The sequence below is a fragment of the Sus scrofa genome, chromosome X, assembly GCF_000003025.6.
Source record: "Sus scrofa isolate TJ Tabasco breed Duroc chromosome X, Sscrofa11.1, whole genome shotgun sequence".
Classification (NCBI taxonomy): domain Eukaryota; kingdom Metazoa; phylum Chordata; class Mammalia; order Artiodactyla; family Suidae; genus Sus; species Sus scrofa.
Window position 1 is genome coordinate 114,252,505 of NC_010461.5, and position 1,153,433 is coordinate 115,405,937.

At 41.8% G+C, this 1,153,433-nt stretch overlaps 8 protein-coding genes, 1 non-coding gene and 2 pseudogenes across 33 annotated transcripts; 3 read left to right on the forward strand and 8 right to left on the reverse strand.

Annotated features, from left to right (window-relative positions):
* MCF2 (MCF.2 cell line derived transforming sequence) lies at positions 5,578-103,602 on the reverse strand. Of its 13 annotated transcripts, none has more exons than XM_013986462.2 (31): positions 103,366-103,600; positions 90,012-90,080; positions 83,905-84,019; positions 82,744-82,834; positions 66,176-66,295; positions 65,259-65,375; positions 63,122-63,271; positions 59,529-59,662; positions 59,122-59,236; positions 55,663-55,782; positions 53,253-53,444; positions 52,008-52,199; positions 50,351-50,522; positions 48,635-48,682; positions 45,667-45,704; positions 42,617-42,705; positions 40,754-40,820; positions 39,707-39,822; positions 39,520-39,589; positions 37,647-37,739; positions 32,984-33,076; positions 31,735-31,860; positions 30,656-30,877; positions 23,420-23,512; positions 21,722-21,800; positions 21,108-21,174; positions 17,696-17,820; positions 15,654-15,766; positions 12,370-12,482; positions 11,349-11,449; positions 5,578-7,286 (listed from the first exon to the last, which is right to left on the reverse strand). In XM_013986462.2, exons 1-31 carry the CDS (start codon positions 103,448-103,450, stop codon positions 7,246-7,248), a joined length of 3,366 nt encoding a protein of 1,121 aa, XP_013841916.2. In that variant the 5' UTR covers positions 103,451-103,600; the 3' UTR covers positions 5,578-7,245. The 13 variants fall into 13 exon arrangements, with proteins under 13 accessions (XP_013841916.2, XP_020935760.1, XP_020935764.1 ...); XM_021080101.1 differs by having other exon boundaries at positions 17,711-17,820; positions 103,366-103,599; XM_021080105.1 differs by lacking the exon at positions 12,370-12,482 and having other exon boundaries at positions 103,366-103,601.
* ATP11C (ATPase phospholipid transporting 11C) lies at positions 141,932-323,154 on the reverse strand. Of its 12 annotated transcripts, none has more exons than XR_002340696.1 (31): positions 322,979-323,154; positions 239,400-239,519; positions 231,501-231,590; positions 228,890-228,970; positions 226,608-226,715; positions 213,338-213,466; positions 211,203-211,306; positions 208,878-208,928; positions 207,594-207,658; positions 207,159-207,240; positions 205,756-205,906; positions 204,976-205,173; positions 198,946-199,107; positions 198,472-198,623; positions 197,022-197,093; positions 195,151-195,224; positions 193,347-193,450; positions 192,479-192,660; positions 191,105-191,368; positions 187,262-187,436; positions 182,166-182,268; positions 180,536-180,681; positions 175,196-175,255; positions 169,027-169,154; positions 162,512-162,647; positions 160,275-160,340; positions 157,925-158,028; positions 153,845-153,998; positions 148,335-148,425; positions 147,585-147,689; positions 141,932-144,450 (listed from the first exon to the last, which is right to left on the reverse strand). XR_002340696.1 is itself a non-coding variant. In XM_021080194.1 (30 exons), exons 1-29 carry the CDS (start codon positions 323,144-323,146, stop codon positions 147,588-147,590), a joined length of 3,531 nt encoding a protein of 1,176 aa, XP_020935853.1. In that variant the 5' UTR covers positions 323,147-323,154; the 3' UTR covers positions 141,932-144,450; positions 147,585-147,587. The 12 variants fall into 12 exon arrangements, 9 of the variants coding, with proteins under 9 accessions (XP_020935853.1, XP_020935855.1, XP_020935859.1 ...); XR_002340697.1 differs by lacking the exon at positions 148,335-148,425 and adding an exon at positions 153,660-153,725 and having other exon boundaries at positions 142,465-144,450; XR_002340698.1 differs by lacking the exons at positions 148,335-148,425; positions 322,979-323,154 and adding exons at positions 153,660-153,725; positions 321,358-321,569 and having other exon boundaries at positions 142,465-144,450.
* Positions 311,438-311,517, reverse strand: MIR505 (microRNA 505). Its single transcript, NR_038578.1, has one exon. It is a non-coding gene; the product is annotated as a microRNA 505 (primary transcript).
* LOC110257749 (protein transport protein SEC31-like) lies at positions 323,476-773,501 on the forward strand. Of its 2 annotated transcripts, XM_021080205.1 has the most exons (5): positions 323,476-323,597; positions 616,354-616,433; positions 764,082-764,361; positions 769,285-769,549; positions 772,546-773,501. In XM_021080205.1, the coding sequence occupies exons 4-5, from the start codon at positions 769,485-769,487 to the stop codon at positions 773,381-773,383; spliced, it is 903 nt and encodes a 300-aa protein (XP_020935864.1). In that variant the 5' UTR covers positions 323,476-323,597; positions 616,354-616,433; positions 764,082-764,361; positions 769,285-769,484; the 3' UTR covers positions 773,384-773,501. The 2 variants fall into 2 exon arrangements, with proteins under 2 accessions (XP_020935864.1, XP_020935865.1); XM_021080206.1 differs by lacking the exons at positions 323,476-323,597; positions 616,354-616,433; positions 764,082-764,361; positions 769,285-769,549 and adding an exon at positions 770,492-770,881.
* Positions 344,305-350,017, reverse strand: CXHXorf66 (chromosome X CXorf66 homolog). The gene is made up of 3 exons (XM_003135428.3): positions 347,950-350,017; positions 346,838-346,994; positions 344,305-345,130 (listed from the first exon to the last, which is right to left on the reverse strand). The coding sequence occupies exons 1-3, from the start codon at positions 348,035-348,037 to the stop codon at positions 344,305-344,307; spliced, it is 1,071 nt and encodes a 356-aa protein (XP_003135476.1). The 5' UTR covers positions 348,038-350,017.
* Positions 433,906-435,286, forward strand: LOC100524359 (UPF0472 protein C16orf72). The gene has a single exon (XM_003135429.4). The coding sequence runs from the start codon at positions 433,957-433,959 to the stop codon at positions 434,785-434,787; it is 831 nt and encodes a 276-aa protein (XP_003135477.1). The 5' UTR covers positions 433,906-433,956; the 3' UTR covers positions 434,788-435,286.
* LOC100524542 lies at positions 579,460-614,236 on the reverse strand (annotated as a pseudogene).
* SOX3 (SRY-box 3) lies at positions 765,200-768,097 on the reverse strand. The gene has a single exon (XM_003360464.4). The coding sequence runs from the start codon at positions 768,072-768,074 to the stop codon at positions 766,728-766,730; it is 1,347 nt and encodes a 448-aa protein (XP_003360512.1). The 5' UTR covers positions 768,075-768,097; the 3' UTR covers positions 765,200-766,727.
* On the forward strand, positions 915,943-1,052,447 carry LOC100524727 (melanoma-associated antigen 10-like). The gene is made up of 9 exons (XM_021080569.1): positions 915,943-916,147; positions 918,047-918,082; positions 918,428-918,531; positions 918,809-918,871; positions 932,073-932,156; positions 960,409-970,803; positions 1,028,771-1,028,910; positions 1,040,050-1,041,374; positions 1,050,241-1,052,447. Exons 7-8 carry the CDS (start codon positions 1,028,906-1,028,908, stop codon positions 1,041,278-1,041,280), a joined length of 1,236 nt encoding a protein of 411 aa, XP_020936228.1. The 5' UTR covers positions 915,943-916,147; positions 918,047-918,082; positions 918,428-918,531; positions 918,809-918,871; positions 932,073-932,156; positions 960,409-970,803; positions 1,028,771-1,028,905; the 3' UTR covers positions 1,041,281-1,041,374; positions 1,050,241-1,052,447.
* Positions 969,471-970,690, reverse strand: CDR1 (cerebellar degeneration related protein 1). The gene is given in 5 exon segments (XM_021079876.1): positions 969,471-969,504; positions 969,506-969,600; positions 969,602-970,057; positions 970,128-970,439; positions 970,577-970,690. Coding segments are annotated over 5 exon segments (1,011 nt in total).
* Positions 1,133,761-1,134,831, reverse strand: LOC100525627 (annotated as a pseudogene).

Here is a 1,153,433-nt window from a genome sequence, read left to right on the forward strand (position 1 = left end):
GCGGCTGACAGGCCTGTCTGAGCAAAGCCCTCAGGAATCAGGACTCTTTGAATCAGAAGCTGATGCCATTTAGATAGAAATCTCATGGTTAAAGGGGGGGGGGGGCTAGGATGGGTGGATTCATACAAAATAAAAAACCTGGGGGGAAAAAAATCTCCTGGGTTAAACCACAAAAGTCAACATGTTCTGCCAACTACAGAGATGCTGAAGGGGTTACAGCAGTAAAAGACTCTGGGTCCCCTGCCCTTTCCAACCAATCCAGATACACAGACTATTACCCATTTTCAACACTTTCAAGGCCAACCTTTTCCACCCTTTCCGTGCAGTTATGACTTGACCTGAGGTCGCCAGAGTTAATCTCCACCTCTCGTATGGATAAAGGCATCAGAAGGGAACAATAGCGGGCAGGCAGTTTCTCACAGAGAAGCCAGAGGCAACTGGCTTCTAGAACAGACCAAACACCCTTTCCCCACTCCCTCACACAATGAGAGTGAGTATTTAGCACTCCTGGTCGGATCATTTGCCCCTGGTAGGAGAGTTAGCTTCCCCCCCTCCCCCATCCCACCCTACTCCCGAGAATCCCCTCTTGATTGGAGAAGCATGAAAATAGGAATAGGGATATTCCTGATTCCAGAAACTTCTTTTCAAAAGGAAGCTTCTTGGCAACGTGAAATGTAAGATCCCAATCTATAAAACTCTGCTGATGTACACGTCCTGGATGCTGTCGCCCTTAGCCTTTTAGACACGCTGCAGTGTATGGCTTCTTCCAGATCAATAACCATGTAGCGGCCTAGGTGCTGACCTCGTAAAGTTAAAGAGGTCCCGTGATTTACACATGACATGCTTTAGGGAATGATCTATATAGAAAAATCTATTCTCCTCTTGGAATATATTATAAAATAAGCAAGCCTTTTCATAATATTTAAACTCAGCTCTAAAAGTAGGCAAACGAAGAATGCAACAGGTCTGCGAGGAACTCAGAGCATGCTTGTTGAATGAATGAACTAAGGGATGAATGCAATGCAAGGGGGAAAAGCTACACCTAACCACAGCAGAGCAAAACTCACACAGTCATCTAGGGTAGGAAAGAGATATTCATCCTGAACACATAAGGAATACGCCACAGAAAGGGAGACAGACAAATGCAGAGGTGCCTCCTACAGGCATGTCCTTCCAAGGATAATAAGAGGGAGCTATCACTCATTTCCAGGAAATATAAAAAAAAAAGATTAGCCTAGAAGACTATGGGTGTCACCCTGGCCTTTTCCTCTCCTGTTAACATTGACTGCTTTTGTGTCTGTGTTCCCCAGATGCTGGTACTTCCCTCTCTTCTCTGTGCTTTGTATCCTTATTTCTTAGGTGAGTATTCTGTTGCTGTACCTTGGTTTTATAGTCAGCTCTTGGCTTTCATTTGGATTTCAAAGTTTTATATCTGAATCAAACTGTTGTTCTTTGCCACAGGGATTTAATTGCTCCCAATACGCCTCCCATATTTTCATTGTCCACGCTCTCTTCCATATGTTCTGTTTCCGGTTTTAGATGATCATGCTTGAGATCCCAATCTCCGCTTCCTTAAGTTTAGAAAATGCAAACTTGGCTGACAGATACGGCTAAAAGCATAGCTACACGTTACCTAAGGGTGGGTTAGAATTCAGAAATCTTAGCACACGCTAATAGGGAATTTTACTGAACACTTACTCTATGGGCCTAGCACTGTATCTGTTTCATAAGATAAAATCAGCCACGTGCTGGAACTGGCTTATACCAGCTCACAAATGCGAATTTTGCACCTCTCTTTCTAACACCCCGTTCAGTGACTTCATGTCAGGAGCTTGAAATCCACCATGATGGGGGTATATATACAACAGATATCAACAAATTCTACAAAACACATTTTTTAAAAGAGACCCAGTTGTTTAACATCTATCAACACTGACACAACCTAATTGTTTAACTTAAAATTCATCATTTTTACAGTCCTGCTACTCAATTGTTGCTGTGAGTGAGCACTAAATACATGGTAACTTAAGATATAAAAGTTATTGAAGTAAGCAGAATATCCACGAGCCAGAAATATTTTAAAAAGACCTTTAAAGTCGTTTTCAGGCGGCACCAGGTAGTTATTTTATGCTGTAAAATAAAAGATAACATTTCTTAAATGCAAATATTTCTCCTACACAGCATACTTACAATCACATTGTGAAGTCAATAAAGGTTTATTGGCGTTCCCGTCGTGGCACGGTGATTAACGAATCCGACTAGGAACCATGAGGTTTCGGGTTCGATCCCTGGCCTTGCACAGTGGGTTAAGGATCCAGCATTGCCGTCAGCTGTGGTGGTAGGTCACAATCACAGCTCGGATCCTGCGTGGCTGTGGCTGTGGCTGAGGTGTAGGCCGGCAGCTGTAGCTCCGATTAGACCCCTAGCCTGGAAACCTCCATATGCCACGAGTGCGGCCCTAGAAAAGCCAAAAAAAAAAAAAAAAAAAAAAAAAAAAAGGTTTATTCTGTGGTGGTTTTCTGTGAGTATGTTAGTTTACAATAATATGTTGTTTATAAGGACTGTGGAAAAGAGTTCTTGACTTTTCAGACAGCATGTAAGACTGAAAAAAAAAAATTCCCAAAGGGATGTATGAAAGGTAAGTTTGGTGCAGATTTTCACTATATTCAATTATCAGGGGACAAAATGTTACAACCCACTTTTCCAGCACTGAATGACAGACATGTAAAAATGCATAGAGAACTATATCATGAACTCTCTCTGTCTCTGCCTCTACCCACCTTCCCATCTCCAGAGGTATCTACCCTCCTTAATTTGCCTTTCATCATTATCCGACGTATCCAGATTTAACTGTAAATTATCCATTAAAAGTATGCATTTGGTTTTGCACATTTTACAACGTTATACAAATGCTCTCATCTTGCATCTATCCTGCAAGATGAGAGCATTTTTATCGATGTTCACAGGTGAACCTCTAGGTCATTCATTTTAACTTCTAGATAGTATTTTATTGTATGTTACTCCATAATGGGTCTTCTGTTGACAGTCATTCATGTTGTCTCCAAACCTTCTACTCTTCCAAACAATCCTGTTAAAAACATTCTGGCACATAGATCTCTTTGTGCACATGTGTGAGTGTTTCTCTGGGGCAGACACTTAGGAGCGGAATTGCTAAGCCATAGAGTATTCACTTCAACTTTACTTGGTTGTACCAATTTATGCTCCCAGAAGCACCGTGTAAGAGTTCTTGCTTCACATCCTTTCTAACACTTGGTATTTTTAGAAATACAGGCAGATTTTAAAGCCACCAATACTCATATATAAAATGGCTGTTTAGCTTTGAATTCAGGTATTTTGAGACTAGCTCTAAATACATAGGTAGACCCTGTGTCCTCTCCAGGGTCAGTAAAGAGACCACTTTAGCTTCTAATATTAGATTCCAAAACGTTCACAAGGACTTTTCTCTTTTAAGTCATTTTTGCTATGGTTGAAAAGTTACAGTTCACTTAGTTACATTTTATTTGTTCTCATGGCTTGTCATGTAAAAGAGCACACTCACTATCAAACTGAGATAAAAACTATTGCCTAAGATAATCCTCCTCGGCACATCAAGTTCCTTTCAGCCTTCAAATCTTTCTTTCTCTCCCGCCTTCCTCCTCGGCTCCATAATGATGTTTTCATTTATTCTCCAGCCTGGTTTTATATGTTTGGTCATTTGGGGAATAATTGATTGAGTCTATCTCACAATTACTTAGATGAAATGTACCTTTGAAACAGTCCACATTTTATTTTGGTTTGGGCTTAAGGAAAGTTTCATTTAGGTAAAGGAATACATTGTCACCAAGTCCAGCTTCCCTGGCTGTTCTCAACACACATTACTAGTCCTATTTGGTGTATACTTGCTGAAACTATTGCCTCAGAATTTAATGTGCAAATTCATATATGTGAAAATGAGATGATCGACAAATATTAGGTAGTCCCTCACCAAGAGCAAGGGTAAACTTTAGACTCGAAAACGTCGTGAGCTACATTTTGTTCAATACATTATGAAAATCAATATATTTTGCTAAATATTTTAGTTCAAAATGTATTCTGAACTAAAAAGGAATTACCTTCTTTAAAAAAAAAAAAGCCTGTTGTTACTTCTATTAATTTCTCTTTGAACAATATAAAGAGTTTAGCTTTCATCCGCAACACTGGTTTGTCTGTTTGCTGTCCCATAAGATCAACTGAGAACGGACCATTCCAAATCAATGCAGGGAAGTGTACTGAAATGTAATAAAAATGACTTGTTTTGACAAATAATTTCTTGAGACTTGATTCACTGAGTACTCTGGAGTCTTCTGCTCCTATGGGAAGCCCGCTTCTGTGTGCTAATACCTGCTAATAATAAGCCTTTTTCTCACAGAGCCTCTGTTGAGTGAAACTGGATTGATTTCTGACTAAACCCCAAACAAAATCACTGACCTGATTTCTCTTCCAAGTGAAGCATTTCTTCTACTTCCTTACACTTTCAAAAATATACTCTGAAATTTTCTCTCTTCTTAAGAGAATTCTGTACCCTAGATGCTAGGGAGGCTTTTGTGACAACTACATACTCTATATTGTGAGATTCATACATAATTTTGGGTATGTCAACAGCAATACTCCTCAGTCAACACAGGAATAAAAACTTGATTAGACATTTTAATTTTCAAAGAGTTCTTGGAGATAGATGAAATTTTTGATTAAGTCATTCACTGATGGTGCTTCCTCAAAAGGGCACAAAATAAATATCTAAAGGCAAAAGAAATAGTTGATCCTGTGGTGGGATGCTCACTAAGACATCTGGAGCAATCTGAGCTTTTTAAAAATGGAAGATTCAGCCAAACCAAGTTAATAGGTTTTGATTCCTCCTTTATATTAAGGCACAAGTTCTAGCTCCTTAATGCACTATGGAAGAAATCAAGTAAAGTTCTGGCAAACCCAACTAAGAGCCCTTTGCAAAAGCAAGCAATGGTTCAGAAGACAACTGCAGGTATCTAGATGCTTTCCAGCTTTCCTTGAGCTCTAGCACATGGACGCAGATTTTGTCAGTGTGTGGAAATGTCCACTTATAAGCACAGATATCTCATCTATTGCTATCCTACAGATTTGGTTAAAGAAAACGCTTTGAGCAAAAATATTTTACCCTAGTTCTGGTCAGATCTCTCTGTCATCTCAGAGAACCATGAAACAAGGCTGAAAGTAAACATTGTTTCAGTTTTTGGGGGGTTTTTTGTTTTTACAATTTTCCTAGCATCATTTATTAAACACTCCCTCGTTTCTCCACATGCAATGCCACATCCATCAATACAGCAAATTCCATATCTATGTAGACTGTTCTGGGTCCTCTTTGTTCTATTGTATCTTGTCTATCATTGGCATAATTCTCTTGGTGTTACTTATTACAACTTCATGACACATCTGAAGGTAAACATTTAACTCAAAATACTTATGGGTATCTTATGGGTCTTTAGGGTATCACTTTTAAAAATCAGAGGAAAGGAGTTTTCAATATATAATGGATACTAACTCAAAAGAATATATGAATGAGTATAAGGTTGGATTTTTTAATGTGGAATTAATGCAAGTACATTTACATTTGAAGTACATTTATAATGTAATTAAAATTTGAAGACTTAAAGGGAAATTGCTGCTGTTTCATAGTAACACACATTTATAAGCGCAATAAAATCAACAGTGCGATTACATATACAAATACATGTACACATATGGCATTCATTGTACAGTGATTAAAACACTAAAAGACTACACTGTATGTGTGACTCTATAGAACTCAGTATTGTCTTCAATGATTAAAATCCCTACTTTAATACTATGAAATCAAAATGTTTTGCGCAGAGGGGCCTCGTTATTCAAAAATTTTATCTTCTAATTCTGTCTTCTAGCCACAGGATCGGCACACAAAACAAATGTATTTTAATATCATTTTGTTGTTATTATTGCAGAAGCACTAATTAAGTGAAATATCAAACATATGGAGATTTTCATGAGTTAGTTATAAATCAACCGTCACAAATTCCAGCAATTGGACATTAGAAGATTTATAATTTACAGGTACCTTTGAATAAAATACAGTTGGTTTGTCATACAAATTGTTACATCAAATGATACCACTGAAATAAACTATGATCTTTACATGATACACAAACCTACTGAAAAACAAATAATTTATGTATTATATAGTTCTTGTGTTGTTTATTTAAAACCAATCATCAAAAACCATACGCCTAAGAGGGCAACTTGATAGTAAAACTCACGATCCACGATTCAGAAGGCAGCAATTTCAAACCATTGTCTTCGGTGGCCCATAACATAAAACACTCCAAGCCTAAGTTCAACACTGCATGCAACAACTGGGCCTGTGCTTTAAAACAAGTGATCACACTGTTTACATATTTAAAAGAGGGACATCTACACATGTTTTATCAAAGAAAAACTGTAGGAAGAAACACAATATAACTTAAGAAAACCTGCACTAGTATAGATTTTTCTAGAAAAGTCGAAAGCAAGTAAAGACACTGGAAAGCAGAGCTGTGTTACAGGACCACCTCTTGTGCAAATATGACTATTTAACTTAAAGCTGTGATTATGTAAATTTCAATGCATAAAATGTAAACTTCAACACATCCTAACTGCAGGATTTTTAGTTTTGGATCTTTTTAGAACCATCAAGACAGCTCTGACACCCCTAAATACCAGTCAAAGTGCAAAAGAGGTCCTTCAGAACATATCCCTTTGGTAGATCATAGTCACGTAGAGAAAAGAATTAAATAATAAAATAAACTATCAATTACCAAAGAGGTTTAAAATCTCTGACGATCTTTCTACTCTCTTTGGAGTTTTGTTTTGTTTACCCTCCCCCCAATTACAGGTAAAGCTTTTTGCCTGTAAATGTTCAGAATAATAGATTTCTGGTTTTTAGATGAAATCTGAAGGCATGCCATGAAAAACCCTACTTGGAAACAAAATAACATTGCATTTTTCACCTGGGGGGATGCAAGGTGTGAAGATGGCTTCTTGCAAGAAGGAGACAAACTGAATGACAAAGTCCACCTTGGGCCTGAGGAAATTCTGCGAATGTCAAGGGCAGCACAGGATCCTCCTGACTCTTGTGCTGTTTATCTGCAACACTTTTAAGAACTATAATCGAGTGCACGTCTCCAAAGGAAATCTAATTTTTTAAAGTCTACCCATTCTCCTTTAATTCCAGGGGAATTTCCTTGTGTGACTCAGAGCAGCATCTACAAAAAATACGGAAAAATGATGTTAATACTCAAGTGACTTTTAAGGCCAAAAATGTCTGTGCTATGACCTCTAACACGAAATGTGAGGCAGTAAAGAGCTTACTATACATTTGGTAACATACATACAATTTGGAAAAAAATCACATTACTCTTTTTATTTCCTACCATCAGTACGCTTTCTCAATATTCTTTTCTTTTTTGCAATGCCATTGGCAGAGTTAAATGTCATGTGTTGATACATCATCAGCATCTAAAGCATTTATTACCCTCTTAGTGTGCCATGCTACTAGATAAGGTGACAAAGTCCCATAGAGCCCTGTGCCTAGAAAGTTCTGACTTCAGATGTTTTTAAAATATACATTACTTTCAAATAACATGTATTTATGACGTGTTGAATTGACAATACTCATTGAGTTTGGTTGAAAGCTCTAACATCAGGTAGTCTTGATTGAGATTTAGCCTCATATTACCTTGCATTGAGCAAAATAGGACATTGTGGCCTACAAAAATATACTGTCCTGTGTGTCAATTAATGGATTAATTAGGAAATGAATATTGACCCCATATACAACTGTCAACAGCATTTAGGTTTCAAAATATATGTTAGAGTCTCTTTACTGCCTGAAAAATAAGCACAGGCCCAAAGCAGATTTAAATTGTTTTTGCCATGTACTTTTTCAAAGGGTGGTAATATGCCTTAAATCTACTGTGATTAGTTACAGTAATGGAATCATTTCAAATTAAAACTAATCAAATATGTAATTTTACATGTCCTGCATTACAGTTAGCTAAAATTGAATGTAATTAACTTTGTCCTGAATTAAGTATGAGGACATCTGGCTCTATATTTAAAATGATGATGGTAAAAATTATGGAAAATCTACTGAGTGTTCGTAACATTGAATACAAATGCTAATATTGTATGGAAATTAGACGAATGCACTTGGTGTTCTCGATTTTGAATTTTGGAGACCTAAGCATAAGAAAGGCCATTATTTTCTACTATATACAGTGCACTGTTATTTCATGGACTTACTGGTTTTTTTTTTTTAAATGCCTCATTAAAAAAAGATGTATACGTGTTAAACAGCTCTTTGAGCATGTATTTTAAGTGACTTGTGTTTCTTTTCCCTGTTTCTTTCTCATTAACCATTTAAGTGAGCATAAACATTTGGCAGAAAGCTGGCCATATTTATTTTCAAATGGAACTCTTTAATGTGTTAAGATGAAACAGTTAATCGGGGGGGGGTAATGATTCATTACAATTATTTGGCTTTTCAAAGTGTTCAAAATGTTACTGCTTTAGATTTTACCTTACCCTAACATGTATACATATTTTTTTTCTTTTTTGCCCGCCCTGTGGCATATGGAATTCCCAGGCCAGGGATCAGATCCACACCACCGTTGTGACCTTTGCCGCAGCAACAGCAACACCAGATGCCTTAACCCACTGTGCCGGGCGGGAGATTGAACTTGAGTCCTGGCACTACAGAGACACTGCAGATCCTGTTGGGCCACAGTGGGAACTCCTGGGTCTATTTCTGAAATCTCTGTTTTCCTATACTTATGACCAGTACCACCCTGCATCCATCACTGTAGCCTGTTAGTAGGTCTTGAAATCAGGAATGTAAATCCCCAAGATTTTTGAGATTCTTTTGGTCTTTTTTTTTGCCTTCCATATACATTTTAGAATAGGCTTGTTTTTATTTTTTTTCCCCCAAAAGGAGCTGCTGAGATTTTGATTGCATTAACTCTATAGGTCAGTCTGGGGACAATGGATTTCTTTCCAATGAGATTTCCAATGCCTCAACATGGTACATCTCTCCTTTTTGTAGGTCATCATAAATACATCTCAGCGATTATCTGTGGTTGTCAGTAATAGAAGCCTTAGGCATCTGTTGTTAGGTTTATTCCTATTTATTTTATGTTTTATATTACTAATGTAAATGGTATTTTTCTTTCATTTTTTCTAGTTCTTTGTTGCTAGGATATAGAATTACAATTTACTTTTGTATAATGTCTTTGTACACCATGGCCTTATTAAATTCACTTATTACTTCTTGTAGAGTCTTTCTGTGTATAGATTCCCAAAGGTTTTACATGTACACACGATCTGCCAAGCATGACGGTGTTGTCCCTTTGCTTATCTTTTTGTTTCTTGTCTATCTTGCGCTATGGCATTGGCTGGGACTTCCAATATAACGTTAAAGACAAGTGTTGAGAATGCGTACTCTTGGGGGGAAAAGCTTCCAATATCTCACCATCAAGTGTGGTTAACTGTGGTTTTTCGCAAGCACACCTTACCAGACTGAGGAACTTCCCTCTATTCCTAGTTTGGTGAGAGTTGTTATCATGCATGAGTATGGAGTTTTGTCAAGTGCTTTTATGCATCTACTGAAATGATTACATAATTTCCCCCTTCATTATGTTAATATGGCATATTACACTGATCTTGAAGTGTGTGAGACAAGTATTTAATTTAAAGGTATACATTTCATTACATTTCTCTCCCTCTTGAGCTGCATCCCCAGTTTTTGAGAGTTGGCATTTCATTTTCATCCAATTCGAAATAATTATAATTTCTCTTGTGCTTTCTTCTTTGTCCCGTGTGTTGTTTATATGTGTATCATTTAATCCCCAAATACTTAGGGATTATCAATATCTAACAGAATTTCTTTTGAGGCTTTATATGATGCCTATTTCCTGAATTTTACTGAGACTTACTTTGTGACCCAGCATATTACCTATCTTGGCAAATGTTCCATGTATACATAAAAAAATAATGGCATATTCTGCAGTTGTTGGGTGTAGATTTTGAATAAATGCCAATTAGTTCAGGTTGTTGGTCTATCAGACACTTCTGATTACTAATTACATAATTTGGTAATTCAATAATTACCCAAAAAAAACTTTTACTTCCTTTTTCTTTAAATTCTTTTTTATTTTTGGCTGAGGAAGTTCCCTGGCCAGGGATCAAACCTGCACCACAGCAGTGACCCTAGCCTCAGCACTAACAACGCCAGATCCCTAATTCGCTGAACTACCAGGGAACTCCTCAAAAAACTGTGCCATAGGTCACAGCTGCAGCTCGGATTCAATCTCTGGCCCAGGAACTTCCATATCCCATGGGTGCAGGGGAAAAAAGGTGACACAGGTGTAAAGAGCCCCCAAAAAACAAACAAGTGGTCTATTTGGAGGATTCCCATGTGACCCAATATCTGTATTGACTCCTATCACCCTTAGATTTTGTTTAATGTCATAGATGAAATTTGGAACCAAGTAAGTTACTCCTGGCATCTTAGAATCACTTAAACACAGGGTAACATCACCGAGAATTCAAATACAAGTGCAAAACTAGGAATTCAAAGGCTATATGTACATATAATAGTAATAATAATAATCTTATTTACAAACAAATCTGATGGGTTTTTTGCTGCCTTTTTATAGATAGCTCAGTATCACAGGTGAAAAAATTATGAGGACTGATTTGCATACAGAAATTTCATGTACTAATGGTTGGTTAATAGAAAGAAACATTTCCATTGCTTCATAATAACTTCACACATTAAGTCCTGGGCACAGACACAGGGTGTGGGTGTGTATAGGTGTGTGTGTGTGTGTGTGTGTGTGTGCACGTGCGCGCGCACGCGTGTCCATGTGCACACGTGTAGCAGAAATCTACCATAAGGAAATAACCTGCTCTTAGAACCGAGTAAAAAACACACTGGTGAAGCATTCTTGGCACAGTAAGGCTGATTCCTTAAATGCATATCATCAATATTTAGTTCTGAAGGATCTCTTACAAGACACCGGTGTAGTATATGAAACTTTCTCTCAAACCTATCGTCCTTGTAGGGAAAAGTTTATCATGTTTAAGTCATCTTTATTCATTAATTTAAAACTATTAAAGGAAAAAATTAAATTTCAGCTAACAGAACATGCTTGCAGCTCTATTTCTAAGTGCAGAGAGGCTCTTACCCTATGCCAATTACATATTCGGGGGAGCTTTAAAATTTTTAGTCTTGAAACAAATAGCATAGAGTCAAGTTCATATTATACCTGTAACTCTGGCATTCCGAAACCTATAGTCACCGATTAAAATCTGCAAACTGTTCCCTGGAATCAGACCTTCTTTTCTTCTGTTTAGATTTTTCACCAACCTAAACAATAAATGAATTAGTAGCCAATAAGAGTAATATAAGGTAATAAAATTAACACATACATTGCACTGAAGCTCAACTTTCCACAAAACTACTGCACATATTCAAAGACCTTCATGACAACTGTGCTTGAGTCCTTTGAGTAACCTACAAAGGACTTAGATCACTAGCAAAAACGGTTATTAACTTAATGATCCATCACGAATTTCACCCTCATGTGTACACTCTTGCACCATTAGGGTCCGAGTACACAAGTCAATATAGCACTTCAGTTAAAGTTACTGACACAATGAAGGCAAAATTATTTCATAGAAAATGTCCAAAAGATTTATGCACGTTTCATTCCGTCCTCTTTCAAACAATACCTCCTTCCTGCTTCGGGTTCTCTATCATTAAAAAAGTCTATCTGGCAGAAGCATCTTTGCAATTGGTGCGGTATGAAGTCAAATCCATAGGGAGAGAACGGTAAGACTAAAAAATCGGGATTTGAACAGCTAGAGGAAAGTGTGGCTATGCCGTAAAGTACCAAACGCGACCCATATGAATGCATAGTGGGCATTCATTAAACATGTGATGAGCTAATGAATGATTTAAATGGCCAAATGTATTGTGATCTGTAGCCATTACTGAGCCAGATGTATCTATCAGCTGAGACATCTGAGCCAAAAGGAAACCACACGAGAGCATGCAGACTGAGAGCATTTCATTCTTTCAAAGCATTTTTCACTCACCAAAGGTTAACATTCCTTTCAGTGAGCTATATAGGCATGGCTGAAGCAATGAAAATGAAACACTGATAAGAAATGTGATATTTCTGCTTCTTGAGACTGTATAACAAAGATACAAGTAAAGCAGAACATTTGATTAGATATCCATGGGCCCCAGGCGGAGGTCAACCCAGTCATGGAGAATGCACCTACCATTGACCTTCAGCATCCTCATGGAGAAGCTGAATGACATCTCCATGTCTAATCAGGAGGTCTTCCGAGCCTCTCTTCCTGCAATCTGCTAGGGCTTTATATGTGCCTGGAGACTGTAAGGTTGTTTTGAAAAATTCCATTACAAATTTGAATGCAAAACTACTGGCGTAACTGCATGCTCTGTGACAGAGAGAATCCACTCTACTTCAACGGTAAATGGGGTTAGCTGCAGCAGCTTTGCAGGAACAAACAAACACAGAGCAGTTTGGGATGGGGAGAAAAAGCAGAACATGTGTTTATTTAACCCGAAGAAGTCATTTTTATTTGCAAAAAGAAAATGACAGCAGGAACTATAGCGAAAATAACAGAGCACACGTCATTTAAGTTACATGAATAATAAGCAGAAATCCAGAAGAAAACCAAGCATGAAAATAAACTTTCAACACTGTTATTTTGTAAACTACTCTCATAAAAAAATCATCTCGGCACATAAAAAAGGCAATGGCCCTGAACAAAGATTTACTAATGCCTCCCCCCACCCACCCAAAGGATTTCTGGACTTTGCAACATTTTGCACAGGTAAAAATAATGGGCAGAAAAGCTCTTAGTCCAAAAAAAAAGCATATTAAACCATTACGTTGTGCTTTACTTGGCCTTAATCTTTTTGCAGCTATAATTTTAACTTGATTCATTAATAAGCCAAATAAACCAAAGTGCACTGATTGCATTTGGTTACAACGCAGACAGAGAAGAAATAACAACCTTCAAGTCCAAATGTATTCTGTGGTGAGGATTTTTCCAGCACGGTGTCTTACACATTGAATGGAGGATTTTGAAAAAGAGGGGTACCGCACTTAAAACGTCTTTTAAAATAAAAGGAAAGAAAGAATTATGCGGTGCCGATTCTTTGCACGTCCAAAGGAATTAACCCGTAAACATTATCGACATCACTGGGCTTGGACATCCTCTGAGCAGTATCTTTATCAAATGGGCCCTGGAGCAGGCATTTAACACAGCAGCTTCATTAAAATAGGACAGCCCCCTGTGACGCGGGCCTCCGCGAGGGAAGCAGCACCCATCATTTCTTGGCTTTGACTTGATGAAGTGAGGCCCAAAGAGCAGGTCACTCCAACCTGTTTTGCTTTGGGGTTGGGGGGCCCTTTTATTGGGGATATGTGTGGAATGCCTTGGGCTGCCTTTTGGATGTTTTCCTTAGGAGCACAACTCGGGGAATTCTGGGGAGAAGAGAGGAGACGGAAATAGGTTTGTCTACATTCTCACCCCCAAGATTAAAACATCAATCGAGGTGGCGTTGTTTGCTTTATTTTGTGACACCATAGCTGGAAAAACACCTACAGAAGACTTAGTTCTCAACAACCCCGTCTCAGAGCATCCCTTACGACCCCTCCCATCCTCAGATAACGTTACTTAAGGAAATGGAAGGTCTTGTTTTATTAGTAGTCTAAATCAGTGATGCTCCAAGTTTGGGACACGGAGCTTTGGGAGTGCCAGGATCTGCAGGCGTCACACCTACATTATTTGCCCTTTTCAGTCTCATCTTCACACAAGGCCACAGAGGAGTTTCCAAGAGACCGCTTAAGGTGTGCCAGCACAACAGATTGAATGCAAACGCAGAGATGGGAATCCGGCGGTCTTTTCTAAAGCCGGATGTCAAAGAGATTTGCAAAGATATTTCAAATGCCACTCTTCTCACTAAATTTTTTGTTTGCTTGTTTTGTTTTCAAAATGTATCTTCATTAAAAAGTTTGAGCACTGCTGGTCTAGACAACTAACTCTGGACAAATCTCTTACCAGCTCTGAGCCTCAGTCTCCTCGTCTGTTAACTGGAGGTAACAAAGCGTGCTCTCTCTCTCGCTAGGATTATGAATATTAAATGCAAAATCATTGTGTCAACTGTAAATTACCAGACGAATATGAGTTACAGCCTCTATTAGTGGAAAGAACACTGTTACTTTTTTTAATAGACAGCATTAGAGCCTTGGAGTTCCCATCGTGGCACAGTGGTTAACGAATCCGACTAGGAACCAGGAGGTTGCGGTTCGGTCCCTGCCCTTGCTCAGTGGGTTAACGATCCGGCGTTGCCGTGAGCTGTGGTGTAGGTTGCAGACGCGGCTCGGATCCCACGTTGCTGTGGCTCTGGCGTAGGCCGGTGGCTACAGCTCCGATTCAACCCCTAGCCTGGGAATCTCCATATGCCATGGGAGCGGCCCTCAAAAAGGCAAAAAGACAAAAAAAAAAGAGCATTAGAGCCTTGATGGTCCATCGCTCTGGGATCATCCATGCCATTACTCCCTGACCATGCCATTAGAACAGCCAAACTGAATTTTTTCCTCTGAAGGACACCAAGGAGCAGTGCATTACACAGCATCATTCCCACCCTCCATGCCGGTGGCTTTAGAAAACTGGAGATTTCTCCGAAACAGTCCTAACTCCCCTGTAATAATCCACTAGGACCCTAACAAGACTGCAAACTAGTTCTTCTATAAAACACTTTCACCCTAAAACCACCTTTACTTTTAAGGGGTGCCCCCTTGCTCTAGTATGCTGAGATCTATAGCATTAGCATGTTTTTTTGTTTTTGTTTTTGTTTTTGCCAGCCCGCTAAAATATAACCCCCAGAGGTTATTAAATATTTTCATTCATGTACTTATTTTTATGGCCACACCTGCAGCATATGGAAGTTCCCGGGCCAGGGATTGAATGCAAGCCACAGCTTTGACGAAGGCAGTGCACCGGGCCAGGGATTGAACCTGCACCTTGGCAGCGACCCAAGCCACTGCAGTCAGATTCAGATGCTTAACCCAGTGTGCCACGACGGGAAGCCCCAAATCGTTTTCCATGTGTAATGTCTACTTTGTATATTTTCTAATCTGGAATCTAAACTGATTTCCAAGTCTATCTGGCCCTCCTTTGTGCTCGGATTTTATGTCACATGCCTAGATCAAAAAAAAAAAAAAAAAAAAAAAAAAAAGAATGGTTAAGCTCGATGAAGGAGAAAACTGGCCTCTAGAGAGAGATGTGGCATACCTGACCATCTCAGCCAATTCAGTGGGAACTCCACACACAGCTCAAACAATTTCTACTTACAGAGGGCAGTGCTTTCTGAATGTTCATAGTAAGACTCGTTTTAGATCTGCTGGCCACCGAACACATCTGATGACCTCAAGGATACTGACAAGAGATTGCCCCGCCGTGCCTCATCTATTTTGTCAAGAAAACTGCTTGAAGACATTTTATTTGTTTATCTTAATGTCATTACTAACCATTAGAGGCCTCTCCTCTTCCTCATTGTCATCGTAAGAAGGGTAGAAATAGTGACTTGACCATTCCTCAGGCTCCTCAGAGATCTCTGCAGGTGAAGACATCTCGGTCCAAACTGCAAGGAAAACATGGAGGGGAGGCAGCTCCTTAATAGCACCGGTCCCCCGCAAGGAGCCAAGTAAAACGAACCGCAATCATCAAGGCTACAGCTTTCCCTGGTCCAGGAAGAGCATCTTTACGACAAAATTTCCAACTAGGTTGTGCTAGTTTCAAATTTCGGATACTTCAGAAAGGGCTTAGAGTAGCCGACACTTCCTTTACTTTTAAGGATGGCTTCATGTTGGGGTTGGTGGGAGCTATTCCAGACAGCAACAAGCTAAATAATATTCCAGACAATATCTACTCCCTCTCGGAGAAAAGCATCTCCTCCCAACATCCCTTCTATGGCAGGTTTACGGGTCCGACTCCAAACAGCACTTACAACATTCTCTCTGGTGATATTAGCCGCCTGGATTTGTCTTATCTCTATTATTAGACAGAGACCACGGGTTATACATTGTCTCATAGGAGCCCACCTGTAAGAGGAGCTTAATTAATAAAATACATGGCACTCATCTGGAGCACCCAAACTAATGTTGGCAGGAAGCAGCGGAATTTCTTCTTGGCCACACTAACTATTCATGTAACCTTGGAACACTCGGGTCAGCTTCCTCTGACTTGGTTTCCTCATCTGTCAAATGAAGACAGAGGTACGAAGCTCTCTCCTGACTGCTCAGGGGGCCACGGTATAGATGACCTGAGGGAAGCGACCTGGAAATGGATAAACGAGGTGAGCAAGGTTGCTCCCTGCTTCTCCTCAGCTAGCGGAGGAGTCTTCCAGATTAAGGAGCATCATATTTAAGCAGCGAGAATCAGGCACTCCATTAGGCACTTCTTCAGGGAAGTCGATGATGCTGATCTCAGAGCTGTGGAGGTGACTCTCCCGAGTGCTTCTCAAACACCTCTACTCCCCTGTTATCACACTACTGCATTTAATTTTCACTGTTTATTGAATCAGCTTCAGGGAGATGACAGCTGAGCGTATCTCAACCAGCCTCTATGCCCAGAGTATGGCACAGTTCTTGGCACACAGGCTGTTATGTTCATTGAATGAAACAAACTGTCTGAAATCACTTTACATTTAAAAAAAAAAGTATTCTAGTTGATTTACAATGTCATGCCAATTTCTGCTGTACAGCAAAGTGACCCAGTCACATGTATCTATTGACTTTCTTGTATTTTCTTCCATGGTGGTCTATCCCAAGAGACTGGATAGAGTTCCCTGTGCTGTACAGTAGCACCTCACTGCTTATCCATTCTAAATGTCATAGTTTGCAACTACTAATCCAAAACTTCCCGTCCATCCCACTCCCTCGCTTTACATTTTTTTTGGCCACACCCACAGCATGTGAAAGTTCCATGGCCAGGTATCAAACCCTCACCACAGCAGAGATGTGAGCCACAGAAGTGTCAACACCAGATCCCCAACCCACTGAGCCACCAGGAAACTCCTGGAATCACGTTAAATGACCCACTTTGCAAAAGAAAATGCAGTATTCCAGCTGTAAACGATTCTTCTCTATTCATTAAACTTATGGTGAGTAAAGTGTGCACTGCCTGAAGCAGTACATATGTTTTATTCACCTCTGTAGCCTGTGTAGGAGGGACTCCCACACTTGAGCAGGTGCCAGAACGAATCACCTGGAGAACTCGTTACATCACAGCTGGCTGAGTCTCACTCCTAGAGTTTCTGGCTGAGAAGGTCCGGGCGGGAGCCAGAGTGTTTGCCTTCCTGACAAGCTCCCAGGTGATGCCAGTGCTACTGGTCCACGGACCACACTTTGGCGACCTCTGCTCTGCAGTGCCCACCAGAGTATCTGGCATATACCAAGACAGGGAGAGCCTTCTAAAAATGAGTTGACTTTGTTTTCTTCATATGCAGTGAACGGATGGGTGAATTTCCTAAATCAACAGTGGGAGAAAATCTGCAAGCCATGAGTCTTACCTTCAGCACACATACCTGTATTTGCTTCTGCCCGAACGGAGGCAATGGCCTCACCAACCTCCACCATGGCACTGGTATGTTCCAAGTCAGCTTCCTCAGCGCCCATAAAAGCTCCCTGGTGCCTTCTGAAAGAGTAAATATGTAAAAACCAGTCAGCTCTTGTACAGTCTGAGGGTAATAAGAAATTACAAATGGTATTTCTTCCACTGGTACCATGTGTTAAGAACCCAGTCTGAGAATCCATTCAAACAGAGCCAATTTCTCCCCTTATTTAAGTCTGTGTAATAATAGTTCATAACATACAGAAACTTAAGTCTTAGGATCTAAGCCAGCATGGAAAAAAAGATTCCCTTCTGGACCCAGAGCAGGCTGATTGTTTAAAATCCCTGTTACGGGAGTTCCCTGGTGGTCTAGTGGTTAGGATTCAGCACTTTCACCACTGAGGCCTACATTGAATCCCTGGTCTGGGAACTGAGATCTCACATCAAGCTGCTGCACACTGTGGCCACAAAATAAAACCAAATAAAATCCCTGTTGCATATTGTATTATATACTCAAAATGTGCTAGGATGTAAATCCTAAATGTTCTCCCCGCAGACACAAAAAAGGACAAGCATGTGAGATGAGGGATATGTTAATTAGCTTGATTATGGTGATTATTTCACAGTATATATGTATATCAAATCATCATATTGTACTCTTTAAATGTACACAATTTGAATTGTCAATTATAACTCAATACATTGGAAAAAACATAAACAACCAAAAAAATCCCTATTGTTCTATGAATGTTATTGTTTTGTGGCTGTGCTGACAGCATGCAGAAGTTCCGAAGCCAGGGATCAAACCCGTGCCACAGCAGTAATCAGAGCCACAGCAGTTACAACACCAGATCCTTAACCAGCTGAGCCTCCAGGGAACTTTTATTCTATGAACTTTAAACTTTAATAAATGATGATAAAATCTTAATTTGATTAATCCTGTTGAGTTGTATCAGCTACTGTAAAGTCAGTTACTGCATGAAATCTAAAGACTGTGCTTCTAGAATATATGATAAAATACTGAGTATTGTGAACCCTGGAAAATAGACTTCCACTATGGTTTTTAAAATGGTTCTCCTAAAGCCTCAGATGAATCAACATACTTTGCACATGATCTTAGCTGTGACTAAAAGATGATGAGCAACAAAGCGAAAAAGTATTTTTAATAAGTCCTTCCACGATCCTTGCATCACGAAGATGCTACATGGTGAATTTCTGTGCCCAGGCTTTGACTCGGTGTGGGGATTCTCTCTGCAAAGATGCAAATGTTCTATGCTGGAGTTCCCATTGTGGCTCAGTGGGTTAAGAACCCAACTAGGATCCATGAGGATGTGGGTTGGATCCCTGGCCTTGCTCAGTGCGTTAAGGATCAAGCATTACCATGAGCTGTGGTGTAGATCACAGATGTGGCTTAGATCTGGTGTTGCTTGGCTGTGGTGTAGGCCGGCAGCTGCAGATCTGATTCGACCCCTAGCCTGGGAACTTACATACACCACAGGAGCGGCCCTAAAAAGGAAAAACAACAACAGAAACAACCAAACAAAATGCTCTACACAAACTCCACATTTTAGGATTCCTAGAGGCAGAATACAGATCTCTAAACCAGCAGCACTGCTGTCATTCAGCCTTTGTGGTTGTGGCCAGGAACAGTCCCCTCCTTCCCCCAGGAGCCACATCTCCTCTCTAACTACACAGAGAGGCCACGTCACCGGTGCGTAGTCTCCGTCAAGATACCACAAAGCTGTGGGCCAGTATCGGCTGCCAGTCTTCATCAACTCTCTCCAATCAGATTGAAGGTGACCAAAAATACTTTGACGAGAAAGCCATGAGTGTAGCCACTCTGGCTATTAGCCTACATGCAGCTCCCCCTGCACAAGGATATACTGAGAACAAAGCATTTATAATTGTGTTTAAAAATTAGCACAAATGGGAGTTCCCATCGTGGCGCAGTGGTTAACGAATCCGACTAGGAACCATGAGGTTGCGGGTTCGGTCCCTGCCCTTGCTCAGTGGGTTGACGATCTGGCGTTGCCATGGGCTGTGGTGTAGGTTACAGACGCGGCTTGGATCCTGCATTGCTGTGGCTCTGGCGTGGGCCGGTGGCTGCAGCTCTGATTAGATCCCTAGCCTGGGAACCTCCATATGCCGCGGGAGCGGCCCAAGAAATGGCAAAAAGACAAAAAAAAAAAAATTAGCACAAAAGTACAGTAGAAAATTGACAGAACACTGTAAACTGGCTATAATGGAATATAGCTCCCGTCGGAGTTCCAAACGGAAATCATGGTCCAGTGGAAACAAATCGGACTGAGAACCAAGAGATCACGTGTTCGATCCCCGGCCTCGCTCAGTGGGTTAAGGATCCAGCGTTGCCGTGAGCTGTGGTGCAGGCGGCAGATGCGGCTCAGATCTGATGTTGCTGTGGCTGTGGCTGTGGTTTAGGTCAGCAGCTACAGCTCTGATTCAAACCCTCACCTGGGAACCTCCATATGCCGCGGGTGTGGCCCTAAAAAAAAAATTAGCAGAAGCGGAGTTCCCCATTGTGGCTCAGCAAGTTAAGAACCTGACTAGTATCCACAAGGATGCAGCTTCGATCCCTGACCTTGTTCAGCAGGTTAAGGAGCTGGCATTGCCGTGAGCTGTGGTGTAGTTCGCAGGTGTGGCTTGGATCCCACCTTGCTGTGGCTGTGGTGTAGGCCAGCGGCTGCAACTCTGATTTGACCCCTAGCCTGGGAACTTCCATATACCATGGGCCTGACCCTTAAAAAGCACAAACTATGGTATTATTTATTTATTTATTTGCCTTTATTATGTTCAGGTTCCTTTCATACTTAAATTATTGAGAGGTTTTTTTTTTGTTGTTGTTGTTTTTGTTTTTGTTTTTTTTTTTTTTTGGCTGCATCCAAGGCATATGGAGATTCCCAGGCTAGGGGTCAAATCAGACCTACAGCTGCCAGCCTAGGCCACAGCCATAGCAACACCAGATCCAAGCCACGTCTGTGACCTATACCACAGCTCACAGCCAGGCCAGATCCTTAACCCACTGAGCGAGAACAGGAATCGAACCCACAACCTCATGGTTCTTAGCGGGATTCGTTTCCACTGCACCAAGATGGGAACTCCACTATTGCATTATTTTTAACATCAGAGGAACAATGGGATAACTATTAAGAATGATTAGTCTCCAAATACAAGCACGGAACTTCGAAAATGATGTGTTTATAGAATTTGATGAGTTTTTTTCTAAAAGGGTGGGTAATTTTTGTCGGATGGTTTAATTACATTGTTTCTTGTTACATACTGAAAACAGAAGATTGTAGGAGTGATATTTCTTCAAGAATAATCACTTACTAAAAAAAAGAATAATCACTTACTCATCACTGCGCTGAGAAGAAAGATGATTCTGTTCTGTTAACTGATTATATTGTTCTCGCTTCTGAACTGTGAAATCAAACAGAGCTTATATAAGCATCATTTGAAAGCCACCCTTCCTCCTTCCTGGAGCACCAGTGATGCTCACATGGGCACCCCCCCCCCCGACCCCTTTCCATTTGAGTTCACCTTCTCAGACTTGGAACAGCCAGAGGGAAGGCCAGTCTGAATTTGGAAGGTTGGAAAAAGCTTAAACCATGTAATGTTTTATGCCAGAAACTCCGGTTTGTAACTAGAACCACCCCCCATGCCAACATCACCAAGCACTGCACACTGAGGTGCTAAGCAGAGCGGCCTCATGGGAAGGACTGAGAATGAACACATGCCGACTGCTTCTCAGGCACGAGACCTCACCTTCCACTGCAAAGTTCATTCTCCGAAATCGTTTAAACAGCCCCCTGGCCGCTAGATCGCCTACTCATTAGTTTAACAGACCTTTTCATTATGCATAGAATAAAAGAAATATCAGCCCCGTTCCCTGTAAAAATGATCACAAAACCAGAGGCACTGAGCTGTTACTGCCCTTCTTGTTCTCAAGAACACATGCTTGATTTACCGGTCATAAGTTCCTGTTGCTTCAACAAAATACTTCTGATTTCTTTTAACCATGTCATCTTCACGTCTATGTTTGAAGCCTGAAGATTTAAAGAGCAGGGGAGGAAAGGACATGTTTTCTTTTTGAAAGGATGCTTTATAATACAACAAATGTCATGAAGTATATATATCAAGCGCGCTACATCCTGAGCCACCATACTCCAACTCTTAACATTTTGATACTTAAAACCTCTAAGGAGCAAATGAGTAGCTATCAGACTGGATGAAATAACAGCCCAAACCATTTTGAAATGGCCCTTCAATAATGGCACTCAGAGAAATGTGAAATGTAAATCTCACTTATTTTTTTCTCCGTGGGGGGGGTCTTTTAAATATATAAATGTTTTTTATGTTTACTTTTAGTAAAATAAAACAAGTTCTACTGTTTCTGAAAAGATACTCTATTGCAGACTTATCTTTGAAACAGGATGAAAGCTTCTTTAAATATCCTCCCATTACTTACAGGGTAAGTTTGTTAACAGAGAGCAGGAAGTCTTATCAAGCCAAGAAGACATATTTTTATGAATTGTAATCACTCGATACAGAATTAGAACAAAGAAGAAACACCAAGCACTTTCACCAGGTAACAGCACATTCCCGTCACGAGTGATGATATTAATTTAAGACTTTCAGAAATGACAACATCCTCTTGAAATGTTCTAACTCTTCTCCTCTTCCCTGAAACTGGCTGAACCTTACAGCGGCACATCTGGCCACAGCTTTAACCACATTCTTTAGAAAAATGATCCGGCCTGAATCATCACATCGCCCTTGTCTTACAATCAGGTCCTCTCTGAATGCTGAGCACAAGAGGAACTCAGAACTGTTATAAATCTGTAACTCTAGAAACATGATAGAGACAGAGAAGCACCCGCCAAGCTCTTGGCTATCAGCTCGTGTTGATAAGTCTCCGGGCGTAGTGGCGAGGATGTAAAGCCATAGAAAGCACCACAGACACATCTCAAGTTAGAGAAAACTTTTGCCACGACATGGAAGCAACCGTAGTGTCCATCAACAGATGAATGGATAAAGAAGGTGTGGTGTATGTATATATATAATGGAATACTACTCAGCCATAAAAAAGAATGAAATAATGCCATTTGCAGCAACATGAAAGCAATGAGAGATTCTCACACTAAGTAAGTCAGAGAGAAAAAGACAAATACTGTATGATATCACTTGTATTTGTGTATGCGGAATCTAAAAAATACAACCAATTAAGGAATATAACAAAAAAGAAGAAGACTCGCACATACAGCAAACAAAGCAGTGGTTACCAGTGGGGAGAGAGAAGGGGGGGCAATATGGGGATAGGGGATTAAGAGGTACAAACTACTGTGTATAAATTTAGCTACAAGGAGGTATTGTACAGCAAAGGGAATATAGGCAATATTTCCTAATTATAAATGGAGCAGAACCTTTAAAAGTTATGAATCACTGTACTGTATATCTATAACTTATATAATATCATACAACAACTATACTTTAAGAAAAAGAAGACTTGCTAATTGAAAAATTGGTCAACTGCTTCCCAAAGAATAATAATCCAGAGAGCTCTAAGAACTTTGGTAATGTAACCAAAATTACTTTTGTTTGCAAATTCCGACTTGTGTATCCTAAGGCAGGTTATGGCTTCTAGAATAATTCTTAATTGACCAACCTGGACAATATAAACTTCTTCCTTGCCGGCATACCAGATTTCAAACTTGCGGTTATCGCCTTTCACATACTCGGTGATTCCAACTTCGTCCATCTACAACACAGAAGTCGGCAGCTGCATGAGCACGGCATTCTGGACATGAACTTACATTAAATCTACCCCCCTCATAACCTAAATGAAACAGAATTTCTCACTTGTGCAAAATATACATTTTGCAGTCAAAGAATATGAAATGAAACATACTATCAAAGACCTGCGGATTTACCCGTGTCCCTGAACTATGCGCTTATAGACAGACTACAGGCTCCACTCCAGTGATTGAAACAAATGCTATAAATCTGAACATCCAAGGAGTTCACCCAAGACTGAATTCTGTGATCAATTAGCCGTACACAATCAAAACAAAGTATTCTGTCACACACAAAAGCAAAATTAAACATCAGTGATAAAGGTCACCCACAATTACATGAAATGACGATTTTTAACAAACATATGCCTCGTAAATTAATCTCACAAATTATTACCTATGTCTACAGAAGCCCTCTAAGCCATAGACATCCAATTTACAGGTCAGGGGAGAACCAAGAGGTACAGAAAAAAATCCCCTCTATTTCCACCAACCTCCCGGCCTCTCTATAAAACAAATCATCTGTCACGGGAGAGTGCTGTCTCCTTGCAGCCAGTGAAACTTTTATATGCACTATCCCTTTCTTACCGTAGTGTTTCTTCTCCTCCTTATGATTGTGCAAAGCACAAACTCTTCCATTTTCTTTCCTCCTATGCGGTTAAGAGCTTGGTTAATTCCATTTTGAGCAATTTTACTCCCTTGCACACACAACTTCTTTTCATCTCCTTCTGCCTTGTCTTTTCTTTCAATCCTTGCCTAATTATCTAAAGGAATATCTCACTCTCTGTTCCATTTACATGCCTCCCAAATGACCCTAATTAGAGCTGAGAAGCATTAAAAGTAGTGCTAGTGAGATCCCCATATCAAGGAAAAGGGATTATACTTAGCAATGCAACGTGACATTAATCAAAGAGCCTGCGACATCTACCTGGAATGTACTCAGAAGTTACTTTCAGAATGTCCAAAAATATCTTTATATTCCTACCCAACCACTCTAACTAACCCACTTTTGCTCAAACATCAGGATTTAAAGGAGATAATAATAATCTCATATTTGGAGTTCCCGTCGTGGCGCAGTGGTTAACGAACGAGGAACCATGAGGTTGCGGGTTCGGTCCCTGCCCTTGCTCAGTGGGTTAAGGATCCGGCGTTGCCGTGAGCTGTGGTATAGGTTGCAGACGCGGCTCGGATCCCGAGTTGCTGTGGCTCTGGCGTAGGCTGGTGGCTACAGCTCCGATTCGACCCCTAGCCTGGGAACCTCCATATGCCGCGGGAGCAGCCCAAAGAAATAGCAAAAAGACAAAAAGACAAAATAATAATCTCATATTCAATCTCTACTGAAATTGATTTTGTTTCAATACATGGTTTTATCTTAACAGCAGGATAAGCTGGAAAGTCCACATGCTAGCTATGTGTCTCGGGGCAAGTTGCTTCACCTTTTTGAATTTCAGTTTCCTCAACTATAAAATGGAAAGAGAACCTGCCTATTTCATAGAGTTGATATAAGGATTAAATAGCATGCAATGAAGGCTTAGATGTTAAAAATGAGGTGTTTGTTTTGTTTTGCTTTTTAGGGCTGCACATGTGGCACATGGAGGTTCCCAGGCTAGGGGTCGAATAGAAGCTACAGCTGCATCTGCGACCTACACATAGCTCACAGCAACGCTGAATCGCCAACCCATTGAGCGAGGCCAGGAATCGAACCTGCATCCTCATAGATACTGGTCAGATTCCTTTCTGCTATGCCACAATGGGAACTTCCTAAAAAATGAGTTTTTGAAAGTATGAGTTTGCCTTCTCATCGTTCACTTACTTGAATAGCAACAGCTTTGCCATTTTTTCATTGTATGCATATAGTACAGCGTTATAGACTAAATGAGCTTTTTTTGGTTACTCTAGAAATCTAACCATTATATCTACCAGACAATGTTGTTCTCGGTTCTAAACAATCCACTACAAATGATCCACTGTAATACGATCCATTCATAATTCATGGATTGTAGATGTTTTCTCAAATAACAAAACATAAAGGTTTTATTGCAAAGTTTTTACCCCACTTATTAAATGAAACTATACTGTGAAAACTTACTCAGTTTTCGAATCTAGAGGCAGAATGAAAGGTCTAACTATATGAGGAGTTCTCCTACAGCTCAGCGGATTAAGGATCTGATGTTGTCACGGCAGCGGCTTGGGTTGCTGCTGTGGTGCGGGTTTGATCCCTGGCCCAGGAACTTCCACATGCCTCAGGTGTGGCCAAAAAAAAAAAAAAGAAAGGTCTAACTACATGAGTATAATTATATGGCATATTATATAATAGACAATATATATAATAAAAGAAAAGGTTGATTCTACAGTTAGACCCTGTGTTCTCTTTCTTATCCTTCACATTTTCAATGACGATTTCTGGGAGCTATGAATATATTTTAGTATAAAGCATTTTATCTGAAGATATATTGCCGTGTCAAGTGCTCAGGGCCCAACTTTTAACCTAATTTACCATCATCAGGGCAGTGTGACCACGTGACCCATCTTGTTAAAAGTCGCCCCAGTGGGACAAGAACTCTGGGATTATGGCCGATAACAGTCTAGCTTAAGATTTTTATTCATGTACCTGGGATTCATAATAGTTACTTCTTGGGTCAGTATTATTTAAAAAATTGATCTTGATTCACTAACAACAACAACAACAACAAACCATAGATAGCTAAGCTGAAGTGCTATGAAGAAGTTAGAAGCCAAACAGGTTGGGCATAAAACAGTAACATAGGTGTATCCTGAAAATAGTTTCTGGGATCAAAAAGAGGATGAAAGAAAATAAGAATTATAGCAATATAATTCATATAAATTAAAACGAAATGTGCATACAACAGTAGTATATATTGAAAAAGAAGACACAAACTGAAGGATGTACATCAAATAAACTAGAATGGTTGCTATGGGGGCAGACAGGAGATTAAGTGCGGAGAATGGCGATAAAAAGGAATGAAGGAAGGAGTGGAAGAATAAACGAGAAAGAACAAGACCTGCCGGCAACGTGCCGTGATTCCCATCAGAGCCTCTGAAGCCTGCTGCCTGGGGTGGAATCTGAGCTGTTCCACTTACTAGCCGTGCTCCTGAGTGAATGACTCGGCTCTCTGGGGCTTGGCTTGCCCATCCTCAAAATGGGATTAATAATTGTTCCTGCTTCACATACAGTTGCCACGTGGATTAAATGAGTTAACACTGATATCTGTAAGCACTTAGAACAGCTCCTAGCAAACAGCGAGCACTGTGTGTATGTTACACTTCAAGACATAGATGCCAATAATAAAATGCATGGGCTGAGGAATCTGAAGAACTCAAATGTCTCGAACTGACTGTGACTTTAGGGCCTTTCCATTGCACAGAAGCAGCTGACTTAAAATACAGCACACAATCAGCATACAGCGGTTGGGCCATAAAATTCCAACTGGATATGATGAAGTCAAAGCGACAGTTCCTTGAAAAGTACCAGAGAAGGAGAGGGAGGAGATTTTGAAACCAGTAACACAAACTGCTATGTAATTCACTGACTAGTCCTACTAGCAATTATTTAATCTGGAATCTTTTTTTTTTTTTCGTGCCCACGACATGTGGCAGTTCCTGGGCAGAGATCAAACCCACGCCACAGCAGTGACCTCAGCTGCTGCAGTGAAAACGCCAGATCCTCAACCAACTCCTCCACAAGGGAACTCCCTAATCCAGGAATGTCATAATAGGCAAGCACGAGCAAGGAAGAATAGTGAGGCTTATAAGAAATAGCCTAATTTCGATCTCTGTCAGCAGCATCACCATTTTCCTAGTAATCCTGGTCTAAATCCTTGCAGGCATCACTGACTAATCTCTTTTATTAAGGATACTAGGTATTGCTGGTGAATCAAAGAAAAAAAATCAGGCTGTTTATTTATTTGCTCTATCTAGTAAGTCAACAGGTCTGCCTGTTTACCTTCCATGGAAATCTTTCTTGCATCTATCCAACCCTCTGTTTCCATGGTAACCATCGTAGTTTGAACTCCCATGAACTGATTACCTCATAGCAGTCCATCCTTACCCTGATGTACTTTAGAAAATAATCTGTTGGTGTGCCCATCACTGCGACAAATTAAAGGTAAAAACAAAATCAAACCAGAAATCAATACATTTCAAACCAGACATCAAACCAGAAATGATGCATTAGGTAGTAACGAGGTCACTCCACAAATAAAAGGTGAACCACTTGGATTCGAGTCTGACAGGTCTATGAAGATAAAGTACCTTCCCTGGGAATAGATATATAGACAGCAAGAGATCTGAACCCTGTATGAGGTGAATCACAAATGACTGGTTCTCCAAATTTGTGGTTGCCAAGGGGAGGGAGAGAGAGTGGGACGGACTCGGAATCTGTTAATAGATGCAAACTATGGCGTTTGGAGTGGATAAGCACTGAGATCCTGCTGTTTAGCACAGGGAACTATATCTAGTCGCTTGTGATGGAGCATGATGGAGGATCATGTGAGAAAAAGGAACAGTTGGGCATTTGTTATGGAAACAGTGAGGGTTTTAAACAGCCGCTGCTGTGGGTTCAGAAGCGGAGCAGGGAGAGGCGACAGGGGGAGGAGGTCGGAGACCCAGCGCTGGACAGACACCCCGTTAGCAACAGCCTGACATCACTGACCCCCGGGACGAATCAAAAGCCCGGAGGGCCGGCTGCCCGGGGGGCCTCCCGACACGAAGCCCTCACGCCCGGCTCAGGACCGGCCCTTCCCAGCTTGCTAACAACTGAGAAACAAGAGGCTCGCGAGAAATGACGAGAATGATCGTCGTGCTTGGGGAATCGAGGCTAATAATTTTCCCTATGTTCCAAATTTCCTTTAACAAATGCTATATGGCTTTGACAGTGTAGAACTTGAAAGGTAAAACCAATTAGGTGTGAAAAAACATCAGATTTGCCAAGGACAGACTCGTATGAATTGGAAGCGCCTACTTGCCAAATGCCAACGCCATCCGAGAGTATCGCCAGCGACTTCCTCCAACAACACCGCTCTCATTTAATAGCAGACTCATGTTCGGACAGGATGGCAGTTGGGGTTATAGGTGAGGAGGAAGAAATTTCTAAGGATCAGACAGGACAGGTGTGGGTAGGATTCAGCTGCAGGTGGCTCTGGACACCCGGTAAGGGGGATGCTGGGCGGGGGCGGAGGGATACAAAGGGAACGTGCTAAGCATAGAAGTTAGCATTTTTTGGAGCTCCCGACTGCAGGTTAAAGGACCGGGAGTTGCCACAGCTGTGGTGTAGGTTGCAGCTACAGCTCAGCCGATTCAATCCCTGGCCAGGGAACTTCCATGTGCCACAGGTGTGGCCATAAAATAAAAAAATTTTTAGTTATCCATTTTCAAATTACATTGAGGAAAAGGAAGAAACGCTTTCCTCCTCGTCTCTCCTGTATGATAAAAGCTCCTTGCTACCAGGACCAAGCCCTCCACCCAGGACCACTGGTAAGAGTGCTGAGGTGAGGAGCCTGGGTCATGGGCCCCAATTTAAAACGGGCCTGTGCAGGCGCCCCCTTGGGGAAGACCCGGGATTGCAGCGGAGAGAACAGAAGGGAGGCCATGTTTCGCCCTGCTTCGCTCTCAGGGAGACAAGTTTGGCTTCACCTGCCTTCTGTCTAAGGCTTCTACTCAACAGAAAGAGACGCACACACATAGAAACCAAACTTACGGTTACCAAAGGGGCCAGGAGTGAGGAAGGGATAATTTAGGAGGTTGGGATTAACATACACACATTACCACACATAAAATAGATAACCAACAAGGATCTACTGTATAGCACGGGGAATCCTACTCAATATTTTGTCATAACCTATATGGGAAAAGAATCTGAGAAAGAATGCATATAGGTATAACTGAATCACTGTGCTGTACACCCAAAACTAATACAACATTGTCAATCAACTAGACTCCAATAATATTTATTTTTTTACTTTTTTTTATTTTGTCTTTTTGCCATTTCTTGGGCCGCTCCTAGGGCATATGGAGGTTCCCAGGCTAGGGGTCGAATCAGAGCTGTAGCCACCAGCCTACACACCAGAGCAACAGCAACGCGGGATCCGAGCCTCGTCTGTGACCTACACCACAGCTCAAGGCAATGCCAGATCCTTAACCCACTGAGTGTGGTCAGGGATCGAACCCACAACCTCATGGCTCCTAGTAGGATTTGTTAATCACTAAGCCACGACAGGAACTCCCTAAGTTATCGTAATTTTTAAAAAGCCGATGCTACATAAAAATCTGTGCTGTGGTTTCAAATGCCCCCCTCTGAGAAGCATGATAATAAATGAAATCTCATTTAAAAAAAAAAAGACTTCTACTTAAAATGTCATGGGTAGGAGGGTATGAAATGGGTGGTGAAGAGGGTCCAAGGGTATAAACTTGCAGTTATAAATTAAATTATAAAATAAGTAAGCGCCAGGGAGGCACTATCCAGCATAGTGACTCTAGTTAATAACACTCTACCGCATATGTGAAACTTACTAAATAAGAGAGTAGATCTTAAAAGTTCTTGTCGCAAGAAAAAAACATTTTTGTAACTATGTGTGGTGATGGATGTTACCTGGTGATCATTTCACAACACATATGAATACTGAATCATTACACTGCAAATCTGAAACTAACATTATGGTCCCTGTCAATTATGCCTCCATTTTAAAAAAGACTTAGCTTAAAAAAAAAAAAAAAAAAAGATGGGGAGTTCCCATCGTGGCGCAGCAGAAACAAATCCAACTAGGAACCGTGAAGTTGTGGGTTCAGTCCCTGGCCTCGCTCAGTGGGTTAAGTATCCCGCATTGCCGTGAGCTGTGGTGTAGGTCGCAGACACAGCTCAGATCTGGCGTGGCTGTGGCTGTGGTGTAGGCCAGTGGCTACAGTTCCAATTAGACCCCTAGCCCGGGAACTTCCATATGCTGCAGGTGCAGCCCTAAAAAGAAAAAAAAAAAAAAAAAGGTGTGCAACTGAGGTATAAAAGCCAGTCTTTTGACATGAAAGAGTGTACAAGCTTGAATACCATACATGTATATATGAGAGAATATGACATAATACCATTCAAATTATCTTACTTTCAAACAGTGCTTAAAACTGTATGATGGGTATCTATCGGAGCCCTCTCCACTTTCGACACGCCTTTTGCAAAAAACAATGGCTTTTTCATACAAGAAAAGGTGCCGCTGCATTGGCTTGAATCTAGCAAAATCCTTCATTTTTGTAGCACCTTTCTTGTGCCCGATCCAGACGCTGAATGCACCCTGCGTTATCATCTTGCCCAACTCATTTAAATTTCCCTGGAATAGAAAAGCCAAAACTCATCAGCACAAGGCACAGCTACACATCCCCATCGCTCCCCTCAACAGCACAGTATTTAGCTCGAGCTACTAAAATCCTAAGCTGTAACTGAGAGGTTTCTGGGGTTGTTTACTTCCTTTTTTGGCCGCCCCGGGGCACATGGAGTTCCTGGGCCAGGGATCAGATCCGAGCTGCAGCTGCGACCTACACCACAGCTGCAACACCACCAGATCCTTAACCCACTGTGCGGGCTGGGGATAGAACCTGCATCCCAGGTTGCACCATAGCAGGAACTCCTGATTTATAGTTTTTAAGCTTTTATTCATGATAACTTTAAACACATTAAAACATGCCATGTGTCGCACGGCTGCAAAATAACTATGGGAGTAGGAGACAGAAGAGACCTCCTCTTCCCCGGCTTCATGGCTCTCAATTGTTTCCCCCATCCTGCTGGGCAAATGACATCTCCCAGGCCAGGTCTTCCCACTGTGTGGCGCTAACTCTAAAGATTCGATCGAAAAGAAAACCTTCCATCTCTGTCCTGGACTGGGGCAAAGGGCAACCCTGGGACCCTATGTCTCCTTAAAATAGATCCAAACATTCTGTCGAGTGGGACTTTCCGAGGTCTGCACTGGAGGGCAGGCCTTGTTAGGGGCAGGGGAAAGTCATAAATCCATGTGGCTGCTGATCCGAAGCCAATTTTCCACTTAGCATCATAAATAATAATGCTGACATTCGGATCCTTCATTTGTCTGCCTCTTACTTCGTATTTCTCAGTTGGTTCCAGGAGAGGAAAAAAGGGACGCTCACATGCTTAGCCCATAAAACTGCAACAAAATCATTAAAATTTACTTACAATATAACCATTTATTGCAATCTGATGCATAGAGTCATTAACCGACTTCAGTAAATCCAGCATCGTGTCAAGTGCCTCCTTTAATTGGACAGATCCTTCGCAGTCTTTGCTATATTTTAATAGCTCCTGTGATCAGAAGTCAAGAATTAGACTTAATATTAGACAGATATTAATAGCTGGAGAAAATGAAAACATTTTTGGCTAACATGCTTTCAAGGAGGAATCCAATGATAATGTCACTTTTTTTGAGTGATCTCTTTCATATGCTACTTGTCACTTTAATACTATTTTTTTTTTTTTTTTTTGGCTGCGCCCACAGCATGTGGAAGTTCCCGGACCAGGGACTTAACCTGTGACACAGCAGCGACTCAAGCCACTGCAGTGGCAACACCGCATACTTAACCCACTGCACCACCAGGGAACTCCCTCTACTATATTCAATAACAATGTCAGAACTGGGGAAGAAATGGAATAGTGACTAAACAGTATAAAGCAAAGGGCATTCAGTGCTTCTGGAGCTGGAGAACAGTAACTATTAGGACACATTAGAGATTAGTTTTTAAAGCAATTACACATTTTTTTGGTCCTCCATGCATAGCTACTTGTTTTATTCATTCTGCATATGCCATACAGCGCTGTGAAAATACATTTTAAAACAAGCTATGTTGTATTTTTACTTAACACGATTTTAGTAATGCTTTCACATGACTGAAGGGTGTGCCATTTTCACTTTTCATGGAGAAGGCCCACAGGAAATAGTCTCGAAACTCTAAGAAATAATCATTTAGCTCCTCTTAACAAGAGAGCTCCTTCAATTCACTCTAGCTATGCAAGTACTAGAGGCATGGGTGTAAAGCTAAGAATAGGGAGTCCTTTTAGCTACTTTTTTTGGCCACACCCACAGCATGCAGAAGTGCCTGGGCCACGGATCAAACCCGTACCACAGCAGCAACCTGAGCTGCTGCAGTGACAATGTCAGATCCTTAACCTGCTGAACCACACAGGAACTCCCCTTTTAGCTAATTGTCCATACAAGTCCCACTGATGTGTGTATAGTAGTTGCTGGAACTTTCACTGCTATTAAGAAGAACTAATTAGATTCTATTGCTAAATCCAGCCCCCCTCCACCCCAGTCAGTGAGCTTAGCTATTTCTAGTGCTTACTAGTCAGCGGCTTCCTTCTTAAGGGCTTTGTCATACCTGAGCCAAAAAAGTAAGTAAAGAAAGTAACAAATGCTTCATGTAATTACCTTCAACAGTAGCTGATATTTTGTGATCCGTTGCACTGGTTTCAGTAAATAGGAATCTAGACCAAGTCTGTGTTTTAATTTTCTTTGACATTCCTGTCATTAAAATAGAATTATCGATAAATTTATATTAAGACACATACCTATATAAATGCCAAGTGTTCACTGATTAGATCCAATTCTTATATCTCAAGGAAAATTTACCCAAAAAAATCACTGTTATATACAGTACGAAAATTTTATGAGGAAGTATATCGGAAAAACTACTGTGAACATTATTTCAAGATCTGAGAGGTAGAAAATCCCCAAATTTCAAAATCTAAAAAGTTTATATATATATATGGATAAATGTTTATATATATATATATATATATATATATTCACAATGATGTGGAATGTTTAAAAGGTAAGAAAGCAATAAATGACCATAGGTTAACATGACAAAGAAGTACTTCGATGTATCCAAGAAAATTAACAAAAGGCTTAGCTTCACAGGCCAAGACCCAGAAAAGAAATAGGTTGTACTGAATATAAATCAGGCTGAGTATGAGAAGAGTTTTTTTTTAATGTCACAAGAAAAATACAGCCCTTATCAAGTGGTGCTACATTTCATCTGATTATTGGCTCCCTGCCACTATAAATATAAGAGTCATGACTTTGGGGCCTGGGAACATTGCAGGGCCCATAATTAAGGCAAGATGGAGCTGGTTAGGACACAATGCGCGTATAGAAAGTGCAGAACAAAAAGAGAGGATACACCCATGTAAGATCCAGGACCCTCCTTTGGAAATGCATAAGATCCAATACATGGTCTAATTTAATTATCCAGGGTAAAAACAGTAGATCGGTACGTGTATTTAGCTCTCGTCACTCATGAAACCCAACTAAAATGATGGTTTTTACAAAGCAAAACCTAAAGTTACCCAGAAGAGACAGGAAAACACATCAACAAAATCTGGAAACGGGCAGAGGGAAAAGCCGGGGAACAATCGGTGTTAAAGAACGCGTCCCCCCACCCCTCCGCAAAGACGTCGCGGTCAGACACCAAAGTACCTTGGAAAGGTGGAGATAAAGATCGGGTTTGAAAAAAGACGGTTGTTGAAAATCTGTTAACGGAGTATTTAGGAGTTCCCGTTGTGGTGCAATGGGATGGGTGGTGTCTCTGCAGCACCAGGACGCAGGTTCAATTCCCAGCCCAGCACAGTGGGTTAGAGGATCCAGCCTTGCCGCAGCTGTGGCATAGGTTGCAACTGCGGCTCAGATCTGATCCCTGGCCCAGGAGCTCCATATGCCGTAGGACGGCCAAAAAAGGAAGAAAAAAAAAAAGGAATTAGATACTAACTAGTGTTGCCATGGAGCCATCAGGCCCCTCATACACCACTGGTAGGAAAATGAAATGGTGCAGTCACTTTGGAAACCAATCCAAACGTTCTTCAAAGAGTTGAAGAGAATTACCATTGACCTAGCAGGCTCACACTCAGCTATGTGGCCAAGAGAAACGAAAATAACGGCCACGCAAAAACTCGGTACACAAAAGGTGGAGACAACCCAAATGTCTATCAACTGATGAGCGGGTAGCTAAAATGCAGACGTTCCATACAATGGACTGTTATTAGCCCATAAAATGGAATGACGTTCTGACACAGGCTACGGCATAGATGAACTATGAAAACATGACGCTGAGTGAAAGGAGCCAGACACAAAGATCACGTCCTTTAGGATTCCATTTAGACGAATTGTTCAGAACAAGCAAATCTACAGTGACAGAAAGTAGCTTAGTGATCGCAGAGGGCAGCAGGGCTGGAGGGAAGATAGGAGGTGACCGTTTTTTTGGTGGAATGATGAAAACATTCTTAAATTCATAGTGGTGACGGCTGCACAACATTGGGACTACAGTAAAGTTACCGAATTGTACGTGTTAAGAGGGTGATGTTTGCATTATTTTAATTACCTGTCAATAAAGCTGTTAGCCAAAAAAAGTAAATGAGCTTAAAAATCTAACAAGGACTTCCCGTCGTGGCGCAGTGGTTAACGAATCCGACTAGCAACCATGAGGTTGCAGGTTCAGTCCCTGCCCTTGCTCAGTGGGTTAACGATCCGGCGTTGCCATGAGCTGTGGTGTAGGTTGCAGACCCGGCTCGGATCCCGTGTTGCTGTGGCTCTGGCGAAGGCCAGTGGCTGCAGCTCTGATTCGACCTCTGGCCTGGGAACCTCCATGTGCCACAGGAGCAGCCCAAAGAAATAGAAAAAAGACAAAAAAAAAAAAATTAACAAAAGCAGCAGCAGCAACAATAAGCATCTCAGACAGCCATGCCACTATGCACAGCGAGGTGGCTGCCTTCCTGTCCCCCTAGCAGAAGAATGGATGTTTCTCTGAAAAGAGGAGAGGGCCTTTGCACTAGGGAATACGATGTGCCATTGAGGGCAGAGAACCATATAGGAAGCAAAGAGATTACTTGTATATTTATGTACCAACCTGGAGACTCTCGGCTTTTTCCCCCACTTGGCTACCAGAACACTGGCAACCAGACCCTTATTCCCCAGCCAGCCGACTGGGGAGTCTGATCAGCCGGAGTGAAAGGACCTAAAGATACAGATACTGGGGATCGCCCCAAGGACAAATCATCTGACAGTGAGGCATGGTCATAAACCCACATATGCACAGGAAACTTCCCATAAGCTTTGTACTGCTTATTCCTAATGCAAGCAGACAACCAGATATCATCAGACATTTCAGGAAAGTGATAGAAACAAAATTTAAAAAAAAAGGAAAAACAACGTAAAGACAACAGAAACTATGCAGGGAGGAGAAAACTACTTTTGGGAGGAACAAAACTACTTTTAAAAGGAAAATCTATTTTTATTATCCTCATAGAGATAAGTGAAGATACTGAATTCATGAAACAAAAACAGGGTTCTATGAAGGAAACATTCAGAGAACAAAATGGGTAGAGGCTCTTCAAAATTAAAAACATGATGGCAGAAACAAAACTCTCAATAGAAGGACTGGAATATAAATCCCAGAAAACAGGGCAAGAAGACAAAATTCAAAGAGATCACCACAAGACTGGGAAAATAGCACAGCACTGTCAAATTTCAGAACCCTGAGCATAAAAGAAACTCTCATAAGCTTTCAGAGAAAGGACAAAAACTAGGTCATGGGCAAAGGAGCAAAAATCTCAATGGCATCAGATTTTTCAACAGCAACCCTGGAAGCTAGAAGACAATGGAGCATATACCTTCAAAATTCTGAGAAAAATGAGCTCTCACAAGGAATTCTATACCCAGCCAGGCTAGCAATCAAGTGTTAGGGTAGAACAAAGACATTTACAGACATGCAGGATCTCAAAAATGTTTACCTATCATGCACATTCTCAGTAAAGCTACTGGAGGATGTATTCCACCGAATAAGTGAATAAAACAAGTAAGAGAAAGATCTGGCACTTAGGAAACAGGAGAGCCCATGCAAGAGACCAGTGAACAGGCTCCCTCAAATGACAGTCACCAACATCCAAGATGGCAGCTGCACAACAGACCCAGTGAGTTGAGATGTGCAGGTCAGAACACTCTGGGAGAGATTGACTCGAGAAGAAATCCAGAGAAAATATAACATTTAAATGTACTAAGAAGAGGGAGTTCCTGCTGTGGATCTGTAGTAACAAACCCGGCTAGTATCCATGAGGCTGTGGGTTTGATCCCTGGCCTCACTCTTTAGGATCCAGCATTTCTGTGAGCTGTGGTATAGGTCACAGACATGGCTCAGATCCCACATTGCTGTGGCAATGGTATAGACCGGCAGCTGCAGCTCCAATTCAACCCCTAGCCTGGGAACTTCCATATGCTGCAGGTGTAGCCCTTAAAAGCAAAAAAAAAAAAAAAAAAGAAAGAAAGAAAAAAATGTACTAAGAAGAGAATAATGTAACTCTCACAACTGGGAGAGTATAGAAGAGGGAAAAGGACACAGAAAATTAAGTGAAAAGACACTTGTTAGAAAAACAAAAGGGAAGGAAAGGCAGCCATCTTATCCCACATGATTCATCTGAGCACAGAAATTATGTAGTCTTTTAACGATGTATATCAATGTAACCACAGTTACACAATGTAACTATATTGGACTTCTGTTAAGAAAGCTAAATTGGGGGTGGGGGTGGGGGAGGGATGGAGTGTGGGTTTGGGATTAGCAGATGTAAACTAGTATATATAGAAGGGATAAACAACAAGGCCCTACTGTATAGCATGGAGAACTATATTAAACACCCTGGGATAAACCATGATGGAAAAGTATATGGAAAAGAATGTGTATAAATGTGTAATTGAGTCACTTTGCTGTACAGCAGAAATTAACGCAACATTGTAAATCAACTATACTTCCATACAATCAATGTTTTTAAAAAAGAAAGCTAAATCTTCTTCCATTGTGAGAAGTAGCAATATAAGCATGGTATTTGGAGATACGGAGGTAAATGCTAAAAAGAACAGAAAGTAGTTGCCTCTAGGGAGCAGCATACATGTTCGTGCACGTGTGTGTATATTTTGGGAAGAGCTGAACTGCCCTTTGATGTATACATATATATAAGTTACTTAAGGCAGAAAATGAATTTATAAATAAGAACTATCCTAGTGTCTTGCAGAAAGAGTACATCTGATACTTGAACAATTACTATACCTGGAAAAAGGCGCAATCTGAATACTTCTTCCAGATTCCCTCTGATCTGGGCTTGTTCTGACAATATTTCGCATACATTTGAAAATCATCTTTCTGTGATAAAAAGAAAATTCAAACCGATTACCAATTTGTAAGTATGTACTTTTCTTATCAAGAAAGGCTGAGCCAGAGTGAGGATGGCCAAGCATTACAGAGAAGGTGGCCTAAAGGGCCCGTCACGCTGGCAGCTGTTATATTTCAATGTCCATCATCAGACTGGATAGAGGGACACACAGAGCAATTATCCAAGGAACTTCAGAACTTCCACCTAGCAAGTTGAAGAGTTAGAGGAAGAAAAGCCTTCCCTGAATGAACTAGAAAACAGGCGACTTTTTTCATTACCGTGAGCTAATAGGGTACCAAGACCATGCTCTTCCTATGTTCTCAGTCTCTCCATTCCCTAGTGAATGAACTTATGGCTAAGTCCCGAGGTCCTTGGTCCCTCACAGAACATCTCCATTGTACCACAAACCTGCTAAGCACCTGCCCATGCTATTCTCTCTCGCTGGAATCATCTTTATTTGACCCTCAGTAGGCTACTGCCTACTCAACTCATTAGCATTCATCTCGTAAGTCATCTCTTCTAAATGCCATCATTTATAGCTCCAGTCCACGTCAGATGCACCTCTTCTTAGCTCCTATAGGACCCTTTGTATATCTCTAACATAGTACAACTCACACCGTACACAATGGATTCCCTGTGCACAAAGAGTCTTGATATTCCACATCGCCTACTGCAGTGCTCGGCACATAGCAGGTATTCAGTAGACTGCTGTTGAATGAATGAACACATCAACAGGCATTTCGTTAAGCACTACTGGGTGCCAAGAACTCCGCTGACCTTGTCAGAGATACAAAAATATATAGGATGTGGACCGTGCCTCAAACAGTTTTCCATCTAGTTGGAGAAAGAATTCATGAATACATGTAAAGATGTGCAGGAAACGTAAACTTCCCAACGAGTAACACAGACATTAAGCACAACAGGAGTTCAAAGGAAAAGGGGGCTGCTGTTGCTTAGGGACGTCAAAGAAGAACGCGGCCATAGTTTAAATGCATTTAACGTTAGGATATGCTGAGAAAGCTTCAGCCGTATCCTTATTATCTTCTCACTCCACAACCACCTTCTGAGATAAGCTATCTCCTCGGAAGCTTTCAGTGATCACCTCTATCAAACCGACTCTCAAATCAAGACAGAACTGCTCTTTCAGGAAAAAGGAGGACCTAGATACACAGAGCCTACTCTGAGAGAAAACTCTAATGGAGGAAGGTATGATTGCAAAGCTTGGAAGTCAGTTGTCCTAACTACACTCTTGGGACCCAAAGAAATGAGTCCTCCTGAATGAGCCCGTAGAATAAAAAGAACAGATGGCCCCCTGTTTTGCAAAGTTCCTATGATAGATGCCTTGCTGTCTGAAAGCCAGACTATACTTGATTCGAAGACTTGACAGGTATTAGGGGGTATATCAAGGCATCGCTTAGGCTAAAAATTAACCAAGCCAAGAATGGTTGTGCTAAGATAACCCCAACTCTCACATCTTCACAGCCAGGATGGTCCTTGGACTCCTGGGATCACCCACGGGTCAGTAGTCACTAGCTGAGCCATTCAAGCATTTGATGCCACCGAATGAAGTGCCTATTTGCATGTTCGAATACCCCATTGCTATAACAAGACTTAGTTTAGGACTAAATACTTGCTAGAGTGATGTGTCTTCTCCAAAGACACAAAGACAGAAAAAATATTGCCTACCTTGCCCCTAAATCTGTTCTGATAAAACAAGCTGTTGTGTTGGTGGCCCATATTCACACAGTTTTAAATAAACATCGAACTAACCCTTTCCAGGAAGCAAAGTCCCACTCTTTCCGGAGCATCAACGCAATTTTCCAGACTGCTCATGAAAATGCTGTAAAAATTTCAAAGGAAAAAAAGTGATAGAATTTTATGTGAAATACACTAAACTGGTCAATAACCCTTTAAATAATAATCATGAAAGAGAAACTTCAACTCAGTAATTACATACTTGTTATGGAATTCATATATTTCTGCCATATTTCCAAAGAGAACATCCTTTTTATTTCTCAGGAGAGGTGGCATAAGATCAAACATCTCTGGATTATCCATCTCCGCTCTATAGCCCTACCCAAAATAAATACATTTATTCACTTAAAAAAATATTCTCATTAACACTTGATTGGGCCACCAAAGGCATGGGTACAGCAGAATATATAGAGGATTATTGGGTAAAGCGGGTTGTAATTTTAACATTTAAATCTTCTAGTTCCCCAGATGATCCTATCTAAAAATAACAAACAAACAAACAAAAAGCAAAAACAGAATCATGGCCAAGAGGAACAGACTTGGGATGGATGGGCACTTGCAGGGGGGGTTGGGGATGCAAACTATTCTATTTGGAATGGATGGGCACAGGGAAATGTGTGTGACTGGGTCACTCTGTTGTACAACAGAACTTGGTGAAACATTGTAAATCAACTATACCCTGATAATAACAATAATAAATGGGAAAAATAAATAAATCTCCTAGTTCCCAAAGTTATCCACTATTATCATTATTATTCCCATTGTTATTATTATTACTTCGATAGGATAAGGAAGTCAAGGTTTTTCACTCAGTTGGTTAAATCAAGTGCTGGCTCTTTGGCCTTCAGGGTAGCTTATAGTATAGGAAACAAAATAGAAACCAGGTATGAAACATTATATGATGAGTTATTAACGTCTCCTTAAACAAGCGATAAGTGGGTTTTCTCAGACTGAGTTAATATTATGACATTTCTATCAAATGAGTATTTTTTTCTCCCATTTTTAGCGCTTTACATCACAATCTGTAAATAGCACCCTGGGAATACTTATAACAATCTGTTATATTCCTAAGAGGGCAACTTATCTCTTCTGTAATAAATTCTGAACCCACAAGTCTCCCTGCTGAGGGAGAACCTGAAATATGGACCTTTAGCCAACAATCAAGGAAGGAGAAAGAAAGAGAAGTCTGACCAAAGCACCTCCTAATGAATGTGGGAAAAGACGAGAAAACACAATCTGAGTCACTTACCAACAAAACAGTAAACAGTTCCCGAACATACACCCTCTCTGTCTGTACCAGCTCATTTAGGACATGGCTAAAATGAAAGGACCATATCTGTCAGTTATTTTATGGTATAAGAATTGTTTTATGACATGTCACTTATTATAAGTGGTCTAAGATGAAAAGTGGTAATGCCGGGCACCTACCAATGGTTAGGGTTTTATCATCAAAATATAAAACTAATTCTGTGGTTTCTGGAATAAATACCACCCACAAGACTCTTTAAAATACATTGAAAAGAAACAGGAGTGGGGCTCAGGAGCTATTTTTAAATGAAAAAAACATTTTACTTCTAACTCACTAAGCTTAAGAATCAATTTACGGGGTGTTCCCATCATGGCCCAGTGGTTAGTGAACCCGACTAGCATCCATGAGGATTCAGGTTCGATCCCTGGCCTCGTTCATTGGGTTGAGGATCCGGCGTTGCCGTGAGCTGTGGAGCAGGTCGCAGACACAGCTCGGATCCCGCGTTGCTGTGGCTCTAGCATAGGCTGGCAGCTATAGTTCCAATTGGACACCCAGCCTGGGAACCTCCATATGCCACAGGAGTGGCCCTAAAAAGACAAAAGACAAATAATAATAATAATAATAATCAATTTACTAAAAACTCATAGTATCTATTCCTAAAAATCTGGGGAATATTTTTTTGGACAGCACAGTTTCTATGCTATAGTTCCCCTTGCCTCAGGGAAAAAATAATAATAATAGCATTTCAGGCACAATTTTTCCTTTTTTCCCAGTAATGTTCTGGAATTTTCCAAGATACATTGTGGATTTATCATACTGGTTTTCCCAAATATAGATCATACTTAAGTTTCTGTAGTGGTTTTGTTTACTGTCTTTTAAAAATAAAATTCATTTTCCTTCCAATGCAATTTCCAATTGACATCATATTTACAATTTACAACTTATATCACTCCCTGATATAAGTAACTTGTTTAACTTAACTTCTATCCTTGGCTGCTTTTTAACTTTTATACTTTTAAGCATTAACATTTAACAATCTTTGAATGTGTGTGTATATATATAGTATATATTATAATGTGCGTGTATACATATATGATATGTAACATTTTATATATATATATTTCACTTGTTCCAAAACACTGGTTACTCAAGATTGCGATCTAAAACTTAAAAGGTGAATATATTTTTTTGGTCTTTTTTGTCTTTTTAGGGCTGCACCCACAGCATATGGAAGTTCCCAGGCTAGAAGTCGAATCAGAGCTGCAGTTGCCAGCCTACACCACAGCCATAGCAATGCGGGATCCAAGCCGCGTCTGCAACCTACACCACAGCTCACAGTAACGCCGGATCCCCAACCCACTGAGCAGGGCCAGGGATCGAACCCACGTCCTCATGGACACCAGTTGGGTTTGCCAACCCCTGAGCCAAGACGGGAACTCCAAAAGGTGAATACTCTTATGTGTGGACTATTAACCTAATAATATAAAAATTAACAAATATAAAAATATTAACATAATAATTATAAAAGTGAACAATGATTCCCGTTAGCATCTATAAAATCACACTGTGTATCTATATAACCCCTGCAGTTTCTGAAACACTGACCCATTCATTCTCATCTCTTTCATAAAAGAGGAGACTAAGATTCCAAAAAGGTCAAGTGAATTTTCAAACCCCCAAAACAGAGGGGAGGTGGGCCAGGCCCAAATCCAGGACTTGTGACACATTTAGTGCACGTTTCATGACTCGCAGTAGAACCCCATTCTGTGAATTCAAAATTCTAAGCACATTTGCCTTGAACACTGAATCAGAGCCTCCTACTGGTAGATGTGTATAGGGTTTATGTTAATAAATAAAAGATACTTCTTTAAAACATCCAAGCTATTGTCATTGTCCAAACTGGAGGACTGAGCAGAAGCTCGCTTCTCCCGACAATCATGCACCACTTCAATCTGAAATGAAAATAAAAGTAACATTAGCATCTATGTACGTCCAGTTCTTCCTCAGGGAAATCTAGCTCAAATTTAAGTTCTACGTGCTAACTATGTACATAAATGGGAGAATAACACTATAATCATGATCTTTTCAGAAACCACTTTGACATGTACGAGTTTGAAAACAATGTCAGTTGCCAAAGGGGACAGAATTAAGATACTCATTAAAATTTACTTTATGTTACTTAACATGTTTCATTTCTTTGCTGCTTTGGGGAAATGAGGTTAATTCATAAAAACAAACAAAATAAAGGTGATGGTCCAGGTAACTAAAAAGTTTATTCACTGAAGAACCCAAATGGCTTTTTCACCCTGATTTTATCATGGAAACCTGAATCCTTGAATTCTTTCACCAAGGGCACACAGATATCACTGACCCTTTTCCTAATGACTCAGTGGCATTGTCATGAACATGAAGGATATGATAAAATCGAATGATACATTCCAGGACTAATAAGACGTGCAGAACTGTCCATTGCGTCTCAAAAGGGCTGTGACCTCTTCATCTTTCTCCGCTCTCCGCCACATGTCACCTGATGCTGCAAGTGACCTTCCGGATCCTAAAGCACTGCCTTATTGTGCAGACTCAACGGGACTCGGACTGCCCTACTGAGTCCATTGCATGAAATCTGTGATGATTATTTGCTCTTCAGAAGCATGTTCCAGGACTCTTGGCTGTACTGAACAGCTGAGCTTGCAAAAGGCTTCACCTCCAAATAAACGGAGCGTTACTTCATAACAACTACAACTGCAAATGAAGTACAGGATCTACCAGCTAAAAAGCATCTCCGCGAAATGCGAGGCACTTCTCACTGATACATGGAGAAGGGAACATTCTTTGATGGCTTTCTATATACTGTGCAGGCACAGTCCTAGGTGCTTACCACACATCATTATAGCTAATCCTCACGGCAATTCAGCGAGTGATGACACACTGATCCCCATCCCCATCTTACAGATGGGAAAACTAAGGCTCAGAGAGGTTTAGCAACAGGGCCAAGTTTCCCTAGTAAGTGACGAAACAGAGTCGAACCCATGGTCAGCCACCATTATCATGCTCCTTCTTTAAAGGTGTGTTTGGTTTCTGTCTGCTCGAGGTACCAAGGGTTATCATTATTTTAATACTATAATTAAGACTGAAAATACTGCATACTCTGCTTATCAGATAGGTATGTGCCGTTTACTCCGAACAGATTTTTGAAATCCCAGTTTAGAAAGTTTTGAAATATATACTTTTTTGGGGTTTTTGTTTGGGGGTGTTTTTTTGGCCACAGGCCACAGCATGTGGAAGCTCCCTGGCCAGGGATTGAACCTGAGCAGCAGGAATGACAACTGCTGGATCCTTAACCCATTGAGCTACACGCAAAGTCTGAAATATATACTTTCAAAAGCCTAAGGATGTGTAAATTGACTTGAATTGGAAGAATATGTACACTTTGGAAGTGAGTTTACCAGCTAGAAACCTCACCAGGAAAATGTATAAAGTCACAGCATCCTATTTTTCCACCCGGGGGATATGAAATGAATAAATACACATAGTGGGATAATAAGGCAGCCACGACTTGAAACTAGAACCAAAAGACATGTAAGACTATAGGATGTGGCATTCGGCCTGTTTTCCCCCTTGAAACCAGAAGCTATGGCTATACAGCCTCATAACCAGACATAATGTGTCCATACAGGCCCTTTACTAGCCTGCTCATAATTGTATAAAACTCTTAGAATGTTATTATACCACACACTATTCAAAGTACTTCATAAATATTAGATTATTTTATCTTTATGCTAACTCCACAATGAGGATATTCTATTATTACCTCCATTTTATAGATAAGGAAACTGAGTTCTAGAGAATTTACCCAAGGTTATAAAGCCAGTAAGTGCTGGAGCTGGGATTAGAAATCAGGCAGTCTAGGAGTTTCCTTGTGGCACAGCAGGTTAAGGATCAGCATGGTCACTGCTGTGGCTCGGGTCATGGCTGTGGTACGGGTTTGATCCCTGGCCCAGGAACTTCCACATGCCGTGGGTGTAGCCAAAAAAAAAAAAAAAAAAAAAGCCAGGCAGCCTAGCTGTACAGTCTGTATCACTGTGTCACTATGCCATACTGCCTCATGGAGACACGTTCTTGTCCCTATTTACTGTCACAAACGCACACACACAATGTAGGGTGCTCTAGTTAGGAGGAGGCTGCTCTCTGCAGATACCAGAATACCATGGATAACGGAGAAGGAATCGTGAATCCATCCAGAAATGAACAGATGTCTTTTTTGAGCCCAGAGAATGGTCCATTAGACCCTGTCCTTTGTCTGCGTTGCACACTTGCAGGATTGGAATCACTTTCTTTTTTCCTTTTACAGCCCCACTTGCGGCATATGGAAGTTCCTGGGCCAGGGATCGAATTGGAGCTGCAGCTGTGGCCTATGCCACAGCCATGGTAACACCAGATCTGAGCCCCATCTGCAACCTGTGCCACAGCGCATGGCAATGCTGGATCCTGAACCCACCGAGTGAGGCCAGGGATTGAACCCACATTCTCACAGAGACTACACTGGGTCCCTAACCAGCTGAGCCATGACAGGAACTCCCTGGAATCACTCACGAAAGAAATCTTCTTTTGTAGAAAGGCGTAACACTTGTTTAAGTTAATTGAGGTGAGGGCGAAAAGAGAAGCTAGAACGTGTATGAGATGTTCGACAGAAATTATTCTGAACTTGAGCCAAGATTTGAGAAACTACTCATATATCTGGGGCTATGCCAGTACAGCAATTAGACACAATGCAGCAGCAGCTTTTTCTCTTAGATTAAATAAGCTTTCAAGTGCACAATATTGCGTTAGTGAATTAAAATAGGGTTTTAGCCCCACCCTGATTCTGCGACTGCAGCAATAAAGCCACTTTTGAATTAATTAATGATATTTACTTTTAAGTTGCTCTGATTTTGTCTCCAAGTCTTCTTCCCTGGGAGAGAAAATATGAAAGAAGAATTTCAAACTAGAATGAAAATCAACGCTTTTCACAAAAACACGTGCATGTTTGTTAACTAGAGAGATATTAATATTTAACCTGTTTATATCAGCACTTTTAAATCACATTATACATAACAGATGATAGGTTAGCCTTCTCTGTATGACTTTAACTTCTGACAGAGCATGATTTTGCTATGTATTCACCCATTCATCGAACATTTGCTGGCTTGCCAAGCAGACATGAAGCTAAGCGGTAGTACTCAGAATTATTCGGAGATTTAGTGTTCATTCTTGTACATAAGCATTTCATCAGATTGTAGCTCAGTGACTGAGTCAAAAAGAGCTCTGGAAAAGACAATCTCGATTCAACTAATACTTCGAGCATCTAACATTTCTTGGGCAATTACTACGTGCTGAGCACTATCATAAGCCCCGCATGTGCATTTTCTTTTCTAATCTTCAAATCAAGCCTAAGAGATAAGTACTACTTCTACCCCCATTTTCTAAGTAAGTAACTAAGATCTAAGAAGCAGAAGCGGCACCTAAGTCTGTAGAGTCTGCTGTCCGAATTCGTCTTTCTAACCACTATATAAAACAAACGTTGCTGAAGGACATTAAAATGCTAAAACAAAATAAAACAAAACAAAACCGCTTCATCGAAATCCCAGGCTTTCATCCTTCTGTTCGTCCTGTGGAATGATGACTCTTTCTGTTCTCTTGACCAAGGGTGAGCCCCTGCGTTAGGAGCAAGGAGTCCAGATGTTCCTCCAAAGCCCGGAGCGTGGTCCAGGCGAAGACTAGGCCGCTGAAGTTCCTAATTCTCAGCGCTGCTCCAAAGGGTGCTACCCGCCCAGGCTGCACACACCTCTTCTCTCCATGGAAGGGACGCATTTTTGTCCTTTGCCCCCCTTGGTGGGAGCCACCACAGGGCCCCTCAAAGAGAGACGCTGCCAAGTTCTCTACATCTTATCCTTCACTTCCATTTATTCAAAACTCTATTTTATATAGGCATCTTCACCTTTTTATAATGTATAGGTAAATGTATAACTATAAATTAGACTTAGTGGCAACTACCAGAAAATCAGTTTCTCAGTAGATACTGCTGTCTGTCACTTTAAAGAACCTTGATAAACAGAGATCCAAGGTTATTTACAAAGGGAATTTAGGGAGCTTTACTAATTAGCTTTACTAAACAATTCTTTGCAAATACATTAAGAGGTGAAAAAGAAGTATATATATAACTTAGGAGGGATGTATCTTTTTCTGAAAAGCAAGGTAGATGCCTTCATTCTTTTAACAATGTGTGTATATATATATATAATTGTTATATATAATTATTGTCATTTATATATATTATGTATGTTGCACGTGTTATATAAATATATATACAGCATATACCTTATATCTATGTTATGATGTGTCTGTATGTTATATATACATGCGATCATTGAGCACCTATACTCCTTGCTAAGCTCTATGTTTGATGCTGGGGATACAGACATGAACTGTATGTACACAGTCCCTGCTTTTCCAAAGCTTACAGTCTAGCAAGAGAGACAGAAAACAGGCAATTACACTCAAGCTGGGGAGAAATAAAGGGAGGCTCGTTACCACCCGGCATGAATGCCTGACCAAACTGGGGTGCAGCGGAGGAGGAGAGGCAGGAAGGAAAAGTTACCTGAAGGAAGTGAGTCAGGAAATGTGCTGGGGGCGCAGGAGTGCGCAAAGGCAGAAAGGAGAGGGGAGGGAACCGTGTTCCAGAGAGAACAGTATGTGTCAAGTCCAAACACGACCGGGGCCATCTGAGAAGGGAGGGTGGGAAACGGGGAGGCTGCTGTCGAGGCCAACAGCTGGCTGTTGGCTTGGATTAGGGAAGCGGCAATGAGGGCTGGCTGAGGGCCGGAAAGAAGCGGGTTTTCGGGCCTGGCTGGAGCGGGGGGCATGAGTGAGAAAGACGAGCCAAGGGCCCAGGCGTGGGCAATGGCAGGACTCTCGGTGCTGGAAGAGGAGAAGGTCTGCAGAGGAAATGGCATCAGTTTGGGGCATGCTGAGTGTGAGGGGCCCATAGGAAATTCAGGAGGCAACCTGTACACGCAGAGACGCGGACGTTCAAGAGAACTACAGCAGAGCTAGAGACTGAGGAGCTCAAACCGCATTCTACCCTCACACGGGAGGTTCCACCCCAACCTCCCTCTGTATTAGATGTGAATTCAACAAGTATCGATAACATCCCGCTAGGTGCCAGGCACTGTGCTAGAGACAAGATTCTACTTGATGCAAACTAATCAAAATAAACGAACAAAAACAACAACAAAAAAACCAGTTTGACTTCTTTTATGAAAAAATAACACGTCTATTGATTTGACCAAATCTCAGCTATGTGGCTTAGCAATTAAAAGTCTTGAAGACAGATTTGGGGCCGACTGTGATACTCTCCATTACTCACAGACCAGTTAGGTAAAAGGAACACTGTTTATCTCGTAAACAATGCTCTGATTTAATTTAGCAACCAGGACGGATAGCAGATTAAAATCATTTATCCGTCCGTGTCATGTATTCAGTAAGCTGCCTTCTTCCTCATGAACACATCAGGCAGCTCTAAATGGAGGTAAATCCAAGCTACTCCCAACAAACAGAGTCGCTAAAATGAAAGCAAGCCATGTTTTACCGTTGCCAATTATTGTTCTTGTTTCTTAAGAGCGGTCATTTGATGCAAGAGAATAATCTACTTCTCACATAGTTATTTTCCAAGGTAATTTTAATACGGAGAGGATAACGGTTGGTTATTATGGGGAAAAGGGGGAAAGCGCATCGTAGGCAGGACGCAAGAATGAATCGCTGCTGGGTTTAGATGCCAAACTGGTTTTTCACACATACACAAACTCAGGAAATGTACTGACGAAAAGTAATAAAGATGGGTACCTTTTGAAAAAAGTTTACATGCTTGAAAGAAAGAGTATCCAACTCCCACTGCAGAAAAAAAGTGTAATGCCATTAAATAAGAATATCAGAAAGAAAAAAAAATGAAACAACACAAAACAAAATGTACTTTTAGTGACTAAGGCCTTGAGTGGGTCTTGGGGCAGTTTCTCCAGAACCCTGAGCCTCAAGCCAAGGCGCCCCACTTCCAGAACTTCATCAGAGGAGTTGAGCTTTCGGCGGACCCCAGAGCAAGAAGCCGGAGTCAGAGGGAAGGAAGACTCTAGTTTATATGCTACAATTTTTTTTTTCACTTTGTCTTCACAACAACACTCTGGAAGTCAGGAGGTCTTATTGTTCCTATTTTACAGACAAGGAAACCAAGGTAAAAGCATCAGAAGAGGTTAGGTGAACTGCCCAAGGTCACATACCCTGTAAATGGAGCCAGAAATCTAACAGGGGTCTGTCTTCCGCTGAGGAATTATCACCTGCTAGTTTCAGTCTCATAGCTGTTGGTTTTTTATCCAACACGTGGTTTTTTGTTCCTTTTATTCTTTTCCCCAGTAGTTTCTTAGTACTGCGTTATTCATAGATTTATTTGTGGGTATGTTTTTATATTTAATAACTATTCACTATATAGCTTTTACCATCTTAGCCTTGTTACCTGCTCTCATCACCTCATTTTAATCTGATCCATGCTGGCGCTGCGCTGGATTTTTTTTTTTTCTTTTTGTCTTTTTGCCATTTCTTGGGCTGCTCCCGCGGCATATGGAGGTTCCCAGGCTAGGGGTCCAGAGCCACAGCAACGCGGGATCCGAGCCGCGTCTGCAACCTACACCACAGCTCACGGCAACGCCGGATCGTTAACCCACTGAGCAAGGGCAGGGACCGAACCCGCAACCTCATGGTTCCTAGTCGGATTCGTTAACCACTGTGCCACGACAGGAACTCCCTGCGCTGGATTTTTATATTCATTACACCTGGCTCAAGCTTTCTCTTATTTTCAAAGCAGTTCCCATGCATTAGTCAAGTCTCTGATTCTCTCAGATCAAAGAGACGGAACTTGGTCCCACGTTCACCCGTTCCACTCACTCAGGGCCCCAAAGACCAAATTACTTTCCCCTAAGTAGCCTCCGAGGCAGCCCAAGAAAAACCTTGGGGCCACAGGCGTCTTATTTCTAGAGTAACTCGACACCACAGAACATAGAAAAGAGGGATGGATGCTAAATGTTTAAAATGAGTCAACAGAGATTAAAGCCAGTAAATGAATTCTGTTAACAGCTAATTACCAGTGAAATTATTCGATTTACCTGTACCTACTTAGAAAAGGCAATCCATTCAATTATCTAAGCTGTTCACTTACTAGACGCCTATAAGAACCAAATGATCGTTTATCCAGATAAGTGGCAAATGCACACATGTGTGTACCAACTTTATATGCTTTCCTCCACCTGCTGCAGAAAAGGGTGAGTCTGATGCTGGCATAATGTTCATACTCCGTGCAGGTCTGGACAATGCAGCCCAGATTTTCATCATCCTGTACTGGCCCGTATCACTACTGTGTTTAATTACTGTACAGTCATCTCTATCATGACTCCTGCCTTCCATAAAATGTCAATGTCTCAGATTGAAAAACGAGTTCATATTTACAGCAAAAGTCACAGAGTAAACAATGGCAGGAAGAGAAGAGGTTGAAAGGGGGGCTGTAAGATACTTTACCTTGTTTAGATGAAAAAAATGGTGCTCTAGATCTGATCAAACTGTCCGAAGCAGGGACTACGAATGGAACTGGCTTCCCACGCTTATCTGCCAGGTTTCTGAAACCAGCTTGTTGGGTCTCAAATATACTTCGGATGTTCTCAAGCTTCAGTTGTATGGTCTGCATTTGAGCCTGCAAGTTGCAGAAGGGGGTTGATGAAATAACTTCTGAAATGGGGTCATTACAAATCGTATTACATTTCTCTGCCTCCGACAGTCAAAAAATTAATACAGAGGTGAAAATACAGTTATAAATTACTAGCAGAAATTTAGGAAAGCAACGGGCAACAGAATAATGCATCATTTCACCTGGTTCAGAAACCAGACGGTCTCAACCAAACCAACCTGAAGAAGAACTTTTTACCAAGCAATCACGAAATACGTCACTGCATAAAGTGACTGACCCTTCATTGGCTGGAAGGGAAGGCATGCTAAGCATGAGAAGGCCACCAAGTTAAGCACTGTCACAGGAGTTTGCCATATTTTAGCCTGCAGGACAGTCTATAGTTCACCATGCTGTCCATGGCTCCTCAGAACTCCTGAAGGATCCTATACCCTTCCAGCCATCCTAGATGATCTGAAGCAGTTAAGAGTTAAGCTTTGTGGCTTCCTGAGTCACATGGCTATTGCCATGGCCACATCTCTCACAATGTAGAGAGAGGGCTTCATGGCAGCCACGGTGGGGTAACCTAGCTCTTGACCTTGCTAACACCAGCTTCTGTGGCTCACCCTGCCCCAAGAAGACCCAGATCCTTCCTTTATCCCTTCGTCCTCAAACTGAGGAGGAAAGCCAGGCCTGTGTCCACAGAGCAGCTGCTGGTTGTCGCTGCAGCGCAGAGGAAAGGCATTTGGGATAGAGTGCTCTTGACCTGGGCCCCATATTCCAGGACAACTTGGGGCCTTTCTCCAAGGATGCACAAGAATCTATATGTGAGAGCTCCTAGTTGGTGAAAAGAGTTTAAAAACAATGCAGTCAGGAGTTCCCTTGTGGCCCAGCAGGTTTAGGATCCCACGTTGAACTGGGTGCTCATCTGGCTTAGTCGCAGCTGTGGCCTGGGTTCCATCCCTGCCCCGGGAACTTCTGCATCCCACAGGTACAGCCAAAAGGAAAAAAAAAATAATGCAGTCAGAGCTCAAAAAGGAAATTACTCTTCGTTATAAAGCAAACGTAAGCCTTTGGATTCTTTTGTTTGTTTGTTTGTTGCTTTTTAGGGCCACACCTGCGGCATATGGAGGTTCCCAGGCTACAGGTTGAATCAGAGCTACAGCTGCCAGCCTACACCACAGCCACAGCCACGCCAGATCCGAGCCACGCCTGCAACCTATACCACAGCTCACAGCAACGCTGCATCCTTAACCCACTGAGGGAGGCCAGGGATCAAACCTGCCTCCTCATGGATCCTGGTCAGGTTCATTACCGCTGAGCCACGATGGGAACTCCAAGTCTTTGGATTCTTTGATGCCTAATCATGGCTCTGATATAACCCCTAATCCTTAAGAGAACCATGTAACCACAACATTCTAGAAAGTTACCCATGAAGTAGTAAAAGACTCTTATCAACATGACTGCAATTACAGTTTTAAAAAATGTGTTTACTTAACCCCAAATGCCTCTTACCTTGAGTTCAGGAGATAGAATTACATCAAATTCATACTGTAGGGTTTCAGGATCATAATTTATAAAGGGTAGAGCCATTTCGAGGAAATTTTCGATGTCCTGCAGGGCTTTCTGAGCATCTTCTTTAGACTGAAACTTATCTATTTCCTGATTAGCTAGAAGGCACTCTCCTTCATCACAGCACTGGCGAGCCTGGTGAGCAAATCACACACACACACACACACACACACACACACACACACACACACACACACACACACACACACACATCATGAATGATCAAAGAAGAAATATGTTTGTCCCTTAGGAGAGTGTTTTCCAAGCCCGGCTTCTGTGAGTCAGAGCTGCTTTCAGAGCTATTCAAAAATAAAGATAGCTGAAAAAATCAAATAAACAAAGATCATCTGGGTTCTACCCCAGACATTCTGCCGGAGCAGCTCTGGGCGCCAAGCCAGGGTTTGTATTTTCACAGAGCTCCGCAGGTACTCCTGACGCACAGCCGAGCTTGGGAAGCGCTGCGCTTCTTTCAGAACAAGGAATTCATTCGGCAGCAGGAGCCTGACCGTTCTGGCAACGCTGGCGCTTCGGCGGCATGCTATTTCCCCCAAATCAATAACTGAAATATGAAGCTCCCAGCAAAATATCAAACGCAATATAAAGGCGTAATGATTGCCCGAGGGCAAGGGTGAACGTTCCCTTGCCAGAGAAGGAGACAGACAGATGAAGCTGTTCGTGTTGAGATCGGATGCCTCGAAGCCATACCCCTATTTTACATTCCACTGCCAAGACTGGCACCGCTCTTCATCGCCCAAGTATCAAAGAGGTCAGACCCACAAGCCATGAAGGAGGAGCTTCCCATCCCTGTTTACGTTTGTCGTTGCTGGGCCTATGAAATGGGGGATGAGTGTCAGACTTTAGCAAAATGCCCCCGGGGCTGTTAAAAGCATTCCGACTGCAAACGAGCACCAGAGCAGAGGCTTCGGACATGTACCAACATACAGAGGAAGCCACCACCACCGCCATCTCGACGTTCGGAACAGAGGCCAAGGCTCTTAGAACACTGGACTTGCTCTGAACACTGCAAAGCAGGTGGATTAAATAAGCACAACCACAGGCAATCCTTCAAACTTCTTACAAACGCAATTCCAAAGCTCTACCAGACCCTCCTTCTAGAACCTCTGAGAATGAACCGGGGCGGGGGTGGGAGGGTGGCACCATGAAACGCACCATGTCCCGGGACGCTACCTGCTGTAGGAGTTTATGCATTTTGAAGGTCCGGCTGAGCTGTACTCGTTTGGCTTTGATCTCGTTCACCAAGATATCGGAAAGGTAACGGAGCTCGTTGCACCTCTGGCAGATCAAATCCAGGGCGTAATGGTGACTTGCCGCGAGCCTGTGTCCATGTATTATCACAAATCGGGCCTTGGCTAACAGGTCCTGAGTTTAAGAAAGAAGGCGAACAAGAACTGTATGATCTCTGTCCGAGCAGAGGGGGGGAAAGAAAATAATTAAGAAGCAAATTGGTGGAGCCAGGGAGAAGGACTGCCCAAAATACGGCTTGACATCATACTGCTGCAGGCTGCGAAAGAGCCCACAGTTAGAGGAACTGGCTACAGCAGTGATGGAGCCAGACGCTCACGTACTTCGAGACACGGAAACAGAAAATGAGCCAGCCTTCTCAGACTGTGGATGAGATTTGCTTCTCCTGGTGTGTACACATTTAGAACAAAACCGCACCTATCAAATGAGGGTACACACGGGCCAAGTGAAAGCCTCAGGATTTCACGTCATCTCAGCCTTGGCAACCCCGTTAGATCTAGGCAGCAGCTACACACTTTACACACCGGAAGGGACCGTCACAGGCCTTCTCTGTCAAAAGGGACCTCAGTCTCCACCCTATCAACCAGCACCCTGCCCCCTGGAACAGTGACTGAAACATAGCATTTACCATCCTAACCCTTTTGAAGCATGCAGTTCAGTGGTACTGCTGTGCAAGATGAAAAAATTCTGGAGATCCGTTACATGGCAACGTGAACACACTCAACCACTACTGAACTGCATGCTTCAAAAGGGTTAAGATGGTAAATTTTACGCTGTGTGTCTTTTACCACAAGTAAAGCCAAAAACCATTCAAAACACACGAAATATTCCAAGCTCCCTAGTTTCCGAGCCAGTCTGCCTTCTCTTTCTTCTATATGGTTCTCAGAGGCTTGCAGTACACCCATAAATCTACTCGTGTGCTGAGAACACACCTTAAAAACCATGGCTTTGCTCTCTCATACAGGAGAGCCCAGCTAGGATGTGTCAAGTATTAAAGCTGTGAGTCCAAGCTTTAAGACCAGCAGAAAAATGATGGCTGGCTCCTGTGAGTACTCACTAAATATCCACACAGCCCAGGTACTGTGCTGAGTGTTCTTCCTATAGCATCTAAATAATCCTCACAGTCACTCTGCGAAATTGGTCATTACAGCTTCCATTTATAGACAAGGATTCTGAGCCATCATTTTACCCAAGGTCACCCGGCTAGTAAGACTAAGTAGATCTGTCTGTATGAACCTGTCTTCAGTTCAGCTGCATATATCAAATACTGGCTATTTAAGCACCGGACAATCTACTCAATAGTTTGTTAATACCCTATGTGGGGAAAAAAGAATGGATATGTTTATATGTATGACTGATTCGCTATGCTGTACACCTGAAACTAATACAACATCGTAAGTCAACTACACGCCAATAAAATTACATTTTAAAAAATGACGGGGGGGTTCCCATTGCAGCTCAGTGGTAATGAACCCGACTAGTATCCATGAGCACATGGGCTCGATCCCTGGCCTCGCTCAGTGGACTAAGGATCCAGCATTGCCATGAGCTGCAGTGTAGGTTGCCGACAAGGCTCGGATCCCGCGTTGCTGTGGCTGTGGTGTAGGCTGGCGGCTATAGCTCTGATTCGACCCCTAGCCTGGGAACCTCCATATGCTGCGGGTGCAGCCCTGAAAAGACAAAAGACAAAAAAAAAAAAAAAAGGTGGGTATTTAAGGAATTATGTTCTTAGACATTCCCATCATTTTCAAATGGCATTCCTGATAGATATTTTTCTAGCTTATTGAAAATGATTTATGCTCTTGTTCCTACTGGCGGGCCTGAAACAGGTACAACTCCATGACATATCTGGAGGGTCATCTCAGGCCCACATTGAATCGAACAGAAAATAGACCAGTTATATCCAGCACAAATGAACATCTCCTCAGAAGAGAAAATCATGGACTTGGAGAAGAGACTTGTGGCTGCCTGATGGGAGGGGGAGGGAGTGGGAGGGATCGGGAGCTTGGGCTTATCAGACACAACCTAGAATAGATTTACAAGGAGATCCTGCTGAATAGCATTGAGAACTTTGTCTAGATACTCATGTTGCAACAGAAGAAAGGGTGGGGGAAAAACTGTAATTGCAAATGTATACATGTAAGGATAACCTGACCCCCTTGCTGTACAGTGGGAAAATAAAATAAAATAAAAAAATAGACCAACATTATTGAACTAATTATACAGATTGTCGCTATGAAAGACTAATGCTAATAAGGGTTTATACTACTAAAAAACATCAAAATGTAACTATTAAACTCCATAAATACAGTGAACATCCAAAATGTAATCTTACCTGAGAATTTTCGTCTAAGTTTTCCAGCTTTTTAATTTTTTGTTTTACTTGAGCTATATTCCCTGTTACATCAGCCAACTCTGCTTGTTGGTTTAATAGAAGTTCAACTTCACTCACAAGCTAAAAATAGAGGGGGAAAAAGTATTCAAAGCATAGAAATCATCAAGCATTTCCCCTCATAAGTTTTGTAGCAAATGCTATTCGGAACATCGATACGGAGAAATTATGCATATGGACAACGCTTTCAGTTATTTTACTCACAGAAATCAATATAATCTGTTAAAAATGTATCCTACCAGACATTAGAAATTTAGCAAATGTCACTAGGTGCATGTAAAGGCATGTTGACATGGACATGTATGGAAACATATGGGCATGTATACATACATGCATATATACTCCCTAGCTCTGTGGCAAATGGCTTTAGAAACAAAGACCCTTCAGTAGCAACGAGCATACCTAGCGCCCAGATCTTGCTTTCGAGTATCATTTCCCAAAAAGAAACCAAGGCTTCTCAGGACTGAGGCAGATTGGGAATAAGACGAGCTTGGAACATCTTTATGCCAGAAAGTCAAGAAGTGATAAAAATGTTTGGACATGGCACAAGGACAAAGCAGCCAGTTTGAAACAGCAAAATAGTCAAGAACAGTAATGAATTTAGAAACTAGGACGCCATGGACCCAATAAATAGGTAAATACCAAGCAGGATTCTTGATGGACAGTTTTCTAACTTCTTCAAAATGATTTGTGGAAGTTCCCTTGTGGCACCAGCAGGTTAAAGATCTGGCGTTGCCACAGCTGTGGTGCAGGTCACAACTGCAGCGCAGGTTCAATCCCTGACTCAGGAACGTCCACATGGAGCAAGTGTGGCCAAAAAAAAAAAAAAAAGATCTGTGCTCTTGTTCCTATTGGTGGGCCTGAAACAGTTACAACTACATATATATAGAAAAATTATATATATATATATATAGAAAAATCAGCATTTCACAACCACCATAGTAAAGATTAGTTGAAGCAAGAATCATTAGTTGATGCTAAACCTTTGAGGAATTTTTGATGAGGAGCAAGATAGTCGCATGGTGTTAAATGTTCTCCACACAAATTTCCTACCAGTTATAAGGGGGGGGAAAGTAACTCTATAGTGGAGAAATTCAACATTAAGAGGCAGGTGGACTTCATCTACCTCCATATGTGATACCCTCAGAAGGACATGTCACTTATACAGTATTATTTTTCCTCTCTTTTTTAAAAATTAATTTGATGTATACCATGACTTTATTTTTTAATTTTTAGCTGTGCCTGCAGCACATGGACGTTTCCTGGCCAGGGATCGAACCCGGGCCACAGCAGCAACCAGAGCTGCTGCCATGACAACACAGGATCCTTAATCCGCTGAGCCGCAAGAGCATTCCACTTACGCAGTATTCTTGCTGGTCAAACACAGATTAATCTAATCATGAAATAATGTCAGACAAACTCAAAATGGTGAACATTTTACCCTAAAAATGACTGTATTCTTCCAAAATGTCAGCATCATATAAAAGACAAAGAAAGGCTATGGAAATGCTACAGCTTACGGGAGACGAAAGAGACTTGACAATTTAATGCAAGAGGCGACCCTCTAGACTGGCTCCTGAACTGAGGGAGGAAAATGATATAAAGGACATGAGGGAGTCAACTGACAAAACTGCAACACTGATCGCAAATATGAGAGCATCGCGTTATTGTGAAACGTACAAACTGTGATCACTGTACTGTGATTATGCAAGAGAATATTCCTGTATGTTTAAGAATATCTCAAGTCTGAATTTCCAAATAAGCTTTTTTTGTTGTTGTTAAATGCCTGAACAGAAAGAACCCATCTGCATGTCACTTTGAGGTACAGATCGTGTCCGTGAGATTACAGTGCAAGACAAACAACAATAATACTGATCAGAGGCAACAATGACTTCAAGAAACAGAGTACAGGAGCTCCCTGGTGGCTCAGCAGGTTGAGAATCTGGCATTGTCACCGCAGCAGCTTGGTCTACTGTTGTGGTGGGTGTTCAGTCCCTGGCCCAGGAACTTCCACATGCTGTGGGTGTGGCCCAAAAAAAAAAAAAAAAGAAAAAAAGAAACAAAGTGTAACCACAGGAAAAGAATTTACCATGAAACGCAAATTAACATATAAGTAGAGGCCCAATTGGTACGTTTAGGAAAAGTGCTTTTTTTTGTTTTTCTGGGTTTTTTTTTTTTTGGAGTACCTCTGGCATGTGGAAGTTCCCAGGCCAGGGATCAAACCCAAGCCACAGCAACACCGGATCCTCAACCCACTGAGCCACCAGGGAACTCAAAGCATGATTTTTGCATGTGTTCGGTTGGGGAAGAAGGAGAGATACAAATATCTGGAAAGACCAAGAGCAATTCGACCTATTCTTAAGACAGGTTTCTAGGAGCACCCAGCACTTCAAAACCATTTTGAATCACGGGAGGAAAAGGCTGGTGGTCACTGCACTCTGTATGGGGATGCAGCGCCCCTCCCCAGCTGATTCTGCTGCAACAAATGAAATTCCACGCCAGTAAGCCACTCTGGGTAGAAACAAACTGACCACATGCAACAGAGACAAGTCGATTTTCCTTGGACCCCTGGGAAAATAACATGACAGAGACTGTGAGAAGCTTGGGCACTGACTGGAAAAGTAGAAACTACAACACTTTAAATTAACTCTATGCTACTATAAAATACAAATTAAATTTCAAAAAAAAAAAAAAAGAAATGTATGGCTCTTGACCATACAGGATGGATTTTCCAGAAGAATGGAAGTAGAATATACTTATAACCTTATTTTTTATATTTAAAAAATTATTTTGGCCACACCCTTGGCATGTGAAAGTTTCCGGGCCACAGATCAAACCTGCACCAAAGCAGTGACTCGAGCCACTGCAATGGCACTGCCAGCTCCTTAACGTGCTGAGCCACTAGGGAACTCTTAGCCTTTCTTCTTTCTAACCTTTTAAGTAACGAATAATTAAACAGGGTTTAACTTCGTCCATCAGGCTTTTCATTGGAATAAATTGCTGGATCAGGAACAATGTTTTGTTAGATCACACTAAATATGATCAGCATAGGTATATGGGATCTAAAAACTCATGAAGGAAGTTGGAAAGTTAATCCCACAGTCCTAAAGCATTTGCTATCTAAAATAAAATTCAACAGAAGCATCAGTGTAGACAGTTAACCTTGTCCCTGCCATATATGTTAGCACTTAAGTGGTTTCTCATAGGAAATGAGCAAGAGAAATAGAAGTCTCAGCATTTCAGCAGTTTTTTCCTTCATTCTATGTCAACGCTCACTCACACGTGCCTCCTTTTCACTTCTTTGCGAGTATAAATGGCATCTTGCAAGACTGTGTTTCCGATGACCAAGGAGTAAGAACCTCCAGCATGATGAAAAAAACTGTCAGAATGTTTTTAACTGACCTCTTGAAAATCCTGCTCAAACTTCCAGAGTTGCAGGTACTGCTCCATTTTTAGTTGGTGTTTCTCCCAAAATCCATCAAAAGCTATTTCCATATCATGTACTTGAGTCAGCAATCTTAACGAAGAAAAGTCATGATTAAAACAACGATTTGTGTTGCAGGTACGTAGATAAACCTGGTCTGGACATTAAGAATTAGAGCAAAGCCATGACATCTGGTCCAGGGAGACCATCAGTGGCCACAGAACCTCTTCTACGAACCCATCTCTGTTAGAGAACTCAGGAGGGCGTCCTCAGATTGCCAGCGGTCCAGCAATACCTTCACGCTTAACAGGTTGCTGCAAAAATATCTAATTCCCTTTCAAAAGTATAAAATATATAACTCTAAACCAAAAAGACTACTACTCACTTATTAATAGTCTGCCAGTCGCCACTAATGTGTTGATGATGTTCAGGTCTTGAACTCACAGCATCCTCGGCATCAGGCACTTCCAGATTTGTTAGCAGAATTTTCCCTTCTTTGGTCACAGCTGTAATATCATTCTGTACAAAGGCAAAATAAGATGCGTCAGCCCGCTGGGAACCTCATCTGGGCGACCCGGGGAGAAGGAAGCGTATACCAAGAGCACGTTGAATAGGAAGAGCAGCTCTAGAATGGCCTTCGCTTTCATAACTGAAAAATCAAGGAATAGCTCACAGAATCTCAAAGCTGTAAGATCTCGCAAGAGGCCTCTGTCTCTTGAACTGGATGTTGCTGTCATGATTTTTTTTAAGATCTTCACAGGAAGAAGTATCCCATACTCTAATTGCAGCCTCCTCCTCTTACTGGTAGTAAGGTCGAATTTAATAAGGAAGCAACTTAAGTGTCCATCGACAGATGAACAGATAAAGATGATGTGGTAGGAGTTCCATGATGGCCCAGTGGGTTAGGAACCTGACATAGTATCATTGAGGATGCGGGATCAATCCCTGGCCTCACGCAGTGGGTTAAGGAACCGGCACTGCCACAAGCTGCAGCAGAGTAGATCGCAGATGCAGCTCAGATCCCGCATTGCTCTGGCTGTGGCGTAGGCCGGCAACTACAGCTCTGATTCACCCCTGAGGCCTGGAAACTTCCATATGCTGCAGGTATGGCCTTTACTTTAAAAAAAGATGTGCTGTATATGTGTGTGTGTGTATGTATACATGTGTGTCTATGTGTAGGTATATATGTGTATACACACACACAGGAATACTACTCAGCCATAAAAAATGAAATAATAACATTTGCAACAACATGAATGGACTTAGGGTATTATGCTTAGTGAAATAACTCAGAGGAAGACAAATACTATATGGTATCACTTTATACGTGGAATCCAAAAAATACAACAAACTAGTGAATATAATAAAAAAAAGAAACAGACTCATATATAGATAACAAACTGGTGGTGACCAGTGTGGAGAGGGAAGGAAGGAAGGAAGGGCCGGATATGGGTAGGGGATTAAGAGGTACAAACCACCTCGTATAAAATGAGTTACAAGGATATACCGTACAGCACAGGGAATATAGCCAACATTTTATGATAACTATAAATGGAGCATAACCTTGAAAAACTGTGAATCAGTATGCTATACACCTAAACGCTAACATAATACTGCAAATAAAACTACGCCTCAATAAAAAAGTTCTCATTTATTCTATTCTAATTTTTCCTAATTTTTTTTTATGGCTGCACCCGCGACATATCCAAGTTCCCAAAGCCAGGGATTGAATGCAAGCTGCAGATGCTGCAGCAACACCGGATTCTTTAACCCACTGGGCCAGGTCGGGGATCAAACCCGCATCTCTGCAGCAACCCAAGACACAGCAGTCGGATTCTTAACCCACTGGGCCACAGCAGGAACTCCCTCTAATCTAATACTTTCAATGTGCAGGAGCATAATAAAAGCAGCAGGAGCATAATAAAAGACTACCACACTAGGAAGCATACAGTTACAAATAATATTTAATGCATATTCAGATATAGTGAGATGTCTTTCCTGCTAATCCTTACATGAGCCCCATGGCTGCCTGCCATAAGTACTGTGTTACTTCATATTTGGATTAATGAATTCATCATGAAGCATGTGCTTCTATTCAGAACGTCTTAAGAGAGGTGATCCTTCAGGCCTCGAAGAGGGATCTAAGACTTCCTTCAGGAGACCCAAGAGCCCTCTGAAATTTTAAGCAGAAATGTGGGTGTTTCTGGGAATAGGTTCTATGATACCACCACCAATAGGACATAAGAACAGAAAGAGCTAATATTTATAAAGTACCAACTACGTGTCAAACACTGTGTTGCATACATCACATACTTACTTCATTTCTTCCTCATGACAGCTCTACAAGGTACACGTGTATCATCATCCCATCGTCATTGTCATCAACCCCATCGTACACATAAGGAAACTGAGACTCAGAGAGGGAAACTCAATGACCCGGTCACACAGCTTGTAAGGGACACAGCTTGTCTTCCTTGAACAGGGTTTTGCTTTCACGTTATGATTCAAAATTTCCATTTCATTCCTCTTCTTAATTTAAAAGTGTCCCCTCCACATAACACCTGTATCTGTCAGTGCCCCAGCGTGCCTGTTATCATGTGAAGGACCTAAGTTGTACAGGGATGACTGGTGCCTTGTTCAGATCATTCTTAAACATTTTCGGGAAAGTGAATCTAAAAGAACACAACAAACTTCTGTGCAGAACAGATACTGACTCACAGACTTTAAAAAATGTATGGTTTCCAAAGGAGACAGGTTAGGGGGCGGGGGGATGCGCTGGGGGGTTGGGAGGGAAATGCTATAAAACTGGGGTGTGGTGATCATTGTACAACTATAAGTGTAATAAATTCATTGAGTAATATAAAATAAATAAATAAATAAATAAATAAAGATGATTGATCACCCCCCCAAAAAAAAAGAGTATTGCATGGACATAATGAAGTTTTGGGAAAAAACAGTATACTCGAGAAATGTAATAGAATGTATTCAACAAATATTATTCGTAAATATTCATTTTTTTTGGAAAAAAATACTAAAATTAAGTGATATATTAAAAAAAATAAAAGTATTTGCTGATCGTCTGAAGGGCGACTCAGAGTCCTTCACAACCCAACACTCTAGACAGTTGGGAAGGACAGCAAAAGCAACTTGTCCACTCTGGTCTACTGCAGAAGACATCAAGAACTAGAACCCTGTGGAAAAGAAAGCTTGTCACCAACTGAGCGCAGTGTGGCTTGGTCACAACGCCAGGATACGGCAGAGTTGGGACAAGAAACCAGGACTCCAAACTCCTCATCAAGTTCTCCTCCTTTTCACACTGTAGCTGTCTGCCTCGTGATCCTTACTCTAGCTTTCCAAACGAGAGGGCCTTTCTAGAAGATAAAGAAGGCATGGGAACAAAAATGATGGTGGATCTCTTACTCTGGAGCATTTATACATGATTCCATTTACAAATAAACAGCTGCTCAAAAGAATGCACCCTCTAAAAAAGGACACTTCTGGGAGTTCCCTGGTGGCCTAGCAGTTAAGGATTCCGCTTTGTCACTGCTGTGGCACAGGTTCGATCCCTGGCTCAGGGACTTCCGCCTGCCCCAGACGTGACCTAAATAGATAAATAGATAAATTAAGGACACTTCAATTCAACATATCCACAACATCCTCTTCTTGTAAAGTACTCTTCCTCTTTAATAGTGTGATTGACAGAGTCAGAGTTCTCCCGTGGCACAAGAGGTTAAGGATCTGGCATGGTCATAGCAGCGGCTTGGATCGCTACTGTGGCGCGGGTGTGATCCCTGACCCTGGAACTTCATATGCCCCAGGTGCAGCCAAAAAAAAAAAAAAAAAAAAAGAGTGTGCCCTACAGTATCCAAACATACCTTTCATCTCCCCACCCGGACACCTCTGTGAAATGAACACAGTGAACACCTCTCTAGAAGATGACCGTGGAAAATCTTGGTTTATCCCCTCTACCAGACATACCTTTAACAGGTGGTACCTTTCAGCGCGAACTGCGAGAATTTCTTCTATTGAAGGAATATCATCTGGTAGTTCTGTCTCAGCCAGTTCAGTTCCAAAGGACTGTAACATCTGAGCCATGTCTTTCACTGTGAGGGCAAAATTTTCTATAGCCTGCAAAGAGCCCATGGTTCTTTTAATTCTATGGAAACTCTGCCAGCACATCAAAACCTAGATCAGCAACTGTGGTGACTTTTACTGAGGTATGACAGCAAACACACATACTGCGAACTCTCTACTGAGGAAAGTTGCCATTGCCCTTGACGAACAACTCCAACTCTGCATCTAAGCCTCTAAGAAACCAAAGTGAGATGAAGAGTCTTCTTGAATGTCTTTTACCTAGACTTCCAGAGTTCCCATCGTGGCTCAGCAGTAATGGACCCAACTAGCATCCATGAGGACGTGGGTTCGATCCCTGGCCTTGCTCCGTGGGTTAAGGATCTGGCGTTACCATGAGCTGTGGTGTGGTGTAGGTGGCAGACGGGGCTCGGATCCCGTGTTGCTGTGGCTGTGGCAGAGGCCGGCAGGTGCAGCTCTGATTCGATCCCTAGCCTGGCCACCTCCACATGCCATGGGTGCGGCCCTAAAAAGCAAAATAAATAAATAAATAAACAAACTTCCATACCTATTTCTTGAACACCAATGAAAATGATTTCTTAAAGATTCCATGTACTGAGGAATTTGTTTTCAGTAACTGTAAAATTCCTTTATGCTAACTTTACTTTTGAAGAGACATGAGAACATCAAAGCCACTTTCTTATCATGTATGAGCAAGTATTTAGCATTCCCAACAACGTGAAGGACTAAGGTGATGACGGAGGAACAATGAGTCATGACAATTAATTTCAGGTATGGCAGAGGATGAAATTGTGACCACAAAGGCTCTGTCACCCACAGATGCCAAGTAAGGCTGGGTTTATTTTTGTCTCCAAAACCAATGACTCAGAGAAAGGAGGACAACATGTAGAGACGATATAAGCCCTTTGTTTACCATGCATGTCTGCTCTTTTATTTATAGCTCGATAGGTTATTGCCAGCAAGACGTGGCTTACTCTGACAACTCGCTCTCATACGAATGAACAGGACGGCTGAATGAAGATGAGGAAAACAGAATCCCGACCTAATTAAATATCATGGTTTCCTTCAGAGGCGTTCCCATACCCCTGGGATTTAGAGTACAGATACGTGCAGACGGCAAAGTCACACCTGTGGGGCACAGGGCTCTGGCCTATTCCTACATTTCTCAAACAGAAGGCATCTCTGCTACAAATCTAACTGCCTCAAGAAAATCACCAGGATGATGAGATTAATGAGCCTGCTTCCAGGAGATCCCGTCGTGGCGCAGTGGTTAACAAACCCAACTAGGAACCATGAGGTTTCGGGTTCGGTCCCTGCCCTTGCTCAGTGGGTTAACGATCCGGCGTTGCCGTGAGCTGTGGTGTAGGTTGCAGACGCGGCTCGGATCCCGCGTTGCTGTGGCTCTGGCGTAGGCCGGTGGCTACAGCTCCGATTCAACCCCTAGCCTGGGAACCTCCATATGTCGCAGGTGTGGCCCTAGAAAAAGACAAAAGACAAAAAAAAAAAAAAAAGAATAAGACTGCTTCCATTTTTTTGAGGCGGGCCACAGGCCAGGCACAGTGCCCAACACTTCACACTGTTATCTCACTGAATCTCCCCAATATTCCTTTCAGGTAAAGTCTTATTATTCCCTTTTCCTAACTGCAAACACTGCAGCTGAGGGAGGTTTTATAACTTGCACCACGTTATACAGCTATGCGTTAGCAGTGCTAGGGTTGGGACCCCAACCCTCCGTCTCTTCAAGTTACCACACGGCCCTGGGAGGGGGTGGGCAAAGGAGGGTCGCCTTATTCCCTAAGCCTCTCATGCAAATGCCATCCTCGGGGACTCTTCATCCTTTCTAGATATTTCCGATGGAAGAAAGTCGAGATGTTGAATTCTGTATGTTTTTGAAAAATAGGAACCCCAGAAATTTGGTTTTCCCAAAGAGGAAAAAAACGAAAAAAACAAAAAACCCCTCTAGATCTAGGTTTCAAAGCTACCGCGAACTATAGGCTCTACAGTAAGGGCGAAAGACACATACATTTCTGAAGATGATCCATTCACTGTGGCAGTACTGCAAGGTGCCTCCTAACTCAGGGGTTAACTGCTTGTCGTCAATGTAAGTCAGCAAATCACTAACTGAGCTCAGCATAACCACCTATATAAATAAGCAAGAAAGACACTGTTAACTGCCCTTTCTGGCAACTGCACAATGAGCTTCAGCACCCAGTTAGCAGAAAGTTGTCTTTTATAAATGGTTCTAACAATTCTCTCCTGCGCGTCCCCGCATCCTCCCACACATGGATACACATCCTTCCTTCGGGGAATAACAGTTTTCACTTACAAAACATGTCTCCGTAAAGCAAAATGAATCTCCACGGAAACCCACGCACCTGACCCTCCATGATCTAAAATTTTGCCCCGGTAAGGGTCAACCTTCCGCAAGAATGTTAAGCCCTTAACAGAGTAAAAGGGCTTCCTGCAGTAAGTTAGGATTTATCGGGAGGCACTGATCTTTGCAAAACTGTTGAAATTTAGGAGCGCTCTATTCCTAGCCCTAACAATGTATAAAAATATCTTTTGAAAAAAAAAATCAAAACAAAACAAAGCAGGGCACACTGAAGTAGCTCAGGATGTAAGTTCATGGGAGTTCAAATACATAAAACGCACACTCGTTTGTTTTCTAAAAATAAAATGTCCTGATTTTATACACACATGCACACATACATATATAAACATACATAACATATGTGACATACATCTCGTTTGAGAGGAAGTGCTTGGTTACAAATCAATGACCATATTCCTTTATTTTACCAGTAGGAGCAGAAGACTTTGGGGGCATTTCAAGCTGACATTTTGGAAGGCAAATTCTATTTGTTTGTTCTTTTAAATGCTCTGTGGCCACACGTAAAACATCAATCTCATGGTACTAACATTTACCTGATATACTCTTACCGGTAATTTAAGCATGAAATCTTCCTGACTAAATCGAAATCCAATGTCTGTGAAAGTTCGCTGGAGAAAACTGGTAGGACGGAGCACTAAAACCAAGTGCAAGTTCCCAGGGAAGGAAGCCTATAGAAAGAAAGGGCACAGGAAAGAAAGAAAAAATTGTCAAAACATGTGCTCGACTGAGCACAGAGCAGAAAATATATAAAGAAAACAAGTTGTAAAGTCATAAATTTCACCAACAGGAGAAAACTTGAAAAATGGATATTGATAAAATCTAAAAACATGAAACTAGAAATAATACTCATGTAAGGTCATCAGGTCAGATCTTTGCAATGCTCTTGGCATGGAATTTTCTCACACTCAAATCAATCCCAAGTTACAGAGAATTATACTCTCAAGCGCCATGTTAAACTTAGCTGTCTGTATTCGAATTGCATTTAATCCCTGTAAAACAGAATTAGGAGGCAGGTTTCTAGGATAGCCCTAAAAGCCACAGGGAGCTAAAGTACTTGTAATAAACAAATGGAAGAAAACTATTTGGTGGACTCGTTTTTATTTCATCCAAGCGACATTCACAGAGTATCTTCTACGTGTCCAGTCTATGTATTTACAGCATCGTTAGTATTCAGAGTGAAGAGAAATCAATACAATATATTCCATACCCAGCTTGCAAGAAAATGACAGTCTAATAGTTGAGTCTATTGGTATTATTCACTCTATAGCACCATAAGCTGATAATTGAAACAAGGGGATTAGAATAATATACAACTGGAAGTGGTGGCACAGAGCATCCTAGACCTAGAAATGTCAAAAAGGCCTCGCGTGAGAAGGAATAAATTGGATCAGGGAGTTCCGTTGTGTCTCGGTGGAAACGAATCTGACGAGCATCCATGAGGACGCAGGTTCGATCCCTGGCCTCCCTCAGTGGGCTAAGGATCCAGAGTTGCCATGAGCTGTGGTGTAGGTTGCAGATGCAGCTCGAATCCTGCGTTGCTGTGGCTGTGGTGCAGACCGGCAGCTGCAGCTCCAATTTGACCCCTAGCCGGGAACCTCCACAGATTTGACCCCTGGCCTGGGAACCTCCATATGCCATGGGTGCGGCCCTAAGAAGATTAAAAAGAAAAAATTGGATCAGGATGTTGTCCTGGGGTGCCCATGTTTCCCAGCTTCTTAGAATACTGGCACATAGTAGGTGGTGAAGAAATAATTACTAAACAAAAGAAAGCAAAAGACAAGAAGGGCACTATGCAAAACTCGAGAGGGGTGGAACAGCACTGCCTGATATAAATAATAAAGCACCACATGTCAAATGCTTGCTGTATGCCAAGTATTTTGCCAACATTATCATAGTTCCTCTTCATAATAATCCTGTGAATTAGTCAGGCTACCCTCTTCCACAAATAAAGAAAGTGACGCCCAGAGAGTTTAAGTATAACTTGGCCCAGCTGGTGAAGTCCGAATTTGCACTGAGCCTGCTCCATATCAAGTGGTCCCAGTTGGAAAAGCTAGAGGAAAGTGCTGTTACGGGTGGAGGGGAGCAACGGGAGATGGTGCTAGAAAGATGAGCAGTAGGCAGATCAGGAAAGACCTGGGGTTTTTCCCGGAGGCAAGGAGAGGCTTGGAAGAGTTTTTCAGCAGCAGGGCAACACGATCAGATTTGCAAATTTTTTTGCAGTTTTTTTTTCGACCGTGCCCATGGCATGCAGAAGTTCTCGGACCAGGGATCAAACTCATGCCACAGCAGTAACCAGAGCCACAGCAATGACAATGCCAGACCCTTAAGCCCACTGAGCAACCAGGGAACTCCATATTTGCATTTCAGAAGAATCACTTTGACTTTGGGAAAGAACTGGATTTGGATAAGAGTGGAAGCGAACACTTGAGCTAGAAGACTGGACGACTCATCCAAAGCAGGGAGGCTGAGTGTCTGAATCGAGCAACAGCAGGGATGAAGGTAGAATTTAGGTGGTACCTTCTGCAAGACATGATGACTGGATGTGTCTGATGGAAAAGGAAAGAGGAGGACAATCAATTTCCAGATTTCTGACTTGAGTAACTGGGTGAATGGTCCCACCCTCAGACATGGGAACACAAGAGAAGCAGGTTTTTAAGGACAAGGATAAGATCCTGATTCCCATTCCTGGACCTGTTGGGTTGGAAGGGTCAGCAGGAAAAGCAGAGATGTCCATCAGAAAAATGGATGTACAAGTAAGGAGAGAAGGAAGCCTAGACTGGGAATGTAGAGCTGGTGGGCATCAGCCTCAAAACAGCACATGAAAGCAAAAATAACGCAAAATATGCCCCAAATGCTTAAAATGCAGTCATCTTTCAGGAATGCTGAAGTATTAATACCTGAATAAAACTATAAAACAAAAATTTATAAGATATTGTAGGGACAGGGTATACGGAAGCTCTGTACTTTATGCTCAATTTGCTGCGAAAGTAAACCTGTCCTAAAAAATTGATTTTTTTTTTTTTTAAAAAGAGGCATTCCTGTTGGCCTAGTGTGTTAAGGATCCGGCAATGTCACTGCTGTGGTTCGGGTCACTACTGTCGTGTGGATTCGATCCCTGGCCCAAGGATTTCCCCATGCCAGGGACAAAGCTTAAAAAAAAATAAACAAAAAAAAAAAGAGTAACTTTCATAGAGGGGTAAGACCTAGACTCTGAAATGATACTCATAACTGCTGGAGGTTTTTTTCTTTTCTTTTCTTTTTTGGCCGTCCCATAGCATATGGAGTTCCCAAGCCAGGGATCAGATTCGAGTTGCAGTTGGGACCTAAGCTGCAGCTTCGGCAATGCCGGATCCTTTAACTCACTGTGCCAGGCCAGGGATCAAACTTTTGTCCTGGCACTACAGAGAAATCACCAATCCTGTTGTCATAGTGGGAACTTCCAAAACTGGAGACTTTTAAAATTCAAATTGATCACCATGCTGTGCAGTAGAAAAATATATATATATATAAATAAATAAAACAAAATTCAATTTGAGATGGTGATAAGACATTAACAAGTGGCAGTGAGAGCTAGAGGGAGGGAAAGAGAACTGAGTGTGATACAAACAGATAAGAGAGGGAGCTCCCACTGTGGCTCAGCAGTAATGAACCCAACTAGTATCCATGAGGATGTGGGTTCGATCCCTGGCATTGCCGTGAGTAGTGGTGTAGGTCGCAGACACAGCTCAGATCTGGCATTGCTGTGGGTGTGGCACAGGTTGGCAGCTACAGGTCCAATTCAACCCCTAGCCTTGGAACTTCCATATGCCATGGGTGTAGACTTAAAAAACAAACAAACAAATAGATAAGAGAAAGGAGCATAAAATTAAATCAAAAAATTTAACAATTGGAGTTCCCATTGTGGCTCAGTGGTAACAAACCAGACTAGTATCCACGAAGACGTGAGTTCCATCCCTGGCCCTGCTCAGTGGGTCAAGGATCCGGAGTTGCCTTGAGTGGTGGTGTAGGTCACAGACGAGGCTTGGATCTGGTGTGGCTTTAGCTGTGGTGCAGACCGGCAGCTGCAGCTCCAATTCGACCCCTAGCCTGGGAACTTCCATATGCCACAAGTGCGGCCCTAAAAAGACCAAAAATTAATTAATTAGTTAAACAATGCTTGCAGACACAAATTGGAATGGCTATCCAACTCCTAACTCCCCCAGGCAGCCATGTCTGTGCCACCCCCTCCCTTCATGAGAAACTTCTTTCCCTCTCCCCATCGAATTCGTATGTTGAAACTTAACCCACAATGTGATAGTATTTGCAAGGCCTTTGGGAGGTGATTAGGTCATGAGGGTGGAGCCCTCATGAAGTGGATTAGTGCCCTTACAAAAGAGACCCCAGATGGAGTTTCCATTGTGGCTCAGTGGTTAACAAATCCCACCAGGAACCATGAGGTTGCGGGTTCCATCCCTGGCCTTGCTCACTGGGTTAGAGCTGAGCCATGTCTGCGACCTACACCACAGCTCACGGCAACACCGTAGAAGACTTTCTCGGGATGTGGATAAAGGCTTGCTTAAGTGGAAACTTAAGCAAGTGACAGGGACTTGTGAGAACCCTGGGCCTATTTGTAGCTAGAGAGCACGAGTTTTATTTCCAGCCCATTCACTTTAGGAGTTAGGCCTTTCCTTCTCCTTCACATGGGCAAATTACCAGTATTTTCATTATACTTACCTGCCCTGATCCAGCTTATTCTTTCACTTGCAAATGAAGTTGAAAACACCCTACTTTTGCCAACACCTAAAGCAAAATTCCTTCTGTTCTTCCATGGATTCTAGGTTGATCTGGTCTTACTGGCTTTTGCTTTCTGACTTTCCTTAATGACATATTCTCTGGTATTGGGTTGGAAATTTCTAGATCCGAGACCCTAGAGAGGAGCCACTTAAAGCCTGGACTACTCACCCACCTCCAAAATTGGGGGCAGGGGTAGGGGAGGATACCGTGGGAGCAGAGAAGGCCATGGGGCGACTCTTGGCCTGAGGTCAGGCCCTGGTCTCTATGCTGCCACTCCTAGGAGAACAAGGCTGTCCCCACAGCCAGGCCTAGGGACAGCTGACCACACAGCAGGGAACAAAGCAGAGAAGGAGAGAAAAGCAGAATCGCTGTTCACAGCCTCCATAGGGAAGAGAATTCAGGCAGGGTTTGGGGATATTTTCAGCAGCTCCTAAATCAGGGATTAGGAGCCAGAGATTAGTTACCTGTTTTATTAAATCAGTTACTGCATCTATTTGATAAAGTGCTTTTTCCCAAACGTTGACAGCTAAATAAAAAGCTTCTAAAATCACTGTACATTCTAATCAGATCATTCTTAGGTAACACTTTCTGATTATTTTATCATACCTTCTCTTGCCTTAATTCCTTCAAAATGTTTAGTGAGTCACTTATCACAAAAGGCCTACAAAAATTTGCATTTCTAAAGAAAATGCACTATCCAGGATGAACGGTTTGTTTATTGCCCGTATAATTACGTCTGCAATGTTTTTCATTATAGGATAATTTTAGGATCTTTACTGAGCTCCCGTGCAAATCTTCCTAGAATACATGGATTTGATTAACCCAAGAGCCACGCTCAAATCTAACAGCCATTTGAAGGAATAAATAACTTGCAGGCAAGAGCCATTATTTAATAGGCAAAACTATTAAACAATTGGGTGGCACATGAGCAATTCATCTGATTTGTCAGAGTCGTTTTTATAGAAAACCAAACCATACAGTTCAAACCAAGGATATTGTTTCCAGCCCTCATGCCCATTAAATCCCATGTATGAATCAGATATCGTTGATTTTTTAATCCCAGTCCCCCTCACTTATTCCTAATAGGTGCTTATCATACTCATTATAGTAAATCCACAACCTCACCTGAAGCAATGACTTTTCATATAGCTTCTCTCCAGCAAACACACACACACACACATATTTGTGTGTGTTCAGAACCTCTCAAAGCACAGGAGATGGCCTAGCTGGCCATGGGTGGTAGTATTGCTTTTTATTGAATGTCTATTATGAGAATTATGCTCATCGGGCGCACTATTATGACACTGTGCTAAATATTTTACACGCCGTAGGTTCTGCTTTTATCCTCATTTCACGACTGGAGGAATTGAGTGTGGGAGGCAGAATAATGATTCCCCAAAGATGCCCACATTCTAACCCCTGGAACCTGTGACTATGTTACATTATAAGGTAAAAAGGGACTCTGGGGATGTGATTAAGTTAAGGCTCTAGAGATGGGGAGACGATCCTGGATTATGGGGGTGGGAACAATGACATTACAAGGATGACTATTAGACAGGGGAAGGCAGGAGAATCAGAGAAGATGTGACCACGGAAGCAAAGATCAGAGTGGTGCAGGGCCAGGAGCCAGGGAATGTGGGCAGCCTCTAGAAGCTGGAAAGTCAAGGAAACAGATTCTCCTCCAGAGACTCAGAGGTCCTGCTGAGAGCTTGGTTTCAAGCCCAGTTATACTCATTTGGACTTATGACCTCCAGAACTGTTAACAATACAATGTTGTTTTGATTTGTGCTGATTTGTTAGAGCAGCAATAGGGAACTAATACCCTGAGGTTCTGTGAGGTTAAGCAATTTTTCAAGAAATTCTAGCTTATAAGTGGCAGAAATACAACCCAGATTTACCTGGCTGCAGAGCCAGACTTAAAGCAAGCTCTAATTGAAACATAAAAAGAATATATATATATATATTTTTTTTTCATTCCAGCTTTCCTTCCTCTGGAAAAACTCCTAATGGATAGAAAAAAGATCAACAGGTATAAGGATCAGGTTCAAGGTCAGCAGTCTAACCCTGAAACCTAAAGCAAAGGTGACAATCTTGAATGCCTACCATGTGTTAGCGGGATTTGTGTGTGTGTGTGTGTGTGTGTGTGTATCTTTTTACAGCCACACCCACAGAATATGGAGGTTCCCAGGCTAGGGGTCAAATCAGAGGTACAACCGCCAGCCTACACCACAGCTCACAGCAATGCCAGCTCCTTAACCCACTGAGCAAGAACCGGATGGAACCCGCATCCTCATGGATCCTAGTCAAGTTCATTACCCCTGAGCCATGACCAGAATTCCTAGTGGCATTTTTTAATGAGGTAGGCAGAGTTTAATGAAAAGATGGCCATGAGGTGGAAGATGGCCACTCGCACTCCGACGTGGGGAAAAATAATCGGAAATGTAGAGAGCTGGGAAGCAGGGCGTGGGGCACCGCCTAGTCAGTTGCAGCTCAGTGTTGTCATGTGGGAAGGGGGGCCCTGCTCTGCCAAATCTGTGATTTCTCAAAAGAAATCAGAAATCCAGATTTCTGCGTCCAGCAAGATTTTTAAAGAAAAAAGTTGAAAATTTGTTAACACACTACATGGTCTCAATAAAACACACCTATGGACTACCAGTTTGCAACCTTGGAACTAAAGCTTCACACTCTGAATCTGGGCCAATATCATCAATACCCAATATACTTTTCTTCTTTTTTTTCTTTTTTTTTTTTTTTTCTGTTTCTATAGAGCCACAGGTGCAGCATATGGAGGTTCCCAGCTAGGGGTTGAATCAGAGCTACAGCTGCCAGCCTACGCCAGAGCCACAGCAACACGGGATCTGAGCCCTGTCTGCGACCTACACCACAGCTCACAGCAACGCCGGATCCTTGACCCACTGTGAGGCCAGGGATCGAACTCGCTTCCTCATGGATACTATTCTGAGTGGTTTCTGCTGCGCCACAGTGGGAACTCCCCGTGTGCTTTCCTGTCCGTGATCGCTGGCTGTGGGAATCTGGAGGGGGCAGTGCACTCCTGAGAAACTGTGCCCTGAAAGGCCATATGAATTTAAGATCAGTTTGCATGTGACCACACATATGGATGTATAGAGTGCTTTCTCTACATATACAGGCATTTGTCTCTGTCAAACATTCAAGATAATCTTTTTTAAAGCAAGAGTTGCAATGAACAAATAGCATATCTCGTAAACCACATCAGCTGCAAATATCTCACAGCAAATATAGCTCAAGGCCCTGGAGCTTACCCACTCTGTTTGGGGAGAAGTCATTTCTGCATTCTCGGGCGCACTGCTTTAGGGATCTCTAATCTGTATAGTTATATAAACACAGTTTCTATTTTCTCCAAAATCAAAGCCTAGATTTTAAAACTATAAATTGGTTTTGAGAGCTTGTCAGAAAAGCAGAAGGATGTGGGCAAAAGGTCAGCCTTGTTTTCTTTGATTGCTTTTTTTTTCTTTACCAAAAAAACAAAAAAACAAAAAAAAGAAAGAAAGAAAGAAAGAAAGAAAAAGCATGCAGCATGAAAAAGGAAACAGCACTGGTTTTAGGCATTGGTTGCAGGCGTTTTTCTGGAGTTCCAACATGTGACTGCTTACAGGCACCTCGGTAAAGAAAGAAAAAAAAAAAAAAAAAAACCAGCCTGCTGCTGTCTGTCTCCGTGGGGCTCAGGCTCATGGCTCTAGGCCCTGAGTGCAGCCCCGCCGAGGCCTCGGCAACAGCTCCCACTGGGTCTCCAAGTTGACGGGCACAGAATCGGCTTTCTCTCCCCCTCCCGCCAGAGAAGACACTGCCTCCCTTCTCCCCACGCTGCCTTCAGGTCACCCAGTCAGAGGGCCTCCCAGCAGTTAGGACAGCAGTAACAATGACAAAAGGCACAAACTCACTCTACCATTGCACTCTGCAAGTCTGGAAATGAACCTTGTTTACTAGGCTTTTGTGCCATCTCGAAGGCAATTCCTCCACCCTCTGAATGCTTTTCAGTTATGCTGGCTACTTCTCTAAAAATGTTCCAAGCGGCTAATGCCGCAGAAAAGTTTGATTATTTTACTATAAGACAATTTCTATTCCTATAGCTTTTTTTGGGTAATCTTTAGGGCAAAGAAATGCAGTCACAATAAGAGGGAGCCCTTTCCTGGAGGCCTAGGACAAATGTGCCAGGCTGGGTACATAGCTTATCCTACGCGGCTTCTGCAATATTGCAGCCAAGGAGATAGCCTGGCCTTTTCACAGACCAGCAACCTGAAGCACAGAGCGAGCAGTAGAGTAACTGCTCACTATAGCCAGTGAGCAGGGGCATCCAGGCCCATCTGAATCCTGAGGGTAAACTCTTTCCAGGATGCTTAACCCTTTCCGGGACGTGTACTTAACGATGCAGAGTCTGAGTGCACGCTCAGACTTGCTGCTGAGCATTTGGGAATAACTGGACCTTGACATCTGCAAAACGGGACAAATACTAACAGTCAAAACAAATGTTGGAAACCATTCAGCACCATGGAGCCTACTGAACAAAACGATTCTAATCCTGAATTGTTGGCACGCGACTGACTTCAACAAGGTCCAACCTACCACGTTAGAGTACACACTGGGGGGAAAAAAAAATCTCATGACCTCAAGCTACAGCAGAGTTTCCAATGCCATGACCTGCTTCTGCACTCTGCCCACCTTCGCCACCCTTAGAGAGCACCTGAAGGAAGAGTCACTCCACAGACGGCCACACAACTTGCCCAGTGACCTCAGGAGGAGGACAGTTCCAGACAACATGCTCTTTGCCTGTGGCTCGCCTTTTTTTTTTTTTTTTTTTTTTGTCTTTTTTTGTCTTTTTGCCATTTTTTGGGCCACTCCCGTGGCATATGGAAGTTCCCAGGCTAGGGGTCCAATCGGAGCTGCAGCAGCCGGCCTACGCCAGAGCCACAGCAACTCAGGATCCGAGCCGCATCTGTGACCTCCACCACAGCTCACGGCAATGCCGGATCCTTAACCCACTGAGCAAGGGCAGGGATCGAACCCGCAACCTCATGGTTCCTAGTCGGATTCGTTAACCACTGCGCCACGACGGGAACTCCAGGCTCGCCCTTCTTGTACCATATCCTTTCTCAATCCTCCCTCTCCCTCCTTCAGTCACTGCAATTTCCACCAAGCAACCCTCCGAATCCTCTCCTTGGACTTTAAATCCACTGTTAGCACGGCTGTAGGTGCTACCTATCATAGGCGCCAGCAGCAGCCCAGCTCCACTGATCCAAGGCAAACCACTGTGTCTCCAGCTGAGTTTCAAGTTGTTCCCGCTGCTCAAGCCCTGTCCCTGCGAGCAGAACACATGTGTCTTCCGCTATCGTTCTGGGCTTCACACTCGATCCAGTCAAGTTCATTTCAAGCCACCTGTTTCTAGGGACCACTTAAAGGAATTCACTTGAGAGAAAAAGAGAGGACAGAAACCAAGCAAGGTAACAGACCCAAGATGCTCTAGCTTAAGGTCCAAACCAATGTCATCTTGATGAGGCCTTGCCCATCAGCCAGAAGTTCCTTCATAATATTTATGGACATGTCCTACCTGCTCTATTAAATGGAGAGCTGCTTCAGCTCCGTAGCCATTGCATACCTACCTTTGTAACCCAGCCTGTGTGTAGCACAGTCCTAGATATAGCCAGTCACCAAGTACTTGGGTGCTGTATTTATTTGTGTGTATATTAATGTATGTGTACACATGCGAAATGAAGTTCAGAACTGAGAAAACATCTGTGCATATAAAGGAACCGGTAATTTTCTGAAAGCTTAAGTCAACCACTTTGGACCACAAAAGTACTCATGTCAGTTGCACCTGAAACTGCCAAACAGATACACAGGCATTTCTTGCGCACCATAAATTGTTACAAGTCCGAGGCAATTAATTATTCCCATGATACAAAATCATGTGTAGAGCTGGAGATGCAATTTTGTCCAAAAGATCCATATCCTCAACTGTACTTTTTTAAATACCACTTTGTGCTAAGAGCTTTATTAGAACGTAAGTCATTTACTTACCCACTGATGTTCACTGTCATTCAACAATAAAATTCTTACTGGTGTGTTTCCCTTGTCTTACTTTCGATTCCAAGTGTCCTTTTTTTTTTTTCTATGACTGATTTTTACTTTCTTAATTTTTGTGTGTTGTCTTGATTAAGTAAGTAAGACATAACATCAAAAGTGTCTTCTTAAGTTTTGAAAGAAAAAGGGTAGCACTGAAAACCTTGATGACGACCAGTTAGGTATCCTATTAGCTAATGTTATCTCACATTTCTCCAAAATACATCTAAATATTCCTTCGGAAATTTGCTGGGAACTTAGTATACAACCAAAAAAGAGAAAATCTGAGATAGAAAAGAGTTTGAAATGTACAAAAAGGAGAGATTTCTAAATTCTAGCCTATCATGAAAAGTCTTTTTTTTTTTTTTTCTTAAAAAAAAAAAGTTGTCAATAGGCTAGAATTCTGCATCTTCAAAGTCTGAGTTTGGGGAAGAGTTGAACTCAGAAAGATTTCAAATCCTCAGACTTCCATTGGTTCACCTGTACAGCAACACCCAGGGAGGGCTGCCTTTGTAAATGCGGATGAAGTGGCCTCCAGATCTGTCCATGACACTACACTGTACTTGACCATGGTGAAAGGAAGGATGAGTCCTTTTGTTAGGTATTATTTTAACTAGTGACTTCAAGCCATTCTGCCAAACGATTCAAAATTGTTCATACTATCGTAAACACAGAACATGAGTAATGGTGCTTCCTCATAAACTTGACCACATTTGAGCTTCTGCAATGCCATTCTACCGCCTTGACTCCTTCACACAGCTCTATGCCCACATCACAGTCATCCCATCACTGCAACCCATGCAAATACAAGTCTCCATTCTCGCCACCTGTCCTTAAAAGCCCCATTCAGCAGTTTGTGCTATAGCACCATGCTGCAGCATCACTGCACTTGAACTTGGGGATAGGTTTTCCAGGACTGCAGGCAGAGCCCTTACCGCATTCCTTCTGAACCTCATCTTGCCTCTCGGGGGAGTTGCTTCTGCCATCTCGCCTATACACAATAACACTCTTCTTTTCCAATCGTCAATGCAACATTGATGAAATATGAGCTGCTTCTTAGGTAGTATTTAAAAACGGCAGCCAAAAAGCTCTATCAAACAAAGCTACCGTAGCTGCTTCCATTACCACCGTGGCAGCACTGCAAAAAAACCACTATCCCTGATTAGTCAGCTGACAGCTCCTTCCCCGCTGCTCATTGTAATTCACGGTCGACACATTCCCCCAATTACTTAGCTTGATTGAACCTCGTGGATTAGCTGGTGCTGGACTGCACCAGACGATCAGGCTTGACCGAAGAGTGGAGGAAGGAAAAAAAAACCCGACTCTCCTCCTAGGGGCTAGATGGGACTGGCTTTCTCTTCTGCGCAGTTTGATTTTTAAGGTGGAATGCTAAGAATCTTTGTGAAGGTAGTATTAACAGATATCTTTATTCTTCTCCTACCTGGTCTGTAACTTGAAATTCAATTGTTTTTTTTAATTAAATTCTATTCCGGGTTGAGCCTTGTGAGAGGTTAACAGTTTGGGAAATTTTGTTATCTAATGATAATCTAGAAAGAATAGAACATGCAAAAAAAAAAAAAAAAGAATAGAACATGCAAACTTTCTAAGATGGATAGGATTCTCTCCCAAATGAACATTTCCCCAAAATGTATAATGAAAAAAAAAAAAAATCTTGTCTCCCATCATTGTGAATAGAGTGCATAGGGTGTTTTGTTTCTTTTTTTTTTTTTTGGAATCTAGAAATTAAGGTCTTCAAATTAAACTATCTAATTACTTCATAGACACTAGTTTAAAATAATATACCAGAGGAGTTCCTGCTGTGGCACAGTGGGTTAAGGATCTGGCATTGCTGCAGCTGTGGTGTAGGTCACAACTGTGGCTCGGATTCCATCCCTGGCCCAGGAACATCCATGTGCCTCGGGTGTGGTCAAAAAAGAAAAAAAAAATACCAAAGACGGTTAACACCCATCTATATACAATGGCAATTTTCACCAGAAATCTTTTCCTTTTTAAAATTTTTTTATGGCCATAACTGAGGCATATGCAAGCTCCTGGGCCAGGGACGGAATCCACGCCACAGCTGCGGCAACGTCAGATCCTTTAACCCACTGCACCAGGCTGGGGATTGAACCCATGCCTCCATAGCGACTCAAACTGATTCAGTCAGGTTCTTAATTCACTGCACCACAGCAGGAACTCCAGGGTTTTTTTTCTGAATGTCATCTTTTGCTCTTGAAATTAGTTTGTATTCAATATCTACCTCTAGTGCAAACAGTACCCAAGGGCTCTTCATGGTGAAGATATAATTAATGTGCTTCTGAGTATGGGTATGGAAACACATACCATAAGCAGGAACGTTTAAAATGTCCAAAAGAAACACTTTAACCTACAGCCAGTTAGGTTTTATCATCACTCGCACCCCCACTCCTGCCCGGCACCATGATTTGGACAGTTACGCAAATAAAGGGACCTTGAACGCAGAGCTCTTTGCTGGGCACCTGGCACATTTCCCCACTGAGAGGGCACCCCTGGGAAAGCATCACCCCCCAGGAAACAAGTCGTTATTCTTCTGATGACCCCAAAACACTAGTATCAAGACTGACTTATGTATTTGTATTTTAGGAAAAAAGAGACCCCTGTTCCAACCATTTGATTAATCAAAAATAAAATTTACCGGAGTTCGTGGCACAGTGGTTAACGAACCCGACTAGGAACCATGAGGTTGTGGGTTTGATCCCTGGCCTTGCTCAGTGGGTTAAGGATCCTGCGTTGCTGTGGCTGTGGTGTAGGCCGGCGGCTACAGCTCCGGTTCGACCCCTAGCCTGGGAACCTCCATATGCCGCAGGTGCAGCCCTAAAAAAGGCAGAAATAAATAAATAAATGAAATGAAATTTACAAAAAAAAAAAAGTGGAGGCCATGTGCCAACCAGTCACTTAATGGAAATTAATTTCATCAAGTGGGTAGTTTTGGCCAAAAGAAAAAAGCTGGGCTAGATGATTTAAAAACGTTTTATTGTAACTAGTGCTATATTTAATACAAAACAAATTGATTACTGTCATAAACTGAAGTCTGCTCAACAAGCCCAAGGACCAGTCCTAAATGCCAGAGCACAGGAAACAGCTTCTACATCATTCAGCCCCAATGATAGGACTCAACAGTACACGGAGGGCAGAGGTACCCTCTGCAAAGGAATTTTACCTTTTTCTTAAAAAATAAACCAAATTTCTTTTTCTATCCACAAGTCACTTGGAAATGAGAAGCAGCAGCAGATGGAAAGGTTACTAACTGGAATCCATGAAAATTCAAACCTTGCTCCAGCTCTTTCTAACTTAGCTCTTTGACCCTGGATGCGTCATATAACCTTTCCAAAGTGTGTATATCAATGTAATTTCCTCACCTATAAGACAATTATAAGGATAGCTGCCTGCAGGACTTAATCAGGAAACAAAGAGAATCCACGGTACTTGATAAATGTGAATACTTCTGAAAAAACACAAATGGGAGTTTCCATCGTGGCTCAGCAGTTAACGAATCTGAGTAGCATCCATGAGGACTCAGGTTCGATCCCTGGCCTTGCTCAGTGGGTTAAGGATTGGGCGTTGCTGTGAGCTGTGGTGTAGGTTGCAGACACGGCTTGGAGCCAGGAGCTATAGCTCTGATTTGACCCCTAGCCTGGGAACCTCCATGTGTCACAGGTGCAGTCCAAAAACAACACAAATGTATGATATGAAGTCAAGGTTTGATTGTTTTTTTTTTCTTTTTACAGCTGCACCTGTAGCATATGGAAGTTCTTGGGCCAGGGGTCAAATCAGAGGTGCAGCTGCAGGCCTATGCCAACAGCCACAGCTACACTGGATCAGAGCCGCATCTGCGACCTACACTGCAGCTTGCTGTAACCCCCAAGTGAGCAAGGCCAGGGATCGAACCCACATCCTCATGGATACTATGTTGGGTCCTTAACCCACTGAGCCACAATGGGAACTCCTGACTATTTTATTTTGATAACTGGGGTGAATGAATTTGGTATTAACTCTTCTCTCCACTGCTTATGATTAAACACCTCTGTTATCAGAAATAAACAAACCACCTTGCTGACTTGCCCAAGATGAGGAATAATTCATACCAGGTATGGGAAGAATAGGGATCTCATTCGTTTTACCGCGCGAGTGCCCATGTATTTCTTGCACTCACCAGAAAGTTGGTAGAGCAAAAAGAACACTGGCTCAGAAGTCCAACAACCTAGACTTCTGTCCTGCCTTCACAACTAAATCGACTGTGTCTGGTCCGATGTCAGGACACAAAGGACCACTTTCAGATGGCTGATGATAGCGCATATTCTCCAAGCAAAACATACGGATTCCCAGCTCTGCTGGTCTGACAGAAGGAGCTGACCGCACGCCCCTTCGGCAGGTAATCCCACTCTTAGCAGCTCAGGAGGCGTCTCTGTGTTCCTCGCCTCCCTCTTCTTCTATGAAAGACAAGTGTCAGACAAGATCCAGATGAGCCTAACAACGTAAAAGATCATCTTGGCTGCGGGCAGGGCTGCGTCTCTCATACTGTCTCCTTTAGGGCAACTGTTCTCTCTGGGTCTTGGGGATCTAGGGACTAGACTGCAGTTGGGGAGACATGTCATTTGGCAGGTGTCTCACTTTCCTCTCTACCCCAGGGGTGAAAAATGTCTAGGAAGACAGACATCAAAAATGCTCAAGCGCTTATTTCCGGATGGTTGGATTACTGACGATTGTCTTAAACCTTCTTTCTGCTTGTCCGCATACAGTGAGTATACAACACAGCGACTTCCACTGTTTAAAAAGTTCCAATAAAAACTTGCCTTGCTTTCAAAAGCACAGCGGAATCTAACATACAGCACAAATAACTCTTTCTGCAGAAAAGAAACTCATGGACTTGGAGAACAGACTTGTGGGTGCCGAGGGGGAGGAGGAGGGAGTGGGATGGACTGGGAATCTGGGGTGAACAGATGCAAACTATTGCCTTTGGAGAGGATAAGCAATGCGATCCTGCTGTATGGCACTGGGAACAATATCTAGCCACTTGTGATGGAACAGGATGGAGGGTAATGTGAGGAAAAGAATGTCTACATGTATGTGTGGCTGGGTCACCTTGCTGTACAGTAGAAAATTGACAGAACACTGTAAACCAGCTATAATGCAAAAAATAAAAGTCATCTAAAAAAAAAAAGAAAGAAAGAAAAGCGTAGTGGACCAAGAATCTCTTCTCACTCAACTTGAACCATAACCACTCATTCTTTCCTATTAGGTTTTTTTCCCAATTTATTTTATATTGGAGTATAGTTGATTTACAATGTTGTTAGTTTCATGTGTACAGCAAAGTGATTCAGATATATATATATATATATATGTATATGAACACACAGATATACATACATCCATTCTTTTTCAGATTCTTTTCCTATACACGTTACTACAGAATACTGAGTTCCCTGTGCTATACAAGCTCCTTGCTGTTTATCTATTTTATATATTACAGTGTATATCTATTAATCTCAAACTCCTAATTTCTTCTTCCCCCTCCACACTTCCCCTTTGATAACCATAAGTTTGTTTTCTACGTCTGTGAGTCTATTTCTGTTTTGTCATGAAGTTCATCTGTATCATATTTTTTTGTTGTTGTTGTTGTTGTTGCTATTTCTTGGGCCACTCCCGCGGCATATGGAGGTTCCCAGGCTAGGGGTCGAATCGGAGCTGTAGCCACCCGCCTACGCCAGAGCCACAGCAACTCGGGATCCGAGCCGCGTCTGCAACCTACACCACAGCTCACGGCAACGCCGGATCGTTAACCCACTGAGCAAGGGCAGGGACTGAACCCGCAACCTCATGGTTCCTAGTCGGATTCGTTAACCACTGCGCCACGACGGGAACTCCTGTATCATATTTTAGAATCCACATATAAGCGATCTCATATAATATTTGTCTTTCTCTAAACTTCACTTAGTATCATAATCTCTAGGTCCACTGATGCTGCTGCAACAGGCATTATTTCATTCTTTGATGGCTGACTAATATTCCATTGCATATACGTACGGACTAGGTTTCATTTGGGGTAGAGCTGTTTAGCTCAATCTCCTCTACCAACTCTTCTCTCTACTTTCCAGCCTGCCCACCCCATCTATCTTTATTGTCTTCATCAGTATCAAAATAAAATTTACCCCCCTCCAAAAAAAGTAGGTATAATGCAAAAGAAAAATAAGAATAAATTGGTACTTACTGAGATTTTTTGGAGAGAGATTTTGAGAGAAGACCAGGTATCCAACCTTCGATCAAGAATAACAGTAAATCGGGAGTCAGATCCATTTTGCCTACAAGATAAGAGGAAATAATATGTTCTTCTTAGTACTAACCCAAATTTCCTAGATACGTCCTCACTCCTGATTTGGATTTGGAAGGCTCTCACAAAGTCCTCACTACAATGGAAAACCAATTTGATTCCATATTCCACTGCTCACTATGTCAAGTTTCTTTTCTGTCACCAATGTCAATCTTTTAAATATGCAAGTAACAGTGTAATGCAGGTAGGCTCTTAGAGTTTGGCAGGTGGAATACTGCGATTTGGTCATGGGAAAGCCTTAGAGACAGCTGTCCTTCGTGTCATCAGACTTCACCTGTCGTGGCAATCCATCGTGAGCCAATGATCCACTCACTCATTCAGGAAAACAGTATTAAATACACGTTCCTATTCTTGCCTGCTCCTTGAGCGAAGGCAGTGTCATGGATAATAGAACTTTTATTTTCCCTAAAAAGACCATTTTCAAGATTTAAGGGGTGCCGTATAAATTTCATTTTCCGAGATGTGATTTTAGTTCATGAGACTCTTCACAATATTACCATCTTAGATTTGTGCCTTCTTAGGCTTCAGGATGAATAACTGGAAAAATGTTTCCTTGAAAGAATTTGTTTTCAGCCTAAACAAGATCCTTAAGGAAGCTTTTGAAACTTTCCCCTTAGAGCATTCTCATCTCAAATGATTTCTAATATCAAGAAGTTACTCCTAATCTATTCCCATATCACTGGTGAGTCTGTTCAACTTTCAGTCTTATTTTATCCTTGGAAGACATGAAGAATAGCTGTCTTTTAGGCAAATTAAAAGCTTTATGTATGACTATAATTTTCAATCTATGTTCTTTCGCATGAGGACAAAAACTTCTCAGCCCTTAATTTTGTTTTCACAGAGCCTCAGTATAATTTTTATAGCAATTTAGGTACCTAACAGCTTCCTCTTCTAAGTCATTTCTTATCTACTCTGAAGGTGAGTCTTACGATCATTTACAATAATAATAAAAGCCACACTAAAAAACCATTTTCCTGTTATTACAGTCAAATGGGTATCTAACATAAAACAAATTGAAAAAAATGCAGCGAAACACTGCACCTCGCAATAGACGTCAGGTAAGTCAGCACTTTTGCTATCACTTCTTCTGGTATGCATCTGAAATTACAATTTTCTGGAAACGTAATGATCCAAGCATTGTCCTTTCCCCGGCCACCTAAAACAGTATAAAAAGCAAAATTAACCTTTATGTGACAACAATGCAAGAAAGAGGATTTTAGATTTGAGAGGGGTGGGAAGAAGATAGTTTGGGGCCAATGCAACTTTTGTAAGGATGAGGTTCTCCACAGAAACCAAAACAGTGCGTGTTCCTGCTTAAGTCTAAAGGGTGGCAGAGTGGTTTCAAAATGAAAAAAAGGAAGGAAGGAAAGAAGACAGGAAGGAAGAAAGGGAGGGAGGACGGGAACTGTATCTAGTCACTTTCGATGGAACACGATGGAGGATAACGTGGGAAAAAGAACATATATACGACTGGGTCACTTTGCTGTACAGCAGAAAATTGACAAAGGGAGGAAGAAAGGGAAGGGATGAGGAGGAAGGGAGGAAGGAAGGCGAAAGAGAACAGAGGGCACAATGAGTAAATATAGTCAGAACAAATATGGAACACGTACAATAAAAATAGTTGAAAATACAGCAGATCGCTCATGTTGAACAACCATGGGTATTGGGCAATAACTGTTTCTAGACCAATGCTATGAGCCTAAATTCAAAATGAGTAATTGACAGCTTGATAGCAAGTGGAAACCTTGATAAAACTGACCACTTAGATCACAGTGGGCATGAAGGAACACAGAATACAAACTACAGGAACTAAGCGACAGTCTAAAAGACTGATGGAAGAAACAACTCACACAATAATAGCAACGATGGTATAGGAATCTTACTAATGCAAAGAAAGACAGACCACGAATTTTCCATGGGTTAAAATTAAGCATGCGCCCCACTCCACAGTCCTCTTTGCTGCCTGGAGGATAGAGAACAATGAGAATGAAGGGCACCTAAATGCAGGGATGAGCCTTAGACGTGTCTAAGGGACCAGTCTGTAGCCAGCCTAACACCTGGGCACAGAGTAGGTGCTCAATAAATGTTTAGGGCTAAGTGTGAAGGATTGTTTTAGAAGGAAAGCTGCAGGGTGGCCTGTGAATTTAGCTTGCTAAAGACATTTTTTGAGAGGTTTAGTTGTAATTCTTATTTGGCTGAATTTAAGGGAATAAAGATATAGGATATAAAAAATTCAACATACAATAAAGCTATGACAAAGGCAAAAGAGATAAAGTAGAGGGATAACACAATTAATTCCAAAAGAAAGCAAAAATGGAGGGAAAAAGGAGTTCCCATCATGGCTCAGTGGTTAGCGAATCCGACTAAGAACCATGAGGTTGCGGGTTCGATCCCTGGCCTTGCTCAGTGGGTTAAGGATCCGGCATTGCTGTGAGCTGTGGTGTAGGTTGCAGATGCAGCTCGGATCCCGCGTTGCTGTGGCTCTGGCGTAGGCTGGCTTCTACAGCTCCGATTCGACCCCTAGTCTGGGAACCTCCATATGCCACAGGAGCAGCCCAAGAAATGGCAAAAAGACCAAAAAATTTTTTAAAAATGGAGGGGAAAAAAAACAAAGAACTAATGGAATAAATAGGAAACAAAGAGTAAGATGAGAGATTTAAACCCAGCCATGTGAATAATCACATTCAATATAAATGATTTTGACACTCAAAGAGATTATCAAAGTTCCCGTTGTGGTTCAGTGGGTTAAGAATCTGCCTAGTATCCATTAAGATGTGGGTTTGATCCGTGGCCTTGCTCAGTGGGTTAAGGATCCAACGTGCAGGGAGTTGTGGTGTAGGTTGCATATGCGGCTCAAATCTGGAGTTGCTGTGGCTGTGGCCAGCAGCTGCAGCTCCAATTCAACTCCTAGCCTGGGAACTTCCATATGCTGCAAGTGTGGCCCCCCCAAAAAAAGAACAAAAAAAATTAGAGATTATCAAATTTGATAAAAAAAAATCAAGACCCAACTATATACTTACTACCTGCAAGAAACACATTTTAAATATAAAGGCACAATGCATTAAAAGCAGAAAGATAGAAAAGGATGTATCATAATACCAAGTAATCAAAATTAAGGCATCTAATTTTTAGACAAGTAGATTTCAGAGTCAAGATTTTACTAGATACTAAGAAGATCATTTGATAATCAAACAGCAGTAAATTAATCAAGAGGACATAATCCTAAGTGCTTACGTATCTCATAACAGAGCTTTAAAAGACATGAAATAAAAATGGATAGAGCTGGAGTTCCTGCTGTGGTGCAGTAGGTTAAGAGTCCAACTGCATCAGCTCCAGTAACTGTAGAGATGTGGGTTCAATGCCTGGCCTGGTGCAGTGGGTTAAAGGATCTGTTGTTGCCAGAGCTGCAGGTGTAGGCATGGCTGCAGGTCAGGTTCAATCCCTAGCCCAGGAAATTCCATTATGCCACAGATGCAGCCATAAAAAAGCAAAGAACAAAAAAAATGAATGGAGTTCCCGTTGTGGCGCAGTGGTTAACGAATCTGACTAAGAACCAGGAGGTTGCAGGTTCGACCCCTGGCCTTGCTCAGTGGGTTAAGGATCCGGCATTGCCGTGAGCGGTGGTGTGGGTCGCAGACACAGCTCGGATCCCGCGTTGCTGTGGCTGTGGTGTACACTGTCGGCTACAGCTCTGATTCGACCCCTAGCCTGGGAACCTCCATATGCCGCGGGAGCGGCTCAAGAAAAGGCAAAAAGACAAAAAAAAAAAAAAAAATGGATAGAGCTACAAGGAATAATAGACAAATCCACAATTTTAGTCAGAAATTTCATGACCCCTCTCAATAACTGATAGGACAAGTTGAAGAACAATCTCACCAGTGTGACTTCATTGATGCTTCTAGAACACTCCATTCAACAAAAGCAGAACATGCAGTCTCCTCTAGTGAACTTGGGAAAAGATCAAATTAATCCCTTGCCTTAACCTTTTTTTTTGGTCTTTTGCCATTTTCTTGGGCCGCTCCCGCGGCATATGGAGGTTCCCAGGCTAGGAGTCGAATCGGAACTGTAGCTGCCGGCCTACACCAGAGCCACAGCAACACGGGATCCGAGCCGCGTCTGCAACCTACACTACAGCTCACGGCCACACCGGATCCTTAACCCACTGAGCAAGGCCAGGGATGGAACCCGCAACCTCATGGTTCCTAGTCGGATTCGTCAGCCACGATGGGAACTCCGCTTGCTTTAATCTTCATCAGTGGAAAGTTGAGGGAGGGCCCCCATTCTCATAGTATCTTCTGAATCAAACTAGACTTCAGTGTTAAATCAAATGATGACAAATCTTTATAACATTCTAGACTTAAAGAGCAAGATGAAGAAAAATATTCATGAAAGGGCTGGCATCCACCCAAGAATTTTAAAGGACATCAAAGGAGAGACTTGTACGACTCTGAACCAAGAGATTTAGCCAACCATGAAACAAAGGGCCCCCACGGGCAGAGTAAGATGCAGAACTAGCAATATTAATATATAACACATAATGCAACATATATATCACATAACTGTGACTTGCCAAGAAGCACTCAGGCCACCTTTACCTATCAAAGGACGCAAAGTTGGTTCCTATAAGGGCAAACCGTCATCTACTAATCTATAAACTGTTATTACCACGGAGCACCTACAAGAGCTATACTAGGTAGTAAATATGTGAGAAAAGAGCAAAGAAGATATTTATATTCTAAATTGGGAGGTTTTCAAAGTTCCTGATTTGGCACAAGGGAAACGAATCCGACTAGGAACCATGAGATTGCGGGTTCAATCCCTGCCCTTGCTCCATGGGTCAAGGATCCGGCGTTGCGGTGAGCTGTGGTGTAGGGTGCAGATGCGGCTTGGATCTGGCGTTGCTGTGGCTGATTGGACCCCTAGCCTGGGAACCTCCATATGCCACGGGTGCGGCCCTAAAAAGCAAAAATAAAATAAAACAAAATAAAATGGAAGGTTTTCATCATTTTTCCCATTGGGAACCCCTTCTTCATAAGGAACCATAGGCAGAAGTATTTTGAAAACGACTACAACAATCAGATAAGGAAGAAAATTATGGAGCGGGGTCTGGGCGTTCCCGGGGGGGTTCTACTTGGAACACAGTTTGAAAACCACTGATGGGCTTCAGTAAAATACAGATCACACACTTATAACACTTAGAGAATAAAACATAAAACTATATTAATTAAGTCACCACTAATTCACAATTACCGCTAATTATAATCATTAAAGCAGAGAGGCCAGACTGAAGTGTCCAATTAGGATCATCTATAAAGTAAACGCTTGTTTAGTAAATCGAGCATGTAGGTATCATTTCAGGAGAAATAATTACACTGCTTAAAAGAAACACGATGGTCTCTCGTACTCCGAAAACACCTAAGACGTATTTTCATGCAAACAACACATATAACTCATAAATTGTTCTTATCTGTTTAATATAAGAAACATAAGGGTAGTTTAACTGTATAGTTCAAGTTATTCGAACACCTCAAAGGCATTTTCTTGTCTTTAAGCAAAACTTTCCCTAGATATCTGATCAAATTAAAAAGAGAGGGGTGGTTTACCACTGCTCTAGCTCAAAATAAATAAATAAATAAATAACAGTACTAAGCAGCATTATTCACTAGAGCCAAGAGGTGGAAGGAATGGATGAATGGACAAACATATGTGTTCCATCCACACAGTGGAATATGATTCAGCCCTCAAAAGGAAGGAAATTCTGACACATGCTACAACACAGAAAGGCCTTGAGGACATTACACGAAGGGAAATAAACCAGTCACAAAAAGACAAACAGCACGATTCCACTCATATGAGGTACCCGGAATAGTCAAATAGCTAGAGACAGAAAGTAGAATGGTAGCGGCCAGGGTCTAGAGGGAGGAGGGAATGAAGGGTCATTATTTTTTTAAGGGGCACATCCGCAGCATATGGAAGTTCCCAGGCCAGGGGGTTGAATCCGAGCCACAGCTGTGACCTACGCAGCAGCTACGGCAATGCCGGATACCTTAACCCACTTCACCTGGCCGGGGACTGAACCTGCACCTCCCGCAGCAACCAGAGCCACTGCAGTCAGGTTCTTAACCCACTGTGCCACAGGGAGAACTCTGGGTTATTTTTTTAACAGGTACAGAGTCTCAGTTTTACAAGACAAAACGAGTTCTGGAGGCGGATGGTGGTGATGGTTGTACAACAATGTGAAGAGATTCCACGACACTGAACTATGTATGCACTTACTAGTTAAGAGGGTAAATTGTATGTTGTGTGTATTTCATCACAATATTTAGAAGTTATATACAAATGCATACACACATACAAATACATAGATGCATTTTAGAAAAGTAAACTTTTTCAGCATATTTAAATGAAATCCAGGAGTTTCCGTCGTGGCGCGCAGTGGTTAACGAATCCGACTAGGAACCATGAGGTTGCAGGTTCGATCCCTGGCCTTGCTCAGTGGGTTAAGGATCCGGCGTTGCTGTGAGCTGTGGTGTAGGTCGCAGGCAAGGCTTGGATTCTGCGTTTCTGTGGCTGTGGTGTAGGCCGGCGGCTACAGCTCCGATTCGACTCCTAGCCTGGGAATCTCCATATGCCGCGGGAGCAGCCCAAAGAAAAGAAAAAATAAATAAAAAGACAAAAATAAATAAATAAGTGAAATCCTTCAACAACATGATACATGCAGCTTAACTGGGGTAACTTGACAGCCTCTGTCATGAACATTTACGTGCCCAGAGCTATGCTGAAGGGAAAGCCTCTAAGAAGCCACCCGAGAGGCCACCCTCCTCTCACTCAGCCTGCACCCTGCACCCTGCACCCTGCACCCACGCAGGAGATGTATTTTGCTCTCACCCACCCTGGAGCACCAAAGACTTGCCCTAACGTCCAGTGCACAAGGCTGGTAAAGACTGGCTTTAATCGCACACCTAAACATACTTACATTCTCTAATTGCTCCCTGCACGGGCGTTTCTCCAGCAACTACATGCACAGCGTAGAAACGCTCACTCGAATATGTGCATTACACAGCCCCTTATGGAAGAAGGACCAAACTCCCTACGCTAAGAGATTCATACAGTTCATCTGGTCTCAACATATGACAAAGTCTGCTTACCAGACAGGAAGGCGATGTCTTGCATTAAGAAATGGCTGATGTCCTTTACACGGAGGAGCACCTCGGTTTCTGACAAACGAGAAGGGGAGAGAAACAGCGGACACGTTAGAGGCCAGCTGGGAACGCGCTCGGGACCTCGCATCGTGCCGGAAAGAACTCTGGGGGGGCCCGCAGACCTGTGTCTCCAGACGCACTGCTGACCTTCTCTTTATTCCTCAGCCTCATAACACGGAAAGCGCCCTGTTGAAAATAGCGCTGGGTAAGTCAGACCAGCGTCCTAGTTCTCAGGATCTATGCCCGGGACATCAACCACTCTCACTCGCCAGAAAGCCCGGGCCAAAGGGCCACACTCCAGGACATCCAGATTTCTCTAAAGGGTACAGAGGCACCGAGAGACACTGCCGCATATTTCTGATAATGCTTTTCACTCGGCAAAGCTTTAGTAGCGATTACAAAGCACTTTGGGGATCTTTTATCTTATGGGATCCTTAAAATAGCCAGGAGAAAGGTATTATTGCCCCATCTTGTAGGGCAGGAAACGAGTCAGAGAGACCTGGATTCCCATCCCAGCTTGTTGTGTCTATTGGGGGCTGGACAAACATGGACAGGTGACTTAGCCTCTCAGAGCCTCAAGTTTCCTTACCTGCAAACTGAGCATATGCTAAGATCTACTTCACGGGGTGCTGTGCCCACCGGATGCAAAGTAACTGGCAGCAAAGTAACTCATCTTTGATTGTTAAACACATCCCTGCACTCTCCAACCTGTTTGAGATGTCCCAGATCGTAAGTGCTAATTTGGAAGGTTCAATTCCAGTGAACTCTCCAGGGGCCCCACATCAAAGTCCGCCACCTGCCTCTGGTCCATGAGCAGGGATAACTTGTTCAACAAAAACAGGTCATCAAACTCAGCTATTTTGGATCGTTGGGTTTAAGACCTGTGGTTCCACACCTCTCAGAGAAGCCATATTTTCCACTTGCTCTCTGAGACAAAGGGCCTTCAGGAGTTCCTGTTGTGGCTCAGCAGTAATGAACCTGACTGGTATGCATGAGGACACGGGTTCGATCCCTGGCCTTGCTCAGTGGGTTAAGGATCCAGCATGGCTGTGGCTGTGGCATAGGCTGGCAGCTGCAGCTCTGATCTGACCCCTAGCCTGGGAACTTTCATATGCCGCAGGTGCAGCACTAAAAACAGAAACAAAAACAAAACAAAACCAAAAAAAGGCCTTCAAAGCCTGGGTCCAAGGTGGTGTCAGGCTGATGACACGTCGCCCTTCTTGGTAGATGTGGTTCATCAGGGCCAATCCTGCTCAAGGGGCACAGTTGAGTTCTCAATTGATCCACACAAGACAGGGGACTAGGGGCTCTGTTACAGAGCCTCCTGCTGCGTGCACGCGTGCATGCATTCACGCGCACGCGCACACACACACACACACACACACACACACATACACACACCCCTGATTTGAAACATAAATTCAAGAACAAATTTACCTTCATAAGATACATACCATTCTATACTTCTACAATACTTCAATAAAACTCTTTAAAAATCGAAAAAAACAAAAAACAAAACCATGAAGGGAGCCTTAAATGACATGATTCACACGATTCAAGTAAATGTTAAAACTTTTTTTAAAAGATACATGCCATTAAAAATACGGCCATTTGTCAGGACATAAAAATCAATTCCTAAAAATGTCTTGTAATTAAAAAAAATATATTGGCTCCTGTATGTCCCGGGCTTCACAACCAGACTGCCCCAGATTTTTACACTGCTACATGTTTCTTCAGATAAAAGCAAGTGTTTGTGACCGTCTCAAACACGGGTGACATGCTGACATTTTTAGGCCTGGAGACCTGCAGGATGGATGAGATGCGGGTAATACAAAGAGGACTAGAACTTTCTCTGCTCTCTGAGGCCTGCACAAGCAGCAATGCCCCAAACGTGTTCTACCGTTGAGATGAGTGCATTAGGCGTTAAAATATTCCTGCAGAATAAGGCCCAAATTTCTCCCCTGCTCCGATCAGTAGAAAATAGCTATCAAGATAAATTGAGGAATTTTATGTCAGATGGCAGATCTGAAAGCACTAATGTCTGCATCCTGATTCCTCCCGTACCATTCAAGTGCTTGTGCAGATGCAGAAACTATGTCCACTTACTCTACAATCGTTTTAATCCATTCACGTAACGAGAGAGGCATCAGGGCATAAAAGAAAAGGCCGAGGGCTGACAGTGGAGCAGCTCCGGGATCTGGGGCAAGTCTCTCCCTACCCCTCACCTCATCACCCTGCCCGCATCCCCCTTTTAGAAGTGAGGGCACTCCAGCAAATGCTTTCTAAAGCCCCTTACATTCTCTGAGCTCCAGCAAGAGGTCAAATCCACAGCTGTAAGGGAAATACACTGATGTCTCTATCGTCAAATGTCTCCCACAATTATGCCAACAAAAGAATATTTCCATACCAATGAAAAAGGATAAAATAATGGCTAAAAAAAACAGACTCACAGGTATAGGGAACCAGGTAGTTGTTACCAATGGGGAGTGGGGAGGCGGGAAGGGATTAAGAGGTAAACACTACCATGTGTAACATAAATAAGCAGCAAGGCTACATCATACAGCACAGGGAATACTGCCAAGATTTTACAAAAATATAAAGGGAGCATAAGCTCTAAAAATTATGAATCATTATGTTGTACACTTGAAACTTACATAATATTGTAAATCAACTATACCTCAATTTTTTTTAAAAAAAGAAAAAGAATGGTTAAAAGAGAAGATGTTAATACTTTAAGAAATGATCAAAGTATGGGTTGGAAACAGACTGAAGGGAGCGGAGATAACAGGAAGGGGAAGACAACACGGGGTTATCACTGAGTAGCCACAAAAGATAAGGTGGGCTTGTTGCTGGGAACAAAGAAATTGAGACAGTAGGGACTTTGGAGCAAGCTGACACTGAGTTAAACGAATAGATGAAATAATAACGATATAAATGAAATAGAAATGAAGAAAACCATAGAAAAGATCAAGGAAACAAAAAGCTGGTCCTTTGAAAAGATCAACAAAATTGATAAACCCTTAGCCAGACTTCTCAAGAAAGAGAGAGGACTCAAATCAATAAAATTAGAAACGAACAAGGAGAAGTAACAACGGACATCACAGAAATGCAAAGAGACGACTATAAGCACCTATGCAACTCTATGCCAATAAAGGAAAAAACCCAGAAGAAAAGGACAAATTCTTAGAAAAGTACAATCTTCCAAGACTAAACCAAGATGAAATAGAAAAGATGAATGGACCCATCACAAGAACTGAAACGGAAACTGTGATTTAAAAACTTCCAACAAACAAAAGTCCAGGACCAGACGGCTTCACAGGTGAATTCTATCAAACATTTAGAGAAGAGCTAACACCTCTGCTTCTGAAACTATTTCAAAAAATTGCAGAGGAAGGGATACTCCCAAACTCATTCTATGAGGCCACCATCACCCTGGTACCAAAACCAGACAAAGACACCACAAAAAAGAAAACAACAGGCCAATTTCACTGATGAACATCGATGCAAAAATCCTCAACAAAACACTAGCAAGCCACATCCAACAAAACATTAAAAGGATTGTACATCATGATCAAGTGGGATTTATCCCAAGGATGCAAGGGGTCTTCAATATCCACGAATCCATCAGTGGGATACACCACATTAACAAACTGAAGAATCAAAACCATATGAGCCTCTCAATAGATACAGAAAAAGCTTTTGACAAAATCTAACACCCATTTCTGATCAAAACCCTTCAGAAAGTGGGCAGAGAGGGAACCTACCTCAACATCATCAAGGCCACATGACAAACCCACAGCGAACATCATTCTCAATGGGGAAAAGCTGAAAGAATTACCGCTGAGATCAGGAACAAGACAAGGATGTCCGCTCTTGCCATTACTCTTCAACATAGTTCTGGAAGTCCTCGCCACAGCAATCAGAGAAGTAAAAGAAATAAAAGGAATCCAAATTGGAAAGGAAGAAGTAAAACTATCACTATTTGCAGATGACATGATACTATACCTAGAGAATACTAAAGAAAACTGAGAGCTCATCCATGAATTTGGCAAAGTCGCAGGATACAAAATTAATACACAGAAATCGATGGCATTTTTATACACTAACAATGAAAAAGCAGAAAAATAAATTAGGGAAGCAATCCCATTTACCATTGCATCCAAAAGAATTAAATACTTAAGAATAAACCTACCTAAAGAGACAAAAAACCTGTACTCTGAAAACTGTAAGATGCTGATGAAAGAAATCAAAGATGACACAAAGAGATGGAGACACATACCATGCTCTTGGACTGGAAGAGTCAATATTATCAAAATGACTATACTACCTAAGGCAATCTACAGATTCAATGCAATCCCTATCAAATTACCAAGGACAGTTTTCACAGAACTCGAACAAAATATTTTAAAATTTGTTTGGAAGCGCAAAAGACCCAGAATAGCAAGGACATCCTGAAAAAGAAAAATGGAGCTGGAGGAATCAGGCTCTCAGACTTCAGACTATACTACAAAGCAACAATCATCAAAACTGTATAGTACTGGCACAAAGACCGAAATATAGATCAGTGGAACAGGATAGAAAGCCCAGAATTAAACCCACGCACCTACAGCCAACTAATCTATGACAAAGGAGGCAAGAATATACAATGGAGAAAAGACAGCCCCTTCATTAAGTGGTGCTGGGAAAATTGGACAGCCACATGGAAAAGAATGAAATTAGAACACTTCCTAACACCATATGCAAAAGGAAACTCAAAATGGATTAAAGGCCTAAATATAAGACCAGATACTATAAAACTCTTAGAGGAAAACATAGGCTGAACACTCTCCGACATAAGCCACAGCAACATCTTCTCAGATCCACCTTTCAGAGTATTGACAATAAAAACAAAAATAAACCAATGGGACTTAATTAAACTTAAAAGTTTCTGCACAGCAAAGGAAACCCTAAACAAAACGAAAGACAACCCACAGAATAGGAGAAAATATTTGCAAATGAAGCAGCTGACAAGGGATTAATCTTATAAACACCTTCTGCAGCTCCATACCAAAAAACAAACAACCCCATCAAAACATGGGCAGAAGATCTCAACAGACAATTCTCCAAAGAGGACATACAGATGGCCAAAACCACATGAAAAGATGTTCAACATCACTCATTATTAGAGCGATGCAAATCAAAACCACCATGAGGTACCACCTTACACCAGCCAGAATGGCCATCATCCAAAAGTCTACAAACAATAAGTGCTGGAGAGGGTGTGGGGAAAAAGGAACCCTAGTACACTGTTGGTGGGATTGTAAATGGGTGCAACCACTGTGGAAAGCAGTATGGAGATTCCTCAGAAAACTAAACATAGAACTACCTTTTGATCCAGCAATCCCACTCCTGGGCATCTATCCAGAGAAAACCACGACTCGCAGAGACACATGTACTCCAATGTTCATTGGGGCACTATTTTCAAAAGCCAAGACATGGAAACAACCCAAATGTCCATCGACAGAGGAGTGGATCAAGAAGATGTGGTACATATACACAATGGAATATTACTCGGCCATTCAAAGGAATGAAATAACAGCATTTGCAGCAACATAGATGGACCTAGAAATTACCGTGCAAAGTGAAGACAGTCGGACAGTGAGACACCAACATCAAATGCTATCACTTACATGTGGAATCTAAAAAAAGGACACAATGAACTTCTTTGCAGAACAGATACTGACTCGCAGACTTTGAAAAACTTATGGTTTCCAAAGGAGACAGGGTGGGGGGTGGGGGGAGGCGCCGGAGGTTTGGGATGGAAATGCTATAAAACTGGGGTGTGATGATCATTGCACAATCACAAATGTACTAAAATTGAGTCATTTAAAAAAATAAATAAAAAATAAAAGTGGGCAAAGAATCTGCACAGACATTTCTCCAAAAAGATACACAAACAGCCAATAAGCACATGAAAAGGTGCTCAACAACACCAGTCATTCAGGAAATGCAGAAAGCACAATGTGAAACCAATTCACACCCACTAGGATGGCTGGAATCAAACAGGTGGAGAATACCAAGTCCCCAGAAGGATGTGGAGAAGATGGAGCCCTCGTACAATGATGGTGGGAATGTCCAATGGTAGAGCTGCTTCGGAAGTCTGGGAGTTCCTCAAAAGGTTAGACAGTTACTCTGTGACAGCAGATCCACTCCTAGATATGTACTCAGGAGAAGGGGAAACACGTCCCCACAAAAACGTGTATGTAAGAATAGTCATAGCAACATTATTCAAAATAGACAAAGGGTGTCAATAATTCAAATAGCTACCAACTGAAGAACAGATCATTACAATGTGCAGCCAGATAAAAGAATGAAGTACTGATCCATGCTACAACATGGATGAAACTTGAAGACATTATGCTTCATGAAAGGAGCCAGGCACAAGAAATCACATATTATGATTCTATTTATCTGAAACGTCTGGAATAGACACAACTATAAAGACAGAAAGTCTCTTAGTGGCTGCCAGGGGCTGCTGGAAGGAAAGGGGGAGTGATGGCTAATGGCTATGAGGGTGTCTTCGGGGGACGATGGGCAGGTTCTCCCCTTGCCCTGACGAATGCACATCCCTGTGGTTACACCTAAACCCATCGAAGTGTATACTTGAAACGGGTGAAGGGTACGGTATGTGCGTTACATCTCAATAAAGCTGTTAAAAACCTAGAACGGGATCCTGTTTTCCCCTTTGCCCTCTCGTTAACAAAACGCCTTTCTGTTCCTTCTGCCTGGGAATGGCTCTCCTTCCCTTTACAGATGAATGCAAAAGATTCTCTGACAACAGAGGAGACAGATCTCCAGCAAGTTGCCGGCTCATAACTTTCCAGAGACGAACACATAAATGTAAATTATAACTGCTGCTAAGAAGTCTGCTTTCCCAGCATCTGCAGGTTTAACCAGCTGACTTCTTCTTGGCAGAGGTGACACCGTCATTGATAAATACTTGAAAGACAGAAAGGACATAATCTCTCTCAAAGAGCCCATTTCAATATATTAAAGTGCCATTACATTTGCTAATCCACCTATTTTATAAAGCCCCAAACTTTATTGTGAGGATTAACTGGTCCTTCTTTCCAATTTGCCATCGGCCTTTGATTTTTTTCCATTACAACATGATTTTATTTACTTTCTATTTTTTGATAATGATCTTCATTTTTTCCATTATAATATGATTTTTTTAAACAGAAAATTATCCCAGTTTGAACTGATCAAGGTCTTCTCAAATGGAAAGCCATCATGGCTGCTTCATATTTCTACGGAAGAAAGAATAAGATGGGAAGGAGCTCAGCTACAGCATGCATTTCAGCCATATGTGATGAAAAGGGCTCATTTCTGATACCCATAAGAAAAGGCTCGTTTAGCACTGAAGTTGCAGCTTCCCTCTCCAGAGAGGAGAGCTTTAATCAGTGGCCTCTTTACCCCCAGGCACAGATTAGGTTGGTTCCAGACTGTGAGCAAAGGAACCTGAGTCAAAGTGACCTGTGAGCCAATCTGACAGTGCAAACATTTGAACAACAAACTGCAGGAATGAGCTGTCTTTCCGGAGCACTGCTTCCGCGTGTGCCCTCTCAAATGCTGTTGAGGTCGTCCGCAAGTCTTCCCTGGTGGGAAACAAACCAGTCTCTTCTCTACCCAGGTTCACTCACCCAGGCAGTAAAAAACCCCTGGTCCCTTCCTTTCTTTTCTTTCCTTTTCTTTTTTTTTTTTTTTTTTTTTTTTTTTTTTTTTTTTTTGATGTGGAATCAAATCCTTGTTCCCAGAGCCAGGATTGAACCCAGGCCACAGCAAGGAAAGCGCCAAATCCCAACAATCCTAATCACTAGCCCACCAGGGAACTCCCCCAGGGTCCCTTCCTTGAAGGCCAGATTCCTACATCCGTTTGCCAGCCCAACATCTCTGCGTGGACATCAAACGGGCACCCCAAAGTTAGCCGGTCCCAGAGCCCATACCTGGTGCTCCTGGTTTCCCCTCCCCCGGCTCCCCCTGCAGGTGTCCCCATCTCCATCGGTGCCAATTCCTGCCATTTAATTCTTAGAGTCATCCTAGATGCCGCTCCGAACCATGAGCAAACCGTGTTGGCTCTCCCTGCAAATTATACCCAGGCTCTCACCACCCCCATCACTACCTCTCTGGTTCAAGCCACCGTCATCAATCCTTGGAGTCTCCTGACAGGTCTCCTCACTTTCACCTGCGTCTTCCCTTTATCTTATTCCCTACGCAGCACCCAGAGCGATCTAAGTCACCCCTTTGCTCAAAACCTTCCTATGGCTCCTCACGTGACTCCGGACAAAAGCCAACATCCTTATCACACCCTCTAGGATCCAGACCCACTACCTCTCTGGGCTACACACACACACACACACACACACACGTCCTCCGTTCTCTTCCCATTCCTTTAATGTGTCCATACTTTCTCATCTCAAGGTCTCAAGGTCTTTACTCTGACTGTCCCCTCGGCCTGGAACATTCCCTCGGAGCCCCCCCCGCCCCGATGTCCTCCCCCCCCCCCCCCGCGCCCAGGTCGTGGCTCAGTGTCACCTTCCCAGTGCTGAAAGGAATAGGAGGCCAGTCAGACCCTTACGTTCATCAGGCATAAGCAAGGGAGGGCTTGGGTGAAAAATGAATGAGAGGAAGGGCTCTGTGACCCTGGCCTCTTGCCAGAAGCCAACGACCTCCTGGCCTAGACCTTGGCAGTGATCCGATAGGAGGCATCTCCCTTAGGGGGCTGACCTCGGCTTCGGCGCGGGGCCGGTGAGGAGCAGCGTTTTTATGGAGCCCCCCGGGGTGCTTGCTTGAGAAGATGCTGGAGAGGGACATTTGCCTTCACTCCTTGGGGTCAGCTCTGAAGACTGAAGTGCCTCCCAGTGCCAAGCACTTGCGGGCATGCTCGAGAAATGCAATGGATACAATGCATCTCCATTTTCTGATGGATTCTGAACACGTTTGTTTTACACGAAATAGAACATTACAATTTCACGTATCAGGATAACTCAATTTATGAGAACACGGGTTTCACTGATAACTCATTTCAATTTAGAAGTAGGAAAATAAAAATAAAAAGGCTTTAGGAACTGAAACAGGCTGATAAATACAGACAACAAATTAGTGGTTACCAGAGTGGAGAGAGAAGAAGGGAGGGGCAAGACAGGGAAAGGAATGAAGAGGTACAAACGACTAGGTATGAAATAAGATACACGGATGTAACACACAGCACAGCAAACATAGCCACTGCTGCGTAATAACTTTGCATAGGGTATAATTTTTTTTATGGCTGGACCCGAGGCATGCGGAAGTTCCTGGGTCAGGGGTCGAACCTGCCCCACAGCAGCAACCGGAGCCGCTGCAATGACAAGGCCAGATCCTTAACCTACTGAGTCGCAAGGGAACTCTACTTTGTATGGAGTATAATTTATAAAAAATATTGAATCACTGTGTTGTACATCTGAAACTAACATAATACCATGAGTCAACGATACTTCATTTTTTTGGCTGTGCCTGCAGCATAGGGAAGTTCCGGGCCGGGACTGAACCCACACTGCAGCAGTGACAGCACTAGATCCTTAACTCACTGAGCCACCAGGGAACTCCTACTTCAATGTTTTAAAAAAGCTTTTATGTAACCAGAAGAGAGGTCACAGAGTCCGAGTACTAATGGTCATACACATTAAGAGAAGCAGACTCCCCACAACCCTAGTCATAGTCTATGTACTCGTATTCTGCAAATAACGCTAACAAGTTTAGTTGTTTCCTAGCACATAACAACAAAAGGGGCAACGAAGGAGGTAGCTTAGAGGATTAGGCAGTAACTGCTGGGTTGGTAGAAAGAGTTAAAATAACAGCAGCAAGAAATGAGGGGATATACGGAAAGATTAGAAAACCAGGCATTGCAAATTAGAGGCAGAACGATCTGTGCCCAATTTAATGCAGGGACAAACAGACCTGCCGCAGCTTAGGAGCCCTTGAGGCAACACTATATACAGCAAATTAAAATAACTAATGCCATTATAAGGATAATCTTGAGTCATCAAGACAGGATGCAATCATCTCCAGGTTCAGTAATCAGGAAGGTAAACTTTCTGAAAAGCTTTCCATCCAAAACGGTTAGAGATCTGGGCGAGGGAAAAAGCCAGGCACTAAGGCGCTGAACCTCAGTTACCCAGAAAATCAGTTCTATGGAACGACTCAGAAATCAGTGTTGCCCAGTAAATGACCCATCATCACTGAAATACGTTTTCAATGATGTATTTGCATGAACACTAAGTTGCAGTGTATACTGAATATTAACTTTTGCTGTGATGTACACATCTTCTTGAGCTAAACTCTGACAAAAGCCAAATTTGCAGTGACCAGGTTTTCACAACTACTAATCTGAGTTATCTGAGGTTATCTTAGATCAGTATAGTTTGGGTTCTTTTGTCCTGCAAGGAATGCAAAACCTTTCTTTCCCCCACTTCCGCCCCCAACATCAGGTAAGGAAAGTGAGAGGGGTAAAAAAATCCTCTACCTAAGGGCACGTTCGAAAGGTAATTTTATAATAAATGTGGGCTGCATCTATGCTAGACTTTCTGAGCTATGAAGATAACCCACTGAAGTAATTTAAGGAAAGAACTTCACGGGTGAGATTGTAAGAAACAAGATTCACTTCTTCCCAGCTCCAGACCTATTGGTCGGCTCTGAGTGTTCCGCCTAAATCACGCATCCAAAACTAAACCCCAAATTTCCTCTTCCTCCTCCCTTCCCTGCTATATCCCAACCTCTCTTCCCATCCCGCCATCCCATCCAGAAACCCGGAATTAACCTAGTCTCCTGCGCTGTCCTTCAAACCTCGAAATCAAGTCAAATCAATTCTACCCTCTCATTTCCTCAAGCTTCTCCCCTTCTCCCCATTCCCAGAACTGACTTAGTTCGTGTCTTGGCCCACGCCTGCCCAGCTTGCTACAACTGCTCTCTAACTGGCCCCCTTATTCCCGGTCTTCTTCCTCTCTGCGGCACACTCCACACACTGTGTCCTTCACACAGCCACCAGATGGCATTTCCCAAAGCAAGACGCTCCACTGTGCAATGCTGCTGTCAACCACGGTGCACAATGTGCCTGATACAACCCTAGCAAGGGCGTCGTTCACAGTTCACAGTTTTGCAGTGCACAACCTAGACAACGGTACATAGCGGCCTTGGTTACAACACTCTGGTGGCTCCTCCTGGCCCTACAAAGTAAAGCCCTCTAATATGCCTTACAAAGGGCCTGACCCAGCCTCTGTCTACCTCCCCAAAGTGATCTCTCTCCTGTATTTTCCACACTTTACATTCTAATCATTAAAGAAAGAAAGAAAAAGTTTCCCAAACATGTGATGCCATCCCCTTTCTCCTTGTTTTTGCGCATCTTATTTCCTTTGCCTGATTACCCCTCCCCACCACCCTCCATCCCTAGCCCCAGTCCACCTGGAAATGCATGCGCATCCTTGAAGATTCAAGTCACACATCACCTTCTCCCTGAAGTCTGCCCTTAGCTAGGGCCCTAAGTAGAGTTGCTCATCCTCGCTGCCCACGGCAGATGCTGCACAAGCAGGTGCAGTTAGCTTATTACAATGTAGCATGTCCTATAGGGAGCAGTGTCTAAACGGTCATTACCGAAACGATCTCAGAAAGTTCTGCACCACAGTGAAAAGCCTTGTACACATATTTCTTAAACAGATGAACCTTTTTTAGATACATGAAATCCTTTTTACACATAAAACTATCCCACTAGGGTGCGTGCCCTAACATCCTAAGCACAGACCACTTTCAGGCCACTCCGGCGGTCCTCCAGACCGTGCAGCTAAAAATGCTAAAAGGCAGAACAGTCCTGCAAGCTTGCTTAAAAATGGAACGCTGCACCCGGTGTCATTTGGCTGCTGTGCTGGGTCATAATGCTGAGGCGACAGGGGCCTGCCAACATGCAGGAGCCTTCAAAGGTATGGAAGCTGACACACCCGCACAACTTAGAGAAAGACAAGAAATCACTGGCGGTAGAAATGTGAACGCAGAGTGCGTAGCCTACCTAACAAGTTCCGTGCTAAAGCAGACATTTCTTGTCTGGAGCTTTACGTTTGTTTTGTTTTTGTTTTGAACTCTCAGGAAGATGCAGGAGCAAACACAAGACGCAGAGCCCTTGCCACACCCCCCTGAGCTGCACACGTTCCGACGAGCGAGGCGGCCGCAGCATCCCAGGGCCTTTCAAATGCTCAACACCTGAAGGAGCGTGCGCTGCGCCAGCCCACGCCCCTTCACGACGGATTACACCTGGAAACCAATCGCGCCCACCTTCAACCCCAAACGGGCAAGACCCGAACATCCAGACAGGCCGCAGCGGTGACACGCTGCGTTCTAAGCACAGGCACGGCAATGCCGGTACCTCGAAAACGCGTCTGAAAACCCCAGAGCTGCACCCTGTTCTCGGGTGGCTCCTGAGCCCCGGTCTGCATGGTCCCCTAGGGAGCTGTCTCCTCGGAGCCCAGAGCCTGCTGCACCAACCCCAAAGCTCTGCACCTCCCGCGAGGCAAACGTGTGCGCATCACCGCGGGCAAGTGACCGAGTCCACAGTACCCCGCGCACACCCCTCAACCAAACCACGGCAGTAGCAGTAAAGGACGTGTGGGTTTGTCGGCTCTTTTTGTTTGTCCCGAGAGACAACCCCAAACTTCTGCCTTTGGGGTTAGGACCCCAGGAGGCAGGAAACTCCTGGGCCCAGCTGGCAAGACACACCCGTCCTGGTGAAAAGTCCAAGCCGGCGGAGGCGCGGTTTCTCTACAACTTCTCCGACTGCAGTGCGGAGAGTCTCCGAACCCCAGCGCCTTTGGGGACTCGGTTTCCCCAAACGTCTCAACCCCACCCCACCCCCGCTTTTCCAGCCTGCGGGGAAGATTACGAGGGACGTGCACCCTCGGGAGGCCGGCTTCTGGTGGGCGGGATGCGGGCTTGGAAGACACCGTCTAGTGCCACCTCTGGCGACGCACCGAGGCGGGTGAGGAGGACAGCGGGGACCCGAAGCAGCCACGGCGGAGACGTCCTCACACCCCCTCCCGGACTTTCCCACAGTCCCCCCGCAGCGCGGCCCGCGGCCGGAGGGACAACTGGCGGGCGGGCTGGCCGTCGCGCTCGCGGCCCGAGGGCAGGCGAAGCGTGCTGGGCGGCCGGGCGCCTGGGGATGGAGCGCGGGAGGCGAGGGGCGCGCGAGCCTGGCGGGAGGCAGAGGCCAGCGGGCGGCGAGCGCCAGGAGGGAACTTACCTGCGACGAAGACCGCCTGCAGCAGGCAGAGGTAGCTCTTGCCGTACTTTTCGGAAATCCGCACGCGCTGCAGGGCCATGGCCATGTCCACCTGCAGAGGGATGGCCTGGGTGGTCGGCACCAACGCGCAGCCGTCCGGGTCCTGGGGAAGGCCCGGCGTCCTGCCGTCCGCCTCAGGGGTCCGCGGCTGCGGGGCCCCGGGCGCGTGCCGGGCGGCCGAGCCCAGGTGGGGCCGGGAGCCCGCCGCCGCCATCGTCTAGCGGGAGGCCGGGCCGGGCCCGCCCCCCCGGCCCGCCGCCGCCGCCGCCGCCGCCGAACTCCTCCCCGCGTCCGGCCCGGCGCCGCCGGGGGGTTCTGCCGCCCGCCCGCCCGCTCAGCCCGGCCGCGCCCGGAGGCCGGAGGGCGCGGGGCGCCCGGAGCCCGGGAACTTGCTCGGAGTCCGGGGCTCCGGCGGGGCGTTTCTGGCCCCGGCAGCCGCGAGGGCAACTCCCCCAGGGTGTGCACACACGCCCCCGCTTAGCTTCCCGGAGGCCCGGAGGCGGGGAGGTGGAGGAGGGACTCGGGCAGCCTAAAGGGAGAACCCCTGCAGAGACGCCCATTGTCAGCGGAGGGAAGGCCGGCCCCGGAGCGCACACGTGGTGGGAGGGGACGGCCCGGCCTCGCACTCCCATGGCAACTCGTGCTGGGCTCGGCGCTTCCCTGGCATCCAGCGAGCGCTGGCCGAGGCCGAGATTGGCCGCGCGCGGGAGCCAGGACGCTAGCCAGTGGCCCTGCGGGACTGCCGTTCTAGAAAGGGCTCAGGAACGCAGAGAGCGCGGGAAAATGGAAAGGCAAGGGGAGGCGACCCCTTCGAGAAGCCAAGTGGGAAAGGAGAGGAGCCAGAGCTCTTGCCTTGCCCCAGAGCCCCCAGGGATGGGGCCCGATGAAAGATGGGGCTCCGAAGTGTCTGGAAGGAAAGGAGTGAGCAGGCCCGGCAGGAGTGCTGCCCAGGAAGCGGCCACCTGAGGACAGGCCTGGGGACGTCCGCATAAAAAGTGCAAGTCTGGGAGTTCCCTTGTGGCGCCGCAGGTTACGGATCCCACGTTCTCACTGCAGCGTCTTGGGCCACTGCAGTGGTGCAGCTTTGATGGCTGGCCTGGAAACTTCCACAGGCCCCAGGGCGTGGCAAAAACAAAAACAAACCCTGCACGTCTGAAACCAAGTCAGTGCTATCGGGAGAGATTCGCCAGGATTTTGCTGCAATGCTTGCAGCCTTTAGCAGAGCTGCGAGTGCCACTTCTTTCTTTAATCCTCAGCCTTTTCAAAGTTTTCTAGTAAGACAGTGTTCAGATGTTACATAGGCCAGTCGTTCCACGTTGATCTTTCGACCGCTCTATGGAGAATCACTCATCTATACCTCCCGAGAGCCGGTGCAGGCAAGTGTAAAAGGCAAAAGTAAGCAGAGGAAGAAAACACATACATACACACTCACACACACCCCCCCTCCTCCTCCTCTAGCCAGTTCAAGCTCTGTCTGAATGGGTCCACAGACAGAATGTTTTCCAGCCCCCCTCTTGAATATGTGAAGAGGAGAAACAGCTTGCAACTGTTCCCGCATATGACATTAAGAATTCCACCGATGTTCTTTTCCAACTTAATAAATAACTGTACGTTGAAAAAGTAGCAGTCTATAAAAGTAGTAGACGACTGTCTAGGAGGCCATCTTTTAAACACAGGGTCGCGAAAGCTTTACTTAGCGTAACAAAAAAAGCACGTGATTGATCCACATCTGGAAGGAGGGATGCCCTGCTCTACTGTCAAGTGAAAAAAGTAAGATGCAAACCAATAGTTGTCGTCTGATCCCACTTTGTAAACACTATCCATATGTATGTGCATAGGAAATGATTGGGAAGTGATCTCTGGAGAGTGAAATTGGGAATCACTTGGTCCTGGGGCACCTTTCACCTTTTGTTTCATACGTAAGTATGTTCAGTCTTTTCACAATGGACACGTGGTTTTTTGTAACTCGCTTTCTAAATAAATAAGGAAATAAATAGAAAAATACATTTAGGTAGAGAAAGGTATTGGAAAATTAATAATGAAAAAGTATTTTCTAAATATAAAATCATAAACTGGGTCACTTTGCTGTATATCATAAATCAACTATAATAAAAAAGAGCAGATAAAAAAATAAATATAAAATCAATAGACTCTCTGGTTTCAAACTAGACTACTATGGTAATCAAAACAGCATGGCAATGGTACAAGAACAGTTACATAGATCAAGGGAACAGAATAGAGAGCCCAGCAGTTTCTGTTGTAGCTCAGCAGAAACGAATCTGACTAGGATCCATGAGGATACAGGTTCAATCCCTGGCCTCGCTCAGTGGGTTAAGGATCCAGCATTGCCATGAACTGTGATGTAGGTCGCACACGCGGCTCAGATCACAGCCACAGCAATGTGGCTGTGGTGTAGGCTGGTGGCTACAGCTCCGATGGGACCCCTAGCCTGGGAACCTCCATGTGCTGTAGCGTGGCCCTAAAAAGAAAAAAAAAATAGCCTAGAAATGAATTCACATGGGCAATTAATCTACAACAAAGGAGGCAAGAAGATACCATGGGGAAAAGACAGCCTCTTCGGTAAACGATGCTGGGAAAACCGGAGTACCTTCTCAAAACATGTACAAAAATAAAATGGATTAAATATTCAAATCTAAGACCTGACATCCTAGAAGAAAATATAGGCAGTATGCTCTTTGATATCAGTCTTAACAATATCTTTTTTTGGGGGATGCATCGCCTCAGGCCATGGAAACAAAAGCAAAAATAAACAAATGGGACCTCGTGGGTACTAAAAATCTTTTGCACAGTGATGGAAACTATCAACAAACAAAAAAGGTTCCCTACTTGAAGGGGCAAAGAAGATATTTTCATACGGTATATCTGATAAAGGGTCAGGATCCAAAATACACAAATAATTCATCCAACTCGACATCAAAAAATACATTTAAAAATGGGCAAAGGAATTGAATAGATATTTTTTCCAAGAAGACATATAGGTGACCAACAGACACGTACATGAAGAGTGTTTAACATCATCAGTCATCAAGTAAAAACGCAAATCCAAACCATAATGTAGGAGTTCCCTTGTGATGCAGCAGGTTAAGGATCCAGCGTTGTCACTGCAGCAGCTCAGGTCGCCACTGTGGCGTGGGTTCAGTCCCTGGCCTGGCAACTTCTACACGCCCAACATGCAGCCAACCCCTACCCCCCCCAAAAAAAAAAACAAAACAGAAACAGAATCACAGATACAGAGAACAAACAGGTGGTTGCTAGAGGGAAGGGGGTGGGGGAAGAGTGGAATGGGTGGGGGAAGTTGTGAGGTGCAAACTTCCAATTACAAAATAAAGGAGGCACGGGGATGAAATGTACTATGTGGAGAATATTGTCAATATCTTCGCATGGTGACAGACGGTAACCAGACTTACCGTGGTGATTATTTTGTAATGTATAGAAATAGTAGAGAATCACTATGTTGTGTACCAGAAACTAACATAGTGTCATAGGTCAAATATATATATACATATATACCAAACCAAAAAACTCATAGAAAAAGAGATCAGATTTGTGCTTATCAGAGGCAGAGTGGGGGCAGACTAGGAGGCGGGCAATTGGAGGAAGGAAGTCAAAAGGTACAAACTTCCATTTGTAAGCTAAATAATTATAGGGATGTCACGTACAACATGATAACACTGCTATAAATGATACATGAAAGTTAAGAGTAAATCCTAAGAGTTCTCATCACAAGGGAAAATATTTTTTCTATTTCTTCAATTTGGTATCTATATGAGTTGATGAATATTCACTAAACTTCTGCAGTCATCATTTCACTATGTAGGTAAGTCAAATCAATTACTTTGTACACCTTCGACTTATACAGTGCTGAGTTTCGATTCTATCTCAATAAAAATGAAATCATCTTTTCATTTCGTCAAAATCAAAAAAATGGAATCATCATCCTCATCATCAAAAAATAAGAGTGACGTTCCCGCTGTGGCACAGTGGGTTAAGAATCTGGCACTCGGAGGTCCCGTGGTAGCGCAGTGGAAACGAATCTGACTAGGAACCATGAGGTTGCGGGTTCGATCCCTGGCCTTGCTCAGTGGGTTAAGGATCCCGCGTTGCCATGAGCTGTGGTGTAGGTCGCAGACGCCGCCAGGATTCTGTGTTGCTGTGGCTGTGGTGTAGACCGACAGCAACAGCTCCGATTAGACCCCTAGTCTGGGAACCTCCATATGCCGCGGGTGTGGCCCTAAAAAGACAAAAGACAAAAAAAAAAAAAAAAAAAAAAAGAGAATCTGGCACTGTCTCTGCAGTGGCAAGGGTTCAATCCCTGGGCTGGGAATTTCCATATGCCGTGGGTGTGCCCCCCGAAAAAAAATAATAAAAGCATCAAAAAAGATCAATAAACTGACATGAAAATTTTAAACTTCTGTATAATTAAAACTCATAAAGTCAAACCACACATGGAAAATTATCTGCAAAGAAATATAGTGACCAAAAGAATAACATCCTTCAAGGGACCTGGAATAGCCAAAACAATCTCGAAAAAAACACATCTGGAAGACTCATGCTTCCTGATTTCAAAACTTGCTATAATCAAAACAGGGTGATACCAATATAAGAATAGACTACAAATCAGTGGAATATAAATGACAGCCCAGGGGAAAAAAACTCTTATATCTAGAGTCAATTATTTTATGTCCTTGGTGTCAAGACAATTCAATGGAGAGAGAATAATTTTTTTCAACAAATGGTACTGGGACAACTGGATATCCATGTGCAAAAGAATGAATCTGGACCTGTACCTTACCACGTATACTGAAAGTATTCGAGGAGTTCCCTGGTGGCCTAGTGGTTAAGGATTTGGTGGTGTCACTGCTGTGGCGCAAGTTTGATTCCTGGCCCAGGAATTTCCACATGCCTTGGGCAGCAAAAACAAAAAACCCAAAACACAAAATATTCAAAGTAGATCAATGACCTAAATGTAAGAGTTAAAACTACCCAACTGCTTGAAAAAAAACAGAGGCATAGTCTTCACGACCTTGAATTAGGCAATTGTTTCTCAGATGTCATCCCAAAAGCATAACAGCAAAAGAAAAACTAGATAAACTGGATCATAAAAAATTTGTTTTGGTCTTTTGTCGTTTTTTAGGACCGCACCCTCAGCATATGGAGGTTACCAGGCTAGGGGTCCAATCGGAGCTACAGCTGCCAGCCTACACCCCAGCCACAGCAACGCCAGATCCCAGCTGCGTCTGCGACCTACACCACAGCTCACGGCAACACTGGATCCTTAACCCACAGAGCGAGGCCAGGGATGGAACCCACAACCTCATGGTTCCTAGTCGGATTCGTTTCCACTGTGCCACGACGGGAACTCCATGGATATCACAAAAAAATTTAAATTGTCCTTTAAAGACACTGTCAGGGAAATGAAAAAACAACTCACAGAATGGGAGAAAAATTTTGGAGGTCATAAATCTGACAGAAGTCTAGTGTCCAGAATATATAAACGCCTCTTACAACTTTCGGATAAAAAGATAACCAACTGCAAAGTGGACAAAGGATTCGAATAGACATTTCTCCAAAGAAGATGTACAAATGGTCCAGAAGCACAGAGGAAGATGCAGAACGTCATTAATCACGAAGTCAATGCAAGTCAAAACCACCATGCGATAGATACCACCTCACATTCACTAGAATGGTCATAGTTAAAAAAGACAGACAGTAAACAACCAGCATGGGCGGAGGTGCAGAGAAAATGGAACCCTCACTCATCGTTGATGGGAGTATAAAATATTGCAGCCACTGTGCAAAACAGTCTGGCCGTCCCTCCGAAAATTAAACACAGAGTTACCACATCACCCCAGCAATTTCTCTGCCAGGAATCTATCCAAGAAGAATGAAAATGTGTTTACACAGAGAGTTGTACATGAATGTTGATACATCATAGCCAAAAGACTGAAAAAACTTAAATGTTCATCAACAAGTGAATGGGTAAACAAAATGTGATAGAGCCACCAAATCGATTATCACTTGGCTTTAAAAAGAAATGAAATTCTTCTACATGCTACAGTGAGGATGAACCTTGCAAACAAGACGCTCAGGGGAAAGACGCCAGGCACAAAGACCACGTGTTTTACAATTCCATGTATATGAAATGTCCCGAATAGGGAAACATATAGAGACAGAAAGTAGAAGAGTGATTGCCAGGGCATGGGGAGGATGGAGGGAGTGAGAGCTCCTTTTTAGGGTAATAATGAAATGTTCTAAAATTCATTGTGCCGATGGATATTCAAGTCTGTGAATATACTGAAAGCTATTGATTTTTTATTGAGGCAGAGTTGACTTTCAATATTCTATTAGTTTCAGATGTACAACATGGCGATTCAAACTTTTTATATGTTATACTTTATTGTATACATGTTTACATATTATGTTATAAATTTTAATATATATAATATTTATACATTATATATTTATACATATGCATTTATGTGTAAATATATACTATGTAATATATAAATATTTAAAAATAATAAAATATAATATATTGAGAGGTCCCACTTGACTAGTATTCATGAGGATGTGTGTTTGATCGCTGGCCCCACTCAGTGGGTTAGAGGATCCTGCGTTGCTGGGGCTGTGATGTAGGCCAGCAGCGGCAGCTCCGATTGGACTCCTAGCCTGAGAACTTCCAGATGCTGCAGGTGCGGCCTTGAAAAACAAAACAAAATAAATATATATATAATTAATATATAACAATTTTATATATTATCTATAAAGTATATGTATATATAAAACATGTCTTATTAAATATGCTTTATTATAGCTATTTTATAATAACTTTAGAAGTTTATAAAAGTTATTATAAAATATTGGCTGTATTCCCTGTGCTATACAAGATATGCTTGGAGCTTATTTATTTTATACATGGTAGTTTGTACCTCTTAATCACCTCCCCCTAGTTTCCACCTCCCCACTTCCCTGTCCCCACTGGTAACCACTAGTTTGCTCTCTATATCTGTGAGTCTGTTTCAGTTTTGTTATATTCATTTGTTTTAATTTTTAGATTCCACATGTAAGTGATACCATATAGTATTTGTCTTTCTCTGTATGAGTTATCTCACTAAGCATAATACCCTCCAGGTCCATCTCTTTGTTGCAAATGGCAAAATGTCATTCCTTTTTATAGCTAATATTCCATCGTGTATATAGACCACATCTTCTTTATCCATTCATCTGTTGATGGACACTTAGGTTGCTTCCATATCTTGTGAAAGCCTTTGAAATGTATAATTTAAATGGGCAGAGTGTATGGTATTTTAATTTTATCTCAATAAAGCTGTTAAAAATGATATCCTTAACATGTAAAGAGTATTTATAAAAAATATTTTGGCTGCACCTGCGGCATATGGAAGTTCCCAGGCCAGGGATTGAGCCTGTGCCATAGAAACAATCCACGCCACTGTAGTGACAATGCTGAATCCTTAACCCGCTGAGCCACAAGAGAACTCCAAGAGTATTTATAAATTAATAATAAATGCAATAGCTATATATGGAAAGGATAAACAACGAGGTCCTACTCCATAGCACAAGGAACTGTATTCAACATCCTGAGATAAATCATAATGGAAAAGAATATAAACAAAGGTGTATGTATATGTATAACTGAATCACTCTGCTGTACAGCAGAAATTAACACAACATTGTAAATCAATTATACTTTAATTAAAAAAATAAAAATTCCTTGGTGTTCCTGTCATGGCTCAGCGGTTAACGAACCTGCCTGGCATCCATGAGGACGCAGGTTCAATCCCTGGCCTCGCTCAATGGGTTAAGGATCTGGCATGGCCGTGAGCTGTGGTGTAGGTCGCAGACATGGCTCAGATCCCGAGTTGCTGTGGCTCTGGCATAGGCCGGCGGCTACAGCTCCGATTGGACCCCTAGCCTGGGAACCTCCATAGGCCGCGGGTGCGGCCCTAAAAAGAGAAAGAAAAAAAAAAAAAAAAAAAAAGTCCTTCTCACTTTGACATGGTTAAAAAGAAAAAAAAAAAGAAAAGAAAATGCAATGGAAATGATTAAAAGATACAAGAGATAACTTAGGAGAAAAAATTTTTAACCTTATATATATACATGTATACACATATATGTACATATATGTTTTCCTTCAGTAATTATAAAAATAAGCCAAAAGAATCTCAAAATATCATTTTTCACTCAAAATTGGCAGACCTTTAAAATACTCAAATCAGTTAACGTGGTCAGCCAAGGACTTGCATGAACTACAGGAGTATAAATTGATGCAGTCTTTCTGGAAAGCAATTTGGCAATCAGTATTGAGAACCTAAAAATGTAGCTATCCTTTGACTCAGCAAATCTCCCAGGAGTTTCTCCTACAGAAATAATCGGAGATTTTGGCAAAGATTTACATAGAAGGATGTTCCCTATAGCATTATGTATTATAGTTCCAAATCAGAAACAACCTACATTTCAAACAGTAGCAGGATTAATAAATCATAATACATTCGAAAATATACTATTTAGCAGTTACTAAAAATGACATTCCCTGGTGATAGAACTGTTCGGTATCTTGATTGTATCAATATCAATATACTGGTTGTGATATTGTGCAATAGTTTTTGTTTTGGTTTTTTGTCTTTTGGGGGCCAAACCAGTGGTATATGGAGGTTCCCAGGCTAGGCGTTAAATCGAAGCTGCAGCTACCTATACCACAGCCACGGCAAAGGGATCCAAGCTGCATCTGTGAGCTACACCACAGCACACGGCAACACCAGATTCTTAACCCATTGAGCGAGGCCAGGGATTGAACCCATGTCCTCATGGATACTAGTTGGATTTGTTACTGCTGAGCCATAACGAAAACCCCTGTACAATAGTTTTACCAGATGTTGTCATTGGGGGAAAGGGGGAAAGAGTATATGAGATCTCTCGGTATTATTTCTTAACAACTGCTTATAGACCTATATCATCTTCAAATAAAAAGTCTAATTTTTGGAGTTCCCTGGTGGCTCAGTGGGTTAAGACTCCAGCATTGTCACTGCTGAGGCTTGGGTCACCGCTGTGGTGCAGGTTTGACCCCTGGCCTGGGAACTTCCAAATGCCACAGGCAGGCCCTCCCCCGAAAAGTCTAATTTTTTCTTTTTCTTTTTTGTCTTTTTGCCTTTTCTAGGGCCGCTCCCATGGCATATGGAGGTTCCCAGGCTAGGGGTCAAATCGCATGTTGCCTACACCAGAGCCACGGCAACATGGGATCCGAGCCATATCTGCAACCTACACCCCAGCCACAGCAACGCCCAATCCTCGACCCACTGAGCAAGGGCAGGGACCGAACCCGCAACCTCATGGTTCCTAGTCGGATTCGTTAACCACCGAGCCACGATGGGAACTCTAAAAGTCTAATTTTTTCGACTGACATTCTTGAAAAATTTTTAAGAACATGAGAAAACGTTCATAATCTTTTGCTAATTGAGTGATCTGTACGCAAGATGAATATGCGATATAATCTCAACTACATGCCATCTATAAGCATTGAAAAAAGGTTGGAAGAAATATTGAGTAGATAGAGAAATAGGTAGGTAGGTAGGCAGGTAGGTAGATGATAGATAGATAGATAGATAGATAGATAAGTGCTGGGTAGGTAGATAGATGACAGGTAATAGAGGATAGGGAGATAGACAGCCAGATAGGCAAAGTGATACGAGAGAGTAAAGACCGGGTTCACACCAGCTCTTTGCATGTCATCCATGCAGGGTGGTGAATTCCACAGTCATTAGAAATGATCACCTCCTCTGTGAAGCTTGGCCACAGTCCCTGAGCCAGACCCCTTCTCTCAGGTCCCTTTGTCCTATCGCCCTCATACTGATTAGCATCATGTGCTGTAATCGCTTGCCGCTCTGTCGTCCAGATAGGTTCTGAGGTCCTTGAGGACAAGAGAAACATCTTATTACCACTGTTTTCCAGGGCCTGGCAATACGGGTTCATTGAACAGGTGAGTAAAGGCATAATGGATGAACAATAGTCTTAAGTTAGGTCCTAATAGGTGGACCCTTATTAGGGTCCTAATAGGTGGACCCCTATTTGAAAGAACACTAACCTCAGGGTTTCTCAAGGCTAAAGAAGAAAATGCAGCAAACTACGATGTAAAATAGATAAGCAACAAGGATGTTCTGTACAACAGGGAATTATGCCCATTATCTTGTAATACCTTATAATGGAGTATAATCTGCAAAAACGCTGAATCACTATGCTATATACCTGAAACGAACACAATCTTACAAATCAACTGTACTTCAATAAAGGGAAAGAAGAAAATGCATAGCTATGACTCAATCTTTCCCAATTTGCATAGCGCACTCAGATCCACCTACACAGAACTGCTCTATAGTGCAATTGTTGGTGCCCTTGACGCAGGCTTTACAATATAACATCTTTGGAAATAAGGTCCTTTGGTATTTCAGTAATATCCCTGGATGAAGTCTGAGGATGAACTAGCCTGGTAACAAACTCCTCTCTCTAGTAGCAGTGATGTGCTGAGATTTCATCCCATTTGCCTAAATCCATAAATCTCATCTATCCTAGGTAGAACAGAGGGAATTTGAGTAACGGGAATATTTTATTACATAAATTAGGCAGAGGTTTTGAGGAGCCACATTCTCTGAAATGCTGAAAGGGGAAGAGGATGATAAAATTAAAAGGTATTTTTATTTGCTCCTTGTTACCTTTGATTTTGAGAGCTTCTGCAGAACTCAGGAAGTCTATTGACACATGAGAAGATTACCAAATGAAAACTAATTTGTAGAATAGGAATAATAGCAACCGCACAATTTGTGTAGATTAAATATGGTTATGTTACCTAAAGGACTGTATCGAGTTTCATACTGTGCCAAGTTCTTTGCCATGTATGCAGCGGGTATCTGCCGGCTTAGCACTATGTACTCCAGTGTTTGTATGCAGAATCGCCCCTGGCCCACTCTAAATCCACATGGTACGTGCAAGACTGCTGGTAAGTGCCCCTTGCCACCCTGATCCAGGGTGGTAAGGTGACCCAGGTCTAGCAAATCAGTGGATTAAACCAGTGAGACACCATCCCAGGGCTTTCTAGAACCTGTGAAAAAGAGAGTAACTCTTTGCTGGGCTTGTTAGTTAAAAGGATGAGGTAGGCCTGGGACTGCAAAGAGAACCTGCAGTTACACAGAGGAATACATTTTCTTTTGTGATTATTATTATTATTATTTTTTGGCTGCACCCACAGCATGTGGAAGTTCCCAGGTCAGGGATCAAACCTGAACCACCGTTGCAACCTGCGCCAGAGCTGTGGCAGCACCGTTTCCTTAACCCATTGTGCCACAGAGAAACTTCCTTTTATGCTTAAACCTGTCTGCAATCGGCTTGCTTTCTCCACCCCCGCCCCCACCTCCCGGTTTTTACGACCACACCGGTGACGTATGGAAATTCCCAGGCTAGGGGTGGAATCAGAGCTGTAGCTGCCCGTCTAAGCCACAGCCACAGCCACGCTGGATCTGAGCCTCATCTGTGATCTACACTGCAGCTCATGGCAACGCCGAATCCTTAACCCACTGAGTGAGGCCAGGGATCAAACCTGCATCCTCAGGTATACTAGTCGGGTTCATTACCACTGAGCTACAACAGGAACTCCCTGCAATTGGTTTTCTCTCATTCATTTGCAACCCAAGAACCCCAATTAACACATTATGATTAATGTAACATATAATCTCATTTAATTCTGGTTCGGCATCGTGGAACTTTCCATATGTATGTATAAACCCAGAAAAGCATGTTAAATAAATACAGATGCGTTCCCTTTGACACCCTGACCTCAAGGATATTAATGAACTAATTAATCTAAGCCCAGGCCTGACAGGCATTGACTTAAAGTTAATCCCTTCTCAGGAAATTCCACAGAAATCTTTGCATTTGTTATCATTTAAAAACGTTTTCGCTTGTTGCCATCTTAAAAGTCAGTTTGGAGTTCCAAGGAAAACATTGTTTCAGAGGCAAATATTTTAATTGTTAAAGGAAGTGACTGTTTCCAACTTTGTTCAGATGGCCAAATGCTATTTCTTTCTTTTTTCCAGATTTGAGGAATAATTGATAAATACACCAAATACTTTTTAAATATTTTAAGGACATTTCCATTCAGAGTTCCCATTGTGGCTCAGTGGGTTTAGAGCCCGACACAGTGTCCATGAGGATGTGGGTTCGATCCCTGGCCTCGAACAGTGGATTAAGGACCGGGCGTTGCTGTGAGCTGCAGTGTAGGTCTCAGATGCAGCTTGGATCCAGCGTTGCTGTGGCTGTTTCGTAGGCCGGCAGCTGCAGCTCCGATTGAACCCCTAGCCTGGGAGCTTCCATATACTGCACTTGGGATCTTAAAAAGAAAAAAATATTTCTGGGAATCCCTCCTGTCTTGCAGTGGGTTAATGATCTCGCTTGTCTCTGTGGCAGTGCCAATTGGATGCCCAGCCTGGCACAGCGGGTTAAAGGATCCAGCATAGCTGCAGCTGAGGCATACATAGGTCACAGCTGTGGCTTGGATTTAATCTCTGGCCTAGGAACATCCATATGTTTTGGGTGTGGCCCTAAAATTAAAAAAAAAAGAATATTTCCAATGCAAATTATAATTGTAGTGGAGCAAACAACTGCTCCTATAAATATTGACAGTCCTTTTGTTTATTTTTTATTAAGTGTATTTGATTTATAATGTGCCAATTTCTGCTGTACAGCAAAGTGACTCTGATCTATGTATACATACATTCTTTTTTTTTTTTTTTTTTTTTTTGTCTTTTTGCTATTTCTTGGGCCGCTCCCGCGGCATATGGAGGTTCCCAGGCTAGGGGTTGAATCGGAGCTGGAGCCACCGGCCTACACCAGAGCCACAGCAACGTGGGATCCGAGCCGCGTCTGCAACCTACACCACAGCTCACGGCAACGCCGGATCGTTAACCCACTGAGCAAGGGCAGGGACCGAACCCGCAACCTCATGGTTCCTAGTCGGATTCATTAACCACTGCGCCACGACGGTAACTCCTGTACATACATTCTTTTCCATCAAGGTCTATCCTGGCAGTGCTTTTTTGGAATGCTTTGGGTACTTAGAGTATGAGAATACATTGGAAATGTAAATGTTAACTATTTAAGACAAAATTTGAGTCAGAGTTGAAATTTGGAATCATTACTTCCCAACTCTTGAATTTTTTTTTTTTTTTTTTTTTTTTTTTTTTTTTTTTTTTTTTTTTTTTTGGCTGCACCTGCAGCATGCAGAAGTTCCTGGGCCAGGGATCAAATCTACACAACAGCTGTAACCAAAGCCACAGCAGTGACACCACTCGATCCTTAACCCACTGAGCCACCAGGGAACTCCCCAACTCTTTAATTTTTGACTAGCACTGCCCCTTTTCACATTAGCCATGATGAGTTCAGGCCTAAACAATGAAAGGAAAGGGGTTATACTGCCGAATTGCGACCCTACCCCAAAAAATATTTATTAAGGTGAACTGAACTCGAGATTGGCATCTAAATTGATTGTCAAGTTAAACAGCTTCATTTAAGAAAACCGCTTTCATCAGAGTGGTTATAGAGGTCACGTGAGGCTAAAGGAAGCGGAAGTGTCAAATCTAGAAAACAAAACAAAGCAACATAGAACATAGAAACAGACTCATAGATACAAAGAATAAACTGGTAGTTGCCTGAGGGGAGAGGGTGAGGGCATTGGGTGAAAAAGGTGAAGGGGATTAAGAGGTACAAACTTCCAGGCATGAAATAGATACGCCGGGGGATGTAATGTACAAATATTGAATACAGTCAATAATATTGTAATAACTTTTTAGTGACAGATGGTAAAGAGGCATTGTGGTGACCATTTCAAAATGTGTATAAATAATCAAATCGCTCTGATGTATGCTTGAACATAATATGATATTGTATTTTAATTGTACTTCACTAAAAAAAGGAGCGTAAGTATTAAACCCGTGCTAGGTCCATAATTATATATATTACCTCCTTATGTCTCGGATATATATATTCTTTGGTAACAATGACCAGTGAAAAATATAAGATATGCTGTTTACTTCATATAAGGCCAAATTTAAAGATGCAAGTTTTGGGAGTTCCCTGGTGGCCTAGTGGTTAGGACTCGGTGCTTTCACCTCTGTGGCCCAGGTTCAAACCCTGGTCTGGGAACCAAGATCCTACATCAAGCTGCAGCATGCTGAAGCCAAAAAGTATAATAAAGTCTTCATAAAAATTTTTTAAGATTTTTTTTTCTTTTTAGGGCCGCACCCACGGCATACGGAGGTTCCCAGGCTAGGGGTCGAATCAGAGCTACAGCTGCCGGCCTATGCCTCAACCCCAGCAACGCCGGATCCAAGCCGCATCTGCGACCTACACCACAGCTCTCGGCAATGCCAGATCCTTAACCCACTGAGCGAGGCCAGGGATGGACCCCGCAACCTCATGGTTCCTAGTCGGATTCGTTTCTGCTGTGCTATGATGGGAACTCCTATAAAATAATTTTATAATAACTATTAATGGAATATAAACTTAAAAATGGTGAATCACTATATTGTATACCGGTAATATATAATATTGTACAGCAAATACCTTTCAACAAAAAAATAAAATTTTTAGAAGATTAGGAGGTCATATCTTAATTTGGTATAAGCTAGAGTTGCTGTTACTAAGAGTAAATTAACATTGACTATTTTTCACGCTTCATCTTCATTCATCCTTTAAGTACTTCTTCGTCTGTTATCTCATTTGACCCACCTCACAAAGCTGTAGTGAAGGACAAGTTTATATATTCACACTTCCCAGGTAAGGAAACTGAGGTTTTGAGAGACTCAGCTGCCCACGTTCATGCTCTTGGGTTGTAGCATAACTAGAACTAGTCGGTTAACTATTCTTAGCAATTTTTTGGCCGCACCTGAAGCAGGAGGAAGTTCCCAGGCCAGGGATCGAAGCTGCACCACGGCAGTGACCACAGCTGCTGCGGTGACAATGCTGGGACCACTAGGCCACCAGGGGACTCCTAATCTTAGCATTTTTGAAGTGAAAACAATCAGACAAACTGTGATTTTCAACTCTGAAGCCTGAATATATCACCCAGACCAAATTCTTCGTTTCTCAGGCTTCCTCTCTCCTAAAGGAATCTTAGTGCTTACAAAGTCCAGTCTCCCAATCCACGAAGAAATTCACTCATCAGCGACGGTAATATCAGCATGAAGGATTCTGGTTTTCTAGTACCCCATGCTTTTTTGGGGTAGCAGCTTTATTGAAAGAGAGTTCACATACCATACAGGGCTTCCACTTAAAGTGTATAATTCAATGGTTTTTAATATACTCCCAGAGTTACGTGAGAATAAGGATTTAATTGTATAACATTTCATCACTCCAAAAAGAAACCCAAACCCTTTAGCCATCACCTCCCAACCCCCCCCAGCACCACCAGGCCTAGACAGCTAGTAATCTACTTTCTATCTCTATGCATTTTCCTATTCTGGACATTTTCATATATAAGTGGAATCATATAGGAGGCCGTCTGTGCTGGACGTCCTTCACACAGCATAACAGTTTCAAGGTTAATGCATGTGGTAGCATTACTTTGTTTCTTTTCACTGCTTAATAATATTCCATTGTATGGCTAGATCACATTTTGTTTATTTATCATCAGTTGATAGGGGGATAGTATGATTTTTAATACGTAAGTATTGAATCCTTGAAATTTTTCAACTAACAAAGTACTTTTTTCTCATTAGGACAGTGTCATTAAAAAAAAAAAAATTTGGGAGTTCCCGTAGTGGCACAGTGGTTAACGAATCCGACTAGGAACCATGAGGTTGCGGGTTCGGTCCCTGCCCTTGCTCAGTGGGTTAACGATCCGGCGTTGCCCTGAGCTGTGGTGTAGGTTGCAGAGGCGGCTCGGATCCTGCGTTGCTGTGGCTCTGGCGTTGGCCGGTGGCTACAGCTCCGATTCGATCCCTAGCCTGGGAACCTCCATATGCCACGGGAGCGGCGGCCCAAGAAATGGCAAAAAGACAAAAAGACAAAAAAAAAAAAAAAAAAAAATTTGGCGGAGCCTCCTTGCCTGCCTGAGTGCATCCCTTACAAGAGTCCTATCTTAAAAAAATCGATTTCTTGCTGAAAAACAAAATCTAATCTTGACATTCCCATGTGTTACAACGGGTTAAGGATCTGGCATTGTCACTGCAGGGGCTCAGGTCACTGCTGTGGCACAGGTTCAGTCCCTGGCCTGGGAACATCCACAAAAAAAAAGACTCAAAAAAAAAGACTCTAATCTTGAAATTGGCACAAAAAATATACCCTGTGTTAAAATCGTAAAGCACAGATACAGTCATTTTCAAAGTGCGCTTAGGACTGCCCTCCTCCGTGGAAAACCCATCCAGGATGGCTTTCCGTGGTTGGGATGACTGATGCCGGGTACTTGTGAGGTTGAGCATCCTTTTCTGTTTCCTAGTCATTTATCGGTTCTCTTGGCATCTGTACCTGTCGTCTGCTTCCAGAGAGGTTTCTGATGGAGTGGACTTAGAATGGGGTATATGAGTGTTAAAAAAAACTGGTGGGGGGTGTGGGTGGGGAGAGGGAAGAATGGGAGCCTGGAAGGGTCCTAGGCGCCATTCCCAGCGCTTCCCCGTGCACTTGACCAGCTTTCCCCCGCTTTAGGTTCCCTGTCTCCCCCGCCCTGTTTCCTCTGGCCAGATTTCTTTTCTTAGGAACCTAGTCCTCCTCCTCCTCTTTGATCATTTATTCTAGCCAAGACCTTCTCCGTCGTCCTATCTGGAGACACTCAGGCCCATGCAGAACAGCCTCGCCGGAGCCGCCCCCAGGAGGAACTGCATGTTCCTGGGAAGAAGATAACCCTATCTCGATTTTGAATAAAATGCTGATATTTCGATGGGCCTTGTAATAACTACCCTTGCAGTCGGAGGAGCGTTCCACCACGGCTACCAAGCCACGAAGCCAGAGGCCTGGGCTGTCCGTGAAGACCTGGAGAGTCTGTAGCACTGGCCCTTAGCCACCGGGTCTGCGTCTGTTTCTAGCTGTTTCTACCGCAGACCCCTCCTGGGCCACTGCAGTTCTTAGGATGCGAAGGACACTCTTTTCCCACCTTCTGCTCTTTAACCAAGGCCATTCCACGGCAAAATTAGCCTGAGTTGTTGGAAATTGCAGATGACATGCACTACTTATTTTCTGTTCTAAGGGACCTCAGTATTTGTGTTTTTTAATTTATAAATCCACAAAGATGAAGAGACTGGGAAAAGGCCTCTGGAAAGGGAGATTGCAACACAATATTGGAAAGTCGTGCGATGTCAAACTCTCAGGTACTGTGAATGGCGTGAGTGAGATTTAAGCCAAAAAACAGGGAGATTCATTAAAAGACTGTGGGGGGGGGGGCGGGTATTTCCCATCGTGGCTCAGCGGAAACAAATCTGAGTAGTATCATGAGGACACGGGTTCAATCCCTGGCCTTGCTCAGTAGGTTAAGGATCCAGCATTGCCGTGAGCTGTGGTGTAGGTCACAGATGCGACTCGGATCCTGCGTTGTGGCTGTGGTGTAGACCGGCAGCTGTAGCTCTGATTCGACCCCTAGCCTGGGAACCTCCAAATGCCACAGGTGCAGCCCTAAAAAGACACACACACACACACACACACACAAAAGACCGCGTGGGAAAAGTCCCTATTATCCCCATCCCCACCCTCCACCCTGGCTGCACTCTTACCCCTTAGACCCCATGCCCGCACAGCCCTCTCACGCTTGCAAAAGAACAGAGATTTCTCTGGGGAAATTGAAGGACCTCCCCCCCAAAATCCACATTCTGCTACTTAGGTGTCTCCCATCGCGTGACCCTACTCCTGTTTCTCATCCTACAGCAAAGGCCCCCAGGTTGCCAGCCCCTCGGGTACCTCCCCAGCCAGCTTTTCTGGGCCTCAGGTTTAAGTGTTGGAGGTAAATTACTCTGATGGTCACTTTTTATACCAATTTAGTGAGGCTGTCGTTATTCAATCAAATGCTAATCTGGCTGTTGCTGCGGGGTGTGTGGGAGATGCGCTTACATCTACCAGCAGTGGACTTTAAGCAAAGCCAATTGTCCTTGAAAACCCAGGACGGCCTTAGCCAATCCATTGAGAGGCTTTAACAGCAAAATGAGGTTTCCTGGAGGAGTCGAAGAAAAATCTGTCTCAAATCAGTAGCGTGAGGTCCCAGCCTGCCGGCCTGCCCCTCTGATTTCAAGTCTGCCCAAGAGCGCGCCCCCACCGCTGTGCCAGCGAGCTCCTCGGAACAAATCTGTCTCTCTTCATCTATAGAAAGAGAGATACATAGGTATGTACACACACACACACACACACACACACCCCTACTGGTTGCACTTCTCTGGCTGAACCTTGATTGATACAAGTTCCCAAAGGCCAAGAAAGACCAAGAAAAACTGCAAAAATGGTGTGACCTCGCCTTGGCTTCCTGGTGCACTTCGCTCCGGCCACTTAGCCTTCTTGCTGTTCCTGGAACATGTGCTGTAGTCAGGTCTCTGCTTAGATGTTTTCTCGGCAGAGATATCTTCCCAGGCCACTATTTAAAATGACACATTCCCCCACTCCCACCTGCTCCATCTATTACATGAAGAGGTTTTCATTCAGAGCTAAGATGATTTCCTTAAATTATATGTTACATTTTCACATGCATTAGTGCGTCGTCCCCCCGGCATCCACTCTCACGGAAGCGCCAGGAGAGGGACCTTTGTGTCTTGTGTGTTATATCACAATCATCCAAAATAGTGTGCGGGCCTTTATTTGAAGAGCTGATGCATGAATGGAAGGGTAAGTCAAAAAAAATCTGTGGCGATAATAGGTATAATTGAGGGAACAGAGAGCCTTAAAAACAATGTTAATTTTTTTAGATTGTATATATATATATATATATATATATATGAGACCACTCCTGTGGCATGCAGAAATTCCTGGGGCAGGGATCAAACCTGTGCCAGAGCAGTGACGCGAGCCACAGCAGTGACAATGTTGAATCCTTAACCTGATGAGCCACCAGGGAACACCAATGTTAATTGTTCATACACTGGAAGACTCAAGTCATTACTATAATCTTTAAAGAATAAACGTATATCATGAAAAAGAAATACTCAGAGCAAAAGAAAGAGAGATCTTAGAGCAGAAAAGGGCAACATTTAAACAGTTCCATACACCGGCCAATTTCAAGCTACCAACTTGCCACTGAATGTTTGGTTGGGAAGAGAGGCGCCGAGTCAGCTGTCACAGGCTGGTCTGAGCTGCTCCTGGGCCCCCAGACAGGTGCAGGGGGGCTCGTGCACTACCAGCTGTGATGTGGTGTTCAGATCACCCTTCAGGAGTGAAGGGTTTATTTTCCCATCTGTTGAAAAGGCTGTCAGGGTTCCCGTGTGGCCCAGCGGTAACGAACCCAACCAGTGCCCGTGAGGATGTGGGTTCAATTCTTGGCCTCACTCAGTGGGTTAAGGATCCGGTGTTGCCATGTGCTGTAGTGTAGGTGGCAGATGTGGCTTGGATCTGGCGTTGCTGTGGCTGTGGCGCAGGCTGGCAGATGTAGCTCCGATTTGACCCCTAGCCTGGGAACTGCCATATGCCGCAGGCTCGGCCATAAAAAGAAAAAGAAAAAAAGAAAAAGAAAAAGTAAGTGCTGCCCAATAAATGTCTTCCGCTGTCAGCACCCCACAGGAATTGCCTCAGCTGAAAAAAAGCCACTTAAGCCAAGGTCACAGCCCCGGCCAAGGGCACCCCCCCATCCAATGACTGGATAGCACGTGGTATCAAGATTCAGCTCCCTTGCTCCAAACATGGACCAGCCTGAAATTATTCCATCTTCACAACTTCCCAGAGGGTTGAACGAAGCTCCTTTCAAGATGCTTCACCAACCGACTGCTGCTCAGTCCATCGTCCTTCTCTTCCCTGCTCTTCCAGGGGAGTCAATCGCAGGAACACATCTTAATAAGTCTCCTGCTTCTATTTTTTTTCTGAAGTCATGAACTGAAGCCATCAGATGAGAGTAAGGAGGAGAAATAGGGGCAGGCAATTCTCCTCACTTTTTAGAGTGGAAAACAGGGTTTCTAGGAATGTACATTATGGGGTTGAGTGAGAGAAGAGAGACATAGAGAAGCCCAAGAAGAGAGAAAACTGGGGAGGGTGGCGTTTGAAAGAAATCATAGAAGAAATAGAAGAACATTCTTCTAGAACTGAAAAACACCAGTATTTGTATTAAAAGGGCCCTTATGATGGAGCATGATAACGTGAGAAAATAGAATATGTGCATGTATGGGTAACTGGGTCACCATGCTGTACAGTAGAAAAAAAATAATAATTAAAAAAATAATTTAAAAAATTAGTACATAAATAAAAAGATGAAAAAAAAAGGGCCCTCCAGGAGTTCCCTCGCGGCGCAGTGGGTTAAGGACCTGGCCTTGTCACTGCAGTGGCCCGAGTCACTGCTGTGGTGCAGGTTCGATCCCTGCCCGGGAACTTCCACGTGCCACAGGCATGGCCAAAAAAACCAAAAAAGGCCCATCAAATGCAAAACGAGATGATTTTTTGGAAAAGCACACTGGAACACACTCTAATGAATTTTTAAGGACACAGGAACACGAAAAAGAACCTAAATATTTCCAGAGGAGAAAAAAATAAATCCCTTACAAGGGAATAAGATTCAAAATGGCATTGAACTTCTCAATACAAATACTGAATTCTAGAAACTACCGGAAACATACATTCAAAAGTATGAGGGAAAAGAGTTTTCAACTTAAGAATTCTTTATGGAGCCAAAATCTCAAACAAATATGGCGGTAGACTAAAGACACTTTTCATAACACAAACGATAGTATTTTAAAAACTTATCACCCATAACCCCTTCTTAGGAGATCACTAGAGAATATATTCCCCTAAATGAAGAAGTAAATCAATGAAGAGAAAGACAGGAAATCTAGCAGCTAGTGATCCAATCCAGGAACACAAAGGAAATTCCAGAAGGCGAGGTGTACTGTAAGCCTGGGGCCTTTTGGTCCACTCAAAGGGGCCTTAAGAACCTGCATCTCTTAGAAAAAGCATTCGAGTCTCCAACCCTTCCTTTTTAGAAGACCCCCAGGCTCTGTACACAAATGTGTCCACTCCTTCTCCAAAAACGTTCTCCCTCCACAAATCAAGACTAGAGAGCAAGAATAAAATGCCAAGTTTTGTCTCAATAGCTACTGCACCCCGCAAATCTAAGAAAGGTCATTGCATCCTTTTAGAAAATCACTCTTTTTTTTTTTTTTTTTTTTTGTCTTTTGTTGTTGTTGTTGCTATTTCTTGGGCCGCTCCCGCGGCATATGGAGGTTCACAGGCTAGGAGTTGATCGGAGCTGTAGCCACCGGCCTACGCCAGAGCCACAGCAACGTGGGATCCGAGCTGTGTCTGCAACCTACACCACAGCTCACGGCAACGCCGGATCCTTAACCCACTGAGCAAGGGCGGGGACCGAACCCGCAACCTCATGGTTCCTAGTCGGATTCGTTAACCACTGCGCCACGACGGGAACTCCCTAGAAAATCACTCTTAAGACCTTCCATTTCCCTTTGCTCTCCAAGCTAACGCTTCCCAGACACTTTCCAGGGACCAACGTGGTGTCCAGGCATTTCTAGTGCTTGGAAAATGTATTTAAAATGATCTGGATACAAACGTTTCGTGGAAAGGTCTCTTTCCCACCGAAAATGAAGAATTTAGGGTTCAAATTTACAAGCACATCTTGAAGAAGTTCAGGCAGCAGCCAGAGGCACTTATTCATGTCCCAATCACTATAGGGCTCAGGGTCTGAGATCCTGGGGTTCCACGGGGCACCCTCCCACCAGGTTACAGCTACCCCATGAAGCCCAACAGCAAAGAGCTAGCGGACCAGATCTTGTGCCCCAGTAATCCCAGCTTCACTACTGCCGAAGTCGGAATCCAGAATCGGGAAATGCCTGCCTGCCCTTTTTCCTTGAGTTCCCTCATTATTTCTGGAGACACGAGAAGAGCAGACCAAGAACTGACTCTAGAGCAAGCTGAAGCAGGTTCTCTCCGTCTGGATGTACGAATACACCCTAACAAGGGCTGCGCTCTGTCCTGCAAATCACTGGGTCTAGAACGGTGGGATTCTGGGGAAAGGAGTGGAAGCGACGGGTTATGGCGGATGCTATTTTAATAGGAATATTCCGGATGGACCCACTCCTGCCTAAATCCATTTCTTATCTAAGGCAAAGGAAATCCTTACCAGAGATGTGTGTCCTTAAGACTGTCACTGCTCATTCTGTTTCCCCAGCCAAAAGGAACCTCAGGACATCACAGCCTGTCTCTCTGCCTGCTCGGACAGCAAACTCAGTCTTGCTGGTAACTTCAAATTAGACAGAAATATTTGGAAAAATGTTTCGAAACCAACCTGCTGTCGGCAACTGCAAATGCGGAGAGGCCTTGACTTGAAGTAGAACTCGAAACGATTTTATACATCATATACTGCATCACAGAAAAGGAAGGCGACCTGCCATCGCTTTATCTACAAGGACAGTGCTGGGGAATTGGAGCTTCCACTAGAAAGAAGTCGCCTGCCAGGTTCAAAGCAAAATATTTCTGCGTGTATGTGGGGGTGGGGTTGTTGATTGGATTTTTTTTCTTTTTTTTTTAATTGAAGTATAGTTGATTAACAATGTATTAGTTTCTGGTGTATAGCAAAGTGATTCAGTTAGATACATATACACATATAGACATATGTGTATATATTCTTATATATATTCTTTTTCATGTTCTTTTCCAGTGTAGGTTATCACAAGATAGGGAATACAGTTCCCTGTGCTATGCAGTACAGCCTTGCCGTTCATCTATTTTATATACATTAGGGTGTATCTGCTAATCCTAAATTCTTGATTTATCCTTCACCTACCCTTTCCTCTGTGGTAACTATAGGTTTGTTTTCTATGTCTGTGAGTCTGTTTCTGTTCTGTAAATAAGTCCATTTGTATCATATTTTATTTATTTATTTATTTGACCTTGCCCGCAACATGTAAACATTCCTGGGCCAGAGACTGACCCTGTGCCACAGCAGTGACCCAAGCCACTACAGTGCCAATGCTGGATCTTTAACCCACCATGCCATAAGAGAACTCCTGTATCATATTTTAGATTCCACATATAGGTGATATCATATGGTATTTGTCCTTCTCTGTCTGACTTGACCTAGTATGAGAATCCCTAGTTCCATCCATGTTGCTGCAATTGGCATTATTTCATTCTATTTTGTAGCGGAGTAATATTCCACATCTTTATCCATTCTTCTGTTGATGGACATTTAGGCTGCTTCCATAATTGGCTATTTTAAGTAGTGCTGCCATGAATATTTGGATGTTTGTATCTCTTCAAATTAGAGTTTTCTGAGAGTTCTCTTGTGGCGCAGTGGGTTAAGGATCTAGCACTGTCATTGCAGTGGCTTGGGTCACTGCTGTGGCACAGGTTTGGTCTCTGGCCAAGTAATTTCCACATGCCATGGGCGTGGCCAAAAAAAAAAAAAAAAAAAGAGTTTTCTCTGGATATATGCCCAGGAGTAGAACTGCTGGATCATACGGGAAGTCTAATTTTAGTTTTTTGAAGCTCCTCCCTACTGTTCTCCACAGCGGCCGCAGGCCGCACCAATTTACCCTCCCGCCAACCGTGCAGGAGGCTTTCCTGCTCCCCACACCCTCTCCAGCATTTATTGTTTGTAGCCTTGTTAAGGATGGCCATTCTGATCGGTGTGGGGTGGTACCTCATTGTAGTTTTCATTTGCATTTCTCTAATAATTAGCAATGTTGAGTACCTTCGCATGCACCTATTGGTCATCTGTATGTCTTTTTTGGAGAAATGTCTATTTAGGTCTCTGGGCATTTTTTGATTGACTTGGGCATTTTTTGGTTATTGAGTTGTATGAGCTGTTCACATATTTTAGAGACTAATCCCTTGTCAGTCACATCATTTGCAAATATCTTCTCCTAGTCTGTAGGTTTCCTTTGCTGCGCAAAACCTTATACATTTGATTAGATCCTATTTACTTTTGCTTTTGTTTCTATTGCCTTGGGAGACTGACCTAAGAAAACAGTGGTACAATTTATGTTGGAGAATGTGTTGCCTGTGTTCTTTTCTAGGAGTTTTATGGTGTCATGTCTTACATTGAAATCTTTAAGCCATTTTGAGTTTATTTCTGTGTATGGTTTGAGAGAGTGTTCTAACTTATTGATTTACATGCAGCTGTCCAATTTTCCCAGCACCACTTGCTGAAGGTCTCTCTTTTCTCCAGTGTAGATTCTTGCCTCCTTTGCTGAACATTAATTAACTATAGGTGTGTGGGTTTATTTCTGGGCTCTCTGTTCTGTTCCTTTGATCCATCTGTTTTTGTGTCAGTACCACTCTGTTTGGATGACTGTAGCTTTATAGTATTGTCTCAAGTCTGGAAGGGTAATGTCTTCAGCTTTGTTCTTTTTCCTCAGCATTGCTTTAGCAGTTCTGGGTCTATTATGGTTCCATATAAACTTTAGGATTATTTGTTCTAGTTTCGAGGAAAATGTCATAGGAAATTTGACAGGGATTGCATTAAATCTGTAGATTGTTGAGTTCCCACTGTAGTGCACAGGTTTAGGATCTGGCATTGCTGCAGCTGCAGCATAGGTCACAGCTGTGACTCAGATTTGATCCTTGTCCCAGGAACTTCCATATGCCACAGGTGTGGCCAAAAAAGAAATAAAAGAAAAGAAAAATATAAATAAAATACCACTTAGTGATTCCAAAGGATGCTATATATCTGAGTTAATTGATGTGGAAAGATTTCCATAGCTTTTTTTGGTATACAGTGTATATATCATAGTTCAATTTATACAAATTTATACATATGTCTCCATATATGTAGGTGTATAGCCATGTGATGTGTGTATGTTTGCAGAGAGAGAGTCTGAAGAGAATGGTCAACAGAAGTGGGGGGCATCAAGTGACCTACTTTCTTATGTTATTAGGTAGTATTAATTTTGAGAAGGTATCATTATACACACACAAAATTAAAACTCTAATTAAATGATGAAAGCCATAGGTCAACCAAAATGGATTTTTGCTTGAAATGGGATAATTCTCTAAAATTACCCTTCTGCAATTATTTTTACAATATGGTCATGGCAGATCTTTTTCACCATTCGAACAAGTAGTTTTATGGGTTTTATTTGGCTTCTTGGTCTGTTTCTTTTACTGAAAGTACAGAGTTACTCATTAACTTGTCATCTTATGAATATTCTTTTAGGAAATCTAGGATCATGCATTTTAATTTTTGCCACCTCTTTTTTCGAACCCTGTGAACATTCACTGGCATTGCAGTATCATATTCTCAACCCAGGGCACAGAGGATGGAACTAGGACATCAAGCGTCCTGGGAGCTAGTGTCAGCACATCGCCCACATCACTCTGTAATTTGCAGCCAAGCCATCCTCAGTTAGTCCACCATGCAAGCTTGCCGAGTTTGAAAATGCAAGTGTAATGAACAGAAATATCCCAGCCCTGGGGTTCTGCATAGCACTTCAGTTGCACCATGTTTTGCACAAATGAGCAGCTTTTATGGATCAACACTGTATATTTCAGGACTCAGATATAAAGGGTTCACTGACAAAGTTAAAAACAGGCCTTCAGATTCAAGCTCTTATCTAGGAAATGGGAGTACTGAACTGGTCAGCCTTACTACACTTGTATTCTTGGAGAATAATTGTTGTTGTTGTTTGTTTGTTTTTGTTTTTCGTCTTTTTAGGGCCGCATCTGAGGCATATGGAAGTTCCCAGGCTAGGGGTCGAATCAGAGCTACAGCCGCCGGCCTATGCCACAGCCACAGCCACAGCAACGCCAGATCCGAGCTGCACCTGCACCTAACACTGCAGCTCAGGGCAACGCCAGATCCTTAACCCACTGAGCGAGGCCAGGGATTGAACCTGCGTCCTCTTGGATACTAGTCAGGTTCATTACTGCTGAGCCACTACAGGAACGCCTGCATATATTTATTTATTTATTTATTTTGATTGTGAGAGTAATACATAGCCATTATGGAAGATGTGCGCACTATTAAAAAAAATAGAAAAGCAGGAGTTCCCGTCGTGGCGCAGTGGTTAACGAATCCGACTAGGAACCATGAGGTTGCGGGTTCGGTCCCCGCCCTTGCTCAGTGGGTTAATGATCCGGCGTTGCTGTGAGCTGTGGTGTAGGTTGCAGATGTGGCTCGGATCCCGCATTGCTGTGGCTCTGGCGTAGGCCGGTGGCTACAGCTCCGATTCGACCCCTAGCCTGGGAACCTCCATGTACCGCGGGAGCGGCCCAAGAAATAGCAACAACAACAAAAAAGACAAAAGACAAAAAAAAAAAAAAAAAAATAGAAAAGCCAAATCCAGCTTTAAGTGCTTTATCCTGTGGCCACCATGGTTAATACTGTGGCATTTCTCCCGAGTCATTTTGAGATCATACTGTTTATAATTTTGAATATATATATATATATATATATATATATATATTACTAAGCAGTACAGGGTACTCATTTTCCATTGGCAATCGTTTTTTTAACAAGCGTGGAAAAAAACATGTCTCGGCTTTCAGTATTAAACTAGTGATGAAATAAGGTTCACAGATTTTACATTTGCACAGTGTGTTCTTTCATACCTCTATCATTAAAAATTCCAAATAGACAAAAATTGCATTTTAAATACCACAAGGATAATCAAATAAAAACCCCCACTAAAATCTAAACATTGGATTAGACAGTGTTTTCCAGCAAATGGTCAGAAGATTTCTCATAATCAAAAGGAGGGTCAGTGTTACACTGACTGAGAAGAAAGTTAACATTGCTATTTAAATCTTCTACACAGGCCAACTTTAAGTCATGAAACGAAAACAAGATAAAAATCTGTCATCTCTCTCTAGTTCCAAAATTATTCAATAGAACAGATAATTTAAATGTCAGGAAAAGGTTTCTCAAAAGCTTCCAGAAATATTGACAAATTACATCTTCGACTGACTAATATTTTTGTCATTGAAGATGTATTTTTTTACTTTATTAAAAAGAACACTTTCTGAAGTCTTCACAGCAATTTTACCTGTATAACAATAGTACTGTTCAATTAAAATTCAAAGCAAATTTATATTTAGATTTCAATAGTACATGTTCATCCTTAAAGGTTATAATTTGTTTTAAATAGCACAACCATCTGTCCTGTGATGGCTCACATGAGTTGAATTATTGGTGAAGTCTAAGTGGAATTTCTCCCACAAAGACGCATCCAGCTGATCCATACTGACAACATGACATTTTTATCTTACGAGGAAATTACACTGTTGCGTTCACGATTTTTCAGTAGTGTGGATCACTACTGTCTGCCACCTTTTACATGACATTCAGCTCCCATGTACCATGTATTCATAAAGCAGTTGTTACTTCTAGAACTTTCTCCTTCATGACTGTTGACCTGCTACTGTAATGAGTTACGTATTTAAATTTGCTCTGTACTCAACATGTAGAGTTTGTGTAATGGATTGCAAAGCCTTTTATTTTTATTTTTAAATTTTATTTATTTATTTATTTAGGTCGCAGCATATGGGGTTCCTGGGCCAGGGATCAGATCCCAGCTGCAGGTGTGACCTGCCCCACAGCTGCAGCAATGCCAGATCCTTAACCCACTCTGCTGGACGGGGATCAAACCTGCACCCCACTGAGGATCCTGCTGCACCATAGCGGGAACTCCTTATTTATTTATTAAAACATTTTTTCTTGGCCATGCCTAATGGCATGTGGAAGTTCCTGGGCCAGGGATCAAACTTGCTCCACAGCAGCAACCCAAGCCACTGCAGTGACACTGCTAGATCCTTAACCTGCTGAACCAGGGAACTCCTGCAATGCAATTTTTAAATGAGCTGGTGTGGCCTAAGAAGGAAGAAGAACAATAAATAAAACATGGGTAAGGAGTTCCCATCATGGTGCAGTGGAAACAAATCCAACTAGGAACCATGAGGCTGCGGGTTTGATCCCCGGCCTCCCTCAGTGGGTTAAGGATCTGGTGTTGCTGTGAGCTGTGGTGTGGGCCACAGACGTGGCTCGGTTCTGGCGTTGCTGTGGTTCTGGCGTAGGCTGGCAGCAACAGCTCCAATTAGACCCCTAGCCTGGGAACCTCCATAGGCCGTGGGAGCGGCCCGAAAAAGACAAAAAGACAACACCACCAAAAGTAAAATAAAAAATAAAACATGGGTGAATAGAAAAGTCCTTCACTCATGCTGCCAAAAAATTTGTATAATTATAAGATGAGGGGCTGTCATGAGTTGAATGGTGGCCCCCCAAATATATATCCCAATCCCTGGAGCCTGTGAATGTGACTGTATTTGGTAAAAGGGTCTTTACAGATGTAATTAAATTAAGGATCTCAAGATAAAATCATTCTGGGGAGTTCCCACTGTGGTGCAGTGGGTTAAGGGTCTGGAGTTGCCACAGCTGTGGCGCAGGTCACAGCTGTGACTTGGTTTCGATCCCTGGCTCAGGAACTTCCTTATGCCACAGGTGTGGCCAAAAAAAGGAAAAAGACCATTCTGGATTATCCATGTGGGCTCTAAATCCAATGACAAGCTCTCTTACAGGCGAGACACAAAGGAGAGACACAGGGGCCGAGGGGGCCGTGTGAGGATGGAGCCGAGATGGGAAAGATGTGGCTACGAGCCAAGGAACAACTCGAACCACTGGAAGCTGAAGCTAGAAGAGGCCAGAAAGAATTGTCTTTCTCCCTTCCTCTCTTCTTTTTTCCTTCTTTCTTTATTCTTGTTTCTTTCTTTTGTTCAGGTTTGCTTAGGTTGTCATGCTCACTTTTTCTGTTTGTTTATTTTATTTTTACTGCGGTAACATTGGTTATATGTTTCATGTGTACATTATATTTCTACTTCTATATACACTACAGTGCTCACCACCAAAAAGTTAGTTTCCATCTGTCACCATGTAGTTGTTTACCCATTTCACCCTACCTGCAACCTTTTCCCGTCTGGTAACCATGACTCTGCTCTGTGTATCTATGTGTTGTTTTTGTTTAGTTTGTTTTATTCATTTGTTTTGTTTTTTGTTGTTTGTTTTTTATATTCCACATTATGAGTGAAATCATACAGTACTTGTCTTTCTCCAACTTATTTCACTAAGCATAAAAACCTACAGGTTCATCTATGTTATTACAAATGGCAACATTTCATTCTTTTTTATGGCTGAGTAGTATTCCACTGTATATATGTACCACCCCTTCTTTATCCATTCTTCTGATGGACACTTAGGTTGCTTACACGTCTTGGCTATTGTGAATAGTGCTGCAATGAACATGGGGTGCACATACCTTTTTGAATTAGAGCTTTGGTTTTTCCTGGATATATGCCCAGGAGTGGGATTGCTGGATCCTATGATAGTTCTATTCGTTTGGGTTTTTTGAGGATTCTCCATATTGCCTTCCACAGTGGCTGTATCAGTTTACATGCCCTCCAAAAGTGTACCAGGGTTCCCTTTTCTCCACATCCTCGCCAACGCTTATTTCTGGCTGTTTTGATAATAGTCATTTTAACAAGCACGAAATGATAGCTCATTGTGGTTTTGATTTAAATTTTCTTGATAATTAGTGATGTTGAACGCCTTTTCATGTTTCATGTGCCTGTTGGCCATCTGTATGTCTAGGGAAGAATTCTTACAGAGCTTTCAGAGTGAATACATTTCTGCTGTCTCGAGCCATGAAGTTTGAAGTAATTTGTTATGCCAGTCCTAGGAAAGTAATTCAGGGGCCAGGATGGTGATGGTTCTGGAAAGCTCATCATACCAAGAATGAGTTGACAGCATTGAAGATGGCTAGCCTGGAAAGGGGGTGGATGAACCTTAGAGCAATCCTGGAACACGTGAAAGTCCTGTCTTGTCAAAGAGGGAGTTATCTTGCTTTGTGTCACTCACTTCAGAAGGCAAAATGGAGTCCAGCAGGTGGAATGGAAAAATGGCAGAAAAGTTATCCAATGCCTGTCGCATATAGAAACTCAAAACATTGGAAGTATTTTAAAAAAGGAAATGTATTGGCTTCCTAATTCCAGAGATATGACATCTGGTTCAGCCTCTGCAGTTGATTGGTTATGTGACTCTGGACATATCATTCCTTCTTTGAACCTCAGTTTTCTTCTGTGTGAAAATAAGAGGTTGGCTTTCCCTGGTGGGACAGTGGGTTAAGGATTCGGCATTGTCACTGCAGCAGCTTGGGTCACTGCTGTGGCAGGGGTGTGGTCCCTGCCCTGGGAACTTCCATATGCTTCGGGCTCGGCCAAGAAGAAAAAAAAAAAGAAGGGGTTGCATTAGATCCTTTCCCTAAGTTTCTCTGCTTTTGGGTACTTCCCATTCTATGGTTTAATAAAAATGTTAAGATGATTTATAATTTCTTAGCATCTAGCACGTGCTAAGACTAGTGTCTGTGCTAGGAGTTCTAACATGCATGAGCTCATGCAACCCTCTTCACACTGCAGGGTGGGTATGTGACTCCATTTTACAGATTAGCTCACTGGGAGATTGTAACTTGCACAAGGTCCTACGACCTGTATGTGGCTGAGCAAAGACTTGAACTCAGATCCCCCTGCTTCTATGCTCTTTCACTGTATCACACTGGACCTTCTATACCGCAGTGACCCTTTGCCACACCTGAATTTAGCAAATCCTAAAATTCAGGGTCAAATTACTCCTCGGAAATCATTTACCAGGTAATAGGAGCCATCTCAAACACACTGAAGATCAGAATGTTTCTGAGCCATCCAAAGGCTTATGCTAAAGTCTACTCACTAAAAAGTCTATCAACATTATTCAGGAAAATCCTCAGGGCCCCTCGCACCTCATTTCCTGCGCAGTGTCTGTCTTCCTCTCTGAAGAGGAAGGCAAGCTAGAGGCTGCTCAGCAGCGCCATGGGAGCCTGGGACAGCCTGGGACAGCCTGGGACAGCCTGGGTTGCCGGGCTGTGAACGGAAAGCGAAAAAAGAGTAGCAGTGACTTGTGGCAATTCCACAAAAAGAGGAAGGCAAAGCCTAGTTCCTTAGAATTCCATACAAGAGAGGCTCAACAGAGGAAAGCAGCAGGAGAGGCCTGGAGAAACGTCTAGAACCAGGAGTCCTCAGCCAGCTGCAGGGGTTTTTATGTGGTTCCTGAGGCGCTGGGGCGGGAAGGAGTGGGCCCCGTCCTGAGAGCTTAGTGTAGCTTGAGCTCCAGGCACACCCAGTTCTGATGCACTTATTCATCTTGATTTTTAGTTAGGCACATGTTATAATTTAAAAAGAAATCGATGGGGGAGTTAAGAGGAAGAGAGTAGATATGGAACTAAGCAAAGATAACAGCTGACAGAGCAAGGGAGTGTCAGGACTCTAGCAAGAAAACTGATAACCTCTTTCTTTTTTTGAAGAGGTAATTTCTTTCTTTCTTTCTTTTTTTGGTTGTCTTTTTAGGGCCACACCCACAGCACGTAGAGGTTCCCAGGCTAGGGGTCCAATCGGAGCTGCAGCTGCCGGCCTACACCACAGCCACAGCAACGCCAGATCCTTAACCGGTGCACTGAGCGAGGCCAGGGATTGAACCCACATCCGCATGGATGCGAGTCGGGTTCATGAACCACTGAGCCATGACAGGAATGCCAAGAGATAATTTATTTAAAAATTTTTTAAATTAAAATATAGTTGCTTTAGAATGTTTCCGATATCCTCTCAAAGCCATGCAACGTGCAGGCGCACCAATGTGGGCCCCACTGTCCCTCTTGCCCAGTACCATGGGGGATACTCATAGTGACGGCTCACTGTCGTCAAGGGAAGGGACGGTGAGGTGCCATCCTGCGCCCTCTGCCTATGGAGGCACAGAAGAGTGTAGCGCATTATAAAAAGTTTTCCACTAAAGAAAAAGTTTTGATGCTTGAAGAGTACATCTACGTGATCGAGAAAATCCAATTATGTAAAAATTGACAGTGCAGGATGAAAGAAATAATGCTTTAAAATAATGTGAGGTGGGATGGACGGGGAGTTTGGGGTTGGTAGATGCAAACCACTGCATTTGGAATGGACAAGCAATGAGGTCCTACTGTACAGCACAGGGAACTCTATCCAATCCCTTGTGATAGAACATGATGGGAGATAGTATGAAAAAAAGAAGGTATATCTATGTATGACTGGGTCCCTGTGCTGTATAGCAGAAACTGACACAACACTGTTAAGTCAACTATATTTTAATTAAAATAAAATTTTAAAAAATAAAAAAAAAATGAAATAATGTGAAAGGCAGCTGTTAAGGAAATGCAGCAAATGCAGGGGCAGACACAAATATATTTTAAAAATAAATTCAGGAGTTTCCTGGTGGCCTAGCCGTTAAGGACTTGGTGTTGTCACTACTGAGGCTTGGGTTTGATCCTTGCCCTGGGAACGGCCACATGCCATGGGCATGGCCAAAAGTTCCATTTCTAACCCTCTCTAGCCCGTCATCCTGCCAGGTTGCCTGGACAAATGAGTGAGTGAATTAAAGAATGGAAATTGTCCTTCTGTGGGTCCCTCTCCTCAGGGCTGTTCTCTGGTGCTTGGAGCTAATGCAGCATCAAGGCGTCAGAGACGGACAAGGGCACCTATCAGGTCCTCAGTGGTCATCTGAGCTTGTACCCGAGAGGTCCACCAACCCCATCTACGTGGCGTCTCCTACTGCCGGAAGCTCTCCAGGCTCTTGCCATGTGGAGGCTTGGAAGTCGCTGCCAAGGCTGCCTGGAGAGGATCCTGTCTGCCCAGAGGCACCCAGCTCTTGCCCTCTGTGTTCCTGCAGTTTTCCTGAAGACGCTGCTCAGCAGGAGGGCATAGGTCCTGCCTGCCCTTTGCGCTCAACGACTCCTGCATTTCTCCTCCCCGCAACCTGGGGAAAGGCTGCTGTAGTCAGGTAATCAAAGGCACTCGAGGGGTCCTCTGCAAACCTTCCACGTTCTTCTTAATGATCTCCCTTTGGGACATAAAAGCCGAACGCGATGCAGGCAATTTTATGTTTTCCTGCTACTGTGTACTTCTTAAGGTAATGAGCTGTGGCTGGCTGTTTGAATATGGAGAAGATAAAGAGGAAAATGCAAAGGATCCTCCTTCCAGGTATTGTCATCTCTCTTCTGAGTTCAAGCCAGTTCAGAAATAGGCTCAGGCTTCAATCAGGCAGAGATAAAATACACTCATATAGGTAATACCTATTTGTTAAAAAGCATCTATGGCCCCAGAATTGTTCTAGGCATTAAGAATACAGACGTGCTTATGGACAAAATAGCCCTCTCTTATTTGCAAAGTTGCATTTTAAAACCTGGCCTAGCCTGTGGCCAAAATGACATCCCTGAATTGAATTTATTCAAGTATTCAAAAACCTCAGTGGCTGGAACATTGAAGCCACCTCCACCCTTCCAATATGTTTCCCTGTCCCCAGTGAGCTCACTGCATGTTAGATCCAGGAATGGAGAAAAGAACACCAGCAGACTGTAAGCTGGCAGCTCTGGAAGAGAAAAAGCCAGAACAGGCTGAAGCACGTGCGCGGGCATGCACTCATGCACACACACACACACACACACACACACACGTGCTCAAACGCACACATAGAATACCTGTTTCTCCAGGCTCACCAGCTAGCTACAGGTGGAGGCAGGATCATGGCGAGAGGGACAGTTATTCCCTTTGCAATTAATATTGCAGTTTTATATCCAGACCCTTGTGACTTGTTCTTGAATTTTTTTTTTTTAAAGGGCTGCACCTGCGGCACATGGAGGTTCCTAGTCTAGGGGTCAAATCGGAGCTGTAGCCACTGGCCTACACCACAGCCACAGCAATGCCAGATCTGACCCTCGTCTGTGACCTACACCACAGCTCACAGCAACGCTGGATCCTAAGCGGGGCCAGGGATTGAACTCGTGTCCTCATGGATACTAGTTGGGTTCGTTAACCACTGAGACATGATGGGAACTCCTGTTCTTGAATTCTGATTACGGTGTAGGTGAATTTATCTAGATATGCTTACTCGTTTAGGTCTAGTGTGTGTGTGTGTGTGTGTGTGTGTGTGTGTGTGTGTGTATTTAAAATTGTTTTGGCCATGCCTGTGGCATGTGGAAACTCCCAGACCAGGGATCGAACCCTCACCACCAGCAGCCACCTGAGCTGCTGCAGTGACAATGCCGGATCCTTAACTGGATGAGCCGCCAAAGAACACTAGGTCTAGAATTTTTTATGCTCAAGTGTCCTTATTATTACTAATTGAGAAGGCTGTAACATACAAGAGGCTTCTACTTCCATAAACCTATGCATCCATAAAAACTGTCATCTGTATCACACTAAATATATTACAGAAGTGACTTCAGATTAGAGGCATTCCTCGCACTTCCCTGCTCTGATCTATTCTGTGACGATGGGGAGTGACCCCTTCAAGAAGTTTCTCAGGCTCTGAAGTTAGCGGGCTTCCAGCTGGGTCCAGCCAATGGAAGGCACAGGCTGGAGAAGCCAGGGGGTCTGCACCTCAGGGCGCATCTCTAAAAGTGACCGAGATTGCTGTGGTTCCAGCTGCTCCAGGTAGGTCCACCATGATTCCTGTTTCTGCCAAGTGACCAGGCCATAGGATCCAAGATCTTCCCCTTCTCTTTGTCCTCCTCAGCCTGAGTGGTGCTGGCCTCCTACTCATTCTAAGCTCTGGGCTGCTTTACAAAACGCCCCAGCTGGCCTTGTCCCTCTGCCATCACGTGTGTCATCAATTCTAAGTTCCCTGACTTTTATTTAATTTTTTTTGGCCCATAACACGCACAATTTCCTAGGTCAGGGATCAGACCTGCACTACAGCAATGATAACACCAGATCCTTAATGCACTAGGCCACCAGGGAACTTGAAAACTTCATTTTAAATACATGGAATGGCCTCCCCGCCCCCAACCCCCCAGCTTGACTGAGACGTTTGGCTTGAAAACTATCTTCATTGTACAACTTTCTCAGATTATGAAAATTAACACCAGCAAAAGAGTGAAAAGAGTGCTCCTTGGAAAACTGGTGTCCCATGATTGGTTGTTACATGGTTTATGCAAAGTCCTCCTTTGGAACATAGTGGGTTAAAAGAAGTCAAATGGGTTTAATGTCAGACCTCTCATAGTTTAATGTTCTAGTATGCACTGTAACTTAGGACAATCATACTCAGAACTTCCCGAAGTTATTTAACCAGGGAACACCCTTTCCCAAGGCCCATCTAATAATACTTCCCAGGACTCGAAAGCTTCATACAACCCAGTTTGGGAAATAATAAACAATCACCTCAGCCAGCCTTTGAATGGAGGAGAGTCATCTGAGATGGAAAGCACTGGCAACAGCCCCAGGTCCGTTCCTTAAGTGATGGGCCGACTTTAGATAGCAGGTGTAGGTGGCTAGCCTGATGCCTCATTGTTAAATTGAAGGTGCTTGCTTGTACTCTCATCCAGATGGGAGGAAGCTGGGTTAGGAGGGTAAAGCTTGCCTCAGGAACTGCCTGAAAATAGTACTGGAGGGAAACCCAGTTCAAAACCATCAAATGAGACGAAAGAGAAAATCTGGGCTTCGGGCATTCTGAGGCCACCCACCTCGACCATAAGGGCACTGGTGTGACTCTTGTTCCTGGTTTGACTTGGGATAGACTGACACATCCAGATGGGCCCACCGGAAAACGACCGCAGGAAGATTTCCTTTCTACCTACTATAGACTCTAGCAGGACATGCTTTAGGAGTCCTGGACAAACCACAGCGTAGTGTAGTGAGAAATATGTGAGTCAGACCCCAAGTTCAGTCCTGAAGGACCAGGGACAAGATAATTAACCTCTATGAGCCTCAGTTTATCCGTAAGAATCTAGAGTTTAATGATCTCTACATAGAGCTGTTGTGAAAATTAAATGAGGTATGTAAAAGCACTCTGTAAACTGCTATGCAGACATTAGCCAATAAATACTTGTCTTCTAGCGAATAAATTATACTTGTCTTCTAGAGTCAGTTCAGTTTAATGCTCTCCCATTAATATCTGTATGCTTCATTGTTTTAGCTTTATTTTCCAAATTATAACTTTGAAATAATTTCAGACCTAAGTTGCAAAAATAGTACAAAGAATTGCCATATACTCTTCACTCAGATCTCCCTAAATATCATTATATAATCACCACACAACTTCAAATATCAGGAAATTAACATGGATATAACCTTTATATGATAGTCAAACTTCACTAATTACCTGACTACTGTCCAGTTGCTGGTCCAGGATCCAGCTGCTCCAATTGCACTTGTTCTGGCCATCCGGACATTCCTGAGCCTTTTTTTTTTTTTTGTTTTTAATTTATGGCTGGGCTGGCGGCATATGGAAATTCCTGGGCCAGGGATTGAATCTGACACAGCTGCAGCAATGTCAGATCCTTTAATGCTCTGTGCTGGGGCGGGGGTGGAAACCGCGCCTCCACAGCAACCAGAGTCGCTGCTGTTGGATCCTTACCCCACTGCGCCACAGCGGGTTTGCCTCCTGGGTCTTGTCTTTAATCACGTTAATAATTTTGAAGATTACAAGGCAGTTAAAGTGTAAGATATTTCTCAGTTTGGGTCTGTCTGATGCCTTCTCATAGTTGATATTGCTATTTTGCATTCATGTGGTTTATTCAGGTCATCAAGCGTGGAATGACGATGGAAACAGTGTTCTTGTTAAGTGCAGAGACTCTACTCAGAATACCTGGGTTCAAAATTTGGCACCACCATAGTGTGACCTTGGTTTGTGACTCAGTTTCCTTATCTGTCAAATGGACCAATTTTTTTGGGGGGTCTTTTTAGGGCTGCACTCATGGCATACGGAGGTTCCCAGGCTAGGGGTTGAACTGGAGCTGAAGCCGCCAGCCTACACCACAGCCACAGCAATGCCAGATCCGAGCCACGTCTACAACCTACACCATAGCTCACGGCAACAGCAAATCCTTAACCCACTGAGCAAGGGCCAGGGATTGAACCTGCGTCCTCATGGATCCTAGTCAGATTCGTTTCTGCAGAGTCATGATGGGAACTCAAATAGGGAAATGTTAATACCGATTTCATAGGGTTGTGGGGTTATTGAAGGAGTGAATATATGTAAAGTTACTTGAATAGTGCCTGGCATATAGTAAATGCTAAGTGTTAGTTTATATGAGGAGATGGGATTTTAGGGGCTCACTGGTAGGAAGTATCCTTATACATCACTGAAGAGATCAAAGAAGCAGCAGACATTTTAGCTGTGAAGATCCTTTGCCCTTCGCCACCCAAACGGCCTGGGCCAAAGACCAGCCACCAGCAGAATTCTGGTCCACCAAGAAGTGCACTCTTCTTTTAGCCAGAGGCCTTGGTCCACACCCTAGAAGCTAAGGCCATATTTATTACCCATCGGTTTTTGGGAGAAATGTGTCAAACTAAAATTGTTGTGAAATTAAGCCCCCATTTTCCTGACAACTAGTCCCTGAACTCAGGCTTTCAAGCTTCATTAGTATGCCTCCAACGCTTCAGCCATGGGCACACTCGCTGAATAACCATAGCGATAAGACCAGCCCTAAACCCTGCCTGGGCTCCCTGTTGAAGGGACCAAACCACTCAGATCCTCACAGTACTTTCTTTCACCTCATTTGATCACCCCTCATCCCCAAGAAACCATTTTACATTTGAAAAGAAAGAGGACTGAGAGGGAAATGACTCTAAGTGGCAAAGTTAGAAACTTTAACTCCGGTCTCACCTCCAAATACAGCACATTTCCCACTTGACAACAGAGGAGGAGGAAATGCTCTAAATGTAGGTCTAAGACTAACAGGATTAAGAGACGAGAAACTTACAGAAGTGTAAAATGTAGTGCCATCAGCCACAGTGCAGACTTTACAGTTTCTCAGGAGTCAAGGAGGGCAGGGTTTTTCAAGCAAAGGGACTTTCACAAGGCCTTAGATGTCATGCAGGCTGAGCAACCACAGAAGGCAGGCAGAGAGGACTGGGAGGGGGAGGGAGCAAAGTGTACACACACACCTTTGGACCAAGCTTCAAGCTACTGAGAAATCCCTCCCTACTTAAGAATCAAATGATTTCAATGGGATGCAGACATGGGCCATACCTTGTACTAGCTTCCCACGAGTGGGCAGCAACAAGCACACTGCCAAGTACACAGCAGACTTTCAATACGTGTTTGTTGATCTCGCTGGAGTTTTATCTATGTATCAAGATACAGCCTTATTCAAAACTCCCACAAATATCGTAATCTCCCCAAATTGGGCGTTGCCCTTAGACACCAGCTGAAATATGTAGAAATGGTGAATCTTTTGTATTACAGGTAGAGGAAGTTAGAAACTTATTTTCCATTACCAAATTGCTTCCATATTTCTTTTATGTCAAACAGACCTTTCCAACAAAGAAGCTAAAATATCGTATCATACCAAAGTTTATTGATTACATCAAACAAAAATTTCTGTAATGAAAAAGGCATTCATAAAAGACAGCATTCACATTCATTATAGAAAGCAACAACATAGATGTAAAAAATTGCTGAAGTGAAAAATGTAATATTGTAGTCCCATTTTGCAAGCTGAAAAATGACTTTGTCAACACTTGCATAAAATCTGCATTTATATATACTGCATGTTATTAAAAAATTTCATCACTAAATTATTATGAATTTTGCAAATTTAGGCTTACATTTTATACTGTTGCTGGTGTAAATGTGGTAGATATGGAATTTATGTTTTCAGTTAACATCCTCAAACATCAGACAGTAGTTGTGAAAATTACAAGGACATTTTGTAGTTCAACATTATTCAGATGGTGGGTATATGATTATTACATTTTACCCCTTTCTCTGACACAAAATAAAGTGGTTAAATTGTAGTGCTAGGAATACTGGATGGCTTACTTCAAGTCGTTCCATCTGCTAACCCCATGCTAACCATTATTTTTAGCTCATGAAAAAATACCTTTCAAACAATAAAGTCATGTCCTTCTCAAGGATCCAGACCATGATATTATACATCACGGCCGTCGTGAATTTGAGCTGCCGTGTAATATGCAGCTAAGACGCGACTCTAAATCCTCCTTGTCTTTCTTCCAGGCTAAAGGGAATTTTATATGCCACCAGTTATATATCCACTACCCCAGATATTCTGATTATGTCCAATCTCCAATGGTCTGCATCAAACAAGCTCCTCTAGTTAAGGTGGGCTCTCTGTATTCACAGTCCCTATAATTCTTATGTAAAACAAGAACAATACGAGAGACAACAACTACTAAAAACAAGAACAACAACAAAACATTGAAAGCTTTCCTGGGTCTGATTTTTTCAGCTCTTTGGAATAAGAATATATTGACTTGGTTTTCAGCAGACTACTTCAAACCTCAAATACAGGCTACCAGAACACAGCACACTTAGGAAGGTATGAGGACGCTTAACAAAATACTCAACAATAATACTGACGGATGAAATGATGAAAAAGGGTCAATAATGATGGAATGGTTTCTGATAACTAAATATGTCCTTTCTAGAATTTAAGAAAAATTACAGCTAAACATTAACACAAAATACACATGGAAGAATCAAATGTGCCATATGGACCATATAAATACACTGGTATAGACTAAATCTAATACTTTTCCAAATTAAGGTACAATATAAACACTAATAATAGTACAGGCATGCCCGAAAAAAAAATAAAAGTGGAAACTGGTATGAAAACACTTTTTAAAAGGTCATTTCAATCTAGTCGTCAAATGATGTCATTTATATAAAAAAAAATGTGTTTAATTTTAACATTTGGTAAAGACAGATCACATTTACTTTTATGTTTTAAGCAAACTCCTTAGGAAGCTAAACCCTCCCTCAAGTCCGGTAAATCGAGGACTTGACACCTGGGTGAATCTCATGGTTTAGAGTCGGACCATTACCCTCGTCCAGTCTGCTAAGAGAAACAACACTCGTGTTCACAGAGTTGTGCTCTGCAGGTGGAACCACTCTCTTGGATGAACCCCTCCTCCTCCCCCAATTGGCAAGTTAAAAAAAATAAAGTGCTACATATATGCACAGACGCAACCTCTTTCAAATAAAAACCATTAGTTTGAAATCAGCTATTCTTCCTACCTCTCCACGATGTTCAGAATGGCCTTTATTTTTATGTAACTACATTTTCCCCCAGCTTGCCTTAGATCTGAATAAAACTAATACCGGAAAAATCTATTAAATCTTAACTGTTTTGAGGGGCTACTAAGTGATTGGAAATGCTTTATTTTCAAATCTTACACCCATTAGGTGTAATTCAGAAGAAAAAATAGTAAGTATTCAAGATATTTTTTTGGCAAGGATATTCTATCAGGACAAAATTAGCATGGGGGTGAACAGAAAGGATTATCTGATGTATTGATTTAGTCCTCATATTTTCAAGTATTCCTTTCATATATTGAAAAAAATAATTTAAGATTATCATTCAGCAGGAACAAGAAATGTGATCCAAACAGCCTATTTCTTCTGCCAGGCAAAAAAAGTAGTATTAGCAAAATCTATTCATTCCCATTGCATGACTTCTACTTTATACTATTGTATTTAAATCCATTCACAGAGTTCATGGGTTAAAAGAGCACTCATTTGGTAGTTATTTTATTCTATCTAAAGCCAGAAATTCTAAATAATCTTGCTTTCAACTTTCATATAATTCATAACTTAGAGCTTTGGCCATAACGGCTGCTTACAATAACTGTAAATACTTAAAGAGAGTCATTTGGTATTTTAATGGACATTTATTCTGAACCTTAGACTTAAGATAGTGGTTTAGTTTGTTGCATATCGAGTATCCTGAGATGAAAACTTTTTGTAGTTGTTTCTTCATGCTTTCTCTTTTAGCTGTAACCACTGTCAATATGCTTGTAGGACAGTAACATAGGCAGTTCAAGATTCGGATTCTGAAAGATTTAAAATATACAGAGTTAAAAGGTTTACTGTAATAATAATGTGAAACCATCTGTTTAGCATTTTCAAAAATAAATCAAGTAGTAAATTTTGTTATGAGAGTAAAGCAACTGTCTTAACAAAGCTGCCAAGTTTTATTCACATGCAGGGGGAAAAAAAGTCACACAATAACCAGTTTTTACTCCTTTTTTCAATTGTCGACTGAATAGACTCAGACCTGCTTTTGCTTTTGGACTGCTCCAGGGTTCTCCTAATAATTGTTACCACTAGGACAGCAGAGGCTTAGCTCAGTAAGATCTCATCGTCTAGTCGGAGCCCCATGAAAACAGGGAATTTTTTTTCTGTGTGTCTTTTTGCCTTTTCTAGGGCCGCTCCCGTGGCATATGGAGGTTCCCAGGCTAGGGGTCCAATTGGAGCTGTAGCCACCGGCCTACACCACAGGCATAGCAACACGTGGGGATCCAGGCCTCGTCTGCAACTTACACCTCATCTTACGACAATGCTGGATCCCTAACCCACTGAGCAAGGCCAGGGATCGAACCTACAACCTCATGGTTCCTAGTTGGATTAGTTAACCACTGAGCCATGATGGAAACTCCAACAGGGACATTTTATTTAACTTTCTATCTCTAGCACTGAGATGCACTCGTGCACAGCAGATGCTCAGGACATGCTGAATGAATGAATTTGATTACTGATTTTTGGATGTGTTAATTATGACAAAGTCTGAAGATATATTCAGTTTTGAAAGTATTTTCCCTTTAATTAAAGAAACGTGTTTCTTCTCTATAATATTGAGGTTTCTTTTTGGTAGATCATGTATCTATGAGTTAGCTAACTCTTCTGCTTCTTTTATTCATCATCTTTTTAGAAAAGAGACCACAGAAGTCTCCCCAAGCCATCCTCTTTGTCCTCTAAATTTTATCGAATGCTATATGATCAGGATGGGGCATGATAGGCCAACTGATCACTGTGTGTAAATCAGGTTATGTTGAGAAGTGGGTGAGTCTCATGTCAAGGGAGTAAGCCTAACTTTGATTCTCCACTCAAAAATCCAACTAATTAAAACCTCAGTAGTGGAGGGCCTTAAGGACCTATTTTCTTCCCACTTTGGTACACCTTCCTTGCTATGCTTGGACTATATGTCCCTTAGAATACCTTCCATTCCTTTTGCTGTTCCATATTCTCGTATTAGTTCAGGTAGCAGGATCAAGGTGACTCTAACCAAAATAAGGTTGCCACTCATGTCAAGAACTTATAAAAGGAGCCAGGCAGTTCCCTTATCAACCAAGGGACAAACTTCAGTGGCTAAACTAATTGCTAAATATTTTCCTTGGAGGAGAAATAATGTCACATGAACATTATTCCTGGAAGAAATTACATTAAAAATAAAACAATTGTCCCCGCCCCCTACAAACCTTCCTCAGTTCTGTTAGGCATTGTAGGAGTTAAGGCCCTGGAGAGCCCAAAAGCAGTAGCAGTGTCTGCTACCCAGCCTAGTCTCCAAACCACAGACCAAGCTAAGGAAAGCAATCCAGGGGGATACAAATTAGCTGGAAACAGTATAGCTAAAATGCACCACACAGCTTAGGACAAGGCTATCTGGGACAAAACAGTCAAAGACTTTGAAGGCTACTGGGAAGCAGATTCATTACTGAGGGAAAATATAAGCAGGTGAGTCACTCCAGATGGGTAAAAGGATGCAGACCAAGGCAAAAGAGTTGGCTTCCAAAATAGCACTGTAGATGCGGACTGATGAACTGTAGGGGACAGAAGGACCAACGGATTCAATCTATTAGCACAACTGTTAGTTGTTTGCTGGAGGGTGGGGGCACTGACAGCTGATGAAAAAACTGGGCCTTTGAGGTGGACTCACAATTGTTAGCATCACAAATGAACTGACCTGCAATTTCATCCATGATGATCATTAATTTTTATGTGTGAATGAAAGATTGCCCTGCCCTAAGCTGTATGAGTTGTTTCCAAGCTGACAAGCTTATAAACCTCATTCATGAATTACTCTAAATTCCTGTGAATGGATTAGAAGACCTGTAAAGGTCTGGGGTGACAGAGGCCCCTGCAATGGGAAGCAATACACAGGGAGGAGTCATTCTGAATTCAAAGATTCCTCCCATGGCATCAAGTCCTTCCAAATATATTTACTGGGGTAAATGAAACAGTATGGTATAAAATGAATTTACTCACTTTTGGAAAAAATAATTATGAAGCATTTTTTTTTTTTTGGTCTTTTCAGGGCTGCACCCACGGCATATGGAGGTTCCCAGGCTAGGGATCTAATCAGAGCTACAGCTGCCAGCCTACGCCACAGCCACAGCCACGCGGGATCCAAGCTGTGTCTGCGACCTACACCACAGCTCACGGCAATGCCGGATCCTTAACCCACTGAGCGAGGCCAGGGATTGAACCCGCAACCTCATGCTTCCTAGTCAGCTTTGATTCCCCTTTGCCACAAGAGAACTCCAGCATTCTATATTATTAGGCTAACATCCCCCTGAATGGCTTGGAAAGATTTTACCTCTGAAAGATGAAACATTTAACTTGAATAAAACTTGACACTAAAAAAAAGTAATTAGAGTAGATTGGTTCACTAACATATACTTGGGGGTCAGACATTTACAAGGACATTAAGTAAATACCTGCAAACACAGACACATCACATGGAGGTACAAACACACTGAATCATTTTCACATAATTCCCAAAAGAACATGCAATGCTAAACTGACTCGATATTATACAGATGCAATTTTGGAATATTTATTTTCAATTTTCCAAATGATCTTTTAAAATCAAAATAATTTCCTGATCAGTATTAATGAGCATTTATTTTCTCATGATGCCATAACAACACGCCCCCTACAGATTAAATATATTCTATTACCCTTTAGCTCTGGAAAATGCCTAAAATTTTATTTGGGGGCTTAGCAAATTTAAAATATGTATTTCCCCATATTCCAAGTAATGCATCTTTATATTTTTGCAAAGAATAGTATAAAGTTCACCACACCAACAGCAGAGAAAATTTAGAGAGTGATATTTTCATTTTTTTCTTTATAATGCTGTTAATCTGTTTCTTTAAAGCCAGCCCGCTTGTTTAACACTAGGTACCTGTTACAATATATTAGATTCGTCTGAGAATGTTCGTAAAAGAAGAGGTCTGACTGAAGGTCTGGTGGATAATGAGTCAGATGCCTTTTTACAGCTCAGATTTCTCTGTAATAGTGAGGTAAAGATACTTAAAGCATTTGAAGATTGGTTAACCTACCTGGTGATAAAAATGTAGGAAGAAAAAAAAATCATTTCCTATAGACTACTATTCTGGCCAAAAGTACAAATGAATACACTATAGCAAATGCATAACATTTAAATGAATACATTTAAAGACCTAAGAAAGTCTCCAACTTGAGTTGAAGTGTTTTCATGGTAGAAGAATACAGACATTAGTAGTATGCGGCAAACTTGGGTTTTTGAAATGACACTGGTAAGTTATGTGGTAGATGAGTCAATATGGTTTGATTAGTCAAGCTTACCATCCTTTTGGTGAACACCTCTGAGAGTTGTGCCGGTACTGTAAGTGTACTGTCTTAGGGAAAAGACTAGCTCTAGCACGTTGTGGCTTCTGCTGCATACCAGGAATCAATGGGACTACAGACCTATGGTACAAGTTTTGAAAACCACTTCCTCTCCAGTGTGACAATTTGAGAAGGTGAACAAATGATTAAAGGAAAATGACAAAATACTCTTAAGTATCAATAGAAGATATAAAGAGGAGCCATGGGAATTTTTCATAAAGAATCAGAAAATGGTGTCAAGCAAATGAGAATGCAAGCAAGTTGGTACATTAAGAAAGGAAATCACCTTATTCACTCCAAGAGAAACTGTGATTGCTGGAAGTTTGAGAAAGCATGAAGATAGTAGATGTTCCTGAGGAAGGGAGGCGTTTCGTTACCTTGTTCACAATTGCACAAAAGGTGGAAAATTGCAGTAGAAAAAAGAGAAATGCAAAAACCAAAAAGAAAAAAAAAGTAAATATTCTCTGAAATGTAAGACATTTAAGAAGAAACCTTGAGAATTTGAAGTTGAAATGACATGTTAGTTTAGAAGACGTTACTTTCTGAAGTAGAGTTAGTAGTTAGGAATAGACTATTATTTGAGCAAACTACTACTTCTCTGTATATCAATAAAAATTCTTTTGTTAATGGGAAATATGGCTACTGCGAATAAAATAAATAAAAAATATGCTTCTCAGTGAAATAAAACTCATCTCTAATCATTAATTCACTAACTTACATTGTTCAAAATCCACTGGTCAGAGCTATATTCAGGGTCCATTATTGCTCTATCCTGAAGTAACTATCCCCCCTGCGCTACTGCACAGATGTAATATGAAGGGACTGATGGCCCTGGGGCAGTTTCAGGTTAAAAACCTCATCAAAACTAACATAATGGAAAAACAGTTGGTGAAACCACACTTCAGGACCATTTACCTCTGGACCAATGCTTTAACTTCCCTTCTTCTAGCATAATTTGACTGGTTTTCCCCTTTCCCCTATAGAGACTCTTTAAAAAGCGTTGCCTAAAGAGCTATGAAATTTTCTTTTAAAACACTTAGAAAAAGTAAAAATTGATAACTGAAAGTTTAATTAAAAAAGCCTAAGAGGTTACTTTTTTTTCCCCTTCTTCTGTGCCTAAAGTTACAAGCCAATTTACAGACTTGGTTTTGGTATTGCTCGAGCAAAACAGAAGATGACTGGTCAACTATGGGCATGAGCTTAATGATCTGCTATTGAACATTACCCATATTACCTACTTATTGACTAATGGAAATAGGTTTAACAAAAGAAACCAGCTAGAGTAACACATATATCTAGCAGAGTCTAAAAACAATTATTATACTTCTAAAGGCAAATACTTTGATTTATTCACATGTTTTAATATAACTATATTTTTTTCCCTGTTCATGGTTTACCTTAAATAAAGCTGGTGACATGTTGGTAACATGCAAATTACCAATTGATAAAGCTAGAGAAATAAATATCTAGTTCCTGAGGAGAAAAATTTTAAATTGCTTTGTCTTCTATTTCATGGGCAAAAACCTTCCAATAAAATTAATATACCAAATCCCCCACTCTGTGTTTAAAATACAAGCCCGTCCATCTATTTAAGACTGTAATTGAAGCACATTTCGGTGCACTCCAAACCCTGTATCCAACCGTCAGAGATAAAAATATTTCAATGAAGGAGAAATTTTAGGGATTAATAGGTTACTTTATAAAGGATAACAAAAGAAACATGGAGGTATAGAAAGCAGTAGAGAGCATAGAAAGAGTAAAGCAATAAAAAATTGATATAGCTATAGCAACTGGTTGGGAGAGGGTGGGAAGGATGGCAGATAATGAACTAAAGCAGTCTGAAATTTCCATATCCCTTTGCGTTTCTCTAGAGAGCTTTGACGCTGGCTCAATTAGCAGTTGGTCAAAGAGGCCAATGCATAAAGGTCCATCTCAACAGCCACGATGTTAGGATTCAACTTTATTTCTGTCTAATCCAGATCACAGCTATTACCTTTAGAGAACCCAGAGTTGTATGTGACACTGTCAGGATTACAACAGTCATCGTCACTGTCACCATTGTTATTATAAGGATAAATTGTATTCTCCAAAATTTTCAAAGTGTTTTCTTTAGGAATTTTGCTCAGACAGCTGACTATTCTTCCTTTTCCTGTCTTCCACTTGGAAAGAGCTCCCTACATAATGGAATGTTTCCTCTTGTTTGTGCAAACATCACATGAGAGGTATGGGCATGTTGCTGGGTCTGTTCCCATTAGATTACAGTGCCCCTATCTGCTTAGTAGGCAAAGTCAAGCCTCCTCTTGATGGTGTTGGATTACATCAGAAAACTTTACATAAAGGTATGTGGAAAATTACTCCACTGGAAACAGGAACTGGTATTTACTAGCTGGCCAGAAGGGCGAGGTGTATTTCATTGATTAAGAGAGAGACCGACTGTTTAGAAGGGACACAGCTTTTTGAAATTCTTAACTTTAAACTTCCTTTGAAGTGTCATCTGCTGTTCCGCTGTTCAGTGCTCAATGATGGTTTCATCATACACTTGTCAGCAGCATGGAGATGTGGCTTTGTCAATTTATTAGCTAAAGAAAAGTCCTATGATGCTTGATGATGGGATTTTAGCTCAAAAATGAACATCGCTGAAAATAAGGTGTGAAAATATTTTCTCCCCAGCGTCAAACAACTGAGGGAGCCTTTTTTCTGAACCTCGCAGCATTCTTTATAATGCTAATATCATGACAGAACTCAGTTGTGGTGGAGGCTGCCATACCAGACTTTTTACTAGAGGCTTCGGGAGGCAGTGACTTGACCTTGAAATGGCTCAGCTGTGTTACAACAAGCGACAGTATTGAGTCTACAATTCTGTTTATACCTGCTCATAGAAATGTTCCAAATAAATCCCCTTTATAACTCAACTAGAGTGAGAGCTCCTTGTGGGTGGGAGCTGCTTCTAATTCATCCCCATAAGTTAGAGCAGCTAACTTACAATGGACCCTTGGGCAGTGTGTGCTGAATTGAGTAAAATTCAAAAGAAGGCTGCTTCCATAATTGTTAAATGTAAATGGCTTGGCTTCTTTCTGAAAAGCCATAGAGACATTTTTTCTCTACCCACTGCTGAGTTCCCTTCTTAAAGCAGCTGAGGACAGAGCTGGCAGTCTACTTGCCACAGACATTTCCGGCCCTAGGTACAAGGGATTCCGATGCTTACTGGTTTAAGTCAGGGGGATCTTCCATCTCTACATAGGGACACATGCTTTACCCCATTAGGGAGTCTTTCAGGTATGAGGCTGACCCAGTGTAAAAGAACCTTTTGCTTCCCTTTAAAATGAGGCCAATATCTTAGCAAGGGATAACTTAACAAAGCAGGAAGTCACCCAGTCTGTTGGTCATTAAAATATTCTTTCTTCTTTATCTTAGAAGTGGCCTCTGCCTCTTTGATATGGCCGAATAGAGCTTTATATGTAAATAGATGTGACTTAGCAGAGTAGTCATGGCTGCCATGTTTCAGCTGGCCTTTATGCATTCTTATGCACTACTTTGCTCTTGCATTTTTTCACAAGGGGGAAAAAAAAAGGCAGTGCTGCTGAGTGCCCACCATGTTTTGTCTCATCTGCAAATCTGCAAGTCTCAAAATCCCACAGAGTCTGAAAAACCATTCAGCCTTTCAGACTTTGGATGTAAAGAGAGATGTTCATCAGTAGGTGGTTCAACATATATTCATTGGTTCAATGAGGATAGGAATAAATGAATGAATGACTGAATGAATGAATGTGATTATGGAAATTCTCCCGGTTGTTCTAGCATATCAGCATGCCAAGCTACAGCACACAGACACTGGAATTCCTACTATCATGGCCATAATCCACGGTAAACAAATTTCATGATGAACCCTGGAAACATTCTACACTGCTAAGTAAAAAGGGCTGCAGTCTCAGAAATCCATGTTAAGTTCAGAATCTGCTGTTTGCACGGAAAGAAAATGTTCTAAATCTTTATCTGCGACTCCCTTTAGCATCCCTCCATTTAATGGCCATCTGTATATAAAAACACTTAATACATTTAAAATATTTAGTGGCCATTTAACATAAGTCACCTCCAGCCAGTCTCCATTTTTTTTTTAAAGGGCCTAAACAAGACAATAAGATGATGTTTGAAGGTTTTGATCTCTGAGATTTTTGTGTCTTCAGAGCATGAAGCTGGGTAGGTGTGAGCCATTATTTTGCATGAGCTCCATTACCCCGAATAAGAAAAGCATTGAGGAGCTCCTCAAAGAGTATTCTCAAATTAGGATAATAAAAGGGCACCTCAAAGATCCTTCCTAGACAAACCCTGACTATGACAAGGCACCAAAATATTTCTTACTCTGACTTGTTTTTTGGCTTCATGCAAATTGCCACTTAAGTCATTCTGGGAGTAACCAGGTTTACCCCAGTTCAACTAGTATTAAAGTAGAATCAAAAAAGTAAATGCCACTTTCCCATTCTAAGACTAAACACCAGGCTGGAGGGAGTTAATGGAGGTCTACTGGAAGGATTAGAGAGAGATTAAGGTGATCTTAGCTAGGTTAATGTTATTGTGTCTAGTTCCACCCATAAGACATGCAGAAGCAGAGTTAAGGTCAGTTCTGACCACCCAACTATACACTGATTGGCCTTTATACGAAGAATCAATATTGTTTATGCCACTGAAAATCTACTGCTTTTGACTGGGACTGATACTGACTTTTATCATGAAGCTCCTGTTTTATACATCTAATCATGGAAGCTTTTCCAACTAAAGTTATTTTAGCTTCCTATGTCTGCATGATGCCAACCACTAGACTCTATCAATGTGGGAAAAAAAATTGAGACAAATCAGTTTTGTGGCTAAACTGGTTGGCAGATTTGATCAATTAGACTTAATTGGACTACTTGAAAATATTGCCTTGGAGGAGCTACACGATCTAGTTGGTATCAACATGATAGAAACAGAGTTGTGTTTGGCAAAATGAGCTAGTGTTGGCAGGAATATGACGTATTTAATTAACCTGTTGGTCAAAATCTGCCAGAAGTTTTATTTTCCAGGCTAATCTACCCCTTTCAGTTTAAAAGCTCTTTAAGAAAGGTTCAAAAGATATCAGATAATGCAGGGCCAAGCGATTAGGCTGACAGAGGGTAATAACTTCTCATTCCCGCAAAACAAATTTACAATGTAAGCAGCAAAGATAAAAACACACTCATAAGACAATCTTGATTTTTTTACAAGTGTGCTCAAGAGGGGAAGGATGTAGAAACCACATCCAGGGAATTCTCTTTGGTTCAAAATTACTGCTGGACAGACAGGGCTAGAAGCAACACAGAGATTAAGCAGCACTATAATTAAAGGAAGGGGAAAGGTTTGAAAGAGGCAAATTGGGATTATCAACTGAAAAAAAAAATCTGCAAACAATCCACAGGAGAATGTCTAAGGTTAAAGCTGGAATGTTGGTGTGGAAATTCCCAGTGTGAAAATTCTAGGCTAAAAAATAAAAAAGAAAAAAATCATTTTTTCCATTTAAAATTCCATATGGAGCATATGAGATACTCCATATGGATTGCTAAAGGTCACATAGAACACTATTAAGGAATCTACTTACCACCTGCATTGGATAACGAAGTTTTTATTTTACTTTTTATGCAGAAGAGGAAATTAAGTGATGAACCTGTAAGGAGGGGTTTAACATGCTGTAACTAATGCAATTCTCTAAATAAAATTTTTAGTTCATGGCAGATATTGAAGCCCCTTCCAAAAATCAGGTTATAGCATAAGCTTAGTTCTTACCCTGGCACTTCTTCTTCTTACATTCTTTAATACTATCAGAAGAATCTCAGGGAAAAGGCTGATAAATATTAGAAGAACTATGGCCAGCCATGTGGATACAGAGGACAGCATTTGAGCAAATACGAAATACATTCTCTGTTGTTTGAGAAAAGGCCTAGAGTGGAAAGAAAATAGGTAATAGAAAATCAGTTTCTGTTATATGAAAAAGTGTAACTGAAACTCTCTTTTGTATTTAAAAGGAATCATCATTATGCACATTAATAAAAATAATTTTCTTTAGAATAATCCAAAAGTAATAAACAGATTTCATTTACAGAATGTCTGGAAAGAAAGGGAACGATAATTAAAGGGGAAAAAGACAATAAAATGCATTTGACTTGAAAACAAAACTAAGCGATCAACTTTAAAAGCTGCCAACTGGAGAATATTTACTGCATTAGAAAATGCTGAAGCTTCAGACATTCAAGAGAAATAATAATTAATTTTCATGCTAACAAACATTTTACTTCTATTAATATAAGGATGGATTTGTGCTCTACATTCAGAAATTTAAGACATTTTTATAGTAACTCTCCCCCAAAAACCCTTATGTAAATATAACAAGGACTGTAGAGCTTTTCTCTCTCAAAGGGGAGGAAGCTAGCACGCTCATCCACATATATATATATATATGTATTGAGTACTCAATATATATATATTGAGTACTACTAGTGTGTGCCAAGTAGGCACAGAGAGAGAAAACTGCTAATGGCACATGAAGCCTTGGAGTCCAGAAACCCCAGAGGACACCTCATTCTGCAGGGTTTAGACATCCACTGAACTTAGGTGGCCAACGAGATGTGTAGCCAGTGTCCCTTCCCTGCCTGGGCTGAACCAGAGAGCCTCACTAGACTATGGTTAAATGTTGTCTGAAGCTGACAGGGAGAAAGTGCAAAACGGCTGCTCAAGGTCAGGGCACATGTCAGACTGGCCTTGGGTTAGGAGCCTTAGGTAGCTAAGTGGTTGGTCCCATTTAGTAGATCAAAAATAAAACTCACTAAAGATAAACTGGTTTCTCATTTAAAAACTGATGTTTGTGTACTCTCATGTAACATGGTAAAATCAAGCTTGTGGCTCTACATATGTGAGGAGTGGACTGTGGAATACTTGTGGGCTAGAGTGTGAGCAGAAGAATAAGGTAGAGGAACTTACGAGGTCTGGGCTAAACAAGTTTTCCAGGGTTCCTGCCATACAGAAAAGTTTTCTACAAAGCTCTATCCTCATTATAACTAGGAAAATCACACGATTTTCTAGGCAGTTAACTGGGCCACAACAAGGGTCCAGTAGACAACTGACAGCTAGTCACTCAGTATTCCTTTGAACAGCGCACAAAATACTCTTTGATTAAAAGGTCCAATTTTTTTCTTTTAGACCTGAATGGCATTTATGGACTTTTGCAGGGGAGCAGTAAAAAACAAAAGATATTATTCCTGGATTGGGCTTAGGACTCAGAAATCATCATTCTCACTGCCCATCTCAAAAAAGGGATGTCACAATGGCTCAGGGTTGAACACATCCAGAGATACTAGCTGTAATCAGCATTCAGCTGAAGTTTTAGTTTCTAGTCAGATTTTGCTGGCTGCTTTATAATACAAATTTTATTTTGTTTTATTATTATTATTATTACTATTATTTTGCTTTTTAGGGCCACACCTGCAGTACACGTAAGTTCCCAGGCTAGGGGATGAATCGGAGCTACAGCTGCCAGCCTATGCACAGCCACAGCAACTCAGGATCCAAGCTGCATCTATGACACACACCACAGCTCACAGAAACGCTGGATCCCTGACCCACTGAGCGAGGCCAGGGATCAAACCTGCATCCTCATGGATACTAGATGGATTCGTTTCTGCTGCACCACAATGGGAACTTCCTATAATATAAATTTTATATTCATGTAGTAGTTCAACTCAGACAGGTCTGCTTAAGGACAGCACTATAGGCAATGAAATAAAACAGATTTAGTAACATTTTGTTTTTAGTAGACATCTCTAATGAACAGAAACAGGTGTGACAATATCTTAAATCATTTAAAGGATTCATTTTAATTAATAAGAGATAATACGGAAATAATGAGAAACTTGTTTAGTTCACTAGAAACATTTCATTCTTGTAGAAATTCTGCATAATTAGTTCAGATGCTGATTATACAGATTCCTAGACAGAATGATGGTACTGTAGGCAGGCCTACAATTGTGTATTACATTTGGTTAATAAACTTTGATTCATTTGTATATTATTAAAGAAAACAGAGACTTCCTTCAGCTTCATTGCGTCAATAATTACTCATGTAGGTGTCAAATAAATGTTGTAATTAAACTTTTTAGAACTGCTACTTCTCTAAGTGATTAGGCTTTTCATATATTTCTTTCTTTCTTTCTTTTTTGGCCATGCCTGTGGCATGTAGAAGTTCCTGGGCCAGAGATAGAATCCTTAGCACAGCAATGGCAATGCCAAGTTCTTAAAAGCTAGGCCACCTGGGAAGTCCCATATTTTTATTTCTTGAGGCTTTTATTTAAAAAAGCTTTCTAAAACAGTAAAAGTTTCTTCTAATTAAGCTGCAATGGACATAAACATGGTCCTCACATCTCTGTGATAACGTGGAATGTTTTGTATATATGATTTTGGTCAAATCAGTGAAAACACATATTCCTGGAATCTCACCCCATGGCTTACTCTAGCCCTGCACTCTGCTGCTGGCATCCTTGTCAGGGGAAGGCACTGATTAATAATAATAAAAAAAAAAGTGTAATATTTAAAAACAAAATACAGGCCTCTAAGAGCAAGGAAAGGAGATGAAAATCTAACTTATTTTCATTCCTTTTAACTCTCCCAATCATAGCTTATGTGTTCCTCACTGGACTCTAATCTCCTTGAGGCAGGGGTACAGTCTATTCATTTTTGTATCCCCCAGAGTGGCTCATACAAAATGGATTCTGAATAAACATCTACTGAACCAAGATGAACTGAATGAACTTTTTTTTTTTTGGTCTTTGTGTCTTTTTAGGGCCACATTCACGGCATATGGAGGTTCCCAGGCTAGGGGTCTAATCGGAGCTGTAGCCACCGGCCTACACCAGAGCCACAGCAATGTGGGATCCAAGCCATGTCTGCGACCTACACCACAGCTCACAGCAATGCCGGATCCTTAATCCACTGAGTGAGGCCAGGGATCGAACCTACGTCCTCATGGATGCTAGTCAGGTTCGTTAACCACTGAGCCATGACGGGAACTCCTGGATGAACTGAATGAACTTTTAAGTCCAAGCTGTAGTCTACCTTTACCTCGTCCAAAACAATGGGATGGTGATTTCAAGATATAACTCTGGAATTCCTATTGTGGCTCAGCAGTATGACTAGTATCTGTGAGGAGGCAGGTTCAATCCTTGGCCTTGCTCAGTGGGTTAAGGATCCAACACTTCTGTAAGCTGTGGCATAGGCCGCAGACACAGCTTGGATCTGGTGTGGCTGTGGTGTAGGCTGGCAGCTATAGCTTGACCCCCTAGCCTGGGAACTTCCACGTGCCGCAGGTGCGGCCCAAAAAAAGACATTAAAAAAAGATATAACCCTCTGAATATTAACTGATATATATTCTATGTCTTGAGCACATCTGTAGCAACAAGAATGAGAGTAATATACCATAAAAAGAAGAGGGTCTACATGGATAATAATATATCTACTGGCCACTATACATGTACTGACTTCACAGGATGAGTATTTCCACTGGAAATCATCTGGAAGGTCATGCTAAAAATTAGTTTCACTTCACAGAGAGATGTTTACACACCTTAAAGTTGAAAGGTTTGGACAGAGGCTACCAGAAGGGAGGTCTTTTAAGCAACTTGTTCACTCTATATACTTGCATTTGAAATACCACCTGAAATTAGTAGCATTATTAGCTAGAAGTACCTTCCAGACCATTAATATTGAAGACTTGCCATCTCCTATAATCCAAACTTTAACAGTATAATTAATGTTTGCACATACAATGCACATACATATAGCTTGTTACTTACATATTATACATGTACAATTGCTTACCATATAATTCCTCCCCAGAAGAATGAGAAAAACACATAAAAGGCTAAAGAACCCCAAATCACAAAGTGGTTTATCCATGTCCAGAAACGAGTATCCAAGGCGAGCTGGAAAGGTAACACAAGAGGTTTCATAATAGGTCCAAACTGTAACAGGTATCCTATGGTATTTGATAACTTACATACAATATGATACCTGTAGGAGGATTCGGCCAGGGCCGGGCAACCGGAACAGAGTGGAACTAGAAGAACTGAACCCAGACTTTTCAGAGTTGTCCCTAAGGCATTCAGACTCTAGATACAGGCATGGAGGTGAGGTCAAGGAAGTATGTGGTTGCAGATGCCTCGCTACTAAAGGAAGGGTGAGGAATGAGGAAACAGTAATATCAAGGAGGCTGGAGCCCCAAGTCCTCAAGTGCTTGCAGTCAAGGAGCAAAAGGAGAAGGCCTAGCTGGTAGAAGCAGTTATACTGAAAAGCAGGAGAGGGAGAGAGTAGCTAGGAAGAGGAGACAAACTATACAAAGGAGTTGTGAGACCTCAAACACAACACACATGGAGGTTACTAGATGCAAAGACTACTAGCTCTCCAAATCAGGCATCATGGAGCCATAGATCATCAGTCCTATGTAGTGTGCCTTTCAACTGTAAAACCCTTATCTATTCCATTAAATTAATAACATTTTCCAGTTGCTATAGATTTTAATCCCTTCATGTTTCTTCCAGGGCTGGCTGATTCTTCAGATTATGGCACCTGGGATTTTCAAATGCAATCCAAAAACAAAAAGCATGGTCTGATCTGTTTGCTTAAAATTTCTGGGCCACACGGCCTACCATCTGGGACATTTACTTCTTCGAGAGGAGGTGGTGTCTCAGTTTTGTTACTTGCTGTGACACCCTTCTCCTCAACGCTCTGCTAATAGTTGCTCATTCATAAACAGGATATTGATAACATTGTTAAGGTAGCCCACTCTTGCACTCTTACTAGTCCTCTGCTAGGGAAAATGCCAAAACACTACCTACGCAAAGAAGACGGAGTGGATGGCTTTTGAGGGACAGGTGAAAGATGCTGCAGTAAGGCCAACTTTAACTACAAAGGGCACTTGGAGGCCCTGGGGCCAAATGCAAGGGCAGGGGTAAAAAGAGGGGGAGGATTCCATTTCAAATCGTGATCCTGTGAAACGTAATAGTAAGCATCTATTGTACTGAGCATGATCTATGTGCCAGACACCATTCTGACTGCTTTATATGTATTCATTAATTGGCTTCTCACACACAAAAAAACCCTAAGAGAGGTTGGTAGTACTTTTACCTCCATTTACAGAAGAGGAAATGGAGGTACAGAGAAACGAGGTCACTTGCCCAAGGACACCCAGAGAGTAAGTGGCTAAACTGAGATGAACTGTAACATTTTCTTTTGCAATCCTAAAATATAACTGAAATACTAGATGAATAATGCAAACATGTTAGTTCTATTCAGTATGAGAAGTGAACCAGGGATAAAAATTCAGAGGGGAAATGATTAGAGGTCTTTTGTCAATTATACTTTGAATTCTCGTTCTCATTACTGGGCATACTGGAATTCATTTAAACATACTCATTCTTGGACCCCATGTGAGGTGTTTATTACTTGTATAATCAAAATAATTTGATTATACCTTCAAGGGAGTCTCAACTCATGAGCCTCAAGGGTAGTATTCAATACAGAGCATTATTATATGGCTTCACATTAATGCCGATGATTTTGCCAAAACTGCCCTTATGTTACTGCTGTAGAGTCTTATGAATCTAATCACTATATGGGTAAATTTCAGTGATGAATATATTATAGAAAACATCATCACTACCAAGCTCTTTGGCACACATATCTTACTCACAAACACCTATATTCCTTAAGTCTTAAGTACCCAAACTGTTGTAAGGACTGGCATTCTTAAAGAGATATATAAACAGATATATATATATATATAATATATATATGTTATATATAGACGGATACATGACTTTAAAAAATATTCATGTACTTAACATGGAAACACACACATACTCACAGCCTGTTTATACACCACTTATCATCAATGTCTCAAAACAGCAGGAAAGAGGAACAGTTTTCCAACATAAGTATGGTGTATAAGTTAAAAAAAAGAGAGAATACACAATATATTGGAAAAAATGGATCACAAATAGTATACAAATGTCCAAATCTCTAATATCACACATAATTTTAGTAAGCATTCAGACTTGAATAACAATTCACAATAAAAATCAAGATTAGAAGAAAAAAGACATATTAGTATAAGACCAGAAAGTATTACAAAAATTAAAATTAAACATATTTGAATAAATAAAAATCTAACCTTCAGAGTTACAGTGAATACTAAGACTGTAAAAACAATGGTTCCAAAAGTCCAGTTCCCATATACCTGAAAAATATCCAACAATTACATGTACCATGAATACACAGCCTGTTAAAAATAATAGAAATACAAGTTTAACCTTGTGTGTAACTGACAGAGATTTTTGTATAAATTGTTTAGGGAAATATCTGCTCAAAAGATCAGGCCAAAATGCTGGGTCTTACTGTGACCCTAAATTCTCTTGGATAGGTACACCACATATGTGGTTGGTAGAGTTTATTTTCATGATTCCATGCAGCATAAAACAGGGAACATACTGGTGTGATATAGGCAGAAAAAAACCCTATTCCATTAACAGTAATATTCATCAAAATAACTCATTTGGATGACTCATGTCTCTAAAGAGTTTGATATGGGCTTACCCTACAATACAGATCTAAAGATGTCAAATAAGGATGAACTTGCAGACAAATGGACTCACATTTTAAAAATAGAGTACATGATGACAGAGGGTAACTAGACTTATTGTGATTATTCAATAATACAAACATCGCATCATTATGTTATATACCTGAAACTAATGCGTTATGTCAATTATACCTCAATAAAAAAAAATAAAATAGAGCCTGACTTTTTGGCTGTAAATATACAGAGCCTAACTTTTTGGCTGTTGTCAGCATGTGCACATCAAAGAAAAGCAGATACCATGTATAAATCCAAACGATGGCAATGAATGGCACATATGCTTACCAAACGCTGTCAAGATCTGAATGCATAACATTAAAACAGAAAATGAAATGTAAAAGGTTTTTTAAAAATAAAAACAAAAAATTAAGGTTAATAGCAAAAAAAAAGGACTTGATCAAATCATACATGGTGTTATGTTTAATTGCTAATAGTAGTTCTTATACTTATAGCCAACATATACAATAAAATCTAATTAACTTGGACTTCAAGAACTCAAAATGAGTGATGAATTGGACACAGGCTGAGTTGAGGCTCCCCATGCACCACCAGTAGAGTTTGCTGAGCAAATGAACCATGTCAACAGGACTGCAGGAGAGTACAGTAAGCTGTCTACAATTTATGTGCCAAATAAATATAAAATAAAAAGTAGGAAGTTACAGCATCAGTCATAAAGCTGAAAGGACCTGAGAAATCATAAAATCTAATCTCTTCTTACTGTTGGGCAAAGTTGACTTGGAAAACTGAAGTGACTGGCCCAAGGACATGCAGAGATTTAGCAGGCATTCTCCCTGGCAAATGCTACATGTGCTTAACTACTAGACGTGGCTTTCCTTAACAGTTACTCAGTGAGTAATAATTTTAATGGATTCATACTAAACCAGTTTCTGTTAGTCCAAATTAAAGAAGTTTTAGGTATAGTACCTAATTTTAAAGTATTATTCAGATTCACTGAGCCTATCACTTCCCTAACGGATGTTGATTGTCTAGGTTTTAGACACAGTCATTGTACTCAGTAAAGTCTTTTTTAACTTTAGCTTTGTTTTACATTATGATTATAAAGAAGGAGTGACCATTAAAAGGGAAGCCCAGAAAAAGCAAAGAACCTAGTGAAAGCAGCATGCAGGGTGGTGGCTTTGACTTTCCACTGGGTGGCTGCGGGACGACCTCACCCTATCAGCAATCCTCTCCTAGAGCACAGCTAGGGCAAAACCACCCCAATGCAGGTGCTGACCTGTGGAGTCACTTGCTGGGAGCGCAATGGCAGGATCAGTGAAGTCTTTCTGGAAAACACTATGCTCCCATGTGTAAAGGAAGGAGGAAGAGAAGGGAATTACCTCTCTACATATTGAGCAAATACTGCAAACATATGGCAGCTCTGCCCTTCAACTCTAAGCATGGAAGGCCACTACGAATAAGAACTGAGTGGAGTCAGACTTTGCTTTTAAAACAGGAAAAGCCTTGCTCACATCAAAGTATGGGGGTCCAAAGGCTGAAGTCCCAAGAACTCTGTTTATTTAGCAAAAATTACAGCCAAGTTAAACTTCCAGACGTTTGCATATAAGGTCTCTAGTTAGCTAGGCATGCAGGAAGTGATTTCTTACTTCAACACCTCTGTTCTAACGAATGTGTCAGAACTAAATACTATACCTTTAGAAAAATAGTTTGTAACATGATTACAGCTAGAGTACGTGTATGATAGATCCAGTACCTACAGGAAAAAAGTTAAGTCATGCTTATAATACCAAAAGATGTAATGATACTTCTTTTACCTTTGCATTTTCTTCTAAAGATGAAGTCTGAAAAAGAAAATAAGTCCCAAAGAAGAACACTGTTCCTTCGAATGCAGCCAGAAATGTCCAATATAAGAAGGGGCCCAACTGTAGCATGGCATTGCCAGAAATTTTCCTATTGAGAAATGGGAAAACAAATAGGTTAATGGATCTCTGTAGGCTGTTTATTAAAAGATAAAGTGAAATGCCAAAGGTGCACACATGGTTTGACCCTGTTAAAATGAACGGAGTTACCCCTGAGGGACTGGTAGGCTCTTGGTAAAAGTCTGCAGCTTTGTCTTTGTGCAGTCACCTCCTGTCTGAGGTGTTGGAGCAAACTGTCAAAGTGCTTCTAAGATTCTGGCCACTGACAATAGTAACGCCATCAATGATAATTAGCTCTCATTTATTGAGTACTTATGATATGGTAATAAAAGCGGGTTAGAGTTTTATATTGTCCATTTTTATTCACACGAGACAGGTATTCGTGCCACTCCCATTTATAAATAATGAGCCTCAAAAAGGTATACCACAATGATTCCCAAACTTTGATGTACAGTGGAACCATCGATTTTTTACAACATTGATACCTGGCTCCCACCCTCACTTTGATTTAACTGGCATGAAGTGTAACCTGGGCACCAGAACAATTTAAAAACTGCCCAGGTAATTCTAATGCACAGTAAAATTTGGGAACCACTATTACAGCAGTACACCAGAGCTCACTCAGTAAGGGACAGAGGTAGGATATGATCCTAGATTGAGGTGACTTTCAATCATATGCTCTCAACTAAGCTACCATGGCTTTCCAACTATACTTGTTAAAATATTTATTTTTTTATTTTTAGGGCTGCACCTGTGGCATATGGAAGTTCCCAGGCTAGGGGCAGGAGCCGCTGACCTATGCCACAGCCACAGCAAGGGATCTGAGCTGCATCTGTGATCTACACTACAGCTCACAGCAACGCCGGATCCTTAACCCATTGAGTGAGGGCAGGGATTGAACCCACATCCTCATGGATACTAGCGGGTTTGTTACCTCTGAACCACAATGGGAACGCCTTAAAATACTTCTTTTAATCAAGATTTCTTCCTGTGAGATTAACCTTTCTTAGGCCTTGGGGGCCCTTCATAAATACATATATTTGTCTTTTTAAAGCTGTACCCGCAACATTTGGAGGTTCCTAGGATAGAAGGTGAATTGGAGCTGCAGCCGCTGGCCTAAACCACAGCCACAGCAAAGCCAGATATGAGTCGCATCTGTAACCTACACCACAGACCATGGCAACACTGGATCCTTAACCCACTGAGCAGGGCCAGGGATGGAACCTGAATCTTCATGGATACTAGTCAGATTCATTTCTGATGAGCCACGACGGGAACTCCTGTATTTTTCAAATTAAGTCAAATAACATGTCTGAAGTTGTATAGCCATGCTTTGATAAAGGGCAGGTGGACAGACCAAAAGTTTAAAACCTGTCAAAAATAGTAGTCTTCTGGGTACAAGTCGGAATGTTGAAGAAGGTTATCAATTCTAATGAAGCAGAGCTGCAGAAAGAAGATGGGTTTGTGCATGGAATTCTTCTAGGTACTCTTTCAAATTCTTCTTAACATTTCTCAAAAAGTATCTAGGAGTTCCCTGGTGGCCTAGTGGTTAAGGATTTGGCATTGTCACTGCTGTGGTTCAGATTGGAATCCTGACCTAAGACTTCCACATGCCCTGGGGTAAGAAAAAAAGAGAATTTAAATAGCACACCTTCCACTTATACTATCAAGAATGACACTGGGCTGTAGTGAATAAGAAAGAATTTTTTTTGGGGGGGGGGGGTCTTTTTGCTATTTCTTTGGGCCGCTCCCGCGGCATATGGAGGTTCCCAGGCTAGGGGTCTAATCGGAGCTGTAGCCACTAGCCTACGCCAGAGCCACAACACAGGATCCGAGCCGCGTCTGCAACCTACACCACAGCTCACGGCAACGCCGGATCGTTAACCCACTGAGCAAGGGCAGGGACCGAACCCGCAACCTCATGGTTCCTAGTCGGATTCGTTAAGCACTGTGCCACGACGGGAACTCCCAGAAAGAATTTTAATGTAAATACAGCTGATCCTCCTTCAGTAGGTATGGACTGCTGTGGGACTTCCTAAAAAATAGCATTTAAGCAACTTTTGCCTATTAGGACTTCAAGGTGTATGCCAAACTCAGAAATGTAGGGGTATATGTAGAGCGATACGCTGCTGTTTACCCTAGAATAAATGCAGGGGGGAAAAAGTAGCTGTTTCCCAGAAACAAGCCCTCCCCATAGCCAATAAATTCTGTTCCCAGGGCAACTGGGAGCCATAGGGAAGGCACCTCCCTTAAAGATACTTGCAAGGAGGGCCCAGCAACTGCCAGCCAATGAGGCTTTTGAGAGTCATTGACTTGGGCAGAGGTGGAAGCTGTTCCTGTCTTTCTGGCTTAGTCGCTGGATTTACACTACATACTGTGGGAAGAAAGGGGCGCCATGGTATGTTGAACTATAGCTGAGGCTTTCTAGCTGCATTCAGATGAATGACGAGCCTGTTGTAAACTCAGCCAATGTGAGGGAACACGCAAAAGAGAATGAAGATGGGGGAGTGGATGAGCAGCAGCACAGGCCTGAGCACTGCCATATGATGGGAGACAGCAGGTGTACTAGGACTGTTTTCCTTTTAAAGTTTCAGAAGACACAAACGATGCCTCTACCCTATAGAAACGAACTACAGTTCACTTTTCAAATTTCTCTTTAAAAAATAGGCAAAGATCCATTTATGTCATGTTTCAGTCAAAACTTTTGGTAAATGCCTGAGCCACTATGTCCCTGAAGGTGATATCTACAATATGCTACACAATGCCACAGGTAGTGTTAGGTGGTACAAATGTAGAGAGAGCTACACATGAAGACTGGGGCTTGATGTTTAAAAAGGAATGCTCAGAGTAACAGAGTAATCTACAACAGAGACAGGCTGAGAGCAGTGTCTCATCAGCCTGGATGAGCAGGCAGGCAGGAAGCTGCATCTGGGGACTGGGTGACAGGTACGCCATGGCTTTCATTTCTCCATCAGATGTGGCTCTATGCAAAATCATGTGGTAAACTAAAACTCCGTGTATACCCTTATAATCATTTGTATTCAACAGCTTGCTGCAAGTGTCAATCTTTTTTTTTTTCTTTTTTTTACAGCTGCACCTATGGCATATGGAAGTTCCTGGGCTAGGGGTCGAATCAGAGCTGTAGCTGCCTGCCTACACCACAGCCATAACACTGGATTCCAGCTGCATCTGCGACCTACACTGCAGCTTGAGGTAATGCTGGATCCTTAACCCACCGATCGAGGCCAGGGATCAAACCCACATCTTCACAGAGACAATGTTGGGTTCTTAACCCGCTGAGCCACAACAGGAACTCCAGTTTCAACATTCTTAATGTATCAAAGTGTTCAGCCCAGCCCTGAAGTTATGTTAAGGGTGTTAGAATAATAAGATTAAAAGCTACCATCTACTGAAAATTTACCATGTGCCAGGCACCATTTTAAGTTCTCTTGCATATAGTCACTCATTTAATCCTCACAGAAACAGTGTAATTAGATATATTATTACTAAAGACAAAACTGAGGCACGTCTCAGTCAAGTAATCTGAGCAAGGCCATGTCATAAGTGGCAGAGCTGGGATCAGAGCGCAGGTGATTAAGCTTGAACTCTCGGTGGGACTGAATAGGAGGGATTCTGCTCAGTGCCTCCAAACCCCACTTCACCCAGAGGAGCTGTTACCAGGATTCACTTGAGTTGCTGTCTGAATATAGAATATTGCTGCTCAGTATTGGAAAACCACCAGCCCGTGGAAAAGAGCAGAGGCTGGTCATCAGGAGGACTGAAATCTGATCTTGCTCTGGCCTTGCATCATACCATGAGTTCTTAGGCAAGTCATTTCTGGGCCCTGGGTCCTCCTTTTACAAAAAGACTGGGTAGGGCAGGAATTCCCGTTGTGGCTCAGTGGGTTAAGGACCTGATGCTGTCTCTGTGAGGTCAAAAATGCGGCTTGGATCTGGCATTGCTGTGGCTGTGGTGTAGGCTGGCAGCTGAAGCTCCTATTCAACCCCTAGTCTGAGAACTTCATACCACAGGTGCAGCCCTAAAAAGAGAAGAAAAAAAAAAGAGCCTGTGGAAACTGAAGCTCTGAAAGATTTCTATCAAGGTTATTATGATTCCCCTCTTGATCTAACTCCCTTTGAAAGAAATTTAGGGAAAAGTACAAGTTAATGAGATGAGGAGGCAATCAGCAAACTCTAGAATCGGGGAAACTCTTGTCAGATAAATGGTCCAATTTCATTAACAAATAAATTGCCAAGTTAACCGACAGATTAAGAGAGACTCAAGAAGCATATTGACCAACTACAATGTATGGGCCTTATATACTGTTTCTTTCTTTCTTTCTTTTTTTGTCTTTTTACCATTTCTTGGGCTGCTCTCGAGGCATATGGAGGTTCCCAGGCTAGGGGTCTAATTGGAGCTGCAGCCGCCGGCCTATGCCACAGCAACACGGGATCCAAGCCGAGTCTGCGAGCTACACCACAGCTCGTGGCAACGCTGGATCGTTAACCCACTGAGCAAGGGCAGGGATCGAACCCACAACCTCATGGTTCCTAGTCGGATTCGTTAACCGCTGCACTATGATGGGAACTCCCTTATATACTGTTTCAAACAAGCATTCTTTAAAAAGAAATGAGTTAAGGAGTTCCCTGGAGGGCTATCGCGTTAATGATCCTGCATTGTCAGTGCTGTGGCCTGGGTTGGATCTCTGGCCTGGGAACTTTGGTGTACCACAGGAATGGCCACACACACACACAGTAAAGAAAATGAAGAAATGAGTCAACTGGAAAAATTTCTGCATTGACTGCATATTTGATGATATTGTAGATTTGTTAAATTTTTCAGTATGATAGGGTACTTTTATTTTTAAAAGTTCTTATCTCTAAGAGATATGTGCTAAAATAACTATTTTTTTTTTGTCTTTGTTGTTGTTGTTGCTGTTGTTGCTATTTCTTGGGCCGCTCCCGCGGCATATGGAGGTTCCCAGGCTAGGGGTTGAATCAGAGCTGTAGCCACCGGCCTACGCCAGAGCCACAGCAACGCAGGATCCGAGCCGCGTCTGCAACCTACACCACAGCTCATGGCAACGCCGGATCGTTAACCCACTGAGCAAGGGCAGGGACCGAACCCGCAACCTCATGGTTCTGAGTCGGATTCGTTAACCACTGTGCCACGACGGAAACTCCTAAAATAACTATTTTACATGTTTGATATTTGCTTCAAAATAAGTCCTTGATAAAGAAGATAGGGTTATTAATGAAGCAAGACTGGCCCTGAATTGATAACTGCTGAAGCTGAGTGGTGAGGACAGGGAAAAAGTTCACTATATTAATAGTATTTTTGCTATTTCTGTGCATATTTTAAATTTTTCATAATACCTTTAAAATGATAACAGATTTTATAAATCTGGTCAGGTCCAACAACTCCTAAATTTGAGTTTTATAAGTCATAGTGGTTAAAGACATTCCTTTTTTTTTTTTTTTTTTTTTTTTTTTTTAATAATGGCTGCACCAGCAGCATGTGGAGGGACTGACTCTGAGCTGCAGCTGCAGCAGCGCTGAAGCTTTTAACCCACCCTGCCAGGCTGGGGAACAAACCTGCACCTCTGCAGTGACCCAAGACACTGCAGTAGGATCCTTGAGCTGCTGCATCACAGTGGGAACTCCAAGACATCTTTTTATTTCTGTACCTACATTTCACACAAATGAACTGCATCCAAGTCTCTCTATTGCATTTGTTTTCCACTATTTAGCAATGCTTACAATCTACTGTAAATTAACATCTTTATCCTTTTAGCTGTAGGCTTAACTTATAAAAATCCAATTTAATCATGGGTTAAACAACTGGGGCTAGTGCCAAGTCACCCATCCGTGGAGAAAAGCATCTATTTCCAACTAACACAAAATGAATATAATGGCTTGATGAGTTGATTGTTTTCTTCAACAATGCCATTTTAAGAATGGGGCTAACAAAGCAGGGAGGCTATGTTTCAGGCACAGTTTACGAGAGAAAGCCTAACAGAATATCATCAGTTTAATCTATTATAGGTAGGAATCAATATTCTCAACTACCGAAGATCTTTATGTGGCCTTTTTTTGGGGGGTGGGAGGGTCGGGTAGGTAAAATATTGTGTCTTCATGTAAGATTCCAGGACTCTATGACAATGTAGGCCAAGTTTTAGGAATTGTTGATTCTGAACTAAATAATTCACATGTACTCAAGTACAGGACATGCACTTAGGAAATATGTCATTTTCTAGTTGGATGATCTGGTTTAAATAGCTAAAAATTCAGAACAGAACCTGGTGATCAAATCAGGAGGGAAGTTCTCTGTGTCTTTCCTACCTGCAGATCAAATGAAATCCACAACTTTGAAAGTCTGAGCAGGTTTTACCTTACATATGTTCAACTTACATATACAATCGGGGATCTGAGGTCAGAGTGTCAATGTTGATGTGCTGTTCCAACAGACTGTAGGCCAGGATGGGCAAGGATGTGAAGCAGATATTGTACATTGTAAGGTAAGCGGCATCATACAGTGGCTGTAATGACAAACAGAAGAGAAATACATGTACTCGAATAATCAGCTGCAAGAGGTTATTTCAATGTTTAGAAAAATCACAAACTAAAATAAGACAGTTTCCTTTCACACTTCTTGTGATAGCAAAGGAAGTTTTCTAAGTAAGGTCATTCAAATGGATGACTATAGAAAAGAAACTAACACTGTAATGCATCATAGTAATATACTCTTCCTTTTAAAATAGGATCTTATTTAGAATATTTACATGCTATCAGCTCTATTTATCCCCCCCCCCACTTTTTAAAAAAATTTCAGGGCCATACCCACAGCATGTGGAAGTTCCCAGGTCAGGCATCAAGCCCGTGTCACAGCTGTAGCCCCAGCCACAGCAGTGGCAATACTAGATCCTTAACCAGCTGAGCCATGACGGGAACTCCCTCAGGAAAACTTCCAAAATGAGTGATTCTCTTCCTACCTCACTAGCCTTTCTTTCTCATTCTCCTCCTCTCTGCAATCCTTCTGTTGGAATATTCCAGACTTGGTGTTTTGAACTTTATTTATACTCACTCTCTAGGTGATCTCATTCAGTTCTGTGGTTTTAATACAATCCATGCACTGAAAATTCCCAAATATACCCACCTAGTTCAAACCTGTCCCCATATACGCAACTGCCCACTTGCTATCTCCCCTTGGGTGTCAAACATATTTCAAACTTATGTCCAGGACTGATTTTGTGACCTGCTCCCATCTCAAACCTGCCACTCCCGAAGCCTTCCTCATCTCAGGAAAGGGTAATATTTTTTTTTTTTTTTTTTTTTTTTTTGTCTTTTTGCTATTTCTTTGGGCCGCTCCCGCAGCATATGGAGGTTCCAAGGCTAGGGGTCGAATTGGAGCTGTAGCCACTGGCCTACACCAGAGCCACAGCAACGCAGGATCCGAGCCGTGTCTGCAACCTACACCACAGCTCACGGCAACCCCGGATCGTTAACCCACTGAGCAAGGGCAGGGACCGAACCCGCAACCTCATGGTTCCTAGTCGGATTCGTTAACCACTGCACCACGACGGGAACTCCCAGGAAAGGGTAATATTTTTAAAGCCGATCAATTGGAGCCGAAATTGTGGATTCATCCATGATTCCTCTCTTTTTCACAACCCACATCCAATCTATTAAGAAGTGTTTTGGCTCTGCTTTCAAATATATTCAGAACATCACCTCTCAGCACCTCCACTGTGACTACCCTACAAGCGTTTAATTGGTCTCCCTGTTTCTTCCTTTAACCTGCAGTCTATTCTCAACACAATGGTCCAAGTAGCTCTAATAGAAACTAAGTCAAATCAAATCACTGTTTTGTTCAAACTCTCCAGGGGATTCACCTCTGAAAGTTAAAAAGTCTGTACAGTGGTGGGGCTATAAAGTCCCACTTGATCTGGCTTCTCTGACCTGTGTCACCTTTTCAGTGAGACCAACCTTGGTTTAACTTGTCACTTCCTCTCTCTTGAACACGTTCTCCCAATCCTGTTTTTCCCAAAACCCTCTCATCAGCTTTTAACTAACATTATAAATTTATTATGTTTACTGTCACTCTCTTCACACTAGAATTCAAGCTCTATGTGGTCAGGGATTTTTATTTACTTATTCTACTGCTGTAGCTTGAGAAAAAAACAAAGCAGTCCCTGACATTCAGAAGCTGGCCTGGCACTCACAGCAAGGCGCTCATGTTCTGTTGAACACGAACAATTTCACAGAAGAGCAATGTCCAACAAGGCCACTCTGTGCTGACGATGATGGAAGGAGACAAAAACACACCACTCCATAATCACATCTGAACACAGACAGAATATACATATCGTCCAAATAACAATAATGACATCTATATTCTGGCCAGGATGGGTGAACCATTGCTTCTTGACCACTGACATGTTGGCTTCCCAGGTAAGAATGACTAAAATGCCCAGTCATAAAATGACCCCTACTGGTTAACAGCACCCAGTAAAGCACTGTTCCTTTAAATCCCTTCTCCAAATGACCCGACCCAAGCCCAAATTTTTCAATACTCTCTTCCTAAGAGGCCCCACTGTTCCTCATGGTGTACATTTTTTCTTGTTGCATCGAGTAATAAACCTAATTTGATCAACTACAAGTGTTTTCCTGGCTTTGGCAATCAAGAATACCTAGAACAGAGCCATGCAGAAAACATTCAATAAATACTGGATGAATGAATGAGTAGAGACTGGAAACTAGAAAATATTTGTAAAGGACTGATCTGATATTAGAAACATTCCTTTATTTAAAAAAATTGAATTTTTAAAAAAATAAACCTTGTTTTGATGAAAATACTGAGTTCAGTATTTTTCTACAAAGTTTCCACAAACATCTATTTTCTACATGTTGTCATACAATCAGTATATGTAACCTAAATAATATCCCATATTCACATGTATTCTTCACATATATAAAATACTTTTTGATTAGTAAAATGCATTTAAATGTGACATAAATTAACACAGTTATGCATTTTTCAGTCAATGGCTCGAATGATGCAATTACTATCACAATGGGGGTGGACTCAAAAAGGCTGAGAACAACTTAAATAGAGCATTAGTTCATTCATTAGTTGACTTCAAAAATATTTGCTGAGTGTTTACTAAGTGACAAATACTGGGGACAGAAAAGGTTCATGCCCTGTCTGCCAAGGAATTCAAGTTCTAGAAGGGGAGGCAGAGTGATGAGCTCCTTGTAAGGAGCTGGGGAAACCCAGAGGAAGGGACCACAGCTCTGGCCTGTAGGAGGGACAAAAGCAAGACATAATGCATGCAACTTTCTCAGAAGTTCAGAATTGTGCTCCATGCAGGACATGGAGGTACTTGGCACATACAGAGCTTTAAGGTCAGCAAAATATTTTACTGAATTAAAAAGGACTCCCTACAAAAGGTGTTATAGTCGTTTTAATTCTCAAGGGAGAAGACTAGTCTGTTGGCACACAACACTACATTTTCAATGGAAACTATCCATTTACGTTAATGAGAAAATTGAAAAAAATAACTCAGATTGACTGGTGTGTAATTTAGTCTTAAATTTCATTCAAACAAAAGAAGCATCAATCTACTTTTGTTCCACTATGGTACTTTGAGGGTACATGAGAGATAATTGTAATTCTCAAGATGCATAATTAGAGGAGACAGAGAAGTCCTCAAAACAAACAACAGGTTTAGCTGACAACACTGTTTTTTGTTAAACCTGTTATAAATGCTATCTTTTCATGAAGAAAAAAAGACCACTAGTATCCTAGCTTTGCTAAAGAAAAGAACTGCTTTTTTGCTTAAAGAATCTGAATCCTGGTCCATTTCTATATCCGGATCATGGCTCACTCTCCAAGTTTCAGGATTGTAGAGAACACCTAAAGTAGATCTGAACTGAAAAAGGCTTGTTACCTATATGTATTCCACAGATATTTGCAATAAAGGTCTCTACATTCAGCACCAGCCTAAGGCCAAAGTAAAAAATAAAGATATGGGAAGTTCCCGTTGTGTCACGGTGGAAACGAATCTAACTAGTATTCGGGTTCGATCCCTGGCCTCGCTCATTGAGTTAAGGATTCAGCATTGCAGTGAGCTGTGGTGTAGGTCGCAGACTTGGCTTGGATCTGGCATGGCTGTAGCTGTGACTGGCAGCTGTAGCTCTGATTCGACCCCTAGCCTGGGAACTTCCATTGGGCCCTAAAAATAAAATAAAAAAAAAGGGGGGGAGGAGATGTATATTTCATCAGTACCCCCAGAGACCTTCCTTTTACCTTTCTAACATGTCTGCATAGCTCCTTCCCTCTTCTCCTCCAGATCTCTGCCCAAACGTCACCTCATTAGACAGAATTTTCCAGATCAGCTTGTCTAAACAGCAGCTCTCCTCCACAGTCACATTCCATCCACTTATTATACATTTTTCCCTCTTCAGAGCACAGATTAGTACACAACATAATATATCTGTATGATTGTTGTCTGTCTCTCCCCCATCACTACTGTACCACAAGCTCCATGGGGTAAGAGTTTGGATCACTGTTACATCCTCAGCACTTAGCCTCACACGCTGTAGGCACTCGAGATGTGTTTGTTAAATGAACATACCAGTTGAGCAACTGAAAAGGCAAACATCAACTCCTAAGGGAACCTAAGGAGAGATCTGACAGCTTAGGGTTTTATAAGGAATAAGGCTTTTTTTTTTTTAAAAGAGCTGTACCTGCGGCATATGGAAGTTCCCAGTCTAGGGGTTAAATTGGAGCTGCAGCTGCCAGCCTATGCCACAGCCACAACCATGAGCGAGGCCAGGGATCGAACCCACATCCTCATGGATACTAGGTTGGGTTCTTAACCCGCTGAGCCACAATGGGAACTCCAGGAATAAGTCTTTTCTTTCTTCATACAAGTTGTGCTTGGTAAACATGGTTTAAAAAGCCAACTTCCCTTTATCATTTTGCTAGAGATTTTGAAAATGTCTTTCAAAACTTGCATTCATCATCCAAGGAAATGAGAAATTATAAACATTTTGATCAATAGTTATCTGAATGTTCAAGAAAAGTAGATTCATCAGAATTTATAAAACTGTTATTAATACTGTTTTGAATGCAAGAAGGCTGATGGCACTTCCTATAGCTGGTAAATGATTAATTCATAAAGTGATCTGCTTAATTGGAATCATGGGGCTGATGACATGGCACTGATGTAAGAAACAGCATTCCAAATGTCAAAGAGGCAAGTTCAAGAGAAAGACTGCAGTTACTTCCTAATGAGAACACATTCTCTTAAAAATACTGCAAAGAAATTAGGAAAAATCACTTCCCCTCATGAGGAATGGCGCATGCCTTGAAATTTAGAAACTCAGTCTCTAATACCTGTGATGATGTAACCAGCAGCTCAGCTTGGCAAAAATCATTGAATTGCTCATACATTAACTACAAAATTTCTGAGTCACTGAGCATTAAAGCTCCTTTATTTAGCTATACTTCCACTGGAAGCAATGCAAAATCCACTTCAGCTGTTAAAAGAAACCTACAAAAATGCTTGCTCATCCCAACACTTACGTATCAAGTTAACCTATAGCATATTCTTTATGTGATAAATATTCAACAGAGGGCAAAAAGTGTAGAATCGCTTAACGAATCTAAGGCCATATCCAGGAATCTTCTTGGCCAGCTGAAACATCAATGTTTTTCTAGAAAATCAACCTGAGAAACTGCAAAAGCATGAGACTTTAATGAAATAATCAACAACATTCTAGGATTATTAGAAAACATTGTAGAGACTGTTAAAAAGAAAAAAATAATAATTTTTTAAAGGATCTCAATTCCAACAGGATGTACCAAGTAACTTTCAAAAAGAAGGTAACAGTAAGACCATTACTAAAGATATAAAAATTTGCTATTGTCAAAAACCAGGCCAATAACTTACAGATGAGCTCTGATATGAAAGTATATATGTTAGGAAATAACACAATACCTCACTAAATAGTTTTGATTGGTAATTAGATCCTGATTTGATTATAAAATTATTTAATACATGTAAGTGAACAAAACTTTGTACAAGGAAAAGAATGCCAAGTGTTTTTGGATAAAATTTAAAATAATGAAAAAAAACAACAAAAAAAAAAACAGGTCAAGAAGATCAACTGTCGAACCAAGAAAAAAACGGTTCCTTTATTTTGGGCGTATCTCTCTAACGTCTACAATCCAACACTTAAAAGGTAATTTATTTATTTTTATTTTTTATTTTTTGCTTTTTAGGACCACACTGGTGGCATATAGAAGTTCCCAGGGTAGGGGTCGAATCAGACCTGTAGCTGCCAGCCTACACCACAGCCACAGCAACACGGGATAGGAGCCGTGTCTGCGACCTACACCACAGCTCATGGCAACGCCAGATCCTTAACCCACTGAGCAAGGCCAGGGATGGAACCTGTGTCCTCATGGATGCTAGTCGGGTTTGTTAACCACTGAAGCACGAAGGGAGCTCAAAAGGTAATTTATCAATAGCAAATATAAACTACATTATGACAAATACCTAGGGAAACAAACCTGTTGTGAAAATCCACAGAAGAACTGGTACAAAAACTGTGGCAAAATGAAACAAAGGTTCTGGGGAAAAAAAAAGAAAAGGGTTAATATTTTCACTTGATCAACTTTCTAATATCACAATGTAATAAACTGCTACTCCAGAGTGCTAAGAAAACCATTCAAACTAAATGATTACATTCATATTAATACCAACTTTTGTCCTACCAAGGCAGAAAAGGATCTCAAATTACTTTATGAGAACCTCTTGCTATTCTTCTAGGGAGGAAATAAGCAAATACAAGATGAACACTTAATGATACTACATTTTAAATGCCAAGTAGAGTTGCAAAATCATCACAAAGTAAACTGACATAAAGTGTATATCAGAAAGTCAATTAATGCTGGGAGTTCCCATTGTGGCACAGTGGTTAACGAATCCAATTAGGAACCATGAGATTGCGGGTTCGATCCCTGGCCTCGCTCAGTGGGTTAACGATCCGGCGTTGCTGTGAGCTGTGGTGTAGGTCACAGACGCGGCTCGGATCCCAGGCTGCTGTGGCTGTGGCGTAGGCCAGTGGCTACGGCTCTGATTAGACCCCTAGCCTGGGAACCTCCATGTGCCACAGGAGCAGCCCTAGAAAAGGCAAAAAGACCAAAAAAAAAAAAAAAAAAAAAGTAAATTAATGCCAACAAACAGGAAAAAAATTTTTTTTTGTCTTCTGTCCTTTTAGGGCCGCACCCTCGGCATATGGAGATTCCCAGGCTAGGGGTCTAATCAGAGCTGTAGCCAATGGCCTACACCAGAGCCACAGCAAGGCCAGATACGAGGTGCATCTGCAACCTACACCACAGCTCGTGGCAATGCCAGATCCTTAACCCACTGAGCAAGGCCAGGGATCGAACCCGCAACCTCATGGTTCCTAGACAGATTCGTTTCTGCTGCACCACGACGGGAACTCCAGGAAATTTTTATAGCATATGCTGACATGAGCAAATATCAACTAACGCTTTACCGTCTGTTACTATCTCATCAAGCAGATTAAAAAACTATAAGCTGACTCTCCTTCTGGAGTTCCCATTGTGGTGCAGCACTCAGTGGGTTAAGGTCCGGTGTTGTCGTGAGCTGTGGTGTAGGTTGCAGATGTGGCTTGGATCCTGGGTTGCTGTGACTGTGGCATAGGCCGGCAGCTGTAGCTCTGATTCAACCCCTGGAAACCTCCATATGCCGCGGGTGAGGCCCTAAAAAAGCAAAACTAAGAAAGACAAAAAACACTACAAGCTGAGAATTCATAAGGCAGTAAAAGCCAGTAGGTGAGAAGATAAATATTGAAATTAATGTCTTCAGGCAAAACTACTAGAAGTAATATTTTCAAATGAGAGCTATCCTTCAATACAGACTGTGACTGTACTTGAGTGCTGCTATCACCTCTTCATGGTGTCTCTGCATTTCTTTTTGGGTAGCAATTTCAATAGCCCATTTTAAAGCCATGTCAAAAAACCAGTCTTCTTCCTTTTGTCACACATTCTTACTCAGCTAATGTACCAGGCTGGGAAACTTAGGGCTGTTTTAAAAAATCCAATGGATCCTGAAAATATGAACATCTGTCATAGCCGAGGATATTTAGATGAATATACTACAGGCTCTGGAAGACATTTCTAAAGAAAACGGCTACTTCTGTTTTGAGTAAGTTCTATGGCATCAAAGCGTTGGAGCCCCCAAGGTCATCACCTGGAACAACATTTGTAAGTATCACTTCTGGTAGAATGCAAAGTACTGTCAGTAGCCTTTCTAGAGTTTTGTTTGTTTGGTTGGGTGTTTTTTTGGTGCCACCCCATGGTATAGGGAGTTCCTGGACCAGGGATCAGATTCCAGCCACAGAGGCGACCTACACCGCAGCTGGAGCAATGCCAGATCCTTGAACCCACTGTGCTGGGCCAGGGAATCAAACCTGCATCCTGGCACTGCAGAGACACTGTAGATTACATTGTGCCACAGCAGGAACTCTAGAGTCATTTTTTATGTATATAAAGTGTTCTGAGGTTGGAGGAGGCAATGCTTTGTGTGGATTATGGGGGTCCTCTGTGGGAAGGAGAGGTCTGACTCTCCCATTAGAATGTAAGTTTGATGAAAAGAGGGACTTTGCCCGTGTTATTCCATTTTGAATTCTCAAGGCCTGAAACAATGCTTGGCACATGGTAACACATTCAAACATATTTGCTGATTGAATAAATAAAGACGTTAGATTTTAAACTAGGTGTTAAAGATGAACAGGATATGTTGATGGAAGGAACCAAGGCAAGGCCACATGCATTTTAATCATGTAGGGTAAGCCAGGAAGTGCCTTAAAAGACGAACTAATTCTTAGTTTTATTTCTTAGACAATGGAGAGTGAAGGTTTTGGAGGACAAGTTGAAAAGCGGCATTTTTCTAAACATTAACTTGGATAAATTATGCAAAAAGGAGTGAACGGAGAAATGGAAAGCAGGAAGACCTGTCGCTGAAGTACTCCAGGTGCAGGCGATAATGACTTGAAGGCGCAATGGCAAGATAAGAGGAAGGAAGGCATCTTAGCTCAGCCAAAGAGGGTCAAAAGTATTAGAAATCATCTCGGGACCAAAAGCAGCACTAAAAATGGAATACTGCTAAATGAGTCACTTAGGATGACAATGGCCAAAGAGATCCTAATGAAGACAGAGGCCATCTACATAAATAACCCCCTAAATTGGAAACAGGGATATGCAGATTACTGACCACTTGTAAGCATTAGCCATTTTAATGGTTTTTTTTTTTTTTTTTTGTCTTTTTGCCTTTTCTAGGGCCACACCCTCGGCATCTAGAGGTTCCTGGGATAGGGATAGAATCGGAGCTGTAGCCGCCAGCCTACGCCAGAGCCACAGCAGCCTGGGATCCGAGCCGCGTCTGTGACCTACACCACAGCTCACAGCAACGCCGGATCCTTAACCCACTGAGCGAGGCCAGGGATCGAACCTGCAACCTCATGGTTCCTAGTCGGATTCGTTAACCACGGCGCCACGATGGGAACGCCTGTTCTGTTTTTCTTAACAGAGTATTCCTTCCATCTGGTGGCAGTTGCTTGAATTGCAGGCCAAAATCTCAAAGAGGCAAAACCAAGCTTCTGCAATAGGATTAGAGTGCTAGGCAGAGCTGTAGGGTCTATCTTCATGGGCTCTACTACCAAGGGAAGGTAAGAGAGAATAACCATCCATCACCACGTGGGGCTGTTAAGTTACTGAGCTCAATGCCCGAGAGACCCTAACTGTATTGTAAATAAATAACATAACCACACTGAAATGTGTAAGAAGAAAAAAAGTAACTTTGGAAGCAGTATTTTGACTACATACTCTAAGGCTAAAGACAAAAAGTGCACACAAATATATTACTCAAGTAAGTTTGTTTCTCACAGGAATATGAGTTAACTATTCTGAAACTACTTTAAGTGTACTTGCGGATTTAGCAAATAAATAAACATAATGAGGATGAGGACTGAGTTTCTCACCACTGAAAAAGGAGCAACTAGTAAGCAAAAGGGCAAGATTAGGGAATTCCCATTGTGGCTCAGTGGTTGACGAACCCGACAAGCGTCCATGAGGTTGAAGGTTCAATCCCTGGCCTCGCTCAGTGGGTTAACGATCCGGCGTTGCCATGAGCTGTGGTGTAGGTCACAGATGCGGCTCAGATCCTGAGTTGCTGTGTCTCTGGTGTAGACTGGTGGCTACAGTTCTGATTTGACCCCTACCCTGGGAACCTCCATATGCCATGGGTGTGGCCCTAAAAGACAACAACAAAAAAAGGCAAGGGTGGGATGAACCTTGCGGTGTTGGCTGTAATTATGCATCAGTATAAAGAGACTTCAAGTATTGAGTTCATACTGAAACCTTTAATTCTGGCCCAACAACTTCAGTTCAGCACAAATGAGCACAACTAGCATCCACATCTTGATTTCTAAATACCATTTGCAAATAAAAAGAACCAGTGATCCTTGGAGAAAAGTCTGAATCCAGGACTGGGGCAGAAAAATACAAGAGGAACCCAGAACATCATGTAGTACCAGAAAATAAAGGGGTGGGTGGGACCAGGGGAAGAGAGGAATGGGAGGTTGCTACTCAAGGGGTATAAAGTCCTAGTTATGAAAGATGAGTAGGTTCTAGAGGTCAGCTGTACAACATTGTGCCTACAGTTAATCATACTGTATCATACACAATCTGTTAGAGCGGTAGAGCTCACATTAAATGTTATCACAAGAAAATACAAATTAAAAAATAATGGGGCCATGGTGAAAGGACACAAGAGGCCAATCTATGACCATCTGAGTAAAAGAATGAATAATGATAGTAATGAATTTCACCTCAGAATAAAACATCTGGTTTAAGCAGCAGAATACTCTTTTTCCAAATGAAATTACACAGAGCAAAACTGAGGAGCCCTGAGACCCTCAAAACACCATCTGAATCAAGTTATGAAAGTTAACATTATCATGAATGAGACAGTGACAACCTGTGCCAATTGATACCGTAACAGGTTACAATATTGCTTCTGTGGTAACCATGCCCAAATGCATAAGTGAATCTAATAATAGTCAAACATTAGACCAACTCAAATCCAGGGGCATTCTACAAACTAACAGCCCTGGCCAAATCACCACGAAGTCAATGCAATCCTGTTTCTATCTGTTCATTTGTGTAATTTCATTTGAAAAGAGGATTCAGCTACCAAACAGTAGTTTAGAATTATTGCTCAGGATAAATAGTGAACCAACTATTCACAGATGATACAACACGGACGCTCAAAACCATGCTAAGTGAAACAGGCCAGACACAAGAGTGCATATGATTATATTTATATGAAGTTCTAAAACAGGCAAACCTATTGTGTACACTGCATACATTATATCCAAATGTATATATTATATACCATATATATGACTATGTATCATATAGTAATGTAAATCAGATTAGTTGTTTGGTACAAGGGTGGAGGAGACTGGGAAGGAGCAAAAGGGAACTTTCCGGGGTGAGAGAAATGGTTTATATTTGATTTGAGTGGTAGTTACATGGATGTATACATTTGTCAAAATCAAACTGTAAACATTTAATGGGTACATTGTATTGTATTTAAACTACACTTTAAGAAAGTCGACTTAAAATTTTTATCTCAAATCTCTTGCATTAAAAGGAATTTCTGGTTTCTGATTCGTTACATAGACTGCCTCTGGTTTGCTGACCAAATTTCAGTACTAAGACAGTAAAAGCAACATGAAAAAGGGGGGGAAAATGTAACTAAGCTGAGCTAATGCTGGGTTAAACGGTCGTAAGTTATATTATAAATATTTTATCACATACCTTATAGAAGAAATACTGCACAAGGTGTGCTATTCTCACATAATATAGATGTCCATGAGCCAAGAGCAGTTTCTTTAAATGTTTAAACTTTGGAACAGAATAATCACTATTCCTGGCTGCCTGCCGACCTTCTTTGCCTTTAATACCTAAAAAAAGAGAAAATCTCTATAGGTATAGGGTATTTTCATAGAATAAGTAACCCCCTGATTTGCTACTTTCACATTTTTAACTTGCTTGCATGTTACAGTTCAACTGAAAAGTTCAGCTTTGTTTTTTTAAAACACAAAGTGCTTTTAACAGTGGCAGTGAGACTTACCAATAAAAAGTAAAATTAAGTTTAATTGGCAATTACCTATTTATAACACAATATAAAACAATTAATAGAATCATTATTTTAATCATAAGGCAAAAATTATCCTGAGGGAAAAATTAAATCTGAAAATTATTTTAATGGTACTTAGTAAGTGCTTAATTAGGCATGGCACCAGACTAGGTGCTATATTAAAGCAACTCAGAGACCAGGGATTTATGGTCTAAAAGCTCAAATCTGAAGGGTTACAGTGAGATGGTTAAGTCTTTATACTGAATGATATTCTGAGTAGTGGTTAGCAAACCCTTAGCCCTGGCCAAAATGTCCATAAGACAGTTGGTTCTCACACCAAAGATCCTTAAAATTTGGTCCTGTCCAAAATGTCAAGATATCTGGTCCATAAGACAGTTGGTCCATGCCAAAAAGATCTCTGAAATCTGGTCCTATTCAAAATGTCCATGAGCATATTTGGTCTATGCCAAATGGTTCTGGACATGACCAAATCTCAAGGACCTTTTGGTGTGGACTAAATGTGTTACAGACATTTTAGACAAAATGTCCTGCAAGGCTGAGCAGCAGCCCAAGTACTCCTAGAGCTAAAGCAGCTTTAGGCCATTTCCACAGTCAGTAGCTGATGAGTCGGACTAGAGTTCCATACAAAATGGGATTACTTCCAAATGGAAAAAAATTTGGGAATCCAAATTGCAGTACGATAACTTCCAAGATACTAATTCCATTATTTCTCCCCCTCCAAAAATAACACTTGCTGGGATGTTAGGATTGCTGCCTCCTAGCAGCCTGACAGGGGGAAAAATGGTGCAGGTTGTAGAAAAGCTATTGTTGCATGCCAACACATAAATTCTACACTGCAGTCCAAAGCATGCATAAATATTGCCACGTGGAAAATCAGCCATCCAATTATCATTTCTTAGTCCCAGACAGAATCTCAAAAGATATAGTACAGCAACATAAGCAGGTGATCTGGCCAGGGGCCAAAAAAAAAAAAAAATCAATAAAATTTCATGCATGCTGTCAAAGTAAAAGCCAAATGATCAACTGCACTGCCAGTCAGCTTGGGAAATTCACTTTACTTGGCTAATATAAAAATATCCTCCAATTCTGTACTGCTACATTCCCACCAGGAGTAGGACTTTGGTATGGACACATGACATGATCAGACGAGGACCTTCATATGATGAACAATGATCATTCCCCAATTCAAGATGAGCAACCAAAACAATCGCTCTAGAATAATAAGACCACTCTACCTAAAAGCAATACTGATACCTTACAGCTGCCATCTCATTAGATGTTGCTTACCTATTCCCACATGGGATTCCAAGATCATACTAACATCATTGGCACCATCACCTATCGACAGTGTTATGGGGCTGCCTTTTAAATTCTTCACCATTCTCACAATCTAAACATTAAATACAAAAGAGGTATAGAAAAGGTCAAAGCAGAATGTGAGACTGTACTACAATGGGGGTACTTGCCTCATTCACACTAGTAAACGAAGGCCTTGCAAACAGAAAGGTAGTTTGGGCATATATGTACAATCGACTTGAATTACCAGAGGCAGAAAAACACAGCTTTGCAAAATGTTAACACCAGTGCCCACTTGCTTGTGGTTTTGTGCATGTAGGAACTATTAAAATCCACACCTTCTACCTATATTAGAGGTCACCATGCTTTCTTCTTCTTCCGCCACTGCTTCATGTTTCCCTTCCTTTCAGATCAGGTACCGAATGTGAGAGAAGTGGAGACTGGAGCAGTGACCTGGGTAACACACGCAGGGCTGCCAGGACTAAAGCGCGCAGTGAGGGAACAGTGTTTTTGGTTACCTGTACATCTCTCCGCCCTGCTGACGCTCCCACATCACCTGGGTGCACCGCCGACCCTTAGTCCCATTTAGCTGCCAACTAAACTTTACTAAATCTCCTAGTGTCCAATAACAATTCGATCTCTCATATAGGTAGCTGCATTTTAATTTTTTAAATTAAAATTTTTTTTTCTTTTTTCTCTCCTTTTTGGCATGGAGAAGTTCCCAGGCCGGGGATCAAACTGGCGCCACGGCAGTAGCAATGCCAGATCCTCAACCCCCGCACCACCAGGGAACTCCCCAGACAGGTGCATTTTAAAAGGGGGCACCTCAAAGGTGATATTTGGAGAAAGATGCCTGAGATATGTGTATAAAGCCTGTCATTATTCCCTAAGTGTCTCCTGTCAATGGCACAGTGCAGCTCCGTGCTGTGTTCATGGTAGTTACTGAATAAAATAAATTTCGTGGCGGAGTTACTCGTGGGAGATGTATTTTGTAAGCTGCTATCCTCCCACCTTATGTTTTAGACATTGACTGCTTTGTGTCAACCCTCAAAACCCCTTGGAATCGAGCTGCTTTTAAAAAGCTTATATAATCCAATAATTAAATAATGCCCTGCAAAAATTGTGTACTCACAATGGCTTTCACCAGGTAACACAGAGTCCATTTTCACATAAGTGAGTAAAAATAATTTAAACTAGGTGAAACCACACTGCCATCTTTTCTTTAAACAAATTTCAGCCAGATTTTAGTTGTATTAAATAGCACAGCAAAACTCCCCACAATCTAATCCATTTAACACAAAAATGATGTTACTGGGAAATGCCAGCTTTCCCCCAGTCCCTGGCCTTAACTTGGTTCTTTTTAAGTTTACAAGAGTGTCAGAAATAATCTGTGAGTCAAAGACAAAATTAGTGAGCCTAAACTAAATTTGGTTTTTTTTTTTTTTTTTGGTCTTTTTGCCATTTCTTGGGCCGCTCCCGCGGCATATGGAGGTTCCCAGGCTAGGGGTCGAATCAGAGCTGTAGCTACGCCGGAGCCACAGCAACGCGGGATCTGAGCCTCGTCTGCAACCTACGCCACAGCTCACGGCAACGCCAGATCATTAACCCACTTGAACCTGCAACCTCATGGTTCCTAGTCAGATTTGTTAACCACTGCGCCAAGACGGGAACTCCTAAATTTATTTTTGATAGGCTACAATACTGGTTAAACTAATTGCACCTGCTATAGTATACTGTGTGCTGTAATGATTTACACCTCAAGGAAGAAAAGCACAGCCAGAAAAGGTCCAGGGAAGGCAATAAAATTATCAAGGCTGACACCTTCTGCGTGAAAATATAGATTAACAACATAAAAGTTCGTCCCTGTGGAAAGATAAAAGGACATATGGTCATGGACCATAAAATCATCAAGGATTTAGATAGATAAACATGGAGTTTTTTACCAAGCCCCAGGTCACTTGTATTAAGAACTTTTCTTCAATTTAGATAGCTTCACAAGGAAGAAACCAATTTACAGAAAACTATTTATTGATCAACTATAACTACATGCAATATAATGTGCAAAAGCAATGTGCAAATATCTAAAAAAGATATAAGGCTTGGTCACATAACTTAACAAGCATATAATGGGGAATGGATACAATAATATCAGATAATCAGATTAACAACACAAGATAACGTGAGCTATCTGTCCCAGGGAATGTGTAACACCGTTATCTGAGCTGTCCACATAAGAAGGCCTATGATGTCAGCGAAGGGAGAGGACACTACAAGTTAGATTTTACAGAAGGAAGAGTGGTTTGATCTAAACCGTAAAAGGTTGGTAAGATGTGCGTGGATAGGGAAAAAGGGGTTGGAGGAGTGTTCCAGGGCAAGAGAATGGCATGTTCTAAGGCACACAGTCAGTTAAGAACAGTATATGCTCAGACAACAGATCCGGTTTGAGCAGACCAAAGAGTTTTCACACAGGGGACATGGACAGGTACATGTGGGGCCATAGCACTGGGGAACGATATTATGAAAGTAGCAGCAGGGTGCAGGAAAAGTGGAGAGAGAAAACAAGACTTCTGGCAGAGTGAAGGTAGTCTGTGTGTAGCTGAAGGAGCTGTTAAAATCCTGGACCTTGAAGGTAATGGAAAGAAGAAAACAGATGGAAAAGAGAATGTACTAGAAAACAGAATTTGGTGACTGAGACCACAGGGAAGGGTAAAGCATGGGGGCCATGAACAGATTTGAAGGTTTTGAATCTAAAGACCTAGAAGTACAGAGAGCTCTGTAATCGATGTAAAAAAAAAAGGATAGGAATTCCCACTGTGGCACAATGGGTTAAGAATCTGACTGCAGTGGCTCAAGTCCCTGTGGAGGTGCGGGTTCAATCCACGGCCCAATGCAGTGGATTAAATGATCTAGCGCAGCTGCACCTGCAGCTGGGGTTCAATCCCTGGCCCGGGAACTTCCATATGCCACAGGTATGGCCATTAAAAAAGAAAAAAGAAAACAAGAAAAGGAAAATAATGATTGAGCTCTAGAGAAGACTGAGTTGAGGTGATAATGACACACTTAAGAAAATGTGTGCAGTAAGCAACTAGAGAAGTAAAGCAGAACTCCAAAGCCTGGGATTGGAAAAGAGACTTGCAAATCACTTCTACTGACATGACAGTTGAGTAGATGATATCCTGGAAGACGTGACTATAGTGCGAGAAAGACTGAACCACAGGGGGCTCCATATTGTGGGTAGGAGACGCAGCATGGTGTTAAGAAGTCAGATACTGCCCTGGGCAGTGCAGTACTCAGAACCCTGGTGGGCAATCTGAGCAGCAGACAATGAGTATGTGTTGGTTGGGGGCCAGGAGATACTGCCTCTGATTAAAGGGACAGATTTCTATGGATCCTGTTCTGATAGGATCTGCTTCCCCAGCTGGGGCTAACCAAGGCTCTTAACGTTGAAGAAAAAAAGAAGGGTTGCAGTGGAAACCAAACGTGAGAAGAAGGTAGAAAGAGACAATGCCCTAAATTAGGAGGGCTGTGTGTGCGAGCATGCATGACTGAGGCAGGGGGCAGGGTGTTTGGGAAAGAGAAGCCAAGACACGGCACCATCCTCGGGGATCAAAGCAGTACATGTAAAAGAACACAGTGTACACAGAAGTAAAAAGGTGTGTAACTAAGATTCTAAGGTTCCTGAGAGTGAGTACAAGCAAAGTGAAGCAGATTGAAGTGAGCTGGGGGAGCCAGCAAAGGCAGCATATGAGAGGTGGCCCTTGTCCTGGGTTTTGAGTAAAATTTTTGTTACACCAAGAAGAAATCAGAGAGAACTCCAGATGAGGATATGATATGAGGAAAGCTTAGGAACTTGAAATGAGCATGGCACATGGGAGGGAAACAAAGGGTGAACAACCAACAGGAGTGGACACTGAAAGGGTCAACAGGGGTGACCCTGAGTGCCATATTGAGCCATCTGCCCTTCATCCTAAAGGACTATGAAACTACTGAAAACTTGATAGGAGAAGCACTGTCTTAACAAGATGAATTTGGGAGTATAGGGAAAAAGACTGTACGGAGAAGGGTGAAATCAAGGAGACTAGTGAGGAGATTAAATCAAAGAATCTGTGTGTCAAGTCCTAAGGGCTTGCCTGGATTAGGATGGATAAAGATTTAACAAGATGGCACCGAAATGAGAGCTATGACAAAAGGTAGGATCCATGGGATATGGTGACTACACACAGAGTGAGCAAGAAAAACAGAGCAAAGGTAGTCTGGAGATTTAAGAAGCAAAAGAAAAATTTCACTGGTAATAGGAATAAAGAAGAAAGGGGACAAAACAAACTGGCCTGAAGGAGAAAATTATACTATCTGTCTTGAACACTACGATTTTAATGTAAAAGTGGGGACTCCATATAGAGCAGTCTAGCAGGCAGCTAGAAATATGAGACTTAAAAAGGAAAAGTCAGGATGAGATATATGTCATCAATGAAAGTCATTAAAAATGGATGTGCTTATCCAGAGATAGGCTATAAGTGAAAAGCAGAGGGAAGACAGAGCCCCAGAAAAAAACTGATAATTACGAAGAGGATGAAACAAAATAAAAATAAAGTATGTAGGGAAAAAAAAAAAGGACCTTGGACCTTCAGAGAAACCAAGGGAGGCAAGTTTAAAAGAGGACAGAACTGCAGTGGAGAAGCGAAGAGAAGGGAAGGCAGCGTAACAGATTAAGCAAGGAGATCAGTGCTCTCCTCCAGGAGAGAAGAATGTTTGGGGCTGATGTAATTAATAGTGGAGCCAGGAGCAGTGGAATGAAGGCGCCAGGCACTCATTAGAGAAGTTTGGAAGGTGAGGAATTGGACAGCAAGCTTGAGGGCACAACACAGTGAAGCACAGGTTTAATTCAAATTGGTGGGAAGACTCCTGAATTGGACCATACAGAGGGAGAAGCCAGGGAAGATATAGTAAAGTGCTAATGGCTCTTAGAAGAAAATTACACACAACATTGTAACTCAGCCATACTTTAAAAAAAAGAAAATTAAAAGTGAACATTTGCATGTATATGTACAGAAGTACCCAGAATGGATCATTAACTAACACCCAGTTACCTGGGCTTTCTGTAATGGTGCCATCCGACAGCAGAGCACTGCAGTGCACTTCATACAAATTTGTAGGAAAATGCTTTTGTAATTGTTAGAACCAGAGTCTTGACTCGAATTTAATATGAGAGACAGTGTGGAGCCATCGATGATTAATCCATATTCCTGATGTTCTGTCCATGCTCTGAAAAAGAAAAACAATGCATCTGAATGTACAATACCTTACTATTTTGGAACCTGATTTGAAAAACAAAACAAAACAAAACACAAAAAGAAGGGTTATAATCAATCTGGTTCCTTGACCTGCAAATTCTAAAGAAGCATTTGTCTCTAATAATGGCACAACAGAGACATTCTATCATATCTTTAAGACTCAAGCTGCCCATATAGATGGCACTAAGTTCTAAATATAAAAGTAACAGACTTTTAGTAGTCCGTCTTCATATAAGAAATTCAAGCTGAGTTTTGGAAATTATAGTTGAATCAGTCAAACTGTGATATGAGAACAAATCATCAGTCAATCTGAATACTCTTTAACAATGCAGAGAAAAGACAAGGTGGCTTTGGGGTACACAAATCACAGAAGACCTTTTACTAATATTTTTGCCTGAATGACAAAACCTATCAATAGACCTGGCTTCTCAAATATGATGTGCTACCTAAAAGACATGATGTTCATTAAAGAATACCATATAATAATGATATCTGTTCCTTGAATAAGTTATTTTATATTACATTAATGGTTTTCAACATAGCCTTCCCATTAGAGTCATCTGGGCAGTTTTTTTTTTAAAAGCCTATGTATGACATTTATCCAAAGACAAATTAAATCTTAGTATCTTGGGCACAGCTTGGCTATATATAGGCATGTTTTAAAAAACTCTAGGTTAATTCTCATGCATAGCCAGGACTAAGTAGTATGAGTTGCCAGGAAAGACAAACATAATAGGTGCCAAGTATTTAAGAAAAACATATGGTGAAAACTTACAACTGAGAAAATTCTACCAATTAACATTTCATTTTTTTTTGCAATGAAGAAAAAAAAAAACAGTGATTAATCATTTTCTGCTCAGGGAATCTTGGGTGCCATTTGAAAACCACTGTAGTAGAAGTATTAGACATAGGATTTCACTGTTATAGAGTCATTTGTCTAATTTTAAGCTTCTCAAAGTTCAATGTTTAAAGGAATCTTGTTAAAATTCTTACGAATCTTCTTCAAGTACACATTTTGATTCAGGGGGTTTGGGGTTGGACATGGGATTTTGCATTTCTAAAGAGCTTCTGGTGATAATGGAGCTGTTGTTCTATGGACTAAATTTTGAGTAGTGAGAGCTTCACTATATCATTATGCCTCATCATTCTTTCATTCCATATTTCTTTGGTGTATATTGCTAACACCATAAAAATTCTGTATTTATCCACATTTTGCTTCTTAATTTTATGAGCATGTTTTATTCCCTAATTAAAGAGGTATCAGTCATGCATTCTCCTTTGTTCCTATACTCACGGAGCTTCCAATGTGCAGAAAACAGTGGCTCAATAATCAATCAAGCAATATCTGTAGCCATCAACTTTAACTAGGTCATACAGAGGAAAGGAGAGGCTTATTAGCTAATCTTTCCTCGGAGAACAGAAAATCTCCTTGGCGTGACAGAGGCACACATGAGAGAATATACCCAACCAAACAAGATTTTAATGGTTAGCATTTGGTGATTGAGACAATAAATACACACCAGGAAAAAACAGTGGGTTCTCTGTGAGGTGTGCTATCTGAAATGGAACGTGAAAGATGGGACAGAAAGAGGTGAAGAGAGAATGCATGTGTGGTGCACTCAGAAAATAAACTGAAAAGGTCACCCGGGGCCTCTGGCGCGACTGATTCTGTGGGGAATGGAGCTCCACCCACGAAAGGTTTCTGAGCAGGGCTGTGATGCGGGTGGGATTTTACATCTAAGGACTGCTCATCTGGCAGAGGGGCTCTGAGGTGCAGGTTACTAGGAATCTGATGAAGAGCACCAGCGGGGAGAATGGGAACACGGATAAAGCCTGGTGGCTGCCGTGGGAGAGACGAAGGAGCAGAAGCTGGCAAAAGAGCTTCTGTGTCTTGTGTGCCTTGGGGAAAGACTATATCCAACACAACTGCTAAGACAGGAGGAGAAAATGTTCCGAGGTAGTCAGTTTAGCTTTCCATGAACCCTGGCTTTTACCAAACTGTCTGAGAGCTGAGGAATGGTGCTATGGACTGAACCGTGTCCCTCCAGAAGTCCCACAATGAAGCCCCAGCTCCCAAAGTGATGGTATTTGGAAATGGGGCCTTTGGAAGATAATTAGGTTTGTTTATTTACTTACTTGTGTCCATGCCCATGGCATGCAAAAGTTCCTGGGTCGGGGCCACGGGCCACGAGAGAACTCTGATAATTATGTTTACATGAAGTCGTGAGGCTGGAGCCCTTATGATAGGATGATGGGATTAAGAGTCTATAAGAAGGGGAAGAGACACCAGGGCTTCCTCTCTCTCTCTGCCAAATGAGGACACGGCAAGAGCACAGCTTTCTACAAGTCAGGAAGTGGGACCTCACCAGACCTCGGCCATGTTGGCACCCTGATCCCGGATTTCTGGTCTCCAGAAGTGTGAGAAGTAAGTTTCTACTGTTTAAGCCACCTGCTCTACAGTGCTTTGCTACGGTAGACAAGCAGACGAATATAAATGCCTGAGTAAAACACATGTAATCTGGACTGCCTTTATAAGTACCATTTGGCTAAAGAAAGAGACATTTACCACAGGCAATTAATAAAAACCTGTTTACTCTCACTGATGTTCAAGTAACAGAAGAACAACAGCTGTTTTAAAAGTGGCCATCACCTCATGCATGTGGGCAATTCATTTTTAAAGCTTGTTTAAACACCAGAGATGAGGATACAGGTACAGCTAACAGTTAAAAGCATGGGCTCCAAAACTGGATAGACTAGCTCTACACTTTATTGGCTGTGTTATCTTGAATAAGTCAATTCATCTCTCTAAGCTTTAGTTTCCCTATATGTAAAATGAAGAAACAATAAAATTGTGTTACTGGGTTGTTGTGAAGATTAAATGAGAATAATTTTAAAGTGCTTAATGTTGTTCCTGGAACAGGTGTGCTTAAGAAATGTAAAATAACATGATCTAGGGGTCTCTGGATTTAGTGTAAGTACATCCAGTGGCATTCTGGAAGAGGAAACTGATTTGCTTATGGCCAAGGTATATTCCAGTAATTGGTTTAGATAAGGCTAAGTCTTGGCCAATGTCAAGTATAGGAAAATGTATCCCTGGGTATTAAATTATTGTGGATCAGTGGCTTTCCTTGAGAAGCTTAGGTTCTGCGAGTTCTTCCTAAGCAGCTTGTTGAAAGCAGTCGAGTGCCCATGTTATTAAGTATTTGGTCTCCTTTGGGTACTGGGGCACGAAAATCCACACAGAAAATGGCTCCAGGACCTCAATGTGCATGGAAACTGTTTTAGAGACTGATTTTATTACATTCAATTTAAGAGATCATGGAAAGGAATATTTTTTAACACAGACCAAGCCAGAATAGTACTGATAAATACCCGGACCCTAAACATTTAGAAAGTGAACCACTTTTCTAAAGCTTGAGAAGTGCAAGGTTTTCTTTTAAATGAAAGGAGAGTTGGAGAGGGCCAAATAATCTCAAATGGGTCACTAGCCAAGTCCTCAGGGAAGGTTCTAACTTACAGGAAATAAAGCACCTGCAAACAAAGAATAATAAATTACAGAAAATGGAGACTTCTGCATGAACAGCTGTGATTTACATCTGTACCAATGCATAAATATAATGAATCTATGCACTTTCTTACTTTTTAAGGCTTCTAGTACTTTTAGGAAATTCATGCAGCAACTTCTTACGATATTCAATCAACAACTCATGTAATCGATCTTCTTTCCTTTCACTTTCTTCGATGGTTTTGGTGGTCAGTTCCAAGAGCTCGGTGCTGGTTTGGAAAAGGCGGCAGGCATAGCAGGTGGATTTGGCTGTCTCCATCTTGTCCCCAGTAAGCACCCAGACTTTCAGACCTGCTGCGTGCAAAGCTTCAATGGTCTCAGCAGCTTGATCCTGTAGCCTGAGAACACAAAGAAAACCTTGTTATCTTCAAAAATTCCTGACATAGAGATTCTGCAAGAAGGCTTGTGAAAGAATATTTTTATAATTCATAGCAATTCTGGAGTCCAGACGTGTTATCACAGTTGGTTTTCTTATATATCCTCCCACTCTCTCTAAGCACACACTTTCTGGCATTGTGATTAAAGTAACATTTTAAACAATGAGATCTGGAAAGTTCATGACATCTCTTGAGGTAACCAACGACAGAATTAAGAATCATCACTCAGCTAAAATGTTCAGAAACTCAACAAATGTTCTTATTCACTTAACATATTTCATTACATTTTATATCCCATCATACAAATACTTGACATGGCTCAAAACTGAAAGGGGCAAACACATTCTAATGCGATACCAAGGGAAGTTAGCAAATCCCCATCTCTGAGGAGCTTGAAGTATAGGAAAGCCAGCCATTCTGAAAGAGAATTTAAGCATAATTCTGAGAGGCAAGGATAGAAGAACGATATTCTGTGTTCCTTTTGGCCAGAGAACAACAATGAAATTAGAAAAAAATGAATTCTATTAGAATTCCAATACTTTCCAACTCGGCTAAATATAGGTTTACAAATTCTTGTTTGGGTTAAGCGTCACAGTTTACATTCATAACTTCTAGAAGACTCCTAAAACAGAATCTAAGACTTATTTTTTCAAGCGTATCAATTCTGGAGCCCTATAATCATGCCCAGCAGAGCTCAGCCTGTATATTTAGAGCAAATTATTTTAAAGTATGCAAAATCATGCTCTAGTCTGTCAAAATTGTACCGACTCTACCAGGTACCAACTCAAACGATACCCCTAGCACAAAGCTTTCTACACATAGTAAGACTCTTTCATAAATATCTGCATAAATTCATGGCTTAGTAAGTATTCAAAAGACCTCAGAGATGACGAATTCATTCTCCTAAGCCACAAATATTTAACTTGAAAATCATTCCCACAAACAGTTCAAAATCTGGTGTACTCACAAAGCTGAATCAAAGATTTTAAAATTTGAGAATAAGTTATCAATTTGGATAGATACCATCTTAAATGATTGGTCATTAAAATAACAATATCATTTTCTAGTTACTTGTCTTCCACTGCAGTGGCTCCAATTAAATTCATGTTTGTCTCAATATCATCAAAAACCTTTTCCATTTTTTCTTCTCTGTCTTGTAAGGCCATTTTCGCCTCTATGAGTTGTCTGTTAATTTTTTCATAATCATCTGGAGCAATTTCTTTGAAGGCTACACAAAGTGTCCGATACCCATCCTAAAAGTAAAGTAAGAGATCGTGACTTATCCAAATAAATAAAAACAAAACACCCATTAAAGACTCTTGCTTTACCATACAAAAGAGAAACAGACACATTTTTAGTTAAAAAAGAAAGAAAAAAAAGAACACGCTGCATAATATTCAATAGGTTAATATCCAATTAGGTTCAGAATAACAAAATAATGCCTCTTGGGGTAAAAAATTTAAAAAATATTTTTAAAGAGGAGAACATAAAGATTTCAAGAATCTTCAAAAGCTACAAATTCTAAACAGAAACTTGCAATAGGGTGTTTTATATAAAAATAAGGAGGGAGTTCCTGTTGTGGCTCAGTGGGTTATGAACCCGACTAGTATGCATGAGGATGCAGGTTCGATTCCCTGGCCTTGCCCAGTGGGTTAAGGATACAGCATTGCCATGAGCTGTGGTGGTGTAGGTCACAGACGCGGCTCGGATCTGACATTGCTGTGGCTCTGGTGTAGGCCTGGAGGTGCAACTCTGATGCGACCCCTAGCCTGGGAACTTCCATATGCTGCAGGTACAGCCCTAAAAAATCAAGAAAAAATACAAAAAAAGATGACAAAATAAGCTAAAATTCGTTTAAACAGTCCTTGAAAATAGTAATCCATAAACGTAGTCATCTCTAGCATTTCTCTTTCTATTAGGGGGAAAGGTATAGTCTCACCATTGCATTACGTTCCACATGGGCTTTAGTTAACTCAATTTCATGATTTTGCACCCTGGGGAAAACTGCTGAGTCGGCTCCTTTACAAAAGAGAAGAATGTCTCCTAAAATAAAGAACAAGAGTACTTGACTTAGAATTTCAAGACAGGTATTGGGATTTTAAAATTTTTTTGTCTGTTTAGGGCCACACCTGTGGCATATGGAGGTTCCCAGGTTAGGGGTCGAATCGGAGCTACAGCCGCAGGCCTACACCACAGCGATAGCAACTTGGGATCCGAGCCGCGTCTGCAACCTACACCACAGCTCACGGCAACACAGGATTCTTAACCCTCTGAGCAAGGCCAGGGACTGAACCTGCGTCCTCATGGATGCCAGTCAGATGCATTTCCACTGAGTCACGATGGGAACTCTGGTACTAGGATCTTAGTAACACGTAGCTATTAAGGCGGTGTCTCCCACCCAGCTGCTGTGTATCCTGAGCCTGCCTTGGAATGCTCACCTAAATGCAGCGAGACATCTTGACCTTTAATCTGTCAGGACAACATTCACCATGTTTTAGGACCAATACGGACACAACTAATATCGTAGAGTTTACAACATGCACCTCTGTCAAAACATACTTCCTTGCAATGAGTCACAGAGGACTGTGCTTGTGTCAAGGAGCTGCATTTGAATTCTCTTTCAGGATGTTGTCAATCAAGGTCTAAAGTTCACATGTGGCATCTACAGATGTCAAGGACCAAACTCAAGCTCAAACAAGATAAAATCATTTTGAAAGACTATACATGTTAGCTTTTAAAACAGTAGCTTGATGGTTTTTACTGGAAACTTGAGGCTAGCCTTACAGAATGCTAGTACAAGTCCAGCTTTACAGACCAGTCATGTACTTCCAGGAAAGTGGACACAGCTGACCATTAAGAAAGACATTCCATCCTTATAAAAGCAAAATGCTAATTTAAAAAAGTTAAAAAAGGGTAGTTCTGAGGTCAAGGCCCATGGTAGACCACTTCCTCAGACACCTCACCACTGGCAAAAGAATGCATATGTGCATGTGAATGGGTAAGAACAGCAAGTATTCCAAATGTAAGGTGTTTTTTTTTTCATTTTCTCCCACATATCCAGTGTGTTTAAAAGTCATAAAACCAATTCCATACGCACATATAACGAAATATCATGATTTTGCAGCTGCACCACAAAATAAAGTAGGATATATTCACCCAAGGGTCTGTCTATATCTATCTTCTCATTCTCATATTAAGAAATTTTCAATAGACTTAATACTAAAAAGTAAATTACTAGGAAATAAATCAAGGATATTTTGAAAAACCACCCAGAGACTTACAGACACACGCACACGGAGGAATCTGAGAGCCAACAAATGAAGTAGGAATGCTACCTCATGGGTTTTGTTGAATCTGAGCAGAAGGCATCCCAACCACTATATTCCTCCCAAGGACATGGGAGAACCCCGAAATGATGGTACCGGTTGCCCTGCAAAGGGCAAGCTTCTTCACTGTGTGAAACAAAGAGCCCAAAGCGCTGGAGTAAAATCACATGCCCTTTCCCAGCAGTCCGGCCCTTAATCATCTCTAGCTCACCAGCTTCCAGCAGTGGGGTTTTGCCACTGACGATCTGGCAAACTGAGCATGTATCCATATAAATACATAAAGACATACAAAAGCTCTGTATGACTTTAGGTCATCATACACCACTACATGACATGTTTTTCTTTCTGGAAATAGTTGATCAACACACAAATCTACAAACGGGAAATGAGAAAAAGTCAAGTTTTTGAGATGTATACCTGATTGAGTCTTCACAATTACACTCATACGACGGCGGACAGAATCAAAATTTAAGGTGTGAAGAAGTTCATACCTTTAAGATAAAAAAAAATGAAAAGTCAAATAACTCAACCACACAGGGAAAAATAAAACACAAAGGAAACATCTTAAATTTACAGAGCTCTCTTCTTAAGGGTTGCTGGTTGTGTGCACTATGCGTGCTTTCCATTGTGTCTTTGGAATTTCTCTGCACCTAGACCATGCTGTCAGAGGATACCGGCACTGGTTAAGGGGTATCTCTATCTTCTCATTATGTTACCTAAAATACTAAGGAGAGAGTGACTGCATAGGAATGAGGGACAAAGAGCTGTCCCACCAAGCCATATCTGGAGGGCATCTAGAAATACTTTCCCCCTGCCAATTATTTTCATCATCTATTTATTTCCTACTATACCTCAGGCACAGTGATTGATGCTGGAGAACAGACATGAATCTGCCCAAGACCCTTCCCTTAAGGGGCTTATCATGTGTTAAGGAAGGCAAAGCGTAATGAGATGACAATCCCCTAGTCTTCCAAATACAGTAATAAAGGAAGACATCCGAAGGAAGGCTTCCTGGAAGAGGTTGCATCTGAGCTGTGTTTTCCAGGAGTGCTGTGATGAAGAAACGGTATCATGGCATTCTGAGAACAGAGAAGCACCTGTGCAAAAGCACCAACATGAGAGCACATGGCCCATGGGGGCACTTAAAGCAGTTCACGTAAGGCTTGAAATCTAGTTGACAGGGAAGTAGCAGGAGAGGCACGCAGGGACTGGGACCTGAGAACATTTCAGAGTTTTTGGATTTTATTCTAAGGGCAAAAGAAATCCACTGAAAGGTATAAAGGGTAGAATGACATGATCAGATTTATATGTGAATGGCTGAACTATTCATCAGATGATGGGATGAAGAAACATAAGAGTTACTAGAAAAAGTGTGAGGAAATGCTTTCTTGAAAATAAATAACTTGGATACAAGTATTTGACCAAAAAAATTTTATTACAGTGACTATCTTTGATGGAAACGAGCAGGTCACTGGTTTTTAGGATGTGTGTGTATAAGACATTGACATGTAGTATCAGTATTTGTTGCTGACCAGATGGGGGCACTGTTGTGAACCGGCTCTATCTGGACTTTGACAATGACTCTTGGCCTTGGCAATCGGGCCAAAGAGCCTTTCTCTGGCTTTTGACCATGCCTTCCCAGAAGGGCAAATTCCCTAAGCACATTTACAAATGTTATAGGGTTTTGACATGGGTCTCAGGAGATGCTAGGGGTCAGAACGGAAGTCAGAGAAGATAATTACCTTTCAAGTTCAGATGAGGGAATTCAAATTAATCACAGAGCCTAATTAAAATCTGTTACTAGACCAAGGTAGCTTTGTTTGTTGGGGTTTCTGCAGCAAAACTGCTGCATCAGAGTTCTGGCCTGAGGCTCACACCTAAGCATCTAGAACAAGAGAAGGCTTCTGCCACTAAAGCTGACCTGACTGGCCGGGTCTGCAAGCCCAAAATGATTGGCTGGGTTCTGGTCAGCAGGATTCATGCATGTTCACTGATTTTTCTTGCAACATGCGTTGGAGACCTGAAATGGCATCTAAAATTCAAAAAAAAGGTCCAGGCAGACTCTGAGGCTACTGGACCTGTATGTGAACAAAATTGGAATCATTTATACCTCAAATGCTAGTTTCTGCCATTCTACTCTAACTACATTTACATAAAACTCTGAACTGGGAGACCGAGTCCCACAGTTAGAGATGTAAACAGTTTCCTTTGATGTCGTTCCTAAATCCATCCAAGGTTGACTGTGATGTTAAGGAAGTGACAAACATCAAACACACAGTGCTACTTACTCTTCTATTTCTTTTCTTTGGTTTTCTACTCTCATATGGCCATTCCGAATTCCTACAAATGTGAACCCATACCTGTCAACAACAATAAAAAAGACCTTTGTGTATCTCTAAAGAATGATTAATTTTCCCTTGCATTGGGGTTATTTATACTTATCATTTTCTTCTCTTTCATAAAATCTCAATCTATAACTTTCTTTTACTTGCTGAGATGATGGCACAGAGCAAGTCAATGCCCAGGGACAAATTTGTAACCAAGAAAGAGGCAATTTGTAATGTCAATTCTGTGGCTAACACATGGGGTGACCTTTTAGCCACTAAATCATCCTGGGCCTCAAGGATAAAACAGGACTTTCAGTTACCAAATGATATCAAAATTGCTGGGAGCACTTCAGAAATGACGTGTATTACACAAAAAGTGGCCACTGTTACATGATTTCCAAAACTTAATACAAACATCTGGATTTCTGGCTGGAATACGAATATAGTAATGCAAGTTACATCTATGCATTTCTAGTTTCTCTTTGGTATTAATTGGTCAGGTCTGGGAATTTTTTCAAACTTTTGGATAAGGTAGTTTGGCTCCTTATAAAGAATAAGGACACTTACAAGATAAGGTTATTGAAGAAAATAGAGAAAAAAAATAATTCCTATCCTTTTGTGATTTCTCTTTCTCAGGAGAAGTGAAAGAAAGGTTTAACTTCTTTTATTCTTGAAAAATGCTAATGTATTTTTCTGCAACTTATTTCTGGGTTTTATTCTACTTTTTTTTTAGGACTGTACCCATGGCACATGGAAGCTCTCAGGCTAGGCGTATAATTGGAGCTGCAGCTGCCAGCCTATGCCACAGACACGGCAATACCAGAACTGAGGCACATCTGCCATCTACAGCACAGCTCGGTTCCTTAACCTACTGAGGGAGGCCAGGGATCAAACCCGTAACGTCATGGATATACTAGTTGGGTTCGTTACCATTGAGGCACAACAGGAACTCCTATTTCTGGGTTTTAAAAAAGCCTTATTGGAGTTCCTGCTGTAGCACAGTGGGTTAAAGATATGGTGTTGCTGCAGCTGTGGCGTAGGCTGCAAGTGAGGCTTGGATTCAATCCCTGGCCTGGGAACTTATGCTGTGGGTGCACCCATAAAAACAAACAAACAACAACAACCATAAAAACCCCCGGTATTATTGAGGTCTAACTGATAGAGAACTGCAAATTTGTTCACTATGATGAGTTTGGACACATGCATATGTCTGTGATACCATTACCACAGTCAAGGTAAGAGACATATTCTGGTATTTTTTAGTTTCTTTGTGTCCCTTTTTTTTTTTATTGTTTCTGGTAAGAACACAACATGAGATCCACTTTCTTAAATTCTGAAGTGAAAAATACCATATTAACTATAGGCACACCACTGTATCTTTTGAAATTATCCTTCTAACATATGTCCTTACTTTTTAGCTCCCTTGACCAAAGCTATTTCATCTGGTGAAGAGGACATATAGGTTAATTCGGCTGATTCAGTAGCTCCATCAACAGCATCATTTGTTTTAATTTCCACAGTATGACATAAACACAAGGCACGCAGAAAGAGCTCTTCTCGATTCTGTTGAACAGTAACAGAAAAATGACTATATTATTTTCACTTTAATCACTTCATAACTAGTCAATGAACAGAGAAAAGTTATTAATGTGATAGAATGTTATAACCTCCAGCAAACTGCACAGCAGAAATTTACAAATTCTTAATACTCAAATGAGCTATATATCTCTCCTAGTACCTAACCACATGCCTGGTTCTCAGCTAACATATCCTAGGGTTATTCAACAGGCCACGTCACGAGCTCAAGGTCTTCGTTTCTACTACCTTAACATATGCCTATATAAATTGACTTCTCAAGGTAAAATGGTAACACAGAAAATGCCACCTTATCTGCTTTGTCAAAATACGGTAAGGGTCCATCAGTTTGAGAAAGTCCATCAGCCTCCTGAGTTACACCTTTATACTTATGCCCATCTATGCAGCATTCAATGAATTCCATGCTGTTTTCAGTGAGTGTTCCGGTTTTATCTGTAAATACATAATCCACCTGAAAACAAGAACAGAAACATGCATTCTTACTTTCTTCAGTGTGATTAATTTTTAGTTGGTTATAAGGCAGGGATATTTTCATATCCACTGAAATCATCTTTTCTAAAGAACTTGTCAAATGCCAGGTAATCACACAAGTAATAATATCAGGAGTTCCCACTGTGGTGCAGTGGAAACGAATCCAACTAGGAACCATGAGGTTGCCGGTTCGATCCCTGGCCTCGCTCAGTGGGTGAAGGATCCAGCGTTGCCACGAGTTGTGGTGTAGGACGTAGACACGGCTCACATCTGGTGTTGCTGTGGCTGTGGTGTAGGCTGGCGGCTATAGCTCCGATTCGACCCCTAGCCTGGGAACCTCCATATGCTACAGGTGTGGCCCCCAAAAAGACAAAAAACAAACAAACAAACAAGTAATATTATCAAATGAATCAGAAATGAACAAGTATTTTTATTTTTTTATTTTTTTGTCTTTTGTCTTTTTGTTGTTGTTGTTGTTGCTATTTCTTGGGCCGCTCCCGCGGCATATGGAGGTTCCCAGGCTAGGGGTTGAATCGGAGCTGTAGCCACCGGCCTACGCCAGAGGCACAGCAACGCATGATCCGAGCCGCGTCTGCGACCTACACCACAGCTCACGGCAACGCCGGATCGTTAACCCACTGAGCAAGGGCAGGGACCGAACCCGCAACCTCATGGTTCCTAGTCGGATTCGTTAACCACTGCGCCACGACGGGAACTCCAGAAATGAACAAGTATTTTTAAAGATACTGGAACAGTATTACATGTCTAAGGTAGATGACCTCAAAGGTAGAAGACTGACAAGAAGAAAAAATGTGGCTATTTTATCAAACTAAGACCCCTTCATTTAACACTCACCTGTTTTGATATAAAGAAGTTAACGTAAGAAAAGTCAATTTTCTAGGTGAGAAACAATTTGCTAATCACTTATTCCTCGCCCCTGCCCTCCTGACAGACACACACACAAATATATTAGATAGGAACTTAAATTAACTGAGATGTAACAAAAATTTTTCTGGAGAAGTAAAATTTTCTATGAATATACTGGATCAAAGTAAAATGCATTGTGTCATATAATGTACATAAGAGTTACAGAATATCGATGGACATGGGAAGTAGTAATATTAACAGTTAATTATGAGGCACAGTAAGTTAACAATGATCAAAAACATAAATGGAATTTCTTTCTACATACTATGAATATTTTCAGATACTCCTCAAAAAAGTCTCCAAATTAAAAAAAGCAAGTTTATAGTGATAGTTTAATGTATAATTTCATAAATAATGGAAAAAAGTAGGCTATGAAATAAATTTTCCATGTAAAATAAGTCATTTTGAGCATTTCCATTTTATCTCAGTTTTTATCTCTTCTATTTATAACATCAGACTTTCAGAAACCCACAATTTCACCCTCCTTTTTGGCAATTTATGCTTAAATTGTTAAAATTATGGGCTGACAGGAACAAGCATAAGTACAAGATTAAGGTTTTTATTATGTAAGGGAGAAAGAGATGAACTGTAGCAGTAGTTGCTTTCTAATTATTTTTCAAAGCTTTTCACAGTAGCAGTACTGGCACAAATATAGCATTCCAATCTTCTTTTTTTTTTTTTTTCCTGTGAACCAGCCAAGTTTGAATTCTCTCTTTAAATTAATCCAAGTGGTATTATTCCTGTATCATCTAGATTTTTTCCAGTTAAAATGAAATTCTTTGGGCCTTTTTTTCTGATAAAAATTACTAACCTTCACTTTCCCCTGAAGGCTGTCCTGGGTTGTTTCACTTTCTGCACTTGGATAAGCATTAACCCATTTACAGGTGACTGAGGCAATTGTTTTAAAAATATAAAGGGCAATTGGTTGCCTATGTATAACCATTTGTGTAGTATGGATCTGTGTTCTCAGGTATAGACCAACAAACTACAATTATCAAACTGCAGTCTGCATCACACTCATTTGGAGGGTGCCTGCTAAAAGTCAGATTGCTGGGCTCTATCCCCAGAGTTTCTGACTCAGCAGCTCTGGGGTGGAGCTGGATGATGTGCATCTCTAGTAAGTTCCCAGGTAATGCCGATGCTGCTGGTTGTGAGATCACACTCTGAGAACCACTGATCTAATACATGCCGTATACTCAGGAAAAGGGGAGGAGAGGATTGGCTATTATTAAAAAAGTATTCTCATATTTATAGGAGAGAGAGGGCTGATGAGTGAGAGGGTACTGCTTGCCTCTCTCAATAGCCTCTTTCTCTTTAGTGTTAGAGTTGAGCCAGGTTGCTAGAAAGGCTCCTCTCTACCAGGAAGCTCAAAGCCATCACTTCATGTAGACAGAAAGTCTCAAGTGAGACAGCTGGTAGAAAGAAACCTAAGATAGAGGTTGAACACATGAAATCACCTTTACGATAAAAATTGGTCAGTGGTGGAGTTCCCGTCGTGGCGCAGTGGTTAACGAATCCGACGAGGAACCATGAGGTTGCGGGTTCGGTCCCTGCCCTTGCTCAGTGGGTTAACCATCCGGCGTTGCTGTGAGCTGTGGTGTAGGTTGCAGACGCGGCTCGGATCCCGCGTTGCTGTGGCTCTGGCGTAGGCCGGTGGCTACAGCTCCGATTCAACCCCTAGCCTGGGAACCTCCATATGCCGCTGGAGCGGCCCAAAGAAATAGCAACAACAACAACAAAAAAAAAAAAGACAAAAAAAAAAAAAAAAAAAAAATTGGTCAGTGGAGTTCCCGCCATGGTGCAGTAGGTTATGGATCTAATTGCAGCGGCTGGGGTTGCTGCCGAGGTGAGGGTTTGATCCCCAGCCCAGTGCAGTGGGTTAAAAGGATCAGGCGTTGCCGCAGCTGTGGCTTAGATTCAACCCCTGGTCTGGGAACTTCCCTATGCCATGGGTGAGTCCATAAAAAAAAATAATTGGTCGAAAAATTTCAAGTAGTCTAACCTAATGAAGCCTCTGGACTGGAGTCATGGCTCTACCACCTACTAACTTTGTGACCTTGGAAAAATCTCTTCATCTCTCTGAACTTTAAATATTAGACTTAATCAAATCTACTGTACACAGCTATAAAGATTACTGAATATGTTTGTAAACTATAAAGTGTTATATAGGTGTTGATTGCCATTGCTGGGTGTAAGAGTAACCTCAGTACCAAGAACATATCTTAAGATAACACAGAAGATACAATACATAATCACTGGACTGAATTACTGGAATCAGAGTATATACTCAGACACACCATGGGCATAGCTACAAGACTGGGAGGGGACATGAAAGAGGAGGCTATCCCCACAATTTTTTCAGGATGGGTTGAAACCATTTGGTTGTCCAAAGGATAAATGTCTGATCATAAAAGAGCCCATTTTTTCCCAACTGAGTTGAGCAGTCTACTTCTTTTTGTTTTCAAGTCAAACATAAACAGTGTCCTAAACATATCTTCCTATTTTTTATTTAATACCAATGTGGATCACTTTGAAAGAGGTTAAGCAAGTGTTTTTGATGGTAGTGATGGGAACTAATTACACTGACTGATTTTAGGTAAAATAAAAGCCCTACAGATCTTAAATTATGACTCATTAAGGAGAAAACTGGTTATACTTAATTTTGTGTGTACTGGTCCACTGAATGCTAAATGGCCTAAGAAACCACTTCAAGACTTTCTTTGCATTTTCATTCAGGTAGTTTCTACACATATAAATTGATCATGATGGCAAGTTGTTTTTACACCGTATAAATTAAAGTGGTGGTCTATTATCTTAGTGATTTGATGGCAATCACACCCAGAAAAGCAGGTTTTGGTGGGGGAAAAGTGGTGGCTGAAATTAAAACTATAGTTTTTCTTTCTTTTTTTTGGGGGGGGGCTCTTTACCCATGGCATATAAAAGTTCCCAGGCAAGGGATGGAACCTGAGCCACAGATGTAGCAATGCTGGATCCTTAACCCACTTTGCCACAGCGGGAACTCTTGCAATTTCTTCTCACTGATCAAATTTAGCAGATCATTACCCAAAGCTCTACTTTACTTTCTGCAGTGTGAAAAAACAGTCTAGATGATAGGGCCAAGACTATGTTCCCATAGGTAAGTATGGGATCTCCTGAGGTGGAGATCTGGCCTGGATATCCTGGACTGTCTTGGCTAAGAATTAGGTGCCACATGTGGAATGGTGGCTGTTCTATCTACAGTAGCCTGGGGCTAGCCATTTTCATCCTTGGTTAGGTAAATCCATACAGCCAGGCAATTGATCTAGAACAGGCAGACCTGCTCAACTAAATCAGCTATTGGGAAAAAGTTCACCAGAGGTGGCTATAACTCAATTTTTTGTGTGTGAAAAAAAATGGTGCAGGTTAATGCCTTTTACTGGGACTAGAGTAGTTCTACCTAGACAGCTTTGTCCCTGGATGAAAACTTCTGGTTTAAAAAGGCTGAGGTCAGCTGTGGCAGCTGAAGTCACCTACAAAAGAAACTTCTGGGAACACTCTCAAGGGAAAAGCATTCGTTCATCCATTTCTTATTCTGTCCTTTAGTGACTCAGTGTCTCTGTGGGATTCTGGAGTCCTAGAGTCAGATCTTAATAAAATGCTAACTGGAGAGTCCTTCCACCCTTGTGGCCATAGTTGTCCAGAGGAGACTCTGACCCAGGCAAAGCTGTGTAAAGAACAGAAATAGAGAGCAGGAGGTGGGGACTGAAATAAGAAAGAGAATTTTGAAGTATATATAAATCGGCACCATTCAAAATGAGTGTGAAGCCCTGTTCCAGTCACACAGTTCCATTAAATGAAATCTGCATCCCCCAGTCACAGAAATGACATTTCCACAGCCTTGACATTCTAAATATCAAGAGAATTAAATGCAAGCCAAAAAAATCCCCTCAGCTTACAAAGATCATTACATGATAAACAGTAAATTCGGACAAAAGGAAAAACTTTCTCAATACTGGTAATAAAAGCACTTAAGAAATCATCATTTAGGAGTTCCCGTCTTGGCGCAACGGAAACAAATCCGACTAGGAACCATGAGATTGCAGGTTCGATCCCTGGCCTTGCTCAGTGGCTTAAGGCTCTGGCATTGCTGTGAGCTGCGGTGTAGGTCACAGACGCGGCTCAGATCTGGCGTGGCTGTGGTGTAGGCTGGCAGCAACAGCTCCGGTTAGACCCCTAGCCCGGGAACCTCCATATGTCGCAGGTGTGGCCCTAAAAAAATTAAAAAAAAAAAGAAAAGAAAAAAAAAAGGAAAAAAAAAAAAGAAATCATTATTTAAAGAATTACAGCTAGATGGCATTGCACTTGAAAACAAATGCACCTGGGTTAGCAGTTGAGGTCAAAGCCTGAACTACATTGGTATGTGAAGCAAAAAGCATTTAGAGGAGTGCATGCCCTCACAGTTTCCCTTCATTTAAATCCTTGCACTGGAACAAACAACTCTGCTTTCTACGTGTATATTTCATCTGATCAGAAATGTACCAAGAAAATGTCAATAAGACAACTTTGGTCAATTTTGTTTATGGAACAAAATGCATTTATAAAATAGCTTTACTTACACTACCTCATATTCTATCCCTAAATGATTATAAATGGTGATAAAGACTACCTTTTCCAAAGCAATACCACCACCAGGTGAGTTTTAAAATGAATTTCCGTAACATTCAAATTTTAATACAGAAATCGAGGTCCTTCTCAAAAATGTCAGCAAAATAACTGATGCTACAACTCTAACAACTTTGCTTGACTTCATTACATGCCGGCATAAAGGAATTTTTGTTGAATCACATTTCCAAATGTGAAATGGTCACATGTGTTGGTAGTTCAGACTATAAGAAAAGGTATTTTCAATGTCAACTTATTTTAAGTAAAAATAAGTTCTAACCTGACCAAGTTCTTCATTAAGGTCTGATGTGTTAACCAGGGCTCCTTCATTAATTTCTTCATCATAAAAGTCCTTGTCCCATGAAATGAAGAAGGAGCCCAAGAATTTTTGCATTTCTACTGTGACATACATGGACACAGGAATGATAAAGTTGAATAGAACCATAAATGACAGGAAGTCGGTGAACATTTTCAAAACCTAAAACAAAAGAAATAGTTCATGCTAATTAAATGTTAACTTCCATCTAAACATTTTATCTTTTAACTTCAAAGCTTAAAGAACTGCTCTTATCATAAAAAGGAAACTTTCCAATGACATTATATCATTGGTCAAAATGAGTATCACAGTATGTGAAATCAACATTTAAAACACTCTGAATTCTGTCACTATTCTTCAGTATATGCACCTTGACTTAACATTTTTCACTTCCTTAATTTCTTTGCTCCTCCCACCCCCAGATATGAATGTAGGATCAAAGTGTTTATGTAGGTATACATTATGTTCCTTAACATATGAAAAGCCCATAATATAATAAATAACATGCCAGACCTTGGCCAATTGCTTAAAACTCTTAACCAAAGAGTTAAAAAACAAAGATAGATGCTTAGGGTTAGAAACAAAAACAAAAACTCTAACACGTCTTAAACAGTTAATGGCTTAGGGCTACCATACAACCAAGACAAAACCCAAATCGAAAGACAGTATTATCCGAGCAGCATTTCAATAAAAGGTGCTCTGTCACGATGTGCTAGTTAAAATTTTTAACAAAAAATAAATTACCTTTAAAGTTTCCCGCTCTTTCTGAGTCTTTTGATTATACCAAGGTTCATCATTATATGGGGTGCTTTGCCAAACATATTTTAGAGTAGTGCATACTGCAGCTTTGGTCAGTAAGATAAATAAATACACAATCAGGAAGGCATTAATGGATCTGAAAAATAAGATATTATAGATTTAAAAAACATCTAATTACTTAAGATATCAACCAGGTATAATTAAAGCTTCTCCTGTGTGCGATGTGTAACCATAGCACAAACCTGAATGGATGAACCTCAGTTATCATTGCTGAAATGTTACTCTTGAGTTGTAAAACAGAAAAGCCAGCCCTGACCATCTGACCAGTTTGTTGGTCACCAATGCTCCCGAAAGTGCAATGGCTAACTGGTTTATTTTATTTTATTTTTGGCTGACTAGTTTAACACACCTTTAGAAAAGATCCTATAAAATGACAGTGCAGGCGTGCATGCGCGCGTGTGCGTGCGCACCCCCCCCCCCATAAACCCTTATAGAAGGAGCAGACTGTTTCCATTTCCCTGAGTCCTAAAAGTTTAGAATAGAGGGTAAAAGAGCAAATGTGAACTCTTGAAGCTTAATGTCGATTCTTCGACTTTGAAAGCAGAGCTACAGAGAGGTGTCACTGATATACTGCCTACCCCGGCCAACAGTAGGGTGAGTGAGGTCCATGCCAGTGGCACCTTGGCTGAAGGCATGTCAGGTACCCCTTCAATATTTGCCAGGAGACTATTATCTGTGTTGTACCTCTTTACATATAGTAACTAGAGGACCCCAAACTATTATCCAGCAGCAGAAGAGAAAAATTTTCATTTCTTTCTTTTTTTTTTTGTCTTTTTTTTTGCCTTTTCTAGGGCCACTCCCGTGGCATATGGAGGTTCCCAGGCTAGGGGTCTAATTAGAGCTGTAGCCACCAGCCTACACCACAGCCACAGCCACACGGGATTCAAGCCGCATCTGTGACCTACACCACAGCTCATGGCAACGCTGGATCCTTAACCCACTGAGCGAGGCTAGGGATCAAACCCGCAACTTCATGGTTCCTAGTCAGATTTGTTAACCACTGCGCCACGATGGGAACTCCAGAAATTTATATTTCAATTAAACTCTGCCCTTGAGTAGCTAAGTGAGCTTAGGTAGATCACTTATCATCTCTACGACGATTTATCTGTAAAGTGGACAGGCTAACAGGAATCACTCGAGTCTCTCAGAGAATTAAACCAGTAAGACATACGAATCTCTGAGCAGTTTCTGGAACATAAAAAGTGCTCAAAACGGTGGCATTATTACAATTGGTATTGTTTTTTCTTGTGGTTGGTTGTTATTTGGAAATACCGAGAAGTAACAATTTCAGTTCAATAACAACTAAAGAAATTGTGGTGCACACTAACTTTTCAACAGCAGAACGTTTCTGAGATTTCCCTTGGTAGTTCAATGCCATTTTGGTTTCCATTCCAGTGTAAACAGCAACTCCTAAGGAATAACACAGTGAAAACTAGGTTACAAATGAGATGGCCAATCAACTACCCACTCAGTTGGATTTACCAATCTTTTCAGTCTATAAAAGCAGAAGTTCTAAACTCTCTTCTATTCACCACCTGATATATCATTTATGGTGTAATTTTCTTTCTCCCCCCCCCATAGTGTAATTTTAGTTCTGCACAGTTTATTTGTCATACTACGAGTTATTTTACTATCTTACAAATTCCCAACACCTAAAAATAGATTAAATGGCAATTAAATGCCATGTTCAATTTTCAACTGCAGAATTTAAAACAGGCTTTAAAACGCATATTTTTAATAAGTATATCTTAAAAAGTGGTCACCATATATCTTCTTGGTATTTTTTAGCGTAGCTCCTTTCAACAAGAGATTTTCAGGTCCCAAAGACCTAAATAAAAAATGAACACAACTTATCCAAACAGCCCAACAAATAATACCATCAACTTTGGGGACATATTCTGCCCTCACACACATCTATCTCCAAAAGGTTCAGAATGTATCTGTCTACTTATATGCTTACTAACACAGGACGAGCTGAAAGAGCCTTCCCTCTGAAGTTACTTGAGGGTACAGCACAGATGGAAGTACACACAGTACCGGAGCAGCCAGCAACACAGAGAGGTAAAGAGATGCACAGAGATAAAAGGATTATGAGTCATAGACAGCAAGACAAGAACAGGACAGAGCAGCAGACAGCAAGAAAGAGAAAGAAGGGATGACAGTAAAAAACTGGGAAAGTACACATTAAGGGATCTTTGGGTACCCAGTGTTTAAGTTCCTTTTGAGTATTGGCTATAAAGACCAAGAGGAAAAGTTGAGAGAATTAACTGGATGATGGAAGAGGGAAGAAAACATCCCTTTTTATCTGAGTTGTTTCATTTAAACGATTAAGCCTTTCATTTTACTTGAGAGCAGCTAATTCTCCCAGTATTTTATCTATGGCCTAGTCCCTAAATTACTCTCCCTTAAAACACCGATTTTTTTTTTTTTTTTTTTTTTTTTTTTTTTGCCTTTTTGCCATTTCTTGGGCCGCTCCTGCGGCATATGGAGATTCCCAGGCTAGGGGTCTAATCGGAGCTGTAGCTGCCAGCCTACACCAGAACCACAGCAACGCAGGATCCAAGCCGTGTCTTCAACCTACACCGCAGCTCACGGCAACGCCGGATCGTTAACCCACTGAGCAAGGCCAGGGATCGAACCCGAAACCTCATGGTTCCTAGTTGGATTCGTTCACCACTGCGCCACGACGGGAACTCCAAAACATGGTTCTTTAGGTACATTTCTAATATTGTTAGGCACTGCACAGCCAAGGACAATAAACACAGTGCTTAGGACATATTTGAGAATTATCAGCCAAAATGCCTGGAGCTCTACAATATTAGAAAACCTCAGTATCACTTCAAACACCACCACCCCTCCCAGGACACTGTGCTCAGTCACTGCCAGCACAACCCTACCAATGACAAGGTTAGCTACTTAAGTCACTCCAACTCCAGCTTTATTCACCCGTACACCCCTTTCTATAAAGGAAAGTATTTAACTATTTTAATAGGCTTAAAAGAGAAATATTCCTTTCCCCAAAAGGACAGATTAAAGGGAAAACTAACCTGGCAACAGCTTCAAGACTATTACTATAGATATTGATTCGGCCAACAAACCTGCAAAAAGAACATAATAGCACATGTGTCTTCCATATCCTGATAATATCTAGATACCCCAAATATGGGGATGAATCAAAACACAAATAATGCAAAAAGGGATAAGACTGAATGAACTATGAAAGCCTATTATATTTCTTTTTAAAAAGAGTTATGTTGAACCAATATGGTATGTAACATTTTCATCTTATTTAAAAAATACTATGGATTATAAGAATGTAAACTAAGACTCTCAATTGATTTTCAAGATCTATGTGGCACCGTGCATGCACACAACACCCTTCTCATTCATACTTTATATAAAAAACTGGCTTCTATTTTACATTCATGTGAAGAAAGGTTTATGGTGCTAAAATATAACTTTTCAAAACCATTAGTTCAATAGTTCTTTCATGTGAGCATAATTAGAATTTCTGGAGGGTGTATTAAACCACAGATTTCTGGGCCCCATCCTCAAGCTTCGGTTCTGGTAAGAACCTGCATTTCCCACAAGCTCCCAGGTGATGCTGACGCTACTGACCCAGGATCACCCTGTGAGGACCATGGCATTAGTGTGAGGGAACACCTGATTACCATTGTGGAAATTTCCAAACTGTGTTTTGCAGCAGCATATGAAAGTTCCTGGGCCAGTGATAGAACCAATACCTCTGCAGCGACCCAAGCCACTGCAGAGACAATGTGGGATCCTTAACCCACTGTGCCACAGTGGGAACTCCCTTGCAGCTGATCTTAATACTGATTTCAAGTGATGAGATACATGGCTTTGCACATGGTCATCTGCACTTCTGAGAAACAGGGTACAAAGTTCTAAACCACCCTTAACAAGGATGTCATGTGCATTTTACAATTTACATTAGAATTTTTTCACAGAAATTGAACTATTATTACTATATACATAAAATATGAAGGTCTGCTCATTCATTCATCATGTATTAATTGTACCAATGCTATGCTAGGTATTGGGGATACACTAACAAGCAAAAAAAATGTGTTCCTTGTCCCCAAACGGACTAGAAATCAGGCAATTACAACCTAAGTGACCACTAGGGTGGTGGAAGTACAAGATATTCTGAAGTCATACTCACTCTAGTCTAGAGAAATTAGGAATAACCTTCCTTCTCTAAAAAAAATGCCTTCCTATTTAAGGTAACTGAAAAATTTAGGAGTTACCCTAAAAATATGCAAGGATGTACATTATTCTCTAACTCAGGCAAAATCAGTCACTCCCTTTTCTGTGATTCCAAGGGCCTTTTACTCACCTTTATTATCTCACCATACTATAAGCCTATCTTTACTGTCTTATCCCCTTTGCAAACTGAGTTCACTGAAGGCAGGGAACAGCTATTTTCCTTTGTGATCCTAAGTTCCTATTATCAAGGTATATATAGAAGAAAGGAAAGAGGAACAAAGGAATGATAGGAAGGAGGGAGGGTATTATTCTGCTAGTAGGATGAATACTTTGTTTTTCTTCTGCCAGGCATTCTTGTAAGCCACATCCAACCATTTGGTCCCCCCTTATGACCAACAGCGTTCATTAACAAGATGGCTGGCATGGGTAATGGATGCCATCCATAACACTGGTACAGAATATAATTAATTGACCCACTTGGGGATAAAACCTATTATTCTACCCTCATTAACATCATGTTCTAATCAACCAAACTAACTAGTCCTAAAATTAAATAACAAATTTTTGACAGCCCACAATGACTGTGAAAACAGCAAATCCACTCCAGAAAGCCTAAGAATTGCAAAATAGAGGAAATCACACAATCCCAGTGCTCCCTCAAGGTAATTGTTTACTGTAGACAAGAAATAGCCTATATGCAACACTCAGTTCATCATGATCCTCATAAAAAAGGACAGAGGGCCTACAAATAGCATAGCCCTGCATCTCCTCCTCTCTTTAATGCTGGATGATACATAAAGTGGGGTTTTTTTTTTTTTGGTTTTAATTAACTCTGGGCAAATGCATGAGTCTGACAGATCACCCTTACAGGATGACATAGTCTTAATATCTGATGGACGGACATGTCTACAAATAACAATAATAAAAGAAAAACCGCAAGTAAGATGCCTATGCCCACAATGATTTATCTTAGGCTGGTAGCGAACAAAGATGATTTGATTCATTTGCCTGCCAAAAGAAAGAAATAGCTCATAAAAACATAAATGAAAGGAGGCTGGTAAATGGTGGGTGTTTCTTTGCAATACTGGTGGCAAAGAGAAGCAAAGCCATCAGACAGCAGTAAAATGAAACCAGGTAATTCTTACTTGTAGAGGTCAGGCTGAGGCTGTTCACATTCAATGGCTGCTCTGAGGGTATCAATGGATTCGGCTGTACACAGTTCAATGGTGTCACGTACTGCATGATGTGTCTAGGTGGAAGCAGAAGAAAAAAAAAAGTAATCGTACATCCACCTGATTTCAGGAACACTACATATTTTTAGTAAGAGGCTTTGGCAGAAAACCACAAATATTGATGCACATTTTATGGTATTATTCTTAAAATATATTATGAATAATTAGAAAGATAACTCTTGCTATGCTGAGAGGGGATTTCAAAGATAATGAGAAAACTAAAAGCTTTTCTTGATACTGACAGCAGAAAGAATTCCATTTGCAGCATGCACATAATTAACTCCATGAAAAACTTAATGCATTGATTTTTTTTCTCCTATTTACAGAACTCAGACCTATTACTTTGCTCACAATATTATATGGTGATGTCAACATACATGTAAGGATTGAACAAACTCTTTTGGTCATAAGAATGCTAACATTTTGCCAACAGAAAGAATAAAATCACTAATAGTCCCCATTACACGAATAGCATAATTAATGATTTCGAAAATGCTTCAAGTGGCTACAATCCATGTAAGGGGGAGGGAGATGATGTGTCTTGCTTTGGTCAGACAGTTAGAATCGTCTACTAGTGTATGATATGTACTTACCTAATTGACCCAAAACTTACGGAAGGCTCCAACGAACCCATTTATAAGTTATCAAAGAAGGGCTAACACAGACTGAAAGACTGCACCACTTAGGCTGAAGGGAAAGCTGTCGTAAGGTCTTCGGAGAACTGCCTGAGCTGTATTTAAAACTATCTTCTGACGTTGAAAGCCTATGTACTTTCAGCTGATTGACCAGATCAACTTAACTGAGAAAGAGACTACTTGAATGTTTTTTTTCCCTCTAAACAACTTTTTCCCCTATTAGAGAATCTTCAGGTAAATTCTCAACTTTCATCCTGACATTCCCTCAAATATAACTTTGTTTTTGAATAGTTTAAATGGGCCTGGTTCATCAGCATGCTCTTGAAGTACAAAATTAGTTATCTAACAGGCATTCAAGCTCCCTTTGCATATACTGAGTCCTGATACTCAACCGCAGACGAGGAAAGCCTTTAAAGATGATACACAAAGAGGCGAGGACATTATTTCCCGTCCTTAAAGACAGCATATAGAGGATGTATCCTCATGCTCTGTGGAGCTCTGAATGATAGCCAAGAACTGACTGTGCCAGAAAGTACCAGGGAAGTAAGTTATCCTCCAGTTTGAACAAATTTACCCAAACACATTTGTAATTCTTCCTAGTCGCAATAAAGCAAATATTTGCCAAACTACACCCTAAGGTATTTTTAAAAAGTAATCAGACTATTCCAGGTTAGATTTTCTATATGCCAGGAATAAACATATTTAAGAGAAGATATTCATCACTTTAAAAATAAAAATAGGGAGTTCCTGACGTGGCGCAGTGGTGAACAAATCTGACTAGGAACCATGAGGTTGCGGGTTCGATCCCTGCCCTTGCTCAGTGGGTTAACGATCTGGCGTTGCCGTGAGCTGTGGTGTGGGTCGCGGATGCGGCTCAGATCCCGCGTAGCTGTGGCTCTGGCATAGGCTGGCGGCTACAACTCCGATTTGACCCCTAGCCTGGGAATCTCCATATGCCGCGGGAGCGGCTCAAGAAATGGCAAAAAGACAAAAAAATAAAAAAAATAAAAAAATAAAAATAAAAATATATCAAACTATAAGGTTGGAGTACCGTAGGGTGAAATTATTTTTATAGTTACATAGTTTCAGCCTATGACTACTCTCATTTTCAGAAGCCTAAATAAAATACTGAATGGGTTAATGTCAATATTAAATGTACACAGTGCTGTGAAAAATGTGGCGCCAATTATACGGGGTGTGGATTTCCCCACCCAACACCACCCTTTCCCCCTAAAGTTGAGTATTTGCTTAGAAATTCAAAGACAATTCTATGAAAGCTATCTTCCAATATAAAACTTACAGAAATAGGGAAAAATAAGATAAAAGATTAGGGAGCAGTGGGAAGGAGTATTTTACGATTAACTACCCTGAGCTCAAAATGTTCAGGCAAAAGGTTAGTTTAGTCTCCATTACCTTGCAATTGGATTCCCCATCAAGACTTGCTGTAGTCACATAACAGGTCCCATCGATTGTGCAGGATGATAGAAGAATAAGATCACAGGGAAAGGTTTCATCTGCCTGTACTTCTACTACATCACCGACCTAGTACAGAGAGACAAATAAATATAAATATGCTTAATTCCAAACAAAGCATTTAGCATACCTCAAACTAAAGTAAAACAGTAGCAAGAGACCAGACCTCTCCCCTCTCTGGGGGTCAGAACATTTCAGCATCCTATACCATGTGAAAGGGGATGAAAGAATATTACCCAACATTCAGAATCCTCTTTAAGGTCACAAGAAGTTATAATGCTTTCAGGTTACCTCAGTACTGCATTTTAATCTGTAATAAATGATTTCAGCACCCAGGGACTCTTTTCTTTCTGATGTTTTCCTGGCATTGGTGTTTGATAAGAGAATGACCATTATCACTTCATGAATGAATCAAGAAAATCTACACATCTTAACTTCAGCACTTTAACACTGGGCAGCTATATTATCACTTGGCATCATGGATAAATATTTCAAAATGCTTTGCCTTGCATGTGATAACAGCTATTTATTGGGGTGACAGTTCTTTCTTCGGTGCTCAGAAAATCTCACTTATTTAGAGAGACATTTGTTTTAACCACAACATTCGAAAAAAATTTTTTTTCAATTAGGTCATTTTCCAACAGTTTGTCTGCACTCAACAAGTACCCAAAGCTGGAGTTCCCGTCGTGGCTCAGTGGTTAGCGAATCCAACTAGGAACCATGAGGTCGCGGGTTCGATCCCTGGCCTTGCCCAGTGGGTTAACGATCCGGCGTTGCCGTGAGCTGTGGTGTAGGTTGCAGACGCAGCTTGGATCCTGCGTTGCTGTGGCTCTGGCGTAGGCTGGCAGCTACAGCTCTGATTCGACCCCTAGCCTGGGAACCTCCATATGCCATGACAGAGGCCCAAGAAAATGGCAAAAAGACAATAAATAAATGTCATCATGATCAAAACAAAACAAAACAAAAACAAGTACCCAAAGCTCAAGTAGAGGAAAAACATGAGAGATGAAATTGCGAACCATTTCTAGTGTATAATTTAATAATGTAGGAAATAAATCATAATGATTAAAACATAGATCTTTAGAACTTGACTTTATGTCCTAGCTCTATCACTTAACTATATGACCTTGGGTGAAGTGTCTTTGATGATTGCAACTACCTCGTCAAATTGCTTTGAGTATGAAATGAGGATATAGGTAAAGTGTTTTGCAAAGTATCTGGCACATATTCACCATTTGATTAATAGTTGTTGATTATAATTATTACTAATACTCTGCAACAACTTTACTTCCACCTTATGAATAGTCATAAAAATTTTTTTTGAAGGCTGTAAGAAATTATTCAGTCCAGTGCATCCCAAAATTTTTTACGCCAGGGCACATATAGGAAAAGTTAAGTAAAAAAAAAAAGGGGGGTGGGGAGTTCCCATCATGGCGCAGTGGTTAACGAATCCGACTAGGAACCATGAGGTTGCAGGTTCGGTCCCTGCCCTTGCTCAGTGGGTTAACGATCCGGCGTTGCTGTGAGCTGTGGTGTAGGTTGCAGACACGGCTCGGATCCCGCGTTGCTCTGGCTCTGGCATAGGCTGGTGGCTACAGCTCCGACTGGACCCCTAGCCTGGGAACCTCCATATGCCGCGGGAGCGGCCCAAGAAATAGCAATAACAACAACAAAAAAGACAAAAGACAAAAAAAAAAAAAGAAAAGAAAGAAAAGTTAAGTAGCACTTTGGTACAGCACCTCCGGATAAAGGGAGGAAGGAGGCTGCTGCTGATAGAAGACAACCCACTTTAGGAGGGAGTCTGTCTGGCTCACCAACTTGGACACACTGGTTGTGAAACGCTGAATAAATGATATGTCTGCCTTCCATTTGCTACATGATTTGGCAGTTAAAGATCAGGACTTAAAGATTTATTCAGGATCAATTTTATTTTCTTTGCCAATCTTAATCAGTAGCCAAGAGCAACAGCATCAGTAATGGATCTAATTTGTGAGTAATATTTTATTTTCTTGGATCTTTCTTTCCTCACATACATAAACACTCATGTTGCTAACATAAAACCACAATCTATGCTTAGGCACACAGAAGAAAAATAACAAACAAAATACGAATGCATCTTAGAAGAAGGAAACAAAGGACAGAACATGATTTCCAGGCACCGATAAAGAAAACACACAGACAGCATTTCTTCTACATTTACAATTTGCTCGGACGTATAAAGGTCTGCGCCCCTGGGGTGCAAGTTAAGGCTGGTAAGATGGACAGGGACCAGATCACAAAAGGCTTGACGGGTCAGACTCAGGAGTTTAGGCCTCATCCGGAAGAACAACACGACGATGATGGGGAGACAGGACTGCCTTTAAGAAAGGTAACAACACGGTTCCGTTAGGAAATCAACTCCAGAGTTCCGCTTCCACTTAGTATGTACAAAACCACAAGAGAACATCACTATCCCTCGTCATAAATATTAGAAACAGCCACGTAATCAACAGAATCATAATTTTTTCAGTTCATCGGTGAGCTGAGGTTGTAGGGCAAGCAAGTAAACTGAATTTTGAAGGGTGAAAAGTCCCTCTGAGGAGAGACAGAATAAACTGTTTCACAACTGACAGCACCAGAGGAAGAGACTGCTGCCATAAAAATGCCCAAGAAGAAAATAACTAGATTTTTAACCAATTGTAAAAGGCTTTGTGGGGCAAACGTGCCAGTTTGGAATCTCTGCAAGGCTGAGAGAAAAGAGGAGACCATAAGCCCAGTTCTTCTCGCTAGGAATCCATTGGGTGCTCATGAGAAAGCATGAGGACAGGAGGTCTAAAAGCGCCTTCCTCACTGGCACAGGTTGTGGAGGACTGCTGCAGAGGATCCGACACAAAACATGCCAGAACTGTGGACCCCTTCTCTCATACGAGGCAGAAAGCATCTGCGTCTAAGAGAAAGGCAAGAAATCCTCCCTGGCATAGCCTCAGGGAAATGTACCCACCACTAGAGGAGAGGGAGAAGTAGAGCCATCTGCTACTGGGGATGGGAGAGGAAACCCACTCACAGTGAGGACCTAGCACTGAAAAAAGGCAAAGTTCAGCTGCCATGGGAGGCTGGGGGAAGGGATGCTGAGGATTGTTGAGTAAAGTTCCACCCTGAGGCAAAGGTACATACAACCTGCCTAATATTGAGATAGGAGAACCAGGAAACCACTGTTCCCACCAGGAGCCTTGCAAAGAATAACAAGAAAGAGCATCAACCGCTGGGGGAAGAAAAAGGGCATAGAGAAAGGCATGCACCGTGTCGCAGGAATGTAGGACCTGCTGAAAGCAGAGAATGGAATAGGAACACTGAGAAAGACTCTTTGGCACCCCAGTAATTCAGGAATTTAAAAGTCCAGTGGTATACTGCAACTAGCTACAGCAAAACCCAAAGCCAGCCAACTCCTGACTAGACTGACTCATCCCCAACACCAGTGAGCTGACACAAGAGGCCTGCCATTTCAGAACAGATATGGTTTATCTACCTCAGTCTCTAGCATTCTTTTGCATACACTGTTCAAAATTCAATTAAAAAAAATAAGACACACAAAACCAAGACAAAAATGACCTATCAAAAAAAATTTAGATTTTGGATTTAGGAAACAGGTATATAAAAATAGCTATGATTAAGATATTAAAGTATTTACTAGAAAAGGAAAACAACATACATGAGTAGATAAGGAATTTGGGCATAAGATGGAAACCACACACACAAAAAAGGCAAATGGAAAAGGCAGAAATGGGGAGGCAGGGGATTAAGATGGCGGAACAGAAGGACTGGAGCTCAACTTCTCTCCTAAAAATAACAAAATTCACAACAAAAGGCTGAGCACCCTTCACCCAAATGGACTGGAAACCTTAAAAAAGATACCCTACCCCAGAAGAAAAAGAGGAGGCCACATCAAGAGGTAGGAGGGGTGATTTTGCGATATAAACAACCCTACACCTCTGGGGTGGGAAGCTCCACAGACTGAAAACTAACTGGTTCACAGAGACTCACCTACAGGAGGGAGAGTTCTGAGCCACACATCAAACTCCCACGTGCGGGGATCTGGCATGGGGAGAAAGAACCCCGGAGCATCTGGCATTGAAGGCCAGTGGGGCTTATGCACAGGAGCTCCACGGGACTGGGGGAAACGGAGACCCCATTCTTAAAAGGTGCACACAGACTTTCACGTGCACTGGGTCCCAGGACAGAGCAAAGTCTTCCATGGGAATCTGCCAAACCTGACTGCAGTTCTTGGAGGACATCCTGGGAAAACAGGGGTGGACGTGTCTTGTTGTGAGGGAAGGACATTGAAAGCAAAGTTCTTGGGAATATTCAGCAGCTTGCCTTTCTCTGGAGGTGGCCCCACCCTTCAGTCAGATGCTGAGAAGCCCCAGGGCAAACAACAATCCAGGTGGGATCACAGCCCCACCCCTCAGGAAACAGGCTACCTAAAGAGACTCAGGCACACAGTTGCCTCTAATCCCATCCAGAGACTAAGCCCCACCCACCAGAGGGATTAGAATCACCTCCACCTACCAGGGGGCAGGCATCAGCCCCTCCCATCAGGAAGCCTACAGCAAGCCCCCCCCATACCGACTTCAGCCACAGAGGGGCAGACATCAGAAGGAAGAGAGGCTACAACTCTATTATCTGTAAAAAGGTCACCACACCAAAAACCTATAAACATGAAAAGACAGAGAACTATAACTCAGATGAGGGAGAAAGGAAAAACCCCAGAAAAACAGCTAAGTGATCAGGAGATTCTCAGCCTCCAGGAAAAAGACTTTAGACTGTTGATGCTGAAGATGATGCAAGACATTGGAAATAAACTGGAGGCAAAGATGGATAACTTACAGGAAACACTGACCAAAGAGATACAAGATATAAAACTTAAACAAGAAGAGATGCAAAAGACAATAACTGAAATTAAAAAATTCACTAGAAGCAGCTAACAGCAGAATACGGGAGGCAGAAGAACAAATAAGCGAGGTGGAGGACAGATGAGTGGAAATTACGGATGCAGAACAGAAAAGAGAAAAAAGATTGAAAACAAATGAAGAGAGTCTCAGAGAACTCTGGGACCATGTAAAACGCACCAACATCCGTATTATACGGGTGCCAGATGGAGAAGAGAGAGAGGAGACAGAAAAAATATTCCAAGAGATAATAGCCAAAAACTTCCCTAACATGGGGAAAGAACCACTCACTCAAATCGAGGAAGCACAACGAGTACCATATAAAATAAACTCAAGGAGGAGCACCCCAAGACACATACTAATCAAAATGACCAAAATTAAAGACAAAGAGAAAATCCTGAAAGCAGCTAGGGAAAAGAAACAAGTAACATACAAGGGAACCCCAATAATGTTATCGGCAGATTTTTCAACAGAAACTCTGCAGGCCAGAAGGGAGTGGCATGATATACTTAACGTGATGAAAGGAAAAAACCTCCAACCAAGATTGCTTTACCCAGCAAGGCTCTCATTCAGATTTGAAGGAGAAATCAAAACCTTCACAGATAAGCAAAAGCTGAGAGAATTCAGCAACACTAAACCAGCCTTACACCAAATACTAAAGGAACTTCTCTAGGCAGAAAAGAACAAGAGAAGAAGGAAAGAAAAAAGGAGTAGTAAAACCAAATCCAAAGTAATTAATAAAATGGCAATAAGAACATATCTATCAATAATTACCTTAAATGTGAATGGGCTAAACGCCCCAACCAAAAGACACAGACTGGCTGAATGGATACAAAAACAAGACCCATATATATGCTGTCTTCAAGAGATCCACTTCACTTCTAGGAACACATAGAAATTGCAAGTGAGAGGATGGAAGAACATATTTCATGCAAACAGGGATCAAAAGAAAGCTGGAGTAGCCATACTCATAACAGACAAAATACACTTTAAAATGAACAATATTTTCAGGGACAAAGAAGGTCATTACATAATGACCAAAGGATCAATCCAAGAAGAAGATATACCAATTTTAAGTATCTACACACCCAACATAGGTTCAGCACAATATGTAAGGCACCTGCTAACAACCTTAAAAGGACAAATCGACAATAACACAATCATAGTGGGGGACTTTAACACCCCACTCACAGCAATGGACAGATCATCCAGACAGAAAATCAATAAGGAAACACAGGCCCTGAATGAAGCATTAAATCAGATGGACTTACTAGACATTTATAGGACATTCCATCCAAAGGAACAGAGTATACATTTTTGTCAAGTGCACCTGAAACATTCTCTAAGACTGAACACATCCTGGGCTACAAATCCAACCTTGGTAACTTTAAGAAAATTGAAATCATATCAAGCATCTTCTGACCACAATGCTATATGACTGGAAATCAACAACAAGAAAAACACGGCAAAAAACACAAACATGTGGAGACTAAACAACATGCTACTAAACAACCAATGCATCACTGAAGAAATCAAAGAGGAAATTAAAAAATACCTAGAAGCAGATGACAACAAAGATATGACATTCCAAAACCTATGGGATGCAGCAAAAGCCATTCTAAGAGGAAAGTTTATAGCAATAAAAGCCCACCTCAGGAAACAAGAAGAAGCTCAAATAAACAACCTAACTTTACATCTAAAGCAGCTCGAGAGAGAAGAACAGACAAGACCTAAAGTTAGTAGAAGGAAAGAAATCATAAAGATCAGAGCAGAAATCAATGAGATAGAAACAAAGAAAACCATAGAAAAGATCAAGGAAACAAAAAGCTGGTTCTTTGAAAAGATCCACAAAATTGATAAACCCCTAGCCAGACTTATCAAGAAAAAAAGAGAGAGGACTCAAATCAATAAAATTAGAAATGAAAAAGAAGTAACAACAGACATCACAGAAATACAAAGGATCATAAGAGACTACTATATGCAACTATATGCCAATAAAACGGAAAACCTAGAAGCAATGGACAAATTCTTAGAAAAGTACAATCTTCCAAGACTAAATCAAGATGAAATAGAAAAGATGAACGGACCCATCACAAGAACTGAAATGGAAACTGTGATTTTAAAACTTCCAACAAACAAAAGTCCAGGACCAGATGGCTTCACAGGCGAATTCTATCAAACATTTAGAGAAGAGCTAGCACCTCTCCTTCTGAAACTATTTCAAAAAATTGCAGAGGAAGGGATACTCCCAAACCCATTCTATGAGGCCACCATCACCCTGATACCAAAACCAGACAAAGATTCCCACAGAAAAAGAAAACGACAGGCCAATTTCACTGATGAACATCGATGCAAAAATCCTCAACAAAATACTAGCAAACCACATCCAACAATACACTAAAAGGATTGTACACCATGATCAAGTGGGATTTATCCCAAGGATGCAAGGGGTCTTCAATATCCATGAATCCATCAGTGGGATACACCATATTAACAAACTGAAGAATAAAAACCATATGATCCTCTCAATAGATGCGGAAAAAGCCTTTGACAAAATCCAAAACCCTTCAGAAAGTGGGCATAATGGGAACCTACCTCAACATCATCAAGGCCACATGACAAACCCACAGCAAACATCATTCTCAATGGGGAAAAGCTGAAAGAATTCCCACTGAGATCAGGAACAAGACAAGGATGTCCGCTCTTGCCATTACTCTTCAACATAGTTCTGGAAGTCCTCGCCACAGCAATCAGAGAAGTAAAAGAAATAAAAGGAATCCAAATTGGAAAGGAAGAAGTAAAACTATCACTATTTGCAGATGACATGATACTATACCTAGAGAATCCTAAAGACTCTACCAGAAAACTGTTAGAGCTCATCCACGAATTTGGCAAAGTCGCAGGATACAAAATCAATACACAGAAATCGATGGCATTTCTATATACTAAGAATGAAAGAGCAGAAAAAGAAATTAGGGAAGCAATCCCGTTTATCATCGCATCCAAAAGAATAAAATACTTAAGAATAAACCTACCTAAAGAGACAAAAGACCTGTACTCTGAAAACTATAAGACCCTGATGAAAGAAATCAAAGATGACACAAATAGATGGAAAGATGTACCATGCGTGTGGATTGGAAGTTATTTAATATTACCAAAATGACTATACTACCTAAGGCAATCTACAGATTCAATGCAATCCCTATCAAATTACCAAGGACAGTTTTCACAAAACTCGAACAAAATATTTTAAAGTTTGTTTGGAAGCACAAAAGACCCAGAATAGCCAAACACATCCTGAAAAAGAAAAATGGAACTGGAGGAATCAGGCTCCCAGACTTCAGACTATACTACAATGCAACAATCATCAAAACTGTATAGTACTGGCACAAAGACCGAAATATAGATCAGTGGAACAGGATAGAAAGCCCAGAATTAAACCCACGCACCTACAGCCAACTAATCTATAACAAAGGAGGCAAGGATATACAATGGAGAAAGGACAGCTTGTTCAATAAGGGGTGCTGGGAAAACTGGACAGCCTCATGGAAAAGAATGAAATTAGAACACTCCCTAACACCATACACAAAAATAAACTCCAAGTGGATTAAAGACCTAGATATAAGACCAGACACTATAAAACTCTTAGAGGAAAACATAGGCCAAACACTCTCTGACATAAACGACAGCAACATCTTCTCAGATCCACCTTTCAGAGTATTGACAATAAAAACAAAAATAAACAAATGGGACCTAATCAAACTTCAAGTTTCTGCACAGCAAAGGAAACCCTAAACAAAACGAAAGACAACTCACAGAATGGGAGAAAATATATGCAAGGGAATCGACAGACAAGGGATTAATCTCCAAAATTTACAAACACATTCTGCAGCTCCATACCAAAAAAACAAACAACCCCATCAAAACATGGGCAGAAGATCTAAACAGACAGTTCTCCAAAGAAGACATACAGATGGCCAAGAAACACATGAAAGGATGTTCAACATCACTCATGATTAGAGAGATGCAAATCAAAACCACTCTGAGGTACCACCTTCCACCAGCCAGAATGGCCATCATCCAAAAGTCTACAAACAATAAGTGCTGGAGAGGGGGTGGAGAAAAAGGAACCCTAGTACACTGTTGGTGGGATTGTAAATCGGTGCAACCACTGTGGAAAACAGTATGGAGATTCCTCAGAAAACTAAACATAGAACTACCATCTGATCCAGCAATCCCACTCCTGGGCATCTATCCAGAGAAAACCATGACTCGCAAAGACACATGTACTCCAATGTTCATTGGGGCACTATTTACCATAGCCAAGACATGGAAACAACCTAAATGTCCAATGACAGAGGAGTGGCTAAAGAAGATGCGGTACATATACACAATGGAATATTACTCAGCCATTAAAAAGAACGAAATACCAGCATTTTTTGCAACATGGATGGACCTGGAAAGTATCATGCTAAGTGAAGTCAGCCATACAATGAGACACCAACATCCAATGCTTTCACTGACATGTGGAATCTGAAAAAAGGACAGACGGAACTTCTTTGCAGAACAGATGCTGCCTCACAGACATTGAAAAACTTATTGTCTCAGGAGGAGACAGTTTGGGGGGGGGAGGGGATGTGCTTGGGCTGTGGGATGGAAATCCTGTGGAATTGGATTGTGATGATGATTATACAACTACAGATGTGATAAATTCATTTGAGTAATAAAAAAAAGTTAGAAATGAAAAACATGATATCAGGGAACTCCCTGGTGGCCTAACAGTTGAGGATCCAGCGTTTTCACTGCCATAGCCTCCATGTGTCTTAACTTCCACATTTTGAGGGTACAGCCCCAAAAAAAGAAAAAAAAGGACAAGAAGAAAAACATGATATCAGAGATAAAGATTTCCTCAATGGGCTTATCAGTGGACTGGATACACAATGGAAATAATCAGTAAACCTGGAGAAACTCTTCCAATATTTCTAATACCAAAACCCATATTCTTTCCTTTACAAATAACTGTGGTTTTTTTTTTTTTTTTTTTTTTTGTCCTTCTAGGGCCGGCTAGCGGTCAAATCGGAGCTGCAGCTGCCATCCTACGCCACAGCCACAGCAATGTGGGATCAGAGCTGCGTCTGAGACCTACACCACAGCTCATGGCAATGCCGGATCTTTAACTCACTGAATAAGGCCAGGGATCCAACCTACGTCCTCATGGATACCAGTCAGGTTTGTTTCCATTGAGCCACAGTGGGAACTCCAATAACTGTTTTTCCATTGCAATTCCTCAGTTCCTATTTCTCTTCTCTGTGTTTCCTGTGACTCCATCCAAATTTCTATTTCTACCTAAAACATCTCCTCTGAGCTCTGGGTTTGACAATTCCATCTGGCTGTCTAATAGGAATCTCAAAATTAACATGGCCCAAACCGAATTCCTGATTTCCCTTCACTCCTACCCCTGTCCCCAAACCCAGTCTTCTCCATAGTATTTAATAGCACCAGCATTTTGTTTAACAGCACTAGGCAATGCACCTAAGTTGCTCACACCAAAACCAAGGAGGCCATCTTTATCCTTTTAGCCCAACCCAAAAGTCCACCAATGGATGAATAAAGAAAGTGTGGTATATACATGCAATGGATTATTACGTAGCCTTAAAAATGGGGAGATCCTGGAGTTCCTGTCGTGGCGCAGAGGTTAACGAATCTGACTAGGAACCATGAGGTTGCGGGTTCGATCCCTGCCCTTGCTCAGTGGGTTAAGGACCCGGCGTTGCCGTGAGCTGTGGTGTAGGTCGCAGATGCAGCTTGGACCCCTGCATTGCTGGGGCTCTGGTGTAGGCCGGTGGTTACAGCTCTGATTCGACCCCTAGCCTGGGAATCTCCATATGCCGCGAGAGCAGCCCTCAAAAAGGCAAAAAGACGGAAAAAAGAGGGGGGGCGGGAAATCCTGTCATATGATATACAACATAGACGAATTTTGAAGATACTATGCTAAGTGAAATAAGCCAGTCAAAAAGAGCAGATACCTCTCACAGGAAGTATCTGTCTAAAGTAGTCCAAGTAATAGAAACAGAAAGTAGAAAAGTATTCATTCACCAAGGGCTAGAGGCAGGGCAAATTGGTGTTTAGTGGATACAGAATTTTAGTGTTATAAAATGAAAAGGTTCTAGAAAATTGTTGTACTACAATGTTAACATACTTAACACTATTGAACTGTATATTTAAAGATAGCTAAGACAGTAAATTTAGTGTTAACAAGTTTTTTTATTCCATAACCAAATAAAACAAAAATTGAAACTAGGATAAAATATTTATGAAAGATACATCTGATAAAGGACTGTTATCCAAAATACACTAAAACTATTAAAACCTCAACTATATTAAAATGAACAATCTGATTAAAAAATGGGCAAAAGACCTAACAGACACCTCACCAAAGAAGATATTGAACTGGCACGTAACCATAGGAAAATATGTTCAACACCATGTGTCGTTAGGGAATTGCAAATTAAGACAGAAATGAGATACCCCTATCTACTCAAAAGAATGGCCAAAATATAGAATACTAACTACAAATGCTGGCCAGGATGGGGAGCAATAGGAACTCTCACTCACTGCTGATGGGAATGCAAAATGTAACCATGATGGAGAGAGCCTGTAAGTTTCTTAAAAAACTAAACAGGCTCTTACCATATGATGCAGTAATAACATTCCTTGGTGTTTACCAAAATGAAATGAAACCTTATATCCACACGAAAACCTGCACACGGATGTTTTTTAGCAGTTTTATTCATAACAGCCAAAACTCGGAAGCAACCAAGATATCCTTCAGTAAGTGAATGGGTAAATAAACTGCTATATCTAGACAATGGAATATTATTCAGTGCTAAAATGAAATGAGCTATCAAGCCATGAAAACATGGAGGAAACTTAAATGCCTCTTACTAAGTGAAAAAACTACATACTGTGTGATTTTAACTATATAACATTATGAAAAAGGCAAAACTATGGAGACAGTAAAAAGAAGAGTCATTACTGGGGGTTGGAGGGAGGAAGCATCAGGCAGAACACAGAGGATGATTACGGCAGTGCAATGATTCTATGATACTGTAATGGCTGACTTATTTCATTATACATTGGTCTAGACTCGCTAAATGTACAGCACCAAGAGTAAACCCTAACCTAAACTATGGACTTTGGATGAGAGTGATACGTCATTAGAGGTTCAATTGATTATAACAAATATGCCAATCTGGTGGGGGAAATGGAGTGTGAGGAAGGTTGTGCCTGTGTGGGCTAAGGGGGTATGTGTGAACTCCATAATTTCTCCTCAATTGTGCTGTGAACTTAAAACTGCTCTAAAAAGTAAAGTTTATTATATTAAAATAAAATCTACTGGGAACAAAAAAATATTATTTGATGTAGACAAGTGTAAAATCTTATCAACAGGAATCTTATTGGGTAATAATGAATAATGATTAATTTGAATAAAAAATTAAACTGCCCAAGATATTGAAAAATAACAATACTTTGGAGCTATCATACACTGCTGGTGGATATAAAAGGTGGAAACAAGCCACATGTCCATCAATTGATGAATGGATAAACAAAATGTGGTATAGCCATCTGATGCAGTATTATTCAATCATAAAAAAGAATGAGGTACCGATGCATGCCACAACATGAACCTCAAGATCATAACAATAAGTGAGAGAAGTCAGACATAAATAAAGGCCACATAGTGTATGATTCCACTTACATGAAATATCTACAATAAGGAGTTCCAGTTGTGGCTCAGCAGTAATGAACCCAACTAGTATCCATGAGGACTAGGGTTCAATTCCTGGCCTTGCTCAGTGGATTAAGGATCTGGCGTTGCCATGAGTTGTGGTGTAAGTCCTAGACGTAGCTTGGGTCCCACATTGCTGTGGCTCTGGCACGGGCTGACAGCTGCAGATCTGATTCAGCCCCCAGCCAGGGAACTTCCACATGCTGCAGGTATGGACCCCCCAAAAAAAAGAAAAAAAAAAAAGAAAAAAAAGAAATATCTAGACTAGGTAAACCCACAGGGACAAAAGGTGAGTGGTTGCCAGGGCCTGGGTGAAGGAGGAATGCAGCACGACTACTTAACAGCCATGAGGGTTTCCCCTTTTGGGGTGGTGAAATGTTCTGTAACTAGAAAGTGTTGACGGCACAGTACCGTGAATGTACAAAGTGCCACTGAACTGTACCTTTTAAAATGTTTTCTTACTAATTAAAAAAAAATGAACTATAAAACTTAATACCTTGATTTTTTCACTTTCTTTTCTTACTCGTTTTGCATTTTCAATAATGTAAACAGTGCTCTTGTTGACTTCATTGTCTGCTCTGTGTCTCAGCCAGTCCTCATATCCCTAAGGAGGATAAAAATAACGACATAATCAAGCTTACATAATGAAGTAAAGTTGTTAATAAGTTTCTATAATCCCTTCCAAGAGTCACCAGCAGATATTTATACTTAGAGTATTAATTTCAACTCAGAATGCTAAAGAGAAAACACTAAATTTTTGCAGGAAGAACTAATATACGCTTTCTAAATATCCCTTAGGTAAATAGCTTTATTGCATTAAAAGGTTCCCCCCTATTCTATAGATAAGTATTAATAAAAACACAGGCATTACAGCCTTAATATTCTTCAACTGTGAAACACTATGATTTATTTGTCTAATTCTGCTTTTGTTCAAGTTAATCCTTTTTTTTTCTTTTTAGGGCTGCACCTGCAGCATATGGAAGTTCCTGGGCTAGGGGTCAAAGCGGAGCTGCAACTGCAGGCCTACACCACAACCACAGCAACACAGGATCCAAGCTGCATCTGTGACCCACGCTGTAGGTTGCAGCAGCACTGGATCTTTAACCCACTGAGCAAGGCCAGGGACTGAACCCATATCCTCACGGATACTAGTTGGGTTCTTAACCTGCTGAGCCCCAATGGGAACTCCAATTTTCTCTCATTTTTAATTTGAAAAAAAATTTTTTTCTAGGCTTTATTTTCTTACAGCCCAAATCACATCACCATGTTCTTCAATAATAGACTAGTGGAGTGATCCTTTCTTCCCCAGGGACAGAGACTAGAAAAGGCAAGTCGGATTATTTTGGAACAGAATCTATACTAAGTTTTAGAGATCAACAGTTAACTTTCTCCACTGACTTGGTGACAAAAGGAAAATATAAATGGTGTTCATATTTTAGAGCTAAAAGTAATCAGAGTTCATTTTTCTTTGGGTTTTCTTTGGTCTAGAGTAAATCTGACCCAAAAGAAGTAAGGGTAGAGGATATTCATTTGTTTGAGAGTGACATCCTTCTTTTTTTAACATCACTTTGCTGGTTTTTTTCTTTATAATGATTATACCTTTTCAAATACAACTGTTGGAGAAAAATCTCTTCATCACCATTCCCTTTTTTCTCAGGTGCTATATATTCATTCCTAGTCTGTCCTTCTTTGTGGCAATGCTAGGCTATCACTTCATATGGTACTTTCTGTGATGTGAGTGAGGAAAGAAAGGCCCTAACATGAACTAGTACTGAGAATAAAATGAATCAGTAAGAGCTTCTGAAACCCATACAGGCCATTCTTGGAACTAGCAATTCTGTGTTAGGGAAAATAATCCTAACAGCCTAAGGGAAATAACATTCCAATAGTCTTTATTTAGCAACCAAGCACTTGATAAAATATCCTTGCAGTTCCTGGTAGTCAAGATAGAAGACCAGATAACCCCAAGAAGAGAGGTAACCATGTTCCCAATACTGTTAAGCAAACTGTCATTTGGTTCTCTGGGACACTTTTTAAAGTACTCTATGTTTGTAACCTGACAGTACATGATAAACACTGCTAATTTACCCCTTTACCTCCGTTTCTATTTGCAATTTCATTTGGAATTTTTCAAAGGCACTATCATAAATCATGGCAGGTGTCAGCTTTCATAAAAAACAATAAAAAAGTCTCTTCTACCAACCACCCTCTTCAGTAGCACTGGGAAAGACAACAAATTAAAGTAGTTATGCTTGAGTTCTCTATTACAGACCACCACTTAAAAGGTCCACTAGGGGAGCTCTCTTGTGGTTTGGCATTTTAAGGATCTGGTGCTGTTGCTGCAGCGGCTTAGGTCATTGCTGTGGCACAGGTTCGATCCTTGGGCAGTGAACTTCCACATGCCACGCATGTAGCAAAAAAGAAAAAAAGAAAGCCACTAAAATGGTATTTTTTCAGATAGACATAGCATATTGAAAAATATAAAAAGAAAAATATAATAAACCTTAAAAATTCACCTCGATTTTCTTGGCTGAGCTGTACCTTGTACCTACTCTCCTTTAGGGTTATATGCCCCTACACACAAATATTGAGGAAGAAGGGAACAAAGCAATTAAAGATGCACTTTACAATTATTTTAATGATTTTCAATAAGAACCAAATATGAACTAAATTTATCAAGGATACCCATTCTATATAAATGTGAAAAAGAGCCTTTGACAATGAAATTCGAATCAGACAGGACTGAAATGCAAGCATAACTGTAAGTTAGAAATTTACCTGTTTGATGGCTGTAACAGTTATAACAAAGAAAAGTGGAAGTCCACTGGTAACTGGGCTAGTTGGTGTGTCTACTGTGACCTAGGTAAAGCAATTAAATCAAAAGTAAAATAACAAGACATTACCTCATACGAGACATTACATGCTACAAACATTTCAGACAGAAATGCAGAATTTCAGACAGAAATGCAGTCAAAGTATATTCTGGTAGCAGGGTGAATAACTTTCATTAAGATGAAAACAATCCACACAGCAGTTAAAGAAAATAGTTCTAAATTTAGGCTTAGTTTTCATCCTAGCTTGGATTAATCCCTTTACTGAAATATATCCATTCATTTGCCATCTATTTGTTGAGCACCATTCTGTCAGCCTTTGTGCTATTATCGGTCAGGCCCTAGAGATGCTGCTTTATTTTAAACAAGATGGAGAAAAGTCCCTGCCCTCATACAGGTGGCAGCTTACAGTGAGAACCAGACATTAAAACAAGTGAGAAGCTGAGATTTGAAGAGTAAACAGAAGGTCACCAGACGGAAGGGAAGGCTTTCCAGGCACAGTGAAAAGTGTATACAAGGTCTCTATGGTAAGGAGTGTGGCCCTGTAAGGAAATGAAGGAAGCCAGTGGCAAGACAGTCTGGTGTTGAAATGGAGCTGGAGAGGGAGAAGGGGGCCAGACCCAGCAGGGCTCTCTAGGCTAAAGTGCATTCTTTATCTCACAAACAGTGGGAAATAATTGAAGCTTTTAGGCAGGGAGAGGTCACAAGAACAGAACCACATTTTGAAAAGGTCCTCCTCATTGCTTTGTGGAAAATGGAATGGAAGGGAACAAAAGTGGAGGCAGGGAGTCCATTTAGGAGGCTCCTAGAGCAATCGAGGTGGAAAGAATTCGCTTGGACAAGGTTGGTAGCAGCAGATACGGAAAGAAGTTCCAAGAGATATTTGCGAAGCAAAAATGGTAGGACTGGTTAAGGAATTTCTTGCAAGGGGTGATTTAAGATGTCTTCCAAGTATCTGGGTGGATGCTGCTGTCATTTGCTGACAGAGGAAATCCTGAAAGAGAACTGGATTTGAGGGCAGAGGACCATGAGTTCAATTTCCTTTTACATGGCTCCATGCCTTTTTGCATAGGCTGAGATAGCAGTCTGGATTCTTCAGGTAAACTCTCTCTACTCCTTTGAGGCTCAATTCTAAGTCTTCTCAAACTTCTCTTGGGTAGAAAAACCATACAACTTCCACAGTATCTCCTATAGCATTTTGCTCATGCTAGTTTTATGACTTTTGTTACATTCAATGAATATATGACTATCTTTTTGGCTATAGCATAAACTCCTTCTGGATAGAATGACTATATCTTGATCTTTATTGTACTTTGCTAAAATCTTTGTTATCTGGATCACTGCCTGGCACACAGTAGGTGCTTGATGAACTGAACTGAAATGTGCTGCACACCAACTGGAATGACTCTTGTGAGCATAATCTTTTATGCAGTTTGCTATTCTGTTAAGACATCTTACCATCGATCTGGGGGAGCTCCTTTTGAAATGCCCCATCATTCAAGATTGAAATTGGCTCTTCACCACAACACAACCCAGACTGTTTTGTTTTTGTTTTTTTTTTTGTCTTTTTGCCATTTCTTGGGCCACTCCTGCGGCACATGGAGGTTCCCAGGCTAGGGGTTGAATCGGAGCTGCAGCTGCCGGCCTACACCAGAGCCACAGCAACGCAGGATCCGAGCCGCGTCTGCGACCTACACCACAGCTCACGGCAACGCCGGAACCTTGACCCACTGAGCAAGGGCAGGGATCGAACCCTCAACCTCATGGTTCCTAGTCGGATTCGTTAACCACTGTGCCACGACGGGAACTCCCAGACTGGTTTTAAGTTGCAGGGATAAACTGAATTATAGTACCATTTGCTCAAAGCCTCAAAGTGAATAAACAGAAGCATTTAACATCAACAAGGAATTCGAGCAATTTTATTGGGATGTTTCTGCTTCATTTAAAAAAAAGAAATGAGAAAAAAAAGTACCTTCAACGTAGTGAAATTTTCAGGGGGTAATTTTGGTAAAGGAAAGATTTTAATAGCTTATAGACTTAAAGATGGAAGATGCAATTTAATGCAATTTAAAATGTCTAAAATTTAAACACAAAACATTAGCAAGAACACAGAGAAAGAAGCAGATCAATGTACCAGATTTCATCCTTAAAGTAAATAAATGAAAAAGAGCAAAACTAGTGGCCAGAAAGGTAAGTGATAAATTTTCAATTAAACTGAAACTAATGTTTAACAAGTAGAACAATTATTTTGAACTATTTTCAGTTTGGATATATAACATTGTATTTAATAGCACACAATACATGCCCCTCTAGGATGAACAAAAATACACAATTCATGAAAGTTTGAAAAATAGTAACAAAGCCTCAATAAGTTTTCTAGTAAACGAACTACTTTATAAGTATATAAACTCATATATATCTTAAAATATAACATTAGTACTTTAAAAAGTCTTATTATAATAAGCCCTGAAACAACTTTTTAATCACAGGGCATTTTAAGGTTACAAATGGATTGAAAATTTGCTGGAAGTAATTAAGTTTCTAATGGAGCTTTTTACCTGTACAAGGAAAATGATGAGAAAATAAAAATTTGCAATTCTCCTAAACTGTTCAAACAGATTCTTTGGGAGGAAATTCCAAAGTGTATACTGTAAGGAAGGAAGAAAAAAAAAAAGATTATCAGAAAGGAAATTTGAAAAGTCCTAATTAATGATAATGACTCTTGATTGCAAATTATCACAACACTTTGAAAGTATGTTAAAACCCAAACCTCATACATAGGAGTAAGCATATACTTAGAGGTATAGCATATATACCCCCTTTTCAGGAATAAAGTTTTCACTTGGATCATTCCAATTGGGCCATCTAACTCCACAGCTTTGCTTTCCCTGACCTGATCTAAATTAGCTTTCCTATTATGTGCTCTCCTATCATCCTGTACTTACATGATAACACTCATTTCAGTGAATGATTGTATGTGTGTATGTATTTTTTATTATTTTTTAAATTTTTTGTCTTTTGAGGGCCACACGCACGGCATATGGAGGTTCCTAGGCTAGGGGTCTAATCGGAGCTGTAGCTGCCAGGCTACACCAGAGCCACAGCAATGCGGGATCCGAACCGTGTCTGTGACCTACACCACAGCTCGCAGCAACGCCGGATCCTTAACCCACTGAGCGAGGCCAGGGATCAAACCCACAACCTCATGGTTCCTAATCGGATTCGTTTCTGCTAAGCTATGACAGGAACTCTTATGTATTTTTTAAATTAAAATTTCTCTCTCAATAGGCAATGAGTTCTCTAAGGGTAGACTGTTGATCTTTTTATACTTTTCCCTCAATACCTAGCACAGTGCCTGGCAGAGACACTCAATACATTAGTTGGATGAATGAACGAACAATTTAATTCTTTTGTCTCAGCTAACCTCTGCAGTCTTGACCATCATCACAGCTATAATTCCATCCCCACCAATGCCTCCTACCTCCGTGACCACTGAGGCATACACATACATTTGGGTAACAGAGGGCTTTCGTTTTAATCAACAACATACCACCCTCTGCTTTGGTAACCGGTAACAGGTTAAAGTTTCTATGCTAAATTGTACGTGAGCAGGAGGAGAAAACTCTTGAGCCAACTGTCAAATCACATAGACTTTCTCCTGTTCAAGGACAAGGTCATTTTAAAATCACCAGAAGAAGCTGGATTTTCTAGATGTCTTAGCAAAGAAGACTGGGAACTAGAAAGAAAGAACTGTTTCTTAACCTAACGATCTAAATTTATACTTGCACGGTTTCCATATGTGAGAAAATATCCACTAAATTAGGTAAGGTGAGTGAAAAGGCTGAGGTTGCAGAGCACAATACAATAGATGGGGATTTACTACTACGTTCTTTTTTTAAAAGGTATATGGGCCCAAGGTTCAGCGAATACCAAGAACATGAAGATGCATGGAAGCAAACATATTTGGTGAAAGAGCTACATTACAACCAACAGCCAGCCTAGAAAGTTTTTCCCCTAGGGTTCACAGAAGTGCCTTGGGGAAGCCCATTCAAAGTGAAGTGCATAATTATGTGTGGATGTACATCACTTGGGAGAAGAGAGTCCACAGTTTTCAGATTCCAAGGCAGCTTACAACCAAAAATAAAAGGGGTCAAAACCACTGATCCAGTCACTTTGAAGCTGCCGTAGTTCAGATCAGCACATACAGTCTTGAAAACTGAAGGTCAAGTTTCTAAAACTACAAACTAAACTCCACCAGCAGGCTAACAACAGCTGAGCTTCTGTCTTGATGACCTTTTGTTCCTTAGGTAAAGGGCTTTTCATTAAACAAACAAACTGGGGGCTGTCAGAATCCTCTGTGGGGTGTTAACACATGGAAAGGGAACATTTCTGTTGCCATTACTAGGCCCCCACTGTGTGTCTGTCTTAAGTTACTAAATGAACTGCTTCCTTGAGGAGCTCTCTTATTCCCTTTATAGGAAACTACTGCTATATGCCCTCTTCCTTCCTTCATCAGCTCATGAACTACTAAGAGGTCAGGGAGCATATCATAACTATCATAAGTTCGCTTCCTTTAGGCACCTAGAACATTGTTGTATACGTACAAGGCATACAAGAAATTTCGATCGAAATTTGTGTGTTGGCCAATTTCCTCAACTGCTTCAACTACAAAATAAAAAGCAGATTAAGCTTCTCATCTCTTTATTACAATATAAATACAATATAGCATACATTAAATCATTGAAGACTAAGAGAAGTCTAATTCAAACTGAAAATGAAGTAAAGCCATATATATACCATGTTATTCAAATTGACTTTGTTTACCTAAAAAGTGGAGTCTCAGACTTGGTTACTACCAAGCCAAAACAATGCTGACCCTCAGGAAGAAAATGTTTACAGCATTTGTATCATACACAATGATGAAAATGGAGACTTTTTTGGTCATAAGTAAGCTCTTGCTCAGAAGTCAATAAGTGGATCTTGTATACAATCTTAATGTGCAACCATAAACTTAAAAAAAAAAAAAAACCACCTGACATATAGAACATGTTTAAAGACAGTTTCCACAGAAAAATACCAGCTTCCCAAGTGTATGCAATGTATGTTTCATGTACATTAAAGTGAATTAAATAATTAGTACACAAATGTGGCCTCTAATGTGAAAAAAACGTGAGTCACTCCCCGACATATCTACCACTTAATTTAAATTGAAATCAAAATCTTACAACTTTGATAATTAACTTTCCTAATTTAAAGGAGGGAGGCTGAAGTGAATCTAGTTTGAGAGTCTATTCAATTGAAATATTTAAACAAAAGGAGGCTTTAGAACATTACTTGTTTTTACCCAAAGTCCAACAGTTTTCCAATTTAGCCTTAAAAATGCTGATAGGGAAGCAAAAGCTCCAAGTAACTTGTTCTAATATTTCTTTATTTCAGGAGAACAAGGGGAGCAGCTAAAAACAAAGAAGTAACTATTTAAAGTAACAAAGGTAACAACCAATTGTGAACGAGCTAGCAGAAGGGGAGCACTGACTGTTCTAACTACTGGGATTTAGATGTGATGGAACAAAATAACTGCAGTTTAAGATTAGTTGTAAATAAGCACTCAGTTGTAAATAAGCAGAGCTCTAGCTTGAACAACTGTTCACTCTGCTAAATGACGGTATCCACTTTATCATCAATTCTCCTTGATGTAGGTGTTAAATCCAATTTTGAGCATCACAGCAGTCTGCTTTCATTTTCACAACCAATGTCAAGCAACACTTTCTCTCTTTTTTTTAAAGTGTCACTCTTTCTACCATAAATTCAGAACAGCAAAAGGAGTTACCAAAATATTACTGCATTAGGATTTAATAACTTTAGGGAGTTTCTGCCATGGCTCAGTGGAAACAAATCTGACTAGGATCCATGAGGATGCAGGTTCCATCAGTGGCCTCACTCAGTGGGTTAAGGATCCGCTGTTGCCGTGAGCTGTGGTGTAGGTCGCAGTCACGGCTCAGATATGGTGTTGCTGTGGCGTAGGCCAGTGGCTACAGCTCTGATTCAACCCCTACCCTGGGATCCTCCATATGCCATGGCTGAGGCCCTAAAAAAAAAAAAAAATTAAAAAAAAAAGGATTTAATAACTCTAGTTAAAAAGGCACCTGCAGGGAGTTCAATAAGATGCAAAGACATGTCTAATAAATTCTACTGATGGTTCTGACTTTCAAAATGAGGTAAAACGCTAGCGTAATTTCAGCATGGAAATTTTAAGACATTCTTTCACATAGGAGTACTAAGTTTAACCTTGGGCATAGTTTCAAAGAGTTTAGGTGGAGCTCCCTGATTCTCACCCCACTGAAGGGCCTTCAAGATGAGGCTCAGGACCTTTTTATTCTCCCTTTTGCAGCTGCACCTGCGGCATATCCCAGGCTAGGGGTCAAATTGGAGCTGCAGCTGCTGGCCTACACCATAGCCACAGCCAATGAGGGATCTAAGCTGAGTCTGCAAACTACACAATAGCTCACATCAAAGCCAGATCCTTAGCCCTCTGGACCAGGCCAGGGATTGAACCTGAATCCTTATGGATACCAGTTGGATTTATAACCCATTGAGCCACAACAGGAACTCCAAAGCTCAGGATTTCTAAAGGAAAAAAACATGTAGAACAGATTAGAATGATGGCTAAAGGTCCTAAAGATCTAGCAGTATACAATCAATGCTCCTTTTGCTACAGAAGAGGATTCCCAAGTTCTGTACCAGCTACAAAATTCTGGTGATCCCCAAAGGTCCCTGCTGAGTGCATTACAGTAGGCTACAGAGAACTTTTTCTACAGAAAGTATTGTGTTCCCAAAATGAGAAAAGGATGCTAATTTTTTAAGTAAATAAAACGAAGTTTTATCGAAGTGTTTATCTTCAGTGTTCCCTGCATTAATAGGGAACTTATTCCCAGTGATACACTGACATCACTGATGGTATTTGTAAACAAATAAGCAAAAAGCACCTAATTAAGAGATCCTGAATGTTTGAGAAAGGAAATCAACACTTGCTACAAAGTTGGAAGGCAGCTAACATACAAATTGTATGCTTTTTTTTTTTTAATTAGAAGATTCTGGTGCAAATACAATCAGTCAAAAGGCAATGTGAGGAAGAGAAAGTCAAATTATGAAACCCTTTTTCTCCAGACACTATCCAAAGGCCTCTTTTTAAGAGAGATCACTCCACAAATTCAAAACACATGACACTGAGGAAGTTAACAGTACTGCTCGGAACTATAGTAATAATAATAATCACCAAAGAAACGTAACATTAGCTACCATCTACTGAATTTTTATTTCATGCCAAGCACAAGCACAGTGCTTAAATGCTTTCTGTGGATTACTTTACTCTATCCTCATCAGAATTCTGAGTTTTAGTAGTTAATAACCCCATTTTACAGATAAGAAAACTGGGACACAGGAAGGTTAAATGACTTGCTTGACCTTCAAATCTAGGTCTTCTGCCTACAAGAATGAAGCTCTTTATCACTTCATTATGATCTGTTCTCTTAAACTATTCATTATATTAAGATTTCATTCTTTTTGTAAAATTAGTATACAGTCGATTCCTCTTTTTCTGCTCTAGAGCATTTATGAAAACTAGATCAGGTAATAAGCAGTTAACTAGACAAACTGTAAATACAAAATATTTACAGAGAAAGAAGAGATGTGTTTGTCTATCACTGCAGAAACGCTCACTTATTTACTGTGGTTTCTTAAACATATACATATATACTGTATATGCAAATCTGTTCAGAGACAAGTCTTATTTGCTCATGCAATCCTGAGCATTTAAAAAGAATATCCTATTTCATTGTTTTGCCTATTGGTAAAACTAAAACTAGACAAAACATGAAAAATATTCTATTAAATACAAAAAAGGGAGTTTCTGTTGTGGCTTAGCAGGTTAAGAATCCAACTAATATCCATGAAGACACAGGTTTGATCCCTGGCCTCGCTCAGTGGGTTAAAGGATCTGGCGTTGCCGTGAGCTGTGGTGTAGGTCAAAGACGTGGCTCAGATCTGGCATTGCTGTGGCTGTGGTGTAGGCCAGCAGCTGCAGCTTCAATCCTACCCCTAGCCTGAGAACTTCCATATGCTGTGGGTGCAGCCCTAAAAAGATAAAAAAAATAAAAAGAGTTGAGAATTAACTAAGTCTTATATGTTCTTTGAAATGTAAAAATGCAAGGTATATTGCAACAAATCTATTATCACTAGTAGATGAAAAGTCTATTATCACTAGTTCAATGAAAAATCACTTTATTAGCAGTCACTTTACCATCTTCTACATAAAACACTATGGGAAACAGTAATTCCCTAGAAAGTATTTTATATTTCACTTGATGCCAAAGAAGAGAGAAAACTGAAGGAGGCCAAAAAGCAAGATGTGAAAACAGCTCTTTATTCAGAGCCTCTAGACCTTATAAAGCAGTTTTGCTCCTGGCTTTATCACTAACTCAGCTTCGGGACCATGTCACTGAGTTATTCGGGGTTTACTTTCTCCACTTGGAAAGTCAGCAAATTGAGGAGTTCCCATCTTGGCTCAGTGGTTAACGAATCCGACTAGGAGCCATGAGGTCGCGGGTTCAATCCCTGGCCTTGCTCAGTGGGTTAAGGATCCGGCGTTGCCGTGAACTGTGGTGTATAGGTCACAGAAGAGGCTCGGATCCCACATTGCTGTGGCTCTGGCGTAGGCGAGTGGCTACAGCTCTGATTAGACCCTAGCCTGGGAACCTCCATATGCTTGCAGGAGCGGCCCTAGAAAACAGAAAGACAAAAAGACCAAAAAAAAAAAAAAAAAAAAAAAAAGGGAAAGCCAGCAAGTTGAACAAGAGGACTTCTTAGGATGTTTCAGTTCTATAATGCCTATGAGTCTGAGTCAAAAGACTACCATGGGTTGTTTTCTTGAATACTACAGGGTGAGTCACAATTTTCAGTGAAAGGACTAATTTGGGCAACGGTATGGAAAACTTCTAGCCGAGGATAAATTTTCTGCCACAAGGTTAAAGATAAACAGGAAGCAGACATTTTATCCAAATATACACAGTGTTCTATAGGCAAAAAGAACTCCTCACTAGGCAATATAGTTTTCACACATTCTGTCCGTATTTTACTTACGCTTCCAGCTAAGCATAATCTGTACTGCGTCACTACCCAAAAGAGAAATCCCATGTACGTTTAAAAACCAAAATGTTAAATATTAACAAAGAGAAAGGGGGCAGGTCTGATTGAAGTCATATGTGCTATTTTCTTTCCACCTCTATTCCACCTCTATGGTTCCAGATGATTCTAATTATGAGATGTAAGAAAGTTAGCTGGCTGGGTCTAGCTTATGGTCTTCTGTTCTATGAACTTGGGAAGAACAAACCTGTGACATGCTGTTAACTGTTGGTATTTTTAGCTGGGCCATAAACTGGCTAATACATTACAAAACTATTTTTTGACCTATTAAAGTCTTTTGACCTAATAAAGTGTTTTATTATACACACACACAAACACGCCCAAAGTGCTAAGTTTGTAAAGGAAAGGTATGACTTTGTGTTTTGGGTCCTCAGTGTTTGCCAACATGCCGTGAACCAACTGTAACCAACTTTAGATCTGCCCTGCCAGGCTGCAGAGGAAGCGAGGAAAATTATCAAGATCTGTGCCACACTCTACGAGATAGCAGTGGCTCAGTCTTCCAGCACCTAGCACCTAACCTGTTCAGCCAAAAGTAAAGATTAGGAAACTAATACTTGTCGAATGATGACTACTGGATACCAGGAACTACAAAGAACACTTTCACATAAGGGCCACCAGCTCCATTTCACTGACGGGGACATTCAGGCTGAGAGATTAATTTGGTCAAAGTCACACAGCTGGTCACACAGGCCAGGATTTAAACACAGGTCCTCAGACTTTCAGGCCACTCTTTAGTACTACACAATAAATGCTGTAAGATGATTAACACAGCTACCGAGATGGAACCCTTAACTATTCAAGCAGTGTACAGAACAGAATGTAAAGAGGAGTGTACTTGAGAAGCCCTGCAGTGGAATAGAAAGAGATACAAACATTATTCTAAGATAACAGCCTCAGAAAGAATGTAAATTATTTACAACCCAGGCCACCCACTTAGGGGCAATTCCAGAAGCTTTGGGCAAGTAAATAATTCCTACTTTTAGCACACTTTAAGGCTTCAAGTGATATGTACAATCAACAGGCACTGTGGATCACAATGGAAGGCAAGTAAATGATCTTTCAGCTATAACACGACAAGGTGATGCTTTTTTAAAAAAACCTGCCTTTTGGAATAATTACCACCATTAGTCTACAATTGGTATAAGTGCACACCCAGGCACACATATATAAATGCATCAGCTTCCACAGAAGCGTAAATAAAAGTAAGTGCATTATCTGGCTCACTATATGAATATCTATTGAGTTAAAAAACAACTTACCTTAGATGAGACTATTCTATTATCACAAAATTTTTGTGCAATGTATGCTTCTGTTTCTGAAACTGGATGATTGCCAACAAATACTGTGCGTGTACCAACTCGTTTCTCTTCTCCAGCACACTGACCAAGAGAAAGAGGAAAAAAGTCAGTTTTTCATTACATTTCTCCATGCTTCTACTGAGCTCAGAATTCTTGTCTAAGCATGTTTGGCTGTTGTCTACAGAGAGAAAAAGTAGTAGGGAGAGGAGAAAACCTTGTTCAGAAATTCAAACTCCACTAAGCTCTTAGTTGCTGACGTAGTGAAGATTATTAGTAAGTTTTGCTTGAGCCAACTGTTCCGAAGCCAACACTGCAACTCTAAAATGTTTAAAATGAAATAAGTGTCCTAGAGAAACAATATTTTTACTGTTAGTCATTTTCCTTTCATCCCCAGAATCTCAACCATCACCATCACAGCAACAGGCTAATTTAGGAAAGGTCAGATTGGGAATATATAATTTATTATACAACTATTGAGGACAGCCTTGTTGATTTCCTTACCAGAGAGCAGAAAGCAGAAAACAAATTTCTTCTGAATACAACTGTTTAATATACACAGGAATAGAATGGCTGCCTCTATTAATGATTCTACTGTGATCAACTATTTCTACACAGAAAAGTTGGACCCTTTATGTTTTTTAAAAGTAGACTTGCTGAATCTAGAAGTTGTAAGGTTGAGCTCCATTTTTACTTCACCTTTTTATTTCACTTCTTTCTTACCTTAAATCAGGATTATATGCTTTTTTATACAAATTTGGGATAGTCTTCCCCCCCCCCCCAGTTTTTAGGGCCACATCTGTGGCACTTGGAGGTTCCCAGGCCAGGGGTCCAATCAGAACTGCAACTGCTGGCCTTATGCCACAGCCACATCAACTCCGGATCTGAGCCATATCTGCGACCTATACCGCAGCTCACCGCAAGGCTGGATCCTTAACCCACTGAGCGAGGCCACTGATCGAACCAGCATCCTCATGGATCCTAGTTGGCTTGGTTACCAATGAGCCACAAGAGGAGCTCCCCAACCTAAAATGCCCCCCCTTTTTTTTTTTTTTTTTTTTTTTTTGTCTTTTTGCCATTTCTTGGGCTGCTCCCACAGCATATAGAGGTTCCCAGGCTAGGGGTCTAATTGGAGCTGTAGCTGCCAGCCTATGCCAGAGCCACAGCAACGTGGGATCCGAGCTACGTCTGCGACCTACACGACAGCTCACGGCAACGCCGGATCGTTAACCCACTGAGCAAGGGCAGGGATGGAACCTGCACCCTCATGGTTCCTAGTCGGATTCGTTCACCACTGCGCCACGACAGGAACTCCCCTAAAATGTTTTAAAGTCTGTAGCCACAAAGATTTCCCTTCCTTTCAATCATCTATTTAAAGGTGAAAGATGTAAATCTTGACCCCCGCCCCATAACCATTTTAGGCAAGCCTTCTTAGAGGTAGCAAAGTTTTCCAAATGCCTATATCTGGATGTATTCCAGTCTGAATTTCTGAACCTCAAACACAGATGTAGGGAAAATAACTTTTCAAATTAAAAAAAAAAATTACCCTAAGATACAGATAGGATCTCCTGCATCACCATTTTCATTGTAACCTTATCAAACAATTATTTAATGAGGTATTGCCTCCAAAATCTAAAGGGAATCAATAGAAGAATAACTGAAATAAACTGAAGTAGGAGAGATTTAGGCTATATATAAAGGGTAGTTTCTGGAAATCTACCCTTGGCATAGATAGGGTAAGGGAGCTTGTGGGAATTCAATCTATTGCAATTTGGAAAGTCAGTGTCAGTGCTCGACAACTTAGCCATTTACCTGCCTGCCCCAAGACAGGGCATTAGACAACTGATGTACAAGGTCCTTCGCATGCTAAGGGTGAGTGATTAACAGGTAAATTTTCACACAGTTCCTGGAAGCCAGTAAACAATACCTTTACCAGAATGGTAACGATATACATTTTGATTCAGGGACTTTGTTTGCAACTGTAACATACAGGGTCTGACACAGCTTACTGATAAGAGCATTGAATTTTCCATAATATCAATTTTGCGAAAAGTAAACTGAAACCGAATACACAAGCTTAAAATTATAATTTATTTTGCTTTGCCCCATCCTAGCCTTCTGTTGCAAGTTATGATCCCGCTATAGTCTCTAAATAAACCTGAACCTAACAATGTACCAATTTGAAGTACAGAAATTGTCAAGTCCATATACACACTACAATTTAAAGCCTTCATATGGTTGTTTAGTTTTTCACATAAGCAAGAAGTGGCTATGAAGTAAATAAGCATGAGCTACCTTCCATACCAGTTCTCAGATCATTCAACAAATGGAAAGGGGGAAGAAGAAACGAGGTAGCACTGCCAATAAAGATTGTTCCCCTCAGTTAACAATGGCCACTGATTAACTTAAAACAAAACTGAACTAGTACTTCCCCAGTTCTGAATCATCCTCAACTTTCTTTTATGGCAGATAACAAGAGCATTCCAAAAAATACAAGGAAGGGACAAGCATTATGCAATTTTGGGGGGTACATGATATTTTTATGAGTTCTGTGCATCTGCATTAGCATTTAGAGTTTTACTAAGAGCTTTCCCCATACATTTTCTCTCTGATCTCTTTTGAGTAAGGCCTAAGTGACCTCTATCTCCATTAAACTGGAGAAAATGGATTGAAATTGCTGTGCAGGTTTGGGGAGGAATGGGGGTGGGGATGGGAGATCTTGACAGTGATCATTGTTAGATGATGAAATGGGGGCCTAAGAGAAGTAGCAGAATGTCCATTCTGGAGGATTATTTTTAAAAGGGCAAAGTCTCCTCAGCTCAGGCGGGTGTGGATTTGGAGCTGCCTGAGGACTGGGGGTGGGGTGGGGCAAAATAGATGACTTTTCCATGCCTGTTTCACCCTAAAATCTGATGAACCTGCAACTTCTGGTAGAATTTGCTACAACTGTATAACACTATTTGGTTTGTATAAAAATGGCAAAGCTGAACTCATGTAAATTCACTGTAATTTTCCACTTGCTGCCAATGTAGAACATTAAAACAATGGTTTGAGTTCCTGTGATTCTGAATAATGTAGGTGCCTTCGCCAAGGGAGAGAAATTTCAAGTAGGAATTATTTAAAAAATAAAAAAAATTCCCACTTGGATGGCACACAATGTAGTCTGGAGTGAGTGTGTGATTCCTGCCACCTCATAATGAATTTAATTCGATAGGTGTCCAATCCTGTGTTTGAAGTGCTTCCTATGCAAATGTCCTTAGGAACAGCATTTATTAAAACTGAAATGTGCTGGCATCAATTCTGTTTTAATGGCACATCATATACTATAATTTAGAGTGTGTAAAAATATTTACAAATTTATAATATACGAATTAACAGAGAAATGGATTACATTTCCTTCCTCAAGATAAAAATCACTTTTATACTCTTGAGTTACACCTCCATACTACAAACTAAATATTGTTTTTTTTTTAAGTATTTATACCAAAACATGGTCTCTTAATAAAAACCAGAGTAAAATGGTACTGTTATTCAACTAGTACCATCTTAAAAGCCCATGCTCTTGCTAGTCATAAACACAGAAAGCTGCTGGAAGTATTAATTTGTTTCCTGACTGCCTCTAGACCAGTGACTCAGTAAGAACTGAGGGAAAATCGAGACCTCAATACAAGGCTGTTATTAGGAAAGCTGGCACAGGTTCTGAAATAGAGCTCACCTCTCCATCCGTTCCAGGTGTTGGCAAGACTTAAATTAGATCAGTGGTTCTTAATTCTGGTCATACATTGGCTTAATACCAATGCCTGGGTTTTTAATATTTAATTTTTCTAGAAGCTCCCCAGGTGACAATTCTAAATTGGCAGCCATGGCTGAAAATTACTGCTACAGAATCTCTCTCTTTGAATGAATGACTGACCTTAACTAACATCCTACAAGTTTTTAGTAGGTCAACCATAATCCTACACTTTTTAAGTAATTAAAATTATTTAAATAATTTGCTTTTCAAAGGATAAAAAAATAATCACCGAACAGCACCCCCCTAACCATTTTAAGCTGCTCACAAATGAGACTCTCCTTCAATCCTCATTCTGCATGTGGCTAATTCTCATCAGTTATCCAGATTATTGATAATGAAAACTGCAGGCCCTGAAAACATGCAAAACTACTATGGTTATCAGCAAATAAACATTGATGTCATCCCCAACAATCACAGCATTACTTTTATTGATCATTACACCGCACTCTGTGAGTTAGTAAAGCGAATAAGGGGACAGTCAGCCCTCCCTATTGGTGGGTTCCACATCTGTGGATTGAAGCAAGCTAAGACTGAAAATATTCAGGAAGTGGGGAATCCAGAAATTCCAAAAAGCAAAACTTGAATCTGTCATGCACCCAACAACTACTTACACAGCATTTACCTTGTACTAGGTATTGTAAATAATCTAGATGATTTCAAGTACATGGGAGGATGTTTGTGGGTTATATGCAAATACCATGCCATTTTATTTAAGGGACAACCACAGAGGGTCCTGAAGCCAATCCTCTGCAGATACCAAGGGACAACTATTATCTGCCCCCAAATGAACAAAAATCCTTATTAATAATCTGAAAATGGGGCAATGCTTTAAAACTATTCTCCACATCCCAGCCCCAAAGCTATTTTCTCCTCTGAAGCACTAGTATTTTTGAACATATAATCAGTCTTTAAAAGGCCAAACTTAAAACTGAAAGAAAGACCAGTTCGTCCAAGTTTCTGCATTTCTGTACTAGAGTTGGAAAGTGGGGCCCAAGGAGAGCACTACAGCGCCAGGCAACATTTCCGGTGTATTAAGCCTCCTGGTTAAAATTGCTACAATGTATTCAGTGGTCAAATTGCTGAGGTTTCTAAGCTCACTTTAACAAGCCAAGAAGAATAATCTTCATGTGTAATTTACTGTCATAAGTCTAAAACGAGCCTTAAAAATTGCACTTCTCAGATTTTGCTTTTCCTGCATCTTCTTAAGTGATTAAGCTGACTCTCCTTTGCCAGAGGTAGTGAAGCAAGATCGAGAAAGGGCATTTTGTCTTCTTCCCGATAAAGTTTAATTATGGTTATATTCGCTGAAACTCTCAAACACCTGATCAAAAGAAAAATGCATAACCAAAGTACATCCCTGGACATGAACACGGTCCCTAGGTAGGCATTACCCGATGGCAGCACATTTAACTGAATAGAAACTCCTATAGGAAATGGATATCAAGCGCCACAAAAACCACCTAAATCAGCAAGCACAACGCTTAGGAAAAAGCAGTGACTGTGGGGACGTGGATGAGAACGCCATGTTTGGGTTAGACTTTCATTATCTAAATGAGATCCAGGGAGCAGTTTAACTTTACCAGGAACAAGAAATTCTAAGTGTTCCCAGGGTGATCCCCTTCCCCACCATACCCTTATCCCAAGAACCTCAGGGCTGCAGAACTGTGGCTCTAAAAAAGAAGAAATGCAGCTTTCTCACAGAATGGCTAACAGAGAGCCGACAGATCAAAAATGCTGTGAGCATACAGTGATTCAAGAGTCTAACAGGAATTTTTTTTTTCAATGATTCAGAGATTCTTCCATTTATAGAATGTAACCTGAGTCTCTCAATATTTGGGCTGGGGCTCAGGAACTCCACTTTCCTTGGAAACAGAATCTCTCCTAAGGCAAACTTAACTCCAGATGAACTCAACACATAGGTCTACGAGGCCTCAGAAGTTACTTTTCACTTTTATTACCCATATCTGTACACTACCTTGCATTCCCAACTCTTAACAGACTTAAAAAAATCTAAAAAGGGGGGCCCATGACTTCTAAGATTAGGAGCCCTCAGGAAATGGATAAAAATACACACGCAAATAGAAAGCAAGTATAATGAAGGCCACAGGACCTCAAAGCCCAATCTGGCTGAAAAGAAAACAGAATAAAATACAAATCACAAACCTCAGAGGCAGGAGGGGAAGATGGGACCATCTGCATACTGACAGGCGGAGAATTTGCTAACACAATGGCAGCTATATCAGAGAGAGAACGCTGCAGATTATCAAAGCAACTTGGACCAACCCCTGTGATTCTTTTAAGTTTCCCAGAATTTGGGAAGACAGCCAACTGAGGCTGGCAAGCTTGGGTACGTCAAAGGGAAGTCCTAGAAGACTTGGTCTGTTCCTTTAAGGCTTTAAAGCAGCACTGGTGGCCTGGCCTTCCAATGTCACACCATTTGACACCTTTTTTTGTTACTCTTCTCTAAAGACCTGATTTGCCTTTGTAACTTTTTAAAGCATCACTATTTAAAACTATTAGTATCTTATCCTACACAACATTTTCTCATCTTGTAAAGTTCTTTTCTAACCCACTCCTATGATCAATGGACCAATATAAGAAGTGAGGTTGAAAATCAAACTTCTGAGGAAAGCTCAAGTGAACTTTTGGTTCTAGGCAGGTAAATAGTATAAGAGGAAGACATCATCTAGGTATTCACTACTGACACACTGGTTCCCCACCGTGTAAGAGAGGAACGGTAATACTGTACATTAAAGCTTCAAAAATGTGTTGGTGTGTGTGTGTGTGTGTGTGTGTGTGTGTGTGTGTGTGTGTGTGTATGATGGTTTTTGTGGCAAAACCCCTTAGGGGTAGAAGATTTTCCTAAATTTTAGAGAGCTCATGGGTAGGAAAATTTTATCTCAGCAGCAAACAATAATACTGAACAAAGGCAAGGAAAAGAACCACTGGCTATTAGGGTGAAAAATGCCTTTATCAATATAAGAGATAAATTAGCCAAAAATCTTTCTAGGTCACCAGAGAAAAATTTTTATTACAGTGTAAGAAGAGATAACCTCTGGCTAGAACAAACAATATATTGTAAAAGAGGTGTCTGATATCCTGAACAGAGTTTTACCTCCCGTTTTAGTGATAGCATCATTATTATAAAAGTGATAATACATTTCCTAGAAAGACCTAGCATTTCAAATATATGCTGGAGCATGTCCAGTGAAACCAATGAATGCATTTTTTTTCTGGCACCAGAGAAAGCGAACTAGCTAGGAAAAAATGTCCAAGTTGTAATTAAAGTAGCACATCTAGGGTACTCCCGTTAATTTTTTTTGTTTGTTTAACTTTCCCAACAAGAGGTAAAAAAAAACAAGTTTCCGTTGTGGAACATGACTGAGTTGAGGGAAAAAAAAGAGGAGAGGAGCTTCACAAAAGGTAGCCACTTCTTCAGTGAAGCAGCTCTACCCGTCCATTCAACCTCACCATGGCCAACTTCTTGGCTCAAATTAGTGTCCTTAAAAAGCAGCCTGCTCCTGAAAAAGGCATCCTCCCTATAAAAGGCTTTTAGGGCAAGGCTTGGAGGGAACAGGAGAAGCAATAAAGACACGACCCTGGGAGATACCTATGTTTTCTTCAATGTGAGTGAGACCTGTGGAAAACTAAAGCTCAACTTCCTTAACAGTAAAACAAAGTCACACAACTTTAAAGGCTGCTTATAGCAGGATTAAGGAAACACCCAGAGATCACTTTAAAGGACTCGAAAAGCTATTCCGGTGAAAAAAAGTGTGACATGTGCAGATACTAACTATGTGAATATTAAAACTCCAGGAATTTGGAAATGGACTCAAAATAATTCAACTTGTGTGTATTTAAAGAAATAAAGTTCCTGGCTCGACAGAAGAGGCATACACAATTCTGATGCTACCCTTAGCCAAGGGGGCAGGCTGAGCTGTGGTCCATCATCAGAGAGTGCCTGGTATTGAAACACGGCTCCTTAGGGTTCATGAGAGGCCTAGAACTGGCCAGGGAGGTTGACAGGTGGTGTGTTTGAAAGCAAGTGAGGGCCACTCAGAGAATTCCCTGAAGGTTGTTGTCCATAACATATGCCAATTATCCTTTGGGATTGTTGACCTGACACCACTGGAGTAAAACTAGAAATTAATTTAATTTCTCCCTTTGTGGCAGAGCAAACTGTCATTTGGGAACTGTATTGGTATTATTTACATTGTCTCTAAATCTCCCTTCTCTTCCCCCAAAGCTTTGGATTTTAAGCTGATATATACTATAAAAACTGAGTGCTATTATAAATTTAAGTGTAACTGAAGTACAGAAAGAAAAGCATATAAAATAAATATTAAATAATGGCTTGTGTATAATCAAATTGGCTTTGTTTACAAAGTTTTAATACTTAGCCTTTGAGTACCACAAACTAGGAGTGCCACACAAAGATGAACCAGCAAGAATATCAGGAATATACCATTCGATGTTTCACCAACTGCATTACATGAAACAAGTGAAAACGAAGTTCCTCAGAGAGGGGAAAAGCTGCTCCTGTAACCCTTCCTCCTGGCTGTTCATAACAAATATTCATATAATAAAAGCTCTAAAAAGTCTTGTAGAAAAGCAACTTTTTTATCTCGGTCTAAGCCAGCATTTCCCATATGACCTTCCCACATCCTGCCCCCAGGAAGACCCAGCAACATGATACTCTCTCTGGAAAACACGGTTTGGGTAATACTATTCTAATACATTTCTTACCCCATCACAATGTTACACTGGCAAAGCATTCAAGGGTATAAGGTGAGATAATTGTTAAATCTGTGATAAATTCTCTCCCTGTATGCCAAAAACAGATAAGGAAAATTAAGTGTTTGGCCACGAGCCCAGGTGTGTGCTTTTGCTTCTAAGGCTTAATTATGAGAAGCATGAAACCAGGAGATCTTGGTTTTAACTGTCTTTTACTACAGATTGGCCTGTGTGTGTCTTGGGGGAAGTCCCGGAATTGGTTTCTTCATAGGTAACTTGAGAAGAGCTTGGCTAAATAATCTGATCTGAGAGGATGCAGGGGAATTGGGGCCAGATCTTAGTCTCGCAATAAAATTTGAAATGTGGTTTTGGTTGCTGCATCACTCACCACCTGTTTCAGCTTGGATCAAACAAAAAACAAAACAAACAAAAAAACTGTTCAAGGGTGGGGGAGAGATTACCTGTTTGAGGATAAAGAATAATTTATAAACCATACACACAAGAAAATAACTTATTCAGGATGAAGTTTATTTGTAGGCTTCAAAGTAGACAGGGGAGAAATAAAAGAAACATTATGAAAAGTTACAAAGACCAGGGAAAGGCTTCAGGGTGCTAATTCTGGTACACTAAAAGGTACACTGGCCCTTTGGTGCTTTAAGGATGTCCATTTAAAGCACCACAGTGTCAATTTATTTAATGGTAATGTTTAGATGTGAAAAAAAACGAATGCCTTCTCAAATGTGCCTGTTACCCAAAGGAAATAGTTTATGCCTCTGATAAAATAGAATGAAATTTATGTCCAGGCACCCAAGGTACAAACAACTTCAAATTAAAACAGGTTAGGATCAACTGCCATAAATGCAATTTAAAAAAATAATGAACCACTTAGAATTACAAATTTTACTTGTACGAAAGGTTTTCGCTATAAAATGAAATACATGCACAGATATAAAACCAGTTGAAAGAATTTGTATTAAAGTCGACACTCAAAATGTATGACTTCTCAAAAACAAACACTACTCATGCTAAAGGTCATCCCACCCCCCAGACCAAACAATTTGGTGGGGCGGGGTTACCAAATAGGACAAACAACAGTCTGAGGTTCTATTCAAGTATATGATTGAAGATACCAATGGGATATTTCCAAAACACATATAGGGGGTATCCAGAACAACTATAAGAATTTACAGCCAACATTAAAATTACCTGGCAAGCTTTGAAAAGGAAAAATGCTTTCAGCTAAATCATGAAACAGCACAGTGGTTGCAGCATTAAGTGATGGAGTCAGTGGAACACAAGCAGATTAGTCATGACCAACCAGTACTTGATAATTAAATGCTCACAAAGACTCAAAATCTCCAGATCGCAATGCACTTCACTCTACTTCCCATTATTATTAAAGGCATGTGTGTGTGCAAACGTGTTAGTACATTTCTGAGTCCATTCTTACTCTACTTTATGAAATCAGATATGACAGAAAACTTTCTAAATCTTGCCAATCATAAAACAATTACAGTATGTTAAGGGTAGAAAAATGACATAACCCAAAAGAGTGGGAATGGCCCTTTAAGGCTGAAGGTTGAAGTGTATTTGCATTTTGAAGCATTATTAATGAGGGCCAATTACAGTGGACTGTTGACTATGTATGGATGGGCGGGAATAATCAGAGTATCTGAAGATATCCTGCTTATACCCTTGTTTGGTTCCCAGTCATTTGCTACAGTCTCTGCCTAAGCCAAAAGCAAGCAGGTACATCTTCTTCCTGGGAGCGTGAGCTAAACTTAAAAAAAAAAAAAAAAAGCAATAAAGGAAATTGAAAAGGAAAAGGGGAGAAGTACAAACGTGTCAAACCAAAAGAAAATGAGCTGTGATGAGAACATTCTCATATAAGAATGCATGGGGTGTCCTCATCATTCTCAAAAGTGTCTCTCAAAAGACACCTCCAAAGAAGGGCTTTTAAACACATATATTCAGTGGGATTCTCCTAATAGCTGCAAGCCTTTTTTAGAAGGCAATGTACCAGAATGATGTTGGACATAGATTTTATGGAATCCAGTTCAGTCCAGTGTGCCTTTTGAGTTTCACTTCAACTTTTCATCATGTTCAGCAACAATGTGATGGGGTATCAAGGAATGAGGTGTTCACTACAAATAAGGGGTGGCTCATTCATGCATTTTAAAGATAAAATCCTTCTCAGATGGCTAGACTTTAAAAAATAAAAAGTGTTCATGAAGATATAAAGAAAATGGAATGAATCCTCGTACTGGTAGGAATGTAATAAAGGTAAGCCTCAGTGGAAAATAATTTGGTAGTTCATCAGAAAGCTAACCAAAGAATTACTGTATGAGCCAGCAACCTTATTCCTGCTTATATACCCCCAAAGAACTGGAAACAGCTGTTCAAACAAAAACCTGTAATCTTAGCCAAAAGAAAGAAACAACCCAAACGTCCAAAAACTGATAAATGAGTAAACAAATGGAATACTGTAGACTATTATTCAGCCCTAAAAAGGAATATAGTACTGATACATACTATATGAATGAACCTCAACACAGGTTAAATAAGAGGAGCTAGACACAAAAGGTCACATATTGTACAACTTCATTTATATGAAGTATTCAAAATAAGTAAATGTATTAAAACAGAAGAAGAGATTGCTGGTTGCCAGGAGCTGGGAGAAGGGGAGAATGGGGAAAGACTACCTAATGAGTACCAAGCTTCCTTTTGGAGTGAAAATATCATTATGGACCAGAATGATTTCACGACATGTGAAAGTACTAAATGCCACTGAATCATTCACTTTAACATAGTTAGTTTTATGGTATGCAAACTTCATCTCACAAAAAAAAAAAAAAAAAAAAAAAAAAAAGTTAACACGCCTGCCTAGGTCAAAAGGCTTAATATGGTTGATGTACCCAGTCAACCGGTATTTATTAAGTCCCTACCATGTGCAAGATACTGGAGATAAAATGAGGAATAAAAAAATAGACACAGGCCTTGCATTCATGGAGCTTAGAGTACAGTGAGGGAGACAAGACATTAATCAAACACTTAACACGAATCAGCTAAGTGATAAGAGTGATGGCTGCAAAGTATTCTGAGAGCTGACCCAGCAGCCATGACCACACAACAACCACATCCAGCACGAGCCTGATCATATCACTCCTCCTTTAGTTCCTACTCTAATAAGTCTCCCACCGACATTAAAAGTGAAAAAAACTAAAATCCTTCCTGTGACCTGCAAGGTCTTGCAGTCAGGTCTCTTCCTCCCACTTCTCCAACCTCTGCCAAAGCTTCGCCTCCCTGCTTTACTCCATTACAGCCCACTGGCCTTCTTTCCACCCCAGGTGGGACCCAGGCTCCTTCAGGCCCCTGGGCTTCTACTCTGTTGCTTCCCTCCACTAGAATGCTCTTCCCTCCTGTCTTCACCTTCTGGTTCACCCTTCAGGTCTCTTTCTCACTAAAGCCTTCCCTGATGGCCACTCAAATCCAGAGAATCCAATAACTCGTTCTCCAAAAATCTATTTCTGCTATAGGGAATCTACAATGAGCAACATAAAGCAAGAAGAAAATCTCCATTCAACTTTTGGAAAAGCTGTTGACTCCAAGTTTCCCCCCAATCCTCTGCAAACATTCTTGTCAACATTTACCCAGAGAAATCCTTTGTGAATTTGACTTTGCAGAAAGTACATTTTTACCCTTCTGATTAGTTTCAGTAAAAACAAGGCAGTTATTTTAACAATAAGAACTGGTAGTGTCTACTGACACTTTAGCCCATTAAACACAATTTAATGTGACTGGTTATTGTGATGCCTTGTTAATTGATTTACCCATACTTTAGACATTTCTATTTAATAATAATAAAAAAAAAGGTCAGGCATCACTCCAGGAATATAATCCTCCAAGAAACATTGTTTCTGTGAAGAAAATAAGATTAGATTTACAGTACTTTGATTTCCATGAACATAACCTACCATAATGTACAAGGACAAGCTGTAAAAGGTTTTTAAGAAGGCCTATCACCCAGCTACTGTGCACTATGGACAGAGGCTAGGACCAAGGAAAACAGGTGCTGTTCTCTTTTCAAGTCTACCTCATTTAGTAATCATAAACTGGGGCAAGGGATTTTTTGCAGCACTGATTTCTCTGCGAGCAGATATGTATCACTGACTTATAGAAAGTTCCACACAAAAAACTCTGCTTAAAGCTATCAAAGGACATTTAAACAACATTATCCCTGTGCTTTCTAGGAGTGAAAATAAATTGCATTTAAAAAATAACATCTCAATGATTAACAGATATTATTTGTACACACATCTGACATAACAGTAATGATGCCTACACAAACAGTTTACTAACAAATGAGTAAACAACAGCATGTAATCAGCACCACTTTTTCTTGGTTCATAGCTTCTTGTCTTAAAGAACACTACTGGGAAATCAACACAAAATTGAGACACTCCATTCCAAGTGGAGAATGGGACTCATTTTTTTTCTCACCCAGGAGTTTTTACCCATACTCCTAAATGTTTAAAAATTCAAAATGCGGAGTTCCCGTCGTGGCACAGTGGTTAACGAATCCGACTAGGAACCATAAGGTTGCGGGTTCGGTCCCTGCCCTTGCTCAGTGGGTTAAGGATCCGGCGTTGCCATGAGCTGTGGTGTAGGTTTCAGACGTGGCTCGGATCCCGCGTTGCTGTGGCTCTGGCGTAGGCCGGTGGCTACAGCTCCGATTCAACCCCTAGCCTGGGAACCTCCATATGCTGCGGGAGCGGCCCAAGAAATAGCAACAACAACAACAACAAAAAAGACAAAAGACAAAAAAAAAAAAAAAAAAAAAAAATCAAAATGCCAGTTCATGACCTATGCTTAATCCCTACTAAGATCAGCTAGTTGTTTGTCTGGTCACAGCAAACACTTCCTGCCCTGAGACCCTCCTGAGGGGTGGGGTAAGTAAGGAAGGATGGCTGCAAGCTGAAATGGCTGTTGGTACAATGGGTTAGGGAAGAAAGCTATTTGTTCAAATGCAACTCCAAATTAGAAGAATAAAACTCAACATTCAAGAGCAGCACAGCTATAAGGAAACTCTCTCCTTTCATCAATATTCAAAAACCACCCAAGAGAATTTTCCCCTACTGTTTTTGCTAATCCTATGCTGAGAGTACAGTAGAGCTTTTGTAGAAAAACAACTCAAACACATAACAAGTGGTATATTTCAATCACAGAAATTGCCACTTACCAAAATTTTTAGCTTCCTTCACAGTAGAAAATGCAAAAAAAAGCTTAATGAGGTTTAAAAATATTTTATACACAAACCATCTTGAATGGAGCTGGCAAATAATGGAACCTAGTGAGTGATTTTTTTTTTCTTTTTATGGCCGAATCTGCGGCATATGGAAGTTCCCGGGCCAGGGACAGAATGGGACAGAATATGAGCTGCAGCTGCAGCAACACAGATTCTTTTAATCCACTGCACTCAGCCAGGGATCAAACCTGCACCTCCACAGCAACCCGAGCTGTTGCAGTCAGATTCCTAACCCAAGGCACCATGGTGGGAACTCCAAGTTTTTTTTTTTTTTTTTTTTTGTCTTTTTAGGGCTGCACCCAAGGTATATGGAAGTTCCCAGGCTAGGCGTCTAATTAGAACCATAGCTGCTGGCCTACACCACAGTCACAGCAACTTGGGATCCGACTCTCATCTGCAACCTACACCACAGCTCACGGCAATGCTAGATCCTTAACCCACTGAGTGAGGCCAGGGATCAAACCTGTGTCCTCATGGATACTAGTCAGATTCGTTTCCGCTGAGGCACGACAGGAACTCCCAAGATGATTTTTAAAGTGCTGATTTCCCTAGGGAAAATCTTTCTTTCTTCCTAGTTCCCCTAGCTAACTATGTTCCTGGCACTGAGGAATGTCAGGTTATAAATCAAAGAAGAGGTGCCCATAGCTCGCTAGGCCCCCACATAACTTGCCCTGTCCAGGGAGCCTGAGCAGGGTTTAAGTTTTACACCCTTTACCTCCCCTCCAGGTTACCAATCTTGCCCCTGCCTCCCTGGCAGCCAACAACTCTCCCCATCTCCCCCTTCGCTCTGTCACCCTGCGCCACTGCGGGGCGCCATGTGGAAGGCCATCAGTCGGCAAGCCCGGGCAGACTGGAGTAAAGCCTAAGCACGTCCCTCTTTTTTCCTGGACCCCACCTCTCACTGACCTGTCTGAGCTAGGGTGGCACCCTGGTTCCTGAAATAAAATCTTGTGGGGTCGACAGAAAGAATACAAGTAGGACACACGTGAAGGACGCATAGAAAATGCATTTGTAGCACACTGCTAAGTAAACACAGAAGGCAGAGGGAAGAATAAGGACTGCTGAAACTAGAGTCTGACCAGGGCCAGGGAGAGTTAGCCTAGTAAATCTCCAGACTAATGCATGGCCAAGCCTTGGGGTAATGTTGGTCTCTTCTGATCCGGAATATGACCCAAATCCCTTGAAAATAGGCTCTGCTCTCAGCAAACTGGTCTTCCTCCTCATTTTATTTATTAACTGCTGTTCTCCTGGATTGGAATTACCTGCATGAGTCTCCTTGAAAGTAAACTGAAAGTTCAACTCTGCGAAATTCAGCAACCGAATCTAAGAGACTTTATGAAGGGCTGTAGATACATAAAATCGACAAACTTTCACAAATTGGCTTCCCCCTCAAGGTGATTAGCCAGTGATTCTTGGAGCTTTGTGTCTTATTCACTTAGTCTACATTTGGGATTTGCTTCCTCAATAAACATAAGCAACACCTAAGTGTGTTATAAGCAGATGAAAAATTCTGTACATGGGTAGATGAAAGGATGGATGAATGGAGTGACACAAGTATTATGGACAAAAAGACAAGGCTCACTCATTTGATTAAACCAGCCTGGCTCCAAAATCAGAGTATCTTTTAGGGTCATTTGAGATCACCAAGGGTCATTAAGCTATGACCTGAAATGAGAATATAGTCTGATCAAGGCTAGTGCCTCAAAGTTTAACTGTTTTATAAATATATTCTAATGGGTATGTTTTGGATGCTAAAAAATCAGAGGCACGCTGACATCTGCCATTCTAATGACCTTCCTTCAGAGAGCCTAGCAATTATCAGGTTGTTTCAAAGTGGCCATACAAGAGGTGGCTCAGTGTGTGCGTTCTGGAGCCAGATGTCTGGGTTCAAATCCTGGTTCTGCCACTTACTACCTAAGTGACCTTGGGTAAATTCCTTAACCACATTATGTCTCAGTTTCCCTATCTGTAAAAATGAGGATTATATTGGTGATGACTTGCAAGGCAGCTGTGAGATAGTGCCTTCACACAGTAAATAATGAAACTATTAGTTGCTGTTATATAGCACCGTGAAACAGCAAATTCCTTTGCTGCCACTAACTAGTTGCTTCCAACACAGATTTTAAAATATTCATGTAAAAAATACATATCCTAATACAAATAATCGAAACACATCTGTAGGGTTATTACATCTGAAATCCAGTGGCACAAATGAAATCAATGTGAATATTTTCTAAACTAGAATAAAGACAGAGAGATACGATTTCGTAAAAATGGAAGTGCATGCCTGTAAAATCCAAATGATTATGAGTATTTCTTTAAATGAACTATTCCACATTGAGCAGATACTATTTAATTAGCATATGAGCACAATGCAGGATAGTCACCATGACTTTACTCAGGACTTCAAATACAGTTCATACAAAATGTTGCAAAAAAGGATCTATGAGTTCTCATTGCGGCTCAGCAGATTACAAACCTGACTAGCATCCTTGAGGGTGAAGGTTTGATCCCTGGCCTCACTCAGTGGGTTAAGGATCCTGCCTTGCCGTGAGCTGTGGTGTAGGTTGCAGACGTGGCTTGGATCCAGCGTTGCTGTGGCTGTGGCGTAGGCTGGCAGCTACAGCTCCAATTCGACCCCTAGCCTGAGAACTTCCATATGCCACAGGTGTGGCCCTAAAAAAAAAGCAAAGAAAAAAAGATCTAAAGCAAACTTCATTCAGATGGCTCCTCAAAAGTTATAACTCAGTTTAAGGATTAGAATCTGGGGAGTATCAGCAAGTGAAGGGCTCTGGGCTAGGTATTAGGCTGGAGGCAGAAATAACCAGCAATGTGAAATCAAACACAACTATGAGAAGGCACGAGCATGGCAACACCTGCAGTGCCCGTAGGGAGGAGTAAGCGCATTCAGAGGCAGGCAACAGAAAGAAACCTCCCATCCTGGCCTGGTAGCACACTGACTAAAGGGGACAAGAAGGCGGTCAGAGCAGTGAGTGGCTCCGGACAAAGAGAGGATCACAGGTATCTGGCATTCACCTTCTACCATTGTTTCCAAATCAAATTAAATAATATGTGCATAGGGGCTTGGGTATTTGTGAGATCCTCTAAACCATAGAACCATCCTTTTTTTAACTCAAGCAAGTATTTAAAGAGCATTGAATGAGCTAGGCCCAGCGATAAACATCATTCCTATGCTAAACTCAGTGGCTTATTTCACCAGAAAGCCAACTCTGACTGAGGCTCAGTTTCCTCCTCTCCAGGACTCTGCTTTCCCATTCATAAAAAGTGGCTCCCAGGTGGTGCCCCAGCATCAAGCCTTGATGCTTGCTAAACGGCAGGGGCCCCTGTTCGATTTTAGTGACTGGGGGCAACGGGGGACAGAATGAAATCAAGAACCTCTCCCAGAGCCTCTGCTTTGAAGAGATTTAGAAAAACTATCACAAAAGTTTCTGCTCTTTGATTCATGTCTGTCTGTCTTTCCTTCCTTCTTTCTTTCTTGACTACACCCAAGGCACATGGAATTCCCGGCCAGGGATCAAATGGGAGCTGCAGCTGAGCCCTAAGCCACAGCTGCAGCAATGCCACATCCATAACCCATTACACGGGGCCAGGGATTGAACCTGTGCCTCTGCAGGGACAGTGACAGACCCTTAACCCACTGTGCCACAGTGGGAGCTCCTTGTTAATGTGTTTAATAGTGAATGTTTAAAGCAAATTATTTTTAGTATCAGGACAGGGTGGGGATTTCTGAGAGAATGGTATCAGTGTATGAATGTAGGGGGTGCAGCAGTAGGAATCTGAATATAGTTCACATACTCAGATGGGCAGAGAAAATGAGAGACCCTGATGGGCCTAACACTAAGTGCAAGCCATATATATACCAGAGTTTTTAAACAAAGGAATACTCAATCAAGTTCACAGGTAAGGAGTTCCTGCCATGGTGCAGTGGGTTAAGAATCCAACTGCAGCAGCTCCGGTTGCTGCCGTGGACACAGGGGTTCCCTCCCCGGCCCAGCACGGTGGGTTAAAGAATCTGGTGTTGCCACAGCTGTTGCTCGGGAACTTCCATATGCCACAAGTGTGGACATTAAAAAAAAGTTTATAGGTAAAACATAGTAAGACGACATTTCAATACTGTATCCATGTTTTAGGAACTACTGCCTCTACCCATAATTCTTTTATTTAAGTCCCAGGGCAAGCCTTTCCAACTCACTGTCCTTGGCAAGAGAACACTGATTAATTGTTTGCTTTTCTAAGTTTTCATCATTATTACAACTAAAATCTTTTACAACCAATGGAATCATTGTTAAAAGTGTTTTTGATATGTTTGAATGTACTTGCTTTGGGGATAAGAAAGAAACTCCCACAGTAAGAGGAAAGTTATAGACCACTATAGAGACTGCTCAGACTTTTGCATCAAAATCTCCATCATATAAATTTCATTATGAATCCTCTGATTTCAATATGAACCTCCAGAAAAGTTTGCTTATATATTTGTATTTAAAGGTTTATAGAAAAAGGCCATACACTGCTTGACCTTAAGAAATAGTAACGCTTAATGGCTAAGCAATGAGATCCTGCTGTACAGCACTGGGAACTGTATCTAGTCACTTGCGATGTGAGAAGAGTGTGACTGGGTCACTTTGCTGTACAGTAGAAAAAGGACAGAACACTGGAAACCAGCTGTATTGGAAAAAATAAAAATCATTAAAAAAAGAGAAACAGTAACTCTTGGAGGAACACACATAACCTCTAGGTGTTAAGGTGTTAACTGGTATATAACAAACTGGAGTAAGATTTGCTAAGAGGATTCAAATTCACTGATGTCCAGTTGTTTCCAATATGTCCAGTTCCACATAAATAATCCATCCCTCCCCACAGAAAATTCCTCACAGCTAGTAAGATTCTGTGGTGTTGGTGGCTATAAATCTCAGTAATAATCATCTCTGGACTTGGTTTAGTAGATTGGAATCTGCCTGATAATCAGGATTAAAGAGCTAATCAAAAGTGGCTTTGTAAAATGTTTAAGTAAGGCTGGGTTAAGCAACTGTCTGCGGCAAGATGCAATCCAGCATGTAACTCCTAAGGTTTACTTTTGTCGTCTTTTTTCATTTCGTTATAAAGAAATAAGCAGATAAATTTGTTTAAATGAATAAACACCCAACCGCCCAGGTACTATAGTGAAGTCAGGATTTGGGCTCTAATGGTGACCATAAAATACTATGAAGAAATTCCTTCATTTACTCCTGGGAATAAGCATTAAAATTTTTTTAACAAGTAACTATGTGAGGTGATGGATGTGTTAACTAATTTTAATGTGATAATCATTTCTCACTGTATCCATATGTCAAATCATCATGTTGTATGCCTTAAACGTACACAATATCATGTATTAATTATATCTCAATATAGCTGAAAAATAAAACATAGATAAAATTTAAAAGTAATATAAATAATATATCATAACTAAGGATTTTGGCTGTACTTCCAAAAGAGCACATTCGTTGTTATAGTTTCTATTTTGCATTAAGTACACTCACAGCTAAAATAAACTTTGGGGTTTGGAGTAGGAAGCACATTGCCTAGAACTCTAGTCAGGCTCAGACCCAGACAGTATCTGCAGAGGGAAAGAATTGGTGGGAGCAATTTCCAAGTATACCCGTGGCACTCGGAACTATTCACAGGGCATTTCCTGCAGATGGTTTTACAAAAAAAGAAACTGGGGGAACCCCAAATCTAATTACTTCAACCCACACTCTCCCCCAACTTCCATCCTCATCCTTATCCTCAGACTGCTCTGTGCTGCTTTTTTCTACCTCTCTGTTCCCCTTCCCTCCCTCGCTTCCAACTCAGTGATTAAACTGTGCCCTGTAGAATCCGCCATCCTTGTTAATCAAATTCTCTACATCATTAACATGAGGAAACCTTCCCTACAAATCCTTGCCTTCCCTGAGACTTGGCTCTCTTCTGAAGACTCTTCCCCAGAGAGTCAGGGGTCAGTCTCCTCTTCCCAATGCTTGTGCAGTCCATTAATCCAACTTTCTGAAAAGCCTCTCCTCCCTTTGGGTTCATGCCATCTGGACATACAAGCTTTTCCCCCTCCTCATCACAGACATCTTGTCTCCTGGACATTTCCGTTCACTCATTTGGGTCACTGGGGGCCTTTCTAGCCCATCTCCTGCCGTCATCCTATAAAACTTTACTGTTTGTGTGAACAACCAACTCCACTCTCCTGTCTCCTACTTCTTGGACATCATTCTCTCAAGTGACCTTTACTATCCTTCATCATCTGCATCAAATAGATCTCCCATTACTTACCGACACTGACAACAGACTTGGAAATTCGGCTTTGAGACCTGTTCTCTAGGTTACCTCTTGCCATTGCACTTGGAAACATCACTGTCCACATGGATAGCTCATTCAAAAACCTAGACTGTCAAGTCCCAGAACTCTTCTGTTCTAAGGATCTTCACCTTTGCTCTACTTTAGCCAGCTACTCTACAGTGACAGACTAGGATTTATCACCTATTGCTTCATCTCTGACACCTCAAGGAACTGCACGCCGTCTCTTAGTCTTTCAGCTCTTTCATCCCACTACAATAGCTCTTTAAAACCTCTCGTCTCTTGATCCCATCCTTAGTTTCTCAAATTCCTTCCCTTCACTTTTCCTATACAGTGTTCATGCATGGAACCTACTCCCTCACCAGCTCCTTCAATTTCTTCCCAACCAGGCTGCCATAACTGACCTAAAGCCCTACTTCTAGGACCAATGTCAGAAATTGCTGTCTTCATCCAGGCATGAACAAAGCTAAGAACAGATTTGATAAAAATCATACTAATGTGAAGGAAGATTAAGCAATTACAAACTCCTCAGTGCCACTCCACAAACCTCTCATTTGTCCTCATTCACTGCCCTCCCCACTTACCCCAAGTGCCTACTGCAAAACTTCATGATTCGCCTCAGGTCTCCCACCGCACTCCTCTCTCTATGGGGGTGACCTTGCTCCAGCATGCCTTAGAAAATCAGAGTTCTCTACTGGGTATTTCTTCACTCCTCCCTGTTGTGTGTGTGCTTTAGCTCTTGCCCTGCAGTTTCAGAAGAGGGGGTTTCGCCTCCTATTTCAGACTGATAAAGAGCCTCTACCTATGTTCCTGATCTCTGTATTCCTATCTTTTTGCATCAATAATTATTCCATCTCCCCCATAATGTCAACCACTTCACCTCTACTCTCTATCTCCCCTTTGTTGCTTAGCTTTAATGTTTAAATCCTTATTTTCTTACACACACACACACACACACACACTTTCTTGACAATGTATCCCCTTCCAGACTTCTCTCTCTCTTTCCCTAGATAGGCCCAGTACAAAGTTAGGCTCTTTTAGGGCAGGGATTTGGGTGTGTTTCGTTTGGTAACCTACAACAGACACTGGCACATAGGTGCTCAATAATTACTTGCTGAATAAATGAGTACTTAGCCTCCTCAAAAGATTACACTTACTACGTCAACTTCCTCCCCTCCTCTTTACTCTTCCAGCCCTCTCTCTGTAAGCGGTTTCCTGCCCCTACGCCCACAGCTCCAACTACCCAAATCAGATGGACAGTTCCTTACTTAACCTCTCTCAAGGACTAACACCATTAGCCATCCTCTCCCCGCTTGAAGACTGTTTTCTCCTCTGCCTCCATCGCACCACGCCTCCTCTTACCCTCTGGATAATCCTTTTGGGTTTCCTTTGCCAAATTCGCTTGTCCTGCCACCATACTAAGTTACTAGGCGCTGATATCCCCCTAGATTCAGCCCTCAGCTCTCTTATCCTTCACCACTTGGCATGTTCTACATGGGTAAGCTAATCCAGATGCATGGATTTAATTACCATCTATATGCTGATGACACCAAAAAGTCTCTAGCCCCAGACTTCTTAGCGCTACATGCAATAGAAAAACAGGAGTTTCTGTGGTGGCTCAGTGGTAACCAACCTGATTAGTATCCATGAGCACAGGGATTCAATCCCTGGTCTTGCTCAGTGGGTTAAGGATCTGGCGCTGCCGTGAGCTATGGTGTATCACAGATGTGGCTCAAATCCTCCGTTGCTATGGCTGTGGTGTAGGCCGGCAGCTGCAGCTCTGAATCAACCCCTGGGCCTGGGAACTTCCATATGCCGTGGGTGTGCACCCCCCCCCAAATAGGAAAACAATAAAACTGATATTTGAGGGCTTATGTTCCAAAGCACAATTCTAAGCTCTTTACATATATTTACTCATTTTGTGCTCATAACCAGCCCATTAGGATGGTACTCTTATTACCAGCACATATAGATGAAGAAGCCGAGGCATAGAAAGGAGAGTAACTTACTCAAGGTCACACAGCTAGGTAGTAAATGGTAGAGCTTCTTAATAGTGATATGAGCACCCTTTTAAAATAAAATAATGGCTTTATTTCTACACAACCCACATACTATAGATTTTACTCATTTAACAACATGACAGTTTTTATTATATTCATGTTGTTGTGCAAACATCACAATTTAATTTAAAACTTTTTTTAACACCCCATAAAGAAACCTGGTACCTATTAGCAGTCACTTTTAAACTTTGATTTTAGGAACAGAAACTTTAAGATAATTACATTTTAAAAAGAAGTAATTATAATGTGTTAAGCCAATTAAGATGGAATGGTTTCTTTTTTTTTAAAGTGTGCATATATTATTTTTACAATACAACAGATTCTTTTTCATGTATTTAAAAGAGGAGTTTTCTACCAGGATTGGATTTACTTATATGCTACAATAAATTCAAACAAGAAAGAGCTAAATATTCCTACAACCAAATATTGAAGCCTTACTGTGTTACCGAAAGGAAGACACAGTGAACCCTCACAGGAAGAACAGTAAAAAGGAGAGTATCTTTAGAAGACTGAAGAAAGAATGACCTCTTCTTACCTACATAATTTTACATGATACATAGATGTATAATAACATGAAAAATGAAACCAACTGTACAAAGCCAAAAGAATATGTAAATGACAATTATCAACAGCATATATGGCACAAATGAAAAGAAATTGCTTAGAAGAGAAAGTAAAAGGCTTTTTTAAAACAGAAGAGTTCAGTAGACTTTTAATGAACGGCAGGTGGAATGACACAGCAAAAGTAACACTGCACCACGATGCCAGATTTCCTTGTCCAGTAACTGCAAAGCATTAATGAGTTATTTCCAACCTAATACCATTAGAGGACTTGGGATAGACCAAGAAGGAGAAAGAAAGAAATAAGATTTATAAGTTATAAATGATAGCAGAAAATCACCACCACTGAAGAAATGCATCAGTATCCAGTTTTACAAAACAGTAAGTCTTTCAAATGTCTTATTTCAAGCTCTTCCCTCTAATACACACGATACTTAATTTGAGGTTCGAAATGTATTACTTCAAAATATGTCAGATGCAGATCCCACAGCTCCGAATAACCTTGAAACCAAAACTGGTGTGAAAGGACAGCTCTTTATTTCTATCTGAGATAAAGGTATGAAGAGTGAACTCATCTCATGGAGCTGCAAAGACTCTTTGTTCAATTCATACATCATGTATTGAGCACCCACTATGCCCCAGACTCTATCTTGGGTGCTGGGGACCAGAGAGGAAAAAAGATGTAATCTCTTGCCTCAAGTTAAGTAGGGGAGGAGAAATCATAGAATGAGGTAGAGTATGAGACTAAGATAAATAGCACAGCCTGGATTTAACAAGAGTGTTCTGTTTTTAGACCAAGTATGCCAAACTTTTATTCTAGAAAACATGGTGAGTTCCGCTGCAAAAACCATCTAAGTCCTGGGAGAAAGAGATTATTTCTAAATTGAGGTGTGGGGGGTGTCCATCTGAGAGGCATGAAGGTATTCTTTCACTCACTAATCCATTCATTCCAAAAATGTTTTACTTTTAAATATTTATTTATTTATTGGCCACCCTGCGGCATACGGAGTTTCTGGGCCAGGGGTCAGATCCGAGCTGCAGTTGCAACCTAAGCAGCAGCCACAGCAATGCCAGATCCTTAGCCTACTGTGCCAGGCCAGGGAATGAACCTGCATCCCAGTGCTCTGAAGATCCCGTTGCACCATAGTGGGAACTCCTACAAATATTTTACATTTAGTACCCATTATATGTCAGGCTGGAAGATACAAAGAATAAAATTCTGTCCAATCTCCCAAGGAGGTCTCTGTTTAGTGAGCACAGTAAATGAACACTGATACTATACAAGTGGAGATGAGAATAAACATTATAATGGTTAATATCTATTAAAGATTTACCATGTACCAGGTATCTTTGAAAGCATTTCATACGTATTCTCATTTACTCCTGATAACAATCCAATGAAGTAAGTAGCTATTAGTCTTCCCATTTTACAGATGAGGAAACTGAACCAACAAGAGATTATACGACTTATCCCTGGTCAGGTGGCTTGAAAGGAACAGAGCCAAGCTCTGCATGTTATCAGACTGACTTTCAAGCCTGCATCCATAACACCCATACTATCCTATCTTAAACAAATGTATAAATCAAGAGTATGTAATCGTGGATGATAATCCTCACAGCAAAGTTATGAAGTAGGTTTTATCATCCCCACTTTAGAAAGGAAGAAACTGAGGAAGAGAAAGGATCTAAGTTTTCCAGCTAAGCAGCAGAGCCAGAATACAAATACACATTGGCCATAAATCTATATATTAGAAATGTTAGTTCTAACCACACTGGAAAAGAAAAACTACTATGTTTATACAGTTCTTCCAGAGTATCAGAATCACACTGAAGAGTATTCATGTTTTTAAAATGCCTTAGGCACATGGCACCTTGGGGAGTAACTTCTGCACCATCTGTGTCTGCATCAAGTAGTTACCACAGAAACTAATAATTCTTCAGGACCGGCAATACGCTCTGCGCTTTGATTTGTTTTGATAAGAACAGAAACCCCCTGGAGGAGAAGACAAACAGGACAGAGGACTGACATTACAGTTTTGTCGGTAGTACAGTTGGATCTGCTGTAATTACACTGTGTGCTGCATAAAGAATTGTTCAGGGAGAATTCTATGCTACTTGTGGACTTTGATTTCAAAGTCATTTTATCTATTAAGTCTACCACTTAGGAAAACACATTTGTTTGCATCATTCCTGAGAAGCATATAAAATAGCACTCATCAGGGCCACAGAGCAGCCTGAATGATATGCAATTACTAAGATACTTTATTTGAACATAGACAACTGATATCACATATAAATACTGCTTCAGAGTTAGAGGAGAAACTAGAAAAATTTTACTAGCAGAAAATGCAACATTTCCCAAAATGCTGAAGCCATAAGAAAAAACAAATTTCCCAAAGTGTTTTTTCAGAAATATTAGCAGAAGAAGTATTTTAGAATAACTGAAGCATATGTAATCGTGTTACGGGACATTCTTTACATATCCAAGATAATTTTCTAATTTGTATTACATAAAATGAAACAGTATATGTGTTATATTAATATTTAAGTATAGTTTTACACTTATTAATTTTAATTTGTTCTTTGGATATACATTCCAGTATATTTTTAGGGTTTAACCTCATACAAATGAAGTTACAAGTTTCTTAACTTTAAGAAATCCCAAGTTGTTTTAACTTCATGCCAATGTTCCCCCCCCCCCCAATGCCTGCAGTATGAGGAAGTTTAGGGCCAGGGACTGAACCTGCGCCACAGCAGGGACCTGAGCCACTGCAGTGACAATGCTGGATCCTCAACCTGCTGAGCTATGTGGGAACTCCAGTAAGTGTTAATTTCTATCATCACCACCCACACGCCTGTTATCTGAAAAGAGAGTAAGGAACAAATATCAAATACTACTTTGCCAGATGGAGCTTAGTACACATACAGTTTCACTTTCCAAGATACAAAAATGAGTCATTTTGTGCCTTTCTCAATCAGATTTCAGGAAAGTAAAGATTTGCCTATTCTCATTTCCTAAGTCTGTATCAATTTCCTTCCTGGCTACAAAAAATGAAGGGCTCTGAAGCTGATGAAAACTAAGCAAGGAAGTAAAAAGGACCTCAACTGAGACGGATCTACTAGCCCAAACCCAGGCTGGAATTCTATAATAGTATCAATATTCCTCAAAAACTGAAGTCTGGATGGGCTTACTGCTCTAATAAAGGTCAAAGTTCAAGAATTCCCATTTTTGCCTAAAATGTTTATGGTTTTCTCTTAGATATTCACATATTTGAACAAACTGCTATAATAATAATTAAAAATCCAAATCTAATATAAAGAAGACAAAATAATAGCATTGAAAAATATGTCTAAATTCCATCCAAATATTTATTTCACAATGACTTACTTGATACTTTCAAGCAATAACAGACTAGGCTCCGGAAATACAGGGATAAACATGTAGCTATACTAGTTATACCTAAGGCCACCTTCCCAAGAAAGGAATAATAATAACTAACTGTGCTGAAAGTTATTAATTACCAGGCACTCCTGTAAACATGTTTTATAGACCTACTTTTTCAGTCTACACAACTCTGTGCAGAAAATGACTTTTAGCCCCATTTTACAGAAAAGGAGACTCAGGCACGGAGAATTATGTAGTCTGTCCTTGGTCACAGATATAAAAAGTCACAGGTAGGGTCCAAAGTCAGGCACTCCAGCACCAGAGAGTACACTCATAACATACACTCTCTGAGGCAGCTGAGGCAAATGTTTGTTTAATCAGTCAATAAATATCCAATGAGTGCCTACCATGTACCTGGTACTGGTTTATTTAGGCAGTAAGAATTCCACAGTTAATAAAAGGCACGAAGGACAGCATTATCAAGGAAGAAAGATAAGAAGTGTTGGGGAGAGATGGCAATTTCAGATAGAACTGTGAAGGAAGGTGGCTTCACCAATAAAGGAGGGACTCCTCCCACCCTGCTCACACACAGACACAGAGAAACCAGGTAAGGATTTCCCCCATAGCTGCAGTCTCTAAAAACTCACAATCTGGTAAAGAAGACAGGCACTCAAAGAGATTACTATAATCTGGTGTGGTGAAGGTAACATCTTAAGAACTATCGGCAAGAGGGAGCAGGGAGGGAATGTAACTCAAACTCAGTTAGGGTAACAAAGATGATGGATTAAAGCATGAAGCAAGTCTTACAAAAATGAGGAGTTAGACAAGGAAACAAAAGGGAAGATCTAGCAGCGGAGCCTGCAGAGGAGCAGCAAAAACCCAAGGGCAGAAGAAGGCAAGGAGTGACTAGGTACTCTACAGGGAGCTCCCCTACTGCTGAAGGAAAATGTGTAAGGAGAAGGATGGCAAGAAGGATGGCAAGGCTGGACAGGGCCCAAGCACACTAGGCTGCATGTGCCTACATTCATCTACGCAGGAACTAGGGAGGGCCTGGACCATAGAGAGCTTCTGCCACGAGAATGGAAAAAAGAGTAGATGGAACTGTTAGAGCAAAGAACTAACAGGACTTGGAGGTTTATTGCTTGGATGGTAGTAAATGGAGACATTGTCCACTCAGGGAATACAGAAGAATCAGATTTGTGAATGGAATAAGGTGCTGGGGACACACTAGGGCTTCCGAGGTGCCTGTAGGAAAGCCAAGCAACTCTCTTCAGTGGGCAGCCCCAGATGTAGGTCTGTAGCTCAACGGCGAGGACTGGTCTAGGGAAGAAAGAGAGATTTGTTCTTCATCTGCCCAAACTCAATGGAGGGCATGACATGGATGAGACCACCCTGCAAAAAGAAAGCCAAGGACAGACCTTTAAAGAACAATATGTGAAAGGCTTCCTATGATTTTATAATGCTATATATCAATCGGCATATTTAAAGTGTACAAGGAAATAGTTTACATGTTCACAGAGTTGGGCAACCATGACCATGATTCAGTTTCAGAACATTTTCATCAGCTAAAATGAAACTCTGTAACTGTTCATCACTCTCCATCTCCCTGATTCTTCTCCTCCTCACCAGCCCTTGATAATCACTAATTTACTTTACACCTACTCTGAAACTTTTCTCTAAATGGAATAAAACACTGTGTGATCTTTAGTGTTTTCTTTCACTTAGCGTAATGTTTGAAGGTTCATCCATGTTGCAGGATGTTATCAGTGCTTCATTCCTTTTATGGATGTATGATATTCCACTGTAGGAATATACCACATTTGTTTAATTATGCATTCATCAATTGGTGGACATCTGGGTTATTTTCACTTTTTGGCTATTATGAATAACTCTGTTATGAGCATTTGAGTACAAATTTTCCCCTAGACAAAGGCTTTCATTTCTCTTGGGCATACACCTAGGAATGCAATTGCTGGGTCATATGGTAATTCCATGATTAACTTTTCGAGGAAATGGCAAGCTGTTTTTCACAATGGTTGCAGCATTTTACATTCCCACTGACAATGTATGAGGGCTCCAATTTCTCCACAGCCACACCAACACTGGTTATTTTCCTTTTCTTTTTTAAAAACGTCATACTAAAGGGCCTGAAGTGGTATCTCACTGTAGTTTTGATTTGCATTTCCCAAATAACTAATGATATTGAGCACCTCTTCATGTGGTTATTGGCCATTTGTGAATCTTCTTTAGAAAAATGTCTATTAAGATCCTTTGCCCCAATGGTGAAAAGATGCTCAACATCACTAATTATTAGAGAACTGCAAATCAAAACTACAACGGGGTATCACCTCACACCAGTCAGAATGGCCATCATCAAAAGTCTACAAATAACAAATTCTGGAAAGGGTGTGGAGAGAAGGCAACCCTCCTACACTGTTGGTGGGAATGTAAATTGGTGCAGCCACTATGGAGAACAGTATGGAAGTTCCTTAAAAACCTAAAAAGTAGTGTTACCATATGATCCAGCAATTCTTTTTTTTTTTTTTTTTTTTTTTTTTTGTCTTTTGTCTTTTTGGTCTTTTGTTGTTGTTGTTGCTATTTCTTGGGCCGCTCCCGCGGCATATGGAGGTTCCCAGGCTAGGGGTTGAATCGGAGCTGCAGCCACCGGCCTACGCCAGAGGCACAGCAACGCGGGATCCGAGCCGCGTCTGAAACCTACACCACAGCTCACGGCAACGCCGGATCGTTAACCCACCGAGCAAGAGCAGGGACCGAACCCGCAACCTCATGGTTCCTAGTCGGATTCGTTAGCCACTGCGCCACGACGGGAACTCCATGATCCAGCAATTCTACTTCTGGGTATATATCTGGATAAAACTTTCATGCAGAAATATACATGCACCCTTATGTTCACAGCAGCACTATTCACAATAGTCAAGACATGGAAACAACCTTAATGTCCACAGACAAGATGACCGGATTAAGAAGATGTAGTATATACACATGATGGAAGACTACTCAGCCATAAAAAGGAATGAAATAATGCCATTTGCAGGAACATGGATGCTACTAGAGATTCTCATACTAAGTGAAGCAAATCAAAAAGAGAAAGACATACACTATATGACATCACTTATATGTGGAATCTAAAATACAGCACAAATGAACCTATCTACAAAACAGACCCATGGACAGACCCATGGAACAGACTTGAAGTTGTGGGTGGGAGGGGGAGGAATGGAGAACTGGGACTTTGGAGATGCAAACTATTACATTTAGAAAGGATAAAAAATAAGGTCTGACTGTATAGCACAGGGGACTATATCCAATTTCCTGGAATAGACTTATGATGGAAAAGAATATAAAAAAAGAATGTATATATATGTATGACTAAGCCGCTTTGCTGCACAGCAGAAATTGGCATACTATTATATATCAACTATACTTTCATAAAAATAAATAAAAAACAAGACTGCTTGGGGGGGGGGTACCACAATTGGCTTGGTTTGGACCAATTGACAGATGTTGCAGAGCAGGGCCATAAAAAAGAAAGATACGGGGTTCCTGCTGTGGCTCAGCAGTAACAAACCTGACCAGTATCCATGAGGATGTGGGTTCAATCTCTACCCTTGCTCACTGGGTTAAGGATCCAGTGTTGCTGTAAGCTGTGGTATAGGTCGCAGCTGCTGCTCAGATCCTGAGTTGCTGTGGCTGTGGTGTAGGCTGGCAGCTGCAGCTCCGATTCAACCCCTAGCCTTGCAACTTCCAAATGCTGCAGATGGGGCCCCTAAAAAAAAAAAAGATACATGCACCCTAATGTTCCTAGGTGCATTATTTACAATAGCCTAAGACATGGAAGTGACCTAAGTGTCCAACAACAAATGAGTTGATATAACGTGATATATATATATATGCACACACACACACAGGAATATTACTCAGCCATAATAAAAGAGTGAAAATAACATCATTTGCAGTAAAATGAATGGACCTAGAGCTTATCATACTAAATGAAGTAAGTCAGGCAGAGAAAGACAAACAGCATATATTGTTTATACGTGGCATCTAAAAAAAATGATACAAAGGAACTTATTTTCAAAACAGAAACAGACTCACGAAGAAAACAAATTTATGGTTACCAAAAGGAAAAGGGATAAATTAGGATGAACATATACACACACTATACATAAAACAGATAAACAACAAGGTCCTACCATATAGCACAAGGAACTATATTCAGTATTTTATAATAACCTATAATGGAAAAAATCTGAAAAAGAATACATATATATAAAAACTAAATCATTTTGCTGTTTACTAAAATCCAACACAACATTGTAAATCAACTATACTTCAATTTTCAAAAAAGATCTTTGCCCGTTTTTCAATTGGGTTGTCTCTTTATTGTGGAGTACACACTGTTTTGGAGTCCCTACTCTGATGCTTACTACCTGTAGAACCCTGGATAAGTCATTTCAACTTTCTCTATTCAGTTAACTCATCTATACATTGGGCACAGTAGTACCTACTTCACATGCTGTGATAGGTAGTGCTAGTGATCATTAAATGGTAGCTGTTATTGTTCAAAATAATATTTAAATACATTTTTAGATATGTATGTTCAAGTCTGTAGTGATGGTTTTCAATCTCATTGTACCAAAAGGTTTTTTTATACTGGCTTTATTTTTTTATTTTATTTTATTGAGGTACATTTACTTTACAGCGTTGTGTTTACACTGGTTTTACTTTTTAATTTTTTATCACAGTTGATCTACAATGTTCTGTCAATTTCTTTTTTTTTTTTTTTTTTTTTGTCTTTTTGCTATTTCCTGGGTCACTCCTGCGGCATATGGAGGTTCCCAGGCTAGGGGTCCAATCGGAGCTGTAGCCACCAGCCTACGCCAGAGCCACAGCAACGCGGGATCCGAGCCGCGTCTGCAACCTACACCACAGCTCACGGCAACGCCGGATCGTTAACCCACTGAGCAAGGGCAGGGACTGAACCCACAACCTCATGGTTCCTAGTCGGATTCGTTAACCACTGCACCACGACGGGAACTCCTGTCAATTTCTGCTGTACAGCAAAGTGACCCAGTTACACGTATATATATGTTCCTTTTTTTAAATTATGAACTATCAAAAAAGAAATAAAAAAATAAAAAGATAAAAAAAAACCCACATCATTACTTCAGTTGTTATTTTAAAAACAGCTTGTGTGATTCTACAGAGTAAATTAAAATGTAGAAGGATGCTTGTTCTCGGTATTATTTATAATAGTAAAAAAAACGAACTAATCCAAATATCCATCAGGAGGGAACTGTTTCAATTAACTATGGACTATCCAAACAATGGACTATTGTGCAACTGGTAAAATATGTGAGTAGCTCAATATGTACCAATATGAAATCATCTCTAACATACATCAAATGAAAAAGCAAATTAAAGAATACTATGTATTGTATGATTCCAATTGTATATTATGAAAAAGATATATATGCATAAATGTATGAGTGTGTATGTGCACAAGCACACATATGCTTGCACAGATACAAAAGCAACCTGAACACCAAGAAAAGAAACTTAACAGTGGCCACCTTGGCGGAATAGGGCTGTGAATGAAGTGGGGATATAAACTTTTTTATATTTCTGTAGTTTAAAAGAGTTTTAACTGCATATAATAATTTTCAATTTAAAAAATCCTGGTAACTGTCAATTTTTTCTCAAGCATATCTATCCTAGTTACATAAAATATAAATGAGAGAGAGAAAGCCTGATTTAAAATGAATCACTCCTACTAATTTTAAGATGAGATAAAAACTGATCTGAATTTTCAGTTATTATAAAGTACAGTTTGGTCCCCGTTTGGCTGACACAGCCTGAGTATTTCAGATAAGCGAAGGAATTAAAACGCAGCAGTGCTACTTCTATGCAGCTATTTCGACCACAGTAACTTTCAGAACAACAGCGTCTCAAAGAGTCCACATCAACCTTGATTATATGATGAAATATATGATTTCTGTGCCAATTCTGAAGAAAATCTGACACCCTGAAAGTGCTTTAAAAATTGATTACATTGAGTCATACTTTCAACAAACATTTATTGAGCACCTACTGTGCATTCAGCAATCTGTTAGGTACCAGAGACTATGACAAATGCTAAGAGAAGCATGTATAAAATGTGCTAATGGTCACAGAGCACAGGGACAGGAGAGATTCATTCTTTCCCAGGCTGTCTGGGAGGGGAGATCTAAGACAGCTTCACAGAAGAAAGGACATTTGAGCAAGGTCTAGGACTTCATCAGAGAAGGGGGACAGACGCAACACCACAAAGAGGGAACAGCAGGAACAAATGCCTGGAAGTATCTGGCAAACACCTAGAGGCATGTGAGGTATCTGAGAGCCTGTGACTAATCCAGTTTGGCCAGAGACTAGGGTACTGGGGTGAAGAGGAGTATATATATGACTATAGGATGGAAGGCTGTAAAGGTAGGCCTGAGGAAGCCTCTGAGGGAGTTTCAGCACCCCTAGGCTGTAGCACAGAGGTAACTGCATATGGCAAGACTAGTATTTTTTAAAAGCACCCTCTTGATTAAGAAATATAAGAAAATAATTACTTTAAAAGTTAGGATAATAGTTATTTTGGAAGAAGGGAAGGTTTGTGACTGGGACAGGGACTTCCAGGGTGGCTGACAATGTTCTATCTATTTCTTGATCTGGATGGAGGCTTTTTTTTTTTTTTTTTTTTTTTGGTCTTTTTAGGGCAGCACCTGCAGCATTCCCAGGTTGGGGGTCCAATCCGAGCTGTAGCTGCCAACCCACACCACAGCCACAGCCACAGCCACAGCCACGCCAGATCTGAGCCACGTCTGCAATCACAGCTTATGGCAACGCTGGATCCTTAACCCACTGAGCAAGGCCAGGGATCAAACCGGTGTCCTCATGGATGCTAGTCAGTTATGTTACTGCTGAGCCACAATAGGAACTCCTGGATGGAGATGTAAAGTATGTTTGCCTTTGCTCTGTGGTATTAAGCTACACATGTGAATGCTTAGGGTTTTTTTAATCCTTCTCTCATTTTACAATTAAATGTCTTAAAAAAAAAGCAAGCACCCTTTTGTGACACTGTGTAGTCAAACTAGAGATAAGAGGGAACTAGAAGGAAGGTATGTAAAGAAGTTATTTCATCTAGATGTAAGATGAAGAGGGCCAGACCCAGGGCAAGGACAGTGGGAGTGAGGAGGAAATAAACTCACTTGAGAAACATCTTGAGAGTTAACTGCCAGAGGCACCGTGAAGATACAGAGAGTAAGTTCAGCTTTGGACATAGTGAGCATGACCTTTGGGACTTCAAATACTACTTTTCCTTTTCAAATTTATAGCTTTCCTTTACTTTGGTATCCATCTATCAACAGTAACATCCTATTCCCTATCAGTCATAATTCAATTCACGTTTCTGGCTTTCAAATAGGATAAAGAAGTGAGACAGGAGTAATTCTTTTTTTATTTTTTAGGGCTACACATGCAGCCTATGGGAATTCCCAGGCTAGGGGTCGAGTTGGAGCAGTAGCTGCCAGCCACAGCTGCAACCACAGCAACGAGCTGCGTCTGAGACCTATACCACAGCTCACGGCAACGCCAGATCCTTAACCCACCGAGTGAGGCCAGAACCTACATCCTCATAGATACTAGCTGGGTTCGTTACTGCTGAGCCACGAGAACTCCCAGGAGTAACTTTTGATGTAACAAGACTAGAAAAGAAAGGAGGACTATGGTTAAGAGAGGTGTGTATAAACCCATGTAAAGGAGAAGCTCTTTCATGAAATCAGTGACGGTAGTGAAAGACAGAAGTAAACAAACACTATCCCAAGCGAACTATTCCACTAAAATGGAAGAAAGGTTCTGCAAGGCAAAGACTATTGAGTCAAAGAGTTTCCCAACCCGACCAACAAAAATCAGGAGGGGACTGCACCATGTACCCATGTTACATTCACATATCTGGGAAGTGTTAGGTATATGAACCTAAAGAAGAATTATAATAGAAATTCGAAGGTGAGAGTGACGGGCCGATGAGAAAGTGAAGAAAAGGTCACAGCACAATGGAGGAGCAAGCAATATGGGTTATGCACAAGCCAAAATGAACTGTCTTCACGTGAGAAAAAGATGGCTATCAGCAACTGTGTGTGTTAGATTAACTACAGAATGGGCCAGGGCAGCCCATGGCCCTAGTGCCCCATGCTGTTTTATCACGCAACAGGCACTCACCAAATGCGTAAACCAATTTTGATAATATACACCTAGAAATATTATGATTTTACCCTTACACCTTTGTGTCTTCTACTGCATAATAATAAGAAAACCTAGGTACTGGGAGTTCCCTCATGGCTCAGCAGGTTAAGGATCTGGTATCGTCACTAGTGTGGCTCAGGTTCCATCCCTGGCCCCAGAACTGCCTCATGTCGTGGGTGTGGCCACCCCTCCCCCCAGAACCTAGTTACCATTTATTCAACATATACTCTATGCCAGGCACAGCCTAAGACCTCAGCATGCATTACCTGGCCGAATACTCACAGCAAGTCCAATAATGAGGTGCCAATATGATAAAGTTGCATCCCTTACAGTGGCACCTCTGAGAAATAAGACACGAGTTCTGCATAGGACAGAACTGGGCAAGGGCAAGGGCAAAAGAGAATGGCTGCCTCACACACAGTCCAACTCAGGTCATTAAGGTAAAACATTACATAGGGATTAGGAGCTAAATCTCTAGTTAGTGACAAAGAGTGATTTTGTGGGATCTTATCCTGAGTATGTCTATCTTCTCTGGCAACATGTGGCAGTGGTAGGCGGTTGGTAGTGATAAAGATTTGGGATTGTGGCCAGCTCCCTGTTTCTTTCCATCAAAAATATGGCCAACATCTGGCAGCATCAGCAAAGGTCAAGATGAATGAGTCTCTATTAATACATATGTTACAAACTGGATTGCCAAAATTGGTCCAATTCCATTATAGATTTATAGTTCAGCTGCACTGATCACTAACTAAATCTATACATGAGCCATTAGGTGGGCCTTTAAATCTGTCTGTTTCATGGAAATTTCTATTCTGGTAGTAGTTGTAAGAGATTTGATCTTTATCGTACTTTCCTGGCAGCAGTAAAATTCCATTTCCATCAACTCTGTTTCCTCTCAGGAAATACTCAAAACATTGTTCTCAACTATGAATCATTTTTGACTGCCAGGAAAAAACTCCCCTCCCTCTCCCCACTCCCATTTTGCATCAAAATGTACTTTCCCTAAAACAGTTTTGGGGAAAGACATACTTACTTGAAGAAAGGAAAAACAGTAAATTCTTCAATCTTCCCCATCTATGGCTTTGCTGAAGCAGTTCACCCTGCCTCAACTATCTTCTCCCTTAGAGCTGCCTATCCAAGTGCCACCAACTCATTCATTCATTCAACAAATACTCCCTCAGTACCTACTAGTTTTTCAGATGGTAGGGGTTCAAATAACTATATTAGGAATTAACTAGGCAGAGATTAGAGGATGATCTTTGTAGGTAGTGGGACTATCATGTGACATGCTCAGAATTTCCTTCGGGGAAACATTTAAAGCTGGCCCTTTAAAGACAAGCAGGAGGAATTAAATGGAAGAGGAAAGGCATTTGCGGAAGTCAAGAAGGCCTCCAACGACAGGGAGCACAACCGAACTGCTGCCTCAATGATTCATTCTAGTGTTTGTGCTGAAGGCATGCTTCCAAAGGCACCTGCCCAGTGACTGAGTACAGCGAGCACAGGACTGTACTGACCACTGACGCTAACTCCCCAAAGGCTTTTCTGAACCTTCCTTCTACTGCACAGCATCTAGGTAGCTTCTGCCGAAGCTACGCTGTCTCCGATTCACTAGGGGTCAGACTTGCATCATGGACCACTGGCACTCCCACCCGTTCCATTTCCCTCCCCACCGTCTCTCACCCAGGCGGATGGTTACAAAATCCTTGTCTCTTTATTCCTAAATTTCTGCTTTTCAGAGGACCTAGACTAAGACAGCATTCTAGACAGAGGGCGCAGCATGAGTAAACACCCAGAGGCATAAAAAATGACATGCTCTGAGCACCTAGAAATATTAAGATTTTACCCTCACACCCTTGCTTCTTCTACTGCATAATAATAATAATAATAATAATAATAAACCTAGCTACCATTTATTGAACAAATACTCTATGACAGGAATAGTCTAAGCCCCAAGCAGGTATTACTTGGGTAAATACACACAGCAAGTCCATGATGTAGGTGCCAATATTCATCCCCATATTACAAACGAAGAGACTCACATCCCTTAAGGTGGCACCTCTGGAGAAACAAGAGGGAGAATTTACAGGACAGAACTGGGCCTGGGCAAAAAGGAACGCCTGCCTCGTACACAGTCCAACCCAGGTCATGAAATAAGTACTTTGTGTTAAACACTGTTCTAATCATCATAGGGGTATAGAGATTAAAGTGAAACAAACAAAAAATACGATTCCATTCTTCAGGACCTCACACGCTAGCAGACAAGATATACAAATGGCCAACAAGCACTAGGATATTGAGAAATGCAAATCAAAACTACTATGAGGTACCACCTCACACCAGTCAGAATGGCCATCATAAATAAGTCCACAAATAACAAATGCTGGAGAGGGTGTGGAGAAAAGGGAACCCTCCTGCACTGTTGGTGGGAATGTAAATTGGTACAACCACTGTGGAAAACAGTCTGGAGGTTCCTCAGAAAACTAAATAGAGAACTACCATATGATCCAGCAATCCCGCTCTTGGGCATCTATCCAGACAAAAATAGAACTAAAAAAGATGCACTCCTATGTTCATTGCAGCACTATTCACAATAGCCAAGACATGGAAACAACCTAAATGCCCACTAACAGATGAATGGATTAAGATGATATGGTACATATTTACAATGGAATACTATTCAGCCATTAAAAAAAAGAATGTACTTGGCAGCGGCCACTGTGTAGACCGGATTCTGCTTGCTCATGCCTCTCCCTGCTTCCTCTGCAATCATGTCTGCCAAACCCAATATGGCTGAGATTGAGAAATTCGGTTAAGTCAAAAGTGAAGACAGAAATGCAAGAGAAAAATCCACTGCCTTCAAAAGAGAAAATGGAAAAGGAGAAGCAAGCAGGTGAATGATAAGGTGTGTGCTGCCAAAATGCACTGTACACTCCACAAGCACTGCCTTCTGATCTTCCTTCTTTTAGCTGTTTAAGATGCAAAGAGGTCGGATCAAGCCTAAGTGACTGTGCTGCCCCTTTTCACATCAAAGAACGGAGAACTACTGACACGAAGGCCATGCCTGCCTCTCCCATCGGCCTGTTTTGCTGGGAGGGAAGGAAAAAAAAGCGAATGTTGAAGGAGGAAGCTGGGTGGAATCTACTGTATAAAGAGCACTGCTCCAAGGTGTCCTTCGGGCTGTAAAATGCAGGGGTTTTTTTTTTGGGGGGGGGTTGTCTTTTTGCCATTTCTTGGGCTGCTCCCGCAGCATACGGAGGTTCCCAGGCTAGGGTTCAAATCGGAGCTGTAGATGCTAGCCTACACCACAGCCACAGCAACTCGGGATCCGAGCCGCGTGTCTGCGACCTACACCACAGCTCACGGCAACGCCGGATCCTTAACCCACTGAGCAAGGCCAGGGATCAAACCTGCAACCTCATGGTTCCTAGTCAGATTCATTAACCACTGCACCATGACGGGAACTCCCTGTAAAATACAGTTTAGTCAGAGTGTCATCTTTTTTTGTTGTTGTTGTTCAAATGATTTTAATTATTGGATGAAATGCACACCTTTTAAATATGTAAATAAAAAGTTTTAAAACGTGAAAAAAAACTGCAGTAATGCTATTTGCATCAACATGGCTACAACTAGAGATTCCCATACTAAGTGAAGTCAAAACCGCAGTAATGTTATTTGCATCAACATGGCTACAACTAGAGATTCCCATACTAAGTGAAGTCAGAAAGAGAAGGACAAATACCATATGATATCACTTATATGTGGCATCTTAAATATGGCACCAACAAACCTATCTATAAAACAGAAACAGACCCATGGACGTGGAGAACAGTCCTGTGGTTGCCAAGGGAGGCAGGGGAGGGAGTGGTATGGACTGGGGGTTTGGGGTTAGTAGATGCGAACTATGATATTTAGAATGGTTAAGCAATGAGGTCCTACTGTACAGCACAGAGAACTCTATCCAATCTCTTGGGATAGACCATGATGGAAAATGACATAGGAAAAGGAATGTACACACACACACACACACACACACAGAGCTGGGTCACTTTGCTATACAGCAGAAATTGGCACAACACTGTGAATCAACTATAACAAAAAATTTTTTTTAAAACTTGAGTTCTGGATACTGCTGTAATAAAAGAATGGTGATCTTTGGGAAAACATATCCCTTTGGTCTGTTTTTTCATCATAAAGTAAAAATAAGACTACCCTAATTTAATTAAGGTGTAAATTAAGTTAGAAAATATGGTCATTATGCCTTGAAAACAGTAATATGTAAAATATCGTATTTTCACTTAAAAATTTGTTAAGAGGGTAATCTCAAAGAGTTCTTAACACACATAAACACAAAATAAACATAAGAGAAGGAGGAGACTTTAGGAGGTGATGGATATGTGTATTATCCTGAGTGTGATACTGGTTTCAAGAGCGTATGCATTATGTTTAAACCTATCAAATTGTATACATTAAATATGGGCGGTGTTTTGTATAACAATCACACCTAAATAGAGTTGTTCGACAAGTGACCACCAATTTTGATTTGTAACACCACCAAGACATGGTGTGGTATTATCCAAAAATTCTCAAACTACAATTGATTTTCCTTTGTTTCATCTGTCACATAGCATTTTTATGTGGAAAGGTACTGCTAGGAAATCAAATAATAATGAGAATCAATTCCCAGAAGGCTATGGATTGCTAGAGCTGGAGCCAAAAGCCCTCCTTAGGTCCTGGACACTAGAAAGGTCATCTGATGATGGCCTGATGTTGATATCCTTTCTCAGACTCAGGCTTTTTTCTCATTGCTGCCTCCTGACTTGACTGACGAAAAACAGAAGCTCTTGGGCCCTACTTGTGAAAACCAAAATAACCTTACCAAAAAAAGGAATCATTACCTCCAAACAGCCTGAAGTGGTCTGTGTCAGATAAGATAGTTTCAATGACTCAGAAACTGTCAGATGCGCATGAGCTAACTGACTAAAGCTACCTATCAATGGTGGTTGCGCATGTAAAATGAAAGCATCTTCAGTCCTCTGGGCTGAGACAACCACTTCCAGACCACACACTATACGCGTGCGCACGCACGCACACACACACACACACACACAAACACAAGCACTCTCTTTTGATAGCTTAAAGACCAAATAAATATGAAGAAAAACACTCTACCTGTATTGTATCACAGGCTAGGTTAGCACTTCCCTTAAAAAAGAAAGGATGAAAGCAGTTCTAGTGACCTGTAAACATACATGGTTAAGGAATTACCAACAACTTTGCAGCATCTAACTCTAATTTTTATCCATAAAATGTAATAAGAGAATAATATATCATGGCCATTTGTGAGGCTCAACATTCTTAACCCAAACAATGCCAATTATTATATCAAAAGCCTAAGGAAGAAAATCCATATGATTATTTATGCAGATGAAGAAAAAGTATGATACTCATTCAAGAGCCATTCGTGATTTTAAAAAATACTCAGGGAGCTCCTGTTGTGGCTCAGGAGGTCAAGAACCTGACATAGTGTCCGAGAGGATGCAGGTTCCACCTCTGGCCTCGCTCAGTGGGTTAAAGTTCCAGCACTGCCACCAGCTACAGCATAGGTCGCAGATCTGGGGCTTGGATCCGGTGTTGCCGTGGCTGTGGTGTAGGCCAGCAGCTGTAGCTCTGATTTGACCACTAGTCTGGGAACTGGGAAATCCCATGTGCCACAGGTATGCCCATAAAAAGGAAAAAAACAAAAAACAAAAAACTCAGTTAACTAGAAATAGAAGGGAACTTCAATTTCCTCAGCCTGAAAAACAGCATGTGTGAAAAAACCTACAGCTAACTTACAGTTAATTATAGTTAATGGTGAAAGACTGAATTTCTCCCTAAGATCAGGAACAAGGCAAGGAACCCACTCTTATCATTTCCACTCAATATTATACTGGATCAAAGTCCTAGCTAATGCAGGAAGGTACTGCAAATAAAGAGAGATAAAACTGGGGAGGAGAAATAAAACGGTCTTCAATTACAGAAAACTTAATTATCTAAGAAGAAAATTCAAAAGAACCTAGGAAAAAACTACTGGGTCTAAGTGACTTCAACAAGGATGGAAAATATGAGACCACCATACAAAAATAAACTGTATTTTTATATACAGCAGTGAACAACTGGAGACTGAAATTTTTATAAGCACCATTTGTAACAGAACCAATAAATATGCAGTCCTCAGGAATTAATCTAACAAAGTATTAGAAGATTTATATGCTGAAAATTATGAAAAAACAAACACTGATGAGAGAAATCAAAGACATAATAAGTAATTGGAGAGATACACTGTTCATGGATCAGAGGACTCAATATCATCAATATTGCAATTCTCTCCCAATTTATAGATTCACTTCAATCTCAATTCCATATTCAATCCAATGCTCAATAAAACTTAAGCAGGCTTCTTCTTTAGAAATTTATAATTCTAAAAGTTATATGGAAAACCAGATAATCTAGGATAATGAAGACAATTTTGAAAAAGAAAAAGCTGAAGGACTCAAAACCAAATGATTTAAAGACTTACTATAAAGGTACACTATTCAAGACAGTGTGGTGTTGGTAAAAAGATAAACATATAGATCAATGAAACAGAAACCCATCCATACGTATACAGGCATACCCAAGAGAATACGGTAGGTTTGGTTTCAGACCAGCACATTAAAGCAAGTGAGTCACACAAATTTTTTGGTTTTCCAGTGCCTATATAAAAGTTAGGAGTGCCTGTTGCAGTTCAATGGTAACAAACCCAACTAGTATCCATGAGGATGCGAGTTCCATCCCAGGCCTCGCTTGGCGGGTTAAGGATCTGGCATTGCTGTGAGCTGCAGTGTAGGCTGCAGATGTGGCTCAGATCCTGCGTTGCTGTGGCTGTGGTGTAGGTCGGCAGCTGTGGCTCCGATTCGACCCCCTAGCCTGGGAACCTCCATATGCCACACGTGCAGCCCTAAAAAAGACAGAATAAATAAATAAAATAAAAAGACAAGCCACAGACTGGAATTAAAAAATGGTATAGTCACTATGAAAAAGAATTTGACTATTGCTTATAAAGTTAAACACACATCATAAAACCCAGCCATCCCACTCCTTGCTATCTACCCAAGAGAAATAATAATATATATCTACACAAAACCTGAACTACAAATGTTTACAGCAACTTTATTCATAATCACTGCAAACTTTAAACTATCCAAATGTCCATTAACTGATGAATGGATAAACACATAGTAGTACATTCATATAATTCTACTCAGCAATAGAAAGCAGCAAACTATTGATAAATTCAATGATTCTCAAAAACATTGTGCCAAGTAAAATAAGCCAGACTTGAAAGGCTACATATTTTGATCTTTATGTGAGGTTCTGGAAATGACAAAACTATAGAGACAGAAATCAGAGCAGTGGTTGCCAGGGGTTGGCAATATAGAGAGGAGACTGACTACAAAAGAGCATGAGGGAACACTCTGGGTGACAGAAAATTCTATCATCTTGCTTTCAGTGGTGGCCACAAATTATGCAATTTTGTCAAAATTCATAGACTTTTACATACCTAAAAAGGATGAGTTTATTAATGTAAATTATACCTCAATAAAGCTGAAAAAAAAAGCCCGCACTATCTCAGAAATGGCCAACTATTTGAGGCAGACATAATATCTAATCAGAACTAAAAATGCTAAGTTATGATTCTAAGTTTAAGATACATGATTAAAAGAAAAGGAAAACAAGGACAAAATCAGTGACAGTTTTGTGTGTCTTTCACTGCTCCTTGATATAACCATGAAAAAGGGTTCTAGTAAGGTGATACATGTATAATTTAGGAACAAAATACCCCAATCTGCTATTTATTTGAAACTGATCAATTTAAAATAAGTGGCCACTAACCATCCTTACCAACTGCGTGAATTTGTAGATGTCTCATTTAAAGGACTTCTTGTTGACAAGAACTTGTTCAAGTAGTAATTCTCCTTACTGGAGTTCCCTTTGTGGCTCAGAGGAAATGAATCTGACTAGCATCCATGTAGATGAAGGTTCGATCCCTGGCCACGCTCAGTGAGTGGGTTAAGGACCCGGCATTGCCGTGAGCTTCTGTGTAGGTCGCAGACGCGGCTCAGATCCCGAGTTGCTGTGGCTGTGGTGTAGGCCAGTGGCTACAGCTCTGATTTGACCCTAGCCTGGGAACCTCCACATCTTGTAGGTGAGGCCCTAAAAAAAGTAATTCTCCTTACTTTATAACTGTTCTGATTTAGCAGAACAGGAAAGAAGCATTTTTATTCCTGCAATTTCTGTCTTTTTCTTTTTTTTTCTAGAATTCCCTCCCCCCCCCCCCGTTTTTTGTCTTTTTCTAGGGTTGCACCTGTGGCATATGGAGGTTCCCAGGCTAGGGGTCAAATTGGAGCTGTAGCCGCCGGCCTATGCCACAGCCACAGCAATGCAGGATCCAATCCACGTCTGCAACCTACACCACAGCTCACGGGGCAACGCAGGATCCTTAAGCCACTGAGCGAGTCCAGGGATCAAACCAGCAACCTCACAGTTCCTAGTCGGATTTGTTAACCACTGAGCCACAAAAGGAACTCCCAATTTCTGTCTCCTGATTACATTGTGAAGAGACACAGTAGAAGCTGATCTTGGCAGCAGAGGCTTTCTCTTTGTCTGGCAGGCTGTTCAGTGACAGTTGCAGACAGGTGTCTAGTAGTGGACTAGTCAGTGAGCATGGCCCCAGGCTGGCAGGGAGCTAAGGTCAAAACAGTGGTAGAAGTCTTTTAGGTAGCATTCTCAGTGCATCAAGGGAGACCTAACATGCAAAACAGACCAGAGAAGATGTGTCTTCATTTCTTTACTCATCCATTTATCCAACAAGTATTTACTGACTGCCCATTCTGGGCCAGCCAGTCTGGGTTAAGGCTGAGGACCTAGAGATAACTGCCTGGTCTAGAGCAGTTTACAATCTGGTGGCAGGGGTGGGTGGGAGTATATAAGGTACAATAGCAGCCAATAGGCTGGAGTACACCTTAATGGGAAGGGAAGGTTCGTTATGATTCATTCCTCCCTGTGCACCATTTTCCACCAGGTTTTCAGTGCCCCAGAGTTTATCATGAAGATGAGACCGGCAGTCATTCCAGGCAGCAGGAACAACACATACAACAGAAGTGTGAATAGCCAGGAAACTGTACAAAACTTGGGCAGCCCTGAGGCCTGATGAAAAATGGTGTGTATGAGACTGGAGAAATAGGCATGAACCAGAAGGTTGAGGGCTTTAGCATTTGTGCCAGAGTTATGTCAGTTTGTGGGGTAGACGATGGGGAGTCTATTAACAAGGGCGTAACAAACCAAGATTTGCTTTCAGAAAGATGATTCCAAGGGCAGGTCAAGGATAGACAGAGGCGGAAAGGAGATCCCCACACACACATACACCTTTATTGAGTAGTTGACAAACTGGTGGTGGACCAGAAAGTTGGTGTTGATTGGAGCGGCAGAAAGCCCCTCTTTCATGCAGAAGAAATGACCCACTGCCCTATGCACTGCATGCCTCTGGCTAGCAACTATGATGGCTTATTTCTCTACCTTCCACCAGAGTAGAGCTCCCTACGCATAGGAATGGTCATGGTCACACACACACTGCAAGGCTAAAAGTAAATGTTCAGTAATGTGGGTGACTTAATAAGTGAATAAATGAATAAATGGATAGTTTTGGGCCCAATAAACCAGTTGAGAGCTGTTGTCAAATGTAACTGATGGGTTATTTTGGCAAGCAACCCCTCACCTGGAGAGTTGAACCAGATGTCTTTAAAAGTCTCTTCCGATGTGAAGATTTTATGATTTGAGGCCACTCCCCGTGAAAGTAACAAGTGACTAAAAAGAGGATACGTGAGATTTGTTCTAAGGAAAGAAAAAAAAAAAAATCCAATGAAAAACGTCAAAAGGGGGGAGTTCCCGTCGTGGTGCAATGGTTAAGGAATCCCACTAGGAACCATGAGGTTGCGGGTTCGGTCCCTGCCCTTGCTCAGTGGGTTAACGATCCGGCATTGCCGTGAGCTGTGGTGTAGGTTGCAGATGCAGCTCGGATCCCGCGTTGCTGTGGCTCTGGCGTAGGCCGGTGGCTACAGCTCCGATTGGACCCCTAGCCTGGGAACCTCCATGTGCCGAGGGAGCGGCCCAAGAAATAGCAACAACAACAACAACAACAACAAAGACAAAAGACAAAAAAAAAAAAAAAAAAAAGTCAAAAGGTGCATTTATAACATCTGGAAGCAACAAACTAAGGCAGTTAAAAGCTGACAGATTTTTATAAAGAGAATAGAATACTGATTGTCATAATTAAGCTTCAGAAGGCAGGCAGTATGATAGATCAGGCCCTATCTAAGAGACACCTCCATATTGGAGGGAAAGAAGGCCAGGAGATGGACGGGAAGAAAGCTCTAGGAGGAAACCCAAGCGGGCGAGACAGTATAATTGGGAAAGGAGAGTGGGTAGGAAGAGGCAGAGCTCCAGAGAGGTGGTTAGTGCATATCAGGATACTCAGCAAGGGGAAAGCAGACAGAATACAGAGACAGGTAAACCTGGGATAAAGCAGTTAGTCAGTGAGCATCAACAACATCCATGAAGGGCAGCAGAGTACCAACCCCAGGCATGGGCCTAGGCAGAGGTCAAGTTCCTGAGAGGCCTGGTGAAAACAAAGCACACTTTTATCTTTGGAGCAACTGTGGCAACAACCATACCCAGACAAGGACTTCACAGAGGGGCTCAGGTTCTGCCATGGAAGTACAAGGCCAGCCTTAATTAACCACAAGGACCTAAGCAAGAGCAGCCTTACAAAAACATAATAAGCACAGAGTTCCTGTTGTGGCGCAGGGGAAACGAATCCGACTAGGAACAGTGAGGTTGCGGGTTCAATTCCTGGCCTTGCTCAGAGGGTTAAGAGAGCGGTGTTGCCCTGAGCTGTGGTGTAGGTCACAGATGAGGCTCAGGTCTGGCATTGCTGTGCCTGTGGTGTAGGCCGGCAGCTGTAGCTCCGATCACACCCCTAGCCTGGGAACCTCCATATGCCCCAAGTGTGGCCCCCCTAAAAAAGCAAAAAAACCCAAAACCCAAAAACGAACAAACGAAAAAAACCCATAAGCACACAAAGCCAGAAAGAAACTAGCAGACATGCCGATTTGCTGAGCTAGCAGCCAGAGGTTCCCAAATTTTGTCCAACTCTGGAGAAACTTGGGCCCAAGCCTTGTTCAGAGCTGACCTGCCCCAAGTCTGTCAACTGGAGAGCAGTGAAGACATGAAAGCAATAGGCCCTCACAGGCCCCGCAACACCAGACAGCATGAGGCAAGGCCATGAGCAGAGAAGACCGCCCATGAAAGAGGAAGAGGGAGTCTGTCACAGAAGCACCACCAAGGAAGAGGAACATAGAATTCAGCATACAGAGATCTCTTCTCTGTTCACTCACCACTAATTTCTCCACCTACCATCACTTCCGTACCCTAGAGGACTATCTTAAAAAGCTCTATGCCTCATAGTACCCAGAAATCTCTTTTTCCTATTGCACTGATTTCATCATCATACCATGTAACTGGGAAGGCAGCCCATACTGCTACTCTTATTTTCCAATCTGAACCGCGCAAACTTATATGGTCTCGAGGAGTTGAAGCAATGGTCTGGCTTACCCACTCTCAAAGTGCAGACGAAAATCTGAATCTCACTGAGGAATAAGTAAAAAACTACATAAAAAACTACCCCTAAAATTACACAACTAGTGGCAGGGTCAGTGATAAAACCCAGATGTCTTTGCTCCTTCCATGTTTGCAGTGTCATCAAATCTGGTAGAAATGTCTGTTATTAGGAAACAAAACAGAGTTAAATGCATTTGCCCTTAATTTTACTTTATTTTTTTGCTCTTAAGGGTCACATCCACAGCATATGTAAGTTCCCAGGCCAGGGGTTGAATCAGAGCCACAGCTGCTGGCCTACGTCACAGCCACACCAGATCTGAGCTGCATCTTCAGCCTACATCACAGCTCACGGCAATGCCGGATCCTTAACCAACTGAGCAAGGCCAGAGATTGAAACTGTGTCCTCATGGATACTAGTCAGGCTCATTACCAATGAGCCACAACAGGAACTCTATTCACCCTTAATTTTAAACTCTTCCCACTGAGTTCACACACAGCCCCATAGAAAATCTCTTTCCATCTGCACAGATATTCCTTGATACATGACAGAATGGAAATCCACTAGAGGTTACACAATTCAGATTATCCTACTCCAAAGCAAGAGAAAGCTTTAAGCAACACCATCTGATTATGAGATTTTGCTGCTTTGGAGAATTAATCAAATTCATCCTAGAGGCTCATCTGCTGCATGACACACTCATTCCTTGATATCACAACTCCCTAACAAACTTCAACACAAGATGCTCTGGTGACGTCTTTCCCAAGTACTTTCTGATCTTCATCTGTTACTGTGACTAGCATTTGAAGTAATGTAAATAAGCAGGGTGTTGCCTGATCTCTAATATCTATATAATTCTTTGTACTTATACGAAAAGCCGAGAGGATAGAAAGCGTCTCATTTAGGGAGATATTTTCCACTGTTACTTCTGAATGCAAAATAAGTGAAAAGATAAGGTAAGTCTAATATCTGGTAAACCATGAATAATTGAGATGCCCTAACACTGAAGAATGTGATTTAAATTATTTAACAATATTCATCAGTAGTCAAGAAGAATTTTGTTAAAAAAAATTCAGTGTATTTGGAGTTCCCGTCGTGGCTCAGTGGTTAACGAATCCGACTAGGAACCATGAGGTTGCGGGTTCAATCCCTGGCCTCGCTCAGTGGGTTAAGGATCTGGCGCTGCCATGAGCTGTGGTGTAAGTTGCAGACGCAGCTCGGATCCAGTGTTGCTGTGGCTGTGGCGAAGGCCGGGGGCTACAGCTCCAATTCTACCCCTAGCCTGGGAACCTCCATATGCCACAGAAGCGGCCCTAGAAATGGCAAAAAGACAAAAAAAAAAAAAAAATTCAGTGTGTTTGGAAAAGCTAGACCAACATGCACTGTACATCAACAACTTGACCTTGACCAACTTTTGTTATTTACAAAGGATAGGCTATTTCTTAAGTATGGTTTATTTATCCAATTAGTCACTGCTGTGGCAGGGCTTCGATCCCTGGTCCTGGAACTTCCACATGCTGTGGGTACAACCAAAAGAAAAGAGAATAAAAAAAAATCTCTATTTTAAAAAAGAGTAACTTGGAGTTCCCGTTGTGGCACGGTGGAAATGAATCCGACTAGGAACCATGAGGTTTTGGGCTTGATCCCTGGCCCTGCTCAGTGGGTTAAAGATCCAGCGTTACCATAAGCTGTGGTGTAGGTCGCAGACATGGCTTGGATCCTGCACTGCTGTGGCTGTGGCCAGCAGCTGTAGCTCCAATTTGACCCCTAGCCTGGGAACTTCCATATGCCATGGGTAAGGCCCTAAAAAACAACCAAACCAAACCAAACCAAACAAAAAAAGAGTAACTTCACAGCAAAGAAACCAGACAAACGCTACCAAGCCAGGTGATCAAGTTAATGTCATTACAAAAACAAAAATAAAAAAAGAGTTCCCGTCATGGCGCAGTGGTTAACAAATCTGACTGGGAATCATGAGGTTGCGGGTTTGATCCCTGGCCTTGCTCAGTGGGTTAAGGATCCGGTGTTGTCATGAGCTATGGTATAGGTCAAAGATGTGGCTCGGATATGGCGTTGCTGTGGCTCTGGCGTGGGCCAGGGGCTTTAGCTCTGATTACACCCCTAGTCTGGGAATCTCCATATGCCACGGGAAGTGGCCCTAGAAAAGGCAAAAAAGACCAAAAAAAAAAAAAAAGTTAATATCATTAGACATAAGTCATGTTGACACCATGCATCGTGGATGTGATGAGAACAGCCCTTCACTTCTCTAGTCTTCCTCCTACAAAGCCACAATCCACATCTTATCTTGAGAAAAACATCAAATGAATCCTAATTGAGGGATCTGCTACAAAATCCCTAACCAGTACTCTTAAAACTGTCAATGTCATCAAAACCAAGGAAAGTTTGAAAAACTGTCACAGCTAAGAGCAGCCCAAGGAGACATGATGACTAATTATGGTACGGTATCCTAGGTGGGATCCTAGAACAGAAAAAAAAAAAAAAAATCCCTAAAACATTAGGGACAAACTAAAGAAATGTGGACAAAGTATGGACTTTAGATAGTAATAATATAGCAATACTGGTTCATTAATTTTGACAAATGCACCATACCAATATAAGGGAAACTGAGTGTAAGGCATGTGTGAACTCTCTGTATGATTTATGCAAATTTCCTATAAATCTGAAATGATTCTAAAATGAAAAGTTCACTAAAAAAGGTTTAAAACAAATTTGAGGAGTTCTCATCATGGCTCAGTGGGTTAAGAACTTGACATAGGAGTTCCCATCGTGGCGCAGTGGTTAACGAATCCGACTAGGAACCATGAGGTTGCGAGTTTGGTCCCTGCCCTTGCTCAGTGGGTTAAGGATCTGGCGTTGCTGTGAGCTGTGGTGTAGGTTGCAGACGCGGTTCGGATCCCGAGTTGCTGTGGCTCTGGTGCAGACCGGTGGCTACAGCTCCGACTGGACCCCTAGCCTGGGAACCTCCATATGCCAAGGGAGCGGCCCAAGAAATAGCAAAAAAAAAAAAAAAAAAAAAAAAGACAAAAAAGAACTTGACATAGCGGCCATGAGGACACTGGCCTCGTTTAGTGGGTTAATGACCTGGTATTGCTGCAAGCTGAGGCACAGGTCGCAGACGCAGCTTGGATCCGGTGTTGCTGTGGCTATGGGTGAAGGCCAGCAGGTACAGCTCTGATTTGACTCCCAGCCTGGAAACTTCCATATGCTGCAGATATGGCCATTAAAAAAAAAAAAAAAAAAAAAAAGGAAAAACAAATTTGAGGAATTCCCGTCATAGCTCGGTGGAAATGAATCTGACTAGCATCCATGAGGTTGTGGGTTCAATCCCTGGCCTCACTCAGTGGGTTGAGGATCTGGCGTTGCCGTGAGCTGGGGTGTAGGTTACAGACGCAGCTTGGATCTTGTGTTGCTGTGGCTGTGGCGTAGGCTGGCAGCCGTAGCTCCAATTCGACCCCTAGCCTGGGAACCTCCATATGCCATGGGTGTGGCCCTAAAATAAAAGACAAAAAAAAATTGAAAAGTGAGTACTGGATTCTTCCATGTGCCAAACAGATACAAGTACATAAGAGAGAGGTAACAGTGACATTGACAAATTAAGAGTATAAACCTAAATATTCTTTTTTGGGCATCTCTCATATTGAGGGAGTCCCCTTAGATCTTATTATCCAGAACTTAGATTAAATAAATGCATGCAGTTCAGAGTTCCTGCTGTGGTGCTACAGGATCATCTCTGCAATGCCAGGACTCAGGTTTGATCCCCGGCCTGGCAGAGTGGGTTAAAGGATCCATGTTGCCACAAGGCGGCATAGATTGCAAGTGCTGCTCGGATCTGATCCCTGGCCCAGGAACTCCATATGCTGTGGGCTGGCCAAAAAAAGAAAAAAAAAGGTTTTTAAATGCATGTAGCTAAAAATTCCCCAGTTTTTCTGTTTACCTCATGTATTATCTTCAGTGATTTAAAATATATCTAATTATTTATTTTAAATTTATTTTTTATTTTTTTTTAATTTCCCCAATACATTATTTTTTTTTCTACTGTACAGCATGGTGACCCAGTTATAATGAGGCATGTTTCTCACTATTTTCTCTACTGAAGAGTCAACCTAGAACCCAGAACTACTAAAAATATACTAAAGGTTAACTTCAGCAAAAAGTTAATTGTTTACTTTCTGTAGGCCTATCATTCTAGAACAATCTGAGAAGTACTTTAAGTGTATTTTAGGAGCCAAGGACATGAATTAGGGATGAGGTGGGTAAAAGAGTAATAAGTAGGGATGCTGGATATGATATTCCCATGGACTGAACTCTGGTCATCGGTCTTTGAGCAGGTACTGTCGTCACTTGTTTAATTTCTTCTCCCTCATCCTTTGCTCCCTTTAAATCTGCTGATTTCTAGGAATGAGCCTTCTTTATGACATATGTTGTATATTATTTGGTTTGAAGAATCATTGAGTTTATGTAAAGCAAAGCAATGTTCTTTTCAAAGATCTCAGTTCTTAAAATACAACTTGCCAAAAGCACATGCAAAGTTGTTATTATCCCTTCAGATCAATGCTCCATCACTGCTACGGGATATTAAAAAAGGAGTTAGGAGGACAGCAAAGCTTCTAGTCTGCATCTATTCTGGCAAAAGCAGCACAGTAGAGAGACACAAACATACTAAAAATCATTTTAGCAAGTGAGTTCCTGCCAAGCAAAAAAAAGCCTGGGCCGCTCTATCTACCCAAATGTTTTCATAGAGGTTTTAGGTAGCAGGCAATTAAATTCAAGGAGCAGATTCAAGCAAACAGAGACTTGGAGGCTGAGCAATGAGAATGCATGTGGGCAAGAGCTGGACACAGAAGCGTTTGCAAAACCACATTAGTTAGGTTCCCCTAACTTCCCTAGAACAAACAGTCACTAAAATACTTACTTGAATTTCAAATCCCTTCATCAGCTGAATACACTTCACAATTTAAATAAGCATTTGAAACATGTCAACTGTATATACCTGACTCCTGATTAAAGTAAAACTTAAAAGGAAACACCAAAAAAACAGTGGAGAAGGTTCCATTCAGCAAGAAAGATGTTATTTTGGAATCTCACATTTAAAAAACAAACTCTTGGGGAGTTCCCGTCGTGGCGCAGTGGTTAACGAATCCGACTAGGAACCACAAGGTTGCGGGTTCGATCCCTGGCCTTACTCAGTGAGTTAACGATCCGGCGTTGCCGTGAGCTGTGGTGTGGGTCGTGGATGAGGCTTGGATCCCACGTTGCTGTGGCTCTGGTGTAGGCTGGAAGCTACAGCTGTGATTCGACCCCTAGCCTGGGAACCTCCATATGCCATGGGAGTGGCCCTAGAAAAGTCAAAAAGACAAAAAAAAAACAAAAAACAAACAAACAAAAAAACAAACTCTTGGGCTACATTTGTGACTTGTTTCCAAAGAGTACAATGTGGAAAGGAGAGAAAACAGCTTCGCAGGGGAGGAATCTGGTAAACATGACTTCAGACAGATGATTCAGGTCAATACCAACTGATACGTCATGTTGATATGTACTCTTGATATGGTGTGATGACAACGGCATTCCACCTCACCAGTCTTCCTCTCTAACTCAATAGCCCCAGTCTAATAAGAAAAACAGACAGACGGGAGTTCCTGTTGTGGCTCAGTGGTAATGAACCCAACTGGTATCCATGAGGATTCGGGTTTGATGCCTGGCCTCGCTCAGGAGGTTAAGGACCTGGCATTGCCGTGATTTGTGACGTAGGTCAGATCTGACATTGCTTTAGCTGTGGTGTAGGCCAGCAGCTGCAGCTCCAATTTGACCCCTAGCCTGGGAACCTCCATATGCCACAGGTATGGCCCTAAAAAGGAAAAAAAGAAAAGAAAAAGAGAAACAGATAGGGGAGTTCCCTGGTGGTCTAGTGGTTAGGACTTGGCACCTTCACCCCTGGGGCCCAAGTTCAATCCCTGGTCTGAGAGATCCTACATCAAGCTGCTACAAGGCCAAGTCAAAATAAATAAATAAAACTAAAAAATATGTTCTTAAATTTATAAATATTAAAAGAAAAAGACAAATCCTAATTGAGGGAAACGACCAGTACCCCTCAAAAAATGTCAATATCATATAAACCAAAGAAAATCTGAGAAACTGTCACAGCCAAGAGGAATCTAATGAGATAGGATAACTAAATGTGAAGCGGTAGCCTAGATAGGATCCTATGAGAGGAAAATGAAATTAATGAAAAACTGAGGAAATGTGACTATTAAGTAGGGATTTTAGGAGTTCCCTGGTGGCTCAGTGGCTTAATTCAGTGTTGTCATTGCTGTGGCTCAGGTCACTGTTGTGGTGTCAGTTTGATCCCTTGCCCAGAAACTTCCACATGACGCAGGCCCAGCCCCCCCAAAAAGTAAGGACTTTAATGAAAATGTATCAATGTGGTTCATCAACTGTGACAAATGTACATTATTAGTACAAGATGTTAATAATATAGGAAACTTCCTATGGGTAATGAAAACTCTGTACTATCTATACAACTTTTCTGTAAATCTAAAATTATTCTAAAATTTAAAGTTTTAAAAAACACTGAAACAATCTTTTGTTGGTTATCTCTTCTCCATTCAAATCATGTACTTCTGACCAAACAGCAGAAAGAGAAAAGATGAGCCTTGGGCACCCGCTGCGTAATAAAGAAACCTGCAATGAATTTCCTATGGATGACCTAATAGTCACAAGGTGGGAACAGGTGGTCGACGTACTGTCCTGGAGTCAAACAGGGAGCAAATTTAAAGTCTGGGATGAGTGGCCTTTAACAACACAGTCCATCCATCAGCAAAACAGTCTGAGAGTGCAACACAGCCCTGGAATCTAAACACAGCCAAGAAGATGGCCATCTAAAACTTGTTAATGTTTCAGAATGCACCAGATATAAATCTAGAAACTACAACAACAACCTAAGCTTCAGCAAAAGTCATTTTGATCCTGTATAATAAACATTTAAAGAAGTACAAAGTACTGCAAAACTAGAATCATGGGCATTATCAGTTTTACAATCATTTCCTGTAATTGCATGGCACTAGATAAAAGTTAGATTCAGGGGGTAAAGGCTGAAAAATACTATGTAAGGTCCAGGTTTGGGTTGACCAAGCAGACCTTGTTTACAGTTCAACTGATGTCCAAAAAAAAAACAACTGATAAAATTGGGGGGGGGTGGCAGCTGAAAAGTAGTTTATTATCAGCTACTGTTGATTAGAAACAATGTATGCAATTTCAAAAATAGGTTTAAGCTGCACTTCATATTTTGCCTTCTTTTTTTAGGGCCACAACCAGGGCATATCTAAATTCCCAGGCTAGGGGTCGAATGGAAGCTGTAGCTGCTTGCTTACACCAGAGCCACACCAACATGGGATCCAAGCCGTGTCTGTGATCTACACACCACAGCTCACGGCAACGCTGGATCCTTAACCCACTGAGCGAGGCCAGGGATCAAATCCACAACCTCATGGTTCCTAGTTGGATTCGTTTCTGCTGCGCCACAACGGGCACGCCTGCACTCCATATTTTATTTAGCTAGAGTCAACCTTCAGTCAATAATTTTTTATAGAACACTGGTTTTCAAATATTATTCCGCAGCAGCATGACCTGGAGGATGTGTTACAACACTGTCAGTCCCTACCAGCAGTTTCTGATGCAGTATGGGTCTGAATCAGAGGCCTGAGCCCTGCATTTCTAGCAGCTCCCAGGTGATGCTAATACTTGTCTTTTGTAAATGTTTCTTAACTTCAAAAAAAAAAAAAAAAACAGTGCTGGAGGGGCTGTGGAGAAAAGGGAACCCTCCTGCACTGTTGGTGGGAATGTAAACTGGTACAGCCACTATGGAGAACAGTTTGGAGATACCTTAGAAATCTATACATAGAACTTCCATATGACCCCGCAATCCCACTCTTGGGCCTCTATCTAGACAAAACTCTACTTAAGAGAGACACGTGCACCCGCATGTTCATTGCAGCACTATTCACAATAGCCAGGACATGGAAACAACCCAAATGTCCATCAACAGAGGATTGGATTCGGAAGATGTGGTGTATACATACACAATGGAATACTACTCAGCCATAAAAAAGAATGACATAATGCCATTTGCAGCAACATGGATGGAACTAGAGAATCTCATCCTGAGTGAAATAAATGAGCCAGAAAGACAAAGACAAATACCATATGATATCACTTATAACTGGAATCTAATATCCAGCACAAATGAACATCTCAGAAAAGAAAATCATGGACTTGGAGAAGAGACTTGTGGCTGCCTGATAGGAGGGGGAGGGAGTGGGAGGGATCGGGAGCTTGGGCTTATCAGACACAACTTAGAATAGATGTACAAGGAGATCCTGCTGAGTAGCATTGAGAACTATGTCTAGATACTCATGTTGCAACAGAACAAAGGGTGGGGGAAAAATGTAATTGTAATGTATACATGTAAGGATAACCTGACCCCCTTGCTGTACAGTGGGAAAAAAAAATATTAAAAAAAAATCTATGATGAAGTGTAAGCACCTCAATAAAATCTAAAACCAAATTTAAATGGTTTGAGAATTTTCTGCTTTGTCTTTAGCAACAAGTATTTCTGAAGCATTTATTCCAGTGCCCAGCACTATACCAGACACAGAGCAGTGAATAAAAGCATACATACCCTTCTAAATTTTATTCTAGGGGAGACAGCTAGTAATTAGCTCCAAGATGCATTATTCATTTCAACTGCAGAAGGACCCATGTTAGGAGAAGTACAAGGAGCGATGGGACCCTGTGAGACTGGATGGTCTGATCTCAGTGGGGGGTGGGGGAAGGCTTCCTTGAGGAGGCTAGCGTTTAGTACTGAAGGAGGAACAGAAACGCGGCCCTGAGGGAAGATTCCACACCAGTGGGAGCAGTATGTGGGAGAGGGGTAGAGCCCGGAGGGAAGGCCAGTGTGACTGCAGTGCAAGAGGAGGGGGGCAAAGGTCAGAGACGTTGCTGCCCAAGGAGTTGAACTCTAAGTGTGGGAGGAGCCATAAGGAATGCTTAGCTCGAAAGTGATTTAAACTAGTGTTATGTTTTTGTTTGTCTTTTAAAACAGTCTAGCCGCTTTGCAGAAATGGAGTAAGCATGGCGAGAGTGGATCCCAAAAAAATACTTCAGGAGGCATAATCTTTTGAATCTGGTGATGGACTGGGTAAGGTGAAGTGAGGGAGAAGAGGAAAGTTCAAGGTTAACTTTCAAGACTATAAAATGCTACAAAGAGACTAGCGCTGCTTTTTTCACTCTGACTTGAGTTTTTCTCTCTGGTGTACCATGAAATAAAAAAAAAAAAGGTTTTTATCTGTGCCTGGAAAAAGATTGGACGCACAAAAGTTAAAACAGTAGGATAACAGATCAAATGCTTCCGTTTTCCAAGAAGAGAAAATTCCTTTTGAAAGCATTATATATTAAGCTCAAAGTTAACCTATTGTCTCCTTTCACAATTGTGGAAGCAAAGGCTGACAGAGTTGCTCATCTCATTCTGTAGTCTGTGAACTACAAGAGCATTTTATTTTTACCTTTCTCATGGCATTTCTCATTTCCTGCCTTGTATTTTTGTTCTGTATCTATGTATCTTATCTCCTTTCCTAAACTGTAAGTTCTCCGATGAAAGACAGGGATAATCTATGAACCCACATCGAGGGGTATGAGAGATGGGAGGGCATTAGAGAAAAAATACACAGAAAATCTTTTTCTTTTGTCCCATTAAGCAAATGGGTTGTCATTTTATTTTTATTTTTTAGGGCCACACCCAAGGCATATGGAAGTTCCAAGGTTCCCAGCTGAATCCCAGCAAAGGGTTGAATAAGAGCTGCAGCTACAGGCCTACACCACAGCCACAGCAATGTCAGATCCCAGTAGCATCTGCGACCTGCATACACTGCAGCTCACAGAAACGCCAGATCCTTAACCCACTGAGTGGGGCCAGAGATCAAACCCATGTCCTCATGGATATTAGTTGGGTTCATTACTGCTGAGCCACAACAGGAATTCCCAGGTTGTCATTTTAAAGAAGTGAGAGTTGGGTGCAGCAGGTTAAGGATCCAGCGTTGTCACTGCAATGGCTTGGATCACTGCTATGGTGTGGGTTTGATTCCTGGCCCAGGAACTTCCACATGACGTGGGGGCGGGGGGAATAAAAACAAACCATGATGCAGAAGTAGGAAAAGGTGGTTTATTTTACATTGAAATACACTTAAAGAAGCACTCAAATATAATTAATGAAATGTTGGAAACTGTTGCTTTTTGTAATTGGAAGGGTACCTAAGCAAGACTTTGGATGATGAAGTGTGAACATAAAAACACCCCCATTCTATGTCATCATATCCTTAAAACTGCATTGGCAATGGTTGACTACAATTAACCAGAGTTCTACAGCAGGCTCAAATCATGAATTCCTACACTCAGAAAATCACCCTGCCCAAAAAAAAACCCCTATAAAACAACTATGTGCAACACACACTGAACTGAGTGTTGCAGAGGGATCTGAGTTCCTCTTTTCTTAGAGAGCATCTATCAAAGAGCTGTGAAAAAATTTCCAAGGTAGACAGATGCCTCAATGCCTCAGTCCAGGTCCTAGAAAGATAATGCATCAATCTAGCTTTCACTGTTTTTTTTTGGTTGTCTTTTTGCTTATTAGGGCCTTACCCGTGGCATATGGAGGTTCCCAGGCTAGGGGTCGAGTTGGAGCTGGAGCTGCCAGCCTACACTGCAGCAACAGCGGATCCAAACCGTGTCTGCAATCTACACAACTCATGGCAACGCCAGGTCCTTAACCCACTGAGTGAGGCCAGGGATCGAACCTGCAACCTTATGGTTCCTCATCGGATTCATTTCCTCTGCGCCACGACGGGAACTTCCCAGCTTTCATTGTTTAATGCCTTCTTGTACTGCTTGCTTTAAGTGAAACTGTAGTATAATGGTGCCTTTCTACTAACCTAAATACGTTCAGATAAGGTCTAATACTCAGGCATGTAAAAGCCTACCACGCGTCATGGCAACCTCATAACAACTCAGAATGGTGTTTCTTGCTCAGACTTCATTCAGAGATTTATTCAAATGGTACCTACCCAATGAGGCCTTCCTTTGTCACTACTGAAAGACTGCAACCTCTACCACCTGATACCTCCTATCCTCCTTCATTGCTTTATTTTCCCTTTACCACTCATCACTAGCATACAAGATATTACAATTATTTATCTTGTTTATTTTACTGTCTCCCTGTCTACCGGATGTCCTCCCAAATCTGTTCTTCCTTCTTCCTGAGCACCCGGCTTTTCATCTAGAAATGACATTTCCCTATTTCCCTTGAGGCTAGGGAGGACCACATGACTATGATTTCTCCAAAGGTATCTGTTTAACAGTGATGTGTGAAACTACCGGGTCATTTTCCTAAAGAAGCTTACCCTGGACCCCTCTCTTCCCTCTAGCTGGCTGGAACTGCAAAAGCAAATGCTAAGGCAGGCAGAACAGTCCCACTAGCCTGGGAACTAAACGATCTCAGGCAATAGAGGTTGCCTCCTTGCCCTGGGCTATTACATGCCAGAAAACAAAGATCTACCTTTTTCCGGCCACTGTATTTTGGAGCTTAATCATATCAGCTTACCCTTCACCCCTAACAATACCCTCCCCCCCTTAAAATGTACTGTCCATGGGGGCAGAGATTTTTGTCCGTTTTTCTCACTAGTGCATCCCTAGCAAGTAAAATAGTGCCTGACACACGAGAGGGTACTTAATAAGTATCTGTAAATTGATTAAATATACAATTTCATTATCATCACCCACATGTTTAAACCACGTTCATGGCTTCAAGAAGTTCAGATTACAAGATCCAAAGTGCTCCTAAAACAGTCGCCCAGAAGTTCCAACAGCCCATTCATTGCCACTTCCCCCTCCTCCACTGCTTGTGCCCTTGAGCCCCATTAGTCTCCTTTTCAGCTTCCCTATGTGCTTGGCCCTTGCTCAACTCAGTCTTTGAACAAGCCAGTTCCAGTATCTACCCCCAAACGCTCCTGCAGGAGTTCCCTCATTCCTTCAGTTATTTGCTTATGTGTCATTTCCTCAGATGGAACTTGCTGGCTATCTCTATTTTTAATTCGTAACTTATGAAAATGAGTAGCTACAACAATTACTGGCCTATTTTTAAACTATATATCAGATTATAAGTTCTGTATGGACAAGAATCACTTCTGTTTTTATTTACCACTTGATCTCTTCCCTTGGCATAGTTCCTGGCTGGTCAGAAGAAGTCAATGGGGGGAGGGGAGGGGAGTGGGATGGATGGGGAGTGTGGGGTTAGTAGATGCAAACTATTACATTTAGAATGGATAAGCAATGAGGTCCTACTGTATCCAATCTCTTGGGATAGAACATGATGGGAGAAAGTATGAGAAAAAGGATATACATATGCATGACTGGGTCACTATGCTGTACAGCAGAAATTGACACAACACTGTAAATCAACTATACTCTAATAAAGAAAAATTTTTTAAATAAATGGAATGAACTTCACGAAAGATGCTGAGTGTTTATTTTTAAACATTGTGAAGTAGACACAAGTTAAAGCATATGTAGCTCTCTCATAAATGTAGTCTTCAAATGTCCTTGACTACCAGCCTGACAGTAGTCTAAGTTTATAGCTATGGGGATATAAACCGATGCACATTCTGGCATGCTTGTAATTGCTTTCCTAGAAGGATTCTCATTCCTCCTTTCTACTAGCAGTTTTTAGTTGCTAACAAACAGGTGGAATTTGAACGGCTCCTTTCAGTACGATAGGCAAGAGCAGCTTTTACCAGGATTTCTCAAATGCAGGTTCATATGGGCACATGTAATTCAAAATAAATGATGATTATGTTTTGGGGACATGCCAACTGGCCTCCCCAGACCTCAGACCCAAAAATCAAAGATCCTTTTATCTCTCAGGTCAAGGTTTCAGTTCATCAATTTATTCCTGGATTATGTAACCTGAGGTGGCCCTCTAAAACTATATGGGCACCAGCCAACCTGGGCACACCAGAACATTCTAGAGGTATTCAATAATCTAGACTTTTAAATGCTGTTTTTTTGTTTGTTTTTTTTTTTAAAGATGTTAGGAGTCTATGGTGTGGCAGGTTAAAGATTTAGTATTGTCTCTGTGGTGGCTCAGGTTTGATCCCCAGCCTGGCACACTGGATTAAGGATCTGGCATTCCCACAGCTGTGGTGTAGGTAGCAGCAGAGGGCTGGATTCCCTCTCTGGCCTGGGAACATTCATATGCTGCGGGTGTAGCCAAAAACAAAAATGAGTTCCCGTCATGGCACAGTAGAAACGAATCCAACTAGGAACCATGAGGTTGTGGGTTCAATCCCTGGCCTTGCTCAGTGGGTTAAGGATCCGGCATTGCCGTGAGCTGTGGTGTAGGTTGCAGATGCGGCTCGGATCCTGCACTGCTGCAGCTCTGGTGTAGGCCGGCAGCTGCAGCTCCCTAGCCTGGGAACCTCCATATGCCGTGGGTGCGGCCCTAAAAAGAGAAAAAACAAAAGACAAAAAAAAGAAAAAAAAGAAAAAGAAAAAACGCTGTTTCTTTTGGAGCCTTACCTATGGTGGTGGATATACAAACATATACATGGGATAAAACTGCAGAGAACTAACACACACATACACAAATCAATACAAGTATAACTGGAGAAATGTGAGTAAGTAAGATCAGTGGGTGTTGGAGTTGTCTTGTGGCACAGTGGGTTCAGGATCCAGTGTTGTCACTGTAGCGGCTCAGGTCACTGCTGTGGCATGGCTTCAATCCCTGGCCCAGGAACTTCCACATGCTGAGAGCAAGGCCAAGAAAAAAAAAAAAAATCAGTGGATGTGACATTATACTACAGTTTCGCAAGATATTAACCATTAGGAGAAACTGGGTAAAGGGTACACGGGATCTCTCTATTATTTCTTACAACTGCAAGTGACTCTCCAACTACAATTGTATCTCAATAGAAATTTCAATTAAAAAGTGCTGCTTCAACACAGAAACTCTAGGATGCTACAGGATTCAACTGGTTACTTTCTGAATAAAACAAGAAGGAAGAGGCTGGGAAAATGACAGAAAGAGAAGTAAAGTAGAAGTGAATAAAAAACTTCATAATGGGAAAGAATACTGCAATCTCTGAAAATATACCCACACAGCCTGTCTACTTTAGGTCACAAGTGTCAAAGAATAAAAGGTTGTTACAGAACATCTAGTTCAACCCCTGCATTTTAAAGTTCTGAAAAATGAGGCTCAAAAAACAACTTGCCAGACAGAGTTCTCTTGTGGCTCAGCGGGTTAAGGATCCAGTGCTGTAACTGCAGTAGCTTGGGTCACTGATGTGGCACGGGTTTGATCCCTGATGCAGGAACTTCCATATGCCCAGGCATGGCCAAAAAAAAAAGATAATCTCTTTAAAAAGGAAGTGAGGGAGTTCCTGTAGTGGCTCAGTGGTTGACGAATCCGACTAGGAACCATGAGGGTGTGGGTTCGATCCCTGGCCTTGCTCAGTGGGTTAAGGATCCGGCGTTGCCATGAGCTGTGGTGTAGGTTGTAGACGCAGCTCGGATCCTGCGTTGCTGTGGCTCTGGTGTGTAGGCTGGTGGCTACAGCTCTGATTCGACCCCTAGCCTGGGAACCCCCATATGCCACGGGAAGTGGCCCAAGAAACGGCAAAAAGACCAAAAAAAAAAAAAAAAAGGAAGTGATTTTCCTAAGGCTATGCTGCTGGTTAATGGAAGTACCATAAGAGAGAAGTTTCCAGTCCCATACCTCAAAAAACGTCCACAATGCTAGGTACATATTAGGAACTAAAGAGACATTTGTTGATGCAACATGAATTTCATGACTATGTAAATTATTAATTCCAAACATGGGTTCTTCTCCTAAGGCAACAGAAGAGCAAAAATAAACCAATGGGACCTAATCAAACTGACAAGCTTTTGCACAGCAAAGGAAGCCTTAAAAAAAAAAGAAAGAAAGAAAAGCCACAGAATGAGAGAAAATAGTTTCAAACAATGCAACTGACAAGGGCTTAATCTCTAAAATGCAAACAACTTATGCAACTCAACAGCAAAAAAACAAACAAACAAAAATCCAAAAAAACCAACAACCCAATTGAAAAACAGACCTGAATAGACATTTCTCCAAAGAAGATATACGGATGGACAACAGGCACAAGAAAAAATGCTCAACATCACTAATTAGAGAAATGCAAATCAAAACTACTATGAGGTACCACCTCACACCAGTCAGAATGGCCATCATTAGTAAGTCCACAAATAACAAATGCTGGAGAGGGTGTGGAGAAAACGGAACCCTCCTGCACCATTGGTGGGAATATAAATGGGTATAACCACTATGGAAAACAGTACGGAGGTTCCTCAGAAAACTAAATATAGAACTACCATATGATCCAGCAAGCCCACTCCTGGACATGTATCAGGACAAAACTTTTCTTGAAAAAGATACATGCACCCATATGTTCACTGCAGGACTATTCACGATAGCCAAGACATGGAAACAACCTAAATGTCCATTGACAGATGAATGGATTAAGAGGATGTGGTATATATATACACAATGGAGTACTACTCGGCCATAAAAAAGAACAAAATAATGCCACTTGAAGCAACATGGATGGAACTAGAGACTCTCATACTAAGTGATAAAAGTCACAAAGAGAAAGACAAATACCATATGATATCACTTATACCTGGAATCTAATATATGGCACAGATGAACCTTTCCACAGGAAAGAAAATCATGGACTTGGAGAATAGACTTGTGGTTGCCAAGGGGGAGTGGGAGGGAGTAGGATGGACTGGGAGTTTGGGGTTAATAGATGCAAACCTATTGCATTTGGAGTGGATGAGCAATGAAACCCTATTGTTCAGCACAAGGAACTATATGACGAAACATGTCACTTGTGATGAAACATGATGGAGAATAATGTGAGAAAAAGAATATATATGTGTGTGTGTGTGTATCACTGGGTCATTTTGCTGTACAGTAGAAATTGACAGAACACTGTAAAACAACTATAATAGAAAAAATAAAAATTAAAAAAATAGCATGGGTTCTATAAATCCATTAATGTCTTCTGATTTGATTTCATTTGATTTTATGTTGATTACACTGCCTTCATTGTATGTTTGATAAGTAATATGCCTAAATTTGCACAAGAATATTTTAACTGAACTGTCTCACATTCCAGAACAGGGATATATGGAGTTCTTTGGTGGTGCAGTGGGTTAAGGACCTGGAGTTGTCACTGCTATGGCCTGGGTTGCAGCTGTGGTGTGACTTCAATTCCCAGCCCAGGAACTTCTGCATGCCAAGGGCATGGCCAAAAAAAGCCCCAAATAAAGAAACAAAAAACAGGGATATATATTCTACCGATACTTTTCATCAAAGCCCAGGAGCTAATCCATAGTAACAAATGATTATGACTTGTAAATTGATTTTATTTACAGAATTCCATTTTATGAAACTGCTCCCCTGCTATGGCCATTATCCTCTGGCTGACTCATCACTGGCAATAATAAACATAGCAAGCACCCCAATTCTGCTCCACTACACCAACAGTTTTCAAATATGTACCTATGAATTGTCTTCTTGCTGCTCTCTACTGTCTCCTAGCAGCTGTGACTCAGCCAATCCAAGTGCTGCCTTTCTGTCTACCATTGCGCAGCTAACTGTGTTCCTGAGTAGGGATGAGTAAGAGTGTCTTTGGGAATTAACGTCAGGTGGCCACTGGCAAAGAAGGCAGTGGTACTCCCCAGGAAGCCTGCTCATCATATTCTAGCCTCACCAAAAATGCTCTCCTCCATTTGAGCTGTTGGCTAAGAGATTAATATTATCAGAGTTGAGTTCAATTCTAGAGTATAGTACTAACAAAGGCCTCAGCCTACATTTAATCCCCAATCATTCAGGTCAGTGTAAAACCAAAGGTACAACCATTCTTAAAAGCCCATGAACAGCATTTCCTAAAATGTCATTGTTCCCATACAAAGTACAGACAATTTAGTTCACACTCATTACTGTTAAAGAAATAATGAAATTTGAGGCAGAGTACAGTCAAATGAGCAATCAAGAGATGGAGACCTGAGAATAATAAACAACCCAACAGAAAAGAGTCCAAAAATCCACTTGCTAGACTATGAAGCCTAAACATTATATGAAATTATAAAGCTTGGAGAGAAATTAAACATAGAGCTCCTGGGAACCCGGAGTTCACAGGGGAGGAAACTGAGGAGCTGAGGCTCGAATTCCTATTTCCGAACTCACATTCACTAAATAATCTTGAACAAGCCATTTGCCATCTGTCTGTTCATTTCTTCAACTGTAAAATGAACAGGCTAAACAACTAAAAGGTCTCTAAGATCCTTTACCAGTTCCAAGACTTCACTGAGCCTTACAGGCCATGTAGCAGTCCAAGCCCTTCATTTACAGGTGGTAAGGCTAGAATCTGTAGTTACTTATGGTAAAGTCTTCCATTCCTGGTCTACACACACTTTAGATTTGTTCATTCATTTTCACCTGATCCTAATGATATAAGTGTGATGCTTAATTTTGTGTGTCATCTTGACTGTGCCACATACTACCCAGATTATTTGGGTCAAACACTATTCTGATGTGTCTGTGAGGGTATTCTGGGATGAGATTTATATTTGAGTTGGTAAACAGAGTAGAGTAGATTGCCCTCCATTATGTGAGTGGACCTCATTCAATCAGCTGAAGGCATAAATGAAACAAAAAGACTGACCGTCCTCTGTGCAAGGGGACACTCTGGCCTAACAGCCTAACTGGCCCTCGGACACGAACTGAAGCTTGTCTTAGGTATCAAGCCTGCTAGCCTTTGAACTGGAACTTTCCTATCAGCTGTCCAGATTCTTGGGCCTTCCCACTTAGACTGGAACTATACCATTGGCTCTCCAGGGCCTCCAGCTTGCTGACTGCAGGTCCTGGGACTTGTCAGCCTCCATAATCATGTGAGCCAATTCTTTCTAAGTTTCTTTATATCTGTGTGTGTATGTGTGCATAAAACAAAGAAATTTATTTATATATTTACATATAAATATCAAAATAATAAATATATAGGTATTTATACACACACACACACACACACACACACCCACTGGTTGTTTCTCTGGAGAACCCTGACTAAATACCATAACCAAATGTGTAGAATGAACTAATGTTTGTAATGCACTTAAGACACTGTCAGGAATTTACTACTCTGGTTTTAGCTGTTATTATAATTGTAAGAAGGCAAAGACAACTTACAACTAAAACAACTGTATAAACCTGCAGTATATCAATGAAGTCATGGATTGGTAATTCAAGGTACTGAACAGAACAGTTATTTCTGCATGCAGACAGCCTAACACAACACAAATGCCTACACTGAAGGTAAAATTAAAAACTCATTTCAAATTCTGATCCACATAAAATAAATTATTTTCATCCTCATGTATTAAATTCTTAAATGAGACTCTTACCACTAGCACTTCTGAATATCTCGTACCCAGCAAAACTGCAATAACTCACAAAAGTAATACCAGTCTAAGTATTTACATCTCGACATAACCTTTTCCCGATTTAAAAAAAAAAAACACACACAAGTATTTGGGAGTTCTCTTGTGGCACTGCGGGTTATGGATCCTGTGTTGTCACTGCAGTTGCTTGGGTTGTTGCTCTGGCACAGGTTCCATGCCTGGCCTGGGAACTCCCACATGCTGGGGGTGTGGAAAAAACAAAGCAAAACAATTATCTGTAAAATAGCTAGACTAAAAAGTTATCAAAAAGCCTTACAAAATTAAAAAAATACCTTAATTAGCAAATACATCATTTATTTACTTATAGTAAAGTGAGTACTTTTATTTATTTTTGCTTTATTAGAGCCACACCTGAGCACATGTAGTTTCCAGGCTAGGGGTCAAATCAGAGCTGCAACTGATGGTCTATGCCACAGCCATAGCCATGCCAGATCTGAGCTGTATCTGTGACCTACACCACAGCTCACGGCAATGCCGGATCCTTAACCCACTGAGTGAGGCCAGGGATCGAACCTGCAACCTCATAGATACTAGTCATGTTCATAACCCACTGAGGCACAACAGGAACTCCTATGAAGTCAATTTTGATAAGAGTATAGAGGAAAGGTTCACAGTGCTATGAGAACCTAAGGACCTGCTGCTGCCTGAGGGAAGGATAAGGGACAACTTGCTTGGGGAAGTGATGCTTAGGCTGAGCCCTGAGAGATGAGGAAGAGTTCAGGCAGCTGACTAAAGGAAAGGTCACTAGACAAGGCAAACGGTATGTATGGCGGATGAGGCGCAAAAGGGAGGATGACTTTTTGAAGTAACAGAAAAATCCATCCTGAAATCCACAGAGAATCTCAAGGGGACCCTGAATAGTCAAAACAATCTTGAAAAAGAACAAAGTGAGAGGTCTTGTACTTTCTAAGTTCAAAATTTATTACAAAACTAGGGTAATAAAAACAGTGTAGGGAGTTCCCTGGTGGTCTAGTGGTTAGGACTTGGTACTTCGACCGCTGTGGCCCAGGTTCAGTCCCTGGTCTGGGCACTGAAATCCCTTACCAAGTTGCTGCGTGCTGAGGAAAAAAAAGAAAAAGAAAAAGAAAAAAGGAAAAAAAAAGAAAGAAAAGAGAAGGCTAAAACAATGTAGTATTGGCATAAAGACAAATATACAGTCCAATAGAACAGAACAGAGCCCAGGAATTAATTCTCACATATGTGGCCAAATGATCTCCCACAAGAGAGTGCCAAGGCCACTCAACGAGGAAAAGAGAGTCTTAAACAAATGGCATTGGGAAAACTGGATATCCACGTGCATAAGAATGACGCTGGGAGTTCCCACTGTAGCACAGTGGGTTAATGTTCCAGCGTTGTCTCTGTGGTGGGCAGGTTCCATCCTCAGCCCAGCGTGGCCACAACTGTGGCTCACATTTTTTTTTTTTTTTTTGTCTTTTTTGTTGTTGTTGTTATTTCTTGGGCCGCTCCCGCGGCATATGGAGGTTCCCAGGCTAGGAGTTGAATCGGAGCTGTAGCCACCGGCCTATGCCAGAGCCACAGCAACGCAGGATCCGAGCCGCGTCTGCAACCTACACCACAGCTCACGGCAATGCCAGATCGTTAACCCACTGAGCAAGGGCAGGGACCGAACCCGCAACCTCATGGTTCCTAGTCGGATTCGTTAACCACTGCGCCACAACGGGAACTCTCCGTGGCTCACATTTGATCCCTGGCCCCGGGAATTGCCATATGCCTCAGGTACAGCTGAAAAAGGAAAAAAAGAAAGAAAAAAAAAAGAATGAGGTTGGACAGCCTTATCTTACATCCTTACACCATATAGAACAGTCGATTCAAAATGGATTAAAGATCTAAATGTAAGAACTAAAACAATAAAAATCCTAGAAGAAAGCATGGGGAGAAGCTTCATGACACTGGATTTGGCAATGATTTCTTGGATATGACACTAAAAAGCACAGGCAACAAAAGCAAAAATACATAAATGGGACTCCATCAAATTTAAAAACTTCTATGCATCAAAGGAAACAAAAGAATAAAAAGTCAAATTATGGAATGGAAGAAAAGATTTGAAAATCATGTATCTGATAAAGGGTTAATATCTACCATATATAAAGAACTTCTACAATTAAACAAAAAAATTGGATAAAAAAATGGGCAAATCACTTGAATAAACATTTCTCCATGACCAAAAGCATATGAAAAGATGCTCAATTAATCAGACAAATACAAATCTAAACCGTAAGATACCACCACACACGCATTAAAATGGCTCCTAACCAAAAAAAACCAAAAAAACCCCGAAATAAAACAAAAAAGTCTTGGTGAGAACGTAGAGAAACTGGAACCCTTTTGCAATGATGATGGGAATGTAAAATGGTGCAGCTAGTATGGAAAAAAAATACAAAGGTGCCTCAAAAAATTAAACATAAAACTACCATATGATTCAGCAATCTCACTTCTGGGCATATACCCAAAAGAACTAAAATCAGGATCTTGAAGAGATATCTGCACACCTTGGTTAACAGTAGCATTATTCACAATTGTCAAGAAATGGAAGCAACACAAATGCCCATCAATGGATGGCTGAATAAACAAATTCCAATACATACATATAATAGAGCATCAATCTGCCTTAGAAAGGAAGGAGAGTGTGTCCCATGCTACATAGCATGGATGAACCTTGAGGCCATTATGCTAAGTGAAATAAACTAGTCACAATAAGAAAAATATGATAGGAGTTCCCGTCGTGGCGCAGTGGTTAACGAATCCGACTAGGAACCATGAGGTTGCGGGTCGATCCCTGCCCTTGCTCAGTGGGTTAACGATCTGGCGTTGCTGTGAGCTGTGGTGTAGGTTGCAGACGCGGCTCGGATCCCGCGTTGCTGTGGCTCTGGCGTAGGCTGGTGGCTACAGCTCCGATTCAACCCCTAGCCTGGGAACCTCCATATGCCGCGGGAGCGGCCCAAGAAATAGCAACAACAACAACAACAAAAGACAAAAAAAGACAAAAAGGAAAAAAAAAAAAGAAAAATATGATAGAACTCCATTTATATGAAGTATCAAAACAGCAAAATTCATAAAAACAGAAAGGAGAATGGTGGTTGCTAACGGGTTGGGGAGAGTAAGGAATGGGAAATGAGGTGTATTTAATGTATGGGGTTTTAGTTTTGCAAGATGAAAAAAATCCTGGAGATACGTTGTACAACAATGTGAATATATTTAATACTACAAAACTGTACACATTTTTTCTTTCTTTCTTTCTTTTTTTTTTTTTTTTTTTTTTTTTTTTGCATTTTAGGGCTGCACCTGTGGCATTTGGAAGTTCCCTGGCCAGAGGTGAAATCAGAACTGCAGCTGCTTGCCTTATGCCACAGCCATATCAACTCCGGATGTGAGCCGTATCTGCAACCTACACCACAGCTCCCAGCAATACCAGATCCTTAACCCACTGAGTGAGGCCAGGGATCGAACCTGCATCCTTATGGATACTAGTCAGGTTCCTTACCACTGAGCCACAACGGGAACTCCAAAACTGTACACTTTAAAAAGTTTTAAGATAGGAGTTCCGTTGCGGTATAGCAGGTTAAAGATCTGCTGCTGTGGCAGGTTTGATCCCTGACCCAGGAACTTCCACAGGCCGAGGTTTGGGCTGTAAAGAAAAAATTTAAGATGGTAAATTTTATGTTATAGGTCTTTTACCACAATCTTTTTTTTTTTTTTTTTTTTTTTTGCTTTTTAGGGCCACACTAGCAGTATATGGAGGTTCTCAGGCTAGGGGTACAATAGGAGCTATAGCTGCACGCCTACACCACAGCCACAACAACTTGGGATCCCAGCCGCGTCTGCAACCTACACAACTCACGGCAACACTGGATCCTTAACCCACTAAGCAAGGCCAGGGATCAAACCTGCATCTTCATGGATGCTAGTCAGACTTGTTTCCACTGAGCCATGATGGGAACTCCAATCATTTTTTTTTTAAAGTAAGTACAATAGAGATGTGGAAAAGTTTAGCATTTCCTCAAAATGCTAAGCATAGAATTAAACATATAACCTAGGAATTCCACTTCTAGGTATCTATCCAAGAGAAGTGGAAACACATGTCTACACAGTAACATGTACAAAAATGTTCAAAGTGGCAGCATTACTCATAATAACAACAAATAAAATTATACAATCCAAATGTCTATCAGGTGATGAATGGATAAATACAATGTGGTAAATTTCATTCAGTGGAATATTTTAGTATATCCACTAAGTGGAATATTATTGAGTCAAAAAAAGGAATGAAGTTTGGTTTTGGTTTTTTGTAATTTTTTTGGCTGTGCCATGGCATATGGAGTTCCTGGGCCAGGGATCAGATCCAAGCTGTAGTTGCAACCTACACCAGATCCTTAACCCAATGTGCAAGCCAGGAATTGAACCTGTGTCCCAGACAATGCTGATCCTGTTGCGCCACAGGGGGAACTCCAGGAATGAAATACTGATACATGCTATGACATGGATAAACCTTGAAACCATCATGCTAAATGAAACAGTCAATCACATATTGTATAGAGAGTCTATTTACAGGAAAGGTCCAGAATAGGCAAATCCATAGATCTATGGATTGGAGGTTGCCAGGGGCTGGCCAGAAGGATTGGGCCTAATAGCAAATAGGTAGAGGGGTTCTTTTCAGGGTGATAGAAATGTCCTGGAATTATGGTGCTGGTTGCACAACATAATGAATGAACCACTAACATGTAAACTTTAAAAAGGTAAACTTTTTGTCATGTGAATTACATTTTAATTTTTTCAAGTGAAAGAAAAAAAAGTGAAGAAGAGTGTGGCCATCATACTGGTCAGGTCTTTATCCAGAGGACTGGAAAGTCACTGAAGGCGTTCAGACAGGCATTTGTAGAACATCCCTCTGCTGCTGAGTGGAGGATGGATTGGAGAGGGCAGGAACAGATGAGATCATCTACTGCAATGGTCCAGGTAAGTCAGAGTGGTAGCTTGGACTTGGATGGTGGTGGGGATGCAAAAGCAGAGAAGTGGATGGATTGAAGAGGTCTTTCAGAAAAAGAACCTACTGGATTTGCTGACATTAGATGTGGGAGATGAAGGGAAAGGGGTATTAAGGACAACTGCTGTGTTTCTAGCTCAAGCTACTAGGTAGGGGATGGCGCCATTTGTTGAAAAAGGGAACACGGGAGGAGGAATAAATAGGTAAGAGAAGGTATGCTGATGACTTGGACGAGAGTGGCAGTCGTGATGATCAAGAAAAGTGGCATCAACAGCCCGTGATGATGAACTGGTTATGTGGGAATAAGGAACAATGACATTGTTAGGTCTGCATGTCTACTAAGAGCCATAGTGTTTAGTGGCAGTGAAACACAAGTGTTACTATAAGGAATGTGCTCTTGGACAAAGGCCTGATCCCCAGTATTTAAATTTTTATAAGTTCTTTTTGTCCGCATCCATGGCATACAGATCCAGGGCCAGGGATGGAGCCCATGCCACAGTAGTGACCCGAGCAACAGCCGTGATGCTGGATTCTCAACCTGATAGGCCACCAGAGAACTCCCCCCAGATTTTTAAATGATCACCAGTACTCAGATAATAAACTATCATACCATCCCCATGTAGTAAGTTTCTAAGAGTATGCAGATCTTCTAAGGACAACTAAATAACCAGTCATATAAAATTATATGATGCATGGTTGTGAAATATTTCCCCAATGCCTATCCCATCCCAGTTCCTGTACCAAATCCTAAGACTGAGGACCACCATCATTGGAATCAGGGGTTTCAGAGGAGAGCTTCTACAGGGAGATTCCTAGAGCTATTGCTTCGGAAACAAAAACAACCTGATTTCTACTCTCAGTGGCTCCCTTTTTATTTTTATTTTTTTGGCAGCGCCCAGAGCATGTGGAAGTTCCTGGGCCAGGGATGGAACCCAAACTGCAGCAGTGACCATGTGGAAGCCTTATCCACCAGGCCACCAGGAAACTACCATGTGCTCCCTTTCTTAAAGTCTCAATTTCACTATAGCAAACATAAAGCATTGAAGACCATGGTTTCGGTTTCTCAGCTGCATTTAGAGTTGGAACCTAAGCCCTCTAAATTAACTGGTTCTCTTGCTCTAAATGCCCTAAGCAGTAACTCTGCCTGATTGCTCAGGTAATTGTCCCCTGCTCTAATGAGGTTGCCCATCCCTAGAATCCCATGGACTTCAATCCTTTGGGTTCCCTACCACCTAGTTCACAAGCTGTCTCCTCTACAAATCCCTCCTCCTCCAGCCACAGTTGCCAGAGTGAGATCAGGTGCCCTCATCTGCATGCCTGCAGCACTTACTGTGTGTGCCTTCAAGAGGATAGCAGTGACGGCTTACTGCCTTGTGAGGTCAGTCCTCTCTGTGGTCCTCTGTCTCTAATAGATTGCAAGCTACTGGAGAGCAGGACTGTGCATTACGCACCTCCTATGGCACCCAAGTAGGGCATGAGTGTTCAAAGGAAGCTTCTGATTCACATGGATGTTTTCAGAAAAGAAGCGAAAGTAAACTGTGCACTATACTACCGATCCCTTAATCCATATTACTGCAAACTACATTAATTGTGAAGCTTAGAGAACATCCCCACTGCTTACACAACAGGTGTAACTTATATAATCTGCTCTACCCAGCTGTTACTTATTCGTGACAGTTCCCTCCTAGCTTCTGCTCCCCGCTGATCTGCAGGATTACTGCATCTTTCAGTATGATTTCCTGATTTATTCTTTGCCCCAAATCATAAAAGAATTATTAATTTTCCTTTTTGATAACAGTAAAAAAAAAAAAGAAAAAGAAAGAGAGAGAGAGACTGAAACTTAAGAACAACCAGAGAGCTATCCCTGGAGTTTTCTATGACCATAAAGCTCAAACAATAATCCTGAAATAAATTATTTACAAACATTACCCTAAAATTCATTTATTAGCCCAAGAATTTTATCTAATGTTTTCCTTCTGACAGCTCTTCCTACATAATCATCCTTGACTAGATACTCTTCGTGCTTTTTGAAACTGTTACGCAAAAGGATTTTTAAAACTAGCTGCCTATGAGCTGAAAGCTAGCCATGTATAGAATGGGATGAATGAGTGATACAAATGAATGTTGGAACTATGGATAAATTGCTGGAACATGGAGAAGTGGAGGCAGTAACAAAAGTCCCAAAGTCAGAAAAAAATGAAAATCCACGAACTCAGTGATGCTCCAGAGAGGAAACCAGCAAGTGTTGACGCTAACCTGGCAGAAACATCAATACTTCCTGGCTCCCCCACTGAGTGCATCAATTTACCACCGGCAGGCTGCTCTTCTGCTGCAAGTGACAAACAGTGAATGCATTCAACAATATGAAAAGGAATAACCCATAATCCAGAAGCATGGTGTGTGTAGCAATGAAAAGAAGGTGATGAATGCTGGGAGTCTGAGTGCAAGACTCAGTTCTGTTGCTTGGTTGGCTTAATGGTCAAGGGCAAGTCATTTCCCTTCACTGAAAAATACCAGGATTTCCTAACTCGTAGTAAAAAGTTAACACAGCAGGCCTGAGACCGCTATTCTTAAAAAGGTCTGCTTGCAAGGTTAATACTCCTGACACAGACACAGTTGGTATCTGAGGTCCCCACCACCCTGAGGCTCAGTGTGCCTAAACTATTGGAACAAGCAATACGATTTGTGCTAAATAGCTGTTTTCCTTTTCGGAGTCTCAAATTTTGGCATATACCAAGCAGAAGGTGTGTGTCTAGGTGACCACCTCCCAATAAAAACCTGAGCACTGAGTCTCTAAATAAGCTTCCTTGGTAGATAGTTTGTTGCTGGAGGAATTAAACGCAACCTGTGTGACTCCAGTGGGAAAGGACTGTTGAGAGCTGCCTTCCTCCAGACTCGGCCTCTTGAGCCTTTTCCCTTTGCTGACTGTGCTTTGTATCCTTTCGCTGTAATAAACCATAGCTCCGAGTCCAACTGCATGCTGAGTCCTATGTGTTCTGCCAGTAAACCATCAAACTGGGTGTGGCTCTCGTGACCTCCAACACAACTGGTATAGTGTTGAATAGCCTACCAAACATTTCCAACAACCCTGCAAAGTAGGTATTACGTTCAAACTATAGATGAAGTTCAGAGAACAGAGTGTACACAGAAAATAGTCCAGTGTTTATTAAATACAGGTGTTCCCAAATTTGAGTACCCAAGGAACCACCTAGAGTGCCTGCTAAAAGCGCAGTAGGTTTGAGGCCCAAGAATCTCTAATAAGCCTTCCAGATGATTCTTATGCAAGTAGTCTAAGGACCACATTTTGAGGAACACTTTGATGTCTATGGACTACAGTGCCCAATTCCCAAGCTAAGCAGTAAAGGGCAACTAGGATTTGCACTAACCCTTTTAACAAGGTTAAGGCTCTTTGCACAACAAAACTGTTTCCAAATCCCTCAAACTCCACAATTCCTCTGGTTGCTCTGCCTTCTCACCACAGGTATCCACACCCAGCTGATGGCAACTGGGTGCAGAGGACAGAGAGTGCATTACATCTCCAGCACCAAAAACTAAGTGGTACCCTGAATCCAAATAGTACACACTTCCCACAGGAAGTCAAGAGACAGAGAGCTCTTGGGGAGTTCACACTGCACCTCTGGTTTTCACAAAGATTTGATATGCTAGTGACAACAGGAAACATAAGCTTATGCATGGGATTGAACAAAAAGAATAGGAATTTTCTTACAATTTGAGAAGCTGAAGACAGTGTATTTACTAAAGTTTTCTATGAATGGCCAACAAAGAGGAGGGCACTGAAGATATAATCTTTCTGGCTGATGGAGAAAACCACCTCAAGAAATGAAAACTGGAGTTCCTGTCATGGCAGAGCGGAAATGAATCCGACTAGAAACCATGAGGTTGCGGGTTCAATCCTGGCCTCACTCAGTGGCTTAAGGATCTGGCGTTGCCATGAGCTGTGGTGTAGCTCGCAGACAGGGCTCGGATCCCACATTGCTGTGGCTGTGGCGTAGGCTGGCGGCAACAGCTCCAATTAGACGCCTAGCCTGGGAACCTCCACTGCCGTGGGTGTGGCCCTAAATAGACAAAAGACAAAAAAAAAAAAGAAATGTCAACTTTTTGATTACTTTTTTTTTTCTGGTTCTTTGGGCCTGTCTACAGCATGTGGAAGTTCCCAGGCTAGGGATCAAACAACGCTAGATTCTTATCCCACAGCGCCACAAGGGAACTCCAAAACCTTTTGATTATTTTTTAAGTAGGCATGAAAGTATTTTTTTCTCATTTAGAATAAATATAGTGTAATATTTTTGTCTACTGAAAGGGACAAAAGGGTTACTTTCGGTGCCATACACTTATTAGTGGCCCAGTCTGAAACGCTTAAGCTCCTTGGCTGATCATTTCTCAACTGCTATTACTGACTCAGACTGTTATCAGTTCAGAAAGTGTTTACTAAGCATCTACTGTTTACGTGATGCTATGCTAAAGACAATCATTATTAAGAAAATGGCTCTGATTTTTCCAATACCTAAGAGACTAGAAATATATAGCCGCCATAATACTTTAAGACAACATATAAGGGAGGAGCCTAGAAAAATACACGCTAGGAGCTCCCCCTGTGGCTCAACGGGATCGGCAGCATCTTGGGAGCGCTGGGATGCGGGTTTGATGCCCAGCCTGACATAGTAGATTAAAGATCTGGTGTTGCTGCAGCTGCAGCGTAGGTTGCAACTGCAGCTCAGATATGATCCCTGGCCCGGGAGTTCCATATGCCGTGGGGCAGCCAAAAAAGAAAAAAAAAAAAAACCATGCTATTTGCTTGAACAGGGCAGCCTTTATCATCTAGTAAATAAATATGGGGCAAAAAACTGATGACAAACTGTACTCCACAAATGCATATTAAGGGTGTTACTTTCGGTGTTCCACTCAAAAATCTGGATATCCATGGCTCAGCATTATCTATAAACCTCAGATAACCGGGAGTTCCCGTCGTGGCTCAGTGGTTAACAAATCCGACGAGGAACCATGAGGTTGTGGGTTCGATCCCTGGCCTTGCTCAGTGGGTTAAGGCTCTGGCGTTGCCGTGAGCTGTGGTGTAGGTCGCAGGCATGGCTTGGATCCTGCGTTGCTGTGGCTCTGGCATAGGCCAGGGGCTCCAGCTCTGATTTGATCCCTAGCCTGGGAACCTCTGTATGCCACGAGAGCAGCCCAAGAAATGGCAAAAAGACAAAAAAGACAAAAAAAAACAACAACCAAAAAAATCTCAGATAACCAATAAGTCCCCTGAGGAGTTCCCTTGTGGTTAAGGACCCGGCGTTTTCGCTGCAGCAGCCTGGGAACTTTGCACATGCCACAGGTGCAGCCAAATAAATAAATAAATAAATGCTCAAAAAAAAAAAAAAAAAAAAAAGTCAGCCACCCCAGCAATCCCTCCGTGCATCACAGTGATTGTGGGGTTGTCTGCCAATGTGCTGGCACAGGGCATCCCACACCGGTATCTGCAGTGCTGAGTACTCATTCATCATTAAACTGCATTAGCATTAGCATATGCTGCAGTCCTGCTAATGTTTGTTTTACAATCACCACTGATATACATACTCTAATAAAAGGCCAGGAAGGTAAGTGTTCAGTGAACGGAAATAAACTTGAAAACATCGCCTAATTCATTTATAGAAGCCACCAACCTTACTCCGCCCAACCAGAAAATTCCCGAAATCTCAAGAATCCCAGATGTAAATGATTAATCCATATAAAGCACTAGATTTGTACAGAAAACTCCACCACCTTGAAGGAAAAAAATCTGTGTTTTTATTTTGTGTCCCATGCTTTCACCCTCTTTGGGAGAATTGATCAACCATGTTAGACAAGAAAGCAGTCAGCCTTAAGGACCATTTTTCATCACACAATAAACCAGTATTTGAATTCACTCATCGGCTAGTTCTTTGCATATCATCCAGGCACAGTTATGGATCTCTCAAAGGCCACTGGCCATCTTTTACCTCCCAGAACCCCCACTGACCCGCTGCTGGTCAACTGGCAGCCCTGATGAGGAAACAAACTCATCTGGACTACTGCATCAATATGAACATGGCCGGCTTCACCTGCTCTAATCTCACCTCTGCTAAAAGCTCATTAAGAGCACTGGAAACTACCTTATTAACAGGCACTCAGTATTACCCACTAAAGGCAACCCTTTAGTGGCAATTCAACGATTACAAACAATAATCGTAAACAGAATGAGCAAAGGGTAAACCCTCATAGAAGGTATTTAGAAGACATTCAGAATTTTATGTCGCTTAATCAGTAAAAGGCAGAGCAGGGAAAAAAAAGCCAGAACTTGTTTTCAGGTTATTTAAAATTTATTTCAAATAACAGTGATTCATTCCTAAATAGGTTTCCCACTTTACATAGGATCAGGCTAACATCTATTTGCAAAAGAGCTGTTTGCCATGTATAGGCCATAGTGAAGGTGTCAAATGCAACAAATTCCTTTTTATCTGAAATCCAAACAACCAGAAAATAACCAAGTTTGTTCACTCTATTTTTGGTAGAAAGACAAATGACAAGTAAGTAGATAAAAGCAACTTAATCACAAAATGCAAGTTGTGTGGTTTGTCACCAATATGTTACAGAACAGTCACCATGTCCTCTATATCTATAGCCGTGATACGATGACAAAGCTCATGAACACAGCGATTTTTGTCTCTCTTGCTTACCATTGTGTCCCAGGGCCTACCACAGTGCCCAGTACATAACAGGTGTATTTAATATTTGTTGAATGAAATAATGCTCTGCAAGATCATAAAATGGTGTAATCATCTAAGATTATACTATGGTCAGTATAGCTCTGTCATTAGATAGACTCTAATACTTGAAAAATTAGTAATCAGTATCTAATATACCCCAATGTTTAGGTTCTGAGCTCAGTTCCAATGTAGGGTGGGAGCTGTTCCCCACACCAACAAGCAATTCTCAGACAGCTGGGTGTCCTGTAATTCAACTCAATTCCGACACTATCGGCCCAGAGATAGCATCAGATACCCCAGGTTAAGGGCTCAGTCCTACAAGACACCATACACCAACAGCAAGTCCAGGTTATCACCTGTGTTTCTGAAGGAGTCCAAACGGGGGGTGGGAAGGGTGTCCAACAACCCCCACCTTGAGTTTCAGACACCAGCCTCAAGTCCAGGCTGTTACCTGGACTTCTGACCAGCTATAAATGAGGTTTCCACGACATCTTCCTAGGGTTTGATTAATTTTCTAGAGAGGCTCACAAAACTCAGAGAAACATTTTACTCTAACTAGACTACTAATTTATTATAAAAGGATAGATATAACTCAGGAACAGCCAAACGGAGGAGTTGCATAAGGCAAGGCATGGGGAAAGGGCACAGAGCTTCCATGCCCTCTCCAGGTGGCACTCTCCCCCATCTCCATGAGTTCACCAACCTGGAAGTTCTCTGAACTCTGTCCTTTTGGGTTTTTAAGGAGGCATCATTACACAGGGATGATTGACTAACCTGTTGGCCACTGGCGACTGAACTCCCTCGCCAGGCCCTTTACCCTCCCCAGAAATCGGGGGTGGGGGGGGTGGATGCACTGAAAGTTCCAACCCTCTAATCGCAGGGTTGGTTCCTCTAGTGACCAGCCCCCAACCAGAGGTGCCTTTCCCCAACTCACCTCATTAGCATAATAAAAGACACTTTTTATAGCTCTCAACACCGGAAATTTCAAAGGTTTTAGAGTTCTGTGCCAGAAACAGGGACAAAGACTAAATATAAATATATTTGTTATTATAAATCACAATATCACATCCAATTATCTAGAACTCTTCATTCTTTAAGCTTCATAAGAAAGAATTTACTATAAATACCACAGTCTACAAATAGAAACTATTATTTATGTGAAATATATAAAAATTACTCATTCAACAAATATTTATCAAACATCTACTAAGCACCAGGCACTGTGCCAATTGTCCCTGCCCTGGCAGCTTTCACAGTATTGGAATGCCTCATCTTGGGAAGCACAAGTAGGAGATACTGCACACAATGAATGGATTCCCTAGGGCATTAGGGATTGCCTCCCTTGAGGTGGAGAAAGACTAATTAGTGTAGGGTGCCACATGAGTTAATTAAATATGGAATTAAATAATATAATAAAAGGTTGCTTTTAGCAGAGACAAATTCACCTGTTAAACCCAGCCACGTAATAACCACCTGGTGGGAGCCAAGATGCACAACGGACCATTTGAAAGGCTTACGTAAATGCAAAAATACTGTAATACATACATTCAGATATATTTCTTTTTTAATTTTTTTTTTTTTTTTTTTTTTTGTCTTTTGAGGGCTGCACCCGCCACATGTGGAAGTTCCCAGGCTAGGGGTCTAATCAGAGCTGCAGCTGCCAGCCTACACCACAGCCACAGCAACACCAGATCCGAGCCGTGTCTGCAACCTACACCACAGCTCATGGCAACGCGGGATCCTTAACCCACTGAGCAAAGCCAGGGATCAAACCTGCAACCTCATGGTTCCCAGTAGGATTCGTTTCCGCTGCGCCACCATAGGAACTCCCAGATACATTTCTAAACATAATGAACTCAACAATATTTTCCATGCTCAGCAATGTCAGATGAAGGATTTTAACAAAGTGAAACAACAACACAAAAAGTTTAATTAACATGATAATTTAAGGAGGAAACAAAAACCTGCTCCTAAAAGAAAAATTACTTGAATTTTATTAATTACCTTCACATATTGCTTCGCTAGATTGGCTTGGCCTTAGACTCAAACTAATAAATTAGCTACCTATTTCATAAATTCTTATTTTGAGTATTTTTGAATTTTCTTATTTTGAATTTTCATTACACCTTATACAGTCTAATTTCTTTCCAGTCCTGGGCCTCTTTGACAAATATGAAATTTTCCATGTTATACTATTACTACCAAAGCAGTTTGAGAGCTTCTAGAATCTATACATTTTTTCTAATATTTCAACCCAAAACTTAAGCTTTTATCACTGATCTAGAAAATCATACCCATTTAATATCTGACAAGCTAATTAGAATAGTATTCACTTAGCCAACCCCCCCCCATCTACTTTATTGAGGAATGACTTATTTTCAATTGTCATCATGAAAGAATTTAGTAAGTCAAATGGGGGGAATTCTTGCCACTTAGACTCTCATTAAACCTTTAAACCCATGTGAAAATGTTATTGTAATCACTAGGAATTTTACGAAGAGTAAAAGACAGATAACATAAAAACTCCCTGACCTTCAAACTCTAGACTTCCAATTAAACATGCTTTTAAAAGAAATTAATTGTGTAGCCAAAGCTACTATTATTTGTTTATTGTATTTATGGAGAATGGAGATGTTGACTGGGAACAGGCAGTGTTTTTATTATACTCACAGACATCTAACTCTTCAATCTTTTAAGATACCCCCTACATACCTAAATCCTAAAATACTACACCAAATCCACCAATTTTTTTCTACCTCAAAACTGTCAAAAGGAAAGTTATAATTCATCAGAAAGGAAAGACGACAATTACTAACGGCAAAAATATCAAGGCCATGTCTTAATGCAATGAATCACTATTCCTTTTAGCTTGAAACTGGAGAACCTGGGGAAATAAACGGCATTTTTTAAACGATTCAGCAAACACTACTGAACCATAGAAGATGATACCACTTCCCACATCAGGTTTAAAATGCAAAGCCCTGTCCTAACGCGTAGTATGATGTCTGGTTTTCAGTGACCAACAACTACAGTCAATTACAGATACTTATGTACACACACAAAAAAAACCACACTTAATTTTGAAAGGAATTCATAGCCCCTTCTCTGAAATATAAAAAGCACACAACTCAGCCTACCTATAAATTGCTGTGCAAATCTCAAAGTCCAACTTAAATCTTCTGTTGTATCCTTCTAGTGATTTAGATGGGAGGGCCACCCAAATAATCTCTACCAGATGAGGACAGCGTTTGGCTTACTGATTAAGGGGGCTAAAATTTGCCCCTCCCTCCCCATTTTGAAGTCATTCTTTAGCAGTAAGTATTTGATAGCATGTTTTACATTCAGTCCAAGAGTTTGCAGATTAATTCCTTGCCCTAGGCCTAGGGCTCAGATACAACTCCTGAGAAGCTTTCAGCTCATTGCTCTGGTACAAATTCCGGAGACCTACCATAGTCATGGTTGCGCAGGAAAATGTGAGCAGTCGGGTATTTCAGCAGAACAATGAGGTCAAAGCTTTGGTGTGAGCGTTAAGTGATTCTCTGCAGAGACCTTGGATGGGGATGCAAAGTACTAGCCTCAAACCTGCAGGCTGGCACCTCAACAACTGCTGCAAATTCTACTGCATGCCCTAGCTTCTCTGGCCAGCACCACTTCATTACTAGACCCACACAACGCAGATCACTCTTCGCAAAAGCAAAGCAAAGAGGGCTTTTGACTAATGTGTGGGTTGTTTGGTTTCAAAAGCTCGAATACTTTAAAAAAAAATAGGGATGCCATCATCTCAATTTTGAGCTAATGAATTTATTATGAACCAGAATCCAGTTGTTCTCCACTCTAAGAGTGTCATGTGAAAACATAATCCTTTTCCCAAATATTACAACTAGTCCTCTTTGTCACCTTTCCCTTTTTGTCACCTCCCAACAACAGTCCAGGATCACAACAATCTACATGAAACAGCTATGAAGTACAATGCTTTTTAACCTCACGAAAAACCAATTTTAGCCATCTGCTTTAGCAAAGCATCTGGTCAGTATAAACCAGTTCCTACGGATTTCAAGATCCTGATATGCACAAGCTCTATTGCTCTGTGCCACAGGTAAATCTGCCCCAATTTCCTAAGACACGATTCTGGCTGAGGTAGACATTTAGAAAAACATTAACATGGCACTACTATAATAATAGTCTCCTAATCCTAAAAGACGGTGTACAATTATTTCATTTAGTCAGGAGACATCTGTCAAAGTTTCAAATGCAGGAAAAAATGAGAGCAAATTTATCTGGCGCTTGAAAAATGCTTCGATTTGGAATAATCGCAGGAAAAGAGCCAAACCGACAAGTTCTCACACACAGTAAGGGGTGGGCGCGCACAGCACTCAACCATTTTCCCTAAAGCCAGGAAAAAAAAAAAAAAATCAAAATTCACAGATGAACCCTTTCTTTCCCATCATTGGCAGGAATAAAACCCTATTCCCGCCGCCTCATCTGGCAAAGTTGCTCCAAATAGCAGTATAGAAGTAAAAGGTCCCTGTTTTACTCCATTCTTCGTGTACCCTCCTCTAGGAGTAAACAGGTTACTCAAAAGTCAGCAGCCAGAAATCGCTTTTTCCCGATGCCAAACTCCCTCGGAAACCAAAGTCCCTTTTCCGGGGATCTGGAAGGGGGTCACGGTGGACGGAGGAGTCCAGCCGCAGCTCGCCTTCTCCCCCGGGTCAAGGTCTGGGGCGTTCGGGGCTCGGCGAGGCTTCTGAGCCGGCGCTCGGCGGCGGCGGTGCAGCCTCCTCGCGTCTCCACGTCCACCAGCCCACCGTGACAAGCGCCCTCGCTCTGCCGAGACCCTCCAGGTGAGCTGCTCAGGCTGGATCGCCAAAGTTTGCGGGGTCTCGGGTCAGCAGCCGCCCGCCGGGAGAGCCCGGGGCAAGGCTGAGTCCGGCCCCAGCCTCCCAGCCCTCAGGTCCTTTTTTGGGCCACGGTGACAGGTCTGGGTTTACCTCCATGTGCTCGCGGCAGAGGAAACAAAAGAAAGCAACCTCCCCGATAATAAAACGCCATCTTCGACTAACTGGCAAACCGAGGGGCTCCTGGGCCGGCCCCCCCACCCTCCAGCCCGAGGGCCGCCCCCCGCCCGAGGCAGAGTTTCTAGCAGCCCGGGGAAGCTCTAGATAAACGGTGCGGGCTCGGGGTCCGGTGGGAGGGGGTGGCGGTGCTCCGAGAGCCCCACCTGCCTCCCCACCCTGGCCGCCTGGGCAGTGTCCTTCCGTTAAAATGGAAAAGCTGGGGGGCAGCGGTGTCTCCGGGAGCTGCAATCTGCCCCTCGGGAAATTGTTCTGAGGGACCGGGCGCAGGGGCTGGCGAGCGAGCAAAGCGGCGCGCGTGGAGCCGCAGCGAGTGTACTTACAAAACGATTAAAGCTCCGGCGGAACATCGCGTCGAAGGCTGCCGGGCGCCGAGCTGGGCTCTACTGGGCTGTCTGGGAAGGTGCCGTCCACAAAACACACTGCGGCGTGGGCCGGCGGCGCGAAACGGACGGCGAGGCTGGCTGCCCGGCCGCCCGCCCTCCTCGGCTCTCGGCTCTCCGCACTCCCCCCGCCCCCCGGCCGCCCGCGCCCTCGCGGCCCCCGCCGCGCCGCCCCGCCCCGCCCCGCTCACAGTCCGCCCCCGCCCCCCGCGCGGCCCGGGGGCGGCAGCCCCGCGGCTCCCCCGACTCCAGCCCCAGCCCCAGCGCCCCGCCGCTCCCGCAGCGGCCCGCGGAGAAAGCGAGCCGAGCGCGCGGGGGAGGGATGGCGGAGGAGCTCTAGGCTCCTCCTGCGGGGAGGGGGCGCCCCGATCTCTCCACCGGCGCCGGGCCCGGCACCCTGCCGTCCGCACTCTTCCCCGGCGAGGAGCCACCGCCCGCCCTCCCCGCGGCCAGCCCGCGTGCTTCCGCCCCGCTCGCGGCCACAGGGGACCCTCCTGAGGCAGCCCGCGCCTCACCTCGCCTCAGCCCGACACTACTCCCCTGCCCCGGCCCTAACTCGTCCGCGGCGCCGCTTCGCTCACAGCCCCTCCTCGGTCCGCAGCAGGCGCGCCGCCCGCCCCGCGCCTTCGTCCCGCACCCGGGCTGGGGAGCCACGGTCTAGCCCGCCGGGCCGCCCCGAGCCCGCGAGGCAGCCGGGCTCCCCGCTTCCCGGCGGGGCGGAGCCGGGCTCTGCGCGAGGAGCGGGGACCGGCAGGGCGCTGTGGAGACCCCGGCGCGGGTGGGGCGGGGCGCGGGCCGGGGGCTTAGTTAGGAAGGCCGCCCCCTCCTCATCTGTAAGGCGTGGGTCTCCTCACTTCCCTCGCTTCGCTCGGCTCCCACCTACGCGGCTTTCCCTCCTCTGATTCTCTCTCTCTCTCTCGTCCTGCCTCCCCACCTAAACCGTCTTACTTCCACTTTCTCGGTGAGGTTGTAAAGTCAGGCTTTGTGTCGTTGCTGCTGCGCAGCAGGGCGGGATTTCCCTGCCACCCCCCTACTCCAACCCCTCCCGTTCGCCCCCTCCCCCGCGCTTCTCGCAGAGCATCCTGGGAGTTGTAGTCCCGCTGTGCCCGTATTCCGCCTCGTACCGCGGGCTGGGAGCTCCCCCACTCGCCCGCACCGGGTTTGCCCAGAGGGTTGAAGGAGGAAGCGGCTGAGACCTGTGGGCCGAACCGCGGTTCTCAGCTCGGGCTGGATACGGAGGCCAGGAGCGCTCGGTGGATTCCCCGCGGTGGGAAATGTGAAAAGGATACGTGAGGCAAAGCCCCGAATGCCCAGAGCCTTCCCTGGGAGGCGAACTTTGTGCACCGGGAAACCCTCCACACCCTCGGCTCCTAGGTTAGGACTGGCATTCGCGAAACTTTAAAAATTTCGTGTGGAAGCCGAGACTAGAGTTGCCACGAGACTGGCCATCCCAACCCCCACCCCGCCGGGTTTGCACCGCCCTTTACGGCGTGCCCCGAGGCTGTTGGAGCCGAACAGTCAGATTCCTCTGCAGAAGTAAAGAAGAAATAAGTAAAGAGACCTTTCCGGGAGCCTCCGCCGCGCCACCCTCTCCTGCCAGTGGAGACAGGGACCAGCTGCACCATGGGCCTCGCCTTGGGTCGCGAAAGGCCTTGACTGCTGGGCACTGGCGCTTCTCCTTTTCCCCTCTGGGGTTTCGATTCATTTCAGTAGACATTTCCTTGGACATTTTCTTTGTACCAGGCACTGTGTTAGGGACTGGACAGGGCCACGTCTTCAAAGACTTCCCCAACGTGGCGTGGCCAGGGTGCCCACGTGCAAAAACAACAGGTTAGAAAGTAACTGGCTACTAGACTAAGAGGTTCCCAGTGCTCCGAGCACTGGTGCATCTGAAAAGGGGATCTGAGAAAACTTCCGGCCGGAGGTTAAACTGGACCGTGAAATGTGAGAAGGCTCTAGAAGGAGCCCGGAGGGCAAAGTCCAGGGTGCAGGGAGAGGTCGGCGAGAAGTGCAGAACTACCCACCGCCTGGGCAGACGCCCAGCATGTGTGGGCGGGAACGGCGGGGCAGAAGGAACTCTAAAACCCACAAGGACCTTCAGAAACACCCTAGGAAGTTTGCACTTGATTGCGTGAGCCACGAGTAGCCCGTCCTTGCAGTGCAAATGCAGCAGACTTAAGGTATGTTCCCAAACTGTCCTAAATGCCAAAAACCGTGCGTTTCCACTTCTTTACCTATTACAGTTCCTTGTGTTTGCTCACACTTGAGGCTCGATCTAGTGGTTTTTAAGATTTATGTTGGATGTCTATTCATCAGATATTATGAGATCTCAGGTTTTGTTCTCTGCTCTTTCAAGGATTTATTTTCAAATAGAAAAAGCTTCTCTTCTGGCTTTATTTTTATTGAGCAGAGCGACTAATGTCATTCAGTTCAGTCATTATTTGTGAAATGCCTACTATGTGGTAGGCACGAGTCTACCTAGAGGTTATTGTCATTTGTTCTGGGCACAAGTCTAGAATTCTTATCAATAAAATAAGTAAATTTAGACACTTGGGGATGCAAGTGCTTACTAGTAAGTAACAAGTAATGTCTTGCCATATGCAGTTTTGTTAAATAAGCGGCAAAAATGTACTTAGCTTATGGATTCAAATAGATCAACCTAAAAAAATTTGGAGAAGAGGCAATTGTTTTGCTGTATTCTCTCACCCACCATTGTGTATCATCTTACATGCCACTGCTTTGTTGCCCAGCTTAAGAAAGCTCAGCTTTTCGGATCTCCCAAGACACAGCAGTGTTGTTTGACATATTTTCATTTATTATTGTCATTCCACCATCTCTATGTCCTCCTAATTGATTTCGTCACAACACCTATACTCATGGGTCCACACTAATTTGCTTGACTGCAAAAATGCAATTCTACATAAATCAAATATGCTCAGCAAAACATGAAATTTATGCAAGGTAATGTCTTTCCATATCCAAATTCAATCTGAATTAGAGTTACTCTCATATACATCCTTTAGAATTACTTTCCTTTGTGAGTTCTTTTTTTTAAAAAGACAAGAAGAAATTATTTTTGTTCTTTTTAGTGCCTCTTCACAGTTTCCAAAGAAAACCCAGGTGTTGTAGAAAGCTGTTGTCAATGCCTATGAAAAGCAGACCGTCAGCCAGCATTTTCATTCGGCCAATTCCATAAACAGAACTGCAAAAACTAACTTCCTCCTGTCTAAACTGTCAGAGTGCTTGGTATATCACACCAATTCTTGTGGTGTATCAGCTGATTGTAGCAGTGGCCCCCGTCTCCTGCAGATAGGTGTTCAGAGGAAGCAGTCTTCTGTTCTTCTTACCGTCTTGACTGGAAATAAGGTGTACTGTCTCAGAAAGCGAAGGGCAGGTGTGCTGCCTTCACCATTTTGATTCTGCTGTCTCACTTCTGTTCAAGCCCCTCAGCTCTTCTTCTCTATCACCTACCCGCCTCGTTCTTTCCCACCTTCTATCTCAACCCCTCCGAAATCTCGCCATGGCAAATGGGCAGAATACCCACTAGGGTGCTGGATGCAGTCCACGTGTGGGAAGGAGGGGGGCAAATTGTTTCTGGGGTCAGTTGAATGATCAACAATTCAGGGATCCAGTGGGAGGGGGATGGTGAGGAGGAGGAGTCAATGCCTCCATCTAATCCAAGGCAAGAAAGAAAGAGGGAAAGAGAAAGGAAGAAAGAAAGGAACTGAAACTGCTATGTTAGCACCTATATCGCTGCCATCAGCAAGGTGAACAAATTTAATGGTCTCTGCTGAACTTGTCCAACTCACCTCATAAGACTACCTTTTGCCCATTTGAAATGTCTTTCCCTTTTCCAAAGCTGGCCTTAATGTTTATTTTAAAACCAGTTTTACCCATATCTTCCTAATTCTTGGCCCTCTCCAATGCATTCCCCACCTTGCAACCACAGAAGTCTCTGGAAGACACATCAGATCAAATCATTCTGTACTTAGGACTTTTCAGGAGCTTCTCACTGCTTTTAGGATACATCCCAAATCTTGCCTTAACATCAGCTACAAGGCTCTGAATTCTCTGAACCCTGCCTTCCTCTCTAGCCACTGGTGAGCCCTCTCTCCCCCTTACTCACCAAGCTCCACCCCACTGGCCACCTTTTATCCCTTGAGTTCCCAAAGTTCCTTTTCTCCTGACAGCTTTTGTACTTGCAACCATATCTGCAGGAATGCTTTCAGAGCCTTTGCTATTCATCTTTCAGATCTCAGTTTAAATGTCACTCTGTCAGATGGGATCAGGGCTCCCTGTCATAGTGCTCCAAATAGCCCGTATTAATTACATCGAGGGTACCGTTCTGACAATTGAGGTTAGTAGTCCTGGAGAACAGAAGTCCAAGGGGATTGTGGATGATCTCATATTGTTTTGCTTTTGAAAAAGGGGAAGTAGGCGTATTCTAGTAATCACGATATCAGAGGCAAGCAGGGTTCTAGAACTGATGACTATTAAGAGAATGGGGTATTTTATTACAGTGGAAGGGAAGAGGCAATCACTAGGAACTACAGTGAATTCACTGGGATATAATTGGGCCTTCAAGATTCTGAGAAAATGATTTCTCAATCAGAATTCTACATTCTCCTGAACCATACTGGGAGGATAGGCAGAGAAGAGGTTAGAGAGGATGTGGCATAAGAAGACGAAATCTTGATCTTTTCAAATAAGAAGTCACGAAGTCAGAATATCACTATATTTTATTTAGAAGTAAGGAGGTCAATATTAGAAGAAACAGCTAAAATAATGAACAGTGCTTGCCTCTAGGAGTACAAATTGAGAATAGAAAAGAGTGGGGTAATGGACTTCTATTTATTTCTCTTGATAAGTCTTATGATTAATTTTTAGATATGTAAGTGCATTATTTTTATAAAAATAAAAATTGGTTTGAAAATGCAAAAAGCTTTTGGACACTCAGACGGGAAGCAGGAGAGCATTCTAACAAAGGGAATGGCAGGATGTGTTGGAGCTCCCATCGTGGCGCCGTGGAAACGAATCCGACTAGGAACCATGAGGTTGTGGGTTCGGTCCCTGCCCTTGCTCAGTGGGTTAAGGATCCGGTGTTGCCGTGAGCTGTGGTGTAGGTCGCAGATGAGGCTCGGATCTGGCATTGCTGTGGCTGTGCTGTAGGCCAGCAGCAACAGCTCCGATTCGACCCCTAGCCTGGGAACCTCCATAGGCCGCAGGTGCGGCCCTGAAAAGACAACAACAAAAGATAGAATGGTAGGATGTGGAGGTGAAAATATTCAACGGAATGGTAAGTGGCCCTGCCTACAGGAGCAATAGGTCCATGTTGAGGATTAGTATATATTATACAACTTAAACTCCTTTCTCAGGAAGCCGCTGGAATATACATTCCCTCATGTGAGTAAACCGAGAAAGAGGAAGATACCCAGAAACAGGGAATGAATATTAAAAAGAGGTGAAGGGACTTCCTCAGGTGATAATGAAAGTTTTAGGTCGACGGCCGTGAGGCACACCTAGAGACCAGCCAGACCGGAGGGGAATCGGAAGATGGAGGGATATGGGAGGGATGTCTGTAGAAAAAAGATTGTTTTTTAATTAACTGATAGATACCTGATGTGTCTGATCACGTGGAGAGTGGTATGCAGAAAGGTTTTTACAGATGTGAGAAAACTGGTAGAAGAGGTAGTAGTCCATGCATAGCAGACAAAGCAAACAAAACCAAGGCAGTTTTTAACTCCAGGAAAAACTGAAAGTTGCTCAAGAAAGTAAACGGATCAGTGTGTGAAAGACTGATGTTTATTCACTTACGCATTTCAACGAATATTTATTGGATGTTGGTTACCTCTAGCGTGTGTGGGTGAGCGATGTGATCCCTGCTCTCGTAGGGCTAACCGGCGGTCACACATGAGGAAATCATTCAGAAGGAACATTGGTGGAGAAAACGGTGAGGTCAGTTTTAACTGTGTAAGAATAGAAAGCCCTCATCAAAACATCCAGCATGCATGGAAAATGTGGTTTTAGAGCTTGGCGTAAGACGCCCTAAACCTCAAAGGGTTTAATCTCTGGTCAAGGGAAATCAGAACTGAGGAAGGCTGTTTCATTTAGTGCTTCAGAAATCCTGCAGGAGCCTTAAGAGTGCAGTTTCGGGAGTTCCCGTCGTGGCGCAGTGGTTATCGAATCCGACTGGGAACCATGAGGTTGCGGGTTCGGTCCCTGCCCTTGCTCAGTGGGTTAACGATCCGGCATTGCCGTGAGCTGTGGTGTAGGTTGCAGATGTGGCTCGGATCCCGTGTTGCTGTGGCTCTGGCATAGGCCAGTGGCTACAGCTCCGATTCGACCCCTAGCCTGGGAACCTCCATATGCCTCGGGAGCGGCCCAAAGAAATAGCAAAAAGACAAAAAAAAAAAAAAAAAGTGCAGTTTCAAGGGTGGCTGGGCTGGAAGCCAGACAACAGGAGTTGATAGATAAAGCCCGTTCATTTGCAAAGCTTGATGGTGGAAGGAGGAGAAAGATGGTCCCGTTGCTAGGAGGGCCGTCAGTATTACGCATCTTTTTTTTTTCCCCCTCAAACTAAAGGAGACCTATCCATGTGTAAAGGCGAGGATTCTATAGAAAAGAGAAGCTAAAGATTTCAGCAAGAAAAGGTGATTGAGAAAGCCGGGTGTGAAACGAGGTAAGAGGAAATGGACTGGAGAACTTGAGGCTCAGGTTGAGAGGGGAGGTGGGACCTTTCCTCCTCTGAGACCAGGAAGGAGGCGGAGAGGGAGTGAATCAGGCTTAGATGAAGCGGATGCACAGGAGTGAACAGTGGCTGTCCTTTTTAGTTTTTGTGAGAAAGGTCCATTGGGGAAGGGAATGGAGCTTCCTCAGGAATTAAAGAATAGAATTTGAAGCTCAGATCTGAAAACTGACACACCCTTTGGGTACTCACCAGCCCTATTTCAACCACTTTCTTCTGTATAAAATAATAGCAGATTGCACCATCCTCCACTCTTCCTGATCAGCTGATTCAAATTTTAGCTCACCCAGGCCAACATTTAGGTTCTAAGACTCAGGCAGGATGCCATCAAAATCCGTTAAAAATGGCTCTCTTCTCAGCAGTGAGAGGGATGCAAACTCCCCTTAACAATCAAATCCAACCTTGAATTAATTAATATCTCTGTTGGTGCCTGTTTTATTTTAAGTCACATAGTTCTTATTGGCTCACTTTCTAGCATTTGTAATTCCATTTAGCCCTCTTTAGTTAAGTATTTAGTTTGCCCTACTTGAAAAAGTATTTGCCATTTTGGTTTCTCTTACTTCTTGTGCAGAATATAATACGCTAACATGCACAAAACACAGAACAAACACAAGAGCTTCTTGAGGGCAGGGAGTTATCGTTATGCCTATCTCCTGGGCAAAAGCATAACACATTGTTGAAGCTCAAGGAATGGTGACAAAGGAATGAGTGACTAGCTATGTGCTGTTGTGGAGAGAGCCCTAAACTAAGCTCCAGGAGATGTCAGTTCCGACTGTTACCTAGGGTTCCCCTTGGACCCATTATGTACATTGTCTGGACCTTACTGCTACCTGGGAAAATGAGGGGGTTGGATGATTTATTAAATTACTTCTGACTTAGGAGTTTTATATGCTGTTTTGTTTTTGTTTTTTTTTTAGGGCCACACCAGTGGCATATGTAAGTTTCTGGGTAACAGATCAGAGCCACAGTAGATACCTTGCATCCCCATGGTGCTGTGGCTGTGATGTACCCCTAGCCTGGGAACCTCCAGATGCCGCTGGTGCGGCCCTAAAAAGACAAAAAAAAAAAAAAAACCAAAAACAATAGGGAATGAGTGATGCTGAGCCAAAGTAATGAGTCTATGGTGGTGGGATTGAAGTGTCAATAAGTAAACTACTTGGGTGTGTAGGAGGGTTTGCTCACCTCTCGCCGTTCATATCACACCTTGGGACCACCAGTTACACTGCCTGATCCCTCCTGCTCTACAGCTGCGGGAAGGGCCGAGTTTCCTTTCCGCCCCTAGTGGCCCACCTTTCAATATGCCACACCTGCTCCTTACAACATACTCCAGTACCTGTGGGATGTGAGACTCTTCCTAATCAATCCTGGGTAACAGAGAACACCCAACAATGAAAACAAGACTGAACCCATCAAATAAACGAAAGACTTACGCTGCATATCCTTGGCACTCGAGTAAAGCTGCTTCTTTCTCTGCGTATAGCCATACGTATAGATTGTCCAGAATCACCCGGGCAACCAGATAGAATGTGGAGTTGAAAGAGACAATACTTTTGTAGTTTTTCACAAGAAGTTAATTAGCTCCTCTCCCGCAGAACAGTGCTAAAACTATGATTGGTAATGTCTCAACTGCTGCTCAGCTCTAAGTCATAATTAATAACTAGGCTCTTTCTCTGGTAACTGTCATTCTGTGGCTACTGGGTGATCTCCTCTCATTAATGACTGTTTTTAAGTTACCAAAGGGCAGGCAAGTGTCCATTGACCCTCAGGCTTCCACGGGAAGTTCGTGGATACTAGACGGATTTGTTACCACTGAGTCACAACGGGAACTCCTTTTTTTTTTTTTTTTTTTTAGGGCTGCACTCGTGGCATATGGAAGTTCCCAGGCTAGGCATCAAATTGGAGCAGCACCTGCCGGCCTACATCACAGCCACAGCCACGCCGGATCTGAGCCCCGTCTGCGACCTACACCAAAGCTCATGGCAATGCTGGATCCTTAACCCGCTGAGTGAGGCCAGGGATCAAACCCGCATTCTCATGGATACTTCCATGGGAAGTTCAGAGTCTAATCACTCTGGGTCTCCAGCAGACCCACTCCTCTTCCCATCCCAACATTGTTACCCAAATAGGTTCAAGGAATAGAAAAGTTACAAAAGTGTGGTGTCGAGTTTATGGACCAGTTGTGTGTATTTGTCAGGCAACAGTTTTTGCTTTCTAAGTACCCAGAATATCATTACCTTCCTTATCTCCTTTGGGCTGCCTCCCTCAGTTGTTGGTTCATCTACCAGAAATTTGATGTTCCCTGGAGCACAGGGCTCTCAATAATTGCCCTTGGAGTTCCCATTGTGGCTCAGCCATAATGAACCCAACTAGTATGCATGAGGATGTGGGTTCAATCCCTGGCCTCGCTCAGTAGGTTTAGGATCTGCTGTTGCCATGAGCTGTGGTGGAGCTTGCAGATGCAGATCGGGTCCCGTGTGCTGTGGCTGTGTTGTAGGCTGGCAGCTGCAGCTTTGACTCAACCCCTGGCCTGGGAACTTCCATAGGCCTCGAGTGTGGCCCTAAAAAGACCAAAAAAAAAAATTGCCCTGATTCACCCCACTTTAGGGATGGTGATTCCTGGAAGGTGTACGCATTTGTAATATGTGCAGTGTTCCTGATAGCAGTAATTTTGTACTTAATAAAGGAATGTGAGACCGTTTCACTTTTGGAGTTTGTAAAGTGCCATATTAATATTAGTTGTTAATATTATTTAGTGGGAAAAGTCAGTATCTTCTTTGGTTTAAACCACAGCTGGCTCAGCAATATACGGTAATTTTCCTAATTGGCTTTTATTCTTGGCCCAGATCATAAACAATATTCATGATCTCAAATGTATACAGAATTTATTTATAGTCTTGGCATATTTTCCCGTGAACTGTTTAAATATCAACATAGTCTTGATGCAGCCTGCCAGGAAAATAATTGATTCATACTCATTTCTGTTGGTGACCTTCCATAGAAAGAAATTAAGGATCTTGTACGTGTAAAGAAGAGGAAGGGAAAAGGCAAAAGTTCAGCAAGCTGCTGTGATTAGAGGTGATGAAATTTCTGCATATTTTGTGTAACCTCCTATTTCTCTAATGTAGTTACGCAGTGATCTTTGGCACCTTTTAGAAGAAGACCTATGCTTATGTCCGTTTTTCCCTCACCTGCTGGGGTGGCAAATATATGACATAGCCACTACCCTTCCCCACTCCCACTGCCGCAGCAGACAGTGCTAGCCAGTCGTGGCTCTCCTAGTCACTGATTTTGGAAGGAATCCCATAACCTTTTGCAGTCCAGCCCTCTGCACAATTATGTGAATAGGTCAGACTGATCACCTGAGATGAAAGCCATTTGTCATTCTCGTCCCGACCTTAAGAGGTCATACCATTTCGTAGTCAAGGATCAGTGGTGGCAAAGAGTGGAAACTCTTTCAAGCTAGCTAAAGAGGGGGAATTTATTATAAGAATACGACAGACAGTATTACAGCTATCTGGCCTATAAAGTACAGAGTAAGTGAGACTGGACTTGGCAAGCAGAAGCTGAGCTTTCTTGCCCTTTCTCTTAATGACCATGTAGTGTCTCTCTTCTATGCTTCTCTCTACCTCCTCTTTGCTTTTGCCTGTCACCTTCTACTTTCTACCTAACAGGCCTTCCCAGCCTGACTCGAACTCATTTAATTCAAGCATCCACATAGTTCTCTCATCAGAGTCTCTGTGTGTTCTACTGAAAATTTTCAGGAGATCCAGTCTGCTGGCAGGCTAATGTATGTGCTCCCAGGATGCCAACTTGTCTACTTTTGGTTCACACAAGGTTGAGAGACCAGAATCTCATTGTGTAAAGGGCTGTCCCTTCCAGAGCTATAAACATGCCAGGTTAAGCCTGAAGAAGTTAAGTGAGTCTTGGTGGGCAAATTAACTATCTAATCTGTTCACATATATTCTCCTTTTTGTCCTCCTTGAGTGGGGTTGCCTCCTTGAGTAGTACAGGAAGCCCAATTAAATTTGAATTTCAGATAAACTATGAATATTCTTTGAAATGTGCACACCAAAAAATTATTCATTATTTCTGAGAAATTCAAACTTAATGGGCATCCTGCATTTTATTTGCTAAATCTAGCAGCCCTATCCCCAAGGCCTCTCTTGGACTCACCCCTGAGCTGGCACAGTGAAATTTTTTTCTAGTAAGTCAATACCCTTCGAAGGTGGGTAAAAATCCTAAACTAAAATACCTCTGACTAGCAGAGATTTGGTGCGGCCATAGCAATAGTCCAACTTTAGAATATTGCATGTTTTACTATTATTGGCTCTATTTTTGAAGGCTTGATTTTTCATTCCAGACAGATTTTAGTACAAATTTTTTTGGGGCATGGGTCATGGATGGGTTGTCTCTTCCACAGAATAGAAGCTGTTTAGGGCAGAGTCTGATTACTGTTAACTCTCTGCGCATCAATCAGTGGTGTTTGGAGCACCATGCGTAATAACAAATGCCACAATTTCAAAAAAGAACTTTCCTGGAAATTCTTGCAAAGGAACTTTAAGTGGTATCAACTGGACTTTATGACTCTTGGGCAGGGTTTGTTTAGAGTTTTCGAGACCAGTCATTCCTCTTCAATAACCCAGTCAAAAACAAACTACTGGGAGTTCCCGTTGTGGCACAGCAGAAACCAATCTGACTAGGAACCATGAGGTTGCAGGTTCGATCCCTGGCCCTGCTCAGTGGGTTAAGGATCCGACGTTGCCGTGAGCTGTGGTGTAGGTCCCAGATGTGGCTTGGATCTGGCATTGCTGTGGCTGTGGTGTAGGCTGGTGGCTAAAGCTCCAGTTGGACCCCTACCTAGCCTGGGAACCTCCATATTGCCGTGGGTGCTGTCCTGAAAAGACAAAAGATAAAAAACAAAACAAAACAAAAAAAACTGCTGATTACAAAGGACTGATTTATTCACTAATGGTTAGCCAAGACCTAATAACTCAACTCAGAGTGCTGTTAGGAAGTAGATTGGGGGAGTTCCTGTCGTGGCACAGCAGAAATGAATCCAACTAGGAACCATGAGGTTGCAGGTTTGATCCCTGGCCTTGCTCATTGGGTTAAGGATCTGGCATTGCCATGAGCTGTGGTGTAGGTCCCAGATGTGGCTCGGATCCTGCATTGCTGTGGCTCTGGCGTAGGCTGGAAGCTGTAGCTCCGATTCGATCCCTAGCCTGGGAACCTCCATATGCCGTGGGTGTGGCCCTAAAAAGAGAAAAAAAAAAAGAAAAGAAAAGAAAAAGTAGATTGTGGATGCAGCCTAGACCTGTGACTTAAGAAGGGGGCCTCTGACTTTCTCCTCGATTTGTAATCTAGAGACCAACCTGTATATTCATGTGTAGAGAGAGGAAGAAGAGAGAGGAGAGAAGATAGAGATGACTAGAGTTTTAAAATCAGGCTCCTGTCCACTTACCCAGCCAGCGGAACGGACTCCAGAGCTGCCTCACGCACCCAGTCACAGGCTGTCCAGAGAGCACAGCAAACTCGAACCACCTTTGCAGGTGGTCACCTTATCCACCAACGATGTGTGACCTAGTGCAGTTTAACTCTGTACAATCAGATGAGTCACTCCTTTCCCTGTGGGGAGGAGGCAGTGTGAGGCATGAGGTGGGAAAGGACGTTTCCTCCCTGGTACTCCCCTCTTATTTTTCCATCACTTGGCCTTAGCTATTTTTAGGGCCACAGTAAACTTCACTGCGTGTATTCGTTTCCTGGGGCTGCCATAACCAAGTCCCACAAAACTGGGTGGCTGAAACAGCAGAGATTTTTTTTTTTAATTTTTATTTTTTTGTCTTTTTTTGCTATTTCTTGGGCCGCTCCTGTGGCATATGGAGGTTCCCAGGCTAGGGGTTGAATCGGAGCTGTAGCCACCGGCCTACACCAGAGCCGCAGCAACGTGGGATCCGAGCCGCATCTGCAACCTACACCACAGCTCGCGGCAACGCCGGATCGTTAACCCACTGAGCAAGGGCAGGGACCGAACCCGCCACCTCATGATTCCTAGTCGGATTCGTTAACCACTGCGCCACGATGGGAACTCCAGATTTTTTGATCTCAAGGTTCTGGAGGCTAGATGTCTGCGATGGAGGTGTCAGTAGGGCCATGCCCTCCTCTGAAGGCACCAGAGCACGACCTGGTAGTTCCTTGGCTTGTGGCAGCATGACTCATCTTCACGAGGCATTCTCTCTGCTTGTCTGGGTCCAATGTTCCCCTTTTTATAACAACACCAGTAATTTGGGGTTAGGGGCCCACTCTAGTACGATATGACCTCATCTTAACTATTTACATCTGCAATGACCCTGTTTTCAAAAGGTCACCTTCTGAGATACTGGGGTTTAGGACTTCAACATGTGGATTTGGGGGAGGGGCACATTTCAACCCGTAACCCCAGAGTATTCCTTCGCCCTCAAACCACATACCCCTCACATCTCCTAGATTTGCTTCTCCTCTTGTTTGAGTACTTCTCACAAAATTGCTTCAATGTAGGAGTTCTCCCTGTGGCACAATGGTATCTGCAGCGTCTCTGCAGCACCTGGACACAGGTTTGGTCCCTGGCCTGGCACAGTGGGTTAAAGAATCCGGCCTTCCACAGCTATGGCGTAGGTTGAAGCTGTGGCTCAGATCTGGTCCCTGGCCCAGGAACTCCATATGCTAGAGGGTGGCAAAAAAAGGAAAAAAAAAAAAGGTGTTTCAATGCGATGTTTGTGTGGCAGAACTTCCGAGGCCTGGTATGTCTGAATAACACTTGGTCCATATTACCTGTGCTCCAACTGAAGTGTACAACAAAATGCGAGCTTTAGAAAAAGAAACTACACCACAAAATCTGGCATATATGGAGGACCCATGGGATGTTATGGTCACAAGAAAATATTATTTTCCCTCCAGCCCATCAGCCAGTACCTAGTTAATGAATAGGGGAGATGTTCATGGGGAGACTGGCCACAGTGTAAAAGTGGTTCAAGGCTCTAGAGCACCGTAACTCTCTATTTGAGACTTATGTATTTTAGCAAATAGAACAGTAATGAAAAATAAAGTGGTTTGAATTAGCATGTAGAAGTCCAGACTGGTTTCCTGACAATCCACCAGTTTAGTAATTGGCACATGGCCCCTAAATAGCTTACTCCATACTGCTTTAATTTTTTTGCTTTTCAGGGCCACACTCATGACATATGGAAGTTCCCAGGCTAGAGATGAATTGGAGCTACAGCTGCTGGCCTACACTACAGCCACAGCAACACGGGATCCGAGCCACATCTGTGACCTACACCACAGCTTTAAGGTTTTAAGTGACTTCGTAAGGTTCTCACTTTTTCCTCTGGTGACCTCCAGAGATCAGCATAGAGAACGTTGTTTTTGACAGTTTCACTGATTGTCATCACTGTTCTTTCAGTGAAACTAAGGATTATAAAGAGACTTGTTTATACAAGTGATATATTTCTTTTTAGAACAAACATCATGAGTTGACTGCCTCTAATGTTAATAATTCATATATGCCACTATTCCTGTAGTACTTCAGAATTTAACTTTGCTGTGAATACCTTTATATTAATATTTAGATAAGCATGTAGAAATTAAAGGTAAGCAGCTCAGTCACATTCTTTTTTTTAAATTGAAGTATAGTTGATTTATAATATTGTGTTAGTTTTAGGTATAGAGCAAAGTGGCACACACACGCACATACACACACACACACGCTATATATATATATAATTGAATCAGTTATATATATGGTATCCATAAATTCTTTTTACCACAGAAATATATACTTTATTTATCCATGTCCTCTCTCAGTCTTTGTCCATATGCATAAATACCACAGATATAATACCAGTGCAGACTTTTTTAGTATCTGGCTTTTCTTTTTTCTTCTTCTTTTTTTTTTTTTTTTTTTTTTTTTTTGTCTTTTTGCCATTTCTTGGGCCGCTCCCTCGGCATATGGAGGTTCCCAGGCTAGGGGTCCAATCGGAGCTGTAGCCACCGGCCTACACCAGAGCCACAGCAACGCGGGATCCGAGCCGCATCTACGATCTACACCACAGCTCACGGCAAGGCCGGATCGTTAACCCACTGAGCAAGGGCAGGGACCGAACCCACAACCTCATGGTTCCTAGTCGGATTTGTTAACCACTGCACCACGACGAGAACTCCCAGTACCTGGCTTTTAAAACTTACATATAAGCATTTTCAGGTTTCATTAATATCACTTTTAATGACTAAATGAACAAATTAAAACAGCAAATCAACTGAGTGAAAAATTAAAATTGTTTTTCCAACTGATGTATTCATTAGCAGTAACTCCCCACTGGTTTTCTTATATATATATTACATATATATATATATTTCAGATTATTTTCCATTATAGGTTATTATAAGATATTAAATATAGTTTCCTGTGCTTTACTGTAGGTCCTTGTTTTTAATCTTTTATATGTAGTAGTATCTGTTAATCCCAAAGTCCTAATTTATCCCTCCCCCAACTTCCCCTTTAATAACTGTAAGTTTGATTTCTATGTGTGTGAGTCTATTTCTGTAAATAATTCATTTGTATCATTTTTTTAGATTCCACATATAAGTGATATCATATGATATTTATCTTTCTCTGTCTGACTTACTTTACTTAGTATGATAATCTCTAGGTCCCTCCATGTAGCTGCAGATGGCATTGTTTCCTTCTTTTTTATGGCTGAGTAATATTCCTGTGTGTGTGTGTGTCATCATAAGCTACTTGTCTATTAATGGGCACTTAGGTGGTTTCCATGTTTAGTTATTGTAAATAGGGCTGTAGTAAACACCGGAGTGTCACATTTTTTTTTGGTGTGTGTGCTTTTTAGGGCCGCACCTGCAGCATATGGAGGTTCCCAGCCTAGGGGTCCAAATGGAGCTGTAGCCGCCAGCCTACACCACAGCTCACAGCAATGCCGGATCCTTAACCCACTGAGTGAGGCCAGGGATGGAACCTGCAACCTCATGGTTCCTAGTTGGATTTGTTTCCACTGCACCACAGAAGGAACTCAGTCAGTCACATTTTTAGGTTCCAGTTTACAACCACACAATTGGACACTGATTTTCTTATTTTGCAAAATGGCAGAGAAGGTGACATACAGTTCACTCTATATTTCCAGGACTAAGTATTCAAGACATTCATTATCATAGGCCTTTGTTTCTCCTTTTATTCTTTGTAGTTACCTGCCTTTTGACAATTTGAATGGGTCATGAAAAAATAATCCATTTTTCCGGGAAAGAGAAGAGTTTAATGACAGGATATATATGAATTTTTTTTATTATTGGCAAATTTTTACTATTCAAAGAAAAATGTATACTTCCTTTTTTCATTTTTTAAAGTTTTATTGAAGTATAGTTGATTTACAGTGTTATAATTTCTGCTCTGCAACAAAGTGATTCAGTTAGACTATATAGTTCCTATGTTTTATATTTATTTATCTATTTATTTATTTATTTATTGCTTTTTAGGGCTGCATCCATGGCATATGGAGGTTCCCAGGCTAGGGGTCCAATAGGAGCTACAGCTGCTGGCCAACACCACAGCTATAACAATGCAGGATCCAAGCTGCATCTGTGATCTGTACCACAGCTCACGGCAATACCGGATCCTTAACCCACTGAGGGAGGCCAGGGATCGAACCCACAATCTCATCATTCCTAGTCGGATTCGTTTCCGCTGCTCCACGACGAGAACTCCCTATATTTTATCTTTAAAGTAAAATACTTATATATGACATATTTATGGCAATTTATTTCTTCACCTCCTTCAGCAGTCTTTTCAATGTGTTATTCAGGCACATGAGGTAATAATTCTAAGCAGAAATATTCTCCAGTAGCACTACCTGAAAGTTCTTAGATGTAAGCTTGTAATTAGCCCTTGCTTATTTCAAAGATGGCCCTTTCTATGCACTATATAAATAATCACAAAGCTAATCATGATTAACCCTTGTTATCTAAGGTTGCGGCAACACAGGAATAATTGAGGGTTGCATATCAGTTATTATTAAAGAGATATTTGACTGAAGCTCCCACAAAGTTTTTTTTTTTTCCTACTTCTATTTCCCCTCCTTTGCTGCTTCTAATTGTTAGGGATTGCACATTGTGGCAGGGACTGTAGGATTTTGAGAACCCATAAAGCTGAAGACTTATAATAAGTCCTTTTTTTTTTCTGCTTTTTAGAGATGCACCTGCAGCATATGGAAGTTCCCAGGCTAGGGGTCAAATTGGATCTGCAGCTATAGGCCTACACCACAGCCATAGCAATGCCAGATCTGAGTTGCATCTGTGACCTTTGCTGTAGCTCATGACAGCGCTGGATCCTTAACCCACTGAGTGAGGCCAGGGATTGAACTTGCATCCTAATGGATACTAGTCAGATTCTTAACCTGTTGAGCCAAAACAGGAACTCCAGTAAGTCCTTTTTAAAAAAAATTTTTTTTTTGTCTTTTTAGGGCCACACCCATGGCATATGGTGGTTCCCAGGCTAAGGGTCATATCAAAGCTGCACCTGCCAGCCTACACCACAGCCACAGCAATGCTAGATCCGAGCCATGTCTGCAACCTACACGGCATCTCCAAAATGCTCACGGCAACGCCAGATCCTTAACCCACTGAGCGAGGCCAGGGATCAAACCTGTGTCTTCATGGATACTAGTCAGATTCGATACCACTGAGCCATGGTCACACTCCTCCAATAAGTCCTTTTTGACACCACTGTAAACATCCTGCATCCGGTGTATCAGTTCTCTGAGACCACTTAAAGTTCTGCAATCCCGGCACATGTCAGAGTCAGCTAGCCTCCTCAACCCTGGTAAAAAGAGGCCGTCTTGCTGAATGAGCGCCGCTTCAGTTCTTTGCAGCTCCCTCTCCCCCCAGGAGGGTAGAAGAGAGGGTCTCTAAGCGTCCTTTAGCTCCTTGCTTATGTCATTTCATGTAGGAAATATATGTGAGACATGTTTGAAATCTGACCTTTTAGCATTTTAAGTAATTGGCTTTGAGAAAGAGCTGTACTGAACAAAAGGAGCAAAATATAATTTTCCATAGCCAGGAATAAGGTATCGGTGTTGGAGATGAGTGGAAGGAATGTGGATTCAAGGCAAAGAGTGGGGATGGTCTGAGGGGGAAGGGCCACACTTGCAACTGGCTTCACAGCACCCCCTGGAGAAGGGAAATGTGAGGAAGCCCCTGACTGACTGCAGTACGGCCCTGACTCTCACTGAACAGGGGAAGAGAAACAGAGCGAGACGGAGGGAGAAAGATACCGTGAGAGCTGAGATCGTGCTGCAAGAGGCCAGGAAATGGAAATTCAGAGCCCTCTTACTTAAATCAGGACATTTCCAGAAGTGCTAAGGACTATCCTTTGGAGTGATAGGATTTAATTATTTTAATTATTAGCTTGTGCAAACTTTCATCAGTAAATAATATTTTTTTGCTAAAATTCTTCTCTGACTCATGGTTGATATTTTATTACATATTTTATATTGGTTTTTATGTGTGAATACCCTATTAATGCACTTAGAATTTTGCACATTGAATGAGCTTCAAATATTCTGTAGACTCCTACGCTATAATTAAGTGTGGTTTAAAAAGGAACATACATACTCATGCTGATAACTTGTTCTTAAGATGTCATTATCATTGGTTGTCACTGGAAGTTAGTCATTTTTATCAGATATTAATATTCATTGCCTTTAAAGTGTTACAAGTCTCTAGCTTAAAAATGAGTAGGAGAATAGAGCTTAAGATTATCTGGCTTTGCCTACCAAGATATTGCTTGAATTTAAACAGAAAACCATACCATTTCGACTTTTGCTATTTTCTAGGCTACTGACAGCTCGGATTAATTCCGAAATCATCTTACAATATGAAGCCAGATTAGCCAATGAAATTGTAATTTTGATTTTAAAAAAACTTCGTCTTAGGAGTTCTCTGGTGGCTCAGTGGGTTAAGGATCCAGTGTTGTCACTGCTGTGGCTCTGGTTACTGCTATGGTGTGGGTTTGATCCTTGGCTAGGGAACTTCTGCATGCCACAGGTGTGGCTAAAAAACAAAACAAAACAAAAAAACTCCTTAGTCTTAGATGCTGTCATATGCTGATCAGCATCATCTGAACAAAACAACTGTTAAAAAAATTAGGAGACACCCAATCAAAAAATGAGCTGAAGATCTAAATAGACATTTCTCCAAAGAAGACCTGCAGATGGCCAAAAAACACATGGAAAGAGGCTTAACATCACTAATTATTAGAGAAATGCAAATCGAAACTACTGTGAGGTACCACCTTACACCAGCCAGAGTGGCCATCATCCAAAAGTCTACAAACAATAAATGCTAGAGAGAGTGTAGAGAAAAGGGAACCCTCTTACACTGTTGGGAATGTAAATTGGTGCAACCTCTATGGAAAACCGTATGGAGGTTCGTCAGAAAACTAAAAATAGAACTACCAAACAATTCAGTAATCCCACTCCTGGGCATCTATACAGAGAAAATCGTAATCTGAAAAGATAGATGCATTCCAGTATTCCTTGCAGCACTATTTACAATAGCCAAGATATGGAAGCAACCTAAATGTCCATCAGCAGAGGAATGGATAAAGAAGGTGTGGCACATATATACAATGGAATATTAATCAGCCATAAAAAGATTGAAATAATGCTATTTGCAGCAAAATGGTTGGACCTAGAGATTATCATACTAAGTGAAGTTAAATAGTGAAAGACAAACATTGTATGATATCACTTATGTGTGGAATCTAAAAAAAGGATATAGGCGTTCCCGTCGTGGCGCAGTGGTTAATGAATCCGACTAGGAACCATGAGGTTGTGGGTTCAATCCCTGGCCTTGCTCAGTGGGTTAAGGATCCGGTGTTGCCGTGAGCTGTGGTGTAGATCACAGATGTAGCTCGGATCCTGCGTTGCTGTGGCTCTGGCGGAGGCTGGCAGCTACAGCTCCGATTAGATCCCTAGCCTGGGAACCTCCATATGCCGCGAGAGCGGCCCAAGAAATGGCAAAAAACAAACAAAAAATAAAATAAAATAAATAAAGAAAGGATACAAATGCATTTATTTGCAGAACAGAAATAGACTCACAGACTTTGAAAAACTTACGGTTACCAAAGGGGACAGGTGCGGGAGTGGGGTGGGAGGGATGGCCTGGGGGGTTGGGATTGACATATGCACACTGAGGTATATGGAATGATTGACCAACGGGGACCTGCTGTATAGCACAGGGACGTCTACCCAATATTCTGTGATCATCTATGTGCGAAAAGAACCTGAAAAAGAATGGATATGTATATTTTTATGACTGAATCACTTTGTTGTACAGCAGATCTTGTCACAACCTTGTAAACCAACTATACACCTGGCCTGGGAATATCTGCATTGCCATGGGTATGACCAAAAAAAACCAAAAAAGGAGCAGGCTAACCCAGAACAACTCTAACTCTTTACAGTTTATCTTTTCAAAAAGGGCAATACCAGTAGTAGGAAATCAAGTCTGTAGCTCCCACAATGCTTTTAAAATGCAAATACCATCTCTTAAAACTTTTATATGTAAGCAGCTATTTCGTGCCGTCTTTGAATTTTCTGATGACCTTATGGGTACAGACCCCACCAGGGGACTACCAGTAGAGGCAGAAGCTCTTCCGGGAGTTTCCCTCATGGCTCAGTGGTTAACGAACCCGACTAGTAACTATGAGGTTGTGGGTCGATCCTGGCCTCGCTCAGTGGGTTGGGGATCCGGCGTTGCCGTGAGCTGTGGTGTAGGTCGCAGATGTGGCTCGGATCCCATGTTGCTGTGGCTCTGGAGTAGGCTGGTGGCTACAGCTGTGATTGGACCCCTAGCCTGGGAACCTCCATATGCCGTGGGTGCGGCCCTAGAAAAGACAAAAAAAAAAAAAAAAAAAAAAAAAAAAAGGAAGAAGCTCTTCGGAAGTCAGATCTGAATGAACATGAACATGAGACATCTTTATATACTCCTGGTAGACTGGGAGAATGGCCCAGACTGATCAAAAAGCAAGCAGGGATTATGCTCATACCGATGGATTGGGTGATTTGTGAATAAACAGGCATGCTAGAAACAGGCAGTGAGAAGGCAGTCCAGCATAATGAAAGTCTGAGCATAAGCTAATCATAGATTCATATCTCGATTCAACCAACTACTAGATGTGATCTTATTATGTGTTAACAGAGCCTCAGTTAACTCATATAATCTCCCATGTAATGGGGACTGTTGGGGATTAAATAAAATACGTGAAACGTGAAGAAAGTGTTAACATAGCAGGTCTGGCTGTTTGGTCTTGGTATGTCAAGGGAACTGGAACCATGATGGACCATTGGCCAACCCTGTGGGAACTTTCTAAAGTTAATGGTTGATGATCAAGTTTTGTACACGTGATTGCTTTACACAAACATCAACATTGATTATGTGCACCTGGTTTCCTTGTTGGGAACCTGAGTTTCACTTGTGGTGACTGGTCACGTAGCGTGATATACCTATGGGAACAGTTCTCAATAAAAGCCTCAGACTTGGAGGCTTCTCCAGGGAGAGGTGCTTTGCACATGTCCCTCTAGTTTGTTGCTAGAAAGAAAGCATGTCCTAGGTGCCCCTAGATGTTAAGTACTTGAAAGTGTGTGTCCCACCTCTCGGGATTTCTTCTGATACAAGCCTTTTTCCCATTGTGCTTGGTCTGTATATTTTTGCTCTAATAAACCTTAGCCATGAGTATAACCTGCTTTTGAGTCTTATGAGTCCCCTTAGTTAAATCAGCAAACTTGAGGTTGGCCTTCAGACCCACAAGATATAAAGGGACTCAGTACAATGCTTGACAAATAGTACACATTTACTACGTGCTAGTTAGGGCATTTAACTTATCCTGTTAGATGTTATAGGGGACTAGCCTCACGGTACCAGAATATAGGCTGGGACTTGAGGACTTTGTCTGCTTTTCTCAACCATGTCTTTGGAAGGAGGCAAGGACAACTCCCCTCTCATCAATGGGGAGTTAGAGGATATAACTCCAAGGTTCTCCCCTGGCCTTCCACTCCTGGCGAGTCACTGCCTACCCAGGTGGGCAGGTACCACTTGAAGAACATGGGTAGAAATCAGACCTCTGGGAGTTCCTGTCATGGCGCAGCGGAAACCAACCTGACTGGGAACCATGAGGGTGAGCATTTGATTCCTGGCCTCGCTCAGTGGGTTAAGGATCCGGCGTTGCCTCAAGCTGTGGTGTAGATCGCAGACATGGCTCGGATCTGGTGTTGCTGTGGCTCTGGCATAGGCCATTAGACCCTAACCCTAGCCTGGGAACCTCCATATGCCGCACCTGTGGCCCTAAAATGCAAAAAAAAAAAAAAAAAAAGAAAAAAAAATCAAACCTCCAAATGGGACATTTTGAGAATACATGACAGGACAATTTTTTTTTTTATCATTTTGAAGGATAACAAAAGGAATGAAAAGCCTTGTTGAAAATTATGAAGACTAAAGGACTTAGACTACTATCGTGGAGTTCCAGGTGTGGGTGCTGGACCCTCACTTTTGTAGCAGTCAGGGAGGCAGTGGTATTAGAAATGGTTTTAGAAATCAGGACATTTCCCCAATGCAGCCCAACCCAAGCACATGGAGCCATTTCTGCCAAGCACTGGGCATTATGGAGAGACAGTCTTAAACTGGGAGGCCTGTATGTAAACATTAAAAAATAAAGTTAATTGGGTTGGGATTTCAATTGAGGTCCATTCCAAGGGAAGGAGTCCAGGGTACCCATCTTGCAATTCCTCTCTATATTTGCGTGTATGTGTGTGTATGTTTATGGTTCCCATCCAAATGACCAGATCTAAATAAGATCCCTCAAAAGGGTCATATGCTTCTAAAATACAATAATTACAATAAAGTAATTTGTTATATAAAGCATTTAATTTATTATTTTTCAAATAAATTGCCTCCAAGATGGATAGGTCTAATCTCATAGTGATCATAAGTAGACTTTCCCTCTATCAGGATCTTAAAGATGGTGAATGTGAAATAGTTGGTATAAGTTTGCTTTTTCATGGGTGGTTTTTACTTTTATTGAGCTCTTAATTATTTCAGGTGTTTTAATAGATGAATTCCTTGCGTTTCATGTTGCAAATAATGGTTATTTCCCTGTCACTGTCACCATCACTGTCATGTGTCAGCATGTCATGGTCACTTGCGTTGCCACAAGACACATTGTCCCTGGAATCTATCTTATGAAAGGGCTTGGGAAAAGGCTTCAATTTATGTGGAAAAGGTGGGCTTTGAGCATTCTTCTTCTTTGCCTCTGAAATATTATTGACCAAAGGCCCAGAAGCAGCTCTGTAAATAAGGCATTTTTCCTTGCAGCACCGACAAGACTTGACTGATTGAGGCCTAGATAACCTTTCCGCTCTCCCTGTATTAACTGACCTTTTCAGTTTATGATATCTGTGGGATTTGGTCAGTTTTGACAAACTGGATGGGTTGGACAAGGTTTGATTTTGTGGATAGGGTGGACAAGGAGAATTGGTTGGGCTGACTGGATGTTGTGGACTGGGCTGCCAAGGTGGTCTGACTGCTTTACTGGGATAGGATGAACTAACCTGACCGACTTCCTTATGGGCATGAGCTCGCTTACGTGCCTTGTCTGGACTGCATGTTCTATGTGACTTTCCCTGGCAGGATGATCTGAATACTTTTTTGGGACTTTCTGGCGTGCATGACTTTTCTTGACTCGAGGGCTTGGTTAACTTTTCTGCACTGGATGGTATGGATGCCTTTTCTGGGCTTGAGAGGCCAGGTAACTTGTCTATACTGGATGGCATGGATTGTTTTTCTGGATCACACAGACTAGCTGTCTTGGAGTCACTGAATGATATTTTGGATGATCTGGATGACTTGGCTTTTATATCTTCTTTCTTCACCCTAAAAATGTAGAGAATTTGGAGTATGTAAATTTAAATCAGGCAACATGGATGGAACTGGAGACTCTCATACTATGTGAGGTAAGTCAGAAAGAGAAAGACAAATACTATATGATGTCATTTATATCTGGAATCTAATATACTGCACAAATGAACCTTTCTACAGAAAAGAAACTCATGGACATGGAGAACAGACTTGTGGTTGCCAAGAGGGATGGGGAGGGAGTGGGATGGACTGGGGGTTTGGGGTTCGTAGATGCAAACTATTGCATTTGGAGTGGATAAGCAATGAGATCCTGCTGTATAGCACAGGGAACTATATCTAGTCACTTGTGATGGACATGATGGGGGATAATGTGAGAAAAAGATATATATATATATACATATATGAATGACTGGATGACTTTGCTTACAATGGACATTGACAGGATACTGTAAATCAGCTGTAATGGAAAAAATAAAAATCTAAAAAAAAATTTACATCAAAAGGGTACTATTGCTATCACCAGAAAACACAGGCTACTGTGTTAGTTTAGACTTTTGGTCTTCTTCTGGCTCTAGCAGGAAAATTGAACATAGTAAGAATTGGAGTGTGTTGAAGGCCATGACTCAGGTTACAGATATGAACCCATGCTGGATGCTTTTTCTTTTTCTTAAGAGTATCTTACTGTTTCAACCACGATAGATAACCATATAGTCTATGTATGGAATGACATGAAATTGTTTCAAATCTCCTGTTGAGATGGAGAGAAGAATTTTATTTATTATAGAAATTAAACTTTTTATAAAAAGTCACAAGTTGATACGCAACCGAGACACAAATGCCACAACTTGTTACACGCACCAAAAAAAAAAAAAACCCTCTTTAGACCAAATTCATTGTTTTCCTATCATATTTCCACCATCAAATTTCCTATCCATGCAAATTTATATTTACAACATTTCTCTAAAACCTAAAGGAATGGAGCACTGGTATGTTTTAGTCGTCAGCCCTTGGATTGGGAAATTTTAAGGACACCAGTGTTTCAAGGCCAGCCTGATCTTCCTATAGGAGGGGCAGGGACTGAGATCATTGAATAACAGTTAATTTTTCATGCTATTACATCTGGAAATGGTAAATTATCCCAAATATTTTGTTGTCTTTGGAATGCAGAGACCGAACTCCTTCTCTCTCCCATTTTCCATTCTTACTGTCTTATTCAGATAGTCATGCCCTCTTTTCTTTTTTTTCTTCTTCTCCCTTTTTTTTTTTTTTTTGTCTTTTTAGCACCGCTCCCTCAGCGTATGGAAGTTCCCAGGCTAGGGATAGAATCAGAGCTGCAGCTGCCAGCCTACACCACAGCTCACAGCAATGCTGGATCCTTAACCCACTGAGCTGGGCCAGGCATCAAACCCATGTCCTCATGCATACTAGTCAGGTTCGTTACTGCTGAGCTACAAGAGGAACTCCAATGCCTTCTTTTCTTAGACTCAAGTTATAAAGAAATTAGTAGCCGTGGGTTCAGCTGAGCCCTGAATAGGAGACAGCTTTGGCCAAAGCTGATACAAAGTTAAGTGAAAGTACCCACCCACAAGATGTTGGTAGCTCTTTTGAAATCTAAAATTAATGTTAAAGTAACTATAACAACAACAAAACCTCTACTATATGTCTACACACACACATATATACACACACCTTACATTCTTAATTCAAAGGTGTTAAACTTACGTTCCTGCTTTGGGGACATCATCGCTCAGGCAGTTATAATGGAGAAGGCAAAGACAGGTAAAAACAAAAGCTATGGTCATAATACCAATTACGATAATGAGCAGATGTTTCCTAAAAGTGTCCATTTTGGTCTCCATTGATTCACGGTGCTTAGCTCCTGCCAAAGAGATAGATTGTATCACCAGAAAATGTGTTAGTTAACCAAAAATGACCTTTTTTTTTTTTTTTGACTTTTAAGGCCATGCCCACACCATATGGAAGTTCCCAGGCTAGGGGTCAAACTGGAGCAGCAGCTGCCGGCCTACACGACAGCCACAGCAACGCCAGATCTGAGCAACGTCTGCGACCTACACCACAGCTCACAGCAACACCGAATCCCCAACCCACTGAGTGAGGTCAGGGATGGAACCCTTGTCCTCATGGATACTCGTCAGGCTCATTACCACTGAGCCACAACAGAAACTCCACCTTTCATTTTGATAGTGATTTGTTACTATAGCTCAAAGTCAAATCTCTTCTTCAGTTATTTTTTCAGCAGGGTAAGTGTTCCACTGTCATTTTCTTCCCTCTATCACATCCCCAGCCGCAGTCTAGAAACCAAATTTGGGAGGCATCTCTGGATAATCAGTATAATTACCTGGGTTACCTCTCTGCATCATGGCTTGCTCAACCTATTACCTAGGGGTGTGTGTGTGTGTGTGTGTCCTGTATGTGTGAATGCGCTTGGGTGTTAATGTGTGTATGAATGTGTATGGTGGGAAAGGGGTTGGGACAAGAAAAAAAACTTCTTGAAACCTACTATATGTTAAGTACTATGCCAGATCCATTCACAGAGCGTTATCTAGTTTGGCTCTTGGTGGGAGGAATTGGTGGATTGGGTGGGGAAGGGCACTGAAAGAGGATATGTCTGTGCTCTATGCTTCTGTGTTGCTTGGATTTTTTTACACAGAAGTAAAACTCTCAAGTGTTGTCTAGAAATTCTTGAAGACCTACTAATAGTAACATCCAAGAAACTGCAGATTTCTTAAACACAACTAGCTTGCCTAATTAAGTGTTTGAATGCATAATAATGTAATAGGTCATAATTTCTAGGTTTTAAGGTTGGCACATACCTGCAGTAGAAGTTTCATCACTTTGGTTTGTATCTAAACAACTATTTGTCCAAACGGATAAAAGTAGGACATAAATAAAAAGATTCATGTCCAGGGCCTTGTTCAAATGTTTCTCCTCCCAAGAAAACTACTGTATTTGATAGGGTTCAGCCTGTTCTAGGGCTTTATGACATCATCATTTTGTGTCATATTCTGACAGCATAGTCTCACCATGGGGAGGCAGGAGTTTCTATGGACAAATATTATCATTTATTTCTCCTTTACATCAAATACACTATCAAATTCAAATCAAGGAAGTTGGGACATTATTAAGTGCTGAGGGAAGTATTTAGGGAAGATAGGGAAAATGGGATAACTCTAGATATTGAAGAAGGATTTTTCCTTATTAAATGTCAAGGAGGCACCTTGCAACCTCATAGTAGTTCTTCAGTATTATGGGATTTAAATTATCCTGGGGTATAAGTCTGTAGGAGTTTTTCTTAATAAAATTAAGATTTTGAATAGTCCCCCAACCTTTTTATTGAGCTGCTGCTAACCCTCAGGCTGATGCTTAGTCCAATCATTCATTTTTTCAACAGAGTATTCCTTTATACCAGACACCATGCTGCAGGTCCTAAAACAACCAAGATACAAATCCCTACATTCCTGGAGCTTATATTCAAGTAGAGAATTCAGGTAACTACAGGATAGTGTGAAGTGGGTTGTATTAAGAGTAAGCACAGTGTTTGGGGAGAGAAAGATCATTCTAACAATGACTGGAAAAAAATGGATTAGAAGGGAGCTTGGCCTGCTCTTGGAGAGATCACTCAGGGAGAAGAGAGAGATGGTTACTGAAATTGAGGTATTGAGGTTGGACATAAATGGGTGAACTTTTGGAAATAATAAAGCAGGTGTTCCTTTGTGGTGCAGTGGGTTAAGGGTGTGGCATTGTCACTGCTGTGGCAGGGGTTTGACCCCTGGCCTGGCAACTTCCACCTGCCACGGGTGCAGCCAAAAAAAGAAATATTAAAGCAGTTGAATAGAAATGATTTAGTTCGTGATTGATCATTAGAGTGAAGGAAAGGAAAGAGTCAAGGACAGCTCAGAATTCTGGCTTGGACAACAGAGTAGGCATTGGTCTTGTTCTTTGAGACCGAGGACACAGGAAAAGCTGCCACTTTAAGGAGAATGGGAGTAGTGAAAGGTGAGTTCAGAATGGGCCATGTTGAGCTTGAAGTTCTCATGAGATATTCAAGTACCCACACTGAGAAACCGGTTAGAGTTCAGAAGAGGATTTAGGCTGGAAGCTATCAGCATCCAGAACAGAGCTTCTTAATGCTTTTTGTGCCATTGGCAGTCTGGGGAAGCCCGTGGACCCCATCTCAGAATAATATTTTTAAATGTACAAAGTGAAATGGATTATGCTGAAAAGTGATCAAATATAAAAATTGTGCTGTAGTAATATATGTAATTATTGACTCATTAAAGAGATCTAGCAGTGGATCTAATAACTACTATAAACTGAAATGATGATAAGCATAAACAGCATTTTGTGATGTCTGTAACAACTGTAATATATGAAAATAGACATGCTTTCTAATAATGACAGTCACAGACACTGGTTATACTGTGGTTTGTTGCTTACATTCATAATTGGGAGAAATACTAAATTTTCATTAGAGATTGGTGAAAGTAAAAATCTGTTTTTATCCATTCAAATTAATGAATTACCTGAATTCAATTCCTGTACCCAAGCCAGAAACCCAGTCTGGAAGCTAAGTGAAACCTATAGGAATGGATATGATCAACCCAAGGAGAGAAGGTGGAGAGGGGAAAGTGCCGGATCCAGAAGGAGCCCGATCTGGCTTAGAGCATCAGGAAGCATCAGAGGGGTAGGGAGGAAAACCAGGAAAACATGAAGTCCTTGGAAACCTTGGGGAGAGAGTTTTTCAAGGCATAGGGAGTGGTGAAAATGACAAACTTTGCTTATGATAAATACTGAAACAGATGAGGATTGAAAAAGAAGTTAAAATGGATTTTTTTTTTTTTTTTTTTTTGCTTTTTGGAGCCTTACACACGGCAGATGGAGGTTTCCAGGCTAGAGGTCTAATTGGAGCTGTAGGCGCCGGCCTACACCACAACCACAGCAACACAGAATCCGAGCCGTGTCTGCAACCTACACCACAGCTCACAGCAACACCAGACCCTTAACCCATTGAGCAAGGCCAGGGATCGAACCCACAACCTCATGGTTCCCAGTCAGTTTTGTTAACCACTGAGCCACGATGGGAACTCTGGATTTTTTTTTTTTTTTGGCCTCACCTGTGGCATGTGGAATTTCCTGGGCCAGGGATGGAACACATCACAGCAGCAGTCAGAGCCACAGTAGTGACAACACTGGATCCTTAACCCACTGCATCATAAGGGAACTCCTAAAATGGACTTACTAACAGAAATGTCACTAGTGATCTAGGCAGAAGCACTGTTTCAGTGGAAAGGTAGAGACAGAGGCCAGATTTCAGTGGGTTGAAGACTCATTGAGAGCTGAGGAGGTGGAGTCAGCTGGTGTAGACGATTTTTTTCAAGTTGGACTGCAAAGGGGCAAAATAAGGTGGTTGCTAGAGGAGGATGGTGGACCTGAGGAGGACATTTTGTAAGAAGGAAAAGACCTTCTCAATTAAAATCGGATGGGAAAGAACGAATATGGGGCAAGATAGTGAAGCCACGGAAAAGAGTGAGAGTAAATGATAGAGCCAGGCTCCTCGGGCGTAAGTTAGAACCTCACTCTTCCCAGTGGGGAGAAGTGCGCATCAAAAAGTCTGAATTGGATACAGGGCCAAGCAAGATGAGGATGGGGGTGGAAAAGAAAGGGCTTGGGCGGAATTTGAGGAATTTCTCTCTGATGGCTTCTATTTTCCTCGTGAATGAAGAGGGGAAATCATCCTTTGAAGAGGGGAGAGGCAGGGGTTTGAGGACTGTGGGAAGGTTTTGGAATAGATGCTGTGGAGAATGGAAAGGCCGAAGCAACTATCTGCTGTGACACGATCAGGAATTTTGCCCTTTTTCTGGCTTATGAGGAAATATTTCCCTTTAAGGATAGAGCTGTTTCTATGGTAGTTGATGTGTTTATGAATTTAAATTAATTGTCATAATGAATACTACTTGGGAAGTAAATGTTAGGCAGGCCTGCTATGTAACAGCACTCAGCTTTTTGAAGAGATTTTCCTGACAGTCATATTCTGTGGCTATGTAGTTAATGGACGAGCACCTATTTTTCATGATATGACTTATCGCAGAGCTCTGAAACCTCGGCCCCTAAAGCAAGGGAACCACGAAGCCATTGCTTAGTAGATGCTCCAGTCTCCTTTTGCTCAGCCTGTCCTCTGCCTGCCCTTGTTTCAGCATCACATATGAACAAGGCAGCCTACTTACAGGAAATTTCCCCAGAGAGGTGTGCATGGTTACAGGATTCTGTGGCAATGGGGAAAACAGTGAATTTCCCCAAATGGACTGGCTCTATCAGTTTTGTATTGCATCACCAGTAGGTCATTCTCAGATATTTATTGACGGCTTCTTTTGTGCCATTGGGGTTTCGGTGGCAGAGACTACTGGGGTGGGGGGAAGACATTAAATGAAAATAAGCAGCGATAGATATTATAAAGGTGCTAGGAGAGCAAGACTTTTATCAGGAGGGTCAGAGGAAGTTTTCCCGAGGAAGCAACACTGGGGCTGAGTTCTGAAAGATGCATAGCAATGAATTTTGAGAAGGAGAAAGAGAAGAATGTCCTAGGTGGAGGAGACACATGTGCAAAGGCCCTATGGTGGGAGGAAGAGCAGCAACTTGGAGATACCAAAAAAGGTTAGAGAGTGGAGACTAGAGAGGTTTGGGCCTTGCAGGTCAAGGTAAGCGCATAAAGTTGGACTCTATTCTAAGAATAACGGGGTAGCGGTACCGCTGAAGAGTTCTGGCTAGAGCGTAATAGGATCAGATCTGCATTTTAGAAAAACCGCTCTGGAGAATAGCTTGGCAGGGCACAAGCGGGAGGAAGTAGTTAAGACAATTAGAAGGCTGTCCCATAGGTCCAGGTTGTAGAGGATAGGTAGGAGCTTGAAGCAGAGTGGTAGTGGCGAAGATGGGGAAAAATCACCGAATTTGAGGAATATTTTGATGGTGGGTGGGACTAGATGATGGATAGGCTATGGGGCATGAAGGGGAGAGAGGTAGCAAGGATGTTTCATTCATTCTACAGATGGTATTGGGTGTCTATTACGTGACAGGAAGTTTTGCCTTAAGCACTGAGCCTTCAAATAGACATAGCCCCTGCCTTCAAGGAGTTTGAAATCTAATGGGAGAGCCAGACATGTGAATAACCTGTCATTAGGGTGTGTGCTGTCGTGGGGGCTGTGATGTCACAGGGTGCCATAAGAGCATGGAGAAGGAGTCTCCATTCAAAGGGGGGACTCCTGGAAGAGATGACCCTAGAGCTGTCTAATTCCTTTGTTTTTAGCGTGGGTGGGAATTCCTTGCACCTCCAAAGGAAGGAAAGAACATTGCATTGCACCCAGAGAAACCACCAATTGTGAAGCCAGGCTAAAGGAACTTTGTTTCCATGTGGCCGAAATGAAGAATGTGGGGAGGAGACAGCTGGAAACAAAGCTGGAGCCTCAAAGCAGGGCAACCCTTATAAAAGGGTTGTGTGTTAAGGGCCTTTCTTGAAGTCAGTTTCCTCATCTTTAAAATGAATAGAAAAGAGATGAAAGAGTAAGCCTGTAAGGGTAGCAGTCTTTGAAATCATCCTTTTGGGACCATTGGAATAGAACAAAACTAAATATTCTTTGGAAAATAAAACTCACTTTTACCCTGAAGCTCTAAATAATGCTGCTCTTCAAATACCTTTTAACTGTATAAAGATCAGGAAATGCTGCTTTACACAATGTCATATGTCAATTATATCTCAATAAAGCTAGGGAAAAACCTAATAAAAAAGAAAATGTTACTTTATTGCTTTTTGAATCAATCTTAATTTGACTGGTGCTTAGAAAGTAAAAGAATATCCGTCAACTCTTTTTAAAATTAGGTTTTTTTTCCCTAGTGATGGATAGATGGTAAACAATATCTTAGAGCCAATATTTCAGAAATAGCTTCCAAATTAATTTATTATTAATTTCATATTCACAATGGAAACAGAAACTATACTATAATTTTTTTTTACTTTAACATAGATTTATATGATTTTCTTTTATTTGTGTGTTCATATGCCTAGCGTGTTAGAAATTTATTTCTCTCAGAAATTCTTGGGTACTATTTTGATTAAAATAGTGAGTAATAGATATGTTTTAAAACCCCACTTCTTGGAGTTCCTGCTGTGGCACAGTGGGTTAAGAATCTGACTGCAGTGGCTTGGATTGCTGCTGAGGTGTGGGTTCAATCCCCTGCCTGGCACAGTGGGTTAAGGACCTGGTGTTGCAGCAGCGGCAGCTGTGGCATAGGTCACAGCTGTGGCTCAGATTCTATCTCTGGCATGGGAATTTCCGTATGCTGCAGGTGTGGCCAAAAAAAAAAAAATCCCTTTTCTTGCTTCAGATTTGTTGTTATTATTTTTCTTTTTGCCAGAACTAGGCTGAAGCTCAGAGAGACACTTGCCTCTGGACAAAATTTAAGGGGTAGCCTGAATACTCAGCAATCAAGATAAATAATGTTTTCATGCAATATTTTATTTATTATATTTTTATTTTACTTTAGTTTTTGGCTACACCCTTGGCATGCAGAAGTTCCTAGGCCAGGGGTTGAACCTACACAACAGCAACCCCAAGCCACTAGAGTGACAACCCTGGATCCTCAGCCTGCTGTGGCACAAGTGAAGTCCTCAAGCAATATTTTAAAAATTGTAACTAATGCACAAAAATCCATGATATACAAAATATCAAATTTTTTATTTTTTAAAAATTTACTTTTTTTTTTTTTTTTTTTGGCCATGGCTGTGGTATGCAGAAGTCTGGGCCAGGGAGCAAACCCGCGCCACAGAAGTAACCTGAGCCACAGCAGTGGCAATGCTGGGTCCTTAAGTGCTAGGCCATCAGGGAACTCCTCAAATATTTCAAGTCAAGACAGAATCTGACCCTGCACTTGCCTCACCCTAATCCATCTGCATCTTTAGCCTGCAGAGCCATCCTTATCCTTGTCCACTTTAAAAGCAGAAGGGCAGGGTCCAAGGACTCAGGCAGTGCTTCTAAACAGGCTTATTTACCCAAGTCCCCTAGAAATCTCCTTAAGTCTCCTGCGCCAGGGCTCTGCGCCTAAGCTCCTGTTTGGGGATCCTCTGCGAAGAACGCCCCTTCCTGCTTTGTCTCCCCTTAGTGCACTAGAGCTGAATCCTTACCACTGTTCTGATTTCCTCCCTTTTATCTGCTTTTCTTACTCCCAGAGTCTGGCCAGCACTGTCCCCGTTGGAATTGGAGGTACCAGGTTCCTCCTAGCTCCCACACATTTGAATCCTCCTCCCTTTCTCTTCCAGGCGAGGTGGAGGAACAACCTGTCTGGGATTTCCGCCTCGTAGCTTTCTACTGCCCTCCTCTGGGCCTCAGTTACCACTGCAGTTCCACTAAGGGCTTTCAATTTATTTTTCCCATTAGATTTTTGTAAATTAAAAAAATAATATATGTTCTTTCTGAAAATTTCAAACCACACAGAGGTATTTCGTCTTTCCTTTATCCCTTCAGCTATTCTGACTTCTTGAAAATTGCTCTAAATATTCCTTACCCACAGTCTGCCAAGATGCCTTTATCTTTATTTTTAATTGCATTTTAAAGTTGCATAAGGAATATATTAATCTATTCGCATTATGAAAAATCAAAACATACAACAGTATACAGAATAAAAAGTTACAGAGTCTTTTACTTCATGACCTCATTCTTTGCCCGTTCTAGGGAATGCCTCACAAGTTTCATGTGCATCCCTCAGATCGTTCTCTGCGCATTTACATACATATCACGTACATGATGCACACACCCCACATGCTAAACACAAATGGGACCATTCTGTAAGTATTGTTTGTCCGGGTTTTAAAAAGGTACACAACTGTATGTACGCTCATAGTCATAGCAGCGTTATTCGCAAGAGCCAAAGGGTAGAAACAACCCACATGCCCATCAACAGATGGATAGATAAACAAGATGCGGCATATACATACAATGGACTACTCCTCACCCTTAAAAAGGAATGCAGTGCTGAGACTGCTACAACATGAATGAACCTTGAAGACAGTTATGCTAAGAAATAAGCCAGTCACAAAAGGGCAAATACGGTATGATTACACTTACATAAGGTACCTAGAATAGTCAGATTCCTAGAGACAGAAAGTAGAATGATGGATACCAAGGGCTGGGCAGAAGGGAGAATGCAAAGTTATTGTTTAATAGGTACCTAGTTTCAGCTTGGGATGATAGAAAATTTCTGGAGATGATTGATGGTAATTGTTGCACAACAGTGTGAATGCATTTAATGTCACTGAATTATACACTCAGAAAGGGATAACGTGGTAAATTTTATGTTCTGTGTACTTTACCACAATTAAAAAACATAGGAAAAAATGGCACAATACCCAAGTGATTGCCTTGTGAGAGGCTCAAATGTAGACATTTATAGTGCAAGTTAATGTTTCTGTGCTTCAAGTTCTTTGTCTGTAAAAGGAGAATAATAATAGAAGCTTCTGGATTTGGGCTACAGTGAGGATCACATTAAATAATGCTCTTAGCACAATACCTAGCACTTAAGTGGTTGAGATATGTTATCTATTACTATTGGATGTAGTGTCTGTCTTTAGAAAATGAGCAGAGTAGACCAGTGGATAAAACCTTTGGCATTAAAAGCAGAAAGCAGGGCATGGAAGACATTTGAGAATGGGGGCCAGAAAGGGCAGCAGAAGAGCCCATGGAAGGAAAGTGAGTGGCAGCCAATCAAATCTAGCCTCCACCTATGGAACAAAAAGTAGAGAAGATATATAAGGAAACATAAATAGAGGCATAGTAATAAAGGAGACTTTAACACACTACTCAAAGTGCAAGACAGAGCAAATGGACACAAAATTATTAGGGAGATAGAAGACATAAAGAAAAGAATCAAAAGAGTGAGTCCATCTTATGGATATACATAGAACTCTGTACCCCTTCTCTTTTCTCAAGAGCATGATGAGTTGTTTCATCTGCTTGGAATAGGAAATCCATTAATTTGGAAAACCACTTCTCCCCACCTTGGCCTGGTCTTGAAAAGGAATAGAAATCATAGAATTCTGCCCCCCCCCCACCCTTGGCTACAAGGGTGGGCGTTGTGGCTCAGGTTAGACCAATAATCATTTCCTATCTCTGGCCATAGTGATTGATTTATAGTTGGCCATTTAACTCAGGACGGGCCAACAAGAAGTCTTCCCCAAGTTTTTTCAAACAGTTTGGGCTGAGAAGTTCCTTTACCACCCATGGTGGTAAACCTTCAAGGATGTGAATTCAAAGTTGCCTGCACCATGGCCCCTGTTAGCAGGACTAAGTTAATTAGAAAGAATAAAACCGACATAAAGAGAAACATAAAGATGAAAGAGTTTTCCAAGGAGAGTCGCAATTCTAGTTGTTCCTGAGGACACCTGCATCCATATGCTTTTTTGTGGTTTGATTATATGCATCCACATGCACTTGACCCTTGAACAACACAGGCTTGAACTGCATGAGTCTACTTACATGTGGGTTTTTTTCCCGCAGTAAGTCTCAGGATGTGGAGCTGTGGATTTGGAGGGTCAGTGGTGACATTTTTAACGGTGGGAAGGATCACTGCCTCTAACCCCACGTTGTTCAAGCATCAACTGTATTCCCTCTTTTGTTTTGCTGATTGGAATTGGGCTTATGTCTGTCTTTTGCAAGCACAAGGGTCCTAGCTAAGATGAATTAGTGTGCTGTGTTTGTAGGAACAGGGGGTTCCTGAGCCATTAATTAAAATCAGTGGGTCAAAGGCAGACCCAATATGCTTGATCTCAGGTCAGCAGCTTGCAGCCACACCTCTGTAGCACAGGACCTACTGCTAAGTTACAGTGAGGCTGAGGCCAGTGTTCACTGGAATTTCAAAGGTTCCCCTTTCCCCTCCCAGCATATCTGCTCACTGCAGGCTGGAGCATTTCTGGTGAGAAAGCTATTATCAGCTTCCCCTCCTGGTGCCCCTGTGCTTACCCACAAGACTGCTCTGCCAGGGCAGATGCATTTGTCTTCTCACCCGCACATGCTCACAACAGGTGTCCAGCTGTGTGCCCTCAGATACCTTCACAAATACACATGTAAATATGCATCAGACCTCAGGTGAGAACGTGTAGGAGGGAACATCCACAGGTCTAGAAATTATGTCTTGTTGGTTTTTAAATCTCATATGCCTGATCATGTGCTCTGGTTATTACCACATAAAGGGCGAGAGGCCCTTTTGATCTCAACTGCCTGTCCAATCTCACTTTATTCAGTGGCTGACATTAAGGAACTTGCAGTACCTTACTCTCTGGGTCTTGAGCGTCCTCAAAAGGAGCTCTTGACCGATCAGTATCCACTTCACTGTTCTTTGTCTGTTCTGCCATCGTGTGGGCAAGGAACACTAGCGCTTTGAAGATTAACGACCCAAATTTCATTTGAAAAGAGCTCTAATGATCAGAGATATTTTTCCCTCCGGGGTGAGGGAGAAGTGGGAAGGACACCTGGGGAAAATATGAGTCCCAATCCAAGGACGACTGACTGCTTTGACTCAGAATCTGTGCAACCAGGTCAGACTGAAGGGTTTGCTCCTTTGAACCCAGCGTCTCTCAGAGGAGCGAGCACTTTGCACTACCAGGTGCCCTGCAAGGCGTTCCTACAGCGGTCATCCTGGTGGCTGGCTGGGTAAGCATCATCATAGCATTATTATCTTCATCTTACAGATGAGCCTACTGAGGTTCAGAATGACCAAGTAGGGTGCCCAAGATCCTGAAGCCAGTAAGTAGCAGAGCTAGGATGTTTTGAAAAATAAACTGGGGATAAAAATGGGAAATGGAAGATAAAAAGTTTTATTAGAAAATTACATACAAATAAATGCAAACTATTGCATTTGGAGTGGATAAGCAAAGAGATCGTGCTGTATAGCACTGGAACTATATCTAGTCCCTTATGATGGAGCATGATAATGTGAGAAAAAAGAATGTATACATGTATGTGTGACTGGGTCACCTTGCTGTACAGTAGAAAATGGACAGAATTTTAAATATATATATCATGAAGTTAAATAATAGCACGAGGAGTTCCCTGTTGGCTCAATAGGTCAAGGATTCAGTGTTGTCACTGCCATGGCTTGGGTTTGATCCCTGGCTGGGGAACTTCTGCATGGCATGGGTGCAACCAAAAAACAAAAGAACACCATCAATGCCATTGACTTTCCCAGTGTGTCCCTGTACTCCTGCTTGCCCTTAGATTCTGACTTTTTTTTATTCCTTTGATTTTCATTAATGTTTTATCCCAGAAGTTTGTGTCCTTAGTTTTGCTTAATTTTGAAGTATATAAAAATGGAAAGATATTTTACAGTTCTTCTATGACTTGCTTTATTCATTCAGAACTGCTTGGGACTTATATGCATGTTGCTGTATATACTTGCCATTCTTTTTTCCCTCTGTAGAGGATTCTATCATATGAATGTGCCAGAATGTTCTCATCCCTTCTCCTGTTAATGGACTTGTTACTTGTTTCTAGCTTTCCAGTATTATATCTAATGCTGCTATAAGTATCTGTGTACCTGACTCTTGGTGCATGTGTGTAAGAGTTTCTCTAGAGAATATACATGGAAGAGAATGGCTGTATTATAGGGAATGCAAATGTTCAACTTTTCCATGGTAATCTAATATGCTTCCCCAAAGTGGTTGTAATCAATCTATATTCCCACCAGCAGGTGTGAACGTTTCCATGATGGAAATTCTTGCTATTATTTGAATTTGTCATAACTTTAAATTTTGGCCAAATTAGTGAGTGCAAAATAAGTCACTGTGATTTCCAGGAGTTTGTCAGATTTGTTTTCAGATTCAGTGGTGTTAAGCTGAGTCACTGGATGGGGCAAAGGGACAACATTCCAGACTGAGGGAAGCACTTGGGAAAGTGTCTTTGTTCATTTGGACTGCTAGAACAAAATACCACGGAGTGGGTGGCTTATAAACAACAGAGATTGATTTTTTACCATTCTGGATGCTGAAGTCCACAGTTGGAGTGCCAGCATATTGTGTGAGGGTTCTCTTTCAGGTCACAGACTTCTCCTTGTGTCCTCACCTGATGAAAGGGACTAGGGCTCTGTGGGGTCTCTTTTGTAAGGGCACTAACTCCATTCATGAGGGCACCACTCTTATGATTTAATCACCTCCCAAAGGCCCCACCTCCATACTCTCGCGTTAGCGGTTAGGATTTCAATGTATGAATGTTGAGGGGACACAGACATTCATATTGTAGCAGAAAGGGTTGAGTCAGGCCAGAAGTTAGTACTTTTAGAGAACTAAAAAAAGTCACTGCAGGTAGAACATAACGAGTTCACCCCTGCCTAGTTAGCTAACCTCTCAGTACCTCACGTCCTGCCGGTCTTGACCTGTGGAATCTGCCAGACCCCACCTGCTATTCCTGACCAACCTTCAATAATTGCATCATATAATATGGTGCAACTGTGTTTTAATTTTAACCAAGGTTATTCACTGGGTCTTATGCTTATCTTTTATCAGATAGCTTTAACATTTAGCCGAACTTCCAGAAATTTATTTCAAAATATCTTTCTTATCATTCCATCACTGGTTCATTGTCAAATCCTCTTTGATCATCAAACAACTTTTTTTGCTTTGTTTTTTTGTCTTTTTAGGGCCACACCTGCGGCATATGGAGGTTCCCAGGCTAGCGGTCAAATCAGAGCTACAGCTGCTGGCCTACACCAGAGCCACAGCAACGCCAGATCCGAGCCGTGTCTGTGATCTACACACCCCAGCTCATGGCAACGCCGGATCCTTAACCCACTGAGTGAGGCCAGGGATCGATCCCGCAAACTCATGGTTCCTAGTCAGATTTGTTTCTGCTGTGCCAAGATGGGAACTCCTCAAACAACTTTAAAATTGAATTTTGAAGTGTACGTGGACTCTCACATGGGGTCCTAAAAGAAGTGTGAGAATGAATTTTCAGGAACTTATTTTAGAACTTTCTTGGGCCTAGAATGGGAATAGAAGCCATTAACTCAGGAGCTGTGAATTATGGTTATATTTGTTCTTCAGAAAATTTAGCTGCTGGTTGAGTGACGCTCATAGTCTAACTCAAGTTTTGCCCACTGGATTACAATATAAAGACACAAAAAGCAAAACCCAAGATAAGGATTTTAATAATTGTGAAGTAAGCAGTGTTTCCTTAGGTCCTCTGTGGTAGCTGGATTCTGATGAGGGCCCTCAGTGAACCACACTGTCTGGTACTCTTGCCCTTCTTCAGTCCCTGTCCCCTGCCACACTGGCCTGTGGCTGGTGCTAACCAATAGCATGCTGTGGAAGGGATACTGTGTCAGTTCCAGACCCAGTCTTTTTTTTTTTTTTCATTCAATATCCAGCATTTATTTTTTTCCAGCTTTATTAGTATATAATTGACATATAACAATGTATATGTTTAAGGTGTTCAACATGATGATTTAATATATGCATATATTGTAAAATGATTACCACAAAATAAGGGTAGTTAACATAGCCATCACCTCACAGTTACCTTTTTGTATGTGTGTCATGAGAACTTTCAAGATTCACTCTCTTAACAATTTTCAGGTATACAATGCAGTATCATTAACTATGGTCACCATGCATTATATTAGATTCCCCAGAACTTACTCGAACTGGAAGTTTGTACCCTTTGACCACATTTACCCATTTATTTCTCTCCACCCTACCTTTCCCCCCTGAAACCACCAATCTACAATCTGTTTCTATGAGTTTGGGGTTGTTTTTTTTATATTCTATAATATAAGTGAGATCATACAGTATTTGTCTTTCTCTGTCTGACTTATTTCACTTAGCACAATGCCCTCGAGGTCCATCATGTTGTCACTTATGGCAGGATTTCTTTCTTTATGACTGAATAGTAGTCCACTGTGTACACACACACACACACACACACACACACACACACACACACACACACACACACACATACTACAGTTTCTTTATTCATCTGTCAACAGACACTTAAGTTGTTTCCTTGTCTTATCTATTGTAAATAATGCTGCTGTGAATATGGAGGTACAGATACCTCTTTGAAACAGTAATTTAGGGAGTTCCCGTCGTGGTGCAGTGGTTAACAAATCCGACTAGGAACCATGAGGTCGTGGGTTCGGTCCCTGCCCTTGCTCAGTGGGTTAACCATCTGGCGTTGCCGAGAGCTGTGGTGTAGGTTGCAGACGTGGCTCGGATCCCGCGTTGCTGTGGCTCTGGCGTAGGCCGGTGGCTACAGCTCCGATTCAACCCCTAGCCTGGGAACCTCCATATGCCGCGGAAGCGGCCCAAGAGATAGCAACAACAACAAAAGACAAAAGACAAAAAAAAAAAAAAAAAAAAAAAAAAAGAAAGAAACAGTAATTTAATTTCCTTCAGATATATACCCAGAAATGGGATTGCTGGATTATGTGATAGTTCTAGCTTTAATATTTTGAGGAACTTCCACACTGTTTTCCAAAGTGGTTTTACTAATTTACATTTCCACCAACAGTGTACAAGGGTTCCCTTTTCTTCATGTCTTTGCCAGCATTTATTATCACTTGATTTTTTTATAATAGCCATTCTGACAGCTAAGCCTTCCAGATGACTGAAGCTCAGTTATCCCATTACCTAACTGCAACAAAGTCAGGGACCCCAAGTGAGACCAGCAGAAGGACTGCCCAGCTTAGCTAATTTAAGTTCACTCACAGAACAATGCGAGATAATAAGATAGTTTCTGTTTTAAGCCATTACGTTTTGGGGTGTTTGTTTATAACTGAAACATTTCTTCTGGCTCCTGGCTTTCATTGTTCATCTACCCCTTTAAACAAAATGACCTTATGCTGTCCTATATACTATTCAGGACCCACAGCTATAAAGTGTCCTTACATAAAACAAAAAATAGGAGTCCCATGGTGGCTCAGTGGTTAACGCATCCAACTAGGAACCATGAGGTCACAGCTTCGATCCTTGGCCTTGCTCAGTGGGTTAAGGATCCGGCATTGCCATGAGCTGTGGTGTAGGTCACAGACGAGGCTCAGATCCCACGTTGCTGTGGCTCTGGCATAGGCTGGTGGCTACAGCTCTGATTCGACCCCTAGCCTGGGAACCTCCCTATGCCATGGGAGCGGCCCAAGAAATGGCAAAAAAGACAAAAACAAACAAAAAAACCAAACCAAACCAAAAAAAAAACCCCAAAAAACAAAAAAATATATATAAAGTTAAAAGAAAATTAAAGAGGATTCAAAGAAATGGAAAGATATCCCATGGTCCTGAATTAGAAAAAATAGTATTGTTAAAATGGCCATACTACCCAAAGCAATCGACAAATTTAATGCAATTCCTATCAAATTACCCATGGCATTTGACCCATGACTCAGAACTAGAACAGACAATCCAAAATTTTATATGGAACCATGAAAAACTCAGAATTGCCAAAGAAATCCTGAGGGAAAAAAAAAAAAAGCAGCAGGCATAACTGTCCCAGACTTTAGACAGTATTATAAAGCTGCAATAGTCAAGAAAGGGTTGTACTGGTACAAAAACAGACATACAGACCAAAGGAACAGAGTAGAGAACCCAGACATAAACCCAGACACCTTTGGTCAGTTAATCTTCGACAAAGGAGGCAAGAATATAAAATGGGAAAAAGACAGTTTTTCAGCAAGCGATATGGGGAAAACTGGACTGCTGCATGTAAATCAATGAAACTGAAACACACCCTCACGTCATGCACAAAAATAAACTCAAAATGGCTTAAAGACTCAACCATAAGACAAGACAACATAAAACTCCTAGAAGAGAATATAGGCAAAACATTTTCTGACATCCACTATATAAATGTTTTCTTAGGTCAGTCTCCCAAGGCAAAAGAAGTAAAAACAAAAATAAACCAATAGGACCTAATCAAACAAGCTTTTCCACAGCAAAGGAAACCATAAAAAAACCCAAAAGACAATCTGTGGAATGGGAGAAAATCATTGCAAATGATGCAACTGACAAGGGCTTAAACTCCAGAATATACAAGCAACTCATACAACTCAACAGCAAAAAAAAAAAAAAAAAAAAGACTGTTCTCCAAATAAGATATGCAAGTCAGTAGGCACATGAAAAGATGGTCAGAATGGCCATCATTAAGTCTACAAATAACAAATGCTAGAGAGGGCGTGGAGAAAAGGGAACTTCCTACACTGTTGGTGGGAATGTAAATTGGTACAACTACTATGGAAAATGGTATGGAGGTACCTCAGAAAATGAAATATAGAACTACCATATGACCCAGCAATCCCACTCCTGGGTATCTATCCAGACAAAACTTTCATTGAAAAAGACACATGCATGCCTATGTTCATTGAAACACTATTCACAATAGCCAAGACATGGAAACAACCTGAATGTCCATTGACAGATGAATGGATTAAGAAGATGTGGTACATATACACAATGGAATATCACTCAGCCATAAAAAAGAACAAAATAATGCCATGTGCAGCATCATGGGTGGAACTAGAGATTCTCATACTAGGTGAAGTAGGTCAGAAAGAGAAAGACAAATACCATATGATATCACTTATATGTGGAATCTAAACCATGACACAAATGAACTTATCTACAGAACGGAAACAAACTCATGGACATAGAGAACACACTTGTGGTTGCCGAGGGGAAGGAGGAGGGAGTGGGATGGACTGGGAGTTTGGGGTTAGTAGATGCAAACTATTACATTTAGTATGGATAAGCAATGAGGTCATGCTGTAATAGCATAGGGAACTATATTCAATCACTCGTGACAGAACATGATAGAAGATAATATGAGAAAAACTGGGTCATTTTGCTGTACAGCAGAAATTGACGGATTGTTGTAAATCAACTATAATAAAAATTTTTTTAAAGAAATGAAATAAATGAAAAACAAAAATAAAATATAAAAATAATTTAAAATTTTAAATATTAAAAATTAAATTCAAAAAAAAGCTTTGGCAGTGGCACAGATGGTCATTAAAATCTTGCCTATGGAGTCAGATGGTCCTCACATCAAATTCCTGCTTTCTTTGTCATTCTTTTTTTTGGGCTGTGCCAGCAGCATGTGGAAGTTCCAGGGCCAGGGACTGAACCCGAGCCACTGCAGTGACAATACTGGATCCCTGAGCTGCTGCACCACAAGAGAACTCCACATTTCATGACTAATTCGTTAGTCTGTCAAAAGAGGGTGTCAAAGGACAAAAATACAATTTAGTCATGAGTTTGATATCCTTTATTTAAGGGACAACAGTCCATGGATTGGGGTGTACAGTGCCTCGCTAGCAGTGGAGCTCTCTTCCTGAGGGACTTTGGGCAGGAGCGAGTTTTCTAGAGCATTGGGAGAGGCAGTGCGACAGGGCGTGATTGGCTAGGAGGTCAAGGATTTCCGGGTAAGGCTGGCAGGGCTGCTTTCTAGGGGAAGGTGTGCCGATAAAGTTAAGTTGGCGGATTGTGATGGTGTATTTTGGGTTGCCCAGACAGTGAGGTGTTTCCTTTAAGTACGGGCTGACATTGGTTTAGACTCGTGATCTGGGCTGGGCTCCTGGGGCTGCCTCCATTTTGTGAGTCCCAATATACAGATTTCCTTTATAGACGGAAATGGTAGCTCTCCTTTCTCAGATTTGTTATGAAGACAAAAATAACCATACATGTCCTGATTTCTTTAAAGTGATAAGAATAAATGTTATTAACAAAAAAGCTTGGAGTTCCCGTCGTGGTGCAGTGGTTAATGAATCCGACTAGGAACCGTGAGGTTGAGGGTTCGATCCCTGGCCTTGCTCAGTGGGTTAACCATCCGGCGTTGCCATGGGCTGTGGTATAAGTCACAGACACAGCTTGGATCCTGCGTTGCTGTGGCTGTGGTGTAAACCGGTGGCTGCAGCTCTGATTCGACCCCTAGCCTGGGAACTCAATATGCAGCGGGAGTGGCCCTAGAAGAGGTAAAAAGGCAAAACAAAACAAAACAAAAAAAACCAAAAACCAAAAAGCTACAGGAATTTATTTTTGTTAGATAATCAGCAGTTAGCCAAACTAGCCTCTTGAAGGCTGCAAGTTAGTCAGCCTACCCTCTCTCTGAATACTGGTTTCCATCTGCAAGAATGTTGGCTAACCACCGTCCATCCATGACGACTAGGTTATGGTCTGAGGAGTCATCAGTCACTTGCGTTACTGTTACTTATGTATCTCTCTCCCTGTATCCTTGACAGTGACTTTCAGACACTGCTTGTCATTTGAGGACCTGCTTCCTGTTCAGTTCTAAGCCATCACCCTCAAGTTTTTTCATACACCTTGTCACTCATCTGTTCCTGGCTGAGACAGGTTTTTTTTGGATACCTGTCAATCTTTAAGTAATTCCTCCATTGTGCTCTTGTTCTGAGACACAGCAGGTTCCCCAGCTAGACTCACAAAGGTCCTTCTGGACTTTAGCTCCCAATCAAGATGGAGCAATATGGGCTGGATTTACACTCCCACATGAAGTAATGAAGAAAAAAATTTGCAACAGTAGTTTCAAGATGCAAGACATCTGGCAACACAGAAGAGTGATTCTGAGATTGGAAACGAGGTGAACACTGCAGTGTCCTGGCCTTTACCTTGAGAAGGTTTCCAGGCCACAGTGTATAAGGGTGGAACCCAGGTGTGGACTGGCTGACTTTCTGTGGATTTATAACCTATGGAGAAGTATGATATATGGCAGTAATAGCACAAAAGCCAGGAGGGGAGGAATGAAAGTACGCTATTGTATGATTCTTGGACTATATGTGAAGTGGTATAATATCAACAAAGATGTATCCAGTAAATCCTAAGACCATCACTAAAACAATAGAACAAAGAGTTATAGGCAATAAGCTAACGGAAAAGACAAACTATAATTATAAAAGTACTCAGTTAATCCAAAATAAGCCACAAAAACATGAAAAGGGGAAAAGAATACAAATGGGAAAATTAAAAAATCTAAACTTAACCATATCAGTGGTCCCATTAAATGGAAGTGACCTAAATGCTTTAATTAAAGGCAAAGATTGTCATATTGAATTAAAAAAGAGCAAGACCCAGCTACCTTCTGCCTGAAAGAAACCTACTTTAAAGACACAAATCGATTAAAACAATGAGAGTTCCTGCGGTGGTGCAGTAGGTTAAAAATCTGGCCTTGTCTCTGAGCAGTTTGGGTTCTATCCCTGGCCCGGCACAGTGGATTAAGGATCCAGTGTTGCCGCAACTGTGGTATGGGTCACAGCTGCGGCTTGGATTCGATCCTTGGTCCAAGAACTTCCATATGCTGTGGGTGTGGCTAAAAAGGGAAAAAAGTAAAACAATGGACTAAGATGTGCCATGATAACACTAGTCAAATGAAAGCTGGAATGGTCATATTAATATCGAAGTAGATTTCAGAACAAAGAATATTACCACAGGTAAATGAAGCCGTTTCATAATAATAAAAGGGGTCAGTTCATCAAGAGGAAATAATAATCTAAATATTTATGTGCCTAAAAATAGAGCTCCAAAATGTATGGAAAAACCAAAGGAATGGCAAGGAGAAATAAAATTATGGAGGGAAATTTTTAATACTTCTCTCAATTATTGACAGAACCATGGGGTGGAAAATCTGGAAGCAGGTAGAAGAATTAAAGACCACTATGAGCCAACTTGACTTATTGGCATTTGTAGAAGATTCTCTCCAACCACATCAGAAGATACATTTATTTTAAGTGTCCAAGGAACATTTACCTACATAGAACATATTTTGTGCTATAAAATACATCTCAGTAGATTTAAAAGGATTTAAATCATGCTTTTTGACCATAATGGAATTAAAGATCAATACCATGTAAATATCTTGAAAACCCCTGTATATTTGGGAACTAAGTACATGTTTTTCAAGAATCCATGGGTTAAAAAAAGATATCAAAAGGGAAATTGGAAAGTATTTTGAAATGAGTGAAAATGCAGACACAGCATAACAATTTGCGGGATGATGCTAAAGCAGGGCTTAGGGGAGTTTAAAATGGCACTGAATGTCGCTGTTAGAAAAGGAGAGGGAGTTCTCTTGTGGTGCAGTAGGTTAAGGGTCCAGCATTGTCACTGCAGCAGCTTGGACTGCTGCTGTGGTACAGGCTTGATCCCTGGCCCCGGGAGTTACCACGTGCCACGGGGTGCAGACAAAAAAAAAGGAGACTGGTTCCAAGTCAATGACCTCTGCTTCCATCTTAAGAAACTAGAAGAAGAACAAATTAAACTCAATATAGAGGAAATGAAATAATAGAGATCAGAGCAGACATAATGAAATGTGAAACCACAATCACAACCAAAACAATAGAGGAAAAGTCCGTGAAACCAAATGCTGCTGGTTCTTTAAGATCAATAAAATTGAGAACTCCAGTCAGACTTCGCAGGAAAAAATACACAAATGACCCAAATGAATGAGAAAAATTATATCACTACAAATTTCACAGATACTAAAAGGACAGTAAAATAAATATGATAAAGAAATGTATGCCCATGTATTTGACAACTTAGACAAAAATTATCAAAGCTCCACCAATTATTAGAAGTGAAAACTTCACAAAGTTAACTGAAATGTCTAAGCCTTGGTTTCCTTTGTCTATAGAATGGTTAGATTGCTGTAAGGAGTAAATACACATGAAGTTCTTAGCTACTCTTATTATGCTTTTCATCATCATTGGAATTCAGACTTGTGCAGCAAATAAGGATCTGGATGGGACGGGGAAGAAATCATGTGATCCACAGTCAACTACGTAGGAGCTCATTGGTTTGGTAAACCACTCTCTTCGAATTCTGATCTTATTTAATTTTGTCTTTTTTTTCGGGGGTGAGGGGTGTTGCCTCATGTCCTATGGAGTTCCTGGGCCAGGGATCGGATCCCAGCTGTAGTTGCGACTCAAGCTGCAGCTGTGGCAACGTGGGATCCTTTAACCCCCTGTGCCGGGCTGGGGGTTAAACCTGTGCCTCTGCAGCAACCTCAAGCCGCTGCAGTTGGATTCTTAACCCACTGCGCCACAGCAGGAACTCCCATCCTGGTTTTGAAAAATCAAATAAAATTACAACATTTTTAATACAAGTGATGTTCTGGAAGTTTGAAAATAAGGAATAGCTTTCCCTTTAACCTTAGTCATCACACAGTCTTTTGAAGTTTAAAGGGATTTGGAAGAGAAAACTAAGACCCAGAAATTGGAAATGATTTTTGGTAAGGCAGGGCAGAGCCAGGGCTGAGATCGCAGATGCTGCTGTGTAGCCTGGAGAGCTTTGCTCTCCATCCCCCGTGCTGCCCATCACTGGAGCTCTGCTAACTTAGGGATTTAACCAAATATTTTTTTTCCTTAAAACATCTCTCCCTTTTCCTGCCAACTATCCTTAGGACAAATTGGCTCCAAAATAGTGAGGAGAGGGAATTTGGTTAACACTTGATTTAAGCAAGCCCCGATATCATCTATTCATTCACAACAGCTTTTTGGAACCTGGTTAGTTAGATTTTTTTTCTTGCTCGCCCCCCTTTTTTTTTTTTTCTTTAAATTAGAAAAGTGGATCTGCAGGTCAGATGTAGTGCTAGTGAGTGAAATAAGCCCAATTGCTTTATAACATGTTTTTAATTTAATGTTGAACAGAGGCCAGTTACCCTACACGCAAATCAATAAACGAACAACCAAAACTGATTGTCAGCAACGAAAAACACTGCGAGTTGATTGCTGCCTGCCTGGTTTCCTAAGCACAGTCTAATGCAATTTGAGATAACCTTGAAGCTTTACCCAAGCCTTATTGGAATAGCTATTTTGAAATAGTTCAGAAGCGGCCTATAAATGACTTCAGGTAGCCTGTAAATCATGTCAGGCATCTCAAAGTGCCTTTCCACATTCTGACTGTGGTTAGCCAGAGTTGCAGATCAAGCTCAGAAATGCCTTGATGGGTAGTGGCAAAGTAAGTGCTGAGGACCAGACCCATAGGGGTTCACGGGCACCTGCAAGGCTCTCTTGTCTACAAAGCTCTTTCCTATCACGTCAAGTGTCTGAAATTCTTTCATTATAGACTGGAGCCAAATGACTAAACAGCGGTCTTAGTGAGGATTAGTTTTCGGAGCATGGGTGAGGGGGCCAAGAGGGGAGCAACTGCTCGTAAGGGCAGCTGGTTCCCCTAGGTGGTCTCTGGAGGTCCTCACCAGCTCCGTAGAGTCAAAGGTGTAGAGGCTTTTGTCTAAAGTTTATTTTCCTTTTAAATGTAGTTCACCTTTAAAGTCACTTTTTTCCCCCAAGAGAGGTTCACCTGGTTTAACACATAATTCTTACAACCTATGTAAAAATGTTATGCTTGACAACTCAGTCTGTTCAAATGTACTGCTCAATTTTTTATCTTGAGTTTGCTTTGAAGTGAGAATTCGCTTCCTATTTCACAATGAATGCATTTTAGTAAAAGGAAATAATTTCATCCCTATCTGAATGACATACATCTCAAAAGTCTTAAATTGCCCTCCTGAATCCTTTAAGCATTAGAACAAAATCTATCCTCACAGCATTGCTATCAGTGTCATAAGATTTCCTCATAATAGGGAGAAAGTATCACAGTCTGTAGAGTTAGGATGTGACCTGTGTGGTTCTTTATATCAGTGAAACTTCTCCGATAAGGGATTGAACCTGTGCCACAGCCGTGGCAGCGCTGGATCCTTAACCCACTGGGCCACAAGGGGACTTTCTATACCAGTGTTTTAATAGTATATGTTCTTCCTTATCTGTCTTCGCTCTGCTTCGATGTTTTCTTAAAATGCGAAGGCACGGTGCTTAAGTGACCCATTTAACTTTATCGAGAGTTGCCATCTAGATATGTTCAAAGTGTCTGGCAGTGCAGATTTAAATGAGTAGTGAAGACAGGCAGAATGGACCAGTTTAAGAAAAAGAGACTATGAGAAGGGTGAATATGGAAGTTCTCTCGTGGCACAGCGGGTTGAGGATCTGGTGTTGCCACAGCTGTGGAGCAAGCTGCAATTGTGGCCTGGGTTCAGTCCGTGACCCAGAAACGTTCACATGCCGTGGGTATGCCCCCCCCCAAGAAAAGAGTAGTGAATGTGTCAGTGAGGGGCTTGTGGTAGTTGAAATTATGCCACTTACAACCCATTACCAAGATGCCGTATTAGGACAGCAGCTTTGTGGTTTGTTTCCTCCTTGTTTTGTGAGCTTTCTTTTAATGCTCTTATAACATTTTTCTCAGTAGCTATGTTTGTGTGTACATCCTGCCTTGATTCATAAGGATATGATGATACTGTTTTTGCAAATTACAATTTACGATGCAGTTGAGTAAGAGCTAGTTTGATAAATCTGAGGACTGGGAGTTTAACCCCAGTTCTGCCACCATGGTCAAGTGATGTTTCCCACTTTGACCTTGGTTTTCCTGCAGGAACAATGAAGAGGGAAGATAAGATAGTCTCCGGGGTCCCCTTTCAGCCCTCAGTCCTTTGACTTTTTCTGTCAACATGTGTTTAATGATTACTCCATTGAAGCTCAAAATACTTAAGATTTTAAAAGGTCCATTTAAGTTTAAAGACTCTCTGCCAGAATTTTTGTTTGTTTGACTTGGAGCAGGAAAATAACCCCCCCCCACCTTTAAAAAAAAAAATAAGGGCAATCCTAGAGCAGCTTTCTTTTTTCCTTTTTTTAAAGTTTCATTGAGGTATAGTTGTTTTACAAGGTTGTGGTAATTTCTGCTGCACAACAAAGTGGTGCAGTCATACATGTACACACATGCATTCTCTCTCAGATTCTTTTCCCACATAGATGATCACAGAACGTTCACTGGATAGAGTTCTCTGTGCTAGACAGCAGGTCCCCGTTGGCCAGTCATTCCGTATACCTCAGTGCTAGAGCAGCTTTCACCATAGGCAGAAACTATAGTGGAAGGAAACCGCTGATAGGACCTTTTGTGGATTCCACATATCCGTGGAAAATGGTAACACTGCAGAAACAGACCAGCTAAGAGGACAAGGGGAACCAGTGTGTGAACATCAGCAAGCATTTGTGTGTAGAAGTGAGAAGAGAAAGGCGGATCTGGGCATGTGACTAGGTAAAGGCCTTCCACCCCTGTGCCGACATTAAGGAGCTGTGTTATCTGAGTTTAACGGCAGGAAGAAGGTAGAAACCTTTTCATTTAAGGGTAGTAATAATAACGTCGGTGCTCTGAAGTCAAATTCTGGAATTCAGCTGGATAAAATGACAAAATGTGTTTCCATAACCTGAGTAGTACAGTCATGTTTGAATTCTTCTCATCCACGAACAAAGACAGGGTCCATATTTTATTGGCATTTTTTTATAAGTGCCTTTAAAGACAGAAGGTCAGTTTTTATAACTTTTTATTTTTAGATAATTTTGAACTTAAAGTTGTAGTAACAGTAAAAGATTCACCAGCTGTCTCCATTTCCCCCTGTGTTAGTCCAGATCCTCTGGAAAGCAGGTGCCAATGAAGGATTAAATGTGCAAGAATGTTATGAGAGGAAATGCCTGTGTCAGAGGAAATGGGGAGGGAGCTTGGGCGGTTTGAGAACGCTGTCCGACGCTGTAATTCTGACTCTGCGTGGAGGAGACAAGGAGGAAAGCTTGCGTGGAAGCATCCTGGCTTGCTGTCTAGTCTCAAGAGTTCCCCGCCTTCAGGGAGTCCGTTGAGCCAAAATTGGCAGACAAAGGAGTCCCACATCTTCCATTCAGCCATTGATGGGGAGCAGCCACCCCCAGAGGTCTCGGAGTGCAGCAGCTGGGCCCTTGGTCATACCCCCCCGCCCTTCCGCCGCTGCCTGCCGTGGTGGGAGGTCTGCAAGGTGCATTCTTATGGTTGCCACCACCTACGCCTTGGGCCACGCAGATGCACTTTTCCACAGGGTTTGCAGGGAGGCCCTGTGTAGTTGCCAGGGACATCTCCTTCTGAGGCAAAGCCCAGAAGAAAGTGGTGCACGGGAGGGACTCTAGCCCCAGCCACGGCGGTTGGTCTTGGGGCCACTCCCGGCTCGCCTCTGCCGCCCCGACTTGCATTTGGGATTGGCCTCACCCTCCGCTGTCCCCTCAGAAGGCCTCGGTCCTTCCCTGCCGATGTGCCCCGGCCTTCCTTCCTCAGCGCTGGGAGACCTGTCTGGGATGGCCACCTTTCTCCTGGCACGATGACAGTGGAGGAAGGGAGCACCAGGAAGTCCCCACGTGGCTCACCTGCGAGCCACACACCGTCCTACCCCCACCCACCTTTGTGACAAGGCCCCCCCACCCCTCCTCCTCCAGAACACGGATACCCGACCCTTCCCAGGACAGCGACACCTCTCACATTCCGGCCCCTGGGCACAAGGAATCTAAAGTGCCCTGGCATCAACTTGACTGGTAGTTCATTGGGACCCTTGCGGTGTTCCCTGGAAAGAGTGTGCCCTCCTTTGTGAAACAGGACTCCAACCTTGCAGAGCTCTGAGGTGAGGCGACAGAGAGTGTATGTCCCCTGGTAGGTCATTAGAACTCAAAGTATTTGTATGCCACTCCTGCTTCTAGCCCGTGGTCCCCAGGCTCATGTGTCCTTAATGTTGGGGTGTGACACCATGTAGATAGAGGCCTGCGATTTAACAAACACGCTGGAGCGTCAAGGTCTGCTCTCTGTTCAGCGTGTTTCTCCAGAGCTGACTCTTCTGTCGTGTTTCTCCGAGAGCCTTCCCAGTTTTCTTTGGGATCAGCGGCCTGTCTGGTTTGGTCTGTCCTATGACCAGTGGACCCCCTGGGCATTGGCCTACTCTGACCTCCTTTGCTCTGAGGGGTAGTCTGGTCAATGCTGGGCTGTGAGAGATATCAGGCCTGCGGACCAGGAATGCCATAAGCCCACAGAGAGTGGTGCTGGCGGAGGCTTTGCAAGCAGGAAAGACAGACTTTTGCCTGGATAACTGCCTGTCCCTGTGAGGATGAACTGCTGGCCTTTGCCGGATGGGAGGGCCCCATAATAGTCAACTTTCGGCCAAGTGGCCAGTAGGTCTCTTTAAGGAATAGAGCCATACAGTACTGGTTTCTATTGCAGACGGAGCAGTACTGGATGGGCCTCTTAAGTAGAAGTGCATGCTGCTGGGCCACATGTAGCCCCTGTCTTTGCCACCATGACCATTCCACTCATGTGTCCATCTTGGAAGCTCTGGGGTGGGTGGGACAATGGCTGGCTCGTGTTAACTGGCTAAGTTATTGTGTCTACTTGGTTGTTCAGCACCACTTCTGTGGTGCCTATTTGTAGCTCTTCCCACATAGCCATCCATGTGCCTCTATGCAGAACTCCTTGTCTCAGATCTTCCTGTCCTTTTCCTTCCAGGCCCCGACAGATGGCTAGCCATTGACCACTGCCCAATAATCTGACCACCTCTGGACATGTCTCCCACTATGCAGATTGGTTGGCCAGATATACTCCCTACTGTAGGCAGTCTGTGAAACACAGTTACTTTATCATTCTGTCTCTTTCCCATGAACCATTTTTGTTTTTTTTTTTTTTTAGGCTGCACCCGTGGCATGTGGAAGTTCCCAGGCTAGGGGTCAAATTGGAGTTACAGTCACCGGCCCACACCACAGCCACAGCAATGCAGGATCCGAGCCGCATCTGCAATCCACACCACAGCTCAATGACAATGCCAGATCCTCAACCCACTGAGCGAGGCCAGGGATTGAACCTTCAGCCTCATGGTTCCTATTTGGGCTCATTAACCACTGAGCCACAAAGGGAACTCCCCTATGAACCATTTGAAAGTAACAAAAGACATCATGAATACTTCAGGCTCTATTTCCCAGGAATAAGGATATTCTGTACCTAACCACAGTATGATTATCAAAACTAGAAAATGTAGCATTGAAATAATACTGTTATCTAAACCAGGGTTTACATTCAAATTTGAACAATTGACCCAGTTCTTTAGAGCCTCTTCTTTCTGGATCCTGGATCCAATGTAGGGAATGCATTCCGTGTAGTTAGCATGTTTCCCTAATCTCCTTTAATTTGGAGCAGTTCTCCAGTTCTCTCTCTCTCTCTCTTTTTTTTTTTTTTTTTTTTTTTTTTGGCTTCACATAGAACTCCCTGGGGCAGGGATTGAACCCACACCGCAGCAGTGACCCAAGCCGCTGCAGTGACAACACCGGATCCTTAACCTGCTGTGCCACAAGAGAACTCCTCTGTCTTTTTTTTTTTTTTTGATCTTAAAATTTTTGAATAATATACGACAGCCATTTTGTACATTGTCTCTAAATCTGCATTTTTCTGCTATTTCCAAATGGTCAACAAGAATAAGTGTGATTGTATCCTTCTTTGTTAATGTCAGGAGGTACATGATGTCAGTTTTTCTCAGTATCACTGCTGTTAACTTGGATCACTTGGTTTAGGTAGTATTATGGTCTGAATGCTTGTGCTCCCCTCAGATTCACATGTTGAATGTTGAAATCCTGGACCCTCAAGGTGATGGTATTAGGAGGTGGGGCCTTTAGAAAGTGGTGACATCATGAGGGTAAAGCCCTCCCCACTGGGATTAATGCCCTTTTAAAAGAGGCCCTCGAGAGCTCCTTCTGCCTTGTGAATTTACAGCGAGAAAGGCCATCTGTGATGAAGCCACACCAAATCTGCTAGAGCCATGATTTAGGCTCCCCAGCCCTGAAACTGTGAGAAATAAATGTTTATTGTTTATAAGCTATCCAGTCGCTGGTATTTTGTTATAGCAGCCCAAAGAGACTAAGACAGCTAGTAACCAGCAGATTCCTCCCCTGGAAAGTTATTCTTGCCCCTTGGTAATTAATGAGTAATTGCGGGGAACTACTTTGGTATTACATAAATATTCTCTTCCTCACCAAACTTCCCCTCCCTAGTTCTGCCACCCATTGGTGATTTTCTAACTCCGTCATTCCTTCTAGATTTAACAGTTTGCATTTTACCCTAAGGAAGAAAAGCTTTCACCCAATAAATACTTAACTAGATAATTAGTTAATTGATATCAGTATGGACTCATGGGTTCTTGTTTTATTTAAGGCGTTAGTATGCATTACTATCATTATTTATTTTGATGAACAAACTATTCCACATTTCACCATTGGGAGCCAACTGACTTCTGTGTTCTTTTGTGATGCCCCTGTCATTCTTCTACCCTTCTGTGCTCTCTTGCACCACAAGATGCCAAGGGGAAAGGACTGTTGCTTTTCTTAACAAGTCTTGTAGATCTAGTTGTCTCTTTAAAAAAGTGTGTGTATTTATTTAATAAAAATAAAACTAATATTAACAAGATGTTCCTTTTCCAAATCCATCTTTCTCTTGCAGCAGTCTTTTAAACTTCGTGTTGTCATGGAGGCCATGGGCTTGGCCTCTTTGAGAGCTCATTGCCTTTGTGGGTCACGGCTTTTTTTCTCCCACTCAATACTTTCATGGTACTCAGTGTTCCTGAGGAAAAAAAAAAGTGTATAAAAGATTTTCAACCTCGTTAGTAATGGGAGAAATGCAAACTAAAACAAGAGTGAGTTGGATTAGGAACAGAACAGTGTAGTGGTTAAAAGCACGGGCATTGGAACTAGACTGCTTCTATTCAAATACAAGGTCTATATCTTGCTAGCTCTGTGACCTTGGGCAAGTTACTTAACTTCTCTTTGCTTCAATTTCCTCATCTGTAGAAAGGAGTATAACAGTATTTGCTTCCTATGGTTGTTGGAGTGGTACAATGAGTTCATACTTGTAAAATGCTTAGAACAGACTAAGTACTTTGGAGAGCAATTTGGCAAATCCACTAAACTTGAAACTGCATACAATATCCTGTGACTCAGCAATTCTAGATACTGGAATTGTACTAGAGGTACAGTTCCTTAATACCTCTCTAGTGAAGCTCTCAGACATGGGCACAAAGACACATGGATTTTCCTCAGTACTCTTTGTAATAGCAAAATAGAAAATAAAATTAAGAAGTAGAAAAAACCCTAATTGTCCCTTACTCATGAAATGTGTAAATAAGCTATGATTTATTCACATAGTGGAATGCTATATAGTTGTTAAAATGAAGTAGAGCAGCTAACCAGGGCAGTATCAATTAACATCAATACATGACTACATTTTAAAAACAATGTTGCATGGAAAAAGGAGGTGCAAAATGGCAAATATGCACTATGCAATTAAAAAAATGTAAGGATACATGAAACAATATAGCGTTTGTATTTGCATGTATGAAAAGTACAAAAATATGCATAAAATGATGCATGGCAACTACAGAACAGTGGTTACTCAAGGAGATACATGAGTAGAGAAATGATGGGTGTAGGAGGTTTTGCTGTATTTCTAATACATCATTTCTTAGAGAAAGAGACAGCCAAAGAAAATAAGGCAAAATGGTAACATCCAGTTAACTGGGTGGTGTGATCATAGGTGAACTATTTTATCATTTTCTGCATTTTTCTATATGTCTGAAATATAATTAGTGTGTAAATGTCTATAAAATGTGGTTTCTAAACTGGAATGCATTATATAAATGCTAGCCTATTATTATTAATTGGAATGCTACCATTATTCGGCAATATATGGACATGCAGTGAAAAGATAATGGTTAAGGTGTAATGCAGGTATAGATAGTTCTAATGTTCTTATTCTAGTTAGGTGTTTCTTTGATCACATGTGGATAATGAAGGGTGATTAGAAATAAAATGGTCCCAACATGGAAAATTCTACCTGATGCTGGGAGTAGCAATGGGAGAAACCCTGAGAAGACCAAACATACACCAACACAATTTCCCATCCTTAAAGTCTGGCTCAGCTGTCTCTCCTCTGTGAACCTTTCTGCGAGGCCTCTCTGCCTTACTCAGAACCTGCTTTTCTGTGCTCCTGCAACATTTCATCACACTGGACTGTGAGGCTGAATCCAAAGGACATTTCTGTTTCACCTCTTTCGTCCCCTGCCGAGAATATCTTTTCTTACCCATACTTCAGGCCTCAGGTCAGATATCACCCTGTCACTGCAGTGACAATGCCAGATCCTTAACCCGCTGAGCCACATGGGAACTCTGGCTTTGGAATGCTATTAACTAATATTTATTAAGCACTCACTGAGTTCAAAGAAAGAAAGATATATAGATATTCACATTTCGTCCTTCCCAAAGTGTCTCCCAAGTACTGTTATTACTTCATGTTAGAGATGAAGAAACAGACCCACGGGGGTTCAGTAACCTGCCTAAGGTCAGTCGGCACTTAAATCTGGGGGAACTGATCACAGAATCAATGTTCTGAAACATCTCTGCTATATTGCATTTTCTTTTTAAGACATTGTGGTAGACAGACTCTAAGATAGCGTCCAGTGATCCCTGTGTCCAGGTAGTATCGGCTGTGTGACTTACTTCTAATAGAATATGATCCAGATGATGAGATATCACTTCTGTGATTAGCTTACAAGAGATTGTAACCTGACTTTCTAGCTGACTGTCTATCTTGTCGACTTTGGTGAAGCAAGTTGCCATGTTGAGGAGGCCCATGTAGCAAGGAAATTAGGGTGGCAAGAGGCCAGCTAAAAACTGAGGCCCTCAGTGTCATAGACCACAAAGAAATGGACCTTGCTAACAACCATGTGATCTTGGGAGAACAATCATTTCCCAGCCAACCTTCAGAAGGGAACCAAGTCCAACAATACCTTCGTTGTAGCCTTGGGTGAAACTCTGAAGCAGGGGACCTGGTTAAGCAGTGCTCATATTCCTGACCTACAGAAATGGTGAGATAATAAGTGAGTGTTTTAAGCTGTGAAATTGTGGCAATTTGTTATGCAATGATAGATAATTAATATAGTCATTAAAGATACTGTTAGGAGTTCCTGTCGTAGTGCAGCAGAAACGAATCCGACTAGGAACCATGAGGTTGTGGGTTCGATCCCTGGCCTTGCTTAGTGGGGTTAAGGATCTGGCATTGCCATGAGCTGTGGTGTAGGCCGCAGATGAGGCTCAGATCTGGCGTTGCTGTGGCTGTGGTGTAGGCCAGCGGCAACAGCTCCGATTAGACCCCTAGCCTGGGAACCTCCATATGCCGTGGGTGTGGCCCTAAAAAGCAAAAAAAAAAAAAAGATACTGTTAAAAGTAACTTTCATAATGAATATTGTAAACACTTATGTGCATTTACTATGTCATGCACTGTTCTAGGTATTTTACGTGTATTAACTTACTTAATCCCCCCAACTATGCTATGAAGTTGGTGCCATTATTACCTTTGTTTTTCAGAGGAGAAACTAGAAAACACAGGTACCAAGGTGTTCAGTAATTTGGTCACATGTCTAGAAAATGGAAGAACGTAGATATTCATCCAGGCATTCTGGCTCTGAGAATCACACGCCTTAACTACTCTGCTATATTGGTTCCAATGTTGTACTTTCTAGAAAAGCTGCATGAGAGAACTTGGCCGCTAAACCTTAACTAGAAATTTTATTAGTAAACATTTATTTTTTTATTATTTATATTTTGGTCTTTTTTTTTTTTTAGGGAGGGGCCCGCACCCGCAGGATATGGAAGTTGCCAGGCTAGGGTCCAGTTGGAGCTGCAGCTGCAGGCCTATGCCACAGCCACAGCAATGCAGGATCCAAACTGTGTTTGTGACCTACATCATAGCTCATGCAACACTGGGTCCTTAACCCACTGAGCGAGGCCAGGGAACAAATGCACATCCTCATGGATACTAGTCAGTTCGTTACCTCTGAGCCATGATGGGAACTCCATGGTGAATGTTTATTTTGAAAGCATAATGTCTTAAAGAGCCACATTTAAAAACAGATATATCATAAAAACATCTAGTTTTATCCATCACAGCTCTAGTAAGTAAGGTCTCCCCAAAGGTGACTATGAAAGATAAGGCATTGGGATCTAAATAGCTGAAGCTTTGAACAAACTCATTCTCTTCTAATCTAGCTAAAAACTCTCATTTAGAGTGACAAACCACACTGCAGTTTACTCTTGAAATTCATGTTATTCTAGAGATAAAAACGGAAATAATTTACACACAGAATTTTAGTGTCTCATATTCAGTGCTGATGATTGGGAGAAGAGGGCTTTGTATTCCAAATAGGACATCAAGGTTGAAAACAGGATAAAAGAGAGAAATATTAGTTTAGATCTGGGAAAATTACACGTGATTTCCCACATCTTTCCTGGTATGCTGCCAAGTTTTGTGTAAATTAAAACCTCTTTATACCAAGGAACACTTGAATACACCATCTCCCTATTATTATTATGCTGGAAAACTTCTGGGTAGCTGACAACAGTGGTCCCAATCTCCCAACATTTCCTTCAAAATCAATATAGAACAAGAAGAAAAAAAAACTACACAAAACCATGGCCTTAATATAACTTCAAGAGAATGAATGGCTAAACTTCAAAATAACTAAGTAAAAGAAGAAATAACATCAAATTATAGCCTTTTATGTCTCATGTTCCCTTGTCCTTCCTCCTGCCCTCCTACAAGGCTTTGTGGTGAGCAAGGCCAACTGAGAAAATCTGAGGGGAAAGCAGAGAGGGAAGATAGATAGAAGGCCTAAAGTTAGGAAAAATCACCACCAGAAAGACCAAGTTCACCCTAAGTTTTTAATAAAGTGTCTAAGTGGAACAGAGCTTAAACTGCAGGGAAGAGATGCATGTGTGATTTTTGAAGGGCTGATCTTTGAAACACATAGCTTCTGGGGGAAAAAAAAGGATAAAAAGAAACAGAGAAGAACACTTTCTCAACTGAATAATGAAGGGTAACAGAATAAAAAGGACAAGATTTAGGGCTAGCGTGCAAAAAGAGAACCACAAAATCAGAGAACACAGGAATTCTCCCTATCACAAAAACAGAAACACAAATTTATTAAATACCTGGACTTTGCTAAACTGACAGAAGAGGGCGCCATTAAAGTAGGAATCTCATAAAAAACAACACTAACAAAACGAACAACAAACAGATTAACAGATCTATACAGAATTATTTCTGAGAGAGAAATTTATAGCACTAAATACTTAAAATGGGAAAGAGGAAGGCCCTCAAGTCAATGTATGTGACCACCTCAAAAAAAAAAAAAAAAAAAAAGCAAAAACTAGAGAAGGAAGAGTAAGATAAACCCAAGGCAAGTAGAAGAAAGGGAATAATAAAGAGTAGAAATAAATGAAATTAAAAATAGGATAAAAATAGAGAAAATTAGCAAAAAAATCTAACTATTTGAAATTAACAATAAAATTGACGAACCTTTAGCAAAACTGAAAAAGATAAAAAGGGAGGTGATATAAACTACCAATAGCAGTAATGAAACGGGACATTACTACAGATCCTTCCAGCCATTAAAGAATAGTAAAGCTATACTATGAATGACTCTACTGACATATATTCAAAAATGTAGGTCATCTTGACCAATTCCTTGAAAAACACAAACTACCAAAACTCAGGCAATACAAAATAGATATATGGATATATAAATAATCTCATGACTATTAAAGAAACTGAATCCATAATTTAAAAGCACTCATAAAGAAATCTCCTAGTTGCAGTCATTTAACTAGAGAATTCTACCAGACGTGTGAGAAAAGTTAGCACCAGATCTCCACAATCTTTTCCAGAAAATAGTAGAAGATAGTACACTTGCCAAATCCAATATTACCCTAATACCAAAATCAGATGAAAGAAGTACAAAAAAGGGAAAACTACAGACCAGTACCTCTCATGATTTTAGATGCAAAATTTCTGGATAAAAATACTTACAAGTCCTATGTAAAAAAAGAATTATGCATCATGATTAAGTGGGAGTTTATTCCAAGAGTACAAGGCTGAGTCAATATTAGAAAATCAAGTAATCACCTCATCAATGGATTAAAGGAGAAAAATTACGTTATTGTATCAATTGGTGCAGAAAATGCACTTGACAAAATTCAGTACCCATTCATGACTTAAAAAGAAATCTCCCAGAATATTAGATATAGAGAGGAATTTTCTCAACTTGAAAAAGAGCATCATAAAAAGTCTGTAGCTATCATGATTCTTAATAGCAAAAGATTGAGTACTTTCCCCCTAAGATTAGAACTAGGCAAAGATGTCTGCTTTTCATGATCTATTCACCACAGTAATGGAAGTCCTAGCCAATTCAATAAGGCAAGAAAAGAAAATAAAAGGCATATATACTGGAAAGGAAGAAATAAATTTGTCTCTATTTTCAGGTTACATGATTGTGTAGAAAAGGAATCTTAAAAAAGTTTGTAGAATTAGTAAGTGAGTCAGCAAGGTCACAGTATACAAGATCAACACACAGAAGTCAATTATATTGTTATATACTAGCAAAGAATATGTGGAAACAAAAATTAAAATTACATGCCATTTATAATAACTCCCAAAAATTGGAATACCTAGATATATCTTTTAAAAAAACAATTATAGGCTTTGTATGCTGTATGCTAAAAATTTCAAAATGCAAATGAAGGAAGCCAAAGAACTAAATATATGGAGAGACAATGTGCTCATGAATTGGAGGCATCAATATAGTAAAAATATAAATTCTTCTCAAATTAATCCATAGGTATAATGCAGTTCCTATCAAAATCCCAGCAACATTTTTTGCCCATGCCCACAGCATGTGGAAGTTCCTGGGACAGGGATTGAACTTATGCCACAGCAATAACCTGAGCCACAGCAGTGACAATGATAGATCTTTAACGCGATAGGCCACCAGGGAACTCCCCAATAATATTTTTATAGACATAATCAAGCTTATTCTAAAAACTTTTTGAAAGGCTAGATTAAATGGGAAGAATCGCTATTCCTATTTTTAAGACTTAATAAGCAAGACAATGTGGTATTAATTGAGAAATAGACTACAGAATCCCAGAAATAGTCTAATGCAAATACCCCCAGTAGATTTTTAAAGCTTATTTTCAAAAGTTTTATTTTTAAAAATTTTAGTGTAAAATTCAGTGAAAAATTTAGTGGTTTTTAGTATATTGGCATAGTTGTGCAAACCATCACCATTATGTAATTCCAGACTGTTTTCATCACCCTAAAAAGAAATATTGGGAGTTCCCGTCATGGCTCAATGGGTTACGAGTCCTACTATATCCGTGAGGACGAGTGTTTGATCCCTGGCCTTGCTCAGTGGGTTAAGGATATGGCATTGCCATGGCTGTGGTGTAGGCTGGCAGCTGTAACTCTGATTGGACCCCTAGTCTGGGAACCTCCATATGCTGCAGGTGCGGCCCTAAAATAGAAAGAAAAAAAAAGGAAGGAAGGAAGAGGGGGTAGGGAGGGGAGGAAAGAAAGAAAGAAAGAAAGAAAGAAAAAGACAAGGGGAGGAAGGAAGGAGGAGAAGGAAAGAAAGAAAGAGAAAGAAAAAGAAAAGAAAGAGATGTTGAGCTCATAAGCAGTCATCCCCCATGTCCTCATCCCTGCTTCTGCCAGACTCTGGCAATGATTAATCTACATTCTATCTCTTTGGATTTGCTTATTCTGGACATTTCATTTAAATGGAATCCTACAGCATGTGCTCCTTTGTGTCTAGCTTCTTTCACGAAGCATAATGTGGTTAAGGTTCACCCATGTTTTTGGGTGTGTCAGTACTCCACTCCTTTTTTGTGGCTGAGTAATATTGTGTAGTATTCCATTTTGTTTAGCCATTTATCAGTTGATGGACATTTGGGTTGTTTCCACTTTTGGCTTTTATGAATAATTCTGCTAGGAATATGTGTGTACAAGTTTTTATGTGGATATACGTTTCAAATTCTCTCAGGTATTTATTTAGGTGTGGAATTTCTGGGTCATATGGTAACTCTACCTTTTTGAGGAACTGGCAGCTGTTTTCTGAAGCAGCTGCATCATTTTACCTTCCCACCAGCAATATCTGAGTGTTTCAATTGTTCCACACACTCACCAACACTTTTTGATTATAGGCATTCTACTGGATGTTAACAGTTATCTCATTGGGGATTTGACTTCCATTTCCCTAGTAACTAATGATATCGAGCATCTCTTCATGTATTTATTGGCTATTTGTATATCTTCTTTGGAGAAATATCTACTCAAATCTTTTGCTTATTTTTCAATCAGGTTGTCTTTTTTTCAGGTTGTCTTTTTATTATGGAGTTATAAGAGTTCTTTATATATTTTGGATATAAGTCCCTCATCAGATGTGTCATTTTCAAACATTTTCTTCCAGCCCATGGACTGTCTTTTCTCTTTCTTGATAGAATCCTTTAAAGCATGAAATTTTTAATTTTGATAAAGCCCAATTTATTTTCCTTTGTTGCATGCACTTTTTGGTGCTATGTCAAAGAAGTCATTAACCTAGTAAAATCGATTCTTGACAAAGGATCTAAAACAATTAAATGCAGGAAGGATATTCATTTCAACAAATGGTGCTGGAACAATTAGAAAACCATAGGGAATAAAAAAATGAACCTCAACCCAAAGCTCATACCATATACAAAAATCAATTCAAATGGATTATACATTTAAATGTAAACATAAAACTATAAACAATTTTTATAGAAAACATAGGAGAATATCTTTGGAAAGTAGGGCTACGTTAAGAGTTTTAGACATGGAGTTACTGCTGTGGCACAATGGGATCAATGGTGTCTGCAGTGCCAGGACGCAGGTTCCATCCCTGTCCTGGCACAGTGGGTTAAAGGATCAGACATTGCCACAACTGTGACATAGGTCGCAACTGCGGCTCAAATCTGATCCCTGGCCTGGGAATTCCATATGCTATGGGATGGCCAAAAAAGAAAAAAAAAAAAGTCTTACACCAGAAGAATAATCTATAAAATAAAGCATTAATAAGCTGGACTGAATCAAAACTAAAAATTTTTGTACTGTAAAAGACTCTGTTATGAGGATAAAAGCGAAGTTACAGGTTGCAAGAAAATATTTGCAAAGCACATATTAGCAAGGGCTTACAACTAAAATATACAGAGAACTTTTAAAACTCATCAGTTAAAAAACTTTACTTACGAGTTCCTGTTGTGGCTCAGTGGGTTAAGAATCTGACTAGTATCCATGAGGGTATGGGTTTGATCCCTGGCCTCACTCAGTGGGTTAAGGATCTGGCGTTGCTGAAAGCTGTGGTGTAGGTCGCATACATGGCTCAGATCTGGTGTTGCTGTGGCTGTAGTATATAGGCTGGCAGCTGCAGGTCAGATTAGACACCTGGCCCAGGAGCTTCTATATGTGGCAGGTGCAGCTCTAAAAAAAAAAAATCACTTATAAAATTGGCAAAAGATATGAACAGATATTTTACTATGGAAGTGATAGCAATGACTAATAAACATATGAAAGGATGTTCATTCAAAGGAGAGTGATTGGATAAACTATGTTATATCCACACTTTTTTTTTTTTTTTTTTTTTTTAGGGTCTCACCTGTGGCATGTGGAAGTTCCCAGGCTAGGGGTCAAATGAGAGCTATGGCTGCTGGCCTGCAGTCGCAGGCCAGCAGCCATAGCAATGCAGGAATCTGACCCATGTCTGCAAACTACACCACAGCTCATGGCAACTGAGAGAGGCCATGGATTCGTTTCTGCTGTGCCACAACAGGAGTTCCCTCCACACACTTTCTTGATAGTGTCCTTAGAAGCACAAAAGTTTTTTTAATTAAAAAATTTTTCAGGAGTTCCCGTCGTGGCACGGTGGTTAATGAATCCAACTAGGAACCATGAGGTTTCGGTTTCAGTCCCTGGCCTTGCTCAGTGGGTTAGGGATCCGGCGTTGCCATGAGCTGTAGTGTAGGCTGCAGATGCAGCTTGGATCCCACGTTGCTGTGACTCTGGCGTAGGCTGGCGGCTACAGCTCTGATTCGACCCCTAGCCTGGGAACCTCCATTTACCTTGGGATCGGCCCTAGAAAAGGCAAAAAGACAAAAAGACCAAAAAAAATTTTTTTCATTATAGTTGATTTACAATGCTCTGTCGATTTCTGCTATACAGCAAAGTGACCCAGTTATATATACATTCTTTTTCTCATATTATCTTCTATTGTGTTCTGTCACACGTGATTGGACATAGTTCATTGTAAAAGCACAGAAGTTTTAATTTTGATGAAGTCCCATTTATGTATTTGTTTTTTGGTCATGTGGGAAAATAAAACTATTGCCTAATCCAAGATCATGAATATTTATACCTGTGTTTTCTTCTAATAGATCTATAGTTTTAGCTTACGTTTAAGTCTTTAATCCATTTTGCATTTATGTATGTGATATGAGTTAAGGGTCCAACTTCATTATTCTGCTTGTGCATATCCAGTCATCCCAGCACTGCTTGTTGAAAAGATGTCTTCTCATTGAGGGGTCTTGGCATCAATTTTGAAAATCAATTGACCATAAATGTCTAATTTTTTAATGGAAAATGATTTTCATCTTAAAATTTTATAGCAATCCAATCATACTCATGTTAAATCTTAGCATATGCATGCTCTCAAAACATTCTTCTCATCATCTCTTTCTCTGGAAGCTATTGGAAGTTGTACTCTACTAAAATGAGGGAATAAACCAAGAAAGAGGAAGATAGTATAAAATCCGGAAAAAAAGAATTCAACTCCAGTGAACTGTGAGAAGGAGTCCCAGGAGGACAGTCGTTTTCCACAGCCAAGAGTTAACTGGCCTAGTTTGTAGCAGGGGAACAGAGAGCTGAGAGAAGACAGTCTTCAGGGGAAATATGGGACCAGCAAATTTTAGATGGGTTCGAGTGTCTGGAAAAATTGATAGGTGTATTATAGAACTGTTAGAACACCTGGATAAAAATAGCACTGGAAATATAGAAATCTCAAATGAAATACCAAAGCAATTATTAACTTGAGAAAAAAATCAAAAGACTAACAAGAATGTGCTAAGACTAATTAAAATATTAACTAACAATAATACACTACTTTGCTTAGCAGTGAATAATAACTACATAGTCATAGTCACATAAACTTGGCTACTGATTAAACCAGGAACTGTGATACAAGGCTCAGGGGATGTGGAGGATATGACATTGAGTGGTGGGAAGGACAAGAAAGCTAAATTCTGCACTATTGTAAAAGAAAGTCAATAGATAACATCTAAAATTGTTAAATAGCTGTTTAGGCATATTGTTTAGATAGTATAATGGATAAACCAGAAGAAACAGCTAAAGCCACAGAAGAGTATTGCTTCTTTTGAGGATGATGGGGAATGGTGGGACAGAAAACTGCTGTTGTTTGCTATCAGCCATGCCTCAGTGTTGTTTTATGTTTAACTATGTGTGCATGTTACTTAAAAAATTATTATTCTTTAATCCCAGGAGATAGGAACCACAAAGAGATCACAACCTCATAACATGAGCCAACTGCAAGCTTAAACATAGTCTTTGGTTATCTGAGCTTGGCCTCTGCATGGGTGAAGTATATGGCAGAGAGGACAGGGCCATGAGCCTTCTAGATGCCAACCTCTGATGATGTGAATTATGCGTGCAGGTGGCTTTCAACTGGCCAGCTAATTTCTGCAATATAGGAAATGACTGTAATTTCTGTTTCTGCATCTGGCCTCAAAAGAGAAAGTGGCCCCAATTGCCTATTGAATTTATGGAGATGAGATCTCAAGTATCTTAGGATAATTGTTGGATGAAGGGACAGGCTTTGCCAGAAAAGCAATTTTAGTACTTCTCCCTCTCATAAGGTACTTTGAAACAATTTTTCTATTTAATTTTTTGAAAGTACCATATCTTAAAAATCTCCTTTCTTGCCTGCGACCGGCTTCTCTTTGTTAATGTGTTTTAGCTCTAATTTTAGTTTACAGGTTCACCAAAACAGGGTTCTACACAGCAAGCTTCCTTTCTTATTTACCCTGCTTTATTGTCATGTGTTTGTCTTTCTACCTATGTCCCACATCCATCTCCTGTTCTTGATCATTGTTTCTGTGCCTCTTTTTCTGTTCCTCATCTCTCTTTCATCACCTCCCTAAACCTTTTTTTTTTTGCGGTGGTGGTTGTTTTGCCTCATCACACTCGCACATTTTTCTCTCCATTGACCATTCATTTAAGAAGTATTCATCGAGCAGCTATAATATGCATTAAAACATGACACTCCCTGAGACACAGGCTCTTAACAGTCTAATTGAGGTGACATACAAATGATGAATAGAAATAGTAATTAACTGTAGTTAATGATGTAATGACAAAATTATTTCTATACACCATGAATGCTACAGGATTAAAAAATAAAGGTAATACGTGCTCATTGTAGGAAATTTGCAAAGTACAGAAAGTATAAAAAAATGAAAATTGAGTCAGACCATCTAGGTTGGAGTCCTAGCTCTATCCGTATTAGCTCTATAGCCTTGGGCAAGTTGCTTAACCTCTCTGAGTTCCACTTTCTTTACCCATTAAATAGGGATAATAATATTACTTCCCTCCCTCAGAGGGTTAATAGGCTTACCACAGAGCCTAGTACGTTGAAGTGGTGGTGGTTGCAGTTGTTATTACCACTGATGTCAGCTTTTTGGTGTATGGTCTTCACAGTTTTTTGCTGCCATATATGTCATGACTGCTTATTACAGTTTAACATGTTTTTCCATTTTTTTTTTCTAAATTATGCTTTATTGGCTAAGTTTATTAATGTTATTTCCTCTTTAATCATTTCTCTAACTTCTCCTTTTTCTTTCTACCTATAATTATCCCCCCCCACCCCCACCCCATTATTTGGCATGTTGTCAGACAGGCAAGAAGTGTTTACTGAGCTGCTGCAAACTACAGGCACTTCATTAGGTCCCAGAGAGATCGGAACTAGAAGGTGAAGAAATTTTTTTTCGGTAAACTTTTCGGAGCCAGCCCTGACATAGGAAACAGGACTAGGCTCTAGTCCCTAGCTCTGTCACTGTCCAGCTAGTGTGACCCCCAGAGGCCTCACTTTCTCATTTGTACATATGTCATCATTGGCTGTGAATTGTGAATGTCAAGGAGATTTGGAAACCAGACACACTGGAAAAATTACAAGTATTCAGATTCAGGGAGAAATTGGTTCCTACCTTTTTTTATTAAGTGGCCAGTGCAGCTTGTCTTTCTTTCTTTTTTAAAAAAACTTTATTCTTGGAGTTGCCGTCGTGGCTCAGTGGAAACGAATCTGACTAGCATCCATGAGGACGCAGGTTCAATCCCTGGCCTCACTCAGTGGGTTAAGGATCCGGTGTTGCCGGGAGCTATGGGGTAGGTCACAGATGTGGCTTAGATCTGGCGTTGCCGTGGCTGTGGCTTAGGCCAGCAGCTGTAGCTCTGATTTGACCCCTAGCCTGGGAACCTCCATATGTCACACATGTGGCCCTAAAAAGACAATATATACATACATACATACATATTAAAAATTTTATTCTTGAAAAAGATAATTTTAATTAGCCTTCTGCCTTCACTCACTTTGTCAAGAATAGTTGAATCTCTGGTCAGAATTCCCTGAAAGCCAAGCTGGTTTAATGAAGTAAACCAGCTCTACATTTGCTGCTATGAACACTGTTACTATAGAAATGAAAATGCTGCCTTCTGCATAGACTTGCTGGACCCCTGCTTGCTTGTCTACCACAGACAACTGGAATTCACTAGCCCTTGGCTTGGATCGCCAAATTGACTTATCATTTAGATTGGTGATTCATTTTCTGAGACATTTTAAAAGCAGAAAGACCAAGTGAAATCAATACCACCTTGGATTTTGCCAGATTTTAAAATTAACTTTTGCCTCAGGATTTGAGAAAATGAAATAAAATTCTCTCAGTATTTTTTTCCATCATAAAAAGGACCATATTTATATAATGTTTTAGGTTTTGCTTTAAAATACAAAGAAAAGGGGTTCCTGTCATGGCTCAGCAGAAACGAATCTGTCTAGCATCCATGAGGTCGCATGTTTGATCCCTGAGCTCTTTGTTCAGTGGGTTAAGGATCCGGCGTTGCCGTGAGCTGTGTTGTGGGTCGCAGACGTGGTTCAGATCTGGCATTGCTGTGGCTGTGGTGTAGGCCAGCAGCTGCAACTGCAATTCTACGTCTAGCCTGGGAACTTCTGTATACCATGGGTGCAGACCTAAAAAGCAAAAAAAAAAAAAAGTAGAGAGAGAGAGAGAAGCAGGTCAGAATTGATACTCGTTGAAGCCAGTCATGGAGGTTCATTATACTATTCTGTCTACTTTTGTGTATGTTTAAAAGTTGACATAGTGAGAGAGTTCCCTGGTGGTCTAGTGTTTAGGACTCAGTGCTTTCACCACTGTGGCCCAGGTTAAGTTCCTGGTCTGGGAACTGAGATCCCACATCAAACCACTTGTGTACTTCAGCCAAAGGAAAAAATGTTGACATAATGAAAAATAAGAGCAAAACAAATTGAAACAAAGAGACTTGTTGTCATTTGTTTTCATAGGCATTTTCATGGTCTAGGAATTTTAATAGGATAATTGGGAAATCTATAAAATCACGTAGAATGTAGAATTTTTCCAGCTATTTCAGATTTGCTTTTATACGTAAAACCCTGTGTGTGAGGGTATGATTACTTCTTGCTGTTGTTATACAGACAAGGACATTTTTTGGTTGAGTGATTTGCCCATGGTCACATAACCACCTAGCACTAGAAGATGGAGTAGAAGCCAGGCTTTCCTGACCCCCGTACAGAGTTCATTCGATGCAAATGTTAGAGGGACAAAACTAAGCTTGAATACACCTCCTGTAAGTGCTGGAATGTTTTGTTAATGTGACGCCAGCATTTTTTTTTTTTTTTGTCTTTTTGCCATTTCTTGGGCCGCTCCCGCGGCATATGGAGATTCCCAGGCTGGGGGTCCAATCAGAGCTGTAGCTGCCGGCCTACACCACAGCCACAGCAATGCGGGATCCGAGCCGCATCTGCGACCTACACCACAGTTCACAGCAACACCAGATCCTTAACCCACTGAGCAAGGCCAGGGATCGAACCCGCAATCTCATGGTTCCTAGTTGGATTTGTTAACCACTGAGCCACGACGGGAACTCCAAATGCCAGCATATTTTTTAATATAGAATTTGAAGTTCAGAAGACCTGATGCTGGGTGTGAGATGAGAAGCTGCCATTTATCCTGACAGGCACTGTTTTAGGTGTTTTATATTCATTTACTTCCCCTGAAACCTTAGGTTTGAGTCCTGACTCCTTCAGTTCCCTAGCTGAGGGACTTTGAGCAACTTATATGACATCTCTAGACCTCGGCTTTCTCATCTGTGGAAAGGGGGTGATAATACCTAGCTAACGGGGGTTCAAGGAGCGTTAACGAGATAATGTATAAAAAGCGCTTACTTAGCTCAGTGCCTAGAATATACCAAGATTATTAAAAAAAAAAAGGCAGGGAGGAGGATGCCTGGAAGAAGAGTCAGGAGAGAGCACAAACCAATTAAAGAACTGTCAACTGTCTGGCGTGTCTGTCTCCAAACTCTCTCTTCCTCTGCTTTATTGTCACTCTGTAGTTTTAGTCACCTTGTTTTAATAACACAGACACGACCATGTTAATTATCTACTCAGAACTCTTAAATGGCTCCCTATGATGTCTCAACTTTCCAGAATCTTTTTATCAGCTGAAAGCAAACCACTCCAAAATTTACTGCTAAATTTGAACCTTTGCCACTTTCTGTAGAGCATAAAGACAATGCTGTCTGAAACATATAATGGCGATAATTTCTTTTTTGGCCATGCCTGCGACATGCTCAGGGATCAAACCTGCACCACAGCAGTGATGCTAGGCACTGCAACGGCAACACTGGATCCTTAACCCACTGAGCCACACAGGAACTCCCCTGCTGGTGATCATTTAACAATTCAATAAAGTAGGAAGAGCAATTCAATAAATGATGATATTTAAAAACATACCCTCTTAGGAGTTCCTGCTGTGGTACACTGGGTTAAGAACCCAAGTGCAGCATCTCCAGTCACTGAGGAGGCATGGGTTCGATCCCTGGCCTGGCATAGTAGGTTTAAGGATCTGGCATTGCTGCAGCTGCGGCTCAGATTCAGTCCCTGGCCTGGGAACTTCCATATGCCATGGGTGCGGCCATAAAAAAAAAACCCACCCCAGGACAAAAGGCCATATCCTCTTAGCTCTTATTTCACATCAAAATTACCTCCAGGTGAATCAAAAAATGGAAACTATCAAAATGTGGATCAAAAGTTGAAACCATAAAAATATGAATATCACACTTCTTTACAGAGAAAGATGTGCTAAGCTTAAAAATTGGTGAAAAATAATAAAAAGAACATGCTTGGAAAAATATTTTCCATAGATATGAGGGGAAAAAATAATGTCTTTAATATCTGAAGAGCACATACAAAATAATAAGAAAATATGAAGGCTCTCAAGGGGAAAATGACATTAACGAACAAGCCACAAAAGAGGACATGTGAATGGCTAATAAACATATGAATACATGTTCACCTGCACTAGTGATCAAAAATGCTAATGGAATAACAAGAGACCAATTTTCACCTATTAATTAGCAAAGATGAAAAAAGACAATGCTCTCTGTTAGACAGGGTGCCATAAGAAGGGTATTCATAAGCTGATAATGGGCGGGTAAACTGATGGAGTCTTTTGGAAAGCAATTTGGCAATATGTTTCAGGAGCTAAAATATAGTCCTGCCCTTTGACCTGTAGTTCCACTGTTCATAACAATCACTCCCCAGGAAGTAGGCTCAAGTCTGGACAAAATTTGTGCAAAGAGATGCTCATTTATAATAACCAAATTGCCAATCAACCTAAATGACCAACAATGGACGTGTGGCGAAATAAATTATTGTATAATCTTAACAGAATATTATGTATGTAAGCTATTAAAAATTATACCGATGGTGCCTGGTAAATGACATAGGAAACGCTTATTACATAGTGTTTAGGAATATAAAGATTATATATCACTGTACACATATGGTCTCACCGGGTAAAGAGAGATGCAGATGTCTGGTAACAGAAGGAAAAACTCTTCATGTGGTAGGTGTTTCAGAAAGGCAAGGTTGTACTTACATTATCCGTGGTACATTTTCCGTTTTATACATTTTTGACAATAGACATGTATTTTTTGGTCATTAAAAAATGGATGTTTAAAACAGACCATGACAAATGCTACATACTGTAAATATGCCCTGTTATCAATATTTAACCGCTATTATTATTATTAGTGTCTGTGGCGTCCAGCAGATGGAGCTGCGTCCCTTAACATTCAGCACAAACTCTGGGACTGTTAAAAGCTACGGTTTTCATTCGTCTTGTTTTGTTTGAAGGAAATCTCCTGAAGGTTTTGCAAAGCATATGTTCTTTTTTTTTTTTTTTTTTAAAAAAAAAAAAGGATTACATTTAAAATTTGTTTTGAGAATTTTGCGAAACCCCTCTGAGATAATTGGAGACACCCTGGGGTGTCACAGAAAGCAGGACTAGTAATGGATTTGGGGAACTAGGGAACTTGAGCGATTAGCTGATTGTGTCAGGCCACACAGGGAGTCCAGGCAAAACCAGGAAAAACAAGCCAAGTGACCCGTTCTCCAGGCTTCACTTGCTGAGTAAAGGCGGGCTAGGAAATTGTATTTTAATGTTAAGTGCATGGGCTTAGCATTTCAGTATAATTTCAGAATTGATGTTTTCATTGGTCCTTGCCACACATTTAGGGTGGTGATTAAAAACACTGGCTTTGGAGTTAGAAAGACCTAATTTCCAAGCCTAATTCCATAGTTTCTTGGCTGTGTGACTTTGAGCAAGTCACTTCACCTCTCTGTGCCTTACCTTCCTCACTTTGAGCAAGTCACTTCACCTCTCTGTGCCTTACCTTCCTCATACGTAAAATAGGGACAGTTAAAAAAAACAAACAAACCTATTTCTAAGGTTGTTATGAGAATCAAATGAGATAATGCCTGTGGAAGTGTTTGGCATAGCGCCTGGCACATGGTAAGTGCAAAGTAAATGTTAATGTGATTATCATTCGTTCATTTATTCGGCACACATTTTGGAATACTGTTTGCCAGGCAGTGGCCTCTGCACTAGCGGGAGAGAGAAACCAGACACAGTCCTGCCCTCTGGGAGTTTAGGGAAGGGATCCCATGTGAAAGTAGCAGTGCGGGAGAGCTTAGAACAAGGATTCTGGGTCTCTCTGTGACCCTGATTTATTTGAAACCTCAGATAAATTACTTAATCTCCTTCTGTTCGGTAAAGCAAGGGGTTGGGACCACATGATCTGTAAAATGTCTTCCAGTTCGGAAGCAGAGTCTATGACTATGTTTCAAAGGACATTAGTGAATGAGATCAAATCCAAGTTATTATCTTTCAAATACATTCACATTATGTAGTCTCTTCTCCGGAGGCGCAAAATTCTCATAATTAGGTAAAGGTCCAAGGGCAAACAGAATGATTACAGCCGAGGCTGGAGAAGACACCCACCTCTGAGAGGCCTGAGTAAAGAAAAATCAGTCTTCAAAAAATATATGGAATTGGGTAATATAAAAAGAGTAACAGCCAAAAATGGAGGGGAGGGAGTTCCCGTCGTGGCTCAGTGGTAACGAACCTGACTAGATTCCATAAGGACAGGGTTTGATCCCTGGCCTTGCTCAGTGGGTTAAGGGTCCACTGTTGCCATGAGCAACCCTGTCCGTAGGTTGCAGACGCGGCTTGGATCCCACATTGCTGTGGCTGTGGTGTAGACCAGCAGCTGCAGCTCTGATTTGACCCATGGCCTGGGAAATTCCATATGCCTGCCACAGGTGCAGCCCTAAAAAGCAAAAAAAAAAAAAAGGGGGAAGAAAGGAAAAAAAAGGGAGGGAAATATTGTTCAGGAGATTTTTGTTGATATTTTGTATTTACTATAAATCTGGTAAGTCAAGTGACCCAACAAATTAGGTTAATAGTTTTATTTTAATCTCGTAGATTCGGATTCTTATCTATGTCATTAGTTCAGTTTAGAATATTTGGTATAACATTTTTGAGGACAATGTTCACTAAAATGGAAAAAAAAAACAGTTGAAAATTTCCAGATACTAAGCAAATATTGTTCATCACTAGAATACCTACCTTTCTGGTATATTTGTAAGGTGCTGTAGTTTTTGAGGTTTTTTTGCCGTGCTTGTGGCACGTGGAAGTTCCCGGCCCAAGGATTGAACCTGTGCCACAGCAGCAACCTGAGCCACACCAGTGACAATGTCGTGTCCTTAACCCACTGAGCCACAAGGGAACTCCTGTAGTTCTTTTGACATGCTCCTGAATCTACTTTTTCAGTTTTTCCTCATCATGTGATTTGTAATCAGAGTTCAGAACAATAAAAACCTTTAGTACCTAAAATAAGTATATTTTCAAGTTATAACAAAATGGTATTCCATCATTACCCTGTGTGTGTGCGTGTGCATGCTCGCCACACATCTTTGGGCCTGTGCCCATACACACATGACCATGTCTGTGTTTGGGGATGGGTGTGCTCTTTCTGTCTTGATTGTGTCACTTAAATCAGTGATTAGCCAACTTTCTATAAAGGATCAGATAGCAAATATTTTAGGCATGGCAGCCACATACCTCCTCCTTTGCTGCTTCTCCTCGTCCTCTTCCTTCTTCTTTCAACCATTGAATAACATAACGACCATTCTTAAATCCCAGGGTGTACAAAAATAGGCTGAGGATTAGGTTTGGCCTGCAGGACGTGGTTTGCTGACCCTCATCTTAAATTTACTTCTCAGCCTCTTGTCTCTACTTGGTTTGGTTTCGTGGAATCTCTCCATACCCGTTTCATCACTTCGCTCGGGGTCCAGGTTGTTTCTGACCTGTCTCCTCTACTTGTTCTCATCTAGTTCTGCACCCTCCCTGCTTCCGTCTAATTTCCTTCCTTCTAATTCCAATCACACCTTGGCTACCAGTGCTTGACAAAACATATGCTTCACAAAACCTTTAAAACTTGTTCTTTTGGGAGTTCCCGTCATGGCGCAGTGGTTAACGAATCCGACTAAGAACCATGAGGTTGCGGGTTCGGTCCCTGCCCTTGCTCAGTGGGTTAACGATCCGGCGTTGCCGTGAGCTGTGGTGTAGGTTGCAGACGCGGCTCGGATCCCGCGTTGCTGTGGCTCTGGCGTAGGCCGGTGGCTACAGCTCCGATTGGACCCCTAGCCTGGGAACCCCCATATGCCGCGGAAGCGGCCCAAGAAATAGCAACAACAACAACAAAAAAGACAAAAAGACAAAAAAACAAAACAAAAAAAAAACTTGTTTTTTTTTTTTAAAGGATTATGTTTAAAATTTGTTTTGAGAGTGTAGTGAAATCCCACCAGGAGATCATTGGAGATACGCTGGTCATGCTGCAGCAGAAAGCATCACCCCTGAACCAAAATGGTGGTGATCGAGTCTAACAGATTGACTGCTCCGTTAACAGGGACTCATGGGACATCTGTCCCACGAAAAACACTTTGCCAGGTTTCCTGAGCCCAGCTCCCTAATCACGGCCATGACATGGGCTTAGTTTTTACCTAGAACTGAACTTTTCATTGTTCAGCAAATACTTGCTGAGGATCAGTTTTGTACTTTAGATTCAGCAAAAAACAGCATGGCCATGGCGCTGACCTTCCCGGAGCTTACACAACATGCTGAGGGCGATAGACATGGAAGCATTTCTATGTAATACTGCAAGACGTCCAGCGTGCTCTGGGCGCACAGAGGAAGGCGCCTAACTGAGACATGGAGGTCCGGGGAGGTGGCCCCACAGGGGTTGACACCTACCTGTTGTTTCTGGAGCCCTGCGTACAGCTGACCGCAGCATCGGGCGCCCTAATCTCCGTAGCAGGTGAGACTTGAGTTGCACTTAGACCTTTGCTAAGAGTCATCCTGCCCAATCTCGCCTTATCCCTTGGGACGAAGCTCCTGGTTTCTGTCCTGCTTTCTAGGTTTGGTTCCTCAGAAACACTGTTTGAAAAGATTCCTGGCCACGTCCCCACTTCTAGAACACGGACCCTAACCCAATCCTGAAGGTCTGCCTCTTCCACGCAAAGTATTTTTGCTAAAGGGAGCACAGTTGAGCAGCCAAATGGCAAGAACGGTGGTGATCAATGTTATCAGCTTTCAATTATGAATATTGATAGTAGCAGTGACTTTTCAGATACTACGCATTTGCCTTTTTCAGGGTGATGTGTTGGTTATGAAGGTAGAAAAAGGAGAGCATCCAACTTTAAATGGATATTTTCTGTACTCCACATTTTAACTTTAAATGCTGAGTCCCTACAAAAATTGCTCAAAACGGGTCCTCTTACTCTTCATTAACTACAAAATGAATAAAAGAATCTCCTCCTTTTGTGCCCCCCCCCTTGTGCAGGGGCTTCTTGGGAGGTATGTTAGCCTATTCATATGTTAATTCCGTGGAGCCCTCAATCTTTTCACAGAGGCTCTGTACAATGAGATGGGAGCCTGCATATTTCAAAAGAGCAGCATATGCTCCTAAAGGTGAATGTGCAATATAGCACCACAGGGGAAATACAGTGCATTATTCTTTGCCCCTTTGCTGAGAGAGTTTACAAGCAACATTTAGAAATGGATGGCATTTTTCTATGTAGAGGTTGAATTTGACAATTAACCATGATTTTTTTAAATGGAGAGATTCAGGTCTTCTAATCTACTTTCCTTTTTTGTTTTTGTTTTTTTTTTAAAAGAGTAAAGAAGAGAAATGAACATTTCAATTCTTGTGAAAGCCCCAGAAGTTGCCTTCCCCTGAAGCTGTTTAACTGTTCTTTTGAAAATGAGTTCTCCAAAAAAATTCTGAGCTGGCAGGGAAGTGGACAGTGTATATAACTTAATATCTGAAATTTCTCTCCCGTTCCCTTATTGTCATTGTCAAACCTAATGTGTCCTATAACAGGAGTGCTTAATGTTTAGGTTGTAATTTCAGATATGCAAATGATTCATTAGTCTGCTATTTGATAATCATATTTCAAAAAACTTCTGATAGACATTAATTGCTTCTTCTAGAATTATATTCTAGTGCTCAGTAATGATAAACACTGTGTATTAATTTCACGTGTATTAGAAATAATGATTAAAGTAAAATCTATTTGATGTAATGACCATTAGTTCAGAGCTCTTGAATGATGCTTCATGGCTTAAGATGAATAATAATGGCCCATTTTTCATCAGACAGATGTTCCATCTTATTGTAAAAAGAAGTTACGTCATTGAAATAGAAAATGTAAAAGAATTAGAATATACCATATCACTAAGCTTGATTAGCCAAATTGAACAATTAATGTCTGAAAAGCATTAGCATTTGCAATGCACTATGAGCAGTTTTTATTGTGTTTTCTATGGGATCAATTTTAAAGAATGTTTCACACAAAAAATTTAAAAATTAGCATAGAAATCAATAACATGGTTCGGGTTTACATGGACTTATGAAACGATGCAGTGTCTAACCACGGTTTTGTAAAAAAAAAATTTTAATTTGAAAAGCAGCTGTTAACAGTGGTTGTCTCCTGGTGAGTTATTGGGTGGCTAGAGCACAAGAATGTGAAGGAGACTATTTATTTTAAAAATTTCACTCTCTCTCTCTCTCTCTCTTTTTTTTTTTTCACTTTTTGCATTGTGTACTATATGCATGTGTTACCTATGTGTAAAAAGTTTCATTACAAATGACAATAACAACATATATTAAAATAGAGAGGTAGCATTAGAGGCTACCAATGACAATAACAACATATATTAAAATAGAGAGGTAGCATTAGAGGCTACAAATGACAATAACAACATATATTAAAATAGAGAGGTAGCATTAGAGGCTACAAATGACAATAACAACATATATTAAAATAGAGAGGTAGCATTAGAGGCTATCAGCACAGGCTTTAGAGTCACACACACACACACACACACACACACACACACACACACACACACACACCCTCCACTCTATACTCATAGGGGGTTCATTTCCCAGTTCTGCCTCTTTCTAGTTAACAAGGCATTGAGCAGATTCCTTACCTTTTCTAAATGAAGAGGACCTGCCTTATGGGCTCAGTAGGAGGATTTGAAGAGGTTTTAGTATGGCTCCTGGCATATGGTAAGTGCCCAATGAACGTTGCCTAGCATCATTAGTTTACATCCTACTGAAACAGTCTTATCTAATGCAATTACCCCCTAACATCTGTTACTCTTCTTTTCACAGTACCAGCATTAGAATCATGGCTTCTTGTGGCAAAAATTTTAGAAGTTAGTATTTATGGTGCTTGCTTTTTTAAAAAGTCCATCACATCCCATTGAGAAAGACGTGAAACAGATTCATTCCTCTCTTCCTCCTTCTCTCCTCACCTTCCTTCTTTCCTACCTCAGACTTTTCCTGGATATCTACTAAGTACCAGGCACCATGATAAGTGCAGAGTGCATACAAAACCTTAGAAATCACCTATTCTAATTGTTCTACTGATGCAAGAATTTCTTTCTGCCACCTACCTCATAAGTGATTCAACCACAGTTTTAACCCTCTAGTAACAGGTGTCTCGCTGCTTCCTGAATGATTCCTTTCCTTTGTCAAACAATTCTAACTTGTTAGAATGTTCTCTTTTTCACATTGAACTAGAAATTGGTGTCCTTGTAGCTTCCATAGTCAGGCAGACCACTGTCACCCTCCTAACTCTTCTCCTCTTACATGGAAAGCTTTACTTCTAATTGGTTGCAAAGCTAGAATTAGAACCCAGATCCCTTGATTTCTGGTCCAGTGCTCTTTAGAGGTCCTTTTAAATAGAAATATCTTTCATCCAACTTGACTGTCTTAGATCCTGTTGAATGCCCTGACCTTGTCAAGAAGACTGACTGTGCTGAGGACTTCATTTTGAGTACAAAGGAGAAAGTTCTTAGAGCGCTTCCTAGGCAGGACCTAGTGCATCCTAGTTAATGTTCCTGCAATCCAGTGGTCATCCTAGCATCGTCTATTGTACTAGGGACAAGAGACTGAATGAGAGCAATTCTCTGTGTGTTTTCTAGGTGTGCTAGTCAAAAAGTGATTTCTCTCAGTTGTTCTCAACATGGCATCTAAACACAAGACAAATTTCCTTGATATTCTATTTATTTTTTCAGTGAGTCTCAAAATTTGCCACAAAGTAATTTGAATTTTTCAGTGCTTCCAATGTCCCTTGGGAACAAAATACTTTACCCAGTCACTTTGTCACCTTGACAATTATAAAAAACAAAACAAAACAAAAAAAGAACAGGTGCTCTTAAGATGGGTTGTAGGAATGTATAACTTCTGAAACAGGCATCAGTGTCCAAGTCTGGGAAATCTTTGACAAGGTCAAATGTAACATAGTCAGGTGAATCATTCTTATTCCTAGACCTGCTGGCGAGTGGGTCAGCTGGGCAAGCTAGGATTGGGGCTGTAAATAAGGACGAGGGGCTTTCAACGCAGGTGCCACTGGGACAGGTCCTGAATGGGGCCAGTAGGGGGCAGCAGAGAGTTGGCCTGTCGATGAGCCCAGTGAACCCAGGGGTGGGGCGAGTACAAGGAAGACCTCTGAGTTGAAGGGTGCGGAGTTGTCAGCCAAAAGGACAGAAGAGATGCTAAGAGAGGAAGAGCCCTATTGAGGGGGTTGCCAGGCCAGGGGGAACCTTCTTGAGGACAAATTCACCAATTCTAGCGTCAGAGGGCACCCAGGTTAATGGAATACCCGTGAGCCTGGCTAGAACCAAACAAACCTTGGCATTGAAACAAGGCTCTGGCTTGGACAGGTTAACATCTCTGAGCCTCGGTTTCCTCATGTATAAAAGGAGACTAATAATAGTAGTTACCTCATAGCATTGTAATAAAACCATTCTGGCGTGTACCGAATGACTAAAATGACATAATAATAACAGTAACGGTCTGCCGCTCTTCAAAAGACAGCCATTGATGAAATGCGGATTTAAGGAGCCACTCGCTAGAACCTTCTGAACAGGAAGGCCAGTGCGTTCTCAGCTCCTCTTTGGAACCCTGCTGTTTGGGCAATAGAATTGTACTACTAAGTTGCCTCTATTCCAGATGTTTTTCAGATCATTTTCTTTTTTTTCCACACCTGCAGCATATGGATGGAAGTTCCTGGGTCAGGAATCGAACCCACGCCACAGCAACAACCCAAGCTGCTGCAGTGACAATTCTTTATTTTATTTTATTTCTTTTGCTTTTTAAGGCCACACTTGCGGCATAAAGGAGTTCCCAGGCTAGGTAGCTCCTGGCCTACACCACAGCCACAGCAATGCTGCATCTGCGACAGCTCATGGCAAGGCCAGATCCTTAACCCACTGAGTGAGGCCAGGGATCGATTCCGCTTCCTTGTGGATACCAGTCGGGTTTGTAACCCGCTGGGCCACAACAGGAACTCCCTGCAGCGGCAATTCTTATCCCACTGTTGCACTTGAAATCATCAGATTGTTTTGAAGTCTGAAGATAAATTGCTCCATCATCACCACAAAGCATGTGAATGTTCATATAATTCCAAATATCTGTGTCCAAACACTGTCTCCCAGATTGTCATTTATACCTGGAACTGGCGTAAGAACTCCTCCTTTGAACCTTGGATCAGAATTTATGGTTTGGAAAATAGGCTCAGCTTTCCGAGAGGGGTGATCAGCTGGGGATGGGCTTTGTGTAAATCCGAGGTGGGGAATACTTTGGAGTAACTGCTCAGATCAGATCACAGCAGAGGTGTCCCTGAGTTTTTAAGGCACACCTTTCGAGAGGATTTTCTTCTGGTGCCCAGCCCCCAGCTCCTTTCAGAGTGGAAACACTCCTAAATTAGATGATGCGATCAAAATAACACACACCAGAATCGAGGACTTGGACACGATGGTGAAGGCGAGGGTTATAGAAAGTAGGAAGTGCCCATGAAAGAGGGAAGCTGGGATCACTGAAGTGAACGTGGCCGGACCACTAGCTGTCTTCGGCGCTGGCCCAAATCCAGAACTTTGTACGCATATCCAGCAGGTTTCTGTTTAATGTTTCAAAGTTTAAAAGAGTTAAGAATGGCTACCCCTGCTCGAGTAAGGTGTTCAAGGAGAACCTTGGTAGACGAGGAAAAATAACGGCCAGTCTAGAATTAGAGAATCTTGGAGGAAAAGCTCTCGAGAGGACCACTTGGGGATTTGGAACGGCGAAAGCTTCCTGAGCACAGCCTCTTAGGGATCCCTGGAGCCCGTGACTGAGGAACTATTAGGATTTTTTCCCCTCCAAACACGTCAATCCAAAGTTCTGGTTTATTTCAAGGAGTTGGGCATCTGCAGAACGAAGATGGGCGTGGACTCCTACTAGAAAGTTCTAGTACATCCTTTCCAGGAAAATGAACAATTCCTGGGGATACAAGTTCAATTGCAGTTCATTTTTTGAAGTGTACTAGTTAGCACATTGACAATTAGGGCACTGCATTTGCTTCATGACAATAAAAATAAATTATCTCTATTATTTACTTCACCAGAAGCTGTGAGGGGGTAATCAGAAAAGCTTATTTTTAAAAATTGAAATATAGTTGATTTACAATGTTGTGTTAGTTTCTGGTGTACATCACAATGATTCAATTACATATATACTCTTCTCCATTATAATTTACTACAGGATATTGAATATAGTTCCCTGTGTTAAACCTTGCTGTTTATCTATTTTATATATAGTAGTTTGTATCTGCTAATCCCGTACTCCTAATTTATTCCTCCCCCATTCTTTTCCCCTGTGGTAATCATAAGTTTGTTTTCTATGTCTGTGAATCTATTTTTGTTTCATAAATAAGTTCGTTTGTGTCGTTTTTAAAAAGATTCGACATATAAGTGATATCATATGGTATTTGTCTCTTTCTGACTTCACTTAGTATGATAATCTCTAGGTCCACCTATGTTGCTGCAAATGGCATTATTTCATTCTTTTTTATGGCTGAGTAATATTCCATTATATACATGTACCATATCTTCTTTATCCATTCATCCATCGATGGACATTTCAGTTGAGAAAAGCATCATTTAAATAGTTTAAACCAGGGAGTTCCTGTCGTGGCTCAGTGGTTAACGAATCCTACTAGGAACCATGAGGTTGTGGGTTCAATCCCTGGCCTCACTCAGTGGGTTAAGGATCTGGTGTTGCCGTGAGCTGTGGTGTAGGTCGCAGACGTGGCTTGGATCCTGCGTTGCTGTGGCTGTGGGGTAAGGCTGGCAGCAACAGCTCCAATTAGACCCCTAGCCTGGGAACCTCCATATGCTGTGGGTGTGGCCCTAAGAAGACAAAAAAAAAAAGAAATAGTTTTAACTGTTTAGATTTTTATATCACTAAAATGTGCTTTGCTAGATAGATATAGACAGACAGACACAAACACACACTCACTCACAAAGAGGATATTGTATTTTAAAATTCACCATGGGCCAAGAGCTTACAAGACTTTTAATATTTTTTCATTTGTCATCTCCTCTGTGATACTCTGTCCGGGCCTCTATCAGAGCACTTATTTCACTGTATTTAAATGATTGTTTTTACATGCCTGGCTTCTGGTCTGCTGAGAACTTTGAGGACAGAAACTAGGTCGCCTTTACCTTCTTGTCCTTAGGGCCCAGTGCTGAGCCTGACATACAGCAGACACTCATAAAATGAAAAGTGAAAACATGCAAGACATAAGACATAAAATGTTTCCAGTTCTTTTTTTTTTTTTTTGGTCTTTTGTCTTTTTGCCTTTTCTGGGGCCACTCCTGAGGCATATGGAGGTTCCCAGGCTAGGGGTCGAGTCGGAGCTATAGCCGCCGGCCTACGCCAGAGCCACAGCAACGCGGGATCTGAGCCGCGTCTGCGACCTACACCACAGCTCACGGCAACGCCGGATCCTCAACCCACTGAGCAAGGGCAGGGACCGAACCCGCAACCTCATGGTTCCTAGTCAGATTCGTTAATCACTGAGCCACGACGGGAACTTTTGTTTCTAGTTCTTTAGGATAAAAATAAACTATTCATCCAGTAGCAAAATTGCGTATCATGTTTAATTGTAGGCAGGACATTATAATTTTGTTCTGAGATTGATCTGATATTACAAAGACTACACACTTTATCCAATACCAAATCAATTTAATCTCTAGTCTTTCTCTCTCTCTCTCTCTCTCTCTCTCTGTTAATGGTCTCTCTCTCTCTGTTAATGGCCTTTAACTCAATGCGCCCAGCCAGGAATTGAACTCATGCCTCCACAGTGATCCAAGCTGCTGCAGTTGGATTCTTAACCCACTGCACCACAGCAGGAACTCCTCTAGTCTCTTATATAGCATGCCATCTGATTGTAACCAGAGAGCTTCATCTGTGGCATTGCCTTTCTGTCAAAGGGCAGCCAGAGGCAAAATCATGAGGTGAAATCCATCTTCATAATCACCACTTTCCCCTTTCATTAGCCTTTAAACATGTTCTTCCATCAACAAGAATTTCTTGAGTATTTCCTATGCACACAGCATTTTGCTAGACATCACAGCAAAAGATGCTGAAGTCAAGAAGATAGACCTAACCAAGCAAATACATTTAAGGAGCGACACATGGCAAGGGACTAACTACAGATGCTGCAGGAGGTCAGAGGGAAGAGAAGAGGGATGGTGGAGGAGCATCCTGGGAAGGCTTCCTGGAGGAAATGGAGCTGGAGCTGGGTCCTCAAAGATGGGGAGAACTTAACAAAATAAGAGGCAAGAGGAGGTTTTTCCAAGGAGGGAGGCCAATGTGAGGGAAAGACCGGGAAGCTGCAATGGCGTGGGGTTGCCTGGAGCTTAACAAGGCGGCTGCCCCTTGCAGAGTCCCTCTTTGCTGGATCAAAGTCAAGGCCTGCGGAGGAGGAAGGCAGGCTATGTGAGTGGCAAGCACCTTGGCTGAGTCAGGGGGGTGTCTCAGCTCTTCTCCCTCTGGTTTGTACTGTACCTTTGCACTGTCTGTGTAGAGATGTAGGTGAAGAGAGCTGCGGCGGTCCTGAAGTTCTCGACTACAATACATCTTGTCAGAACCAGCTGCCTCCCCAAATGCCTTGGTAAGCTTGCTGGGCACCAAAGGAGATCGGACTGGCTAGAGCTTGGGTTTGAAGAGGCGGCAGGAGCCGGATTACAAAGATTTCAATACCATATCGATAGAGTTTCAATGCCGACAACAGGTTTTCAGGATGTTTTATGCCTTGCTCTCCTGTCACTTGTCTCCTCTTGTTCTCAGAAGAACCCTATAAAGTAGTCAAGGAAGATATTTTGATTCCTGTTTTTATAGATGGGGAAGCTGACCTCTTAGCTTCTGGAGCTGTTGCCCCTAATGGGCTTACAGGGGAGTAGAGAGGCCAGCATGTAAACAAATAATTTTACTAAATACCGTAATTCTCAAGGCCCATCCAAGAGGTATAATCCTTGAGCTTTGGCATGTAGGGGCCTGGGGCGGGTTCGGAGGAGCAACATTTGCCTAGAACTGCAGTGCATAGTGCGAGGACGGCCAAGTTGAGAGGCAGCTTCCTGGGCAGATGCCAACTCAAGGCCAGTTATCCAAATGAGGCACCGATTCAGGCAGGCTAGACAGGGACGGAGAATCCGGATGTGAGCCAGTAGGATCAAAACCAGGAAAACCAGACAAGAAAAGGAAGGTTTAAACAGGAGAATGGTGGCGGGGCTGGGGTGGGACTGGGGCACAGAACATGAGGACATTCTCTGAGTCGCTGAGGGCAGTTGCAAGAGCCATTTAAATGATCCTTGTGGTCTTGGCTCTTTGTAGTGGGGTGTCAACAAAAATTAAAGATTCCGTGGTAAGAGAAGATGGTGTATACACAATGGAATATTACTCACCCATAAAAAGAATGAATTTTGCCATTTGCAGCATGGGTGGACCTGGAGGGTATTATGCTTAGTGAACGAAGACAGACCAATACTGTATGATATCACTTATATGTAGACTCTAAAAATGAAACAAATGAATGGATATAACAAAACAGGAACAGACTCACAGATATAGAAAACAAACTAGTAGTTACTAGTGGGGAGTGAGGCGGGGAGGGAGCAGATAGGGGTAGAGGAGTAGGAGGTACACACTACTATGTATAAAATAAATAAGCTGCATGGATGTATTATATAGCAAGGAAATGTAGCCCATATTTTATAATAAAAATAAACAGTATAATCTATAAAAATTTTGAACTACTACATTATACACCTGAATCTAATATAATATTGTAAATCAACTATACTTAAATAAAAAGTTAAACATTCTGATGGAGTCTTAACACCAGCATCCCCTCAGACCCCACTTCCTGCCCTGCTGGCATTTCCCTACTTTTCCTGACAAAGGCATTGGTGTGCTCTAGAGAATACATACCTTTTCCAAGACTTTGAGTTGAACAATCTAGCCTTACAGATACTTCCAGGAGGGCCTGAGGCGGTTGGTTGTAGGGCGGCTCCATGTTGTGTGCTAAACTGACCTGAATTCCAGAAACCCAGGCTTTTCCAAAGTCACCTCTCAATAAAGCTTGCAGGTTTGCATAGCTACCATGGCTGGCCTTCCATAGCCACTGTCCTCTGTAACTATGGAAATTTCTAGGCCAAATGGCTGAATTAATGCTACAATAAAGCAACTTTATTAGTGAGTTTAGGCTCGTGGGTATGCCACAGCATTTGCAGGGTCCCGTCTCATGCTGCAGCCCGGTCCTCACTCTTATAACGGGGTGTTTCTCATCACCTTACAGCTCCTAGGTGGAGGATCCTGCTTTTGGACTAAAGTAATGATAGTCTCAGGGGCCCGGGGTGACTCCATGGACGGGCTCTGATTCACAGACCTGAGGGATCCCAGCTAGAAGAACCAGTAATCCATGAGCTCATCCCCATTGTGACGGGTGCATACCTAGCATCCTATTAAGCTGCGCTGCCCCGTACACTGTCATTGCTTCCTTTTGGTCTTTGGCCTCACCTGGCCACAGTCCCCTGATATGACCTTCTTATGAGAAACTTAAATCCTCTGTTTCATGTCACGTTTCTGCCAACTGCATTGCTGGTGCCTCTCCCTCTCACCTCGTGTTACAGCCTCAAGCCAAAGGTCCTGGGCAAACCCCCAATTTATGGTGAAGTGTTTTCAGTTATGAAAGGGGCAGCAGCACTTCCCCATCTCCCCTGTGATTGTGCAATAGATTTGGGACCAAGATGGCCTTGGACCTACCAAGCAAGTTCGTTCCCACTCCAATATGTGCCAAGGATTCCTCAATTACCCGGGGGGTGGGGGGCAGCTTGCTGCTTCCACTGAGCTTCACCCTCTTGGACCAGTTGTGGGAGACTCAGGTCCTTACACTGTTAGACCATGGAGACCCTTCAAACTCATCCTTAGCAACCGGCACTTAAAAGGGCATGCTTCAGGGTCTTAGAGTTATTAGCTCTGATGACCTTCTTGATCCTCAAACATCCTAAGCTCCTTCTCGCCCATGGGGCCTTCCCTTGATCTGAACTGCTTTTTCCCTTCATCTTCATGGGGCTGGCTTCTTATTAGCATTCAGGTCTCTGCTCAGAAGAGCCCCCCTTGACTGCCTTCACCAATACAGCGCCTCTCACACACACCATCATCACTGTCTTTGCACTTAGTCCACTAACGTCTGAACACGTAAAGCTCCCCAACCTTATATACTTATTGTTTGTTCTTCCTTCATGGCCTGCCTATCTAACCGAATGTGAGTTCTGTGAGGCCAGGAACTTCATCTGTCGTGTTCCCCGGCACCCACAACAGTGCCTGGCCAATAGTAGGCGTTTGGTAAGTATTTTCTAAATTTATAATTATTATTACTGTTTTTATTATTTTCATTATTGTTATCCACTGGGCGGAAAGCAAGCTGCGAAGGTAGTGGAAGTCACGGTCAGATTTTCCCTGTCACACTGATTACCATCTTATTCCTGAGGACCATGAGAAAGAAAAAAAATAAACACAAAAATTTGAGCCCTATGGGTAGCTTCAGGATGTCACGTGCAGGCAAAAATAGAAGTCTTAGTGTTTGGGGCACCCACCATCCTCCATGGGACTCATCGTGACTTACTGTCTCCTCGACCCTGTGCAGCAGCCAATTGTATCCGCCCTTCCCATCCTCTGGAATTCACATGGCCTGTTGAACAAAATCACTCATGACGTAGCCTTAAGTGAGACCTGGTTCCTCAGTAAGGAGACCATAACACCAGCTGCTTCTTGAGCTGGCTGCAGGTCCTGTCCCCCACTTCTTGGTACATCAAATCCAGTTACTCCTTCACTCTCCAAAGCCACCTTCGACTTAGTGCTCCTTTATCCTCTTAGAAACAACAACCAAGAAAAACAAGCGAATAACATTCCCCCCCAGTGCCTGCTTCTTTTGAGACTTGCAGCAGTTTAAGTGCTCTAGAACCTTTCCTGCTTGTTGCTGTCATCTGTTGGTGTCCTAGATACTTCTCTGTTCTCACCAATGACTTTGGCAGTAGGCCCATTCTTTCCCTCTATCCCCAATTTTTTTTTTCTTTTTCTTTTTAGGGCCACACCTGTGGCATATGGAAGTTCCCAGGTTAGGGGTCAAATTTGAGCTGCAGCTTAGGTAGCCTACACCGCAGCCACAGCAACTCTGGATCTGAGCCGCAGCTGTGACCTGCTTGTGGCAATGCTGGGTCCTTAACCCACTGAGCAGGCCAGGGATCAAACCCGAATCCTCATAGACATTGTGTCAGGTTCTTAACTTGCTGAGCCACGACGGGAACTCCTATCCCAAATTTTAACATAGCCACATGACCAACCCATTCAATGCCTTGATCTTGAAGCTCCTTGAGCTCCACCTCAGCCACCCACGTCTCCCATCTCACATTGGAGCCTCGGGACCCCAAATCTGCTCTACCTCTAAGACTGTAACTTCAGGTATTCCTCCATGGCCACAATTTTATAGCTTTTCAGTTTACTCAGTCAGTTTTCCCCCCATTATCTCATCTTATCCCTCTATGCTTCCCGTTTTTAGTTTCCTCTCCATCCATCTTATATAACATGGTCCATCACTGTTATTCTTTTGTCAGTACTTTTCATGACCCTATTGCCAGTATACTTGCTAACTTACTTGTGTAGTAGTGGGCCTAGGGTGAGATAATTGAGCCTCCCTCCCCTCTTATCTAGGAAATTCCAAAACCTGGATGGATTCAATTAAATTACCTACTTTTGGAGTTCCCACTGTGGTGCAGTGGGTTAATGATCTGGCTTGTCTCTGGTGGCACTGGTTCAATCCCCAGCCCCATGCAGTGGGTTAAGGATCTGGCATTGTCACAGCTGTGGTGTAGGTTGCAGCTGCGGCTCGGATTCGATCCCTGGCCTGAGAACTTTGATACACTGTGGATATGGCCGAAAAAGAAGAAAAATTATCTGCTTTCTCTATACCTTTCCTGAGCACTACCAGAAAAGGTCACTTGATGAGATAAATTCAACACATTGTAAACGTGTAATTATTTACCTCAAGTGGCCCTTAAAACCTAGCCTAGAAATTGGCTCATTGCCCACTCTGAACACTAACAGCTATTTCAAATCTTTTCCGCTTTCCTCAAACCTCTTGACTGCCCTGCTCACCTGTATCTCCACTCTCAGATGATGGCTTGTATCTCTCTCCTCGGGGAAATAGACGTCATCAGACACATCTCTCTGCAGATGTCCACCACCGCAGCGATAGTCTTGGCTGCGTCCTTTCCCCGGGTCAGGGTGAGGTGCCGTCTTCCGTGACGAGCTCCCTCCCTGTCCTGCCTTTTCTGGCGTCTTGCCTGGTTGATTGTCCTCTCTTTCTTCTTCTAAAAATCTCTTCCTCCCTATCAACTTCTTCCCATCAGCATTTAAACACGCATCTGTCTTTAAAAAATAATCCCTCTTTGGTCACAAGTCCCTTTGCCAGGCTACTGCGCCGTCTCCCTTTTGACTTTCACTGCCAAACTTCTTCGAAAACATTTCCCACGCTTTGTCGTGAATGCCCACTCTTCCATCAGCCACGGTCTTGTCCCTGCCCACGCCACCAACCACCAGCAAGAAAACTGCTCTCACCAGTGATCTCTTTGTTGCTAAAGCGAATGGATACTTCCAAGCCTTCAATTACCTGCCTTTTCAGCAGCATTCAGTATTCCGGATCGTGTCCTCCTTCTCAAAAACCTCTTCCTTGTCGTCCACAACAGCATACACTCTTTCTGGATGATCATTTGTGGTCACAAAGATCAATTAATGGTCAATTGTCCATTAACAGGTCATTTCCAATCTTTTCTGATATATATAGTATATACTTTGATATATATTATTTGATATATATTATTATATATTTGATATACATCATATATGATATATGATATGTATTATTCAGCCATTAAAATAGAAGGACATCCTGCCGTTTGTGACAAGTTAGATGAACCTTGAGGGCATTATGCTAATTGAAATAAGCCAGATGGAGAAAGACAGGAAAAAACAAGGTCACTCTGTGAGGTGATGGCTGTGTTAACTGACCTCCCTGTGGTAGTGACTGCACGTATGAATGCGGACCAAATTATCTCACTGTACACCTTACACGTACACAAAATTATATGTCAATTTTATCTCGATAAAGCCGGAAAAAAGATTTTAAAGTTCTTTTTTTAAATGTTGTCATTGCTCAGTCCTTTGATGCTCTTCCTTCCTTCCTTCCTTCCTCTTTCTTTCCTTCTTTCTTTCTTTCCTTCTTTCTTTCTTTCCTTCTTTCTTTCTTTCTTTCTTTCTTTCTTTCTTTCTTTCTTTCTTTCTTTCTTTCTTTCTTTCTTTCTTTCTTTCTTTCTTTCTTTCTTCCTTTCTTCCTTTCTTCCTTTCTTCCTTTCTTTCATGGCCACACTGGCAGCATATGGGCCAGGGATTGAATCCAAGCCACGGCTGCAGCATCGCAGGATCCTTTAACCCACTGCACAGGACTGGGGACTGAACCTGAAACTCTGCAGCCACCCAAACCGCTGCAGTCGGATTCTTAACTTACTGCATCACAGTGGGAAGTTCTAAAGTTATTTTTATTCACATTAAAGTCTTGGAAATCAGTGGTTCTTAATTTCACCTGCACCCTGGAATACCTGAGGTGCTTTTAAAAATTCCAGTGCCCAGACCACTGTAATCCAAATCTCCAGGAGTGGGACCCAGGCATTTGTATTTTTTAAGCTGCTCAGGTGGTTCAATGTGCAGCCAAGGTTGAGAACCACTAGTTTTGATCTAAAACATTTCTCAAATCTGTGTGTTTCTCTGTATCTCTATTACCACCACTGTCTCTCAACTCTGCAGCTGCCATGGCTTCCCAGCTGGTCTTCTTACATACATTCTGGCCTCTCCAGTCCATGGTATACCGAATAGCATCCAACCTCATAATGCAGGGTGATCCTTTAGAGGGGCTGGGTGTGAATAAGTACATAGATACTGGTTGGGCTATAAGCTCTGTTTTGTGACTCTGTGCAGGTTACCTAACCCCCTGTGGGCTTCATTTTCCTCATCTGTAAGGGAAGTCGTAGTACTCCCTTCGTGGGGTTATTGTAAGGATGAAACGACTTAAGCATATAAAGTCCTTGAAACATTGCCTGGTGCAGTGTAAAGGTACAATGAAAGTCAATTATTACTAAGATGTATATCTGATCATGCTGGTCTACTTTTTAACACCTTTAGGAAAACCTCCACTGTCCTTAACTGTCCTTCCAAAGCCCCCACTTGCCTCTCACCCACATCTCCAGCCTCACCTCCGATCTGGGACCCACTTTGCCTTGTGATGACTTACTCAATGTTGGTCTTCCCCGCTAGACTTCAAGCTCCATTCCAGGAAGGGCCCAGAGAGTGTAATCCACTGTAACTGTACAGGTCCTGGCACATGGGACTCACTCCATAAAATCTGTGGGATTAATGATGGAATTGATTCATCAGTAAGAAAAAGTGAGGGCAAGGCTTGGAAGGCCAGGGGATTGGGTGAAAGTAGTTTCTTTACACAGTAGATCATGGGACTCACCTGCAGAGCTTGTCGAAAATAAAATTTCTGGAGTTCCCTGATGGCACAGCAGGTTAAGGATCCAGCACTGTCATTGCTGTGGCTTGGGCCACTGCTGTGGCGCAGGTTTGATCCCTGGGTCGGGAACTTCCGTAAGTCGTGGGTGGGGCCAAAAAACAAAACCCAAAAAACTTCCCAGCTGCACCTACCTATTCCCACAAGTCTGGAGAGTATGCTGGGAGTGTTTGGGAAGTGCTATGATAAACATTTCCTTTTCATGTACTATATTTCTCCACATGACAAATTTATATTCCATAGGGGACACCAATGAAAGGAGATCCTACTTAACTTTCAGTTATGTGAGTTTTGCTCCTATGGCTAAAGTTAGAGAATCTAGTCCAAGCAGAGGATGCTTTTACTGGATGAGGGACCCTGTACCTTCAGGAAGACATTCCAAGATTTATCATCATGAGTTAACATGAAATAATACTGACTTTTCCATGCAGTTTTCAAAACCGTTGAAACCATTTCCCTTTAGGTGACTATAACCCTGCCAACTACCTTTGCCTATTGTTTCATGGTTTGTAGAGTTTAGACCTTCCTGGTCTCACAAAAGCGCCTAAAAGTGAGTACTTAAAGGCTCATCACCCTCCTTGGCAGGTGAAGAAACTGAGGCTTTGAGACTTCTAAGAAATATACTTGACTCATGACTGCCTAGCCTCCCAAAACCTGAGACTGAGGTTGAATCATCCGCTCTCCCCAGCATCCATCACGAGATTGTTTGGGGATGTTGTCATGGTTATTATTAGCTCCAAGCAGTGCTGCATATGTGTATTACTTCACTGAAGTGATCCTGAAAATTTTGGCCCCATGGGGTCAAATAGGGGTGAGAATCCTCACTTAGCCTCTCCTCTTAGTCACTGGAAGGATTCAGTGCGCGTCACCGCTGAGCATGCATTGACAACAAGGCAGCATTGTCCTCAGACAGGGGAGAACATTGGTTTTTGGATAATGAAAAAAATGTCCACGTTCTGTAGAAAGCACAAATATATGTAAAGTGTATGTATGGGGGAAAGATGTCTGAGAAGACGCCTGGGGGTGAGAGGGCAATGATGAAACTAAAGGTTGGACCCTGGCAGAGGGGCTGGAGGAGTTCTGGGTGTCAGAAAGGCTTCAGAAAGACTCAGTTTAATTCGGCACTTTCTGTACTTTAGTTTGCCCCGGCATCCCTTTGAAGCCTGGTTCCTATGAAGAACACCAGTGGAGAAATGGCACCATGAACTGCCAAAAAGAGCTGGCTCTAAATTGCATAGGTGCTGTCCTGCGGCTAGAGGGTCCACATTGGGGACACCATCCCCAGCCCGGTTAGAAGGCTGAATCCTGGCTCTGGCATACACCAGGTGGGGTACCTTGGACTTGGGCCAGACGTCGAGCCCCCCTGCATCTCACTGCGGCTCCTGATACTACCTACCTCCTAGGGCTCTTGTCAGAATCCAGGGCGTTGATGTCTGTCAAGACGCTGGAGTGGTATCTGCCTCTTGGTAAATACCACCGAAGCGAGCAATGCCTGGTGCATAGCAACTGCTACCCAAGTGTTTGTTCAATTAAACAAACAGCTCTAGGTAAGCCATTCCCCCCTTGAGCAAACATTTCATGCCTCCTCCGTTCAAGGCACCGTGACATGTGCAAGGGCCTAAAGACATGCCAGAAGTAAGCCCTGCCCTCAGGGCTTCTACTGTCTTTCATGCGGAGCAGTGTGGATATGAAAGTAATTAGAACATAAAGTGCTGTGTGCATAGTTAGTGTCACGAGTGGTACCCCATGTTCTACAAACAAAGAAGGGGAAGACGCATTCATCAGGGATTGTGGAGAAACCCTCAGCTAAAGAGGAGGGGTTTCACATGGGTCTTGCGGACAGCATAGACACTGCAGTAGGTAGAAGTTACTGGAAATGGGGTGGCACATTATTATCAGAATGAAGAGCATGTAAAAAGGCTGGGAGGAGGGAGAACCCAATGCATGCTTAGGAAAAGGTGATTATTCAGTTTCACTAAAGCAGAAGGTTTGAGTATAGAAGTAGGAGAAGGGGTGCAGACTGGAGCTGATAATGTTTTCTGTAGTAATTCCTTTAATATTAACTTTTCCCAGATAGAATGCAAGCACTAGGACATCAAGGTCTGTGTCTGTCTTGTTCTGTGTTATAGTCCCAGGGCCTGGCATAGTACTTAGCAAAGAGTAGGGTCCGAAGAGGAAAATGATGAATGAATGATGAATGAATGAAACAAATAAGTTTCAAGAAAAGTTCTTAAAAGATCTGGGCCAAGTTGTCAGAAGAGGGAAGCATTTGAAGGAGAGAAAGATGTACGATTAGATGTCATAGAAGTAGGCTAGGTCTTTGGAAAGTATTCAAAACATATGCATCAAAAACAGAAATTCAGAGTTCCCATTGTGGCTCAGTGGTAACAAACTGGACTAGGATCCATGAGGACACAAGTTCGATCCCTGGCCTCGCTCAGTGGGTTAAGGATCCAGCGTTGCCGTGAGCTGCAGTGTAGGTTGCAGACACGGCGCGGATCCCATGTTGCTGGGCTGTGGCATAGGCCAGAAGCTGCTGCTCCGATTCGACGCCTAGCCTGGGAACTTTCTTATGCCACAGGTGCAGCCCTCAAAAGGCCAAAAAAAAAAAAAAAAAAAAAAACTAGAGAAATGGGGAGATCTTTTGTCCAGGAGCCTGACTAAAATGAGCTTCTTAATCCAAACCCACAGGCAGAAGTAAAGGAAAGTGGGAGGAGACAAACGTGGGCAGGCAGCTATTTCTGTCCTGGTGAGGTGATAAGGGGCATTTTTGAGGCACACAGAAGAAGGACTAACTTGGGGGCACCATAGGCCTTGGAGCCATTGGTGGACATGGGCTCCTCCACCTGCATGGAGAAGGAATTTGAACCTAAGAATCTGGACAATCTCAATAAAGCTTGGGACCAGATTAGAGGGTTTCTTAGAGATTGATGTCCATGGGCTTACCAGTGGCCCATAAAGTCCACTGCCACCAAAGCCACAGACTCATGCTGGCCTGAGGGCATGGGGCCACGTGCTGGGTGTTCAGCAGTGTTTGGGTCGTGGGAATGAGGGACTAGGAGGAAAGCGCTGTGAAGACCAGGGGACTGGGAGTGCTTCTGCCTTTGCATCAGGTGTTGTCCTTATTGTTTTTTGACCTGGTAACAAGAAAGCTTATTTTTTTAAAAACTAAAATTTAGTTGATTTATAAAGTTGCGTTAGTTTCCAGTGATTCAATTTATACATATATATACATATATATAAATCAATTTATATGTGTATCAATTCAATTTATATATATTTAAAATTCAATCGTGTGTGTGTGTGTTTGTGTGTATATCTCACAAGAAAGTTTCTAATTGTACTCTCATGTCAGAGGTCAGATTTCTAAACCTACTGTACATCAGAAGTTGAATTTTTCTGTAGCCTCCTGAAACTTGAGATGATGACAAGATGAGACACTTCAGAAGCAGAAGCAGACCAGGATTTTGTGCCAGCTTTTCCATCTCCTAGCTATGGGACTTTGGGCAAATCCCCAAGTCTCTCTGTGTCTTAGCTTCCTCATCTGTAACATACAGATAGTAATGGCATCTATTTCATAGGATGGATAGAAGGATTAAATGAAGTAATGTTTGGCACATGATTGGCATATAATGATTAGGTACTGACCCCAACCCAAAAAACCTCTTAGGTACCTGACTTACAGGACAGAGAGGACAGAGTCACTGTGCCTTGTCTGAAGTCCTAGGGCCCAAAGCATCATCCATAAAAGGAGAAATTCATAAGTTGGATCTCATGAAAATTAGAACATTTGTCCTGCAAAAGCCCAAGCAAAGAGGATGAAAAGACAGTATATAGTCTGGGAGAAAATATTTGTAAACCACGTATCTGACAAAGGACCAGGAACTCACAAAGGTCAACAGTAAAAACAGTTAATTCAATCAGAAATTGGACGTAAGACATGAATAGTCATTTCATTGAGGAGGATGTACAGGTGGCAAGTAAGCACATAAAAAATGTACAACATGATTAGCTCAACATTATTATCAGGAAAATGCAAAACCAAAATGGGATATCACTACACACCTAGTAGAATGACTAAAAGAAAAAATAGTGAAAACACCAAATGCTGACAAGGATGTGGAAAAACTGGATCACTCATACATTGCTGGTGGGAATATGGTAGAGATGGGAAATGTTACAGGCATTCTGGAAAATAGTTTGGCATTTTCTTTAAAAAATAAACATAAAACTACCATTTGACCTAGCAATGTTACTCCTGACCTTTGGTTCCAGAAAATGAAGACTTTATGTTCAGGTAAAAACTTAGATGTGAATGTTGATAGCACCGATATTTGTTACAGCAAAAAACTTGGAAACAGCTCAGGTGTCCTTAAGTGGGTGAGTAGTTAAACAACTGTGGTACTTCCAGCATGGACTATGAGTCAGCAGTGAAAGTGAACCACCTCTCAGTACATGCAACAATCTGAACGACTTGCCAGGGAATGATGCCGAATGAAAAGAGCCAGTTTCGAAAGGTTGTGTACTCTATGGTTTAATTTATATGACATTCTTATAATGGCAGAGTTATAGAAGTGGCACACAGATTAGTGGTTATCAGGGATTAGGAGTGGGGTTGGGGTCAGGGGGTGTGTGTGCAATTATAAAAAGGACTACAGGAGGGAGCTTGCAGCGAAGGAACAGCTCAGTATCTTGACAGTGGTGGTAGATACATGAACTGGCGTATATGGTAAGATTACATACAACTAAATGTGCACACACGCACACACACACACACACAAATGATACAAGTAAAACTGGGGAAATGTGAATAAGATCAATAGATCACACTAATATTCACACGTTGGTTTACTGTAGTTTCCAAGATGTTACCCTTGGGGGAGCCTGGGTATAAGGTACATAAGATCTCTCTGACTAATCTCTTAAATCTGCATGTAAATCTAGAATTTCTCAATAAAGATTTCAACAAAATATAGACAGATAATTAATTGTAAACCCAAATCTGAAAATAAATTTTTAAAAGAAAAGGAACTGAGAGAGAACCTTGTAGTCAGAGGCAAGTGGTAGACCTCTCTGGCCGCCTTGTGTCTTTTGGCACTTTCTGCCTAAGGAATCCTTAGCTGAGGTCCTGTGTAGGCTGGTGGGCCAGAGTGCCTCATCAGTGATGTCTTCCCTGCATGCGGGAGGAGGAGTCCTCAGAACAGGGGCTACATGTTTGCCACTCATGCTCTGATGGTATGACATTGTGACATCCGGGGCCAGGGAAGGGATTTTGAAGCAGAGAGGCCTGGTTAGTGCTCCCCAAATCCTGCCACTGTAGGCCACTCCCTATAAGTCCCTTCAGGGACCAGTTAGTGAGCAGGCTTTTATACCAGTTGGCCCCTTAAGGAATGAGCAGCCTGGCTCTTCTAACAGTAGCTGATATTCACTGAACATGTCCCAGTGGCCAGGTCTTGTGCTAAGTGCTTTATGTGAATTAATTTACTTACTCCTCAGAGCAACCCCATCGCTTACTTTCAAAAACCAGGCTTTCTGGTGCTCAGATGCCTGGCCCACTAGGTGTTCTGCTTGCCCACTAGGTCCCTGGCTGATACCTAGTTTTTCCAAGAGCAGCTGAGAGGTCCTTGGGGTTGGGCTCTGAGCATGCCTCCCCCACAAGCTTCTCCCACCTGTGCCCCAGGATTGCCAGCCAATTAGGAAGCGGCCAAGTGTTACTCTGCACAGATTCTGGGCTCCTTTCATCGATAGCATCCTGTGGTCACACACCAGCACTGCAGGGCAGGAGTCTTGGGTAACAATAACTGACATCACCGGAGCATGTATTCGGTGTCCAGCGCTGTGCTCAGCTCTGTTAAAGTGTCACCCTCCTCCTCTCATTTCATCCTACCAGCCTCCTGTGAAGTGGGTGGGATTGCCATCCTTTTTTTCCTGATAAAGAGACCAAGGCAATTGCCCAAGTAGGCAGAGCTGGTCAGTGAAGAGCAAGTGTTTGAACCCAGTTCTGGCTGATGCAACAGCCTATGATCAATTTCAGGGGTCTGTCCAGAACCTAGGTAAGCGCTTGATAAATATGTGAAGAATGAATGAAAGGTCACTCAAAAAAGCCCACCCTCTGGCAGTGCTAGTACACCCCAAGGTGAGTGTCCTGAAATGAGGTAGTGATCCAGTCAAGGAGGGAAATGGGTGTGCCCCTAGCTTATGATGACAAGGCCCATCTCCTCAAACAAGGCATCAAGGAAAGAGTTGTTGATGACTGTTGAGCATCTCCTGTGTACCCAGTACTGGCCTAGGCATGCTTAGGGCCACACATCAAGGATGAATGAGACAAGGTCCCCTGTTTTAGGAAGCAGTGTTGTTGGGGATGCTATATCCGTTGTGCACTTTGTGGTATGTCCTTGCTGTTTCCATCCTGCGAGTCCCCACTTGGCCCCACTTCTTGTGTCTGCGTGCCCGGTATGTGTTTCCAAGACCTACCGAATCAGTGTCTCTGGGCTGGGGCCCAGCAATCTGTGTTTTAAGGAGCCCTCCAAGTAATTCTGATGCACACTCAAGTTTGAGAATCACTGATTTATATGAGGTGCCTGAGGTGTAGCTGGCACTTCATCAGTGGTCAAGATGGTTATTTGGAATGGTTCTGATACTTTGTAAAACTGACTAGTCAAGAAGGTGTGGCTCCTGGGAGTTCCCATTGTGGCACAGCGGAAATGAATCTGACTAGCATCCATGAGGACGCGGGTTCGATCCCTGGCCCCACTCAGTGGGTTAAGGATCCAGCGTTACCGTGAGCTGTGGCATAGGCCGGCAGCTGTAACTCTGATTCGACCGCTAGCCTGGGAACTTCCATATGCCGTTCCATCAAAGGAACATGTTAAACCCTCACAAGGGGACACCAGGATTGGAGAGGTCACTGTATGAAGAAGCTTGCTGGGCCCTCTCTAAGCCTCCAGTGACACCTTCCTCCTCCAAATTGCAGTTACACTCTTAGGGCTGCATTGTTTAGTGTTTTTTTTTTTTAAATAGAAATATAGTTGATTTACAATGATTCAGGTGTACAGCAAAGCGATTCAGTTATATATATATATGCCACATATACAGATAGGATTCTTTTCCATTGTAGATTATTACAAGATATTGAATATAGTTGTTGCCTCTGCTATACAGTTGGTCCTTGTTGTTTATCTATTTTATACATAGTAGTATGTATCTGTTAAGCCCAAAATACTAATTTATTTCTCCCCCTCGTTCCCCTTTGGTAACCATAAGTTTGTTTTCTATGTCTGTGTGTTTCTGTTTTGTAAATAAATTCATTTCTGTTATTTTTTTAGATTCCACATATAAGCAATACATATATATATAGTATTTGTCTTTCTTTGTCTGACTTACTTCACTAAGTATGATAATCTCTAGGTCCATCCATGTTGCTGCAAATGGCAATATTTCATTCTTTTTATGGTTGAGTAGTATTCCATTGAATCTTTCTCTCTCTCCATACACACATACACACATATATATGTATATACATACGTATATATATATAATAAACCACATCTTCTTAAGCAGATAGTCTGTTGACAGGCCCTTGGGTTGCTTTTATGTCTTGGCTATTGTACATAGTGCTGCTATGAAGACTAGGGTGCAAGTATCTTTTTGAATTCAAGTTTTCATCTTTTCCAGATATATGCCTAGGAATGAATTGCTGGATCATATGGTTAACTCTAATTTAATTTTTTTAAGGAAACTTATACTGTTCTCCATAGTGGCTGCACCAATTTACATTCCTACCAACAGTGTAGGAGGGTTCCCTTTTCTCCATGCCCTCTCCAACATATAGTATTTGTAGTTTTTTTGGTCACAGCTGCAGCAGGCAGAACTTCCTGGGCTAGGGATCCAACCTACACCACAGCTGTAACCAAAGCCACAGCAGTGACAACACCAGATCCTTAACCCCCTGAGCCACAAGAGAACTCCTATTTGTAGACTTTTTGATGATGGCCATTCTGACTGATGTAAGGTGGCACCTCATTGTATTTTGATTTGCATTTGTCTAATGATTAGTGATGTTGAGCATCCTTTCATGTGCTCGTTGGCCATCTGTACGTCTTCTTTGAAGAAACTGAAGAAACGTCTATTTAGATCTTTTGCCTGTTTTTTGGTTTGTTTGTTTTTTGATAATGAGCTCTGTAAGCTATTTGTATATTTTAGAAATTAAGCCCTTGTCAGTCACACCATTTGCAAATATTTGTCCCATTCTGTAGGTTGTCTTTTAGTTTCATTTATGGTTTTCTTTGCTGTGCAAAAGCTTTTCAGTTTAATTAGGTCCCATTTGTTTCTTTTTGCTTTTATTTCCTTTACTCTCAGAGATGGATCCCCAAAAACATTGTTGCAACTTATGTCAAAGAGTATTCTGCCAGAGTTCCCGTCGTGGCGCAGTGGTTAACGAATCTGACTAGGAACCATGAGGTTGCGGGTTCGATCCCTGCCCTTGCTCAGTGGGTTAACGATCCGGCATTGCCATGAGCTGTGGTGTAGGTTACAGATGCAGCTGGGCTCCTGCATTGCTGTGGCTCTGGCGTAGGCTGGCAGCTACAGCTCCGATTCGACCCCTAGCCTGGGAACCTCCATATGCCACAAGAGCAGCCCAAGAAATGGCAAAAAGACAAAAAAAAAAAAAAAAAAAAAAAAAAAAAAGAGAGAGAGAGAGTGTTCTGCCTATGTTTCCCTCTAGGAATTTTATAGTGTCCGGTTTTACATTTAGATCTTTAGTCCATTTTGAGTTTATTCTTGTGTATGGTGCTAGAGAATGTTCCAATTTCATTCTTTTACAATTAGCTGTCCAGTTTTCCCAGCACCACTTATTGAAGAGACTGTCTTTTCTTCATTGTATATTCTTGCCTCCTTTGAGGTAGATTAGTTAACCATAAGTATGTGGGTTTATTTCTGGGCTTTCTATCCTGTTCCATTGACATATATGTCTGTTTTTGTTTGTTTGTTTGTTTGTTTGTTTTGTCTTTTTGCGATTTCTTGGGCCACTCCTGCAGTATATGGAGGTTCCCAGGCTAGGGGTCGAATTGGAGCTGTAGCCACTGGCCTGTGCCAGAGCCACAGCAACGCAGGATCTGAGTCACATCTGCAGCCTACACCATGGCTCATGGCAACACTGAATCCTTAACCCACTGAGCAAGGCCAGGGATCGAACCTGCAATCTCATGGTTCCTAGTTGGATTTGTTAACCACTGAGCCACGACGGGAACTCCCCATATATGTCTGTTTTTGTGCCAGTACTATACTGTTTTGATGACTGTCGTTTTGTAGTATAGTCTGAAGTCAGAGAGCATGATTCTTCCAGCTTCATTCTTCTTTCTCAAGATTGTTTTGGCTTTTGGGGATCTTTTGTATTTCCATACAAATTTAAAGTATTTTTTGTTCTAGTTCTGTGAAAAATGCCCTTGGTAATTTGTTAGGGATTGCATTGAATCTGTAGATTGCCTTGGGTAGTATAGTCATTTAAGCAATATTGATTCTTCCTATCCAACAACACTGTATATCTTTCCATCTGTTTGTGTTGCCTTCAATTTCTTTCATTAACATTTTATAGTTTTCAGAATATAGGTCTTTGTGTCTCCTTAGGTAGGTTTATTCTGGGGCATTTTATATTTTTTGATGTGATGGTAAATGGGATTGTTTCCTTAATTTCTCTTTCTGATAGTTTGTTGTTAGTGTATAGAAATGCAACAGATTTCTGTATATTGATTTTGTAGCCAGCAACTTTACCAAATTCATTGATGAGCTCTAGTAGTTTTCCAGTAGTATCTTTAGGATTTTCTATGTAGTGACATGTAATCTACAAACAGTATTACTTCTTCCTTTCCAATTTGGATTCCTTTTATTTCTTCTTCTCTGATTGCTGTGGCTAGGACTTCCAAAATTACGTTGACTAAAATAGCAAGAGTGGACATCCTTGTCTTGTTCCTGATCTTAAAAGAAATGCTTTCAGCTTTTCAGCATTGATTATATATAATGTCTTGCTATACTGTTTTCCAAAGAATTCAAAGGACCACTTTGAATTCCTACCAGTAATTTCTATGAGAGATGCTATGCTCTACATTTTTATCATTATGTGGTATTATCAGTCTTTTTAACATTAGCTATTTGAGTAGGTATATAGTGATATATCTTTATGAATAATGATCTTGAATATTTTTTCATGTGGTTATTGGCCATTCCTATACTGTCTTTAGTCAAGTGTCCATTCAGACATTTTGCCAGTTTTTAATTGATTGGAGATATTTATATATTCTGGACACATGTCTGATGCGTTGCAAATGATTTTTCTCCCTGTCTGTGGCTTGCTTGTTTATATCCTTAAAGGTAACTTTTTAATATCTGGTTTTAAATTTTGATGAAATTGAAATTATCAGTTTTTTTCCTTTTATGTTTATGCTTTTTGTGTGCTAAGAAATCTTTGCCTACTGCAAAGTCCTCAAATTTTCTCTTATGAATATTGAGTTGTTCAGCACAATTTGTTTAAAAAACTGTCTTTTTTTCCTTTCTTTTTGTTTGTTTTTTTTTTTCTTCTGTTTCCTCTCTATACTTGTACCTTAGTAAGGTTCTTTCATTTCCATTTGGTAACAAACCTTTGGACTTCAATTGTAAGTGGAAAAACTACTGTTGTAGAGAAATGGTGCTTATTTGTAAGGAGTATCAGCAATTATATTTGACCATGGCATTTGGTAAAGTTTTGTGGGTGTAGAACTCGTGCTACCACATTCTCTGTGGTTTGTTAGTTCTTCGGAAAGATGGAAAAATCTGAGGTTAAAGTAATAGAATTTGGAAGATGTTGAAGAATCTATATCAGTTCCAAGGAATGAGGTCCCAGACTCCAAGCATACACTTGAATGAGGCCCCTGTAGCTGGTTGGAGCAGAACAGGAGAAAAGCTTTAAACATAATTTGGGATTTAAGTTTCTTTGAGGGAACAGATGAAAGATATTTTATCAGTGCTTTAATTTTTATCAGGGAAGACAGCTGGTTTACAGTGTTCTGTCGATTTTCTACTGTACAGCATGGTGACCCAGTTACACACACATGTATACATTCTTTTTTTCACATTATCATGCTCCGTCATAAGTGACCAGACATAGTTCCCAGTGCTACACAGCAGAATCTCATTGCTAATCCATTCCGAAGGCAATAGTTTGTATCTATTAACCCCAAGCTCCTCAAGCACCCCAACTCCCTCCCCCTTGGAAACCACAAGTCTATTCTCCAAGTGCATGATTTTCTTTTCTGTGGAAAGGTTCATTTGTGCCCTATATTAGATTCCAGATAGAAGTGATAACATACGGTACTTGTCTTTCTCTTTCTGACTTACTTCACTCTGTATGAAAGTCTTTAGTTCCATCCATGGTGCTGCAAATGGCATTATTTCCTTCTTTTTTATGGCTGAGGAGTATTCCGTTGTGTATATATACCACATCTTCCGAATCCAATCATCTGTCGATGGACATTTGGGTTGTTCCCATGTCTTGGCTATTGTGAATAGTGCTGCAATGAACATGTGGGTGCATGTGTCTTTTTCAAGGAAAGTTTTGTCCGGATAGATGCCCAAGAGTGGGATTTCTGGGTCATATGGTAGTTCTATGGATAGTTTTCTAAGGTACCTCCATGCTGTTCTCCATAGTGGTTGTACCAGCTGACATTCCCACCAACAGTGCAGGAGGGTTCCCTTTTCTCCACAGCCCCTCTAGCACTTGTTACTTGTGGATTCATTAATGATGGCCATTCTGACTGGTGTGAGGTGGTATCTCATGGTAGTTTTGATTTGCATTTCTCTAATAATCAGTGATGTTGAGCATTTTTTCATGTGCTTGTTGGCCATCTGTATATCTTCCTTGGAGAAATGTCTCTTCAGGTCTTTTGCCCATTTTTCCATTGGGTTGTTGGCGTTTTTGCTGTTGAGTTGTATAAGTTGCTTGTATGTTCTAGAGATTAAGCCCTTGTCCATTGCATCGTTTGAAACTATTTTCTCCCATTCTGTAAATTGTCTTTTTGTTTTCTTTTCGGTTTCCTTTGCTGTGACACAAGCTTGTCAGTTTGATTAGGTCCCATTGATTTATTTTTGCTTTATTTCTGTTGCTTTGGGAGCATCTGATTTCTAATTTCTGAAGTCATCACTGACTTTAAATATGCTTTCTACACATACACACACACTATGAAGGTTAATTTTATGTGTCAACTTGACTGGACCACGTTTCCCAGATATTTATTCTAGATGTTTCCTTTCAGATTATGTGCGTGCACATGTGCATATGCATGCACACACACACACACACACACACACACACACACACAAATACATATGGCCAGTAGTATATGCTTCATGCTATCTTGTTCCTCACTTTTTTCCACACATTAATATTTTTTGGAAATTGTTTCAAACTTCACATAGATCTGCTTCATTCTTTTTCACAACAGCCTGATATCCCCTTGGATGGGAATACCATATTTATTTAGCCAGTTTCCCATTTATGGACATTTTTATTATTATATTTTTATATTCATTATTACAAATAATACCATAGCGACCACCTTTGTACAAAAAGCTTTACACCAGCTTTTATTTCAGTAGAATAAATTCAGAGGTACATATAAGCATTTAATATATACATATGTTTATATATATATATATTTCTATATTAGCACAACCTATGTGATGTCTGCATAATCCTCTATTATATGACCACCGATTGTAGTATAACTTATTGAAGCAGTACCCTCTGATTGGATAGTCACTTGTTTACAATATTTTGCAAAAAATGGATTAAAGATGAGGATGAGGGAGTTCACGTTGTGGCGCAGTGGTTAACGAATCGGACTAGGAACCATGAGGTTGCGGATTCGGTCCCTGCCCTTGCTCAGTGGGTTAAGGATCCAGCGTTGCTGTGAGCTGTGGTGTAGGTTGCAGACGCAGCTCGGATCCCGCGTTGCTGTGGCTCTGGCGTAGGCCGGCAGCTACAGCTCCGATTCGACCCCTAGCCTGGGAACCTCCATATGCCATGGGAGCGGCCCAAGAAATACCAAAAAAAAAAAAAAAAAAGATGAGGATGAGTTTCTGGTTTTGAATGAGTGTGTCACACGTGGGTGCATGTGTGTGTATTAATCAGGGTTCTCCAGAGAAACAAACCAATAGAATGTGTATATATGAAGAGAGAGATTTATTTTAAGGAATTGGCTCATATAATTATGGAGGCTAGGTGGGCCAACAGCCTGGAGATCCAGGGAAAAGCCATTGCTGTAGTTCAAGTCTGAAGGCCAGACTGCTGGCAGAACTCCTTGCTCAGGAAAGGTTAGTCTTTGTGAATTTGGTACATAGTGCATGCTTTTTAACTGCTAAACTAAAAAATAAAATAGCAAAATCAAAAGTAAAATGAAATCTGTTTTACTACTCTAATTAAATCCTCAGTGTGTTTTTATCTATAGCTTGATTTAAAAAAACCAAAATGCAAAAGCATGGAGACATTTCACCTAGGAGGATATTATATACATGGTAAATAGGCATATAAAAATATGTTCAGGAGTTCCCATCGTGGTGCAACAGAAATGAATCTGACTAGGAACCATGAGGTTGTGGGTTTGATCCCTGGCCTTGTTCAGTGGGCTAAGGATCCAGCGTTGTTGTGAGCTGTGGTGTAGGTCTCAGACGTGGCTCGGATCTGGCATTGCTATGGCTCTGATGTAGGCCAGCAGCTGCAGCTCCGATTAGACCCTTAGTCTGGGAACCTCCATATGCTGCGGGTGCGGCCCCAAAAAGGACAAAAGACAAAAAAAAATTACTATTAGTAGTTATTAGGGACATCCCAATTAAAACCATCCTGAGTTATCACTATGCATCTATCTGAAGAGCTAAAATTAGTGAGGATAACAAATGATGAAGATGTAATAAACCTGGATCATTTATACATTGCAGGGTGGAAATGTAAAATGGAACAGCCCCTCTGGAAAGAGTTTGGCAGTTTCTTTTAGAAAACTAATATGCAAGCACTCTACAACCCAGCAATTTTACTGCTGGGCACCTATCCCAGAAAAATGAAGATTTAAGTTCACACAAAAACCTGTACACAAGTGTTCAGAGTGGCTTTATTAGTAATAGCTTTATTTATAAACTGGAAACAACCCAGTTATCCTTCAACATGTGACTGGTTAAACAAATGTGGTTAATCTGTAGAATGGAATAGTGCTTAGCAGTAAAAAGGAACTATTGTTACAATAGGTGAATTGTATCAATTGTTGCATCAATAGGGAACACCCTGGGTGAATCTTCAAAGAATTATGTTGAGTGGAAATAGCCAATCCCAAAAGGTTACACAGTGTCTAATTGTATTTATATTATTTATATACATTCTTGAAATAAAATGGAAAGAATTTTGCAGCTACCAGGCATTAGGGAGGGAGGGGTGGAAAGGGAGAGGGTATGGCTCTAAGAAGGAAACATGAAGGATACTTGCAGTGATATAACCGTGCTACATCTCCAGTCTATCAAAGCCAATATTCTGCCTGTGATGTGGTTTTATACCTTTGCAAAATGTTGCTGTTGGGGAAACTGGATCTCTCTGTGTGTGAATCTTTTTTTGTTTGTTTTTTGCTTTTTAGGGCCACACCCATGGCATATAGAGGTCCTCAGGCTAGGGATGGAATAGGAGCTGTAGCTGCCAGCCTATACCACAGCCACAGCAACGCAGGATCCGAGCTGCATCTACAAACTACACCACAGCTCATGGCAACAGTGGATCCTTAACCCACTGAGCCAGGGCAGGGATCGAACCTGCGTCCTCATGGATGCTAGTCAGATTCGTTATCCTGTGAGCCATGACGGGAACTCCCTGTGTGTGAATCTATAATCACCTCAAAATAAGAACTTTAAGGAATCAAACAAACAGCATTCCCCAAATTAAGTCCCATGTAAATGTGATTCACAGCTGGACCAGGTAGTGTAGTTGAACCTTATAGAGGAAAAAAAATGTAGTCATGTGGTGCTAAGCAAATATGCTGTTTCAAATGCCCAAATCAAATGGATTGGGAGTTCCTGTTGTGGCTCAGTGGGTTACGAACCCATCTAGTATCCATGAGGATTCCGGTTTGATCCCTGGCCTCGCTCAGTGGGTTAAGGATCCAGTTAAGTTGCCATGAGCTGTGGTGTAGGTCACAGATGGGTGCATTACTGTGGCTGTGGTGTAGGCCGGCAGCTGCAGCTCTGATTTCACCACTAGCCCGGGAACTTCCATATGCTGCAGGTGCAGCCCTAAAAGGAAAAAAAAAATCAAATAGATTACCTTGTCTTTCTTTCTTTCTTCCTTTCTTTTTTTTGGGGGGTGAACATTCCTGGGCCAGGGATCAAACCTATACTACAGCAGTAACCCAAGCCACAGCAGTGACAATGCTGAGTCCTTAATCACTAGGCCACCGGGGAACTCCTGGGTTATCTTTTTTCTTTTTTTTTTTTTTTTTTGTCTTTTCTACGGCCACACCCTCGGCATATGGAAGTTCCCGGGCTAGAGGTCTAATTGGAGCTGCAGCCACCGGCCTACGCCAGAAACAGAGCAACTCGGGATCTGAGCCACATTTGCCACCTACACCACAGGTCACAGCAATGCCGGATCCTTAACCCACTGAACAAGGCCATGGATCGAACCTGAAACCTCGTGGTTCCTAGTCAGATTCGTTAACCACTGAGCCACACCGGAACTCCCTGGATTATCTTTTCTTAAACTCCTTCAGTGGCTCACAATGGTGCTTCCCATTAGAACTAGAATCATCATACAGCTTTTTGTTTTGCTCAGAGTTCCTGATTGTATTTCATTTTAATTGTCAAGCATAAGCACATATAAATAGCTCCTGGTTTCTTAGTTATATGGGTTGATTACGTCTTTTTTTTTTTTTTTTTTTTTTTTGGCCTGCATCTGTGGCATGTGGAAGTTCCCAGGCTAGGGGTCCAATCACAGCTGTAGCCACTGGCCTACACCACAGCCACAGCAACGCAGGATCCGAGCCATATCTGCAACCTACACCACAGCTCATGGCAACGCCAGATCCATAACCCACTGAGTGAGGCCAAGGGTCGAACCCTCGTCCTCATGGATGCTAGTTGGGTTCATTAACCACTGGACCAGGATGGGTACTCCTGGATTGATTATGGGATTTGTGCCCTTCTTAAGGATATTCTTTAGTGAGCCCCTTGGCTTCCTGTTCTAATTATGACCTATTGCTTTTTTGGTCAGCTTAGGAGTTCTCATCTTGGGATTTCTTTTTCTTTTTTTTTTTTTTTTTTTTTTGGGTTGCTCCCAGGGCAGGGATTGATCCCATGCCATTGCAGTGACCTGAGCTGCTGCAGTGACAGGGCCAGATCCTTAGCCCACTGCATCACAAGAGAACTCTGGGATTTCTTTTATAGCAGACCTTTGGAATCCTCTAAAATATAGGTTTCCAGGCACTGCCACAGACCTGTTCAACTTGGGTTTCTTTGGGGGAGGTATGGCTGGGGTATGTGTATTTTTTTAAAGACTTCCCCCAGGTGATTTTGCTCATCAGTTAGATTTGAGAAGCCATTTAATCCTTAAAGCCCAATAACTCTTATGATCATTAATAGTAATAAGTGCTGTTCTTTGAGGACTTACTATGTTCCAAGCATTGTTTTATGAGTGAATGCATGGCTCATTTAATCTTTACAACAAACCTGTAGGAAGGTACTACCGTTATGCCTATTTTAGAGAAAACTCAGCATCAGAAAAGTTAAAATCATACCACTTTCAAGCTTCATAGACAAGATTAGAACCGAGATTTGTCTGACAGTTAAAACCTTGGATTTAACCAACAAACTCTTAATTTTTAAATGGATAGTCTCAAGAGCCTCATACAAAACATTTAGAAGTAAAAGAACTTGGTAATGGAGCCCAGGTAAAAGGACTGTGCTTTGTCAACTAATTTTATAGCTAAAACCTGGCATCTTTTAATCTCTTAAATCAATTAAGCAAAGTCATTTTTGTGAGATACCAGAAGTAGGAATAATGGGTCAAATGGGAAGCCTGAGCAATTTCTTTTGAACTCTGAATATTTTGGATGCTGTAGAAACAATTCACAAACCCTACCAATAAATATCTTAAATGTTTTTTCTATGTAAGCATCTCAAACAACAGCTCTATCTATGGGTTATCTGCAACTGTCTCCTCCACATTTTCTCTGGCTCCCATTTGGGTGGATAATTGGAGTTAGCTGTACTAATTTCTGAGCATTTGAAATGGAAAGCTTATTTCAATCATTGTTAGGAGAAAGTAGAGTAGCCTCCGAATGGCTTGATCACTTTGGTGGCTAAATATTGGAATGGCATACTTTTCCATTGTTCACCTAGTCTTAACTTTTACAAATACCAAATATGACTCAAAACTATTCACATTTAAGAAGTATGCCCTAATAGCTCTTAATGTTCTGATATGGATTGGTCTCCAAGATATCTCAGGTAAAAAAAAAAAAAAAAAAGTAGATGTAGTATGCTGTTATTTATAGAAAAAAAAGGGGGCATGCATATTTGTATTTGGTGATAAGTACATTAAAATCTCGAAAAGGATGCATAAGGAGAAAACAAAAGAAACATGTTCTAGTAATGGACACAAAAATAATGTTTAAAATCTAAGTTTAAGTTGTTAATGACATGTGCAAAATCACTACACACACACATAATGGAATAGTGAATTTTGTGCTACATTAGACCACTGTATGCTTTCATACTGTATTGGTTGTTTTTCTTGTGTAATTCAAAAACCCAAACCAACTCTGCTAATTAAGCTCTCCTTGGCCAGGAGCTCACTTGGATCCCTGACAGTCCCTAGTTAAAGCCTAGTTTGTAGTTTTTGACAGCAAACCAAGACCCTCTTGTTTGCTTCAGGAAAACTGGCTGGTTTGGGCCGTTGGCATTATTTTGGCGGTACCCTCATCCCAACAAGTCACCAGTCCTCTTGACCATGACTTATAATTGTGCCAGATTTTCATTGGGTGCTTTTTGTTTGAGACAGGTAGTACTAGTAGTGATGAAATTATTGTTTGCTTGGTTTTAATATATGACAAATTATCTTGAAAGCAGGAATAAAGTGGTCTATTAAGATGATAAATTAAGGGCAAAAGCAACTAAATCAAATTACTTGAATGAATATATGTGTTTTGGGAATATATTTTAATTCTTCCATTTATTGCTTCTTAATTAGTCCATAACTCAGAAGGTTAAAAAACACCATAGACAAGTGACATTTTATGAAATGAAAATTTTAAAATGTGCTTTTTCTGATAGTGGCACTTGATGTAAATAGTGTTCAGTAACTTTTTTTTTTTTACAATTTTACTTATTTTTGTCAACATGTTTGGAAATAGGAAAAGAGGCTGACTCAAAAGCTTTCAGTAGTTCTATTATTAAATGCACCTCATCTCCTTTTATGACTCCTTACCAGAAAAGACATGGCCTAAGAATTTCCACCTGCCTGATGTGACACTTGTGAGAAGTCTTATCATACTTTAATTTCACAAAGATATTACCCAAAGTAACCAGTTTTGATAACCTTTGCCCTTGAAGGAGCCCCAAACTCAACTCGAAGGGGAATGACAAACCTTGCCAAAAAAAAAAAAAAAATTAGAAATAGGCTTTCTTTCCCCTCTGTGGTCTAGTGGTGTCACTTAACTAAAACTCCTCAGTCTGTGACCTTGAGAAACCTAGAGTGCTAAATAGGAGGAGTAGAGCCTTGAAGGTCATCCTCTCCACAGCTACCCCAAAGGGGAGCAAATATTCGTTATTATAACAGGTAAGTGTTTTTATAATTATGGCAGATGGTGATTGAAGCAAAGGCAATTCAAAAGGGGAGACACGCGAAAGCAATAATTTTGAATGTTTGACATTTGTTTTGAAACTACCTTACTACCCTATACCCTTTACCATCTGTCTGTTATCCCTCCCAACACCCACCTCTGTCTTCCCACAGGGCTCCATTGTCTGCAGTTCCTGTTTCTCAGGGGCGGAGCTGTGGGAGGCAGCCATGGGTGCCATAATAGGCACCTGCGGCCAGCACAATGGGCTGTGGGTGCTTGTGGGAGAGACAGATTGATGTATTGTGCATGGGGGAGGAGGGCTGTCACTTGAATCCATGTGAACCCAGGCTTTAGGGGCAAGGGAGATTGACAGCTTTTGTAGGTTGCATTTCTTTTTCAAAGCTTGGCTTTAATAGACAGTAAGTTTGGGGCCCCAGGCTTTCACTCCCATAATTCTAACAGGGCAATCACGAGCATTCAGCATTTCTTTTTACCCCCCTTGTTACGCATTAAATGATTTCAGTAAAGGAATGTGCAGCATTAATTAGAATTTGTTAGCAGATACCAAGGGGAAAAGTTTCTTCACAACAACTATAGGAGGTGTCATTTGTACAAAGACTTTTTTGTTTTCTTTCCCCATTACATTATCACTGCAATATGTAAGGTAGTGATTCTTTTCATTTAAATTAAGTGGAAAGCTACTAAATCTTGTTTTATTCTCCAAAAAGAATAAGGTCCTTAACACTTATCTTTTAACTTCTTTCATTTCCTAAGGTTGGTGTTTACTTTTGCTTTCAGTCCGACCCATTTACTGATCTGTGTGGTTGTGTATCCAGTTTTGTGTACCATTTAGCTCTTACAATTACAGGCAACTCACTACTGATCTATAAGGATTGTTTCAGGTGAAAATAGCTACCAATAATATTGAAAATCATTGACATACTGCGTCCCCTGTGGGAATGGCACGTTGAGAAATGCCAAAACTTAGACTCCTAGGTTTGTGTCCTAACTTATTTCCTAAAACTAATTTTTCCTAGTTGATAGTTAACCTTAGCCACAATATCAAATCTATGGAAGAATGGGGCAGCAGCCAAGGAATATTTTTTTCCCCATAGAACACTCATTCCTAAACCATGTCAGTATTTTAAACATCAAAAATATGCCCACCCCAAAACACACACAGATAGCATCATTTCCTTACAGTTAGGTAAAATGATCTTGGTTTTTATTTGGGTGGGTGGGGTTGATTTAGTTTCTATTTTCTATTCTTTTTAATAGTCCTGACATTTTAGACTTCTATAGGAACAAAACTAACCTCAGATAGGACATCTTGTAAACACACTCCTTGCAATCTGGGAAAGTGATAAAACATTGAAAATTTTTGGTGCGATTTTTCTGATTTCTCTCTCATATCAAATTATTTTCTCTATGGAAGGAGTTGGAGGCTAATTGAATTAGAATTTTTTCCTGTTCAGTTGTTTTATTTAAATGTGTTAAGGGCAACAGTGAAAAATATTGATTACGTCTACCATTATTTCTCATAAAGAACATATTCCCACACAGTCGTCTGCCTCTGTCTATTATAATAATTTGGTGTGATGGTTTTAAAAGTAGTAGGGTGATAATAATTAGGGTGTGCGACACAGAAATTTCAATGCTGGATTCAACATTTCACCATGCAGGGCATGAAAATTGCCGACCGGGGCTAGTCAGCTCTAAGTACTAATTAACTAATTAATCAGGTGCTGAAACCAACTGAATGGAGGATACCAGCCAGACAACTCAAGCTCAAGCAGAGGGTTGTGCTCTTTCAAAGACAGTGCAGTCTTTCTTCTTGGTTTTTAACCCAATCAAAAATGAGGGGAGAAAATAGGATATGGTGTCCTACTGCCGGTCGTTTCAGTCCAAGTTAAAAACATGTGCCTCTGATAATAACTGTGAGGCACCGTGTACAGGGCAATCTTAAAGCTTTGGCAAACCTGCTATCTCCTTGGCCATGAACTGTTTCAGGGCTGGTATATGTGGGTGGTGGGGGGGGAGGAGGCGCTGCCTTCTTGGAGTTTTCTCCTACCATATATATTTTTTTTCAGATAGGAGAATGAGAAACGTATTTCTCTTTTTGGGCTGATCTTAGGTCTTTTGCCTCATCCTTCGTTCATGCAAATGAGAAGAGTCCAATTACACATATGGTAAAAGGGTTTAATGAATCGTGAAAAAGCCCGGTTTGCAGAGAAAGGACACAATCCCCGCTTCTTCTTCTTCTTCTTCTCTTTTATAGTTAACTTAGAAACATGTATTTCTTTTAAGGAAGATGATAAAGCTTAATGATCAGATCATTTTATTTTATAGACTAAGTTCCATACTTGGGGATTATTAAACATGTTTTGCTAGAAGATTTAGCTTCCTTTATCTTTGGAAGACAGCAAATATTCTACAACAAAAATTGCAAAACCCTGATTTTTCTCCTAAATTAAAGAAATTTCACATTAGTTCCTCCCATGTTCATGTTATTCTTAGCTCAGTGATCATTTTTTTTCTCTTAATACAGTTTGATCTGGAATTGTCTGCTCTGAAAAAGGGCTGCATCATTACAAGGCGTTGTTACTGAACCCAAGGAAAGACTTCAGTATCAGAAACCGCTTTAGCTTAATTTTGGAATTATTATGGTGCTTTAACTAGCTAGAATTTTTAGAGTGTTGTAAATTAGATAAACTTTTTTTTCCTTTCCTAAAACGTACTACATTTTACACTAGAGCAGAAAATCCCGCGTTTGGGATTTCATTTCCTATTTATTTCCCTCTTTCTACTTCATCCTGGAATTTTCAGTGGTTGAAAGTAGACCATACAGAAACCCCCAACCCATTTTTTTTTTTTTTTTTTTGTATGACGAAAAATCTTGAAAGAATACTGAGGGAAAAAAATCAATGTCATTTCTAACCGTAACTCTTAGAATTTGGTTAAGTATGCAACTAGCCCGGAAGAGGTGCTTTCCAGGGACAGCAGTAAAGTTCTAAATCAACGATCGGAGTGCTTTCCAGAGACCTCGTCCGACAACCTCGTTGGGCACTTGGGGAAACTGAGGCCCGAGAAGCGGGGCGGGGGGGGGAGGGGGCGAATGGCTGACGTGATTTTTTTTTTTTTTCCTGTACAAAATCACTGCTTCGATCCACGGAAAACACCCCTTGGGCACCTACTGTGTGGCGGGCATCGCCGGGATTCCCACCACCTGCCTATTCGCGAGGGCCGTGCTCTTTCCACTCTACCCCCCGGCCTTCCCGGATCGGCGCCCTGGATGTGATCGACACCATGAAGTTGCCCCATAATCCTCTCTGGCAACATAGGATGTAAAATTTGATCAGCTCATTGGATGAAGCCGACAAGTCTCAAAAATGTGTGAAAAGGGGGCCAAGCGGTAGGCAAGCGCCGCGTTGAGGCAGCGCTTCAGCCGGCCCCCCTTCGAGTTCCCGGTGCGGCAGCGGCGGCGGAGCGGGGGTTGGGGCCGAGCTGCGGGGCCGCGGCGGCGGCGGCGACGACCGAGGCGGCGGCGGCTGCGGGGAGGCCGCGGCGCCATGGGGGGGCCGTAGGAGCGGACCGCGGGGCCGGAAGGGGGCAGCGAGGCGGCGCCGGCGGCTGCGGAGTTGTCTCCGCGCGGTAGCCGGGGGCCGGGCCGGGCCGGGTCGGGTCGGGCCGGGCCGGGCCGGGCCGGGCCGGGCGGGGCGGGGCGGGGCGTGCACCAGGGCCGCGGGCGGCGCGCGCCGGAACAGTTGGCCTTAGGGCCCCGCCGCCCGCGCTCCCGCCCGCCGGCGCACGCGGAGGAGGCGGTGGCGGTGGCGGTAGCGGCGGTCTGCGGCGGCGGCGGCAGTAGCGGCGGCAGTAGCGGCGGCGGCGGCCGCAGAAGGAGGAGGGGAGCTCGGAAGTGGAGGTGAGGTGGAGGTGGAGGAGCAAGAGTAGGCGGAGGAGGAGGCAGCGGTAGAGGAGAGGAGCGGCCAGAAGAAGGAGGATGGAGGAGCAGCCGAAGGAGGGCGAGGCCGAGGTCGCGGAGCCCTGGTTCTCTAAGTGGGAGCGCCAGTGCCTGGCCGAGGCCGAGCAGGAAGAGGAGCTGCCCCCCGATCTGCAGGAGGAGGCGGCCCCTGAGGCGGCGGGGCTCAGGAGCGAGCAGCAGAAGCTGTGGCACCTCTTCCAGATCTCAGCCACCGCTGTGGCCCAGCTCTACAAGGATACGGGGTGCCAACAGCCAGGACTCTCCATGTGGGACCCCTTCCAGAATGCGGCCATGGCTGTGACCAGCCTCTACAAAGAGAGCGGGGATGCCCATCAACGAAGTTTTGACCTGGGCATCCAGGTTGGCCACCAGCGTCGCATCCGAGATGTGCTGGAATGGGTGAAAAAGGGCCGGAGCACCATCCTCCGCGAAGATCTGATTAGCTTTCTGTGTGGCAAGGTGCCCCCCGCCACTCCGCCGCCCCGCACCCCGAGGACGCCGCCGAAGCCACCCGCCGGGGCCGCCAGCCAGGCCGCGGCCACCGAGTCCAGCTCCTCGGTGGACGTCGACCTGCAGCCGTTCCACGAGGCCATCGCCCTGCACGGCCTCAGCGGTGCCATGGCGAGCATCAGCGTGAGATCCGGCGCGCCGGGCTCGCCGCCTCAGGCCAGCGGCGTCGCCGGCGGTGGCCGCCGAAGAAGTAGCTTCCTCGAGGACGACTCGAACCCCATCGACCCAGAAGACCTGGCCCTGCGCCTGGACAGTGGGGGGACCCGCAAGCGCACCTCAGCCCAGTGCGGCGATGGCGACATAGACTCCCCAAGCCACAAGCGCAACCGAATGGTCTAAACGGCCTGGCGGGTCGCCCGCCGCCATATTGCTCGCGAGCCAACTCGGCCGTCCACACGCTTGTGGAAAAGGGCACTTGACCATCTCTTCTCCCTCTAAGTTAAACAAAGATTTCTATCAGTTTGCCACAAAGAAACTTTAAAAGTATTCCAGAAGAGGCCTCGTGTGACTCTGACTTTCCCGTGATAACTAGCAGAGAACAAGTATCCTGTAGTAGTTAGCAAGACCATTTAACGCAGAAGTATCCGGTCAAGCGGGAACCCGGTTTATCTTGTTCACAGTTATATTCCTTAGCATCTAGCGCAGTTGCTGGTGCTCAATAAATGTTTGTTGAATGAATAAATGTGACCTTATTTGAAAGACTTAAAAGGGGAAGGACTAACAGGTGTTTGCTTGGTTATAGGATGCTTTTAGCCTTTGTCCTTTGATGTTTGCTTTAACCGTTTTTGCTGGTTCAGTTACATTTTATCACAATGTAAAACATGACATCCTTGTGAAATCTGGAGTCCTTCGTTTTTGCTCCACTGTACCGTGCACCTAATTTCTAGGAAGAAACTGTGCAGAGTGTACATATTAGGCTGTGAGGGTTTTTTTTTTTTTCTTCTTCTTCTAATAGTTATTCTGGTGACTGTGCGATGGGGTAAAGAGGCGCCATCACGGTTGGGCAGATAATGCTTGATATTGAGTCAATTTAATGCTCTTTTTAGGGGAGTTAAGCCAACAATTGAGATTCTGAGATCAAAGATGGAATTCCTGGTGACCCAGTGGTGCTCGTTTTTCTTGGGAATATAAAGCTCCCTTTCCTGAGGTTGTATCTTTTTTGGTGATCTCTGTTTGGAGTGGAGGCCGAAGTGGAATGAACTACTGGGTTTTATTTCGGGGTATAGCATGATATAATTAAAAGAGCATGAGCTTTGTTTTAAAGAGATCAACAGCAGAATTCTGGCCCCACACATTTCACTGCATGATTTTGGGCAAACCACTTAATGTCTATTGACCTCGGTTTTTTATCTGTAAAATGGAACGGTGTGTCCCCTAAGGTCGTTGTCAGGATAAGAAGAGGTCCATACTTCAAGTATCTAGCACAATGCTTGGCACCTAAAGGTACTCCGTAAGTGTTCTCTCTTGTCTATAAATAAAAATCAGTAAAACATTAAAATCCACTCTATTTTAGAAAAAGCTGGAAAATAGGTCAATTTAGAAATCAGAAAGTAGAATCTGTATTGAACTGGAAACTACTGTTATATAGTTGAAACTTACCTAAATACCCCAGATCTGATGTTAATTTTAAGTGTGTTTAGCTCATGAGTACTCAGCATCATCACTCTGGATATTAGGGCAGCCTTGTAGCTCCTAACGCCGCCTGAGGGACGCACCTTTCAGCTAGAGTAGTGAAAGATTCCCTCTTCTGGCCTGAAAGGATATGAGAAGAAGGGTAAGGATGGAAATGATTTGGAAGTAAAAGTCCCAGGGACGCTAAAAGGCCAAAGTAGTTCTGAATAGGGGTTGAGGTGGAATGGAGGTGACGAAAGGGGTAGAGTGGGTGGGATGGGGGTGGAGGAGGTGGAAGTAAGGTCACGGAAGGGGTGGGGGGAAGTGAAAATGTCCAAATTGTCCCAGGCTCTCCCAAAACCAGTGCATAAAATAGTAGAGCTAGAAGAGTAGTGCCTTGCCTTTAGGTTCACATCAAAGAGTTCTTTTTGTTTATTAGTGTGGCCTTTGGAATAGGAATAAATTCGAAATAGATTGGTAATTGACCAATGAGTTAAAATAATACAACAAAATAAACTGAATTCCCTAATAGAATAAAAGCTTACTACTGAGGTACTCTGGAAGCACTTACTCAGGCACTGTGCTAGGCGCCGAGAAGGGATGTTAAAAAAAAACCACAAAAACAATCCTTATCCTCAAAGAGCACAACCTGGCTTGGAAGATAAATTAGTCCAGAAAGCACTTCTAATTGTACGCAAAGCACCCGGCGGCTATACAGAGGAATCGAGAGGACAGAGGCCTTCCTGGTCACAGCTTCTGGAGGAGGCAGCAATTGAACTGGGCCCAGAAAAATAGGTGGGCGGGGGGGCACAGGGGATACTAGCAGGAGAAGGACATCTCACAAAGTTTGAGAAGGAGGAAGACAGCCTAGTAGGTACTCCCAGGTACTGGGTGGAGGGGAGGCGGGGGAAGGCAAAGTCCAGAGGGTCTCAAATGCCTGGCCCAGTACTTTAGATTCTGTCCTTGGGCAGGAGGGGACACCACCCAGTCTGTGCTTTAGGAACATTTCTCTGGCAGGGTGCCTGGTTGTCCAGCAGAGAGATGAGTCGCTGGAGCAGGGGCCAGCCGAGGTAACCCTGTAGGATGCTCTTTGCTGGGGACATTGCCATGTGGTTAACCCGGACTGTGGAGATGTTTAACCTGACAAGGCTCTCTGGGAAGCCTTTGCTCCCTCACGCTCGCACACCTCAAATCATACCAGGTAGCAAGCACCTTCATCTGTGTCCTGCACTGCTGCAAGGCAGAGAAAGCCCTCGGTTCCAGCTGCAGAATCTCTTGGAGGGCTGGACTTTTTTTTTTTTTTTTTTCTTTTTAGGGCTGCACCCGCAGCATGTGGAAGTTCCTAGGCTAGGGGCCCAATCGGAGCTGCAGCTGCTGGCCTACACTACAGCCACAGCCACCACAACACCGGATCCGAGCTGCCTCTGTGACCTACGTGCAACTTTCGGCAACGCCGGATCCTTAACCCACTGAGTGAGGCCAGGGATCGAACCCACATCCTCATGGGTACTAGTCAGGTTCTTAACCCGCTGAGCCACGACGGGAACTCCAGAGGGCTAGTGTTGAAGAAAGAAAAGATCCGTGCTGTTTATTATTCTCCTGCCTATTGTGTTTAAGGGCCCTTCTCCAGTGGAATCACAGGGGCACTGGTAGGGGGCAGTGGGGGGTGAGGCTACAGGACTGACTGAGCAACTGCAGCAGTTTGAACAGGTAGGTATAGGGTTATAAGAGGGCATGTCAGTGTGAGGGCGGGGACCTCATTTGTCTTGTTTCCTTCTGTAATCCCCAGGGCCTAACAGTGCCTGATCCATGGGCATAATACATTTTTATTAAATGAATGGATGAGTAAGCCCTGTCCAGACCCGGTTATAGCTGTTCTCCCTTTCTCTGTTTACCTACTCCCGGGAAAAGCACCTGAAGCCCATGCTCTAGTTTCTAGATGATTCTTCCCGGCGTGCCTTTAACTGTTAGATTTAGCATTTTGCAAAGTGTGGTCAGCCCCTGACTGCCCCCCTCGAGGATTCCCTGAGTTGCTTATGAGGCTGGCAGCTCCAGAAGCTCCCTCCAGGTGAATTGCAGTCTCGGTGGGAGGGGCCCAGAAGCAATTGTGATGCACAGTGAGGTCAGCAACCAAGGGACCCCATTGTGAGATTTGTGATTGATTCTAGGGGCTGATCTTTGTTGGTGAACTGTCTGTGCAGGCTTAAAGGGGATCCCCCATTTGTACATATTACTCTTATCATGACTTTGTATATTGCATGCATTTCTCTTCTAGGGGCACAGATGAGAAGACTGAAGAGCAAACTTAAGTGAAATTTCCTCATTTTTGTTCTTTTATAGGAGGCTGAGAAGACTTTGGTTTCCTGACCTCTAGCTGAGTATTTTATCCACTAGGCCCCTGCTTCCAAATCAAAATTCTGAACTGAGAGTTAGGAAACACTGCCTTTTGTGGCAAAATGATGGAGGAAAGGTCAGGGGAGGATGGGTTGTTAATCAGCCCGGGGCTCTGAGGTTTACAGATCTCTTCCAGAAGCATGTGCATGGTGGGGTCCTCCCCAGATTTTGAGCCAGGAGGGACCTGGGGCAGGGTTAACTATTCGGCTTGCAAATGGGACAACTGACCTCACCAGGCAGGGCCGCAGTGACTTATTGGTGAGACTCCTACCCCATACCAGGTTCCAGTCAGATGCTCACTTCACTGTGCCTCCCTCGGTTATATTGTGTATGACCTTTTAATTCATAAGTTGATGATCAGGTGAAGCTAGGAAACTGGTACTGTTGTGAAGCCCCTCTGCTGGCAAGTGTGCTCTCTTTCCTCCGTCGTGTTTGGGGGAACGGTTGGAGTCGTGCATTCAGGGAACATAAGACACCCCTTGCCACCACCACTGCACTCTAGCCACCAGCCAAATGGGACCGCTTGAAGTTCCCTGAACTTCTTCCCATCTCTGGCCTCTGGGCCCTTTTACCTTGTTGCTTCCTTGGTCTCTAAAGCCCTGCCCTAAACTCTTCGTTTACCTCTCTCCCACTCGGCCTCGAAGCTCACCTCAGGCTTTACCTCTTTTTTTTTTTTTTTTTTTTTTTTGATACCTTCCTTGCCCTTCCAAGTTGGGGTTAAATGCCCCTCCGCAAAGTTTCCACTTCATTCTCCTTGCCGTGTTTGTGTCTTTGCCCCAGTGGGCCGTAAACCATCAAGTTTCATCCCAAGAGGGTCTCTCCCCTGGCGTCGTGTGAGAATCTCCATCACCGCAGGTGTAGGCTGAAAAGACAGCGTCAACATTACAACCCACTTTTATATTTTTGAATGACAGGCTTATTTTGGTCCTAAAATTATGTTGTGGGAAGAAAAGCTCAAAACAAAACTTTGGAGGAGCAGTTTTAGACTGTCAGGCATTAAATGTGCTTCCCCAACGAAGTGTAGCGTAAGAAGAGCTATCAGTGTTCTTTCTCCTTTGTAGATATGATTGTCCTGTTTCAGGCTTCAGTGGCAAGCACACCCAGGATCCTGGCTCAAGCCTTGACTTTCCCAATAACTGACCTTGAATAAGTCAGCCCTGTATTTTGCTTGGTCTGTGAAGAAAGGAGTCAGTTGTATTCGATGATCTTTAAGGTCTCCCCAAGCTCTCTGGCACTTGCTGATCTGTGATTTAATTCAATAGGCAGTGATAGCGATAACCTTCTTCCCATGATAGTCTCATTTGGATCATCTGGTGTCTGACCGAATGAGCTCTATGTGCCCCTTGAAATCAGAACTGCTGTGTTGAAAAAATTCCAAGCCAGAGGACTGACCGGGTGGTGACGGCCTGGCCCGCTTGTAAGATGCGAATGTGTGAGCAGACAGCAGGGATCACCTCGCCTTTGGTTCCTTCTTCCTTAGGAGGTCAGGAAGTTTCAAAAAAAACCCAAACAAACCCATTTGGAATGCCTAAGGGGTATTTTACAGTCAAATGCCCCCTTATTTGGGCACTTTTCTTTCTGAAAAATAATAAGTGGAGCAGGAGGATGTTACACAGAGAGATGAGTTCACAGGCTCACTGGACTAAAGCGGGACCTGGAAGGCCCCTGAGCCCACATGTCCCAACTCTGGTGAGGACAGGATTAGGCACCATCCTGGATCCGTGAGCTGCTCTATTCATCTTAAAGATCTTTTCATAGAGTCCAAAGCCTTCCTCAGGCAGGTCTTTGTGAAAACCCCAGATTCCGAGGAATATAGCCCAGTGTGCTTGCTTTCCTGCCTGACTGCTGGGCAGCAGCTAACCATCTCAGTGCATAATCCTCCTGTATTTGTCAAAACTCTCATCTCCAAACCTAGGCTTTGAACATTTATTTATTTATTATTTTATTTTGTTATTTTATGGCCGCACCCCAGGCACGTGGAAGTTCCCAGGCTAGGGGTTAAATCAGAGCTGCAGGTGCCGGCCTACGCTACAGCCACAGCAACGCCAGATCCAAGCTGCTGCAGTGGGATTCTTCACCCACTGCGCCATAGCAGGGACACATGAATTATTTTTTAGGTCCAGCAAAATGGTAATTTGGAACTATTTCACCAAAAGCTTTTAAATGATATATTTAAATAAAATAACAATGGGAAAGACAATAAATCCAGAAGCTTCAAATTATCCTAAGGACATTTGGAGAACAGTCACCCGGTATCTACCATTCATGCAGGAGGAACTGTTGTTTCCTGGGATAATGATTCTAAATAAGAGAGTTGAAGAAGAGTTTAATATCTTGTAGCAATGAGGTCCGTTGTGGCTCAGCAGGTTAAGAACCTGACTTGTATCCATGAGGATTCAGGTTCAATCCCTGGTCTCACTCAGTGGCTTAAGGATCCGGTGTTGCCATGAACTGCAGTCTAAGTTGCAGTCGTGGCTTGGATCCTGCGTTGCTGTGGCTGTGGTGTAGGCTGGCAGCTGTAGCTCCTATTTGACCCCTAGCCTGGGAACCTCCATGTGCTGTGGGTGTGGCCCTAAAAAGACAAAAAGACGAAAAAAAAAAATCTTGTGGCAAGGTGAGTGTTGTGAAATTACTTTGTTTTTTGTTTTTCAGGGCTGCACCTGCAGCGTGTGCAAGTTCCCAGGCCAGGGGTGGAAATGGAGCTGCAGCTGCCGGTCTACACCACAGCTGCTGCAACGCCAGATGGGAGCCAAGTCTGCAACCGACACTGCAGCTGGCGGCAATGCTGGATCCTTTAACCCACTGAGCGAAGCCAGGGGTTGAACCCGCATCTTCATGGATGCTAGTCGGGTTCTTAAGCTGCTGAGGCACAACAGGACCTCTCCGCTTTGGACATTTAAAGAAACTCCAGTTCCTTTAACTTTTTCCCATCTTTGCTTTCTTCCATTATTTTGTTTTGGTTTTTCCAACCTCTTGGTCGGATATAATACTTTGTGTTTCTACCATTCCTAATACACGGCCCCAATCTCTCACATGTGGCATTTATTAGATAGCGTGTCTTACATTTACTCTCCTATCCCTAATAGAGACCCTGGTTGCAAGTTTCTCTCTTGTTCTTTACTTCTCGAAATCCCAAGCTTTCTTGACACCGGTCCCCCATTTGGTGTTTAAGTGTGAGTATCTTAAATTGGAAGCTTATGGGAAAGTTGGGAGAAATGTTAGATCATTAAGAAAATCATGTGTCAAACCACGTGGGAGCCTCTTAAATACAACTTTGGTGGTCATGACCCTGGCCAGGGGGGGAAGCCTGTGATGTCACCCCTTCCCCGAGTCCCAGTTTCACGGATAGTATCTCTGAATGGAATTGTCTGAGGGAGATTGTTCCTTGTGAAAAGTTCACATGATGGAGTTTGAAGAGCTTGTTTCGCTCGGAGCCCAGCAGGACAGAGTGGTCTGGAATGCAGCATTCAGTGTGTTCTGTTTGGCTGAAAGCTGTCACAGGGAACAAGTACTTAGCAAACAGCATGAACAAGGATTTGAACTAGAAAACGAGAAGGGCCTTGACAACATTGTAATAGTGGCTTGTCTCCTCAAAAACTGCTCAGTGGTACACAAGCAGGTGATAAAGACGACTAGGAAAATACGTAAATGGATTGGGGTCTCATTCAAAACAGCCCAGCGTAAAGAGGGTCCTGCTATGGGTCAAGTTTGAACAGGGGTTGCGGGGTCACTGTGACCATCTCCGCTTTACTGTCGGGGGGTTGGCCTCTTTTAAGGCAAGAGTCGCAGACCGAGTCTGTGCCTGAGGATGTGAACACAACCTATTGAAAATAGATCGATCCGTCAGCTGCGTGGTCTCAGTTCACAGTGTCCGATGTCCGGGCTGAATGTTTTTCTCTTTATATTTCACTGAACGAACCGAAGAGACCTGTTGATACCGCTTTTAGCTTTTCGTGCTTTAAGTGGAATTATGTGCAATTTAACAGGGCTCTTCTTTCAGTATTTACATTCCCTTTGCTTGAAAATCGGTTCTTCTCATCTCTCTCTGTTTTTGTTTGTTTGTTTGTTTGTTTGTTTGTTTTTTGGTCTTTTTAGGGCTGCATCCGAGGCATATGGAGGTGCTCAGGCTAGGATTTGAATTGCATCGGAGCTGTAGCCACTGGGCCTACACCACAGCCACAGTAACGCTGGATCCTTAACCCGCTGAGCGAGGCCAGGGATCGAACCTGCATCCTCATGGTTCCTAGTCGGATTTGTTTCTACTGAGCCATGACGGGAACTCCCTCATTTCTCTTTTTTATTGAGGTATAATTGACAAATACAGTTGTAAGATATTTAAAGTGCACAACATGATGATTTGATGTACATGTACATTGCGAAATGGTCCCCCATCTACTTAATCAGATCTTCCTGTTCCTTCAAGTCTCTTTTTAATACTCCAATTTAAGTGCTACCTGTGCCTTATACATGGAGCCCAAATCTTCGTGGATGATAAAATTTAACTGCCGCAGGTGTGTGTAATAGTCGGCGGCTCTATCATGATACTGTCCCCAGGGGCCATGCCACAGGAGGGCTCCTGCTTTAAGTGCAACTTGCAGAGAAGAAGGTGTTGATTACAATGAAGGCTACGTTTCTACCCAGTTCTGCTCTGAAGCAGCTAGTGCTCTAGCAAGGATCCCAGTAGTTGTTATATAAAGGGCCCAGGGAGCACAGCATCCACCGTGAATACATGTTAATAGACTCAGTGGAGAGCTTCAGTGTTGTGTATGGACATACCCTGGTTCATTGACTTCAGTTTAAAAAGAGATCAAATCCAATTAGACAGCCTCTTCCAAATTCAATTCAATTCAACAAACATTGTTAGGATGCAAGGCACTGTGCTACCTCATGCAAAGCATTTGTATTTTATTTTACCTTTTTGGTTTGTTGTGGCATCGTGTCAGTACAAGTTGGTAAATATTGAGGTTTCTTTGTTCAGGAACTTCGAGAATGCTTTTTCTTAGTTACTTGTAACTCTTGAAAAATTTTATGATTCTCTTCTCTGCTTGGAAGGCTTTTATTTGGACCTCCTACTCGTACCAGCTTGGACAGAGTCAGGTATTTTGGAGATGAAAATGTAGCCTTGTATGAGTGCTTTTGTCCGATGGTTTGGGGGGTCCTCTTGGCCTCAAGAGGAGATGGTGGAAGTGCTCATTATTAGCCATTAGGTTTTAAGAATAGATTCTTTTGGGGGGCAGGGTCCAATTTTCGTGCTTTCTATTGGAAATATAATGCAAGTCATATGTAATTCTAAATTTTCTAGTAGCCCATGAAAAAAGAAAAAAGTGAATTAATTTTAATAATATATTTTATTTAATGCAATATAGCCAAAATATTTTCATTTCACTAGGCAGTCAATATAAAAATGATATTTTACGTTATTTTAACTATCTTGTACTAAGTCTTTGAAACCCAGTGTGTGTTTTATATTTACAATATATCTACCTCCAGTTGGGGTGGAGGCTTATGATAACTCAAGTACACGGATCTCCCTTGAGGGATTTAACTATACGGCTATACTCAGCTCCATCTAGAGTGGGAGTCCCTGCTATCAGATCTGAGATCATTGACCATTGTTCTTTCAAGAACAGCAATTATGATTCTTATGTTATATACTGATTTTTCTATTTTTCTAAAAATATGCCTACAGTCAGCTGTTACTCCATGGACTTGCCCCCCAAATTATAAGATTCAGTAAGGAGGGGAACACCTTAAACTTTGAAGCAGATAGGGCACAGGAAAAAAAGGAAACACTTCCCTTAACAGTAAATGCACAATTCTCATTCCCTTTAACAGTCAGCAGTGCTTACAGAGCAACTGTTATGTGTAAGGCCATGTGTAGGTGCCTCGAAGGATCTACAGTGATGACCAAGACATGGTTCCTGACCTCAGGAGCTTAGATGATACTCTTGTGAGTGAAGCAGTACACAAGGGCATATGCACACATGTGTGTGCACGCACACACACACACAAATTCTAAGATAAACTAAATTGGAATGAGTGCCGCTACTAGAGGGATACCACTTGTATTTGGGGCACAGGCTAGGGAGAGGTTTATTCTAATTGAAGAGATTCAGGGGCTGGTTATGGAAGAGGTAACTCAACAGGGCCTTGAAGGATCAGTATTTTCAAGTCAGTTAATCTAATGAGCTACTCCCAACATACTCTACAGGATCAAATTTGAAACAGCTCCTAACAGAGCTGAAGTTCGCTGATCAAATCACCTGGGGATTTTCTGCGCACATTTTTTCAATGGAGTCAGCCTGGAGCGAAGCTATTCTTCATCCCCACAACCACCCCCTGTTGCCGGTGCCAGAGACAGGCTAAGTTAGCTCCAGCCCAACGTGGCTTTTCTGATGTCACCTGACTGTATGCTTTTCCTTTTCAGGCCAGGGCTCCAAACATAGGTTATTTGATTAAAATTATGTTCTTTGATGGACCTAGAGAAATTCCCATTAAGTGAAGTAAGTCAAAGACAAATACCACATGATATCACTCATACATGGAATCAAAAAAATAATACAAATGAACTTATTTACAGAACAGAAACAGACTCACAGACATACAAAATATGCTTATGGTTACCCAAGGGGGAAGGGAGGCGAGGGGGATAAATGAGGGGTATGGGATTAACAGATACACACTACTACACGTAAAATAGATAAGCAAGAAGGATTTACTGTATAGTACAGGAAACTATATTCAATATCTCATAATAATCTCTAATGGCAAATAATCAGAAATATATATAAACATACATATATGCATATGTGTGTGTGTGTATATACATATATATATATATATATATATACATAAACAGAATCACTTTGCCGTACGCCTGAAACTAACACAATATTGTAAATCAACTATAGTTCAATTTTAAAAGATTATGTTCTTTGATATGAGACCTTCCTGTTATGGAGCCACTGATTATAATTCCCATTGTAGGCTTTGGAAGGGAGAGTAGAGGGCATTTTATCGTTATTATTAATTATCAACTTTGTCTAGCGTTTTACAGTTTACCAAGTGTTTTCACATAGATGATTACATTAGATTCTCAGGGTCTGTTTATGTGACATCATTACAGGTAAGGAAATTGAGCCCCGGAAAGATATGCTGACTTTGCCACCGTCCCTTGGCTAGTACATGGAGAAGCTAGATTCCACCAAGGTCTTTTGACTTCCTGGCCAGTGTCCTTACCTTGCTCCTACCCTGCTTTCCTGCTTCCCCCAAGCCCTATCCTTCAAGTGCCCAGAGATAAGGATATGCAGTCTAGCTATCTGTTAAAGCAACTTAGTAAACAAAAATCCAACTACTAACAATAGATAAATTATAAAGGGAATATTCACATTGTAAAACAATATTCCATTGGTTCAAAAAGTGAGCTTCAATGGAGAGATTAGAATATAATTTCATTTACCAAAAAATAATCTTACACCCAGCAGCTGAAGAGGACGTTTATTTGGTGAAGTTAAATATACATAGCTGCATGGGGCAGGTCATTACTTGACATTGGCAAGAGTAATTTCTTCATATTAGTCAGTTTTTTATTTCCAAAAATGTGTTCTAACCTGAAACCTCTGAAATCAGTGCAGAATTTCAAATTGAGTAGTTTTTTTCTTTCTTCCTGGTAAAACGCTCTTTTTCATACTCAACGAGTTTCACAGGATGGAATGTACTTTATTTTCCAAACCATGAAAGTAAAAACCATCGCTCTGTCCTTAGGAAATTTTGCTCCTGGTTCCTTGTTTTGTTTTTGTTGTTGTTGTTGTTTTAAAAATAGGTCTCAGCTCTTTAATTGGGGGTTCCCAGAGAAGCTGGCAGTGGCCCTGCATACCAGGTGGAGTGTGTTGCTATGAAATGACACTGATAGGAGTCTGAATCGCCATCTTTTATAGATATGAGCTAGTTTCTTGTTTTGATGAAACTCCTAGTTCCCTTTCCCAGGGTGTTCTGAAGAATAATCAGCCTTAACAATGGTGTGGAAGAGTCAGGTCTGACATACAATGCAACCAATTAACAAGAAAACCCTAGAAGCAGCAAAACCTACTGGCATGGGTCACAACCTTATATATTCTGTATCTTATTACCATTTGATATACATCGAGATGAGGCAAATAAGCAATTTTAATGGGAGAGAAATGAAACTTTGGCTGTGTTAACTGTTGACCTGTAACGTAGCAAGAAATGTTATTCATTTTCTTCCAAGCTGCAATGTTAATGCATGGTTTTTTTCATTGGCAAATAAAGATCAGCAGATGACCAAGAAAATTAGGGGAAGAAGTGTACTATTAAAATGTTACATGATTGGATTTCTCTAAATGCAGTGTGGTTATTTGAAAAGTGCCCTTCCCTTAATTGAGTACAATCAAGCATCTTCAAATGATAAAAGGTAGAGAGCTGAGTAAATATTTCTAGGGAGCTTCTGTTCTGACACATAGAGGGTTTGAATGCTATTTTGACCTACTATTAGCATTCCCTAGCAACACTCATCTCCCAAACTCTGAATTCCCGGAAAGATTTTAACTGAAATTACAATATTTTTCTGTCTACAAAAAGAAAGCAACATATTCAACACAAAGGGGCCTGTCAATTTATGTTAGACTAAGTCCCAGTAATGTGCCTTGTGCTAACATGATTCACCTCCACTTCAAGTCATATATTTATGGCTGAAGGAATTCCACATAAATGGAAACTTATGGGCAGAATTGTGTAGGGGAAAGAACCTGGACCAGGATTCAGGAGACTGGGTTCTCAACCTTGTTCTGGCCCTAACTAGCTCTGTGATTCGCCTTCTTTGGACTCTCATTTTCTCGTATATAAGATGAGGGGATGATGAGACTCAGCAGTATCTTTCTTCTTCCCCTCCCCAGCTTTATTGAGATGCACCTGATGAAATGATGAACTATTTAAAGTATGCAACCTGATGATTTGATATCCATATACATTGTGAAAGGGTGCCCTCTTCCCATTGAGGTAATTCACACATCCCTCACCTCACATATTTACCTTTTTTTGTGTCTATGGTTGAGAACATTTAAGTTTATTCTCCTAGCAGATCTCAACTACACAATGAGGTGTTATCAACCATTGTCACCGCGTATAATCTCTTTTTTAAATCTCTAAAGTCTACCTCTTCTTCGCTTCCATGCTACTACACAAAGTAATCCGCATCACTTATTCATGGGTCACGTGATTAACAGTCCTTCAGGTTCACACTTGTGACTTTAGAGAAACTCGCCATAGTAACTAAATTTCCATTGAGAAAACAGAACCGTGAAAGGGCAACATTTCCTCTGTAGTTTTACCTCCCAGATGCCCTTGGGACTGTGCGGCACTTGCATATATTAGTGATGCAAATCTCGGAGAAGAACAAGACCAAGATGTTATGACCAAGACACTCAATTTGCATTGGAATGCCTCATGCGAACAGCACATCAGACCTCATGAAGTGGCATTTGGCTTGAACCCTTGGAAGGCATGCCAGTCTACAAAGAATCCGAAGGGTGCCGAATGTCGGGCTGAGAGTGGGCCATTGTTCTTCTCTAAGTGCAACTTGATGCTGAATCTGAAGAGATTGGAAAAAATATGAATTTGATTATTTAACTAACGTCACTTCCTTTCTATGGGCACCAGGGACCTCATCTATAATATGAAGGCCTAAAACTTGGACATGGACCTTCCAACTCTTAACAGTCTGTGTTTCCATTTGGAGTTTGCTTTAAAGTGGGTTTAACACTTGCCTATTGGAGGGAAAGGAGGAAGCAACTTCTAAGATGAGGAGCTTTGAGAGAATTAAGGTTCAAAGATAGACTTCATTGCCTTTTTCGTTTTGTCCAGTGCTAGGCCTGCTCCCTGTCCCTTTTCTCTCAGGTTAAAGGACTAATAAGGGTGATGGGTACTGTATGTCAGTGGGTATTAGACCAGTCAACGAGAAAACTGAGTACAGGTATCCCCTGCTTTATGCCACTTCGCTTTTTCGACTTATATGAGTACCTGTTTTTGCTAACCAAAAGAAATCTGAAGAGGATTTTCGCTTTTACGAAAAAGGGCGAAAAGCGAAAATAGTGTTTAGCTGTTTGTTTTGCAGAAGCAATTTTAGAGGCGGTGCGCACTTTGAGCAGGGAGAGCAGCCCCGCCAAGCTCCTTCCCTGCAACCACCCTGGGCATCTCAGCATGAAGCCTTGATTGCTCTGAAGTGTGTTTGCGAGCATCTGCGCTTTGTCTCCATTTTATTTTGTGTCTCTCTTAGCAAGATGTGTCCTAATGTAATTGCCTCTTCATTTTACGCCGTTTTGGTTTACGGAAGCTTTCATAGGAACGCTCTACCTTTGAATATGGGGAAACCTGTACTGGCAACTCCTGGCTCCTTCACCGTCTTCCCTTTCTGGCCTCTGGTCATCTCATTGCCATCTTGCAAAGCTGGTACAAGGATCAGGTACATCATCATGTCTCCTAAACACTTTCCGTTTGGAGGGCAGGATGCCAGTGACATGAGGGCAAAGTGAATACTGCTAGTACATTATAGGTTTTATTTACTTAATTTGACAAAAACTTACATCAAATAAAACTGGTCAGTTATTCTAAGAGTTTTACAAATATTAACTCATTTAATTGCGTAACATGGATTATAAATTGGGACCTAATACTGTCCCCTCTTTCTTCTTCTTTTTTTTGGCTGCCCCATGGCACATGGAGTTCCCGCGTCAGGGGTCAGATCAGAGTCACAATTGCGACCTACACCAACACAGGATCCTTAACCCACTGTGCCGGGCTGGAGCTAGAAACTTTGTCCCAGCACTGCAGAGATGCCACAGCAGCAACTCCCATGCCCTATTTTATAGAGGAGGAAATTGAGGCACAGAGAGGTTAAATACATTGTCTAAGGTCAAACAGCTAGTAACAGCTGAGATTAAAACCCCCAAAGTCTGGTTGCACGGTGCAGGCTTTAGACTCTTTGTGCATGGATACTCAGTTGCCTGGTGTGATTCTGCATGGCGTGCCTCACTTCCAAGGGGCAGCTGGTTTTGTGACTCACTGGCAGGCCTCAGCAGTTGGACAGGTCCCACGGCCTCCCTATTCTGTTGACCTGACTTCCACCCACATCCCAGGAATATTACGTTTCCCCAGCCCTGGGTCTATGATAGTCAATGCTTTCCACCCTTCACACACTGCAATTGTGTGCTCTCTCATCTCTCTCCTATAGGTTTCCCCACATTCTGACTGTATCTACAGAGTAGCAACCGTTCCCTTAAGCCTGTTGGTTTACTCTACCAGCCAGTAAATCAAATGAGGAGAGACCAGCTGTTGTTAAGTGAACGCTTACTACGTGCCATGCACCAAGAAGAGCTCCTTGCGTTACCTCGAAATCCTCCCATCAAGCCTATGAGATGGCTTCTGTTATTATCCTCATCCTACAGATGAAAGAACCAATGCTTGGTTACTAACCCAAGGTCACACTTTGAAGTACCTGGTAGAGCCAGAATTTTGACTTGGGCTGTACCTGATCCAAAGCTTTGGGGTTTAGCTATTGATTTACACTGCTTCCAGCATTCTTCTGGGACTTCCCTCCTTACCACATGGACATCTTGCAGCCGCTTGTCCATGTTATTGATATGCCAAATTCTGCCTCCCTGGATTATAATTTTAATATATGTGTGCCATTTTCTTATAATAGCACAAACTGGTTTTGGATTGTAAGGGAGCATTTGCCTTGCCCATAACGGGACACCTTGTGTAATGGATCTTCATAAGTGCTACCTTGTCTTAGAGAAGTTATGGAAAGAGACTCTGAGAGGATTTAACTAGGCCAAGGGGATTAGGGAATGTCATCTATCATACAGCTGTAGGCTTTCTGAATGGAGAACTTGGGTTTTCTATGGGAATGGACCTGGATAGATAGAAAATAAGAGTGTTGTGAATAAAATAAGAATTATTATTATTGTAGTGCATGGAAACACTTCTAGGGCTTGTGATGAACAATATTCCCAGATGTACTCTTTTTCTCCCCCCTGTTTGGAGACTAAAGGATTGCTGCTCTTGAATGAATGCAGTTTGGTTTGAAAGCAACTGAGGTGATAGTAAAGCTATGGACGATGCTAAAATATCCATGTAAGAAGGCTAAATTAACCAAAGCAAACTTTAAAACCCATGTAAGTTTATTTATCTTTGTAACTCAAGTGACACTCCCAATCAGAAAGGATCCTATATGCCTCAGGTCTGACTTTAATTGCCAGTTAATAAAAATTCCAGGGTATCCTTAATCAGCCAATTAACTGACCTAACAATTATAATAGGGAAAGAAGGTGGGAGGGGTTGAGACTGGGAATTACAAATCCATCAAGGTGGAGTAGAATTCTTCGGAGGTTAATGGTGGACACCCTTTAAAATAAAGGATTTTCTTCTACCTTGACTAGGTTCCCGTTTTTTCTTTCCTTTCTCCCTACCCTGTCATTTGTAATTGTTGGAACTACTAATTGGTTGATTAGCTAATTGAGGAGGGGGAAGAGGCTTAAAGATGTGTAAAGTGTGTATTTTTTTTTAAGTTTTTTAATTCTCTGAAAGAATATTTACGTGAAAATAGTTCACTGCAGTTAAGGGTGTATTACTATTTGAAATTTAGAGCATCTTTTTTTTTTTTTCTTACTGGAATAGTTAGTTAGCTCCTAATTTATGAATCCCACAACCGTCACATGTAAATTGAGATTGAAACATAACATGCAAAGTCTGACATTAAGGAAGCCAGTTTTCACTTGAACATATCTTCCTCAAAAATTTTAAATAACAGTAAGATAGAAGCTGTCTTTATTGAAAGAATATTTATTGGGACAGAATTATATTTTTATTTGTATGCTGAAAATTCTAATACATTGAGGATGCAAAAAGTGTGCATGTAGGTGACATTTTCTTCTCAATTATGATATTGATCATAAGAAAAAGAGTTTAGAGTAAAAAGAACTGTTTTTGCTCCAGGACGCTCAGTTCCTTTGCAGATGCAAGCACATGTCTAACAAATAATATATTTGGAAACGGTAACTGATGGGAAGCTGCCAGAGGAAACTCAAGGTGGATCTGCTACACCTGGTCAAGCCCCAGCCCCAGCGTTGTAGGCATTCCCCAAGATTTATGAATTCTGTGTAATATTTCCGTACTTTCGTCACTGCTCATCTAGACATTTGTCACCAGGCTATGGAGATAGAACATTTTAGAATTGGAGGGAACCTTAGAGCTTAGCCTTCTCTAGTTCAACATTCCCATTGAACCAGAGGAGTCAGAGGCCCAGAGAGGGGACAGGACTTGTCTAAGGTCACAGGGAAATTGCTGGGTGAGCTGAGGGTAGGTCTCCAGATTCCCAGTCCTCTGTTCTTTCCTTTCTTCCTATCTCCCCCTTATATAAATGATACCACAGGCCAGGGGGCAAATGCCAAACTACCATATTCTGTTCGAGACTGTTTTAATGCAAAATCTGTTGCACTCCAAGTCTGGTTGCCTTCATTTTTAAATCGTTCCTCAATGGCCAACTCCGAAGGCATATGTCTTCGTTTTATTCTTATGCGTCCCATCCCTCTTTCACTAATGCATTATTAACATGTCTTCTTTATGTTCCGAAATGTTCTCGGGGGAATGACTGTGTCCTGAATTTGGAAGTGGAAATGACTGTAGGATCTAGTCCTTTTAATCTGTCCTTTCAGTTCTCCAAGATTCTGCTTAAAAGGATTGTTCAAAATCGTTCTTTTCTAATGCTGTTACAAACTCCACTCGGCCTTACAAGGTGTATGTACCTTGATTTTTATTGGTCTTTTTATTCGGGGGAAGAGGGTATTTGCTTTTGGTTTTTCACTTTTTGTTGTGTTTTGTTTGCAGTCTTCAGGCTTTAAAATTTATTTGTGTAAAGACTTATTTTTCTTACTGAGTGCTAGTTTCACTTGAGCTTGTAAATTGCTTGTAAATCAAGATCTGATTAGGAAGTAATATATTCATCTGTAACTCCTGCATAAAAGTTATTCAAGTATTGTGACAAAATAAGTGTTGTTTACTTTATACATTTTCTGCAAATTCTAAAGATTTCATCTAACTTAAAGGCTCTCATGGAATCTTGGGGATTGTGGCTTGCCCACTGAGAGTATAAAGGCTTGCTAAATTAAGTTGATTTGCCTGTGAAAGAAATGCTTCCATTATTCATGTCAGAAGCCTGTCACATCAAATTGAGGGAGTGGAGAAAACCCTTTTTTATCAACATTTTGAACCAAGAAAAACCAACCATTGAGGGCCTGAATTTCAATTGGGGAAAAAGTCAGGCTGAAAGCAGGGTTCAAAAAAAAAAAAAAAAAAAAAAAAAAAAGGCTGGGTATTTGTCTAATGTTGAAAATCAGTAGAGGAGATTGATTTAACTTTGGCTGAAACTTTTTATATAGACAGACAGAATGAAACTTCTTAAAGCAGCAAGTAGTACATACAATCTTGGTGTCTTTCATGTGTAAACTTGTCAAAAGTAGTTAAGCTAATTCAAATTTAAATCTCCTTGAATTTCCATTCTTGGACTCTTAATTTGTTTATTTTAAAGGATTTAGGAATGCATTTCTTGGGGGTAACTTTTCAAACATTGATGAATGTATTTTGTTTTTCAAAGTTCAAGATTATAGGCTCTGGTGTTTGATTAGAACTTATTATTAATAAGAGAAGGAAGACAGGCTGGTCAAGGACCAGCCCTCTTGTTTGTATCAGGTATGTGGGCATTTGTGTCCATGTGGATGTATTGTGTGCATGTATGCACACACACACACATATAACTTCAAATGAAAAGCAGGTCATTAAGAGAAAAACACAACTTGGGACAGTAGAGGAAGAACCATTTCCCAAGATAAAATATCCTCATGCAGTATTAGTTTAGGAGGACTCTCTTGTATTTGCCACAATAGTGGATCTTTTTAAAGTATTTGAAAAATTGTAATAATAGAGAAGTTATTTGATTCTGTAATGAAATGTGATGTTCACTTTTTCTTGATGCTCACTTTTTTTTTTTTCTTTTTGGCAATATTTGATTTCTGTTAGCATACGCATTTCAAATGAGCCTGCAGGCCTGGGTAAAATCAATCACAGGAACAAAGTTTCGGATTTTTGCAGCTTTAATTCTTACCAACCCTCATTTACCATGAATATGTTTCTGCCATTATTATCCAAGTGATAGTCTTCAAATGGTAATTTTAATCTGATTTAAACAAAACATCTGTTGGGCCACTGAAAAATGTGGAACATCATTTTCTATATTTCTTGGATATATTTTTGCAGGCTAATTCCTAACTTTGTACCAAGAGAATGGCTCCAAAATGAAAAATTGGACAATTTAAAAAAATGGGACGATATAAACGGTTTGAAGGGAGTCCTACATTTTCCCCCTTAAAAAAAAACCCCAAAAAACAAAAACATGAAGCTTGAAATCCTGTTAAAGAATAAGACGAATCTTTTCCCCTTTCTTTGGTGGGAGGTTCTGCAGCACTTCAGTCTTAAACTGAATTTTATGCTTAATTGATATTTGTGTGGATTCTAGTGGAAATAAGAGTTGGCTTCTTGTGTTCCCAGTACAAAAGTAATTACTTCTCCGATTGACTGCAAATATGTGCAGGTTGTAGATGGGGGAGCAGTGAATGAAATAGAGAGGCGATTGTACTGTGGAGGACTGGAGAAGACAAGGATTAATGGTGAGTAGAATTGTGTTTTGGTGTTCTTTCAGGAACGTTACAATCTCTCTGAAAGTGAATGCTGCTAACAAGGAACCTATGGGGCAGGGGGTTAGAGTAGGGGTGGAGGTGGGGCATGTGGGGGGGCTGAACACAGTCATGTCAGAGTAGGAATCCAATATCTAACGTGTGTATTTACAAAAGTACAAAACAAACAAACAAAATAACAAAAACCAACCTTCTCATTTGACCTGTGGTATTTTAAGATCATGAAACCGCCAGAGGTCATTCCTATTGTGGGAGACCCCAGTGTCTATTTGCTGTGGCTCTTTCCCACTATTGGAATATAGACTATCTTCTGCTGAAGCAAAAGAATGGGCACATAACAGGAAATGAGGATCCAATAGTGAGCTAGCTCTTCAAGTTTTAAATTTTTTCCTCATGAGGTCTTATCATTTTTAGGCAATTTTCAACTGTCGATTGTGTTATTTTGTAATGCATGAAACGAATTATGTAGAATCATAAAATGACGGCTTGTTAGAACTGGGAGAATTTTAGAAATTGGATGGAGTTAACAATCTTACAGATATGAAAACTGGAAGCTCAGGGCGGGCAGAGTTGGTATCAGAACCTAGTTTTTCTCGTTCCCAGGCTGGTGAACTTCTCACTGATTTACACATGACTAACAGGGGCAGTTTTCCACCACTTAGTGTCAAACTGATACTGAAATGGACTGTATTAAACACAAATTAAAGGCCTCTGCATCCTTAAACCCCAGAGATAACTGTTCACAGCTAAGAGTGCTTCTTCGAAGATCCCCTACCCTCAATACAAATATAAGCATTATTATTTTTACCTTGTGTTTTTTACATTTTCTTGCTTGTTTCATATACATATATAACATATACGATGCTTAATGCTTATAATGTATAATGTATAATCTGCTCTGTGCGAATCTGTAGTTTTTACAATGCACACTACTTTTAATCAATATTATTATAATAATTAACACAGATGAATTATCAAAGTATGTTCACGTTCCAAAAAAAACCCAAACCTATAAAATCACATGTAATAGTAAGTGAAACTCTGTCTACCTTCTCCTACGTTATAATCCTACTCTCTAAATCACCACTATCAAACTCTTTCTAAGCACACATTTACAATTTATTATAGATTGGGATCATTCTTTGATCATTCTTTACACAGTAGTATTTTTTTCACTCAGTTACATCTTGCGAACATTTTTTATGTCAGTGTAAATAAATCAATCTCATCTTTTTTGAGGGTTCCGTTAAATTGAATTGATTTGATTTTGATAAAATCGAGTATCTTTTTGTTTCTTGATATTTTGAAGGTTTCTTCTGGGAATTTGCTGTGTATTGTTTTTGCAGGTTATTTTAAATTTAATATGTAGAAGCTGTCTGCATTGTATGGCTAGTAACTTCTTGTCATAAACATTGCAAATGTTTCCTCCTGTTTATCACTTTTTTCACCTTTGCTTCTGGTGTCTTTTTAATTCCTATACAAAAGTTTTAGGTTTTTATGTAAGAAGCAAGGCTAGGTTTTTCCTTGTTATTTCCTGGCCCTGATGTCAAGCGAAGAAAGGCCTTCTATCCCATGATTAAAAACAAAATACAAAACCCCTCTTCTACATATTTTTTTTCTAATACGTTTACGGTTTTAATTTGTCACACACTTAAATAGGCAAGGCACATAGTGGCTAATGGTAGATCTCACGTCTTCTCATGGCACATGCATGGGTGTGCTCATGGACACACACACACACACACACACACACACACACACGTCAAGGTAACTGTGGAGGTGATGGATATGTTGATTAGTTTGATTGTGGTAATCATTCACAATGTATACCTGTATCGAAACGCCATGTTGTATACCTTAAATAGATATAATTTTTGTCAAAAATAAAATTTAAAAATAGCATGGGCATTGAAATAGGAAAGTCTGTGTTTGAGTTATTGCTCTGCTAATTTCTCTCTGTGTGACATTGGGCAAGTCACTTTTCCTCTCAGTGTCTTGATTTCCCCATCTGTGAAACAGGGGTAGAAATAAGAGTCATGTCAAGGATTAAACAAATTAAAGTTGGAATTCCCGTCGTGGCGCAGTGGTTGACGAATCCAACTAGGAACCATGAGGTTGCGGGTTCAATCCCTGGCCTTGCTCAGTGGGTTAAGGATCTGGCATTGCCGTGAGCTGTGGTGTGGGTTGCAGACGCGGCTCTGGTGTGTAGGCTGGCGGCTACAGCTCCGATTCGACCCCTAGCCTGGGAACCTCCATATGCCGCAGGAGCGGCCCAAGAAATAGCAAAAAGACAAAAAAAAAAAAAAAGTTAACAATTGTAAAGAATCTAGCCCAATGCTTGGCACATAGTAAGTCTGCAATAATTATAGCTATTATTCTCATTTAAATCTGTGGCTTATTTTGTCTATAATTTGGAAAAAATAGAATTCTGAGTGAAATTACATTGTTTGTGCATGTTCTCTAGAGACTCACATCTTTCCAAATTGAGTCTCCCACAAAAGATTTAGGTCTTTTCTCATGTCTTTCGCTGGCATTTTATCTTCTTAGTATGAGTCTTAACACTTTTCTTGTTATCTCTTGTTTATTCTTGGGTATTTCTAACTGTTATTGAGAATGAGAGTACTTTTTATTGTTATCATGAATGAGACTTTTTCATTACATTTGCTAATAAATTATTGCTTATATAAAGGAAAGTGATGGATTGTATTTATGCATAGTTTATAACAGGCTGCCTCACTGAACCCTTTATTAAATTTTCTTGGAGACTGTTGTATCATCTGCTCTTCCTTTTTAACATTTATTATTCATCTCTTTTTATTTTCTCATTGCACCAGACGAAAGGTTGAGAACAGTACAGAGGCAGTGACATCCTTGTCTTGGTTTTTATTTTAATGTTTATGGGGCCCTGACCTCTGTCATGATATTGCATTGGTTTCTGATATTGGCTTTTGTATTGATAAAGATGTTTCTATTTTAGGTTTCCAAGGTTTTACAATCTGGAATGACTGTTAAAGTTTATCAAGTGCCTTTTTGGCATCTAATGGGATGACTTTGCTATTATTTAAAAAAAGAATCTCATCGAACCAGTTAATGTAATGAACTTTTGCAACGCTAGTTTTGGTTTGCTAATAATTTGGATATCTGCCTCTAAATTCTTAAGAGAGACTGAATTTGAATTATCTTCAAAAGATATTACAAAAGTCAGAATGAATTTATTTGATAAGCTGTCTATTTCTGCAGACTGGAATAACTTAAGTAACACAGTAATTACCAATTTCCTGAACATGTGAGAGGTTGCAAGCTTTATTTATTTTTATTTTTTTGCTTTTTAGGGCTGCATCCGCAGCATATGGAGGTTCCCAGGCTAGGGATCGATTTGGAGCTACAGCTGCTGGCCTACACCACAGCCACAGCAATGCCAGATCCGAGCCACGTCTGCGACCTGCACCACAGCTCACGGCAATGCCAGATCCTTAACCCACTGAACAAGGCCAGGGATCGAAACTCGTGCCACAACAGGATCTCCGGTTGCAAGCTTCAATGCAATTTTTTGGTGATCTTTGATAAACTTTTTGACTTCTGCTATGACTATTTGTTTTATTCATACTGTTTGCTGCTTTTTGAGTCAGTTTTGCAAATTTATAGTTTCCTAGAAAGTGGTTTATTTTATCTAATTTTCAATGGCATTAAGTTGTGCATACTATTTTCTTATAACTTGAAAAGTCTCTTCTGCATCTACCTTCTCATTACCTACATTGTATGGTCTGGTTTTATTTGTTTCTTGGTCAGTTTTGCAAGATTTTTGTGGTTGCTTTTTTAAAGGAACCCTTTGGTTTTTACTAATCATATCTACTTAAAGTCTGGTTAATATATTAATTTCTGTTTCATTTAAAATTGATTTCTTCATTATATGTTCTTTTGGCTTCCCACTTTATTTTTTATTTTTTTTAGGGCTGCACCTGCAGCGAATGGCAATTCCCAGTTCCCGGGCTAGGGGTTGAATCAGAGTCAGAGCTACCGCTGCTGGCCTGTACCACAGCCACAGCAACAACAGATCCCAGCGGTATCTGTGACCTACACTTCGGCTTGAGGCAACACCGGATCCTTAACCCACTGAGCGAGGCCAAGGATCAAACCTGGGTTCTTATGGATACTAGTTGGGTTCTTAACCTGCTGAGCCACAAGGGCAACTCCCTACTTTGTTTTTCTAGTTCTTTTTTTTTAATGGTTGCACCTGTGGCAAATGTAAGTTTCTGGGCCAGAGATTGAATTTGAGTCACAGTTGCAGCAACACTAGATCCTTTAACCCACTGCGCCAGGCCAGGGATCAAACCTACGCCTCCACAGTGACCTGTGCTGTTGCAGTCAGGTTGTTAACACACCGTGCCACAGCGGGAACTCTACTAGTTCATTTTTAGTTGAATGTGTTGCTTATGTATTGTCGGTCTTTCACCTTTAGTAATGAAATAGTTTAAGGCTATGGGTTTTCCTCTTGAAAACCTATGGTTTTTTATTGCATCTTATAGGTCTTGATCATTTTCTGTAGCCTTCAAATTTTCCATAATACAGTTTTGATTTCCTCTAGATGGCTAAAAATTTACACCTTTTAAATTATTATAATTTTTGGGAGTTCCCGTCGTGGCACAGCGGTTAACGAATCCGACTAGGAACCATGAGGTTGCAGGTTGGGTCCCTGCTCTTGCTCAGTGGGTTAACGATCCGGCGTTGCCGTGAGCTGTGGTGTAGGTTGCAGACCCGGCTCGGATCCCACGTTGCTGTGGCTCTGGCGTGGGCCGGTGGCTACAGCTCCAATTCGACCCCTAGCCTGGGAACCTCCATATGCCGTGGGAGCGGCCCAAAGAAATAGCAAAAAGACAAAAATAAATAAATAAATAAATAAAAAATAAATTATTATAATTTTTTATGCTATTTTAAAATTGTGACCAGCAATGTAGCATGTAAGATTTCAAAAGTCCTTAGCTTTTCTTTGAGGCCAGTCAGTTTTCAGAGGTGTTCTAAGAACATTTAAAAAAACATGTTATAGTCAGGATATAAAATTCTATATTGATTAAAAACAAGCTTATCAAATACATTGTTTGAACCCTTGTTTCTTGCATATTTCCTTGATCTAATAAACTGAGAGAGGTGTGTTAAAATTTCCCATGTAATTATAGGTTTATGAAATATCTAGGTATTTAAAAGTCTTTTTAAAAGAATAAATTGTGCTGCTCTGTAGTTCCATAAAGGTTAATGATAGTGTTATCTTTTTTGTAATTTTACCCTTGAGTATGAAATATCCCTTTGTGTCTAATTTAATGCTTTTGGCTTTATAGTCAACTTTGAGATTAATTTGGCCTTCCTGTTTTCATTTTATTTGAGTTTGCCTGGTATATCATTGCCCATATTTTTATGATTAACCTTTTTATATTAAATTATTTTAAGTATTCCTCTGGTAAACAGTTAACAGCTAGATTTAAAGATTTATTTTACTTAGTCTGAGAGTTTTTTGATTTTTAATAAGGAAAATCCACCTATTCGCCTAATAACTTGTTTGCTCCCTATTCTTTCTATTTTTTAAAAAATACTTTCTGTTTTATTATTTCCTGTATGAGAAAAGAGTCTGAAAAAGAATGGGGGAGTTCCCGTCGTGGCGCAGTGGTTAACGAATCCGACTAGGAACCATGGGGTTGCGGGTTCGATCCCTGGCCTTGCTCGGTGGGTTGACGGTCCGGCGTTGCCGTGAGCTGTGGTGTGGGTTGCAGACGCGGCTCGGATCCCGCGTTGCTGTGGCTGTGGTGTAGGCCTGTGGCTACAGCGCCAATTTGAACCCTAGCCTGGGAACCTCCATATGCCGTGGGAGCGGCCCAAGAAATGGCAAAAAAAGACAAAAAAAGACAAAAAAAAAGAATGGATGTGTGTGTGTGTGTGTGTATATATATATATATATATATATATATCTGAATCACTTTGCTGTACATCAGAAATGAACACATTGTAAATCAACTATACTTCAATAAAAATTTTTAAAATGAAAAAATAAATTATATGCATAATGATATTTTACCTGTACATAATTTCTATATGTGTCTCTAACAAAAAGGACTTTTTTCTGCATAATCACAGTACCATGAAGTTTTTTGCTATTATGAGTAATGCTGCTATGAACTTTTTTTTTTTTTTTTTTTTTTTGTCTTTTTATTGTTGTTGTTGCTATTTCTTGGGCTGCTCCCGCGGCATATGGAAGTTCCCAGGCTAGGGGTTGAATCGGAGCTGTAGACACCGGCCTACGCCAGAGCCACAGCAACGCAGGATCCGGCAGGATCCGAGCCACGTCTGCAACCTACACCACAGCTCATGGCAACGCCGGATCGTTAACCCACTGAGCAAGGGCAGGGACCGAACCCGCAACCTCATGGTTCCTAGTCGGATTCGTTAACCACTGCGCCACCACGGGAACTCCATGCTATGAACATTTGTGTACAAATTTTTGTTTGAACATGTTTCAGTTCTCTTGGGCATATATCTAGGAATAGAATCCTGGGTCATATGGTACCTCTATGTTTAACCCTTTCAAGAACCACCAGACTATTTTCCAAAGTTGCTGCACCATTTTGTATTCCCACCACTGGTGTATGAGTATCTCCATTTCTCTGCATCATCTACAGCACTTGTAATTGTTGTATTTTTGATTACAGGCATTCTGGTGTGTGTGAAGTGGTATCTCATTGTGATTTTGATTTCCATTTCCCTAATGGCTAATGGTGTTGAGTATCTTTTCATGTGCCTATTGTTCATTCGTATATCTTCTCTGGAGAAATGTTTTTTTCAGATTCTTCGTCTGTTTAAAAATTGGTTTCTTTGTCTTTTTATTATTGAGTTGTAAAAGTTCTTTAATAGTCCCCTGTCAGATACATGACTTGCAAATCTTTTTTCCTATTCTGTGGGTTTTCTTTTCTTTTTATTGATCTTGTCCTTTAAAGCACAAGATATTATAACTTTGATAAGGTTCAGTTTATCTGTTTTTTCTTTTCTTACAATATTGATGTCCATACTAAAGAATCATTATCCAAGATCCAAGATCAGGAAGATTTATATCTATCTAAGAATGTTATAGTTTTAGCTTTTACATTTAGATCTTTGATCCATTTTGAGTTAATTTTTGGATATGTTGTTAAGCAGAGGTACAACTTCGTTCTATTGTGTGTGGATGTTTAGTTATCACAGCAACAATTGTTGAAAGGCTATTCTTTTGACATTGTGGTGTTTTGCCATCCTTGTCAAAAGTCAATTGACTCTAGATGTAAGGGTTTGTTTCTGAATAGTCAATTCTATTCCATTGATCCATATACCTGTATCAGTACTACACAGTGTTAACTACTCTAGCTTTCTGAAATTGGGAAATACGAGTCCTCTAACTTTGTTCTTTTTCAGGACTATTGTTGCTATTCTGAGTTCCTTATATTTCCATAAGAGTTTTGGGATCAGCTTTAGAGTTTCTGCAAAAAAGCAGGTGAGATTTTGATGGGGATTGTGTTGAATCTGTAGATCTAGGGGGGAGTATTGCTGTCTTAACAATACTAAATCTTCCAATCCATGAACATGGGTTATCTTTTTATTTATTTAGGTCTCCTTTATTTTTAATTTTATTTTTGGAAGTTTTATATTTTTTTCTTGTAGTGTTATTGAAATATAAATGACATATAGCACTATAAAAGTTTGAGGTGCACGGCATAATGATTTGACTTACATATATCATATGAAATGATTACCACAATTAGTTTAGTGAACATCCATCATCTTATGAGAACTCTTAGATATTACTCTCTAACAGCTTTTATATATAAAATACAGAAATGTTAATTTTTTTGGTCTTTTTGTCTTTTTAGGGCTGCGCCTGTGGCATATGGAGCTTTCCAGGCTAGGGGTCCAGTCGGAGCTGTAGCTGCCAGCCTACACCACTGCCACAGCAATGTGGGATCTGAGCCACATCTTTGACCTACACTACAGCTCAGGGCAGCGCTGGATCCTTAACCCACTGAGCAAGGCCAGGGACCAAACCCGTGTCCTTGTGGATGCTAGCTGGATTCGTTAACCATTGAGCCATGACAGGAACCCCTAGAAATGTTAATTATATTTATCATGTTGCACATGATATCCCTAGTACTTATCTTATAAACAGATGTTTGTACATTTTAACTGTCTTCATCCAATTCCCCCTCTCCTCAACCCTCAACCTCTAGTAATTTGATCACTTCTATGAGTTTTTGTTCGTTTTGGAAGTGTAACTGACCTATGACACTATGTTCGTTCCTGGTATACAACTTAGTGATTTGACATTTTTATAGATTTCAAAATGATCATAATGATAAGTCTACATACCATCCGTAAACAATACAAAGTTAGCACATAATTATTGACTATATTCCCTACAAGGTACATTTCATACCTTTGATGCATTTATTTTGCAACTAGAAGTTTGCACCTCTTAATCTCCCTCACCTATCTCTTTCCTCCCTGCAGCCCCTTCCCTTATGGCAATCACCTGTTTGTTCATTGTATCTATCGCTCTGTTTCTATTTTTTGTTCATTTCTTTAGGTTTTTAGGTTCGACATATAAGTGAAATACAGCATTTGTCCTTCTTTGTATGACTTCTTTCTTAGCATAATATCCTCCAGGTTCATCCATGTTGTTGGAAATGGCAAGATTTTATTAGTTTTTATGACTGAGTAATATTCTATTATATATATACCCCTTCATCTTTATCCATTTGTCTATCAGTGGGTTTAGGGTGCTTACGTAATTTTTGCTATTGTAAATAATGCTGCAGTGAACATAGGGGTGCATATATCTTTTCTAATTAAGTGTTTTGTTTTATTTTGTTTTGACCATGCCCATGGCATGCAAAAGTTCCCAGGCAAGGAATCAAATCTGTGCCACAGCAGTGACCCAAGCCACAGCATTGACAACGCTGGATCCTTAAGCACTAGGTGACCAGGGAGCTCTTCTAATTAGTGTTTTCATTTTCTTTGAAAAATACCCAGGATTGAAATTGCTAGATCATATAGTAGTTCATTTTTAAATTTTTTGAGGAATCTCCCTACTGTTTTCCATAGTGGCTACACCAATTTACATTTCCACCAACAATGCACAAGGATTCCCTTTTCTCCGTATCCTTACCAATATTGTTATTTGTTGTCTTTTTGATAATAGCCATTCTATAGGTGTAAGGTGATATCTCATTGTAGATTTGATTTCCAATTCCCTCATGATTACTGATGTTGAGCATCTATTCATGTGCCTGTTGGTCATCTGTATGCCTTCTTCTGTATGTCTATTCAGATCCTCTGCCTATTTTTTTTTCCCACTGTACAGCAAGGGGGTCAGGTTATCCTTACATGTATACATTGCAATTACAGTTTTCCCCCCACCCTTTCTTCTGTTGCAACATGAGTATCTAGACATAGTTCTCAATGCTACTCAGCAGGATCTCCTTGTAAATCTATTCTAAGTTGTGTCTGATAAGCCCAAGCTCCCGATCCCTCCCACTCCCTCCCCCTCCCATCAGGCAGCCACAAGTCTCTTCTCCAAGTCCATGATTTTCTTTTCTGAGGAGATGTTCATTTGTGCTGGATATTAGATTCCAGTTATAAGTGATATCATATGGTATTTGTCTTTGTCTTTCTGGCTCATTTCACTCAGGATGAGATTCTCTAGTTCCATCCATGTTGCTGCAAATGGCATTATGTCATTCTTTTTGATGGCTGAGTAGTATTCCATTGTGTATATATACCATATCTTCCGAATCCAATCATCTGTCGATGGACATTTGGGTTGTTTCCATGTCCTGGCTATTGTGAATAGGGCTGCAATGAACATGCGGGTGCACGTGTCTCTTTTAAGTAGAGTTTTGTCCGCATAGATGCCCAAGAGTGGGATTGCGGGGTCATATGGAAGTTCTGTGTATAGATTTCTAAGGTATCTCCAAACTGTTCTCCATAGTTCCTCTGCCCATTTTTTAACCAGGTTGTTTTTGTTTCTTTTCTTTTCTTTCTTTCTTTTCTTTTTTTTTTTTTTTGATATTCAGGTGTATGAATTCTTTATATATTTTGACTATTGGTCTCTTATTAAATATGTCATTTGAAAATAACTTCCCTCACTCAGTAACAGTAAAAGCTTTTCTGTTTTGTTGATAATTTCCTTTGCTGGGTAAACATATTTTAGTTTGAGGTAGTCCTGTTTTGTTTATTTTAGCTTTTGTTTGTCTTGCCTGAGGAGACCCCCAAAAAATTACTAAGACTAGTGTCAAAGAGCATATCACCTATTTTTTCTTCTAGGATTTTTATGATTTCATGTATTATGTTTGAGTCTTTAATACATTTTGAATGTATTTTTGTGCATGGTGTGAGGAAGTAATCTAGTTCGATTCTTTTACTTGTACCTGTTCAGTTTTCCCAACACCATTTGTTTTAAGAGGGTATCTTTTTCCATTGTATATTCTAGCCTCTTTTATGATACATTAATTTCCCAAATAAGTTCGGTTCATTTCTGGGCTGTCTATTATGTTCCATTGATCTATGTGTCTGGTTTTGTGCCACTACCATATGATTTTGATTAATGTAGCTTTGTAGTATAGTTTGAAATCAGGGAACATGATATGTCCAGCTTTGTTCTTCTTTATCAAGATTGTTTTGGCTATTTGGGGTCTTTTGTGTTTTTATACAAACTCTAGAATAATTCTACTTCTCTGAAAAATGACATTGGTATTTTGATAGGGATTGCATTGAACCTGTAGATTGTCTTAAGTAGTGTGGTCATTTTAACAATATTACTTCTTCCTATCCATGAGCGTTGTATATCTTTCCATCTGTTTGTATCATCTTCAGTTTCTTTCATCAGCATCTTATACTTTTCCTAGTACAGGTCTTGTCACTCCTTCATTATATTTATTCGTTGGTATTTTATTCTTTTTGATATGATTATAAATGAGATTATTTTCTTAATTTCTCTTTCTGATAGTTTGTTGTTAGTGCATAGAAACAATAGATTTCTATATATTAATTTTGTATCCTCTAAGATTATTGAATTCATTGATGCATTCTAGTAGTTTTTTGGTGGCATGTTTGGGATGTATAGTATCATGTCATCTGCAAACAGTGATGGCTTTACATCTTCCTTTCCAGTTCATACTCTTTTATTTCTTGTCTGATTGTTGTAGCTAGGACTTCCAAAACAATGTTGAATAAAAGTGGCAAGAATGGGCATCCTTATTTTGTTCCTGTTTTTGGAGGAAATGCTTTCAACTTTTCACCAGTGAGTATGATGTTAGTTGTGGGCTTATAATAAAAAGCCTTTATTATGTTGAGATGTGTTCCCTCTATACCAGTTTATGGAGAGTTTTTATCATAAACGGATGTTGAATTTTACCAAAAGCTTTTTATGCATCTATTGAGATGATCATATTACTTTATCCTTCAGTTTGTTAAGGTGCTTTATAACATTGATTAATTTGTGGATATCAAGCCATCCTTGTTTTTCTGGGATAAATCCCACTTGATCATGATGTATGAGCCTTTTAATGTATTGTTGAATTTGGTTTGCTAAGATTTTGTTGAAGATTTTTGCATCTGTGTTCTTCAGTGATATTGGTCCATAATTTTCTTTTTTAAAAAATATCTGTATAATTTTGGTATCAGGATAATGCTGACCTCATAGAATGAGTTTAGAAGCATTCTTTCCTTTGCAGTTTTTTGAAATAGTTTGAGGATTCTTATTCTTTTCTAAATATTTGGTGGAATTCACCTGTGAAGCTATCTAGTCCTGAAATTTTGCTCCTTGAGTGTTTTGATTTGTTTTGTTTTTTACTACTGCTTCAATTTCATTACTTTTGTTTGTTTTTGCTTTTTAGGGCCACACCCATGGCATGTGGAGGTTCCCAGGCTAGGGGTCAAATTGGAACTACAGCTGCTGGCCTACACCACAGCCACAGCAATGCCAGATCTGAGCCGTGTCTGCAACCTACACCACAGCTCACAGCAACACCGTATCCTTAACCCACTGAGCGAGGCCAGGGATCAAACCCACAACCTCATGGTTCCTAGTTGAATTTGTTTCTGCTGTGCCACGATGGGAATGCCTTCAATTTCATTATTTGTAATTGTTCTGTTTATATTTTCTATTTCTTCTTGGTTCAGTTTTGGGAGATTGTGCATTTTTAGGAATTTTTCCATTTTTCTAGTTATCTATTTTATCAGTGCATAATTGTTTGCAGTAATCTCTTAAGATCTTTTGTATTTCTGTGGTGTAAGTTTTAACTTTTCCTTTTTCATTTCTGATTTTATTGATTTGGACTCTTTTTTTCTTGATGATTCTGGCTAAAGGTTTGTCATTTTTTTTTTTTAATCTTTTCAAAGAAAGAGCTCTTAGTTTCATTGGTATTTTCTTTTGTTTATTTGAGTCTCCATTTCATTTATTTCTGCTCTGATCTTTATGACTTCTTTCCTTCTACTAACTGAGTTTTGTTTGTTCCTCTTTCTCTAGTTCCTTTAGGTGTAAGGTTAGGTTGTTTATTTGAAATTTTTCTTCTTTCCTGAGGTAGGCTTGTATTGCTATAAACTTGCCTCTTAGACTGTTTTTGCTGTGTCTTAATGATTTTGATCATTGTCTTTTCATTTTCACTTGTCTCCAGATAATTCTAAATTTCTTCTTTCGTCTCTTCAGTGATCCATTGGTAGTTTAGTAGCATACTATTTAGCTTCCATACGTTTGTGTTTTTACAGTTAATTTCTAGTTTCATAGTGTTGTGGCTGGAAACGATGATTGATACGATTTCAGTCTTCTTAAATTTCCTTAGACTTGTTTTGTGCCCCAGATGTGATCTATCCTGGAGAATATTCCATGTGCACTTGAAAAGAATGTGTATTCTACTCCTTCTGGATGGAATACTGTCTATATATCTCATATGTTGTTTAAGGCCAGTGTTTCCTCATTGAATTTCTGTCTGGATAATCTGTTCATTGATGTAAGCGGGGTGTTGAAGTCCACTAATTATTGTGTTACTGTCAATTTCTCCCTTTATCTCTGTTAATATTTACCTTATGTATTTAGGTGCTCCTATGTAGGCTGCATGTATATTACAATTGTTATATCTTTTACTTTGATTGGTCCCTTGATCATTATGTAGTATTCTTGTCTTTTGTTACAGTCTTTGTTAAAATCTAAAGACTTTTGTTAAATTCTAAAGACTTTTTTTAAAGTCTATTTTGTCTGATATAAGTATTCCTATCTACCCTAGCTTTCTTTTTGTTTTCTTTTACATGGAATATCTTTTTCTATCCTTTCACTTTCAGTCCATGTGTGTCTTTAGATCTGAAGTGAGTCTCTCCTAGGCAGCTTATATACAGGTCTTGTTTTTGTATCCATTCGATCACTCTATGTCTTTTTTTTTTTTTTTTTTCCCACTGTACAGCAAGGGGGTCAGGTTATCCTTAGATGTATACATTTCAGTTACAGTTTTTTCCCCCACCCTTTCTTCTGTTGCGACATGAGTATCTAGACATAGTTCTCAATGCTATTCAGCAGGATCTCCTTGTAAATATATTCTAGGTTGTGACTCTCTGTCTTTTGATTAGACTCTTTAGTCCATTAAATACAAAGTCGTTATTGATATGTATGTACTTATTGCCACTTTGTTAATCATTTGGGGGTTGCTTTTTCATTTCTTTTTTTTTCTTTCTTCTTTTTCTTCTTTTGTTCTCCTCCTGTGTGATTTGATGACTGTCTAGTGTTATATTTGGATTTCTTTATTTTTTCTTTATTTTTTTTTTTGTCTTTTGTCTTTTTGTTGTTGTTGTTGTTGCTATTTCTTGGGCCGCTCCCGCGGCATATGGAGGTTCCCAGGCTAGGGGTTGAATCGGAGCTGTAGCCACCAGCCTACGCCAGAGCCACAGCAACGCGGGATCCTTAACCCACTGAGCAAGGCCAGGGACCGAACCTGCAACCTCATGGTTTCTAGTCGGATTCGTTAACCACTGCGCCACGACGGGAACTCCGGATTTCTTTATTTTTTTAATTCTTTTTATTTTTAGCTTGTGGCATGTGGAAGTTCCTGGTCTAAGGATTGAACCTGCACCATAGCAGTGACCTGAGCCGCTGTAGTGACAATGCTGGATCCTTAACTCACTGCATCATAAGGAAACTCTGTGGATTCCTTTATTTTTGTGTGTATCTCTTATGGATTATTGGTTTGTGGTTACTATGATATTTATGTACAGCAATCTATACATGTACATGATTATTTTAAGCTGCTGATCCCTTAAGTTTGAAAACATTTTATTTTATTTTTTGTATTTTAGGGCTGCATCTGCAGCATATGAAGATTCCCAGGCTAGGGGTCTAATTGGAGCTGTAGCCACTGGCCTACACCACAGCCACACAGCAATGCCAGGTCCGAGCCATGTCTGTGACCTGCACCACAGCTCACGGCAGTGCTGGATCCTTAACCCATTGAGTGAGGCCAAGGATTGAACCTGCATCTTCATGGATACTAGTCAGATTTGTTTCTGCTGAGCCACAAAAAGGGAACTCCTGAAAACATTTTAAAAATCCTGCATTTTTACACCCCCATGTTTACTATTTTTGATGATATATTTTACATGTTTTTGTTTTGTATTTTCCTTAACTACTTATCGTGGGTATAGGTGATTTTACTACTTATGTCTTTTAACATTCATGCTGCTTTATAAATGGTTGATCTACTACTTTTACAGTATATTTGCTTTTATTTTTGAGTTTTTTTCTTTTGTGATTTTCATATTTCTGGATGTGGCCTTTTCTTTTCCATGTAGAGAAGCCCTTTAACATTTCTTATAAAGCTGGTTTGGTGGTGCTGAACTCTTTTAGCTTTTACTTGCCTGTAAAACTTTTGATTTGTCTTTCAAATCAGAATGAAAGCCTAGCCAGGTTATTTTTGATTTTTCCTTTGTTGATTTTTCCTTTCAATCACTTTAAATATATTGTGCCTTCATTCCCTGGTTTTGGCACAAAAAAAAAAAAATCATGCCACTCCCTTCTGGACTGCAGACCTTTTGCTGAAAATTCAGTTGATAGCCTTATGGGAGTTCTCTTGCATGTAACTTTTGCCTTTTCCCTTGCTGCTTTTAATATTTTCTCTTTCTCTTTAATTTTTGTCATTTTAATTACAGTGTATCTTGGTGTGGTGCTCTTTGGGTTGATCCCATTTGGGACTGTCCATGCTTTCTGGACCTGGGTGTTTGTTTCCTTCCCCAGGTTAGGGATGTTTTCAGCTATTATTGTTTCAAATATGTTCTCTGCTCCTTTCTCTTTCTCTTCTTCTGGGACACCTATAATGTGAATGTTACTATGCTTAATGTTGTCCCAAAGGTCTCTTAAACTGTCCTCATTTTCTTAAAAAATTTTTTTTCTGTTTGACTTGAGTGATTTTACTACTCCGTTTTCCAGTTAGCTGATTCATTCCTCTGTATCATCTCATCTACTGTTGATTCCTCCTAGTGTATTTATTATTATTGGTTATTGTATTCTTTGGCTCTCTCTGGTTCTTCTTTACATTTTCCAGCTGTTCATTAAAAGCTTCTTACTTCTAACTGTGTTCATCTATTCTTTTTTTTTTTCTTATTTTTATGGATGCACCTGTGGCATATGGAAGGTGCTGTATTAGAGGTTTGAATTGGAGCTGCAGCTGTGGTCTACACCACAACCACAAAAACATTGGATCTGAGCTGCATCTGTGACCTATGCAACAGCTAACAGCAACACCGGATCCTTAACCCACTAAGCAAGGCCAGGGATTGAACTCACATCCTTATAGTGATAATGTTGGGTCCTTAACCCTCTGAGCTACAATGGGAATACCCATGTTCATCCATTCCTCTTCAGAGTTCTTTGAGGATCCTTATGATCATTACCTTGAGCTCTTTATTAAGTAGATTTCTTATCTCTATTTCACTTAGTTATACTGGAGTGGCATCTTATTCTTTTGTTTGGAACATATTCCTCTGTTGCCTTATTTTGCCTAATTTGCTGTTTTTATTTCTCTGTATTTAGAGGTTGGTTTTCTTTCCCAGCAGGTCAATACCAAAAGGTAAGCTGCCTTTTGTAGCTATGGACTGTGTGTCCCAGTAGCACACTCCCCCCAGTCACTAGAGCTATGTGCTTTAGGGTTGTCCCCTATACGTACTGCTTGGATTGTTTTCTAGCAGGGTGAGTACTCTGGGCAGTCAGATAGACATGGCTGGTACTTGGTCTAGTTAGTTGTAAGGCCCTCTCTTGTGTGGCTGGAGGCTGCCAACTGCTGGTGAATGGGTATGGGTCACAGTGCTGCTGGGTGCAGAGCCCCAGGAGGTCCCAGAGCTAGTGCTCATCTACTGTTTGTTGGAGCCAGGCCCTGCATGCATGGTCACAGAGCTCCAGTTCCTAGACCTAGTGTGTGGGTCCAGATTCTAGGACAACTACCTGAGGGGTGCAATGTTTCTTGAAGCTAGTTTTGGCCTGTGGTTGGTGAGGCTTCAGGCCAGGGAGTTCTGGTATTGACCTGCTGGCGGATAGGGCCAGGTCCTGGGGTCGTGTGGGGCTCAAGGTGTTCTAGTCAGCCAGCCTACTGGCGGGTGGGTCTCTGTCTCTGCCTGGCTGCTTGCTTGGCCTGAGGTGTCCCAGTGCTGGTGAAGACAGGCTGTTGGGCAGGTTGGTTCCTAGCACCACTAAGCTAGAGGGAGGATTCCCCAGTGTTACTTTCCAGCACCATTGTCTTTGTGGTATAGCAGCCTCCCCAAAATGACTGCTGCCTACGTCTGCGACCCCAACCAAACTGAGCTTCAGTTGCCTCTTGTCTTTCTTGGAGTCTCTCCAGTCTCAGCCAGTGGGTCTGACTCAGGCTCCTTTCAAATTGCTGCTTCTGCCCTGGGTCTCGGAGTGCATGAGATTTTGTCGTGTGCCTTTTATGAGTGGAGTCTATTTCCCACAGCCCTCTGGCTCTGCCGAAAGTAAGCTTTGCTGACCTTCACAGACAAATGTTCCTGGAAATCTTATTTCCAGTGCAGGACCCCCAGGCTGGGGAGCCTGATTTGGGGCTCAATCCCCTCCTTGAGGAGAACCTCTGCAGTTATAATTATTCTCCCATTTGTAGCTCACCCACTGAGGGACATGGGTCTTGCCTGCGTCTTTGCCCCTCCTACTTGTCTTATTGCGGTTCCTTCTTTATCTCTTTAGCTGTAGAAGCTCTATTTTGCTAGTCTTCAGGTTTCTCTCATCAATAGCTGCTCTGTTAGTAGTTGTAACTTTGGTGTGCCTGTGGGAGGAGGCGAGTTCAGGGTCTTCCTACTCCACCGTCTTGGACACCTACCCCTATTTAGGTCTCCTTTTTCATTCGTGATGTTTTGCAGTTTTCACTGTGCAGGTCTTGCACTTCTTTTGTTAAATGTATTTCTATTTGATTCATTTTGATATTATTGTAAATAGAATTGCTAGTTTCATTTTTGGATTGTTCGTTGCAAATGTATAGAAATTCGATTGGTATTTGTACATTGATCTGTATTTTGGGAGATTTGTAAACTCGTTTATTAGTTCTAGTAGTTTTTTCATGGAATTATCATGGCTCTTTGTATATAAGATTGTGTAATCTGCTAATAGAGATAGTTTTACCTCTTCTTTTGCAACTTTGAGGCCTTTTGTATCTTTTTCTTGCCTAATTGCCTCATCTAGAATTGCAGGACAGTGCTGACTGGACTGATCAGAGGCAGACCACCTTCTCTTGTTGCTGATCTTAGAGGGAAAGTATTCAGTCCTTCACCATTAAGCATGATGTTAACTGTGGATATTTCCCCTTCATTAAGAAGTGTGGATAATTCTCTTTTTCTTCACTTTACATATGCAGGTAGAGACTGCTGAGTGTGGGAAATACTTTCAACTGTGTGACTCTATGCGCTTTCATGATTAGATTGCAAGCAGTGCAGTGACGGGCAAAGCACAAGACTGTGAGACGCCAATCATCCCTGTGATGCTCTCTTCATGTCACTCACTTGTGTATAGAATGGAGCCAGAAAGTGGGTTTTATGACCATTCACTCTCTAAGGCATTAAAAATTTAATTCATGGAGTTCCCGTTGTGGCGCAGTGGTTAATGAATCCAATGAGGAACCATGAGGTTGTGGGTTCGATCCTTGGCCTTGCTCAGTGGGTTAAGGATCCGGCGTTGTCGTGAGCTGTGGTGTAGGTTGCAGACACGGCACGGATCCCAAGTAGCTGTGGCTCTGGTGTAGGTCGGCAGCTATAGCTCCAGTTCGACCCCTAGCCTAGGAATGTCCATATACCGCGAGAGTGGCTCAAGAAATGGCAAAAAGACCAAAAAAAAAAAAAAAATTAATTCATTTCCTTAACTTTTTTTTTTTTTTTTTTTTTTTTTTGCTTTTTATGGTCACATTCACGGCATATGGAGGTTCCCAGGCTAGGGGTCGAATCAGAGCTATAGCTGTTGGCCTACACCACAGCAATAGCAACTCAGGATCTGGGCCATGTCTGCGACCTACACCACAGCTCACGGCAATGCCAGATCCTTAACCCACTGAGCCACGATGGGAAGTCCACAGAAAGAAATTTTAGATCTGGGAGTTCCCATCATGGCTCAATGGAAACGAATCCCACTAGCAACCATAAGGTTGCAGGTTCGATCCCTGGCTTCGCTCAGTGGGTTAAGGATCCGGCGTTGCTGTGAGCTGTGGTGTAGTTTGCAGACGCAGCTCAGATCCTGTGCTGCTGTGGATGTGGCAAAGGCCAGCAGCTGTAGCTCCGATTTGACCCCTGGCCTGGGAACCTCCATATGCCACAGGTGCAGCCCTTTAAAAAAAAAGAAGAAAGGAAATTTTAGATCTGAAGAATGTAATAACCAACATTTTAAAACGTACTGCCTGAACTAAAAAGTAAAATGGAGATGAAGGCGTAAAGAGTGTTCTTGAGGAAAAATCAACAGGAATAATCCAATCTGAAGAAGAGAGAAAAGAAAAAGATTAAAAATCATGAACAGGGCTTCAGAGACCTGTGGACCAACACCGCAAAGTCTGACATTCATGTAATCAGAGTCACAGGAAGAGAGGAATACGTGGGACAAGAAACGTCTTTGAAGAAACAGTGATTGAAAACTTTCCCAATTTGTTGAAGGACATAACCTAAGAAATTATGAAAGTTCAAAGAAGCTCTAGTGCTGTTCATAAAATTAAAAGGGCTAAGTCAGCTTTCATCAAAGGTAAAAATGTTGCTTGTGAGAAAGACCCTGTTAGGACTTAGAATGAAAAGCCAAGATACAGCCTAAGAGAAAGTACTTGCAAGTCACAAATCTAACAAAGGACTTGTAGCCAGAAGATGTAAAGAACTCTTAAAAACCAAATAGTAAGGAAACAAATAAGACAATTTAATAAAAAGGGCAAAAGATGCGAATGGAGGTTTTATGAAAGATGATATATGTGTGGCCCATAAGCAATTAGTCATTAGCGAAATGTACATGAAAACCACAGTGGGACACCATGACACTTACGTTAAAATGGGTTAAATGTTAAAAGATTGGTCATCGGAAGTGGTGAGAATACAGAGGAATTGGAACTCTCATACACTGCTAGTGGGACAAATCACTTTGTAAAAAAGTTTTTCAGTTTCTTAAAACGTTTTAACCCTCGGCTGCATGTGTTCTCACCATTCCACGCCTAGGTATTTACCCAAGAGAAGAGAAAGCCTATGTCCATACAAAGGCTTGTGTATGACTGCTTCTAGCACCTTTCTTTGTAATAGCTGAAGGAAGCAACTGCCTGCTCATCGACAGGTAAATGGACAAGTAGTGTACGGGGGAAATGTGGAATACTACTCAGCAGTCACAACGAATGCACTTTTGATAAACACCACAACGTGGATGACTCTGAAGCTATGCTCGGTGAAAGACCATAGACACAAAAGAGTACACGCTCTGGGATGCCATTTATGTAAAACTCTAGCAAATGTAAACTCATCTATGCTGAGGGAATACAGTTCAGTGGTTACCTGGGGATGACAGGGAGGGATTCCCCAGGGCATAATGAAATTTTGGAGGACTGTGAACAGATATGTTCACTATTGAAAGCTGAGGTGGTGGTTTACCAGATGTATATGGATGTTGAAACTTATCGAATCCCGCAAATATGGGTAGTTTGTTGTAAGTCAATTACACCTCAATAAAGCTGTTCAAAATAAAAATGAAAACAAAAAGCGCAACGCCTAGGGATAAACTACAAAGGATTTTAGACGCTAAGATGTCTTCTTCCCATGGCGCAATTGGCAAATTTCTCACCTGGAGAGGCATAATTTTTTATCACAGTTGTATTAAGATATTTTCCATGTGCCGTACACTTCAACCATTTAATGTGCAATTAACCATTTAACATGCATAATTCAACTTTGAGTGTATTCACTGAATTGTATTTTAGTAATGTGCATGAAATAAAACAAATAATTATAATCAGAAAGAAAATACAGTGTAATTTTCTTTTATAGAGCGTTTTATGTATCCTAGTAAAAAATAAGGACATTTTAAGAACAATTAAAACAGGTGCAAAATGTAAAGTTCAGGCAATTGCAATTATACAACTGATGTAAGATTTTATTAGTTTGATTTTTGTGAAGTATTAAAATAAGGAACAATTAAATGATACATTTCATGTTTAAAGATACTGTTCAAAATTCAGTGAAATATTTATTTTCAAATGTAGTAAACGTTTCACTACACCCCCACAAATTTTTTTTTTTTTTTTGTCATTTTAGGGCCCCACCTGAGGCATATGGAAGTTCCCAGGCTAGGGGTCGCATCGGAGCTGCGGGTTCTGGACTACACCACAGCCCCGGCAATGCCGTATCTGAGCCACGTCTACAGCCTACACCACAGCTCATGGCAACGCTGGGTCCTTAACGCAACGAGCAAGGCCAGGGGTTGAACCCATGTCCTCATGGGTACTAGTTGGGTTCTTAACCTGCTGAGCTACAACAGGAACTCTCCCCACAAATTTTACTCTTCAAATTGCATACTTTGTTTCACTGATTGAGGCATCAATCAAAACAAGTGATTACATAGAATCAGAGCTGAAGTAACTCAAGTTGTTCTTTGTCTTTATAATCGCTGTGCTATAATTTTAATTAAAATCTAGTTTTTAAACATGGAATATGTATGTTATGTATTACCACAAAGATTGCAGTCTGCAAGTGTGCTCAAAGCAAACTCAAACAATTCTAAATTGTTCAGAACTTACTTTAGAAAAGAACAGCCTGAGTCTGGGGCCAACTATTAAATAAGAATCTATCCAAATTAACGTTATTGTAGAATAAAATGATTAAAACACAAAAACTAAAAGTTGGGTAATATGAACCTTACATATGTATTAAAACTTAGTATGAACCACAGCAAACTTTTAGAACTGAGACAAAAAGAGGATTTTGAGGGGACAATGTAGAAAAGCTTGGTTATGGTGCTAATAAAAACACTGACTTTTACTGAGTTTTATTGTTCTTAAATTAAAATTCTCTGCTGACAGTGTATTCCTTTATTGCTGCTGGTGGTAGAGTACTCCCACTGCGCACCTTGGTAGGTCACTGCACCACTTCAAGAGTACTTTTTTTTTTTTTTTTTTTTTTTTTTTGCTTTTTGTGTCCTCACCCATGCATATGGAGGTTCCCAGGCCAGGGATCGAATCAGAGCTGTAGCTGCTGGCCTACACCACAGCCACAGCAACGCAGGATCCGAGCAGAGTCTTTGACCTACACCACAGCTCCCAGCAATGCCAGATCCTTAACCCATTGAGCGAGGCCAGGGATCAAATCTGTGTCCTCGTGTATACCAGTCGGGTTTGTTACCGCCGAGCCACAACGGGAACTCCCCAAACTTCTTAACAAGAAAGTGGCCTGATTGCTATGGGCTGGTGGCCTCCAAACACCATTAATTTAGTGTATGGGGGTGCTCTTGGTGACTTTCTGCAGGGTGAGCTTTTTTTGTCCTTCCAAGGGCCTTTAGCTGCTTACATCCTTGAGTGGGGTACCTATACACCACAATGACGCAGGTGGCCTGGCGGTAATTTTGTCACCTGTTTTTTTGGCAGGAGCATCATTATCACCAACAACACATTAAACCCTCTTCCCATCTGGGTTCTGCCCTCCCTCTCCACCCCAAACATACATGGAACCACCAAAGCCTTTTTCTTCTTGTCCTTGGGACAAAGTATGAAGGAACTTTGTCTTCAGTTCTTCGTCCTCACCAAGGCCTCATCCTTCCACGTCTGCCTGACTGCGGACCTGCTAGTTTGGCCCCCAGCCTTCTATGACCTCGGCTTTCTCCCTCCCTCCCTCACACACCTGCCTCTTCCTTCCCTTTCTCCCTCCCGCAGACACCCACGTACACCTTTTCACCACTTGCTGGTTTTAATTTAAACAACATCCATGTACCCCGGTGGTATTCGATTTGCCCCTGTATGTTTGACCTTTTCTCCATAGCTGCTTCTAAAGAGGCTGCAGCCAGTTCTAGTTCTCTGGCTGCCCAGGAGGTTCCTTGGGATGATTGGATTCTCCAGTGCCTCTTGTTCCTGCTCTGCTCATTTTCCTTTTGGGTCTTGTTCAACTTGGGGTAACACAAATGTCATTGGCCTTGTTATCCTCTTGGATAGTCTTGAACAAAAGGGAGATGATTGGGGAGATTTCTCTTCTTGAATTCTTTCGAAGACACCTTTTTGCTGACGTGGTTTTCTGTACCTGGAAGGGCAACAGGGTGAGTCAGTAGGACATTCGTTTGGGAGAGGAGAATGGGAATGCATAGGACACGGGAGGCTTCGTGTGAGGTGAGGCAAGGGTTTGTGCCAGGCAGCAGTAGAAGAGGGGTCTTGGGGAGATCTGCGAGGAAGAAGAGGCGCATGGGTGGGGCCATCTGACCGTGGTACTGTCTCTGGTCTTCAGTTGATGGGGCGTGGGGGGTCCTCCTTTCCTTCTTCCCTTTGCTTCTTGGAGCTGGTTGTTCTGTCCTGTGTTTATGTTTGGTGTTTCTGAATTAATGCTAGGCTCCTCTGGTATGCAGATCTCATCAGCCATATTTAAGCCTCCCAGTGGGCTCTCGGCCTCCACACACACACACACACACACACACACACACCCTCACACCCTCCCCCAGGCAAAGAGGAGTCACACCTTCAGCTTTGTTTGCTCATCAAGGAGCACCCCTAGCCAATGGTAGCCCCGAGGTGGCTTGAATATGGTAAAACACTCTGTGGTGGCAGGGAGGACAAGATGCTGAGGCTGGAAAAAGGGGATGTTTCCTCAGCTCCATCCCAAAGAGACTTGCTGGCAGGCCTCATTCCCCCAGCTTCGCATTGTGGTGGGCCACGTGGTAGGGAGCGGGTGTTTCCTCTGAGCCGTTGCCCACAGCCACCCCCATTCAGTGGTTCCTTCTGCTCTCTGCCATCCTCTGCTACGCCCCTCCCCCTTTGGATGTCTTACCTAAAATGCCTCCGAGGTAAGGTGGCCCTTATTTCTTTCTCCGGGGATGTGAATCATTCCGTTTCCCTCCAGCAGATTTCCCCTTTGCACCGGTTTTTCTGTGGCTCATGAATGAGCAGAGGTCTTTGGGGGCTTTTTGTTTTTACTTTTTTAAATGATTGTGAAAATATCGAAAGGGGAGTATTTCGTGATGTGAAAAGTATATGAAATTCAAATATTAGTGCCCAATATTTATTAGAACATAGGTACACTCCTTCATGTACATATTTTCTGGTTGCTTTCACCTACCACAGAGTTTAGTAGTTGTAACAAAGACTGTACAGCCTACATCACATAAAGCATTAATTATCTGTTCCTTTACAGAAAAAGTTTGTCAAGTCCTGCTCGGTTCCGTCCCATTGATCTATTCGCCTATCTTTATGCCAATGCCACAGTGTCTTGATTATTGCAATTTTATAATAAGTCCTGAAATGAGCCAGTTTAGCTTATCCACCTTTGCTCTTCTTCTACCAGATCATTTTGGCTATTCTAGGCCATTCACATATTCATATAAATTTTATAGTCAGCTGTTCTATAAATGTTAAAGCCTGATACTATTTTACTGTGAGGTTGTTGAATTTATGGGTCAATGTAGGGAGAACTGAAATCTTAACAATGTTGAGACTTTCAGTCTGTAAACATGTGACATCTCTCCCCTCATTTCGGTTAATGTAATTTCTGTCTGCAATGCTTTTTAAATTTCCACTATACAGCTTTTATACAATTTTCGTTAAATGAATTCTTAAGGGTGTGTGTGTGTGTGATTTTTTTTTGTCAAGTGCAGTAGTGAGAAAGGGGTGAAAGAGTAGTACAAGGAGTTCAGTCTGTAACTGACTATGAACAATCGATTGAGATTGGCATATGCACACTGAGGTATATGGAAAGACTGGCCAATGGGGACCTGCTATAGCACCAGGAACTCTACCCAATATTCTCTGATAGTCTATATGGGAAACGAATCTGAAAGCGAATGGATGTGTGTATATATATATATAACTGAGTCACTTTGTTGTACAGCAGAAACTGCCACAACATTGTAAATCAACTATATTTCATTAAAACTTTAAAATGAAAAAAGGTGGAGTTCCCGTCTTGGCGCAGTGGTTAACGAATCTGACTAGGAACCATGTGAGGTTGCGGGTTCGATCCCTGGCCTTGCTCAGTGGGTTAAGGATCCGGCGTTGCCCCCTGAGCTGGGGTGTAGGTGGCAGATGAGGCTCGGATCCCGTGTTGCTCTGGCTGTGGTGTAGGCCAGTGGCTACAGCTCCGATTCGACCCGTAGCCTGGGAACCTCCATATGCTGCAGGAGCGGCCCAAGAAATGGCAAAAAGACCAATAAAAAAAATTTAATTTATATCCTTAACTTTTTTTTTCTACATTCACCACATATGGAGGTTCCCAGGCTAGGGGTCCAATCGGAGCTGCAGCGACCGGCCTACACCAGAGCCACAGCAACTGAGGATCCGAGCCATATCTGCGACCTACACCACAGCTCACGGCAATGCCAGATCCTTAACCCACTGAGCGAGGTCAGGGATCGAACCCGCAACCTCATGGTTCCTAGTCAGATTCGTTAACCACTGAGCCACGACAGGAACTCTGGAACTTACGTTTTGATTAAGGGGAGGAGTATTTCTCAGAATATGGAGTAGGGGTTACTGGTACATGAAGGCAGGTAGATGAAATAGTAGATGCCCACAACACTGAAGTTGAGGGAAAAAAGCTAGCCTTCTTGGGCAAAGGGATGATGAATTAAGACTCTTCTCATTAGTCCTTGCATCAAGTGACTAGGGAAGGGGAGGGCTTAAGTAATGTATTGCATTAAGAAGCCAGTGTCCAAGCCATCCCCCCCCGCCATGGTTCCTAGGAGGGTACCTCATTTAATCCCCCCAATAGGCCTTATTTGCCAAGAATGGTTATCATTACCTTCCTTTAGTAGATGACATCAAGACTCAGTTTTAAAGTGACTTGCCCAAATTCACAAAACCACTAAGTGGGCGAGGTAGGGTTTGAATCCAGTTCTGTGTAAGCCAAAGGCCATGTACTTGCATCCCTAAAATATGATTTAAATGAATCAATGAGTTTCTGGCCTGGGGAAAATCATCTCTTCCCTAAATAAGACTTCCTTGCAGTGTGTGTGCTTTTAGAAAGGAGTGCGAAGTTTGAGATGTAAACTTCTGTTTTCTTGTAAGAGTACTGTGGTCGTCATGAAAGGCACCACTCAGATCTCCACGTTCAAGAAGCCTGATTGAATGATGAGCTCAGTTACTGAGCTCTGAAATCCTCCACTGCATTTGCATGAAACCAGTTTTTCCATAGGCTACTTCTAGCCAATGACTGAGTATGTCAAGGAAACTACAGCAGACCCACTCCTGGGAGATACAGGACTCCTCTAAAGGGTGACTTTGGCTCAAGGACTCTCTGTTGATCTTGCTGAAATTTTCTTAGAACTGCATCGCAATGTGAGACTTTTCGTGGCCAACCTTCCTTCCCTCTCTCTTCCACAGAGTCAGACCTGTATTACCGTCTGACAGCTCCTGAGCAATAACACAAGATGTATTTTCCCTCACAGGTATTTTCTCCAATAAATCCATCTTCATATCTTCTCCTTCTTAGAGGACCCAGGCTAACTAGTACCTAGTTCCTGGTGAGTTGACACTTCCCCAGGTAGATAATTTCTGGATATAAGATGAAAAGGCCAATGAAATTAATGGAAAATTCAAAGAGAAAGATAGACTGCCAGAATGGAACTGTGGAAGAAAGACAAATGGCAAGTTTATTGTATGCTTCAAATAGCAATTTTTTGGTGATGGTACAACTTAATTGGTTATGGGTACTAAATTAGTATGAATATTAGCCACTCCCAATAAATAGTTTTATTAAAACACATATTTGAAAATTGGAAGAAATATAATGCCTCTTGGTTACCACAAATTGGAAGGAAAATGAATTCTGGATATATTAGAGGTGAGTGAAGGCCATATCTTTCCAAGTAAAGATATAGAAAGTCAGTTTTCATAGTTGAAAATGTTCCACAATAAAAGACATTGTTTTCTCTATTCCGAGTTCAAGTAACTGTGTTTTAGACTTTAAGGCTCTATTCTGTATATTACTATAACTTTTAGGCATCTGTAAGGTGAGGGTTTGGAAGGAAGACGAGGGAGAAGGGAAGGAAGATGTAATATAAATGTCTGAAGAGACTTTTGAGTAGGACCTGGACCCCAAGTACTCTACCTCCATGAATTGGTAACTTTCAGATTTTCAAAGCTTATTATAAATCAACTTAAATCTCTCAATTGCTACATATGACATAAATACATTTACTCCCATATAGTTAAATTTTGCAAAGTCATAGAAAATGAAATCAAGAAATATTCATTGACTGCCCTAGGAAGCAGGGATATTGCAGAGAACAGGACAGACACAGAAAGATGTCTGCGTGACATTCTTTTTTTTTTTTATACCATCCTTACATCATTTTATTTCTTGGATTCTATGAAAAAATATACAAATAATGTGTAGCTCACCATATAATTTATCTTTAGTATATATATTGGTTTTGATGAATTATCTTTAAAAAATTTTAATTTAGTTTTAAAAACTTTTATTGGAATATAGTTGATTTGCAATGTTGTGTTAGTTTCAGGTGTACAGCAAAGTGATTCAGTTATACATTACCATATGTACATTCTTTTTCAGATTCTTTTCCCATATAGATTATTACAAAATATTGAGTAGAGTTCCCTGTGTTATGTAGTAGATACTTGTTGATTATCTATTTTATATACAGTAGTGTGTATATGCTAATCTCAAACTCCTAATTTATCCCTCCTCCCCACATTTCCCCTTTGGTAACCATAAGTGTGTTTTCAAAATCTATGAGTCTATTTCTGTTCTGTAAATAAATTTACTTGTATCCTTTTTAAAATTAGATTACAAATATAAGTGATATATTATGATATTTGTCTTTCTCTGTCTGACTTCACTTAGTATGATAATTTCTAGATCTGTCCATGTTGCTGCACATGGCATTATTTCATTCTTTTTTACAGCTAATATTCCATTGTATACATGTACCACATCTTAATCTATTTGTCTGTTGATGGGCATTTAGGTTGTTTCCATGTTTTGGCTACTATGAGTAGTGCTGCTATGAACATAGGGGTGCATGTATCTTTTTCAACTATAGTTTTGGTCTTGATATATGCCTAGGACTAGGATTGCTGGATCATGTGGTAATTCTATTTTTTGTTTTTTTAAGGAGTCTCCATACTGTTCTCCATAGTGTGGTTGTATTAATTTACATTCCCACCAACAGTGTAGGAGGGTTCCTTTTTCTCCATACCCTCTCCAGGATTTGCTATTTGTCGACTGACGATGGCCATTCTGACTTGTGTGAGGTGGCACCTCACTGTAGTTTTGATTTGCATTTCTCTAATAATTAGCAATGTTGAGCATCTTTTCATGTGCTTTTTGGCCATCTACCTTCTTTGGAGAAGTGTCTATTTAGATCTTCTGCCCATTTTTTGATTGGGTTTTTGTTTTTTGATATTGAGCTGTATAAGCTATTTGCATATATTGGAGATTAATCCCTCGTTGGTGCAATATTTCCTTCCACTCTGTAGCTTGTCTTTTCATTTTGTTTATGGTTTCCTTTCCTGTGCCAAAACTTTTAAGTTTGTTTAGGTCCTATTTGCTTATTCTGCTTTTGTTTCCGTTACTCCAGGAGATGAATCAAAAAAGATATTGGTGTAATTTATGTCAAAGAGTATTCTGCCTATGTTTTCCTCTAAAAAGTTTCATAGTATTTGGCCTTAAATTTAGGTCTTTTTTCTTTCTTTCTTTTCTTCTTCTTCTCCCTTTTTTTTTTTTTTTTTTTTGTCTTTTTAGGGCCGGACTGATGGCATATGGAGGTTCCCAGGCTGGGATTGAATAGGAGTTGTAGCCGCTGGCCTACAACATGGCCACAGCAACACCAGATATGAGCCGTGTCTGTGACCTACATCACAGCTTGTGGCAACACCAGATCCTTAACCCACTGAGTGAGGCCAAGGATCAAACCTGGGTCCTCATGGATGCTAGTCAGATTCATTTCTGCTGAGCCACGATGGGAATTCCAAGTTTAGGTCTTTGAGTTTATTTTTGTGTATCCTGTTAGAGAAATTTCTCATTTCATTCATTTACATGTAATTGTTCAGTTTTCCTAGCACCACCTATTAAAGAGACTGTCTTATCTCCATTGTATATTCTTGCCTCCTTTGTCAGAGATTAGTTGACTATAAGCATGTGGGTTTATTTCTAGGCTTTCTATCCTGTTCCATTGACCTATGTGTCTGTTTTTATGCTGGTACCATACTCTTCCAATGACTGTAACTTTGTGATATAGTCTGAAGTTGCGGAGCCTTGTTCCTCCAGCTCCATTTCTCTTTCTCAATATTGTTTTGGCTACTTGGGGTCTTTTGTGTTTCCATGCAAATTAAAAAAATTTTGTTCTAGTGATGTGAAAAATGCCATTGGTAATTTGATAGGGATTGCATTGAATCTGTAGATTGCCTGGGTAGTATACTCATTTTAACAATATTTATTCTTTCAATCCTAGAACATGGTGTATATTTCCAGTTCTTTGTGTCATCTTCGATTTCTTTCATCAGTGGCTTATAGTTTTCAGAGTACAAGTCTTTCGCCTCTTTAGGTAGGTTTATTCCTAGGTATTTCATTCCTTTTGATGCAGTGGTAAGTGGAATTGTTTCCTTACCTTCTCCTTCGGAAGAGCCTTCTGGTTGCTCATAGTGGTGGGTAGAGACACAGTGGGCTTGATGATGCTAACAAAGCGACGGAATGTCTTTCCTCTTTTACCCAATCTTTATTTTGCTTTTAGTGTTAATGAATCTAGTTGTGTGTGACTTTAGGCAGGCTGCTCAGTCTTTTCTGGTCTTCTTTTTTTCCCATTTTTTTTCTTTTTCGTTGTACTTCGTTGTTTCACTTGCTCACAGGGAGCTGCATGCAGAGGCCTTGCACCAGCCCTTCAGACCAGACAGAGTTCCTAGTGTAAAGTGGCTGCCCCAACACTGCAGCTGGGGGACCCTGTGCAGATGCCTGTGTGACATTCTTTACTTGTCAGCAGCCCTGCTGAGCTATTTTTTTTTTTACTTTATTTTTTTATTACTCAAATGAATTTATCACATCTGTAGTTGTATAATCATCATCACAATCCAATTCCACAGGATTTCCATCCCACAGCCCAAGCACATGCCCCCACCCCCCAGATTGCCTCCTCCAGAGACCATAAGTTTTTCAATGTCTGTGAGGCAACATCTGTTCTGCAAAGAAGTTCCGTCTGTCCTTTTTTCAGATTCCACATGTCAATGAAAGCATTGGATGTTGGTGTCTCATTGTACGGCTGACTTCACTTAGCATGATAGTTTCTAGGTCCATCTATGTTGCTAAGAATGCTGTTATTTCGTTCTTTTTGATGGCTGAGTAATATTCCATTGTGTATATGTACCACATCTTCTTGATCCACTCCTCTGTCGATGGATATTTAGGTTGTTTCCATGTCTTGGCTATGGTAAATAGTGCCCCAATGAACATTGGAGTACATGTGTCTTTGCGAGTCATGGTTTTCTCTGGATAGATGCCCAGGAGTGGGATTGCTGGATCAAATGGTAGCTCTATGTTTAGTTTTCTGAGGCATCTACATCCTGTTTTCCACAGTGGTTGCACCGATTTACAATCCCACCAACAGTGTACTAGGGCTTCTTTTTCTCCACCCCCTCTCCAGCACTTATTGTTTGTAGACTTTTGGATGATGGCCATTCTGGCTGGTGTAAGGTGGTACCTCATCGTGGTTTTGATTTGCATTTCTCTAATAATGAGTGATGTTGAACATCTCTTCATGTGTTTCTTGGCCATCTGTATGTCTTCTTTGGAGAACTGTCTATTTAGATCTTCTGCCCATGTTTTGATGGGGTTGTTTGTTTTTTTGGTATGGAGCTATAGAAGGTGTTTATAAATTTTGGAGATTAATCCCTTGTCAGTCGATTCACTTGCAAATATTTTCTCCCATTCTGTGGGTTGTCTTTTCGTTTTGTTTAGGGTTTCCTTTGCTGTGCAGAAACTTTGAAGTTTGATTAGGTCCCATTTGTTTATTTTTGTTTTTTATTGTCAATACTCTAAGAGATGGATCTGAGAAGATGTTGCTGTGGTTTATGTCAGAGAGTGTTTGGCCTATGTTTTCCTCTAAGAGTTTTATAGTGTCTGGTCTTATATCTAGGTCTTTAATCCACTTGGAGTTTATTTTTGTGTATGGTGTTAGGGAGTGTTCTAATTTCATTCTTTTCCATGAGGCTGTCCAGTTTTCCCAGCACCACTTATTGAACAAGCTGTCCTTTCTCCATTGTATATCCTTGCCTCCTTTGTCATAGATTAGTTGGATGTAGGTGCGTGGGTTTAATTCTGGGCTTTCTATCCTGTTCCACTGATCTATATTTCGGTCTTTGTGCCAGTACCATATGGTTTTGATGATTGTTGCATTGTAGTATAGTCTGAAGTCTGGGAGCCTGATTCCTCCAGCTCCATTTTTCTTTTTCAGGATGTGTTTGGCTATTCTGGATCTGTTGTGCTTCCAAACAAACTTTAAAATATTTTGTTCAAGTTCTGTGAAAACTGCCCTTGGTAATTTGATAGGGATTGCATTGAATCTGTAGATTGCCTTAGGTAGTATAGTCATTTTGGTAACATTAACTCTTCCAATCCGCGAGCATGGTATATCTTTCCATCTCTTTGTGTCGTCTTTGATTTCTTTCATCAGGGTCTTATAGTTTTCAGAGTACAGGTTTTTTGTCTCTTTAGGTAAGTTTACTCCTAGGTATTTTATTCTTTTGGATGCAGTGGTAAACGGGATTGCTTCCCTAATTTCTTTTTCTGCTCTTTCATTGTTAGTGTATAGAAATGCCATCGATTTCTGTATATTAATTTTGTATCCTGCGACTTTGTCAAATTCGTGGATGAGCTCTAACAGTTTTCTGGTAGAGTCTTTAGGATTCTTTAGGTATAGTATCATGTCATCTGCAAATAGTGATAGTTTTACTTCTACCTTTCCAATTTGGATTCCTTTTATTTCTTTTACTTCTCTGATTGCTGTGGCGAGGACTTCCAGAACTATGTTGAAGAGTAATGGCAAGAGCAGACATCCTTGTCTTATTCCTGATCTCAGTGGGAATTCTTTCAGCTTTTCACCGTTGAGAATGATGTTCGCTGTGGGTTTGTCATATATGGCCTTGATGATGTTGAGGTAGGTTCCCTCTATGCCCACTTTCTGAAGGGTTTTGGATTTTGTCAGAGGCTTTTTCTGCATCTATGAGAGGCTCATATGGTTTTTATTCTTCAGTTTGTTAATGTGGTATATCCCACTGATGGATTTGCAGATATTGAAGAACCTTTGCATCCCTGGGATAAATCCCACTAGATCATGATGTACAAACCCTTTAATGTATTGTTGGATGCAGTTTGCTAGTATTTTGTTGAGGATTTTTGCATCGATGTTCATCAGTGAAATTGGCCTGTCGTTTTCTTTTTTTGTGGGAATCTTTGTCTGGTTTTGGTATCAGGGTGATGGTGGCCTCATAGAATGGGTTTGGGAGTATCCCTTCCTCTGCAATTTTTTGAAATCGTTTCAGAAGGAGAGGTGTTAGCTCTTCTCTAAATGTTTGATAGAATTCTCCTGTGAAGCCATCTGGTCCTGGACTTTTGTTTGTTGGAAGTTTTTAAATCACAATTTCCATTTCAGTTCTTGTGATGGGTCCGTTCATCTTTTCTATTTCATCTTGATTTAGTCTTGGAAGATTGTACTTTTCTAAGAATTTGTCCATTTCTTCTAGGTTTTCCGTTCTATTGGCATATAGTTGCATATAGTAGTCTCTTATGATCCTTTGTATTTCTGTGATGTCTGTTATTACTTCTCCTTTTTCATTTCTAATTTTATTGATTTGAGTCCTCTCTCTTTTTTTCTTGATAAGTCTGGCTAGGGGTTTATCAATTTTGTGGATCTTTTCAAAGAACCAGCTTTTTGTTTCCTTGATCTTTTCTATGGTTTTCTTTGTTTCTATCTCATTGATTTCTGCTCTGATCTTTATGATTTCTTTCCTTCTACTAACTTTAGGTCTTGTCTGTTCTCTCTCGATCTGTTCTTCTCTCTCGATGTAAAGTTAGCTTGTTTATTTGAGCTTCTTCTTGTTTCCTGAGGTGAGCTTGTATTACTATAAACTTTCCTCTTAGAATGGCTTTTGCTGCATCCTATAGGTTTTGGAGTGTCGTATCTTCGTTGTCATTTGCCGCTAGGTATTTTTTAATTTCCTCTTTGATTTCTTCAGTGATTCATTGGTTGTTTAGTAGCATGTTGTTTAGTCTCCATGTGCTTGTGTTTTTTGCAGTTTTTTCTTGTTGTTGATTTCCAGTCATATAGCGTGGTGGTCAGAAAAGATGCTTGATATGATTTCAATTTTCTTAAAGTTACCGAGATTGGATTTGTAGCCCAGGATATGATCAATCTTAGACAGTGTTCCATGTGCACTTGAGAAGAATGTGTATTTTGTTGCTTTTGGGTGGAATGTCCTATAAATGTCTATTAAGTCCATCTGGTTTAATGCTTCATTCAGGGCCTGTGTTTCCTTACTGATTTTCTGTCTGGTTGATCTGTCCATTGCTGTAAGTGGGGTGTTAACGTCCTCGACTATGATTGTGTTATTGTCGATTTGTCCTTTTCAGGTTGTTAGCAGTTGCCTTATATATTGTGGTGAACCTGTGTTGGGTGCGGAGATATTTAAAATTGTTATATCATTTTCTTGGATTGATCCTTTGATCATTATGTAATGTCCTTCCTTGTCCCTTAAAATATTCTTCATTTTAAGGTCTATTTTGTCTGATATGAGTATTGCTACTCCAGCTTTCTTTTGATCCCCGTTTGCATGAAATATTTTCTTCCATCCTCTCACTTTCAATTAGTATGTGTCCCTAGAAGTGAAGTGGGTCTCTTGAAGTCAGCATACGTATGGGTCTTGTTTTTGTATCCATTCAGCCAGTCTATGTCTTTTGGTTGGGGCATTTAGTCTATTTACATTTAAGGTAATTATTGATATGTATGTTCTTACTGACATTTTATTAATTGTTTTGGATTTGTTTTTGCTGCTCTTTTTTCTTTCCTTCTTCTCTTGTTCTTTCCTGCCTAGAGAAGTTCGTTTAGTATTTGTCGTAAGGCTGGTTTTGTGTTGCTAAATTCTCTCAGCTTTTGCTTACCTGTGAAGGTTTTGATTTCTCCTTCAAATCTGAATGAGAGCCTTGCTGAGTAAAGGAATCTTGGTTGGAGGTTTTTCCTTTCATCACGTGAAGTATATCATGCCACTCCCTTCTGGCCTGCAGAGTTTCTGCTGAAAAATCTGCCGATAACCTTAGTGGGGTTCCCTTGTATGTGATTTGTTTCTTTTCCCTAGCTGCTTTCAGGATTTTCTCTTTGTCTTTAATTTTGGTCAGTTTGATTAATATGTGTCTCGGGGTGTTCCTCTTTGGGTTTATTTTATATGGTACTTGTTGTGCTTCCTGGATTTGAGTGAGTGATTCCTTCCCCATGTTAGGGAAGTTTTCGGCTATTATCTCTTGGAATATTTTTTCTGTCTCCTCTCTCTCTTCTCCTTCTGGCACCCCTATAATACGGATGTTGGTGCGTTTCATGTTGTCCCAGAGTTCTCTGAGACTCTCTTCATTTCTGTTCCATATTTTTTCTCTTTTCTGTTCTGCATCCGTAATTTCCACTAATCTGTCCTCCACCCCACTTATTCGTTCTTCTGCCTCCTGTATTCTGCTATTAGCTGCTTCTTGTGAATGTTTTATTTCAGTTATGGTATTTTGCATCTCTTCTTGTTTAAGTTTTATATCTTGTATCTCTTTAATCAGTGTTTCTTGTAAATTATCCATCTTTGCCTCCAGTTTATTTCCAACGTCTTGCATCATCTTCAGCATCAACAGTCTAAAGTCTTTTTCCTGGAGGCTGAGAATCTCCTGATCACTTAGCTGTTTTTCTGGGGTTTTTCCTTTCTCCCTCATCTGAGTTATAGTTCTCTGTCTTTTCATGTTTATAGGTTTTTGGTGTGGTGACCTTTTTACAGATAATAGAGTTGTAGCCTCTCTTCCTTCTGATGTCTGCGCCCCTGTGGCTGAAGTGGGTATGGGGGGCTTGCTGTAGGCTTCCTGATGGGAGGGGCTGATGCCTGCCCCCTGGTAGGTGGAGGTGATTCTAATCCCTCTGGTGGGTGGGGCGTAGTCTCTGGATGGGATTAGAGGCAGCTGTGTGCCTGGGGGGTCTTTAGGCAGCCTGTTTCCTGAGGGGTGGTGCTGTGCTTCCACCTGGGTTGTTGTTTGCCCTGGGACTTCTCAGGCTGGCTGACTGACTCACTGACTGACAGGTGGGGCCAAATTTTCACAGAACTGCCACCTCCAGAGGAAGGCAAGCTGCTGAATATTCCCAAGAGCTTTGCTTTCAATGTCCTTCTCTCACAACAAGCCACATTCACCCCTGTTTTCCCAGGATGTCCTCCAAGAACTGCAGTCAGTCTTGACCCAGATTCCAAAGGAGACTTTGCTTTGCCCTGGGACCCAGCGCAAGTGAAAGTCTGTGTGCACCTTTTAAGAATGGGGTGTCCATTTCCCCTAGTCCCGTGGAGCTCCTGTGCACAAGCCCCACTGGCCTTCAATGCCAGATGCTCTGAGGCTCTTTCTCCCCGTGCCAGATCCCCACACATGGGAGTTTGATGTGTGGCTCAGAACTCTCACTCCTGTAGGTGAGTCTCTGTGAACCAGTTAGTTTCCAGTCTGTGGGGCTTCCCACCCAGCAGGTATGGGGTTGTTTATATCGTGAAATTGCCCCTCCTACCTCTTGATGTGTCCTCCTCTTTTTCTTCTGGAGTAGGATATCTTTTTTAAGGTTTCTGTCCATTTGGGTGAAGACTGCTCAGTCTTTAGTTGTGAATTTGTTTTTAGAAGAGAAGTTGAGCTCCAGTCCTTCTATTCAGCCATCTTAATCCCGTCTCCTCCCCTGCTGAGCTATTTCTGTACTTTAAAAAAATGGAAATTCACAGTAGAAATGTTCAATTAACTGTTAAACACCTTTGTCAATTAAGAGATCATTTCTAAATCTGATTGATGAGTTCAAAATATCTAATTCATTCTAATCATCAGGCGGAAGAACAGTCCTACTCTCAAGGAGAAAAGAATAGATAAACATGTAAATGAACTCACAAATCTTTTAGAAGTACTCTGGTTGGAATGACTGAATACTAATGCACAAAATTTTCCATGTGTTAAATGACGAGCTGAATTACATTGAGCAATGCAACATTCAATGATAATCTAATTATACTGTATTTTGTAACATATTTAATCAGAACTAGATTGTAAGTGTAAGATGTTGGGGACACAGCTAGGACAAGAAAAATTCTGTTGAAAGCTCCAAGGACTAAGTCCCTTAGCTAGTGTAAGTGTTCTCAAGTTCCACAATTGCTCACTCAGTCTCCTTTTTTATACTGTGCTTGATTTTCTCCCTTCTCCTGTCCCTATCCACCAGGAGATTATAATCTTAGAATCTAGGTCAAAAATCACTGGAAAGCCTTCACTGACACTTAACGCTTATGGTGACCATAAGGACTGCACCTTGAAAACCTCCAACTACAGGGAGTATACTTGACCGAGGATCCTAACTGCTGTGTTTGTCTGAGGTCCATCTCCAGGTTTGCATCAAGGCCATATGTCTCATGGGGTGCTCCTAGTCAGTGACCAAAGACAAAGGGTTGCTAAGGCAGACTTGTTCCTGGGAGACATGGCTCTTTGATTTTGACTTTGGTTTATGGAGACCCTATCAACAGCTTTATCAAACTTCCTTTAGGCTGCATGGTAGTCTCGAATGCTACCACCTAACCTTTTCTCCCTCTTTACTTCATTTATGTCAGACTTGCATCACGGTCTGATGACTCTCCCAGTGTTTTTCTGACCCCTTCCCTATTTTCTCTCACATAGGCATTTCCTCTAATAAAATCCTTACTCATTTAATTCTGTCTTGGCCTCAGCTTTTTGGACAGCCTGAGCTAACACAACTCTCCCCTCTCTTAGGTACTTCTATAGTTGCCCTTATTTTAGTCTTGGGTTGCCACTCTTTTGTTGTTTTCACATCTGCTTTCCATTCCCTACTGTGAGTTCCTAGAGGGTAGGGTTTGTTATGACTTATTCATGATTTTATTCTTGGTGATTAGCAGGTATTAAGTGTATAATCAATATTGAGTGAATGATGAATGTATGAAGAGAGTAGAGTTGTTAACAGCCACTGAATCAGAAAGATGTGATTTCAAATCCTGACTTTGCTGCTTTAGTAGCCCTATGACCTTGAGCAAGTAAATTATTTTTGCCTCACTCTGCCTCTCTTTCCTAATCTACTTTCTGTCTCTGTGGACTTGCTAATCTGGACATTTCATGTAAGTGGAATAGCATGATAGTGCCTTATGTATTTGGCTTCTTTCGCTTAGCCAAATGCATGATGTTTTCAAGGCTTATGCATGTGGCAACATGTATCAGTACTTCATTACCATTATGGTGAAATGGAATTCCATTCTATACATACACTGTTTATCCATTCCTAAATTGATGGATATTGAGTTGTTTCTACTTTTGGCTTTTGTGAATTATGGTCATACATTTGCATATAGTTTCTCCACATCCTTGCCAACACTTGTTATTCTCTGTTTTCTTTTTCTTTAATTATAGCCATCATGGCAGATATGAAATGATATTTCATAGTGGTCTTGATTGGCATTTCCCTAATGACTAATGAGGTCAAGCATCTTTTCATATACTTACTGGCTAGTTGTATATCATCTTTACAGAAATGTCTATTCAAATTTTTTGCCCATTTTATTTTATTTTATTTGGCCATGCCCATGGCATGTGGAAGTTCCTAGGCCAGAGATGGAACCTGTGCTACAGCAGCAACCTGAGCTATTGCAGTGACAATACCACGTCCTTAACCCACTGCACCACAGAGGAACACCCCTTTGCCCATTTTGAATTGGCTTTCTAATTTTTTTATTATTGAGTTATATTGTTCATATAGTCTATATACAAGTTTTAAAAAATCAGATATATGATATGCAAATATTTTATCTCATTCTCTGGGTTGTCTTTTCACTTTCTTCATGCTGTACTTTGACCTACCAAAGTTTTTAATTTTGATAAAGCCCATTTTAGCTATTTTTTTCCTTTTGTTGCCTGTGCTCTGGATGCCATATTAAAAAAACTGTTGCCTAAACCAAACTTTTGATGATTTTCACCTATGTTTCCTTCTAAGAGTTTTATAGATTTAATTCTTAAATTTAGTTCTTTAAATAATTTTGGTGGTTTTTGTGTATGATATGAGCTAGGGGCCCAGATTCATTCCTTTGCATGTAGATATCCAGTTGTCCCAACACCTTTTGTTAAAAAGGCTATTCTTTTCCTATTGAATTGACTTGGCACCTCTGTCAAAAATCAATTGACCGTAGATATATGGCTTTATTTCCAGACTCTCTGTTCTGTGCCATCAATCTATATGTTTAACCTTATGTCAATACCACACAGTCTTCATTTGCTTTCTAATAAATTTTGAGATCAGGAAGTGTAAGTCCTCCAACTTTGTTCTTTTTTTTTCAACATTGTTTTGGCTATTTGGGATCCCCTGCATTAACATAAGAATGCTATGAACAGCTATCCATTTCTTTAAAAGAGACTTTTGGAATTTTGACAGGTATTTTGTTGACTTTATAGAACATTTTGAGGAGTATTAATACCTTAAAAATAATAAGTCTTCCAATCCATACATATGGGATGTGTTTCCGCTTATTTAGGTCTCTAATTTCCTTCAAAAAGTTTGTGTAGTTTTCCGTGTATAAGTCTTACACTTATTTTGCTGAATTTATCCCTAAATGTTTTATTCTTTTTGATGCTATCGTAAATGCAATTGTTTTCTTAATTTCATTTTTGGAGCGTTCATTGCTAGTGTATAGAAATACAACTAATTTTTGTATATTGATTCTATATCTTGCACCTTTCCTGAACTCATTTATTAGATTTAACAGTTTGTGTGTGTGTGTGCCTGTGTGTGTGTGTGTTCTTCAAGGTATTTTGTATATAATATCCTGAAATTTGTGAGTAGAGATAGTTTTATTTCTTCCTTGTTTTGTCAAACTGAACTTTAAGTACAATATGGCAAGAGCAGATATTCCTGGTCTTATTCCTTATCTTATGAGGGAAGCATTCAGTCTTAATTGCTTAAGTATTATGTTAGCTCTGGGGTTTTCATAGATGCTCTTTATCAATTTGAGGAAGTTCTATTTTGTTGAGAGTTTGTATCATACAAGGGTTTTAGATTTTATCAAGTGCTTTTTTTCTGTATTTATGGAGACTATCGTGGTTTTTTCACTTTTATTAATATAATGTTTTATGTTGATTGATTCTCATATGTTGATCCAACCTTATGTTCCTGGGACAGACACCACTTAGTGTATAATCTTTATCATATGCTGCTGGATTTGGTTTTCTAGTATCTTGCTGAGGACTTTAGCATTTATTTATTTATTTATTTATTTTTGTCTTTTTAGGGCCGCACCTGCGGCATATGGAGGTTCCCAGGCTAGGGGTCAAATTGGAGCTGTAGCTGCCGGCCTACACCACAGCCACAGCAACACAGGATTTGAGCCACGTCTGTGACCCACAACACAGTTCATGGCAATACTGGATCCTTAACCCACTGAACGAGGCCAGGGATCGAACCCATGTCCTCATGGATACTAGTGGGGTTCATTAACCACTGAGCCATGACGGGAACTCCTGCATCTATTTATAAAGGATATTGGTCTGTAGTTTTCTTATGATCTCTTTGTTTTGTACTGCTGCTAGAATATTATTGTTTTCATATTAAGTGTTTTTTTTTAAAGAGTTTAAGAAGGATTTGTATTAATTATGTTAACATGTTTAATGTTCTTTATCAGTGAATTCATCTACCTTAGGCTTTTCCTTATTGGAAGTTTTTGATTATTGACTGAATCTCTTTGCTCATTTCAGAATATATTCAGATTTCCAATTTCTTCTTGAGGTAGTTTTGATAGTTTGTGTATTTCTGGGAATTTATCCATTTTATCTAGGGTATCTAATTGTTAGCATACAATTGTGCATAGCATTTTGTTATGATCATTTTTATGTATGAGCACTAGCAACATCTTCAATTTCATTCCTGATTTATTTAATAATATATAATTTTTTCCATTCTAGAGGTTTGTCAATTTTGTTAATCTTTTTAAAGAAACAGCTTTTGGTTTTATTGATTTTTCTCTGCATATTTTCTATTTTTGAAATTTTTATCTTCACTATATTCTTCCTTCTTTTGTTTAGGTTTAGTATACTCTTCATTTTCTATTTTCTTTCTTTTTTTTTTTTTTGTCTTTTGTCTTTTTGGTGGTGGTGTTGTTGTTGTTATTTTGCTATTTCTTGGGCCGCTCCCGCGGCATATGGAGGTTCCCAGGCTAGGGGTTGAATCGGAGCTGTAGCCACCGGCCTACGCCAGAGCCACAGCAACGCGGGATCCGAGCCGCGTCTGCAACCTACACCACACCTCAGGGCAATGCCGGATCGTTAACCCACTGAGCAAGGGCAGGGACCGAACCCGCAACCTCATGGCTCCCAGTCGGATTCGTTAACCACTGCGCCACAACGGGAACTCCCATTTTCTATTTTCTTAAGGTGTCAGTTTAGGGTTAATGATTTAAGATATTTTTGCCTTCTTTTCTTTCTTTCTTCTCCCTTCCTTCTTTCTTTTTTTGTACTGTAGGCTTTATAAGTGTAATCTCCCTGCTTTTGTTGCATCCCATAAGTTTCAGTATGTTGTATTTTCATTTTCATTCATCTCATTATATTTTCTAGTTTCCCTGGAATTTCTTCTTTGACCCATTAATTACTTAGAAATGTGTTATTTTTCACATATTTGTGGATTTCCAAATTTCTATCTGTTATTGATTTCTAATTTCATTCAGCTGTGGTCAGAGAATGTTCTTTGTAGGATTTCGTGGGGTTTTTTCCCCTTTTCTTTCCTTTTTTGTCCCCCCCACAGCATATGGAGTCCCTAGGCCAGAGATCAGATCTGAGCCAAAGTTGTGACCTCTGCCACAGCTGCAGCAACATTCAATCCTTTAACATACTGTGCTGGGCCAGGGATTGAACTTTCATCCTGGCACTGCAGAGGCACTGCTGATCCCTTCGTGCCACAGTAGGAACTCCCAGGATTTCATTTTAAAAACCTTATTGAGAATAGTTCTGTAACTTAATATATGGTGTATCCTCACAAATGGTCGATAGGCACTTGACAAGAATGTATGTTTTACTTTTATTATGTGGAGTGTTCTATAGAAGTCTGTAGGTCTGGTTTGCTTATAGTGTTCTTAAGTTTTCTATTTCTTTATCTTTTCTCTGGCTGTTCTATCCATTGTTAAAAGTGGGATATTAAAGTCTCCAAATATTGTTGAAATATCCATTTTCCTCTTCAATTCCATTGGGTTTTGCTTCAAGTATTTAGGTGCTCTTGTTTGGTGCATAATTGTCATATCTTCTTTTTTTTTAATTGTCATATCTTCTTGATGGGTGGACCATTTTATCATATAATATCCCACACCTCTCATAACAGTTTGTCTTAAAGTCGCTTTTATTTTCTCTCATATTTGTATAGCCAAGCATTGTTTTTTTAAGAAATAACTTCTCTTTTTATACATTTTAGGTTTAATTGTTTGTAGTATTTTGTAGAATAAATTATAAGAGTACTCAATTTTTCCCGTACATTTCTACATCTACTTGAATTATGCTAAAATAGTCAAAGAATATTGTTTCATGAAAGATTTTCAATAGAAAATCGTGTCCTTACTATGAATGCCAAATCAGGGATAAATGGGCAGTTCATCAAGTCTGAAATAAAAACCTCAACTGGGATGATAATTCTAATATATGAGAGCCTTGATTTTTCCTTTGGAAGATGAAGTGAACATAGGAAGTGTCGGTAATTGTTCATACCACTTAAATTGAATGTTTTCTCAGCACTTACAGGCTTCATTTTGTTCAGACCTTTTTTTTGTGGTAAAAACCACATATCATAAAATTTACAATCTTAACCACTGTTAAGTATACAGTTCAGTAATGTCAAGTGTATTTATATGGTTTGAAACAGATCTACAGAACTTTTTCATCTTGTAGGACTGAAATTCTGTACCCGTTAAACAATAGTTCTCCTTTGTCTCCTCCCCTCCAGACCTTGGTAACTAACATTCTATTTTCTATATCTGTGAATTTGACAATTTTAGATACCTCATATAACTGGAATTATTGAGTGTTTGTCCTTTCGTGACTGGCTTATTTCACTTAGCATTATATCCTCAAGGTTCATTCATGTTGTAATGTGTGACACATTTCCTTTTTGTTAAAGGCTAAATAATATTCCATTGTAGGTATACACCACATTTTCTTTATCTGTTCATCTGTCATTGGACATCTGGGTTGCTTCTACTTCTTGGCTATTGTGAGTAGTGCTGCAATTATCTCTTTGAGACCTTGATTTCATTTTGTTTTGCATATATATAGCAAGAAGTGGTATTACTATATCACATATAGTTCTACTTTTTAAAAAAATGTTATGGCTGCACTCGTGGTATATGAAAGTTGCTGGGTCAAGGATCAAAACTGAGCTGCAACTGTGACTTACAGCTGGCTCCTTTAACCAGTGTGCTGGGCTAGGAATCAAACCTCTACCTTTGCAGTGATCTGAGCCACTGCAGTTAGATTCTTAACCCACTGTGCCATGGTGGGAACTTTGGTAATTCTATTTATTTATTTATTTATTTTTGGCTGTACCTGTGGCATGTGGAAGTTCCCAGGCCAGGGATCTAACCCGTACCACAACAGTGACCTGAGCCATAGCAGTGACAATGCCAGATCCTTAACCTGCTGTGCCACAGGAGAATTCCTGGTAGTTTGATTTTTAATTTTTTGAGAATCAGATTGTTTTTTGATATATAACTCACATACCATAAAAATTCACCAATTTAAAGTGTACAATTCAGTAGTTTTTAGTATGTTCACAGTGTTGGGACACCATCACCACTGTCCTATTCCAAAAGAGTTCTTCTATCACCCAAAAATCCAAACCTGTTAGCAGCCACTCCTTATTTCCCCCATCCTGTCCTCCCCAGCCTGAAGCAACTGCTAATCTACTTTATATCCTTATGGTTTTTCCAATTCTGGTTATTTTCATATAAATGACGTTATACAATATATGGTATTTTGTGAATGACTTCTTTTACTTAGCATGATGTTTCCAAGGTTTATGCATGTTGAAGCATGTATGAATACTTCATTCTTTTTATTGCCAAGTAATATTCCATTGTATGGATAGACCATGTTTCATTTATTCATTTATCATTGGATAGACATTTGAATTGTTTCCAGTTTTAGACTAGTATAAATAATGCTGCTATGGACATTTTTGCACAAGCCTTTGTGTGGGCATGTATTTTCAAATTTCTTAAATACATACTTAGCAGTGGAATTGCTGAGTTACATGATAACTCTGTATTTAAATTTTTGAGGAACTGCCAAAGTGTTTTCCAAAATGGTGGCACCATTTGACAATATCACCTGCAATGTATACGATTCCAGTTTCTCTGACTCTCCTACCCTCTATGGGGTGTTCTGCTACCTTTTGCTCCAGCAAACTACTTAAGGCAGCTCACCATGGTGGGATGCAGAAATTACAGGCTGTGGATATAGGTAGACCTGAGTTATGTCTCAGTGCCTTCACTTCTAAGCTTTGGCACTTTGCACAGTTGAATTAAGGTAGTTAAGCCTCCTCCGCAAGATGGGTATGTTAGTAAGACCTGGCTCAGCTTGTCTGAGGAGTAAATGGTGTAATGTATATAAAGTGCCTGAGTCTTTGCAGATGAATTATCATTTATGTAGAATATTCCAAAGGATTGACCAAAAAATCTTTTTGAAACTAAAAAGTGGTTAGTCACAGGATGCAAAGTTAATATATAAAAGTCATTGCAGGAGTTCCCGTCGTGGCTCAGCGGTTAACGAGCCTGACTCTATCCATGAGGACGTGGGTTCAATCCCTGGCCTTGATCAGTGGGTTAAGGAATTGGCACTGCCGTGAGCTGTGGTGTAAGTTGCAGACACGACTCAGATCTGGCGTTGCTGTGGCTGTGGTGTAGGCCAGTGGCTATGGCTCCGATTCTATCCCTAGCCTGGGAACTTTCATGTGCCGCAGGTGCAGCCCTAAAAAGACAAAAAAAAAAAAAAAAGTCGTTGCGTACCATCAGTGAACGATTGGAATTAAAAATCAAAATACAAGGAAAAAATTAAAATTCAATACCATTTACAATTGCACAACAATTCAAATGCTCAAATATAAATCTAACAAAATTCTTACAGGGTCTGTATGTGGAAAACTGCAAAACTCTGATGAAAGAAATAAAAAAGGTCTAGAGTAAATGGGAGGATATTTTGTGTTCATGGATTGAAAGACTCACTGTTATTAAAATGTCAATTCTTCTCAACTTGATCTATAGATTCAGTGCAATCCCAATCAAAATCCCAGCAAGTTATTTGTAGTTATCGACAGACTCATTCTAAAGTTTATATGAAAAGGCAAAAGGCTTAAAATAGCCAACAAAATAGTGAAGAAGAACAAAGTTGGAGGACTCAGGCTCTTATTACGACCTCAAGACTTACTCTGAAGCTACAGTAACCAAGACAGTGTAGTATTGATGAAAGACCAGACAAACAGATCAATGGAGCAGAATAAAGAGCTCAGAAATAGATCCACCTAAATATCGTTGACTGTTTAACAAAAGAGCAAAGGCAGTTCAATGGAGAAAGGGTAGTCTTTTCAACAAATGGTGAATAACTGGATATCCATTATAAAAAAAAAAAAAAAACCCTAGACACAGCCCCTATAACTTTCACAAAAAAGAACTCAAAATAGATCATAGACTTAAATGGAATGGGCTCAGCATGCAGCAGGTACTCCATCGATGGTCACCATGGCTTGGAACCCTTCTGAAACTTTGTTGAATTGGCTGGTCAAGAACTTGTGGTGCTTGAGGGAGCCTGAGTGGGCCTTGCAAGAGGTTTTCCTTCCGTGCGGCTTGGGGACCACCTGCATGAGAAGTCACGTGGGTCTTCATTACACAGACAAATTCCTGGGCCTGCTACAGAAATTGATGCTCTGTAACTTTTGTGGGTTTTATTTGCGCTTTGTTTTTGCTTAAATACCCTTAGGTGATTTTGCTGCACATTCCTGTTTGAGCATTTGGGGCGGAGGAGTTAGTCAAAATTAGGAGCCTCTCACCACGTGGGCTCCAACCCATGGCCACAGCCCATGGAAGGGAGAGCAGGCTCTGGACTCAGAGGACCCTGGGTTTGATTTTTTTTTTCTGCCTGTTGGTGGTGGTGTGACTTTAGGCAAAGCGCCTTCCACTGTGAGCCTTGATTTCTCTTTTGCTAAATGAGGAGGATAAAATAGTGGTTCTTGCCTCTTGGGCGTGTTGGGAGGTTTAAATGAGACAAAGCCTGGCCTCGTGGGTGTGGTCATTGTTGGTCAAATTATATCTGAACAGCCAGCCAGAGGAAGGCAGGAGAGTGGGGAAGAAGGAGGGGGTAGTGGGGTACTTGTTGCTGGGGAGGGAGCTGTGCAGGGGGGCTTTAGATGGCAAGGCGGCTGTGAAAGTGTCACGATGCTGGGCAGCCGAGTGGGTTGGCACTCTTTGCAGCCGGGTGCTTGCTCTCAGACAGAAAAGGCCCTGAGAGCGGACAGATTCAAGGTCTGAGTGGCTGCCTGCTTTCTGTGCACAGAGTATATGACAAGCCGGTCTCAGGCCATAGCCACCCTCTTCAAAAACTAGCGTTTTTCAAAGGAACCTGTGTTTTTAATATTCTATAGACGTTTGACTTCTTCAAGATGAGAAAAAATTCCTGAGCCCCCTCTGCTGGCTGTAGTGGAGAAGAACATGTGAGGAGATGACCAGAATGATCCCTGCAAACACGCACCCTTTTCCAGGGACATACAGACACTTACAGAAACAGAGAGCCGCGTGCGTTCACATTTCCTCGCGTGTAGATCACGCACAAAGACATGTCCACGCGTGTCCTGACATAACACACCCTCACATTAGCGCGAGGTGGCTGAGGGTACCAGCTCAGGCCTCACACAGACCAGGCCTGCATCTTCCATTTAGAGCTGTGCCACTCCCTCCCCAGCTCTATTGAGGGAGAGTTGACAATTCAAAGCTCTATGTATTTAAGGTGTATAAGTTAATAGGTTGATATACACACACACTGAAATATTCGACCTGATCAAGCTGCTGAACACATCTGTCACTCGCATGGTTGCCATTTCCTTTTTTCCAAGTTTCTTAACCTTTTTATTGTGTTATTTAAAAATGCTTGTATAGGAGTTCCCGTTGTGGCTCAGCGGGTTAAGAACCTGACATAGTGTCCCTGTCGATGAGGGTTCAATCCCTGGCCTCGTTCTGTGGGTTAAGGATCCGGTGTTGCCATGACCTGTGGTGTGGGTCGCAGATATAGCTCAGATCTGGTGTTGCTGTGGCTGTGGTGTCGGCCAGCAGCTGTGGCTCTGATTTGACCCCTAGCCTGGGAACTTCATATGCTGCAGGTGCAGCTGTAAAAAGAAAAAATAAATAAAATGTGTGTGTATACACACACATGTATGAGGAAATGTGCGTGTCCATTTTTATGTGTATGTGCATATCTATCTATATTATGATGTATGGGAAGAGCCTACTTAGCACACACTAAGCACTTCGTAAATGGAAGCTATTATGCTTCTATTATTGCTGTAATTAAGTTACATTTAACCTTTCAGAGCTTCAGTTTACTAATCTGAAAATTGAGAGTATTAGCAAATGTTCACATGGTGCTTACTGTGCGCCAGGCATGGTTTTAAATGCTTTCTGTGTGTTTTCTCATTTAGTCGTCACAATGGTCTTATGAAGTAGGTACTACTGTTACCCTCATTTTACAGATGAGAAAAATGCGTTTCAGACAGGGTAAGTGACTTGTCCAGGCAAGCAGAAGAGCTGAGATTCTCATGCAGGCAGCCTGGTTCCAGACAGTGTTTTTAGACAGTACACTCTGTCTGCCTCATGAGTGGGATTAAATGAAATGCTGTATGTAGAATGGTTAGCATAGCGCCGGGCACAGCATAAACACTCAGTAAATGCTGTCTGCGATCACTCAACTTTCAGCCCAGCCACACTTGGGCCGACGGAGACATACACACACACACACACGCCCCAGCATACACTGAGAGGCTAACGTGCAGATGTGCACACATATGCAAATGTGCAGATGCCAACATGGGTTCACACAGATGTATTCATGTCCTCGGCGTTTTCAATGACATTTGTTGAGCGCACATTACATTATGTGACTGGAGCTCTTCTAGGTACTGGGGATGCAGCACTGAACAAAGCAAACAATCCTTGACCTTGTGGATATGATGTTCTAGTGGATGAGAGAGAGTTGTTTGTTTTTTTTGTTTTTCAACCTATGTAGTTGGTTAGGTGGTGGTAAGTGTTCAAGAGAATATATGCAGGGAAGAAAAATATAAAATGCTGGCTAGGGGGTTGACATTTTACCCAAGGGTGGCCAGGAAAGATTCAACTTAGAAGATGCTTTTTTGTTCTGTACTGAGACTGCTTCAAAGGTTATGTTCTCTTCCCACATTAAAGAAACAAACTGGAAATTATGAGAAAATACACATCGGATGATTAATGAAGAAAATACATGGAACTCCAATCAGCGGGGCTCATATTCAAAGAAGACTTGGCCCTGCAGAAGATTGGCAAATTAGGGTTCCTTCACTATGTTTTAAGTTAAAATGTTTAAATTTAAGAATGTTTGTGTCTTTTTAGAAATAAATCCCTGCTTTAAGTGACAAAAAAAAAAAAGAAGATGCTTTTTTGGAGTAAAGATCTAGAGGAGAGGAGAGAGGGAACCTTGCAGCTGCCTGGTATAAAAGCTTCTGAGGGTGAGGAAACAGCAGGGTCAGATGCCCTGGGGGAGAGAGTACTTGGCGTGTAGAAGCAGTGTCCAGAGGCCAGTGCGTCTGCACTGGGCCAGGTGAAAGCCAGGGTAATAGAGGAGTGGGGACAGATCAGACCTCATAGGTGTTTTTTTTGTTGTTGTTCTTTTTTCTTTTTTGGCCTCCCTGCGGCATATGGAATTCCCAGGCCAGGGATCAGATCCCAGCCACAGTTGTGCGACCTATGCCACAGTTTTAGCAACACTGGATCCTTCACCCACTGTGACTGGCTGGGGGTTGAACCTGTGTCCTGGCGCTGCAGAGACACCACCCATCCTGTTATGCCACAGTGGAAACTCCCTGGTAGGTTTTTGTAAGCAGGACAAGGACTTTGGATTTTACTATTTTGCTCTGAGTTGGAGAAGTGTGGTGGGATTTTGAGCAAAGGAATGACATGTTTTTTTTTGTTTGTTTTTTTTTTTTTTTGCTTTTTAGGGCCATACCTTCAGCATATGGAAGTTCCCAGGCTAGGGGTCGAATCAGAACTACAGCCACCTGCCTACACCATAGCTCACAGCAACGCTGGATCCTTAACACACTGAGCGAGGCCAGGGATCAAGCCCACATCCTCATGGATCCTAGTTGGGTTTGTTAACCGCTGAGCCACGAAGGGAACTCCTGGAATGACATGATTTAACTTCTGTTTTAATAGGATCACTTTGGCCGCTCTTTGAAAATAATCTGAAAGCTTACTAACTAATTAGGAGATTGCTGCAGTGGTCCAGATGAGACTGCTGGTAGGTTGGGCCCCGATAGGAAGTAAGGTGGTGAGAAGTGGTAGGATTCTGGATATAGTTTGAAAGTAGAGCCAACAAAATCTGCTGATGGATTGGATCAGGGTTGTGAGAAAAAGGGAGGAGTCAAGAGGGGTCCAAGACATTTGGCCTGAGCAGCTCCAAGTATGGAATTGCCATTAGCAAATGGCAAATACCATATAGAAGGAGCTGATGTTCTGGAAGCTTGGGAGTTGAGTTTTGGACATGTTAACTTTGAGATGACAATTACATATCCAAATGGACATACAAGTATGTACTTGACTGTGCAAGCGTGGAGTTCAGGGAAGAAGTTTGACCTGGGGATAAACATTTTTGTGACTTGTTGGAGAATAGATAATATTTAAAGGCACAACACTGGATAGAATCACCAAGGCAGTGAGTGTATTAAAAAATGCTCAAGGAGTTCCCACTGTGGTGCAGTGGGTTAAGGATCCAGCGCTGTTTCGGAAGTGACTCGGGTCACTGCAGAGGTGCTTCGATCCTCAGCCTGGTTCGATGGGTTAAGGATCCAGTGTGGCCACAGTTGTGGAGTAGGTGGTGGCTGTGGCTTGGATTTCATCCCTGGCCCAGGAACTTCCACAGGCCGCAGGTGTAGCCATTAAAAAAAAAAAAAAGTTTCAAATACTGAGTCCCGGGTATGACAAAATTAAGTCAGAAGATGAAGAGCCAACAAAGGAGATGAGAAAGAAATGATGGTTAGGAAACTACAAAAAGTGGGCGAGTGGAGTGTGGCGCCTGGAGGCCAAGTGCAGAGAGGGTTTCCAGCAGGGATCAGTTGAGCCAAACGTTGTTGATGAGTCAGATAACACAAAACAGGAGAATTGATGATTGCATTTGAAAATTTGGAGGTCACAAGTGAGCCCAAGAAGTCTAGTTTAGGATGGAGGAGTAGTGGGACAGAAAGCCTGATTGAAAGGGGTTCAAGAAATGGAAGAAAGGAATTGAAAACTGTGAGTATAGATTAACTCCTGAGTTTTGCTGTAAAGGAGCACAAAGGAATGGAGCAAGAGCTGGAGAGGTGTATAGCACAGGGAACTCTACTTGATATTTCGTCATAACCTATAATGGAAGAGAATCTGAAAGAGAATATCTATCTGTCTGTCTGTCTGTCTATCTATCTGTCTATCTATCTAACAGAATCACTGTGCTATATACCTGAAACTAACACAGCATTGTAAATCAGCTATACTTCAATTTTTTTTTAAAAAAAAGAGCTGGAGGGGAAGTAAGGTCAAGAGAGATTTTTTTTTTTTTTGATTGAGAGAGATCCTGGTGTGCTTGTACGATGATTGGAATGATCCAGAATTCCTAGATCTGGTAGAGAGGGGAAGATGAAGGATGGAGAGAAGAATTAGTGAAAGACCTTGAGGAGGTGGAAAGAATGGGACTGCATGAACAGGTGGAGAGATTGAGCTCAGCTGGGAGCCCAGAAGGTTCCTCCCTAATAACAGCACCGAAAATAGCACAGATGGCCAGAGGTGCTGAAATGTCCTCAGGGAAACAGGAAGCAGAGTCATCAGCTAGGCCGAGGGGTGGCTGTTAGAAGTTTGAAGAGAGAAGAAAGCCTGAAATATTCTTCAAGGACAACGTTAGAATAAATGGACTCAGAGACTCTAATATGGTTCTGAAGTCTAACATCCACCCTGATGTTAGTGTTTAGGAATTTAAAGTGAAACCAGTGGAATCGTAGTGGAGAGTTGGATTTAACCCAAACCATTGCTTACGGAAGATTCTAATGTGTGCCCGAAGTGCTTTAAGCCGGGTAAGGAGAAGAGAGAAGACATCGGGTAGGTGAGCAGTGTTGAAGGGCTCCTGGATTTGAGCTGAAGAGGGATTGAGCTGAAGGGATGGGAGGTGGTGGCCAGAGAGGGTGATGATGAGATGGAGGTGAGGGAAGTTTTACAGTTATTGGTCATGGTACGGCTGAGGTGTAGCTGATGAACGATGACTACAAGGGGAGTTTTCCTCCCCTCAGAAGTGGGCTCTGTCTCCCTGTCCTGTCGGGCTGGGCTGACCCTGAGACCTGTCTTTACCATGAGAAAGAGAAGTGATTCTGTGTGATCTCTGGGTTTCAGCCTCAATAGGCAGCTTCTACTTGAAATGCTACCACCACCATGCTGTTGTTGTTTTTAATCCATCGTTTCATTTTTTTGTTTGTTTGTTTTTGTTTTTTCAACACTTTGTGGATGGAAGATCACAGAGAAAAACCCAGCCATCTCACCATCAGGGGCATGAATGAGCCCAGTCGAGGCCAGCAGAAGAACCACCCAGCCCATCTATAGAATCGTGTGAAATAACAAATCATAGTTGTTTTAAATGACTAAGTTTTGGAGTGGCTTGTTGTGCAGAGACAGATAACTAATGCATGAAGTATGACTGTGAGAGTGAATGGCTGAGGTGAGGTCAAGGATGCAGTTGTTGGAGGAGGGAGTTCAAGGAACTGAGAGGCCAGGGTGTCAGGAGAGTTATCTGTGTGTATTTCGAAATTGCCAGGGATTGAGGCAGGAGTGGTCCTAGAGGGAGGGAGTGGGTGTGATTTGCAGCAGTGTGGTCTGATGAAAGGAGATCCCCAGCTGGAGGTTTTTATGCAGTTGGGTGTTTTTATTTGTACATACAGACACTGATAAAATCGATGTGGATTTTATGCACCCAAACATACAGGTGCGTGTATAGATATATACATATGCTCATAGATACGTGCTGCAGATCCGTGTAGAGGTCTACACTGAGCAAAAAAGTGTTCACACGAGCACACATAAACACAGTAATACACCTAAATACACATCCATGAACTCAAGCCACGTTGCACAGCTGTGTGCCCACATATGCACACACAGAAACACACAGATGCACACAGACATTTATGCCAATGCACAGACATGTATACACATAGTGACAAACACAGGCCTACGAACACACTCCCTCACGCAGACGTGCGGAGAACCTGCTGACTCGTACTTGGTAGCACACTGATACCTCGATGCATGTACTCATCCAGATGTTGGTGTTGACACACGGACGTTAAAACACATCATATTTAGCTACACGCATGTGCAGTCACAGAAGGTTCACTCATGCGCACCCGTGCCTAGACACCTAGGTGCACACACCACGATCAGAGCCACGCAGCCACCAGAACAGAAATGTACACACATGCGCAGATAGAGGCACCGAAACATCTGTGGCCAAACACAATACATTTGACCACACGCATGTACCTGTTCATGTGTACGTAGGAGAGGGTAGGAGCAACTGGCGCTGCAAGGAGAGCAGAGCACTGAGCCTGCAGAAGTGCAGTGAGACCTGGGGCTGGAGAGGTAGGGCCTTTAGTGCTTGTAGTAGCGTGGCTTAGTGGCTGTGAGTACAGTCTTTGGAGTCCAGTAGGTCCTGTTCAAATCCCAGCTCTCCCACTTACTAGCCATGTTATCTTGGGCAAACCATTATCTCTCTGAGTCTCACCTTCCTCATTTGGAAAATGGTGCTAGTAATAGCAGCTGCCTCAAAGAGTCATTGTGAGCATAAATTAGGTTCATGCTTGTAAAATGCTTAGAACAGCCTGTGCCATATAGTTAGCTATTAGTGTTAGTTGTTATTGGTGTGCTTTCAAAACATGGATCCACGAGTTCCAGTTGTGGCTCAGCGGATTAAGAACCTGACACAGTGTCTGTGAGAATGTGGGTTTGGGAGTTCCCGTCGTGGCGCAGTGGTTAACGAATCCGACTAGGAACCATGAGGTTGCGGGTTCGGTCCCTGCCCTTGCTCAGTGGGTTAACGATCCGGCGTTGCCGTGAGCTGTGGTGTAGGTTGCAGACGCGGCTCAGATCCTGCGTTGCTGTGGCTCTGGCGTAGGCCGGTGGCTACAGCTCCGATTCGACCCCTAGCCTGGGAACCTCCATATGCCGCGGGAGCGGCCCAAGAAATAGCAACAACAACAACAACAAAAGACAAAAAGACAAAAGACAAAAAAAAAAAAAAAAAAAGAATGTGGGTTTGATCCATGGCCTCGCTTGTGCTCAGTGGGTTAAGGATCTGGCATTGCCACAAGCTGTGGTGTAGGTTGCAGATGCAGCTCGGATCCAGTACTGCTGTGACTGTGGTGTAGGCCTCAGCTGCAGCTCTAATTCGACTCCTAGCCTGGGACCCTCCATATGCTGCAGGTGTGGCTGTAAAAAGAAAAGGAAAAAAAAAAGGAAAAAAAACCCCAAAACATAATCCAGTCCTGCCCAGGAGCCAGGCTTTTTAAAGTTTAGCCAAGGCTGTCACATGGCACAACTCCAGGGGGCGCCATTTCCATATGTTGCACATGACTGGCATTCCTAGCACACAAAACAGTGGATCTGGTACCCCCTGGAGTTGTAGAGTGCGTGGCTCGCCACCACTCTGCTTCTTATCCATTCTCAGGAATTCAGAGATGGTTAATTTCACTGAACTCAGACCTTTTCTCAAAATATCTTTGGTTTTATGTTCTTTTTGATTTTGAATCATGGGCACAGAATCACAAGAGCCATGGGTCAGTATAAACAGCACTAACAACCCATCAGCTAATTCTACAGGAATGAAAAAAAAAAAAGCCAACAATTACTACAGGTGTTTGATTTTATAGAAACCAAATCATGGAACTTTTTTTCCTTTTAACTCCTTAAGAGGTTGTTCAGACATCAGGTAGACACATTGCAAAAGTCCCTTCCAGCCCCTTTGGAAAGTCAGCAAAGGAGAAACAAGTTGGGCTTTGACAAGGGAATTTTTGTTTAAAAGCAAGGCCCTAGCTTCTGTTTGTCCCCTAAGTTCCAGGATGGGCGGGTAGAGTGTAACAGCGGGGCGTGCTCTCTGGAGGCAGGCTGATCCACTTTCAGTCTCTGGGGTGGGCAAGCAGCAATTAATCTCCCCTGGCCCCGGTTTCCTCCTCTGAAGCAACACTTTCCTACAGAATGAGTAGGAAGTGAGGGGACAGGAAGGAGACTCGTAACCACGGTGGACTGAGCAGCCTTCTCTCCCTACGGCAAAGAGCGGGAGGCATGCCCAGGATGGAGCCCAGCCCAGTGTCCAGGCCGAGGTCAGAGGAGGGAATCCCTGAATTCCCACGTGCTGAATGGAACTGAACATGTCTTGTTTGGGCAACTTGGACATTGTCTTGGGATTTTGCAACTGGACAGAGAGCAGGGACATGTATCCTGGAACAGGGTTACAAAGAAGCTTCTCCCTCGGGCCTAGCAAGAGCTCTGATGTTGGACAGATCTGAGTTCAAGTCTCAGCTTTGGGCTTTACACCTTACCTTGTTCTTACTTAGGTATCTTATGCTCTGAGCCTCATTTTCTCATCTGGAAACTAGAGAATAATTTCTGTCTCATGGGGCAGCTGTGAGAATTATGGGAGACCTACAAAGAAAGAACTTTGTGCATAGTAATTTGTGGTCATCATTATTATGGGAGTAAGAAATAATACCTTTCACTCCATTTCCCCAAGTGTTTTCAGAGCTTTGAGTTTCTGCCTAATGCAGTGGTGCTCAATCATATCAGAACCCATGCCCCTTGCAGAGAACACTTTTTTTTTTTTTTTTTTTGCCACCCCATGGCATATAGAGTTCCAGAGCCAGGGATCAGATCCAAGCTGCAGTTTCGACCTATGCACCTGTGGCAATGCCAGATCTATTAACCCACTGTGCCAGGCTGGGGATTGAACCTGGGTCCTGGTGCTGCAGCGATGTTGCCAATGCCATTGCACCACAGTTGGAACTTCAAGAACACCTACTCTATATTGACCTTGTTACTGCCCTGAAAATAAATGCACCCATAAGATAGACCAGCAGCTTCATGAGCATCACCTGGGAGCTTGTTAGAAATGCAGAATCTTGCGCCCCAATCTTGGACTCACTGAGTCAGATTTTGTATTTTAACAAGACCCCCCGGTGGTCTATGTGCATAGTCAAGTTTGAAACGCGTGATAACATACTTACATCCATAATTAAACATAAAAAACTAAAGTTTCCTATTGGTAATTTAAAGGAAATACAGAAAGAAAGTAATTGAAATAAAATAGTTTTCCATATACAAAGGCTCACGATCAGTTATAGTACAAGAGGTAATGAAGTAGCCAGATGCTTGCACCTACAAGTAGATTCAGTGGGAAGGCAGTAACTCTGGCTGCAGACTGATACTACAAGTACAATCAGTGACCAGAACACCACGAGTGTTACCGCAGCTGGTGGCATTATGAAATGATGGGCAGCTCTTGGTAAGGGTCTGAACTAAAGTACAGCACAGTCTTTCCTGGGTATATGCACCATTTGCATTCGTGGAAAATGCAGTGTTTATTAAAACTAGTGCATATGAGAGTTTCTGCTGCGGCACGATGGGATCAGCAACGTCTCTGGAGTGCTGGGATGCAGGTTCAATCCCCTGACCAGCACAGCAGGTTAAAGGATCGGGCATTGCCACAGCTGTGGCATAGTTTGCAATTGCAGCTTGGATCTGATCCCTGGCCTGGGAACTCCACATGCCACAGAGTGGCCAAAACAAAAACAAAGACAAACCAAAGAAACCTAGTGTGTATGTAAGGCGGAGTTAGGTTCAAGATTCCAATATTCATAAAAAGATTTCCCACTGTGAAAGCTTTGATAGGATCTTCAAAAGTTATGTATTATCAATACCAATGGGGAAAGAATAGTCTCTTTACGAAGTGGTGTTGGGAAAACTGGACCCCATCTTACGCTTCACACAAAAATTAACTCAAAATGGATTAAAGACTTAGTATAAGACCTGAAACCATAAAACTCATAGAAGAGAACCAGGGAAAACTTGACATAGATCTTGGCAATGATTTTTTGGATATGCCACCAAAGTCACAGACAACAAAAGCAAAAATAAACTGGTGGGACTACATCAAACTAAGCTTCTGCATAGCAAAGGAAACAGTTAAAAGTCAATCTACAGACAAAAAACATTTGCAAACCATATGTCTGATAAGGGGTTACTATCTAAAATATATAAGGAACTTATACACTCAATAGCAAAAAAAAAAAAAAATCCAGTTTAAAAATGGCAAAGGACGTGAATAGACGTTTTTCAAAGAAGATATAAAAACGCCCAGGAAATACATGGAAAGGCACACGACATCACTAATTATTAGAGAAATGGAAATCAAAACTACAATGAGGTGTCACCTCACACCTGTCAGAATGGCCATCATCAAAAAGCCTCCATGTTTGTTATTAACGCCGGAGGGGGTGTGGGGGAAAGGGAGGGAGCCCTTGTGCACTGCTGGTGGGAATGTAAATTGCTGCGGCCACTGTGGAAGACCGTATGGAGGTTCCTCACAGCATCAGAAACGGAACTACCACGTGATCCAGCAATCTTATTACTGGGTAAATATCTGAAGGAAATGGAAGCAGTATCGTGAAGAGATATCTGCACTCCCATGCTCATTGCAGCCTTATTCACAATAGCCAAGATACACGGAGTTCCCCTCATGGCTCAGCGGAAATGAATCTGACTAGTATCTATGAGGACGAAGGTTCAATCCCTGGCCTCGTTCAGGGGGTTAAGGATCCAGTGTTGCTGTGAGCTGTGGTGTAAGCCAGCAGCTGTAGCTCCTATTTGACCCTTGGCCTGGAGACCTCCATGTGCTGCAGGTGCAGTCCTAAAAAAGACAAAAAAACAACAAAAAAAGCCAAGATATGGACCTGACCTAAGAGTTTGCCAGTGGATGAATGGCTAAAGAAAATGTGATTGATTATGTATGTACCTGTCTGTCTCTCCCACATCTACACATTCAGTGGAGTATTATTCAGCCATAGAAATGACATCCTGTCACTTGTGACAACACGGATGAACTTGGAGGACGTTATGCTAAGTGAAAGAAGTCGGAGAGGAAAGGACAAATACTGCATGACTTCACTTCTATGTGGAACCTAAAAAAGTTGAGCTCCTAGAAACAGAGAGTAGAGTGGTCATCACCAGGGGCTGTGAATCGGGGAAAATGGGGAGATGCTGGCCAAAGGGATGAAGTTCTGGGGCTCTAATGTATAGCCTGCTGACTGTAGTTAACAACAGTGAATTGTATTTTCAAATTCCTAAAATTTGCTAAAAGACTAGATCTTAAGTGTCCTCACCAAAAAAAAGAGAAAGAATAAAAGGAAAAAACAGAATAACTATGTGAGAGGATAGATGTACGAAGTAACTTGTGCTAATCATTTCACAATGTATGTGTATATCAAGTCACCACACTGTACGCTTTGAATGTATCTAGCTTTATTTGCGAATTATACCTCAATAAATCCAGGGGTTTAAAAAGTCATGTGCAACACAGGACAGTTCTTCGTCATGTGAGGTTATATCTGAGGGACCCCAGTACCCTGGTGAGAACCAAACCTATCTAGAACTGTAAACATGTGGGCGAGGAAACTGAGGCTCAGAGAAAGGAGGTGGCTTGCTTGACAGATTAATTTGCTGAGGTCCCATCTTGATGCAGGATGTTCCTTGGGTCCTTACGGTTTAAATCAAATTGTTAATGATTCAGTTCCTCTCATTTCCTTCTTCTCCTCTCTGGGTATGTATTCTCTTTTCCTTTGGCTCTGACAGAATATATCTGAAATGATACACATGTTGAAATTTAACAGTCCTGCAATTAAATATGCTAAATCTTGAGTAGATTTCCTTGCTGTGGGATGTCGCAGATGGTTTATATCTTACACGGAAGTGAATGTATTACCAATTTATACTGCTCAAAGATTTTATGGATGCCCTGAATTGACTGCTGCTTGTTTCCAAATCTTTGTGCTGGCAGGATGCAGATCGAGAGCATCACAGAGGCATCAGGTGGATGTGGATTTGCGTCCTTGCTTTATCATCTCCCAGCTCTGAGACCTTAGGGCAGGGCGTTAATCTCTTTGAACAGCATTTGCATCATTTGTTTAAATGAATAGAGTGACGACTTCCAGTCACTCTCACTTTCCTGAGCAGGCTGTGATGCTTCGCACTGCTGAGCCCCTCTGCCTGGCATTCCTGCCCACCATTGTCCTGAAGAAGTCCTACTTGCCTTTCAAAGCCCTGCATGATGCACACTTCTGTGTGAGAATTCTCCTGACCACCTCCTCAGGAGGGTCCTCCTTGCTTTGGGCTTCCCTAGAATTTTGTACAGGCCTCTCTTTAACCCTTATCTGTCATGTTGAAATGAGCTCTTTACTGCTCCGTCTCCTCCACTCGAGAATGACTCTGTCTTACTCATCTTTGTATCCTCAGAGCCTAACTTGGGGCCAGCTCAGAGTGAGGCCTCAATTACGTTGTATTGATGGTCCGTATCGGCCACTCTTGTCATCACTTTCTCTCCTTCCTGGCCTCCCGAGGCATTTGTGGCCCAGAACGATACCATTCATGATGGCACGAAGTCATCTTCCTCCTGGTAATGATTGCTCTTGAATGGTCTCTGGATATGAGTCTGGGCTTCTCAGCGTGACTGAATTCCATAAGAGCCGGACACTCTTGTATTTCTTTCTGCACAGTGCTTGGACACATGGTAAGTTGTTCACTCCCAAAGTATGACTTTGAATGGCACTGTGCTATTGGGATGTCACTGTTTCATTAGCACTGTGGATAGCAATTTGCCAGAAAAACAGGAATCTGTGCTTTGGCAGAAATGATCTCGCCCAGGCTAGGGGGGTTCTCTCTTCCACTCAGCTGGTGACAATGGATTTTATCATTACAAATGAGCCCTGGCACAATGGACCGTGTTGGGTATTTGAACTCTCGCCCAGTGTCGATTCCATGTGGTAGGTGTGACCATCCCAATTTTCCACCCTAATTATATAAGCAAGTATTCCAGATGTTTTGGAGATTGATATGGCCCCCAAAGATATTAGGATGTATAGTACACCATTGAGAGGCCAGACCATAGAGCTCTTGAGGGATTGGAACATCTAATGAGTGAGTGGTTTTACAGATTTTTTGAATCGGGGCATCAAAAGGCATTCCAAATTGTTATGCACTTACAAATATTTACAGATCTTTTAAAGATCAAGTTTGTCGTTATCGGGTTCGGTGCTGTATCTTGTCAATAGCCACAGTGACCCCAGAGGAGCCTGTGCTGGCAGGAGTAATGCTGTGGCATGTTCAGCTCTGCTGGATCTCCACAGAGGGGGGCTGGAATGCCTTGCGGAACAATGCCCCGGGCTCCCGAGAGCAGAGGATGAAGGGCAGCCGAGTTTGATAACCACATTAAAGCACTACCAACATCTGTTCAAGCCAAAGACAACACTATCTCCAGGAATTAACCTTCTGAACCACTGAATCGTTACCCTCAGCAGAGTGAAAGTTGGACAACAAGAGCCTATTTGTCAGTGGTTCCTCAGAGAGACACGGTAAAGCCATATTTTACTGCAAACAGCGTGAGACGGCCCGACTCGGCTTTATACATTTTAAACACGGAATATATTTGTGTGGGAAACAAGCAGACAATGAACATAAATAAACTTTTGATGATACCTTGCAACTTGCAGCGTTTATGCCACCTCGGAACAAGTGGACCGTGGCGCATTGCCCCAGAGATTCGAATATCCTGGGTTTGTTTGTTTCCCCCTTATTTTGATGAAACGTCAGGTGTCAATGATGAGAGTATTAACAGTATGCAAGATGCACTTTGCATTAATAGAAAAGAAATAGAATTTACTATAAGTAATAATAACTAGTTGGATGGGCTGTGTGAAGCTGGATCAGATGGAGAGGGAGGCAAGGAGGATGGAAAGGGAAAATCTAATGAAATAAAATTTTTAGAATGGAAACCAGCACAGACAGCCTGTCATCAAGACTTGGAAGACTCTGGAATTTGGAGGTATATTTCTCACAGGGAAGACTGTCTGCAGCTTCTACTCTGATAGTTGTTATTTTTATTTTTACTCTGATAGGTTTTAAGCCTTGCACCACACTAATTCAAAGGTCCATCTGCTGCAGCTTTTATTTTCTGATACATTCTTAATTGCAATTAATAGGCTTTTATGCCAAGTCTGTCTCAGAAGACTGAGATTAAACGGAGCTTTGTCCTCAGATTAGTGCCTGAAACATATAAAACTTTAGATGCAGGATGCTCTCGTCTAGCTGTTCTACCAACATGGTCCATGTGCTCTGGGGGTTTCCAGGACCCTTCAAGGGAGTTTATGAGACCAATACTTTTTATAATAATACGAAGACCTTATAAGCCTTTTCCACTGTGTTGACATTTGCTCTGAAGGTGCAGAAGCAGTGGTAGAGAAAATTTCTGGCATGTCAGCATGAATCAAGGCAGTGGCACCAAGCTGTACTAGCAGACATTGTACTCTTCACTGCCAAGCACTCAAAGAAAAAAAAAAAAAAAAAAAAAAAGCCAGTTTCACTTAAGAATGTCCTTGAAGAAGCAGTAAAAAAAATAAATAATAATTTTATTAAATCTTGACTTTTAAGTGCTTGTATGTAAATCCCTTTAGCCGCACACTCAAGTCTGATGGTTTTCTTGAGGGAAACCACTTGTTTGATTATTTGAATTGCATACTGAACTAGCCACTTTTTTTAAAAATTGGAGACAACCATTTTTTTTTACTTGGAAAATTTGTGGTTATTCAGACTTGGGTATTTGACAGATATTTTCTTAAAAATGAAGAAGTAAGCCTGTCACTACAAGGAAAACAGCTGACAATATTTGTTAACCCATGGTGGATTTTGAGCTTTTAAACAAAATCAGAATTTTGGAAAACTTGTGTCCACTGCTGTGAGTTTGATATTTTTCTAGTAGTTACAGTTTTCTGGTGCTATTGGTGACAATATTTACAAATGTGATTTTTTGAATGTTGTATAATTAAAATGTAAACATTTGGAAGAACTTCACAACTCAGAAATCAGTATTTTTGAAATGATCAATGTATGACATTATGACATCATGCACGAGTTAAAGATCAATGGACTTTGGTGTAACAGAGTATGTAAAGTTCGTGGATCTTGTTTCAAACTCCATATTGCAGATAATCTTTATGAAACTATCATTTGCTGAGTTTTGGTTTAATATCAAAGAAGGTTATCCACAATTATCTCAAAAAGCAATTAAAATGTTGCTCCCTTTTCCAAAACACATTTGTGTTAGACTGAATTTTCTTCATATAATCAATGATAACAACATATCGCAATAGATTGAAATCAGAAGCATATATAACAACAAACTAATCTGAAAAATAAATAAAATAATCCCATATACAGTAGCATCAATAATAATAATAAAAATACTTAGGAATAAATTTAACCAAGGAGGTAGGAGAGCTCTGTACACTAAAAAGTACAAGGTATTGATGAAAGAAGTTGAAGAAGACACCAACAAATGAAAAGATATCTTGTGTTCATGGATCAGAAGAATTAATATTGCTAAAATTTCATACTATCCAAAGCCATCTATAGACTCAATACAATCACTATCAAAACTCCAATGGCATTTTCCACAGAATTTAGAAAAAACAATCCTAAGATTTATATGAACCACGAAAGACCCTGTATACCTAAGGCATTCCTGAGAAAGAGAAACAAAGCTGGAGGCATCACCCGTCCTGATTTCAAACGATATTACAAAGCTATAGTAATTAAAACAGTATAGCACTGGCATAAAAACAGACACACAGACCAATGGAACAGAATAGAGAGCCAAAAATAAACCTGCATGGCCTATAAACTCCACATATGGAGAGAGAGGCAAGGAGAATGGACTAGTTCCTCCTGGGTCTGTGATGATTAGCCAAGTTTAGGACTCACAGATTTTAGCGAGTCCAACTCCTTCCTTGTGTAGATGGGGAAACTAAGGCCTAGAGCGTAAGTGACTTGTCCAGGTCACATAGCTGATCAGCAGAAGGGCTGGGTTCTGCTGTGCCAGTGTTCCTGTCCCCACTTCACCCAGAGCAACCCCACTTCCATCTGCTTTATGTATGGGAATTCAGTGAAAGAGGGGTTTCTTTAGTTTTTAACTGAGAAAGAGTACAGGCTTGAAGGCCTCTGGACCCTGCCGCACTCACTGCCCTCCTCTGGAGGCTCCTTACACGCGCCTATGGAGAGGCAGTGTGGTGCAGTGGGCTGGGCCTTGAGCAGGGGCCCGAGGGTGTCTCTTCTACCTGGGCTTTGTCACCGAATGGCTTTGGGATCGGGCGAGTCACTTCACTGCTTTGATTCAGTCTCTTCAGTTGTGGAATGGGCACCTTGCTTAACGAGCACCTTTCCTATTTGGCCCACATGTTTCTTTTCTCCATGGGGCCAAGCACAAGCGCCTTGCCTGTAGCAGGAGTACCAATCAATGTTTAGAAAAGGAATGAATGTATGAACGTGTTTGGGAAGCGAGACAGTGTTCTAAGAATGTAAGCTATTATGAATCATAAATTCAAAAGCCGGCTGCACCAGTCGCTCGGCCTTCATAGTAACTTGATTCAAAATGGTTCCTTATAGGACCAAACCACCTTAGCAGACGTTTGTTTTCGAATGTAAGAAAAGGACAACTTGCACTGACCAGTCATGTCTACAAGATGTCAAAAGAGCCAGCTAATTTGGTCGATTCAATGAAAAAGCAAGGCCAACAGTATTGGGCATTGTGCTTCAAAGGAAGCTAAGTGGCTCGGAGCCTTTTCCATAGCTGCTCATTGGCTTGGCGTTATGTACACACTGCTATCCTTTCAGTTTCCACAAAATGGCTTATTTTCATTTCTGAAATGGCAGCCACGTGGGAGCCCCCGGTTGCTGTGGAGAAGGCAGGGAGAGGCCCAGCTGGTTGACAGCCACTGGGCTCCTCCAGCCCTCTGCTTTGCCTTGGCTGCTGTTGGGAGGCGGGAGTCCAAGGTTTTTATAGTTCCTCTCTCGAATTAGTGCCCGCAGACTCTACAGCTATGAACATGCAATTAGTCTTTGTTTGTGCACAAAAGGGAGCTTGACCCTTGCCCGTCTTTGATTGGCATGTGCAACTCTTGTAGCTACTTACCTAAGGCCCTCTCCAAGGAGCGCAGCGTCTTGTTCCTGCACCTGCCTTCAGCTTTTCTCTTTTGTGACTTGTCTCACAGAATATTCTGGCCCAACTCGCAGCAAGGTTGCGGGGATGAAGGCATCATGCAGGCACAGTCAGATTTCCTGTTTTGCAGGGAGGTGGGGGAGTGGGTGGGAGGAAGGTTTGCATCTGTAATCTGAGTTTTGGATAATTGTTGAGCCCCAAAACACTTAGCAGGAGCCCAAAGAACTGGTTTTTCTTAATAAATGAATACTTTGCTTGCTTTCAAAAGCAGACCTCCCATGTCATGGAAAACAAGCTGTATGCACAAAGCTTTACATTTCTTTCCTGGCTCACCTGCTTTCTCACTGACATAGAAACTTTGTAGTTTTTTTGAAAGACGGTTGCTGTGAAAGACATGCAGTTATTGCGGTCAGAAAATTTCTCTCTATGCCATGTGCTTTCCATGGTACTGGAAGAGTGTTTATTAGCAGCCTTTGTGGGTTACATACTGCAGTGGTGGATTGCATTTTCAAGAACTGTTTTCGAGGAGTCTGATTTGTTCTCAGAATGCCCACATTGCTTACTGTCCATGCCTCAACGCGCCATGCCACGTGAGAATAAACTTCACAGCTAGGGCCCCTGAGGGGGAAAAGTGCAACACATATCTGGTTTGAATGAAACCATCTTAAACCCCCCAAAATGCAGATAATATTTCATGAACGGTTCTAGACAGTAAGAGCTGCCCCTTTTGGAGTGCTGTTTGGGTTCAGGAATGGTACTAACTGCTTTACACATTTTTTTTTTCCTTTTTTCACCCCTAAAACAGCCTTTCATGTTGGGCTTTACTGTCACTGGTTTATAGAAAACTGATGTTCAGAGATGTGAAGGGACTTGACCATGTCCGTTCAGTTGCTCAGAGGCGGGGCAGAGAAGAGTTCGTTTGTTCCTTCGTGGCCTTCTGCTGAAACCTTTGAAAGAAACCCCAAAGAGTACACGCTAGATTTTACACAGCAAAACAGTTTCGGCCTTCAAAGTAATAATCACCTTGGGTGCCCAGATGTGCTTTCCAACAGCGTGGCTGTAGATGTCTTTGGGATCCTACTTCAGAGCCGACTCATGCACAGCATGGGAACATCCTTCTTAGTCACACTGTGTTGTGGACCTGCTTGGCGGTTGCCCAGGGTGATCGTGTACTTTTTCATTAGTCCTGACTCCATGGTCACTTTGACTGTTTTCAGAAATTACCAACTTCTGACAGTGAGGATTTGCCCAAATTGAGGACATGCAGAAGAAAGTGCTTCCAGCTTTAGAGATGGTTCTAAAATCAGTGTTGTTGCCAGAATGGCTGTGACAACCTGGTTGGCATGGGTGGGCATGTTTTCAGCCTTGCTCTGAATGCATGAGCTCTATGTGCTTTAAGGAGGCATGGAATGGTAAATAAGAGTTTGCCATTTGGCAGTACACTCCCTGGGTTTGAATCCTTTCTCTGCCACTTTATTAGCTGCATACCTTTGGGAGAGTTATTTAACTGCTCCAGTCTTAGTTTTCTTGCCTAGAAGATGAGGATACCACAGTATCTACCGGAACAGGTTTGCTCTTTGGATTCAGTAGTAATATGGGCAATAATACCCTAGGTACACAGTAAATGCTCACCCCTTCTACTGCCAAGTTTGGTAAAGCAAAGTCTTTCCTTTTATAGTCATGCCTCATCTCTTCTGTGATTCATAGATTAGTGCTGGAAGAGCCCTTTAAAAGAATCTTCTCCGGTGGTTTTCAAACTTCATTTTAACAGCAGAAACTTCAATTCGAAGGAAAACTTAGATGGAATGTCAAAAACTATAATAGCCAAGGCGAGTGGGCCAGGGCCGTGAGGGAGCGGAGCTCCAGCATTTCAGACTTTACCCCCTTGGTCAAACTCTGCTGTCACCACCCTTCCAACATGGGTTTCAAGGGAAGTCCTACCTACATGTTAACGCTCCACTTAAATGCTAAAACCTCCACCAGTGCCTTGCCAGAGAGAGCCAGCCGGGATGGCTCTCTTCTTTTCCAGTTCTCCATCAACAATGTATATCTCTATTTAGTGAATTTTGCTTTGTATTAGAGTTATTTTTATCTATGCCTGTTCTTTTTAAAAATATATTTAACAACATATATCCAACCTTTAGCAAGAGCCAGGAACCATTCCAAGATTTATATAGATACACTCATTTAATCCTTTCTATACCTGTTCTTTATAACAAGCTTTTTAGGGGCAAGGCTCACGTTTTAGTTATCTCTGTGTCCCCCTCAGTGGGGGATTTACACATAAGAAGCCCTCAATTACTACTGACTAGATCGTTAAATAAACAGCCAGAGATAAATCCAAATCATATTAAGGTCTAGGAAACCAAGGGAAAGCTTCCTAAAAAATTCCTCAAAGATTCAAAACAAAGAATACTTTGTTTTGTCAAAGTCATCCTCTTTAGAAAGTACCTTGAGCCACGCCACAAATCCAGACCTCGTTGACTTATGTCATCCTGGCACGATGCACTTGCCTGATTTCTTAAGCAAATATAGCCACTCTAATCCTCTTTTGGCCCTTTCTCCATCGTTCGAAGGAAAAGGAGGCAGAAAAACCATCTTCTGCACAGTTAATACCTCAAAATATGCAAACAATTTGAAAACCTTTAGACTAGGCCCTAAAGCCTGCCTACAGTAAAAAGCAGAAGAACAGATGAACGCGCACAAACATTGGGAACTTTAGTATCACAGAAATGTTATACTTCGTAAAGGGGCATAATTGAGGGGAAATCATTGAAAAAGGGCTTTGAAAACATATTGGGTCAAATTCAAGTGAGAGAAAACAACATAGAGAATAGCAGGAAAATGGAAGAAATTCAGAACAATCTTTCTTTTGACTTGTGAGAGAGCATTTTTATGTGAAGATGCTTCAGTAGCTAATTACCAAGCATAGTAAGAGAGAAAGAAGACAGAGTAATTAGATGCCACCGTACTTGCAAGGGAGAAATTTGTTTTTCAATAATATGAAAGCGTTTGAGGTCATGTATTTAACTTTATATATTACATAAGAGCATATGAGATGTACAGAAGGCGTTATTTTTCATTCCATAAATATAAGTAAACTAGGATGTGCAGGTTTTAAACGCGCACTTTATCCAAGATGTGGCTGATAGTACTTCTGCTGGACTTAAGATATGACGGTATCACCATTGGGAGGAGGGAGCTCTGCTATGTTTGTTTTTACAGGGCTTAGTCCTGTTATGTCATTATCAGTAACTATTCAGTTTTTAACTGATGATATAAGGGAAAAAGCAGGACACTGATGATGGTTGCAACCGCCCCCCCGCCCCGCACCTGCCCCATTGCAAGGCCAGTGTAGACATACTTTTCATGTCGTGGATCTGGGATCAAACTTAGGCTGGTGCACCTTTACCTTCAGCCATCATCAAGCCAGAGCTTTGAGATATTTCAATCTTGTGAAGCAACAAGTCTCAAAGAATCAAAGGATGACAAGTTCTGTGCAAACAGGGGTTGGTTCATACATTGTTTTAGTGATCTTTTTTTTTTTCAAAATTTAAAAAATTTTTATTAAAGTATAATTGACATACACTGTTGGGTCAATTTCTGCTATATAGCATAGTGACCCAATCATATTACATTGTAATTACTATTACATTTAGAATGGTTCATGCACTTTCAAAGGACGAGGGCTGACTTGTATAACACTGTTGTAGACTGAAGCTGCAGGTGCTGATGAGATGACAGTTCAAGAAAGCAGAAACTTTGCTTTGAAGGCAGCAAAAAAGACAAATAACATGTTTGCTTAATGCTTATTCTTGTTAGCAGGAAATATAACATTTAGAGAAAAAAATCTATCAAACAATTATCCGAGGATCAATTTTTTTTTTAAATATCACAAATTGATCATCTTCCTACCAAATTATCTCAACTATTCCTGGGCAAATTTCCCCAGAGAAGCCCCTTTGAATTCTCTGACCTCAATAGTATTCTTTCCCCTCTGGGTTTGTTGCAACAAACGCTAGGAGACATTGTAAAGCAGGATGAGAGAAAGCTCTGTGATACACTGTACCCAACGCCAGATTAAATACAGTTTTATGGGGTTGGGTTCTGTGTGATCTGTTAAAGTCCTGTGGTATATGCACTTTAGAAATCATTTCCTTGTACCGAGATATCGTTTGTGGTTTGTGGTTGTTTCCATAACAAGTTTGCCATTCTGGTTCTTCTCCAGAAATGCGACCGTCTGGTAGACCAGTGGCTTGCTTCTGCAGGGTGGCTACACCTGGGTGTGTTACAGTCACTTGGGCGTTGGATTGCAAGTGGGTCTGAAGTGTGTCAATGGTTGCCTGTTTTTAATAATTAGATCTGGTTCAAAATTATCCGTGTGAAAATGCTGTTCTCATTCCCTGCTAACTCGTCCTTTTTGGGGTACCAAAGTGCTGCTTCATGGGAGAGAAAAAATTTGCTCCTGGTGATGCTTAGCTGGATCTTGTTAGTTTGAGAGGAGTGCATAGTGTGAGCAGAGGCAAGGGGGAAGAAATGGATGGAAATTTCACAGAAGAAAAACAGTGCAGAGTGTCTGAATTTGGAGAGGTCTTGGGATGTGTAGCTGGACTGTTTGGAAGGATCCAGCTGGATGGCAGTGGGATGAAACTCAGCCCCTGTAACTAGAACTTTAACTGGCTGTGTTGCTTCTCTCTATGATTTTCATCAATCTGTCATAGTATGTGCCCAATCAATTCCCTCTGACCACCCCTGAATGTGAGTCTGTCACGGGGAGATTTTCAGCAGCCCTAGGCTGGCTTGCCTCGTAGACTTCTGGCTCTTAGGTGTGCTTCTGTTTTCCTACATTTAAAAAATTGAGATATAATTCACACACCATAAAAACCACTCATTTAAAGCAAGCAGTTCAGTGGTTTTGAGTATACTCACAAAATTGTGCAATGGTCACCACCATCTCTTTCTAGAACCTTTTCATCAATCCAAAAATAAACCCTGTGCTCATGAGCAGTCACTCACCCCTTCCCCTTCCCCCTGCCCCCGTCCCTAGGCAACCACTCATCTACTTTGTTTCTTTAGATTTACCTGAATAAATATTCAAATATTTTATATAAATGGAATCATACAATATGGAGCCTTTCAGTCTAACTTCTTTGCATAAGATTTTCAAGGTTCACCCATGTGGTAGCGTGTGTCAATACTTGACTCCGTTTTTGGACAGAATGCTATTCCATTGTATGGATACACCACATTTTTTCTATTCATCAGTTGGTGAACATTTGGGTTCTTTCCACATTTTGGCTCTCATGAATAATGCTGCTGTGAACATTCATGTGCACGTTTGTGTGTGGGCAGATGTTGTCATTTCTCTGTAGTATTCATTTAGGAGTGTAATTGCTGGGTTATATGGTAGCTCTTTGTTTAACTTTTGGAGACACTACCAAACTGTTTTCCAAAGTGGTAGCACCATTTTACAATCTCGCCTGAAATGTATGGCGGTTCCCACTTCTCCACTTCCTTACCAACACATGAAATTATTTATCTTTTTGGTTATCCTTCCTAAGATGTGTGAAATAGTATGTCATTATGGTTTTAATTGGCGTTTTCCTAATGACTAATGATATTGATCATCATCATGTGTTTATTAGCCATTTATTTATCTCCTTTGGGAAAACGCCTAATCAGATTTTTTTGCCCACTTTCCAGTTGGGTTATCTGTCTTTTTATTATTGAGTTCTAAGAGTTCTTTCTATTCATATGATTTGTAAAATTGTAAAACTTGTAAAATTTTTCCGCATTCTGTGGTTTGTCTTTTCAGTTTCTTGATAGTCTTTGTAGAAGCACAAAAGATTTTAAAACTTGACAGGTCAAATTTATCTCCTTTTTTTCTTTTGTTACTGGTGGGGACAGTACTGTTTTAAACGAAAGAACAGTCCAAAGAAATGGCCACTGGCCAATAGGGGTCTCTAGGGGTTAACATGTGGCTGGAATCCCAAAGCCAGAAAGACTGAATTATCTTTAATCCTATTACTGGATTTAGATAACGTTTTAGAATTAGATAATCATTATCTAGTTGCCAACCATTCTGTTGTTAACATGGTAGAGATACGGGCCTGAAAGAGAATGAAAAGACTGTCACCTCTGGGTCTCTATTTTTTTTTTTTTTTTTTTTTTTTTTTTTTTTTTTTTTTTTTTTTTTTTTGTCTTTTTGCTATTTCTTCGGGCCGCTCCTGCGGCATATGGAGGTTCCCAGGCTAGGGTTGAATCGGAGCTGTAGCCACTGGCCTACACCAGAGCCATAGCAACGCAGAATCCGAGCCGTGTCTGCGACCTACACCGCAGCTCACGCAACGCCGGATCATTAACCCACTGAGCAAGGGCAGGGACCGAACCCGCAACCTCATGGTTCCTAGTCGGATTCGTTAACCACTGCGCCACGATGGGAACTCCTGGGTCTCTATTTTCAATGCCCTCGGATTGCGGGGGTAGAGTAGGAACCTGGGGTTGGACAAGAGCAAGGGCATTTTGCTGCACTTAAAATCAGCTTTGAACTCAAGGGTTGATTTCTAACTCACTGTTTAAACCTTTGGCCTTGATTTGAATCCAATTTGCACTTGAAAATAAAGAGAGCCTCCATTTGAGGGAGTCTAACCCACACTTTGATTGTGAAAGTGGTTAAAAATTGAACACAGTTTAGAAACAAATGAATGCTATTGACACCTCTAGCTTGGGATCCTGCTGTATATGAAATATTGAAGCAATTTAGAAGTTTGTTTTTATTTATTTATTTATTTATTTTTCAATTTAGAAGTTTTTAAAGTGAGTTCATGGTTGTGCTGGATAGATCTTTGCTCATTTCTGCAATTTGCTCTTGAGGCGCTCTCTGCTTCCGAGCACTTTGCTCAGAGAATCTTCAACCCTAAGAATCGAAAGGAATCTTAAGTCATTTAATCCAAACCCCGACTCCTTTTTCAAATCTGCTTGCCAATAATGAGTGGAATGTGGCAGGGAAAACGCCAGTAAGAACCAAGAGGGGACAGGCGGCTTAAGGATGTTATGCTTGCTTCAGGCAGGACGGATGCTAAGGAAAGAGAGAGGAAGCAAGTGGGGAAGGATGCTGAGCTAGAACGAAATAAATAAGGTTTGCAAAGTCCAAAGGGGAAGGCCAGCTTTTGAGACTTAGTTGTGTAAAAAGGAGTTATTTTCCCAAAATCCTTCCAGCTACATTTCATCATTCCCTTCTCTGGGGTTGTGTCCTGTTTAATTAGAACGCTTTTCTAGCACCAGTCACTATCTGTTATTTTTGAACATATCTATGTGTCTTGCCAGACCGGGAGCTCCTGGAGAAAAAAGCCATGCCCTCACTCGCCTAGCCTTTCCAGTCCCTGACTCTTAGGGACTTGGATGATAATATTGTGACGTGGCTACAAATACGGGCTTTAGGGTCAGTAAGGCTGACTCTTGGCTTCAGTAGCTCCAGATTGGACACGTCTCCCTGGCTTTGACTAGCTGTGTGACCTTGGGCAGGTCACTGAACCAGTCTTCGTGACCTTATATGTAAGAGGAAGAATGACAGCCCCCCCCCCCAGATAAGGATGAGCACTGAGCCGAGTTCCTGGCACTTGGCAAATGATTGCTGCTGAGATTCAGCTTATAGGCCTCAAGAAATGCTTGCTGGGATTATTGGCGAGGGGCAGGTGGAAGAGCTCCAGACCTTGGGGCACGGCTCCAGCTGGCTGCTGGTAGTGCTAAAGCCACCTTAATTCTGGAGCCTCAAAGTGGTGACTTGCTGACTCGAGTCAACTGGGCAACCCAAGTTTAGCTAACTTAGTAGCATGGTGCCCTGTTGCTATGGAGATCTCTTTGGTTTGGTTCACCTGACCCGTAATCCAGGGTAACAGGTTAGATTTTCCTGGTGCTGTTTCCCAGCTTCTGCGGGGGGAGGAGACAGGTGGAAGTCAACCTAAGGAGTCAGGAAGCAAACCTGTGCTCCCTTCTCCCTTCCAGGGCCTAAGGAATAGCTTTTATCTTTGGGGTCCTTGGGTAGTTTTCCCCAGATGGAATGGCAGGTTGCCTTGTGATTGGTAATCGTAGTCGTGATTGTGATTGCTGTCATGAATCATTTCTTCAACAAGTGCCTCTGGGTCTGCTCTCTGCTGCGTGTTAGGGGGAAGGGGAACGAAGGAGATAGAGTCTTGTCCCAGAAGAGCACACAGCCTAGTGTGGGTGACCAGGCGTTACCAGAGTGTGGTGAGTGTTCTTGTGGGAAAAGTACACAGGTGTCGTGGGAGCGCATTCCCATCCTTGGGACTTTTCAGAAACTTCTGGAAGACATGCCTCCTGATCTGAGTCTTGAAAGAGAAACCAAGTTGTTAGACAAAACCAAGAATGGGAGTTCCATCCAATTAAAGGGAGAGGCGCATGCAAAGGCAAAGAGGTGAGAGATGAGTTTGACTGCAGTGTAAGATGTTATATATAGAATATGATTATTTTTATGGCAGGTAACAATAATACAGCATTTGTCGTAGTCAGACACTGCGTTCACTGTTTAACAGTTTAAATTTAACCTCTTTAAATGCCAAAGCAAGAAAGCTAATAATTGTAACAGCTAAAATATAATGAGTACACCTCAGACGTCAGGCACTAGACCGAGGGGACTTTTGGCATGATCTAACTTAGTCTTCATTATTCCTCCCAATACACAGATCAGGTAACCGAGAGATTTCAGTCATTGGCCCCAGGTCGCATTGGTGGCAAATGGCCAAGCTGGGATTTGAACACAGAAACTGTCATTAGGCTACAAAGAGGCAGCCGTTTCCTCTCAGTGCCGGTTGGGCAGATGCCACATTGGTGAAGAATGATCCCACATTATGCAAGACTGCCTGGCCATCAACTCAGCCTCCTGGGATTCTTTGTGGAATTAAGGCAGGTTATAATAAAATAGCGCACACGCAATGGACCCAGAAGCCAGCAGAGAAGTGCCAACTGCTTTACTCCTGAAGAAACGTCTTTCTGCACAAGGAGTTGAGAGAGTTCAGAAAATGTTATTAGGTGGCATCTCCGCATTCATGAGGAACTCCGGGGTCCTGCAAGGTCTTTTTAGAAACACTGAAGTCCCAGCTAGCCAGAGTCAACAAAGCATCGCAAATTGGGTTCTAATGCCAGTGGTGAGCTCTTTGTGTGACAGAGCTCAGTCTTGCTTCCAGGCCATCAAATGCCAATTTCCGGAGTTCCCGTCATGGCTCAGTGGTTCACAAACCCGACTAGTATCTATGAGGACTCGGGTTCCATCCCTGGCCTTGCTCAGTGGGTTAAGGATCCGGTGTTGCTGTGAGCTGTGGTGTAGGTCGCAGACTCGGCTCAGATCCTGTGGCTGTGGCTGTGGCTGGTGGCGGCAGCTCTGATTCCACCCCTAGCCTGGGAACCTCCATATGTTGCGGGTGCGACCATAAAAAGACGAGACAAAAGACCAAAAAAAAAAAAGAAGCCAATTTCCCTCCCCACAAAACTTACCCTGCCTAACCTAGGCTGCATCCAGCTGCATTCCCCTGGGAACAGTGAGACCACCTCTGTGACTCTGATTGTAGCTGGGGCTTGGGCTCCGTTTGCTTTTACACCTGGGCTCTGGTCCTGGCTCTGGCACTGATCAGCTGTGTGACTGTGGGCCTGTTCCTTAACCTCTCTGAGCTTCCTTTCCTCATCTGTCGTGCGGAGCTGTTAGCCCTCACCTTGAGGATCTCACTGGATTGCAGAGGATAAAATGAGGTGATACACAGATTGGGGCCGTGAGAAGCAAAACCATGAAATAGACATAAGGGGTGATTATTATTCTCTGTCCACTTGGCTCATCTCCTGCCTGGACATTTTTAAATTAATCAAGGTCAAGAACACAACCTTCTCCTTATTTGGGGGGAACTTGACAATATGCGTCTGTGAGGCCTGATGAGCATTTGCCCAGAGGCCATCTTTGTGCTTCTGGCCGATGCTGGGTTGGCCTCAGCAGCTGCGGCTTTCTTTCATATTATTATGATTTCATTTTGTAGAGTTTCAGGGGATGGCTGCAGCCCCCTCTCGCTTTTGAAAATCGTGGCTCTTGGCTGTCCTCAGAGCTCTTAGCCCACGTCCCAGGCAGGCTGTGCATACTCTTTTCAGTGGGGCGGCTGAGCGTGCTAATGGCAGGAATTAATTGGCCGGGGGTGGGGTGGGGAAGAGGGCTTTGGAAACTGAGGCCAAGTGAGTGAGTCATGGGACCCAGGCTGACCCCCTCACCTGGGCAGCCTCTGAGGACACCTGCCTCAGATCATTAGGGCCCCTGGCCCAATTGACGGAGTCTGACTGCCTCCGCTGGTGGGGTGAACAAAGCCAAGCATTTACTGGCTGGAGTGCAGAGATGAATAGAATTAGGCTCTTCGGCCAGGCCGGGCCCAGACAGCTGCTCAGGCAAAGGGGTTTCAGATGAACGTGTTTCTATTTAGAGCGTGTTATGTTTTGATTGAATTTGAAGAAAAGCATGAGGTGGCTCCCCCCCGTTGGAAAACAAACTAATTATATGCTCCCGTGTTGTCTGGTGGTCGGAAGCCCGCCATGTCCACGACAGCACTTCGTGGCAAGGATTTTCTTCCTGTTGAACGTGAGATGCTTCTGTAGGCCCACAGCTGGTGCTTTTTCAAGATCACATGGCCAGTGGCTTAAAAGGACGCATTAGGGAAACCTCGAGTTCAGCAAACAGTCTTTTTGGTGGGGCTGGTGGGGGAATTGCCATCCCATAGTTTTTGTGTTGTCTGAATTTGGTTTGGCACATACCACGCTTTCCCTGGACTTCGGATACAGGGTCTAGTACAGAGATGTGTGTGCAGTTGAAAAGGTTCCAGGAAGGCAAGAGCTGGTGGGCTAAGTGACACCCAAAGCGGTTATTGGACTCACCCATTTGCATTTCCATTCAGGTCATGCCGTCTCGGCCAAGCTGTTGACTTAGCGCTGTTTTGACTTGGGTGGCTTTGACTCTTCCATTCAGGCTTTAGAAACATCATTGAGTTAACAGGCCACACACCAATTCACCCTTCTCCCTCCCTACTCTTCAACGCCTTTGTGTTAGATAAGGAGGCCTTTCCCTGCTACAAAAAGGTAGCAGGCCTACGTTTCCATGAGCTCTGTGCCCCTTCTACCACCCCCAATTTAGTCTTTGTGCAGGGCTGCTTTTGTTTCCCTCCAAGAATTAAAAGTTAATTGATACCTCAAATGGATGTTGGTCACAAAGCATTTCACCATCCAATGCAGTCCTGCATCCCATTAGATTAACCCTCTTCTGCAGTTCATTGTAAACAAACATCCCACAACAAAAAAAGCTTACCTACCTGAATTCATTTAGGTTCTGCAGTGAGGCTGAAATTCTATGACAATGTCACTGGGTTAATTCATGTAGATGAATGACACTTGGAGTTCTGTTTTCCTTTGCCGTCCCTCTTTGTCACAGACTACTGAACAAGTATTTCCAGATGTCTGGATTTATATCAGGTTATCCAGAGCTCTTCCAGAGGTGGGTCATCCTCTCATCCTGAGGCCTCTTCTGGCAATTCTGCAAGTCCTCCTAAATGAATCAGATGTTAGGCCCTGATGTGGTGATACCACTGCATAGATGGACTATATATTCATAGTATCCTCTGATAAGAGCTTATCTTCAGAGAAGAGAAATACGTGAATTTTTTCCCAAACATGGAGGAGATAATTTTCCCTGGGGTCAACTTAAAGCACAGTGGAGCTCACTCACTGAGGGTAAGAAATAAAGAGCACCCTCACGAGAGACTCTTGCTGTTATTCCAGTGATGTGACCTGTCCTGGCAGAATCTCGGTTTCAATAAGGTGTTCTGGAATTTCGAGGCTTAGAGAGGAATAAGCTGTTCTTCCTGCTCAACAAACTTTCCCCACTAGCTAATTTCTGTCAATGCTCAGCCAAGGCTGCACAAATAGAATTGTTGTTTATTTTGTTTTGGGATGCAAGGTGTCCCTACGGCTCTATGCTTATCACATTGATTCTCAAATGGGGTATTTTTCTTCCTCAGGAGATATGTGGAAATTTCTGGAAGCAGTTTTGGTGGTCATGACTGGTGGTGAGGTGGGGAATGCTACCAGCCTCTGGTGGGTAGGTGTCAGGGATGCTGCTAAACAGGCAGCAAGAGGATCAGCCATTGTGGAGCCCGAGACAGAAGGAAAAACCAGCCATACTGATCCTGCCTTGGTTACATTTTAATATTTTGTTCATTAGGGATTTTTTGGCATGACTTTCGGTTTTTCAAATATATTAAAATATGATTTATCTTCATTACTGAATTTTTTGGTTCATCTTAAATTTTATGCCCAAGGCAGGTGCCTCACTCATTTCACTCATCTCACCCTAGTCCAGGCGCTGCAGCTAAACATCCTACTAGTCATAGGACAGTCCCCTGAGACCAAGAGTGATCCCGTCCCAACTGTCAGTCTTGCCGAGGTTGAGACACACTGGCCTGAAGCACTGGAGGAATTTTCCCCGTGGCAGGGCAAAGGGAGAATAAAACAGAAGCACAGGAACGTGAGTCCTAACAATAGCCGCTGTTTCCTAAACAGTGCTCTAATCTAGGTACTGCTGCACATGCGTGGTTTCACACAGGTCATCGATGGTTTGCCAAACCCATCCTGGGAGCTACTAGGCTGCCCTGCGCTCCAGCCTCAGAGCCATCTTCTAGCCGTTAATTAGGTCATTGAACTGCATAGGGTCATGGAGAACAGTGTACCATACCGACCCAACGATACATATAGAATGGGTTTTGTTTCCCTCGACATCAAAAATATGTTTCAAACCCCCTCCTAACGAATTTGGGAGCCATTTTGCTAAAGGTTGTCATTGATGTAACTTTGGGAGCGGCCAGAAGACACAATCAGATGTTGCCGTCCGAGTGCTCCAAAGTATCTTTTCTGACCTGAAATAATTTAATAATTTGACAAGGAGTATTAAGTTAGTTTTAAATCGCACAGGCATTCTTAGCAAACACTCCCCATAATTCTTTTATGCTACTCTAAGTGGTAAACGATGCGGTACTGCAGAAACCTGGGGGCCTCAAGGGCAGACAGAACTAAGTTCAGCTTCCTCCTCCACGATTTAGTAGACAACATGACCTTGGGCAAATTCATCAACCTCTCTAGGCCTTAGTTTTCCAGGCTGGCAAGAGTAACAACACCTAGCTGGGTAAAGCGCTGATGTAAGAATGAAACGGAATGGGTTATGTAAGGTAATAGTCCCTGGACATGAGTTCCGTTCGTTCCCTTGCAAAGTATATCAGGACAAATGAATTTTATTCAGAGGAAAGGCTGCATTGTTCTAATTTTTTAGAAATCTAAAACCTCTTTTTGGAGAAAAACAGGCTAGATTTCATCATCTTTAGCTAGAAATAATAGTAATAACAGTAAAACACGTGTCGCTGGAAATGTCCTCAGGGGCTTTCACTGTGGAAATCCACTACAACAGCTCCCTCTCCACACCGCCCCGTCGCTTTAAGGCTAGCAAGCTATTCATTTATTTCTCCAGTTTTTCCTGAAGTAGATCTTCACCCTATTCCTAAAGCCATCTGGGCTGGTTTAGCTCAGACAGAACCCAGAGCTAATGAGGCCAAGGTCAGAGCTGGATCCCCATGGGGAGCAGTTAGCTTTGCGCCCTTCTTTGGCCCCACCCTGCTTTGCTAACCCTACCAGCTGGTTTTCCACCATGTGTTTGCTCCGAGGGGCGGGGGGGCTGGTGAGGAGGAGAGGGTGGCTGTGGAACCTCACTACCAGCCACACAACTGAAAGCCTGAGTCTGTGTATGAAAAGGGCTACCCATGAAAACCTGTCCCCCATTCCACCAGGCCCCGGAGACAGATGATTAGCACCAGTGGCCATAGGATATAAAGCCACTGATCACAGTACAGTTTATAATTATTTTCTTTCTAACTTATCCCCTCTTCCTGAATGACCACCCCCATCAGAATGTGGCAGCCACTTCTGATGCTTTAACATGGACCTTGGTCATTTAATGCCACATAACTGATGCCTGCTATTGTCGGCGGTGCCGTGGTAGGAAACTTCTGCAAAGCTTGCAACCAAGGTTAAACACTGGGCGAGGGCTCTTGTTAGTAGCATCCTATATCCCTGTTGCTATGATACATTGGGCTCACTGACTACAAGGCATGAAACCAAAAATCTTCCTGATCTGAGAGGGAGACAGTATTTCCTGTGGCTTTGGATTTACTTAGGTAGCTTGTGTGTCTTTTAAAGGGCATGGGCTAAGTCGTTCCATCTGCATCACAGAGCAACACACACTTTGCCATTTTGGTGGTCAACAGAAAATTATCAGCCACAGTCCCAAACGAACAAAGAGAATGTTTCTCCTAGGATTTCTTACCTATTTCATTGATTAGTATCAAGACAGGAATGAAACCAGTTTCAATCTTTTCAACATTTGTATCTAAATTGTGCTCAAACATTGTCTGCAGTGTATGCAGGATAGGGACAGCAACATATGTAAAAAAAGAGAAACTGTGTTTTGTATGAATAAACAGCTCAGGCTAAAGAAGTGTCAGAGGGGAGTTCCTGTTGTGGCTCAGTGGGTTAAGGACCTGGTGTTGCTACAAGCTGCAGTGTAAGTCACAGATGTGGCTCGGGGCCCAGTGTTGCTGTGGCTGTGGAGTAGGCCAGCCCCTGCAGCTCCGATTTGACCCCTAGTGTGTGCAGCCATCAAAAGAAAAGAAAAAAGTCAATGGGAAGGAGGAAGAACATTTTTAGGCAAAGCTTTTTATTATGGAAAACTTCCAACATGTAAAAGGCAGATGAGGAGTTCCCGTCGTGGCTCAGTGGTTAACGAATCTGACTAGGAACCATGAGGTTGTGGGTTCCATCCCTGGCCTTGCTTAGTGGGTTAAGGATCTGGCGTTGCTGTGAGCTGTGATGTAGGTCGCAGACTTGGCTCGGATCCAGCTACAGCTCCAATGAGACCCCTGGCCTGGGAACCTCCATATGCTGCGGGAGCGGCCCTAGAAAAGGCAAAAAGCCCAAAAAAAAAAAAAAAAAAAAAAAAAAAAAGGACAGATGAGTATGAGGAACCCGTAGGTACCAATCAGCTAGTTTTCATACCCATGCCTGTCTTATCTCTATCCCAACTCACCCTCCTTCCTTATTATTTCGAAGCAAACTCAAGATATCTTATTTCATCCATAAATACTTTAGTAGATAAAGACTAAAGAGCATACATAAAGAACATAACAATTTCAAGAATATTTTAAATCGATTTGAAAAGTGGCAGAAAATCCTGTGATGGGAGAAAATATCCTGAGTGCTGCTGGCTCTCCTGCTCTCACAGTTTTTTACATCACAGACTTTAAAAACCTGGCCAATTGATCGGAGGGGCCTGAAGGGAAACAGGATATTTGGGAGGCCTCAGAGGACTGTCACTACATGAGGCAAAGATACTGATACCCAGGGGAGTTTTCCAGAAGAAGCCTGCCACCAAGCTGTCTTGCACCCTATATATAGCTGGGAAGAAGTCAGAAAGAAGAGCTGGACTGATGATAAGAACAACTCATCAAAAGGAGTATAGCAAGTGAGAGTTGTACACATTGCTCTTATTTTTAAAAGTTACCCCCCAGATCATCGTAATAGTTAAAGACTTACTATATACCACGTGCTGTTCATGGATTACCTCTTGTAATCCTCAAAATATATGTGATATATACTATTATTATTCCCATTTTACAGATGAAGAAACTGAGACCTACAGAGGCCTGATGGCAGGGCTGTGATTTGAATGCAGTCAGTCTGACTCCAGGGCCATTGTTTGTAACTATGATGCTGTCCTGCCTTTCATCTAGCTTGGAGAGTAGTAGATTTTGTGTGTTGTGTCTTTTTAGGGCCGCACCCGCAGCATGTGGAGGTTCCCAGGCTAGGGGTGGAATCGGAGTTGTAGCTGCTGGCCTACACCACAGCCACAGCAACGCCAGATCCCAGCGGTATCTTCAACCTACACCACAGCTCACAGCAACACTGGATCCTTAACCCACTGAGCGAGGTCAGGGATCGAACCTGCATCCTCATGGATACCAGTCAGATTCATTTCCGCTGAGCCATGATAGGATCTCCTGGGTAGTAGTAGATTAATGGTTAAGTGGGGCTGTTTTAATACTTTTATTTTTGAGTAATAAGATCTAGAAAATTTATAGTCATAAATTCATGGGTACTGAGCCTCATCAGAATCTCAGCTAAATAAAGCTCATGCCTGGTGATTTGGAACCAATGCCTGTATTCATTCATTCATTCACTCATTTGCTCAGCAAATGTTATATGAGTACCACCTACCGCAAAAGTATATGCTGGACATTCTTGTGTGCCAGGATTGCTCCTGCCTAGGTGGACTGTTGAGTGCAAACTCTTTTTGCTTTAGAATGACTATATCTCTTTGGAAAGCAAAGAATGCAAAAATTAAAGTTTGAAAGTGCAGTCATTTGGGCTTGTGGTTGTAAGGACTAGAGACTTTCTCTAGCTGGTTTAGGCAAAAAAGAGGAACTTACTCTGCAGGCTCCGGGCTTCTCAAGGAACCCAGGGATGAGAATGCAGGCAGCCTTCAGGAATGACCTGGGACCAGGCAGTGGGATAGTAGTCAGTGCTTTCACTCCTTTTCATCTCTGCCTCTCTTTTCATGTCAACTGGCAGCTTGAGTATTTCTTTCTCTGCTCCCCAGTCTACAGATAGTAGACAGCTATCCCTACCATCTGCATTCATAGCACAGGCCCTGCTACCCAGAGGGAGACCAAGTTTCTCTTAGTCTTAATTGCAGATTCATGGGTGGCTGCTCACCCCTTGACCAGTCACCTCTGGTCAAGGAGGGGAATCACATTGTGTGAACATGGCTGCCAGGAGCCACTCTTATAACTGGAGGATTGAGGAGGGAGAGGCAGTAGCCAGGAAAGGAAGCAGAGAGAAGGCCGGTTAGACAAACTAATGGATATTTGATGAAGAAAGGGGTAACAAATACTGTAGAAGCACATTAAAATATACGTGTTCAAGTTTCTTTAAAGAAAAACTTAAAATTTTTTTCTTTTCTCTAAATTGAAGAATAGTTGATTTATAATGTTTTAGGTGTATAGCAAATTGTAGCTACGTATACAGTTATACAATTAAATATACAGTTATATATATTCTTTTTCAGATTTTTTCCATTCAGGTTATTATAAGGTGTTGAATATAGTTCCTGTGCTATGCAGTAGGTCCTTATTGTTTATCTATTTTATATATAGTAGTGTATACCTATTAATCTCAAATTCCTAATTCATCCCTCTCTCTACTTTCCCCTTTGGTAACCAGAAGTTTGTTTTTTATGTCTGAGTCTGTTTCTCTTCTGTGAGTAAGTTCATTTCTACCATTTTTAGATTCCACATATGTGTTATTATATACTTGTCTTTCTCTTTCTGGCTTACTTTACTTAGTATGAGAATCTCTAGGTCCATCCATGTTGCCGCAAATGGTATTATTTCATTCTTTTTGGTGGTCGAGTGATATTCCATTGTGTGTGTGTGTATATCACATCTTCTTTATCCAGTTCTATCTTGATTCTAGATTAATATTTGAAGTATTTCAGGCACCTGTGAGTTCTAAATAGAAGAAGAAACTTATAAATCTTATGCTTACCCAGGTTCTTGAGACTGCAAAAGGAATTAGTTCTTTGCTTTCTACAACTGGGAGAATACAATGAATGATACATGTATTGGTAATTATACTTTTATTTATTTTATTTTTTGCTTTTTAGGGCTGCACCCACAGCATATGGAGGTCCCTAGGCTAGGGGTCTAATCGGAGCTACGGCTGCCGGTCTATGCCACAGCCACAGCAATGCAGAATCTGAGCCACGTCTGTGACCTACACCACAGCTCACGGCAATGCCAGATCCTTAACCCACTGAGCAAAGCCTGGGATCAAACCCCCAACCTCATGGTTCCTAGTCAGATTTGTTTCTGCTGCACCACGATGGGAACAAAAATAATATTTACAGCTCCAAATTATATTCAGAATTAACTTAACAATACCTAAAAATATGCACTGCATTCTTGTAATGGGTGTCCTTCACCCCTTAGCATTAGCCAGTATGTCAGTGTACCTCACAAATGATGTCATATACTGTATACCCTGCCGATAACTATGTTTAAACGGGGGAAAATCTCGTTTCCTAGGTGTGGTGGTGATTTTCAGCTACTTAAACTGTTTTACACTCAGTGAAGGAGATGCAAGCGGTTATAACATGGTCTTGAAATTCATATGAGTCATCAGTGGCCTCAAATATTTGGCCAGGGGGATCTGGCAGTTCTGAGGATGCAGGCTACATGAAACAGAACAGGCTGTCTGCATTTCCCATCCCCTCTTGGGAAAGATGCATCTTTTGTTAGAAGGGGGTAGGGGGGTTTCAACTCCTCAAGAAGGAGCTCTGTGCAAAAAGGAGCTGACTTTCTAGTTCAGACTCATGAAAAGTCTTTGAGGGGTGCATGTAAATAAGGGTTGCGGGGTCAGTCCTTCAGTCTTAAAGCCAGAATGATGCTTAACATTCCAGACCATGGCCTTCTGCAAACCACCAGAAGCCTCTTCAAAGGCCACCTTTGCCCCATTCCCACCCTGTTAGCACAAGGTGGAAACTCCATTTTGAGTTTTATAATAAGAGCAATCAATAACATTTTTATACTCCTTTACATTTACAAATCACTTCCATGTGCATTTTCTCATGGGATTAGAACCAACCCTCTTAGTTTAAGAGAGAATAAGTAACCTGTCTGTGGTTACAGAGCCAGTAAGTGACAACGCCAGAACCGAAATCTATGATTTGGGCTCCAAATCCTGTTCTTTCCCAAGCTTACACATATTGCTTCTCTCATGGCCATGTGTTACTGGAAAAATCTCCAAACTAAAGATACTATGGCTTCTCATCTCTAGGGAACTAGCCAAATGATCTAGGGGTAGGACAAAGCAGGGATAAGGGAGTTGGTACTTCACAGCCCAAAGTTTGGTAAACGAGGGATCACAGTTAATGATATGATAAGTTTCCTCAAATTACATCCAAAAATACACTTTTTGACTTTAAGGAGTGACATGCAAAAAAAAAAAAAAAAAATAGAGCCTATTCAGATAAGATGTTTGAAGACCTTTCTTAGTATTTACTCACCTAACTTATCTTCCTCTTCTCCTTCCCCCATTGAAAAAATAGGAAGGGTTGGGAGGTTAAAAATTTTTTTAATGCACAATTTTATTCAGATGTATCCAGACAGCAGACCTAGGCATCTAGCTTGGGGGAAATTCATAGCACCACCTTTCAAAAGTGAGATCCATTTCATGGTTTTTAAATGATTTAGTTGATGAAAACCTGACAGTTTTTTCCCCAGGAGCACAGCAATAGCTTTAAGGGGGATCAGCCTGTAGGATGTTTTTCTCCAAGATTGTATTTTCCTTCCTCAGTTATCCTCCGCCGTGTGGATGCTCCCGCAAAGCTACTGCTTCTCTGATTTTTCATGAGTAGGAATACATCAGAGACACATTACTGTTTTAACACCTCCCTTACAGACTCCCAACTAGCGATAGCATAGAGGACGCACCATGTGTATGAAATGGATGGTCAGTGGGGACCTGCTGTGTGGCCTAGGGAACTCTATCCAATGTTCTCTGATAACCTATATGGGAAAAGAATCTGAAAAAGTATAGATAAGTGTATATGCGTAACTGAATCACTTTGCTGTACACCTGAAACTAACATAACATTGTAAGTCAACTATACTCTGATAAAGCTTCAAAAAATGAAAAAAAAAATATAAATACCAACCTCATTGAGCCCTCTCTTCCTCTGGGAAAGGAAAGTTCTGGTGCTTACACAGTCAGAATTTTCTATCTACAAATCTGAGTGAAAGAGGACTGGGATTTTAATGGGTGATAATAGTTGCATTATGGCTAGTTATCGGCCTCTTGAGTGTGTAGCAGAGTGAATCGTTCGCTTGATACGTTTCCACCTGAACCAAACATTGTTATCTTCTTATTTCGTACACCCTCTCCCACTCACCTGGAACCAACCACTTCCTTTTGTTGTATCTTATCTAGGAACAAGGAAATGCCACTAGCTACAGGTAAATATGACCTTTGTGAACTGGCAGAAACCTTCCTCAATGGATGGCTTGGAGCTTTCGTTCCCACCATGAGATTTGTTTCAAAGTGGCCTCATCAGAGTTTATACTTAACCATGGATTCAGTGATGGTTGCTGGTGGTTTGTTGATGCAATTCTGCCTAAGGGTGGTAAATGCCATATTATTTGGATTTATAGAAATTTTATTAAAACTTCTTAAAACAAGGAGTTTATATGTTGAAAAAATGTAATTAGTGGACTTTGTGATAGAAAATAGTGGTACTGACTGCAAAATGGATATGCTTTATGTGATCCAATTCATATACTTAGAAACTTGTAAGTAAAGACGAGTAGTTGCATAAAAATGGGGTTGCCAGATAAAATAGAGTGCTCAGTTAAATTTAAATTTCAGATAAACAATGAATAATTTTTTATTGTTCCGTGAAATATTTCAGACCTGCTTACTCTAAAAAAATATTTATTGTTTAATTCAGATTTAACTGGGCATGTTGTATTTTTATTTGCTCGGTCTGGTAAGCCTAGTAAATAACACCTATTTCTCCATCATATGAAGCCATCAGATCAAATAGCAATCATTCTTAACACACAGTTCAAATGATACAAGCCTGTTAATAACAGGCAACCAACTGGAAAGGAGTATGTTTCAGCAGAATTTCTATTAGCTGGTCTATTTTACAAATAATGTCAGAATTATGCATAAAGAAGTATATGCTTTTATTTCTTCTCTGAGTCCAATGATTCAGTAATGTAATTAACCATATAGTAGCACAGGGGATCTTGGGACAGTGTGTCCTCCAGCTGTGACAAAGCCAGGTAGCAATTAGAAAAAATTGCAGGAGCTTACGAGGCATATGTTTGGATTTCCTTTGCTGCTATTAGGAAGGACTACAGACCTATAAAGGTGATTAGTCTAGAATATTCTACCGCTACAGTCAGTATCAAAAACATTTACAGTGTTCCTTGATCTGCTTTTGAAATGTAAAGATTTCAAGATTATTCTATGCAAGGACTAGGTAATAACAAAAGAAGCAACAGCAACACAGTTGCTATCTGTCAAAGGTTATCTATGGGCCAGAAATCGACTTCCTGTTGGACTCTGGCTAATTTTGGAGTCTGTGCTTTTCCGAGTGGACTGCCCTGCCTTCTGTGTAAAGGTGACAATGGAAGGAGGTTGCAGATAACATAAGTGACCTATTTGATATATTTTTGTTTTGTTATTATTATTTATTATGTTATTATTATTATCTGCAGCAGTAACAGAATGGCTTACTGTGTGCCAGGCTCCTTACTTTTAATTAATGCCTTTTCTCATTGACTCCTCATAAGGGCTCCATGAGTAGGCGTCACTATTATTCTCCTTCTAAGCTATGATGAATCTGTAGCTTAGAGAGGTTATATAATTTTACCAGAATTACTTGACAGAGCTAGAATTCTAACTTAGGTTGAAGTTCCTAACGACTCTTGCCGAATTCCTTCTGTAAATGACTAACACACTACTATATATAAAATAGATAGGTAACAAGGACCTACTGTATAGCACAGGGAAATCTACTCAATACCCTGTAGTGACCTGTTTGGGACAAGCATCTGAAAAGGAATGGATAGATGTATAACTGATTGACTCTGCTGTACACCTGAAACTGACACAGCATTGTAAGTCAATTATATTCCAACAAAATTTTTAAAAAATGAATAACTCCATACAGAAGTATCTCAAAATATGGGCCATGCTTGCTCAGATTAAACATCTGTGGTATGGTGGAAAGCCCTGCCTTGGGTTTTCAGGACTCACTTTCAGTATAAGATCAGTTTAAGGACGTTGTACTTAAGGAGTCAAGAAATTCTGGAAAAGAAATTTATCTTATCATTTAAAATTTTTTTTTAATATTCTATATCATTCCAGAAAGGATTTCAGGAGACTTGTTAGCTTTCGTGCTAATTTATTTTCTGTTAAGATCAGGCGGATGTTAATTTTGCTGGAAATGTGCTACTCGGTCATTTATTTAGTAAACCCTTTTAGCACATCTATGTGCTTGACTCTTGCCCTTAAGGAACATCCCCTGGTCTGGGAGAGAGACAGATAAAATAAAATTAGGACAAAGTCATCCTCTCAAAGGCTTAAAGGAGTTTCTGCTCTGGTGCAGTGGGTTAAGGATCCAGCATTGTCACTGCAGCAGCTCAGGTCACTGCTGTAGCGCGGGTTCCATCCCTGGCCTGGGAACTTCTGTGTGCCACAAACACAGTAAAAAAAAAAAAAAAAAAAAAAAAAAATAGGAGTTCCCATTGTGGCTCAGTGGTAACGAACCTCATGGATAACTAGTATCCACGAGGATTCGGGTTCTATCCCCGGCCTCGCTCAATGGGTTAAAGATCCAGCGTTGCCGTGAGCTGTGGTGTAGGTCTCAGAAGCGGTTCAGATCTTGTGTTGCTATGGCTGTGGTATAGGCCGGTGGCTTTGGCTCTGATTCTGCTCCTCACCTGGGAATCTCTATATCCTGCAGGTACGGCCCTGAAAAGCAAAAGCAAAAAAAAAAAAAAAAAAAAAAAGACATGGAAATAATCTAGATATTAAATCTGTTCCAACACAACCTGAAACAAGAAGAAAAACAATATAAATGATTCCATTTCCACTCATCTTTTTCTCAATCCAGAAACTACCAGAAGTTTTGTCTTTTGCAAGAGGAGGGCAGTAATCTCTTTTTTCCACTTTATCTCTGAGCTCAGAATGAGAGCACCCTCTGGGCTTCCTTCCCTTCAAGAAAGAACTGATGGCACTTTCTCAGCTGCCCCTTTTGTCACCTGATCTAGATGAGAAAGGAATTGTGAACTCCTGGTGACTGCCCCTGCAAGAAGAAATCTGATGGGCTGCCCTCAGGTGGGAGGATGAGCCTCTTGATGGATAATCTCGCTTGACCAGATGGCCCTCCCATTAGAGGACATTCAAGGTGCGCTGGCTCCTGTCTTTCTTCCTCATCTCAGTGAAATTCCCCGGAGTTAGAAGAACTCCAATTTCTTGGATGAGGAGATTGACTGAAGCTCAGAGAAAGAAAGGGATTTACTCTAGGAAACATAGCTCGTTAGTTACTCTTTAGAGGCAAGACCACAGCCTGGCCTTCTGATTCCTGCCTAAAAGTCTTGCACTCAGACTGTGCAGCTTTGTACTGTCTTCACAGTTAGTGTGGGTCCTCATGGTCTCTTCTTTGGTCTAGAAACAGATTCTATAGTCTCTAGTAGAGTGTAACGATCATTTACCCAGAGCAGAAGCCTGCCCAGTGAGAGTCATGAAATAAATTACATAATCTTTCAGGTTAGAAAGCTTTCTTATCCAAAGGCATATATTTGAAGCATAAATTAGAGTAACAATTCCTCCTCGCCAAAACAAAGCAGTTAGTGGTTTGTTATCATTCTTGGGGAAACATCTTTTTAAAAATGTTTTTTGGCGTTCTTTGAAGGTAGCAACTAAAAAGCTGGCAACGGAAGTACAGTAATAGCCAGGTACAAGAAGTGCCATTGAGGAAGGCGGATTACCACTGGGAAACTGTAACACCCTAGTCACTATTGTTGATAGAGAAAGAGAAAGATGGATTTCTCTTTAAATGCAATTGCGTTCTTTATATATGTGTTCTGAGTGATAACATTTGATCCCCCCTTTTTTCTGAGCTCTCCTTAAATAAACCTGACACTGCGACTAAACCATTTGAAAATAGCCAGCCAGAGAAAAAGGCAACCAGCAGGGTCATTTGGTAATGCATGGACCAAGCTGAATTTGTGCGGCATTTTGTAGATCCTGCTTTAGTCCTGGTCAGGAAAGCAAGGATCAATAATTAACATTTCCCAAATGCTTTAAAATTATTCATTGACCACAATAGCACATCTGTAAAGACATTTCCATATGAGAAGCATAAGGCTGTGATCTGTTTAGATCAGACCACCTGGTCCCCAATTGGCAGCCCCCAATTTACAAATGAATCATGTCATGTTCCAGACGTTAGTATGTAAGTCAGTTGGAAAAACCTGGAGCATGTTTTCCTATAGAAGCAATATTATTTATGATGGTTCGTTTCTTAGGCTAGCCCATCACTTACACCATGGGTTGGCTTACAAGTCTCTTTAAATTATGGTGTAATTGATGGGAAATAGTGTTCCTAGTTAGCCTAACAAACTGGATAAAGGCATGAGACCCATATTTCTCAGAAGGTACTGACTAGGAATTGATTTGGATGCTATGATTTAGATTGCCGAACTCAAATCTACCTAGGAGCAAATTCTGAAAATTTGATTTGCCCTTATAGATCCTCCTTTGTAAAGGGCTAAGCCGGAGTAACCTGGTGTGGTGCTATCCATGAGGCAGCTGCTGTGGGGAGACCTGACCTGAGCATTCAGCCTTGAGAATTCTATGGCCAGGGTGCTGCACTCATTTGCTCTGTAATATTGGACAAGTGACATCCCTTCCCTGAGTGCCACTGGAGGGATGTGCTCCTGATCTTGCTTGTGTCCCAGCTGATGTCCTGCCCCATCCTGGCCTCACCAGTTCTACCTGGAGAAGGGGTTGATGGAATGGAAGAGGATTCAAGAAATCACAAGGTGTTCAAGCTCCTGTTTTTAAAATTAAAACCAGAAATGTTTATATATTATATATATATATATATATATACACACACACACACACACGGACATGCATGTGTGTGTATATATATATATGAATATAGAAGTATTTGTGCCTGTTGCAAAAAAAATTGACATAGAAGTATTAAAAAAGGATGTAAAATCTGTCCATAATTCCACCATTAATATTTTGGTGAGTATGCTTAAATAATTTACCTATCTTTGTGAGTGTACACACACCTTTAAAAATTACAGTGGGACAATACTAATATTGTTTGATCACTTAAAAAACCTTCATAGCATATTGCAGATATTTTCCATGCCAATAGACATCGATCTATTTATTTTGAAAGAGAAGAAAATTTATGAATAATAACTATAGAGCCACACGAGCATCTGTGACAAACTGCTTCATAGCCCATTGTATGGCTAAAGTGTCATTTGTTTAAAACACTCCTCCCTTGATAGGCCCGATTCCTTTGCATTGCTCTGTGCAGATTTTCCTGCTTGGCTCGTGCTAGTTCTGAAGAGCTGTTGTTAGTGTCTGTTCCCAAGTTCACATTCAGTGGGGTCACCTTGCTAGCGTGAATTCAGCCATGGTGGGTGTATTTACACCACAGAAATCGGCAGATGTGACATAGAGGGCATGTTTTGTTTTGTTTTCTCTCTCTCTCTCTCCCAGAGAGCTGGTTTACTAGCACATCATGCAGAGCTCCTCAGCTCTCTCCCTCGCTTCGCTTCGCCTGGCTCAGCTGGTCTAGTGGAGGCGGATGGCTGGGAGAAAAGGAACCGACAATAAATGATCATAGTGACAAGCAATCCTCAAACGCTGATAACCTAGACCCATTTGTGACTAATGCTCCTGTCACAAACTACAGGCATTGTATCTTCACAATGATGTGTAAATACATAATATAAGGGTTTGGAAGCCAAGTGTTTCAGCAAATAAATCAAAGCTGTGTTATCTCTTAACCTAGTAACAGGTCTCAGATTGAATAGATTACAGATGGGTAGCAAAGCCAGCAGTCAGAGTCTCAAAGAAGACCACAACTGGTGTTTTGGCTTTTCAGGGATCTTTGCTGTTTCTTCAGGGAAAGAATGCCTGCCGATGGACTGTCTCCTGTGATCTCCTTGCTTATGGTGGGACTTTAAAGTTGTGGGTGCAATACTGAGAATTACGGGGGGCGGTCCTGGAATCTTCTTTTCTGGGCAGGGTAGCATTTCTCAGGTTCTAGTTTTTGGAAAGAGGGAAAAAGAGGGCCGGAGACATAGTGGGCTTTATAGGGATGGCATAGACACGTCGCTTCACTCGAGCACGTGTTGCTTTCTGCCTTGACAGGGAAGCCAGGATAGAGTATTATGGGATACCTCTAAGGCGTGTTACCTGCATCCGTTCCTGCCTCTCTGTCCCTGACACCACACAGTACCTTGAGCGCCTCAGATACTGTGTTCTACAACCTTCCTTTTCTCCCCTAACCCGGCTTGTAGCAGCGCAGTGTGGTGTGAAGAGTATACGCTCCCGTGTCTGACAGGTCTGGGTTCAAAGCCCACTTAAGTGACCCTGGGCATATTTCATAAAATCCACTCTCTGCCTCAGTTTCTCCAGGTATAAAACGGGGAGGAGAACGTGCCTGTCCTAGAGTTTTGCTGTGGAAACTCACCTATGAAATGCTTGTGACAGCGCCTGGCATTTAGAATAAGTCCAGTACCATCGTAATGTTCCGGTATTGGTCCAGCTCTTTCCCTAAATTTCACAGAGCTGCCATCAAAAGGACCCCCGGCTGCTCTCCTGTGCCCCTCTCCAAGCGATCTTTGAAATGGTCAAGCCCTTGCTCTAATGAACCGCGTCAGCTGAACACAGTACACACTGTTCTAGTTCATCTCAGCGGAGGCTCTTTCTCATGAAACAGCTCCTGAAAGTCTCCTTGATCCTCATCTTTCCAGGCCTGTCTCCTCCAGGGAGCCTTCCCTGATTACCCCAGCCCACAATGCTTACATACGCTCACGTAGCTGATGTTTTCCAGCAATTCAACTCCATTTTCTTCTTAGGATCATTAACTTGGCCCTAACTTGTGACAGATCTGAAGCTGTCACAGGTCGGAATTGCCATCTAACCTCTGTGTCATGCGATAACTGCTCCAGATAGGTTCCTCAGACACAGCAGCAAGGCTTACATCAATCCAGCTGTACGATGGGAGTAAGTCTGCCAGATTTAGCAAATAAGAATATAGCATTCCCAGTTAAATTTGAACTTGACGTAAGCAACACATAATAATTCAATGTGTTTATCCCAAATACTGTGTATACTTAGTACACTGTGTGTACTTTAGTATACTGTGTCTACTAAAAATTATTTGTTTATTTGACATTCCAGTTTAAGTGGTTGTCCCGTACTTATTTGGCAACCCTAATTGGCAACTGAGGAGAAAAGCCCTGAGAAGGCAAAGAGCTGTGACAAATCCTGGATGTGCAGGTACTTTGAGACAATTGATTCATTTAACAAATACCTCTTAACTTATTTTGTCGTCTGGTTTCTCTGCCACCGGGGCCAATGTGTACAGTTGTGCGATGGGTGTTCCCCGCATCATTTTGCCTTGGAGGCACCATGCATTTTGTTGACGTTAAGATTGCTTTCTTTTTTTCTTTTCTTCTTTTTTTCTTCTAGCTGCTCTTGAGGCATATGGAAGTTCTGGGTCCAGGGGTTGAACTGGAGCTGCAGCTGCAGCTGCAGCCGTGCAATGCTGGATCCTTAACCCACTGTGCAAAACCAGGGATCAAACCTGCATCCTCACAGAGACACTGTCGGGTCTTCCTTAACTTGTTGAGCCACGAGGGGAACTCTGACATTAAGATTTATTTATTTTTTGCTTTATAAGTAACCATTTCATTGCAGATGGCAGTAAAGTGTTTAACAAAATCAACTAATTTTGACAATTTTATTTTTGTCTTTTGTCTTTTTAGGGCCACACCCACGGCATGTGGAGGTCCCCAGGCTAGGGGTCCAATTGGCGCTATAGCTGCCAACCTGCACCACAGCCACAGCAACGCTGGATCCGAGCCGCGTCTGCGACCTACACCGCAGCTCACAGCAACGCCGGATCCTTAACCCACTGAGCACAGCCAGGGATCGAACCCGCAACCTCATGGTTCCTAGTCGGATTTGTTTCCACTGTGCCATGACAGGAACTCCCGACAATTTTTTTTGGCAAATGGAATTAAGTCTCTTGAGGAAGGGGCATCTTTTTCTAGTTTACACTGGGGCGTCATATGGCCAGGGGTGACCCTGTACCCACCGCAGATTCACCATAAAATGTACTGTAGCATTTTTCAGACCATGGGTTGTGACCCATGAAGGGGTTGGGAAATCTTTTCAGTGGGTCACAACCAATGTTAATAATAGTAATAGTAATGATGGTGATGATGCTGTGTTGATGACATGACGGTAATGCAATCAGAATGTGTTCCATGAAACAAACGTGTGGTTGGAAGTTTTGATTCTATTATATATGTTTGTGTCTACTGGATAAAAACATATTTTTTATCGTGTCTCAGTATTAAAAGGTTTGAAGGGCACTGATATAGTGGAAACAGAAATAGGCTCATGGACATAGAGAGCAGACTTGTGGTGGCCGAGGGGGAGGGGGAGGGAGTGGGATGGACGGGGAGTTGGGGGTTTGAAGATGCAAACTCTTCCATTTAGAATGGATAGACAACAAGGTCCTACTGTACAGCACAGGGAACTACATCCAGTCTCTTGGGATAGAACATGATGGAAGATAATATGAGAAAAAGAATGTGTGTATATGTATGACTGGGTCACTACGCTGTACAGCACAAATTGACTCAACTTTCCCTAATGAAAAATAAATTTAAAAAAAGACCTTGCAATGTTGAGACCAGCAGATCAGGGTCCCAATCCTGGTTCTGCTAACATGCTGGCCATGTAACCTTAAGCAAATGACTTGACCCTTCTGGGCCTTGGTTACCCCATCTGTAATTTGGGGATAATAATTGTACCTGCCTCAAGGGTTGCTCTGAGGATTTAATTAATTAATCCATGCAAAGCACTTAGCACAGGGCCTGGCATGTAGCAGAGGATCAATGCAGTTTTTGCTGTTATTATCAGTGATTAGTTGAGAGCTGAGAGGGTTGGAAGAGACAGGCTCATTAACTGTGGGTGAGCAGTGACAGCTGACAGCCAGATGTGGAAAGAAAGAGAATTCAGAATAATGCAAAAGCAGATGAGGTACAATGAAGGATATTCATGTTGATGACCCTGAGTCATCAGGAAAAGGTTAAATTATGCCCAGAATGTTCCACTGAATAAAACAAATTTGTAGTGCATTTAGAAGGCTTTCCAGTGAGAATGATCTGAACAAACAGGATGAACACTTAACAGAAAATATCAGTTAATTGGACAATTAATTTATATAGAAGTTCTGCTTCTACTTCCAGTCCAGATAAATGAGATCGTCCGATCCTGTATTTTTCCTATAAGCAAGTCTTGTTTCCCAGCTAGGTTGCAGGCTCTCTGAGGGCACAGACTGAATGTTGCATTCCTTCTGAATCCCCTGCAGAGTCAGCACGGGGCCAAGTGCCTGGCTGCTGGTCCTGGCTCCTCATTCCCCAGGTGAAAAAGTGGGGACAGCTCCCCACCCCACAGACTGGACCAGGTACTAGCCCACAGCGTGGGTGGAGGAGTGGGGGGGTCTTCCCTTCACCTTGCTCCTCCAGACTTGCTAATACTTGCCAGATGCTCACGTGTGTGAGTGTGTGTGTGTGTGTGTGTGTGTGTGTGTGTGTGTGAGAGAGAGAGAGAGAGAGAGAGAGCGAGAGCGAGAGCAAGAGAGAGGGACTCCATTACGACTTCAGAGCTTTATTAAACTGGCCATTCAAAATTCTTTTGAGTATGAAGACCCCTTGTTAAATAATGACCATTTTTATTGAATCAATCAAGCAGCTAATCTTGAGAAACCCTTGATAAATACCTTTTTTAATGGGTCAACAGTGCCGCCCAAATCCGTTTTGGGTCTGTGGCACAGCAATGCCACATCCACTTAGAAAGCCCAAGGTTTCTCCCGGAGTATGGGCGCGTGTGAAAATCCTTTTTTAACGTTAGCAGTTTTCGTGGAGTATCTCGTTCCATACCATCCTCCTAACTGTCACATTGGTAATAGTTGTGCTATTAGAATTTGGTGACTGTGAAAAAAATGCATAGGCAAAGGGTAACTCTGAATTCACCAGTACTTTAAACGAATCAATCATCACTACATCTATATACATTAAAAATATAGTACACATATGAGCAAGACACATTATCTCAATATATTGCTCTGATAGCTCCCTGTACTTTTACTTCTTTGCAGTTCTCCCCCACTCTACTGTGAGCTTCCAGAGATCAGAGACCACTTGGATTTCTCTTTCTTTCTTTCTTTCTTTCTTTTTTTTCTTTTTTCTTTTTTTTTTTTTTTTTTTTTTTTTTTTTGGCTTTTTAGGGTGGCACCCATGGCATATGGAAGTTTCCAGGCTGGGGGTAGAATCAGAGCTACGGCTGACATCCCATGCCGCAGACACAGCAACACAGAATCCGAGCCACATCTGCAACCTGCACCACAGCTCATGGCAACACTGGATCCTTAACCCATTCAGCGAGGCCAGGGATCGAACCTGCAACCTCACGGATCCTAGTCAGATTCATTTCCGCTGCGCCACAAAGAGAACCCCCGGGACCAGCTGGATTTCTGCTCACTGTTGTTTCTCCAAGGTGCCACACAGAACCTGGGACCCCGTCGGTGCTCATTAAATATTTGTTAAATGCGGGCTTGGATGAGAGCAGGTGCTAACGCAGCTTCTGGGGTTTTCTGTGGTTCTGGTGGGACCGATTAGAACTGAGCTTGCCTCAGTTCCCTAGAGGGCAAGAGGCAGCACCCTCATAGGTGACACTGCACACACCTGGATGTCAAACATCATCTGTAGAAGACCTTTATTCAGTAAATAGAGGCACAATGTCCAGCTGGGAGATAGAGCAGGGGGCCTAAGCTAGATGCAGGGGTGAGGAGATGACTGCGCCTACATCAAGAGGGTACTTGTGAGAGCTTTCTGGGCAGAGGGGCCAAAATGGGAAAACAGGGCACACATGCTCGAGGGGCAGAGGGAAGGCCATGAGTAATGAATAAGTAAACAAAGAAATGACTAGTTTTCAACTTTTCACTCCTCTTGAGATATACACCAATAAGCATCTTCCCGACCAGTCTCACTTCTTTTTTTGCATGTGTGTTCAAGTGCGTGTGTACACACACACACTTTTATCTAAATGGGACTACAGAATACAAGTTTTCGCTGTGGACACCTTCATTTGAAAAATGTGCCGCCTTTTCCCCTTACACTCCATACCACCCCCACCTTTGTAACTGATTTGAATAATCCAACACTCATCTTTTCCCTGCCTCCCTCCGTGCTTGCTTAATTATATGGAATTTATATTAACACACAGACAAGAGATGTTTTGGACACTTCAATTTACAACAGCAGCATCCTGGTATATATGCTACCACATCCTGCTTTTCTCACTTAACAATACACCATGGAAACCACCTCGTTCTGTTAAATGTTGGTATAAAAGGCCATGGTTTGAATGTACAATTCACTCAGTTATACGTCTCCTCGCAAACATTCCTTCCATTTCCAATGCTTTTATTGCTGTGGAATAGATTCCCAAGAGTGGCATTGCTACGTTGAAGTGTATCTATATTTTTAATTTCAGTAGATAATACCAGATTCCTCTCCAGACAGGCTGTAAAGATTCATTCTCCACCAGCAATATATGAGTACACTAACTCCAACATTTCAGTATTCACTGCGGTAAAAAAGAAATCTACGATGACCCTTGGATTTGTTATCAGCTATTGGCTCAATTTGCGAAATATTTTGAACACTGAAAATACTTGCGTAGACTCGACTTCTAAGCCAGAGCCCTGTGTAGGAAAATGCTTTGACTTTATCCATTTTAACTTAGCGCTGTGTGGGCTGGTAATCAACATGATAGCTACCAGTTGCTAAGAGCTTCTGCTGCCTCCAGCATTTTCTAAGCTCTCTTTCATTGAAGCCTTAGAACTATGAGGAGACATTTAATCCTTCCATCTTACAAATGAAGAGATTTAGGCACAGAGAAGTGGCGAAACATACCAGAGGTCACACAGCCAGGAAGAGGGTGACAGAATGGGCCAAAATCAGCAAGGGACTCTCAACTACAGTGCCACTGGACTTTGATTGCTGTGCATACCTTCGGGCTATTTGAGGTTGAAGCTAGGTCTGACATTTGTAGAGGTGCACCTTTGCCCTTTATAGAGACAGTGAAGAGTGAATTGGGGATACATCCAGGGTCCCAAGTGCTCCGTGTTTGGACCAGGCCGACTGGATGCGAGTTGCTCTGTCTTGCAGACCATGAGAAGGTCACACCCCTTCTAGGGGGCACAGAGCATCCCCCAACCAAGGGAGGTCATGGCCCAGGATGAGAGGCTGAAGTCGATGTGTGCAGCAGCCAATGGGAGGCGAGATTTTTATCTCCTGTACCTTGGCAGAACTTCCGTCCTTCAAGAACCAGAAGTCTTTCCTTAGATGCTTTTCCTTCATGGCCACTGTGTTGCCAGATTTTTTTCTAGCCTATCTCAGCAAAATAGGGCAGGCTTCTGGAGGAAAGTTTTGGAACAACCAATGTCCAGGCCTTGAGTATGTTTTCATCCCTGCCGCTCTGTTTCTGTGCTATCAGGACCAGATCAGGATGCATTCTTTAATGTCACTGTGACAGCACAAGTACTTATGCAAATAGATTCGCAGAGGCCATTAATTTCCTCAGCACAGAATCCCAGCCAGATCTTCGTCATAAGAGAAAGTGAAGGACACATTACAATTCTACCCCAAGAGATACTTACAAAGAGTTAATCAGATGCAGATTGGTTCATCAAATAAAGGGAATCACTGATATTAATGCTTTGACTGGAAATTGTTTCACCTTGAAAGGGTAATCAAAGTAACTATCATTTATTGAGCACCCAGTAAATGGCAGGTGATTTAAATACATTATCTCACTTGATCTTCACCACAACCCTAATGAGGTAGGTACTGTTACTGTGCCCATTTTGCAGATGAACCAGTTTGGGAGTTGGGGAGGTTAAAGTGGCTTTCTGTCTAAGATCTTATAGTGAGTAAGTACAAGAAGCTGAGATTGGAAACCAGGAGTATCCTAGCCTTCTTTTCCCCCTCTGCCCTCTAGCCTGCTCAGGCTTCTGGAGCCATCCCTTTTCTTGAACAGTTGCATCTAAGCATCATCAAACACTTGTAATGACAACAGTTTCCATTTATTGAAGACCTGATGAGCTAGGCATTTCATATCTATCCTGTCCAGTCTGCATGACTGCAAAACCTATTTTTTATTCTTTATTATCCACTACTCCATCTCTAGAAGTAAAGTTTCACTCTGTAGAACAAAATTATGTGCTTCACATTATTTGTAACAATGACGGTTTTCACACAGCTTATTACAGATGGGTCTTGTATCTGACTCTTGCGAAGTACAAAACATACTTAGCCATTAGCTCTTGTCAGTCAGTCCTAAGGAACGTTATAGAAATTAGGCAGATCTGTTGACCAGAGTCTTCAAGGGAGATTCTTCCTATAGTGAAAACAGTAATGACTTTGGAACAAATTAGAGTGTAGTGGTGAGCAGTGGGAAGAAACTTGATTTTCAAGACACAGGCTCTATAAGTCCCAGCTGTCCCATTTGTCAGCTGTGTGCCCTTGCATAAAAGAAGGTGAAAAAACTTTATGAGCTAACATGAATGTAAGAGATGATCAGAATGGGATACACATGTCCTCAACCAGCCTTTTTCCTAGCAGAGTTGTAGCTCCGATTAGACCCCTAGCCTGGTAACCTCCATATGCCACAGGTGCGGCCCTAAAAAGCGAAAAAAAAAAAAAAAGAAAGATGGAAAGCTCTCCATCTCTCTTTCCATCTTTCCCTCCTCCCCTCCTCCCTTCCCATTTACCAAAATCCTAATTATATATCCAAAAATAAAATGACAGATTCAAAATGATGAGTAAATCTCAAAGCCAATAAAATTTACACCAAGATACACACTATAGTCAAATTTCTGAAAAGTAAAGACAGAGTGTCTTTTTTTTTGTTGTTGTTGTTGCTTTTTAGGGCTGCATTTGTGGCAAATGGAAGTTCTCAGGCTAGGGATAGAATCAGAGCTGTAGCTGCCGGTCTATACCACAGCCATAGCAATGCCAGACCTGAGCCACATCTGCCACCTATGTTGCAGCTTGTGGCAATGCCAGATCCTTAACCCATGAGCGAGGCCAGGGATCAAACCTGCATATTAGTCTGGCTCATTACTGCTGAGCCACAACAGGAACTTCCAAGACAGAGTATCTTGAAAGCAGTGAGAGAGGTAAAAATACCTTCACTGTAGGGAAAACCAACTTTAATAACAGTGGGTTTCTTAGAAACTCTGGAGGACAGAGGCTGTGGCATAGCATTTTTCAAGTGCTGAAGGGAAAATACTGTCAATCAAGAATTTATATTGAGAAGAAATATCCTTCATTAATGAAGGGAAAATCAAGACATTTTCAGATGAAGGAAAACTAAGAGCATTTGTTGCCAACATATCCTCTAAAAGAATGGCTTAAAGGAAGGTTTCTAAACAGAAAAGAAATGATGAAAGAAGGTACCTCAGAATATCAGGAAGGAAGAAAGAACAACAGAAGAGTAAAAATATAGGTAAATAAAATAGATTTTCCTTATCTGGAGTTTTCTAAGTTATATTTGATGATCGAAGAAAAAATTATAACCATCTAATATGGTTGTTAAGGTATAAAGAAGCAATATTATAACTAGGGGAGGATCAAGGGATGTAAAGGGAAGTAAGTTTTCTATACTTCATTTGAACTGGAAAAATGATGATACAGTAGAGTGTGATAAGTTGTGTATATAAAACATAATACCTAGAACAACACTTAAAAATCTATACAAATAGATACACTCAAAAACTCAAAATAAATCAAAATTTAATTCTAAAAAATGATCAAGTAACCCACTGGAAAGCAGAGGAAAAATAGAGAAAAGAAAAACAGAGAATAAACAGAAAACTGAAAATAGTATTGCAGACTTGAGCCTTAACATATCAATAATTACATTAAATGTAAATAATCTAAATAAGCCAATTAAAAGACAAAGATTGGCAGAGTGGATTAAATACAACCCAACTATATACTGTTTATAAGAAACTCACTGCCAATTGAATAATGTAAGTAGGATGAAAGCAAAATGATAAAGATATGTGATGCAAATATGAATTTTTTAAGGCAGGAGTGACTATATTAATATCGTATAAAGTAGATTTCCAAGCAAAATTTCTAGGGATAAAGAGAGTCATTGCATATTGAGAAACATCAGTCCAGCAAGAAGATATAGCAAATGTGTATTCATCAAACAGTAGAGCTGCAACATATATGGATCAAATACTGATAGATGGGCAAACAACATCAAATACTGGCAAGGATGTGGAGAAACAGGAAATCTTTTCATTGTTGGTGGGAATACAACATGATACAGCCACTGTGAAGATAGTTTGGAAATTCCTTATAAAACTAAATATACTCTTACAATATAATCCAACGATTGCATTACTTGATATTTCACCAAAGGAACTGAAAACTTATGTCCACCCCCAAATCTACACATAGATATTTATAGCAGCTTTATTCATAATTGCCAAAAGTTAGAAGCAACCAAGTTGTCCTTCAGTAGGTGAATGGATAAACAAACTGTGGTACATCCGGACAGTGGAATATTATTCACTGCTAAAAAAAAGAGTTATCAAGCTATAAAAAGCCATGAAGGAAACTTAAATGCTTATTACTAAGTGAAAGAAATCAATCTGAAAAGGCCACATAAGCTACACACTGTATGATTCCAACTGTATGACAGTCTGAAAAAGTAGACAGTAAAAAGAACAGTGGTTGCCAGAGTTTAGGGGAAGGATGGATGAAAAAAATGGAGCACAGAGGTTTCTTAGGGCATTGAAACTGCGCTTTATGATACTGTAATGGTGGATGCACATCATTACACATTTTTCCAAACCCATGAAATATACAACACCAAGAGTGAACACTAATGTAAACTATGGACTTTGGGCAATGATGAGGTATCAATGTAGGTTCATCAATTATAACAAATGTACCATTCTGATGGGGGATGTTGCCAATGGGGAAGACTATGCCTGTGTAGGGACAGGGAATATGTAAGCAATCTCTGTACTTTTCATTCAATTTTGCTGTGAACCTAAAAATACTCTAAAAAAAACAATCTTTAAAAAACTGAGAGAAACCGTAGGCAAATGCATTGTTATTCTTGGAGACTTCTACATCCATCTATCAACAATTCATAGGAAAACCAGACAGAAAATCATCAAAGATATTGAAGAACTCAATAATACCATCATCAACAGTATTTGATCTGCCTTTATAGAACATTCCACCCAGCAAAAGCAGAATACACATTCTTTTCATGTGCCCACAGAACATATATGATGAATGACCTAACCTGGGCCACAAAAAGCCCCTGAGATAAATAATTTCTGTATGAAATCATAGTGTGTGTTCTCTAACCACAGGTGAATCAAACTAGAAATCAGTATCAGGAGGATAACAGGAAGCTCTCCAAACACTTGGAAGCTAAACAGCATACTTCTAAATAATCTATGGGTCAAAGAGGACACCTCAAGGGAAATAAAAAGTGCATTGAACTGAATGAAAATGAGTTCCCTTTGTGGCTCAGTGGTTAACGAACCTGACTAGGATCCATGAGGATTTGGGTTCTATCCCTGGCCTCGCTCAGTGGGTTAAGGATCTGGTGTTGCCATGAGCTGTGGTGTAGGTCGCAGATGCATCTCGGATCGCACATTGCGATCTGGTGTTGCCAGATGCATCTCGGATCGCACATTGCGATCTGGTGTTGCCATGAGCTGTGGTGTAGGCTGGCAGCTGCAGCTCCAATTCGACCCTCAGCCTGGAAACCTCCATATGCCACGGGTGCAGCCCTAGAAAGAAAGAAAGAAAAAGAAAATTGAAAAAAATTGAAATGTAATGTATCAAAATTTATGTGACAGTTAAAGCAGTGCTAAGAGGGAAATTTATAGGAATAAATATATACATCAGGAAAGAAAAGCCTCAAACCAATTATTTAATCTCTGACCTCGAGAATATTAAAAGAGTAAAATCAACCCAAAAACCTGAAGGAAGGGAATAATAGAAATAAGGGCAGAAGTAAATAGAATTGAAAAGCAGAAAAACAATAAAATCAATGAAGCAAACAGCTGGTTCTTTGGCAAGATCAATAAAACCGATGGATCTTTATCAAGACTGACCAGAAAAAAAAGAGAGAAGACAAACAATTGTCAGAATTCGGAATGAAAGAGGGAATATCACTATAAAAGCTGCAGATATAAAAAGGATAATACAGAATAATACAATTACAAACACATTCATTTGATAATCAAGATGAAATGAACTGAGTCCTCAAAAAACACAAAATATCACAGCTTTTGCCTAATATAGATAGATAACGTGAATAGCCTTATAACTATTAGGGAAATGGAATTCATAATTTAAAACTCACACAAGGAGTTCCTGTCGTGGCTCAGTGGTTAACGAACCCTACTAGCATCCATGAGGACTCGGGTTCAATCCCTGGCCTCGCTCAGTAGGTTAAGGATCCGGCATTGCCATGAGCTGTGATGTAGGTCACAGATGCGGCTCAGATCCTGCATTGCTATGGCTGTGGCGTAGGCCGGCAGCTACAGTTCTGATTCAACCCCCAGGATGTGGCCCTAAAGACAAAAAAAGACAATAGAGAAATAAATAAATAAAACACAAAAAATCTCCAGAGTCAGATGGTTTCACTTGAGAATTCTACTATACATATAAGAAAAATCAATAGCAATTCTTCACAATCTCTTCCAGAACTAGAAGAGAAGGAAACACTTCTCAAATTATTATATGAAGCTAGTAGCACTCTATATCAAAATCAGACCAAAAAAAAAAAACCCGCAAATTATTATGTCTCCTGAATATAGATGCAAAAATCCTTAACGAAGCAAAATAGAATCTAGTAATATATAAAAATAATTAAACACCTTGACCAAGTAGGTTTTATCTTAGGGATTCAAAAATGGCTCAACATCCAAAAATTAATTAATGTCAATCCATTACTTTGGTAAGCCAGAGAAGAAAAATCACAAGAGCATATAAGTTGATATATAAAACAAATTTCACAGAGTTCAACCCATTTATGATAAAAAGACTTCAACAAATAAAGAATAAGGGCAACTTCCTTAATTTGATAAAGAACATCTACAAAACTATAGCTAATGTCATACTTAATAATGAAGGCAAAATGTTTTTCCCTGAAGATGAGAATAGGACAAGGATGTCTGCTTTCCCCACTCTTATTCAACATAGTACTGGAAGACCTATCCAGTTCAGTAATGCCAGAAAAGAAAATACAAGGCATACGAATTGGAAAAGAAAAATAAACCAGCCTTGTTTGTAGTTGACATGATGATATACACAGAAAATTTCAAGGAAACGACATAAAACCTTCTAGAAGTAGAAACTGAACTTAACAAGTCACAGGATCAAGATAACTTTAAAAAGGTCAGCAAGATGGCAGAATAGGAAGCTCTGGACTCTCCCTCTTCATGGATTTGCTGATTTAACAGCATTAGCTCAATTCCCTTTGCAAGAAATCTAGAAACTAGTTTAGGCATTAGTTCAGGCAAGTGCAAAACCAGCCACATGAAAATTGTTAGGAAAACCTGAGACATGTGCTCACCACAGTCCCCACACCAGGTACAGCAACATTGGATTGGGAGGATACCTCCAGCTCCCAGCTTGTTCTTGAGGAGGGAAAGAGCTAGACTGCATCAAATGTTCTAACTTTTCTGTGTGCTGCCTAAGGCGCTGGCTTACCTCTCACATGTCTTGAAACACTTACAGGGTGTAATGTACACTAAACCCCTGCTGGGTGTAGAGAAGAAAGACAGTGATTTGAACTGTTATGTGGGCACTTGACACAGTTCTTCACACAGCTTGACACAGAGCAAGTAGGCAAAAACCTCCTGCTTCTCTCTGGGGAGAGAAAGATTTGGTCCACACAGCTAAAATTCTAACTTTTCCAGGTTCTACTCAAGAGACTGACTCTTGTCTCTACTGTCTTGAAGTGCTGGCTGGACCCAGCATATGCTAGGTCCCAGGAGGTTACAACAAACAATGGTAGTTTGGACTACTGTGTGAGCACTCACCACAGCTCCTGCTCCTGTCCCGGTGAAGAGTGAGCAGGTGAAAAAATAAACCTTTCCCAGTTTCTCCCTGGGGATGAAAAGAGTTGGACAGCATATCTAAGATTGCAGTTTTTCCAGGTGCAACCTGAAGGACTGGCTTCTATTTCCCCTTTCTTAGAGTGCTATGGGACCTAGCATAAGCTAGACTCCTGGAAACAACAGACAGTAAGACAGCCATTTGAATTACCATGCAGCAAGTCACCACGGCTCCTCCTCTCCACTCAGCACTGAGCACATGGGCAAAACCCCATAGCTTCCAGCTTCTCCCTGGGGAGATAAAAAGTTGCACTGCACATCAATCATACAATTTTCCTGGTGGATGACTTAGTGACTGGCTTCTGTCTCACCTGTCTCAGAGCAATGACAGGACCTAGTGTATTCTAGATGTCCAGCAGTCACTGACAACAAAGACAGGTTTGAACTAGCATGCAAATACTTGCCACAACCCTTCTACCCAGTCCAGTACAGAGCAAGTGAGAGAAAAACTGCAGTTTTCATCTTCTCAATGGAGAGGGAAAGAGTTGGACTGCACATCCAAGGTTCCAACTTCTCTGAATGCTACCTTGGGGACTGGCTTTTTTCTCACCGTCTTGGGGCACTAATGGAACAGACCTGGCATACTCTAGGTACATAGGGGGCCACTAAGAACAAAGATGATGGTTTGAACTAGCGCGAAGGTTTGAGGGACTCAGAATATCTGACCAGGCTGATTGGTGAGGGTTTTCTCCTATATGAGGCCAATCCATGAAGACTGAAAAAAGTGGTGTTTTTTTCCCTATGTGTATATATCAACACAAGGAGTCAAGGAAAATGAAGGAACAGGGGGAAAATGATTCAAACAAAGGAACAAGATAAAATTCCAGAAACTGACCCTAATGAAAGAGTTCTATAAATTATTTGATGGAGAGTTCAAAATAACAGCCATAAAAATGCTCAATGAACTAAGGAGAATAATGCATATGCAAACTGAGAATTTCAACAAAAAGAAAGTTTAGGAAGAAGCAAACAGAAATCCTGGACCTTAATTAAGAGTACAATAACTAAATTTAAAAATTCAGGAGTTCCAGAGTTCCCGTCATGGTGCAGTGGTTAACAAATCCGACTAGGAGCCATGAGGTTGCGGGTTCGGTCCCTGCCCTTGCTTAGTGGGTTAACAATCTGGCGTTGCTGTGAGCTGTGGTGTAGGTTGCAGACGCAGCTCGGATCCTGCATTGCTGTGGCTCTGGTGTAGGCCGGTGGCTACAGCTCCGATTCAACCCCTAGCCTGGGAACCTCCATATGCCGCGGGAGCAGCCCAAGAAATAGCTAAAAAGACCAAAAAAAAAAAAAAAAATTCAGGAGTTCCCGGAGTTCCCATCGTGGCTCAGTGGTTAACGAATCTGACTAGGAACCATGAGGTTGTGGGTTTGATCCCTGGGCTTGCTCAGTAGGTTAAGGATGCAGCGTTGCTGTGAGCTGTGGTGTAGGTCGCAGATGCAGCTTGGATCCTGCATTGTTGTGGCTATGGCGTAGGCCGGTGGCTACAGCTCTAATTTGACCCCTGGCCTGGGAACCTCCATATGCCATGGGTGTGGCCCTAAAAAAAAAAGACAGGAATTCCCGTTGTGGCACAGTGGTTAACGAATCCGACTAGGAACCATGAGGTTGCGGGTTCGGTCCCTGCCCTTGTTCAGTGGGTTAATGATCCGGCGTTGCCATGAGCTATGGTGTAGGTTACAGATGCGGCTTGGATCCCTCATTGCTGTGGCTCTGGCGTAGGCCAGTGGCTACAGCTCTAATTCGACCCCTAGCCTGAGAACCTCCATATGCCACAGGATCAGCCCAAAGAAATAGCAAAAAGACAAAAAAAAAAAAAGAAAAAAGGCAAAAAAAAATTTCACTAAAGGAGTTTAACAGTGGAGTAGATAAAGCAGAAGAATGAATTAACAAACTCAAAGACATGTAATTTAAAGTTATTCATACAGGGCAGCAAAAAGAAAATGAAGAAAGCTTAAGGGTCATATGGATAAGTATCAATTGGGCCATTATATATATTATGAGACTCTGAGGAGAAGAAAGGGAGAAATGATCAGAACTTTTTTTTTTTAAAGAAATAATGGCTGAAATCTCCCCAAATTTGGAGAAAGAAATGAACACCTAGATCCAGGAGTCCCAAGAGCTTTTAAGTAAGATGAGTCCAAAGGAAACCACATTGAGACACATGTAATCAACTTGTCAAAAGTCAAATACAAAGAGAATTTTTCAAAGCAGTAAGAGAAAAGTGACCAGTCATGAACAAGGAAACTCTTTAAGACTATCAGTGGGCTTCTCATCAGAACCTTTGCAGGCCAGAAAGGAGTGGGGTGATATATACAAAATGCTGAGAGGAAAAAAAAAAACCATGCTAACCAAGAATACTGTACCCAGCAAAACTGTCTCTCAAAAAAGAAAGAGGTAGAGATTTGTCTGGATATATGCCCAAGAGTGGGATTGCTGGGTCATATGGTAGTTCTGTGTATAGTTTTCTAAGAAAATAAATGATTTTTTTAAAAAAAGAAATAGGGGTGAAGACTTTCCCAGGTAAAAGCTGGAGTTCATTGTCACTAGAGCTGCCTTACAAAAACTCCTTTTAAGGAGTTCAAATTGAAACGAAATGATTTTATATGATAGCATGTGAAAATATATAACTTGCTTGTAAAGTTAAATATATAGACAAATACAGAATACTATATTGCTATAAATCATTTGTATAAAAGTTAAAAGACAAAAAACGATTTCTAGTATAAAAGTTAAGACAAAAAACTATTAGAAACAACTATAACTGTAAAATATATTAATAATACACAATATAAATAGGTATACATTGTAACACTGATAACATAAAGTGTGGGGAGACAGTAAAGTGTAGAATTTCTGGGTATGATTGAATTTAAGGTCTTTTCCAGCTTAAAATAAACTTATTAATATAAAATATTTTATGTGAGCCTCATGGTAACCACAATAGAAGTTGCACAAAAGAAAAAAAAAGAATTAAAGAATATTAAGACAAGATTAATAAAACATGAAGACAGCAAGAGAGAAAGAGGGACAAAAGAACTATAAGACATATAACCAAATGAACATGTAGATTTTCCCTTATTAATAATTACTTTAAGTGTAAACAATGAATTCATCAATCAAAAATCATAGAGTGGCTAAATGGATTAAAAAAATAAGACGGGACTTATGGGTTTCTGTAGAGTTGAAGTGTCATTCTCATTAAATCATATCAAGGATACATACTATTAATGTCACTTATGTGATCACTGTTGATGATGACCTTAAATCTGGCTAAGGGAGTATTTGTCAGGTTTCTCCACTATAAAGTTACTCTTTATTCTCCCTTTCCATACTGCCACTTGAAAGGAAGTCACAATGCACAGCTCATACTCCAGGAATGGTGATTTATGCTCTACCTCATTGAGGGTGGTATATCTTCATAAGTTATTGGTATTTTCTGCCTGGGATGTTTCTTTCTTTTCCTCCATTGAGTTATATATTCATTCATTGATTTATAGCTACTCGTAAACAATTTTTTCACTCTTGAGGGTATAGTCTAGCATACTTTATTTTGTTGCTCTAAGTATTCTAGCTTTGGCCATTGGGAGCATTTTCCGTTGTTTGTGTTAAAACATATCCTTTTCCTTCCTTCATTATTTCCTTTCTTTAATATATGTATATATTGCAAAATGGTTACCATAATAAGGCTAGTTAACACCTCTATCACCTCACATAATTTCTTTTTTTAATATAATGAGAATATTTAAGATCTGCCTCAGCAACTTTTGGGTATACAGTACAGTATTGTTAACTGTAGTACCATGCTGTACATGAGATCCCCAGAACTTAATCATCTTATAACAGGAAATTTGTACCTTTGGACCAAAATCTTTCCATTTCCCTCACCCCACAGCCCCTAGAAATTATCGGTCTCTGTTGTTATGAGTTCAGCTATTTTAGATTCTACATATAAGTGAGATCAGTACTTGTCTTTGTCTGACTTATTTCACTTAGTATAATGCCCACCAGCTTCATATGTGTTTTCACAAGTGGCAAGATTTCCTTCTTTTTTATGGCTGAATAATATTCCTGTGTGTGTGTGTGTGTGTGTACATGCTACATTTTCTTTATCCATTCACTTCTTTACAGATACTTATGTTGCTTCCATGTCTTGGATATCAGGAATAATGCTGCAGTGAACATGGGGGTGCACATATCTCTTTGAGGTAGTGATTTCATTTTCTTTGGATAAATACCTAGATGTGGAATTAAGGGATCATATGGAAGTTCTATTTTTAATATTCTGGATAACCTTCAAGCTGTTTTCCATAGTGGTTGTACCATTTTAATTTTCAACCAACAGTGCACAAGTTTCCCTTTTCTCCACATCCTTGCCAACACTTTTTATCTCTTGTTTTTCTGATAATAACCTTTCTAACAGGTGTGAGATGATATATCATTATGGATGGGTTTTGTTTGGCTTTTATTTTATTTTTTTCCTTTGTTTCCTGCCAGCATAGTTCTGTTGGCACCACGGTCAGGTGGTGCTGCAGACAGGGTTCTGTGATTGGATGGGGTCTCAGTCTGTGACCTGAATTTAGGCAGGTCTGCAGGCTAAGTTCTGCAATTATGTAGGTAGCTGGATGAGTTCTGCTGTTAGTTGAGTTTGCAGTCTGAGCTCCTTAGTTAGGTGGGGCCTCCAATTGTACCTAGAAGTTGGGTGGTACTGAAGATTCTGTTCCCTGGGGCTGCTTTCCAGGCTTCCTGGTTAGGTGGGGAAGTAGTCTTTGCTCAGTATTGGGCAAACGTTGCTGCTTGGTGGGCCTGTAGGCTGGGCTCTGAGGCTGCATAGGGTCACTTTTTGGGCTCCCTGGTCAGGTGGGGTGAGATTATGATCTGAATTTCATCGTGGATTTTGGTTTGACTCTCTGACCAAGTGGGGCTATAGGATGAGCTCTGTAGCTGCCCACCATCTCTAGCCAGTTTCCCTGGTCAAGAATGCCCAAAGACCCCATTTAGCTTTGGCATGGCTGCTCTCTTGGCTTCCTACACAAGTAGGGTTATAGAATGGACTCTGGCTGCTCCGGGATTTTGGTTAGGCTTTGTGGTTGGGTAGGGCTGGAAGTTATGCTCTGCAGTTGTATGCAGCTTCTAGTTTGGTTCTCTGTCTGATCAGAGCTGTGGGATGAGCTCTGTGGCTGGTATGGACAATTAGCTTGGGACCCAAACCAGGGAGAACTGCCAAATGAGCAGTCTGGCCAATTGCAGACAGTGGATTGGCTCTACAAAAGGGCAGAGCCACTGGCTGAGATATCCGCAAGCCCCACCCCCTTTTCCTTCTCTACTTGATCCCCAGTGGTCCAGCCCTTCCTATTTCTCCAGTGATCCCTGTGAAGTGTAACCCAATTGTGTTTCTTGGTGTGCATTCTGCAATGCTAGGAAAGCTGGATATCCACTTTGGGCTCTCTTTTTTCCCAGTGGAGTTATCATAGGCCCAGTGACTCCTTCTTGGTGTAACACTGTGCCATCCTGGAGGAAGGGCAATGCAATTGAAATGAATTTGCTCCTCTTACCCATATAATACAGTCTTTTTTGGTCTCTATGACCAAGGGGGTTCTTCAACCTCATCTTTGGGTTCTGGAATTTTCACAAAAGTGTCTTTTCTATTGAGAGTTGCTAATTGGTCTTTTTGTGAGGGCGACTGGAGTCAGAAATGACATATTCTGCCTTCTCGATCTCTTCCTTTCTTCCTTCCTTGTTTCCTTGTGCTTGCAAGATAACTCTAGTCTCATCTTAAATGTTTCCTGTCTCAGTTAATATGGGGAAATCAGCCATTTCTCCAAGGAGCCTTTGTTCCTTATATTGGAGAATGGTATTAGACCAAGATTTGCATGCTGGATGTGCTTTTTGCTACTGGGATGTTATTTCTTCTAGGCTCTCTAAGCTAACAGAGCAAGGGAATACATGTATATATACTAACCTATGTATGTACACATATGTACATATTTCTATATGTAACTTGTCATTTCCTGCTAATATTTTGCAGTTTAGGAACATCAAACTGCTCTAATCTCACCCTAAACTTATCTTGTTGGTTGTCAGTTCTGGGCCCTTATTTATGCTGTTACTGTGCTTTGCCTCCTCCAGGAAGTATTCCCAACATCTCCAGTCTAGGTTATGTGATCTTCATCTGTGCTTCCATGGCACATGTGCCTTCCTTTATCACTGCACTATTGTGCAATATTTGAATGAGAGTCTATCTCTCCTCAATAGATTGTGAGCTCCTTATGGGAAGGGAATAGGTTTGATCAATTATGGTATATACAGCACTTGTCTCAGGGTTTTTGTGTTCATCATCTCACAAAAAGGAAGGTGAACATACACTGTCCAAGTGTGACTATAATTTTATTATTGGATTGATTCCTTCAAACAAGTTATTGTATTTATTTGAATGAAATGGTTACTAGATTTTTTTAGCATGTACAACAGTAGTTTTATTTATTTTAAAATTTTTATTAGAGTATAATTGACTTACAATATTATATTAGTTTCAGGTGTATAGGAAAGTGAATCAGCTATACACATACATATAACCATTTTAGATTTTTAAATCTGAGGTAGAGAGTTGTTTTGTCATTGCTTAACTGAAATCTAACTAGAGAATCCCAACTTTTAATATCAACAGAGGCAATGTAAAGTTAAAATTACTCAAAGGAAAGAGAACCCATTGGGTAGTATTCCAGTTTCCCTCCTCCTCATGCCCTTCTACACACTAGCTAACAAACAACCCAATTCTTCCTTGACCTTATCAGTCAGCCCTAAATATTCTTATGGCCAGGTCTTAGAGAAGCTTTTGTCTTGTTATTAAGGAAGAGATCCTTACTCTCTTTACATGAACTCCCAGAGTTTGGCTTTGCAGGGAGTCCCACTTAACCTTTATCTTTGTTACATCTTCATGGAAATAGAGTTTAGCATTTTTTCTTTAATTTTCAATCAATCATGTAAAGATTAATCCAATTAACAAAGCAATATTTTCTGATCTGTCATGCCAAATGTTGACTAGACAAAATAGGAGATGGCTCTAGTCAGTCATTTTTGTTTGGAAGAATTTTGTTCTGAGGCTCCTTCACTAAGGTGAAGCAGGATGTGCAATTATCTGCCTTAATGACAAGTCTGGGGCTGAGCTGGGTCACAGATTTTGGTACCTCCCTCTCTGACAACAACATCAGGTGATAATCCTCTCTAAACATGCTGACAAGGATTTCCCCTCAAGTTAGCTTGGCATTAATGTTTTTTCAAACCAAAATGGATTGGAGCTCTATTAACTCTGATGCTTATGTCTCCAGGAATAATACTGAGAAGAGTGTTTTGAAAACCTCCTTTTTGGAGAGTTTTATCTCTTACATAACTGCTGTGATCAATTTATAATACAAAAGACTTTAGCAATCAAATGATACCAACATATTTTTCTTTAGCAGTTCTCTGTGTAAACCTTCTTTTGTGAGAACTAATGAACAATAGACTACTATGTAGGAATCAATAGTGCCAATAAGCAAGAATCAGTTTATTTTTAGTAGAATCAAAAGAAGACTCTGGTCAGTCTCCCAAAGCAATAGAGATTAGAGCAAAAATAAACCCATGGGACCTAATCAAACCGAGAAGCTTTTGCACAGCAAGGGAAACCAAAAAGAAAACAAAAAGACAACTTCCAGAATGGGAGAAAATAGTTTCAAATGATGCAACCAACAAGGGCTTAATCTCTAGAATATATAAATAACTTATTCAACCCAACAGCAAAAAAGCCAATCAATCAATGGAAAAATGGGCAAAAGACCTGAATAGACATTTCTCCAAAGAAGATATACAGATGGCCAGCAAACACATGAAAAAATGCTTAACATCGCTGATTATAAGAGAAATGCAAATCAAAACTACCATGAGATACCACCTCACACCCGTCAGAATGGCCATCATTAATAAATCCACAAATAACAAGTTCTGGAGGGGCTGTGGAGAAAAGGGAACCCTCCTGCACTGCTGGTGGGAATGTAAACTGGTACAGCCACTATGGAGAACAGTTTGGAGATACCTTAGAAATCTATCCATAGAACTTCCATATGACCCCGCAATCCCACTCTTGGGCATATATCCGGACAAAACTCTCCTTAAAAGAGACACATGCACCCGCATGTTCATTGCAGCACTATTCACAATAGCCAGGACATGGAAACAACCCAAATGTCCATCGACAGATGATTGGATTCGGAAGAGGTGGTATATATACACAATGGAATACTACTCAGCCATAAAAAAGGATGACATCATGCCTTTTGCAGCAACATGGATGGAACTAGAGAATCTCATCCTGAGTGAAATGAGCCAGAAAGACAAATACCATATGATATCACTTATAACTGGAATCTAATATCCAGCACAAATGAACATCTCCTCAGAAAAGAAAATCATGGACTTGGAGAAGAGACTTGTGGCTGCCTGATGGGAGGGGGAGGGAGTGGGAGGGATCGGGAGCTTGGGCTTATCAGACACAACTTAGAATAGATTTACAAGGAGATCCTGCTGAATAGCATTGAGAACTTTGTCTAGATACTCATGTTGCAACAGAATAAAGGGTGGGGAAAAAAATGTAATTGTAATGTATACATGTAAGGATAACTTGATCCCCTTGCTGTACAGTGGGAAAATAAAAAAATTTAAAAAAAATTTAGAAAAAAGAAGACTCTTCTGATTTTAGAAGAAATGCTTTCAGCTTTTAATCATTGAGTATGATGTTACCTGTGGATTTGTCATATATGGCCTTTACTATGTTGAGGTAGGTTCTCTCTATGCCCACTTTCTAGAGAGTTTTTATCATAAATGGATATCGAACTTTATCAAAAGCTTTTTTTCTGCATCAAATGACATAATCATATGGTTTTTATTCTTCGGTTTGTTAATGTGATGTGTCACATTGATTGGTTTGCAGATAGCATGCATCCCTGAGATAAATCCCACTTGATTATGGTCTATGATCCTTGTAATGTATTGTTGGATTTGACTTGATAGTATTTTATTGAAGATTTTTGCATCTATGTTCATCAGTGATATTGGCCTGTTATTTTCTTTTTTGCATGTGGTATCTTTGGTTTTGGTATCAGGGTGATGCTGGCCTCAAAGAATGAATTTGGAAGTGTTCCTTCCTTTGCAGCTTTTTGGAATAGTTTGAGAAGGATAGATGTTAACTCTTCTCTAAATGTTTGGTAGGATTGACCTGTGAGGCCATCCAGTCCTGGACTTCTATTTGTTGGGAGTTTTAAAATTACTGATTCAATTTCATTATTGGTAATGGGTCTGTTCGTATTTTCTATTTCTTCTTGGTTCAGTCTTGGGAGATTGTACCTTTCTAAGAATTTGTCCATTTCTTCTAGGTTGTCCATTTTATTGACATGTAATTGATTGGTGTTGGTTGTTAATACTCCCTTTTCATTTATGATTTAATTGATTTGAGCCTTCCTTTTTTCTTGATGAGTCTGGCTAAGGGTTTATCAATTTTCTTGATCTTCCCAAAGAACCAGTTTTTAGTTTCATTGATCTTTTCTATTGTTTTCTTAGTCTCTTTCTATTTGATTTATCTCTGCTCTGATCTTTATGATTTCTTTTATTCTACTAACTTTGGATTTTGTTTGTTCTTCTTTCTCCAGTTGCTTTTGATGTAAGGTTAGGGTTCTTATTTGAGATTTTTTTCTTGTTTCCTGAGGTAGGTTTGTATTGCTATGAACGTCTCTCTTAGGAGTCAAAGAAATGGAAAGATACCCCATGCCCTTGGGATGGAAGAATTAATATTCTTAAAATAGCTAATGCTACCCAAAGCAATTTACAGATTTAATGAAATCCCTATCAAATTACCTATGACATTTTCCACAGAACTAGAATACATAATCCTAAAACTTATATGGAACCATAAAAGACCCAGAATTGCCAAAGCGATCCTGAGCAAAAACCAAAACCAAAACCAAAACAAAACAAGAAACAGAGCAGGAGGCATAACTCTTCCAGACATCAGATAATACTACAAAGCTACATTAATTAAAACAGTGTGATATTGGTACAAAAACAGACATATGCATCAATGGAACAGAATAGAGAGCCCAGAAATAAACCCAAACACCTACGGTAAATTAATATTCAGCAAAGGAGGCAAAAATATAAAATGGGGAAAAGTCTCTTCAACAAGTTGTGCTGGGAAAGTTGGACAGCTGCATTACATGAACTAATGAAATTAGAATACACCCTCACACTATGCACAAAAGTAAACTCAAAATGAATTAAAGACTTAAACATAAGACAAGACACCATAAAATTCCTAGAAGAGAACATAGGCAAAACATTCTCTGACATAAACTGTACAAATGTTTTATTAGGTCAGTCTCCTAAGGTTTAGTTAGAGATAAAAACAAAAATAAACAAATGGGACCTAATCAAACTTACAAGCTTTTTGCATAGCAAAGGAAACCATTAAAAAACCAAAAGAAAACCTACAGAATGGGAGAAAATATTTGTAAACAATGCAACCAGCAAAGGCTTAATCTCCAAAATATACAAATAACTCATACAACTCAACACCAAAAACCAAAATGGGTAGAAAAACCTAAATAGATGTTTCTCCAAAAAAGACATACAGTGATTGGTAGGCACATGAAAAGGTGCTCAATATCATTAATTATTAGAGAAATGCAAATCAAAACCACAATGAAGTACCACCTCACATCGGTCAGAATGGCCATTCTTAAAAAGTCTATAAATAGCAAGTGCTGAAGAGGGTGTGGAGAAACTTCCTACACTGTTGGTGGGAATGTATGTTGGTGCAATCACTATGGAAAACAGTATGGCGGTTCCTCAGAAAACTAAATATAGGACTAAATATGATCCAGCAATCCCACTCCTGGGCATATATCCAGAGAAAACTTTAATTCAAAAAGATACAAGCACCCCAATGTTCATAGCAGCATTATTTACAGTTGCCAAAATGTGGTCCATCAACAAATGAATGGATAAATAAGATGTTGTATATATATATATGCATCAATGGAACAGAATAGAGAGTACAGAATGATAGAGTACTGCTCAACCAAAAAAAGAATGAAGTTTTGCCATTTGCAGCAATGTGAGTGGGCTTGGAGGGCATTATGCTAAGTGAAATAAGCCAGAGAAAGATAAATACTGTATGATATCACTTGTATGTGGATACTAAAAATACAACAAATTAGTGAATATAACAAAAAAGGTACAGACTCGCAGGTAGAACAAACCAGGAGGGAGAGGGAGGTAGGAAGGGCCAATATAGTTGTAAGATGAAGAAAAGTATTATTATGGGATTATATGAAATCATGTGCATGAAACTTTTGAAAATTATAAGCATTGTAGAATTTAAAGAATCTTTCAATTAGTAAAAAGATATGACTCAAGTTCATTAAAATACTAATTAAATCTAATCCTTGGCTTAAAAAAGAGAGAGAACTCTCTTCTGAAGGATTTACAAATCTATAAACACAAAATCAGCAATATTTTGAGAATGCCAATGAGTTGTTGATAAATGACTGATATTCGGTAACTCTGCCACAGCAGGCTCTATTACTGGGGAGGAATAACCACCACCAGGATTTTTGCCTTCAAAAGCAACATTTTAACTCCTATATGAAATAACTCCAAGTGCAGGGAAACAGATTGGTATAAGTGTTGGTTGTGTTTTGCAACTGGCTATCATAGTTTGACCCTTATAGGAGTAAAGAGGAAACTAGCTTTTCAAATAAAGCATCAAAATTTGTAAGCTTCTGCAGGCCAATAGTTGATTCTTTTTAAAAAAATTTAATTTTATTTAGAGTATAGTTGATTTGCAATGTTGTATTAGTTTCAGGTGTACAGCAAAGTGAATCAGTCATACATATACATATATACATTCTTTTTTCCATATAGGTTATTACAAATTATCGAATGTATTTTCCTGTGCGATACAGTAGGTTCTTTTTTTTTTTTTTTTTTTTTTTTGTCTTTTTGCCATTTCTTGGGCCGCTCCCACGGCATATGGAGGTTCCCAGGCTCGGGGTCTAATCGGAGCTGTAGACGCCGGCCTACGCCAGAGCCACAGCAACGCGGGATCTGAGCTGCGTCTGCAACCTACACCACAGCTTATGGCAACGCCGGATCTTTAACCCACTGAGCAAGGGCAGGGATCGAACCTGCAACCTTGTGGTTCCTAGTTGGATTCGTTAACCACTGTGCCACGACGGGAACTCCAGTAAGTTCTTGTTAATCATCTATTTTATACAGTAGTGTATATATGTTATTCCCACCCTCCCAATTCTTCACTCTCCCAACAATTTCACCTATGGTAACTGTAAAATTGGTTTTGAAATCCAACAGTTGATTCTTATATGAATTGGCTTAGAGGACGTTTACTAAACCCACATGACTCAGATGAGTTGCGAATTTACTGGAAATTAGGTGGCTGTGTGTGTGTGCGCGCGTGTGTTGGGCAAGGAATGGAAAGTAATTGCAGCAAAGCACAGCATTTCAATTCCTTGACTTGGGACCCTCTCTTCTTAGCACCTCCAAACATTATCTCACTATTTTCTGCTTTCCATGGCTTTACTTGTATTGTTGTCTGCTTGTGTCCCAATTTTAGGCCAGGCCTAATTCGCAACAACTTTGTTGAAAACTATGATAATTGTTGTGCACATATTGAGTAATGTACATGTGTCAAACTATGGTAGACACTTTACACACATGATAACATTTCACAACACCTTGTAAGATTGGTAGAGAGTGATAGGAGATGATTTGGAGAAGTGAACAAGAGCCAGATCAGATAGCGACTTGTTGGCCGCAGCAGAAATTTAGTTTTTATTCTGAATGTAAAATGGACGTCATTGGAGAGTTTTAAGCCAAGGAATGATACAGCCTGATTTACATCCTCTGGATGTTCAATAGAGAGTTGACTGAAAGAGATCACGGAAACCAGTAGTAGGTTATTGAAATGATCCAGACAAAAGAGAATGGTATCTTTGAACAAAAAAGTAGTGATAGAAGTGGTAAGAAGTGCCTGGATTCTGGGTGTATTGTGAAGAAGAAAGACTTGACAGTTCTTTCTGTTGGATTAGATGTAGGTTGGTGAAGGAAAGAGGTTTAAGGATGACTCCAAGGTTTTTTGCCTGAGCAACTGGATAAATGGTGGTGCCATTTATTGTGATTAGGAATGCTTGGGGAGGATTTGGAGCAAGGGTAGAAATCAAGAGTTTAACTTTAGGCATATAAAGTTTGAGATGCTTATCAGACACTCAGAGGAGAAGTCAGGTAGGTAGTTGGATATTTGAATCTAGAGCTCAGGAAAATTTAACTGCTATACTTCCTCTCAGTGCTGGGGACTAGAACATTATAGGAAGCTATTAGCCTCAGTGATAAAAGATCAAAGATCAACTTTTGTAATGAGGAACTAAATCAAGCTGCCACTGACTATGCTATATCTTCAATATCACTCTGTTACAGAAATCTTTAAAATCTGTAATAAGACCTGGTTCTGGACTATAGTCTTGAGAACCCCGTAGGAGCAACATGAAATTCCAATAAAAGGAAGCGTGGAATGTAGAAAGTGTGGGGAAAGAACAAAATTTTATTCTATTTAAAATGAGCCTCCATACCATAATTTCAAAACTCATGAAAAAATCTACACTAAGAGATACCTCAATGGAAATAAACAATCAGAATGTGAATTCATTCAGGATGAAATGATTTTGGGGACGGGGTGGGGGGGACTGTGCTGCAGCATGTGAAAGTTTCTAGGCCACGGATTGAACCTATGCCACAGAAGTGAAAATGCCAGATCCTTAGACCACTGAGCCACCAGGGAACTCCTGAAATGATTTTATGGAAAGGTCTGTCAAAGATTTTTGTAAAGTATGTTGACAATACTCAAAGAGGTTACAAACAACTTTCATCAAAACTAGAAGGAAATTATGAAACAAGTAGAAATTAAACAAATGAAAACGAGACCCAATGGATATGAAAGAACCAATTAGAAATCTTGGAAAGGAAAATAAAGTCATTTAAATGCAAATTCAGGAGAGTATAAACTTGGGATTGGGCACATGGAGAAAATAGCAAAGTGCAAGACAGTACTGAGGAATTCTAAATGTAGATAATATTTAAAAACTACCAGAAAGAAAAGACTGATGACTTATGAAGGAATGGCAATTCGATTCACAGTAAAAAAAAAAAAAAAAAAAAAAAAAAGCTTTACCCTCAAAGTGCTGAAGAAAAGTAATTCTCAGGAGTGAGGGTAGAATCAAATATTTTTTAGGTAGGCAAAGACTCAGCAAGTTTAGAGCTAAGAAACCATCACCTTACTAAAGGAACTCTAAAAAGATGTACTTACCAAGAGGAAAGGGAAGATTTAGGATACAGAAAAATGGTTAAAACAGAAATAGGCACTATATATTGATATATTTAATTAATTGGATGTAAAACCTGCTTTTTGATGCATAAGAAAATATAAAATTAAAGTTCTAGACAATGTGTAAAATTGAGGTGTTGATTTAGTAGTTATGCTAAAATCTGTGTCATATTCAGTATGTGATTGAAAATTCTAAATAATTTTAGATTGTGTCAAAAAAGGTACAATTTTGTATGTCCTTGAAACATTAACAATAACTGGTTTTAAAAAGCTAGAAATGGTATGAATAGCTTTGAAATATGCAGAGAAAAAATAGAAATTTTTGTAACTCCAACTGAAAGCAGAAAAGGAGAAAAATGAAACAAAAAAATGGTGCTAAAGAGAAATCACAAAAATATGAGAAAATATTTCTAAAAACTTCAGCAACCACCACGTGAACAGATTCATTTTGTCTGTATGGAAGAAAAGATTATCAGATTATTTATGAACAAAGTCAAGCTTATATGCTGTTTGAAAGATACATACCTAAAAACCAAACCAACAGAGCATCGACATTAGAGAAATAATACAAATATATGCCATGTTAATTCTAACCTAAAAAGGCTAGTGAAGCAATATAAATATCAAACAAAATAGAATCTGAGAGGAAAAAAATGTTAATAAAGGTAAAGAGCATTCTATGAAAACACATCAATTATATATAATAACCTTGAAATATGTAAAGTTAGACTACTGGATATACAGGGGAAATCCAGCAAATCTGTGATTATAGGCGGAGATTTTAGCACACCTCTCTTCAAAACTGGAACCATCAATTGGGATAAATGTCCAGGAGGGATTCTGAAGTCATACAGTATATTAAGAACCAGAAATATTCTCAACTTCCATGGGAAAAGATAATCAAAAATGCCAAATGCAAGATGATGTAGTTGTTGAAATTATCTGATGACTTTAAAGCAGCTATAAATTGTTCTAAAATAAGGACCAATGTTTTTGAAATAAATGGAAAGGCAAAAACTTCTCAGGAGAGAAATAGGAAATATAAAGAAGAAACAAATAGAAATTTAACTAATTAATTAGTCAATTTTACAGATGGATGTTTTATTTTATTTTATTTTTATTTTTACTGCCAAACCTGTGGCCCATGGGAATTCCCAGGAGAGGGATCAAATTAGAGCTGCAGCTGAGACCTAGGCCACTGTGATAGCAACATGGGATCTGAACCACATCTGTGACCTACACTGCAGCTTGCAGCAATGCTGGATCCTTAACCCACTGAGCGAGGCCAGGGATCAAACCCTCATCCTCATGGAGACTATGTCAAGTCTTAACCCACTGAGCCACAATGGGAAGTCCACAGATCAAAATTTTAGATCTGGGAGTTCCCAGAGTGGCTCAGTGGAAACGAATCCCACTAGCAACCATAAGGTTGAAGGTTCGATCCCTGGCTTCGCTCAGTGGGTTAAGGATCCGGCATTGCTGTGAGCTGTGGTGTAGTTTGCAGACGCAGCTCAGATCCTGTGCTGCTGTGGATGTGGCAAAGGCCAGCAGCTGTAGCTCCGATTCGACCCCTGGCCTGGGAACCTCCATATGCCACAGGTGCAGCCCTTTAAAAAAAAAAAAGAAAGGAAATTTTAGATCTGAAGAATGTAATAACCAACATTTTAAAATGTACTGCCTGAACTAAAAAGTAAAATGGAGATGAAGGGGTAAAGAGTGTTCTTGAGGAAAAATCAACAGGAATAATCCAATCTGAAGAAGAGAGAAAAGAAAAAGATTAAAAATCATGAACAGGGCTTCAGAGACCTGTGGACCAACACCGCAAAGTCTGACATTCATGTAATCAGAGTCACAGGAAGAGAGGAATACGTGGGACAAGAAACGTCTTTGAAGAAACAGTGATTGAAAACTTTCCCAATTTGTTGAAGGACATAACCTAAGAAATTATGAAAGTTCAAAGACGCTCTAGTGCTGTTCATAAAATTAAAAGGGCTAAGTGAGCTTTCATCAAAGGTAAAAATGTTGCTTGTGAGAAAGACCCTGTTAGGACTTAGGATGAAAAGCCAAGATACAGCCTAAGAGAAAGTACTTGCAAGTCACATATCTAACAAAGAACTTGTAGCCAGAAGATGTAAAGAACTCTTAAAAACCAAATAGTAAGGAAACAAATAAGACAATTTAATAAAAAGGGCAAAAGATGCGAATGGAGGTTTTATGAAAGATGATATATGTGTGGCCCGTAAGCAATTAGTCATTAGCGAAATGTACATGAAAACCACAGTGGGACACCATGACACTTACGTTAAAATGGGTAAAATGTTAAAAGATTGGTCATCGGAAGTGGTGAGAATACAGAGGAATTGGAACTCTCATACACTGCTAGTGGGACAAATCACTTTGTAAAAAAGTTTTTCAGTTTCTTAAAACGTTTTAACCCTCGGCTGCATGTGTTCTCACCATTCCACGCCTAGGTATTTACCCAAGAGAAGAGAAAGCCTATGTCCATACAAAGGCTTGTGTATGACTGCTTCTAGCACCTTTCTTTGTAATAGCTGAAGGAAGCAACTGCCTGCTCATCGACAGGTAAATGGACAAGTGGTGTATGGGGGAAATGTGGCATACTAGTCAGCAGTCACAACGAATGCACTTTTGATAAACACCACAACGTGGATGACTCTGAAGCTATGCTCGGTGAAAGACCGTAGACACAAAAGCGTACACGCTCTGGGATGCCATTTATGTAAAACTCTAGCAAATGTAAACTCATCTATGCTGAGGGAATACAGTTCAGTGGTTACCTGGGGATGACAGGGAGGGGGAAGGAGGGATTCCCCAGGGCATAATGAAATTTTGGAGGATTGTGAACAGATATGTTCACTATTGAAAGCTGAGGTGGTGGTTTACCAGATGTATATGGATGTTGAAACTTATCGAATCGCGCAAATATGGGTAGTTTGTTGTAAGTCAATTACACCTCAATAAAGCTGTTCAAAATAAAAATGAAAACAAAAAGCGCAACGCCTAGGGATAAACTACAAAGGATTTTAGACGCTAAGATGTCTTCTTCCCATGGTGCAATTGGCAAATTTCTCACCTGGAGAGGCATAATTTTTTATCACAGTTGTATTAAGATATTTTCCATGTGCCGTACACTTCAACCATTTAATGTGCAATTAACCATTTAACATGCATAATTCAACTTTGAGTGTATTCACTGAATTGTATTTTAGTAATGTGCATGAAATAAAACAAATAATTATAATCAGAAAGAAAATACAGTGTAATTTTCTTTTATAGAGCGTTTTATGTATCCTAGTAAAAAATAAGGACATTTTAAGAACAATTAAAACAGGTGCAAAATGTAAAGTTCAGGCAATTGCAATTATACAACTGATGTAAGATTTTATTAGTTTGATTTTTGTGAAGTATTAAAATAAGGAACAATTAAATGATACATTTCATGTTTAAAGATACTGTTCAAAATTCAGTGAAATATTTATTTTCAAATGTAGTAAACGTTTCACTACACCCCCACAAATTTTTTTTTTTTTGTCATTTTAGGGCCCCACCTGAGGCATATGGAAGTTCCCAGGCTAGGGGTCGCATCGGAGCTGCAGATTCTGGACTACACCACAGCCACGGCAATGCCATATCTGAGCCACGTCTACAGCCTACACCACAGCTCATGGCAACGCTGGGTCCTTAACGCAACGAGCAAGGCCAGGGGTTGAACCCATGTCCTCATGGGTACTAGTTGGGTTCTTAACCTGCTGAGCTACAACAGGAACTCTCCCCACAAATTTTACTCTTCAAATTGCATACTTTGTTTCACTGATTGAGGCATCAATCAAAACAAGTGATTACATAGAATCAGAGCTGAAGTAACTCAAGTTGTTCTTTGTCTTTATAATCGCTGTGCTATAATTTTAATTAAAATCTAGTTTTTAAACATGGAATATGTATGTTATGTATTACCACAAAGATTGCAGTCTGCAAGTGTGCTCAAAGCAAACTCAAACAATTCTAAATTGTTCAGAACTTACTTTAGAAAAGAACAGCCTGAGTCTGGGGCCAACTATTAAATAAGAATCTATCCAAATTAACGTTATTGTAGAATAAAATGATTAAAACACAAAAACTAAAAGTTGGGTAATATGAACCTTACATATGTATTAAAACTTAGTATGAACCACAGCAAACTTTTAGAACTGAGACAAAAAGAGGATTTTGAGGGGACAATGTAGAAAAGCATTGGAGAATGACATCCTTCTCTCAGAAAGTCCAGCATGGCCAGCCTTTTTTCCAGTGTGGATGCAGATCGCTGGGTTGTTCTTTTTGTTTGACCCTAGTTTAAGTAGTTGGGTTGCACTTGTAGTTAGCCATACAATATGAAAAACAGATATCTTTAAACAAAAGAATGACAGTCAGCAAAGTGATGCATTCACCCTAGGAGACAGAAGAACAGATTCATGCCTATTATCTCACACTAGATTCAGGGTATATATTCATTGAGTGTAATAGTAGAAGGATTTGCCCATACTATTTCTCTCCTAGCATGTGTTGCTGAATTCATGTAAATGAAATATGCCTATGAATGCCAAAGTTATAGACACTCAAAAAGTTTCTTTGCATGAGTGACTTTAATAAATGCTCTTCTCTCTACTTGAACGTCTTCCTTTTGTCTCTGCCTATCAAAACCTTATACGTCTTTCAGAGCCAAGTCGATGACCCGCTTAGCCTCTCAACAGGCTAATTATTTAATTTATTATGTGTCTACTCTTCGGCAGACGATGCAAAACACCTTATATGCTTTGCCCTCCTCTAATGATCACAGTAATCCTATGAGAGAGGGGTAATAAATATTTTTCCTGTCTCAAGGATGAGAACACTGAGATTTAGAGAAGTTAACTATCTTGCCTAAGGTAGGTGTCATCTGCCTTATTCACTGCTGTCTCTCCAAGGTCAAGAACAGTGTCTGGCATATAATACATGCTCAACAAATATCTATTGACTGCATAGAATGACTTTCAGAATCTAAACCTATGTGCTTAACCCTTTACCAAGGGCTTCTTGACCTATTTCAATGCATGGCCCCAATCGTACTTTCTTATTCTATTATCTGCATATTGCCCCAATCAGTAATATACTGTGGATCTTCATTTGCTTTAAATTTGTATTACAAAAACTATAGGTATCTTAAATGTTTTTCAAAATCCACTTGCTCCTGGAGAGACTGATACACTTTCCAACTCCCCCTTCCATCCAAATCACATTTAACGAGATACTGCTTTGTGTTGCACGGACTTGAATACACATCTCCCCAATTCTCTTGGATAGATGCTGACTGTCTAGTATCATTCCAAAGCACTCATGACTGAACTCTAGTCTTTGTTTGTTTGTCTAGGGCCGCACCCACAGCATATGGAGGTTCCCCAGCTAGGGGTCAAATCAGAGCTACAGCTGCCGGCCTATGCCACAGCCACAGCAACGCAGGATCCGGGCAGCGTTTGCAACCTACAGCACTGTTCACAGCAATGCTGGATCCTTAACCCACTGAGCGAGACCAGGGCTCGAACCTGCATCCTCATGGATACTAGTTGGGTTCTTAACCCACTGAGCCACAGTGGGAACAACTGAACTCTAGTCTTGATAAGCTAAATGTGTAGAGATAATTGCTCTTCCCTCAACATGTTCAGTACCCTGACAGTCTGGGCCAAAGTGAATTGGCCCTCACCTAAGTGTCCTGCTGCCCGTTCTGACAGGATGATCATGCCTAAGTCTGCCTGGTCAGGTAACTGGCAATTCTGAAGAATCGAAGATTTACAAAATGTGGAATTCCTGTCGTGGCGCGGCGGAAACGAATCCGACTAGGAACCATGAGGTTGTGGGTTGGACCCATGGCCTCGCTTAGTGGGTTAAGGATCTGGCGTTGCTGTGAGCTGTGGTGTAGGTCGCAGATCTGAGCCACAGCTCACGGCAACACGGGATCCTTAACCCACTGAGTGAGGCCAGGGATTGAACCCGCAGCCTCATGGTTCCTGCTCCTATGGTTTCATGGAAGCTTGGATCATTCTGAAATTCTGGAGTAGGAACAAGTTTAGCTTTTACTAATCAGAACAGCAGATACAATGATAATCATCAACCACAAACTCTCATCTTTTTAAAAACAGGAGTTCTTGTTTTATCTCAGTGGGTTAAGACCCCAGCATAGTGTCTGTGAGGATGTGGGTTCGATCCCTGGCCTTGCTTAGTGAGGTAGGGGTCTGGCGTTGTTTCGAGCTGCAGCGTAGGTTATAGATGTGGCTCAGATCCAGTATTGCTGTGGTTGTGGCATAGGTCGAGAGCCACAGCTCCGACTTGACCCCTAGCCTGGGAACTTCCATATGCTGCAGATGTGGCCCTAAAAAGAAAAAGAAAAGAAAGCAAGCTTATGGTGAGATTTGCAAACACAGAAATCATGGGTAGATAGGACCATGTAGTAAAAGGATCCAAGTTTTCATTCAGGGAATTATACACAGCAAAATATTCATCTGAATTGGGTAGAAATGACTAAACTAGGCTTCTAAAAGAATTTTTCATAGGCCCTACCAGTATCATTCCTACGCAATCATTTCGATCACTATAGCGAAAGATCAGGAAGCATGAGTGCACAGACAGATTTGGGGATTGTCTAATAAGGACTTACTGCATGCCATGTTCTTTAAATGTACTGTTGCATTTGATTCTCGTATCTCTGGGAGGTAAGGTACTGTTTTTATCCTCATCTTACAGATGAGGAAGCTGAAGCGCACAGATTGTGAATCATTTGTGATTATAGCCTGAAAGGGCAGAGCCGGGATTTGAATTCCGATCCTGTGCTCACTTTACTACACCACGCTGCCTCTCAGTGGGCTCCATTAACCTCTGATCATAATAGCCAACAATTATTGGGAACTGTGAGAACAAAAGAATGGAAAACCAGATGGAATCTGTGTACTTTATAAAAATAGTTACCATTTACTGAGTGCTAGGCACAGTGATAGGGGCTTTACATCTTAGCTCATTTAATTATCAAACCACTTGGAGTTCTCCTGTGGTGCAGTGAGTTCAGGATCTGACATTGTCACTGTAGTGGCTTAGGTCACTGCTGTGGTGCAGGTTTGAGCCTTGGCCTGGGAATTTCCATATGCCTCATGTGCAGCCAAAAAAAAAAAAAAAATCACCAAACCACTCTATGAGGTAGGCATTATTGATATACCCATTTTACAGATGAGAGCATTAAAGCTTGGGGCGGGGGTTGGGAGATGAAATAACTTGCCCATATTTACTCAGCTAGAAAGTTTCAGAGCCAGATTTCAAAGCTATCTGTCAGATGCTGGGGCTAGGGCGCATATACCACTAGTTCAAACGTCAGTGTGCGTAAGAATCTGCTGATGATGCTGTTAAAAATGTGGACTCTGGAGTTCCGGTCGTGGCGCAGTGGTTAACGAATCCGACTAGGAACCATGAGGTTGCGGGTTCGGTCCCTGCCCTTGCTCAGTGGGTTAACGATCCGGCGTTGCCGTGAGCTGTGGTGTAGGTTGCAGACGCGGCTCGGATCCTGCGTTGCTGTGGCTCTGGCGTAGGCCGGTGGCTACAGCTCCGATTCAACCCCTGGCCTGGGAACCTCCATATGCCGCGGGAGCGGCCCAAGAAATAGCAACAACAACAACAACAAAAAAAAAGACAAAAAAAAAAAAGTGGATTCTTTGGCCACGTCCCTGAGAGCCTGATTTGATGTCTTTTAGAAATAATTTTCCGGCTTTATTGAGGTATAAATGACAAATGCGGTATGACTGGAATCATACAGCCTTTCCCAACCAGCTTCTTTCACTTAGTAATATGCAAACTATAGAGACAATAAAAAGATCAGTTGTTGCCAGGGCTTTGAGAGGAGGAGGGATGAACAGATGGAGCATAAGGGATTTCTGGGGGGTGGTGGTGAAATTATTCTATATGATACTAGAATGGCGGACACATGACATTATACATTTGTCAGAATGCACGGAACTACACAGAGTGAACCATAATGTAAAGTAATGACTTCAGTTAATAATGTATCAAATATTGCTTTATCAAGTGTAACAAATGTACCATACAGCTCTAAGTAGATGTGATGTCTTTGCTAAATGTGTTTCTTTTCTTCAGTGGCTCTTCTATCCGGGTGGTAGTGGCCTCCTAGACCAATCTGCACTGTTCCCTAGGGTGGTGGTCCTGTAGCCTTCTTGCTTGTTCCTCCCAACGTGAGACCTCCACCCTCCCAGTGAACTGGGACTGGGGAGGGGAGGGCCCAGTCTGTTCAGCTGGCTGTGCCTGGCTGAGTGCGGGGTGGGTCTCTGCCACACTTGCCTAAAATGGTTTTTCTAACATAGAGGTGGGGCCTGCCCCTCCCCGGGAGAAACTGTAGCCTTAGCCTAGGAGTCGAGTAGAGTGGTTTCTCCCAAACTGGAGCTGGTAGAGGCCGAAGGGCAGAGCAGGGGTGGCTCAAATGCCACAGTCACTGCTCTTACCATGATTTAGTAGATTTTCTTGAGAGTATTTTTCTCTATTTGTTGTATGCCCTTAGGACAATTAACAGACTTTAAATGATTATGTCAAAGTTTTTCTCGAAGTTCCAGTCCTGGCGCAGTGGAAATGAATCTGACTAGCATCCATGAGGTGGTAGGTTTGATCCCTGGTCTCGCTCAGCGGGTTGGGGATCTGGTGTTGCCCTGAGCTGTGGTGTAGGTCACAGACAAGGCTCAGATCTGGCGTTGCTGTGGCTGTGATGTAGGCCGGCACCGGTAGCTCTGACTGGATCCCTAGCCTGGGAACCTCCCTATGCCAAACCTGCGGCCCTAAAAAGCAAAAAAATAAATAAATAAATAAATAAAAATAAAAGTTTTTCTCCAGATAATGGTTGTTTATTGGGACTTGAGTCCACTGCACTCCTCACTCTCTACCACTCTGGAGATCTTTTGTGTGTGTGTGTGTGCAAAACTTACTTTTTATTTATTTTTATTATTTGCCAATTATTTAAGACCTTTATTAATAGGTACTTTCAGTTTATTGACTTTTTTGAAAAAATCAAGCTGTAAACTTTTATTACAAATTAAAAATGAGGTTCTTAAAAATCTCAACTTGACCAGATGTGAAACAATTTAAAAACCTTTAAAGGTGTATTGAGAAAAATCAGACCTTAAAACACACACACACACACACACACACACACACACACACACACACACACACACACAGAAACACGTTTGTCATTACCAAAAAGAGACATCTTTAGGTAAAAATAATAAAAACCCCATGCTGCATAGATAATGCATATAGTTCTAGCTATCTGGTCAACAGGCAAAAAGCAAGCACTTAAGGTCTTTGGCGCCAACCTTTTGTTCATTTCTTATTGCTGGAATTTCATGTTCATTTCTTCTTGTTGGATAGCTAAACTGGATGATGGTAGAGATGGTAAGATGGCCTTTGCTCCACCCTGCTCAGCCTTGAGAGCAGGTAACTATTTAGCTGGTGGTTCGTCTGCTTTTGTCTCTTTGCCATCTGGTGGCTTAGGGTTTTCTGGGCGTCCGCGCCGGTTATTGGAGTCGCAGCGGTACCAACGTTGAGGTGGCTGCTGACCCTGGGTCTCTTCTCCTTGCTTTTCCTTATCTTCTTCATTGCCGTCCTCTCTGGGTTGTCTTTGGCGTGGAGGGCCCATGCGGAATTGTGGTCTATAGCCCTCATACATATTGTGTCGCACTCTCTCCCTTGTTCTCCTGCACCCTGGTTGTCAGCACCCTCCATCACTTCTCCCTGCACGGGAAGGTTGGAATACTGTGGTCGACACCCATCCGGTCGCTGCATGTAGTAAGGTGGGAACCTTCACCTGCGGTAGGGCCTGGCCTTTGGGAGCTCTCTCTGATCCCCCATTCTTTCTCCCACTCTCACTGGTCTGGCAATTCTGCTGGTAATTGCCTGGAGGACCCCTGCGACGTGGATAGCGTCTCTAATGGTTACCGTTTGCTGCTTGTTTGCTGCCTTGCACTGGAACTGCACCAGGGCCTGTACGTTTGTTGCCTCCACACCCTCTTCTCCTTCAACAACATCAAACTCCACCGTCTCTCCATCTCCTACACGGCCCAGGCACTTCCCGGGGTATTCTTCTTTATGGCAGTCGGCTGTACAAATACATCTTCCTTGGTGTCATTCCTGTTGATGAAACCATATCTGTTTCTTGCATTGAACCTTCATTGAGATGACTTTCTTGTCCCGCCGGCAGACACTGCCACCATATCTGTTTCTTTTCTTTTTTTATTTTTCTTTTTTTCATGATAGCTGGTTTACAGTGTTCTGCCAATTTTCTGCTGTACAGCACGGTGACCCGGTTACACATACATGTATAGATTTTTTTTCTCCCATCATCAGGCTCCATCACAAGTGACCAGACATAATTCCCAGTGCTATACAGCAGGATCTCATTGCCTATCCATTCCAATGCCAGTGTCTGCATCTGTTAACCCCAAGTTCCCCATCCATCCCACTCCCTCCCCCTCCCCCTTGGCAACCACAAGTCTATTCTCCATGTCCATGATTTTCTTTTCCGTGGAAAGGTTCGTTTGTGTCGTATATTAGATTCCAGATATAAGTGATATCATATGGTATTTGTCTTCCTCTTTCTGACTTACTTCACTCAGGATGAGAGTCTCTCGTTCCGTCCATGGTGCTGCAAATGGCATTATTTTGTTCTTTTTGTGGCTGAGGAGTATTCCATTGTGTATATATACCACATCTTCCTAATCCAATCGTCTATCGATGGACATTTGGGTTGTTCCCATGTCTTGGCTATTGTGAATAGTGCTGCAATGAACATGTGGGTGCATGTGTCTTTTTCAAGGAAAGTTTTGTCCGAATATATGCCCAAGAGTGGGATTGCCGGGTCATATGGTAGTTCTATGTATAGTTTTCTAAGCTATCTCCATACTGTTTTCCATAGTGGTTGTACCATGGAAATCTTATATAAGATTTTAACTTTTGGAGTTCCTGTTGTGGCTCAGCAATAACAAACCCGACTAGTATCCATGAAGACATGGGTTTGATCCCTGGCCTTGCTTAGTGGATTAAGGAACCGGCATTGCCATGAGCTGTGGTGTAGATCGCAGACATGGCTTGGATCTGGCATTGCTGTGGCTATGGTGTAGGCCGGCAGCTGTGGCTCTGACTTGACCTCTAGCCTGGGAACCTTCATATGCCGCTGGTGCAGCCGTAAAAAGAAAAAAAAAAATCTGTCATGGGAGCAGATTCTCTCTCTTGCTGACTTTGATGAAGCAAGCAGCTCTGTTTTCAGTTACTCTATAGAAGAGAGCTATGTTGTCAGTTACTCTCAAAGAATTGACGGCAGCTCCAAATGACAAAGATAAAGTGACAAGAAACTGAGACCCTCAGTCCAACAGGCTGCAAAGAACTGAATTCAGCCAACAACCATGTGAGCTTAGAAATGAGTCTTTCCCCAGCTGAGCCTCAAGATGCAAGCACAGCCCTAGCTCATGCTTTGATTGCAGCCTTTGTGAGATCTTGAAGCAGAGGCTCTAGCAAGGTCAGATTCCTGACCCCAAGAAGCTGTGAGATCGTAAATGCCTGTTTTTGTTTTTGTTTTTTGATGGCACCCTTAGCATATGGAATTTCCCAGGCCAGGGATTGAGTCTGAGCCGCAGCTTTGACTTATATCATAGCTGCAGTAATACTAGATCCTTAACCCACCATGCTGGACTGGGGTTCAAACCTGCACTGCCAGAGAGACAACCCCGGATCCTTAACCTCCTGTGCCACAGCAGGAGCTGTTGTTTTAAACCACTAAGTTTGTGGTCATTTGTTATGCAGATTGATAACTAATGTGATGGCACAAAATAAAATTGAAATACTTATCATATTGAAAAAGAGCTTATGATATAACACTATGTATGCATCTTTATTAATGTATTAAATAACCAGATCTAACAGTGGATCTAATATTTGCCATTTTTCAAAAGGAGTTATTAGCGTTAAATATATTTCAAGGTATCTGCAGCAGCAGTAAGTGAAATGAAAATATGTGTGATTGCTTTTGCTGAAAGAGTTACAAGTACTGTTCATACTATGGATTATTGCCACATTCATACTTGAAAGGATGCTAAATTTTATTTAGAGGTAGAAGTAAGTGAAAACAAAGGTTTACTCCTTTTTTTTTTTTAAATCGAAGTACAGGGTAGTTCCCATCATGGCTCAGCAGTTAACAAACTTGACTAGCACCCATGAGGATGTGGGTTCGATCCCTGGCCTCACTCAGTGGATTAAGGATCCTGAGTTGCTCTGAGCTGTGGTGTAGGTCACAGATGCAGCTCAGATTATGCATTGCTGTGGCTCTGGTGTAGGCCAGTGGCTACAGCTCTGATTGGACTCCTAGCCTGGGAACCTCCATATGCTGCTGGGTGGCCCTGAAAAGACAAAAAAAGACCAAAAAAATTGAAGTACAATTGATTTACAATGTTGTGTTAGTTGCTGGTGTACAGCAAAGTGATTTAGTTATAGACTTTCGTATTCTTTTCCATAATTCTTTTTCATATTTTTTTCATCTTTTGTCTTTTAGGGCTGCGTCTATGGCTGAGTAATATTCCATTTTATATATGTACCACATCCTCTTTATCCATCCGTCAACGGACATTTAGATTGTTTCCATGTCTCGGCTATGGTAATAGTGCCGCAGTAAGCATAGGGGTGCATATATCTTTTTGAATTAGAATTTTCTCCAGATATATTCCCAGGAGTGAGATTGCAGGATCATACAGCAACTCTGTTTTTAGTTTTTAAAGGAAACTCCATGCTGTTCTCTATAGCAGCTGCACCAATTTGCATTCCCGCCAACAGTGCAGGAGGGTTCCCTTTTCTCCACATCCTCTCCAGCAGACGATTTAGATCTTCCCTCTGCTGAATTACACAAGCTCTCTGCATTTTATCCACAAAAACCCCAAGAGAAAAACTCCTAATATCAATCCATCCTTTGCTAGAGTCCTCTAGTGTATGTCTTTTCTATTCCTGTTTAAGTAGCCTCTCCACCCTGGGTCATTCTGTCTCCTGATGTTCTGTGGAACATGCCATTGGGAGCATATGCCAGCTGGAAGTTTTCTCTCTTTTGCCTAAACCTTACGCGTCTGTGGGTAGCAATTAATTGAAATTAATTACAACAAATGTAATATCTCTCAAAATTTTAGATGTACATAACACCTCACCCAGGAATTTTGTTTCTAGAATTCATCCTGCAGGTGGACAAAGATAAATGTAGAAGGATATTCATTACAACGCTGTTGCTAATGTTAAATAACTAAATGTACATCAATAGAAATCTTATATAAATTACCGTAAACCATGCAACTATTAAAAAACACAAGGAATTGTATGTAATGCTAACAAATTATATCCAGATTTATTAAGCAAAAAAAAAAAAAAAAGGCAGAGATCAGAACAGTAGGTATAATGAATTTCCATTTGATTATGCATAGAAATTGTCTGGAATTATATACAAGAAATATTAACACTGGGTACCCATGGGAAACAAGAATGAGGCTTGAAATTGGAGAAACATATAATTTTCGTTATACACTTGTGATCACCAAACTGCACCAAGTTGCCCTGAGGCACTGGAGGATAATTTAAAAATTTAAGGCAAATGCAATGATATTAGAAGTCTCTTGTACATTGTGAAAAGTACTAAGTCAGGGTAGTTCATAGTTTCAACACTTTTATGATTTATTCATTTCAGAGATGTTATATCTTTTTTTTCCTTTTTTTTTTTGGTTTGTTTTTTACTCTTTAGGGCTGCACAGCATATGGAAGTTCCTAGGCTACAGGTCAAATCAGAGCTGCAGCTGCTGGCCTACACCACAGCCACAGCTTCGCCAGATCTAAGCCACGTCTGTGACCTACACCACAGCTCACAGCAACGCCAGATCCTTAACCCACTGAGTTAGGCCAGGGATTGAACCTGCATCCTCAGGGATACTAGCCAGATTCGTTTTCTCTGAGCCACAACGGGAACTCTGGTGATGTTATATCTTTGCAAATTTGGGTTTGGCAATTACTATGATGAGCTGCCAAACGACTTTGTTGAATCATCTAAAAGACAGTCCATTACAATTCAATTTATCTTCAGCCTGAACTGACTGAAGAAGCCCTGATAGGTTTGGTAAAAAGATCTAGAGGATATTCTCATTACCAAAACATGCAAAATCTTACTCAGACCCCCAGATAGCATTATTCTAAGATTCAGGTAGCATCATCACTTTACATTTTAGAAAATCAGGATTTTATTGGGCATTGTTAGTAGAAGGAGTTGACTTTGAAAGATGCTCAGATTTTGATAACAGCATGTGAAGGTTGTGGGAACAGAATCAAGATTATTGAGTATGCTTCTATCTTGGAAGCCATTAAGATCTCATGTCCGCCTTTTGAGATAGAGCTCCCTCAGTTTTTCTGGTTCATCCCTTTTGACTGAAAGTGCCTTCACTAGACCAACCAGGTTTCTTCATTGCTCTATCTTTGGGCAGAGGCACTTCCTCTAAATATATCAAAGCTAACTATAGAAAACCAGGCATCTCCTTGAGAGTTGTGCAGGGGCTCTGGTTCCAGGGACTTGACTGAGGTCACCCATTAAGACTGTGGCTCAGCCAGGACTTCAAAGTGTGTCATCTGGTCTAAGTTCAGTGCTTTGTCCATTCCATATCACTACCTCCAATGTAAGTAAGAGCCTGAGGGACTGAACTTTTATCCTTTGACTGTAGACTTAGGAAGTTGGGTAGATGTAATGTTAGTCTAATCCTCAGTTTCTTCACTTGTTTGACGGGGGTGATAATAATATATCCCACACAGTATTTTGTGATGGCTAATGGTAAAGAAATGGGAATTTAACTCAGGGTAAATTTTCAATAAATGTTGACATTTTCTCTTGGCTAAGAACTTGATCTCTGGAGTCGGTAAGGCAAGGTTCCAAGTTCCAGTTCTACCACTCATTAGATGTGTGACTTTGAGCTGGCTACTTAATATCTCTGAGCCTCAGTTTCCTCATCTGTTTCATAGGATTGTTGTGAGGATGCATGAGATCATGCGTGTAAAGCAGTGAGTACAGTGCCTTTCAAGAGGAAGTAATCAACCCTAGATAGTGGTGTGTGATTATTAATGGTGGTGGTACTAAGAGAAATTTGATGTGGAATCATCTTGATTGTTTAATGGAGAAAGTCTACCACTAGAGCCTGTTTTTGAGGTCCTCCAAATTCTGTTTTTCCTATTCTTCCCTCATGTAACCTCCGTCCAATCCCATTCACAGATCCTTCCTTCATATTCAGATATAAAGGGCCAGCAGCCTAGAACATTGCTCTCAGTGGGATATGCATTTTCCAAGGGACCAAAATCCTAAGGCAGGAAACCCTAATGGTGCAAGTCTCAGCCCTGCTTTAGAGCAGAGTCTTTCAGTCTCAGCACTCTTAACATTTTGGGCTGGATAATTGGTGTGGGGGACTTTCTTGTGCATTGTATCATATTTAAAAGCATCTCTGGCTTTTTACTACTAGCATCTAGCACTAGATGCTGGTAGTGCAACAACCTCCTTCTTAGTGATGACAACTAAAAATATCTCTAGGCATTGCCAAATATCCCCTATGGAGAAAAGAAATGCCCACAGTTAAGAACCTTTGGTTTGGAGTCTTCTGTGGAGGAAGTGAGGGCTTTCAGAATATCTTAAAAATCACACCAAGGGGTCGTAAATATAAATGCCTTCTGGGGCCAGGCAGAGATGGAAATGGGAAAAGTCAGAGGAGTATCATACGATAAGGAGTGTAATACGAGGCTCATCTGAGGATTGGGATGGGCTGCCAGTTTGGAGCCCCAGATGCAGGTGGTCGCAGCCCCAGATGGCTGATGCTCTCTTCTTTTGGGCTAGTGACTCCCCATCCCAATTTCTGCTCTGTCCCTCCTCCCCTTCCTGCCTTCAGAATAAGGATGTCCCCAAATTGTCAAGGCTTATTAGGTTATCCTAAAATATAAAAATAATTTTAAATTCCACCAAAAGTTTGAAATGAGCAATTTCAAACACTGCGCCATCATTTGAAACTGCCTATATGTTCAGAGGAAGGACAATAGCGTGTAAGAATAGTAAGGACAGGAAAGAAGACTGACACAAGAACACTAGACAGACGTAAGTAAAAATGGTAACAGGGCTTGGGTCAGGGTGGATTTTTGGCCTCTCCATCTTTACTTTCCCATACTGAAAAGGAGGTTAATGCTCTGCTAGGAAAAGTCAGCTCTGGAAAGGAGAGCTCCACACTATCCAGTACTTGTCCAGGTGGGGAAAGTGTCATGAAATCAGATCAGTGCTGCAGCTTCCAGGGGCTAAGCTGGCCCTCCCTACCCCCACACTGCCGGAGACATCCTGTCTGCTGAATAACCAGAGAACCCGGAGTTCCCCGCGTGTGGTTATTAACATTAATAATAATTGGAACGCTACTCTCTGCCCACCGCATTCTGCTCTCCAGTTGCTTTCTGCTGCTTTTTAATGACGCGCTTTTGCTTTTTCCCATGTACTCTGCATCATACACATGCTGTACCTTCCCTCGATTTATGCATGTCTCTAGCAGATGGTTGGGCCAGTCCACCTCCGGTGCTTGTTTAGCATAACAGAGAGCTCAACCACTGGGGCCGCTCGCTCGCAGGCTTCAGCTCACATTTCTGGATCCTGGTGCCTAAACACACAGGGTTAAGGCCGCCCCTTGCCATCTCTGACCTACCTTCACAGCAACCAGGGATGGCTTTTCCTCTTTGCTTTTCAAGAGCTGTTTTTCCCCTCTCTTTTTATTCCATCCCCACTCCATCCTTTTCCTTGGTCTCCCCTAGATTTTTATGAGACTTCCCATAGTGGTGATGGGACAAGGAATTTTCCAGAAAAAAAATACCATATGGAAAATCCAGGATTGGCAGTCCCTGCCTAACTTCTCTTTTTGGTGACTGAGTCTTGGTGAGGACTGGACCCTCGCCTACTTACCCATTCCTTTTCCCTCTCTAGAGAAAGGTGTCCGCGTCAAGCATCCGGTCTCCTCAGTCAGGCAGGACTTTGAGCACGTGAGGATACGAGCCATTAAAGAAATTGAGTTTGACCTCAGATAACACGCTTCCAGGCTCTTGAAGCCTGTGGAGTAGTCAAGTCACCTCCCAAGGAGCTTGGCCTTCCGGGGCCTTCAATTCAGAGACACATTTCTCCCCTTGCCCTCAGCACGCTGAGTTTAAACTCTGGTGGGTCTAAGGAGTGCTTATGGATGCTTCTTATGGCAAAACAAGCTTCATTTTTTTTCACCTGATCTGTGTCCTAAGATCTTCTAGGCTTTTATGGGTGATGGGGAAAAAAAAAACCATGGCAAAAGACATCTAAGGAGCCGAAGGATGTCATTGTTCTAGGATGTGACAAGTTTTGCCCCAACGACTTAAGTAAGATGCACACAGCTTGAGACAAGAGAGCTGTAAAGCGCCAGCCTGAAGTTTACTGAAATATGTTATTTCCACGCAGATGGAAAAAATTGATTCTAATTCCTAAAGTATGTCCCCAGATGCCTGTCATTACGCCCTTTTCCAGTGTCAGCTTAAAAGGACTCTGAGCGGTGTGTTCACAGAAGGCAGAAAAGGAGGGTGGCTTTCTGCGCACCCCAGGTGAAGGAGGGAAAAAAATGGAACTTTGTGGAGAGGAAGCCAAGAAAGCAGTTGGGGTGGTGTGATTGTTGGGGGAGGAGCCTGGATAAATGGTGGTCTCCATATATTTTCGGGACGGCTCTTTTCTCTCCAAAGCTGGAGGAAAATCAATATCTTGTTTTCAGATGGGTAAATGGAGTCGTCTCTTTAAAGTGCCCCGGTCAGTTCACCACACGTCGGGCAGCTGCTGCTTTCCAGGCTGCCCCGCGATTCCCAGGCTAGGAGGATTGACAAGGCGATGATAAACTAACGTGCCCCCTCAGCTCTGGGTGTGCGCCATTGTTCCCGCAGCTGAGACCCTCTGCTGCTATTTGCTTTCTCCCACATACATTATTCAACAGCCCAGGAAAAGGCCAAGAACCTCTTTCATTCAGGAATTCTGTATTAAAATAATCAATTTCAAACTGAAGCCGGGAAGGCCAGCTTGCTACAGGGAGAGCCTATTAATAAGCCACCAGTCTTTTCCATTTGCATTGAACTCATGCTGTATTGTGGTAATATGGGATTATTTTTTTTTTCAGTTTCCTCCAAGAAACGAAACATCGCATTGGTTCTCCTGCTCTTTCATAAAGAGCATGTAGAAGAGCTTCTTCGTTTGATCCCGTCATTAATAGAACACTAGAGGCCATATTTGTGCCTGCTACTCTGCGCTGGCTAATTCTGATTTTGAAAGTACTTTAAAAAAGCCATTAACTCTCCATGAAATGTAGCAGGAAGAAAAGTTTTCAAGTGTTTTGTTTTCCATTCATTGGCCTTACATTTCTTGTCTTGCCTCTCCTGCCCCCTGCCTCTAACCATCCCCCCACGTCCACACACACACACACACACACACACACACACACACGTTGTGATATTCAAGCACCAAGCCAAAAAAATTAGAAACCTTTCATATACAAGTCAGGATAAGTTTTAAGTGCCTGCCAACAGCATCATGAGGTGCTCTCCTCTCAAATGCGTGAGCTTTTCCTATTTGGTTACTAGAGGGTTAATTGGAAACTCCCTTTTTGTGGCTGCTTTATTGTCAGAATTCTTTCTAAGTTGACATCAGTCCTTTTTCACGCATTTAAATAACTCAGTGATCAAAAAGTAACTACTAATAATCACCATTATGTAATCAGTTCAACAAACATTTATTGAATGCCAACTGTGTATACAGGAAATCCTCAGGGCTTTAACTTGATCCCCCAAGTGTCGTGTGAAACACAAGTTTTTAGTAGGGTTGCCAGATTTAGCAAATAAAAATACAGGGAACCTAGTTTAATGTGAATTTTGGAGAAATTACAAATAATTGTTTAAGTATGTTTTATGCAATATTTGGGACATACTTATACTAAGAAAAAATTCGTTGTGTATCTGAACTTCACATTTAGCTAGAAGTCCCATATTTTATATGTAAGGCCTGCTTTTTAAAGAAATTCCTGACATGACCTCGAGGTTTTTTCTCTTGGTCTTTTCTGCTTTCCCCTTACCTCCAAAGCTTAGAATGGACAGGAGCTGATTGACCAAAGGCTTAGTTGTTAGGATTCAAATGAATCAAAATTTTACTTTTCCATGTAAGGTGAAACTTCTTCAAGTAATGTGTAGAGGGCTTCACTTTTTTTGTTCAACAGGTGGCACAGAATAGGTATTTTTCATATTTTTGTGATAACATAAATTATTAAAAGTACTAAACTATTTAAAAGTTATTCTAAAATAACTCACAGAAATAACACTACTAACCCAGTAATAGATTGATATAATAAAAATAAAGAAAAGCTACTCGGGATAATACATTGTGTGTCCTCTAGTGTGCCAAGGACTTCTAAGCATTAGAGAGACAAAGCAGAGATGAATGTGTCTGTGAAAGTGCCCAGTGCACAGATACTCAATGAGGCACAGCTACAGGGGACTATGAGCATGTCCTGGACAGGAGAGACACACAGGAGCAGATCTGGCAACCAGTAGGAGGGGTCCATCCCAGGGGACCACGGACTCTCTCAGCCTAGATTCTGCAAAGTAAGACAAGTTGGAACTTCCAAAACACATGAGTATTGTCTACAAGGATAAGTTCTGGTTAATCCTTTATTAAGGGCCATTTAGGTGCTAAGGGAGCTAAGGCACAGTTACTGCCTTCCAGGACCCAAAGTAGGGTCACAAAAGGCAGACATAGTGCATATACAATAGAACAGATAAATGTCAAGAGGGCAAATGTAATAGCTACCCCCTTTATTATAGGCCTACTATGTGCCAGGCACTGGGCTAAGTGCTTTGCATGCCTTGTTTCCTTTATCCTCACAATACCCATTTGAGGTTACCCAAGTTCTTTTAGGGGGGGCCCAAAGGAGAGAGAGACCTTCTTTTCTGTGTAGCCCTAAAGACAGAAATAATCATTGTTAGGTCTCTTGCTGGTGACTGCAGCTGTCAGCGTGTGGTCAAGGCAAGCCCCCTTGCTGAGGAAGAACATTGCAATTGCTGTGAAGTGGAACTTTCGCTAGAGCGCAGAGACCATGGTTTTGCCCAAGACTGCTAAAGACGCAGAGTATGCATCAAGCTTAAACAATACGTTTCAAAGCTTAAGTTCTAGTTAGTAAGACTTTCTAGCTAAAATGGGAGCTCTCCTGATGTCCCACTGGTTGTAGTATAACCCATCTCTGGGTTACCTCATGAACTCTGACATTGACTTGAGGGTTGTTCCTCTCTGCCTCTGGACCAAAATTGCTCTGATCCCCTAGCATTCTGTTTCTGACATCCCATCTCAGGGATAGGCTTCCTGAAACTGTGGGCTGTCTTTTAAATAAATCTAAGCAAGAGAATATATCCTGGAAGAGTTCTGCAGTGTTTGTGCTGCATTTCTAATAAGGGGCTTGCAGGGGTTAATGGGAAACCTCCCATTCTCCGTTCCTACCGCCAGGGAGGAGGTCCTTCCCGTCCAAAAAAATCAGTTTAATGCGAAGATGTGGGATGCAGCCTTCTTCACCTCTCCCGGAAAAAAATGACAAGAGCCTGAGCTGGGGCTTTGGCAATGGGTGTGAAAAAGGCAGTCTCCTTCTCAAAGCATTTTGAGGGGGAACTTAGGTGGTACCATTTATAGAAACAGACAAGCCCGGAAGAAGAGTAGGTTTGGGGTGAGATATTTGACTGTCCACACATGTCCAGTGCTGGGCATGGGGGTGGTAAAAGTTGAGCAGAGACTTGGCAATTTAAGCCTCAAATTTAGGGCAGAGGTAAGGTCCGAGAGAGGTGGAGGAAGGAGAGCCAGAAAAAAAGAAAAGTGTTGGGAGAGGTGGGGGCGGGAGCTGGAAGTAGAAAGGGGCAATGTCTGTCACCACAGCTATGGTTTCCTGGAAGAGAGCCTGATGGACCCTGACAAGTGCTGCCTAGCGGGTGGCGATGTTAAGGTCCGATAGGAAGCACTTGGAATGGGCAGTTAGAAGCGGTGATTTTTAGGAGCGCATGTCCGTAGAGTAATTGATTTGAAAGGTAGATGGTGAAGGTTTAAGGAGTAGTTGGTAAAGAGGCAGAGGAAGTAAATGTAGATCATACTTAAAAGCTGTTCTTAGTGGAAGGAGAGGGTGGCAAAATGAGCGAGGGGCTTTTAAGAGAGTGATTTGGAGCTAGTAGGAATGTGATCCTGTGTAAGGGTGGAGAGAAAGGAGCCCATGAGAAGGGAAAGAGACAGAGCTTTAAAAAGGAGATAATTACTGTTGACCCTTGAACAAGGCAGAGGTTCGGGACACTGACCCCTGCACAGTGGAAAATCCATATAACTTTACAGTGGACCCTCATATCCGTGGTTCCACATCTGTGGATCCAACCAGCTGTGGATCGTGTGATGCTGTAGGATACACTCATAGCAAAAAGTTCTGACCTGCATAGTTCAAACTCATGCTATTCAAGCGTCAGCTGTAATTGACCTTGGCAACAATGGAAGTAAACCTGGGACAGGAGAAGGAATACAGGTTTCTTTAAGATCTGAAGGAAAGAGAGGAAAAGGAGGATGAGTAGATGGATGGATGAATGGATGGATGGATGCAGGGAAACTCATTGAGATTATATTTCTGACTCTTTAAAATTAAAAACATAATACATGTCTGTTTTAGAGAAGTTGTAAAATGCAGAAAGTTAAAAAGAAAATGAAAGTAATCTATAGTCCTATCACCCAGGAATAACATTTGGTTATATTTCCATCATTTTTTCTATGCAAATACTCACTTTTATCTTAAAATTGGGATCATAGTGTATAAATTTGAATGCCCTCTCTCTGATTTTTTTTTTTTTTTGTCTTTTCTGCTATTTCTTGGGCCGCTCCCGCGGCACATGGAGGTTCCCAGGCTAGGGGTCGAATCGGAGCTATAGCCCCTGGCCTATGCCAGAGCCACAGCAACGCGGGATCCGAGCTGCGTCTGCAACCTACACCACAGCTCATGGCAGCACTGGATCGTTAACCCACCGAGCAAGGGCAGGGACCGAACCCGCAACCTCATGGTTCCTAGTCGGATTCGTTAACCACTGGGCCACGACGGGAACTCCCTCTCTCTGATTTTTGCTTAATGTATTTGAGCTTTTCTCCATTCCATAGACATTCTTTGAAAATAGCAGCATTACTCTGTGCAATTGAAAGACTGTGTCACATTTTAACTATGTTAGTCTTAGCTGTCCTGTTGTGAACAGTTTTGCAATATTATAAACAACACTAGTATTCTTAAAAGGGATTCCCAGAAGATAAATTAGCAAATAAAATTGTGAATTAAAGTTATTCAATAGGAGTTCCCTGGTGGCCTAGTGGTTAAAGACTCAGCAATGTCACTGCTGTGGCGTGGGTTTGATCCCTGACCAGGGAACTTTTGCATGCTGCCTGCCCGCGTCCAAAAAAAAATTTGATAGACTGTTTCCCAGGACAGATGTATCCATGTGTACTCCCAGCAGTAGGACTAAGGTTCATTGTTTCATTCCACCCTCACCAAATGTGGATGTTATAATAAAACACACACACACACACACACACACACACACACACACACACACAGTCTTTCTAATTGCTAGGTCAAAAAACGTATACTATTTTAATTTGTATTTTATTATTACAGGTAGTGTTTAACATTTTAGATATCTTGATTAGGTTTTATATTTCATTTGTATAGCATCTATTTATGGTCTTTTCCTTTTTTTTTTTCTATTGAGCTGTACATTTTCCCTACTACTTTTTACGATCTACTCACATAATCAGAATACCTATCAACACTTTGTTATGTTGTTTCAAAACAAAAATCTTAGTTTGAGGTTGGTTTTTGAATTTTGTTCATGGCACGTTTGACCTACAAAAGTTTTCAATTTGAATATGTTTGACTCTATTATGCTTTTCTCCTTTTGGTTTTTTCTATTGCTTTTATGTTAATAAAGTCCTTCTCGAGATTCAAGGCATTTGAAATATTCACTTTTATTTATGCGTTTATGCTTTCATTTTCTACATTAACTCTCTAAACCACCAAATTTTATTTGGGTGTGAAATATGAAGAAGGAATCTAACTTTCTTTTACCATAGTTAAGCAATTCACCCAATACCATTTGTACAATACATTTCATTTTCTCTCTGATTTGAGGTTCAACTTACTCTTATACTTAAAAAACATTTAAAGATACGACGCTCTTTTTCTGGGCTGCTTCCTGAATTACTTTGATCTATCTTTCCACTCTAGCTCTGGAACAGTATTGCTTTAATTACTGTAGCTTTAAATCGTGTTATAATATAAGAATCATTAGTTTCTCTAGCCCATTGCTTTACAAATAAACTTAGAATCTTTCAAGTTCTATTTGCAAAAATCCTGCCGGGATGCTTTTGCAAATAGCATTAACCTTGTAACTTATTATGAGGAAAAAAACATCTCGGCACTGTGGTGTATGAGGCAGCATACGATTTTTGTAAAGTGATCAGCCTTGGGAGTCAGACTGCTTGAGTTCACTTTCTGGCATTGGTACTTCCTAGCTATGTGACTTAGAAAGTTACTTAGGAGTTCCCGTCATGGCTCAGTGGTTAATGAATCTGACTAGCATCCATGAGGACGAAGGTTCAATCCCAGGCCTTGCTCAGTGGGTTAAGGATCCGGCATTGCCATGAGCTGTGGTGTGGGTTGCAGATGCAGCTTGGATCCCGGGTTGCTGTGGCTGTGGTATAGGCTGGCAGTTGTAGCTCTGATTCAACCCCTAGCCTGAGAACCTCCATATGCCACAGGTGCGGCCCTAAAAAGCAAAGCAAAAAAAAAGAAAGAAAGAAAGAAAGAAAGAAAGAAAGAAAGAAAGAAAGAAAGAAAGAAAGAAAGAAAGGGAGTTCCCGTCGTGGCGCAGTGGTTAATGAATCCGACTAGGAACCATGAGGTTGCGGGTTCGGTCTCTGCCCTTGCTCGGTGGGTTAAGGATCCGGCGTTGCCGTGAGCTGTGGTGTAGGTTGCAGACATGGCTCGGATCCCGCGTTGCTGTGGCTCTGGCGTAGGCCAGTGGCTACAGCTCCGATTCGACCCCTAGCCTGGGAACCTCCATATGCCGCGGGAGCGGCCCAAAGAAATAGCAAAAAGACAAAAAAAAAAAAAGAAAGAAAGAAAGTTACTTAATCTTTCTGTGCTACAGTTTCTTTGTCTATCAAATGGGGATACTTACAGTACCTACTTCATTGGGTTTATGCATAAGGTGCATTAACACATGTAAAGAGGAACTTAGAACAGCACATGACACATAGCTTTAAGATAACATCAGCTCCAGCAACACAGCTGGAATTTCAGTCACCATGGTGTATTAGCTATGGGTAATTGCATAAAGCACAAACTTCGGTACTGTCTCTTCAGTCCACTTTCACTACGTAAATAACAGGCATGGAGTGATGAGTGAGCAACCACATCACTCCTTTCAGAGTTTCTTGGTGATTGGCCACTGCGCGCAGAACGCATAGTCCTGCTGTCTCCTTGTTTCTCGGGGATAAATTCCATAACATTTTACACAAATAGATAATAAAAGAGCAATCAGCCAACAAAGATGAAGGGGCAGCAAAGAAACAAACAGTGATATTGCTGGAAGTGAAATTAGAACTGAATAGAAATGAAGTTAAAGAAATAGCCAACTGTGGGAATTTTGTCACTGCTGCAATTCGAGAGATCCTAGAAATGCGATCCAAGGAATTCAGTGAGGGTGAAATCATGAACATAAATGTTGTTATGAAAGTTGTTGTGATGAAAGGGATGAAGATACCCCAGAGACAGGGATGCCAGCAAAAACCTTCACATTGAAGAAACTCTTGGAGATACTTCACACTGAAAACACGAAGGAAAAAATATTAAATCCAACACTTAAATAAGTGTATGATGATTCATCAAGGCATATAAATTAGGCTCGCATGTATTATATGAGAAGGCAAGTACTGTTAAAACCAACGTTGACAAGCTTTCTACGAATACAACCCTTTCATTCTCAATGTTTCTAATGTTGAAATGACAGTGTACTAAATAACTAGTGCTTTTATAATTTTTTCATTCCCTTGTATTTATAATGGAATGGACACTAAGAGCATTTTTCTTGTTTTGACAAAAATGTTTAAAGGTCACAGAACAATCGTAATTTCTGGAATTCCTGTTGTGGCTCAGCAGGTTGAGAACCCGACATGGTGTCCCCGAGGATGCAAGTTCGATCCCTGGCCTCTCTCAGTGAGTTAAGGATCCCAGATTGCCACAAGCTGCAGCATAGGTCGCAGATGCAGCTCAGATCTGGCATTGCCGTGGCTGCGGCGTTAAGCCTCACCTGCAGCTCTGATTTGACCCCTGGCCTGGGAACTTCCATGTACTGCAGGTGTGACTGTAAAAAAGAAAAAAAATCGTCATTTCCTCCATTGATTACTAAGATTGGTTCTCCGGAATTCAGCATTTCCACTCTTCTTTATGGTTGTGGACTCCTTGCTTATATTATCATTTTCTTCATAGCCCATTTCTTACACACATTTCTTAAGATTATTCTTAGTTGTTTTGAATGTATCGTTGCTTCTGGAAATGGGATTCATCCTTACTATTTTCTAACAAGATAGTCTGATAGATAAGGAAGCTCTTGATTTTTAGATATTAACTTGGTTTCTGAATTCTTGAAGTTCTTATGATTTCTAATAGGTTCTTGGTTCATTTGGTGCCTGTCCCCTGGGAATTATGGCTCTGGCTTTTACGTGGAACAAGTGTGTGGGGGAAAGAAGCCTCGGCTAATTCAGAGAGAGGGTTCTTGGCCCTCTTCTGCTTGGAGGTGGATCCTTGTTTCTGATGTCATAGCTCAGGAGGCTCATTTCCAAAGCAATCTTGGTGGCACGTGGCCCTGAGTTCAAATCTCTAGTAACCACGTACTCACTGTGTGATCTAAACCTGTGTGAACAAAACCTCACCGAGCCTGTTTTCTCCTTGGGAAGTGGACATAATAGTACCTACTACATGAGATTATTAGAAAGATTAAGTGGGATATTTCATGTAAAACACCTCCCTGGGTGTTAGCACAATGAACAAGTTCAAGGAAGTTCCTGTGTCGTGGTGGGTTAAGGATCCCGTGTTTCAGCAGTGGCTCAGGTTCGATCCCTGGCCTAGGAACTTCCACATGCTTCAGGCGTGGCCAAAACAAAACAAGCTCAATACATATTAAGTATTATTTTTTTGCATTGTCTTTACATTTGTTTTTGAAAAGGGATTCTTTTCCGTCATGCTTTATCACAGGATATTGAATATAGTTCCCTATGCTATTCCTCACCACACATAGTTACCAAATTTTTTTCTTGTGATGAGGTTTTTTTTTTTTTTGTTTGTTTTTTTCTTTTTAGGGCCATACCTGTGACATATGGAGGTTCCCAGGCTAGGGGTCCAGTCAGAACCACAGCTGCTGGCCTACACCACAGCCACAGCAACGGTGGATCTGAGGCAGGTCTTCGACCTACACCACAGCTCACAGCGATGCTGGATCCTCAATCCACTGAGAGAGGCCAGGGATTGAGCTCGTGTCGTCCTAGATACTAGTTGGGTTCATTATTGCTGAGCCACAACTGGAACTCCAAGAATTATTATTTTTAGTCACAACTTTCTTCCTTCCTGGCCCAGCTATACTGCTCAGAAGCCACTGATGCTTTGCTTAAGGACAGTTCTGCCAGGGCTCTGGCTGATGTTTGGGTAAGTTGCTTGTTTTCAATGTTGCTGCGTCTATTTATCTCTCTGTGATTTCTTATGTATTTAAATGAGGAAGGTGGCTTCCACTGATGAAACGTTGAGCTGGAAAGAAGGGTGTGGCACGGACCTGCCTTCTCTAGTTGCTCCCGTGTTGCTCTGGCCGATGAGTCCCGTGAGCCCCGTCTCCAGCACACACACCCCCCCCTTCCCTTGCCTTCCTCGTTGTCCGACATCTGGACCTGCGCTTGCGCTTGAACCTCTACAGTAGCTTCTAGACAGAACCCTCTGCTTCTCCTCTCTCACTGCCATTAACTAGACCTCGCACCAAGAAATGCCTTCTAAACTACAGACAAAATCACGTCATTTCCTTCTTTAAAAAAGAAGAATCCCATTTGTGTCTTCACTGCTTAAAGGACCCTGACTGAACTCTGAAGACTGTCCTCTGATCACAAGCGACCCTTCCAATCACATTTCTCATCACTTTTTTTTTTTCTGTCTTTTCAGGGCCACACTTTTGGCATATGGAGGTTCCCAGGCTAGGGGTCGAATCGGAGCTATAGCTGCCGGCCTACACCACAGCCACAGCAACGCAGGATCTGAGCCGCGTCTTCGACCTACACCACGGCTCATGGCAACACCGGATCCTTAACCCACAGAGCAAGGCCAGGGATCGAACCTGCGTCCTCATGGACGCTAGTCAGATTCATTTCCACTGCGCCAGGACGAGAACTCCTCTAGTCACTACTAACGCTCACCTCTCCCCCTTTCCCAGCACTGCTAACACCACGAGCAGCTTCACCTCTAGACACACCCGGTTCCTCCCCCTTCCCCCAGTACCTCCTGTGCAGCTCTGCTGCCACGTGTCCCTCCAGCCTAAGTTCTCTCCTCATCCCACGTCCATCTTCTAAGCCCTGCTCAGCACCACACGCCTTCCTGAAACCCTTCTTGGTTTTCTTCTCCCACCCTCTCCCTCAGAATCCAGGTGGATCATTCCTTCTCCTGAGTTCCACGCCTACTTGCCTGAACTTGTTCCCTGACCTTGACTTTATCTTTCTTCCTCGCAGTAGATCCATCTCTGTAAACCGAAAGTTTCTCAAGCCTGAGAGCCAGGTCTGAAGCACCCAGGTGGGCCGTGGAGGACCGCCACCTCGCATTGCACTTGTCGGCTGGTCTTTCACCCGTCTCCCCACTAGCCCCTCATAACTGAATCAGGGTGAGAACCATGTCTTGGTCACCACTGTACCCCAAGTGCCTGACCCAGAGCCTGGCACGTAGTAGGTGCTCAATCAGAGCTTGCGGAATCAAATAATAGCGCTTCCGATTCACTGACCTCTTTGACCTCGTGATTCGGACCTTCTGTCAACTTCCTCAGCCACTGCTGTCACTCGCAGTTGCCTGCTCCACCTCGCAGCCCTTGGACTCTGAAATGCCTTCCAGTTACCAAAACTTTCTATCTTTCGCCGTGACTGATGGCCCCCTGACCTCTCCCTAATCTTCCAGTCGGTTCCCCTCTGCCTTCTCTCACCTCCCTTCCCGACTCGACATTCTGTTCTGTTCTTTCCAGAGCCCTGGCTAGGGTGGGGTCACTGGGGCACAGAAATTTAGAGGGCACCACATTTTTCTCCCACCACCTCTCTGGTCTCTGTTGGACGCCTCACCCTGGCCCCAGGCCAGCCCCCTTGGCAGTCGTGGAGATGGATGGAGTGAGAGGCCCGAGGTCAAGGGCTGGGAGCGCACCAGCCAGGGGACCTTTTGTGCACAGAGCTACCCTCCCCCTGCCCAGAGCAGCTTCCACTGAAGACAAGGCGAGTTTCACGCTGCTTGCCCCGGGCGCCAAAACTGCTAGTTAGGGCTCTGGTTCTGTCCTCCTTTCCCTCACCCCTTGACACCGTGCCAATTTCACGCTGCTTTCCCCGCTCCAGCAAAAAGCCCTGTCGCTGGGCTTCCAGGGACCACTTGTTCCAGCTGCCTGCCCTTGGTGGACGCTTGATGGCTGATCAGCCATCTTTTTTACTACTAGATGTTGAATCTTGGGGAGTATTTGTACTGGGGGATATTTGTGTTGCAGGATGCATCACACACACACACACACACACACACACACACACACACACACACACACACACACACACGCTGATAGAGAGCCTGAGGCTGAGCTATACAGGACTGACAGAAGAGGCAACAAGTTCCTTCACCCTTCTGAGTCTCTGCTACCTCATCTGTAAAATGGCCGTGACAGTCGTATCTACCTTATAATGTTGTTCTTGGGAATAAAGTGCATAGCAGGGTGCCCAGTACATATGCTAAGCACTCAGGGGATGTGAGTTCCCCTCCTCGAATTTTGGATTATCGTCCTGCATTTACGCTTTCTGAGACTGTGATGAGGTGTAGATAAGAAAGCTAGCGAACACCCCTGCTAGAGTAGATTTCGTCAATGGTTGGTCCAGAGGCCAGGCAGCAGCTCTTCTCCCCTAAGTGTCCCCCACTGCACCCCCACCCCCATCCCATCAGTGACCTGAAAGGCTGAAGGGCTCCTGAGAGAATTTCTCTCTCAGGATCTAGAAACTCAAAACTTTTTGAGCCAGTGCCAAGAATGTTCGCTGCAATCAACTTTGTCCATCATAAAGAGGCCAGCCTTGAGTTTCAAATCCTGCCACTGAGTGTTGGTCCCCTCCTTGAGTGTAATGGGAGATTTGAGTGCAGTTGAAATCAAGGCCAGCTCTTTCTATCAGTGGGTTTTAAGAACCCAGGGACATTTTTATCCATGTTTTTGAAATGGCAACCAACTACAAGGTCAGAATTGCAAAAAGCGAGGCTACTATAAAATCCTTTACTTACTTTTACCCAAATGTGTTTCTTTTCCAAACCAGGCAGTCTATGTGCGTGTTCATTATATGTTGTTTCCAGCTGACTTACCCTTTAGAAAAGTCATAGCCACAGGAAACTCATGCCCTGGAAGTGACTCAGGCAATACAATAGCACGTCTCCTGCATGCTTAGCCTCCAAGGAAAGTTGGCCAGTGGACTCATCACTCCACATAAACTAAAGCAAAGTCTCTATTTGCTGCATCTGGAAACAGTTGATCACATTAGCATTTCATTTATTTTTTAATAGAAGAGTTGTGTTTTAAACTAGCGCATAGCATTTTCAGAGCAAAATATCTTAATGTATATCTGATTATCTAGTTAGGTCCAATTTTTCAGTTTTGTTCTTTTATGGTTTGTGCTTCTGGTGTCAAATATAAAAAAGCCCCTGGTCCTCCCAATAAAAGTAAGAAAAATAAATGTTTTTTCTTCCCGAAAGTCATATATTTTACATTTAAGTCTGTGACCCATTTTGAGTTAGTTTTTGTATAAGGTGTGAGACTTAGGTTGAGGTTCATTTCTTTGCCTCTGGATGTCTAATTGCTCCAGCATCGTTTGTTGAAAAGACTATAGAATGTCCATTGTATTGCTTTTGCACCTTCGTGAAACATCAGTTGGGCACATTGGTGCGAATCTATTCCTGGGTTCTCTATTCCATTCCATTGATCTATGTGTCTGTCTTTCAGTCAATACTACACTGTCTTGATTACTGTACTTATAGAGTAACCTTGAATATTAGGTGAAGTGATCTCTCTCACTTCTTTCTTCTTTTTTAGTCCATATTGTTGTAGCTACTTTAGGACCTATAACATTCCATGTAAATTTTAGAATAAGCTTGTGTACATCTGCCAAAATCCTTGCTGGCATTTTGATAAGAATTGCATTAAACCTATAGATCCGGTAGGGGGGAACTGACATCTTTGATATGGCGAGTCTTCTAATCTATGAACGCAATCGATTCCTCCATTTATTTAGGTGTTCTTTAATTTCTTTCATCAATGTTTGGTGATTATAAGCGTACAAATCCAGTACATGTTTTGTTAGGTTTGTACCTGTTTCATTTTCCTTAAAGTGATTGTAAATTACTTTGGTTTCCAGATGTTCATTGTTAGCACAAGGAATGCAATTGATATATTTTTAAAAAGTGTTATTGGAGTATAGTTGATTTACATTGTTGTGTAAAGTGATTCAGTTGTACATATACAGGCACCCATTCTTTTTCAGATTCTTTTCCATATAGATTAGTACAGCATATTGACTAGGGTTCCCAGTTCTATACAGTAGGTCCTTGTTAGTCATCTGTTTTATACATAGTATTGTGTATATGTTAATCTCAACCTCCTAAGTTATTCCCCCCCCCATGTTTCCCCTTTGGTAACCATAAATTTGTTTTCTATGTCTGTGAGTCTGTTTCTGTTTTGTAAATAAGTTCATTTGTATTATTTTTTTTAGATTCCACATATAAGTGCTATCAATGGTATTTGTCTTTCTCTGTATGACTTACTTCACTTAGTACAAGACTCTCTAGATCCATCCATACAGTTGGTATTTATATCTCTATCTTGTATCCTGTGACCTTAATGAATTCATTTATAAGTCCAGGAGTTGTTCTGTCAGTTCTTCGGGATTTTCTATTTATGCAGTCATGTCATCTGCAAATAGAGACAGTTTTATTTCTTCCTTTCCAATCTATATGCCATTTATTTCTTTTTCTTTCCTGTTTAAGGTGTAGAACTTCTAGGACTATGTTGATATTTAACTTTAAAAGTCATAATTCAGGTGATATGGATTTTCTTGGCCTCACAGTGTCAAATAATTGCTTCGACTAAAATTGCATTTCTTGACCTAAGTTTAGGGAATAATGTAAAGTTTAATGGATAAATCACTTAAGATGGGTCTACACCATTGATATATCTGTACAACAGGGATGAAAACTCCCCCAGAGCTTTGTTGTGGCACTGAGATAAGGTATCTGAAAATGTTTTCATCATCATGCACTGTCCAAATATATGGAATTATTACGATGATGAAGGAGATGATACTAGTGTTTCTCTAGGAGCCAAGGCCCCTGTCCATCATATAGAACCAACATTTTCGGCCTTGAGGCCACAGACCTCATGGGTAGGCTTCAGGGTTCTTTGAAATTGTATATAAACAATATGGGAAGGTACATTTGGGAGAGGGAGACTTATCTCTTTCCGAAAGGTATTTGAAATTGTCTAGTTGAATGGATGAATAAATGAAACGGGAATATTTGACCCCATGCTCTAGGAAATAGCACAATCCCTGACCTCTGCGTATTGAGGTGGCTTTGTTAGGTGAAGCCAACTTGAAGAGTGTTTCTTTCCTTATCCCCAGACTTGAATGCCTTAAATGCTACTTCCTACCTGTACCAAGCATAGCAAGAAGCATTTTCACGAGAGAGGGGGTATATACTTAGATAGGAAGCCTCAGGCATTTCACGATGGAACAGTCTTCTAAGTTTCAGTTTTGAGCAGGTCTGTAACACTAGCCAGTTAGGAAGTAGAATAGCTAGCTTTGCAGAACTGACTATGACGATTCTAACATTCTAAGATGGAGCAACTGAGGACAAAGAGACTAGAGACTATGAAATCTCTGCAACTAGCATAAAAGACTCCAAACAATGAAGTGACCTTTATACTGTAAAATTGGTCTGGACCAAGCAACCCATCGTAAGGGGTACAGAAGAAGCTCAGTGAGTGACTCAGAACCGAGATGATAAAAGAAGATTTAGGCAGAACTGGGAGAGATGCAATTTCTTTTGCCACATTTGGCTAAGGAATTGCATAGCTCCAAAGACAGGCGCTGTTAGAGATAACCTTAGGGCTGATTGATTAGCGTTTGTGAGACTTTAGTGAGCCTAGCATGACTGTTGGACCTTGAGGGCCTGTGTTGGGCTGGGACCCAGGACCCTGTCTGTACCAGACTAGGTGTCTCTGTGGAATGTCTTGGAGCACATGAAATGCAAGAGCAAAGAGTCATAGAGGAAACTGATATAAGTATGTTTATAGTATCAACTGTTGAGCCCAAGCAACTGTAAGTTTGCCAAATAAAACACAGGCTGCCAATACTGCATGGGAAATACATATACTGAATATTTATTATTTGTCATTTGCCTGAAATTCAAATTTAAGTGACTTTCTTGCATTTTTGTTTGCTGGATCCAACAATCCTAGATGAGTGAGAAGTTTTTTTCAGGAGTTTAAGGAATAGACTAGTGCTTCTCGGACTTTAATGTGCATACAAATCACCTGAGAAGTCAGCAAGTCTGAGATGGGCCCAAGCCCTCATCTTTCTTTTTTGTTGTTGTTATTCATTTTTATTTTATATTGGAATATAGTTGCTTCACAATGTCGATGTCAGGGGTACAGCAAAGTAAATCAGTTATACATACACATATATCTAATCTTTTTCAGATTCTTTTCCCATATAGATTGTTACAGAATATTGAGTAGAGTTCCCTGTGCTCTACAGCAGGTCCTTGTTGATTATCTATTTTATGTGTAGTAGTGTGTATATGTTAATGCCAACCTCCTAATTTATTCGTCTTCTTCCACATTTCCCCTTTGGTAACCACAAGTTTGTTTTCTATGTCTGTGAGACTATTTCTGGTTTGTAAATAAGTCCGTTTGTATCATTTTTTTTAAAGATTCCACATATAAGTGATAGCATATGGTATTTGTCTTTCTCTGTCTGACTTCACTTTGTATGATAATCTCTAGGTCCATCCATGTTGCAGCAAATGACATTATTTCATTCTTGTTTATGGCTGAATAATATTACATTGTATATATGTACCACACCTTCTCTATCCAGAGAAAAATGTAATTTGAAAACATACATGCATCCCAATGTTCATTTCAGCACTACTTACAAATAGCCAAGACATGGAAGCAACCTAAATGTCCATCGATAGAGGAATGGATAAACAAGCACTTGTGTTTCTAAAATGTTCCCAGGTGATGCTAATGCCACTGGTCACAGGGCATACATTAAATAGCAAAGGGTTACATAGGTTAATGCTTGAGGCACCTTTCTTGTTCCATAGTAAAATTTCCATCATTACCGGCTAACTCTTCCGTCATCACCCCAAGCATCAAGTAAAAGGAAGTCTTCAACTATGTTGCAAAGAGGTGTCTAGAAGTGTCTAGAGCAGGTGAAGCATTTGGGGTCCAAACTGGATGGACCAGGCAAGCACAAACTCTACCAGAAGAGAGAAATAATAGGACTTAACTGCTCTAACCCAGTAGTTCCCAAATTGTCTGCACATTATTATCACTAGGAGATCTTTTTTAAAAATTCAAGAGCCCAAGTCCTCCAGGACTAATTAAATCTTAATCTTTAAAAAAATTTTTTTAAGTTATAGTTGATTTACAGTGTTTTGCCAATTTCTGCTTTAGAGCAAAGTGACTCAGTTGTATACACACATATACATATATATACATATATACACCCACACATTCTTTTTTTATATTATCTTCCATCATAGTCTATCCCAGGAGATCGGATATAGTTCCCCATGCTATACTGTTAGATCTTGCTGTTTGTCCATTCTGCATAAAATAGTTTGCATCTCCTAACCCCAAACTCCCAGTCCTTCTCCCTCCCTCCCTCCTCCTCATAATGCTGCTTATTGATAGAACATCCTTAGTAGTAAAACAAGAAACAGAGATATATGTTCCATACTAAATGAAGTAAAATATAAAATATAGCAGACTTATAAAATGCCTTCACTGCCTTTTCACTACTATGCTTTCACTTTTGCACACACACAGAAATCCCCTGTGATGGGAGAGAGAGTAACACTGAAAGTTAGAGAGGGAAAGAAGGCATCAGAGGAGGTAGAGACCAAACAGAAAGTTTAAAGTATAAGCTCAGAGATAAATTAAAACCGGCTTGGAAGAGTAATGCTTAGTTGAAGGCGGACAGGAGGAGCTGTGAACAACCATAATATTTACATTATGTGTGTGGATTGTCACATTTGTGCCCAGGCTTGGTCAGTTTCTACAAATCAGTGAGTCTTAACCATTTCATCCATGTCACCTTTTGGGCCAGGCCTGAATGAAGTTAAGGAATCGTGGGGTCTACTTCCCCATCACCTGCTCTCCAACTCTTGGTATAACGTTCAGGCAAGTCCCTTGAGGTGCCTGCAGTTTCCCCAAATTGGAACATGTGATGGAAATGTCTTCTCTTCCCATAGACTGCCCAGGGAGGTATCTCTCCTGAGTCTTCCTGGAGCTACCCATCATCCCCAGAGCTCTGGCCACAGTGGCCACAAGAGACAGATGGCTGCATAAGATGGCAGGGCTCTTCGGCTCCAAGTGTTACTGGAGCCGGGTGGAACCTGTATCCGGGAGTAGGGAATCTTAGATTCTCAGGTAGTAGGGAGAGCAGACAAGGGAAGGACAAGAGTGGAGCCATCTTTAATTTTAAGAATTGCCCTGGAGTTCCCTGGTGGCTCAGCAGATTAAGGATGCAGCATTGTCACTTCTGTGGCTCTGCTTACAGCTGTGACACAGGTTTGATCCCTAGCCCAGGAACTTCTGCATGCTGCAGGCCCAGCCAAAAAAAAAAAAAAAAAAAGCCCCTTTTCCCCAGCCCACTAAGCATGCATGCTTTTTGTCCTTAAAACTTTGTAACTCTGAGACTCAAACCCGTTTTCTGCCATTTACACTCTAGACCTTGATATAATTTTTATGGATCATAGACAGGGAGCAAGTTCTCTAGCTATTAAAAGTTACAACTAATCAACAGGTTGAGAGGCCTCCTCTAAGATACTTTCTACAAAGAAGATGATGTAGACAATAGAAACTTCTAGCTAGAATAAACTTTAGAGATCTTACTTCATGGACCAGAAAGTTGAGACTTAAGGTCATCAGTTATTTGAAGACCACATTCTTAACCATGCCTTGTTCTTGAAGTGTCTAAGCCCTAATACTGACATTTCTCTAAAACTCGATTTTCTTTAAACTCATTCTTTAATCGTGAGCTAAGTATATGCCTTTTGTGATGCTCAAAGCAGTGACACTGGCTTTGCAAGTTACCATCAGGCTGAGGGGGCACTTGGGCTGCACGCTTTCCCTTCCTGATGATGGTGAACATGCCTATCAGCTGGTAGCAGTGATGAGCCCGGGAAGGGAATTGCTGCTGGTCCCTCTGCAATAGTGGGATGAACACGCTCTGTTAGCTGTTTGCACCAAGTGTGTCAAACTCCAAATTCTAGGATGACAACAACATACCCCACATTTGAGGGGTGATGTGGCTCTGAGTCTTGGCACACGGTCTTCAGCATTGTACTCTTGAGATTTCTTTTTTCCCATAGTAGAGGCACACTTTTTGGAACTCTTTTTTGTTTTTTTTTTTTTTATCATTGGTGGGAGGGGGTGGGTTGAAAGTCAAGTCTGTACGTGTTTTCTGTGCTAATCTGAGAGCTGGACTCAACCCCAGGACTTGGGTCACTTACACACAGAGATCTCATTGTAAGGGGGGAGCAAAATGGCAGCTCCTCAGCTGCACTTTGAAATTCTGCATTAAAAAAAACACTAAGTATTCATAAGCCTCTTATTTAATGAATGAATCCCTTTGTATTTACATCCTTCACAACTCAGGGAACAAATAGGGTTTAGTTGCTAGAAAGTGAAAACTTCAAGCTCATCAGAATGGGGGAAAGAGTAGGCAATTTAGACGAACAGTGGAAATGGCTCCGCTCCGACTTCTTGGTACCTGCTCCCAAGGACATGCCAACCAATGCTTTATTTTTTCAGTGTCTCCACCTCCAGTTTAGGACATCCAAAAAGGGTCCACAAGATGCTTATCAAGATGCTTATCAGCATAACTCAGTATTCAGCTGGTTAGACGCTCACCTAATATCAAACCAGGGAACAAACAGAACAACTAGTGAGGTGTGGTGATTGCCACTTGCCAATGAATGACTTACGTTTTGCCACATGCCTTCACCTTGCTCCCTCCTCTTTTATCTAAAATTCTCCAGACAGGGTAAACCATTGAGGAAGAGGTTAGAGGTCAATCTCTATCAGAAGCAATCCAAAAGAAAATTTTGAGTTGACATAATTTCAAAACGGAAGTGGAATAAACTCATTCGTGGGTTCTCCCACTCATTAGGCTAGTTTCAGGCTCTTCAATATTAATTAGTAGGCTGTGAATTCAGTTCTGTGCAATTATGATGAGCCAGTTTTTGGAGTATGAAAGAGCTAACTTATCATATTTTCGAACTACTCATCTAGAATATTTTTGTATTTCCATATTTCTCGAGTAGCACTTAATTTAATCTTAGCCCCATTTCTTTCAATAAACCATTGTTGCATCTCATAAGCAGCACAGCTTCTTCCTCTAACTCATCTCCCCGTGAAATTGGTTTAATGAAGCAGAAAGGTATGAAGCATTAGCAACAGTGGAATCCATGTGGTAACACTTCATTTTTCAGAGGCACTCACATTTCCACCCTAATTTATAAAATCAGCACACAAATGATTTTTATCACGGCCATTACATCAGTATAAATTACTGCCTTTTCTATAACACGGCAGTTAGTCAAACTGTTGAAATGATATCTATTAGTCAAGGCATGGGGGAGGGGGTGCAGGGAGAGGTAGGAAAGAGTTAGTGAAAGCGAAGGCTGATGGTTGTCTTACAGAAACACTAATATTAATTTACCATAATGAACACCGATGGGGTATTTTGCAAACGTACAGATGAAAATTAAATGCACAAAGTGAAGCAAATGGGTCAATTTGTTCAGGACAAAGAAAGGGACCTTCAATAAACAAAACGGTGCTATATAGAGACAGACAGCGATGCAATTAGTCAGACACTCCTCCTGTCCAGTGGGCAAGCCGCAGCCGCCCTGGGCAGGAGCCATTGTTGTTCTCTCCCGCGTGGGTGTCTTCATTTATCTCATTGTAGGAACTGTCATCCTGGTTTTGTGCCCTGTGGCCTCACCATGTCAAATCCATCCTGCCAGAGCCTCCTTGGAGAGTACTGCCTACTGGCATCTCCTCTCTTCACCACTGCCTCCTAGGTTGCTTGCTAGAACCTAGCGGGCCCCCTTCGCAGTTAGACAGTCTCAGTCATCTGACCTCACTGGTGTGAGCCTTGCGGTCAGTGGGGTGGGGCTGGGTTCACAGTTCCCTCGGCTCTCACTGTGATCAAGTTTACTGAGCAAACGATTTACGAGTTTGACAGTTCCTTTTGGAGAGACAGCATAGATGGATGGGTATAGGATGAGTTTAACCTTGAAAGAATAAACTGTTCACATACTTCAGAAGCGGCATTTAACCATAAGCAATTTGCGTATAAATTGCAAGTCATTCTTGTCCATCGAGTGGCACGCCACGCTGGGTAGACTTCCGTGCTGTGAATTCTATGTGACAGTACTGTAGCCATATTGAAAATGTACTCCCTTCTTCTACTGGCTTCAGTACCTTGTACCAGTCTATCTTAGTGAGAGTATGTAAAACCTTTATGGGCAGTTCTGGGTTCTATATTTATTCAATAATTCGTTCCACTAACAAATATTTTGGGGGCCTGTGCTATGTACCAGGGACCAGGCTACTAGATGCTTGGGAGCCAATGGCAAATGAGCCTTCTAGTGGAGAAAGCAATCATTGAACAAGTAATTGCAAGCAAGATTTATGGGGTTCCTGAGGTTGGTGGTAATTCCACAATGGTTTCTCTCAATTATCTCTCATTACCCTCAGCCAGGGTGTTCAGGGAATACCAATTTGTTGATTATAGACAGTCACCATGTCTATTTAGGTCTTGGTAGTTTCTGAAAACCAGACGCATACTGGTTTTTACCAAATTTGATATACTATTGAATGATACAAAATTACAACTTAATATTCATTTTTTGAGTCTCCACCCTGCAATCCAATAGAAGCTAGCATTTTCAAATACACAGCTCTTGCAGTTGGGAAATAGATTTCAATGAAATTTGACACCCTGATCAACATTATAAACATCTGCTTGTATTGAATGGGGGTTAGTAGTTCACAAACCTGCTAATCTTAACATTAGATAAGCTAAAATTAGTGATACCTGGTATCAAAAATCCCCAGAATAGAATCTAAAATCTTTTGCTTTGGCTTTAAGTTAATCATTGTTTGCATTTCTTCCTATCTATCTCTCTATCTATCCTCCTGTTCTTAATGCCTGTCCTCATGTAAGTAAAAGGAAAGGTCTCTTTTATAGATGATGACCTTAGAGATATAACTCTGTCCTTAATTCCTTACTTTTTTTTAGTCCTAAGCCATGGGAAGTAACACATTCTTCCAAGGGTTTTAGACCAGGGGCTGGGACATTTTTCCTGTCGAAAAAAAAAAGCCAGATAGCAAATTTTTTTTTTTTTTTACTTTGTTGGCCTTACAGTGTCTGAGTCAACTCAGTTTTTGTTACACAAAAGCAACTATAGACAATAGATAGATAAATGGGGGTGGCTGTGTTTCAAGGAGACCATATCTACAGTGATAGGAGGTGGCCCTGAATGGGCCCATAAGCCATAGTGTGCCAACCCTGGTTTTCAAGCATAAGAAACGTCTACGGTGTTAGGAAAAGAAACACGAGCAGAGGACAGGTCAGCGAAACAGGGTCATGAAGCATCATCAAAGTGTAATTATAAGGAGGTTCCCTAGGCTTAGTCACTTGCCCCTCGCCCTGCTGAGGAAGCACAGTTACTAATTCACAGCTTAACTTGAGATTATGTCAGCCGTTTGGACGTGCACTTAGTCACCTAGCTTTCTTCCTCTAGTCTTCGTATTCCCTTATGATATCATCTTTTCCTTATCTTGATTTTTACATTTTTGATTTATGGTTTGCTACTATATTATCTGTTCTTAGTCTTTACGGAGTGTGCCATTCCTCATTAGCTCTTTGGGCCTGACCCTTGAGCTCCAGTTAAGTTCATCTCCTGACAGTTCCTCTTTGCCCATAACTTAGATTTCCTAGGCCCTGTAATGGGGTATTTTTCAGCTCATTTCTTTCGTAGGATTCAACCCAGTTTACCCCCTAAGATGTTCTTTCTTCCGATTCCTGCTTTGATTGACATAACATCCTCCTCAACCCTGAAGAGTTATACAAAGGTGAGTCTGCTATGGCAACATATTCTATACATGAATCCATGCTCCTGGAGAGCCCTGGACTGCAGGAAAGAGACACAAGTGGCACACACACGTGTGTTCTCTCTGTTTGTCTCTCCACATGTGCATATGCGTGTGAACACACACAAACACATACATACATTTATTGAACGCTTACTATCTGCCATGCACTATGGTTTTTTACGTACATTAGCTCATTTAGCTCTGTTAACAGGTACTCTGTTAAGGCATGCATTATATTATCATTGTTATTATTATTAATATTATTATTGTTGTTATTTTGTCATCGTCATCTCCATCACCTCCATTTTATGGATGAGAAACCTGAGGCCCAGCACAGTTTAATTTACCTTCCCGAGATCACATAGTGAGAAAGTGGCAGAGTGCAGATTTGTACACAGTTTGATCTGAACCAGAACTTGTGGTCTCATCATCTGAACAGCATAGTGGTTGGTTGCTCTGCTGCCCCAGTGATCCTAAGTAATTAAGAGACTTCACTGCTAGAGGGCTGAGACTCTTTCTTGCCTTTTTTTTTTTTTTTTTTTTTTTGCTACCTCTAGGTGTGTCCCTCTGGCTCCTGACACTACTTAGGTCCATAGCCCTCAGAGAAGCCCATCTGTCACTCTTGATCCAAACTTCTACAATGACAAGATAGCTTCATATAGACAGCCAGCACTGTGGTCACACAAAAATGATTTGATATCTGGCTCTGAACCATACAGACATTCTTTTTCATATTCTTTTCCATTATGGTTTATTACAGGGTATTGAATATAGTTCTCTGCACTATACAGCAGGACCTCATTGCTTATTCATTCTAAATATAATTTTATCTATTAACCCCCAATTCCCCATCCATCCCACTCCTCCCGTTTCCCCCTTGGCAACCACAAGTCTGCTCTCTGTGTCTGTGAGTCTGTTTCTGTTTTGTAGGTGGGTTCATTTGTGCCATATTTTAGATTCCACAAATAAGTGATATAATATGATATTTGTTGTTCTCTTTCTGACTTACCTCACTTAGTATGATAATCTCTAGGTCCATCCATGCTGCTGCAAATGGCATTATTTCATTCTTTTTTTATGGCTGAAAAAGACAAATGGTCTCCACATTTGAAAGGAAGAGGTGAAACTCAATTTTCAGATGATATAATGTTACATATAAAAAAAGAATCCACAAAAATAAAATTAAAGCTAATGAATGAATTCAACAAAGTTATAGAATCTAAAATCAGCACCCCCAAGTATGTTGAATTAGTAATCTTAAAATTATAAAGACAGTTCTGTGTACAATAGCATCAAAAAATAATTTGGAAAAAAAATTTAAGAAAAGAAATGTAAAGCTTATACTCTGGAAACCACACAAAAAAAAATCAAAATAAGTATGAAGACCTAAATAAATGGAAAGCTGCCCCATGTTCGTGGATAGACTTATTGTTTAAATGGCAACATTATTCGAGGTGATCTGCAGATTCAAGAGATCCCTGTCAAAATCTCGATGACTTTTTTTTTTTTTACAGAACTAGAAAAGTAGATTCTGAAAGTCATGTGAAATTGCAAGGGACCTCAAATATTCAAAACGATCCTGAAAATCAAAGGTATCATTGGATGACTCAAACTTTTCCATTCGAAAGCTTAAAACAAAACCACAGTAATCAAATCAATGTGCTACTGGCAAAGGGATAGACGATCAGTGGAATAGAATTGAGTCCAGAAATAAATTCATACATGTATTTTTAATTGATTTTCAACAAAGGTGCTAAGACTATTCAATTAGGAAAGAATAGTCTTTTCAACAAATAGTCTTTTGAGCAACTGAATAGCCACATGCAAAAGATTGAAGTTGGACCTCTAGCTCACAGTATATATAAAAATTAACTCAAAATTGGTCAAAGACCCAAATGAAAGAACTAATGGATAATACTCTTAAAAGAAAACATAGGGGTAAATCTTCATGACATTGGATTTGGATTCTTAGATATGATGTCAAAGTACAAACAACAAAGGAAAAATAGATAAAATGGAATTCATCAAAATTAAAAATATTTTGTTTTTCAGAGGACACTATCAAAATAATAAAAAAAACCTATAGAAAGGGAGAAAATATTTGCAAATCATATATGGGTATCTATCATATCCATAATGTATAAAAGACTCCGACAACTCAACAACAAAAAAACAAGCTACCTGACTAAAGAGTAGTCAAGGACTTAAATAGGCATTTATCCAAGGAATATAAATAAATGGCCAACGAGCTGGTGGTAGGAATGTAAAATGTTGTGGTTGCCTTGGAAAACATCTTGGTCAATTCTCCAAAATGTTAAAAATAGAATTACCATGTGAACTAGTAATTCTACTCCTCGCTATATACCCCAAAGAATTGAAAACAGGTATTTAGATAAATACATGCATATGAATGTTCATATTAGCACTATTCGCATTAGCCTCAAGGTGGATAAAAAGTCAGTAAATATCTATCAGTTGATGAATGGATAGACAAATGTGGTATTCCCATACAATGGATTATTATTCTTCCATAAAAAGCAGTGATATACTGATACATGTTACAACACTGATGATGAACCTCAAAGATATTATGCTAAGCAAAAGAAAACAAACAGGAGTTCCCATCGTGGTGCAGTGGTTAACAAATCCGACTAGGAACCATGAGGTTGCGGGTTCGGTCCCTGCCCTTGCTCAGTGGGTTAACGATCCGGTGTTGCCGTGAGCTGTGGTGTAGGTTGCAGACGTGGCTCGGATCCTGCGTTGCTGTGGCTGTGGCTGTGGTGTAGGCTGGTGGCTACGGCTCCGATTCAACCCCTAGCGTGGGAACCTCCATATGCCGCGGGAGCAGCCCAAGAAATAGCTAAAAAGACAAAAAGAAAAAAAGAAAACAAACAGAAAAGGTCATATATGATTCAATTTATATGAAATATCTAGAATTAGGAGTTCCCGTTGTGACTCAGTGTGTTGGGAACCCAGTGCTGTCTCTGTAAGCATGTGGATTTCATCCCTGGCCTCACTCAGTGGGTTAAGAATCCGGCGTTGCACAACCTGCAGTGTAGGTCACACAAGTGCCTCGGATCCAGTGTTGCTAAGGCTGTGGTGTAGGCCTCAGCTGCAGCTGTGATTCGACCCCTGGGCAAGAAACTTCCCTATGCCACAGGTATGGCTGTAAAAATAAAAAAGCAAAAGAAAAAGGGAAGAAGATAGCTAGAATCAGCAAATCTATAGAAATAAAAAGCAAATTAGTGGTTTCTAGGGCGTGTGAGGGGAGAATGGGAAATGACTACTTAATGAGTACAGAGTTTTCTTTTGGAGAGATAAAAACAGTTTGGAATTTGAGAAAGGTGATGGTTGCACATTAGGAATATACTAAACACCTTTGAATTGCACACTTAATTAATTTTATGTTACGCAATGTTTACATAAATTTCAAAAGTAATCGCTCTAGGTGCTATGAGGAGAACAGATTTGAAGATAGCACACATGGAAATGAGGTCAGTTAGAGGGCTGTCACAGTGGTCCAGATGAGGTGATGGTGACCTGAATTAACGTTGCCAGCAGCAAGGACGGAGAGAGGCAAATTAATTCAAGTTATTTAGGAACCAGCGTGTACAGGACTTGGTGGCCAACGAGATGAGGAAAGAGTGTGTGACAGGCGTTGAGGATGTCTCAAAGCTTTTGAAGCTGGGTGCCTAGGCAAACTGCAACACCACTGGAATTAAAACCCATTTTACAGATGCAAAACTGGAGAGGCTATTGGCTTGCCTGCTGTCACACAGTGAACCAGTGGGGGAAATACGCCCATGCTGCTCTCCTGATCTGTGGCTCAGGCAACTTTGCATATGATATAGCAAATATGAATAGTGACTTAAAAATCACCTGAATATTTTCGAACAACTGCATAATTGGTTTCTTGTGTGCCTTCATTTTAATACCCATGTTTGGAACTATAAAGTTATAGCTATGACAATATTCTGATGCAACTACATCTCTGAGCCCCCTGTGTCTGCCACCTCCCTTTACAATGCTTTCTATCCAGTACTGACAACCCTGAAAGGCCTTTCTCTTATAAGCCTTCCTCCCTCCACGAACACAACCCAGGGAACATGCTGTAGCCCCTCCTTGTCTCTCTGAAACAGCATAGTTGTAAGGGACCATATGTCTGCAGCCCGAAGCCTTCTGGTGCTGAAATGGAAACAAGCTACCCAGAGCACCCCAAATATAGGGATGAGTAGAAGAGGCCTTGGGCTTGGGCTTGGGGGCTGGGCAGGAGGAAGGAGACAAAGCACATGACCCTGTCATGGGAGGACCTCAGTCCCAGGTGGCAGGAGGCAGTGGGGGTGGAGGCACAGCAAAACCTCAGCTGCTGGAGAGGAAGAGCCAGGACCTTTTGTCCCATAATGTATGGAAGAGTGTGTGCGTGTATGTGATGATGATGATTAAATGGTACATGGTATCAGCGAAAATTGTCAGCACGGATGCTGATTAGGGATGCTGAAGAACTAATAGTATGGAAGGAAACTGGAAAAATTGGTCTGAGTGTGGAAAAGTAATACTAATTACAATCATTTATGCGAACCGCTTACCATTTATGACTAATTACCACCCAACACAATAACCATTAGGTATATCATTAAATATGTGTCAGATTAACTTTGTTGTCAGTTTTATTTGTGATTACAACAGTAAACTCTGCGTGTATGCTTGTGCTTAATAGTTTGTTGCTCATGCAAGCACGGCTGTCAGCTCACAATTTGAAAAAACATTATGTTAAGGGCTGGAGCGTGGCAGGCTTTGAATTCCAGGCTAAGTAGTTTGTAGTTAATTTAGGAGGCAATGGGGAGCCCTTACAGAATAATCAATAGAGAAGACACATGATCAGTGCTGTACTTTAGGAACCACAGACTGGCAAGCCTGGAAGATTCCTTAGAGGTTACTCACCCAATGGTCACCAGCCAGTGGGCACTGGCAACCACACTGGAGGCTCTGGAGGGATTGTCGTGGGTATAACACCGGGAACTCTACCCAATATTCTGTGATAATCGATATGGCAAAAGAGTCTGCAAAAGAATGGACTGTGTATATGTACAACTGAATCACTTTGCTGTACAGCAGAAATTATCACAGCATTATAAATCAACTATACTTCAATAAAACTTTTTTTTAAAAAAGAGCCTTTGAAAGGGTCAACAAATAAAAATTAACTGGGAAAAAAGACTAAAGGGAGTCATGTACTTCATAATATAGCTGCTCGGATCAACTACAATGTCAATATTATTTGTTTTGGGCTGGAATCAATCAAACTGGAACACTTTATCAGAAGCACTGATTGGCAGTTATGAAAGTCTGATGCACTTTTTATAATGGGAAACAATTCTTTCTTTTTTATTTTTAAAATTTTTATTGAAATATAGTTGATTTACAATGTTGTGTTAATTTCAAGTGTACAGCACAGCGATTTGGTTATACAAATATATATGTTCTTTTAAAAATTCTCTTCCATTATAGGTTATTATAAGATATTAATTATAGGTCCCTGTGCTATATGGTAGGTCCTTGTTGGTTATGTATTTGACTTTTTTAGTTTCATTGAAGTATAGTTGATTTACAAAGTTGTGATAATTTCTGCTGAACAACAAAGTGATTCAGTTATACATGTACACACATCCATTCTCTCTGATTCTTTTCCCAGATAGATTATCAAAAAATGCTGGGTAGAGTTCTCTGTGCTATACAGCAGGTCCCCACTGGCCAATCATTCCATATACCTCAGTGTACATATGCCAATCTCAAAGCCCAGTCCATCCCTCCCATCCCCCCAACTGTCCCCTTTGATAACTGTTTTTCAAAGTCTGTGTGTCTGTTTCTGTTCTGCAGATAAGTTCACTTGTATCCCTTTTTTAGATTCCACATATAGGAAACAAATGACAATTTTAACATTAGAAAAACAATTTCCAATTATGGGCTCCACAGGTTCAAAACAAATTAAAAGGGGTCTTGAGAGGTGAAACGGTTAGGAGCCTCAACTATAATCCAACCAATCATTTCATTTGCAGATGGGGAAAGAGAGGCTAGAGAAGGATGGAACCTGCCTTAGAGGAAGATGGATATACGGATTGGACAGTACATGTGGAAGGTAGGTGAGCCTGGAGACTACAAAACCAGTTCAGTAGCAAATCAAGGTGCCTAAATTAGGGTGGTAGAAATTGATTTACAAAGGAGAATGGCAGATGGGAGAGGATGAAAAGGCAGTGTCAGACAGACTGGTTAAATGTGGGCAGAGAAGAGGAGAAAGAAGCTGAGGTTGACTCTGAAATTTCCAGTGTGGCTGAATGGGGGCAATGGTGGCATCATTAACAGAAATATAAAAATCCGGAAGAAAAATTGGTTTTGGAGTAGAAGGGAATCATATGTTTGGTATTAGATATTTTGACTGTAACTTGTAACATTGTGTATTCAAAAGGAGAATGACAATAGAAATTAGAAACACTTGGGCTTAAATCCTGACTTCTTTATGCTGTGTGGCTTTTGATAAGAAATTTTTCTTTTGACTCTCAATTTTCATATCTGTAGATCTGGAACAGTGATATCTGCCTTATAGAGTTACTGAGAAGATTAAGTAGGAGAAAGTACCTCAGATAATATCTAGCAAGTGGCAAGTACTTATTACTTTTCCCTGGAAGAAGTATGGAAGTAGAAATGTTCAAAAAGAAGCAGTTAAGAAATACGGGAGAGTTCAGGAGTGATATCAGATCCCAAGCTTTATTTTCAGGATCTAACTGCAAAACACTGATAGTACTTTTCCAACATTTCTTGGAGGTGAAGTTACTAGAAGAGAATACAGGAGAAGCCACACTTACTGAGAATTTGGGAAGGAATCTAGCAAAGGAACTTGAAGGAATGGACAGAGGAGGATAGAGAACACCTTGTCAATGAAGCCAAGGGAGGCAAAATAATTTGAAAATGGAAGTTCTGGTCCAAGGGTTCAAATGCATTAAAAGGTCTAGAAAATGAAGACAGAGTAAGGCCATTTTGGAGGTCACTTTTAGAGACAGCAGAAAATAACAGATGAAGTAAATAAGATGGCACAGCAGAGACAGTAAAGAAAAATCCACTCTTTCAACATGGGCCATAAACAAGAAGGATAGAGGTGATGGTAACTCAAATAGTAGCAGCTATAAGAAAAGTTTATTTCAGGCTACTTAAAACCTGAGCATGTTGTATATGCCAAGGGAATCCTTCCAGTGGAGAGAAACAGACTGATAAGGCAGAAGAGAGAGGTCGTATTTGTTAAGGAGGTTCTCTTAAGCTACCATAGGCAGCCCCAGGCTATGGTCACTCTAAATATGTGCTTGGGAGACTATTACATTTAGAAGGGATAGACAGTAGGTCCTACTGTACAGCACAGAGAACTATATCCAATGTCCTGGGATAGACCATGATGGAAAGTAATATTTTTAAAAAATGTATATATATATATATATATATATATATATATATATGTATTTGGGTCACTTTGCTGTACAGGAGAAACTGGCACAGCATTGTAAATCAACTATACTCTATACTTTAATTAAAAAATTAAAATAAATAAAAATGTCTTGGAGAGGAGCTAATGCTTGAGTCCGGAAAAGTTGCCTGATGGCACACCAGAAGGAAGCCATCCCATTAGTGCTGTTTGCCTATACTTGTGAACAAACCACCCCAAAGAAGCATCCAGTCTTCTCATGTGCATAGTTAAGTGGCATAATTTAGAGTCTAAACTCCAAGTTTGGGTCCCCAAAGCAGGGGGCTCAAAATTTTGTCACTTGGGACTTTTTGATGCAAGTAAGCATTAATGACTTACAATCATTAAAATTAAAACTTCTGTTCTCTTTGAAGTATGGAATAAGACCTGGAGGTCCACTGTTCCTACTTAACATTATTTTGGACATACTGAGTAATGTAATTAGACAAGAAAACAGATTAATGAAAGATTTTAAAAGATTGGAAGAGAGAATTCTGGAATGGCAGTGTGAAAAACATGGCAGACATTGTCCCCAGCAAAACAGTCATTGAATGGATGAAAATTGTTTTTTAAAAAACACACACAAACGTTTAAAATAACTAGAAATTGTCTCAAGACAGAAAGAACACAGATAAACATTTACTCAAGAAAACCCACTAAATCTTGGTAAGAACAATGAGAGTCTGTGGCATTTAAGCCAAATATGCTTCCATCCCTGACACTACTCCAGGTCAGTGATGGGAGATCTGTTCCAACCAGTTGTGGCTAAGGGGGTTCCCTCTGCTCCAGCTCCTGGTCTAGCGCTACTCTTTCCCAATTGGAAAGGAAGGCTGGTAGCATCCCTAATTCCTCTGATCTCATGCTGCAGAACCACTCTTCAGGAAGGTGCAGCCAAGAGGACTTGGCTCCCCAGGGTAAGGCAAGGGCTCTGTCCCAGACCTGATGGGCTGAGAATACTGACACTCCAGTCTCGCCTGTCCCAGCGCACTCAGAGGTTATAGGTTCCATGCTTGGAGGGCAAGCAAGCGAAAGAGATCAGGGGCTGTTATCTCCCCTACACTGCCTGCTTGTGGAGCACTGGTGTCACTCAGAGTGAAACAGACCTCTGACCCACCCGCCAGCTCCAGTGCAGTAGTGCGAAGGTTCTGCCCAGCGAGAGAGAGGCAGACTGTAAGGACGAAGGACTCAAACTCTGACAGAAGGTGTTGTTAAAAACGGTGGAAGTCTTGGTGGCAAGCTCTTAAGAGAGGGCTGGTAGTTCTGTGAGACTAGTGACAACAATTGAAACTATCTAGACCTTAAACTAGAATCAGAGAGAGAGAATAAGAGCCCTGCTAGGATGACGTTCATCCCTGGGGGCCAAAAGGCTGTGTGCGTGCACTAGGCTGCACAGACTCAGGGGCAACCAGAGCAGGGCATGCAGCAGACTGAAAAACATTACCTGAGTTGCACAGACCCATCAACTCAGAGTGGGAGTCTCATTGGTACTAGAGGATTAGGTACAACCTCTGCCCAAACGCTGGCTGAAAAATAAGCTACACTGGCCCAGGGGCAAATCCTAGGAAGCGTAAGGGGATTTTCTTTCAATATTCACAAGGAGAACCTGGTAGAACCCCAGGAGGTAAAACTCCTAAAAGTATGGGAATTTCCATCCCTTGCCCCCATATCTGGATTCCCTGGAGTTTTTAACCCCCAGAGTTGCCCACACTGAGCCTCCAGCAATTCATCAATTACAGTTTGGGTTTTCTTACTCCACATTGGCTCCCCTGGAGGTTTCTTCTCCAGGAGGTTGTGAATCTCTGCATTCACCTATTGGGTTCTCCAATTTGGGGGAGGGGGGCAATGGTTTGCCCTGTGACTTCACTTATAGATCTAAAAAGAGCTGTTGATTTTTCAGTTTGTTCAGGTTTTTACTTGTTAGGACAGAATGGCAAATCCCAAGCTTCTTACATGCCGGATCAGAATCCAGACCAGTCTTTGTCTTTTAATTGGTATATTTGGGCCACTTACATTTAAGGTAACTATTGATATGGTAGGATTATGTCTATCCCTTTCAGTTAGTTTCCTCTGGTTCTTGTTCCTCTTTTTTCTTAACTTCCTGTGAGATGCCTGAACACTTTTTAGGATTATTTCTCGATTTAAGTTTTTTAAAGCCTCTCTCTTTTTGTATTTTTCTTAGTGGTCACTCTGGATACTACAATATACTTTTGTGGCTTATTACAGTCTCTAGGTAGCAACATTTTACTACTTTGGGGATTTATCCAAAGGAAATGAAGTCAGGATCTTATAAAGGTATTGGCACTCCCATGTTCATTGCAGTGTTATTCATATAGCCAAGATATGGAAACATTCTAAGTGTCCCTAGACAGATGAATAGATAAAGAAAATGTAGTATATATATGACAGAATATCATTTGACCATTATAAAGAAGGAAATTCTGCTGTTTGTGACAACATGGATGGAACTTGAGGGCAGTCTTTCTTTTTTTAAAAAATTGAAGTGCAGTCGATTTATAATACTGTGTTAGTTTCAGGTGTACAGCAAAGTGATTTGGTTTTATATATATATTCTTTTTTTATTCTTTTCAATTATAGATTATTATAAGATATTGAGTATTAGTCCCTGTGCTATACAGTAAATCCTTGTTGTTTATCTATTTTCTACCTAGTAGTGTGTATATGTTAATCCCAAACTCCTAATTTATCCCTCCTGCTCTCCCATTTTGTAACGTTAAGTTTGTTTTCTGTGTCTGTGAGTTTGTTTCTATTTTGTATATAGATGTATTTGTATTATTTTTAGATTCCACATATAAGAAATATTGTATGATATTTGTCTTTCTCTATCTGACTTATTTCACTTAGTATGAGAATCTCTAGGTCCACCCATGTTGCTGCAAATGGTGTTATTTCATTCTTTTTTACGGCTGAGTAATATTCCATTGTGTACATATGCCACATTAATCCGTTCATCTGTCGACAGACATTTAGGTTTTTTCCATGTCTTGGCTATTGTAAATACGCTGCTGTGAACATTAGAGAGCATGTATCTTTTTGAATTAGTTTTCTCTGGATATATGCCCAGGAGTGGGATTACAGGATCATATAGTAACTTTTTTTTTTTAGTTTTTTAAAGAGCCTCCATACTGTTCTCCATAGTGGCTGCACCAATTTATATTGCCCCCATTAGTGTAGGAGGGTTCCTTTTTCTCCACACCTTCTCCAGCATTTATTACCTGTGGACTTTTTGATGATGGCCGTTCTGACTGGTATGAGGTAATACCTCACTGTAGTTTTAATTAGCATTTTGCTAATAATTAATGATGTTGAACATCTTTTCATGTGTCTGATGACCATCTGTATGTGGAAAAACATCTATTAGGTCTTTTGCCCATTTTTTAATTAGATTGTTTGGTTTTTTGATATTGAGTTGTATGAGTTGTATTTGGGAAATTAGGCCCTTATTGGTTGCATCGTTGGCAGATATTTTCTCCCAGACTGTATGTTGTTTTTTTGTTTTGTTTTGTTTTGTTTATGGTTTCCTTTGTTGTGTAAAAGCTTATAAGTTTGATTAGGTCTCATTTTAAAATTTTTGCTTTTATTTCTATTGCCTTGGGAGACTGACCTAAGAAAGCTTTTGTGCGATTTATGTCAGAGAATATTTTGCCTCTGTTCTCTTCTAGGAATTTTATGGTGTTCTGCCTTATATTTAAGTCTTTAAGCCATTTTGAGTTTAGTTTTGTGTGTGGTGTGAGGCTGTGTTCTGGCTTCATTGATTTACATGTGGCTGTCCAACTTTCCCAAAACCACTTGCTGAAGGGACTGTCTTTTTCCCGTTGTGTATTCTTGCCTCCTTTGCAGTGGTATTCACTCTTTCATTCGGTATTTATCAAGTGCCTACCAAGTGTCAAGTACTGTGTTTGGTTTTGGAGAACAGCAGTGGAAAAAAAAAAAAAAAAAAAGCCCTTGGCTTCGTGGATCTTATGTTTTAATGGAGAGACACAGGCAATAAAAATAATATGCCAGGGAGTTCCCGTCGTGGCACAGTGGTTAATGAATCCGACTAGGAACCATGAGGTTGCGGGTTCCATCCCTGCCCTTGCTCGGTGGGTTAAGGATCCGGCGTTGACGTGAGCTGTGGTGTAGTTCGCAGACGCGGCTCAGATCCCGCGTTGCTGTGGCTCTGGCGTAGGCCGGTGGCTACAGCTCCTATTGGACCCCTAGCCTGGGAACCTCCATATGCCGCGGGAGCGGCCCAAGAAATGGCAAAAAGACAAAATAATAATAATAATATGCCAGGTGATGCTAGGTCAAATAAAATAATAAAGCATTATAAAAGAAATAGGGAATGCCTGACATATACATAGTGGCCAGGGAAGGCCTTTCTAATAAGGTGACATTGGGGCAGAAACCTGAAGGAAATGAAGAGGTAAGCCATGTAGACATTCATTCATTTCAAAAATATTTATGAAGTATCTAGCCTGTGCCAGACACAATTCTAGACTCTTGGGTTACAGCAGCGAACAAGACGGACAAAAATAATCTTGCCTCCTGTGGCTCACACAGTCAAGTGGGGGAAGGCAGAAGCAAATTTTAAAATGTAATAGTAAATTCATTGTATGTTGGTAGGTGATGTATGCTATGGGTTCTTTGAAAAGATACAGTAAGCTAAGAGGGATCAGGAGTGCCAGGTCCAGGAGTTCCCATCATGGCTCAGTGGTAACAAACCTAACTAGTATCCATGAGGACACAGGTTCGATCCCTGGCCTTGCTCAGTGGGTTAAGGATCCAGTGTTGCCATGAGCTGTGGTGTAGGTCGCAGACGCAGCTCGGATCTGGCATTGCTGTGACTGTGGTGTAGGCTGGCAGCTACAGCTCTGATTAGACCCCCAGTCTGGGAACCTCCATATGCCCCAGGTGTGGCCCTAAAAAGACAAAAGACAAAAAAAAAAAAAAAGCTATTGTCATCACCAAGGTAAGAGGCAGTGGTGCCGGGCAACAGGATGTCACCAATGTTAAGGGTGAAAGGGAGACTGGATTTTGATTTTATTTTGAAGATAGAGATTAAAAACCTTCCCTGAAACATTGGTGTAGGGTATGAGAGAACATGACTCTAAGATTTTTGTCCCTAACACTGGAATGATGGAGTTGCCATCAACTAAGCCGGGAAAGTTTGTGATTAGAGAAGTTTTGGAAGGGTGAGGGAAGATTAAGGGTTCAGTTTTGCATGTAAGCTGTTTGTTAGACAACTAAGTAATGATGTCAAGTAGGAAGTTAGATGCATTCTAGACTGGTGTTCTAGAAGGAAATCTGGGATATATATGTGTATGTGCATATGTATATATACATGTGCATATTTGTTTATATTTGGGGGTTGACTACAAACAAATGCAGTTTAAAGCTATGATCAGGATGAAATCACCAAGGGAGTAGTGGAAGTAATGGATGTAGATACTGATGAGAGAGGGTCTGGAGGCTGAGCCCTAGGTTGGGAAATGAGGAGAAGGCAGCAAGGGAAACTAGGAAGGCGCCCTTGCACAGATGCCTGGATCCACCTGGGAAAAGGGTACTCCTGTGAGCGGGAACAGCAGGTGCAAAGGCGCGAAGGCAGGATTATGTGTGGCATTAGTGTGTGTCTTTTACTGTTTTTTCTCTATGCATAAATGTTTACTTTTATGTAGTCTGATTTCTCAATCTTTTCTTTGTATGGCTTCGGGGTTTATTTCAGCCTTTGAAAGGGCAGTTAAAGTCATCCCACCACCATTTAAAGTGGAGTGTTTCTTTATTCGTTTAAAATACCAAATTTATCATGTACTAAATTTCCATATATATTTGGATCTGTTTTCCGTTGATTTGGCTAATTGCGTGCCTATTCTAAACTGCTTTAATTAGTGAAGCTTTATAATATGCTTTTTACGAGGCAGGACTGTCCCTTCTCATTGCTTTTCTCCTTCAGAATTCTTCTGGCTAAATTTGTATTTTTTCCCTAAGAACCTTTGACTCTCTTTATTTGTTCTTGCCCTCCAATCCTGTTTGTATTTTTATTGGAATTATGTTAAATATAGTGATTAATTTAGGGAGAATTGACTTCCTTATAATATTGACTATTTCTAGCCAGGAGTAAAGTATGTCTTGAATACTCTTTTATGTACCTTAGTTGCATTTCCAGTTTTTCATCTACATATTGTAGTTTGCTTGATAACTTTATTCATAGGTCATATATCATTTTTCTCTTGTAAATGGGGTTTATCTTTCCTTTATGCTTTCTAAGTGGTCGTGGTTTACACATAGAAATGTTATTTATTTTTATGTATCATTTTGGTATCCATTCACTCTACTTATTGTTTGTAGTAGTTTTTCTGTTGATTTTGTTAGACTTGCCTGGTATACAATCAAAGCATCTACAAATAATGATAGTTTTGCATCTTTCTTGCCAGTTTTTTAAAACAGTTTTTTTAAGATATATTTTATGCACCATAAATGTTACCTATTTATAGTGCACAATCAGTGGCCTTTGGGATACTTATAGAGCTGTGCAAAACTCGACAATATTGAATTATAAAATATTATCATGATTCCCCAAAGGAAATTTTGTACATGTTAGCGGTAAATCTCTATCCTCCTCCCCTTCCAGCTCTGGGCAATCGCTAATCTACTTCCTCTCATTATAGATGTACCTATTCTGGATATAATGTATTGATGGCATGATATGATATGTAGCTTTTGTGTCTGGTTTCTTTCACTTAACATAATGATTTCAAGGTTCATTCATGCTGCAGTATGTATCAATATTCCATTCCTTTTTCAGTGTGGCAAAATATGTATAACTTAAAGTTGATCAGTTTAACCATTTTTAAGTAGACAGTTCAGTGGCACTAAGTACATTTACATTATTGTTCAACCGTCACCACTATCCATCTCTAGGATTTTTCATCACCTGTACCTATTAAATAATAATGCCCCATTCCTGGAGTTCCTGCTGTGGCATAGTGGATTAAGAATCCGACTATAGTGGCTCAGGTCACTGCAGAGGTGCAGGTTAGGTCGTGCTGTGGCTTGGATTCGGTCCCTTGCCTGGGAACTTTCATGTGCCATGGGTGCGACCATAAAAAAAAATTATTCCCCATTCTCCTCTGCCACCAGTCTCTGGTAACTGCTATTCTACTTTCTGTCTCTATGACAGAAGCTGTTGTAGACAGAACTGTTGTAGTTACCTCATGTAAGTGCAGCCGTACAATGTGTTTCTTTTCGTGTCTGGCTTATGTGGCTGAATCATATTCTAGTGTATAGTTTTACCATATTTTGTTTACCCGTTCACCAGTTGATGGGCATTTGGATTGTTCTCACCTTTGACTATTATGAATAATGCTACTATGAACATTGGTGTACAATGTTTTGTGTAGACATATGTTTTAATTCCTCTTGGGCATATACATAGGAGTGGAATTGCTACATCACAGAGTAACTCTCTGATTAACCTTTTGAGGAGCTGCCAAACTGTTTTCCAAAGCAGCTTCCAATTTCTGACACCCTTACCAATACTTGCCATCAATTTTTAAAAAATTATCGTCCTAGTGTGTAAAGTTTTATCTCATTGTAGTTTTTTTTGTTTGTTTGTTTGTTTTGTCTTTTGTCTTTTTTGTTGTTGTTGTTGTTGTTGTTGTTGCTATTTCTTGGGCCGCTCCCGCGGCATATGGAGGTTCCCAGGCTAGGGGTTGAATCGGAGCTGTAGCCACCGGCCTACGCCAGAGCCACAGCAACGCGGGATCTGAGCCGTGTCTGCAACCTACACCACAGCTCACGTCAACGCCGGATCGTTAACCCACTGAGCAAGGGCAGGGACCGAACCCGCAACCTCATGGTTCCTAGTCGGATTCGTTAACCACTGCGCAATGACGGGAACTCCCTATCTCATTGTAGTTTTGATTTGCATTCCTCTAGTGGCTAATGCTGTTAAATACTTTTTCATGTGCTTATTGGTCATTTGCATATCTTTGGAGAAATGAAAATTCAAAACATGGGTGTAAATCTCCAGGTTTTAATTGGATTGTTTGTCTTTTTATTATTCTTTTTAGGAGTTCTTTATATGTTATGGGTACAGGTCCCTTGTCAGATATATGATTGGCAAATAGTTTCTTTCATACTGTGGGTTATCTTTTCACTTTCTTGGTGGTTATCATGTGAATAACCAAAGTTTTAAGTTTTGATGAAGTTCAATTTATCTATTTTTTTCTATAGTTGTTGACAAGTTTGGTGCAATGTTCTAGAAACCATTACCTAATCCAATGGAGATCTTGGAGATTTACGCCCCTGTTTTTTCTTCTATGAGTCTTATAGTTTTAGCAGTTCAGAACTAAAATACATAGGATTGCCAAGGAGCCTGTCACATGGAAAAAGCTATCCAACTATTTGAAAATTTGTAATACAGTTTTACAAAGATAGATATAGATAAGGGTGTAAACTTAGTAAATAACAAGATCTAGCGGTGGGTTTAATGACTTATAGTTTTAAATAGTCCTAAGCATGGTGATACTTTGAGATCTCTACAACAATTATAATGTGATATGAGAATATCTGTGATTTATTTGGGTGACCAAGTCATAGGTGCTATTGATATTACTTTGGTCTCTTGCTTATACCGTAACAAAAGGAACTGCTTCATTTCAGTTAGAGGTTAGTAGAAATAAAGTATAGGGGTTTTTTTCCTTTTGGACTAATGGGATCCAAATATTCTATATGTATTCTGTTATTCAAATATTCTAAATACTTTAATGCCAACTGAAGTTTGAACATGTGCATAATTTTACTTTCTAGTTGGATTTATTCAAACCATTCTCAAAAGAGACAAGTTTGTTGAGGCTCCCAGCTGCTCTGGGCATTCTCAGGTGGATAGCTGTGTTCGATTGTAAAGGGAAAAATACCAAATGCTAGAAATAGATCATGGAAGAGAGGGTCTAAGGGGAAAGTTTCATAAGGGGTTATATTTCCTAGCTCATTGGAAACAGATACCTCCCTCTAATAATCTGTAGGTATATTTACTATTATTATGGTTTTGAATAGGTAGCACATTTACATGGTTAGAAAGTCAAACTGATCTAACAAGGAATCCACGGAAAAGTCTTGCTCTCACCTATAGTATCATTTGCCCTGCCCCAAATCCCCTATAGATAGTGAATCTTTATGAAAATGAAAGCAAATACCTGCATTTTTCCCTTTGCTTATATGAAGGGCAATATACCATATATACTGCTTTACACCTACTGCTTTGCACCCTGCACTTTCCACTTCGTGTCTCGTGGAGCTCTTTCTGTATCAGCGCATCAGAGGATGAGCACCCTATGGTGGGAACGTACATGTCATTATTTATTTCACACGTTCTGTTGATAGACTCTAGAATGGTTTCCAGTATTTCCTATTTGTTGGTCTGTTTTTAAACTTTTTCCCATTTAATTTGAACTTTCTGCAGACTAGACTCTTTTGCTTATAAGTGGCAGGAATTCAATTTAAATTAGTTTAAATTTAAAAATGGGATGCTTATATTACTGAGTGGCGACTCAGTCTTACCTCCTTTTTTCCCAGGGTTTTTTTAAAAAATATTTATTTATTTATATTTGCTTTTTAGGGCTGAACCCGTGTCATATGGAAGTTCCCAGGCTGGGGGTCGAATCAGAGCTTCATCTGCCAGCCTCCACCACAGCCATGGCAACGTGGGGTCCAAGCCGCATCTGCGACCTACACCACAGCTCAGGGCAATGCCAGATCCTTAACCCACTAGGCGAGGCCAGGGATCAAACCTGTGTCCTCATGGATACTAGTCAGGTTCGTTACTGCTGAGCCACAACGGGAACTCCAGTTTTTTTTTTATTTTTTAAATTAAAATTTAAGTGCAAGATGTGTTATATGTTCTTTGTAATAAATACACATGGTCAAATACTTACTCTAAGAGTAATTGTACACCAATGTTTAATTTCTCTCAGCACCATAGAATTCCTTAGACTCTTCCAAGTCAGATTTCACAGGCCAGCATTGCAAACATACATCTCTAATCACAGGCATAGCTAGCTTATTATTATTCAGCACCACCTTATTATCTGTAAAAATGCAACATATATTGAATATATATTTTCAAGACAGATGGTGAGACCTTTGCTTTTACAACACACATCTGGCCTTTGCTTCTCTTCTTTCCCCATTAGCTCAAAACAATTCAAGTATCACTGCTTGGAAACTCCTTGATTTTAAATCTAAAGCAGGATCAGGCCCGGGAACCATATATCAGCCCTCTGTTAAAGTGGCCATCCAGATGATTCCTAGCTGCCCACATAAAGATCTTTTTAAGAAAAGCATCAAAATAGGAGCACAAAATTAAAATAGTCTCATGGAGACCTCATATTCTCCCAGGATCATTTGTGGAATCACGCACAAGTGGGCCAAAGACTGGACTTCAGTGTATGTTTCCAGGAATATTTTAGGTGCAAAACTAGGGGTCTAACCCAGAGAAGGAGAGAACTTGGTCCAAGGCAAAATAGGCATTCCTGAAGAATGACCGGACTGTGTGGCCTGGGAAGTGGAGATAATCTGCAGTTTGGAACCTTAGCAAAGCTGGGAAGTACTGCTGCCCTCAGGAATCAGCTTAGTGGGTCAGAGCAGTTGGCCTGGCCGGCATCAAAAAGGTCATCCCACCCCGTGTATGGAGAGCTTTTTTAAAAAGGCATGTGAAAGGGCTGGAAAATAAGAAATGTACGATTAAAAAAAAAGTGAAGTCAATTGGGGTTGCTCAGTTGAGGATGAAAAGAATGAGTTAGAGTTGAATACACGAATCAAGATGAAGATGAGTCAGTCTGTATAGGAGGAAGAGAAAATAAGTGACCTTTGCTTGCAGGTAGACTGTGAATGAGGACATACTCTCTGACCATTAGAACATTAGGCGCTGGCAGACGATTAGGATTCCCTGTGCTTAAAGGTGAAAAAGGAACCACCTGTTTATGTCTGGAAGGAAGGTGATAATCAAATTATGCTGGAGCACTCCTTTTAAACGTAATGGTAGTGTCTATGGCCTTCACTAAGGGGTGAGGTAAACTGGAAAGGGACTGCGAATGCCTTTGGGGATTTGAATCATAGGTACAATGTAAGAAAAGATATTTCTTTCCCAATTCTGTTTCAACTGGTGGAAGACAAACTGCAGGTGTTTTCATTCAAGAAATGGTTAGGCCTCTTCCAGAAGAGAATTCTGAGCTCTGCTCTTTGGTCTACTCTCTAAAGCAACTGTGGCCAGTTTCATGTTCTCGCTTAATTGAATGAGTTCCCTGGGATTAACCTTATCTCAGGCTGTTCTACAAGACATTCAACTTGTGCGTTGGGCTGCTTTCCCCCCCCCGCCCCAAATCAACCCTTGTGCCACATTCCTAAGATGACCTTGTTTTCCGAGAAAGATTTGCAACACATGGTTTGAGAGGAACATGCTCAGGCATAGTATTTTGGATTATTCCATTTATTCATTCAGTAGTTACTTACTCGGCACCTACTGTGTGCCAACACTATTCGAACTAATTGGGAAACAGCAGGGAATCAAACAGAGTTCCTTGCCTTCGTGGAACTTACATGACTGTGAGAGGAGAGAGAGACAGAGAAAGAGAGAGAATATAAATAATAGCTATTTTAAAATAAGTAAATTGTGTAATATATTAGGTAGTAGTAGGTGCTATTGGAAAAAGAAAAGGAAGAGCCCTGCTCGGTGGATGAGGCATGCTGGCTTGGGAGAGGAAAACAGGTTGCAGGATTAAGTAGGGTCTCTATGCAAAAGTTAATTTTGTTCGAAGACTTAAAAGAAGTGAGGAAATTACCCACGTGGACATCTGGGAGGAGAGGGTCCTAGGCCAAGGGGACAATCAATGCAGAGGCCTTGAGACAGAAGAATGCTTTGACTGCAGAGAACAGCAAGGAGGCCAGTATAGTTAGAGAGGATGGAGTGAGCTTAAGAGTAGCAGAATAGGAGGGCCAATCATGAGGGCCTCATAGATGCCGAGGGCTTTGGCTATTACTCTGAGGAAGATGGGAGTCATTGGCATGCTTTGAGCAGAGAAGTTTCAGATCCGATTTCTGCTTTTACAGGATTGCTCTGACTGCTGTGTTTAGAATAAACCGAAGGCAACCAGGGTGCATGGTTTTGATATCCACACATTTGGTTACCCCAGTTCAGTTAAATAACAGGGTCCCTGATAACACACTTCAAATTTCTGTTATCATCATATATTAACTGAGTAATTGCATAAAGTACAGATTGTGTTGGTTGCTCTCTTCAGTCCACAGATCACTACATAAATACCAGATGTGCTTCATGATCAGTGAGCAGTTACATCAGCTCTTTTAAAGTCTGTTGGTAATTGGTATTGGTGATGCATGTTATTCAGTTTATGCATGGACAGCAAAGTGTGTACTTGTGTCACCTCTTTGATTCACCGTGATAAACCCAGGTGACATTTTACCAAAATGAATAATCAAAAAAGGAGGAATTTGCCAACAAAATGAAAGTGCTGCAAAGAAATGAAAATTATAATGCTGAAAGTGAATTTTGAATGAAGATTATATGGCCTTACAGAAGAAATAGCTGACCGTGAGACCATGGCAGTGTTGACACTGCCACCATTTGACAGACCCATGCCATGCAGCCAGAGGGACGTAGTGAAGGTGCACTTTCTAACATAAATGAGGAAAGTTGCAGCATAAAGAATAGATATCCCAGAGGAAGCAACGCCAGAAAAAAAGTTCACCCTGAAGGACCTCTTAGAGCTATTTCACGATATTGAAAGTGCAAAGGATAAAATGGTGGAAGCCGATCCAGACTTGAAATGGAGTATGGCAGTCCACCAAAGCATGAAATGCTGTCCTCAGTATTCTAAGTTATGGGAAGAAGGAGGTAAGTACTGTTCAAACTACCCTTGATAGGTTTGGTATAAAGACATAGAACCCTTACATGCTCAATGTTTCTAATGTTTTAAATTACAATGTACCAAATAAAAATTAGTTTTACAATTTTTCATTCTCCCATACGCTTATAATGAAAGAGTAAGGCAGCGCTTACCATCTTGACAAAAAATTTTAAATGTCACAGAACAATTGTGATTTTCCCCAGGGATGGCTTTGCATGCAGCTGTTTCAGCTGGCTGTCCTGTCCACCATCCCATACTGCTCTGCACGGTTAGGAGTGCCTGTATTTAGTGATAATGACTAGGTCTGGGGTTTGACCTTAGAAGTGAGTGGCTGCAGTGAACTGGAGGTGGTCTTGTAGCTGAAGGCTTTTTGGTGCTCCTTTTCAGTAGAAATTCTAGAGCGGTCAAGGGCTGTGAGAGGTTTCTATCAGTGACCTGTTACTATAACCAGCCCAACAGCCTGATGCTCAGTGGAATGAGGAAAGGTGCCAGGGAGATCCCACAGTCCCGGCCCTCATCTTTCTTGTTGCCATTAGGGATTTAGTCCTTTAGGTTAATCATTGCCTTCTTGAATCATTAAATAATATGTTCCCAGAATGGCAATTATGTGAGGCATTGGATGTGTTGACTAGCCTTATGTGGTGATCATTTTGCAATATTTATGTGCATCAAATAAGAAGAAAATATGTGCCAGGACAGACTGATACGGCAGGTAAGCACACTATGAAGCTGCAGGAAGAAAGGGGCCATTGAGGTTCCAGAAAGGGCATCTTTTTAGAAAAAGCAAAAATAAATTTGGCAATATGTAACAAAAGCCTTAAAAATGTGTGTTCCCTTTGATCCAGTAACTCCACTTCTAACTCCACTTCTGAGAGAGTCTGTCTCAGAAGGAAAGTAGACTAAAAATTAGGCACAGAATTGCTTATCATGTTACCTTCTATACAAAATGTTAGAAATAACAGTGGGGGAGTGTTTAAATAAGTGTATGATACATGCAAATGATGCAACATTATGTTTCCTTAAAATATATTTATAAAGATTGGGAAATTTCTTTGGATTATCCTGAAAATATCATGGGAAGAGTTCGTGAAATAATTAAATTGGGAAAATAAGAATACAATATTCTATATACTGTGTTATCTCATTAAAAGTGAATAGAAAGAAACTGGAAGAAAAGATGCCAAAGTGTTACTATGATTACTTCTGGGTGTATGCATTGCAGGAAATTTAAATTTACAATAGAAGTACATGTGAATTGTTAAAACATAATAATCCGCAATAATACAGGCTCTGGAGCCAGACTGCAGACAAGTCGCATGGATCCTGAGTAAATTCTCTATTCTCTCTGTGCCTCTGTTACCTCATCTATAAAATATGGATAAGAGTAGCAGTAACCTCCTAGCATTGATATGAAGATTAAATGAGTTAATATTTATCAAATATTTATAAGTACGCCCAGTAAATACTAAGTGTTTGATAAATGTTAGCTATTAATATTATTATTGACATTTATACAGTTGCAATGAAAGGTTATTTTTTAGTCTTTTTCTACATTTCCCCTCCTCAGGAAAATCACTGTTCACAGTTTGATAGGGATCCATTCAGTCCTTTTTTATGCAAACACACATACACCATATGTATGTATATACACACATACCTATAAATATGCATACATATATATACACACATTTATATATTTATGTATATATGTGTGGATTTATAAACACAAATATTTGTTTATTTGTTTATTTGTTTATTTATTTAGGGCCGCACTCAAGGCATATGGCGGTTTCCAGGCTAGGGGTCCAATCAGAGCTACAGCTTCTGGCCTACACCACAGCCACAGTAATGCCTGATCCTTAACCCAGTGAGTGAGGCCAGGGATGGAACCCACAACCTCATGGTTCCTAGTCGGATTCCTTTCCACTGCACCATGATGGGAACTCCATAAACACAAGTATTTAAAACGGAAGTGTGATTATACAATGAACACTATTCAACAACTTGCTTTATTCATTCAATGATATACCAATATATTGTGGACACTCTTATATGTCAGAAACGCAGATCTACTGATTTTTGTAATGTCAGTATTAGTGTTCTAGAGTTTGTGCCATATTTTATTTTATTAATTCCTTTCTAATGGATATTTTACATACTCTCAAATTTCTTACCCTTACAAATAACGCAGCAGCGGTTCCAACCTTACACATATATTTTTACATTTATATGAGTATTTTTGTAGGACAGATTCCTAGAAGTAAAATTGTTGAGCCAAAGGATATATGCATTGAGAATATTGATGGATATTTCTGATTTCCCCTCCAAAGAAGTTTACTAGTTTATCAACATACAAGAATGCCATTTTCCCCAGAGTTTCATCCATTCTGAATCTTATCAATCCCTTTAAAAAATTTTCTTACCTATTAGGCAATATGGTATCTCATTAGGGTTATAATTTGCATTTCTCTGATCACTATTGAGGTTGAGCACCTTTTCATATGTATATAGGTCGTTTGCATTTCCTCATCTGTGAATTGCTTGCTCAAGTTCTTTTCTGTGTTATTTCTCTTTTTAAATACTTCTGTGTATTTAAAAAGAAAGAGATAAATATTTTGTATTCTTTAAGTAGCCTGGTGATCCATTCTTTATCAACCATAGTAGCAGAGGCAAACATTTACTCAATCCAAAAGAAGGGAAAATTTAAATATATATATATATATATACACATATATATAATTTTTTTGTTATGAGATTCTTTGTTGGGGGAGGGGGTCAGGAAACAAATTTAAATTGCTTAATTATGCTTTATTTCAACTTAGTATTAAAACGATCCTCCTTTCATTCACTGGGCCTCCACAATTAAAAGATGCTCTTTGATGATTTCAGATTCACCATGCACTTCTAACACATTTGTGTAAGTCCCTCAAGTCTAAAGTTTTAAAATTTGACTCAATAGTTCTCAGTTCCATGGTTAAAAAAAAAAAAAAAAAAAAAAAAGCCATCTTTGAGTTTGATCCAGAAGGAAGAAGGGGGCTGCACAGCTATTTGATATATTCAAACCCATTCTAACTGTTTAGGGGGAGGCAGATGCATTTTTTTTTCTCCAAATTCTTTCAGAATGACCTCATAATTGAACTGCCCCTGTAGGTTCAGCGTTGAAGAATAATGAGTTTTTGAACGGTGAGGAGGACATGTTTTGAAACAGAGGCAAACAGTGCTGATTATTTACAATGCCGCCTTCAAGGGAATCTGAGCTAGAATGGCTAGAAATGTTCTGTGATGGAAGCTCGGATGGTCATTGCGTACCCAGGGTGGCATGGTTAGCCTTCCCTAACTGCCCTTGTTTCCATTTTTCCTTTACATAAGTAACGCTAATTGCTGGGCAGCAGAGGGGCCAGCCCAAACGGATTAAAAGTCTGGCTTAGTGAAAAATTGGTTTGGTTCCATTTCTTCTAAAGCCTACTTCAACTGGCCAAGGAAAAAAGACATGGGGTGGGGAGACTACCCTGTCCTTAGTTATCACCAGGAGCATAGGCTGAGGGACGTTTCTGTAGCCATAGTAAGTATTAACTTCAGTAAAGCTGGTACCTCCTAGACCCTTTTCACTCATATATTGCAGGAAAAGACCTGCAGATGCTTTCCAATATTTTAATTGTCTTTAACTATTAAATTTAGCTTGAGCATTGTGTGTAATCTTGGATCCACCAGGGAGTCAAGTATTTACCTTGACTGACCATAATTAATATCAAAGGAATGTTCTTTCAGGAAACAAGTTTAGACTATTAGACTCTTAGGCCTTAACAGGTCATCAAATGTAATCTGCCTGAGTCTTGAATATCCCTTCAAGATCTCCCCCTGGCCCTTAGCTGCCTCCAAGTGGGAGGTGGCCTTAGCTCAGTTCAAATCTCAAATCTCTCCAGTGACATGGTGATCACTGTTGGATGAAGTCACCCAATGCATCTTGAAATAACTCTGACAGATAGAAAGTTCTTTTTATGGAACAGAATTTTTGCTCCCAGCAGATTCAACCCAGTGATCCAATGGAAGTCCAGTGGTGCCTTACAGAGCAAGTTTAATCTCCGTTACACACCATAGATCTGTAAATGTTTGAAGATGACTTGTTCCTCTTCATAGCTCCACCCTACTCTCCCTCCTCTACCATTCAGTCTGAATGTTCTCAGCTTTTGTGACTCTTCTCATAAGGAGCCCCCGGCCTTGTCTCTAGCCTAATCTCTTGCTCCTTCCCTGTACCACACGGCTTCCTTCTGTTCTTCAGACATGTACAGCACACTCTTGTTGCAATGCCTTTACACTTTTTCTTCCTGCTGCCTGAAATGCCCTCCCCTCACATAGCAGCAAGGTTTGTTTATTGACTTCATTTTGCTTAAATATCAACTCCTTAGAGAGGCCTTCCCTGACCATCATCTTAAAAAGAACCCCTCTCCATCTCTATCACTATCTTTTTTTTTTCATTTGCTTTTCTAAAAATGTTTTATTGGCATATAGTTGACTTACAATTTGTATTAGTTTCAGGTGCACATATATATATGTCTCCATTCCTTTTCCCATATAGGTTATTCCAAACTTTTGAGTACATTTTCATGTGCTATATAGTAGGTCTCGTTAATCATCTGTTATTCCCACCCTCCCAATTCTTTCCTTCACTCAGTGGTTTCACCTATGGTAACCATAGATTGGTTTTGAAATCTGTGTTTCTTTTTTTTAAATAAGTTCTTTTGTATCATTTTTATTAGATTCCACATGTAAGTGATATCATGTGATATTTGTCTTTCTCTGTCAGACTTTCTTCACTCAGTATGATAATCTCTAGGTTCATACATGTTGCTGCATACAGCATTATTTCATTCTTTTTCATGGCTGAATAATATTTCTGTGTGTGTGTGTGTGTGTGTGTGTGTGTGTGTGTGTGTGTGTGTGTACAAGCCACATCTTCTTTATCCATTCCTCTGTCGATGGACATTTAGATTGCTTCCATGTCTTGGCTGCTATAAATAGCCATCGCTGTCTTTTTATCCTGATATATTTTTCTTCATAGCACATATCAGTCCTTGAAAGATGATTAGGAGTCTGTTTATAAGTTTGTCTGTTTCTCCAGGTAAATGTAAGCAGTATGAGGGAAGGGACTGTGCCTGTTTTGTCTAGCCTGTAGTATATATTTGTTGATTGACTCAATAGGATATGTTTTTTATTCTTTTCACCATCCCTTTCACTCTCTGCAGTTTAATATCCCCATCAAAGTGCAATAGACAGAACTGACAATAGAAATCTAGCTATGAGCTGACCAAGACAGAATAAAGCAAAACAACCATATTATTCAATCAGCGAGTATATACCATGCAGCAGACACTGTGCTAGATCATGGATATGTGACAGTGAATAAACTCAACATGGTCCCTGCCTCCAGGGAAACTCATGATCTAGTATCTTAAATATACCCTTCTAGTATAATGAAGTCTTAAGGTCACATTTGCTCTTTTGGTGGCCACATCACATATCACAATGGAGAATTTACAGTCAATTAAAACTTGAAGCTCCTTATTATGAGTGCTTTTTGTGCTAAATGCAAAGTCATGTATTTACTCTATTAATTTCATTGGTCTAAATTCTGTCCATCATTCTTCTAAGTCAAATTCTTTTGGGATCCCATTTCAATCAACTAAGATGTTTACTAGCCTTTCCAGCTTTGTGTCATATCCAAATCCATTGCTGGGGGAGGTCCTCTTCCAGGGCCTGAGAGTGGGCTTTTGTCTAACACTTGGAAATAAATTGTCTGAAGAGATACATGTACTGACAGAGCCAAAGACTTTATTGGGAAGGGGCACCCGGGCGGAGAGCAGCAGGGTAAGGAACCTGCTTACTTCACCCCCATCCTAGCAGATATGTGAGCCATGTGGCTCGCAGCTTCAGGTTTTATAGGAAGAGGATTAGCTTTCCAGGTTGTCTCTGGCTAGTCATCCTGCTCATGCTCATATTTGGTGCAACCCAGGGCCCTTCCTGGTGATACACACATCTCTCAGACAAAATGGATTCCAGCATGAGGGTTTCTGGGAGGTTGGCAGGACATGTCATGGGCTGGTCTCTCCTCCCTCTTTTGGCCCCTCCTGTATTTTTCAGCTGGCTCTGGTAGCAGCTTGTTAGTTCCATGTCACTCATTGGGACCTTCTGCTGTGAGACACCTTATGCAAGCAGTTATTTTCATGCCTGGCCAGGGCAGGTGGTTTCAGTCAATGGTTTCCTAACAAATCTAATAAGTGGCCTTCTATATAGTGCAAGTCATCAATGAAATCAGTGACCAAGACAGACTACTTCCAGCTTATTGCCCCAATGACAGTACCTGCAAATGCCTTGGTGCTGTCCAGATTTTCTGCTTACCATGTTTCCAGGTTTACCAACCTGGAAAGCCTGCCAAAAAAAGAGTTAAGGTTAGCCAGCTATGCCCTGTCCCTAGTGAACCTTTTTTGGGTCCCAGTGACCATTTATGGCCCGGGCAACCACTGCAAATTTTATTAGGTGCACCTAAACCGTCCCTTTAATGTTACATTTTGATAGCTTTATTTCCTATCAACATCAAGCTCATAAATTTGTAATGTCCAGAATCCAACCTTTCCACTTTAGAAAGTCAAAGTTATATTTCCTTGATTTCAGATCCTCTCCTGTCTTCTCTGATTCTTCAAACTCTGGCATGATAGCAAGATAGCCTTCTCTCTCTCCACCCCCCCCACCGTGTGTGTGTGTGTGTGTGTGTGTGTGTTCTTTTTCTCTAAGCTCTCTTTGGGAACATAGTCACCTGAGTAAGGAGTGTCAGACTCATTTATATAGCTCCTGTGTATTCTCTTACACACTCATCTCAATTTTGGTCCTTTGCTGCCTCTCCCTAAAGTTCTTGTATAATCTTTTCAGTCCGAAGCTCATTGTCTTTTTCAGAGAAGACAACAAATTTGGAGTTCTGCTGTTCTCCATCAAGACTGCTCCTTCAGTCTGGCCCAAGCAACATACCTCTCCCCTGTCTTTGTTCTTGCTCAGAACATGACTACTGAAGCCCCATGCTGTTCCTTAAAGATGCTAATCATACCCTCAAATCAAGGCGTTTGCATTTCCTCAGCCTTCAGCCAGGAATGCTCTTTACCCAGATATTTGCAGGACTTGTCATTTAGGTCTCTTCCCAACTGTCTCCTCTTCAGAAATATATCCCTAGTACCTTGGCTGAAACAGCACAAGCATATACCCAATATGCCCAACCCAATATGTCTGTCCCTTACCCTGCTCTATTTTTCTTCTTAGCAATTATCACCATCTGACATATTTCTTTGGTTACTGTCTGTCTGGTCCCATTAGAAAATAAGTTGCACAAAGACAAGAGTCTCTGTTTTTGTTTATTGCTACAACAATGCTTGCCACACAGTACATGCTCAATAAATATGTGTTAAAAATTAATGATGCCTAGGTACTTTTCTTAGAACACTGTCCCATGAGACCTACATAAAGTTTTTCTACCCTCAAGATGACTCTGAAGGTCCTAACAATAATGCTGCTATGAGGCTAATGATTGGAAAATAACTGGAAAACAAAACTTAGATCCTAGAATTTCTATGACTTGATCCACACGGTGTGCAAAAGCAACCCGAAGGCTTAATGCAGGACAACACATGTAGGATCACAGTAGTGAGTGGAATTTAGTGGGAACAGTCTAAAGCCTGGAGGTAAAAGGGGTTACCCTATCCAAAAGGAGCATATCTGCTAGGATGGGGGTGAAGTCATACTATATATCTGGAGAAAGTGATTGCCTCGGGAAAGGAACTGGAGAACCAGCAAAGATGGGGGGATACTCAGTTTTCACCCAATTTGTGTTTATACTAATTGATTTTATGTCATGTCCATGTATTATTTTAAAAGACTGGGCAGACTTGGAAATCCATGAATCTGATAGTAGTGCAGGGCTGTTAGAGCTCAAGTGAACAGAGAGCAGTTGGAAAGTTATTAAAATCGTGCTGACGATTTCCTAAAGGAAACAAGTAGAAGAACTGTGGCCTTGTACCTAATTCCGACCAACAGGGGGAATCATTTGGGAGGTAGAAGTGATAAAAACCTAAAAAGGGAGTGAGCAAAAAAACCCATGGTCTTTGACCACTGGAAGTCTGAGGAAAGTCTGACGTCCACGTCCAGAGCATGAGACTCCACATGCTATTCCAGAAGGTTGGGAAACTCTGAAATGCCACTCAGGTTGCAACTGCAAATGATCTGGATAGAGGAAAATGTGGGAAGGTTTTTAAGGAGGTCAGAGAATTTGTAGGAGGAAATCACAGAGGAAATCAGATTTTAAAATATGACTTTTTAGGGGAAAAGAATCTCTTTTTTTTTTCCTAGTGGGAAGGAGGAGACAATAACCAAAGGAATATGTTGGATGGTAATAATTGATTTAAAAAAAAAAAAAGAACAATGCAGGGTAAGGGGCAGATAGTAACCAAGAGGGGTGGGTATATGTGTGGGCTCTTTCTGCTATAGGGCCAAGGAGACATTGGGTAAGAGACCTGAATCAAGTGAGGGGGCAAGCTCTGCACATGCCTGGGCACTCCGGGCAGAGAGTTCTGAGCATACAAAGGCTCTGATGTGGAGATATGCTGGGCCTCTTTAGGGAATAGCAAAGAGGTGAGTGGAGCAAGTTCAGAGTGTGGGTAGAGTGGTGGCATGTGAACTCAGAAAGGTAGAGGGGAGCCAGGTCATGCAGGGCCTTGAAGGCTCTGACAAAAGCTTTGCATTTTGTTCTGAGATGGATCATTGAGAGATTTTTGAACAGGAGTGGCGTGACTCATGACTTACCAGGACCACTCTGGCTACTGTGTTGAATAGACAATATAGGGACAAGGATGTAAGCAAGGGGGACATTTTAGGAGGTTACTCCAGTAATATAGGTAAGAAATGTTGGTGGCGTGGCTTAGACTGAAGTGTCAGTGATGGAGCTGGGGAGATAGGGTTACATTTCAAATATATGTTGAAGGAAGAGTCAATAAAATTTCTGATGGGGTAGATGAGAAATGATAGGAAGAAAAAGTCATGGGTAACCTGAAGACGCTGGGTCTGAGCAAGTAGATGAATGGTGACCGCATTTATTGAGATGGGACAATTGAGGGAGGATCATGTCTTGAGGGTGGAGTTCAACATCAAGTTTTGGACATAATGAGTTTAAGATCACCACTAGATATTTGGTTGGAGATTAAGATCACTATTAGATATTCGGTTGGAGATGTTGGGTTGGAAATATATACCCGAGTGTGGAAATCAGGGAATGGTCTTTGTTGGAGATTAAATTTAGGAGTTCTCACTATATCGATGGCATTTAAATTCAAAGAAACAAGTGAACAGGGCTGTTAATTTGGGTTTGCTACCACCATCCTCCTTCCCTTTCCCCTCCTTCCCTCCCATCTGCTTCCTCTTGCACCGGGACCACAGGCATAACTCATTGCTTGGACATATCTCATGTGCCTTTCCAATATGCTCTGCTTGGAGACCTCTGGCCTAGAGAACAGAAGTATCTCTATTCCTTTGACCTGCATATGACAGAACCCAAAAGGGGTGTGGTAGGCATGGAGAGCAGATATTGAATACAGGCAAAACAAGCAGTCACTTCCAAGAGATGAATTTGGGGGTCCTGAGAAAATCTGTTACCCTCAACATATAGTAGCTCCCTTAGCCACTGGCAAAATCTCCCACCCATTCCTTTAGTTAAGCTGCAAGTGGGGAGCTCTTTTTATCATTGTTGAGAACTCATAACCTCTAGAGGGAAAACTTTGAAGGCCACCTCACAAGAAAGCACCTCAGAGAAAGTCAAATGTTCAACTCATCTTCCTTTTAAATTGAGAGAAGGTCGATGAATAACCACAGGACAAATTAAAATTATGCCTCACTGTCTTCTAACTACTAGTTTTGTACATGTATTAATTAGCTCAGTCATTAACCCTCCCAACAACTCTATGAGGCAGCAATCATGGGACCCAGCTTATGGATAAGGAATGTGAGGCTCAAAGAGTTTAACTCACTTGCCTAGATTCATATATCCAGTTAGCCAGTGGTAGTCACTCCAGCCTGGAGCCCACCTAGCCACCGAAGCCTGGGGGATTCGGCATCTGTGTGCTGCCCTAACAAGGTAGAGTGGAGAGTGTTAATCAGAGGCCACATCCTGGGGCTCTGGGATTCACAGTATTTATTACCTGTTACCCACCTCTTTGAAATGTTGATTAGCTGTTGTTCCCAGCTTGTCAAGTGCTTTCATCCTTAAACCTTGAAAGGTTTTTTTTTCCTTCTTCTTCTAAATAGGGCAACCATCGCTTCACACCAAGCTGCAAACTATTTTCTACCCTCAGGCCAAATAAGCAGCATCATCCCGGGTTTACGTAAAGCCCAGCCCTGGGTCCCATCAGGAAGGTTTGGAATCCTGTGAAAATGCAGATGCCCCTAATACCACCGACGATGACGACACTGTCAGATCTTTGCAGTCCTGGGGCATATGAGCTTCTGACCTTCTGCAAGGAAGGGTCTACAGGGGTTGAAGTCATATTTGTATCAGAGACCCCAGGAACCTTGGAAGCAGGCCGGCCCAGCCAGGAGCACGTGCTCCTTCACTTGTGCTCATCCCGCCTACCAGGTGGGGCGAAGGCCGTTCACACAGAGGAGGTGACTGCAATTGAGCAACAGGGGGCCAGGGCCACTTCTTACAGATTGCGTGCCTCTTGGGCTGCTGGTGGGGTCAGGATCTCTGTCCTGATGGGTAACGCGGAACTGCTTCTTCTGGAGTTTGTGGGGCAGGGAGTTGCTTTCTACCTTCCTCACCTGGGACAGGTGAACTGTACGCAGGGGGAACGTGGACTTCCAAGACAGTGGCATTGATGGTCGATGGCATTCTTTCCTTCTGAAGCTGCTCAAACCAAACAGTGTGTCACGTTGACCTCTTCCTCTGCCTAGAAAGCTCTCGGGATATTCTCAGCTGACATTAACTTCCCCTCCGCATACTCCCATAGCCCTTTGCTCGCACTTCCACGCCAGTGTTTCTAAGCGTCATCCTCATTAGCGTTATTTATGTGCGCGTCTGTCTCCTCTTCCAGATCACGAGCTCCTGGAGGGCAGAAACTGCAGCTTATTCATCTCTATCCCCCATGGGCTGCGTGCAGGGCCCGCTCATCGTAAGCACTCAATAACTGCTTGTTGAATTGAATTATGACTTTCTGCCGCTGTTGTTGTGATTGGCATTCATTCATTTAGTCCATTTGCTCCTTAAGAATCTCCTGCCAAGACTCAAAAGGAAAGACTCACAGTACAAAGAGACACTTTTTTAAAAACAGTTGATGGTTTGGGGTTGTTTGATTTTAAATCAGCTCAAATGAAAAGCCATGTTTTCTTGGGTCTTGCCAGCCAGACAGAAAAGGTCATCAGCAGATTAAGAGAAGTGGTCTCAAACAGCATCAAGTGTCTTTCAGTGTGCCCAGTGGCTGGAGAGCTTTGTGTGACCCTGAAAGCTGCTGGAAGGCTACTTGGATTCATTCTGACATATGTCATATTTTCGAGGGAGGTGTTGAAAGCAGAGTCAAACAAACAGCCGGTCAAAGTGCCGCTCAGTGCGCTGGAATGGGCATTACATGAAAGTGTGAGTGAGCACCTCGCTGAACAAGGCTGCCCCCAGGTCTTCCCCGGGAGCTACTTGAAAAGCTGAGAAGTGTACGGGGCTTCTCATCACTTAGGCACATTCCCTCCATTCCACGCTGAGCAGCGGGGCCTCCCGGACACTTTGTAGCCGACTGCATTCTAGCTGTCAGGTTGACTTTATCCTCGGCCCGTTGATGGTATCAGTCGAGAACAGCGCATCTTTATAGACTGACACTTTAGGAAAGTCCGTGGCCTATAAAGTACAGATTCCTCCCGCTGTGATGAGAGAATTGGCCATGAAGAGAGCTCTAGCGTCTGCAGCACCAAAGGCGAGGGCTCAGGCAGGCAGGCAGGCGAGAGCAAATATTTACAGTGCACCCCCTGTGTGCCTGGTCGTGGGCTGGTGGTAACCCAAACACATGCGGTGCCAGCCTTTGTGGAGCTCGTAGCTCTGTTGGCGGGGTGGAGAGGTGGAGGGTGTGGGGAGCAGTCAGTGGAAGTGGAGAAGGGGCGGGGCGGGGGCGGGACAGGCATTAAAGGAGTCATTACATACGTCATGAACTAAGTACACATATAATAAGAGCTCTGATGGAGATGCTAAGAGAGCATGTAAAAGAGAAGTCAGACCCAGTCTCAAGGGTCAGGCCGGGATTTTCTGAGCGAATACCTTTTAAACAGAGATCTGAAGAATTAGTAGGAATTAACCAAGTGAAATACTTGTGTCTGTGGGGTAGGGGGTCGTGTCAAGGGAAAGGGGACAGCATTTTCAATAGCACTGCAGTTGACCTGATAGGACCCAGTGGAGGATCCAAAAGAAGGCCGATATGCTTGCAGCCTGGGGAGGGAAGGCATCGGGAGTGGAGTGGTAAGAGAGTTTGGCGTGGTGAGCAGCAGCTGGATTGTGCAGGGCCTCACATCTGGTCCTTTTTCATTTGGGGAAGCTGGGGGAGGAGGAACTAAGAAGTAGCTTTCAAAGACTATTCAACAAGAAAAAGAAAGGGATTACTGAGATATATATATATATATATATATATAGTGCAACCTTAAAATATTCTACTAAGGGAAGAAAGCCAGTCAGGAAAGCCCACATGTTTTATGATTTCACTTATATGAAATGTTTAGGAACAGCGAAATCCACAGAGAAGGAAAAGCAGATTAGTGGTTGCCAGGGAGTGAGGCTAGGGAATGACAGAAATTGGGCATCTAAGAACTATTTGGGGGTGATCGAAGGTTCTCAGATTGAATTGTGGCGATGATTGTACAACTCTGTCAATGTATTAAAGATCACTGAGCTATACACTGAAAAATAAATTAATCCAAAGTCAAAGTTAAAAAAGAAATGAGCCTTCTGCTCTGCCATGGAGGAATATGAGACGCGTTAGGGAGAAGACCTCTTTCCCCCCGCCCCCATGCAGCCTAACACCCCCACCCCTGAAAGGCTATGCAGCTCTTGGACCCCACTCCTAGTCTCTATGAGCAAAAGAGAGTATCTGTTCATTTCCTTGGTGCCCTTAGCTCCTTGTGGACAGTGGGCACAAGCGGATCATTATCTGCTGAGCTATGAATCGGGCACACCGTGGGGGTGGTTAGTTATGCAAGGGATGGCTGTCATCTTTGTGGCTAGGAGAACAGAAGCGTCCATGACCAGCCATTGGAAGAGAGTTATTAGAGCCCAATGAACATCTCCGCTTTCCAGAAGTCACACTCTTGCATTGGTTCCTGGCCAGAGAGCCAAGGGAAGCTGGATGAGAATTAGGAGGTAACTGCCCATCCAGATGTTAGGGGGGCAGTGCCATCATTTATGAGCCTCCGTGGTCCCTTGGCCACTTCTGAGGACAGCCTCCATCTGTTAAGTCTCAGCAGCTTTCATGGTAATAGTCACCTAATTGAGGAATTGAGAGTGAAATCAGGGGGAAATCTGTGGCTCATTCACTAGAATAGTGACTTTGCTGTTCCTCAGATGAGAGACAAAAGATCATAACTGATTTCCTGCTCTGCCCAAGGGAACAGTTTGTAATAGTTTAAAGCAATCAAGCAACAGAATGAATTGGCTTTCCGACCCAACAGCCCTTGGGGAGAGTGCTATGAAAGGCCACTAAGTTGTTATATTCGTATAATTAAATCCAACATTTTGATCAGTTTGATGAGGACAGCATTGTCTGTTGCCTTTGACATTGGTAAAATAATTCCCTTCTCCGGCTCTGCTGACTCTCTAGTCCATGTTCATGAATAAGACCAGAGTTTGCCCACATCTTGCTTTCTCACCGACAGAATTTTCCGTGGAAATCATGGAAGGACGAGAATGGAATGGAAGGAAGCGATAAGAATGCTAAGGGGAATAACCTCAAATGACTGAATTACAGGCATTCTCGGGAACCAGTCTGCTTCTTGGGGAGCCACTTTTGGTGAAATCCATGTTGACTCGAATTGCTCTTCTAATTTCTCCTTGCTAAAGCTAGCAATGAAGGCCACACAAAGTGTACAATTGGATAAGATCACCATCCGTTGCCAAGGGTTGTACAGAGCCTCTGTTCTGCCACTGGGGTACTCTCTGTGGACCTTTGCTGACTTGTATATATGGTACATCACATGGGGCTTATATGAGTGTATGAAAGGCAACATGATATAGTGGAAAGAACATGAACTTGGAGTCAGAAATCCAGGTCCAAATCACCATTCAGCCTTTTACTTGCTGTGTGACCTCTGGCAGGTTACATGGCTCTCTGATCCTGCCTCTTCATCTGCAGCATGTAGATGATGGCACCATGTATGCTTCTGCTGGTAATTGAGATGATGCACAGGTGCTCTCTCGCACCTCCTGGGGGCAAGCCTGTAGCCTAGTACATAAGAGATAAATAAACGTGAGACTAATTTTTCCTTCTGTGTTAAGCCTAAGCCCCGAACCTCAACCTTCAATCTAGCTTGGTAGGTAATTCTAATATTCTAGATTCTTTGAAAATGGCTGAACTAATATTCTGTGTTAATGCATTATTATCGAAATGTCATATTTTAGGGATCTTCAAAAGTTTTACCCTGAATCTAGAACAACAAATTGCAAATTTTAGAAAAAGTTCAGCCAGTTCTGTCAGTCAGATGTGGGGCCTTGGGCAAGTCATTTCAACCTCTTTTTGTACCTGTAAGATGGAAATAACTCTGGAATTTACTTCCTAGGGTGGCTGGGAGGATTCCATGAAATCAAGTAGGGAATATGCTTAATCCGTTGTCTTTACTTATAGGTGTTCGATAAATGACAACTAGTGTTAATATTCAAGGAAGAAATCAGAATAAAACATTAGGTGCTTGTCTTTCTAGTTGTTTAGCTGTCATTAACTAATATTAGATCCTTTATGTTAGGAAGGAAAGTTAGGCTATTTTGAAGCATATCGCTAATCTTTAGGACGTTGGAAAAAACCCAGCCACATCCTCCTATCAAATGCCCTTTCATATCCAAACCAAAGACAGATGCAAAGCTGCCTATGCCTGCAATCACAGTGTCCTTGTATCTAACTCACAAAGTTCCCTGCCCCCCAGCTTACAGCTGAAGACACGGAGGCACAAGAATGCTGCTGAGAAGACATAGCAGGCAAGGGTTTGACGCTATCAGTTCCTGTCCCCTCTAATTCTCCCTTTTTGTATTCAGTGAACCAAGGTAGTAAGTGAATTCTTATCACTTAATTTGCAAAAGTTCTGTGACAAGTATTTTCTGTCCCTGCAGAGTGTCTGAAATAGTGACTTCATTTTAACATTTGTAATTTGTGTACTTATCTTCTCTCTGCTCCTAGCTTAGTGGAGGCTTTGTGGAGCACCCTGCTTTCTTCCCTTGATGAGGGCCGTGGATAATGAGACTCTCGAAGGGTCCTTCCAGCTCTGACATGATGCATTTGTAGCGATGTCCCTGGGATTTTCAAGAATGCGTGCAATGTGGTTTCCTTAGTAAAGGTCCTTATGAAAGACGGTTATGTCCACCTTTCCTTGTATAATCTCATCAGATACTTTGGGAAATCACCAGGAATAATTAACGCATTCTGGATGACGCGTGCTTAGCTAATTGGGCTGAAACACAGGGTTGGTTAGCAAGCTGGCTGAGTGCCAGGTAGCAGGTGTCTGCATAGAGTCAGCACTGATTCTTCTTTCAAAGAAGGGAAGAAGGCCTATGCATGTGTGTGTGTGTGGTTTTTTTTTTTTTTTTTTTTTTTTTTTTTTTTTTTTTGAGAAAGTTTGCCTAGGTTTTGCCCTACTCCCACCCTCATTTGAAACTGGTGGAGGCAAAATAAAACCAAGTTTACTAGCACTTAAAATAAAGATGATTTCTTTTTAATGTAGTTTTCTTTTCTCCATTTTCAGTCGGTTTTTAAGAGGTCAAGTGCATATTTCTGTGTGTCTTTATGTACCTCTTATTTTGATCAGAGGCGCACAACCAGGATCATTTTATAGAGTTTTGATTTGAGGCCAGTTGAACTGGAGCTTTTTACATGGAGATTACTTTTCTCAATATATTCCCAATTGTTTCATATTTTGTGTTGCCAAGTCGGTATATCACTTTCATCTTTAGGTTAACTTGTAGTTTAGCTCTTCAAAACAACAAATTTGTATTATTTTCATTTTCCTCCATCCAAGTATTGTAACATTTCTATTCATCAGAAGCCCTCCAAGAGAAGCTTAAAGATGTTCAGTGATGGGTGCGTGGATATCTAAGCAGGATTTCTGGATCTTGTAAGTGGGGAACAACATTCTCTACATACCACTGATAAACATGCATCTCTGAATATGCATCTGAATCCCTGTCCCCGGGGGTCATTTGGATAAACACATACTTGAGTCTAAGGAGGGAGGGCTTTCCTTAGCCCGAACAATCTGGGCTAGAGAAACTTTCCCATGAGTTTCCAGCATCTTGCTGCAAATAATAGAGTCTCACAGAACAGGAGGTGGAAAGCCACCAAGAAGCGAGGCCATCCTTATTTTTCTGCGTTTCCCGGCACACCTACTTCAATCTCTATTTGCAGTAGGGCTTTTAAGGCACTCTCCAGTGGTCTATTTAAAATATCTCTCAGTGTTCAGAGGTCCCCACACTATTGTGGGAAAAGAAATGATGTAATTTTAGAAAGGCTGTTGGTGGCCTTGATTACTTTTTAAGAAAGAAAACTAAGAAGGGAGCGGAGACGATCCCCGGCCACCCTTCCATTTCTGACGTCTTAGGGTCCTGCGCATATCCGGACATCTCTTTGAAGATATTATACCTGTTAGGTACCATGTTTGCTAAAGCATACGATTTTATCAGTTTGTTAGACTGCTTGAATCACACTGTGTATTGGGCAGTAGTTGCAAAGAAACCAGTCCTCTATAAACAGGATGAAAAAATTGTGGCACCTGGCAAGCATGGGAACCCTCTCTACACAGCACCTTGGCAGACATCCACAGGCGCAGCTCTCTTCCCTGCTGCTCTTGGGTTGGCCTCAAATCCTTCTCAGAATTGATAAATGAATAAACAAAATGTGGTACACCCACACAATGGAATAGCATTCAGCTGTAAAAAGGAAGGAAGTACTGATATATACTTCAACATGGATTAACCTCGAGAACATTACACTCAGTGAAAGGGGCCAGACACAGAAGATCACATATTGTATGAGTCCATCTGTGTGAAATGTCCAGAACAGGCAAATCCATAGAAACAGAAAGGACACTGGTGGTTGCCAGGGGCTGGGAGGAGAGGAGAATGCAGAGTGACTGCTAAGTGGGTAAGAGATTTTTGGGGGGGAAGGGTGGTAAAAATGTCCTAAAATTCGATTGTGGTGATAGATGCGTAACACTGCGGATATGCTAAAGCTATCCAACTACACACTTTAAAGGGGTGGATTTTATGGTGTATGAATTATACCTCAATTTAAAAAAAATCCTTCCTAGAATAGCAGTCCAAGAAGCCACCACTTGTGGAATTAGCATGTGTTAGAAAATGTGAAGTTTGGCTCTTTAGCTTTTTGATTCCGCTTGTGCTTGGGCTGAGATCGCCTCCAGCTCCACACTGTGTACACTTACAGACCTCAGGGCCTTGGCTTCTACTACGATGTCATTGCCGTTCTCCTCCCTTTGTCCAGGACAGATGCCTCTAATGCAAACGGAATATCCTCTGGGAAGCCCCCCCACCCACCCCGACTCTTTCCACCTCTATGCTCGCCCCAGAACAACTAATTCTTCCTTCTCCGTATCCAACGGCACTTGGCGCATCCCTCTGTCCAGTCCATACCTCACTGTGCTGTGATTCCCCCTTGACCGTCAGGGTTTTCCTCTTGACTGTCTTCCTCACCTTTGTACTTGTAGCCCTCCGCAGAGCCTGGTCGAGAGTAGTCTTCCTCAGGAAATGGATAAAATATGGTCTCAACCCTCAGGATTGCTACAGATTGTTAGGAGGAGACGGATGCTCTGTTAGCTACAATAGCATGTGCCCCAAACTAGACAGTTACATGTGTGGGCCTTGGAGAAGAAAATGATTGAATTTGCCTGTGGCAGTCAAGGAGGAGGTGACATTTGCCTGTGGCATTACAGAGGAGGTGACATCTGAGCCTTGCCTGACTATGTGAATAAGAATTCTCCAGGAGTTCCCTTCCTGGCTCAGTGGTAATGTACCTGACTGGTATCCATGAGGACGTGGGTTCGATCCTTTGCCTTGCTCAGTGGGTTAAGGATCCAGCATTGCCATGAGCCATGCTGTAGGTCGCAGATGCAGCTCAAATCGTGCATTGCTGTGGCTGTGGCGTGGGCCGGTGGTGACAGCTCCATTTCGATCCCTAGCCTGGGAACCTCCATAGGCCTCAGGTGCAGCCCTAAAAAGACCAAAAAAAAAAAAAAAAAAAAAAAAGATTTCTCCAGATGGAAAAGCTATATGTGGTGACAGGAGGTAGGGAGATGACTTCTAACATTCCAGGTGGAAGAAAAGCTTTTGCACAGCAAAGGAAACCAAAAAGAAAACAAAAAGACAACTTACAGAATGGGAGAAAATAGTTTCAAATGATGCAACGGACAAGGGCTTAATCTCTAGAATATATAAGCAACTTATACAACTCAACAGCAAAAAAGCCAACAACCCAATGGAAAAATGGGAAAAAAGCCCTGAATAGACTGTTCTCCAAGGAAGATATACAGATGGCCAACAAGCACATGAAACAATGCTCAACATCGCTGATTATAAGAGAAATGCAAATCAAAACTACCATGAGATACCACCTCCACCAGTCAGAATGGCCATCATTAATAAATCCACAAATAACAAGTACTGGAGGGGTTGTGGAGAAAAGGGAACCCTCCTGCACTGTTGGTGGGAATGTAAACTGGTTCAGCCACTATGGAGAACAGTTCAAAGATACCTTAAAAATCTATACATAGAACTTCCATATGACCCCGCAATCCCACTCTTGGGCATATATCCAGACAAAACTCTCCTTAAAAGAGACACATGCACCCGCATGTTCATTGCAGCCCTATTCACAATAGCCAGGACATGGAAACAACCCAAATGTCCATCGACAGATGATTGGATTCGGAAGAGGTGGTATATATACACAATGGAATACTCGTCAGCCATAAAGAAGAATGACATAATGCCATTTGCAGCAACATGGATGGAACTAGAGAATCTCATCCTGAGTGAAATGAGCCAGAAAGAGAAAGACAAATACCATAGGATATCACTTATAACTGGAATCTGATATATGGCACAAATGAACCTTTCCACAGAAAAGAAAGTCATGGACTTGGAGAGTGGACTTGTGGCTGCCTGGGGGGAGAGGGAGGAAGTGGGAGGGATCAGAAGCTTGGGGTTATTGGATACAACTTGGAATGGATTTGCAAAGAGATCCTGCTGGGTAGCATCAAGAACTATGTCTAGATACCTATATTGCAACAGAACAAAGGGTGGGGGGAAAAATGTATACATGTAAGAGTAACTTGGTCCCCATGCTATACAGCAGAAAAAAATTAAAATAATAAAACAAGAAAAAATATATATAAGTTTTAGGGACTTCCTGTCATGGCTCAGAGTTCTCATCACGGCTCAGTGGTTAACGAACCCGCCTAGTATCCATGAGGTCTCGGGTTTGATCCCTGGCCTCGCTCAGTGGGCTAAGGATCCAGCGTTGCCATGAGCTGTGGTGTGGGTCACAAACAAATGTGGCTTGGATCCCGCGTTGCTGTGGCTGTGGCGTTGGCTGGCAGCTACAGCACCGAATCTATCCCTAGCCTGGGAACTTCCATATGACACGAGTGCAGCCCTAACAAGACAAAAGACAAAATTAATTAATTAATTTTAGCATGAATAAGAGAGGGCCTTAGAGTTGGTCATTATTTTGATAGTCCAGGCAAAAACTAATGAAAGTTAAAATTAGGGCTGGCTGCTGTGATGTAAACTGCCTGTTGTGAGTGGCTCAGCCCTACAAGCACAGGAACTAAACTCTGCCAACATCTCTGAAGCTTCAAAGAGGACCCCAAATTCTAGATAAGAATGCAACTGCCAACACTTTGAAGCTTTGTGAGACTCTGACCAGAAAACGCAGTCACTCCACGAAAGACTTCTAACTTATAGTTCTGTAAAGCTAATAAATATTTATTGTTTTAAGCCACTAAGTTATAGTGATTTTACATAGCAGTATCAAATCTATGGCATCATTCACTATTCATGATTAAATTTACCATTTACGATAAAATATTTTGACAAATTAGGAATGGAAGAGAACTTCCTAAATTTAACAAAAGACTTCAACCCAAAAATATACATTGAATGTATCTTTTACTGGTGAAATATTGACTATAATTGCCTTTAAATGAGAAAAAAGCAAGGATATCTATTATTATCACTTGCAGCTGATATTGTACTTGAAGTTCTAACTAGTGCAATAAGGCAAGAAAAAGAAACAAAGACACACAAATAGGAAATGGACAAGTAAAACTGTCTTTATTTGAGATGGCATGATTGTGAGTATAGAAAATAGTCATACAAATGGATAAATAAATAAATTTAATAAGGTTACGGAATGCAAGGTCAATATATAAAAATCCGCTGCTTTTCTATATACTAGCAACAAACTATTTGAAAAAAATTTAAAAACATATCATTCACAATAGCACCAAAACCATAAAATATTTAGGAATAATTTTACAAAAGATGCCCAAATTAAAACTACACTGAGGACAACATTTTTAAATCTGAATAAAATAGAGGAGCTCCCATGGCTCAGCGGTTAACACTGGAAAAAATATTCACAGTACATATATCTGACAAAGGACTTTTATCAAGAATGTATAAAAATTTTCTACAAATTGATAATAAAGATAAAACAAACCAATTAAATTGATACAATGCTGTAAATCAATTATACTTTAATAAAAAAATAAGCACAGGTTTGAACAGTGACTCCACAAAAGTTGATATATACAAAGGGATGATAAGCACACAGAAAATTCCGCTCAGCATTATTGGTCATCAGACAACTTGATTGCCCTAAATGTCCATCTGGCCCTTTATTCCCCATGATGGTAGCATCCTCTGTCTCGTAGAAAGAACATGGCAGGCAGCCAGTGTGGGCCTGTTGCCAGCCTTAGGCCTCACAGGTGACAGAGTTCTTATAGCTTAGGGCAGCCTAGGCTTTTGCTAGTTTCTCATGAGGTTTCATCTAGAACATCACAGACAGGTTCCAAGCCCCCTCATCTCTTATCTGGATTACTACAGTGGTCTCCTAACCAATCTCCAGCTTCTACCCTTGCTCCTGTATAATCTATTGTTAACGTACTTGCCAAAAGATCTTTATAAAATCTAGGTTAGAGAATTCATCTCTCCGCTCCATCCCATGTAATCATTACTGTCCTTTAGAGCAAAAGCCAAAGTTATTTAAAAGGCCTATGAAGCACCACATGATCTGTACTCCTTCTGATCTCTGACCTCATGTCCCACTTCTCTCCCTGGCTTCCATATTGAGGAGCAGCAAGGAGACCGATGTGGCTGGAACAGAGTAAGTTCCATGGAGACTGGTATGACAGGTCAAAGAGGTAACAAGGAGTTGAATCAGTGGGGCCCCAGAGGACTTTGGGTTTTAGTCTGTGAGATAAGAAGTCATTGTTTCCTATGTCTCTGAGTCTGTTTTCCATTTTGTAAATAAGTTCATTTGATCATTTTAAAAATTAGAGTCCACATATAAGTGATATCACATGGTATTTGTCTCTGTCTGACTTACCTCACTTGTATGATAATCTCTAGGTCCGTTCATGTTGCTGCCAATGGCATTATTTCATTCTTTTTTATGGCTGAGTAATATTCCATTGTATATATGTGTCACATCTTCTGTATCCATTCTTCTGCCAATGGACATTTAGGTTGCTTCCATTTCTTGGCTATTGTAAATAGTGCTGCTCTGGACGTTGGGGTGCATGTATCTTTTCCAATTAGAGTTTTCTTCTTTTCTGAATGTATTTGCAGGAGAGGGATTGCAGGATCACATGGTAACCTTTTTTAGACTCTAGAAAAATGACACAAATGGAGTTATTTACAAAACAGAAACAGACTCATAGACATAGAAAACAACCTATGGTTACTAAAGGGGAAAGGGGGGAGGGATGAATTAGGAGTTTGGGATGAACAGATACACATTACTCTATATAAAATAGATAAACAACAAGGACTGACTGTATAGCACAGTGAACTATAGTCAATATCTTGCAATAACCTATATGGGAAAAGAATATATATATAATCTCTGAAGCAATTTGCTGTATACCTGAAACTAACACAACATTGTAAATCAACTATACTTCGATTTAAAAATATCGGAGTTCCCGTCATGGCGCAGTAGTTAATGAATCCGACTAGGAACCATGAGGTTGCGGGTTTGATCCCTGCCCTTGCTCAGTGGGTTAACGATCCGGCGTTGCCGTGAGCTGTGCTGTAGGTCGCAGACGTGGCTCGGATCCTTCCTTGCTGTGGCTCTGGCGTAGGCCGGCGGCTACAGCTCTGATTGGACTCCTAGCCTAGGAACCTCCATATGCTGCGGGAGTGGCCCAAGAAATGGCAAAAAGACAAATATATATATATGTGTGTGTGTGTGTGTGTGTGTGTGTGTGTGTGTGTGTGTGTTTTTACTTTTTAATTTTTAAAATTTTTTGGTCTTTTTAGGGCCTTACCTGTGGCATACGGTAGTTCCCAGCCTAGGGGTTGAATCAGACCTGTAGCTGCCAGCCTACACCACAGCTACAGCAATGCCAGATCTGAGCCACATCTGTGACCTACACCACAACTCATGGCAATGCTGGATCCTTCAGCACTGATAAAGGCCAGGGATCGAATCCGCATCCTCATGGATACTAGTCGGGTTTGTAACCCACTGAGCCACAATGGAACTCCCTAAAAAGTATTTTTGCAAGGAAATCATTGAAGGGGTTTGAGAAGCACAGTAACATAATCTGGCTTATGTTTTAGAAGGATCATTCTGGCTGTTGGGTAGAGAATAGATTGAGATGGTAGCAAGATTTGAAGGTGAGACACCAGTTAAGAAGCTATCACTACAATCTAGGTAAAAGATAATGGACACCATACATCAAATAGTTGGTAACAGCGGATGTTGAATAGGTGGGTAGCAGTGGAAGAGGTAGGAAGTAGTCATATCCTGGCTATATTTTGCAGATTTGCTGATGGAATGAAGGGGGATGTGTTAGGAAGTAAGGAATCAAGAGGGACGCCCAGAATTCATTGGCCTAAGCAACTGGAAGAATGAAGTTGTGGCTGCTTATAATGGAGGAAACCGTAGAAAATTCTATTGGGGTGGTGGTCGTGAGAGATACAGTTTTGGACCAGTTTGGTCAATCAGGTAGTTGGATATGGGAGTCTGCAGGTCAAGACCTAACTAAAAGGTGGGAGTTACGTGCTTATATTTAGTGTTTGCAGCCACGAGACTAGATGAATTCATCTGAGGAGCAAGTGGAGATGGAGAAGTAGAGAAATCCAAGGGCAGAGCCCTGGGGCTCTCAAAACACTTTGTACAGACATCCCCAAAGAGGAAAACATAAGCCTGGGAGTAAGATTTGGGATTAGGCTCTGGCTCTGCTACTCACTGATTCTACAGTTCTGGGCACATCGCTAGCTCACTCCAGGTACCAGTTTCCTTATGTGTCAACCATGCCTTAATAACGATCCTTTGCCAAGTTGAAAGAATATGATGAGACACTATATTGAGAAGTGATATGTAATTGTAAAACACTGAATATGGGTGAGTTTCCCCTCGCAGCACCCCCACCCCGAAATCTCACCTTTCAGCTGTGACTGGTGGACATGGTGGTGCTGGATAAAATGCACAAGTCACTCCTGCTGAGCGGAGGGAAAACCGGAGCTGCATAGGCTGGAGGGGTCTGTGGAAATGGGCGGAAGCCACAGCAAAGTGGAGAGTGAGGGAGAAAACCCCAGATAGCTGAGATGAGGTCACACAGAAGAGCAGCCTACCAGCAGGAAGGCCCTCAGCCCCTCTCCAGCACCCGGTGAAAGTGCAGGTTGGAGGCCCTTCCGAAAAGCCTCAGAAAGCTACTGCCACATCGTAACATGTGGGATCCAGCCCGATGCGGGCATAGTCCTCCCTGTGAGGAGGGGCACACCTACAGGAGGCCCTGCCTATGTTCTAGATGCTGAGAGCACCCTGATTGGGTGGTATGAGCCCCTGCTGTCCCCATGTCACAGTCCCTCCCCAGTCTCTGTGATGTCAGCTGCGATTCTTGAGAGGCACCTCCTAGACCCAGGGCACTTCCAAGTTGGCAGGGCTCTCACAGATCACCCACAGGCTCTTGGTGCCTTTCGAATGCTGATCTACTGGATGTGCGTAGCACGGAAATGTGTGTTATGGGCTTATACTTAGAGGACATGTTGAGTTAAACAACATGAAAGGTTAGTTCAGAAATTCTCAGAACCTTTAATATGGCAGGTATACTGTTGACATTCTAAGAATGAAATGAATCCCAAACGTACTTTACCACATATTTTGTTGTTATTTTTTTTCCTCCAAAAGTAGCCAGACCTCTTAAAATCTACATGGAACATATGCTTCCAGTAAGAGCAGGGCCCAGAGCGGGGAAAGGACTGGCCAAGGTCGTGCAGCTAGATTCTGGCAGAGGGGGCTGACACTTGGCCTCCCTGGTCCCCAGACCTTTTCCACACCACGTACACCACGCAGGCTCCCTCTAGGCTCATTTCATCCCCCAGTGATTTGAATGCAAACCACGAACCAAACAACAAGGAATTTTTTTTTTTTTTTTTTAGGGCCGCACTCACGGCATATGGAGGTTCCCAGGCTAGGGGTCGAATCAGAGCTACAGCTGCTGGCCTACCCCACAGCCACAGCAACTCAGGATCTGAGCTGCGTCTGTGACCTACACCACAGCTCAGGACAATGCCGGATCCTTAACCCACTGAGCCAGGCCAAGAATCGAACCGCAACCTCATGGTTCCTAGTCAGATTTGTTTCCACTGCACCACAACTGGAACTCCATCAATGAATATTCTTGATCAGAGAGTAGAAAAAAAATGCCGCAGGAAACTTTTCTTAGATGTCATATCACAAAAACAAGGCGGTGGGAGTTCCTGTTGTGGTGCAGCGGAAACGAATCTGACTAGTACCCCTGAGGATGCAGGTTGGATCCCTGACCTCCCTCGGTGGGTTAAGGATCCGGCGCTGCCGTGAGCTGTGGTGTAGGTTGCAGGCGCAGCTGGACCCATGTTGCTGTGGCTGTGGCACATGCTGGCAGCTGTAGCTCCTATTCGGCCCCTCCCTAGCTTGGGAACTTCCATATGCCGGAGGTGCGGCCCTAAAAGGCAAAAAACAAAAAACAAAAAAACAAGGCTGTGGTTATTCGCACCCATCACTGGCTCATTACTGGAGCTCTGGTATGCTCGTTAACTTTGGAATAGGTAATGCACCATGAAAATGTTGCCTGTCAATTAGTGTAATCAAAGAAAATCACTCCTGGGGGCTTCTCTTATGGTTCAGCAGGTTAGAGATCCAGTGTTGTCACTGCAGAGGCTTGGATCGCTACTGTGGCACAGTTCGATCTCTGATTCGGCAACTTCCACGTGCTGAAGGTATGGCTAAAAAGAGAGAGAGAGGAATCACTTTTGGAGTACCCCGGTGGTTCAGCAGGTTAAGGGCCTGGTGTTGTCACTGCTGTGGCAACAGGTTGGTTTCCTGGCCCCAGAACTTGTCTATGCCATGGGTGCAACAGAAAGGAAATAAAAAGAAAACAAGAAAGCGAAGAAATAGAAAATCACTTTAGAATGAGGTTTTCCTCGAATAAATGGCATTGTTTTGGTTTCTGATTCAAAACAAAAGTCTTCTTTTAGAGCTGAGGCTATTTTCGGCTGACGTCATTGACGCTAGGAGCTGTGATGGTCGGAACATGAAGGTGGCGATTTGAACTCTTCCATTAGAGCCATGGTTCTTGAAGTACAGACGCTGGACCAGCAGTGTTAGCATCATCTGGGAACTCGTGGAGAATGTAGACCTACCGGATCAGAAACTCTGGGGGTGGGGCCCAGCCATTTTCCACCAAGCCTTCCGGGTGATTCTGAACATATGCACACTCGAGTTCCAGAACCACTGCGTTCAAGAAAATGAAGCTCCTGGTCAAAGGACAAGAAACGAAAGCTGTTCAATTTGAGGTGTGAAACCCAAGCAAAAGACACTTGGTAACAGCATGCAGGTCTTTTTTTCTCTCTTTTTCTTCCATTTGCAGTCTTAAAAAGAAGGGGGGATTGGGTAATAAGTGAGACAGACAAATAGAGCCTATTGAAAAAAGGGAGGAACAAGAAGGAACCCAACATAGAAAAAGATGAGCAAACATGAAAGGATGAACGCAGACCAGAAAATGAACCTGTTTGGCCATTTTGGTGGATGCTTTAAGGCAGAGAGCATATATTCTGATTTTCTGGTTTTCAATTTGTATTTTAGTGGCCTTTCACTTGGGTGTGGAGTTTCTGGAATACGTGGGATATGGGGAGAGCAGTGGAGGTCTCTGTAGGGAAGACAGGAGGTCAAGAGATGTTGTTGGCTTTTAGGTCTGCTGTTGACTGTTAGAGTGATCTTGAGAAAGTCACTTAATCTCTCTGGACCTGTTTAACCTCCCCCCCCCCCCAGGGCCGCACCTACAGCATATGGAAGTTCCCAGGCTAGGGGTCGAATCAGAGATGCAGCTGCCGGCCTAGGCCACAGCCACAGCATTGCGGGATCCGAGCTGTATTGACCTACACCACAGCTCGTGGCAAGGCTGGATCCTTAACCCACTAAGGGGCCAGGGATGGAACCCGAATCCTCATGGATACTAGCCGGGTTCTTAACCCGCTGAGCCACAACGGAAACTCCTGGACTTGTTTCCTATTCTAAAACAAGGAAATGAAGGTCTTTGCTCACTTCGAATGCTAATGCTGGCGAGAAAAAGACATTTCAAAATGATCTAAGTCACTCTTTCAACTTACCTGGCCTGGTGTCTGAGCCCAGAGATGTGGGCTCGGCTAGGGTTTTCTCCTAAGGTTATGGGGGCCAATTAATTAGTGGCCATGCCAGAGTAAAAGCCAGGTCTCCTTACCCCCAGGCCAGTGCCTTTCCTCTCTTCAGGCACCTCCTTCTTTATATTAACCGCCTTTGTGCTGAGGGAGGGTGTGGGGTGACCGTGCATGGTGTGTGGCTGGGTGGGGGGTGGGGGGAGGAGAATAACACCCCAGCACCTCAAGTGGGAATGCAAGGAGGGTGTGCTGCTGGCCTTGGCGTCTTTTCCATTGACTTTGGATGAGAGTTACTGGTGCTTCAAAGCCTGGATAATAGAGAACGGCGGAAAAGCGTAAGCTTCTAAGGGCTCCGATTTATGACTGATGTGGCTGTCCACAATGCATTCGTTCCAGTGTCCACAAGAATAAGCAAGTGCAAGAGACCCATCTACCCTCCCCATGCAGCTGGGAGATACCTACCTGCTAAAGAAAATCCAAGCAGAGCAAATAAAAGACCCTGCCGCCCACCTCGTCTGTGACACCATCCTCCCAGAGAATTAATGCATAATATTAAATATTATTTTCTAGCATTTATTGAAATATTACTTTGTGGGAGGTACTTTTCCAAGTAGTGTCTGGGTACTGGTCTACCAGGTGTTAATATACATTCCATGAAAGGAGGTTCTGGATGACATAATTTGGAGAAACATGGGAGTTATGTAACATTGAAAGGGTTGCTTTGCTGCAGGACTTATTAAGAGCCTTTGATCACATGCCAGGTGCATTATGACTTTCTAGGGACAGAGAGTATACACTGATTCCCCAATTTATTTTCTACTGGACTGTTTCTATTTTTTTCTTTTGTTTTCTCCCAACCTGCCCACACCTATTTAAATATACATAGAATACACTTATTTAACTCTGAAACAGGAACATTTATTACCCTTATTTTATAGGTAGTCTTGGAGAGGCTAAATGACTTGCCCAAGGTCATTCAGTGAGTAAAAAGTGGAGCCAGGAGTTCAGCCTAGGTAGACTGGTACCACACTGGCTCCTGACCACCATGCCTACTGCTGCTTTTATTATAATAATAGCTTGGAGTTCCCGTCGTGGCACAGTGGTTAACAAATCCGACTAAGAACCATGAAGGTGCAGGTTCGATCCCTGGCCTTGCTCAGTGGGTTAAGGATCTGGCTTTGCCGTGAGCTGTGGTGTGGGTCGCAGACGCGGCTCAGATCCTGCGTTGCTGTGGCTCTGGCGTAGGCCAGTAGCTACAGCTCTGATTAGACCCCTAGCCTGGGAACCTCCATATGCCTCGGGAGCAGCTCAAGAAAAGGCAAAAAAAAGACAAAAAAAAAATAATAATAATAGCTAAAAATTTTCAACATTTACTATGTGGCAGGTCAAGTGCTGTATATGCATCTTGTCATTCACCCTCCCAACAACATTGGGAGGTACCTGCTACTATCATCCCTCATTGTCACTGAAGTGAGAGGTTATAAAATAGGTAGCTCGAGGCCACATAGCCTGACTAGAAGTGGACTCAGGCTTTGAACCCAGTTCTTCCTGGCTCCAGAGCCCATGCTCCTAACCACTAGGTGCTGCTCCATAACTTCTTCCCAGACTTAGACACTTTCAGGGTGGCAGCGACTGGTAACTCTTATGTTAGGTGGATTGAATGGCAGTGGAGAAAGGGGATCCCACATAGGCTGCTGGGTGGTGCCCTCAGGAAAGCCAAACAGGCATCTGGACATCTCTCATGATGTGTAAGGAGCTGCTTATGCCTCTGCCAGGGATGGGTGGGCTGCTAGGTGCTGGGCCCCAGACTCCCAGCTGTCAGGCCGAGGCCTTGCCCTGGAGTGAGGCCCTCTTGATTGGAACACCCAGTTTTGAGATGGCCCCCATGCAGTCCCTACTCTTGGAGGGGCTTTTCTCATATAACAGAGAGGCAGCCAGGCCCAAGTCGTGCCCTGCTATATATGCGTCTAAAGCCGGCTGTCTGCTTGCTGCACCGGCAGTGGAGAAAGGGGATCCCACACAGGCTGCTGGGTGGTGCCCTCAGGAAAGCCAAACAGGCAGCTGGACATCTCTCATGATGTGTAAGGAGCTGCTTATGCCGTACAGGCTGGGCCGAGTTTGAAGTGGAGAAGGAGCACAAGCAACTAAGAGACACCTATCTGAAGGCACATGGCCAAGTGTAAATACAAGTGATAGACTAGGCTCTAACCCCGGCAGACCTGGCCTCATGCCATGAGACCCGCTGGAAAACACTCAAGCCTGGTGATAACAGGACCCAATCTCAGCTTCTGCTAAACATTCTGACTACATGTGTTCTGACTGCATAGAGAGCTGCTGGGGCTGGTGCCCACCTAGAGACCCCTAATAGTCGTGGTCTCTGGGGAGCTAGGAACTTTGTAGCCTTGGCCTCTAGCTCTCAACACCAAGCCGCCACGGCTGCGACGGTTGGCTCATAGGTCACCTCATCCACGTGCGCAGGCACGATGCTGGGCACAGGGGATAACGTGGGCAGCGAGTCGGGACACAGTCGCTGCTTCTGGTGGGGGGACATGTTCAGTACGTGAGACAGACATTAAGTGACGGTTACACAGTTTATTTGTTTACGTGATGGATTCTTCAGGATGTCAGAGGGCAAGTCCTTGTGGGTTTTTTGAATCCTCACTTTCTGTGTTACCTGCGGGTGCTGAGTTTTGCTTGGCCCCAAGTCCCCAAGCCGTGGCTTTGGCTGCAGTTAGCAGCATTGCCTGTGGGCAGCAAAGGCAGCTTCCTGTCCTGGCTCGCTGGGGCTCAGGGTGCCAGGAAAGAGTACTAACAGCGCAGAGAGCCTCTCAGGTTATTCGGCAGAGGGGCTGACCCCCGGGAACAGTAATCTGAGGCCAGGGTCCGTCTGCTGTAATGGTGGTGCTTGTCCCAGCCCCCCTTATGCGAGCGCCCTGGGTCAGACATCAATGCTCTCTCCTCCCCCTTCTGCGTGACTCTGGTCTCCTTTGCTGACTCCCTCTCCTCTGTTCAGCCTCTTCAGGGTGGAAAACCTGGGGGTTTGGTCGTGTTTCCATCTTTTTGTTACTGTGTACACACTCTGCCTACGTGATCCATCAAGTCCCATGATTGTAGACAAGGATATATGCTACCTTTCCCCAAATTTATATTTTTAGGCTAGATTCACACCTCCCCCTGCCTAACTGGCATTTCCCTGTAGATATTTAGAAGACTTTTCAAACACAGCAAGTCTAAGACTGAACTGTTCATTTCCCCCCAGCAGAGTGTTCCTTGGCCAAGTCTTCACTGGCTCAGTGAATGGCACTGCCATTCGCCAAGTCATTCAAGCTTCTTTCCCCTTAGGCCCGCAGCCATTTCATTAGGAAGTCCATTGCTTCTATCTCAAAATATATCCCCAAATCCATCCTCCTTTCTCTGCATCTACTGTGATGAGTCCAGCCCAAGTCACAATCATGACTCTCCCTTATACCTACATACAGCAAAGGGCTTCCCACTTCTGCTCTTGCTTCCCTCCCATCCAATCTCCACAACTTCAACCAGCAGTCTCTCTTCAGTGAATATCATATCATGTCATCCTCTGCCCCAAACCCTCCGATGGCTCCCTGCTTCATCTAGAATACAATTCAAAGTCTTTACCACACTTTAGAAAACGCTACGCAATCTGCTTCCAACCTTCCCTTCCACCTCATCTTGTGCCCCTGGTTCCCCTTATTTACCATATTCTCCCAACATTGGCCTTTTCCCTGTCCGTTGCATATACCAAGCTCTTTCCAGCCTCAGGGCCTTTGCATGTGCTATTCACTTTGTCTGGAGTAATCTTTGTTTTCACAGTTCATGTGTCTGTCCTGTCAGCCTGTCAGCCTTAGAGAAGCCTAGAGGAGGCGCCTTTGTTCTGTATCTCAGCCTCTTACCTTTTTATTCATAGGTCTTATTACAACTTATAGTTATCTGTCTACTTCCTTTTTCATCTATGCACTTGCTTTTGGTGAAGCATGGGGGTAGTAGGTCTGCCTTCCCCACTAGAATGTAAACTCTCTGGGGACCACGACCACTGTGAGTTGTACTTGGAAGTTAAAATACAAATTCATTTGGGAAAATAAGTAATTTCCATCAGAATTATAACATGTATCAAATGATTCTCAGGGTGTGAAAATGATAAAGACATTTTGTCCATGTATCAAAGTTGGAGGCACCACTCCTTTTCTCTCTATTTTAATGATTTTCAATGAAAGCAGAAGTTCCTGTTGTGGCTCAGTGGTTACCAAACCCGACGAGGATCCATGAGGATGCAGGTTTGTTCCCTGGCCTCACTCAGCGTGCTAAGGATCTGGCGTTGCCGTGAGCTGTGGTGTAAGTCGAAGACACGGCTTGGATCTGGCGTTGCTGTGGCTGTGGCATAGGCCGGAGGCTGCAGCTCTGATTTGCCCCCTAGCCTGGGAACTTCCATAGGCCATAGGTGCCACCCTAAAGAAAAGAGAAAAAGCAAGCGAGCAAGCAAACAAGCAAGCAGTATGCTGTAGCAAAAAGAGACCCACTAGCTTTACAGATGAATAGAAGAAATAGCCATCAATCTCACATTTCCCACTGATGAGCTTTGTGACCTTTCAGAAGTTACTTGAGTTCTCTGAGTCTCGTTTTCTGTATAAAAGTTATGCTACTTGCCTCAAGGTGGTTATTTTAAACTTGACACATGGCGGGAGCTCAGTAAAAGTTCATTCTTTTTCCTTCAGGGTTAGCCCCCAAAGAAAGGCATTATTTCCTGCTTCATTATTCTATTTTTAAATGGAATTTCCTGGGCCACCTCCTTAATTTTCGTCATTGGTTAAGGTACGGCTTCTATCTACTAATCAAATTCCAAATATGCAGGTTTGTCACCATTGTAGAGATTCTTCAGAAAATGGTGCAAACTCTGGAGATAGTTCCCTAGAAGGGGGTTCGAGAATGGTTTTGACAGTGGCAGCATCCCTGAGATAAGTGGCTGGAACCCTGTGGGTTGGCCGAATCCATATACATTGGCTGAAAGTACAACAGCAGCATCGAGGCTCATGACTTTCCAGGCAGAGCTGTAATTCGTCATTTCAGAATGAATCCAACCCACCTCATGCACTTATAGGGCTTCTTTGAATATGACTACCTGTGTGGGAGGGTTTCAGGAGCAAAGCCCCTATACTGGCTAGTTCTTGGTAGGCCCTGTGACCTGTTCCTAGGACTAGTTCACACTCTGGGGCCATCTTGAACTGAGGAGTGGACATGAGGTGAGAAGACAAAAGCAGACCTTAGAGGAGTTAATGAATGAATTCTTGCTGGAAAAAGTTTCCCTTGGGCTAGAGCTCCCATTGATTCCTTTCACATTCCCAGGCCCTGATTCCCAGGGGCCTCTGGTCACGTATGACAAATGGCTGATCATCCAAGCAAAGTGACCTGCCATTCAATAAACCATATCTCAGCCAATTTAGCAGACAGCTCATTTTTCTCCTTAGTGAGCTCGTCTTCCTTCATCTGTATGAATATCCCAAATATGAACCACTGAACACCCCCCCAACCCCGGGGAGGGAAGACAAGCTCCTCTAACCTGCCTGCAGGATCTTTCTTCCTTGTAGAAAGAAGATCTTGGAAGGGCTCTAAAGGTTTTATTGCTTCAAGTTAGGCTTGGTCAAATTACTCACAAGTGCTGAATCCTCTTAGGGGTGTCAGCCTGAGAGAAGGAGGCCTATTCAGATTGGGGCCTGCATTGAGGCTGCCGACAAAGGCCAATTAGGCCGGATTGTGCCGGCTGCGGTTGGAGGGTGACTGCCCTCAGACCACCAACTCGTGCCACCAAAGCGCTCATCCCACCCAGGAGTCAGCCGCTGTCCCTCAGCTCCCACTCCGGCTTCACATGACCCCCGGGTCAGACGCCTCTCTCCTGCCCTGGCTGTCACTCCTGCCAGGCTGGGGCTCGTGCTCTTCGCCCCAACAGCCTTCTTTTCCCACTCTGTCTGAAAGCTGGTCAGGTTTTTTGATGGTCACGACAAATGATGCCATCTTTCCTGTAGAAAAATCCCCGTGGCTTCATTTTGATCTCTTTTGCCTCTTGGTGACCCAGACTGTAAACTTTATTTGGAGGAATTCAGGTCTAGCCTTTAGATTATTCAGCTATTTATAAGCTTATACATGTCTGTGACTGGAAATTTATTTAAGCAATGAGATGATGTCTTCGATTGAGTCAGATGGCGTTGATTAAGCTCCTACAATGTGCAGTGCAGTGCGAGGGGCTGGACACGGAAGACACAAACCCCTGCCTCTCCACGACCTCGCTGCCAGTAAGGGGCTGAAGTCAAGTAGACCAATGTCGTGATAATGATAGCTTACTTCATTTAAGCATTTCGTGTGCGTTGCCGCCATGTTAAGCCTTATACGTATTTCATTTAATCCTCATGCATCCACAATCCTTTATCCTCAGATCTAAACTACAAAACTGTGAAAACCTGGACTTGATTCATACAATTTTTTTTCATAACCAATTTGGCAAAAGCTGACCTGAACTTTTTCATGAACGGACATGAGGCTATTCGTCATTTTATCCCACTTTGCGTAATTACTCATTTGTTTGCTTTTAAGCCCTATCCCAGTACCTGTGTCGAAGGGTTTGTTTTGTAAGATACAAAATGTGCATTATTCCCCCCCCCTTTTTTTTTTGCTTTGCCTGTGGCAAGCAGAAATTTCCAGGCCGGGAATCAAACCTGAGCCATAGCAATAGCCTGAGCTACAGCAAATGACAATGCTGAGTCCTTAACCACTAGGCCACCAGGGAACTCCCTGCACTATACTTTTTTAAATCTCCAAATTTTTGAATTCCAAACCTTTCATGGCCTCAGGATTTTGGGATAAGGAAACTGTACCATTACCGTGCCCATTTTATAAATGCTGAGAGAAGGGATGCAACTTTCCCATAATTACACCACCAACAACTGGAAGCACCAGGATTGAAACCCAGTTTTGCCTGGCTCCAGAGTCCATGCTCTGAACCGTACCAACCTCTCATCTGAAAACGCAGTGCAGAGATTATCATAAAAGAAGCCCCAGACTGAGGGTTACAAGGAATTTGAGGAGGAAAAGCAGACCTCCGGTTGGGGCTGTAGTCAAAGCTCCAGGGAGGCAGGGCGGATGCATTTGGAACTGTACCTGGAAAGAAAGAGTGCGCTGTGAAAAGAGGAGAGTAACCTAGCCGAGGAGCGTTTGGGTAAAAGAGAAGCCAGAACTCAGACTGAGAAGATAGCTCAGGGCCAGGATGACTAGAGGAAGGAGGTTTTGTTTGTTTTTAATGTTTATTTTTTATCTATTTATTTTTTGGTCGCGCCTCCGACATGCAGTAGTTCCTGGGCCAGGGGTTGAACACACCACCACAGCAACAATGCTGGATCCCTAACCAGCTGAGCCACCAGGGAACTCCATGGGGTTTTGAGTGAGACCCAGTTATGTTCCCCTGGCAGATCCCAAAGCACTTATTGGACATCATGCCATCCCGCTTCCCTTCTGCCTTAGAGGAGTGCAGAGCAGATATGAATATGTCCATATATATTTGCTGGCTTTATTTTATTTTACTTTATTTTTATTTTATTTTATTTTTTAAATTAAGCAGGTTAACTGAATGGGTTGAAAAGGCAGCCAAAAAAGTGAGAAAGCCAAGAAGAGCCGCAGTCATAAACATCTATAGTAGAAGTATCTGTGCTGAGCTTTGTTGGCTCTTTGTAAGCAGAGAGTTAAAATTTAACCAGGGAACTCATGCCTCAGTGCAGCTGGCAGGGATTCAGTGGGAACCCGGCCGGCACCCCTATGATAACTCACAATCCCCCTCCTTCTGTGCTTAAAAACTGTTTCCTCCTCCTCCTATTGGGAATCCCAGTGAAGGTCTTGGGGGGATACATCCATTACCAGGAATTTAAACCTAGAATCTAAGTATGTTCTCTTTTGTCAGGAATAATCAAAGATCCAAATTGATATTTTAGAAATCAGGTCCAGTTCATGAGTAGTGAATTGAGTGTGTCTAATTACATTTTATAGTCATTTAACAGCTGTTAATAATGTAATTTTGTGTTATGCCCAATTTGCACTGAATTACTTTAATGACACACATTGTATTTATTTTCCTTCGGCTGTAGCAGTAATCAAACACTAGGGAATCTACTTGGACATGGAAAGAAATAATATATTACTTTTATAAGTTTGGAGAAAAAAGGATTTTTTTGAAATAAAATAATAAATCATATAAAAATAAAAGTAGTTGAACGCACATGAATGCATATGTTTTCTCTGCCATGTCTTTTTGCAAAAAAATAATAATAATTTAATGAGCGTAATACATTTATTTCCCATCCAAATCTGTATTGTTTGATGCTAACCAAGTGTTTGCAAATACACATTTGATTGACAAGCTAATGAGCGTTGTCCTCCCCCACCCCCAAAAATATCTTCCCGGAGTGAAAAAGCCAGATTTCTAAGTTTGTGGTGTGTGAGTTAAAGAGACACAGCATCCATTTAAATAGATTCCCCAGTGGAAACTTGGATTTCCAGCGTGAGGCTAGAGGAGAGAAGGGGTGTAAAAACAGAAGGGGTGTAAATACCGATTGAATAGAAGGAAAACACAAAGAAGTTAGGCAGGTATTTCTCCCACGCATTAGAAGAAACGTCTGTGTACGTGAGACCTCTCTTAGGGGGAAGAGAAAGCTGAATTTTGGACCCCCCGAAACGGTGAGATAATTGGAATGGTACATTCTGGAACGGGTGCTTGGTGTCGTTCCATTTACTGGGAGCATTCGAAGAACCAGCATCTGATATTGTCCCCGTGTGTGAGTGTTTTCTGCAGCCTACATGCATCAGTGCCCTGGGTGTTTGAAGTGAGCGCCACGAGGAGAGCAGAAAGGAGCTCTCCCCGCCTGCGGGATGCTGCCTGCCATCATCGCGGCCAGGGCTTGACCTGGCCTGTTCTGCCTTCGCCCACTTGGCTCCTGCGACCTACGTGGGAGGAACTACGAATGGATGGGCCTTCCCTCCAGGAGAGTCGGTGTTATTTTGCAGTTTGTCAGGAGGAGCAGGCTAATTTCATCCTCATTCGTGCTCAGGCCGCTGCGCCGGGGGCAGGGGTGTTCCAAGGGGGGAGGGGGCGTGGGCGAGGTCCACCCCAGGTGCAGGCGATGGGGGGGGGGTACATTGCCTGGGGAGAAGTCAAGATCTACTAAAACTGACTCCAAGTCGGTCTGCTTTTCATGTGCATCATGTGCCAGCCGTTCTAAACAATGCCAGTGATTACAAAACGAAACAAAACAAAAACCTCCTTCCGGAGGGGCTGCCTGCTCCCAAGGCTGCCTCCCCGACTTGGGTATTCCATAGCATTGGCGGTGGGGTGGGGCGCCGAGCCCTCTTGTACTGGCAGAGTTAGGAGCCCCCGGTCTCTCCAGTCTGTCCCCTTTTCTGGTAATGCGGGCGTTACTGCATGACTGCAGCTCGCACCAAAGCCACTCTTCTGTCCGCCTCTTGCTGGCCCTGACCAACAGCTGCCACCTCCGTATTCCTGCTCTTCAGCCTTTGCAGGATTTTCCTCACCATCGCCGTTGCTCCTGCCAATGTGTGGGTGAATTCCTTCTCTGCCAACATTGGCAGCTCTTTATTAGCTCCCTAAAGGGTGTTGTGGCTCCTTTAGTTGACGGAGCCTTCTGTTGAGGAATTTGGGACAAGTTGCCAAGGGCTGGCTTGAGGGCATTTCAGTGACACCACCTGATGTCTTACTCTGCCAACAATCAGCCACTGTCCTCCAGCCAAAGCTCACAGCCTTTGGCTCTTTCCTGCTCCAGGGTAAATCCTCTCCTCACTCAGAGCACTGTCCTCAGAAGTTGGTGGAGGAGAGGATAGACCTGAGGCTTAATTCTGGGGTCCTGGGGGCCCACTTCAACGGCTAGAGTTCTCTTCACCTGACCATTCCCTCGGGGCCGTTTTAGTACAGTTCCGGATTTGACCGTGTCTCAAGGTCATGGGGAAGGAGGCCCTACCTGTGCTTGAGTCAAGGAGCATCCGAGTCTATGCAACTGCTTCTATAATCATCAGAAATACGGACGTTGTGTTATCTCAAGACGGCCTTGCCTCGGCTTCCTTGGCATGCCTTGATTACAACGGACAGTCTTCTTAAACTCTCCTGGGATCTCGGATCCCCTTGAGAATCTAACGTAAACTAGGTACCTTCTCCTCAGAAAAGTGCACCCCTCTACTATGTCCAGAATTTTCCATGCCACTTAATTGGATTCAGTTATGGGAGTCCTTGGACCTCAGATTAAGAACTTCTGGTCTTGGAGGTCCCTGGTGGCCTGCCAGTGAAGGATGTGGTGTTGTCAGTGCCGCGGCTCAGGTCGCTGCTATGGTGTGGGTTCGATCCCTGGCCTGGGAACTTGCACAGGCCACAGGTACAGCCGAAAAAAAAAAAAAGAGAGAGAGAGAACACCTGGTCTAGCAAGTTCTTCTTATCTTGCTGTCCGTCACTCTCCAGAAGTACACCCAGGGCAATCTTCCCCATTTGACACAGGGGGCACAGAGCCATGCTGTTAGAGGCCCGAGGGTAATGTCTCAATTTCTAAAATCGGAAGAAAAATTGAACTATTACACCAAATAAAAAAGATAATGTATTCCATCTTTATACCAATGCAGTAGTAAAATAAAAGTTCTGATTTTTTTTTTTTTTGAGAAAGGGGCCCACAAAGTCAAAAGCCCCTAGGACCCATGAAAGTCATCATGCAGTCACAAAAGCCCTGTTGCAGAAAGACAAGGGGTCTGCGGTGTATTCTCACTGGGCTGATGGCGGAGGCCAGGATTTAGAATTGGGGGACCCAGCTGCCGATCTTGGCCTAGCCATTGACTGATTGTGGGACCTTGGGAGGGTCATCTCGTCTCTCATTTTCCTCACCTGCTTACCGGGGATAAGCCTGAAAACTCTGCCTTGACCCCACCCTGGCATCTAACAGTCTGGATGTGTAATGAGAAAACTAGGGTGAGAAGTCCTTCATAACCTTTAAATAACAAGAAATTGCTACTATTAGCATGACGATCCCAGATTGGAAGCACATATTCGAGATGAAAGTCACCCCGAAGTGCAAAGCGTGTCTGCTCCTGCACTGACATGTCTCGTAGATCTCAGGGTAATGGCGGGAAGGAGGACTCTGGAGAAATGTCTAGAGATACAAACCCACAGGCCAATGCCGGCAGCCAAGGATAAAGCATGAATATAAAGTAACAAAGCTAATTTTTAGACAAAGGTAAGGTTGTCTGAATCTTCTCTAAAGAAGTGCTGTCATTCTAAGTAGTCATCCTAGACGGTTATACACTTTTCTAACCATACTATCTATTTTGATAACTGTGAATTGCCTTCTGATCTATATTATAAAATCCATGCAAAAATCATTATTGTTTGTAACACTGGATTTTGAATTGCCCAGTCTGGTTTCATGCCTCCGTTCTGCTGCTTACCAGCTACGTGACCTTCGGCAAGCCTCTTTCTCTGAGTATTTAGTTGCTCCTCTATAAAGTGGGGAGTCTGAAGTTCCCATCATGGCTCTGCAGAAACAAATCTGACTAGCTAGCATCCATGAGTATGCAGGTTCAATCCTTGGCCTTGCTCAGTGGGTTAAGGATCTGGCGTTGCTGTGAGACGCGGCTCGGGTCTGGTGTTGCTGTGGCTGTAGTGTAGGCTGGCAGCTGTAGCTCCAATTCGACCCCTAGCCTGGGAAACTCCATATGCCTTGGGTGCAGCCCTAAAAAGCAAAAAAAAAAAAAAAAAAAAGGAAAAAAGTAGGGAGTCTGACTAGATAAAAAGATTTGAGACACATGACCTGGAAGCTGCCCAATGACAAAACTCCCTCTTTCTTTTCTTTTCTTTTTCTTTTTTTTTTTTTTTTGGTCTTTTTGTCTTTTTAGGGCCACACCTGTGGTATATGGAGGTTCTCAGGCTAGGGGTCTAATCATAGCTGTAGCCACTGGCCTACGCCAGAGCCACAGCAACGCCAGATCCTTAACCCACTGAGCGAGGCCAAGGATCCAACCCACAACCTCATGGTTCCTAGTCGGATTCGTTTCTGCTGCGCCACGACGGGAACTCCAAAACTGTCTCTTTCTACCTCATCTAAGCCCTGGTCCACCTCTTTGGTGCCCATGCAGTCTTGAAGGCCTATCAATTTACTTTGGGGTCTAGAGTGTGAGCAAAGCTGGTCGTGATGGCAGCAGCTGCCACTGAGGGTTTGACACATGAACTGGTATCCCTTCAGGTAGGTTCACTTTAAGCTCTGCAAAGACAACAGCCACTATTTCAATTACAGGGTTTGCTTTCTCTCCATAAGTGCAGAAGGGCTTCATTTTCAGACTCCCTCTCTCAACCAATTGCAAGTGTACCTTCCACCACTCTGTTCTCACTCAATAAGCCAACTCCAGCTACACGGGTTACCGGATTCATCTCCAGAACATCAGTTTCATCAACTCCTGTTCCGGGAGGAACTAGATTTTCCTTAAGAATAAAAGCACCAAAGTGAGAGTCAAGCAATACTTCTTCCACATGATCTACAGTGACTACAGGGGCTTTTCAGCTGGGTCCCAACAATCTTATTAATGCTGTAGCCATTAGTGCCCGCATCAAATCAGGAGACAGCATCCACTCCTTTTGCGTTTGGCTCTGCTACCACCTCTGCTACTTAGTGTGTAACAGTCACAAGGTTCTCACTTGCCAGTGAAAGCTTATCTTAGCCTGGGAGTGCACGTGGCAATATTGTCTCAACCAACAGCATCTGCAAAGTTACTCCTCATTCCTGCTACCCAGACATGTTCTCAGACCATAACAGAATGAAACTAGAAATCAATAACAAAAAGATACTAAAAGTTTTTATATCCCCAGATAGTTGAAAACTAGCAATATATCTTAAATAACTGAGAAGTCAAAGGAAGAAAGAAACCACAAAGGAAATTGGAACATATTTTGAACTGAATGATAATGATGGTTTTTCAAAGGGTACAGAATGCAGCCAAAAAAGGGCTTAGAGAGAAATTTATAGCTTTAAATCCCTATTAGAAAAGAAGAAAGGAATAAAATGAGTTGTTTAATTGCTGTCTTAAAAAGCTTAAAAAGGGAGTTCTCTTTGGGCTAGTGGTTAGGACTCGGTGCTTTCACCACTGTGACCAGAGTTCAATCCTTGGTCTGGGAACTGAGATCCCATATGAAGCCGCTGCATGTCTTGGGGAGGGGGGGGGAAGCTTAAAAAAAAAAGAAAAAATTAATCCCATAGTAAGTAGAAGAAAAATAGTGAGTGGAAATTAAAGAAAGCAGAGAAATTATATTGAAAACTAACAAAACCAGACATGTGAAAAGGAGGAGGTGAAATAGTCCTAACCCTCAGAAAACATCAAGTACATAGAACGTCTAAAGGAATCTGAAACAAAAAACCATTAAGAGTAATAACTGAATTTATGGAGATTACTAGATACAAGGTGTGTTAGTTTTCTATTACTGCGTAACCACATCACCACAAACTTAGCAGCTGAAATACAGTACGTGGTTATTATTATCTCACAGTTTCTGTGGGTCAGAAGTCTGCGCACAGCTTCTCTGGGTCCTTTGCTTAGGATTTCACAGGGGTGCAATCAAGCCAGGGCTGAGTGTCTACCTAGAAGTCTCAACTGAGGAGGGACCCACTTTCCTGTACCCATGATTATTGAGAACATTCAACCTTTGGCCGAAGAAATGAGAGCTTCGGGTTTTTTGTTGGCTGTCAACTAGCAGGCTGCCCTCGGCTTCTAGAGGCAGGCCATGCACAATTCCTTGCCACATGAGGTTCCCCAGCAGGGCTGCTTGCTTCCTCAGAGCAGCAAAGTAGAGAGATTATAGCAAGATTGGTGCTACAATCTCATGTGACATAATCACATGAAGATAATCATGTACATCCTGTCACCTTTGTCATATTCTATGAGTTAAACGCAATCCAGCGTTGCCGTGAGCTATGGTGTAGGTCGCAGTTAAGGTTCAGATCTGGCATTGCTGTGGCTGTGGCATAGGCTGGCAGCTATAGCTCTGATTCGACCTTTGGCCTGGGAACCTCCATATGGCACGGGTGCGGCCCTAAAAAGACAAAAGACAAAAAAAAAAAAAAAAAAAAAAAAAAAAAAAAAAAAAAAAAAAACACAACACTGCTGAGATAAACACAGCGTAAATAAATGAAGAGGCATGCCACCTTCATAGATTAGAAAATTCACTATTATTAAAATGTCAGTTCTCTTTAAATGGATCTATATTCAACATCCTGATCAAAATCTCATCAGAATCTTTCTTGTAGAAATTAACAAAGTAATTCTAACATTTATTTGAAATTTCAGTGCGTTTAGAAAATAACTTTAAAAAACATCTTCAGGAGTTCCCTGGTGGCCTAGCAGTTAAGGATTCAGCATTGTCACTGCTGTGACTCAAGTTCATGCCCTGATCCGGGAACTTCTGCATGGTAAGGGTGCAACCCCCCCAAAAAAATTTTTTGAAAAAAAAGCAACTAAATTGAAAGACTCATTATCACCTGTTTTCAAGACTTACTATAAACATACAGTAATTAAGACAAAAATAACAAGATAATTCAATGGGGAAAGAAGAGTTGTTTCAATCAGTCGTGCTGGATCAAATGTATGTTGTATGAAAAAAAATGAAACTCAATCTCTACTTCACACTTTATACAAAAATTTACTTGAATTTACTTGAAATGAAAGATAGACCTAAAGATAAAACTAAATTATGATACTTCTAGAAAAAAATATAGAATACCTTCACAAGGTTTTGAAGTAGAAAAAATTTCTTAGATAAGACAACAAAAAAAGCATTAATCATAAGGAAAAAATTAGTAAATTAGGCTATAACAAAATTTAAAACATAGATCTTCAAAAGATCCCAGAGAGAAATTGAAAAAGCAAATCTCAGACTTGGTGAAAACATCCAATAAAGATCTTGAATCAAGAATAAAGTAGCACTGAACTGTGTAATTTAAAGTGATTAAAATGGTAAATTTTGGGAGTTCCCGTCGTGGCGCAGTGGTTAACGAATCCGACTAGGAACCATGAGGTTGCGGGTTCGGTCCCTGCCCTTGCTCAGTGGGTTAACGATCCGGCGTTGACGTGAGCTGTGGTGTAGGTTGCAGACGCGGCTCGGATCCCGCGTTGCTGTGGCTCTGGCGTAGGCCGGAGGCTACAGCTCCGATTCGACCCCTAGCCTGGGAACCTCCATATGCCGTGGGAGCGGCCCAAAGAAATAGCAACAGCAACAACAACAACAACAACAAAAAGGCAAAAGACAAAAAAAAAAAAAAAGGTAAATTTTGTGTTACGTATATTTTACCACAATAAAAAAGGCAGCAATGGGGGAATATATAAAGAACACTTAAATATCAATAATAAAAAGATAGGAGTTCCCATCATGGCTCAGCAGTTAATGAATCCAACTAGCATCCATGAGGACACAGGTTTGATCCCTGGCCTCGCTCAGTGGGTTAAGGATCCGGCGTTGCTGTGAGCTGTGGTGTAGGTCACAGATGCAGCTCGGATCCAGCCTTGTTGTGACTCTGGTGTAGGCTGGTGACTACAGCTCCGAATGGACCCCTAGCCTGGGAACCTCCATATGCCACAGGTGCGGCCCTAAAAAGACAAAAAAATATATATAAATAACAAAAAAAGATAAACGAAATGGGCAAAAGCTTTGAACAGACATTTCACAATATACCAATGGGCAACAAGTACATTAAGAGATGCTAATATTTACGAATCAATAAGTAAATGTACATTAAAATCACAATAAGATACCACTACACTACTTGAAGAATAGCTAAAATTAAAAAGACTGACAACTGAGTTGGCCAGGATGTAGAGCAACTGGTACTTTCATACCTTGTTGCTGGGAATGCAAAATTGTACAATTTCATTAGAAAAGAGTTTACTTTTTTTTTTTTTTTTTTGGTCATTTTGCCATTTCTAGGGCCGCTCCTACGGCATATGGAGGTTCCCAGGCTAGGGGTCGAATCAGAGCTGTAGCCACCGGCCTACACCAGAGCCACAGCAACATGGGATCCGAGCTGCGTCTGTGACCTACACCACAGCTCATGGCAACGCCGGATCCTTAACCCACTGAGCCAGGCCAGGGATCGAACCCGCAACCTCATGGTTCCTAGTCGGATTCGTTAACCACTGAGCCATGATGGGAACTCCTAGAAAAGAGTTTAGAAGTGTCCTTAAAATTTAAACATATCTAAACCAAGTTAGACATATGTTTAAATTTTCTCAGCCTCAACACTATTGAGATTTGGGGCTAGATGGTTCTTTGCTGTGGATGCTGTCCTGTGCATTGCAAAACATTCATTACTGGCCTCTACCCATCTGATTCTAGTAGCACCTGCCCAGCATGACAAAAATGTCCCCAAACACTGCCAGATGTCCTCTAGAGTGCAAAACTGTTCCTAGTTGAGAAACACTTATCTATTCTATGGCCCAGCCATTGACTATCTAGCTATTTAGTCAAAAGAAAGGAAAACATACATCAGAAAAGAGACTTGAGCACAGAAGTTCATATCATGCTTTTTCTTAATAGATAAAAAAAAATGGAAACAACCCAAATGTCCCTTAACAAGTAAATGGATAAGTAAATTATAGTATATTCATTCATATGATGGACTACTTCATGAATAATGTTGCTGTCACTGATGTGAAAGTGTTCATTTGAGACTGCACTCTTAATTCTTTGGGGTATAGACCTGGGAGTGGAATTGCTGGATTTTATGGCAATTGTTTGTTTTACTTTGTGAGAAATCTTCAATAACTTTCAAGAGTATAAATGGGTCTGAGATTTTTAAAAGGTTAAGAACTGCTGTCCTAGAACACTCCAGCTATGCCTGTATAACTCCTGCTTGTCATTCAAGAGAAAGGCAGGCATCATCTATTAAGAAAAATGTGAAGTCCAACCCCAGGTTATGTTATGAGGCCCTCCTACATGTAGCTTATGCATACCTCCATCTTGGCTCTTGGTATATTGCATTTTAATCATCTGTTAACCAGACTTGTCCCCTCTAAACTATAAACTCTTTAAAGGCTAAAAAAAAAAAAAGCAAGTAATAGGTTCACCCATATTCAAGGGGAGGAGGTCATACAGTGGCATTAATGCCAGGAGTGGGGATCATGGAAGCCTTCTTAAAGATTAGTTCACCCCACAATGTTAATTACATTTCTAAAATACTGGCAACAAAGAATTGGAAAATAAAACTTTGCAGCATGTGAAAATTCCTGGGCCTGGGATCAAACCCACGCCACAGCAGTGATCCATGTCACAGCAGTGACAATGAAGGATCCTTAACCACCAGGCACCCAGGGAACTCTGTAAAATGAATTTTTTATAATGTAATTTATGATAGCATGACAAAATATAAAATACTTAAGGATGAATTTAACAAAAAGTGTGTGAGAGCACTACAGTGAAAACTACAAAACATTACTGAGAAAAATTTTAAAAGACCTAAATAAATGGAGACATATATTCTGTAGTCATAATTGGAAAACCTAATATTATTAAGATAATGGTTTTCTTCCAATAAATCTATAAATTCAACACTATATCATTCAAAATCAGAGCCAGCCCCTCACTTTCAGCTTATATGTGTCCTTTGCCCTAAGTGAGTCTCTTGTAGACAGCATATTGTAAACGCTTGCTTTTTAATCCAGTCTGCCACTCTATGTCTTTTAAGGGCTTAATCTCTCAAATATAACAAACAACATATACGACTCAATGGCAAAACCCCCCCCGACAACCCAATTGAAGAATGTGCAAAATACCTGAACAGACATTTCTCCAAAGAAGATATACAGATGGCCAACAGGCACATGAAAAAAATGCTCAGCACCACTAATTATTAGAGAAATGCAAATCAAAACTACTATGAGGTACCACCTCACACCAGTCAGAATGGCCATGATTAATCAGTACACAAATAACAAATGCTGGAAAGGGTATGGAGAAAAGGGTACCCTCCTACACTGTTGGTGGGAATGTAAATTGGTACAACCACTATGGAGCACAGTATGGAGGTACCTCAGAAAACTAAATATAGAACTACCATATGATCCAGCAATCCCACTCTGAGGCATATATCTGGACAAAACTTTCCTTGAAAAAGATACATGCACCCGTTCGTTCATTGCAGCACTATTCACAATAGCAAAGATATGAAAACAACCTAAATGTCCATGGACAGATGACTGGATTAAGAAGATGTGGTATATATACACAATGGAATACTCCTCAGCCATAAAAAAGAAAAAAACAATGCCATTTGCAGCAACACGGATGGAACTAGAGACTCTCATAACTAAGTGAAGTAAGTCAGAAAGAGAAAGACAAATACCATATATGATATCACTTATATCTGGAATCTAATATATGGCACAAATGAACCTTTCCACAGAAAAGAAACTCATGGACCTGGAGAACAGACTTGTGGTTGCCAAGGGGGAGGAGGAGGGAGTGGGATGGACTGGGGGTTTGGGGTTAATAGATGCAAACTATGGCATTTGGAGTGGATAAGCAATGAGATCCTGCTGTATAGCACAGAGAACTATATCCAGCCACTTGTGATGGAACATGATAGAGGATAATGTGAGAAAAAAAATGTATATATATGTATGACTGGGTCACTTTCCTGTACAGTAGAAATTGACAGAACACTGTAAGCCAACTACAATGGAAAAAATAAAAATCATAATAAAAAAATCAGAGCCAGAGTTTGTAATCATAGACAAGCTACTTCAAAAATGCATGTGGGTATCCAAAAGTAGAATAGCCAAAACAAATTTGAAAAAGAAGAGCAGTGTCTGCATTTCCATATGTTTTAGAACAGTTAAAACAAACTTGATCTAGAAAAAATAAATTGAGTGATTCACACTATCTGATTTCAACAAACCATGGTAGAAAAAACTGTGTGGAAAAGTACACCTAATCTCTAACTTATATCACACAAAATTTATTTAAACTGATTAAAGACTTAAACTTAGAAGCTAGCATCGTGAAACTTCTAGAAGAAATTTTACGTGTCTTTATTACCCTAGGGTAGACAAAATTTCTTATGACACAAACAGCATTAGCTGTAACAAAATTGATAAAGTAGGATTCATCTAAAAACATCTGGGAGTTCCGCTGTGGTGCAGTGGGTTAAAGATCTGGCATTGTCACTGCAGTGGCTTGGGTTGTTGCCATGGTGTGGGTTCAGTCCTAGCTCTGGCTTCCATGTTCTTATCAAAAGAACAACTAAACAGTTCTCCAAAGAAGACATACAGATGGCCAAAAAACACATGAAAAGATGTTCAACCTCACTCATTATTAGAGAACTGCAAATCAAAACCACTACGAGGTACCACCTTACACCAGCCAGAATGGCCATCATCCAAAAGTCTACAAACAATAAATGCTGGAGACGGTGTGGAGAGAAGGGAATCCTATTGCACTGTTGGTGGGAATATAAATTGGTACAACCACTGTGGAAAACAGTATGGAGATTCCTCAGAAAACTAAAAATGGAATTACCATTTGATCCAGCAATCCCACTCCTAGGCATATATCCAGAGAAAACCATGACTCGAAAAGATACATGTACTCCAGTGTTCACTGCAGCACTATATACAATAGCCAAGACATGAAAGCAACCTAAATGTCCATTGACAGAGAAGTAGATAAAGAAGGTGTGGTACATATACACAATTGAATATTACTCAGCCATTAAAAGGAATGAAATACCAGCGTTTTTAGCAACGTGGATGAACCTAGAAATTATCATGCTAAGTGAAGTTAGTCAAACAGTGAGACACCAACGTCATATGCTATCCTTACATGCGAAATCTAAAAAAAGGACACAATTGGAGTTCCCATCGTGTCGCAGTGGTTAACGAATCTAACTAGGAACCATGAGGTTGCGGGTTCGGTCCCTGGCCTTGCTCTGTGGGTTAAGGATCCAGCATTGCTGTGAGCTGTGGTATAGGTTGCAGAGGCGGCTCAGATCCTGCGTTTCTGTGGCTCTGGCGTAGGCTGGCGGCTGCAGCTCTGATTCAACCCCTAGCCTGGGAACCTCCATATGCCGCGGGAACAGCCCTAGAAAAGGCAAAAAAAAAAAAAAAAAAAAAGACAATAAAAAATTAAAAAAGTACACAATGAATTTCTTTGCAGAACAGATACTGACTCACAGACTTTGAAAAACTTACGGTTTCCAATGGAGACAGGTTGGGGGGTGGGGGGATGAGGTGGGGGTTTGGGATGGAAATGCTTGTAAAATCAATCAGGTCATAATGATCATTGTACAACTATAAATGTAATAAAATTCATTGAGTAATTTTTAAAAATTAAAAAAAACAGCTAAAGATACTGAATAGGCAAGTCACAGCTGGGGAGAAAATATTTGTGTAATATAATGTAATTTTATATATGTATATAAAGACTTGTATACAGCATATATAAAGAACTCCTGGAGTTCCCGTCGTGGCGCAGTGGTTAACGAATCCGACTAGGAACCATGAGGTTGCGGGTTCGGTCCCTGCCCTTGCTCAGTGGGTTAACGATCTGGCGTTGCTGTGAGCTGTGGTGTAGATCGCAGACGCGGCTCGGATCCTGCGTTGCTGTGGCTCTGGCATAGGCCGGTGGCTACAGCTCCGATTCAACCCCTAGCCTGGGAACCTCCATATGCCGCGGGAGCGGCCCAAGAAATAGCAACAACAACAACAAAAGACAAAAAAAAAGAACTCCTTAAAATCAATAACAAATAGATCAATGAATCTCTTCAAATGGCAAAAGATGTGAAGAGACAGTTTATAAAAGAAGATACAGGAATCACCAATAAGCACATGAAAATGTACTTAATATCATTAACCATGAAGGAAACGCACATTAAACCACAGTGAGATAATATGGCATATCCACCAGAATGAATAAAATGGAAAAGACTGACAACATCAAATGTTGAAGATAGAGCAACTGGAACTCTCATGTTACTTGCATTTTGGAAACCCATTCAGCATTTCCTTATAAACACACCTCCCTTATGACTCAGATATTGTATTCCTAGATATTTACCCAAGATAAATGAAAACATATGCCCACAAAAAGACTGTATATGAATTTTTATAGCATATATATATATATATATGTAAAATTTGAAAACAAATGTTCAACAGGAAAATGGATAAACAAATTGTGTGGGTTTTTTTGTTTTCTTTTGTTTTTTGTTTTGTTTTTGCTTTTGTTTTAGGGCCATGCCCACAGCATATGGAGGTTCCCAGGCCGGGGGTCCAGTTGGAGCTGTAGCTGCCAGCCTACACCACAGCCACAGCAATGCCAGATCCTTAACCCACTGAGCGAGGCCAGGGATCGAACCCGAATCCTCAAGGTTCCTAGTCAGGTTTGTTAAGCACTGAGCCATGACAGGAACTCCAAATTGTATGTTTATACAGTGTAATACTATAGAGCAACAACAAAAAAATTAGCTACTGATACATGCATTTAACAGATAAGTCTCGAAAACATCATGGTGAATAAAAGAAGCAGTATACAAAAGACTACAAACAGTATGATTCCCTTTATATGGCCCTCAAAAAAGGCAAAACTATTTTATAGGGAGAGAAATCAGAACAGTGGTTGCCTTTCGGGGGGGGCAATATTTACTGAGAAAGGGCATGAGGGAACTTTCTGGAGTGATGGAAATGTTCTATATCTTAACTGGGGTGGTGGCGATGACAAGGCCATATGCATATGTCAAATCTTATCAAACCCTACACTCTAGGTGTGTATATATGTACATATATGTCGATATATATATATATGTAAATTATACCTCAAAGTTATTTTAATGACCTTGCCTAGCATGAGCATTCACCTTATTTGCTACTTGTAGTTTTAATCATTTGCAAAAAAAATAAATAAATAAACTTGGGCTCAGGGACAGGCTGGAGACATGCCTCTAGATGAGCCCCAGCTGTCGCCCTTGCAGTCATCTGCCCCTCGGCTGGCCTCGGCTGCCTGCCTGCCTGCTCAAAGCTTCTTCTGCCATAGATGCTGCTGAGCATCGCTTCCTAGAACCAGCCCCTGCTCCCCTGTAGCATAGAATCAGGGACCAGGATTAGAGTTCCGCCTCTGAGAAAGAAAACGGAACTGGGCCTGATCTTTTTTTTTTTTTTTTTTTTTTTTAGCCAGGAGATCCAGGAAGCTCACTGAGCTATTTTGTTATTTGCCTGGCCTTCTACTAGTTTCTGGAGCATACCAAATTTTATTCTTTTTTGCCTTAGATTCCTTGTACTCGCTTGTCTGGAAAGATCTATCCCCCAAACATCAGATCTTTGCATGGTTGTCTCCTCCTTCCTTGGGTTTTAGTATAACTCACTTCTTCAGGGAATTAAGTATGATACTACTTAATTCTTTCATAACTCGAGGTACCATTTATAATTATATTTTTATTTTAGTGGTTATTTGTTCAAAAATCCTTCTTTTCCACCTAAGTCTAAATTTCCATTAGGGAAGTGCCCGCCATGGCTCAGTCGTTAATGAACCCAACCAGCATCCATGAGGATGTGGGTTTGATCCCTGGCCTCACTCAGTGGGTTAAGGATCTGGCATTGCTGTGAGCTGTGGTGTAGTTGCAGACGCGGCTCAGATCCCATGTTGCTGTGGCTGTGGCGTAGCCGGCAGCTACAGCTCCAATTCGACCCCTAGCCTGGGAGACTCCATATGCCACGGGTGCAGCCCTAAAAGACATACAAAAAAATTTCCATTAGGGAAGTCATTCTGGTTTTATTTTTTATCGTTCTCTCCTATGTCTCCTAATGCCTTGCAAATATCTGTGGAATGAAGAAGCTGCTGCTCTGAAGGTAATGTACACCTGTGCTCTGGACCCCATTTCTCCCCCTCCTTCTTTGGCCCCTTGTTTCTCCAATCGTGTCCTTACTCCATGGTATTTTTGTTTTCTCCTGAGCCACAGGCTTCTTCCCTTTCACCCTTAAAAACAATCTTGAACCTCTTATGTTATTTTATCTCATTTTGTTTATTTTGGCTATGCCTGTGGCATGTGGAAGTTTCCAGGCCAGGGATCGAACCCGCATCACAGCAGTCACCCAGGCCACAGCAGTGACAATGCCAGATCCCTAACCTACTGAGCCCCCAGGGAAATCCACGAACCTCCTATTTTAGAAAGAGGATGGGCTTTTGTAGGACTTGGTTAGCCTCTCTCATCTCCCTTTGTCCCTTCACTGCCAAGCTCCACACATGCTGTATTTACCAGCTGCCTCTTCTGTCTAACCATCAGTGTGAGCCTGTTCAAGCCTGGCTACTACCTGTTCTGCTCCACAGAGCCCTGTCCTGAAGGTTCAAGACTTACCTTGTTCATGACTTGCTTCTAGTTTTCCTTCTCCCTCTTTACTTGTTCCTTCTTGGTGCCTTTCTGAATTCATATTTCCTCGTCCTACCCATAAATACTTCCTGGAGGCTCTCTTTGGCCTTTGTCTCTTTTGACTTGTATTTTCCTCTCTTCTCTCTGTACTGAAATTATACTCACTCTTCAAGGTCCAGCTCAAAGTTTTCTCCCTCCATGAAGCAGCCCCTAAATAGATATTCAGTCCTTTCTTTTATCCCTCCATTCACTGTACACCATTCACTGTACACTTAGCATGGGCAGAATGGCCAATTTAGCACCTGCTACAGTGCCTGTGTTTTTGGAGCTAGAAATCAGGACTCCTTACCTGATAAAGATTGTTCTTTAACTTATGGCTTTAATTATATCAAAAGTTTCACAATGATGTAAAATTAAGTTTTATTCCATTGTGGATTGAGTGATCACAACTGCTAAAAATTATGAAATTACATAAATGCAGGGAAGTTTTGGATATACAAAGTTGTTGCTTTGAGAAGATTCGTTATCTAGGAGTGTTCTTTATTTCTCATGTTAAATTTTATGTCGTTGACTATATGGTGGTATTTGAGATTAGAACACAAGACTAAGAGGAAGTACTTAATAAATACTGATTGACTGGAGACACTTTTAACTTGTTTCATGAGCCAGCTGCACAGAGTGGTGGCATCTAAATTATTTAAAGGATTTCTAGACCAATAATAATTTCAAAGTGTGAGATGATTTTAGTCTAGATCAAAATGCAATTTACAGTTCTATAGCATGGTTAGGGTCATAGGGTTTGTGTAAGTTTGGGGTTTGGGGTTTGAAATTCAGCTGTGTCATTTGTTAGATATGTGACCTTGTATTGGTTTTTTAACCTCTCTATAGGTTAATTCTTTTATCTGTGAAATGGGACAATAATGTACCTAAGCACTCACGAAATGTTAACTTCTTATTATTAATCCCCATAGTGTACTTGGAAATTTGCTTAAGCAATTATGTATTACTGGTCAGGCATCTTCAGATTCTGGAATGAAAATGCTGTAATATTTCAAGTATGATAGTTATGTCATGTTACATCACATACTACATTTAAAGTATTAAATTTATATTAAAAAAATTTTAAGCAATCAGCCAAACTGTAGAAACCAATTGAGAGTAAACTCTCCTTCTCCTTTTTACTCAGTGTAAAAATGTGGCTGCTAAGTCAAGGACTTAAAAAAGTGATTTGGGTCGGTCTGTGTGTTACAGCTGGGATAGCCTACAACTACAGCGATTCAAATCAAATATCTGTGGATGAAAGGAGAGACTGTAATTGCCAGACCCCCTTACTAGAAACTGTTAATTGTGTCCGTATTAGTGATTTGATATTCCTCAGTAATGGTAGAACTTTGGTAAATATCTTATACTACTTCAGTCAACTATAGTCAAACAGGTGAAGTTGAGAAGATATTTTCTATGTCTCTCTCATTGAAATCAAATACCCAGTCTTTGTGAGAACATCTTTTATTTTCTCTCCAAGAGTAACATATCATTATAAACCTTCAGTGGCAATTAAGTGACAATCGAATATTAGTTTCCACCGCTTCTGTGGTAAGGGAGTAAGCTAGGAAGTATGCCATTACAAAATTAGCTTCTGAAGGAATATATTGAGCAACTGAAACAATGAAGCATTCCTTTTTAGAATACTAAAGTCACCAAAAAACCCTAGAGCAAACATGTTAGAATTTTAGAGGGATGATGATCCTTTCAAGGTTGATGTGGTTGGAGTTAGTTGAGGAGACTGACAATGCAGATGAAAGCCAAACTAAGTTTCCCCACATAGTTTGTATAATACACAGGGACTCTGGTGGAATCAAAGCCACTAGGGAACACCTGTTCTTCCTGCTGCCCTCTTTAAAAAGAACTAGTGAACTAAAATTAATGAAATAATGTCCTTATTTCAGAGGAGACATCAATGTCATCAGTAAATTCATTCATGACACAAACTAGAGGCTGCTCTGTATCATATTTTCAAAACCCACCCTACCAATGGTCAGCCTATGGATTACCCAGAAGAACCTCATGGGCCATATTGATGGAAACTCCTCAGTCCTACATATTCATTGCTACCTGGTCTGACTCTGTACCTTAAGTCAGTCCACCCTATCCGTGCCATGTCCAGACAATAGCACATAAATGCAAGTGCTTCAGATCTGTTTTCTACCATCGTCTGATTTTCCTCACTTTATTCCCCACTTAGCCTCTGTTCTGTTCAAGTTCCTTCTAGCTCCTGGCTCATGATGCTCTCTAATGGCTAAAGTTTGCAGTCATCTTCTTTTTTTCTGTTCATGAATAGAATGTTCTTCCTCACTTTTGGCCCCTAGAATTGAAAGTGTAGCACTAAACCCTCTGTTCTGGATCCTGTGATATATTAAGTCCTGTTAATATATCAGAAATCTTGTGATGCTTCAGAGAAGTTTTCATCTGGTGGGTTTTCCTGTAGGTGAGGATCTGAATGACTAAGTGCCAGTCAAGTGAATTAGAGAGGATTTAGGAGAATATTGAGAAGGTATTGATTGGGACCTGATAGTCTCCTCGGCGTGGCGGACAATAGGGATTATTCATTTATCTTGCTCTTAAATCATCAGCTTTCATAACAATATTGTACTAATAGTGGGCTACTAAAGATGGGATCCTTTACCATGAAAACTCTGTAACTGACTAATGGGTACAACCTGAAAATATCTGGATGGCCCAGGTTGCTGATTACCGTGATGGGAAAACATTGTCCTATTCATAAATTTCACCAAATCCTCATATCGTAATTAGGAAGCTCAAAATATCAGTCACATATCACTGAGTATCTCTGAATAGGCTTAATTTGGACATCCAGGCTCTTTCCCTACAAAGCAGATCCTCAGGGCAAAGTCTGTGTCACACTCAAGCTCAACACTGTCCAAACTGTCACACTAGAAATTTCCTCTTTGGGGACTTGGACAAGCAGAAGGCTTCCAACCTGTTAGGAAAGGAGGAACTCCTGCACCATGAAATATCACAACTTTCGACAATGATGATAGCTGTTGTCTCTAAAATGTGGTCACACGTGAGTTGTCCAGACCCAGAGTCAACATTGCTGTGCTGAGTGAAACCAGACTTCCTGTTGAAGGGCAGACCCTGAGAAGGATTCCAGCTGCAGTTTTCCTTATAGAGATCTCCACCCTCTAGCATGAAGGCTATCAGGTGTTGGCTTCACAATTGGACAATCACTTGTCTCAAAACTCCCCAACTTGCTGAGAGGTATTAGTGACCTTCTGGTGACCCCACACCTACCCTTCAAACTCAATCCTAGTGTTTCTGACCTAGCAGAATGACTAGGAATGGTGAGAAAGAGCAACTGGCTCTAGATGAAGGTAGTGTCAACCGAGAACACGATGATCGTCATGAGGGAGCTTGGTCCAAGAAGGAAAATCACCTGGACTCTACCCCTGGATTTCCCCTCCTTACCAAATGTTGCCAGCAGCTGTTGATCACCAATTCCATCGTCTGCCTACTACTTAGGGAAAATGCCAACTGGGTGCCAACAAGTTTTAAGCAGTTATCACCAGTTTGTCATGCTTGTCAATGGAACCAACAGAACACCAAGGTCATCAAAACCTTTTGATGTTCTGAGTGTTGTCCTGATAAACACTTCATTTGCTCTGACCCCAAAGTGTAGAAAATTGCCGTTAACTTAGAAAAAGGAAGGGAGGAAAAAGAGGGTTGTCCTACCCAAATGCATGAAAAGCCTGAGTTTATAGAATACTTTAGTGACATTGAAGAGCATGTGGGTTGGCTCAAAGGGAAAAGAAACAAAGGTCTCTTTAGGTGGGGAGAGGCTAAGGGCATGGGCTCTGGAAGCTGAGGTCCTGGATTGTAATCCTTAAACCACTGCTGAGCTGCTGTGTGATCTTGGACCAGTAGCTCTCCGTATATGTTTCCTCATCAAAACTCAAGGAGAGTAACTGTCTATACTTTACATGCACTTTTGCTGTGAACCTAAAACTGCTTTAAAAAATAAAACCTGTTAAAAGATAAACCCAAGGATAGCTATTTAGGCTATTGTCTCTCAGCTTGAAACCCATCCATCTGCACTGTTTTGTGATGCTAAGACAGGGACCCCACAAACCACATTTCTTTTCAACCAGATGGCTTCCCATTAGGCTCTGCCAATGGAAACACTAGAGGAAGACTGCAAGGCTGGAGGAGAAAGAGGGCACTTGCTCCTACATGTGTGTTTCCTGTAAGTTTCATATTCTATAGGAGTTTCTGTTGTGGCTTAGTGGGTCAAGGACCCAACATAGTGTCTGTGAGGATGCAGGTTTGATCCCTGGCCTCGCTCAGTGGGTTAAGGATCCAGCATTGCCAAAGCTGAGGCATAGCTTGCAGATGTGGCTTGGATCTGGCATTGCTATGGCTGTGGCGTAGGCCTCAGCTGCAGCTCCAATTCAACCCTTAGCCCGCGAACTTCCATATGCCACAAGTGCAGCCATAAAAAATAAAAAAAAAGAAAGAAAACATTTTTTACCCTAACATTCCTTCACTTCAGCAGCTGTAGTTCCTACCAGAGCCAGTAGCTGAATCCAGTTTTTCATTTTACTAGCGCTGTAGAACCAGCCTTTTCACACTCCTCTCAGAGACACCAGCTCTAGCCCCCTTGGAGGTCTGGGTCCCAGTGGTTCCTCCAAGCTCATAGTCAGCAGCACCATCTGAGCAGTGTGCCCCTCTCGGAGGTCTGAGTTTCATTTCCATGGGCTCCTGCTTCAAGCTTCTAAGTTTTAATAATTCCAATCTATTCTCTTTGTTTTCCCATGGATAGTTGCTTCTTCCTACAGTTGCTATCTTTTTTTTTTATTTCTTTAGAGTTCTCTTTTTACCTTTTCAGTTACCTAGGAAACAACTTTATTGTGCCTACTTTATCAATTCTTTATACTAAATTCTCTCTGTAAAACCGGTGTTGTTTCTGTCTCTGGCTGACATACTGCATAGCTAAGATTCATCGAGTATCTACTATCTGTTAGGTCCTGTTTTAAATATTTCATTCGTTTTAACTAGTTTCATCTCATCCCACCTACTATGCTAAGGAATATGAAGGGAATATTACAATGCCTGGCCCATAGTAATTGCTCACTCAGTGTTAGTCACTATTTTAGTTTGGGTTCTGCCTAAAACAGACCCTAAAACAAGGACTACGAGGTTGCAGGTGGTTCATTTGAGAGTTAGCATAGGTGATGAATTGGGAATAGTGAGGCAGGAAGGGAAAAAAACCAATAACTTGTACATTAATGGGCAGGTTACTGCTGTGGACAAATGGGGCTTAATGCTGCTGGGGAACCCCCTTTGAGAAGTCTAATGTGACATATCTCTGAGGTATCCCATTAGAGCACAGGGAGGATGGGGCATTTATATACCCTGTCCCATCCTTCAGGGGCACTAAGTCTCCTACATTTCCAAAGTAAACAAATAAATATGAGACAAGGCATTAAGATCATGTTAAGGCTATTGTTATTTTGGTGGATGTGGACTTCAAACTGGCCAGACGGAGGTCATGAAAAGTGTTTTCCTAGTAAAGATCACAAAACTGACTTAGATGTGAGGGAGAACCTACAAATAGTGCCTGACATGTACTAAGCAGTCAGTAGATGTTTGTTTAACTGAACTGTTGATAGCAAGATTCTGCCAAGAATACTGGTTGACTAACAAAAAACATCCAGTAAAACTTCTTCTTGAATAGAGTAGAATTTTCCTTGACTGGAAAGATTTAATTCTAAGGAAAAGTTAACTGGCAATAAAAATATAGCAGCAACCTGTCATTGGAATTCAGTACAGTAAAGGAACTAGACAGTCCTGTACCCAGGATGGTCTTTGTGATTAGGAAAGTGAAACATACATACATATAGGAGTGTGTGTGAGAGTGTATAATATATATATATCCATTCTTGTGAAGAAGGATAGAAATGATGGATAGATAAATAGATAACTATAAAACCTTACAAAAATAAAAAAAAAAAACCATTATCAGGGAGAGAGACAAACTGAAATTCTTTTTTTTTTTTTTTTGCCATTTCTTGGGCCACTCCTGTGGCATATGGAAGTTCCCAGGCTAGGGATCGAATCGGAGCTGTAGCTGCCAGCCTACACCAGAGCCACAGCAATGCGGGATCCGAGCCGCGTCTGCAACCTACACCACAGCTCACGGCAACGCTGGATTGTTGACACTGAACAAGGGCAGGGACCGAACCCGCAACCTCATGGTTCCTAGTCGGATTCGTTAACCACTGCGCCACAACGGGAACTCCAAACTGGAATTCTTGAAAGGGATTTGGGATTTTTTTTTTTTGCTTTATTTTATTTTTATTAGAGTATTGTTGATTTACAGTGTTGTGTCCATTTCTGCTGTACAGCATAGTGACCCAGTCATACACACACACACACACACACACACATTCTTTTTCTCGTACTACCTTCCATCATGGTCTATCCAAAGAGATTGTATATAGTTCCCTGTGCTGTACAGTAGGACCTCATTGGTTATCCATTCTAAGTGTAATAATTTGCATCTACCAACCACAAACTCCCTGTCCATCCCACTCCCTGCCCCCGGCAACCGCAAGTCTGCTCTCTATGTCCATGACTCTCTTTCTGTTTTGTAGATAGAGTTATTGTTTTAATATGGTAAATACTTAAATGTATTTACACATTGTTCAGGGAGAGGTTGAAGATAATAGAAAAGAGAGGGAATATTGTAATGGAGCAGAGGAGAGATTCAGAGTACAAAGGAAGAAATTAGCCTTCAGGAATAGTAGGACATACTTCTTCCATGAGATAGAAAAGAATAGTGTGGCTGAACATAAATACTATGTGTGGTGGCAAAGAGGGGAACAGGGTCTAAGAAATTCTACCTGATTGCTCCAATTTTCCCTCTATGCTAGAAAGTCTGAGGGTGAGGGAGAAAGAGGATGGAAGTAATGGGATAGTTGTCTTAGAGAAAATGCTGAGAAGAAGTCAACAAAAAGCAAAATAGGAGGTCCCTGCTCGTTTTCCTACTCAGTAACAATAATTTTGCAGCATACATGGACAAAAATGCCTTTGTGAAAATTTTGAAGGATTCGGCCACAGGCTGGGAATAGTCTTGCCCTCCCAGGAACCCACCAGGAGTCATGTCTGTCAGTTCCACTGGAAGCAGGTCTGCTGACATCAGTATGACCGTAGATCCCAAAGCAGCCCTGTGACCCAGCTGTAGCCCCACCCTGCTGAAGTCCAGGAGCAGTCCTGCTTGCCCAAGAACCTCAACAGGATGCATGCCCATCCATGTCATCAAAGTTAGTCCTGTAGATTTTGTTCTCAGCAGTGGACCCTAAGCAGTGCTATGACTCTGTTCCAACCCCTCTCAAGTGCAGTCTAGGGCTGTACCCAATGGCCCTCACCCAGTGACCTGGAAGGAGCACTCCTAGGAACCCAACAGGAACCACACTTGTCTGTGCACCTGGAAACGGGCACACGGTCTGAGGACTCAACTGTGGCCCCTGAAGTGGACCCTTCTCCCAGTGCCAGTCTGACTGACGAAGGTCCTATAAGTAGTCCTGTCCTACTAAGGATCAGAATCCATACTCACATAAACCCTTGGTAACAAACCCACAAATCAAGAACCCCACTGTGGACGCTGCAGCAGCCATACGATCTGACTCCAACCTTAGATGACTGTTATCCCAGAGGCAATACCATCAGCCCAGGGATTCAATGAGAGAAGGTCTTTACCTGTGAAAACCAGCCTGTGAATACTGAAAGAGGGTTTCCTCCTTCAAATGCATAGACACCAACACAAGGCTACAAGCATCAGAAAGAATCAGGAAAATATGACATCACAAAAGGAAACTAATAAATCTCCAGCAACTGACCCCAAAGAAATGGCGATCTATAAGTTGGTGACAAAGAATTCAAAAAAATCCTCTTAAAGAAACTCTATGAAATGCAAAAGAACACAGATAACTAGATGAAATCAGTGCATGAACAAAATGAGAAATTTGATAAATATATTGAAATCATAAAAAAGAATCAAACAGAAATCATACGGCTGAAGAATACAATGACAGAACTTAAAAAATAATTCAACAGCAGAACTGTTCATGCAGAGAAAAGAATCAGCAAATTTGAAGACAAGTCATTTGAATTTAGCCAGTTAGAGGAACAAACAAATAAACAAAAGAATGAAAGGAATAAAAAACATATGGGAGTTATGTGACACCATTAATCAAATAAATATAAAATAATCAAATACATATATGCTTTTTTTGTTGTTGTTTTGCTTTTTAGTCCCCCTCCCCCCCGGCATATGGGAATTCCCAGGCTAGGGGTCAAATTGGAGCTGCAGCTGCCAGCCTACACCACAGCCACAACAAAGCCAGATCCAAGCTGTGTCTGCAAATTACACAACAGCTCTAGGCAACGCCGGATCCTTAATCCACTGAGTGAGGCCAGGGATTGAACCTGCATCCTCATGGACACTAGTCGGGTTCTTTTCCACTGAGCCATGATGGGAACTCCCATATATGCATTATGGTGAATCCCACAAGGAGAAGAGAGAGTGAGAAAGGGGCAGAAAGATTATTTAAAGAAATAGTAGCTCAATAACGTGCCAAATCTTCGGAAGGACATAACATCCAAATATGTGAAACTCAAGGGGTTCAAAAAGCAGGATAACCCAAAGATTGCCCTGAGACTCATTTTAAGGAAATTGTCAAATTCAAAGAAAAAGAGAGAATTTTGAAACTAGTAAGAGAAAAGCAACTAATCATTTACAAGGGAACTCTCATAAATCTATCAGTGGATTTCTCAGTAGAAAGCTTGCAATTTAGGAAAGGATTGAATGATATATTCAAAGTGCTGAAAGAAAAGAAAACTGCCAACCAAGAATACTATACCCAGCAAAGCTATCCTTCAGAAGTGAAGGAGAGATAGACATTTCCATATAAACAAAAGCTGAGGGAGTTCATCAGCACTAGATTTGGCATACAAGAAATGCTGAGTGACTTATGTTTGACAAAAGAACGCTAAATAACAACATGAAAACCTATGAAAGTATAAAATTCACTGGTTAGGGTAATAGTCACATCCAGAATACTTTAATACCTAATACAGGATACTTTAATACTGTATTACTGTATGTAAATCAGTTTTAACTCTAATATAAAACTTAAAAGACAAAAGTCTTAAAAATAGCTATTGTTACAATAATTCGTCAATGGATGCACAATATAAAAAGATGTAAAGCATGACATCAATAGCATAAAATGTGTGGTGGGGGGAAGTAAAAATGTAATTTTTGTATTGATTGAAGTTATGTTGTTTTTTGCTTAAAATAGAATGTTGTAACTATAAGATTTTATGTAAGCTTCATGATAACCACAAAGCAAAAAGCTATGGTAGATAGCAAAAGATAAAGAAAAAGGAATCAAAGCATACCACTATGTAAAATCACCAATTCACAGTGGAAGACAGCAAGAGAGGAAGAAAGGAACAAAGAAAATATTAAAAAGTTACAAAATAACAAGATGGCATTGGTAAGTCCTTATCTGTTGATAATTACTTTAAATGTAAATGAATTAAATTATGCAATCAAAAAGCATAGTGGCTGAATGGATTTTTAAAAATAAAAAAAACGAGACCCAACAATATGACTCACAAGAGATTCACTTCAGCTTTAAGAACATATAGGCTGATACTGAAGGAATGGAAAAAGTTATTCCATGCAAATGTAAACCAAAAGAGAGCAGGGGTAGCTATACTTAAGTCGGGCAAAATACACTTTAAGACAAAACTAACAAAAGACAAAGAAGGTCATTGTTTAGTGATAAAATAGTCAATTCGTCAAGAGGATATAACAGTTGTAAATAGATATGCATCTGATATCAGAGCACCCAAATATAGTAGGGAAATACTAACAGACTTGAAGGGAGAAATAGACAAATTACAATAGTAATACAGGAGTTCAATACCCTACTTTCAACAACAGATAGCTAATCCAGACAGAGAATCAATAAGGAAACATTGGACTTTAAATATAATTTATACCAACTGAATCTAACAAATATATGCAGAACATTCCATCCAATAACCGCAGAATCTACACATTCTTCTCAAGTGCAATGAGACATTCTCCAGGACAGATCATGTGTTGGGCTGCAAAACAGGTCTCAATAATTTCAAGGAGGTAGAAAGTATATCAAGTATCTTTTCTGACCACAACAGTATGAAATTAGAAATCAGGAATAAAATTGGAAAACTCACACAAATCTGTAGAAATTAAACAATACACCCCTAAACAACCAATGGATCAAATAATAAATAAGAAAGGAAATAAAAAATATCTTGACACAACCAGAAAATGGTAATAAACATACCAAAACTTAATGGGATGCAGCAAAAGCAGTTCTAAGAGGGAAGTTTATAGTAATAAATGCCCACATTAAGAAAAAAGAAAGGTCTCAGACAACCTAATTTTACATCTCAAGAAACTAGGAAAAGAAGAACAAACTAAGCCCATGGCTGCGGCCATGGGTGCATGGCTTGGGTGGAGGGGAGGAAATGCCCCTGTAGATGAGGTCCGGGGAATGAGAAGCTAGGGCAGTGGGTGGGTTGTCATCGTGGGCATTGAAATACCCCATCATAAGGATAAAGTACGGTATGGAAGGAAAGTCACAGAATCAGGGCTCACAATCTTCAGTGAATGTTGAGGAATGACCAAGAGGTTGATGGAAGAGAGTAAAATGGCAGGGTAGAGAGGAATGGTTTGGAAACAGCAATTAACAGAAAAAAATCCTACCTCCAGGCCTTTTACTAAAGAGCCTAGAAAAGTGATCTCACCAGAGAGGATGCAGACAAAGCAGAATCTTCTGGCTTCTATTGTAGGTCCCCAGGCCTATGAAATGAGTCTCAACTTCTTGGCGTGAACCAACCACAGTGCCCTTTACCATCTGGTTCTAAACCCACCTTTCAGTCCATTTCTTCTACCCACCCATTCAGGGCATGTTTTAATCTAGAGAATCAGAAATTCACACTTAAATATGATCTAATCTAACCCTTTGGAAATAGAAATATATTTACTACAGCATGTATACGTGGGATGGTGGTTAAATGATTTTAACACTACATTATTGCTTTTGAAAGGTGACGCCAAACTAAGCAAAAATCTATCCCTTAAATTGAGGTAATTCATAGCCTGGGGACACTTACAGGTGAGGCCTCCCTACCACCCCTGAATTCTTGCTGATCCACCAGTCAGTCAATTAGTAAGCAATAACTGAGCACCTACAAAGAGCCTAGCATTGTGTTTGGGTGCTGTGAGAGTTACAAAAAAATGGACATAATCCATGTTTTCATAGAACTTTCAGTCACCTTGCAAAAAAGTGACACACCCTTGAAACAACTCAGAAGATAGTATGTAATCAAGTGTCAGGGGTTGGGCTGCAGGAGTCAAAAGGAGAGAAGAATCATTCAATTAGGGCATTCAAGCAAAGCTTCAAGCAGAAGGCAAAACTTAAGCCTGTAAGGCTATACTGCATATAATAACAACAACCACAACAAGAATAATAACTCACTTATTGAGTGCTCTTAACGTGCCAGGCACTGTGCATTTTACTCGCTTCTTTTCATGAATTTCTCACAACAATCCTGTGCGATGGGTACCATTTTTATCTCTATACAACAGCTGAAGCAACTGGGGGTTAAGTAGTTTGAATGACCTGCCCAAGGTAGTCAGTGTATGTAGCCAGGCTTCTGCGCCACCCCAGAGTCTGTGCTCCTCACACCTCAGTGTCCTTCCTGGGAGCTGGCCAGTCACACCTGGCTAAGCATCTGAGAAGAGAGAGCAACAGTAACAGCCACCATTTATCGAGTGCCTGGATTATCTCTAATCCTTTAAGGCAGGTTATTAATTTTCAAGGATGGCTGTAACAAAGTACCATTACTGGGTGGCTTAAACAAGAAATTTATTGTCTCACAGTTTTGGAGGCTAGAAGATCAAGGTGTTGGCAGGGTTGGTTCCTCCCGAGGGCTGTGAGGAAGAATCTGTGCCAGGCCTCTCCCCTAACTTCTCATGGTCTCTGGACAATCTTTGATATTCCTTGGCTTGTAGATGCATTAGTCCCAGTCTTTGTCTCTGTGTGTCTCTGCCTCTCTAAGTCTCCTTATTATAAAGACACCAACCACCCTAATGACGTCATCTTAACTCCATCCTCTGCAAATACCCTATTTCCAAATATGGTCACAGTCACACGTGCTGGGCGTTAGGACTTCAATGTATGAATTTGGGGGTGACACGATTCAACCCATAACAGTAGACCTCATTACGCCCATTTTATAGATGCCCAAAGAAGTTAAAGAACTTACCCAAGTGTTAGAGTCCCTCAGTGTTAGAGCTGGGGATTCAAACCCAAGTCAACCTAGCTCCATGACCTTTGTTCTCCCCCATAAATCTGATCTGGTAACCTCTCTGCCAAAAAATTTTCTTTCTTCTCCAAGGTTGAGCCTGACTGCTCCGTAACCCCGGGCCAGGGCTCACAGGATTGGCTTGCATATTCACTTCTGAAAGTCTTTTCCTATCCAGCCCATGGTAATAGCTGGGCTTTCGCCTCCCCCAAGAAGCCCTCTTACATTAGCCTCAAGCTTTAATAGAAATTAGCCCTGTGAGATTACATAGAAGTCTCTCCAGGAGTTCCCACTGTGACTCAGTGGAAATGAATCTGACTAGGATCTGTGAGGACGCAGGTCTGATCCCTGGCCCCGCTCCGTGGGTTAAGGATCCAGCGTTGCTGTGAGCTGTGGTGTAGGTCACAGACATGGCTTGGATCTGATGTTGCTGTGGCTGTGGCATAGGCCAGCGGCTGTAGCTCTGGTTTGACCCCTAGCCTGGGAGCCTCCATATGCCGCACGTGTGGTCCTAAAAAGACAAGAGAAAAAAGTGTCTCCATTTGTCAGATGAGGATACTGAGACTCAAAGTGGTTCTATCACTTGCCCAATTTTACACAGCTCCTAAACCACATGCTGTGATTTGCACACAAGCCTGCCAATGCTCTCTCCGCCACAGTACCCTGGCCTAGGGCACCTGGCCTTTGAGGAGTGGGGACATGTTTCCAAGGACTGGCCCTTGCATCACAGCCCAGAGGCTGGAGTCCTGCTGCTTGCTGGCAGCTCACCGTGATGCCCACGCTCTGCGCATTGGCACGCCCTCCCACCGCAAGTTGAACTTGTTCCCTTAGCACTTATTCCCCCGAGAGGAGAGGAGTAGTCCATACCCTAGTCCCTGCCAGTTAGCCTTGTTCCATGGCAGCCAGCTAGTCCCTGCTGGCCAGGTCCAGGCATATAACACGGCTGAGCCAGTGTCTTGTCTGTGACCTCGTCAAGCACATAGAGCTGTCACTGCTACCCTTGCCGTCATCCTTGGGTGGAAGCATGAGAAGCTGAGCCACATCGGTCTCAGCATGCTGCCCAGGAACAGCCCTGCTCCGCAACCCAGAAGAACCTAGTGTCAGAGCCAAGGCAGTGAGGGGATTTTCTGGGATTTTCTGAATCGCGGGTGGTGCCGGCAGGGAGGAGACAAGTGCAAGGAACGGGCGCAGGCGGGCGAGCCTCCAGAATTGCTGAGCGTGAGGCATCTCACAGGAAGGGCTGCAAGGGGCAGAAGAGAAGAGAGATTAAGTGAGGGGCCAGTATCAACCGGGGCGGGGGAAGGGAAGTGGGGGAAGGGCTGCACCCCAGGGACGTTGAGTTCTCCGTGGGGGCTTCTTGTGATCTCATCAAGGGAGCAGATCTATGATGGCAACAGGACAGCCTGGAGCTGTCCCCAGAACTCCCCAGGGCTTTGAGCATCTTCCTTGTCCCCAGATGGGCTGTGGGCTCCCCAAGCACACTCTTCTCTAGCTGCAGCTTTCAGATGCCAGCTTCTACCATCTGCCCTTTGTAGAGATACCAGGGCCCTCTTAAAAGAAGCACAGGTTTGTGGGTTTTTTTTTTTTTCTATGAACACATCATGGGCCTAGAAAGCTCGAGAGCTTGAACTTGCCAGTGGACATTCCCCTGGTGTGGATTCTGGCAGGAAGGATCCAGACTGGGCAGTAGTCCAGAGCAGACCGTGCTGGCTGGAGTCCCGGCTCCCTGGCCTAGTCCATTGTCCTCCTTGGCTATCAGACAGGGTTCTTGGAGCCTGCAGACATCTGTGCCCATCGGCACAGCTAGGGAGCTGCAGGATCTGGAGACATAAGAAGGTCCCCTTTGTCTCCTTCTGTCCTAACTAAGGGCCTGAGTCCCTTCCCAGCACAGCAGCTGGAGGATTGGCCTCTGACCAGAGGAATAAAAGGCTGCCCTTAAAGGGGGTGACCCAGCTGTTGTGAACAAGCACACAGGTGCACCTGGGTGGCTCTGACTCTCGCCCACACCCTGGCCAAGGTGAGGGCTGTGGGCCAGGCCAAGGTGGCCCTGCCCACATTTTTGGAGGGCATGCCAGTTTCGCTCCTGACCTTGTGTCACGGCTAGGATGGGCGCCCTGGCAGCCACAGCCTTCTCGTGATTTCCATCGAACCCTTGGTGTGCTCAGTACAGCTCATGCATGGCATCCACGTGCTGAGACGTCCACCCACGTAGGCAGTTCTCAACTCAAGGATCTTTGCAGCCTTCCCCTATTCTCATTTCCTTGGCTCGTTTCCTCCACTTGCCCAGCATCCCACTCCTCCCTGTGTCCATTCCTCTCCCCTCCATTCTGCATGCCACCCTGCCACCCGTCTCCCAGCACATGCACCCACACACACATACACGCATACACACACTCCCGCAAGTTTGTCACAAGACCAGTGCCGTTGGGTTACTATTTCGTGCTATCTCTCTGGGAGTCATTTCTGTGCCTCCAGATCCCTGGTCACTGCGTGTAGCTCAGCCCCTGGAGTTCCCTGCCTCCCTACTCCGAATATCGTGGCAGATTTAGGAAACAGTATCTCCTCTCCCATCCAATCGTGGACTCAGCCCTGCAGTAAAGGAGACAGCCTTCTGACGTGTAGGATACTGGTGCCTCGCAGTGACGTGGTGTGGTCCGCAGAGCAGCTTGGGTTGGTCCATTTGACAGAGGAGGAAACTGACCTAAGTGGCGGCGAGGTGGGTGGGTGTTAGTGACATCAGTAGGCATCAAGCCCTGATCTGGTGCTTTTTCCTCTCTACTTTTATACTGCATTGCTTCTCCAAAGATGACACCCGCAAAAGCGGGGCACCAGGACTGGTGGCAGTCCTGGAACTGTTGGTCACCGGTCCCTGACAAGATGAATGTAGATCGCTGCGTACTTGCTTCGTGGATACAATCTTGCCAGGAAAATGAAACCTCGATCGAGTTCAACAGCCTGCTCAGGGACGCCAATGAACATAGGAGTGCTGATACCAACGCCTTCCCTGCGCGCCGCGGCCCTGGTGCTCCTGGCTGTCCAGCCCGAGGCTGGGCCTATTGCAGGACTGTGCCCCGCCTCCTGGCCAAGGGGAAGGTGTTGCACTGGAGGTGGGAGTTGCAGGGAACATGGTCATGGAGTAATCACAGCCCTTCGGGGGTGAAAAAGGCCCTGTGGAGCCCAAAGCCCAGCCCTGCAGACCAGGGCTGCTCAAAGAGCCAGCCTGCAGTGGTCTCTTGCCTTTGTTTACTGAAGTTGCTCCGCTCGGAACATGGCTGTGCCCGTCCTGGGCCTGTTGACCCTCCAGTCCACTGCCAGCTCTTCACCTGCTTCGCTCTGGCTGGCGGGGGTCCCACCGCGGCGGGGTATTTCCCAAAACGACTTGCCACTGGGTCCGGCCAGTGGCAGGTACTGGCTGGAGACGGAAGAAAGAGGAAAGGAGAGGCCAGGAAATGCCTTCTGCCTTCGTCTCCGTGTCCCGGGGGGACCAACTGGTCCCAGTTTGTCCAGGTGTCTCCTGGTTTCAGCATTGAAAGGCCCACGTCTCTGGAACCCTCCCTCCCCGACCCCCGTCTCTCTGCTCCAAGTGGTTTCTCTCCACGGTGGCTTCAGCGCCTGCTGGAGGGCCCCGCCCTCCCCTGTCCCCGAGAGGGCTGGCCGCCACCGCCACCACGGTTCCGGCTGCCACAGGCTGCCCTGCACCCCCCCCCAGCGCGCTCCCCTCCCGCGTCCCTCAGCTTCCTTGCCACCGCTGCGGATGCTCAGCCTGCTCCTTCGTCCTTCTGCTTTCTCAGCTCGTCCCTCACCTGTGTCACCGGTGCCTTCCTGGCCCACTGTTGTTGACACTTGAAGTGGTTTCTGTTTTACTGCTTAGACCCTGACTGATGCAGTGGGGACAATAGGACTTAGTTTATAGTGTCATCATGAGGATTAAATTAGTTAAATAAACCACTTAGAGCCGCGCTTGGCACATGGTAATTGCTTGTCAAATGTGAGCCGTTGTTGTTGTTGTTGTTGTTGTTGTTATTATTAGTGTAGCGCGAAGTAACATTTACGCGTCCTTGCCGTGTTCCAGGTACCGTGCTAATCACTTTACACCCATTATCTTATTTAAGCCTCATAACCCTTATACCTGGCTTAACGGCTTCTTGAGGTAATTGCTTAGTAAACCTGTGTGTATTTCACACCTAGCCGTCCCCAGTTTCTCTTCTTCCCCCTTTTTTTTTTTTTTTTTTGCTGTCACGCCTCTCGGTGAAACCAGCCCTATCGTTTTTTCTATTGAGCACTGTCTGCGGCTTTCAGAACCCGAGGAGGAAAGAGACAGGAACTTGAACAGGACGGACACGGGCTAGTGGGGGGGAGTCAGGTGTGTCCTCCATCTGATCTGTCCCAGCACAGGCTGGGCAGTGCCACCTCAGCGAGTGCTGCAGTGTGACTGAGGCAGGGAGGGTGTGCTCTGGCGCTGGACCGTCTGGGGCTGAATCTAGGCTGTGCCACCTCCCATAAGGGGCAAAGTCATGTTTACTGCTCTCTGCCTGAGTTTCCTCACAGGGCAAGACTGCTATGATGATGGTACCTGTTCTGAGGATTCAGTGACTTAGTATTTTCAGTGCTTACAGCAGCGGCTGGCATGCACTAGATACTATGTGTTTGTTAAATGAGAACCACATCAACAAGGTGAACCAGTTGTAGGGAGAACCCGGAGAAAAGTGCCACTGGGTCCGACCTACGGGTGTTAGCGAAGGCTTCACAAAAGAGGGAACATTGGAGCAGGATCTGGATGAAACAGCTGAAGCTTTCCAGGTATCGAAGAAAACATCCAGATCACAGGAAAAGCATGTGCCCGGGTGCAGAGTCATGAAAGGGCCTGGTGTGTCTGAGGAGCGAGGAGAAGTGAGTTGCTGACGTTCGGTGACAGGCAGTGAGGTTCAAGGTTTAGGTTACGATCCAGCAGGCAAGGCCTTGAATGACGTGCTAAGGAATTTGGGTTTTATGCTGAGGGAGGGAACAGGGGTGTGAACGGAAGACGTTCAGTTGGACAGGATGGAAGGATCAGCTTTGTTTTGCGGGTGTGCCGTTCTCATGTCAGTATAAGTTTAGGGCTGAAAAAACCTTGTTCTGATGTAAATATATATATGCCAGGTGGCCCCAAATTAGAAAGAACCCAAATGTCCATCACTAGTGGAACAGATAAATAGTGTGGTGTACTTGCACGGTGGGACACTATACAAGACATCGAGAGTGGATGAATTACTGCCATCTGCAAAGAACATGCAGATGAACCTCCCAAGCCAAATGTTGAGCAAAAGAAACCAGGCACAAAGGGTGATCTTGTATTATTTCATTTATATCAAGTTCAAAACTGGCCAATACTGATCTGTGCTGGCAGAAGTCAGGACAGTGGCTTCCTTGGGGGAGAAGTGAGTAGTGACAGAGAGGGGGGCCCAAGTAGGGTTGCTGGACTGCTGGCACTGTAAGTCTGAAGGTGACCTGGTGCTGCTTTCAGGGGCATGCTCGCTCGGCGATCACGTGCAAGACACAGAGTATCTGTACTTGAAAACAACAACAGCCATCTTTTTAGGGATGAATGACACATACAGAAAAAGAAATCACTTTTTCTTTCAAAGTACATGTTGAGGGCTGAAATTCAGCCCGGCAGAGATTCAGCTGACCTTCGACCACAATGGGATCTAAAGAACTGTCAACACAGGTGTCCATTGCAAAGGTGGTGCCCCCAGCAGAGACAGGCCTTCACTTAGGTGTTGCCAGGTGACCCCAGTATCACGCTCTAGAAGCATGCAGCTACAAATGGCCGTCGGCACCATCATTCTCTGTTTCTGAAGTTCAAATTTTAAGCTCTTGCAACATTCCTCTGAGGACAGACAGAAGGGTCTGGGATATGGGGCAGAAGTCAAGGCAGACTTTAGCCTTATCTAAAACAGTCTGAGTCTTTATGAAGAGAACAGTTTCCAGAGTTTCTTATAAATTTAACACCTAACCAGAAAAAAAGGCACAGCTCTGCCTTGTCATCACAGGATGATGGAAAGTGCTGGATATAATTTAATTCGCATTGAAAATCACTAAGCCTGGATTATTGTTGATGCTAATTAATGGCTCGTGCTTGCATTGTGCCCCCCCCCTTTTTTTCCTGGCCACACCTACAGCGTGTGGAAGTTCCCAGGCCAGGTATTGAACCTGCGCCACAGCAGTGATAATGCTGGATCCTTATCCTGATGAGCCACCAGAGTCGCATCGGAGCTGTAGCTGCCGGCTTACGCCAGAGCCACAGCAACGCCGGATCCAAGCCATGTCTTCGACCTACACCACAGCTCATGGCAACGCCGGATCCTTAACCCACTGAGTGAGGCCAGAGATTGAACCTGCATCCTCATGGATGCTCGTCAGATTCGCTTCCACTGAGCCATGATGGGAACTCCTGCATAGTGCTTTATTGATCGACTCTCATAACACCTCTGTGAGGTAGGCTGATTGTGTTGGGGACAGTATGCAGGCTGAGAGACTGAGCACCCTAGAAGTTACATGAGCAGCCTGTGGTCAAACAACCAGTTGGTAGGAAACTACTGTCATCGTCATAAACCCAAGCCTCTGTTATCTCTTGCTTGGACAACTACCACGGTTTACTAGTTGCTTCCCAGGATTTACTATGCTTCCCAGTTAAGTTCTCCACACTTCGAACTGTGATTTGCTACCGATTTATTTCTTGTCTGTCTCTTTCAACTAGAATGGAAGCTCTGTGAAGGCTGGAATTTTGTCTTGTTGGCCATTTTTTCACTTGGCTCAGTGCCTGGCACATTGTAAGCCTTCGATTGGTATCTGGTGAGTCCATGCCGGGATTAATATATCATGGAGTCAGTGTATCTGAGTTCCACGAGGGCCTCTTTGTTTAAATTTTGAGAAAGTCCCGTTCCTCTCTGAGCCCCCGTTTCCCCATCTGTACAATGAAAGCGTCGGACCAGCTGATCTCTGAAGTTTCTGCCAGTGCTAGATAATTCTCAACCTGGGAGTCAGGCAGCCAGTGGCACCATTTTCTCTTTGATTCAGTGTACTCCAGCTCACAAACGAGATGGAAAGTTCTAACACTTTTTAGTTTGGCATGGGTCACTTTCTGTGGCTCCAGCAGACACCTGTTGATGGGTGGGCTTACCCAAGCAAGGAGCCCCACTCTCCTTTTTTCGCTCCAGTGTTTTTATGGTTTCAAGGAAGAAAATAATGCCAAAGGGACATAAAATAACATGAAGCGAATGACTGCCATTTAACTTAACTAGAAAGGCAATTTTTGGAAAATAAAAGGCCATCCTTTGAAGAACTGTAGAAAGTAAACATAACTAGTAGGGATAGAACACAATATCACCTAATGATTTCGAAAACAAGCATTAGCCTCAGACAAGCCATGGTTCTGCCAAGTCCTCGCTGGCCGTGTGGCCTTCAGCTTGCTGAGTAACCCGGCTATAAACTGGAGACACTAGCAGAACCCACCCCAGAGGATGGTTGTAAGGATCCAATGACAGGATGTATTTAATCACTTAAGTACCTGGCACACCATAAATCTTCAACCGAGTGTGGCTACTCCAATGGTAATTATTATGTGACAACACCTTAAAAACTTTCGACTCCGGCTATGAGGACAACTGGCAAAAGCACGACAGAGCGTGGCATGTTCAGGAAAGGGGAAAAAAAAAAATCATTTCTTGTTAGGACCCAAAAGATGTCAACAGATTCCACTCTTTAAGGACAGGGGACGCACCCCTGAGGGAGAATACAGTCAGGGCGAGGCGGGAGCTTGTTAGCCCCTCTGATCCGTAGCTTCCCTGTCAGTACAAGAGATCTAATCTCCACATCAGCAGGTTGTAAACGAAGTCTCAATGTCATCATGCTTGTAAAGCGCTTAGCATGGCGCCCGGCACCTAGTAAGCGCTCAAAAAAACAAAAACAAAAACAAAAACAAAAAAAACCCAACGAAAACAAACACACACACAACGGTAGCTGCTGTTAGCACCGAGGTTGCTGCTTTTATTCTTTCTCTTGCGCCAGAGCCTTTGCAGCGTTTGGCGGCCGGTGCAGGCCACGGAGGTTAGAGCCCCGGCCGCATCGTCCAAACTGGTTCTCAGGCTTCTAAATTCTGTGCCGAGTGAACTTCTGGGCCATTTAAAACACAAAGGCGAGGCGAGGGGGCCCCCGAAGTGCCCCGGATTTTCAAAGGCGACGCCGGCGCCTGGAAGAAGCCGCGATGCCCGGGGCGTCCCGGGAGGCGCGGTGGGGAAGCCCGCGCCGCGCGGCCCCAGCTCCGGCCCGGCCGTCTCGGGGGGCGCCGCCCGGCCCACCGGCGCTCCCGGCGGGGGCGCGGGCCCCTCGGCGGCCCCCGGCCCGGCCCCTGGAGGTGTTCCCAGGTACCCGAGCCTCGCGGCGTTTTCAAGTGCTGGCTGCGAAGCTTGAAAAGGGCCCGCCGCCGGGCCGGGCGTTTTGTGTTTGCCAAACAAAGCATGAAGCGCGAGTGAGCAAAGGGGGCGGGCCGGGCGCGGCACAAAGGCGGGGGGCGGGCCGGGCCGGGGAAATCCAGTTCAGTGGGCCTGAATTGATACGCTCGGCCCCCGAAGCCCCGGGCTGGGCGATCACAGGGCACGGAGGCCCGGCACCGAGCCCTGCGCTGCATTGATCCAATCCGAGCCGGCGAGCCAGGGGCGGCCGAGGGGCGGGGGCGCGCGGGGGTCCGCGGGGGCCGCCGGCCGCAGATTAGGCGCTTTTCTTAGAGACGAAGGACTCTCCCGGCCCGAGCGAGGGCCCTCCAGATGGAGCGTGCCCTCGAGCCCAAGGGGCCAGGGTAGGAATGTCTCCCCGGGTTCCACGGGGAGCGGGCGCGCCGCGGGGTCAGCCTCGACAAAGATGTTCTCCCTTCCTCCTCGAAAAGACAGAGGCGGGCGGCGGCGCGGTGCCCGGGGCCCCTGCCCAGCGCCCCTACCTCCTAGGGGTCCCGGGATGCGGGACGACGGCGCGCCTGCGCCTCGCCTGCGCCTCGCAGACCCGGCACCTGCGCGGTGCCGGACGCTGTTTGTTGGATGGACGGTGGGGAGGACGGGGGCGCAGATGTGCGGTTCGGCCGGCTGGGTCTCGGTTCCCCGAGTGCTGGTCGAGAGAGTATGTCTGACTGTGTGGCATTGTCTCCTTTGAACGTAGTTAGGAGCGTTTGGTTTTCTCTTTGTGCTTTCTTGTGTTTTCCAGATCACTGAACATGGTCACAAATCACTTGAGTATGAGAGAGAATATCAAGAAACCTTGTGCAAGGTAGAAGTAAAAAAGACTGAGCAGACTAAAGCGAGAGGCTTCAGAGACACTGAGATGGTGACAGTGTAATAAGGATGATGACATCTTACACGTTACCAGTAGCCAGGGTCCCCCGCATTGTTTCCGCAGCCGCCCCATCCTTAACACGGGACCTGGCACACGGGGTGGAATAAATCAATGGCTGGGTCCGCTGCTGATGGAATCCAAGGCCACTGAGCAAATGAAGTAGCTGGGGTTCGGAGGGGCTAAGTGTGGCGCAGCCGGGACTGAAATGTGCCAAATGCAAATCCAGGGCCTTCCCCCTACGCCCCATAGAATCCTGAAGGGCTTCTTCAAACACGGGCTATTTCATTTCACTCCTCTGTGTTCATTTCTGGACTATGAGGCCCTAGATTTCCTTTCTGAAGACACAAGGTTTTGTTTGTCTTTGTCGTAATGACACACTCGGCATCATTAAGTGTCCGTGAAGAGGAATCTTTTAGTTGCATTAGAAACGTGGTTTGTGACCACTGAGAGCCTTGGGAAAGGGGCCTGTGCTAGCAGGAGGAGGCAGGCTGCAAATGAACCGGCTTTCTGGGGGGGCGGGGTTTCTGCATTCTCTTAGGGCCGACTTTAGCATTATTGCCAAGGAAAAGCTTAGGCCATGTCTGAAGGACACTGTGATTTGTGAGTATAAACAGTTCAGATCTAAGCAAAGCGGCTCTTAACCAGAAAAAGAGTTTCCCATCCATAGCTGCTTTCCCTGACTTGTAAATTGTAACTGATACAAACTGCTTTAAACGTTACCTTGATTTCAAGTTTGCTGAGGGAATCTGGCCAAGTAATTGAATAAGAATACACTTTTTTCATGTTAAGTCAGTATTGTTTAAACTGTTTTATATGAAATCCCTAAGACCGGTTTGCGCCATAACTTATTGCAATTCCTTTTTAAAAGTGGCTTTATGACAGTGTCCATTTTGGCTTGAAAGTAACTGTTGCCAGTATTAAATTTTCACTTGAAACATTCATCATCATCATAAATATCAATCGACCGCTTACATATAGTTCTTATATGCGGTTCTGTGAAATTCTTAAACCTCACTTGAAATATTTTTCTCTAAAAAACGCACTGTGCAAATCCATACTGATCGGGCCCCTCTGTTTTGCTGAAAAACTGGGGGGCTTTCGTAAGAAAGAGGGCATGAATATTTCCTTGCAATATTTTTCCCTCGCTGAAAAACCCATGAATGAAAGAAGACCTCAGGATTGCCTGAGATGATTTACATACTAATTAGTTAGCACAGAGTAGCTGATAGGGGGTGGGGGTGGGGGAGAGACAGAGACAGAGACGGAGGCAGAGACAGAGGCACTCTGGAAGCCAGCAGACGTGGGCTCCACGGCCTCCAAGCAAGGCGATGGTGAGCAAGTTGCCTATCACTCATCAGTCAAAACCCCGAAGGCTGTGGAGGATGAAATGACATTGTAAATCAACTCTGTGTCAATAAAAGTAAATTTTAAAAAAAGAAGATAAAGTGAGAGGTGTTTGGAAAGAGCTCAGCACAGTAGGTGCTCAAGAAATGCTCATGCCTTTTCACTATTCACGACATCCATCACCTTCATCCTTTATAAGAAGAATCGGTTTCCTCACCCGTGAAATGGGAATAATGACACTTACAATAAAGGTAATATAGTATATAGGATATAGACTAAGGAGAGCATGGGCTCTGGGGTCAGAATGCCTGGATTCACAGCTCAGCCCCACTACTGGCTGTGTGACCTTGGGCAGTTTAATCATCTCCTCTTCCTCTGTTGCCCTCCTGTGTACAGAGGGGCTGGTCAGGGGCTGGTGGTGGTACCCATCACCCAGGGTGGTTGTAAGCAAATTAATGCACTTAGCATGGAGCTGCTTCACCTTTGGCCAGGGAACTTGTGCATGGCATCCTTTGGCCAGGGAACTTTCATCAGTCTGCCAAAGCCTCTGCACCCCTTCTCAGAATAACACTTTTAAATGCATAAATACAGTACTTCAGATTACAAAGGGGAAATGAGTGATAATGAAATAAAGTTATCAACTTTTTTTGGGGGGGGGCGGGTCTTTTTACGGCCGTCCCCGAGGCATATGGAGGTTTCCAGGCTAGGGGTCAAATTGGAGCTGTAGCTGCCGGCCTACACCACAGCCACAGCAATGCGGGATCCGAGCCACGTCTGCTATCTACACCACAGCTCATGGCAACGCTGGATCCTTAACCCACTGAGCAAAGCCAGGGATCGAACCTGTGTCCTCATCCATGCTAGTCGGGTTTGTTACCACTGAGCCATGATGGGAACTCCTCAACGTATTTTTAGAAACAGATTTGTGGTATATGTGCTTCCCTGATAGAGCATTAAATAAATAATACATTTAGAGTCTGTCTGAGGTCTACAGCTATTGCAAAGCAAAAATGAACAGAAATGGTATTATGACAACTGTGATGACAGCGGTGCACTGGGAAAGGACCTGTGATCTTGCTGCTGGTGGTAAAGGCACAGGTATTGCTAATACCGCTTTGACTTGCCACCTGCATTCATAATTCAAGGAATGCTTGCTTTTAATTAGAGGCTAATAGAAATTAAACCGTACCCTTTTCTCATCTAGATTTATGGGCACCAGATCAAGAACGCGACTCTGATGAGCATGGTCAATGCCAGCTATTACTACGTCAGAGGGGTCATGTGAACTGTGTGAAATAATGAATGTGGGAGCCATGGCAAATATTGGGCTCTTGATACAGGACAACTATTTCAGTTGTTTTCAACCATCTACAACTGTATTGCATGAAAGCAGCTGTAGACAGTATTTTAAAAAAAGCAGGCATGGCTGATTTCTAATAAAACTTGATTTATAAAAACAAGTGGCCAGTGGCAAGGTTTTGGACCACGGGCCGTAGTTTTCTGGGCCCTGCATTAAAACACAGTTCCTTGAGGAATGTAGAATTCAACTTAAAACATTTCAAAGTATTGCGCCTGGTCAAGTACTTGGCGCAGGAGGCTACTGGGAAGGGCCGTGAATATCCCTGATAAAAACTAGAAATGGTTCTATGAATGACAGATAATCAGAATGAATTGAATTTCCTCGGCGTGTTACCTGCCATAATGTCTGGACTTGCCTTGTCTATGAAGACAGAGAGAAACATAAAGCTGACAACAAGCATGACGTACTGAGTAATTAGAACCAGAAGCACCTGGATATGTGGGGGAAAGCAAATGACACTGGAAACTCTTCATGACAATCTCCGTCTCGGGTCTGGAGCTTTCTCCAAGCAGCCGTAACTACCCTGCAGCTGCTGCCTGCTTGGCACACTGCAGGTGTTCAGTAGATACTTGCTAGCTGATCGACTCTCCCCCACGGTCCTGGCGAGTCTCCAAGGAAGAAGCAGCAAGCATAGAGTCATTCGGAAATCTCAGTCCCTCCATTATACAGGCGGGATTCTGGTATTTCTAGGGCCAGTAGAAAGCAAGGAAAATAAAGTAAGATGGTTTGGAGTTCATCAGAATGGAGAAGGCAATGCACTGGGATGGTTGCTCCCCGGAGAGAAAGATCTCAGGGCAACGAATAGTATCAGCAACTACTACATGTCAGGTGCTGTGGTGAGACAGAAAGAATAGAAGATCCACTGGCTTTTACTTCTTCTGCAACAAATTAGGTCTTGTATGGGTGACAAGGACAGTGGTTGTGTTAGAGGATGAGAGATGACAGCTTAGACCTAGAGATGTTTCGTGTTCTCGCTGGCTATGGAAGGAGGGTATCTGGAGCTCTGGGTGTCCTTTGTCTCTGGCCCCCAGACAATCCATTTCCTTTTTTTTTTTTTTTTTTTTTTTTTACTGTCTTGCCCTGTATCCACTTTCAACTGGGAATAAAAGCTCCTTCTGCAAAAGTCATCAAGACATGATACATGAGAGGGCCCACCACTTTGGTGTGTATGATCTGATCCCAAACTGGCTTAGATGCAAACACAGCAGACGATAGGCAGCTCCCAGTAATGACAGTCAACAGATCCCCTTCATGGGAAAAGAAAATCCCAAGATTTTAGCCCAGGTTCTAACAATGCAAACTGTCTTCCACTGTAGATGTTCTCACCAGAGGTTCCTGCTTCCTGTGCTTGTTGGGGTGGGAATATGCCCGCGGCATCTGTACTCATGTCAGGCCAAGCTACAACTCTGGAAAATTTTCTCATAGAAGTCATGTTGTCTGAAATGTTGGTTTTTTTTTTTTTTGTCTTTTTTGCTATTTCTTGGGCCGCTCCTGCGGCATATGGAGGTTCCCAGGCTAGGGGTTGAATCGGAGCTGTAGCCACCGGCCTACGCCAGAGCCACAGCAACGCGGGATCCGAGCCGCGTCTGCAACCTACACCACAGCTCTCGGCAATGCCGGATCGTTAACCCACTGAGCAAGGGCAGGGACCGCACCCGCAACCTCATGGTTCCTAGTTGGATTCGTTAACCACTGCACCACGACGGGAACTCCAGTGTTGTCTGAAATCTTGAGCTTTACAGATACCAGATCCTAGCTTTTCTGTGTTCTTTTTTTTTTTTTTTTTTTTTTTTAAGCTATAGGACAGGCTTCTATACCACACAGCTGGTACCACATAAAGAAGTGGGTTGGGGAGTTCATCTCAGTCAGCCAGGCACCATTCAGAGTTTGGGTCCCGAGTCATCTCACCCTCTGCACTAGTTCCCAGTCCTCCCTGCTTCTGACCTCATATCTCATCTTTACCCGATCCACCTCATGTTCAGTATTGCTTCTCCAGCAAAAACCATTGGTTAGCCTCTTTACAATTGTCTACGTTTTCTTACCCTGTGGGGACGGGGCTCAGTGTGGCTTGGGGGCAGTGCGAGGGTTGTTGGCGAGAGTTACCCTGCGTGTAGCTGCAGTGAAGCCCAAATCAAGAGATTGGGCAGAGACGAGAAGCAAGTGGAAACACAAAGTCAATAAGCCAGAGAAGGGCATGCAAATATGTCGTGCAGCCGAGTAGGCAGTGGGAAGCCGTTAGTGAAAGCCAGGCTGTGCAGCCAGGGAGTGGAGGAAATGACAGGAAACATTTGCATGTTGAGAAGGAGTGTAGGACAAGCCTTGTTACATGTCCGTGCCATTCATGGCCAAATTGACGCTGCCTCCAAATGGGGCATGGTCTATGGGAGGGACCAGGGTATTTAGAAGGCCAAGGATCAGGCAACTACTATATCGCTCAAAGTAGGCTAATTTACATTGTTGTAACTACCCCACATTTCAGTGGCTTAAGGTAACCCTTGCTTCTACTTTATGCACATGCTACATGCCTTGCATGGCTTTGTACTCAGAAACCTAGACTGACAGAACCTCTTCCATCTTGTGGCTGTACCATCTGCAACATGTGGTCTTTTTTGTTGCCATCTGGAAAGAAGGTTGTTTACTAGCCATTAAATACTCTGGCCTAGAGTTGACTCCTATCACTTCTGCTCATGGTCCATTGGCTTGACCTAATCACCTGATCCTGCCCAACTAGAAGAGGGCTGGGAGATGTGAGGAGCACATCAATATTCAATGAGCACTAATTGAGCTACAGGCAGCTTTGAGATGGTGTCAATGACTGCTCCAGGGCCTTGACATTGACAGAGCCCCTCCACAGATGATATTTAATCTGGTTTACTCTAGCCACACACTTGGGTCCAAGAAAATGACATTTCCAATATAAAAACCCATCTGCTGGCTACGTATAACATTACGGGACCACAAACTCTAGGTTTTAAACAGTTGTTTCACAAATAGACTTTGAAAGCTTGCCTATTAGTAACCTGGGAATGACTTAGTGACCTCAAGCCTAGGATGGTCATGTGGTGAAATTGTACAGTGAGCAGCGAGCAGTGGCGACTTATAATGATCTCTTCCTTCTGTGGGCCCTATCCCAGTGAATGATGCCACCATGTAGTCAGGTGAACGAGCCAGAAAACTTTCCAGCCTTTTCTGCCACCAATCTCTCCCTCACTCCCCAGGATCCTATCCCACTGGCACTCATACACTCCAAGGTTGTTCTTGTGTCCAGGCCTTTGCATTTGTTGTTCTTTATGTCTGGCATGCACTTCCGTTCTACCTCCATCTTAATTGAACTATCTCTCACCATTGGGCACAGCATGATCCGCAAAGTATGAGCTCACCACCATTGGCTGGTGATGTGGGACCAGTCACTAGAATGTAAGCTCCATGAGAGCAGGGACCACTGTATAGCCTGCAGAATATACTATGAGCTCAATAAATATGACCTGAAAGGATGGCTGGTCCTAGTGAGTCATCAGTGAAGACAATATAGAGTCTTGTTCCGGAAATGACTGAAAACCTTTCCTATTGTTTCTTCTGGGACATTTCTTTTTGCTATAATCATTTTGAAGTCATGCACATTGTTTCAAGCACGCAAGCTTCCAGTTGGTTAAGTTCAATATTTGCCTCCTTTCTTCCCCTCATCTCCCCTCCCTCATTCACGAGACTGTAAATTACATGAAGGCAGGAACTGCATCTGTTTTGCTCATCAATCTATTCCCAGCATCCAACTGTGGGCCTGGCACCTCATGGGTGTTCAGCCAATGTTTGTTGAATTAATGAATGAGACCAGAGGTGGAATACTCCTGATTCCTTGTTTCTAAGCCATGTAATAACCAGAAAAGAAGTCTTCTGCTTTATTTGCACTGTAGGTCACTGGTCACTTGCTTTATTGTTAAGATGGATCAGGCTTTACTAAAAGGATTTCACCTGGCAAGACAAGTTGATCTCATTTTGTGAAGCCCATACTGCCTACATAAAGTGTCACTGGGATCTTAGAAAACAAAAATCCCTAGTATAATTTTCAATATATTAAAAGTGATATATGTCTTAACCATTGGGTTAAGGAACAAATCAAAAAGGAAATTAGGGAGTCCCCATTGTGGTGCAGCAGAAATGAATCCAACTAGGAACCATGAGGTTGTGGGCTCCTTTCCTTGGCCTCACTCAGTGGGTTAAGGACCTGGTGTTGCTGTGAGTTGTAGCGTAGGTCACAGACGCAGCTCAGATCCTGCATTTCTGTGGCTGTGGCATAGGCCCGCAGCTGTAGCTCCAATTCGACCCCTAGCCTTGGAACCTCCGTATGCTGTGGGAGCGCCACCCCCCCCACACAAAAAAGAAAGATCTCAAATAACGAGCGCCACCCCCCCACACACAAAAAAGAAAGATCTCAAATAACTTTATACCTCAAGGAGCCAGAAAAAGAAGACAGTACAAAATTATCAGAAATTATCATATGCAACCAGAAAAGATTAGAGCAAAATAAATACGAGAATAGAAAATAATTTTAAAAATCAATGAAATTGAGAGTTGGCTCTTTTTTATGATTTTTACTTTTTCCCAATATAGTTGACTTACAGTGAAGAGTTGGCTCTTTTAAAAGATAAAGTCAACAAACCCTCAGTTAGATTCACTAAGAAAAAAAAAGGAGGGCACAAATAAATAATCAGAAGTGGAAGAAGAGAAATTACAGCTGATACTGCAGAAATATAAAAGACATAGAAACTACTATAAATAATTATACGTTGGCAGAGCCTCCTTGCCTACCCGCTTGCATTTCTCATGTGTCCTATCTTAATAAGTCAATTTATTGCCTATCAAATAAATAAATATATATATGTTAACAAATTGGACAACCTAGGAGAAATGGGTAAATTCCTAGAAACATACAATCTACCAAGATTAAATGATGAAGAAAGAGAAACTCTGAACAGACCTATAACTGGTATGGAAATTGAATCAAACCTTCCAACAAACAAAAGTCCAGGTAGCTTCACAGGTGCTACCAAGCCCTTAAAAAAGAATTCATGCTGATCCTTCTCAAATTCTTCCAAAAAATTAAAGGGGAGGGAATACTTTCAAACTCATTTTATGAGGCCAGCATTACCCTGATATCAAAGCCAGACAAAGACACCACAAGAAAATTACAGAACAATATCCCTGATAATATCATTGCAAAAATCCTTGACAAAGTACGAGCAAACCAAATCCAACAGCATATCAAAAGGATCATATGCCATGAACAAGTGAGATTTATCCTTGGGATGCAAGGATACATGAAAATCAATTGATGTGACATACCACATGAACAGAATAAAGGATAAAAATCATAAATCATCTCAATATATGCAGGAAAAAATCATTTGATACAATTCAACACCCTTTCATGATAAAAACTCTCCATAAACTATGAATAGAAGAAATGTACCTCAACATAATAAAGACCATATATGACAAGCCCACAGCTGACATCACATTGAATGAAAAATTAAACTATTTACCTCCAAAATCAGAAGGAAGACAAGATGCCAACTCTCGCTACCCCTATTCAACATAGTACTCGAAGTCCTAGCCAGAGCAATTAGGCAAGAAAATTAAAAGGCATACAAATCAGAAAGGAAGAAGTTAAACTGTCTGTGTTTGCAGATGACATGATCATATATAGAGAAAATCCTGAAGACTCCATTAAAAAAAAAAGTTAGAATGAATAAACAAGTTCAGTAATGTTGTAGGATACAAAATCAACAAAAATCAGCTGCATTATATATACTAACAATAAAATATTCGAAAAGGGAATTAGGCAAACAATCCCATCTACGATAGCACCAAAAAGAATAAAATACTTAGGAATGAACTTAACTAAGGAGGTGAAAGACTGTGTACTGATAACTACAAAACTCTGATGAAAGAAATTGAACAAGGCAGAAGAAAATGAAAGAAGCCTCATGTTCATGGATTGGAAGAATTATTATTGTTCAATGTCCATACTACCCAAACTAACGTACAACTTCAATTCAATCTCTATCAAAACCCCAAAGGCATTTTTTACAGAAATAGAAAAACAATTCTAAAATTCACATGGAACCAGAAAAGCCCATGAATAGCCTTCTCAATCTTAAGAAAGAAGAACAAAGCTGGAGGTGTCACACTTGCAGATTTCAGCATATATTACAAAGCCCCAGTAATCAACACAGTAAGGTACTGACATCATAAAGACAGACGTATAGACCAATGGAAACAAATAGTAAGCTCAGAAATAATTCCATACATGTGCCATTAACTGATCTTTGTCAAGGGTGCTCCCAATAAACAGTGGGGAAAGAATAGTCTCTTCAACAAATGGTGCTGGGAAAACTGGATAGCCACATTCAAAAGAATTTTAATTGGACCCTTATCTTACACCGTACATAAGAATCAACTCAAAATGGATTAAAGACTTAAGTATAAAACCCCAGACTGTAAGCTCCTTGAAGAAAACCTGGTGGACAAGCTTCATGACGTTGGTCTTGCTAATGATTTCACAGATATGACACCACAAGCACAAGCAGCAAAATAAAAAATAAACAAGTGGGATTGCATTCAACCAAAGAGCTTCTGCACAGCAAAGGAAGCAAGCATCAGAGTGAAAAAGCAACCTATGGAATGGGGGAAAATAATCCCGAACCTTATATCTGTTATAGAGTTAATCTCCAAAACATACAAGAAATCCCTACAAATTAAATAGTAAAAAACCAAAACCAAAAAACCATAATAATAACTCAATTTAAAAATGAGCTAAGGACTTGAATAAACATTTCTTTAAAGAAGACCTTACAGGGAGTTCCCGTCGTGGCGAAGTGGAAACGAATCTGACTAGGATCTGTGAGGACGCAGGTTTGATCCCTGGCCTTGCTCAGTGGATTAAGGATCAGCATTGCCCTGAGCTGTGGTGTAGGTTGCAGACACGGCTTGCATCTGGCATTGCTATGGCTGTGGTGTAGGCCAGCAGCTACAGCTCTGATTCCACCCCTAGCCTGGGAACCTCCATATGCCATGGGTGTGGCCCTAAAAAAGAAAAAAAGAAAAAAAAAAAAGAAGCAGAAGACCTTACAAATGGCCAACAGGTATATGAAAGATGCTGAATGTTACTAGTCTTCAGGGGAATACAAACCAAAACCATAATGAGATATCACCTGTCAGGATGGGTCTTATCAAAAAAACACAACAATGTGGAGAAATTGGAGCCCACTGTCGGTGGGAGGGCAAAATGATGCAGCCACTGCAGTATGGAATTTTCCCAAAAAATTAAAAATAGAACTACAAAATGATCCAGTAATCCCTCTTCTGGGTATTTATTGAAGAGAACTGAAATCAGTAGCTTGAAGAGATATCAGCACTCCTATGTTCATTGCAGCACTGTTCACAATAACCAAGATGTGGAAACAACCTAAATGTCCATTGAAGGATAAATGGATGGATAGATAGATAGATAGATAGATAGATAGATAGATAGATAGATAGATAGATAATGGAAGACTATTCATCTTTTTTTAAAAAAAGAAGGAAATTCTTCAGTGTTCAGCAACATGGATGAACCTTCAGGACCTTATACTAAATGAAATGAACCACTCTCAGAAAGACAAACTCTGCAGTGATTGTATTTATATGAAGTCTCTAAAATAGTCAAATTCATAGAATCAAGAGTGAAATGGTGTTTTCCAGGGGTGGGGGGGAGAGGGGAAATGGGGAGTTACTAATCAATAGCCATAAAGTTTCATTCAAGCAAGATGAATAAATTCTAGAGATCTGCTCTACGACATTGCACCTATAGTCAACAATAATATATTGTACACTTAAAATTTGTTAGAAGGTAGCTCTTATGTTCTTTCCCCAATAAAATAAAACAAAAACAAATATTACAAAGAATACAAAAATGTGACCTACCTCCTCCTGTGATAATGTGGTGATTGTAAATAATAATAATAAGAATAGCTACCATTTGTTGAGGGCTTATATACCAAGCATCTTTTGCTAAAAGCTTTGCATGCATTGCCTCATTTAATCTCAATAGCAGTTTGAGCTCCTTTCTCTCTAGGGCCTCAGTTTCTCCTGGAAAAAAGTGAGACACAACCCAGTGTTGGAGGCAGGGATCTGAGGAGGCAGCAGCCAAGAGCTACCGCAGGGAAGGTTTCCTGCTCCCCAGGAGCTGCTGACCGACTCTGTTGTCAGGTTTCCAGTGTTGAAGGTGGGCGTTAAAAATACAGCGCCAGAGTTCCCATTGTGGCTCAGTGGTAACAGACTCAACTAGTATCCACAAGGACGCAGGTTTGATCCCTGCCCTCATTCAGTGGGTAAGGATCTGGTGTTGCCTTAAGCTGTGGTGTAGGTTGCAGACTCGGCTCAGATCCTGCATTGCTGTGGCCGTGGGTAGGCTGGAAGCTGTAGCTCTGATTCAATCCCTGGCCTGGGAACCTCCATATGCTGCAGGTACAGCCCTAAAAAGAAAAAAAAAATAATATATATATATATATAATAATACACATATATATTTATATATATAAACACATCCCCAGTGTATTTCCTGCTGCCAAAAGGAAATATATCCATTTTCTACTTACCATATTGGAGTTCCTGTGAGAAATTCTTTTCAAAGGGAAGGTAGCAATGGAATAAATTTAGGAACCACCAGTTGGGCTGTCCTCGCCTCCCTGGGAGGAGATACTTGTATGTTGACAGCAGGGTGATTTCTCTAGGCCCGTGGGCCTGACTGGCCGAGGCTTGGTGAATGGTCACCCTAGCTCACCCTCCTTCCTCAGGCTCTTTCCAGAAGGGAAGGTGTACTGGATGTGTCATGGAAACTTCCCACGTGAACCTGCCTGTGTTTGCCCACCTGAGCCTCAGAGGTGTTTACCTCCCCGTGAGAGCTGTTATGGTCCTGTGCACAAATGGAGCCCTCTTGTCTCCCGCTTTCAGCATCTGATGAATTAGTTTTCGAGGCGCCATCCTTCAGTACTTCTAATTTGATTACCGTTCCCTTTGCTTTGCCCCCCCCCCCGCCACACCCCGAAGTGTTCTCATAATCCTTACAGGAACCCAGGCAATGCGTACAATTCGGCAGCCAGGAATTTGGGGTTTAATAAGTAGCCTGCACAAGCCAGCATATCTGCAAATAGCCTATGGGACTGGGTTCCCTAGCTTCATTTGGCACGGGGTGCAGCTGACCTGAATAATGAAACAGGGGGCCCCAAGTCATGAATCCTCTGCGAGCATTGCTTCATTAGAATCCCCTTACAAAAAAAAAGAAGTGGGACTCATCTCATCAGCTCGATTTTATGGCCTCTGATTAGACCACTATTTTCTCAGCAGGTCCCTTTTCTTTAAACTGTTGACTATGGATGGCCTGCTGAATAGAATGAACTTTGGACCACTAAATTGCAGCATTATGGTTATTTAGTGTAATTTATAAAAAACGAGAGAAGCCATGATCACTTACTTCTTGTTGCTAATGATATCTCCATTATCTGAACAGGTATGGGTTTGGAGTATCTGTCCCACTCCCAGTACTCATCCTGGAACACTTCCCAATTAGAGACCCCAAAAATGTTGTTTGGAGGTACAAACTCTACCGATGATAACTTAAAAATTAATAGCACCTGCACATGTATTTATGAACTTCCACCTGGCAGGAAAGCTATGTGTTTTCACTAGGTTTACCTGAGAAGTCCTTTCATTTAGTGTCTGACACATTGAAACTATGTCGTATTTATTTCAAGCATTGTGATAATTAAAGCAGTACATATAACATGCCACTCTTCTGCTTAGTGGGAGATCGAGTTACAACTGCATTGCAAATGTGAAAGCCGTTCAAAAACAATTGCTGCCTGAATGGATAACCTTCTGGAATATGGACCTGTAGAAGGGGCAGATCACTCTGGCTCGATTTGTTTCTCTCAAGCATCTGGTAACGAAGAGAACAGTGGGGTGGAGTAGTAGGCGAGAACATGCACTTTGGAGTGAGCCAGAGCTGGAGCTGCGTGCTAGTTCTATCCTGATGGCCTGGTGACCTTGCGACCCTTCTTGAGCCTTGATAGCTTTATTTGGAAAACAGGGTTATTTCAAGGGGTAACAGAAAGAGCTCATTTAAAACGCATAGCTCAGTTTCTGATGCCCTGGGGACAGGCAGCAAAGACTTGCACACTTCCCTTCTCCTCGGGGAGCAAAATCCAGATTTAGGGCTCAACCCTGCTTCACCGCGCCCGTGGTCATCACGGGAAGTCTCAAAAAAGTTCTCAAACAAAAATGGTTTTATTTGACCTTCACTTGAGAAATTAATATTAGGGTTAGAACATCTAGGAGGTGGATGGTAGGATGCATACGTAACAAACTCAGGCATCTGAGAGTTCAGATCTCAAAGGAGGTTCATCTCTGGCAAAGCTTTTTGCTTAATGGTCTACATGGAGACAAGGGACCAGCATCTTTGTTCATAGCAACGGTGCCAGGGGCCTAACATTGTAAGGGAAGAGTAAATAACATTTGCCTTTGCCACTGGCTCATTTGCAAGGAATGACAGAGTTTGCTTACCTTTGAGTGGCCTGACTCACATAACCGCAGAACTGATGGATATTCCGTATGTCGTTGTATGTTCACACTAGCAGTTGACCAAAAGTGGCCAACATTTTCCCCTTGGTCTTCAGACGGACAAATGCAATTCTGCTGGTGCTTGTGTGCTGAAAACTGTGGCCTTAATAGAGAAGGAGAGAAGCCTACGTGAAAGAGGGAGCACAGACGCATTTTACACTTTATCAATACCTGGACACTGGCGCTCTGTCAAGATGCTGTGGTTTAATCTCTCCTTGACCACAGACATGCTCCTTTCAGATTCTGGGTTTGAAGTTCAGTTGGTTACAGTCGATGCCCGATCTGCAATGACTAGTCCAATTCTCAGCACAACCCTCTGCAAGAGTTTTACTTTCTCTCTTGAGAGTCTGTCTTTACTCTTAATTCTTTAGTAGTTGCCAAGGAAGAAAATCCCTTCCAAAAGCTTTCTGTGGCAACACCTGGAAGATATTGAGAGTTACTGTTACAATTTTAATCTCGCTTGGTTGGTAATCCTCCTTGGTGGGCTCCTCCATTTCTCGGAGCTTATGTTTGCATTGGCGGGGCAGGGGTCGGGGTGGGGGACGGGCTTTTGCTAGGGCGACACTGCCAGGGTCTTTGCACTCCATCTGGTTGGTGCGATGGGGCAGAAGAACTAAGCATGCCCAGCGCAGCCTCTCCTTTCACATCTGTTCTGCCCAGAGGGTACTTTCTGCCATGCATTCTGGGTAAACTCTGCACCATGGATTCAGCGGTGAGCAAGACAAGACTTGGGCCCTTTTCTCCAGGAGCCAATACCATTTAGTGAGAAGTCAGATGAGTAAATAAACAAGAAAATGCCATAAAAACAGAAGGTGATGACTCCAGCGGTGGGGGGAGCGTGGAGGAGGTGCAGCTAAACATCAACTGCATCATCAAGGGTCAAAGGTCAGCAAGTTTGAATTCAATAAAGACTGACTGAGCAACAAATTGAGGATCGCTCTTGCAGCACATAAATCAAGTAGGTTTTCTGGGTCAAGCCCTATGCCGGGAGCTGCAGATACAGGGGAAAATATCTTTTGTGTGTCTTTAAGGCACCCACAGCCTAATGGGGGGAAACCTCCAAGTAAACCAAGACTTTCAGTACAGTTCGGAGATGGGGTCATGCAAAAAGAGCTGCAGGAAACCACAGAAAGGGCCTGGAGGTCAGAGAAAGCTACCCCGAGGGGCTGACCTCTGAGCTGATTCTGTAAGGATGAATAGGATCTAGATGGTTGGAAAATATGGGTCAGGTCAGTCTAGACAGAGTAACCAGCATGGTCAAGAGTATGGAGATGGGGAGTTCCCACTTTGGCTCAGCGCATTAAGAACCTGACTAGTATCCACAAGGATGCAGGTTCCATCCCTGGCCTCACTCTGTGTGTTAAGGATCTGGCATGGCCATGAGCTGTGGTGTAGGTCGCAGACATGTCTCGGATCCAGCGTGGCTGTGGCTGTGGCGTAGGCCGGCAGCTGTAGCTCTGATTCAACCCCTAGCCTGAGAACCTCCATATGCATGGCCCTAAGCATGGGCTTTTAAGGGATGAATCTTGGATGACAAAAATGGGCCCAGATAATGAAAGACCTTATTGCCGTGCTGAGGAACTGGGAAACTTAGGCTTGACCCTGTATAAAAACAAATCCAGTGGGGATAAGACTAAAGGCAGCAGTATAAGCTAGGAGGGTACTAGGCCAGTGAGAGAAGTGAAAGAGAGCAGAGAGATGTGGACTCGTTAGGGAGGAAGACTGGTGAGTGGCTGGTTGAATGTGTGGCTGAGAGAGGTGGCAGAGTCTATGAGGACTCAGTTTTCTGCCTTGTGACCCACGAGTATACGGATGTAGGAAGAGCAGTGGGGGTGGAAGTGGGAGGGGGCTGATGAGCTCAATTTTGGATACACCAGATCTGCGGTCTCTCTGTGTTATTTGGGTGTAAGAGTGACTTCCAAAGAAAGATTTTGCAAAAGAGACAATGCTTGCTACTTGCTCTCCTTTGCTGATCTAAATTTGGGTGTGTCTAATGTAGGAATCTTAAAGAGACGTAGAAGACACATCAAAGCGGGCCTGAAACGAAGCATCAAGAGCTCTTCCAGGGATAGCATGTCTCCCTGTTGGATGATCATTCTTTTCCAGTGCTTAAGCTGTCTAAATGACCGTGCCACAGAATACACACTGGCAGAGAGATTAAATTGTCACAACATCTCTTTTTCTTTTTTGTAAAATTTCTTAAAAATTAAAGTATAGTTGCAGTTCGCATTATGGCTCAGCAGTAACAAACCCGACTAGTATCCGTGAAGGCACAGGTTCGATCCCTGGCCCTGCTCAGTGGGTTAAGGATCTGGCATTGCCGTGAGCTGTGGTGTAGGTTGCAGACATGGCTCGGATCTGCCATTGCTGTGGCTGTGGCATAGGCTGGCAGCTGCAGCTCCGATTCAACCCCTAACCTGGGAACTTCCATTTGCCATGGGTGAGGCCCTGAAAAGACAAAAGCAAAAATTAAAGTATAGTATAGTTGATTACAATGTTGTGCCAATGTCTGCTGTACAGCAAAGTGACCCAGGTATATATATATATTTTTTTTTTAATATTATTTTCCAGGAGTTCCCGTTGTGGTGCAGTGGTTAACGAATCCGACTAGGAACCATGAGGTCGCGGGTTCGGTCCCTGGCCTTGCTCAGTGGGTTAACGATCTGGCGTTGCCATGAGCTGTGGTGTAGGTTGCAGACGCGGCTCAGATCCCGCGTTGCTGTGGCTCTGGCATAGGCTGGCGGCTACAGCTCCAATTAGACCCCTAGCCTGGGAACTTCCATATGCCGCGGGAGCGGCCCAAAGAAATAGCAAAAAGACAAAAAAATATATATATATTATTTTCCAACGTGATCTATCCCATGAGATTGGATATAGTTCCCTGTGCTATACAGCAGGATCTCATTGCTTATCCACTCCAAATGCCATAATTTGGATCTACGAACCCCAAACTCCCAGCCCATCCCGCTCCTTCCCCCACCCCTTGGCAACCACAAGTCTGTTCTCTATGTCTGTGAGTCTGTTTCTGTTTGGTAGATAGGTTCATTTGTGCCATATTTTAGATTCTACATAGAAGTTATATCATATGGTATTTGTCCTACTCTTTCTGACCTACTTAGTATGAGAATCTCTAGTTGCATTCATGTCACTGCTAATGACATTATTTCGTTCTTTTTTATGGTGGAATAGTATCCCATTGTGTATATGTACCACATCTTCTTAATCCATTCATCTGTCAATGGACATTTAGGTTGTTTCCATGTCTTGGCTATTGTGAAGAGTGCTGCAATGAACATAGGGGTGCATGTATCTTTTTGAATTATAGCTTTAACCGTAGATATTCCCAGGAGTGGGATTGCTGGATCATATGGTAGTTCTATTTTTAGTTTTCTGAGGAACCTCCAGACTGTTTTCCACAGTTGCTGCACCAACTTACATTCCCACCAACAGTGTAGGAGGGTTCCCTCTTCTCCACACCCTCTCCAGAATTTGTTGTTTGTAGACTTTTTAATGATGGCCATTTTGACTGGTGTGAAATGGTACCTCATTGCAGCTTTGATTAGCATTTCTCTAATAGTTAGTGAACAACATCCCTTTTACTTTTGACATACATTGTGGCTCCCATGGTAAATGAACAAATAATGAACACATACACAAGAGAAGAATTGTAGCCCTATGTTCTTCTAAAATGACTTTTGAGAGGAAGAAAATAGAAGTGATTTTGCTCTCATCTGTGTCACTTTTAAAATTTTTTTATATTTATTTATTTATTTATTTTTGGTCTTTTTACAGTTGCACCTGAGGCATATGTAAGTTTCTGGGCTAGGGGTCGAATCAGAGCGACAGCTGAGGCCTACACCACGGCCACGTCAATGACAGATCCCAGATCCAAGCCACATCTGTGACCTACACTGCAGCTTGCAGCAACACCAGATCCTTAACCCACTGAGTGAGGCCAGGGATCGAACCCACCACCTCATGGACACTATATTGGGTTCTTAACCTGCTGAGCCACAACTCCTTGTGTCATTTTTTAAATAAGGACTTCATTGAGATATAATTCACATACGATAGATGTCACTCCTGAGACGGTGCAGCTTGGGGCATGAGCACAGCCACCCTGGGATAACAGCGGTATGAGTGGGGCTTTCTTTGTCTCTTTCCCTGGTATCTCTGTTAAGCTGTATGCCTCTTTCTGTTAGCCTACACTAATTTCTGGCTGATTTCTCTACTGTTTTCAATAATTCTTGGGGCATAAATTACAGCACAGTTTGATTCAATTCAATTCAGGCAGAGTCAGCTTCATGACGCAAGTCTTTGAAGCTTGTTTTAACTCCAGGAGGGCTCTTGTTAGCTGGGTTATCTCTGGGAAGCAACGTGGCCTATGCTTCAGCTTGTTGTTCTCTGAGAGCCACCGGGCTCCTCTTACTTGCTCAGCATCAAAATCTCCGTTGTTTTCTAGAGCACCTTTTGGCTTAAATTTCCACATATTCTTTCATATAAAGTCAGTTCTTTGGGGGAGCACTTCAGAGCTCTCTGTTCTTTTGGGTTGACTTTCCGCCTGAGCCATTATTTTGAGCATTGGATGAGGATAGGAGCCTCTGGTCTTCTCAGCTTCCCTCTCCCAGCTGGGAACTTCTGCCGTACGAGCTGGCAGCACGTGAGGGTGATCAGGGCCCTAGTATTCTCTCCAGAATATGTAAAGAACTCATACACCTCAATAGCATAATAATAATAATAATAATAATCTGATTTTAAAATGGACAGAAGATCTGAACGTTTTTCTGAACAAGACACACAGATGGCCAACAAGCACATGAAAAGATGCTCGATATCCCTAATAAACAAGAAAATGCAAATCAAACCCATAATGAGATCCTACCTCAAACCTGTTAGAATCATTATCATCAAAAAGACAAGAAATAGGAGTTCCCGTTGTGGCGCAGTGGTTAACGAATCCGACTAGGAACCATGAGGTTTTGGGTTCGATCCCTGGCCTTGTTCAGTGGGTTAAGGATCTGGCATTGCCATGAGCTATGGTGTAGGTCGCAGATGCGGCTCGGATCCCGCGTTGCTGTGGTTCTGGCGTAGGCTGGAAGCTACAGCTCCGATTCAACCCCTAGCCTGGGAACCTCCATATGCCACAGGAGCGGCCCAAGAAATGGCAAAAAGACAAAAAAAAAAAAAAAAAAAAGACAAGAAATAGGAGTTCCCATTGTGGCTTAGTAGGTTAAGAATCTGCTATGGCGGAGTTCCCGTCGTGGCGCAGTGGTTAACGAATCCGACTACGAACCATGAGGTTGCGGGTTCGGTCCCTGCCCTTGCTCAGTGGGTTAAGGATCCGGCGTTGCCGTGAGCTGTGGTGTAGGTTGCAGACGCGGCTCGGATCCCGCGTTGCTGTGGCTCTGGCGTAGGCCGGTGGCTACAGCTCCGATTCAACCCCTAGCCTGGGAACCTCCATATGCCGCGGGAGCGGCCCAAGAAATAGCAACAACAACAACAACAACAACAACAAAAGACAAAAAGACAAAAGACAAAAAGACAAAAAAAAAAAAAAGAATCTGCTATGGTGTCCATGAGGATGTGGGTTTGATCCCTGGCCTTGCTCACTGGGTTAAAGATCCAGTGTTGCCACAAGCTGTGGCATAGGTCACAGATGCAACTCGGATCCAGCATTTGTGTGGCTGTGGCATAGGCTGGCAGCTGCAGCTCTGACTGGACCCCTAGCCGAGTGTGGCCATAAAAAAGAAAACAAAAAAGAAAAAAAGAAGCATCAGAGGCAAAGACGAAAAACATTTTTAGGTAAAGCTTTTTATTATGGAAAATTTTCAACATGTAAAAAACATCTTAATATAATGAATATTATATTCATGAAATATAATGGAGAAAAAAGAAAAGCAAAAAGGAAAAAGACAAATACTGGGGAGGATGTGGAGAAAAGGGAATCCTTTGGCACTGTTGGTGGGAATGTAAATTGGTGCAACAACCACTATGGAAAATAGTATGGAGATTCCTCAAAAGCTTAAGGATAGAAATATATGATCCAACCCCCACAATTTCACTTCTGGGTATTTATCCAAAGGAAACAAAAACAGTAACTTGAAAAGATACCTGCATTCCCACGTTCATTGCAGATTAGTTGTAATAGCCATGGCATGGAAACAGTGTCCATCACTAGATAAAGAATATATATATATTTTTTTAATTTTTAAATTGATTTATTTTTTATTATAGTTGATTTACAGTGTTCTGCCAATTTCTGCTGTACAGCAAAATGACCCAGTTATATATATATATATATATATATATATATATATATACACACACACACACACATTCTTTTTCTCACATTATCCTCTGCAAAAAAATAAAAAATAAACCAAAAAATTAGAGATACATGAAAAAAAAGAAAATGTGATATAGACATACAATGGAATATTATTAAACATAAAAAAGAAGGAAATCTTGCCATTTGAGACAATATGGATGGACCTTGAGGGCATTTTGCTAAGTGAAACAAGTCAGACAGAGAAGGCAAATACCTTATGATGTCATTTATGTGAAGAATCTAAAACAACAACCACCATAAACTGAAAAAGCAAAACTAAAAACCAAACTCGGGGGTGCAGAGAAGAGACTGGTGGTTGCCCGAGGCAGGAGATGGAGCGTGGGCAAAATGGGTGTTGGGGTCGAAAGGTAAAATCTTCCAGCTATAAAATAAGTAAGTCATTACGATGTGCAGCGTGATGACTACAGTTAATAATACTGTCTTGTGTATTTGAAAGTTGCTAAGAGTGTAGATCTTCAAATTTCTCTCACAAGAAGAAAGAACCTGCTGTGGTGTACACACAGGTGTAACTGTGTGGTAATGTGTGTTAACTAGACTTAACTGTGGGGATCCTTTCACAGTACACGTAAATATTGAATCACTACCTTGCACACCTGAAACTGCTATAATATTATATGTTAATCATCTTAATGTTAATTAAAATTAAATAAATAAGATTTGCAAAAGAAAAAATAAATAAAAAGAATAATGGAGAAAGTAGCATGATATTGTATGTCAACTATACTTCGATAAAAAATAAATACTAGCAAATAAACAAGTGAAGGAGCCATGTAGCTAAAACAAGATTGAAAAAAAATTTCCAAATATATGGTGGGTGACTATAGGGATTCAAGTATACTACTTTCTATAGTTTTGTTTGAACATTTCCATAATAAAATGTTTAATGAATTAAAAAAAAATAATGGAGAAAGCACATGGGCTACAGGGCTCTTCATGGGTACTGGAAGAGACAAAATGTGATCTCACAGACGAGCAAGTTCCAACCGGCATGATCCCCTTTATGCACTGAAGCATAAATAATAACTGGATTCCAAAGTAATTTGGAATAATTTTGCACATTCAAAACTATAATCCTTTCCAGAGATACTAGCAATGTCACTTTCACAAATGTAGTAAAATCAATCAGGTTCAATCACTTGAACAGGACACTTCTGGTACATTCTAAATCAACTTGTGCCCAAGGAAAGAGACAGTCAGGTAGAAGGAAAAATGTGGCCTTGTTACTTACTGACTTCTGATTATGGTCAACTTATATAATGACGCTGAGCATCAGTTATCTCCTGTACATGTTGCCTTATCAAATGAAAGAACATACCTGATGGAGGGTAGTATAAGAAAAAGGATATGTATATGTGTGACTGGGTCACTGCACTGTACCACCGAAATTGACGCAACACTGTAAATCAACTATACTCTAATAAAATGTAAAAAGAAAGAAAACATGCATGAAAATTCTTAGTAGAATTCATGAGAAATAAGACCTAGAAATCCAGGGCAGATTTCACATGCCTTAAAATGGGCTTATTTTATAGAGATGGTATACATTTCCCTCAGGGAAAAATGGAAAGCTGCTTTTTGCCTGAGTTTAACTATATGAAAAATTTCAAGACCGAACAAGGACCCTGGTAATATTACTTTTTATACGTGTTTGGCAAATAAGTCGAAACTGATATTTATCCTCTCTCAAACTCCACCGAAGGCAGTGTTGGTTGGTTTAGCAGCGAAGTGCATGGACTTGCGCCTCACTGCTTGGGTTCAGATCCTGGATCGACCACTTTCTAGCTGTCAGAGATTGAGCAAATCACATAGCCTCTTCAGGTCTCAGCAGAATGAGGATAATACCTTATGGGTTGTTGTGAGGCTTTAATGAATGAAAAGATGTGAAGATGCATAGAGCTGTGCCTGGCACAGAGCGGAGCACCTGTAAATGAGAGTGATGATGAAGACGGGATGACATCAGCTTGGAGATTTGTCCTTGTCTGAAAGTTCTCATTCTGCCCCGAATGAATTCTTCCTGGTTGCCTAAAAAATAGCCGACCTTTCCTCAGAGAGGCATTGTGGAAAGACCGTGAAGAAAAGGCCTCCAATGCAAAGCTCCTGGTCATCAACATGACCAATGTGAGAAAAGGCAAATCCGTTGTTCTGGGCATCAAGTCCCTGGAAATGTTGGAACTGACAGCATGTCTGATCAAGTGATGCCATTCAAGACATTTAGCCAAGGGTGATGCTTTAGGAGGAAATTAAAAGGAAAATGACAAATAAACTGTGGCAACTAATCAATACATGGCCCAGTATGGAAGCTAACGGTCCATTTCAAGAGAAAGATCTGGCTTTTGCAGAGCCCGCCTTTTTGTGGTCAGAATTGGGTTTTGTTATGATCGTGCTGAGAAGTGCAGAGATTAGTGCCCTGAAACCGACATTGCACTACAAATATTTCTTTTTTTGGTGTCCCTTAATCGCTGGAAAGTGAATGATAGATAAATAGGTAGATTGATAGGTACGCACTTGTTATGGGAGTGATCCTATGTCAATCGCATAGCGTAAGAAATTTATTTGAAATTACACTGAAACTTTAAAATAGGGACAGAGAGACAGAAAGACGTTGTCCAGGCTGTATGTGGATTCCAGTTGACACATAAAAGTAGAAGTATATGCCTTTTACCTTCTGATTTATCTACTCAATAGTCATTGTTGCTTTATTTCAGACATGGTTCTTCCAGCCAGCCCCTCAGCCTGGTCTCTTCCTACAAGCATTAAAATCCTCTTTGGCATAAAATGCCCCCATTCTCACCTTTTGCTTTAAAACTGATTTATGGGGTCAGTAATCTCCAGAAGGGATTGATAACTGTCCGCAGAATGAATGACTGTAAGTCAGGCCACCAGCCCCTTCATCAGGCACCTGTGGGCTAAGGGTTGGGGGCATTGAGCACAACACTGGGGGACAGAGACACTAGCTCAGGGGTTGCCAGACTACAGCCCATGGGCCAAATCTGGCCCACCGCCTGGTTTTGTAATTGAAGTTTTATTGGAACGTGGCCATGCCCATTCATTACGTAGTTCCCATGACTGCTTTCACTCTACAATGGCAGAGTTGAGTAGTTGCAAAAGAGACCATATGGCCCACAAAGCCTCAAACATTTATTATCTAGCCTTTTGCAGGAAAAGTTTGCCAACCCTTGCACTAGCTGGTTGTTTGCAATTTAAAATGTTCTAACATGTTTAAAATCCCTGGGCAAGAGTGTGAACGAAAGGCGGCTATATTTGCTGCCTTGATTTGTTTGCTTATAGTCAACTGAGCAGATCGGGCATGAAGCTGAACGAGCAGCCTGCGAGCGTGTCCCTTTGCCTTTGCTTGGCCGAGCCCTCTGTCTGGACCCACCCCCGTCCCACTGCCTCTCTCCCCTCCCCCCCCGCCCCCACCACCACCCCTTGGGCCTTCAGGATTCTACCCGCATCAAGCCTCCTTTGTGAAGCCTCCCCCGCCCCACCCCCCCAGGCCCCAGGCAAAAGGAAGCCTTCTCTACGCCAGTTTCCAGTAGAAACTTCAGGCCGGCCTGTCTGCTCCCCCGGGAGTTCTGCAGGGGCAGCTGCAAGGTTGGGTTGGTCTTCAGAGCCCGGCCTCATCAGATCCAGTCACTTGTCAAATCGAGGCCCGCTTTTCCCCACACCAGCCAGCTCATTGCTTGCCTCCCCGTGTCTCCTCTTTCCTCCCGTCTCTTACTTGCAGCTAGTGTGGCCTTCTCCTCGGGTAATTCGGGTCCTGCCATTCCTCTGCTCAAAACCCTACACTGATCTAGACTTGGAACAAAATCCAAAAGACTGACCGTCGCCTACAGGGCCGGGCGTGACCTAATCCTCTGCCTGCGTCCCCACCATCACCCCCACCATCACCTCTCTCTGCTGCGCTTCTCCCTGCCAGCCGGCCTCCAGACACGCTGCCCTCCTGGCTGGTCCGCGGACGAGCCAAGCATTCTCCTGCCTCGGGATGGTCACACTGACTGTTCCCTCTTCCTGGAGCACTCTGTGCTCGGGTAGCTACAGAGCTTGCTCCCTTCTGTCAGCCAGGTCACTGCGCCCATGTCACCTCCTCGAAGAGGCCTTCCTTCTCTGAGGGAACAGAAGCAACCCCCCCTTGTCACTCTTTGTCCCCTAACATTATGTGGCGTATCTATTTCTGTGTTTCCTCCCTGCCTCCTTCAAGGAATGGGGCAATGTCTTGTTTGCCACTCTATCTGCGGTATTTGGAATAGGGCCTGGCATCTAAGAGATGCCCAATAACCATTCGTAGAACATGAATGAGTGGAAGATTCTGGCACCAGTGCCACAGTGTTTTAATCCTTTCAGAGTCATAAGATGTGCTTTTGAATGAATGAGAACATGTGATGGGAAAGCGTGGGTTTTAGGAACAGACAGATCTGGGTTCACATGCTAGCTCTACTGGATAGTAGCTGCATGACCTCTCCAGGCCTTAAGTTCCTTTGAGTTGGAGTTCCCATCATGGCTCAGCGGTAACGACTCTGGGTAGGGTCCATGAGGATGCACGTTCTATCCCTGGCCTCACTCAGTGGGTTGAGGATCTGGCGTTGCCGTGAGCTGTGGTGTAGGTCGCAGACACGGCTCAGATCCCGTGTTGCTGTGGCTGTGGTGTAGGCCGGTGGCTACAGCTCCGATTGGACCCCTGGCCTGGGAACCATCATATGCTGCGGGTGCGGCCCTAAAAAGACAGAAAAAGTTCCTTTGATTTAATAAGGGGGATAATTATACTCACAATACAGGGTTGTTGTAAGGAATGAGTGAGATGATACTTTTTTTAATAAGGCAGGCTACAAAATATTCTGAATGGTATAATCCCATTTTTACAAACACGTGTTTGTGTTTAGAGAAATATCTGCAAAAGTATAGCCCAAATGTTTTTGTTGACAGTGGTCGTGGTTTGTGGGCTTGGGAGTGATTTTTTTTTTCATTCTTTAATCTTTTGTAGTTTCTTGCTTGTTTGTTTTTACAACAAAGTGCATTTCCTGAATTCATCAGAGGGAAAAAGCCCATTTAACTTAGAAAAAAAAAACAAAATGAAAAGACAACCACGCCCTTCCGCACCATCTGCCCATCTGCTGCGGGACTCGGGCGGGACAGGGTCTTGAGTGGGTTGATGGGGGTGGGGGATGGAGGGTCAGGCAATAACCGTGAGAACAGAATTGGAGAGAATGCAATTCATGCCCTTCTGTGGAGCATCCTCCTCGCTTAGAGCAGGTTGCCAGGAGGGGCGCCGCCGCTCAGTTCCCGCACCCGTCCCATGCCTTGCAGTGGAGCGGAGATGGGCAAACGAGCCTGTGCCTGTGGCCAGCGGTGTGCACGGTGGCCAGGAGCACAGTTCTGGTGCCTGGTAACTTGACAAATTCGGGTCCTAATTCCCTCCTTCCTACCTGAGGCCCTACACGTTCTGAACGGCTGTCTCCTCCCCTGGAAGCAGGGAGAATACTGCAGAGCTGGCACAGGCCCTGGGAGCGAATGGCTGGCAGTTGCCCAGGGAGTGTGGGGCTGCTCCTCTCCGCCTTGTGTCCTGGTTGGTCCCCAGCCTGTGCGCCGCACCCCTCTGGATGGAGGGTCATGTGGTGGGGTGGGGGCACCTTTTCTGACTCCAGCCACGTCTTCCTGAGCCTCGTTTCTAAGCAGTGGAAACCGGGCAGGAGGGTCAAGGAAGGCAGGAAGTGAATCATCACCAATTCTCTCAGTGTTGCTGGAACAAATGTGGGAGGGAAGCCATGCCCCCGCCTGCCCACTGCCACTCGAACAGCCACTGGGCAGCATGAAGCACTTGGCTGGCTGCTTGGTGGAGAGTGGGAAGATGGCAAGGCCAAGATGGCCAGCGAGAGCCAGCTGGGCAGTGGTGGCAGGAGAGCCGCGGTGAAGAGTCCTGATGTTCTGCACAGCTTTGTGTGTGCCTGGCGCCCAGAGCCCACTGGATGGGAGCTGTCTCTTCCCCTCGCTCGCCCGCCCCCGGATGGCATCCCTCCAGCCCTACAGAAGCCTGGAACTGCTCGTCAAGGTGAAGTGGATTTTCTTGTAGAGGATGGTGTTCACAGCACACAGAGGGTACGGAGGCGGGAGGATGGCTGTGTCCCCCTCTTTGTGGTAGTAAATGTTTTGAGTCTTGATAAAGAGGTTTTCAAGGAGAGAGTGAGAATGTCTCACGCCCTTCCTTCCTTCCATAACTGAGTATCGAACCACAAGTGTGCTGGGCTCCAGGGATGCAGAGATGAATGCGCCTCATGCCCTGCCCTGGAGGAACAGTGAGGGGCAGCACCCGGCAGAGGGTGCGGTGGTCAGAGGGTACCCGGAAAGGAACGGTACCCATCAGGATATGAGCAGCCCTCCTTCCCCCCAGAGGCACCATCTGGTTTCTGCAGGAGGGCAAGGAGTTTGCAGAGGCCTTGAAACAGGTGGCCAGCAAGAAACCACCTGGCCTTGGCAACCTGGACCAGTCTAGATGCCAGGAGGGGCAGAGTCCATGCAAAGCAGGGAGCCAAGCGAGTGTCCTCTTTGAGGCCAAGGGCAGTTCGAGTTAACATCTTAACATGGGCCGTTAAAGGTCCTACTGACACCCTCGCCCCACAGCTGGCCCCCATCTCCCCGTCCAGTCTCATTGCCGTTGCTCGGCCCCTTCCTCCAGTTCCCATCCTGCTCTCTCCCCACTTCACTAAACATGCCCCGAATTGTCCTGCCTCTGTGCCTTTCCAGGTGCAGTCCCATCACCCTGAGTGCTCTTGCCCATGCCTGTCTTTGGTATAGTCCAATCAGCCAGTTAGGGTCAGACCCCTGAGGCCTAGCCACCATGTCTACCTCCAGGCCACCAGGTAGCATCAATATCTCCTTCCCCCTTATGCTCAGGACACTTTATGGGAGTTGGGAGACCAGACTTAGAAACACCACCTGCGTGACTTTAGGTAAATCTGCTAACCCTTCGAGCCCTCAGTTTCATCATCTGTTCATTAGAAATAATAATAGTATCTACTTACTGCAGTTATTTTTAGGCTATGAGACAATACCTGTAAAGCATAGTGCTTGACACATAGTAAGCTCTTAATAAATTGTAGCTATTTTTGTAACATGGCCCTGTCATCCCTCTAAACGGTGAGCTACTAGAGGCCAGGAACTATTGTCAGTCTTTGTACTGCCTCTCTTCAGTTTAGTGACTAGTGCGTGGTAGGTGTTCAATAAAGTTTGATCAGACCTTCTGGAACCATTGCCTTGACAATCTCGGGGCAGTTCTGGATGCTCCAGAGTTCAAGTTGTCCATCTAAGGTGTAGCATAACCCTAAGCGCATATGACCCATACAAGGCCTGCTCTTACTCTTGTATTTTCTCTTGAGTTGGGGGTCTCCCTTGAGGGTTAAGCTGTGGTGAGTGTATGTTTGAAAGGGGCTCTTTTTCAGGCCACTGGTGGAACAGTTGGGATGTGAGATCATCGTAACCCCATTGTTCCCCAGAGCAGTCATGTGAAGTACCCAGGAGCTGGTTAAAGGTGCACTCCAGGCATCTGGAAGATGTGGGAAAGGAAATGAGGCACTGAGATCTGCTGGCAACAGGCCAAGGAGCCACTCGGGAGAGGGCAGACGTGGAGGGGCAACCGCACCCTGCTCCTCGGGAGGCCAGGGGATCTTAGCAAGAAAGGGAGTGGAGCAGGGGCTGGTTTATTTTATTTTATTTTATTATTTTATAATTTTTTTTTGTCTTTGTCTTTTTAGGGCTGTACCCGTGGCATATGGAGATTCCCAAGCTTGGCATCTAATCAGAGCTGCAGCTGCCAGCCTATGCCACAGCCACAGCAATGCCACATCTAAGCCCCATGTACAACCCACAACACAGATGGTGGCACTGCCAGATCCTTAACCCACTGAGCGAGGCCAGGGATCAAACCCGCAACCTCATTGGGGCTGGTTTATTTTACATCCTCCACCCCCCCCCCACCCCAGTCCCTCAGTGGGCCTGTACTGGGTGAAGAGAGGCAAAAAGGAGAGGGACAGCCACTGCTGTGTGCCGTGGCTGGTCACATGATTTTATGAGGCTTGTGATCTCCTGGAATAGACTCTATGTACTGTTCTTAGCTCTGATTCCTTTCACTTCCTTCCCTTGTTTTTTATCTCTGCCTCAACTTTCTCAACTATGTTTTTTCTCTTCCTGTTGAAGTTGATATATCTCTGTGAGCTACCACAAATCCCTCTTTTTTTGGAATAATGCACGGGGTAAATAAATAATCTTTTAAAAAAATAACACAATCTCATTTGATGCTCAAAACAGTCCTTGATGTTCTTTGGAGAACATGTGGTTCGGGCAAAATCAAAGAGCTTCTAAGTATCTTCCAACTCCAAGTCCAATGCACTTTCCACCAGGGATGACTTGTTGAGCCCTTCCTGTGTGTTGGTGACACTGGGCAAGGCACTGGGGACAGAGGGTTGACTTAGTGGCGAGCACATTTTCTCAGTCCTGTGAGGAAGGTGTTGCACCAGTGCTCATCCAAAGGTGAGGAATGCGAGGTTCATGAAGCCTCCTGACTTGAGGAGGTCATGCAACAGAGCAAGTAGCAGAATCCCTGGGGGCTCGTTTGATTGCCACTTAACAAAGAAGGGACCTCACTGGTGAGAGTGTTAGAGGCCACCTCCTGCCATCCACTTCATCTGCTGCTCTTCGAATCCATGGGTCTGTAACAACAACACTCATAGGCACTGACATGCTTTGACCCCCTTCCAGATGCCAGACACCATGCCAAACCGTTGACTTTCATTATTCCATTTCCTCCCCACAATAATCCTCCCTTCATTCCCTTTCCCTACGCAATCTCATCCACACCCACGGCTACAGTTAGCATCTATCTTCAGAGGATGGCAAACATCTTTTCATAGTCCAGACCTCTCCGTGTTCCAGACCAAGATGGCTGATTGCCTACTTGACTTCTTACTTGGGTAGATCCATGCACTCGCTTGGCAGATATTTATTGAGCACCTGCTATAAAGCACAGTTCTAGATACTCAGGATTATAAGACTATAGCAAATAGATAAAAATCCCTTTCTTATGAAAGCTTACATTCTGGTGGGGGAAAGACAAGATGTAAGAAAAAATGGAAAATATTTAGATAGTAAGAATGGCTAAGGTAAAAAATAAAGTGGAGGGGTTCCCGTCGTGGCTCAGCGGGTTATGAACCCGAGTAGGATCCATGAGGCTGCAGGTTGGATCCCTGGCCTCGCTCAGTAGGTTAAGGATCTGGCGTTGTTGTGAGCTGTGGTGTAGGTCGAAGATGCGGCTAGGATCTGGTGAGATGCGGCTAGGATCTGGTGTGGCTGTGGCTGTGGCTGTGGTGTAAGCCGGCTCTGATTTGACCCCTAGCCTGGGAACTTCTATTAGCCACAGGTGCAGTCCTAAAAAAATAAAGGGGAGAAGACATGAAATACTGGAAGAGTGTTGAGTTTTTAGGTGGGTGTAGAGAGAAGGCCTCGTTAATGATGTGGTATATTTGAATAAGGGAAGTGAAGGAGACGAGGAAAGAGAGGGAAGCTTCTAAAACATCTCCAAATCAGTGGGTCCAAAACCCAACCTGTGATTTCCTCCTGAAAACATAATCCTTTTCCAGTAATCTCAGTCTCAAGAAATGACCCCTTCATGTATTGAGTTAGTCGCACCCTTGTCACCACGTCAGATCTGTCACCAAGTTCTTTTGCTTCTGTCTCCTAAATGCTTCTCCTGCGGCAATGTGCAGTTCCACCATCTCGGTGACTGCCACTGTGGTCCACGCCCCATCGTCTTTTCACCTGGACTGAGGCCATGGCCTTCTAACTGGTCTCCCTGCTTCCACCCTGGCCCCCATCTAATTTGTCCTCCCCATAGTACCCAGAGCTACCTTTTCTGAACTCAAGTGTGATAATGTCATCACTTGGCTTAAAGCTTACCATGGCATCACATTGCGCTTAAGCTCTTACTGGTAGGATAGAGGCCAAATTCATGACCTGTGTGGTCTGACACCAACCTCCTTCTCTTAGCTTTTTTTCGTACCAGTATTGCCCCCGCTACCTGCCACCCCCCCAACACCACAGAAAAACACAAACATCAGCCATTCTAGCTTTATTTCAGAATCTTAAGCAAGTCATGTTCTTGCCATGATAAGACCTTTTTACACACTGTTCCCCTTTCCTAGAATGTCCTTCTTTACCCGTTCAAGCCAATCTCTCTCATTTAGTTGCCACCTCCTTCAGAGCCCAGCCTTCTCTGATCTTCTTGATCAGGTCACATTCTCCTGTGACAGGCTGTCATGACATCACAGATTTCCCCTTTTCAGCACTTTCACACGTGTAATCTTAAACTGATTTGTCTGCCTGTTTGATTGCTGTCTACCTATCCCACTGAATTGTAACTCCATGAGGACCGAGATTCATTTGCTCATCATTGGCTCCACAGTGCCTATTGCAGTGCTTGACACTTAAGCAGGTGCTCAACAAATGTTTGTTGTGAATGAAAGAATAAATGAATGAGAGTTCCTGTTGTGGCTCAGCGGGTTACAAACCCAACTAGTATCCATGAGGATGTAGATTCGATCCCTGGCCTTGCTCAGTGGGCTAAGGATCCAGCATTGCCGTGAGCTTTGGTATAAGTTGCAGATGTGGCTTGGATCCCACATTGCTGTGGCTGTAACGTAGACCAGCAGCTTGAGCTCTAATTCACCCTGTAGCCTGGGAACTTCTGTATGCTGCAGCTGTGGCCCTAAAAAAAAAAAAATTTCAAACCGTAAAGATCTTTATACAGTAAAAAGTATAATTCCCCTGGCCTTGGCCCTCCTGAGAAGTATCACTGTTAACATTTTGGTATCTATATTTCCAAGCCTCATTCTCTGCTTGTACTATATCCATATCGAATATCTGTGTGTCTGTGTTATACACACAGACACACGGATAAACATAGTTTCATTGGGCTTTGTTTTTTACATTGATGGCTCATACTAGGCGCATCCTTCTGAGATTTGTTTTATTAACTTAGCATTTTGCTGTATAGATCTTTCCATGTCAGTACATCAGCCTGGCACACTCCTTTGCATACATGAAGAGATGGTAATATGCTAAATAAGTGATGCATAAAATGCACAAGTGCCATTAAGTAATTACTGTGTTATCAAAAGAGAGTCAGGATGGAGTTGCCATTGTGGCTCAGCAGGTTAAGAATCTGACTAGTATCCATGAGGATGTGGGTTTGATCCCTGACCTCACTCAGTGGGTTAAGGATCCAGCGGTTACCATGAGCTGCAGTATAGGCCAGCAGCTACAGCTCCAATTTGACCCCTAGCCTGTGGGTGCGGCCCTAATAAGACCAAAAAAAAAAAAAAAAAAAAGAGAGAGAGAGAGAGAAAGTCAGGCCATAGCATTTGGGTGCAGTTCTTTATTTGATGTGACCGTGCTGTACTTTAGCGTCCACAGATAAGGATGACAATTCTTGCTTGTATCCTGTCAGCACAGATAAAGCTAGGAGGCATGAGACAGCAAGGCATGCTTAGACCAACAGAAGTAGCTCCGTATCACTAGATCGTATAACACAAGGGCAAATATGGGAGCAGTAAGGCGTGGGACATAGGCGGGGACTAGATCACGTAGGGACTTATTTATCATGTTTAGGAGTGTGGATCTTTTTCTGAGGGCACAAGGAACCATGTCAGGATTTACTGGTTAGGAATGCATTAACTGTAAATAGCAGAAAATCTGCTAATAATGTATTTTTTTCTCAAATATCACAAGAAGCCTTAAGGCAGGCAGTTGCTGGCTTTGGCTCAGAAGCTCAACAATGCTCTTGGAGCTCAGGCTCCGTCTTTATATGCATCATCCTGATTGTAATGGCTTTCACCTTTATGCTTATTGCCTCATAGTCACAAGATGGCCACATGGCTCCAGGCATCACGGCCATGTTCAAGGAAGTTAGGAAAAAAGAGATTATCTGCTCTTAAGAAAGCAAAAATTTCTCCAGGATCTCCCAGCTGATTGAAGTTCATAACTCATTGGTTAGAATTGTGCCATGTGGCCGTCCTAACTTCAAGGAAGGCTGGAGGAATTAGTAGTTCATTTGTATAGCTTCTAAAAGAGGGCACTCAATGCCTGGGAATGAGTGTTTTGGTACACGGCCCAAAGGATCTGCTTACACTAAGTAGGATTTTACTCAGGGAATTGGCAGGAGCTAAGCTATCAGGCCCTTTTGCCCCTGTGGTGCCATTATAATTCCTCCCCAAAGAATTTTTTGGGCAACTCTGAAACATTGGGGAATTTTTCAGTGAGGCTTAATGATATTCACCAAGAGAATAATGCAGGGTTCCTGGTTGCATAGAGGAAATATGTAATGCCCTTGTTAAAGTGGGATATTGCCATTTTTACCTGAAGAAAAGGTCTGTCCATCAGTCTCCACATTGTAGCTGTTGGCCTAAGCATATGCTGGAAAGCCCATACTAGGAGGATACAGTTCTCAGACCACGCAGGAAGGATCTGCTTTAAACTGGTTGAACTCGTAGAACTGTGTCTGCTGCTCCATCAGCTTTTGGCCAGTCTCTCTTGGCACTTGTATGTATGCCCTGTCTGGGAAAACCATAACCCACTGCCAGGAAGTGCCATGGTCTACAAAAAAAGAAGGACCTACTGGGGTCACAGTCTTAATCCAGATCTCAGAAGGAAGAGTGTATTCATTATTCACCCTGCAAATGCTACTCTCCTGAAATACAAATATGAAAACAAACGGGATCCCGGATCAATTTAAAAGAAGAAGAGGAACTGAGACCTGGGGGTTCAGGCTCTGGCAAGATCCCTTGGCCTCGGCACTAGCACTGAGATGGCAGGAGACGGCCACTTCTTCTCTGCCTTCTCTTCCCTCTTTTATCAGTTCAGAGGGGCCCAGGTATTCATGAATCTTGGCTGATTCCATGGAGGGAATACCTAAAAAATGACTTTTCATATGTGGCTGGGGCAATTCAACTGACAAAAAAAAAAAAAAAAAAAAAAAACCTGACAGTGTTTTTTGACCTGTGTGTGTGAACAACTTGATAATATACCCATCTTCTTGTCCTGAGCTTTCGAGAGTGAACCAGGGCATCCCATTGGCCAAGTGCCAGGTGAACCAGAATGTGGATGGCTCAGACAAGCTCTCTGAAGTCCTAGATTCCTTTAATCCCCAACCCTAACCTCTCCATATTAAGAACATTTAAGAGATTTGGGTGTTGCCCTTGTATCAAAATCTAGGGTACAGGAGTTACCATCGTGGCTCAGTGGAAATGAATCTGACTAGGATCCATGAGGATGGAGATTGGATCCCTGGCCTCGATGAGTGGATTAAGGATCTGGCGTTGCCATGAGCTGTGGTGTAGGTCACAGATGTGGCTTGGATCCTACATTGCTGTGGCTGTGGCATAGGCCAGCAGCTGCAGCTCCAATTTGACCGCTAGCCTGGGAACCTCCATATGCTGTGGTGGTGGTGCTAAAAAGACAAAAGATAAGGAAAGAAAAGAGAGAGAGAGAGAGAGAGAAAGCAAGAAAGCAAGAAAGAAAGGAAGGAAGAAAGAAAGAAAAATTTAGAGTACAGGTTGTTGGTTGAGGCCATTTTTGCACTGAGAAATTAAGTGCCTAGAAGACTATGGAGTTCCATAAAGGACAAACCCATCCAGACACCCACCTTCATCCACGACTGAGTAGCAATTTAGACTCTGTAAATGACCTGTTTTATTTACACAGCCAGTGTTACTCCTCCTTTACATGAATTACCCAAGCTCATGACTACCAGTAGGCTCCCAGTTACTATTAGGGTAGGAGGCCCCAAACAACAGACTCTCTTGGTAATAGCCTAAGAATCTATCATTTAAAGAAAGGTCTTGGGTTATTCTCATGTGAAGTTTTGGGTTTGAAAACTGCTGAACTAGAGGCCGTTCAAGAAAAATGGAACAAAATTTGCCCCGGAAGGGACAGTTCTTCAGGGAAACATACAGGCATGAGACCACCTTGGTCCCGCACCTACTTAGCCACCTACCCATCTGTTCATCTAGCTGATCAGCTAAGGAAGAGCTATGTTTTACGAAGTAGTCTAAGATAAGATTGAGCTCTGCTGCGGAGTAATGGGAAACTAACATTACTAACATTATGGAGTATACATTATATAGTAATGTATCTATTATATAGTATACATTACATAGTATACATATACAGTATATAGTAATGGGGAAACTGACATTATTGAGGAGAGGATGGACAGCCTCAGATGCATCAAACCACCTTCACTTCTTCTGGTGCCACAAACTCAAGCTTCTTCTTGGGTCTTCGAAATGTCTTCAAGATGGCAAAAACTGTTGCCATATTCCCTAAACTAAATGCATGTATACACATCCATTCATTTGGCAATTTTTTTTACTTTTCCATTTTCTATTTTTTAACCATTTCTTAAACTGAAGTATAGTTAACTTCCAATGTTGCGTTAGTTTCAGGTGTATAGCAAAGCGAATCGTCTATGTGCGTGTGTGTGTGTGTGTGTGTGTGTGTGTGTGTGTGTGAATTCTTTTCCATTACAGGCTATTATAAGATATCGAATATAACTCCCTGTGCTATACAGTAGGTCCTTGTTGTTTATGTATTTTGTATATAGTATAAGTTAATTCCAAACTCCTAATTTATCCCTGCTGCCCCTTTCCCCTTTGGTAACCTATGTTTGTTTTCTACGTCTGTGAGTCTCTTTCTGTTTTGGAAATAAGGTCATTTGTGGCAAATATTTATTCAGCACTTACGATGTGTTAGACATTTTATTAGGTTCCAGAGATAGAGACGTGAACGAGCTAAGCAAGAACCCTGTTCACCGGGCGCTTTCCCTCTTCTCTGCCACTCACTCCATGTTGCCATGCCCCTATGCACGCCCAAGAAATAACCTGACACCCACAGCAGAAGTTGGAGACTGTACGTCAGCTCAGCTCTGATAACTCGGTATAGTGGATTTGGGGGTGAGGAGACAGAAGAGCACCTCTAGAAACTAGCTTCTGACCTTGCATATGCTAGCATGATTTTTAAGATGATGTGGTTAGCATGGCAGAGACTGCCAGGTGTTACCCAATATTCAGTCCTTTTTCCATAATGATGGAATATTAAACAGGGCACATGACCACTCAGAATGAAGACTATTTTTCCAGCCTCCGCTGAAGCATCAGGTTTGGCCATAAAACAAAATTTGGGCCATTGGAATGTGAACAGAAGTGATGTGTGCAGCATCTGAGTTGTTGCTTTAATGGAAAAGGCATTCCTCACCCTTCCTTTTTTTCCCTCCCCATTGGCTGGACGTCACGGCGAGCCACCTTTGACTGTACAGATAGGGTAATATTGCAGGGCTACCAGAGGATCATGGTAGAAGGAACCTGGGTTCCTGGAAAATTCATTGAGCAGTGTCGCTCTACCAGCCCCGAGCTACCTACCTCCAGATGGTTACGTGACAGAGAAATCAACTTCCATCTTCTATAAGCCACTCTGAACAGAATCTGCTTCTTAGCTAATCCTGCCACTCAGCGCAGTAAGAGGCGCATTCGTTTCCCGAATGAGAGAACAGAGTCAGTCAACTGGGGAGGGCCTGGCTTATATGACAGTGGATTGGGGAACATGGAAGAAGTGAGGAAGTAGAGACAGGGAGTGTAGACAACTCTTTCACGAAAGTCATTTGTAAAAGCAAAGACAGCCAGGGCAGGAGCCATAGAGGATGTCAGGTTGAGAGCAAGATTTGGTTTTGGTCGATCATGTTTCCAAGATGTTTGGAAGCCTCCGATAGAGAACTTCGATTGAAATGTAGAAAGGGGGAGAGGAACTGACGGAAAGAAGCCCCTAGGGAGTCAGGAAGGTGAAGATGCAAAGCCCAGGTCAGGAAAAGGACAGCCAGTTCTTCTGAGAGGAAAATGATGAGGACAAAATGACCGTGGAAACAAGTGAGCAGAGGGCTGCTCCAGAACTGGTGGCATTTTCCCAGTGAGAGAGGAGGCAAGGTCATCTGCCAAGAGCGGGGGACATGGCAGTCAGTTCATGGGGCTTGCTTTTGAGTGGTGAGGTTTTCCATAACTAAGTGGGATATGAAGCTGCCCAAAGGCAAGGGAATTTCAGGCTGGGATTGTGGGCCCAGATGATTTTGTAATTCACGAGTCTACACAATCATATGATTTTTCTCTGGAAGAGGCTAAGGATATATGTTGCATGGAAGCAGAAGGCCTAAAAACCCAAAGCAAGACCATTACAGTAGTAACGAGCATTAATAAAAAGAAGGGTGAGAAAGCTAAAGGAAGTCCTTTCTACAGGTGAGACAAGCCCCTGCCCTCCCCTGGTCAGGCAGAGAGCTGGGCTCTAAACAATATCAGTTCCTGCGACCCCTCCACCACTCAGGGATCTGGGTATCCCTAGCTCTATTTTTTACATATGCGGTCTGCCTAAGTCGGGGCACAATGATGGTGAACTGCAAAGTATGGAATTCAGTTCCATTTATTTCTGATTTTAAAGTTCATGCTCAAAAGGCAGCCTCACTATGCTGCATTGAACAGACCTTCCCTGGATGCCAGAAAATGATGATCTGCTGAGAGGCTATTTTTCAGCAGAGAGAGAGAGAGAATCTATCTTTTATCTGCAATTTCTCATTAGTCTGGTTTTTGAAAGCCCACTTGAACGATCTCTGCTTGTTTGTTGGTTTTTTTTCATTCGGATGCACTCTGACCTAAGTTGCAATGGATAACTTGTTGCCAGGATATCTCTGTAATAGCCAGACTGAAAAGTAAACAATAGCAAAACAGCACAATCATCTAGTTCTTTGTGATGCCTGCATTTCTTTTTATTAAACTCATTATTTCTGGATCTCTCTTTGGGTGGGTCTAGAGAAGGAAGAGAGCTATTAACAGCCAACTATTCTTTATTTGAAATCTATTTTTATTATATTTAACCATTGCTCTACAGACGTTTAACACCCATCTACATCCCTTTCTGTTAAATTGTTGGTGACTCCATGGCCAGATAAATAACAATCTTTAAGGTAGACAGAATAAATTGAAAACAGCCAAGGACTTTTATGAGCCTACTAACTTTCCAAATAGTAAGAAAATTTGTGGGAAGCAGTTCTTATCCCTTGAGATGCCACATGACACGTCGCTAGCTGTCTGCTATTTTCTCAGACAATCCCATGGTAATTGAGTCTATTTTACAGATGAGGAAACTGAAGGGACCAGTGTAAGAGCACACGATGAGTGGACGATGTCTGTACAGTCCTCAAATCTTGTGATCTTTTTGGTTCAGCTTTAAGAATGGGTAGGATTTCTTTGTGGATTTCAATCATGATAGAATAAGTAGATAGAAAAACTATGTTTGAACATTTCTATTAATGAGCTTGACCTATTGATCTTTATAGATACTTCATCCAACAATGACTAACTACACATTTTTCAGGTACACATGAACTATGAACCAGGGTAGACCATATTCTGGACCACAAAACAATACATTTAGAAAGATTCAAGTCATACAAAGTCTGTTCTCTGACCACAGAGAATTCAATTAAAAATCAGTGATGGGGGCGGGGGAGTTCCTAGCGTGGCTCAGCAGTAATGAACCCAGCTTGTATCCATGAGGGCGCAGGTTGGATCCCTGGCCTCACCCAGTGGGTTAAGGATCTGGTGTTGCTGTGTCTATGGGGTAGGCCAGCAGCTGTAGCTTGGATTCAGCCCCTAGCCTGGAAACTTCCATATGCCACAGTTGTGGCCCTAAAAAGACAAAAAAAATCAATGCTGGGAGCGTTCCCTCAAGGCTCAGCAGGTTAAGAATCCGACATTGTCACTCTGGTGGCTCTGGTTATAGCTGTGGTGCCAGTTTGATCCCTGGCCTGGGAACTTCTTCATGCCATGGGTACAGCCAAAATAAATACATAATTAAGTGACGGAAAGATCTTCTGAAATTCCCTAAATATTTAAGCACTAAATATTTTTAACGGGCCACGAGTTAAATAAAACTCAAAAGTGAAATTAGGAAGTAATTTGAATTGAATGCAAATGACCTCAGGACCAGACCTATATATGTTATTACAGCTCTCTATGTATGCATAGTGGTGTTTCTTGAGCAACTACTATGCATATATATTTGAGTTTTAAAATACACTTAAAATTTTTTTTTGTCTTTTTTGTTGTTGTTGTTGTTGTTGTTGCTGTTGTTGTTGCTATTTCTTGGGCCGCTCCCGCGGCATATGGAGGTTCCCAGGCTAGGGGTTGAATCGGAGCTGTAGCCACCGGCCTACGCCAGAGCCACAGCAACGCGGGATCCAAGCCGCGTCTGCAGCCTACACCACAGCTCACGGCAACGCCGGATCGTTAACCCACTGAGCAAGGGCAGGGACCGAACCCGCAACCTCATGGTTCCTAGTCGGATTCGTTAACCACTGCGCCACGACGGGAACTCCAAAATACACTTAAAATTTTGTCTAAATGTTCATTTTCATGAATGAATAAATATATCTCAAAACAAATTCTGAAAAATGTTTACTTTTTCCCAAAGGAAGGGAAGGAAGAAGTAAGCAGTACTTCTCCCTCTAGATGAAATAGCAGTATTTTCTAGCAGAGTTCCCTTCAGTCATCAACAAGGATATATGATATATTTATTTTTATTTATTTATTTAAAAAAATTTTTTTTTTTGCTTTTTAGGGCCACACCTGCGGCATATGGAGGTTCCCAGGCTAGGGGTCTAATCACAACTACAGCTGCCAGGGATCCAAACCCCGTCTGTGACCTACACCACAGCTCAAGGCAACGCTGGATCCCCGACCCACTGAGCCAGGTCAGGGATCGAACCCCCGTCCTCATGGATACTAGTCGGATTCATTTCCGCTGAGCCACAAAGGGAACTCCCTATGTTTATTTTTAAATTAATTTTTTAGCACTGTGTGGAGGCAAGGACTCTGAGCTAGCAGTCAAAAGCCCTAAAGCCAAGTCCAGACTCCACCACCAACTCTGGGTGTGACCTTGACGAAATCCCTTCTCCTTGCTGGGCCTGCATTTCCCATTTGTAAGCGGAGGGTTTTTCAACTGGAATATGACATCTCTGGCCCTTCTATAGAATTCTATGAGTGTGTGTGTGTGTGTGTGTGTGTGTGTGTGCGCGCGTGGTTTTTTTATTTATCTTCTTCAGGAAATAAAAATGCTTCATCACTAAGGGTATATAAGCCAAGCTGTTACATTTAGTCTCTGCAGGGCTGAAGAAACGTTCTTTCCTATATGTTTAGATACAAGTAAAAGAAAAGACTGAATAAATTCCATGGTCGATTACATGGTCAGTGAATCACAAGAGCAGAGGCTCTTGGAATTTGGCAGCTACTGCTAGATTCAAAGGATGTCACTGAGAAGCAACAGTTTTAGCAAGTAGTTTCCCTATTTACTCAAACGTGAAAGCTGTTGGTAATATTTAGGACAGAAAGTATTATACATTTTTTCCATTTAACAGCCTGTATGGATGTCAGATTCTGGGATTTCATGGACTTGCCAGATTTAAAAATCAACATCTATGATGCACAACCATGTCTGTTGTGATTTCAGTCTGGCCCTGAGTTATTACAAAGGCAAGTGGCTCTGAATTAGGTGGCTGTGGGGGTTGCAGCTTAGAGGCAGCGCTGCTGGTGGAATTCTCATGCTTATTCTAGTAGCTCGCTAGGGCCTAGGTCTAACGATGTAAGAAGCTGATTCTTTCCTTTCTTTTAGAAACCTTCTCTGAAAAGAACTTCCAGGAGAGCCCCCAGAGACCTTCTTTGAGAGGGAGCCCCAGCCTCTCGGGAGCCTGCCTCTGGCTTAGCATTCACACCAAAACCCCGGGTCCTGGGGCAAGGGACCGAAGAGTCCAGTGTGGTGGCAGCTTCACTTCAGTGCAGGTCGAGAGTTTGGCATGGATATGAGAAGACTAAGGTCCTGATGACGTGCCAGGAATTGAATGGGTGTAAGTCCAGAGGTAGCTCGTATAAATGCTCGGGATTGGAAGGTGAACCTGACTAGGAATCAGTGTCTCCTTCACTCCATTGTCCAAATGGGGGAAATAAAAATATAAATAGGTAGTTACCTAGTGACCAGAATTAGTTTTCTTTAGTTTTTTGATTCTAAATGGCCATAGCCATACAATACATATATGTATGTGTGTGTGTGTGTATGTTTAAAGATATACATGTTATGATAAATACATATACCCTACATATAATAAATATATTTATCATGTATATACATATATATAAATACCTGGGCAGGGAGTTCCTTGTTGTGACTCAGCAGGTTAAGGACCCAAGATTGTCTCCATGAAGATGTGGGTTCGATCCTTGGCCTTGCTCAGTGGGTTAAGGATCCGGCACAAGGTGCCACAAAGTGGAGCGTAGATCACAGACACAACTGGTATCTGGTGTTGCTGTGGCTGTGGTGTAGGTCGCAGCTGCAGCTCCAATTTGACCTCTAGTCTGGGAAAATGGCACAGGTGTGGCCTTAAAAAGAAAAAAATAGCTGAGCAAAGCTACCTCCACAGAATAACAACTGGGAGGGCTACGCTGATGACAGAATCAGGACAGGACAACGAAAGCTGGACTGAGTAGCTAAATTAAATAGTATCAATTGAAGCTGCATCAGCAGTGCAATGTACCTGTCCCTGGGCTTCCAGGCTGGTGAAACTTGCTCTCTCGAGTGGGGAAGCGGGTGAGTTCTCCACTGCTCTGCGCTAGCCATACCCCACCCGGGGGGACCAGTGTGTTCAATTCTGGCTGCTACACTGGGCTGTCGAATGGGATAATATATATTGCAAAATTTTCTGAGAGCGCTCAGAAACACCTAGAAGCATCCAAATGAGAAAAGGTTGAGAGAGGAGTGAACTGGCCTGGAGATGACCAACCTTAGTGCACAGGGCTGCCTCAGAACACCGGGGGGGCGTGAAGTCTGTGAGGCCCAGCTAGGAATGGCCGGAAGGCGCAGTACAGAACAGCGAGAGCTTTCCAAATAGAGGACAGCTTGCCCCACATGACAGTGATTTGTTCATCCCTGGAGGTCCTCGAGCGGGCCATCCGCTTGGCTGGGACGCTGAAGCGGGGATTCAGATGTCACCTGGATGTGACCCTGAGATCCATGGCCCATGACACTGTTCAGCATGTGGAAATAGTAGAGGGTCTGGTCTGGGGCGTTCATCTATAGCTTCTAGATGACTAGATACAGCGATGCGTATCTCTAATGTGCGATTCAGAAGGAAATGTGGAAAACTTAGGCAGTGTACATCTTTCACCCCAAAGGAAGGACACAGAGACATCCTGTGACCTTCTCAGATCCAAAGAAGCTAGCGTGGTCCTGACTAAGGGCGACATGGTCGTCGGATTTTCGGCAAAAGCACGCTCCTGTGCGATGCCCCCTCTGGGGGGCTTACCTCCTCATCTGCTGTGCCCTTTCGTAGTCTAGGTCCTTCCATCCTCCCCACGTGAACTGCAATTGAAGTGCTGACGAGCTTGAAGAAAGTGATCAAAAGTAGAGTGAATGGTGCTGCTGTGAACATCGGGGTGATGTATCCTTTTGAATGAACCCTTTCTCTGGATATATGCCCAGGAGAGGATTGCTGGGTCACATGGTGGCTCTGTATTTAGTTTTCTGAGGACCCTCCGTACTGTCTTCCACGGTGGCTGTGCCAACTGACATTCCCACCAACAGTGAAGGATGGTTCCCTTTTCTCCACACTCTCTCTAGCATTTGTTATTTGAAGACTTATTTTTTTGTTGCTGTTGTCTTTCTAGGGCCAAACCCGCAGCATATGGAGGTTCCCAGGCTAGGGGTCGAATCGGAGCTGTAGCTGCTGGCCTATGACACGGCCACAGCAACGCCAGATCTGAGCCACGTCTGCGACCTACACCACAGCACATGGCAAGGCCAGATCCTTAACCCACTGATCAGGACCAGGGATGGAACCTGCATCCTCGTGGATGCTAGTCAGATTCGTTTCCACTGAACCACAACAGGAACTCCATTTGTAGACTTATTAATGATGGCCATTCTGACTGGTGTGAGGTGGTACCTCATTGTAGTTTTCATTTGCATTTCTCTAATAACTAAGCTCACAGACATAGACAAAAGACTTGTGGTTGCCAAGGTGGAGGGGAGAGAGAGTGGCACGGATGGGGAGTTTGGGCTTGGTACATGCAAACTATTCCATTTAGAGTGGATAAGCAACAAGGTCCTACTGCATAGCACAGGGAACTATATCCAGTCTCTTGGGAAAGAACAAGATGGAAGATAGTGTGAGAAAAGAATGTGTGTGTGTGTGTGTGTGTGTGTGTGTGTGTGTGTGTGTGTGTGAATGACTGGGTCACTATGCTGGACAGCAGAAATTGGCACAACACTGTACATCAACTAGACTTAATTTTTTTTAAAAAAAGTAGATCGAAACTCACTGTCAACAAGAATGTTCTGTGTGGCTTGGTTGAGGAACATTCGAGAGTTTTGACATCAGGAATTGCTCTGAGTTTCAATGCCCTGGGAAATCGTCTTTCAACCTCCTTTGTCCCTGAGAAATGTCCATCAGAGACTTGCTGCAGTTTTGTGTCTCGTCCTGGAAACTGGTACCCCCTCCAGATGTGATAGTGCTTGCTTGCTCACCAATGGTAACACTCTTTGGATGGAAATAGCCATTTATACTGGTGACATATGATCTTCTAATTTTGGGGGATGATTTTTTAATTTTTTCTTCTACTCTGGGTCCAAGAGTGCTTTGTAAAAATGGTGAAATTGGGTTCTTTCAGACAAGGGTGACATGGAGCATTTTTTTTCCAACTGCAGGAAAGTTGGGAAACAGTGGTTGATCTATTGGGACTTAAACTGGAGTTAGTCTTTTCAGTCGCTATTTTTGGTTTACTTCTTTACACTGCTGGTTTAAATCTGTCTCAGGAGTTCCCACCGTGGCTCAGTGGTTAGCGAACCCAGCTAGCATCCATGAGGACGTGGGTTCGATCCCTGGCCTCGCTTAGTGGATTAAGGATCCGGCGTTGCCTTGAGCAGTGGTGTAGGGTCAAAGACCTGTCTCAGATTCTGAGTTGCGGTGGCAGTGGTGTAGGCTGGCGACTACAGCTCCCTTTGGACCCCTAGCCTGGGAACCTCCATATGCTACGGGTGCAGCCCTAAAAAAAAAAAAAAAATCTGTCTTAAAGGTACAAGTAGCATGGGGTGTAACAACATCTGGAACATGGTAGAAAGTGGGCTAAAAAAGAGAACAAATGATTCTTCATTCTATAGAAATACCGCTTAATGAGTGAGCTGACCAGCATGGCTCTCCGGTATTGTTAGACCTGTGGGGAGCCTTAGAGAAAGTCTAATCCTACCCCCTCACTTTACACCAGAGGCCCTGAGTGGAACTGAGCTAGGTTCTCAAGGGCTAATGAAGGGCAGACCTCAGGGTGTAGGTACTCTTTCCACTACACCAGGAAACCCTGTGTGGCTCAATGGGATTAGCAGCATCTTGGGAGCCCTGGGACGAAGGTTCGATTCCCGGCCCAGCACAGTTAAGGATCTAGCATTGCTGCAGCTGCAGCTTAGGTTGCAATTGCAGCTTGGATCTGATCCCTGGCCGAGGAGCTCCATATGCCTTGGTGCAAAAAAAAAAAAAAAAAAAATCACACATTTGCGATAGAACAGGCCAATGACTCTATCAAGATGTGTGGTTTGAATAATAACAGCCACTGCCTATCATGTACTTTATGTGTGTTATCTCATTTAGTGGGTCACGATATGTAATAAGGAATCTATTGGTTGATGTTTTGACTACTGACAGCTTCTAAGCCTCTCCTGCTTCCCATTGTTCCCCACATCTGGGCAAGCTGATGGGAAAGCTTGGGTGGCCCCACTTTTAGCTCCTGGCAGGAGATGCAAACCACACAAGGCCCCGCCCACCAGTGGGAGCCATCACCTTTGCCCACCCGTAACCACTGTCAAAGCCCCTGTCCAGTCTTCTCTCTTTGCTCCCCTACACCATTTTTGGACCAGCGTGGGAAGCCTGCCCTGCTCTCCCCAGAAAGAAACCCGTTATGTAATGAATAAACTTTTCCCACCCTCTCGGTGTGTATCTGGCAGCATCAGCCTTGACACGGCCACCAGATTTGGGGCGGGAGCCCCCAGCACCACTCTGAGGTATGCACTGTTATAAACAGCATGTTACAGATGCGACAACTGAGGAATAGAGAGGTCAAAGTAATGCACAGGGGCTGTGAAAAAGCTCACGAAATTACGGAAACCACCCTGAAAATCAATATACTGCTAAGATTTTCACTCAGACCTACCTAAGAATGGTCTACGGCTGGCACGTGCTATTGAAATGTAAGCAACGGTTCTAAGGTGAATCTTGGACTTCTAGTTAAAGTTCCTACCCAGAGTCACACAGCTAGGAAGTGATGGAGCTGGGATTGAAAGCCAGGCCTGAACATCTTAAACTAAGATCTGCCTGACAGCAAAGTCTGTGCTCTTTCTACTGTAGCAGGAGAGTAAACCTAGGTTTCATGAAGCTGTGGAAAGGCTATATATAGAAGCATCACATCATGGTGTACACCAGACACTGTGCTGTGTTTTTTTTTTTTTTCTCTTTACAGCCACCCCTGGGTCCTTAACCTGCTGTGCCACAATGGGAACTCCTGTGCTAAGTTTTGTATTGAATCTTTTTACAACTCTGCAAAGTCAATACCATTATTATCTGCATTTTACAGATAAGGGAAGTGGAGGCTCAGAGAGGTTAGGAAACCTGCCCAAGGCCACACAGCTAGAGTCACTGGCTTGGGAAGCTCCTTGGGGTGATACTTTAGAGGTCATAGTCTAATGTTTGTTTGGAATGTAGGCATTTTGGATCCTAGATCTGTAATAATAAAGGTCAAATTTTCCATGGATTGAATGATAAGCTCTTTATGTGCACCGCCCTAGTTAAACTTAAAGCAGCAACTTAACAAAAGCACTGCTTTTAGTTCCCATCATGGCTCAGCGGTTGGTGAACCGGACTAGAATCCCTGAGGACACGGGTTTGATCCCTGGCCTGGCTCAGTGGGTTAAGGATCCAGCATTGCCGTGAGCTGTGGTATAGGTCGAAGATGTGGCTCAGATCTGGCGTTACTGTAGCTTTGGTGTAGGCCGGTGGCTACAGCTCCGATTCGACCCCTAGCCTGGGAACCTCCATATGCCGCGGGTGTGGCCCTAAAAAGAACCCCCTCCCCCAAAAAAGTACTGCTTTTATCCCCGTTTTACAGATGAGTCACGTGAGTCTCAGAGAGGTTAGCAAAACAGGTTCGAGAAAAGCCAGCTCATGTATGGACCTGGGGAGGAGCTGAGCTTTGAAGTCTGGCTTGTAGTTTGAGCCTCGGTTATCTCCTCTGCCCTCTGGAAGGACACAGCATCTAGCCAGGACCGAGCCATATCTTTAGGGTTTTAAACCACCAGCAGCTGCCCTGCCACGGCCCTCCCCCCATCAGCACCTCCTGAGCTGTTGCAGCCTATTCCTCCCCAGCACCTCCTGTCAGATTCCTCGTTCTGGCTGATTTCAGGGCCTGGCATTGCCGTTGCTGCTGCAGCTGCTCAGGCAGCACATGCTGCGAGTCCCTGTTATCTCTGGGGCTGGGACGCTCGTTTTGGTATGTTAAGGATGTATTCGGTAGAAAAGGGAAAGCAGAACCTTTGGCTGCCCGTACATTTCTCCTGGCGCATCTCCTGTCGTTGGTAGCCCTGGAAATGGAAATCCACTTCGCCAGAAAGGAGAGGGCTGGGGGGACGCAGAGACCACAGGGGGGGTGGCCGAGCGCGGTCCTTTGAGACTCCTAGGCTCCTGCGAGGTCGGCCCTTCCACAAAAACCCAACGGTTTCATCCCATTTCTTTAGCCAGGACTAGAATGTGATTCTCACCATCTTACCGTGAAGAAAGTTCATGTTCACGCAAGCTGGAGAAAGCCCTAGGACTCAGGCAGACCCAAAGAGGGAAAGCCGCCTGCAGTCATTATTAACCGTCTGTTTTCCTCACCTGCAGAGAAGCCGAGCTTCCAGAGGGCAGCAGGGCGCCCGAAGGTACCCCGTGGAAGTAGAAAGAGCCCTGGAGCTGGGGTGAGCAGGTCTGGCTAAGCGCTGCCACCTCAGCAGCATGACCTTGGGCAAACCTCTGCCTTCTCGGGCCCTTCACGTCCTTCCTCATTTGAACTTCGGTGATGGATGCTCTTTTCTCTTTTAAACACTTCGCACAGCTCGAGCATTGTTTGATTTCACTGGAGAAAATGACAGTCCTTGATCCAGGGCCTCATGCTATGTGCCTGGCCCTGTGCAGATTCCCCGAATCGAGCTCCGTTCCCAGAGCTTGGGGCACAGAAAGGCAGGGAGAGTCAGGGCAGGCGTCCCAGAGGAGGTGGCTCTGCACTGCGCCGTGAGGGACGAGGGGTGAAAACCACTGGCAGCAAGAGGAGCACGCACTGTTCTGGATCACCTGAAAGTGCCAAAGGGACAAAAGGAACCTGGCTCATTTCCGGGCACCTGGGAGCCCCAGGAAGTCTGGTGTTGCTGTCGGGAGGTGCGTGAAGGTGGGAAGTGAGACTACAGAGCTAAGAAGCCAAGGACAGATGGTAGAGGGCCTTGCACGGCATGCCAAGGAGCTTGGGCTTTGTCCTGTAGGCAGCACAGGTTGCCGACAGAGGTTCTTTAGAAGTGAGATTGCTCTCTTTTTTCCCTCTTTTTTTAAAAAATTAAAATACGGTTCATTTGCAATGTTGTGCCAGTTTTAGAAATGGGATCGCATAATCCGACGGTTCCTTGGGACCCCCACCCACATCTCGGATGACCCGGAGGCCTGGAGACCAGTTAGGATGCTAGAGCACAAGCGACGGTCCGGACAAAGGACAAGGGCCCTCTGGTGGATGAGGATCTCCACTTCCTGCTACTCACGCCCTGTGTCACCCCTTCCCCTGGAAGCCAGCTGCCATGTCGTGAACTGTCGCGTGGAGAGGCCCAGATGGCAAAGAACTGATGTCTCTGGTCAAAAGCCAGCTGAGGACCAGAGGCCTGTTTGCGGCCACTGGAGCGAGCTGGGAAGTGGATCTTCTGAGGCAGGCCGGCAACAACCATATCAGTGACCCCAGAAGCAGATCCTAGCCCAGTGGCTCCTTGAGACACCTGTACTCCCAACAACACCTTGACTCCAGCCAGCTGAGCCCAGCCTGGATTCTTAGTGACGGAAACGGTGAATGATTGGTGTTTGTTGTTTTATATGCTGCTAACATTTAGGGTGATTCCTTATATAGCCATGGATAAGGAACAACAAGCCCCATCTAAGGCAATGAGAATGAAGAACAGATTGATTCCAGAAATGTTAGGAAGCTGGCGGAGGGGTGGGGAGCTTAGAAATCTCTAGGCAGACATGGGGGCTGTTGAATTGAGATGGCCAATAGAATAGAAGGTGTTGGTTTGGGGAGGAAAATGATGAGGTAGTTTGTTCCATTCAGTGTTTGAGGGACCGGGGGACAACACACCAGTAAGTATGCTCCAGAGGCAGTCGGATCCAGAGGCCCACCTGCCCAGGAGGCCCAGTCTGAGGCCCAGGAAAATGACTGACCTTTTGGGAATATCAATGGAGGGTCAGCTCAGAAAGTGCAGAGACCACGTCTAGAACTCTGGAGATGTTCAGTAGTTAAGAGACTGTTCTTTATCATCAAACAAGTACTGGTCTGTGTGTGTGTGTATGATCTATCTTCTCCCAAGCCCATTCTAAAATACTTTGCTTTCTGGAAATCCCGTTGTGGCTCAGCGGAAAAGAATCTGACTAGCATCCATGAGGATGCAGGTTCGATCCCTGGCCTCGCTCAGTGGGTTAAGGATCTGGCGTTGCCATGACCTGAGGTATAGGTTGCAGACGCAGCGTGGATCCCTCGTTGCTGTGGCTGCAGCGTAGGCCAGCGGCTACAGCTCTGATTCGACCCCTAGCCTGGAAACTTCCACATGCCACAGGTGTGGCCCTAAAGAGCAAAAAAGAAACAACCCCTCCCCCCGCAAAAAAAGCTTCGCTTTGCAGCCATATTTGCATCCCAGTTTTACCTCACTAAAGACTCCAAACATGAGTGAATCCCCTTTCAGGTCTAACTGAGCCCTCTCCCAATGCCAAGTTCCAGGTGGGAGACTGCTAAGCAAATCTGCTGTTGCTTTGCACTGCTTGTAATTATCGGCAACATCTCTGGAGTTTATATGTTGTTTACACACTCAGTCTAATTTATACTTTGCAAAGAAATCATGTAAAGTAACATAGCAGGAGAGCTTTTTACAGTAAGAAATGCAGTACATGGAAAGTTGAGAAGATGTCAAGTTGACCGGGAGATCTTTTTCAGGGCTTGGCGGTGGTGAGAGTGTTTCTAGCTAACCTGCAGAATGTAAACAGAGCCTGCAGACAGACTGAAAGACAGCTCTATCAGCTCTGCTGGAGGTGTTGACACTACTATCCTACCCAGGGTGTGAGTACAGAAGCTTGTTACCATTCCAGTGTTGCTGAACTGCTTAGGGCTTTTGACATTACAGATATCCTGATTCTTGCACATAGAGACTAGTAGAAGAATCTTAAAGTTAGAAGGCACCTTAGAGGTCTTTTTAGAATAGAGGGCATACAGAAAAGGAGACCAAAGATAAAATGAAAAGACAACCTATGGACTGGGAGAAAATATGACCAACAAGGGATTAATCTTCAAAGTATACAAACAGCTCACACAAAAAACAAACAACCCAATCAAAAAAATGGACAGAAGACCTAAATAGACGTTTCTCTAAAGAAGACATACGGATGGCCAACAGGTACATGAAAAGATGCTCAACATTGCTAATTATTAGAGAAATGCAAACCAAAACTATAATGAGCTATCACCTCACACCAATCAGAATGGCCATCCTTAAAAACTCTACACATAATAAATGCTAGAGAGGGTGTGGTGAAAAGGGAACCCTCCTACACTGTTGGTGGGAATGTAAGCTGATGCAGCCACTATGGAAAACAGCGTGGACTCCTAAAAATAGGGGGTTCCCATCATGGCTCAGCGGAAATGAATCTGACGAGTATCCACGAGGACACAGATTGAATCCCTAGCCTTGCTCAGTGGGTTAAGGATCCAGCGTTGCCTTGAGCTGTAGTGTAGGTCACAGACGTGGCTCAGATCCCACATTGCTGTGTCTGTGAAGTAGACTGCCAGGTAGAGCTTCAATTCAACCCCTAGCCTGGGAACTTCTATATGCTGCAGGTGAGGCCCTAAAAAGACAACAACAACAACAAAACTAAAAATAAAATTACCATTTGACCCAACAATCCCACTCTTCGGCATATGTCTAGAGAAAACTCTAATTTGAAAAGATACATGCAAGCCAATGTTCATTGCAACACTATTTACAATAGCCAAAACATGGATGCTACCTAAGTGTCCATCAAAAGATGAATGAATAAAGAAGATATGATACACATATACAATGGAATATTACAGCCATACAACAGAATGAAATAATGCCATTTGCAGCAACATGGATGAACCTAGAGATTATCATGCTAAGTGAAGTAAATCAGACAAACATATAATATATCACTTATATGTGTAATCTTAAAAAAATGATACAAATGAACTTATTTATAAAACAGAAATAGACTCATGGACTTCCAAAACACACTTATGCTTACAAAAAGGAAAATGTGGGGGGGAAGGGATGGATTGGGAGTTTGGAATTGGCATAAACACTCTATTGTATACGGAATAGATGGTCAATGGGGACCTGCTAGCACAGAGAACTCTATCCAATATTCTGTAATAACCTATATGGGAAAAGAATCTGAAAAAAATGGGTATGTGTATATGTATAACTGAATCACATTGTTATACAGCAAAAATTATCACAGCCTTGTAATTCAGCTATAATTTAATAAAACGTTTTTGGAATTTTTTTAAAAGAACGGAATAATGCCATTTGCTGCAACATGGATGGACCTAGAGACTGTCATATTAAGCGAAGTCAGAAAAAGACAAATATCATATGATATCACTTACGTGGAATCCAAAAAAATGGATATAAATGAACTTATTTGCAAAACAGAAATAGAGTCAGAGACATAGAAAACAAACTTATGGTTACCAGAGGGGATAGCAGGGGAAAGGGGAGACAAGTAAGAGTTGGGAATAAACCAAAACCAGACAAAGATACTACCAAAAAAGAAAATTATAGGCCAATATCTTTGATGAATATAGATGCAAATATTCTCAACAAAATTTTAGCCAACTGAATCCAACAACATATAAAAAAGATCATACACCATGACCAAGTGGGATTCGTTACCACTGCACCACAACGGGAACTCCTTGAAGTCCTTTTTTAACACCTTCATGTTTGTCCTTTTACTGTTCCTTGTGTTTAATAGTCACTTTTGCAATAGTGATTCCCTTTTAGATTTGTATACGGGCTTATTTAAGTGATTGCGATTTCCTCCATCCTGTTTCTTCTTACTTCTTTTTTATTTAGAGAAATCCTTTCAGTATTTCTTTTAGAATGGGTTTTGTATTGCTGTACTCTTTTAGTTTTTCTTTGTTGGAGAAATTCTTTATTTCTCCTTCTATTTTAAATGATATTCTTGCTGGATAGAGTATTCTAGGCTGCAAAGTTTTCCCTTTTAGAATTTCGAATATATCTTGCCACTCTTTTCTGGCCTGTAGAGAAATCAGCTGATAGCTTTATGGGGGTTCCCTTATAATTAATGCATTATTTTTCTCTCACTGCCTTTAGAATCCTCTCTTTATCTCTTACTTTTGCCATTTCTATTATAGTATGCCTTGGGGTAGGCCTATTTGTGTTCAACTTGTTTGGGGCCCTCTGTGCTTCCTGTATCTTGATAGCTGTTTCATTTAGATTTGGAAAGTTTTCAGACATAATTTCTTCAAATATATTTTCAATCACCTTTTCTTTTTCTTTTCTTTCTGGAATCCCTGTTATGAGTAGTTTGGCCCACTTCATATTATCCCATAGATCTTTTATATTGCTTTCATGTTTTTTCATTTGGTGTTCTCTCTGCTGTCCTGATTGGATGATTTCCATTATTCTATCTTCCAAGTCACTAATTCGTTCCTCTGCATTATTCATTCTGCTCCTTAGTGTCTTTAACTCAATTTGCATCTCTGCAAATGAATTTTCTAATTTTTCTTGGCTCCTCCTTATATTTTCTAGTTCTTTTCTAAAGTAATCTGCTTGCTATTTATATCCACCCTTAAGTCCTTCATATTCACCCTTTAGTCCTTCCGTATTTTCACTATCTCCTTTTTGAACTCAGTGTCTATCAGACTGTAGTTTTCTGTTTCATTGTTTGAATTCTCCTGTTCTTTTCACTGGGAATGGTTCCCAAGCTTCTTCTTTTCACTTATATATTTCTTATTCTGTGAGTTTAGGGGAACCAACTACTGTAGTCTCGGAGGTCTATTTCTTTTTTTTTTATTTTTTTTATTTTTTTAATCTTCTTATTTTATTACCATACAGTTGATTTACAATGTTGTGCCAATTTCTGCTGTACAGCAAAGTGACCCTGTCACACATATACATACATTCTTTATTTTATCTTCCATCCTGTTCTGTGGCAAGAGACTGGACACAGCTCCAGTGCCGGACAGCAGGACGGAGGTCTATTTCTATGCAAGAGTGCCCCTTTGTATTTTGTGGAGGGTTACTATTTATTTTTGGTGTGAGAGTTTGGATATTTGCTGTCTCTTTCTTCAGTGTGAGCAGACTGTTTTCCCCTCGATAGGGTGCTGGGTGTGCTTCCAGGGAGAAGGAGGCAATGGGCAGGGCTAGTAGTCAGTGCCTGCTTGCTGGGCTCTTGGCAGTAGCAAGGACCTGCAGGAAGGTGGCACAGGCTACTCCTAGTTGTAGAGCCCTGGGAAGTGGTAATGAGCCTCAGGCAGATTTAGGCAGTGCCTGGAGCACTTGGCAGTGACAGCGGCAGGGTGTGTGAATACCTAGGGGAGTGAGAGCAACAATGGGTGGTGTTTGGTCGCAGTGCCATCCTCTGTGGTGCCTCTGAGGTGATTGGGGCTGCAAGTGGTGCCTGTTCACAGACCCCTAGTGATGGCAGTCCACGCCCACCTCTGGAGTCAGATAACTGCAGTAGTTTGCCCCCACCACCTATAGACCACACAAGAAGCACCCCGTCCTGCTTAGCCCACACAGGAGGTGTTGCACAGGCTGGTCCTAGTGGCAGGGTCCTGGGAAGTGACAGTGTTCAGGCATGTGTGGGCACTGCCCAGAGCATTTAGCAGTGGCAGCAGCAGGGCAGGTGTGTTCCCAGGGGAGTAAGAGCAACATCAGGTGGTGCTCAGTTGAAGTGCTCTCTTTTTCGCTGATCTCTGAGGTGACTGGGCCACAGGTGGAGCCTGTTCACAGACCCCTGGTGGTGGCGGGCCATGCCCATCTCTCGTTTCTGAGATGACCGCTGTGGTTTGTCCCTGCTGCCTCTTGATCACGCAAAAGACACCACACTTAGCCCCCCACTGCCCTTAGCCCACACGATAGGTGTCCAGCCACCTCTAGCCTGCGCAAGAGGCACCTGGTCTCCTGTAGCCCAAGCAAGTGGCCTCTCGCCACCTGTAGCCTGCACCAGAGGTGCCCCGTCCTTTGAGAGTCCCCCATGCTCAGGGAGATTCCTATGGCGGTCTGCCCCTCCTCTTCCCCCCCTCCCCAACAACAGCACCTTGCTTCTCCTATGGGCCCAGACTTCCTCTCAGGTTCCCTTGGCTGTGGCGTTCGGCTCCCCAGCCAGTGGCGCACCAATCCCTAGCCTCTTAGGCTGTCTCCACACAGCCAACCCTAGTCCTCTCCCCAGAACTGATCTCCGGAGCCTGAGTCTCAGCACCCAGCCCCCACCTGTCTCAGGCTGTGGTGTCCCAGCCGGTGGTTCAGATGATCTGTGCGGCTCTCACTCTGCTTTGCTGTTCTCAGTCCAGCTGCTGCGCTTTTCTCGGCGACTTCGAGGTCCCTCCGTCTCGGTGGATCTACCTGTTGGTTAGGTGGCTTCCCAGGATTTCCTTTTCTCTTTCACAGTTCCCTTTCAGGAGCACTAGTCCCATCCTGATTCCTTTTCTCTCTCTCTCTCTTTTTTTCCTTTTGTTCTACCCAGTTACGTGAAGAGTTTCTTGCCCTTTCTGGAGGTTTAAGTTCTTCTGCCAGCATTCAGTAAATGTTCTGTGTGAATCATTCTACATGTAGATATGCTTTTTTGATGTGTTTGTGGGCGAAGGTGAGCATGACACCTTACTCCTCCACCATCTTGATCCTTCTCCCTCAATGTCTTGTCATAACCTATAATGGAAAAGAATCTGAAAAATAGTATATATACATACATATACAACTGAATCACTCTGCTATACATCTGAAGCTAACACAACATTATAAATTAACTATAATTCAATGGAAAACTATTAAAAGAATAGCGTGCACAGGCTAAATCTGAATGTTTCAAACTGTGTACTTGCAAATAATCCATGATATTTCAATTGAGCAATTAATAAAGCAACAAATGGAGAGAATTCTTTTCAAGTGAGCAATATCAGTAGATGAATTGGCTTTTATGACCATACAAAACCACATTAAATTTGATGGAGCAGTGGTTCACTTGAACAAAAGTGATACAAATGATTGTGGTTGTGTACAGAATCATATAGCACCAAACTAAAGTCACATGTAAAACTTCATCCTCTTCTCTTTAAAAGGTTAAGAACTTAGACTCCCTTTCCTGTGCTCTCTCTTGTTTATGCCACCTCCCTCTCTAGGCACCCCCACCCAAGGTGCAATAGAGATCTCTGTCTCTGGATGCTAACACTTCTCAGCCTCACGGCCACTGCACCAATTCAGATCTTTCTCTCTTGCCTGAAGCAAAATGAAACATGGTCTTGGCTAATCTCCCTACCTCCAGTCTCTTCTGTCTCCAGTGTGTCCTCCACGCTGCCGTCAGCTTGATCTTTATAGAGCACTGCCCAAAATCCTTTCTTGGTTCCCACCGAGTACAGGATCATAGACCTTCGTGTGGCATTCACGGCTCACAAGTAGGACTTTTTCTACGTCTTCAGCCTCGATTCCCACAACATCTCTCCATCCCCTTTCTCTGCAGCCTTGCTATTTACTTACGTACTTAATCATTTTCTTTTTTTGGCCACACCTGTGGTATATGGAGTTCTTGGGGCCAGGGATCAGATCTGAGTCACAGCTGCAACCTACGCTGCAGCTGTGGCAATGCCGGATCCTTTAACCCAGTGTGTCGGGTGGGTGTTCTGGTGATGGAGAGATGCCGCCGATCCGCTTGAGCCGCAGTGCGAACTCTAGCCTTGCTATTTAACCACGTGAAGTTCCCTGACTCCAGGGCCTATGACTGTCTTTTTCATGCTGTTCTATCAGTCTCAAATGTCCACCACTCCTTCTCTTCCTATAAAAGTCCTGCACACCGAAGAAGGTGCAGCTTAAATGATTTCTTCTCCAAGAAGCCCCTTCTTCGGCCCTTTCGCAGACCCTGGCTCTGTGGTAGAATGGCTCCCTTCATTCTGTGACAAGACATGGTCCCCTGTTGACTTTGTCTCTCCAACCCTGTATTGTGAGTCCTGTGACTTCCTGTTGCCCCCAGATCCTTGCACATTTCCTGACATATAGAATACCTTAAACATATTTATGGAATAAATAAATTGTTGGCTTTGGCAAAGGTTTTCGAACACATTTCAAAAGTCCCAGATTGTTTCATATTTAAATTAAAAATTCAGGAAATGTTTTGAATAATGTCTATTAAGTGTCATACATGGGTTTTGTTTTTTGGTTTTTTTCCTCATCAGGGATTTCCAAAATTCACATATATAAGGATATTGATAAAATCTAAGAGTAAAACATACATGGTTTTGTAAACTTCTGCTAAATTTCATTGACATTTCCATAGAAACTAACATATTTTAAAAATAAACAAGCTCTTAATTACTTTCTAAAAACAAGAGCCTTTTTGTCTCAATGGAGATTTCCTTTAACACACAAAACACTCACTTGTAAAATGAGTTTTGAGCAGAGTTGCTACCCCAAGAACTCAGCTGGAGATTTAATCTAGGTTTTTAGTAACTGAAAAGATTATTTTGTCTTTCTTTTGGTAATGATTTGCTTTTGTCTATCTACCCTCCAACTGAGAAGAGGTTCATGATCAAGGTGGCTAGAAACATAGTCGACCTTATTAAAGGCAGCTTGGGAGATAGTTGTAAAAGTCAATGAACAGAGAGGCAGGATACCTGAGTTCTGGTTCATTGATTCTGGCATTAACAAGCAAGTGACCTTGGCCTGTTCTAGTTGCTCCTGGCTGCAGTTTCCCTCAGTGTAAAATGAGGGTCCCTGATTGAATGATTTCTGAGAACTCTTCCTGTTCCAACCGCTAGGTTTGGAGAATGCATTTGGTTTTGAGGTGGCATCTGGTGTGTACAGCAGCCCTTAGGACTGGACACATTGCCTGCCAATCCATCTTTCTTCTCCTACCATCATGCATCAGGATGTGGTTTTTTTTAAAATAGCTGCTTTATTGAGATATAGTTCAATACCATAAAATTCATCCATGTGAAATACACAATTTCATGATTTTTAGTACATTTAAAAGAGTCTCGTGGGAGTTCCTCTGTGGTCTAGTGGTTAGTACTTGGCGCTTTCACTGCTGGCTGTGGCCTGGGTTTGATCCCTGGTCCAGGAACTGAGATCCCACATCAAGACGCTGCATGCTGCAGCAAAAAAAAAAAAAAAAAAAAAAAAAAGAGTTGTGAGACCGCCATCCATCGTCACAATCACAATCAATTTTAGAACTTTTTCATCACCCCAAACGAAACCCTGTACCCATTAATAGGCACCCCATTTTCTCTCAATCCTGCCAGCCCTAGGCAACCACTGATCTACTTTCTGTCTCTGTGGATGAGCCTATTCTAGACAATCCCATAAATGGAGTCATATAATATGTAGTCTTTTATGACTGGCTTTTTTCACTTAGCATAACATTTTCAAGGTTCATCCATGTTGTAGTATGTCTCAGTACTTCCTTTCTTTTTTAAAAATACACTTTACTTTTTAGAACAATTTTAGATTTCTGAAAAATTGAGAATAAAGTACAGAGAGTTCCTATATACTGCCATAACCCGTTTCCTCTTTTATTAACCTCTTACAGGGTACATGTGTTACATTAATGTACCAATATTTATACATTATCACTAAATAAATGTATGCTTTCTGATTTCCTCAGTTTTTTTTTTTAACTGCTCCAGGATCCCATCCAGGATACCACATTACTTTTCCATAACATTGAATCATCAGGCCTCCTTAGGCTCCTCTTGGCTGTGACAGTTTCTCAGACTTTCCTTGTTTTTAAATGACTTTGACAGTTTTGAGGATTGCTGGTCAGATATTTTGTAGTGTATCCTCAATGAGAATTTGTCAGATGTTTCTCTCATGATTAGATGAATTATGGGTTTGAGGGAGGAAGACCACAGAGGAAAACCGCTGTTTTTATCACATCAAGGTACCTAGATCAATATGACTTATCACTGCTGATGACTTTCATCTTCTGGCCGAGGTTAGACTTCTCCGCTGCAGAATTGCTCTTTCCCTACTATTCTCTTTGGAAGGTAGTCCATCTGAGTAGCCCACACTTATGGGGTGGAGAGTTATGCTCCACCTCCCTGAAGCCAGAGTATTTACATAAATTATTTAGACCTGTGTACAGAAAGTCTCTTTTATGTGTTCTTTTTTACGTGTCCTCTCATTTATGTGTTTACTTAATTATTCATTTATATCAGTATGGATGCATGCTTTTTTTTTTTTTTTTTTTTAAGGGCTGAACCGGAAGCATATGGAAGTTCCCAGGCTAGGGGTCAAATCAGAGCCACAGCTGCCGGCCTACCCGACAGCCTCAGCAACGTGGGGTCCGAGCCATGTCTGTGACCTACACCACAGCTCATGGCAACACGGGATCCTTAACCCACTGAGCAAGGCCGGGGATTAAACCCACACCCTCATGGATACCAGTCGGGTTCGTTACTGCTGAGCCACAACTTTGGGTTATAGTCTAATACTACTTTATGCATTTTGTTGCTCAAATTGTTCCAGATTTGCTTAATAGGAGCTCTTTTACGTGGCTCCTGTGTCCCTCTGACACACTCCCATTATTGTGGCCCTTCCTTCCTTCCTTTCTTCCTTCCATCCTTCCTTCTTTCTTACCTTTCCTTACTTTTTGGCTCTGCAGGATGTTCCAGACTCATTTTATATATTTCTGGCCCCAGTCCTAGGAGCAGCCATTTTCCCAAAGATCCCTGGTTCCTTTTGTTGGAGAATGATATTGGAAACGAAAGGTCTGGATTCTAGATGTGTTTGTTGCTATTGGGATGTCACTGTTTCTAGGCCTTCGCATCAGTTGACAGAGCTTAGTGGTACATGTGTGTATACCAACCTTGTCTATATATCCAAGTCCGCAATTTCTCTTTATCGCAGAATAATACTCCACTGTATACGTACACCACATGGCATTCACCCATTAATCAGTTAATAGACAATTGGGTTGTTTCCACTTTGGGGCTATTATGAATAATGCTGCTCTGAATATCAGTGCACACTTTTTTGAGTGGATATATGTTTCAGTTATCTCTAGGAGTAGAATTGCTGGGTCATATGGTAACTCGATGTTTAACCTTGCGAATAATTGTCAGACTGTTTTCCCAAGTGGCTTTGCCACTTTACATTCCCACTAGCCCAATATAAGGATTCAAATTTTGCCACATCCTCAGCAACACTTGTCACTGCCTTTTTTTTTTTTTTTTCTTTTTTTTTGTCTTTTTAGGGCCTCACCTGCAGCATATGGAAGTTCCCAGGCTAGGGGTCGAATCGGAGCTATAGCTGGCGGCCTACACCACAGCCAGAGCAACGCGGGATCCAAGCCACATCTGCAACCTATACCACAGCCTCACGGCAACGCCGGATCGTTAACCCACTGAGCAAGGCCAGGGATCGAACCTGCGTCCTCATGGATGTTAGTCAGATTCGTTTCCACTGAGCCATGACAGGAACTCCCCTTTGCTCATTTTTAATTGAGTAATTTTTTTATTATTGAGTGAGTTTTAATTCTTTATTTAGTCATGATGCAAGCCCCTTAGATACATGATTCGTACATATCTTTCCTATTCTGTAAATTATTTCTTCACTTTGTTGATGGTGCCCCTTGAAGCAAAAGAAAAAAAGCTTAATTTTGATGAAGTATACTTTATTTTTTCTTTTGTGTTTAGGTTTTGGTGTCTGTCATATGATCTGTTCATTTTGAATGGTGATGTTTTAGTTTGCCTTCTTTCTATAGAAGAACTGGCCCCAGAAATGAGTAATTTCATTTGTGATGGTAGGAGATATAGACACTGACCAGAGAGCATTATCTCTCCCTTGAAGAGTCAATGGAGGCTCCTAAGACAGGTGATAATCATCCCTAACACATACCGCACAATGGCTGTGGGCCAGACACTGTGCTCAGCTCTCAAAACATCTTTTTTTTTTTTTTTGAATCCTCAAAAGAAACCAGAGACATTGTTGTTGTTCCCACTTGAGGCTCAGTGTACATGACGTCTTCAAGAGCCTACAGCTGGTAAGGGATGGAGCCAAGGTGACAGATTCAGTCTTCATGTTCACAAGCTTGCACTCATCCTGTTAGCAGGAAAGAAATTATGTCCCCTTTTTGCCCCTTTCATGGCCACCCCTTCAGGCTACGGAGTTCCCAGGCCAGGGATCAGATCCAAGCTGCACTTGCAACCTATGTCATAGCTACGGTAATGCCAGATCTTTAACGCACTGGGCCAGGCTGGGGATTGAACCTGCGTCCCAGTGCTCCAGAGATGCTGCTAATCTTGTTGCACCACAGCGGGAACTCCCAAGAAATTCTGTACTTTTGCTAGTAGATTTTTTGGGGGTCAGGAAATCTGTGCTTGATGTGAAGGTTCGGGGAAGTTCCACAGATGCAAAATAATTGTGCACCTTGCACCATAATCTTTGTGTGAGAAAATGACTGGACTTCAAAACGTGGAGTTCCCTGGTGGCCTAGCGGTTAAGGATCCATCATTGTCACTGCAGCAGCTTGGGTCACTGCTATGGCTTGGGTTCAATCCCTGACCCGGAAACTTCTGCAAGCTGCAGGCGTGGCCCCTAAAAATGTATTCAGATATGAAATCCTCAACAACAACGATCTGTTTATTCGACAAACATTTCTCAAGCGGGGGCCTGGTTGGGGTTGAAGGAGGGAGGAGTAGAAGTACATGGAATTGATCAGGCAAAGCTTTGGAGGAGGGGGGACATTTTTTTTCCAAGAGCAATCAATAGGAGGCCACCAGATTATGAGGAAGGGAAGTGACAGTGGTAGGATTTATGTTTGAAAAGTGGAGGGAGTGCTCTATGGACAGTGGGCTGATGAGGAGCAGAGTGGATGCAGGGAGAATAGGTCGCAGGCCAGGACCGTGGTCCAGCAAGCCGACGGCGGATGAAGATGGCGGGGATGGGGAGAAGGGACACAGCACCTTGTGTTCCACTCAGCTGCATGGATGCTGGTTGGGTGCGCATCTGGCCCCTCCTCTGCCTGGCCCAGGACCCAACCCCCGGGGCTGGCTCTCCACACCCCCCCCCCTCAAGAGGGCAGGAAGAGGTGCCCAGGCCCCTGGGTTTACGTGCCTTCTGGTTCCTCAGTGGCCCCTGCTTCCCGCTGCCCAAGCTGTTCAGCTTGGCTCCCAAGGAGGTCTTTTTCTCCAGTGAGTGGCTCTGAAGAATGACGGAGCCGTCACTAATCTGCTCCTGCTCCCGCTTTCTGAGGAGGGTGCTTGGCAGGGGGTTACTCTGGTGTGTTGGCTGCAGCCCCCAGCCCGGAGAACTAGGGAATTAGTGCTCCTGGGGCTCCCCGCCCCCTCCTCACCCCAAAACAATCGAGGGGAAGGCCTGAACTTTTCTTCTTTCATAAGGAGACACATGTCTGTATTTGTGATTGGGACCGAATGTATTTTAAAACTGCCTTTTCTGGTGATACCAGGAGTACAATCCTATCAGAAAATTGCACAGTACGAAGAAATAGAAGGAAGACTAACCCGTATTCAAAATACTACCCTGCATTTCTGTGTATTTTCCCAGTCATGTATACTTCTTTTTAAATAGGTCGTACATACCGAACATACTTTTTGTACATCTCACTCTTTTCAGTTTGTGTTGTAAGCGTTTCCCTTAACGCTTAAGCGTGTCGAGAAATCTCTGCACACACCATTTTTACTATCTGCAAAGTGGTCTTTTTTGGGACAACGTATTTTTCATGAGCTTTTCCTAGCTGTCCAACAGTTGGGTTGTGTGTGACTTTTACTGCGGCAAGGACGTCTGTGATGAACGTCTCTGTGCATAAATCTTTACCTGCATTTTGGATGCCCTCTCCGCCTGTAGATTCCTAGGAGGGAGCTCAGTGAGAGGAGTGGTATAGACGAACCGAGGAAAGACAATCTCTCTGTAGGCTAGAGAATTCCCACCAAAAGGTAACTATGCGGCTGTCAGGGGACGCTGAAAGACCGGCCCTTTCTCGCTCTGGAGGGACCCCGTGCTTCCCACCCACATCACTTCACCATTCGCCAGGCGGTGGCCACTAGGTGTCTGTGTCAGGAATTACCTCTTTTCTCCAGAGAGCCGGCTGGATGAAGGGCCTGAGAGGCAGCTGGGGCCAGGCTTTCATCGGCTTCTCTCCATCTTGGGGCAGGGCCGAGAGCCCTCCGGGGCTGGGAGTCTGGTTGCGCTGCGCAGCCAGAGAACCAGCCCAGCACCCGTGAGCGCTGTCATTTCCCCTTTAGGGGCCAGTTTCCTCCTATGGAAAAACTAGCGGGGGGAGGCAGGAGTTGGGGACGGACCAGATTTTGTTTTGTTACTGTGGCCGTTTTAAGCAGCAGAGCCCTTATTTCAAATTAAATTTTACCAGAACCCTAATCTGTAAGACAGATTAAGGGGCGACTGTCCCGCAAGAAGTGGGGGCGGGAGGAGGGGCTGCTCTAGTCTGAAAACTCTAGGCCAGTACAGTTCTCTCCCCTGTTGCTGAAGTTAACAAACGATTATCTTTCATCTGTATTTAAAGCCTCCAAATGTGCTGATTGATGAAATCCTTTCTCTTAAAGGCAATTTGGAAATCAGACAAAGTCGAGCACAAAGCCGTGGATACTGAGAGAGGGAGTGAGCAGTGTGTGAGACCGGCGGCAAGGGTGACCCTGGCACTTCTAAGAAGGCAGCAGCACAATGGACTCTTCGAAAGAAGCAGTGTCAGTTTATTCCCGCGTTGGCACCGCCCCCTCAGTGGGGCGGAATGGCTTGTTTTCACCCTCCCTTTCCTGGAGTCTTTCAGACCAAACTTGTGTCCACAATCGCTGGCAATCTGAACCCTGAGTAACCTACGGACAGGTATTTTGTGGAGGCCCAAACACTGTGAAAGATATGAATAGGGGGGTGGATGTGACAAGAGTTTCCTCCCGCCCCTGGGACCTGGAGCTCGGGGTGGGGGTGGGAGCAAGGAGGCTCGCCGACCCGGCAGCCGGTGGCTTGGCTCCAATCACTGCAGACCCGAGCTGCTCGGAGGGGCCCGAGGTCCGCGGCCCTGGGACGGGGAGAGGGGGCAGTGGCACCGAGGCCTCGCCTACGCCGGGACGCAGCAGGCCCGTGCATCCCCGCCGCGAGCCCTCGCACCCGCAGGGGTACGGTCGAGCGTGGGGTGCGGCGGGGCGGGGGAGGGGTGGCGCTGCCTTCCCCTGGGAGACCCGACCTTTCTCCGAGAGGCGTGGTGAGCTTAGCCTCCAGGATCCGCAGTGATGTGTAAAAAGCGGGCATGACCCCCGAAGCTGCGCAGAGCCCCCGCCCCTCCCCCCAGCCCGGCCCGGCTCGCAGGTGAATGGCCGGCCCGCACAAAGGAAGCCGGTAGGAAATGTGGAATTCGGGCCAATTTACGGGAGATCCTGTCGCCCAGAACCCAGCAGACCTCAAGCAAAGAAACCTGTGGTCTGAAGTGGATAAGGATAAAAACCAGTACACCAGGCCGAGCTTATTGGAAAGCCCGGGTTTAGTTATTCTGGGATAGCGAGGTAACAGGATTAGAGGGATTAAGGAAATCACCTCAAACAGCTGAGGAGGGGGTAAAAAAACACTGGTTCTGTTTGTTTTCTTCCTAGGCCCCAAACAGATACACTGGGGCCGTGTGGCCAGGCGCGAAACGAAAAGCCTTTGGGGGGCACAGTGGATACCCAAGGGTCAGGGATGGAGGGAGGGTGGGGGGAGGGAAGAGGTCGAACCCGAGGCTTGGGATGAGAGGGAGCCTCTTCTAGAAAAGGAGTCAGCGGACTGGGTTGACAAGTCCAAAAGAGAAAGCCATCGGAGGAGTTTGAGAGCGCCTGTAAGATCTCAGGTGGCCTGTAAAAAAACCCCACAAAACCAAAAAAACCACACCTTCCAGCCTTGAACGCTGGCTCCACTGCTTGAGCCATCTCGGCTGAAAGGTGCTCCTCTCCTGCGAGGGATTCCTGCAACCATTTATGTTTAAGAGGCTAATAGAGATTTCCGAAGGGTTTTCGTTTTGTAACTATTTCACCTGAGCTCCAGTGTCTTCCCGCCCGGGTGCACAAAGGTAAAGGTGCCCCTGTGGGGGCCGGTCTCCGCGGCGGCGGCCTCTCCCTGCCCCGCGTGGCCGTCGCCTCCGGCCCTCATCCCGCGACCGCTCGCCGCGAGCAACAAGTGCGTGGCCGCGGGGTGCTCGCTCCCCAGAGACGCTCCCGGGAAGACAAACCGCTTTCTCCTCCGAGTTTCAGCTGAAAATGTCGAGTGGCGCTGTTTGGGGGACCACCAGTAGTTGTAAAGAAACCATTTCAGAGCACGCTCGTCTCCCCCTCCCCCCCCGCAGGCCACCTTCCCCCCGCCCCGGAACGGGTCCAGGGCCGCAATACCGAGTGATGGTCCCCTCCCCAACCCGTACCTCAAGTTTTAGGCCCGCAAAATTACCAGGACTCCATTATGTTGGTTATAAAATTTATTGATCTCTCATTTAGGAATTAAGAGTAAAACCTTGAAAAACCTGAAACAAAACAGCCCCTTCCCTACCACCCAAACGAAATCCAAATACCTTAGCGCGACGAAATATCAAACAGATCACGGCAGAAAGCACCAACTCAACAGCCTAAATGCGGACTGGACAGAAGCTGTCCCGCGGCCAGGGGCGGCGAGGCGGGAGACACACGCACACCTGGCTATAAATTAACATCGGCCCTCGGCTGCCGCGCCGCTCTGCGCGGCCAGCCCCCCACCTCCCGCCCCCAAGCCCACGAGGAAAACAGATGCAGCGCGACTGGGGGCGTTGCAGTTCTCAGGCCAGCCTCACCCGAGAGTACGCTTCTCCCATTCACTCACTCCTCGGCTAACAGCAAACTAACGAGACAATATTTTCAAATGCAACAGAAAAATCCAGGAACACAGGAGGAGGAGGAAGAGGAGGAGGAGGAGGAGGGGGGCTGCTTTTTCTTTGCAAACGACACAGCGATTCCCAGCCTACAAAAGGGGAGGGAGGGGCAGCGGCGAGGGGCCGGCGAGCTCTAGAAAGTCCCATTTCCGCTGCTCCCGGACTCCTTTTTGCTTTTGTACAAAACCCGACAGCTACTGCAAAACTTTCTGTCCTCCCCATCAACGGTACAAGGCAACAGTCCCAGGCAAGCAAAGCTAAACAAGGCGTCCCAACTCGGGGGTGCGGGGCGGGGTGGGGCGGAGGGGCGGCGAGCGCAGGCTGGCGCTCAGATGTGGGTCAGCGGCACGGTTCCGTTGACGGCAGTCCCGGCGCCTTGGTAGTGCTGGTGCACGCTGTGCAGGCGGCCGCCTGGCAGTGGCGACGCGGCGTCAGCCGCGTCCCCGCCGGGCGGCAGGTACATGCTGATCATGTCGCGCAGGTCGCCGAGGCAGGCGCGCTGCGAGTGCGAGGCGATGGCGGGCGGCGGCGAGCTGGGCTCGGTCTTCACCACCGTGCCCATGGGGCCCAGGCTCATGGCGGCGGCGGCGGCCGCGGCGGCGGCGGCCGTGGCGGGCTGCTGCCCGTAGGCGGCGGCCGCGGCGGCCGCGGCGGAGGGCGCCATGCCCCCGTAGCCCGAGGCGGCGGCGGCGGCGGCGGCGGCGTTCATGTAGCTCTGGGCGCCGGGCGGCATCATGGGGCTGTACTGCAGGCCGGCCATGTCGTAGCGGTGCATCTGCGGCAGCGCGGGCGGCGGCGGCGGGCTGCTCATGGTGGCGGGCTGCGCGTAGCCCAGCTGCTCCTGCACCAGCGAGTACGCGCCGTTGGCCCAGCCGTTCACGTGTGTGTACGTGTCCAGGCGCTGGCCCACGCCCACCGGGCTGCTGGCGGCGGCGGCGGCAGCGGCGGCCGCAGCGGCGGCCGCAGCGCCGGGGGGCAGCAGGCCGCCGGGCAGCGAGTACTTGTCCTTCTTGAGCAGCGTCTTGGTCTTGCGGCGCGGCCGGTACTTGTAGTCCGGGTACTCTTTCATGTGCACGGCGCGCAGCCGCTTGGCCTCGTCGATGAACGGCCGCTTCTCCGCGTCGGTCAGCAGTTTCCAGTCGGCGCCCAAGCGCTTGCTGATCTCAGAGTTGTGCATCTTGGGGTTCTCCAGGGCCATCTTGCGCCGCTGCCCGCGGGACCACACCATGAAGGCGTTCATGGGCCGCTTCACGCGGTCCTGATCGCTGCCCCCGCCGCCCCCGCCGCCGCCGCTCGCGCCCCCGCCGCTGCCGCCGCCTGCGTTCGCCCCGCCGGCTGCGTTCGCGCCACTCTTGCCTGCGCCGCCGGGGGCTGCGGGGCCGCCCGCGCCTGCCGCCGGGGTGGGTGGCCCCACGGGGTTCTTGAGCTCAGTCTCCAGCAGGCTGTACATGGCCGGGGCGGGAAGAAGGTGCGCCAGAGTGGCGGGAGGAGAAGGCGCTCCCGGAGCTGGAGCGGCCACGGTGAAAAGGCCTGAGGACTCCGTCGGAGGGGCGCTCGGGGGCCGGTGGGCCGGCGGGTCGGGCGGGAAGGGCAGGCGTGACGAAGCGCTCCGCGCCAAGTCAGCGGGAACCTGCAGGCTACTCGCACCTGATGCGTTGTCTCGGGCTGGTCGCATTCGCAGTGTGGCCGGGCGCTCTCCGGGCCTCTTATATACCTGCTCGGATCCCCCGGGTTGGGGCTCGGTCCGCCCCTAGCCACCCGGAGGCCCCGTGATTGACAGGCACGCAGAGATGCGCCCTGGCCAATCATCACGGAGCCCCCGTTCGGCCCCGGTGGAAAAAAAAAAAGTTAGGGGAGTCCTTTCGTTCACCCCCACGCCCCTCTTAGGCCCGGTGACGTGATGAGAGTTATTCAGGAGGCGGGAGTCCCGGAGGAGCCGCTCCGAGACCACCAATTAGGGTCTCAAAAAGTTTGAAAGAATGAAACTCGAGGAGGTGACGAAGGGGGGAGGGGGCGCGCGAGCAGGTTCGGGGGGAGGGGGCAGAGGGGCGCCCACGGGGTTCAGAAAACAACTTTTCAGCCCTGTCAGGGCCGAGGGGCGTCCGGTCCAGGGGCCACCCTGCAGAGCTTCCCGCTGTCTGCGCGCAGGTCCTCAGACCGCATCTGCTGCGAGCACTAGGGACACTGGGCATCGCCAGCCATCCAGGCAGGCTTGGGGCTTAGGTGCCCTGAGCTGCGCCTCCAACAAGCCCTCCCTGGCTGGAATCGGCCCCTGTCCGTCCAGCCGGGCCTCCCCCGGGAAGCCGCGGGCCAGAGCGCCTATGACAGAGCGGGGATCAGGGAGCCGGGCACGGGAGACAGGCTTCGGGACCGCGGAGCGCACGAGGGCTGCGAAGCTCTCCGGTGGTTGGCGCGAGGGCGAGCAGGCAGATGCCCACTGCCCGGGCCGGGCGGAGGAGCTCACAGGCGGTGGTGCGGGAAGTGTGTGGGGGGCGGAGGGGGTGAAGCGGGCTCGGCTCTCTTCTCCGGGCCCCCGCTTAGCGGCCCCTTTTTGTCTCTGCTCTCTGGCCATTTCGGTTTTTCCAGTCCGATGCCCCTGAGGGGGAGGGTCGGGCCCCTTGGAAAATCCGTTTTCATGGCAACACGGAGCCTCTCCAAGTGAAAGAAAAGTTTCTTGGAGGGGGGGACGGTGGCCAGAGAGGAGCCGAGGCCGTCCTCGGGGCGAACCTCCGGGCCCCCTCCACTGGCCGCGCACCTGCCAGGACCACTGAGCGCTGCTCTCGCCGCGCAGCCGCGCCGCCTCCCCGGGAAGCAAGCTCTGCTAACGGACTCCGTCCTTCTCCTTTTTTTTTGTTTTTTTGTTTTTTTGTTTTTTTGTTTTACAGCCTTCCTGACCGGAGGCTCCGAGCCCGACACTCACCCGCTTGTCGGGTTGTCTGCCAAAGACTAGAGGCGCGGGAACCCTGGCTGCGGGGAGAGGGAACCCAGACTATCGCCTCCGCCAGCCCAAGCGAGTGGCACAGCGTTTGAAACTCCCGGAGCTGCCCGAGTCGACGGGTGGGAAGGAGAAGCCAGCTGGGCAGGAATGGCAGAGACTGAAATAAGGTGTTCGCACGGTGTGGCCCACCAACTCCCCAGCCTCCTGCAAAGGTGGGGAACCAAAAGAAAGGCGTAAATCCTAACTATGAAAACAAACCAACCAACCTAGGCTTTTAGTTCCTTAGTACTAAAGCAAGACCCGGCCATTCTGGGACGCCTGCACCCCGGGAGTTTTCCTCCTTTCCTGCACAAATTTTAAAGTGTGCACGCCATGGTGGCTGGGGCGGGGGGGGCGGGGGGGGGCGGAGAGAGCAAAGCAGGCCAGCCTGCCCTCCGGGGGAACGCTGACAGCAGAACCCCAGCTTTCAGTAGCATCCTCTCCTGGAAGTTTGCGGTCTGGAAACTCGCCCCTTAAGTTTAGGTTCCACCTGGTCTACTTTCTCTTGCTCATCTGGACGGAAGGAAGCAATCGTTTGAATGGGTGTATGGATTTAGGGTTTTAAAGTAAACTATGTGGAATTGTTCTGTGTATGTCGTGTGTGTGTGTGTGTGTGTGTGGCGCGTGCGAATGCACGCACGCGCACGGGTGTGTTCACTTAAGCTGACATGGACTGGAAGGCATGTCTCAGAAAAGGGAGTGATTGGACAATCCCCACCTGCACCTGTTTTCTTGCCAAACTGGCTGACACAGTCACATTTCCTAGGCAAACCCACCTTCTCTCAAAGAAGCCAATGTGCAGTAGCCCTGCCCTCCTGCCGCCTTCTCCAGGCGCCCTCTCGGTTTTCTGGGCCTCCGAGGCTGTTGCTAAGGGAAGCGCGTTTTAGGAAACTACCCAACCGACGCGCGGCCTGGGGTCCAGTAGCCTGACAGATGTCAGGATTCTTTCCAAGTTTTAGGACCCAAGTAAGCGGTTGTGTGACAGCGCCTGGGCTGCGCGTATTTCCCTAGGCAAGGGATGTGGTGCCAGGCCTGCGCTCCTCCCCACAACAGATTATCTGGGGCGGGCGGGGGGGGGGGGGCTGGCCACTGCTCCCAGCTGTTTGTCATTTGATCACACCTATCCCGCGGTTTAGGTAAGCTCATTTTCACATTACATCCTTCTGCCAGATTTACGGCAGCTTGCTAGGATCAGACACCCTCTCCCCCACTCCTGGCTTCCCTCGGAGGCCGTGATTAAGCCGGTCAGCTCTGTGACCCGTGGCTCTGGGGTGGTCCGCACAGCCCCAAGTAAGAGTCAAGCCAAATTACCTTCGGAACGTTTCCGAGGAAGCGCTCTCAGCCCAAACTACCACTTCAGTAATTGAGCAAGTTTACCATCAAGGGCATGGGAGATGGGGGAAGCCCGGGAGGAAGCCCGTTCTCTTAGACGACTAGCAGTACCGGCGCAGGCACCAGTCGAGCGGCGCGACCTTCGCTGGAGGGCGGGACAAGTGTCGCGGCAGGTACTACAGCCGGAGGGTCCTCGGTTTGGGCGGGGCCTGCGGGGAGGCCAGACAGTCGGCGGGGCCGGAACCGGAGTCAACGACCCGCAGCCTGCACCCAGTGGGGAAAGCCGAGGGACCCAGCGGGACTCAAGACCTGTCCTTTGCAACCCCTCCGGGAGAAGAGAGCGTTAGGCTGCTCTCCCGCCCTCGGGGCCTCCGGGAGCCCGTGGGCGGCATACTGAGGCCCGGATGGCTGGCTGGGAGCCCAGCCAAGCACCCCCCCCCAACAACGCGCGCCCTCCCAAGAGAGCTCCGGCTCCCTCGGACTGGGGCTGGGCCTGGGGTTTCCAGGACCCTGGGCGAGACAACAGCGCCGTTTGTTGGCTTCAGTTGGAAACTTCACCCAGGGGCGCCCCTTCCCGCCCTGAGGGGTTTGAAGGTCGCCCCAACCCTGAAGCATAGACAGCTGGCTTCGCTGTGGGGCAGAAGTGGCGCTCACCGAAGAGGGCCAGTTATCGTAAAACTCGGGTGGGTGGGTGGGTGGCCGGGCTCCGGGTGCCTAGGGCGCTTCCACTCTGCCTTCCTTGGGTTTGGAGCCTTGGCAGAAATTAGGTGCCCCAGGAGCCTTGTATCTGAGGAGTAAACTTTTAGCTGTCGTGCCTTAGAGCTACTGGTAGAGTGCAGAGCAGGAGAGGGGCTGGCCCAGGACTCGCGGGGGGCGGGGGGCCGCGTTGGTGCCCGCTCAGCGGCTGCTCTTGGGGGAACTTTCCCCCGGCCTGCGGCTCGATTAGGGCCCCGCCTCTTAGAAGAGGCGCCCTAGGCGTGCTGGGTGGGATGGGTGTGTATCGGTGTCCCCTCCGAGGACTGAGGCCTGACAATAGGGTCGAGTGTTCGCCTTTTTTCAAGTGCAGCGGAGCCCAGCGAGCGGTCTGGCTTTGAGGAAGTGCGAAAAAACGCATCCTGACGACCCTCAGAAACGCTTTACTTTCCAGCAGGGGAAAAAAAAAAGTTTGCTTATCTAGAGGCACTTTTTCCTATTTCTTCCTTGAGAACCACCCTGGACTATTGACTCTGGCTCCTAGCCAAGACTGTAGATTTTAGCCGCAGATTGAGGGCCTTGATCAAGAAATCAGAGCCTGGGGTCTGTTGTAGAACAATCTCCTGTCAAGGGTCGGGCAGGGTCACCAGCACTCACCGGGTGGAAGAGCCAGCCCAGCACCTTCTACTTCTCCAGCTCTCGCAGCGCCTTCAGTTGGATCCTCCTCCCCGAGACCGCAGCACCTCTTCCCGCCCCGCCCCCCGCAGCTCCCAAGGGAAACCCTTGGGCTTACAGGTCTGGGAGGGAATTGAAGATCCTAGGCGGGCGGTGCAGTTTGTAAACAATAACCTAGTTGAGGCGCCCTAAGGAAAGGTTACTCGGAGCTCCCGAGGGGTGTGGTGACACGATCCCCGAGGTACACAAAAGTCTCTCGTGGGCAGTTTTCTATTGCACTTTGGTGTAGCTCTTTTTAGCATAGAGGGTGTGCTTTTAAAAGAGGTTCCGAATTCCATTCCCTCGGTTAGCCGAGCTGTGCGCGGTGAATACCGGGCATCCCCTTGGCCCACACCTTGGCGCCCAGTTGCAAAGACTCCTTTCACCTGCAGGGCATTGCGATATCAATGACCAGCTCTCTTTTCCCCAGGCGTGGAGCAACTACGAGGAATTTGACAACCTTTGCCTTCGGCGCCCTCTTGCCGACCCCACAACCCGAACACCACTACCTCCCCGAAGGAAGGACCGCTCCGTCCCGGAGTTGGGTCCCACTAGCAGAGCGTCTTCCGGGTCACTGCCGTCGACCTCTGGGCTTTGCTCCCTCCTCCCCGCCCACAGCTCCCCGCACGCGCCTGGCTCGCGGGGCTGCCAAACCCGCCCCCCTGCGGAGCAGCCTCGGGCACCGGGCACCCTACGGCCCAGCCCGCCCTCCCACGGGGCCTGCCGTCTTTTCCACTTCCGCGTGTGGCTGCAAAGGCGCGGCCCTCCACAGCGGTGAGGTGGCCTGCCAGAAGCCGGGGCCGGGAAAACAGTCGAAAAATCGTTATCAGTACGTAATGTCGCTTGCGTTGCTTCCACGTCGCACAGTTCCACCCGTTTATTCAGACTGGGGGCGCGGGCCCTTCGGGCGGGGCAGTGCATCCCGGGGAAGGGCGCACGTAAAGCCACTGCACCTCCGGGCACCTCCAGGGCGAGCGGGCACGCCCCCGGGCCCCAGCCGTAGGGGGCGCAGGACGGCGGGCTGGGGGCTGGGGCTGGGGGCTGGGGGCTGGGGAGAGCGTCCCGGAGAACCTTGTAAATCTCAAGGCCGCGTTCAGCTCTTCCCACCACCACCCCGCCCCACTCTTTTTTTTTCTTTTTTTTTAATTTTCTTTCAAGCGAGTGGAGAGCCGTGGAGCTCGATGCGTGGGATTTCTACGTTCCCTTCGCCTGGCTTTTCTTTTCCCGGCACGAAAGCTCTGTCGCACACCTACTATGTGCCACGTTGAGCGCCGGGCCCGGGAGGAGACCCGCTCTTTCCCGGTCCGCAGCGGAAAGCGGCGGCGGCCCGGGGGAGCCCCGAGAGGGCCGGGGACCGCGGCGCGTCCCGGCCGCGGGGGCCACGCTCCTTCCCCCGCGCGCGCGCGCCTGCCCGCGGCCGCGCCGAGCCGTGCGCAGAAGCGCCCGCCGGCCGGGAGCCCCGGCGCCGCCGTCCGAGCGGCGGGCGGGCGGGCGAGGCTCCGGGGCCGCGGCTCGCGACGGAGCGCCGGGCGGAGGACGCGCGGCCCGGGAACGGCGAGCTCGCCGCTGTCTGCCAGGTATGGAGGCCGCCCGACTGCCGCGCCGGCCGGCGGTCAGACGGCGCGACAAAGCGAGGTCTGTCGCGAGCCCCGGCCGCGCTGGCGTTCGGGCGCCTAGGCCGCCGTCACCCCGATCCCATTTCTCGGGAAAGCGTCGCCGGGTTACGACCCCGAGGCTTGGCTAATGTGGTGTTTGTGTAATTAACACCGTCTCCCCTTGTTTCTGAACATCTTTCCTCCCCCAGCGCAGCCCAGCCCGGCTCGCATTTGAAAAAGCAACGGGCCGAACGTCCCAATAACCCTTCCTAATGGGAAAAAACTGCCCCTTTTGTGGAATGGTTTCTTTACAAAGCCAACAACCAACCTTATTTTCTAGTTGCAATGGCTATCCCTTTATGAGTTATATTATTAAAGAAATCCGACACTAATTGTGCCGATTTAACTTGTTAATTAGTTGCAAATAAACTATTCATTAGTGGTAAAATAAAATAAAACCCATGTGCCTAGATATCATTCCACATTCACATATTGTAGTGTCTGCATAGCATAGGCATACTAAATTAAGTTCCTAAAAGGTTTCTCCTCAGGATAAATAATTAAAATATATTCTACTTTAATTGACATTATAGAGGACATAAATGAGCTTTTCCTTTTAGAAAGAAATAGCCATTTCTAAATAAAGCTTGCAGTCTGGAGAATGGAGGCTTCAGCCAAATGAATAGTCATTACTACCTTTTCAACGACGTGGGCCTTTTGATCAGAAAAGAAATTAGCTCTAAAAAACAGACAATGGAAGCCTGCCCTGCAATAGGAAGAAAATTAGACGGCCAAGGCTCTTCACAACACCTATTTCTATAAACCATAGAGCTCCTTGCTTTTCAATTACAGCTGTTCATTTCATATAAGGAAAGGGGAAAAACAGGCCTCTAATGTAAACTCGCTTTCACCATAAAGCCTTGCTCCTGGCACGCAGCCAGGCTGCCTACTTACTATTGTTTTTAGTCCTCTCATCAATTAGCTAATACTATATATTTTAAATGACTCTGAGGGTATTCACAGACTCCCTCCCCCTTCCCCACCCAGACAAAACCCAAGCTGGACTCTCATGAAAGGGCTACCATTCAGAGCACAGACACTTAAATGTATAAAGTTTAATGTTTTTATTGTTCCCCAAAGAAAAACCATATTGAAAACCCCGCTTTGTTTTTTTTTTTCTATATTTCTTGGTCCATTATTGAAAAACCCAGACGAGGTGATGACAGGGGAGGGACATAAATGAGCAGCTTTCAGTATTGTTTCTAATTGTTCACAGAGCTAAATCCATCTCCAGATAATTTTTCTGTGCCCTTTAGACCATAATTTGGTTTATACATCTTTGTGTTTTTAAAATATGCATTTTGAAATTTGCTAACCCCAGTGGTTTGGTGTCATTAGATATAATTTCATTTAAAAAATGACTAAGTCTTCACCATTTGGGTGAAATTATCTAGCCGGCAAGAAAAAAAAAAAATCCCGTTTGGAGGGTGTGCTACAAAATAAAACCTTCAACATACATAAACTAATAATATGAGGAAAAAATGTGGTAATAATACCAGAGAGTTTTAATAAGCCTTTAGGTGCATGTTCTAGAAACATCAAAATAGAGTTATGGGTTGGGAAGGCTTTGCTTCCCATGAAAGTCGAATGCTTATTTATCTATCTGATCTTTATAAATCACTACATAAATTCTTTGAAGAACTGAATAATAGTGCAATCTTATAGGGTTGGTCTGGGAATTTATTGCTTCGTACTGTGCTAATGAAAGGACCTAAAATCATTTTTAAAAATGCAATTGAAGATAATTGATTTGTTCACTATAGCATAAGGAAGTATTTTTTACATAACTATAAAATCATTTAACTAAAATAACAACAACCATGGCCTTGTCCGTGAGGGGTGTCATTCCCTCTGTCCCTTTGAACAGCTTAGAGTCTTGCAAGCTTGGAAGGAATGGACAAGGGCAGAGCCACTCAGATGGTTATTCAAAGTATTTCTCAAGAGCAACTACCAGAAATGGTTACCAAATTGATTCCTGTGCTCCTGTGTTTAGCAGGCGTTCCATGTTGAATATGCTTCCATTTGATGGCTTTCCACCGTATTTTTTTTTTTTATCTCGAGTAAATTAATATGTTTGCGTTATGGCTTCTGAGCATTTGCGCCTTTGCTGCTTTGTTGAAATGGATGTCAGAGCAGAGTTACGAATGGCATTTTGTCAAGGAGCACAGAGTTGTTTCCTTGGCAGCCTCTCAGCAAGTCCGTTGATTCTGCCTGCCCTTGGGTGCCCACAACAAGGCCGCCGTCTTACCAGTAAGCAAGTGTGAGACTGTTTCTCTTGTCTGTTGCTTGTGATAGTGACTTTTTGCAGAGAGAATTCCACAGGAGCTGGGCGGATATCACCACCTTCCCGAGGCAAGGCTTCCTAGCAGAGGTGGGCAGTGTGTGGTCACAGATCAGAACTGAGAGTTGCCCAGGCTGAGAGCTGCGTGGTTACCGGGATGGGTCTGATGCTATGTGTTTCAGCCCTTGGCTTTACCTTTTGGAAAGAGGATTCAGGTATGAGATGTTGTAGGCAGATGAGCTGAAATTTGAAGGAGTGCCAAAACTGCCAGAAAAGAGGCCTGAAGCTTTCATTTTAGCGGCTTTCGCAGGGGACAATATATTCAGAGGGGGAATCGAAAAAAATGTTTCTCGGGATGTTGACATGAAGTGGAGCCTGGGTGTTTGTTTATACTATCTGTATAATTTGGACAAGTTCTCTCTCTCTCTCTTTTTTTTTTTTTTGAGGTATATTTGACATATGAGAATGTCAATTGTTACATGTCCTATAACTAATATATTACATTATGTTAGTTTCAGGTGTACAACATGACTTATTGGGTATTTGTTTATACTGTGAAATGATCACCCCAGAAAGTCTAGTTAACATCCATCACCACACATAGTGACAAACTTTTTTTCTTGCGATGAGAGCTTTTAAGATCTTCTCTCTGAGCAACTTTCACATATGCAATATGGTATTATTAGCAGTAGTGGGCAGGTTTATTATTCTTCCTGAACGTTAGTTCCCCATCTGAAAGAGGTGGATAGTCAGGCCTTCAGTGGGTTAGGGTGGAGATTCGATGAGATAATACAACCAAAAGCGCCTGGCGCTCTGGGTCTCACCCAGCAAGCTCAATTAAGTGTTATCTTGCTTTTCAGCTAGGCTTTCTTAGTCCCCTGAAACAGGATGGAAAATTCCTCTAGTGTGGGGGAGAGGGGACCATGTCACTTTTCTTACCCCTTACATGGCTATGCACAGATGTTTCTGGAATGAATCATAGTCCTTGAGGAAGTCCTCTTTGAATGAAAGGGAAAAAAACCGAACTAATTACTCTCTGGTTCCAATTCTGTGTCGCAGTCTCCCACATTCGGCCCAGTCACTTGAGATGGTTTCTGTCAAGGCTCTCTAGAGAGCACTCGCTGAGATGATGGGGGTTTTGGTTTGTGACAGAGGGGCCTCTTGTGTTTAATTCTGAGATAACATAAAATATCCTTTATCCTGGAGACGTGCCTGCTGTTAAAAATATACAATTAGTGTCATACGGGCCTTAAATCCTTTATTTTTGCTTAAAACGTTTAAGTCTTAATTTTTTCTTTCTGAGCTCAATGGAAGGTGTATTCTTTCTGCAGATTGCATCAGGAGTCGTGTTGAAGTAGGCGAGGACTCTTGTTCAGATTTCAGAGCTTTTATATTTTCTCCGAGATCTCAGCAATTGGCACCATTGACCACGCCAAATAACATAGTTCTATCGCTTGCAGAGATTAGAGCCTTATCGTTCTTCACAGCGGCTTCTAAAAAAGACTTAGAGAATTACAGAAACCATTTTTAAAATAAATACACTAGAGAGACTTCAGTTCCGATTAAGAGTAATTCTGCGGTTCGTCTGTGCCATTGCGTTTGAAGAAAGAGATCTAGCGTGAAACTTTGAATGACTCCTAGTTAAAACGCTTGCTGAAAGGCTAGGCAGGGCTTGGATGGATGAAAATGCTGCACAGAAGAATGGTCGAGAGCACAGACGGGGTTTGCATCCTGCCCCTGGCCCTTACTTGGAGTTACCTAAGTTCTCTGAGCTTGGGTTTCATCTATAAAAATGGGCATTGATGAGCCTTACCCCTTATGATGATTGTGGAAAATAAACGCGATTATGTAAGTAAAGTACTGAACTCAGTGCCGAGAACATAGTCATAGGATTCAGTAAATGTTAGGTTATCATCATCACCATCACAGCAACCTTGTGAGCTATGGAGCACAGATGGGGACAAACATATATATATATATATGTCTTTGGTCTTTTTAGGGCCGCACCCGTGGCATGTGGAGGTTCCTAGGCTAGGGGTCCAATTGGAGCTACAGCTGCCAGCCTACGCAGCTCACAGCAAGGCCGGATCCTTAACCCACTGAGCGAGGCCAGGGATTGAACCCGCAACCTCGTGGTTCCTAGTCAGATTCGTTTCCGCTGCGCCATGACGGGAACTCCCAACTTATTTATATTTTTAACAGATAAGGAAATAGGCTCAGAAGGATTAAGTGTCTTGTTCAAAATGGTGGAGCATATTGTTGGCAAAATCAGGCATGGGAAAGACTCCTGACTCCTTGTCCAGTTATCTTTTCCACCAAACTATGGTTTGCTTGCCCTTCTGTAATAAGAGTGTTTTTCGTTAGATTATGTAGCCTACAGTGCTATTGATACCATGTCGTATGAACAAGCATATCATAAATTAAAAATAAAAATAATTTCAAAAGGAGTTCCCTGGTGGCTCAGTGGGCTAAGGATCCAGCATCGTCACTGCCGTGGCAAGGGTTCATTCCCTGGCCTGGGAATTTCTTGATGCCACGGATGCTGCCGAAAATAAAATAAAAAATAAAAATAAAGAAGCCTGTCATTATTTCTTCTTCTATCTAAGTAAAGCCCCTAATGATGGCCAGAAGTCTTAATGAACAGTGACAAATGGCAGAGGAAGAACGAGGAGGGACCCTGCAAGCCCTAGGTTGTTATCCCAGATGAGAGCTGGAGAGAGACATCACCAGTTCTCAAGATATGCAAATTAGAAGCATTCAGATTGACACGGACAAAGATTCGGGACTAAATAGGTAAACCAGTATGCTAGTGTGAGCATCTCAGACAGTGCACACTCATCTCCCACGGTGATGCCTATTTCCCTTCCTACTTAGGAGCCGAAAGCTCATCACCCCTGCCAGGTGGGCCTCACACCCACAGTCATAGGAAAGCAGTCTGATGACACGACATCGGATTCACCAGCAGTGACCTCCCACTTTCCCCAGTGTTCAAGTTAATCTCTCGAATTATGTCATACACAATTCAAAGGTGGGTTGGCCAAAGGTTCTAGAGAATTATAATGATGGTGACCATTTATTGAAACCTGTCCTGGTTGACACTATACGTGACCTTGACAGATATTATGGTATTTGTTTAATCTTAGTGACCGGTTACACACAGTGACAAAATGTTGAGGTTTGATCTATCTTGAAATGATGGATTCTTTCCACTGCCCCGCCCAAGGGTGCCTGATTCGCTTATTGTGCGATTTAATTTTTTTTTTTTTTTTTTTTGTCTTTTTAGAGCCACACCCTTGGCACATGGAGGTTCCCAGGCTAGGGGTCCAATAGGAGCTGTTGTTGCCGGCCTATGCCAGAGCCACAGCAACGAGGAATCCAAGCCGCATCTGCGACCTACACCACAGCTCAGGACAACGCCAGATCCTTAACCCACTGAGCAAGGCCGGGGATTGAACCCGTGTCCTCATGGATACTAGTTGGGTTCGTTAACCTCTGAGCCACGATGGGAACTCCTATTGTATGATTTTAGACAAAGAATTTCCCTTCTCTGGATCTCACGTTCCCCATGTGTGGAATGAGGGCTTTGGACTAGGTGCTTTCTAAGCTCCCTTTCCCTTGTAAGATTTTGAAGAGGCCGAAAGTTTCCATGTGGTGCTATTTTTAACATTAGTTAAACTGAAGTGGTCCTTGATTTTCTTCAACAATGGTCATTCTCTTAGATGTACTAGTTGGAGCCATTAGCTCCACTACCTCTGGCAGCAAGCAAATCCTTGTAGAAGCAGAATCAAGCTAAAGAAGCTAGAGTCCAGGTGTTTATCCACAAGAGAAGGCTTCCTGGTCTTCTGTGGGCTGGGGCTGGAGGAGAGCCTCTGGGACGTGGTACATAGTGAATGTCTGTGTCCTTCTCAGATTCCTATGTTGAAGCCTAACCCCCAGTGTGATGATATTGGGAGGTGAGGCCTTGGGAGGTATTTAGGTCTTGAGGAGGGAGCCCTCTTGAGGATGGGGTTAGTACCTTTACAAGAAGAGTCCAGAGAGCTTAGCTCGATCTCTTTCCACCAAGGACAGATACAAGGGACGGGCAGTCTGCAGCCAGGAAGCCAGCCCTCAGCACAACCTGACCATGCTGGCTCTCTGATCTTGGACTTCCTAAGCCTCCAGAACTGTGAGAGATAAACCTCTGTTTTTGTTTTTTTGTTTGTTTGTTTAAGTCAGACAGTCTTTTACTATTTCGTCATGGCAGCCTGAGCTAAGACAGGCTGGAGGAGTAGAAGGATCAAAAGGTGACCTAGAGCAGCCAACCATTGCTGGCTCCCTGCCCCACATCTTCCCTGAGCTTTGTGGGGATTTCAGGAGGGGGAGGGATCGGGAGGTCCCAGGCCTGCCCTTTCTTATCTCTTTAGCCTCATCTTTCGCAACTCCCTTCACCTTCCTCTAATGCACGGGGAAGGAATTGCTTCCTACGCGTTGTTGATCAACTTCTGCTCTTGCGCCTCCATCTTTACCAATTGCCTTCCTTTGCTTTGAACTCCTTCCTCAACTGCCCTCCCCTCCTCCTTCTGTTAAATGACTAAATGATACTCCGTCCTCGAGAGTCAACTCAGCTTGCCCGTTCTCTAGAACATCTTTCCTGATTCTCCCCCAGCCCCAGAATTGGATTGGATGCTTTTCCCTGATGCTCATGTGTGACATGAAATGCGCTTAGGTGGACCCGGAAATGAGAGCTCCTAGAGCCAAATGACATTTGGATTGTGCCCCCAAGGAGCTCTCAGCTCGGTAGGAAGTAGCTGGTCCTCCAGCTAGCAGTTCTGGCATTGCTTGTGGGAAATCGCTGGGAAAGCACGGAGCAAGAAGGCATATTCAGGAATGTGACAGTGGTTTTCCTCCCCCACCCTTATGTGCGGCAGGGCAGGTGCCCTGGCCATGCTCCTGAGTTTATCCGTGAGGGAGCGGGGGAAGGGACAGAGGCACACATGGTGCCCTGGCACCAGCCCACATCCATGCGGAGGAAAAGATTCCTTTCCTCCTTTATGGAGGCATTCTTCACTCACTAAGCCATGCATCGAAGAGCTGCTTGTACCCAAGGAGGTGCCTTGTGCTAATTTGCACAGAGGAGTCCTACGGTCGAATTGGCGGCCCTGATATTTTGGGTCCCTGGCTAAGCAAGAGAGTGGATAGCAGTGTGCATTAGAGCTTCTCAAACCTGGCACTGTCATCCTGGCTCTGTCCTCACACTTCCAGCCCTAAAGGTGCGGGAGTAGCCTTGTGGACTGTAGAGGAGAGGTGTTCTCTGTGCCGATGAGAGCAGGAATGTCAAAACTGGAGGTTAGAAGCAAGAAGAGCGCCTACGGTAATACCCACAGGCTGAAGCATCTCTCTCCTCTAACTGCACATTAGTGCCTGGAGTCAGGAGCAGGTTCTGATAAAATTGGAGGGAAGCTCTTCTGGGTTCAAGTCGCACTCAATGTGTCATTTAAATCATGGGAATCTGTCTTTACATCTCTAAAGTAGAGCTGTGTGTGGAGGGAAGGGGGTGGGTGGGTGCAGCCCTTTGCTTAATGCTTCGGCTTCCCTAGGTAGACGATGACGTTGAATAAATTCGTCTCAATTTGTTGTAAGCCTTTGATCAATCTCCAGAGTCTTTGAATAATTATCTTTGCCGCCAATTTTGACTCCTTGAATGGATGCCTCGCCAGGTGAGAGACTTCTCCAAGCCATTTCCCAAAGTTACAACATCTCTTTGAAGAGGTTTTAGCAGGGGAGCGGCATGATTTGGATTTATGCATTGGAATGTCGCTCCAGTGGCCGAATCTATCTCCCAGGGGGATTTGTGAGTGTGAAATACCCTTGAAACCCCCTGATAAACTGTTGCTATTCAATAGACGTTTATTGTTTTGGTTTTTAAATTGTTTCTTATCAGCTCAAGTGCAACCTTAGAGGAATCACTTCCTTCCCCTGGGTCCCAGTTTCTTCAACTGTGAAATGCAGGTGATCTGCCTCTTTTGTGTGTTAGTTCCTTCCTTGGCTCAGTCATGCACTCATTCCTTCACGGGAATCTTGGCTGCTTCTCTTTCTCTCGGTGAGCAGCTAACCCGGGTTCTCCTCCAGTCTGTGTCATTAGAACTTTAATATTGTCTACCTGACCTAACTTCCATTAGATTTTGGAGTATCAATTAGAAATTTAAAATCTACGGCAGTGTTCTTTGAACAGAGGCAGTTGTAGCAGTGGCCTCTAGGAAGAACTCTGTAAATGAGAAAGCAGACACCATTTTAACCGGCTTTGCAGTTGGCTTTTGTTCTCATTTTGGTAAGTTACTCCTTACTCTTGAGGCCCCAGAGGGCATTTAACAAAGGAGGGCAGGAGTTCCCACTGTGGCGCAGCTCTGCAGCACCAGCATGCAGGTTCGATCCCTGGCCTGGTGCAGTGGGTTAAGGATCCTGCATTGCCACAGCTGTGGCATAGGTCACAAGTGTGGTTCAGATCTGATCCCTGACCGGGGAACTCCATATGCTGTGGGGGTTCCCCCCCCACCACCACAAACCCAAAAACCAAAAACCCAAAACAAAACCACACACAAAAACCAAAGGAGGACATAGTCAAGGTTCAAGTAGAAATTAGGCATATTATCTGATATCAGTAAACTTTCATTTTGGGAGGAAGAAAATAATTGATTGCTCAGCCATTTACAATTAAGTCAAGAAGCTGGGCTGATGCTTAGTCTTGTTAAATGCTCCTTTTAAAAAAGCAGTTATTCTGCCTTGAGCTGTGTGGAAGAGACAGATGCTACTCTCCAGAAACTCAGTCTATTGGAAGAGTAGCCCAAACAAAAGCCAGCCTCTCCTCAGGGCATTTACAGAGGGGTCAGGTGCTGCACGAGTCGAGGGGAGACAGGGAGCCATTTTGTCTGAGATGTTTTAGAAAGGATTCTTGGAGAAGGTGGGCTCTGCCTTGTGAGCTATGCCTTGGAAGACACAGATGGCCAGGATCCCTGATGACGAAGCAACAAGCACAAAGGCCCCAGGGGGAGGATAGTGCGAGGCGTGTCTGGACGGTGGTGAGATCCATATGGTGTAGGGCTGGAAGGAACCACAGTGGAAGGTGGCAGCTGGAGTTAAATTATGGAGGACACTGAAGGCCAAGCTGAGGACTTGACTCTATTCTCTGTCTGCCCCGCCCCTGCCTCAGGTGCAATTTACACACAGTGTAGCAGTGATTTTTGACGGGAGGGGGATCATTATAGTGATGTTCAAAATCAGATAGGAATTTGCAGTGGAGAAACTGGGGCTTTTTTTCAATTTTTCTGAGATATCCATCCAAAAAGGAAAATGCCTTGGTAATTACTAGTGCACAAGAGAGGCAGTGCGGAGAAGCTGGGAGTAACTGTACAAAAGCCAGAGACATGAGTGCCAGCAGTGGCTTGGTGGTGCGCCCACTGTGTCACCTGACACAAGCCACTTCCCTTCTGTGAGCCTCTGTGTGCTCCTCTGGGGAAGGGGGATGACCCTGGCCTCCTCAGACGGTTCTGTTAACCAAGTGATAAAATAGAGAAAATCTTTTGGTAAATTCTAAAATACCATCTGCAAGTAAAGAACTGTTTTCCGTTAAGAGCCTAAGTTTCAACAAAGCTGCATTCCAAAAGAGAGATTCCTGCGGGCATTTCAGCCCATTTAGCCCAGGGCCAGTTGTGGGAGGAGTTCCCTCCCACTCTGCTTTCCCACCCTAGGCCCTGAAGACTCCTTACCATTTAAAAAAAACATTTTGTGTTCCCGCTCAATCAACCCAAGTTGAACATTTTTCTCCAGAGCAAGCAATTTTTGAGCCTAACTGTATGGTCCCAAACAGACAAGTGCCTAAAAGAGTGCCTGGCGTACAGTAAGTCATAATATTTGTGGGATGAATGAATGAATGAGTGAAGGCTCTACAGTTCATTGGAATAGAGGAGGGAACAAGCTTCAAGTCCCTGATCTTGTGGAGCTTACATCCTAGTGGGTGTCTGTTTCGGGGGAAGCAACAAACAATTAAACAGGATCAGTTAAACATATGGTATATGAGAAGATGATAAATGCTATGAAAAATAGGGCAGAATGAGGAGGGCTGGATATATGCTGGATTGGATGTAAGAGCAGTTTATAATTTAAATGAAAAAAAAAAAGCTTACATAAAAAAGCTTTGTAAATGGAAGCACCCTAAGCAAATGTTAGAGATTTCTACTTTTAGAGAAGTGTGAAACGCCAAAGTTGTCTGCATCTTTTTGTAGGATCATCTCACTTTAAGGAACTTTATTCATTCAGTCAATATTTATGGAATGCCCGCGTGGCCAGATGAACAAATAGGATGATAATGATAGCTGTTATTATGGAGCAGGTACTATGTGTTAAGTATTATTTATATAGGATCTCATTTAATACTTACAATAATGCAGCAGCGTGGCCGTATGTTCCCGGGCGAGCAACATTCTAGAGCATCAGCAGTGAGGCTGACTAAGGAAACCCTTCTTTCTGAAAAGGATAAGTAGGAGGAAGACGGCTTCCATGCGGATTGCTGATGTTTTTCAGACGGGCGGTGTCTTACACGTGCGGGCGGTGTCCTTCCTTCCATTGTCTTTGGTGCCATTGCTTTATCAGAAGCCACCAGTGGACTCAAGACGCAACTATTCTGGAGTTCCCTTGTGGCACAGTGGGTTAAGGGCCCAGTGTTATCCCTGCTGTGGTGCGGGTTCCATCCCTGGCCGGGGGAACTTCCTCCCATGCCACAGGCATGGCCAACAACGACAACAACGCAGCTGTTTTAAAGCAATTTTCTCATCAGCTCTGCTGGGGTAGGCAGGTTGGTGTGGTTGGTGGTCGGGTTTTATCATATATAAGTGAGGACCCCCTGTATTAAAATTCTCAGTTGTGGCAGGTGAAGTCATGTGTCCCTTCATTAGACAGGGATGATATTAAGGAAATCATGAGAGTGGTTGGACCTTTTAGCTTTTTCTCCATTATAGCTACTAAGTTAACGACAAGTATAGCCTGTGTCCAAGTTGGAAGCGCTAAGAAAGCAAAGCCCCAGCCTCCAGGTAACTAATCCACCAAGAGGAGATGAGGATGCGAGGACTCAGGAAGTGCCAAGCTGGGAACCAAGAAGAAAGGCAGGTGAGGTGTTCTGGTCACATTCCCAGACCAGGCTGCTGGGCTCAGTTAGGAGACGGATACCCCCCCCCGCCCCCCTCCCCCCGTAGAGCCAGGGCTCACTAAGTATCTGGCTGTCGCTGAGGTGGAGATCCAGGTAGAAATAACACTCTGCTTTCTGCCGGAGAAACCAAAAAGAACCTCAGGGGGCTATCAAATCCTGCTACTTCTGCCCTTTCAATTTATAGCTCTTAAATCTACGGGCTCCCTTCTGGACCCAAAGCCACTGCCTCACCACCTCTTTGTGGGTTTATTAAAAGAGCTTCTTAATGCTAAGCTTGCTTTCTCATATCCAGATTTGACCCTGTCACTTACCTGTTTTGAATCATTCAGTGGCTCTCTGATTCCTGGCAAGTCAGACTATTGAATGCGGCAGGTCTTCATGATCTGGTTCTTGCCTGCTTTTCCCCTCCTCCCCTCCCAGTTATGGGACCAGATGTTTACATTTTATTTTATTTTATTTGTCTTTCTAGGGCCACACTTGAAGCACAGGCTAGGGGTCAAATAGGAGCTGTAGCTGCTGGCTTATACCACAGCCACAGCAACGCCAGATCCAAGCTGTGTCTGCGACCTAGACCGCAGCTCAGGGCAATGCCCGATCCTTAACCTGCTGAGCAAGGCCAGGGGTCGAACCTGTGTCCTCATGGATGCTAGTCAGATTCGTTTCCCCTGAGCCACAACTGGGAGTCCCCAGATGTTTACATTTTAGCTCAAGCTTTACGTCCTCCAGGCAGCGGTCCCAGCCTACTTTTAGGGTCCTGCCTTGGTGGGGTTTGTATTACAACGTTGCTTTAATTATGTTTCCCAACTGTTTGCTTACTTGTCTTTCTGCACCATGTTTTGAGTTACTTGCCACAGGCCTTATTCATTTTGTATCTCAACTATTCTCTTCCTCTGGCCATCACATCTCACCATGGGTAACACCCTTCTTGTCTCTGGGGACACACATCCTGCCTCTCCGACACATGCCCTTGTGTATTTCTCCTTCCCTCGCATTCCTTTTCAATTCAGTTCACGTCAATCCGTGCTGTTTGCCCAGGAGCCTGGTGGGAGTGTTTGGAAGCGTAACCTAAGGAAGATGTGGCTGCTGTTTGGTGGGTCTCACAGTCTCTGGGGCGACTGCTGGGGACCGAAATTCTTGTGTGCGGTCTGCAGAGCCTGCAGAGCCTTTGGAGTGGCCTCGGGAAATGCCTTTCCTCCTTTCTTGACTTCAGCAGGGGCAGCCCTGCCGGTCTCTTTTATTCTCGGGATTCTGTAGAAGCTTTTGTTTGGGTGGGAGGCAAAGGGATTCCACTGCAAAAAAAACCAATTGTTTGGATACCGTTTTAAAGTAAGACATACTGGGTTAAGCGCTAGAAAAACAGTCTCCACAAAAGAGACAGACACCCTGTCTTCTTGTTTGGCAAAAGTTGATTTCTTTGCTAAGCCCCAGCCATTCTGTTTACACTTTGGAGGGAATCTGGAGGTAGGTGGGCAGCCGCCTGGTTCCCATCCTTCTCTATGTGGGCCCCCCGCCTCCCTGCTGAGAGAGTTCTCCCCCTTTCGCTAGTGTGTCGTTTCAGAGGTCTTCTGCATGCGTGGGGGACAGCATTTTAGCTACGTCAAAGCCTGTCCCCAAGGCGGGGTTGGTGGCCCTCATTTCTCGGTGGGGAGAGCCCCTCTCTTGCCCGCTCCCCGCCCCCCACCGCCGCAGGGGACCGGGAGCCCCTTGAGGGCGTGTGTCCTCCGTGCCAGGCGGTGTGCCCTGCAGAGAACAGATGCTTATTCCAGTTTGGGGAAGGAAGGGAAGAAGTATAAGGAAGTTTTTACTTGACCCCAAAGCTGAATGTGGCCTTGGGGAGAGGAGCGTTTCCGGAGCAGCAGCTCAAGGCTCTGTCCAAGGTACCCGGGAGGTTATTTATCCACACCCCCCACCCCGCCCCCATGCCGTGCCTGGACGGCCAGGGTCGCTGGAAGCCACGGGGGTCTGGACTCATGTTCGAATCTATTGAGAAAGACAAAATGTCTTCAACTTTGGAAAGCACACTTTCATGCCACAGGAGAAGAAAATAGATTTTTTTCCCTACTTCTGATTGACTGATAGGGATCTTTGAGGTATTAACATGCTGCATTATTCTGCTTTGGCCACTTTGTTGGTAAGTTCTGATTCTTTGCCAGGGAAATCACTGTTTTATTTTCCACTACTGCTCGGGGGAAAGTCGAATTTTCCACCAACTTTCTACGTGAGAGTTATGCAAAAATGCACACCCATCATCAGGAAAATGTCTTCATTTACACATAAACAATGGTTCGTTACCCACCAATGTGTTAATTATGTTAAACCCATCTATTGACATGCAAATTCTAGTTTGCTCACCCCAGGTTTTACCTGCCCCACTCACCACTGAGACCTCTGAAGAAACCCTCTGCGAAAAAACGTTTCCAGTTTTTCTGTAGTTTCCCTAACGGGACGGAATTCCAACAAGCAGTGGATCTGTAGGATGCCTAAAGAGCTGAGGCTTCTGCCAAACTGCGAAGTGCTTGCTTAATACAGGAAAAAATCATTCAGCCTAGTTTCCATAACGTATTTTGCAGTTGAGTTTTATGAACTGTGTTTATCCTGTGAGCATCCGGAGAGGTACCAGGAGAATCACAAAAGGTTCGTTTTAGAAATGTAAATAATCACGAGCCTGCCTGACTAGTTAATGCCCAGGCTGTGAGGACCACAACATAGTAATACTATATCTCCATTATGGCCCTTCATTCTCATTTCATATATGATCGAATGGGGCAAGAGGCCAGCTCAGACCGATGTGCCTTTGAGCACCTGGGCTCTTTGTCAGATGGGCCACTGAGTCGACCCATTGCTGTAGCTGTGAGCTGGGAGAAACTCTGTTTGGGACATGCCGTCCCTTTTTCAGAAAGTGACTTGTCTGGACAAGACACTTTGTTTGCTTCTATTGTCCTCAAATTAAACCACTCTCTGTGTGATTCTTCAACTTGTCTTGAACGTGTGATTAAAGACCGGGAGGATTGTCAATATCGCTCACCTTCTAAGTCATTAAACATCCTAATCCCTCACATTCTTTGCGGCCGGGGCCATTTTCTGTCCCATTTCTCTTGGGCAGTTTCGCGGTTGTGTCAGCGGCCAGGAGGGTTAGAGCTTTTATTTGGGCGTTTGCAGTCGACATCCTCTGTGAGGAAGATGTGGAGCTTGCCTAGAGGTTTACAACTCTCTAACGACCAAATGAAAAATAAGCAAAAGTTAATACATTTCCAAGCAGATGCAAACTCAGGTGTGTTGTTGCCTCAGAACAACTCCAGTTTAGCCCAGCATGCGCCTACCTGCTTGCCTCAAATAATGCAGGCGCTGGGAGAACTTCTCTCATCTTTAGCTGAGATCCCAGTTGTTAGACTCAGAGAAATTAATGGAGTTTCTTGAGCCCAAACACCTGTTCATCCCGTGTCCCCTACCACGAATAATCAATTCCCCTGATCATGATAGACCTGTTGAGAAAATTGCCCATCTTCTTCTTATCATTTGTATGCACACTCAAAATGAATATTTAAACTTTGATTTGTCAAGAGCTATGTCCAGTTCTTCGGTTTGCACAGTGGGCTGGGCAGCTGGGCGTATGCAAAAATGCATTTTCATATAAAAATAAAATGCTTGGGGTTCCTCAGTCTCACCCTCATAAAAATGCCAAGAAGCCACCTTCACCCTCCTCCTCCCCTTTTATAAACCCCTGGTCATAAATATATGCTCAGGAAGAAGAGAATTATCATAAGGCATCTGCATGATTATAGATTACTTGATTATAAAGCCTTCTTTGGCCAAATGACCTGACTGATTTTGGAATTTGAACCTCTTTGCGATACACCCCTTGGAAGTGACCGTTTCAGTGAAGGCAAAAGGGGACTTCGGCCCACTCAGGAAAGAGTGCTGCGTAAATAAGCGGAACCCCACCAAATTGCCAAAGATTATTTTAATGGCTCAAACCCCTTCCTGTTACAAGAATTACAGAAACATCTTTCAGCTCTTCTCTGAAGAACTTGTGACTTGAAATAGAAAATGTTTTGATGAATTTAAATTCTTCAAAATTTTGTATCAGACTTTTCAGGAGGAACGATTTTTGCGTCCCCTCCCCTGTTCATTAAGCATAAGCAGCCTTTAATGCATTTTCCTTCTATAATATGCATATTATTTATACAATTATGGGTGGCATTGTGTCGCATAGAAATATACCTCTTTAAGATGACTGTGGTTTTAGCGAAAGTATGCACAAATTGGTTTTCTAAAAAGCTCCGTTTCAGAGTAATTTGAACTGCCAAAGAAAAATAGGTCTGGTTGTAATTTCTGCTTGTAAGTTTAACTAAGTGGTGACAGATAGCATGCTATTTTATACATCAGAAGACGATGAGGTACCAGTTTCCCTTAGTTGTCACAATGGAAGTGAAGATTTCGCTCAAGCACCTGCCTGGAACAGAAGTCCTTCCGACAGACTGTGCATAACCTCTCATTAAATCAGTGTGCAGAGGACTAACCAGCAGATGCTGCTGACATGAACCCAGATGTAATCTCTTTAACCTTGTCCTGTAAGGCGCGTATAAGTCGTGACCGGGGAATTCAAAGTAAATTAGGTTTTACATGAAAGTCTATAATCTAAATTCAATTTGATTAAAACGATGCCTGATTTGAGTTTGTAATGAAATATTCCATTGAAACTCTTAGCAGGTTTTTTTTTTTTTTTAATTTGAATTTGTACACGGAGGTCTATTTTTCATATCCCTGTGTTATTTTTATTTTAAGATGACCAGTTTTCCATCATTGCCCTGCTCCCACATTCTTAAAATGAAAAAGCTTTTGAAGCTAGGCGATATAAGCAAAATAACTCTTCGTTTAGCCAAATAATCCACTGAGATGGCAAACCTTATCTGATTTCAGGAACTAATGAGAAAAGCGTCTCTTCACAAGCCCAAATATAGCTGTTCTCTGTGATGGAAATATTTTCTCTGTATTTAATATCAGCATCTGAGAACTACTTTATTGTTTGTAAGCTTCATCTTGCAATTGAACTTTGTTAAATTCATCCCTCTCGTCAACAGAATTTCTCATGGGAATTCAATCAGTGATAATCAAAAATCGTCAGTGACGACCAGAGTTCCTCTGTTACGTTTTAACATTTCTTGTTCCTTTCTGCTTTTACGTATATAATTCCACTTCCTGAGGATAACCTACAGAGAAGTCAGAACATCTTGGCTTCCGCTGCTTTTGGAGCCGAGATCCGAGTGGCAGGAAATTGAGCATCTTTGCCTCCTCCCCTCTCTGGCTGCAACCCTCAGGGGCTGAAATGCTCTGACGCCTAGGAGACCCCACAGCTCCTCTCGAAGCTACCCCAGAGATTTGCTGCTTGACCTCAGGGTGGCCCTGAGAAGCGGGGTGCAAGCGTGCCCAGGAGGGTTGGACTTAGGGGGCCGTAGGAACACGCTCAGGAGGGAGAAAAGCGAGGGGAGGCTGGCGGTGTTTTCGACTTGGAGATCCCAGTGCCCTTCGGGGTGAGTGCTTCCTGCTAAGGATTACTTCTAATATTTATCTGAAAAAAGTCCGTTCTTTTACCAACACTGAGAACACAGGTTTGCTCTTTGCTGTCCTCATCTAGAGCGTAGTCCTCATGCAGTGGTTGATGCATCCTGGAGATTCGGAACTCGCACTGGATTGGAAGTCCTGAGACTGAGAGCTAGCTGTGTGGCCTTGAGCCAGTCACTTTCTTCAAGGTAGACATTCATGCTACTCCACAGATCCTTCCTAAAATTTACTGATGGAAAATTTTTTTAAATTATTAAAGTGTAATTTATATTCAGTATGATGCCCAAATCTTAAGTGCGGAGAAGGATCAATTTTTAAATACGTATACCCCCATGTAGCCACCACCCAGCAGACTCCCAAGTGCTCCCCCAGCCACTCCTTGGACTGCTGTCACCAGTTGAAACTCGAGCTGGGCATTTTCATGCAAAAGTCTTGATTTTATTTAGCTGAATCTAGCTTTTTGGGACACTATCCACTCAGTAGGTGTTTAAGTAGACAGGAATATATATTTGGAATTTACTCTGAGTTTTCTGCAGTGTCTTTTCTTAAGCTAGCGGAGTTCCTAAGTAGCCTCTGGCTCCCAGAGTCTTAAGCTGACTATGAAGTCAGAGTCCAGAGGGCCCATCTGTTGAGCCCAGCAATAGCCGAGGGCCACGATTCCCCAGCGATCAGCCCACTGCCCACCCTTCTAAGTTTCAATCTGGGATCCAGGAACTGCTTTCACGCGTGATCCTGGGCTCTGTGTTAATCCGGTTGACAAAGGGACAGCCACATATGATATTGCTATAGTGCTTTAGGGTTTTCTAAGCATTTTCTCCTTCTTGGATCGTCATAGCTGTTCTGAAAGGCCCGTGCTAGTGTCTTCTTTTACAGAGGAGGGAACAAAAGCTCAGAGAGTGAAATGGCTTGCTCAGGATCACACAGCCAGGAAGTGGAGGCCTTTGAATTTTACTTTAGATGCGTTTGACCCTGAAGCCACTTAACAGAGGAGGAGTAACTCCAGAATCTTGGCCCCGTGTTCCAAAATGCTCTTCTTTCTCCCTTTATATTTTGTTTTCTGTAGGAGTTGCTATTTCTCTGCTTCCCCCTTTCTATCTCACAGGGCAAGTAGTCCTGTCATTTGGTGAACCAGTGAGAAACGGCAGTGGCAGCACGTAGGCAAATTCTTCCACGGGGACATTATCCCAGAGCTGCTGTGGAAGGAAGGAGCTAGTATGAACTGGAGGCAGTAGTCAGGCCTTGTGCTCAGAGGAGTAACTGGGGATTTGTGAGTGGGTCCCCAGACATTGCAGTGCCCAGCAAAGGAGGCCACCCTTCTGAGTGGGATCGGCTCGGGATAGGAGATTATCTGAAGCTGCCTGGTCCGGTAAGGTAGCCACTAGTCACAAGTGGCTATTTAAATTTAAATTTGGATGACTTCAAATTAAGTCAAATTGCAAATTCAGTTGTGTGGTTGCACGGCCACATCTCAAATGCTTAATAGCCTGTGGCTACCGTATTGATTAGTGCAGATATAGAGCATTTCTGTCATCACAGAAAGTTCTCTTGGACACCACTGCTCTAGAGCAGTGACGGCCTGCATCCTGTGTGCTGAGGATCTCGCTTAGCAGACCCAGAAGCGGTGCAGCCCAGACACTGCAGATGTCTGGGGATACTTACCCTGTACTCCCGTTCCCTGCCTTATGTCCACTACTTTGCAACCAGGTAGCCGGTGCCTCATGGAAGAACCATTGTTTCTTTTGCCTTTCCCAATTTAGGCTCTTTTCCGTGAAGGTGAGGGCAGATCTTATCTTGCAGAAGAAATCTGTTTTCTTCGTTGCTAAAACAGAAGGAAGCCTAATCTTTGGAGGTCTTAAAAGTGGGAAGACAATGTAAAGATTCCTATCTGTGGAGTTCCCGTCATGGCTAAGCGGTTAACAAACCCAGCTAGTATCCATGAGGACATGGGTTCGATCCCTGGCCTTGCTCAGTGGGTTGAGGATCCGGCACTGCCGTGAGCTGTGGTGTAGGTCGCAGAGTGGCTCGGAGCCCACGTTGCTGTGGCTGTGGTGTAGGCTGGCAGTTGTAGCTCCAGTTCAGCCTCTAGCCTGGGAACCTCCATATGCCGTAGGTGCAGCCCTAAAGAGACCAAAAAAAAAAAAAAAAATTCCTATCTAATTTATAATTCTCTTAGCCTAACTTTCCCCACTTACATATTTGTTTATTTATTTGGCCACGCCTGATGCATGGATAAGTTTCTGGGCCAGGGATAAAACCAGAGCCAGAGCAGTAACCAGAGCCACAGCAGGGACAATGCCAGATCCTTGACCCACTGAGCCACCAGGGAACTCCCCCATCCCCACTTTTGTTGAACAGTATAGTTTCTTAGCAAATTCTATACTTAGTCAATATGAGACTAAGTCCCCATTTCCCAATTAGGTCTTGAAAATTTGCAGCTTTGAGGGCGACGGTCATGGGGATTTTTTTGAATTTTGGTCGTGGAGTCATGAAGATCTTTTGCATTTTGAGGGAGAAGGTCAATGAGCACCTTTTGAATCACCTTAAATTTTAGGATGCAGTTTGTGTGTGTTTGCAGAGCCAGTAGGCATTTTCATATGAAGGATGGCTAATTCGTATCAGGAATTAAACCCTTTTATTAACGGCAGGACATCTTAAAACAATCACCAGTCATTGTTAAAGTAAAGAACAGCTCATTATTTTTCATATCTTAAAGATTGAACCCTTCACCATGATTAATAAAGGATAGTTGTTATCTGCTTTGGTCACAAAAATCCATGTACAAAAGAAACACTTTGGCACATTAAAAGTAAAATGGTAGTGTGAACACTTGTATCTGCGCTGCTAATTAAAAGACTTAACTTATTAGGCCTTGAGGGGGGAGGAAAAAAGAAACAAACAAGTATAATTTGCCAGATTAATTTTATGGTCTGTTCTATTTAATCAAACTATACCTTTTAGTGAAAATGACAAATCTCACTTGTCAGAATGTGGCAGATAAGGAAGATAAAGGTCATATATTTTAATGTCACCGAAGGTCTTATTAAAGGAACCTTAATTACATTAGGTACCCATGAAACATTAATTAAATACTGTCTGAAATAATTAGGTCCAAGTTACTGATGGTTTAATTAAACTCAGTTTCTTATTTTATAAGAAAACTAAAGGTCCAGTATCTCTGTTAGCAGCATAATTGATCGTATGTCAAAAAGGCAAAATAGTAACCTTGACCAGCCGGGGGGGAGGCCCATGTGGCTTGCAGGGCCTCGTGCGCATTGCCTCTTCTCCACGGTGGCCTGTGCTGCTGCGAACACCTCATCGTGTGTGTGCCTGTGCAACCTCTCAGCTTCTGGGCAGCAAATCATGGGTGCCCTAGACCGGGGGAGGTGGCTACAACACAGAGCAAATCCATTACCTAGGGTTTTTTTGTTTTTTTTTCCTTTTTGTCTTTTTAGGGCCGCACCCACAGCATATGGAGGTTGCCGGGCTAGGGGTGGAATCGGAACTGCAGCTGCCGGCCACAGCCACAGCCACAACAATGCAGGATCCGAGCTGTGTATTTGACCTACACCACAGCTCATGGCAACACAGGATCCTTAAACCCACTGAGTGAGGCCAGGGATCGAACCCTTGTCCTCATGGATACTCGTCGGGCTTGTTAATCGCTAAAAAGTTCATCTTGAAAAGTTGATGCTACATATGCTGAAAGGTGAGAGGCCAGACATGTGCCTATTTTCCTTTTTGGAGCGATATCCCGCCTTTTGTCACCTCTGTATATTGTATCTCAGATATACTAGACACCCTGTGTGACCACTCGCAGTCTGCACAGAGGGTATCCTGGCATTGAAAAAGACTGCCCCAAACTCCATTCCCATATTTCTTTGTACCTCTGTGCCCTAAAATTCATTTTCTTCCTTAGTTGTAATTCTTCGCAAGTAAGGTCATGGGCCTTCGAATCAGACTTCGGGGCTTGAATCTCAGCTCTGCCACGGCTGTGTTACCTTGGACTCGTTACTTTGAATTTCCTGCTCATCTGTAAAATATTATGTGCGATAATAGCTACTTAACAGGGTTGTTATGAGGTAACACTTCAGTGCATATAAAGCATTTAGCATAAGTGAAGAGTATATGGCAGGCCCTCAAAAAAGGACACAGAACATTCTATAGGATTATGGGGATTTGAGACCCAAGTTGAATTAGTTGGATGCAAGTGAAACTTTAGAATGTGCCAGAAGGGAAAAAGATGGTACAAAAGCAAAAATGTAGCTGGAGATTTTCTGGGCTGATGATTTGAAATGAGCTTCAGGTCCATTTGGTTGGTTGGTTGGTTGGTTGGTTGGTTTTAGCTCTGCTTTTTGAGTCTCGAGCTGACGGAGCCTCTCCTCCCTCCGTGGGGGGGGACACACTGAGGGGTGGCGAGATGGGTAGGGGAGGAGAAGGGCTTTCATCCCACTGGCCTCACTCGAGGACAGCCAGCTCTTCTTTCACTTTGAATGAGACAGTCTTGTAGCTTCTAAAGTGCATTGGCATTTTTATTGTATTAACATTCCTTTTTACATCTCTCAATAGCCCTGCGAGGCAGGTACTGCTAGTAGCTCCATTTTACACATGGGAACACTGTGTCACAGACAGGTTAACACACAGTTTGCTCTGGGGGTTTTGACTCTGCTTTGCTTTCTGTCCGTGACACCACCCTCTCTGAGCTCAGCCGTGTGTGTGTGTGTGTGTGTGTGTGTGTGCGCGTGCGCGCGCGCGCGCGCGTGTGTGTGCGTGTGTGTGTGTGTGCGTGTGTGTGTGTGTGTGTGTGTGTGTGTGTCTGAGCCTGTGGGCTCCATCTCACCAGCTCCTGTGAGCTAAGAATGGATTTTACAGTTGTGAAGGCTTATGAAGGAGGAGCAAGAGCAGGAGGAGGAGGAGGACGCAGGGACAAAAACTTAAAGTAGCTGAAAAGCCTCTTTAGGATCAGGCTGTAACAGAAAACATTTGCTGCCCCCGATTTAGTGCAGCACTTCCTCAACTTTCATGCGCACGTGAATCCCGCTGGGGCACGTTTCCAGGTGCAGGTTCTGATTCGCTGGGTCTGGGGCAGGGCCTGAGAGTCTGTGTCTAACAAACTCCCAGGGGGTGCCCAGGCTGTGGGTCCTTAGACCACGCTGTGCCAAGTAAGGGCTGTGCTTCGCACCGACTCCATCCTCCTGAACAGCCTCTCTTCCCGTAGACGCCTGTGCTGATGACTGCTTGCCATCAGCATCCTAAGGAATTTAACTCTTTTTATTGTTCATAGCAGGTGGACTTTCAGCCCTTCACCTTTAAAACATCCTATACCTTTTCCGTCCCGATTGGCAATGGCTTCTACCTGCTACCTCTGCCAGTCTATTACCTTCATACGCCAGGAGTGGGGTGCTCGGTTGGGGAGACAGCCTGGCCTCCAGGCATGCCTTGCTGAGGCCCACCCATGCTGCCCGATCCGGGCTCAGTCAGTCCCTTTCCTCCTGTCTCTATAGTTGCAAGTCGCAATTCCATGCTAAGTGTCTCCCTAGGAACTGGCACTTGGAACTATGGAGACAGGAAACCTGGAGACCAGGGACTGTGTCCCTGGCGGTCTCCCCAACAGCAAATCTACTGGGGAAGCCCAAAGACTATGACTTCTGCCATTTCTGTTTCACATACTATCTTGTTACTAGTAAGCATATTAATTGCATGTATGACAAATTCTCATGTAGTACAGTGGTTGGTACTCAGTAATCTTTCTTAGTTCAAAGAAAATACTGTGCTTGGCTGGACGGGAGCGCTGCGGTCCTTCCTCCCGGCAAGAATCCATCATTGCTTCATCGGCAAAGAAGCAGTTTGCAAGGATAGGTCTTCTTTTTCTTATTCCCTCCGTCACTTGCCTTCGTCCACGCAGCTCGCCTTGTTTCCTTTCTCGCGCTTTCTGTCAACTTACATATTGACAGGTTTGTTTGCCTAGAGTAACTCAGTCCCCCTGGCTCCACTTGGATGCAGGATGTTTGAATTCAGGGAGGACCGGGTATCATCTTTCTAAGCCCCCCGCCCCGGTGAGGCAGGCAGGTCATACAAGCTGGCATTTCCCAAAGCCATAGAAAACTTTCCCTAGGAATTGCCTCTTGGGGGTTTTAATGCTAAGATAAGTCAGTCTCGTGTGAATTACCTTGATAGGGAATGCAGAGCAGTTCAGCAAACTCAATACTTTTTTTTCATTTGAAGTAACAGAAATCTTCAATGAAAGGTATCTGGAATCCGTGGCCCGGGCCCTGCTGGGACCCTTGTTCACCTGAGGACAGAAAAAAAGGCTCTTTCAGAGCTTTAGAGTCCCCTGCAAATGCAGGAGATTATTTGCTGCAGCTCCTCGAGAACCCTCAGGAGGCGCACACACCAGCACTGGGAAAGAAGGGCCATTCCAAATGAGCATATTCATTTTTCATTCCAGCCTGGCAAAGGGCAAAACAAGCCAAAGTGGACCAACCCCCTTGTAAATACGCCCTTTTCACAGAGCCTTCACTCTTGGCACAGCGGGCAGGTGGTGGGATTGGCTGTCACTGCCTGTTGCTGGAAAGCGGCCCCAGGTGAGTGTGGTGGAGAAGGACGGGATGCAGACGGTGCCCCCTCGCGGGGCAAGCGCTCCCCCCCACCCCCCGCCAGCAGCCCCGCAGAGCAGCCGGATTGACTTTTCTCCGAAGAGACTTACCTGCTCTCCTGCCCACTTTGCCATAAAGATCTTTCCGAAAAAGAGAGTGGCCAATGAATTATGGAGCAGGAATGTAATAACGAAGGTAGAAATGTGTCCTGTTATCAGTCACACACATTCAAGCCCAGCCCGGGGCAGCACAGTAGCGGGACTATAAGCTCTGGGATCTTCTCATTCAACCAAGATTGCTTCATACAAAAGTTGACAATACTTGCCTGAAAGCCATTATTGATATTCAACATTTTTTAAAATAGCTGAACAGAGTAGACAATAAGGCATGGCAGAAAACTTGGACAGGAAGCCGGCCTGGAGTCTGGCTTAAGAAAGACACATGCTATTAAAAGTAGACAACAAACACGCATTTCTGAATGTTTAATTTATTCGAAAATAAGAATCAACTTTACCATTCATTTATTTTCCTCCTCTAAAGCAACAGAGACAAGCAGAAGTCCATTTCGGATGCTCGGTAGGGTATCTCTGCCGTCCTCCTTGTTCACACTGAAATCCTCCTGCACCCGGACTCCATGATCCTCACTTACAATTGGATGAGGCGGGGAGGGACTAAGAGAAGCCTTGAATGGCCTTTTAGGAAAGAAGTGGAGCATCTCAAGGTGTCCCAGAGCCATCATAAAATCATCCATTCACTCATTCGGCATATCTGCTGAGAAGCCGCAGTGTGCCAGGGGCATACAAACAGTAAACAGGACAACACCGTCCCCGCTAGAGTCACCATTTGTCCCCATTTGCCCGACACTCTCCTGGTGCTAGAAATCCACGGATTCCAGAGATAGCTGGGGGTGGGGGGTGATTTCTGGTGCCAGACCTGCTCCTTACCAGCTCTCTGATCTCCATCAGGACACTCTGCCGAGCTCTTGCTTTCTCTCTTATAGACAGGAAAAGTAGTATCTATCTCAAAGAATTATTTGAAGATTAAATCACGTTTGGTTCCTGATTCTGTAGGAACTGCCTGCCTGCCTGCCATGGCAGCTTTTCAGCCAGCAGTGGAAGAGGGGGAGGTATCTGGAGATGTCACATTGGCCCTGGAAATAGGAAGGGCTGCTCTCTGCTCTGCCGAAGCAGAGTGGAACCTGCCAGGAATCGGGCTGTAATATCTTGTTACTGGTGTTTAGATGAGGTAGGGTCTGAGGACCACAGTGCTTTGATGAGGAAGGGGACCCACAACCCCCAGGGAGACCACCAGCTGGCAGCTTAACCACTTTGTCTGCTGGCAGATGCAAAAAAAAGAAAAAAGCAAGTACCTTCTTCTCGAAGTAGGGAGCAGGGATTTGGGCTGAAGCTGGAAGCCCTGAAGTGGAAAGAGACATGTGTGACCCTACGTTAACCCTCGCTCCTGCGGGGGGTGGTGTTCACCTTCCTTCTTCAGAGGTCTCGTGGAGACTCCTGTTTGTCTTTGCCAAGCTCTCTCTCCCTTACCCATAGTTCATCATCTTAGTCGATATTCCGCGAGCATCTACCAGGCACACAGCAGGTACCGGGCACTGGGATGTGAGAGGAAGCAGACCGTGTTCCGGTCCTCAGAGAACAGGCAGTCTAGTCAGAAATACACCCACACCCAGAGTTCTTTTAAAAAAGGTTTTGATTCCTTCCTTTTCTCAACTGCTTGATTTTTTTTGGAAGTAGCGCAAAGGTCTTAATTTTTCTCCGTCTCCAAAGGTCTCTGCCTCGCCATCTCAATGACCTTGACCTTCCATACCATGCCTACCGTCTTATCAGGAACAACTGACCTCACAGGCGGTACTGGTCAGGGTTCTCTGTGCATCATACTGCAAACTAGTGTGGCTTCGATGACGGAGCCTCCTTAGTCCATTACCACACCGTAAGCTTGTCCCATTATTGGTTGGTACCAATGCCATTTTGAAAGCTTGTCAGGACTCTTGTATATCCCAACTCCCGATATACAAAGCGGGGGTGGGGGCGGGGGCAGGGGGGAGGCAGATTTTGTGCTCGCTCTGAATTGTTTGCAGCAGGTAACCTCCTACCCCCTTCTCAGTCAGCTACTAGGTTCCATACGGTGACGCAGGAGTACGATGCCAGGACCTTGGCGTGTGCCTTTCATTAACTCTACCTGCTTGTTGACCTACTTTGTTGGGGTGGGGACCACAAAGGGAGGAGGAAAGGACATAATTTTAAGAACCGGCCAGAGAATTGGGGTTAATACAGTGGTCATGCGTTCCCATAGCGGTAACTTAGTGGTAACGAACCTGACTAGTATCCATGGCAACACCGGTTGGATCCCTGGCCTTGCTCAGTGGGTTAAGGATCCAGCATTGCTGTGAGCTGTGGTGTAGGTCACAGACGAGGCTCGGATCCTGTGATGCTGTGGCTGTGGTGTAGGCAGGCGGGTGCAGCTCTGATTTGACCCCTAGCCTGGGAACTTTCATATGCCACGGGTGCGGCCCTAAAAAGACAAAAACGTATAGTGATCAGAGACCAGGACGGCATGGCTCTTGGGCAATTCGTTATGTTAACACATTGGCTGAGCATGCTGGGCAGCAGTCAGGGACTTTTCCTGTACTGGTCATTTAATATGAAGGTATCTAAGGTCAAGCCTGCTCTAAAGGACCTTACAACAGTGGGCCACCAAGTGGATCCACAATAAAGAAACACAAGGTAGCGTGGAAAGGCTGCTCTGAGAGGCATGGGCCGGGAGGTGCAGCAGGCTACTGAGGCAGGAAAGCCTGGGAGGGCGTCTTCTTGGAGCCGGCTGCTCAGAGGTAGGAGCAGGCAGTCTGCAGATCACGGATTAGCCTCATTACTAGAGCACAATGCTTTTTTTTTTTTTTTTTTTTTTTTTGTGTGTGTGTGTGTCTTTTTGCTATTTCTTGGGCTGCTTCCCCAGCATATGGAGTTCCCAGGCTAGGGGTTGAATCGGAGCTGTAGCCACCAGCCTACGCCAGAGCCACAGCAACGCAGGATCCGAGCCGTGTCTGCAACCTACACCACAGCTCATGGCAACGCCGGATCGTTAACCCACTGAGCAAGGGCAGGGACCGAACCCACAACCTCAAGGTTCCTAGTTGGATTCGTTAACCACTGTGCCGTGACGGGAACTTCTCTTTTTTTTTTTTTTTGACCTCACTTCTTCCACAAGACTCAGGAAAGCCCTGTTAAGTCAGGATCCGCCTTGGCTCCAGACTTTTCAAATTTGCCGAGCATGTCTTGCAGCCAAGTGAGCCACTCATGTATATACACATTCTTTTTTTTCATGTTATCTTCTATCACATTCTGTCACAAGTGATTGGATAGAGTTCCCTGTGCTGTACAGTAGGACCTCATTGCTTATCCCTTCTCAATGGCATAGTTTGTATCTATTAACTCCAAACTCCTTATCGATCCTACTCCCACCACCTCCCACTTGGCAACCCTGAGTCTGCTGTCCATGTCCATGACTTTGTTTCTTTTCTGTGGATAGGTTCATCTGTGCCCTATTTTAGATTCCACATGTAAGTGATATCATATGGTATTTGTCTTTCTCTTTCCGACTTCTTCACTTAGTCTGAGAACCTCTAGTTCCATCCATGTTGCTGCAAATAGCATCATTCTGTTCTTTTTACGGCTGAGTAGTATTCCATTGTGTGTATGTACCACATCTTAATCCATTCATCTGTTGATGGACATTTAGGTTGTTTCCATATCTTGGCTATTGCCCAGCACAACTTTAAGTACAATTCTCGTGGGACCTTTGGACTTCAGTTAAGTTCTAGAATTGGGAAGGTCCCTAAGAAAGAACTTGAAATTGCTCACCTTGCAAATGAAGAATCTCTAGTCCAGAAGATAAAGGTTCAAAGGCTCTGTCTGTAACCATAGAGACAGAGATGAGATTTGAGCCTGGTTCTCCATCCACTGATTTTTTTCCTCATCAGTATCCAACAGTGTTCAGTGATCAAGGAGGGAGGGTGCACCTCCTTTCTTGAATTAACCTAAGAGCTTCTTAGAAATAGTAGATCTGTAAGTACATAGCAAGCGATGGTGTTTTAAAAGTACATCTATGTCCTTGTCCTTTGTCCCTGATAGTGGAGAATCTGGGGTGAGGGCGGGGGGAGGTGGTGGTAGGGCAGGCAAGACAGCTGATAAATGAGGGAATTTTTCCACCCCCGCCCTCCAGCAAATGGAGTCCCTGGGCCAGGGATCAGATCCAAGCTGCAGTTGCGACCTATGCGGTCGCTGCGGCAACACCAGATCTTTTCACCTACTGTGCTGGGCCAGGGATCCAACCTGTGTCCTGGAGCTATAGAGACGTCACTGATCCCCTTGTGCTATAGCAGGAACTCCAGATCCACTCCTTTTGAATCATCTTGCTGCATCTCTCATGAAGGATGTGTTCCCACAGTACCTGACGGATACTTGGACAAGGAAGAGGAGTCCATTGTTTATTGGGCATGAAGATGCTCCAAATTTTCTCATTCCAAAACAGGTTTCAGCTGCCGAAGACAGCAAAAAGGTTAAAAAAGAAAGATTGTTCTTGGCTTTGGGTATTCGGATAGTGGGGTATTTTTTCTTCTTTCTGCTCTTTGAAATACCGTATTATTTTCATTATCTTTCTCATTTTTGTAGAGGAAGAGATTTTTGGGGGGAGGGGGGAAGTCGAGTGTCTTTGAGTGGTTTTGTTTTCTTTTCCCGGTAGGAATGGTGATGAAGGCTACGCAGATTGCTTCCTTGACCTATAGTCCTAGTCAGTCTCTGACTCCACAGCTCATGGACACAGAGAGGCAGGACTATTAAATTATAGCAGTTAGCCTGTGGAATATCGTACCCCCTCCAAAGCATTCTTAGGTCCCCAGAAACCATTTTGTTACAGTGGTTCAGCCAGATGCTGGAAAAAGTGCAATTTATTTGCCCCAAGTATTTGAGTCTACGGGGCTGCAGCTTTCGGCTCTGTGCCCGCAGCCACGGCAAAGGCTGGATGTGGCAGTGCACCTTGTAAGCCTGCTAAGTGATTCTACTGGAAGTTGAGATTCAAGAGTGGTGAATGAGCGGGCCAGCATCAGAAAAGTTTGCTGAAATTGAATCAAGCCTGCCTACCTGGTGTGAGGGCAGTGGAAAGGGATGAGGAGATTGTCGTGGGCCAGGTGGGCATGGCATCCGAGAAGCCTGGTGACAGCTGCAGGAAGACCAGCTGCCAACATACAGACAGGACCCAGGCTCTGGGCTGGGGTTTGAGGGAAGGCATCTCTTTCTGCAAGAGGAGACCACTGGGCCCTGCCCTGTTCTCCCGGCTTCCACACTGAAGTCCTGAGCAGGTCGAGAGTGAGACTAAGGCCAGGGTTTCAGAATAGAGACCCAGCTACAGGGGCCACAGCTGGAGCTTGAGGTCTAGTGTTGGCAGTAAGACGGAGGACCAGTTCCTGGCATAGGGGCACCAGGTCAGGCCTGGCTGCAAAAGCTGACCTGATGCCAGCTCCCTCCCCCCGCCCCAAGATTAAATAGGGTACCTTAAGGCCACCGTAACTAGGGGCTGTGACACTGGTCTGGAGCTCCAAGCAGGAGTGAGTCTGCATGTGGGACAGTGGTTTGGGCAGCGGGTGCTCAGGCAGAAACCTGGGCGAGTTGGCACATATTTTCTGGAGATATGAGGGAGACCCCCAACTGCCCTGAATAGGAATTCACAGGGTCTTGAGAAGAACCAGTTGTCCTCTTTTAGAAAATAATTCCTCTTCCCATCAATCGTTGGATACATTTGCATACAAATCCATAATTCTGTCATTTGTTGGTGTTTATACCCCCGAGTTAAATTCTCTAATTAGAACCTAAGCTCCTTTCTTTGCACGGTGCTCATTCTTCTGAGGGTTGGCATGCTAGGCCACGTGGCCACCTTGAATTAAATACTATTTTATTGCAGTCTGTGGAATAATAGGCTTGCCTAATATTAAAGGTTTTCTCTGGGTTCTTCAAAAGGCTCTCAGTTCACAAAGTCAAGGTAAACCTGTTTTCCTCAGCATAAAGCTTTACTCTTTGTTAGGCTTTAATAGACCAATGTGACCCTGAACTGCGGACTCTCCGTTTCCTTTATCTGTGCCGTTGGCTGGGTTAGCCACGGCGGAGGCAGCCGTGGAGTGGGGGTGGGAGGGGCGGGAAAGCGGGGAGGGAGGGAAGGAAAGAGGCACCGTGGTTTCAGCACAAAATCATGTTGCGCACGCAAGAGTTTTCCATACCTCGGTTTACCCAGCCTCTCTCAGGGCAATATCGTGCTGATGAGCAGTGGAAGACTCCGAATGGTATGTGTGATTCTGGGAGCTGATTTCCAGCCCATCTGCTCCTGTGCCCCGCCGCCTTCCCCTCCCACCCAGCAGTCTGAATGGAAGATGCCAAAGGCAGGTGGGCTGTGGGTGCTTCTGTCTAGCCGCGTATCACATCATATGGAGCAGAAAGAGCCTCGGGACCCTGTGGAGAAGGGACTCTTTTAGGACAATCTGTTTATCCAAGTCAAGCAATGCAAGAAGTGCACCAACTTTAAGATTTCAGCGGCTACTTCCTTTGCAGTAGAAGACATTCAAGCATTAAGAGAGAGGAGGTTTGGTGCTGTCACGTTCAAGCTGTGCAGCTTGGGGCAGGCCTGATGACCTCTCTGGGCCTTGGTTTTAGTAGAATGTTGCTTATGAAAGCTGGCTCACTGTGAGTTTGACGAGATGATGTAAGAAAAAGCCAGCACCGCGCTGAGCACCCAGTAGGCACTTGGCAGTTGTTGTCCTGTGTGTAATGCAGGCATGGATGGAAGCTGCAGCCCTCAGACAATTCCTCTTCTTTACGGGGCTGGGGCGGGACCAGGTGGGACTTCATTTTAGAAAATGCATGTGCAGAGCTGGGGAGACAAAAGCCCCTTTTCAGCTTGTGCTTCAAGATGACCACGTTCCATATGGCTTCACCTGCTGCGCACTGTTCTAATTGCAATCAGAATGGATCTCATTAGGGTTACAATGGCCCAGGAAAATGAGGAGTGGTTACCATGGCCCACTCCCTGGGCCTCCCAGCCGCACGGTCAGAAAAGAAGCCAAGTCGAAAATGTTTCCTGTAATTACAGTGCCCAAACGCGGCACCCCAAGGATGTTGGGAGCTTAATAAATAGCCTTTGAGAATTTTTCTTTCTGTCAAGTGTTTATTGCAAATAAGTGGGGGTCTGATTCAATGGCGATGTATATACCCTCCCCCCCCCCCGAAACACGTACATGCAACCTTGGTGGAAGGGGGCCCGTGTGGACAGGCATAGGAAAGTCGTAGCTGCGTGCTTCTTGCATGGATATGCAAGTTCCTGGTTGAAGTAAAGGAGCTGACGTCTATTTTATAATGCTTTTACAGCAGTGTTTGGCACACAGTGGGGTCCGGTGCTGTCCGGTGCGAAATGATTCAAAATACTGCTCCGTTTTGAATGTATTACCAATGGAAACGTTCTCGGTTTTGGGGTGTATGGGCTGGGACCAGCTAGTGCAACTTTGTCACATCATTTGGAGAGGACAGAGCGGGCGGGGATCACTTTACTTTTCAGTGACCAGTGGTTTGGTCCTGGTGCCATTTGCCTTTGTATGGGTCTGATTTGTTTTCTGGGCAATGTGTCTGCAGTGTGGGTATCTACAACCAAGTGAAAGTCATTCCTTCTGGCTAGGGGCTGTGGATTTTTCCTGAAGATAACTAAGGAGAAGGAACCTAGCACATGAGTTAGTCAGAACGTTTTCTGGAAAATCAACAATAAACTCACAAAGCAATAACACAGATATGATTTGAGCAAGATTTCCTATCATATGTGCATGTTTGATGGAAAGACAGACTGTAGAAGTGTACAGACATGTTTTTACAGTCAGTCTCTATAATCTAATATCTATCTCTCCATCTTCTGTCATCTATCAAAATAAATTAATTAGATGATTGAACTCTGACTATTTAAAAACTTTGCCTTCTCTAAGTGAAGGATTGGGTTAAAAATACCCTTCACACACCCTGAAGTTTTCTTGGGGGCTGAAATCTTGTGCTGCTGTGCTCGGCTCCTGTTCGGGCTCCATTTTGGTTGTTCATCGCTGCTGTAGCCTTAGAAACCCTTGTGGTACCTCTGCCTGGCTTTACTTTTCAGAGAAAAGGCCTTAATTTGCTTGCTCAGCTCTTTCCTTTCATTTTTTTCACACTGCCTGTGCTTGCTGCCTCCTCCTGTTGTGTTTCATTTTTGTTCCAGGAAGAGATGGCTTTTCATTTCTCTGTGGCTGGTGATGTCCTGGATGGGCCTCGCTGCAGGCACAGCTCTGGAATTCTGTGATGTGGAGGCAGATCCCTAGCGTCTTTTTTTTTTTTTTTTTTTTTTTTTTTTAATGAAGATCCCTAAGCCCTCAGGGAGAAGCAAAAAAGGGGCTTTTGACATTGATACTGTGTTTCAAGGACACTGAGATTTTAATATGCTCATTCTGCCATGCACAAAGCAGGGGTGGGGGATGCAGGGGTTCCTCAGGAAGTCAAGGAAGTCAGACAGAAGGGAGAGAATTGAAGGGCCCCAGAGGCATTCGGTTCAGAGAGTTGATCAGTAGAGGTGGCAGAGCCCACGAGGAGGCACAAAGAGCTAGACACTCCTAGCCTGACTACGTGGCATCACTTCCTCCTTGGCACCTAGAACTGTCCATCTGAAGAGGCGTTAGAGGGGCCATGGCCGCGTCAAGCCTCCTAATGTCAACTGAGGCAGCTGTCATGCTGGGGAGGTAAAAGTCTGCTTCCTCATGGAGCCAGAAGAGCCCTAAGTCTGGGTGGATAACTCTGTGGCTCCCAAGGCAGCAAGATCAGAGTCTGTGACAGCTGTAGCGATGGAAGTGGTGAGAGCGGCAGCAGTGCTGTACAGCAGACCACTGGTGATCCCAGGCCTAAACTAAGAGGAGCTGTACAGTACAGACACTTAAAGACACATAGCCATAATATCGTTTCATAGCTAATAGAATAATGAATACTTCCTTAATAATGTTGTACACTCCACGTTCACATTGCCCTGATGGTATAAAAAATGTTTTGTTTTGACATTTGGTTTCTCAGAATCAGGCTCCAAGCAAGGTCTAGGCGCACACTCCATTTTTTAAAATGCCATTGTATGTTTCGAAGAGACCAGTTCGTTTTTCGTTTAGAATTTCCCACATAATGGATTTGGCTGATTATATCTGTTGGTGTCATGGAACTGGCTCCTCTATATCTCATATTTCCGGTAATTAGATAGAGAGGTTTGACTAGATTATCACTTATTATTATTATTATTTGGTAAAATTATTCCATAGCTGATACCGTGTATTTCCCATTTCCTATAATTATCAAGAGACGCATATTGTTCAGTGGTCCAACTTGTAGTGATGCTAAGATTCATCTGTGAGTGTGGGTGCTGGCAGCTCAATCCATCAATTATGAATTTTCCTGTCAACATTTCACCTCATGGTTTGATAATTGGTGATGATTATTTCCTAGATCCATTATTTCACAAGGGCTGTGAAGTGGTAATTTTCAAAGTCTATCATCCTTTTTGCATTTATTAGCAGGAATTTTTCCATAAAGAAGGACATCTCCTTATCAACGATTTGGTTATCCTGAAATGAAGTTCATGTAGGGAAGGCATGATAGATGCTTGATTCTTTCGCTTTATTTAACAATTTTCAAAGTAATGGATAGCTACTCTAGTAAATCCCAATGGTGAGATTTTTTAAAATTATTATGGATTCTTGGGTTTGTTAATAATCCCTATTTCTCAACCCATTAAATCCATTGCTTTTTTGATGCCAAATTATCTCATTTTTGGCCAGGAGGAGCACTGTAAATTTGATTTTTTGGTTTGTTTTGACAGATCTCATTGTGTTTGATAGCCTCCTTGCTTACAGGCAGAACAAGATGTTGCAGGCTCATCTTGAACATATATTGATCTAGCTTAGGTTGAGTCATTTCTCCAAGGAGACCTGGTGCCTTTGGGGGGCAAAGGCAATTTTAAGACCAACATCTGAGTGTTAAGGATTCTCATTGCTACTGGGTTGTCATTATTTTTAGGTTTCCACTGAGCAGTACTAGGAACTTTGTGGTTTTTAGAAAGAGAAAAATGAATGATGAATTCATAGTGATGATTCCAATTCAGATTAAGGATTACGAGGTTTTCAATTAATTCCTTTGATTTTTTTAAAATTCATATTTCTTTGCTGTTTTCTCTATGGTGTTACATATGTCAGTATAAGCAAATAGGTGTGTGTGTGTGTGTGTGTGTGTGTCTGTGTATGTTTCAAAATAATACTACCAATATTACTACGATTTGACTAATGAATCCAGTTTTCTTCATATTTATCCTGTTTGGGTTTCACTCAGCATCTTAGATCTCTAAGTTTATGTCTTTACTATATATGGGGGAATTTTGGCCATTATTCCTCAAATACTCTTTATGTCAAATGCTCTCTTTTCTCGTTTGGAACTGCAATTACACTTGGATTAGAATGTTTAAATCTACAGATTGGTCCATAGGTCCTTGAAGTTCTGTTCATTTAAAACATTATCTTTACTCTGTTTTCTTCAGATTTGACAATTCCTGTGGATCAGCCTTCAAGCTCACTGAATCTTTCCTCTGTTATGTCTCTTCTACTATAAGCCCATCTAGTGCTTTTTAAAATTTCAAGTGTTTTTTCAGTTCTAGGATTTACATTTGATTCTCTTTTATAGTTTGTATTTCTCTGCTGAGGTTTTCTATCTTCTCTGTCTTTTACTTCATTGGACATAGTGATAACAGCTGCTTTAAAATTCTTGGCCTAATGATCTTGATATCTGTGGCATGTTGGAGTCGGTATCCATTGATGGTATTTTCTCTTGAAAATGGGTCATATATTTTCTTCTGGCTGGCATGATTTTCTTGTATAATCTGCAGTTGTTCTCATATCTGTATGTAATGTGTGTTTTCTTGCATACCTTTAAGATTTTCTTTAGTTATAATGATTTTCACCAATTTGATTTTGATGGCCCTTAGTGTGGTTTTCACTGTTTTTATCCTGTCTGAGACTTTTTGAGCCTTTCAATGTGTGGTTTAGAGTTTCTATTATATTTTTAAAATTTGCAGTCATTTTTTTTCCCCTTAAATATTTTTTTTCTGTCCATCATCCTCAATGAGGACTGAGGTTTAGAAATCAAATGAGTCTTTAGTCAGTATGAAGTCTGGGAATTCTTTAGCTGTTTTCTGTGTGATTCTCTCTTCTCTAAGTACTCTGTCCCATGAATTCCAGAACTCTGCTTTAGCCTTCCAGAACTCTGATTTCTGTCAGGAGTTTTTAAGTCAACGAGACCTCCATGTTCTACTTACATTCCTCCCCAACCCATTCTCCACTGTGGTCCAGAGGGGCCTCTAGGTAAGAAATACAGGGTAATCATGGGGCTTACTTTGTATCTCTTCTCACATGGATCACAGTCTTGGGTTGCCTGTGGACCAGTGATTAGAAATGTTGTTTCATATATTTTGTACAGTATTTTCCTAAATGTTCACATCAAGAGGGCTAATCCAGTCCCAGTTATGCCAGTTATTCCATCGTGATTGGAAGTAGATTTCAGGACTATGTTTTTAAGATCTAATAAGGTTGTTATGGTTTACTCAGGAGATGTCATTCACAAAGAGGACAGTGTGAATGCTTGCAGTTGTGCTGCATTGCTTCCTATGTATATGTCTAATCATTCTTTTTTTTTTGGCTGAGCCCGCAGCATGTGGAAGTTCCTGGGCTAGGGATCAAACCTGTTCCACAGCAGTGACCTGAAGCACTGCAGTGACAATCCTTAACCTCCTGTGCCACAAGGGAACTCCTAGTCCATTCTTCTAACTATTGTTCAGCGTTTAATAATTTATATCCACCACATCATATCTATCCTTTCTATCAGTGGAAGATCCTCCTCTTCATCACGAGACTATGTGTGGCAGATTCTTCTCAAGAATCTCAGCTTACTCGTACAGACAGGCTGACAAAACCTGGTTAATTTTCAAGAATTGTGCAAAGATGGCTGTTAAGCACAGTCATTATTATATATTAAATTATATAAAATTTCAATTTGATAAATGATATAAAAATCAAAGGTAATAAATATTCAAAACTCATCACTTCCTAATTATTTTACTATATTGTATGATTATTTTTGCACCTAACATCATTTATGTCTATTCTGTATGTATTGTAGAAATGCTGTATAGTGCATATCTATTCCCAACTTCATGTTCAGTGACTTTGCATTAGTAGCAAAAATCAGCAAAGGCCGCAAATCAGAACTTGATTTATTGCAGAGGTTGGCAAACTATAGCCACCCAACCTCTTGCCTATTATTACTCATTTGTTTACATGATATGTATGATGGCTTTTGTGCTACACAGTAGAATTGAATAGTTCAATAGTGACAGAGGTAACAAAACCTAAAAGCTATGGCTCCTAAAACTTAAAACATTTACTATCTGGTCCTTTACAGAAAAAGTTGGGTGACCCCTGATTTATTGTTTCATTGATTGTCTAGACTTAGGAACATGGTGAAGAACGTGTTAGTAATACAATTACATTTAAAAGTATATCGGGGAAGTTCCTATTGTGGCTCAGTGGTAATGAACCTGACTAGTATCTGTGAGGATGCAGTTTGATCCCTGGCCCTGCTCAAGGATCCTGCTCAAGCTGCGGTATAGCGAGCTGTGGTGTTGGTCACAGATCTGGCTCTGGTGTTGCTGTGGCTGTGGTGTAGGGAGCATCTGTAGCTTCAATTTGACCTCTACCCTGGGAACTTCCATATGCTGCATATGGGGGGGGAAAAGGTATATTATTTTTGTGTTATTTTATTTCTGTTTTATTTCATATTTTATTTTATTTTGTCTTTTTAGGGACACACCCTCAGCATACAGAGGTTCCAAGGCTAGGGGTTGAATCGGAGCTATAACTGCTGGCCTACACCACAGCCACAGCAATGCCGGATCGGAGCCTCATCGGCGACCTACACCACAGCCCACAGCAATATTGGATCCTTAACCCACTGAGTGAGGCCAGGGATTGAACCTGAGTCCTCATGGATGCTAGTTGGGTTTGTTAATTGCTGAGCCACGACAGAACTCACGTTTCTGTATTATTTTAAAGAAGGTCCAAGACGGGTCATTTAATCTGTAAATACGTAAGTGTATATCTTTAAAAATACAGAATTAAAACAAAAACAGTCCTAATACCATTATCACAAGAAGATAAGAACAAAACACTTTAAGGAGATCAGATGATATCTAATCATTGTTCAAATTCCCAGTTGTTTCCTAAATGTGTGTGTAGTTTTTAACAGTTTAAATGTGAATCCAAATAAAATGTAATTCATCAATATCGCTTAAATTATTTTAATTTGCTGATTCTCCTCTCCATCTCATTTTTTTTTTCCCCTTGCGTTTTATTTAAGGAAGAAACTTGATTCTTTGTCCTGGAGCCTTCTCGGTCTTGATTTTGTTGAAGGCATTTCTCTCGTGTTATTCAGTATGTTCCTCTATTTTCTGTATTTCTTATAAATCCATAGTGGGATCTAGAGGCTTGATCAGGTTCAGGTTTGGTTTTTTTGAGAAGGCTACTTCATAAACGGTTGTGTTTTCTTCCATTAGGATGCTTAGTTAGCTTTCTTTTTGGGATGACCAATGTCATACATTATTTCACCGAGGAAGGCAAAATAATGAAATTTTAATTCTTTCAATTTTCCTTTATTTATTAGCTGGAATACTTCTATTAAGAGAAATACTCTGCTGTCTACTATTTGGTTACTCAGTGGTGCAATTCATTTGGAAAAGTTGGATTAAAAGTTTGATTCTTCTCCTTTAATTACAGATTTTCAAAGTAGTATGTTGGTTTACTAGCATCTTCAAAGGTGACTAATTAAACTTTTTATTTTATTTTTTAGTATCACTTTGAACCCATGGGTTTAAACATAATTTATGTGCTTCAGTCAATTGTAGTTATTCTTATTGATGCTGGACTTGATTACCTTGGGTCTTTGGGAGCCTCTTCAAGTTGGCTCCTGGGTGGGTCCTTTCAGCAGGACTTGGTGATTTTGGACAGCATCCTTCCTATATGGCAGGCCGCTGTGTTCCAGGTTTATCTTGCACACTTTCTGCCTCAGACCTGCAAGCAGCCATTTCTCTAAGTTGCTCTGGTCTTGTTTAGTGGGAAATGGCATTTGAAGACCACAATCTGGGTACCATAAATTTTAAAAAAATTTCTGTAAATGTTTAGTGTGTCTTAATATCTAATGGAACATTCTTATCTCTTTGTTCTTGTTTTTCAAAGCTGACCCAGCTATTTGTCAACTTATTTGGAGCTTTATTTTTCCAGCTAAATTTTAGAGGGAGTTTTTCAAGTTCCTCAAAGAGTACAACTAGAATTTTGATTGGAATTTTATTTTTATATGTCCATTTGGGGTGAATTGGCTTTTTATAATATTAAGTTGATCCATCCATCCAAGATACTGAAATGGCTTTCCATTTATTCAGATCATTTTCTAGGTCTTTTATTAGTTTTTTGTTTTGTTTTGCCATAGAGGTCTTGTGTGTGTGTGTGCATGTGTGCATGTATCTCTGTCTCTCTCTCTTTTCCCCACCTTAAAATTCTTGCCTGCAGCCTGTCCATCTTAGTATTTTTTTTTTCAAAGAACTGGATTTCTATTTTTTAATTTTTAATTTCCTTTATTCTCCATTTAATTGATTTCTTCCTTTACCTGTATGATTCTCGTCCTTCTGTTTTTCTTCAGGTTTGCTCTGCTGCTTGACATAAATGCTTAACTCTTTAAAAAATTTGGTTTTCTGAGAAATGTATTGAAAGCCTTAATGTTCTTTCTATGTCCCACAAATTTTTCTCTTGTGATGTTTAATTGCCCTTGAGTTCTGAGAATTTTGTAATTTTGTTTATGATTCATCTTTTAACCCATTAGTTTATAGTAGCATGCTACTTTACAAACATCTGAGAGTATTTTTTTTCTTTTTCATACTCATTTTGTAATTTATTCAGGATATTCTTAGCTGGTTTTTCTGGAACTAGCAAATTGCCTTTCTTGAGTGGACTCACATCATGGAGAGTTTGGATTAAGGTATCGCGATCTGAGGTTGTTTGGCCAGGTAGCCTGAGCTGAAAAGATTTGGCATTTAAAAGGTAAGATCTTGATTAGTTAGAGTAAACCTGAATTTAATTCCCCTGTCCTGGAGTTCCGGTCGTGGTGCAGTGGTTAGCGAATCCGACTTGGAACCATGAGGTTTCGGGTTCGATCCCTGCCCTTGCTCAGTGGGTTAAGGATCTGGCGTTGCCGTGAGCTGTGGTGTAGGCTGCAGACACGGCTCGGATCCCACGTTGCTGTGGCTCTGGTGTGTAGGCCAGTGGCTACAGCTCCGATTGGACCCCTAGCCTGGGAACCTCCATATGCCGCGGGAGCGGCCCAAAGAAATAGCAAAAAGACAAAAAAAAAAAAAAAAAAAAAAAAATTCCCCTGTCCTTACCACGTGATATTCCCAAGGAAGAAGAAGGGCAATATCTCAGGCGCGCTCTCTACCTCATTGCTGACAAAACGCTTTTCATCACCACTTCTTACTTGGGCCTTCCCCACAGCCTGCTGAGGTAGATAGGAAAGTCATTTAACCTCTGACTTCATCTTTCAGACAGCAGTAAAAACACCTCCAAACCACTGTGGATTGTTGTGAGGATTAATTCATTAGAACCAATAATCCTTTCTCACTACCTCAGTGGGTTGTGGCACTCTGGTGAGATAATGGATATGAAGATGCAAAGGCACACGGCCGTCTGAGCGAGCCTTTCGGTAGGAGAAACAGTCACTTGCTTCTATTCCCGAGTTCGTCCTTGTTAGAGCACGTTTAGGAAAGCTTGCGAAAACATACCGTGCACGAGCACCAGGTCTCGGCCATGGACCTGATGTAGGTTCACTGGATCCCCAGGGGCCTGACTAGCAGCAGGACCATCTTCTTGGGTGTGCAACCTGTGCCGTCACATAGGGCCCCCACGCCGAGAAGGACCCCATGACTATTTTCATGCTTTGCTGTTATCTTCTTAAGATTCATAATAATGTCATCTTTGATTTTGTAAAGGAAGTCTGATGAAATAGCCGCACGCGCGTGAACAGTGGCGATATGCTAGGTGGTAGCGTGTCTATATGTGGGCTCAGGTCCACAGGCATGGAAGGCAGTGTGGGCACAAATGGCCTTTTGTGCAGTCGGGGGCCCACGGGGCCCCAACACAGTCAGGCTAGAAACCGGGTCCAGATCGGTGCTGTCCATGGTGGGTGGCAGCAGCATCAGAAGCAGCGGCCCTGGCAACAGGAAGTGCAGGTGCAGGAGAGAGCAGGGGCTCCACACTGGGGGGGCACTGGGGCTCAGAATGGCAGATGCGCTTACCCGTCGGTCCCTGGAGTCCATCCCTATAGGACTTACACAAATACGAACTCTCCAGCCTGAGTGCCGTGACAAGAACTGCTCTTACTCAGACATTAAACTTTGTCAGTAAATTATTGCAAAATAAAGGTGTACACGTGGAATTGCTTGTTTATTTGTTTGTTTGTTTGTTTGTTTGTTTAGGGCCACACGTGGGCATATGGAGGTTCCCAGGCCAGGGGTTGAATCGGAGCTGTAGCCGCCGGCCTACACCAGAGCCACAGCAACGTGGGATCCAAGCCTCGTCTGCGACCCACACCACAGCTCATGGCAACACCAGATCCTTAACCCACTGAGCGAGGCCAGGGATTGATCCCACAACCTCATGGTTACTAGTCGGATCAGTTTCTATCCTGCCACAACAGGAACCCCCTATACATGGAATTGTGGTAATGCATATATAAAGGAGTTATTGTATTCTTCAAAGAATTTAGAGTCTCTGGTTCTGAAAACTGCTGCAACATTGGAAAGCCAATACCCACAGGTTTAGAAATATAAATTAGGAGTTCCCGTCGTGGCGCAGTGGTTAACGAACCCGACTAGGAACCATGAGGTTGCGGGTTCGGTCCCTGTCCTTGCTCAGTGGGTTAAGGATCCGGCGTTGCCGTGAGCTGTGGTGTAGATTGCAGACATGGCTCGGATCCTGCGTTGCTGTGGCTCTGGCGTAGGCTGGCGGCTACAGCTCCAACCAGACCCCTAGCCTGGGAATCTCCATATGCCGCGGGAGCGGCCCAAGAAATAGCTAAAAAGACAAAAAAAAAAAAAAAGAAATATAAATTAAATTTAGAGATCATCCCATTCAACAGAACACAATTTTCCTATGAAGCTTCAGATGAACCAATTATTAATAAGGGAAACATTTTTAAAGTTAATTTTCCTTGTAATTGAATATAGTGATAGAATGCATAAATAGGTGTTTTGCATTACATACAAATCATGAAGCCACTTTTGGTTTATTGTACAACCCTCATCAGTTACAGGAAATGTCAGAGGAATAATTAATATACTATCGTATAAATGTACATTTAAAATTAAATTCTACTTACACAGAGCTGATTTGTATGATGAGTTAAACCTTTCTAGAAAAATAGTTCCATGAGAATCATAAACTCCAGATGTACTAAAACTATACATTGATCCCAAAGTTGCTACAGGCCATAAAATACTCAGCTCCACCATCAGCATCAGCAAGAAGTTCCTCCTCTAAAATTGAAATGATCAAAAATCAGTTACCATCTTGCATTTGCCAAGAAAGACCAGTGGTGCTTTCAGTTATGTTGATTGATAATGAAGTTGCTAAAATATAAATTTTGATAACCTAATAAATGCATTTGTAGAAAACTAAACCAGAAAAATCTTGTGATCAATCAAGCTATCACATTACTAAAGTATTAGTAATTTATCGTGATACATAATATGACACCAAAAATATTTTTTGCAATTTGTAAATTTATGTTGTTAATCATGTGGTAGAGGAGTTCTGTTGTGGGGCAGTGATTTAAAGATCCAGCACTGTCACTGCATCACTGCTGTGGCACAGGTTCCATCCCTGGCCTGGGAACTTCCACATGCCCCTGTGGAGGCAGCTAAAAAAAAATAAAATAAAGAAACTTTCATGTTAAAGGAAGAACAATGAAAGAAAAAATCATTATTGTAGAAAGAATAATGTCCCCTCCTTCAACACAGACACCAAAGACATCCATGTCCGAATCCCCAGGACCTGTGAATATGTTACTTTACAAAACTAAAAGACTTTGTAGTCTTGATTGAAGATCTGGAGGAGTTGCCTTTATGGCCCAGTGGGTTAAGGACTCTTTTGTCTCTGTGAGGATGTGGGTTCCATCCGTGGCCTCGCTCAGTGGGTTAAGGATCTGGCGTTGCCTTGAGCTGTGATATAGGTCGCAGATGCAGCTTGGATCTGGCATGGCTGTGACTGTGGCGCAGGCCGGCAGCTGCAGCTCCAGATTTGACCCCTAGCCTGGGAACTTCCCTATGCCACAGGTGCAGGCCTAAAAAAAAAAAAAAAAAAAAAGTCTAAAGCTCAAGAGAACAGTCTGGCCATAACATAAAGATTTGGAAACCATCTGTATATTATTTGTACCCTTGAAAATAGATAGGACCACCCAGAAAGAGTGAAAAGAATGGTGACCCTAGGCTTATCCATTTCATATTACATACATACATATAATACTTTTCTTTTTTTTACCTTTTTTCATTTTTTTGATATACAAATAGGGATAATATTTTATATTTACTTTTCATACACTCGTGCTTTTACTTGTGTGAGATAAATTCCTAGGAGTGGGATTTCTGTTTCTAGGACATGCATTTCAAAAATGAAATAGTAGCTCCTATTTCCAGTAGCAAACCGACGGGACTACTCCTTGTTACTTTAATTGGCATTTCTTTATCTACTAATGAGCATCTTTTCCAGTGTTTGCCAACCATTTGGATTTGTCCTGCTGTGAATTGCATGTTTTAATATGTGCCTTCTTTCCCTATATCCCTGTCTTTCATTTTTATTATTTTTGCAAGAATATCTACACCCTGGCCAGTACTTTGTATTGTCAGTTATTTTAATTTTGGCCATTCTAGTGGGTGTGAAGTGGTATCTGATTATAGTTGTAGTTTGCGTTTCTCTGATGACTGATGACACTGAGCACCTTTTCATGTGCTTATTTGCCATTCATATATCTTCTCCTGTTAATGTCTTTTGACATTCTTTGACCATTTAAAAATGATAACGCTAAGCTTTTTACTCTCGTGTTTAAAAAATTTGTATATGTATGTTTATGTGTATATTTAACTAACATATCAAATGGTCTGTTAACTTTGTTTAGGATGTATTTTGTCATTTAAATCTTTTTTTTTAGCGTGGTAATTAATATACACATAACTTAAAATTTACCATTTCAAAGCATACGGTTCAGTGGCATTAAGTGCATGACATTGTTGTGCAGCCGTGATTGCTGTTCATTTCCAGAACTTTTTCATCATCACCAACTGAAACTCCGTACCCATTAAAAATAATTAACCTTTAAAAACAGTCAAATATGTCAGACTTCTTTTATAAGGTCTTTTCTTCTGATCTTGATTACAAAGTTTCCCTGTTTATCTGGATTGTACTTTGAGTTCTTAGATTTTTTTGCATCATTTCATTGTTTTATTTTTGTGTCTAAATATTTAATTGACTTACAATTGATTTTTATGTATGGGATGAGGGAGGGAACAAACTCCATTTCCTTTCAAGTAGAGTGCCAAATATATGTGCCAGTGTACACATTAAGTTAAAGAATCTTTTACCCACTGAATTAAGAGATCCTCTTTGTCATAAACTGTCATAAATACGAGGATCTGTTTCTGGGCACTTTGTACCACTGATCAAGTTGTCTATTTCTAGTCCAACAACATATTGTTTCGTTTTAGTTTAATACTTAAAAACTCAAATTCCACCTCACCATTCTCCTTCATGGCTTTTCTGGATCTTCTCAGATGTGTATATTTCCAGGTCAATTTTAATATTATTTAATTAAAAACACACAAATCTATTGGGATTCTAATAGGTATGTCTTTCCTTTATACATTATTTTTGAGAATGTTTACATCTTTATACTATTGTCTACCAATTCAGGAAAGTAGTACATTCTTCTCTATTTCCAGAATGAATTTTTTTTTTTTGTCTTTTTGCTATTTCTTGGGCCGCTTCTGCGGCATATGGAGATTCCCAGGCTAGGGGTCGAATCGGAGCTGTAGCCACCAGCCTACACCAGAGCCACAGCAATGCGGGATCCGAGCCGCGTCTGCGACCTACACCACAGCTCACAGCAACGCCGGATCCTTAACCCACTGAGAAAGGGCAGGGACCAAACCCGCAACCTCATGGTTCCTAGTCGGATTCCTTAACCACTGCGCCACGACGGGAACTCCCTATTTCCAGAATGAATTTTAAAATAAAACTATTTGTTTTCTTCGTCTAGTTTCTTACTTCTCTTATTGAGTTTATTCCTAATGTTAATATGCATGATAATTATATAATTATATATAATAATAATGTTAATATGTCAATGAAATATGGATGACCTTTTAGAAGGTTTTTAAAAAATGGGTATATGTTTGCATTTCTCTTTGGTAACTTCCTAACTGTGAAAGTTCCTCTAGGTGTATGTTTATAAGAAACTGTCCAAATTTGAAAAATGGTTTATACCATTTTAACCTCCCACCAGCAATGTAGGATAACTCCCCTTGCTCCACATCTAGGTCAACATTTCATCCTGTTAGTCTTTTTAATTTTAGCCGTCCTAGTGGTGTGAAGTGGTTATCTCATTGCAGTTTTAAATTGCATTTCCCCGATGACTAAGTGTTGAACACTTTTTCATGTACTTATTGCCATTGGTATGTCTTCCTTGGAAACTGTTCCAAATCCGTTGCCAGTTTTTTTTTTAAGTTGAGTTGTCATTTTATTATTAATTTGTTGGAGTTCTCTTGCCAGTCCTTTGTCAGTTGTATGTATTGAGAATATTTTCACTCACTCTGGAAGAGTTTATTTTCTTAACCATGTACTTTGAAGAAAAAATGTTTATAATTTTCAATGACTTTCAACTTGTTGGTTTTTTCCTTTGACGCTTTCTTTACTGCTTTTTGTGCTTTTGTTAAGGAATTTTATCTACTTCAAAGTTGTGAAGCTATATACTTTTTTTTTTCTAGAAGCATTACTGATTTAGCTTTTATACTTACGCCTATGATACGTCTCAAATTAATTTTTAAATTGAGATATAGCTTGTATACCACGAATTCACTATTTAAAGTACACAATTCAGTAAATTTTTGTATATTCACAAGGTTGTCAACCCTTACCACTATCTAAGTCCAGAATATTTTCATCACTCCCCAAAGAAACCCTATACCTATTAGTAGTCACTTCCCATTTTTCCCTCCTCCCACCCCTGGAAACCATTAATCTAATTTTTGTCTCTCTGGATTTGCTTATTCTGGGTGTTTCATATAAATGGAATCCTATAATATCTGACTTTCTGGGTCTGGCTTCTTGCACTTAGCATAATGTGCTTAGAGTTCACTTATGTTGTAGCCTGTATCAATATTTGATTCGTATTTACGGCAGACTAGTATTACACTCTATGGCCATGACGCATTTTGTTTATTCATCAGTTAATGGTTATTTAGGTTGTTTCCATGAATAATGCTGCCATCATCATTTTTTGTACAAATTTCTGTATGCACATATGTTTTCCATTCTTTTGGGTAGATCTTAAGTGTGGAATGGCTGGATCATATAACTCTGTGTTTAACCTCTCTTATTTGTGTCATCATGGTGCCTTTATCAAATATCAAAATATTGTATGTGTGTGGATTTGTTTCTGGACATGTACTCTGTTCTAGTTTTAAATTCGTTTATCTTATGCCAGTAGCACACTGTCTTGATTATTGTAGGTTTAAAGTAAATATTGAAATCAGGTAGTGTGTATTCTCCGAATTTGTTCTTTTTTTTAATTAATTAATTTTATTTATTTATTTATTTGGTCTTTTTGCCTTTTTCTAGGGCCACACCTGTAGCATATGGAGATTCCCAGGCTAGGGGTCAGATCTGAGCTACAGCTGCCGGCCTACACCAGAGCTACAGCAAGGCAGGATCCAAACCGTGTCTGCAACCTACACCACAGCTCACGGCAATGCCAGATCCTCAACCCACTGAGCGAGGCCAGGGATTGAACCCCCAACCTCATGGTTCCTAGTCGGATTCGTTAACCACTGAGCCACGACGGGAACTCCGGACCTTGTTCTTTTACTTCAAGATTGTTTTGGCTATTCTATTTGCTTTACAATTTCATGTAAATTTTAGGGTCAGTTTGTCAGTTTCTTCCAAAAGGTCTGCTCAGATTTTGATTGTGATTACATTAACTAATTTTGGGGGAAATGGCACCTTAATGATACTAAATCATCCAATTTTTGAATTTGGTATATATCACCAATTTATTTAGGTCTTTCAATACTTTTAGCAATATGATTTTTCTCTTAAATGTGTTATAGATGTAACCAGTGAAACTATGAAATTCACTGGTCCTGAACCTGGAGTTTTCTCTGTGGCGAGTTTGCCTTTTTTATTTATTATTATTATTATTTTGTCTTTCTAGGGAGCACCCACGGCGTATGGAGGTTTCCAGGCTAGGGGTCAAATCGGAGCTGAAGCTTCTGGCCTGCACCACAGCCACAGCAATGCCAGATCCGAGCCGCATCTGCAACCTACACCACAGCTAATGGCAACATGGGATCCTTAACCCACCGAGTGAGGCCAGGGATTGAACCTACGTCCTCATGGATGCTAGTCAGATTCATTAACCACTGAGCCATGGTGGGGACTCCAAGTTTGCCTTTTTTAAAATCAGCTTTGTTGAAGTATAATTTATAATAAAATTCATCTGTCTTAATAGCATAGTTCAATGAGTTCTCTGCAAATAGAGTTTTACTTTTTTCTTTCTGATCTCTGTGCCTTTTATTTCATTTTCTTACCTACTACCCTGGCTAGAACCTCCAATACAGTGCCGAATAGAAGAGTTTATAGCAGTTATCTTTGCCATTTCCTTGATCCGAAGAGGAAAGCATTCAGTATTTCATTGTTAGTGTGGTGTTTACTGTGGAATTTTTGTAAAAGCATTTTATCCATTTAAAGAAATTTTCTTCTGTTCCTAGTTTTAAGAGTTTTTTTTTTTTCATTTCATTGTGAAAGAGATTTGATTTATCAAATGACTTTCCAGTATCTATTGGGTTGATAATATAGTTCTTCTTTGTTATTCTCTTAGTATAGTGCATTACACCAAATGAATTTCAAATGTTAAATCTACCTTGCATTCCTGGGACAAACCCCATTTGATCATAACAGATTAACACTTTTGTATATTGCAGGATTTTTTAGTTCTTTGTCTGTGCTCATGGCCAGTGGAAGTTCATGGGCCAGGGATCAAACCCGAGCCACAGCAGTGACAATGCTGGATCCTGAACCCCCTGCACCACCAGGAAACTCCTTACTGCTAGATTTATATGTCCGTAGGATGCCATGTAGTTTTATTTTAATGTCTTTAATTTTGGCATCAGAGCAATAACGGCCTCATAAAATGAGGTGGGAATGTTCTCATCTTTTATATTTTCTGGCTGAAATTACGCAGAACCAAAAATCCTAACATGGGGCAAGAACGTGGAGCCACTAGAACTCTCATGTATTGCTGCTGGTGTGAGTTTAAATTTTTTCAAACAATGGAGTTCCTATTGTGGCACAGTGGAAACGAATCTGACTAGGAACCATGAGGTTGGGGGTTCAATCCCTGGCCTTGCTCAGTGGGTTAAGGATCCACCGTTTCTGTGAGCTGTAGTGTAGGTGGCAGGTGCAACTCGGATCCCACGTTGCTGTGGCTGTGGCTGTCGCTGTGGTGTAGGCCGGCAGCTGTAGCTCCAATTGGACCCCTAGCCTGGGAACCTCCATATGCCGTGGGTGCAGCCCTAAAAAGACAAAAGACAATAAATAAATAAATATATAAATATATATATATATATTTTTCAAACACCTTGCTAGTATCTACTAGAGTGTAACACACAGCTACTCTATAACCCAGCATTTAAACTCCTAGCTATCCACTCAAGAGAAATGAGTGTATACATTCACAAAAGCTTTATTTATAATAGCAAAACTGAAAGCAACCCACATATTCATCAAGAGAATAGAGAAATTATGGTATACTCATACAGTGGAATTTTACAAAGGAATAAAAGCAGACTACTGATACATTAATATGGATGCATCAGAAACATAACGCTGAATCAAGGAAGCTGGACCAAAAGAGTACATATTGTATAAATTCCATTGATGGAAAAAAAGAAAGTTCAAGTGCTGATAAAACTAATGTATGGGTTTAAAAATCATTAATTATCAGCTTTGAGTAGAGGTGGATTTTGACTCTGAAAAGGCCATGAACGATTGTCTTGGGTGTTGGTAACGTTCTATATCTTTCCTTGAGTGTGGGCTACACAGGTATTACACATGTAAAAATTCATAAAGCTTGTATATTTAGGTACTTTACAGTATGTGATCTATATTTCTTTTTTTTTTTTTTTTTTGTCTTTTTGTCTTTTGTTGTTGTTGTTGTTGTTGCTATTTCTTGGGCTGCTCCCGCGGCATATGGAGGTTCCCAGGCTAGGGGTTGAATCGGAGCCGTAGCCCCCGGCCTACGCCAGAGCCACAGCAACGCGGGATCCGAGCCGCGTCTGCAACCTACACCACAGCTCACGGCAACGCCGGATCGTTAACCCACTGAGCAAGGGCAGGGACCGAACCCCCACCCTCATGGTTCCTAGTCGGATTCGTTAACCACTGCGCCACGACGGGAACTCCTGATCTATATTTCTAATACAATAAAACATTGTTCCTGGCTGGAACTCAGTGAGCTCTTTTCAGCTTGCAAAGTTTATTTTTCTTCACTAAGGGAAATTTTTTCTTCTATTATTTGTTTAATTGTTGCCCCTCCTGCAATGTTCTTTTTCTTCCTCCTCAAATTCCTTTTATTCACGAACTGGATATTCTGGATTCATTTATTTTCTAAGTCCCTTTTATATTTTTGCATTTTTTCCTGTTTTTGAAAGATTTCTTCCACTCTGTCTTCCAGGCCTCTAATTTTTTGTCTTGACAAGTGATCAGCTTCTTCAATTTATCTAAATTTATCTTCTTCAATTTTACTGAATTTTAAAATTTAAATATACATTTTTTGGTCCCCCAAATCTTTTTAATGTTTGTAATTGGATTTTCTTAACTGCACATGTTTTTTTTTTGTTCAAGCAGTGGTTTTTTTTCTCTCCTCCAGAGGAGGTCTATTGTACTGGGGCACTGCCTGTGGGCATTATTTTATTCTTTCACTTTCTTGCTGTTGGATTCCCTTAAGTAGGAAGGTAACGATATAATTTATCATCCAGACTTTAGTGCAAGGGGGGCTATTAATAACTATACCAGTATCAATAAGGACATGGTAACCAGAATATATATATGTATATATGTGTATATATATATCTATATCGCCACATCTTTAGGTGCCAACTTATGGCTTGTATCTCTGATTTAGATGCTGGAGAATGATAAGCAGCAACAATCCTGATAGTGAGGGGAAATTCAGAAATCTTTGTCCCTGGGGATAGTCAGTGCACTGGATGGCAAGTTGCCAGGCTCCAGTCTTCTATGTTAGGACCAGAATAGAATCTCAAGAGGTACTGTAATAAAGAATGTCAATGTCGACAGAAAATCCAATTAGATAAAGGCTGGAAAATATTTATTGAATTCATGGTCAAAAGATATTGGTCTCCTTATAGAGAACAGTTTCAGTAGTGTAGTAGAGGACAAAAGCCATATTGCAGTGGGTTTTAGAATGAATGAGATGTTAAAAACTAGATGCCAAGTATAGACTAGTTATTTTTCTTTTGAAGGAGGAAGGAAGGTATTAAGGGCACGGTTGAGGGTCTGGTCTTGAATGAGAGGAAGGACACTCTACTCTCTGAAAATGGAGATAAGGAAGTTAGGATATGTGTGGCGATAGATTGGGTCTATCAGGCCTCTCATGAGTTAGAGGTAGGCTTATATTTAAAAATAAATATGTTGAATTTATTAAATTAAAATTCAGAGGGCGTTAGAGGATAGACACTGAAAAGTTGTGTAGCCACCCCATTCTTCTCTCCATAAGCAATATGCTGTTTACTTTTGTAGGAGATCTAAGGAAAAATAAAAAATAAACAGCATCATTGCCTATAGGGAACTGAATAGGGTGGCTGCAGAATTTTTTCAGGTTTTTTTTTGTTTTTTTGTTTTTGTCTTTTTAGGGCTGCTTCCTGCGGCATATGGAGGTTCCCAGGCTAGGGGTCTCATCAGAGCTGTAGCCACCAGCCTACGCCAGAGCCACAGCAACACCAGATCTGAGCCGCATCTGCAACCTGCAGCACAGCTCACGGCAATGCTGGATCCTTAACCCATGGAGCAGGGCCAGGGATCGAACCTGCAACCTCAGGGTTCCTAGTCGGATTCATTTCTGCTACACCATGACGGGAACTCCCAAATATTTCAGTTTTTAATGATCCCCACAATGGTCTTTTATATGGATGTACCGCATTTATTACATTATTCATTTATCACTGGGCACTTATATTAATAAGGAATTTTCATTGTTATAATGTTTTTATTTATTTATTTATTTATTTTTATTTTTATTTTGTCTTTTTGCTATTTCTTGGGCCGCTCCCACGGCATATGGAGGTTCCCAGGCTAGGGGGCGAATCGGAGCTGTAGCCACCAGCCTACACCAGAGCCACAACAACGCAGGATCTGAGCCGCATCTGTGACCTACACCTCAGCTCACGGCAACGCCAGATCGTTAACCCACTGAGCAAGGGCAGGGACCGAACCCACAACCTCATGGTTCCTAGTCGGATTCGTTAACCACTGCGCCACGACGGGAACTCCCTGTTATAATGTTTTTAAAACATATCCTTCAGAGTTCCCACTGTGGCTCAACGGGATCAGTGGTGTCTTGGGAGTGCTGGGGCACAGGTTTGATCCCTCACTTCCTGGCACAGTGGGTTAAGGATCTGGCGATGCTGCAGCTGTGGCTTAGTGGCTCAGGTCTGATCCCTGCCCAGGAACTCCATATGCCTTGGGGCGGCCAAAAAAAGAAAAAAAAAAAAAAAAAAGAAAAATATCCTTCAACAGAAACATTTTTTACAGCTCTAATTATTTTCATAGACTATATTCCTAGAAGTATATTTACTGGGTTATGAGCTTTTAGTATTTTGAAGTTTTAGGTTCTTGGTATATACTGACACATTGCTTTCCAGAAAGGTTGTAACAATTTATATTCCTATTAGCAGTAAATGAGTGTGTCTGGCTCACTGCCTCCCTGTGAACAATGATATTATCTTTTAGTTCTTTTTCAAATTGACAGGCTGGAATTTGTACCTCAGTTTTGTTTGAATATATATTTATTAGGTTATTACTTTACCCAGTATACTTTCGTAAATATCTTTTCGTATGTGAATGTGCCTTTTACATTTATTGTAATTTTTGTGTGCCTTTTCTTTATTGTTCAAGTTATTGATTTGTAATAGCTCTTTATTTTGAAAGGGCACCAATGCACATATTATTTCCCTCTATATTACTGCTTTTTATTTTTATTTTTTTAGGGCCACATATGTCATATGGAAGTTCCTGGGCTAGGGGTTGAATTGGAGCTGCAGCTGCCAGCCTACGCCACAGCCACAGCAATGTCAGATCTGAGCTGTGTCTGCAACCTACACCTCAGCTCATGACAACACTGGATCCTTAACCCACTGAGTGAGGCCAGGGATTGAACCCACATCCTCATGGATACTAGTCAGGTTCACTTCCACTGAGCCACAATGGGATCTCCAATGTATTATTTTTAACTGTATCTTTATTTATTTGTAAGAGATTTACATTTTCTAATGGTAAATACATCAGTCTTGTCCTTTATGCTGTCTTCTATTGAAAATTTCTCAGTCTTTGCCTATCCTGGGGTCAGTTAAATAGATAGTTTCCTTTTTTATTATTTCATAGTTGACTTTTTGCTCTGTAATTAATGTAAAATTATTTTTTGTATAAGGTGTTATGTTAAATTCTATCTAATTTTCCCCCAAGATAACCATAATTGTTCTTTGGGTAGTTCATGGCCAAACTGACTATAGGCTCAAGGTCACAGTAAAAATTACATTTAAAGAAAGTAATTAGTGCAAGAAAAAAACTGAGTACGTGGTAGTAAGGTGAATCTTTTGAGTGCTGATATCTCCAGGCTGAAAAATTTAAATAGGAGTGGACAAGAGGCTGTCCCTCAGTTGACCTGGTAAATTAATCACTTCTTGCAGGATGAATTCACTGGCTACTTCAGTGAAGTAACTAGGAAGGAAACAGGGAGCTAGAATTGCTGCAGTTAGTGCAGGTTGTTCCCTGCACAAAGATGCCCAGTAGAGGGAGCAAGTGGGGGCCGAAATCCAGTCCAGGCTTCTCTTGCACTGGTAGGAGTTGCATTTCTTGGAGGAGGGGTACCTTGTATTTCACACAAAGGTACCTTCTAGTGGTGCCTTGTGGTGGGGGTTGGGGTTGGGGGGGGCGAGGTCCACCCACTCACATCATCGATTTTCTGCATATTCTTTGCATTGTTTTTGTTTGTTGGTTCATTCAGTAGTAAGTCAAAGTGAAAGCAAACTAAAATCAGAGTAATATTTGCCAATTTTGAAGCTTAAACAACCTTTGTGGTCTTTCTTAGCTAATTTTCTAACACTAGTTGTTTTAATTATCATCCCGCCCTTTGTTTGTAATGTAAACTTCAACTATCCCTCTTCTTCTCAGAAATAATCTTTATCTTGTTTTCTTTTTCTGATAACACTGGATCATTTAGAAAAAATTTTAAAATACAGATAATTGTATCTACCTGCTATTGCTAACAATTCAGTATATATACTTCAGATTTTCCCATGTATCTATCATCTATTTGTCTATCTACCTTTTCCCGATTGGCAGGTGTATGTATTTAGTTTTTTACTGTCATAAGCTATTCTTCAATGGTTATCCTTATACTTGTAGTTTTCATACATTGGGCTGTTACTTTCTTAGGCCAAGCTGTCAGACATGAAATTGCTGGATCATAGGTTAGGCCCATCAAAGTTTTTTTTTTTTTTTAATATATTACTCTTCAGAATGGTTTTACCAATTTACACTTCCACCACTAGTACAAGAGGGTATTTTTTCCTTTATTCTCTTGCCACTACTGGACAACATTGTGCTTCTTAATCTTTGTTAATCTGATAGGCAAAATGGATATTTGGTGTCAACCAGGTGCTCAGTAAATTATTTGTTCAATGTCAGTATTGTTTTGATTTTGTTTTTGTTTATTTAATTATTGGTGAGTTTGACCATCGATTCCAGGCCTGTGCATACTTTTTCCATAGAGGAAAAAATAGTAAATATTTCAGACTTTGCAGGCCGCATGGTCTCTTGTGCACCTACTCAGCTCTGCTTCACTGTAGCAGGAGAGCATCCATAGACAGTATGTAAGTGAAGGGCTGTGACTGTGTTTCAGTAGGTACAGAAACAAGCCCGCAGCCAGATTTGGCCCACAGGCAAGAGTTTGCTGACCTCATCTATTAGTCCGTTTGATGGGTATTTAGAATACTTTTGTTGTTTGTATCCTTTACAGCTTTTCTATTGGGGGCGTTTGTTTTTTGCTTGCTGATTTATAGAAACTCTTTATTCTATCTGGTCACAAAGTCACAATTTTAGACTTTTATTTTGCAGATATTTTCCCCAGATTTTCATTTGTTTACTAACTTTGCTTATACTGTGCTTTCCTTTTCTCTATAGGTATTTTTACTTTTATTTTTGCTTTTTAGGGCTGCACCCACGGCATATGGAGGTTCCCAGCCTAGGGGTCCAATTGGAGCTATAGCTGCCAGCCTACACCACAGCCACAGCAACGCCAGATCCAAGCCGCGTCTGTGATCTACACCACAGCTCACAGCAACACCGGATCCTTAACCCACTGAGCGAGGCCAGGGATCGAATCCACAACCTCATGGTTCCTAGTCAGATTCATTTCCGCTGTGCCATGACGGGAACTCCAGGTCTTTTTATTTTTTATGGAATTAAATCTGTCGGTCTTTTGCTTTGTGGTTTCTGGGTTTCATGTCATATTTAGAGAGGTCTTCCTTATTCCAGGATTATAAAAATATTCTCGTATTTTCTTCCATTGCTTTTTCTTTAACTTCAGAAAGTATTTGAATGTACTTTTAGCTTTATTTGGTGACAGGATGTAATTTTATTTTTAAGTGGATAATCTGTCATTTATCTGTTGATTTGAAATACCACTTTTATTATAAATTCCCATATGTGCATGTGTCTCTTTCTGAACTCTGACTTTCTAAATTATGCCCTACGAATTATTTTGTGTTATTTTATATGGCATCTGTTTCATTACATTTTCTAATGTATTATTGCTTGCATAGGAAGTCTATTGAATATATATATATACATATATATATATTACTGCATTTTTTGTTGTTTCTAATAGTTTTTCTCTTGAATTTTCCAGGCTGTCATATCATCATCTGCAGATAGTGATAATTTTGCCTCTTCCTTTTCAAAAGAAATACCTCTTATCTTGTTGCAGTGGCTAGAATTTATATGATAATGTCGTATAATAGCGGTGATAATGGATATCCTTATTGTGTTCCTCATTTTAATGAGAAGGGCCCTTGTGTTTCATTGCTAGATATGTTTGATGGTAATTTTTGATAAATATTCTATCATGTTTAGGAGGATTTCTTCTATCCCTAGTTCATTATTTTTTCTTTCAAAATAGGGGTAGATGTTGAATTACCAAATGCTATTTTACCATCTATTGAGATAATCATATAATTTTTCTCCTTGTAAACCTTATGTAAAAAATTATGTCAATAGATTTCCTGATATTGGGCCATCCATTTTTTTCTTGGGAGGTATCACCTTGATCAAAATGCATCCTTTTCTAGTTGTGTTCTAATATATTGTTGAATTATATTTGCTAATGTTTTATTTAAGATTTTCATATTGTATTCTTAGAGAGGTTTAATCAGACAATAATTTTCTTTCTTTGTGCTGTTTTTGTCAGGTTTGGTATTAGGCATTTGCAAACCTTGTGAGATGAGTTGGGAATGCTTGCATGCTCCCAATGATACAGAAAATTATGCAATTAAATATGACATACTTAAAATGTGAAAGTGATCTGGAGGCTATATGTTCCTTGAGAGAATGATAAAAAATTATGTGGAAACCATTGTGGATCTAGTGCCCTTTGGGAAAATGGATCTTTGTCAATCTATCCGATTTCATATTTAGTGACTGTTCATTGCAGGCATTTGCTTTTCTTTTGGTAGTGACTATATTTTCCTAGAAAATTATCCATTTTTTCTACATATTCAAGTTTGTTGGCATAAGCTTGTACATACTATTCTCTTATTTTATTTTAAATTCATCTCTTATGGCTGCATCTTCCTGTCCGTTCTTTCATTTGTGTTTACTGAGTGCCTACTATGGGCAGGGTATTGTGCTGTGGTTTCTGGCTTTCATGTCGTATTCAGTGGCAAAAACAGGCAGCTGAGATATTTGCCCCCAGTGAGTCTACATTTCAGTGTTGTATATTTGTGTCATCTTTCTTGGATAAACTTGCTAAGTGTTTGTTTCATTGATATTTCCATAGGAAAAACAATTTTATTTATCAACTTTACGGTTTTTATGTTTAGTCCATTATTTTATTTCATTTTTTTTATGGAAACTTTCAAGTATACTGAAAAACAGAGAGAACAGTTTAATGGACTCCCATGTACTCATCAGATAATCTTCAACAATTATCAACTCAAGGCCAATCTTGTTTCATTTATATGCCTAAATCACTGCATTTTAAAAAGCAGTCCTCAAACATCTTATCATTTCATCAACAAATACTTCAGTAATACTTGTCTAATAGTTAAGTTCTCCTTTTGAAAATATAACAATACCATTATCACTCCAAAAAATGAACAATAACTTCTTAATATTATATCAAATCAGCATTCAAATTTCCACAGTTGTCTCATAAATGTCTTTTAACAGATGAATCAGGACTAGGTCTACAAACTGCACATTTGGTTAACACATTTCTTTCCCCTTCCTACTTTTTTTAATGAAAAATTTTAAACATACAGAAAAGTGGAAAGAACAGTACAATAAAACCTTATATACCCTCCACCAGATTCAAGATGTTAATATTTTGCCATGTTTGCTTTATCTTGCTCTCTTTCTCTCTCTATATACACGTGTATATTTATTCCTGTACCATTTTAAAGGAAGTTGTAGACATCCTGATACTTCAGCATATTCTAGTAATAAAAATAATCTTCTAATACCCATAGAGCCATTAAAATTACTAATACTAATTCATTAATATCATCTAGTATCTTCTCCCACTTATCTCAACATTAAAAAAATTAACTAGGTCAGGTTAAAAGACATAGCTAGAGGCCAAATTGAAAGGGTTCTTCTGGCTAAATCAGAAGAGACAATTTGGCCCTCAAAATAAATAATGAATATGTTAAAAGTATGATGAAAAATGGAGTATATATATATATTTTTTGGTCTTTTTAGGGCCGAACCTGCGGCATATGGATGTTCCCAGGTTAGGGGACGAATCAGAGCTGTAGCTTCTGGCCTAGCCACAGCCACAGCAGTGCAGGATCTGAGCCACATCTGCAACCCACACCACAGGTCACAGCAATGCTGGATCCTTAACTCACTGAGCGAGGCCAGGGATCAAACCCGCATCCTGATGGATACTAGTAAGGTTCGTTACCACTGAGCCACGATGGGAACTCCAAAAATGGAGTATTTATATAATTTCAAATCACCTCTTCCACTGAATACTTATTAATTACAAGGAGAAAAAACAACTTTAGAAGGGAGAAGCTTGGCTGATATTGTACCCAATATTTTTTTAATTTTAGCTGTTTAGCTATTGTAATTTTTCCCCTGAATCAATATCCAGTTGAGTTCACACATTGCAAATAAAATGTCCTTTTTAGTCTTTTACAATCTCTTACCCCCCCTTTTGTTTTGCAGTTTATTTGTTGTGAAAAAGTTTGTCTTGTAGAATTTCCCACATTCTAAATTTGTTAGCCTTCATGGAAAAGAAACTTATGGTTACCAAAGGGAAAGAATGTGGCTGGTGGTGGGGGGCAGGGAGTGGAGGGATCAATTAAGAGTATGGGATTAACAGATACAAACTACTATACGTAAAACAGATAAGCAACAAAGATTTACTGTATAGCCCGTGAATTATACCCAATATTCTTGTAATAACCTATAATGGAAAAGAATCTGAAAAAAAATATATGACTGAATAACTTTGCTGTACATTTGAAACTAACACAATGTAGTAAATCAACTATACCTCAATAAAAAATAAAAAAATAAATTTGTCAGCCTTGACAACACAAACATTTTTGGCCTTAATTTAAACTGTAGTTCTTGCACAATGTAGTCTTAAAAATTAATTAAATTTAATGTGGCATTGTTTTTAAAACATATTTTATAGAGGTAAAATTTTAAACATATTCTAAAGAGGATAGTATTTTATCCATTGTTTTTTTAATTTAGTTTTAAATTTTATTTTGCTATTAAAAAATTGAGGTATAATTGCTATAGAACATTATATTAGTTTCAGGGGTACAACGTAATGATTTGATCTTTGTGTATATTGTGCAGTGATCACCATAATAGATCTAATTAACATCCATCATCGACCTTAAGTAACACTAAGTTAATGTGCATCTTTTAAAAATTACGTGGCTATTAACCACTTACAGATCTGTTGCTTTGTAAGAAACTGATCTCTAAATTTAACCAGTTTGATTTTCGAGTCAGTTCATGTTTAGATATGCTCAAATCCCTAATATTTGGACCAAGAGAATACTACATTTGCCAACGATAAATTAGGAAAGGAATTCCACAGAGGGGTGACCCGTTGGTCTCCTGTAGGCCAGGTGTTAAGGTCCAATAATCATATATTAGGTCATTCTTGGCAAATCAGTATGTCCTAGGGGTCAGGTTAACATGAGCCATCAGTTGATGGTAACATTGATATCAGTACATTAATTTCTTCTCTGCCTTTTTAATGTGGACCAGGGAAACTTGACAAACAACAGGTGAGGTGCCAGTTCTTTCCGTTTTTAAGTCTGAAATATTGCTTGAATTTAACTCCAGTTTAGAATTCAAGGTGAAACTCACTACTCTGACTGCATGGTCATAAGTTTCTGTTTCTTTTAAAGTGCCTGTCACAGAGATTGTCCCAAGTTTCTCCAACAGTATTGTAATTGAACGTCAACTTTGAACACCTTTAGAGAATGTTTCTTTTATCACAGGTCTTGATCTCTTTAGGACAAACAAATTCAGGAGTGGAGCTTATGCAATTTTGAGGTCCCCTTGGGGTAAAAATGAGAATATAAAATTACACTTAAATTAGGCATGGAAATAAATATATATTTAGAATGAACCTTCCTTTTTCTGAGTCCTTTTTAGGCAATTTACCAGAATAGATTACACACCAATGCTTTCCGATTGCTCTTTATTGCTACCAGAACCCCCAAGAGCTCCAGGCAACTCCCAGCACTCACAGGAGCCTGCGGCTCTAGCTGTGTGTGGAGCTTGGCGATAAATCTTTCTCAGTCCAAATTGCTTACCTTCCAAGCACAGTGTCCTTGGGGTCTGATTAATTTGACCTTTACCTTTGTCGTTTAGATGAGAGGTGTTAGAGGGTTTTTGTTTTTACAATGGTCGGGGCTGTTTTCATCCAGTCGGGAGGGCCCTGTGCTCAGGTGGAGCTCTGTGGTCACCATCTTGAATGCTTCATTTTATCTTTGGCTGTGTGTTTCATAAATGAGGTCCAAGGAGGACCATGGAGCTTGTGCCAGGGCTTTGGGACTTATGCTGATGCCCCCTTCTGCCTCCCATCACATCCCAGCCATGGGTTCTTGGTCTGCTCCCTGCCTCCTGGTCCTTCCAAGCCTCCCCCTGGTACTCATCCTACTCCACTGCTCAGTGACCACTGCTGCCCTCTGGCTGGGGCAGCAAATGAATTGTGTCATCCGGAGGAGGCTCAGCTTCTGCTGTTGCCCTCCACTCCAGCTGGGTGCCAGGCCTGGGTGCCTTTAGGCTGGGGAGGGGGGCTGTGTGCATACGCCCCAGGACATCTTGGGGCTGGGCAAGGCAGGAGCGGTTCTGCCCTGGGCTAGCAGAGCCCTTGGTGCTTTCAGCAGGCTGCGTGGGGGGTCGTTACACCCTTCTCTGAGCCAGGCACCTAGTCTGTCTGGCGCAGAGCGTGCAGCCCTTAGCGGTTGTCCATCTGTTTTGGGTTGGGGTTGCTGGCCAGAGGGAAGGGAAAATAGACTACCAGTTTTTCATTTTGCACTGTGCCCTGAAAATTGAATAGCCTGTCTCTGCCCTGAGGTATGTGACCTTGTTACCCTAAGGATCAAAACGTCGGATGCTTTCTGCATATGTGCATATGGCACATCAGACCATAGTGGGATGTGTTCTGGGACAGCAAGGCAAAATCTATTGAATGCTCCTTGAAACAGTTGGTGGAATTCAGATGCTTGCTTGAATTTAAAAAAAAATGTTTTTGTTTTTTTTTTTGTTGTTGTTGTTGCTATTTCTTGGGCCGCTCCCGCAGCATATGGAGGTTCCCAGGCTAGGGGTCGAATCGGAGCTGTAGCCACCAGCCTACGCCAGAGCCACAGCAACGTGGGATCCGAGCCACGTCTGCAACCTACACCACAGCTCACGGCAATGCCAGATCCTTAACCCACTGAGCAAGGGCAGGGACCGAACCAGCAACCTCATGGTTCCTAGTCGGATTCGTTAACCACTGCGCCACGACGGGAACTCCAAAAAAATGTTTTTTAAAAAATGTTTCGAGTGTGTTCTCAAGCCATGATGAGATATTAAGGGGTTGGGGTAGGGTGTGCAATATAGGTAGATTTCTAAGGCTTGGAAAATTGTAAATTCTAGGGAAAATGAACTACTTCCTAGTAAAATAAATGATGACACATTCACATAAAAGTGAGGTGGGTAGGTGTGAATATGGATTGTGTCTAAAAATAAATATTAAGAGAGAAAAAATTGTGGGACACTCTGTGGCGTAAGATAGCATTTGTGCTATGGAAAGATAAATTCCACATTTTATCGCTTGTAAGATTGTTCTCATTTTAATATCTCTGAAATCTTCTTTAGCGTCTTTGAAATGATTCTATTATCAGGCAACAGTGGTGTTATAAGTTGTGATCCTTGAATATGTTCAACAAAGCTTGCAGAATCCACATCAGCTGCATGGAAGAAAATCCCGGAGACGTGAGTGGATCACTTTAGCACAGAAATAACATTTTTTTGGAGGGAGAACAGCATCATCGGTGACAGAGTAAAAGTGTGATTCCGAAAAGCTGGATTCTGAAGAAATACAATCTAAAAAATACCACGACAAATTTATTTCATTTACCTTTTCCTTTTTATGCAGGCACAAGAGATAAACCTCTGCATCTAAATAAGTCTAAAAATCTCTTACAACAAATATAAAATTAAGACTCTAATAACAAGACATTGTGTCCGTATTTATCAGTGTTTCCTAGGGGTAATTAAATAGTGGGGCTTTTATAATCCATGGTGTTTTAGAGTCAATGAAACAGCGATTGAAATGCAAATTAAAGCACAGTTATTTGTTTTTCTATATGAAAATATATACATTTTCAGGAGGATACACATGAATCTGAGCTGGGAATGAGATGAATCAAAGCCTATCAGGATTGTTGTCAGTGACTGGAGGTGAATTATTAAAACAAACAAACAAGAATATAACATGTACAAATTAATGCAGATCAGTGAGACTGGTCCTACAGGATAAGCATTAAAAGTCACTTTCACCACACCTTAAAATGATAGCTTATGGGGAAGAAAAGCCAAGAAAAATGATTCATTTTGAGGGGAATTGTCCCTCTCCTTAGAGAAATCGTTGACTCCACAGGGAAGTGCAGTCTCACTTGACCTTGTCTAGACAGTGGAACAAAATTCTACACACCCAGGTTGAAGTATCTCAGTGATGTTTGTACACTTGAGGTTGGGTTTTGAACTGTTTTCCTTGGACCTCCGCCTGCACCAATCAATGAGCTTGGTTTATATTTGTTTTATGTATTATAGTTACACATAAGATTTTATTCTGGGAACAAAATAAAGGTTCTACCCCTTCGTTAAAACATTGTCTGGCAACTCCCTCTTATGTGGGGTGAGCTGGCACAGAAACAAAAGAGGAGATAAAAGTCAGGAGGCATCAGAATGACCCCAGGGATGGCGTGGTGTTTGTCGACTCCGAAGCCTGAGGGGCCCGCATGGGAGAGTAAGTAGCCGGATATGAAGTGGGTAGCTTCAAGGGAGAGACCAGGAAGCAGTGCTCACTGAACGCCTGGGATCAGTCCGGCATCAAGCTTGTCAAAAAAGCCTTGTCTGTGGTGGTCCTTTTAGTTGTCACCCTGCCCCTGGGGACATGGCGCTGTCACTTCGAGGAGCCACACTGAGCTGGACAAAAGCAGACGCTCCTTGTCGTCCATGGCATTTACAGACTGAGGATTATTTGTCTATTTAGATCAGACACTACCTTCTTTTGGCCTTGGCATTGTGTGCTTATTCTTCAATGAATGCACCAGTTTACAATCCTGAGCGCCGCGATTAAGAGCCCAAGCTTTGAAGTCACGCAGACGTGGTTTATGGTTCCAGCACTTAAAAAGCTGTGTGTGGCCTTCAGCGGACCAAGTGACCTCTGAGGCTTAGGTTCCACACCTGTAAGTCGGACATAGTTGCGCCCATTTGCTGAAGTTGCTGTGGTGGTTAAGTGATGTGTTTGTAACGTGCCTGACACACACTGGATTCTCAGGAAGCAGCACCGGTTCTGTTGTGCAAGCAGTCCACATCCGTGTCTGTCCAGTTAATGTCCTTGGCTGAGTGGCAACTAAGTGGATGAAATATGTGCCCCAAATGGAATTGCTTCGCCTTTGTGAAGACTGCGCGTTCCTCCTGTGTGATCACCTTTTGCACCTCGTGCCCTTGCCGTCCACCTACCCTCCGCATGTGCGCTCCATCTTCCAGGATTGTTGTGACAGTTATATAAGGCAATGAGCACGAGGCAGGATATCTGGCAAACAGTGATGGCTCAGTAGTTGTTAGCTATTATTAGTGGACAGCCTTGAGGACAACGACTGCCTGTGGAATCAGACAGATGTTGGTTTAATTCTTGGCTTTGTGACTGACTGACTGACATTTGGCAAGTTGCTTAACCTTCCTGAGCCCAGTTTCCTCTAGAGATAAAGTGAGGATGTTGCTAGAGCTAAGGTCATAGGAATATTGTAAGGATCAGATGGGATAATATGTGTGAAATGCTTAGCACAAGGCCTGGCAGTAGGTGGTTTTTTTGAACAGTAGGTGCTCAAAAATGCAAATATTAATTATAATAAAGATGCTGATGGGTACCTACAACTTGAAATCAAGTTCAGCGCTGAGAGTGAAAATCAGGGGAGATGGGCATCCTGAGGTGTTGCTGCCCCAAAGACTGACCACACAGCTCTGCTTTCTGACTTCCTTCTCGAATCCCAATACTGGTAGTTAAACAGGTACGGGGCTAGTAAGGTATTTCAGGCTATTTGCTTCCCCTATTAGTGGCTGCTAGAAGCTTTCAGTTCTTTTTTTTTTTTTAGGGCTGCACCCATGGCATATGGAGGTTCCCAGGCTAGGGGCCAAATCAGAGCTATAGCTGCTGGCCTACACCACAGCCACAGCAACACGGGATCTGAGCTCATCTGCAGACCTACACCACAGCTTACGGCAACGCCGGATCCTTAACCCAGTGAGCGGGGCCAGGGATCGAACCCGAAACCTCATGGTTCCTCGTCGGACTCATTAACCACTGAGCCACGACGGGAACTCCAAGCTTTCAGTTCTTATATCTGCTCTTCCTTCTGCTTCTTCACTCACTGCCTACATCATGTTTTCCTCCTGGTAGCCATACCCTCCACTGACTCTTCTGGATGTGCTACTTCTAGTTGTTTGGGGAATCAAACCAGCTGTCCCAGCTTGTTCCTGGATTGTGTCAAAAGAGTACCAGCCTAACTTTGCAAATGATATGAATGTACATTTCTCCCCAAAAAATACGCAAATAACTAGTAATCAGGTGAAAAGATGCTTTGGCCTCATTAGCCATCAGGGAAATGAAGATCAAAGCTATAAGCCACTAGGAGAGCTAGAATGAAAAAGACAGACAGTAACAGGTGTTGACAAGGATGCAGGGAAATTAGAACGCTCCTATATTGTTGATGGGATGTAAAATGGTGCAGCCTCTTTGGGAAAAAAATCTGGTAATTATCGAAACTTTAAACAAAGTTACCATATGACCTAACAATTCCTCTCCTAGCTATATCCCCCAAAGAATTGAAAACATATGTTCACACAGAAACTAGTACAACAATGTTCATAGAAGTATTATTCATAACAGTAAAAAAATGTAAACAGCCTCAGTGTCTATCAGTGAGGAATGGATATAGAAAATGTAAGCATATTCATATGATAGAATACTATTCAACCATAGAAAGGACTGAAGTACTGATGCTTGCTTCAACATGCATGAACCTTAAAACATTATGCCAAGAAAAGAAGCCAGACACAAAAAGCCATGTCTTGTATGATTCTATTTATATGAAATGTCCAGAATGGAAAAATACATAGGCACAAAAAGCATATTAGGGATTGTCAGTAGCTGGAGGCAGGGACAAAAAAAAAAAAAAAAAAAAATGGGGAATAACTGTCTAATGGACACAGAGTTTCTTTGGGAACTATGGGAATGTTCTGAAAGTAGATGGTTGCACAACTCTGTGAACATACTAAAACCTACTCAACTGTAGACTTTAAAAAAGCAAATTGTATATGAATTACATCTAAACAAAATTGTTTAAAAATTATTAGACAGGCTTTGCATGAAGGCTGGCCTTCATGCCATCCTTGAGCCAAGCAGAGATGTGTAGTATGAACTTTATCATCTCATTTTAGGCTTTTCAAGGATTTTTCTTCTTTTTGGTTGAAGTACATTTTCTAGATTGCCAAGGCTGCCAGATAGGTGACTTTCCTTTGAGGTTTATACTTGAGAAGGCAAATATAGTCTCCTTTTGACTTACAGTGTTTAAAAATGGTGATTTTATAAGCATAACTACTACTACCATTTATAGCACTGCTCTGCCCCCTTTCTTTGTATTAGCTTCTGTAATTCTCATCACAACCTTTTTTTTGGGGGGGGGGCACACTCGAAGCATATAGAAGTTCCCAGGCTAGGGGTTGAATTGGAGCTGCAGCTGCCGGCCTACACCACAGCCACAGCAACTTGGGATCTGAGCTGCGTCTGCGACGTACACCACAGCTCACGGCAACACCAGATCCCTAACCCACTGAGCGAGGCCAGGGATCAAACCTGCATCCTCACGGATACTAGTCAGATTCATTTCCGCTGCCCCACGACGGGAACTCTTGACAACCTTTTTGGTTTGTTTGTTTTGGCTTTACCTGTAGCATGTGAACCTGCCCCACAGCAGTAACTGGAGCCACAGCAGCAACATTGGCTCCTTAACCCCCTGAGCCACCAGGCAACTCCAGAACCCTTAAGAGTATGTGCTATTTTAGCCCCATTGTGCTGAAGAGGAATCAGACACAGAGATTTATGTATCTTTACTGAGGGTACACAGCTAATAAGTAGCACAGTTAGAATTTGAATCCAGTGCTTCTGCGTCCAGCACCCATGCTTCTAATCTCTCCACCACGTGACCTTGAAGTCAATCTAAACCCTTGGTAAAGAGCCTCTACTCTTGATGGGCATTGTTCTGGGTGAGGTGGAGATTGGAGCCGGGTGCTGAAACTGCCCGCTCACTCATGAACAGCTGATGGCATAGCAAATGGCCAATTGAAATGTGATCTTGCTTCTGTGCCCAGCCAAGGCAGTAATGCAGATACAGCCGAGCTGCCATTATCCCCAACAGCATCCTCTTTTCGAGGCCTTTTCTTTCCCTCCTCAGGTGAGGTCTTTATTGGGTCCTGTCCACTCTGAAGGTTGCTGCCCCAAGGCCACAGCTTTCTTGCTGTATGCAGACTGCCCCGCACAACAAATCTCTGTGGGAAAGGTTGCACAAAAGCAGTCTGGAAAAGAAGTAGCTTAAAATGCTCTATTGCGGTGCTCTGGCAAAAGGACTAATTGGCATTTTTATTCTAAAGGGGGAAAAATTGCCTAATAGCAAGAATCGGCGAGGACTACTACGACCCATGCAAACTGTTCATTCTTGTTTCAGCTCAAAGGCCTCAAGTGGGAGAAAACAGCTCTTGTTTGCTCAGTGTTTTGTGTGGTAGAGTAAGACCGATGCTGTTTAAATTCTATGCACAGGCCAATTAAAATCACTAAGTGGTTCTATCTTTTTTTTGTTCCATCTTTTTTTTCCCCAATGTATTTTATCCTGCCTGTTAAAACTCAAACTCCCATCACCTATCTACATTAAATGTAGAAAACGGGGCAGGGATTTTTTCCAAGTTTTTTGCACATTTATTTACTGTAAACCCACCAGAAGATTGAAGAGTTTTAGGCATCACTGAAAAACTGGGTGATTTTCTGAATTGAGTGGAAAGCAGATGGCTGTGATTTCTACCTTAATTTATCCACCTGAGTAGCTGGGAGTCACATCCTGCAGAAGCGGAGACCGGGAGGGGTGGACGTGGAAGTGAACGAGAGTGATGGAGATGGGCTCTTAGTGGCAGAGATTTTCCTCTGGCACCTTGAGGAAAAATTGACTTTTGATCACATGTGTCAACTTACCTGTTTCATTTGAATCTTTCCTAAAGGGTGGGAGTGAAGGGAAGGTCACTCCCCTTCATCATGTCTCAGCAGCTCTGGCCCAGACAGGGGCCTCCTAAATATGAAGCCTAAAACCAAGGTTCCCCTTGGTTAGAGGATGGCAGACCACATGGGTTGCAGATGAGATTGTGTCTTGAGCGTTTGTTGTGACTTAAAATACAGCCCTTGTTCAAACATCGTCATTCATCCAGTTGCTTGGTTTTAGATTTCATGCTTCTGTGTCCCCGCTGCTCCTAACACTTGGAAAGCCTCACCTCACCTCCTCTGCACCCCCATCTTTCTGTGTCCAGGTACTTGTTCCTCAAACCATAGTTCAGAACCCAAATGTCATTGGATTAAATGTCATTGGATTCAGCAAGGTGATAATCGTCTCTCTTTTTCTTGCATCTCTAGAATGAACCGCTTGTGTCTCTGTCAAGATGCTGGCCATTTTTTATTCCATCACCCTTGTGGAGTAGGCTGTAATGTTCACTGCTAGAACCATAAGCTCTGCATCTTTCACAGAGGGTGCCTGGGGCCTGAGTTAAAGGCTCTGTTGAGCAAACAAATGAATGAATGAATGCACGAGTGAATTTGAGGCTATAGAAATATGCCTGAGTGCTCGATACTGATACTAGACTCGATATCACCCCACCAACCATTGGGAAAGTGCTGGATACCTCGCAGGCTTAATTGAGCTGAGTTGAGGACAGTTGGAAGCTTCAGCAAGATTCCTTCTCTGTTGGCATAACCCAGGTCTTTGCTTTCTTTGCCTTACACTGCCTGGTTCTTCAGTGCTCAGAACCTCTTGAGAAAAGAGTGGTTTTACATAATGCTGTTGCCCCCCCCACCCCCCACCAGCCCACCAGAGGCATTTCTTAAGTGCTGGTTATACATGGTGCTACATGAAGGTCTCTGAAAAAAAAAATTATGTACACCCAGCTCCTGCTCTCTGAACACTGCAGTGACGCAAACAAATGCACACACAAGAGCATTCAACCTTTCAGCTTACAGGTGGGTCTCTAAGAAAGTATTGATGTCAGGTTGGTGAGGACCTGGATTGGGAGAAAGAAGGGAAGTGGATTCTGGATCTTGCATCCAAGTGCAGGTGCAGGTTCTGCCTTCTTCCTCTACTCATTGAAGAAAGTGCTTTACTAACGCTGCATACCATGAGAGTGGCTTCTCTAAAACTCTAGTCCTGGGAGAGGATGAAAAGCCACCTTTTCAAGGCTTAATAGAAACAGGTGTGGACCAAAGCATAATGGCTTGGGATTCTTTGAGAAGGATTTTTGCTTTAAAAATGGACATCTTTGGAACTCAATGAAGAAAAAATTAAAAGATGGCATCTCTTCACATGTCATGTGTCACCTGGCTTAGGAGGACTCGGTGGTGTAGTGGCTAGAACTATGTCTGGGGCATCAGAACACCTGGATTCTAGCCCTCATTCTGCCATCCATTCTCTATGAGGCAGCCCGTGTGTTGCTTTTACTTTCTTATGGCTTGGTGCTCTTGTCTCTAAATTAAGTGGTTAGATTGCATCATCTGTAAGTCCCTGTGTATTTCACATAAACTGGGTGTTACCAGATTGGTTTCTCATTAATTATCTCACACATTCTCTTCATCAAGGGGTTTGGTGGGGCAGACTTTCTATTTCTCATAAATTTTGGAATGCCTGTAGGATATCTTGGCTTCCTTTTACTGGATGGACATTTTGTATTCTATAGCCCCAAAGCAATTTGTTCCAATTGACTTTGCTATGTGGGGTTTTATTTCCTGTTATAACATAGGAAAAAAAACCACCTTTCTTTCGGTTCATCATAATTTAGGTAGTATTGGGATTGTCTAAGCCCTCCTCCAATTTTTGATCATTATTAATGGAAAAAGAGAGGCCATAACCCCCCCCACACACACACACACATACTGTTTAGTTTGGAAAAAAGAGCATTTGCAAACTTTTTTTCTGGGTTAGGTTTATAGTGACTATTCTGTGCTGTACTGCTCACAAGTACTTGGTAAACTGATGAATGATGACACATTTAGATAATTTTTGGGTCTACTCCTTGCTCTCAAGGCCAAACATGTAGGATTCAGTTTCTTCCAGGTATCTCCACTGGCTTTTTGTCAGAGGATGTGGTCATTCTTTTGGATGTTGACCAGTGAATTGGTATTACCTCCCAAATCCTTGAAGATGTCTAATTCATGCCATCCATCCATCCATCCATCCATCCATCCATCCATCCATCCATCCAACAGATGTTTACTTAGGACTACTCTGTGCCAAACACCATTCCAATACAACGGTGAACAGATAAGAATCTCTGACCTTATAGGACTTATATTCTAGTGGGGCAGTGGGGCTGGCAGAGAGCTAATAACCAAAATGAGGAAGCACGTAGTGTGTCATGTGGTAGTAAGCACTATGGAGAAAAATAAAGCCAGGAAAAGGGGTAGGGGACATAGCAATTTTCAATTTCCTTTAACTAATTTTGGAAGAAGCTTATATTTGAGGCAATATGGAGCAGGGACTCCAAATATGGGGCAGATCACAAAGGAACTTGCACTTCAGATGAGGAGTCTAAATTCTCTGCTAAGTATGATGGAAAACCTTGGGCATAACATGATCACATTTCCGTTTTGCAGTGACCACTGTGCCTACCGTGAGAAAAATGGAGTATGCAGGCATAAGGGTGGAATTGGGGCACAGGCTAGGAAGTTATTAAAGTAAATGAAGTAATAAATAGTAGCTCAGACAAGGGTGGTAGTAGTGGAGGTGGAGAGAAGGAGTCAGGTTTTGTACATGTTTGTGAAGGTAGAGCCAATCAGGATTTACCGATAGGTTGGATGTGGGATTTTGAGGGAAAGAGAAGAACCTGGTTCTTAAGTTTTTAGCTTGAACAACTGTGTGGATGGTGATATTATTTAATGAGAAAGGGCACAGTGGGCAAGAACATGTTTATATAAGGCATCAAGTTTTATTTCCATCTTCTTATGTTTGAGGTGTTTAGTTATCGACATGGAGATAGTGTTTTGAATATGCCCAGACTGGACCTAAGGAGAGAAGTCAGAACTGTATCTTCATTCATTCATTCAGAAATATTTACTGAGCACCTACTACATGCCAGACACTGATACAGTCACTGGAGATGTAGTGTTGAACGAAACAGACATAGCCTCTGCCCTCATGGAGCTTACTTTCTCGTGAGCAGTTTCAGACCTCAAGAAATAGTGGGGCATATAAACCAGACCAGTTCAGAGTATGAGAGCTGCTACGAAGAAAATAAAACAGAGTGATGATTGTAGGGGGTCTTTCTAGAGTCTTAATTCTTTCCTGAGCATTACTGAATTATTTATTTATTAACAAGAATAAAAGTAATTCATTTAGTACTACTGTGTTCTAGGCCCTATGCTAAATGCTGATCCTAGAGATCCTAGAGAGAAACTCCTAGTTTCGGAGTTCCCGTCGTGGCACAGTGGTTAACGAATCCGACTAGGAACCATGAGGTTGCGGGTTCGGTCCCTGCCCTTGCTCAGTGGGTTAAAGATCCGGTGTTGCCGTGAGCTGTGGTGTAGGTTGCAGATGCGGCTGGGATCTGGCATTGCTGTGGCTCTGGTGTAGGCCAGTGGCTACAGCTCCGATTGGACCCCTAGCCTGGGAACCTCCATATGCCGCGGGAGCGGCCCAAAGAAATAGCAAAAAGGCAAAAAGGCCAAAAAAAAAAAAGATATTTTCCAGCCTTAAGGGGGTTAGTCTGGTGGAAGAGCCTGATAAATAGCTAAAATATAGAGCGGAATGACATGAGTGCTTTATAGAGGAGCAAACAGCAGGTTGTGGGCATCCTTTCTGAGGAATTAGGGAAGAGTTCATAGAGGAATTTGAATTGGGCCTTGAATGGCCTTGAATGGGCCTTGAATGGATTACAAGTGGCCGACTGCCACTTAAGGCAGACTTTCCTAAAAGCTGCAGTTGCCCAAAGGCTACCTCTTAGAGTTTGAGTTTAGGGTGAGTGTATACTGGGAGGAGCTGTAACAGAAAAGATTTACATGTTGTCGATGGGCAGAAAGGTTGAACTTGGTGATCCTGAATTACCTTCAACCTGACAGTCTGTGATCCTACAGCGTTTAAAGTACTGCAAACCAGAAACTCTTGTATTTGAGATGTCTCTTCTGCCCAAAGCTGTTCAGACAATGAAATCGTAACACTCTGTGAAGAAAAGTTTAGCTGGGCTAAAAGAAAACAGTCAAATCTCTATCTGAATAACTGCACATTCCAGATAGGTGTGGTAATAAGCAGTGAAGTCTTATTGTTGACTATTTTAAAAGATGTAAGCCCCTGTATTTGGAATGGAGTTGGGGGTCTTATGGCCGAACCTGGAAGACTCAATCTTTTTCTGCCTAAAATTAGCTAAGCCAGGTGAGCTTGAAGTCATCTGGAGCTCAGTTCTTCATCTTGCTTCATCCTGTGGTCAATCATGAAATCATGTGTGACTCTCGTTTGTGTTTTATATACGTGATATTTTCTCTATTATATTGACCACTCTTGAGGCCCTTGAATTTAGTGTGTATGTTTATGCAAACCAGCATGGCCACTGTGGGTGGAGGACAATAATAATGAACTAATTCTATTCTTTTTTAAGCAGTGTAAGTATTGACTTTATAGAGTGAGAAATTTATTGTCCACAGTCAAATTGGAGAACCCATGTTTGCTTAGCTTAATGCATAAGTCTAATTCTATCTTCATTCTTTCAGAGCTTCTGGGCTATCTCTATTCCTGGTACCAGAGGAAGTAAAGTTGATTTGGCCTGATGTCTAAGCCTAACCCCTTGGTTCTGGCCCCACTTGCCCTGAAGTGGCTAACAGACCCCTAACTTCTCAAATCTCCCAGGCTCTGTGCCTGAACTCTCTTCCCCTAGACTCACTTCTTAGGTTGCCATCTTGTGATAGTTCCTTAAAGCCAAATAACAACTTTTCTGGAGTATTCCAGGATAGAGAACTTCACTTATGAATTCACTGTTACTGCTGATAAGGATGATGGTAAAAGAAGAGAAAGCCCAACTGATCTTTAAGCTAATAGTTTTCTCCAGCAACAAAAGCATGAAATAATTTGTATTTTAAACTCTTTGCCTGTTTTTTTTCCTTCTTCATCCCTTCTTCGTCTTCCTTCCAAAAAGTTGTATAATCCTGTTTTTTCAATGATTTTTATTCTTCTAAACAGCTATGTACGAGTTACCAGGCTCACACTTTAATGGTAGAACATCAAGTGTGTGCAGGTATAACCTGATCACTTTGTTGTACAGCAGAACTTGTCACAACATTGTAAATCAACTAGACTTCAATAAAACTTAAGAAAAGTCCAACATCAAGATCCAGAAACTTAATTGGAAGTCTGTGGATAATCCAGTGTTCTCAAAAACTTCCCCAAATCAAAATTAATTCTAAAATATGTTAAATATTGTTTGAGATATGTGTGTGTATCTGTGTGTCTGTGTATGGTGGGGAAAAAGAAATTAGCAAGCAACTGACTGTACCAAGTTGGCTTGTGAAGGCTCAGAGAGGTGAAAGGTGCTGAAAGACAGACCAGGGAAGAGGAGAATTAAGAGTGGGCTGAGGGGAGTTCCTGTTGTGGCGCAGTGGTTAACGAATCCGACTAGGAACCATGAGGTTGCGGGTTCGGTCCCTGCCCTTGCTCAGTGGGTTAACGATCCGGCGTTGCCGTGAGCTGTGGTGTAGGTTGCAGACGCGGCTCGGATCCTGCGTTGCTGTGGCTCTGGCGTAGGCCGGTGGCTCCAGCTCCGATTCAACCCCTGGCCTGGGAACCTCCATATGCCGCGGGAGCGGCCCAAGAAATAGCAACAACAACAACAACAACAAAGACAAAAAAGACCAAAAAAAAAAAAGAGTGGGCTGAGGGGAGGCAGGACCTGCCCAGAGCATCACCATTGTCGGTCAGACCTGCTCTTGGGTCCCCTTGCTTGATGTCAGAGTCAGCCTTGCAGGAAGCCAAATGTCCTTTCTGCACTCTTTTGCTCTTCCGTTCACCCAACTGCTTACTGTTCTTCTCTCTGATTCTGATTTTGGAAGAGATTTTGATAAAATATCTGTGAAAAGAAGACCAAATTTACCAACGTTGAATATGGCAATGTATTGGATGTTTGGTCACTCAAGGAACACGTCATGGGAACTATATGAGCGCCTCTTCATGACAGGCCATGTGTGGACAGACATATTGGAGCCTGGGAAAACATCTTTTGGCAGAGAGCTCATAGCACCGAGAAACCCTCATATTATAGGAGAAAAACAAGACAAAAATATACCAAACAAACCCCGAGCTAGAGACTTTGTTATTCCTCTTTCAACCCTATAGAGAATAAATGAAATTGTTTATTTTTTCCATGTTGTGATTAGCTGTTCAGCTCTGCTTTAAAAGACAATAGGCTTGCTCAAAAGTTGCTTTAAATGATTTTTTTCTTGGACAATAAGCATCCTGATAAAAAAAACAGGCTATATGCAAATAAAGTCATTTCTGTTTCTGAAAATCACGTTTATAAGCACAACAAATACATTTCAATTGATAAAGGAAGCAGTAGGTAAAAATGTGTAGTCAAATACTTCCTGTTCACTACCGACATATACATATTTTTCTAGTACATTGCTCAATTGTGAAATCAGGGGCAAAGCATGCAATAAACATTTTTTTTGCAGCAAATTTTTGTAAAATATCTGTAAAAAGAAGAGCAAATATACCAATGTTGAATATTACAATGTATTTGATTAATTTTTTCTTCTTTTAATACAAAATTGTCAGATAATCTTGTCCTGCAAAAATACTACATTTTAAAATTCAGTGTGGTGCTATCAGGCACCCCCGGTCTCTTCGAGCTATAACTGGTACCGAGCTCGTGCTGCTTGTCAAAATTTAATGAGAGGGCCCGTTCTAAAATAATTGAATTTTCATATCAGAACGAACCAGGATTACTCAGACAATAAAATTGCTGAGTCCTGTACTGTTACCGGCAAATACCTTTTGCTTTGCTCATGAAATCAGTATGTAAATGTTCAGGGTTTGTATTTAAGGCATCTTAGGCATTTGGAGTTGTAGTACTAGCAATAATTTCAAATGGTGCCGGTGATAAGTAGCTGGTTTTTTATAATGTTCAAAGTGTAATTTGTTTGGTGAATCAGGATAAGCATTTGGTTTATATTTTATATAAATGTTAATGCATTTGCAGTTTAATTATGTTTCTTAACTTTGAATATTTCAGAAGTCAAATTTGAAGACTAGTCCATCAGATTGTCTTGCTTTCATAACATTCTGAAAAATGGGAGCACCCCCATGCAGTGAGTTTAAAAAGTAAGAGGTCCCTGTGAAGTTCGCCATGGTATGTTTTGGGAGCTGGGAGCCCTGATAATGAAGTGGGAGAAATGCCATGCCTTAGGTGTGCCTTTCTCTGCAACACTGGGCTCTGAGACACAGCTTTGGACCTGAGAGTCCTCCATCCACAGCAAGGAAGACACCTCCAGGGAGTGGCTAATTTCTTCCTTTCAGAATAGTTGAGTTGAAGAGCAACTATCAATCAAGTGGTCTAATTTCAAAAATTAACAAGGGTTTCTGGAACATTGCAATGTTGGATGCTATCAGGAGAGAAATGGGCTCTTCCTCATGTGGTGGAGAAAGTTGTTTTAAGAAGTAACTTCCCATATTCTTATTTTCAAAACGATCTTTTTAGCCTTTAGGCAAATACGTACTCACCCAAAAGTTAGCTCTGCTCCGTAACTTGCAAGAGATGGCAACATTTGTCAAAACCAGGATGTTTTCTCACATCTCCTTCATGACATGGCTTTGGTTTAGTTGAAAGAGGATTGGATAATGTAGCTGGAGAGGCAGAAGACTTAGCTTTTGCTTTCCTTCCTATCGTAGACTTCACAGGTCATCCAGCTATAGCTCACACGCCAAATCTGGCCTGTTGCCTGATCTTGTAAATAAAGCTTTATTGGAACGCAGCCACACTCATTCACTCACGTGTTGTCTGTGGTTGCTTTCATGCTGCAAGCGCAGAGTTGAGTAGTTGGAACTAAGACTGTAATGGCCCATAGAGTCTAAAATATTTACTCCCTGGCCCTTTACAGAAAAAGTTTGCAGACCCCTGGTTTAGTAGGTAGCCTTGGGCAGCCTCGTTCTCATTTTTCATTGGGAGCGGTAATGATGACTACGGAAGCTATCGCATACTGAGCACTTACTGTGTGTCAGACACCATCCCAGACATTTTACATTCATACACTTGTTTAACCCTCACAGCAGCCCTATGTCATAGCACTGTTATTAGCCTCATTTTGCATGTAAGGAAACGGAGACACAGAGGCCAAGTGACATGTCCACACTCGCTTGGCTCGTGAGTGGCAGAGTCAGGCAGATTGGCTCAAGAACTTAATGCTCTTTTTATTTTTTTCACTTGTTAACTTTTCAGTGTGGAGTTTTCTAAATGCACATAGATATAAAAAGTATAATGAATCACTAAGTAGTCATCACTCAATTTCAATACTTAATAGCATGTTGCCGTTTTTAATCTACTGTCCCTCTCATCATATCTTCTAAATGTTTTTATGTGTGTTAGAAAATGTCCAATATCGTGTCATTGCACCTGCAAATGTATCAATACAAAGCTCACCAGAAAAACTTGAAAAATATAACCAAAGTGCCATTATGATATCTAACAAAATTCATAGTAATTCCATAATATAATCTAATAGCCAGTCTGTATTCAGATGTTTCTGATTGTCTGAAGTTTTTTTTCGATAGTTATTTGTTTAAATTTGCATCCAAACAAGAGCCACTCATTGCATTTAGAAATTATTTCACTGCCTTTCTCTTAATGTATAATGATCCCTTCCTCTTTCTTCTCCTACTGCTGCCATTTTATTACTTTACAAAATAGGTTCATTTAAACTGTGGAACGTTCCACATTCTGGATGTGACCAACCGCATTTTTTTGGTGCGGTTTAACTTGTTCCTCTTTTCTCAGTATTTCTTTTATACACAAAGGTAGATGTAACTGGTTGATTAAATTAATGTGTGTATATGCGCGTGCGAATGTGTGTATGTGTGTGTGTATGCATGCACGTGCACGTTTTGGGGGACTTCATAGTTGGCAATGTGTGCTTCCTGTTGCATCACATCAGGAGGCACATAATATTTAGCTGTTATTGCTAAAAAGTGATGTAAGCTTTCCTCAATGAGTTCAGGTTGATGTCAGTCTGATCCTGCCATTATGAAGTTTGCCTCATCAGTTTTTCACCTAATGGTTTTATCATCAATAAGTGATTATGTCCTAGATCCATTATTTCATGGACAGTTGCAAAATGATGGTTTTTGGATTTTTTTTTTCATTCTTCTGTCAACTTTCCCTCATCAACTATTTGGCTACCTTGAGGTACAGTTTATATAGGAGAAACAATAAATGCTCAGGTTTTATCCTTTATTTGTGAATTTTATTGTGATGAGTTAGTGTCTTAGCAACTTAAAGTTGTGGCAATGATTATTTATTTATTTACTTATTTATTTATTGTCTTTTTGGGGCCACATATGGAGGTTCCCAGGCTAGGGGTTGAATTGGAGCTGTAGCTGCCAGTCTATAACACAGCCGTAGGAACGCCAGATCCTTAACCCACTGAGCGAGGCCAGGGATCAAACCCACATCCTCATGGATACTACTCGGGTTTGTTAACCACTGCGCCACGATGGGAACTCCAGTAATTTATTTTAATATTTTTAAAAAGCTTGTAAAATTTCACTAAAATCAACCCCTTCCTCTTGCGGGCCACCTCCATAACTGTATGTACTGTTATACTCACATGTCTTCTTTTAATTTACTTGTTGATATAGCTTATAAAATGACTTTCTCTAGAGATGAGATCCTGAATGGCAAGGTCAATTCCTAGTCATCCACTGTCTTGGCTCCTGGCACTCAGTACTTGCTACCTAGTCAGCTCCAAGTACCCACAAATAATTATTGACTTGACCAGAATTTCTGTCCTTTCAATGTTCTGGATATAAATGTGTGGTTATCATTGTAGTGTGATTAAAAGCAGCCACATACATTAAAAGAGAAAAATCTTGTGGGTTTTTGAATATATTCTTGCTTATTGAGATTATAATAAATCTTTTTGAAGCTTTAATTGTCCCATTTTTGGCTGGTGGAACCTGCAGTTGGTTCTCATCTCTTTTTGCTACAACTCCAGTGATCTTCGAAAGCAAAACTTGCTTTCTGATGCAAGATATCCTAGGACTGTTTCGTACATTTCAGTCCCCAAACCTAGAATCAGTCATTTCCCCAGGAAGTTCTCGTTCCTTTTGCTAGGAAATGTCACTTAGAAATCACAGTCTCGGGAGTTCCCGTCGTGGTGCAGTGGTTAACGAATCCGACTAGGAACCATGAGGTTGCAGGTTCGGTCCCTGCCCTTGCTCAGTGGGTTAACGATCCGGCGTTGCCGTGAGCTGTGGTGTAGGTTGCAGACGCGGCTCGGATCCCGCGTTGCTGTGGCTCTGGCGTAGGCCGGTGGCTACAGCTCTGATTCAACCCCTAGCCTGGGAACCTCCATATGCCGCGGGAGCGGCCCAAGAAATAGCAACAACAACAACAACAAAAAACAGAAATCACAGTCTCAGCACTACTCATTATTACTGGATGGTCACTGCTTCTAGACTTTCCAGTGGACAAAGCTAGGAAATATGGATTTTATAGAAAGAGAATAATAAATCACAAGTTCATTTTGATATTTCCAATTTAAGTGTAAGATTTCAGGATTTTTACATACGTTCTTTGATTTTATAGTTATGTCTCTTTTTTCTTAAGCTGGCAATCTTGGTTCCTGGTGATACCATACTTCTTTGCTTTATCCTACAATTTTGTAATGTAATTACGAATGACACTACCAATGTTACTATTAACAGTAAGACAAGTTAAGCTTTCTGCTCTCTTAACTTCTATGCTAAGTGGGAATTACAATCCTGGATCTGCCTGAAGGTTCTGTGGGGAAGCAGGTGATCTTTTGAGATCCTTCCAATCTTTCTTATAAGTCAGGATGTCTTAGACAATTTCCTAAATGCATGAGATCACTGAAGTGCTCATGATCGAGCCAGAAGGTCCCAGTTCTAAGCGCTTTACCAGGTTTTGCTGATGATCTTTTGCTATAAGATTAAATGCCCCTGTAGATACTATAAAGCAAGCAACCATTATACACAGAGCTAAATTTAAGGATCATATAGGATAACTCACATATTTTGTATTGCTTTCTGGCATGTAAAACACCCTCATATGTTTTGTCTCATTTGACCTCATATCTCCCCTAGGTGGTATAGATACCTCTACTTTGTTTTCCAAATGAGGATCAGAAGGGTTAAGCACTTTCCCAAAGTCACACAGCTAGTAAGTTGCAGAGCAGGAATCCTCTTCTGCTATGAGTCTGAGGTGAGACTCTTAACCAGGCATTTCTTCTAGCACATCAAGATAGTCAGCGTATCCTGGGATGATGTCTGTAGCCCAGCAGTGGTGGTCCTTTTAACTTCTCTGGGAGGATGGGGGGAGAGAGTGGTTTGGGATGTTCTCCTGAGAAGGGGCAACAGTCCTTTCTTTTGGTACTTCTTAGGTGTCAGGTGCAGGGCCTAAAGCAGGGACTAGAGCTGTGTGGTTGTTTTTTTTTTTTTTTTTTTTTTTTTTGCTTTTAAGGGCCATCCTAGCGGCATATGGAAATTCCCAGGCTAGGGGTCCAATCGGAGCTGCAGCTGCTGGCCTATGCCACAGCCATGGCAACACCGAATTCTAGCCGCGTCTGCGACCTACACCACCGCTCATGGCCACACCGATCCCTGACCCACTGAGTGAGGCCAGGGATGGAACCTGCATCCTCATGGATAGTGGTCTGATTCATTTCCGCTGTGCCACAGTGGGAACTCCCGAGTACCCCTCATTTTTAATGTTTCTATTGCTCTCCTCTTCACACTCTGGCTTGGCTGTTTGAGTTGTTAAAAGGAGGGGGAAGAGACTTTTCCCTCCATCTCAGAATGTAACTGCAGTATCAGTGCCTGATCTGGCATCTGTTCAACCAGCCACTGCCAGGACCACCGTGCATCACTTCTCCTCGTGCTGATGCCAACGGCAGTCATTGTAAGAGAACTTTCTACTCTTTTTTCTCAGCTGTATGAGATGGAGAGTTCAGCTCATTACCTGTTGGTAATTACTCAGCCGAAACTAGCAATAGTTTTTTCACTCAGTCCAACTAAAACACTAACTTATTTCTCCTCACAAACTTCTTGTGTACTGATTTCAACAGTAGCTTCGTTGAAATTTATAAAACCTTAGAAAAATGAGGTTTTTAACCATAAAATATAGCCACGTGCATGAAGTAGAGTGTCTGTTTTACTGACTTCTTCCCAGAGCTGGGGAATGTCTGAATTGGACCCGAAGGGAGCAACCCTGGGATGTGGGCCATGTGCATCATGTGCCTGCCCACATGGACACAGCTTCGTGCTGGTTCTCACAAAGGATCTGGAATCAGAACACTCAGGGAGTTCCCGTCGTGGCGCAGTGGTTAACGAATCCGACTAGGAACCATGAGGTTGCGGGTTCGGTCCCTGCCCTTGCTCAGTGGGTTAATGATCCGGCGTTGCCGTGAGCTGTGGTGTAGGTTGCAGATGCGGCTCGGATCCTGCGTTGCTGTGGCTCTGGCGTAGGCCGGTGGCTACAGCTCCGATTGGACCCCTAGCCTGGGAACCTCCATATGCCGCGGGAGCGGCCCAAGAAATGGCAACAACAACAACAACAAAGACAAAAAAAAAAAAAAAAAAAAAAAGAACACTCAGAGTCAAGGTCTAACGTCACCAATGTACACCTTCGGGAAAATTAATCTTTCAAATGGAGATAAAATGGTACCTAGCTCAGAGGATTGTGAGGATCAGAGAGATACTTTCATAATACTTAGCATACGGTTTGGTGACTAGCAAACACTCAGCCGCTGGATAGTATCATTTATCAGGAATGTTCTTCCTGATCATTGTCAGCATCATCTTTATCAAAATAATACATGACCCAGGCCTCAAACCCTGCTAGTGACACAAATCACCAGTCACAGTTGGGTTCCTTCCTCCTCCGCCTTGGTCACTTCATTAAAAACTATGAGTGCTTTGGGAGTTCCCGACTAGTATCCACAAGGATGCGGGTTCAATCCCTGGCCAATCTCAGTGGGTTAAGAATCCAGCGTTGCTGTGCACTGTGGTATAGGTCACAAATGTGGGCCAGAGCTAGTGTGGCTGTGGCTGTGGCATGGGCTGGCAGCTGCAGCTCCAACTGAACCCGTAGCCTGGCTGGGAACTTCCGTATGCGGCCGTAAAAAGCAAAAAAAAAAAAAAAAAAAAAAAAAAAAGAGAGAGAGAGAGACAGTTTGAGTGTTTCCTTAATAAAGAACATTAGCTAAAATGCTCCCCCCAGAAAAACCCTTTCACAGCCCCTGGATTATTCCCTCGGTTGTGAAATGTGGCTGCTTCTAACTGGGAGGCTTAGTGTGCAAAAGAAAAGAATGCAAAATACCTCATACAAAATATCAATAACTTGTTTATATTGATTACAGGTTGTACATGTTGAAATGATCATTTTTGGATATACTCTGCTAAATAAAATACATCTGTTAACTTTATCAGTTCTTTTTACTTTTTTTTTTCAACACAACTACTGGAAAATTTCAAAACACTTATGCGGCTTGCACTTGTAGCTCCTATTCTGTTCAGTTGGACAGCACTAGCCTAGAAGCCATGGCAGCACAGTTCCTGGGTCCACCTCACCTCGGGGTTTGATGCGATTCTCCTTATCCCCCTAGACCTGGTGCCAGTCATTCTTTCCTTGCTCTTTGCTACAAGCCGACAATTCACCATTCCGTCTAGGCTGCCCTGACGTTGTATCTGGAAGTTGTGCTGACTCCCATGGTCCCTTCCCCTGATGGGCAGTGAAGGGGGCCTGTGGCCAGTCCCGGACTATTGGCAGATTTTTCTCCGTGGTCTCCCAGTGTTTGGTTCATCCCTCTCCTTCAGCTTTGCACACCTTGGTTTCTAGTTAGAGATTCATAGTTCTTTCACCTATTCCAATGTGAGCTCTTTGATGGTCCATATTTTCTAACTTAACTCTGATCTCCAGCGACCAATTTCTTGTAGAAATTGTGTGCTCATTAAATACTGCAGGGATGACAAATGACTCTCAGGCTGCATTTCCTGCTGCCAGTTGCCCCCAACAGTCCCAGTTGCAGTGCCGCTGGACTTCCAGCTCTCTGGTGAGGTGTCATCCATAGCTCTCCCTCACCTCGCTTGCCACCAGGCTGTCACTGTAACTATTTGGATGACTCCGGCTCTGTTTGTGATGTAGACTGGCTACGCTGGAGCATAGCAGGTCAGGTAGCAGTTCTGGTATGCAGCCTGGTGGTGGGTATCGCAGGGGCATGGGTGAGCTCTCTGGAGGGGCAGCTGGCTGTATGGTCAGTGTGTGGGGAGCTGTAGTAGGCCACCTCCTGTCTGGGTTGCAGGGGTTTGCCCCATTTGCTTTGTGGTGGGCATCTCTCCAATTTTGTGGGTGATGCTGCCATGTCATTAGTGGTGAGTAAATGATGCACAGAAAGCAGAGTGGGTAGAACCCTGGCAGATGTGGGTTTCCTAGCAACATCATTAACTAAGTCGGACCACCATTCAGTCAGCTTTGCCTCCTGTGGTCTGATACCATGGTGACACCACATTCTCTCTGGCCACTCCGTAAACCTTACACTTCTGGTTCTCTGTCTTTAGAGGGCCTGGGGACAAAGATCACTTAGCAGTGTGCTGCTAAGAGGCTAAAATCGATGGCAACTTTCTACTTTCTTCCTTTCTCCCCCGAGGCCTTTGACTGTGTACTTTGTATGATTTATTTCCTGGGGATGGACAGCCTTCTAACGTTTTTGTCGTGTATAATATAGAGTTTTTAAGCTGAAACATCCCGTGTCTCTCTGACTACAATGGCTGCGAGTCCAAATTTATTTATAATAATGAAAATGATAGAATATTTATTTGGCTTAGATTCTACCCATTTTGTAAGGGGTCCCAGTCCCCATCCAGTTTCTTATACAGTGTTCTAAGAGTGTCCAGGAGTGTTTGATGTGTGCTTGTGAACTATCCCTCCCAGCAACCTCATGGCGTGTATTTTTTTCTCTGTCCTGCCCTTCTATGGTTACTGTCGTGATTCCTCAGTGCACTACCAGGCTACCACCACCAGAGCATCGATGAAGCCACCAAAAGCTGTGGGTGGGCTACCAAGGAGTGATGGTCTCTGCTGCCTCTCCACTCAAGATGGGGATTGGCCTGATTAGGACACACATCCGTTCTGTGTTTCAGAGACTTTAGAGTTGTTCTCTCTCCTTGTTCGCCCTCTCTTTCTCCTCCTCCTCTTCTTTTTCCTCCCCCTCTTCCTCTTCCTTCGCCTATTATGGTGGTCTTATCCCTCTAGGACTCAAGTCTGCAGGGACTAAGCCTGGGAATAATCTGAATGACAGGCATAGCAATATTCTTGGAAGAATACGCGTCTCTCCTCCAAACTGACCTACTAAGCTCAGACCAAGTTTAAGCACTCTAGCTCTTCTTCTAATGGAGTTCTTTTCCAAGACTCTACTCAGTCAAAATCAGTAGAATCTTGGTGGCCCTGGCCCCATGGGTCCTCTGGACAGGCAAAAGTTGCCAAGCTCAGACCCTGGGCCACTGCTGTGGACATAGGCATATCAGCTTCTTTTTCAGAAAACCTATTATAAAACTTTATGAAAGTACATTCAAGAATACTCAAAAAAGATTCAGATTGATATATTGTAATCATGGATTGAAAAACTAAGTATTTATTTATTTAAGTTTTATTGAAGTATAGTTGATTTACAAGGTTGTGGTAATTTTTGCTGTACAACAAAGTGATTCAGTTATGCATGTACACACATCCATTCTCTTTCAGATTCTTTTCCCACATAGATTGTCACAGAATACTGGATAGAATTCCCTTTGCTATATAGCAGGTTCCCATTGGCCAATCATTCCATATACCTTGGTGTACACATGCCAATCCCAAACCCCCCAGTCCATCCCTCCCCTTTGGTAACCATAGGTTTTTCAACGTCTATGAGTCTGATTCTGTTCTACAAATAAGTTCATTGGCATCCTTTTTTAATATTCCACATATAAGTGATATCATATGATGTTTGTCTTTCTCTGTCTGACTTATTTCACCGAGTATGATAATTTTTAGGTCCTTCCGTGTTGCTGCAAATGGCATTATTTCATTCTTTTTATGGCTGAGTAGTATTCCATTGTATGTATGTCCCACATCTTCTTTATCCATTTCTCTGTTGATGAACGTTTAGGTTGTTTCTATGTCTAGGCTGTTGTGAACAGTGCTGCACTGAACATAGGGGTGCATGTTAAATATTTAAATATAACAACTCTTTCCTAAATGATGTAAAAAAAACCCCGACTTTTTCTTTGAGTTTCTTTTTCTAGCTTTATTGAGATATAATTGACATATCATACCATGTAAGTTTAAGGTGTACAATGTGATGATTATATATATATATATAATATTTATATATATATATAGTGAAATGTTTGCCACAACAAGATTAGTTAGCACACCCATCAGCTCACATAGTTGCCACTTTTTTTTGGTGAGAGCATTTAAGATTACTCTCTTAGCAAGTTTCAAGTGTGCAATACAGTGTTAACTATAGCCCCCATGCTCTGTATTAGATTCCAAGCGCTAAGTCATCTTATGACTAGACGTTTGTACCCTTTGACCCACATCTCCACATTTTCTCCAACCCCCTGCCCTGGCAACCACTATTCTACTCTCTGCTTGTATAAGTTCAGCTTTTTTCTTTTTCTTTTTTTTCTTTTTTGGCTGTCGTGCAGAATATGGAGTTCCTGGGCCAGGGATCAAATCTGAGCCACAATTGCAACCTAAGCTGCAGCTGAGGCAACACCAGATCCTTAACCCACTGTGCTGGGCTGGGGGTTGAACCTGTGTCTCAGATGCTGCCAATCCCATTGCACCACAGCAAGAACTCCATCAGCTTTTTTAGATTCCACATATATGTGAGATCATACAGTAGTTGTCTCTTTCTGACATCCAGCATCTTCTCTGTCTGCTTGCGCCTGCTCTAAAACATCATCAGTGTGGGCCCAAAAAATCTATTCGTCTGGCTAGGCTTCCCTTAGGAACTCTACATGACATCCACAGCCAGAATCCTTGACTTACTGATCCTAAGATGCCTCTTTCTTAGAGTGTGTTGTTCACTGCGTATTTCTGGAACGGAGGCTAGGTGGGGATGCTATGAAGGATGGACAGGAATGCTGGTTTTTTTTTTGTTTTTTTTGTCTTTTTTGCTATTTCTTGGGCCGCTCCGATGGCATATGGAGGTTCCCAGGCTAGGGGTCAAATCGGAGCCATAGCCACCGGCCTACACCAGAGCCACAGCAACGAGGGATCCGAGCCGCATCTGCAACCTACACCACAGCTGACGGCAACGCCGGATTGTTAACCCACTGAGCAAGGCCAGGGATCAACCCTCAACCTCATGGTTCCTAGTCGGATTCGTTAACCACTGCGCCACGACGGGAACTCCAGGAATGCTGTTTTGAAGGAGCCTTCAGGATAGAGTTTGAGATGACATGGCTCAACAACCAGCCCCAAACTGGAATCTGTAACAGTGACTGGATCTTTACCAGTTTTCAAAGGCGGGCTTTCCACTGTCGAGCAGTTTGAATTGTTAAAGATATTTCCTTATTGAAAGCCGAAATCCATTTTTCTCACCCTTGGTCTTAGCTTGTGTTGTCTGTAGCCAGACAAATTAAATAGAGTATTTCACTTTCATGGTAGCTCTTAAGACATTTTAAAACAGCTCTCATATCCCTGCTGAGTATCTTCTTTCCCTCAGTTTTCACATCATCATAACTCTCCTCTTGTGTTATCTTGCTTTGTAATGCCCTCTTTGCATAATGAAGCTCAGAAATAAATCCAGTACTCTAGGAGTCATCTGACCATCAGGAATAGAGTGGGAATATCATCTCTCATGATCTGAACTTTAGACATTAAATGCGGTGTCTTTATTTTCTAGGAGCCCTTCACTGACATTCCCTTTCTATGAGCCTGACTCCTGTAATAGAAGCTAAGAACATCAAAGGCCAGCCACTCATTCCCCCAGTACTCCTTGCAAGAGCAGCGGGGACTTCAGTGGGGTCCTGGGCAAGCCAGATGACCACATTCTTTCTGTGATGTCCAACACTCACGTCAGCAGCAGTGTCTATACTATACATACTATGTTTATAGTGTGATTTTGGCTATGTTTCCACCTGTTGCCAAGTCCCCTTTTTTCCCCCAGACTATTTCCCTAATGGCTAGTGATGCTGTATATCTTTTCATGTGCTTATTTGTCATCTATATATCTTCTATGGTGAAATGTCTCCTCATGTCTTTTGTCCATTTTTTAGTTGGATCATCTGTTTAGTATTTCTAACTGTTGAGGTTTTAGAATTCCTTATATATTCTACATTCTAGTTCATTGTAGGATATAATGTTTTTGTGTACTTTCTCCCACTCTGTAGCTTGTCTTTTCATCCTTTCCATGTAAGCTTACACTGAGCAAAACTTCTTCATCTTGATGGAGTCTGATTTATTATTCTTGCCTTTTATGAAGCGTGTTCTTAATGTCAAGTGTAAGAATGCTTTGCCTAGCTCTAGATCCCAAAGATTTCCTCCCATTTCTTTTTTCTGAAAGTTATGTAGTTGCACATTTTACATTTAAGTCTGTGACCCTTTTTGGGTTAATTCTTGTACAAGGTGTAAGGTTTAGGCCAATGATATTTATTCATTTAGCCTGTGGGTGTCCAATTGCTTCAGCACCATTTACTGAAAAGACTATCCTTTCTATTACACTTTTGTTAAGAATTAGGCGTATTTGTGTGAGTCTGTTTCCGAGGTCTTTATTCTGTGCCATTGATTAAAGTCACACTATCTTGATTATTATAGCTAGATAGTAGGCCTTAAAATCAGATAGAGTGAGTCCTCCTTCATGATTCTTTTATTATTCAAGTTTGTTCTAGCTATTCTAAGTCCTGTGCTTTTTCACATAAATTTTAGAATAAGCTTGTCTACATCTACAAAAAATGTTGCTGAAAGTTTAATGAAATTGCTTTAAGCCTATATATTAATAGATATGCTTTACATTGGCCAGAATGGCCATCATCAAAAAGTCTCCAAACAATAAATGCTGGAAAGGGTATGGAGAAAAGGGAACCCTTTTGGTGGGAATGTAAATTGGTGCAGCCACTGTGGAAAACAGTATGGAGATTCCTCAGAAAACTAAACATAGAACTACCATTTGATCCAGCAATCCCACTCCTGGGCATCTATCCAGAGAAAACCGTGACTTGCAAAGATACATGTACTCCAATGTTCATTGCAGCACTATTTTCAATAGCCAAGACGTGGAAACACCCTAAATGTCCATCGACAGAGGAGGGGGTAAAGAAGATGTGGTACATATACACAATGGAATATTACTCAGCCATTAAAAAGAACGAAATACCAGCATTTTTAGCAACATGGATGGACCTAGAAAGTATCATGCTAAGTGAAATCAGTCAGGCAATGAGATACTAACATCAAATGCTTTGACTGACATGTGGAATCTGAAAAAAAGGACACAATGAACTTCTTTGCAGAGCAGATACTGACTCACGGACTTTGAAATACTTATGGTTTGCAAATGAGACAGGTTGGGGGGTGGGGATGTACTGGGGGTTTGGGGTGGAAATGCTATAAAATTGGATTGTGATGATCATTGTACAACTATAAATGTAATAAAATTCATCGAGTAATAAAAAAAGATATGCTATAGAATTGACATCTTTAGTATACTGAGTTTTCCAGTCCATGAACATAGTACGTATCTCCATTTATTTAGATTTGTCATCTTAATAGGTTGTTTGCCTTTTGTATTTGAGACACAAGTGTTTGTTTAAAATTTTTTAAAAATTTACTATTTTTAAATTTAAGTATAGTTAGTTTGCAATGTTCTGTTAATTTCAGCTATACCCCAAAACATGTGTTTCTTATATAATCTTGATACAAATCCTTGATTAGATAGATGCATTGAAAATATTTTATCCCAGTGTGTGGGTAACCTTATTATTATTATTATTATTATTATTGTCTTTGTAGGGCCACACCTACAGCATATGGAAGTTCCCAGGCTAGGGATCTAATTGGATCTGAAACTGCTGGCCTACACCACAGCCACAGAAATGTGGGATCCAAGCCATGTCTGTAACCTACACCACAGCTCTTGGCAATGCCGGATCCTTAACCCACTGAGTGGGGCCAGGGATTGAACCCACATCCTCATGGATACTAGTGGGGTTGGTTACTGCTGAGCCACAATGGGAACTCTCCTTTTCACTTTCTTTATAGTGCATTTAAGAACACAAAATTTACATTTTGACAAAGTCTATTTTATTATTTTTCCCATTTGTAGTTTTGTATTTTATATGTCCTATTTAAGAAATCTTTGCCTACCTCAAGATGACAAAGATTCCTGCCTGTGTTTACTTTAAGATGTTTTATAGTTTGAACTTTTACATTTAGCTCTATGATCCATTTTGAGTTAGTCTTTGTGTGGTAGTTTGGAGTTTATAGCTTTTATATGGCTATCAAGTTTCCTAGCATTGTTTGTTAAATAGGCTGTATTTTCCACATTGAATACTTTGACCTCCTTGTTGAAAATCAATTGAACATACATGCACTGGTGTATTTGTGAACCCTCTTTTCTGTTGCATTGACCTACTTCTTGATATGTAAGTATAGTTCTCCCAGTGTGTGGAGAACATACTACATACTAGTGTTGTAGTAAGTCTTAAAATCAGATCATTTAAGTCCTTTCAATTTTATTCTTTTTTCCTCTACAAGATTGTTTCAGCTATCCTCTTTTTAAAATTAAAGTAAGTTAATTTACAGTGTTGTGCTAGTTTCTGCTGTATAGCAGAGTGACCCAGTCATACATATATATACATTCTCTTTCTCATATTATCTTCTATGATGTTCTATCCCAAGAGATTGGATATAGTTCCCTGTGCTGTAGGACCTCATTGCTTATCCATTCTAAATGTGTGTGTTTTATGTGTTTTGGCTATTCTAAGCCCTTTGAAATTCTATATAAATTTTTTAATCAATTTGTCAATTTCTAAGAAAATTTTATGAAGATTTTATTGGGATTGCATTGAATCTATAGTAGATCAATTTGAGGAGCACTGATAGCTTAACAATATGGAGTCTTCTAATTCATGCCTATGGTATACCTCTTTACATATTTAAATCTTCATTTATCTTAATCTTTGTAATTTTCAGTGTGGAAGTCTTGCACCTCACTTATTAAATTTATTCCTAAACATTTAATATTTTGATGTTTCTTTAAGTGGGATTTTTTTTCAATTTTATTTTCCAATTGTGTGTTCCTACTAAATAAAAATACAGTAGATTTAAAAAAAATACAGTAGATTTTTGTATACTGACCTTGTATACTATGATCTTAATAAATTTACTTCCTAGTTTATTTATTTATTTTCTAGATTTCTTGGGGTTTTCTACATAAACAATTATGTTGTCTGCTGTTTATTCCTTTTTTTTTAAATTTTATTTTATTTATTTTATTTTTTTTTTGTCTTTTGTCTTTTTGTTGTTGTTGTTGCTATTTCTTGGGCCGCTCCCGTGGCATATGGAGGTTCCCAGGCTAGGGGTCGAATCGGAGCTGTAGCCACCGGCCTACGCCAGAGCCACAGCAACACAGGATCCGAGCCACGTCTGCAACCTACACCACAGCTCACGGCAACGCCGGATCGTTAACCCACTGAGCAAGGGCAGGGACCGAACCCGCAACCTCATGGTTCCTAGTCGGATTCGTTAACCACTGCGCCACGACGGGAACTCCTGTTTATTCCTTTTACTTGCTCTATTGCAATAGCTAGAATGTCCAGTATAATTTTATAATTTTGATAGAGTGGTAGGAACATAGCTCTTGTTACTGATATTAGGGGATTGATGTTCAATATTTACCATTAAATATGATGTTAGATTTGAAAATTTTTGATATTGTTCATTTAAATGAGGAAGTGTCCTTTAATTCCTAATTTACTGATAATTTATCATTAATGGAAATTGAGTTTTGTCCAATGATTTTCTGTATCTGTTGAAATGAACATACGTACTTTCTCCTTTATTGTGGTGAATTACATTGTTTAATTTTTGAAGGTAAAACCAATCTTGCATTCCTCATATACACGTCAGTTCATTATGATGTATTACTTTTTTGAATATATTACTGAATTCCCGATGTCAGGGTCAGCAAAGTTTTTTTTCTGTAAAGAACCAGAGGTTAAATATTTTCAGTTTTATAGGCCACATAGCCTCTGTGGCAACTATGCAGCCTTGCCTTTGTAGTCAGACCATATGTAATTGAATGGACATGACTGTGTTCCGATAAAACTTATATTTACAAAAACAGGTGGCAGGCCAGATTCAGCCTGTGGGCCACAGTTTGCCAACTTCTGCAATACAGCAATGTTTTGGTGATGACATTTGCATCTATTTCATGAGGGAAATCTTCCTTTCTTGGAATGTCTGACAAGTTTTGGAAGCAACATTATGCTGGCCTCATTAAATGAAATTTACCAGTGAAACCATCTGGACCTGAGCTTTTTTCTTATGGGGACATTTTATTACAAATTCTATCACTTTCATGGATTTAGAGCTATTCCGATTATTTATTTCTTCTTGAGTCAGTTTTAGGAAGTTGTATTTTTCAATTTCTTATAAGTTATTGAACTTATTAGGTATAAACTTGTTAGTAATATTAAATTGTTAGTCTTTGAATGCCTATAAGTTTTCTAGTGATGGCTCCTGTTTTATTCCTCTATTGGGAGTTTGTGTTTCCTTTTTCATCCTGGTCACTCTTGCTAAACATTTACCCATTTTATTTTTTGCAAAAAAACCATTTTTTTTTGTTTTTAACTGTCTCCTTTTCTTTTTATATGATTTTCTCTTTCATAGATTTATACGCTTATTCTTATAATCTCCTTGATTTTACTAATTTGGATTTAATTTGCTTTTTTTCTTAGATCATTGACTTTTAAAACTTTATTTCCTAACATAGAATTTAAAGCTATACATTTGACACCAAATAATGCCTTACTTGAAATCCATAAATTTTGATATGTTGTTCTTTTATTTTCATTCAGTTCAAATATTTTCTAATATCTGGTGTAATTTTTTCTTTGGCCCATAGATTATTAAATCTGTTACTTCATTTCTGAATATTTAGTGTTCTCCATAGTTGTTCTCTTTTATTCATAATTTAAATTCATTTTGGTAGTAGAAGAATACTCTGAATTGAATAATTTGAAATTTATTGAGAATTATTTTATGACCTATAATATGGTCTATCTAGATGCATGTTCCTGAAGTTTCATTTGATTATCATAACCATTTCTCTCCTCACTATGTTCATTTTTTTTTCTTTTTGGGTGCACTCGTGGCATATGGAAGTTCCTGGGCCGGGTATCAGACCTGCACCACAGCAGCTACCTGAGCCACAGCAGTGACAACACTGGATCCTTAACCCACTAAGCCACAAGGGAACTCCCCTGGTGTATTTAAAGGGATATATATTCTGCAGTTGTTGGGTGGAATGTTCTGTGATGAGAAGAACATCATTGTTTGTATTCTTAACTTTGTTCCTTTGTACCTAATATGTTTTTTTAATGCCTGCCTTTAATATTTTTTTGTTATCATTGATTTTTAGGAATTTCATTATGATGTGATCGATGTGAATTTCCTTGCGTTTATCTTGCTTGGATTCACTGAGTTTCTTGCACCTGTGGATTTATAGTTTTCATCAAATTTGGAAACTTTAGGGGCCTTATTTTCTCAAATATTTTTTCTGTACACTGGCTTTTGGGAACCAGTTAGAACTGGTTTTACACATATATTAGAACTGTTTGATTTTATTCTGTAGGTGACTGAGATTCTGTTCATTTTATTTGTCTTTTAAAAATCTTTATGCTTTATTTTGCATATTTTCTATTGTCATGTCTTCAAGTTTACCAGTTCTTCCTTCTGAGATATCTAATTTATGTTAATTTCATCCAGGATATTTTTTCCCCAGATATTTTATTTTTTCTCTTAAGAAGTTTCATTTGATTATCATAACCATTTCTCTCCTCACTGTGTTCATATTTTTCTTTACATTCTTGAATGTCAATATAATAGCTGTAACAGAAATACTATATGATTGCATCATTGTTGTTAAATTTTTAAAAATATATAAATATATATATATTAAAAATAGGACAAAAACATTTTCAATCTTTCCTTGTCTCTATCTTCTTAAATCTTCTTTTCATGCTCAGAGATCAGTATAAATAACATTTGGGTGTGCATACCTGAAACTCTTATATAGACTAGCATACATACAAATGTTCTTGCTTAAATTTGTAGTTATCTAAAACATAAATAGGATCATCAAATATGCATATTGTTTTGCAGTTTGCCTTTATTTTTGCCTGAAAACATATCTTGGGAAACGTCTCATATTGATATATGTAGATTTATTTCAATTACGTTGTCAATTTGTGTTTCACGGTTTAAAAAGTCACAGTTTATTTAATGATTGACCTGTTTAGATTACTTCTAAATGTTTACCATGGCTAAGAATAATATGCTTCCTTGAAAACATCTTTGTACATAGTATTATTATTATTTCTCTTGCTGTGATGAATAGTTTGCATTTCTTGTGTACTTACCATGATCAGACTTAGTGGGGGTTTTTTTGCTTTATTTTAATTTTTTTTAAGGGCCACTGCTGTGGCACATGGAGGTTCCCAGGCTAGGGGTCAAATCGCAGCTGTAGCCACCAGCCGAGGCCAGAGCCACAGCAACGCAGGATCCGAGCCGCATCTGAGACCTACACCACAGCTCATGGCAACGCCGGACCCTTAACCCACTGAGCAAAGCCAGGGATCAAAGCCCCAACCTCGTGGTTCTTCGTCTGATTCATTAACCACTGAGCCACGACGGGAACTCCAGACTCAGGTTTCTACGGTATCATTGTGGCTGTTGTGTTGAAAGGGAATAGCGAGTTGGCTCCAACTAGGGAGACCTGTCAGAAGGCTGCTGCAGTACTCCAGGTGAGGGTCGATGGTGCGAAGTGGCTGGATCATAGATACGCTTTGAAGGTAACAGCAGTATTTGCTACTGAGATGGGTATGAAGTGTGAGAGAAAGCTCGGAATAGAGAATGATGTCAGTGTGTCTGGTCTGTGTAACTAGAAGGATGGAACTTCCATCAACTGAGACGGAAAACACTGTGAGAAGAGTAGGTTTGGGGGAAGCCAGGAGTTTGATTTTGGACCTGTTAATGAGAGATGACTATTACTCATGCGATTAGAGCTGTTGTACATACAAATCTAGAGTTTGAGAGATATGCAGCGGGAGTTATCAGTGTAGAGATATTGTTCATAGTCTCTGCATGTGATCACCAAGTGATTAAGTGACGATAAAAGAGTCAACACCCTCTCTCTCGTAGAAACTGCCAGCCAAATGTCATTGCAAGTCAGAAGTAATTATAAGTTTATTCTGATGTTAGCCTTTCTTCCCTTGTGAGTGAGTATATGTGTGGGGAGTAGTACACATTTGTGGTTTTATATTGAGTTAATAAGCAATATATTAATATGTGCAATTAAAAAAAGTCCACTTGTGGAGTTCCCGTCGTGGCACAGTGGTTAATGAACCCGACTAGGAACCATGAGGTTGCGGGTTCGAACCCTGCCCTTGCTCAGTGGGTTAACGATCTGGCGTTGCCATGAGCTGTGGTGTAGGCTGCAGACGCGGCTCGGATCCCGCGTTGCTGTTGCTCTGGCGTAGGCCGGTGGCTACAGCTCCTATTGGACCCCTAGCCTGGGAACCTCCATATGCCGCGGGAGCGGCCCAAAGAAATAGCAAAAAAGACCAAAAAAAAAAAAAAAAAAGTCCACTTGTAATATACAAGTGCTGGGAGACTCAGAATAAAGGAATAATTGATTTTGGATTGGATTAAGGGGGAAATTTGCTAAGGAGAGGTGGAAGTCATAAGCATATAGGGAGCTAAGTCTTTAGTAGATGTGTCAGTAGTTCATTCCTTTTTATTTCTGAGTAGTATTACAGTATACGGATATACCACAATTGGCCCATACACTTCTTTTTTGGGTTGTGTCTAGTTTTGGGCTATTATAAGCAAAGGTTGTATGAACATTTATGTACAAGTCTTTGTATAGACATATATTTTCTCTTCTCTTTGGTAAATACCTAAAAATGGAATGGCCGGATTATATGGTAGGTGTACATTTAACTTTTTAAGACATTCTCAACTCTTTTCCAAGATAATCGCACCCTTTTACATTCTCTCCAGCAGTGTATGAGAGTTCCAGCACTCCACATCCTTACTAACATTTCACATGGCCAGTTTTGAACCTCAGGCATTCTTACAGACTTGTTGTTATATCTCATTGTGGTTTTATTAATTAAAAAAATTTTTTTTGTCTTTTCTAGGGCCACACCCATGGCATATGGAGGTTCCCAGGCTGGGCGTCTAATCAGAGCTGTAGCCACCGGCCTATGCCAGAGCCACAGCAACATGGGATCCGAGCCACATCTGTGACCTACACCACAGCTCATGGCAATGCCAGATCCTTAACCCAGTGAGTGAGGCCAGGGATCGAACCCGCAACCTCATGGTTCCTAGTCAGATTCGTTAACCACTGCACCACGATGGGAACTCCCTCATTGTGGTTTTAATTTGCATTGTCCTAACGAGAAATTATGTTGAGCATTTGTTCATGTGATTTTCTTTTTTGCCATTGTGTACGTCTTTTTGGTTATGTGACCATTTAAATCATTTTTGTATTTTTATGGGGTCATTAGATTCATCATTATTATTATTAATATTATTATCATTTTTTATTTTAGGGCCACACCTGCAGCACATGGAATTTCCAAGGCTAGGGTTTGATTCAGAGCTGCAGCTGCCTACACCACAGCCACAGCAATACCAGATCTGCGCTGCGTCTGCAACCTACACTGCAGTTGGTAGCAACAGCTGATCCTCAGTCTGCTGAGTGAGTCCAAGTGTCTAACCCACATCCTCATGGATACTAGTTGGGTTTGTTACCGCTGAGCCACAACAGGAACTCCAGATACCTTATTATCGCATTTGAGAGTTTTTTATACAATTTCAGTATGTCCTTTATCAGATATGTGACCTGCAAATATTTTCTCCTGCTCTCCCCAAACCAAAACTCACCAATACTCAAGTCCCTTATATAAAATGGCCTTTTGTACTATCAGCCCTCCAAATTCTGCAGATACTGTATCTGCAACTGTATCTTTATCATTTCATTCTTTCCGTTTGCTCTGGGTTTATTTTGCTCTTCTTTTTTCGTAATTTCATGAGTTGGAAACGTAAATTATTGATTGGTGACCTTTACTTGTTTCTCATGTAAATATTTAGTTCTATAAATTGTCCTCTCTATTTTGGCAGCACCCCACAAATTTCGATGTTATGATCTTCATTAATTTTTATAAGTCTCTGATAACAAAACCAGATAAAACAGTACAAACAAAACAAAACAAAGAACGAAACTATGGACCAGTATCTTGAATGACTCTGGGCAGAAAATCTCCACAAACTATTAGGCAATTGTATCCATCAATATATAAAAATAATTACATACCATGACCAAATAGAATTTACTCCAATTACACGAGGTTGGTTCAACATGCAGAATAAATCAGTGTGATCTATTGCATCAACAGGGTAAGGAAATATGATTTTTGAAACTCATGGGAAAAAGATACTTTGTTAGATTTACTCATTCTGCTGTTCTTTCTTTTCTGAAGTTCCAAACTTTCTTCAGTCACAATTTCTTTCTGTTTTGACGTCTTTTAAAAACCATCCATTAATGATAAGCTTTTGGGGAATAGAGTCTCGGCTTTCCTTTGTCTGAGAAGTCTCTATTTCACTCTCATGGAATATTGAATTTGTGGTTGACTCGTCCCACCTGGCGCTGTTGGGCGGGGATGGAGGCTCCTACCATTGCCAACCCCCAGTGATGCCACCCTGATTGGGGAATCTGAGCACTGTCTGCTGCTGCGGAAATAGCTCCCTGCTCACGTCCCACTCTTGTCATTGGACTCTAGTGTCCTTTAGTAGTAGTATTCTTTCAGACAAAAAATATGAGAAGAAACTAAAAGAAATCACCTAGACCTACTCTCCCCATCCCCACTCCCCATCTTAGACACAATAACAGCCAGAGAGAGGACTCGAGAATGTGATTTCCTGTGGTTACTGAATGAATCCATTTCCAAGTAGCAGCCAGGTGTTCCTGGTGTTTCATATCTCTGGGTTTCATTTCCTCTTTTAGTGCATCTTTTTCTGTGAATATGTCCCTCTTCCTTTCTTTATGTCATTGTGTGTGAAGCATTCTTTCTGTCTGTTTTCTTTTCAAGCTTTATTGAGATATTGACAAGTGACATTGTGTAACTATACGGTGTACAATGTGATGGTTTGATATATGTATTATTGTGGATGATTACCACTGTAAGGTTAGTTAACACCTCTGTCACCTCACATAGTTATCTTTTTGTGTGTATGTGGAATACGATACTGTATTATGTACTTGAAAGTTGCTAAAAGAGTAAATCTAAAAGTGGTGTAAGATAGAGTTCTAGTTTCATGTGGATATCCAGTTTTCCCAGTGCCATTTGTTGAAGAAAATGTCTTTTCTCCATCGAGTATTTGTAGTTCCTTTGTCAAATATTATTTGATTGTATATCCATGAGTTTATTTGTGGACTCTCATTTTGTTTCTGTGTCTGCTTTTTTTCTTTTTTTTGGGTCTCTTTCTCTGTGTATCCAAACAGGTGACAAAGTTTTTGCTTTTACTGCAGTATCAATCTATTAAACTATCCAGTTCCATCAAGTTCGTCTTAAGTTCTATTTTAAAAAAAAATCTAGATTTATGGAAATAATATTGTTGACTTGATGTTTTGACATCTTTGAGAGCTACTTTGAGTGTGATATGGAAAGGAAATCCAACTCTAATTCATAAATGAATCACTATTATCTCACGATTTATCACACAGAGAAAATTCTTATATCTCAGGTTGCCTATATTTGGCTCGATATTTAGTGAAGGAATCTTTAAAAGTCTAGTTCACAGTAATTTTAGCAAAACAGTGGAAGCTATCTTCTTTGCTCATATTTATCACAAATAAATGATTTCTTACAACTTCTTTAAACTGTGTGACGTCACATTTGGTAATCACTTCTCTCATCATGAAATGAACAGAATCTTGAGGCACAAAGTGTTGAAGTTTGGACTTATTACTATGCCACGTTGCTAAGGATTCATATTCCACCTCTGGACCCTAGCTCCCCAAAATAGATTCTGAAAGGGCATCACGGGGAATGGATGAGTAAGGGATATTCCAAGCATTGAAGAGAATTCACGAGCACAGAAGTTTCCAGCTATGCCTCGTGGTTGTGGATTCAGATCTTAGAGCATCACCATTTGTGTCACCTTTGGGCAAATCATTCTCCTTCTCCAAAGATTCAGGGAAGAGCTTAGTGCTCCTCATTTTCACCTGTAAGATGGGATGATACTTGCCTTGCCTTCTTCACAGGGTGTTTTGGGGGGACAAAACCATATCACTGAAATACAGTGGTAGGTGTGCAGTCACATGCTCTCCATGTGACGCCCATGAGGTGTGCCCACTCACATTTTCTACATCTAGAGTGCAATTGCTGCAGCCAGATTGGCTCACGAGACTTCTTGACACATGAGCTTCATGTCATGGAAGGTACCATGTGGCTGTTTGGGGTACAGGTGATTGAAAAATCCCTGTGAAAGGAGACAGGACAATCTGAGGTCTCTTGTTCTTTTTTACTCTTTTTCTGGCCACACTTGTGGCATATGGAAGTTCCCAAGCTAGGGGTCAAATCTGAACTTCAGCTGCTGGCCTACACCAACAGCCACAGCAACTCTGGATCCAAGCTGCATCTGCAACCTACACCACAGCTTATGTCAATGCTGGGTCCTTAACCCACTGAGCGAGGACAGAGATCAAACCCACATCCTCATAGAGACAACACTGGTCCTTAACCTGCTGAGCCACAAGGGAACTCCCTGAGGTTTCCTGATAGAGAAGAGATGGCTTTGAAGTCCGGGTGCTTTGGGGACTTAACATAGTATATTCCTGCTGCATTCCCTTGCCATATGACAGGTTTTGTGGAAATATGCCATTTACTGAAATCCACTCTGTCTTGGGCCTCAGAAATTTCCCACCCCTGCCTTTCTGTGTCCATGTTGTTGCTGCTGGGGAAGCTGGGCCTGAGACATAATGCTGTGCTTTACTTTGGTAACACTGAGAGGACCCAGAGAGAACTTCGAAAGACTCAGAAGTAAGATGGCCGGGAGATGGGAGCTCCAGCCTTGCCTAGGCGGAGGCTCAAGAAGGCTTTTGTGCACATGAGATAGATTCAGGAACATTTGGCAATATAATCAGTCACTGCCTCCTCTCCGTTAGGAGTACCAATTTCTTTTGAGTTTGAAGACACTGAAAGAAAGCTTCCTTACATGGAAAACCCTACTCAAGCTTGTAACTTTTATTTGAAGAGGTTTTTTGTGGGGTTTTTTTGGTCTTTTTGTCTTTTCAGGGCTGCACTCGGGGCATATGGAGGTTCCCAGGCTAGGGGTCCAATCAGAGCTGTAGCCGCAGGCCTACACCACAGCCCACAGCAACGCTGGATCTGCAACCCGCCGAGTGAGGCCAGGGATCGAACCTGCATCCTCATGGATACTAGTCAGGTTTGCTAATCGCTGAGGCACAACGGGAGCTCCTCATTTGAAGTACTGCACTCCAGTTGTGAATAGGAACATGGGTGATGGAGAACACTTCCCCACCAGAACCTTCACACTCATCATTTCTTCCACATCCAAACCTGTTCCTCTTATCAGCTTCCCCAGGCTCTAAACTCGGTGGGTCACCAAGATTCTCTCCTACATGAACACTATGAACTTTGAAAGTTGTTTTCCTTTTTTAAAAACTTGAAATACAGTTGACCTAGACCTACAATATTATGTTAATTTCAGGTGTTCTACATAGCGATTTGACATTTGCATACATTATGAAATGATCACCATGATAGTTGAATAAGCATCTGTCCTCACACAAAGGTATTACAGCATCATTGACTATATTCCTTATGCTGTGTATTACATTTCTGTGGTTTATTTATTACGGAACTGGAGGTTGTACTTCTTCATTCCCTTTACTTATATTGCATCCCCCAATAATCCTTTTTTCTCTGTATCCGTGGGTCTGTTTACATTTTGTTTCTGTTTTAGATTCTACGCATGTGAGATCATGAAGACTTTGTCTTTGAACTTTTAATTTACATAAGCCTATCTGATTCCTACCCCAGAATTGATATAGTTATCCCAATTTTATATATGAAGAAACAGTTTGCTGACGTATTAAAAGAGTCAAGATAACACAAATAAAAAGTGAGAAAGACAACCTACATCTTTCACCTACAAGTTCAAAGATCCCTCCACTCTGGGACATCCCCTGCCTTCATCCTAATGGCCAATCCGTTTCCAGATCCCACCATTTCTTCTTTTGCTCTAACTCTTGGATTTGTCTTTTGCCACTCCGTTCGCAGACCTCTATCACCTCACTTGGGTGGGCACGGCAGCCCCGTAGGGAGGCCTTTGACAATTGAGTTGCTGCCCTCATCCTCTGAAATCTTTGGACTATGTCTGGAATAATTCACATTGCTTATTTAGAGGCTACCATACCTTTTTTTATATATAATGATTTTTACTTTTTTTTTCCATTATAGCTGGTTGAGGGATACATACCTTAAAGACTGGTGGCTTCCTCCCCTCCGTGGTATTGCTGACCTTTTATACACACACACACACACACACACACACACACACACACACACATACACACACACACTATACACATGTATATACATATATATGAAAAAATATATATAGAAAATTTTCATTTACCAAGTGTCTACTCAGAGATTCTATGATTGTAGAAAAGAAAAGGGCTTGACCAGCTAAATGATGGCCAAAAAGGTGCAGTATGGCGTGTTTTGCTTTGAGCTGAGTCATTCTGAACCTTTGGCCTCTGAGAGTGTTTCAGTCGGTTAGCTGTTTTATGCCTCTCTCCTTAGGCCCAGTCCCATTTCAATTTTGAATTTTCTTAGTATCATTTAACTCACTTCTCTTTAAAAGCTGTTTTGTAATAATGTGTCATTTATATGTAAACTTATGACCTTTTCTTGTTTGCCATAAAAGAATGCTCATTGGTATGTATCAGCTGAAATATGGTTTTTGTCATTCTACTAAGAGGTAAAGAGTCACTAATATGGTCTCTAAGTCCTAAAAGACTTTAATACTTCTTTGCTTATCTTTGATCAACTTGGTTATAGAACTCTAATTATATAAAAAATGTAACTATCATAATGTCAACCACATTTAACCTTCTTGATATCCCATGATTCTTTGCACTAAGGGCGCAAGGCCAGGTCTTTGCTGACTGCTTGATAACTGAATGAGTGATTATTCTCCTTGTTAATGGACAATGATATAGAAAACTCTTCCATATGTACAGAATATTAATGAGAAGCTGCACAAGCTGAGATAAGACTATAAGATGCTGCAAGCAATCACTTATAAGAACATTATAAAAAATATTACTCGTCAAGGATGTAGCCAGACTGGGGGTCTCTCAGTGTGACGAATAAGGAAGAAAAGGGCGAGACACACTCTCACTGTGAATGACTGAGTAATTCACAAACAACATTTCTCCCATGGTTTCTAGCATTGAGTTTTCCATTTAAATTAAAAAAAACCAAAACAACAACTTGTGAAATAGCATTGCAGATTTTGAAATGGGGAAGGGAGCTATCTTGCTTCCTTCTCAGCCTCTTTAATGCTTTTTGTACCATCTACGGTGTGTCAAGCCCTTGTCCTTCATGAAAAATGTCACCAAGATGACCGCTAAAAGAAATTTCAACCAGTCCAAGAAACTGGCCCGCCAAACACTGTTAATTTCCTCAATTTTGTTTTCATTTTGGGAGAGTGTGTCTAATTGGAAAATTTAGGAAAGCCATTTTACTAGTCTGCATTTTAGATGATAAGACGAAAAAACGGGGGCGGGGATGTTCATTGGATATTGTTTAATTCTCTAGTTCAGTTCACGTGGGTTCTGAAAATAGGATCTCTGAGTCAGTACAAATGGATACATGGAATGTCGTAGCCACAGGGGGCTGGGAGATCATTTAAGCCTGTTTTTCTCAACTGAGTAATGTAGAGACCACTTTTAAAGGGGGAAAAATTCTTACTAGTCCCCAGTGTTAACTTAAATTATGTTTAGAGTGCTATTCAAATACAGGTGTGGTGATATAAATGAAGTGTATAATATAACATGTAACATATTTATATTAAAATATATATTTTAAGCAATACACAGAAACTTAGGCATAAACTCCTTATACGTGGAACACATGTTATGATTCCCTTCTCCCGCTCCTTTCTTCTAGTCAAAGCAGGACACCTGCATCGTATACAGTGCCTTTGTTTGGCAAGAACACATCTTTTGTCTAACACGTCCACCTTTGTGGGGTTTTTTGTCTGGCTTTTAACAATTACAACAACACTTGGGTTCCATTCACTTGGTTAACACAAACACATAAATGGGCAGAAAAATAGCATGGCAGTACTTGATTATAAGAATACGCCTTTGGAAACTTTTAAATAAATGATCATAGAAATGAAAACACAAAATTCGAATATTCTAATAGCAGCAGACAAACCATCTCCCTCAGTCCATCTGCAGAGCCTACTTGGAACAACATCGGTTTACAAAAGGAGAACTCTTAATCAAAGTCATAATAAACAAGCCAAAAGTAGAACTGAAAACAAAATCCAGAACTGAACCAGTTTCTTGGCATTTAGTAATAGCAAATTTTCTGCAAAGCGACACTGATTTTATTTGTATAAATTAAAGTTGTCTGCTTTATGGCTGAAATCAGAATAATGCCACCTTGTGTTATCTCCCATAATGCTTTGATGTTTTATATCACTTAGAGACCCATGAAGTTTTGTCTGTGCCCTGTCATTAGCTCTTTTTTTTTTTAACTTGAAATCTTAGTTCTTGTGACGGTACAATGAGGTCTTATTTTTACGTCTGTGCCATTCATGTTCAAGGTATGAGGAACAAGTGATAATAGGAAAGATTCTGGGAAAAAAAAATCAAGGCTCCTGGATGCAGTGCGTTTGGCCAAGGCAATATGAGTTTAGATCGCTGGAACAGTGACAACTTGTAAGATTTGTTGAAAGCTGTTATTATAGAAGTTCTAAATTCCACCTTTTGGGGGCAAAGAATAAAGTGCACTGGGCGAGGAGTTAACTCCTTTCCCCCCTTTGACCTCAGTTTCCCTATATGTAAAACGAGGCAGGGAGTGAAGTGATCCCTCAAAAGCTTTCAGCTCTGGTACTCTGTGCTGTTGTAAATCAGCAGTTTAATTGCTGCCCTGCCTCTTGCACTTTATTTTGTCCTATAATTTGGTTCTAGGTTTTGAGTGAAATATGATATAACTGAACAAAATACAGTTTGCTCTGAGCCTTTTGTGATACCCTTAAAATCAGAGAGATTGTAAAGTGTTTTAGGCAGCATTATTACATAGATTGAGAACAACTTCTTTGGATTCAATTTTACTTCCTATCCCTTATTTTTAAATTTTATTTTATTATTTTTTTAAATTTTATGGCTGCATCCATGGCGTATGGAAGTTTCCAGGCCAGGGACTGAATCCAAGCCGCAGCTGTGACCTACGCTGCAACTGTGGCAACTCTGGATTCTTTAACCTGCTGTGCCAGGCCAGGGATTGAACCTGCACCTCCAAAGTGACCCAAGCCACTACAGTCACATTTTTAGCCTGCTGCACCACAGTGGGAATTCCTTTATTTTTATTTTTTAATTTTATTTTATTTTTGAAGTAATGAGTGAAATACCAAGTTGTACATGTATAAAGGTAGAGGTTATAGGAATGTCTGTTGCTGTCACCATCAAAGGACACATGTAGGGATGTTTAGGTGACACCTTGAAGGAGGGGTAGGATTTGGAAGGGCAATTGGTAAAAATAGAGGGCATTTGAGGCTGGGGAGGAGGCTGGCCAGAAGAGCCTGGCATTTCATGGAACACTACAGAGCAAGGGAGTGGTGGCGGGAAGGGAGAAATTCAGCAAGACTTTTGGAGAGGAGCCAGGCTGCAGAGGGCCTTGAATGTCAGGCAGGGAGTTTGAGTTTGGCAAGCAGACGAGAGGCTCCATGGGGGCTTTCTGCTGCCTGTGTAGAGATGTTCCCAGCTGAGCATTGAGCAATGGGTCTGGGTGGGTCCAGTGCCTGTGGGGTCAGTTGGTTTTGTCCATCCTTTGTTGTGATGGGCTCTTTCCCTCCTCTAAAACTCTCTTAGCACTTCGTCCCTTCTTAGGGGTCGCTTCAAGTGACCTTGACAAATCCCTTGGCCTTTCGTTTCCCCATGTGTATAATGAGGGCAGATAGCAGTCTTTTCTCCCTCTGTCTCTCTCTTCTCTAAGACCCTCAAGTAATGGTGTGACCTCATCAGGGAAGTGTCTCACTCACTACAGTAGCGGTTGTCAATCTGTGTGAAGGTGGGATGGGTGTAGTTTGGGAAACAAATCCCATAGATGCTGCTCCTGCCAACCTCAAAATCCATTTTATTTAATTAATTAATTTATTTATTTATTTCCCATTTCTTGGGCCACTCCCGCGGCACATGGAGGTTCCCAGGCTCGGGGTCCAATCGGAGCTGCAGCGACCGGCCTACACCAGAGCCACAGCAACCCAGGATCCGAGCCACATCTGCAATCTACACCACAGCTCAGGGCAATGCTGGATCCTTAACCCACTGAGCAAGGCCAGGATCAAACCTGCAACCTCATGGTTCCTAGTCGGATTTGTTAACCACTGAGCCACAACGGGTACTCCAAAATCCATACATTTTAAAGGTTTTTTGCCAAGCTCTGACATTCTGATTTACAGTGCTAGTTTATGGGAAAAAAAAAAAAAAAAAAAGACAACTTGGTGACTTTGGAGAATATACAGGAAAAATCAATCATGCTTTTAACAGGATTCTTTTGACTGTGGTTAACAGAATACCCAATTAAAAGTAGCCGGAACAATGAGGACTTCTTTTTGCCACTTCTGGGACATGTGTAAGTTCCCAGGCCAGGGATCGAACCTGAATCACAGTCGCAACCTATACCACAGCTGCGATAACACTGGGTCCCTAACCTGCTGCACCACATGGGAACTTCCAATGAGGGCATTTTCTTATCTCACATCCAGAGGTAGGTTGGTTCTAGGATTACATAATTCAGTGGCTCAACAGTGTCGTCACAACTCTGGGTTTCCTTTTTCTACTCTGTCATCCTCAACATCCTCAGTGTGATGGTGCCTCCCCTCTTGGTTGCAAGATGGCTGCAGCTGCTCCAGATATCTTATGCAGAAAAAAACATGTCCAGTGAAGAGAAGAGGGGACATTTCTTCTTATTTTTTCTTTTAATTGTGGAGGAAAACCTTCCCTAGCCACCTCCCCGCAGGTTTCACTGGCCAGATAAACGATAGTCACTTCTTAGCAGCAGGAGAGGATTAGAATGTGGGTATCTGGCATATCCAGCTTCTATAGTGAGAGGTATTTCTGCCTGAATAGGAGAAAGGGGGAGAAAAATGGGTTTTGGGAAAGCAACTAATAGCTCCTGCCACATATGTTCTTTTTCCAACACTCATCTTAAGACCCCCTCTTTCCTTTATGTAGCTGCTAGCTAATTAAAGCTAAGTATTTAGCATAAATCAGGGCTTTTGTGAATTATCTGAATAATTAGAGTCATTGTAAGCCCAGAGCCCTTATTTTATTTCATCTAAAAGTTTAATGATAAATGGACTTCCATTGCCCAAAATGAGCTTCTCTGCTTCTGAAACCGGATGTAATTTTTTTTTTTTTTATTGAATTGGGCTTTAGGAAAATAACTTAAAATGTACAGGGATTGTATAAAGAGCAGCTTAAATTCTCAATTTTATTTTTTGCTTTACAAATCTCCATCAGCTACCAAAAATAAGACCAGATTAAAGGGGTATGTGAATATTTAATGTAAAATTAGGAATATGTCGTTGAAAATCAGGAAAGAGTTTAGAGCTATGACCATGAATAAATTGTGAAATATCAGCTTACTTCTCTGCTACAACACTGACCTAAAGAAGCTTTTCTGTTTCCCCAGCAACCTCGCACAGCATTAGCTTGCTTCCCTCAGAGTAAATTAAATGTGATTTTCAAGTACTACACTTCATTATTTCAGAAATCACAAAACGTAGCAGAAATAAGAACATTTCATAAATCATATTGGAGTTTATTTTTAAGCCAGAGCAGAGAAAGTATTTATTTGGAAAAATGTATTTTTTTTATATCTACTAAATTTCTGAGGACTTATAAATTATCTCCACGATGAAGTGGTAAATGGGACATAGTATGTTTAATTTACTTAAAATACATTAGTGATTGCCCAATAATATATTTTTTAAAAAGAGTTTTAGTTAGCTGGGACATAAAAAAGATAAAAGCCACATTTCAAATGAACTGCCTTCATGATCAAAAGCTCTGGAGGATAAAAATCATATTAATGCTAATATAAAAACCCTTTTCTAAAGTCAAGTTCTCTTGCTGTTATTCATGCATTCTCTCACTTGTGAATGTTTCCCCAAACTTGGCGCATATATTGTGTATGTTGTATACACACATACACAAATCCATATCGAAACATTCCGTGCAGTGTGTACTGAAAATTGGTATATTTCAGTGTTTGCATAAATGATCTGACCTGTCTCCATCCAGGTCATTTTTTTTTCTTTTACATCTTATTACTGACATTGATATGACAGCTTATCTTTCCAACTATTTAGTGACCTTTTTTTTTTTTTTTAAAGGGCTTTTGAATTTAACCTGTATGTGTTGTAATACTTAGCCCAGTCTGCCTTGGATGGGAATAATCCAAGTAGATGACGGGTTCCTTTCTGGATCGTGAGTAGCTTGACAACAGTGAACGTGTTCCGTTTACAATGCACCATCCATGGAGGCTAGCAAGGAGCCTTGCGTCAAGTGAGTCATCAATAATGAGTCTTCAATCAAATCACTTAACATGTGACTAATCCGGACTTGCTTTCTCCAGAGCAGTGGACTCCAGAGTAGAGCACATTCACTCCTAAGAGTGTGGGTGTAAGATGATTCATCCAGGAAGTAGAAAGGATTTATTAAAACTTGTATTTACTTTGATTTTAGCAAGAATGTGGAGTCAGAAATATGGCACAAATGATCTATCTACAAAGCAGGACTAGATCGTGGCCGTGGAGGGCAGACTTGTATTTGCCTGGGGGGAGGGGGAGAGGGGGGGCAGACAGAGAGTCTGGGGTTGGTAGATGCAGACTGTTACATTTCCAACGGGTGGGTGATGGGCTTCTGCTGTACCCCACAGGGAACTGTGTCCAGTCTCTTGGGTTAGAACATGAAGGAAAATGAAAAAAAGAAAAAAGAATGTGTGTGGGGGTAGCTGTATAGCAGAAATTGAAGGAACATTGTAAATCAACTACACTTTAGTAAAAAATTTTTAAAAAATAAAAAAATAAATGGATCCTTAGTAATAGCTAATATGTGATTTGCTAGTAGTTCAAGCATATAATTTAATATATATAGTGGAAAAATGTCCCTTTTAGGAGCGTATGTTCAGATTTTATCACTGATAAGGGTCAGGGTCACAGTTTAGAGATCACTGTTTCTGTTGCACGTGGGAGATGCACTGCTCTCCAAACCTTCCTGAATTGCTGACAGTTACCCCAAATGCTATCACATTGCCTTATTATTATTATTATTATTTTCTTTTTTTGGCTGCCCCGTGGCATGTGGAGTTCCTGGGCCAGGGCTCAGATCCAAGCTGCCGTTGTGATCTGTGCTGCAGCTGTGGCAATGCTGGATCCTTTACCCACTCTGCCGGGCCAGGCACGGAACCCACATCCCAGTGCTGCAGAGATCCTGCTGATCCGGTTGCACCACAGTGGGAACTCCCACACTGCCTGTTTCTTTAGCGTAATCAGGAGTGTAGGCTTGGGAATATGTTAGATCTAGATTTGAATGCCAGTGCTTCCACTTATAGTTGTGTGACCTTGGATAAAATTGTTCACCTCTCAGTTTTCTCCTCTTTAAAATGGAGAGATAAATGCTTGCCTTACAGGACAGTTGTGAGAGTTTATAAATATGTAAAGTAATATGTGGTTGAAATCCAGCAAATATTAGCTGCTTTCATTGTTTGTTAAAATTTTTAACATGTAAGCTGTTGGTTATCAGTCATCAGTACTTTTGCATACGTGAGTGTGGGATTTTTAAAAACTCATGGTAAAACACATATAACATTGAAGTTATCATTTAAGCTATTTTAAAGTGAAAGTTCAGTGGTGTTGCTATGGTCTGAATGTGTCCTTCAGAACTCATAGGTTGAAATCCTAAACCCCTAAAGATGGTGGTATTAAAAGGTGAGACCTCTGGGAGGTGCTTAAGCCATGAGGGCAGAGCTCTCATGAATGGGATTAGTGTTGTTAAATCCCATGCCCCTTCTACCATGGGCAGAGTGGGGGGCACAGTGAGAAGGCACAGGCTACAAGCCAAGAAGAGGGCCCTCAGGACACCACAACCATGCTGGTGTTTGATCTTGGACTTCCAGTCTCTAGAGCTCTGAGAAATAAATCTCTCTTGTTTATAGCTACCTAGTCTGTGATATGTGGTCTTGGCAACCTAAACAGACTAGGATAAGCATTTAGTACGTTCCCAGTGTCGTGCAACCATCACCACTATCTCGTTCTAGAATTATCTCATCATCACCAATGGAAACCCATACACATTAAGCAGCCACCTCTGACTCCCTCCTTTCCCCGGTCCCCGGCAACCACTAATCTGGTTTGTGTCTCTATGGATTTGCCTATTCTGGATATTTTACAAAATGGGATCATAAAATATGCACTGCTTTGCGACTGGCCTCTTTCACTTAGCATGTTTTCAAGTTTTATCCATGTTGTAGTGTGTATCAGTACTTCATTTCTTGCTATGGCTGAATAATCCATTGTATGGCTAGACCGCATTTTGTTTATCCAACCATCAGTTGATGGACATATGGGTTGTTTCCACCTTTTGGCTGTTATGAATAGTGCTGCTAGGAATAATCTTGTATAAATTTTTTGTGTGGACATACACTTTTGTTTTTTGGTCTTTTGAAGGCCGCACACGCCAAGGTTCCCAGGCTGGGGGTCGAATCGGAGCTGTAGCTGCCGGCCTACACCACAGCCACAGCAACACCAGATCCTTAACCCACTGAGCCAGGCCAGGGATGGAACCCGCATCCTCATGGATACTAGTCAGATTCGTTTCCTCTGAGCCATGACGGGAACTCCTGGATATGCATTTTTAATCCTTTCATGTAAACCCAGAAAAAGAACTGCTGGGTCACAGTGGTTGGAGCTTAAACTTGCAGGCTGGGGTCTCCACCTGGGAGGAATGAGCACCCTCCTGTGAGTGGTGGAGCTCCGCTACGAATGGGAAGAGAGCAGAGGTAGTCTGGTGACGAGGGGTCAGTACTCCGCTTGCTGCCGCATCTGACTCAGCACTCCAAGAATGTGAGAATTCTGTATTCGAAACTGGTTTTCTACAAAGTTACATGTGCTGCTGTTTCATTTTCCAAGACTTCTCAGGGTACGTGCTTTTGCCTAGGGCACACCTTTGAGAAGTCTGAATGTTTCTCTTGTGAGATCCTATCTCACAGAGTTCCCGTTGTGGCACAGTGGGTTAAGAATCTGACTGCAGTGGCTGGGGTCACTGTGGAGGATATGGGTTTGATCCCCAGCCTGGCACAGTGTGTTAAAGGATCTGGCATTGCCATAGCTGTGGCGAAGGTCACAGCTGCAGCTTGGATTCAGTCCCTGGCTTGGGAACTTCCACATGATGCGGGTGCGACCATAAAATTAAAAAAAAAAAAGATCCGATTTTACAAATTCCTCCTGATCCAAGGGAGGGGTTACTGATTTTCATATTGCTACGAGAAGAACATTGTCAGGTGGGGGAGGGTGGGTGCTACCACCAGGAAGAGACTTGTGTCTCTGCCTTTCTTGTTCAGTGAGTTAGCCACTTGGTAGCCTGTTCCATTCTCTCTGCCCAAGAACATTGGCCATGAATCACAAGTCCTCTTGAATTGCAGCCCTAGGACTATGTTTCAGAGATGGGTAGGTAAGTTGGGCCATTCCATATTGATTTCTAAAAAACCAATATGTTGTACAGCAGAAATTATCACAGCCTTGTAAATCAACTATACTTCAATAAAACTTTTAAAAAAATAGAATTACCATAAGAAAAAAATTAAAAATAAAAACCAATATGTTCTTCTTCTTTGAGTAAAACTCCAAGTCCCACACCAGCGATTATAAACTTCCAACTCTGCCCTTATACCTTCAGGCTGATATTTGGGTGAAGATAGGGACAGAAAAGGGCTTAGTTTGTTCTTTAATGTTCTAGATTCTCTTTTCTGCTATTTGCACTCCTACTTAGCGTTACCGAAGTCACTGATCACTTTTTGTCATTTTTAGATCACTTCCTGTTATGCAGTCTTGCCCAAACCCATGAATTCGCAAATTTGTCAATGTAAAATGGGATTCCCTTGACCTATGGAGGGATCTTGCTGAATGCTTCCTATTCCCCTGTGACCTTGAGGAATAACAGGGTTATTCCTGACTAGCCTAAGCTGACCTTGAATGAATCTTCTAGCCCTGACACTGTCATAAAAAAGATGGGGCCGATCCATTCTTGATGCCAAAGACACATCTCATAAAGCAAAATAAGGTCAAGTACAAAATAAATCACCTCATTTATCTACTCATCATACATGTGTTTGGCACCAGTCCTCAGCCAGGCTGTGGGGATCTAGAAGATAAATGACATGAACTTCTGCCATAGACTCAATGGAATTTCCAAACAAGGAAGTCCATTCAAGCTTATGCCATTGATAACAGATGAAGGAAATACTTACTACTCTCTTAACTTGTACTTTAATGGTCTTTCTACCACATGACCACCCTGATGCCTGAGTATAACTAGGGAGTTAAGAACTCTCGGTGATGAGACACCTTAGGTTACCTGCATATGCCTGTGGAAACTGGGAAGCACACGCTCAAGTATGTGAGCAGGGCACATGTTCTCAGCTGAAGTCAGTGATATTCACTCTCTTCAAACAAGCTGTGAATTTGGTGAGCTGCGTGTACTCTCTGTCACCCTGCATCTGACCCATGGTGCCCTGGCACCCTGGAGTACTGCAAGTCCTAAGGTTACATGACCATAATTTCAGGCCAACACCAAGGAAAAACAGTGCGGTGCCTGGGAAATGGAAGAATTTGGCTTAAAGCGTATCTGAGAGAACATAAGCTATCAGGGCAGTAAACCTTTCCTCTCAAAGAACCGCATGGGTGTGTAATAATTGTGGATGATATAAACACAGAGATGTATCCCTAAACACAGAGATCTAGTGATTTTGAGGCCAATACCCTCCACATGCTTTGGACTATTGTAAATTTTTTAATCTCTTTAAGTGGACAGTCTAAAAATATAGTGTTTTTTAGTGTTTCAGTGTGCCCTGTCGCAGAATAGCTGAGAAACATGATTCTAGTGGAATCTGCTTCTGCCTGCTGATGAGCTATTGTGGAAGCCTCCTAGAAACTGTCAGGAGTGAATTCAGAAAAGACAGAGGTCCTTTCTGTCAGGGATAATTAGAGAAGTCTTTGCAGACAGGGTATTATCTGCACTAGATTTTGAAACTAATTGCACAAGTACAGGATGGAAGAGAAGGCTTTATCAGCCCGCACAAAAAGGGGTACGTAAGCCCATGAATTCATGTATTCTTTAAAACTTTACCACACCTATAGTAGGGGAACTGTGCCAGGTGCTGGGGATAGGGAGCCGAACCAGGCTTGGTCATGCTTGGGAAATGCTCACAGTTTAGTCGAGGAAGATGTGTTAATAGTTGAGATATATATATATAATATATATATGAAACTACCTTCCCATTTGGCCTGGAGCATAGGGCCCAACATGTTAAAGAGTTCATGCTACACAACACCGTAAATCAACTATACTTCAGTCAATCAATCAAATTCTCAAAACCCCCAGCAAAAGACAACCCCCCCAAACCAAAACAAAAAAAGGTTCATGCTTCATCATCTATGAGTCATGAGTGCAAGTTGCGGCTGCCATATTTCCATCATGTAAAGATGCTGTCTGTTGCTTATAACTTGTATCAATGACCCCAAATGATCTCTGTTGGACAAGATAGAGTGCTTTACATCAAATGTACGCAGTTCTCTTTCACTTTCTGATATATCAAAATGTAGAAATCATGAACCTCCAAATCAAGGGAATATGATGGGTTGATGTTAGACTATATGATTGAAGTTTAGGGTCTGTAATGATGGAGATGTTCTTTGCTATGCTCATCGTAATACACCTCTGTGCTTTTTCTGGTTCATTTAAAAAGGGACACCTAGACAAACCAAGTGCATTGGGAGAAAAGTGACTGGGCTAGAGAAGGACTCCGGCATCCTCTAAATGAAAAAAGGTACAGAACTCATCTGAGCTCCCGTAGTACCCCACACTTCATCCCTAGCCCTCTCTTTGCCATTCTCAAGACCAAAGTGTGTCTGTCTTCTCTACTAGACTCTGAAGTTTCCTGAGGCAGGAAGTGCTGTTCCTTGCTGTGTCCCCAGCATCCGGCACAGTGCTTGTGCTTAAATTTGGCATTTGATACCTATGGAATGAATGAATTAATGAATGAGGAACTAAGGCTCAGAAGTGGAGATGAGCAGAGAGAACTACTATTAAATCTTGGGAAGGCTGGTGTGTGGAAGTGATGACATGCTTGTTTCTATGGTTGTCTCCATAAAATGAGGCCCAGTAGATAGAGAAAGGAACTAGGCATGCAGAATGGTCTTCAATAAAGGGAACTCTTTTCTTCTCTAGTCACTGGAAGATAAAATGAGTAAATATACACTGTAGCAGTTTTCCATCTTATTTGGGGCAGTCTGAAGAAGATCATGGTTAGTGTTCCCGCAAAAAATGCATATTGTACGTACAAACGTCTCATAGCCCATTTGTGGACTTCGCCTTAAGGCGTTCATTTCTACCACTTTGCAGTTAACAAAGCACCTTCACATCTGTTAACCTTAGGAATAGTGACGTGGCAGGGAAAGCAAGGCTAAACTGTGAAACCCATTGTGCAGGTGAAGAAAATGGTGCTCAGAGAGGTTAAGTCAGTTGTCCGTGGTCACACAGCCAGTAAAGCCAGGAGCAGAGACGTGAATCCAGGTGTGTCAGCCCCCCCGATCCCAGGGGCTCTGCAGTGTACCACTGTGTTTCTGTGTCCCTAGAGGTGTTCAAACAGGCCATGTGACCTGTTGGCAGGCAGATGGAGGTGTTGTAAGCCTTGACAGGGTGAATGTCACTTGATAAGCATAGAAAGTAAGACAGAAGGCTCTGAGCGTGCGTTAGTTATCAGAGAGGCTATAGAGGACGGGAGGTGAGGGAGTGGACTCTGGAGCCGACTCTCCAGCTTTGAATCTCATTTAGGAGATAGGGGATCTTGGGCCACTTAAGTCTCAGTTTCTTCACCTGTAAAATAGGGGTAATAATAATATCTATTGTTAGATAACATCTACTGTTAGCGAGAGGTTATGAGATAATGTGTATACAATGCTTGACACCGTACCTGGCACTTGGGAAGCACCTAGTACATTTCAGCTGTCCTCAATAAATGATAGCTAGTGTTGATGTCATTATTGTTATCGTTTGAAGTAATTTGAATTTCAGTGACACCATTCATCTCTAAAGAGGGAATCCTGTCCCTCACCACCAGTGCTGTGAAAGAATTTTTCTGTATCTTTATTCCAGCTCGGAGGTTATATGAATATGCTGCTGCTTCAACGAGTGCCACGCTGGACCCTGACCTGTTTTGTTTCTTCTTCTTCTTTCTTTTTTTATTAAAGTATAATCGATTTATAGTGTAGTGCCAATTTCTGCTGTAGAGCAAAGTGACTCAGTCATATATATACATATATATATTCTTTTTTTATGTTATCTTCCTTCATGGTCTATCCCAGGAGATTGGATGTAGTTGCCTGAGCTGCACAGTAGGACGTCATTGCTCATCCATTCCAAATGTCATAGTTTGCATCTACTAACCCCAAACTCCCAGTCCCTCCCACTTCCTCCCCCTTCCCCCCTGGCATATTTTTAAAGAGTAGTTATAGGGATTAAAAAATAGTGGAAATAATGACTGTAATTTTTATGATTTTAGTTGACAAAGATGCTTATAATGAATATTTGTATTTTGACAATAAAATGATATACCTGTACGTTTCCCAATTTAAAGCAGCCTCAAGAAAGAGACAGAAAGAAAATGCAGTCTCCCCTTAAAAAATAAACATTCCAATCTTGTAATAACCTATAGTGGAAAAGTATCTAAAAAGGAGAAAAAGCATATATATAACTGAATCACTTTGCTGTATAATTGAAACTAACATGACTTTGTAAATCAACTCTACTTCAATAAATTTAAAAAGAAAGAAAAAAGTAAGCCTTCCATCAAATTGGCTAAATGTTTAAAATGTCTGTAGAGGGCATAAACGTATTGGTTGAATATGTCAAGAACTGTCACTTTGGGGAGACGAGGAGTGGGTACAACTTGTGGGCTGGGGATTGTGCAAATCCACAACTTCTGACATCCTAGTAAAGCAGAAGAAGCATTAGGTTTCCCTTGGTGATCTTGTCCTTGTCACTAATGTCTGTAAATGTAAATGTCGGGGTTTGGCAGATAGGTGTTAGATTAGAAAGATGGTTGGCAGATATGCCCCTTCAGATTTAAATGGAAGAGAACATTTAAATTGAAAGTGGGTGCAAGGATGTTTTGACTGTAGGAGGGTTGATCATTGTCTCTTTTCCACATTAGATTTTTCTAGGCCTTTTTCTTTCCTCCTGATAAAAGCAGCTGGAATGTAATCTGGTTAATTGTGGCATTGTTAATTATAATCCACTCTTTGTTTTTGTACACTATTTAATTGTGTTAGGCAAACTTAATGGCAAAATCCATCTGGTTTACATTTCAACTATCTTTAATTTTGTAGGATTTGACAACAAATCTTTCAGGATTTGGATAATGCAATATGTCAAATTTAGCAGGTGATGCTTTATTTTTCCTTCCCAGGTTGCGATTTTCCTGGGTTTCCAAACTTTCTATAGCTCCGGCAAGGAGATAATCAAAGGCAGAAAATTAATCCATATTTTATAAAAATGAAAAATGGAGTGGCGACTTAGAACTTCAAGTGCTGGTTATCAAAATGATTAAATTTTTAAATCTTTGTATGTAAAGTGAAGAGTTGAGGCAACTATCTCAGAGGGGGAAAGTCCCACATTTACCTCAATTATTTTGTTTAAAGTCTTGCTTCCTTCCTTCCTTGAGTGTCATGATCTGGGCTCCCTTGATCAAGGCCAAATTTATAAGTGAAGCATTCAGCTCTGCTCTCTGAATTCAGCGTCTTTCCCAGCTTTGTTTCAGTATTTCACCTGTATGGTGGGAATATCAGCAAAGCTCGTGATAACTTCCTGCGCTTCCAGGAGAAATGCAGTTAGCAGACATTTAGGATTTTAAAACAATCTGTGCAATGATGCCTTAAAGGGCAAGGTGCTAGTGTTTCTCCACCACAACAAAGGGAAGCTATTTGGAATTAAAAGTACCTGCCCGACTTTGGCCTCTTTTTGAAAAATCCTTAAGGCATTATTATAATTAAGGTGACCGACTTTTGGGCTTCGCCATTCCTCCCAGTTACCAAATAGGGTTTTTTTGTTTGTTTGTTTTTTGCATTACAAAGGAAAGTAAAAATGTTGGAAATTAGTAAGGATTAACATATATACTTCTTCCTGCCATTTCTCACACCTGATTGCCGAAGTACTGTGCTGAATAAAATGCAAGTATTGCCCCAAAGGTACAAAGTTGAGCTCAATGCATTATAGAGTCTATATTACACACAGGCAGGCGGTAGCTTTTGGAACAGAGTTATCAGCCCACATTGACTGTGGAGGTATTCATTTATTTTAATATAAAATAGTGTGAGTGACAATCTAGAATAGAGAAGGGATTGCCACCAAGGAAATTCTAGTACTGCAAACAGAGGTGCCTCTGCTATTGCTGCTTTGCCATGATTTCTTTCTAGAGGGGACTGTATTTTTTCAACATGAAAACTCTGGAGGTCCAGAAAGATATCGATTGAGTGTATTAAAAGTAAGGTCCTTTATTTTCATATGAAGTAACAGGTGAAAAGATGAGCATTAAGGGATAGAAGAGCCCTGTGCTTGCCCGGTAGCATTGTTTTGTTACCTGGGCCTATTTTTCCGTCTCTGTTGCAATTATTAAGTTGTATCATCATTGTCTTAATTTTTTCCCCTTTCTCCCCCCACCCAAATTTAATCTAAAACACTGTTGAGTGACATGGATGAGGTGGCTTGTCCAGAAGGTCCATATCCCTTTAGGAGAATCTAGACAGGGACTTGTGACAGTTTTCTTTTTTTCAATTTGAAGAGTTGATGTGTGTAGGTTACTTTTATGGTATCCCAGAGGATTTTGTGGTCTCTTGTGCCATCCACGTTGGGAACTCAGTTGAATTCACTTCAGCTTCCCCGCAGTTCTGGAGAGTGCTGGCCAAGGCCCTAGAAGCCCGAACCCCTGAGAAGTGAGGGAGTCAGAGGATAGTTACCTGCCCACCCACCACCCCCAAACAAAGCCCTGTGAACAATAGTGTCTCTTCCCAAGCCAGGTGCAAAAGACACTTGCCACTTGCTGAGTGAGGGCATTTGGCACTCTGCAGGGAGAGGGCAGGGTGGAGGTGGGAGGTCATTCTTCAGTCAAGACCACCCAAGCATTTGTTGCAGTTTTAGGACTCAGCCAAGGAGCCCAGAAAGGGAAGGTGTGAGGAGACTGTGGTGAGGGATTTCTGAATGTCAACCTGCACTTGCCTAGGCTGTCCCCGGGCAGGTGGTCTGGAGCATGGCACAGCTCTTGGGGACCTTAAGGTTGGGGAAAACAGCAGAAAACTTGGGATTTGGCGTCACTGGGCTAGTCCCTAAGGCCCTGCTGTGTGACTTGCAGCAAGTCACTGGACCTGGCTGAACCTGGTCAGCTTCACAGGGTTATGGTGAACATGCAATCCAGCAATGACCGTCAAAGCATTTTCTGAAACCACTAAACACGAGATCAGTGTTACTTACTTTTGTGGGAGCTCAGGACCGGAAATGTAGATTTGAGCCATCAATACACATCTGAGAATGAAAGCCTGCAGGAAGTCTTCTGGGATTTTTTGGGTCGGTTTAACTCTTTAAATGAACAGATTTCGTAAACCCAGATTTTCTCATATCGGTTCTGCTTTTCCTATTGTTGACCTTTTTTTTTTTTTTCCGGTCTTTTTGCTATTTCTTTGGGCCGCTCTCGAGGCATATGGAGGTTCCCAGGCTAGGGGTCCAGTCGGAGCTGTAGACCCCAGCCTACACCAGAGCCACGGCAACACGGGATCCGAGCCGCGTCTGCAACCTACACCCCAGCTCACGGCAACGCTGGATCGTTAACCCACTGAGCAAGGGCAGGGACCGAACCCGCAACCTCATGGTTCCTAGTCGGATTCGTTAACCACTGCGCCACGACGGGAACTCCAGGTTGGCCTTCTTTAACAGTCTCCCCTCCTTGATGGTGAATTTGAACCCTTCCCTGGCAGAGCCACAGTCCTGACAGGTAGATTCCATGGGGCATCTCTTTCTGATCCTCCAAAGTGAAGTTGGGGAGCCAGCCAGTCCACTGGCCCCCTCTGCCTTGACACCGGAAAGGGTTTGCCCGGTGCTGCGGGTACCAGGGAAAGACTTGCCCCGAAGAGATGAGGGAGATCAGGGGAACTCCAGTCATCCTTGGATAACAACGGCAGAGATTCCCACCTCAACTAAAGGCATCTCAGGAACTAGGCCTACGGAGGAAGAGGGGGTGACTGGAGCAGGAGGCCAGTCCCCCTGCGGTCCAGATGGCAAGGAAAAATTAAGATGAGAATGAAGAATTAAAATTCACATCCACAGTTCTAAACCTTAGATTTTGGCTCTTCTTATGTGGGATCTAAATCATATTTTCAGTATGTCAAATCAATGATTGGGGGTGGAGGCAGAGGGCACTGAAAAAATATGAACTACAACTGGATTAAATTGTCTACAATATGTAACTTGAAGCAGTCGTTTCACTTCACACTAGGTCACATAGCATGCCATGGTTTGTTATGCAACTTTAATATCGGCTCTATGAAAACATCATAAATCCATAGTGTAGATCAAGTATTAAAAATTGCCCAGCAGCGAGAGTCTTCCGTAAGAAAAACAAAACCTGGGCCACACTAGTGAACTGCAATAAAGGCTGTAGTTAGAAGTATAGATACTTAGAAATAACTTAGAGGGCTAGCTATTATATTCCCTGTCATTTTTACGTACCATGAAGACTCAGAGTGGTATTATTTGGCAGGCAGTATTATTTGGAGGCAGGTGTTAGACAAGCAATTATCATAAAGTCTCTGTGAAGAGGATGACCACATGATACAAATTTATCTTTATTCTAATATAGTTTACGGAGTTTTTTTTTCTGACAAATTACACTACACTTTATGGAAATGTAACATTTTGTATGAATGGGAAGGGTAAGCCTGGATGCATGCTAATGAGGGAGACAAAGTAGCCTCACTCTTATTTGCAACTGGCCCAGACCTTTCCATTAGCAAATTAAAATCTGTTCAAATTTATTTACTAATATATTAGGAGAAGCTTCAGGCTAACCCCTTGACCTATATTATATAGCAAACAACTGTAGCAGTGAAAATAATTAATAGCATGTAATGCACCTCCTGTTTATTTCTTCTTCATGCCCAGGGGTCAGCTGTATAGTGGGTTTGCCATCTGCATTCGGTTACAAGGGTATATTTACTTAAAAATTATCAATTATAGTTTTAAATGGCTTTCCTTAATTGCAGTCTTCTTATTCAAGTGTGATACATATCATATATATGCTTTGTGTTTATTTGTATATTATATCACCTGCTCCTGACCAATTCTGAGGGGAGCCTATTCATTTGAAAATAATGTCTCCCGAAGCCTGTTACGTTGTTTGTGTTTACTGCATAATCGCGAGAGCCATGGCTTTGTTCGTCCTTATTATACCAATACTGAACCGATTAGTGTTCACTCTCTATCTCTGGGAGAAACCTTCTCTCAATTATCTTGCAGATCCTTGTAGGAGAGGTTTGGCTGCTAATGGACCTGAAATTTGCAATGTGAATGTCGGGGTCTGCCAGGCTTCCCAGGAGTAGATGAGTGGACTGGGCTTGACTGACATCTGCTGTCTGTTTTAAAAGGCAGTGGTGGTTTTTCTTGCTGCAGACTTGTTTCCAGGTGCTCTTGGTGCTGCTCTGTTTCCTCTTTCTGCATAATCCAGGCAAATAGCAGTGCCTTCTATTTGTATAATATGCCAGGTCTATCAAGATCTCCCAAATAACCTGTGAAGTGGTGGCAATAGTAGTTATTTGCCTGTTTCTCAGATGAGCAAACATAAGTGACACGGATAAAAATCACTGGCTTAAAACATCATAGTACAGAACCAGAACCCAGGACTTCAGAGGCTTCAAAAAAACGTTTAGCTCTGGGAGGATTCGGAGATTAGAAATCCCCCTAAAATGCACATCCTGCACTGGCACCATCTCTTTCCCTGGAATCACCATTCCTTTTTTACTTTCTTCCCTTACCACCCTCCTACTCTGTTCCCAAATTCCCGGCCTGTGTCTTTTATCCTTTTCCCTGGCAGCCGCTACCAGCTCTTCCCTTGACTCAGAGCCCAAAGAGCCATGACACACCCCTTCCAGGTTTGGACCCATACTCCTCCTCTTCGGAAGTGAAATCTCGAAAGACTTGCTTGCTTATCCTATGAGAAATGAATCATTTGATTATTAGAGTAAGTTGCAGTGCTGATGCCATAGATGAAACTACTTCTACCTGTAAGACTTCGCCCCCCTTCCCAAATGCCTGGCAGTTTCCTCTCTACCCATAGGGTTAAGTACACATTAAGTACATATTGAGAGGCGGCACAGGACTGTAGATTCTTAGGTTGTTCCTCGATGGGTTGCAATCAGGCTTTTGATTGTTCTGATTGAGTACTTTCTCTGCTGTAATTAACCAGAGCATTGTCCAGATTTCCACCAGGCATTTACTGTGGACTGAAGGAATAGTACCTCAGAAAATTAAAAACTGTAGTTTTAAAAAAATGTATGTAAATACTGTTATGCCTAGCTAAATATAAATTGATTTTAAAATAACACTGACTTTATAGTAGCAGTATCAGTTAAGAGTTTTTAAATAAGAAGATGTCATGTGGAAATCAATGAAACATTTCAGTGTTAGAATGACGTCCTAGTATTTAAAAATGAGGGAATTTACAGCAAAAAAAAAAAAAAAAAAAAAAATGAGCTGGAACTCAGAGGACCTGGGTACTAATCGCTACTCGCTTATAAATTCTGGATCTGCAGCAAGTGAGTTCTTCTCCAGTCCTGTACTTTCCCAGCCTAGTAAAATTATTTATTACTAAATATTTATTGTGATTCTGTTATACTGCAGTATGTATAAGTACATATTCAGTATTTATCAATATGCCTCTCATCAGCCTTTTTTCTTTTTCCCTTTCCGCTGCGCCTGTGGCATATGGAAGTTCCTGGGCCAGGGATCAAATCCAAAATGCAGCTGCAACCTATGCCACAGCTATGGCAATGCTGGATTCTTAACCCACTGCACTGGACCAGGGATCAAACCCCTGCTGCCACGGAGACAACTCCAGACCCTTAACTCCTTGTCAGCCTTTTTGACATTCACAGTGACCCTGGGACATAGTTCTTATTACGCCTTCTTTCATAAAAGGGTAATGAAGCATTTAGAAGGAAGGTATTTGTTTTTTTCTATTGTTACATAATTTTTCAAAAAAGGTCTTTATTTCATTTAGAATTCACTATGGCATCCAGTTAGATCTTCAGTTAATTTTATTTTCCAAATAAAGTTACTCTTTGCTGAATCCTCTTATCACTTATTTTAAATTCAACCTTTATCATATACTGAATTCTTATGTATATAGGATCTGCTTTTGGACTCTATTCTGATCCATTGCTCTGTCTTCCTGGTCCTGTGCTGTTTCACTGAATCAGTGATTGTAGTTTAAAATCTTTTGGTGTTCTGTAAGGCATGTGTAACTTCTTTATTTTTTGTTAATATTTTCTAGAGGTTAAAAAAAATCCAGACCATTCTTGCCTGTTTTCTCTTCTGGATGAATAATTAGATTGAGTTTTTCAACTTTAATTGGATAAAAATGTATTCGACTAAAATTAATCTGCAGAGAACTGACTTTTCCAGACCATGGTATATATTTTCCTTTATCCTCATCATCTTTCATATGCTTAAGTAAAGTATTGCATTAACGTAGGTCTTATGTATTTTGTATCAGGCTTATTTCTAGAGCTTATTATTATTGCTGCTGTGGATAGGTAGCGCTAGCTTCGGAATGATGTGTAAAATTTGGACTTGGGGAACAAAACTAGCACAAATGAAGGCTCCGTGAAGAAAATAAGCATGTAGTGTCTGCCAGAAGGTGTAAGCATTAATTATCGGGTGGTAGAAACCATATAGGTGGCTCTCTATCATGTCCAGATAACTTTTACTGGTAATACTTGCCCAATTTCCTTGATAGGACTATTATGAAGCTTCCTAAAATGAGAGATATATGAAATGAGTCTTCTAGTCTGATGCAAAATAAGCAGAACTGTTGAGGGCTATTTAAGTGTTAGATGAACACATTCTGACACCTTGTGGTCATTTAATGGTATGTATGATGTCGGAATTCCATTGGCTGAACTGAAAGCATACAGATTGTCCACAAAATCACATTTAGAGCTAATAGGGGGTTTTAGAGATAATCTCATCCAGCCTTCTTGTTTGACGCATGAGGAAAGTGAGTCCCAGAGAGAGCAAATAGACTCTGCTCAAGCTCACACAGCTTTGTAGTAACAGAGCTGGCAACATTTTCTCCTGACCTCTTGCCTATTGCGCTGTTGACTGTATTATGTCCTATTTGCTGATTTCTGACAATTATCAAAGAAAAGAAGTCAAATAAAATTATCATAATTTTAGATTCCTGAGAGGTATCTGTACATAATTTTGATGATGTATCCTTCCTCTCTGAGGAGTTGGGATAGCTAATGTTGACTGGCCAAGTTATTTTCTTTTTTTTTTTCTTTTTTTTTATTACTCAAATGTATTTATCACATCTGTAGTTGTATAATGATCATAACAATCTGATTTCACAGGATTTCCATCCCACAGCCCAAGCACATCCCCCCACCCCCTAAACTGTCTCTTCCGGAGACCATAAGTTTTTCAATGTCTGTGAGTCAGCATCTGTTCTGCAAAGAAGTTCCGTCTGTCTTTTTTTCAGATTCCACATGTCAGTGAAAGCATTTGATGTGGGTGTCTCATTGTATGGCTGACTTCACTTAGCATGATAGTTTCTAGGTCCATCCATGTTGCTAAAAATGCCGGTATTTGTATTTCGTTCTTTTTAATGGCTGAATAATATTGAATTGTGTATATGTACCACATCTTCTGGATCCACTCCTCTGTCGATGGACATTCAGGGTGTTTCCATGTCTTGGCTATTGAAAATAGTGCCCCAATGAACATTGGAGTACATGTGTCTTTTCGAGTCATGGTTTTCTCTGGATAGATGTCCAGGAGTGGGCTTGCTGGATCAAATGGTAGTTCTACGTTTAGTTTTCTGAGGCATCTCCATACTGCTTTCCACAGTGGTTGCACCAATTGACAATCCCACCAACAGTGTACTAGGGTTCCTTTTTCTCCACCCCCTCTCCAGCACTTACTGTTTGTAGACTTTTGGATGTTGGCCATTCTGGCTGGTGTGGCCAAGTTATTTTCTACTTGACATTTGCTGTAGCTTCCCAGTAAATTTTTAAACTGGGAAATGTAAATCATCCAATTTTGTTCTTTTCCAAGATTATTTTGCCTATTATGGGTCTCTTTCATTTTCACATAAATTTTAGGGTCAGCTTGTCAACTTCCATAAAATAATTGACTTTTTTAAGTAAATTTTTTTTTTAAATTTTTCAAAATTTTCAATTTTATTTTAAAACATTGAAATATTTAATCTACCTATAATTCTTACATAAGATGTGAGTTAAGGGGCCTTTTTCTTCTAGGACGAGAGCCAATACCATTTATTAAATGAGCCATCCAAGTTTACTGAAATAGAATGCCATATGTCATATTTTAAGATTTTAAATGCACTAAATATTTAAAGATTTTCTATCTGGCTCCATTGGTTTAGTTTTCTTTTCTTTTTTCCAATAGTCACACCTGCAGCATGTGGAAGTTCCTGGGCTAGGAAAAAATTTTTGATAGAGATTGCATAGAAGCTATTGATCAATTTGGGGAGAATTTCCATTTAACAATATTGTTTTCCAATTCATGAGTATAGAATATTTCTCCATTTGTTTAGATCTTCTGTAATTTCTCTCAGCATTGTTTTACAGTTTTCAAAGTACAAGTCTTAGATTTGTACAAGTGTTTTTTTTTATCATGACTAGTTTTTAATTTTATCACGAAAGTTTTGGATTTTTGTCAAAAGTTCTTCCTGTTTCTATTGAGATAATGTCATTTTTCCCTTTATATCAGCTAACATGGTGTGTTACAATGGCTGATTTTTGTATTTTGAACCAACCTTGCATATCTGTGATAAATCCTATTGGCTGGGGCATCTAGACCATTTTTTTATGTTGCTAGAGTAAGTATGTGAATGTTTTGTTGAGGATTTTTGCATCTATATTTATAAAGGATATTGGTCTGCAGTGTTATTTTCTTATGGTGTCTTTGGTTCTAGTATCAAAGTAATACTGTCCTCATAGAATGTACTAGGAAATGTTTCATCTTCTACTTTTTGGAAGAATTTGTGCAAAATTGGTGTTAATTCTTTTCAAACATTTGGGAAAATTCACAAGTGAAGCCATTTGGGTCTGAATTTTTCTTTGTGGGAAGTTTTTGAATCATTAAAATTAATCTCTATGCTGGTTATAGGTCAATTCAGATTTTCTATTTAGTCTTTAGTCAATTTCAGTGGTTTGCATCTTTCTAGGAATTTTTCCACTTCATATCAATTTTCTAATTTGTTTGCATACGGTTGTTCATAGTAGTGGCTCATAGTCATTTTAATTTATGTAAGGTCAATGGTGACATCCTTGCTTTTATTCATGATTTTAGTAATCCATATCTTCTTTTCTTCTTGTTTAGTTTTACCAAAAGTTGTCAATTATTGTTCATCATTTCAAAGAACCAATTTTGGTTACATTGATTTTATTGTTTTTCTTTTTCTGTTTACTCCAACTCTACTTTCACTCTTGTTATTTCCTTCTTTATGAATCCTTTGGGTTCAGTTTTCTTTCTTTTTTTCTAATTTCTCAAGGTGAAAGCTTAGGTTAAGGGTTTGAGATTTTTCTCCTTTTATAATGCTGATGTTTAAAGCTATATATTTTCCTCTAAGCACTCCTTTGGCTACATCCCATACATTTCAATGTATTGTGTTTTTTATCTAGTTCAATTTAAAATCTATCCTATGGTGGAGTTCCTGTTGTGGCGCAGTGGTTAACGAATCCGACTAGGAACCATGAGGTTGCGGGTTCGGTCCCTGCCCTTGCTCAGTGGGTTGACGATCTGGCGTTGCCGTGAGCTGTGGTGTAGATTGCAGACGTGGCTCGGATCCTGTGTTGCTGTGGCTCTGGCGTAGGCCGGTGGCTACAGCTCCGATTCGACCCCTAGCCTGGGAACCTCCATATGCCGCGGGAGCGGCCCAAGAAATAGCAACAACAACAACAAAGACAAAAAAAAAAAAAAGACCAAAAAAAATATATATCCTATGGTAACCACAAATCAAAAACATACAATAGATTCACAAAAAAACAAGGGAAGAGAACTCAAGCATAATACAAAAGAAAATCATCAAACCTCAAAAGGCGAGTTCCCTTTGTGGCTCAGTGGTTAACAAACCTGACTGTGATCCATGAGGATGCAGGTTCTCTACCTGGCCTCACTTGGTGGGTTAAGGATCTGGCATTGCTGTGAGCTGTGATGTACGTCACAGATGCAGCTCAGATCCTGCATTGCTGTGTCTGTGGCTCCGATTTGACCCCTAGCCTGGGAACCTCCGTATGCTGCAGGTGTGGCCCTAAAAAGCAAAGCAAAACAAAACAAAACAAAAAACCTGAAAAAGGAAAAACAAAAAGAAAAGAAAGGAACAGAGAAGAAATACAAAATCAACTGGAAAACAAGGTTCAAAATGGCAATAAATACATGTCTATCTGCACTTACCTTAAATGTCAATGGACTAAATGCTTCAATCAAAAGACATAGGGTGGCAGATTGGATAGTAAAACAAGAGCCTACAGTATGCTGCATGTAAGAGATCTACTCTAGGGCAAAGGGCACCTATAGATTGAAAGTGAAAGGATAAAAAAAGATAGTTTATACAAATGGAAATGATAAGAAAGCAGGGTAGCAATACTCATGTCAGAGAAAACAGACTTTAAAACAAAGCCCAGGCATTCCCGTTGTGGCTCAGTGGTAACAAACCTGACTAGTATCCATTTGGATGCAAGTTTGATTCCTGGCCTCGCTCAGTGGGTTAAGGATCTGACATTGCCATGAGCTGTGGTGTAGGTCACAGACGTGCCTTGGATCTGGCATTGCTGTGACTGTGGCATAGGCTGGCAGCTGCAGCTCTTTTTTTTTCCTTTTAGGGCCACACCTGCAACATATGGAGGTTCCCAGGCTAGGGGTCGAATTGAAAGTGTAGCCACTGGCCTACACCACAGCCACAGCAATCCCAGATCTGAGCTATGTCTGTGACCTACACCACAGCTCACAGCAATGCTGGATCTTTAACACACTGAGAGAGGCCAGGGATTGAACCCGAAACCTTACGGTTCCTAGTCGGATTCATTTCCACTGTGCCATGTCAGGAACTCTGAAACCAGAATTTTTTATAAAATAGATAAGCAACAAGGATATACTATATAGTACACGGAACTGTATTCAATATTTTGTAATAACTTTTTGAAAAGAATATGAAAAAGAACATATGCATGTTTGCTATATACCAGAAACTAATACAATATGGTAAATCAACTATTCTTCAATAACAAATTAAAAATAAATATAAGTAAAATATATCCTATGTTCCCTTGTGATTTATTATTTGACATTTGACCTGTGGGTTCTTTATATTATTTAATTTCCAAATATTTGTGGCTTTTCTAAATTTTCTTTTGTTGTTGGCTTCTAATTTAATTCCAGTTTTGTTGGTAAACGTACTAAGTATAATTTTACTTCTTTTAAATTCATTGAGATTTGCTTCATGAGCTAGTGTAAGATCTGTCCTGGAGAATATACTATTTGCATTTGATAATATGTATTCTGCTGGTGTTGGGTGGGGTGTTCTTTAGATGTTAGGTCTGATTTTTTTTTTTTTTCTGCATCCGCAGCATGTGAAAGTTCCCAGGCAAGGGCTCAAACCCATGCCACAGCAGCAACCAGAGCCACTGCAGTGACTACACCAGATCCTTAATGCCAGATTCTTAAACCACTGAGCCACAGGAGAACTCCGGGTGTAATTTGTTGCTACTGTTATTGTAGTCTTGTAAGCTTTGCTGATTTTTTTCAGTTATTGAGAGGAGAATATTGAAGTCTCTATCTGTTGAATTGTCTATTTCCCCCATTCAATTCTGTCAGCTCTTTATTTCATGTATTTAGAGTTGTTAGGTATATATTTCTTTTAATTGTTATAGCTTCCTGATGAATTATTTTATTATTATAGTTTATTATTATTATAAAATGTTCCTCTTTAGTAATTTTTTTCTTAAAATTTTTTCTTAAAATTACTTTTGTATGACATTAGTATAGCCACACAAGTTCTCTTTCGGTTGCTCTGTACATATCTCTTCCTGTCCTTTTAGTTTCAACTTACTTGTGTCTTCAAATCTAAAGTGTGTCTATTATAGACAGAATTTAATTGGATTTGTATTTTTATTTATTTTTATTTTAAAATTAATTATTTTATTATTATTATTATTATTTTTTTTTTTTTTTGCTTTTTAGGGCCACACCCACGGTATATGGAGGTTCCCAGGCTAGGGGTCTAATCAGAGCTGTGGCTGTGGCGTGGGATCTGAGCCGCGTCTGCAACCTACACCACAGCTCACGGCAACGCCGGATGCTTAACCCACTGAGCGAGGCCAGGGATTGAACCCACAACCTCATGGTTTCTAGTTGGATTCGTTTCTGCTGCGCCACGACAGGAACTCCTGGATTTGTATTTTTAAACTCAATCTGAGAATATGTCTTCTTTTTTTTTTTTTTTTTTTTTGGTCTTTTGTCTTTTTGTTGTTGTTGCTATTTCTTGGGCCACTCCCGCGGCATATGGAGGTTCCCAGGCTAGGGGTTGAATCGGAGCTGTAGCCACCGGCCTACGCCAGAGCCACAGCAACGCGGGATCCGAGCTGCGTCTGCAACCTACACCACAGCTCACGGCAACGCTGGATCGTTAACCCACTGAGCAAGGGCAGGGACCGAACCCGCAACCTCATGGTTCCTAGTCGGATTTGTTAACCACTGCGCCATGACAGGAACTCCAGAATATGTCTTCTGATTTATGTTTAATTCTTTTACATTTGATGTAATTATTGACATGACTGGATTTATCTCTGTCATTTTGTGATTTGGTTTTTAAAAATTTCAATTATTTTACTTTGAGGTATAAAATAAGCTACAAGGATATATTGTACAACGTGAGGAAAATAGCCAATATTTTAATAACTATAAATGGAGCATGACCTTTAAAAATTAAAAAAGGAATCACTATATTATATACCTGTAACTTACATAATATTGTGCAGCAACTATACTTCGATAAAATTTATTGTACTTTGCAACCTGATTCTTTTAAATTGATTCTCAATAGATATTTTTTGTCCCATGGCTAATTATCATGATATTTTCATTAGTTATTTAAGTAGTGGTTCCTTTAATTCTCTATAAGAATATTTGTACTATCTGCTTTAAAGTTTTGTCCATCTTCTTGGCCCATAGAGATATGTTTTATTGGCTCCTTTTTTTCTCGTTTATGGGGGTGTTCTTCCTTGTTTCCTTTTTTGTGTTCTGTAAGATTTTGTTGAAAATTGGACGTTTTAGGTAATATATTGTAGGAAATATGGATTCTCATCGCCCCTCTTGGAAGGTATTCTTGCTTTTGTCTTTGTTTGCTTAGTAACCTGCTGGAACTATTTTTTAGGGGAGGGGTCTGTCTTCTCTGCAGTACCTCTGCCCAGTTGTTTTCATCCTTGGTTTCTTTTTTATGTGTGGCTTCCCAGGAGCTGTGACTGGGTTACCAAATCTCTAATGGGCGGCCTGAATCTTCACACCTGCAACAGCATTTCCCTTCCCGAGGACATTTCCTAGGTCAGCACTTGCACCACCACTATGTGCCAGAGACCATGCCTGTGCCAGCACCGGGATGGTGTCCTCTTCCTCTACTGGGTAGCGAGTGAGTCAGTAAATCCTCATCTTCTTCCCTGTTTTCTCAGACCACTCTTGGTATCATGGGTGCAAGTTCAAGTCCCCACGAAGCCAGATGCCAGATGGGATTAGACATGCAGAGAGTTATTAGGGAGAATGCCTGTAAGGGAAAACGTTAAGATTGCCGGAAGAGGCTGGGAGAACTGAAAGATCATGGTACAGATTGACCTTTGTGAAGGAGCTAGAGAGGGAAGGAAGGAGTGAAAGAATCTTCAGGCAGGTTTAAGGAAGTTTGGCAAGGCCAGGTTGGGGCGGGGTCGGGTGTGGGGGCGGGTCCTCGAACTAGTTCGCTGTGGGAGGAGTCCCGCGTCTGCCAGGAATGGGCCAGCCCTGGGATCTCTGCCTTGTTCGGTCACTATCTAGGAGTAGCTTACCGAAAGCTTGGCTTCAGTGAAAATTCAGTGATAGATTTCAGAGCACAGCAGCTGGAACCATCAGTGACATGCACTCCCTGTAGTCCAAGTTCTGAGAGGCACAAGAAAGAGAAGAGATTTCATGGCTACCACACTTGCTCTTTTTTTTTTTTTCTTGTTAGGGCCACACCCGCGGCATATGGACGTTCCCAGGCTAGGGGTTGAATCGGAGCTGCAGCTGCCGGCCTACACCATAGCCACAGCGTCACAGGATCCGAGCCCCGTCTGCAACCCATGCCATAGCTCACGGCATCGCTGGATCCTTAACGCACTGAATGGGATCAGGGATCAAACCCACATCCTCATGGATACTAGTCGGGTTTGTTACTGCTGTGCCACAACGGCAACTCCTACACTTACTCTTTACTTTCCTTTTAAGAATAGCTTTTCCAACTTTCATTTTTACTTAATCTCTTCTTTTCAATACTAATCTTTTGTATTTTATAATTAATAATTAGGTAAACTGTTACTGAGTTACTAATTATCGAGTAGTAAAAGCGTAGACAGAGCGGATCAGAAAAAAGTATGAAAAGATAAGGTGTGAACAGTGGCATTATGAGGGATTAATATATACTGATTGTCAAAAAATGATGTCGAAACTTGAATTTTAAAATTGTGTTCCCACTTTCCTCAAAATTAAAGAGTGTCAAAAAGTTTTTACCCTGCGTTAGAAATAATGTTTAAAATATTTTTTTCTGTAGGGTGTGATAAGGCCCATCTGCTTCAGTAAATGTCTCTTTTCTCTTTGTTTCTTGGGCCTTTCTGTGTATGACTTGGCTAGTGTGCCTTAACAGTCCTGTACTACCTAATGTTTTTACTTTAGATTTTCTTAAGCAGGTTATCAGAAATCTTAGAACTCTTATAAGATCAGGCTTATACGATCATATATGTTGCATTATTATTGCTATTATATGCAGACTACTTTTATTACAGGCTTGCCTCTCAAATAGGAGTCTTGTGCTGCAGTGAATATTTTCCCCTAACATTCCCTGATATTGCTGCACAAGGGTGCACGTAAGTGGGCTTGGATCTTGTTTCTTCGTCAGATGGAGGCAGTTGGCATGGGTGGGAGAGCTGTCTGTGTTGTAAAGCAGGAATAACTTTAACCATGTCAATGTGTGTGGTGATGGGGAATGTTTTATCTAAGAAAACAGTTTGCTCACAGAACTCTGTTTTAGAGCCTTCGAATTTCTCTGCAAAATGAAGCAAGTGAATAAATAAGCTGTCTGTTGCCCAGTGTAATTTGATGAAAACAGCTCCATTTTTTAAGCCCTGGATATTCGTCACCATCATCTTTAATTGCATTAAGTCCCATTTAACGTTGCTCTTAAAAATCAAATTATCATTTGCTAGCGTAACTTCCACGTAAACTTGAATCTGACAAATTGGACTGGTAGGTTTACTGCTTGATAGAAAGAACTTTCTTAGTACCTTCTCAGTTTCGTGAACACATCTTTGTCCCCCCAGCTACCTTCTTCCACTGCTGATAATCGTGTTTTATCATTTTGATAGAGCCAATTAAGTTGAAGCCTTTCCTCAAGCTGCTCATGGCAAGTAGACATATGAACATATATGAATTTAGGAATAAAGTTTAACTGGGACCCATCATGTCTTAATCATGTGACTATTTTACGGAAAAGATGTACAGCCATCTGCACGACTCTCTAAATGTCTTGTGGGTGTGGGTTAGTAGGAAAGGGTGGTAGAACTGAGCCTTTAAACCATTATAGTCAGATTTCAAATATATGTGCTGATAAGTAAGAGAGGACGTAGCTCTGATAATCCTAAAGAGTGGACCAGCTAACAGCTGTTTCTCTTTGATGTGGGAATGGATAATGAAACATTTTATTTTTTCCTACCATACTGACCTTCTTAGTTCTGTTTGATTTATGCACTAAAAACTAATTTTTGACTTAGCTTATTGGTTCCAAGAGCCAGGAGTCGAGGAGAGAGGGCATTCCATAGCATGCCTGCTGATGGGAAGAGCTGTATTGAACGTTGGTAGATGTTCGTGAAACTGGGTAAGCCAGATACGGAAACTATGAGAAAATACTCCTTAAGTGAACACCGAATGATCAAGGGGATGTTCTTTCAATTTAAATTTTAGAGAATTACTTTTTTTTTTTCTGGTCTTTTTTGGGCCGACCTGCGGCATATGGAGATTCCCAGGCTAGTGGTCGAATCCGAGCCACAGCTGCCGGCCTACACCAGCCACAGCAACACAGGATCCAAGCCGCATCTGCAGCCTACACCACAGCTCACGGCAATACTGGATACACTCAACCCACCGAGCGAGGCCAGGGATTGAACCTGTGTCCTCATGGATACTAATCAGATTCGTTTCCGCCAAGCCACGAGAATGACTTTTTACAACTTTGTTTTGATATTTGTGTATACTTTTGAAGAAATGGAATCACTGTTCATCGAGATATCCAGATATCGAAATAACCAAACTAGATAACCCAGAAACAAACATTCCAGCTACTTTTTCTCAGTAGCTAGTTTTTAAAATTTTGTTTCCCACCTCATTTTTGCCTATATTTGCTTATTTCAAATTGGTCCTAAAATGGCTACATGAAAAAACAACTCTACTTACATGGCAATATAGTCCTTTTTTCTAACTTAATTTTAGTAGAACAGATAAATTTGTATTTCAGATCTTTGTGATGTGGTATATTTGAATAGTGGAGTAGGAATCAGGATATGTGGGTTCTATTTCAAGTTCTGGCTCTAATATGATGATGATACATCATGGTTCACTTTATCTAGTACTAATTTCAACTTGATCATATCACTTGAAAGAGCTTCAGCCTGACCACAAGCTTGATGTGTGCAAATAGTGTGATCTATATTCAAAAAAACCTTCTAATATTATCACAGGCTGGACTAATAAGAATAAATATCTAGAGAAAAAAGAAGGTGGTTGTCCTTTTCTCATCAGCACTGTTAAGACCTCAACCAGAATAGTATGTTCATTTCATGACACTACATTTGCATAGCTTGTTGGGAAGATGACCAGCGCCTGGAACGATGGCTTTCACAACCCAGAATGTATGTGTGTGTGTAACAGAAAAGTGTCATAAGACACACTCTGCTATTTCTGTCATACTAAGTTACATTATATTCTGATTCATCGTTACGCGATTGGTATCGTGAAGCAGCTCAAGGCATATCCTCCCCACATTTTGGAAAAACACTGACCTGAAACATTTATTTGACTATAACTTACTGTCACCATCATCATTAGTTGACACTAAATAACACCTTAGTTAATATGCAGTTGCATACCTAATGGGTAGTGCCTGCTGTTTGGTAGAAACTTATACATTGCAAAAATAGTCATTCTACCTATCAGAGAAATGCAGGTGGCTGGCTATATACACAATTAAAACTACTTTAGCGAGAGCTGGTGCATATGGAATAGCTGCTTAAAATGAAAAGGAAAGGAAAGAAATGCTCATGATGATTTTGTTTTGACTTTGTGTATCAGTGACATATCTGTTAATCATAATTCCCATAGGGGAATAGAAAAGAAAAATCAGATATACCTGAAGAAATCGGAAATGCCGTTTTAAGCAAATAAAAAAGAACCGAGACTGGATTGCACAGTTTGTGTAAACAAATACCCACTAAATACCTCCTGAGTACCTGTTATTCCATCTGCCTCCTGCATTGCTGAGAATCTGAATTCCTGACTCACTGTGACACTTGCAATCTATTTGATTGAAAAGAGAGTGGCCATACTTTTCTGATTAAATGGTGCATTTATTGCCTCAATTTGTGCGGTAGTGTATAAAAGGGAATTGATTACAGGGCAATTTGGGATTGAATTTTATAAATCCATATTCCCTGTATTTCATTTGATGTGTCTTTTAGGTATAGCATATGCTATATCATCACCTCTCTAGGTTTTCATCTCTTGGATAGCACTGTCATTTTTCACTATACTGTCATAAAAAACCAGAAATTATTGTTGGTATAATTGAATAAAAGAGCAACAAGTGATATCACCATATTACTCACTCATTCCCTAAATCTGACAGCCTGAGTTTACTGTCCCAAGTCTCACCTTTTACTTCTCTCACTTTCTGTCCCTTCACTGGTACAGTGGCTTTAACATGGATAGTTCATCTATAGCATCAGGCAGGAACGTAGAGGATAGGACTCGGACATGCAGGTACAAGGGGGGTGTAGCAGTGGGAGCCTGTGGAAGTTCTTTTTTGACCATTTGTATTTTCTCAGTGAAAGAAGAAACAAGGCCATCACCTGGGTGTGAGGTGGTGGGAAAATGCTGGGAATTTGAGGGGAGAGGGAAATATATGAGATGGTCTCCTAGGAGAATGGGAGAATAAATGGACTAGGCAAATGGAATAGTATATTTTTCAAGAAACAAGTCCTAGAGGTTGAATTGCTTGGTCAGAAATCATGTATGCATTCTTATCTTTTGATAAACATCGACAATTTACCTCTATAAAAGTTAAATCCATCTGTACTCCTACAAATGATATATGAGCTTATCCCTTCTCCTGTTCCTTTGACAACACAACATGTTATCAAGCATTTTGATCTTTTTCAGTACGATCGTTGAAAACTCCTATTTTGTTGTGCTTTTTCTTTATGTATCGCTAGTTTTACATGAAGTAAGCATCTTTTCATATGATTAAAAGTAAAAGGTGGGAGTTCCCATTGTGGCTCAGCAGCTAATGAACCCGACTAGCATCCATGAGGATGCGGGCTCGATCCCTGGCCTCGATCAGTGGGTTAAGGACCTGGCATTGCCATGAGCTGTGGTGTAGGTCACAGACACGGCTTGGATCTGGCATCACTGTGGCTGTGGCGCAGGCTGGCAGCTGTAGCTCCGATTAGACCCCTAGCCTGGGAACCTGCATATGCTGAGGGTGAGGCCCTAAAAAGACAAAAAAAAAAAAAAAAAAAAAAAGAGTAAAAGATTACAGGAGAAAGTTGGATTTTTCCAGGGAACTACTTCTCAATCTTAAGAGGCAAACAATTCTATTTTCTGTCTCTATGACTAAACCAACACTGGGGCCCAGAGCCCCAGATCACAGAAGCTTAGGGATAGAAAGTGTCTTAGAAGAGGTCTTAGGTTTTGTCCAAGCTCAGATGAAACAAGTTAGTGTTAGAATAAGGGCCATAAGCCAGGACTTCTGATGTCCTGGCCAGGACTCAAGTTCTGTGCTTGATGCTTAGGGAAGACAAAGGTCTTGGAGCTGACAAGCAATGAAACATTCATATGTGAGCTTTAGGGAGACAAACAAGCCCCTGTGTTTGTGATGGATGAGGATGGGTAAGGAGCAGTGGCTTGCTCATAGCAGGTGTTCAGCAATATGCAAAGGGGAAGGAAAGAGACACAACGGCAGCCTTCTGGCTCATAGAACTCTGAATTCAGTGGTATAATAGGTCCAGGATGGAAAGCCAAGACAGAAGGAAAAGCTCCCAGAAGGACTGCTCACAGGACTGCTGTGTATGGTTGTCTCCTCTGTGCTGCACAAAGGGCCCTGGTGAGTGACAGTGGGCAGAAAGGCCTGAAAATCAATCTCAGTTTGCTGTGCCGTGAGCCCCCCAGGGCTGTGCAAGTCCAGAGAAGGTTCGCATTTCTAATACGTCCAACAAGAAGGGGTGTTTTTCCAATTTGTTAACCCAGAGGGGCATCATTTTCCAACCCATCTGTCCCAATGGGGCACCTTTCTCTCATTTGAATAAAAGGGTTGTGTAGGCTAGTGGTGGCCACACTGGTGCCCTCTGCAGTCAGGCAGCACAATGTCCCTGGCAGTGACCACGGATCCTCATCCACCCTCCCAGGCCCTCAAGTTCATGTCCCAAGGATTGTATAGAAGGGCTGGAGGGAGGGCTCCCAGTTACAAGGCTGTGGAAGAAGAGCAGAGGGAGGCCGCAGAGTAGAGATAGGTTTAGAGAGATAAGGGAATAACTTGGAATGATACAAGGAGCCTAAAATGTAGTTTTTCTATAGCTAAAACGCTAAATGTTAATAAAGTTAATGTAATGTGCTGCATGTACAGTAGAATAATTTACTGTATTTGCAAAATTATGAAGAACTATTCACTTCAAATGTGAATATGGAAGCTTAAGAATAGATTCCATTTCGATACGGAGAAGATTAGCATGGCCGCTGCCCAAGGATGATACGCAAATTCGTGAAGCATTCCATAGTTTTAATCTTGTAATAACCTATAATGGACTCTGATCTGCAAACAACCTGAATCACTATGCTGTACACCTGAAATTAACACAATATTGTAAATCAACTATACAATAATTTAAAAAAAGAATAGACTCCACGTGGTTTCTGGTCTACCTTGTTGTAGTATAGATTAGGAAGGCTCTTCATCAGAAAATAAAGTCAGTGCCAGGGAGGGATTAAAACTAACACTAATGAAATTATATTCTATATTTATATAAACATGCAATATATTAAAATCATTATATTATGTAGATATTATTTGCTTTGTCAAAATTAAATCATTTTTGCATACCGCATGTCTCCAACAAATATTCACTTTCTGACTATAGATTTTCAGGTGTTGATTTCTGTCTTTTTAAATAAAAAGAATTCCCATTAGCATTTGAACAAAACAAAACAAAAAAAACAAAGCAAAACAAAAGACAAGTAAGCTTAGAGAAAGCTGTACACTTGCAAATTATGTGTGTCTGGACTAATATCCGTTACCATTAAAACACGTGCATCAAATTGCAATGAAAGTCACACAGCCATATTCATATGATCTCTTTAGGAGAAGTTAGAAGCGCACTGAGTGGCTGGTTTACTATGGATGTAGATACGGTCGTGGCTGACATTTGCGGTTGCAGCATCTTGCACTGCTTCTCCTTTCTGTGCGGACAGTTCTGGGTTTTGCTCAGGGCCTCAGCACCACTAGCTCACACCATGTGGACTGTGGGTGCGACTGCGTGGCTGTGTTATGAGCCCTACGGGAGCAGGCTGCCCGAGCACCAGAAGCCTGAGCCCAACCGCGAGTGGATGCTGCTCGCAGGCAGCCGTGGTGAGTGAGGATAATCTCCTTTACTTAAAATGAACTGAGTGTAGATGTTAATATCATCCACAAAAGACCTGCGCAGTAGGACTTCAGGTAGTGTTTGATTAGATAATCGTGTACTCTAGCCTAGACAAGTTGACACATAAAGCTAAGGACACATCGCACTCTGTTTCTCTGAATTCCTCTAAGGTCTAGTGAGCATCTAGGTCCCCTGAGACTTGGTCCTTCCCTTGGTTTAATATGCCATGTACTCAGCCCAGATGGCTCCCCCTCCCCACTCATTAATGATGTTGGCAGAGGTGTAGAGAGAAGCCAGGGTTAGAGGCCATTTAATTCTAGCCCCTCATTTTATAATCCCTCTGGAGTTAGACATAAATCCTTAGTAAACAATTAGGCCTGAGATAAGGTAATTAATGCTGTGGTGGTGATATAGTAAACCGTTTATTTCGGATAATAGTATGTTAAGAACCTTCTAGTTCAGTAATTTCTAAGCCTGCCAATAGATTTTAATTCCTCAGGGAACTTTAAAAATACGGATTCTCAGGTATCACCCTCCAAGACCTGCTAATTCTGTTAGGTAGATACTGCATATCTGCATTTAAAAATATTTTTCCCTGGTGATTTTGATGCATAGGCGGTTTGGGAAAATGTTGACACAGTCTAGTCCCCTTGTGTGATGGATAAGGAAATTCTTACAATAATCTTTCAGCTAATCTGTGCAGTTTACCCATTCTGTCTTTTATTAATTTTTTTAATTTTTTAATTCTTGGGCCAAGGATTGAATCCAAGCCACAGCTGTGACCTATGCCACAGCTGTGGAAATGCCGGATCCTTTAATCCACTGTGCTGGCTCTGGATTGGCTCTGCAGGGACCTGAGCCACTGCAGTGGGATTCTTTTTCTTTCTTTTTTTTTTTTTTTCTTTTTCGGGCCGCATCTACAGCATATGGAAGTTCCCAGGCTAGGACTGAATTGGAGCTACAGCTGCCTGACTACACCACAGCCACAGCAACGTGGGATCTGAGCTGCGCCTGTGACCGACACCAAAGCTCATGGCAATGCCGTGTCCTTAACCCACTGAATGAGGCCAGGGATCAGACCTGCATCTTCATGGATACTAGTCAGGTTCTTAATCCACTGAGCCACAACAAGAACTCCTGCAGTCGGATTCTTAACCCACTGTGCCATAGCAGGGATTCCCATCTGTCTTTCAAAGTGCTTCTCTTACGTTTTTTTCTTTTTTTTTTTTTAACCATGCCCACGGCATGCAGACATTCCTGGGCGGGGGATCCAACCCACACCACAGCAATGACAATGCCAGATCATTAAACCATTGAGCCACCAGGGGACTCTGTGCTTCTCTTGCCTCCAAGAGAGAGTTCCCTTTAGGGTTCATCCTCTGCAATAACATCACGCATTTTCCCTTCCTCCACTCTTTGCAGTTGGGCTACAACTTCCCACGAAGAGGCTCAGTCTCACTTCAGACTCGGACCAGTCTGACCTCCACAGAGGATACAAGAAAAGCCTCTGTATCTATCGTCAATACTGCAAGTTTCTTTGTGATCCACAAACCCTTAGCTAAGTTTCTGTAGTGTAGTGGTTATCACGTCCACCTGATCCAAAGCCTGGCCATTGTAAGTGAGCCTTGTCCCACTTACAGAATCCCTTGCCTTGGTTCACTACTTTAAGGACAAGTGTTCTACCTTATTTATAAAAGTTAATTTTCTTTAACTAGAGTCCTGACAGTGAACCAAAATTCATTTGGCTGGACCTAATCACACTTTTTTCTTTCTTAGCTTTGTTGCCTTCCTGTTTCCTTACCTTTTTGTTCTTTAAGTCTCTGTAATGTGGCTCCCACCCTCATTTTTGTCACTGATAACTTCTTCTCTGATCTTTGCCTTTTATGTCAAATTGGAGGATAATACAAATTAATACTTGTGTCTCACTAAGTTGCTATGAGAGGATTAAAGCATTATAGTCTAGCATTGTTTGGATAGTTGCCCAGCTCTTTTTGGTTGTTGGGGCTATTTGCCAAACCATAGCTGAGCCTAACTGTAGTTCAGTTGCCTCTTTGAAGTCTGGTCCATTTTGCAACCTGAGTAGGAAGGCCATGGACAAAAAGCATGACAGTGCTCTCAAGATAGCATCAGCATGTAGGGAAGGGGAGACAGCAGGATCTGGCTGAGACGTAGGCTAGAGATCAAGGAGATGCATGTTGATGAAAGAAATCCATTACGCTAGTACAGGATGGGGGAGGGTGTCTGAGCAGAAGAGTGTCACGTGAAAAGATTTGGAAATTTGAGTTAACACAGACCTAATTACCTACCTACAATAGCAGAGCTACTCAAAATAGTTTAAGCGATTCTGGACTAGATCAATTTTATTTAATCCTTGCAACAACTCAATATGGAACAAATATTAATGGGTGCCAACTCCATTTTGTAGATGAAGATACTGGTGTTCAGTGAGGTTCATTGACTTGCCCAAGGTTGTACACGCAATTCCATGGCATCCCCAACTTCTCCCATGGTTTCAGGTACCATCTACGGGCTGATGACTCCCAGTTTGTATCTCTAGTTCATGTCTCTCCTGTGAAACTCTATCAAGCTTCCTATGCAACATCACCAAGAGAATCTCCAATTCAATATTTATAAAACAGAAGTCTTTTTTAAAAAGATGGATTATGTCGTTTGTTATTTTTTCTTTTCCATCATCCCGGGAGATTGAATATATTTCCCCGGCCTATACAGTAGGACCTTGTCTTTTATCCACTCTGTGTATAGTAATTTGCATCTGCTAACCCAAATTCGCAGTCCAGTCCTCCCCTGCCCTCCTTCCCCCTTGGCAACCCCAAGTCCAAAACTGAATTCTTGATTTGTATCGCCCTCCCCCAGATCTGTTCTTCCTCCTCTCTCTCCATCAGTTACCTGCCATCACCATTCACCCACCCAGTTACAGGGTCGCTGACAGTGATCCTAGATTACTTTTTTCCCTTACCTGGATTTTAGCAGCCATAATACTCTGTTGACTCTACTTCCAAAATATGTTCTGAATTCTAACCCTTTTCATCATCCACTCTGCTTCCACCTGACTCAACATCTTTTGTGTGGACTAGTACAAGATACTCTTTTGTTTCTCTTTTTTGGCTGCCCCCCAACATGTGGAAGTTCCAGGCCAGGGACCGAATCCAAGCCAGAGCTGCAGCCCTCACCGCTACTGCAGCAACGCTGGATCCCTAAGCGGCTATGCTGGACCAGGGATTGAACCAGCGCCTCCACAGAGACAAGCTGGATCATAAATCCACAGGGCCACAGCAGGAACTCCCCGAGATGTTCTTCACAAATCTTCCCACTTTCACAACTGGCCAAGATGCAGTCTGTTCCCAACACAGTAGCCGACATCAGAAGTTAAAAACATAAATCATATCATGTCATTTCCATGCCTAAGTCCCTGCAATAGCTTCCCTTTGCAATTAGCTATCCAAATGTATTACCATTTCCAATAGGGCCCTGGGTGATCTGACCCTTGTCAACCTTTTTGGCCCTTCCTCGTACTATTTTGCATCTTTTACTCTGGACCTGTCAGGCTCACTCAGTCTTGGGACCTTTACATTAGTTGTTCTGTCAGCCCAGGAAGCATTTCTGCCTGTATTTCCTTGGTTTACGCCTTGTCAGCCAGCTCTTACCTCAAATGTCCCTCTCTCAGAGTGGCCTTTCCTTAGCACCCAAGCTGCTCTATCACATAACTCTTACATAACTCGGATTTAATTTCCTCGAGGTTCCCAGGCTCGGGGTCGAATCGGAGCTGTTGCTGCCAACCTACACCACAGCTCACAGCAACATCGGATCCTTAACCCACTGAGTGAGGCCAGGGATGGAACCTGCAACCTCATGGTTCCTAGTCGGATTTGTTTCTACTGCACCACAACGGGAACTCCCAAGGCTGTGTTCTTATACATGCAAAAGGCTGGAAAACGCAACTGATGTCCTTTTGATGGAAAGTAAAGTCATTAAATGCGTTACTTTCCCAGATTTCCTAGGCATTAGATTGCAAACACCAGCATCTTCTCTTTTATCCCCGATTTAAAAGAAATTAGTTATTTCTGGAGTTCCCATCATGGCTCAGTGGAAACGAATCTGACTAGCATCCATGAGGACACAGGTTTGATCCCTGGCCTCGCTCAGTGGGTTAAGTGAGCTGTGGTGTAGGTCGCAGACGCGGCCCGGATCCTGCATTGCTGTGGCTGTGGCGTGGGCCGGCAGCTGCAGCTCCGATTTGACCCCGAGCCTGGGAACCTCCATATGCTGCGGGTGCGGCCCTAAAAAGACAAAAATTAATTAATTAAATTAGTTATTTTTCATAGCAGTATCAGGCATGGAAACGGTAACAGCTCAGGATACAGTCTTAGCATGGTGTGTGGTTCCAATTTTGCCAATCCTGCCAGAGATGGTTTCTTATTTTCCCAGTAAAATGGGTTCAGCGTATCTTACCTTTTTTTTTTTTTTTCCCACTGTAGAGCAAGGGGGTCAGGTTATCCTTACATGTATACATTACAATTACATTTTTCCCCCCACCCTTTGTTCTGTTGCAACATGAGTATCTAGACAAAGTTCTCAATGCTACTCAGCAGGATCTCCTTGTAAGTCTATTCTAAGTTGTGTCTGATAAGCCCAAGCTCCCGATCCCTCCCACTCCCTCCCCCTCCCATCAGGCAGCCTTTGACTGTTGCTGCGTGAGTGTAATGTGTGCTGCTGCAGCTCAGCGGCGCTGTCTTCCTTTTCCAAATGGGGATCCGAGGGCCAGCTCCTAAGTCCATTGATGGCCTGCCTTAACAATCCACACATTTATCTTTGAGGCGCCTTCCTAAACAGATTTTTTTATTTCAAATGTTTTATTTAAAGTGGTTTGCCTTTTGATCAGGGAATAATTTAGGTCAGGCAGGCCTAGAAGAGAGTCACTCCTTTGGTATAAATATTCTTTGCAGAACTTTCTGATGAAAACATTTCTATATTATGTGGAAATGGTTACACCACTCACTCTAGAACACAATATAAAGTTGTAATATTCCCTTCTGCTATCCTTTCCCAGAGTTGCTCTCACAAATTATACTAGCATTATAAAAGCTATTGGGGAAGTTGGGCTTGGGAAGTTATTTTTGCTGTTTAAAGGGAAATTCCTCATCAGTCATTCACTGAATAGTTTTAGCAGTCAGTGAAGATTGGTGCTAGATTCTTTGTTTTGTTGAGGGTTGCAAAATGGTGATTTTTTTTTTCTAATTTTATCATTTCTTCTGCAGGTATTAGCTGGGAATTTTCTTTAAAAAAGTATCTCCATTTATTTGCCACATGATTATGTCCAAATATAGGCTGCACAGGAGTTAAGATAAATGTGTGAATAATTCTCCTTACTTACAAATGTTCAGAATAAGGGGTTATTACCCTAGTAACCACCAATGGTGACCAATGATTTGGTGGGCGAGTTAATTATGATTTTTTTTAATATTTAATGCATTGCAGTAATTGCAGGTGCTTTTTGATGCTCCTTAGGAGTCCCTTCATGTCGACTCCTGGGTGGCACTGGAAGTTTTCATGAGTGATCAAGCGGGCAGGTCAAATCAAGAGCCACTGAACTGGGATGCCTGGGAGGGAGGAGGGGTGGTTGCTGAGGGCCAGCTCTACTTACTTGGCCTGAAGCAGTGTGTTAGCCTGACAATGATCCCATGTAGGTTTTCTCTCCGCCATTTTTGGTTCCTTTACTTATGACCAAGTAACTACTTGGGTGCTGATGTTAATCTTTTCATATCTACTCTTCATTTCTTTTACCTCTTTGTGAAATTCTACTACACTGGGAACCATCCTCCACCCCATCCCCGCCCTGGCACGGTGCTGGGTATAAGTTGTGAAAGCAGGTATCACTCATATTGTTTACAATTTCAAAAAGAACACTTTCGGGAGTTCCCATTGTGGAACAGCAGAAATGAATCTGACTAGTATCCATGGGGATGTGGGTTGAATCCCTGGCCTCTCTCAGTGCATCAGAGACCCGGCATTGCCGTGAGCTGTGGCGTAGGTGGCAGACTCGGCTTACATCTGGCGTTGCTGTGGCCGTGGTCTAGGCTGGCGGCTACAGCTCTGATTTGACCCCTAGCCTGGGAACTTCCATATGCAGCCATAAAAAGCAAAAAAAAAAAAAAAAAAAAAGAAGAAAAAAAAGAAAAAGAAAATTTTCATTGTTTCACCAGAATATATGAAGTATGTGCACACTCTCTCTTTATGTTTATACACACACTCACACATATTTGTAGACACATTTTGCCAAGCTGTGACATCTGGCTTGCTCGTCTGCCGCATATTCGGTTGATAAGAAGTCAATGAGCCAAATGGATGCCGACAGTCTATGATGTGCAAAAGCACCAGCATGGTGTCATGTCCCCATAGCCGTAATCCCACAAGATGACAGTGAACCAGAGGGACAAGATGACAGATGACATCAGCAGTGAGTCGCTCTAACATGGAGGCGCTGTTTCCATATTACTTCCAGTTTGTTTTATAGCCTGAAGTTGTAGCCTAAGGGAGGAAGTGTGATGGAAGGTCCCATGCTTCACTAGGATGAGGGAGGTGAATGAGAAACTGCCTCCTGGCAGCCCTCCGCAAGATAGGGAGGTGGTGATAAATAGTCCTCACAAAGCTGCTTGCCTTGCCATGTCCCAGGGAGGGTCACGGGGCATTTCACCGAGACTCAGGTCAGCTGGCAGTTGAGCCTTGCCTGTGGCGCCTGTGTGGAGAGAGCCTGCTTGTTAGGACACCTGAGCAGAGGCGTTCTCCTATAACCAAGGACAAACTCTGAACATTAATGGAGCCTTTTAACTATATTTATATACAGTCGTAAAATACTTTGATTTTTATTTGTTTGTTAAAATAAAATCGTAGCAATATTTAATGGGTCAATCGTCAAATTGTGTTCTTCAGAAATCCTTCAGTCACGGTAAGTCAGGATATTACCACTAGATGGCGCATGACAAATAGTCATCATCCAGTTGCTCAGTATGGAGGGAGTACAAACCTAATTCTCATTCATTCTAAAACATGTATAATTTTAACTTTAAATGTGATTATTGTAGAGTAATTATTTTTTTAAATTATTTTATTCTTTATTCTCTAGATTTTAGATCAAAGAACAACCTGCATATATGTAACTTGGATTTACCAATTATTAACGTGTTGCTACATTTGCTTTATATAGTCACTCTGTGATTTCTTAGCATTGCAGAGTAATTTGTGGACGTTTTGACACTTCACCTCTCAATATGGCAACATGTGTCTCATTAAAAACAAGTCCAAAAAAAAAAAACCACCAAGTCCACCATCCCACATTACTATACCAAATTATTACATTGGTCTAATATTATCTAATATTTAACCTCAATTCAAATGTCCCAGTAGTTCCCAAAATGTCTCTTATAGCTATTTGATTTTCTCTCAGGATCCAAGCAAAGAGCACACTTTGCACTTGCTTATCTTATCTCTTTTTTTGGTCATATTTCTTTCCTCTTTAATCTAGAACAGTTTCCCTGTCCCACTTTAAAAAAAGGTAACAATTCTATACAAATATGCAAATGCACATATGTATTTACATTTAAAAATATTCAATATATATTTCTTTACTTCCTCTGCCCAGTGAGTGTTCAGTATTTTTAGGCAGACAATGTAACAACCCTATTTATAAATGTAACCCAAGATGGATGAAATTTAAAAAAAGATGTTAACAAAATACTTCTGTTTCTAAAAGCAGCAATTCTACATGCCATGTATAATAAAAACCCATATGGAAGTTTGGGGGGTAGTTGTTTGTTAGATCATGAGCTTTCAGAAGGGGAATGGACTGTGTTTTATTCATTTTCAACCCCCAGCACAGTATTTTGAATGTGGTGAGACACAATACATGTTTGAAGGGCGAGTGAATGGTTCTCTTTTTCATTTGTTTATTGTGGTAAAATGTACATAACATAAAATTGATCATTTTAACTATTTTAAGTATACAGTTCAGTGGCCTTGAGTATGTTTACATTGTTGTGTATGGTTCTCTTTTAATAACCTAAGGAATATATGTTAATTGTAGAAAAGTTATTAAATAGATAATCAAACAGAAAAATGACCTAAACACCCATCAAATTCTACCATCCATAGAAAACCCAGACTAATCACTCCTAACATTTTGGTATATATCCTTTCACATTGCTTTATGTACATTTATTCCTATCCACATAAGATATAAAAGTGATTGTGTTATATGTCCTGCATAGTAACCTGCTCTCATTTTCCTGACATGTAGTTGATATTTCCATGTTAATAACAGATAAATGGATCGATTTTGATTTGGTTACACTTCAGCCATATTTTTATGACATGTACCTCTAGTAACTGTGCTGATGGGTAGGGATCATGGTGGCAGGGCTTAGAATACAAATAAATTTTGTGCATCAATTTTTTTCCTCTGAGCACAGCGGAGAACAACGTTGGTTTAGGGCCTGGATTTATAGTTGTGGTGCTCTTTGTCATTTGGCCATTGCAGGAGGGGTTAGGCATCTTTTGCTGAGGTCCGTCTTTAGGTCAGGGGTCTAGTGACAGCATTGCACCAAGGAATGGGACAAGAACAATCTCTGTCATTTGAATAGAATGTCATTTGAATCTACAGTCTTCCTGGAGAGAGAACATGTTATCGAATGCCTGGCTCGCCTTTATGACTTATCTGGGGAAAATGCCTATCGAACAATAAAATGGTAATATTCACTACCGGAGACTAGACCTTGTCACTGTTCTCTGATGCCTAGTAGGACCACTGCAGAAAAAAATATTAATGAGACTGTTGCTAGGAGACGGGAGAGCCAAAAGCCCATGGCTTTGTAGGGGTTCCAGTGGAAATCAAGGCAATTGAAGTGTGTTTTAGATCAGAGGTTTAGCTCTTAAATTCTGTCCTGTGTTGCATGCGTGCTTTTTAGCATGTAATGTTTAATATGATTTTATGTTTGGGGTGGAATTTTGAGGATAACTCCAAGGCATTTTTTTTCTCTCCATAAAGCTAATCCCTTCTTCAGAGCACAGCTCATTTTCAAGTGGCTGCTGTGGCTCTCCCCCACCCCTTCAGTGCGACAGCCTCAGAGCCCGTGGAGAGGCAGAGCGCAGGCAGCTGGTAAGTAGCTGTGAAATCTTTTGTAAAATAGATATCCAAAATATGCTTTTGAAAGAGCAAGTGACATATTTTGATGGAACAGGATAATACAGAACTGCGTAGGAATTTCTGATTCTCATCAGTGGCATTGAGAAAATGGCTTCATCAAATTCTAAATATTCCATGGACACTTTTCTAGTCTAAAGCTTGTCTCTTAAATTGTGAGTGAGTTCCTAGAAGGAAATATAGAAACTTTCCCCTTATGATTCTGGTAAGATAGTTCCCTAAATAGGACTTGTTGAAGTGTTATTGAAATATCAGCTTTATGATGTTTGCATGAAATGTGATGAAATGGGTGACAAGTCATGATGTTCTCAGATCTGATTTCCTTTCACAGTATGGACAGAGCAGGGGGGAAATGTTATTTTGCAATGGGGAAAAGAATACCATGCCTCAGTTTTTTTTAATTAAGAAAATCATGTGACTGGATGTCTGTACAGGAGAGAAAATGAGGAGGAGGCAGCCTGTAATGTTCAGATTAATTGCTTCACGTGAGAGATGAACGTGTGTTGAATGGGAAAGATTTAAATTTGGTTTGGGGAGGAAAAAATCATGAAAGAGAAATAACGACAAGTGTGACTGTGCCTTGATTACGAAAATAATTCATTTGTATTTATTGACATCAATTTTTACAGTAGAGACAGAATATTATCAGCCTTCTTTCTTGGGAAAGCGATGTGGAAAAGATAGCAGAGATGCCTATCAACAAAGCTTTTCTGTTTGTTACTGAAGTGTGCCTGAAAATGGTTAGGCTTTTGTGTCTCCTTTTACCGGGAGCTTGCTTTTGTAGCTATGTTTCTGTAAGAAAAAAAAGGAAAAAAAAAAAAAAGCTCAAGTGCTATTTTTTTTTTTTAATTTCTTCGAAATTTGGAGTGTTTTGACCTCAGCAGGCAGAAAGGAGAAAAAAGATAGATAAGTCGATTTTTGAGTTAGATGCCAAAATAGTAATCAGGAAGGAAAAAGAAGAGTGAAATAGCTTAAAAGAAAGTTGACAAGATGGGCCATTTTTCCCAAGCTGAAAATGTCTGCTGGTGGCATGTTTTGTGGGAGAAAAGAGGGAGGGGGCCGTTGAACACAGCACTGCGGCAAAGAGAATGACTGACGCGTCCAGGGACATGTGACCGTCCTCTGGGGTAGCGAAGCGAATTTTCCAGGAGTCCATCTTGTATAAGACATCCTGTACCTACTGACATACAAATAATACTGTAATCTTTGTGTAGCACATGCCGAGTTTGTTTTGCTTGATCCTCTGTTGAGGTACACTGGGCACCGTTACTCTTCGCTTTTTATTGTCTCTATTGCTAGACTTGCTTTTTTCTCTCCTCTCACCACTTTTGCAGTATTTATTCCAATATCTTGTTAAAAATGCCGTCTTCCCCCTTTATTATAAAAACATCAGATATTTATTGTAGAAAATTGGGAAAAATCTAAAGATGACTGTGAAAATTACCCATACTCCTATAACCCAGAGATAATTACTATTAATATAATGACTGTCAGCCCCCCTTCTCTCAATGGATGCACATCGAGGCACAAAATAGAGATTTATAATACAAAATCAAGTTTATATATATATATATGTATGTGTATATATATATATATATGTGTGTGTGTGTAGTTTCAACCAGCTTTAATCCTTAAACAACATATTGGGGGCAATTCATTATATTTTTAAATATTCCACAAGAATGTGATGTCTTATGGGTGCTTAATTTTCAACCATACGGGAGGCCCACTTATTACATATGGGAGGTCCAATTATTGAATGTTTCTATGTGCAATTCTTGCTGTTATAGTTTAAGGAATATCTTTCCATATAAACCTCTGTGTGCTTTTCTGTTTCATTTTGTTTTCTCCTAGGATAAATTCGCAGACGTGGAATTCCTGGATCAAATGGTATGAACCAGTTTAAGGTTTCTCCCCCCGCTACCCTATACATAGCGCCTAATTTATTTACCGTATGTGGTAAAAGGCATTATTTTCCAGTTGTGTTTTGCCTATTCGTGTTTTATCATTTATGGTGGGTTTTCCTAAGACATGTTGCAGCTTTACGTTTTTAGATATCCACAACTATCAATTTTTGATTTCGTGATTTCTTTCTTTCTTCCGATGAATATATTCACCTGCATTTTCTCCTCGTCATTTCATTGCTTCATTTTTTGCAATGAACTCCAATTCACCTAGAATTCATTTTGGCCTACGGTATGAAGTAGGATCTAATTTTGTGTTTTTTCCAAATAGGTCACCAATTGTTTCAGCATCATTTATTGAATAATCCACCTTCCTCCACTGATTTGAAATGACAAGAACTGTGCTCCCGCTAGATAGGGGGTAGCTTTCCCCAGGTCAGCCATTTTCTCTCCACCCAAGAAGGTTACATCCCACAGTAGCGCTCCTACCTTCTTGCAGCTTCTGGCAGCATTCTCTAGCACCATGTTCCTGCTGATAGCTTTCGCGAATTCTAGGCACACGCAGTTTGGGGCATTGGTTTTCAAACCGGATTTTAAAATGTGCTGTTCCTCGCAGACCCAGCTGACAGCCTAGTTGCGTAGTCAAATAAGACGCCCCAGGGTTAGGGTTATTCTTAAAGTTCTTCCTTCAACCTCTTTTTCTACTCCTCAGGTACTCGGAGCATTAAAGCTGTCTGGATTCCTGGAATTTTCTAGAATGGTGTAAGAGGGAAATGTAAGAAATGTATAAGGAGCAAAAATAAATAATGTTTGCCAGCCTGTTGCTGGCTATAGTCCGACCTAGGGATTTAAAGGAGGTGGAATGGATCCTAAGCCATGCCACCCCTGCCATCATCCACTATGTCTTCTAGCTAGGAACATACCCCAAAGCTTCACTGCTTTCCACTGCAGGTGGAAGGCTCAAGCAGAAAACACGGAGTCTCTTAGTGGGAGGTGGGTTAATTGTTGCTCGCAGAAATGTTTAACTACTAAAATCACTAGTCCCCCACTGTCGACACTCCTCACCCCCATCTCCAAAGAAGCCTCCTTTTTCTACTGACTTCTGACTCTGTCCTCTAGCTTTTACTGATTCTGGAAGGAAAAAAGAGGGCATGGGTGGGAGGACGGCTCGCCTGCCCTTACGGTGAGGGGGCTCCTTCGGCTTGCAGCCACAGCCCCAGTCATTTCTTGACTTGCTGCATTAGGCTGTGATTTGTTTGTGACTGGAGGTTGGTTTCCCTGGCAACGGTAGCTCACCAGGACATGCGCATTCGCTCCTCTGCAGTGGCAGAATGCGGCTGTGGAGGCAAGGGAGGGGGCTTGAGGGCCCCAGTTGCTGAAGGAATTATTCTGCAGTCATGATGTCAGTTTTTCTGGGCTAAAATGCCATCATTGTTGCATATAGAGCATTGCATTTTTAAGAATCCTGGGAAGGCTTTGAGCTCCTCCCCTTTTCTTCCTCCTGAATTACCCGCTCTCAATATGTTATCCAGTGACCCTGAAGTCTTCCCAGCCCTGAGGCCACTGATGCCTTCGTGGCCCCAAGGGCATTCATAATAGTCTGGGTACAGGCAACAGACTGCCTGGTTCCAGGTCTCCACCATTTGCTAATTGCATGACCACAGTACAATTGCCTAATCTCTCTGTGCCTCGATTTCGTCAGTCGTAAAATGGGAATAATAATAGCACCTTTCGAACAGTGTCTGGTAATGATAGCCATTGGATAGGCATCGGCTGTTAGTTATAGATATTAAAGGAGACTCGGCCGGAAACAGACTTGTGCTGCAATGTACAAACCCACCCTCTAAGGTCCCCTGGCCAAATAACGCAAACACACATTGACCCCTCCAGCACACACGCTTGCCACGGCACAAGGATACATACCACTGCCGGAAGACGTGCCCCTGAGCACACATTCTCCCCCGGGGGCACTCAGACTCACCCAGAGGCGCACACATTCTCCCCAAGGCAAAAAGTCTCACCCGAGGGGTACAGACTCGCCCTACGTGACACAGACAATGCCCCATCCAAGATCGTCTCCGTGTCGCATAGACCCGTTCCCTGGCACACAGGACACAGACACGCACTGCCACCCACGAATACTCCCCACAACACACCAACACACGCTCAGCACTGAACACGGCCCCTGCCCGTGGCGCGTGAATCTGCGTGGAACGAAGTTTCTCCCCATAGCACACACATTGTCCCCCGGCCCCCCTGACTAGAGCCATCCTGGAGAGTCTCCCCAGGGCACAGAACCCCCCTCATGTCACACCGACCCTCACTGGAGCGTACAGACTCCTGCCAAGCGTGATGCCTTAGCCCACGGCACAGAGACACTCCCTGGAGCACGCAGAGCCTCCCCAGGGCACACAGCCTCCCTCCCAGGACACAGTTCACGACACAGAGAGAGATACAGGCTCTCCCCCAATGACAGACGTGCTCCACGGCACACAGCAAGCTGCCCAGGACACCGACCATCCCCAAAGGACAGAGACTTGCCCCGCCGAACACAGACACTTCCCCGATCCCACGGATGAATCACAGGCTAAATCCAATCTTTAACGCACGCGAACATCCCCAAGGCGTAGACACACAGCACACATTCTTACCCCTGCCAAGCGAAGATTTCCATCGTGCTTTATTTACCATCCTGTTGCGCTACAATCCTGGCCTACGACTCATGTAATGGTTAAGAGCAAGGCCTCCTCACCCAGACATTGGATGGGGCATTGTCTGTGTCACCCGGATGTGAGTCCGGGTTCTGCCCCTTTCTCATTGTATCACCTTGGGTAAGTATATTTCTCTGTTCTTTACTTTGCTCATCTGTAAAACAAAGGTAGCAATAGCACCTACGCAGAAGGGTTGCTGTGAGTGTTGAATGAATTGGCATAGGCTAAGTGCTTAGTACAGTGCCTGGCACACAGGAGCCATTGTGAATTTCATTTGTGTTACTGTCACACCTAGACCTACCCTACAAGGCCCAGAGACATGCCCAAAGCACAGCACACCCGCAAACCAAGGAGCAGTGTAGGTTGGGGTCTAAAGCTTACACTGAGCATTCAGACTGCCTGGGTTCCAAGCTCACATGTGTCATTTACTAATCGTGTGACCCATGTAAAGGTTTCTTAAACTGTCTGTGCCTGGTTTTTCTCGGGCACAAATTGGGAATGATCATGGTACTTACTTAGAAGGGCTGTCAAGAGGGCTAAATGAGTGAATGCTCCTAAAGCGTTGAGTGTTACAAAGTGTTATAAAGGGCTTAGAACCGTGGCTGGCACAGAATGAGTGTTATCGATGTTAGCTGATCTTATTGTTGTTGCTATTGTTGTTTCTACACACAGAACTGGACCATAATAGTACAGTGCAATCCCAGCTGATTCAAATGAACCCACAGCACACACAGTACACCCCCATGAAACCCAGAATCCCATCACGGCTCGCTCCCCCCCACTTCCTTACAATTCATATTGACTGCACTTAGCCCACAACTGCCAGAAGCATCGACCTCACAGACTCTGCACAGTAAGTAGACTCATCACACAACACCTAGACACACATTGCAATGCACAAACGTGCCCACAGTACACAAACTCAGCCGTGCAAACACTCATCCCACTCAACTAAATGCACCTTATCATATATATACATACATATATATACACATATATACATACATATATATACACATATATACATACATATATATACATATATACATACATATATACACATATATACATACATATATACACATACATATACATACATACACACATACATATATATATACATACACACATACATACATATATACATACATATATATACATATATACATACATATATATATATACACATATATATATACATGCTCCACATGCCATCCCCACCACAGAACACACTGGCCCCACAACACAGAGGACTTACGTTAAAATCCCTAGAAACAAGTCACAACACATGTGCCAGTCCAGCACACAAACCTGGCATGTGTACCTGCACGTGCCTGACGATGTACAGACCCAGTTTCACAGTCCAGACTCCTGCCAGGCTGGAGAATGGCGTTGCGCCACATCTTGGCCCACCATGCGCAGTCTAGCCTCGCCCACCACACCTGGGCATGCTCCACAATGCACGGCGCTCCCCGCAACACAGCCCCCCAAGGGCATGGAGTTACATCACAGGGCAAGGGCCCCCGCACACCTTCCGTTGCGCCCACAGAATTCTCCAGTAAATACCAGGGCCCAGAGCTCTCAGATCCAACCTGGAAGCACAGACCTACCCCCCCCCATCTGCAGACCCACCCCCGATACAGTGTCTGCCCACATGACCCACACTCACAGCAGAACATCCGGGGGCAACTCACCACTCAGAGACCACCCCACCACCCACAGTCATGCCTCACAACGCACAGACATGCCTCTCAAAGAATGGACACAACGTCAACGCCCAAGCTCGCCCTGCAATGTGCAGGATAATAACACAGTGCCAAGATATGCTTCACAAAGCCCGGACTACCACACCGTGCACACACTCATCACGCAACACGGTCATTCCCCACAAAGCCAAGTACACACCCCCACAAAGCACAGGTAAACCCCTCGAGGCATAGACCTGCCTCATGACACGAGACGTGCCCAGCCTCCCACAGACCCTCCTAGCACGCATGGGTTGGCATCACAGGGCACACACTCACTCTGTAAAGCTGATTCGCTCCACAATAGATACACTCGCTCCACAGGGAGCACACTAGAACCACAACACCCAGGCTCACTGCAAAGCATGCTCCCCACCCCGCCATGTCCTCAGCGCCTGAGGCCCTATGGTGTGCAGGTATGCCCCCCGCCCCGCACCTCACAGGCTTGCTCAGCCTCACCATGCAATGCTCAGACCTGCTCCCCAGAGCAGACAGATGGCAGAACACCCCGTCTGCAGCACAAACATGCCTCATAACATACTAATCCTCTGCAGGGCACGGACTTAGCCCACGAAGCACGCGTTCATCCCACTCTGTCTGATCTAATGCCACACACCCTAGACTTGTCCCCAAACACAAAGGCACATGCTTGCGTACACAGACATGTGCCGCGACATCCAGAATCACCTCATGATGCCCAGATTCAGTTCACAGGACCCAGAAACACCGAGTCATTAACGCACAGGCAGAGACGCACAGCACACAGACTTGCCTTGATAGCACGTAGCGGCTCAACCGCGCACAGACAGGGCCTACAACAGCCTCATGCCTCCCAGCACGGCCTCACCTTGCTGGGCCAACGCCCGGCTCACAGAGAAAACAGGAGCAACAAAATACCTAACCCTGTCCTGCAGCACAAAGACACAACCTGCAATGCCCATGTGCACCCCACGACACAGGCTCACCCCGCCAACTGCGAGCTCATGGCACAGCACACAGGATTGCAAAAACCCAATGCGCAGACACGATGCACAACGCAGAGGCTTCTCAGAAAGTGCAGAGTCATATCACAGAGCACTGACATGCCCCCACAAGGCAGTGTCAAGTCACAATGGGGAGACATCTCATGCCACAAGGCTCTTCCCACAACGCAGAAACATGCGCCAGCATGCACATCTCCCCCTCACCGCAGTCATCCATTCTTTACACTTGCTGGACAACGCCAGGACTCTGCCCACTGCTCCTAGACCTGCGCCAGAGAGCACAGACCCACCTCAGAGTGGACAGATTCCCCAGGCATTGTGTAGGGTCAACTCATGACACATGTGCCACACAATACTCAGAGTTGACACAACACACATCCACACACACACACGTCCCTCAGCACAATGACCAATCCCCAAACACTTGGGGTCAAGGACAGCTCTCAACCTCCTCTCCTGACAAGGCAGGGAATAGCATCACAAGACACAATTCATCCCACAATAGGCAGAACCATCCCACACTTAACCCATGGTGCAACGATGGGCCCAAGCAGCGTACACACCTGCGCAGTGACACTAGAAACACCCTACACTGTCGAGACCTGTTCCAGGTAGAGATTGCTCTCACGACACACAGGATTTTACATCCAAGCACATGAGCTCACTCTCCAAGAGACAAATGAGCTCGACATATAGTTTTGGCCCATACCACACTAACTCCACAAATCCCAGGCTTGCACCCAAACACCCAGATTCAACCCAAAGAGTCTTAAACTCATAGTACAACACACAGAGCCTAAAGAGAGCTGCCAAATCACATTAAAACGTAAAAACATGCCCCCATAGAAACATCCTCAGCGAGTCCACGGTTGCCCTGCAACGGACAGAAAGGAGCAACAGCAGTCCAACTCAGCTCCCAACTTTTTGAGTTGCCCCACCATGTACAGAGTTGCATCGTTATGCACAACTGCAACCAGCAACTCACAGATCCACCCCGGAGAAGAGACTCATTTCACCATACACTTACCGGCATAGTTCCCAGACTTGCACCAGATGCTGACACTCAGCCCCCAATACACGAATCCACCCTGCACCGCACACAGTGTCACACACAGATTTACTCTCCCTTAAGATCAATTGACAACTCGCCTTGTCCCACGGTGCCCAGACACACGTCATAATGTAAAGACAACAACTACCGCTTAAACATTCTCCAAACGATGCCTAAGATCCAGTAATACCACAACTCCCCCTACAGTGGCCACACGCACCCCGCAGCACCCCGAATTGTGTCAAACACGCACTCATTCCAAAGTTGGCAGCTTCTCCCACAGCTCCTGGATACATCCCGCAATCCACAAATCTGCCCCCAAAGATACAGACTCCTCAGAAACACACGGTTTTGCATAACAACTTACAAACATGTCTCAGAACATACCTTTATCACGACTGGGCTCCTCCGCCACATCCCACCACACCCGGCCACATCCTCAAATGCACAGACTGGCCCTCTCAGTCTTGTCCAGTAGCTCTACAAAAATGTGACAAGAAACAGACTGGCCCTACAGTACGTACCCAGTTCTATACAACTTCCAGATTGTCCTAGAACGCACAGCGATTCCTCCTACACAGTGTTAACTCGCAACGCAGAGACTCATACAGAGCTAATAACTACCCAACCACCAGCTATGCCCCCAAACACACAGAACATGCTCCACAACACGTCTGTGAGCCTCACAACGCCTAGCCTGTCCTTAATACCCACCTCAGCCTACGATGTCACACATGCTCCATGGCAGGCCTCCCACCCTAGCCCGTGCAGCGGTATCGCAACGCAGAGATGTGCCTCGCATGTAAACGTTCTCCCCAGAATGCCAACGCTTGCTCTGTAAGGCATCCAGTATGACTGTAACACCTAGATTTGCCTCCAGACTCAGTCTTGCACCACAATACTCCCCCAGTGCCTCACAATACCTACCACGAATGTAGAGTGAACGGACCTGCCCCACAATGTCCAGACTTAGAAAACCAAGACATGCCCTATCGGCCACAGGTTCCACAAAGCAAAAATCTCCCTATATTGCACAGCCCAACTCTACATCATAAACTCACCCCCACGCCCCACGGTAGGAACAGACCTCAAATATTCAGTCACAAATTCAGTCTTGCCACACAACACTGACAGGTGTCTTACGACTCACACACGAGTTCCACGATACCTAGACACAGCTAACTTACAATGGACAGGTATACGCTGTGACACAAAGGTTTCTCCCCGAAACACCAGATTGCATTCTGATGCACAGAATCCCCCCCAAACACACACATTCACTCCACCAGGCAAACACCCCAGAAAGAAACCGTGTGTCCCCAGCCCCCAGAATTGCCCCAGGACACACAGACGTGCCCCACAGGAGGAAGACCTACTCCAGATTGCACATTCTCCTCACCAGACGTGCTTTGCGACACAACCTTGCCCCGCAAGGCACCCTTGACCCACAACCTAGGCACAGTATATAGTGCCCTTATTCACCCCTGCAACACCTTGACAGAGCCTCCATGCAAAGATGTGTCCTGCAGTGTACAAAACACCAGAAAATGCACAGACACCCCCCCCCGCGCCCCCGGTACCAGAAGGGCCACCTCAGGCTCCAACTTCCTCCCCAAAGCAAAGTCACTTGGAAATAGCTCCAGCCAAATCACACCTTGCAAACGCATCGCATCTCACGTTCTCCGCACCGTGCACAGACGTGCTCCGCAGCACTCAGACTCACCTACACGCCCCACGACATCCCACAAATCGGTACCTGACCCACAATATGACGGACAGGCCTCGTGATGTACACTTGCCCCCCACCACTGAGAGACACCGCGCCTTGTGATGCACAGACCTGCCTTGCCACGCAAACCCCACGGGACACATCCTCACCCAGCATAAGCATCCCCAGCTCAAGACATGTTCACGCGCTGCCATGCCCCGCAGCACAGAATTACATCGCACAGCAGGATGCCTGTAGGCAAACACCCCAGAAAGAAAACGTGTGTCCCCAGCCCCCAGAATTGCCCCAGAACACATAGGGAAATCCCACAGCACAAACGCAAGCTCCCTCAAACGCAGCCTCCGCCCCATTCTCTTTGAAATGCCAGAATACAGCCAACGCCACATCCAGAATCAGCCTGTATCACACGGGCAATGCGCAGCATGGACCACAACCTCCAGAAATACCATACTATGTCAAGGCAGAACCCCACCTGAGGGGGCTCCCCTCGTTAACAAACACACATAGATTCCCCATGAGGCACAGATGTACCCGACAATGCAAGGACTGGCCCTGTGACACAACAATTTACGGTCGAATCTCTAGACTCAACCCAGGACACATAGTCTCACCCTGTGACTCCAAGATCTGTCCCAGGGTGTTTGGACTGCAGTTTAGAGAGCACGACACCTGGACGGGCCAGCCCTACAAGGTGAAGACATGGTCCCCAGTCCGTAGATTTGCATGACAGGACATCTGAAAAATCACACTCATAAAAGTCTCAACACTCAGAAGCACTCCCACAAAGCACAGTCCCTCCAAACCAGATGCTCAGGCCTCGCCGGGCCCGTAATTCCTAGAGACCACCTGTCATCCACAAGCTCACCTCACACCCCATAGCCAGGCCCCCTTACCATAGAGAATACCCAGACTTGCTACACAACACCCAGACTTGCTACACAACACTCAGAAGGGCTCACGACATCAAGAGAGTATGCGTATTCTAGAACATTCAGGTTCACTTCATGAGAACCCACGCGCTCACGCAGAACGTTCACTTCTTTGCGCCTGTACACTCATGTGCAAACATGGATGAAACAGTTCCTTTTAGGGCCTTGCAAGGATCAAATGAGATAATTTCAGGAAAGAATCGAGGTTCAGAACACAGTCTTTGGAGGCAGCTGTATCCGCTCCCAGTCCCGGCTCCACGACTGGAACCTGAGCATGTTTGAGAGTAGAAACGGTCAGTGGGAGAGAAGCAGGAATAAAGGTTTGGGGTCAGTGGGGCCTGGTTCTGAATTCTGCCTCTGCCACGTATCGGCCACATGATGTTCACAACGCGCTTGAATTCTCTGACCCCCAGTGTCCTCATCTGTCAAGTGTGGATGACACTGGTGCCCGTCTCCGAGGCTACTTGTAAGGATTAAACACCACCAGGTATCTTCATCTGAATTTCTAGCCGAAGAAAAGCAGTAGCATGGGGAAGAGGGTCGGAGTATTGATTGGAAGCAGAAGGTGGGCTGAAAGCTGTGTGTGGTGTGGGCTGTGGGCAGCCAGGTGGCAGCATGTGGGCCCAGCCTAGGGCCAGAGGTAAGAAGGAAGACAGGTACATGCCAGGGCCTCCAACACAAATGTCCCTGATGGCAGTGCGATTTGAAGCTCAAAGCCACACCGCTTTTGGTCTTCAGATTGGAAAAACTTGTGTTATCAGACCGTAGTTACCCTCTTCAGTAATCAACATTTTCCAAAGGAGGCTGTCTTTTAATGCTTATTTTCTTGGCTATTTCAACAGCAGGGAGAAAAGCTTGAGCCCCTTCTACTGGCTGTACCATAGACAAGCAGGCGGAGAAATGAGCAGATAAGTCTTTCTGGAAGAAAGTGCTCACATCGACACACACACACACACACACACACACACACACACACACGCACTCATACTGCCACAGGTGTTTACACTGACACAGAACTACGGGTGTATCAGAATCCCACAGACCATACGTTCTTTCAGCCACAGCCGAAGACATATGTTTGCGCAAGTATGAACATATAACCAGAGTTCCAGCAAGGACCACCTCATGTTTATGCAGATACACGTATACATACACACAGATGCATACAAACACCCACAGTTTGGTGTGTAGGCACAAAGCAACATGCAGTCACAGATGCACACTCCACACTCGCACAGGCCCAGAGAAGCACGCAGAGACACATGCATGCCAACCTAGGCGTCCAGAGGATGTGTTTACTGATTCATAACCTCAAAGATGCAAGAACACAAATGCATGCACACACACACACACACACACACACACATGGAAAGACGCATAAATGCTTCTAGAGGCTCATGAGGTGTGGACTCATCCTCAGACACCCCCAGACATTTATGGAGAAATGTAGACAAGTACATATGAGCCCACACAGACACATAGGCATTTGCATGTGTGCACACAGAGCCACAGGCAGGTGCATGGAGTCATCCGTATGCAGACACAGGTGTATGCATGTTCATTGCTATGCAGAGACATAGAGACATTTATAAAAAACTGAAATATGGAGATGTATTCATAAGGAGACACGTGTGTTTTAAACACGTATCTGGCATCTTTATGCTCATAGAGTCACATGAATTTACACACAGAGGCAAGTTGTTATTAAAACACACCTGCATACACATGGTCCTGCCTGGACCTGCAACCTGGGTGCTCATGCTGACCATGAAAACCTAGAAACATGCCCACATGCACATGTATAGAAATGTACCTGGGGAAGCACGTGGGGATATTCGTGCATATGGGTGTGCGTATGGAACCACACAAGCATGCCGTGTGCACACATAGATGCACTCGTACATGGAGACATACACATGCACGCAGACAAAACAGAGATGGACCCATGAAGACATCTCTGCATGAATATGAGCAGACACATTTAGAGAGAGACGTTTATATACAGAGAGAGATGCCTCCCGTGTAGATACAGGGGAGAGGAGAGGGAGCGGGGAGACGGAGGTTGGTCGGCTTGGCAGAGACACTTTCTTATGCAGAAGCTCACACCTACACACAGAGACACACAGGCCTAGAGACCCATACGAAGATGTGCACAGGCGAACACAGCTGCACTCACACACTCACTCAGATGCACGAGAGGAGCAAAGTCACACACACACATGCAGAAACTCAGGTATATTCACGGAGACCCAGGCAAGTGCACAGAGACAGAGATGTACGTGGATCCTCACCCATACGGACTCACAAAGATACAGACTCAGAAGCTTGTGCAGGTGCCTGCGGGGACAGGTACACAGGTTTGTACACTTACAGACATTGAGCACGGATGTACTGATAGATGAGGAGACCCACAGACATACCTGAACAAACGCAGAGGCACACAGGGACCTCCATGTGCTGCAGGTGCAGCCCTAAAAAGACAAAAAAAGAAAAAGAAAGAAAAAAAAAGTTATCACAGTAACAACTTAAGTAGAGCTCAAAATAAACACATGGAAATTAAATTTAAGACATAAAAGTACTTTTTTTCTGTAATTTCAAAAAATTAGCTTCAGTAACATAATTTATATCTAGTAAAATTTGCCCTTCAACATGTATGGTTTGAGATTTAACATATGTATCTAGTTTGTATAATCATCATCACGATCAATAAACAACATTTCTGTCATCCCTCACAAAAAAAAAAAAGTGAAATACACAAGCGCACAACATCTGCAGCCTATAAAAAAAAAGCTCAATGTGTGTAAGGCACACAGGGACACACAGAAGCACGGGTGCCTATGGACCTGTGCACGCAGATGTAGAAATGTGTGCGCCCACACTGGAGGAGCCAGCAGACCTGCACAGACACACACTTGCACCAACACTTGTGTGTACCGTCATATGTATGCCTGCAAACACAAATGGGTGTACGTACTGCAGAGGCAGGCACGAACAAGCACGGGGACAGAGACAGGCGTACACACAGGCAGGCAAATTCCCCAGCATATAGAGTCTTCCAATGCACACAGCAGCAGGACGCCCACAGCAACACACAGGCGCATTCACCCACAGAGTGATCCAAAGACACTCATTCTCATGAAGACAGATTTAGGCAGACACCCCCATGCACCCAGAGACATGAAGATGGTCGCATAGGTGGGTGAACACCAAGACATACATACATGTGTGAATGTAGAAGCTCCTAGACACAGGTAAAGAGGCTTACAGGTAAGACTGTACAGGTGTAGGCACATAGACTCACACTCAGACACACACACGTGTTACATACACACAAATACATAGGCATGCAGAGGTTCACACAGATGGATATTGGGAAACTGTCAACATGAGAACTAAATCTGTCCCAACAGGCACAGATGCTTCTTCTACACATGGTCTCAGGCAGAGACTGATACACAGAAGACGAGATTTCGCCCACTCAGAGGCCGGCACTCCCCAGCCCCCCCTTACAGGCACATGCACACGGAACTCTGTAAATGCACGTGCATATATGGACACACACATTCACCTGCAAATGTACACTCGGATGCCAGGCATACCCACGCAGAAATACGCAAGCACACATATATCTGCAGACAACGCGAACCTAAACACACTAAAAAATACAGACATATCCACAGACGCACAAATACACAGATGCACAGACATGCACCCTCACGTGTCAACATATATATACACACATTAGCACGCATGCACACACACAGACAAAATGATCTGCAAATGTACTCCTGTGCCCACACAGCACTCAGTCTAAATGTACATCAAATATATGCGTGCACTGACACATATGCATCTGCCAGCATAGGCTTATGGATGCATTCATGGACTTAATCTTGCAACAGAAAGAGACACAGATTCTTACCCCTGCACAGACATAGAGACATATGTAGATTTATACATATGAAAACACAGAGATTCAACCACATATAAAAGGACACATAAACACTTTTTCAAAGGAGGCTGTGACTTTTAGTGTATCTTTTTCTTAGCCTCTTCAAGAGAAAATGAAAATGGTTGAGCACCCTCTGATGACTATATTGTATAAAGCAGATGTGGAAATTACCAGAAATATTTCTAAAAGTTCTGGACTGCACATATGTTTGTGTGTGCACAAACATACACACGTCCATGCACACACCCACTTCCACATGCCCAGAATCACAGACATAGAATCACACAGAAGCACGGAAATATCAAAGTGCTTTAGGTAAATGTAAAAAGACCCATAGACAATTACACACATACCACCAAAGCATCACAGAGTGGGATGTTTGAGAGCATGGCCATTGAACTTGAAAACAAACCAAACTAAACCAGCTTTTGCATCCCAGCAGGGGAGCACTTACTAGCTCCAAGATTTGGGGCTGTTTTCCTGCGTTCCCACCTATATCATGGGAGTAATATTAATACCTAGCTTTTAAGCTGTTTGCAGATTCAGTAACATGAAGGGCTTAGCCTCATGCTTGGAATGTCACAGATTCTGCTGCTGCTCTTTGAATTTGCTAGAGCTGAAGTTCTCAGCTAGATGGAGTTTGCATTTTGTGGTTAAAGTGCATGGTTTTTATCACAGAGATGTATTAATTGACATTATCCGTAAATGATATTAACGAAGAAAAGATTATTCAGACAAGGCCATTTCTGAAATTTCCCAAGCTGACAAGGGCTTATTACTGTCCTAGGCAAGTGGAAAGACCTAAAACAAATATGTCCTGCTATCGCTGTTCGGTGTGGTTGTCACTGTTACATTATTCCTTTTTCCTTTTTGCAGGAGGAGGATGAAGATGGAGAGTCAGTAGGAACGGGGAAGAGGGCTTCTTGCCATGGAACATTTGCCACCTAGTGACCATTCTGAGTAAGTACAGTATTTGTGGATTGCTTCAACACATCCCTAAAATTTCATCCATTGCAAAGTTGTGTGACTGCCCTGGCGAATAAGCTGGCACCTACCAAGTTATAGTGGTTTCTGCTCTACAGTAGTCCCTCCCTCCCTACCATTTCAATTTCCGTGGTTTCAGTTAGCTGTGCTCAACTGTGGTCCAAAAATATTAAATGGAAAATTCCATAAACACTCCACATGTTTTAAATTGCATGCCATTCGGAGTAGCGTGATGAAATCTTGTGCCGTCCGTCCTGCTGCATCCTGCCCAGGACGTGAACCATCCTCTCAGTTCCGCACATCCCACCTGTTAATCACTTGGTTATCAAATTGCTGAGGTATCACAATGCTTGTGTCCAAGCGACCCTTGTTTTACTTAATAATGGCCCCGGAGTGCAAGAGTAGTGATGCTGGCAATTCGGATCTGCCAAGGAGAAGCCATAAAGTGCTTCCTTTAAGTGAGAAGGTGAAAGTTTTCAACTTAATAAAGAAATATAAACATTGTATGTTGACGATGCTGAGATCTATGGTAAGAACAAATCTTCTACCCATGGCATTGTGAAGGACAAAGAAATTCATGCTAGATTTGCTCTCACACCTCAAACTGAAAAAACGAGTGAGTGATAAGTGCTTAGTTAAGATGGTAAAGGCATGAAACGTGTACAATAAGATATTTTGAGAGAGACCACGTTCACATAGCTTTTATTAAAGTTTTTTAAAATTTTTATTATTGTTGCAATTGTTCTCTTTTATTATTACTAGTTATTGTTAATCTTTTACTGTGCCGAATTTAGAAATTAAACTTTATCATAAGTATGTATGTATAGGAAAAAACGTGGTATGTACAGGGTTTGGTACTACCCATGGTTTCAGGCATTCTAAAATTCTTCCGCCACTCAGTTTTCCTCTGGGCTTCATTGAGACTGTGTTCTGCAGCAGTGATCTTCAAACTTTCTAATTAGAGATCATCTGAAATAGTTTTGAAAAGCTATCTACCCCAGTAGACATCTTGAAGTTAACATCTGAAGTTTCTTATCATAAGTTGATTTGTACAGTTATCATTCGCAGTATGTTACAAATACTTAGACTTTCAAAGAAAAATGTTTACCTGAATCCAGTGATGTTGGGAAGCTGGGCGAGGATTCCCTGCAAATTACCTGTGCTCACATCTTTTCTAGTGTTTGGGTTTCTAGGTTTGAGAATTTCTGGTTGTTAAGCAGGAAAAATAAAAAAACCAAAACCAAAATTTCACTAAGGATCTTTAAAAAGGATTCTTTTATTTGTACCTAGAATTTTCCCAGTATGAACTTTGCACAGCTTCTCAGTGGGTACATGTGAAGCTTTACAAACTTCAGAAATGTCAGTGGCATACATTGCAGTCTACTGAAGATATGAAGTGTTCCATCACATTTGAGATACTTTTTAATGGAATTATGGTTTTATGTAACACTAAGAGAAAAAACACTTCCAAATAAACTATGATGTAATGCTTTCATAGCCATGGAATTTTAACTTTATACTTAATGAAAGAGCTCTTTTTGGCAGATACAGACACATATTTTTACCATATATCATGATACTGTAATAGTTTGGGGATACAGCCCAGTGACATCTGCCTTTCAGCTGCCTCCTGGCTGACAGTGATTGCAAAATGCCACTGATTGCAAGGCGTACTCTGATTTCAGAGACGCGAAAATGTGAAGAAAATACGCATGTTAGAATCAGTTCAATACGGTAAGTCGCTCATCAAGACAAAAAGGATCCTGAAGGCCAGAAAGCCAAACTCCAAGACATCAACCGAGTGAAAACACCTTTTCTGTGTGTGGCTGTCTTTACAGAAAACAAAACGTGGCTCTTATTATAAGTTATCTCGGAGCACTTAAATAACAAGGGCAAGGTACATTTCATTTTAATTGCTCTTTCATGGTCTTCTTGGCCTTTTTCCTGGCTCAGAAGTGGCAGAGTTAGGGCAGGATCTTGGTGCGTGGGACTATGGCTGGGCCCAGGCGGGATCCCTGCAGCTTGACGATGTCTAGTATCTCTGTTGTGAAAACCACTTAGCACCGTCTTGTGTGAGGCTGGGCCTTCAATGGCGCTGTTTGTTCTTTGTAAGTGGGCTAACAGAGGCAGCCTTTCTCCTTGTCATGGCTTAGCTTAGTTTTAACATATTCAGTGTATCCTTTTTTTGACTGAAGGGCCTACGAGTGGGAGGAACGGAGATTGAACTGCTTTCCTAGTTTTTCTTTGACATAGTATTCGAGAGGCTCAGCGAGATGAATAAAGACGCCGCAGGAAGTACATTATGTGGGGAATCAATGAATGAAAACAATCTAGATTTGTCATCCAGGAATTGTGCATCTCTGATTCTAATGACACTCATGATGATATAAGAGATTTACAAGAGGAATCAAAATGAAAAGGTTTCATGTAATGAGAAGACTAAGAGAACCCAAACCTAAGACTTAAGGGTCTTTTGAGGGCTCAAAAGCTGGGCTCCTCGCTTGGTTTAATGCTCTGCTGTCGTCATGGTCTTGACATTCTTAATACTTTTTGGAAAAGGAGGTCCTGCATTTTCCTTTTGCACAGGGCCTCACAAATTATAGAGCTGATCTTGTTCAAAAGGAGATACTGGCCAGAGAATAAGCATCAGAGGTTGCAAAATTAAATTACAAGCATTGCCTTTTCTAATGTTGTGCCCTGAATTCTGTCAGTACTCATGAATCTATAGTTGTCGAAGCACCTAACGGGCGTGGCAGTACTTGTGCTGAGTCCCCCATTTATTCACAGGATCCAGGGCATCTTCTGTCTCTTTATTTTCTCATCTGTGAAATGGCAATGACATTACACCCACCTTCCTTAACCCCAGATGAAGCTAATCACTAGAATCGGATTGAAATGCCCATGGAGTTATTGCCCTCCCCAGCATGGAGTCTGGGCAGCCCCCAGATCTGCCTGGGGTCCTGGGGATCTGAGTTGGGCTCAGCAGTGAGGTTGTAGAGCAGATATCCCAGGGCATCGGAGCTGGGAAATCAGTGCCCCTGTAATCTCAAGAGCTTGATCAGTGCCTCTCACTGCTGCCCAAAGGGCTGGGTCAAGCTCCTGGATGGAAGTCACTGCTGTGTAGACAGGGCTAGAGGGCTGAGAAGAGAGGAGAAGGGAGTGCAGCCCGGAAACATTCTCTGGGCACCTGGCATGTAGTTCCAGTGGCCTTTTCTAGGGCCCGGGTGCTACATCCCAAGTTGGAGAGGGCATGGCCACGGGTGCCGGGACCTTGAGACTGCCACGGGAGCTTTCTGATTGCCAAGAAAACGGAATTGTGTTCAGAGTTGCCATGATCTGAGTAAGAAAAGGAGCCTTCTGTCTCCATTGTGTGAAGGAGCTCATTTTCCTGGATGTAAAGGGGAAAATGGCATAATACAGACCTTGAGGAAACCAGGAAATACCATATGGATATACATGGCCAAATACTATGGCTTTTAAGTATGGAGGATGCCTGTCAGTGACTTCGTGGTACCGCCCTGAGAGTCTTATTTAAACAACTATAGGCTTTTGCTCTAATGCAAAGGAGGGAGGGAAAGGAGCACTTCAAATGAGGTCACAGAAAATGTCATTTGAAATATCTTGGCAATGTCCTCTGTTGCTGATGGCGTACGGTGATCGACATTTTGCCTTATTTCGCATACCGGAGAGAGCCGAAGATTTCGTTTCTTGTGTGTGGCAAAAGCTTTGTAGGAATGCATGTCCAAGAGAAGGCTGTTTATTCCCCGCCTAAGATGATACAGCGTGTTTGGTTTCATGTCTCTACTGGGAAATGGAAGGGTTAACGTGTTGTGCACGGGATGAATTGGCCAGGATATATTTGCAGTATTTTGATATTTTTGCACTGGAGTTTGCAGTCTAGGTTCAGTCTGCAGCAAAGGCTGTGCATCGGGTAAACCAGTGGCAAACAGCCAATGTCTGGGCTATGACTGGTCCAGATCTGAGACTCCCAGCTGCCCAGCAACTTGGCTTGGGGAGGTTGCGTGACAGCCTGAATCAGGACTGGAGACAGGGGATAAGGATGATGATTGGTCAACTGCATCTGTGCTGAAGAGCTTGCCACTGAGCACATGTGTTTTGAGAGGCTTTCATCACAAGCAAGCCTGAGAGGGAAGTTGGCTGTTGCACGCGGAGGTCTGGGTACAGGCATAAAGACGCCTGTATGTGAGAGGATGAGGAGCAGGGAGGGTGTGGGGGGGGTTTTGTGAACTAGAGGGAAGCGGGTTATCTGTTCAGGTGCTTGTACCTGACTTCAGTCAATCCCCACTCAGGTTGGAATTGGAGCTTTTTGAGCTAATGGTGACACTGCCTGAAATTCTGAATGTGTGTTGCCACATCGCCCAAGAGAGGCCACACATGTTGGCCAAGGCGGGTTGGGAACTCTGCAACGACCTCATTTATAATATTGGAAACTTTACAGCACTTCTCTTACGACTCAAGTTGAAACTGAGGACTGGAGAAAGGAGGATGATAATATAGTCACAGAGGTGCAAGGACCCTACGAGGACATTTGGTGTAATCTCTGTACCTCAATTGTGAAATCGCTGATAAATGGTTTCTCCTATTTCTGCTTGAACGTCTCTAGGAATGGGGAACTCGGTGGTTGCTGAGGCAGCCCATTCCGTCTGTGGACATCTTCCTCAGCGCTGCCTCCTGACTGGACTGAAATCTGCCTCCCTGGGAGGCGCATTCTGACCTCTGGGGCGAGTTGCCTTCTAGTGACACATGGCCCTTTTGATCATTGAAGACATTTAACTCTTCTCTTGCCCTAGCTTAGGCTCTGTCATTCCGCACTTGATGATTTGGCCTGTGTTACCCTTGTTTCCCTCCTCTTGACCATCCAGGTCGCCAGGGTCCCAAAGTCTTGGACAGTATTCCTGGTGTAGGTGGATCATTTGTTCCTTAATCAGAACACCGTTCCTTCGTTGACCACATTTGACATTTATGGTCAGGTTGCACTGTGGACTCATCCAGAGTTTCCAGACAGTCTAAATGCAGCCGGAAGATGCCCTAAACCTGCCTCACTAAGTACAACAGGGATAGCCAAGGCTTCTGACCAAAAGTCTTTCCCTCACTGAAAATTACGTCATAATGGCACAGGGAAAGATGAAGTGGGGGGAAGACAGTTGTCTCTTGTTGAGAGCTGTAGTATTTCTTCTCAATGTTGTTTATCTAAATACCGTTTCATATGGACTCTGGAAGCCTGAGAAAATTATGGAAAAGTGAACCTTAAATGATATTGAGGAATTGTATTCATCACATGTATTACACACAGTCAAGTGGGAGTGAACTTGAAACTTCCTCTCTCTCTTTCTGCCCCCCCCCCCCCCCCCCCGCCAAGTCTCAGGAAGGAACAAGACTACCTGCAAGTCGAGGAAAAGAGGATTTGGTCACTTCAAATAGAACAACTGATTTTTTTTCTTCCTTTAGATTTTAGCTAAATAATTTTAACTACATGGGCTGAAAACTGTGATATATTCCATGTAGAAGGAACTGAATAATAATCCACAGTAGAATGTGAAGAAGATGTGTTGTGGTGGATTCATGCTTCCTATAATTGAATGAGAGCCGGATCTAGTGTGATATTACTTTTATGAGAATGTTCACATTCCTCCTGGGTTTAACCAGCACACATCGCAATGATTTCTCACTCAAAATTACGTAATTAACTCTCCATGCAAGGGTTAAACTCAAAATTATGAAAAGAAGGGTGATCGCTATGGCGTATGGTGTATTTATGGAGATAATAGAACAGACTGTTTGGTATTGGGAATGTTCTGGAAAGAAGAGCCATGTGGGTGAAGACTTTGCTCACATTGTATCATGTTTATGATTAAGTATTCTGATGGCTCCTTCCCTTAGCATTTACTATAGGTACTGCTCTTTCTGCTTCTCTTCTCGGTGCTGGAATTCCTACAGTTTCAAACCTGGTTCCCTGTCTTTGCCCTACCTTTAATGTTCTGCAGAAAGTAGCATGTAAGCTTCAGATGCAACACTGAACTCATTTAAAAAAGGAAAGATAAATACATTTTCCTTGCATTTCCAAAGATGTCCACTATAAGTGCATGGGGTGGTGGTTTTTTTAGTAGGAAAAAGAATAAATGCAATAAAAAGGGTTATTTAGATAAAGGATGGGATGAGCTGGGTTTGGTGATTTTTCACAGTTTGGAACACTGGACCAGTGAACAAAGAATGGTGTTGGAATGCCACAGTCATGGTGAGCATATGAAGCCAGGTCTAAGGACTTGGACCTTTCTTTTCTCTCTGCTGGCAGTGGGAAGTGTTGCCTGTGCCCAACTGCTTTCCCTAGGAGCAGGACTTGGCCGTGAGCAACAACATTCCTCTGGTACCCTGGCCTCTGTGGCCACATCCCATCCCCGCCCTGGCCTCTGCTGTCCCTCTCAGTGGCCAACAGCCTGTAAATAGGCAATAGAGTGTGTGATGATGACAATGCCTTGCACCATTAAAGGCACTCGAGGAGCCTTTTCAGCATTTTTATAACTGAGATAAGACAAATGTAAAGCATTAACCTCCACTCCAGAAGAAACCATCTCATTTTTCATTTTAATGAAACTTTATTAAAATTGTGCGCTTAAAATTTAACTTGAGGGAGTTCCTGTTGTGGCTCGGCGTGTTACAAACCCAACTAGTATCCATGAGGATGCAGGTTCGATCCCTGGCCTCGCTCAGTGGGTGAAGGACCCGGCGTTGCCGTGAGCCGTGGTGTAGTTCGCAGACGCGGCTTGGATTTGGTGTTGCTCTGGCTGTGGTGTAGGCTGGCAGCTGTAGCTCCGGTTGGACCCCTCGCCTGGGAACTTCCATACGTCTCGGGTGCGGCCCTAAAAAAAAAAAAAAAAAAAAAAATTAAGTCCTCAGAAAACTGCTTCTGGTGCAGAGGCAAGGGGAACCAGGAGGCAGCAGAAGTTATTTCATTTAGTTTCAGTTTAATAGCAGTAAGTGAACACTTGATCTGGGAACCGTACACGTCTCTTCCTCTGCATAGTCAATGGCTTTCTCGTCCCTCAACCTAATCACTTAGGGGTCAGTTCTCTGATGTCATTTCATCCAGACAATGAGACATCATATTACTGAATGCCGGATAAATACAGTTTACCCTATTACTATTTATTGGCCATAAACATGTTGAACAGTGTTGGGGAGGGGACATTTCCTCCTTAACTTTCTTGAGTTCTTTGGGCCGGTCTAACGATTAAATTGACATAAGACAGATTAGCGGGAGAAGAAAAAAAAAGTGACTGAAGCAGGAAAAGAAGTCATTTTGTGGGTAACGGAAGGTATTTTTTTTTTGTTTTGCAACTAGTTTAAAAACATGACGAGTGATAGAGGATTGTTTCATCTGCCAAATAGTCGCTGTGAGTCCAAAGGGAGATTTATTTTGTCATCTCAAATAAGACCCGAAAATCTCCAGTTTCTTTGGTTTGCCTGTGGGCAGAATAAGTTTTGAAGAGGCTCCAATTTCTTGCCATGGCTGGATGAACAATTTGCTGAGGTGGAGTTTCAGAGGAAACAAGAAGATTAGCTTTGTATTTGATGCAGAGTATTAAGGTCTTTCTAAAGAGATTAAATCAAAACCTTATTACAGTCCACTAATGCTTTATTAATGTAGCTGACAGTTTTTTTTTGCTTTTCAAGTTTTTCATTTAAACCTGTGTTTGTGAATATTATTAAATTTCTTGGGATTAAGGACTTTGGAAGCCCCTTGTTTGTTAAGCCCTATTATTCAGTTCTCTTCAGGAGCTCAGAAAGCCCTCTGCACATTTAACCCCACAGCCCTCATTATTACAGGGGGGCTTAAGACAGAGGAGGAGTTCCCGTCGTGGCACAGAGGAAACGAATCCGACTAGGAACCACGAGGTTGCAGGTTTGCTCCCTGGCCTCGCTCAGTGGGTTAAGGATCTGGCGTTGCCGTGAGCTGTGGTGTAGGTTGCAGACGCGGCTCAGATCCCACGTTGCTGTGGCTGTGGCGTAGGCCGGCAGCTGTAGTTCTGATTAGACCCCTAGCCTGGGAACCTCCATATGCCGCGGGTGTGGCCCTAAAAAGACCAAAAAAAAAAAAAAAAAAAAAAAGAGAGAGAGAGAGAGAGAGAGAAGCTGAAACAGCTTTGGGAGAGAGAGGAGCTTGGCCAAGGAACCAAGGAAGAGAGCTGTTTGCAATTGTCCCTTCACCTTTGCCGCATCGTCCTCTCACCCCCTTCCCTTATTCGAGGGATGAGGCGTTAGAATTAGTCCTAACAGAGAACTCTGGCTCAGTCTCTTCAGTGGTGAGCAGGAATTCCTCATCTGGAAATAGGATTGCCTCGTTCTGGCTCCTCTCAATTCTTTAGACTCTCCTCCCATTCTCTGCCTTTGCCCAGAATGCCCCTCTTCCTCAATTTGCCTGTTCAAACTCATCCCATCCTTCGGGCTCATCTCAAACGCATTGCTATGGTCCCTTCCACCGCAAGCAAGAAAGAAAATGTTCAGTGATGTGCGGTGTCCCCAGCTCTGCACACTCAATGGCAGAACCTGAAAATCTTCACAGCCCCAAGGTCAAGAGAAGGAAGTGGAGAGAGCAAAGCCCTAGACTTTCTTGTAGGGAGTCTTCTCTGCCCCTCACGCCAATGGTCCTTCACTGTGTCTATTGCTCCAACTGCCAGCCATGGTCATTTGCTTGTGTCTCCCCAGTACGGCTCATGGATGCTGCTAGATTAACTGAGCTCTGCAAAAGCCCCATAATCGAGATTCTCTTGCTTCCTCTGTGCAAATACTTATTGTCTTGTAAATATAGCTTTGATTGGGAAGGCTGTCTTTCACTTTTTTGGTAAAAATTCATGCCCAACTCCTCTGGGGTAATGTAAAGTTGCAGATTTAATAACAGAATTATTATTATTTTTTTCAGCTTTTTTTTTTTTTATTTTCCCACTGTACAGCAAGGGGGTCAGGTCATCCTTAGATGTATACATTGCAGTTACAGTTTTTTCCCCCACCCTTTCTTCTGTTGCGACATGAGTATCTAGACATAGTTCTCAATGCTATTCAGCAGGATCTCCTTGTAAATCTATTCTAGGTTGTGCCTGATAAGCCCAAGCTCCCGATCCCTCCCACTCCCTCCCCCGCCCATCAGGCAACCACAAGTCTCTTCTCCAAGTCCATGATTTTCTTTTCTGAGGAGATGTTCATTTGTGCTGGATATTAGATTCCAGTTATAAGTGATATCATATGGTATTTGTCTTTGTCTTTCTGGCTCATTTCACTCAGTATGAGAGTCTCTAGTTCCATCCATGTTGCTGCAAATGGCATTATGTCATCCTTTTTGATGGCTGAGTAGTATTCCATTGTGTATATATACCACCTCTTCCGAATCCAATCATCTGTCGATGGACATTTGGCTTGTTTCCATGTCCTGGCTATTGTGAATAGGGCTGCAATGAACATGCGGGTGCATGTGTCTCTTTTAAGTAGAGCTTTGTCCGGATAGATGCCCAAGAGTGGGATTGCAGGGTCATATGGAAGTTCTATGTATAGATTTCTAAGGTATCTCCAGACTGTTCTCCATAGTGGCTGTACCAGTTTACATTCCCACCAGCAGTGCAGGAGGGTTCCCTTTTCTCCACAGCCCCTCCAGCACTTGTTATTTGTGGATTTATTAATGATGGCCATTCTGACTGGTGTGAGGTGGTATCTCATGATAGTTTTGATTTGCATTTCTCTTATAATCAGCGATGTTGAGCATTTTTTCATGTGTTTGTTGGCCATCTGTATATCTTCCTTGGAGAAATGTCTATTCAGGTCTTTTGCCCATTTTTCCATTGGTTGATTGGTTTTTTTGCTGTTGAGTTGTATAAGTTGCTTGTATATTCTAGAGATTAAGCCCTTGTCAGTTGCATCATTTGAAACTATTTTCTCCCATTCTAATAACAGAATTATTTTGTTTGGCTTGTCCCCATAGGACAAGTAAGAACGCATTGCTTTTCTGGATAATGGGGAGTTTCTCACCCCTGTGTAATTAAAGCCAAATAAGGGAAGTTCCCGCTGTGGCGCAACAGGATCCATGGCATCTTGGGACTGCTGGGATGCAGGTTCAATCCCCAGCCTGGCACAGTGGATTAATGATCTGGCGTTGCCAAAGCTGCGGCTTAGGTCACAGCTGTGGCTTAGGTCAAAACTGCGGCTCAGATCTGATCCCTGGTGCGGGAACTACATATGCCACTATGTGGCCAAAAAAGGAAAAAAAAAAAAAAAAAAAAGAAAGAAAAACGACAACCCTTGTTACAGATGCTAAGACTGTAGCTTTCACCCTTAAGCCCTGATTTCAGGTATTGGAGCTGATCAGAACTGCCTGTCTCTGCTCCCATTCTCACTTCTGTGTCCTTTTCTCACACAGGTCTAGTCAAAATGATCCAAACACAAATTATACATATAGAAAGCTGTAAAAACATGTATCTCCCATAAAGTTGCCTATGCATGTCTCCGAACCCTTAGATTTAGGGATATAGTTCAGCTATTTGTATGTCCCCTTCTCAGGTGTCTAAGCTTCTTGAGGGTAGAAGTTGTATCTCCTTTACTTCCTCTGTGTCCCTTGCCAGGCCTAAGCACAGTGTCTCGTGTGAGGCTGCCCAGTCATTGCCTGAATGCACAAAGGACAGAATCGGTGTCTAAGTGTCAGTTTATGTCTGTGTGTGGTGTAACAGTGACCAGCCATAGAGAAGCCAGCCATGAGGCGGGCAGCATTGTCTCCAGGTTGACCCCAACAAAAACCACTGAAAAGAATAATGAAAAGAACAAAAGGGACCCAGACACATCAACCCACAGCTCTTTCTAGTGCACAACTGCATACCAGCCAAGCACATGTTGAGAGTTACTGAGGTGTTTTTGTTTTTTTTTTGTTTTTTGTTTTTGGAAAGGCTGAAAGGCTTTTTTTGTTATCTCACACTCCTGACTATCAGGCAGGTTGCTGTTCATATCGAAGTGACCTTGACTCTTGTTTCCTCACAAAACAGATGAGAGACTGTAACCAACCAGTGGCCTTTGACACCTCAGATACCCTTTTGTTGAACACAGATCTGTTAATGAGGCTTCTGAATGCATCCTACCAGATATGTGGATTGTTCTAGAAATTAATCACTCCATTCACCTGGGAACCTCCTGAGTTAATTTGGCCTTTGACCACCTCATTCTTTGCCTGTGTGCTGAAATCGACAATTTAGGATGCATCAAATAAGCTGGCCCAAGCTTGCTATGCTAAAAAAAAAATCCCAACCAAGTGAAAATTTGGTATTTTAATTTTTAACATAAAATCTTTTTTTTTTTTTTTTTTTTTTTTTTTTGCTACTCAAGAAAAGGGAGAATTAGGACAGACACCACCTTTTCAACTCCTAATATCTTTCAGGATGGGGGAAGATCCCAAATTTCCAGAGTCTTGGAGTTCCTGTTGTATGCAGCAGAAATGAATCCAACTAGTAATTATGAGGTTGCGGGTTCGATCCCTGGCCTCGCTCAGTGGGTTAAGGATCTGGCGTTGCTGTGGCTGTGGTGTAGGTTGTAGACATGGCTTGGATCCTGTGTTGCTGTGGCTGTGGCATAGGCCAGCAGCTATAGCTCTGATTTGACCCCTAGCTTGGAAACTTCCATATGCCGTGGGTGTGGCCCTAAAAAGACAAAAAGACAAAACAAGCAAACAAAAAAACGCCTAAAATTCCAGAGTCTTTGCTCAGATAATTTGTGATAATTTGCTGCCACAAATTATCTGTTCAGTTTGGTACAAAACTTATACCTGTGGGCCTCAATCATTTTGTTACTAGATAAAGGAGGTGGACCAAATATCTACAGGCCTTTCCAGTTTTGGCCCTTTCAGCAATTCAGTAAAGCATCTTTTATTAGTATCTATGGTACCATTCTTGAGTGGCAGCCAATATGGAGGTAAAAACCATCCCCTTTTGGGGTGTACTCCTTTGTGCCTTTGCTTCTAGTGTTGTGCTGTCCAGTACAGAATATATGCTGTACATGTAAAATACATACCAAACTTCTAAGACTCAGGACAGAAAAAATTAGAAAGTATTTCATTGTCTTTTAATATTGATTATATATTGAAATGGCAGTATTTTGAATATATTTGGTTATATACAGTGTGTTATAACGTTAATTTACCTGTTACTTTTCACTTTTATCCATGTGTTATTTGAAAAATTCTAAATTATATCATGACTCATATTTCTATTGGACAGTCCTGGTCTAGTTACTCTTACTGCATGTGACCTGAGTTCCAGTTAGTTGGAAACCTCCCAGGGTTGAAACCGTCGAAACTAGTGGTTCTCAGCCCTGGATGCACTATATTTTATTTATTTATTTGCCTTTTTTTAGGGCCACATCCAAGGCACATGGAGGTTCCCAGGCTAGAGGTTGAATCAGAGCTTCAGCTACTGGCCTACACCACAGTCACAGCAACACCAGATCTGAGCCGCGTCTGTGACCTACACCACAGTTCACAGCAATGCTGAATCCTTAACCCACTGAGCGAGGCCAGGGATCGAACCTGCAACCTCACGGTTCCCAGTTGATTCATTTCTGCTGTGCCACAATGGGAACTCCAACTCTGGATGCCCTTTGGAATCACACGGGAAATCTTAAAATACATCATCTCCTCCTCCCTATGATTTTGAGTCACGTAATACAACTCACAGTGATCTCTGTTCTGTGCTCTGAATTTCTTCGATAAGGCCATACATGGTGCGATCATAACAAAATGGGACTCAGTTACATGAATACCAGCAACGTGTGTGAGTCCAGGTTGGACAGCTGCTGGATGAGGGGGGATGCAGCAGTCAAGCAGGCTTGGTTCAGACCCTCAAGTACTTCTCCAGAGCAAAAGGATCTTCTCCTTAGCTCTTCAGTTGTTAAAAACCAAGCAAACAGACCGGAAACACTAACTTGAATTAATTCTGTCTTAGTTCTTATTGGAGTTTCTGAAAATCAGCTTACTGCATTCCATCTGGCCTCCCAGGGAGATACTTAGTATTGCTTGGTCTGTTTTTAGAGGGGAAAATGGGGCTCAAGGAATGTGACCATCTCTTTGATTAAGAGAATTCCTTCTGCCAAGTTATTGTTAATTTGTTTTGCTTTCGTTTTAGTGGGCAGATTTTTTTGGAGGGGACTCCTAAGGGGTCTAGGGAAGGGGGAACATAGAAAAAGTAGTTTGATTGGAACTGGACTGTCCTCTAGAATGACGCAAGTAGCCATCGAGTTCATGTTGATTCCTAGTAGCACAGACTGCATTTTCTAGCGTGAGCCTCAAATTTTGGGAGTCACCACCCTCATATGCTCACTAGATCCATACTCTCCTGCGGCTGGGCCCTAGCCTGCTAAGAAGGAACTCCTCTTCTCTTCTCCTGATAGTCATCTTAGCTCTCAGAGCTATGGGTGCCTGCCCATGGGTGACAAGTTTGGAGACCTGGTAGTGGATTTGGAGTAGGTTGGCAAAGTAACTAAAAACTCCAAGCTTTTAAAAATCAGATCTTACTGAATTGTATCTTAGGATCCTGGGAGGTCACAGCATGTCCTGACTCGGGTGCTTGAAAAAGAGGTGCTGAATTACTGTGATCATGAGTGGCCAAATCTGGTGCCACCTCCAGTGGTGGTATTATCTTGCCCAGGCGGTGGAGAGGTGACAAGGGAAGAGTTCCAGTAAATAGGCCTGAGGCCTTACCAATCCTCTGCCTAGGATTTTTGATGTAACACCACTTCCCTGAGTTTAAGATTAAGTTAAAGGTGTTAAAGGTGTCACAGTGTCTGAGTTATTGTGGAGTGGCTCTGCCACTTGCTAGCTATGGGACGTTGGACGAGTAACCTCTCTAAGCTCCACCTGAACAATAGGAATCATAGTAGTACCAACTTCATACCTTCGTGAGCATGTGATGAGTTACTCTACATATCTCCAGCACCTTGCACAGTGATGTGCCCAGAATAGCAGCTGAAGAAAGGTTTGGAGGATGAATAGATGGATGAATTAATGAATATTAATATTGCAGGGAGACTGCCCTCTTTTGGGGTCCATCTGAAAGTGCCGGGGTTTTACTGCCATCTAATCGCTAAAGGCTAATTCGTTCCTCTATCAAATATTTAGACTCAGAGCATCTTCATTCCCCTAGCATTTTCATAAAAGAGATATGAGTCGTAGATGGAGAGCTAGAGAAGGCATCTTCTACCAATTGGTTTTGAGTCTTACACTGGCCAGAGAACACATTTTATGTTGCAGAGGTATTTTTAGGGGACAAAATTGTTCTCAAATGTGAAAAATAACAAATACGGGTAATTTATAGCCCAATGTAGTTAAATTCTACTAAGCAAGGGACCATTAAAATGGACAAGCAAGAGTTAGGATGCTAATTAGTAATTATATATTATTGAAAGATGTGCACTTAAATGCTTGAAGAAAAAATAGTTCTCTGAACTGCTTATGTAACCTCTCTCCACTAAAGCAAACGAGTAACAAATACACAACTTTTCATTTTTAAGAATAGCCATGGAGTTCCCGTCGTGGCGGAGTGGTTAACGAATCTGACTAAGAACCATGAGGTTGCGGGTTCAGTCCCTGGCCTTGCTCAGTGGGTTAAGGATCCGGCGTTGCCATGAGCTGTGGTGTAGGTCGCAGATGCGGCTCGGATCCTGCATTGCTGTGGCTCTGGTGTAGGCCGGCAGATGTAGCTCCGATTGGACCCCTAGCCTGGGAACCTTCATATACCGCAGGAGCGGCCCTAGAAAAGGCAAAAAGACCAAAAAAAAAAAAAAAAAAAGACAAAAAACAGCCACAAGAGGATAGTGATGTTAACTCAACAAAAAGTTTTTGCAGAGCGATGCATTTAGTTGTTTTTATATAAGATGAAGTTTGAAAAGATAACTTCATGCTTTCTTACAGAGGACAGATTTCCTCAAGGCCCATCTTCACACTATAGTCATAACCTAAATCACTTCTGAATGACACTTTAGAAAGAATGAAATTGGAAACCCCGTGTACTGAGAACTGATTGTGGTTACAGAGAATAAAAAGTGACATGCTTTGAAGTCAGGTCAAGTATAGAGAGCGTCAACCCTGGCATAAACCTGGGGAATTCCAATTTTAAAGCCAGATCACCTCCATGGCTTCATTTTATTTTATTTTTTCATCCATGGATCATTTTCTCTTGGACTCTCCATCAGAGGAGCTCTATGGCATGGAGGAAGGGAGCAGAGAATAATAGGACCTCTTACATGGACAAGAACAACGTGAGAAAGAGAAAAAGGGTGCAACAGGAGTAGGGGAGGCTGAATATATAGCCAGCCCAGCAGGTACTACAGTGAGCTGGGCTGCAGAGTCATTTGCGGCTTTACCGTAACCCGCGTGCCTGGGCGAATGTGAGGACATGTGCATTCACACTGCCATCACTTTATTTTCAGTTCCATTAACAGCTTTTTAGATCAACATATTTTCTAGAAACTAACTATAATTGCAAATCTTCAAAACATTTTTATGGATGATTACATGCCTAATTATTGTTCCTTCATTTTCATTTAATGCTAAAAGAAATTAACTGTCTCACTTTGACAAGTGCTTCGTGTTTTCCAAACTGTGAATACTCTATTACTTAAACTTGTTGTTATCCATTTTCACAAACTCTTCTCCAGTGTGAAACTGTCTATAATACCTTGCAGGAAGTCCTCTGTCTGCATGCTGGTCGCATACTACTCTCCTGCCTATGGTTGCTTGGAAGGGACTATCACCCCTGCTAAGGAAAAATGACCCATCCAGTTAAATCCGTGGCAGACTAGAGGAGAATTAGACCCCGTATTGGTTGTGTGTGTGTGTGAGTGTGCTTATTTCCCAGAAGTCCTTTTTTAAAAATTAGAGTATAGTCGATTTACAGTGTTGTGTCCATTTCTGCTGTACAGCGCAGTGGCCCAGTCATACGCATATACATACACATTCCTTTTCCCATAGTATCTTCCATTGTGTTCTATCCCAAGAGACTGGATGCAGTTCCCTGGGCTGTACAGTAGGACCTCATTGCTTGTCCATTCTCGATGGAATGGTTAGGCTCCATATTTTCTGATGGCGATTGTTTGGCCACTTGGCAGCTGCCAAGTGAGTTATTGATCTATTGGAACATTTGGATTGCCACGATTGGCTTTCTGTCTTCAGGTCACTAAAACTGGTGTTTGGAGGAGATGAAAAATCATTAAAAACACTAGTCTGTAACCGAACAGACTTAAGCTAACTACAGTAAGGTATCTGATAGGCATTGACCATAGTGTAGCTTAGTGGAAGAAATACTGAACACTGGGACTTAGATGTGTTGAACGAATCTCTGAAATTCAATAACTGGCCCAGATGGCATCTGAAATGCTGGTGGTGGGGGGGAGGGAAAAAGTTAAACTGTACAGGTAAGGAATTCCAGTGAGTGGTAGATTTTGCAGCGAATTCTTAGTAAGAGGGCCAGAATAATGGGGAGGGCACAGGAGACCTCCTGCCAAGTTCCAATCCAGATGCGTATGCCTGTTCACGCAACCTCTCATGATTTTTCAGGGGGATAAATTAGACAATGTGGGTAAAAGCATTGTGCTTGGCTTGACACCTAGTAGGTTCTCAGCAAGGGTTCTTTTCTTTCTTCCTTTAAATCATACACAAATTATTTTCTAAATAATTCAGTTTTCAAGATTACTTCATTCTGAGAAATATTTTTACTGATTTAATTTACCAATGATGGCTCATATAATTTTTACGATATTTTAAAACCTTTCTACCATTGCATTAGAACGCACACTTTTGTTGAACTATACTTGAATCAAAAAAGACAAAAATACACACATTCACTACTTTTCTTATAGTGTTTGGTGCTAAGATCCTTTTTTTTTAATAATGTGAAAGGAATTCTGGCATTGGGATGCAGTTGCACTGGCAAATGAATGCATAGTTCTTTTTCGGGAACATGAGCAGCTAGTGTATAAACCCCAAACTAATTTTTCTTTATAGCATCTCATCACTTTGTCTTGGAAGACGGTGATGTTTGTTCTCCTAATTTCTCCAGTGGCACAGCAAAGAATAATGAATTACCTCTAATGTCAGTGCTGACAATGATAAATAATGGCGGCGTGTTTGTATAGGTGTGAGTGACAGGTCCCACAGAACTCGCAGCCCTCCCCCCCACACAGCTCACCCCAACCTGGATGGCTAATTTCCACCCAGCTCAGCCTTCTTTCATTTATTCTTTGGGGACGCCTATGAGCCTATCAGTAAGGCGCTACATCCATTGTGAGGAATCATTCATTCAAAACATATTTATTGAGCCCATTTCCTGGACCAGGAATTCTGCCAGGTGATGGAACCATAGAGATGCCTAAAGCATAGCTCCAATCTTCAGGTGTTTAGAGTCTCTCCAGGAGCTAAGACTTGTCTATGGATAACTCTAACACAAGGTAAGAAACACAAGTGTCACAGGGATGAACAAGGAGCTAGTGGAGTTGAGAAGAGAAGGGAGTGGTAACTTCTAGTTGGAGGAATTCAGGAAAGGCTTCACTCACTCACTCATTCATTCATTCAACAAGCTAATGAGTGAGCTGCTACGCTAGGTTGAGGATACAAAGACAAAACACTATCTGCCCTCAAGGAGTTTTTCCTCCAGGGAAAGGCAGATACCCAAACTAATGACAGCACTCTGGGGTAAGGTTAAGTGTTATAGACAATTCAGGTAAGAACAAAGTGATGAGGGAGTATGGGAGTTAGTATCTTTGGGGAAGCTACAGAAGGAGTCATGGTTGAGGGCAGAGTTTGAGCTGAGTCTTCTTCAGTGAGTTTATAGTCTAGTGAATGTGACCGCCATGCCCATAAAAAATTCTAACACCATGTAAAAGGTGCTAAGTGCCTAAGAGAAATTCAGACAAGAGGCAGTGAGGCAGGATTCAGGGGGTGGACTGTTTACTTCCAGTGGTGGCCTCAAGTATGTACCGCAGAGGTCAAATTGGAGCTGGGTCTTACATGATGAGTCAAAATTCAACAGGGAAAGGGTTGATTGAGGGGACAGTACACAAGGAACAGCATGAATAGAAGCATGACCTGTAACTGCTAAGTCCTCTGAAGTGGCTGGAGTGGACTCGGCTGGGCCGTGGCTTGGGGTGAGGAAAACCTAAGATGCAGCCAGACCGTGGAAGGTAGTGAATGCTAGGCTGGGTCACTGGATGTCATTTAGTAGGTAGTGGGTCTTTTTTTCTTCCGACCAAGCTTTAGAATCGGGGCAGTGTTAATTAGAAGCTAGGCTTCTGAAATTGGACTGCTTGCATTCAAATATTGACCCACCATTTACATTCAAGTTCACTAGTGAACTTGAGGGAGTCTCTTAGCCTCTCTTCGCCTTAGTTTTAACATCTGTAAAATGAAGATGACAGTAGACTGTCTCCCACAGGTACAACCCGTGAGGATTGATTTTGTTCATGTGTATAAAGCCCCTGGCACAATGCTGAGCAAAAGGGAACACCATATGTGTCAGTTGTTGTTGGTAGCAGCAGTAGTAGTAACAATACTTGTGGAAGTTCCCTAGTGGCTTAGTGTTTAAGGTTTTGATGGTGTCCTACTGTAGCTGGGGTTCGATCCCTGGCCCAGGAACTTCTGCATGCCCCAAGTGTGGTCAAAAAAAAAAAAGTTGTAATATAAATAAGTAGCATCTTTAGGAAATTCTTCTGCTTCTGTGAACTTATAGGGATAACTTAGAATGACCCTACTTGCTTGAGGAAACCAGTAGTGACCCTCAGGGGCTACTTTAAAATCATCAGTACTATCCCCTTTGCATAATTGTTGAGGTACCCCTAAGTTGAACCGTGTAACAGCTGCATACATAGCCAGGCCTCAACAGCTAGAAATGGCTCAGTCAGTCAAGACAATGGGGGCAACCAAATAAACAGGTCCAAGATCACATCCAAGTTAGAGTTTCAGAAAGCGCCTCCATCTATGGCACAAATCATGTCAGCAAAGCTTGCAAACAGTAGGGATCAGCTGTGGTTAAACTTAAGACTGTGCTAAAAGTCTAGCAATAAAAGAATTTAATCTCCATGTCCCAGGTGCCTTAGTTTTCATACCCTTACCTCAAGCTGAAGTTTTAATATGAAAGTGCAGCTATTTGCAAGTACACTCTGCCCTCCTATCAGCGGGTTCCTCATCCGCAGATTCAATAAATGGAAAGCCGAGATTCAGTCTGCGACTGGTGGAATCTGCAGATGTAGAACCCGTGGATATGGAGGATCACTGCACTATATCATTTTACGTAAGGGACTTGAGCATCTGTGGATTTTGGTATCTGCAGGGGGAGCGGTGGGGTCCTGGAACCACTCCCACAGGTGTGGAGCAAGGGCTGTAAAACTAAAGTGTTTGCACTGGGCACATGTTCACAGGAGACAGGCGCAGCCCGAGAATGATGATCTGAAAAGCTGCGGACACTGTTCTTTCTTGGTTGACCCTTTGTGCATTTTTGGCCACACTCCACAAGTATGGCTGCATTTAGCAGGTGAGCCATGATTTAGTATGGCCCCATCGTGGGTCCAGCTATAGATTCAGCAGACGGATGTCATCGTAAATGTGACTCTTTCTCATGGGTTGCCCTAACCTTTGGTTCACTTAATCCGGTTCTTGGTTATCACTAAGCACACAGACTGCTGTTACAAGATGGAGGCACCTTAATAACCCCGGCAAGAGACCACAAATCACCTTTTTCAAATGAGCTTTGGCACAGTGAGCTCAAAGATCCCTCTGCAGATTTACACCAAGCGCCTGGAAGTTCCTGAGACACACAGCAATTAAAATAAATCTCTTTTTGAGACTTCTGTGGCTTACACTCTTAAAGCTGTGTGCAAACATCATTTTGTAGGCCTGAAAGGAAGGGAATCATATTGCATTGGAAAAATTATTATTACGTGTCTTCATCAAAAAGGATTTAAAGGTGTTTGGAGGCAGGTATTTTGCCAGTAATCAAACAGGCCTCCAAGGATTAAGCCTGAAGTGTCCTCTGCCCAATTTATGCACCTTCATCAGAAAATGGCTCTTAACTCACACTCTTGTTTTTGATAAACATTAACTGAACATTTACCTAGAACAAATTGTGTTCACATCCTTAGAATTTTTTTTCTTAAGAGGGGATATTTTGGATGGCTCATGTTTGTTTAGAAAAGGATGTCTGTGGAGGTTTCCTAAAATAAAGTTACTTGTGGCAAATAGAAGCTTTCAAAAGCATTCATAGAGTAGAGCTAAGAAATGTAGAAATGAGGGAACTTAAATTCAGAGGGATTCAGCGAACAGAACACTAGGGTTTGAGCCCATTCGTATGACCCTGAATAAATAAGCTCATGTTCAGATTCAGTTTCCTCATCCGCAAAGCAAGGCAAAGAAGATCTGCTTATACCGTAGCATTGTTTTTGGCGGAGGATTAATTATCATACTATATGAGGAAGTGCTTTGTAAGTGTCGAATGGCCATTCAAATGTAAAGAATTACTATTGTAATCATCACTGCCCGAGGTCCAAACCTCGTTAGTCAGGTTGCCTCAGTAAATGAATAATAATGCACCCGTATCTTTCCCCACTAGATGGCAGGCGAGCCACTTGCTAAAATGCTTTGCAGCTCCTGCATTAATATTCTTAACTATCCGATTTGACAATCTCCTCAATTAATATAAATAAGCTTTTTACTGTCCTCCTAATAAATATTTCAATGTGATTATTCTTTTATTGTTTATACATTAATAAGAATCTCTGTTTTATCTTTTGCCTAGCCTTCAATATAGACTTGTGTCTTGTTTGTTGGACTAGAAACAAAAGAATTAAGTAGTCATTGCATTGTTCTTAAAGTTGCCAGAAAAAGCAGGGCACCCTGTTACATTTTCAATTAAACAATGAATAATTTTAAAAGTATAAGTGTGTCCCATATATTGCATAGGACATACATTAAAAAATTCATTGTTTATCTGAGATTCAGTTTGAACTGGGTGACCTGTGTTTTTATTTGCTAATTCTGGCATTTGTTCTTGTACTTGTGGATTTTATTACTCATTGACTGAGACCTGAAAAATAACCAGAGCTCTGAAGAAAGGACTGCTTAACCCATTAAAACAACCGTGTGGCACAAACAGCCGTGTTTCACATCCATTTCTCCGCAACTGTTTGTTCAGCATTTTTAGCTGCCAGATTCACTGGGTCAAGCCATTTTCGTTGCTTTGTAAGAAACCCAGGGTAACCTGTGGACAGGCACTTGAAAAGAGCCCCGGAAGAATTGGAGGTCTTCTGAAGGAGTTGAGTGGGAGCAACACATTCAGTCCCCCAGGTGGGTGTTCTGAGGGGTAGGCTTACTTAAGGCCAGTTGCCACCAGAAACCTCCCCTTCTTCAAACACTTGTTCATTCATACCTCTTGATGGAGATTTCAAGCGTATACAGGCAGCGATTTGTAGAGCTCGCTTTAGCGGGCCTGTGTGTGTGGGGGGGGGGGGGAGAGTGTGTTTGTTAGGATGCACTGCCGGTGCTAAATGTTGACACATATTTAATTTGCTCGGTGACTTTTCACGAAAGGCATCGAATGCTCAGTCCTACCTGAATCTGATGCTCCTTCCAGCTTTAAGAGCTGCCGCCCGCCCTAGCGACTCTTACCGCGCTGCGAAATTAAGAGATGCTCGCGGAGTCTCTAGTGCTTTGGCCCGGAGAGCGTTAAGCAAGAGTGCCTTGTGGCCACTGCCGCTGGGACCGAGGGTGGGTTGAGGGTGTACCTGGGGTTAGAGTCCTGGCACACAGCGACCAGGTAGGAAGTGACCGCACTCGGTCCTCCCATCCCTGCGGGGGCCGAGCCCGCCCCGCGCGGAGGGAGTGGACCTCCTGCGAGCAGCGGCGCGGCGGAGACGCCGGAGGGGCGCCCGTAGGGGCCGCTCTCTTCCGGGAGCCGCGGGCGGATGAAGGCTGCGCTCGGCGCAGAGGAGACGCGTCCTCCCCGCCGGGGAGCAGCGCGTGCCTCGGCGGCTGGGAGAGGGGATTGCGGGCTATGGGAGCAGCCGGAACCAGGTAAGCCGCTGTCCTTTCGGTATTCGCCTTTAGCGGAGCTGGTTCCCCTCGGGGTTGCCGCGAATGACCCGAGCGGAGCATCTTCGGCTCCCAGCCAGGCATCCAGAGCACCCTTCTTGGGCCACCTCCTCCCCATCCTGCGGCCGCCTAAGTCTCGGCTCCCAGGAGCCTCCTCCCGGCTGCCTTTGACCCCTTCTGTAGCCGCACGGTCGCAGCCGTCACCGGGGGATAAGAGTGAGGCACAAAATGTAAGGGGGCAGCGTGACAGTCGGTAATTCACATCAGAGTTTTAATGAATGCCTTTAAAGTTCAAAGGTAATTCCAAGATGAACAAAATGTGAAAATAGTAAAGACGTCATCCGACCCTGACTTGTCAGGACTAAGCCCTGCGCGCCGCGCCCTAATCCCTGGCTTTTCAAATCAGCTCTGAAGTGACTCCCTCTTCTCTCTGTGGTCCTGAGCCCTGGACTTCAGCGGTACTTGTTTATTGGCCCTTCCGTTGCAATGAGTTGGGTTTTATTGTGTAAGTGCCTCCTAGCAGGGAGGACCGCTGCTTCACCGCAGCGGCTGTGCTCAGGGAGGCGGCAGGGACGGTGTGGAGCTTGGAGGAGACCACAGGTGAGAGTTTACGTCACGGCACCAGGTTGCAAATCTGCATTGGAACCACTGAAAAAAACCCCACAGACGTAAGGCGCAAAAGGAAGCCGTGGTCTCTTAATTAGGGCTTAGGAACCCGTTCAGAACCGGGCTGAATATAAATATCTTAAAGGAAGCACAAATAGCAGGGAAGGGCTTTTGAGACTCTTTTGCAGAGAGAGGGAAGGATTGAGGTTGAGGACGCCTCGTACCTCTCTACCCTGTCACAAGCATTTCTTGGTATTGCAATTCAGTCGGAAATCGCCATGATAAAGGCATCTTTACTGAGGATCACACTCCACAATTTACAGATGGCTCCCCCTATCTTACCTCAGTTAACTATCCCAGCAGGTGGCCAGACACTGTGCTGGGAGCCCACTAAAAGTGCCTTTCAATTGTCATTCTCCCCTGGACCCATTCTACGCCGATCTCGTACTGTTCACTGTCCTTAAGGTTAAGACAGGGGACAAATGGCGCATCTCGCCCGGCTTTGGAAGTGGCCTGGTTATATTCTAGATTGGGATGTGGCCGCCACAAGGTCCATGATCGCCAGATTCCTTAAAGGGTTCCCTAAGTAAATGCTTTTTTCTGTCTTAGGCCAGTGAAAATGAGGCAAAGAGGAAGAGTAAACGGAGGAGGAAATTGGGAAACTATTGCGCAAATTTGTGTGCCTTTTTTTAAAAACAACAACAACAAACAGAAACAAACAAAAAAGCCTCTGGAAGCCTTGGGTGTGACTAGTCCTCCAAAAGATCAGGAACAAAGGTGGAATTTGTTTGGAGCACTTGCCCAATTCCAGGTCTGATAAGACGAGTTTGCTTACCTTGAGGAGGTATTAAGTCAACATTCTGCTTAACGGGAAAGGGGAAGAAACGGGAAGTGTGGACACCTGGGGCCTTGGGGCAGGTGTTGGAGAGGAATGCGCAGCAGATCCCAATCGCATTCCTTCTCCACCCGGGTTTAGCTGTTCCTCTCCGTAGCCAGTGGAGGGCACTGTTGCTACATAGAATCCATTTTGACTGGGGGAGAATTTTCAGAGCTATTAAAAATACTCGGATCCAGTAAGAAATATGTATGATTTTCCATGAAATTTTAATGGGGAAAATAAATTATTATTAAGAACCGATGGACGTCTGTTTGATTAATGACCCATAGAGCCAGAAAAGGAAAGTGAAGATGTTTCATAACTGTCTTTGTTATCAAGGATTAAAATAGCAAGAAGAAATAGCTATGTCATAGCATGATATCCCAAATTATTTGGGACACAAATAGTTAGGACTTTTTCTCCTAATAATATGTGTGCTGACACCTAGTAACAAGGAAGAAGAGGTCTGATTTATCCTAAACACCTGCTTTTTTTGTTGTTGTTGCAAACACAAGCCCTTTCATTAATCTCAGGACAGTTAAACATAACTCCATCTCATCAAAGAAATCTGGCATCTGAGAGGCCCTCCATAATTTGCCTCAACGGATTTGTCCAATTTTGTTTTTGACTATCCGCTTCAGCCACTCTGGGTTTCAGCCTCCTCTAATCAAATCCCCATACTTCCCTAGCAGTTCCTGCCTTTGCCCCCTGCCCCTCATTTCCCACTCACTTGCCTCCTCTCCACACACTGGAAATCCTACCCATTCTTCAAGCTCCAGTTCAAACGCTGACCCTTTTGTGAGTGTGGCTGGCAGCTCTTACTCTCTGACCACAAGCATTTATGCAATGAAGTGAGGACCTCCTCTGTTCCAGATACCAAGGCATTCACAGAGGAGGAAAACACGGGAAAACAGATGGCATTGCAGTGAGATGTCATCAGTGCTGTGGTCTGAGTAAGCATGGGAGGGAGGCCAGAGGGAGCGAGGAAAGCGTCCTGGAAGAGATGGTACTTGAACTAGCGTTGAAGGTTAAGGAGATGTGGGTGATGGAAATAGCCCCTTAACTGACTTGTAGATTACAGAGGAGGTAGGGAAAACGTAGTGAAAGATTAAAGCTGGGGAAGTATGGAGGTGCTTTCAGACAGAGGGAATTGGACTTTATTCAATAAGCCAGGGGCACTTCTTCTTAATCGTGGGAGTGATTAAAGTGGAGGAAGTACTGGATCGACTCCTGTTTAAAAGCTAGCTCTGAAGGCAGGGTTGTCGATAGAAATAGGCTGGAATGGCAGGCACATGACTTAGGAATTTATACCACTTTTGAGATGAGGAATAAGAAGCGCCTGAACCACAGTAGGGAAAGTAGGAATGGACAGAAAGGAGTAGGTTACGACCCCGTAACACATTATCTGCAATGTGTGGCTTTCTACCTTGTATTGTGTTCTATTTATCTTCCCTAGGAGACTAAGTTCCTTGAGATCAAGGTTGTTTTTTTTGTTTTTTTTTAAATGGCTGCACCTGTGGCATATGGAGGTTCCTGGGCCAGGGATTGAATCTGAGCTGCAGCTGAAGCAATGCCAGATCCTTTAACCCACTGCCCCAGGCCGGGGATCAAATGCCACAGCTGCAGTCAGATTCTTAACCCACTGTGCTGCGCCACATCAGGTATTTCAAGATTAAGGTTTTTGAAATGCATTTCTTTATTCCTCGTATCCCATGGCCTTGTACATGATAAGCCCTTTGTCAGCATAAGTTGCATGTCTGAAATTTTGAAACATGAGGACTTCCTGTTGCAGTGCTCTATTCTTGCCCTTTGGTCTCCGAAGTCAGTTGAACAGCATCTTTGTTTATTAATAAAGGCATTGTAGGTAGATTATACATTTTGAAAAACCATAAGATTTTTCATAGAAATCTCACCATTTTTACCACTTATGAGTATGGTACTTCAAAATGTTCATTGATTCTGACGGTCTGCACTTTTTGAACTCACCTCTTGAGTGTGTGTGTGTGTCAAGAATTTTGAAGGAGGAAGATGATAGCTTGGCACAGCTTTTATAAAAGCATCCTCCTTAAGACCAAATGTCCTTTCATAACAGAAGCCGAAGTGAACACAAGCCTGTTTGTCCATGTAAACCATCACAGGGTGTGGTGTTTTTAAAAATTCTTTGTTCTTGGTTAAAACGCTGAAAGAAAAAACATCCTGAGAGCCTCCTGCACTTCTGGGCACTTGAGCAGTTATCACAACTGGAGAGCTCAAGAGCTGGGCTCTGTTGCTCCTTGCAGAGGCTGCCAGGAATTCTCAGGCTCACGGGGACTAGAAACACGATGTTACACTCTCTCGCTACTTGTACTTTGGAAAAATACCTTGAGAAGTAGTGCTTTTGATTATTCCGTTATTTATTAGCATGTTCACAGCTTCAAGTCTCTGTACAGCTTGCAAAACTGAAAGCTAACATAGGAAGTTATTCAGTCTTTATTCTTCACATTAATTTGGCTTCTAGCATCCAGCAAAAGAGAACGCAGGAGGAGTTCCCATCGTGGCGTGGTGGTTAATGAATCTGACTAGGAACCATGAGGTTGCAGGTTCGATCCCTGGCCTGGCTCAGTGGGTTAAGGATCCGGCGTTGCTGTGAGCTGTGGTGTAGGTCGCAGACGCGGCTCGGATCCCACGTTGCTGTGGCTCTGGCTGCAGCTCCGATTGGACTCCTAGCCTGGGAACCTCCATATGCCTGGGGAGCAGCCCAAGAAATGCCAAAAAGACCCCAAAAAAAGAGACAAGAGAGAGAGACAACGCAGGATTAAACGCTGACCCAAAGTGAATTTTATGGGTAGAAGGGTAGAAAGGTGGTTGAATGAGGTTTTACAGTGATTTAGTTAACATAATAGTAATGTCATTCTCCATACCTAGACTTATGCTCTTATTTGTTACTATTTCCTTTCATAAATCTCCATCACTTGTATGGTATAGAAAACAGTTATTAGTATTATGAAGTTGAATCAATCCCAGGTTCAAATAATCAAGCTTCTGGCAAAATGTGAATAGATCTTCTGTTCAAATTTGGTAGAGAAAACGAAGACTCAGAAATTTGAGTCTGTTACCTTTAAAGCGATTTTGGGATTCAGGCTTCATAATGCCTTAGTATTTAATCTATTGACTTAAAATTGAGGGAAATAATTCATTTAAAGTGATTTCCCTCCAGTGATCAGTTGTTCTTTAGTTGTAGCTCTTCATCTTGTATTTAACCTGAAAATCCGCTGATATATATACATATAATAGTGCCTGAAACGTAGCCCTGAAACATGAAGTTATTACTTCATGCACACGTGTTTGCATACACACACACACTTTTTATTACAAAAATTTTCAAACCTATAGAGAAATACAGTAATGCCATGAATGCCTACCTACCAATCACCTGGATTTAACAATTAACATTTCTCCATAGAATAAATTACTGATTACATAACATGTCTATTTACTTCAGCTCTCCCTCCCCAAGTGACTATTTGCCTATATTACCACAGTTTCAATGTTACATCTAATAGATGCAATAGTAATCGCCTAATCTCATCGAGTGGCCAACTTATATTCAGATTTCTCCTGTTGTACCAAAACTAAGCCACTATTTATTAATCATGAATGAGGCTGTTGTCAGAAGATCAGAGATCTGAGAACTTGGTACTGTCACTCAGTTGATAAAAGCCGCAGTCGATTGGTAGCAGAACAGAACCTAACCCAGCAAAATGCATAGTAATTATTTTTCATTTGGAAACACTCCCCGCCTCACTCATGTCTGGAGAAACTGGGTACCAACTGAAATCAACTCAAGACCCCAACTTGGTCATCTTGGGGCTCTGATTCTACCAGAAACTCGGTGGCTCTAGTACAGAGGGCTAAAAACATTGAGAGAGGCCTTGAGATATTCTTGCAGGTAGATAGTTATTCCAATACCATTTATTGAGTAGTCCACCCTTTCCTCAGTAGCTTAAAACAACACCACAGAACTATGAAAAGAATGAAAAAGTATCTGACAATTTTTTTAATTTCTTATTTTTATTTTTATATTATTTTTATTATCTTAAGGAGGGGAAGGTTTTTTCAAAGCAAGACATGAAACATTTGACTACATAAATATTTGAAAGAGCTTTATGGCAAAAGACAAAATTGAACAGTAAATGACAGGCTTGGGGAAAGTGTTTGCAAGAGAGAATTAAAAATAAGAGTCCCCTGTTACGCTGATAGTGCCTACAAATCAGTAAGAAAAACATTAAAAAGTGGGCAAAGGATATGAACAGACAATTTAAAGATGAAGAAATAGAAACGGCTCACCAGATGGAAAGATGATTAAAAGAAATGAAAATTGAAACGAAAATGAGGTACCTTGTAACTCACCTTCTGCTCAGCATAAATTGCAAAGGCTGATAATATTTCACACTGGTGAACATATGGGGGAAAAGGACTCTTCACCCACTGTCAGTGAGCTTGCGAACTGGTACAGCCTTTGCGAGGGCAATTTGGCATATATTTTTATTGTTATTCCACACTTCTCTTCTCCTCACTAGCACATAAGCTACTTGTGCAGACTGCTTCTGCTACAGACTCACTTCCTATTTTTGTGTCTGTTTTCTTCCTAGGTGGTGATACTTGTTCTCGTCTTCTCAGCCTGGCAGCCTGCCCTTGACTCCTGAGTTCTGTGAGCCCTTCAAAACTGCAAGTCATTCTCAAAAGAAATTTGGGTTTACCTAGTGTGCACCTTTGAGAGTTTGGGAACAGTATGCAAATTCAAGTTACCCTCATGTTTTCTCGCTATCTGGTTTCTCTGCCTATCGTTCCCTCTGCGCATGTGTAGTCATACAAAACAATTTTTGGCCTTGTTATTTGTCCTGTGAATGTTGGCATTTGCTTCTTATACAGTAGAAATTAGCGTTGTATATTTGTCAGTGATATAAAACTTTCAATAACTGTAAGTCTATATAAGTTGGGTAAGAATATCATCCAAGCAAAGAAAAGAACCAAGAAGGTAGATGATAGAAATGCAAGAGAAGAGGAGAGGACAAGAAAGGTGGTGTCTCTAGCAAACAGAATGAGGGGTCCTGAAATGCTTGCTAATGGGGAAACCAAGACCTCTGCGGGGCATTTATTTTGGTATTAATGAGTCAGTCAAGAAAAATAAGAAAGCTATTAGGGTCAGTGTGCCAAGGGGCACACTAGAATCATTAAGAAAAATCATACATAACTCCAAATGCCAAAATAGAGAAAATGAAAAGAGATTTGTGTTTGTGGCTTCTAAAACAGAGAAGGCTGAATGGGCCTCTTTGCCTCATCTGCCAGCGAGCCTAGCAAAAAATGCAAATTTAAATTTTGATCGGGATGGAAAATTGTAACATTCATCGTGAGTAACGCGTGGTTGGACAGGTTTAAGAAACACCAGGGTGTGTATGAAAAGAAGTGGCTGGCAGAGGAAGCCGACCGTGAAGCTGCCGCGGACTGTCCTGGATACCCGAAGAAACTGATGGAGAAAAATCGCTATTTGCCTGAAGAGGTCTTCAGTGCTGATGAAACAGTCCTGTTCTAGAAGCGCATGGCTACTTGCACATTTATTGCGAAGGATGAGAAAAAGACCTGAGGCTTCGAGCCTGGAAAAGATAAGCTCAAAGTTCTGCTTTGTTCCAGTGCTTCTGGTGACTTTCTGATTAAACCGCTGTTGCTTCACAGATTCCACATTTCTTGCCCTCTTAAAAGAAATTGCCAGAAACACTTTTCTGTGTACATGAAGGGAAACCATAAAATATGGATCACTGAGAAATTCCTGTTGGACTGGCTTTTGAAGTGTTTTGTTCCTGAGGTTAAACAGTATTTAAACCCAAAACATCTTGAATTCGAGGTGTAACTGATTCTGGACACGGCTCCCACTGACAAAAGCATGATCCTTGTATTAAAGGCAGCTGTATTCCCCCCAGTACATCTCCACTCTTTCCACCCTTGCACCTGGGAGTGTATTTGATTGACTACCTGGCAAATCTTACGAGAGAGACACCAGAAATTACCGTGGAAATAGCTTGGTAAAATTTCTCCATTTGTAACACTTTGATACTAGTAGGAGAATCAGTGAGAGAGAGAAAATGATCAACCCTTAACGGAGACTGGCAGCAACTTTGGAATGAAGTTGTAAGTGATTCTGAAGCTTTCCTTCCAGTGCCTGAAGAAATTGAAATTTTGGTAGCATCTGCAGAACATACGGGTGGTGACGGATTCGAAGACAGTGAATTAAGTGACGTTGCTGAACTGTTAGATTCTCACCCTCAGAAGATGGTTGAGAAATATTTCAGAGATGGGATCCCATCAAAAGTTGATGAAAGATGTCAGCGTAGATTACCTTCTAGAACTCAAAGAATGTGGAAGCACCCACTCCGCAAATCAAATTGTCATGGTGATTCACAGGAAAGAGATCCTTCGCTGGAATATTTATTGACCTACAGGCAAGGCTCAAATGATTACTCACAACCTTATAAAGCAGTAATAAGAAACCTCCAAACAAAGGCCAGTAAGTGTTTTCTCTGCTTGCCTCAACAGGGAGAAGAGGCTGTACTACCGGGCTGTGTCACTCAAGCCCTTGCCCAAAAAAGCAGGCACAAGGGCCTCACACTGATGCTTGAACCTGGGGATTCAGACTCTGGCAGCTCTGATGATGAGTGATGATCCGTGTGCCGAAGAATGAGAGTGAAGCAGGACACTGAGTTTACTCAGATCCAGACAAAACCCTGTCACTGCTGTGATGATCAGCATTTTCACTGATGCATGATGTTTCTCACTTTGAGATCAGAGAGAAATAGAAATTAATTGCCCTGTCATCACTATGACTAATGTAAAATTAGTAAAATGCCACCCGAAGTCACTTGACGTAGTGTTTTATTTCAATGAACTAACCAATTGCCTGAGCTTTCATAATTATTCCCTGCCCTGCCCCAGTTTCCCCCTAAACTCTTCAATTCCTCCAACACACATTCCCCTGGAATGAGGGTTTCAGGAACTTGACTCTAGGACCTAAGGAGGGGGCTACTCTACTTGATCGTAAAATTTGATTTTTGTACTCTTAATCCTGAAGTTTATATTTTATTCTGTTTAAGCTTAAGTTGCTCTCTCAACAGAAAGGATCTAAATCTTCTCCTTTTAATTAGCCTGGTGCAATTTAATTTGTTTTCCAGCAACAGTATAAGGTCCTGAAAGGCATGGTTGGTCCCGGAAGGCAGTGCCTTTATAATGGGTTCCTGGATTTACTTTGGTACCTAATCAAGGAGGAGAAGCTGCTAGAGTTCATTTCCATCCATCTTTTCTGTTGTCATATCTGGTCTTTCTGGTGATTTGAATGGTTGAATATTTTCCAGGAAAGGAATATGGAAACTTTGTCTTCCCTAAAGATGGTAGAAACCCAATAATTTTCCCCCCAGCATGGTGGTCTGGAATGATAGGGTACCTGTATCTGAGTTTGAAGTGATCAGAGTAAAGGAAAAAAATACAAAAGTTAAGAGGGCTTGTGTGCGTAGTTACAGTGGAGATTGCGTTCTTGAGCATATGTTCAAAAGAGGCACATCAGAGTTGAAAACCCATTACAGGTGATAGGGATCTAGTGACTTCACCACGGTGCCAGGGGAGCTTACATTCCTCTCTAAGCCACAGCAGTTTTCAACACTGACTGCCCATCAAAATCATTATGGGGAGCTTCAGAAAATACAGGTTACTGGGACCTGCCCTGGACATGTTGAATTAGGGATGAGGCCTGTTGGGTCGGTCGCTGTTTCTTTTGAAAGCTCCTCAAGTGATTTTTTTTTTTTTAAATACAGCCTTGGCTGCAAACCCCTGCTCTATGTCTCAACATAATTATGGTAGACAATGTAATCCTAATGGTTGTGGGCCTAAGGGCTAGGAGATGTTAATTCCAGGTTTCCGCTCTGCCACTCGCACAATGGATGGAATTATTCAAATCACCCTACTTTTTATCTGTCAAATGAGAGAAGAGGCCCACTTGGTGTCGGATATCCTTCTATCTCTGGCATCGTTACCTTGAGAAAAAGGTGCATCAACCTCATTGGTTGATTTTGAGAGTTCTAAGCCTTTTCACAGAGACCAAAGTAAGTAGTAGTATTACTGTATTGCATTCTTACTATTTTCAAAATTGTTGTTGCGGTTCAAGCTCTACCATGTTTTAATCCCTCTCGGAAAAGAGAGTTAGGCATTGATGCCATAGAAAAGAGGGAAACTGGAGTTCCCGTCATGGCTCGATGGTTAATGAATCCGACTAGGAACCATGAGGTTGCAGGTTCCATCCCTGGCCTCGCTCAATGGATTAAGGATCCGGCATTGCCATGAGCTCCGATTAGACTCCTAGCCTAGGAACCTCCATATGCCATGGGTGTAGCCCTAGAAAAGGCAAAAAGACAAAACAAAAGAAAGAAAGAAAAAAGGGAAAACAATATATCAAGTCCCTGAAAGGAAAGATAGAGAGTACTTCCTGTGAGGTTTTTGTGTGTTTTCTTTCAATGTGATATTGCTCTTTTTCTTCTGAGTTATAGAGTCTGCATTAGGTATAGAATGCATAGATATTGAGTAAAGCACTTTAACATTTGTATCTATTTTTTCATAAACCAAAGCAGAGAACTCTGTGTTACTGTTTCAAGGTTCCATGCATAATTGGTGTACTCTTAATCATACCTCAAGGTAAATATTTTTAAGTTAATGATGGTTTTACCAGCATAATCAGTACTTCTGTATGCCTTTAAAGAATGTGGTTTCCTGATAATTTTACCATTTATTGAGGTTATTGTTTTGGTAACTTCTTCTGTCTTAATTTGACCAGGATTAGGGAAATCACATTTTAAATTTAATAGCATCAACCAGGAACTGTTAATATAAAGTAATACAATGGGAAACTGACTATTGTATGATTTTGGTTGTGGTAGGAATGCCTAGACTTTGGCCTGATATATGGAAACCTTTGTTTAGGGCCTAGGCCATTCGAAATAAAATATTGGGATAAATCTAATTCTTATTTAAGGCAATATTCAGTTACAATAATCTAAGATGTATCCTTGATGAGAGTAAAAGAACATTTTAATATGGTCGAGTTTAACAAGTCACCGAACCTAGAGGAGGATGTGAAAGTTGGTGTAAGCTAAGTAGCAGAAATGGAAGTTAATAACCATAGTACCATGTACAAAGGTTTTTCTTTTTCCTTTTTAAAGTTAAGAATAGTCTGCAAAATTGAAAAACTGAAATTTCTTTTAGTATATTTTATACACAATTTGAGTGGAAAGAATCTCTGTGGTCAAATGGTTCAGGTAAACTCTTGTATCACTATTATGAAGTGCAGAGAAATTTCCTCCTTTATAGACGTATTTAACACTGAGCAAAAGGAAAAAAGGGTAGAAAGGACAGCCCAGGTTGCTGAAATTTGTAGAAAATATTAGAAAACTGGCATTACATTTAAAAAGAGCTTTTGTTTGCTTAAAATCTTTTAGGATCAAAATGCAGAGATGGCTTTTTAAACTACACATTTGGATTACATAGCTGCTGGCTCCTGAATGCTAATAAAGGGCTTCTACAGCGCGTATGGTCTAAAACCCTGCCTGGACCATGTCTGTGTTGTGAAAGACATTTCTCACTGAACTTTACATAGTTTTAGTACCTTTCAGTGGCTTTTCATGTCAGTTGTTATGGTTGTTTTTCTATGAATTCAGAAATAAACATGGCGTGCTATGAACAGAGTGTATATCTTCTCGGGAACCATACAGTCAAATAGAAAATGGGTGAAAGGATAGTAGTGCAATTCATTAGCATGAATAACCAATATTGAAAAACTAAACATGAATCTGTTGTGCTGGAGACATTGCATTTCATCTTTCTTGCATCACTCCTTAAAGCCAAGGACATAATTAACACATCACTGCAAACACGTAGAGTCTGCTCTTGATGAACTGGCAATGGTACGATGAGTGCCCTAATGACAAGAACATGGGGCTTTGAGTGAGGGCTTTGCTACTGGCTTCTTGTTTGCCCTGGGCTGGAAACTCCCTCTCTTTGGGTGAGTGGTACTTAGCCCTGGCAGTATAACCCTTGGTCTCCTGGGATGTGAGAAGCCAGCATGAGGCCTAGGCTTTGGAATCGGGCAGACCTGCCCTGCCTGGTTTCAATCCTCCCCCTGCCAATTACCAGCTATATAATCGTGGCCATGTTTGTTTTTAACCATTTCGAACTTGGGTTTCTCATCTGTAAAACAGGGCTGAAGATACTTGCATTATGGGATTGCTATGAGATTGTATGAAATGTTTAGTACAGTGCCTGGCACATAGTAAAGTGCTCAGTAAATTGTTGCTATTGTTATTATTATAACATGAACAAGCATGCTAGAAGTAGAATATGACAGTTTGCTCCCGTCTTTGCAGAATTTTAATATTTTGATATTTTATCTCATTTCCCTCAAGATAAGTTATGCACGATGGTTTCAAGAAGAGAGAAAGAATAAAAAATGATGTTAAATGTTTTTCTTTGTTTGCTTATGAGTGATACCAAAAACAGTAATTCCTTCACCCATGTTACTTGACCTGTACTTCCTTGACCTGGAGTGATTTTATATTTATAATGTGGTTATCATTGCATGATATTTATCTATGTAGCCACGAGAGGTAAGGACTTTTTCACACAGATGTAGTCCTATTCTTTAGAAAACGATCCATCCACTTGGTTCCACTCTTAAGATAATTAAGTTGCTCTGTGCTAAGGGGAGCCAAAGATAAAGCTATATAGGACCTACTTTGCTTAAACCATAAAGTTATTAGCTCAGCTTCTTTTGAGAGAAATTGGATGTGTCAGTAATCTTCCTAGGTGAGGACAAGACTATTTCTCATAACTAGCTTCTGAACTTCTCAAATTTCATGTATGCTGCGACGGCATTCAAGAAGTTTGAAATAGTGGTATTCAGAAGGCTGAGTATTCATCATAACTCTAGCGCTGTATCTGCTGAGCAAGAGAAGTGCACCACCTTAATTTCACTGTAGTGGCCTCATAATTCACATCCTAGTCCTTTAAGTGTTTTAACTTGCAGTCTCTGGTGTTCTGGTATATATCTGGTAGTCTTTGGCATTCAGTATCTTGCCGCTTGACTAACTTTCCTTGTGCACAGTTCTGATTCTGGCACGTCCTTGTTCAAAAATCATCAGTGGCTGTCCCTTGTGTATATATTCCACTACTTAACCTTTAAATCCAGGCCCAACCCCAGCATACCTTGACCAGTTTTACCTGCCAGTGTTCTCTTTTATGCAATATATGTGACAGTGCCTGTCTTTCTTAGCACTAAAGATCTTCAGCCCATAGCTCAATCTTGATCTCTTAAGCTTGTCACTTAGTCTCTGATGGCTAAGATCAGAAATCACCTGGAGCCAGAGTGTCTGAGATGAGCCTAGCAAGCTGTCGTCACCTTCCTGTTCTCCATCATTGCAAAGATCTGGAGTTGGCTCTTGATTAATTGGCAGTGGTATGAGTTCCATAATGACAAGAACATGAGACTTAGAGTGAGGGCTTTGCTACTGGCTTCTTGTCTGCCCTGGGCAGAGAACTCTCTCTCTTTGGGTGAGCGATGCTTAGTCTTGGCAGGATAACTCCAGTCTGTAGGGGTGAGTTTCTTGAATTTTCATTTTAAGCTTCCAACCTACTAAATGAGGGCATCCTCACTGAACCTTATCCCCCTGGGCTGGGGCCTTGAATGCTACCCACTTAATTTGGGGTCTGAATACAAATCTCCTATATAATTGATTGGAGAGCTAAACTCCATTCTTAGGTTCTTGCCAGTTTCATGTCCTGAATATCATCACATACGTAAGTATCTTTATTTACTATTGGGCTTCAAGTTGCTCTATCCATTCTTTTGCATGTGAATGCTCGCCTGGAATGTACTTAAGTTTACCATGCTCTAGATTTGGCATCTAGAGCTGCGCCTGACAAACTAAGACTCTTGGGCCAAACTGACTTCCGTATTATCTATGGCTGCACTACAGTTGTAGAATTGAGTAGTTGCAACAGAGACTGTATGGCCTGACAAACTTTAAATATTTACTACCTGATCCTTTACAGAAAACTTCTGCTGACCTCCCCCCCCCATCTAAAGCCAAGTTGTTTTCCTGGCTATGTCATTTCTTAATTCTTTGATAATTCCTCATTCCCATGCTGTTAATCAATACATACCCGGAATTCCAGTTCATTGAGACTATGAAGTAGGTTCCAACCCACCGAAGCTACTTACTTTCAATTGAATTTTCTTGCTTCCTCTTTGTCATATTCCTAAAAAGTCCTTTCCCTGTGTTCTACTTTTAGTGAAAGAGATGCCATAGTCATAAAGACTATTAGAGTAGTCTTATGATATGTCTTTTAATGTCACATTAGGTCCTAATATGAAAGTCTTTTAACATTTCCAGTATTTTTCAACATGACCTTCCAATAGCTCTAAGATTAGGCCTTTGAATTCTTTAGTGTCTCTGTCATCAGGTTGTCTGAGCTCTATATTTTCTGACATATCCAATTGCCATCTCTTCTAAATGTTACAATATCTATGTCTTTTACTCTCTGGCTTGCAGCATGTCCATTGCCAGTGTTTTCTAATCGCCTCAATATTGGGGGTAATTAAAAGTCTAGGTCTTCTTATATCTCCCCAAATCAATCAATCAAGTCCCCAGTCTTGTTTTTCAGAGTCCAAAGTTATAACTTCCAATTTGTCTATGTCCCAATCCTCCAGTGTATCCTAGATACAGGTCTTCTGGAGTCCCTGTATTTCATTGTGTCCAAGTCTAGCTCTTCTAATATCTTACAGCACATAGATAGTTCAGTTCCTACAACTTACAGTGTCTCCTAAATCCTCATTTACAATGTTTTGTCATTAGAAGTTCCTGTGATGCCCAAGTCTTTCAATATCTCTAAGAACTTGGTCTTCTAACATTCAACATCCCCAATGTCTCAATAGCTATGTCTCTTAATATCCTGATCTTTTAATTTTCAGGGCTGTCAACATCCTTGACTTCCAGAAACAAGAAAATTACATCTTCTAAAAACTCTTTTTAACATGAAAATATCAATATCCAGGTTTTCCAGTGTCTCCCAATATACAGGGCTTCTGATTTTAAGGTTTCTAAATGTTTCGATCGTCTCTTGTTCATATCTTCCAATATTTAGGGCTTTTAAGGTAAAGGACTTGCAGTGTCTCTAGTGTTCAGGACCTCCAGCACCCAAGCCTTTCAATATCCATTAATTTTGACACCCAGGGCCCCCAAAGTCTCCAGTGTGTAGAATATCAAATGTCCTCAAAATCTAGGGCTTCCACTGTCTCCAACATCCTGTGCTTCCAATGTCTCCAATATCCAGGGTTTCTGATGGCGCCAGTGTCAAGGTCTTCCAGTGACTCCAGGTCTTCCAGCAATTCCAAGTCTTCCAACAACATCAAGGTCTTCCAGCTAACCCAGTCTTCCAGAAATCTATGTCTTCCGGACAATCCATGTCTTCCAGGAAATCCAGTCTTCCAGCAATTATATGTCTTCCACAAAATCCATAGCTTCCAGGAAAATCCACGTCTTCCAGAAAATCCATGTCTTCCAACAATTTCAAGGTCTTCCAGCCAATCCACGTCTTCCAGAAAAATCTATGTCTTCCGCCAAATCTAAGTCTTCCAGCTAATTTACGTCTTCCAGAAAAATCCAAGTCTTCCAGCCAATCTCTGTCTTCCAGAAAGAAATCCAGGTCTTCCACTCAGTCCATGTCTTCCGGAGAAATCTGTGTCTTCCAGAAAAATCCAGGTCTTCCAACCAACCCACGTCTTCCATCAAATCCAGTCTTCCAGTGCATTTATGTCTTCCAGACAAAAATCTATGTCTTCCACTGAATCCAGGTCTTCCGGTAAATCTACGTCTTCCAGAAAATTCATGTCTTCCACTAAATTCAGGTCTTCCAGCAAATTTATGTCTTCCTAGAGATTGTCTTCCAGAAAAATTCATGTCTTCCAGCAAATCTGTGTCTTCCAAATAATCCAGGTCTTCCGGACAATTCGGGTCTTCCTGAAAATCCATGTCTTCCAGAAAAGCCATGTCTTCCAGGAAATCCATGTCTTCCAATGACCTCCAAGTCTTCCAGAAAATCCATGTCTTCCATCAAATTCACGTCTTCCATCAAACCCACGTCTTCCAGAAAATCCACGTCTTCCATCAAATCCATGTCTTCCAGAAAATCCACGTCTTCCAAGAAATACGTCTTCCATCAAATTCATGTCTTCCAGCCTACCCATGTCTTCCAGAAGATCCAAGTCTTCCAACAAAGTCACGTCTTCCAAAAAATCCATGTCTTCCAACAAAGGTGCATCTTCCAGAAAATCCATGTCTTCCAACAAACCTGTGTCTTCCAGAAAATCCATGTCTTCCCACAAAACCATGTCTTCCAGAAAATCCACGTCTTCCAAGAAGGGTGCGTCTTCCGGAAAATCCACGTCTTCCAACAAAGGGTGCGTCTTCCGGAAAATCCACGTCTTCCAACAAAGGGTGCGTCTTCCGGAAAATCCACGTCTTCCAACAAAGGGTGCGTCTTCCGGAAAATCCACGTCTTCCAACAAAGGGTGCGTCTTCCGGAAAATCCACGTCTTCCAACAAAGGGTGCGTCTTCCGGAAAATCCACGTCTTCCAACAAGGTGCGTCTTCCAACAAAGGGTGCGTCTTCCAGAAAATCCATGTCTTCCAACAGTGCCATGTCTTCCAGAAAATCCATGTCTTCCTACACCTCCAGGTCTTCCAGCATCTCCAGGGCTTCCAGCATCTGCTCGTCTTCCAGCATCTCCTCGTCTTCCAGCATCTCCTCGTCTTCCAGCATCTCCACGTCTTCCAGCATCTTCATGTCTTCCAACAACAACTCAGTCTTCCAAAAGTAGGCTCAATATCCACGTCTTCCAATGTCTCCAGTGTACTGGTCTTCTAACATTCAGGTCTTCTGGTGTCTACGATATCCAGGTATTTTAAAATGTTCCGTAATCCAGGTCTTCTGACCTTTCCCCAGGTCCAGACTTTTCCAAATTAGTCTTCCCAAGGCTGAGCCTTTCCATGTTCAGATTATTCCATAGACAAGTCTTCCAGTTCAAATATTCCTGCTTCTAGTAGAATTAGCTTCAAAAATTTTTGAATAGGGCATCCCTTCTTTATAGACTAGATCTTATGGATCAACTGTACTGAAGCTTAATAGTGTTTTTTGCTACTAGGAAATGTATATTCACTCTTTACAACTTTAAAAAATAGTGTTCATAATACAGCTTCTGTGGAATAAATGCACAGATGGTATTACTGTGATGAATTTTGCTAATTTACTAATGCTCATATTTTTATACAGTCAACTCTGTTTAGGTACAAGTGAAATTTTTATTTTAATGATAAAAACTCCTATTTAGAGACTATTATTTTAGACAAAGCTAACATAGAGTGTATTTGTCCAGTGTTTATAACATCATTTTTTGTTGTTTGGTCTTATGAGACAATAATAATAACAACAACAACGATAACATTAACATAGCATTTGCTACGTCCAGGCACTGCTCTAAGGTCCTTACATGCGTCAACTTATCCTTACATGCATCAGCTTATTTAATCTTCACAAGAACCCATTGAGGTAGGTACTATCATCCCTGTTTTACAGATGAGGAAACTGGCACACACAGAGGTGAAATAACTTGTCCAAAGTACACAACCAATAAAATTCAGCACTAGGATATGAACCCAACTAGCTTGTTTCCAGAGTCCATGACCCAGCCATAATATCTGCTGTTGAAAATCAAGATGAGAATTACAGGATCTGAAGTTTGATTGCTCCTGTTTTATGTATAAACTATTATAATATCTTATATATAAATCATATATATATATATATCCTGTGACTTATCAGAACCTATTTGTGCTCGCAGATCTCATTCCTCATCTATCTACTATCATTTCCTTGCTTGTGTATATGAAACTAGGCACAAACACTTCCTGATATAATTCTCAGTTTAGGCAGAAATAATATAAGGGAGCACTGAATGCAAGTACCCTTTGCTTTAGAATCATATTCATGGCTCCTTGCTTTGAGTACAGATGCTTAGAATTTAAATCTCCCACCTACTTTAATCCCTTATCACTGACCATTATCCAGTTTGTACCTTAGTATCTAGACTACCTGCAGTTAGTTTGTTTCTGACCTCAGGATCCACCTGCTTCTTTAAATATCACTGGCCTGCTGGATTCCTGACCACTGCCTTGTGTCTGCGTAACTCCCAGTATCCTGACCTAGAGAACTACTTTGATTCTCCAAGTCTCAGCTTCTACCAGGTGCTTCCGGAAACATTGCTACCTGTGCCTCTGGCTGACATGACAAGCATAAATGCTACATAATGAAATTATGCTTAGGCAAGGGATCTCTAAAGATCTAGAATCAACTATACTGTAAAACAAATTTAACAATAATAATAATTGTAATACCTTCCCAATGTCTAATGATTTAGTTTCTGAAGTGCTATCATTCATTCATTCACTCAACAGATATTTATTGAGCATCAGCGGTGTGCCAGCCATATATTAATGGAGCTTAAAATCACTTGGGAGGAAACAGACAATGTACAGATAACTGAACAGTTATTTATTAGTTGTTGTAAGGCCATGAAGGAAAAGTAAGTTACGGATGTTCTTGAGTCTGCAAAGTTAAGGAAAGCATTCCTGAGTGAGTAACACTGATAGTGACTGAAGGATCTATTTTCTCAATTGATTATCAAAATAGCCTTGTGACTAAGATAAGACATATGTTTTAATATCAGTTTCACGTAATTAGGTTAAACAAGTACTAAAAGCTTGGGCATGGGGTCCACATATTTTGACTTTTTTTTTTCTACTACTTCATGCTGCCTTAAAATATATAGTAAGTAAGGTTTTGGCAATATATGTCAAGGGGTATGAAAATGTTGGTACTCTTTGATTTGGTATTTTCACTTCAATGAATCTATTCAAGGAAATTATCTAAAATAGGGATAATTCTGCACAAAGATATTCCTCACACAGTTATTGGGTATAGCAAAAAACAGAAAAACCTAAGTATCTAAATTTAAGGGGATGATTAAGTAAATGTGCTATTTCCATGTGAAATATTAAAATATTTATGGTATGTTCATATTATATAATGTTAAGTGAGAAATCAGCATATAAGATTATATAAAGTATGATTGCAGGTATTTTAAATATATATAATCAGAGACAAATTATCAGAAATAAACCCATTGGAGATTGTGAAGTAATTTATCTCTAGGTGGGTAGGATGATGTGTGATTTTTGTTTACATCTTTATGTTCTTATTTTCTTCCAGAGTTCTTACAGTGTGAAAGTATTTTATATTCAGGAAAAATATTTAAATGATCATGCGCAAAAATTCGTTATTTTTTCATCTTTTTTATTATACATGTAATCAAGTTTTACTGTTGAAACACTTCAAAACATAAGTAAGCAAAGTGAAAAAATTAAAATCTCAAACTCAATACTCAGGTAATTGCTTTAAAGTTTTAGGTGTATGCTCTTCCATACTTTTTCATAGGTATGTTTATTTTCTTTTACAAAATGGAATCATACTACCTTTTTAACCTATTTTTTCCACTTAACAGTAAATTGTAAACTCTCTTTATGTCAGTAACCATGCATCTGTATTATAATTTTCATACATAACTTACTTCATCTCCTATCGGTGGGCATTACATTCTTTTCAGTTTGTTTTGTATTCTAAAAATTGCTGTGAGGAGCACATACATTGTACAAGTTGTGTAGAACACAAACTGTGTCATCCCATCTGGTGGCCTTGTACACGACTGTGTGCAAATATGTTCAAAAAGTACCTAGGATAAATTCTGAAAAGGAGAACTGCAGAGCCAAAGGATATGTGTATCTACAAAGCTTAGCACAGGAAAAAAAAATTGTAAGCAATCTAGATGTCCAACAATTGACAGTGGTTAAAATTATATTGCAACAATATGATGAAATACTATGCATCCATTTAAGTTTATGGCATAGAAGAACATATTTACTGAAATGGGAATATGTTCACAAGCTCTCAGTAGTGAAAAGAAATAGGTCATATGAAAGTATGTATAATATTCAAATTTTGTAGAAAGAGATCTATATAAATGTCCTCAGAGAAATGACCAGTAGAATGTACACTAAAATGTTAGTAGTGAAATTCCCAAGAGGAAAAAGAATAGATTTTTACACAGTGGCATATCATTTAGCAGTGAAATGAATGCACTACAACTAAACATAATAATAATATGGGTAGATTTCACTTCTATCATGTTAAATTAAGGTGTCAAGTCCCAGAAGACTATATAGAATAGGATATTCTTTTTATGTTATTCAAAATAAGTAAAACTGAAAGCTATATTATTTAGGTGTACATATATATGTGTGTGTGTATATATATATATATGGGATTACAACTATTTTATTAGAAAGCAAAGGAATAGCAATCAAATTCAGGATAATGGTCACCGAGGCTGAGGAAAGGGGGTTGGAACAGGAGAAGCTCATAGAAGTAGATGGAAGTTATTGTAGTATTTTAGTGCTCAGATTTGATGGGTGGGTGGGTATCCATTATATAATTAAAAATGGACAATTAACTAATGATTGTATGATTATTATGACAATTAAAAGAATAAGTTCATGGATAAAAATAAAAGAGGGCATGGATCAGTAAGACAGTGTGCATGGTTTACTCATAATCCAATTCCGTGCACTTGAATTTCATATTTTCTGAAGCAGTTATCTCTGGGTGGTGAGAATACATGTGCTTTTTACTCTCTTGTGTTTCTTCTCTGAATTTTCTGTAGGGAAAATACAATATTATTTTAACTGAAAGACAAGCCTCAAATTACATAGAGTATGATCTCAAATAGGTTAAAAAAATGTATAATGGGGACTGAAAAGAAAACTGTTGACACTTTAATGCCCCTGTGTGCTAAGAAATCTTAGTGCTTTTTTTCTGTTTCCTTAGTTTTTTTTTTTAAATCCAAATGTTATAGTATCAGCTTATTTTTTCTGTTACAAAATTAATAATGTTTCTATAAAAGTAAAAAGTACAGTGGTAACAAGTGAAAATATCCCTCTCCTATACCCACAGCCCAGAGACAACCATGGTTATGTATTTGCTTCGTCTCTTCCAAGTACTTTTTCTGCTTACGAGCTTGTGTTCTTGTGTGTTTTACAAAATGAAATTATCATATACTTGTTATCCTACAACTTTCTCAATCCTCATTCTTGGGATCAGTAGAAAGTTACTGTTGCAACAGCCAGTAGAATTCCATAGTAGAGTGTACTATATAATTTATTTGATTCTCTCCACGTGATAGACCTTTAGGTTGTTAACAAGGGTTTTTTTGTTTGTTTTGTTCTACTATTGCAGATAATGCTGTAAAAACATTCTTTTAAATCTATCTTTGCACATATAGAAGTATTTTCATAGGCTAATACTTTAGAAGTATAACTGCTAGATCAAAGGCTTTGAGCTAAATTGCCCTTCTGGCATGCTGGACACTATTATTCTTTTTAATTTTTGTTAGCATTTTGGATGAGAAATCAAATTTCCTTCAAGTTATCTTTGTCTAATCACCAGTAAAGTTAAACACTTTTTAATATATTTATTAGCTATTTGTATTTCTTCTGTTGGAGATTGCTTGTTCATATCCTTTACCTACTTTTCTCTTGAGTCATTTGTCTTTTTTCTTTTTTGATTTATAGGGAGATCTCTGGATATTAGAGTTGGTATCCTTTTGTCTGCTATATATTGCCTATTTCTGTCATTTGTCTTCTTGTGGTTTTTGGCACAAATTTTAATTATGTAAAAAGGCTAACATTTTTATTTTTATTTTTGTCTTTTTTTAGGGTCAAATCCACAGCATATGGAAGTTACCAGGCTAGGGGTCAAATCTGAGCTGTAGCTGCCAGCCTACACCACAGCCACAGCAATGCCGGACTGAGCTGCATCTGCAACCTACACCTCAGCTCACAGCAACGCTAGATCCTTAACCCACTGAGTGAGGCCGGGAATCAGACCCACATCCTCATGGATACTAGTCGGGTTCTTAACCCTCTGAGCCACAACGGGAACTCCAGGCTAACATTTAAGTCTTTCTTTTGTAGTTTCTTGGTTTTGTCTTATATTTAGATAGGCTTCTATATCCCAAGATTATAAAAATATTCCCCTATATTTTCTTCTAATGTTTTATATATTTTTATTGCTTAATGCTTTAATCCCTGTGGAATTGATATTTGTGGTATGTATGGTGGACAATGCATGTTTATTTTTGTTCAGAAGAGATAGCTAGTTTTTCTAACTTGCTTATTACATTATATGTGCACTGATTTTGAATTCTCTCTATGGCTATGCTTCTTATGTTTCTTTTCTGTTCGATTTTTGTCTGTTACTGAGCTAGTATCTAACTGCTTTCATTACTGTAGACATTATAATATGTTGCAAATCTGAGGGGGCTGCTACTCCTTCATTCTTCTTCTTTTTTAGAATTTACTTGGCTACTTTTGTACATTTTTTTTCCCAGATGAACTTTAGAATCAACTCGTCAACTTCCCGTAAAACAAAAAAATCCCTGGAAGTTCCATGGACCTTTTGAGTAACATGTCAAGAGTTGACAGCTTTACAGTATAGTGTTTTGCATTTATCTTGTATCTAGCCATCATATTTAACTCTGTTCTTAGCTCTGGGTATTTTTTTCCCTTGAATTCCTGGGTACACAATCATGTCCGTTGTAAATAATGAAACATTTGTCTTTTCTTTGCTAAGGTTTATATCTAATTTTTTCCTTTTTAGCACATTGGTAAAGATCTTATGACTTCTAGCACAATGCAATTTATTTGGATTAATAAAGAGCAGGCATCTTTCTCTTGTTTTTGACCTTAGTAGAAATAACCCATTATTGGAGTTCCCGTCATGGTTAATGAATCCAACTAGGAACCATGAGGTTGTGGGTTCGATCCCTGGCCTTGCTCAGTGGGTTAAGGATCCGGTGTTGCCGTGAGCTGTGGTGTAGGTTGCCGATGTGGTTCAGATCTCACATTGCTGTGGCTGTGGCATAGGCCGGTGGCTACAGCTCTGATTAGACCCCTAGCCTGGGAACTTCCATGTGCCGTGGGAGCGGCCCTAGAAAAGGCAAAAAGACAAATAAATAAATAAATAAATAAAATAAAGTAAAAACATTATTTCATTCTAAAATGTGATTGATTGCCATTTTTTCTGATAGATGCTCTTTTTCAAGTTATGGAAATGCCCTTCTGTTCCTGATTCCTGATGGACTTAGCATTTTATCAGGAATGGATAGAGAATGTTTTCAAAGGCATTTTTCGGCATCTGCCAAGGTGATAATATGATTATTCTCTTTAATCCATTAATGTATTAATAGATTTCCTAATGTTGATCTATTCTTGCATTCTTGAAGGAAAACTGACTTGGTAGTAATGTTTTGATTATGTTTATATTTTATTTAGAATATAAATATCTGTATTAACAAGTCTTCAGAGCAGTGCCTCCTTACCTTTTTCAAATCATGGCACACTGCAGTAAATGGACAAGATTGCGCACGGCAGAGGCAACTGGCTTCCTGGGCTCTGCCTGGCTGTCCCCCTACCCAAGGCCTTAAGTGATAAATGTCATACACTCAACACATCCACAGAATACCAATGTGCTAAATTAGAGCACCCTTGGAAACTCATTTATTGTTTTCCTTGGTGTAATGTTCTTTTCCTGATTTAATAGCACAATTGTGTTATGCTTATGAATGAACTTGAATTTTTCCTCTTATTTTACAGTGTAAGTAACTTAGACATAACTGTTTCCTTGAACAGTTGGTAACACTCCCCCATAAAATCATTTTTGTCCTGCTGCTTATTTGGGAGGGGAAAGGTAGAAATGTAGATCTTTCAGTTTCTTAGATGATTAGTCTGTCTAAGTTTTCTACCTCTCCTTGGGTCAGTTTTATCAATTTGTCTGTTAAACTCTTCCATTTTATCTAGATTTTCAAATGTATCGATTGGAAGTTGTACATAATATTTTCTAATGTGTCTTAATTTGCATATATATATATATATATGGCTATATCCCTTTTTAATTCTTTTCCTTAATAAGACTGTCCATAGACTTGTATATTTTATTTCCAGTTAACTTTTTAAAGAGTGTTTTTTAAAAATATCACTTTTTCTGCCTTTGTTAATTCCTTCTTTCTATTTTTTGGTTCTGTTTGATCTCTTTCTATATTATTTAAGTGAATGCATAGTTTATTTTTCAGTCTTTCTTATTTTCTATTTAATTCATTTAAATTGTAAATTTTCCTCTGAATACATATTTGTGACCGTATCTCATAGTTTTCACATGCAGTGTTATCATAGTCCTTCTTTTGTCACCTCATCTTTAGTTTTGTTTTTCTTTTTAATCCAAGGGTTCTTTAGAAGTGTGTGCGTGTGTATATATATATTTCAATGTGATGAGGTTTTAGTTGATGTTTTGTTTTGTTTTTCTATCCCCCTCTTACTATAATTTATACTGTCTCATGTTGGAGAATGTTTCCTGCATGAATTACACATTTTGGAGTATTTTATGTTCCATTATAATGCATTTTAATAAATATTCCATGGGCATCTAAAGAAAATGTATTTTCTTTTCATTTGAGTAATATTATGTCATATTTCTGCATATGAAATCAAACTTAATTGTTAATAACAATTGTGAAATATTACTAACAATTCAGATTTTATTTGCTTGATCTAAAACTTCAGATTAAAGTATGCAAAATCTCCCGGTGTTGTTGTATCAGTCTCCTATTTCCAACCTTTTTGCTTTATAACATGTGATGAGTTTTTTTTTTACTTCATATGAGAATGCCTCTCAATTCGTAATTAAACCTTTTACATAGATAACAATTCTATAATATTTCTTAATAGTTCTGTTATTTATGCATTTTTGGTTTTTTTCCTTCTTGCTCGATTATGTCCAAGCGCATTTCCTCCTTTTTCCTATATAGTGGGATAGGAGTTTGAATATCACTTCTAAGAGTAGTTGCACTGATATATATACATGTTTTACTTTTTATATCTTTTGTATTATTAAAAATGTATGTTAAAAATTGTTTAAAGTGAGCATATAACAATTTTGTAATAAAAAATAAAAGGTATTTGTTCATTCCTTTCTCGTCTTATTCTCCTTGCTTAGGCTCTCATCATCTAGATTTTATACCCTTCCACAAACCTTTCAGTCTCTCATTACATCCATCTGTCTTGTTTACTGCTACCAGATTATCTCCTTAAACTATCTATTTTCTTCATAAACTCAATTCTGAATTAAATCTAAACTTCTACACTTGATACCCAAGTCCTTCGTGACCGTCCCTCTGTAACAGTTCCTGTTCTCCACTTGACCATGGACCCCCTACTCTCATCAGGCCGTTTTTCTCATGCCCTATAAATCAGCATTTTTTTCCTTCCTTTACTTTTCATTTATTTCATTCTCTACTTTCTTCTTAAGTTTTCTCAGAGTCTTACCACCCACAAAGAGTCTAGATACCTATCTTAGAAAAGAAATTATTCTGTTGTGATAATTTTCCATTTGAAAGAACTGTATCTTCAGGGATGCAACATTCTGGTCACAAAAATAAGGGAGCAGACTTCATTTTTGACCAGAAAACTGTAAAGTATTTGATGTCTCTTGAAGAGGGACCTTTTGACTCTGTCCTAAAATGCTCTAACGTTGAGATTGATATCAACCCTCACCCCAAGCCAAAGGTTTCTGTAGACGTCTTCCTTAATAACAATGCTGGTTAACATCACCTCCCTTTAAACCTTTCCCCAGCTTCTGTAGTTTCGGAATACTCTCTAGCAGAGGATAGTCGGTCTCTCATTTCCTTGAGAGTTGTTTGGGGGATATCAGCGTTTAGGCCATGACCTTGAGCTCCTCTGGAAGTTTCTATCAACTGATTGAAGTCTGATACCTCAACAGCACCTTTGCTTCCATTTCAGTCGATGTGGCCTTTCTTATCCTAGAATGGAGCTAGGAATAGGGCCCAGAATCTTTAGGCACTGAAGAAACATTTTCGTATTGCCAAGAAATAATCAGTTATTTACAGTGCTCCCACCCCCCAAAGACAAGGTCTTTAGCATACTTTTATTTCCACTGCTGTTTCCTCCAGATCCCTCTGCCCCCAAAGTTCCTAGAGGGACGTACAACTGTACGTAATACTCTCCCCATGAGGTAGCGTTCTCTGGATCAACAAAGCTGAATTATTGGTGAACTGCCCCTGTTCTACACTCAAACTTTTTGGTTGTTTACACTCTCCTATTTCTATTTTATGACTTTAACTTAATGGTTTAGTTAATTTCATAAACACATTACCAGTGATTGTTGAAACAATATGTTTTCTTGGTTACCATTTTTAGCACTAAGTTGTTTCCCTTCTGGCATACATGTCTCATTTTTAGTGAATGAATTATACATTTTTTTTCAAAGTATGGTATAAAGTCTCAGTTTTTTCTTATTGCAACCAAGCTTCTCTTGGGTTTCCTGAGACCCTGTAGCTGCAAAAATTCACACAGATCCTTATACATCTAAGCTTAGTACACCAACCACTTTTTAATATGTGGTTATTATATCATTTAGAAGAACACACCAGGAGTTCCCATCGTGGCGCAGGGGAAACAAATCTGACTAGGAACCATGAGGTTGTGGGTTCGGTCCCTGGCCTCGCTCGGTGGGTTAAGGATCTGGCGTTGCTGTGAGCTGTGGTGTAGGTCACAGACGTGGCTTGGATCTGGCATTGCTGTGGCTGTGGTGTCAGCCGGCGGCTACAGCTCCGATGGACCCTTAGCCTCGGAACCTCCATATGCCGCTGGTGTGGGCCTGAAAAGACAAAAAGACAAAAAAGACACACAAAAACCACACCAAAATCAGTGCCTTCATTCTGAACCAAGCTCAACATCAAAGAAAGGTCCCATCCTCAAATCAGCAATGTGAAAAATGAGGATGAGCTCGGGTGCTCATGCAGTAACTGCCCTCAAGTTCCCAGTTGATGAGAAAGCCCCATCGACTTGATTTAATATCCGGGTGGTCCTAATACACCTGATTGCAGTTGAGGTTTGCAATCATATATGCCTTTTATACAACTTGTTTCTTGCTTTATGTCGTCCTTTTAAGCCTCATTGAGGGTATTTGGCCTTTCACAGACTCCACTGGTTTCAGGGGACCAAAATCACTTTTTTAACGTTCCAATTTTCATAGACCAGTGGTGGTGATTTTATGCAGACTCCTATGCCAAAACTCAGACACCTTTGAAAGTGTTCTTGCTTCCTTACAAGAGGGTGTTCCAGGCTGATTTTAAAGTATGCTACTATCAAAGGATCCCAGTTTCTTTTTCTATTGAAAAAGTGAGAGACCAAACTCAGGATACTAGGAGTGGACACAGTTTCATGAGACTGCTTGGGGTAGAATAGGTAACATGGTGGCTACTATCCATTTTTATGATGAATCACAAAGATTTATTTTCTCAAAAATACACCCGGAGTTCCTGCCATAGTGCTGTGGGTTAAGAATCAGATTGCAGGGGCTCCGGTTGCTGTGGAGGTGAAGGTTTGATCCCTGGCCTGGCACAGTGGGTTAAAGGGCCCAGTATTGCTATAGTTGGGCAGTGCGGGTCGCAGCTATGGCTCAGATTCAATCCCTGACCTGGGAATTTCCATGTGCTGCAAGTGTGGCCATTTAAAAAAAAATACACCCAAGTTCATTGTTTCTTGTTATCGGGTTTAATGAGGGTTCATTAATCCAATTTTTCATTTGCATCTTTATGCTACCATTTTTTCTCCCTTTCTATTGGCTTTATTTTTACCATGCTATGTGTTAACAAAACCATTCCATGAGTTCAAATTACAGCATTGGCAGCCTCACTCCCAATACGAAAGCCTCCACCTTTTTCTCTATTAGCTTATATTTCTTTAAAATGGCCAGAAATTGTATAGCTCCAGGCAAGCTCCACCAATATTCTTCAAATTCCAGTGATATACAAAGAAAAATCTCCATGTCCACCCCCCCCAAGAATTCAGAAGCATGGGACATTAGTAGCTCAAATAGAATTTCAAGCAGTTGTCTAAAAGTTATCATTAATGATTTTTATGGGAACTCGTGGTTTTTTTCTGTTGTTGCAGGCAGCTTTACTGTTGAACTCCAGATTTTTAAAGGCTTTTAGGTAAACACAGATATTTATTATCAGTATTATACTAGTTCATCTTTGCAAATAACAAGAATATGCAAATAGCAAGTAAGAATATCAGAAAATGTAGCCAACATCAAAAATTGTCAGACTTGAATTTTTATCCAGAACATTTAGGTGGACTTATTTTTGTATAATTCACAATTTTGCTTGTTTACCATAAGCACCAACACATAAAACACCAGAAAATAAAGATAGCAAATTTCCATTGCAAGTTTATGTGCAAGTCGCATTTACTTATTCTTTTTCTCACCCTCCCCCATTCACACTAATCCACATAGTGACATTCTTTATATGGTTTCTTATTAAAATAAGGACAAAACAGCTCTAAAATTTTAGTGCAAAGATCAACATGGATTAAGATGTCTCTTCAACAAGCCCAATTTTGAGTTTAGTGGTAACTTGATCACCACAAAAAAATAAAGTCACTCTCTTCCAGGTTAATTTGTTGATAGGACCTGTATTGCTTGCTTACTGTGGTATAACAAACCACTTCACAATATAGTGGCTTAAGCTGATAATCATTTATCACCATGAGTCTATGAGTTAGCTGGGCATTTCTTCTTATCTTTGCTAGACTCACTTAGGTGTCTGCTATGGGTAAGTTAGGAAGCAGCTCTATTGGTCATAGCTGGGTTCTCTCGCGTATTTGGGGATTTGTTAAAATAACCGTATTCCCATTTACATGGTCTTTCCTTCTTCATCAGACTAGCCCAGTTAGATTATGATTTGTTCCAAAAAAATCTTGGAATTAACTAAAATGATATGGTCCTAAAACAGGGAATATATTTACTTAGTGCATGCACACACACACATACACACACACACACACATAAACTTGGAAGAGTACTGGACAGGGATCCAGAAGACTCCTGACTCCAAGCCTAACTCATTGATTTGCAGCAACATTTCCTTGCCTTTGTAGGGGTTTAACTGCGCAATATCTAAGAGATCTTCCAGTTTTGACATACTGGATCTAAGATTTTTTTAATGTACCATGGTTCATTAACCTATTTTTTCTAGTAATCTTTAGAATAGTTACATTTATTCCATACTGCCCAATTGTTATCTCATTTTTTATTTTATTTTTTACATTTTTAAATTATAGTTGATTTACAATGTACCAATTTCTGCTGTACAGCAAAGTGACCAGTCATTTTATATATATATATAATCTTTTCCTCATTTTCCATCATGTTTTGTCCCAAGAGACTGGACATATTTCCCTATACTGCACAGTAGGACCTCATTGCTTATCCATTCTAAATGTAATAGTTTGCATCTACTAACCCCACACTCCCCATCCATCCCACTTCTTCCCCCTCCCCCTTGGCAGCCACAAGTTTGTTCTCTATGTCTATGAGTCTGTTTCTGTTTTGTACCTAGGTTCATTTGTGCCATATTTTCGATTCCACATGTAAGTAATATCATATGGTATTTGTCTTTCTCTTTCTGACTTATTTCACTTAGTATGATAATCTCTAATTGTATCCATGTTGCTGCAGATGGCATGATTTCATTCTTTTTTTTAATGGCTGAGTAGTGTTCTGTTGTATATATGTGCCACATCTTCTTTATTCATTTCTCTGTCAATGAACACTTAAGTTGCTTCCATGTCTTTGTCTTGGCTATTGTAAATAGTGCCACTATGAACTTTGAATGTATCTTTTCAAATTAAACCTCTTGTCTTTTCCAGATATATGTCCAGAAGTGGAATTGTTGGATCATAAGATAGTTCTAGTTTTAGTTTTTTGAGGAAACTCCACACTTTTCCATAGTGGCTGCACCAGTTTATATTCCCACTAACAGTGTAGGAGGGTTCCCCTTTCTCCACACCCTCTCCAGCATTTTTTTTCCATTTGAGAGTAATATTATTATTATTTTATTGTGGCATTTGTTATTTGTAGATCTTTTGATGACAGCAATGTCTCCTTGTTGAACTGTAATTGTTTATTACTCCAGTGGTGCCAATATTGAGGTTAATGAAACCCACAGGATGAAATGTATAGTTTGTGCAATTCACACGCTTAGACAAATTTCAATTACTGCTGCTTCCTGGGAGGCATTAATGGTTGTGCTAAAATAATAGGACTTCAGAAGTTCCCGTCATGGCTCAGTGGTTAACGAATCCGACTAGGAACCATGAGGTTGTGGGTTCGATCCCTGGCCTTGCTCAGTGGATTAATGATCCGGCATTGCCATGAGCTGTGGTGTAGGTCGCAGATGTGGCTCGGATCCCGAGTTGCTGTGGCTCTGGTGTAGGCCGGCTGCTACAGCTCTGATTAGACCCCTAGCCTGGGAACCTCCATATGCCGCGGGAGCGGCCCTAGAAAAGACCAAAAAAGACACACACAAAAAATCATAGGACTTTTTAGCCAAATAGATAATAATAGTCTGTAAGAGAACTGTACAAAGATTCCAATTGATGAGTTTGCTGTTGGATGTTTCAAGTTTACAAATGTTAGCTGATTGTGTTTTTGTCAGTGATAAAGTAAGTGCAATTTTTCAAAGTGGTAGGTATTCATTTTAGGAGGTACCCCTGAATCTCTGCTCTGCTTTTCAGCAAATAAGGGCTCCCTGGGTATTAGGAATACAGTGTATGGAGTCACAATCCTGACTTTCAGAATTATCTTTTAAAAACTGTAAGGCCAAGCTCTTCACTTATTTTTATTTATTTTTAATTGACAAAGGAATTAAGAAGCAATTTCTGGTTTTATACTTCATTGCCTCTGAGCTGGCTTTCATGTTTAATTCATGTGCTGCATACTTTCTTAATAATTTAATATTTGAAGTATAATAAAGCTAAAAAGATACATACATCCTGATATGGGAAATCAAAATTGCAATTAAACTATCCTCTGAGTCACTCATTAGGGAGAGATCTTTTTTTTTTTTTTTTTTGTCTTTTGTCTTTTGTCCTTTTAGGGCCGCACCCATGGCATATGGAGGTTCACAGGCTAGGGGGTCGAATCGGAGCTACAGCTACTGGCCTATGCCAGTGCCACAGCAATGCCAGATCCGAGCCACATCTGCGACCTACACCACACCGAGCGAGGCCAGGGCAATGCCAGCTCCTTAACCCACCGAGCGAGGCCAGGGATCGAACCTGCAACCTCATGGTTCCTAGTTGGATTTGTTTCCACTGCAGCATGACGGGAACTCCAGGAGAGATCTTTTGAAGTGTTACTGTAAAGAATAAAATTGCCTTAGGGGTTTTTCTTCAACAGGTTCAGTTTATTTGACTACAGAGGCATTGGTTTTGAATGTGTAATTGCTATTGACTGAATATCTGTGTCTCCCCCACACAAAAAAGAAATTCGTATGTTGAAACTTGATTTCCAATGTGATGGTACTTGGAGGTGGAGCCTTAAGGTATGATTAAGTCATGGGGGTGGAGCCCTCATGAATGGAATTAGTGCCCTTATAGGCCTGGAGAGCTCCCTCTTCATTCCCCTAAGTAGGAACACCTCCCAGAGAGTGCAGTCGATGAACCAGGAAGGGAGTGTTTGGTAGACACTGAATCTGCTGATGCCTTGGTCTCGGACTTCCCAAACTCCAGAATTGTGAGAAATAAATGTGTGTTATTTATAAGCAGTCTCATCTCTGGTATTTTGTTATAGCAGTCTGAACAGGCTAAGACAATAACAGAAGGAAATATTAACCTTGTGACTTACCTCTTGTGAAATAAGCAGTATCAGTGACAATGAGAACCACAATTTCACAGAGAACCACAGTTTCGCAAATGATTCTATGGTGCCAAACACACAATTTATGTTGTTAGTGTAAACACAGTGTAAAACCCTCTTGCCCTTCAGCTTTTCAAAAGTTTGCTTTACACCACTTTGCTTTTGCAGAAGACCTACATTAGTACCCGTTTTCACTAACTGAAAGAAATTCTAAGAGGATTTTTTTCACTTTTTCCAAAAAAAAAAAAAAAAAAGGTGTGGCGTTCCTGTTGTGGCTCAGTGGGTTAAGAACCTGACATAGTGTCCATGAGGACGTGGGTTCAATCCCTGGCCTCGCTCAGTGGGTTAAGGATTTGGTGTTTCCACAAGCTGCAGTGTTGATCACAGATGCGGCTTGGATCTGGTGGTGGTGTGGCTATGGTGGTATAGGCCAGCAGCTGCAGCTCTGATTCGATCCCTAGCCCAGGAACGTTCTTCATATGCCACAGGTGCAGCCATTTAAAAAAAGGTGAAAAGCAAAAATAGTGTTTAGCATTTGTTTTGCAGCAAGCTGAGCTGTTATTGAGGCAGCACGCACCTGGAGCAGTGAGAGCGGCACCACCAAGCTCCTTCCCAGGAACCACATTCAGCATCTCTGCATCCAGCCGCTGCACCTTTCAACGGTGTCTGTGAGCATCTGTGCTTTATCTCAGTTCATTTTGTGTCTCCTTTAGCAAGATGTGGCCTAAGGTAATTGCTTCTTTGCTTTACACCATTTTAGTTCACAGAAGGTTTCATAGGAACGCTCTACTTTCTCAAAGCAAGGGAAACCTGTATCATCTTTACTGGTATGATGCTTTTGCAAGATCGTATGTAAGAGTCTCATATATTTCAAACTCAACCTTAGGAAGGCAAAGAGGTAGTTGATAGAACAGTGACTTGGTTTCTATTTCTAACTCTGCTCCATTTTAACAGTTATAACCTTGGGCAAGTCTCATTCCTCCTGCAGTCCTCCAGTTCCTCACATGTAGCGTGAGTAGGTTAGACGAGAGGCCTTCAGGTGGTTCTCAGAATATGGTCCGAGGCCCACTGCTGTGCAGTACTTTTTCACCTGATGAGTCATAAATGAATCTAAAAGGCCGAGTCCTTTCCTTGGTTATTGTAGGCAAATGCCACAAAATTTTATATATGGTTATTTTATGTATGACTACGGGAGCTTCTGTTTTTGTTTAACAAATGCTCACGTGCAGCTTACCATATGCCTGGTACTGCCCTAAACAGTTTATAAATAATAACAACACTGTAGGTAGACGATACTTTTATTGCTCCCATTTTATGCCTGAAAAACCAAGGCACAGAGACATTAGGTAATTTGCTTAAGGACACACAGCTGGTAAGTGGCAGCGTTAGGATTTAAATCCAGGCACTGACTCCAGAGTCCATGCTCTTGACCTTTATCCTATACTATTAACTTACTGTGAGAGTGTTAAATGTTTCTGAAGCTTGATATTCATAAGTTAAAATCAGCACATTGTTTAAGCGCATTGAAAACTCAGATTCGGGCTTGCTGCGAGTTCTCATGGTTTTCAGGAAGGATATCTTAACAGCACCCCATTTTCAAAGTTGTCTCAAGTGGTTTCTGGTTTACCATGACCGTTTCCTTTGCATTCTAACTTTAAAGAACAGTTGGTGTGTTCTGATGAATAATTTCACCAAGAGTGTACCTTCCAGGAGTTCCCACTGTGGCTCAGGGGTAACGGCCCTGACTAGTATTGGTGAGGATGTGGGTTCGATCCCTGACCTCCCTAAGTGGTTACGGACCCGGCGTTGCCATGAGCTGTGGTGTAGGTTGCAGACATGGCTTGGATCCCACATTGCTGTGGCTGTGGTGTAGGCTGGCAGCTGTAGCTCTGATTCCACCCCTAGACTGGGAACTTCCATATACCACAGGTGTGGCCCTAAAAAAGTAAAAAAAAAAAAAGTGTACTTTCCTTCATTCTCAGCCTTCATATCATTACTCTTCAGGCTTACCGACAAAAGCAAGAACCAGGCCCATTGCTGAGCCATATTTGTCTAGATGTCCTTTCTCTAACCTATCAGAGACTGCTACAACTTTGAGATTACTTATTTCCTGTAAGAGCTCAGTCGAGTGCTCTCAGTCCCTTTATGTCCTGTATGGGCACAGTGAAGAGGTTGGGGGATGTGTTTAGTCTTCCAATGTCAGCTTATTCCTTTAGTTATTTGTAGGCAATTTTGGGAAGACCCAGCACAGTGGAAGGTAGGCTGCAGAAGGAAATTATATATGGTGTCATATCTGTACTTTCAAAAATAGCACAGGTTGCTATTTGAAAATTCAGGTTCTAATTTTTGCAATAGAAAACAAAATTAATTCAGTTTATGCTCTTTCTTTTTTTTTTTTTAACTATTAAAAAGACCTAGACCAACTCTATTACCTTTTACAACAGAATCTGTAGTTCCTATGAAGCTGCATGCCTTATATTTATGGAGATGTGGCAGGTACAGAAATGAAATATTGGTGTATCCAGTAAATCTCAAATTAGAACAATTTCCATGATGACTTATTCAGTCTTTAATAAAACATTTACACGGCTCATATACAGAATCAACATTCTGTTGTTTGGCTCCCAGTATATTATTATTTTGTGTATGAGATGTCATATGTTTCAATTCTGGTATCACATGCTGATATTTTTAGATATAGCAAAATAATGCTGTTACTTGACTGTAAAATAACTGTTGTGTGCTGGTATCAGACCATCAGTAACCAATGCTGTGGCTGGACTGGCCTTTGTGGTTCTTATTAAGATTGAAAGATAACTTCAGTTGAAAGACAACTTCAGCAATAGCAATCAGGAAAAATTTTTAAAAAGATTTGTTATTTATAAGTCCTGGAAATTACCTGGCACATCTGTTGCTATACAGTGAGGTCGTGAGAAGGGAGAGAAAGAGAGGGAGAGAGAGGGAAGGGAAAGAGAGAGAGAGAGGAAAGGGAAAGAGAGAGAGAGAGAGAGGGAAGGGAAAGAGAGAGAGAGAGAGAGAGAGGGAAGAGGGAGAGAGGAAGAGCGATCATGTGGGCCTGTGTTCTGCTTTTACTGGGGACAAGGGTGGGGGCCTAGGGTTTCTTTCTCTGGCTCACTCTTGGCGAATTAAAGCCTAAGAGTGGAATTTAAAGCATGGGAAGAGAAAAAGCAAGAGGCCTAAAGTTCAGTTATCTAAATCAAGCAAGATCTCTAAAACAAAGGAGGCTCATGATGGGAAGGTGGCCTGGCTCTTTCTCTAGTCATGTGGGAGCTAAGGTGTTTATTCGAGATAGCCATCTTTTTTTTTTTTTTTTTTTGTCTTTTGTCTTTTGTTGTTGTTGTTGCTATTTCTTGGGCCGCTCCCAAGGCATATGGAGGTTCCCAGGCTAGGGGTCGAATCGGAGCTGTAGCCACCGGCCTACGCCAGAGCCACAGCAACGTGGGATCCGAGCCGCGTCTGCAACCTACACCACAGCTCACGGCAACGCCGGATCGCTAACCCACTGAGCAAGGGCAGGGACCGAACCCGCAACCTCATGGTTCCTAGTCGGATTCGTTAACCACTGCGCCACGACGGGAACTCCGAGATAGCCATCTTTGATGCCTCAGTAATTAGGGCACTTTCATTACAAAAATGAAGGAAAAAAATACAACTCTGAGGGTTCATACTACAATGACTCATAAGGAAAATAGGTCATTGATCTTATTAGCAAATATGTATGCCTTGATTAATATGGTTATAGTATGTCTTAACAAATATGCATGCATTGATTAATATAGTATGTCCATTGACATCATCATCAAAAACAATAAATATAAATTAAGCCCTTACTATGGGCAGTCATACCTTGAGGTATGCCATATAGGCCTTTGAGGGTCAAGGAAGTGCCATCCAGTTGGGAAAAATAAATAAATAAATAAATAAATATATAAAAACCAAGGCACAGAAATACCAATAGGCCAAAGCACTGATTCAAGCCTTAAGTGACAGGAGTTCAGAGGCGCAAATGAATGGCTGTTGAGTATGGGGTGTTTAAGGATGGCTACAAAGAAGAGGTAACCCTTGGACTAGACACTAACCCTTGGATTCCTCCTGGTGCTAGCTAAACCTATGGACAGTGCTGCACTAGGGTAGAAGTTCTCATAGTAGGGTATAAACCAACACTGGGCCATGTCTCCATCTGATAGGATCTGAATAAACTCTCATCGCAAATCCTCCCTTTACTTGCTATGGACAAATGATATCAAGCTCTAGAACTTTAAGTTTATGTTATAATGAGAGGCTACCTATGCTAACTTCCTAAGTGAGCTGCTAAAGATGACCAAATCTTAGTATTCATAAACTAAAATTAAGTGCATCGTGGATGTATCCTGAGGACTTAAATTTGGCCTTCTACCAAGAAGCCTGGTAGTAACATGGTAAGCGCCCCCACTGGGCATGCCTACACATAAATTCTGGAGTTCCCACAGCTTTCAGGAAGTACACCTGGTCAACAGTCCATCTGCATTTTCATTGCGGTCCTGAGTTGATTGTAGTTTTTCGTGGTTGTTTTCTTGCTTTTTAATTTAAAAAATGCTATTGGTTTAGCCCCATTGTCAATGTAATTTGTTGTGTGTTTTCGTTAATCTTTGAAGTGTGTTAATAGTACATGGATGCATTAATGGTGTTTGTCCCAACTTTTTGCATTAACTAGGCTTTAAGCAGTCATATGATATAATCCAGATGCCTTACTGTAATGGTAGCTGTCTACATAACTTCTTCCCAAATGTGTTTGTATAACAGTTTCATCATTCAAATATTTAATATTTAATCTCACAAATATTTATCAAAAAATTACAATTGATTCCCTCATCACCATGTAACCCCAAAAGCCTTTTCTACCTCAGAAAATGGCATCACGATCTACTCAATTGCTTAAGCTAAAAACTTAGGAATCATCATTGATTCCTCTCTTCTCTTTATATGCCACATTCAATCCATCAGTACATCTTGTAATTTCTCTCTATCCACAAACTATCTTCTAAATTTGATCACTTCTCATCTCCAGTATTGTTCCCATAGTCCAAGCCATCCTTGTCTTTTGCCTGAATTATTGCCAACAGCTTCAAAATTAGTGTCCCTGTCGCCTCACATGACTTTCCCTCCCATGAAATTCATCCTACACATAGCAGCCAAAGCGAATGTCTTAAAACATATATCAGACTTACCATCTACTCCTGAAAATCGTTGAAGCATTTCTAATTCCCAACCAGAGGAGCATCTGTCTGGGAGGAAAAATTTTTCCTCTGTCCTTCTACGTTCTTCTAGTTGGTCCAAGAATTGAATGGACATGAGGCAGAGTAACAAGAGAAAAATCAATGTTTAGTAACACATATGTAGGAGAGACCAGGAAAACTGTGTATGTGTGCATGTATAGGAAAAAAAACATAGTTTATATAGGGTTCAGTACTATCTTCGGTTTCAGACATCCACTGGGGATCTTGGCATGTCTTCTCTGAGAAGAAGCGGGGGACTCCATGTGGGTAGGGATGGAGGTGGCTGATGCCATGCTATGGACATGTTTCCTCAAATGAGCTTTGTGAGGTTGGGTATCAGCTGTATTCAACTGTGCCCCATGAGATCTCGGGAAGGAGTGGATCATCATTCCTCATTCCCTTGGGTTGCCTGTGAAAGCCAGGCATTTGTATAGTTGGGTAGGAAATGGATTGCTTCCATGCCCAGTAGAGCAAGCTTTGGAGCAGCTTTCACAACCATATTGGAAAGCCATTGGACAGCGGTGTTGCTAGGTTAGCACAGCTAGCATCTTTCTCACAGTGAGCTCTAGAATTGTGTGGGAAGAAATAGAAGATTCCTTCTGTGAGTTTCTCTTCATGCCAAGGGCTTAGCAACAAAGCTCACATATTTTTTGCAGTCATTACATATCACATCAAAAGAGCCCCTTCAGTGTGTTTGCAAGGAGTGTCCATTACTTCTATCCTAGTCAGTTTCTGATAAAATTGTTCACTCAGGTTTGTGTGCAACTACCTACAGGAGTGTTCAGGATATCTCAGTCCTTCTAAATTTCTCTCTTGAAATAATCCAGTAAGAATTATCTTCCAGAAATGTCAAGAAATGGGTTTGTGATTAAGATTGTGATTTTAAGAATGGTACAGTTAAATACATTTGTTATTTAGAGCTAGCCTTCCGAAGGGATGTCTTGTCCAAAAGTTTAATATCAGAATTGAGGGAGTTAAGTGGTTGAGACACTTTCTGCAGGTTTTTTAAATTTTCATTGGTGAAAAATTAGATGAAATTATGGAAGTGCTAGCATTTTAATTCCTTTTAAAATAAATAATACATTAGCTATCTGGCCCCACAGGGAAGAGTATAATCAAAATACTGTATTCATTTCTTTGAGACAGAAATAGTAAGAAGTAATGACATACTCTGACACCTTAGCTGCTTTTTGGAATCTCCAAGAGACTGGGTGGGTTGACCTAACACTGTCACATTTTTGTTAGAAACAAACATCTCCCTCTTGTTATTTCTTTGTCAAAAGCTATTCATTTCCCCTGTATCTGATGTTTCAGAAGTTTCTATATCTAGCTAATGTAAAAGCATCTTTGTTAATGTCTCTTATGAGGTTTTGTATACATGGTAGAGATTTAAAAATTAATGTTATAATTTGCTTTATAAAACAATGCAGTCCTCTAATGAATAGAACACTTCAAGAGTCTAGGAGTTGTTCACCTAGGGATAATTTAGGGCAGGAATGGCTGGACATGGTTATCCATTGGTGACATCAGTGGTGTATCTACAACATGGCTCCACTAATTCTTTACTAAATATAGTAGTGCTGACTGCTACTGTAGGGCCATTAGATCACATATCTGTAATTATTTATGTGTCTACTTCCCTTTCTGCAGTGTGAGATTTCCAAGGGTATGGTTCTTGTCTCATTCATTTCTCTATTCCCTACAGTGTCGAACTCAGTGCCAGGCTCATAGTCGCTCTATAAATGCTTGCTGTTTGCTTTGAAGAGGAAAATAGAACTGCATTCATTATTCTTATTCAGATGTCAGAAGCCTCAAACTCTGCACTAAGTCTGAGGTGTTACACATTTGCCCCTCCCCTTTCCCCCATGGCTATTTTCTTTCCCTACCCTTGACTTGCATCCCCCGGACTTCAGCCATGGGTACCATCCTACTCTAAATTTAACTTGTCTGTATATTGGACTGATATTTGAAGGGCAAAAGCAATTTGAATGATGCTTAGGTCTTCTATGGGAGAGAAGAGCGAAAGCAACCAGTTGTCAGCTCACCCAATTTTCTCTACTTCTTCTGGCCCTCAGAGCCCAAAGCTGTTGGTTTGCTGAAGCTTGTGCTCTACCTTTCCTAATACACATAGAAATGATTTCCTGCTGAAATCCTATTTTGTTCCTTTCTGAAGCAAACATATGTTGTTTGCCAAAGTTTTCCTATATTTTGTATATGTGATGGGTGTAGAGAATGGGATGATATTTTATGTGTTCCAGGTATATGCTATGGGGGAGAGAATGGGATGATATTTTATGTGTTCCAATAGCATAAGTATAACAGATTCTCAAACCTCTGGTTTTGGAAATTTGATGACTAACAGAGACTGCCTGATACAGAGCCCAGTGTGAGCTCTTTGCCTTGAATAGCTCTTTGCTATTCTTCTTCTGGCATCCCTGTATGGCACAGCACCAGGAAATCACTACCCATCTTTAGACCCTTACTGAGTTATCTACCAAATGCTAGTGCAATGGACAATTCAAGATATATGACGCCTTGAAGATACACATACTAAAACTTAGACATCCATATGAGAATATCCATTTCATCCTAAAGATCCTGCCATTGCTCAAAATATGTTCAGAATTCCTGCTTTTAGAGGTAGTTATCTAGCCAAAATGAAGACTTTTTCTTTTAAGTTTACTTTAAAATATATTTTGGACTGAGAACAGTATTACCTACTTGATTCAGCAGATTTAGTTGGGTCACTTCTAAGTATATTCAGAAATCAAAAATGGGCTCTCAGAATGAAGAGTTGCCGCTATTGAGGAGAAACAAATGAACCAACAAATAACCCCCAATGAAGGTTCATCACAATGAGTGACTAGCACATTGATCAGTCATTCTGGCTGTGGCATCACTGGAATCACTGCCTTGCTTTCTGTGCAGACAAATTTGAAGGTAACAGCAATCATCCCCAAAACTGAATGCCAGAGAAGAATGAACCTCCGACACCAGGAAACCTGTGCCATCACTTGTATATCTAGTTTGTTGACCAGGATGGACCCGGTGGGGTGAAATCATGAAATTAACTTGTCACAATAGTGACTTTCAAGCCCATTTTGTAAGATCTCCCTTCTTGTTCCTGTACAAAACTCTCCAGCAGGTTCCTTAGCTTTCTTAGTCATACATAGTTTTTTGTTTTTTTGTTTGTTTGTTTGTTTGTTTTTTGTCTTTTTGCCATTTCTTGGGCTGCTCCCACAGCATATGGAGGTTCCCAGGCTAGGGGTCTAATCTGAGCTGTAGCTGCCCGCCTACGCCAGAGCCACAGCAACTCGGGATCCGAACCGTGTCTGCCACCTACACCACAGCTCATGGCAACCCCGGATCCTTAACCCAGTGAGCAAGGCCAGGGATCAAACCTGCACCCTCATGGTTCCTAGTCGGATTCGTTAACCACTGCGCCACGACGGGAACTCCTTAGTCATACACAGTTTTGATGAACAATCTCAATATTAAGCCTTGAGCCCAGTCATATCAAAACCAGAACTTGAGTTTCCTTCAGTTTAAAGCTGCTCTCATGCCTTTCAGCTCCTGGTCTAACGTGGAGTCACAAGCATTCAATGGGGAAGGTAGAACTGTTGCAGTTTGTGTTCCCAGGAAGCAGACTCTGAGATGGAGATTAGCAACCAGGTGGTTTATTAGAAAATGCTCTTGGGATCAAGATTTGTGGATAGGAAGGGAGGGGAATGAAGCAGGATTGGGTAGAGGGAGAAGCTGAGCTATACTGCATTTCAGAGGAGGTTTTGGTCAACACTCTGGGGGGCTCTGAAGCTGAGATGACCCTTTGGAGTTGTCCTCAATTGGTTGAGGGGGCCAGGCCTTTATACCCTGCATTGATCAGTCATTGCATGAAGTCCACCCTGAAAGTAGACATGACTTTAGGCAAGGTGGCTTTTTCTCTGCTGAGGCAATCTCCATTGGAGGCTGGGAGCTGAGGGATATCAATGGACAGCACTCCAGGGCAGGAGGGAGTAAGTCCTTCATCCTGAATGAGGAACTGGGCAGCACATCATGGAGTCCACCAAAGGAGCAAAGTCTGCATTTTTTCCATTCCTCTCAGCTCTTGTCCTCCTCCTCTTCTACCCATTATGCTCTTTCTGGTTTCACTTGGGTCCTCCAGATAGAGTAGATCCCATGGGCAAGAGCTTCTTTGACTGGTGCGGTGTTAGTCCTGCATTGGCATGCTCTGGGTGCGATGCATGCCCCAGTGCTGGCTCTTTCTTTTGTGAAATGCTTTTAAGGGTTCGCTGGAGTCACTTCCAGCCTAGGGACATTCCACTGCACCATCCCAGCCCTCTCCTTCTGCTTCTGGCAGTATACCTGATGCACATTTTCTCTGGAGATACCACCACCCTAGTATCCAGAGCTCTTAGGCTGGGCCCTGGTAGGATGCTTCCCACCCATTGACCTTCCTCCATATTTATTGTTGCCCATTGAAAACACTTTTTCCTGTTAAACTCTGGTCATGCCAGCTGCTCCCCTTATAGCCTACCCTAGCCTGTCTTTCATCTTTAAACTTCCAGGTGACAGCAGAGAGCAATTTGTATGTTCTCAAAACTCCAGAGGATATATGTCAAACTCACCAGGTTGGTTTTCCTGCAGTTTCCCTACTACCACTTCCCTGGTTCTGGTCCCTGTGCTTAGACTAATATGGAGTGAAATGGTGTTTCCTTTTGAATAGTCAGTGCATTGAATCCTAATGAACTGTCAATTCAGTGAAATTCCTGAATTTTTGAGGGAACATGTAATCTCTAGTGCATTTCTTAATTAATTTGGCACATCTTCATTAGGGTCACCCTTCTCTGCAGGTCAGGGCTTGTATGGACTCTAATTATATGAGTAGGAATAAGGCTGTAGGCTTAGCATGTCACTAGCAGGGGACTGCCATCCTTTTCCAATAGGGAGTCTAGGGTCGCCTGGTTTTGTTTGTATGTGAAATAGATGCTGCCTGTATCATGTGATCTCACCATCTCTGAAAGGCACCTGTAGGGAGTTGGAATGGTCATAGTTTTTCAGTACATGATCAATGGTATCTTGAATTAGTAGGGATGAGTAGCTATACCTTAGGGATATATGTCCTAATTGTGGCAGTCCAAAAATTTGAGAAACTGAAAAATAGAAACAAACATGCTTTCAGTGTCAGAAGATATGTTTGCACTGTAATGGTGTGCTTTGGGCTGAATCACATGACTTCCCTGAAACCCATTTTCTTCATCTATAAAACTGAATTAATAATAGAAACTCTACTGCCATATGGCCCAGCAATCCCACTCATAGGCATATATCTGGAGAAGACTGTAATTTGAAAATATATATGCACCCTAATGTTTATAGCAGCACTATTTACAATAGCCAAGACATAGAAGCAACCTAAATGACCATTGACAGAGGAATGGATAAATAAGATGTGGTACACATACACAATGGAATACTACTCAGCCATAAAAAGGGTGAAATAATACCATTTACAGCAACATGGTGGACCTAGACATTATCATACCAAGAGAAATAAGAAAGAGGAACACCAATATGGCATCATTTATATGTGGAATATAAAATATTATACAAATGAACTCATTTACAAAACAGAAACAGACTCACAGACATAGAAGGCAAACTTATGGTTACCAAAGGGGAAAGAGGGTGGGGGATGAGGGATAAATTAGGAATTTGGTCTACATCATATACCATCAGGGAAATGCAAATTCAAACAACAATGAGATACCAGTACATATTTACTAGAATGGTCATAATTGGAAACACTGACAAAACCAAATGCTGGTGAGGGTGTGGAACAACAGCAACTCTCATTCATTGCTAAAGGGAATGCCAAATGGCATAGTCACTTTGGAAGACAGTTTGGCAGTTTCTTACAAAATTAAACATACTCTTATCATATGACTCAAAAAAAATTAGGTGTTTGGGATTATTAGTAGGTACAAACTACTATATATAAAAAAATAAAAAAAACAAGGTCCTACTCTATAACACACGGAATTATATTCGACATCCTGTAAGAAACCATAGTGAAAAAGAATACGAAAACAAATATCTATGTATATGTAAATATATATAGACACACACATACATGTTAAATTGAATCACATTGCTGTATACCGGAAACTAACACAATATTGTAAATCAACTATACTTCAATAAAAAAATAAGAGCAACTCTATTAGCCTCACAGGAATGTTTTGAGGACCAAATATAATGACACATGTGAAAATAATATGACATAAATATAAAAAATTATTGCGTATCTAAATTTAAAGTGTTTAAAGTGCTTAAAAGATGAGAAAGAAGACTCTTCTCTATTGTGTTCCACTATTTCAATATTATTCTGACTAAAACGAAAAAACTCAGATGGTTACATAGTTATATAGACTCTGACCACATTGAAAAAAAAATCCTTTAAATAGGGTAATTTTTCAAGAAGGTGTAGAAGCTGCAAGTGGCAACCAATGGCATGATTTGCAACTAATAAGACCTTGCATTATCTTAAAAAGTTACCTATTTGGAACAGTGCTCCAGGAAATCTAATTTGAGATCATTTAAATGTCAGTAAATTAAGGGGCCCGGATGATTAAATACAGTGTACAGATATTAAAAGCTGCAAGGATGAAGGGCAAGAACATTATTCTCATTCTGATTAAGAATTGCTACACAGAGGTCTTTTCTTACTGCAGTAGATATTAAAAGCTATACCTTTTGTTATACATTTCTGAAAACTCAATAGTGGATTAGGAAACACAGAGGGAAGAAAGAATAATACATTTTGATATCCTTAAGACCTTAAGCACTTTCCCTCACTTTTAAAGTAAAATTCATTGAAAACTCAATCGGGAGAAGGTGGTGTAAAATTCTTGGGATTTGCAGTTATGGCTTCCACTCCAAGATTCCCTTGTGGCCACATTGAATTAATATTTAAAAATTTTATTGAATGATTATACCCTGAGCAACAGATGCAGAGGGAGAAAGAATCCACAGTAGCATGAGGTGTAATTCTTTTGAGGGGTGTTTCAGTATAGGGCAAATGTTCTGGAACTTTCGTAAGCCTAAAAATCACCTGGAGAACTTGTGAAAACGGGGATTTTCAGCACTCATCTGCAGAACTTCTGATTCTACAGGGTGGGGTCGCCCTGGAATCTGAATTGCTCTCAAGCATTCCAGATCATTCTGATCCACACTCTACAAAACACTGGTCTGGAGGAAGCAGAAGATATGTACAAAGAATTGTGGTTACAGTAGAGCTACAGAGCCTCATGGGTGTATTGGGGATGGGGAAGTGACTTGTGACTGGTGAAATTTAGGGAAGTCTGTGAAAGGATGCATGGTTTGAGCTGGGCAGGGCAGAACGGGTAGGACTGCTATATGTGGATATAGGGAGGTAGGTGGGGGGGAGAATCAGAGAGGAGGCATTCCAGGTGGAGGATTAGCAAGCAAAATGGTACATATGTGAAAGCAGTTGGGGCATGGCAAATAATCTGATATGGCTGGATTGTAAAATGCCTGCAGGATTGCAGTCAGAGACACAACAAAAGAGAACAGAGTATAGGCTGTGGAGTTCTTTGAAGGAGTCTGACTCCATTTTAAAGGCAACAGGAGTCTTTGAGGTCTTGTAAGAAGAAACATGGCATCATTACTTTTGCTTTCACTAGTGATGCATTAATTATTCACAACAACCCTTTAAGATTGGTGGTATCACGTCAGAACGGTGGACGTCTGTGAGGCCCAGGAATCCTGAAACCATGAATCAACCTGTATATGCTTTGAGACATGCTTTACATTTTTTTTTTTCTGGAAGCCCGCAGCTACCCTAAAAATTGAATGTATTGTTGCGTAGACCTATGGCCAATAGTGGCAGAGTCTCCAAAGAACTATGCTTCGTGGTATTCTGGGAAAAACCTTTCAACTTGTTGGCTATACTATTCAGTGTGGCTGTATAGCTCATTGTGCTTTTGAATGTGTTGGTGGTGTTATGCGTTCTGGACCATCAATGGAGCCTACAATTCAAAATTCAGATATTGTCTTTGCAGAAAATCCTAGTTGACATTTTTGTAGTATCCAGAGAGGTGATATTGTGATTGCAAAAGCCTGAGTGATCCAAAATCAAATATTTATAAAAGAGTAGTTGGTTTGGAGGAAGACAAAATTCTCACCAATAGTCAATCAGATTTCTTTAAAGGTCATAGTTATGTGCCAACAGGTCACATTTAGTTAGAAGGTGATAATCTACAGAATTCTACACATTCCAGGTACTATGGACTTGTTCCATATGGACTGATAGGAAGATATATCTTCTTTAAGATTTGGCCTCTGATCAAGAGCTACAGATTTTCTGATGATCAGCAAGCGTGTATTCTTTTGATTTGATTATTGTCTAAGTGAATTTATTATGGTCACTGAAACCATGTACTTACTAATAAACTATTTGCTATTAAAAAAAAAGATGGCGGTGTCATCTCCATTTTACAGCTGAAGAAACTGAGGCTCAGAGAGATGAGATCTCTTGCCTGTGGTCTTATAGCCAGTACCGAGCAGTGTCAGAATTCGAACTCAAGTTCTCAAATACAGACCTGGGTGGTTGTATAGGAAACAGGGAGTCCTGTTCTTCAGAGGCAACCACTTTTATCTTTCTGCTTTTTTCCTGCTCTGGTATATATTTCTGTTGTTACCAAATCAAACTCAGGTTTGTGTGCCTGTGAGCTGGAGTTGGCACTTACCATCTGCCTCTACAAGGATTGAATCCTGAGCCACTGCAGCTGCTGACCCTCAACATGCTCTGAAAGGAATTCAGGGTGGAGATCAAGAGGGAGACCCTCTGTGCTCTGGGAAAACTTACAGAACATGTTTTTAGATAGATATTTTCAGTAGAAGCTTTTATGAACCCAATTCTTGCATCTCCTCCTATCTAGAAAAGCACTAAGATCCTTCATGGTGACATCTGCTCCTTATGACTAGCAGTAACTTTCATGGGACTTTCATGGGCTTGGTTGCATTTCTCCTGTGTTGCTGTGGCTGTGGCTGTGGCAGGCAGCTGTAGCTCTGATTTGACCCTTAGCCTGGGAACTGCTGCAGGTAGGGCCCTAAAAAGAAAAAAAAAGATGTGATGTGATTTATAATAAGAAATTTACATTTGATCTTCACCCTCTTTTCTGGCACAAAGCTCTTAAAGCCTTTGGAATTTCCCAAATTTCCTGTTGAGAGTCAACAGGTGTTTTTGTTATGTTAACGAGGTGAATTTTGGAAAGCCGCTGGACAGCCTTAGTGTTGGGGCTTATTGCGGTGGGGGGAACCAACCCTGGGAATAGAGGGTTGGGACTTTCAGTTCTGCCCTCTGACCTGTGGGGAGGGGAGACGGGCTGAAGAATGAGTTCAATCACCAATGGCCAATCATTTAATCAATTACACCCACGTCATGAAGCCTCCATAAAACCCCAAACGGATGGGATTTAGAGAGCTCCCAGTTTGAATAAGAATGCATCCATATGCCACCCTGCCAGGTCCCAAAGTCCACTGGAACAGAGGCTCCTTTGCTCTGGATGTTGTCTTAAGTATCTCTTCGTACTGGCTATTGATCCATATCCTCTAATATCCTTTGTAATAAACCAGTAAGCTAATAAGTACAATACTACCCCTTCTCCTTATAAGCACTTTCACGTTCCACGGTTGCAGTTTCACTTTCCATGGTTTCGGTTACCTGAGGTCAACCGCAGTCTGAAAAATCTTAAAAGGAAAATTCTGGAAATAAACAATTTGTAAGGTTTTTTGTTTTGGTTTGGTTTTGGTTTTCCTGCCTTTTAGGGCTACAACTGCAGCATATAGACGTTCCTAGGCTCAGGGTTACATCATCGGAGCTGTAGCTGCGGGTGGAACGCAGGATCCGAGCTGCTCTGTGACCTACACCACTGCTCACAACAACCGGATCCTTAACCCACTGGGGAGGCCAGGGTGGGAACCCGTTCCCTCATGGATACCAGTCAGTTTTGTGACTGCTGAGCCCCGACACCTGTTCCCCCATCCACGCTTTTTAACTTGCATACCCTTCTGAGTAGCGCAAGGAAATCTCGCGTTGTCCCATTTGGTCCCGCCCAGAACGCGCGTCCTCCCGTTGTCCTGGGCGTCCCACCCCCGAGTCAGCGAGTAGCCGGCTCCGTTATCAGAGCAACTGTCGGGGTGTGGCCGCGCTTGTGTCCAAGGGACCCTTAGTTTACTTCATAAGGGCCCCAAAGCGCAGAACTGGTGATGCTGGCAATTCGGATACACCAAAGAGAAGCCATACACTGTTCGCTTTAACTGAAAAGCAAAAAGCGAAAGTTCTCGACTTAATAAGGAAAGAAGAAATGTCGTATGCCGAGATTGCCAAGATCTGTGGTAAGAACAAATGTTCTTTCCGTGAACTGGTGAAGAGGAAAAGAGAATTCATGCTAGTTTTGCTGTCACAGTTTAGACTGCGAAAGTTACGGTCAGGGTGTGAAGTGCTTAGTTAAGATGGAAAAGGCATTCTGTTTGTGCAATAAGCTATTTTGAGACCACATTCACATAACTTTTATTATGGTATATTGTTCTAACTGTTCTATTTATCGTTAGTTGTTGCTGTTAATCTCTTACTGTTACTCGTTTACATAGTAGACTGTCACAGGTATGTGTGGCACAGGAAAAAGCCTGGTATACATAGAGTTCGGTGCTGTCACAGTGTCAGGCATCCCCTGGGGATGCTTGGAATGTATCTCCCGCACATATGGGGTGAAACGCTGTAAAGTATTTCTCTGACTTCTGTGAGCCGCTCCAGCAAATTCTTTGAACCCAAAGTCATTGGAATCTCCAGTTTATAGGGGGTCCGTCGAAGCGTAGGTAACAACCTGGGCTCGCTATTGGCCTCTGAAGTGGCGGGCAGCCCTTCACCTGTGGAATCTGATTGAGTTGAATTGGTCAAACGCCTAGCTCATGGGGAGAATTGCTGGCTGGTGTGGGGAAAAGCCACACATCTGATGTTGGAAGTTTTGTGAGTGTGGTAGTAGTGTGAGAGTAAAGGAGAAACAGAGGAGGGAATGGACAGAGTTTTTCCAACTTGGAAGGATTTATGGGGGATAACTTTTTATGATACTTTGCATCTTTGAGAAGGTATTCTGATTTAATACTTGATATAAGTTTGTGGTGAGTACTAAGTGGTGCTCTTAAGATGGAAACATACTCTTTGGGAATTTTCCTTGTGTTATTTTTTTGATTTTCTGTGCCTTTGTTTTCCTTATTTTCAGTTGCTCAAACTTCTATTATTTGGGTGTGGCTTCCACTCAATTGACTCTTTAATTTCCTTATATTAACTCACTTTATTCTATCTCTCGGTCTTTAGTTCTACTTTTGGGAAATATTCTCAATTTTATCTTTCACCACCTTTAAAGGATTTTAAAATGTGGCCAGTATGCTTTACATTTCGAAGAGCTTGCTCTTAATCTCTAATCATTATTGTTTTTCCTTTTAAAAAATATCCTGGATTCAGGAATTCCCATTGTGGCTCATCAGCTTAAGAACCTCACTTGTATCCATGAGGATGTGGGTTCGGTCCCTGGCCTCGGTCAGTGGGTTTAAGGATCTGGCATTGCTGTGAGCTGCAGGTTAGGTTGCAGATGCGGCTCGGATCTGCCATTGCTGTGGCTGTGGTGGCAGCTCCAATTCAGCTCCTAGTCCAGGAACTTCCATGTGCCCCAGGTGTGGCCCTAAAAAGAAAAAAAAATCCTGAATTCAACATTTTCTTAGATTCAATAAGTATTTCTAATCTCTCAGGGTATTAATTATAAATATTTTGAAGACTTTTTTTCCCCCTACTTTATGGTTTGTCTAGTTCCAGTGAGTTGTTTATCTGGGTTTTTATATTGGAGACTTCCTTTAGATTGGCTCTCCATTGTATTTAATGGCTAGGCACAAAAAAATGATGATCTCTTTGTATGTCAGTGGTGTTTTTGACTGCTAGTCTTCATTGTAAGGCAGTTATTAAGGGACCAGCTGTCAGTATCTGTCAGTAGAGAGAAATGCCCCAATCTTCCTGGGTCATAGAAATAAACTTGGCTAAGAGCATTCTGGGAGCCAAGCAGGGAAAGGGGGCTTTTGAGTCTCCTTGGCATTCAGTATTTAGACTTTCATTCAAGTCCTTTGTGTTCAGCCTGGTGTCCCTAAATTCTTTAATTTCTCCAGCATATAAATGTAAACTTCCCTTCTGTCCATACAGAGGAGAGATGGCCTGGGTTTGTAAGGAGGAAAAGGAGAGGGGTGAGTAGTTGTGTTTCTTAGGCAGATTTTCAGCCCCACAGTTCACTTCCTGAAAAAAACAGAACAAGATCTGTCTTTGCCTACCTTTGCCTCTTTTCTTTCCACAAATATTTATTGAGTGGCTAGTATGTTGCAGAATCTACGTAGGATAAAATGGCGAATAAAGATAAATGTGATCTTTGCCCTCGTGGAGCTTAAAAAGGGACCCTAACTAATGGCACAAATTAATGTAGAGTTATAGCTAAGACAAGGGATAAGAAGGAAAAGAGGTAAAACTAAAAACAATAACAAGAGCAATAATAACCCTAACAGCTAATTGGCTCTTATTCCTATCTTGTATGAATGTGTATTGAGAGATTTGACCTAGTTAGAAAGTTTAGAAGCTTTAGCTGAGATCTGAAAGGCAAAAAGGAATTAATTAGGGGACAGTGGGGTGGGAGCATAAATAGCCTTAAGGCAGAGGGAGCAACTTGTGGCGAATACCTGCAGTGGGAAGCAGTCTAGAGAGGCCTGAAAGAAGGCTAGTTGTGGCCTGGGAGGAGAGTGAAGCTACACAGAGCTGTGACTATATTAATATTCACTCATTAAAGGTCTAAGTTTAAAGCCAAGTTTTTCCTTAAGCCTTTAAATTTAGCATAAAGCTTTGTTACTCTATTTATAAATCTCGTATTTTTGTACAGAATTTAAAAAAAACCCACTTTCACTTGTTTTTTGATTAATTCTTAATAGATTTTTCCCTTACATTTTTTACCCTAAGAACATTTGAAAATTTAACAAATTTGATTCCCATAAACACTTCAAATACATGACAGGCTAAACTTACATACTTAATAAGCAAAATGTTTCTAATATATAATTCTATAGTAATGCTGATAGCCTGTAGTAATCCTGATAAATTTATTTTTTTATTTTTTATTTATTTTTATTTTTTGTCTTTTTTTGCTATTTCTTGGGCCGCTCCTGCGGCATATGGAGGTTCCCAGGCTAGGGGTCAAATCGGAGCTGTAGCCGCCGGCCTATGCCAGAGCCACAGCAACTCAGGATCCGAGCTGCGTTTGCCACCTACACCACAGCTCACGGCAACACCGGATCGTTAACCCACTGAGCAAGGCCAGGGATCAAACCCACAACCTCATGGTTCCTAGTCGGATTCGTTTCCGATGCGCCACGACGGGAACTCCCCTGATAAATTTAATTAGCCAAAGTTCTAATGACCTAAATCTCATTCTGATGCTCATTCAAACTTTGTATATACACATAACAAAATTTTCTTATTCCTTTCAGTAGTTTAATGATAAACAGTTCAAATTAAAGATATAATTTTAGAATTTCTAATAGGTCAATTTCTATTAAATGTCTCAGATGCCCTAAATTGCAAACAAATAAACAGATTATCTAGATAATTACAAAATGTATTCCTAAAATGAAAACAGTTATTTACTGAGGGTTTGATTTGCTTCAATATATAAATACTTATTTCTGCATCTCACTGACTATTAGGGTCGCCAGATTTAGCAAATAAAAATATGAGACCTAGTTAAATTTGAATTTCAGGCGAACAATGAATAACTTTTTAGTAATGTGAAATTTGATTTAAATGGGTGTCCTGTATTTTATCTGGCAGCCCTACTGGGTTTGCAAAACCAGTCACCTTAATAGGAGAACAGAGTTAAACCACTTCTGATGGGCTGCACTTACTTAATCAAAGACTTTTGGTCATAGTATTGTTATAGGGTCAAAGATTTGTGACTGTAATGTTACAGATTAGGGATTTTAATCAGAAATTATAGAGATCTGGGTTCTACTTCATGGATGATTCTACCCAAGTCACAGTTTAACATGCTGAGCTATTTCGAATTATCTGAATTTGACCTATGATGTCAGTGGTGACCCCAAGCCCATGCATTTTAACTGGGACATAGCTTTGCAGCCAGGGACATCATCAATTCTTTGGATGTCTTCTAGATTTCACCATCATCTAATTTTTATTGCATCTGGTTTTAACTTTTTATATCATTTGAGTTGATGGAATGATATGATTTGAAGTGATGGAATTCAGCCACCACCTGACCCAAATCTGACCATGCAAGGTCTTAGAGGTCATTGGAATAATTTGGCTTCGTGCCCAAAGAGAAATGGGGAACCATCAAAGAGTTTAAGCAATAGTGTGATGTGGCCAGATTTTTGTTTTTCAAAAAAAGTCACACTGGTTCCTGCATGGAGAATAAATAGGAGAGGTTTGAAGTGAGTAATGGAGACTATTTATGAGGCTTTTGCAGTAGAGGAACTGAGAGTTGATAGTGAACGTGGTTGATGCTAAGGGAGGAACAGGACAAATTTGAGCTATTTGCAGGCAGAATCAATAGGACGTGGTGATGAGTTGAATATAGACAGTAAGAGAGAGGGAGGGATCAAGCATGACTCCCAGGTGTTCTGGTGCGAGTGACTGGATGAGTATTAGCACCATTCACCCGGATAAGAAACAAGTGGAGAGGAGAAGAGCTGTTTGTTTTAAATTTTTGTTTTTTGTTTGTTTGTTTTGCTCTGTTTTGGCAAGAGATGGGAGAAACAAGGAGTGCAGTCTGGTCATACTAAGTTAAAGATACATATGGGGCACACACGTGGAGATGGTCAGGAAACATCTAGAAATGCATTTCTGATCATCCTTTAGTTTCCATCTATAACTAGAGAATCCAGAACTTCCCAAAGCAACATAATTACAATGCATGTTTTTAAAGGCTTTCTACCTGGCCGTGTTTCTCCATGGAAACCTGTAATGTGCGGTGTGTCCAAAATCAGTTTTAGCATATAGCTACTACTCTGAACTTGAGCATTTCTGTTCTCTTGTTGGTTGGTGATGACGTTTTTAAAATGTCATTTCACTGATAGATTCAGGATTGTACCCCTAATTTTTGTATTTATTTGAATGACGTGTATTTGTTTCAACCAATATCCAGAAGAACACTGTTTATATGACTTAATTTAGTCTTGAATTTGGTACCTTGTTACTCTGTTTAACGATGCCAAGCTATTTAGAAAAAGTAGGTAAATAATAAATCTTTAAGCTTGGATGGCCTGTTTACAGTCAGTTGACTTCTACCTTCAGGAAATTAATGAACTCTATCCCTTCTGTGACAACAGATTTTACTCAGTTCTTTTCAGGTTGTTGCAAAGAATTCTTGTACCTTTTTCAATTAGCCAGGACTGCCTGATGATGTTTTTAACATAGGGAACCTCCACTCTTTAAGGCATAGCTTTGTGGTTTGTACGCTTTGCTGGTTATGCTTTATGTAGACAGTGGCTTGAATAATATTTTGACCTATTTTTCACTTTGTTTTTCCAAGCCCATACATCTCTCATTCTTATTCAGAATAAGCAGTTGGAGCTGTTCATGGCAGTTTTCATTCATTCTTCTATTTATTTATTTATTTATTTTGTGTAGGATATCTTGGGATGTTTGCAAGGATAGAGCCCTAAAAATAGCTTGTCTCTAAAATGAACTTTTATAACACTATGCTAATTATTTTGATTTTTATTCGGCTCTGGAAAACCATTCATCTGTTCTAGTCAAGCTATTTTTCTGATTACTGAAAATGAGACTATAATTATTATTTATTAACTACCACCAGTACTTTTTCTGGGATACAAAGTATTGCTATTTCTATACAATACAACTTTTGACTAATTAATTAGAATGTATGCTCATATTATCAAGAATGTTTATGTCTATATTTGGAAAGAGGACAGGAACACATTTAGACTTCTTAACATGTAAATTCTTTGCGGGCCTGGTTCCATAGCTAGTCTGGGCCTTAACAAATGATCTGGAGAGTAAACTGCTTACTGATAATAGATGATGAATAACTCTTAACTATTTAGTGTCTGGTAACCTGAAATCTTTCTTCCCAAATGATGAGTGGTTAGTAGAAAATAAAAGATAAACCATGATATCATTAAATAGTTAATCAAGTTGCTTGTGATGTAGTTTTCAGGAACCAGAAAAGTATAGCAAGGAGCCCTTCCAACCTTGTGGTTAGTTTTTGGAGTGCTCTGTTGACTAAAGCAAGACCAGAGGTAAGATGATTACAAATTTCAATGGAATCAAGCCAGAAAAGGGTGGAAGACAGAATCAGAGACAGGAGAAAAATTTAAAAAGCAGGCTTGAGAACAGTAGTCCAGAGGCAACGTGTGAGATGCAGATAATACCAAAGAGGTGTCAAGGAAGAGGAGTAGCAGGTCTAAGTGAGGCTGCAGTACTGTAAGATACCACTTTGACTGGAACCAGCATCTACCTAGGCTTAAATTTTCCCTTTACTCACCTGGTCGTAGGAAAATCCTCAAGAGGTCATAGGTGCAGTTTGAGGGAAACACTAATATGACATGAGGCAGATCAAGACAGTAACCACTCGGCTCATGCAGCTTATTTGTGCCTTCAGTGGCTGGAAGTTAGACACTTGGCCATTTGAAGTCCACTAGGCAACCAGGCTATGATTTTTGCTGGATGATTGACATTATGTAGGAGAATAATGGTGCTGCAACATGGTGGGGCAAAGAAGAGTGTGAAAGGAGCTTGAGGGAATTGCAGGGGTAGCTTTGTTGTTCTACAGTGCCCACAGGTAGAGCATAGTGGTCCATTACTGAAATTATATGAGTAGGGCAACTGAGAGCTCAGATCCCTCAGGAATAAAAACTTGTTCATACCCCTGCAATCCCACTTGTGGGTATATATCTGGAGAAAACTATAATTTGAGAAGATACATGAACCTCAGTGTTCAGTGCAGCACTATTTATAGTAGCTGAGATATGGAAGCAACCTTAATGTCCATTTACAGAGGAATGGATAAAGAAGATGTGATACACACACACACACACACACACACACACACACACACAGTGGAATACTACTCAGCCATAAAAAGAACAAAATAATGCCACTTGCAGCAACATGGATGCAACTAGAGATTATCATTATTAAGTGAAGTCAGTCAGAAAGAGAAAGACAAATACTGTATGCCATCACTTATGTGTGGAATCTAAAATGTGGCACAAGTGAACCGACCTACAAAACAGAAACAGACTCAGACATAGACAACAGACTTGTGGTTGTCAAGGGGGTAGGGGAATGGAGGAGGGATGGACTGGGATTTGGGGATCCGCAGATGCAAACTATTGCATAAAGAATGGATAAACAGCAAGGTCCTACTGTATAGCCCAGGGAACTATATTCAATATGCTATGATAAAGCATAATGGAATAGAAAATAAGAAAGAATATATATATGCACAAAATATACATATAACCGAAATGCTTTGCTGTACAGCAGAAATTAACACATTGCAAATCACTATACTTCAATAAAATAAGTTTTAAAAAAAGAAATAAAAGGAAAATTGGATTAAACAGGTAAACATCCTAAATAGCAAATCACTGCTTCCCAGGAGTATTGATAGGTACTGGAAAAATGGTCCTTATAAAGTCTTATGAATTATATATTTTTTGCATATTTAATGCAAATGATATCGAGTGGCAAGTGTTTAAATAGTAATATCCCAAACTAGTTTGCCTTGGTCTGAGGTGGACTATATTTCATTGTGTTACCCAGGAGGTATCAGAGCAGTTTACAAAAGGAAAATCTTTTACATTTGGATTCCAAGCAGAAAGAAACTTCTGGCCAAAGTGGGTATAAACTCCTGCTTCCTCTCTGTCCCCACCCTTCACCCCCAACCCTTGTTACTGTATTCAGAACCATGTGGTCTGTTGGGGAAATAACAGTTATCTAAAAGTCCACAGACACAGAATGTTTAGGTTAAGAAAATATAGTTTTACCCCTAATCCCCACCTTCTATTCCTCTCCTGAGGTCTTTGTCCTTGTTCCCGTGGCCTGTAATGGGGTGAGCCTATGTCCCGAATCTGTCCTATCATAGGCTGATGGCAGACATCACTAATCAATTATGGCATGCTTCCCCATTGGGCTAGACTGGTTATACACTCCTCAGCACAGTGCTCCAGATAGCTACTACGAATTGTTTGGATTGGAAGTTGAGATGAAACCTATTTGATATCTTGGGTCTCTAGTATCAAGAAAAAGAATTAGAAACAACCATAGGAAGGCCTGATCATCTGCTCAGTCATTTCTTAGTAGGCTGACAGCAAAAGTATAAGGGTAGACAGCTGTGTCTATATATTCTAATGATGGGAGACCAAAAAATAAATGCAAAGTGAGGGCAGTAGAGCAGAGAGACAATAAGCCATTAACTAAATGAGGGCAGTGTTTTTCTAATTCACCCAGTATGAGGAAGGACTGCTTTATAAGTACCCATAGTGTTAAATCAATAGGTTATTATCCCATTTGATAAAAATGACCAATTAAGAAATGCAAGAAAGTACAATTATATGGCCACTCATCACCTAGACGAAAAGTAGGGTGATTACAGGCATAAAATAAAACACACTACAGCATGGTTAGAAAGTACTTCAATTACACTATGGGATTATAATACAAATAATTAACGATAAAAATAAATAAGAATACCAGAAGCTAGGAAAGAAAAACCTACCAATTTTCCTTAATGTTAACTCTAAATAAAACTTTAGCCATTATTGAGCTACATCAGCTATGCTACTAACCATCAGCATCAGTGGAGTCAAGAGTTTTCAGACCCAGCTGTCTTTTCCAGCTCCACCAGCCCCATGCTTTTTTTTTTTTTTTTTTTTTTTTTTTTTTTTTTTTTCCTGTACCCACAGCATATGGAAGTCCCCAGGCCAGGGATGGAATCTGAGCTGCAGCTGTGACTTAGGCCACAGATGTGGCAACACCAGATCCTTAACCCACTGCATCATGGCAGGAACTCCAGTAACGCCATACTTTCTGAAAGCACATTAATGAGAAAGCGCTCTATACTGTTCACCTGCTTCCTTTGATAGAAACCAAGGGCCGAAGACTTGATTATCTAAATCCAGTGAAGACTTTTATCTCAGCAATGTTGCAAAAGACAAATACGGTACTTAAATAAAAAATCAGAAACCTTCAAAACTTCAAAACTGTTCCATTAGAGGAGTTCCTGTTGTGGCTCAGCAGGTTACAGACCTGGCTAGTATCCATGAGGATGCAGGTTTAATCCCTGGCCTCGCTCCGTGGGTTAAAGATAGGGCATTGCTGCAAGCTGCAGCATAGGTAGTAGATTGCGGCTTGGGTCTGTGTGGCCGTGGTGTAGGTCAGCAGCTGCAGCTCTGATTTGACTCCCAGCCTGGGAACTTCCATATACCACAGGTGCAGCCCTAAAAAGAAAAATAAATAAATAAATAAATAAACTGTTCCATTAGAAAACCGCATACTAATTCAAACTATGTAACAGGGAAATGAAATGTTTTTGGAATTCCTTCCAGGGAATGGCTTCAAAGCATGCTTATGAGCCAAAGAATTAAACATAATCTTGTAATATCATAATTTACTTTTTAACTTAAAAAATTGATATCTAGTTTACTCTATCTTTTGACTGTCCTTGGGTATGAAAAACTTTTGGTAGTTTATAAAAGGTAATTCATCGTTAAGAACCAAAGGGGTTCAAACTAAGTCCCCAGTGTTTGAAGATCCTAATGAAGAGGCCCTCCGCCGATACTTTGTGCAATAGTTGCTTCCCTGAAATGTGTGTAGCTTCACCATGTAAAAAAATGTGTAGTATTCATTCGTTTATTTATTTACTTAGTTATTCAACAAATGTATACTGATACCTATTCTCCAGGTAGATTTCAGTTAGATGCTGGAGGTGCAGGAGTAAACAAAAAAAAGACAAAGGTTTCTGCCTTCATTTAGCATATAGAATGGTGAGATGAGACCAACAATAGACAATAAGCATAATAAATAACATACAGTGTGTCAAAGGTGATAAATGCAATAAACAAAAGGCAAAGTGGGGGAGGGGAGTGGGTGCTATGAAGTTTGGGAGTGGAAATTGTGGTCATGCAAAGGAGGAAATTTGAGATAGGCTTTAAAGTAGGGAGAGAGTCTGCCTTCTGGATATCGGGGCTAACTGCTCTAGGCAGGGGGAGAAGTAGAGAACATGGCTGACACCACGAAGGAACACAAAATCAATGAGGATGAAGCGGATTGAATAAAGGGGAGGGTAAAGAAGGCACAGTAGTAACCAAGGCGGCCAGATTATGTAGAGTTATATAGGTCTCTTGGCTTTTACCCGAAATAGTTTGGGGAGCCATTGCAAGGTTTGGAGCAGAGGTGCTACATGGCTTGATTTGTATCTAAAAGAATCGCTCTGAGAGTTTTAGTATGTCTGAGTAGTTCCGATTGGACCCGGTCCTCCTAACAACTATAAAGTCTGGAAAAAATTGAATGTAGAGGAAAGTGAACAAAGGTGGGGTTTAGGGGGCACATGGAGGGGTTGACACTTGACAGAAACAATGGTATGGGGTCAGAACCCTGTTTTAAGGTTTTAGCCGAAGAACAGGCTGAATGTAGTACCATAAAGTAGCTAAAACTCTGATAGAAAAACCTGCAGTCTTTCCAGCCTAAAGAATTAGACTACAGAGTGGGAAGTCGGCCTCAGCATCTCTGGCTGACCCCTGAAACACACATGTGCAGGGCAGACTCAGCAGCTGAGCTAAAGTTTAAAAAAAAATAGGGAAGAAATTAAATGAGACTTGAACTATAGCCCAAGAGACAGACTTGGTGGACCATCAAGGAGCACACGTACTTATGGCCAAGAGAGAAGTCCTTACTAAAGACCTACCCTTTATTCTGAGATCAAAAGGGTAAGGAGGAGCAAGCCATGTGAAGGCAAGAGGGGCTGGGGAAGGGAGAAATAGAATTCCAGGCTTTGGAAACACCATGGCCAGAAACTCAAAAGCAGGAAAGAGCCTGGTGTCTTCCAGGAAATGCAAGGAGGCCAAAATGTGGAATCTGTTACTGGGGGAAACTGGCTCATTTATAGTAAAACAGTGAATGCTGTAAATATGAGATAAGGACAAGGCATTAAGGTTGAGCTCTCTCCTCAAGATGTTGATAATCATATCAGGAAGGTGAAAGCACTAATGTCAATGAAACAACTCAACTTGAATCCTGGCCAGCATGTGGTTGGCCAGTGCTTTGCGTTTTCAGATCACATTTGCAGGAATCATCTTATTTGATCCTCACAATAGCCCTATGAGGCAGGTACTCTTATTGCTGCTATGCTTATTTCACCTGGTTATTTTTTTCTCTCTTTGCCCTGTGAGGGCATGGGTCATATCTGTTCTCCTACTGCTGTGCCCCAGCAGCAGGCACAGCTTTGAGTTCAGAAAAGTGCTCAATAAATCTTTGTCAAATGCATGAGTTTAACAGATTAGAAACTCAAGGTTTTGAGGGGAAAGGACTTAAATGCTCAAGGGAACATAGCATGTCCATGACAGAATCACCTAGAATTCCTGCCGCTAGTTTCCTGGGCCAGTATTATAACTTGGCCAGTGATTCTCAAATCTCTCTCCCTCTCTTTATCTTCACTCCTCTTCTCCCTTTTTTCCTCCTATCCTTTCTTCCTTTTTCCTTTCCTTTCTTCTTCCTTTATTTCCTTCAAGCAGCAGAACTTTTTGTTTTGTTTTCTTTTCTTGTGGGGGGCATGCCTGCAACAGGCAATTTCTAGGCCAGGACTCAACCCTGTGCCCCAGCAGTAACCAGAGTCTTAGCAGTGATAATGCTGGATCCTTAACCCAATTGAGCCACCAGGGAATTCTAGAACCCTTTGTTATTAAACAAAATTTTTCTCACTTGGTTATGGAAACAAAAACTTCAGTTATAAATACATTACAAACATTTTATAACTTCAATTTTATAGGATTTAGTATGTCAGTCACTGAGAAAATAATGACAGTTCTGATGGACATAGAAATTAGACATCAGGCGTCTGGATGATGGTGGCAGTCATATGACAGTCTTGCTGTCCAATTTATTAAGGAATTTTGTTTTGAATGCCCAGTATAAAAAAATCTGGGTGAATCCAAAGAAGTGTAGTAGTTGAAAATGGTAACAGGTGTTAGATAGCATATGCCAACAATCTCAGACTGCTTAAACTCCACTGATCCGGCAACATGAAAGAGGTTTAGGAAAGGACATCTTTATTTTAAATTTGAATCACTAGCAACATCTAACTGTTAACTCCCATGCCATACTGTTAATATAAAAGTCTGACAAGAAGCCCCTCTGGAAAGCCTGCTGCAATTCTTTATAGTATGACAATAGTTTTATAATGCAGCATGTTATATGTACCTTTGAAATTGCACAACTGACTATCATGTCGAAAGTGAGAACAAGCATTGATGATGTGACGGTGCCCTGTCTTGCATTTCATTGGGTCCAGTACATGTGCTCTGTGATCCTCTTCTTGTACAATTTTGTGTGAGTGAACCCGTACAGGTCTGAAATAAAACGGTGACTCGAAACCTATTACTTCTCTCATCAGTGATGTATGTCCGAGAAGTTCACATCCATACTAGATCTGACAAGAAGAGTTATATTCTGAGATCTGCCCCCACACCTCTTCTGTACTACGTAAGGAAATACATCTCTGGCTTTCAGTGTGCTCAAACATGGTACATTTGGAGAGTGTTTTGTGTTTACTATAATTTAACAAAGAGTTTGGAGTCATTTTCTCAAATTAAATTCAATCCAAAGTATTTGTACCTGGAGTTCTCTTGTGGTGCAGCAGGTTAGGATCCAGCATTGTCACTGCAGTGGCTCGGGTTGCTGCTGTGGTGCAGGTTCGATCCCTGGCCTGGGAACTTTCACATACCTTGGGCGCAGCCAAAAAAACCAAATATTTGTACCCTTGAAGCACTCCAAAGCAGTGCAAGAGTTCTGCAAAACTCCGTTTGTGGATCCAGGCCCTGCGGCACTGTGCTTCATCCTAAGTGACCCAAAGTTTAGGTGGGCCGACTTTATGGTGGGGTAGGCAGGTGTGGCCTGGCCGGCCCTAGCAGTGAGGGATTATGGGGATTTTCCTGCAGTGTTCAAGACATGATTGTGCGTTTTGCCAGCTGTCTTAGGCATAGCCCCTGGAAACAAAGCAATAGCTTTTTGCTCTTCTGTTGAAGTGCAGTTGTTCCGTCCATCAAAATTAGTTGGAAAACTGAAGGAATATTTGGATTCTCATGGTGTTTAAAATATTCTTTTCCTTTCCAGTTAGCTTCTCATCAATCTGTGAAGAGAAATTCTCAAATGTCAAGAGTTGAAGGCTGTGTGATTAAATTAGGTCGTTTGGTTTCATTAACTTAATAACTGCATGAATAATTTCGCAGAAAGATCTGTCACTAATCCTTATTTGTCTTTATATTATTTTTTCAATGAAATAAAGCTGTTCTGACTGGTGTAAAATGTACAAGTTCAGGTTTACAAGAAAAGGGAGTCAAACATTTATCCATTTATGGATAAATGTATGAGAAAGACAGACAGACAAGGGAGTTGGACTCTGATTAGATGGTTTGCCTTTTCCTGCCTTAACAGACCTGAGGTGGAACATTCCTCTTAGTAATGGCAGTTCACAACGCAGTGATTTTCATAGTCAGTGTGGAAATGGAACCATATAAAATTCTGAAGGGCCTTGTGTGTATAGCTTGCAAAGCCTGAAACTTTAATATGAATGCTTTCTCGTGTCTTCTCAGCCTACTGAAATCCTCCCTACCCTTCTGGAGTGCCTCCCTGAAGCCTTCTCAGACCTTTCTTATTTTTTATTAATCAACCATTCATCCCTTTTCTGAACTTCTACAGAAGTTATAGACCCCATGCCATTTAACCTCGCTAAATGAGTAGACTGGATGGTATGATTGAGGAAAGTGTCCTTTATTAGTTTAAAGGCATAGACTTTGGTTTGTGCCCATGTGGCCCCACTGGGCAAGTAACTCACTTATTCTGATTCCCATCTGTTAAATGGGTATATTAGTAATCATTCTACCTGCCTCAAAGGGCTGTTATGAGGGTCAAATATGACAATTCTTGCACATGTTTTTTGGGAACTCAAAGCGCTGAGCAACTCCCTGCCGTCTAGTGATGAAGTTTACTCATTTCATTGATATTAGAAGTTTTGCCTCCTCAATGTAATTGTAAGCAACTTTAGGATAAAGATCAACTTTAAAGTTTTTCTTTATCTCCTCACATTGCTGTATATATATTAAATATTTGGAGCAGTTATTGTTTTTATAATGATCATTTACACTTGTATAGTGCTTTAGAGTTGCTAAAGCATTTTCATATACATTATATCCATGGTGTACCTCCATACATGCCAGAAGACTGAGATTTTGGGAGACGCAATGACTTTCCCAAGGCCACACAGTTAGTGGAGGTGTTGAAACTATTACAAACTTCTGCAGCTCTGTAGTCGGCTGCTCTTTTCCCTATGGGATCAGACCTTTTTTAATCTGGGCTCTATCAAAAAGGTGCTTTAAGTCTAGGTAGTTCATGCAGTTCTGGTTATAGAGGAGATTTGACTTTGTAAACCACATAGGTCTTCTGGGAGTGACATTATTGATTCCCTACAGCTGGCTGCACCTGCGCCTTTGACAGTCTTATTTTCTCTTTCAGCGCAGCAGCAAGCGTAGTTGCTGCTATGCAAGTGTAGTAGGTGCCATGTACCTGCCCTGAGTGACGTGTAGTTTGCGGCTTCTCCCTTTCAATGAAGCCAACTCTTAATTTTTGAGATTGTGGATTTTCTAGGGTCTCTGTTGGGCTTGTCTTTTCCTTTTCTGTTATTGCTTACTTTTGGTACATGTTGCTGTGAGCCAGAATTCTGATCAGAAAGTACCCAAGCAAGGGGCAGAGAGGGTGACCAATTTCAGTCCTAAAATGTGATGCTTTTTCGTCACTCTGCACAAAATGTTTTAAAGAAGAGGTTGGAGTTACTGGACAAGCACCCATTTTAAAGTTATCTGGGTGTTTTTCCCCTCCAAATCCCCCTGGTCCTAATTTAGCACTGACTGTGCCATCCAAATTAATCCCAAACACAGTAAACAGTCAATGAAAAACATTGTATCCTAATTACTATAATTCAAATCTGAATTTACGTCAAAACGTGCTCTTTAAATCACCCTAGAGTTTGACTAGGAATGATGGTAATGGTGATGCAGTGGGCTACTGACAAGACCTTCACACAATTCTCATCAATTTCTATAATGATTTTGACATTTCATCAAAGCTCAGGAGGAAATTGAGCAATTATTTATTTGACTTTAAAAATCACAGGGTGTTAGAATGTACTCAAGTGACTACAAATGAAATGCTTTGAAAAAGAACTGCAGTGGGTGCATCACAACTGAAATTAGAGCAAGTGTCAGTATGTCAGCTGCAAAGTGACAGGTCTTGCACAAGGCCCTTAAGGTTAATGAGTGATATTTAATTTGGCCAGAGTGACCAGAAAACTTCGAAGATGTGAGCTCATCTTAGAAAAGGGCTGCTGAAAGCAGGAGTCTAGAGGAAGCTGATGTAACTTAAAAAGCAGGCACATTTATATCACAATATAATAGTACTCTTGTATGAGTATTAGTATAGATGTTAGTAATAATAATAATACAACTGCCATTTGTTTGGTGCATACTCTGTGCCAGGCACTGTTCACTAAAGCATGTACCTATATTATGTCATTTGTCCTCAAATCGCCCTTAGGTGGCCCCATTTACTGCTGAGTAAACAAAGGCTCAGGGAGTGAAAAACTGGGATTTGAACACGTGTGTATCGCATCACATCACAGAGCCCAGTTTTCTAACCCTTTTCCCATCACATGGGTCTTGTGTCAGATCTACCATTTACTGTCGTGTGACTTTGGAGAAGATACTTTCCCTCTCCGGAAATTTCTGCATCTGTAAAAGGCAGGAATTTGACTGGGTTTTCCTATGTCTAAGGTCTTTTAAGAATGAATGGGTATGTGGGCTCTTTGGAAGGGGTGAAATGTTGTGGAGGGTGGGCAGCACTGGAACTTAGGGCCTGGATGTGCTCTCTTGCTCTGTAATGTGCCCTCCTCTACTCTGGCCAGGCTGCACCTTTCTCAACAGAAAGGTTTGTTACTTGCGGCTTCCGAGAGGCCTAGAGGGAGGGAGAAGGTCATCTGGACATGAGGAAAGAAGGTTCTCCTTTGGCTTTTCCTCTTACCAGCGCACTAGCCTCTGGAGGTGAGCACATCCAGATGGCCTGGATCTGAAGGAATGAGGACAACTGGAAAGCTCTACCCTGAAAGTCACGCAGCTGGCAGCTGAGAAATGCTGATGTGGAGGCCAAAATAATTTTTTTGTTTCCTTTTCTCCAAGAATTTATAACTTTTTAACATAAGTTATTTATATGTTTGTTTGTTTGCTGTGCCCATGGCACGCTGAAGTTGCTAGGCCAGGAATCAAACCCATGCAAAAGTAGCGACCCAAGCCGCTGCAGTGACAGTGCCGGATCCTTAACCCACTGTACCACAGTAGAACTCCTACCACAAGTAATTTATTATTTTTTAATTTTTCATTTATTTTTTGCTTTTTAAGGCTGCACCTGTGGCATATTGCAAGTTCCCAGGCTAGGGGCTGAATCAGAGCTGCAGATCCCGACCTCCACCACAGCCACAGACATGACAATGCGGGATATGAGCCACATCTGCAGACCACACCACAGCTCACAGCAATCCTTCACCCACTGAGCGAGGCTAGGGATCGAACCTGCATCCTCATGGATACTAGTTGGATTCGTTACCGCTGAGCCATGAAGAGAATTCCCTAATGCAAGTAATTTAAATGTAATATATAATGTGTTTAATTTTGTAGGAAGTTAGATACAGGTATATGTAAAATATAAGAATTGAAGCATCCACAATCCCACTGCTTAGAGAACAACTGTTAATATGTTTGTGTATATCCTTACAGACTCTTTCACCATCCAGATTTACAAAAAGATCTAACTAGGCTATCCACTAGGGCGTTTCATAATCACTTCCCACATTTGAGGAAACCTTTACAATCATCTTCATAACTGTATTCTAGGGCCTTGAATACCGTAGGAATATATACTACACCTTGTGCCCTTGGTATTACAATCTGCAATACTTGTTATCTACACAAATAACGAGGTTTACAACAGGATATTCCTATGGTGGGTTCTGAAGAAATGTAAGTGACACGCTCTGAGGCATTTTCCTTTCTCACTCAGATATTTCCAGAGTGTTTCTCTGTTTCTCATCACCTTTGGACAGGAGTGAGGTAGGGGCAGGGGAACCAATCGTATTATTCAGATTGATCTTTTTTATGGTGATTGACATTAGTAATCTAGACTGAAAATGGGCAAGATTATATGGATAATTGTATATTATAACTCTCTGACCTATGACTGGCAGCTCATTGCTCACTCACCCATTGTCTTTGCTGATAATACTTTTAATCAGTTAGTGACTGATTATGTAGCTTTATTTCTCATTGCATCTATAAAAAGGAAATTCTTCAAGAACCTCTTCCAAATTATACTATTTTTTCCTTTATCCCAGTTTTCCTTTTATCCTGAGAAATTTTTAAAAGAGTAATTGGTGTTATTTTGTGTAACCATTAGTTCTCTTTAATTTTTAAGGACGACTTTGGTCTTCTCAAGGTCAGGCCAGTTTTAAAATAGAGTTTTCCCGAATATTATATTTTAATGTTCTGAGAGAGCCAAGTTTCACACTCCTGAGGGGCAAAGATTTCTGAAAACCTTTTTGATGAAAAATAGGGTTCATAATGATCAAAGTCTCCTCCCAACCTGTTACTTTCTTTGAAACTCTTAAAAGCACATTGTTCCTCCCTTGAGTATATCCCCTAGAGAAACTCTTGCCCATCTGCACAGAAGACATGTACCAGAATGTTCATTGTTAGTGATAGCAAAAGATTGTAAGTATCCTAAATGTTCTATCACTGGGGGAACAGATAAATTATATATGTTGGTATATGGTAGATCCATAAGCATGAGTGAATCTCAGAGCTGTCAAGCAAAAAATTGCTGAATGATAAATATGTAGCTTACCATTTATGCAAAAGTTAAAACTATACAAAATGTGTATGTTTGGATAAACTATGTTATGCTGCTTAAACAAACACTCCTAGATTCTCAGTGGTTCACAGCCATGATATTTCCAGCATAGATTATTTAGGGCCTCTGTTCATGAGTAACTCATTGTCCCAGGCTGACATAAGCTTCGCTGATGACTTTACCAATAGGAAGCAGTTGAAGTGACTTGCATGGTAGTTATTAAAACTTCTCCCTGGAAGTGATACACTTCATTTTCACTTGTATTTCATTGTCCAAAACAAGTCACACAGCCACACTGAACTTCAGAGGGACCGGAGAGTATAATATTACCTACCATGTGCTTTGAGGGAAAGGTCGCCCCAAATATTTGGTGAATAACTATAGTAACTACCAGACTAAACAGTACTCCAGTTTAGTAGTAGTGCATGTGGATGTATACAGTTATAGTAAAATAACACAGATTTGAATGGAAATATTGAACAGCAAATTCAGATTAGTGATACTTCCATGTAGGGAGGGAAGGAGGAGCGTGGGACAGGATGAGGAAGCTGAATGACTGTTGTCTGCCACTTCAGTTAGTTATCTACTCTTCTCTCTATCCAAGGAGGCTGGCCTGTGTCCACTGCATCAGTGGGTTCTCCATGTTCCGTGGCTTCAGGATGGGTTTGGACAGTGGGAAAACCAGTAGGAAATCAGATAGTGGAGGGTATTCTTCTGGCTCCTCTCTTTGAGGTCACCTCAAACTGACTATGTCCCTTGACCAGAGGTCTCTGCTGCTCTCAAAAGATCTCTGCTGCCACTTCTACTGGATTATTCTTCAGATGCCAGGCATCTCTCCTCTTCTTATAACTTTGGTAACATCTTAGTTGCTATTAGGCCCAGGTTTCTGCACTGTCCGTCGTAGTTCTCTGATACCCATACCTTTGTAAACAGTCACTTTTCTATCAAGCTCTCCTAGGATGATCCTATATTGAATGCTTCACCATGTTTCTTATTGGGACCCAGACGGATATATAAAGATAAGCAGGGGTTTTCATTTATATCTATAATGTTTATTTTTATATGCTGAGTTTTTGGCACGTATGTGTTCATTATAATGGTCTCTTTGCCTTTTTTATCTATTTAATATTTCATAATTAAAGGACTACAAATATTTTCAAAACACACTGTAAACATAACAATGCCCTCCCCTTAAGAAAACCTTTAAAATTATATATTTTGAAACTATGCTATAGACAGTTTCTGTAGTATGGTGATTAAAGTGGTTTTTGTTCTTTTTCCTTTGTGATTTTTCTGTTTCATTAAAAAAATACAGTAGGGGTTCTGTTAGGTGACCTCTGAGTGGTTTCTAGTTCCTCTATGATACATGTAATGCTTGCAGCACGTGTAAAGCTCATGGCTGGTCTGTGTGGCACTTTTCCTACTGGTTGAGTTCTGTGCTTACCAAGAATCGTTTGTATGGTCACAAATCTTTTTATATGCTAATTAGGCTTGATGTCATAATTATTTAATTCAGTTTCGTGAAATCCAATGAGATATAGCTGTAAAATGAAAGTTTTTTTTTTCCTTATAGGAATGCTGAGATAAAAGCCTTGGAAAGACACAATAAAGAGGAGCCTCTAAAACGAATCTGTGTTAATTAGGTGTGCGTTAGCAAGAAAAATAAAAGATTTTTTAAAATATTACAAAAATTAGGCTTCTCTCAGCTTGTTTGGCAGGTGATTCAGCATGGATAGGAAGAATCAGTATTGTCAAGGTGTCAGTTCTTTCCAACTTGTTTTAGAGATTCAATGAACTTCCAATTAAAATCCCAGGAAATAGTTTTGAGGACATCAACAAACTGATTCTAAAGTTTATAAGTAAGGGCAGAAACCATAGATAGCTAATATAATACTGAAGGGAACACAGGGTTGGAGGACTGACACTACCCAACTTCAAGACTTAACGATAAGGCCACAGTGTGGTATTGGTGAAAAAAAAAAATAGGAACATTATCAGTGGAACAGGATAGAGGGCCCAGAAATAAACCCAATTAAATATAATCAACTAGTCTTTGACAAAGGAGCAAAGGCAATATAATGGAGAAAAAAATAGTCTTTTCAATAGAAAGTGGTAGAACAACTGGACATAGACGTGCAAAAAATGGATCTAGACCCAGATCTTTCACAAAACTTAAATAGATCACATACCTAAGTGTAAAATGCAAAACTATAAAAAATTTTTTTTTTGTCTTTTGTTGTTGTTGTTGTTGTTGTTGTTGTTGTTGTTGCTATTTCTTGGGCCACTTCCGCGGCATATGGAGGTTCCCAGGCTAGGGGTCGAATCGGAGCTGTAGCCACCGGCCTACGCCAGAGCCACAGCAACGCGGGATCCGAGCCGCATCTGCAACCTACACCACAGCTCACGGCAATGCCGGATCGTTAACCCACTGAGCAAGGGCAGGGACCGAACCCGCAACCTCATGGTTCCTAGTCGGATTCGTTAACCACTGCGCCACGACGGGAACTCCTAAAATGCCAAACTATAAAATTCATAGAATATAACATAGAAAACCGAAATGACTTTGGGTATGACAATAACATTTTAGATACTATACCAAAGGCATGATCCATGAAGAAACAATTATCAATTAATGCAGAGAATATTTGCAAAAGACATGACTGATAAAGGACGGTAAGTGAAAACATACCAAGAACTCTTAAAACTCAACAGTAAGAGACAACAACCCAATTAAAAATGGATGAGAGACCTGAAGAGCCACCTCACGAAGGAATATATATATAGATGGCGAATGAGCATATGAAAGATGCTCAACACTATATGTCATTGGGGAATTGCAAATTAAAACCACCATGAGATAGCTCTACACAAGCATTAGAGTAGTAGACAAAACCCAGAACACTGACAATGCTAAATGCCGATGAGGATGTAGAGTAAGAGGAACTCTCATTCATTGCTGGTGGGAAAGCCAAATGGTACAGTTACTTTGAAAGATTGAAAGTTTCTCACAAAACTAAACATACCTTTATCATATGATCCAGGAATCATACTCCTTACTATTTTCCAAAAGAGTTGAAAACTTAAGTCCATGTAAAAACCTGCACATGGATGTTTGTAGCAGCAGCTCTATTCATAATTGCTAGAACCTGCATTCAACAAAGATGTCCTTCAGTAAGTGAATGGGTAAATAAACTGGTACTTCCAGACAATGGAATATTATTCAGAGCAAAAAGAAATCATCCTATCAACTGTGAAAACAGATGGTAGAATCTTACTGGACATACATATTATTATGTGAAAGAAGCCAATCTGAAAAGGCAACATATAAAGTCTATTAAAATATTTAATATAGGAATTCCCTAGTGGCCTAGCAGATAAAGGATCTGGGGTTGTCACTGCTGTGGCTCAGGTCACTGCAGTGGCACAGATTCGATCTCTGGCCCAGGGACTTTTGTCTGCCACCAGCACAGCTTCCAAAAAAATTTAGTGTAATTTTTTATTTCTGTTTTAACTGACTTTTTAGACTGCTTACAATAAATAAGAGGTCTTCTGTATTTGCATAATACAGTTTAACAACAATGGGGGGCAGTTAGAGGGACTGACCCCACCACACAGTTGAAAATCTGCTTATAACTTTACAGTCCACCGTCTATATCTGTAATTCCATATCTGCAGATTCAACTAACTGTGGATGGTATAGTACTATACATATTTATTGAAAAAGTGACCCATACACTTCAGCCTATGTTCAAGGTTCAACTATATATCAGTATTTTAAAGTCTCTTATCCCTGGGTGGTATATTGCAGGTGAATTTTTTATTTTCTTTACATGATTTTTTTCATTTTTCATATTTTCTATAATAAACATTTACACTTTAAAGGGTTATCTTTAAAATATTGAAAATAATGTAGAAGAGTAAAGTAGCCTAGACTGCAGGGTAATTTTTAGTATTTACTTCAAGATTTTTTTTTATTATTCTGACAGTTGTAACATTTAAACTATATTTGAAATTAATATCCTATCCTGGTGTAACGACTTTGATATCCCAGGAAGTTTTGGGTTTGTTGCTTTGTCCCTTTTTCATGAGGAAATAGCTGCCTGAAATTTCTTTCTGTTGTCCATATGATGTGTTGTGGATTCTAGAAAATTTTATGTCTTCTTGGAAGTAGGGCAGAAATTGCCTGCTCGTTGTAAATATCAGTTTGTTGGAAGATATCCATAATGTTGGGTTTATGCACTGTCTGTAAATCCACTCCTTCCTCTTTTGCCTGAAGATATACTTAGAGTGTTTCATCAAGTCAGTAATTTTCCATAAAATATCAGAAACAAATAAGAGGAGAAAGGAGTACACTCAAGTGAAATGTTTTGAGTATAATTATGTAAGTGTACTACAGAAACTGAACTTGAGAGAGAAAAGAACCTATTTTTCATAAGATGCTCCAAGGGGAAAAGAAGATGCCACATTTTAGTGGAGAGAGAAATATAGGAATGAAGTATTCAAAAGCTGGAACAACCAATGGGTGCAGTTTTTAAGACTCTGCTTGTTTCTCATAAAATAGCAGTCAGCGACAGAAAGAAGCCAGGACATGGTCATCCCCAACTTGCCTTGTCCTCAGTTGGCTTGCTGGAGTCAGTCACCTTTGGCTACCAATGTGTGATCCTGACTTCTAGTCTTATGATTCCTGTGATGAAGTGGGGCATGGGTGTTTGGATGCTGAAAGCAATCCTTAGTGCCTCCACCCCCGTTTATTTTTTCTCTCGAGTACTTATCATGTGTCAATACACGTACTTAATTCTAGAATGTACAGTCTATAAGGGAAGACTCACATATACACAAACCCTGGCAAGCCCAGGCAAACTGTGGGCAAACTGTCACACCCACACCCTAATTTTAATGCCTCCATTTGGTTTACTCTCCGAATGAGTAGAAAAATTACAGCACTGAACTCTTCCATCTAGTGTCTGATCTCTGATAGGGAGCTCACATTAGGACACTCTTCAGATTCCCATCTATGCGGATCATCCTGTGGGTCCAAGGAAAAATACAACCATGTTGTCTTAAAAAATATCAGGAAGATCAGCTACTTGTTTCAGCCTTCACCTTCCTTATGTATAAATACATTAGCAAGGTATAAAGCCTTATTGAAAGTATAGTACAGGTGTTCCCACTGTGGCACAGCAGATTAAGAATCCTGTGTTGTCTCTGAGGCGGTTGGGGGTTCCATCCCTGGCCTGGTGCAGTGGGTTAAGGGTCCAGCATTGCTGCAGCTGCAGCTTGGATTTGATCCCTGGCCCTAGGAACTTCCATACGCCGAGGGAACAGCCAAAAAAAAAAAAAAATGTGTAGTACAGATATGTGGGTTTTCTGAGTATAGTGTTTCTACTGTTTTTTTTTTTTGTTTGTATTTGGATAATTTTTTAGCATCTGTAATTAGCTCTTTATTATTAGATTTAATGGACGTGAACAAAGGTTGGACAACACAAAGACAGATAATTACAAACCTCTGATATTCTGCCTTCAGGAAACATTCTTGATGTATTGCTTCCTTATATCAGAAGAAAGACCTCAGGATAGGCAAAGCAAGATGTAAAATTTTCCTTCTTCCACTTAGGTATGCCCTCTGCAGCCTCCATCTGTATTTTTTTTCTCTGTCTGAAGTTACATTTTGTTATTGTTTTTAATAGTTATTTCCCCAATACAATTTTTTTTCTACTGTACAGCATAGTGACCCAGTTACACATACATGTATACATTCTATTTTCTCCCATTATCATGCTCTGTCATAAGTGACTAGACATAGTTCCCTGTGCTACACAGCAGGGTCTCATTGCTAATCCAATCCAAAAGCAATAATTCGCATCTATTAACCCCAAGTTCCCAATACATCCCACTCCCTCCCCCTCTCCCTAGGCAACCACAAGTCTATTCTCCAAGTCCATGATTTTCTTTTCTATGGAAAGAAGGTTCATTTGTGCCATATATTAGATTCCAGATAAAAGTGATACAATGTGATATTTGTCTTTCTCTGACTTACTTCACTCAGGATGAGAGTCTCTAGTTCCAGCCGTGTTGCTGCAAATGGCATTATTTCCTTCTTTTTTATGGCCGAGTAGTATTCCATTGTGTGTGTGTGTATGTATATATATATATATATATATATATATATATATATATCACATCTTCCTAATCCAAACCTGATCCGTTGATGGACATTTGATGTTTCCATGTCTTGGCTATTGTGGATAGAGCTGCAATGAACATATGGGTGCATGTGTCTTTCTCAAGGAAAGTTTTGTCCAGATATATGCCCAAGGGTGGGGTTGCTGGGTCATATGGTAGTTCTATGTATAGTTTTCTAAGGTACCTCCATACTGTTTTCCATAGTGGTTGTACCAGCTTACATTCCCATCAACAGTGCAGAAGGGTTCCCTTTTCTCCACACCCCCTCCAGCACTTGTTATTTGTGGACTTCTTAATGATGGCCGTTCTGACTGGTGTGAGGTGGTATCTCATGGTAGTTTTGATTTGCATTTCTCTAATCATCAGGGATGTTGAGCCTTTTTTCATATGCTTGTTGGCCATCTGTATATCTTCCTTGGAGAAATGTTTATTCAGATCTTTGGCCCATTTTTCAATTGGACTGTTGGCTTTTTTGCTGTTCAGTTGTATAAGTTGCTTGCATATTTTAGAGGTTAAGCCCTTGTCAGTTGCATCATTTGACACTATTTTCTCCCATTCTGTAAGTTGACTTTTTGTTTTCTTTTTGGTTACTGTTGCTGTGCTTGTCAGTTCGATTAGGTCCCACTGGTTTATTTTTGCTTTTATTTCTGTTGCTTTGGGAGACTGACTTGAGAAAACATTTGTAAGGTTAATGTCAGAGAACGTTTTGCCTATATTCTCTTCCAGGAGTTTGATGGTGTCTTGTCTTGTATTTAAGTCTTTCATCCATTTTGAGTTTATTTTTGTGCATGGCGTAAGGGTGTGTTCTAGATTCATTGATGTGCATGCAGCTGTCTAGGTTTCCCAGCAATGCTTGCTGAAAAGACTGTCATTTTCCCATTTGATGTTCTTGCTTCCTTTGTCAAAGATTAATTGACCATAGGTGTCTGGGTTTATTTCTGGTTTCTCTAGTATGTCTGTTTTGGTAGCAGTACCACACTGTCTTGATGACTGTGGCTTTGTAATAGTGCCTGAAGTCTCAGTGAGTTATGCCTCCTGCTTGGTTTTTGTTCCTCAGAATTGCCTTGGCAATTCTGGGTCTTTTGTGGTTCCATATAAATTTTTGGATTGTTTGTTGTAGTTCTGTGAAAAATGTCCTGGGTAATTTGATAGGGATTGCATTGCATCTGTAGATCACTTTGAGTAGTATGGCCATTTTTACAATATTAATTTTTCCAACCCAGGAAGGAGCATGAAGTATCTCTCCATTTCTTTATGTCTTTTTTAATTTCCTTGATGAATATTTTATAGTTCTCAGCATATAAGTCTTTCACCTCTTTGGTCAGGTGTATACCCAGGTATTTGATTTTTGGGGGGTGCAATTTTAAAGGGTATTGTATTTTTGTATTCCTTTTCTAATATTTCATTGCTAGTGTACAGAAATGCGACTGATTTCTGAATGTTAATCTTATATCCTGCTACTTTGCTGAACTTGTGGATCAGTTCAAGTAGTTTTTGGGTTGATATCATGTCATCTGCATACAGTGACAGTTTTACCTCTTCTCTTTCTATTTGGATGCCTTTTATTTCTTTCGTTTGTCTAATTGCTGTGGCTAGGACTTCCAATACTATGTTGAATAACAGTGGTGCGAGTGGGGATTCTTGTCTTGCTCCAGATTTCAGTGGGAAGGATTTCAGCTTTTTTCCATTGAGTATTATATTTGCTGTGGGTTTATCATACATGGTTTTATGTTAAGGAATGTACCCTCTATACCCACTTTGGTGAGAGTTTTTATCATGAATGGATGTTGGATTTTGTCAAATGCTTTTTCTGCATCTATTGAGATGATCGTGTGGTTTTTGACTTTTCTTTTGTTAATGTGGTGTATGGTGTTGATTGATTTGCATATGTTGAACCATCCTTGTGAACCTGGGATGAATCCCACCTGTTGTGGTGTATGATCTTTTTGATATGTGGTTGGATTCAGTTGGCTAAAATTTTGTTGAGAATTTTTGCATCTGTATTCATCAAAGATAATTGGATTATAGTTTTCTTTTTTGGTGGTATCTTTGTCTGATTTTGGAATGAGGGTGGTGGTGGCTTCACAGAATGTCTTTTGGAGTGTTATTTCCTTAAACCTTTTGGAAAAGTTTAAGGAGGATGGGTATAAGTTCCTCTTTGTATGTTTGGTAGAATTTGCCTGTGAAGCCATCTGCTCCTGGACTTTTATTTGTAGGGAGTGTTTTTATGACATATTCAATTTCATTTCTAGTGATCGGTCTGTTCAGTTGATCTATTTCTTCTTGTTTCAGTTTTGGCAGGCTGAAAGTTTCTAGAAAGTTGTCCATTTCTTCTAGGTTGTCAAATTTGTTGGCATATAATTGTTGATAGTATTCTCTTACGGTTTTTTGTATATCTATAGTAGCCATTATGACTTCTCCTTTTTCATTTCTTATTTTGTTTACTTAGGTTTTTTCTTTCCTCTTCTTGGTGAGTCTAGCCAGAGGTTTGTCAATTTTGTTTACCTTTTCAAAGAACCAGCTCTTGGTTTGATTGATTTTGTCTGCTGGTTTTTGAATCTCTATTTTATTGATTTCCTCTTTGATCTTTATGATTTCCTTCCTTCTGCTGACTCTAGGGTTTTTTTGTTCTTTTTCTGATTCATTTAGGTGGTGGGTTAAGTTGTCTCCATCTGTATTTATAAAATGTTGGGAAAAGTCTGAGTTTGTTTAGAGACTATGTCTCTGAAGTTTATAGTGTCTGGTTTTATTGTCTTAGCATCTCTTTCCCTCTAGGGAACATCTCTGTCTTCTTGGAAGGAAATTGCTTCTTCCTTTCAGTCAAACTAGTAGAGCATCCAAGTGTCCTCGGTTACAAGGATAGGCACATGAGAAAGAATGGGAACTTCAGAGCAGGCAGCCAGGTGGTATTTGAGGTCTCAGTTCCAACTGTTCTGAGGAAAGGCACACCTTTGGTTTGGTTATGTGAATTAGTAATGTTGCCTTTTTGCATAAAGTTCAAGTTGAGTTTCTGTTACCTATGAGGAGAGTCTCAAAGGAAACACTCTTAATATGTTCACTCTTTTCCATTCCTTCCACAACTGCCTTACTGCCTCAGTTGATATTCTTATGACCTCTTAAATCTACCATTAAAATACTTCCCTGACAAGCCTTCCCATGTTCATGGAGGGAGTGAATATTTAATTGTATTTCATTTTATTGCAGGTCCCCAGTGCCACAGGCCCCTAACAGGAAGGCAGGGCTGGACTCTTGGCCCAGATTGGGGGCAGTGATGACAGGAGCAAAAGCAACAATAGTGATGGCAGTGGCTGTGGATCAGGAGGAGAGATTGGACTGCACATGGGGTAAGTGCTGGGACCCAAGGTGGCAGATTGTCTTTCCCGTCTGTCCCCAGAGCCTGTTCCTGTAGTGTATGTACAATTATTAACTCTCTGGCCTGAATGCCAAGACAGGAGCTGCCTGTGCTCAAGCAGTGCATTTGTTAGTAAATTATAAAAATAAAAACATATATGGACATTGTACTAACCTTTTCAGAGAGTCATTAGAATTCTTCAAGAAGTTCAGCTGCAACATTGCAAAGCAGATATCCGCAGGCTTAGAAATAGAAGTCAAATTTATAGGTCATTACATTTCACAGAAAAGAACACTATTTTCACATGAAGACTTGGATCTCAGTGTTTCTGCTTCTCTGGTTGAGCAGTGAGTAATACAATGATCTATGGGGAAAACCCCAAAGTATAGTGCTTCTAGAAGGTACATACCAGATAATGAAAGATACCAAAAAAACAAAACCCAGCCTAACTTATAATTTGCCAAATGATGAGTTTTTCTTTTTCTTTTTCTTTTTTTTAGGGCTGCACCCATGGCATATGGAAGTTCCCAGGCTTGGGGTCAAATCAGAGCCGCAGCTGCTGGCCTACACCACAGCCACAGCAACACCAGAACTGAGCCGCGTCTGCGACCTACACCACAGCTCATGGCAATGCCGGATCCTTAACCCACTGAGCGAGGCCAGGGATCAAACCCTCATCTGCATGGATACCAGTCGGGTTCATTAACCATTGAGCTACGATGGGAACTCCGAGATTATGAATTTTTCTTAACCTACCGAGAAAAAGTCTAGACCAGCACTGAATAATAAGAGTAGTTTTGCAGTGATGATGATGGAAATGTTCTCTCTCAGTACTTCCGTAGAAATACAGCTGGTGTGACTGAAGATGTAAACATTTCATTTTAGTTAATTTAAATAACTAGAAGTGTCTAGTGGCTAATGTAATGGACAGAAAAGGTCTAGATGCTGTGATATGTGGGAATCTCCTGAAAGAAATGAATATGTTTATTTTGGACATGTAAGACTTGAGCTGAACCTGTGGGCTATTTTCAAATATCTGAAAGGTTGTCATGTGGTTGTTTAGAAATACTCAGTGTGATTCCACAAAGCAGAACTAGAACTGATGAATAAATGGTTACACAGGAACCAGTTATGGAACTTTCTAACAACTACTGTGTCTAAACTGCAATGGATGACTAGATTGGATGCCCTTTAAGGTCCCTGTGCTATGAATCTATGATCTAACCATTGGGAATGGTGTACTACAGAGAATTTCTTTCCAGCTAGATAGCCATGTAATGCAAGGGTCATTTAGGACACCCAGTCTAGGTGGCCTTGTCTATTTTTCTATTAAATCCTGGACGAAATATATTTTGTCAATCTCTGAGATTAATAGTTCTATTTTCTACCCACAGTGTTTTTGAGAAAATTCCATTACTAAAATAATTTGTGGGGAAAAAGAAAACTAACTTTTCAAGTCCTTTTTCTTGAGGCTGTCAACATATAAGTTCCATGATTCCTTCATTTCCTAGCTTTCATAGGTCTCCAAGATTATGTCTCTAAAACATTGACAGGTAAACATTCAGAATGATGCAGTTCCTTGGTTGGATAATGGTTGATGCTAATTACTTTAAGAGTGTAATCTGACTAGCTGGAAGCAGTTACCATAATTAATTTCTGTGTTTACATTTGTGCAATCATGTCTTTTGTGTGATACTCAACTTAGGAAAAATTATGAAGTTAAAATAATTGTGTATTTTATCTAACAATTCAAAAGCAATGGTAAATCAAATGATTCAACAACAAATATTTACAGTGAATACTCTGATCCAAGCACTATGCAGAGCCTGTGGATACAGTGAGAGACATAGCGTGGTCTAAGGAGATAGACAAGTAAACTGTCAATCCTATCTTGGGAAATAATTCAGTGATGAGAAGGGGAGTACAGAAAGCTTATGGGAGCATGGAGAAGAGCACCTAACCTAGCCTGGACTTGGGAAGGTGTGGGATAAGAACAGGATACAGGCGTTCCCGTCGTGGCTCTGCCTAAATGAACCTGGCTGGTATCCATGAGGATGCAGGTTCGATCCCTGGCCTTGCTTGGTGGGTTAAGGATCCGGCATTGCTGTGAGCTGTGGTGTAGGTCGGCAGCTGTAGCTCCGATTCGATCCCTACTCTGGAAACCTCCATATTCTCTGAGTGCAGCCCTAAAAAAAAAAAAAAAAAAAAAAAAAAAAAGAAGGAGCAGTATACATTATTGAACACTGTTCTGTATCAATTTAGATAGGATTTTTTTTTTCATTTAATCTGTCAGTGTGGTATGCTTGTCCTGGCTTAACTGCCCTCAGATTCATCCCTCACTTGTCCTCTTCTCTGCCCTTTAATATGCATAGGCTGAGTCCCCTGGTGGCGTAGCAGTTAAGAATTTGGCATTGACACTGCTGTGACACGCACTCAATCCCTGGGCCGGGAACTTCTGCATGCGATGGATGCGGCCAAAAAATGTGGTGTGTGTGTGTGTGTACGTATACAGGCTGAATCTTACAATCTGCAATTCTTAGGCTGGCCAACATTTTGCTGCCATCTGGGTTCTGCCAACAGGCCAACCAACGGGATCTTAAACCCAGGAGTATGGAACAGCCAGTTTTTTTCCTTCTTCCTCTGCATCAAGTAATCTCCCCCACAATGGCTACATATTTTCCATGGCTCCATCCCTGTCAGTTTGATCTAACACGCAGGCTCCAGTAATGCTATCTCTTCTCTTTGCCCTTCCAACCAGAGGTAGGAATGACTTCTTTATGTTGCGAATTATTGGGTCCCCCAACTGTCCCCTGTTTAGCTTCTCCATTACTTTTATAACCAATTTTCTGCATTAAATATTTACCATGATTTATATTTTCCTGGCCAATCCCTGACTGTTATATGTGTGGCCAATTATAAGGACAGATTTTGTAATATTAAACTTCATCACATTCCTGATATAAATCCAATTCTGTCATCAGCAGTTAAATATGGTCAAGTTTCTTCTATAATTAAAAACAAAAACTACTCCCCAGTACCCCTAGGACTGGAAACCTCCTCCAAATAACACTATATATCTCTCATATTCTTCATATCCTAATCAAAAATAATTTTAACACTCCTAGTTGTTGTATATATTTGGAAAAATTCTAATAATATGTGTAATCAGGTGATATATTTAACTTTACCTGTGTGATGCAGCCCGAGCACTATTAAGAGTGAAATATATAGCCCTAAATAGATATATTAAAAGGTAAAAAATGTCTATAACATCCAAATTATTCAGGAAGCTGGGGCATAAAAAGCATGTTAAACTTAAGTAGAAGTTAGGAAATAATGAAGATAAATGCAGAAATAATAAACTAGAAAACGGTAGAAGCAAATAACGAAAGCCAGTTCTTTGAAAATTTTATAATACAGAAAAATTTTAAAAATATGTTACTGTAGATAAAAGCAGAAATAAATACTATAACTTAAAATTGTACAAAAGAGAGATACAGAAGAGATTTAAATATTATAAGAAAACACAACAAATATATTACACCTTTCCCTCAAGATAGCTGAATGGTGGACAAAGAACAGTTTCTACATGTAGGGGTGTTGCAGCTAGTAAACTAAGACGGAAGGAGAGAATGTGAAATTATCGTTCTTCAAGCCCTAAGGGATTAACGGATCAATGTAACGGTCATCAATGACTGCCAGCATCAGCACAAAGAGAGATAACCAGACACTATGTATCTTCCTACTGGGAGGACACAGCCTCACCTATGGAGTAGTCTTGCAAAACGTAAAACAAAAAAAGCATTTCAAAAAACCATTAAAAACATCTGATCAAGCTTCTACCTCTAACTCGCAATGTAAAGAAGTATAAGGAGCTGAAGAACATGTCAAAGGATACCAAAATGTTGCAATCTGCAAAATCCAGACTCTGGGAAACAAGACAGAACACCAGAACTGTGTGTTTTAAACAATAAAAATTAATTGTAGTGAAAAAGTGATGTGGGGGAAACTGTAGATTAAAAACTTAGGGGAAAAAGGTAATTCCAATGTATAGGTCATATTTGAGTACCAATAGAAGAGAAATTATAAATTATATATCTATACACCATCATCAGGTAAATGAGAAAAATAATTGAATATTTGATCTTAATGACTTATTTAAAATTTTTAGGGTTGATAATTGCCTTGGATTTACATTTTATAAAAGAGTCCTTATCTTTTAGAGTGCATTCAGAAATATTTAGAGAAGAAAAGGTGTGATGTCTTGGATTTGTTTTGCATTATTCCAGCCGCAAAGATTGGTAGTGGTGGTGGATATAAGTATAGTTAGAACCATGTTGGCCATGCATTGATGATTGTTGATGCCCAGTATCAGGTATATTGGGTTCATTATACTATTCTCTCTACTGGTGTGTATGTTTTAGAATTTCTGTGCTGCGTTTTTATTATAAATATCATGCCATTACATTTGAAATCCTAAGTGAAATAGACCACTTTTTAGGAAAAAAAGATGGTTCATAAAGAAATAGAGAATTCTAATTGAACAATACCAACTGGAACTGTATTCAAAGTATAAGTCATCCTTAAATGCTCCAAAACAAGCAGTTTGAAAGCCAGTTCTATCAAATGGTCAGGGAGAGCCAAATCACCATCTCATGTAATCTCTTCTAAAGTAGAGGAAATGATGGGCAGTTTATTCAGCTACTTCTCCCACGCTAGCTCTCCTTAATTCAAATGCCAGATGAGGGCTCCCCATGAAAATAACACTTGAACCAAACTCACCCATACAGTAGTAAATATCTTAAACAGATTAATAGCATATTCAACACACAGTGAATTAAATGAACAGACTGTGTCTGAGGAATGAAAACATGATTTACCATTAGGAAATACTTTCAATCGTAATTCCCTACATTAACAAATTAAAGGAGTGTGTTAGTTTGTTAGGGCTGCCGTAGCAAAATACCGCAGACTAAATGGTTTCAACAGCAGAAATTTATTTACTTTTAATTCTAGACACTAGAAATCCAAGATCCATGTGTTGGCAGGGTTGGTTTCTTCTGAAGCCACTCTCTTTGGGTTGCAGATAGCTGTCTTCTCCTTCTGTCTTCACAGGATCTTTCCTTTACCTGTATCTGCTTCTCAGTCTCCTCTTCTTTTAAGGACCCCAGTCATACTGGATTAGGGCGCATCCTTATGACCTCATTTTTACCTGAATTACCTCTTTTAAGGCCCTATTTCCAAATTCAGTCACATTCTGAGCTTCTGAGGTTTAGGACTTCAGTGTATGAATTTGCAGGTACACGTTTCAGCCTATAAAAGGAGAAAAACATTTGATTATATCAATGGGATCAGAAAACAATTAACCAAGTTCATAGGAATTCTTTTAGCAAACTTAGATTACAAGGACTTCCATTCCCTAAAGTCTATACAGCAAACATGATTTAATGTGAAATGTTAGAAGCATTTCCATTAAAGTCAGGGAAAAGATATAAATACAGGCTATATCTTTACCATTCAAAATGATACTGGAACACAAAGCCAGATATGTGGATATATATTTAAAAAAAAGAGGTACAATATTGAACACAAAGAGATCCTATTTGGTGGTAATATTATGTATGTAGACGATTCTAAGGAACAAGCATGTGGAATATTCAAATGAATAAGAAACCTCAGAAGGATAGTATAAATGCACTATAGCAAAAGCCAGAGCCCTGCACATAAAAGCAATAACTAATTAGAATGTGTAATAGAAAATATCCCATTCACGATAGCAATAAAATTAAAAAATTACCTGAAAAGAATCACCACAAAATGTCTGAGATCTTTATAGAGGCAACTATAAAAGTTTACTGATAGATTCAGGTAAAATAGGTCCCAAATAAACAGAGCAGTATATCATATTTATTGATGAGATACACATTATTGTAAAGATGTCAATTCTTACAGATTTAGTGCCTTACTTGTAGTTGCCAAGATAACAATCAAACTTGGGCAGCTGTCTTCTCCCAAAATCAAGGCAGGAAAACCATAGAAGTGAGAATAAAAAAAGATCTCACAAATATACATAATAAAATCTAAATGACAAAACATGAGAAGCCTCTAGAGGAGACTGAGGACCATGTTGAACTTGTGTTTGGTGTGAGGGAGTTCTGGGCCTAAAAGAGGTTGGGGACAGTTTGTAGACTGTAACAGAAGGCAGATGACAGGATGGGGAGGAGCAAAGTTTTTAAAACTTCTGCTTCACTGTAGTAATGTGAGGCTGCTTCTCAGACCATAGATGCCAGTGTACCTGGGTTAATGACAGGACAGCAGGAAAGATGGGTTGATTGAGACAGTATGCCTCGAGTCTGCTCATGATGGCTTGAAACCACTCTAGTGGCTAAATGACTGGCCTTTAAGAGATATGTATGTATATAACACATAATTTTAGCAGAATATAAAAAATGGATTGAAAATGGAATAGTATCACAATGAATCACCAATAGTAAGGGTAGGTATTCATGAAATACAGACACACATACACACATTCTACATATATACTTGGTAAAGATATACAATGTACAGTGTATTTCTCACTATGAATAAGGGCCATAAAAAATCATCACACTGGACAATGCAGTGTTAGATAAGAGGCAGGACAGCCCAAAATCACACTGTTCAGCTCAGGCAGTGCTTGGAGTCAAGGTGAGGACTCTGAGCTAGGATTGAGTGGTTTTTCCACTCCAGAGTGGGACTCCTGTCAGCGCCCTGCAGAAAGAGCGGGAACCTTGGCCTTGGCCTGCAGAAAGAACAGCAGGAGCCTTGGCCCCCCCCCTTCAGAAAGAGCGGGAACCTCGGCCCCGCCCCGAAGAAAGAGCGGGAAGCTTGGCTCCGCCCTGTGGACAGAGCCGGAACCTTGGCTCCACCCTGCAGAAAGAGCGGGAACCTTGGCCGTGCCCTGCCCCTGCAGTCGTCCCTGGGAAACCCAAAGCAAGGTCACGGCTGTGGTGTTGGGGGGACGTTCACCTCGGGCGGCTGAGGGACGCGAGGCTTTCTCCGAGGGGAGCGGCCGTAGGTCAGAAGAGAGAGGCTTCCTGGCTAGGCTTCAAGGTGAGGCCCAGCGGGAGCAGGGCGCGGCCCTCGGCAGAGGCGGGCGTGGGCTCCGCGCTGCCTGCGCCCTGGCTCCTGCACAGCCGTTGGCACAGGGGTCCCATGGGGGCGCTTCAGCCCTCCACGTCCGGGAGTCCGAGGGCCAGGAGGGAGGCCTCGCCGGCCTGGCCTGCCATGGGGGGCGGGGGGATCCCTGGCGGGCGGCGGGCCGGCAGGCAGGCTTCCTGCGCATTCCGTGTCCGACTTCCCCCTGGGGTCTGAGGGCGGGCAGGCTTGTGAGTGGGCGCTGCTCCGCAGCAGCACAGGAAGGAGCCCAGCCCCGCGCGGCCTGGAGGCAGGGATCCGGAGGGAGGACGCGGGCCCCTCGGCCCACGTGCCAGGGCCGCGCAGGTGTCCGGATGTGACGCGTCCTGAATTCTGCCGCGCGGGCCGAGGGCCGTTGGCGGGACGCGGGTCGGCGGAGGCGGAGTCTCTGGCCGGCCAGGTGGAGGTGAGGACGCCCAGGAGAGCTCGGGGACCCTCTGTCTCAGGGGTTCGAGGGCCCGAGGCCCCGTCCGTCGGGGCTGGACTCCGGTCACAAGAGGGGGTGTCCAGGCTCTGGCAGGTGTGAAGGGGGGACCCTCATGGAGGGCCGAGGGGCCTCACAGCCCAGATGGCGGCCCACAGACGCCTGTCCCTGCTGCCAGCGTTGAGATGGCTGGAGCCAGTCTGTGGGCCACAGGGCCCCTCTTCATCTCCTGAGACGCTGGCCATGGGCCGAGGGACCATCCTCAGGTCAAAAGAAGGGAGAGGGTGCAGGCCCTCCCTCGAGTAAATAGGAAGACTCTGAGGATGGAGGATGAGATCTTCTGCAGACAGAGGGACCCTCAGAAACCCCCGCTCTGCCCCCACAGTCAACTGTGGGAGGACTCAGGCAGTGGCTGTCTGAAGCGAGGCTCCCTTGCTCCCTCTAGGAAGTGGTGGGGCGGCCTCATGGCAGCGAGGCCTTTATCTGAGGGAGCACTAGGAACACCTTGAGGGAGGACAGGGGCCAGAAAGGATTCAGCCCCTGCTCTCAGCTCTAGGAGATCCTGGGCAGGGGTGGCAGGATGTGGCCTCTCCTTATTCTTATCTGGAGGTTCTCAAGGGAATGAGGACCTAGATCTGAAGGGGCAGGGACAGCTGGGCAGAGGAAGGAGTCCCAGGCTTTACCCAGGATCAGATTATGGACAGAGGGCACCCCCTACACCAGCACAAATGGGATCCAGCACTTCTCTGCCCTTGCTGTCAGCATGGGAGAGCCACGGATGGTTACTGATGTGGGCCCCTACTCATTTTTTTCTGGGGGTTCCCAGGGAGGTGAAGACCTTGGCCTGGTGGGTGTGCCTGTGTCAGCAGAGGGAGGAGTACTCCATGCTGACAGGTGTCAAGATAAGGACCCTGAGGGAGGATGTAGAAGACCTCTCACCATGTAGAGAGGGGTCTCATAGAAACTTGCCCCTGCTGTCAGCTCTGGGAGGCCACATAGAAGGATGTGGCATTTATTGATTTCCCCTCAGGGAGGTGAGGCATTTTCTGAGGGGATGGGCCTCAAGATAATAGAGAAGGCTGTGAGGGAGAATTGAGGCCTCCCTCCTCAGGTAGATTTGGCCTCTGCTTGCCCTGAAAATACCCATCCTAGAGAGAGGGGGCCCCAGCCTGGCCCTGCCCCTCTTGTCAGCCCTAGGAGACCACAGGCAAGGTTGGCCATATGTGGCATTTCCTAACTTTGGTGTGGGGGTGGGTCTCAGAGCGGTGAGAGTGTTCGTCTGAGGGGGAGCCACATCAGTTTAGAAGAGGGAGGATTCCTAGGCTTTGGCAGGAATCAAGGTAAGGACCATTGGTGAGGCCTGAAGGCTCCCTCTTCTCTGAAAAGAAGGATGCTGCAGAATGTCAGCTCTGGGAGGATCTGAGTAGGAGTGATCAGGGAGGAACCCTCACTTCTGCCGCAAGCTCTGCCAGGAGTCAAGAGGATGGAGTGTCTCAGGGACGTGAGGTCTGGGTTGGAGCAGAGGGTAGGACAGGCCTTTCCAGGAGTACAGATGAACACCTTGAGGGAGAATTGAGTGCTTTCTGCATGCCAGAACAGGCCCTAGGCTGGTGTGGCCGGATTTGGTGTCTTTTTACTTTGGAGTGTCCCAGGGAGGTGAAAGCTTTGGTCTGAGCTAATGACATCTGCAAAGGGGGGGACTCCCAGAATCTGTGAGGAGTCAAGTTAAGGTAAGGGCCTTGAAGGAGGACTAAGGTTACCTCCTAAGACAGACAGAAGGGGTCTCACAGAAATTCCACCCCATCTCTACTGTCCATCCCGAAAGGATCCAAGCAGGAATGCCCATCCTTCCACGCAAGGGATGGGTAGAGGTGTACCTGGGAGCTAAAGCCTTGGTCTGAGAAGAATGATTTCAGGTCTCCAGATAAGGTGGGCCCAGCCCAGCCAGGAGTAAAGAATGCATTTAGGGAAGACAGAGGGAACTCCCTATCCCGGAACAGAAGGGGTCCAGCCCCTGCTGTCAGCCATGGGAGACCACAGGCCAGGGTGGCTGGCTGTGACGTCTCTTCAATTTTATCTTGAGGGTCTCAGGGAGGTGAAGGCCTTCTTGTGAATGAGAAGACAGGTCAGCTGAGGGAGTCACCTCAGGTCAGAAGAAGGAAGAGTCCCAAGTTCTACCAAAGTCAAGGTAAGGACCCTTGGTGAGAACCAAAGGAACTTCCAATCCCAGAAGGAAGAGACCCATGGATTCTATCTCCTGTCTTTAGCCCTACAAGGACTCAGGCAGGGCTGGCTGTATATGGTGTATGCCCTCACTTTCTCTAAGGGTAAAGAGGTGTCTCAGAGAGGTGAGGTCATGGCCTGAGGGAGTGATGTCCAGTCACCAGGGGGTGGCCTAGGCCTTGTCAGCAGTAAAGATGGATACCATGAAGGAGGATTGAGGTTAGCCTCACCACAGGCACAGGGGACTCAGCTCTCACTATTTTAGCACTGGAAGGACCTAGAGGGGGTGGCAAGACTTGGTGCCTCATTTTTGTCCACCAGTTCTCAGAGAGGTGAGAAAGTGGCAGTCTGAGGGGAAGCCACATCCCGTCAGCACAGGGAAGAGTCATAGACTTTGCCAGAGTTTAAGGTAAAGACCCTGAGTGAGGACTGAAGGCACACCCAGCCTTGGCCTTCCCTTGCTGTCAGCTCGGGGAGGCCCTGGGCGCAGGGGTCAGATATGGTGTACCCGCAGCTCCTTCTTGGTGGTCTCTGGGAGGTGAGCGCTTGTTCTAAAGGGGCCAGGCTCAGGGCAGCAGAGGGAAGAGTCCCAGAACCTACCAGGCATCATCGTGAGGACTGCAAGTACCCTCAGCTGGAGGAGAGGGGAACCCACAGACTTCATTCAGCTCTTGCTGTCACGCTGGGAGGCTCTGGGCAGGTGTGGCCAAAAGTGTTCCTACTTTACTTCCTTCTTGGCTGTCTCAGGAATGTCAGCTCTTGCCTTAGGCTAACAGAGGCAGGGGAGGATGGGGCACAAGCTTTGTTAGAGGAAAGATCAAAAACCTTAGCACAGAGAGAATCATCCCCTCCAGAACAGCTGGGAGCTCACAGATCTCGACCCCTCCTCGCTTGTCAGGTGCTCCAGGAACAGTGAGGTGAGGGCTTTAGTGTGAGGCATGTGTCCTCAGGTCAGCAGAGCAGAGGAAGCCTATGCAGTGCTAGGAGTCAAGGTGGGGTGCACACCCTGAATATCTACCAAGGACCCCACCCATTCCAGAACAGAAGGGACCCCACAGTGCCTGACCTCATCTGCCCAGTCAGCCCTGGAATCCTTGGGCTGTGCTGGTTGGCTACATCCGGGGGAACTTTCTTACATCCTCCTACAGGTTCCTAGGAAACAAACTCTCTGGGGTGACAGGAGTCGTATGAGGCCCTAGAGCACCCCCTAAAGAGTCTCCTCTAACCTATAAGTTAGCCTTTGTCAGAGCTTCCAAGGGTGCATTTCCATGCTGAGGCCATTGACTCGTCCCCTCTCTACCCCAGGCCTGTGGGATCCCATCTCCCACCATCCTGCTTGCACTTCTACCTGCTGCCTCCAACAAGAGTCATCATGCCCCACTCTCCAAAGCGTCCACGCCTCACATTTGAGCCAGGCTTTCAGACCCTAAGTGAGATAGAGAGCTTGCTGGTAACACAGATTCCCACAGCTGAGGAGGAAGATACCACCTCCATTTCCTCTTGCTCTTTCACCTTCTCTTACCCCTCCACCTCCCCCCCTTCCTCTCCTCTGATCCCGGGCATGCTAGAGGAGAAGCAGGAGCAAGAGGAACAGGAACAGCAGGAGGAACAGGAGCCGGAGCAGGAGCCTGCCACTGTGATGCTGGGTCCTCCCCAGAGTCCCCAGAACTCCTCCTCCACATCATGGAGCACATCAGATGGAGGTTGGAGCAGCCAAGAAGAGAAGGACACATACTTTGTTCAGGCCTCAGCAGGCACCGAATCCTTGCCCAGAGATCTGCTAGATGGGAAGGTGGCTGATTTGGTGCATTTCATGATCCTTAAGTATCGACTGAAGGAGCCCATCACAAAGGCAGAAATGCTAAAGGTTGTCATAAAGAGGTACAAAAGCCAATTCCCCATGATCTTCAAGAAAGCTTCTAAGTGCCTAGAGGTGATCTCTGGCATTGATGTGAAGGAAGTGGACCCCCAAATCCACTCCTATGTCCTTGTCAACTCGCTAGACCTCACCCATGATGAGATGCTTAGTGATGACCAGAGCATGCCTAAAAATGGTCTCCTGATAATTATCCTGGGTGTAATCTTCATAGAGGGCAACTGTGCTCCCGAGGAAAGCATCTGGGATTTCTTGAATATAATAGGAGTGTATGCTGGAAGAGAGCACTTCATTTATGGGGAGCCCAGGAAACTCATCACCAGAGATTGGGTGCAGGAGAATTATCTGGAGTACCGGAAGGTGCCTAATAGTGATCCTCCACTGTACGAATTCCTGTGGGGTAAAAGGGCCCATGCTGAAACCAGCAAGGTGAAAGTTATGGAATTTTTGGCCAAGATCAAAGGGACTGACCCTATTTCCTTCTCATTCTGGTATGAGGTGGCTTTAAGAGATGAGGAAGAGAGAACTGGGGCCATAAATGGCCACGTAGATAGTAATACTGGCATGTTCATTGTGCAGCATTGCTCAGCAGCTTCTCCCCAACCGAAGAATGAGCCTAAATCTTCACTCTGTGTTTGGAGAAGGCAGTCAGGGTTCTAAGTAGAGGAGGGTCAGGGTGAGGCTGGGAAGAATACTCTGCTACAACTTCGAGTTCTGTTCTGTATGGGCGACTTGAAAGTTTATTTTTTGATATTTTTCTTTTTTTTTTTTTTTTTTTTTTTTTTTTTTTTTTTTTTTTTTTTTTTTTTAAATTAAATTTTATTTTCCCACTGTACAGCAAGGGGGTCAGGTTATCCTTACATGTATAAATTACAATTACAGTTTTTCCCCCACCATTTCTTCTGTTGCAACATGAGTATCTAGACATAGTTCTCAATGCTATTCAGCGGGATCTCCTTGTAAATCTATTCTACGTTGTGACTGATAAGCCCAAGCTCCCGATCCCTCCCACTCCCTCCCCCTCCCATCAGGCAACCACAAGTCTCTTCTCCAAGTCCATGATTGATTTTCTTTTCTGAGGAGATGTTCATTTGTGCTGGATATTAGATTCCAGTTATAAGTGATGTCATATGGTATTTGTCTTTGTCTTTCTGGCTCATTTCACTCAGTATGAGATTCTCTAGTTCCATCCATGTTGCTGCAAATGGCATGATGTCATCCTTTTTTATGGCTGAGTAGTATTCCATCGTGTATATATACCACATCTTCCGAATCCAATCCTCTGTCGATGGACATTTGGATTGTTTCCATGTCCTGGCTATTGTGAATAGTGCTGCAATGAACATGCGGGTGCATGTGTCTCTTTTAAGTAGAGCTTTGTCCGGATAGATGCCCAAGAGTGGGATTGCAGGGTCATATGGAAGTTCTATGTATAGATTTCTAAGGTATCTCCAAACTGTTCTCCATAGTGGCTGTACCAGTTTACATTCCCACCAACAGTGCAGGAGGGTTCCCTTTTCTCCACAGCCCCTCCAGCACTTGTTATTTGTGGATTTATTAATGATGGCCATTCTGACTGGTGTGAGGTGGTATCTCATGGTAGTTTTGATTTGCATTTCTCTTATAATCAGCGATGTTGAGCATTTTTTCATGTGTTTGTTGGCCATCTGTATATCTTCCTTGGAGAAATGTCTATTCAGGTCTTTTGCCCATTTTTCCATTGATTGATTGGTTTTTTTGCTGTTGAGTTGTATAAGTTGCTTGTATATTCTAGAGATTAAGCCCTTGTCAGTTGCATCATTTGAAACTATTTTCTCCCATTCTGTAAGTTGTCTTTTTGTTTTCTTTTTGGTTTCCTTTGCTGTGCAAAAGCTTTTCAGTTTGATGAGGTCCCATGGGTTTATTTTTGCTCTAGTTTCTATTGCTTTGGGAGACTGACCTGAGAAAATATTCATGATGTTGATGTCAGAGAGTGTTTTGCCTATGTTTTCTTCTAGGAGTTTGATGGTGTCCTGTCGTATATTTAAGTCTTTCAGCCATTTGGAGTTTATTTTTGTGCATGGTGTGAGGGTGTGTTCTAGTTTCATTGCTTTGCATACAGCTGTCCAGGTTTCCCAGCAATGCTTGCTGAATAGACTTTCCTTTTCCCATTTGATGTTCTTGCCTCCCTTGTCAAAGATTAATTGACCATAGGTGTCAGGGTTAATTTCCAGATTCTCTATTCTGTTCCATTGGTCTGTCTGTCTGTTTTGATACCAGTACCACACTGTTTTGATGACTGTGGCTTTGTAGTATTTCTTGAAGTCTGGGAGAGTGATGCCTCCTGCTTGGTTTTTGTTTCTCAGGATTGCTTTGGCGATTCTGGGTCTTTTGTTGTTCCATATAAATGTTTGGATTGTTTGTTCTAGTTCTGTGAAAAATGTCATGGGTAATTTGATAGGGATTGCATTGAATCTGTAGATTGCTTTGGGTAGGATGGCCATTTTCACAATATTGATTTTTCCAATCCATGAACATGGAATATCTTTCCATTTTTTTACATCTTCTTTGATTTCTTTGATTAAGGTTTTATAGTTCTCGGCATATAGGTCCTTTACCTCTTTGGTTAGGTGTATTCCGAGGTATTTGATTTTGTGAGGTACAATTTTAAAAGGTATCGTATTTTTGTATTCCTTTTCTAATGCTTCATTGCTGGTATACAGAAATGCAACTGACTTCTGAATGTTAATCTTATATCCTGCCACTTTGCTGAATTTATTAATCAGTTCAAGGAGTTTTGGGGTTGAGTCCTTAGGGTTTTCTAGGTATAGAATCATGTCATCTGCATACAGTGACAGTTTGATCTCTTCTCTTCCTATATGGATGCCTTTGATTTCTTTTGTTTGTCTAATTGCTGTGGCTAAGACTTCCAAAACTATGTTGAAGAGCAGTGGTGAGAGTGGGCATCCCTGTCTTGTTCCAGATTTGAGTGAGAAGGCTTTCAGTTTTTCCCCATTGAGGATTATATTTGCTATGGGTTTATCATAAATGGCTTTGATTATATTCAGGAATGTTCCCTCTATACCCACTTTGGCGAGGGTCTTGATCATGAATGGATGTTGAACTTTGTCAAATGCTTTTTCTGCATCTATTGAGATGATCATATGATTTTTGACTTTTTTTTTGTTAATGTGGTGTATGATGTTGATTGATTTGCGTATGTTGAACCATCCTTGTGAACCTGGGATGAACCCAACCTGGTCATGGTGTATAATTTTTTTGATATGTTGTTGGATTCGGTTGGCTAAGATTTTGTTGAGAAGTTTTGCATCTATATTCATCAATGATATTGGGCGATAGTTTTCTTTTTTGGTGGTATCTCTGCCTGGTTTTGGAATGAGGGTGATGGTGGCCTCATAGAATGTCTTTGGGAGTATTCCTTCTTCTTCAACCTTTTGAAAGAGTTTAAGGAGGATGGGCACCAATTCCTCTTTATATGTTTGATAGAATTCACCTGTGAAGCCATCTGGTCCTGGGCTTTTATTTGTAGGGAGTGATTTTATGACCTCTTCAATTTCATTTCTAGTGATTGGTCTGTTCAGTTGGTCTGTTTCTGCTTGATTCAGTTTTGGCAGGCTGTAAGATTCTAGAAAATTGTCCATTTCTTCCAGATTGTCAAACTTATTGCCATATAGTTGTTCATAGTATTCTCTTATGGTTTTTTGTATTTCTGCTGTATCCGTTGTGATTTCTCCTTTTTCATTTATAATTTTGGTGATTTGGGTTCTTTCTCTCCTCTTTTTAGTGAGTCTGGCCAGGGGTTTATCAATTTTGTTCACCTTTTCAAAGAACCAGCTCTTGGTTTTATTAATTTTCTCTATTGTTTTTTGAGTCTCTATTTTATTGATTTCTTCTTTGATCTTTACAATTTCCTTCCTTCTGCTGACTTTAGGACTTCTTTGCTCTTCTTTTCTAATTCATTTAGGTGGAGGGTTAAGTTGTCAATTTGGGATCTTTCTTCTTTTTTGAGAAAGGCCTGGATTGCTATAAATTTCCCTCTGAGCACTGCTTTCGCAGCATCCCATAGATTTTGAGAGGTTGTGTCTTCATTATCATTTGTTTCAAGATAGTTTTTAATTTCCTTCTTGATTTCCTCATTGACCATTGGTTTTTAGTAGCATGTTGTTTAGTCTCCATGCAGTAGGTTTTTTCTCTTTGCTTTTCCCATGGTTGATTTCTAATTTCATGGCATTGTGGTCAGAGAAGATACTTGAGATAATTTCTATGCTCCTAAATTTATTGAGATTCGCTTTATGTCCCAATATGTGGTCGATTCTTGAGAATGTTCCATGAGCATTTGAGAAGAATGTGTATTCTGATTTTTTTGGATGTAGTGTCCTGAAGATATCAATTAAGTCTAACTTTTCTATTGTTTCCTTTAGGATCTCTGTTGCTTTATTGGTTTTCTGTCTAGAGGATCTGTCCATTGATGTGAGGGGGGTATTTAGGTCTCCTACTATGATTGTATTCTCATCAATATCTCCCTTTATGTCTGTTAATATTTGTTGTATGTATCTGGGTGCTCCTATGTTTGGGGCATATATGTTGATGATAGTAACATCCTCTCCTTGGATGGATCCCTTAATCATTAAATAGTGTCCTTCTTTGTCTTTCTTTATGTCTTTTGTTTTAAAGTCTATTTTGTCTGATATGAGCGTTGCAACTCCTGCTTTTCTGTCATGTCTATTGGCATGAAATACTTTTCCCCAGCCTTTCACTTTCAATCTATATGTATCTTTTGTCCTAAGGTGAGTTTCTTGTAGGCAGCATATTGAAGGTTTTTGCCGTTTTATCCACTCAGCCATTCTGTGTCTTTTGATTGGGGCATTCAGTCCATTGACATTTAAGGTGATAATTGATAGATGATTATTTATTGCCATTTGATCCTCGTGTTCCAGTTGATTCTATGGTTCTCCATTCTTCTTTTTTTTTTTTTTTTTTTTTTTTTGGTTGGATGGTCTCCTGTTATTATCTGCTTGAGTGTATTTTTTTTTTCATTTTTTGCACATGCAATATTTGGTTTTGGCTTGTGGTTGCCCTGTTTTTTAAGTATGCTAACCCCTTCCCATAATTGTGTGTTTTAGCCTGATGGTCCTGTAAGTTCAAACACTTCATTATTATATTAAAATTAAGAAGAGAGACATACATACAAACAAAAAGGATTATTTACCTCCTAACATCCCTTGCCCACATTTTATGGTTTTGATGACTCTTTTATTTTTTTCTTTTTAATTTTATTTTGTTTGAAGCATGTTCATGATTAAATCTGTATGCTGGCTTATTTGAGTGACTGCTCTCTGATTGTATCTTCCTCAGTCCTAGTTCTTCCTCTTCTTCTTCTTCTTCTTTTTTTTTTTTTTCTTTTCTTTTTTCTTCCCTTTCCTTCCTTTCTTTTTGGTTTAGAGAAGCCCTTTCAATATTTCCTTTAACCTGGGTTTTGTGTTGCTGTATTCTTTAAGTTTTTGTTTGTTGGGAAAAATTTTTATTTCCCCTTCTATTTTAAATGATATTCTTGCTGGATAAAGTATTCTAGGTTGCATATTTTTTCCTTTGAGCACTTTAAATATCTCTTGCCATTCCCTCCTGGCCTGTAGTGTTTCTGCAGAGAAATCAGCTGATATTCTTATGGGGGTTCCCTTGTAGGTAACATTCTGTTTTTCTCTTGCTGCCTTTAGGATCCTCTCTTTATCACTAACTTTTGCCATTTTTATTATGATGTGTCTTGGTGTGGGTCTGTTTGGGTTCAGTTTGTTTGGGGCCCTCTGTGCTTCTTGTATCTTGAATCCAGTATCCTTTAGATTTGGGAAGTTTCCAGCGATAATTTCTTCAAATATATTTTCCATTCCTTTATCTTTTTCTACTCCTTCTGGAATTCCTATTATGCGTAGATTGGCCCGTTTTATATTATCCCATAGGTCTCTTATATTGCTTTCCAGTTTTTTGATTCGGTTTTCTGTCTGTTGACCAGATTGAGTGATTTCCATTATTCTATCTTCCATATCACTGATTCGTTCTTCTGCATTATTCATTCTGGTTTTTACTGCCCCTAGTTCAGTTTGCATCTCTGCAAATGAATGTTCTAGTTTTTCTTGGCTCCTCCTTATATTTTCTAGCTCCTTTCTGAGGGTATCTGCATTGCTGTTCATATCTTCTCTTAATTCCTTCAGTATTTTCACTATTTCTCTTTTGAACTCCAGGTCTGTCAGACTGCAGAGATCAGTTTCATTGTTGACTGTTTTAGGTGAGTTCTCCTGTTGGTTTGACTGGGGGTGGTTTCTCAGCTTCTTCATCTTGCTTGTTGTCTTCTTTCTCCTGAGGGAGTTGTACTCTCCGTTATCGGGTAGTGCTTGCCTTGTCACTGCCCTGGAATATTTCCTGAGGGCTGTCGTTGTTGGTCAATCTTTTTTTTGAGACAGTGTGGCTTTTCTGGAGTGTTGATGGGACTAACAGTGTTTCTTTGAAGCAAAGGAGGACTTCCTGAGGGCAGACAGGACTGGGAGGTCCACCCCACGATGGTAGCAGATTTCACTTGGTTCTCAGCACCCCCTGGGGTCTTGGGCGGGTAGCAGGGCCTTTGGAGACTCAAGAGGCTCCTCCCCAGAACAGCCCGACTCAGAAAGACCGTCTGAGATCTTTTCCCAAGTCGGCCAGGCTTGTTGCAGCTTTTCTGGGCTGCAGGGGGTCCTGCCTGGAGCTGGCAGTCCTATGCAGCTGGTCCACTAGGTCTCAGCACCCCCTGGGGTCTTGGGCGGGTAGCAGGGCCCTTGGAGACTCAAGAGGCTCCTCCCCAGGACAGCCTGACTCAGAAAGACCGTCTGAGATCTTTTCCCAAGTCGGCCAGGCTTGTTGCAGCTTTTCTGGGCTGCAGGGGGTCCTGCCTGGAGCTGGCAGTCCTATGCAGCTGGTCCACTAGGTCTCAGCACCCCTTGGGGTCTTGGGCGGGTAGAAGGGCCCTTGGAGGCTCAAGAGGCTCCTCCCCAGGGCAGCCCGATTCAGAACGACCGTTTGAGATCTTTTCTCGATTCGGCCAGGCTTGTTGCAGGTTTTCTGGGCTGCAGGGGGTCCTGCCTGGAGCTGGCAGTCCTATGCAGCTGGTCCACTAGGTCTCAGCACCCCCTGGGGTCTTGGGCGGGTAGCAGGGCCCTTGGAGGCTCAAGAGGCTCCTCCCCAGGACAGCCCGACTCAGAAAGACCGTCTGAGATCTTTTCCCGATTCGGCCAGGCTTGTTGCAGCTTTTCTGGGCTGCAGGGGGTCCTGCCTGGAGCTGGCAGTCCTATGCAGCTGGTCCACTAGGTCTCAGCACCCCTTGGGGTCTTGGGCGGGTAGCAGGGCCTTTGGAGGCTCAAGAGGCTCCTCCCCAGAACAGCCCGACTCAGAAAGACCGTCTGAGATCTTTTCCCAAGTCGGCCAGGCTTGTTGCAGCTTTTCTGGGCTGCAGGGGGTCCTGCCTGGAGCTGGCAGTCCTATGCAGCTGGTCCACTAGGTCTCAGCACCCCCTGGGGTCTTGGGCGGGTAGCAGGGCCCTTGGAGACTCAAGAGGCTCCTCCCCAGGACAGCCTGACTCAGAAAGACCGTCTGAGATCTTTTCCCAAGTCGGCCAGGCTTGTTGCAGCTTTTCTGGGCTGCAGGGGGTCCTGCCTGGAGCTGGCAGTCCTATGCAGCTGGTCCACTAGGTCTCAGCACCCCTTGGGGTCTTGGGCGGGTAGCAGGGCCCTTGGAGGCTCAAGAGGCTCCTCCCCAGGGCAGCCCGATTCAGAACGACCGTTTGAGATCTTTTCTCGATTCGGCCAGGCTTGTTGCAGGTTTTCTGGGCTGCAGGGGGTCCTGCCTGGAGCTGGCAGTCCTATGCAGCTGGTCCACTAGGTCTCAGCACCCCCTGGGGTCTTGGGCGGGTAGCAGGGCCCTTGGAGGCTCAAGAGGCTCCTCCCCAGGACAGCCCGACTCAGAAAGACCGTCTGAGATCTTTTCCCGATTCGGCCAGGCTTGTTGCAGCTTTTCTGGGCTGCAGGGGGTCCTGCCTGGAGCTGGCAGTCCTATGCAGCTGGTCCACTAGGTCTCAGCACCCCCTGGGGTCTTGGGCGGGTAGCAGGGCCCTTGGAGGCTCAAGAGGCTCCTCCCCAGGACAGCCCGACTCAGAAAGATCGTCTGAGATCTTTTCCCGATTCGGCCAGGCTTGTTGCAGCTTTTCTGGTCTGCAGGGGGTCCTGCCTGGAGCTGGCAGTCCTATGCAGCTGGTCCACTAGGTCTTAGCACCCCCTGGGGTCTTGGGCGTGTAGCAAGGCCCTTGGAGACTCAAGAGGCTCCTCCCCGGGGGAGCCCGTCTCAGAAAAACCGTCGGAGAATTAGGTCGATCTATTCACGGCCTGGCTAGGCTTGTTCTAGCTTTTCTGGGCTGCAGGCCTTTTTTAGGGGGCTGGTGGTGTTTGGTGCTGCTCTGTGGAAGTGTAGCCCCTCCAAAGGGCAAGCAGGCCTGTGCAGGGAGAGCCCCTGCGGTGGTAGGCTTCAGGCAATTGTTGAGGCCAGCCCTCCTGGATGGCAGGCAGCCCCAGGTTCGGCGAGAGCGTAGGGGGTGGCGGGGTGGGGGGAGGGAATGCACTGGGAAGCACAGCTTTCTGCTAGCTAGCGGGCCTGTAAGCTTGTTGTGGCGTGGGGGGTATTCTATGGGGACCCACCCCTTCTTCTCTCCCCTCCCCAGCACGGGCGCAGACCAGGCTCTTCTCCCAGGTTCCCTCTGAGGCGGCTTTCCACTTCCCCGCCCCTAGAGTATTGCTCCCTTCCTCTGCGACAGCTTTGTTTTCTAGTCTCCCAGGCAGTCTCTGCCCCGTCAAATGGTTTAGAGACCTCCCAAGCAGTTTCCGCTCTTCACCGCCCCCCTAGCCCGGGGACTAATCTCTGGAGCCGAGGTCTCGGTGCCCAGCCCCCACCCCCAGGCGTCCCCCGGCCCTTTCTTGGGGACTAACCTTCGGAGGCGAGGTCTCGGTGCCCAGCCCCAACCCAGGTGTCCCCCGGCCCCCTCTCGGGGACCAACCTTCAGAGCTGAGGTCTCGGTGCCCAGCCCCCACCCAGGCGTCCCCCGGCCCTTTCCCGGGGACTAACCTCTGGAGCCGAGGATTCGGTGCCCAGCCCCCACCCAGGCGTCTCAATTTTTGGTGACTGTGCCCGTAGTTCAGATGGTCCGTTGGGTTCTTGATCGTTTTTCCGTACTCCGACTTACTGCTACACTCTTCTCTGCATCTGGAGATTCCTCCGGTTGGTTTGATCTTTCCCCGGTAGGAGACTTTCCAGGGTGCGGGATCCCTTTCTCCTCCGCAGTTCCCTTTCGGGAGCGCCGGTCCCGCTCGGATTCACCTTCTCTCACTCTCCTCTTTTCTCCCGTTCTGCCCAATAATGTCACGAATTTCTTGCCGTTATTGGAGTTTAGGTTCCTCTGCCAGCGATTGGTTGTTGTTCTGTGCGAGTCATTTCTTCTGTAGATGTGTTTTTTTTTTGTTGTGTTTGTGGGAGAGGGCGAGCGTGTCCCCCTACTCCTCCGCCATCTTGTCCTCTCTCCGGAAAGTGGGTTTTTATCTATTTTTTGATATTTTTCAAATGCTCTTCCTTTTAATAGGCTTATTAGCTTTATAATATGTTGATGAATGATATTGGTCACTCACTTATTGCTAAATATTTATAAGATTTAAGAATAAGAATTTTGATGGTTTGCAAAACATATTGGGAGACCTTCCGTCTTATTTGGTGATCTGGAAAAAAGATAACATGACATTGGTGTAGGAATTTCCTTGGAAATGTGAAAGAATTCAGCAGACCATACAGAAAAATATGTAAAAGGTGGTTCATTTTTGGATTCCCTTAACCACTTTAGTCTCTTGTTCTGTAAAAATAAAAATATACATACCTGGATTTACTTGGTTTATTCAAGGAAGTAAGAGTAATCTAAACAAACCCTAATTTTTGGATTCCCATAACCACCTTAATGAATTGTTCTGTAATGTTAAAATATATACCTGGACTTGCCTGGCTTATTCAAGAAAGTAGGAGTAATCTTAACAAATCTTAATAAATAAAAGACTCTGCTCACTGACTCATTTATTCATCAAGTATTAATTGGATATTTTCTCTTTGGAAAGCACTATGTTAATAGTGGAAATTCTAAGATAAGCAAGACACACCCATACCCATTGACGGGTAGAGGTTAGAAGCAGCGGTCATATCAAGAAGATGGTGAGAAGTCCTCCATTACCTTAAGAACAAGTAACAAAAGAGTGATGAGGTGAAACTCCAGATGTGAGCAGTCAAGTAGAAATGCCCTGAGCTAGCGCAGTTTGGGGCTTTGGGAAACTGCAACTCCTTCTAGGGGAGTTGATTATAGTTAAGCTTTGGTTGGTGGCAGGGGCCAGAATTTGTGTTTTAGAGGTGAGAAAAGAACCTGGAATAGAAAATTGCTTAGTAGTTACTTTTTGATAAGGAAAAGCCAGAGGGAAATCTCCACCTGGGGCGGATATGAAAGGTGCCCTGAGCTCTTGTCCCAGTGCAGTTAGTACCGTGCATGAAGGTGTTCTATGCATATTATCTGCAGTGACTTTTTGAGAGTAAGGTAATACTCTCTTGAGGTGGTACCCAGAAGCTACTAGGCTGGCTTCTCCCTGGCTTAAGAGAGCCAGAGCCTGCTCTGTTAAAATCATATTAAAGGTAGGTTATCTTGAGTATAATTAGGCCAAATCTAAGCAAGGTCTAGGCTTTGGTGACAGTGAAATGAATGAAAATAGTGTTTTGGATGGATGAGTGGCTGGAAGGGAAGAAAGGAGTTAGTCTTTGATTTAAATTCTAGGAGCTTTAAGTTATATCAACTGGAGAAGACTAACTGATATCCCCAAATTAGCATATCTTCTTAAGAGGAAAAATTTAACGAATTTTGTGAGGCAGCATTTTTGCCCAATTTGACTGAGCTGTGTATTATTTGAGACGTCCAAGATTAAAACAAAATCCCAGAGGGGAGGGCAGTAAAGTCTGGGAACAAAATAATATTAGAAATAGCTGCCATTCATTAAAGATCTAATAAATCCCAGGCACTGTGCCAGATGCTTTTCTTTATGTACATTCCAGTAGCCCTACAAAACAGGGCTTATCAAACTCACTTTACAGAGGATGAATCTGAGGTTCATGGTGCTTGTAATTTCCCCAAGATTATGTTGCTAGTAAGTGACGGAGCTGAGACTAGACTATGGTTCTGAATTCAGCTAGGGCTCATGTTGTTCCCACGCCTCTTAGTCTGAGGCAGGTCTGTCCTATTCAATTTCTCTTCTCAGTACTTTATAATATCTTTCAGGTGACAAAAAAGGACTATGTGACAAGCTACTAAAAGCAGGTCTAGAGAAGGAAGAAAAAAATGCAAACCCCCAAAACATAGTTTGGGGTTGTCTGAGCTTTGTTTCTAGGCTCCGCCTGCTTAGAACCCTAGGATACCCTAATAGCTAACTCTACCCAGGAGCTGACATTTGTGTCCAATCCTAGCAATATCCTGAATTATAGCACCCTCCCCCGATCTTCCCCAGTGTGCTAACCTGTCCAACTCTGGAACCTGGCCTGCTGGACAGCTCCTCATTCTCCTCCTCTGAAGGCTATGCCCTACTCCCAGTGGACAACCCGGAACCACCTGACTTCCCCTTAACATAGAACATGACCACTCCCTGCAAAAGTCTCCTGACTCTTCCATCTGCCACTCTGGCACCCTGATAGCAGCAGCCTCTTCAATCTAAAAGTTCTATTTGGGGAATTCCTGTTGTGGCGCAGCAGAAATGAATCTGACTAGAATCCATGAGGATGCAGGTTCAATCCCTGGTCTGGCTGAGTGGGTCAGGGATCCAGCGTTGCTGTGAGGTGTAGTGTAGGCTGGCAGCTACAGCTCCTATTCGACTCCTAGCCTGGGAACTTCCATATGCCATGGGTGCGGCCCTAAAAAGCAAAAAAAAAAAAAAATTCCATTTGCAAAGTTCAAATGAACAGTGTTGTTTACACTAATATGTAATGAGTTGAATGGTGACCCCCCCCCAAGATATATCCAAGTCCTAATTCCCACTATCTGTGTGTATGTGACTTGATTTGGAAATAGTCTTGCAGATTTAATTATGTTAGGAATCTTGAGATGAGGTTATCTTGGTAGGAAAAAGCAAAGGGAGGCTTGATGCGCCCAGAATCACAGAGAAGTGATATGAAGAATGGAGGCAGAGATTGGAGTGATGCATTTTTAAGGCAAGGAATGCCAAGAATTTCTGGTGATCACCGGAAGGTAGGAGAGAGCCATGAGACAGAATTCTTTGAAGTCTCCTGGCAGCCCTAGGAAGCTAATACATGTTCATTTCCCCAAGGAGTATTTAACGAATTCTCAAAGTGGTTTTGTTTTTTTTTGTTTTTTGGTTTTTGGTTTTTTTTTGTCTTTTTGCCATTTCTTGGGCCACTGCTGTAGCATATGGAGGTTCCCAGACTAGGGGTTGAATCGGAGCTGTAGCTGCTGGCCTATGCCAGAGCCATAGCAACGCCAGATCCGAGCCGTGTCCGCAACCTACACCACAGCTCACGGCAACGCCGGATCCTTAACCCACTGAGCAAGGCCAGGGATGGAACCTGTAACCTCATGGTTCCCAGTTGGATTTGTTAACCACTGAGCCACGATGGGAACTCCTCAAAGTGTTTCCCAAGTGGGCTTGTTAATAGTCTGATTTGGCACATAACCTACTGGCTACAGGGATATAACTCTGAAGCACATTCATGTGCTTACCCATTTGGGAAGCACATTGTTTTTAAAACCACCCTAATATTTGCAGTAGGATTGGATTGGATTTTATTGATTGATTGATTGTCTTTTCGCCTTTTTCTGGGGCCGCTCCTGCAGCATATGGAGGTTCCCAGGCCAGGGGTCGAATTGGAGCTGTAGCCACTGGTCTACGCCAGAGCCACAGCATCGCGGGATCCGAGCTGAGTCTGTGACCTACACCACAGCTCACAGCCCACTGAGCAAGGCCAGGGATCGAACCCGCAACCTCATGGTTCCTAGTTGGATTTGTTAACCACTGAGCCACGACGGGAACTCCTGCAGTAGGATTTTAGTAGGATGTCTTTTTTGAAATTGACCACTGAACACATACACAGATGAATGTGCTTACCCATGTGGTTAAAAATTTAACCTTCCTCAATAATGGTAGATAAGGAGAGACCATGGAAATCTCTCTGTAATCAAACATCTACATAGGCTAAATTCTTAAAATCTTGGTAGTCCTTCCAAGAGGTGAAAATATTTCCTTAGCAGACATGCTAGCTCTGATTAAAAAAGAAAAAAAAAATCATTGTTATGAACTGCGTAACATGTTTATGTTCCTCTCAAATTCATATGTTGAAAATATAACCCCCAATAGGGTAGCATTAGGCAGTGAAGCCTTTGAGAGTTAATTAGGTTTTTTTAAATTTTAATTTTATTGGAGTATAGTTGACTTATGACGTTGTGTTAGTTTCAGGTGTACAAAGTGAATCAGTTATACATATACGTATATCCATTCCTTTTCAGATTCTTTTCTTGTGTAGGTTATTACAGAGTATTGGGTAGATTTCCCTGTGCTATACAGCAGGTCCTTGTTAGTTATCTATTTTATATATAGTAGTTTGTGTATGTTTGGAGTTCCCGTCGTGGCTCAGTGGTTAACGAATCCGACTAGGAACCATGAGGTTGCGGGTTTGGTCCCTGCCCTTGCTCAGTGGGTTAAGGATCCGGCGTTGCCGTGAGCTGTGGTGTAGGTTGCAGACGCGGCTCGGATCCCGCGTTGCTGGGGCTCTGGCGTAGGCCGGTGGCTACAGCTCCTATTCAACCCCTAGCCTGGGAACCTCCATATGCCGCGGGAGCGGCCCAAGAAATAGCAACAACAACAACAAAGACAAAAGACAAAAAAAAAAAAAAAAAAAGAATTCTCTTTTCAATAATTGTACCAAGAAGTGAAACACTTTCCATTATGGAGAATGTACTGTTCCCTGAGCAGCAGCAGCAGCAACAGTGGCTTGGAGGCCTTTAGCTTTCCCCCAAATACCTATCACTTTTTCTTAATTCATTGATATGGACAAATGATGTTTTTACAACCTTATATAAATTGCTATGCAAATGTATCTTCCCTTAGGATCCACTTGTGACTCTATAGAGTGCCATGTCTAAGTCTCTCCCAGATGAAAATTATGCAACTGTCATTATTCTTGAGAAAGCATACTAGGTCTCAGTTTAATTTGACTATTAGATTGCATATTCTGATTTGAGCTAAAGTTTACTTCATTCTTAACTCTACCCCAGTCCCAGTTTTCTACCCGTATAAGGACTATTGGGAAAAAAAACAAGCTGATTTTCCTGCCCCCAAGGCTCCTGACATATCTAAGGTTCAACTCTTGTGTGTTTCAAAGAATTTTAAAATGTTCCGGATGGGTATGCAATAAATGGCGAATTTGGCCATGGCTCACATAATTATTGCCTAATTGATTTAAGGTTGGACTCCTTGTAACCACTTCCAGTAAAAAGGAAGCTCCCAGTGGGGCTGGGAGGACCATCTGGAACAATTAAGTTAATAATAGAAACTTCTGGGAGAGCCATACATCACGACTAGAAAGTCTAAAACACGATGCTCCAAGGGCCAGATTTATGGTTAACAACACAAATCACACAGCTGTAAACAATTCTACAAACATGTTGGGGAGAGTAAGGTGGATCTCCTCAGAGGACTATTAATGTAGTGGTTTGATGATAATATATGACTATGACAAAAAACTCAGAAGTCTCCTGGAGAAAACAACCATCAGTTCAGTTCTATAGTTAAGACATAAATATTTTAAAACATCATGCTGTATCTGAAAAAAATTTCTTGGATTTCCAGTACCCAGCCTCCCTTCTTATGTAACTTCCTCCAAACAAATGTTCAGACATTTTGTAAATGACTGAGGCATTTGAAACAGACAGCAAGAGAAACTGAAAGCCAGGAGTCCATGAGCATCCTCACATAAGGAGGAAAAGGACGGTCTAGATCTCTCATTTTTACCTTGTGAAATGGCCCGTGATGATGCTAGTGAGTACCAAAAATAAAAACAATTGAGACAAAAAGTAAATGAAGAGCAAACAAAAATGAAAAAAACTTCACCTTGAAATAATGACTGGATTTGTCTTTCATAGTTTTGAGGTTTACATTTAGTTCTATGTTTCATTTTGAATTAAATTTCGTATATGAGATATCCAAGTATTTTAAACTTTCTTTTCTTTTTCTTTTTTTGCACATGACATCCAATTGCTCCAGCACCATTTATGGAAAAGACTATCCTATCACTCCAGCATTTCCTTTGTGTTTTTGTTAAAAATCAGTCGTCCATATATGTATGGGTTTATTTCTGGACTCTGTTTTCTTCCATCGGATTACTTGTCTATGATTATGCCAGTGCCATGCTGTGTTGCTTAATGTAGTTTTATAATAAATCTTAATATCAGGTAGTATTTTACAACTTTGTTCTTCTTTTTCAAAGTTATTTCAATTGGCTAGTCTAATCCTTTGCATTTACACATGAATTTTATAGTCAACTTGCCAATAACTACAAAATTTTTACTAGGAGTTTGACTTTGAATTGAATCTACTGTTAAAGTGAGGAAAATCAACATCTTAACAATGTTGAGTCTTCCAATCCATGCACATGAACTGTATTTCTATTTTTATTTCTTTCATCAGTGCTTTGTAGATTACTACATACAGATCCTGCATGATTTTGTTGGATTTATATCTGAATGCCTCACTTTTCAGTGATACTGCAAATGGCAATTTTTAAAATTTCAGATTTTAATTTCCAGTTTCATTCCTTGTATCCCACAACTTTGCTAAACTCACTTTATTCTAGAATTTTTTAAGTTTCCTTGATATTTTCTATATAGACAGTCATGTCACCTGTGAACAGAGATAATTTTATTAATTTCTTTCTAATATGAATATATTTTATTTCATTTTCTTGCCTTATCGAATAGGTTAGGTCTTTTATTTTTAAGTAAAAAAGTTAATATATTATACAGGGTTCTGGGATCAATTTTCGACAGTATATTGGCAGGATTTCTAGAAGTTACTGAGTGGTAGGAGACTGATTATTAGAAGGGACGCTAACGTTTCTTGAAGGGGGTTCCATTGTTGGTGATAGAACCAGGGTAAATTTATTAATGTTTCTTAGTGAGACAAGAGTCAATAGGAAGGTCTGTCCTCTGAATCAAAGAGAGGAAATTGGCAAATTTGGGGGAAGGTGGTATGGCGTGGATGTAATATTAAATTTATAGAAGCATCAGGTGATATTGCAGAACAACTTTTATCTCATTTGGTGCTTAGGATAACTCATAGATGTCAGTATTACGAAGTTATTTTGCATACAGAAAAACTGAAATTCAGAAAATACAGTGTCCTATTAAGCTTACATGGCTTTATGAAACCTCCATTCAATGTTCTGAGAATCACTGATCTATTTAGAGATTCTGATTTTTTAATTGAGGAAGCCCTGGTCTCATCTCTAAGTGTTGGGACGAGTCTATATTATGTGGTAGTTTTATATATTGTCCTGCTGGTGTACAAGAATTGAAATAGAAGTTTCTGACAAACTGTCCTTTTGCTTTTATATAATCAATTGCACATCAGGGAGTTGTACTTTTTCTGACACTTGACCCTTTAAACACGACACTGCGAGTACTTGATTCTTTGATAGCTAGGCAGATAAATGATTTCCACTAAGTTATTCCCCTGCCCTATCACTCTATACTTCTGACTGCACAGAAAGTTCAAGGACACAGAAGTGCTTCTGATGCATGAGGCTTTCAAACACAGAGTCTAGGGACCCCAGAGTTAGACTTGATCTTGCTAACAAGTATAGAAATGCCACAGTTAGTGTGTTCCATTTCCATTCCCGAAACCTCCAGATGCACTCTGGGTTAGTTTGTGTATGATTGATGTCTTTGCCCCAGTGATGTTTTCTTCAAATAGCAGTCCAAGTGTCTGTCTTTTTGGCAAAAGCCTTCCCGAATCCCGCCTCCTTTGTGTTCTGACCTCCTTTTGTACCTTTAGGACAGCACTTCTAACTGCTTTATAAGAAAGTTATAGTAGAGATATTTATGTTTCAAAGCTTTTCCCGTCCTTCCTTACCAGGCTGTGTGCTTCTTGAGAACAGGGTCCCCATCTAATTGATTATTGTATCATCTATATGGAGGGCAACCTCAGAGTCAAATTGAGCACTGAATTGATATTTGGTTAATGGAATTATAAGAGTGGTTTTTTTTAGCTGCACCCATGGCATGCAGAAGTTCCTGGGCCAAGGATGGAACTTGAGCCACAGCAGCAACCTGAGCCATAGCAGTGACAATGCAGGTCTGTAACCTCTAGGCCACCAGGGATCTCCTAAAGGGTAGTTTTTTGGTTCTTGATAAGAGCTGCAACAAAATATCCTTTCAGGTTATTTTCACTATTAGACTTGTTTTCTGCATAATCAAGCAGAGGATAGTGTGAGACTTAGGCTTTAGCTATCTCCAGGCCATGCTTCTAGCTACCCTGTAAGGAGGAGAAAAGTTGGAATTGTCATTGTTTCTCCAGTTGAGTTGTCTCTTGTTGGGGCAAACTCCTTACAATTCACTGGACCATATTGGCAAGGTGCTCCATATGCCCCACAATATGAAAGACAAGGCCCCTGCCCTCAAAGAGCTTGTATTCTAGGTGGTTAATAAGAAAATAACCCAATTTAAAAAGAGAAAATAACCCAAGAAACAAACAAAATATATTTCAAGGTTGTTTTGATATGAAAGAAATGAACCAGATGGTGTGTTAAAGTGTGGTAGGGAAGAGGGGTGGTGGCTTTGGAAAGACTTCTTAGGAAAGACCTCTCTGAAGACATGACATTTGTCCTGATATTTGAATAATCAGAAAAAGGCCAGGCATATGAAGAGCTCAGAAAAGAATATTCCAGGAAGAGGAATCAGCAAGTGCACAGATGCTGAGGTGAGAAAGAAAATTGCTTCTTTGAGGAACAGAAAGGAGGCCAGTGCAGTTAAGGTGAGAAGACAGGTATAAAATGAGATTGGAAAATTGGCAGAGGCCAGATCCTCAGAGGCCACATAACCTATGAGAGGGACTGGGGATTGTATTCTGAGTGTGAAGGGAAGCCACTGGTGGGATTTAAGCAGGAGAATGACATGGTCTGATTTATATTTGAGAATTAACTGTTGTTTGGAGATTAGACTCTTAGGTGTAAAGGGCAAGACTGAAAGCAGAAATACCAATTAGCAAGCTGGTGAGAGGTAACAGTGACTTGGCAGTAAGGATGGAGAGAGGTGCATGGATTCGTGGATATGTTTTGAAGATAAGTTAACAAAACATGTTGTTGAATTGGATATGAATGATTAGAGAATGGAAAGAATCAAGGATAGCCTCTTGATTTTTGGTTTGAGCAACTGGCTGGATGATAGTGCCATTTACTGGGACATGAAAGACTGAGGAATGAGACAGAATTGGTTGTGGAATGGAAAATCAGGATCTTGGGTCATGTTAAGTTTGAATTTAATAGAGAACTCTATGAAGATGTTGAGAATATAGCAATCTGAAGTTCATAGAAGAGGTCAAAGCTGAAGCTATAAATTTAACATATAGATGATAGTTAAAGCCATACGCAGAGTTCCTGTCGTGGCTCAGAGGTTAACAAACCTGACTAGCATCCATGAGGACTTGGGTTCGACCCCTGACCTTGCTCAGCGGGTTAAAGATCCGGTGTTGCCATGAGCTGTGGTGTAGGTGGCAGACGCAGCTCAGATCCCGCATAGCTGTGGCTGTGGTGTAGGCGGATAGCTACAGTTCTGATTAGACCCCTAGCCTGGGAACCTCCATATGCTGTGGGTGCAGCCCTCAAAAAGACAAAAAGGCAAAAAATAAATAAATAAAGCCATATGTATGGGTGACATTTTTAAGGGGATAAGCTATTTTTAGAGAAGAGTGCCTCCCAATATTGGGACACTTCAACAATGAAAGGCTAAGAAGAGGAAGATGATATAGCAAAGAAGATTGAGAATGATTGGCCAGTTGGGTATGAAGAAAATCAGGAGAGTGTAATGAGTACTGAATCTTGAGTACTGAGAGATGAGAGTGTTTAAAGAAGGAGAGAGTTTCTAAGACAGGAATGGAGAAGGCTCCACTGGATTTGGAAACATGGGGGGTCAATGGTTACCTTAAGAAGCTGATTAGAGAATTCAGGTCAATTGCTTCTAATTTCTCAAAAAGAATAAGATAAAGCCATCTGCTGAGAGTGTGTGAGGCTGTGGCAGTTTTGGGGAAAGAAGCAAAGGTACAAAATAGATATGGTAAAAACAAATTTATTAGGAAAATGTGGAATTTCCTGGCACTACAAAGTGCTCATGTGAAATTTGTGACTATGAATTTAAATAGGATTTTCCCAAGCAATATTCAGCCTGCTAAGTTTTACATGTGAGAAAATGATACATTTGGGTTCAACCAAAGTGGAGACTTTACTCCATTCAGAGGGATAGAAAGGCTAGGGTATAATCAAAGGGAGTGATTATAGTGCTGGATAATGGGATCTGATTTGAGTAAAGAAGTGAGGACAGGGAAATGGTAATGAGGTGAATGGATTGGAGATTACAAATCAGTTGAAAAATTGTTGGAGTTGCGGTGCAGGAGGAAGAATGAGAAGTTGGATTCAAGATTTTATGAGTGATAGGGTTATTTGTAATATTAAACTTGATTATGTGCACATGGGAGTGAGTGACTTTGTGAAGTGAAGGGAAAAAAGACTGGAGGAAGTTAAGAAGCTGTGAATCTAGCACAGTGGACATTGTATGTATGGATTTTAACATCACTAAACATTATGACTGGAACAGAAATAGAAATGATGTCAGAGCCATATCCAAAGGCTTTAGAGAATAAAGAAGAGGCACTGGGAGGTCAGTGGTTGGCAGCAACTAGAAGAGGTAGCAGCAGGTAGTTTTTCTGATGGCATGTGCTTTAAGGAGCTTGGGATTTTTTGAAGAAAAGGGGAGAAATTATTTTGAAGTAGCAGTGAGGAGTAAGGCTTCCCCTTGCTCTAGGATTCAAAGGTTATGGGGTCTTGGGTCAGGCAGGTCTTAATTAAGGTGAGGAGGTGGAGGGATATTTTTGGGAGAGGTTGAAGAAATAGGAGAAATTGAATAGGAAACAAGTTCCCCAGAATTTGGAAGGTCTAGGCAGAGGGGATTGAGTCAAATTAATGAATATGAAGAGCAGTAGAGGGAGGAAAGTCTAGGTCAGTGAGGTAAAAAGTATGGGTAGTGGGTAATAATTATAAACCCCAAACACCATACTTAGATCAATGACTTGGTGGCTGCATGTATGAATGGCAAGAAATTAAGGGTTTTAGGGGGTGTTCTCACCAAGAGTGAAGAGATTTGATGGCCTGTGGCTTGTGGGTAAGTATACAAACCTACAGGTTATCATGTTGTAGCTATCCAGAGCAGGAGGTCATGTGATGGACACCATCTCCCCCTAGTGAAATGTTCAAACCTCTTTAAAAAAAAAATGGGACTGGGGCAGATTTCTCTTTGTGCCTATGAGCATGGAGACCTGGCAGCGTCTAATTTAGTGCTACTGAGCTCTGCAAAATGTACAGCTTCTGATCACTTGGAATGTGTTTTCTGCTGAGAACATATGATCCATCCTAAGCCAAAGAGATATCTGGAAATGTTTTGCCTTCGGACACTGGTTCTATTCCTTCAGAAATAGAGTCAAACCCTGCTCAGGTAGCATTAGTATTGGTGGTTCAGAAGTATATTGCAGGGTCGCATAAGTGTTGCTAAGGGATTACAAGGAAGGAAGGCTGCTTCTTACCCTCCACCATCTCCTGGCTGGATGGCAGTTGTCACAGCACTCTTCATAGTGAGAGGATGCCTACCTCCCATTCTAGGGTGCCAACTGTCTGCATTCTTCTCCTCTCCACTTATCTTCCCATCCTACTCTTAGCCTCACATCTTCCCCTAAAACTGGGAAGGACTTTCTTTTGGGCCCATGTTAGAGCTGCTTTCTTTTAATTCTGCCAGGTTTCCTAGGGCAGGATTGAGTCTGTCTCTACCAGCTCCTGAACAGCCATTTGCTGATTGCGATCATTCCTCTACCTTGACAGCTCTACCCCTGCTTTCCACTCTGACATTTATTTAAGTATACTTATTATTGAAGTAGGCATGACTAAAGAAAGGTGCACAAATCATAAACATGTAATTCAGTATATTTATACAATATAAACATGCCTGTTTATGCATCCGTCATATCAAACACTCCTCATTCCCTCCTCACAGTCCTTCCCTGTTACTATACCTGTCCACCAAAATGACTACTATCCTGAATTTTATACTACCCTCAATGTTTAGGCTGGTATGAATTCTATTTGCTGTAATATCAATTGCAATATGTTTTTCCTTTGGTCAGAAGGCTGTCTTAACTATTTAGAATGCTCAAATTGTACAACAGGACCACATCTTGATTGTCACTGTAGCAGACTTGCTGTATGATTTTGGACTTCTAGAAGCTGTCGATCTGAATAAGCTTGTTGGAGCTGATCTTTCAGCCCAATTATATATGGACAAGACTGGCCTCTTCTTCTCTCGCATTACTTAATGGGAAGCATAGATTGATGGGCAACTGAAGATCTTGCCAGAACATCATGGGATGGAGAGTAAATCCGGTGATGTAGTTCTGGTGACATTCATAGCATATATGAATCAGGAAGGCCTTATGTTGGTTCTGCTGCCCTTTTTGGTTCATTCCCAGGGTTCTCATTAGGCTTTATGAAGTTCAATTATACCTACATAATTTGGAGTCTCCTTATTGAAAGTAAGACTACAGCATAGACTCCTTGATCTTGGATACTTAAAGCACTTCATCCAGCAACCCCAAATTAATATTCTTGCCTATTTTGAGTGGATCCAGTTATGACACTTATAAAGATGAGATAAATTTCTTCCACAACACTTGGGCAAGAAGAGAGACATTCTAGTCTTTGGTGGGATATGTTTAGGCATGGATGTTAAAATGATGTCTCACTGCAAGAATTGTCCAAGATTTTATAGTCTGGTTTAAAATGTTGTATAAGCTAATTATCAAGTTTGCTAGTTTGAATAGGCTTTATATACACTGCTTGGAGGGACAAGGTCTTCCCTTGTGTTTACTAGTATAGAAACTAGGCTTGGATTTAACATTCTCTACCATCTTTTACTTGAAAACACATGCCCCTGTCAGTTCCAAATTTACTTCTTTTCTCATATTCACATATGATACCATGTCTCCCTCCCATCTCTCCCTCACCACTACCATTACATCTCTGATCTCATCTCCTACTGTTCTCCCCATTGTTCACTCTGCCCCAAATCCAAACATGCCAGGACAATTCCCATCTCAGATCTTTGCACATGCTGTTTCCTCTCCGTGCCTCTCTCTTCCTCCATATGGACAAATTGCTCACTTGCTCACTTCTCTAAAGTTTTAACTTAATTGTCACTTTCTGTGAAGCCTTCCTTGGTGTTCTTATCTAATATGGTAGTGTCCATTCCAGACATTTTGTTTTTCCTTTTCCTGCTTTATTTCTCTTATTAGTGTTGATTAATAATGTAGTACATCTTTTATTTGTCTGTCTTTCCCTATAAGAATTCAAGCTCCCCGAGTGCATGGATATTTGTCTGTTTTGCTCATCACTGTTTCTCTAGGACCTAGAAGAGTGCCAGGCAGATAGTAGATACTCAGTATCTGAAGGTGGTATCACCCTGTTGGAGCATCCTTATCTCTGTAAGTAAGCCCAGGCTAGCAAAGAACACTGATATGACGGTCTACTAGAACTGCCATCCAGGGCTGTCTCATGGCACCTTTTCTTTCTTTCTTCCTTTCTTTTTTTTTTTTTTGGGTGCACCTGTGGCATGCAGAAGTTCCCGGACCAGAAGTTGAAACCACCCTATAGCAGCAATCTGAGACACAGCAGCGACAATGCTTGATCCTTAACAGTTAGGCCATCATGGAACTCCAGCACCTATTTTTTTTTTATATATAACGGTTTCGTGTATAAATAAATGGGTTATTACCAGTCTATAGTGGGAAACGTATGACATATGTAAACTCTTCAAACCTAGCTATCAGAGTTTTCTCCAACACCAATAATTGTTGATTCAATCACCTATTGTTGGACACACAGATTGTGTGAAACTTTTGATGCTATAAGTACTACTGAAACAAATATCTTTGAATTGTAATCTTTGTATAATTCCTATTATATTTATTTCAATATGCCCTGCATACCTAGGATAGTTTTCAGTTGATAGAAGCCAGTCCGTAATTATTGGTTAAATTAATTAAACCCAACTGGCTAGAAATGCTTACTGTCCTACAGTCAGTTACTGTTTCCTCTTTTACATTTTCTGCCAGTGCTAGATCAACCAGTCGTCAAGACCTGGCAAATATTCCTTTCATTCAACTATAAATAATTTTCAAGCAAATATTTTATGCCAGATGCTGTTCCATGCACTGTGGATACAGCTGTGAAAAAACTGGACTGAGTCTCTATCCTCTTCGAGTTTATAGTCAATTAGGGAACATAGTCCTTAAATAGACATGTGTAATGGTTAATTTTGTCAGCTTAGCTGGGCTACGGTGCATCATTATTTGGTCAAACACCTGTCAAGATGTTACTATGGGAGTTCCTAAGGTGGCTCAGTGGGTTATGAACCCAACTACTCTTCATGAGGATGCAGTTTGATCCCTGTCCTCACTCAGCAGGTTAAGGATCCGGCATTGCTATAAGCTGTGGTGTAGGTCACAGATGCAGCTCAGATCCGACGTGGCTGTGACTGTGGCTGTGGCGTAGGCCAGCAGGTGCAGCTCCAATTCGATACTTAGCCCAGGAACTTCATATGTTGCAGGTGCAGCCATAAAAGGAAAAAAAAAAGTTGTTGACCATGAAAGTTTTTTTAAAGATGTGGTTTACATTTAACTCAGTACAGTTTCAACAAAGCAGAATGACCTCCATACTGTGTATGTGGAGGTACAACTCAGTCAATCAATTGAAGGCCTTAAGAGAGCAAAGACTGATACTTCCCTAAGGAGGAATTACCCTTAAGACTACAACATAGGTATCTTGCCTGTGTTTCCAACCTGCAGAATTCAGACTCAGGACCCCAACTCCTACCTGAATTTTCATCCTGCTGACTGGCAGAACGCTTAACTAACACAACATGTTTGTAATTATTTAGATATAAACTATGAAAAGTGTGTGAATAGTATATCTATATCTGAGTCTAATCAGGAACCCAATTTAGATCAGCATTCAGAGAATGTCTTTTTAAAGAAGTAACTTTAAAAAATCTAATAGATGCATAAAAGTGTTGCTGGCAAAGAAGGTAGATTTGTACAAGCAGAGGGAACCCAAAATGTGAACACCCTGAGATAAAAAGATATTGGCTCATCGATGGTTGGAATGTGTTGAATAAGCAGGTGAGTGGTGTGAGATAAGCCTGGAGAGGAAGCAGGGGCCAGCTATGCAAAGCCTTGTAAGTTATGTCTATGACATGCTTTTGAAGGCACTTTCTGGAAGTCTGACCTTGGGAAAGTCACTAAATCTTCCTGAGCCTTTTCTTTCTGATTGTACATTTCTCCTCTGTAAGAAGTTAATGAGATGTTATATATAATAGGCCTGACCCAATGCCTGGTACAGAATAAGTATTCAAGCTACAGATACTATATTTTCTTCCCCGTCAGGTCCTACCCAGCCTTTAAGATACACACCAATACCCTTTTTATCTCTGTGGACTTTTTTGACAAGTCTGTTAACGCTCTGATTTTTTTTTTTTTCTTCTCTGAAATCCAGTTATACCCAGAGTCTTTTTGAAGTTCCATTCTTATTGCTTCAAATCTAAGTTATCTCCAACTTCCTTCTAAGAGGTCTTAGGAAAGAACTTGTGTCTACCAATTTTCTGTAGGCTCTGCTCCATCACAGAATTTGGTTAAATGGCTGGTAACTTGTGCTTCTGATTGCTTTTCTCATGGTAAGTGTTGACCTCACAGAATCACTCAGCCTCTTTGGCCACAGGCACAACTTTGCAAGAGGGTCATCTGGGATTGGAGGCACAGTTGGAGATCTGGGAGACAAGTAAAACCTAACTGGCCCACAGGGAGACAGAAGCCAGGACCTTCACCTTGAGCAGCACAGGGAAACAGTTGAATGACCCTTCAGGATATGACACAAGCATTTTGGAGTGTTTGTTACAGTTTTGGAGCATACACCACTAGACTTACTTTCCCTTTTTTTTTTTTTATTCCTCAACGAATTTATTACATTTATAGTTGTACAATGATCATCATAATCCAATTTTATAGGATTTCCATCCTGTACCCCCAGCGCATCCCCCCACCTCCACAAACTATCTCCTTTGGAAACCATATGTTTTTCAAAGTCTCTGAGTCAGTGTCTGTCCTGCAAAGAAGTTCATTGCATCCTTTTTTCAGATTCCACATGTCAGTTGATGTTGGTGTCTCATTGTTTGACTGACCTCAGATGGACTTCACTTAGCATGATAATTTCTAGGTCTGTCCATATTGCTAAAAATGCCAGTATTTTGTTCCTTTTAATGGCTGAGTCATATTCCATTGTGTATATGTACCACATCTTCTTGATCCACTCCTCTGTCAATGGACATTTAGGTTGTTTCCATGTCTTGGCTATTGTATAGAGTGCTGCAATGAACACTGGAGTACATGTGTCTTTTTGAGCCATGGTTTTCTCTGGATAGATGCCCAGAGTGGGATTGCTGGATCAAATAGTAGACTTTTTGATGACGGCCATTCTGGCTGGTGTTAGGTGGTACCTCAGAGTGGTTTTGATTTGCATTTCTCTAATCATGAGTGATGTTGAACATCTTTTCATGTGTTGGGAGAGACCTATGCTTGCCCACTGGTAGGTGGGGCTGATTCCTATCCCTCTGGTGGGTGGGTCTTTGTCTCTGGATGAGATTAGAGGCGGCTGGTGGTATTTAGGCAGCCTGTTTACTGAGGGGCGGGGCTGTGATCCCACCTAGATTTTGTTTGCCCTGGGGCTTCTCAGTGCTGACTGAGGGGTGGGGCCAGGTTTTCCCAAAATGGCCACCTCCAGAGAAAGGCACACTGCTGAATATTCCCCAGAGCTTTGCTTGCAATGTCCTTCCCCCACAACAAGCCACATTCACCCCTGTTTTCCCAGGAGGTCCTCCAAGAACTGCAGTCAGGTTTGACCCAGATTCCCATGGAGACTTTGCTTTGTCCTGGGACTCAGTGCACGTGAAAGTCTGTGTGCGCCTTTTAAGAGTGGGGTCTCCGTTTCCCCCAGTCCTGTGGCGCTCCTGCGCACAAGCCCCACTGGCCTTCAATGCCAGATGCTCCAGGGGGTCTTTCTCCCAGTGCCAGATCCCCACACGTGGGTGTTTGATGTGGGGCTCAGAACTCTCACTTCCGTAGGTGAGTCTCTGTGAACCAGTTAGTTTCCAGCCTGTGGGGCTTCCCACCCCGGAGGTATAGAGTTGCTTATGTTGCGTAATTGCCCCTCCTACCTCTTGAAGTGGCCTCGTCTTTGTCTTCTGGAGTAGGATATCTTTTTGAAAGTTTCCGGTCCATTTCATTGAAGATTGCTCAGGGTTTGCTTGTAAATTTTGTTGTGTTTAGGAGAGAAGTTGAGCTCCAGTCCTTCTATTCTTCCATTTTAATCCCATCTCGACTTTGTCTTTTTTATCTTCTGTTCCTTTTTCACTTTCGTCTAGCAGATCTGATAAAGCTGTTGGTATGGTGTATTTTTATACAGTTGTTTTGTAAGAATAAAGAAGTGAAGGGGCCAATGATTCAGATTTGTTATTATAGACATTTAATTTGTTCACATAAACAAACTTTCAAGTTCGGGTTCCTTTCTCTCAATGGAGGAGAAGAAAGAATTCCCCTCTCAGCCTACTTGTCACTTGCTCATCTCCAGGCTATTTCTGAATGCCAGGGCCAACCTGTGGGAAATCTTGATGTTTTACTGGCTCTCATTCTCAGCAGGGCTAGGAGATACATTTCTCTATACTTGATACTTTCTTTAGCTACTCAAAGAGTTGTCTTTTATGCTAATTAGCATATTTCCAAATTTCAGTTGCACACTCCAAAGCTTTAAAATAATAATTTACCTCCTTTCTTATCTGCATATGGCAAATATTTCCTACTAAGTTGAACATGGAATGTGGAAACTGGAAAATCACACAATAGCAAAAATTAAGTTAAAGGTTGAGATGCATTTAAATTACTTGAAAGGATGATCTGATTAACAGTTGTTATCATTAAAGTTGCAGTTGTATTTAATACAGCATATGCTCAATAAAGTTAAGCATCTTCTTTTCTTGGTAGCATTTTTATTTGCAATGGTTTCTACTTCAAACAACTCTGAATCCTCAGGGAAAAAACATCAGGGGTGGCACATCATCTCAATAAGTCAACTGGTTTCTGTTTGTGGTATTGGTTGAGATGATGCTGGATTTTCAAGCCAGAATTTTAATCAAGAATATTGGATGATTGTTCTTGTGAGAAAAGGATAAAAAGGATTTAGACTATTTGGAATAAGGGCAAAAAATTAATTAAATGGGGAAAGAATGACTAGTTAGAGGAACATGAAAAAAATGGAGCCTCAAGACAGCATTTACATTCTGGGTAGAATATTAGCATTGGAAGGCTTATACCTTGAGACAATAGGGACACCCTCAGTGAGGGGAGAGAGAGAGAGAGAGAGAGTAAGTAATCAGGGCATCTGAGTTTGACATCCAAATCTACCTAACCAGAGGCAAGTCACCTATTCTTCTGGAATCTCTGTTTACCCTGGAAATGATTAACATTTTGAGTATTAAAGGAAATGATAGATATGGAAAAGCACCTGGCTCAAATTAGAGCAGGAGCCTGAAACCATATTGGAAGCCACAAGGCTGTATTACAATCATAACTATGTGTCATATAGTTCTTTACTACCTATAACGTACTTTGAGGTAAAGTCCTTCATCTCTAAAACTTCAACTTTGTCATATTTTCATGTTTCTCCCATTATGACTATTCTCAGGGAGAATATAAGCAAAGAATGACTTGAATGTCATCCCAAATCTACAGGGGTTCTTTTTGTTTATTTGCTTCTCTTTGACAGAGAAATGAAGTTTGTCTGTGGTTATAGCAGAGGAGCAAATTTGGTCACTAACTTCTTTGGCCATGAATTTCCATTGCCTTTGCCAACCCCACCTTTACTAAAACAAAACTGACTGGCTAATGCTTTATCTATCTTTAGGGACATTCTGATATTTCTTTCATAGTGCTGAGAGAAAAGCACTTGGCCTTTTTATATGTCCAATATCATCCTCATTACCCTCTGGGCATTTAATAAATGTGTGTATCATCATCTCCATTTTTATTAGTAAGAGTCTTCTGTGTGTCACTATGTCTTCTCTTAGGTTGTGAATACTCTTCATTATATATCCTTTTTATAGAATGACTCTGTTATTCTGCCACAGCCAGGATATATTTTATGCCTTATCTGGCCTTTCTAAATCCTCATAGGTTTGCTCACATTTATATGACTGAAATTATTCTCACAGTAAAATGCTAGTGCCATGTCCATATCTAATCCATGACTGAATTGTACTGTTAATGTGAATGTGCCTGGCATTTGCAATTTCTGATATAGTTTAGGAAATATGAATATCACTTTGCTCCCAATAACAATTCTAGATCTTCTGCAAGGCACATGGCTTTCCTCTATCTGCATGCTAATTATTTAATAAATCCATTTTTCGCCTTCCGAAGTAGTTTTCTTAACAGGAACAACGTATCATATTTCCATATAAAGTTCTTATAAAAATAAGATGGAATGGAGTGTTTCCAGAGGATAATGATTATGGGGTTGAGCTTTGCAAAGCTATAGTATTAATTTATAAAATTATTCCAATATATTTCAAATTGTTAACATTGCATTGAAAATGTTGTCAGCTACTGGCTGGAACTTGACATAAAATGTCTCATCCATACAGCAATTTCATTTCATAAGCTTTTGTTAAAATAGTCATTTATCAAACTTGGAGAAGGGAGAGATATCTTCTTAGGATATGTTTTCAGTGTGTTTCTTTTGACTATGTATCCCTACATCCAAAAATGTTTCCTTGATGACATGACATTCAGTATTTATTTACAACAGAGTAAATAATCATGTTTTTGGAAGAAAAATAATCTAGCTTGTCTGATTTGGATCTTAAATACAAAGCTCACTGGAAAATGACTTTTTTTCTCTGCTGAAGGACCAGCAACCAGTCAATCACTTATCAGACCCTTATAGAGCACTCCATTGTTGAAGATAACATGCTAGGTGCTGGGTTCTCTGAGAGATGCAATGAAGTGTGAGCCATGGAATATCACAGACACAAATCTATCTCTATGGGTATTAGAAGCGATTCATAACAGGAATTTATTTTGTCTTGCCTTAGTACTCCTTAAGTACCATGATCCAAATCATCTTATTTCTGACATCCCACCCGCTTCTATATATTGCTATATTTTGTATAAATGCTATTTTTGTACTTTAAGTGCTATAGATTTAAAGTGCTGATATAGGATTTTTCAAAAAGCTAATGGACTTTAGTAAAATTAATTATTTCTGAGTGATAGAATGGACTTTGAAACCAGGGCAAACACACAGTCGGCATTTGCAAAGTAGTAATGTTTTGCATCCAAGTCATTAATCTAGCTAATCTCTAGCTCTAGAAAGGACTGGGGAGCACCCAATGATTTGGTAAGTCTTTGGTGGTGGAAGTTGGGGTGAGAGTCTAAGATATTATGAACAATGTGGTGCATAAAAGCTGAGAGAGGAATGGTGCTGAGGTGGGGGAAAGAGGCTCATGCAAAAGCTAAGAGGAGGATACAGTTTTAATTAGGCAATTTGAGACCTAGTCAGAGTGATTCATTTACCGACATTCTTAGAATTAAATATCTGTACTTAGGAAATCTTCTTTTTCTCATATTTGTATTTTGCATTTGTTTTTCATGTCGATTTAATTTTATATTTTCATAGCATTTAGTAAAACTCTTAAAAAACAATAATAAGCCACCCTGCTTAGTTTTACAAAATGGATTCTCGTCTAATTTAGTCTGGTGTTTTAATGAGAGAGTCTGGAAATAGTGATGGTAAAAACAGGATTGAGAGTCCCTTGTTGGGAAAGTAAAATAGGAAGGATGAAGTTAGGGATGACAGTCGAGTCAGCCTTTTTTTCATCATGGGAATCTCTGGGGTCTCTCGTTTTGAAATCCAGGGACATCTTTATGCTTTATTTAAAAAGGAAGGCCATCCCTTACTTGTATTAAGGTGTTCTTGGGCTAGGAACCCAAGTTATCTCCTATGCTAAGCTCCATTCGGCACAGGAAAGCCCACGTTAGACTTCAAGTACATTTTGGGGTCAAAGTGGAGCAGGGAGCTACATATACTCCACTTATTTACCATCCAGCAATTATTGTTGAGTGCCAGGTACTGTTCTAGGTTTGAGGGATATTGGAAAATGAGACAAGCAGTCCCTGTCTTCATAGTAATTTTATTTTGACCTACATATTATCATTTGTGAGAGACTGGCAAAGAAGCACCAAACAAGGTGCCCTTGACTAAGAATAGCACTACTAACAGCCTGCTAGGGAGTCCCAAATTCCCCTATTATATACTTAGTTCAGCAGATATTTATCAAGTGTCAGTTCTGTGTTAGGATTTGTGCTAGGAACTAGAGATCCAGATGAATAAGTCCCTTGAGAGTTATCAGTAGAGACCTTGATTAAAACTCATGTATTATGTAGGATGGAAAATATGTTTACTATCAATTTAGAGCATTTCAACATAAATGAGACAATTAGATCCTGGCTAATGCTAGGCCCTAATCAAATGATATATAAGACAAGGCCAAGTTTACTTTATTAACTATGTCTATATGGCAGGGGAGTGGAGTAGGAGGCAAGGGGGATGGTACAGTCCTAGAGCTGGGCAGGCTGCGTATCAAACTTGGGAGAGGGAATAGCTTTAAAAGCTATTATCTCCATGTGTTTCCTTTCAAGACCCAGTGAAAAATGGAAATGCAGGGCTCCTTGTTCAAAAAGCAGGAAAAAATGATGTTAACGAGTGAAAGTGAAATCGGAAGCCATAGCAGGGTTTTGGGCAGAGGGGTGACATGGTGTGATTTGGGTTTTCAAAGAATCACTCTGGCTGCTCTGTTAAGAATAAATTGGAATAGGGAAAGGGTGGGAAGAGGGAGGCTAGTGAGGAAGTGATTGCTGTAATTTGGGTGAGAGATGATGAGGAATAGTATTGAAGGGGTTAAAAGTGGACATGCCCTGGGTACATTTTGATGGCAGAGCTGACAGGGTTTTCTGACCCACTAGATGTGGGATATGAGAGAAAGAGTGGAGTTGAGGAGACTCCACGTTTTCTGACCTGAGCAACAGGAAGCTTCATGAGACAATAAACACAAAGTACTCGGCACAGCGCCTGGCACGTACATGGTGCCCGATCAATTCCTGACAGATCTGATGATCCCCAGTAGCCATCAGCCTTTGCATACGAAATAGATCGTGTTCTCTAGAATAACCTACGTATCCTTTGCTCTTTGCCCCACTGGCTTGGCTCATCAGTCAACCTATCTTCACTTAAGCTGACATTCAAGGAAAGAGGCCACTTGTCAGGAACCCTGGATCCTAGTTCAATTACCGTCTGGCCAGTTATGTGATCCCAGGTAAACTCCTTAATCGTTCAGTGACCAAGGGCATTGATCAACGCAATAGAGTCTAACAGTCTGCACTACCTGTCTAATAAAGTGGTGGGGACAAAGCAAAACCACATAGAAGATCATGATTTATGTGAAAATGTGTTGATTGGAAACGTGTTAAAGAAATGCCAAGTTATTAAGTGGAAATGTTCATTATAATGGCTATTCCTGTGGAGATTTTAATTTCAGATAGGAAAGACAGGAGCTGTAACTCTTTTGGTTTTCTTAGAAAAACAGACTTGAAGGTACCGTACCGTGAGTGCTAATCTTTTAGTGCTTAGCCTCTACCATATACCAGTTAAGAGTTTCTTATATTCTTTGAAGCCATTATTAATTTACTTACCAGCTATTCTCCCTGCAGGCTCAGTAACTGTAACCCAAATATTTCTTACAGAATCTTCTAGAGCCATGTGTGTCTCTAATTCTGAGTGGCAAGTAGTTTTCATCCGCTTGGCCAGTTCTTATCAACTGCCTGGATCACTGACTCGAGAAGGTTTTTAGGCTTTTCCCGGGCTCGGTGGTACAGAATGCTCTGATTCATATGCTCTGGAGGGAGAAGTGGCTGTCTGCTCTGACTCTGACATCCCTGCTCTAAAGTTTAACTTGCTTTGGCTTCTGACTTTAGAACTCCAGCAGCATGCTGACCCAGGCTAACTGCTAAGGATTTTCTTCTTGTTCTTTTTTATGTAATAGAATTTTTTTGCTAGCAACCCTCTTATGCATAACCCTTCATCTCTCCAAATTTTACTGCTCTCTGCGGCTACTCCACAGACAGAATGATTTTTAACAGTTTCTCTTATATTCTTCTAGAAGTTTCTTGTGTGTATACAAGCTTACATTGATACTCTTTTTTTATTTTGTACAGTGATGAAAACATACTGTAAGTACTTTTTAAAATCTACTTCCACGTTTAAAAATCCAACAATTTATCTTGGAGCTTATTCTATGTCAACACTTAGTTGATAGATATTGACATGGTTTTTTTTTTGTTTTTTTTTTTTTTTTTTTTTTTTGTCTTTTTGCTATTTCTTTGGACCGCTTCCGCGGCATATGGAGGTTCCCAGGCTAGGGGTCTAATCGGAGCTGTAGCCCCTGGCCTATGCCAGAGCCACAGCAACGCGGGATCTGAGCCGCGTCTGCAACCTACACCACAGCTCACGACAACGCTGGATCCTTGACCCACTGAGCAAGGGCAGGGACCGAACCCGCAACCTCATGGTTCCTAGTCGGATTCGTTAACCACTGCGCCATGACAGGAACTCCCTATTGACATGTTTTGAGGTAGGTATTTTGTAATAATCTCAGTTTCACAAATGGGCAAACTGAGGTGCAGATCAGTTAGGTATCTTGCCCAAGTTCACCCATCTAGTAAGTTGTGAAGTCAGGATCAAAACTAGGTCTGTCAGACTCTATGACCTACTCTTTTAGCCACCCAGCTCTACTGATGTTGCTGAATAATACTGGGAGCCATTGTATTCCTGAGGTAGAAACTGAGAAACCACGACACACTGATGTGTGTGACCACTCAAAGCACAGCCTATGGTTCCACGGCATTTTTGAGCTTCTGAGTACTTTCATACACATAATCAAATTTTAAATTAATTAAATATCTATTCTGTGCCAGGCATTGTGTGAGGCCTGAACATGAAATGACGAGTAAGACAGTATCCTTGTCCTCAAGGCACTCATAATGAGGTGAGGGAAACAGACTTGTTAACAGACCATCACAATGCCAGACAATAAAGGGGATTCTGGTTCTTTAGATTTTTATCCAACATGATGTGTATTAGTGGTTGGTCAGTTAATTTAAAACTGATTAATTTGGAGAATTATAAGAAATGCTATATACATGCCTGAAATATCTTTTTATGTTTTAAATACAGGTCTAAAGCTTTTACCTTGATTATGGGTCTGCTGTGTGAGTTTTCCCTCCTTTTCCTTGCATAACCACATACGTAATGTTTTACAATCATTTACAGTGTCAGTTTCTTTAAACTGTGACATTAAATTAAATAAAAAATATTTGCAAAGCAACCAGGGCACAGAATCCTAGATCTCTTGATCCTTCACAACTAGTTTAGAGTTGCCTCATCTGCACTTCATTTGACAGCAAGTTTCTTTAGTGAATTCCCTTCCAAAACAATCATCTCACTTTTCATAAAACTAGCAACTCTTTCTTTTTGTACTCACTTGTTTTTTGGGGGAGAAGAGGAGGTGTTTATACATGATATTTAGCTAAATTATGGAATTATAATATAGTAGGCATAAACGGGAAGAAACCAGATTCATGTTCCTTAGGCAAATATCTCACTGGGTGAGAGCAAAAGTGAGCAGTCACTCTACTGTGCTGCAGTGTTGCCTAGTGAATGGCCTGGGTTCAAATCTCAACTCCATTAGGTGCATGCTGTGTGATTCTAGACGATTTACTTAATTTCTCTGTGCCCCAGTGTTCTCATCAATAAAATATGGGTAATAATAGTATTATTGAGAGGACTGTATGAATTAGTACCTGTAGAATGCTTGGAACAGTGACAGGCTTTAGCCATTACTGCTATTTTTCAGAGTCATCTATTAGCTGTGAGTTTCCTGAGGGTAATAGAATGTTCTGCAGAGAGTATGAAGCATTTCAGTTGTTGTGGCAATCAGAGTTTGCTTAGGTTAGAAGTATCATCAGTGGAGTTCCCTGGTGGTTCAGTGGGTTAAGGATCCAGCATTGTCACTGCTGTGCCTTGGGTTGCTGCCGTGAGGCAGGTTTGATCCCTGGCCAGGGAACTTCTGCATGCAGCAGGCATGGCCAAAAAAATAAATAAATAAATAAATAAATAAGAGTATCATCAAGATAGAGATGGATTCTGCTGCTGTGGGTTGAAAAAGTGGTTCTAAAAGCTGTACAAGAGTGCCCATGGTGGCACAGTGGAAATGAATCTGACTAGGAACCATGAGGTTGCAGGTTTGATCCCTGCCCTTGCTCAGTGGGTCAAGGATCTGGCGTTGCCGTGAGCTGTGGTGTAGGTTGCAGACGAAGCATGGATCTGGCATTGGTGTGGCTGTGATGTAGGCCGGCAGCTATAGCTCTGATTTGTCCCCTCGCCTGGGAACCTACATGTGCCATGGGTGCAGCCCTAAAAGACAAAAAAAATCCAAAAAGCAAAAAACGAAAAACAAACAAACAAAAAACAACCCCAGAGAGAAGCAAAAAAGCCAACAACCCAGTTGAAAAATTGGCAAAAGCCCTGAATAGACATTTCTCCAAGGAAGATATATGGATGGCCAACAAGCACATGACCAAATGCTCACCATCCCTGATTATTAGAGAAATGCAAGTCAAAACTACCACAAGATACCACCTCACACCAGTCAGATTGGCCATCATTAATAAGTCCACAAATAACAAGTGCTGGAGGGGTTTTGGACAAAAGGGAACCCTCCTGCACTGTTGGTGGGAATGTAAGCTGGTACAACCACTATGGAAAACAGTATGGAGGTACCTCAAAAATCTATCCATAGAACTACCATATGACCCAGCAATCCCACCCTTGGGCATATACCTGGACAACACTTTGCTTGAAAAAGACACATGCACCCGTATGTTCACTGCAGCACTATTCACAATAGCCAAGACATGGAAACAACCCAAATGTCTACTGATAGTTGATTGGATTAGGAAGATGTAGTATATATACACAATGGAATACTACTTAGCCATAAAAAAGAACAGAATAATGCCATTTGCAGCACCATGGATGGAACGAGAGACTCTCATACTGAGTGAAGTAAGTCAAAAAGAGAAAGACAAATACCATATGATATCACTTATATCTGGAATCTCATATGTGGCACAAATGAACCTTTCCACAGAAAAGAAAATCATGGACTTGGAGGATAGACTTGTGATTGCCTAGGGGGAAGGGGAGGAAGTGAGATGGATTGGGAACTTGGGGTTAATAGATGCAAACTATTGCTTTTGGATTGGATTAGCAATGAGATCCTGCTGTGTAGCAGGGAGAACTATGTCTAATCACTTATAACGGAGCATGATAATGGGAGAAAAAAGAATGTATACATGTATGTGTAACTGGGTCACTATGCTGTACAGTTGAAAAAAAATCATATTGGGGAAATAACAATAAAAAGTAAATAAAAGCTGTACATTAAAGTCACCTTGGGGGTTTTAAAAATGTCCTAATATCCATACCCCACCCTAAACCAATCAATTCAAGATCTCTGGGAGGATTCAGCTTCCCAGGTCAATCCAATGTGCAGTTATGGGAGCCACTACTTTGTAGGGAGGTTTGCTGGTCTCACTGCTGAAAGATGAGTGAAATTTCAATAGAGATGCTGGTAACAACTCTGAGGTAGGTGATGTGGATGCTTTTATCTTTGTGTTTTGGGATTAATAATGAGGGGTTTTGAGAGCCTAAGCTCACACTGTGTCAGAGCAGAAATAACATTTGGGTCTTCTAATATAAGATTCAACAGTCTTTCTACAACTCCAAGCTGTCAAAACTAAGAAAGATCAAAGTAAATAAGAATTCAAATAAATCTGCTATATCTTTTCCTAGAAAAAATTGTCATGTAATGTTTTGTAGAAATTTTAAAGTAAAATAATAATCTGAACTTTTTTTGTACATCAAGTTTATATTCATATTTCCTCCCATAATGAGAAATGGTTTTTTTACTATCTCAATTATAAGCTATGTAAAAAGTTTTTTGCTTGAAGTAAGTGTTTTATGGCACAAATATGATAAAAGCCTTAATATTTAGTAGACTTTGATATATTTTTCTATTTATTTATTAAATTTATGCTAGCAACGGTCAGTAAAAATTAGTTTTCTTTTTCCACTGTTATTTCACATAGTACACATAGAATAGAGAAAATAACATGTGAAACCTAGCTAGAGCTGAAGCATATAAATTGAATAACTTAGTGGCTTAATTGAAACAACCTACTCCACTACCCCCCGCCCCACCTTTCTAAATATTAAATACTCTAGCTAACTCAACTGTGGCAATAAAAGCTAGTCAGATTAAACAGAGACTACTTCAGAAGCAAATACAAATCATATTGTACCAAGATTTAATGTAATGCTTTTAAAAGTTTTTCTTCAAATGTTTATAGATACATAATTTTACATTTTCCACAGTAAAAAACAAAATAACAAGGTTTCACTCTGATAAAGTTAAATTAAAAAGTAACAAGGCTTAATTGAGTGCTTTGAAATAAGTAGTTTCTTTGTGGTGATTTCATAGTGGGGAATACAGTTCTTTTTCCTTGGAATTTAGAAATATTGATTACTTTTCAAAAAGCTTCTGAAGTAGAATTACAGCTTTAAAAAGGCTAAAAGTTTACCCTTTTTCTATGGTGATAAAAATCTAGTTAACCTTACAAGGAATTTGACTGAATAAGAATGGAGTGACTGTTCAGACTTTAATGGTGAAGAATGGCTACAAGTAATGACTTGAAAATTTTACTAGTTAGTGTATTAATTTCCATTGGCTGTTGTAACAAATCATCACAAATAGAAGTGTATTTTCTCACAGCTCTGAAGGTCAGGAGTCTGAACTCAAGGTGTCTGCATGGCCACACTCCCTCTGGAAGTTCTGTAGGAGTTGGTTCCTTTACTCTTCCAGCTTCTGGTGGCTCCAGGCATTCCTTGGCTGTGGCAACATCACTCCTATCTCTGCCTCTGTCTTTCCAGCATCTTCTCTTCTTTACGTTTGTGCCTTTTTTTTTTGTCTTTTTGCCTTTTCTAGGGCCACTCCTGTGGCATATGGAGGTTCCCAGGCTAGGGGTCTAATCGGAGCTGTAGCCACCGGCCTACACCAGAGCCACAGCAACACGGGATCCAAGCTGCGCCTGCGACCTACACCACAGCTCACGGCAACGCCGGATCCTTAACCCACTGAGCAAGGCCAGGGATCGAACCTGCAACCTCATGGTTCCTAGTCGGATTCGTTAACCACTGAGCCACGACAGGAACTCCTGTGCCTTTTGTTCTATAAGGACAGTTGTCTCTGGATTTGGGGCCCACTCGGATAATTCAGGATGGTCTCATGTCAAGATCCTTAACTAAATTACATGTAAAAACTGTTTTTTTTTTCCCCAAAATAAGATAACATTCACAGATTCCAGGTATTTGGATGTGGACATATCTTATGGGAGGTTACCATTGAACCCACTCCAGTTTCTTTTAGTGGAGTTCAGGCCATCCCATCTGCTGAGAAATATTAAAACAATTAGGAGAAGCATAGAATTACCTCAATTTTTTTTTCATAATGAAGATATGGATATAGTTTGATTATCCCATGTTTGGCCAAGATACAGTGTTTAATCAATCAGCTTCCACATCTTTAAGGTTTGCTTATAACCAGTATAATCCCATTTCTTGATGTCCTAGTAAGTGGAAATTAGGGCATAGTTGAAATCCCATAAAATAAAACATGTATAAATTATCCTCCCCCTTCTTTGTTTGTTAGTAGTTCAGAACTTCATAAACATCGATAATGCCACTAGAAAACAGGCATTCCCAAAAGTCAAAAGTAAGTCATTGAGAAATGTAGCTGGTAAATTGCATTGTGCCATTTCCAAATACTACTTCTAAGTGAGTTGTTTAAGGATCAAATGAGGTGGTGCCTTTGAAATTATCTTTGTAAATTGTTTTATATTATGCTAGTGTTAAGGAATTACTTTGCTCTCTGTGAAGGAGATAGGCACAAGAATGATATAGTTGGACACTGTCAAAAACTGTTTGCCAAATAGAAGGTAAGGACATTTTTGTTCAGCACATCAAACAGGTTTGCACTTGTTGGAGTGGTCATGGAAGTTTAGTGGTCTGTTCTTAATCAGTTTAATAGGTTATATCCATTATCAAGAATGCACTGAGTTTGCATTAGAAACAAGCTCCTTGTATATGAAGTAGGTGAGTCGTCAAGGTGAAGTCCTTGCTTGATTTTTGTTCACTGATAAGAATTCATTTGGGATGTAAAAATAGATGAAAATCTTGGAGGAAATGATTATAAAATGAGGGAACTTGAGACCCTAGGGAAATAAGAACCTGTCAGCAAGAATAAGAAATAATTTTTAAGAAACTTCTCAGATTTGAGACATATAGTTGTAATGATTGAGTAGAAAGAAAAGTCATAGCCAATGTAATAATGCAAATTTAATTTTCCAACTTTAAACAATAATCAAACCTCATTTTCCACCTAAATAAATCTTACCTAATAGTCCAATACATCAAATGGATTAAAGTGCAGCTGCTTTAGTTGCACTTATGAAGGTGGGGAACAGGCATAAGTGACACTTGGTATACTTGTCACTGTTGCAATTGTGAATACTTGTGTGATTATTTGATCAATAGCTCTTTTCTCCACTAGACAGCACTTCAGGCTGGGACTTTGTTTCATTTTGCTCATAGTTACATTCCTAATACCTAATGTAATGTCTGGAACTCAATATAAACATGTGTTGATGTATGAATGGATGGTAAAGAAGCTAAGAAGCTAGTTAGGTGTCAACATCTTTGATAGCAATGAAGGCAGAAAAGTCTTTTTTCTATCATCCCAGCATTTTATCATCAGTATTGTCATTCAGAAAGAATACTGCATTTCACTGCCTGGCACGGTCCCTGGAACATAGTAGGTTTCAATAAATGTTTGTTAAATAAATGATACTTGGAAAATATTAGTTGAAGAGAAATGATTGAGCAAATAAGTGTCACGTGATAGAATTAAGATGAGTCATTTAATTTTCTGCCTAAAATAATTTAAAAAACATCTGAAACAAAATTTCATGGAGAATCCTAATGAAGCCTCCTGGGTGTCCTTTTATTTTTAATTTTTAATTTTTATTTTTTTCTTATAGTTGATTAACAATGTTTTGTCAATTTCTGCTGTACAGCAGTGTCCCAGTCACACACACACACACACATTCTTTCCCTCACATTATCCTCCATTATGTTCCATCGCAAGTGACTAGATGTAGTTCCCTGTGCTATACAGCAGGATCTCATTGCTTATCCACTCCAAGTGCAATAGTCCGTGTACACTAACCCCAAACTACCAGTCCATCCCACTCCCTCCCCTATTTTTTATTTATGTTGTTTTATTGTTTTGCCTTTTTAGGGCCGTACCCATGGCATATGGAAATTCCAGGCTGGGGATCCAATCAGAGCTACAGCTGCTGGCCTACGCCCCAGCCACAGCAATGGGGGACCCAAGCTGTGTCTGTGACCTACACCACAGCTCATGGTAAGCCAGATCCTTAACCTATTGAACAAGGGCAGGGATAGAACCCACATCCTCATGGATACTAGTCAGGTTTGTTACTGCTGAGCTATGATGGGAATGCCTAATTATTTATTTTTAAAGAATTTTATTAGAGTGTAGTTGATTTGCAGTGTCATATTTGTTTCAGGTGTACAGCAAAGTGAATCAGTTATACATATATCTATTCTTTTTCAGATTCTTTTCCCATATAGATTATTACAGAATATTTAGCAGAGTTCCCTAGGCTATATTGTTAGTTATCTGTTCTATACATAGAGTGTGTATATGTCAGTCCCAAACTCCCAATTTAACCCTTCTCCCCTTGTTTCCCCCTTGGCAACTAAAAGTTTGACCTCAAGATCTGTGAGTCTGTTCCTATTCTGTAAATAAGTTCATTTGTATTATTTTAAAATTATATTCCACATATAAGTGATAAAATATGGCATTTTTCTCTGTCCTGTTTCACTTAGTATGATAGTCCATTAGGACCATCCATATTGCTGCTAGTGGCGTTATTTCATTCTTTTTTATGACTGAGTAATATTCCATTGTACCACATATGTACCACATCTTCTTTATCAATTCCTCTGTGTGTTGGCAACCCACCCGTATCTGCTCCTGAGGTGGCCAAAGCACAGGGGTCTGCTCAGGCAGGAGGGATCTGGGGTGACAGCCAGAGTGTGTGAGCCGGCCCAGGTGGGGGGTGCTGGGCGACAGTCAGGGCACCCAGAGCCTGCAGAGGTGGGGGCTGACATGCGGGAAAATATGCTGTCATGCCCCCCCCCCTCACATACCACTCAACAATGGTGCTTTGCCCCCGTGGCAGCTTGGGCCTCCTCTAGGAACACTACATGCCACATTGCTCCATACCTGTCCCCTTAGACTGTCTCTGCTCTCCAAATTCATGCTCCAGCACCCAGCCCTGCCCACACCAGTGGGCACACGGATCAGGCCAGGGTGTGTAGGGTGGTGCCGTGGACCCTCTGTTTAGGTCTCACTCTGTCCTGCCTGCCATAGGTGCACCAACTCTTGTGCTCTCCTCTGAGTCTGAAGTTCCTTTTCTATCCCACTGGTGAGGGGAAGCCCCAGGGTGCGGGAACCTCTCTTCTCCTTCAGCTACCTCCCAGGGTACAGGTCCTAACCCACTTCTTTTTTTTTTCCTTCATCCTACACGGTCACGTGGAGATTGTTCTTGTCCTTTCAAGTGTTTGAAGTCTTCTGCTAATGTTCGCTAGGTATTCTGTGAGAATTGTTCCATTTGCAAATGCATTCTTGATGTATTTGTGGGAAAAGGGGAGCTCCATGTCCTGCTACTCCGCCATCTTGGAAATCCCCTTCCCTAGTTGTCCTTTAAAAAGTCAGGGCTCTATTAAGTATAACTTTGTTTATACCAATTCCCCAGAACTGCATTGTCTGAAATTGTGACATATCATAAAACAACTGGAGCCAACAGTGGTGCTAAAGCCATCTTCACTCAGTACAAATTGCTGACTTACAATTATCCCCAGGAGACACTGAATGCCCCAAATATGGACAGCTCCGAAAGAAGTATGCCCAGTTTGAAAGAATTGTGTGTCCTTAGGAAACACACAGGCTCTTTATTTAAGAAGAAGAGGGATAAATTACAGTCCTTTGAAGGAAACCCTACCTTGTGCCTTAGCTAGGTGTGTAAGCAATTTACCATTTGATCTACAGTGTGTACTGTAGCAAGACATTGCCTAAGGATGAGAGCAGATCAGTTTGCACTTTAACTAGTCATCCAGAGCATCACCAGACTAAGGCACCAAAGCCTTGTTCCATAGTAATTTTGTATGGAATTTCTAGAAGTCCAGGAAACTTGCAGAGAGAAAGAGAAAGAAAGAGAGAATTGCAGGGGGAGGGACAGTCTTGGAGCCTCACCTGCTGAATATTCATTTTGAGTCTCTGTGTGTGAGAGCATCAGAAGGCCTTAATTAGCTGCTTCAGTGGGTGGAATTGGCCCTACAGAGAGGAAGCCAACTGGTCCTCAAAGTGATGATCTGCAGCTGACTGGCTCTGGGGGGTCTACAGATGGATTCAAAATGGAAACCATAGAAACCTGGGATTATTCTTTTTGATATATGTATTTCTTCAAAATAAGCAAAATTTCCAAATTTATACATACTTGTTATAAAAAGTATAACTAATATAAAAGTATACATCACGAACTGTGAAAATCTCCTCCTATCAACTAACCCCATCAACCCTATCCATGCCTCCCCCCACATCCTACTTTCTTGCCCAGATGTAATCACTGATGCCTGCTTGGAATCGCAGTATGTGTCTTCCTAGACCATTTTCTATTTATATACAAGCATAGCAAGATAGGTTGCTATGGACTGAATATTTGTATCCCTCCCAAATTAACATGTTAAAGTCCTAATCTCCAATGTGATGGTATTTGGAGATGGGGCCTTTGGGAGGTAATTAGGTCGAGAGGATGAAGGCCTCATGAATGGGATTGGTACCCTGACAAAAGATCCCTCTTGACCATAAGAGGATACAGTGAGAAGGTGGCTGTCTGCAAATCAGGAAGGAAGCTCTCACTAGACACTGAAGCTGCCAACATTTTGATCTTGGATTTTCCAGCCTCCAAAACTATGAGAAATAAATTTCTGTTGCTTAAGCCACCCAGTCTACAGTATTTTTACAATAGCTGGAACTGACTGAAATATACATACATAGATTTTCAAACACAGACGTAGGATCATACTATACATATTTCACTCTGACACTTTTTTCACTTAACAGTATGTTGAGCATATTTCCAGCTCAGTAATTTTTTTTTAAAAAATGAGTAGCTTCAATTAATAATAGTCTGGTGTGTTTCCTTCCAGGCCTTTTTTTCTATACACATATATGCATATTCGGTTGGTTTTGGTTATCTTTATATAAATAGGATCATGCTATATGCATTTTTATGTTAATATTTGTTTTTCCTAAAGATCATTTCATGTCAATACACATAGGTCTTCCTCACTGTTTTAAACTGCTGTTTAAACTGTGTTAACAAAATACGGATGCTCCTTATTTTGCCAGTCCTTTACTGATAGACGTTTAGGTTGGTTTCCCGGGGTGTTTTTGGTTGTTATTTTTGTTGTGTTTATTTGATTATAAACCATAATGGAATGAATATCCTACATCTCCATTTTTTTTGTGTACAAGTTGTATTATTTCTTTTTTTTTTTTTTTTTTTTTTTTTTGGTCTTTTTGCTATTTCTTGGGCCGCTCTCGCGGCATATGGAGGTTCCCAGGATAGGGGTCCAATCGGAGCTGTAGCCACTGGCCTACGCCAGAGCCACAGCAACGCGGGATCCGAGCTGGGTCTGCAACCTACACCACAGCTCATGGCGACGCCGGATCGTTAACCCACTGAGCAAGGGCAGGGACAGAACCCACAACCTCATGGTTCCTAGTTGGATTTGTTAACCACTGCGCCACGACGGGAACTCCAAGTCATATTATTTCTATTGGTGAAATTCCTAAGTCAAATGATTTAAGAGATACTATCAAGTTGTTCTCCAAAAGGCCTTTCCTCAAATCCTTGCTAAGACTCAATATTGCTAGAGTTCTTATTTATTGCAAATTTGACAGGTAAACATTATTTCATTGTTATTTTAATATTTATTTTCCTGATTACTAATGAAGTTGACCTGTTTCTTTATATTTCATTCATATTTTTCATTCTATGTCATTCTGCCTCCTGGTCATTTTCTCCTCTAATTTCTTCCAGATCCAGGTCATCCTACACAGTGATACTAAGTGAGTTTTCCTAAAGCTACTTGTCATCACTATACTTTTTGATCAAATCCCTTCCCCCCCTTTTTTGGCCTTGTCTGTAGCATGCAAAGTTCCTGGGCCAGGGATTGAATCTGCACCACAGCTAAAACCAGAGCCATAGCAGTGACACTGCCAGATCCTTAACCGGCTAAACCACAAGAGAACGCCTCCAAATCTTTCACTTTAATCTATGAGGTATTTATTTTGCTTTTGCTGTGAGCCTTGACCTTTGCTAAGCCCGCTGGGTGGGCAGTAATGGTTCTTGACCTGTTTGATGGTACAGGAAGCTCTTTCCCTCTCCCCATCCCTCACCTGGGGTATGTAACTTGCCCTAAGTCTGGAATCCTTAAAGCCCTTTTTAAAATAACTATGGAATAATCCTCTCTATGCTTGAAATCTGTGGAATCCAAGCTCATTTTTGCTTAGATGTGAAATGCATGAGTATATCCAACAAAATGGGAACGATTCTGAAATTTTCTTTTAACTCAGTATTTGCAGAAATGAAATTATTATTCTGACATTCTCAGCGTAACACTTCAGCACAACACTTTCCCCATCCCTTTGCCAATTGATGCTGTCTTTTGTCCAAGTTAGAGTTTCGGCCTCCCTTCAGAGGGGCTTCTGCTTGATACCAATGTCACTCAATTGGATCTCAAATTTTAGAATGCCCCGTTGACCCTGTAAAACTTCTTGGATAGGGTATTTCTGGCAATACCAGGATCCAAGTCCTGCACGTGGCTGAATCTTTGGAAGCCTTCATTTTGGTCTCAGGAAGAAACATAAGCCTTTTGCTAGCTGGATAATCACCCTCCCCACCTTCCCACCCCCATGCCGTTTGAATGGTCATCAGAGTGCACTGTTTAGGAATAGCTATGGAAACAAAATTGCATTTTAGGAGTGAAGTTCTAAAATGTGTCATGTTCTGCCACTTCTAATTCTAGAAAAGGATTACTGCTAATCACTTCTTTTTAATTTCCAGTAAAGCATCTTAGGTGATAATGTGGATGATATGTAGTCTGAACTAAGGGAGGGGAAGCCATGGACTTCAATGAGGCTGCTCCACAGTAATTGGTATTTCATAAGCTTCATTTGTGCCTTTGTGACAGAGATACTGAGATTTGTCCAAGAGATAAAGGCTCAAAGAAATGGAATTGGCACTTGGCTTTCCAGCTGTCTCTTTTGAAGTATACTTCAGAAGCTTTAATAGGCAGAAACTGTTTGAATTTAGATTGTAAGCTTACCAATACAATCCTTTTTTGATGTGCTGTAGAGATGCTTGTAGCTTGAGCTCAGTAGTCATTACCACCAACAATGGAAGTTCATTTCACAAACCACTTATTTTGTGTGAAAGATGGAGGATAGGCGACTCCAGAAAAGCACAGTTCTCTGATCCTCAGCAAGGATAAATTAATGAGAAAAATGAGAAAAAAAAATCTAGATGGACCGAAACGAACTGCACTCATTCTGCAAGCAGTGCACCAGGATGTTTATACACAACTGCTCAGACCAAGCTGGTAATGTATTATATTCTGTTTTCTTTGCAGACAAAGCTTCAGATTTCTACAACAAAAAGTCTAAGACCTCAGTGATAAGAATTAATTTGAACTCAGAAGATTTAAGGCTTAATTAGAATTCTGATCCAAGACAGCAGACTGTGTGAACTGCTGTTGCTAAACTGTACTGTGTAAACATTGCATACTGATGGAGTTTGCTTGTCAACTCAACTGGCATTTTTGTGCAGTAAGCTTGTCTTTCTGTCAGCCAAGTGCATCCTGGGAAAAGATCAGCATCTCAAAAGAGTGTGATCTGCATGTGTAAAGAGAGGGGGGAAAACAACCTCAGAGAAAAGGAGATTTTGCATGTTTTTCAGTCGTTCAGAGGTTAAAAATAATGTCTTCTAACCATGTACATTTTGGCCCAAGGATAGCGAGGATTTTCTTTCTAAGAATTAGAAGATAAACACTGTTTTAAAAAATTTGAGTCATAGCATCTGTAACCCTTAGCTAAGTGAAGCATGCCGCAGAAAGAAGACCACAGAAAATGAAAAGAATTTAGCAATGTTTTGAGCTTTTCCCTAATCCTGCCTGTGGAAATCTTTGTTTTCTCGTATCTACTACCTCAGTCTATTTATCTAAATCAAGAGTCATTTTAAAAATAAATAAATAAATAAATAAATAAGTAGCAGCATAGTATAGGCAATATGAAGAGCAAGAGTTGGCTTTTATAGACAAATTTCAAATCTGCTGCTGAATCGCTATGAGCAAGTCGCTTCATCTCTCTGCACCAGTTTCTTATCAATTAAATATTGGCATAGAAAAGTAAGTTATGTTGATGTGACTGTTAAATAATGTATATGAAAGTCCTGGCACTTAATGTGTGATGAAGAAACGTTTGTTGAGTAATTTGAGACAAGAGATGTTTTGAAACATCCATTCTCAGGTCATTGGGGTATCTCTTCTCCACTGTAGATGGACTTGTTTTATAAGTTCCTAAGCCCAGGGTCCAGGTTCCTGTGATTCTTTGTTCTCAGCTCTACGGTTTACACAAGGTTTTGAATAAGTGACTTTTGCTTGCCTCTGCCCAGCAAACAAGTTTCTTCTTCCTATTTATCCTCTGATCCTTTCACTAGTATTTTCCTCCCTGACATTCGTCTGTCAGTTTCAGAGATTGTCTGTTGTAGACAATTTTGGCCAGAGTTTTTTTAATGGTTATCTGTGAGGGAGTTATTTCAGTATAAGCACAAAGGAAGAGGAAGGAGGGAGCCAGTACGTAGTGGGTGCTCAAATATTTGTAGATTAGGTGCAGGTAGTATGCAAGCATAGGCAAAAGGGAAAGGGAGTGAGGCAAAGAGAGAAAGGGGTAATAATAGGTAATATTTATTGCAATTATTGAATGTTTAGTACATGCAGATGAGGAAACTGAAGCTTAAGGAAGTAAGCAACTTACACAAAGTCATACTCAGGTCAATCCACACTCTTTCATCTGAAGTCAGATATGTTTCAAAACTCAGAAATTTCTGGATTTTGGAAAAATATGTTATATGTGTACATAGATTATATAACATCACCAGCTGGGTTAGCGGTTACACCACATAATCACATGCATTAATCTTGATGCGTTGAAAAATATGTGTATTCATATCTAGTGAGCTAAATAAAGACTGTAAGAAGATCCACATTAGTTCAGATCAAGCAGGTATTGCTGCCAAATAAGTTACCAGCATCCTTATTTTTCAAAGCTTTTTAGATTTAGAGGCTAGTGAGAACCCAAATGCGTCAGACTCCAGAAAAGGGCCACCTCCTGGCTATATCAATTCTATGTTGCTGCTGAACAAGTTATTGCAAATTTAGCAGCTTAGTGATGCAAATGTTTTCTCTTACAGTGCTGAGGTTCAGAAGTCCAAAATAGCTCTCCCCAGCACTAAACCAAGGTGTCAGTAGGGCTGTTTCTTCTGGAGACGATCTGTTTTCTTGCCTTGGCCAGCTTCTAGAGGCTGCTCGCATTCCTTGGTTCATAGCCCCCTCATCCATCTTTAAAGCCAGCAATGGCAGGTTAAGTTCTTCTTACATGCCATCACTTTGACCTTCTCTTCTGCTACCACCCTTTTCCATATTTAAAAGGCCCTTGTGATTACGTTGGGTCCAACCAGATAAACCAGGGTGTCATAGCTAGGATTCTCCAGAGAAACAGAAGCCATAGAGTATGTGTGTATGTGTGTGTATACATTGGTGCTTCCCTTGCCAGCTTCTGTATTTATATGAGCCAATTCCAAGAGAAAGAGCAAGATAGACCAATTTAAGGAATTGGCTCATTCATGCTTATATAGAGGCTGGCAAGCCCAAAATATGCAGAGCAGACCAACAGATTGGAGACCAGGGAAGCACCAGCATTTCAGTTCAACTCTGAAGGCCATCTGCTAGAGAATTCCTTCTTGCTTGGGAGAGGTGCAACTTTTGTTTAAGGCCTTCAACTGATTGAATGAGGCCCATACACATCATGGAGGGCAATTTGCTTTACTCAAAGTCAGTCTGCTGGTTTAAATGTTCACCTCATCCAAAAATACCCTTACAGAAATATCCAGAATAATGTTTGATCAAATAACTAGGCACTGTGACCCAGCCAGATCATTACATAAAATTAACCATGACACATCTCCCTCTCTTGAGGTCAGTGCATTGGCAGCCTTCTTTCTATCTTCAAACTTAATAGTCCCTTTTCATGAAACCCAACATAGTATTTCCAGGGATTAGGACATGGACAGCTTTGGGAGCATTGTTCTGCTTACCCCAATGTGGTCACGCAGTTGTGCACAATGCAGTTCCAAGGGGATGCTGCTTACATAGACTGCCGTTTGAATAGTGATGCAATTTGGAGGTCCCATTCCAGCGTCCACTTGCCTAAAGACAGCCATTGCATATTTTGCCTACCAGGGAGAGAGTACAGTAAAGATGTTTTTCTAGGCCCAGCTTCTGGAAAACAAGGTGATGATGGCTTCTGCATTAATATAGCAGCTAGTTTCACAGGAGCCGCGGTCCCTAGAGAATCACTCTGTGGTGCATAGGGGCAAAATTGTTGGGTTTTCAATTCCAAGACTTCCTCAGGACCAAGCCAGGATGGTCTCTAATAAGTGGCTTTTATAACTCAAACAGGATTGCCTCCTCCAGATAACTCTTTGGGCATTTTGTGGAAGGGAAGGGGAGAAAGCTGCATTCCTGATTGTGGACAACCTGGCGTGAGGTTTCAAAGGAACTCCTGGAACTCCTCAGGCAGGGAATTCTTGGAGTTGGATGGGTAGTGAGTATAATCACAATAGCTATGGAGCTAATGGATCTGCAGCTTCTTTCTGCAGAGGAGCATTTTTCAGAAGAACCCAGAAACTGCTAGAGGATCTTATATTTTTAGTGGTTTTGCAAAATGACAGAAAAACCAAATACTTCCTAAATACTCAAGTTAGCAGAGAGATGCACCCTTACCTAAATCTGCGCTATTCTCCTCTCCCCAAAGGCAGCTGAGAAAAGAAACACAACAGGAGAGCGAAATCAGAAAGTCTTTTCAAAGGTGCCAGGGTCATTAATTCAAACTATTTCAGGAAATCTAGGAGTAAAGTATCCCTTTTTTGTTGCTGAAGTGAATAATCTCATTTTCATCATTTACAAAAGTTCAGTGAGTCAAAACTCTATCTTATTTATGACCCTTCCAATTCCTACAGTAAATAGCGACACTGTAGATGTTTCATTGTTGTAGAGTCATTACCAAAGATTGTTAAGTCAATCGGTATAAATTCTACTATCAGTTTATAATCACTATTCAGTTCTTTGTAGTGTCTCCTGCAACTTCTGTTTCTGGCTTACTGTTGCTCACAGGAGAGGCCATATTTCTGGTTTTGATGTTGATTGGCTTTTATTAGCAGCCAGAAAGTTTGATATAGATTCAAATAGTGCTGGTGAGCATGGAGAACATGAAGAAAGGTCAGCAGGTTAGGTGAGCAAATTGCCACCAAATGGAGGACGTGACCCCAATTTTTCCTTTTGCCGGAAGGACACATGGCTGAAAAGTTCTTGGGCACATAGCAGTTGTTCAAAATAGAGGGGTACAAAAAGGAAATATCCGACAGGGCTTGGAACTCACACATCATTATTGAAATGTCTACTGGGCTCTTTGTTAAAGGAATTAGCAGAAGTCCTGTCAAGTCTCTGGTGGGTCTCCAAAGCTCAGGCTTTTTCTGTTATACTATGTTATTAAATTATGCTCAGTATCTTCTGCTTAATGTTTAAGACATTTTAGAGTGGATGAAGGCAATCTGGCTAAATTTTATAATGATTTAAAGCAAAAATAAAAACAACTTATTGCTTAAATGTTAAAGCTTTTGTTGTTGAAAGACCAAACAACATAGAGAAGACATTACTATATTTCATTTTTTAATGCAATTTACCATTTAAAGTTGTCCATATTTTTTCAATTGTCGTAGTCTTAAGATGAGTGTCAGTAAACCTTCTCTGTAAAGAGCCAGATAGTAAATATTTTAAGCTTTGTGGAACAGATGATCTCTGGTGCAGCTACTCAACTCTGTATCATAAAAGCAACTATGGACTAAATGAACGGACATGGCTGTGTTCCAAAAACTTTATTGACAAAAACATCTGGGGGGGCCAGATTTGGCCTGTGAGTAGATTATAATTTGTTCACTCCAAGTCTAAGGGACCAGAAAATTGATTAGCTCAATTTTGTTAATGTGCTGTAAAAACCAGAATAATAAAGGTCAGTTATCCAGCCTTGCGAGATGGTTACAGCTGTCCAAACCATTGTCTTCTCTACATTTTCCATGATCCTGACTTCTTAAACTTTTTATTTTGTCTCCCTGATGTCCTCTACTGTGCTAACATACCATAGGACTGTGGGAGAGAGGAAAAAATTGGGGATTGGGTGGTCATAGCTCAGGGGGCCTGGAATGCTTGAAGAAAATACAATGATTCGGTGTGACTTATGTACATATAGGTATGACTTATTCAATAAATATCGAATTTTACTCTCTAACAAAGGGCAACAAATTACCTAACCAAGACTAAATGGATATATGTTGCCTCCGTTACCCTTAGCCATGGAGTTCAGATTCCAGCAAACACTGAGGTCTTTCTTTTTTGGCTAAAGAAAAGAAGCATTTAGATTATAAAGTTTGATAGTGTTGACTCTCTCCTTACTGAAGAAAACTGCTCCTCTCTCTGAGTGTCTCTCATTTTTAAGTCAATTTAGCACCAAGGGCCTGGTTTTAATCTTAAATGTCAAGTATACTTACAAATGTCAAGTGTACATATAAATGTCAAGTGAACTATGTAGTTCCTCATAACCTCTCCTACTGAAGTGTAGAAGGCACCGTACAGAAGACCCATGTCTCAAGGATTCCAGTTCTTAATGGAGTTTGTTCTTGTGCTGGAGGCATAGCTATCTAGTTAGCTATTCACTCTGCAGCCTCACAATGAAATTGGAACAGTTTTCAGAGTAGGAGTCAATGAGCCACATACTTGTTTCTAGGAAGTTACTTAGAGAGCGCAAGCCCTCTTGGTGAATTTTTTGAAAGAGGAGAGGATCAACAGGGAAAACAGTTTCGGGAAATCGCTTGTGTGCCCATTGGACAATATTCTGAAATAACCTACTTATTCAAGTGACTGGAACACCTCTTCCTTGTCAGTGAATCCTTCCTGCTTATGCAAGGGGAAGCATGTCCACAATTTATATTTTTCGTGAAATAGATTCTTTTTTCCTCCAAATCCATTTTTTTGTTGTTTTTAAGAAACATGCAAAGGCCCTGTAGTATGTTCTGCATTTTCTTCACATGCATGCATTGCTTCTTTTATCCACTTAGCATATACTTATTGAATGTTGATTATGTGTTAGGTACTGGATAGAGACAGCTGTGAACTCATAGAGATTACATTCCAGTGGAGGGGAAAGATCTTAAATAATTAATTACCCAAGTAAATAAATAATTAAGAACTGTGGCAAATGCTTTAAAGGAAAAGTACATTGTGCTCTTAGAGCTTCTAATAGGGAAAACTGATCTAGTCCAGGAGCAGGGAAGCCTACCCCAAGGAACTGCCCATTTTGGCCAAGATTGGAGAAATGAATAGAGTTCATTAGACAAAGAGGAGGAGGTGTGTTCCAGGCAGAGAACTCTAGATGCAAAGCCGTTGCAATGAGAAAGAGCCCAGAACATTGAAAGTAAACCCATGTCTCTCAATGACCGAGGAAGTGGTAGAGGGACACGAGACTCATTTCTTCGTCAGCTATTCTGAGGGAACCACTGTGGACAAGGCACTGTTCTAGGTACTGGGGATATAATTATGGAAAACAACATTCCTGCACCCATGGGACTTACTTTCTAGTTGGTCTGAGATTACAAATGCATAACTCTATATAAATTTAATTTCCTATAGTAATAAGTGCTCTGAAGAAAATGGAGCTGGGTGGTCAGGGAAGCCCTTTCTGAGGAGATGCCATTGGAACAAATAGGATTCAGTTAGATAAATATCTGGGGGAGAATTTTGGGCAGTGGGATCAGCCTATGAAAACATATCTTGTGTGTTTTTTAGATTCTAATGAGCCCAACAACTTCAAGATGCATGTACTAGGTAACTTGTGCTAAATTCACAGCTTATACACGTCAGGTACAATATAAACCCAGGTCTATCTGTTCCTTTCCTGTTTCCATTATATGTTACTGTTGTTCCTTTAGAGGATATTAAACCATTCCATACACACACAAGTCACTTAATCATTTCAGTCAAAATAGTCCCATCTGAGAATGGACATGATCCTTAACATGTGAACTGGATAGAGCCCCAAGCTGATGCTGATAAAGGTGTTCTCACCTTTTTTATGCTGGAGAATACTCCTTTGGGACCTGATATAAGGAAAGCACATGCTTACCGTACAGTCACATATACAAAGGCTAATAGGAGATTTAGGTTCTACGCTCCTTCTTCCATTCAATTAGTTGTATAAACTTAGGCAGGCTACAACCTGAGTTCCAGTTTATTCATGTGTAAGAATGGCATAATTCTTTCTCGTCTACCTCTCAGAGTTGTTGTGAATATCCAATTACAATGTCCTTACCTTTGAAATACCCAGCATCCATCTGTGTCTCACTGTCTTCACTGGTCCAACCACCTGTATTTCTCTCCTGGATTGTTGCAGTAGCAGCCCAACTGGTCTCCTGGTTCTACCCTTGCCACCCCACCTGCCAACTCAATTCCAAATGGAGCAACAAGGATGATTCTGCTAAAAGCAAGGCGGATCTTAGGGACTTACTATTCTGTTCCGTATCCTCCAGTGGCTCATTAATTCACTTGTAATTAAAACCAAATTCCTAATATTGGCCTACATATCCATTCACGATCTGCTCACCTACATTAACCACTCTGGTCTCACCTCTTCATCTAGTGCCTCATTCCCTCTGCTCCAGCCTCACTAGTTTTCTTGTTATTCCTTAGCCACCTAGGCAGGATCTCAACCTAGAGGTTTCTGCTTGCTCTTGCCTCTTCTAGGAACACTATTCGGGCAGAGAGCTACATGGCTAACAGCCACACTTCCCGCAGGTCTGTCTCAATGAAGTCTCTGACCATCGTATTTAAAATGGCAACCACCTGCCTCACATCTCAGACCTCCTTCTATGCTCACTTTTCCCTTTTTCTTTTCTGTAGCACTATTCTTCATTTAATATAATAATATTTTACTTGTTTATACAGTGCCCATAAAATTTTTTACCAAAAAATCTTAGAGAGTGGATATGAGTGCTATTAAATGACACGAGGATAGCAGGTATAAACTGGGACTGCTGTACTTTACAAAGATAGGGATCTTTGAATGTTATTTTCTTATGTGTCTGACATAGAAGGGTACAACACATGTTTTTGAATACACGAATGAATGAATAATATCCATGAAAGGTTTATGGGATATAAAGTACTAAAGACAGGTACCTTAGTTATTCATTTTGCTCAGACTATCCCTATATATGTATACAGATACATATGTATTATGTGAAATATATCTATATTTCCATCTGCATACTAATGTATGTTTAATATTAGCATGTTCTCCCCCACTTTATCCCTTTTATTCTCTAGGATAGAGTAAAAGATAAGTTTCGCCATGCATTTTTTTTGGTCTGCACCCATGCCATGCAGAAGTTCCCTGGCCAGGGGTTGAACCCGTGCCACAGCAGTGACTCAAGCTACAGCCATGAACATGCTGGATCCTTAACTGCTAGGCTACCAGGGAACTTTGCCATACATTTGATCTGTACTTTAAAATACTAAAAAGTGGTTTGAAAATAAAATGATATAGGGAAAAGTATTACAAGTGGGTTGAAAAGGTCTGTTTACTAAAAAGATTTTTTCCCCCCAGAGGGCGCATCTCTCTGCTGAGGGCTTATGGATACTGATAGTCACCTCCAGGATCTGTTCATGTGGCTTGACTGAAAGTTAGTTTGCTGCATATATGAGGCTGTGCAGCAGAAGGCAGGGCAACCTCCATTCCTACAGAAGAGAAGGTACATCATCTGTATTTGGGGAGTGGATAGAGGCATGGATGGAGTGGAGTGAGTTCCTACAAAAGATGAGCAGCTTCGGCCAGAAGGGATGTCTAGTAAGGAGACGTTCAATTAAATTAATGATTGAAATGTGACTTAACCCATGTCAGGCTGTATAAAATGCTTAGCAGCAATTGGAAATAGCCATGGCTTTATTTTTTTACAATGGTCTGCATTCATTCATTGCTCCATTGACTCTATTTATGGACCTGCTCTGGAATAAATTTCTGGCAGAAATGAAAATACAGTGTGCTTTTATCAAAGTTAATGAATGAACTGAATTCAAATGTAAAATGCTTTATATTCCATTTTGCTTATTCCGTAGTTTTAGAATGCTTAGGCGAATGAGAGTGTGCAATTTACTTGTAAAGCCAAAGCAAAATCAATAGATAAGCTTTCATGCTTCCTCTCTTAGTTGATGATATTGATGATGATATTTCATTTCAACCAAATTTAAAAACAATAAGGCCTCATTGGCCTTCTATCTTCTTCTCCCTTTTTATAAATCAGACTTGGTGGAGTTGACTTCTCAACCACCCCATAACATCTGGAAGTACCTTTTCTATCTAATAGTGCTTTTCTTATATTCCAAGTGTGTGTCACAGAACATACGCAAAAAAGTTCATTGGGTTCAGCTGGATCATGAAAAAAGGCAACATTTCAACATTTCACCTTCTCTTCAGGCATTTAATAAGTCATAGTCAAGATCAATATGGAAAGAGATAAAACCTTTACTGTTCCAGAGCGGAAAAGAGAGGAATGAGAATATCTATTTTTCATCTTTTTGGACCAGTGCTCGAGGTTTTTTTTTTTTTTTTTTCCCCACAACTTTCAGCCTTCCGATAGCCTTGGGAAGCTTCTAGTTCCCATTTATGCTCAGGTCTTGTGGTTTATATCACCCAAGCTTGCAAAAAGTCAACTGATTACTTTAAATATTAGAAGGTATTTAAATTAGAGAATGCAGAGTTCCCATCATGGCTCAGTGGTTAACAAATCCGACTAGGAACCATAAGGTTGCAGGTTAGATCCCTGGCCTCGCTCAATGGGTTAAGGATCCAGCGTTGCTCAGATCCTGTGTTGCTATGGTTGTGGTGTAGGCCAACAGCTGTAGCTCCAATTGGACCCCTAGCCTGGGGACCTCCATATGCCACGAGTACAGCCCTAAAAAGCAAAAAAAAAAAAAAAACAAAAAACAAAAAACAGACATATAGTAGGAAATCAATATATGTGTTAATTTAATGTGGGATGATTGGGATTAACTTATGTGGGGTTGGAGTTCCCGTCGTGGCGCAGTGGTTAATGAATCTGACCAGGAACCATGAGGTTGTAGGTTCGATCCCTGGCCTTGCTCAGTGGGTTGAGGATCCAGCATTGCTGTGAGCTGTGGTGTAGGTCGCAGATGCGGCTCGGATCCCGTGTTGCTGTGGCTGTGGGGTAGGCTGGTAGCTGCAGCTCTGATCGGACCCCTGGCCTGGGACCCTCCATATGCCGAGGGAGCAGCCCTAGAAGAGACAAAAAAAAAAAAATTATGTGGGGTTAATTTAATGTGGATAATCACCTGCTAGTTCTCTCCTGTCTGATGCTAGATAGCCTTCTAAGATTTGAGCTGCTATAGAGGCAATATAGATGTGTGAATTTCCTAGTCACAGACTCAAATATGCAAAAACGTAACTTATTTCATTTTTCTGTTGTGCATTCATTTTCTTTCTCAAGTGCCTAGTCTACTTTATAGCAGTAGAAGATATCAACCATAACCATAACAACAGCAATAAAAATCTTAATCTAGTTGCTCGAGGTAAATTCAGTCCAAATCTGTGAGGTCTTAGTTAATACAAATTAGCAATTCAGCCAACATTCAGATTTAAAACATCTCTCATTTTCTATCTCCTCCATCTCCTTGCAGTTTATTTTTACCCCCCGAGCATGGTGATCAAGCTTTGAGGACTTGGCTTTCTGCAGCTGCTATATGGCTCTACAAGCATGAATTTCATTACATCTCACAATGTTTAAAGAACTCAGTGAGGGAGTTCCTGTCATGGCTCAGTGGTTAATGAACCCAACTAGGAACCATGAGGTTGTGGGTTCAATCCCTGGCCTTGCCCAGTAGGTTAAGGATCCGGCCTTGCCATGAGCTGTGGTGTAGGTTGCAGTCGTGGCTTGGATCTCGCGTTGCTGTGGCTGTGGTGTAGGCCAGCGGCTACAGCTCCAATTTGAACCCTAGCCTGGGAACCTCCATATGCTGCGGGCGTGGCCCTAGGGAAAAAAAAAAAAACTCAGTGAAAATTAAAGCTGGTTACCAAGTCCAAGAATCCAGTGTGGTGACTAGAAGCCCTACTGCCCGAACTCAGGCATTCGAGAGATGCCCAGTCATTGGAGCTGAGCCTCTTGTTTATGTTGACTGTATTTCATTAAAATTCAAAACAGTGATTCATTCATTCAGTATTTTTTGTACAGTTGCTCAGTCCAAATGCAGCACTGGAGAGAGAGCTATGAAGAAGAGGAGCAAGGTCTCAGCACCCACAAAGCTCACAGTCTGCTGGTTAAAGTAAACATTAAACCAAAAGGTTAAATAAGATTCATGCTAATATGGAAACAAGATTCCTTTGAGAGTATGTAATAGGGAGGCCTTGCCTGGCATAAGAGGTCAGAGAAGACCTTCTCAATGAAGTGACATTTGAATGGAGAGCTCCAGGAAGAATAGGTATCAGTCACATTTAGAGAAGCTGTTGGCCTTGGTTCCAATAAATCTGCAAGCTACTCTCATTCTAGCCTGTAAGATTCCCTTGTATCTGCTGTAGCTGTTAAAGCACAGGCTCATTCAAAAGAGAAGGTAACAGAGATTTTTCCATCCCCCAGATAAGATACCTTGGCTGGCCAAATAATTATTTCTGTCTTTAACTGATAAGTCTTTCTCTTCTCCCATGTGACCTCCCTGATTTCAGCTGTGAGAAATGGAGTTAAAATTAACCCAGGAGGAAGTTGACATATTGGCCCAGGGAAACAAAGGATCTCAATTGTCCTGCCTCTAAGTTCAAAAATCAAGAGTTCAAGTGTAATGCAGCAAGATTCAGACACACACAGGGACAGCCTATTCGCCTTACCCCTTCCCGCTCACCAGAAAATCCCATTAAGCTGAGGAAAGTAGGACAGTTTTAGAGTGGGAAGCCACTCTTCACAGAGCTGGGACTGGGGAAGGAGAGATGCATGAGCCTTGGAGAGAATACCATCCTGGTGTGACAAAGTACAAATGATGTCACACTCGTGGTAACATAGGGAAAAAAAGGATTTAGAAACACTCATGCAACTTGAGCAGCTTCAGTTTCCATGGGTACCCATTGAGGCAGAAGGTTGGCAGAGAGAGCTAGTGAACATGCCTAGTGCCCCAGGGCTATGATGAAAGAACATCTCTGCCACCCCAGGACCTGAGACCTCTTCCCTGGAATCAGGAGAAGATGTATAGTGACCATGTGCCAATGTGAGAATTGTCATATGCAGTTTAGACCATGGAGCCAACTGTGTGAGAGGTTTGCAGGATACAATCAGATGTCATTGCACTGTAAGAATGATGAAAACGGACAAAAATAATTCTGAATTAACTCAGATGGTAGCAATTCATTCAAGGAATGTAGCCGTGAACTTGGGGATGAGGCAGTTTGAAGACTTTTATCTATTCAAATTTGTTAATGTAGATGAAAGAATGATGTAAGGGTGTAACTTGAACTTTTAAGAAACCAGCTCCAGCTGAAAGGATATGGGTCTAGAGCTCCTTGACACCATAGTGATTTTTTAAAAAGTCCTATTTATACATCTACATACAAATAGAATCTCCCTGGAATGTTGTTGCCTCTGTTACTCCACCCCATTCTTACAACTCTGGACCATAAGAGAGCTTAGTTCACTTGCCATGGCAAGCTCAGCTTGCCTGGACTGAGAGAATACACTACTCCCCTTAGGACTAAGTGTCTTTAAAATCTTAGGGAGGTTTGCAATAAAATATAGAGATAGTGAAGTAAATCAAACCCATAGTGTTAATACCACCATGTGACCTTCAGAATAATGTGTGTGCAGTTGGTACTGAATTTGCTTGTGATGTTGAGGAGAACGTGGCATGTTTTAGAGTGACAGTTGGAATAGATTCCAATTGAAAAATTTCATTAATTTGTGATTTTTATTGAAGTATATAAGACATTTTGACTCCATTTATTTTTTACTGTACTAGAATGTTTAAGATAATTTGGTGTTCTTTATATTTACAAGTCTGACTTGTAAATGTATGAGTTGTTCAATAAGTAGTAAGATTTGGATTGTTGGGGTCATAAGTACACTAGTCAGGTATTTGAAGTGCTTAAAAAGAAAAGCGGATATATTAGACTTACATATGCACTTTGAAATGTTGATGAAACTTGAGGTAACCAAGTTTACAATTAGGATTAAGCAGAATTTAGTCTGTTGAGCCTGAATTGATGTAACATTAATTGAAGGCTGTCTTGCAAGTGATTCACAAAATATGCTCCATTTATCAGACTACGATTTTTAAATTGAATTTAAAGGCCAAGAGCAAACTATTTTTTATTTTGTAAATTTAATAAATTAATATAAGACCAAGTAACTGCAAATAGTGTTTTCCACGCACAAAAGTTTCCTCTTAAACATCGAAAATTCAGTGATGGAACCTAGTCACTCCCCCCACAGACCATCTCAGGCACAGTCCAGGGAGTCCTGGTATATTTCCTGTATCAAGAACCAGACTAGTAGTGGCAGAAACTGAAGGCTGTCTACTCAAGTTGCCATTCTTAATCCATCTCCCTTGCCAGTCTCCCATGAGAGAAGATGGGAAACCCCAAATGTCACTTTCCCTGTCTTCTTTGCAGCAAATGGTAGCCTAAGAGGAAGTTTTGGGGGGCCTTCTGGTTTCTTCATAGCTCTCTCTCCAGTACCTAACACTATATTTGACATAGCAGCTACTCGAAAAATATTGAATGAATGGATCATTGTTTTGAATTATTTTGGTTAATGAAATATGGTAAACATTAACGGGATTCTAGGCTCCAGTAACTTGGCATCTCTTGAATGTATGAGGTTGGGCGGTGGGCTTCTGGTGATCACATTGGATCCATGAACTTGCTGACCAGCTTTAATTTTCACTAAGTTCTTTAAAGGTCATGGGATGCAAATGAAAGGTATGAAATTTAGGAGGTGGGGGCATGTCTTACCATACACAAAATGTGACATCTTTTCCAGGTAACAGGCTATTTTCCTGTTGCTATCAATCAAAAACAATGTTATCTTCAGTGTTTAGCAAAATAGATTGAATGGAGTGATTTTACTGATGTGTTAAAACTTGTTAGTTGAGAAACACTTTTACGAACTGTAAATGGGAATTGAGATGAATCTAAGCGTTCCTTTCATTTTGCAAAGCAGGCGAATCTTCCAGGATTTATTTTCTCCCTGACATTCTTTTATATAATGCATTTGAGCAGACTTAAAATGAAACAGAGATTTTTCATGTCTTTTGACCCTGAGCCATTTATATGAGAGAGGCTTTTAAAACATGAATATTTTTGGCTCTAACAACTGCACCTTTGAAATGGCATGAAACACAGTGTTTAGAACTGCAAATATCACTGACATTTCTAAAGTGCAAACAATGCTTAATAGCCTAGTAGAAAATTTATTGCTTCTGCACGAACATAGGTATTGCTTAGGAGTTTATGGTATTTAAGAGTTAAATAAATCAGTGGAAAACTCACTGTAGACTTGCTGTATGTAACCACAGGTAGGTATAATAATTAGGAGGACTGCGAAACTCTTTTAATGCTTCAATAAATATGCCATATATCTATGGCAGCCTGCTGTTCTCTGAGCCCAGATTGTTGCTTTGTAGGTAGGTATCAATCTTCACTACTTGCTGTGTTCACCCTTTCTGAATCTGATCAGGATCCATCTGTTCAGCTGTATTTGTTAGTGTGTTTTCTTATGACATAAATCCTTCAAAAATGTTCATTTCCAAGTGGTGTCATGATACCTGCTGGGTTATATTTGTCAGACACTGTAATCGTATAATAGTCTTTAACCACAGAGAACAGTAAGTAAAATATGCAAAACCAAAAGTTGGGTATTTCTGTCGAGGCTAGTGCTGTCTTGGAAGTAAACAGTGGTGCTCCTGACAGATTGGTCCGGACGGACGGTAATTATGAAAGATGACCATGGCTTGGGAGGTACCCTTGACTTAGAATAGGGTACGTGAGCTCACAAAGCATTTCGAGGCTTCCGTCCTGGTAATATGCTGCTTAGTGTCCGGCCACAGGAAATAAAGTGGGAGAAGAATGATTGCGAGTGGCAGTGAGGTAGGTGTAACAATCAGGGAGTACCACTCTTCATTAAGGGAAGAATTTGATGATTCCTTAAAAACGGAAAAATGATTCTAAAGTGTGGACAGTTTTTAATTTTGAAAGATGTGATGCTCTGTTACCCACTATGTTTTTCATTTTCTAATGCTGATATTTTTCTACATTTTTCCTCTCATGGGGTCTTTTATCTGATTTTATATTCTTTGAGAAATCAATATTGGAAAATCATTTTTACTATAAAAACAATTTGAGAATCTTGAAGCAGACTGTCCAAGAGACAAGAATTTCCAATGATTTAATTCTCATTTAAGAAGGCATAGAACATTAGACCTGGAAAGGATGGGTTGCCCTATTTGACAGGTTATTTTTTTTTCAACAAACATTTATTGAGTGCTTACAGATAAGTAAACTAGAGCTCAGAAAGATTAATGACTTTGCCATATTGGTCAAATCAGGTCCATATTCTCCCTTTTTAGTTTTGTATATATAAAATTTTATACCATTGTTTACCAGTATTTTGTATTTCTGGTCTATCCTTTATTTTGCACTATGACTTTAATCATTTCTATTATTTTATGTAATGTGCATTTAGAATGAGCTCTTGTTTAGCAATTTCGCACTGTATTTTCTCACATCTCAGTCCTTCTGTAATCATTTTCCTTATACTTTATCATTTAATAGTCATTTTAGTGATGATATATATATACACATCTTTTAGCATCACTAAAAATATATATATATAGACATTATTTAGCATCACTAATATACACACATATATATACACATACACACACATACACATATGTAATGACTTTATGATTCTGTATTTTTCCCATCTTGAAAGTATTTTTTCCTGCTATTTATTCATATTCATTAATTCTTCTATTCATTTTCTTATTTATTTGACAAAATTTGGGGGGTTGCCTATTCTAGATGGAATATAGTTCTCCATGCTGGTGAGCACAAAGGTGAACAAAAATTATCGTGGCTGCTCTCCTCATAGAGCTTAAGTCTGGTGGAGGAGAAAAACATTGAAGAAATTATTACATAAATACATAAGTTCTACATAATGAGAGAGAATAACAAAGGACTTAATATTACTCCCAAAGTGGGGATAGAAGGGAATGATCAAGCAAGATAAAACTTCTTTAAGAAAAAAATACTTTAAATTGAAATCTAAACACGATGTGGGTGGATGGTGGGGAAAAGTTTTTCATGCACAGGGAGAAAAGAGCTCTGAGGTGGAAAAGAGCTTGTCTCTTTCAAGACATGAAAGAAAGCTAGGAGGGCTAGTATGTAGTAAATAGGGAGGAGTAATGAGATGAAGCTGGAAATAAGGAGCTAGATAGCTAGACAATTATGCACATTATGCACATATACTTTTTCATCTTAATTTTATATATGTATCTAAAAATATATGTAACTTATATGTAAGTTGGGAATAATAACAATGATATGAATAATGAGTACCTCTGAACCTACTACCCAATTTTAGATGTAGAGGATGGCCAACACCTTTATTTATTTTATTATTTTTTTGTTTTTGTTTTTTTTAACTCAGTGAATTTTATTATATTTATATTGTACGATGACCATTACAACCTAAGGTTTACACGTTTTTTGTAGCTATGAATCTTCTTATACATGTTTCTTAGTTTAATTGCTGAAGAGTTTCTAGGGTGTATATTTAGGAATAGAAGTGCTGGATCATAGTCTGTGACCATGTTTAGCTTTGTAAAATAATGTCATTGTTTTCCATCTTCACCTGCTGTTGATATTGTCAGACTCTTAAATTTTTGTTCATATTGAGCGGATAAGATACTATCTTATTTTAAGCTTAGTTTGCTTTTTTTTAGGGGGGACATATCTGTGGCATGTGGAAGTTCCTGGGCCAGGGATCAAACCCATGCCACTACAGTGACCTGAGCTGATGCAGTGACAATGCCGGATGCTTAACCTGCTGGGCCAAATGGGAACTCCTTAGTTTGCATTTCTATGGTTACTAATAAAGAAGTGAAATTCAGTGGTTTTCAGGATTATTGGACATGTTCACTCTTTTGTGGAATATCTTTTGTGGTTTCTACTCATTTAAAAATTTTTTAAATTCGTGTCATTGATTTCGCAGTTCTTTATATGTTTGGATACAAATAAAGATTTTTTTCAGTTTATTTCCTACTTCTTTGCTTTCCTTATCATGGCTGTTTTAATGACTAGAAGTTATCAACACTAAGGTAGTTGAATTTTTCAATGTTCTATTTTATGGTATGTGTGTTTCAACAAATCCTCTACTCATGGTCATAAAAACAGTCTCCTTTGTTTCCTTTTATAAATTTTATTATTTGTATTTTTCCTGCCTTACTGAGGCACAGTTGACAAGTAAAAAATTTTACATAAAGTGTACGGTTTGATATATATACACATTATAAAATGACCACACTTAAACTAATTAACACATCCAATCACCTCACATAGTTACCAGTTTTTCTGTGTGTGTGCAGTAAGAACACAAGATTTACTCAATTTGCAAATTTTGATTGTACAATGTAGTATTTTATTTATTTATTTATTGTCTTTTTTTGCTATTTCTTGGGCCACTCCCGAGGTATTTGGAGGTTCCCAGGCTAGGGGTCTAATCGGAGCCGTAGCCACCAGCTTACGCCAGAGCCACAGCAACGCGGGATCCGAGCCGCGTCTGCAGCCTACACCACAGCTCACGCCAGATCGTTAACCCACTGAGCAAGGGCAGGGACCGAACCTGCAACCTCATGGTTCCTAGTCCCATTCGTTAACCACTGCGCCATGACGGGAACTCCTACAATGTAGTATTAACTATAGTCATGTATACATTAGACCCCCAGAACTTATAACAGAGTTTGTACCTTTGATTAATATTTTCCCATTTCCACCACCTCCAGCCGCTGCAACCACCATTTTATGTCGTCGAGTTTTCGGATTCCACATATAAGTGCCATCATATAGTATTTGTCTTTCTGTATCTGGTTTATTCCACTTAGCATAATGTCCTCCTGGTTCAACCCTGTTATCACAGACATTTAGGTTGTTTCCTTATCTTGACAATGGTGAATAATGCTGAAATAAACACAGGAGAGCAGATAACTCAAGATGCTAATTTCATTTCCTTAGGATATATACACAGAAGTGGGGTTGCTGGATCACATGGTAGTTCCATTTTTAATTTTTTAAGGAACATCCATATGGTTTTCCATAGTGCATGCACCAATTTACATTCTCAGAAATAGTGCACAAGGGCTCCCTTTTCTCTACATGCTTGCCAACATTTGTTATTTCTTATCTTTTGATAATAGCCATTCTAATAGGTGTGAAGTGGTTTTTTTTTTTTTTTTTTTTTTTTTTTGTCTTTTCTAGGGCCGCACCCATGGCATATGGAGGTTCCCAGGCCAGGGGTCTAATCGGAGCTGTAGCTGCAGACCTACGCCAGAGCCACAGCAACACAGGATCCAAGCCGCATCTGCGACCTACACCACAGCTCATGGCAATGCTGGATCCTCAACCCACTGAGTGAGGCCAGGGATCGAACCCACAACCTCATGGTTCCTAGTCGGATTCGTTAACTACTGAGCCACGATGGGAACGCCTCATTGTGGTTTTGATTTGCATTTTTCTGATGATTAGTGATGTTGAGCATTTTTTCCTGTGTCTGTTGGCCATCCGTATGTCTTATTTGGAAAAAATGCCCATTTTAAAATCATTAAAAAAATTTTTTTGTTTTGCTGTTGAATTGTATGAGTTCCTTTTATATTTTGCATGTGAGCCCCTTACCAGATATATGTTTTGAAAATTTTTTTTCCATTCTGTAGGTTGACTTTTCACTTTGTTGATTGTTTCCTTTGCTGTGAAGAATCTTATTCGTTTGATTCAATCTCAGTTTTCTACTTTTGCTTTTTTTTGCCTGTACTTTTGGTGTCACATTCAAGAAATCACTGGCAAAACCAAGGTCATGAAGATTCTTCCCTGTATTTTCTTCTTAGGAGTACTTGACTCTTTAACTTCTTAACTCTTTAATACATTTTGAGTTGATTTTGGTGTATAATGTAAGATAAGTTGAAAAAATTGGGTTTGTTTTCATTTGAGAGGGGAGAACATGCATTCTGGGGAACCCTAGGGCTTCTCAAGAAGATGGTCTTAGATCTGGCTTATGTAGACTATGGTATTGAGTTAGGTGATTTGGGGGAGAGTTTAAGAAAGCAGGGCTTTGCTCTAAATTGAGTGCTGTGAGGAAATAGGGGTAACTTTATGATTGGGTATCACAGTAAATTATGTCTGGGAACAATGAAAACTAACTCAAACTAAAGCTGTAATTGGTACAGAAGCATCAGTTACATTAGCCAAGTTAGGGATGTTTGGTTGTTTTTGTGTTTGCAAAACATTTACTTTTTATCTGTGTTCACATGTGATTATTGACTATATATTTGTCTTGACCCATCATGGTCACAGATTAGCCTTGTTTGATGTTAATGTTCTATGAAACTGTTCCTGTTCAATAGGAGAGTGTGAAGTCCTTGCTCTTGAGTGTCAGGCCAGCTCCTAACAACACTCAGACCTTGTGATAGCACCTGCCAGCTCTCTGATGTCAGAGCTGCTTTTCTCTTAGTCCGTGTACTGAAAATGGAAGAACAAATTTCGGCAAATGGCTATTTGGCTCTTACATAGTGACTAGAAATTTATAACTATATGTAAATCTGATAGGGAGATTTCGTGAATTTCTTCAGCAACTCTCAGCTATTCTTATAAAATTCCTCATTGTGTGTAGTCCTGTCACACATGCTATGTGTCAGTGTCTTCAATCAATGAGGAAGAGTGACAAGGAGTTGGTGAATGATTGCCATAAAGAGAGAGAGGGTATCGCATAACTGGATGTCATGAACCCCAAAAGAACTGGATTTTATTTTTTCTCACAAAAAGTAGATGAAAATAATTGTCTTAAAGTGGCACTTTAAAAGTGGTAAGTAGGGTGTGAGGGACAAAATTGTCCCCACTTAGTGGACTGAAGAGCAGGCGTTATCTTTAGAGGACAGCTAGATTCAAATGACATTTATGTGAGGAAATGATCAATCAAGTGGTTTAGGACTTTCTACTCAAAATTTGTCCCACTGACAGACATCATTGTCAGCTAGGAGCTTGTAAGAAGGGAGGAATTTCAGGCCCATTCTACATCAGAATTTGCATTTGAACAAGATTTCCAGGTGATTCAAATACACATTAATGCTGGGGAGGCATCAGCTGAGGATTTAGAGGACCTTGCTGAACACAGACTAGGAGTTCCAAAGAATGTAGCAGAAGGCCTGGGGGCTGGGAATAAAGGCAGGAAAGGTTGAGTGAGCAGGGAAGTTGAAAAGAGAAATACATGGATAAGAACACGTACTTTCTTTATCCCTTCAGGCTGCCTCTCAATATACATTTCTTCCTCCAACTCTCAGAATGTGCTGGATCTTTCCCATGTCACTTCACTGAACACAGTTATTTTTTAGCAGTGTGTCTAAAGTAAATGATTGCTGTGGTGTTCTTTTCTTCCCAGTTTTCTCTCTTTTCCTATAATGCTCACGTGTTACTTTCATAATAGGACAGAATAATATAAGATACATATTAAGGGAGTATAGGGTTAAAATGTTAGGCTGAGCCATGATTTGCTGCAGGAGCTAGCCTATCACTTGTTATCTGTCAGCTGACCTATTTACAACCTCCAGTTTTTTAGAAATCAGTACTATCTCTAGAGATAAGAGTAAGACCTGTAGTGCCCACTGAAGTTTCACAATTTTTCTCCTGGCTGTGACTTTTCCTATCTGATTTAGCTACCCCTCTGGTGCAGAAAATATCTGAAACAACCTCTGTTAATCACATGGTCAAGGATAGTTCACTGATCCTGCAGAGGTGTAGGAAGGTTTGGTAAAAGCAATAAACACCGAAGGGAATGATGGCTTTTGAGAAGGCATCCACAAAACAGAACTGTTTAGAGACTTTCATATAATACTTTTATTCTCATATGCTTTAAAGAGTTGTTGGAGCCATGCACCTACAGCATACACTGTCTTTTTATGCCAATTGGAGTCTTTTCATACCATTCAGAAAGACATTTCATTCTCCTGTAGCACAAAATATATATTTAGACATTCTATGACTCAGAGTTACAGTTCCCTTCAACAGTTCCACCTCCTCTGCTGGAAGCAGCTGAATTTCTTTTTATAGATTTCTCTATCACCCAGCATGCAGCACTTAAAGAGATTCTTATTGTTTGACACTTCTTCATACCTGATTCATTAAAAAAAAATACTACGAACTTTGAAATGGCACAAAGTTTCTAATTTAAATTGAAGTAAAATGTGAAGCAGTGATTGCTAATCAGACCAGATATTAGGAGATTTTTATAATGGGATAAATAAAAATTAGAACGAGTCCACCTGCGGTAGGAAAGATAATATCAGGTTAAATGCTGGTATAAGAAAGAGTTGTCTAAAGTTGATGACAGTATCTAATCTCAGTTTTTATATCACCCACTGTTAAATATACAATATCTTTCATTGGTCAAGAAGTGTTTCACTGAAAATGATTTCTTCTTAAACAACCTATTAAAGAGTAATAAATAATTATACTGACTTTGTTTAGAAAAGGTTAATGCTGAAAAGAGTCCCAAACAGTTGCCCCCACTTTTGGAATAAACAATGGTTTTTCTACAAGTGTTTCTCAAGGTGTGGTGTAAAGCATTGTGTCCACGATCACAATCATTTGGGGGTGTCTATTCGAAACACAAATTCCTAAGCCCTAACTCAAACTTACTAAAACAGATTTTCCAGGAAGAGGCTTGGTCATCTGTATGTTTATTAAGCACTCTAAATAATTCTTACCAGCAAATAAGTATGTTAAAGTTTAGTTAGGAACTACCTGCATCGAAAAGGCTTGGCAGTGGGTTCCCATTAAATATGCAGATTCCTGGACCTTACTAACTCTGAGAGATGAGAACCACTGGGTCTTACTGAAGAACTATGCCTTCAGCATTGTTTACCTGAGCCCAAAACGTAATTCCTTAAGTGTATCAGAAGTCCAGGAATATTTTCAGAAAGGGGTCTTTCTAGTTGGAAATCAAAGATAGAAATAAAAAGTATAGGAATATAAATGTTGGTGAATATCACAGCTTAATAAATTCACACTTCAGAAATGTTGTTTAGATCTTGCAAAATTATTGATAACATCTAATTGGGAATTAGAGAAAAATTAACTAGAAGAACTAATGCAATAATGTTACCAACTCTTTCAAGCCAGGCCCCAAGTAAAGCGAAGGAAAGCTTTATGCTCTGATGGAAGAACGGAGAGGCACCTGCTTCCACTCTAGAGCACTGGCTCTCCTCGAAAGGCCAGGGGCGGGGCTGATTTATAGGGTTCTTGGCAGGCAGCAGGGAGGAGTGGAATTCTCGCGGGGTTTTCCTGGAGTTCTCGTGGGCTCTCCTGAAGGTCTCGCGGGTTCTCCTGGAGGTCTCGCGAGTCTGGTGCTGGCACATTGCTGCTCACAGCCCCAGATGCAAGTGCCGGTCGCGCATCAGCTCTGCTCACAGCCCACCGCCGCCATTTCAAACTGAGGTGCCAGGACGGCGCTTCCCTGCTGGGCTTCTCTAAAGGGAATGCTGGAAGCCGGAGTGCTGCACCGAGAACTCTAATCTGGACTGTTTGGGATGAGGCCTCTGCACATGGCTTCCTATAGGCAAGTGAAACTAGACTAAGTATAAAAGAAGGGGTTTGACCTTACCTTAGCGCTTGGAGTCCATCTTATTCCCCCCCCCCCCGGAACTCAATGGTCTTTGCCAGTCATGGTAAGTTTAATTATACAATCATCGTGTTAACATATATTCTCTAGCTCTTTACAAAGTTTACAAAAAGCTTTATAAAGCTCTTTATAATGTCTTTATATACATGGATCATCTCGTTTGATCTTATAGTTACCCTGAGGCCTATATGTGTAGGCCAGGTTCTGTAGCTCAAGAGGTTGGGGTTCAAGATGCAATTGATAAGTGGTACTCAGGGCTAGAAGGCATGTCTTTTTTTTTCTAGAAGCTTGTTGTAATCTCCATATGACCGCCTTCCCTGCTGTTGCTGTAGTTGCTTTCTTGTACTCCAGTGACTCTGCTGCTTGACACAGCTGTCCGAGAAGCCACTAAACGTGGTTTCTTTCAGTCAAACAGTAAACAACAAGGGACTTCTATCTTTAGCGAAATTCCATGCTTATATATCATAACACCGCCGAGGCCAAAATGAAGGGGTTCTCTTATTCTGGGTCCTCAGATAAGGTAGCCTATTTTATATTCTACAGGAATTCTGCTATATGTGATTCCACTCTCAATGAGCCCCACCTTCATTCCTCTGAGCATGAAATCTTCTGAGAAGGAGTCTGGCTTCGGCACCAAATACTATCAGATTCTCATTTTATGGGATCCTCTCTCAAATGGTTATCCCAAGTTCAACCTTGTGTTGCCCTTTCCCTAGATATTCTCTGCAGGGAATGGTGGGCATAGGTGGGGCAGAGAGAAGGCAGCCCAGTGGACCTAAATGTAATGACTTGATATTTTGTCTATTCTTTATGCCTTTGGAAAAAAATAGAAAATTTGTATACAGTTTTAAAATATTACCAAAAGCAGGGTTGTGTTGCCTTGCCAAGCTCTTCTATCTTGTGCTTTGGAAACAGGGGCGCTTATCTGGATGTTCTGGCTACATTTAAAGGTTCATAATTATTTCTCTGTTAAAAAACAGCAGTGTTCCTGGGAAGAGAACATTGTGCACCTTCAAAAACATTTCTAAGAAGATGTTTGCCCTTTGATTAGATGCTACCTTTCCCTGCTCCCCGTACACTTCCTCAACCAGCCATGTAAATAGATTGGGCCTTGGAATAACAGTAGTTTTAGTCTCAGTAGTAAAGCAAATATTTCATACGAGTAGTTGTCAATGAGTGCTTTCCCAGGTATTGTGGACAAGTGAATCATTTAGAGGAAGAAATCTGAGTGACTTCTAAGTAGTTAAATTGTTCGTTCTTATAAGTTCTTTTCTCATTTGCGGCTTAACTCTTTCCCAAAAGGGAAATGCTGTAGTCGAAGCTTACCATTCCAGAAACTCTTCTGAGAAGGTTAGTAGTAACATGTTTCCCGGTCAAGTCTGCTCTGAAAGTTACCACAGCTTCTTACCAGCCAAACTTAGCCATGACCAGGGAAGCAGTAAGACCCCAAAAAATAGGAAGAGGAAGCTCTGTGAATGCGAAGGCAGGGCTAATTTTCCACCTATCCAATGACAAGTAGCAGATACTGCTTTGAATTTGTGAGGATGAAGTACATTTGGCTTAAATAAAATCTGTTACCTTGAGAAACACTGCTTGGGTTACTGCTACAGAAAGAAAAAAATTGGGGTTGAGGGAGGATTATTACATGAAAATGTTTTAATTTTTATTTTAAAGGAAATATATGATCAAGTATCCTAAAGTTGTTTGCAAAAGTTGCCTCAGCTTGAGAAAAAGTATTAGATACTTTAATAGACTATAGGAAAATATGGCTTAGGTTTAAGTATTGCAACAAATGAAATAGAAGAGCTGGAGTGACTGTATGAAATGCTGCTAGGAAAATTCCTCTTGTCCAAAGTAATATTATAAAAGACTGGGTTCCAAGTGATAACTGTCAGTGTTGATAATATCAACATAGAAAAATAATCTATTTTAATGGCAAATTCTTGCTGTTAATTACTTACACTTCCTTAGTAATTAATTTTCTAATTTTAAAAATTGATTTTCAAGATTTGCATGATGAATACTTGGTTGTGCCATTGATATATGTATGAGTTATGGGTTTAATTACCCTCATGGCTCTTGGGAGTTGAGCACATTGGAATAAGAACTACAATTATCTATTACATAGAATATACAGCAACTATTGTATTTATGAACCGGTTATGTTTCAGTTTCCTAAAGGCAATTCTCAAGCCCATTTGTTTCTGAGTTATAGTATAAAAATGACTGCTAATGACATTTATTGGTGGAATGCAGTGTTGGCCATTTGTTCTGGCCTGTGACTTCTTGGTATCCATGCAATTGGGTAAGTCAAAACTTTGTGAGCAGTTTCTGTATTATGGCAGAAAGCACTGGATACTGTGGAATCCAAATTATTTTCCTGGCTCTGCTAGTGACCGGAATTGTGATTTTGGGGAAGATCTTTCATCTCATTTGGTCTCAGTTAATTCTCTGTATTCTGAGAGACTGAACCAGATGATTTTGCTTTAGGTTCTAGTTTAAAGCATCCTGAGCCCTGAGGCAAGTTTACATCAAAGCAGTTACCATATGCATTCGAACAGCAAGGAGACAAACCTATTCACTGAACCCTGCTAAAATGGGTTATTTCTGCTCTACTATTGAAGTGGACTTAAAAAATAACTACTTTATTCAGGTATAATTTATGTTCAATAAACTGCATCAGTTTAAATTGTACAGTTTGATGAGTTTGGTAGTTTTATACACACATGAAACAATCACCACAATCAAGGTACAGGACATTTCCATCATCCCAAACAGTATTCCTCATGCACTTTTGGAGTTTGTCCCTCTCTCTGCCCCTAATCCTGGACAACAAATGCTCTGTATTTTTTCACTAGAGATTAGTTTGCATTTTCTAGAGTTTTATGTAAGTGGAATTGCATAGTATATACTCTTTTCTGAATGGCTTCTTTCATGAGCACAATTATTTTGGGATTCATCTATGCTGATGCATGTATCACTAGTTCTTTTTAAAATTGCTGATTAGTATTTTATGACTATTTCACAGGTTCGTTTGTTCATATATCAATTGACGAGCATTAAGATTGTTGCTAGATTATGCCTCTCATGAATAAGGTTGTTATGAACATTTGTGTGGGCATGTTTTAATTTCTCTTGAGTAAACACCCAGGAGTGGAACACTGGGTTTTATGGCAGACATATGTCTAAATTTTTAAGAAAATGACAAATGCTTGGGCTAAACCATGCTATGTCTCTATCAGCAGTGTATGAAAGTTCCAGTTGCTCTAAACCTTACCAATATTTGTTAAGATACGTTTTTTTTTTTTTTTAAGAGCAGTCTTTTAATTTAATCATTCTAACAGTGTTCTGGGGTATCTCATTGTGCTTTTAATTTACATTTCTTATGATGATTAATGGTATTCATCATCTCAAATCTTGCTCATTTTTATTGGGTAGTGTGGTTATTATTTGTAAGAGTTCTTTATAAAATTTGCATACAAATAATTACTATATACATTGTGAATATTTTCTACCATTCTCTGGATTGTCTTTTTTTTTTTTCATGCTGTCTCTCAAGAGTAAAAGTTTTTAATGTTGATGAAGTTTATCAATTATTTTTGTATTTTTTCATAATTTTTATGTTCTAGGAAATTTATGCTGACCTCATGGTTGCAAAGATTTTCTCCTAAGTTTTCTTGAAAGTTTTAGTTTGAGCTTTTATACATATGCACAGATCTAATATAAATTTCAAATTAAGTAAGAGACAATGTTCTTCTTTAAAAAACAAATATACAGTTATTCAACTATTTTTTTGAAAAAACTGTTTTCCCCATTTAATTGCCTTGCAAACTTTCGTGAAAATCTATTGATTTGGGGGGGCAGTCTGTTTCTAGCATTTCTGTTCTGTTTTATTGATGTACGTATTTACTCTTTTGCTGAAATCATGATGACTTTTAATTTTTTTAAAGTTTTTTATCATTTATTTATATATATATATATATAGTTCTACTGTACAGCATGGTGACCCAGTTACACTTACATGTATACATTCTTTTTTCTAAGTGTCTAGGCAGAGTTCCCAGTGCTACACAGCAGGATCCCATTGCTAATCCATCCCAAAGGCAACATTCTGCATCTATTTACCCCAAGCTCCCAGTCCCTCCCACTCCCTCCCCTTCCCCCTTGGCAACCACAAGTCTGTTCTCCAAGTCCATGATTTTCTTTGCTGTGGAAAGTTTCATTTGTGCTGTATATTAGATATCAGATATGAGTGATATCATATGGTATTTGTCTTTCTCTTTCTGACTGACTTCACTCAGTGTGAGAGTCTCTAGTTCCATCCATGGTGCTGCAAATGGCACTATTCCATTCTTTTTAATGGCTGAGTAGTATTCCATTGTATATATATGCCACATCTTCCTAAACCAATCATCTGTCAATGGACATTTGGGTTGTTTCCATGTCTTGGCTATTGTGAATAGAGCTGCAATGAACATGCGGGTGCATGTGTCTTTTTTAAGGAGAGTTTTGTCCAGATATATGCCCAAGAGTGGGATTGCTGGGTCTTATGGTAGTTCTATGTATAGTTTTCTAAGGTACCTCCATACTGTTTTCCATAGTGGTTGTACCAGCTTACATTCCCACCAACAGTGCAGGAGGTTCCCTGACTTTTTAATTATAACTTTATATTAAGTCTTGAAATCAGTGGAAGTCCTTCAACTGTGTTCTTAAATTGCTTTGTCTATTCTAGGTTTCAATTTTCATATCAATTTTAGAAACACCTTGTCAATTCCTACAGAAAAGCCTGTTGATATCTCGATTAGGTTTACTTTGAACCTATAGGTCAATTCGAGCTGGAGTGATATTGTAACAATATAGAGTCTTCCAATCCATGAACAAAGTATATCTCTCCATTTATTTAGATTTCCTATAAACATCTCTTAGTAATGTTATACAGTTTTTAGTGAAAGTTTTATACATCTTTTATTAAACTTACTCCTAAGTATTTTATGATTTTTCATGTTATTGTAATGAAATTTAAAAAAATTTAATTTTCCAGAGGTTTGCTGCTGGTATAAGAAATAGAATTACTATTTGTATATTAATTTTATACCCTACAACTTTTCTATTTATTCTAGTATTTGTTGAGTCATTGGGATAGTCTATGTAAATGGTCATGTCATCTGTAAACAGAAGTAATTTTATTTATTTCTTTCCAGTCTTTATGCCTTTTATTTTTCCTTCTTGCCTTAATGTCCTGGCTAGGACCTTGAGTACCATGTTGAATTGAAGTGGTGAGACCAGACATACTTGCATTGTTTCTCATATGAGGGGAAAGCATTCAACATTTTAACAGTTAAGTATGGTAAGAACTGAAGTTTGGTGAAGCACTTTTATCATTAATGGGTATTGAAATGTGTCAGTTATTTTTTCAACATCAATTTTTTATCACAAGTGCTTTGTTTTTAAGGCTGATAATATGGTGATTTACAATAATTGGTTGTCAGATGTTAAACCGATCTTGCTTTACTGGGGTAAATACTAACTGGTCATTTTGTGTTTGCCTTTTTGTGTGTTGTGGGATTAAATCTGCCATAATTTTGTTAAAAATTTTTGCCTCTATGCTCTAAGGGACATTGGTTTGTAATTTTCTTTTTATGTAATAGTCTTTGTTAGGTTTTGGTATCAAGATGATGTCGGCTTCATAAACTGTTTTGGGAAGTGTTTCTTTTTCCTCTATTTTCTGAAGAACTATATATAAGACTGTTGTTATTTTTTGTCAGAAATTTGGTAGGATTCACCAGTGAAACTACATGAACATGATGTTTCCTGGTTAGAGGGATTTTGATAAAAATAACTTAATATATATTAAATAACATTAAGATATTAAGATATTGACTTGTATTTTCCAAAAAATTTACTTGTTTCATGTCATTGGTGTAAAGTTATTCAAAATGATAAATTTTTTTTTGTATTTTTTTCTTTAGTAAGAAATTTATCAATTTTCTTTATTTCTTCAAAGAACTACCTTTTGGTCTTGTGAATTTTCTGTAGTGTTTGCCTATTTTCTATTTTGTTGATTTCTGCTCTTTATTTTCCTTTCCTTCTAATCTGTTTAGACTTGTTCTTTTCCTAGATTCATGATGAGAACCTTAATTCACTGATTAGTATGTGTTCCTTCTTTTCTCATATGACTATTTAAAGCTAAAATTTCTAAGTACTTCTTTAGCTGCATCACACAAATTTTTGTATTGGATTATCATTAATTTTCCAATAGTTCCTAATTTTTTTTTCTTTTTATGGCCCTACATGTGGCATATGGAAGTTCCTAGGCTAGGGGTCGAATTGGAGCTGCAACTGCAGCCTAGCCACAGTCACAGCAATCTCAGATCTGAGCTGCATCTGCAGCCTATACTATAGCTTATGGCAATGCCAAATCCTTAACCCACTGAGCCAGGCCAGGGATCAAACCTGCACCCTCACAGAGACAACATCAATACCTTAACTTGCTGATCCACAATGGGAACTCCTCTAATTAGTTTTTGATTTTTCATTTGACCTATAGATTATTTAGAAATACGTTATTTAATTTCCAAACTTTTAATGAATTTTTGTCTAGTTGTTCTATCATTTGATGAAAAAGGGCTGTTAAAATTATCCACTATAGGAGCTCCCTTTGTGGCCCAGCAGGTTAAGGATCTGGTATTGTCTCTGCAGTGATATAGGTTTGATCCCTGGCCCAGTGCAGTGGGTTAAAGATCCGGCGTTGCCACAGCTGGGGCTCAGATTTGATCCCTGGCTGGGGATCTTCCATATGCCATGGGTGTGGCTGAAAAAGACAAAAGAAAAAATTTTTCCACTATAACTGGGAATTGTCTATTTTCCCTTTAGTTTTATCAATTTAGTTTTCATGTCTTTTGAGATGCTGTTATTAAATACAGATGCATTTTTGATTTTTACATCTTCCCTATTTCCTCTTTAGATCTGTTAATACTCTTTTCCTTAAAATCTATTTTATCTGATATTAGTATAGCCCCCTTCTTATGCATAATGCTTGCACAGTATATCTTAATTCTACCCATTTGTTTTCAACCTATCTTTGCCATTATATTTAACATGTGTCTCTTGTGAATAGCACATAATTGAGCCTTGATTTCTTCATTTATTCTGATGATCTCGACCTTTTAACTGGAATGGTTTAGTCTATTAATATTTAATGTTATTGATATGGCTGTATTTACATCTGCTATTTTGTTGTTTTTTCATTACTTATCTTGTTTTTATCCCTCTTAAAAGACTGCTGCATGCTTTCTGAAAAGAAATTCGTTTTAGTTTTCTTGTATACAGCATGTACAAGATATAGATATCTTTGAATTTTGTTTTTTCCTGAAGGTTATCGTTATTATCTTCAGGAGGGACAGTTTGTTACATGCTTACTCCTCCATGTAGGAAGTGGGAACTTATGGTGAAATTAAAACAGTTTGGCCATTCTTAATTGTCAGAGTTCATTGGTAGCTTCCAGGAATTGGGTAGGGCAAACCCATAAGCTTATTTTCAATTCTATATTTCAATGAAAATAAGTTGCATACCAAATTCAGTCAATGAACAAACACTCATTAACAAGCATGCACCCATTCTTGATGAAATTCCAGCTTTCTGTCCTTTAGGTATTTAGACAAGAACCTTGCATGAATAGTTTACTTCAGGCAGTTGTTGTAATCAGGTGCAATTCCATTAATCTTCTAGTTGGATTTGGTGACAAGGGTTTTCTGTGAAGGGGTGGGATATGTAACAGAAAAGATCCTTAGGCACAGAGCACACTTTTGAAGAGTACTAGAGTGCTGTGCTCACCAGTAATGACAGTATAAGAATGGAGGTGCCATTACAATATTTCCAGCCAATCTGCATGTATTAACCAGCACTAAATTAACCACAAAAACTTATTTCTAATGCCCCTTAAGCTAATGAACCAAACCTCTTATTTAATTTAAGAAAATGATAGTTCATCCTGATTAGAGCCTTTCAAAACCAACTGCAGATATTGTGCATCCTTGATTAGGGCACTTCAAATATTAATTAACTCCTCCTAAGGGTATAGATTAAAACTAAGTCACTTGTGTATGTCACGCTATCTGTACTGAAATATTTTAATATAAATTATAGACAACATAAAAAGCATGCAGTGGCAGAGTCCCTCTTCCCCTGTTATTGTATCCTTTTTTTAAAAATTTTTAAAAATTGTTATTTTCCCAGTACAATTTTCTTTTCTACTGTATAGCATGGTGACCCAGTTAAACATACATGTATACATTCTATTTTCTCACATTATCATGCTCCATCATAAGTGACTAGACATAGTTCCCAGTGCTACACAGCAGGATCTCTTTGATAATCCATTCCAAAGGCAATAGTTTGTATCCGTTAACCCCAAGCTCCCAATCCATCCCACTCTCTCCCCCTCGGCAACCACAAGTCTATTCTCCAAGTCCATGATTTTCTTTTCTGTGGAAAGGTATGTTTGTGCCATATATTAGAGTCCAGATGTAAGCGATATCATATGGTATTTGTCTTTCTCTTTCTGACTGACTTCACTCAGTATGAGAGTCTCTAGTTCCATCCATGTTGCTGCAAATGGCATAGAAATATGTCAAATAATATGTATTACTGAATCCTTATTGATGAAGTTTCCTAGTTCTTCTTTGCTGTCCTGGTTAATTCCCACTCTCTACCCCCATCCCCAAATAAAAACAGGTGAATTTTGTTCTTCATAGACTTATACCCGTAATTACAGCATACTCCAAGGACGAGATAAAAAAACAAGAGAAGCTATAATTGTTTAGGAGGAGGACAGGGTCTGCTTAGATAAATTTTCTCAGCCATTTGTAGAACTACCCATATCTGGTTAAAATATGCCAGCTGATGGATAATATTTTCATAGTAGAAAAATAAAAGTTTCCCCAGGATTAAAATTGTCCACTCTAAGAAAGGATAGATTAAAAATTACACTTCAATCTTGCCTTAGTCCTTTGGGACTGCTAAAACAATAAAACGCCAAGACTGGGTGGCTTATATACAAAATAGAAATTTATTTCTCACAGTTCTGGAGGCTGGAAATCTAAGATTAGGGTGTCAGTATAGTTGGATTCTGGTGAAGTCCCTCTTGCTGGTGGTAGACTGCTGCCTTGTCACTGTGTCCTCACATGGTGGAAGGGACTAAGGAGTTTTGTGGGGTCTCTTTTACAAGAACACTAATCCCATTCTTTTTTTTCTTTTTTCTTTTTGCTATTTCTTTGGGCCGCTCCCGCAGCATATAGAGGTACCCAGGCTAGGGGTCAAATCAGAGCTGTAGCCGCTGGCCTATGCCAGAGCCACAGCAATGCGGGATCCAAGCCGTGTCTGCAGCCTACACCACAGCTCACGGCAACAATGAACTTAATCCATTCCTAAGGTCTCCACACACATGGCCTAGTAACCATCCAAAGGCCTCATCTTTTAAAACTATCACCTTGGGCATTAAGATTTCAAACATTCAAGCCACAGCAAGGCTTTGTGCATGTACTGAATGTGGTATCTTTATATTAAAATAGCAGTTTGATCCTAGAATGGAAAAAAGGTAGCGTTATCATGATTGCACACACATTTTATATAGAAAAATAGTTTATTTATTGGAATAAATTAAGTATAGCAGCTGACATCCAAATAAGTAAATGTAGATTATGTTCCCTGGAAACAGAGTCTGAGGTGGAGAGGCGGGTGCATGTGTATTGTGGAGGGCTGTTAGGAGATTTACCTACAAGGAAGTGAGGAAGGCAGAGTAGAACAAAAGGAGAAGCTAACATAAGTTTACAACGGAGGCCTCAGGCAACCTTATGCAGCGTGGGGGGGGGGGGGTGCGGGCAGAGATGGCCTGTCAGAGTTGTCTCAAATAGAGGTGAGACAGCTGGATCTTTGTGTCACTTTCACAGCCAGTCATTAGCCATGGAAAACCCCTGGTGAGGAGCGTAAGTTGAGGCGAGTCCTTTTAGGCAAGGAGAATGTTTAGGGAGGGGCTTAGCTGTCAGCCAGTAATAATGAGAAGTCCTCCCTCCTTCCTTCCCCCTTCCAGTATATCACCCAAGAAGATACAGGTGTTGCACAGCATCACTCTACAGTGCTCAAAACGACTTGTCCCTTATGTTAAGTTTGCCCAATCTGGAACAGTTTGTTCAGAAATTTGGTTGGTCTCATTAGTTTTATTTCATGGGGAACCTTAAAAGGGAAGGGTTAAAAGGACAAATGACAGCCCTGCTACTGCATTTGATCTTGAGACTACAAATGATACATATAATCCTCCTCCATGACATTTTCTAGATTCCTTTCACCCTCAGCTAGCACCTTTATTGGCCTAAATAGCTTGCCTGGTTTAGTGATGTAGATTATCTTCCCTGAGCCCCGGGTTACCATGTTGAGAGACCTAGAGATTCCACTCTATACCACTCAGATTCTGCTTCAAGAAAGGACACATTGCCCAGATGTGAGGAATGTGGTAAGCTAACACTTTCTAGATGTTAACTCCTTCACATCTCCTTTGGCTTTAGAGCAGGAATCATGTACTTCTAGGGTGGCTCCAGCTAGTGACAGAAGAAATTGTTGTAAAGGCCTAACCATTTCTGGCCAGCTGTGAACTCCTCTAAAGGAGCAACATGTTGTGTAACAGCATTGTGTCAGGTCTGTATCATGGTCTGAGGGTTCCTCCTACACAATCCTACGTTCGCCCTTTTACTTTCACAAGTGTTCTCTCCAAAACGTCTTTGATACTCCTAACTGTATATTGGCATCAGCTTCCTGGAGGACTTAATGACACAGTGGTAACAGAAATAGTGTAATAAAGTAGGTACTGAGGTATGATTTGGGGACTGAATCATTCACTGTGTGACTGACAGTGAGGACACCATCCTGGGATATTAGGGAGGATAATCCCTAGCACTAGGTGGAGGACCAATTGCTAAAAATTTAATAATTTTCCTGTAGGATGAAATATCCTGGCAAGTGCAATATTTAAAATGTTTGAAGCAAAAAATGCATACAAAGACAGTGAAGTTGGTTGCTAAGATGCATTGGTGTCTTAGAGAGGGATAATGCAAAGATAAGAGCAGTTATCAAGCAGTGGGAAACAAATTATGAAAGACAGAGGAGCTCTTTGGTAGCTTATAAAGAAGCCTTTGTGTCTTGCAAAGAGAGACGAGAAGCTGAGAACCAAACTGAGGACTTAATAGTAGCTGGGTTTTGGAAACCACTGAAACTGCTAAACGATGCAGTAAACAAATTTGGCACACGTGCAAAAGCACAACCACTAAGAGAGAGCTTTATCATTACCTGCACCTGATTTTGCTCATTAACCTACATCACCTTCCCTAATAAAAGTCATGAGGGCTAAAGCCTAGGCACCTTTGTTCTGCGGACCAGAGTGCCTCCTGGTCCCCCACTTTCTAGATGTAAAAGAGTCTTGTGTGTTTTGTTATACGGCGGCGTCCCTCTTTCAGGATCTCCCATTGCCCTGCAGCACTGGACGTGGCAGCAGGGTTTCTCTTTGGCACTATTGACATTTTGGGCTTAATAGTTCTTTGTCCTGTACATTGTAAGATGTTTGGTGGTATCCTAGTGTCTTAGCAGAAGAACCCCCACCCCATCATGACAATAAAAATTGATTCTAAAGATTGGTAAATAGCCCTTGGATGGCAAGATCCCTTCTTCCTGCTCTTAAGAATGACTCAGAATCACTGAGCTTTAGAGATAATTGAATGCTCAGTCCAAGTAGATCTGTTATGCCAAGGCCAGGGACCTAGTTAGGAAAATCTGGGACCCTGCCCTGACACATGAGATGGGAACATATGGTTGTATGCCCTAAATATTTTGAAGCTCCAGACTCCTATAACTCTCACAGAGGCGATCTGCCATTCTCTATTAAGAGCTATCACTCCCACTGAGTGGGAGGGATCGGGAGCTTGGGCTTATCAGACACAACCTAGAATAGATTTACAAGGAGATCCCGCTGAATAGCATTGAGAACTATGTCTAGATACTCATGTTGCAACAGAACAAAGGGTGGGGGAAAAACTGTAATTGTAATGTATACATGTAAGGATAACCTGACCCCCTTGCTGTACAGTGGGAAAATAAAATAAAAAAAAAAAAAAAAAAAAAAAGAGCTATCACTTTCTCTCCCAACCACCTCTGTTTCAGAAAACACTGCAGAGGCCTTTCCTATGCAAAGCAATAGGAACTCCATCAGAATTTGCTATATATCCTCTCCTGGCTACCAGGAAGATAAGTGGGGTTATGTCACAACATAATCCAGGTGGAGACATACTGAGCATAATAGAGGTATAATACTGTACCTTAAAGCATCTACAAGATTTAGCCAACATGTAGCAGTAGTGGCTGAAGGAATATGTGCTTGAATGACTGTATTTTGAAGATGCCTGACCCAGAAAACTGGATAGTAAGACTATATAAGTGACTTGGGAGCACTTTCCCAGAATACTGGATTTAATATCCTATTAAAAACTACAGGGAATTGTGCAATTTTACTGCTAAGGTACTTCCTAGAAACTTGGAAAAAGCAATGGTCCATGCTGCACAGTGCTTAAGTGTCTTGGTAAACAGTGGACAGAGGATTAAAAGGTTTAGGAAAGTGGGAATTCAGGAGTGGATAAAATGTGGTCAGAACTACCAGAGATTCTATTCCATGGCAAGGCCATTAGTAATCTGCTGGTGAGAGGAGTAACAGGTCATTCAGAAGTCCAGTGGTGGTTTTCCTCCACAGGCAGTAGTTGATGATGGGGAAGGCTGTCCTGGAACTTGTTGCTAGTGATAGGGAGGATGGAACCATGAAGGAATAGTGGTCAAAGGAAGCTAACTGTGAGGCTTAATGGTCAGAAGCCAGGGAGTCACAATTATTGTAATGACCAGTCAGATTAGAGAGGCAGCTAAAAGGGCACGATCCCCCAACAGTTGAGATGATTAATAGAACGTGGTATCTGCAGGGATGGGCAACCAGTGAGGATTGTACTTAATACATTTAATCAAAGAAAGTGATAATTGATGGCAGGAGACTGAGAATATTACCTCAACAAAAAGCTGTGGCACCTTGTACAATTCTTGAACCCAAGCTAGATTTCAAACCCACAACCCACTAACAGAAGAGATGATTGGGTCCCTGGAAAGAGGAAACCTGAAACACTATGGCAAATATATTCTATGATATTTCCTCTGGTTTTCTCCCTAAAGAGACCTCTGGTCATTTACTCTGGTGATTGTACACTAGGAAAAGGGGAATAACCAGATGCTTCAAGGAATACTGGGCATAAGCTCTGATTTGATATCAGTACCCAGAAACCCAAAGCATCATTGTTCCTCCCCTGTTAGAGAAGGGGCACAGGGAGCTAGGCAAATGGGGTCCTGGGCAAAGTGTGGCTTAACAGTGGATCCAGTGGGCCCATGACCCAACTGATGATTGTTTCTCCAGTCCTCAAAGATATACTGTCAGCCCTCCATATCCACGGGTTCCACATCCAGGGATTCAATGTAGTATTGATTAAAAAATACTCAAAAATTTCCAGAAATTCCAAAAAGCAATAATTGAACTTGTGCACAGGCAACTACTTAACACAGCATTTACATGGTATTTACAACAATTTGCATAGCATTTGCATTGTATTAGGTGGTATAAGTCATCTAGAGATAAAGTATATAGGAGAATGTACATAGGTTAAATTCAAATACTACACCACTTTACATAAGGGACTTGACCATCTACCACTTTTGGTATCCACGGGCTACTACTGGACTGCTTAGTACTGAAATACTTAGAATGGGAGTAGCCCCTTATATTGAGTCATTAGCCTGTGGGATAGAAGATGGTATAGTGGCCACCTTATTCCCATCCAATGCAGTAAATCACAACAATATCACTTCCCATGCTAGGGCATAGTGCAGATTGGTGCCACACTTTAAGATCCAGGATGCAGGAGTGGTGGTGCCTATCATAGCTCCACTTAATTTGACAGTCTGACCTCTGCAGAAACCTCAGAGATCCTGGACAGCTACTGTAAGCTCAACCATGTAGTAGCCTAGATTACAGCTGCTGTGTTGGCCATAGTGTAATCAGTATTTCAGAAAGGAAAAAAATTCAGATCAATATTACTCTGCTCTAGCATGGATGCATCATATGGCACAGCAAGTATACTTAGGATTAATTCTTGTCTAAATTTGTGGTAGTTCATTGTCAATAATATAGTCCATTCAGTTTTTGTAGGTGCCAGACTGGTGTACTAAATGGGAGTGTGATGGAGATGACCACTCTTGCATACTTTAAGTCTTTCAGGGTGGCATCCATTTCTTCCATTTCTCATATCAGATGGGGTATTATTTTCGACTTACCATTTTGGTGGATGTGCTATGGTGATGGCGGCGATTAGCAGTGAGTGATGCAGTTGTCAAACATCTGCAGTTGATGACCACAGTAGTTATGGGATGAGTATAAGAACTCTTGAAGAGGAGATAGGAGTGGAGCACCAAAGTATCCACCAAAGTAACCAGTATAGCACATCAGTGTGTGTGTGTGTGTGTGTGTGTGTGTGCACCCAGTGCACTTGTGTTTTAAGAGAAGTCTTTGCTTCCATCTGTCTAATCAAAACGGCACAGCCTTATGAGTGGTTCTGAGTTTTTGATGTGGTTTAGATCACTGGTTATGGCACAAGGAATGCTGTTCCTGGGGCTTCAAGGGGGTTGCTGTTCTTATCCTCAAGGGGTCATTCCATCTTCCATTTTCACAACTCTGGTAGCTGAGTCCAAACTCTGATTTTGTCTTTAAACTTTGGTGTGAATTACTTGGCTAATTTACTTGTATTATTTCCATTGGTCTTGGCAACAAGTCTGTGAGGTGGTAGGATAGGAATTTTTAGCCTTATTCTGCAAATGAGGAAATGAGGATTGAGAGGCTAAGTGACTTGCCCCAGGTCCAGTCTCCAAGTTCATGTTTAGGTCATTGTTTCTAAGTGTGGTCTGGGGACATTTGCATGAGAATTGCCTCAGCTTCTTGTTAAAATGCGCATTGTTAAAATTCTGGGTCTTACTTCCCATATGCTAACTCCAGAATTTTTGGACCAGGAAATCTGCGTTTATATGAAGTTTGCTGCCCATTTTTCATCAAAGTGGTACAGTCTATTTATATGACCTTGCTACTCATAATTTTAATAACTGATAACATGTTGGGAATGCTGAATCTCAGGCCTCACCTCGAAATTACTGAATCAGATTTGCATTTTATCTCTCCAAGTTATCCTTATACAAACCAAAGTTTGAGAACCATTTTTCTGTGGCAGCCATTCTCCAACTTTAGCATGCATGAGAACCCCTGGGAGGACTTGGTAAAAGTTTACTGGCTTCCACCCTCAGATTTTCTGAATCATTGAGTCTGGAGTGGGGCTACAGAATTTGCATTTCTAAGAAGTTCCTAGGTGATGCTGATGTTGTTGGGACAGGGAGCACGCTTTGAGAAATCTGCTCTTAACATCTTGTTCGTTAGGATCACGCAGGGGGTATAAAAAAGTACCTAGCTCTTCACTCCCCTCCTGATGAATTGGAACACCTGGGGGTGGGGCCCAGGAAGGCAGAGTTGGAAAACCTCCTGGGTGATTTCTAATATGCAGCATGGTTGAAAACCACTTTATTAATAAGAACATGGATTTCATTCTAAGACCATGTGCATTTGACTGTGCCATAATACTCTGCAAAACAAAGAATCTCTGTAACCACCTCAGAGTGAAAAATATTAATTCATGGGTCGTTGAGTATAGAACTCCTATACAGAGGCCTTTTTTTTTTCTTCGTTGAAATATGAGATAGAAGGCTAACTTTCTAATAGATCTCTTTACTTTCTCTTTTTGGTTTGTTATCTGAGCACATAACTTCCCACCTATGACTTGAATAAGTTGTCATTTCAATACTTGTTGTTCCTTACTTTTTATTCTTGTATTTTCTATGACTATCTTAATTCTCCTTCAGCCTGTTTGATTGTCTGAGAGGGTGTAGGTGTGCATTTAATATAACTCAGCTCCTGCCCTCTCACCCTTCTGCCAACTTCACAATTCACTGTTAAATAAATTCATATTCAAAGGGCCCCATTCCAAATTGCTTGGAATTTCAGTTGGCAATAATCTTTAGGATTTCATTGAATCTACCAATGAATATATTATCTTCTCTTGATCCATGGAAGTATCTGTCTATAGTTTCTCTGTAGTAGTTTTTATTCTGTCTTAGGGGTTCCCAAATAATTTTGAAGGAAGGAATGGCTTTTCTCAGAAGCGTAAGATCACAGGAGAGTATGTTTGAGTGTGTTTGGTGTTGGGGAATGGAGATAGAGGAAGGGAGGAGAAGAGAGTGTGTATATTAGGGATCTGGATGCAACAGGCAATGAGGGAACAGGTGCAAAGGCTGCTGACCCCAGTGTCAGAATGGGGTCAGGGAGGGTATGCTGCTTCAGTTGTTTTCCATCTGCTAGGGATTCTTGAAAATGCAAGTAAGGGAGACACAGTGACACTGCTTGCTTTGGAGAGCTACCAATAATATTTGAGATCTCCTGGCATTCTAGTAGCTGGGAACCCTGACCTCCAGACACTAGTCTGTGACTTTGTTTACTTTGTGTACTGTAAAGTCATCATGGGACTCCATAGTCTGACTCCATACCTGGAGATCTTTTTGTATGTGTGTGAAGCTGGAGTATCAGCCTTCTTTTTTGAGACTTGGGAAGAGACTGAGTAGGTTATCATAAGATTCTCCTTGAGCATGATGGCCATCACCGTAGAGCTGCTTAGTTTTGATTTTCATTAAGATAGAAGGACTGTGTCAAAGCCAGGTAACTGTACCTTCTTCATTGTTTCCAGGGATGGGATCTGGAGAATTACAACATTATTTTCATTAAGTAATCAGTGCTGCTATCTTTCCCGGCTATATTATAAGGATTGACAGAGGATTCTTTAGATACTGCTTAATGTTAACATGTCCTATATTCTTGCTAGTAGAAAAGAAAAGAAAGACAAGATGTCTTTTTCTGTGATCTCTGGTCTTTGCCTTGATGATTCTATTACTGGTGGCCACTGTGGTCCTTTCAGAAAAAAACAAGATTAGATTAAAATGCAAGACTGGGCTTAGAATTAAAACCCCTTTGAATTACAATATTGATTTCAGGAGTGTAATTACAAGTATGATTATCTAGTAGTCAGTTGCTGGTTTCAATATGTGCTACATGAAAGCCAGATGTGTACATTCATGCAAAGATCTCAGGAGACTGATTTATTGTGGCAGCTCAAATGTTTACAGCTTGCACTCTGTACTTGAGTGGGTTTTCTTTGGAGAGAATTTACTCAATGCATGTGAACACATTTTTGTTTGTGATTGGTTATATAGTAGGGATTTCAAGCTCAATTTGGATAAGAATCTTGCTTTTTGAATTACTTCTGTATTCTGCCATTCAGCTGCAACTTGCTTGTAATCCTCTATGTGCCCACCAACTTACCTCTTTAATCATTCTTACTAATAAATACTCGAAGGCTTTAGGGAAATAATCAGATTTTTGTTGAGCTGTATTTATAACTTTTCATTTTCCAGTTTCCTCAGCTGTAAAACTAGATTGGTGAAAATGCATGTATATCAGTGTGGCTGATAAAGCTCTATAAATTGAGTTAAAATCCAATGCAAAGCCTGAAAATAGCAATCCTTAAAAATATGAAAATATACTCACAACATTTTCTTTTCCCTACAATGCCAAGCTTTGATTTCCTGGAGGAGGATAGGGTCTATGTTTTCTGTATCTTTGGTACCTACCATGGCACTGTATAAAATAATTTACAGAGAAGATACTCTGCATAAGCACATGAACTCATCTGTGTAACCGGACTTAAGTCAATCAGTCAGTCTGTTGTCAGAGTTTCTTAGTAGACATGAGTAGCTTCAGAAAATTAAAGGTGCAAGGGAACTATATATATATATATATAAAAAATCTCCTCCCCTATAACCTTGCCACCAGTGGTATGGTATAATGAAAGCAAGCCACTGACCACACTCTGGCACACTTGCAAACATTTATTAATGAGCAGGCACAAACACAGTTGCACAACCTATTTCTGTAAGCAGTTCCTACTCTTTGTCCCCTTAGGATCTTTAGACCCTTAGTCAAAGCACTTTGCATGAAAGACTCTGAGGCAAAGACATGATACTATGAAGGCAGAGTCAGTTACCATGTTTGTAGGCTCAGGTGACAGAATTCTAGATCTAAGGTGCTACTTTGAATATGCAAAGCTGCTGGTCTTGACAGGTTGATTGTTCAGTCTCCTGAAGGAGAGGCTTGAGGTAAACTTTTTAGACAGACACATATCCTCATGCTAACTAACCAAGCCTCTGGTGTAGATTTAGAAAGATTTGTAGTATCTTCCCATGGAGTGAGGGCCTCTGAAATAGGGTCCCTCAGATGCTAACTAACTGTGGTATGCATTCCTGATTAGGTCTCTTCAAATGGTAAATATCAGAACCTAGGATGTAGGAGAAAGTTAATTTACACCTTGTCTATGCTGAAATTTCTAAAATTAAATTACAAACAATATAGGGACGTTGCTCTTTCATCCTTTGCCTTAAATACTCTCTGAAATGATACTGTTCTTAGGATGGGAGATTCTCATGGGCTCTGGCCTTTATAATTGTGGGGGAGGAGCAGTGTCACTGTGTCTCCCTTACTTGCATTTTCAAGAATCCCTAGCAGATGGAAAACAACTGAAGCAGCATACCCTCCCTGACCCCATTCTGACACTGTTACAGTCTAGACCAGTGGCTGTAGCTCAGTAGGAAGCTTGCAATTTTAATAGTCTCTAGTCCCTAATTTCAGCTGGTGCTTGAAAAATATTTGTGGCTCAAGGAGATGAGCAATTTTATAAAGGATTACAGGTTCCAAATACCAGCTCTGAAGAAAAGTGGTCAGTGAAATGCAGATACTGAGATGTAGTGCAGGAGTTCCCACTGTGGCTCAGTGGAGACGAATCTGACTAGTATCCATGAGGGCACAGGTTTGATCCCTGGCCTTGCTCAGTGGGTTAAGGATCCAGCGTTGCCGTGAGCTGTGGTGTGGGTCAAAGCCATGGCTCAAATCCCGCATTGCTGTGGTTGTGGTGTAGGTCAGCAGCTATAGCTCCAATTCGACCCCTAGCCCTGGAACCTCCATATGCCGGCAGATGTGGCCCTTAAAAAAAAATATATATATATATATATAAAATGAGATGTAGTGCAGCCAAGGGGTGGGAGCTGAGCTGGTTACACTTTTGTAGGAATGACAGGTTTTTGAAGACTAGCCATATCTCAATGCATTGATAGATTTTATTTGAACAACATATGCTCTGCTGACCCATGAGTTGTCAGGGCTCCCATTCCTGTGTTAGAACAGTCAAAGGGCTGCTGACTTAGGGAAGCTGAAATAAATGAACTGACCTATTTATTCCTTCACATTGCCCCTCCCCCACACCTTTATCAAAAGAGAATTTCATTGCTAAAGATAATTACCCTACTCTCTCTATCCTTGTAGTGTATTCCAGGTGAAAAATCACTTGCCTCTAGTCTCAGCCTTTTTTTTTTTTTTTTTTTTTCCTTCTAGAGGCGCTTATCCCCAGTGAACCCAGAGGAATTATGCTAAGAATAGTAATAGCCAGAAAAGAAAGGGCCATTAAATAAAGCCTTTTTCAAGTGTAGCCTATGCATAGTATTTGGGCAAGAATAGACCTTCTGCCCTAGGTGCAAAATTCCAGCCTATGCTGCATTCCTAATCTGTGCAGGAGTTAGCTGAAAAATAGACAATGCTAATTTTAGGTTTTAATCATTTGGGGGATCCATTCATTGAAAAATGGCACACAAAAAGAAAAGTCTACCACTTTAAGGAAGATGCTTATGTATTTTAGTTTATATTCCACACACCTTATCTTCCAATTCTGATTGCATTTTCATGGGAGACTTAGAAGCGGATGCTGTTTTCCCAGCTTCACAGTCTGGTACTCTTAAGATGCACACTTAAGCCTCTTTTGGCAGCTTCTTTTCCTCAGTTGAGTCTGCCCATATTTTATGGCTGTTTTTCTTTTCCTTATGCTCCCTTACCTTGCCACTAAATCGTATACGGGGGTGGGAAGATCCATGCTTAAAATAACGAATGATGAAGGATTAATTTTTTTAGCTGAAACATCATTCTCAGATAAATCTTCGGTTCACAGCCATGTTTATTAATTATAATGATCCATTTCCTCACTTTATTTTATAGCAAAAACAATATAACAGCAGTAAAGCATTTTGGAAAAGGAAAAAAAGAATAACTTTCCACTCTTAATCCCATGATCTAAAACAATTTTTTTTGCATGTTATCCTCCAAGTAATGCTCACAAGCATATATCTTTTTACATAGTTATAAGCATTGTATGCATGTAACTGGTCTGCTTTTTATGCTGCATATTATGTTTTAAACCTTTTGGCAAATTGACAGTCATCATAGCTGTATTTTAAAACTGTGAAAATTCCATGGAATGGATAGGATATAATATACTGCTCCCTAATGATTAATAAAATTTTTCTGCTCCTCCTTTCTCCTCCTCTCTCCTCCTCCTTCCTCATCTTCTTCCCTCCTCTCTGCTCCTCTTCCTTCCACCTATCTCTTCCTCCTCCTTTTCCCTTCTTCCTAATCTTCTTTATCCTTTCTGCTCCTCCTAGCCATATATACAAAATGAAAATCATCTTTGTGGAGTTCCCATTGTGGCGCAGTGGAAACAAATCCGACTAGGAACCTTGAGGTTGCAGGTTTGATCCCTGGCCTTGCTCAGTGGGTTAAGGATCTGGCGTTGCCACGAGCTGTGGTGTAGGTTGCAGACGTGGCTCGGATCCCGCGTTGCTGTGGCTCTGGCGTAGGCCGGTGGCTGTAGCTCTGATTAGACCCCTGGGAACCTCCATATGCTGCAAGTGCGGCCCTTAAAAGCAAAAAAAAAAAAAAAAAAGCAAAAAGAAAATCATCTTTGCATATACATATCTTATATATAGTTATAGCAAGTCATGTTTTTATATTCCTTCTGCAGAGCATATTGTCACCTTTTTTTTCCTTTAGGGATGAATGAAGTATGAGAGATTATTAGGAGAGGAAAAGAAGCCTGGATTTCATAACAGTCACTTAGGCACAAAAACAATAGGAGTACAGAAAAATTAACTTTAGAAATGGTAAAGTAAAAAATAGAATATAATTATTGAATTATTTGACATGTTAAGAGTTTATTTTAAATGGCTATGATACATAGAATGTCACAATTGATTAAAAAATTGTATGTGAAACATGTTCACCCTTTAATGTATATGAACAATAAAGTATTGACATATACAAAATACTTATAGAATATATTTTTAAAAAGGTGTAAAAATATTTTAAATATCATTAATAAAATGGAAAAGTAACAGCAAATAACTTTGCTGTTAATGAATGCAAAGTTAACTGAAAAATTTGTGAAACGTATCATATGTTCTAAACATAGGCATAATTAGGTCTTATGATGTAATCCTCCATTTCTTAAGTTCCTAGTTTTTCTGTTTCACTCTTTTAGCTTTGAATTTTGAAATCTTCTTTGTAGTTTCTTCTGATACTTTTCACCAAACCTTCAGGGGAGCTGTGACAAAGTATGTGGCACAGAATGTGCAATGGTGACATGCAATGTTAAGGGAAAGAAATAAAAACAAAAATAAAACAAACCAACTCTTGCTATTGAAGTTCCAAAGAAAGCGTCAGATGTTCCCAGTAATGATTAAACTTTTCCCTGATGATTTTGTTTCTTCTCTTCAAAATGGACTCACAGGTTTCGTGGCAATTGGCTTCATTAGCAATACTCTTCCGAATTCCTTGTATGTCATTAAACTCAGCAGAGCTTCTTACACAATTATCATGCCACACGCTCCTGACTGAGTTACAGCTTCAAAGGGATTTATAAAGGACACGTTCTCTACTCACATCAAACATCTATAAAGACCCTGTAACCAAAAGCGTGCTTCAGTGATGGTTGGAAACTACAAGGGGGTAGAGTCGACTGGCTATTGCTAGGGCTGTTTTTTCTGTTGCATTTGGCTGCTTCTGTTCCCAATACTCCTTTCACTGAATTTTGAAGTGGCAAGGCTTTTAAAAATAAACTTATCCTGACAAATGTTGGGGAAATCTATTTTTAGTGTCTCCAATTCTTAAATCATTATCATCATCCTTCTTATTCTTGACAGCATCATCCTCACAGTGAAACAACTAACACATTTGTGAACCATTTAACTGATTATTTCCTTGACCATCCAGTGGTTTAGAATTTGTAATATTTATGTGAAGAAAAGGAGTTCTGGATAAGAGAATGTTTTTGTATCATATTCATATGTGTTTGAAATTCTCTCCTTAAAAGTTCTATTCTCTGTGTTTATAATCTTATTTTAGTGTTTTTTTTTTTAAATCAGGTTAACCAAATATGTTTCCTTATCCATCTAATTCTTCAGATTTAAGTCTATATCATTATCAGAAGGCAAACTATCCTTGGATTTTGTATTCTCTGAAAAATCTGCCTCAAAAACACCTGAAGATTTTAGTTCCAAATCAGGTTTAAGAGCACTGGAATATTTTTCTCTAAATTCAAAGTAATTTTCACCATCTTTTTTTTTTTATTTTAGAAAACAATAATAGGATGATCATTAATTCTGTGCAAATATTCTGTGATTTCAACTTTGATTTCAAATTTGTCATTATTTAAAAGAATCATCTAGCATTTTATTAACATGGTCTTTATTAAAGTTGTAGCCTGTTTTGCTGAGCACTGGCAAAACCTGTGTACCTGAGTCAAATAGTGATTGCACTGGTATCAACAAGTTTTCTGGCTTGCATCCTAAATGGCATCATGGTCTTGGAAGACTAAGTTTTAAGAACAGTGTCTAGAGTGATTTTTGATATGCATTGTGGTTATCTTCCCAATACTCTGTTGTTTTTTTTATTAGAGTATAATTGATTTACATTGTTGTGTCCATTTCTGCTGTACAGCATGGTGACCCAGTCATACATAGATATACATTATTTTTCTCATATTATCCTCCATCATGATCTACCACAAGGGATTGGACATAGTTCTCTGTGCTCTGCAGTAGGACCCCATAGCTTATCCATTCTAAATGTAATACTTTGCATCTACCAACCCCACACTCCTCATTCATCCTACTCCCTCCCTCTTCCCCCTTAGCACCTACAAATCTGCTCTCCATGAGCTCGATATGTTTGTGTTTTGTAAATAGGTTCATTTGTGCCATATTTTATTTTTTTAAGTTGGTCCAATTTTATTGAAATCTGTTAAAGGAGACAATTCAAATAGGAACCATTCTATGTGGTTTTAAGGCCTACAGAAATATGTTACCTTTACTGCAAAATAATACAAAATACATTAATTCAGACTACAGTGTAAAAAGATTTTAAGAATGAATTATGTGTCCTCATTAGAAGCTGCAAGTGGTTTCCTAAATACAGTGAACTTATAGACATCTTTTCAAGTTCAAATAGTTTAAATTTGAGAAAATATGCACTTACTGTAACGTGAAATCTGTTCACACTGAGATACTTGAGCCCCAACTTTACAAACTGCTAGAAAATAGGAGATGCTTTGCTGCTAGATGAAAAAATTTCACTTAGGTCAGGGGAAATTATACTAGATTAGCAGTTTAAAATGACCAATAGTTTACATATTAGAGAAATTATCTTTTGTCTTACAAAGGTAAAATAAATCCTCTAGACTTCCTTCTTCACAAAGACCATCAGCTCGCAATCAAGACTCTGAAACCTAGCACAGGGGAAACACAAAACAGACTTCAGTATGAGAACTGCCCAAAATATTTCCTGAGGAAAGCATTTGTTTTTATTAAGCATTCTTTAAAAAAAATTTTTTTTAAACCACTGAATTCCCAAGATCAGGTGGAGAAAAAAAAATTTCGAGTTCCCTGGTGGATCAGCAGGTCAAAGATCAATCTGGAATTGTCACTGATGTGGCATGGGTTCAATCCCTGGTCCAGGAACCTCCCCATGCCATGAGAACAGAAAACCAAAACCAGCCAAACAACCCACCCCCAAAACCCCCGATGGTTCTTACATCAGCCTCATGTCAAGGTAATGTTTTAACTCGTCTCCTGATATTTTGCCCTATTTCGTACTGACATTGTCCCCCTTGCACTTAGAGTATTTGAAGTTCCCTGTAAATATAGATCCTGGGTGGTTTTTTTTTTTTTTTAAGCTTTAACTAAACTGTATCTTTTGAAAAATGTGTTTAGTAAATACCCTTCAAGTCCTATACCTAATTTCCGGATATATAAAGCATTTAAGCAGGTGGTGTCCCCTGGGACTAAGGCTAATTACTTTTACACTATTTAGGAAGTTCCCTTGACTCTTAGTTGCCTTTAATTATTTTTTTTTACCTGCGCCTAAGGCATGTGAAATTTCCAGACCAGGGATCAAACCCATGCCACTGCAGTGCTGCTACACGTAACAACGATGGATCCTCAAGGCAGTGCCTCACAAGAGAACTCCTTAAATTTGCCTTTAGAAATTAGAATTCAACATAGAAAAAAATTCAGTTGTCAAATTACCTGTTCCTAATTTAGGATAAAGCTACATAACAGAAAAACTCTACTTAATAAACTTTATCTCATGCAAACTTAAAAGTTTTAAAATAGTGGAGTTCCTGTCGTGGCACAGCAGAAATGAATCTGACTAGGAACCATGAGGTTGCAGGTTCAATCTCTGGCCTCGCTCAGTGGGTTAAGGATCAGGCGTTGCCGTGAGCTATGGTGTAGGTCGCAGATGTGGCTTGGATCTGGTGTTGCAGTGGCACTAGTGTAGGCCAGCAGCAACAGCTCTGATTAGACCCCTAGTCTAGGAACCTCCATATGGAACCATGGGTGCGGCCCTAGAAAAGACAAAAGACAAGAAAAAAAAATTAAAATAGTAATTCTATGCCCCAAGGTAGAAGACCATAAACTACTTAGATGCAAACATGGTAAACACTTAAATCTATTTTCCAATCTTCCTAAAAGAAGTGTATTATTTTTGGCTGATGAATCAACATTATACATCAAGTCTGTTGCTAAGGAACACAATTTTTTTGACCTGGTAACAGAAAATTCTGGTAATCTGACACAAGATTCTAATGCTTTAGAATTAGAGGCATTCTTTTGGATTCTGTTCTTTAATATTTTAAGAGGAAAACCATGAAGAGGATTCTGGCTTAGTAGAGACATTGATTAAAGCTTGGTAAAAATGGGCAGGCAGGTTTGGAGACCTTGGGTATTGCACATCAGATTCAACAGGCCAAAGTTTTGTGAGTTTTTCATGATGGGGCTCTCACCATTCTCTGATTTTGGGCCTGTTTTCTATAGCTGCCTCTCCAAAAATCGTAATCCTGCCAATACTCATCCCATATCTGGCCTCAGATCGCCCACGGCCCTACTGCCTTCACTCTTTAAAGCCTGCATCCCAGTCTGTGTGAATGATCCAGACATCCAGACGAGTATGGACAGCATGGCATTTTCAGCATCTGCTCTTGAATAGTATTCCATAAAGCAGAACCCACGATGTTTTCTTCATTTTATCCAGGCCCGTGATTATATTTTTTATTTCACCACTTTTGCTGAAGAGTTCATAGATTTGTTCTTCAGCTGTGTAAAGGAAAGATTTCCAACATACAGTGTACAGCTTTATTCAGTAACTTTTCCTGTTCTTTATTGTCACCCTAGAAGTGCTGGTCCCCGGGACTGACTCAGCTTGACATAGGAGTCACTGTGCAGTGCCTTCAGGAGGCCACCTGACTTAGTGCAGAGAAATGGCCCAGGATGCTTCCACTCCAGGGAATAATGCGGCTGCCCTGGTGATGGCAGGACCGGAAATGCCCGCTTGTGCCATATTTTAGATTCTGCATATAAGTGATATCATATGGTGTTTGTCTTCTCTTTCAGATTTATTTCACTAAGTATGGGTATCTCTAGTTGCATTCATGTTGCCACAAATGGAATTACTCAATTCTTTTTTTCATGGCTGAGTAGTATTCCATTGTATATATGTACCACATCTTAATCCATTCATCTATCAATGGACATTTAGGTTGTTTTCATGTCTTGGCGATGGTGAATAATGCTATGATGAATATAGAAGCTCATGTATTTTTTTTTCCCACTGTACAGCAAGGGGATCAAGTTATCCTTACTCATGTATCTTTTTTAAGGAAAGTTTTGTTCAGATATATGCCCAGGAGTGGGATTGCTGGATCATATGGCAGGTCTATATTTAGTTTTCTGAGGATCCTCCATACTGTTTTCCATAGTAGTTGTACCAATTTACATTCCTACCAACAGTGAAAGAGGTTTCCTTTTTCTCCACACCCTCTCAAGTATTTGTTATTTGTTGGTTTGTTAATGATGGCCATTCTGGCTGGTGTGAGGTGGTACCTTGTAGTTTTGATTTGCGTTTCTCTAATAATTAGTGATGTTGAGCATTTTTTTCGGTGCCTACTGACCAACTGAATGTCTGCTTTGGAGAATTGTCTCTTTAAGTCTCCTGCTCATTTTTTGATTAGGTTGCTTTTGTGTGTGTGTGTGTGTGTGTGTGTGTGTGTGTGTGTGTGTTTGGTTTTTAATGCTGCACCCACGGCATATGGAGGTTCCCAGGCTAGGTGTTTAATCCAAGCTACAGCTGCTGGCCTACGCCACAGCCACAGCAATGCCAGCTCTGAGCCATGTCTGTGACCTACACCACAGCTCACAGCAGTACCAGATCCTTAATTTACTAAGTGAGGCCAGGGATCAAACTTGCAACCTCATGGTTCCTAGTCGGATTCGTTTCCAGTGTGCCATCATGGGGACTCCTTTCCTTTTCTTTTTTTGGCCACACCTATGGCATATGGCAATGCCCCCTCCAGGGACTGAATCTGAGCTGCAGCTGCAGCATACACCACAGCTGCAGCAGCACTGGAACTTTAACCCATTTCTCTTTCTGATTTCATTGTTAGTATATAGAAATGCCTTCAATTTCTGTGTATTAATTTTGTATCCTGCAACTTTACCAAATTTATTGATGAGCTTTAGGAGTTTTCTGGAAGTGTCTTTAGGATTTTCTAGGTATAGTATCATGCCATTTGCAAACAGTGATAGGTTTACTTTTTCCTTTCCAGTTGGGATTCATTTTATTTCCTTTTCTTCTCTGACTGCCATTGCTAGGACTTCCAAGTCTATATTTAATAACAGTGAAAATGGACATCCTTGTCTTTTTCCTGGTCTTAGCTAAAATGCTTTCAGTTTTTCACCATTGAGAATGATGTTGGCTGTGGGTTTGTCATGTATAGTTTTTATTATGTTGAGGTAGGTTCCCTCTCTGCCACTTTGAAGAGAGTTTTTATCAGAAATGGGTGTTGAATTTTGTCTGAAAATTTTTGTGCATCTATTTAGATGTTCATGTGGTTTTTATTTTTCAATTCATTGATGTGGTGTGTCACACTGATTGGTTTGCTGATATTGAAGAATACTTGCATCCGTGGTGATAAATCCCACTTGATCATGGTATATGATCCTTTTAATATATAGTTGGATTCACTTTGCTAATATTTTGTTGAGGACTTTTGCATCTATGTTCATCAGTGATATTGGCCTGTAATTTTCCTTAGTCTACAAATAAGAAATGCTGGAGAGAGTCTGGAGAAAAGGGAACCCTCCTTCACTGTTGGTGTGAATGTAAATTGGTACAACCACTATAGAAAACAGTATGGAGGTTCCTCAGAAAACTAAATACAGAGCCACCGTATGATCCAGCAGTCCCACTCCTGGGCATATATCTGGACAAAAGTTTCATTGAAAAAGATACATGTACTCCTATATTCACAGTAGCCAAGACATGGAAACAACCTAAACGTCCGTCGACAGTTGAATGGATTAAGAAGATGTGGTATATATACATAGTGGAATACTCCTCAGCCATAAAAAAGAACAAAATAATGCCATTTGCAGCAACAAGGGTGGAACTACAGACTTTCATACTAAGTGAAGTCAGTCAGAATGAGAAAGACAAATACCATAAGATATCACATATTGGAAATCTAATAAAAGGCACAAATGAATTTTTCTATAGAAAAGAAACAAACTCATGGACTTGGAGAACAGACTTGTGGTTGCCAAGGGGGGAGGGGGAGGGAGTGGGATGGACTGGGAGTTTAGGGTTAGTAGATGCAAATTATTGCATTTGGAGTGGATAATCAATGAGAGCTGCCATAGAGCACAGAGAACTATATCTACTCACTTGCGATGGAACATGATGGAAGATAATGTGAGAAAAAGAATATGTATATATATATACGTGTGTGCGTGTCACTTTGCTATATAGCAGAAATTGACAGAACATTGCTATACAGCAGAAATCAACTATAATAGAAAAAATAAAAATATTACCAAAAAAAAAACAAACAAAAAACCAACCCACAACAAAGATTTGTTATTTTGGAAAGAGCAACAAAATTGACAAAGTTTTATATGGATTAAGAAAATGGAAAATATAGGACTCAAATAAATAAAATTATAAATGAAAGGAGACATTACATTTGATGCCATAGAAATGGAAGAGGTTATAGCAGACTACTATGAGCAAATATATCTTATCAAATTGGGTAAACTAGAACAAGTGCATAAATTACTAGAGATATGCAACTTGTTAAGCTGAATTATGAATAAATATAAAATCTGAACAAACCAATAACTTATGAGGAAATTGAATCAATAATTAAAAACTTCCCATTGTAAAAAGCCCAGGGCCAGATAGCTTTACTGTTGAATTCTACTAAATGTTAAGGAAGAATTAATGTCAGTCCTTCTCACACTTACCCAGAAAATTGAAAAGAAGGGAGTTTTTCCAAACTCATTAGACCAACATTGCCTTTATACCAAAGCCAGACAAGGCAGTACACTGACAAGAAAATTACAGACTAATATCTCTGATGAACACAGATGCAAATATCATTAACAAAATGCTAGCAAAACGAATTCAGCAGCATATTAAAAGGATCATACACCATGATAAAGTGAGAATTATCCCTGGGATGGAAGGATGTTTCAACATATATGAATCAATACATGTGATACACTGCACTAACAGAATGAAGGGTAAAATTTTATGATCATCTCAATAGATAAAGAAAAAACATTCGACAAAATGCAACAACCAGTCATGATAAGACTCAACAAATTAGTATAGGAAGATTGTACCTTAACATAATAAAGGCTACATATAAGAAGCCCACAGCTAACATTATATTTTATGGTGAAAAACTTGTAGCTTGTCCTGTAAGATCAGAAAGAGGATGGGAGTTCCCGTCGTGGTGCAGTGGTTAACGAATCCGACTAGGAACCATGAGGTTGCGGGTTCGGTCCCTGCCCTTGCTCAGTGGGTTAACGATCCGGCGTTGCCGTGAGCTGTGGTGTAGGTTGCAGACGTGGCTCGGATCACGCGTTGCTGTGGCTCTGGCGTAGGCCGGTGGCTACAGCTCCGATTAGACCCCTAGCCTGGGAACCTCCATATGCTGCAGAAGCGGCCCAAAGAAATAGCAAAAAGACCAAAAAAAAAAGAAAAAAAAAAAAAGAAAGAAAGAAAGAGGATGAGGATACCCATTCTTGCCACTTCTACTCAACAGGGTACTGGAAGTCCTAGCCAGATCAAAAGCATCAAAATCCAAAAAGAAGAACAAAAATTATCTCTGCAGATGACATGATCTTATAGTAACCCTAAAGATACCACCACCATTTGTTAGGTGAATTGAATATAATTGAATTTGGCAAAAACAATCATATTTACTGTAACATCAAAACCAATAAATGAATTTGGCAAAAACAATCATATTTATCATAACATCAAAACCAATAAAGTATTAGGAGTAAATTTAACCAAGAAACAATCATATTTACCATAACATCAAAACCAATAAAGTATTGAGTAAATTTAACCAAGAAAGTGAAAGATGTATACACTGATAATCATAACACATTAATGAAAGAATTTAAAGAAGATATGCATAAATGGAACAATATACCATGTACATGGACTAGAAGAATAAATATTTTTAATATGCTAATTCTACCCAAAGCAGTCAACAGATTCACTGTAATCCCTATCCAAATTACAGTGGCATTTTTCATAGAACTAGATAAAACAATCCTAAAATTCACATGGAACCACAAAAGACTCTAAATAGCTGAAGCAGTTTTGAGCAAGAACAAAGCTAGAGGCATCACACTGCTTGATTTTAAAATATACCACAATGCTACAGTAATGTAAACAGTATGTGGTACTGGTATAAAAACAGACATAGACCAAAGAACCAGAATAAGGAGTCCAGAAGGCTTCCACACATTTTCAGTCAATTGTTCTTCAACAAAGAGGCCAAGAACATACAATGGGGATAAAATATCTCTTCAGAAAATGGTTTGAGAAAATTGTATATCCACATGCAGAGGAATGAAATCGGACCCTTATCTTTATACACAGAAATAAATTCAAAATGGATTAAAGACTTAAATGTAAGACCTGAAACTGTAAAACTGCTAGAAGAAAACACAGAGAAAAAGCTTCTCAACACTGGTCAGTGTAATGACTTTTTGAATATGACTCCAAAAGCACAGGCAACAAATACAAAAATAGACAAATGAAATTGCATTTAACTAAAAAAGTTTGCACAGCAAAACAGAGTGAAGAAACAACCTATGAAATGGGAGAAAATATTCTAAACCATGTAAATGATAAAAAGTTAATATCAAAAGTATATAAGGAACTCATATCCATCCCTGCCTCCCCACCAAAAAAACAACCCAGTTTAAAAATGAGCATAGGGGAGTTCCTGTCGTGGCTCAGTGGTTAACGAATCCGATTAGGAACCATGAGGTTGCGGGTTCGATCCCTGACCTTGCTCAGTGGGTTAACGATCCGGTGTTGCCGTGAGCTGTGGTGTAGGTGGCGAATGCGGCTCGGACCCTGAGTTGCTGTGGCTCTGGCGTAGGCCTGTAGCTACAGCTCTGATTAGACCCCTAACCTGGGAACCTCCATATGCCACAGGAGTGGCCCAAGAAATGGCAAAAAGACCAAAAAAAAAAAAAAAAAAGAGCATAGGACATGAATTGATATTTCTACTAAAAGACATAAAAATGGCCAAGCATCTTAAATCATCAGGGAAATGCAAATTAAAGCTATAATGAGATATCACCTCACAGCTGTTAGAATAGCTATTATCTGAAAGACAAGAGATAACAAGTATTAAGGATATGGAGAAAAGGGAATCCTTGTACACTGTTAGTGGGAATGGAAATTGGAATGGGAAAATAGTATGAGAGTGCCCCAAAAAGCTAAAAATAGAACTAGCATGTGATCCACAATCCCACTTCTGTGTGTACATCCAAAGGAAATGAGATTTGTATCTCAAAAGAGATATCTGGCACTCTCATGTTCATTTCAGCATTATTTACAATAGCTAAGATATGGAAATAACCTAAGTGTTCATGAGCAGATGAATGGCAAATGAAAATGTAGTATAGCTATAAAATGGAATATTATTTATTTATAAAAATGAAAGCAATTCTGCCATTTGTGACAGCATGGATGAACTGGGACAGCATTAAGCTAAGTAAAATAAGGCAGACACAGAAGGACAAATACTGCTCCATCTCACTTAAATGTGGAATCTGAAAAAATTGGACTCTTAGAAGCATAGAATGGTAGGGAATATGGAAAAACATTGGTCAAATAGGTCAAAGTTTCAAATATGTAGGATGAATAAATTCTGTAGATTTAATGTACAGCTTGGTGACTGTAGTTGGCGATGCGATATTTTATAGTTGAAATTGCTAAGATAGTTGATACTGTTCTCACCAAGTTTATATGACTGAGTCACTTTACTCTGTAGCAGAAATTGGCACAAAGTTGTAAATCGACTACACTTAAAAAAAGATAACAATATGAGGTGATCAATACATTAATTAGCTTGGTTGTGGTAAACATCACAATGTATGTGTATGTCAAAAATCAAGTTATATATCTTAAATATGTACACTTTTTATTTGTCAGTTATATCTTACAACTGGAAAAAAACCCCAAATCCCATGATTTTTAATATAGAACATTGACTCACTAGTGATATTTGGTTTGTGTTGGGTTACTATTCTAGATGCCAAGCAAGATCTAAGTGGTAATAAGGATTGGATGAACCTATTTTTTACCTCTTTGAGAAGGATAATACTCAGATTCAGAATAGGTTCTTCCCAAGCAATTTGTTTCTGGGTAAATGTTCAAGGCAGATTTACTTATAATCTACATTTGGGAAGGTTGCAGGCCAAAGGCTGGGTTTTAAATGAGTGGTTTCTAGCCTGTAAAATTACTTTCTAATATCACACTTTCACCGACCTCTGAGGCTTGATTCTCTTTGTGGCCTGACTTGTGAGGTTATTTCCAAGAAATCAGCTCTGCTTTTTGACTTCCATTTCTTCTTTTTCATCAAGATAGAGGTCTTACACACATATCCCTTGCTGCACTAAACTATAGAAAGTTAAAGGGATGGTATTTATTAGGGAAAGGGACACTATCACAAAATCTTACTTGTCCGTTATAGAAATACTAAGTTTCTGAATGTCAACCAAATCCACATCCTGTGTCACATAAGGAGTTCAATTATATATATGCCTAAATTTCTTCATTTGTAAAGTGTACACAAAATTTCTTATTTATAGAATACCTCATCTGTTTATTCATCAAATATTCACCATCATTCTTAAGCCTTTAGAGTAATACTATTTTAGTTTGCTAGGTCTGCTGTAACAAAATACTGTACAAGAAACAGGGTGCTTAGAACAATAGAAATGAATTCTCTCACAGGTCTGGAGGCTTGAAGTCCAAAATCAAGGCCTTAGCAGGACTATATCCCTTTTGCAGATGCTGGAGGAGACTTCCTCCTTGATTCTTTAGTTTCTGATGTTTTACTGACAATTTTTGCTGTTCTTTGGCTTGTAGATAGCACTTCAATCCTCTGTCTTCACATGTCATTCTTCCTGTTTCTTCACATGATCTTCTCCATGTGGATATCTATTTCTGTGTCCAAATTTCTCTTTTGTGTGAGGACACCAGTTATAATGGATTGGGGCCCAACTAACAATCTCATTTTGATTACCTCTCTAAAAACTCAGTTTCCAAGTAAAGTCCCAGTCTGAGGTAGTGGGGGTTAGAACTTCATCATATCCTTTAGGAGATGTAATTTGTTCCATAACAGATGCCAAGATGAATAAAATATAGTCCTTGATGTAAAAGTGATTCCTATTACATAGGGGAGATTTCCTGTACAAAAAAAAAAAAAAACCCAAAAAAACAAAAACTGTTCTGCAGAACACCAGGCAAAGGGTCTTAAGTAAATGATCATGCCAGCTCTGAGGAGAGAGATCACTTTTGAATGGGAAGAACATGGAAGCAATATGAACACAAGTTCCTGTTGTCTAACAAAGGACAATTTCCAGTGAATATTAGGAAATATTTTTAAATAGCTTGCAATAAATTACTTTTGTGTGCTTTCCATAGTTGGCATATCTCTGAACAAACATGTCCACATGTCTCTTTCTAGACCCCTTATCCTTTCTTACTCATAATACTAAACAAAACGACATATTATGTAGTTAGTTGTTTAATCTACATCTAGCAAAATGTAAGCTGTTTGAAAGTAAGACCCTTGTCTGTTTTCTCTATCCCTGTAGCCCTAGTGACTAGACTAGTGCCTGGTATATAGTAGGTGCTCAATAGATATTATGAATAACCAAAAAAAAACCCAGTATATAGCTTGAAAAATCAGCTTCTGGGGGAGGAGACAAGGTGGCGGAAGAGTAGGGGGACACGCTCGCCCTCTCCCACAAACACAACAAAGAAAACACACATCTACAGGATAAATGACTCACACAGAACAGCAACCAATCGCTGGCAGAAGAACCTAAACTCCAATAACGGCAAGAAGTTCGTGACATTACTAGGCAAAACAAGAGAAAAGAGGAGAGTGAGAGAAGGTGAATCCGAATTGGATGGGTGTTCCCGAAAGGGAACTGCGGAGGAGAAAGGGATCCTGCACCCTGGAAAGTCACCTACTCAGGGGAAAGATCAAATGAACTGGAGGAATCTCCAGATGCAGAGGAAGAGTGTAGCAGTAAGTTGGAGTTCTGAAAAGCAGATCGAGAACCGAACGGACCATCTGAACTATGGGCACAGTCACCAAAAATTGAGACGCCTTGGTGGGGGCTAGGCACCGAGACCTCCGCTCCGGAGGTTAGTCCCCGGGAAAGGGCTGGGGGGGGGGGGGGGGTGGAGCGGAGACTGCTTGGGAGGTCTAGAAACCGGTCTGTCAAGTTTGACGGGGCAGAGACTGCCTGGGAGACTAGAAAACAAAGCTGTCACAGAGGAAGGGCGCAATACTCTAGGGGAGGGGAAGTGGAAAGCCACATCAGAGGGAACCTGGGAGAAGAGCCTGGTCTGTGCCCGTGCTGGGGAGGGGAGAGAAGAAGGGGTGGGTACCCATAGAATACTCCCCACGCCACAGCAAGCTTACCGGCCTATTAGCTAGCAGAAAGCAGTGCTTCCCAGTGCATCCCCTTCCCCCACCCCCACCACCCCCTATGCACTCGCTGGACCTGGGGCTACCTGCCGTCCGGGAGGGCTGGCCTCAACAATTGCCTGAAGCCTACTACTGCAGGGGCTGTCCCTGCACAGGCCTGCTTGCCCTTTGGAGGGGCTACACCCCCACAGATCAGCACCAAACACCACCAGCCCCCGAGAAAAGGCCTGCAGCCCAGAAAAGCTAGAACAAGCCTGGCCAGGCCGTGAAAAGATCTGCCTAATTCTCGGACAGTCTTTCTGAGTCAGGCTGCCCTGGGGAAGAGCCTCTTGGGTTTTCATCGGCCCAGCTAGCTGCTCCAGCCCTTGGGGGGAGCCACACTCTTGCAGAACAGCTTCAAAGGACTGCCAGCTCCAGGCAGGACCCCCTGCAGCCCAGAAAGCTACAACAAGCTTGGCCAGACTGTGAAAAGATCCACCTACATTCTCAGGCCATCCTTCTGAGTTGGGCTGCCCTAGGGAAGAGCCTCTTGGGTTCTCAGAGACCCATATGGCTTCTACAGCCCTCAGGGGGTGCTGCACTCCTGAGGAACAGCTGCCTAACACTGCCAACCCCTTGCAAGAACCCCACAGCCTAAAAACAACAGAGCAAGCTCTGCCTGACTGAGTGAAATCTGCTACCATCGTGGTGTGGACCTCCCAGTCCTGTATGCCCTCAGGAAGTCCTCCTTTGCTTCAAAGACACCCTTTTAGCCCCGTCAACACTCCAGAAAAGCCACACTGCCTCAAAAAGACTGACCAACAACGCCAGCCCTCAGGAAACATTCCACAGCAGTGACAAGGCAAACACTGCCCGATAACGGAGAGTACAACTTCCTCAGGAGAAAGAAAACAACAAGCAAGATGAAGAAGCTGAGAAACCACCCCCAGTCAAACCAACAGGAGAACTCACCTAAAACAGTCAACAATGAAACAGATCTCTGCAGTCAGACAGACCTGGAGTTCAAAAGAGAAATAGTGAAAATACTGAAGGAATTAAGAGAAGATATGAACAGTAATGCAGATGCCCTCAGAAAGGAACTAGAAAATAGAAGGAGGAGCCAAGAAAAACTAGAACATTCATTTGCAGAGATGCAAACTGAACTAGGGGCAGTAAAAGCCAGAATGAATAATGCAGAAGAACGAATCAGTGATATGGAAGATAGAATAATGGAAATCATTCAATCCGGTCAACAGACAGAAAACCGAATCAAAAAACTGGAAAGCAATATAAGAGACCTATGGGATAATATAAAGCGGGCCAATCTACGCATAATAGGAATTCCAGAAGGAGTAGAAAAAGATAAGGGAATGGAAAATATATTTGAAGAAATTATCGCTGGAAACTTCCCAAATCTAAAGGCTACTGAGTTCAAGATACAAGAAGCACAGAGGGCCCCAAACAAACTGAACCCAAACAGACCCACACCAAGACACATCATAATAAAAATGGCAAAAGTTAGTGATAAAGAGAGGATCCTAAAGGCAGCAAGAGAAAAACAGAATGTTACCTACAAGGGAACCCCCATAAGAATATCAGCTGATTGCTCTACAGAAACACTACATGCCAGGAGGGAATGGCAAGAGATATTTAAAGTGCTCAAAGGAAAAAATATTCAACCTAGAATACTCTATCCAGCAAGAATATCATTTAAAATAGAAGGGGAAATAAAATTTTTTTCCAACAAACAAAAACTAAAAGAATACAGCAACACAAAACCCAGGTTAAAAGAAATATTGAAAGGGCTTCTCTAAACCAAAAAGAAAGGAAGGAAAGGGAAGAAAAAAGAAAAAAAAAAAAAGAAGAAGAGGAAGAACTAGGACTGAGGAAACCACAATCAGAGAGCAGTCACTCAAATAAGCCAGCATGCAGATTTAATCATGAACATGCTTCAAACAAAATAAAATTAAAAAGACAAAAATAAAAGTCATCAAAATCATAAAATGTGGGCAAGGGATGTTAGGAAATAAATAACCCTTTTTGTTTGTTTGTTTGTATGTTTATCTTCTCAATTTTAATATAGTAGTGAAGTGTTTGAACCTACAGGACCATCAGGCTAAAACACACAATTATGGGAAGGGGTTAGTATACCTAAAAAACAGGGCAACCACAAGCCAAAACCAAATATTGCATTCGCAAAAAATGAAACAAACATACAAACAAACACTCAAGCAGATAATAACAGGAGACCATCCAACTAAAAAAAAAAAAAGAAAGGAAGAATGGAGAACCATAGAATCAACTGGAGCACAAGGTTCAAAATGGCAATAAATAATCATCTATCAATTATCACCTTAAATGTCAATGGACTGAATGCCCCAATCAAAAGATACAGAGTGGCTGAGTGGATAAAAAGGCAAAAACCTTCAATATGCTGCCTACAAGAAACTCACCTCAGGACAAAAGATACATATAGATTGAAAGTGAAAGGGTGGGGAAAAATATTTCACGCCAATACACATGACAGGAAAGCAGGAGTCGCAACACTCATATCAGAAAAAATAGACTTTAAAACAAAAGACATAAAGAAAGACAAAGAAGGACACTATTTAATGATTAAGGGATCCATCCAAGGAGAGGATGTTACTATTGTCTACATATATGCCCCAAATACAGGAGCACCCAGATACATACAACAGATATTAACAGACATAAAGGGAGATATTGATGAGAATACAATCATAGTAGGAGACCTTAATACCCCCCTCACATCAATGGACAGATCCTCTAGACAGAAAACCATAAAGCAACAGAGATCCTAAAGGAAACAATAGAAAAGTTAGACTTCATTGATATCTTCAGGACACTACATCCAAAAAAATCAGAATACACATTCTTCTCAAATGCTCATGGAACATTCTCAAGAATCGACCACATATTGGGACACAAAGCGAATCTCAATAAATTTAGGAGCATAGAAATTATCTCAAGTATCTTCCCTGACCACAATGCCATGAAATTAGAAATCAACCATGGGAAAAGCAAAGAGAAAAAACCTACTACATGGAGACTAAACAACATGCTACTAAAAAACCAATGGGTCAATGAGGAAATCAAGAAGGAAATAAAAAACTACCTTGAAACAAATGATAATGAAGACACAACCTCTCCAAATCTATGGGATGCTGCGAAAGCAGTGCTCAGAGGGAAATTTATAGCAATAGAGGCCTTTCTCAAAAAAGAAGAAAGATCCCAAATTGACAACTTAACCCTCCACCTAAATGAACTAGAAAAAGAACAACAAAAAAGTCCTAAAGTCAGCAGAAGGAAGGAAATTATAAAGATCAAAGAAGAAATCAATAAAATAGAGATTCAAAAAACAATAGAGAAAATTAATAAAACAAAGAGCTGGTTCTTTGAAAAGGTAAACAAAATTGACAAACCCCTGGCCAGACTCACTAAAAAGAGGAGAGAAAGAACCCAAATCACCAAAATTATAAATGAAAAAGGAGAAATCACAACAGATACAGCAGAAATACAAAAAACCATAAGAGAATACTAGGAACAACTATATGGCAACAAGTTTGACAATCTGGAAGAAATGGACAATTTTCTAGAATCTTACAACCTGCCAAAACTATATCAAGAAGAAACAGACCAACTGAACAGACCCATCACTAGAAATGAAATTGAAGATGTCATAAAAACACTCCCTACAAGTAAAAGTCCAGGACCAGATGGCTTCACAGGTGAATTCCATCAAACATATAAAGAGGAATTGGTGCCCATCCTCCTTAAACTCTTTCAAAAGGTTGAAGAAGAAGGAATACTCCCAAAGACATTCTATGATCACCCTAATTCCAAAACCGGAGAGAGATACCACCAAAAAAGAAAACTATCGCCCAATATCCTTGATGAATGTAGGTGCAAATATTCTCAACAAAATCTTAGCCAACCGAATCCAACAACATATCAAAAAAATTATACACCATGACCAGGTAGGGTTCATCCCAGGTTCACAAGGATGGTTCAACATATGCAAATCAATCAGCATCATACACCACATTAACAAAAAAAAAAAGTCAAAAATCCTATGATCATCTCCATAGACGCAGAAAAAGCATTTGACAAAGTCCAACATCCATTCATGATCAAGACCCTCGCCAAAGTGGGTATAGTGGGAACATTCCTGAATATAATCAAAGCCATTTATGATAAACCCACAGCAAATATAATCCTCAATGGGGAAAAACTGAAAGCCTTCTCACTCAAATCTGGATTAAGACAGGGATGCCCACTCTTACCACTGCTCTTCAACATAGTTTTGGAAGTCCTAGCCACAGCAATTAGACGAACAAAAGAAATAAAAGGCATCCATATAGGAAGAGAAGAGATCAAACTGTCACTGTATGCAGATGACATGATTCTATACCTAGAAAACCCTAAGGACTCAACCCCAAAACTCCTTGAACTGATTAATAAATTCAGCAAAGTGGCAGGATATACGATTAACATTCAGAAGTCAGTTGCATTTCTGTATACCAGCAATGAAATATTAGAAAAGGAATACAAAAACACGATACCTTTTAAAATTGCACCTCACAAAATCAAATACCTCGGAAAACACCTGACCAAAGAGGTAAAGGACGTATATGCCGAGAACTATAAAACCTTAATCAAAGAAATCAAAGAAGATGTAAAGAAATGGAAAGATATTCCATGTTCCTGGATTGGAAAAATCAATATTGTAAAAAATGGCCATACTACCCAAAGCAATCTACAGATTCAATGCAATCCCTATCAAATTACCCATGACATGTTTCACAGAACTAGAACAAACAATCCAAACATTTATATGGAACTACAAAAGACCGAGAATCGCCAAAGCAATCCTGAGAAACAAAAACCAAGCAGGAGGCATAACTCTCCCAGACTTTAAGAAATACTACAAAGCCACAGTCATCAAAACAGTGTGGTACTGGTATCAAAACAGACAGACAGACCAATGGAACAGAATAGAGAATCCGGAAATAAACCCTAACACCTATGGTCAATTAATCTTTGACAAGGGAGGCAAGAATATCAAATGGAAAAAAGAAAGTCTATTCAAGCATTGCTGGGAAACCTGGACAGCTGCATGCAAAGCAATGAAACTAGAACCCACCCTCACACCATGCACAAAAATAAACTCAAAATGGCTGAAAGTCTTAAATATACAACAGGACACCATCAAGCTCCCTGAAAAGAACATAGGCAAAACACTCTCTGACCTGAACATCATGAATATTTTCTTAGGTCAGTCTCCCAAAGCACCAGAAGTAAGAGCAAAAATAAACCCATGGGACCTAATCAAACTGAAAAGCTTTTGCACAGCAAAGGAAACCAAAAAGAAAACAAAAAGACAACGTACAGAATGGGAGAAAATAGTTTCAAATGATGCAACTGACAAGGGCTTAATCTCCAGAATATATAAACAACTTATACAACCCAACAGCAAAAAAGCCATGAACCCAATGGAAAAACGGGCAAAAGACCTGAATAGACATTTCTCCAAGGAAGATATACAGATGGCCAACAAGCACATGAAACAATGCTCAACATTACTGATTATAAGAGAAATGCAAATCAAAACTACCATGAGATACCACCTCACACCAGTCAGAATGGCCATCATTAATAAATCCACAAATAACAAGTGCTGGAGGGGCTGTGGAGAAAAGGGAACCCTCCTGCACTGTTGGGAATGTAAACTGGTACAGCCACTATGGAGAAGAGTTTGGAGATACCTCAGAAATCTATACATAGAACTTCCATATGACCCCGCAATCCCATTCTTGGACATCTATCCGGACAAAACTCTCCTTAAAAGAGACACATGCACCCGCATGTTCATTGCAGCCCTATTCACAATAGCCAGGACATGGAAACAACCCAAATGTCCATCGACAGATGATTGGATTCAGAAGATGTGGTATATATACACGATGGAATACTACTCAGCCATAAGAAAGAATGACATAGTGCCATTTGCAGCAACATGGATGGAACTAGAGACTCTCATACTGAGTGAAATGAGCCTGAGTAGCATTGAGAACTTTGTCTGGATACTCATGTTGCAACAGAACAAAGGGTGGGGAAAAAATGTAATGTATACATGTAAGGATAACCTGATCCCCTTGCTGTACAATGGGAAAATTAAAAAAAAAAAAAAAAAAAGAAAAATCAGCTTCTCAGATGGTTTCTTTCACATTTATTTCCTAAAAAGAATCAGGAATTCACAGTGGCTTTTTAAAAAAATTTTATTATTATTATTATTTTTTATTTTTTTATTTGAGGAGTGTGCACATATTCCACAATTATTTTTAATTGCAGCAATAATAAAAACTCCACTAATGAAGCAAATCTTGTTAGAAACTAATTAAGAAAACTTGGTAGAATTCAAATTGGAAACAGTTTGAATTGACAATTCTGAGTGCATAGTGGTAAGAAACTATCATACAGTAATTAAAGAACATTTTAAATCTTACCCTTCAGCTGTATCTTCATAGCTATTTTATAATTGTAGGTTACTAGCTAGTTAACTAATTCCAAAGCAAATATATTCATCATTGTATTCAATTTTCTTTTCATCTTCAATAATATCTAGTGATTGGTTTGCATGGTTTAGGAAGAATGCCTGTTCTTTAAATTTTTTTTTCTTTTTTACAAAATAAAATACATATATTTAAACACAAAGTATAGAATAAATTTCCTATTTGTCTCAGCATATTTTCCATTCCACTTCTCCAAAGGGAGTCGCTTAATATGTTTCTTAAGATCCATGATATAATAATCTGTGTGAATGTAATTGTGTTTAAATATTATATGTATTTCACAGTGGCTTTTGAACCTAGGGATTACCTCTAGATGTGAGAGAATCTCCTCATAGTGTACCAACTAAGGGGATTGAAATAAAGACTTCTAAGTAATTAAGGTTCTAAAGAAGGTGGTATGCCCTCCCATGGTCAGGTCTTGTCAGGTAAGAGGAAAAACAGAATTTGCCAGGACTCATTTGTGTAATTTCATTACTTTTTCCCTCTTGGTTCTTCTTCATAAGTTAGAAGCCTATGTTGCAGCAATCCCTGCAACTTCCATAGCATGACAGTCCGGAGGAATCCTGTGGCCAGAACGCTTTGCAGTGTAATACAAATGGAGGGGTTCAGCAGCACTGCAGCGCCTGTTCTTTCATTTCACTACCAGACAATGGCACATTACAAGCAATTACTTATTAAATGTTTGAAAACTATTGTAAAAAGCCAGTACCATTTGCCAAAAGTAATTTAATGAAATTGGGCGTAATTGTACCCTGAACTGAAGTTTTCAGATTTGCTCACATTTAGATGACTCCACAGAAATTACTTAGCAAATGAATGAATAAAAAAAAAATAGACAGAAATCATTGTGCAGTTGGTGTAAATGAAGGTCACAGATCTTTAATGATTTAAAGTGAGATTTTTGACAAATTGATAGGAAGTAAGCTAACATATTTGCTTCTTTGAATATAAAACACTATTACAAAGGAAAATAAGATACTTTAAGGCTCCAGAGTCGATTTGACATTGTGACTGGAATTTAACAATTATAAATTTCAAATGTTGTTTAATGACATTCTTAATAAACATAACTGCAGTAAAACAAGTTCTCACTAATTTGGATGAAGGAAGTTTTAAATCTGATAAAACTCTTAACTTATACATTTAAAAGAAATGGAGTTTATTTACTTTTTCCTATATATAATAGCTACATAGGCCAACTAACTATTACCTTGTTTTTAGGATCCACTCTTTTCTGTGAATTGATGAGAATGCTTTATAATTTGTACCTGAATTGCTTGTAAATTGATGCTTGATTATAGTAGGTTTTCTGATGAGGTTTAAACATTCCTCCTTACTTTTGTTTATTGATACACTACTGGTTTAACAATCTTAACCATATGATTTTGCTTTCAAATGACTTTTTCAGTAAATGTTTGGGTTTTTTTTTTGTTTTTTGTTTTTTGTATTTTGCTTTTTCAAAAATCAAACAATGCGGAAGTATAACAAAGGTAGAAGTCACCTCAAAGCCCATTACCCAGAGACAGTCATTAGTAACAATAGTAAATATCTTTCCATATATCTCTCTGTGCATATGTACAAGTGTCTGAACTCCTGGCTAGATGCATGAAGTAGTTTTATAAAAATTGGATTATACTGTACTCATTTTAAATTTAAAAGGAGTACGTTGAAGTTAACTTGAATTTGGTAGAAGAAAAAGAAGTCAGAGTAAAATTGAAAAAAATGGTCAAGGTTAAGCAAAAAAATTATTCAAGCATTATTTTTTATGTTTCTAAACTCCACGGGAGATTTTTAGACAGTACTTGTTACCTATTTTTATTTTTTCAAGACTATTAGCATTTAAATTGTCTTCTAAAATCCTAATTTCAGTAACTGTTTAGTTTTAATTCTCTATTTTAAAGCGTTCAGTGCTTATCATTAGTTTTTTGGTCACATCTCCATCCCTAAGTTCTATATTTGGATTAATCTCTTAGCTGACTGGTTGCACCATCAAGTAATATTTTTGGGTAGGCTCATGGTTGTCCTTTAGTGTGCGCATATTTGAAGAAGCCTTTTACCTTTGTACACAAAGGACATCTTAACTGTAAAATTATATGTCATGTCCTCACCCCCCCACCCCAGGATTTCAGAAATGGCTCCACTATCTTCTTGAATCGAGTCTTGTGTTCCTTTTATCACAACTCCATTCATCTATTGCTGACTAGATTTCATTACTGAGTCATTTTTATAAGACCCCTTCATGTTGGATGCTGCTTTGGAGAGTCTGAGGTCAGCCTGATATATTTCTGTTTTTTCAATGCCTTTTCCCCCTTGTCTGGATGACTGAAGAATTCCTGAACACACTCAGTAATGGCTTCTGCTCTGAAGAGTTCAGTCTTGACTTTTCTCTGTGCTGTCTATTCATTCCTTCGGTTTGATTCTAACTGATGATGGGTATTAGAAATAATTGTAAATATCTTTTCCCTTAGAAAGACCTTTGCACGTAGTGGTTGGGTCACATATCTCGTTATATCATCCTAGAACATCAGGAGCTTTTCATCCTCCTCATTGGCCATGACGTTGTGGAAGTGTTTAGCATAAGGTTATATAGCCTTACGTTAATTTGCTGTGGATAAGGTCACCGCTCTTCCCATTTTTATTGTTTAAAAATAGTGTTGGTTTTCATTGCATAAGGTAATTTTCTTTCATTCTTCTGACTTACCAAGAAGTGGAAGACAATACTTGTTTGTCTGATTGTTCCCATAGGTTTATTTTAAAAAAAAATTTTCCAACACTTAGCAAAGATGAAAGAGTTTTACAGTGAATACCTTTATACTCTGATCAGTAAGTCAGTGCCCAGTCAAGAGACAGAAACCACATCAGAGTTTTGAGTGGGGATTTTAAATGTAAATTATGGCTAACCAAGTAAAAGCTAGTTAAGTATAGGCAGTCATTACTTCTCACATGAGTGCAGAACTGTAAAAATAACAGTGCACTCTAAAACTCTGCAAAATGATCATAGTGATCATTGGGGAGAATTGATTGCATTTAAATTATTTTTGTCAAAATACTTAAGTATTTTCTTAGTGTCTTTTTAAAATATATAGGGGAATAAAAATAGCAAAACTAATATTTAATACACTATAATTTAAAATATTAGAAACATTGAAAGTTACAGTGTTTTATTTCTTTGCAAAAACTTATCAAGAATAGTTTGAACAGTGCTTGGCTTTTCCTTTGTGGTATACAACTTAAGATATGGAACAAGCCTTGGTGAATTGTCATACTCCAAAGTTTGGGTTAGCTTCCAACATTGTATTCTTTGCACTTTTAATGTTGTCAAATATCTCTAAGATTTCCTTTAATA

What these genes read in the sequence shown, in the direction of transcription:
- MCF2 (XM_013986462.2), bottom strand. Translation starts at nt 103,450, where the DNA reads ATGGCCATGGCCCTGCAGCGCGTGCGGATTTCCGAAAAGTACGGCAAG. An exon ending in ATATATGAATTCCATAACAA is followed by an intron (nt 39,590 to 39,706) that starts GTATGTAATTAC and finishes AAATTTTTACAG; the next exon opens with CATTTTCATGAGCAGTCTGG. An exon ending in GCAACAGGAACTTATGACCG is followed by an intron (nt 21,175 to 21,721) that starts GTAAATCAAGCA and finishes TTGATTTCACAG; the next exon opens with TTCAGAAGCGAGAACAATAT.
- ATP11C (XM_021080194.1), bottom strand. Translation starts at nt 323,146, where the DNA reads ATGTCCAAGGAAATGTCTACTGAAATGAATCGAAACCCCAGAGGGGAA. An exon ending in AAGAAAGTGAAAAAATCAAG is followed by an intron (nt 213,467 to 226,607) that starts GTATTAAGTTTT and finishes TCTCTGTACTAG; the next exon opens with GTCGGTGATGTAGTAGAAGT. An exon ending in GGAATCCCATGTGGGAATAG is followed by an intron (nt 180,682 to 182,165) that starts GTAAGCAACATC and finishes CTCTTTTTTTAG; the next exon opens with GTATTAAAGGCAAAGAAGGT.
- CXHXorf66 (XM_003135428.3), bottom strand. Translation starts at nt 348,037, where the DNA reads ATGAATCTTTTTATTTATGTCCTACTTTTATCCGTTTGGACAAATAGT. An exon ending in TGATGAAACTTCTACTGCAG is followed by an intron (nt 346,995 to 347,949) that starts GTATGTGCCAAC and finishes TCTCTTTGGCAG; the next exon opens with GAGCTAAGCACCGTGAATCA. An exon ending in GATGTCCCCAAAGCAGGAAC is followed by an intron (nt 345,131 to 346,837) that starts GTAAGTTTAACA and finishes CTACATTTTTAG; the next exon opens with GGTGAAGAAAGAAGATATAA.
- LOC100524359 (XM_003135429.4), top strand. Translation starts at nt 433,957, where the DNA reads ATGGAGGAGCAGCCGAAGGAGGGCGAGGCCGAGGTCGCGGAGCCCTGG.
- SOX3 (XM_003360464.4), bottom strand. Translation starts at nt 768,074, where the DNA reads ATGCGACCAGCCCGAGACAACGCATCAGGTGCGAGTAGCCTGCAGGTT.
- LOC110257749 (XM_021080205.1), top strand. Translation starts at nt 769,485, where the DNA reads ATGGCAGAGACTGAAATAAGGTGTTCGCACGGTGTGGCCCACCAACTC. An exon ending in CTCCCCAGCCTCCTGCAAAG is followed by an intron (nt 769,550 to 772,545) that starts GTGGGGAACCAA and finishes TCTTTTCCCCAG; the next exon opens with GCGTGGAGCAACTACGAGGA.